At 43.9% G+C, this 1,147,023-nt stretch overlaps 4 protein-coding genes across 16 annotated transcripts; all 4 read left to right on the top strand.

Moving 5' to 3' along the window:
• Window positions 1-82,159: 82,159 nt before the first annotated feature.
• LOC146026990 (ficolin-2-like) lies at window positions 82,160-105,882 on the top strand. Its single transcript, XM_083158016.1, has 9 exons — window positions 82,160-82,315; window positions 86,539-86,655; window positions 86,783-86,809; window positions 87,780-87,815; window positions 93,091-93,129; window positions 95,091-95,218; window positions 100,965-101,094; window positions 101,997-102,131; window positions 105,561-105,882. The coding sequence occupies exons 1-9, from the start codon at window positions 82,246-82,248 to the stop codon at window positions 105,806-105,808; spliced, it is 930 nt and encodes a 309-aa protein (XP_083014142.1). The 5' UTR covers window positions 82,160-82,245; the 3' UTR covers window positions 105,809-105,882.
• Window positions 105,883-138,491: 32,609 nt separating this feature from the next.
• On the top strand, window positions 138,492-159,691 carry LOC146027219 (ficolin-2-like). Its single transcript, XM_083158175.1, has 6 exons — window positions 138,492-138,524; window positions 143,227-143,265; window positions 143,849-143,976; window positions 146,259-146,388; window positions 150,674-150,808; window positions 159,444-159,691. The coding sequence occupies exons 1-6, from the start codon at window positions 138,512-138,514 to the stop codon at window positions 159,689-159,691; spliced, it is 693 nt and encodes a 230-aa protein (XP_083014301.1). The 5' UTR covers window positions 138,492-138,511.
• A 55,059-nt stretch (window positions 159,692-214,750) lies between these two features.
• On the top strand, window positions 214,751-1,090,186 carry ERC2 (ELKS/RAB6-interacting/CAST family member 2). Of its 12 annotated transcripts, XM_083156220.1 has the most exons (23): window positions 214,751-214,948; window positions 273,671-274,484; window positions 315,356-315,379; window positions 320,321-320,737; window positions 369,671-369,745; window positions 384,508-384,549; window positions 390,140-390,295; window positions 396,622-396,789; window positions 458,168-458,335; window positions 509,761-509,898; window positions 513,851-513,991; window positions 521,480-521,620; window positions 525,928-525,963; window positions 534,131-534,181; window positions 536,911-537,104; window positions 591,082-591,217; window positions 637,918-638,078; window positions 787,950-788,097; window positions 794,763-794,891; window positions 840,864-840,995; window positions 870,682-870,747; window positions 949,456-949,651; window positions 1,080,993-1,090,186. In XM_083156220.1, exons 2-21 carry the CDS (start codon window positions 273,816-273,818, stop codon window positions 870,706-870,708), a joined length of 3,153 nt encoding a protein of 1,050 aa, XP_083012346.1. In that variant the 5' UTR covers window positions 214,751-214,948; window positions 273,671-273,815; the 3' UTR covers window positions 870,709-870,747; window positions 949,456-949,651; window positions 1,080,993-1,090,186. The 12 variants fall into 12 exon arrangements, with proteins under 12 accessions (XP_083012346.1, XP_083012348.1, XP_083012349.1 ...); XM_083156222.1 differs by lacking the exon at window positions 315,356-315,379; XM_083156223.1 differs by lacking the exon at window positions 525,928-525,963.
• Window positions 1,090,187-1,118,626: 28,440 nt separating this feature from the next.
• WNT5A (Wnt family member 5A) lies at window positions 1,118,627-1,145,793 on the top strand. Of its 2 annotated transcripts, none has more exons than XM_083156218.1 (5): window positions 1,118,627-1,119,238; window positions 1,123,770-1,123,903; window positions 1,124,229-1,124,476; window positions 1,127,166-1,127,458; window positions 1,144,212-1,145,793. In XM_083156218.1, the coding sequence occupies exons 1-5, from the start codon at window positions 1,119,230-1,119,232 to the stop codon at window positions 1,144,668-1,144,670; spliced, it is 1,143 nt and encodes a 380-aa protein (XP_083012344.1). In that variant the 5' UTR covers window positions 1,118,627-1,119,229; the 3' UTR covers window positions 1,144,671-1,145,793. The 2 variants fall into 2 exon arrangements, with proteins under 2 accessions (XP_083012344.1, XP_083012345.1); XM_083156219.1 differs by lacking the exon at window positions 1,118,627-1,119,238 and adding an exon at window positions 1,123,194-1,123,530.
• Window positions 1,145,794-1,147,023: the final 1,230 nt, after the last annotated feature.

The following is a 1,147,023-nucleotide window of genomic DNA, read 5'->3' as shown; positions in this document are numbered from 1 at the left end:
TTCCTATAAACCACTTCTTAAATTCCAGTGGTCTTGCTGAACCTACAGCATCTCACTGACAGCATGCTGTGGGTGTGGGGGCAATAACGAACCCCCCCCCCACACACACACACACCTCTCGACTTGAGTGTTTTTCCCCACCTTAAACATTTTGGGGGAGTAGCCTAATTACGGGAGGTGACCACACCTCCCGCGATTGCGCCACGCCCCCAAAATTCTACCAGGGCGCGGCATACCTCTCGGCGGCCCTGTGTGACTGTGATTGGTAACTTTAAGAGTTAAAATAGAATCCAGGTCAGTATTTATATTCCCTGTCCTTGGTTTTAGAAAGTTCTGTGTCACTTGCATTCAGCTTTCCCTATCAGATCTGAGGAAGCGCTGAAAGATTAGTTGGATCTTCAGTACAGCAAATCCATATTTCATGCACAGATTATAGGTGGAAAGCTATTTCTTCACAAAGTCAAATATGAGGGAAGAGAGGGATAAAAGGTTTCTGCTGACATATAAATGCCAGATCTAACAGGGAAAAGATGATCTTTGTATTAGTTATTCATTTATATGCCGCCTGGTCTTGCTGATATAACTGGTACTGTTGCTACTCACAGTAAGAGAAATTAATGTCCACCTGTCACCTTTAATTAATATTTTATAGTTATTATTTTACTGTTTATAATCTGTTTAGGCTGCTGGGAGGGGTAGGGTTAGGCAGCAAGGTGTGAAGGTTAGAGTTAGGTGCTAGCTTGGAGGGTTAGGCTGCGGGGGGTGGAAGGTTAGAGTTATGGCCCCCATACTTTTGTCCGATTTGGGCCCGATTTCACCTGATTCCGACGGATCGGGCTGAGATTGGGCCCAAATTTCATGTGTCTGACATCTGATCTGCATGGTCACGTGCACATCGGATCAGAGGTCGGACGGGATGCACATACAATAAATCGTATGTGCACCTGTGAGTGGTACCCATGATGTATCGCATCTGATCCCCGAGTTTGGCGGCGCCGTGCAGAAGAGGCACTCTCCTTGCTGTGCATGCGCAGTGGGTGGCAGGCAGCGGGCAACAATCGAAAAAAAAAAAGCATTCAAAAGAATGGGAGGCCACCGATTGGCTGAGAGGCAGATGGTATGTGAGCCATCCCGGGGAGCTGCCACGGGAGCTCAGGGGAAATTGGGTCCGACTTGTCCTAAGGACAAGTTGGACAAGTGTATGGGGCCTTTAGGCTGCAGTGGGGAGGGTTAGGTAGCAGGGTATAAAGGTTAGGGATAGGGGCTAGTGGGGAGAGTAAAGGTGAGGCTGCCGGGGGGGGGGGGGGGGGGGGGGATGGCTGTAGGGTTAGGATTCAAGAGGAGGGTTAGTGTTAAGGTGACCATACACTTCTGCAACGTCTCGCAGTAGTGTTCGGACAACCCGATACCCCTGCAAGCTGCCAGGACCTTCCTGGCGGCAGGGACGCATGCGATCCGTTGTGATGGATCGCATGTATCCCTGCTTCCCGCCCACCCCATAACGGGTGGTCGGACCGGCAGCCGGTCCGACTACCTAGTTGGGTCCGATGCGCGGTCCCGTGCGCATCGGACCCAACTAGGTAGTCGGACCGGCTGCCTGTCCGACCACCCGTTATGGGGTGGGCGGGAAGCAGGGATACATGCGATCCATCACAACGGATCGCATGCGTCCCTGCCGCCAGGAAGGTCCTGGCAGCTTGCAGGGGTATCGGGTGTCCGAACACTACTGCGAGACGTCGACTGCATGTCAGGGAGAGGCGATTTGGTCCAATTTTAACGGGCCGATTGGTTGCAATTGTCCGAAATCAGACCAAATCGCCTCAGTGTATGGGCACCTTTAGGCTGCATGGGGAGGGTAAAGGATAGGCTGCAGGTGGTGAGGGTTAAGCAGCAGGGTATGAAGGTTTGGCTTAAGTGCTAGCGGGAGGGTTTGAATTAGGCTGCATGGTGGAGGGTTAGGGATAAGATGCAGTGTGGGGGGGTTAGAGTTGGGCAGCAGGGTATGAAGGTTTGGGTTAAGTGCTATTGTCTGGGTTTCGGTTAGGCTGCAGGGGGAGGGTTAGGAATAGGATGCAGTGGGGGGAGTAAAGAGCTAGATCTGAACTACTAAGCGAAGTCGCAGTTTGTTTTGAAATGCAGGCGTGCCATGGAGTTTTTTGGGTGGGTTTCTGACGTTGTGACCATTTCCAGCCGGTTTCCTTAGTAGATAAGTTCTAAGGCCCATACACACTGGGTGACTTTGAGCTGAAAGCCGCTCAAATCAGCAAGTTTGAGCAGCCTTCAGCTCAAAGCCGTCCAGTGTGTATGCCCCGGTGGTGAGCGTGAGGGCTGCTGCGCGCTTCCACATCATCACCAGGAGAGCCGGTCATCTGTTGGTATTACTGCATGCACCGAGCGGCTTTCCCCCCAGCGGTGATAGCGATCATCGTTGTCCATACACGCTGGGCATAATTGCCCAGTGTGTATGGACCAATAGACTTACTCAGATAGAAAAAACGCTACTTGTGTATTATAGCGGCGCCCCCGATGTGCATCGCGCGATGTTTTTATCACATCGCATCGCATGGCATGCACCCGATGGCATGCGATGCGATGCGATTTTGTCCCCCTATGCGATGAAACATTGTATGGGTGCTTACAATGTTAAATGCACCCCCACGCCACCCCCCCACTATAAACGTGAACCCGAAGCGTGGCGAGCGGCGGCGGTACGCGTCCTCTGACCTTTTCATACCCCCACTATCCACGTCGGCGTGGAGTTGAGAATAGAAAGTGTGGCGAGCCACCGAGCCCGAAGCGTGGTGAGCGCAGCGAACCCCGCTAGGGGACGCGGAGACCTGTGAAGCCCGCGAGGGGACGCCGATACCTGTGAAGGTATCCGTGTCCCCTCACCACGCTTCGGGCTCGCTGCGCTCGCCACACTTTCTTTTCTCAACTCCACGCCGACGTGGATAGTGGGGGTATAAAAAGGTCGGAGGACGCGTACCGCCGCCACTCGCCACGCTTCGGGTTCACGTTTATAGTGGGGGGGTGGCGTGGGGGTGCATTTAACATTGTAAGCACCCATTAGGGTGCTTATACAATTTTTAATCGCATTGCATCGCATTGTATGCCATACACAATGTCATACAATTTTAAAATTGTATGACATTGAACAATATCGCGCGATATCGCGTCGCATCGCATACCATCGCATGCCTTATGGTATGCGATGGGCGCCGCTATAATACACAAGTACCGAAAAAAACTGTTTGATGGTTTGCTCTTTGCAACTGTCTCTATTTGTGATGCATTCAAAATTTTGGAAGGGGCATTTATTCTTTCTTTCTCGGTGGCAACTTTTTGATCGCAAGCAACTGCTTTTTCTCTCTACTTCGCAGTCCATGCTGATTAAGACCTACACAGGTTTTTTTTTGTCCTTTAATGCATCCTCGTATTAGAGACTGCACCTTTTGGTTCGACGTAGTGGACATGCCACTGTGAAAGAAGAATGGTAATACCCCTTTCAGACCCCACTTTCAACACAGGTTTTTGCTGGGTTGTTACATCACCAACTCGGATCAAGGTGCGGTGTGAAAGGGCCACCCTGGTCAAAAAACCCGGGAGTTCAACCCTGGTTACGACCAGGTATAAACACAGCTCTGAGCCAGGTCGAGGAGCAGTGTGAACGGTAACCCAGGTCGAGCGACCCAGGTCCCACTCACAGTATGGAGGAGGAAGCGCGGTCAGCTCCAATCGCTGCCTCCTCCCTCACCCCCCAATTATGTGCTGCTGCTCAGCACTGCCTACGTATGACATCACCGACCCATCAATAAACCGGGTCGTGCACAGAGCAAATGATGGGTCACTCATGGGACGAATCTGAAATCGGTACGTCTCCTATAGATAATTTAAGATCTATACCTATATATATTTATTTATCTATCCATACAAATACAAAATTATTACCAGCCAGAAGATACCGGTGGGTGGAGGAATAGGGGGAGGGCTCCAGTGCCCTCTCCCACCCATGGCGCTAAATTTCATAAAGGGGAAAATACTGTATTGGAGCATATTTCAGATATAAAATGTAATCGCAAATGAAGGGAAAACAAATCAATGCACCATCAGAAACAAATGCTCAGGTCTTGTGTGAAACTAGAGGGCTTTTGGGCCGATATTAAAATATTGCTTGCTGAGAGTCTGGGCTTGGTAGTACAATTAACACCACAGTTTATATTATTACATATCTTTCCATTAAGCCTAACCGCTTCGAAGAAATACCTATTAAACCAAATAATTTCTGCAATAATCGCTACCATTGCCCAACTATGGAAACAAGAACAGGTACCATCCTCTCAGAAAGTAATAAATAAGATCGAATACAGCTATAAGATGGAAACCTTAGGGGAAAATCAAGGGGATAGAAAGATAAAATTATGGACAGATTGGGAAGTCTTTCGGAAGAGGACATTAGAGGGGAATCCCGCAATACGGGGTATATAGAGGAGCGCCGGGGGTAGAAACGCCCATACTGTTGCATATATAGACTTACTTATGAAAGTAGTAAAAGGAATTCGGAAATTTACGTGGAAGATCAATAATAAAAATAATAAAAGCGATCTCCCCTGTCAATAATATTTGTAGTTTGTATAGGTGTATATGTGTTGTAAAATTGTCTGTATACAGTATGTTAATGTCATAGTGTTGGACTTTATGTAATGTACTTTTCTTGGACGCCAAAGACTGGACGGTCCTTGTTGTTTGTCAGTATTTTTTAAAAATGCAAATAAAAATTTATATAAAAAAAAAGAAACAAATGCACAAAAGAAATGTAAATTGTATTCACCTTGGTACCGTGACCAATCAGCACTGATTTACCATGCCTCATATCTTAAGCCTGCATATTTTATTTAAAAAATAAAATGAAAATATAATAAAATAAAATAGGTACTTATGTAATATCTGGGCTCCCGTTTTTCTTATGAGACCGCATCCCCTCGCGGGGCTCGCTGCGCTCACCATGCTTCGGGCACGGTGGCTCGCTGTGCTCGCCACACTATATAAAATCAACTCCATGCGTAGTTGGATAGTAGGGGTATGAAAAAATGGGGTGCATTTAACATGGGAGCCCAGATAATACATAAGTACCCAAAAATATATTGTTTCCTTTTAGTGTCTGAGCTATCGCTGAGGTCGCAGCTCAGACAATAAGATGCGTGCGGCACATCTTTTGTTAATGTTACTTTACATATGTTTGTGTAATGCAGCCCTTTAATTAAAATATGGACCGAGCATTTCCGTATGAGAAACATACAGCAGGTTACGGGAACAGCTTGATTAGAGCCGCCAAACACAAGCATTGTCAGTAGCACGTCTATGAACAAACCTTTTCTCTGTTCCGCCTCATTACACAATTTTCTGCCCAAGTTCTCGATTTGCAGCTTCCCTGGCCTCTATTTTTTCGTTGCAAGTAATGGCATTGTCTGTATAATTGCAGGAGATTGTCCAGAACAGCACTTCTTCCAAGTACACGTAAGTGAAATTCAATTTAGAAGAAAATCCGCCTAAAGATGGAGATTAAGCCAAAGAAGACAAAAGAGGAAATGTTGGATGAAATAAATATAAGCTTCCGACCAGCTTCTACAGGCATTAGTTCTACCATTGTGTTGTTATCAAATCTATATCCTTTCAAGACATCAATTGATGCTTGTTTTTCGCTCCTTTTGAGAACCTGGTATTATCTGTCTAGGCGGTTTTCTGATTATTTCAATGGTAATTTTGAAAGGTATTTTTATTTCATTGTCTTCTGTCAGTGAGGAGCGTTGGTAAGGCAGGTTTTTCCTAATACAGAGACATTACCAGTGGCGGTTTTTACCTATGGGCTGCAGGGCTGCAGCCCCCCCCCCCCCCCCCCCTGGTAATATCCGCCACTGTAGTGAAGCCAGATGCAGTCTGTGAGACTGCACTGGCTTCACTGTGACTGGCAGTGACTTCCAATTGGAAGTCCGACCTGCCAGTCACAAAGGCAATCCCATTGGGAGGTGTTCCCTCCCTCCGGGACGCCTTTGTGCGAGCTGCCGTGCAAAAACGGCGATTGCACATGCGCAGTACCTATACGTGCTGCTCCTGGTGCCTGTCATTTGTGTTGAACAGGCACCAGGACCAAGATTGCTTCTATGGGCTGTTGCCCAAGCAGCCCATAGAAGCTGGCCGCATGGGCAGTACACATGTTTGTACTGTGCATGCGCCAGTCCCGGCGCCTGTCATCACAGCACAGGCGCCGGGGTCGGGACTATTGGAAGCTTCGGTGGCGTTGACAGGGGGAGGGGGTGCCTGAATCGCGGTACCCCCGCTGTGGCCAGAGGCAGCCCCCCTCCCCCAATAAGGTACGAGCCGCTACTGGACATCACTTATACCCCTTTCAGACATACGCAAAAATCCTGGTTCTTTTCACATGCAATCGGGACTCCCGGGACTAGCGCATGTCTGAATGGCTCTTCCGGGGATTTTAGTCTTGCGTACCTGCAATGGACCTACGATATTTAAAAACCTGAGATTGTACTGCGTTTATGTCTGAAAGGGGTATAATATGATCAGGGGCAGGCTGGTTCAAGTCCAGGGGGTATATATCCCCTAGACTTGACCCCTATTGAATGCTTTGGCACACCTTTCTGCAAGAGTAAAACGCAGGGTCGCCACTAGTAATGTTGGGGGCCGGGACTCTGACCTTCAGACTAGCTGCACCCCCCCTCGCGCGCGCCGGCACACCCCCCCCTTGTGCGCGCCCCCCCACTACTATTACTTACCAGCGGAGGCGGCAGCGCAGCATCTTCTCCCTCCAGGGCTCGGAGCACTCACTGCAGAGTGCAGCCTCCCCCTTTGTATCCTAGACTCGGCGCTCTGCAGGCTGCACTGTGTATTGTGCGCGCCTGGCCACCGGCGCCGGGTGGGGGATACTGTGCGGGTGCGAGGGGGGGTGCCATGGCCGGGGCCCAGGACAGCTGTACCCCTGGCACCCCCTGTCGGCGGCCATGATAAAACGTGTTGTGAACACTATATCTATGCTGCTATGTCATTAATTCCCCTGTTTGGGTCTCTGCAAAATAACCAGGGTCCAGTGACACAGGAATCCAGGGACCTGACTTGGACATGATAAACACCAGGGTAACGGGGCAGTGTAAAGGGTTGAACCAACTCATCTGACCTGGGTCCCATTTATAGCTCAGGGAGAGACAGATCCCCAGCGCTTGAAGATGATGTCATCACCAAGTGCCGGCAGAACAGTTAACACTGCACCCTGTATGGGTATGGGTCAAGTGTATACCCTCATGATTTTATTATCTGTATATATATGTATATTTATGTTTACTAAACACTGTATGAATATTAAGCTCCAATAAATCTTATTGAGAAAAATTATAAGCATCAAGTGATTATTCACAAAAAACACACCTACACCTGAGTGCGTTTAAACACAGGGTGACACCGTAAGGTGTAAACCCCCACCCGCTCTTTTGATGATGCCAGGCAGCAGAAAGAATTGATCTCAGCATGCTGTACTACACTCTCCTCTAAGCTTTATCTATTTTTCATACCTGATAATGTATAGCCCAATTACGAATATGACTCACAATTATTGAACCATATAGGATATACTAAACTCATCTATTTATAACCGGTGGGACCGTATACATATCACAATAATTAATGAATAAATGTATGATAAATTCAGATTGTAATTGAAGTGATGATACACTGACTTTGTCCAGATTGGTTCTATCTGGATACGATTGGTTGGTCGACCTAAAAATGGTCGACAGTCGTTGGGTCGACATACTGCAAGGTCGACAGGTGTCTTGGGCGACATGGGACAAGGTCAACAGATGCTTAGGTCGACACAAGCATTAGGTCGATATGGTCTAGGTTGACAGTCAAAAGGTCGACGTGGGGTTTTTCACTGTTTTTTGAGCCGACATGTGCCAACAGGCGGTATTTCATGCCCTACCATCCACTAGGGTGTGGTGGGAGAATAAAATAGTGCCATGCACCGTGTCGAAGCATTGCGGGCGCACGCTATGCGAGGGGACGTGGTGCACTTTAACCTGTGTCCATGTCGACTGTGTCAACATTCGGGTCAAAAACCATTGAAAAACCCCATGTTGACCTTTTGACTGTCGACCTAGACCATGTCGACCTAATGCTTGTGTCGACCCAAGCACATGTTGACCTTGTCCCATGTCGATCTAGACACCTGTCGACCTTGCGGTATGTCGACCATCTTTAGGTTGACCCAATGATCCCATTCCGTCCTATCTACTTCAGGCTTTGAATTTGAATAACACCACTAGGGCCAGATGCATCAAGCTTCAGAAGTGATAAAATGGAGAGTGATAAACAGCCAGCCAATCAGCTCCTACTTGTCATGTCACAGACTGCATTTGAAAAATGTCAGGAACTGATTGGCTGGTTGTTTATCACTCTCCATTTTATCACTTTGGAAGCTTGATACATCTGGCCCCTAATCTCTACTGTTTAAATTCAACGAATTAATACTCAGTAGATGCACTTTTTGATTGTAACTATTCTGTACTATTTTTAGCTATTTGGCCACTATATCTTTTAAGACTTGGAATTAAAAGTTAAGTTTCAACCTATTTCATCAAACAAGTATTGTATCAAAAGTGTGCCTCCTACAAGAAATCTTGGACGGTCGGTCTGTTTCTCACGGGCAACCGTTTTTCTTGGTCGACATGGACAAAAGGCAGACATGTCTTCGGTTGACCTTGACAAAAGGCCGGCACAATCAATAGGTCGACATGGCTGTAGTCAACACATGACAAGGTCAACATGAGTTTTTCACAAACGATGAAGTGTGAAGAAAGCCACAGGGGGGTATGAGTTATACTTATTGGGGGGGGGGGGTGCCTCGGCACACATGCAGGGGTGCCCTGGGTCGTGGTCCAGGACCAACTCAAATTATTAATGAGCAAAACCAGTGCTGGTGGCTGCCAATCATAATATGTGTACAAACAGAAGCAAATCCTGCCCTTTACCACATATCTGACCCTAAGAATCGCATATAAATCCAATCTAATTATTATTTTTTGGCCTAGGGGTGCCGTGAAAAAAATTCTGAGACTCTAGGGTGCCGTGATTAAAAAAGATTGGGAACCCCTGACCCACAATATTAAGCTTCTCAGTATAATATATACAGTAATAGAATGCACTACCTTATTTTTGTCACCAGATGTCACTGTTGTTGTTGCTGTGTACAGAAAGTATTTGTTCTACAGCAAAACTACTCCATACTGTATGTGGCAGGGGAAACAGAGACATGTGCAGCCTATATGCCAGACATGTTTTACTAATGTGTTGACAATTATGATGGTGTATGATACAATAATTGCAAAACTCTTGTTTTAATTAGTAGGAATTGATCTACAACATTTGTAGTAGGGTGGCCAATCCTGGGATCAGGATCGGCGGGATACCAGCATTTGGCTCCTAAAACACCAGGATTTCTATCCCGGAATTGGAGTTTCCAATCCCGGGATTAGACTGCGCAATGCCGGGCAGCATCTGAGCGTGTACTCCCTTCCCCAGCAGTGTGGCTCTGCGCAGCATGACGAGGCCAGAGGTCACGCCGCACAGGCCAAGCAGCTGCACAGCCCCATCCTGGGCGCGCAGAATGACTGCATTATCCGTCTGCCCACCTGCACGGCTCCTGGATCCTGGCTCGCGGCTTCATTACGTGACCGCCCATTAAACTGCCCGCATCCCGGCTTCAGTGATCGGCCGCCCACCCTCCCAGCTTCACCACCCACCCTCCCAGCCGCACCGCACATGTAAGTAAATATGCGGGGCGGCCGGGGCGGGTTTTTGTAATTGGGGAAGCCAATTCCGGGAATCCCAGGATCAGACATTTTTCAATCCCGAATTCCGGGATTGAAAAAAAAATGCCCCGGGATTGGCAAACATAATCTGTAGTACAGTGGCGTAACTTCGTCCCAGTTGCATACTTCCCAACTTTAAATACAGGGAAGGAGGGACATCAGCGCACGCCGAAGGCATGCATCTGGTAGGGGGCATGGCCTAGCGGCAAGGGGGCATACAATTTGTGTCATTTCGCAAGGCCACAACCCCATTTTCTGCAGCTGTGGGGGCATGGCTAGCAGCTCTTGAAGCTGCTGGCCTGCCTCCAGCCCCTCTGCTTGCGGGAATAGACGCATTGAAGCTGTGACAGCATTGAAGAGGCATCTCTTCAGAACAGACCCAACTTTAAGATCTGTCGGGCCCATTTTGCTGAGAATGGCCATGGATTGTCAAGATCATCGACATCGTATCTCGACAATCCACGGCTGATTACGCTGATTCACTGATCGGCAGGCGGGACATTGAATCCTGCCTGCCGATAAACAGACGGGCGGGCCAAAAACTGTCCAGGGTCACGACTGTTGGGATTTACCAACAGTCGTAACCTGGGATTGAATACCCCCCCAAACTCACCCAAACAAACCAATTCTAAATACGTCTGACTATAATGACCTGTTTTGAGTTACAAGCTGGGCTCCTATACCATTGGCCGAGTTGTATGATTAATTATTACCAACCCTTCATATTCTGAGCTGAAATCTGACTTTTAGTGAACTCAGACGTTATTAATTTAAAAAAATCAGCCCAAAATTATCTTCCCAGCTGGTCCTTCATCCAGGTACTGGTTAGGCATAGCTTTTTGGTAATTATACTTGCATACCTCCCAACATGACCCTCTCTAGGAGAGACACAATGCTCTGTTCCTGGACTTCCCCGAAACTAGGGTTTCCAGCGCCCGGGGCAAGGCAGTCATTTGGTGCCCCCCCCCCCCATATCCCCCCTGACTTGGGGGGGGGGGGTGGACCAAATGACTGCCTTGCATCTGGCGCCGGAGGCTGAGTGAACCCTGCGCCCACATATCTGTTGTGCAGCGGGGTCTGGGGACGGGCAGCGGGGTTCAGCCAATCAGCGTCCGGCAAGTCTTTTCAAAGTTTGCTTCCCGCTGGGCAAATAGCGTAGCTTGCTTCCAGCTGCCGCTACGCCCGTCCTCGGACCCCGCATCCCGTCCTTGGACCCCGCTGCCCGGCCCCGACAGTGCCCCCCACATGCAGCGCCCGTGACCCCCCAGCCCCTCCCTAGTTACGGCCCTGCCATCTGAATGTATGAATACCATCACCTGTTATGAACAGGTTAATTGATAAGAAAGGTGTTTTACCGCAGGTGATGGCAACCATACATTTAGAGGGAAGTCCGGGAGCAGAGCATTGTGTCCCTCCTGGAAAGGGTCATGTTGGGAGGTATGTACTTGGTATATTTGGTAAAGTTTTCCCCCAAGCACTTGCTCTCACAAATAATTCATACGGTCAAATTCTGTGTCATAGGCATAAAAGTCATTCTAGAATAATGGACACAGAATCAGCGCAGAGAATAATTGTAATAAACATAATATAATTGCATAAATCAAATCAGTGATTGACCAGTGGAAATAAACCATGCCTGAAAAATCAATTAGAAACAGTCTTGCTCATGCACAAATGATGTAAGAGTCGTAGTATCATGGAGACAAGGCAGAGATAGATACTGAGAGAAGCATGGAAAAAGATAATGAAAATCTAACGGTTATGCTATAAGGCAGCGGTGGCCAAACCTGTCCTCAAGATCTACCAACGGTGCATGTTTTCCAGGCAACCTGTGGATCTATAGTAGGAATGATGCAGCAGGTTTGAAAATATGACAGTTAGTATTGACTACAGCTGTGCACCAGGTAGGTGACCTGGAAAACGTGGACCGGTGGTAGATCGCGAGGACCGGTTTGGCCACCCCTGCTATAAGGTGTAGTATATGTAACAACCAAAGGTTGGATAAATGGTATACGGTCGTTAGATTGAAATTAATAAGGTCGATATACATTGGGTCGACCACTGAAGGTTGACAGGCCTATGGTTAACAGGGTCAAAATGTCAACACAATCATTAGGTCAACATTGGGAACGTTGACAGTCAAAAGGTCAACATGGGTTTGTCACTTTTTTTTGAGCCGACATGTGCTGATCCCCATGTGCATGAAATCACCCCCCGTTGTCGGCTGTACCGGGTGTCTGTGACCTTAGTGCTGCCCACACTTGCAAGAACCTTCATACAGAATAGAGCACCAAAACTTACCTGCCCTGGTTTTAAAAATATGAGGAAAATATTTATATCTCGAACCCCTTGCTGGTGCTGCAAGGTTAATAGCAATGAATAATATCATGTTTTATTGCCATTTATAGGAGGACTACAGGTCCAGCAAGACTTCCCTGCTTGCTGGCACTTACAGAACCACAAGTGCCAGCAAGCCTGGGCATTAAGGGAGACTAAATAACACCAAAAACAAATAATGTTTAAAGTATAATAATGAGTTTACAATTTTAGGGACAATAAATACAAGTTACACTCAAATACAATAAATGGTATATATAATCTTTATTACTTATCACAAAATATCTCCCATCCCGACCACACCGCTCTGCACAAGATTTGCGTCTCTCTTCTGAACGAATCACTAGCTCCCATTCACTATTACAGGACTTTCATCGGGCTGCTCCCATCCTATGGAATGTCCTTCCACGCACAATAAGACTCTCCACTAGCCTCCAAACTATCAAGCGTTCCCTGAAAACTCACCTCTTCAGGCAAGCCTATCATATTTAAGTTCTACACGTATAACCCTCTGAGGCACTTATTTAATATATAGCTTCCCTTCTGGACTTGTAACTTGGTGGGACTGCTATGCTATTACTGGTGCCTGTCCTTGTGTTTCCCTCCTATATCCCTATAGACAGGGCCCTCCTACCTCCAAGTCTGTCTGTTGTTACCCAGTTTGTCCTATCACTGTCTACTATTGTAAAGCGCAACAGAATCTGCTGCGCTATATAAGAAACTGTAAATAAATAATAAACTCTTCGATAGAACCAGGCTGATCGAGGCCGGAGCTGATATCACACACCCTCCCTTAAAACACCTGGACACACTGTCATTTTCCCTGACACTCTTGAAAATTATAGGTTACCACCCACAAATGGCGACATCTGAGATTTCCTGACAATCAAATGCAGCCGGCTTGGCGTGATAAAAAAAGACAGGATTTTGTCATTATTTGACGTCGCGCATGCATACAGTGATCCGTATACATGCTCAGTCATTTGATAATCGTTTATCGTGCAAATTCGCACAACAGCGATCAGCTCTGAATAATCCCCGCCACACACACACATCATTTATGAGATAATGAGAGAGATGCCTGCAGTTACATACTGATTGGGCCTAATTCATAGTTGTGCACTAATGCTGCTGTAGATGCAAGTTTTACTCAGCGGATGTATGAAAATATGCTAACGCTACAGCCGCTGGGATTTGTATAGAGACGCCCACTGGAGCCTTCGCATTGGCCTGCAGCTGCATACAAATTCCCAGCATTGACGGTGATCTGGTAAACATTGTCTGTCACTCAAAATGGCTGTCACAATTGAGGTGCCAGAGATGTATTTCCTGCATACAGTAGTGTAGTCGGTAATACTCCCCTAAGATGGCCCTGCTTTTTTTGCTGCCATTTCCTATTAGCTCCCACAAAATGGTTGCAACTTGTCAATCACTTGCGCATTACTCCTCACTATGGGCCTTATTTTGGTTCATTCTTTCTGACAAAATCCTTCTTAGATGGGCAAAACCATGTGCACTGCATGTGGGGCAGATGTAACATGTGCAGAGAGAATTAGATTTGGGTGGGGTTTTACTTCAAAGTGAGATCTATATTGCAGTGTAAAAATAAAGCAGACAGTATTTTCCCTGCACAGAAACAAAATTACTCACCCAAATCTAATTCTCTCTGCACATGTTACATCTGCCCCCCTGCAGTGCACATGGTTTTGTCCATCTAAGAAGGATTTTGTCAGAAAGAATGAACCAAAATAAGGCCCTATGACCTTAAGACGCATGCGAAAACCACTTATAATTGCTAAATGACGTGAACATCGGAAGAGCCTACAACTAAAAACCAGTCCCTGTGTTCCAGGCAGGGCAACAGAGAGCCTGATCGGGCCCAGGTATTTCTCTGGGGGTGTTGTCTAATTATGGGGCATGAACACATACCCTTAAAATAAAATACAGGAATAATTGTACTATAAGTGCCTCCCTGGTCACACATTGCACACCGGCACTCAGTAGCATATGTTTGATTGAGGAGAAGAGCTACTACAAAGCATGCTTCCAGGTAATGGTGGGATGACCAGGGCCCCCACTGATGTGTCCATCAGACCTGGGCACAGGTAATTAGTACAAACCCGCCCCCCTTCTTGGTGGCCCTGGTTCCAGGAGCTGCATACTCATCCTAATAAATGAACTTTCACTGCCAAGTAGCTTACACATATTTTCCCTTAAGCTGCAGTTAAACCAATGGAACAACAGTAGAATATTGATTGTTCGCCCAGAGATCTCTACTCTGCTAATTTCTCATCCTGTCATTATTATTCCTATGTCTATAATGTCATGGATGAGAAGTTATAAAAAATATATATCAATATTCCATTAAGAAATGTATCTGTATGTTAAATACAGATCTATGCTGAGCATTGACCTCTGTTTGGTGCAGTACAATTTTTGAGCACCAGAAGTTCTAAGTAATGGGAACTTGGAGTGACAGAAGGTTCCAGTACTAAACTGGGAAGCAAGATTTTCTCCTGTGCCCTGCTCCAGAGGGTCTGCTGTACCGCACCGCAGCAAGAGTCCTGTGTCCCGGGGTTGGAAGTGGTGGTGTGCCCCCGCTCCCCCCCCCAGCCACCGGGCCCCATAAGAGTTGCACCCTCTATAGTTACGCCACCGGTTATCAACTATATATATATGTCTAGTGTCTGTGTGTCACTGAAACATTGCCATCTGTTGGCAGCAAGTGAAACTACATCTCTTTCGCTCTCTCACTCTCTAATTCATAATAGTCTTGGACTACACACTACATAGCCACTGCCACTCATTTCCTTAGCTGGATGGCTCCAAACTCTCACCTACTTCAACAAATACCCTCAGTGCAGTTAAAAGTGCACCAATGACCTCTGTGCCAGCCTCACCAACCACGGAACAGGTAATGATATCCAGCAATCCAAGTTCAGGTGCCACCAGGGTAACAACAGTGCCAGTTCCTTGGCTGTCCTGCATGGGCCTCAGCGGCGTAAACTATAGCACCGCGGGGGGCGATGTGCATGTGGGGGCGCCGGGGGCTGCGGTGCTATAGTTACACCCCCCCCCCAATCCCCCGCAGACTTACCTATCTCGCTGGTCCTGGCGGCTCCGTTGTTCTGCTGAGGACCACCACAAAATGGCCGCCCCCATATAGCACACAATTCTCTGAAACTGTCTGCTGTATGGGGGGGGGGCATTTTGTGGTGGTCCTCAGCAGAAGAACGGAGCCGCTGGGACCAGCGCGATAGGTAAGGCTGCGGGGGATTGGGGGGGGGGTTTGCATGGGCAGCGGGGGGGGGGGGGCGCCCCCCCTAATGGTGGGGGGGGGCACCCAAAACTTAGCTACGCCACTGATGGGCCTCCCTAGTCACAGCCCTGCCCCCCCTACTTCAACACTCCACTGAGACAGCTCTGACTAAAGTGGTGAATGATCTGGTAACTGCAAAGTCTAAAGGCCATTACTCACTACTTATTCTTCTAGATCTTTCTGCTGCGTTTGTCACTGTGGATCATACTCTTCTCTTACAAACACTACACTCCCTAGGTCTTAATGATACAGCCCTTTCCTGGTTCTCATCTTACCTATCTGATCGCTCTTTCAGTATTCGCTTCTCTGACTCTACTTCCTCTTCACTACCGCTGTCAGTTGGAGTTCTGCAAGGCTCAGTCTTATGTCCTCTGCTTTTCTCAATCTATACATCCTCTCTTGGCAAACTAATCATGCTCAAATCTATCAACCTCAGAGTTGTCACCAGTGGTTTTGGGCCGAGTCTCTGAATGTCTCTCTGCCATCTCATCTTTGATGTCTTCTTGCCAACTCAAACTCAATATTTCCAAAACGGAATTAGTTATATTCCCACCAACCAAGGACAGTTACCATCCTGATAGCTCCATAACTGTTGACAACTTGACAATCTACCCTACCCTACAAGCTCATTGCCTAGGGGTCATCCTCGACTCTGAACTGTACTTTCTTCTCCACAATCTGTCTGCAAATCATCTTACATGCATCTAAAAAACATATCCAAAATACGACCGTATCTCACACAAGACACTACTAAATCTCTTGCACTCATTAAATCCCGAATTGATTATTGCAATAGTCTCCTAACTGGTCTTCCCAAGAACAGACTCTCGCCACTGTAATCCATTTTAAATGCTGCTGCTAGGCTGATCTTCCTTGCAAGACACTCATCGTCTGCTGATCCGCTCTGCCAGTCCCTCCATTGGTTGCCTGTATCTTACCGTATTCAATATAAAACACTTCTACTCACATACAAAGGTCTTAACCAAACCACACTAACCTATATCTCCTCACTTATCACAAAATATCTCTCATCACGAGCACTCCGCTCTGCACAAGATCTGCGTCTCTGTTCACCAGCTCCCATTCACTATTACAGGAATTTCATCGGGCTGCTCCCACCCTATGGAATGCCCTTCCACACACAATAAGACTCTCAACTTGCCTCCAAACTTTCAAGTGTTCCCTGAAAACTCACCTCTTCAGGCAAGCCTATCATATTTAAGTTCTACACGCATAACCCTCTGAGGCACTTATGTATTATATAGCTTCCCTTCTGGACCTACAAGCTATGCTGTTACTGGTGCCTGTAGTTGTGTTTCCCTCCTGTATCCCTATAGATTGTAAGCTTGCAGCTGGGCCATCTTACCTCCAAGTCTGTCTGTTGTTACCCAGTTTGTTTTATTTCTGTCTACAATTGTAAAGCGCGATGTAATCTGCTGCGCTATATAAGACACTGTAAATAAATAAAATAGGCTTGGGGAGTGATAAAGTGGGGATAGGCAAAGTTCAATCAAATCAGACTCAAATTGTCATTTTTCAAATGATGTAAAATGACAATTGGGAGCTGTTTGGCTAATACTTTATCTCTCTCCACTTTATCCCCTCTCCAAATCTTAGTACATTTTCCCCACGCCCCTTACCTTAGAAACACTCCTTTAACTGGGATACATACAGATGACCAACGGCGAGAATGCCGGAGATGAGAATACTGAAGCCAGTATCCTGATGGAGGGAATCCTGACAGAGGTCATGTAAGTATACTTACCTTCCCCCTGCCCTCCACTAACTCTCCTTCCCTGCAGCCTAACCCTCTCCCTCTCTCAGCCTAACCGCAACCCTCCCTGCTATTGCCAAACTCTAAACCAGGTACCCCGCTCCCTAAACATAACCCCTCATCTCACAGCCTTACCCTAAACCTCCTTCTAAGTGCCTAAACCTATCCACCCAGGCAACACTAAATCCCACCCTAGGGCCTAAAGCTAACCCCACTTCCCTTGCCTAACCCTAACCTGCCCCACATAATTACATTGGGTATCCTTGAAGCCTTGATTCCAGAGCCAAATGCACACCCTTTAAATGGCTTTTAACAGAAACTCTTTCCGAAAATTAGATTATATACAGTATCTATCTATATCAAGTAGTATTGAGTCACATCAACATCATTGTGATTTTTTTTTTATGCAATAAGGAATATATCCCCTCCCTCCAATTCCACTTATTTGCCCTATACCTTCCCCCGATTACATTTAGCAAAACTGAATAAAAGTTATTTTGCAAAAAAAAACATTTGAGGCAAAATTGTCGCTGGAACACAAGTGGTTTTAAGACATAAAGATTAATAGTCCTAGGTCCACTTTAGTACACTACGGAATGTGATTTTATAGAAGACAGTGGAGAAGGGAAGTGGAACATCAGTAAATTGCAATATTTAAATTACGTCCACGAGCCAAGAACAGTTGAACCGTGCTGAATTTTTCTCCTGAGTCTCTTCCATTATCCATAAGTCTGCGCATTTGGCCAATGACCTTTTTACTGTGAGTGCCCGAGTGTCCGTGGCGTAGCTAATTCAATTCCAAATTCCACAATATGAATCCAGGGTCTGTTTTACTGCAGCCACATAAAGCATGAAAAAGTGTGTTAATGTCACATACTATAAAAATGAAATATATTTTCTACCAAATCTGCAAAACCCAGCAAATTAGCATGCAGTGCAGCCAGAGCGCTTTATATCAGATGAAGTGTCTAGTGGAGCAGTAAGGTAGAGTCATTTAGCTTGAGTGGTAATGAAGGCAAATGATCATTTGAATGGCTTAGATGCAGTCTTGGCTCCCAACCAGCATTGAAATAACTGTATTTGTTGTTGTAGTAATGCGAAATTGTCTTCGGAAAACAGGCAGCATATACAGGCTTTTTAAAGACAATGGACCATACAGTTTCGGAAAAATACATTAATGGAGAGCACAATTCCTACATGAAAATAAAAAGAAGTGAAACATTTTATGGCAGATACATACAGTTGGAAATATACGTGTACATGGGATGGTATATGGCAGAGTAGCGCACACACCAGTGGAGTGTTTCTGACCCAATGATAAGTCCAGTGGCTCGGCCAGTAGTGTGGTTTACTGAGAAATGAACGTACAGTGGCGTAGTTAGAAAAAAAAAGTCTCTGGCGTCCCCCAACCCCATCCCAACATTAATTATAACTTTTTTTGACCTAGGTGTTTGCTGCCAGGGGTTTCTTGCTCATTGCCATGGCTCATTGCCATGGGTTACATGCTCATTGCCAAGGGCATAACTACTTCATGGGCCCCATAGAAAAATATTGAAAGCCTCCATTGATTGTCACTACAATGTCCCTTAGGGGAGCAAGATCGAGAGTAAGGGGAAAGAAAGTGAGAGAAAGGTAGAACAGTTGGGGGAGAGACACATCCATAGAGAGAGAATGAGAGAGAGATGCCGGGGGGATGAGAGCGGAAGAGAGAGAAAGCATGTCAGAAAGAGAGAGATGCAGAGAGACAGGGTTAGGGAGAGAGAGGGTCGGGGGAGAGAGAGTGTCGTGAGAGAATGAGGGAGAGAGGCAGTCTCAGAGAGAGAGATTTTTTTAATATTGAAAGAGAGCACAAAACCAAGGTCTAGTTAATTATTATAGGTTTATTAACCAATATAAAAGCAATTTAAAATATATGTTTATATATATATATATATATATATATATATATATGCATACAGACGGATATAACATTTAACAAGGTCACACTTCTAGTCTAGTAATACAGGTACCAGGAGATTGTTCCTTATTTTTGATTTATTTTATGTTGGCAGAATGGATGTTAGATGTAGCTTATATGGGAGACAAGTCTCTGTATATATTTACACCACTTTTAGATTTGGATACTGGTGCTCCTTATTAGCTCGGTGGAACCGCTTGTTAGCAAATAATGTCCCAATATTTGTGTAATGTTCTTCTCCCTTTGGAGGGAGCCTTTTTTCCGGGGGGCTCTATCGCAGGTATTAGGGTATTTGACCGGCAGAGGCAGGGGATGTGGGAGGCTTGTCTACCATTAAGGGGGAAGGGGACCTGATTTTTGGAACCCTCCCGGCCATTCCAGGAGGATAGGTAAGTATGCTTGGAGGGTACCTGAGCACTATATAATTGCCAATCTCTGCACGCATGTGTGATCACCAGCTCTCTGCTGCTTCCTACTCAGAGGGGACTGTACGTATCTGATAGAATCTAAATGGTCATTCCTCACCATTCATCTCCACAGCCCTACCCCTTATACGTGGGCCACAGTGCAGCATCATTTTGCAGAACATCAAGGTTCTCCACAGTAATAAGCGGTTAAGTATTATTATTTCCAGGATTACTAGCCGGAGGATGCTTTTATTGTAGAACGCAAACATGACATCTCCCAGAGCGGATTAGTGCAACTGCAACTCAACCTTAACCGAAAATCAGTGCTCACTGGACGCAGTTATGTACTGTGCTCTCCCCCAGACATCTCCCTTTGTTCAGTTCCTCTACTCGGAGAGCGCTCACTCGGCAGGGGAGCTATGATGTGCTGAGAAAGATGTCTTGCAGTGTGCAGAAATGACTGGGTGGCCCAGCTCTGTTCTCTATAAGCTATTCTCACACAGGAAACCCAGGAATGCTAAGTTAAAAAAAAAGATATTACTTTAAAAGTACTTATTTCTTTTATAGCTTTTTCTAATATAAAAAAGACATTGGTCTTGATTCAGGATGGCTCGCCTAGTAGTGGTCTTTCGCTGGTTATCTGCCCGGCTTAAGGCCCCCCTGCCACTGAATTCCCTCGGTAACATGCGAGAGGTTGTACGTGAACACATGCGGCCATAGGAGAGCGAAAGTATTTGATGGTCGCCAACCACCGAATGATTTCTCTCCCCTTCGGATATAAAAATGAGTCTAGACTCACTTTTATTTCCTTTGGCCTGCCCACGTTTCGGGGGAACCACCAGCATTTTCATGGGGATGTCCATAAAATGCTGGGCATTCTCCTGATCCATACTCCTGTCCGCTGAAGCTGTTTGCTCCCGGGGACAAATAAACGCATGCACAGACCCCTCTATCATCAGAATGTAGCCGAATTTGGCCCCTTCCGAATGATGCCGAATCAGGCCCATTGGTTGAGATGTACTAAGCCTTAAGGTCCATACACACTGGGTGACTATGCCCAGTGTGTATGGACAGCGATGAGATCAGATTCATCGCTGCAGGGAAAGCCGCTCAGTGCATACACACTGAGCGGCTTTCCCCCTGCCCGGCGCTGACGGAGGGGGAAAGACAGCGTTGCATAGCGGAGCACTATGCAAAGCCATCCTCAAAGCCAGATGAACGGCTTTCCCGGCGATGTCGCGGGAGCGCGCAGCAGCTCCCGGACCATACACACTGGGCGGCTTTGAGCTGAAAGCCGCTCAAACCTGCTGTTTTAAGCAACTTTCATCTCAAAGTTGCCCAGTGTGTATGGGCCTTTAGCGAACAGGTCTGATATAAAGGCAGCCTGCGATTAAATGCAACTTAACGAACAGGTCTGAACAAGGCCCTACTGGACTGTATATTTGTTTTCCTCTTTTGTTTCTGGGGTAAAATGACCGAAATGTGTTGGGACTACAGGTTGCCATCCAAATTATGCACCACTAGGTACAGAGAAAGTGCAGTGCAAAATATAACAACTGCAATTACATCTGCAACCAAACCTATTTTTATGTTCATTTTGAAACAACTCATTTCTTTTGCTTGAAAAAATAAATTGTAGAGATTGCAGGCAGCACAAAAGAAGTCAAATACAATCTAACATGTACAGTGTACTGTACCTTTAGTTTGTATCAAAAGAACAAAAAGTTGTCTGCTGTAAAAAAATAATAATAATGAAACAGTAATAATACCGTATTTAAAAAAAAAAAAAATCCATAAAAAATAGGAATGGCTTAGTAGAAATGGGACACCCCAGTTCCGTTGCAATTGGTGGTAACAGTTTTGGGTATAACTGAAGCTAGGATATCAAAATAAAAGTATCCTTAGTTTGCTATTGCCAGAGCCATATTAGACATACAGAAGGATGGAATAAGCAGATGCTCTCTTCTGCTGAGAGTTTAACAGATAGGTGTTTTCCTCACCCTGAACTGTTATTGTTCCTGCGAACTGGCAAACTGATGTGTTGATTAAACTAGTGAGAAACAAAAATGTGTGTGTGTCTGCTCTAATTGGTCTTATTGAATTTCAGCCAATGGCACGTGATATCCAGTGTACACAATGGGACTGATTCAGATGCGGTCACAACTGTCATAGTTTAGTATGTGAATAAACTGCAGCTCTTATTTAAAATAAGTGTGAAGGAGCCCACACACGCACTGATCCCCGCGGTGCTATGCTATGCGATGGGGTGCGCGCTCCCGCGGCACCTCATCGCACAGTACAAAAAGTATGTGCTGCACATACTTTTTGTACTAGCTTTTTATAGCATAGCATCGCATCGCATGCACATCGCATGCACAAGGCATACGATGCGATGCTATGTGTGCTAGTTAAGCCCACAACGCACGCCGGGATCTTTATATATTTTTTAACAAAAAATATATAAAGAGCGCTAGAAATGTCAACGTAGAAATGAGAGTGACACCTGAAAGTTAAAAGTTATTAAGGTACTCTTTACCTAGAACGGCGCCCACGATTGAAATCGTGGTCATCGCGGGTAAAAATCGCGGTGATCGCGGTAATCGCGGGCATCGCGGGTAAAATTGGATGGTCGCGATGCCCGCGATTACCGCGATTACCGCGATTTTCCCATAGGGAACAATGTTAAAAAAGGCTGATTGACCGCGATTTCACTGTTAAATGGCTCAATTGACCCGATTTGGCCATATTAACCCTGAATTAGGCCCAATTAACCCTTAAATGTCCCCAACAATTTTTAACGCCACCCCACGATCCACGCGAACCCGAAGCGTGGCGAGCGCAGCGAGCCCGCGAGGGGCGGCGGTACGCGTCCTCCGACCTTTTCATGCCCTACTATCCACGTCGGCGTGGTGTGGGAATATAATAGTGTGGCGAGCGCAGCGAGCCACCGAGCCCGAAGCGTGGCGAGCGCAGCGAGCCCCGCGAGGGGACGCGGATACCTTCACAGGTAGACGCGTCCCCTCGCGGGCTTCACAGGTGTCCGGGTCGCCACGGACACCTGTGAAGCCCGCGAGGGGACGCGTCTACCTGTGAAGGTATCCGCGTCCCCTCGCGGGGCTCGCTGCGCTCGCCACGCTTCGGGCTCGGTGGCTCGCTGCGCTCGCCACACTATTATATTCTCACACCACGCCGACGTGGATAGTAGGGCATGAAAAGGTCGTAGGACGCGTACCGCCGCCCCTCGCGGGCTCGCTGCGCTCGCCACGCTTCGGGTTCGCGTGGATCGTGGGGTGGCGTTAAAAATTTTTGGGGACATTTAAGGGTTAATGGGCTCTGTGGCCCATTTAACATTGATTCCTATGGCAAAATCGGGTTGATTGAGCCATTTAACACTAAAATCGGGTCCATCGCGAGTTTTAACATTGTTCCCTATGGGAAATCGTGAGATCGCGTCGCGGGCATCGCGGGTACGTTTATGGCCGGCCGCGACGCGACCGACGCGATTTTTCAGGTTTAACATGGTTTTCAATGGGAAAATCGCGGGCATCGCGTCGGTCGCGTCGCGGCCAGGCATAAATGTACCCGCGATGCCCGCGACGGGCGCCGTTCTAGGTAAAGAGTACCGTTATTAATACAATGTTAACACTCCTTTAGGAGAATGTGAGAGGAAGCCATCCAGTGCTATCTCTACCTGTCCCTGACTGATAGTGGCAGCAGTATTCCTCAGCGTTGCTGTCCGCTTTTTTTTTTCTCTCTCTGATTGGCTCCGGTCCCGGGATGCAGCTTGATGATGTCAGTGGCTAGCATGCGGGCTGGTGTGGACATCGACAGGCGGCTTTATGCAGGACAATCTCTCACTGTGTCTAACGTGTTTTATGCCTCGCTGGGCACTTTATCAAGGATATTAGGTTAAAAGTTCAATCTTTATAGTAAAGCTTTATCTTCAATACAGGAAGTGTGTCCGTTTTCATCACTTTTTGTTAAAAATGATATTGTAAATGAATTATTAATAATGATAATGTAAATTAATTAATAAATAGGTGTCACTCTTATTGTTTTGTGTGTCAAGTGAATATATCAAATTGTATGGAAATGAATTTTTGATTGTTTTGAAAAAATATATTAATACAAATATTATATTTAAAAAATATATATTTGATTTTATTAGAAAACAATGTTCATAAACAGAAAAATTCATAAAGAAGCATTAAGTTTGATATCTATATTGAGACCTAATGGATCTAGAGACTTCAGTTTAAATATCATTTGTTTTCATTCTTTTTAGCTCTTTGATCAGATTCCCTCCTCTCCAATTTCTTTTCACTTTCTGTATAATTGTATGTTTGACCTTCGGGATTTTTTCCGTGTTGTTCTAAGAAGTGGTTTGAAACGCTGTGTGTTTTAAGTCCTTTTATTATGTTGTAGATGTACTGAGAAAATCTTATTTTAGCTTTTCTTTTCGTTTGCCCGACATAATGAATGCCACAAGGGCATTCCAGGAAATACACAATTGCTTCTGTTTCACATGTTAGGTGGTCTTTCATTTTATATTCTTTGTTTGTTATATTTCATTTTAAGGTGGTTGTTTTTTAGTTGTCTGTTTACTATTTTCGCATGCTTTGCAATTAAGACATTTATAAAAAACGCAAAAAAGAACAAAACAACAGAAAAAAACATGAATATTATAGAAAGAAAAAACTCAGTTACAGAAGAACCAGAGAGACAGAAAAGAACACAAAAAAATACATATCAAGGAGATACAGATGATTCAGAAGAAGACAATGAATGCTAGTTTTTTAAAACCAACGCATGGAACAAAAAACCCTTCAGATCAGACACCAGCATTGTACAACAAGAAACAAAGAATACACATAGAAAACGTTATACAAGAGGAGGAAAGAAACAATAAGATGAAAGCAATAATACCAGACAATACACCCACAATATTTAAACTAAGTGACAAAACTTGGAATCACAGATAAATAAATTTGAGCTATACATAGACTCATAAAAATTCATGAGAAAACCATGCATCAAACAATTCTTTGCAAAAGAAACAAGATCAACAGTACGAGCAGAAAAGATGATAAATACCTTTGCACTGATTTAAAACTTCACGTAAAAGGAACACACTGTAGCACATTTCAGAAATTGTTAGAAAAAAAAATGCTGCAATTCCAGAGAAACAACAACACAAATACAATCTATCCATAGTAGAGAAACAAGCCCTAAAATAATTAAAAACAGATAAAATCATTGTGATAAAGCCAGCAGATAAAGGAGGCGGGGTAGTCATCATCATTAAAGCAATGTATAAAGAAGAAGCTGAATGCCTCCTTTAAGACAAAGACACTTATGAGCCATCAAAAGAAGATCCCACAGAACAATTCAACTGGCAATTGATGGAACATCTAGAAGAAGGCCTAAAACTGGGCATCATCAATAAAAATAATATGATTCCCCCCCTCCCCCCAAAAAATACCAACGTTTTACTTTCTGCCAAAAATTCAGAAACACTTGACACAATAGCCCGGATGTCCAATAATATCTGGAATTAATTAATTAACATCAAATCTATCAGCTTCTAAAGATTTTTTCCCCTAGAACCTAGTCTCTTCCCAACAAAGCTACCTGAAAAGTACAACAAGCATCCTAGAAATAATAGAAGACTTTGATTGGAAAACAGAATACATTTTATAAACAGCAGATGTGACATCCCTTTACACCTGTGTTGAAGATCAGTTAGGGTGTGGATACACAAGACACTATTTATCCTTTTCAACCACAATACCGAACAATCAAGTCAATTTCCTAATGGCAAATATCAAATTCATATTGACACATAACTATTTTTGGTACAACGATCAATTCTTTCTACAAAAATGCAGGACCACCATGGGAACACCAGTAACACCAAGTTACACAAATCTTTTTGTTTGCAAAATGGGAGGATGACTCAATATGGAATAAAAATCATGTAAACCAACACATCATCAGATAGTATAGATACATCGATGATGTGTTTTTCATATGGGGACGAACAGAAGATCAACTAAAATAAATGATAAAATATGCAAATGAGAACCATCTAAACTTGAAATTCACCTTTACAACAATATAGAAATGGCAATCTTTTTGGACTTGGATTTTTTTTTATAAAGAACAATAAAATGAATACAAAGACAAAAACTGTAAACAGAAACAATATATTACCCAAAACAAGTAATCATCGTAAACACTGGACATCGAACATCCCCATGATCAATAGGCTAAAAAGATCTCTAGATCGATTAGGTCTCAATATAGATATCAAACTTAATGCTTTTTATAAATTTTTCTGTTTATGAAACTTGTTTTCTAATAAAATAAATAATTTTTTTAAAACATATTTTTATTAAACTTTTTTATTATTAAGGATTGAGCGAGTTTACAGTATATTTTACATTTGCAGTAAAACAGTATTTATAAGTTCAACAAGTATTTAACAGGTAGTATTTTGCACTTAGAAAAAGTATAATCACAATAAGATAACATGAAATGTGGAAGTAATGTTGGTTGCGGATGGATACGATCGAAAAGGCAACCCTATCCGGCCAGAAGATCTATTGGGTTAGTACCCAAGAGGACACGAGTCTCATACCATTGCGTGAAGTGGAAGCATTTGTGCATTTGTTTTTTTAAGTCATTGGACAGTGAATCAATAAATCCCTCCCGTATTTGAAAGAATGTCTCTGTGCGCTCTTCTGAAAAACATATTTTTAAAAATAAAATATTTTTATTAATATATTTTTTCAAAACAATCAAGATCAAAATTTCTATACAATTTGATATATTCAATTGACATACAAATACAATAATAAAGATTGACCTTTTAACCTAATATCCTTGATAAAGTGCCCAGCGAGGCATGAAACGCGTTGGTCTCAGTGAAAGATTGCCCTGCATGAAGCCACCTGCTGCTGTCCACACCTGCCCGCAGGATAGCCACTGACATCATCAAGCTGTGTCCAGGGACCAGAGCTGATCAGAGAGATAAAAAAAAAACAAAGCGGAGAGAGAAAAAAAACACAATTCTAGTGCTCTTTTATATATTTTATGTTACAACTGTAAGAGTGACACAACTGAGCGATTATTGGCAGATTGCGCATGGTTTGTGGACACCCGGCTGCTAATACTTGGAACAATGGGATCAGGTATACACCACCCCACCAGAGTTAAATCTTGCCCCGTGCAAGCATAAGAATTGCTTATCAGGGCTTGCAAAAATATCCCAGGCCCGGGATTAACTGCAGATCCATTCACAAGCCACTTACCAATGAACTGTATGCAGTCTGTGCGTATGCCCAGGACTTACTTGGTGGCTGCGATAGAAACAGGCTGATCGGGGCTGGAGCTGATGTCACATGACTTCTCCTCCAACGCCTGCATTTTCCTTGACACTCCCATAAAACATCCAGGTTACCACTTACAAACACCAACTTTCTGTCCATCAACTTGCTTACGGCCAACGCTTAAAAAGTAGCAGGATTTTATCGCAGTATGGCCTCACACATGCATTCTATGTGCCTTATACATAGGTATGCACACCGGGGGTGCCGGGGATACCCGGCACCCCCTTATGACCGACACTCCCCCACCGCTGCCGCTGCCTCCAGTCGATCGAGGGGCCTGGTGTCCATGGATCAACTGGGGGGGTCCATGTGGGCTAAAAAGGGGAGGGGGGTGTGATAGAGATATTGATCTAAGGATGGCAGGGGGTGATATGTGTTATAATATGTTATTACGGTGTTGGGCATGCATTATACAGATGTAGCCCCTGTCATATTTGGCCGGGGCTCGCCAGAGCCTCCCCTCTGGTGTGCACTTGCGGAAAGGGAAACACCAAACTGGGACGGGTGGTATCGCAAGCCCCTGCAAAGTTTAAGCCAGCTCCACCCGTATGTACTGGGCATTACGTGTGTGGTATAATGTGTAATAGACATTACGGTATGTGGAATAATGTGTAATGCATTAGGTTGTGTGGTATAATGTGTAATAGGCATAACGGTGTGTGGCATTAAGTGTAATGGGCATTATGGTGTGTGGTATAGGGGTGCGAGCTAATTTCAGCCAATTTGGCCCTGAAAGGGTGCGAGTTAGGGTTAATTCGGGTGCCGTTTTCAGCGTGAAAACAGCACCTGAACGGCAGCTCGCACCCTTCAGGGTTAATAGGATCGACCTCATAGTATTATAGATATGTTATTATTTTTATTCTGTAGGACTGACATATACCTTTATTTTCTTGCTTTTGAGGCCTATTAGTTATACGGAGGTCTCTGTAGCTCGTCAGTGTTGTCCCGATAAGTCTACTTGAACCACTGTTCCGATTTTAAGACAAGGCTTCAATTGGAAAAAGCTATACAGCGCTGACACGTACCTTTCCCTTTAAAGCAATTTTTGTTATTTATGTAGACTGGTTTCTCAAGATAGAAGTACCAGCAACACAGCAGAGGATGCAAAAGGTGGTCCCCTAGGGGACAGACAGGTGCTGGTAATGGTTCAGATCCCAGCTGCTGTGGAAAAGTGGGATAGTTAGTCCCACAAACAGGAAAAGAGACAAAGTTGTGGCACAGCGCTAGTTTGAGGAGGAATAATAACCATGGGATGAAAAATTAGTTTTAATAAAAACACACATAAAAATTCAATACATAAAAAATAACATATAAATTATGATTATAAATTTGATAAATTATTCTCACTGTCAGGATGGATGTTGAAGACACCGGGAGTGGGAAATTGTAATTTGATTCCTGTTGATAAATGGAAGGGTCCCAAGTGCAGATAAGCTGGTCCAGTGAGGGAGTGTTCCCAGCGGCACTGGTGGGGGTAGAGGGTGATGCGGGTGGCTGAGTCCAATCCTGAGAGTGGAGGGGTGTAACCTAACAAGTTTCACCAGTTCAACTGCTGCCGGGCGTCAGCCTTAAAGGGGGCACTGGCTCCATTGCCACCGGTGCCCCGCTCATTTGAGGTACTGCACGGCAGTACCTTTAATGCATGCAGCGGCGCTCTCCTCCCCTTCCCCCAGTCCTCCCTGTCACTTGGTTGGCTGCCGCTGTACTCACTGAGTGACAGCGGTCTGAGCAGCCAGCCAACACAGTGATGAGGAGCCGGAGTCAGCAGCCAATGCGGCGGGTGCCACTAAGGGATGGATACAGACGGAAAGAAAAGTATAGATCCGTCCCTGAGCGCAGCATACAAGCTCCCGATATGATGTCCTGGAGCGGCCAGGCCAAGCCCCATGTGAGTGTCAGCGGCCGTGTGTCAGTCCAGACTTCCACCCGGGTAGAAGCATCCCCACCGCGCCTTCCCGACAGGCATCCAAGCTGCGCAAACATCCCAGCTGCTGGCCCCCTCCGCTCTCTCCCCAGCAGCTCAACTCACTGAGTGACAGCAGTCTGAGCAGCCAGCCAACACAGTGACGAGGAGCCGGAGTCAGCAGCCAATGCGGCGGGTGCCCCTCAGGGACGGATACAGAGGGAAAGAAAAGTATAGATCCGTCCCTGAGCGCAGCATACAAGCTCCCGATGTGATGTCCTGGAGTGGCCATGCCGAGCCCCACGTGAGTGTCAGCGGCCGCGTGTCAGTCCAGACTTCCACCCGGGGAGAAGCATCCCCACCGCGCCTTCCTAACAGGCGTCCAAGCTACGCAAACATCCCAGCCGCTGGCCCCCTCCGCTCTCTCTCCCCAGCAGCTCATTTGCAGCAGCCCGCAAGAAAGGGCCAGGCTGTAGACTCTGTGCAGGCCCTGCCGAGGCCTCCTCCGCTCAGCCGAGCCCACAGCCCAAATCTAAATCCTACAAGCAGTGGAGGCTGAACCCAGAAACAAGAACCCCCATCAGGAGAAGCTCCAGCAGCAGCTCAGCCAGCCAAAGGACCCCCTCATCTTTCCTGTAACCTCACACCCAGGTGGCCCCTTTTTGTGTGCTTAGCCCAGAAGGGTTCAGCACCATGGGGCCCTGTGCATGTCACGCAGCATTGGTGCAGCTGCCCACCTCCCACTCTAGCTCTAAATGCCTGCATCTGGGCTGTAGCAGCACCACCAGACTGGTGCCCATTACTCTCTCTTTTATCTCTCTCTGCCTGACCCCCCCTCTCACCTCATCCCTCTCTCTTGTATGGTTTTGAGTGAATCTCCTGGCGCTAATATGATTTCTGGGTCGCCTATTCAGAGCAAAGGGGTATTTTCCCAAAATACCCAATACAGAATATGGCAAGAAAGAATTGTTATTTTGCTCTAAACTGGGCGCCCCTTTCTCGGTGGTTTAATCTGGAAGATGGGAGAAAATTTGGGAATATACACAATACTTCCCTTATATGTGCAGTCCTCCGTTCAACTTTTCCTCAATTTTCTCCTGCTTCTCTGGCGTATCCTCGATGTTGGTTATGAAAGATAAGAAATATAGAGAATCCAATGTGTAAAAAACGTATTCATAAAGTTATGATCAATTAATCGAATCACATCACGTGAGCGTACATCAACTCACTAGTGGTAAGCTGAGACGCACGTATAAAGGTATCTTTTTTGTAATAGGATGTCGTACCACTACTCACGATCAAGGGTAGCTTTCCACGTATATAAAGGTTTCTTTGAAACGGTTTTCTCTCAAAGATAAACTTTTATTCAAACAATATTCCAAGAAAATTTAATCAAAAATATATATGTACACTTTAGACTGGTGATTACCTCTTCCTTTCCAGTTCAGTGTGCAAAGGTAAAAACAGTTGATAAGCACTGGAAGGACTGGAAAGGAAGAGGTAAGTGGATGAGTGACTGTCCACACGTTTTTTAGGTCCGGACTCCTGGGAAATTTGTGTGTAGACTACACTTCATCACTGCCTCCACCTAATCACCAGTCTAAAGTGTACATATATATTTTTGATTAAATTTTCTTGGAATATTGTTTGAATAAAAGTTTATCTTTGAGAGAAAACCGTTTCAAAGAAACCTTTATATACGTGGAAAGCTACCCTTGATCGTGAGTAGTGGTACGACATCCTATTACAAAAAAGATACCTTTATACGTGCGTCTCAGCTTACCACTAGTGAGTTGATGTACGCTCACTTGATGTGATTCGATTAATTGATCATAACTTTATGAATACGTTTTTTACACATTGGATTCTCTATATTTCTTATCTTTCATAACCAACATCGAGGATACGCCAGAGAAACAGGAGAAAATTGAGGAAAAGTTGAACGGAGGACTGCACATATAAGGGGAGTATTGTGTATATTCCCAAATTTTCTCCCATCTTCCAGATTAAACCACCGAGAAAGGGGCGCCCAGTTTAGAGCAAAATAACAATTCTTTCTTGCCATATTCTGTATTGGGTATTTTGGGAAAATACCCCTTTGATCTGAATAGGCGACCCAGAAATCATATTAGCGCCAGGAGATTCACTCAAAACCATACAAGATAGTCTATTTTTCCCATAGAGAATCTCTAGCGCAATTATGTTCGGACATAGAGACAAAAGAAAAGAAACACTGGAGGAAGTGTTTAAAATTAAAGAAGACACCGAGATGGCCGATAAGAAATTTAGGATTGCCATGAAGAAACTAGGAGATTGGCTCATTAATGAGAATAAATTGTGGTGGGAAGTGGCCACCCTGGAGAGATATATGGCGGAGCATATAATTCCTAAAGGCTTGAGACTCAAAAAAACACCTTCCTTTGAGGATAGAACAGAAAATTTCACAAAAGAATGGAATAACATCCTCAATATATGTTCGTTCTCATTAATGGAACTAATCCTAAAAGGAAGGAGGGAAAAACTTAAGGAAGTTTCTGAAAGAGTGGATACCATACAGGGCCTCATAACCCCATTCAGTAAAATGGCCATTTTTCCCAAATTGGAAGAAGAGGTTATTGTAAATTTGGAAAGAAACACCAGGCTATTAACAAAGAAAAAACAGAAAAAGTTACATCGAGACTATAACTATTACAAGTTCGGCACCAATGAAGAGAAAAAAACAAAAAAAGAACAAAGATAAAGCTGAAATAGTCCAACCAAATAAAAGGGAAGACCCCAGATATCGTAGCCCAAGGACCAAATCAAGGGAAAGATCCATAAGAAGAAATCAAGTTTTCTCAAGGAATAATTACGATCGACACTGTGAAGAGAGCAATAGATCTCCAGTTAAGGGATATTACCAACAAAGATGGAATAGAAATGAATATCTCCCATTCAGAAACAAAAATCTCCACCAACGGAGAAATCATTGGGACAATGATAGGAATAAACAGGGACCTACTTTACTGATTGGAGTATTGTGTATATTCCCAAATTTTCTCCCATCTTCCAGATTAAACCACCGAGAAAGGGGCGCCCAGTTTAGAGCAAAATAACAATTCTTTCATCCCTCTCTCTGCCTGATCCCACTCTCACCCATCTCTCTTTGCCTGACCCTTCTCTTTCTGCCTAACCCCACTCTCTCTGTCTGTCCCAGACTCCCCACTCTCACCCATCTCTCTTTGCCTGACCACCCTCTCCCTCTCTGCCTAATCCCAATCTCACCCATCTTTTTTGCCTGACCTCCCTCTTACCCCCTCTCTCTTTGTACAGTACCTGACCCCTCTCTCTCTCTCTCTCTCTCTCTCTTACTCTTAAATCCTCTCACACCCTTCTCTATCCCTGATACTATCTCACTCTCCTCTCTTATTTCCTCGCTTTGCCTGACACTCCCCTCTCTCTCTGACATTCTTTATTTCTCTTTGACATGCTTGTTTCTCTCTTTCTTTAATCGCTCTCTTTCTTTCCCACCTTATGTCTCATTCTCCCTCTCTCTAGCTGTCTATGGGGGGGCACCAACTTTTATCTTGCCTCCGGGCGACATGGATGAATTTACTCCACTGCATGGGTGAGAGGGACTGTGGGCACGGACAATGGATTTCCGGAGCACTCGGTGTGCCGCCACAATGTTGAAAAATGGGAGGCGAGTCTCACAATCACAGCATTTCCCTCAAAGCATCCCCCTTTTAATGAGGCCAGACCCCTTTTCTACCTCAGTCCTGAATCCCTATTAAGATTTTGGGAGGTATATTGAAGCTACATCCACTTCTGAATCAGCCCCAATGTGTTGTAGCATTTCTATGCAAGTTACATATGTTTAAATAATATCTAGCATATATTATCTTTAAAAAGAATTCATTTTTCACGTCATGTTGCTTTGAATGGTTAAATGTTCCCAGGTTTGCAGTTATTAATACGGTTTGAATCCCTTTCTCTATCGTGTCAGCTGTTTATCATGTCACTGAGGAGATAGTCTGACAGCTGTTTCTATCCCCAGCATTATCATGCCTGAACACAGGAGATTCAGCTTTGTGTTTCAATAAATTAGAATAGTCATTCCCAAGGTAGACAGGACCATAACCCTATTTGTCGTACGCTGCAGTGTACAAATCGTAATTTAATATGCGGGCAAAAATGACAAAGAAATACATATATCTCCAAGCTGTTACAGCCCAAAAGGACCACATAGTCTGTTCGGTTTCTGACCTGCATTAAGAAAATACCATTTCTCTTTGTTTCAATTAAATTCTACTATCGCTTTATGTAAGAACTGAACAAATACCAGTTACCATGGCAACCGAACAATGTGCTGTGGCAACAAACCGCAAGTTCACCCCAGCAGAGCCGGGCTGTCAATGGTACATCCCTCCACGGTGCATAGGCCACGGCATATTTGAATTGGTTCCTGATCTTTACAGCTCCCGGTTCCGAGCATTGTGTTAGAAGAACTCCATGTTATTTCCCTGAACAGAGAAACACTTTGGCATTTGTCACAGTCATAGCAAAGTACAGTATATTCTAAAAACAAGGTAAAGAACCCTTGCCACGTATTGAATTAAGGGTTTAAATCACATTAGGTGATTTGTGCTGTATAATACAGTATATAATATTTTTGGGATGACAAGCAACAATAAAATAAGTGACTGTGAGCAATAAAGATGGAAAGCGTGACCTTGGTGGTTGGGTGTGAGGGCCTAGCAGAGGTGGATTTTCCACAAGGCAATCGAGGGCCCAGCAAGTCCGAAGGGCCCCATAAAGTTATCCTGCTGCTGTCCAAAATGTTCCTAGCAGAGCGTTGCGCGTCTACAGTGTGATGTCATGACATCACATAAACTTCTGATGTTCTTTGATAGGATAAAAAAATTTGGACGCACAAAAATGTTTCATACACGGTATGTGGGCAGTCAGTTACTTTATATGTGACACAAGTATTAAGCGTACTTCCGAATGACCTAAAGCCTGATTCAGATTTGTATGTTCATGCAGCTGGGCATTTATCGGTAGATTGTGGTGTGGAAGTCGAGTTGCACACACGCCATTTTAGGATAGTATGGCCGCCATTTTGGTTCGCAGAGTTGCGCAAATAAAGTTTCCATACCCGAGTATGTGTGACAACGTGGACCAGAAGAGTAGCCATACTATCACACATAAATTCATAATGACATACTTACACTAAATAAAATATAGTTAAAGGTTTAGAACGCCACACATAGCTTAGTTAGCATTGCATACATCTATCTGTATAGTGTTTAGTACCGTTCCGTTCCGTTTCTTATGCGCAGTATTCCGGTCATTGCGAATATTTCGCAATAGACACGGCCCGATAGTTATGGACATAATTCCATATTCCCAAGACAGTTTCGGTTGAAAGTATATAACAAAGGAATCTAGATGTAACCGGTTTCTACAGCTATTTACGACTCCTGACGTCGATACCAACAAACAAAGGACTCCTAAAGTTCACTCCCCTGCACCTATTCAAACCAGGTGCCTCATCTGACCCCCAATCACAGTGGACCTGACATACGATCTCTGACCAATGGGAATGGCCTTTGACCTCCCCTTTCTGACCCTATAAGATAGGCGACCCAGAACAGTCAGGTCACTTCGGCACATCTTTCTTTCCCTGACCTTCAACCGGGCTATAGTTCAATCCTGAACGATAGCGAGCTCTGACCGGACTGCGCTTCGCATATTTGATGAAACGGTAACGGTTGCATTCACGGTACTTATACTTATTGTATTGTTGGCTGATTGTATCCTGTATCTGTTTTTCTTCCCTTAGTAGAGTCTAATTATTGTATTCATTGTTAGTCTATTGCATTACCTGTTATACCTGTATCTTCTATTCCTGTAACCCCCTTTTGTCCATTAGGGACTTAAATACAACCTTTTACGGAGTTCTTATCTCCTTATTTCTATACAGTGGTTTGTGTCTGTTATTCGCACTTAGCGATAAAGGTATATTACGGACACAGTCCTTAAAGGTATATTCGCAGATTAGAGACAAAGTACTGCGAAGGGATCTCTTATTAAGGTATTGGTTCTTGGGTGTATATTACACAATAAAAGGTACGCTACGCTGCGCTACGCTTTGTTCGCACGTAGTTAGGTATAAAGGGTACGCAGGTTACGGACATAATACGTAACCTGCGCTTTTCACTTATTGTTTCTTTGGTCATAATTCATCGGCATTAACAATTGAGGGCTCGTCCGTCCGTTACACATTCTGGAGCTCAGTACCAGGCGCGCGGCTTGACCTATACCAGCAAAAGGGTGGAAGTATTATTATCCATTGCTGGATAGGCCAGGTCCGCGGTGGTGCGGGGTTCGGGAAGTGCTAGCGTTGAACCCGAAGCACAATAAGTGAAAGCCACGTGTTTTAAAGCATATCATATCTAAGTGTTTAGTAAACTGTACTTCTGCCTGCCACAAGTAGTTTAACGGGGTATAGTGTCTTGAGTTGCTTGTTTATTACAGTATATGTGCCACGTGCGATAAAGTTCGCACACGTGGAAACAAAGGCCTGTGTTTTATTATAGTACATAGAGGATCCCTTCTGTGCAAAACTATAACTTTCATTGTTAGTTACTGCAAGGCCAGGGACTCCGCCACGTGGCGATAAGTTCTGGGCCTTTTACAGTAACGTAAAGCGTCTATTGTGTATTACGCAAGGTGCGCGCGCACGTGCCCATATCGGGAAATTTTCGCATCTTTGTACGTGATTTACGGATTAAGTGTGGGATTAATTTCGCATCTTGATACGTAACTTTCGGACAGGGTCAAAGGATTTATTCCACAGTTAGGCGCAATTACTGCGTATAGCGAAACTCGAGCGCAACCTTGCAAATACACTATAGAACACGTGGGTGGCCGATTCATCTGCGGCCTGTGAACAACGCACGTACACACGTGGCTGTTCATTGGTACTGCACATGCAGCACACATAGGAACTCAAAGGTGAACAGTATTGAACCACTAGCTTTATTTAAACAGTATAGTAATATACTGTGGATAAGGCGGTGATTAATAAAAGAAAATAAGTTTTTTTTCTTTTTGTTCATTTTTCAAAAACAAGCAACTCAAGCATTATTTTAATAGATTCCTATAGCTTATTATAAGGGATTTATACCTGCATAAGTATCTAGTGAAAAGCTACCAGCCTGGGAAGATTTTCTGTACAGAAATATTTCAAAAATAAGCATAAGACCAAGGTGTAACTAGCGCCCAGTGTGAAACATAACTGAGGCGAACGGGTGTGTGACGGCACGACTCAAGCGCAGTGTAGTCCAGTGTAGGACAGTCCAGTTAGGACAGGGTTCACGTGACGACGTGCCCATAGGAACTGCCCCTTCAGTGGAACTGATCCGCTAGGAGGGTACAAGAAGATACATCGGAACCCAGTGATCCGATTAGCTACTTTAGAAAATCCAGTTTTTGGGGGTACAGGAAAACAAGTTTGTTGTACCCTGGAAAAATTGTGCCGCACCTTGCAAGTTGACTAGAAGTTCGCTGCTAGTTGAAAGACTTGGTGATTGAGTATCATACCTCGTATCCTTCGCACCCGCTTGATTGTGGGACTGTTCTAGGAAGCTGTAGAAGTGAGTGTTTGGGGAGCTCTCAGACAAGTAATAACCCACCGATATCTATTAAGCTGTGAACGTTTATTCCTGTAATTATGGGTAATAACGGGTCACGCTGTGATAACGTGCATGTTAGGGAGGAAGCAAGCCGACCAAAAGGATCGGCGGCTTTTATTATGTGCTGTAAGCACGGTGAACGGGCAGTTGTTTACCAAAATAAATGGAGAAAAATGACACAAGGCAGCAAGTTAGAATTTCCCAGTGTTGGTAGCTTCGATCCAGAAATCTTATCGGCAGTAAAAGATGAAATATGTCTACTCTCCAATCGTAAGAAGAGAGTTAAGCACATAGAAATTCTTAAATTGTGGCAGAAGGAAGGGCAGGAACAATGGGGAATCAGATGTCTGGCAGTGCCAGATACAATCAGCCACAATAAAAATGCAACCGTAGCCGCAACAGCCCCCCCACCCCCATATGTGCCGAAGGGGTTAATGACTAATAAGCGAGACAGTAGTAATAATGTAACCGTTGCTAACTTGTACCCTGTCTTTTCCCCTTATAAGGAACGAGAGGAAAACGAGCAGCTGTTGGCACTGGCCGTCTCCCATGCAATTAACATGCGTGAGGGAAAAGCTGAACCGGCTCAACCTGCTGCTGGGGCCCCGGCACAGGGAGAGGAGACGGCTGATGCCAACAGCATAGTCATGGACTCAGGTAAGATAGCACCACACAACACAGACACAGACGACTCCCAAGCAGGTCCCAGTAATGCAGATGTGGTACAAACATACCCCGTACGCACACTGGAAGTTCCCTATGGTAAGGCAGACAGAGAGGGTGTGATACCTACCAGAAAGATGACCATGCTAAACCCATGGACACGGTTAGAGCTGCGGTCCATCATTACAGATTTCCCTGATCCTAGGAAAGATCTGGCATTGTGCCGGAAATTTGTAAGGGATTTGGGAAACTCTGATGAGCCCACCAACAAGGATTGGAGAATCATGTTGAGGGCCTGTCTCCCCACTCACATAGACATCCCGAAATTCATTCAGGATAGTGGATTGAAAGTGGACAAGGAGATAAATGATGAGATCAACCAGGAAAATATACGCCTAATCAACTTACAATTGGGAGTATATTTTCCGGCGGCAGTGGAATATAGCAAGATTTTCACCATCAAACAAAAGGATGGCGAAACTGCTGCTGATTATTTCACTAAGGCCTTACTGGAGGTATCAAAATACACTGGTGTCTCCGAGCCTAAGGACGACCCCCACCTGAGGGAGATGATTGTCTCTGTGCTGGTGGAAGGGCTTAGGGAAAACCTGAGAGCCAGAGTCCAAACTTCTTTCCCAAATTGGCGTGGAATGACAGTGGATGCCCTACGGGAATCTGCTGTGGACCACGACCGCAACATTAAGAAGCACAGGGAACTGCAAACTGACAAACTGATGATGGTTAGCATCCAAGCCCTTACAAATGCCCCAAATAAAGCTGCATACCAACGAAACACCAGGGACACAGGTAGAAAGCCAATTATCTGTTACAACTGCAATAGGGAAGGTCACTACTCAGCTCATTGTAAGTCAGGAAACCCCAGGAGTTACAAAACACATAGGTGAGAATGGGAGCCTCACCAGGGTGAGACAAGGAAATACCCAACCCCTAGACAATGGGAGGAGACAGACAGGTCACGCAACATGCCTCCTCCCCATCTGATGGCTGACACTGTACTAAGGGCAACCCAGGTAAGACAATAGGAAACAGGTCATACCTGTATCCTACAGCCAGTTAGACTAACACAACACCTTAGAGAGGAACCTCAGGTGAAGGTTGATATAGCTGGAGTAAGGCAAACCTTCTTGGTTGATACAGGGGCGGCCAGATCTGTTCTCAACACTCCTCTTCACTTGGGTTTCACTGACCAATCAGTAGCAGCAATTGGGGTAACAGGAAAAATACAACATTACCCACTGACGAAACCAGCAGAGGTTACAATCGGGCCTCTGCATACCAAACACTCTTTTCTGTTGGCTGCAGCGGCCCCGACTAACCTTCTGGGTAGAGATTTACTATGCAAAATGGGATGTGTCATCTATTGCACCCCTGATGGGGTATTCCTTGACACTCCTAAAAATCTTACACAAGAAGTGCAAGATATGCTGGACAGTCCTCAGAGGCTAATGTTGTATTCCACTGTTGTAGAGTCAAATCCGGGTTCCCTTTGGACTAAAGATGGACAGGATGCTGGGCTGATGGCAAATGTAGCTCCAGTAGAGATCCGCTTAAAAGAAGGCAGGATAGCCCCAAAAATACCGCAATACCCTTTAAAACCTGAAGTTGAGCTAGGAGTATTCCCAGTGATCCAACGATTGCTCCAACAGGAAATCCTAGTTAGAACTTCCAGCACGGCCAATAGTCCCATCTTTCCTGTGAAAAAGAGCGGGGGGAGGGGCTACAGACTAGTGCAGGATTTAAGAGGGGTAAGTAGTTGAGAGCCAATTCCCCGTAGTGCCAAACCCAGCTGTCATCCTAATGCAAATCCCACCTCACTGTACTCATTTCACAGTCATTGATTTGTGTTCAGCGTTCTTCTCTGTCCCTTTACACCCAGATAGCCAGTATCTGTTCGCCTTTACCTACAGAGGAGTACAGTATACCTGGACACGACTCCCCCAGGGATTCATAGACAGCCCCAGCATCTTCTCCCAGGCCTTGCATGATTGTTTGCAATCCTTTCAACCCCTGAGTGGTTCGATACTGATACAATATGTCGATGACTTATTGTTGTGTTCTGAGTCACTGGAGTCATCAGTGGATGACACTAGACAGCTGCTGATGCATCTCTCAGAGACAGGACATAAAGTATCAAAGGATAAGCTGCAATTATGCCAGACCAGGGTTAAGTATCTGGGCCACTGCCTTACCCAAGGGCTGAGACACCTCACCGACGACCGAATCCAAGCGATTCAGAACATGGTACTGCCACAGACCCAGCACCAGATCCGTACGTTCCTAGGCATGTGTGGATACTGTCGCAATTGGATCCCAGGATTCTCTATTCTGGCATTACCACTACAAGAGATGGTTTTCCTCAACTAAGCCAGATCGGGTCTCTCATACTGAGGAATCTGAGCTGGCTTTCGAGGAACTAAAGGTGAGCCTAACAAAGGCCCCAGCACTGGGAATGCCAGATTATGGGAAACCCTTTGAACTGTACGGAACTGAATCAGCTGGGTGTGCGGCAGGAGTACTTGTACAAAAACATGGTGATGCCAACCGACCAGTAGCGTACTACAGTGGCCAGCTGGACACAGCTCACTCCCAACTTGCTTACGAAGTGTGGCCGCAATAGCACAATTAGTAAGCAAGAGTGAGGACGTGGTGTTGGGACACGATTTAACTGTTCATGCTCCCCATGCTGTCTCTGCCCTCCTAAATTCTGCCCAAACACGTCATGTGTCCTCAGCACGGTTCACCAAGTGGGAACTGGCGCTGATGGCCCCAGTAAATATTACCATCAAAAGATGCAACACACTAAACCCAGCCACATTCCTTCCTCATGTGCCCTCCAAGGCACAAAGGGTGGAGAGTGATGGGAATGTTGCTGAAAATGGTGAAGCAGAGTTTAGTGATGGTGAGGATAAGCATGATTGTATGACCTATCTGAATGAGACCTTTACAGCACGTCCTGACATAAGCGACAGCCCATTAAGGGCCTTATTTTGGTTCATTCTTTCTGACAAAATCCTTCTTAGATGGACAAAACCATGTGCACTGCAGGGGGGGCAGATGTAACATGTGCAGAGAGAATTAGATTTGGGTGAGTAATTTTGTTTCTGTGCAGGGAAAATACTGACTGCTTTATTTTTACACTGCAATATAGATCTCACTTTGAAGTAAAACCCCACCCAAATCTAATTCTCTCTGCACATGTTACATCTGCCCCACCTGCAGTGCACATGGTTTTGCCCATCTAAGAAGGATTTTGTCAGAAAGAATGAACCAAAATAAGGCCCTAAGTGAGGTAGACATAACCTTATTCACAGATGGTAGCTGTCATAGACAGACGGAGACGGGAGAGCTGTGCACAGGCTACGCGGTAGTAGATGGAGAAGGTATTGTGGAAGCTGAACCCTTGGGACCACCCCATTCGGCACAAGTAGCGGAACTGGTGGCATTGACCAGAGCATGTGAACTGGCCAAAGGAAAATCAGTTAACATATATACCGACTCCAGATATGCTTTCGGAGTAGTACATGATTTTGGAGCCCTATGGCGCCTCCGAAATTTCATGACGGCGGCTGGCACACCAGTGGCGCATGCGACATACATTAGGAGACTTCTGGGAGCTATCCAGCTTCCAGACAGAGTGGCTGTTATCAAGTGCAAAGCTCATACATCAGAGAAGGACCCGGTGTCACTTGGTAACAGCCGCGCTGATGAGGCAGCGAAAAGGGCCGCATGCCCTGTAAATATTTTCACCCATCCTACAAACCTTTGTACACTGAACATGGTATCCACATCCAAACTGATAGACATGCAGAATTTGTGTTCCCCACAGGAAAGAGCAGTATGGAAGTCGAAGGGATGTGGCCAAGAGTCCACCGGACTTTGGAGAGATGGACACGGGAAACCAGTGGCCCCCAGAGCATACCTTCCTAGTCTAGCCGAGGCGGCCCATGGGCTGACACATCTTGGGAAGGAAGGTATGTGCAAGCTGGTAAAGGCCTACTGGTGTGCACCAGGGTTCGCTTCTCAAGCAGGTAGAGTGGCAATGTCATGCCTCACCTGTTTGAGGAAGAACGTTGGAAAAGCCATCCCAACAGAGCCATCCCACATCCCTCCTACAGAAGGCCCTTTCCAGGTAATACAAATCGACTTCATACAGTTACCACCCTGTAGAAATTTGAAATATGTATTAGTTTGTGTTGACATGTTTTCCAGCTGGGTGGAGGCTTTCCCCGCTGCCTCCAACACTGCTACCTTTACAGCAAAGAAAATATGTCAGGAGTTTGTCTGTAGATATGGTATCCCAAAGGTCATTGAGAGTGACAGAGGCACTCATTTCACAGGAGAGGTCTTCCAAATCATGTGTAAACTCCTGGGGATTAATAGTAAACTCATACTCCATATCGTCCCCAGGCGAGCGCCAAAGTTGAGAGAATGAATGGTACTATTAAGAACAAATTGGGTAAAGTTATGGCTGAAACAGGGTTGTTATGGCCAGAGGCATTGCCTATTGTGCTGTATAGCATTAAGGCCACTCCCAGGACTCCGCTCAACTTGTCCCCCTTCGAGATATTGTTTGGTCGGCAGCCACACATCATGATAGACCCACAGGATGATCTCAAATGTAATAATGAGTTAACTGTACAGTATATCCTAAAGCTAAACAAACAGCTAAGGAAACAACAAAAGCAGCTGAATTTACTGAACCCTGATATGCCTACCGAGAATTGTCATAATCTTAAACCAGGAGACTTTGTTATGATCCGAAATTTTTTACGCTCAGGTTGTTTGATAGACCGTACCAAGTTTTGTTGACCAGCACTACATCAATTAAAGTCGCAGAGAGAGAGACTTGGATACATTCGTCCCACTGCAAGAAAGCCAGTAACCCAGAGTCCCAGTGTGCAGAGAGCGAAAGAGAAGTCTCGCTAGAAGCATTGTTCCGGGAAGACTGAGAAGCAGCCAAGGTCAAGCAACCTGAGCGAGCAAAGGTCCACGAGCAGAGCAAATAAAAGTCCCCTGGTAGAGATGATGGAAGGACTCCAAGCAACAGGTTCACAGTTATGCATCTATTTCCTTGTTTTCTTTCTGTTTCCTCTTCTTCATCCAAGGATACTCGGTGGCTGCCACATACTAGAGCGATCGGAGCGGAGTTCTGACAGTGTAATAATGGACCCAGATATGGGTGAGGTAGAATCCCTAAACCAGCTTGACACTTTGCCCATGACAGGAGAAGGTAAAAGGTATGAGGAAAACGTAGTTCAAGGGCTATGTGATGAGTTATTGTCTGGTGAGTACTGTGTCTGTAGATATTGTCAACCTAAAATGGAAGAAGAATGCATCCAGCGATGTCAGTCGACAAGTAAGGCAACTACAGGCCGACATCCTTTGAGTGATTACCACTCACTAGTGGGTAAGGTCTTAAACCAAACAGAATGCTGGGTGTGTTCACAAGTGCTACATAAAAGGAGTAGTGTAGGCCTAGTCCCATACCCGCTTAATATTTCTGAGATTAGTGTACTAAATAAAGGGAGGCCACTGGATAAGAGATACCTGTATACCAGGTCCCCTAGTCTTAGATTACACCCATACCAAGTGGACAAATCCCTGGTATGTATGAACTTCTCTAGTTCCAGAACGATTGGCACTTGGGAAGTGACATGGCACAACCAGACAATAACTTACTCCCAGCGTCCAGATGGAGAGCCTATTGATAAGGAATTATTGTTAAAAATCCGAACCAGTGGGAGACACTATAAATATGTCTACACGGTGAAGAAAAGTAAAATGATGGCCGGCAGAGTATCAGCCGGCTACTGTAATATGACCCTACAGCCAGAAACTTGTGAGGAACAAGTCAGGAAGCAGGGGACGGGAATGTTCTTATGGATAATGTGTGACAAGATCATGAAATACTCTGTCCCTTATTTTCTCCCTGACGACGTTTATTATATTTGTGGTAGAAGGGCGTACAAATGGCTCTCCATGAACTACGTTGGTATTTGTTATTTAGGCAGAGTATTACCTGAAGTGATGACCCTCACACATGATGAGATGGTGAGCATACACAGAGGTATACCTCCTCCTTACACTCATACCCATTATGATCAAATCCACAAAAGGGATTTAACAATCAAGAAAGAACCCCTAGCTTCTGAAATGATACACGAGTCGTTCGGTATCCAACTCCTCATTGCATTAGATATCACCCATACCGCCAGAGGAGTCATAAATTTTAAATATATACAAGCATTAGCCAGCTTGATAGATAACATCACTGAGATTTATGATGACACTTTTAGATACACGGGGAGGGAGTTGCAAGCGTATAAAAGAGAGCTAGTCCAACATCGGATGGTGTTGAACTATCTGACAGCTATGACAGGAGGATATTGTGTCACCCTCTCTACACAGTTTGGGGTGAAATGTTGTACATATATCACCAACAATACTGAAGACCCAGAAGAAATCATTGATCATCGGATGGATGAGATTCTTCAGCTTAAATGGGAATTTAGAGGGGAACATAATATCAGCCTGGCAGAAATAGGTAACAAAGTTAGCGAATGGACCTCCTGGTTGAATCCAATGCACTGGTTCTCCGGTTTAGGAGAATGGGCACAAGGAATCATCGCTAACATAGGGAAACTCCTTCTCTGTATCGGTGGTGCCATCATAGTCTTTGTGCTATTGTTCAAATGTTTAAAGGTGGTGACCCGGGGAAAGACAAAACATACCGAAATCATGAGTGTAAGAACGAGAGATACAGAGGAAGACCAGGGTTTGGTATATGACCCTAGAATCAAAACCACCTCCCTTTAAAGAAACCATATTTGTGAAAGTATATATGTTGTAACCACCCCTGTTTTTATTTTTATCCCAAAATTGTACATTATCCTTCGTGACCCTGAGTAGATTGTTCGATAAATGCGGCCCATCGTTTATCCATGATCCTGGATCGGCCGAGAGCAGATGGTTTACTCCCCTTATATGTTTAATTCATGTATCCCAATTTCTCTGTTAGTATTATGAATTTCTGTATTGCTGTGTAAAATGTTTTGTATTGTAACAGTTTTATATTTACTGTTAAAGGGTGGACTGTGGAAGTCGAGTTGCACACACGCCATTTTAGGATAGTATGGCCGCCATTTTGGTTCGCAGAGTTGCGCAAATAAAGTTTCCATACCCGAGTATGTGTGACAACGTGGACCAGAAGAGTAGCCATACTATCACACATAAATTCATAATGACATACTTACACTAAATAAAATATAGTTAAAGGTTTAGAACGCCACACATAGCTTAGTTAGCATTGCATACATCTATCTGTATAGTGTTTAGTACCGTTCCGTTCCGTTTCTTATGCGCAGTATTCCGGTCATTGCGAATATTTCGCAATAGACACGGCCCGATAGTTATGGACATAATTCCATATTCCCAAGACAGTTTCGGTTGAAAGTATATAACAAAGGAATCTAGATGTAACCGGTTTCTACAGCTATTTACGACTCCTGACGTCGATACCAACAAACAAAGGACTCCTAAAGTTCACTCCCCTGCACCTATTCAAACCAGGTGCCTCATCTGACCCCCAATCACAGTGGACCTGACATACGATCTCTGACCAATGGGAATGGCCTTTGACCTCCCCTTTCTGACCCTATAAGATAGGCGACCCAGAACAGTCAGGTCACTTCGGCACATCTTTCTTTCCCTGACCTTCAACCGGGCTATAGTTCAATCCTGAACGATAGCGAGCTCTGACCGGACTGCGCTTCGCATATTTGATGAAACGGTAACGGTTGCATTCACGGTACTTATACTTATTGTATTGTTGGCTGATTGTATCCTGTATCTGTTTTTCTTCCCTTAGTAGAGTCTAATTATTGTATTCATTGTTAGTCTATTGCATTACCTGTTATACCTGTATCTTCTATTCCTGTAACCCCCTTTTGTCCATTAGGGACTTAAATACAACCTTTTACGGAGTTCTTATCTCCTTATTTCTATACAGTGGTTTGTGTCTGTTATTCGCACTTAGCGATAAAGGTATATTACGGACACAGTCCTTAAAGGTATATTCGCAGATTAGAGACAAAGTACTGCGAAGGGATCTCTTATTAAGGTATTGGTTCTTGGGTGTATATTACACAATAAAAGGTACGCTACGCTGCGCTACGCTTTGTTCGCACGTAGTTAGGTATAAAGGGTACGCAGGTTACGGACATAATACGTAACCTGCGCTTTTCACTTATTGTTTCTTTGGTCATAATTCATCGGCATTAACAGTGGACAGCAGCAAAAATATAGTGCTATGGATTGTTTGAGGGAGAAGGGCCCCAAACAAGTCTCTTACCTAGGACCCCATCAGTTCTAAATTCGTCTCTGGGGCCTAGTGTCCTGATTTTCAATTGTGTAAGGTATATTTTGGGAAGTATGGATTACATTAGTGGTGCATCTATCCAGGGTGCAGGGTGTGCAGTCCACCCTGGACCAAAGGCGGGCCAGGCCACAGGGGGCTGGGGGCTGTCATTAGTGCTGATAAGGGGGGCACTAGACAGTGAGCCGGTCACCGAAGTCACTACACATCGCCACCGGGTCTTTCCTCCTCCAGCAGAGCCTCCAGTGGAACAAGGCATGCGACGCGAGAGGGAGAGGCAGGTGGGAGCCGCGGCATGCAGAATACATGATCGCTAAGCGCTCCCGGTAATGCAGTGTGCGACTGACATAATGACGTCAGCCGCACATGGCGACACCCACGGTGCATACTGCATCCTAAGAGAATGCTGGATCTGCCAGCATCAACCACCTCCTGTGACCACCACTTCAGCGAAAAAAACCTCCTATCCCCTGGCGAAACCCAACAATTTACTCCCCCCCACCTCACACACGCACGATTTCCAGGGGCTTCATCATGATTACCCTGCCGAGCAGCAGTAACCCTTTGTGAACCCCTCAGGCGAGAGACTGTCGCTCTGTCCATCAAATACCTTGATTTGTGGCTCTTCATGGAGGAGGCGGAGCTAAAGTGAGGCTTGATAATGTCCCTGCCCGACAAAGTACTTCAGACAGACAGAAAAAGTAGGTACAGATGGGGCAGGCCTCTTCTTTGCTGGCGAATCGCCAGAACGTCAGCGCTGGCGATCCGCCAGCAGCCTGCCTCACCATCTGACTGAGAAGCGCGTGCGTCTACCGCGCACGCACGTCTCACGCGCACGCACGTCTCAATCTCCATCGGCGGGGCGACGGGAACGCTGTCCATCTCTGCTTCAGGGAGACTGACAGGGTTAGGGGGGGGGGTGAGGGCAGGCGGTGGGGATCCCGGATGACCGCCAACAAGCCGACGGTGACCCGGGGGAAGCGCTGGAAGCGCCGTCGGAAGGGGACGTGCGCGTCTCTCGTGCGCACGCGTCCCCTTCTCGCTATAGGGATGGTGCTGGCAGGGGATGGCAGCTGGCATCGCCATCCCCTGCAAAGATGGGACCTGCCTCATCTGTAAGTATGATTTGGCTGCCACTGGAAACTAAGAATGTCCAATTATGGGCTATATATGTGATAATGTGTTAATGAGTTAATGTGCACGCAACAGCGTGTAGTCTCCCGACAGCCACTTTTCTTGGCACACTCGAGTTACTCGACTACCAAACTTGCCCATTAAATAGACCATTTTTGCTTACATTTTTAGCCACCACCAGGAACACCTACTGCATTTGCAATACACTTCTTTATTGAAATATCAACTGCAATTCAGCTTAGAGATAATTGGAATGCAAGCATAGTGTACAGTAGAACAATAGCAAGAAAACAAAACGCCCTCCATTACACTTAGCAGTGCGTACACCTTTGAATCAGACCTACAATCTCTCTTGCCCATGGGCTACATCCATACGTACAGTAACAATTTTTGAAACTGTGATAGTTACACCATTGCTGGCATGAGTTCTGGTTCTGCATCAGTCACAGTGGGCATGATTCAGGTCAGCGTTTTTCAACTACTGTGCCACCAGACCTACATGTATACACCAGTTTACAGCCACCATCACCACCAGTTCAACTGTTATTCACTGGTGTCTTCCTGCTCCAGTCCTGTCTCTATGTCCTGGGCACATGGGACCACCCCTTTCTCATGTCAGTGAATCCAGATCTGGCTGCTGGCTCCTCCTCCTTTTGTCATCCGCTAATCATCATTGGGTGGTGGAGGTGGCTATTGTTGCTCCCTCTCTCGCAACTTGACAACTTGTGCAAGTGTCAGTTACGATGTCCCAGTTCAAGGTATTGTTGCTTAAGAAACTGCCTTCAGAGTGCATAGTACATGAATTGTATTTAGAGAAGACAAGTCACAGGTGATGTGCTGCTTGGGTGTCCTGATGTTATCCTGTCCCCACTAGCTCCCTAGGACAGCGGTTCTCAAACTGTGGTTCCTGACCCCAAAGTGGGTCCCAACCCCCTCAGCATGGGGGTGATGACTCCATGTTGATGACCATCAGATTAATGTGTCTGTGGAGGGTGGGGGGGTGGGGGGGAGGGGATAACTCATTAAGTAAACACCCTCTGCTTCCCTCTTTCATCCCCCTTTCCCCATTCTATGCCCTCTCATTACCCACTGCCTCCCTATTACAATAGCGGTCACTTCACTTCACTGACCACACATGTGGTGGCCATTCCGTGGTAACTTGCTGGGGTCCTTTAATAATTTTTATTGTCTGACGGGGTCCCCGAGCACAATAGTTTGAGAACCCCTGCCCTAGGAGAACATAATGGCAGCTAGGCAGTGGAAGGGGCGTTGCTACATACTGTATTAGTACCAATTCACATTACACCAACCACAACACCAGGTAGAGCCTCTTAAGGTGCCTATACACTAGTAAGATTTATCTTCAGATCTGGCTGGTTGGAACAAAAACATGGTTATGGATGAGTGACAGTTTGTTAGTTTTCCAGCATTTCCAAGCAAATGGTCAACTGTCATTTGCTCTCATTCATAACCATGTTTTTGTTCCAACAGACAGATCTGCATATAAATCTGCGTGTGTATGGCCACCTTTAGACACACTGCACCAGGATTACACACACCGTAATGCCCATTACACATTATCACACAAAGCAATGCCCATTACATATTATTCTACACACAGTAATGTCCATTACATATTATGCCACACACCGTAATGCCTATCACATTTATATAACAGACCGTAACACCTAATACACATTATAACACACTCCATAATGCTTTTTACACATTATGCCACACCGTAATGCCTTTAACACATTATGCCACACACCCTAATTCCTATTACACATTATGCCACATAACTGCAGCTTACCTACATGCTCATTGCCAGGAGTTACGTGCATGTTGCCATGGGTTTATAGCTCGATGAATGGGGTTACATGCTTGTCGCCAGGGGTTACATGCTGCCTGCCAGGGATTTCAATGCTCATTGCCATGGGTGTGTGTGTGTGAGTGGGGGGTTAAATGATAGATGCCAGGAGGGTTACATGCTCCTTGCCATGGGTTTCATGCTCATTGTGATGGGGTGAGAATTAAATGCTTATTGCCAGGGGGATTTACTAATTACGATGAATGGAATACATGCTCGTTGCCCAGGGGGAGTTACATGCTCATTACCATGGGGGAATACATGCTAGTTGCCCAGGGGGCGTTACATGCTTGTTGCCATGGGGGAATACATTCTCAATGCCATGGGGTATACATGCTCATTGTCCAGGGGGGAGAGACTTGCTTGTTGCCCAGTGGGAGTTACTTGCTCATTGCCAAGGTGTAATACACGCTTGTTGCCATGGGGGAGTTATGTGCTTGTTGCTGTGGGGGAATACATGCTCATTGCCATGGGGGAGTTTATTGCTCATTGCCATGGGGGAATATATGCCAGGGAAAGGGGGAGTTATTTGCTTGCTAAGTATCGCAAGGCCACGGGTCCCCTGCTGCTCGCTACCCGCTGCTCACACACAGCATCTGACAGGGGAGGGGAGCTGCGCACTTCTCACCAGCACTCCCCCGAATCTGCACTTCGGGGCAGCACTGGCGCTCTACTCTCCCCTCCCCTGTCAGACACTGTGTGCATGTTAGCGGCGGATGGCGGAATGCAGGGGACCCTCTGCCTGGTGATATTAAATGAGCTGGAACTGCTGTGTGCGACAGGCCGTGGGCGACCAAGTATTCAGCTCCGGCGAGAGGCATCAGCAGCAAATGATTCAGCGGGCCAGGTGCCGGGCCGGGCCCTCTACTCTCTTAAGCCCGGGAGGGACCAGGACACTTGTCCCCAGATTACCCCCCTGATGGCAGCCCTGGACACTACAGATTGAAGACAACTGGCATTTGTATAAGGTTTCTCCTGTGATCTGCAAACAGATGAGCATGGGCAGACTCTGACCTGTGTTCATCTGGGGGACAATGTAGTTTATTTTTGTGTTCTACAGGGGACATATGTTTTTTTTTTCCTGTGGAGGTCAATGTGTTTTTGCCCGTGGGGGTCTGATGGTGTGCCTTGGTAATTTTAAAATCTTGTTTGACGTACTGCAAGTTGAAAAAGGTTGAAAATCAATGATTTAGGTCCTGCAAGATGCAATGTACTGATGTTCCGTACTGTACACATGTGTTGGACCTGTACTACGCATGCCTAGTACGGATCTGCAACGTCGGTGGCAGATTGGTTGCAGACAGATTGACAATCTGTTGCTATTTGGGAGTGGGGAAGGAGTGGAGGCGGACGCTGCTTCTCAAATCATAGGTGCGTCGCATCTATTTTGGGGGAGTGACAGAGGAGCCAGGATCTCATCTGGAAGACAGAAATTTTCTGCCCTCTGTTGGATCTGTGTTAGCAGGCTGATGGTGTTGCAAGCAGGGGCGGGCTGGGCCGGGGGGCAGGGTGCCATGTGCCCCCCGGGCCGCTTTATCAATCAGTACCGAGGGCCGCCTGGTGGTCCAGTGAGTATTGGCCACGTTCCCCGGCTCATTAGAGCTGTCCGGGCTTTAAGAAAATGGCCGGAGGCCTCCTGCACTGGGGACATGTCTAGAGAGTGCAGGAGGCTGCTAGGGGGCGGAGCTGTGGGCAGGACGAGAGGCCAGAGCACCAGCAACAAGCAGCCTGCCTGTGCCGATCATCACACGGCACCCTACTTCCGGCGGCCGGCCTGTGCGTCCACCTTCCCCTGCTAGTGCTGCAGGTACTGACTGAGGAGAAGCCTGTGGTGTCCGCCCGGCGGCAGTGAAGATTCCAGCCTCACTGCCTCAGGTAACAGCATCTGTACAGGGGAAGAACAGGACTGAGGAGAAGCCTGTGGTGTACCTGACTCTTCAGTCCTGTAATGCAGGGGGAGTAGCTTGTGGTGTCCTGATATTATGCAGGGGGAGTAGCCTGTGGTGTTGTTCATTATGCAGGGGGAGCAGTCTGTGATGTCAGTATTATGCAGGGGGAGCAGTCTGTGGTGTCATAATTATGCAGGGGGAGCAGTCTGTGTTGTCATTATTATGCAGGGGGATCAGTCTGTGTTGTCATTATTATGCAGGGGGAGAAGTCTGTGGTGTCCAGTTATGCAGGGGGAGCAGCGTGTGGTGTTGTGTTGATGTGCAGGGAGAGCAGCCTGTGGTGTCCTGTTATTATGCAGAGGGAGCAGCCTGTGGTGTCCAGTTATTATGCAGGGGGAGCAGCCTGTGGTATCCAGTTATTATGTAGGGGGAGCAGCCCGTGGTGTCCAGTTATTATGCAGGGGGAGCAGCCTGTGGTGTCCTCCAGTTATTATGCAGGGGGAGCAGCCTGTGGTGTCCTCTGGTTATTCTGCAGGGGGAGCCGCCTGTGGTGTACTATTCTTTTTATGCATGTGGTGTCCTAGTTTATTATTATAGTAGAGGAGCAGCCTGCGGGGTCCTGCTGCTGCTGCTATTGTGGGATTGGTAGGAAATCCCGGCGGTCGGAAACCTGGCGTTTAAAATCCTGACACCGGAATCCCGACCGCCAAAATCCCGACATGGGGGGATGTGGACTCGGTGCCTTGCTACGCTTGGCACACTAATTTATTCTCCCTCAGTGGGTGACGTGGACACCCACGGAGGGAGGAAGTGTTGGGATTTCGGCGGTCGGGATTCCAGCGTCGGGATTTTGAACGCCGGGATTTCAACTGCATCCCGTTGTTGTTATTACACAGGGAGAGCAGGGGGTTTTCTCAGCCAAATGCTGTTACTCATGGGCCAGTTCTCTGGACTTGCCCCCCAGGCCTAAAGTTGCCAGCCAGCCCCTGGTTGCAAGAGACCCAATGCTGCACAGATCATCATTTCGAGCAGCGCAGTTCACTTATGCAAGCAGGAGGTATCTACCTATATCTGCTGCCTCCTGCTGCATTAACATATAGCATACCTCCCAACATGCCCAATTCCAGGAGGGACACAATGCTCTGTTTCTGGGCTTGCTTCTAAATTTATAATTGCCATCACTTGTTGTAAACAGGTTAATTGATAACAAAGGTGTTCACCACTGGTGAAGGTAATCTTAAATTAGGCTTGAAGTCCATTGATGGAGCCTGTGTCCCTCCTGGAGAGGGTCATGTTGGGAGGGATGATATAGCGCCTCTACCCACATTTGAATCAGACTCAGTGTAAAAGGAAGACCTGTTCATGTTATTAAATCAAGCACCAGTAACTAAAAATTAATTACACGTTTTCACTTGTATTGCAGATTTCTCCAGGGCGTCTACACATAAAGCACAATAGCTGCAGATTTCCAGGCAAAGAATCCGATGCGAGGAGACGCCTCATCTTTTGTCTCTGGAGAATGTTGGAGGAAATTGTCAGTGTTCAGTTATCTTTTCTGAAATTATACTGAATTTTGTGCTCAAACGAGGAACAAACGTCAATCAGTTCCGCATTGCAGCATAGCAAAAATCTATTCCTTTATCAATAGACCTGGTGTGTCATTTGTCTCTTTATTTTTCAGTTTATTAAGGATTCATAGCTGTAAATTAAATGCAATCAGATATTTCACATTTTCTATTGTTTCTGAACAACCCAAAAAAATCCACTAAATTCAAAGAAAAAAAAAACCCCCACACTAGTCTTCAGTTGGAATAACATAACTATAGGCTTTTTAAAGTAAAACCAGGACCATAAAATGAAACCCTACACCAGTGATTTTCAACCTTTTTACCTTATGGCACTATTTAAAATTGCCAAGGCACACAATGAGATATTAGAAAACATATTGGTCCCCACAGGAAAAAACCAAACCTATTGGCCCCCATATAAAAAAAGCTATCACACTGGTCCTCACAGGTAACAAAAATAGAATACATTGGCCCTTTACATGAAAAGAAGAGACCAGTAAATAACAGTTGAACTGGTGGTGGCTGTATACAAAAAAAAAGAAGGTGGTCGATTGAGCTAAAACTAAAATAAATTTGTATGATATATTATATGCGAAGAAATCTGGTCAGGTGTGAATAAGAATACCACTTTAATAAGAAAGCAATCAATAAAATGATTAAAATAAAAAAGATATTAAAATAATACGGACAGGAGGTCAATAGTCACCCATTTGTAGATGAAGTAGTGTGCCAGTCCTTTAACTGTGACCCAAGTGGGTTTTGGTTGGGTTCCGATGGTAAACAAATATTTGTAATCCAAAACTTTTTTCTTTTTCTTTGTGTATGAAAGAGAATGGATACTCCGGTACTGGTGTCACTTTTTCCACAATGGGTTGCTGGGCCTTTAGGAGGTGGCGTGCCTCCAAGATGTTCTTTATGCCACGGAATGTGGTAAATGGACCAGTGCACTTTGTCTTAGGAGACAATGTCTCGAAATGGAGATTCAATTTTGGGGATCCACAGTGTAGGAGGATGGAGTTCGTCTGGCAAGGATTAAATTACCATGTGCCCTTTTGGGATAATACCTACGCGTTTCGCTGACCACAGCGGCTATTTCAAGGTGACCTGCTCTACTAAATGGTGGGGTTTAAATACCCTTTATGATGGCTAATGTTACACACCTGACCAGGGTAATTAGTGCATAATCAATCAGAATTTACATAGAACACATATAAAAATTATATATATAAAACAAATGGAGACAGACCTACTTATATTTGAACAGTTTATAATGAAAATATGGGCAATACCTTCAGAATTCTATTAGTAAGGGGCGGGTATGTAGATGTGGTGCCGGAAGTGCATTAATTCCGTCACTTCCGGGGCTTGGAACGCACGCCACACAGCGTGTTTGTTTACTCTTCCGTGTATTCACCAGCGACGCGCAGCGTCATTGCGGCGCTGTGTAGTGATGTTTTTTAGATCCCCGTCATAATTGTACGACATGGACGGTGGAACTACAGCTTCCTGTCACTATTGGGGGATGGCCTGATATTTTATCTACCACACATGAGCGGATATCCCGTCTCATGGAACGCTCCACATATGTAGAGCAAAGGAAGTCTGTGTTTGGAACGCATTCACCCGACTTCCTGGAATTTGACCCGCATACACAGCATCTTACCAATACGTCACTACAATATATTTTGCAAAGAATTACAGAATGTATAAGCACAATTCCTGCATATCAAGAGAGTCTTTGGACGTTTATATACGAGTTTGTCATTCTAATCCGTAGGTACTTATGTGTATATACGTTTTGAGAGATAATTGTGACCCTGTGTAGCTGCCGGGTCACTTGCCGGGCATTGCATGAGATAGCTCACACAAGAGAATGGGGGACTAAAGGGGTCTCCTGTGTAGCTTTGTGTAAAATATCCAACTTGGTTTGGAGAAAAAGTTTTTTTTTTTTTTAGGAATTTCATAACCCCCAACTTTTGTAACCAGCAAGGAGGGACAGCTGGTTACAAAAGTTGCATTAAGTAATTTTTAGAAAGGTGGTTGTTTAGATATACATAGAGGGATAACCATTTGTATCATTGTATTGTGATATTTTTTGTTACCTGGAAAAGTGCTGTTTGTACAGTGAATATTTACATCTGATTAACTTTGAATCTTTAGAGCTACAAGGAAGCTGTGTTCCAGTCTAATAACACCTTATTTATTGTAGCATTGTTATTCATTGTTGTGCACATTATATAGTTGTCAAATTGATGTACCTGTGAAAGGGAGAAGAGAGAAATACTTACCAGAACAGATACTTAACTGTGATAACATTCACATTTGGCATCTGATGAACAGGATACGTACATTAAAAGCGGAGAAAACCCAACCCAGCGTCATTCAAAAATGTCTCAAGATGATAGTCAAGAAAGACAAGAAGATATGCTTGGCAACGAGGACCAAGGAGATGCAATGGATAGAATAAGTTCAACGGCACGTAAACCAGCAGTGATAACCATGCCCTATTACTTTGGTGTGCCATGGCTTCCCACTTAAACTGGAGATAGTAGAATGACTGAAACTAATGTGTTCCGTGACTTTAGGGAACAAATTGAAACCATGTTCCAGGTATATGGATTAAATGAAAATCAACAAGTAGAGATACTATTGGCTCAATTGAAGGGATTTGCGAAAAGAGAAGTGAAGTCGTGGCCGGAAAGTCAAAAGAAATCGCCAACGGACATATTGAACAAGTTAGCAAAAGTGTTTGATGCAAAGACTTTATCAGAACTTAAAATGCAGTTCTATTCTCGAAAGCAGCAACCGCAAGAAACGTTACAAAAATATGCAGGAAAATTACAGGAGGCATTACACAATATAAAGTTGTGTGCCCCAAGAGAACTGATTGAAGAAGTTGAATCTTTAACAAATCAATTCCTCGACGGAATCTATGATGCAAATACCAAAGGACAGTTGAAGATGTTATATCGACAAGAATCACCATCAGTTTTTCAGACTTCAAGGAGTTGATAGTAAAGGTTTTAGGCGATAAACCTAAAAAAGGAACTGTAAACAAACCTGTTGAAACTGTTTTTCAGCAAATTCAATCTGCTGCCTCTAAAGACCCCATCGAAGAAATGAAAGGGCAAATTGCTGAATTGACACAAGGAATGATTGATCTTTGTTGAGAATTGAGAAACTTAAAAGAGACACAGACACTACAGAGACCTCGGCAGATGGAGAGAGAACCCCGTTACGGAAATGATGGGAGAAATGCTTCATGGAGCTCCCACCTACTTCCTACAGATAAATTCGATGAACAAGGAAGACCCATCTGTAGGCGTTGCCAAAGGAGCGGGCATATTGAGCGAACCTGCCGCAGTACGGAACATTTAAACGGAGAACTCCCGAGGTCTGGGACCAATTGTCGGGAGAATCTTCAGTAGAAGGTCCCACATCGCAAGAATGGACACCAAAATTTGTCGGCTGTTGCCCTACCATTGAAATCAAAGTGAATGGAGTCAGCATACCAGCATTGTTGGATACCGGGTCACAAGTGACTACAATTCGATGGGATGAGTTTATTAAGCATTGGAGGAAAGAAAGTATCATAGCCACACCACTGGCTGGGTTGAATTTGTTTGCCAGTAATGGACAAAGTATTGAGTGTTGAAGATACTTGGAGGCTGAGATCGAGATAGGACAAGCTCAACTACTCATTCAAGGATGTTTAGTTACGGCCGTTAAAGACCAATGGTTACCGCCCATAATTATTGGAATGAATGTCCTAAGAAATTGCCCTGAAGAACTAATCTCGACACTGACACAAGAACTGTTCAACAGACCTCAGACTGTGAGACGAATCATGCATGACCGGAGAAGCCAGTCGGGGAAGAGAGTGCTGGCTACACAAGTACAAGGAACCGTCAAGTGGTTTAATGTCCAGAAGAGGTATGGCTTCATCAACAGGAATGACACAAAAGATGATGTCTTTGTCCATCAGACGGCCATAAAGAGAAACAACCCCCAGAAGTTTCTGCGCAGTGTTGGAGATGGCGAGACGGTGGAATTTGATGTGGTGGAAGGAAAAAAGGGTGCTGAGGCAGCCAACGTGACTGGCCCTGGCGGTGTACCAGTTAAAGGAAGCTGGTTTGCACCAAACAGACGTCGGTTCCGCAGACAGTTCTACCAGCCAAAAGTAGAGGATGCTGCAGAATCTGGTGTAGAAGGCATAAGTACGGACCAAGCGAGTGAAAAGGAGAGAGTGGAAGAAGCGTTCCCTCAGCAGAGACCCATCCAGTGCAGAAGTCCACCGCCATTCTTCCACAGGCAACCTTTTGATAGGGGAAACAGAGCAGCGGAGCAGGAGCTTGACACCCTCCCCGAAGGGACAGAAGTTATTTAGACTGATGGGGTGAACGAACAGGAGCATCGGCATGAACTGGCCAAGAAAGTAGTGGAAGAAAGGATGGAGACAGCACACAAGGGACAAGTTATTGCCAGGACGCGAATGCCACATCGTTCCGAGTGGGAGACCGAGTTTGGAAGATGGATGACCAACGGAGTAACGAGTTAGATCTCTTCTGGGAATCTGAACCCTGCGTAATTGTTCACCATTCGGCTACAGACACTGGGGTGTATGGGATAAGAAGAGATGGAGGTGACCACCAAGTTCTCAAGGTGGTACACAGAAACCAACTCGAGCCATGCCAGGGCAGAATGATTCTGGAAAATGGGGTACAGGACTGTACAGAAGAAGATGCAATACCACAAGTCCCCTACCATCCTATGCTAGACTCAGTATATCTCCAATGCCTTAGGGGAATACTCCATTGCAGAGAAAAGAAGAGAGGCAGAGGAACGTGGCCCATTCCTCCACAAAGATGGTGTAGAGGAGATGTCCAGCAGAAGTACCAGAGGGGTGAAACCCCTCCAGTTCCGAGACTAATCAAAACTTGTTTAAAGTAAATAAGGGTTTATGATGAAAATGTAAACTCTCTTGATTCTATTGATTCAAAAGTATGTAATGATTTGCAATGTTCAATATATATATATGTAGTGATATTTTGATGCTTGTAATGTAATTAGTAAATTGCATGAGGACATGCAAGATTCCACCCCGGTAAATGTAATAACCTGCTATACAATGTAATGTGTGTCATGATGAAGCATGCTATAGTGAATTTGTTTACAGTGATGAACAATTCCCAGCAGCCTCTGCAACTGTTTAAGAGGTCAGGAGTTGGTCACATGACCAGTGTCAGGAGAAGCCAGTTGAGAGTGAGCAACAGTTGGACAGTGCAGTCTGTGAGGGGAAGATGGAGAGTCTCTGAGGAGAGGAAAGGAGAGCGCACAAAATGGAGTTCACACTGGAGCGCTCTGAGGGACAGTGCTTACCTCTTACAGTAGAGTCCTCCCTGATGATCCCGGTGTTTGGTGGGGACATCTGATCGGTGTGCCCAGAGACTATGCAGCAGCACAGCGAAGGCTGGGGAGACGCAGCGGGCGCCCATAGTGACGCATCATCCCTGGGATGGCCTTAGCTGGAGTTGGAGGAGTCCTCCGGGGAGTGGTGAGTGAATCCAGCCCCAAAAAAGGCAGGCTTCTACAGCTCGAGGCCAGCCTCCGTCTAGCATACTTAATCAACTCCAAGTACAGTGTGACCGCTTATATCCACGTCCCCTAGCTGCAATATTACAGGATAAGACAGCAATACTGGTCACATATTTATTTATAACCAAGTACCAGATACATATTGAGGCTTATATCGGCAGTAGTATCAAAGGAATGACTATATCATCACTTAGCATTAGAAAGAGCTATAACTACTTCAGGCAATACATCATTTGTCAATGTGCTTGATCTAAATATAACCATACTAAGAGACTCTGACTAATGACTACACAGTTATGTCCTAAAATTGGATGCTGGAATTAGCAGGGATTGTGATAAAGAAAAGGAGCCTGTCAGCAGCTGTGATGGTTAACACAGATTAACTAAAGTAAAAGTGCATATGAAAGGCTTCAGAAACAGTTACTACAGCTCACCTCAGAAGGATACATGGTAAAACAGTTTTGCATAATTCAGGAGAGGAACAGATTATACATGAGGAGCTCTTGTCTAAAGAATTAAGGAAGAGACACTAATAGTGACCCTGCACCTCGCTTATGTTAATCCTAGTGCCTGATGACAGTAACCAGTTTTCCCTAAACTCAGGGTTAAAGTAGCTGAATAGAAAGGTTATGCAGAAAAGCTAATTACAGTAGAAACATTTCAGTTTTCTTCACTAGAGTTCACCAATAAGAGTCTGTGCACAGTGAATAGATATAAGCCGTTGGCAATTGCAACATCGTAGGATAATTGCAGTCACCACCAATTGCAGTTGAATACACCTAAGAACACTTATTCTGGCGTTCATGTCATCCAGCTAAGTTAACTCAGTTAGAATACAAAGTAACTTTTGGTGCATTAGCCTTAAATACAAGGTCAGCCAGCACAAGTCTACTCATTTCCACCATTTGGAAAACATTTCTTTTGCTAACTAAAGACCCTTTAAGTGAATTAACTCCCCAGGATATTAGAGAGCAGGATAAAAGACAGTTATAATTAGAGGAGACTTTGCAATAACTCTTATGGAGCCTTTACTGTGCCTTTTTCAGTATTTATTTACCTTTCAACTTCGTTCAGAAAAAAAAATGAACTTCTTCAAGGACTTTTCTAGGCGAGTTCATTCTAGAAAGATAACAGCAAAGAGCTAACTCTTAGTGAGCTTATAGGCTGCAGCCAAATCATAAACTTAATGCATTAAGTAACCTTTAGAAAGATGGTTGTTTAGATATACATAGAGGGATAACCATTTGTATCATTGTATTGTGATATTTATTGTGACCTGGAAAAGTGCTGTTTGTACAGTGAATATTTTACATCTGATTAACATTGAATCTTTATAGCTACAAGGAAGCTGTGTTCCAGTCCAATAAAACCTTATTTATCGTACCATTGTTATTCATTGTTGTGCACATTATATAGTTGTCAAATTGATGTACCTGTGAAAGGGAGAAGAGAGAAATACTTACCAGAACAGATACTTACCTGTGATAGATTTCACACCCATACTAGTAGTGCCTCTTATACACATAGGGGGTTATTCTGGTTCCTTCGGTCCACGGGGGACCGATGTTTAGCGTCTGCGCATGCACATTTATGCACATGTGCAGATGCTGGGTGCTAGCAGACATGGCAAACTGCTAGTTCACCATCCTGTTCGCACCTAGTAGTGTGGATGGGGGGAGGTCGCACCCATGGGAACGCCCAGCGTTTCATGGGCGTTCCCACGAAAATGCAGGGGGTTCCCATGGAAATGCGCCGGTGATGCGGGTGCAGGGGGTGGGCAGCTGACGTCAGTGGATGTAAGCTGCCCGCCTGCTTCTCATAAAGGCTCTCGCAGATGTAAGACACCAGAGAGGTGTCTTACATTTGCGAGCACTGGAGGAATTGTATGATGGTCGGTGACCATCGAATGATTTCACCCCCCGCACCCAATCCAAGGCTGCGATGAAAGTAGGACGTGGCTTCGCAGGGAAGTGGCGTGGCCACATAAAGTACCGGTTCACATTACACCACACAGTAGCGTCTGTTCTTCACATTACATAACCAGTGTGCTAGTTAAAATTTAAATGGGATAGAATTGGGTAAATTTTGATTTAGGAGTCCAAATTGACACCAGCCAATAAGGCCAACAAAATAGACTGTATAAAAACGGGCATGGAAGCTTGGGGCTGGCACTGTACACAGAACTGGTCTACAATTTGGAGTACAATTCTGGGCTCCTCACTACAAAAAGGACATTACAGAACTGGAAAAAGTTCAGAGAAGGGCAACCAAACTAATAAGGGTTGGAGTCAATAAGCTATGATGAAAGACTTGCCGAATTAAGAATGTTTACACTGGAAAAGAGATGTTTAAGGGGAGACATGCAAAACATGTACAAATATATCAGGGGACAATGGGCCTTATTCTGTTTAGGTCGGTGCAACGTACGTACGGTCCGTTTCACCGTACGTTTCCCGTACGCGGACGGTGAGTGTAAGTCCACCCACAAAACAGCCGCATACGGACGGTCACAAACACCGACAATGGGGAGTGGCGTACACTTGAGCGTACGCAACCGTACATGGACGGATCTCCTCTTAGCCACCGATAACTGGCGTACAACAGAGCGTACGCCACCGTATACGGACGGGTATCGTACGTTTTCCAACCGACATCTTGCGTATATCTGAGCGTACGCCACAGTGCACGGACTGGTCTCGCTTTTATTCAATGGAAAACTCAGCGTGTGTCACCGATCGTGAAAGTGAGCGTACGTCCATGCAGGGTGGCATACCCTTCACATATATGGCACTGCAAATTTTGCATTTCAACTATAATTAAGACAATTAATTAATTATTCTAACTGTTATTCAATAATTGTTTTCTATTAACTCAATTGTCTACCTTAATAAACACCCTAATAAAACAACATTTTAACCCTCATTACATGTATATTTATTATGTTCTAATGTGGCATTTTAATCACTATCTATTTGTCCCCACATTGGTTTTACTTTTAAATAAAGTTATGTTGGTGTTACAGTGAAAAAGTTGACACATGTCGACTTCTGTGAATTGAGTGTCCTGCTTTTTAAAGTATACAAAACACTTACTAAATGGGTATAGATGGTTATAAAATAACTACCTTGACATATATAAGCAGGTCTTAGAAGGAATCTTACCTAAAATTAAACCATCCTTTACATGTAGAGAAGTGTAGAAAGATATGCTTCCAATGTGTTTGAGGGCTGTGTGTGGCTTGCAGGTAGTGAAATCATGGTTTTCACTTAATAGGCTGCAGCATTGTTTATTACATTCAGGTGTAGTAATCAGCTTTAATTAGCAGACCCAGGCGTCCGCTCTCATACGGTATCTCTAGGGGTGGTCTGGAGCTATCTTTGGCGTCCGCCTGTTTTTTGGCCAAAATGCACGGTGCGTTCGCCGATCGAGCGGTGGTAGCACCGTACATTTTAGGTGACACCCCCCGTGTACGCCCATGTTTACGCCCAGTTTTCCTCATTATTCCGGCCGCTCCCCTAAAAACACCCCCATGCCGCCCACAATGACAGTACTCTTGCGGACAGGTTTTTCGCACGGAGAGACCCGTCCGTGAGCGGTGTGAGGTCGCCACACCTGCGCATTGCGAAAGCTACGCATGCGCAGATGAAAAAAAACGATCCGCTCGTATACGGTCCCACCGTATCGAGCAGAATAAGGCCCTATATTACAAACTTTCAGACACTCTATTTACTAGTTCTGGGATGCATGGCGAGAAGATTTTGTACCCTCCAAAGGAAAGGATTTTTTACGGTCAGGGCAGTAAAAGTATGGAACTTTCTTCCAGAAAAAATGTCAGCAGACACAATAAATTCATTTCAATGAAGGTTGGATAAGCATTTATTGGATAAAAACATCCAGGGGTACAACCAATAAACATAATTTAGCCAAATTGGAATCAAAGTAAAAATGTAAAAAGGGATTTAACACCTAGACAACACCCTTTAACAGGTCCTGTAAAAGGTTGAACTTGACAGATGTAAGTCTTCTTTCAACCTAAACTACTATGTTACTATGTATTACACCAAACAGTAGTGCCACTTACAGTATACACATTGCGTCAGCTAGAGCTCCTTAGCCACACAGCACCAGGTAGAGCCCCTTAGAGGCACTGCACCAGGCAGTGTTGGAACTTACGAGTGGTTGGCCCAGGTGCAAAACTACGTTTTTGGGCCCTCCTCTTCCAATCCAAACCAAGTTCACAATATGGAGTGGGTGGCAGAAGTGGGCCCCTTAGTCTTCAGGGGCCCCCGTGCAATGCACCTGCTGCACCAATGGTAGCTCTGCCTCTGGCACCAGGTACAGCCGCATAGGCACACTGTGCCAGGTAGAGCCTCTTAAACACACTGTGCCAGGATTAAGCACACCACAATGCCCATTACACATTATGCCACACATCGTAATACACATGACTTATTATGCCACACACCATAATGTCCATTACACATTATGCTGCACACCATAATGCACATAATACATAATGCCACACACCGTAATGCCCATTACATATTTTGAAACACACCATAATACATATTATACCACACACTGTAATGCCCATTACACCTTATACCACACACCATAATTCCCATTACACATTATACCGCACACCGTAATGCCGATTATATAATATACCACAAACCATAATGCCTATTACATATTATGCCTCACACTGTAATTCCCATTAGAGATTATACCTTACACCGTAATGCTTATGACATGTTGTGCCACACACTATAATGCCTATTACATATTATGCCAAAAACCATAATGCCTATTACATACTATGCCACATAAGTGCCACTTACCTACATGCTGGTTGCCAGGAGTTAAATGCTTGTTGCCAGGGGTTTCATATTTAATGCAATATATTTTTTTTAACCAAAGACAAAAGGGAGGAACTAGGCTCTGATGTGAGGTGTATCAATACAAATTACCTGCTGCTTGGGTGAGGTTTATAGTAAACCTCTAGATCATATACCAAAAAACAAACATACATAAAGCAGCGCTTCTGATTCAATTCATACACAATTTCCTGGGATTGCCTGAAGAAATAACAAATTTATTAAATATTATCAATGTTCAAAACAATTAGTAAAACCAATTGGTAATTTAATAGAGCAGCCTTTCGTCAGCAAAAGGGATGTCTGGCTTTAATTGGTCCTCTAGTAAGGATGGCTGGATGGTTAAACAACATCTTATTGATTTACCCACATGCTGAATCCATCTGTACAAGCCACTACACTCTTTTGTGATCCATTGAGAAACGGAGAAGATGAGACTTTTACCCCATATTAGGGATGCTCATTTCCTATTCTCCTTGTTAGCGCCGTTAAAGGGAACACATCATCTGTGTATCTTTCATAGAAACACAGGACTCTCTGTACATGTTATGATTTATTATATGTCCATATATACAGTAAATCCTTAAGGTACAGTAGTAGATTTTTTGCTGTGTATATGTCTCTGTAAGTAATGTATGTTGTATGTGAGTAAGGTGTGGGTGCCGCTGCATACTTTCTATACCTCTTATACATTGATTACCGGAAGTACTCATTTGGGAGAGTGCCAGGCCGCAACAGTTATATATATATATATATATATATATATATATATATATACAGGGGCAAACGCAGGATTTTCAGAAGGGGGTTTCCAGAGGGGCGGAGCAAAGCACGGAGGTGGACACTTAGGTGACCCAGTATATGCCGGGTCAGTTAAAGTATTATAGATAGACCAAATGTATATAAATAATAATAATAAAAAAAAATATATATATATATATATATATATATATATATATACATACATACATATATATACATACAGGGGCATCAACAGCAGTGTATGCCCCTGGGCATAACAATGTATTGGGGCCCCTACCGATCCTCCAGTGGTAGGGGTGGGGGAATCTTTGATGTCCCGCGGGTGGTAGGGGGTATTATATTAACCGCTCAGCATGTAGGGACTGGATTAGTAATTTCCACTAATTACCCCTTTACTGCACAGATGGTGGGAGATGGGGTGGGAGAAGGGGGCATTGGGCTGAATGAAGGGGCCCTGATACATAACTTCCAGGGTGGTAGAGGATGTTTAATATGCAGAGGAGGGGTGTATGGTGGAGTGGGCTTATTATTCATAATTTTCTGGTGGGAGGACAGCTTGCTTGACTGCAGATATCTCCAGTTCTCAGACATAGATTGCTTAGATTTTAATGGAATTAAAAACTAGAGAATCCCACCTACCAAATGGTATTGGGGACCTGGGGATCAGAGTTCAGGAGGCAGAGCAATCTGCCAACGAGGATATAAAACTACATACCAGGTGTGTGGCACTGGAGCAGTAACCAGCTGCTGGAAGGCTGATATCTCTGGTTCTGGAAACAGTAGAGACAAGCTCCTAGTGTCCCTCAAAGGGGGAGAGTCCCAGCTTTTGGAACATACCCTCAGAAAAACTCTACGTCAGACAGAACCTGAAATATCTGACTGGGAAAAGCAATTAACAGGCTTGGATGGGGACCACTGCTTTGAAGTCAGATATCTCCGGTTCCCAAGGGCTGATTTTTAAAATTCTTGTACCCATGGAAAGAGGGGACCCTCAGCTTTAAGCATAGGGCCCTTAGACTCCTGGAGGGGTTTCTGTGTACTCAGAAACCCCCCCTGCGTGCGCTACTGATATATATATATATATAGTCTATAGTGTCGGCCTGGCACTCTCCCTTGTGAGCAGCTGCCCGGGTGCCTTCTGGAACCAATAAGTAGTAGAGTGTGGAGAAACAACAGTGGCACTCAGTCGGGAACTTTTCAAAGATATATTTAAATCACTGCAAACGGTCCTACGTTTCGGGGATTACACGCCCCTTTGTCAAGGTGCAAAATGATACATCCCCAAAACGTAGGACCGGTTTCAGTGATTTAAATATATCTTTGAAAAGTTCCTGACTGAGTGCCGCTGTTGTCTCTCCACACTCTGCTATATATATATATATATATATATATATATATATATATATATATATATATATATATAGCCATCCAATGCTGCCGGCACTCCAATTGTCTCAATAACAGCTGCTCCAGGTGCCAGAAATACAATAGATACCAGTCCAAGGGAACCCACCGAAGCGGGAATGAACGGCACTCGCGGAGACTTGTTAAATGCAAAGAAAAGTGTATTAAAAAAATACAGGTATGTGGGGGATGTTTCGGGGTATCAGCCCCGTCCTCAGCCCCAAACCTACAGCAATCATATACAGTGCAAACACACAATAAATACTCACCTGGTCCTGGAGTCACCACCGACGCGCCCTCCGCCTGCCTCCGTCCGCCGGAAGTGACGCGCACTCCGCTTCCTGTCAGCTGTGCCGCTGACAGGAAGCGGAGTGCGCGTCACTTCCGGCGGACGGAGTTCCCGGTTGCCAGGCAACCTGATGCTTGCATTCTGCCACACAGAGCCGTATGCGTGCCATCTACCCGGACATGACTCGCGCTAGCTGCGGCTGTCAGTAGGTTCCCCAGGCCAGGTACTACAAAAAAAATAAAAAAGACACTGCTCACCAGCTGGATCCAGCTCCTGATCACAACCCATCATGGGACCCCTCGTTGGTGTCAACCATCCCGGACCCAATATTCCCTGTGGCACATAGTAGCGCCACCCCGAGTCATGGTTACCAAAGGACCAATCGACATGTCCGAGCGTCGACATGGTGTTGATGTCAGGGCTTCTTGAGCCAGGCTAGGTGACATGTCTGAAAAACAAAAACAAAACATTAGGATACAATAAAATCAAACCTAACACAAGTACACACAAGCAAAGAAAAAGGATAAATATTATAACCACAACAATGAAAAAATACAACAATGAAAAAATACACGGGTGGCCTCAACCTAAAGAGTTTCAATTGATCTTCTCATTGAGGCCATCAGGAAAGATGGTCCCCAATCTGAAAATCCACTCTGACTCACGTATTAACAATTTCTTCGACCTATCTCCACCCCGTAGGGACTCGCCAATATGGTCGATCATAAAATATTTGAGGTCAGAGATGGAATGCCCACACTTCTTGAAGTGGCGGGCCACCGGCTGGTCAACATCTCTGCCACGTAGTGACAGATTGATGGCCGACCGGTGGGCAGCCATTCTCTCCCTGAAGGTACGGGAGGTTTGTCCAACATAATGGGGCAAACAATAATGTATACCACGTGAGACATCCTACAGGTGAGTACCTGTCTGATGTCATACATTTTGGACCCATGAGGATGTTTAAAACGTTTACATACAATGAGATGCTTGCAGGTTTCACACGAAATACAACTGTAGCACCCTGGTGCTTTCGTGTAAATATTAGGAGGTCTTGGAATGCCTCTGCCAGTGATGTCGGCCTTTACTAAGTGATCCCTCAGGTTAGGACCCCTACGGAACGCTGCAAGAGGTCTGACAATCTTCAATCCAGATAAATCTGGATCTGTTTTAACTATAGGCCAGAGGGCATTCGTGGCATGTCTGATCACTGCACTATATATATATATATATATATATATATATATGCCCGCTCGAAGCAATTGCTTTCCAAATCTAGTAAGGCAGCGAATTATACATAGAGCTGGTTCCGAATACTATAGATATCTATCTATCTATCTATCTATCTATCTACCTATCTACATCTATCTATCTAGGGCATAAAGTGGTCGTGCAGAGGTAGGGGAACTCATTTCTGTATGCCACCTAATTACTCCCCTCCCTTCCCCCCCATTAGGCAGAGACAGGGCCAGTGGTAGGGTTTTTGGCATCCCCCTGCAATCTAGAATGCTTTTCTGTGTGAATTACTGTGCAGGGCCAATGTGGAGGTTAAAATGTTCTACCTCACCATGGGGTTTATTCTGGTTCAGGCGGCTGGGCCGTAAGCGTACGTTCCTGGGGGTTTTTTTATCTGCGCATGCGTACCTTCCGTAATGCACAACGCTCACGGACGGGTCTTTCCGTGCTAAAAAACCTGTCCGCAAGAGTACGGTCATTGTGGGCGGCATATGTGCGTGTTGAGGGGAGCGGCCGAAATAATGAGGGAAACTGGGCGTAAACATGGGCGTACACGGGGGAGTGTACAATAAATGTACGGTGCTACTACCTCTCGATCGGCGAAAGCACCATTCATTTCGGACACAAAACAGGCGGCCGCCAACCGCCACCTCAGACCACCCCTACAGATACCGCATGAGAGCGGACGGCTGGGTCTGCTAATTAACGCTGATTACTACTCAAACACTTACACCTGAATGTAATAAGCAATGCTGCAGCCTATTAAGTCCAAACCATTATTTCACTACCTGCAAGCCACACACAGCACTCAAACACATTGGAAGCATATCTTTATACACTTCTCTACATGTAAAGGTTGGTTTAATTTAAGCTAAGAATCATTTTACGACCTGCTTATATATGCTAAGGTAGGTATTTTTTAAACATTTATACACATTCAATAAGTGTTTTCATATACTTTAAACAGCAGCACACTCAATCTACACAAGTCAACATGTGTCAACGTTTTCACTTTAATACAAACATTTGAATTTTTTAATTTTGCTAAACTTATATAAACCACATCTAAGAGCTACAAGGATGTGCCAGCGATGTTCTAAGGCCATGGCCACTATTTAGCACACAATCTGGTACTTATGTAGTATCTGGGCGCCCGATTTTTTGATTGTATGCCTTAAGTTAAGGCATACAATCAGATGCGATGCGATATCGCATCGCATCGCATACGACCATATCGCATGCGATGCGATGACCCAATTTTTCCATAGGATTCAATGTTAAAATGGACTGAGTCCATTTTAACATGGAATTCAATGGGAAAAGGGGTCCTTTTCATACCCCTACTATCCAAGTGGGCATGGAGTTGGATATAAACCTGTGGCGAGCGTAGCGAGCCACCGAGCCCGAAGCGTGGCGAGCCCCGCGAGGGGACGGTATTCTGTGTCCCCTCATGGGGCTTGCTACGCTCGCCACGCTTCGGGCTCAGTGGCTCGCTATGCTCGCCACAGGTTTATATCCAACTCCATGCCCACTTGGATAGTAGGGGTATGAAAAGGAACCCTTTTCCCATTGAATTCCATGTTAAAATGGACTCAGTCCATTTTAACATTGATTCCTATGGAAAAATTGCATTGCATCGCATCCGATTTGGTCGCATGCGATGTGCCCGATCCGACCCGATTTCTAAATCGGGCACCCAGATACTACATAAGTACCCACAATCTTTGTATAGTACCCAAAATACATAACTGTAACACTTTCTGATCTGCTATGAATGGGATTTTACTACACTCTATATGTAAAATGCTACCATTCACATTATTGCAATCACATCTCTATAGCAAAGGATTCCTACATCTGCTTATGACACAGAAAAATATTTAAACATGTTTGTTCACAAGCAATTTTATCATGTTTGGTCGACTCACACATCTGTAACATACCTGTACCAAGACATGACTTGTTTTTTTAGGAAGGACACATATGCATTCCTACACAAATGCCCCTTTTGACCCCAGTTTGCCTACCTCACCCACTCCATGACGAACTCATTGTTCTGGGCCTGCTTTTACCTACTAATGTAGGAGTTACCTCACCTGCACACAAACTGCTTTCTCACCTATTAAGTTGCTCTGCACATGTGCTGATACAAACTAATTAGCTGGGAAAAGTTGGATATGAACATGTGAATGGCCATGGAGAGGGTTACATCAATACACATCAAAAAATGCACATAAATACCCTGGTCAGAAACTACACATAAATGTATTATTTGTTTGACACAAGAAATTACACATACAACAATTGTGTGTTAATTGTGAAAATAAATTTATTTGCTGTTCAGCATCGCAGCTTAGTAGACAATTTAATATCATAAATTAAAATAAAATATAAAATATTGACAAAAATAACAAACAGCAATAACAAGAGGTTGCATATCTCCAAACATGTGTTACCCTGCATATGCAATGGTGAAAGATATGTGGACACCAGAATACGACCTGCAACAACCAGGGAGAATACTAAGCATGATACACACCACCAAAAATAAAACCTGCATTTCTAGAGGTCAAAATAAGCACTTTAGTTCCCTTTGCACGAAAATGGATAGATGGCCAACTCAGGAAGTGGATGTCCAGTGCAATTTAAAAATTTGGGGTCCAAACACAGAGGAAGTGACCCAGGTGACATTATTTTGGCCCTTTTTGGATGGGGGCTTGGGGACAGGGCCTTTGGCACTGAAGGCTTGCGCCGTCTTGGCCCAGTGGACAGAGGGTCAGCAGAGGTGGTAGCTTGTGGAGCAGCTTGGGGTGGGGCCTTAGGGACCTGGCGGTGGTGAGCAGCTCCGCCAGAATGTCATTCTGGCGGCTGAGTTGTTGGGCAATGCTTTGCATGCCAGCCGCCAGAATGTCATTCTGGCATTGCAAGGCCTCAAACTGCTGGGTGTTGCTCTCCTTCCAAATCCCCATGAAATAAAAAAACTGATTCTGAAGTTCTCTAGCCTCCATCCCATGCTGCTCTATCTTCTCCAGCATCTCCAACAACCTCACATCATATGAGGCCAGTGAATGGGTTGGCCGTATTGGTGGAGGCTGGACCACTTGCTCCACCTGTGGCTCTGAAGAGGAAGATTCTGCCGGTTCATCCTGTGCTTCTGCTTCTTCTAGGACACGGCTGTCAAACACAAGGCCCGCGGGCCAAATCTGACCCGCCAGACCTCGTCATGTGGCCCGCGCAGCAGCCGCCACCCACCCCCGCCTGGCGCCGATTACATTACTGCGGGAAGCCATCACAGTGTGAGTGTCACATCACATTCAGTGACACTCACACGACGACTCGAGACAGAGACATACCTAACAACGTGAGGAAGCCGGGTGACACAGTCACTCCGCCGCGGCGCTCGCTGGGAGGAGGAGGGAGACAGGACAGTGGACACAGACTTGTTAGTGTCACTGTGTGACGTGTCCGACTCCTCCCCGGCTCCTCCTGCAGGCAGCGGCTACGGCGCTGCCAAGTGTGACACACGCCCGCCTGACAGCAGTGCCAGTGACACCATGACGTGCATGCTGCTGCGGCTGCCTGTCGGCCCGGTGGTGAGCTGCCTCCTGCCTGTGGTGCCGGCAGTTGGTTCAGTATATTTACTGTAAGTTCAGCAGTGGGGTTGGCACAGTTGTGTTGTCTCTTGTTGTCCAGACCAGTCTGTCCAGTCCAGAGTCCGTGGCCGGGCAGCCAGAGAGCCAGGCCAGCAGCACACAGCCGCAGCCTGAGCCCACAAATCTGCAGTGCGGCTGCCTGTGTTCAGAGTCATTATCATGATCTGTCCCACTGTCACCACCAGTCCAGAACTCTCGCGAGAGTCCTGCGAACCCAGAGGCCCAGGTCACCTGCTGGACGATCTGACGTCACGTCACTGTGCCCTGTCCCAGGCCCCCCAGCCAATCTCCCTGCTAGTTATTACTTACATTATTACAAAAAAACAGTAATAATTGAATGCAGTGACAATAATTTACGATAATAAAGAGTGGACACATAGTCCTACAGATACAACCGGCCCTTTGAGGGTGACCAAACTGCTGATGCGGCCCCCGATGAATTTGAGTTTGACACCCCTGTTCTAGGATAATAATTGAAAACAATGTCACCATCACATACACAAAAAATCTCTCTTACCAAATACAATGCATTACTGTGACTTACCATCAAAAGCACCAGCAAATACCTCCACCGGGAGCTCACTATCCATATTGGATACCCCCCTGACCTCGGCCACATCAATTACATCCAACACCTCCTCCTCCAGGGGGGTATATTCCAAACTCTCTGGCATAGGCCCCCTCCTGGTGGACATGCTGTGGTTGTACCGATCAGTCATCTTCCTCTTCAGTACAGTTTTGAAGTCTGATCACCTACACAATCAAAAATTCAAATATCAACATGACATATGTGCACCACTGTGCTATTGAACATCATGACTACGTTACATTTCCTAGTGTGGGTGATCTTATGTTTTTTATGCATATGTTTCCCACACACACATTAATGTCTCCATTATGAGGCATTTCAGTGTCTCATCTCATTCATTAGGCCACTAAATGCACATACATAGATCACTATGCAGAAATGACATCATCCATGGCCAAATTATGCACCTCCAACTGCTGTGAAACTACACATCCCACCATAGCTTGACAGTGTTGATAATATGGAGTTAGTTAACTATGGGAAGGCATGCTGGGATGTGTAGTTTCACACCAGCTACATGTGCACATTTTTTACATCCTTGTTTCAGTAGCTTCATCTGGAACTTGTTACTACAACTCTTTTTCAACTACACACTTTCTGTTGTCCCATCACATACTTCACATGAGCAGAACTGTGCACATAAACTCACATTACACCAATGGTGCATGTTTCAGATATAAATGTTGGTTATTAGACATGGTTGTGTTCACATGTGACATTGAAGTGTAGCACTATCTACAAACACACCTTTCTATTATTCTCCAAACATACATGTAACATATGTACACACATATGATATTATCAGGGGGAGAAACACACTTGCCTTTTCTTCACTGATGTCAAATCTCTGACCACTGTTGACACCTGGTTCACTTCCTCTGTGATCTTCTCCCAAAGGTTTCTCCTTGCACTGGCACCCGGCTTCCTGGTAGGTAATTCTATCCATTCTCGTGCCCTGGGAACTAAAATTCTCAATTCTGCCTCTAGAAATGCAGGGTTTCTTTTTTTGGTGGTGGTATCCTGCTCAGTACTCGGCCTAGATGGTGCAGGTTGATTTCTGGTAGCCCCAGTTCTCTCACCATGCAGTTGCTGGGTCACACATGTTTGGAAAGATGCAACCTCTTGTTCTGGCTGGTTGCTTGGCCCTTGTGGAGCTGGTGGTGTTGTTAGTGAGGGGCCCCCTTGCTCTTGGGCCCTCCTTCTCCGCTCCTGCTCCCTCTGCCTCAAACTTTCAAGCAGGGATTCTGCTTGTGCTCTTTGTAGGGCGTCCTCAGCTGCGGAATCATCTGAGCTAGACATGTTTGTAGCAATTATGGTCAGCATCTGACTGGATATTTATATGGTAATCTCCCGCCTTGAACAAGGGGGCGTATATTTTTTACCGCAATGTAGTAGCTAATTTTCGCCGATATTTCCCGCTGATAATTTCCGCCGTTAATTTCCACGGAAATTACGCAGGTCTCAACGCACCTGAGCAATCACCTGTACATGCACATACACAGGTTGTTGACCATTGTGTGCTACATGGTGCAATGTGTGCACATGTTATTCCAATGATGAGTGTTTTTAGGTGGTCTCTGTTGGGAGTACATGTATACTTTCTTAAACAAATGTATCAACATACCAACATTACAATGCTTTCCTTACATTTATTATGAGGATAAATTTGTCATACACCAACATGTTGTATGTGCCTTGTTATCAGCGTATGTATTAGTAGATGTTTGCGTGTATAATTTTTCACACACTGTATATACAGTACGTCTCTCTCTACATTGAAAGCATACTGTATTTTATGGTGTGTATATCGGAACGGTCCGCGAAAGTTTATATTCGCATACATATTGTTAATGTAAGATGGATTAATAAAGTAAATAATAAAAAAAACTATATTGTAGACCAATCAGCAACCACCAAAAGTTATATATGCACCTGCAATTAATAACTGCGCCATTGCCAATATGTCTTCAACAAGGGCTAACCCCTTTTCAAACGAAGAGCTGGTGGCCTTGGTAGAAATCATGGACTGGGGCCCAGGGGCCCATATGTAACAAATAGGGAGAAGCGGCGGGCGTATAATGCTGCCCGCCGCTTAATCTATGCCCGGACCAGTGTCCGCAGAAGCCTGGGGCAGGTGGAGTGGCGCTGGTCTGACCTGCGGCGAAGGCAGCCACACCTGCTATGCTCCATGCGGCGCCATATTGCCCGATGTAAGTATATAATTTACAAATATTTATGCGTTTTGTAGCAATGAGTTCTGTAGTTTTAAAACATGTGCACGAGTATGTGGGTGTATATGGGGGGTATATGGGGTGTATATGGGGGGTATATGGGGTGTATATGGGGTGTATATGGGGGGTATATATATATACCCTCTGATTTTGTGTGTAGCATATCAATTTGTTAGCATGATAAATGTATTAAATATAACTGAAATGATCAATTGTAATGTTATGAGCATGACTAATGTGACTTTTTCTTTCCCCCATTTTCATGAAACCCAACCTTCGATTTCTATACCACCCACCCCCAACCCTTTCCAATCCCCACTACAACCCACTACCTCTATCCCAACTCCAATCCCATCCCCCTTGCTCCTGACCCCCCCAACCACCAACACAGGACACCCAACCAGCGGCGAGTAGGATGTCTCCACTAGCCGTAAGTAAATAATGTGGCTAATGTTTACCTACACATTTCTACACATAAACAATCACAACAACCACATATGTGTATCCAACATCATCATTTTTTTTTTTTTTAAATATAGTCTTTATTTATTTCCAATTTCATTTTTTTTACATATATAAAAGTAAAATATTTACTCACACACATAGAAGAGCGAATACAAAAGAGTACAAATACAAATTAGCAGACAAGAAAGAAAAAAAAATAAAAAAGACATTCATATAACATCATACAATTCTACCATTACAACCCACCCCCCCCTCCCCCCCTTCCCCCCAGAGAATTGCCTATCTATTCTTTTCCCCCCCCTCTTTCTTCCCCTCCCCCTGTCCTTCCTCTAAATTCTACCCAAAGTGTTCATTTGTGCTAAATTTATATTTTGTTCTTGTGTCTATTCTCCATTATAATATTTTGACTTAATCCATATATCCCATATTTGGTGGAATTTATTCAGATTTCCTCTCTTCGTGTACATATACCTTTCATGTGTAATAGTGTTATTAACTAAATTTATCCATTGTTTAATATTTGGGCTCTCATGTGCCAGCCACTTCCTTACTATCAAAACCTTAACAAGTGTGACTAAATTTATAATACATTGTGTTTGATATTTGTTTGTGCCAAGTTGTGCTTTACTATTTAATAAACATATTTTTTCATTCACCACACTTTCTCTGATACCTATTTGTCTAATTCTTTGTCCTACTAGTTGCCACAGTTTTTGTATATGTCTACACTGCCATATCATATGTATGAACGTTCCCTGGTCTGAGCTACACTTGGGGCACAAATCGTTATTACTTTTATCATATTGTCTTAGTTTGACCGGGGTCACATATACTCTATGGATGATAAAAAGCTGAATTTGCTGAAATCTTACTGATGCAGTTGCTTTCATTGGGGATGCGAGAGTGTTTCCCCATTCCTGGTCATTTATATTCCCTATATCCCTACTCCAATCATTTCTATTCTTGTCTATCTGGCTCTTGTTTATGTTTTCCACTAGTATTTTATATATCCCTGAGACCTTAATTCTTTTTTTGGGGTCTAGCATCTTTTTAACCGGTGACTCTTGTATATTTACGTTTTCTCTCCCATATGTCGCACTCAGCCCGTTTCTTAATTGGAGGTACCGGAAAAACATACTTTTATCCACATTATATTCTTTTACCAACTGCTCAAAAGGCTTAATCCTCCCTCCTTCATATACTTGATGGATTGCTCCTATACCAAATCGTCCCCAACTTATTTTAATTTCCTTGGTCCTTAACCCACTATTTCCTCCCTTGGTCCTGATAGCCCAGATCGGAGTTTCGGGGTCCACTCCCTCATATCCCAATAATTTATTCATCTGGTCCCAGATCTTCTTTGCCTGTTTGACCAATGTTTTTTTCGTTTTTCCCTTACTGTTATCCAAAAGAATCTGCTTTGGGGAGTCTCCCTCTTTAGCCTGGTTCACTAGCTCTTTTAAGTTCTCATCCCCATCCTCCATTATCCAGCTCTTCAAGTGCCATAGTTGTGATGCCATGTAATATAATTTAAAATGTGGCAACCCTAAGCCCCCTTGCTTTTTACTTCTGTTTAAGGTGTCTATTTTTATTCTTGCCCTTTTATTTCCCCAGATGAAGGTTGAGGTTATGCTATCTATCTTTTTGAAGACTTTTACTGGTATAGATACAGGCGATTGTTGAAAGATATATAACATCTTGGGTAGGACCACCATCTTCACCATATTTACCCTACCTGTTATGGATAGGGGCAGCTTTACCCATGATTTGGTTTTCCCCTGATACCATGTTATCATAGGGTCCACATTCATCTTAATAAAATTTTCCGCACTATTTGATATGTGTATACCCAGATACTTCATGCTTTCCGTCCATTTCAATGCGCCGCCTAATGTCATATTTTGGGGACTCTCTCCACTATGTGGCATTATACTGGACTTATCCCAGTTAATCCTAATTCCTGATCTTTCCCCGAATTCTTCTAGTATTGATAATACAATCGGCAATTCCCTCCCCTGATCTGCCAAATATATCAACATATCATCTGCGTATATAGATATGATCTGTTTGCTTCTTACACCCTCTATCCGACCCAAGCCCCTCAATTCCGGATTTTGCCTTAGGGCACATGCCAATGGCTCTATCGCAAGGTTGAATAGGACAGGGGACAGGGGACACCCCTGTCTCGTTCCCCTCTCAAGCTCAAATGATTCCGTCACATACCCGTTAACCTGTACTCTAGCTTTGGGCGTCGCATATAAAGCTTTTAGCCATTTGATACATTTTTCTCCGAATCCGAATCTCCTAAGTACCTCCCATAGATATCCCCATTCTATGCTGTCATATGCCTTAGCAGCATCCAGTGACAGAATGGCTGGTTCCCCCCCAACTTGTTGTTCAATCTGGGTATTTACATAAAACCTACGTATATTAATTGCAGTGCTCCTATCTTTACGAAAACCCGTTTGATCCTCATGGATAAGTTTTTCCGCAACCGCCTCTATCCGCTTTGCTATTACTTTAGCTAAAATTTTGGCATCCGTATTTATCAGTGATATAGGTCTATATGCCTCCATTGAGCTTGGATTTTTATCCTCTTTCAGGATCAAAACAATCATGGCCTCCCCCATTGATTCGGGAATTTGTCCCCTCTGCATACTCCTATTTAGCAACTCTGTAACTTTGGGGGTCATTTGACTACAAAATTTTTTATATATCTCGGATGGTAGTCCATCACACCCTGGTGCTTTTCCTCCCGGGGATGTATTTATAGCCTCTCTAACCTCTTGTTCTGTGATAGGGCCATCCAATATTGCTCTATCCTCCTCATTTAAAGTGGGTACCTTAATTCCCCTCAAGAACCTTGCTATCTCCTCTTCTGTACTTGAGGATGTGGTTGCATATAGGTCTGTAAAATACTGAAGGAAGGCTTCTGCTATTTGAGGAGTTGTTTCTGCCATACTTCCATCCTTTCTACACACTTGAATTATATTATTCGATTTATTTTTTTCCCCCCTAGCTAATTGTGCTATATAACTGCCTGGTCTGTCATATGTTATGTATCTATTGTGTGCCAAAAAGGACTCTTGTCTCACTGCACGCTTCTGAACTTCATCCATCCATGCTGCATTTGCCTTTACCCACTCCCTTTTTGCCTCTTCAGTTCTATCCTGCCAATATTTCTCCTCCATGGCCTTACTAGTTCTTTCAGCTTCTATATTTTTTTCTCTGGACCCTTTTTTAATTTGTGAAATCCTTTTTATAAGGGCTCCCCTCATGGCAGCTTTACCAGCATCCCACACTATATCTTCCACTGCTGTTCCTTCATTAACATCAAAGTATGTCTCCCATTCCTCTATGATCTCAAGACCAGCACCCATCTGTTCCAGCCATGATGGGTGGCATTTCCACATTCGCCTACCCTTATCCAGTTGTTCTTTAACTTGGATCATGATGGGAGCATGGTCTGAGATCCCTCTTGCCATGTATTCCACCCGTTCTATCTGGGGGAACAGGGTTTCATCCACGAGTGCCATGTCTATTCGAGAGAAGGATTCATAAGAGTGTGAATAACAGGAATATGTCAGTGTTTTAGGGTGTTTCTCCCTCCACCAATCCCTCCAGCCAACATCCTCCATAAACCGATGCAACCCTTTATTCCCACCATAAGTACTCACATTACCCTTCCTCCATCTATCAAGGCTAGGATTAAGCACATTATTTAAGTCCCCCAAACATAGTACTGCAGCCCCCCCTGACTTTGCAGTGAATTCCACCGCTTTTTTCAATACATCGTACTGAAATGGCGGTGGGATGTATACTGCCATGATACATATCTGGGTATTGTGCAGTTGTCCTTGTAGGAATACATATCTTCCCAGAGGGTCTATTTCCTTTCTATCACATGTAAAGGGAGTATTTTTATGTATCATGACGGACACACCCCTTGCAGCATTTGAGAAACAAGAATGGTACGCACTGCCCACCCATGCCCTTTTTAGGGCCATGACTTTTTCCCCTACCAAATGTGTTTCCCCTAGACATACAATTTGTGCCCCGACTTTCTTAATTTGATTCATCACCATTGCCCTCTTGATCCTATCATTTAGGCCACGTACATTCCAATATACAATCTTTACCATTTTTTTTTAATTTTTTTCCTTTTTTTAGGTTTTTTCTTTCTTTGACCAATATTCAGAGCATTCTTCTTTTTAGGCAGACGACAATATACATTTTTAGACAATTCTCTACCATATCCCTTCCCTCCCCCCTCCCTGTATACCACCCCCCCTGTAGTATACCTTTTTCCCATACCCCTCCCCCCAATCACCCCTTTAGACACACAACTATCACTTGGGGCAATATAACCTCCTAATGATCACTCTCTCGAGTGAGCCCACTGACATATACATTTCTCAAACTATTTGACAATACATTGGGAGAAAAAAAAAAAAAAAAAAACACCACCGCCAAATGGCGGAACTGAAGCATATTTCTTTTCTACTCCTTTTTAGACATTATTTCATTTTAGTTCTCTATTTCCCCTCCTTGGGTTTATAGCTGTCCAGCCAACCTGTCGCATCCTCTGGGCTACTAAAGAACTTAGTTTGTCCTTCCACAATGATCCTTAGCTTTGCAGGGAACATCATTGAGTATTCAATGTTAAACTCTCTTAACCTCCTTTTTATATTCACATATTTCACTCTTTCTTTTTGCACTTCCCTAGCAAAGTCCGGAAAGATCATCACATTGCCCCCTTCTGCTACCAAGTTTTGGCTTCTGGATTTTCGGATTATAATGTCCCGGTCCCTATAATTTAGTATTTTTGCTATTAATGTCCTTGCTGGGGTTCCTGGTGGTTGAGGTTTCATAGGCACCCGGTGGGCTCTCTCCACACAAAACTGCAGAGAGAAGGTCTCCCTGCCAAACTGGGCTATCAGCCATTTTTCTAGCCACATCTCCGGGTTGGCTCCCTCTATTTTTTCGGGTATGCCGATTAGTCTGATGTTATTGCGCCGGAGGCGCCCCTCCATTTCCGCCATCTGACTCTGGACCAGTGCCACTGACCCTGTTAATTTTTTAATCTGTTCCACCATAGGGCCCTGTATATCTTCAACCTGGGATATTCTATTTTCCGTCTCCTTAATTCGGGTCTGCATGCTTTGTACTGATTGCCTTAGGAGGACTATTTCAGTTTGGGTCTGCTCAATTTTGCCACTTAACCTTTCCTCGCTGCCATTAATGGCTTCCAGCAGCTTTTGGACTGAAGCTTCTGGTACCGGGTCTGCTACTATTGATTTTGACATCAATGATTTATTTGGGGACAGGGATTCACGAGATTCCATATTTGGGGGTTTAGGCTGATTACTGGTATTTCTTGCAAACTTTTCTAACTTTGCAGCGGCTGCTGTTTGCCCAGTCTTGCCCATGGTCCTTGTGTTATACTTAGTGGACAGCTTGCCTTCCCCCGTGTTTTTCCCCCTTTTCCCCTTGTTTTATACAGGCTTTATGTGCTTATACCCCGGTACCTTAAAGCCACCTCTGGCTATCCGTCACTCCACAGCACTCAGAGTCCTTTTCTTTTATCTGGAATAGGTCGCTGAAAGATTCCTTCACCCCACTCGGTGTCGATAAAAACCACTAGGCTGTCAATTGGGACCGTTGGGCAACCACATGTGAGTTCCTGCTTCACTTTTTTATGGTCCCCACCTCCACACTTCTCCAGCGTCACTCTTCTGCCTGCTACAGCCCACTGGATTCTCTCAGCCGACTCTCAGCGTACGATGTGACAACGGGTCAGTCTGCCGCTGCTTCCTTCTGTCAGCCGGGCGTCTCCGGCTCACCGTCTGTCTGCAGAAGGGCTCCGGCTCGCCGTTGCGCCCGTCCGCTGCCTGTGTCTCTCAGCACGGACGTCACACCCCGTCACCACTCTGCGTCGGTATACCTAGCCTATGGGATACTCGGCGGTGTCGGAGCCTCCGTCTCCGTCTCAGACTCCGTCACCGTGGCGCCCCTCGCTCTCCAGACAGCAAGGACGTAAGTTTCTTGAGCTATAAACCTTACTCCGCTCCTGCTTCAGTCCACCACATGCACGGTGTTTTTTTTTCTCCCGCTGTTAATCCACACACAGCATGTCAGCGGGCTCACAGGCTCCCGCCCTACACAGAGACTTCCGTGATCACGCCCCCCCTCATCCAACATCATCATTAGTTGCAACATATCACTGCAGGTCGAGCCTGAGGTGTGGCCTGTCCTTCTCCAGGAACAAGGGTCCCCTTGGTGGATTTTTTGAGTGTGGCCATGCCTCACAATAATTTACATAACAGTACATCCAATGACATATCCTACATTAGCGGTGTTGAAGTTATGTGGGTCTAGGTGTTGTGTAACTACACTTCCCAGCATGATGTGCAACATTAATTTATAGATTGGTTTGATAATAGTGTGTGAGGCCATGCGGATGCATGCTTTACAAACATAGCTGTAGGCCTATAATTTGTACAACAATGTCCTACATTTTAAATAGTAAGGAGTGCTTAAGCCGCAACAATGTCATTACCCTTAAATAGCACAGCCTAATTGTGAGGTCAGAGGTGAGTCCCCCAACACAAACCTACCAATTGGGATACAGCATACATTCATCCAAGAAGGAGGAATTTATTTAATGTTATGTAATATGTACAGTATGTGTGTGTACACATATTAGTTTTTAGTACTGTGTTTACAGCAGACCCATCTTCAATGTAGTTGAAAAATGTATGTGGCCTTCACACTTAACTCACAACTTGGTATTATGTAAAAATACAAAAAACATTTGTGTATATTATATATATTTTTTTTCCCCCTTCACTACAGACACTGAACAGCACCAGGAGGAGGTGGCACGGATCATGAGGGAGATATTCCTGACCCTCTTGTATTTAAATATACTTTATGCCCAACTTGAGGCCCTCATTTAATTTTTTTTTTTAAGTTTTAACGTTTGTTAAAAAAAAAAAAAATTCCGGTACAGTTAGAAGTTGCCTGTGTTGTTAATCCAAAATATGTTTGAGGGTTTGTAAGGGCAGGTACATACAGCTGTGTAACGTCAGTTATATTTGTATTTTGAGGTGTGGGGTAACGATTGATGTGTGAATGTGTGTTTTTGAGTAAAAAAACAAATAGTGAAAATGCATGAATGTTTAATGTTGTTAGATGAAAACATCACACATAACATCAGGGTTGGTATACATGTAAAAAAATCGAAACAAACTAATTATGGACATAATTCAGTACACACACACAAACAACACCATGATTTTATTTAAAAGTATAAGCAATGTGGGGACACATAGATAGTGATTAAAATGCAGCATTAGAACATAATAAATATACATGTAAGGAGGGGTAAAATTTATTTTTATTAGGGTGTTCATTAAGGTAGACAATTGAGGTAATATAAAACAATAATTTAATAACAATTAGAATAATTCATTTAATTGTCTTAATCATAGTTGAAAGACTAGATTAGCAGGTCCATATATGTGAAGGGTATGCCAGCGTGCACAGACGTACGCTCACTCTCACGATCAGTGACAGACACTGAGTTTTCCATTGAAAACAATAGAGACCCGTCCGTGCACGGTGGCGTACGCTCAGATAGCGGCAAAAGATGTCGGTGGGAAAACGGACGAGAGACGTCCGTAAACGGTGGCGTACGCTCTGTTGTACGCCAGTTGTCGGAGTCTAAGCGGTGATCCATCCGTGTACGGCGGCGTACGCTCAACTGTACGCCACTCCCCTTTGTCGGTGTTTGTGACTGTCCGTATGCGGATGTTTTGTGGGTGGACTTTTGCTCACCGGCCGCGTACGGGAAATGTACGCTGATACGGAACGTACGTACGTTTGGCCGCCGCAACCAGAATAAGGTCCCATGAGAGGTGGTGGAACTCAGTTCCACCCCGTTCCTCCTCACTTTAACCCCTGTATCTATCCATCTACATATATATATATATATGCATAAAACCTGACCATCTCTCATCCTAACCTACTGTTTATGCTCACCTCTTCCCCTTCTGTGTCACCCCAGTCTGTCTAACCCTCCCCTTTAGAATGTAAGCTCTCACGAGCAGGGCCCTCTCTCCTTATGTGCCTTTCTTAGAATATATAAACCACTGCCACCCTGATGCTTGCTTCAGTGTCCTGTCCCCTGATGCAACTATCAGTATTAACCATGTACTTGTCCTAAACTGTCTTGTGCTGTAATTCGTTATGTGTTTTTGCTCATAACTATGCTCTGTAAAGCACTGCGGAATCTGTGTGCGCTATATAAGAAACTGTTAATAAATAAATAATAAATATACATTGAATATAGATATCCACACCAGGTAATGCCATAGACTTGCAGTGTATCTCTGTTTAGCCTGTTTCTGCAGGGTCAGTGGAATAAAACAAAGCAGGATTACCTCTCCTCTTCTCTTCTCTCCCCCCCCCCCTTCTTTTCTTTCTTTTATATATATTTGACATTCTTAAAGTTAGTATTTACTTATGGTTATATTAAAATTGGAAAATTCTAGGTCTCTAAGGGCGATTATTAAAAATCCTATATATCTCCTTGACATTGCACAACCAGAATAATAGGTGATCCTATTATGACGCAAACTTTATATATACTGCCGTGTTTGGTATCGCTCATGCTCTTATTATTGCATTTGTACCTTGTACCTTTTTCTGAAGACCTAATAAAATTTATTATTAAAAAAAAAAAAAAAAGCAGGATTGAGACAGATATTGCGCAGATCTTTGTCTATTGATTATTGTAGTTCAGGAGAACAAATAAGGAACTACATTTTGAATTCCAATTGTGCAATCATTACAGATTCCAAGATAGAGATGTGTACATGGGGAGGAGCTACATGGTCTCTTATTATGTGGAATCACTGCTGAACCCACATTCTAGCAGGCAGTGAGGAACACAAGGGAACAACCGAGCAGATACTGCAGTATGTGGACCTTGGTGGCCTCTGTATTCTGCCTGGTGACTGCTCTCAATCACGCTGATGACACCTGCCCAGGTAAGTCGTATGCTATGGATTACTCACGTGTCAAAGTTTTCTGTTAGAGCCACTACAATGTCTGACAGTGATATTTGTAATTTATCCTTTGTTGATTTGGTTTCTGAAGACTGACGGTTGATTCTGGCTATTGAGGCCGATTATCAGGGATTTCACCAGAAATTACATTCTTATTTCTTATTTTACCGAAGCAATTTTTATATTAGATGTTCCATACCTCCCAACTTTCTTATGTTCAGAAGAGGGAGTGCCGAAAAGGGGGCATATCATATGCAAATTAGGGCATGGCATATGCAAATGCAGGCATAATCTGGCCGCGCCCCCATTTTGATACCCTCAGCGTCTATTCCATCAGGCTGGGGGGACTCCCAACTGACCCACCCCTGCCGCGGGACACTGCCGGCCCCGGTCGGGGGGCGGGACCGTGCCCCCAAAAAACTAGATGGTCCCATGATAAAGAGGACAGTTGTGAGGTATGGTGTTCTGTACAATGGGTGTAATTCAATAGAGTTCTAAAAAGCAAACTCTCTCTCTAATGGACAAAACCATGCTGTGCTGCTGGTGGGGCAGATGTACCATGTGCAGAGACAGATAGATTTGGGTGTAGTGTGTTCAAATTGAAATCTAAATTGCAATGTCAAAAATAAAGCAGCCAGTATTTACCCAGCACAGAAACAAAATAACTTATTTAAATGTGTATACAATGGCCGATATAACAATCATTCAATTGAACAGCCAATATATTTATGGAACATTGGCTGGTGTGTACCAGCAATTGTGCTGTGTGTATGGGTGATCTCACAGCCGGTGAGAATGGGCAGAGGCATGCATCCCATAGCCCCCCTCCCAGTTACTAGTTGCGGCCCTGACCATGGTCATTTGAACCTGTTGTCTTTAAGCACCGCTGACCTTTAACATGCCAACATTTTAACTATATTGACCTTTTGTACCTGTCAAACCATCTGGGACCGACCTACCCTGATACTGAAGCTATTATGCCAAGCTCTGTAAACCATAGAACATTGTATAAGGGAAAGGACTGCTTCTTTGAACAAATAAGGGGGGTTATTCTGGTTGAGTCTACCAAACCCTGCCTTGCGAATGGTGGCCTGGCTGCCACCCATTCTCAGCGTGTGTTCGCTCGCACTGGCTGCGAATGGATGTTTTACATAAACATCCATTTGAGATAAAGGAGGTTCTGAGGACCTGTGCTCAGTATACAAAATCCTTCTTTTTACGCACGGGGCGATTTTGTACAATATCGCGGGAAATATGGTCGCTAAGCGACCACATTGCCCATGATGGGAGTGCGCGCTCCCGTTTTTACCCCTGTAGTGATCGCTGGTCGCAGGAACATGCTCCTGCGACCAGCTGATTACCACTGCCGGCCTCCCCCCGGCAGTTTCTTTTTCATCAGCGACCATCTCTGGTCGCTGATGAAAAGGAGAAACTGAGCAATATATTGTTCAGCCATATATTGCTCAGCCATATATGGCTGAGCAATATATCTCCCCCGTGTTTACGGGGCTTTAGATGGACAAAACCATATGCACTGCAGGGGGGGGGGGGGGGGGTGTAAAATGTGCAGAGAGAATTAAAGCGTAGGTTGAACTCGATGGACGCAAGTCTTTATTCAGCCTTATCTACTATGTAACTATGTAGAATTAGATTTGGGTGAGTTTGGGTTTTGTTTCTGTGCAGGGAAAATACTGACTGCTTTATTTTTACACTGTAATATAGATCTCACTTTGAAGTAAAACCCCACCCAAATCTAATTCTCTCTGCACAAGTAACATCTGCCCCACCTGCAGTGCAAATGGTTTTGTCCATCTAATAAGCTGTGTACACACGGGGCGATATTTAGCACATATCGCTGGCAATATGGTCACTGAGCGATCACATTGCCAGTGATTTCATGTGCTATGGGCGATAAATCGGCAGGAGCACGCTCCCGTGGCCAGCCCTGCAATGGTCGCTGGTCGCAGGGTCGCAGGAGCATGCTCCTGCGACCAGCGCTTTCCCCAGCAGTCAGCTGTTTCCCCCAGGCAGTGTCTCCTTCTCATCAGCGATCATCTCTGGTCGCTGATAAGAAGGAGACACTGAGCAATATATTGCTTGAATATAGGACACTGAGCAATATATTGCTGCCACAAGGTGAATAATTATCAACATATATCAGGGTTGCCGACCCTCCCGGAATTCCCAGGAGTCTCCCGAAAATCAGGTCCCCCTCCCGGCCCCCCGGAAGGGTGGGCAACCCTCCCGGAATCTGGGGGACCCCCCTGAACCCACCGAATCGCGGCATGTAAATGCCGCAATCCGTGGGTCTCAGAGGAGGGGGCGGAGCTAAAATGGCACAATCGCGTCATTTTAGCTCCGCCCCCTCCATGGATATCAGTAATTTCTACTATTTTCCGTAGTGGGGGCGGGGCTTAATGACATCACCGTCAAGCCCCGCCCCGAACGGGTAAGCATTAAAAAGTCGGACTGAAGAGGCGCAGAGATGTTTCATCTTCCGCGCCTCTTCTCAGAATGATTCCATTGGCCGCCTAGCGGCCAATTAGGAGCCGAGAAAGTCGGCTCCTGATTGGCCGCTAGGCGGCCAATAGAATCATCCAGAGGAAAGGCGCGGAAGATGAAAATCTCTGCGCCTCTCCAGTCCGAGAGCGGGTACCACAGCAGCTGGGAGCAGCGCGTCTGCCGGAGAGGATGCCGATGTCGTCGCCGGGGACCAGGTGAGTAGGATTTCCTTCCTCAGGTACCCCTGTGGACTTCATCGGATCCTGGACCCCGGACCAGCCCCGGAACCAGGACCAAGGCCCCGGAACCGGACTCTTCAGCCCTGGAGCCCCGGAACCCCAGGACCAGCCCCGGAACCAGGACCAAGGCCCCGGAACCGGACTCTTCAGCCCTGGAGCCCCGGAGCCAGGATCCAGGGACCGACCTACGGGCTCAAGTTAGGTAAGTATCAGTGTGTGTGTTATGTGTGTATTAAACTTTTATTTTTCTGGGTGTCAGTGTGTTTTATTTAACTATTTTTTGTACTGTAGAACTACAAGTGCCAGCGGGCCCTTTAATGACCCGCATGCTGGGATTTGTGGTTCTCCAAGTCCCAGCATGCGGGGTAGGCTTGCTGGGACTCATAGTTCGACAGTAGAAAACAATAGTTTATCTTCTTTTTTTTACACTTTACATCAGCCCGATGCCCACCGCCCAGGGGCATCGGGGACAGCCCCGGACTTTCAGCATGGGCTGGTAAGTCCTGGAGGGGGGGGGACCCCTTCATTGGGGGGGTCCCCACTTCCCCAGGACCCCTGCCCATGCTGACCAGCCACGGGGATAATGCTTTGGCCGTGGGACCTTATATAATAAGTGTCCCCCGGCTGTGGCATTACCCTGCTGGCTGGTTGGGTCCGGTGCTGGTTCTTAAAATACGGGGGACCCCTAGTCATTTTGTCCCCCGTATTTTGGGAACCAGCGCCGGACCTTGAGCCTGGTGCTGGTTTCATTAAATCAAGGGGACCCCTATTTGTCGGGGACCCTGATTTTATGTCACCAGCACCGGCTCAATGAGCCCTGGGCTGGTTATGCGGGGGCGGGGGACCCCGCGCTCGTTTTTTTTTTTTAAATTTGCGCTTTCCTGCAAACGTGCGATTTTCAGACATGAAAATCGCACATTTTCAGGACTAAAGACATCGCACCACCTCGCACCTATTCACACTATTTGCCCCGTTTTTCGCATCTCATTAAATATGCGAAAAACGGGCCAATCTTGCGATTTGCAAAAGTGCGAAGTGGTGCGATAAAAAAAAAGCGATTTTATCTCATCACATAGAATGTCACCAGTATTGTTTTTACTGAGCACAGGTCCTCAGAACCTTCTTTGTCTCATATTACTACCTTCAGAAGGCGGTCCCCCTCTCCTGAGACCAGCAGCTTGTGTACACCATTCCCCCATTGGGTTAGCTCCACCTCACCTCCTTTTCCAATAAACATCCATTGCCAAATGATGTGGAAGGCACACGCACATTAGACTGCATTAGACTGAAGAAGTTCAGATGAGCTGTATGGATCCATGTGTATAATGACTGGTATCTACTTACTGTAAGTTCTTTTGTTAAGTAACAGTGATGTCATCTTCGGAGAGGTGATTTGTGAGTAATGACTGTCCTCGTTATCTGCTCGCTATGTACATTACACTTCTCTATAATCTTGGTTTGCAGATGTAAAGCTTGTGGGGATTGGAGAATCCGATAAGTTGGCCATTCTTCGAGGATGCCCTGGGCTACCTGGATCTCCTGGGCAAAAAGGAGAAACTGGTCCATCTGGAGAGAAAGGTGGTAGAATGTGCTTTATGCATTCAATACACTTAATAGGCAATCTCTTATAAATTTAGCCAGATCTGTCACTCATCCCCTGTGTATATAACGCTCCCACCCCCCCGCACCCCCCTCCTGCGATTTGCAGACCCCATCCCGCAATTTGGGCCCCCCCGTGACCCCCCCTCCCATGATTCGCGGCACCCCCGCGATTCACGGCACCCCATCCCACGATTCGCCACACCCCCTCCTGTGATTCGCTGCGCTCCCCTCCTGCGATTTGCAAACCCCCTCCCGTGATTCACGGCACCCCCTCCTGTGATTTGTGCCCCCCCGCGACCCCTCCTCCCGCGATTCCCGCACCCTCCAACGATTCTAGCCCCCCTGCGCCCCCCCTCCCGCGATTCGTGCCCCACCCCAGAATTTGCGGACCCCCTCCCTCGATTCACGGCACCCCCCGCGGCCCCCCCGTGCCCCCCTCCCGCGATTTGCGGACCCTCTCCCGCGATTCATGGACCCCCTGGCACCTCCTGCGACCCCCAGTGACACCCCCCGCGATTCACACACCCCCTCACGCACCCCCTCCCGCGATTTGCAGACCCCCTCCCGCGATTCGCGGACTCCCCTCCCATGATTCACGCCCTCCCCACCTCCCGCGATTCACGGCACCCTCCGCACCCCGCATATCCGAGCAAGTGCCACAGAATAGGGGTCGATATATTTTGTTGACATTGATAATATGTCAATGATAATATGAAATGTTTACATGGTTACAAAGTTAACAAGCAGGAACACAGATAATGACCATGTTTATATTAATCATGTCAACACTTATGGAACATTGACACGATATGAATGTTAATAACACATTCCTTGTGGTTTGGTGGTGACTTACCTGCTTAGGTAAGCCACCGATGGCTAAAGTGGGTCTTTGTGGACTTGCGGTCAACTGACATTGACTTCTGGCTGATTTTTTGTCTGTTCCAGTGATGAGCATTGGTCACCTCTAACCTTACCCTAGTGCTTAACAATTAATTGTTAAATAAATAAAGCTCAGTCGGCACTCCCTTATAAAGTATGCTATTGTATTGTAGTTTTATTCCTCTTATCTTCTAATTTCATTGCATGTATTTGGTTATCAACAGGAACAGAAGGTTCTCCTGGTTTAAAAGGACAAAAAGGTGAGTTTCCTGTCCCATTACTGTTATTTCCTGTAGCATCTTCTGTAACCTATAAAAAAACTATTCCAAAGTGTAGTCAGTGATCAAGAATGAAATTATTAATTACAGAACCATCAAGCATTTGCATACACCTCTGCGCGCATGCGGCCAAACGGAAGAGTAATGATCCCCCCCCCCCCCCCCTTCTATAAAAAAAGTCAGTCTTGACTGGGGTTTTTTTCCGGCTACTGTCTGCAGAATTAGGGGTGGGCGCCGACATCAGTTGCCCGCCCCAAGCAGGCATCAACACTTCTGCATTCGAAGGGGTACAAAAAGAGGTGCAAGATGGAATTGTCCTTGGGCCCGCCTAACCTTATGTTGTATTAAAAGGACAATTTTGCAAACCATTTCAGTGACCGGGTCTGCCAGAACTGTGGCTGAAATAATGGGTTAATTTGGACCCCCACAAAAAAAAGGTGGTCTAAGTCCAGGGGTGTTGTTAAGTTTGCTGTATAAGTATGGGGGTGCCCAGTTTGCTGCTTAAGTCCAGGGGTGCTGCTAAGTCTTCTGTATAGGTCTAGGGGTGCTTTGTATTGATAGAAACTCAGGACAAACAAAAGTCCAGAAGGCATGCAAAATCCAAGAAGCTAAAATGAATAACCCAGAAAAATGTTACCTATCTGATGAGAAACATAAAATTGGCAATATGCCATTTACAACAGGAAGTGGCAAGGAAAGGAAAAGGTCTTAGTTCATGTTTATGACATGGTTCAAGCCCTCCTTCCACTCAAAAAAAAAAATATATATATATATTTAAAGCACAGGAACTAACTGTCCATTCAGGGATATCACAAATCCCCAGGGAGAGTTCAAGTATGTCGTGGTTGCGATGTCTAGGCCTGACCCTACCAATACTGTTTGGGAACAGAAGGCTCCTTCCACCATTTGCATATGCTCTGCAAGTATTGGGAGGAGCAATGCCAGTCAACATGCTGAAATTGAGACTGAGGATGTCACTGTACAAGTACACCAGGATGAGGAGGATATTGGTGTAGCTGGCACTAATGAGAATGTTGATGGTGAGGATGCTGATGATGGGGATGTACAGATGGGGCAGGCCTCTTCCTTGCTGGCGAATCGCCAGAACGTCAGCGCTGGCGATCCGCCAGCATCCTGCCTCACCATCTGACTGAGACGCGTGTGCGTCTCACGCACGTCTCAATCTCCGTTGGCGGGGCGACGGGAACCCTGTCCGTCTCCGCCTCAGGGAGACGGACAGGGTTAGGGGGGGTGCGGGTAGGCGGTGGGGACCCCGGGTTACCGCCGACATGCCCAGTGTACAAGCTACTTCTACCACATTTACTGTATGTGTGGATCTGAGAGTAGCTGCTCGGAGAAAGAGACAGGAGCCTTACAGTGAAGTGGGAGAGTGTAAGCTTAGAAAGTGCAGTACTGTTTCTATTATGCTTGTGTATTTATTTATTATATGTTTAACCTTTTCCTGACCACTTATATTATTTGAATGTTTGAAATAGCCTATACTATAGACCAGTGGTTCCCAAACTTTTGTGAATCACGGCACCCTAGAGCATCAGAATTTTTTTCATGGCACCCCTAGGCCAAAAGTTTTTTATTGACACATTTTGAAAAAAATATTAAATAACTAATTTGTGTTTATATGTTGTGTTTAATTTTGTGGTAAGGGACAGGATTCGCTTCTGTTTGTCTACATAAATTATGATTGGAAGCCACAAGCACTGGTTTTGCCTATTACTTTGTCCATAAATAATTTGAGTTGGTCCTGTACCACCAACCCAGGGCACCCCAGCAAGTGTCCTGAGGCACCCCAGGGTGCATAGGCACACAGTTTGGGAACCACTGTTACCGTACCGTTAAATGTTAATTCTGTATTCCATAAAGTGTCCAGCGTATAAAAAGACCAATTTTCAGGGCTGTTACCGCTCCCCCATACTCCCGTAGTTACTGGGAGATTTTGGATTACATTTGAAAAACCCCCTCTAAAAATCCTGCGTTTGCCACCGCCCTAGAAGACATGACACAAAATGGGGTGATTGCAGTGTAGAGTAAAGAAGAGATTATGTCTTTCCAAAAATAAAGCAACAGTGGAGATAGATGCTGCCCATGGGATGAGAAAGCCCATTGTCATGCCTGGACAATACCGAAATCCAGACTACAACTGTGAAGCCATACAGTATGCAGCCTTTGTAAAAGCCATAGTAAGCAGGGGTAAGGACTTCAACCACCTAGAAAGTATCACCCTCCCTCATACGTGACTTTGCAGTACAGTCATCAAAATGTCAAAGTTATTGTCAAGTTCAGAAACTTTGGCTTAAAGCATAATCAGTCAAGCGACACCTAGCTCCCTCTCCCTGCAATCCTCACCACCAACACCCTTATCGTCAATTGCCTCCTCAATCAGAATCGTAAGTAGTCCTGTAGGCAATGTCATAGGCATGACTAACTCATAGTGACATAGTTTGTGAGGTTGAAAAAGATATCAGTCCATCAAGTTCAACCTATCTTTAAATTATACTATGTGCAAGGAACAAGGGACATGAAGTATGACAGCAGTCACCCTGTTGCAAAAGCAGATTACTGAGACCAGAGCAACTATGCTGGTGTTAGACGTGTGTCCAATATCTGCCATTAGTGCAGTGGAATTGACACAGTTGATTGACATACTGTGTCCCCACTCTAGATTCCACTTCACAAGACAAGCAATTCAAATGCCATACAAGGACATTCTGAAAAATAGTCATTTTCAACAGGCAATAGTCATCCTCACTCAGAAATGCCTTTGTACACACTGTTCACTTAGCCACCGACATGTGGCCAAGTGGAACAGGGCAAACTAAGGACTACATGACTGTGACGGCCCACCAGCAACAGCAGCAGCATCTCACAAACATCAACTTATTCCTAGGCAGATTATGCTGGGTTTCACTGGTTTCAGTAAGAGGAGAAAGCTGACAAACTTTTAGAAAATCTGAGGGACATCATTGCACAATGGCTTACCCCCACTTGGAATGTTGTGGGGATATGTCATTTTTATTTATTTTTATGCATTTAAGAAAATTTGTACATTTACATCAGTCACTACTCCAGTGGAGCTTATTATCTATATTCGCTTACCACACATGTATTGAACATAAACACATTAATTGTAAGGATCATTTATTTTGGGGGTCAAGTAATTGCCCAGTATATTTTTGGATTGTGGGAGAAAACCGGAGTACCTAGAGGGAAAACCCTTGCAAGCACAGAGAGAATATACAAACTCTACAAAGTTAGGGCCATGATAAGAATTGAACCCATGACCTCAGTAATGTGACAACATCTCCTTCTTTATTTTCCCTGGCAGCTTCCGGAGAAAAGTAAATTTTCCAAACACACCCACTACAATTACGAACGTGTCTACTGTCACTGCATATGATTAGGGTTTTTTCAATGACAGCATCCAAGTAGGCATGTCAGACAGTCCATGTGCAGCTTATTCCGTTGTGCTTTACAACAGGAAAAAGAGACAATTGGCAGGAAAAAGAGACAATTTTTGAGTTGGCCCTTGCACAAACTGACTTTGTTTTACTTCAGTGTGTCTTCATTGCAATTAAATTTCTGGTACAGCAACCCTGTCCCAGAGTACCCAGATCATACCTCATTGTGCCTTTATTGCAATTTTACTTTTAGTACAGCACCCCTGTACAGCTCCCCTGTCCCACAGTACCCAGATCATACTCCAGTGTGTCTTCATTGCAATTTAATATTTGGTACAGCACCCTTGTACAGATTGGGACATCACCCCTGTACAGCAGCACCCCTTTACAGCACACAGGACAGCCCCCCCCCCAGTACAGCAAAGGAGGACAGCAGTACCCAATTATTTGTCAGACTGGCAGCACGCAATTATTGAGCAGACAGGTAGTACCTCATTACATGGCAGACAGGCAGGGCTGCCGAGAAGGGGGGGGGGGGCGGGTACTAATTACCCAGGCCCAGGCTGGCTGGAGGGGCCCAGTGGGAGCCCTGGTCTGACCCCCCCCCCCCTTTCTCCCTTACAGCATGTACTGTGCTGACAGCAGGCTCATCATGAGGGTCTCACTGACAACATGAGAGCTCATGCTGAGCCTGCTGTCAGCACAGCACATGCTGTAGGTGTGCTGCTGCTGAGGGATGACAATAGCATTCCCCCCTCGTCTTTCAGTGTTTTTTCACCCCTTAAACGTTTTGGGGGCGTGGCCAAATTGCAGGAGGTGGCCACACCTCACGCTATCAGGCCACACCCCCAACATTTTACAGAGGCCTGGCATACCTCTCGGCGTCCCTGCAGACAGGCAGCATCATAGATCACAGGTAACACCCAATTATAGGGCAGACAAGGCATCCCTGGACTGAGCTGAGCAGAGCAGACAGGGTACCATAGAGTATGACAGCAAGGACCCATCCGACGCCATTACCCACAGGTGCACACTCTCCTATGCTAGAGTTAAGATGGCATCGATTGGCGGGGACTTAAATAGGATCCAAAACCCGTTAGAATCTGACAGCAGGATTATGACGTTTTGCCTTGTTCTGGGATTCGAGTCTGGCGGGAAATAACTGTGTTGCGATTGGATCCCGCCTCGGATCGTGAAGTTTGTCAAAATTACTGATCACTACGTAGTTTCAGTTTTACAGGAAGCCAGCATTTCTGGCCAGAAACCTTCCGTGTTTTGGGTGTGTTTGAAAAAAACAAAGATGTATCCAGGCATTTTAGCGGAGAGTCTGTAACGTCAGCGCGAACTACTTCCAGCCCATTTCAGTCACAGATTGGTGGCAGCCTTATGGTGTGTACACATGGTGAGATTCCTTTGCTATTCAACTTCAGATTTGATTGCAATGGAATCTTTGCTAACTCTGTACTATTTACATACAATTCATGCTATCTACATTCAATCTTCACTATATAGTCATTGCTGCACTGTCTAGTTGGCTTTTCGAATTCAGTTGGTCCAGAGCACGCATCGAATCGAAGCTTAAAAACATGTTCTATCTCCATTCAATGTGTACATAGGGCAAGTTGTACCCTATGTACACACCATCAGACCTACACTACTCACATTAGCACAGACGAAAAAGATGCTTTGATGTTCTAGGAATTGCGAATGGATTTGCGAGTGGATTGCGGTTATCATTCCATTCACAATTCAATCTCAAATTTTCACAGAATATTTCTCTTTCTCTTTAAATAGTATTTTACATTGTGCATGCCCTACTAATTGATAATTTTACCCTTTAGGAGATAAAGGGGATGCAAGCACCACAGACACAGCTTATGGTAAGTGAGAGTCTTATATTCAGGCATCATATAACTACAGCAGAGCAGTGGTCGAAGTGGAAATTGGGGGTATGGAAATTTTGAAGTGGGGGTATGGAAAAGTAAAGAGTGAATATAGTGCGCACCTTCGGACACCCCCCTGTCCATCAACGTCCCCTGCCAGACTGCCCCGTTGTACAGGGGTATTACAAAAGCACAATATGCGCTGCTGAGTGATCAGAGAGCATCCTGAGGGGGAAAAAAAAGTTGTTTTTTTTATCTTCAGATTAAAGTGGCGGTATGGCATACCCCCGTATACCGCCCCACTTCGACCACTGCAGCAGAGTATGAAGACTAAAGTAAGAGCGGGAGAAGGACAGCCAAAAATTAAATCTGAGCCCCACAGTGCAATCTTTGGTTAAATCAATGTTTTTGTCAAAATGTTCAGTCTCTTACTTTGTGCGAAGACAATACAGAAGTGGACTTTCCAAACTTCCTGAGGCGCAATCAGTCGAGATGTTTTTTCTGGCCGTCAATATTTCAAAAGGTCTTTCTGTTATATTTCCGATAGTTCTCGAGAAATAAATCAGAGAAGAAAAGACCACCAATTAGATATAAAACAGTTAGAAGGAATTCAGAAGGATTCTGCTACTGGAGTGAAGCCGGAGTACATAGATGGGCGTACCCTACTCACAGCGTGAATGGCACTGTATGTGCACGTAGTGTGTACTTGTTCCGTCGGTCGTTACTCTATAGCCTACTTCTTGACTCCAGATGATGTGTGTACCATAAAAATAAAAAATGAACAACAATATGTGACTCCGTTTTACTTATTCCGTGTTATTATTAATCCTTGTGATAAATAATGGAAAAAGTCTCATCTAGGAGCACCTCACTCACTCAAAATAAGGGGGAGGTACACACATAAAGGTTTCTTTTCCCTTCTGGTGAAGCCAAATATATGCAAATGTATAGTGACAGAACAAATCAATGGGCGTACCCCACTCACGGTAAAAATGGTGGAGTATGTGCCCGTAGCAGGTTCTTTGCCTTTGTGTCCTTTCAGGTGTTTGTCGTGTTCAGGATTACTCCATCCAGAATGTGTATAAATAAACAAACAAAACAAACAGTGTGTAGTCTCGTCACAACTTATATCATATCTAACCTAGATTAATATAGGGATATCTTCTACACCAAACGGTGTAGGGATAAGAGTACAAAATCGTACCGAGACTCCACCATTTTTACCGTGAGTGGGGTACGCCCATTGATTTGTTCTGTCACTACATATTTGCATATATTTGGCTTCACCAGAAGGGAAAAGAAACCTTTATGTGTGTACCTCCCCCTTATTTTGAGTGAGTGAGGTGTGCCTAGATGAGACTTTTTCCATTATTTATCACAAGTATTAATAATAACACGGAATAAGTAAAACGGAGTCACATATTGATGTTAATTTTTTATTTTTATGGTACACACATCATCTGGAGTCAAGAAGGAGGCTATAGAGTAACGACCGACGGAATAAGTACACGCTACGTGCACATACAGTGCCATTCACGCTGTGAGTAGGGTACGCCCATCTATGTTCTCCGGCTTCACTCCAGTTGCAGAATCCTTCTGAATTCCTTCTCACTATTTTATATCTAATTGGTGGTATTTTCTTCTCTGATTTATTTCTCGAGAACCATCGGAAATATAACAGAAAGACCTTTTGAAATATTGACGGGCAGAAAAACAACTCGACTGATTGCGCCTCAGGAAGTTTGGAAAGTCCACTTCTGTATTGTCTTTGTTATTGTTTTACTTATTGGGTGATAACTTAGGACAAGTACGAACCAGAGGCAGCAGTGCGCCAAGGAAGGGTCATATCCTATATCTGTTTTTGCATACTGTCTTACTTTATGCGATCATCCCCAAATCTGACATTAGTCCTGTACTGTATGCCTTCCCTGTCCTGTCTTATCTGTACTCTCTTTCAGCTGCTCGAAACTGCAAGGAGCTGCGGAACCTGGGCTCTCTCCTCAGTGGGTGGTACAAAATATACCCAGATGGTGTAAAGCCTCTAACAGTCTTGTGTGACATGGACACAGATGGCGGAGGATGGATTGTAAGTGACAACAGACCTATAACCCTTTTGTAATGAAATGTCCCCTCTAATATCTCTACTTACGGTATGTACAAAACAGTATTTATTAAATATAGTTTATTACATGCATACATGACAGTCACCTGCTATCGCTATCTTATTTCCATTAAAACACAATGGGACATTTATGAAAACAGGTCTATTAATCTGTTATAGAAAAGATGTCTATAACAACCTATAAAAAATATATATAACTAGACATTTCTGCCCCCCATAGTAAAATAAAGGGCCATATATATATATATATGTTAGGTGTCGCGCAGCCTTTGGCCAGCCGGACAGTCGAAGGCTGCAGGGAGTGGATCAGAGTCTGCATCCGGGCCGTCCCTAGGAGACAGTCCCCGAGAGGAAGTGCTGGGTCTGTTGCCTGGCAATGATTTCCACTGGCCGGGGACGCTGAGACGCTTAGCACATCAGGAGAGAAGGTCAGCTTTCTGATTGGGCAGACCAGGTTTTAACTCTCTGGCCACCTTCTACATGGCGCTGGTTATTTTTTGTTGCAGCCCTTTTTTGCCTGTGTCCCTGGTCTCTTGCTGTCTGCTGCTGGTTCTGGGGTCCTGTTCATGTCCTGTACCCTTGGTACTGACTCTTGGTTCCCCCAGACCTTGTCTGAACATATTTAGCATTTTCTCTGCTGTCACTTAAGCAGTGTGTATCTGTGTATAGTTAAATTGTCTCTCTTGCATACATTTAGATTACCATCAGCACTGCGTGGGTAGTTTTCTTTTCTTAAATATCCTTAATATCTTCTTGCATTATTGAATCCATGGTCCTAGCTTTAAGGTATTGTTTATATGTTTAACACCTTCATGCATTGTTGCATTTACGATAGTTTGGTAGGAAACCATATCACTATTTCCTGCTTCACTACCTTCCTGAATAGATCTGCTTAGTGGTCACCTGTCTAGTAAAACTTGAATGTTGGACTGCTGGAGGATCCCCTCTCCTGGAGGACAGCTGTGCCACATTTTGTTTTATTTCCCATTTTTACAAGTTTTAGTTTTAGTCTTTCTCTTGTCTGCTCTGGAGGTGTTGGGTACCTTGTCTCGATGTAAGGCCTGGTGGCACTGGAGTTGGGGCAGACCTAATTTGTCCTTTCAAACGTGGCTATTATAGGTGCCTATAATCTCTGGACGGATAAACAGAGTTAGGGTTGGGATTGTGGTCTGTCCTCACCGGTAACCTTTGCTTGGGATTCTCCTAGAGTCATACACATGGGGTTTTGACAGTGAAGGTATGACGCCTTAAACTGGAGGCCCCACAACAGCTGCAAGTCCTGGTTCATAGTTGTATACTATGGTGGTGTTTTCACAATGAGTCATTTTTTGTAGACTTTGGTTTCTGCAGTGATTGATATTAGATTATGGTCACAGCAAGGGTTCATTTGTGTGTGATTGACAGGAAATGGAGGTAAGAAAAATTCAAGCTAGTTGGGACCATTTTCAGAGCACTTAACAGCCATTGTATCTCAGTTGTGATGGCCAAAGATTTACTTGAGGAGCCGTATTTTGGATCTGTGTTAAATTTGGAGCACTGTTGTAATTTTCCTTTTTGGCCAAAATGGAGGGTCCTGGTCTTCATAAAAATCTCAATGACTGTTTCCTTACCATATTTTTATACATCTGTGAGTCCAAAATCACGTTTGGCAGCTTAAGCGCTCAGCTATGAATCTAGCCCATAATCCTTTACAGTGGACAGAACGTATCAATGTAAAAAAATGTTTAAAAAATGCATTTTTCCACAATACACAAGGTTCCACCTATGTATTAAAAAGTTCTGCAGAGATATCTGCTGATTACAGCAAGAAAAGTAACTTTCCAGAGCTTGTGCCTGGTAGACTGACTATAGAAACCTATAGTTTTCCTACAGAAGTTTATGGCTTTTTTTACACAAAGTGGCCTAGAGAGGGATCCTTACATATTGGACTGATGGCCTTGCATGAGCATTCTTTCATCTGGGTCATAAACACATGTGACAGATGGGTATCACAGATATTTCATGAGTTGAAGAAAAATAAAGAATACAGTGGACATTCCTGTATTGAAGTAGCTTAAAATGTCCGTTAATAATCACATTACAAATGCGGTCATTAAAAAATCTCTCCCTTAATAAGGAATGTTCTTGATCCATCTAACCTCTGCTATCAACTAGTTGATGTTTCCTGTAAATGCTGCTATCATGATTCACAAATTATTTAACTTTTTGTTTGGGCTGACAGCGGCGAAACCGGAACTGCCCAGACTGGTGTCAGTGAACACGTGCGATTTCTAGTCATCTCCTGTAACCGCCCCGGCTGTAAGGGCGAATTGGGTCCGCCCAGACTCCGTTGCAGTCAGGTCTTACGGGAGACAACGTGTTCACTGAGGCAGACCGGGAGCGAGAGGAAACCTATCTAACCCAATTTGGGCAGGCCGGAACCACCTTGGAAGGCCAAAGGAGAAGGTACAATACCAGACTTTGTAGGGTACTAAGGTGGGACCACTTGCTGATAATATACACTGTGTGGGAGTGTACCTAAATGCAACAATGCACAACGGTGGTAAATAAGTTAAATGCAAGTGTAACAATACACAATGGTGGAATATAAGTAAATGTAAGTGTAATAATACACAACGGAGGAATATAAGTAAATGTAAGTGCAACAGCAATACAGAATAAACTGCAGGAGAACCCCTGACTTATCTGGGAGATGGTATCCACAGAGGAAAGTCAGAGATCAGCAGCGCTGACAGGCAGGACTCCAGACAAGGCACAGGATTGCTGGCACGATGATACTGCAATGCTGGATACACGGTACAACTGGCACTCTGGTAGCAGGGATAAGAACCAGGAACCGGGAACACTCTGAGACAAGGCTGAATACAGAACTATAACCGGCGCCATGGTCCTGGAGAAGGCCCCTTAAAAAGCAGTCACCCCGCCTACATGCGTGGGTGACGTAATAGCTAACAGCTGTGCCGACCGTAATCAGAATGGAAGCTCGTGGCGTTGCTTAGCAACGTCCCCAACTCTTCCCTGTGCTGCTACACCCTGAGCGTCGGAAGTTCGGGTCGTTGCCTAGCAACGTCCCGACACTTCCGCCCAGCCCAGCCTGACGATCGCCGAAGACGCTGCTGTCCCTGCTCCCGCAGCGCCGGACCTGACAGGAGAGCAGGGGCACAGTGATGCCTCCCCCGGCGCCTGACACTTATTATGATAAGAAGCACAGATACAACAAATTAATTCTCAGAGTAAGACGTGAATAATACCTCAGTCACCAGTTCCTTATGTAACATAAGGACATAAGATTTAACAAGATTTAACAATAATAATTAGATGCAGGAAAAATGGACAGAACCAAGACTTGAACACTGTGCTAGCCTGGCCATCTAACAGGTCAGAGTAATACTATACATACACAGGGACAGAGTCATAAATTATATAATTGCAGACATTAGGTTACACATGTCAGTCGCCTATAGGTCAAGCGATCAGGACCTTCCAAATCCACTGTAGTTAATTTGTTAGAATCAGGATCCTCCTATACAAGGGTAAAGCTGCGTTCACACTGAACCAGAGGTGCCGATTTATGTTTTTGCGGGTGGGTGCTCAATGAGTGAAACACAGCTGGGGGTTCATTCATGGGTCCTGAGATGGTTATTAGGGGAAAGAAGGCCGCTGCCTACCTACTGTATCTCTGTTGCCGTGATGGTGCTCCATCCCAGATGTGTGTGTGGCCAATGAGCTGCTGGGGCTGGCTGGTGCGACTCTGGCAGTCCATCTCTGTGTGTCGTGTCTACGCAGGCAGTTCTCTGAGTGGGGACAGGTCCACAGAGCTGCGTGAGATCATGACGTGACGCGTGGCAGACCAGCAATGCACCCTTGGGAATGCAGCCTCCTTGTGTGAGGGCTAGAGCTGGATTTTCTGGGACCTATACACAGGGCCCTTGGTACCCGCTGGAACCATCCATGGGTGTTTACCATTTTACATGGGTGCTCGGGCCCCAGGAGCACCCACGGAATCAGTGCCTATGCACTGAGCGATAAGCTGTCTGTTTGGGCAGTTGCCAACATCATGGTATACACTCGGTGTGTGCGCTAATGAGGTCGTATGCAACGATATCGGGTTTGATGTGCTGCACATCACACCTAGTAAAATTGCTAGCAATTTGGTGCCTATAGTGCACATAAGATTTCTGAAATCTTATGTGCAGTCCTTCCGACCTCCAGACTCGATCGGGTTGGATGGGATGTCAAACACATGCAATTTGGGCTGATTTCTCGGCCCAATCCATTGGGATTGGGTGACATCGACCCAGATCTGAAAGATTTGAGAGTACAGATGGGGCTGGGCTCTTCTTTGCTGCCGAATCGCCAGAACGTCACCACTGGCGATCCGCCAGCAGCCCGGCTCGCCATCTGACTGCGACGCGCGTGCGTCTCACATGCACGCGCGTCTCAATCTCCGTCGGCAGGACAAGGGGAACCCTGTCCGTCTCTGCTTCAGGGACACGGACAGGGTTAGGGGGGGTGCGGGCAGGCGGCGGGGACCCCGGGTGACCGCCGACAAGCCGGCGGTGACCCGGGGGAAGCGCTGGAAGCGGCACGCTCGCGCCTCTCGTGCGCGCGCGTCCCCTTCTCGCTATACAGATGGCGGCTGGCGGGGGATGGCGGCTGGCGTCGCCATTGCCACCCCCCATGCCTCATCTGTATGTGCACCTTAGGACAGCCGACTTGTAATTCGACTTGGAATTCAACATTAGTTCTAGTAGATACTGTACAAGAGAATGGTCATTGTTACACAGTAGAATTTAGGATAAGAACTAATGGATTTAGCACAGACACAGACAATGTGAATTATTTACTAACCAATGTTACATGTAGAATAGTGACAGGCAATAAGCAATGTTTGACATCTCAAGATTATGAATGATTGTAATTGAGCAACTCATTGTCCTCACACCTCTTTGATGAATGGAAGCCCTGCCATTAGTAATGCCCACACATACCCTATTGTACATTGAGTCTCTATGGGATTACAATCATACTAATACAACAGGCGTTGCTCTTCCATTTTGCTGTTAGAAAGGATTGGCGGTAACATGGGGTCGCTAGTCTCGCACGCACGGCAAACAATTTATAAACAAGATTGATTTATTTGACCAATATTTATTTTGAACAATTTTTGCAGTGTTTACATGGTTTAGGAAAAAATTGTCTAGTTTCCCTTTTACCAAATCTGCAGTATAAAGTCTGGCTAATACTGACCAACAATATCACGTGGTATAATAAATCCATCTGATGATCTGTGATGTAGAAACCAGCTATTGTATGAACAAAGCAACATACAGTATTACCCTCAAAGCTGCTGGTCCCATTCCTCCAGGTATCGCCAATCAGGCCTTTCTCATCTTCTGGACTTCCGGACTTTAGATGGTTCCTCTGCAGTGAAGTTGTAATTAGAGAATACACATTGGGCCAAATGTAATAGGGTGAGAGTTTCAGAAAGTGAGAGATTTTGGGAGAGTTTTCCCATGTTTTTCAAAGCAGCAATCAATAACACTGCAAAACCAGGTTGATTTTGCCATGTACTTGATTGCTGCTTTAAAAAAAATGGGAAAACTCTCCCAAAATCTCTCACTTTCTGAAACTCTCACCCTATTACATTTGGCCCTTAGTTTACTGTCCGGGATTTTCCAAGGCTCCTAATCTTGCTGTAAACCTTTAGGTCTTTCAGAGACGATACGATGGCACTGTGAATTTCTTCAGAGAATGGGATGACTACAAACGGGGCTTTGGCAACCAACTGAGCGAGTTCTGGCTAGGAAATGAGAACATTCACAGATTGACGTCTTCAGGTAACCGACTCAGTACATTCACATACAATCATTTGTAACTTTTAATTATGGTTTAGGGTTTTAGTGCCATAAGATGGGACTGGATGTTCCGAGTGCTCACAACGGGGTTAGTCCCATCCCAAATATAGGTGCTGTCAAGGCCATCATAATGTATTGGCACAATGGGCTGCTCACCAGGGCCCCACAACTCTAGGAAGCTTCAATCAGGGATGGGTGGTGGTCATGTGATCTGAGTGGCGAGGCAGTATTCTATACCTGAATGGCTGTCAGCTTGATGATTGGTGAATAGCTATAGTCGACTTCAGAGAAAATAAAAAGAATTACAAAAACAATTCTGGCATCAACTATGAATGAACAATGTCCTGGGGGTTAGGGCTTTCCTGATAACATTTGGCCATCCTCACCGCGTGTGGCTACTTTAGGTGAATAACACATGTTGCACAGTTTGTATGGTTAATATACCCATTGTGCCCTGCTTCCTATCACCCCAAATATGGATGCTACATGTTCACAGGGCACGAGGAGAGAGATACTTGGGTTTTAATTACTTCCCTGGTACCTGGTGTAATTGTCTGACCCTTTCCTTTAGAATAGTGTTTCCTACCCACATCAGGGGTTAAAGTGGGAGGTGGAAAATGGGTGGAACCGAGTTCTACCACCTGTAATGGTGGGGGAACTAATTTTACCTCCATCATAGCCCTTTACAGTAATTCCAACAGAAAAGCCTGTCCCAGCGGCTTCATTTCTAGTATGGTATATGCGGGGGCGCCAACAAGGCGGCTGGGCCCCAGTAAAATGGATGGGTGGGGCCTCTGGGAGGGCACAGGGCCACGCGCCCATAAAAAAAACCACAGCGTTCCAATGTGCTTTATCTGTGGGTCTTTATGTGTTTAACCCTTCAGGAACGTATGAGCTTCGAGTTGACCTGACAGATTTTGAAAACAGCTATACTTTTGCAAGTTATGCTTCCTTCACCGTTTTCGGAGAAGACGACAATTATAAGCTGAGCATTGGAGCCTTTAGTGGAGGCAGCGCAGGTAAGTGTTTTTATTCAGCTTATGTGTAAAGCTCAAGGATGTGTCCTTGTAAGACCAGGTGCCCAGAAGACAGTAAAAGGCAGGAGGAGGTGCAAAATTATACATTTTGCACCTTGACAAAGGGGCGTGTAATCCCCGAAACGTAGGACTGTTTGCAGTGATTTAAATATATCTTTGAAAAGTTCCCAACTGAGTGCCGCTGTTGTCTCTCTACACTCTGCTGTGTATATATATATATATATATATATATATATATATATATATACACACACAGTAGAGCTGGCGGCACTCACAGACATCTTAGTAAGATAAAGAACCACAGTACAGTGCTGTCTTATCCTGTGTACTGTGGTTCTTTATCTTACTAAGACATCTGTGAGTGCCGCCAGCTCTACTGTTTATATTTTCCCTGCTAGCCGGCAGGGTAAGGAAGGCACCGGGCGCAGGCAGCTGTTTAAGAAGTTACAAGGAGTGCCGGTATCGACTTTGTTTGTATATATATATATATATATATATATATATATATATATACATACACACACACAGGAGTGACCCTGAGTGTGCCCCAAAAAGATCAAGCTGCTACTCTATAAATCCCCTCTGTTAGTGGGAGATACGAAGTGGGTAAATTGGAGTAAATAGAGAGCGCTAATAAAGTCCACCACCTTATAGGTTTTCACCAAATGTTTGAACAGGTATGTAGGAATATACATAATTGATAAAAAAAAATTATTTTTATTAAAAATTTATAAAATGTCAAGATCCAAGTCGGTTAGTTCAAGACGATACATGTCCAACCCTACGCATTTAGTCTTACACAGACTTCATCAGGGATGAGACAATGAGATGATGTGTCAGGTTGTCAGATTAGTGGATTTTTTCATTTTTGCATAAGATATACCCCAAATTTTTTATTTTAAATCTTAAATGAAATAACTAAGTAATTGTACAGACGCTAGCCTCAATGCACTGTGGAGAAGATCTATGAAGCAGTGTGAAAATGAAGTGAGCCACTACTTATAAATGTTGCATCAATGCCAGCGGCATAACTAGACACATGTGAGCCCCATAGCAGAAGTTTGTAAGGGCCCCTATTCATCATCTAATACTTTGACAGTCAAAATGGGCCCCTCAGCTCTGGGCCCCATAGTAGCTGCACCCCCTGCCCCTATGGTAGTTACTCCCCTGCTCAGTGCTGGTTGGTTGCCATGGTAAAAATCTCCATTCTACACCGCTTCATACATCTACCCATATGTGTAGCAAGACACCAGGCGTGCTCAGCCTCCAGGTCCTGTGCCACTCTGCTAGAGCCGGCATCTTTTTCAATATTTTCACCTGAAAAGGCATCTGTTCAAAATGAGATTTTAACCCTTTAAGTGCCAAGTGACTTTGACAAAATAGGTGTGAAAATTGTCAAGTAAACATTATCATTCATCATAATGACCTGTAATGTTTACCTTATATATAGGAAATATAATCTTTTTTATTTGAATTTATATAACAAATGTGAGCGACGCTGGGATTTTTAGTGGATTTTTCATCAATAATTTTTATTGATAATAAAAGAGTATATGGGGTACAGAAAAAAAGAAAAAGAGGGGAGGGGTATGGGGGACTTTGAGGGCATCTGGATAACATCTGGCATACAATTGAAAATATACATTTTACGTCTGCATCGGTATTGGGTGGGTCAGCAAAATACATGGAGAACGGAGGAGATACATTTTTTATCACACAGTATAGGTAGCAGTATCGCATAGATATCTTACCAACATAATAACAGAGATTACAGGGGTATAAACGGTTCAAAGAGAATCAGTACCATCATCAGATTTTTCATTGAGACTAAATTGGAGGGGGTCACAGCTAGTGGATGTAGAGGCATATTGCTTTCCTTCTCCATCCGTCATGTATATATGCCAAGCGTTCCAGCGGACAAGTGGCGATGAGAAGGAATATGAATATGGCATATATTCTGTTTCCATCAGGAAGTGGAAATTAGTTTTCTGGACAACCTTCGTTATGGAGGGAGGGTTGGGTTGTTTCCATTGTTGGGCCAGAGCTGCTCAGGCTGCAATAAGTATATGGTTCAGAACATATCTAGCATGTGTGAAGTAACACCATTGTATTAGGGGAGAGGGAGATATGTAACACCGTTTGAATCAGGGAGAACCCCTCCAACTAATATCTTTGTATAGTAGGGCAAGACCAGAAAATATGGAACAGGTGGCCCACTTCCCCACAGTTTCTCCAGCACAGTCTAGAACACAATGGAGATACCAGCTATGCCAAGAGCAGGAGAGGACACCCCGGTGGGGAGCCCGTCCCATATCTGCTATGATGCCTGAGTAGACGGAAGAAGATTAGGGGTTTTTGGTCGGAGATATTTTGGGATTCTAAAAAGGTCGGATACAGGGATCGGTGTAATAGCAGATGTTTCAAGGGGAACCCAACATGGTGCATTGGCAGAGTTAGTGTGGCGTTTAATTTGAGCTAATACGCATGCTCTCTGGTACAAAGTTAAATCTGGTAGACTGAGGCCTCCTCTATCCTTTGGCTTAATCAATCTTGAGTGGGCTAGTTTCGGGGTTTCTCTACCCAAATATACTTCATCATTGTAGGAAAAACATAAGAGATTGTGCGAAAAGGTACATTAGTTTAGGGAGGAGAGTCATCTGAAAGGAGGCCAAGCGGCCCATCCAAGAGATGTGAAATGCAAGCCAAGAGTTTGTTAAATTGGAAAGCAAAGTAATGATTGGGGGGAGATTTACTTCAAATACTTTAGAAGTTCTTCAGGGAATATTAAGACCCAAATAGCGGATCGAAGTTGTTTGCCAATTATATGTGTAGCTAGTACGGAGTGTATGAAGTGAGTCGGATAGGTTGATAGGGAGGGCTTAGTGGATATTTTGCACATCTCTCACAGAGATGTTGGCAGTCAAAGGATTCAAAAAATGCTAAATATACATTGATTTGAAAGGTAAATATTCCCCTATAATAATAACTTGCCAGCTCCCAAGACAAGTATCAGAAAACAGATTTTGTTGCCCTCTAAAGGTGCCCATTCATGCTGCGAGATGTGCTAGCTCGCATTGCATCACATGGCATGCGTTTTGCATGCAATGTGCGTGCGATGCGATCGAAAGCAGTACAAACAGTATGTGCAGCACATCCTTTTTTACTCTGCGACGGGATGCCCATGGGAGTGCGCATCCCATCGCATCGGAACGCGCGCTGCTATGGCAGCGTGTATGGGCACAATTATACTCGATGTCTGAGACAGCTGCCTCCACTTGGCACATTATAGGCATATTTGTGACTTGTTATAGACTTTCCCCAGTGAGACGGAGCCAAGAGACAAATGCTAAATATTACATATATAAAAAGCATTGATGTTTTCATTACTTGCTATGTCTTTGTTCCCTGCAGGTGACTCTCTTAGCATTCATAACAACCATCCCTTCACGACGAAAGACAGGGACAATGATGAATATTCAAGCAACTGTGCAACCCTGTTTAAAGGTGGTTGGTGGTATGTAGGCTGCCATCACGCCAATCTGAATGGACAGTATCTGAGAGGGACACATACCAGCTATGCAGATGGAATTAATTGGTATTCTGGCAAGGGACTGTATTACTCTTATAAGATAACGGAAATGAAGTTCAGGCCTCTCTAACCTATAAAAGGGGAGAGGTATGCTGCTAACAGCGGCTAGTAAGACAGTTATCAGTACTCACAATGCAAATAGGAAAGAAACACTGGGGTATTATACCAGCGCTGGCTGTATGAAAATTAACCAATAATATACGGGGAGTGTATCTAATCTAGATAAGGGGGCGTTTTCTTCTAAAAATATCAATTTATTGTAAATAATACAATTCAATTTAAATGTGGTATTAAAAAGTCATTTGGATAACCAGTGACACAATAAAAATACAAATAATTAGTATAACATTTAAAGTATATAATGTGAACAGCCACTAATTTGGGGGTTCACTCTGGGTTATTTAGACTGGACTAGGACATCTCCACCCATTGTATTTGGTACGCCTTGATTTTAGCTTGTGGTGGATTTTGTCTATGTTTTATCCTATGGTACTGTCCAACATTCAAACAGATAACAGGTAATGTAAGGAGAATGTCAGTACGATTCTTCTGTTCTCAGTGTTTGGTTGAAATAATTTTTAGTTTGTATATTTACCTATGTCAGTTGGCTATCAGAATTTGTAATAAATATAAAATGGGTTATTTTGTTATATTAAATCACACTTATTATCATTAAGAGTTTCTGTTCTTGACTAATATGTCAGGCTTGGATTTTCTATTGCTGCAATCATGCAAGGAACTCTGATTACATTTTTTTATCATATTTTTCATTGTTAAAGCATGAAAGTCACAAATAAAGTACTTTCAATATTAGTACCAGATAAAACACATTTATTACATTGTTCAATTATAACAAGCTTAAGTGAGCAATTAGTTCACATATGTTTTAATAAAGAAACAAGTCTTCACAAATTGTGTGAACCTGGATTCACCTCATCCACCTTCATCCCATCCAGAAATGCGCAATTCACCAAGATGCAGGGCTGAAGTTAAGTAGGTGCACACAGATGGTCGGTTTGCCTCAAGCTGTTTCTTAATACATAATGGGGGTTATTCTGGTTCACCCGCAAAGGCACAATCACTCTCTAATGGACCAAACCAAATGCACTGCAGGTGGGGCTGATGTTACATGTACAGAGAGAGTTAGATTTGGGGGGGGGGGGGGGGGGGGGGGGTGTACTTCAAACTGATATCTATATTGCAGTGTAAAAATACACCCAAATCTAACTCTCTCTGCACATGTTACATCAGCCCCACCTGCAGTGCACATGGTTTTTTCCATTAGAGTGTGAATTTGAATGTGTGTGTGAACCATAATAACCCCAATGAATATGGAGCACCACATAAGAGGACCTTACCTGGAGGGTTCCAGACTGAAGACCCTGAAGGTGACTAAGACAACTCAATGGAGGCGATTCTGAAGGTGGGGGCACAGCTAGGATTGGATCCACCCATCCCCTAGCACATCTTCACAGCTGTGAAGAGCTCTGGCCTGTGAGGAGCCTTGGGTGACACTGCTGTTATGAGACCCCTGGAAAAGTGTGTGTGTGTGTGTTGTGTTGCCCCGAGCCAGTCCAGTCAAGACTCAAATCCACCCTACTTTAATCGTCCATGATGGAAATCGTGGGATCTTGAGAATATACACATATTTTATACCATAACATATTCCTAAAACACTTAGATATGTTCTATGAGAGGGTGTGAAAGGTTGTCTACAGTATGTAACTTTCCCATGTTTCAAAAATGTCTCCAATCACTCCATAATAAAAATAAGGAAAGGTTTTTCTAAACAAGTGTGAAACTGAGGAGGCGTCTGCTGTATCTACATTTTTACAGTACAGAGGATTTATGTAGTGCTGCTGCTGTCAATATGTAGAGGTAAGTATTAAAGGAATGGGAGCAGGGTCTGTGGTATGAGCCCCCCTGGACACCGCACACCCTGTACCCACTTCATTTCATGCTGATCTATAGCAGAGGGTGATCAAGATTTGCATAAGCTAAGGTGCCAAATTCAAATGTGTTTAACATATACTCGGCTGTTAAATTAGAAGTGTCGCTGCTTAGAGCACACAAGAGAATTACTAGACAAGTAATGAAGAGAAATGTGGTCAAATAGTATTTAAATGATGCACTAGCCATTTATATGACACAAATATCAAATTGTCACTAGGTGGCAATGTTGCAATACAATTCACTTGAAGAATGATTCAATTGTTGAATATGTTCTTCACTGTGGCCAATAACAGCTTCCATTGGGGAAAAAAACATTGGAAACACTGCAAAGTAAGCACAGAATTTGAATGAAAAAGCAATTAGCATAAGAGATCCGGTGATGTCAGCTGGCCGCCACCGGCACACAAGTCACAGGGTGATTTCCATGAGAATGCCCAGTGTTTTCATGGGAATGCCCATTAAATGCTGGTCATTTCCATGGGCGCAGCTACCCGCCGCCGCCCCACGCCCACTGGCCGCAATGGTGGGTGCGAGTGCCCAGTGAACACTCTGTTCTCCATGGCCGCTCGCACCCTGTTCATGCACATGTGCAGAAATGCACATTGCCATGTGCAGTACAAAAACACCACGAACCATTGTGAATTCTCAGCGGTGCACATGGACCAAAATAAGGTCCTCTCTTGGTTTTAGAGTTTTTTTTTCCTGTATGATCTTTCCTTATTATTGTAGTGATAGTAGAAACATGCAGTGTGCATAAGATTGGAAGTGCATGCACAAGCCTCACCTTCCATTGTGAACTGGCCAACAGTATATTTGGAGTAGGTACTGTAAGTGCAAAGCTAGTCCTTTTCGACATATATTTGAGCAAATCAACACCTTTTGCCTCAAGACAACCGCTCTTTATCTTGCGACCAATAAAAATACACCTAATGTAGTCCCTTTCTCCTCCTGTACTGGCTAAAGTATCCAGCATCTCCAAGATCCGCTCTGCCAGTTACTGAAGCAGAGGCCTTGTCCATGACCAGTGGGGAACCAACAGACCCCAGTCGGTGTTGTGTCAGCAGCATGTCGACGCATACAGCCTAGCAGGTAGTACTCAGGTGCCAGCGTTTGGGCCTGAGGAGGTATCCGTGGTTCCAGAAGCCACATGGTAGGAGTCTGGTGGTGGCAGCAATATCCCTGCCTACTGCGTAGTGGCTGGAGTCAGCAATGGGCGGTTACTGACGGTAACAGGGAATCCCCTATTGGCCAGGTCCTGTGAGAATAGAAACCACCATCTGTGTACCCGAAGAGCATAGCCAGAGCCTAAGGCAGGCGTCCGGTCACAGAAATCGTGTCCTTAAAAGGACCCTCTCCTAAATCTCTAGGAGGTACAGCATACATATGTTACAGCATTCAGATACAGGCAGATGTACAACTCTTACAGGCAAATCTTGTGCCTTTTTATCCAAAATCCACACAGAATACCACAAGAGGTAATTCCATCCTGTTCTCTACACCCAATCAGCATTGTGCAGGAGTTGTATATGCCAAGGACATTTACATCCATAGATCAATTAAACCATTTTACTGTCATAAATATATCCTGAATATAGGCCAAAAGGTTCAATCCAAAATCCTTAGAATATTCATCATATGGACAGTGAGAAAGCCTCCTCTTGGCGAAACGATCGTCTGGTGTGGTGTGAAACTACAAATGCTGGAGACAGCAGTCTCCGCAGTAGCATACTCAGGCAGATCCAGGCCCCATCCTCTAAAGTGAACATACAGGTACCCTCTGTCTCCTCCCCCTCCTTTTCTTCCTTAGAGGCTCCCTCTGCAGCGTGGGCAAAAGCAGACTCTGCACGCCATATACCCTATTCCATCGGCGCCGAAACCGTGGGTGCTCCAGGGCCCAAGCACCCATGGAGAGTGGTGAGCACCCACGGGCCACGGCTGGAACTCACCCACTGCTTGCCGCCAACCCTGTGCCGCTGAACCTGAAAGCAGTCAGCGGGGTCCCTACAGCAGATGGGAAGTCAGCGGCAGGGTCACTGTTCGGCAGATGGGAACTAGTAGCGGTATTAATACCGCTACTAGTTCCCATCCGCCGCAGGGACCCCACCGCTGACTGCCCATCCGCTGCTGGTATCCCTCTGCCTCCTCAGCGCTGCAGGGACGGATCCCACTGCGGTGCTGCTTGGACCCCCGTATGCCTCTGTCCCGGACTGGGGGGGGGGGGGGTATCTGCCATTAAACGCCCCCTTTAGCACCCACCAGAAAAAAACGAAAATCAGCACCCCTGCCCTATTCCTCTCTGACAGCCAGACTACTGTTCGGGTGCCGGTCTTCCCCCACAGCTGCACTTTCATTTCACGTGGAGGACAGCAGTGCACTTTGAAAAACACAAAAGCTGTTCTCTAATACTGACTATATCACAAACTTTATTTCACTGGAAACACTCATCCACCACGACGAAGGATTTCACACTGCACTGGATGAATTCTATCAAGGGGATCTCCAAGGAAAAGGGGACAGCAGTTTCTCAGCTCATTTCCATTCCTTACATCCCCATTAATAGGGCCCGTTCACCCACAATACTTTGAAGCCCACTAAATTATTCTAGTGGCAGCTGGAAAAACTTGGGTCTGACCAGTAACAGAGAGGGGGACCCCTCTAAGAAAAGATCAAGCACCAGAATTTGCTACAGGTATATAATGTCGGGCAGCAGCAGCTCTAAGGGGACACATTAGGAAGACTATACCTATAACTCTCTCTCCTACATCCCCAGGATCAGGGCCCACTCACCCACAATACCTTAAAGCCCACATAAAATACTATAGTGGCGCCCAGATTGTAACCATCTCAAAACCAGGAAAAGATCCAGCTCATTGCCATATCTACCGCCAAATAGCTCTATTAAACTGTGACATAAAATTATTTGCAAAACCCATTGCTATAAGAATGAATGCTTATCTCCCTTTACTAGTACACTCGGACCAGACTGGGTTCGTACCCGGCAGACAATCATCTGATAATACTATCAGAACATTTAATCTAATAGACGGATGATCAGGGCCTTCTGCTGCTATCATTAGATGCAGAGAAGGCCTTTGATCGCTTGAATTGGGACTATATGCGCAAAGTTCTTTCTAGATTCGGTTTTAAAGACCGAATACTGTCATCTATCTTTGCTCTACAGTGCTCCTTCAGCCCGAGTGTTTAGCAACGGCATCCTTTCAAGTTTCTTTCCCATCTCCAATGGTACAAGACAGGGCTGCCCCCTCTCCCCTTTAATTTTTGTGTTGTCTATTGAACCTTTGGCCTCTAAAATCCGCAATGATCCCTCCTTCCCTGGAATATGAGTTGGCCCATCCATCCATAAACTGAGGCTTTTTGTGGACGATGTACACCTTTTTGTTTCAGACTCTGTCTCGACCCTACCTTGCCTCCACGACACTCTAGATTCCTTCAGTAAAGCATCTTATTACAAACTTAACACCACAAAAACAGATGCCCTTCCCATTAATCGCGCTAGCTCACTACCACTATTGACTACCAAATTCCCCTATAACTGGCTGTCAATGTCCATTCGATAGTTAGGCATTAATATCCCAACGGACACCAAGAAAGTTTTTGATGTAAACTTACCTCCTCTTCTTCAGTCTTTAACTACCCTGTCCAAGTCATGGCTCGCGTTTGATATCTCATGGTTAGGCCGACTGGCTGCATTTAAAATGTATCTACTACCTAATTGAATGTATTTATTCTGCACAATCCCATATATCTTCATAAACGACATTCTGGTCCTTAAATGGTTGAAAATGGTCAATAAAGGACCAAAACGATGCTTCAGATTCGGTGTCTACTGCTTCCATTAGTTCTAAGTCCTGCAAATGCCACTGTTGGAAACAGAAGCAGGTGAGTTAGAATACAGAAAAAGGTGAGTTTGAACACAAAAGCCAAAACGCATATTATTATTGTTATTACCATACATTTGATACAATGTTTGGCCTGGTGCAGTGCAGTGGATGTAATGCATTTGTTTTGAGGGAGACATTCTGGAGACTCGGCTGCTGTCCAATCTGCAAACAATTTTCTTTGCTGCAGGAGGAGATAGCTAAACTGCATGCTGAGCTACGTAGGATGTCTGTGTCCTTGCAACCACCACTGCCTCAGAGAGCCCCCAAAAGACATTCTGCCTGGACTGCTGTGGGCTCTGAAAGGCAGAGACTGACAGAGTGCATCAGACACATTCCCCAAGTAGTCACACTGCAAAACTCATATGTTGCTCTTGCAGGGTTGGAATGTATGACCAACGTAGGCAATAAAGAACAGGAAGATATGAGGACTTCTACCTCTACTAACTGTAGGACCAGGAAAATTTCACCTCCAAAAAGGACTGCACTTCTTTTGGGAGATTCCATCATTAGAGGAGTTCATCTGGGAAATGCTACTATAGTAGAGAAACAAGTAAGGTGCTTACCTGGAGCCACAGCTCCAAGAGATAAAGAACGCATGCTAAGAATTGTAAAGGCAGCAAGAAAATATGGGGAGGTGGATGTCATAGTCCACCTAGGCATAAATTACCTGGTTAATGCTGAAGTCATGGCCGTAAAAGATGAATTTAGAAAGTTAGGAACTGCTCTAAAACAGCAACCACTGTAACTTTTTCAGAAGTATTTCCAGTACACCAAGGGGAAGATAGAACTCTGAGAATTAGAAACTTTAATGTTTGGCTAAGGAATTGGTGCAATGAGGAGAGATTTGGATATTTAGGTCAAAGTCAAGCTACCTGGCAAGACAAAGCCTTATATAAAAGTGATGGCCTTCACCCATCTTCAAGGGGAACGAGAATATTAAGTGAGAAGTTTGGAAGCTTCATAAGCAACTTTTTACACTAGCAGAGGGGGGCAGTGAACCAAATAAGAATGAAGAAATCTGCTCCCCCAACCTAGAGGTATTGTCTCTGCAGGAAAATGGAACAGGAAGCCTATCCACTGCAACAGAAGATAATGCCGATCAAAACCGAATAGATATAGGCAGAAAGATGAACATAGCTAGCAGCAGGAGAAGCACAAACACAACTTTAAGAGCTATGTGTGCAAATGCTAGGAGCTTAGGAAATAAAATCCCAGAACTAATTGCAATAATGACAAGGGATGAACTGGATATTGTGGCTATTACAGAGACATGGTGCAATGAAAATCATGACTGGGACATAGCTATACCAGGATATACTTTATTTAGGAAGGACAGAATGGAAAAAATTGGAGGAGGGGTTGCAATATATGTGAAAAAAAATATAAAGACTACCTTAATACAAAGTATTGAAGAAAAAACGGAGGCCCTTTGGGTGACCATAGAAACAGGGGAGAAGGCGATTCTTCGTATAGGGGTGATATACAGACCACCAGGTCAGGAAGAGGAACTAGACAAGAGCCTATTGCAGGACATCAATAAAATGGCATTAAAAGGAGAGGTGATAATCATGGGAGACTTTAATCTACCTGATGTAAACTGGGAGCTGCCTGTTGCAAGTTCCACCAAAAGTAGGGACATGCTGAATTCCTTGCAAGGAGCATCCCTCCAGCAATTGGTGAGGGAGCCCACTCGTAAGGACGCAATATTAGACTTAATACTTACAAATGGTGACAGAATATCTGACATAAATGTGGGTGAAAATCTGGGATCCAGTGACCATCAAGCAGTATGGTTCAAAATAAAGACAGAGACTGACTCATCGCACACAAAAACAAAGGTGTAAGGTTTTAGGAAGGCTGATTTTGTAGAGATGGGAAACTCTGTAAGGGATTCTTTGGCAGAGTGGAAGAACTTGGAAGGAGTGCAGGATAAGTGGGAAAAATTAAAAAGTGTAATTCTAAAAGCATCAGAACTTTGTGTCAAAAGAGTTAGGAAAAACACAAGAAAGCCATTGTGGTTTGCAAAAGAAGTAGCAAGTATTGTGAAAGCAAAAAAGTTGGCCTTTAAGAAATTTAAGCAGACGCAGAAGAATGAGGACAAAGAGGTGTATCTTGTTAGACAGAAGGAGGCTAAGAAGGTAATCAGATGTGCAAAAGCACAGGCTGAAGAGAAAATGGCCCAGTCAGTGGGTAAAGGGGGGAAAACTTTTTTTAGGTATATAAGTGAAAGGAGAAAAACAAAAAGTGGAATAATTAGACTGAAGACAGAGAGTGGAAGTTTTCTTGAGGGGGACAATGTAATAGCAGATAATATTAATAATTATTTCTGCTCAGTATTCACTGCTGAAAGAGAGGGGAAGGGGCCACAGTTAAGTTGCAAGTATAGTCAGAAAACTGAGGGAGAGACAATTACATTTACAGAGGAGAAAGTCATCACAGAACTCTCAAAGCTGAAAGTGGATAAATCAATGGGGCCAGATGGGATACATCCAAGGATACTAAAAGAGCTTAAAGGGGAGCTGGTAAAACCAATAACAGAATTATTCAACCAGTCACTAGCTACTGGAGTAATCCCAGAGGACTGGAAAACAGCGAATGTAGTCCCACTGCACAAAAGTGGAAGCAAAGAAGAGGTAAGCAACTATCGACCAGTGAGCCTTACATCAGTAGTAGGGAAATTGATGGAAACACTCTTAAAACAAAGAGTTGTAGAATATCTCAAAACCAGCAATTTACAGGATCCAAAACAGCATGGGTTTACTGGGGGAAGATCATGTCAAACAAATCTTATTGACTTTTTTGACTGGGTGACTAAAGTAATAGATCAAGGTGGGGCTGTAGATGTAGCTTATCTAGACTTTAGTAAGGCTTTTGACACTGTCCCACATCGCAGACTGTTAAATAAACTTGAAAGCTTGGGGTTGGATTCTAAGATAGTTGAATGGATAAGAGCATGGTTGCAGGACAGAAAACAGAGAGTTGTAGTAAACGGAGTGCAGTCAAAGGAGGGAAAGGTTACAAGTGGAGTACCCCAGGGATCTGTACTTGGACCAGTGCTTTTTAATATCTTTATTGGTGATATTGCAAATGGAATTGAGGGTAAAATGTGCCTTTTTGCAGATGACACAAAGGTATGCAACAGGGTAGACACACCAGGAGGGGTAAAACAAATGATTGATGATCTAGGTAGATTAGAGGAATGGTCAAGAGCATGGCAACTACAGTTTAATGCCAAAAAATGCAAAATCATGCACTTGGGTTGCAAAAATCCAAAGACTAAATATAGTATAAATGGCACTATAATGGAAACTACTGAGGAAGAGAGGGATCTAGGTGTCACTATTTCAGGGGACTTAAAGGCAGGTAGGCAATGTAACAAAGCAATGAAGAAGGCAAGTCAGATGCTTGGTTGCATAGGGAGAGGTACTGTATCAGCAGTAGAAAGAAAGAAGTAATAATGCCACTGTATAGGTCATTGGTACGACCTCATCTAGAGTATTGTGTTCAGTTCTGGAGGCCATATCTCCAGAAGGATATAAATACATTAGAGACTGTACAAAGAAGGGCAACTAAAATGGTGCATGGCCTACATCACAAAACGTACCAGGATAGACTAAAAGATCTTAATATGTATACTTTAGAGCAGAGAAGGGAAAAGGGGGACATGATAGAAACTTTCAAATATATCAAGGGTTTTAACAAGGTACAGGTGGGAGACATTCTTCACAGGAAGAGGAGCAGCAGAACACGAGGACATGCACTGAAACTAGAGGGAGGAAGATTCAGGGGAAATTTGAGGAAGAATTACTTCACAGAAAGAGTAGTAGATAAGTGGAATAGCCTCCCATCAGAGGTGGTAGAGGCAAATACAGTAGTACAATTTAAACATGCTTGGGATAGGCATATTGATATCCTTACAAAAAAATAAGGATCGAATATGGTTTGAGGTAACATGTTTAAAAAAGGGGCAGACTAGATGGGCCAAGTGGTTCTTATCTGCCGTCAAATTCTATGTTTCTATGTTTCTATGTTTAAAGGAGGGAAAGGTTACAAGTGAAGTACCCCAGGGATCTGTACTTGGACCGGTGCTTTTTAATATCTTTATTGGTGATATTGCAAATGGAATTGAGGGTAAAATGTGCCTTTTTGCAGATGACACAAAGGTATGCAACAGGGTAGACACACCAGGAGCGGTAAAACAAATGATTGAGGATCTAGGTAGATTAGAGAAATGGTCAAGAGAATGGCAACTACAGTTTAATGCCAAAAAATGCAAAATCATGCACTTGGGTCTCAGAAATCCAAAGACTCAATATAGTATAAATGGCACTATAATGGAAACTACTGAGGAAGAGAGGGATCTAGGTGTCACTATTTCAGGGGACTTAAAAGCAGGTAGGCAATGTAACAAAGCAATGAAGAAGGCAAGTCAGATGCTTGGTTGCATAGGGAGAGGTATCAGCAGTAGAAAGAAAGAAGTAATAATGCCACTGAATAGGTCATTGGTATGACCTCACCTAGAGTATTGTGTTCAGTTCTGGAGGCCATATCTCCAGAAGGATATAAATACATTAGAGACTGTACAAAGAAGAGCAACTAAAATGGTGCATGGCCTACATCACAAAATGTACCAGGAAAGACTAAAAGATCTTAATATGTATACTTTAGAGCAGAGAAGCGAAAGGGGGGACATGATAGAAACTTTCAAATATATCAAGGGTTTTAACAAGGTACAGGTGGGAGACATTCTTCACAGGAAGAGGAGCAACAGAACACGAGGACATGCACTGAAACTAGAGGGAGGAAGATTCAGGGGAAATGTGAGGAAGATTTTTTTTCACAGAAAGAGTAGTAGATAACTGGAATAGCCTACCATCAGAGGTGGTAGACACAAATACAGTAGTACAATTTAAACATGCTTGGGATAAGCATATTGATATCCTTACAAAAAAAATAAGGATTAAATATGGTTTGAGGTAACACGTTTAAAAAAAGGGGCAGACTAGATGGGCCAAGTGGTTCTTATCTGCCGTCAAATTTTATGTTTCTATGTCTCCCCTCTCTATCTCTAGTGTTATCCATACACATGAAGGAACCCAGGTATATAGTTGTCAGTTTTTAACCCCTGGAGTGCCAATCGCTATTCTGATAGATATATATATATATATATATATATATATATCGAAAGGGAATGGGGTTTAGTGATCCTTTTTCCGCGCCGGGTAGTGGGCAGCACTTCTATCGTACCTAGCTGTTAATATAGGTACCAGATGGGAAAAGTAGAAATATAGAGAGAGATAGATGTGCGCTCTATTCACCAATTAATCATCATACATTGGTACATAAAATGTATATTTATTCAGACTTTTTTTTAACAGTATAAATGAAGTAATTTATCAATAAAAACAATGACAGCAATGCGGATTCCAGATTCAGATAAGATGTTTTTCAAATGAATGACAGGAAGAAGATCCGACTTCAACACACAATAGACTTCTTTAGCAGACGATACCCCGGTATCGTCTGCTAAAGAAGTCTATTGTGTGTTGAAGTCGGATCTTCTTCCTGTCATTCATTTGAAAAACATCTTATCTGAATCTGGAATCCGCATTGCTGTCATTGTTTTTATTGATAAATTACTTCATTTATACTGTTAAAAAAAAGTCTGAATAAATATACATTTTATGTACCAATGTATGATGATTAATTGGTGAATAGAGCGCACATCTATCTCTCTCTATATTTCTATATATATATATATATATATATATATATATATATATATATATATATATATCTTCTTGGACGGCCTGGCACTCCTGCCCTCATACGATATAGCTTGGCCTGGTGCCCTCTCTTGCAAATAATTATACAGTAGATGGATGAGCGGCACTCTCGGGTTTTTTAATAAAGAAATGACACTTCTTAGGTGCAAATTTCTACGTTTCGGTTTATTTCATTCCTGATGAAGGTTTATTGAAATAAACCGAAACGTAGAAATTTGCACCTAAGAAGTGTCATTTCTTTATTAAAAAACCCGAGAGTACCGCTCTTCCATCTACTGTATAATTATTTGCAAGAGAGGGCACCGGGCTCCTGCCCTCATACGATATAGCTTGGCCCGGTGCCCTCTCTTGCAAATAATTATACAGTAGATGGATGAGCGGCACTCTCGGGTTTTTTAATAAAGAAATGACACTTCTTAGGTGCAAATTTCTACGTTTCGGTTTATTTCAATAAACCTTCATCAGGAATGAAATAAACGGAAACGTAGAAATTTGCACCTAAGAAGTGTCATTTCTTTATTAAAAAACCCGAGAGTGCAGCTCATCCATCTACTGTATATATATATATATATATATATATATATATATATATATAAAAATATATAGAGAGAGAGAGAGAGAGAGAGAGAGAGAGAGAGAGAGAGAGAGAGAGAGAGAGAGAGAGAGAGAGAGAACAGACTCTTGTTTCGCGCCACTTATTTTGTAATACTATGTTTGGGCTGCCGGACTTACAAAGACCCCTGTTGGATGGGGACAAGAAAAATGTGGACAGCAATTGAAAGTTGGCGCCCCTTACTCAGACTTTAGTGATTGGGTCTGTATAGCCTTTTAACAGATTTCAGAAAAATCAAAGTAAAGTCCAGAGTTCATATAAATTTATTAAAATGTCTCTTGTTCAATATGACTGTGGTACTTGTTTCACACCATAAAAAGTTCAGTGGTAAAATTCACAACAGTAAATAGACGATCCCAACGCGTTTCGTCCCCACACAGGACTTCATCAGGGGTTCGCAAAAAGCATAGATACAATTTCCACAAATTTTCTTGAATAGGATGTAGCTCCGACAAGGTGTTTATGTACTAAGTCCTTTCCCAAGGTGCGTTTTGTAGCTTTTGGTCCTTGTCTCAAAATTTCAATCTTTGCGGAGGGCTTTTTAGTCCATATATAAATGAACGAATAGCTTAGGATTTGGAGGATCTTGAATACTTTTTTTGCTAATCCGTCCAAAAACAATTCCCCTTCTAGGGATGGTTTGGTATTGGGTCAAGTGTATACACACTAGGTATGTAGTTTTGGGCTGGTCCTGTTTAACTCATCTGGTGGTCACCCTCCATAAGAGGCCACCCTGGATCAATATAAACACGAGGACAGGTGCAGCCAGTAAACAGTCATAAAAAATGGTCGAAATAAGCTTCTCACTGTCCTTTCTGGAGATGTGTGTCAGTGATAAGGTTCTCACTGAACCTTATCACTGACACACATCTCCAGAAAGGACAGTGAGAATCTTGACAAATTTGACCAAAAAGACCAACGTTAATCTAGAAAAAAAGTAAGCAAAACCACCTGGCATCCAGCACTTTTACATAAGGTTAGTGCACAAAACCAATAAACAAAGATTTTTACTTAACACCTACAGCACGGGTGTCAAACACAAGGCCCGCGGGCCAAATCCGGCCCGACAGACCTCGTCATGTGGCCCGTGCAGCCGCCGCCAGCCTTCACCTTTTATTCTCTTTTTTTAGATCTTTTTTTGAGTGGTTTTTTTTGCACTGCCAGCGGCCATGTTCCTGTGGTCTTTTAAGATGTCTGCGGCCACAGGAACATGGCCGCCGGCTTCCACGGCTACGTGGAGGAGGGCCCGGCAGCCTGTTCCCTCTTATCGAGGCAGTGGCAGACGCTGGGTGGGGACGTCATGACTATGACGCCTCCCACCCACGCGTCTGCAGAGAGAAAGGAAGGCAGGCCGAGTCGGGGGGCCGCAGCAGGACAGGCCGCGGCGCAGAGAGTGGAATTGAAATTACTGGAGCCGCAGCAGCAGCAGCAGTAAAGGAGCCTGAGGGATAAAATACAGTAAGTTACATAAAAAAAACAATATATCTGGTGGTGGTGTCATGGCATTACTTTTATATTATACAGGGGGAGCAGCCTGTGGTGTCATTATTATTGTACAGGGGGAGCAGCCTGTGGTGTCATGGAATTATGCCATGACACCACAGGCTGCTCCCCCTGTATAATAATAATGCCATGACACTACAGGCTGCTCCCCCTGTATAATAATTTGTGTCATGGCATTACTATTGTTATATTATACAGCGGGAGCAGCCTGTGGTGTCATTGCATTATTATTATACAGCGGGAGCAGCCTGTGGTGTCATTGCATTATTATTATACAGCGGGAGCAGCCTGTGGTGTCATTGCATTATTATTATACAGCGGCGTTCCCATGAAAATGCTGAGAGTTCCCATGGAAATGCGCCGGTGATGCGGGTGCAGGGGGTGAGCAGCTGACGTCAGCTGCCCGCCTGCTTCCCATACAGGCACTCGCAGATGTAAGACACCACAGAGGTCTCTCTCTCTCTCAGAAACCCCCCTCCTAAATGCGTATGCCCCTGCGGCCCCCTAAAAAAATCACTGAAAGGTCAACGGTTCATCTATGACAATAAAAGTGCAGGACTCCGTGGAAAACTGGATCCGTCAACAATCCTGGAGTTTCTACACTGAAGCCATCCACTCCCTTCCTATGTGCTGGGACCAGTGCATCAATGACAATGGAAATTATGTGTAGTTGTAATTAAATATTCTTTAATTAAAATATTCCTTACATTAAACCGTAGTCTGCTCTTTTCATTTGGGCACACCTTATACTGTATATATGTTCAACGGAGATCAATTATATCAAGGCCTATCCATTTTGATATTTCTCACTGTAGAATGTTGTTAACAATTTACGCCTGATATCATAGTGATTTGATTTTATAACCCCAAGAGATTTTTTTTTATATATATATATATATATATATATATATATATATATATACTGTATGTCTTTTCTAAACTTATTTACTATGCCTATGATATCATTTTTTCATACGGTTGATCACTGCATTATTTTACTTTTTCTAGTGGATATTGCTGATACGGATTGACACCACTGTTATTGCCGGAACTATTGGGGCCTACACCCATACCGATTTTGAGCCATCTTCTAAGCGATTTGTCTAGGTCGCTTAGAAACTGAGCATACATCGGTGTGTGTGTGGAGGCTATAGCTATATAGATGCGCGGCCCCACACGTCGGTATCGCTGTAAGAAGAAGAATGAGCATGTCCCATCAATCTAGTAATATCGCTTAGCAAGACCCTGCATATCGGGCGCCTTTTGTGTGGTGTCTAACACTTCAATGTACAGTATAAGGTGTTTTTGAGGCTGCAATGCTTTTTGCCCATTGATAAAGACACACCTAAATCTAGATATCCACACCAGTTAATGTAATGGACTTGCAGTGTGTCTCTGTTTAGTCTGTTACTGCAATGTCAGTGGAATAAAGCAAAGCAGGATTGAGAGATATTGTGCAGATCTTTGTCTATGGATTACTGCTGTAACCAGGAGACCAAATAAGGAAAAAAAATGGAATTCCAATTGCGCAAGTATTACAGATTCCAAGATAGAGGTGTGTACATGGGGAGGAGCTACATGGTCTAATGTGGAACCACTGATGAAACCACATTCTAGCAGGCAGTGAGGAACAGAAGGTAACAACCGAGCAGATACTGCAGTATGCGGACCTTGGTGGCCTCTGTATTCTGCCTGGTGACTGCTCTCAATCACGCTGATGACACCTGCCCAGGTAAGTCGTATGCTATTACACATTTGTCAATTTTTTTTTCTAGAGCCACTAAACAGTTTGACAGTGGTATTTGTATTTTATTCATTGTTGATTTGGTTTCTCAAGACTGGCGGTTGATTCGGCCTAATGAGGCAGATTATCAGGGATTTCACCGAAGCAAACTGTTATATTAGGTGTTCTGTGCAATGGGTGTTATTCAGTAGTGTTCTAAAAAGAAAACTCTCTCTCTAATGGGCAAAGCCATTCTGCGCTGCAGGTGGGGCAGATGTAACATGTGCAGAGAGAGTTAGATTTGGGTGGGGGGTGTTCAAAATGAAATCTAAATTGCAGTGTAAAAATAAAGCTGCCATTATTTACCCTGCACAGAAACAAAATAACTCACCCAAATGCATACACAATAGCCGATATATCAATCGTTCAATTGAACAGCTTGTATCATTGTATCAATGAAACATCGGCTGGTGTGTACCAGCAATGTATCTGTGAATAGCATTGTTAATAGATATACTGCTTCATCTGTGCAACACAGACGATGCCCGACATATCTAAAGCTATATATGCACATTCAACTATATGGGTGATCCGCTGACCGCCCGTACAACCGCTCCAGAAGCTGCTGGTGATTGACAGCTCAATGGGCAGAGGCATGCATCCCCTAGCCCCCCCCCCCCCCCGCCCTGCCCATGGTCATGTCGACCATTTGAACCTGTTGTCTTTAACCACTGTCGACCTTTAACATGCCAGCATTTTAACTATATTGACATTTCGTACCTGTCAAACCATATGGGTATTTATATACCCGGATACTGAAGCTATTGGGCCAAGCTACTGTATGTAAACCATAGCACATTGTATAAGTGAAAGGGCTGCTTCTTTGAACAAATAAGGAGGGACACATCAGGTACTGTATCTCTGGAATCTGCTGCAGTCACAGGCCACTCTTTCATACACTCTCGAGTTACTTAATTTTTGTGGGATTCCTCCAAAAATAGCTGTTTTTCAAGGATATCTTAAAAAGTGTTTATAAATATGCCCTCAAACCTTTAAGTGCCAACATCTCTGTGAGTGATGCTCAAAATATCGGCTAAAAATGCCAGCGTCCCTCACATTTGTTATATAAATTCAAATAAAAAATGTTGGGTAAAAAAAAGATTAGATTTTCTAAAAAAGTAAACATTACAGGTCTATATAATGAATAAAAATGTTTGCTTGGCAATTTTCAAACCTATTTTGACAAATTCACTTGTCACTCAAAGGGTTAAGGGTTTGAGTAAATTCCATTGGGCATAAGATAAGAACCATGGACCTTATTCAAGTCCGTTCGCTCGGACCCCTTAGTTCGATGTCATTTCTGCACATATGCAGACGCATAATGAACAAACTTTGCTCAGTGTACGCACCCATCCTTGCGGCCACTGGTCAATCTTTCATAGGCGTTCCCATGAGAACACCTATGAAATGGCGTCCCACCATTCGCAAGGCGGGGTTTGGTTGACTCGCAAGACTGCAAATTCGCAGCCTTGCGAATCAACAGGAAAAACCCCCTATGTATGTAGGTACAGTAAGCCTAAACAGCAACAATCGAACAATGCTTTACTTTTTTTTTCAAAAAGAGTTTTTGCAAATTTAGATCCATCAACCCCAAATAAGTAACCTATACATCATTATCGCCAAAGCTTATTCAAAAACCCCACTAGTTCTGCAATGCTGTTTCAGGATAGTTAACCATGAAAAAATCTTTAGAATCTAAGCTCTCACAAGCAGGGCTCTCTTCCCTCATGTTTGTTTTCTTCTTTTACGTAAACCATTTTTGATGGCACCAAATCCTACTGTTTTACTCAATGTTAGTATGTCCTAATAGCATAACTGGGGTAGTTCCACAGCAGTTGGAGGGCCACATGATGATTACCTCTGCAAATAATAACCAAGGTTTGACCAGTCTAAGGTTACAGTCCGAACCTTAAACACATCACCAAATTCCCACCTTACTCTATCTCACCATTGTCCCACCACTGTGGGAAGAAATGGTACTCTTTACCTAGCACGGCGCCCACGATTTTGATCGTGGGCATCGCAGGTAAAAAAATCGCGGGCATCGCGGGCATTGAATGCACTAAAAATCGGGTGCGACGCGACCGTCGTCATGCCCGCGATTTCCCATAGGGAACAATGTTAAATTTCTCAATTGACCCGATTTTCATGTTCAATGCCTCAATTGACCCGATTTTTCCATAGGAAACAATGTTAAATGGCCTACAGAGGCCAAATAGGCACCCTAAAGTGTGAAATGGCCCCCACAATTGTTAACGCCACCCCACGATCAACGTGAACCCGAAGCGTGGCGAGCGTAGCGAGCCCGCGAGGGGCGGCGGTACGCGTCCTACGACCTTTTCATACCCCCACTATCCACGTCGGCGTGGAGTTGAGAATAGAATAGTGTGGCGAGCGCAGAGAGCCACTGAGCCCGAAGCGTGGCGAGCGCAGCGAGCCCCGCGAGGGGACGTGGATACCTTCACAGGTAAACGCGTCCCTTCGCGGGCTTCACAGGTATCCGTGTCCCCACGTGGGGCTCGCTGCGCTCGCCACGCTTCGGGCTCGATGCGCTCGCCACACCATTCTATTCTCAACTCCACGCCGACGTGGATAGTGGTGGTATGAAAAGGTCGTATGATGCATACCGCTACGCTCGCCACGCTTCGGGTTCACGTTGATCGCCGGGTGGCGTTAACAATTGTGGGGGCCATTTCACACTTTAGGGTGCCTATTTGGCCTCTGTGGGCCATTTAACATTGTTTCCTATGGAAAAATCGGGTCAATTGAGGCATTGAACAGGAAAATCGGGTCAATTGAGATATTTAACATTGTTCCCTATGGGAAATCGCGGGCATCGCGTCGCACCCAATTTTTTTGTGCATTCAATGCCCGCGATGGCCGCCGTGCTAAGTAAAGAGTACCGAAGAAATAAATCAATCATGTATTATACTGTACATACCTCCACTTCCCAAGCTAAAGCTTCTGTCTACACAGACCACTAAAACTAAAGGAGCTCAGCGTATTTTGTCATCATGGTCATTACATCGATTGTTTGTTAGAAACAATTCATACCATAGCCATTCCTAGCCCGACTGTATATTTCCCCAAAAGACCAAAAAAAAAACACAATAGGGTAATACTGCCAAGTGTAGGTCATTCTTCCTTTCTGTGAGAAATGACAAATGGATCTGTAACTTAGGAATGGTGTACCCTGGTAAGCAGACAATGTTTACATAAAGGGAGACAATTCTGTGTCTCTGGGGGAGAAACATGTCAATCACACTTTTCAGTACATATCGAGAAGCATCCATGTTGGAGTTTTTCCTGGGCACTATTACCGAGCAGGATGCGTTTGTTCAGTTGGCACAAGAAAGGTCGATACTGGAAGGTCAACAGGCAGAAGGTGAATGGGGACTGAAGGTTGACAGGGTCCTTAGGTCAACCGGCGGAAGCTCGAGAATGCAGATGTTCGACATTGTTTTTTTTTTTTCATTTTTCCCCACTGTGGTTACAGAACAGGCGGGAGTTTATGCCCTTCCATCCACTAGGACATGGAGGGAGAATAGAATAGTGTGACGAGCGTAGCGAGGTGCTGTGCCTGAAGCATTGCGAGTGTTGCGTGCAATGCGAGGGGCTGCCGTTCACTTACACAATGTCCATAACTAGATGTCTAGATGTAGACGACTAAAAAAATGTAAAAAATGCATGTCGACCTTCTGCATTGTCGACCTTCCGCCGGTGGACCTAAGGACCCTTTTGACCTTCTATCTGTCGACCTTCTGGTGTCGACTTAAGGAGCGGCGACCTTTCTCGGGTCGGCTGAATGATCCATACCCTACCAAGCAATAATGGATTATATATTATATAATAGGCTGGACAGTGGATTTTCCTCAAGCCTGTTCTATGTTTTGGCAATGTAAAGCAGAATGTCCTGCTGGGAAAAGGTTCAAGGATTATATTTATTCAATATTCCTCCCTCCCCCCAGAAATAACACACAATAATCCAGCTATGCATATCCTCCGTATTTCATTAGACTGAAGATGTTCAGATGAGATGCGTGGGTCTGTCTGTATGATAACTGGTATATACTTATACTTACTGTAAGTACTTTTGTTAAGTAACAATGACGTTATCTTCGGAGAGGTGATCTGTTAGTAATGGCTGTCCTTGTTATCTGTCTCCCTATGTACATTACACTTCTCTTTCATTTTGGTTTACAGATGTAAAGCTTGTGGGGATTGGAGAATCCGATAAATTGGCCATTCTTCGAGGATGCCCTGGGCTGCCTGGATCTCCTGGACAAATGGGAGAAACAGGTTCATCTGGAGAGAAAGGTAAGAGGTAGATTGACTATCTTTTATGTCCTTCATACAGTAGCCCTTCTTGCACTTAATAGGCAATGATGAATATGTGTCACATGCAGCCGCGGCAGTATACGGTGGGCATGCTACTCACCCATCAATGTCTGTCGTCAGCTGTCATGTGTCTGTCTGGTCCCCAGTGGCAGGCAGGAGGCGACAGGAGTAGCAGTGTGTGAGACAGCATGGGGGGGCTGGGTCATGCCACATGGAGACAGATTGGTGCAAGGCGGCGCTGAGAGGCTGGCGCCACCATCTTAGCTATAGGCAAAAGAGTGATTGGGCCAGGTCAGAGTCTTTCCGGTTTCTCTGCCCTGTCAGCCAATGGCAGCCGCCCTCAAAGTATATAGGGGATCTTCCTAGGCTGATCAGAGTTAGTGCAAAAAGTCTCCAGAGCCATGCAGTTCATTTTGGAAGACTCCTGATCATTCTAGTGCCTGCAGCTTGCTCTCAGCTCAGCCAGTCTGTTGTCCTTTGCAAGACTCTAACTCCATTGCTGGTCCCATAACCTAACCTGGTCCGGGCCAACTGGATCTTCCCAGACTCCATCAGTTCCCTCCGGTTCCAGCTCCGGTCATTTACAGTTTTTAACAGTTCTTTCATCATTGGATCCAATATCCCTCGTCATAACACTTATTCTTTGACTGGATAACCTCCCAAGTTATCATCCTTTCTTTATTCTCAAGTCATCATCATTCTTTCTTCAGAGTGCAATTATCCTCTCAAGGACTTTATGTTTAATTTAATATAGTTAATTGACTTTCCTCCTCAAAGAAGTATTTGAGAAACTGCCAGTTTGTTTTCCTATAAAAAAAAGTATTTCATTAAACCAGCTCATTTTAACCTATCACCTTTTGGTCTGCCTGCAGTTTCTGAGCACCACATGACTCCATTAAATTCTCCACTCGAGTGGAAATCAGGGAATGCCCACTTGTCTCCTACAAGAATCCTTACTCACTTTGAACAACTAGAGGCATCTCAGCGTCAAGTGGCCCAGTGTCTCCAGAACTTGACACCTTCTCAACCTACTCCCTTAGCCTCACCTGCTCCACCGTTTGTAACGCAAGCTGCTGCTTCTTCAGCTTCCATTCAACTCCAGTACTTCCAGGACACCTACAGTTACCCACACCAAACAAATATGATGGATCTCCAAAGTCCTGCCTTGGCTTCCTTAATCAGTGTGATATGCACTCTATAATCAACAAATGTTCCTACTCAAAAATCCCAACTTGCTTATATAGTCTCTCTTCTCACTGGTCCGGCCTCAGAGTGGGTCTCTCCACTATGGGAACGATCCGACCTTTTGCTATCTGACTATCCCACCTTCATTGACACCTTTTGTCGCATCTTCGATGAGCCGGGGAGAGTCTCGTCTATGCTACTGATATTCTGAGGATTTGGCAGGGAGGTCACCTGGTGGGTCAATACATTGTACAATTCCAAACCTTAACATCTGAAGAGATTGATTAATAAAATGGAGAACCTAGGATTGGGTGAAAATATCTGCAGATGGGTAGGGAATTGGCTATGTAATAGAGAACAAAGAGTGGTTGTGAATGGTGCCGTATCAGATATGATACCGGTACTAAGTGGAGTGCCCCAGGGTTCGGTTTTGGGGCCCATTTTGTTTAACATTTTTATTAACAATATTGGGATAGGGTTACTCAGCAATGTATCCATCTTTGCGGACGATACAAAACTTAGCAAAGTCATCAAATCACCAGAAGATGTCACCATGCTTCAAAATGATCTTGCAATTCTAGATGAGTGGGCAAAAAAATGGAAGATGAGGTTCAATGTAGATAAATGTAAGGTTATGCACCTTGGGAGACACAAACAGTGTGCAAGTTACAACCTTAGCGGAGAGGAACTGGGTAATTCCATACTTGAAAAGGATCTAGGAGTCCAAATAGACAGCAATCTAGGATGTAGTGCCCATTGTAATGTAGCTACAAAAAAGGCCAACAAAATTCTGGCATGTATTAAGAGGGGAATGGAAACTAGGGACTCAAGGGTAATTATGCCACTATATAAAGCATTGGTGAGACCTCACCTAGAGTACGGAGTACAGTTCTGGGCCCCACACTATAAAAAGGACATCATGGAATTAGAAAAAGTCCAAAGGCGAGCAACAAAGCTTATTAGGGGAATGGAGAATTTAAGCTACGGGGAGAGATTAAGCAATTTGGGACTATTTACATTAGAAAAGAGACGTTTAAGGGTGGACATGCTCAACATGTACAAGTATATCAAGGGCCAATATATGGAACTGTCACACACCCTATTTTCTACTAGAAAGGAATCTAGGACGCGAGGGCATGAGTATAGATTAGAAGAAAAAAGATTTCATTCAGCTAGTAGAAAGAATTTCTTTACGGTCAGAACAGTCAAACTCTGGAACTCTCTTCCCAGAGAGGTGGTAACGGCTGGCTCATTAAATACGTTCAAGGCAAAGTTGGACAAACATTTACTGGAGAAAAACATCCATGGGTACAAATAAGAAATATAATTTGTCTGTAAAATACCAGAACCTACCAAATCAGCAATGGAGATATCTATACCAGGTTGAACTAGATGGACGCAAGTCTTTTTTCAGCCTTACCTACTATGTAACTATGAATTTATGTGGAATGAAGAGGCGCTCGTGTCGGCCTTTTGGAACGGCCTCTCCAGTCAACTAAATGATGAGCTCACTCAATATGTGTTAATATCCTTATGCACTAAAGTAGACCTCTGGTTTCAGGGACATCAATTGGAGAAGAATAGGGTGAATCAAATTTTGCTCTTCTGTAAACTCCAATCCTCCCTTTAATCTACCACCAGAAGAACCAATGCAACTTAATCGCTTCCGTCTCTCCCTGGAGAAAAGAACTCATTGTAGAAAAGAGAACTTACAGTATGCATGTATTGCAGATCCTCCACCCACTTGGTGTCTTTTTATTCTCGTCGGCTGGGAAACGATCTCTCCTAATCGCCTACTGACTCAACCATCTATGTCACCCTCACTGTTCCCCTGGGGAAGATAAGAGTGAAGGCCTTAGTGGATTCTGGAGCGGTTGGGAACTTTCTTTCATCCAAAATGGTTACCCGTTTCTTTCTTCCTGTACAATCATTGGATCAACCTGTCATGAACCTGGGATTTGTACTTGTTTTCCAGTTTCTCCATGATCTTTCGGTGTGTTCTGCCTGGATTAATTCAGCCTGCACCTAGGCTGCAATCATTGTGTGTTAAACTATGGTCAGCTCTCCTTAATTAGACACCTGAGAGACTCTAGCCTAGTGTTCTGACAGCTGTAACCCCTTAGCTCCCTGCTAGCAGTGGTTCAGCATTCTCCATTTGAACTCTCACTGAATTCTTCTGTGAGTAATTAGCAACAACCTTGGTCCAGCATTTGATTCTTCTCTGCAATCAGCTCTTTAATATCTGGATCTGAAAGCCAGCATTTCCTGTGCATTCTTAGGAGTTAGGCTTCAGTGTTTTATGGCCTTCTAGGCCTCTCTCCACTTCAAAGCCTACCTGGAGTACTGACATCACAGGGTCTGATCATCTGACCATGACCTATCCAATCCAGTGTCAGCCTGAGTCTCTTTGAATCACCTGACTGTAGTCATCAATCACCTAGGTATGAATAGGTAGACCTGGGACTCAAAGCCTGTCAGTTCCTTAAGTCACACAGCTAAGTGTGAGCTTAGCATCTGAGCCTCCTGTGTGAATAATACTGACTACCCTGGTTCATGTAAACCTCTAGTCCTGTTCATATACAGGCTGGTCCAGTTGTATCCAGTATCCTGTCCAGTCCAGTCCTATTCATATACAACTATATTGTCAAGATTCTGCTATCAAAACCAACTCCCTGGTGATCCAGTGGTCAGGATATGTCTCTCTCTGCTGAAGCCTAGGTTCAATTCCCTGTCAGGGATCGCTCTCTGTCTCTTTGCCTCCCTGTTTCCTCCTACTCGCACAGACCTCACACATACTTTGGCTTCACAAACTCATAGCCATGACACAACCTCTGTTCCTGAGAGCAGTCGACGGCAGTCGCATCCCTAATGGACAGATCTCATTACAGACTTTTCCTCTTGATCTTTAAGCAGGGGCCCTTTATCGTGAATCTACTGTATTATTTTTCTAATCATTCCTCAAACTACCCATGATGTTGGCTTAGGAATGCCTTGGCTTAGTATACATAACCTCCATATTGATTGGGGCACCAGGGAAATCAAGGCCTGGGGTCAGGACTGTTTTTCTTCTTGTGTGGCTTGAGTTTTGCCCCTTCTTCAGACACGTTCTCCTAGTGTTTCTTATTCTTTACCACTGCAGTATGCCTCATTTTCTGACGTCTTCAGCAAAGAAGATGTGGACACTCTTCCTCCCCATAGAGACTGGGTCTGTTCCATCAAGTTATTTCCCGGGAAGACTCCTCCCAGAGGTCATACCATCCTCTGTTCATCCCGGATACAGAGGCCATGACAAATTACATCTAAGAGAATCTATAAAAGGGGTTTATCGGAGCTTCAACTTCTCCTGCAGGGGCCGGCTTCTTATTCGTGAAAAAAAAGACAGCTCTCTCAGACCGTGTATAGACTATCACAGCTTAAATTACATTACTATTAAAAACAGCTACCCTCTTCCACTCATTACGGAACTCTTTAATAAAATCAAAGGAGCTACGGTCTTCACTAAATTCAACCTTACTACTTACAACTTGATTTAGCCAGGAGACTAATGGAAGACGACATTTAACACTTGTGATGGCCATTACGAATACCTAGTATGGGTTATGTAATGTGCCAGCAGTCTTTCAGCAGTTTTTCCATGACATCTTCAGGGACATGCTTTATAAATCCGTCATAGTCTATCTGGACGATATACTCATCTTCTCACCTAATCTGCAGACCCACAGGTAGACCGTCAGAAAGGTGTTGTCTCGTCTTCGTCAGAATCATATCTTCTGTAAACTGGAGAAGTGTGTGTTCGAGATATTCACCATCCAGTTCCTCAATCACAATATCTCTAGTATCAGCTTAGAAATGGACACTGAGAAGATTAAGGCTATACGTACTTTTAAGGGAATTCAAAGATTTCTAGGGTTCTCTACTATAGACTATTTATCTGCAACGTCTCCACCATAGCCGCTCCACTCACTGCTCTCACCCAAAAAGGGCCAGTTCCATCTCAGTGGCCTAATGAAGCAATTGTAGCCTTCAAACAGTTAAAACAAGCTTTCATTTCGGCCCCCATACTCCTTCAGCCAGATATTAATAAACCTTTTTTTCTCGAAGTGGATGCATCCTCCGAGGGAGTGGGAGCAATTTTTTTCCCAGACTGGGGAGAGTCAGGAATTGCACCCCTATGTCTACTTCTCAAAGAAATTCCTTCCAGCCGAGAAAAACGACCCCATTTGGGAACAAGAGTTACTAGCTGTTAAATTAGCTCTTGAAGAGTGGCGGTATCTATTTGAAGGAGCCCGGCATAAGACCACAGTTTATTCCAACCATAAAAAACATTTTTTTCTTCGCAATGTACAGTACAGTGTCTTAGCTCTCGACAGGCCCAATGGGCAATGATTTTTTGAACGATTTAACTTTCAGATTGTGTACCGACCAGAAATTTAAAACTGTAAAGTGGATGCGCTGTCTCGATCATTTGTCTCTACTTCTGAGGAGCAACCACAGTCTCAACCTATCCTGAATCCTCTAGTCTTCGCCCAAACAATAGCTCATCCAATTCCTCCTCCTTGCAAAACTTTTGTACCAAGTGAATTACGAAAAAAAGCTTCTCTCATGGGTTCCCTCTTCCCTTTTTGCCAGACACATTGGAGTACAAAAGACTTTAATGTTTCTTCAATGATCCTACTGGTGGCCTTTTATGCAAGCTGATGTGACCAGTTTTGTTTCCTCTTGTATTAAATGTGCACAGCATAAAACCTCACAAACTTCTCCTGCTGAAACTCTTCTCCCACTTCCCGTATCCATTGAACCATGGACGCATCTGTCCATGGATTTCATCTCAGAGTTACCACCATCAAAGGGATATATAGTCATATGGGTTATAGTCGACAGATTCTCCAAGATGGCTCATATATTCCCTTTGAAAGCTCTACATCCACTCCAATCTTAGCACAGCTCTTCATTGCCACTACCTTTAAACTTCATGGTCTCCCAACTGAGATTGTATCTGACCAAGGAGTACAGTGCAATGCTAAATTCTGGAGTTCTCTGTGTTCAGCAATTCATATCAAGCTCAAGTTCTATAATTTGTATCACCCACAGACAAATAGCCATACAGAACGAGTCAACGAAGATCTAGAGGCCTTACTGTGACCCTTTGTGTCATCTTCACAGGACGACTGGGAAGACTTATTACCTGAGTATGCGCACAATAAATCTTATCATTCTTCTTCTGGTACTACTCCATTTTTCACAGGTTACGGCAAGAATCCTCATTCACCCGAATTCTCCAGCTTTCCAATGCCAGATGTTCCAGCAGTGACGTCTTCTTTACACCGTTTTTCCAAGATCTGGTCCAATGTCCACAATTTTCTTATGAAGGCTTCTGCTCATTACAAAAAGTTTGCCGACAGAAAACAAAAGGCTGCTCCTCATCTAAAAATAAGAGATCAAGTTTGGCTTTCAACTCGCTTTGTTTCCCATCCATGAAAATGGCTCCTCATTTCATCTGCCCTTAACCCATCACTCAAATCATCAATCCAGTGGCTTATAGGTTGAGACTTCCTCCCTCCACGAAAAAAAAAATCAATTTCCTTTCACATCTCGCTTTTCAAGCCATTAAGATTAAATTTGTATAAAAACAAGGTACCTAAACCTCCAACAGCCAACGCTGAGAAGGACACTGAGTTCGAAGTTAAAAGAATCCTAGACTGTTGTCATCATAATTCTCATCTCCAGTACCTAGTGGAATGGTCTGGTTATGATCCTGAGGAGAACTCTTGGGTAGAAGCGGCTGATCTACATGCTCCTAGTCTCATCAGGCCTTTCTTCACCAGGAACCCCCACAAGACTCATAATGGCCCTGAGGTCACCCAAAAAGGGGAGGGTACTGTCACATGCAGCTACAGCGTTAAACGGCACGCTACTCACCTGTCCGTGTCCACCATCAGCTGTCATGTGTCCATCTGGTCACCAGTGGCAGGCAGGAGGCGACAGGGGTTGTGGGTGTGTGAGACAGCATGGGGGCTGGGTCATGCTGCACAGAGACAGATTGGTGCTAGGTGGCACTGGGAGGCTGGCGCCGCCATCTTAGCTATGGGTAAAAGAGTGATTGGGTCAGGTCAGAGTCTTTCCTTTTTCCTGCCCTGTCAGCCAATGGCAGCCACCCTCAAGGTATATAGGGTATCTGCCTAGGCTGATCAGGGTCAGTGCAAAAAAAGTCTCCAGAGCCATGCAGATTGTTTGGAAAGACTCCTGATCATTCGAGTGCCTCAACTCAGCCAGTCTGTTGTCCATTGCAAGACTCCATCTCCATCACTGGTCTCTCAACCTAACCCGGTCCGTTCTTTCTGGTCCGGTCCAAGTGGATCTTCCCGGACTCCGTCAGTACCCTCTGGATCCGGCTCCAAGTCCAGCTCTGGTCATTTACAGTCTTTTACAGTTATTTCATCATTGGATCCAACCTTGTCATAACACTCATTCTTTAAATGGATAACCTTCCAAGTTATCATCATCCTTCTTCATTCTCAAGTCATCATCATTTTTTCTTCAGAGTACAATTATCCTCTCAAGGACCCTTATTCGAGGACTCTATGTTTAATTGAATTTAGTTCATTGACTTTCCTCCTCAAAGAAGTATTTGAGTTTTCCTATGAAAAAGGATTTCATTAAACAAGCTTGTTTTAACTTCTCACCTTCTAGTCTGCCTGCAGTCTCTGAGCACCACACAACTCCATTAAATCCTCCATCCGTGACAATATGTAATACAGAACATGCTGTCATGGGAAAACTGACCGACCAGAGGAGATAAAAGTGAGAATTAATGGAGTATGTGTGGTTGTATGAATGACATCAGTATTATAGTACAGTATGTTGTTGAGGTTTTTTTATAAATATGGATTGGATTGGTGTCATATAATGATGCTCTGTTTATGTGAATTATGAATGTTATCCTACATGGCAAGATGCACTAAGCCTTGAAAAGTGATAAAACTGAGAGTGATAAATCACCAGCCAAACAGCTCCTACCTGCCATTTCTCAAACCAAGCCTGTGACATGGCAGGTAGGAGCTAATTGACTGGTAGTTTATCACTCTCAATTTTATCACTTTTCAGGGCTTATACATCTTGCCATGTAGGAGAAGATTCATAATTCTAATAAACAGAGCACCATTATATGACACCAATCCAATCCATATTTATAAAAAACCTCAACAACATGCTTTACTATAATGGTGTGTACACACGGTCAGATGTGACTTAAGAAACTATCCACGATCCGATCAGATCGGATCGGAATCAGATCGCAAGGCACATACGATTTTCATACAAGTTTGACTATATAGTGCAGATCTGCACTATATAGTCATGGCAGACAAGACTTTCTGCCTTGCGATACGTGAACGCGCATCGGAATCGGATCGGGATCGCAAGGGTTAAAAAACCTGTCAACATCGGAAGGCAAAAAGTACCGTGTGTACACACCTTAATACTGATCCTGATACTATAACACTTTCTAAGCTTAGTACATCTGGCCCATAATCTGCAGGTGTATCCTATGGGTGTCCTGGACTCCATACACTGTACAAAAACATACTCATAGACTAATATAAATATAATTATTTTAGAGAATTGACATACCTCCCAAACAGTCTCACTTTCCAGGCACTGTCCCTGTTGCCAAGCCCACTGAACCATATTATTCAGGGATGTTGGAAGGCATAATACTATAATGATTAATACAAAAATAATAATAATATAATCTTAGTGTAGGCTGGGTAATTATCGGGCCCAGTAAAAAAGTACCCTCCCCCCTCTCGACGGCCCTGGATGTCACAAGTACTATGGCATGGGTAGAGGGCAGCTGAGATCCCAGCTTCCATTGAGCTACAAATGGCAAATAATTGTTATCGTTGCTCCCCTGTCCTGGTAGGTGCTTGGCAAATACAAATACAGTATTCAACATTAAACTTGCTCATTAGCATTTTTTTTCCTTTCAGGACCTAAAGGAGACCCTGGTAAAGCCGGACCTACAGGGCAGACAGGTTGGTTGTTTGCAATATTGATTGTTGATGCAAGGATTGTCCACATTGTGCCCATCATTCAGACATTATCTGGTTTATCTGGAAATGGTTATTCGGTCGACAAGCATAAGGTGGACAGTCATTAGGTCGACACCACTAGGTTGACATGCTGAAAGGTCGACATGGGTCTAGGTCAACATGGTTTTAGGTCGACATAAGTCTAGGTCAATACGGGTAGAGGTAGACAGGTCATTAGGTTGACACAAGCATTAGATTGGCATTGGTAAGGTCGACAGTCAAAAGGTCTACATGGGGGTTTTGACTGTTTTTTTTTAGCCGACATATGCTGACATGCAGTATTTCATGCCCTACCATCCACTAGGGCGTGGAGGGAGAATAAAATAGTGTGCTGAGTGTACTGAGGCACCGTGCCCGAAGCAGGTGACACAGTGCTACGTTTCAGTGTCCATGTCGACTGTGTTGATATATGGGTAAAAAAACAGTGAAAAACCCCATGTCGACCTTGCCCGGGTCGACCTAATACTGGTGTCGACCTAATGACCTGTCGACCTACCCCCATGACGACTTAAACCTATGTCGACCTAGACCCATGTCGAACTTTCAGCATGTCGACCTAGTGGTGTCAATCTAACGACTGTCGATCAACTTATCTTCAACCAAATGATCCACACCCGGTTTATGTACTAGTACTGTACAGGTGTAATATCCAGACTGTATTGTTATTAAAACTGATGCCCACATACATTTGTTCTGCTTTCATGTTCTTCCTCCCAGAAAGTGGGAATTCCTAATATACCAACATGGTCCAAAGTTGGACGATCTACGGGGTTTGTATTGGAAGTTTGAGCTTACAGACAAGAGCCAACTGAACCCCAATATGGAGCATTAGTACAGTGTGTACCATAGCAGAGGATCCAGGGTTGGACTGGCCCACTGGCCTCAAGAGATCAGGTTACAGACTGTGCACTTGAATTATACATTGTACATATGTTACCTTGTATTACACAGGTCTATAGTGTAATTTCTACAGTGCATTGGTGCTATAATTCTCTGGTGCTATAATTCTGGTACATTGCATGCATTATTCACTATACAACATGGTTGCCTACCTGACCCTCTCCTTCAGGGAGAAAATGCTCTGTTCCTGGACTCCCCTGGCAATGTATGATTGCCATCACCTGTGGGGAGCTAGGTAAATGATAAGAAAGGTGTTTCACCAGAGGTGATGGCATTGGCAATCATACATTACCAGGGAGGTCCAGGAACAGAGCATTTTCTCCCTGAAGGAGACGGTCAGGTAGGCAACCCTGCTATACTATTTATTTATCTCGGGTCCCAGGCCATGCACTCTCTAAAGCAGGGATTGCCAACTGCAGTCCTCAAGAGCTACCAACAGTTAATGTTTTCCAGGTCTCCTCACAGAACCATAAGCATACTTGCCTACCTGACCCTCTCCATGCGGGAGAAAATGCTCTGTCCCTGGACTTCCCTGGTAATGCATGATTGCCATCACCTGTGGGGAGCTAGGTAAAGGTGTTTCACCACAGGTGATGGCAATCATACATTACCAGGGAAGTCCAGGAACAGAGCATTTTCTCCCACATGGAGAGGGTCAGGTAGGCAAGTATGATCATAAGTACAGTAATTAGCTCCACCTGTGGATCATTTATAACGTGTCAGTCAGTAATGAATGCACCTGTGCCTCAGCTAGGTGATCTAGAAAACGTGAACTGTTGGTAGCTCTCAAGGACTGGAGTTGACTACCACTGATCTAAAGGTTAGCCAAAGCTCTGTGACTACAGGCCACACCCATACACATGGACCATTACTGCTGCAGCCCACAAGATGGGCCCATCATGCATCAGTCTGACACTAAGAGGATCCATCTATTAGGATAATGCCAATTCCCCATATGGATTGTGCCCACATTGGATTTTGCCTGGCGCAGATGTATAAATAGAAAAGGTGCAGAACAAAAAGATCTATAAAAAATTGTTATAAAATCGAGTGAAGGACCAATATCAATCGTATGTATGATAATAAATGTAGTTTGCTCTCCACTGTAAACAATTGTGTTTTGTCAGACGCAATGTAAAGACTGTGTAATCATCTGTACAGGTTTATTATGACGTCACCCAAGTGTATGAGAGCACAGAGCCAGATTCAGAGATATATATGCAAACCTGATGGTGTACTGCTCGGATGTTTATCCTAGTTAGGCTACTGGGTCACATTGTCCCCTAAAAATGTAGCATGATTGACATGCTGCCGTTATTCCAGAAAACTAATTGCAGCCTCACTGGCCCCTGCTGCATGATAACAACAGCCATTGTAAGTTACCTCAGGGCTACTCAGAAGCACGATGGTCACACAGATGATCCGATGCTGTGTCTTAAGTGTGCAGCAGTGGATCAGCAAAGCAGCAAGAGGTCTAGTTACACACGACACCTGCGGCATTAGCCTATGTTAGCACAGCCGCTGCCTATAAGGACTCTGCTATAGCGTCTATATCTAAATGAGGCCCCCAGTGTGGTAACACCACAGTGAATAGGAAGCGTGCAGTAACTGCGAGGATGCTGCATGATGAGGATCTCACGTGTGACCTGAAGAGTGCTGCATATCCGAGCAAGTGCCACAGAATAGGTTTCGGTATATTTTGTTGACCTTCATTATATTGAAATGTCTACATGGTTACAAAGTCAACACACAGCATATCAACAAGCTAGGCACGTAGACAATGACCATGTTTATTATTCATGTCACTGATGGAAGTTGACATGATTAGAATGTTAATAACACATTCCTAACCCCAACTGTTGGCATTCTAATAATATGTTAATTCCAGGGTTGCCGACTTTTTCTGTCTCCTCTCCGGGAGAAGCCCGGAGAGGAGACTTGCAGCTGCAGTTCGGGGGGCGGGGCTTGAGCTTTACATCATTAAGCCCCGCCCCCAGGATGGTAAAACCCCCCAATTCACGGATCTTCGTGGAGGGGGCGGGGCTAAAATTACGCGATTTTAGCTCCGCCCCCTCCCGAGACCCGCGGATTGACGGATGTCAATCCAAAAGTATGGTGAAAAAGACGCAATCGGGGGGTGGCGTGGGGGTCCCCCGGAATCCGGGAGGGTTGCCCACCTTTCCGGGGGGCCGGGAGGAGGACCCGATTTTCGGGATCCTCCCGGTAATTCCGGGAGGGTCGGCAACACTGGTTAATTCCCATGTCAATATATCAGATGTTGACATTGTAAATATGCCAACATTTTGCTGATATTCCTCACAGAGGGCCAGGTGAACTACGCCTCAAAAGTGATAAAATGGAGAGTGATAAACAGCCAGCCAATCAGCTCCTACCTGCCATGTCACAGACTGTGTTTGAAAAATGACAGTTAGGAGCTTATCGGTTGTGTTTTTTTTTATCACTCTCCATTTTCACTTTTGTAGCTTACTGCATCTGGCCCATAATGAGGCCTTCTAATGTGGCCTTTTGACATCAACATTTTTCCTGGCCTGGGATCCAGGGATTAGTAACAGAGCAAAATTTAAAAAATAAATGCATTAAAAGTTCAATTGGCACTCCCTTATAAAGTATTCTATTGTATTGTAGTTTTATTCCTCTCATCTTCTCATTTCATTACAATTATTTTGTTATCAACAGGAACAGCAGGTTCTCCTGGTTTAATGGGACAAAAAGGTGAGTTGCCTGCCCCGTTACTGTTTTATCCTGTAGCATCTCCTGTAACCTCTTCATGGTCCATACATTTTTACCACTTCAAAATAAAAAAACGGTACTTATGTAGTATCTGGGCGTCCGATTTTGTGATTGTATGCCTTACCTTAAGGCATACAATCAGATGCGATGCGATGCAATGCGATTTTGCATAGGATTCAATGTTAAGAAGGTCCTGTTCATTTCCCCACTATCCAAGTGGGCATAGAGTTGACTTTATATAGTGTGGCGAGCGCAGCGAGCCACCGAGCCCGAAGCGTGGCGAGCAAACGCATATTTCTTAAAAAGTATTCTGTGTCCCCTCGCCACGCTTCGGGCTCAGTGGCTCGCTACGCTCGCCACAGGTTTATATCCAACTCCATGCCCACTTGGATAGTGGGGAAAGGAAAAGGACCCCTTTTTCCCATTGAATTCTATGTGAAAATGGACTCAGACCCTTTTAACATTGAATCCTATGGAAAAATCTTGACCATCGCATCGCATACGATTTGGTCGCATGCGATGCGATGCGATCCGATTTCTAAATCGGACGCCCAGATACTACATAAGTACCCAAAAAACTATTCCAAAGTTCCCTCACATGTGAGTAGATGTGTTCACATAATTTGATGGTCGCTCAGCATCAAAAGATTTTTCTCCCCTTCGGTAATAAAAGTCAGTCTAAACTTATTTTTTTTCTGGCTGCTATCTACATCCAGGGCCGGCGCCACCACTAGGCAGCTCTAGGCAGTGCTGGAGCGCGGGCAGGGGTGTCCGTGCCGCGGGGGTACCTGCGGCGCTGTCACTGCGTATAAAGCTGCTGTCAGCGGCGGCGGCGGGGTCCCTGCAGTGAATAGAGAATAACTAGCGCTATGCGGCAGCGCAGGAAGCGCTTCTGGGTTTGAAAACACTTGCCGCACGCTGATTGGCTGAGATTCAGCCAATCAGCGTGCGGCAAGTGTTTTCAAAATCAGAAGCGCTTCCCGCGCTACCGCATAGCGCTAGTTATTCTCTATTCACTGCAGGGACCCCGTCGCCGACAGCAACTTTATACACAGTGACAGCGCCGCAGGTACCCCCGTGGCACGGACACCCCTGCCCGCTCCAGCACTGCAGGGACGCCGATGCCGCCAGTTTTATAATACAGGTACCACCCCCCGGGCACCGGGGCGCCCCCACCCCGACTCGCCTGGGGCACTCCGGTGCCTTGCACCAGCCCTGTCTACATCATTTCGGGGAGCACCCACCACATTTGTGGGTGCGGACATATGAAATGCTAGGCATACCCCTACGACCACCCCCTGCCCGCCCTCTCCTGTCCCAGAATGAACGACCTGGTAAGTGTGAAACTTGCCAAAGCCATCCGATCCTGTGGTTTTCACATGTGTAGTTTAACAACCCAATCATTTCAGCGACAGGGTCTTCCACAACTATGGCTGATTGTTGGTTCACTTGGATCCCCACAAAAAAAGAGGTGCAAGATGGAATTGTCCATGGGCCCTCCCGCCCAACCGTATGTTGTATTTAAAGGACAAGCACCGTTTAACAAACCATTTTAGTGACCGGTTCTGCCACAACTGTGGCTGAAATAATTGGTTTGGGCCCCACAAAAAAGGTGCTCTGTCTGCTGTGTAAGTCCAGGGGTGCTGTTAAGACTGACATATAAGTCCATGCGTGCCCTGTTTGCTGTATAAGTCCAGGAATGCTACTAAGTCTGCTGTATAAGTACGGGGTACCCTGTTTGCTATATAAGTCCTGGGGTGCTGCTTAGTCTTCTGTATAAGTCTAGGGGTGCTTTGAATTGATAGAAACTGAGGACAGACAAAAGTTCAGGAACAACTTCCTACTACTAGTGCAGAAGCTGCTGCCACCAGTCATGACATTGACGACGCAAGTTAATCAACGTCCTCTGCTCAGGTCAATGCTCAATGTTATAGAGGGCATGTAAAATTCAAGAAGTTAAAATGAATAACAATTTTTTTTTAACTATTGTATCTGATGAGAAACGTAAAATTGGCAATATACCATTTACAACAGCAAGTGGCAAGGAAAGGCTAAAGCCTTGGCCTATGTTCATGACTGGTGGTTCATCTTCTAATAAAGATGGAAGCCCCACTTCCTCTTGAAAAATAAAAACAAATAAAGCTTGTTAAAGCACAGGAACTAACTGTGCATTCAGAGCTATCACAAATCACCAAGAATAGTTGAAGTGTGTCCGCAGTTGCGATGTCTAGGTTTGACCCTACCCATACTGTATGGGAAGAGAAGGCTACTTCCACCATTTGCACATCCTCTGCAAGTATTGGGAGGAGCAGCATCAGTCAACATTCTGACATTGAGATTGAGGGTGTCACTGTAGAAGAACACCAGGATAAGGAGGATATTAGTGTAGCTGGCGCTAACGGGGTAAGGTTTATTTATATAGCACATTTTCTCCAACAGGACTTAAGGCGCTTTACAGACATGAAAACATGCACAATGCCTATAATACATAGGATTTGGGTAATACAGCAATAGGTAGGTCTCACAGACATAAGAGAAAACGTTGAGAGTAACCAAAATGCAGGATTGGTGTAGGCATTATGAATAATAACTTCTATCGGTTGTGTATTCCACAATAACGAGGTGCCAGGTGAGGCAGCCATCTTGGGCGCCCTGCACAGGATTACCCTGGGTAGAATAGGTTGCCCCTAGAAGAAATTACACAAAATGTGGTGATTGCCATGTAGAGTAAAGTAGAGAGGATGTGGTTTGTATAGATAAGGCAAAAGTGGAAACAGTTGTTGCCCGTGGAATGAAAAAGCCCATTGTCATGCCTGGGCACAAAATACACCTCTTCTGTCTGGAATTAGTTATTTTCTACCCAAATCCATAATGTGATAATTATGGCAAAGGACAGCTCTTGCGTTAAGAGCTGTCCTTTGCAGTGAGAGTCGCCAGGTCCCATCGGGTCCCGGCGGCTCACCCCTCCCTCCCTTACCCGGCGCTGCTGCTGCTGCGCCGGACTCTCCTCCTCCCTGCACCCGGAAGAGGATTTTAGTGCAGGGAGGAGGAGGTCACAGGTCCGGGCAGCACAGCTCTGTGCTGCCTGGACACAGGTAAGGGGGGTCGATGCGGGGCGGCGGTAGGTCGGTGCGGGGCGGTGGTGGGTTTGCGTTAGAAGCACATAGGCTTCTATGGGGCATCGCCAGATATTTCTGGCGATGCCTCCCGGCACGGTAACTTAGAGCATCCCAAAATGCTGTAAAAACCCCGATAACGGGGTTTTTACCGCATTTTTTGCTTAGAGAATCTCCCCCATAGAGAGCAGCAGTAAGGATGTCAACCACCTGGAACATAACATCCTTCCTTATACATCACTTCCTTTTTCATCCAAATGTAAAAGTTATTTAAAAGTTATTGTCAAATTCAGAAAAAGCATAATCAGTCCAACGAAACCTAGCTGGTGTTAGACGTGCGTCCAATATCCGCCATTAGTGCAGTGGGATTTACAAAGTTGATTGACATACTGGGAGAAATTTACTAAGCGTAATACGCCTAAAATAGGCGTATACGTATAAGTAAATTCGTCGATTCGTATTCGTGGCACATTTGTATTCATATTTATATTGTAATATACGGATGCTAATTAGTGGGATATGGCTAATTGCCAGTAAAATATGCCTGGAAAAAACACATAATTTCCAGACGAATAACACTAGTGGCCTAGGCAGCCAATAGCGCTACTTGAGGGGAGGAGCTGCAGGATGTAAACAGACTGCGTCCCACTTACTGCGGTTACCCAGTGATGTTCATAGTCCCTCCTGAGTCCGTTCCAACAGATTGATGCCTGCCACGGGCGTCAGCAGCGCAATACGATATCGCCTGGCTCCACAGACTGGGCTGACGAGACTTCCGGGTTTGCCGTCTCTCGTGAGAATTCAGCTCACCGAGTCAAATGCCTGTGTTGTGCGCTCGTACTACCGGCCAGGAGGAGGCTAGTGTGGGGTGGATCAATGGTGCTGGGTGTTCAAAAGGCCTATCACGGCTGAAACGCGTTGGGAACGCACCTGCCTCGGATCGTCAAGGTTGGTGGGGGGGGGGGGGGGATTTCGGATTTCGGATCTGAACCCGCTCATCCCTAATGATTGTACAAATGAGCACAATTGTCCCAAATATGCAGCGTCATTGAAATTAGAGAAGGAAACACTTGTGGTGCAGATCTCAAAATTATCCGTACTGCCTATTATTTGCGAGTAAATCTTAAATTTAGTAACAGTATGAACTAGTACAAGTCACTTCAAGCACAGTCGTGTTTTGTGTTTGGTATATTGGGCCTAATTCGACATGGATTGCTAATCAGCGATTTTACAATTCGGCCGCATTGGGTGTGCGTGGCCACAATTAGCATCAAAATTCCTGATCGCTAAGTAGTCGCAGTTTAATTGACAGGACAGACAAAGATGCTTCAATGTTCTGGGAATTGCGAATGGATTTGCGAGTGGATCACTGTTAGCGATCCATTTGCAAATCAATCTCCAATTTGCACAGAATATTTCTCTCTCAGTTTGGGCGGCGGCTTAATGCTTGCAGTCAGCTGCGAATTCTCTGATTAGCAATCTATGCTGAATTAGGCCCTTTGTCAGGAAGTTAAAAAAAAGTAATCTACATTGTGCATGCTCTACTAATTAATGACTTTCCCCTTTAGGAGAGAAAGGGGATGCAAGCACCACAGACACAGCTTATGGTAAGTGAGAGTCTTAAACTCAGACATCATATAACTACAGAAGAGTACGAAGACTAAAGTAAGAGCAAAACTTAATCTTTGGCTGGGGTTTCTGAGGAGCAGCTGTGCAGAGCAGCCACATGGCACACTTATCTTTGTTTCTACCAGTTTGACACCTTCACAGAAGCGGACTATGCATTTGGCAGAGGTGTCATCAGTGCAGCTCATGGGCGTTCCCTCTCTTGAGAGGGACAGCTTTGGGACATCCCATTGTTTTTTTCCCTGTTCTTCAGTCTCTTCCTCTTTCTCCTGTACTCGTGGCTTGTTTACACAAACTGGTGACCTGGGGGCGGGGTATGGGGAGGAGGGGCCAAAGCTACACACAAGAATTGTGTATACTTGGAGCATGTCACCATGGCTCCACCCTCCACCCACTGTCCCAGTGTTCACCATGGACACTGAAATAAGGATTTTACAGAAATCCAATTGTTTCTATTAAAATTGTCAGTATCTTACTTTGTGTGATCTCCCGTTCTGGTTTCCCCAAATCCGACATTAGCCCTGTACTGTTTGTCTGCCCTGTCTTATCTGTACTCTCTTTCAGCTGCTCGAAACTGCAAGGAGCTGCGGAACCTTGGCTTTTTCCTCAGTGGGTGGTACAAAATATACCCAGATGGTGTAAAGCCTCTAACAGTCTTGTGTGACATGGACACAGATGGCGGAGGATGGATTGTAAGTGACAACAGACCTATAACCCTTTTGTAATGAAACGTCACCTCCAATACCTCTACTTACAAAACAGTATTTACATGCATACATTACAGTCACCATTACAGCGATCTTATTTCCATTTCTCTAAAACACATTGGGACAAATCTGAAAAGATTACTATTAAAACCAATGAGATGTTTGCTTTCATTTTATATACTGTGCTAGAAAAATGATATGTATCTAGACATTTCTGGCCCCCACTGAAAAATAAGGAGCCATATATACACATGGGGTTTTGACAGTGAAGGTATGACGCCTTCACCTGAGGGTCAGCTCAGATATCACAAAATCTATTTATTAACGAATGGATCGCACACACAAGGTAAATAGATTTTACATGAATAATTAGATGCAGGAAAAATGGACAGAACCAAGACTCGAACGCCATGCTAGCCTGGCCATCTAACAGCTCAGAGTACTACTATACATACACAGGGACAGAGTCATAAATGACATCAATGCAGACATCAGGTTACACATGTCAGTCTCCTATAGGTCAAGGGATCAGGACCTTCTAAAACCACTGTAGTTAATTTGTTAGAATCAGGATCCTCCTATACAAGGGTAAAGCTGTGTTCACACTGAGCCAGAGGTGCCAATTTATGTTTTTGCTGGTGGGTGCTCATCAGTGAAACATCGCTGGAGGTAGGGAGGGTGCAGCCGGGGTCCCGGGATGGTTGTTAGGGTAAAGAGGGCCATCCCATCTGTGTGCATAGCCAAAGGGCAGCTGGGACTAGCTGGCGCGGCTCTGGCAGTCCAACCCTGCCTGCCATGTCTGCGCAGGCTGTTCTCTGAGTGGGGGCGGGTCCGAAGAGCTGCGTGACATCATGGCCCGTCACATGACGAACCTGCAATGCACGTCTGGGAATGCAGCCTCCTTGTGCTAGGGACAGATTTTCTGGGGCCTATCCACTGGACCCTTGGTACCCGCTGGAACTGTCCACAGGTGCTCATCATTTTCCGTGGGTGCTCAGCCCTGGGTGCACTCAGGCATTCGGAGCCTATTAACTGAGCGATATACTTTCTGGTTGGGCATCATTCATTGTATACACTCTACAGAGGTCGCATGAAACAACATAAGGTTTGATGTGCTTCTCATCAGACCAAATAAAATTGCTAGCATTTTGGTGCCTATAGGGAAGTGTGCAAACCAGGTGGCAAACAATATGTCAGACTGACTTGATGTAACCTTCATGAAGGTTGGTCCAGTGTGTATATGAGCAGCGATATATCACATGTGACCAAACAATGTAAAATATCATTTGGTGGGTTTTTTTTTGCAGTGTGTGTGTGTGTGTGCGCTCCATTGGCTCCTTTTTGGCTCAAGGGAAATTGTCATTAAAGTCGGAACGACTGGCAGTCGCTCCAGTGTGTACCTGACTTGAGATTCTCCTACCTAAAATAGCCGACTTGTTTGTAATTCAATGTTAGTTCTAGTAGATACTGTACAAGAGAATGGTCATTGTTACACAGCAGAATTTAGGAAAACAACTAATGGATTTAGCACAGACATAGACAATGTGAATTGTTTACTGACCAATGCAATGGTACATGTAGAACAGTGAGTGGCAATAAGCAATGTTTGACATCTCAACTAGGGTAGCCAATCTCAGGATTGAGATCGGCGGGATCCTGGGATTTGGTCCCAAAATGTCCGGGATTTCTATACCGGGATTAGAGTGTCTAATGCTGGGATTTCGGGATACGCAGTCTAATGCCGGGCAGCGTCTGAGCACCTATTGTACATTGAGTCTCTATGGGATTACAATCATACTAATACAACAAGCGTTGCTCTTCCATTTTGCGGTTAGAAAGGATTGGCGGTAACATGGGGTCGCTAGTCTCGCACGCAGGACAAACCATTTATAAACAAGATTGATTTATTTGAATAATAATAATTTTGCAGTGTTTATATGGGATAGGAAAAGATCATCTGGTTTCCTTTTTAACAAATCTGCAGTATATTGTCTTGTTAACACTGGCCAACAATATCACGTACCTTCATAGTGGTATAATAAATCCATCTGATGATCTGTGATGTAGAAACCAGCTACTGTATGAACAAAGCAACATATTACCCTCAAAGCTGCTGGTCCCATTCCTCCAGGTATCGCCAATCAGGCCTTTCTCATCTTCCGGACTCACTTTAGATGGTTCCTCTGTAGTGAAATTGTAATTAGAGAATACACTTAGTTTACTGTCTGGTATTTCCCAAGGCTCCTAATCTTTCTGTAAACCTTTAGGTCTTTCAGAGACGATACGATGGGACTGTAAATTTCTTCAGAGAATGGGATGACTACAAACGTGGCTTTGGCAACCAACTGAGCGAGTTCTGGCTAGGAAATGAGAACATTTACAGACTGACGTCTTCAGGTAACTGACTCATTACATTCACATACAATCATATGTATCTTTAAATTATGGATTTGCGCAAGGGACCATTGGTTCTAGTGCCATAAGATGGGACGGGATGTTATGAGTGCCCACGATGGAGCTAGTCCCACCCCAAATATGGGTGCTGTCAGGGCCATTATAATGTATAGGTACACTGGGCAGCTCACCAGGGCCCCACAATTCTAGGAATTCCAATCAGAGGGTTGACAGATATTAACTGTATTGAAGCATGTGGAGAGATGGTGCAGGACCACAGGAGGTGTGTAGGAGCCCCAGTGCATTTCATAGAACCTATTATACTGTTAATATAGCACTGCATTGCCTATGGGGTCTCTAGTGAGCCAACCCATCCACAGATAGTCCTGCTCGGTGTCAAACTAATGTATGAGGGTGATTCATTAAGTACGATCACAAGAATATCTTCAAAGCTTACAGGTTACACAAAGTACACAAAGATTACAGTCAACTTCAGAGAAAATACAAAGAATTAAAAAAAAGTTCTGGCATCAACTTTGAATGAATAATGTCCTGGGGGTTAGTGCTCCCCTGATAACATTTGGCCATCCTCACCACGTGTGGCTGCTTTAGGTGAATAACACATGCTGCACAGTTTTTTTAATATTAGAGATGAGCGCCGGAGCTGAAGATTTGGATTTGGATTCTTTGCCGGGATTTGGATTTGGCTTTTTCAAATGGTGGTGAAAAGCTTTAGATTTGGATTTGTTTTTTTGGTACTTATGTAGTATCTGGGCTGCCGATTTTGTGATTGTATGCCTTACCTTAAGGCATACAATCAGATGCGATGCGATGCGATTCGATGCGATTTTGCATAGGATTCAATGTTAAGAAGGTCCTGTTCATTTCCCCACTATCCAAGTGGGCATAGAGTTGATTTTATATAGCGTGGCGAGCGCAGCGAGCCACCGAGCCCGAAGCGTGGCGAGCGAAGCGAGCCCCGCGAGGGGACGCATATTTCTTAAAAAGTATTCTGTGTCCCCTCGCGGGGCTCGCTACGCTCGCCACGCTTCGGGCTCGGTGGCTCGCTACGCTCGCCACAGGTTTATATCCAACTCCATGCCCACTTGGATAGTGGGGAAAGGAAAAGGACCCCTTTTTCCCATTGAATTCTATGTTAAAATGGACTCAGACCATTTTAACATTGAATCCTATGGAAAAATCTTGACCATCGCATCGCATACGATTTGGTCGCATGCGATGCGATACGATACGATGCGATGCGATCCGATTTCTAAATCGGACGCCCAGATACTACATAAGTATCGTTTTTTTAAATGGTCAAAAAACGCCCAAATCACGTAATTGTTGCGGGGGTTTTTTTGTCCCTAGAGTAATATTAACCTCAATAACATTCATTTCCAGCCCTTTCCAGACAATTCTGACCACTTTACAGCTCGCAATGTTGTTTTCATTCAATTTAGCGTATAGAGAAGGGGGGGTATCGCGCTCCACTGGGGGAAGGGGTGGTTGATCGGTACTGCAAATCCTGGGTCTTGTCCAGGACCCTTGGGTATGGCTAGTGGAAGGTATTGGAATGCGCACTCAGGAAGGGTTGGATGAGAGTGTTGGTGCAATAAGTAAGGACAGGGAGACAGATGTAGGTGTGCAGTAGTAGGTTTATTAAATAAAGGTGGGGGTGTGGGAGCTCCTCAAGGAGGATAAGGGCGGTGGGGATAGTCACTTGGACTCACAGGTTGGATACCTCCGCGTCTCTCACTGGGGGTGGGTTGTGAGGAGGGGGTCCTGACCGTGTGGTCCTAAAGTCACTAGCAATAGAAAGTCTTGATTAGTGTAGGACCTCTGCTGGGTGCAGGGAGAGCCCTTACGGGGATGGGGGTGGTCAACAGATCCCCTTCTACCATAAGTGGCAATTGCTGCTTATGTCTCCCCCTGTGTGCAGCTGGGTCAGGGTCTAGCAATGTGCTGTACAGGCTGTGTCCCGGTGTCGGGTGCCTGTCAGGTGGATGTTGCCGCAGTGGGGGTGTGTGCAGGTCGAGCAATGAGCGTCCCACTCCTTGCCTCTTACCCTAGTTCTGGTCGGTCAGCTGCCTAGCTGGAGGGGGGTCGTCCGGCCCGGGGCTGGGTCCATTTCTGCTGGGACCCAGTTGTTGCTCTTTCCATTGGTGGTGCCGATCTGTGTCCCCACTGACTCTGTGTGACGCTGCGCTCGACTCCCTCTGGGAGGAAACTGGTGTGGAGGATTGTGGGGCTTGTGAGCCAACGCGTTTTGGCCATGCAGCCTTTATCAAGGATCCTTAAATAAAGAAAAGCAAAATGTATTTTTTTATACTGGGTGGAGGCAGAACAATCACACACAGAACTTGTTCTGATAGTAGTATATGGTGTATTGGATTGCAGTGCAGCACACCACACACCACAATGAAAAAAATAAATAAATGAAAAGCTGACTGACAGCCTGCCTGTGTACTGTACCCCGCTACACTGACTGACAGCCTGCCTAACACACGACCAGTAAAATATAAGTATATAACCCAGCACAAACCCCAGCACAAACCCCTCTGCACTGCACACACCCCTCTGCACTGCACAAACCCCTCTGCACAGCACAGACCCCTCTGCACAGCACAAACTCCTCTGCACAGCACAAACTCCTCTGCACTGCACAACACCCCTCTGCACAGCACAAACTCCTCTGCGCAGCACAAACTCCTCTGCACTGCACAACACCCCTCTGCACTGCACAAACCCCTCTGCACTGCACAGCACCCCTCTGCACAACAACACCCCTCTACAAGCACAACACCCCTCTGCACTTCGCCCAGATCCCTGAACTGCAGAGCTGTGCGCAGCTTGTGGAAGCGTGACTGTGAAATGGAGCCGAATTCTCGGGACGCCAGGCCTTTATAGACTCAGCGTCTCGTAATAATCCGACACCAGATTGCCGCGTTCGGCTGTGCTCGGGTTTCTGAAAAAGCCAGAAACTCACGAGTGCGGCTCGCGGGGCATTGAGCCGGCTGTGTTCAAAGAGGTTTGGATTCTGGTAATCCAGACAGCTCATCTCTAGTTAATATACCCATTGTGTCCTGCTGCCTATTGCCCCAAATATGGATGCTTCTCGATCACAGGGCACGGGGAGAGAGACACTTGGGTTATAATTACTTCCTTGGTACCTGGTGTAATATTCTGACCCTTTTCTCAGAAGTGTTTCCTACCCACATAAGGGGTTGAAGTGGGAAGGGGGGAAATGGGTGGAACTGAGTTCCGCTGTAATTGTGGGGAACTGGTTCCACCTCCACCACAGCCCTTTACAATAATTACAATAGAAAAGCCTGTCTCAGCGGATTCTTTGCTATAATGGTGTACGCAGGGGAGCTGACCGGTCGGCGGTCCACGGTAAAATGGAGAGGACGGGGCCACGTGCCCATGAAAAAAAGATAAATGAGAGGGAGATAAAGGATAGACTGCCGGGATTGGGGGGTGTGGGACCTAGGCCTCTCCAGCAGACCCGGGTAAAAAGTGCCCACTGCCTCCCCTCTCGACACCCCTAGGTGTATGTGATGTCAACCAGCACTAAAGTGAAGAAGCGCCACTAAGAGAAGCAGGCTCTGTGCATGCCAATGACAAGGTGACAGGGGGCTGGAGCTACACAGAGAGGCTGTGAAGTTGCTGGAAGGATACAAGGCATGTAACTGCTGGAGGGAAACAGGTGGTGAACTGCTGGAGTGACAGAGACAGAAGTGTATAAATTGCCCTATTGTGGACATTTTGCAACCCATAGAAATCAGATTGGGTGGTGCAATAAGGGTGTGGTATCCTACAGAAAGCCAGCTCTGTACTTATTGCAGCCCTGACTGACAGTCCAAGAGGAAGGGAACAAGGCTACTGTAGCTTGCATGAATTATTTGTTTATCTGTGTGCGACTAATGGGCCATACACACATTTCTAAGTGATCTGTCTAGATGGCCCCCGGTGGTGGCAATGCGCAGTTCTGCTCGTCGCTATCATCTGACTAGATTTATACTGCATGCAGTATAAATCTAGCCATCACCATTGTTCTCTCAATTGAGAACGCTGGCTGTGACAGATCGCTCAGCATACATCGCTGGTGCATTGCTGTGTGCTGACTGATCTGTTCATTATTAGATCGCTCAGCCCACTGCTCCAGTCACCCCGTGTGTGCCGGGCATTAGTCTGACTCTGTATACGAAGTGCTGCAATGCGGACTTTCCCCACACAGCGTTCCATTGTGCTTTATCTGTGGGTTTGTATGTGTTTAACCCTTCAGGAACCCATGAGCTTCGAGTTGACCTGACAGATTTTGATAACAGATATAGTTATGCAAGTTATGCTTCCTTCGCCTTGTTAGGAGAAGACGACAATTATAAGCTGAGCATTGGAGCTTATAGCAGAGGCAGTGCAGGTAAGTGTCTTTATTCAACTTATGTGTAAAGTTCCGGGATGTGTCCTCGTAAGATCAGGTGCCCAGAAGACTTTAAAAGGCAGCAGGAAAACATGTACTGTTGTTGTTTTTCCTATACAGACCTATATGACTAATTGCACCGGGTGTGGTATAGGGTTCCGACAGTCGGGATCCCAACAGTCATTATCCCGACGTCGGGATCCCGGCAGTCATTATCCCAATGTCGGGATCCCGACTGGCCGGACCCAGACAGCATGGTGAGCGCAAGAAAGCCCCTTGCGGGCTCGCTGCGCTCGCCACGCTGCGGTCACGGTGGTTCGCTGCGCTCGCCACCTATTCTATTCTCCCTCTATGGGGATCGTGGTCCCCCATGAGGGAGAATAGCTTGTTGCCACCGGGCCCCTGTGTGTCGGGGTTTTGACTGTTGGGATCCCGACATCGGGTAAATGACTGTCGGGATCCCGACTGTCGGGAACCCGTCCGGCACCCATTGCACCTGCATTGTATAAATGGAAACTAAATGCTCATATTCACCTATACTGTATGGTGAGTTGGTGAGTGTGCATCACCCGTCCCATTGTGCTCATGCTGTTTTTACTAATAAACATGGGGGAGGGGGGGATGGTGGATGGGTCACATTGCACTTGCTCACTAGCTGCTGCTCAGAGCATCTTCTAGACCCCCCCCCCCCCCCCAAGCAGCAGTGAGCTCCACCAGCATTAGGGGAAGAAGACACAGCATCTGTCCCCACACAGGGCGGAAGCTGGAGGAGGGAGCGGCATGAAGCCAATGGCAGGTAAAGCTGGTACAACCCTTGGCTGTTCCACCCAGTGCAGCCACATCATCCGTCACCCTTCCTTATGCCGCTGATCGTTAGTAAGCCTGCGCCAGCCCTATACTTTATCTGCCATATACCTTAAAATGACCTGTCCAAACATTAAACTGTGAAAAAACCCATGTCGACAGTGTCAGAACTGACTTCACGCGTGGCAAGTTCAAACGGCTGGAGATCCTTGCACAACACAGAAATCAGCCTCCACTGCGCTTGAGTCAGGTGCAGCCCGCTACTCTGCCTATATCGTAGGTAGCCGTGTATGTTATGGATCTGGGTGTGAGCCCATCGTTGGAGTACTGTGACAGGCACGTGTGGACGATGGTGGTGGGCTGAGCCCTCAGCCGTGACCGCTGTTTAGGACAGCCACGGCGCAACCTACATTGACTCTATTGGCCTTCTCGGGCAGGTGACGGTAGACTGTGGATTGCTAGGCTTCTCTGTAGTCGCCGTGTTCGAAGGAGCGAGTTAAGCCCGCACCAACCCCGATGCAACCAGGTATTACGGTATGACAAGTCTACAGCGACCGCCCGAGACAGGACCAAGAGGAGATTTAACTACAGGTGCTAACTTGTCAGGATCCCCTGGCTAACGGCACCAGGCCAAGGACGGGGAGTGTGACCGAGTCACAGGCACAGACAAAGCAATAACGGGGCGCCACCAAACAAAACACACGCCAACACAAAATAGTACACTTAAAGTAACGGTACCCCAAAACAAGCGTGAACCCACAGCCGCGGGCCTCTCCGAATCACGGAGAGCTGAACCCGGACAATAATAATAATAATAACTTAGGATAAAGGGCCGCTTGCCTGCAGAAATAAAGAATAAGGAACCAGGCTCCACTGGAGCACTTACGTGACCGGACCGAACCCTCCGACAGCACAGGATGGTAACGTGCACGCCGGGAGCGACTTGGCAGGACTGGATGGTGCCGTGCCGACCAAGATGGAACCGGATCAGGACTGGACCAGGACCGGACCAAGATAGGACTGGAACCTGACCAAGACTGGACGCAGACCACAGCAAGATGGCAGCTGGACAACGATTGAACCACAACCGGACCGAGACAGGCCCAAGACAGGACCAGATCAGAACAGGACCAGAACTAGACTGGATCAGGACAGGACCAGGATAGGATCGAGGCTGGACCACGACTGGACTGTGATTGGACCAGGACAGCAAATAGATGATGACTGGACCCAGACTGCAGCAGGACAAGACACTTGACAGGACCCAGACTGAAGCAGGACAAGACTCTTGACAGGATCTAGACTCAAGCAAGACAAGACTCTGACAAGACCATGACTGGCAGGACCGGGACAGAACCAGATAAGACAGCAGGGAGCTGGACTGGACAGGACAGCAGGGAGCCAAACTCTCTGCTAGGACCAATATCACCGGTGGGGCTGAGCTGGGCCAGATCCCTTAAGAGGGATAGCCCAGCCTATCAGCCGCAGCCTCAGCACCTGACCGACCTGCCCTAATGGCTATCAGGTGGCCCGGGCGCGCAATCCCCAGCGTCCCTGCTGGGGAATGCTGAGGGCTAACCATGATGATGCCTGGCTGGGCAATAACGCGCACCGGCCGGGCGGAAGTGACGTCACCAGGCTGGACACAGCCGGGCGGAAGTGCCCAGGACGCCCTTCTCAGGGTGCTGGGACGATGCTGCGGCGATTCCGCAGCATCACAACAGTCAGCACTGCTGACAGTGTAGGCTTGAATGGTCTTTTTCTGCTCCTCCATCCTCTGCAGCATATAGAGGGTGGAGTCCCAGCACGTCACCACGTCTTGTTTAAGCTGATGGCAGGGCAGGTTGAGGAGTTTTTGCTGCCGCTCCAACCTTTGGCAGGCAGTGGCAGAATGCTGAAAGTGTCCGCAAATTTTTCAGGCCACCGCAAGCATCTCCTGCACGCTCCTGTCACTTCTGATGAAATGCTGCACCACCAAATTTATTGTGTGATCAAAACATGGCACATGCTGGAAATTGCCCATGTGTAATGCCCGCACACTGTTACTGGCGTTGTCCGACACCACAAATCCCCAGGAGAGTCTAAGGGGGGTAAGCCACTGGGAGATGATTTTCCTCAGTTTCTCTAAGAGGTTGTCTGCATTGTGCCTCTTCCTGAAACCGGTGATACAGCGTAGCCTGCCTTGGAAGGAGCTGGCGTGCAGGAGATGATGCTGGTGCTGCTGCTGCTGCGGAAGGTGATGCATCTACCCAGTGGGCTGTCGCAGTCATATAGTCCTTAGTTTGCCCTGATCCACTTGTCCACATGTCCACATGTCCGTAGTTAAGAGGACAGTGGGTACAGCCGCATTTTTCAGGGCACTGAGGATACTTATTCTGACGTCCCTTTACATTGCGGTTATCGCCTGCCTAGTTAAGTGGAATCTAGACAGGATTTGGTACCGGGGATACAATACCTCCATCAACCATCTAAATCCCACGCCACTGATGGCCGCAGTTATCCGCTTGGCCATAGGATGACTGCTGTCGTAATTTGTCCTCATGGCAAATGACTGTGCAATTGCTTAGTGAAAGATGAAGTGGTCTTACGTTTTCCCCTCTGGGATGATGACTGACTCCCAGCAGCAACAGCAGCAGAGACAGTAGTAGGAGTAGCGCTGCAGGATCCTCCAGAGGAATCCCGGATAGAAGTGAAGTCAGTCATGCAGGACTTCCGAAGAGGAAATTGACGAGGAGGGAGTTGGTGGTGTGCTTTTCAGGAGCTTGGCTCCAGGGCCGGTGCTAGGGGGTTCGGCACCCTCCTGCAAACTATAAATTTGCGCCCACCCAAATTTTACAAAGGGAGGGGTGTGGCCACACAATAATGCTCCCACTCCAAATGACACCACACAGTAGCACAATCTTATTCACCTAACACAGCACCAGTGCTGTAACTAGCCATTTTGGTGCCATGTGTAAAAAAAACAGGGACAGTGCGCGCCGAAGGCGCCCGCAAAATTGTAGAAGCGTGGCTTCATGGGAAATTGGCGTGGTCACATAAAAGTACCAAAAACACCATAATCCCCATAACACATTATGCTTCTCACCTCAAAGCCCATAACACATTATAGTAACCACACACAGTAATGCACATTATTCGTAATGCCACACATCATGATGCCCCTTGCACAATATGCAGAACACCATAATGCCCATTACACATTATGCCACACACTGTAATTCCCCTTACATATTATGCCATGCACTATAATGCCCATATGACATTGACACACATTATGCTACACATAATGCCCCGAGTACTCCTGCATATGCCCACATTTGTAGCATTGCTTATTCATAACACCCACAGCAGTTGCGAAAAGTAGTTGCTCTGCTTACAAGTAGTGCCCACAGCAGTTGCCGACATTAGTATTGCTGCCTCTACACGTGCCTACACCAGTTGCCGACATTAGTAGTGCTGCCTTTACACGTGCCCACACCAATTGCCGACATTAGTAGTGCTGTCTATACACGTGCCCACAGCAGTTGCCGACATTAGTAGTGCTGCCTCTACACGTGCCCACACCAGTTGCAGACATTAGTAGTGCTGTTTATACACGTGCCCACACCAGTTGCCGACATTAGTAGTGCTGCCTCTACACGTGCCTACACCAGTTGCCGACATTAGTAGTGCTGCCTCTACACGTGCTCACACCAGTTGCCGACATTAGTAGTGCTGTCTATACACGTGCCCACACCAGTTGCCGACATTAGTAGTGCTGCCTACACACGTGCCCACACCAGTTGCCGATATTAGTAGTGCTGCCTACACACGTGCTCACACCAGTTGCCGACAGTAGTACCGCTGCCTACACACGTGCCCACAACAGTTGCCGACATTAGTAGCACTGCATATAGATGTGCCCACACCAGTTGCCGACATTAGTAGCGCTGCCTATACACGTGCCCACAACAGTTGCCGACATTAGTAGTGCTGCCCATACACGTGCCCACACCAGTTGCTGACGTCAGTAGCGCTGCCTATACACGTGCCCACATCAGCTGCCAACATTAGTAGCGTTGCCTATATGCGTGCCCACACCAGTTGCCGACATTAGTATCGCTGCCTACACATGTGCCCACACCAGTTGCCGACATTAGCAGCGCTGCCTATATACGTGCCTACACCAGTTGCCGACATTAGTAGCGCTGCCTACACATGTGCCCACACCAGTTGCCGACATTAGTAGTGCTGCCTACACATGTGCCCACACTAGTTGCCGACATTAGTAGTGCTGCATACACATGTGCCCACACCAGTTGCTGACATTAGTAGTGCTGCCAACACACGTGCCCACATCAGTTGCCGACATTAGTACAATCACACTTTACAATGGTGGCAGCTCATCCTGTCCTGTTTCCTGTTGTCTTCAGGCAGTCTTGCTCCCTTGTAGCTCCACCCCTTCTGGTCCATGTAGCCACGCCCCCTCCATCCATGTAGCTCCGCCCTCTTTCGCCCCTGCCGATGACAGCTGGTAATGAGCCAGGAGGGATCTCTGTGCCTCCGACGCTGCTGCCTGTAATGAAGTGTGACAGGCACAGCAGCAGCAGCCGGCAGGCACGGAGGACAGCAGAGGATGTACAGCAGGGAGGGCGCCTCTCCTACCCAGCGCCTACCTGCTTTGCATCCTCTGCTGAGTGGGTAGCGCCGGCCCTGCTTGGCTCCAACAGGAGGACCAAGGGAGGATGTCCCTAAGTGGGCAAGATCCTTATCCATGCTTTATTGGAGCTTTACATAAGCTACATATGGCAATACATTTGTTGTCCGGATTCCGATAAAATAAATTCCAGACCGTAGAGGTAGATTTATTGGTCCTCTGCCGATGGGCTTTTTCATCCCATGGACAACAACTGTTTCCCCCCTGGTGCCTCATTTAAGTAAACCACCTCAGCATCCTCCTCGTCAACTTCCTCCTCAGCGCCAGCTACAGATGGAGCCGGCCTGGTCTTTGCAGGGGATGGCGGCAGAATCGCCAGCCGCCATCCCCCGCCAGCCGCCATCTGATATGCGAAAGAGGGAGCGCGTGCACGAGATGCGTGCGCGGATTCCCCCGGGTCCCCGTCGGCTTGTCGGTGGTCACCAGGGGCCCCCACCGCCTCCTCGCACCCCCCCCCCCCCTAACCCTGTCCGTCTCCCTGAAGCGGAGACGGACAGGGTTCCCGTCGCCCCGCCGCCCGGAAACTGAGATGCGCGTGCATGTGAGACGCACACGCGTCTCAGTTAGATGGAGCGCCTCGCTGCTGGCGGATCGCCAGCAAAGACAGTCTGGCGATTCGCCAGCAAGAGGGAGCCCGGCTCCATCTGTACATCAATATCCTCCTCTCAGTCTCCAACATTGACACCTTCCTTATCTAAATCAGGAACTGCGCTGTGGGTGATCCTTCCAGCATATGCAGAGGGAGTGCTGAAAATGGTGGAAGGAGCCACCTCTTCCCGTACAGCGATGGGAAGGTCAGGCATCGCAACCACCAAAGCCCTTTGACTTTCCTTGGTGGTTTGTGATAACATGTCAATTTCTGAAGGGGGGAGTAGGAGGGCTTGCATGGTCATGTGTAGTTGAACCACCAGTCATGAATACAGGCGAGGGCCTTAACCATTCCTTGCCACTCTGTGTCGTAAATGGCCAATTTTACGTTTCTCCTCCAATGATTTGATTTTTTGGGGGGGTCCTCCTTTTACTCAACTTTGGCTTTTTGGATTTTACATGCCCTGTACTTTGACACTGGACATTGGTCTTGGCAGAAGACATTGATTGCATATCATCGTCTATGTCATCATTACTACTTGAATTTGCAGCAGATTCAGAAGTAAGAGGAAGTGGCCCTTCATCTTTCCCTATTTGATTCTCCATATTTTGGATCTCCATTATTTTTGTGGAGTTATGCAATATATTACACCACAGGACAGCACCACTGGAGTGCAAGTATATATGGCAGTAGATGCACCAATAGAGAGGTATTATATATACGGCAGTATATGCCCCACCAGAGAGATATTATATATACGGCAGTAAATTAATTAGGCACCAGCAGAGAGATATTATATATAGGGCAGTAAATTTATTAGGCACCACCAGAGAGATATTATATATACGGCAGTAGATTAATTAGGCACCACAAGAGAGATATTATATATACGGCAGTAAATTAATTTTGCACCACCAGAGAGATATTCTATTTACTGCAGTAGATTTATTAGGCACCACCAGAGAGATATTATATATACGATATACAGCAGTATAATTAATATGCACCAATAGAGATATTATTTTATTTAGTAGATGCACCAGTACACTGTTAATTTATTAATATGTCAGACTCACTATAGTAGATGCACCAGCAGAGAATATGTTTACTAGTTATATAAGGCTGTTAAAAATACACCAGCAGGGAGGTATTATACAGCAGATGCACAAGTAGACTGGTATACAAGTGGTTAATAAGTTTAACAACAGTGCACACTGCCCAGTCATATACTGTACACATGTCTGATTGAAGTGGACAGGTAGAGGTACTACTGACTGGGCTGGCAGCCAGCCACTGGCAGTGCAGAGCACATACCACCAGAGAGCAGTGGCACTAGTAGGCACTGGCAGTCGCCCCAGCAGCAATAAAAACACAGCTCCCTAACCTAACAAATCTCCACACAGTAAGGACACTCCTATCCTTAACCCTCCTATCGCATGAGTGACAAATGGTGCCGGACGCTCGCTATTTATATAGCGGTCAAGATCTCATGAGAATCCGGCGCCGGGCAATGACGTTTTGCCCGTGCACCCGGATCCGAGTCAGGCGGGAAGCCCCGAGTGCCGCTCGGATCCAGGCTCGGATTGATGACGTTCGTGCGGGATCGGATCTGTGAAATCAGAGCCTGCACATCTCTACGTTCCCCCCCTCAAAAAAATCTGATCTTTTCTATATTATATTAAATTTGTAATTAAATACGTAAGTTATTGTACAGATGTGTACTTATACTCCTATCCTTAATACACTATGGAGAAGATCTATGAAGCAGTGCAAGCAATGTAGAATTGAACCACCAGATATACTGTAAATGTTGCCTCAATGCTGATTGGATGCCATAGTCAAATTCTTCATTCTACACTACTTTATACATCTCCCCCTATGTGTAGCAAGACACCAGGCGTGCTGAACCTACAGGTCCTGTGCCACTCTGCTAGAGTTGGCATCTTTTTCAATATCTTCACCTGAAACTTCATCTGTTCAAAATGAGATTTGAACCCTTGGAATGCCAGGTGAATTTTAAAAATAGGTGTGAAAATTGCCAAGCAAACATTTTCACCATAATGACCTGTATTGTTACCTTATATAGGTAATATAATCTTTTTTTACACAACATTTTTTATTTGAATTAATATAACAAATGTGAGTGACGCTGGCATTTGTTGCGGATATTTTGCACATCTCGAAAAAAAATGCTAAATATACATTGATTTGAACCGTAAATATTCCCCCATAACAACTTGCCATTTCCCAAAACAAGTATCAGAAAAACATTGCCCACTAATACTCGATGACGGAGACAGCTGCCACTGCTTGGCTCATTATAGGTGCACCACTGGATCATTATAGGTGCACCCCTGGCTCATTATAGGTGCACCCCTGGCTCATTATAGGTGCACCCCTGGCTCATTATAGGTGCACCTCCGGCTCATTACAGGAATATTCCTGACTTGTTATAGGCTCCCCCCTGTCAGACGGAGCCAGGTTAAAAATGCTAAATATTACATATATAACATGTTTTCATTTCTTGCTGTCTTTGTTCCCTGCAGGTGACTCTCTTACCTATCATAACAACCGTCCCTTCACAACGAAAGACAGGGACAATGATGAACAGTTAAGCAACTGTGCAATCATGTTTAAAGGTGCTTGGTGGTATGGAAGCTGCCATAACTCCAATCTGAATGGACAGTATCTGAGAGGGACACATACCAGCAACGCAGATGGAATTAATTGGAAATCTGGCAAGGGACTGCAACACTCTTATAAGATAACGGAAATGAAGTTCAGGCCTCTCTAACCTATAACAGGGGATAGTGTGGGAGAGGTACGTGGCTAACAGCGGCTAGTAAGAGGGTTGTCAGTCCTACTGTGCAAATATGCAAAAAAAACTGGGCTGGGGGTATTATACCAGTGCTGGCTGTATGAAAATTAACCAATAATGTACATGGAATGTATCTAATCTAGATAAGGGGGGCGGTTTCTTCTAAAAATAACTATTTATTGTAAATAATACAATAAAATATAAATGTGGTATTAAAAAGTCATTTGGATATCCAATGACACAATAGAAATACAAATAATTAGTATGACATTTAAAACATACAATGTGAACAGCTACTAATTTGGGGGTTCACCCTGGATTATGTTGACTGGACTAGGACATCTCCACCCATTTTATTTGGTACGCCTTTTTATTAGCTTTTGGTGGATTGTGTGTATGTTTTATCTTATGGTGCTGTCCAACATTCCAACGGATATGTAAACGGTAATGTAAAGAGAACGTCAGTACGATTCTTCTTTTTTCATTGGTTGAAATAATTTTTAGTTTGTACATTTACTTATGTCAGTTGGCTATCAGCATTTGTAATCAATATAAAATGGGGCTTTTGTCCATTAAGAGTTTCTGTTCTTGACTAATACTGTATGTCAGGCTTGGATTTTCTATTGCTACAATTATGCAAGAAACTCTGATTAAATTTTTTAAATCATATTTTTCATTGATGAAGCATGAAAGTCACAAATAAAGTACTTTCAATATGATAAAACACATTTACACCGCACACCCTGTACCTACTTTATATCCACCACTCCATGATGATCTATTGCAGAGGGTGATCAAGATTTGCATAAGCTAAGGTGCCAAATTCAAATGTGTTTAACATATACTCGGCTGTTAAATTGGAAGTATCGCTACTTAGAGCACACAAGAGTAACTAGACAAGTAATGAAGAGAAATGTGGTCAAATAGTATTTAGATGATGCACTAGCCATTTATATGACACAAATATCAATGACAAATTGTCACTAGGTGGCAATGTTGCAATACAATCACTTGAAGAACGATTTAATTGTGTATTGTGTTCTTCATTGTGGCCAACAACAGCTTCCATTGGGAAAAAAAACATTGGAAACACTGCAAAGTAAGCACAGAATTTGAATGAAAAAGCAATTAGCATAAGAGATCCGGTGATGTCAGCTGACTGCCCCCAGCACCCACATCACAGGGTGATTTCATGGGAATGCCCAGCATTTTCATGGGAGTGCCCATAAAAGGCTGGTCATTCCCATGGGCGAGACTACCTGCAGCCGCTGCAATGGTGGGTGCGAGTGCCTGGCGAACACGCAGTACAAAAACATCACGTACCAGAGTCATTTTTTCTGTATGATCTTTCCCAATTATTTAGTAGTGATCGTAGAAACCTGCAGTGTGCATAAGAATGGAAGTGCATGCACAAGCTTCATCTCCCATTGTGAACTGGCCAACAGTATATTTGGGGTAGGTAAGTGACTACACAGCAAAGCTAGTCCAGGGTGGGTAAATGTTAATGTTGTGCTTTATTCTATCATGTGTTGGTAGTGGGGACATTTACCAGTGAATATGGATGGAGCATCTAACTCTAACTTTGCAGGTCTAAACACACAGTTTAGTCAATTTTACATTCAGGTTAGTTATATTAAAATGAGCTTGAAGCTTAATTTCTCTGGTTTTGTTGGTCCAATCGGCTATGAGCTGGGTGCGTATGGAAGAGGAGACATTTATCTACATTTATGAACCCCAGTTTCTGAGACCCCCAAAAGGCTAACTGCAAGCATCAGAACCCATGGTGGGTCTGAATTAACGGGTCCATTCTAGTCAAAGGGGAAAAATGTGTCTACTTTGCACCCTGATATCTCCGGTTCTAGTTTATATGTCATCAGGAAGGGAAATGGCAAGCAACCGTAGGTAGGGTCCCCTCCAATTGTCCACCTAGCTCATTACTACTGAGTTCCGCAAATAAGAAATACTGTATAGAGAGGATAAACACAGTGTTTTTGCATCCAGGAACTTAGGGAGGAGCTTTTATCTCTCCCCATTATACTTATAAAGATATCAATTATAGCTGTAACTGTTACAGCACAGTACAATAAAAGCTGTTTGTGCTACTTAGTACACAAGTGCTATTGAGTACGCAAGTGCTACTTAGTACTCAAATAGGAAAAAACTCTATGAAGGTGCTAAGGATAGTGTTTTGGCATCCAGGATCTTAGGAAGCTTTAATATCTCCCCATTATACTTATAGGGATATCACTTATAGCTGTAACTGTTACAGCACAGTACAATAAAATCTATTTGTGCAACTTAGTACACATTGTGGTATTGAGTACGCAAGTGCTACGTAGTACTCTGCAGCCAGAGAGCCATCACTGGAATGCAGGGATGTGAGTGAGGAATTCTGCTCTCTAGTGGGTCCGCTCCTGCGAGGTGCTCAGCTCCCTGTTTCACAGTAGGTGAGCTCAAACCTGGACAGCAGTGTGGGTAGAGGACCGGAGCTGCAGGTTCATTATTGCAGCATCTGTGCCTTTGTCAGCAGCCTCTGTGTGTTTAAATAGTGTAATGAGATGCACCTTCAGCATTCCCCTTAGACATGTAAAATCGATGCCGTTGCTCACTGCATTGATGTGTCGCTTCCACAAAGCCCTGGTTCACGCTCAGAAGCCATTTTGTTAACCCGCTCCGTGCTTGAGTCTGGCCTGCCCATACAGTATTTCATTCATACTGTAGGGTAATTTGGTGTTTAATTAGTGTAGCGTAAGACAGCAGTGCCCTTACACAAGTGATACCTATGCCATCAATAGCTCCATAGTTGTGGGCTCCCATGAAGCCCTGTCTGACACCCGGTAGCCATTTTGTTAACCCCCTATCCGTGTTTAACTAGTGTGGCTAAATGAGATGCACAGACAGCAGAGCCCTTACTCAAGTCGAACCTAAAGTATGGATCTGTAGTTGTCTTTGCTGCTTTCCCACGGCAGCAACCCGGACGAGTGTCTCACATGCACGCTTGGCCCATTCTCAGTGAAAGTACTGTAGACTCACTCACTTATCCCCATAGCCTACTATAAATAGCGTAATGAGACGCATGTCTATGCAATAGTATTTTTCGAAAAACTGTCTATCTTAAATACTGAACAGTACAGTAATATACAGTAAAGTAGTTTCAATGAACACTTCATGCACACGCAATCCGGATCCTTTCGCTATAGCTTTGCATTAGATACATGCACAGTGGGGATTTGAAAAAGCGACATCTGGTGGATGATCGCTGGTATTGCATTCATCCAGTAATACCATCGCCAATCGCTGATGTTTCCTGTTGACATGTAAACTACAAGAATACAACAACAATGGTGAGATAGCACCCTATAGTGTGAATCATTATTCAATATAACCTTATAGTATCATCAACAATAAAAAGTCCCCAAATCCTTGAGAATGTTTATTTTCATAAAAAAATCTTTAGTTCATAAAAGTTTATAAAATTTCACTCTGTTACAATATGCTCAACACTTGTAAGAATAGATGGAATACTTTTACAGTAGCAAAGAACCCAACGCGTTTCGTCAATATAAAACGTCATCAGGGGTTGGTCAGTTCTGAGTGTGGCGTGTTTACTTTTCAACAATTCCTGAAGCTTATGCTCTCATTACACCATCAGAGAAAGATTTTCCCTCAGGGGGTGATGTGTACAATTGATCGTCTTTAATATTAACCACCAATAGTAATCTTGGTATGGGATGGCTTCAAAAATCTTTATATTTATATGAAACAATGGTAACTTAAAGTTTTAATAATGGCCTAAATCAAAGTTCCTACTGGTGGATCCACATTTGATGGGCCATATCATATAGAAAGAGCTTTAAATCAATGACATAGCTGCAATTACAATCCAAAGTTGACAGATAGTATAAGGGCTAGTTAAACTCCAACACAATAGACCATAAGAGATGTGATCTGCAGTGTGACTGTGTCAGCATTCTAAAACAGTCACACTTTGGATGGTAATTGCAAGTTCTCAAACTGTGGGACCTGAACCCAAAATTAGTCCCAATCTTCTCAGCATGGGGTCGCGACTCCATGTTGCTGACCATCAGGCTGATGACTTTTCTAATCTCAGTTAGTGATTCAAGGAGTCTTAAAAATCTGTTGAATTGTCTGTTACTTCAAACTCTTCCCATCATTTTGTGCTTCCACAATGCTGCCATGAATGTGCTGTCTCTCATGTGATGTGATGACCATCTGCAGTAACTTGCTGGGGTCCTGTAATTATTTTTAATTGATTGGGGTCCCAGATCTGAACTGTTTGAGGGACCCTTGCCATTAGGGTGGTCAATCCCGGGATCACAGGATTTGGCCCCCAAAACGCCGGGATTTCATGAGCAGTCTAATGCCGGGCAGCGTCTGAGCAGGTGCTCAGCAGCTGCCCGGCTTCTCCCGTCCCGGGCAGCGCGGCTCTGCGCAGCGTGCCGTCATCAGAGGTCACGCTGCGCAGGCCGCACAGGTTGCCTCCATGCTGTCCCCGGCGGCCGGCCCGAACTCCCGCCCAGCAACAGACCAGACCGCCGGCGCCCACCCTGCAGCGGACCAGGCTGACCAGTGGTGGACCAGCTGGGCTCCACATCGAACCCAGCTCGTCCTCCCACCCTGGCTCCATCTCCCCTGCTCGCCCACCCACCCGGCTAACGGACGCACCACGCATCAGTAAATAAATATGCGGGGCGGCCGGGGTGTGTGTTTTTTAATTAGGGAAGCCAATCCCGGGATCCCTAATTCCGGATATGAAATAAATGGGCATCCCTACTTGCATCCCTACTTGCCATACTATAAGGGGAATATTTCCTACATACTGTATTTCAATTTTTCATAAATTTTTATCAATCTAAACTGAAGTTGTTTGCACATGTGGTAACATTAAAAAATTAAGACAAACTCTGATCGGAGCCCACGAAATGCAATAAAATCTTTCGAAATAAGCATTACACAATATGCATCCAAATGAGAATCCATCAAAAGAACTGTCAGATCCTGATGATATGAAATACGCTTTGTATGAAAAAGGCTCTTCCAAAGCAATTGTCTCCCAGGAGGATCTTGCACTATTTATCTATTCTTCCTGTTCATAGGGGGTTATTCAGACGTGATTGCATGGCTGTGAATCCGCTGGCCGGGCGATAATCCAACTACTGCGAATGCGTACGGCTTGTCGTATGCATGCGTGAAGCCATCCTGCAATAAAGTCCTGCTTTTTTTTATTGCTGGCTGTTCACAAGTTGATTGACACGAAGCCGACATTTGTGGGAGGTAACCGTCTGCTTTCTGGGAGTGGCAGAGAAGATGCAGGCGTTCCCAGGCATTTTGAAGGGAAGTTGTGCAATGTCAGCTCCGGCCTCAATCAGCCTCTTCCTATTGCTCTGCCGAGTACGTTCTGGGCTATGCACAGACTGCACACACCAGAAAAAACTTTAGAAAGTGAGTGAGTTGTGAATGGATTTGCTGTGAATCTCAGGCCTGCGATATTTTCACACGCCTTGCACATCAATTGGCAGGCTTGCACAGGGCGGGCTTTCACCCTGGCTGGGTGGCGATTACCTGATTGCAGGACTCTGCAAATTAGCAGACCATTGATCAGCTCTGAATAGTAGAATAGAATTTTAAGACCTTTTTTGATATTCCAGTGTCCTTTATGTGATTTGCCATTTACCCATTTTGCTTGTTATACTGATATTTATACGTGCTAATGTGACTGACCCCTTACTATCATTACACTTGTTCTGTTCTGCTGTCTAATTACAGCAAGAAACCTAACCTCGATCTACCTGCCAGCTCTTCTCTGTTATAGCAATATCACCTGTTCAGCCACAAAAGTACTACCAGTACAGTACTTCCAAACTTCTGTTCCATGAGGTGTACCATGCAGTTCTGTGATAGAGAACTAGAATAGATATTCTCCAGACTCCTGGGGCCAAATGTAATAGGGTGAGAGTTTCAGAAAATGAGAGATTTTGGGAGAGTTTTCCCATTTTTTTAAAGCAGCAATCAATTACATGGCAAAATCAACCTGGTTTTGCAGTGTAATTGATTGCTGCTTTAAAAAAACTCTCCCAAAATCTCTCACTTTCTGAAACTCTCACCCTATTACATTTGGCCCCAGGTGTTAATTATTCAATACCATAGTATAGATGTCCATGACATGTCCTTATACCTGCTCAACACACCGTACACTGAATTACAAGACAGAGCTCAGGAGCTCAAGCTCCAGACCCTGCATACATAGAAACATAGAATTTGATGGCAGATAACAACTTGTCCCATCTAGTGCACACACACACACACAAATACACACAAACCCAAAACTCAGAAGAGAATACACACACACACACAGATCCACCAAGGGGAGCAACCCATACCCTCACCAAAAGATTTAACTCCCATAGGAGCATCCCCTCCACATAAATTCAGTACCCAGAGGAGCAAATGACCTAAACCACATAAACAGGTCTGCCTTAACTGTGAATGTGAATGTTTAAAATAACATCTAAATACAACGTATAACATGGATTATATAGACTTAAAACACAAGATGAACAATATTGTCACAGGATTAAGAAGAAAGGACTAAAAACACTTGCTGGTTTGGTCTCATGTTGACATAGTTACCACTGACAACATTTGTCTGGTTTGGTTTCATACAACTTTACTATACAATGGCCAAAGGCGTTTAGGAAATTCATCTGTCGGAAATAAAACAGGTTAAATCAGCTATATTTTTACTGAAGGTTAAACATAAACTATTGTGTGTACATTTAACATGATTTTGAATGTTGACTTTTTATCCATGTCTATATTTTCTTATGATCAGAATGTTCACCACTAAAATATACAGTCATAATGTCAACAACCAACACTAAAGGTGCCCATACACGGTGTGTTTTCCACGGGCATCTCATTGCACAGTGCAAAAAGTATGTGCTGCACATACTTGTTGTACTGCCCTCAGATCGCATTGCATGCAAAACGCTTGCAAAATGGATGCGTTGCGATGCAATGCGATCTAGCCCATAACGGGTGCAATCATTGCACCGTGTATGGACACCTTTACCCTTCTCACCTGCAGCCTAAAATCCTGGCTCTGGCACTACCTACACACTTCTTTGTGTGTGCTGAAGTTTGTACTGCATCTCAGGATTTATACGCAGATAAAAAAAACATCTGTGTGCATATCGGCAGAGTGTGCAACTCAGCAACAGGCCTTATTGTATATGTAAATTTACATAACCCAGCACACAGACAAGGGTTGATTAATCAAAATTTGTATTTAATTTAATGTTACTCTATCTAACCTTTGTGTCTGCACTCTGGCATCTAGAAAGAACCAAGCCTTAGTTCGCCCTGGTCTGAAGTCACAAGCATTTTATACCGCTGATCTGGGATGTTAAGGAAGTCTTGGGATCATTAATCATCATTAAACATTTTGAAGGGATTCTTATCGGGATTCTTAGGGACTTATTCATCATAATTAAGCATCCAATGCGCTGTGAGTTGCGACAGTGGATACATAACTACCGGAGCAATTTAATATTGACAGTTGCACCGAAAAACAGAAGTTTCTGTGATACTCACCCCTGCCGATCCAGCCAGACGTGCATAGGTGACCTGAGTTCATACATTCGCACAGCAGCAGGGCACATGGCTGTTTAGGGATCCACTTAGGTTCTGAACTGCACTCATGCCAAGCGCAAATCAGATGATCATGTATTCGAGCAATCATTTGCAACTATGAATGTCTAAAAAATCTGAAATCTGTGCATGTGTTACCCAGAGTGCACACACATACATATACCCCTTCCAGACAGAAGCCAAGACACCAACTAATTTTTGGGATACTAACCACAGGTGAGAGCCAGGACTTTAGATGTATTTACCTTTTCCTGGGTCATCACTGTTCACACACTTCTGAGCCTACCAATCAGCAGCCTTTTAAGCCTGACCCGGGTCATATGACCAGGTTCATACCTTTCACAGGTCAGACCCTGGAGTAAACATTTTATACATTCACACAAAAAGCAAATTACCGGGTCAAACATCTCTACCCAATAATTTACCATTCAACACGGGTCCTTCTTTTGACGCAGGTTGACTCTTTCACACAGAAGAAATGAATTACCGGGTAGAAATGCTTGACCTGTGTAAAAGGGGGGTCAGACTGGGACCTGCAAAACAGCCTTGAACTCAAATGCCAAGTAGAAGCTGGGATTTAGGGACTATTCTGTCTGAAAGTGGTATTAGTGAACTGCGCATAACCTGGGGCAACCTTTTTACCCCTAGCTAGGCCATGGGTTGTGTTGGCAATAGCCTAGATTTTCAGCTTAGAGTGAAAGGGGTAAAAGATGCTGCTGCAATCAGGATAGATGGTACCAGAATTGTGGTGGAAAAGTGACGGGCCTTACTAGCAATGATTCCATTATGATTTATGCTTCAAAGTTATCCTGATGAAGAACATGGGGGGTATTCAATCTAGGATCATGGCTGTCGATTCCTGCCCACAGCCGTGATCCTGGCCCAGTTGCGGTCAGCCCGACAGCTGAACGACAGGCGGGACTCAATGTCCCGCCTGCCGACTGGAGCAAAGGGGACGTGGCCATGAAAAACAGACGTAGATTGTCGATCTGTGGCCAGGTTCGCGACAATCCATGGCCATTATAGTCAGAACAGGCCTGACAGCTTCTAAAGTCGGGCCCGACCGTGATCCCGCTTCAATGCTGTAGCTAAAGACAGCATTGAATAGGGAGCCGCCGCTATTTCACCCGTCGGAAATAGCGGCGGCACATTGAATACCCCCCTATGGATATAAAGTGATAACCATGACTGAACTTTAGTAACACTTAAGTCTTTTTTTGAAAAGTGCAAATCTTTAAATGATGCCGTTATGTTCCCAGTACCTCCAATAAGATCTTTAAATCCATCAGACTCTGCACAAAAAAAAATATCCAATACAAAAAAGTAACATTTTGCAAATTGTTCTATAGTTATTTTTACAGAAGAATATTTTTGGGCCCAGGAAATGTATCTTTTCTCTCTTGTGTTTGTAGCTTTGGGAAGCCAAGACGAGGAATAAGAGGAAATGATGGCAATGAATAACGGCAAATCAATTTTTTCGGGAGAATGTAATGAAATTGCGCTTGGCAGGCAGCAGAAATGCTATATTTGTGTAATTGTTGGTTTTAAACATCCCAGCTATGCAATCTCACATTCTTAGCAGCTATTTATTTTGTTTCATTGACTAAGAAAAAAAATCCATTCATACATTTGATCCGTCGCATTGTAATATATATATAAAATACACTGTTCCGGTGTTGTGAAATATATACTTAACATAGGAATAAGAATATGGCAAGTGATAGATTGTTGCTTAGACTATTTAATAGCAAGATCATTATAACTCTGAATTACAGCATACTTTAACGAACCTTACCACCTACTGTACATTTATAAATCCAGTGTCTAGATAAGGGTTTACTTACTAAGATGGGAGTTCTATTTAGGGATGGCCATTGATGGTCAGGACCTAGTGCTCGATGTTTTGGGCATCGATAGGCGAGGGTCGAATAGTTTGATGCCATCGATGGATGGCATCCGATGGCGATTTTTATTTTTTTTCCCCTGCTGGCTGCTGGCCAGCTGCCCGGCTATACTACCCTCTCTGAGTCGTAGTCAGAGCAGGAGCCAGGAGCCGGCCGGCCGATGGTGCCCACCATCATCTACTTACGCATGCGCAGAGGAAGAACGGGCCCGGGGCGGCCGCCGCAGCCGAGAGGTGCGCGCTTGCGCGATAGAACTATACCTGATGCGCTGGACAATAAGGTTTCTTCTGCGCACGCACCTGTCTTGTAATGACTTATACATAATTACTTCTTCACCCATAATTTACATAACTGGTGATATCATTGCTGATCACAGCACATGTTTTCTGGAAACTAGGGAACACAAATTCATGATCCCATTCCAATAGTCTCCCAAATTTGCATCCTATACTCACAGAGGTCTGCACCAATTCGGTTCTATGCTAATGGCCAATGTAATAAGCTTGAAAAGTGTTAATATAGAGTGAAAAAAGTGAGAAAAGAGTGTTAATCAACCAGCCAATCAGCTCTTACCTGCCATGTCACAGGTTGTGTTTGAAAAATGACAGGTAGGAGCTGATTAGTTGGTAGTTTATCACTCTCCATTTTATCACTTTTCAAGGCTTAGTACATCTTGGCCTAAGGACCTTATTCTGGTTCGCACGGGGACCAATGTTTTCCGTATGGACATGTGCAGCGGCATTTCTGCGCATATGCATACGCTGGGAGCATGCAAACTCGACGCTTAATCTGTTCGCCGATTTTACGCTCCCTGCCTTCCGAGCGAGGGGCAGAGAGGGGTGTGGGGTGCTGGCCAGGGGCATTAGCATATGCATACGCCCAGCATTTCATGGGCTTTCCCAAGAAAACGCTGGGTGTAAATATGGTAATGCGGTCATGATGCACGTGCAGGGGGCAGGCAGCTGGCATAACCGGATGACAGCTGCTCGCCCAGATCACTGCATTTCTTCATTCATATGTAAGAGTGGTCTGGACTACTTGTACATATGCATATGCATTTACCATCATTCGATGATCGTGACCATCGAAAGATGGGGGTGGTTCCCACTGGCATGCGAATGGTTGTTTATGTAAAACATCCATTTGCATGCCAAATGAACGAACTCTGCGATCGAATGGGGGCAGGCATACCACCATTTGGCAGTCATGTTCTGGATGACTCGCAAGGGTGCAAATTCACACCTGAGCGAGTCAACCAGAATAAGGCCCTAAGGCCCAGCTCCTCCTCATGTTCCAGTACCCGCCCATGGACACCCAATGCATTTACATATCTGAGACATAACTCTCGGACATATCTGAGACTGTGACTCTGTGAACATGACCTCTGGACCAATGTGCACTGCAATATAGATGTGAGAGCAATAGGAAAAAAATTGCTGAACTGCATCCAACACCCTAAAATATACCCTGATATATGTGCCGCAAAGATTCTGAACCAGATGTACTAAGCCTTGAAAATGTATAAAATGGAGAGTGATAAACCACCAGACTATCAGATGCTCACTGTCATTATTCAAACCCATGTGGCATGACAGATAGGAGTTGATTGGCTGGTACTTTATCACTCTCCATCTTATCACTTTTCATGCTTAGTACATCTCGCCCTCTGTCATTTTGTCAGAGTCTGCTGTGCATGAACATATCTCCATGGTGCGCCCCGCGGGAACACCTTCACTCACTATCAAGACGGAACTGAAATGGACTGTCATGAACTGAACTGTCCTGTACACTGTGGTAGGTTCTCTTGTATGATCTTGTTCTAGAACCGCCTTGGATTCCCGTTCAGTGCACATCCCACTCACTAGCCAGTAAGATGTTACCCTTGGTCTTGAAAATTAGATATTAACCTTACAGGCTAAATAAGGACTGACCATTCATATACCCCAGAACTTTCACAGTATATTGCCAGTCTCTGTAAATCCCAGACCCACTACCTGCATTTTAACCTTCTCATCTGACTCAGCAGTAACTGACCATATGCTGAATAGCTGCTTTCTTTCTGACCATTCTGTACAATTACTAATTGATTAATACTTGCTGCAATTGAAAAGTAACCTACTGCATTGCAGAGATCCAGTGATACTGAAAATTCATGAAAATACTGGCTCATGAATCTTAAGCTGTAACTTCTGAAAGGGATTACTATATTGGCAGGGGCATAAGTAGAATTTTGTGGGCTCCATAGCAAAATTTTGAAAGTACCACCCACCACTGTCAGTAAAATGCATACAGATGGAGCACCTCTCTTCTTTGGCCGGGGATCGCCAGCATGTCTCCGCTGGCGATCACGGCGCAGAGGCGCTCCATCTGACTGGGACGCACGTGCGTCTCACACGCACGTGCGTCCCAGTGTCAGGACGGAGCCGCTGCGGGTCCCTGCCCGTCTCCACTTCAGGGAGACAGGCAGGGATAGGGGGGACAGCGGGGCAGCGAGGGGCACCGGGGGAGGCGGCGGGCGGCAGAGTCAGCTCCGTAGCCACGGGGCGCACGCGTGCGTCTCGTACGCGCGCGCCCCTGGCGAGAGTCGGCCGCTTCCTACAAGGAAGAGGCCAGCTCCATCTGTACCTCACAACTGCCCCAATTTTCGCGGGACGTCCTGTTTTTCTGGGGACAGTCCTACATCTCACCTGGGGCCGGCGGTGTCTAGCTGTGTTTTTGTGTGCGTGTGGGGGGGGGGGGGGGTGGGGGGGGGGTGGGTGGGAGGTTGGGAGCCCCCCTGACCTGCACTGCTCTGCTGACTATATATTCAATGCCCTTTGGCGAGCTGTGACAGCGAGCAGTGCCGATAGCTCGCCGTCACAGCTCACGAGTCAGTACTCAACTACCCCCCCCCCCCCTGCACTTGCCATTTCCACCTCGCTGGGGTTTTCCAGCAAAGTGCACCCGTCAAAATTGCAAGGGTCGCTGCTATATGCAGTGGGCTCGCTGCATTAGTGCCAAACCTCACCGTTTCAGGGAATCCTCGCCACCGAGGATACCCCCAGAACATAGAATAGGGTGAGCGGCCGGAGGGGGGTTTAGATGGTGAGGATGTCTTGTTTTCAGCGATCCTCGTCAAAAACAAGCCATCCCTGCCGCATAAATCCCCTCGCATTGAATACCGCCCAAAGAGGGTGTCCAGGGGCAAAGAGAGAGATAAAAACAGAGAGAGAGAGAGAGAGAGAGAGAGAGAGAGAGAGAGAGAGAGGAGGAAGAGGAGGGAGAGAGGGCACATGAAAAAAAGGGAATGAGAAAAAGAGAGGATTTGAGAGAGAGAGGGTATCAGGGAGAAGGGGGGAGGAGCAAGAGAGAGAAAGTAAGGGGTGCCAGCAGGAGTAAGAGAGAGAGATTGAGTCAGGGAGAAAAAGAGAGAGACAAATGCACATGTTGCGAATTTCATACGTTTTGTCCGTCTCTGGATCAGAGGGACCTTGATTGGAGAGCGGGTATGCACTGCCCGCTGCCCCGACGACTGTTCGCTCCCCCACCCTGCCATCCAAATCCCCTCGGTAACACGTGAGGGGATGTGTACCATCCCCTCACATGCGGCTTCCTGGCCAATAAATCATTGGCTGGTCACTCACCATTGAATGATTTTTTTGCAGTTTACAGATAAAAGGCAGTCTGAACTGGCTTTTCTCTTGCCCTCTGGTCATGTGACATCAGCTGTCCGCCCGAGCAGGGAACGTCACACCTGCTTTCCCAGCATTTTCATGGGGAAACCCATAAATCGCTGGGCCTTCCCCTGATGCCGCCTCACCACTCTGATTGTTATTTACACCTGCCTCCCACCCAATGGCTGTCAGCATGCTGACTGCATACCTCCCAACTGTCCCGCTTTCCGATTTTTGGGGACGTTCCGGGGCCAGCAGTGTCCAGCGGCGGGGGGGGGTGGCAGTTGGGAGTCCCCCTGCCACCCACTGGGCTGTGGTGAATAGATGCTTTTGCACAATGTCTATTCCCTGAAGGCAGAGGGACAACAGTGTCAAAACGGGGGGCACCTACCTCCCAACATGACCCATGCCAGGAGGGACACATTGCTCTGTTCCTGGACTTCCCTCTTAATGAATGATTGCCAGCACCTGTTTTACCCAGGTTAATGGATAAGAAAGGTGTTTCCACACAGGTGATGGTAATCCTAAACTAAGAGATAAGTCCAGAAACAGAGCAATGTGCTCCTCCTGGAGAGGGGCATGTTGGGAGGTATGGGGGCATGGTCTCACGTGAGTGATGCGATTTTGAAGGCCACACCCCCAAAAGGGGTTCATACTGAGTAAGGAAAACAAGACATTTTTCCCTCCAGCTCACTGAATGGTATTACTAACCAATCTTGAACACTACCTGATAATATAATTCAGAGATATTGGTTACATATACCTGCGCAGGTGTATGATATGCCCCCAAGCCACGTCAAAGCTTCTCTGTATATTGGGGGTCCCTGGCGCTATATCTAGGTGCAGGGTGCGGCACCCCAAAAACTCAGCTTTCATACCTGGGGTGTTAAGGTCCATACACACTGGCCAATTTACCCTGCGTGTATGGACAGTGATGATGGGGGAAATTGCTGGGCTTAAAATCGCTCAGTGCATTCACACAGACATTTTCGCCCTTCTGAGTGATTTTTATGGGGGTGGACGACTTTCCATAGCAGGGCGCTATGGGAAGCCATCCACCCTGTCGCTCATCTGCTGGTAATACCAGCAGATGAGCGGCCGGGCCAGCTATGCATTAGCATGAGTCAGGCCCTGTGTACATGATTACACATCACTGCAAATGCAGCCTCACTTGTTTTACTGGTGTTTGGAAACATTTGAATAACCCACGATGAATGCTGATTTATTTCAAGCAAGCTAAAGTCTAGCTGACTAATGAGGATCTACAGCATCTGCAGCGATTCTCAGACTGGGAGGAAAGTGAAAGCTCTTATGTTACACCAGAGGATTTGTGAAACTTGGTTCAGGCATCATTTTTAAGTCAGTAGAGTCCTATGTTAGCAGACAAACCAGCATGACCAGCAGGCCCCGTGCTTGCTCATGTTATTGTCACGTAATAGCCAAAGAATAAACAGTACCTCAGACCCGGCGACCAGCCAGCAAAGCTCTGCACACAGTGGCGTAGCTACGTTTTGGGCGCCCCCCCGCCGTTAGGGGGGGGCGCCCCGTCGCCACCCCGCCGAGCACCCCTACCCCGCCGCCCCGCCGAGCACCCCTACCCCGCCGCCCATGCAAACCCCCCCTCAATCCCCCACAGCCTTACCTATCGCGCTGGTCCTGGCGGCTCCGTTCTTCTGCTGAGGACCACCAGAAAATGGCCGCCCCCATACAGCAGACAGTTTCAGAGAACAGTGTGCTATATGGGGGCGGCCATTTTGTGGTGGTCCTCAGCAGAAGAACGGAGCCGCCGTGACCAGAGCGATAGGTAAGTCTGCGGGGGATTGAGGGGGGGTTTAACTATAGCACCGCAGCCCCCGGCGCCCCCACATGCACAGCGCCCCCCCCCCCGCGGTGGCGGGGGCTGCGGTGCTATAGTTACGCCCCTGTCTGCACAGTCTCATACTTCCTATTATATGATTATGTTTATACAAAGGGGGACATTTACTAAGATAAGTGTTATATTTCACACGAGATGTTGCTATGGGCAACCAATCAGATTCTATCTATTGTCTTCTAGAAGGTGCTAAATAAATAAGTAGATGCTAATTGGTTGCCCATAGCAACATCCCATGTGAAGTAGAACTCCCATCTTAGTAAATTTCCCCTCAGAGTAAACTTGGCCTCTGCTTCTTCTTGCCAGAATGGGCTCTTATCGGCGTACGTGTCTCTACAGAGAATAATACTATACTGTATTTGTGAGAAAATATCAGTTTTCTTTTTTTATTTGCGAATCTAAGTAAATATACAAAAGATGAGTGGTTCATAGCAGAGCAATAAAAAGACTGCATTTGCTCAGGTGCAAAAGACCCAGGGCCGGCGCCACCACTAGGCAGGACTAGGCATTTGCCTAGGGCGCCGGCCACTGGAGGGCGGTAATGAGCCGCCGAGGAGAGGTACCATAGAAAGCTGGGAGCGGGGAGCAGGTAAGACAGAGGGCTTCCCTCTTCCCCCACCTCCGAACCCGCCTGTGCCTTCCCCCCACTGGCCACAGGGGCTGCGGCAGCAGTATTGCCCGCACCCCCCCCACAGTGTGCGCTCCCGCTGTAGTATCGCCCGCAAATACACACCCCCTGGAGCGCGAGTGCCCGCCGCAGTATCGCCCACCCCCCCCACCCCCCCGAAGCACGTGGGGGGGGTTGCATCGGGCGGCTCGCGGAGGATTTGCCTGGGGCGGGGGGGGGGGGGGGGGGAAAGGCTTGCACCGGCCCTGAAAAGACCATGGGGGAAATGTGATACCGCTTTCACACTGCCAAAAAGTTTCAAAAAATGGTATTTTTAAACGGTATTTAAAACGGGTCTGAGCCTTCACAGTGCAGTAGATTACCGTTTTAAATACCGTTTAAGTACCATTCAGATCAGTCAACCCGTTTAATCCCCTGAACACGTTTCAAGGCAGAATGCAGGGGCCAGCCTATCACAGGTCTGTAATCTGTTGTTTTTACTAAATACCGTTTCAGAGCCATTCTAACTGCATAAAAAACGGCTCTGAAACATGTAGGATTCTGCTTTTTAAACATTTTGAAATACCGGTTATCTTTAACCGGTAATTGAACTCTGGCACTTTCCCACTGCAGCCTTAAACATTTTGAAATGGGAAAGAAACGGCAATATACCGTTTAACAAGTGCAGTGTGAAAGGGGTATAAAAGGATGAGAGATTCAGAAAGTGAGAGATTTGATAAGAAATCTCCAGGTTTTTTAAAGTGGCATGCGCACAGCGTCTGTTCCTGCAGCCACAGGGGCTGCGGGCATAGCCACAGTAGCGGAAATGGGGTGTGGCCTCATGGCAGCGCTTCAAGTACAGGCCATGCCCCTCCCTAATAGGCCTTCCTCCGAAATTTCGCCGCACCCCTAAGGCGCGTGCACTGTGAGGATGAAAAGTTGGGAGGTATGTGATTACCGCTTTTAAAAAAATATATAAGATTACCAAATCTCTCATCCTATTATATTTCACTCCACTTCTCCTTTTAATTGCAATAAAACAGCTAGATATCCTAAAAGTGGCTATTGAGCCCTTGTGCCTCACACGTCTCCTCCTGCCCTAGCAAAACATACAGCTGAGGCCCTTATTCTGGTTCACTCGCAAAGGCAAATTCCTTCTCAAATGGACAAAACCATGTGCACTGCAGGTGGGGCAGATGTAACTTGTGCAGAGAGAGTTAAGCTGGCCATACATCAGAAAGATATTGTACCCAATCATACAATCTCAATTGATTGTAAGATGGATTGTATGCAGATTGTGTGCACATCTTGTGTACACAATCATACAATCAATCATAAGATGGATTGTATGACTGATTGTAAGATGGATTGTATGCAGATTGTGTGCACATCTTGTGTACACAATCATACAATCAATCATAAGATGGATTGTATGACTGATTGTGTGCACATCTTGTGTACAAAATCATGCAGCAGATGGATTGTATGACTGATTGTATGATGGATTGTGAGTAGATTGTGTGTCCAAAAACCACCAAGGACTGCTGGGGATTTCAAGGGAAATTGTACACAATCATGAGTGCAATCGATCTTAAGATCGATCTTTCTGATGTATGGCCAGCTTTAGATTTGGGTGAGTTATTTTATTTCTGTGCAGGGAAAATACTGGCTGCCTTATTTTTCACTGCCGTATAGATCTCACTTTGAAGTAAAACCCCACCCAAATCTAATTCTTTCTGAACAAGTTACATCTGCCTGCAGTGCACATGGTTTTGTCCATATCACAAGGAATTTTTCTTTGCGAGTGAACCAGAATAAGGGCCTCACTGCGTGAAGTTTATGTTAGGATGTCTTCCCGTGTGTATCTCATCTCTGCAGCTGTATTCGCCATTTATCACTGTATAATTGTATTGCTTTGAATGGAACAACACAAAGAAGCACATTCCCAAAAAGCATATGCTATTGGGCGGATAACAATGCAACACAAGTGGAGAGAACACAGGCTGTGCATCTTGCTCTGTCATGACATCTAATGACTGGAGTATTTGATTCCATAAAGAGCAATACAATAACCTCTTGTTGTATAATGAACGCTGTGAGCTGGAGAAATGGTTTGAGTCACGTTTGATCTTTTTGCATACATGACATCTCTATGTCCGAGGATCATAAAACAACGTTGGGAGATTCATTGATTAGAGCATTGCACCGCCTGAATCGGTAAAACCTTTTCATAAAGGCATGTCCGAAAAACAGTATTCCTCTCCGCGATACGTTTCCGTTTAATAAGGCCACTGCTAGCAATGAGTCTTCATGGATTTCAGAAAGCACTTTACAAAAACCAATAACTGGGTCATCAATGTGATTAGCAATCCACGCTTCTAATTTAACATAATCAGGTTACTGATTACTTAGAGGAAAAGCTAGCTCTTAGATAAGACGACATATCCAGGACTCAAAGGAAAAGTATAACTGGGTTTATATTTAGTATTTCTGATGAAAGAACCCGTTTAAGCTGCTAGACTCTAAAAATACAGTCCCTCTAAAGTTATTTTACGAAGTGCTAATTGTATTGCAAACGCACTCTATGGGGCTCATTCAGTGGTGAACACAGTGACGATGTTGGATACAAATGGCTAATGCGCTTGCATCCCGACAAAGGGCCTTATTTTGGTTCATTCTTTCTGACAAAATCCTTCTTAGATGGACAAAACCATGTGCACTGCAGGTGGGGCAGGTGTTACTTGTGCAGAGAGAATTAGATTTGGGTGGGGTTTTACTTCAAAGTGAGATCTATATTGCAGTGTAAAAATAAAGCAGTCAGTATTTTCCCTGCACAGAAACAAAAATACTCACCCAAATCTAATTCTCTCTGCACATGTTACATCTGCCCCCCCTGCAGTGCACATGGTTTTGTCCATCTAAGAAGGATTTTGTCAGAAAGAATGAACCAAAATAAGGCCCAAAGTTACAGCCAGACAGTGACTGACTGAATCAACATTCTGATTGGTGGACTGCTGGAGCTATCCAGAGGTCAGAGTGCTGACAGCCAGTTGCTGTATAAAACATGTGGAGTTTGAAATTATGGACATGACGGTCACATCAGACCCATACGCAGGGCTGTGAATTTGTAGCGCTGATAATTATCGGATGCGTACGGTATGCTTTGTGCATGTGTGAGGTCCCCCCTGCGAACATAGCCAGAGATGGCTTGCCATAGCTAGCCATTGGCAAGATGATTGACAGGCGGTGTGCGCTTGTGGGGGGCACCCAGGTGTTTTCTTGGAGTGCCACTGAAAAATGCAGGGGGCTCATGGCCGTTAGGAGGGAGGAACTCCAACATAAGCAATGGCGCTGATCTCCCCAGGGCCATTGCATTGCTGAGTAATTCTTGGCTTACGTGGACGCTGCACACGGCAAGGGTTGAGGGGGTGATGGGAAAATCCATTCGATGGTGAGTGACTACTAAGGGATTTCCCCCTCTTCCCACGGCTGCGATCACATTCGCAGACATGCACATGGGCGGGATAACACTGTGAAGGGGCGGCAGCTAACTGATCGCTGGGCTGCAAAATGTTGGGTCTGAATAGGGCCCGTGGCACAGAGCAAAATTTTGGTCTCTAGCCTTCTGAGCCACCAGCTCTGCATGGGTATGGGTCATAGGGTTGACTCAAAGAAGGTGGACATACACTAGGTCACCACAGAAGGTCGACAGGGCTAAGGTCGACAAGGTGGGAAAGTTGACACAAGCTTTAGGCCGACAATGGAAGGTTGATAGTCAAAAAGTCGACATGATTTTTTTACCGTTTTTTTGTCCCAAATGTCCCCTCGGGCATGGGTCCTTTCTAAACTTGGCACACTATTATGCTGCTTTCTCACTGCTGAAACGGGTCATTACCCGTTATTTCTAAACGGGTTTTTAAACGGCAAGAGCCATAAAGACCCTTCCCCACTGCAGCTTTTAAACGGTAAATTACAGTTTAAAAGCTGTTTTTGGCACATTCACACTGCCGTTTAAAAACCCGTTTAACCCATAAAAAATAAGAGGGGGGGGGGATTTAAAAAAACACGGCGTGGGGTCCTCCCACTGCCGTAATCAGCACCAGGCTGTAGAGACGGGGCTGGTATTACAAAATCAGGAAACCCGACAAATAGGGCTTCACTGATTTTTTAAAACCAGCCCCAGGCTCCAGGTCCAGGGTTCCCAAAATACGGGGGACAAAATGAGTAGGGGTCCCCCGTATTTTAAGAACCAGCCCCAGGCACAACCAGCCAGCAGGGTAATGCCACAGCCGGGGGACACTTATTATATAAGGTCCCGCGGCCAAAGCATTAACCCTACCGACCAGTCAGCCTGGCCAGGGGTCCTGGAGGAGTGGGGACCCCCCCAATAAAGGGGTCCCCCCTCCAGGACTTACCTGACCAGGCTGAAGCCTGGTGCTGTCCTCGATGCCCCTGGGCTGTGGGCATCGAGCTGATCTTTGTGTAAAAAAATAGATTAAAAACTATTGTCTCATACCGTGGAACTATGAGTCCCAGCAAGCCTCCCCCGCATGCTGGGACTTGGAGAACCACAAGTCCCAGCATGCGGGGCATTAGAGGGCCCGCTGGCACTTGTAGTTCCATAGTACAAGAAATAGTTAAATAAACACACTGACAAGCCAGAAAAATAAAAGTTTAATACATACATTACACAAACACACTGATACTTACCTATCTTGGACCCGTAGGTAGGTCTGGGGTCTGGGGCTCCAGGGCTGAAGAGTCCGGGGTCCAGGATCCGTAGTAATCCAAAGGGGTACCTGTGGAAGGAAATCCTACTCACCTGGTCCTCTGGTGACGATCCCGGCATCTTCTCTTCAAGTCGCGCTTCTCACGGCTGGTACCCACTCGGACACTGGAGAGACGCAGAGATCCTTCATCTTCTGTGCCTCCCCTCTGAATGATTCTATTGGCCGCCTAGCGGCCAATCAGGAGCCAAGAAAGTCGGCTCCTGATTGGCCGCTAGGCGGCCAATAGAATCATTTGGATGAAAGGCGCTGAAGATGAAACATCTCTGCGCCTTTCATTCCAAGCGTGTACCGGCGGCGGAGACGGAGAAGAAGACGAAGATGGAGAAGGTGTCAGGATGTTCTCCAGAGGACCTGGGTGAGTAGGATTTCTCTCCACAGGTCCCCCATGGATTTCTTCAGATCGCGGACCCCGGACTCTTCAGCCCTGGAGCCCCTGACCCCGGACCAGCCCCGGAACCAAGCCCCCAGACCGGACCCAGGGACCTACCAACGGGCTCAAGATAGGTAAGTATCAGTATGTGTGGGCTTTGTATGTATTAAAGTTTTATTTTTACTGGGTGTCAGTGTGTTTATTTAACTATTTCTTGTACTGTGGAACTACAAGTGCCAGCGGGCCCTTTAATGCCCCACATGCTGGGACTTGTGGTTCTCCAAGTCCCAGCATGTGGGGGAGGCTTGCTGGGACTCATAGTTCCATGGTATAAGACAATAGTTTTTAATCTATTTTTTTACACAAAGATCAGCTTGATGCCCACAGCCCAGGGGCATCGAGGACAGCACCAGGCTTTAGCCTGGTCAGGTAAGTCCTGGAGGGGGGGGGACCCCTTTATTGGGGGGGTCCCCACTCCCCCAGGACCCCTAGCCAGGCTGACTGGTCAGTAGGGTTAATGCTTTGGCCGCGGGACCTTATATAATAAGTGTCCCCCGGCTGTGGCATTACCCTGCTGGCTGGTTGTGCCTGGGGCTGGTTCTTAAAATACGGGGGACCCCTACTCATTTTGTCCCCTGTATTTTGGGAACCAGCCCTGGACCTGGAGCCTGGGGCTGATTTAAAAAAATTAGTGAAGCCCTATTTGTCGGGTTTCCTGATTTTTTAATACCAGCCTGGTGCTGGATACGGCAGTGTGGGGACCCCACGCCGATTTTTTTTTCTTACTAAATACCGTTTCAGAGCCATTCCCACTGCCTAAAAAACGGCTCTGAAATGTGTAGGACTCTGCTTTTTAAACATGTTGAAATACCAGTTAACTTTAACTGGTAAATCAACTCTGGCGCTTTCCGACTGCAGCCTTAAACGTTTAGGAAGGGGAAAAAAACGGCAATATACCGTTTAAGACCTGCAGTGGGAAAGGGGCATTATATTCTCCCACCACGCCGTAGTGGATGGTAGGGTATGAAATAGCACTCGTTGGGAAAACTCATGTTGACCTTTTAACTGTCGACCTTCCCATTGTCAAAGTAATACTTGTGTCGACATTTCGACCCTGTCGACCTTAGCCAGGTCGACATAAACCCTGTCCACCTTCAGTTACCGACCTAATGTATGTCAACATTTATTGAGTCGTCCTACTGACCGTATCCCCTCGGCATAGCCAACACATGCACCACTTAGTAAAGACCACCGCTCTTTCCAGAGGGATTGAAGGGGCTTCAAGGAAGTTGTGAGGAGTCAGGGATATACAAGGATTGCCCGGTCCCAGTGACCTCCTGATCTCATAGCTAGCGCTCCCTGCTGTGATTGTAGCTCTGCCCTGTATACAATCATTTTAATAATATTATAATTAAAATATTTCAATATGCCTGGAACGAACAAACAAAATTATTTTAACTCCCCCAAATCGTTGTGCCAGTTCATTACAGAAGCAATGGGTGAACACAGAAGCGAAACAAACAAGTTCTGGTCATTACCATCCGGCAATACTGGCATACCAGGGATGTTTCTCTTGTCTCATTGTCCATGTATGCATAAAATGTGGAGGGTTTACAGACAGAAACAGCTTTTCTGGCTCTGGAGATGACAGTGCTGGCATGGGTTCTTCACAGAATGCCAAACCAGGCAATTTATTTATGTCTTCATCTGCTTGAATAGAACGCTTAGTTATAATAACGGAAATACACAATGCAGCTATCTGTGCCACGACCTCCGGAAACTCACAGATCGTTTTAGCGGATCTTGTGCATGATATGATCAGCCTGCATCAGTTTCCCATAGGTTTCCATTGTAAAGACCTTAACACAAAGTTTTAGGGGTCAATGGGGCTGATTCGGGATCGCTCGTTGCCACCCGAATTCCGCCCCAGCCCTGATGGTCCAGGTTTGTGTATGCACATTTCTGCACATGTGCAAACCCCGGCAGCCAGTGTGTAACTCGTCGGCCCGTTCGCTGCGGGGAGGGACAGTGTTTTATAGGCGTCCCCATAAATAAGATGGGCATTTCCCTGTAGAAGCAGGTATGGCAATTCCTGCTTGGGGCGGGCACCTGATGTCACATGATGTCAGCGCCCGCCCCGACTTTGGCAAACAGCGAAATCAGTGACCATTGATTGATTTCTCTACCCTACGGCTGCATGTTAGGGAATGTATTTGCGTACACGTCGCCTCACATGGTACCGAGTGGATTCGGCGGCAGGGGGTGTTTTGGGCGGGCAGCGTTTGTTGGCCCGCTAGGCAGCCAGTGTACGCTGCCTAGTGCGCTGACCTGAATCAGGCCCAATGTTTCCTCCAATTCACACCTGTTGTGCTCAGTCATACCATTTACTCATAATGGCGCATACACACTGGGCGATTTTGAGCTGAAAGTCGCTCAAAACACCCAGTTTGAGGGTCTTTCAGCGCTCCCGCATCATTGCCGGGAAAGCCGTTCATCTGCTGGTTATACCAGCAGATGAGCGGCTTTCAGGACGGCTTTGCATAGCGCTGCGCCATGCAAAGCCGTCCTCCACCCCTCCGTCAGCGCCGGGCAGGGGGAAAGTCGCTCAGTGTGTATGCATTGAGCGGCTTTCCCCGCAGCGATGTTTGTCATCATCGCTGTCCATACACGCTGGGCATAGTCGCCCAGTGTGTATGGACCTTAACAGTGCTTTTTCTTACTTAATTGTAGGCATGACAAGCTGTAAGCGCTTTCTTTGAGTTAATAAGTGAGAATGTGCTCTTCTCATGATCATATCAAAAAAATGCTACAATTTAGTGTACACCATAAAAAGTACAAGTATCTCTTCTGGAACATTTTATCATCTATGCTGAACTGAGACTTCAAAAGAATCATTCAGGTGCAAAAATGCAGTCTACAGGGGAAATGTAACAGCCTGCCTGCGAGATAAAGGCATCGACAAGATTCCTTCTTTTTCTTTTAAAACGGCAATAATTTATAATAAGAAAACAGCAAGTCTGCCCTTTTTTATTTTTATTTTTTTATTTTAAGTGATAATAATTTTAAAGACAAAACCAAATGAGAGACTGGTAGAAGTTCACTAGAGGTGACACAAACACAAATCAATTTAATCTGTGGGAATAAATATACATTACTGCCTTGCAACCCAATAATGGTCCCTGAATTGGTGACATGACCACGTTATCTTGTCTCGGGACTGTGTTTTAAGACATTCCGTTAGTGGAGCTGCTCTAGCGGTGAAATCTCAAATGAACCTGCTCCTGATGAATGCGTAGGATTACACCAAAACGCGTTGAGCCAGAGTCACCATTGTTCCTGATGAAGGCGTAGGAATATGCCGAAACGCGTTGAGCCAGAGTCACCATTGTTCCAGCTTACATCATATTACACCATTGTTCCAGCTTACATCAATATCATGTTCACCAGACCATATATACGGACCAGTTACCACCACTCTTACTTTGGATCCTATACCCTTAGCATACCAGCAGCCATCAAGCCGGGTATTTTATACCATAAGACTGCATTTCCACCACAGCCTCTGAGTTAATTCAGGAACCTCACTGGGAATTCATCCGGGACTTAAAGTATTCACTACAACTCCAGTTCAAAGGAGATTGCAATACTCAAAACTTCCAAGTCTGGCAAATATACAATAATGGCATCATGGAATTATTGCACACCATCCCAATGGAGCCTCTTTGTTAAAGCTGGAACATATTTTTACATTTTTCAAATATATATTTTTTATATATTTTATGCATATTTTTTTATAAATAATCCCCCTTTTTTATTCTCTAGAGAGAATTCTCCATACAATGTTTATAAATGATATTGTTTATATTGATTAAATGTTTATCTAATACTAGGGGCAGATTTATTAAACTTGGAGAAGAGATAAACTGGAGATAAAGCGGAGAAAAGGTAAAAGGAGATAAAGCACCAGCCAATCAACTCCCAACTTTCTTTTTCAAACACAGCTGATTGGCTGGTGCTTTATCTCCTTTTACCTTTTCTCCGCTTTATCTCCAGTTTATCTCTTCTCCAAGCTTAATAAATCTGCCCCTAAAGGCCCCCATACATTAGTCCGACTTGTCCTAAGGACAAGTCGGACCTGATTTCCCCATGCAGCTCCCCGGAAGGGGGACACACGATTTGGCACTTGATGTGCCAAGTTTTGCAAATGATACATCGCATGCGATGTATCATTTGCAACTCCCAGGGAGCTGCAATGTGGAGCGAGCAGGGGGGCCGGGGACATCGAGGTGGCGGGGGATGCAGCAAGGCAGCTGGGGGGACGGACGCACGCTGCTAGTAGTGCGGACGCTGCGGGGGACACAGGCGGCAGTAACATAGAGCCGGGCGGGGGGAGCCGGGAGCTGTCAGTACTGAAAAAAAAAAAAGCCCATACAATGAATGGGCAGCCTGTGATTGGCTGAGCGCTCAGCCAATCACAGGCTGCCCATTCATTGTATGTGCTTTTTTTTTTTCAGTGCTGACAGCTCCCGGCTCCCCCCGCCCGGCTCTACCGGTATGTCACTGCCGCCTGTGTCCCCCGCAGCGTCCGCACTACTAGCGGCGTGTCCCCCCCCCTACCCGGACGGAGCATGACAGCTCCCTGCTCCGGCTCCCCCTGCCGCCCCCCTCCCTCGCCGGCGTCCTCTGAGAGTCCCCACGGCTGCACATAAGATTTATCTTATGTGCAGCCAGTCCGACGTCCCGACTCTGACCCAATGCGCACGGGACCGCGCATCGGGTCGGACCGGGTGTCAAAACCTGCGATTTGGTCCGATTTCACTGCCCGATCCATCTGGATCGGGTGAAATCAGGGCCAAATCGCATAGTGTATGGCGGCCTTTAGTGTATTCAAGTTGTCAGAATATTTTCTTCAGGTAAAATCCCAGCGCTGTATCCTCTTTATTCTGCGATAATATCACACCAGACCGAGAACTGTCCTTACATTTAGGTTTAACCTGTCCTCTGCCACATTTTAACCCAAATACTTTCCTTCTACCATACCAATGGCACATTTCTCTGGGTTGGCGGTAAACCTGTGTGCCCGTAGAGACTTTAAAATGGCTTCTACTGAAAAATAACAGTGTCATCTAAATATGCAGCTGTATATTCCCTGTGGGGCTGCAGCAACTTATTCATAGCTCTCTGGAATGTTGCTGGGCACCATGTAAACCAAATGGGAGTACTTTATACTGGAATAGGCCCTCCGGGGTAGAGAAGGCTGTTTTTGTCTTAGCAGATTCTGTTAATGGAATCTGGAAATAACTTTTTGTCAAATCAAGTGTAGTGAGACACTGACTATTGGCCACATTTTCTACCAACTCATCAACCCAGGGCATAGGGTAAGAATCAAACCCGGACACTTGATTTAGGACCTTATTCTGATTGACTTGCAAGGCTGTGAAATTCGCAGCCTTGCAAGTCCATCAGACACCGCCCTCCGCCCGCAGTGTCGGCCACCCCCTCACACGTAGTACATAATCATCCATTCGCAGGCAGGGAGAAATCATTGAATGCTCCCCGACCATCTAATGATTTCTCCCGTGCACACAGTTCAGAGTGACCTATATAGTGACTCTAAACTGCGGGCGCCCTGTGCAAGGGCAGGGCGGGCAGCTGACATCCTCATTACCCTGGGAACGCCCAGCATTCTCATGGGAATGCTCATGGAATGTTTGGGTTAACCCTTTACAGGGTTGGGTATATACCCGCACAACCTATTTGGAATATGAGTCCACAATTGTGGAACGAAAGACCCCCAGATATTGAATCCACAGTGTGGGGGGTGCAGTTCCCTACAGAGACAATGTATTTATACGAGAAGAGGAGAAAGGCTGTATGGGGGAACGCACAAAATATTAAAACGTAACTTTTATTAGTATATTTTAAGATGCCCTATATCCACATCGGGGGCACTTCATAAATAGCGAAAATAATGGAGAGGTTAAAAAATTACATATATTGCACAGACAAAGTGAGTGATAGAAAAATAAAGAGTTTGTGTGTTAAAAACACATTTGTTAGTTAGGGAGAGATGTTATAGGATAGACTTGGGGACCCTTTATTTGAGGATCAGTTCTTTAGGCCATATATTTGGCAAATAACAGTGGAGAAATAGGAATTGAAAGTAGGTGATTTGTATTACAGTCAGGACCAAAAATGTCCACTTGTGATGGGTCAGCCACTCTCACTGGTTCCCCAATCACAGGTGGTGGCAGAGTAGTGTTATTGGTGTGTTATACTTGTAGATGGGCACTTATTGTGAAGGGTGGTCCCCTCTCACTGGTTCACCCCTCACACAGAGGAAGAGTGGGAATTACACTCCTCAAATATTCAGAGATATTTATATCTAATTCTCTATCGGGTTGTACTTTATGGTAGTACCCCGTTGATGCCCTTTATAATTTTATTACACAGAGAAAATTTTTTTTTTCTCACACAAATGCCACCAATAGTAATATATCACCACACTGGTATCTAATGTTATTACAGAAATGTCACTCTCACTGGCATTGCCTGTTAGCATTAATAGTTGGGTTATGTTAACCTGGGTATGATAGCAGTGTTGCCACTCTCACTGGCATTACCTGCTAGTACCAGTAATGATATATAGTATGATAATGTACCAGTGCAAAGATGCTAGAAATTGTTGCTCAGTTAGGTGTGAAAATTCCTATAGTGCAGCAATTCAAGTAGTATTAGTTACTGGCTGTTATTGCCCTCTAGTGGTTAAACCACATGAATTGCAGGCACACTACTGTTGCAACATTGTATTAAACATATGTACTGGATACGTTTGGTACAATATCTTCTATTTCTCCTAACTCAAGTCTATAACCGTCCTATCTCATGCAGTGAATTTCATTTATATCAATAACAGTTTTATGATATGCTGAGAGGACTTCTCCCTAATCTGACAGATGCCAACGCAGCGTTTCGCTATTAAGCTTTTTCAAGGCCAACCAGATAGCCTTACATTCATTATATTTATCAGATCATGGCGGCCAATCACCAGGCCGTTTGGGCGTCACGTGGTACTCATTTACATGCGATTGCACTCATCAGGAACGTCGTCGCGTGACCGGCGTCCCGCACCACGTGACCGGCGTCCTGTGTCATGTGTTCAGCGTCTTACGTCAGACGACCGACGATCCGCATCACATGACTGATATCGCGTCATCTGACCAGTGGTCTGGGTCAGGTGACTGTTTCGTAGCCGGTCACGTGGTCGTGTAGCGGCCAATCAGAGGGTCATGTATGACAGACCAGGAAGTGGGGTCAGTAAATATAGCGATGCCCTCACCCTGGAGCCTGGATGAGTAATAACCTTTGGATTTTATAGGAATATAACAACCTCAATAAATGAATTACATCTCTACCTTTGCCGATTGTATCAGTCTAGTACTGTTTGGGTTTCATGTAGATAATTTCTATACTTATAAAGTGTGTGAATTGGTGTTGTTACGAATACACTTAATATAGGTATACATATCAATCCATTTGGAGAATGTAGCTCATATCATAATAATTTCAATTCAATAAGAAATAGGTAAGTGTGTAGATATATAGAATAAAATAAATAGGAGTGAGAAATTAGGTGAAAAACCAAAAGATAAAATAAATAATACAGTGTGCTGTGAGTGAAAATAAGATTATATATACTACAATCTGTTATATAAATAAGTGCTAGGTCCCCCAATTTTGGATGAGCTGGGGTTCAAAATAGAGTGAGATTTTAATAAGAGTGTTAGTGCACTCCACATTAAGGATACTATATGAAAAATACATAATACATGTGGTGATGAATTGATGTTTGTGAGATAGGTGTTGACCTCATAATATAGAGTATATTGGAGATAAAACGTGAGTTTAGGTGTTGACCTCATAGTGTAGAGTATACAACAAATAAAACGTGAGTTTGGTCATTATAATGATAAGTGTCACGTTTTAGGGGAAAGGGTGGAAGGTTGGAGAAATTGGTGTGAGGTGAGTATAAAGTGGTGTTGAGTTTGATCAAAAATTGGATGTATATGCTATTATAGAGATTAATAGCAAAAAAAGAGGAGAAGAAAATGTTTATCATGATTGTAAGTAACTGGTAGGTGAGGGGCAGGTTACAGTAGTAATTTTCAAAAAAGTAGGAGAGCTTCCATTGGATATCTGCAAACCCTCATAGAATATGGTCTTCATAATTGGTAGATCAATATATTGTAGATAGTAGAGAATCACATCCCATAGTTTTATAATGTTCATGTCGATCAGGTTATTACATTCATGTTATCCAGGTGTTATTATAGATACGGTACAAAACTATTGTACTCGTTGAGGCCCTTTGGGAACAAACTGTCCATTAAGAAGATCATCTTGGTCTCAAATTGTAACAGTGATCTGTCAAGGTCCCCACCTCTTATACCCAGCTGGATGTGTCTAATGCCAAACACCCTCAACCCATTGGGGTTTCCCCCATGGCTTGTTAAGAAGTGTCTGGCCACAGAGGTTAGAGTTTTGTATCTCTGGGAATCTCGTGAGGCATTCCGAATTGTCCCGACATGTTCCAAGATGCGAACCTTCAATGGACGTGCTGTTTTGCCAATGTATATTTTGCCACATGGGCATTCAAGATGATACACTGTGCCCACTGTGGTACATGTAATAAGGCTCTCAATATTCCAGGTCTTATTGAATTTATCTGAAAAGTTCTGTTTTGGAATCATAAATCTGCATGCTTTGCAATTTCCACATGCCTTGGAACCTTTGAGTATAGGTTTGGATGCATTTATCTTGGACAGATGACTGTGGACCAATCGATCTTTAACATTCTTGGATCTTCTCCAGCTTGTTTGGATCTTTGGGGGTAATATTTGAGCAAGATCTGAATCCAATTTAAGGACTTCCCAGTGCTTCTGGAGAATTGAGTTAATTTCTCGCCATTGGGTGTTAAAGGTTCCGATAAATCGTATAGTCTCAGGTGTGTCTTCTTTTCTTTTTGGTCTCAGGAGTTGATCACGGGAGATATCATTGACTTGTTCTGTGGCCCTTCTAATGAGTCGGTTACTATATCCTCGACGTTGAAATCGGGATATGAGTTCCTTCTCTCTCATGTGGAAGGCATCAGGATCCGACACATTCCTCTTAGTCCTCATTAATTCTCCTTTTGGGATAGCTTTAATCGTTGAGGGTAAGTGGAAGCTGTCAGAGTGTAATATGCTATTGGTAGCTGTTTTTTTCCTGAATAAGTCTGTGGAGATTATTCCTTCTTCATCCACTCGAATTTTTAGATCCAGAAAACTAATTTCTTTCTGGTTCACCTCAGAGGTTAATTTAAGATTGAGATCGTTCTGATTGAGAATCCCAATGAATTTCTTCAAGTCAGCTAGATCACCCTCCCATAGGAGGAGTACATCATCAATGTACCTGAAGTACATCAGAATATTTTGTGTGTACTCCTCCATGGATTCATGAAAGACAAATTCCTTCTCCCACCACCCCAGGTAGAGGTTAGCATATGAGGGGGCACATGCCGTCCCCATAGCTGTCCCTCTCACCTGGAGGTAGTGGGATTCTTGGCATACAAAAAAGTTCTTGGTTAGTATGAACTCGAGCAGTTCCAGCAGGAATTCATTGAATTCTGAGAATGTTCCCATTTCCAAGAAATATCTGATGGCCTGGATACCTCGGTCGTGTTTAATGCTAGTATATAAGCTTTCGATATCACATGATACAAGCCATACTCCTGGGTTGACACAAACCCCATCAAGTTTGGTCAGGACATCTGTTGTGTCCCTAATGTAGGAGGGCAATGCTGTTACATGGTTCCGTAAATGTTGGTCTACGAATATACTAGCTTTTTCCGTAAGACTACCCATACCCGATAGGATAGGCCTCCCTGGTGGCTTTTTCTCCTGTTTGTGTACCTTTGGGAGGAGATACAGGGTGGGTGTCTTAGGATTCTTGGTGGTGAGGAAATCAAGATCGTTCTTTTTAATAACTCCATTATTGTATGCCGTTTGAATCATTGAGGTGTATTGCTTGGTGAACTGCTGTGTTGGATTGAAAATCAATTTCTTGTAACATGAGGTGTCATTAACATGTTTATTCAGTTCATCCAAATACATAGATCGAGGCCACAGAACAACGTTTCCGCCCTTATCTGAGGGCTTGACAATAATGTCGTCCCACTCAGCGATATCTTTTAGGGCTTGTCGTTCTTCTTTACTGATGTTGTCATTATATCTCCCTTTTGTCTTGAATAATTCATCAAGATCGTTTGATACAAGTTTTTGATAGACTTGTGCCACTGGACATATATTAATGTCTGGAAAAAACGTGGAGCGTTTCTTGATTTTTTGAGGATCATGGGCTACTGCTCCCGTATTGCCCAGTTCTCTGTTCTCATTCTCCAGATCTTGTAACATTTGTATGCCTCTGAGATCATCCTCATCAAAGTTCATTTCTTCACGTCCCTGAGAATTAATTGTGGTGTCATGTGACTGTTTCTTGGCGAAGAACTTTTTTAGAAGGATCTTTCTGATAAAAAGTTGAACATCTTTTTCACACTCAAATCGGTTTGACTCCGACTTAGGAGAAAAGGATAAACCTTTACTAAGGATTTTTTCCTGGTCTGTGGTCAAAATTCGGTCGGATAAATTGATGATTCGTAAGGCATCTGATGCTTCTTGTTCCTTCATCACATTAACGTCCCCTATTCCCGGTATCGTCTCCTCTCTCGATTCTCCTCCTGCCAATCTAGGGTATCTCTTTTCCTTCTTCCTGCCTTTCCCCCTCCTGGTCTTTCGCCATGTTCTGTTCTGGTCTCCCTTTTGTTTTGACCTAAAAAAACCTTCCTATACTTTTTGTATGTTGAGGGAGTGTCAGAGGTGTTGCCATCTGAAGATTCGGTTTCTGATGTACTAGAATAATGATTACTCGGGCCTTTTTTGGGGTACTGAGGTCTAGGGTTCCATCTGAATATCCTGTTTTGGGCAAAGTCGGTCTTATCACGTTGAAATTTTCTTCTCTTCCTTTCGATCACTTCGTTCTCAAATTCTTCAATCTCTTTTCGGTACTTTTCGTACCTTTTTAGGAAGGATTCATTGGTCTCAAAACTCTTAAGTTTATCTCCTAGTAAGTTAATCTCCTTATTCAGATCTGATAAGATAATTTCGTCATGCTTAATCAGAATCTTGATGAGTTCCCTTGAACAGTTAAGAAGTGTTGTCTCCCACTCTTTTTTAAGATCTTCTGTTGCCAGCTCAAATGCTGGAAATATCTTGGGTCTGAGCCCCCTGGGTATCAATTGACTTCTAAGGTAATTTTCAAACGTACTTTTGTTCCAGCTGGTCTTGCTTTGTTTCATGAGTGCATTTTTAAGCATGAAGAGGTCATCTGACCAACTGTTAGATACAGTGTCAGTTGAATCCTCTCTATTCATGAAAAGTGAATTCATGTCATTCTTCAATTTGTCACGTCTGTCAGCCAATTCCTTGGTAAGGTTAAATTGTGACATGTTAAATTAGTTCTGGATAAATTAATTGCGTAAGGTACTGGTTGTTTTGAAAGGGATAGTTGTCGAATGACAGTTATCCACGTTATCTTAAGTTAAGTATATGGATTATTAATATAACAGGTAAATTACCACAATATATTCGGTGGGTGCTCGGTATATGAGTAGTCTGAGTAAACAGTTATTCAGTACGTTTGGGTTAACCCTTTACAGGGTTGGGTATATACCCGCACAACCTATTTGGAATATGAGTCCACAATTGTGGAACGAAAGACCCCCAGATATTGAATCCACAGTGTGGGGGGTGCAGTTCCCTACAGAGACAATGTATTTATACGAGAAGAGGAGAAAGGCTGTATGGGGGAACGCACAAAATATTAAAACGTAACTTTTATTAGTATATTTTAAGATGCCCTATATCCACATCGGGGGCACTTCATAAATAGCGAAAATAATGGAGAGGTTAAAAAATTACATATATTGCACAGACAAAGTGAGTGATAGAAAAATAAAGAGTTTGTGTGTTAAAAACACATTTGTTAGTTAGGGAGAGATGTTATAGGATAGACTTGGGGACCCTTTATTTGAGGATCAGTTCTTTAGGCCATATATTTGGCAAATAACAGTGGAGAAATAGGAATTGAAAGTAGGTGATTTGTATTACAGTCAGGACCAAAAATGTCCACTTGTGATGGGTCAGCCACTCTCACTGGTTCCCCAATCACAGGTGGTGGCAGAGTAGTGTTATTGGTGTGTTATACTTGTAGATGGGCACTTATTGTGAAGGGTGGTCCCCTCTCACTGGTTCACCCCTCACACAGAGGAAGAGTGGGAATTACACTCCTCAAATATTCAGAGATATTTATATCTAATTCTCTATCGGGTTGTACTTTATGGTAGTACCCCGTTATTCGTAACAACACCAATTCACACACTTTATAAGTATAGAAATTATCTACATGAAACCCAAACAGTACTAGACTGATACAATCGGCAAAGGTAGAGATGTAATTCATTTATTGAGGTTGTTATATTCCTATAAAATCCAAAGGTTATTACTCATCCAGGCTCCAGGGTGAGGGCATCGCTATATTTACTGACCCCACTTCCTGGTCTGTCATACATGACCCTCTGATTGGCCGCTACACGACCACGTGACCGGCTACGAAACAGTCACCTGACCCAGACCACTGGTCAGATGACGCGATATCAGTCATGTGATGCGGATCGTCGGTCGTCTGACGTAAGACGCTGAACACATGACACAGGACGCCGGTCACGTGGTGCGGGACGCCGGTCACGCGACGACGTTCCTGATGAGTGCAATCGCATGTAAATGAGTACCACGTGACGCCCAAACGGCCTGGTGATTGGCCGCCATGATCTGATAAATATAATGAATGTAAGGCTATCTGGTTGGCCTTGAAAAAGCTTAATAGCGAAACGCTGCGTTGGCATCTGTCAGATTAGGGAGAAGTCCTCTCAGCATATCATAAAACTGTTATTGATATAAATGAAATTCACTGCATGAGATAGGACGTTTATAGACTTGAGTTAGGAGAAATAGAAGATATTGTACCAAACGTATCCAGTACATATGTTTAATACAATGTTGCAACAGTAGTGTGCCTGCAATTCATGTGGTTTAACCACTAGAGGGCAATAACAGCCAGTAACTAATACTACTTGAATTGCTGCACTATAGGAATTTTCACACCTAACTGAGCAACAATTTCTAGCATCTTTGCACTGGTACATTATCATACTATATATCATTACTGGTACTAGCAGGTAATGCCAGTGAGAGTGGCAACACTGCTATCATACCCAGGTTAACATAACCCAACTATTAATGCTAACAGGCAATGCCAGTGAGAGTGACATTTCTGTAATAACATTAGATACCAGTGTGGTGATATATTACTATTGGTGGCATTTGTGTGAGAAAAAAAAAATTTTCTCTGTGTAATAAAATTATAAAGGGCATCAACGGGGTACTACCATAAAGTACAACCCGATAGAGAATTAGATATAAATATCTCTGAATATTTGATGAGTGTAATTCCCACTCTTCCTCTGTGTGAGGGGTGAACCAGTGAGAGGGGACCACCCTTCACAATAAGTGCCCATCTACAAGTATAACACACCAATAACACTACTCTGCCACCACCTGTGATTGGGGAACCAGTGAGAGTGGCTGACCCATCACAAGTGGACATTTTTGGTCCTGACTGTAATACAAATCACCTACTTTCAATTCCTATTTCTCCACTGTTATTTGCCAAATATATGGCCTAAAGAACTGATCCTCAAATAAAGGGTCCCCAAGTCTATCCTATAACATCTCTCCCTAACTAACAAATGTGTTTTTAACACACAAACTCTTTATTTTTCTATCACTCACTTTGTCTGTGCAATATATGTAATTTTTTAACCTCTCCATTATTTTCGCTATTTATGAAGTGCCCCCGATGTGGATATAGGGCATCTTAAAATATACTAATAAAAGTTACGTTTTAATATTTTGTGCGTTCCCCCATACAGCCTTTCTCCTCTTCTCGTATAAATACATTGTCTCTGTAGGGAACTGCACCCCCCACACTGTGGATTCAATATCTGGGGGTCTTTCGTTCCACAATTGTGGACTCATATTCCAAATAGGTTGTGCGGGTATATACCCAACCCTGTAAAGGGTTAACCCAAACGTACTGAATAACTGTTTACTCAGACTACTCATATACCGAGCACCCACCGAATATATTGTGGTAATTTACCTGTTATATTAATAATCCATATACTTAACTTAAGATAACGTGGATAACTGTCATTCGACAACTATCCCTTTCAAAACAACCAGTACCTTACGCAATTAATTTATCCAGAACTAATTTAACATGTCACAATTTAACCTTACCAAGGAATTGGCTGACAGACGTGACAAATTGAAGAATGACATGAATTCACTTTTCATGAATAGAGAGGATTCAACTGACACTGTATCTAACAGTTGGTCAGATGACCTCTTCATGCTTAAAAATGCACTCATGAAACAAAGCAAGACCAGCTGGAACAAAAGTACGTTTGAAAATTACCTTAGAAGTCAATTGATACCCAGGGGGCTCAGACCCAAGATATTTCCAGCATTTGAGCTGGCAACAGAAGATCTTAAAAAAGAGTGGGAGACAACACTTCTTAACTGTTCAAGGGAACTCATCAAGATTCTGATTAAGCATGACGAAATTATCTTATCAGATCTGAATAAGGAGATTAACTTACTAGGAGATAAACTTAAGAGTTTTGAGACCAATGAATCCTTCCTAAAAAGGTACGAAAAGTACCGAAAAGAGATTGAAGAATTTGAGAACGAAGTGATCGAAAGGAAGAGAAGAAAATTTCAACGTGATAAGACCGACTTTGCCCAAAACAGGATATTCAGATGGAACCCTAGACCTCAGTACCCCAAAAAAGGCCCGAGTAATCATTATTCTAGTACATCAGAAACCGAATCTTCAGATGGCAACACCTCTGACACTCCCTCAACATACAAAAAGTATAGGAAGGTTTTTTTAGGTCAAAACAAAAGGGAGACCAGAACAGAACATGGCGAAAGACCAGGAGGGGGAAAGGCAGGAAGAAGGAAAAGAGATACCCTAGATTGGCAGGAGGAGAATCGAGAGAGGAGACGATACCGGGAATAGGGGACGTTAATGTGATGAAGGAACAAGAAGCATCAGATGCCTTACGAATCATCAATTTATCCGACCGAATTTTGACCACAGACCAGGAAAAAATCCTTAGTAAAGGTTTATCCTTTTCTCCTAAGTCGGAGTCAAACCGATTTGAGTGTGAAAAAGATGTTCAACTTTTTATCAGAAAGATCCTTCTAAAAAAGTTCTTCGCCAAGAAACAGTCACATGACACCACAATTAATTCTCAGGGACGTGAAGAAATGAACTTTGATGAGGATGATCTCAGAGGCATACAAATGTTACAAGATCTGGAGAATGAGAACAGAGAACTGGGCAATACGGGAGCAGTAGCCCATGATCCTCAAAAAATCAAGAAACGCTCCACGTTTTTTCCAGACATTAATATATGTCCAGTGGCACAAGTCTATCAAAAACTTGTATCAAACGATCTTGATGAATTATTCAAGACAAAAGGGAGATATAATGACAACATCAGTAAAGAAGAACGACAAGCCCTAAAAGATATCGCTGAGTGGGACGACATTATTGTCAAGCCCTCAGATAAGGGCGGAAACGTTGTTCTGTGGCCTCGATCTATGTATTTGGATGAACTGAATAAACATGTTAATGACACCTCATGTTACAAGAAATTGATTTTCAATCCAACACAGCAGTTCACCAAGCAATACACCTCAATGATTCAAACGGCATACAATAATGGAGTTATTAAAAAGAACGATCTTGATTTCCTCACCACCAAGAATCCTAAGACACCCACCCTGTATCTCCTCCCAAAGGTACACAAACAGGAGAAAAAGCCACCAGGGAGGCCTATCCTATCGGGTATGGGTAGTCTTACGGAAAAAGCTAGTATATTCGTAGACCAACATTTACGGAACCATGTAACAGCATTGCCCTCCTACATTAGGGACACAACAGATGTCCTGACCAAACTTGATGGGGTTTGTGTCAACCCAGGAGTATGGCTTGTATCATGTGATATCGAAAGCTTATATACTAGCATTAAACACGACCGAGGTATCCAGGCCATCAGATATTTCTTGGAAATGGGAACATTCTCAGAATTCAATGAATTCCTGCTGGAACTGCTCGAGTTCATACTAACCAAGAACTTTTTTGTATGCCAAGAATCCCACTACCTCCAGGTGAGAGGGACAGCTATGGGGACGGCATGTGCCCCCTCATATGCTAACCTCTACCTGGGGTGGTGGGAGAAGGAATTTGTCTTTCATGAATCCATGGAGGAGTACACACAAAATATTCTGATGTACTTCAGGTACATTGATGATGTACTCCTCCTATGGGAGGGTGATCTAGCTGACTTGAAGAAATTCATTGGGATTCTCAATCAGAACGATCTCAATCTTAAATTAACCTCTGAGGTGAACCAGAAAGAAATTAGTTTTCTGGATCTAAAAATTCGAGTGGATGAAGAAGGAACAATCTCCACAGACTTATTCAGGAAAAAAACAGCTACCAATAGCATATTACACTCTGACAGCTTCCACTTACCCTCAACGATTAAAGCTATCCCAAAAGGAGAATTAATGAGGACTAAGAGGAATGTGTCGGATCCTGATGCCTTCCACATGAGAGAGAAGGAACTCATATCCCGATTTCAACGTCGAGGATATAGTAACCGACTCATTAGAAGGGCCACAGAACAAGTCAATGATATCTCCCGTGATCAACTCCTGAGACCAAAAAGAAAAGAAGACACACCTGAGACTATACGATTTATCGGAACCTTTAACACCCAATGGCGAGAAATTAACTCAATTCTCCAGAAGCACTGGGAAGTCCTTAAATTGGATTCAGATCTTGCTCAAATATTACCCCCAAAGATCCAAACAAGCTGGAGAAGATCCAAGAATGTTAAAGATCGATTGGTCCACAGTCATCTGTCCAAGATAAATGCATCCAAACCTATACTCAAAGGTTCCAAGGCATGTGGAAATTGCAAAGCATGCAGATTTATGATTCCAAAACAGAACTTTTCAGATAAATTCAATAAGACCTGGAATATTGAGAGCCTTATTACATGTACCACAGTGGGCACAGTGTATCATCTTGAATGCCCATGTGGCAAAATATACATTGGCAAAACAGCACGTCCATTGAAGGTTCGCATCTTGGAACATGTCGGGACAATTCGGAATGCCTCACGAGATTCCCAGAGATACAAAACTCTAACCTCTGTGGCCAGACACTTCTTAACAAGCCATGGGGGAAACCCCAATGGGTTGAGGGTGTTTGGCATTAGACACATCCAGCTGGGTATAAGAGGTGGGGACCTTGACAGATCACTGTTACAATTTGAGACCAAGATGATCTTCTTAATGGACAGTTTGTTCCCAAAGGGCCTCAACGAGTACAATAGTTTTGTACCGTATCTATAATAACACCTGGATAACATGAATGTAATAACCTGATCGACATGAACATTATAAAACTATGGGATGTGATTCTCTACTATCTACAATATATTGATCTACCAATTATGAAGACCATATTCTATGAGGGTTTGCAGATATCCAATGGAAGCTCTCCTACTTTTTTGAAAATTACTACTGTAACCTGCCCCTCACCTACCAGTTACTTACAATCATGATAAACATTTTCTTCTCCTCTTTTTTTGCTATTAATCTCTATAATAGCATATACATCCAATTTTTGATCAAACTCAACACCACTTTATACTCACCTCACACCAATTTCTCCAACCTTCCACCCTTTCCCCTAAAACGTGACACTTATCATTATAATGACCAAACTCACGTTTTATTTGTTGTATACTCTACACTATGAGATCAACACCTAAACTCACGTTTTATCTCCAATATACTCTATATTATGAGGTCAACACCTATCTCACAAACATCAATTCATCACCACATGTATTATGTATTTTTCATATAGTATCCTTAATGTGGAGTGCACTAACACTCTTATTAAAATCTCACTCTATTTTGAACCCCAGCTCATCCAAAATTGGGGGACCTAGCACTTATTTATATAACAGATTGTAGTATATATAATCTTATTTTCACTCACAGCACACTGTATTATTTATTTTATCTTTTGGTTTTTCACCTAATTTCTCACTCCTATTTATTTTATTCTATATATCTACACACTTACCTATTTCTTATTGAATTGAAATTATTATGATATGAGCTACATTCTCCAAATGGATTGATATGTATACCTATATTAAGTGTATTCGTAACAACACCAATTCACACACTTTATAAGTATAGAAATTATCTACATGAAACCCAAACAGTACTAGACTGATACAATCGGCAAAGGTAGAGATGTAATTCATTTATTGAGGTTGTTATATTCCTATAAAATCCAAAGGTTATTACTCATCCAGGCTCCAGGGTGAGGGCATCGCTATATTTACTGACCCCACTTCCTGGTCTGTCATACATGACCCTCTGATTGGCCGCTACACGACCACGTGACCGGCTACGAAACAGTCACCTGACCCAGACCACTGGTCAGATGACGCGATATCAGTCATGTGATGCGGATCGTCGGTCGTCTGACGTAAGACGCTGAACACATGACACAGGACGCCGGTCACGTGGTGCGGGACGCCGGTCACGCGACGACGTTCCTGATGAGTGCAATCGCATGTAAATGAGTACCACGTGACGCCCAAACGGCCTGGTGATTGGCCGCCATGATCTGATAAATATAATGAATGTAAGGCTATCTGGTTGGCCTTGAAAAAGCTTAATAGCGAAACGCTGCGTTGGCATCTGTCAGATTAGGGAGAAGTCCTCTCAGCATATCATAAAACTGTTATTGATATAAATGAAATTCACTGCATGAGATAGGACGGTTATAGACTTGAGTTAGGAGAAATAGAAGATATTGTACCAAACGTATCCAGTACATATGTTTAATACAATGTTGCAACAGTAGTGTGCCTGCAATTCATGTGGTTTAACCACTAGAGGGCAATAACAGCCAGTAACTAATACTACTTGAATTGCTGCACTATAGGAATTTTCACACCTAACTGAGCAACAATTTCTAGCATCTTTGCACTGGTACATTATCATACTATATATCATTACTGGTACTAGCAGGTAATGCCAGTGAGAGTGGCAACACTGCTATCATACCCAGGTTAACATAACCCAACTATTAATGCTAACAGGCAATGCCAGTGAGAGTGACATTTCTGTAATAACATTAGATACCAGTGTGGTGATATATTACTATTGGTGGCATTTGTGTGAGAAAAAAATTTTTTTCTCTGTGTAATAAAATTATAAAGGGCATCAACGGGGTACTACCATAAAGTACAACCCGATAGAGAATTAGATATAAATATCTCTGAATATTTGAGGAGTGTAATTCCCACTCTTCCTCTGTGTGAGGGGTGAACCAGTGAGAGGGGACCACCCTTCACAATAAGTGCCCATCTACAAGTATAACACACCAATAACACTACTCTGCCACCACCTGTGATTGGGGAACCAGTGAGAGTGGCTGACCCATCACAAGTGGACATTTTTGGTCCTGACTGTAATACAAATCACCTACTTTCAATTCCTATTTCTCCACTGTTATTTGCCAAATATATGGCCTAAAGAACTGATCCTCAAATAAAGGGTCCCCAAGTCTATCCTATAACATCTCTCCCTAACTAACAAATGTGTTTTTAACACACAAACTCTTTATTTTTCTATCACTCACTTTGTCTGTGCAATATATGTAATTTTTTAACCTCTCCATTATTTTCGCTATTTATGAAGTGCCCCCGATGTGGATATAGGGCATCTTAAAATATACTAATAAAAGTTACGTTTTAATATTTTGTGCGTTCCCCCATACAGCCTTAATGCTCATGGAATGCTGGGCGTTCCCATATGCTAACTTCCCCACCCCCCCAGCTCGGCATAGTTCACAATGAGCCCTGTGTCTGCACATACACAGAAACGCGCCTGCGCATGCACATACACAAAACATCGGCCCTCTGTGCGTACACAATCTGAATAAGGCCCTTAGTTAACGGAAGTCATTGCAGAACTTTAAAGCACCTGAAGACCATAGGCGAATCTAGAAATATGATAATGGGTTCCAACTAATCATGGCATAGGGACCCTTTTGCGGCAAAACCGTGCACCGAAAAATGGGCTTGGCCTCACAAAAGGGGGTGTGGCATTACACATTATACCATACACCATAATGCCCATTATAGCAAATGCTGTAATATCCCTTCCACATTATTTTGCACTCCATAATGTCTGCTACACATTATTCTGCAAGCTGTACATATTATATCACGCGCCACAATGCCCATTACACATAAGGCCACACACCATGATGCCCATTACATATTATGTCACATAAGTGCCCCTTACCTACATGCTCAATGCCAGGGGTTACATGCTTGATGCCAGGGGCTTCATAATCGATGCCAAGGGGATTTCATGCCCGTTGTCAAGGTGCCACCAGCCTCCAGGGAAATCCATCATCTAAACGCCAGCTCATTAGCATGCACCTGTCTCGGCCAGCCGAGATAGTCGTTCCAGAAGGCTGTATAGCCCTCCCTGTCCTTGAGCCCCTGCAGCAGCACCTCCTCCATGAGCGTCAGCCTGGTCTCCTTGTCCCCGGCCCTGTCGTCATCCTCCTTCCGGTCCCTGTCCCCTTCCAGCCCCTTGGCTGCCCTCTCCTGGTCACTGAGGGAGGCCTCGGTGCAGCGCTGCACTAGGCTGGAGTTGTGCTGGGTGACGGAGCTCATCCTGAGCTGGGCTTGAGAGAGGGCAGGGAACACATGCTGAATGGGTGGGAGAGGGCTACCTGCCAGCCTGGACTCGGCTCGGGCGGAGAATCCGGGACACTTGGGGCGACACGGAGATCCGCTGCTGAATGCTTATGTGGGACTGTGATTCAAACCTTTCTTGAGCTGCCTAACCACCAGTTCCTTATAATCCAGTAATTTCTTACTTCTGCCCTGATTAAGGATTGATTTTCTTCTGCACTTTAGCACTTATGAAGCATTTTATTCTGGAATATTTTAATGTTTTTTATGCGTGGATTTTTATGTATGTAAATTGAATTAAAATGAAGTGATTGTTTGAACGTAATTCACCATTATATTACCCCGCTCTCCCCTTGGTGCAGTCTCTGGTCCTGCACTGCGGAGGAAGAGCCACGCCGCTGCTATTTTGAGATTTTGCGCTGCTGGCATCCAATCAGGAGTGGCAAAGGTGGCCAGATCGCAAGCTTTGAATGGCTTGAGGCAGCACAAAATTTCAAAATAGCAAGACCACCCATTAGATTCACCTATGCTGAATGCTTAGGTACTAAGACAACAGGATTATTCCACTCACTAGTTTATTCCTCTATAACCCCTAGGTCAGGCATGTCCAAACTATGGCCCTCCAGTTGTTGTGAAGCTACACATCCCAGCATGCCTTGCAATAGTTTTAGCATTCCCTAATAGCAAAACTGTGGCAAAGCATGATGGGACTTGTAGTTTGACATGCCTGTCCTAGGTGTAACATCTCATGAACCGCCTTTCATGGAATAGCAGAAAACACATCTTGACAGCGCTTCCTGTTTTTGTCCAGTACGCGTGACTTCAGTGTGTACCTGGCAATCTGGAACCTTTGTAGCTACTAAAGAGGGATGAATGCCAGTTTCCTTCCAGAGTTGTAACAGGTCTACATGGTAGATTTGTACCTCCCTCCTTCTACCCTACTGTCTGACCCTGTAATATACCGCTCCCACCACCTCTATGATCCCATAAGGGCCCCATCATTGTACATACATCTTGGTTTCTGTGGTGGGTAACAGCACTAACACTTTGGGCGGAATTTAATGCCGCCCCAGTTTAGCGCCATTATTTTAAAGGGGAATTAACTTACAAGGCAAAACCATGCCATGTAAGTTAGATCTAATGGTGCCAGATTTCATATTATGTAATTTCATATTATGCAGAGGTATAGCCTCCAGGTGCCTTGTGGCATAATCAACTACCACCAATATGTATTGGTGCCCTCGAGCAGACTTTTCCACTGGCCCTATCACATCCATACCAAATCTCTTAAAAGGCACAGAGATGATAAAAAGGGGCACCATTGGAGCCCTAAACTCTGGCCATGGGGCTGTCTTCTGGCGAACTGGGCATTTCTGTCAGTACCTCTTAACGGAGGCATAGATGCCGGGCTCAAAGACCCTTAACTGGATGCTTTAGAGTGCTTTCTCCTCCCCAAGTTGACCACCCCATAAATGCATATGTGCATCTTCTAATACCAACCGCTCCAGTTTTTGAGGGTCAAAAAGCTGATCCACTCTTTTTCCTTGCAAAGTAGCAACACGATACAGAAAATCATTTTTCAATACAAAAAAATGGCACACCCTCTGATGGTAAAGCATCAATCACCCTACCACTAATCACTTTTACAGTTTCAAAGGTGTGTACCAAATTGCTGTGATTGTGTTGACCTCTCCCAAAGTCCTGCAGTGATATCTTCTTACCAACTGGGTTCCATTGGGCATCAGACTCAGTCTCTTGGGGTGGTTCAGGAATGGCAGCAGCTCTCCCAGATGCCAAACTTTGGGAGTCTCTGGCCTCTGGCTTCTGAGTTGCTTCAGTGGCTGATGGTTTGTTGATGTCATGCCAGGTATCCAGCTCCCGCAGCAATGGAAAGTCACAGCCCCGGATCAACATATAAGGTGGTCTGGAGTTCACTGCCACTACCATCTTTAATGGTGAGTTTTGAACATTTAGAGGTAAGGAAACATGTGGGCACTCCTTAACATCACCTTGGATGCACAACACCTTGTCAGCTCCTGGAGGAACCACATTGGCAGCGACAATGGTGAGCTCATTGCTGGTAACCACCATTGCCCAGATCTCCTGGCCTTCCAACTGTACCAGCACCTGGAACAGGGATGACTCTGCTTGGGATACACCCGCAGCCACCATGCTAACTAATGCCTGAGCCATTTTTCCCTCACTGCAATCCATCGTCTCTCTCTGTTTCGGGCAGTCCCGCCACACATGACCAGACTCGCTGCACTTGAAGAACACCAAGGGAGGCGGAGCCTTTGGTTTAACAATTGGGACCTGATTCTGGGCTTCGTTATTGGCATGTATCCTGACCTGGCTTTATTTAGCTTTCCCAGCATCAGGTGCCACTCATTCACCACTGCCAACTCCTCAAATGTCTGGGGGTCAGCCTGAAGGGCCCACTGCTGCACCAAGCGATCTAACACATGCTGTAGGTGTGTGCTGCTGCTGCTGCTACTGAGGGTGGGTGACAATAACACCACCCCCCCTCGACTTGTGTTTTTTAACCCCACTCGAAACATTTCGGGGGCGTGACCTAATCACAGGAGGTGGTCACGCCTCCTGCGATTAGGTTACGCCCCCAAATTTTCACCAGGGCCCTATAGCTCTCGGCGGCCCTGGTTGTATGTAGTAAGGCATCCGAAAATCAGTGAATTAACGTTATCTAATAGTGGAAAGCATTGTTAGGCCATCACATGAACAGTGCTGTGTTTTCATAACCAAGCAGGGCAATTAAAGTCAAGCCCAGGACCATTGGGAAAGCAATCTCTGCACTATATTTGTTTGTGCTTTTCTCCTCACGTATTGTGTTTGCCATCTCGCCAATATATTCTGACAGCTGTCAAATTTTTCCATGAGTGGAGATAAAGCAAATGGTGTGTGATATTGTGAGCCAGCGGATGCTCAGTGGCAGACTGTGCAATTCATGTTATGGTTTTATGAAGGCCTGGAAAATGAGCCAGGTACTTCCCTTTTATAGTGATCTTGCTAACAGCACATAACGGGAGGAAGATTTGGTGAGACGCTTTATGGCAGTCATAATATTTCACAAGGTTAATTTCAAATGATTTTTTTAAGTTTAGATGTAGTTACCCCGACACTTTTGCATTAACACCTGTGAAATGAGTAAAGTTTCTTTGCATGAGAACAGTAAATCATTTGATCAATCCCTTCCTGAAGTATGTCATGTATATAATTTCTCAGTTATTAAAGCTGCGCACCTTTTTTAAAATAATTTATTGGTGGTGTTTGGTAAGCATCAACTGTATATATAAAAGGCTTCTATAAGGTGAAGTACCGCCTCTGCCCACTAGAGGCCACTTGAAGGACCAAATTACTCCTTGGTGTGCTAAAAGATGTCGTAACAGAATATGAAAGCAATTTTTTGCAGGGACACTGATCTGTTTCAAACTTTCTGGGTGTGGAGAGAAGGAGCTTTTAAGACAGGGATTGTAGGGTGGAGCAGATAGGACTGTGGGTGGTGTAGAGAGTTTGTGGGCTAAAAACGGTCACAGCTAAGGGTGAAAGTAAACACTGTCACAGCGCAAAGTGAAAGCAGTAATTTTGATGTTTTTTTAACTAGAATATAGTAATTTGTATCTTGCCTTGTTGGTGAAGGCAGCGGTACGATACATTTTTCAAAAGATTGGCCATTTAATAAAGTTGCAATTAAGCTATCAGAATGTGAGAGTCTTTTTAGATGAAAGGAAAAAAATATGTCAAATAATTAACTGTTTAAAGCAGACCTGTTGCATACACAACTGCACATTAGTCCGATGCCTGAGCCAAATAAACACATACATGAAGATGAATAGTTCCCACTGTATCCAGTTTACATGTCTGGATGAAGACACTTCTATTCTCAGGAGCAAATGCAAGATTCCCTTTTGGGGAGCAGGGTGCCTGGGATGGCTCCAGGCTGTCAGTATCAATGCTGCAGCGCAGACTACCAGGCGATTGAAGCATCCTTGGAACGTTCTGAGATGTGCTGCAGTGTCGTCAGGAGAAGGTAAGAGGCCATAAGATCCATAAGGTTGGTTGTCAACATTCTCATGATGCATCTGGACATGATAACTGTTGACAAGTCTTATCACACCCATGCTTAAAGAGGGGATATACAGTATTTACCAAGAACAGCCAACTGGCTGTTCATCTAGGTTTTTATGTGTTTGTCTTTTTGAAAACAGGCTAGAAAATACAGCCCCGGATTACGCAGGTGCAATGGTAACCCTGACTGGTCAGTAATGTAGTAAGTATGTACTGTATGGGTATGTATTGAAACAATAACGGGTAAGTAATTTCACAGTAACTCTACCCCTAACTCACCCCTAATCCTCACCTTAGTGCCTAACAATAATACTTAAGGACCCCATACATCGAGGTGATTTGGTCCGATTTTGGCCGATTGCGACCAATCGGCCTGTTAAATCGGACCAAATCGCCTCTCCCTGACATGCAGTCGGGTCCGATGCGCGGTCCCGTGCGCATCGGACCCCACTAGGTGGTCGGACTGGCTGGCCGTCCGACCACCCGTTCTGGGGCGGGCGGGAAGCAGGGACACATGCGATCCATCACAACGGATCGCATGTGTCCCTGCCGCCGGGAAGGTTCCGGCGGCTCGCACTCTGTCGGGTGTCCGTACACTGCTGCGAGACGTCGCAGAAAGTGTATGGGCACCTTTGGGCATCAAGTCTGCAATGTAAGTCTTGGAATTCCAGTGTATAGATTCTGACCGCCGGTATCCTGGCTGCATCCATATGTGCTTTGCTAAGCTACCTTGGCATACCTCCCAACTTCTTGAACATATGAAGCGGCGCGCTGAAAAGTGGGTGTGGTCTATGCAAATGAGGGTGTGCCATATACAAATCATGCCGCCATCAGGTCACGCCCCCTTTTGCACCCTCTGCGTCACTGAATAGACACTGTGCACATGCGCACAGCGTCTTTTCCTTGAGGCTGGGGGACTCTCAACTGGCCCTTCCCGCCATGGGACACTCCTGGGATCGAAGGCTTCGGCGAGTTTCACACTCACTCCATAGTGGGAGGGAAGGGGGCAGGCAGGGGGCTGAAACAGGGGAACTAGCTGGGCTAGTGTTAGCGCACACATTTCCTTCGTTGTTCGAGAGGGGATTCGGGGGCGGGGAGCATGTACCTGTCTGCAGCCTAGCAATCAGGGCTAAATGGCTTATTCAGCCTATACCTGTACTAAGAATTTTATTTTCTGAAAACCACAGGACAAGCTTTCTTTTCCAGAAGATCTCCTGGGAGACTGAGAAATGAAGGCTACACACTTATTAGTGTTCATCAATAGTAGTAAAGTGTTATGATAGTTTCATGAAAGCAGATAGAGGAAATTTTGAATGCAGCCTAGAACTACAGCCAGTTATCCAGTAGGTGTCACCAGCGTGATTAAGGAGAAACAACTGATTCGTTAGTCCATTTAAGAATTATGGGCCTGATTCAGAGAAGTATGTAAACCAGAAGGGAAGGGATGTGGCATAGGCAAACACAGGAAGGGTTTCTGGTTGCCCGGAAACCCCCCTCCTCTTGGCAAGTGCCTTAAATTTTGATAATAGCACTGGTATATAATATGATCAATAGAGCTGCCACACCATCATGCAGTGTAAGGGACAGAGCAGAGCTGCTGCACATGCCCAGTGTACCAGCTTCTTCTACCACATTTACTGTATGTGTGGATCTGAGCCCTCAAACATCGCAATGGATCAGAAAGTAGCTGCCAGGAGTAAGAGACAGGCGCTTTACCATGAAGTGGGAGATTGTGAGCTTAGAAAGTGCAGTACTGGTTCTATTATGTTTGTGTATTTATTTAATATATGTTTGACCTTTTCCTGACCACTTATCCTCTTCAAATGTTTGAAACAGCCTATACTATAGACCACCTGTACTGGTATACAGATGGAGCCCCTGCCATCCAAGACCGGGGCTCGCCAGACCCTCCCCGCTGGCGAGCACCGGCAGCAGGGGCTGCACTGAACTGGGACGCACGTGTGTCTCACACACACGCGCGTCCCAGTCTCTCGGCAGGGACGCTGCGTGTCCCTGCCCGTCTCCGCTTCACTCCCACTCTGTCTCGTGCGCGCGCGCCCGTGGCGAAAGCCGGCTGCTGGTGAGCGCCGGCCGCTGGCGGGGGCTGGCGATAGAACGTCAGCCCCTGCAAGGATGGAGCCGGCTCCATCTGTATATAATTAGTTGATTCTAAGACAGAGATACTGTATCCAATTGTATTTCATGTACACCTCATTATGCTAAAATATTTAATGAAAAGGCACCATTGTGACACTTTCCTTTGAGAAAGTGAAAAAGTTACTATTGTACAGTATTACATTATTGTGCAGTATTACATATCTGATATTTTTGAACGTGTGTGTGCAGTGGCGTATATACAATGGTTGCAGTGTGGACAGGCCTGGTAACAGAAGCCTTGGGGCCTTGTACACTGATATTTATGCCCCCCCCCCCCCTCCCCCCCAACCCCAAACACACACACACATTTAAATAAAACAAAGTATCCTATTCTTTGCTCAAATAAATGTTGAGAATTTAGTGCCCCAGAGGCTGCCCGGACCCAGGGGCGAATTTAGGGGTCAGGCCGCCCCTAGGCACAACATTTTTGTGCCCCCCCCCCCTATTTTAAGGTAATCATATATGTATATACATTGTTATTCATATATTTCATTAAAATGTAACTGTAGCCCACCTTAATATTTTTTTAAGCACTCTGGACTGCTCACTGCACGGAGGACCCGGAGGGAGGCACTTATTTGTACAGTGATTAGGACAGTGTCTCCGTCAGTCTCTCTCCGGCTCACACACTGTGACTGACCGCTCAGCTCAGCTGCTGGATACACAGCAGCCAATAGACTGTGTGTGTAGAGTAGGTAGCCAATGGGTGGGAACCGGCAGCAGTGAGCCGGAGCCATTTCCGGACGCGCAGGGGGACCGTCGGACCCAGCCACTAAGCGGTGATGTAATGTGCATGGCAGAGCAGGTGGGCAGTGGCGGGTGACGAGCGGCGCTGCCGCCGACATATGATAATTCATGTCTGCGGCACTCGTCACTCGCTGCTGCCCACCCACTCTGCCATGCTGCTATTTAACAGAATGTCAGCCTGCCTGCCGCCCTTAATTGGTGCCGCCCTGAGGCCGGTGCCTCACGGGCCTAGGCACAAATCTGGCCCTGCCCGGACCCTAACCCCAATAACCCTGCCATCTCACCTCCTTCTCCCTAATCTCTATGGAGGTTTTAAGCATCTGTTCCATGAAATGTCCTTGTTCTGAATAATGACCATGAACACTACTAGATTTCCCTGTATAGTGCTTTTTTTTTTTTTTTTTTTAAACATTTTTTATTAGGCAATTGTGGTCATACAATACTAACAATAAAATAATGAGTTTCCCAATACAACATGACTCAGGAAACAATTTCAAGTCCAGCTCAAAAAATGATTCCACACATTACCAATTTTACATTTTTATCCTTAATACTATACAATCATCCCGCTAAATAGCATAAAAGTATCATACAAATATACCTCCATAGAACAAATAGTATCAATTAGCAAATAGTATTAATAAAATTAACTATCAACTCAAGCTGTCTTAGAATACCCGCAATAATACCATTAAAATTAATCTTGTATAGTTGGTATAATTTACTAGGCACATTAATTCCTAAATATTTAATGGAGTGGGTATTAATTTTGAATTGTGAAAGAAGTGACAAGGAGGACCCGGCCGCGGCTGATGGTGGCATCATAAGGACTTCTGATTTCTGAAGATTAATTCTATAACCCACAAATGATCCAAAGTCCTGCAATAGATTTAAGACTGTCGGGATCAGAAAGTGGGAGGATTTATAACCGTTACATGCGACCTGCGTCTGTGGAGCGTGGTACAACGAACAGAGAAGTGCCACAATCTCCTGGGGGAATCCAAAACGTCTCAGGGATTTGAACAGGTGGTCCCAGGTGACCAAATCAAACGCTTTTCCGCGTCCATAGATATTATCACATGGTCCCCGGAACCACCCATCCGCCCCAAATGCTGGATCGCCGCAAAAACCCTACCCACATTTACCACTGAGTGGCGTCCCATGATGAAGCCCGTTTGATCAGCCGAGACCACCTTTGGTAGAATAAATTGAAGCCTTTCAGCCATAAGTTTGGTTAGCAATTTATAATCACTATTAAGAAGTGATATGGGCCTGTGGGATCCAGGATCCTCCTTGTCACAACCCGGTTTTGGCAGCACTTTTACAGTTGCTGAGTTAAAATACAAAGGGAGTGGGGTACCTTTCAATATTGCATTAAACGCCTCTGCCAGAGGTTTGCTAATTTTATCTACCAGTATCTTATAAAATTCACCCGAAAACCCATCGGGCCCTGGGGCTTTTAGTGGTTTCAACTTTTTAATTGTCTGGGATACCTCCTCCACCGTAATTGTTCTCATAAGACCCTCCCTAGCTGCCTCTGAAATTTGTGGCACGTTTATGGAGTCCCAAAAGTCCTGTTTCCGACCAGAATCAATTGGCCCCTGTGAATATAGTTTCCCATAGAATTTTCTAAAAATATCTAAAATATCCGCTCCCCCATGCTTCACCATCACCTTAGAATTTTTCAAACCGGTCACTACTGCCGATGGTCTTGAGCCTCGGATTAAATTAGAAAGAAGCCGGCCATTTTTGTTCCCATGTCTATAGAATTGAAAAGAGGCATTAGAGATATGTTTGGTGGTCGGATATTCCATGATCGTGTCATCTACCACTATCTGTATGTGTATCGTGTCAAAATGAGCCTTAGCCTGAATGAGCCTTAGTACCCTGGGCTGGGGAAGATTTATATTCCGCATAATGGGCCCCATACATCAACAATCACAATTTATGGATTTCCAGATACAGGGATATTTTGGCCAGATAAATGGATTTTACAATCTATATGACTTTGCCCACACATTACAGATTTATTTCAGTGATCGGCAGATTTTTCCATCTAAAGATTGCATCTTCATATCTGGAAATTGCCCCAATCGATTGTCATTTCAGCTGTTCATAATGTAAATAGATGAAGAAGACGAATTGGGAATGCCCACACATCTAAAAAAGATCTGCAGATAATACCAGAATATTAAACATGTTTAAAAACCTGATTAAGCAATCGATTGGCGATTTTGATTGGGATTGCCAAAAGGGGGAGCCCACACATCTAAAATTAATTGTGGCAATCATCTCCATATCTGAAAATTGTCACAATTAATTGCTGATGTATGGGGCCCTTAAGAGGCTGTTAACTCCTCCTGCGCTTTCAAAATATCAGCCGACCGGTCTTTTTTGTATTTACTCACGAAAACCATCACCTCCCCCCTTAACACTGCCTTAGCCGCCTGACAGTAAATCAGGGGATCGGTGATCTGTCCCTGATTAGTACTTTCATAGTCCACCCATTTCGCTTCTAGGGCCTGTCTAAACCTGACAGACGTGTAGAGATAGGAGGGAAATCTCCACTGCCGATGAGAACCTACATCCACCGAGGTTTCTAGTATACACCATATCAGGGAATGATCAGAGATACACATAGGGTTAATACCGGCATCTATCAGTTTAAGAAACAAGGTGTTTGAAGGGAGCAAATAATCGATACGTGACATCGTGCCATGAGTTGCCGACAAACAAGTCTAGTCGTGATCAGTAGGGTGGAGTACCCGCCAACAATCTATTAGATGAAGCTGTTCTGTAAAATATTTAATTCTTATCGCCTGTTGCCATACGCGGTTTACTGTGGCCGTGGACCTATCCATAGACGGTAGTGCCACCATATTGAAATCCCCTCCCACCAACAGTTGGGAATCTGTAAATGGATATAATATATTAATTATTCTGTGAAAAAACTTTTTGGACGCAATGTTGGGGGCATATACATTACACATATCGAAAGACTCCCGAAGCACAGAGATCTCAGCAAGCACAAAGCGTCCCGTTTGGTCCGCATAAAGTTGGGAGCATTTAGCATCTAGAGCTGCCCTCACTAGTATCGCTACACCCGTGCCTTGGAAGTAAATGATGCATAAGCCGTCATACCCAACGTAACATGTTCACTGTCAGTGAGGTGGGTTTCCTGTAGCATAGCTATATCAGCCTTTTGTTGTTTAAGGTATAGCAACATTTTTTCCTTTTGACAGGGGAATTAACACCCCCCAAATTTCATGAGCAAATCTTCAATTGGGACTGTCTAAACCTGGCAGGGGGGACTGCCACCAGCAGCTGACAGGGGGGACTGCCACCAGCCCCCACCGCTGCAGGATACTGCCTGCCCTGGGCGGGACGTGGGAACGTCTCTGAAAACCGGGACATTCCCGCAGGAACCAGGACTGTTGAGACGTATGGTAACAATCTCCCTGAAGGGTCTAGCAATCTCCTTGATTTCACCTAACCCAGTAGGCAAGTATGACATGCACACACATACACACACACACACACACACACACATAAAAAATCATATAATGACACACACTACCATATAATTGCTGCACAGTTGTACAGTAAGCTTAGTCCCCTGGCACCTGAGGCATATACTGTAGCTCATATATACTGTATATATTATAAACCACAATCAGCGACACTCCGGGACTACAGTAAGTTGTAACGATGTCGATGGTGCCACAAAATGAACAATTTGCACTAAAAACACAGATGTATCAAGCTTCAGAAAGCGATACAATAGAGAGTGATAAACAACCAGCCAATCAGCTCCTACCTGACATTTTTCGGTACTTATGAGTTATCCGGGCGCCCGATTTCTAAATCGGATCGGATCGGGCACATCGCATCGCATCGCATGCGACCATCGGATGCGATGCGATGACCCGATTTTTCCATAGGAATCAATGTTAAAATGGACAGAGTCCATTTTAACATGGAATTCAATGGGAAAAAGGGGTCCTTTTCATACCCCTACTATCCAAGTGGGCATGGAGTTGGATATAAACCTGTGGCGAGCGTAGCGAGCCACCGAGCCCGAAGCGTGGCGAGCGTAGCGAGCCCCGCGAGGGGACACAGAATACCGTCCCCTCGCGGGGCTCGCTTCGCTCGCCACGCTTCGGGCTCGGTGGCTCGCTACGCTCGCCACAGGTTTATATCCAACTCCATGCCCACTTGGATAGTAGGGGTATGAAAAGGACCCCTTTTTCCCATTGAATTCCATGTTAAAATGGACTCTGTCCATTTTAACATTGATTCCTATGGAAAAATCGGGTCATCGCATCCGATGGTCGCATGCGATGCGATGCGATGCGATGCGATGCGATATCGCATCGCATCTGATTGTATGCCTTAACTTAAGGCATACAATCAAAAAATCGGGCGCCCGGATAACTCACAAGTACCCATTTTTCAAACCCAGCCTGTAACATGACAGGTAGGAGCTCATTGGCTGTTTGTTTCTAACTCTCCATTTTATCACTTTTTGAAGCTTAAACCATCTGGCCCTATTATATCTTTAACAATATCACTCCAGTATCATCACAGGGATGTTACCGGTAGCCCCCTGGGATATGGTAATTAGGTCGACAAGCATTGGGTTGACACCATTAGGTTGACATGCAGAAAGGTCGACATGGGTCTAGGTCAACACAAGCATTAGGTCGACATGTGCAAGGTCGACAGTAAAAAGGTTGACATGGGGTTTTTCACTGTTTTTTGTGCCGACATGTGCTGACAGGCGGTATTTTATGCCCTACCATCCACTAGGGCATGGTGGGAGAATAAAATAGTGTGCCAAGCATAGCGAGGCACTGCGCCCAAAGCATAGCGAGTGCAGCGAGCCATGCGAGGGGACGCGGTGCTACGTTTCAGTGTCCGTGTCAACATTCGGGTAAAAAAGACAGTGAAAACCCCAATATCGACCTTTTGACTGTCAACCTTGCACATATCGACCTAATGACCTGTTGACCTAGAGTGACCCATGTCGTCCTAGACCCATGTCAACCTTTCTGCATGTTGACCTATGCAGACATGCAGTCCCTGAGGAAAATGACAGATTCGCCTGCATGCTCAGATGACATGGGGGTTCGTTAACGAGGCAGTGAGTACATACTGAACGATTTGCCTGATAATATCGCTAACAATATTGTTATCATGCATATCGTTAATGAAAATCTAAAGATGTGTACCTAAAATAAAACAATCTAACAATAAGCCTCTATTAAATAAATACAGAGGCCTCTATGGGCGGTATTCAATGTGAATACCGGCGACGTGCAGCGAATCCTGTTTAGGATTCGCTGCACATTCGCCACTGCTCGCTGCGTTCCGGAGCCTCGCCGGCTCCGGTATTCAACGAGTCAGGGGCTCGCTGCCCCTGACCGGCGAATTTGAGCTCCTGCGGCGGACGCGGCAGGGAGCCTGAGGACGGCGGCAGCCAGGGAGATGGAAGTCTCCCTGCCTGCCCCAGAACGTTTGTGGGGGGGAGGTGGGCTCCCCGGGTGCCAGGCAGCACAGGATGCCCCCCGGGGGTGCCAGCAGGGGACCGGGTATATTCACTACACCCGATCATGCATATGTAATGATCGGGTGAAGTGAATATATGAATATGAATTTTTTTTTTTATTAAATATATATTCATGTGCTTACAGCACATGAATAAAAATAGCATGCCCCTCCTCAGAATAAAATTCCAGATTTTTTGACACCAATTGTAAAAAACAAAACACTTTATTTTAAAAGTTCACCTTCCACTTCACCATAAAAAGATAGCGATTGCTACTCGGTGAATCATGGCGAAAAAAACCTTGAAATGTATTCGCCATCTGGTCATTGAATAGGGTGATTCACCGTTTTAGTCAGAAATTCGCCTTACAGCACAAAATCGCCATAAAAACCTGGCGAATCAGCCTCATTGAATACCGCCCTATATATAATCACTAACTACAGTAGTTCTTATGTCTGTGTGAGGATCTGTGTCCGGAATGGATGAATGAGTATGTAATGTGTAGCAGTAGCGTGCATTATATAGAGCACACTGTATAGGAGATTATGACAGGCTCTCCCTGCCGCCCTCTAGCGGCCAGATGCTGGCACAGGCCCCGGAGCATGCTGGGAGTGTTGAGTCATGGGGGCTGACAGCAGCTCCCGGCTGAGGGAGACGGTGTGAGGAGGAAGACAAGGGTACACCGGCTGACCTCCTCCACCGTGACAGCCCCCGCCCGTCTCAGACATGGTCCCGGGGAAGCTGATACCGGCACGGAGGAGCAGACACAGGCTGGGATCCCATCACCCCGGGAGAGGTGAGCAGTGAGCAGCAGAGTGCTGGGGCGGCTGTCCTCCATCCTCCCCATAATATCCCTATAATATACAGACTCAGCACCAGGAGGCAGGAGGATTTCCTGGGACAAGTGCATGCAATCAGTGCTCATCTCCCTGCCATCCTCTCCCCAAATACATGCCCATAGTATGCATGTCATGCCTTCCCTGATCAGGGCATCATGTCTGCATACACAGCCCGGGGCTACATTATTATATTTTACATTATATGTTACACTGTATGTGCATCGTGTAGGAGCAGATAGGAATCTTATATATGTTGTGTCATATTATAACTGCTCACCAACCTTATATTTAAATCCTACATGTACAAATCATGCTCATCACCATTATAGCCAAACATGCATGTACAGTATAATTTTCTGCTGGTGCACACACATGTACATACCTAGTACATGTACCTGCCACATGTTCCTTACATGATGTGCACACAATCTACACATACATAACACAACCAGATGTTATACACTGTATTCTCCCTGCCATAGACATGCATGTACAGTATAATTCCATGTTGCACACACATGTACATACTTTGTGTATGCACCGCACCGTAACTGCCACATGTTCCTTACATGATGTGCACACAATCTACACATACAAAACATAACCAGATGTCATTCACTGTATTCTCCCTTCCATAGACATGCATGTACAGTGCATGTACAGTATAATTCCATGGTGTACACACATGTACATACCCAGTGTATGCACCGCAACATAACTTTCAAATGTTCCTTACATGATGTGCACACAATCCACACATACATAACATAACCAGATGTCATACACTGTATTCTCCCAGCCACAGACATACATGTACAGTATATTGTACATGTAATTAGACCTGGGGTTAGCAAATCAATGTAATGCCTGGCACTGATTTAAAATGATTAAAGTGACTGAGTCTCCCCTTTCTGTATATATTTTCTGTCTCTCTCTCTCTCTCGCTCTCTGTCCCTCCCTCCTCTGTTCCGTGCTCTCATATTTTGCCAGCATGTGTGGTATTAGGATTTTCACCTGTATAATGTTTCTGAGCTAACACTATAGAATTGCAGAATGCATTTCTTGTATGTCTGATTTTTGCCTTGTGTGCCCACTTGTGCTGTCTAACAGTTGTCACTGCTACAGGGGAATGTGTGCACAAATTGGGGTGTCATCCTCACTGATTTAACCTACTAGTTGTCAGTTGTTTAGCTGTAAGTGCACATATTGGGTGTGGAGCATTTTGTTGGGTGTCTGGCTTTTTTTATTTCTATGCACAATTTAAGCCTACATTGCAGAGTTATATGTGTGTTTTGTAAACATGATAATAGCAATATTGCAGTGGTTTGTCCACTGTATCAAGTAAGCTTCCTGTTTTGTGTGTATATGTGCACATTTTTATGATCAGCTGTAGTATTGTAGGGTATAGTGCCTGTCTACCAAATTGCCCATTGTAACGACATCTAGTTAACACTACTGGAGTATGGAAAGTCTGAGGTTCCCACAATTTAAAGGTCCTTGAGTTAATGTGTAGTGCACAGGTTCTCAAAGTCGGTCCTCAGGACCCCACACAGTGCATGTTTTGCAGGTCTCCTCACAGAATCAAGGGAACTAATTAGCTTCACCTGTGGATATTTTAAAATGTGTCAGTCAGTAATAAACGCACCTGTCAGGTGACCTGGAAAATGTGAACTGAGGACCGAGTTTGAGAACCACTGGTGTAGAGCTCTATCTCTAACATTCATAAGTGGGAGTTTTTTTTCTGGTTCATTGGGCCTTATTCTAGTTCACTCTTTCTGACAAACTCCTTCTTAGATGGACAAAACCATGTGCACTGCAGGTGGGGCAGATGTTACTTTTGCAGAGAGAATTAGATTTGGGTGGGGTTTTACTTCAAAGTGAGATCTATATTGCAGTGTAAAAATAAGGCAGTCAGTATTTTCCCTGCACAGAAACAAAATAACTCACCCAAATCTGCCCCCCTGCAGTGCCCATGGTTTTGTCCATCTAATGGGCCCTACACACATGCCGATGTGTGCAGGGCTACCTAGCTGCGCTATGTCGGGCTGTGCTGCGCCGCTATCGCCTAGCACACAGAGCTGACAGCCCACACACAGAGCGAGCTGTCAGCTCTGTGTGCTAAGCGAGCGGACAGCACCAGTGTTCTCCGGTGGGAGAACACTGCCGATGCCGAGATTGATGGACACTGTCCGTCAATCTCGGCCACCGATAAAGACGCGCGGGGACGCGCGCCGATGCAGATACAGCCCCCACACATACACCGATGTGAGGGCATTTGCTAAGCGACTTTGCAAAACTAAGCAAAATCGCTTAGAAAATGCCTTAATATCGGCATGTGTGTAGGCCGTATAAGAAGGATTTTGTCAGAAAGAGTGAACTGAGTAAGGGGCCAGTATATTTGTGTGGTGTTGTTCTGGCCCCAGTTAATCGGTCAGGAGAAGCTCCTTTGAAAGATCGGAGCTAAATGACTGGAAGATAAGCCAATCAGCATTCAGAGTGAATAATTTCTGACTGATCCACCTGGAACTCTTTTCTGCATCTTTGGGAGCTATGTGGATTGGGCAACCTCCGCTGCTTCAGAACCTCCAATGAAATCAAACTGTCATAAATTCATTAGTGTTGCAATCCAATAACATAGAGAGATGATTACAGCTGCTGCTTCTTTTAAGGGTTTTTTGAGCATCAAAATGATTCTTCATCATGGGCCGACAGTATTACACAGTCGTCAGTCAAGCAGAAAAATTTGTGTCTTATTTCTACTTTGCAAAAACATTATTTTAGTGAATTGACAAAAAAAAAAAAAATCTGATTTGTAAGGGTCATAGACAGTTCTTTCCTGACTCATTCCCCAGTTCCAGAACGCAGACAATATTTTGTCTTTATAATATGGAGCACTTATCTCCTGTCTTTGCAGAAAACCACTGGGTGAGATCTGGGGGCACCCTGTTCTTTTTGGATGTACTAAAAGCTCTCTCTTTTGCTGCTTTCACATTGCCTAAACGTTTGAGACCCAGTATTTTGAAATGGTATTTAAAGCGGTATATTACCGTTTTGAACCCCTTTCACACTGCACATAAATACCGGGTCTCAAGCAGGTTTGCAGTGTGAAAGCAGAACAGACAGTAGCTATAAGACAGCATAGTGCATATGTAATGAGCCACTCATTACATATGCACTGCGCTCTCGTAGCTACTGCCTGAGTCCCATATACCGGTTCAGAGCAGTTCACATTGCATAAAAAACGTATCTAAACTGTGTAGGACTCTGCTTTTTACCCGTTTGCAAATACTGGTTATTTGTAACCGGTAAATGCAGACTGGTGCTTTCACACTGCAGCTCTTACCATTTTAAAAGGCTAAAAAAAAATCGGCAATATACCGGTTAAGAGCTGCAGTGTGAAAAGGGTATTTGAGGGATGGTTATCCATATCACAGAAATCATATGGCAGAATGGATATTCTGGGCAAGCAAACAATGTAGCTATTTACCCACTAGTTACCATCTATTACCCATACAATTTAAACTATTAAAATAAGCTATGTCACCTGTAACATCATTTTTAATCATTTACGTAAAGTTGTTTGAAGGGAACAAGGGTACTCCCATGGATCAGTGGTACTTCATTAGAAAATGTATTGATTGATAAATCACATTAGACTATTATTATACATGAAGATTTGCCAATGGGGTCACTGGCCCATCTGAATATATTGTGCCTCAGATTGCTGTGCTGCTGTAGTGTCCACTCCTGTACTAGAGGGTAATTGGGGCGATTATCTGCCATGTTGGAAATAATCCGTTTTGGTTATACAAACTCACAAGGTGCAGTGGTTAAACGTGTGTGACAAGCTGTGTTGAGCATGAGCGCTGATCAACCGGAGCAGTATGCAACTTGGCCAAGGGTAGTAGTGACCACATTGCTCCAATCCGGACTTGTGCCGAGTAGACTGAATGGTTTCTAGGTCCTGGACGTACAATAACCTGTTGCTTTTGGTGACATATCAGCATTCAACCACTTTTTAAGCATTTAAGATCAGCTGTATTCAGACCAGTTATTAATGGCAATCCTTGAAAAACCCTCTTACTTAGTTATTTACTGATGCAAACTGCTTTATCTGTATGAATTAACAGCAGCACCACTTAGCTGGAATATTATAACCTTTTAATTATACAACCCCAGACGCCGTCTTCCCTTAATAAAGATGGCGTCTGTACTACTTCCGGCGTGAATCTTTAGTTAAAACATTGTAAAGACCGTTATGGCCACTGTGGAGCACAATAAGGAACACTATGCGCTCCACAGCCAGGAAATATTCCGCCCCCTGGCGCGCCTTAAAGCCGCCGCGTCATGCACAGTGCCAGCGATGACGCTGAAGATTACAACAGCCAATCCGGAAGTGCCGTGCGTTCCATATACAGGAAACGCGGCACTTTCCGGAAATTCTGTGCTTTCCACAGGACGCCTGTACCTACATCCGGTTTGTGTAATAAAAAGGTTTTTTATGCATTTATAACACTCGTTTTAGCATTTATTTGTTATATTTACAGTCAGTTTCTCCTGCTCATTCTCCTCATATAAATACCAACATATTTTGAATGTTTAGCTAATTGATTTCCTACACATGTGCCAATGGAACTGTGATAAGCCAGTGGGTATATAAACCCCTCAGTGACAACACCATGTACACCTTGATAAAGCCAATTCTTGGCGAAACGCGTTGGTGAATTAAGAGGGTGCTCCCATCCAGTTTTGGACCTTGCCACCTACCACTGTTTTGATCCAGACCAGTCTCCTCGTCTATAATCCAAAAACATCACGGATACCTATTGGGAAACCTAACAAAGGGCCCATCCAGGATCGAACCCGAACGGAGGATATCTATTCTAAGTAGGAGAACAACACTCCACACTAACTCCTACAGCGGGTGACTCTGGACATTTGGTTACCACATGACCCAGCCATTTACAAGGAGACAATATAGGAACGGACTTACCTATCAGTGGCTACATTAATACGGTACCCTATCTACTGGACAATTCTTAACACCCCTCTATTGATTTTACTTGGTGAATTTTTTATCCACATTTATATGTCATACCCCATGTTCTTCTTTTTTTAATTAAAATATATTACCTTTTCATTCCATTGGCACACATTTGTTTATTACTACCTATTCTTTAGCGCAGTGTACCCCCTTGTGTTTCTTTTGTATCCAAAAGGAGGTTGACTACCCCCTACCCACACTGCAGCTTGGCGAAGCACCCCATTTCCATTGCGCCCCCTACACGAGGCGGTAACTAGTTACCCCCTCTCCCCCCAGCCATTAATGGCAATGAGATCACGTCACAGAATGCTAGTCAATTTAATCAAGTAAGTAAACCAAAATCACATAGGGGGTATGAATACCTTCACAGCCGACCGATGGTTGGACTGTGCACATGTGCATGTGCTGGGTGCATGCACTCACTGCGAATAGTGGGTGCACGGACCCAGGATAGCGAGAGGGGTGTGGGGTGGCGCGCAGCCCCATTACCATATGCGTTCTCATGGTAATGAGGCCGTGACAGACAGGTGGGGGGCGAGCAGCTGACATCACCGGATCTCAGCTGCCCGTCCATTTCCTCCCGAGGGTGCACGCATATGTAAGGTTGCCTCAGAGCAACCTTACATATGCATGCTCGTTCCACATCATTCGATGGTCGCCAACCATCGAATGATGTGGGTGTTCCCCCGCAGCATGCGAATGGATGTTTATGTTAAACATCTATTTGCAACGCCTGTGCATGGGTAAACACGCTGCGAGGGGGGGGGGGGGCAGCATTCACCAGTCAGGGTTTGGTGGACACAACCAGAATAACCCCCATAGTGTATGTCAATTTAAATTTATAATCATCTGACCTCTTGTGCTATCTGTGTTTCACTCATTTTAAAGAAGTAATAGCCTACAACGAAAACAGACCACTACTAATAGAGAACGTCTTGTCCACAACACTCAAATAAAAATTCATGTCATTCCATTCATCCACCCACATTGAGATAAAGGGATGGGATGCATACATCAGTTGCAAATAAAAGTAACAGTAAGGGTATTACATGTTATAAGTATAAATATGCCAAATTTAAATCACGACAGGATGCTCCCAGCATGCGGACCTCCGTGGGTTCCTTATTGGATTGAGTGACAATGGACAGGTGTCTGGTGTAGATCTTAGGTGATCTGCTGTGTTCTAAGTTACTGGGGTGAGTGTGTTCGGGTAATTAGGTGACTTGTTCGGTGAAATTTCATCCAGGCAAAGTGAACATCTACAGCCTAGGGATAGCTAGATCAGGTAACGTATCACAATGGTGTGGATTGTAGTTACACAGTCAAACAAAACGGAACATTGGGATGTAAATATTAATAAGCTTGTTAAGGTGAAGTGCAGGAGCTGTACAGTATATTCTATCACCATAGTCTGTGATTGACAGCAGCAATTCTGCCACTACCTTACTGGCCATAAGAGTAACTAATAGCAAATACTAGGGCAGATTTATTACGCTCGGTGAAGTGATAAAGTGTCTCACCGGCCAATCAGCTCCTGACTGTGAAGTTACAGGCTTGGTTTGAAAAATGACAGGTAGGAGCTGATTGGCCGATGATAAAAACCAGACACTTTATCAATTCACCGAGCTTAATAAATCTACGACACTGTTCCTTATAATTGTGCAGCCTATGTGGAGGTGCTGAGAAAAGGTTCTTTAACATTCTGTGGGCTCATGGGTAAGAGTTATAGAGGAAAAAGTGATGTCTGGTGTAAGAACCTGTTCTGCTTCTTTTCAGGACATGCACATGAGGCTTTTTTTTATCACTAGAACATGTTGTCCATTTAGTGTTCTCTATTAATGATGAGATTCAACTTTATTGTCATTACCCCAATACATCAGGGCAACAAACTTGAGTTTTACATCCATCCGAATCACAGTATTCAACAATAAAAGTTACAATATCCAATCCACCTCAACCCAAAGTTGAGTTCTTCTGTGCCACCTCTGTTATGTGTGTTCTAGGGTTCAATAATGCCTATTCTAAGTGTTTAATTAGGCAGTGTGCCTGAGGCACGGTGTATATGAACCTGCACTGCTATTGATGATGTGTATATGAACCTGCACTGCTAGTGATGCGTATATGAACCTGCACTGCTAGTGATGTGTATATGAACCTGCACTGCTAGTGATGTGTATATGAACCTGCACTGCTAGTGATGTGTATATGAACCTGCACTGCTATTGATGTGTATATGAACCTGCACTGCTAGTGATGTGTATATGAACCTGCACTGCTAGTGATGTGTATATGAACCTGCACTGCTAGTGATGTGTATATGAACCTGCACTGCTAGTGATGTGTATATGAACCTGCACTGCTATTGATGTGTATATGAACCTGCACTGCTATTGATGTGTATATGAACCTGCACTGCTATTGATGTGTATATGAACCTGCACTGCTATTGATGTGTATATGAACCTGCACTGCTATTGATGTGTATATGAACCTGCACTGCTATTGATGTGTATATGAACCTGCACTGCTAGTGATGCGTATATGAACCTGCACTGCTAGTGATGCGTATATGAACCTGCACTGCTAGTGATGTGTATATGAACCTGCACTGCTATTGATGTGTATATGAACCTGCACTGCTAGTGATGTGTATATGAACCTGCACTGCTAGTGATGTGTATATGAACCTGCACTGCTAGTGATGTGTATATGAACCTGCACTGCTAGTGATGTGTATATGAACCTGCACTGCTATTGATGTGTATATGAACCTGCACTGCTATTGATGTGTATATGAACCTGCACTGCTATTGATGTGTATATGAACCTGCACTGCTATTGATGTGTATATGAACCTGCACTGCTATTGATGTGTATATGAACCTGCACTGCTATTGATGTGTATATGAACCTGCACTGCTAGTGATGTGTATATGAACCTGCACTGCTAGTGATGCGTATATGAACCTGCACTGCTAGTGATGTGTATATGAACCTACACTGCTATTGATGTGTATATGAACCTGCACTGCTATTGATGTGTATATGAACCTGCACTGCTATTGATGTGTATATGAACCTGCACTGCTAGTGATGTGTATATGAACCTGCACTGCTAGTGATGTGTATATGAACCTGCACTGCTAGTGATGTGTATATGAACCTGCACTGCTAGTGATGTGTATATGAACCTGCACTGCTAGTGATGTGTATATGAACCTGCACTGCTAGTGATGTGTATATGAACCTGCGCTGCTAGCGATGTGTATATGAACCTGCACTGCTAGTGATGTGTATATGAACCTGCACTGCTAGTGATGTGTATATGAACCTGCACTGCTAGTGATGTGTATATGAACCTGCACTGCTAGCGATGTGTATATGAACCTGCACTGCTAGCGATGTGTATATGAACCTGCACTGCTAGTGATGTGTACAGTATATGAACCTGCACTGCTAGTGATGTGTATATGAACCTGCACTGCTAGTGATGTGTATATGAACCTGCACTGCTAGTGATGTGTATATGAACCTGCACTGCTAGTGATGTGTATATGAACCTGCGCTGCTAGCGATGTGTATATGAACCTGCACTGCTAGTGATGTGTATATGAACCTGCACTGCTAGTGATGTGTATATGAACCTGCACTGCTATTGATGTGTATATGAACCTGCGCTGCTAGTGATGTGTATATGAACCTGCGCTGCTAGTGATGTGTATATGAACCTGCGCTGCTAGTGATGTGTATATGAACCTGCGCTGCTATTGATGTGTATATGAACCTGCACTGCTAGTGATGTGTATATGAACCTGCACTGCTAGTGATGTGTATATGAACCTGCGCTGCTAGCGATGTGTATATGAACCTGCACTGCTAGTGATGTGTATATGAACCTGCACTGCTATTGATGTGTATATGAACCTGCACTGCTAGTGATGTGTATATGAACCTGCACTGCTAGCGATGTGTATATGAACCTGCACTGCTAGCGATGTGTATATGAACCTGCACTGCTAGTGAGGAATCAGTTGTGTATTAGAGCTGGCAGCTTTTGTTTGTTTTAGATGTTGGTCCAGAGTGTATGAAATGGGAATAAAAGTCCTGCTTTGTTTCTTTGTTTTTTACTTTCCATTTTGTGTTTGAGATATATATACACTTAAAAAGTCTTATTGTCAGTTCTGTGGCAATTAAATACCTTCTCACTGTCCAATGTCTTAGGGGAACGCCCAGTGTTTTATGGGTGTCCCCATGAAAACGCTGGCCGTTCCCCTGGGAAAGGAGGCAGGTCAATGCCTGCCCCTTTTTATGGCCATTTATAAACATAGGGCATACGCGTAGCAGAGAAATCTGGGTATGGGTAAAAACCGGACCCAGACCACACCCCAGAATGCCGGACCGGACATCAAACTCTGCATTCCTGATCTTGTAGTGTCCTGTCCAGGGGTGTCCAGTCCGGCAGGGGCTGCCTGTGACAGCTGTCACCAGGGAGAGGAGGAGGGAAAGAATAAAGCCTCTCTGTATGGTCTGGGCATGTAGCAAAATCCAGAACGGTCCGGACCACAAGGGGAGGCTGTAATCTCCCCTTCCCCATTCCCCTAGTGAAAGCTATAACAGGCATCCACCTGGACAAGACAACCCCGGATGGGACACCCTCCGGACCAGACACTGCAAGCTCCGGAATGCGGGTCTGGTTTTTACTTCGGGGAAGTAACCTTGCATGCTGGGGAAGAAACTCTCAGGGACATCAGTTAAAGCTACCACTTTTGCAAGTACAAGTACATAGCGGGGATAATTTCATACATAATGAAAATATATGTTGTGATAATGATTATTCATACACAGGCCCTTGGTGGCCTAGTTAACACAACCCTGATTGGCCCCCATAAACTATCATTTCTTTTCACAGTATATTGGAGAGATTAGAAATGACTCTTTTTGTGCATTTAACACAAAGCCCTTTCTGGAACAGCCATTCCTGTAATGCCTCTCACACCAAAGATGTCTGCAGTAAATCCCAGCTGTTACATTTACTGGCTGCGAGCCTGCACATGGGTGGCTATTAAGATATGCATATGCTGAATACTGTAAAGTCACAATAACCATGAGGGAAGGATCATGGAGTTTACTGGGGGAGTATAGAAAGTCCCGCTCTATCGATACTCTCTCCAAAGTCTCAGGTCTGCTAGATTAGCTATCAGGTCCAAGTCCGGTGCTTAATAAATCGGTTCTGACCACTGTCCCCATTGAGAATAATAGGGAATGCAGTTTTCAGTGTTATGGGGCCGACACACGGGGTGATTTCAGGGAATTTTCTAAGTGACAATTTGACTAGATCGCTTTGAAAATGCCCCTACTTCGCCCGGCAATTAAGATCCAGCATGCTGGATAATCCAGTTAAGCCGGGTACACACACAAAGGTTTATCTGTCCAATCGGTTTGTAGGAACAAAAATCTGGAAATTAATGGGAGAAAAATGGCAATCGATCAATCGCTCCCAAACAATGGAAAACAGATAAAATTGATTGTTAGGTTTAAATTGATAAATTAAACGACGTTAACCAATTTATCTGAATTACTATTGTTTGTTTTCCAGCATTTGGGAGCAAATGCTGAGTCTTATATGATCCCTTACATTGCCAGATATTTGTTTCCACCAGATAGATTGGCCAGAAATCTTTAGGCGTGTACCCAGCATTAGATCATTGGTTGGGGCCAGTGTTCTCACCGGGGGGGGAATCACTGGCTCTGACAGATAGCTCAGAATACATTGCTGGCACATCGCTGTGCAGCACTGTGTGCTGAGCGATCGAGCATCGCTCAGCAAAATCTCCCCGTGTGTAGGCCCCATTAGACAACAGAAACCTGATTTGTTGCTATAGGTTATACAGTAGATATTAAAGTAAGAAATATTTCTCGTCTCCTTCTCCCTTTCTTCATGTCACACACATTTTTTAAATATCTTTTTAACTTTATGCCATTTTAGTGCTGACTGAGAGGTGACAAGACACCCTCATCTCATCTCCCCTTGTGATATCAGACTAGACAGTTGGTATATTTGCATCTCCATTCAAAGCTGCCTTTTTAATACACTGCCGTGTGCTGTGTACGATGCTGCATTCGAATACAAAATGTCGCTGTAACGGTGTTGTGTGCATGGTGACACAGGTCTAGAGATATCTGATCCCATGCATGTAGTAGCAAAGACCTACTGTTTGTGGTGTCTGTGTAACACTGGATTGCTGGATGCTTAGGCACCTCTGAGACTGCAATCAATATTCAGTACAGCATATCGTACCTATGTAACAAGGGTGTACTGCAGCACGGTTTGGTGATATCTGTTGCAATTCATCCTTCGCAAGAAAGACCTCTTCTGATCACAGCATCGATGGCTTTTTATTGGGACTGCAAAAACAAATGCCATATTAAGGTGGAAGCCATGGTGGCTTCTATGCACCGGCTTGTCCTGAGAGCAGGTTCATTAGGCAAGCTGGTTCCGTTCCTGGGAAGCGTTAGCTCTCGCATTGCTTCTAACCCTTTGCTGGGCAGGGGTGGAGCCTGTGTCCCAGCATTAACCACAAAAATAGCTCTGAAAACAACATTTCAAGGAACATTAATTTTCGGGACACTTTGTTTGAGCTGTGACAGTTTTTAGCCCACAGACACTCCACCCAACCCTCAGTCCCTATCTGCTCCTGGGTCATTCCATGAAAATATCCTTTTTCATGTAACGTTTGTTACCAGTTTTCATGACAAGCTTTGCATCAAAATTAAAGCAGAACATGTACAGTACCACACAAACAACATTTACTTTGTACAAAATACTCAAACCACCTGCTCTAAAAATATATATATATCACATGATCTGTTTAGGCACAAATGTAACGTTTGTTACTATGGAATGACTGTCCTACCTCCAATCTCTGTCTTCACGGCTTCCTCTCTTCATATCCAGCAAGTTTGAAACAGACCATTGCAGAATTTAAAAAGAAAAAAAGTATATATTGCGCTGATAAGCTGCTCGATGAAAAGATAATTAATTTCATATAGAAATCAAGAGCTTGTAATATTGGGATGTATATGGGTAAGAATATCTATACTGTGTAAATAATATCAATGATTTTGTGCATGCCGTATAGTGGATTTTAAAAAATGATAAAAACCAATTAAAATAAATAAATGAAGCCAGGCTTATATGCCCTTGATTTTGTTTACAGCTCCTTTATGGAGCAGTTGTAAAAAAGAGAGGATAATATAGGAGCCAGCAGTGCTGTGGAGGTTCCGGCGGGTTGCCATAATGGTGATCTTTTAGCACACAAAGGAGTTATTTGTTCCGTCGAGTGGCATTTAGTGGTCCGTGGCAGTACTTCACCTCATAGATGTGAGGGGTAGTTCGTCTTTTATATAGATACTGTAAATGCCTTAGTATTTTGATTTGCAAGAAGTATTTAAAATGCTGTAACTTTTTGGGGAGTAAGTAAAAAAATTCCCAGTTGTCGGTATTCGAACAATCAGGAGACAGCGGGATCCTGACAAACAGAGGGGGTTATTCTGGTTGACATGCATCGCTGCTTTGTGTCATTTTTCGCCTGCCCCCAGTTTGCATTTGCCGCCACCCCCCATTTGCAGTGTGAATCCGCTGATGTCAGCTGCCCGCCCTCCATACCCTCGTCACAGGGTGATTTCTATGGGAACGTTCATGACACGCTGGGCGTTCCCATGGGTGAATTCTCCGTCCCACCATTCCAAGTACCCTGCCAATAGTCTTGGGTGCGTGCACCCGGTGAACAGTCTGTTGTCCATGGCCTCACACACCCGGGGCATTAACATGCGCAGAAATGCACATGCGCACAACCAAAACATGGAATAAACCAGAATAACCCGCAGAATCCCAACACATCGCGGTACGTATTTTTACCATAACCCACCCCTCCCGCAGGGTAACTGTAACCCTCCCACTAGTGCTTATCCCTAACCCAACTACTTACCTCTGGGATGTGCCGGTTTTCTGGCCGCTGACCGCATCCCTTTTTGGTTTGAATTTTTTTGAGATAGACGTTGCTAGTTTCCTGGTGTATGTATGTGTGTACTTACTGTATGTTCTTACTGGCTATTAGTGTTCATTCTAGCACCCGCCATCTTTGAAAACCCATGCAGTTCCTCTTCTCTGCCTGGGGTGTCGCTGTCTGCTGTGGAGTTTCTAGCACAGGTCTGGTTTATATAATACAGACCACACTGTGCTAGAAGCACTATAGCAGACAGCGTCACCTCAGACAGGGAAGAGAAACTGCATGGGTTTTCAAAGATGGCGGGTGCTAGAATAAACACTAGCTATGATTGTCACATTATCAGCTATTTCTAAACGACCTTATTAGATTTGTACTTATACCAATTGTATTGATTTGGTGACTGAACAGATGTTATTCTAGCATCTAACTTCCAGTCTTTTGGTGGTAAAGGGATTATAGCTATAAAGCAGTTTATATGGAAATGTTCTATACTTCACATCACATGCTGCTAATTTATTTTCAATTAGCACAATGCTAGAACAGTTAGCTTACCACTTAAAAATAGTTGTACCGCAAAGGTGCGACTTTCGTAGGGTAATATTGTGAAAAAATGGAATCTGCACTTATCTCCGCATCTTGTTCCTTGTCATGTATAACGTATTGAGTAATTAGCTATTATTACACACTTCCATTTTCCTCATGATAATTACTGGAATGATTACAATTATAATACATAATCAAATATAAACTCAAGTTCTGCCTGGATATATTAGACTTTGAGAAATCGGAATATTCTTCCCAAATCAGGTCTAGACTCCAAACCAATGCTTCTTGTTCTTATAGCCTTGCGCGGTACTACAGGATATAAAATCAGCTTCTTGATCTGAAATGTGATTGTGCAAGTTTAGAGCCTAGATGTGTTTCAGTAGAGTAGAAAATAGAATTTATAAAACAGATTTTTTTCCTCCCAACATCTGACCCTAGTTCACACAAACTTCATGCTAGCTGATCATGTTAGGGAGAAGAAAATAAGCCTGTCGCTCAAATTAAGGGGCTTAATGGCCTGTTAAACTAATACTAACTCCTGTTTTTAAGGCTGCTATCTGCTTCGCGAGTGATCAGAAAACATATAGGCTATATACAGTATCCGAGCATGGCAGACTTGCACTGGATGCTGTTTTTTCATGATCAGTATGGAATGTTCTGCTGACTTGAATTACTACGGTGCATATTTCCACTGCATGGATTCATTGACTTTTTTTCTACATAAAGTTTGTTTGCACTTTAACTCTTTGGCGTGTCAGTCTCTAATTACTACATTGGATTACCATTTAAATGGACTTGAGCACTCCCTTTGCTGAAATAAGACAAGTGTGCATTCTGTTCTTTCTTCTCTCTCTCTCTCTCTCTCGTGTTCATTCTAGCACCTGCCATTTTTGAAAACCCATGCAGTTCCTCTTCCCTGCCTGGGGTGTCGCTGTCTGCTGTGGTGTTTCTAGCACAGGTCTGGTTTGCATATTAATGCTGATATACAGACCCCACTGTGCTAGAAGTACTACAGCAGACAGCGACACCCCAGGCAGGGAAGAGGAACTGCATGGGTTTTCAAAGATGGTGAGTGCTAGAACTCTCTCTCTCTCTCTCTCTCTATCTATCTATCTATCTATCTATCTATATATATATATATATATGTGTATTTATTTACAGTTTCTGATATAGTGCAGCATATTCCGTTGCGCTTTACAATTTACATTGGCAACATATGGACTTCAGAGGATGTAGATAATCCATCCTTAATACAGTAGGTTCTTTAATAATTAGTCCCTAATGGGATTGTGTACTGAAGATATAATTAATCATTGCTACATTTCTGATCATTTTCACAATGTCTGCGTAAAGCTTATCAACAATGAAGTAACTGTAAACCAACTGGAGACCAACACAGCCTAATCGGGCCTACAGACGTGGCGATATCAGGGCATTTTCCAATTCAGTAGATCTCTTAGAAAATGCCCCTACATCGCATATGACGATAGTGATGCGTGGCCCAATACATCGCTGGATAATTCTACTTAATCACCAGTCAGGTCCAGTGTTCTCTCCGGAGAATACCGCTGTGTGCTGAGCGATCTATCCTCACTCAGAACGCATACCCTCCAACATGACCCATTCCATTAGGTACAAAATGCTCTGTTCCTGGACTTCACTCTTAATATATGATAGATGGCGATGCCCGGCGCTTCCCCGGCAGCATAGTGACTTCAGAGGGGCCTGGCCCACCCCCTTTCTTGATGGCTGCGGCCGGGCCTGCCCCTTTAATGACGGTGGCGGCACAGGCACGCCCCTCTTGTGACGTCAACGGCCCGGGACCGCCCCCAGCTGTGAAGTCGGCGGGCCCAGTCCGCCCCCTGGTGCCCTGCCCGCTGTGAAACCTAGAGTGAACACTTTTGTGTATTAAATTGTGATTTTATTTTAATAAATATTCATTAAAAATGTATTATTAACTGAAATAAGCGTGCCCCACAAAAAACTAGAGTACTTTTCTTTCTGTGCACTTATTTATGTATATATATATAAAAGAAAGAAAACACTTCTAAATATTTGAAACTACCTATGAATATAATTCAAAAGGACCCATAAACACAAACTGTTTAGATATGTGCCATGAGGGTGAAATATGCCATCAGCAGGCTGCAGTTTCCTATATGTAATAAAGCTGAAATTACCGTCTTTCCTGCTGCTGTGACATTACTAGCTCTGCTTTTATGCTTTATATACACTTTAAACTTCTTTTAGATGCACTCGCAAAGCGGCTATTGTATGTAAATCAGTTGATGTTTACATACTGTGTCTGGGTCTCAGTGCACACGCCCAGTGAGTGAATTGCGATGGTCATTGGTCGCCACGAGGGATTAATCACAAAAGTGAGAGACAGGAAGACAGCGTTTGGGGTGGTAACGGAGAGTGGTCTGGCAAATGGCGTTTCCTGGGCATGCATAAATGACTCCCTAATGGGTCCCAGGAGTGTAGCTCAGTCTGCACATCTACAGAGGCACTTGTTATCTGCGACATAACCCAATTTGCTATCATGGTACCGATGTATCAGCAATTGTACCCTGTTGGTTGGAAATGATGCCACAGCAGTGGCTGTCTCTGCGCTCTGATTAGCTTCTATCCATATTAGCATAAAATTGCAATTGTAAACGGCAAGAGATAGCAACAGCAATCGCTAAAACAGCCGCACCTGAATTAGGCCTTTAGTGTGTTCCAGCAGAGGGAGCCTGCAGATCACTGTCTCCTGTGTTAGAGAAATGGCTTTGATATTTTGTATTTGGCATAGTGCTGATATGTTCTGCTAAGTCTTATTCACTGATATTCCAGTTGTACTGAACACTCCAGTCAGACTATATACATTTATTGTTGTGTTAAAGTGGGAATCTTTTTATTTAAAGTTCTCAACATTAATGCATAATTGGATAACACTAATACAGCCACGGTTGTCTGACTGATCCTGCACTTGTCTCTGAGGCGTCGCTCTCTGATGTGGTGCTTCTAGCACGGTGGGGTCTGTATTTCAGCACTGATATGCAGACCAGATCTGTGCTAGAATCACCACAGGAGTGGACAAGGAACTGCACAGGTTTTGACAGATGCAGGGTGCTAGAATGGACGCTGTTTTAAATTGTAATGATTCCTTGTGATGCAAGGAGATTCTCTTCCAATTTAAAATAAAGTCTACACTAGCAGCACCCCCTTTCCAAGTTCGCCCCAGACTATATAATCTATAGTCGTGTAATGGAGCACTTCCAAAATGTTGTGCCACAGGTTGGTCTCTTTTACCTGTTTCAATGGCCTTATTGCTGAGAGATCCATCCTCTCCTTCAATGTCCCATCTGTTCTCCCTACATTACTAAGGCCCTTATTCTAATTCACTAGCAAAGGCAAATTCCTTCTCAAATGGACAAAACCATGTGCACTGCAGGGGGGCAGATGTAACTTGTGCAGAGAGAATTAGATTTGGGTGAGTTATTTTGTTTCTGTGCAGGGAAAATACTGACTGCTTTAATTTTACACTGCAATATAGATCTCACTGTGAAGTAAAACCCCACCCAAATCTAATTCTCTCTGCACAAGTTACATCTGCCCCACCTGCAGTGCACATGTTTTTGTCCATTTGAGAAGGAATTTGCCTTTGTTAGTGAATTAGAATAAAGGCCCATACGGACAAGTAGTCAAATAGACAATGAATTTAGTTGTACAGGTCACTAGTTCAGATGTATAATTCTTTCCCACAGTTCCTACAGGCTAACAATAGGTCATCATTGAAAGTAATACCCCCTGTGAGGTCCATTTTCACTACCCAGTCATTGATGTTATGCCCTTAAGTGGGCATGATATCTACATTACCAAGGCATTATTATGGTAATGATATCTACATTACTAAGATTAAGATCCAAATCAGATGTAACAATAGGCCACCGTTTCTTACTAACACTTTAACTACCACCACTCACTACATTCAGTTTATTAATCCAAAGCATACGTTTACAATCAAGTCCTTTCTTCCTTGTGGTTAACACCTTTTCCCTAGAAATAGAGAGAGCATTGTCACCGGCTGTCACTGGTTTGTGTCTGGTTTGGTGAAGTGGCTCCTGATTGCCGGGACAGCCTTTGTTGTATTTATAAGCCTGAGCTTGTGCTGCTCCTACAAGTTCCTGCACAGATACGGGGATGAACTTCCTCCTGGCCTACTGGGAGGATTGGTATAAGGCACTCATAACCTCCATCTGAGGCTTGTCCATCTCTCTGCTCCTGTAGAACCTCAACGGTGCCCATTCTCTGCTCCGGCAGCACCGCAGCAGGGCTTCCAATTGTGCAGCAGAAATGCTCCTTGCAGCCTTACGTCATTTGGCAACTTATTTGGCAGTTGCATGATACAAGCTTTATGGTTTTGGAGGATTGCCACGGAGGATGATGACATTTCTGAGACTGAGAGTTGTGTATTGGATATGGTTAGATGAAGCCATAGCCATATTAGTAACTCAGTCATGAGACTGATCTGTAGGAGTGCCTGAGAAATGGGGAATGATGAGCCATAGATGCCTGCATTGATGTTGTCACTGATATTTATAGAGATGCATGAGACTGATCTGTAGGAGTGCTTGTGAAGTGGGTAATGATGAGCCATCGACGCCTGCTTTCATTGTATCATTGATATTTATATCTCATTATACAGTTTATTTAGAAGCTGGTGTTAGAACTGGTACATTTGTAATGACTCCTCCCAAATCCCTGATTGTTAAAACATATCAAATTCAGCCATTCAGTTATGCATTGATTGTTTTGGGTAATGTTAAATCACTAAGGTCATCTTGTTGAGACTAGGGGGAATGGCCTTGTCCATGTTAGGCCATGCCTCCCATTGATAACTCCCCAGGTCATGCTTGGGACTACCCTAAGCCTCTGCCATTCACCTTTACAAGCTTGATGTTCAGTCTGTCCCCCCAACCTGCTCATCATCCACAGGACTCTGGAGCTAGAAGATATGGGCTCTACCCCTACTGTAAATGGGTCTCTAGCTGAACAACCCGGGTTACCCATTTAAACTGAGCTTTACTCTAAACATTCTTGGAGCAAAAAACTTGCTTGCTAGAAGGGTTAGATTCCCAGATCACTGAACAAAGCCTGGTGGCATGTGCAATAACCCACAATTGACTGGAAAGGGGGGGTATTGTAAAAAGATAGGGTCAGCTGGTCCAGCCAATGGTCCAGTCCGCAGTCACTGCCACAGTGAAGAATAGAAGAATGGAGAAGTGTACTGTTGAAAGAGAGCACTCACTGTGGGGTCTATTTGTTTTCGAGCAGAAAATGGGATTATCACCACTTTCCTAAAGATTTTTCCAGCTGTAGTTATTTTTCATTCATTCAGTAATGCCATTGCCCTATATAAGGAATTCGATAAAGGAATTCTAAAGGAATTAAATGTATCAAGCCTTTTGTCCACTCCCTTGTATTATAAATTATTTTCTTGAGATGCACAGTATTGTGTAAGCTCGTGATTTTCTTGCATTTGTGCAGCAGGGAAGAACACCTGATTTTTGAGACTATGAACAACACAACTGTGACAATGGCTCTGGAAGGTTCACTCCTGGTGCACCTTCATGACCACCATTGACACTTGCAACAGGACAAGGTACTAATTGATCTAGTTTCAAATGAGATAGGGCCTCTGTGGCTGGGGATCTGCAATTTGGATCATAACCACATTCACTAACATGCTTGTGACACTCCCAAAACAGGTCCATTTTTTTTGCACTTTGGGCCACCTCCCAGTCACCATCCAGGAATCCCGTGGATTTCCACTGCAAGCTCTGTTACAAGTATGTCTGTGCACACTCAGGGGAACGTGGGCACCATAGGCTTTACCAAACTTTCTGCCCATGCTCAGTACCAAATTTATTACTCAACTGCACAAACTTCGGCATTGCACCCACCTCTGAGTCAGGTCCAGTATCACCATGTTTATCTTCGGTTTATCACCACAATTATCTTTTTTTCATCAGTATCCAGGATTATCTTCTGTTTGGCTTATGGAAGTCCATTTATTTATATATGCAAAGTCTATCTAATTTATTCATGTCGCACGCAATCAAAAAGTGAATGTCCAGATTTATAATCAATGAATAAATATTTATAAGTGTAACCAGATGAAACTGTATCATGGATAATAAATATAACAATACAGGTATTATACATAATAACGATTATTATTCCAGCATCCTTAAATACAATTAACCTCAGTGATATCTGTAAGGGGGCGTGGTTATGAGGCAGCAGCCATCTTGTGATACCAAGTCTTTGTGTCCGCCATTTTAGATACCGCCACATGGCACACAAAAGAACCTTAACAATCATGGCAATCAAACATAAACTGACTGTACTTTCATAACTTCTATCCACAACATTTATTCCAAATTACTTCTAACCTGCATCATGCAATACTCACAATCCTGAATAAAACTTGCACATTCATCAAACACACACTAACCCTGCAGCATACACAATTTGAATATCATTTAAGCTACAATGTACTTCTGTACAGAACACTTTCATGGCACCATACAATCTATGGCCTTGCTATATCATACTCACATCACATGCCGTTACACACACACAATCCGAGCATCAAACTAACAACACTTGTTACATCCGATTATCTGGATACTCTAGCCAGTCAATATACTTTAAAAGCCTTTCCGCAACCACACTTGGACACACAGTGGCTAGTTTAAATATCCAGACACATAGCAAACAAAAGGAAGCTATTTACACTCCTTGCATACAAAAGATCCAGGACCTAGGCCTTTGCTTTGCCACATGGCAGCAGCAGGCTTAGGCCTCACTTTGTCCACATGTAAACGTACACGGCTATATCTACCAATTTAAGCATATCCTTACTCACATTCATAACAGCTACACATACCCATATATATATATATCAGATTCCAATCATTACTTTATCTCTTACAGTCACGTTTCACATACCTTCCAATCATTTGACCTTCTCAGACCTTCAACACTCCATACCTGAACCATACTCTCATGAATAAGCTCTATCCCTTATCAATATTCCGAGCCATGCCTGATACACAGTATTAACATTTGATACTTATTCCTCAAACATGTCCTGGCGAATTCAGTCCCATCGCTCCTTTCGTCTGCTGCTACAAACACACACTGAACCATTTGATTCTCTCTTGCTTTCAAGAGAACTCTCGGGGGAGGGGAGAATCTATTCATTCACCTGGTATCACTCCCCTTTGTTTGCTGTATCCTGTATGGTTCCCTGGTGTTTGGGAATGTAAATGACTTCATTTCTAATGCTGGTTTTTCTGTGACTATTCTACTGTGAACTTATAATTTGTAATAACATGTGAGTGCAATATGATATGGAATTCTAATAACTGTCATCTGACAGCTAATGTAATTTCGCTCATTTAGAGACTAAGCATGGCATATATGGGATAAAAGATTATTTATCCCTGACTATATTAATGTTAGGGGCATGGTTATAATTATAATTATGGAAATTATATGCTAGGAAAAATTAGGCATTGACAGTCGTCCCTTTGACAGTATATAAAACTGTCACATTAAAATTAATAATGCATAATTTCCGCATTAATTTTCATAATTCATAAAATTTCAATATTTTTCATAAAAATATTTTTCATTGATAAAATTTTTTTTTTTTTAAAGGGTGGAACTTATGTGTATGTGTAGAAAGACGGGGATGTATCATTTTTGCGCAATGGCTTAATCCGAGATTAATAATAAATGGGGGAGTGCATTTACTTAACGCCGGCATGTCCAGACCATGACCTCACAATAGTTGTAGGGCCACAGCCCAGACACACACGACTGAATGATACATTTGGGGAATGTATGTGTAGTCTAGGTGGGTGTAGTGTTCCTGCATAGGTGTTGAGTTACCTACCGCAGGGTGTACAGGGTTGAACAACCTTCATATGTCCTACAAAGGATGCTGGGAAAACATGGATGAACAACATAACAAAAAAACAATTTAACAGAGTATTATAAAGATTTCCTGAAAGAGTGGAGAACAGTCATTTCTCCTAGTGCAGTTAGTGGACTAAAAACCCGGCTAGACCTCCCAGGATAAAAACCGTTCTAACGCACTTTTGGGTCATTCCTAGTGTCTCTTGACATTAAAACTAAGGGCCAAAAAAAAAGGCTCTAGTGGGTCTTCTGCTCATCACGACGTGGGGTCGTCTAGGGGTCATCATTCTCTTGGTCGGCTTGTGTATTTCGTCGGCTCTTGGGGCTTTCTAGCTGGGTTCCTGTCTAGTCATCTGTCGGTATCCAAGTCGTCATCTCGTGGACCATCATCTGCCTACGGCTGGGCTCATCTCTCCTTCTCCATTGCATCTGTAGGAAAAAGAAGTATCAATATTTTTTTCATTTTCACCTATTTTCCCTACCATCCTTGGCTTCTTGTATTCCATCCGATCCACTTGTAGACTTCCGATAGTTCTGTCGTCGACTTGTTTCCCTGCAGAGACATAAACAGAAAGAACTTCCCAAGCGTTAAAAAGGTATCCCGCCTCCCACATCTGTGAAGCTTCTACACTCTAGAGTGCTATAGTTTAACCCTCGCCTTACTGTCTTTTGACACTAGGTGGCGCTCTAATTTACAGTAGGAGCAAGTTTCATCTTTGCTCCTTTGGGCGTGGCTAGCCATGGCTAGCCATGGCTATTCTTGTGTTCTCAGCTGCAATACAATACGTATTGCAGCTGAGAACAATAGAATAGCCATGGCTGGCCATGGCTAGCCATGGCCAAAGGAGCAAAGATGAAACTTGCTCCTACTGTATTTAAGGGTATTTCTACCCTGTACTACCAAACTTCTTTCAATTTAACCTCTATACCACTCCATATATATTACAAATACAGTTTTCTGAGCCAGATAATCTGCGTTCTTCTTCGGAAAAATGTGACTAGAGGAAGTCTGAGATATTCAGAATATTCAATCTCTCATTTTCCTCTTCTCTGTCTAATCACTAGGGACTATCAGTTACTTGACATCTGGACCTAACACTATCAATATCTTGATTTTTAAATCTCATTTAAAAACACTAATATATATCTCTCATTGTCTAGGGGATGAAACTTTTTCAATGTTAGGTCCATACGCTCTCCATGCAATTAGGAGCAATAGGGGTTTCCAAATTCAATGCGTCACATTTGACCGGGTCCAATCACAGTTCTTTCCGGCTTAACTAAACAACAAACAGAAAAACAAATCTTTAGACACCTTACACGACACATGTCTGATTCTGCGAACCATCAAAACAAACAATGACAATCAAACAAACAAAAGAGAGTACGTATAGACTATCCATTTCTCCTTACTTGATTCCTAAGAACCTGGACTGACAATTACATCACATACAAGTCACCACTAGGTGGCTATTAACTTTTAACCACTTCCCTATATCTATGTGTTTACATACATATGTGTCATGGGAACTATATGTCATGTAATGAACAAGCATGTTTCAAAAACAAATTTCCCAATACGTCGTTACCCTGGTACCGAGGGCGGATCGTATGCAGTACTCCTTTGAATAGAACTTGTTCTCTACCTTTCCTTGTGTTCTATACCTGTATGTCTTACCATCTTCTAAACCTTCATGTGTTCACTGTAATATTGTGTTCTACTCTTAAATCTTTAATCTACTTGTTAAAAAGGGGAGAAAGAAAGTTTAGGAGTTTTGCTAGTTACCGTTCTTCTTTTGTGCGACATCTCTGCTTCTCTATACCTACAGCAGTTATTAACCTGGGGATGTAATTAATTTCAAATACAATTTGGCATTCTCAATTTATCTTGTTACCTTAATACTTATTACCTGAGTCAGTGTGAAACCAGTATACCTACTTCTCCAGCTGTGTCAATTTGGCATTGACCATACCTTCTCTTACCACTTGGGAAAAACAAACAGCATCCTCTCTGGCTGTTTGACTCCGCCTTACATTTGACTTCTCTCGTCTCGGAGATGACAGCGGTCTTGAATATTGCGTCAACACTTACTAATCCTTAACAAGGAGTTGACACAGGGTATAGGTTAGTCAGTTTCACAATTACATCAGACACTTTAGAATAATTGGTCCCATTATATACGAATGGGAGGGGTATTGCTATTCCGCATTAACAGTCTAATTGCATCTGTGCCATCACTTTTCCTATTGCCATTTTCCTATACCACAGTTTTAAACAAACACTATGCCTCTTCTTACCTCGCGTTGATGAGAGCAGACATATTTTTAATTCTTATTGTGTAATTCATCCGGTTCGAAGCTGCCAGTACCTGGAAATTCTACTATCTATATCTTGTGGTGAGTTACTGCATTACTCACCTGTATGTCTATCTGACATCTCCATCCCTACGTATCACGTTATCACTGCGTGACCCGTTATTACCCGTAATTACAGGAATAAACGTTCACCGCTAGTAGATACCGGTGGGTTATTACTTGTCTGAGAGCTCCCCAACCACTCACTTCTCCACATAATGACACTATTCCGCACCTAAGCGTGAAGCCCACTATGCGAGGCAATGTACTCAATCGCCAAGTCTTTCAACTAGCAGCGAACTTCTAGTCAACTTGCAAGGCGCGGCCAGCTTCTCCAGGGCACAACAAACTTGTTTTCCTGTACCCCCAGAAACCGGAGGAGCTCAGCGGAATTCGAAGTTCCGATTTTCGCTCCTATACCCTTCCGGTAGACCAAAATAGGTAGGTCTACGGAAGGGGCAGTAAAAATAGGTACGTCGACTCGTACGTCGTCGCGTATCCCCCGTGTGTCCTATTTCAACACACAATCCTTAGCGCTAAGGGCAATCCTTTCACCACCCAGGAATTTCCACATCTGGGTACCATTCACTTAACTTTACTATCTATTTTTCTGTACAGAAACATCCCATGGTCGGCAGCTCTTCTACCGGATGTCACACGAGTGTTCCCTTGACTATCAATGGGAATTTTATCAATACTATTTGAATTTCTTGAATTTTGATCAATAATAAAAGAATCCTGTTTGTAACTCAACAGGAGTCTTACTCAATTTATATATTAATTGTATACCACACAATTAATTATCACTACCCATCATTGGGCATTTACCTGTACAGCGTACCTAGGCAATCACATGCGCCCGCACATGTGTCCATCACGCAAACAGTGTCTCACTGAGCGGCAGACGTTGACACCCATGTGTCCGAGTCCCGCCTTCTTTTGAACATATTTGCACTTCTATTTAACTTAACTATTCAAGAAATCCCAATAGCACACTCTTTCTATAACATTTGTTGTTAGCAAGGATATGGCACTATGAATTTAACACCTCTTACAATACTGTAGATATCTCATATTCACAGGGGAAAACAAATGCAATTTTACTCTTAACAGGTACAAACAAACTCCACACAGTACAATACCTCTTACCAATTTTCATGCACTTATGCATTTGGGGTAACAGATCATAACAGAAAAAAAAACTTTTGTTTCTATTGTGAACTATTGAAACTACAGTTGCTGTTGAGAGAGAAAGCAAATGAATCAGTCCTATTCAAATTCCCCCCTTCTAAGTGAGGTTGCTTTGTCTAAGTTTCAAGGTTAAATCTATTGTCTCAACACCTTAATTTACATCTAAATACCCTCTGGTTGGTTCTTTTAAAAGTTAAGAATCTTTGTGCTGTTATATATGCTATGGGGAAATCTGTCTTTTAGCCTGGAATAAAAAGAAAAAAAAAATGTTATATATCATATTTGGTAATAATTTGTTTCAGTTTCAAATGTAACACTTTAGAGTAACATTCACTTTTCATACTGCTTGGAATTTGTTAGCTTAACTGTAAATTTACCTGATTTCCCCTCGACTGGTATTTTATCTCTCTCTACTTTTATCTTTCTAAAGTTAAAATACTTATGACTCAATCCTATCAATTATGGGAATGAAAGTTTACCATTAAACACTCTTAGCACTGTACACTTTAACACTGGCAATGCTTTCCAGGTTGCCTACTATTCTCATTACCATATGTTGAAAGGTATACTAAAAATAAAATAAATTTATTTAGTAGAAATAGTATTTTTACCCAGAGTTCTTTGCAACATACAACTATACAATGGCTTTCTCAGGTTGAGATGGTCTGCAGTAAGATACCTGCAATTTATGGCTATACATTATTCCCTTATAATCCGCTTCTGCTGCAATTATAAAAGATGTGTATTTATTAAAAATTTGCACTGCTTATAAAACAATTCAAATTTAAAAAAAACAATTCAACCTGAAACAGCCCTTGCCAATCATATCTGGCTATTATTTAAAAGATAAACATCAAAAGGAGATACCATCACATGAGAGAAAACAAATTATTAAAACATATTTACTTATAGAATTGCATCTTGATATTTAAATATAAATAAATGTTTTTCCTTTTGTCCCAAAGTTCAAATTAGAGCTTTGTAATACTACAGATCCAACACAGGCCCCTAACCGGCAGTAATATGGAAACACACAAAACGCACCAGAAAAAAAATAAAAAAAAAACTTTTTCTTCTTTTCTGGCAGATGATCCCACACCTGCCGATATTCGCAAACCTGCGCATATCCGCACATCGTCAAATGCTTAATCCCGAGGACTGAGGCCCCATCTATGGAAGTCCATTTATTTATATATGCAAAGTCTATCTAATTTATTCATGTCGCACGCAATCAAAAAGTGAATGTCCAGATTTATAATCAATGAATAAATATTTATAAGTGTAACCAGATGAAACTGTATCATGGATAATAAATATAACAATACAGGTATTATACATAATAACGATTATTATTCCAGCATCCTTAAATACAATTAACCTCAGTGATATCTGTAAGGGGGCGTGGTTATGAGGCAGCAGCCATCTTGTGATACCAAGTCTTTGTGTCCGCCATTTTAGATACCGCCACATGGCACACAAAAGAACCTTAACAATCATGGCAATCAAACATAAACTGACTGTACTTTCATAGCTTCTATCCACAACATTTATTCCAAATTACTTCTAACCTGCATCATGCGATACTCACAATCCTGAATAAAACTTGCACATTCATCAAACACACACTAACCCTGCAGCATACACAATTTGAATATCATTTAAGCTACAATGTACTTCTGTACAGAACACTTTCATGGCACCATACAATCTATGGCCTTGCTATATCATACTCACATCACATGCCGTTACACACACACAATCCGAGCATCAAACTAACAACACTTGTTACATCCGATTATCTGGATACTCTAGCCAGTCAATATACTTTAAAAGCCTTTCCGCAACCACACTTGGACACACAGTGGCTAGTTTAAATATCCAGACACATAGCAAACAAAAGGAAGCTATTTACACTCCTTGCATACAAAAGATCCAGGACCTAGGCCTTTGCTTTGCCACATGGCAGCAGCAGGCTTAGGCCTCACTTTGTCCACATGTAAACGTACACGGCTATATCTACCAATTTAAGCATATCCTTACTCACATTCATAACAGCTACACATACCCATATATATATATATCAGATTCCAATCATTACTTTATCTCTTACAGTCACGTTTCACATACCTTCCAATCATTTGACCTTCTCAGACCTTCAACACTCCATACCTGAACCATACTCTCATGAATAAGCTCTATCCCTTATCAATATTCCGAGCCATGCCTGATACACAGTAATACCATTTGATACTTATTCCTCAAACATGTCCTGGCAAATTCAGTCCCATCGCTCCTTTCGTCTGCTGCTACAAACACACACTGAACCATTTGATTCTCTCTTGCTTTCAAGAGAACTCTCGGGGGAGGGGAGAATCTATTCATTCACCTGGTATCACTCCCCTTTGTTTGCTGTATCCTGTATGGTTCCCTGGTGTTTGGGAATGTAAATGACTTCATTTCTAATGCTGGTTTTTCTGTGACTATTCTACTGTGAACTTATAATTTGTAATAACATGTGAGTGCAATATGATATGGAATTCTAATAACTGTCATCTGACAGCTAATGTAATTTCGCTCATTTAGAGACTAAGCATGGCATATATGGGATAAAAGATTATTTATCCCTGACTATATTAATGTTAGGGGCATGGTTATAATTATAATTATGGAAATTATATGCTAGGAAAAATTAGGCATTGACAGTCTGTACTCAGATAATAAATCAACATATGCTTGACATGCATTAGGTTGACAACAGATGAAAGGTCTTCAGGATCAAAAGGTCGTAATGACAATGTTTAACTTACTCTTCACGTGGACACCTATTGGGAATAGTAACTTGTGGTTAGCAGAGCAAGCTACCTTGCCTGAAGTGTGGTGAGCAAAGCAAGCCCCTGAGGGTACACGTTTATTCCAACCTTGCTCATAAAACATTAAATAGACAAGATTTGGCCCCAAAAAAACCAGTTGACCATTTCGGTGTCGACCATTGTCTTGTCAACCTTTCATCAGTCTACCTTTTGTACCTATTGAGCTAATGCTTGTTGACCATTTGGTGGCTGCAGAGGCGGGTCTGCAGCACAGTTCAAATAGGGGAACTGCACCAACTGACACCAACTGACTCACTGGCAAAGGGTGTGGCTCCCCTATTTGAATTTTGAACTGTGCTGTAGCCCCTCCTCTGGATCCACCACTGCGGTTGACCTATTTACTGGCGGACATAACATTGTCAATCCATTAATCCACACCCCAGTTTAACTCCATGATGATATCGAATTTATCATGTCTATTATCTCCAGTTTATAACCAAATTTACCTCTAGTTAATAATTTAAGTTGAAACCTGCAACCTAAGGTTTGGAGCTTGATGTAATAGTTTCAGGAGCATTGCTGAAGTTCCCCTCGAGGTACCCATACGGACATGTAATGCAAAGTTTGAGTCATTTCAGTTTTAAAAGGAGCCATTCCTTAATTTGGTACTATTTTTTTAATGCTTGAGATTCATGTTATATCATGTCCATCTCCGGACCGCAAAGGACAGAATGTAGATTAGTGCTGCACCACTGCAGTAGCACGGCAGTCATGCTGTAACAATGTAGAGAGGCCAGTGAAGTGACTGATGCAGTGACTGAGTGGATCCTGGTGCACCGCACCCCGCAAACATATATGAAATCACAGGAGACGAACTGACAGCTCTGTCCTGCCTCAAGGGGAAATCGAGCTACCCAGTGGTGCAGGCTCGTAATGTCTAGTAAAGTTTTAAGCCTCAAGTTTCTATTTTGGTGCTGAACCTTATACTTAAAATTTAAAGGGAATGTAGTATAAGTTTCAGCACCAAAATAAAAACTTGTTATTTATTACATTACAGATATTTGTGGACCTCGATCAATATAATTTGAAGTATCCAGACACCATCAAAAATGACTTGCCTACCTCTGTTATATAGCATAGTTTAAGTATGATCAAGCTAAAGATGTACAGTGGGGATCGAAAGTTTGGGCACCCCAGGCAAAAATTCATTTTAATGTGCAAAAAGAAGCCATGGAAAAATCTCCAAAAGGCATCACGTTACAGATTAGACATTCTTATAACATGTCAAAATAAGGTTGATTTTATTTTCATCATTTACACTTTCAAACTACACAACACTTTTGTTGGTAAGCTGCTCAATCAGAGGTGTGTCATTCAGGTGCCAAAAGGGAGGGGTAAATCTGGTTAGGAAAAAAAAAACAGTTTGTATCCCAATTGCACACTGAATGAGAAAATAACTACATATTAATCAGATAATACAGAGATCTTGGTTGCATATATCATATGGTAGGGCTGGTCTGCTCCATGTTAGCACACCCTAACACTTTATTAACTCTTATTTTTCCTATCACATTGTATATATTTTGTATTTTAATCCCACCTTCACTTCCCTACATAGCACTTATGTGCTTCTTATTAACCCTTACTAATTTTCATTTGTGTGCTGCCCTGGAGTACTCAGCCTGTGTCGGCATGTTGGGGGCCCACACCCCAGACCCATACCCAGTATTAGGGACCCCCAGTGACAGAGAGGCCTTGACGTACGGCCTGGGGGCTTAGCCCTATATCTGCAGATATATGCAACCAAGATCTCTGTATTATCTGATTAATATGTAGTTATTTTCTCATTCAGTGTGCAATTGGGATACAAACTGTTTTTTTTTCCTAACACTTTCAAACTAACAGAAAACAAAAAATGGCGTCTGCAAAAGTTTGGGCACCCTGCAGAGTTAATACCTTGTACTGCCCCCTTTGGCAAGTATCACAGCTTGTAAATGCTTTTTTGTAGCCAGCCAAGAGTCTTTCAACTCTTGTTGGAGTTATCTTCGCCCATTCTTCCTTACAATAGTCTTCCAGTTCTTTGAGATTCCTGGGCTGTCTGTGATGCACTGCTCTTTTCACGTCTATCCATAGATTTCCAATTATGTTGAGGTCAGGAGATTGTGAAGGCCATAGTTTACACCTCTTGATGTAATCCACCGAGGATTTTGAGGTGTGTTTAGGATCATTATCCATTTTTAGAAGCCAACCCCTCTTTAACTTCAGCTTTTTCACAGATGGCATCAGGTTAGCGTCCCAAATTTGCTGGAATCTTATTGAATCTTATTGAATCCATTTTTCCTTCTACCTTTTCATTAAATTCTGTCTCCTTCTCCAAACGTACCTTTGCTCATTCCTGCCAAAAAGTTCTATTCTAACCTCATCGGTCCACAGAACCAGATTCCACAGAAACCAGATTCCAAAATGCATCAGGCTTGTCTATATGTTCATTTGCAAACTTCAAACGCTGATTTTTGTGGTGAGGACGTAAAAGAGGTTTTCTTCTGATGACTCTTCCATGAAGACCATATTTGTACAAGTATCTCTTTATAGTGGAATAGTGTTCCACAGCTCCAGTGTCTGCCAGCTCTTTACTGGAGGGATCGTGCAGTCAAACGTGGATTTTGACTTGCTTTTCTCACAATCCTGCGAGCTGTTCTGTCTGATATATTTCCACTGTTCCTGATGACTGCCATTTCTTAATTACATTCCGAACAGAGGATATGGGCATCTGATAATGCTTTGCTATCTTCTTATAGCCTTCTCCTGCTTTGTGAGTGTCAACTATTCTCAGTTTCAGTGTTCTACACAACTGCTTAGAGGAACCCATGGTGCTGATTGTTGGGGCAAGGTCAGATGAGTCTGGGCTTTTAAAACCTTTGAGATTGACCTCACCTGGTCTTTCCAGACGACGATTGAGAACAAGCCATGACACTGCCAGGTCTCAGCTGTCCAAAGGGGGTGGTACATGCTATAAACTCTGTAGGGTGCCCAAACTTTTGCAGACGTTATTTTTTGTTTTCTGTTATTTTGAAGTGTAAATGATGGAAATAAAATCAAACTTTTTTTGACATGTTATAAGAATGTCTAATCTGTAATTTGATTCCTTTTGGAGATTTTTCCATCTTTCCTTGGCTTCTTTTTGCACATTAAAATAATTTTTTGCCTGGGATGCCCAAACTTTCGCTCCAACTGTATATGCTTCACAAATGCTAATTTTCACAAATTTTTCCATGCGTGTTTTGCCCTGGCGCCTCATTTTACAGCTTACTGCAATGTGGCAGTCGGAGGAAGTGTTCACACGTAGACCAATTAGAGTAAGGGCATGTTTACGCACATACTGACCTGCTGCTGGATGCTGATTGGATGCTGTAGTTAAGCTTTATGAAGCCTGTCTTTTTTTTTATTTTTTATCGTTAGTTCAATGTTCTGTTCGACATAGTATATTTCCTGTATGGTTCAGCCACGAATATATAATGACTGTGATATACTGTATATCTGCTATACCCAGCAAAGCGTTATGGTGAATTTACCTAAGCACAACAGAATTTCCATCCTATAAATATTCTACCGATAGACTAGACCGGCTCCGAAGATTCTCAGGCACAGGGAGGTTGAATAGAAAGAGGTGCATCAGCTAGAAACTGCATCTGGCTTCATATCTGATGAGATGTATAGAAGAGGGCAGAATTCGGGTCTGACATGCTGTACCTGCCCTGTGACAGTTCTATCTGTGCTGCGGGCTGGTGATTAGGATCATTGCATGGCTATTTCGAGAGCAATTTTACTTTGTTCAAGATCCAACTGTAAATGAGAATATTTCATATCTGCTTGGCAGACATGAATTTCCCAGTTCCTCCGCTGTTCTCCTTATCACAAATAACCAGGCTGGTATCATGATTTGGAACAGCGGTTGTCTAGGTTTAAAAGTACACTACATTCTCACATTACGTGTTAAATTGCTAATCCCCGTGTAGAGCGTCGCAGACGGTCTGTGTATTTGTGGAAACTAACTTCGCCTTTTGTGGTTTTTTGGTAATTATCACAGGAATACAAATGGTATCAGTTTAATAGAAAATAAACCGTTCACACAAAAAATAGCTGTTTGCAGCAGAGACTAGAGAAAAACAGAGTAATAAAAAATTTTGTTATAGACATTAAATTATTGATGTTTGGCAAGAATAATTATAGTGTGCCCTGATTTTAACGTGTTTTCTTATTTGATTTTTTTACGAGTACATACATTACTATTGTGCTGTTTACAAATTCCTGGAATTTTTTTGATCTGCGCATGCGCATTGTTCCCAACGCACATGTGCAGGCCTCAGCTGTGAGCACCTTCGGCTAAGTTTCTCATCGCAGAGGCGCTTGCAGCCTGAGTGACAGGCAGAAAGCGTTCTTGGGTGGGCCCCCAACGTCTCATGGGCATGCCCTCAAAAACGCTGGCCAGACCCCAGTGAATGCAGGCTTTCCCCTGTCTGCCTGGGGTGTTTTTTTTTTTTTTTTTTTTTAAATGAGGAATTCCAGGAATCCTGGGATTAAACATTTTTAAATCCCAATTCCCGTGATTGAAAAACTGTCCCAGGATTATCATCCCTACTCCAAATAGATTTATCCTAGCGAGCAGGTCTGAATTACCCCTTTTTACTCCAGGGGTGGGCAATACACAGATTATTGCCTACCCTGGATTTCTCAGTGTGGAGACATAAAGCGTTATTCCACTGCATATTGCTTTAGTCCATTTATTGGTGTCCCAACCCTTTTTTTAATGAAAATTTATTTTGACATCTTTAAAATATCAGCATCTAAGATAGGGGTAAGCAATGACTGCATGGGGGGCACTCGATGGCCAAACACCTTTTAATTAAATTGTACTGGTATTTTCTGCAAGAAATTACAGATTTGCATAAGATTTAAAAGCAGGAATATAGGTAAGCAGGGCAGACAAGTAGAAACCGATAGGGGCTTAAGGTAGACAACAAAGACGTTGTTACAGCATTTTCAGGATACATGTGCATTTTGGAAAGAATAAAAAAAAAAAGGCAAGCAACTAAAAAATTAATCTGATGATTAAGCAGAAGCACCGATTGGCAGATTCCTACGAATTGGTTGGTGCATAGCCCATGTGAGCAAGGAGGCTAGTCTGCACATTGATTACAAACCAAGGAAGGTTTTATGGAAGATAATAGGATACATGTGATAGAAGAGAAACAGCAGTCAATATGATAAAGTATCAGTCTCTTCTGGTCTAAGTATTGTACAGCCATACAGCGCTGTGATGCTCCAGTAACAAAGTGATGGGAGTGGTCATATGCAGACACTTTTATAGGGCCAAGTGAACAACATGCAGTCTAACCAACCTGACCTTTAAGTCTTATTCCCTCCTGATGTTATTTAAGCTGAGGAGTCATGCAAGCAAAATAACACACCTTTAACCATTTAACTACATGTCAACAGTGCATACTGTCATTCAGACAATGGGAATACGGTATGTCAATGCTTTAACTACAAATTCAAACAGCTATCATCACTCATAGAAATACCTGTGCTGTGGCCAACAACTCCACTTTTCTCTTTTTCATACACCAGCTGTTTATCAGTGCAATTCCCTGAATATGGATATTAAACATGCTTAAAAATCACAATTTCTGATCCCAGCGTGGATGAAGGAATTAGGACTTTTTCAAAATGCTAAATATCCCCGGTGCCCGACGATCAACTCATCCGATCGGTGTAACGAGGGTCGTGGAGTTGCCAGTTTTCAAACACAACCTGTAACGTGACAGGAACTGATTTAGTGGTACTTTTTCGGTACTTATGTATTATCTGGGCTCCCATGTTAAATGCACCCCATTTTTTCATACCCCTACTATCCAACTACGCATGGAGTTGATTTTATATAGTGTGGCGAGCGCAGCGAGCCACCGTGCCCGAAGCGTGGCGAGCGGACGCGGTCTCATAAGAAAAACGGGAGCCCAGATATTACATAAGTACCACTTTTTCTATTGCTAATGTTTAGTACATCCCCCCTTTATGATAACTTCAATCATCTGAATTGGAGATCCAGGACAAATTTTTCCTCATAGCTATGTACATAATGTCACCAACATTAAAGAGGATGTGTTGACAAAGAAGAGGGAGACACAGGGAGAATATTACGTTAATTTGTACACATTTGGACCCTGTTCTTCTTTTTGTCTTACTATCTCTTTATGTCTTTCATCCTTGTATCCATGGCATCTCATTAATAAAATTTATAAAAAAAATAAATAAAAAAAAATAATGTCTTCTACATAATATAAGTAGTGTGGCACATGTAACATTAGATGGGCTATGTCTACACACAGCTATGTTACTGGGCCAGAAATGTTAGGTCCATTCTAATAACTAGCATTTTATTGCAAAAAATGTCTGCCAACTTATTTTTTTAAAGCTTTAACTAAATAAATCAAGGGATTAAATAGAGTCTTGGTATTGAAATCAAGATGCTGTCATGCTGCCTAGGTTGTTATTTTTGCCATATTTTCAAGATGTGTGAGGTTAATAGATTGAAACCTTGATTTTCTCAAATGATCTGTCTGGTTTTTAAAAAAAGTTGGAGTAAATACCTCTCATTTGCATGTTTTAAATCCCCTCTTTCACCAATAACACACCTCCATGTACCTTTCCACATCATTTACCCCATGACTGCAGTTTGTACAGGAATTCACATGAAAAAATTTTGTATGGGCCAAATTACTCTATTATTTAAAACCCTGCAATTCCAGGATTATTTATTAGGAGAGGTGCACAAAAGGCTCTGCATTGTGTCCTGACTATTTTATCTAAGTTTTAAAAAAAAAAGTATCTACCCTCTTTACCTGCTCTGTGAATTTTAATTTGTCAATGTTACTCAGGGGCAGATGTATGAAGCGGTGATGAGACAGGAGAAGTGAGCCAGAGGAGAAGTGGCCCATGGCAGGTGTGGATCATATTGTCTTCAGCAACTAGGTCGACAAGCATTGGGTCGACATGGACACAGGTTAAAGTGCACCGCAGATTAAAGTGCACCTCGTTAAAGTGCACCAGGTTAAAGTGCTATTGACTGTCTACCTAGACCCATGTCGACCTTGACCCATGTCGACCTTGACCTATGTCGACCTTGACCCATGTCGACCTTGCTGCCTGTCGACCTAGTGGTGTCGACCCAATGCTTGTTGACCTAGTTGCTGTAGACAATATGACCAAATCCCCCCCAACCAATCAGCACTGAAGTAACATCTATAATTTGCATAGTATAAAATAATACAGAGCAGCTAATTGGATGCCTTGGACAACTTCTCCCCTGGCTCCAGGGCCTGATTAACCAATAGGATGATTAGGTTGCAGCCTGGGGTGCTAGGTCTGGGGGGGCGTAACTCCAGAAAAATAGATTACACTAGGATGGGAGCGCTTGATGGTGCCGCTGGAGTTGCGGCCGAGATTGGCCTTGGTCTCCCATTTTAAAGCTGCAGTTAAATTCTTAAGAACATTTTGACCTAAATAAAACCTGCCTTCAATACCCATTGTTTTCTGATTACCAATACCACAGCATTTTAGATGTGCTAAATCGATTCCTTTGACCCTCTGTGGGTGTCTCTTGTGTTCTCCTGCCTGTCTGCCATTTGTGTGTCTGGGCACTGCCATCTTGGTCCCGGTCAGCTGACCGTGGACAGACCAGTTGGACTGATCTTCTAGCAGGGCCGAAACTAGGGTTTCTGGTGCTCAGGGCAGAGATTAATTTAGTGCCCCCCCCCCCAAAAAAAAAAATTATATATGACTCTCTGAAGGTAAATTATTAACCAGTTGCTGACTGGGTGACTCAGTCAGCAGTGGGTTAATAATAATTTACCTTCAGAGAGTCAGTGACTGATGGATAAATATATATTTCATTTCAGAATACAGTCGCTAGCTGACTAACCCGGACCCCCACTTTCTCCCCAATAATGTACTGACATGTGCAGCTGTAACTTAAGTTGTTAACTTTCACTAAAAGGCACTCACTGACTGTCACTCACTCTGCTGGCTCAGGCCAGGGGCTGCCGCTGCTCCTCCAGACAGTCCTCTGCGCCGTCCTCCTCAAATGCGGTGATGGCTGGGGCGGTGATGGGAAGGCCTGATGGCGTGCTGGCACCGGCTGTAGTGCTGCCTAGTCCTGCCAGCAGTCACAGGCCAGGGGCTGCAACTGCTCCTCTTGACAGTCCTCTGCGCCGTCCTCGTCAAATGCGGTGATGGGGAGGCCTGATGTCGCGCTGGCAGCGGCTGTGTAGTGCTGCCAGCCTCGTCCTGCGCAATGCCTTCACGCACGCGGGAAAGAACAGAACTTCCCGTGCGCTGACTTTCCGGTGCCGACTCGATCTTCCCCCTCCTATGATGTACGTGTGGGCGTCACTTGCGTCATGACATCACCCGCATGGCGTCACAAGGAGGAGGAACCCGGCGGAGATGTAAAAAAATAAGTGACCCGGCACTGCGGTCAGTGACACACACTGTGACACAGTGACAGTATTGCGCCCCTCCCCCTCCAGCGCCCGGTGCGCGTGACCCCCCAGCCCCCCCCCTAGTTACGGCCCTGCTTCTAGTCCAGCTGACCTTGCCCACCAATGGCTGTGGAGCAAGAAGGTAAAATGGCATCTTCTGACGATCAGAAAGTGCCAGAGCAACATTTGTCTTCAGGCATTCTGTGGCTCCAGTTACTAGGTCCTCCTGCGTATCTGTATATCTTGCCAGAACATTGTTCTAGCTACTACTGCTGATTTCAATAAGCTATTCCAGTTTTGCCCGTATATTGTGCTAAGCCATTCTGGTCTAGCTTGGATCCATTATACCAAGTGATTCATAGTGCCAAGCCATTCCTTTCACACTCGCTGAGGTGTTTGCTCCATAGTGGGTGGAATGGTGGCCAGCAGGGGGCTGGAGCAGGGGAAGGCCCAGCATGTTATGGGTGTGGACATAATAGCGCTGTGTGTTCCCCTGCACTCACAGTCGTGTTGATGCCTGCTTGGGGTGAGCGGCTGATGGCACATGATGTCATCGCCCACCCCGAATTCAGCCATCTCAGGCCAAGATAAAAGTCAGTCTATGTGGCCGCATACGAGGGGATATGTAATCTCACCGATCTACTCGCACGCTAGTGGGGGGCGGTCGGGTGGCGTTCACCTGTTTGCTATGCCTAGAACATACGCCTAGTTTAGTGAACAGGACTGAATCAGGCCCAGAGAGTACACTCAGTCATTTCCCTTGTACTGTTTCCAGATGCATACTGTACATTAGATTTTCTGTTACGGGATGAAATACTTTACCTTGTAATGGGGCCATTCCTGGGTTAGTGCTGGGGGAGGCTGGTGGCACATAGAGGTTTTTATGATGGCAATAAAAATAGATTTTTCAGATCAATAGAGGTGCTGGAAATGGAGCATTCACCACATGATTTCTCTTTTACTGCATTCAGGCCATGGTTGCCTACCTGACCCTCTCCATGAGGGAGAAAATGCTCTGTTCCTGGACTTCCCTGGTAATGTAGGATTACCATCCTTCCTTATCTATTACCTAGCTCCCCACAGGTGATGGCAATCCTACATTACCAGGGAAGTCCAGGAACAGAGCATTTTCTCCCTGAAGGAGAGGGTCAGGTAGGCAAGCATGATTCAGGCACACAAATAGCAATGTACAGAAAAACATGCAAATATACATATGTAACCAGGGCTGAATTAATCTACTCATCTTCTGCTTCCCCTGAGTACTCCCTTGTGGCTCACGTGGCAGCATGTATACAGTGTTGGTTGTGGTTCATAGATCTACAGGGGTATATTTACTAAGAATACGAAAATTTGTATGTCGCAATCGTAAGTCATTTACAAATTCGTTTTTTTCCATTTTAAATACAAATTTGTATTGGCAGCCTGCACAGATCAGTCAGATCCGTGCAGGCTGTAGAGGCATAACCAGCCCCAGGGTCAAAGAGCCGGTCCTGGTTTTAAAAAATCAGGAAACCATTCAAATAGGGGTCCCCTTATTTTTTTAATCCAGCACCAGGCCCAAGGACCGGTCCTGGTTAAATACGGGGTACAAAATGAGTAGGGGTCTCCCGTATTTTAAAAACCAGCACCGGGCCCAACCAGCCAGCAGGGTAATGCCACAGCCCGGGGGAGACTTTTTATACAAGTCCCCCCGGCCAAAGCATTTACCCCCTGACCGGTCAGCCTGGGCAGGTGTCCTGGGGGAACGGGGACCCCCCAATGGAGCAACCCTCCCCAGAATTTACCTACCCAGGCTGAAGCCCCCTGGAGTGGTGGCCACCTGGCTAATTAATGTGTAAAAGATAGATAAAAAACCATTGGGTTTTGCTGTGGAACTATGAGTCCCAGCAAGCCTGGACCACATACTGGGACTTGGAGAACCACAAGTCTCAGCATGCGGCCCATTAATGGGCTTGCTGGGACTCTAAGTTCCACAGCAGAACCAATAATTAAATAAAAACACAAACACACCTGAAAAATAAAACTTTATTACATTCAGAGCCCTTTCATACTGATACTTACCTATCTTGACCCCGTAGATAGATCTCCGTCCATCCGTCCAGTGGTCCTGAAGAAATCCTTTGGGTACCTGTGGAAGCAATCTATACTCACCAGGTCCTCCGGCGTAGATTGTGTCCTCTTCGTTCCAAAGTAGCATCCAGGTACTTGGCAAAACAAAAATTACCAAAACACTGTGCCAGCACGAACTGACAGGAGGAGGCGCAGGTTGTGTTTACTACTCCTCCCCCCCCCCCCCCCGAATAGTGCTATTGGCTGCCTAGCGACTCCTGATTGGCCACTAGGTGCCGCTAGGCAGCCAATAGCGCTATTCAACATATATTTCAAAGTAACATTCCTTTTTTTTTCTCAACCCTATTAGTTCCAACGTTGCTGTGAGAGAAGTGCATAATATCCACTGAAAATGCCAGCGTTTCCCTCAGCAACTGCTATTATGGGTGTGCAATTCAATTAATTAAAACGTCAAGTAATTGACTTCAGATCATTTGCAGGCAATAACTAGCAGTTCATATTCCTCGTCTATGGCCTTGGCATTTTTAACCGATATTGTGCACATCTCCCACAGCAACGTTGTCACTCAAAGGGTTAATATAGTGTTCAGCTTGAGGTATTAATAGTGTATTTTCATGAGTTCAGAATGGTTTTTTTCTTCTTTGGTTTATACCTCGGATGGAACATTTTGTTATCAGTGTGCTGGCTCAAATCTATTTAAGTTCATTGAGCCAGTTGTGTATTTGTGCCGGGCCCCCCTTCTTCCCTGCATATTGCAGGACAAGTGTCTGCACAGCATCTCCGTGATCACTTACAGCCAGTAAGTATGGCCCCCGGGCAACACCCTCAACCCTGTATGTGACATTTTTTGCAGGCATGCCAGGGGTAGTAAATCACTGTTTTACACAGTGTGGTCACATCTATCTATCTATCTATCTATCTATCTATCTATCTATCATCCAATATATTGGTACTGTAGGTTAATTGACTTCCAACAAAGTTAACCCCAGAGTGAATGTGTGCGTGTACATGTGGTAGGGAATATAGATTGTAAGCTCCACTGGGGCAGGGACTGATGTGAATGTTCAAATATTCTCTGTAAAGCGCTGCGGAATATGTGTGCGCTATATATATATAATATATATATATATATACAGGGCTATTTTTCTGCAGGCTCCAGCAGGAACTGTGGCCCTTATTCTAGTTCACTCTTTCTGACAAAATATTTCTTAGATGGACAAAACCATGTGCACTGCAGGTGAGGCAGGTGTCACTTGTGCAGAGATCATTAGATTTGGGTGGGGTTTTACACCTGCCTCACCTGCAGTGCACATGGTTTTGTCCATCTAAGAAATATTGTGTCAGAAAGAGTGAACTAGAATAAGGGCCACAGTTCCTGCTGGAGCCTGCAGAAAAATAGCTATATATATATATATATATATATATATATATATATATATATATATATACAAGAATAGTTTCTCTAAGACAGAGACACAGGCACTCGCCACTTTATCCAAAAACAGTCTGATTTTGGTAAAAAATAAATAACGTTTATTTTTCAAATAAGTCAGCAGGTCAGAAGGTTAACACATCACCACACTCCGACGTTTCGGTCCGTGACAATGGACCTTTATCAAGGAGCCTAATAAAGTACAGAAAACACTGTAAACAGCAGACAGAGCCTATACATGTTTAAGTACTTCACAGTGATGCAGACATAAAGTATAGGTAAACTTACGTTTAAGGTGAGTCAAAAGGAAAGCAACATAGCCATATGTGTGCTACATGCAAACCAGCATGGAGCAGTAGGTGGTAATACACTGAGTGATGCTGACCTGGTTTAAATAGGGAGTGAATCAGCGCTGGTTCCCGCCAGTACCTCCGGTGACGTCACATCCTGTGTGACGTGACCAGGAAGGGAATGTCTGGCTTGGAGCGCATTTGGAGCGCACATCAGTGCCGGATGCCCGGTCAGCGGATGTGATGATGTCGCTGTATGGAACGCACCACTATGTGTGCGGTCCAAGGGTTGGAGAGGGATGAGCTAGCGCAAAAGATGCGCTTGGTGCATCGCGGGTGCTAGGTCGGGTGCCGGGAGCCCAGTAGTGGGAAGTGACGTCGGTGCCTATATGGAACGCAACACAGGTGTGTGTGCGTACCATGGGAGCGGCGCGCTCATGACGTCAGCGCCTGAGTGGAACGCAATGCGGGGATGCTTGCGTTCCATGGATATGGCGCGGACATATGTACATGGCTGGGTGCCTGTGTAGTAACAGCGTTGGCAAAATCAACAGGTAGTAAGCCAGGTGAGGGGAGAGAAATCACCCAGCATCACCTAGTTACACCTGTAAATAGGTATTAATCCGGTGGGGTAAGCCAGGTGCAGCATAATGTTAATGTACAATAAAACTAAGTGGTCACCTCTTACCAGCACCAGTGTTAATCCGGTGGGTTAAACCAGGTTCAACATAATGTTCAATAAGACTAATGTTCAATCAAGCTAAGTGGTCACCTCCTACCAACACCAGTGCGCACATAATATTTACACACCGGCAGATAGGTGTAGGAAGAATAAACCAACATGCAGTCAATTAAAGTATAGAAACCTCGCCACGGTGAAAATGAATCACCCTGTGTGAGGTTTAAGGAGTGATGTGATACGACACCCTCTGATGCCGGGGGAGAGGTACAGAGCAGGGGAAAGAAAGGCATAGATATGGTGACAATAGAATAAACAATTGCTTTATTTCAGAAAGATGTTAAGAGGGTTGTTTTCGTTTAGGCCCTTCGGGGCCAGTGTCCCCAATTCATAGATCCAACGGCTCTCTTTCTTTTTAAGTAGAAGCCCGCGGTCTCCACCTCGCGGAGGAGGGGGGACCCAATCAATCAGCCGACAGCGTAGGCTGGCCACTTGATGTCCTGCTGAGAGAAAGTGTCTCGGGATTGGTAGATCTGTTTTACCAGTGTCCAATGCTGACCGGATCGAGTTCCTGTGGTTAGCCATACGTTCCCTGAATTTTCGTGTGGTCATACCAGTGTATGCCAACCCACAGGGACAGGTGAGAAGATAGATCACGTGATCAAGGAGACAGTGTAATCGGAATCTTATTTTGATGGCTTTTCCAGAATGCGGATGAGGGAAGGATGGACCGGTCAGCATCCCATTGCAGGTGGTGCAACCGGTGCATTTGTAGCACCCAGGGCGCTGGGAGAAGAGCCAGGTTGCGTTCTGTTCGGGTTCAGGCTGAATCGTGGGGCGCATGAGGAGCTGCTTTAGGTTCGGACCTTTACGGTATGCCATCATTGGGTGTGAGTGGCGTTGAAGCTTGAGGTGGGGATCAGAGGAAATCATTGGCCAGTTCCTCTGTAGGCTTTTGTTGATCGTGGAGGAGGCATGGTTAAATGTATTTACAAACGTCATGCGGGGATTTTGTGTGAGCTGTCTTGCTTCTCTTTTGTTTTGTTGTGCCATTTTGGTCTTAGCTTTTCTTAGGCATCTGCGTAGGACTTCATTGGTGTAGCCTCGGTCTTTGAAGCGTTCAGTCATTGAGTTCAGTTGTTCTTCCATGATGTCTGCGTTGCTGTTATTTCGTATCACCCGCATATATTGTGATACTGGTAGATTTTCCTTAAGTGCTGGAGGGTGCTGACTGCTTGTAGTCAAGAGAGTATTCCTGTCAGTGCTCTTCCGATACAGGCTGGTTTGTAGGTGGTTGCTGACAATGGACACAGAGATATCCAAGAAACTGATGGATGTGGAATTGATGGAGTAAGTGAAGCGGATCGGATGGTTCATTGCATTGAGAGTAGAGATCATCTCAAGTAGTTCAGTCTCGGAGCCTTGCCACAACAGGAATATGTCGTCAATATAACGTTTGAATATTGAGATCTTGTCCCCGAATCTTGGTAGGATGAATTGGTCCTCATACTCTTGCATAAAGAGGCAGGCGTAGGATGGTGCCAAATTGGACCCCATCGCAGTTCCAGCAATTTGAATGTAGTATTTTTGATGATACATAAAGTGGTTGCATCGGAGGATTAAAGCGGCGAGATCAACAAGGAAGTCTGTAGGAGGATGGAGATCAGCCCGAGTATCTAATTTTTTCTTTAGGATTCTGAGGCCGTCGTCGTGCGGTATGACGGTGTACAATGAACTCACGTCCATTGTTGCCAGCAGGGGTTGATCATTCAAGTTTACACTCTGTAGTTGTGTAATGAAGTCACTGGAGTCACGTACATACGTGTGCCACGAGGTCACCAGCGGTTGTAGAAAGCAGTCAACAAAAATGGCCAAGGGTTGAAGCAGGGAGTTGCGTGCAGAGATGATCGGCCTGCCCGGGGGGTTGGTGTCAGACTTGTGGATTTTTGGCAATGTATATATGATGGGGCAGACAGGAAAGGTTACTGTGAGGAAGCTGTGGTTTTCTTTGGAGATCCAGTGGTGTGCCAGAGCGAGATCCAGTAATGCATCAACACGGCGCTTGAATCCTGGGATGGGATTTTGGGAGACTTGGTTATATGTTTGGGTGTCTGAGAGCTGGCGAAGGACCTCAGCGTTGTATTGTGTCCAATTCTGGATGACGACAGCTCCTCCCTTGTCTGCCGGCCGAATGACTATCTCTTTGTTGCGTTTGAGGGTAGTTAACGCTGTATGTTCGGTGGCTGTTAGATTTCGGTAAGCTGGTTTCTGTTGAGTGTTCTGGATGTCAATTTCAATCATTCTGGTAAAGGTCCTGATTGAGGGGTTGGATGAGACCGGGTCAAAAGCTGAGGGTGGTTTGAGTTTTGTAGTAGATGTGGCTGCGGTCGCCGTGATGCTGTTGCAGAAATGTTCCTGAAGCCTCAGTTTCCTCCCAAATTTGTAGAGGTCTACAGATGCTTCGAATGGATCAAAGTTACATGTCGGGACAAACGACAGGCCCTTGGATAGTAAGGAGATCATAGGGGGAGTTAAGGTAAGGTCAGAGAGGTTGAAGATCAGATCTTCGCCTGTCTGCGCACCCTTTTGCCCAGAATTTCCTCGGCGGGGATGTGGCCTCTGCCTCTTCCTTTTCCTTGTCGGTTGTTCCTGCCTCTGGGCGCAGTAGGGCCAGACTCTAAAAAATCCGACTGCGTGCCAGATTGTTCGGTATCTGAGGCGGACGTGGATGAACCTGTGTTGAAACGATAGGGGTTCCTCTGTCCCTGTCGCCTTCCTCTGTATGGTCCCTGCGGGCGGCGTGTTCCTTGGTCGCCGGACAGCCAGCGATATACGTTGTGGTTCTGATAGTCAGTGGTGACTGTTGCTAATTTATTTCGTTTAAATGATATAAGGTCACGTTTATATTCCTCGATTTGGACCCTGAGTTTTTCTATCAGGTTGCAACTTTTGTCGCTTTTTATTGCTGCCAAATGAGCAATGCCAAACGTATCGATGTCAGTTTTGACCTTTTTTAGCTCAGATCCAACCTCCTCAACAACTAGGAGCATCAAGTCGAGGGAGCACTTGTTGAGTACCCCGCACCATCGGCTGCAAAAGGTGGGATTATTGCGGCCGATGGTTGGGACGTTGGCAACTCGGAATCCACGTGGGACGTCACCGGAGGTACTGGCGGGAACCAGCGCTGATTCACTCCCTATTTAAACCAGGTCAGCATCACTCAGTGTATTACCACCTACTGCTCCATGCTGGTTTGCATGTAGCACACATATGGCTATGTTGCTTTCCTTTTGACTCACCTTAAACGTAAGTTTACCTATACTTTATGTCTGCATCACTGTGAAGTACTTAAACATGTATAGGCTCTGTCTGCTGTTTACAGTGTTTTCTGTACTTTATTAGGCTCCTTGATAAAGGTCCATTGTCACGGACCGAAACGTCGGAGTGTGGTGATGTGTTAACCTTCTGACCTGCTGACTTATTTGAAAAATAAACGTTATTTATTTTTTACCAAAATCAGACTGTTTTTGGATAAAGTGGCGAGTGCCTGTGTCTCTGTCTTAGAGAAACTATTCTTGTATCAATTGGAGTTCGGAGTACACTCTGCACCCCTTCACAGGACACCCCACCGCTGGCGTATTTCTTCCACAGTGAGAGTGCGGTCTACACCCTAACATTATATATATATATATATATATATATATATATATATTAGGTGATTCATCGCGCCCTACGGGCGCTCTTCACACCGTCGTAAGGGGCTGCGCCCCCTTAATTTTTGAACATTTGTATATGAAAAAGATGGTTAGAATTGTATGAAAGATGGCCTGTATTGCAACTTGAGTTATAGGTGAAATGTGTTACATGGAGAGCATATGATGTGGAAGGGGGTGTGCATTGTTTTGTTTAATTAAAAAGCGGTTACAGAGTAAGATGTACATTGATAGTGTGGATGGTACAGTGACATTTGTGGGTGTGGGGGGGGGCTGTGTGTGCGTGTTGTTTATGTGTGTGTGTGTGCAATAGTATAGTAGGGTGTTTCTGAGTCAGCGGCTCCCCACTGGCGGAGGTCACGACACAGGAAAACAGGAGGCTGGGTAGTGATAGGGGTGTGTGGGCATAAGGGGGACTAAAGAGGAGGGTGGGAGATACTGTGCAGCTTCTGCCAGTGGGTGAGGGTCCAGCGTGGCAGTACAGGAGTACAGGATGGTGGCCCTTAGTCAGTGTATCCTCCTACTGGGTGGGAGTTCGGGTGCATGAGAGCAGGAGGCTGGGCTATGAGGCATGATAGGGGCATGTGGGCAAAACAGCGTCAGCGACTCCCCAGTGGTGGAAGTTACGGTTCAGGAGAGCAGGAAGCTGGGTAGTGATAGGGGTGTGTGAGTATACGGGGGACTAAAGAGGGGCTTAGGGGTGCTGCCGTGGGTGGATGCCGTGAATTGCGGAGGGTGGGGGGGGCCGTGGGGGGGGGGGGGGGTACCGCGAATTGTGGGAGGGGGGGGCCCGGGGGGTTGCAGTGAATCGCGGGAGGGTGGGTCGCGGGGGCGGGGGGTTGCCGCAATGACAGGAGGGGGGGTCAGGGGTGGGGAATCGCGGTAGGGGGGTCGTGGGGGGCACCGTGAACAGCGGGAGGGGAGGCCCGGGGGGTTGGCGCGAATCGTGGGAGGGGGGGTCGCGGGGTGCCGCAATCGCAGGAGGGGGGGGGGGTCACGGGGTGGGGCCGCGAATCGCGGGAGTGCCCGGGGGGTGCCGTGAATTGCGGGGGGTGTGCTGCAAATCGCGGGAGGGGGGTCGTGGGGGGTGCCGCGAATAGCCACAAGAAAAAATCAACACAGAAAGTTCAACACATGTAAATGTTGACATAAGTGTGGCACTTCATCGGTGTCCATGTCGACACATGAGAATGAATATGAAAACATAAAAAAAAAGCAAAATAAATCTTCAAAAACTCATGTCAACCTTTTTCATTGTCGACCATAGCCGTGCCAGTGTTTTGCATGTGCCATTTAATCCTGGGGTTGCCGTGAATCGCGTGCGGGGGTGGGGGGGAGGGAGGAGGTGGGGGGTGTCCGCGAATCACGGGAGGAGGGGTCGTGGGTGGATGCCGTGAATTGCGGGAGGGGGGGTCACGGGGGGGGGGTGTGGGTGCCGCGAATTGTGGGAGGGGGGGCGCGGGGGGGGGTTGCAGTGAATCGCGGGAGGGTGGGTCGCGGGGGCGGGGGGTTGCCGCAATGACAGGAGGGGGGGTCAGGGGTGGGGAATCGCGCTAGGGGGGGTCGTGGGGGGCACTGTGAACCGCGGGAGGGGGGGGCTGGGGGTTTGGCACGAATCTTGGGAGGGGGGGTCGCGGGGTGCCGCGAATCGCAGGAGGGGGGGTGTCACGGGGTGGGGCCGCGAATCGCGGGAGTGCCCGGGGGTGCCGTGAATTGCGGGGGGTGTGCTGCAAATCGCGGGAGGGGGGTCGTGGGGGTTGCCGCGAATTGCCACAAGAAAAAATCAACACAGAAAGGTCAACACATGTAAATGTTGACATAAGTGTGTCACTTCATTGGTGTCCATGTCGACACATGAGAATGAATATGAAAACATTGAAAAAGTGAAAAATAAATCTTGTCAACCTTTTTCATTGTCGACCATAGCCATGTCAGTGTTTTGCATGTGCCATTTAATCGTGGGGATGCCGTGAATGGGGGGGGGGGGAGGGAGGTGCATACCTCCCAACATGACCCTCTCGAGGAGGGACACATTGCTCTGTTTCTGGACTTTCTTCTTAATTTATGGATTACCATCACCTGTGCTTAAACACCTTTCTTATCAATTACCCTGTTTAAACCAGGTGATGACAATCATAAATTAAGATGGAAGTCCACAACCCAGCGTTACAGCTCCAGACACACTTTGAGTGACAGATGTAGCCAAATATATAAGAGATATGGTAATAATCTATCTAAGCTAATAGATATAACACTGTCAGCTGTGCAACCGCACTACGATTATATATATATCTTATATATTTAGCCAGATCTGTCACTCATCCCCTGTGTGTATAACGTTCCCGTCCAGCATTCTACACAAACCTGCCCCCCCCTAGGGAAAAGACCAGTGTGATACACACCACCACCCCCTTGACATCACCTCCCCCCGCCCAGCCAGGGCTACAGTACAAGCCCATCATTACTCCACAGCCACCAGCTTGTATCGACCTTCTGTCATTGTTGACCTAAGGTATGTCAATCATACTTGGGCATTGACCTAGTCACTGTCGACCAATAGTGGTCGACCTAGTGACTGTTGACCAAGACATTGTCGACCCAGGAACCAGATACTCTTTCAAATTGCTTTGTTAAATTATTTGTGCAACAGCCGCACACATTAATACGGAGTGAGTGGTCTGCGTTTATAAGCAACACTGTTGTTAAATAGTGTAGTGTGCATTTTTACTATGTAACTCGGGGGTAGATGTATGGAGCAGTGATAAGGGAGGAGAAGTGCTACAGTGCCTGGTACTTTATCACCAGCCAATCAGCTCCTGACTGTCCCTTTTTTAACCCAGCCTGTAATTTAGGAGCTGATTGATCGGTGCTAAAGTACCAGACACTTTATCACTTCTCCTCCCTTATCACTGCTTCATACATCTACCCTTCACTCTCTGATCTTACATCCTGCACTCATTGATATATACAGCTGCCGTCCATCTTAGCAGAGCGCTCTGCAGGCTCATGAGCATCTCAACAAGAGTTTCAGACTGTGGCAGGTCAGTGGAATGGAGTTATAGGCTAAGTCAATATAAAGCAATGAAGGCTGCAGGTGTACTTCAGGGTCTATTATCAAACCCGGACAACACTGGGTATTCCAGATAGTGTATGTGTGTGTATCCCTATAGAGTGTAAGCTTGCGAGCAGGGCCCTCCTACCTTTGGTTGGTTGTACCCAGTTTGTTTTATCACTGATGTTTCCAATTGTAAAGCGTCATGGCATATGCTGCGCCATATAAGAAACTGTAAATAAATAATAAATATATATATATTTATTTAAATGTACACACATAGGCAAACCACCGATAATCCGTCACCCTCAGGTCCAGCACTGTGGTGGCGGTCTATCTGTTTTGCTGAATATTATTATTGGTATACATAAGCGTGTCCGCCTTCCCACTGCTGGTCATCTTCCCCACACAGTACGTCTCCCGCTGCTCATCTCGGACTCCCCCCCCCCCCACCTGCCCCGCTGTCTCAGTAAACTCTCCCACTGCCCTCCCACAGTCCTCCCTGAGTAGGTTGCAATTTTTTTTATAGAAGTCAGCATCTTGAGACTTTGCAAGCTTCTGATAATGCATGTATGACTCATGAAATGGTCCCACGCTGTTCAGAGTGTCATTAGACTGTTCACTTTACTTGCCCCGTGCGGTAAGGTCTCATTGCCAATTGATGTGTTTTAGTTGTTTCACTATTTTTCTCCTACACTCTGCAAAGTTTTTCAAATCTTTTATCGTTGTCTGCGTTTTCTTATTATTCTTGTAGAAAATAAGAAAAGGAAATCGGTATGTGTCTTGTTCTTTTATAGATGACACACATTTCTTGAGAATGGTGTGCATGAACAAGGTTTTCTTAATTAGCTTTGAGCTCTTCCAACCGTAGGGCATTCTGCATAAAAGATTGACAATTTGAAGATTTGAGATCAGATATTTTGTGTATTACATGACTTTTCAGGAAATTGCACGTAGGCTATCTGTTTAATAAATCATTCCTTTTTTTTTTTTGCCCTCAGAGAGAAATTATTTGTAGAATGAACATAATGTACTTCTCTCTATGGCCCTTATTCTGATCGGTGCGGCCGGATCCGAATATGCGGCCAGCACCGTGCATCCTAAACCCCTCCTTCCATACGGATCGCCAACTCAGTCTGTACGCGGTAAGAAGCTGTCCGAACGGACCGCATGTGTATTTCTCATGAATACACCTCCTCCATCTCAGGGAACCTCCCCCATCATTCGATGGTCGCAGACCATCGAATGCAGGACCGAGTGGCCAGGCAGCTCCCGCAACCTCAGACCACACGGGCATTTCTCCGTGCAAAAGCAGGGATCTGGGCAGGCAGCTGACATCCGGCAATGTCATATGTCCGCCCCCTACACGTGCGTCACGGCCGCATTACCATACGTACGCCCAGCGTTTGCATGGGAACGCCTATGTAACACGCGGGGTGTAAACATATGGTAATGAGCCCAAACAGCCCTTCACACCCCTCTCCACTCCCTGTTCGTAGTGTACACATTTCATGCGGAATGTGGCCGTGCGTCCCGCACGCACATGCGCAGAGACGCCTCTGCACATGCGCAGACACAAAACATCGGCGGCACGAATGCACGCGGATATTACCGCACCAACCAGAATAAGGACCTATATGACACTATATTTGCCACTTTGCATTTCATCTGTGCGCCTGCCTCCCCCCCCCCCTGCACGCCAATTTCCCCGCACGCATGCGAATTGATGTTTAGCATAAACCACCAAATGATTTCTACAGGGCTCGCAGATCTCTGGTGTCTTAGATCTGCGGACGCCCAGTGCGGGAAGCCGGCGTGCAGTTGACATCCGTTGATGTCCGCTGCCCGCATCGGCATCAGGGGCGAATTTCCATGGTAACACCCTGCCTTTTTATGGGAATGCCCAGGAAACTCTGGGCATTCCCATGTGCACGATGACAAAAGCCCCCCCCCCCCCCGCATGCACTGCTAGGTGCGAATATGAATAAGCAATATGGTTTTAGAAAATATTTATTAATCAGAACTCAGATTTCTCTTGTAGAATTCTCAGCTTTCTGGGGAGTAAAACATAATAGATGCAGCAATATCGGGATTCTGCTTATATGTGGAATTCAATCCAACCAGAGGCGCCTTTCTATCAGGGGTTTCTGCACATATTGTACCAGTGTTTTATTGTATCATTCTGTTCCCAATCAATAAACAAAAAGGGGCTAATGTAAATAATTAAAGCAACACAAAAAAGCATTATAGTAAAAGAACATCATTTGTACAGTCCTAAGGAAGGTCTTTGTAATTCACAACCGATCCCAGAAGAGGGCAGTATAGTACATGTATTGTGGTGGTCTCACAATTTACACAGTTTTAGGGTTTTTTGTTTAATTTTAGACAATTGTTTGCAGGTAACAGTTGAGTAATAATCTTTACCCCTTCAGTGGTGTTTTTTTTTGGGGGGGGGGGGGGGCGCTCCCCACTGGGTGAGTTTTTTATGGGGAGCGCTCCCTTAAAAAAAACCCACCACTGCCTCCCTGGGTCCGCACAGTGCCGCTGAACTGTCAATCAGCGGCTGCCCGGACCTGCGCACCCGCACCCCGTCCCTGGCAGCTGGCTTGTCATAAGCCGGCGCCAGGGACTTCAATAGAAAACCTGGAGGGGAGGGGGGAGGACGGGGAAGGAGGAGGCGCGGCGGAGGGGAGGGAGCAATTCCCGGGTTTGCTACTGAAGGGGTTAAGGCCTAATTTATTTATTTATGTTCACTATCACCCGTCCCGATGGGAGGTGAAGGTTTTTTTTTTCTAAAATCCAGTAATTTTTATTGAATTTTTCATAACAAAACAGAAAAATAAAATAAAAATAACACAAAAACATTACAGTCATAGCAGCTATATAGACATTGGAATATGTAAGCATACATTAGGACAGTGGTTCTCAAACTCGGTCCTCAGGACCCCACACCGTTCACATTTTTCAGGTCACCTGACAGGTGCACTCACTACTGACTGACACATTTTAAAAGATCCACAGGTGAAGCTTATTATGTCACTTGATTCTATGAGGAGACCTGCAGAACACGCACTGCGTGGGGTCCTGAGGACTGACTTTGAGAACCTGTGCATTAGGAGTTCGATTATACATATCACAATCGGAATGTGCAAATGCTTATATCATATAGGACAGGGGTGGCCAACCTGTGGCTCTAGAGCCGCATGCGGCTCTCCCCCTGCTAAAGTGCGGCTCCTGCTCCCACTGCTGTCCGCCGCCCACCGTCTGTCCCCGTCGCCATCACCCGCTGCCGGTTCCTCGAATCCCTTCTCCTTCTAAGGGGAGGAGAGCGCGCATCGCTTATCTCTCCTACCCCTCACTGTGCATCCTTGTGACTGGGTCATCCGCCAATCAGAGCTTGCGGGCCGGCAGCCAATCAGGGGGGCATAGAAGTTTGTGGCACTGTGGGGGCATAGCAGTTTGTGGCACTGTGGGGGGCATAGCAGTTTGTGGCACTGTGGGGGGCATAGAAGTTTGTGGCACTGTGGGGGCATAGCAGTTGTGGCACTGTGGGGGCATAGCAGTTTGAGGCACTGTGGGGGCATAGCAGTTTGAGGCACTGTGGGGGCATAGCAGTTTGAGGCACTGTGGGGGCATAGCAGTTTGAGGCACTGTGGGGGCATACCAGCTTTTTGGCACTGTGGGGGCATACCAGCTTTTTGGCACTGTGGGGGCATAGCAGTTTGTGGCACCGTGGGGGCATATGTACAGTATATATGGCACTGCACTATTGGTGGCATATGTGTATCACACCCACCCAAGGGGTCCAAATAGACCATGCCCCTTTTTTGGCACGCGTGTCGAAGGCGCGCGCATGTTGAGGGCTCTTTAGCTTGACTACAGATATTTTTCGGCTCTTTGACTCTGACCGGTTGGCCACCCCTGATATAGGACCTCAAACTGGAATACTTATTATGATAGGAAAATAAGCAAATACAATAATATAGCATTTTCAAGTTAAAATAAAAATAAAATAAAACAAAGGAATAAAAAATATTTAGTAGCCTTTTCGTAGAGGCGTGTAAAGCCTGTAGGATTAAGTGCACAGAGCCAGCCATGGTTCCGAAAGAAGGCAAATGAATGACCCACTGTACGGAAATTGGCACATCGCGGAGATCAAACGTGAACTACATAATACATTGGCAGCAAGTTGGCGGCGGCTAGCATGCCGCCAACATTTACCACCACTGCAAATGCAACAGAATGGCAGTCAGCAGGCAATTGCAGAGAATGTAACAGGAGAGCCAAAATGATATCTAAGGCACAGTCACGGTGACTCACAAATACTCTGCTCTCCGCACCACCCCAATAACCATGTCCTGAGGACAAAAGAACACAAAATGGCCACAGTCGGTGCTCCGTGCAGAGCATGAGGGTATATTTACAGTTGTCGGGATCCCAACTAGCGAAGTCCGCAGGCAGGCGGTTGGGCTGATCACCAGGGAGTTGCTGCAGCACCCAGAGCAGTCGGACTTAAAGACCAGGAGGATGGCTGCCGTACAGCATTCAGAGAGACAGGCGCCAGAGCGAAGAAAGTCACACTGCAAGGCCGCGTAAGTCCCTTTGATAGTAAGCGGGCAGACGGTGTCACAGGACTCTGCAAAATAGCTCACACAGGACCAGGGAGTATAGGCATTAGTTGTAACCAAACTGGGACAAATGATAGCTGCTTAATTAGGATATTTCAACAGGATGATAGCGGGAGAACTGGCAACCAGTCCTATGCCATGCTACTCCAGGCCACGCCCCCAGAGGCGAAGTTCTTAACCCCTTCCCGACATTGCCTTTTATGCTAATTTTTTTTTTTTTTTCCTCCTTGCGTTCAAATAAGCGTAACTTTTTTAATTTTCCGGCTATATAGACACATGAGGGCTTTTTTTTTGCGGGACAAGTTGTACTTTGTAATGGTACCATTTACTATACCGTATAATATTCTGGGGAATCAGGAAATAATTCAATGTGGGGTAAAAAAAAAAAAAAACGCCATTCCACAATTTTGCGCTGGTTACGTTTTTTTTGGAGTTCATAGTTCGTTTAAAATGATGGGTTATCTTTATTCTATGGGTCGTTACGATTCTGGTGATACCAAACTTATATAGTTTTCGTTATGTTTTACCACTAAAAAAAAACCGCAACTTTTACGGTTTTTCTAATTTGCGTTGCGTCGCCATGTTCTGCGGCTTATAACTTTTTTATTTTTCCACCTACGGACCTGGGTGAGGGCTCATTTTTTGCGGGCTGAAGTGTACTTTTTAATTAATTTAATTATGGGATATGGGCGACTTTCTGATCTCTTTTAGTTATTTTTTTTTGGGTACGCGATGCGACCAAAAAACGTAGTTTTGGCGTTTGGAATTATTTTCCGTTTACGCCTTTAACCGTGCGGGATAACTAATGTTATATTTTAATAGATCGGACTTTTAGGAACGCGGCGATACCAAATATGTTTTTTTTTTTATTTTTTATTTATTTTTATTTGTGAAATGGGGAAAGGGGGGTGATTTGAACTTTTAATATTTTTTTATTTTTTTTTTATTTTTAAACTTTTTTTTTTTTTTTTTTTTACTTTTACTACAAGGCCCCCTAGTGTACTTGACCACTAGGGGGCGCGATCGCCTGTACTAGGTTCAGCCATAGAGCTCTATGGCTGAACGTAGTGATTTTATGCACTTCCTATTACATCCTGCCTGAGGCAGGATATAATAGGTATGCATACACGGCCAGCACAGGGGTCTACATTAGACCCCTGGCTACCATGGCAACCGATCGGCACCCTCCGATCTCGCTGCGGGGGGCCCCGATCGGCGCCGGAGGGGGGCGCCCCCCCTCCGATCAGCTATTTAAGCACTGCGGTCGCTTTGCCCGCGGTGCTTAAAGGGTTAAACGGCCACGATCGGCGAACTTGCTGCTCGTGGCCGTGAGAGCAGGGACCTGGCTGTAATATACAGCCATTACCTGCTCTCTGTCAAGCCAGCTCACTCCGTGAGCTGGCTTGATTCCCCCGCACCCGACATATGACGTAAATGTACGTCATATGTCGGGAAGGGGTTAAGGTGACTGCCAGATGGCTGTGCCAATGTAACTTACTGGTGGAACTATGTACATTGTGCTACAGCACCAGCTAGACAGCCTAAAGCCAAAGTCTCCTTCCCAACGCCAGAAGTATTAGATCCTACATGCCAGTTATATAACATTTGTTACATGCACGTGGGCAGTATGACTGGCGAGTCCCTGAGCGCCCATACAAAAAAAGCAGCAGACATTCATTGCCATGGGGGTGTGGGGTTTAATATGATAGGTAGGTCACATCCTAGTAATATGCCACCCACTATTGTAATGGATGTACTCTCCTCTGTATCAGACTCCACCTGTTTGTAACCACCAATATCAAGAGCAAATTCTTTGAAGTGGCATGGAGCAGCCTTTATAGCAATCTGTAAAGAGTACGGTATATTCCCTTCTAAAGCTGTTTTCAAATGGTGCAATACCTCTGGCAATATATTGCCAGCGATTTGTTTGTGCTGCGGCAATAAATCGCTGGGTGGGTGCTCCCGTGTTCAGCCCCCTAATGGTCGCTGGTCGCAGGAGCGTGCTCCCACGACCAGCTGTTTCCCTCTGCAGCTCCCCCGGCAGAGTCTCCTTTTCATCAGCGATGATCTCTGGTCGCTGATTATGGGACACAGCAATGTATTACACTGTGTGTACACAGCTTCAGAAGTTCTCTATCTTTACAAATGTCTGCATGCTTCAGGACAGATATTGAGCAACCAAAATGAATAAAGACTGTGGAGGTTATTCTGGTTCACTCCTTCTGCCAAATTCCTTGTTATATGAAAAAAAAACCATGTGCATTGCAGGGGGGCAGATGTAACATGTGCAGAGAGAGTTAGTTTTGGGTGAGTTATTTTGTTTCTATGCAGGAAATATACTTATTGCTTCATTTCTACACGGGTGTGGGTTGTTAGGTCTACACCAACTAGGTCGACAAGCATTGGGTCGACACCACAAGGTCAACCGGCAGCAAGGTCGACATGGGACTAGGTCGACATGGGACTAGGTCGACATGGTTCTAGGTCAACAGGTCATTAGGTCGACACAATCATTATGTCGACATGGGCAAGATCGAGAGTCAAAAGGTCGACATAGGGTTTTTCCACTGTTTTTTACCCGAATGTCGAAACAGTTGACATGGACACAGTTTTGAAGAGTACCGCTTCGCTCGGTGCGTTGCTATGCTCGGCACACTATTTTATTCTCCCACCATGCCCTAGTGGATGGTAGGGCATTAAATACCGCCTGTCGGCACATGTCGGCTCAAAAAACAGTGAAAATCCCCATGTCGACCTTTTGACTGTCGACCTAGACACATTGCGACCTTGACATATGTCAACCTAAACCCATGTCGACCTTGCTGCCTGTCGACCTAGTGGTGTCGACCCAATGCTTGTCGACCTAGTTGCTCTAGACCTAATGACTGTATCCCTTCTACACTGCAATATAGATCTCACTTTGCAGTAAAACCCCACACAAATCTAACTCTCTCTGCACAAGTAACATCTACCCCACCTGCAGTGCATATGGTTTTGTCCATTTGAGAAGGAATTTGCCAGAAGAATTTAACCAGAATAACCCCCTGTATCCTTTTAGGCATTTGTTTTTACGTTTCTCAGATAACAGTCAATTTTGTATACAGTTTCCTGTAAAAGAACAGTAATTAATTGGAATTGTGTTAGAAGTAATCTACATGTCAACCGGTTTAGGAAACAGCCCATGTGATATTACTCGCTGCTGTGTCATGTACTGCAAATACATTGTTCCTGGGTTATTGTTCAATAATGCCTCTGGCAATACAAATCGTATCTGTCCGGCCCGGGCTGTTCTTTCTATTGTAAAAGTCATAATGCTGTCCTTTTATCCAATATTTTGATATTACCAGTTTATTATGGTGATGCATTGAATAGTAGAAGCATGAAGGTATAAGAAATAAGATCACCAGGGAGAATACAATGTATTACCATAAATACAAAGAATCCGTCCCTTAGGCTCACTGCGTCTGTTTGGCTGTTGTCATTCGCTCAGATGTCATAATGTGGTTATTTTCACATTGGTAGAAACATAAGACCCAAGGAATAGAAAATACAGTCATGGAGCAGTACTGCATGTCCAGAACCTCCAATCCTCCAATCATTTTATACAGTCTGCCATTTCTATTCACTGCTTCTCCCCTTTAGTTATTACATGATTTATCAAGAAGGGTTTCTATGAGTCTTCTTCTAGCCTGTCACTTTCGATTTCTCTCATTCATTGTGCTGGTTGATATGTGAGGAAAGGAAAGCACATCTAGGGGAATTTGTATTAGTTATAAGGGCTTGGTCACAATTTTTATTAGAATTGCTTATCGCAGCTATAAGAAATTATGTATCTCCAAAATGCATGAATAATCACATCAAAGGGCTCAGGAGCTCATCGCTGTAATGCAATCACTGTACTTCCGGGTCCAGGGACTTGCCACGCTACTGAGTATCAGACTACATATGTGCGAGCGCCCATTGCCAGGGAAGGATCAGATGGATAGTCTCTCCTGAAAAATGTTGCCACCTGTAGTCTATAGACTAAAGGCCCATACACACTGGGCGACTTTGAGCTGAAAGTCGCTCAAAACAGCAGGTTTAAGCGGCTTTCAGCGTAAAGCCGCCCAGTTTGTATGGCCCGGCGGTGAGCGCTGCTGTGCGCTCCCGCAACATTGCCGGAAAAGCCGTTCATCTGCTGGTTATACCAGCAGATGAGCGGCTGTCGGGCGGCTTTACATAGCTCTGTGCTATGCAACGTCGTCCTCCCCCCGTCCGACGGCAGCGGGCAGGGGGAAAGCCGTTCAGTGTGTATGCACTGAGTGGCTTTACCCCCAGCGTTGAATGCGATCATCGCTGTCCATACAAGCTGGGCATAGTCGCTACTGGCATTTATGTAATTGAAAATGGCGGGCCACATTAGCTGTCTCCGTTATATGCTGCAGTCCCTTGTACCTACTGCCAGGTGATACTTAATATTAGAGGGGCATGTACTCCCCTCCCCTCACCTTGAAAACAGGTGCAAATATTTTTTGAGAAATAAGTCCCTCAATATGTTACTTCTATTTTGTCTTTTTATAGACTCTCTTTAATTGAATATATTCCTAAAGTTCAATAGACTTAACTTATACAATTAAGAATACAATTATTAAATATGGAGGTATTAAAGGGTGTTTATCTGTCTTCCAAATGTAGTCAATCTGGCATAGATAGATGTCTCTGGATGACTCCCAACACTTCTTGTTATGCTGTTCTTGATAAAAAAGGGTCATCGAGCAGTTGCAAAGATCGCAAATCGCACAATGCTTTTTCTCTTAATTAATGTTATTTGCTTATTATTATTATTATAATTATTATTATTTATTAACAGTTTCTTATATAGCGCATACATATTCCGCAGCACATTACAGAGAATATTTGAACAATCACATCAGTCCCTGCCCCAGTGGAGCTTACAATCTATATTCCCTACCACATGTACACGCACACACAGACATTCTAGGGTTAATTTTGTTGGGAGCCAATTAGCCTACCAGTATATTTTTGGATTGTGGGAGGAAGCCGGAGTACCCGGAGGAAACCCTCCCAAGTACGGGGAGAATATACAAACTCCGCACAGTTAGGGCCATGGTGGGTATCAAACCCATGACCTCAGCGCTGTGAGGCAGTAATGCTAACCATTACACCATCCGTGATGCCCATGTCCTGCTATTTTTTTATACACTGTTCTGTATCCCATTTTTACTTGCTTGAATAAATTACAGTACAGTACCAATATCAAATATGCGTATTGATTCACCCTGAATACCAGTTGCCCCCCCCTTGTATCACAAATGGGCACTCTTGTCTTAGGCTTCTATCAATAACTTTGTTGGTTATGTGATGCTCAAAAAAGGGTTCAAGCTGTGTTAGGCAACCAGTCATTTTTAACTATAATCCTTTTACTGCTGCTTAGAAAATGAAAACAAAACTGTGCTAACATACATCTAGTCACTCTCACTAATTAGATAAACAAAAAGATCACCCTAGGGGAACAAGCAGTGGGCGCCACTAGGTGGTTTGCCTTCACCAGCAGCTCACACTCAGAGGGAGGTCACTTCTCAAAAAAATAGCATGTAAGGAAAAAGAGGAATGGTATGTGGAGCGCTATATACAATTTATAGTTATGAATGACTAGTTGGATCAATTGGGTATCAATAGATTCAAATTGATGATGATGGAATGATGGAAAATTAGCCTCTTCCTATTGGCTGTGCAATGCCATCCAAACATGAATTAGGCCCAGTGTGAGTTGTGAATGGATTTACAGCTAATCACCAACCTGCAATATTTTCACAGGCCTTTCACTGCCTTGCATGGGGTGGGATTTCACTGTGGCGGGCAGCAAAACTGGTGCTTTGCCATCATTATATCGATGATGCCTGGAAACCCCCCTCCTCCTTACATTATGACATTCATGATGGACTGTAGTAGTGAGAGTTGTTATTGGGGAAGGCCAATAAGGAGACTATTGCAATAATCAATGTATGAGATGATGAGAGCACAGACTCACTGCAACATGTACAGTGTGACCGTGGTTGTCATGGTAGTCAATCTGCATGGATTTATAATATATTATTAACACCCTTAACTAAAAAAAAAACAAGAGAAAATGGTAAACACAAAAATTGTTTTTCTAGCCTGTCACAGTAATCAATGTTTAAAGAAAATAATAAAAAAAAATGATGCCAATGATTTGACCATAGTAAGCAATGGGTCATAATAAACATATTTGTTATATCTTTTCTTACCTGCTTCTCATATGCTTAATTTGTTATGAGACATATTGATTCCATAATAACATTCTTTGCTCTGTTTTTTCTCTGTCTAGGTTTTCTTTTGTCTGGAAGGTCTCTGTAATGGAAGAAGAACAATGACCTCTCAAGCAGCGCTTTAGATGCAGAGACAAGTCATCTTCATTTAGTAGTATTTCTAGTCCATTTTTTTCCTGTCTAGTACCACAATACAGCACAGCTATGTATGGAAGTGCTCGTACAATCACTAATCTGGAAGGAAGTCCTTCCAGATCACCTCGTTTGCCAAGATCACCTCGTTTGGGCCATAGAAGAACAAATAGTGGAGGAGGAGGAGGAGGAGGAGCAGGTAAAACGCTGTCAATGGAGAATATCCAGTCCCTTAATGCAGCCTATGCAACGTCTGGACCCATGTACTTGAGTGACCATGAAGGAGTAGCATCTACTGCGTTTCCAAAAGGAACCATGACTCTTGGAAGGGCTACCAATCGAGCTGTCTATGGTGGTAGAGTCACAGCCATGGGAAGCAGTCCAAATATCGCTTCAGCGGGCCTTTCTCACACTGATGTCCTGTCCTACAGTGACCACGTAGCCTTGAGCAACGCCTCTCACCATCATCACCACCATCACCATCAGGTTCCGTCAATGTTGAGACAGGTGAGAGACAGCACAATGCTTGATCTTCAGGTTCAGCTGAAGGATCTGCAGCGGGAAAATGAGCTTCTAAGAAAAGAGCTGGACATAAAAGACAGCAAGCTGGGATCGTCCATGAACAGTATTAAGACATTCTGGAGCCCAGAACTGAAGAAAGAAAGAGTTCTCCGAAAGGAGGAGGCTGCCAGGATGTCCATATTGAAGGAGCAAATGAGAGTGACCCATGAAGAAAATCAGGTATTTTTGTTGTATATAGAGAGTAAAGGATACCCACGCTTTCACTATATTAGAATTAAATATGTTTTTATTTTTATTATTGCTTCTCTGGGAATAACTTAAATAATATTAAAGATTTTCATTGCAGAATACTGTTATAACCGGAAAACAATGTAAATAATGTTTCCTGCCCTGTTAAGATTTTACAATACAGACACATTTGTTGTGAGTTGTGATATCCACCACTTTTTAAATGGAGCTCTTTTGAATCCACTTTTTAATGAAAGGTTTCAATTTTTAATGAAGTGTTTTTGGGGAAATTCATCACATAATAGTTGTTATAGTATCTGTGTGTTTGTGGAGTGCGTTTACAATGCTATTAGCTGTCGAAGCTGCTGCATTTTTAATGCTTCTTAACAAAAACTAGTAATATTAATATTATGTCCATTCTTATCATTTGTAGGTGTCCCTAAAGGCCCATACACACTGGGCGACTTTCATGTGAAAGCCGCTCAGTTTTCTCCTCTGAGTGGCTATTCTGTATGAAAACCGCCCAGTGTGTACAGGGCAGCGATGAGCGCTTTCAATCGGGCTTTTTTATTTTATGCAGGTCATGAATCTGGGAGGTGACTTTTGATATACTTTTCCTATTACCATTCAAGGTGTATTATTTCTTATTTTATGCAAGTTTTGATTTGCAACAAAAGGTTCTGCTTGTACAGGTTGAGTATCTCTTATCCAAAATACTCGGGACCAGAAGCATTTTGGACAACGGAGTATTCCGTATTTCAGAATATTTTTATATTTCAATGAGGTATTTTGAGGGCTGGGCCCATGTGTGAACCCAAAATGTATTTATATTGTATAAACGCATCAAACACATGAAATACACATACTGTACATATATTTTATTTATGCTTGAAACAAGGTTTGTGTACAATCTCAAGCACTAAATTTGAATGCTAAGGAATAATTTTCTTGAACATATTTAATTAGTGCTAGTTACATTTCGTTTCCTCAGTAGTCACAGACTGACAGTTACAGATGACCCCAGTAGTGCCAGTTACATATCATGTCCTCCAGTAGTGCCATTTACAGATGTCCCCAGTAGAGCCAGTTACATATCATTTTCCCCAGTAGTGTCAGTTACAGATGACCCCAGTAGTGCCAGTTACATATCATGTCACCAGTAGTGCCAGTTACAGATCATGTCCCAAGTAGTGCCAGTTACAGATCATGTTCCCACTAGTGCCAGTTACAGATCATGTCCCCACTAGTGCCAGTTACAGATCATGTCCCCAGTAGTGCCAGTTACAGATCATGTCCCCAGTAGTGCCAGTTACAGATCATGTCCCCAGTAGTGCAAGTTACAGATCATCTCCCCAGTAGTGCAAGTTACAGATCATGTCCCCAGTAGTGCAAGTTACAGATCATGTCCCCAGTAGTGCAAGTTACATATCATGTCCCCAGTAGTGCAAGTTAAAGATCATCTCCCCAGTAGTGCAAGTTACAGATCATGTCCCCAGTAGTGCAAGTTACAGATCATGTCCCCAGTAGTGCAAGTTACAGATCATGTCCCCAGTAGTGCTTTTAGAAAGAAAAAAAAGTAGTACATTCCGGAAACTTTGGTTTTCGTAATAATTTTTTGTGTTCATTCTAGCACCCGCTATCTTTGAAAACCCATGCAGTTCCTCTTCCCAGCCTGGGGTGTCGCTGTCTGCTGTAGGGCTTGTAGCACAGTGTGGTCTGTATATCAGCACTGATATGCAAACCAGACCTGTGCTAGAAACACCAAAGCAGACAGTGACACCCCAGGCAGGGAACATAAACTGCATGGGTTTTCAAAGATAGCGGATGATAGAATGAACACTAATTTTGATAACAGATATCTGGATAAGGGATAATCAACCTGTATTATGTCATTCTTACATTAAGGTTTATTGAGGTGCATGCTCAGGTCAATGCCTAAAGAGCGACATAAAATGTATACCACATAAAATGTAACTGCATACATAAAATGTATACAGTTACACGTACTGTACTGTACTGTACATGCACTAAGAGACGTTTAAGGCTCATAAGATTTTAATTACTCATGCGAGAGACACCTGACATCATCTTCAAATTGATTATAATGTGAGCTGACATTTTTTTGTGGAATTCATAAAGGAATTAACTTGTGCTTCAAGTTCTAGCTGCGCTCATATCTTTGTATGGTTGGAATGAAAGCTGCAGACAGCACTAAGCTACAGTATCACTGATGACACTGTGGTGGTAAAAAAAAAAGCAATGTGGAGTCCCCTATATTAAGGTCCATACACTGGGTGATTTATTTCCCAGTGTGTATGGACAGAGATGATGGGGAAAATTGCTGGGCTGTAAATCACTCGGTGCATAAACACTGAGCGATTTTCGCCCGTTTTAGCATTTTCCTGGGGGTGGGCAGCTTTACATAGCAGGACGCTATGACAGTGATTATATAAGAAACAGTAAATAATTGACAGGAGCTGGGTGCTGCACTGTAACATAACATGCAGCACCCAGCTCCTGTCACTGTGTAGGAGCCAGCATTAGAGCCAAAGCACTACCTGGGGGCAGTCCACATCTCCTGGACCTCGGAGTGACTAATATAAGCGGTTTGTGTCATAAAGCTTTGCCCCCACATGTCAGACCACACCTTGTTTTTCCAACATCTGGTATCTTTAGGGGAATTAAAGCCCGGAGAGAAGAGTTCCAGCAGCCGCTCAGGGGGCGGGGCTTAAGTGTGACATCACTAAGCCCCACCCCCATGGTGGCAAACTGCCGAATTCACGGATCTCTGTGGAGGGAGCGGGGCTAAAATGACGCGATTGTGTCATTTTAGCTCCGCCCCCTCCTCTGAGACCCGAGGATTGCGTCATTTTAATGCCGTGGTCCGGGGCGCAGGGGGGGGTCCCCCTGAATCCGGGAGGGTTGCCCATCCTTCCGGGGGGCCGGGAGGGGGTACCGATTTTCGGGAGACTGCCGGCCATTCCGGGAGAGTCGGCAACCCTGCTTTAACATGGTCCAGGAGGGAAATATTCTTCAAATGAAGAGAAGTATTCGAAAATGAGGACATGCAGTGACACTGGAGGGAGGGAGGTCCCGGGGAAATCTGAGGAAAAATTACTTCACAGAAAGGGTAATGGAGAAGTGGAATAGCCTCTCATCAGAGGTGGGAGGCTAAGACAGTAGAGCAATTTAAACATGCTTGGGATAGGCATTTTGATATCCTTACAAAGAAATAACTATCAAATAGGGTTTGATGTAACAATATTGTTAAAAATGGGGCAGACTAAGTGGGCCAACTGGTTTTAATGAATAAGAAGCAGATGGGAGATAACACCGCTCTCCTCCTTGGACTGTTACAGGTTGTAATTTCACATGTTGATCTGTCAAGTCAGATTAGGACAGAATGCAAGTAAATTTGGTTTCCCTGGACTAATAAGATTTCTTGTGTGGTTATATTTGTAGTTTTCCCGTTACATTGTTTTTTTTGGCTTGTGCTTCTACACCTTTATTTTAGATCATGATATAATGGTTAGTAAGAAGACGTCCTTTTATTTATACCCTACCACGAATTGCATCTCAGCATGATTGATCAGTCTGATGGATATCAGTGCGTAACTCACCAGAAAATAACAAGCCCATCTATTCTTGCCTAGAACCGCTCCGAAGCGGCGTATTGTTGTTGTACTGCGGCAACGTGATGAATTAGGCAGTTAGTCCTTAGTCCAGGCATTTCTTTTCTTTCGATATGATCATTTTGGCACCAGTCTCATCAGGCTAAAAAAATCAAACCAGAGTTTACAAGACTTTGGCAGGTTGTTTTGCATTTATGTTTTCAATGCCTTCAGCCTCTGTAGCAATTTGTGAGAGCAAAACATATACCAGGTAGGGCAATCCATCAATGTAGAATAGTTATTATAGCTGGAATATTTTATTTTTCTATGAATTTCAAATGGGCGGTGATCATAATGTTAAGTAACTGATTTGTTCTTTATGTATTTCTTACATGTCGCAGTTGAAGATGCCTGCTCTTATTATCACTTTCAGAAAATCTATCTACAGTCATTTTACGACAGTTAGGAACACTGTTGAGTGAGGTCTGGAGTTGTGTACGCTCAGGGTGAACGTTAAAGTGAGAGGAACTCAGATAGGATTCCAAAATATTCGGTAACTGATGAGGAAGAGATCTGACAACATAATCAGCACACAGTCTCACACTATTGTTAATATATTGAGCGGGATTCAATTTTTTCTTTTCACAAGCATTTCAGCTCGATGTCCCCGCGGGTTGGTGAGCTGAAATGTGCAAATTCGTGGCTAAACACGATCATAATAAGCACAATATGCGCAAAAACATAGAGCAATTGAATATCGCTCCGTGATCTCCCATCATTTCAGACGGGAGGATCGCACATGATCTAACAATTGAATACCACCCATTGGAGCAAATTTAATAGGATGAGAGATTCAAAAATTTGATTGGTAAGAAATCTCCAGGTTTTTTTTTAAAGTGGCAATCGTTTACACTTCAAAACCAGTTTGATTTTGCCATGTAAATGATTGCCGCTTTAAAAAACTGCTAAAAAAAAACAATCTCTCTTTCTGAATCTCTCATCCTATTAAATTTCACCCATTGTGTCTTAAAAATATCGATGTCATTTACACATAGCAAAATGGAACACGTTATAGGGGTATATGTATCAATTATTGGATTTCAGACTCAATAATAGTAATTTCTTATTGACTCGATTGACTGCAATAACTAGTTATCCCTCACACGAGAGGGTGAAATAGCACATGCAGGGAACAGGGGCTCCGGAGTGAGGTGACAACATCTTAAGTCTCTTCACTTCTTTATTGGGACTCCTGCGCATGCAGCCGAGAGGGCAGCCGAGAGGTATGCTGGGCCCTGGTAAAATTTGGGGGCATGGCCTAATCGTGGGAGGCGTGGTCACCTATCGCGATTAGGCCACTCCCCAAAAATGTTTAGCGGGAGTGAAAAAAAGACTCTAAAGTCGGGGGGTGTTATTGTCCCCCCCACCTAAGCAACAGCAGCACACACCTACAACATGTGCTTTGCTGACAGCAGGCTCAGCATGAGCTCTCATTGAGGGGAAGGGGGGGTCGGACCAGGGCCCCCGCTGGGCGCCTCCAGTAAGCCCGTGCCTGGGTAATTAGTACACGCTCCCCCCCACCCCTCTCGGTGGCCCCGTGTAGTCTACTGCCAGAGAGGGGTACCTAGCTTGATACATATGATAGCTTTGCATCCCTCATAGAAACCTACAGATATGTCCTCATACATACAACCCTACAGTACAGTATATAAGATGTTCAGAATATATTTGGAGGTACTTTTTTGAAACATTAACCACTTTGGTGGTATGCCCGGAAATTTTCCAGGCTGAGCTGTCCTGCAAGAGCGGGTTCTCCAGGAATATTTCTGGGCATACTATCGATAAGGAGGTGTGCGCCAGTGGTGCCTCCGCCCTGTTGCTCCCCCCCTGCCAATCCTAAATCTCCACCCTGGCGATCGTACGTTGGGGCTCCCCTGCCGCTGCCCCGCCGCCATTCGCAGCAGTGAGCAGGCGCCGGTGGCAGGCCTGCTCGGGAAAATTTGGGGCTGCTCGGGAGTCCCCCCGAGCCAACATGAACATCCCTGAGCCTGCCGCCTGGTCACTGCTGTGAATGGCGGCGGAGACAGTGGCAGGAGAACCCCAGCGATCCGGGGATGGCAGTGAGCAACAGAGAGGGGTTGGGCGACAGGGGGGCTGCCCCCTAAGTTGGGTGGCGGTTATTTCTGGGGCAGGACTAACCTGCTCTGGTAGGTTTGTCCTGCCCCAGAAAAACCCACCACTCAAGGGGTTAATATTGGTTAATTAAAAATCCTGTAGTTTACTATTTATTTTTCATGCAAAAATACAAGATATTAAGGAAGAACTAAGGAAGTTTTTACATAGAAAGTTTTATCCAGATGAGTGTAAGAATTTCATGCACCCGAAAGTTATTGTGATGCATGAAACAACCTTGTTTATTGTCGGAAGTCATCAACTCTTCATAGAACCAAATAGCATTCCCGAATGTACCTGACATTGCCACTGGTAGGGACATAATTAATTAATGTTAATTGCACTCTAGTTACTGACACATGACATACCCCCCAGAGTAGTAGTTTGATCAGATAACAGTTTCTTCACCTCACAATGGGAAATGAAGTCTTTATCATGAAGACACTGTGTTTGAGGACTATCGCCAAGTTCTGTGCCCAGTAGTATACATTAAACACCAGAGTGTGATGAGCAATGACCTCTCCTTTCAAGGTTATTCAGATTAAAATAAGTATAAGAGGGAGCAGGTAATAAAAGTAGTTTTATATTTCATGTACTGTAGAGCTAAGCTCTGTTCAATGGAAGCTGTAAAAAGCTGTTGTGGATTGATTTATCTACAGTGTCTAGATAGACCGTCAGTAGGTCGACATGCAATATGTTGACCGGGTCAAATGGTCAACATGGTTAAAATCTCGACATTCAAAGGTCGACGGGGTCAAAAGGTCAACAGATTCTAAAGGTCGACATGAATTAAAAAAAAAATGGGTGTCAATGTCATCACATGTCGACATGGACCATCAGTTAGCGTGATGCTTACCCTTGCTTTGCTCGTCATGCTTCGGGCACGCTGCCTCGCTACACTCGTCAGACTATTATATTCCCCCTCTTTGCTGATATGGATGGTGAAGTATGAAATTGTCCCAAAAATGATGTTGACCTTTTTAATGTCGACCTTTTGACCATGTAGACCTTTTAACTTTGTTGACCTTTTGATTGTCGACATTTTGATCTTTTCGACCCTCTGACCCTGCCGACCTATTGCATTTCGACCATTTGCTGTTGAGCTACTGACTGTCTATTTGACAGTCTATTTCTGCGATCCTCGCTGTTTAACCCCCTCGCCTGCCGCTCGCCGCAGCATTGAATACTACCCAAAATGTATATCTATCAACCGGGTACCATAAAAAGGGAGATGCAGTCAGCATACCGACAGTGGGACCCCGGCATTTGGGGCATTGGTATTTCAATCCCGGGATTGGAGCATCCAATCCTGTGATTTGTGATTGAAATGCACATTTCATCCCCATCTGCCGGGCAGTGCAAAGCATGAGCAGCGCTTGGCTCAGGCGCTGCTCGAACAACATGCAGAGCGGCTGCGCAGTGTGATATTATTAGAGGTCACACACCTGCCGCAGATTGGCGCATAATTCACCAATCCACATGTTTTCTGACCATGACAAGTTTTCAGACAGTCAATAAATCTACACTTTCATTGAATAGGCTTGAAAATCGTGAAAGTGCATATTTTTCGACTGTAGTAAAAACCAGCACTAATTGAAACTAGCCAAAAAGACACTTATAAAAGCACATCGTTTTCAATGCTGGGCGATCCCGTGAGTTTCTCTCCCGAACCACCCAGAACCTTGCAAATGGCAATGGGGAGCTGCACATGTGCATAATAAACCATGCGCATGCAAAGTCCCCAAAACTAGAGATGTGCAGGCTCTGATTCACTCTGATTTACTCTGATTTCAATGCAGGATCTTATTGGCTATCAACTGTCAACAACTGTCATGTGATTTGGGATAGCCAATAAGATCCTGCTTTAAAATCAGAGTAAATCACAGAAAATCAGAACCTGCACATCTCTACCCAAAACGTCAGAACAGGGCATCCGACGAAACTAGAATGACCCCCTAAGTCTGTACCTAGATGCACCTTTACATTGCACAAATTAGACTGAAATACAAATCCTAATAAGGCTTGTAAATGCACAAAGCATTATATAGTACAAAAGGCTAAAGTAGGTCAATGTGGAGCTTACTTCTACAATTACTACAGACAGTTTGCACCATATTACCAAAACAGTCTCTATATTATTCCTGTATCTGTATTTATAAACGTTGTTGTTAGTGTTTCTTTGATATCACTCAATTTGTTTCCTTAAATAAGTATAAGATAGATAAACAGTCTAACGTGGTTCTTCTATAAACAAATATGAAACCCGGAACAATGCATGTAAAGGCCCCCTTAAGGCCCCCATACACTATGCGATTTGGTCCTGATTTCACCCGATTCAGATGGATCGGGCAGTGAAATCGGGCCAAATCGCAGGTTTAGACACCCGGTCCGACCTGATGTGCGGTCCCGTGCGCATCGGGTCAGAGTCGGGAGGTCGGACCGGCTGCACATAAGATTTGCTAAATCTTATGTGCAGCCGGGCAGGGGACACAGAGGTGGCGGACGCCGGCGAGGGAGATGGGCAGGGGGGCGGGGGACACCAGCGAAGGAGTCGGGCAGGGGTATTCAGAGCAGGGAGCTGTCAATGCTCTGGGAGGGTGGAGGGAGCAGGGGGGCGGGGGACGCTGTTAGTAGTGCAGAGGCAGTGGATGCTGCGAGTGTCATAGAGGCGGCAGTAACGTAGAGGTGGGCTGGGGGAGCCGGGAGCTGTCAGCGCTGTGAAAAAAAAGCCCATACAATGAATGGGCAGCCTGTGATTGGCTGAGAGTTCTCTGAGCCAGTCAGCAAGAGAGCGCTCAGCTGATCACAGGCTGCCCATTCATTGTATGGGCTTTTTTTTCAGTACTGAAAGCTCCCGGCTGAGGCTCCCCCTGCCCAGTTCTATGTTACTGCAGCATCTGTGTCACTGTCCCCCGCAGCGTCCCTGCAGCTTCCGCTAACTCTGCACTACTAGCAGCGCCCCCCCCCTCCCGCCACCTCGATGTCCCCCGCCCCCCTGCTCCCTCCACCTTGAAGCTCCCCGGGATTAGCATATGATACATCGCATGCGATGTATCATTTGCAAAACTTGGCACATCAAGTGCCAAATTGTGTGTCCCCCTCCGGGGAGCTGCAGGATGAAATCAGGTCCGAGTTGTCCGTAGGACAAGTCGGACTAATGTATGGGGGCCTTTACACTTGTTCAACTTATTGTTCAACAAATTGGACCAAATTGACTTGAGATTTATCCAATGTGCAGGAGGATCAATCTCTTGCAATCTCTTGTTTATACCCAATGGCACAGGATTGTCCATTGGGTCCTACACATCAGGCACATAAGATTTTGTCAAACAGGCACATCAGATTTTGTCAGATACAGATGGAGGCGGGCGTGTCTTTGCAGGGGATGGCGATGGTGTCTTTGCAGGGGATGGCCGCCATGTGTATCTGCGAAAGGGGACGCGCGCGCACGAGATGCGCGTGCGTCCCCTTCTGACGGCTTCCCCCGGGTCCCCGCCGGCTTGTCGGCGGTCACCCGGGGTCCCCACCGCCTCCTCGCACCCCCCCCCCTCACCCGTTGCCCCGCCGCACAGATGGAGAGCCGGGCTGCTGGCGGATCGCCAGCCGTGACAGTCTGGCGATTCACCAGCAAGAGGGAGCCCGGCTCCATCTGTAAATTGACTCAATCCACTTGAATTGGGTCAAATCTGACAAAATCTTACAAGTGTAAAAGGGTCCCTTAACTACTGATGTCTGTATTCTCCTTTTAATATACATACAGATAATAGAAGCAGCGCATTAAACGGGTTAGCATGTAGCTGCAGAAATGAAAATACAGTGTGAAGCTTAGTGTGAATACATCCGAGATTTAGTTCAGACTATAAAATCACCTCCTTTGTCTTTTATGGCACCTCTGCGATCTAACTTATCGAGGTGAAAGATGAGCGTGGTAATGAGAATGTAAAAAATACAGTGAAAATCAATTATCTGTGTGCGGTAATATATGGACGATTTAGATTTTTCCCAGATAGAATATATGGCCCGATGCCTCAAAAGGCCTTTTACTGTATTAGATAAATATTTAATTGTCAAATCCACAGAAATTCCTAACGTTTATTGAGGATTTATTTTAGAGATGGGGAAGGTCCCCGTCCAAGACCTGTGGATCTGTGCAAATATGTCCAAAACCTCTCATAACAGGCTCGCCATCAACTGATTTTTACAAGTCATTGCAGGCTGAGAGTAGCCAGAGACGTACTCGGTGGTGCGATTCTGAATTGATCAGACACCATTAGCATTTTCCCGGACACTCCCAGCATTTTTTCTGTCACTGCAGTGTTTTTCTTAGCCCTCCCACTAAACGGCCAGTTACCACCCCCAGACACCCTGCAAATGCCCAACAATTAAAATTAGCAGACTTTTATAACAGGATGGCCTTGCGCATGAGTACTACGGGCTGTACGTAGGCGCAGTCTATCGATAATCGGCCCATGTGTGAATTTGCAGCTGTGCGATCAGGTTTGAATTACCCCCTGTACTGTGGCACACTGTACTAGGTAATAGTAAGTACACTGTTACTTTGTGGAGGCAATTTTTCTCATTTTGTAATAGCCTAATGAAAAAGATATTCCTTCTGGTGTCTTGTGATGCAATACAGTAACCGGTATACCCCAAGTGGGCAATCGGACTAGATCAGGGATGGGGAACCTTCAGCCCTCCAGCTGTTATGGAACTACACATCCCAGCATGCCTTGTTACAGTTTTGCTATGTGACCATGCTACAACAGTTGCAGGGCATGCTGGGATGTGTAGTTCTACAACAGCTGGAGGGCCGTAGTTTCCCCATCCCTGGACTAGATAATGTTCTCCCCCCACAGATAAGTTGGATATAGTTGTGCTAGATTAACGTACAGTATGCAATGAAAATAAGAAGGAACGAAGGTTCAAACAAAGTTGTGATAAACATTTCAAGCTACTTCGTATTTTACCTGAGTCTTGCTCTCCGCAAGATTTATTAATACGACCTATTTATACAAGGCAGCCTGTTACATATGTCGGGAGGTTAAAGAGGATGTGGTGCCAAATAGGAACACTTGAGTTCCACTGAGAAGATTATAGTTCATTAAAGGTCGCTGCCACCTTTCAAATGGAAACTAGAAAAATAAAAGTGCCGTTCCTCATAAAATGTCATTATTCTGTCATTCTCTTCATACCGAATGCGCTCACACAAGGTTAGAAATCATACAAAGCAGAATCTTTTGCTTCAGACACAATGTATTATGGATTCGACTGGAGCAACAATGGAACCGCAGGGAACGCTGTCAGGTTGCCAGGAATCACAGATGTGAGCTTTAGTTTTGTGGTTTAAAATGATTGTTTTCATCTAAAAGTTTATTTTCCATGTTAAAATCCTCCATTTCTAAATGTGATATAGTTTACTCTGGTGATCCGCCTGTCAGCTGGATGCATCTGTGTAATAGCTTTAAAGCCCCCATTCCTGCACTTGGCATATTCTCTTGGGCGCGCGCTGAGGGACAGCTATAAAACCAGCACCTGGCGCTCTAAAAGTTAAATCTGTACGTTTCTCTTATTATGTAGTTTTGACGTCCAGCACATGTGAGAATCTTAAAATAATACACACAGGCCAGAAAAAAAAAAAAAAAAAAAAGGTGTATGGCTGCATGTAATAAAGCTACCATTACACTTATGGGGTCATTCTGGTTGGCGCGGTAAGCTGCGAGGATCCAGAGACGCTGCACACCGCCGTCTGTGTGTCCGCCCCCGCCATTGACGATTACCCTCTGTAACATGCAAGGGGACGTGTAACAAAAACACTTCCCATTTCAATAGAAGAAATCATTCGATGGTCTCGGGACAAACACGGGGCAGGTGGCTGACATCCTGTGACGTCAGCCGCCCATGCCTGGCAGACATCTGCCCGCCCCGATGATTGCGAAGGGCTCGGCTACTATGCAAGTTGGCGAAGCATAATAGACCATGCTCATGTACAGTCCCACAAACATCAGGACAGGGCCTTCTTTTTTTTAAAGAAAAATGCTAATTTAATACTTACGTATTATGAGGCTAATACCAAAATGTCCTCTGTCCTCCGAGAATGTAATGTTCTCTTTGTAAATATTTATTTATTTATATTTAAAATCGAGAAGTTGCCATAGAAACAATCAGCTTCTGGGTAGCATCAAGTATATGTCAAATGATAGGTAGGGGTTGATTGGCTGCAATGGGCAACCTCTCCTAGTGCCCACTTGCCCAACCAGAGGTTTGATACATCTCTCCCTAAAACTTAATTGAAAACATTGGGTGAAATTTAATAGGATGAGAGATTCAGAAAGTGAGAGGTTTATTAATAAATCTCCAGGTTTTTTTAAAGCGGCAATCATTTACACTGCAAAACCAAACTGGTATGCACATATGTAGTGGCACTACAAATTTTGTGGGTGCAGCTCCAGTGCTAACTGCTAGGCAGGGGTGCTGCGATCCTTACAGGCATTCAAGTAATCTGTGAAAGATGGAGAATTCCCACAAACACCACTGTATGGTTTTCTGGCATAGTGCCTGATCAAATTGCTGCTTGCATCCTAGTAACTACCATACAATACAAAAATCATCATATAGACTATCATACCATACAGAGAGCATCCAGGTGTTCAGCCTAGAATAGAGAGAGCATCTTTGTAAAGGTGCCCATACACTATGAAACTTCTACTATCTGATCTTGAGCCACCAGGATTGCATGCGAGACATTGTATGCGGCCCTTCTGCATGCTTTGTATCACATGCGAACACCGCTACCTGCCAATAGGAGGAAGGCCAAAATGGAGATCATAGGTTCAGCACGTATCTGCGGGTCTGATCCGATGCACACGGGACATGCTTTTTGTGCTGATTTCACCAGATTTCCCTGCCGGATTCGAGTGAACTTGGGTCTGCAACACCGAACATAAGGATTACAATATATATATATATATATATATATATATATATATATATATATATATATATATATATATATATATAATATATTTGGCTACATCTGTCACTCAAAGTGTGTGAGTGTGTCTCTAACGCTGAGTGGAGCCTCTGACTCACATGACAGAGAACCAGCCCAGTGAGCCCACAGTGCCTGACGCCCACAGTGCCTGACACCCACTGCCTCCCCATGCTGGCCAGGAACCTACTCCACAGCCACCAGGTGAGCGCCCCCCCCCGCCGCCCCTCCTCCCGCGATTTGCGGAGCCCCCCTCCCGCGGCAATCTACAACATACAGGAATTGCTTAAATATTAAATTTCAGGAAAGCTAACTTCCAATTATTCAGGGAATCTTTACAAGATATTGAGTGGGAAACGTTATTTGAGGGGAAGAATGCATAGGAAATGTGGGAAACACTAAAAAATGTCCTCGAATCACTAACAACTAAATTAATCCCAAAAAGCAATAAAGGTAAATTTAATAAGAAAAAGACATCATGGTTGAATAAAAAAGTAAGGAGAGCAATCAACAATAAGAGAAGAACATTTAAATTTTATAAGAATAATGTGAATGAAGAGGCATTCAGCAAATACAAAGAATTAAATAAAATTTGTAAAGGGGTAATCAAAGTAGCTAAAAGGGAAAATGAGGAGCGCATAGCCTCTGAGTGCAGAACCAATCCCAAGAAGTTTTTCAAACACATCAATAGTAAACGAATAATTAAAGAGAACATAGGCACATTAACCAATAAGGATGGTAAAAGCTTTACAGAGGATAAGGGAAAAGCAGTACTGTTAAACAAATTTTTCTCATCAGTGTTTACCAGGGGAGAACAAACAGTGGTACTTACAAGTACCACAAATGAAACAGGCAAGCAGATCTTAATATTACTTTCACGACAGACAAGATAAAATTGCGGCTCAGCAAAATAAAAACAGAAAAATCACCAGGTCCAGATGGGATTCACCCTAGGGTACTAAAGGAATTATGGGAGGCATTAGCAACTCCTCTGTATTACATTTTTGATAACTCACTTACATCAGGTAAAGTACCAAAAGACTGGAGATTAGCTGAGGTAGTGCCAATATTCAAAAAAGGAAAAAGGGATGACCCAGCTAATTACAAGCCTGTGAGCTTAACATCGATAGTGGGTAAATTATTTGAGGGTTTTTAAGGGATAATAATAATGATATTTATATAGTGCTTTTCTCCCAATAGGACTTAAAGTGCTGTACCATTGTCATTACAGCTCGAAATACAAAACAAGCTTAACAGTGGATGTCAGTGAAATGCTTGAGTAAATAAGTACGTCTTTAGTCTATTTTTAAAGGATTCTACCATGGGGGGCTTCTTGTACTGTGTGAGGAAGAGAGTTCCATAGAGTTGGAGCAACAAAGTTGAAAGCTCGACCCCCAGATGAATTCAGGGAAATTCTGGGTACTGTTAGTAGTCCTTCTTCAGTGAATCATAGTAATCGAGTAGGACAGTAAGGAATCAGAAGCTGCTGCAGGTACCTTGGGCTCTGGTCATGTAGGGCCTTGAACATGAGTAAGCCAATCTTGAAAACAATTCGCCATTTTACAGGTAGCCAGTGAAGGGCGTAGAGAATGGGAGTTATGTGGCTGGAGCGGGGCTGGTTAGTTAATAGTCTGGCGGCTGCATTTTGTACCAGCTGCAAGCGGTGCAATTCTTTTGCTGGAATACCCAGGTAGAGAGCATTGCAGTAGTCTAGCCGTGATGGTATAAATGCATGGATGACTTTAGGCAGGTCTACTGATGGCATCCTGGAATATTTAGATCTTCATAGTTTAATTAGTATCACCAACATGGGTTTGTGAAGAATCGTTCATGCCAAACAAATTTACTAGGTTTCTATGAGGATGTCAGCAAAAATCTTGATAATGGAAATGCTGTAGACGTGGTCTTAAATTTTGCTACGGCTTTTGATACAGTGCCGCACAAGAGGTTGATCAACAAAATGGAGGAACTGGGACTAGGGGTAAGAATTTGTAGATGGGTAGCGAACCGGTTGTGTAATAGAGAACAGAGGGTGGTTGTGAATGGCGCAGTATCAAATATGATACCAGTACTAAGTGGAGTGCCACAAGGGTCGGTACTAGGGCCCATTTTATTTAACATATTTATTAATGATATTGGGGTGGGAATACTCAGCAAAGTTTCCATCTTTGCTGACAACACAAAATTGAGCAGAGTAATTAGATCAACTGAGGATGTCTCCGAGCTTCAGAATGATCTTAATAAACTAGATGATTAGGCAAACAAGTGGAAAATGAGGTTCAATGTAGATATATGCAAGGTTGTGCACCTTGGGAGACATAACCAATGTGCTACTTATAATCCAAGCGGGGAGGCATTGGGTAATTCAGAACTTGAAAAGGATTTAGGAGTCCAAATAGATAACAAATTGGGGTGCAGTGTTCAATATCATATAGCAACTAACAAGGCCAACAGAATGCTAGCATGTATAAAAAGGGGTATGGAAACTAGGGACTCAAAAGTAATTATGCCTCTGTACAAAGCATTGGTTAGACCACATCTTGAATATGGAGTACAATTCAGGGCTCCGCACTATAAAAAGGACATAATAGAACTGGAAAGAATCCAAAGAAGAGCAACAAAACTAATAAAGGGAATGGAGAATTTAAGCTACGAGGACAGATTGAACAAATTGAGATTGTTTATGCTAGAGAAGAGACGTTTAAGCGGGGACATGCTTAACATGTACAAATATATCAGGCGACAATATTAAGAACTGTCCAGCACACTTTTTACTACAAGGAAGGACTCTAGGACAGGTGGGCATGAGTTTAGACTAGAAGAGAAAAGATTTCGTTCCCTTAGAAGGAAACATTTTTCACGGTCAGGGCAACTAAACTATGGAACTCTCTTCCTGGTGAGGTGGTGTCGGCAGACACAATAAATACATTTAAAATAAAGTTGGACAAACATTTATTGATTAAAAACATCCAGGGGTACAATTAAGAAAAACAATCTTTAAATTTTAAAATTAAATATTAACATTCACTACATAAAAACAATGGTTAAGCTAATAAATCAAGGTTGAACTAGATGGACGCAAGTCTTTTTTCAGCCTTAACTACTATGTAACTATGTAAGTATGGCTGCGCTGAGGTCCTATAAAAGGTGACCAGATGCTGGGGGCTGTGGTGAGTTGCTGTGTAAGATAATCATGGGCTTACACAAGGTGCATACACACGGAACAATGCCGGAAGTAATCTGACATCGTTCACGAGTGTATCAAATCCGATCCAAAGTTCCGATTGATCGGGAACGCACCAATTGTCCTTCAAATTGTTCCGTGTGTAGGCACCTTAACATTTGTTTAATGTCTCTGAGCATGTTTTTCTTCCTGTTAGCGAGTGAGTTGCTATTTTCGGATGGATGAGATGTTTGGGAGTATTAGCATGAGCCTGTAAGTAGAGACCTTGTTTCCTTGTGTCAGTCTCTGCTTCTGAGAGTAGGGTTCTATGTAAAGCTCTCAGCTGATGCTTTACTGCAGTATGTTAAAGCTGACAGCAAAATATAATCCTCTTTTTGAAGGTAGCATAAAATGCCTTGTTCTAGAAAATGTATTTCTGTTCCTAAAATTTATTATTTATACACCTATCTGTAACACGTACTGGGCCTGATTCAAAACCGGGCATAAAGTGATACCAACAATGAAGCTGCACCGGCTGTTCTGCATTACTACCACCTTGTGAGTGGTTAATTATTTTGACAGCAGTAGCAGGTACACATTCCGGGGGGGGGGGGGGGGGGGAGGGGTACACACCCGGCGGCAGAGACCCCCCACCCTCCCCTACACACTCGGCACCAGTGTTCCCCATGTATGATAGTAGTACATGCTGCTCACAATGTATACTAGGACACACCACAGGCCGCTCCCCCTGTATATGACACTAAATGCTGCTCCTTTTGTATAGGACCCTAGATGCTGCTCCCCCTGTACATTAAAAAACTGCCCAGTACACATTAATTTGTAAAGGGGTGTGTGGCCACTCCCACTTTACCCGAGACCACACCCACTTTACCCGTGAGCACGCCCCTCCCTAAATGTGTACCGATTTCTGTCCTTTAACTGTTGGAGGGTATGAGATATATATATTTTTCATGCGTAATTATTGTATTGACTAGGGCTTTCCAGGTGGCTAAGTCTGGTCCCTCCCCAGCCATCCATTTCCTGGATATACAAATCTTAGCCAGAGCACATGTGCTTATCAGAAATTGTCTTAAATGTTTGTCTATTGAGCCCTTTTCTACTATAGACAGTATACAAGCTGACGATGAGCAGCTATCTTTAGGGACACCCATAGCTACCAGCTCTTTTGATCACTTCATTCCAGAACACAACCACCTTTGGACATGATGAAATCAGATGCCAAAATGTTCCTATATTAATCAAGCAATTAGGATAATTAACGTCAGCTCTACTTCAAATTCTATATAGTAATTCTAAGTTCATATATGTTCTGTGTACTATATATAATTGGACATGTTGAAATCTTGCCTGGTTTATTGCTTTCAGTATGTCTGCCAGGGCCCCTTCCAGTCTTCCCCCGATAAAGCTCCAATATCAGGCTCAAAAGGATAAGAAAAAGGATGTTTTTCTTATCCTTTTGAGTCACATCTCTATGGTCAAAAAGGAGGAGTCCATTGTTGACAGATTCTGTACCCCCAAACAAGCCTACCTATCTTGTAGACAAATAATATTGGTACGAGTCAATTATCACTACAGTTATTACTGCTGCCATGTTTAATATCACAGTGTTGCACTAGTGTATATATTTTTTTTCTTTTCTGGAGTCACTGCTCTGGAACCATACCAACAAAAAGAACAACATCTCGCGCCCTGGGAACAATCCATTCTCTTTGTGGTACGGGATAGTACAACACTAGCCCTGGGCTGGCGAAGCGCCCGGGATGATTTAACACCTAGGCGGCTGTTTATACATTGCCCCGGCCGCTAAGTACTGGGGGGTATTGCAGGGGACAGCTGTGCCGAGTGTTACTCGGCGAGCTGTCCCTAGCGCACATTAGGTGTGCTATTAATACATCTTGAAAAACGAAATCCCCCCCCCCCCCAGTTAACTAGCGTTAAGTGCAGATATGCACTTAACGCTAGTTCATACATCTGCCCCATTGTTTCAAATTTTTCACCTTGATCCAAGCGGGTCAACCAGAATGCATTCAGTTTCCAAAGTGAGAATCCTTTTTTTTTATCCCCCACATCTAATTTAAACATTAGAGGGGAATGATCTGATATACCCCTTGTTAAATAATGAATTCCCTGGATGCCTGGGAGCCAATCTTCAGTAGCTAGGGCTAAATCAATTTGGTGCGGTGAGGTTTTTGTAGGACTTTTTCCATAAGAGCGGATCAGGAGAGCACAGCATCTTTCAACCTACTCCCTGCTCTCCATGGCCACTATAGTATTAACAGATACCTGTGCAAAGTAGCATTGTATATTGTATTATCCTAGCAATAAGACTAGTCTTTGAGATTCATCTGAAACAACGAACAATGTAATCCCATTGCTAAATCACCAGTGCTCGGTAATGCCATTTTTTTGCTTTGTCCAGTGAATCCAGAAATGTGGCGTTCTGCACACACAGGTATCCAGGGTTTTTATCATCTGTCAGACGTCTAAAGGCTAGACAGCAGCATGCAAAGCCGTCCTGGTTTTTCAGCAGACGAGCAGTGCATTCTGGGCACTGCGAATGTTAACAACCAACTGTCTGCCAGCTTTTAAATATACACTGGTTGGAACCATTAGTGGCGCCTATTACTTCTTTCTAAAATATAGAGCATTACATTTACATATTGGATGATTCTACTTCATTAGAAAGATTTATGTCAGCGCAGTGATGCATTTGAAATCAATATAAACCTGGCACAGTCACGTACTAACACTGGACCTTGCAGCACTGTTATTGACATAACCGCCATCTACCAAGGAGCAGGTCATAGTGAACGATGACCTATTTTCAACACCAGTGCCCTCAACTTATCACGGAAAGAGCAATAATAAGTTAATCTTTGTTGATGCATTTCTATTTGTGGATATTTGTTCTTGTAATTATTTACTTTTAATGCCTGACAATAGCTGCCCCCCCCGGCAGGATTAGATTTGCTGCTCTTTAATGAATGGCTCTGGGGCTCCGCATGGCTCAGCAGCTATTTCCAGGGATACAGAACAGTAAAGTGTTCTCTCTGGGATGTCTCGGAGTGCTTGCTGTATGGGAAATGGTTTTGGCTCAGATTCCGGCATAATTCCACAATGTCTCTGGTTAGATGCACAATTACAGCAGACCACAGGCAGTGTAATGTATATTGATCAGATACTTTATTACGGCTGTTAACAGAAATATACATATCAGTATATGCGGTGTTCTGATGGGAACACTGCAGCGTTGCATTCTCGATTTAACCGCGACTGCTAATAGTTTATAGCAACCTACAGTGTCAGCTACATACAGCGTGCATTATACAGATGCAGTGTGTGAACAAACATTACATTACTAAATATGATATTTACTCATTGCACCTGATATATATACTTGGTATCCGGTACTCAAACAAATTAATGATACCTTGAGCGGGTGCCCCCTATAATCACTAGCTTGCAAGCCCAGCAATCACATATATCATTTCAGAATAGTGGCACTCACGTCCCTTGTGTAAATAACGACAGCAACTACTGTATGGTCATCAACGTTTCGGTTAATTTAATAACCGTCATCAGGATACAGTAAATAAAAAAGCAGTTACCTTATATAACAGAACACCCCGTGAGTACACTCTGCTTCCCCGATCCCGCTGCCGCCGCTGCGTCTCAGGGGCAGATTAAATCTACGGTGTCTCAATCTGGACAAACTGTTAGAAAGTGCAAAAGGTTACTATGCCCGAACAGCAGGCATAGGCGCAAAACAGCACCAGTGACATTTACTTTATACTGGCAGCGCAATATCTTACAATACAAATGTATAATTCTATAATTAAAACGCTAATCGGGTCAGCTATGTGTGGACACCAGACAACAACAAAAAGTGATAATTGTATAATACATAAAGTGAAATATACAGTAAAAACACACATATGTTAATACACCATATAGTATATCATCATAAGAGTATACTTAGAGAAAATGTATGAATACACACAAGGAAATTCACAGCTTTAGAACAAATATACTCAATGCATAAGAACTATTACATATAATACATATGTTACCAATCAAACACTTTGATATGAAGCAATACCTTATAGCAAAAATGTATATGCAAGCAGATACATTATAAATAGCAGGAAAACGAAAGATACTCATTCAAGCCTTTTGGGCTAATCGTATCTAATTGCGCAATCCAATATGTTTCAAGCTTTAATACTGCCAGATTGCGGTCACCTCCGCATCTCAACGGAGGTATACAATCAATCATACAATATTTTAAGCTGTTTAAAGGATGTTTATGGGTCGCAAAATGACGTGCGACCGGCTGTTCACTGGTCCCACTCATGATAGCAGCCTTAGTGACTGAGCAATGAGCTGCCATGCACTCTTTAAACTTACATTGGGTTATCCCAATGTAAGTAAGCCCGCATGGGCACAGGATTTGATAAAATGTGTACATGCTATTACAATCAAACCTGTGTTTAATCTGAAACATTTTGCCTGAATGCGGATGAAAAAATGTATCACCCATAATTAAATATTTTCAGTTAACGCACGTGCACGTATGTCTATGTGTATAACCAGAGACACAGAAAAGTGTGTGGGGTAGGGTGGGTGTGTGGGGTAGGGTAGGGGGGGATTGTGTGCCGATTACCCGGGCCTGTTGGGCCAACTGTTGAGATGCTCATAGTATTTTTTTTTCAGGTTCAGGTCCTGTTGAGCCCTGCATGGCCCTGTGGATGAGAGGTACATCTTAAGGTCTTGTGAACACTGATGCTGGATTGTATTGGGTACATTTACTAAAGCGTCTAAAAATGAAAAGAGGGATGTTGCCCATAGCAACCAAACAGATTGTCTATCATTTCTCTGCATCCTAGAAAATCATAGACAGAACTTGGTTGCAATGGGCAAGATCACCTCTTTTCATTTTTGGAAACACTGCTAAATTTAGCCCTAAGTGTTTACAAGTACTCCCGCCTCTGACAACTCATGTGTCTGACAACTCATTGTACTGTAAGCATTCCCATTTGGTCTGAGGGCCTGATTCATACCTGTTTGCTAGGCTGCATATTTTTGCAGCCTAGCGAACAGGTAAGCAACATCTGCCGGTCTAGACTGATGTTTATTATGGCCCCAGATTTGGGGCGGGCTTGACGTCTTGTAAGGTCAGCCGGCCACCCCAAGCAGACACAGACCCGCCTACATCTGCAGGGGTGCATCCAGCATTGTTATGGGCACGCCCATAAAACATTGGGCTTTCCCCTGCTCCCTCCACTCCTGGAGGGAATGGCCCGGCAAAGCCGTTCGCTCCTGCAGTATGGCAAATCCAACCATCAGGGACGGTGATGAATTTGGCCCATTACTAATGGGTCTGAATAGGCCCTTTTTTTGTTTAGTCATTCAATGCCACCGGCGAGGGGGTTTCTGCAGCAAGGGTGGCTTGTTTTCGGTGAGGATCAAAACAACCTATCCTCGCCGTCTAACCCCCCTCTCCGGCCGCTCGCCCTATTCTATGCTCCGGGGAAATCAGCAAGGATTCCCACAACCGGCGAGGTAGCCGCTAATGAAGCAAGCCCGCTGAACATAGCAGTGACCCTCGCCATTTTGACAGCTGTACTTGCCATTTCCACCTCGCTGGAAAACCCCAGTGAGGCAGAAACCACGAGTGCAGGGGGTCGGTTGAATACTGACCCGCGAGTTGTGGCGGCGAACAATAGGTACTGCTCGCCATCACAGCTCGCCATAGGGCATTGAATATATATACCCCATTGAGTTTAAGTTTAGTTACATACATTGAGGGCAAAGGAGTGAACACCCAAAGGCAAATAAAAATGCTAGTTAACAAACAAGCTAAAATTTTGCATGTGGCTTCATTGATGGGTTTTTAAATGCAAATATACAAGAACATCTAAATTTACAGTTCTGCAATTCAATTGTAAATTTTGAGACGTATTGCTGCAGATTTCTAGTACGGCTGAAGTCAGATGCTTTTCCTTTAAACCATTTTCAACCGAGGTTTAAAAATAAAGCACATTTGATAAGAAATGAGCCTGAAACTTTGAAATCCTCATCAGGTTTTTGTCTGAAATTTAAATGTTCCTTTCACATTTCTCAGCAGCCTCATATCTGATGCCCTCTGGTGCTGCCTAGAAGTGGAGAGCCATGATTCATTAGAGTCAGTTTATCTGCTGGACAGACAAAGCACAACTGGAAATCATTTCATGTGCTGTAATACAATCTGCTGCAGAACACAGCTTGCTAATAAAACACTTGTTTACTACGGGTGTGGTATCATAGAACTACAGGAAGTAGATAGGTCGTCCCCATCTGGTTGTCATGCAAAATGTCGGCAGGGTTAAAAGGTTAATGTGAAAATGGTTGACACACAAAAAAAAAAATACAAAAACTTGGGTACTTATGTAGTAACTGGGCTGCCGATTTCTAAATCGGGTCGGATCGGGAGATCGCATCGCATCGCATGCGACCATGCGATTCGATGCGATGCGATGCGATGACCCGATTTTTCCATAGGAATCAATGTTAAAATGGACTGAGTCCATTTTAACATGGAATTCAATGGGAAAAATGGGTCCTTTTCATACCCCTACTATCCAAGTGGGCATGGAGTTGGATATAAACCTGTGGCGAGCGTAGCGAGCCACCGAGCCCGAAGCGTGGCGAGCGAAGCGAGCCCCGCGAGGGGACGAATACCGTCCCCTCGCGGGGCTCGCTTCGCTCGCCACGCTTCGGGCTCGGTGGCTCGCTACGCTCGCCACAGGTTTATATCCAACTCCATGCCCACTTGGATAGTAGGGGTATGAAAAGGACCCATTTTTCCATAGGAATCATTTTAACATTGATTCCTATGGAAAAATCGGGTCATCGCATCCGATATCGGATGCGATATCGGATGCGATATCGCATCGCATCGCATCTGATTGTATGCCTTAACTTAAGGCATACAATCAAAAAATCGGCAGCCCAGTTACTACATAAGTACCAAAACTTGTTGACATTTTGAACCTTTAAACGTTTTGTACGTGTTTTTTTTATATTTTTGTTGTACTGAAAATGCAAATGGTTGTAAAATAAAGATGGCCATAGCAACAAATGAGTTTCTATCTGTTATCTAGGACAGCGGTTCTCAAACTGTGGGTCCTGACCCCAAAGTGGGTCCCAACCTGCTCAGCATGGGGTCGCGACTCCATGTTGCTGACCATCAGGCTGATGACTTTTCTAATCTCAGTCAGTGATTCAAAGAGTCTGAGACTGCTCTGGCTTCAATCTGACTGGCAGTGACTGCCTATTGGAAGTCCGACCTGCCAGTCACTCAAGGCAGTCCCATTGGGAGGTGTTCCCTCTGCCCATCATTTACCAGTTATGTGGGGTACACACCAGGACGATATGGCCCAAAACGAGCCAATTTAGATACAATCTCGACCGATTGTATGTAAATCGGCCATGTTTTGGGCCATTTCGCTGCCCTTTTGATGCTAACCTGATCCGATGCGGGGCCCCACGGGTCGGTCGGTCTTTTCTAAGATCCTACCTGCTGCAGGTAGGATCTCAGCAACGACCATTGTAGTGGGTGGAGGTCGCGATCACATTAGGGGCATTTTCACAGCAGGTCGGCGGCGCCGTCAGCTCGCGAGCGGGTCGTACGTTCCTGTGACGACACGCTCACGAGCACCATCGTCCTGGTGTGTGCCGGGCATAAGAGAGGTAAATTCAATTAAACTCGCTATTGATTAGCACCATGAATAAAGTAACCGGAGCTATTTAATAAGCCGCATCACAGTTTAGTTGTTAGATAGATGTTGCAGCTCCTAAAGTATGCCGTTTAGTCACAGTAAAATACATTATCCAACCTGTAAGTGCTGGGGGCAATGCTTTTCGTGCTAACTCACATTGCAACAGCAGTTTCTTTATCAGATTTCTGCACCTCAGGAGGGTGCAACCAGAAACTGGCAGCTTATTGAATAGCCCTGGGTGCTCATTCCCGGCGCTATTCAATAGCTCATTTATCTATATAAACCCCAAAGGGCAATATATATATAGATAAGGAACTGATTGTTCAATTCCTCCCAAATATCTTGATTCCTGGACCCTGAAAGAGCAGGATCTAGTCTAGAAGGAACCAGGTAATGCGGTTTTTCCCAGTTTTCCTGGCCTTTAAAAATATATTTAGTGCCTGGAGAGCCAGGCCTGAATGACATCACTGTGTAATGATGACCTAATACATAACACAATGATTCCACTGCAGTGGTTTATTGCTGCACTTCAATAAATTACAATCTGTCTGATAGTAAATAAAATATGACTTGTATTCAGCCAGATATTGAATGAAAATCAAAGTGTACCGCAGACATTTAGCAGCACAGAAAAATAGCATTCCAGAAACGCTCACTCACTCGCTCACCAGCATAGGGTTGCCTGGTATTTTCCACAGACTTGTCAGATCAATACACCTAGCATATCACAAATATTGACAAGGTGTATAAATTCAAGATTTTAAAACAGAGCAACCTTTTTCAATTAACCATATTGTAGGTAGAAAAATAAATTGTTGCTTATTTGTCTTTTCCTGCTCTATCAGACATCCTAATACACTCTCTGTATTACACTGGTTAGTTCAGGGTTGCCTACTTTTGAAAAATAATTTCAGGGAGAAATGTAAAAGTGAAGGGGGCGGGCCTTGCATCACCAGGGGGGCGGGCCTAATATGGTCCGCAACCAATCAGAAAAATATCTCTGTGGATCGCCTGCACTGTAGTCCTCAAAGGGTTATATGGTTTTGCAATGTGCCCTGAATGTATGAAGTTTAAGACATGCAACTACTTTCCGGAGGAGGGGGGAGGAAAACAGACTCAAGGAGGACAGGATTTTATTGCGGCAACTCTGCTGCTTGCCGGGCACCGTTTACTTTTAGCCAAGTGATTAAGGGGATATCTGCTGTCCTGGCTAGTTAAGTGTGACACACAGATGCCAGAGCAGGGAACTCACACTTAGCCTAGATGAGTATCCAACTACCTTAGTTATGAAGCGTGGAAACCAGTCTCCGTGTCTGAAAGCTGGAGCCGGCTGTCACTGTGCTGCTGCTGGAAAGTCAGAAGCTGCTGCTATCATCTGTTGCTGCTAGGGATGATGATAGCTTCACTTCCTGTACTGTGTACCCGGCCGTACGCAGAGAACGGGGTCGGGAGGTCTCCTAGCTACTGCAGGTACTATTGCTGCGATGTGTACTGCGCGGCTTTATCATGTCAGCGGCACTCATTGGGGAAGCAAAGCAGCAGCTGCGGGAGAAAGGGGCCCTCTTCCGGGAGTCCGTGAGATGTCCCATGATTCCGGGAGTCTCACGGACAATCCGGGAGAGTCGGCAACCCTGGGTTAGTTGTATAAGGCGTCTATACATTTATTTGGCTTGAACCTTAGCATACACTTTAAGCTAGCTTAACTAAAGAATAACTCACACTGACACAATAACGACACGGACACCAAAGCAATTAGATTTAAAGGGCATAGTATATTTATTATGTGGTATGACCCTTCTTCGTAAAGGGCTGGCAATAAGGCGTCACGGCGCCCAGCTCTAGTCACATCAAAAATGGCGGCGACTTAAACGTCCCAACTGACTGATATTAACATGGGGACGACTGAGACGGCCCCATCCGACTAAGGCACAACCTAACGCTGGGAAGTCTCACCACCCCTTCTCTGGCTGGTGTGGACACTCCGCTGACGAAGTGCCCACAGCGCCCCCCCGCAAAGGCAGGACACCCCGCCGTCTTTCCCGGGGGTAGTGCCTCCCAGCGCCCTCTCATGCCACAAGTGACCGCTGGACCGTGACGCCCTACCGCCCCAGTTCTGATAATGGTAAATGTACCACTGAATTGACTATAAATTTGAAATGCCAAAGGCAAGGGAGGGTGGGTGGGGCTGAAGAACTTTTCCAAGAGGAAGCATTTCCTGTAAGGACCTGCCTACAGTATATACCCTTCTCCTAAGCTCACGCCCCTAAGCTCACCCATAGGCTAACCACTAAACTGAAACCAACTTTAGGCAACTAGCAGTCATTAACTCTTTCCTGCCAACCCAAAAAATGTAAGCCTCTTAAGTACGCTCTGGCTTAGGCAGCCCTCGCTTTATCTAAGGCGTCTATACATTTATTTGGCTTGAACCTTAGCATACACTTTAAGCTAGCTTAACTAAAGAATAACTCACACTGACACAATAACGACACGGACACCAAAGCAATTAGATTTAAAGGGCATAGTATATTTATTATGTGGTATGACCCTTCTTCGTAAAGGGCTGGCAATAAGGCGTCACGGCGCCCAGCTCTAGTCACATCAAAAATGGCGGCGACTTAAACGCCCCAACTGACTGATATTAACATGGGGACGACTGAGACGGCCCCATCCGACTAAGGCACAACCTAACGCTGGGAAGTCTCACCACCCCTTCTCTGGCTGGTGTGGACACTCCGCTGACGAAGTGCCCACAGCGCCCCCCCGCAAAGGCAGGACACCCCGCCGTCTACCGGGGGTAGTGCCTCCAAGCGCCCTCTCATGCCACAAGTGACCGCTGGACCGTGACGCCCTACCGCCACCGCCAGGCTCTTAAGAGATTAACTAGATGAGCTCTAAGAGCCGCCGCATGCCACCCGCGAAGACCTACCTAAGTGTCCGTTATCCTAAACTAAAACTGAACTATACCTCAACAAAAACCCCCTATCCTTATTGAAGGGGAGCCTGAAAGAAAAAGTTCCGGTACTTATGTAGTATCTGGGCTGCCGATTTCTAAATCGGGTCGGATCGGGAGATCGCATCGCATCGCATGCGACCATGCGATTCGATGCGATGCGATGCGATGACCCGATTTTTCCATAGGAATCAATGTTAAAATGGACTGAGTCCATTTTAACATGGAATTCAATGGGAAAAATGGGTCCTTTTCATACCCCTACTATCCAAGTGGGCATGGAGTTGGATATAAACCTGTGGCGAGCGTAGCGAGCCACCGAGCCCGAAGCGTGGCGAGCGAAGCGAGCCCCGCGAGGGGACGAATACCGTCCCCTCGCGGGGCTCGCTTCGCTCGCCACGCTTCGGGCTCGGTGGCTCGCTACGCTCGCCACAGGTTTATATCCAACTCCATGCCCACTTGGATAGTAGGGGTATGAAAAGGACCCATTTTTCCATAGGAATCATTTTAACATTGATTCCTATGGAAAAATCGGGTCATCGCATCCGATATCGGATGCGATGCGATGCGATGCGATATCGCATCGCATCGCATCTGATTGTATGCCTTAACTTAAGGCATACAATCAAAAAATCGGCAGCCCAGATACTACATAAGTACCAAAGTTCCTAAACGTTAGAAATATACATTGCATTGATTAGTATGACAAGGTAAGTTAGTACAATGGACCCAAGTGAAGTCGAAAACTTGATAAAAACCTCTCGTGTGTCCCGGAAGGGGGAGGTGGGCCGAATTGAAATTAATAAGGACCCACGGAGGTAAAAAATGCAAGAAAGTCCTTCACACCCCTGATTCCGGAACACTAGCTGTTCCAAAACCAGCGGGTAAACAGCGTTTTTGGGTCAGCGCCACAGGCGCACTACATCCAAATCTTGTCTACCTTATATAAATCCTAATTGCAGCGGACTTCCATCGTCCCCATTGCCTGAACGGAAGAGTCAGGAAGCCTGCTGGCCGCTGCGCAGGTAGCTGCCCGCACAGGCAATTTCAGCACTAAATATTGCAGCTGCAGCAAGGCCTGCGGCAGCGACGCCAAAAGTGGATCAGCACCAAAAACCCGGGATAATATCCAGGGCCTTTTCGAAAAGCTGGTACTGTCTGTATACCTAGAGGAGGAATTCCGCTTCCCGTCGGCCGAAGCGTGAGGGAAGCCTGCATGGAAACCAGTTTATCTCTTGACAGCACGTGGTGGGGGGGCGTCAGGACTGCATCGAACCCGGCTGACGGCAGGTATCCAGAAGACTCCACCGGATCCTGGGTAACACCTCGGAGGAAACAAAAGAAAAATGTAAAATCCTGACCATCCGCTAAAGTAACGAACAAGGTCCCCACAAACGGGGGATGCGCGCGACTAATGGGGGGGGTGTAGCCACAGTAATGTATGCGTGGCACAGCTGGCCAACAACACTATACACTGACAACAAGGGGAGGAACCCCCTGGCCCTGAAGACCAACCCAGACTATTATTGAAAATGCAAGCGCCGGCCCCGCTACCCCCTCATGCTAAGCTAACGCCCTTTGATCTGAGCTACTTCCAGGAGAGAGGTATAGGCCGGCCAATGGGGCTGTCACCAATATTTTGGGCGTTGCCAAGGCCTGGTGGGGCCCCACATGGATGGTCTTTAAAGTTTGGAAAACATAGATGGTTTATGACCGATGTCAACTGGCTTGGACACGATGTGGAAGAGCCAGATGGCTTCCCCCCCATCGATGTCAAGCATAAAATAATAGTTTTTTGTACCGCCCTTTGCCTTGGCTGCGGAGGGAAGCTCCGAGCAGGCACCTGTGAAGCCCGCACTGTATTCTGTCTGCGTGGCGATGGCCGACCATCGATATGTAACACCCATCGGCTGTCATCCACGATCGATGGTCGGTTGCCATTTCCCCAATGGTGACAAGGGCGACGGTGGCCTACCCTGCCCTTTTATAGCGTGGTCACAGGTGGGAATTGAATGTCCATGTGGGCTGGGGACCGTCGTAGGGGGAAGGGGGGGGGAGTGGGGAAAAGCGGGAAATTGGACTGGCGAAAGAGGTGCCCTGGCCACCGTGAGCGTATGCTGCTGGGAGGGGTAAGGCCGCCAGGCGGACGGGCTGGATTGGGACCAGTCCCCTTGCCCGTATCCCCGGGCCGGGTAAGGCCCAAGGGTGTGGCAAAATTGGCGAGCACTGGGACTGGGCGGCCACCAGCCGGAGCAATCCGGGGGCCAGGGCCGCAGGTATCCCGCGCCAAGCCCGCTGGGGCCTGGTGTGGAGTGGGGGCTGGCACCACGGTTGCCCGGCAGGGGGCCAGGGCGCGGGGTAGGGGGCCGTGAAGTCCGCCACCCCCTGGACCCCGCGGGCAGTGGTGGAGCGGTCACCGGTGCTCGTACCCATGCCGAGGCAGGGGGAGGCACAGGTGAGATAAGCGGTCCCCTTTGTGGGAAGGACGGGTGGGGACACCCGACCCCAGGCCCGGGAGGGGCCTGTACCGCAAGGAATTCGCTGCTGGGGCGAAAGGGGGTGCTGGATGGTTAACTCGGCGGCCCCGCACAGCCCCAACCAGGGCTGAATGAGGCCCCTTATTTAATGGCGGCAGATGGGGGTGGGAGCGGGCCTGAAAAAGGGGGGTACCTGCGGGTGACCGTGCACCCGGGAGCCGCCATCTTGCGTGGCGGCGTTAAACCCTGCGCCCCCCCTGGCCTGGAACCGGGTGGGGGATGTGCGGGGGGCAGTGGGTATGGGGTTGGATCGCCCGACCCGGAGGTGCCGGGGTCGGGCATAGACGCGCGGGCGGAAGTGCCGCCCGTCGCGTCATAGACCAGCGCTGACCGGCTGCACAGGGGCGCCAGCCACACGTGGCTGCCGGCGCCCGGCGGGGACGCTGTAAGGGGGGACGGAAGGAAAGTGGCGGGCGGTAGGAGAGAACCCGCGGGAGGCACAAGGGAAGGGGCGGGGGGGATGGCGATGCCGCGAGGCAGCAGTGGCTGTGCCGGATCCGGGTGCCCGGATCGGGCCCTGGTAGTATCCGGCAGGGGGGGGACAGCGTGCTGTGGGATACGGACTTGTGGGGATTTGGGGGGAGCCGGGACATGCTGTGAGGAGGTGGGGGGGGGGGGGGGGAGAGGAGGCACACTATCCCTGGAAGGGAAGATGGTATCCATAAAACAGGCAGGGAGGGGGGCCTGAGTGCTGGGGATGGGACATGCTGGATAACAGCACTACTTGGCCATGGGGATAAATATCAGCTGCACAAGCAGGCACTTAGCTTTGAGAAGAAGCTGCTGGGCTCTGACTGCATGCTGCTGGGCTCTGACTGCATGCTGCTGGGCTGTGACTGCATGCTGCTGGCTGAAGAACTTTTCCAAGAGGAAGCATTTCCTGTAAGGACCTGCCTATATACCCTTCTCCTAAGCTCACGCCCCTAAGCTCACCCATAGGCTAACCACTAAACTGAAACCAACTTTAGGCAACTAGCAGTCATTAACTCTTTCCTGCCAACCCAAAAAATGTAAGCCTCTTAAGTACGCTCTGGCTTAGGCAGCCCTTGCTTTATCTAGTGTAGTGTTCCACTGTACTGTGGCAGTGCTGTGATGGACAGGCACAGTAGTCATCTCAGGCCTGGACTGACAGGCACAGTAGTCAGCTTCAGCTGGGACTGACATGCAAAACAGTCAGCTTAGGCTGGGATTGCCGGGCACACTAGTCAGCCGAGGCACGTGCCTAAAATATCTTTTTACAGAGAGAGCCGGCAGATCCCGGCTCAGGTTAATGATCCGTTTTGCCCATCTCTAATTTTGTTTGCAAATGGACAAAACCCATGTGCACTGCAGCTGGGGCTGATATATAATGCAGAGAGAGTTAGATTAGGGTGTGTTCAAACCGAAATCTAAATTACAGTGTTAAGATAAAGCAGCCAATATTTACCCTGCACAGAAACAAAACAACTCCCCTAAATCTAACTCTCTCTGCACATGTTACATCTGCCCCACCTGCAGTGCACATGATTTTGGCCATTTGATACCAAAATGTGCCATACGATCAGGTTTGAATGAGGCCCATAGCTGTGTTTGGAAACTGTAATTGTAACAGCGCAGACACATGTGGAAGGGGTCAGCGCTCGGACAAAATGCAGTTTACGGCCTACGTGATAATATTACATAGCTTTGTACATGATACAGTACATCAGAGTTTGAGAGAAAGGGTTACTGACATGATCAGGCTAATGGTAATATCCTGTAGTCATCCCGGCAGAATGGTTGATGTCCCTGTAAATGGTACATGGCACGTATGAGCATATGATATTCTCTCATTGACCTGCCTAGCATTTTACGCAGTCTTATAACGATGTCTTCATAATCCCCAATAGTAGAAATTACAGACCAGTTACTGCATTTAAGTGGTATAGACGCAATTATCCTTAGCATTAAATATTTAACTGTCTCCTGTTATTGACTTAGCAAATCTTTATTACCTTTTTTTTTTCCCCCAGGCTTTCTGTTCAACCTATTTAAGATCACATTGTGATTACAGATAAAAATGTATTGCCTGAGAACTCATTAATTGCCACTAAAGCTAGTTAAAAGCTTGGTGCGCCTTAACATCACATGGCATGAAACACTTCAGATAATGATTTGCATTTTAAAAATGCAGAAAAATTTAAACAACTTTCAACTTTAGAAACTGATTGAATAACTCATTTCAGCTACAGAACTTAGGGGGTTATTCTAGTTCATTCTTTCTGACAAAATCCTTCTTAGATGGACAAAACCATGTGCACTGCGGGTGGGGCAGATGTAACTTGTGCAGAGAGAATTAGATTTGGGTGGGGTTTTTCTTCAAAGTGAGATCTATATTGCAGTGTAAAATAAAGCAGTCAGTATTTTCCCTGCACAGAAACAAAATAACTCACCCAAATCTAATTCTATCTGCACATGTTACATCTGCCCCCCTGCAGTGCACATGGTTTTGTCCATCTAAGAAGGATATTGTCAGAAAGAATGAACTAGAATAAATTCCTAAGCGAGATTTGTAATTGATGTAAAAGCTGTTATACAGTACGTATATATTTATAGCACTTTTACCATTTTCTTGTTCCACTATTTTCAGTTATTCTCTTGAAAATAACAGCCCACACCCTGCTACAGTACATTTGTTGTCCTCTGGCCTCTTTAGCATAAGAAACAAAGACTTAAGGTACGTTTTGGGCTTGTGATGCGATGCACACTCGCATCACATCACAAAGTACAAAAAGTACGTGCAGCACATACTTTTTGAATTAGATCACATCGTATCTAGGGCCTAATTTTCATTTCAACGGTCCCCTGTGTGTTCACACAGGGAACTGGTGGTAAGCCCTCTGCGTGTGCGCATATTCTCATATGCGCATGTGCAAGGCTTCCGTCTGACAGTCGTGCACATTTGGCAAGGTGCTCACATGGGGAAGAAGCGATGGGGCATGGGACGAAGTTTGTCAGGGTCTACACTGACTTATTGTAATGACTCTGGGTAATGTTTTGGTTTTGGGCGTGAACTTAGAATGGCCATGCACTGCCTCTGTTAACCCCCTCTGGCAGATGACTGATACCTGTGGGAACTAAAGGCCCATACACACTTGACGATTTTCACCTGAAAATCGGTGAAAAAAGGCGTTTTCACCGATTTTCACCTGAAAATCGCCCAGTGTGTATGCACAAGAGATTGCCGACTAGCGATGATGCGCGCTCCCGCATCATCGCTAGCAAAGTCTCTTGTCGGCTGGTTTTACCAGCATGTCTAGAGATGATGGATGGGTTTCCATCCATCATCGCTAGGTGTGTACGCTGCCACGGCCGCCGGGCTGAAAGATTAGCCACTTTCAGCCCGGCGGACCACCCCGCTGCCTCCCCTTCTCCCTCCCTCTGCTCTGTCCCCCTGCTGTATATTTACGTTTAATGGTGCAGGGAGTCGGGACTGGAGTCTGCCTGGCGCAGGTTGTCTGTCCGCCGTCGCCACATGGGGGAATGTGGAGATCGCCGGGCGCAGGGTGTCAGTGTCACACAGAGCAGGGAGCCGGCTCTTCCGTTCAGCAGCCTGTCCAGCTCCCCCGCAGCAGCACCCAAATATATAACACTGCCACCAATGTCTATATTAGATAGTAATATATACATTGCTGGCCCATGCCAGCAATGTATATATTACTGGTACCCCTGCCCACCAATGTTTATTTATATTAGCCAGTAATATATACATTGCTAGCCCATGCCAGCAATGTATATATTACTGGTACCCCTGCCCACCAATGTTTATTTATATTAGCCAGTAATATATACATTGCTGGCCCATGCCAGCAATGTATATATTACTGGTACAACTACCCACCAATGTTTATTTTTATTACTGGTACCCACAGGGCCGGTGCAAGCAGGTTTGTGATGCTCCATGGGGTGGTGGTGATGCTGCTACCGCATCGCTCCATGGGGGACGGCAGGTGATGCAGCGAGGGCCGCTGCGTCGGTCTATGGGGGTGGCAGGTTATGCGGGGAGGGTCACGAGTCACTCCACAGGGAGGGGGGGCAGCCACCGAGTCGCTCCACGGGGGTGGGGGAAGAGTTGCGTCTGGCACCACTCACCTCGATTGAGGGGGGGGGGGTTGCTCCCAAGTGCTGCCCTTCAGTGGCCGGTGCCCCAGGCAAATACCTTATGCTGCCTAGTGGTGGCACCGGCCCTGGGTACCCCTGCCCACCAATGTTTATTTTTTAGCCAGTAATAATTGGCTACTGACAAACGTCTGATTGACAGCCGTTGTCCATTTTGGGGCAGGCTACTGCCATTTTCTGGGAGTTTGCCAGAAAATATAGGTGTTCCTCAGCCATTAGGGAGTCATCAGCGCCCTTTTTCCGCCCCATGGCCATCACAATGCTAATCAGTCCTGGCTTTCTCGGCGCTGCAAACAGGGGGAAAAATCATTTGATGGTGAATGGTTTCTACCTACGTGCATGGCAGCAAATGAAATTGCAGCTGTGCACATGGGTGGTATTTTGCCCCGGGTGGGGCGGTGTTTATCTGATCGCTGGGCTTCAAATATATGCAGCTCAGCAATCAATTCTGAATCAGGCCCCAAGAACAGAAATGCTCTGAATAAAATGGGCCCTGCTCCCACCCTTGGAATTCAAACCCAGCCCATTGTGTAAATAGCCATAATGAAAGATTTTAGCAAAGTCTTTCGCCTCCTGAAAATCTCTTGCTCTTAGGGGAAAATAGCTCAGTGTGTACGCACTACTTTGGTGACAGATATATCTTTCACAGATTTTGGCAAAGTCTTTTAAAATTAAAATCTTCTAGTGTGTATGGGCCTTAAGGCTTCACCTATAATCGCCACGTTTAGAGGGGCGAATTAGGTACGCCCCAACTGCGGTGCAACCAGGTCTTAGGAGGTGACAAGAATCAGTGACCGTCAGAGGTAACGGGTCAAAAAGAGATCTAACTACAGGGGCCTTACTGGGGAACAACCTACCTAACGGCACCAGGCCAATAAGGGGTAACAGGCGACATAGTCGCAGACACAAAAGAGAACCGGGGTACCTCCTAAAACACCTACCCTGAGAAATATATACAGACACAATAATCTACAGGGTATACTAGAGTACTAGGTACGGTACCCCGAAAAGACAGAAATAGGGAGTTCTGAGCTCCCCGCTAAGCCGGGGAAGATCAGAACAAAGAGATTAACGAAAATATGATAAAGAATAATGAGCGAATGTGAGTTAATGAGAACAAAGAACCAGGCTCCAAAATGAGCACTTACGTGACCAAAGGACACTGGAAAAGTTACGGCAGACCTCCAGCAGCTGCAGATGGACAGAAGCAAGCTGAGAAGTTCTTGAACCAGCTGAAAAGGCACATGAACTGACTTAGAACAGATAGGAAACCTGCAGGAGTGATAGCCTAAACAAGGTAATATCACTGGTGGGGCTGAGCCAGGCTGCATCACTTAAAAGATATGTAATAGCCGCGGCCAAAGAAACCAGCCCCTCAGACCCTCATTAGTGCTGCCCAGTGTCCCCTGTCTCCTAGGCAACCGCCGAGCGGCTGCAGAGACTGGGCGATGCGGTGGGTCAGAAGTGACTCTGGCTGGGCAGAAGTAATGCGCAAGGACCCGGCTCCGCCGGGCAGAAGTGACGCTGCTGCCCTTCCAACCCGGGCACCAAGCAATGGCGGCGCCGCTGCTCATATGTCAGCGCTGCTGACACATATTTGCAAGGTCAGGTGAAATCAACCGATGGTCCCGACCATCAATTGATTTCTTTTGCTGTGGGCACATGCAAAGGGATGTGTTTTAACAACTGCTTAATAAGCTGCAAGCTTCGCACCTTACCGAGCAGATCAGAATCAGGGCCCTTATTCAAAATGCACGTTGTAGTAGAGTCTCACATCGGTTTAGAAAAGTGCATGGTGCGCATCGGGGGGATTGTTTTCAGTCACTGCGGAGGCGCCCCTTATATGATGACACAAGGGTGTGGTCTTCACCCCCCTTGTGATGCCTCTGCCATTAAATACAACTGAAATACTGAAATCACGTGTTGGATTCTGTGATCTGGGGTATCGCAACACCGCACCTCCATTTTTAGATTTAATTCTTTGCTGCTTTTATTCTTACCCTATGAGTAAGATTATACCTTCCGAGGTAGAGGGTTTTGTATATTTAAATTAGTAATGCAATTAACTGTTGTGGTGTAATTTAAATGTGTATGAGTCAGTATATGCCAGACACAAACCTGGTACATATGCTACTGGTGCTGTGCTAGGCGTATCGGTGTGCAAATGTGCTAATTTGCATATTTATACATCTGTACCATTACAAAGGCTCAGCCTCAAGGCTTTCTAATTAATTACAGTAGATCTGCAACTTTTTTTTTTTTAATTAGATTACTTACTTTATTTTTTGTTGATTGATCTATAAACCATTGTTTTAGTGAACTAACATCAGACACATTACTCTGACAGCCCTCGTTTTTTGGTCATCCATGATGCAAATATCTTTTTAATTGTATGACTTTAGTTCCCCCTAGTGGACACTCTGCATTGATACACATACTATTTCTATTGCTTATCTTCCTGGTAACAAGGTTGACGTAAAAGTCCTCAGTGACCACTGCAATTACTGTAAGTGCAAAATTTGCAATGATCTACAACAATCAATTTTTTTTTTAATGTAATTATTGTTCTATTGCTTTACACTGAGAAGCCTGCATTGATCTGACTGATCTTTGCAGGCTTCAGCCAAATATGCCTGGAAAATGAGGAGTATATAATATATATACTGTATATTCCAGTTGTATTTTCGGCTGAATTCAGCCCTACGAATGATAGTAAATTAGCACATCACCATAGAAATCATGGCCATATACGGCAGTATTCTATCGATAGTATAGATTTTATAAAAGACAAATTCGGCTGACCTTGCTATATATAAATACGTCAAATCAGCCGAATTCGGCTAATAGTAAATTAGCAAAAGCTAATTTACTTCCGTATTTCACATTTAATGGGTAGGAATACGTTTAGTCGTACTCATTCGATTTTTGACAATTTTCCCCATTAATTTTTTTGTATTGAATTATGATCTGTCCAGTCCATGTCCATCTTTGTTTTTGCTTTGCTGCTAACTGTACATTAGCCCCTTTAGGCATAATTACGTGAATATACTTGTCTAATACTCTGCAAAAATCTGAATTGAAATGAATCAGAAAATACATATGCAATCTCTGTATTCAAGAGAATTGCATTCTTGAGTTTGCTGTCTCCTGGCTTTGGCTGCCTGCTGTGCCAATTGCCTGTGACTATAGAATGCAAATCAGGTATTAGCAGTTGTGGGAATGCAGAAAGCTTATATCTATTGAAAATCACTGCAGCCATGCATGGGCAAGCTATTTGGTTGTAGAGTGCTGTACATTGCGGCAGAATCGTGTACATATTTACTAGCGTAAGGGTGCGTGTCCTGGTTACAGCGCCACTGCTTTGCTGCCTCTGGCTTTGAATTCACATGTTTTGGGGAAAACACTGCGATTAATGAGCGTGGGATCCCACATGCTAATTTCTGGCAGCGCACACGCTTCTGTGACAACTTGAACTGTTTCACACTGCGATGATGTTTTTCTCAGGTCAGGGTTGGAATTAATTATTTGGTATTCTAAACACCTCTCAATTAAATAAGTTATTTCAGCTGGAAAACAAGTTTGTTATGTCACTGAAATGAATCATCTTGGTCTGAATTTTCTATGATACATGTGAATTTCAGGCAGTTGGTATCAGGGATGGGTGTCAGGTTTCATAACAATGCTATAGCTGTTTGCAAACCAAGGGATGGTTGGGGGATGGGCGGGGGCAGTGTTGGGGCATCTGGGAGCGGGGGTTCTGTGGGTTTAGGAGGTCTGAGTGTGGGGGTGGCCGCAGGTGGGGGAGGGTGTCCGGTGGTTCTGTGGGTGTGCTGCAGGTGGTGCTTACTAACATACAGTATACTGCTTCATCACTTGAAAGTCTCTGAGCAATGTTTTTTTCCTGATGAGAGTTTGGGGAGGGACGATCTCGGCAAGTGCTGCGCTGATAGACTATTCACCCCGATCTGTCACCCTATGGGCAGTATTCAATGCTCCCTATTCACCGTTTTTTACGGCAAATCGGGCTGTTTTCACTCCTTGCCTCCCGGTGCCAGGAACATAAAGTTTTAGAACATGAAAAGCACTTACCCCCCCCCCCCCCCCCCCCCTTGGTTGTAGAAGGATAGGAACCGGCACACGGGTGGATGGTGAAGAAAAGTTGATTTATTGTACAAACATGATTGTACACAACGACAGCTGTACACCTGACAGCTGTTTTAACCGCAATAAACGGTTTTCATCCGAGGGCGCAATAAACGGTTTTCATCAGAGGGCGCAAAAAACGGTTTTCATCAGAGCAATGATGAAAAACGTTTATTGCGGTTGAAACAGCTGTCAGGTGTACAGCTGTCGTTGTGTGCAATCATGTTTGTACAATAAATCAACTTTTCTTCACCATCCACCCGTGTGCCGGTTCCTATCCTTCTACAACCAAGGGGGTAAGTGCTATATATATATATATATATATATATATATATATATATATATATATATATAAAATTAGGTACTTGTGTAGTATCACGGCTCCCATCGATGTGATGCGATGTCATTTTTAACTGAAATCATGGACATGTGTTAAAATCATGTAAAATACACCCCAAATGTCATTTTTCACACTGTATCACCCCCACTATCAACGCCAACCCGAAGCGTGGCGAGCGCAGGGAGCCCGCGAGGAGCGGCGGTACGCGTCCTACGACCTATTCATACCCCCACTATCCACGTCGGCGTGGAGTTGAGAATAGAAAGTGTGGCGAGCGCACGCGGATACCTGTGAAGCCCGCGAGGGGACACGGTATCCGCGTCCCCTCGCGGGGCTCGCTGCACTCGCCACACTTCGGGCTCGCTGCGCTTGCCACACTTTCTATTCTCAACTCCATGCTGACGTGGATATTGGGGGTATGAAAAGGTCGTAGGATGCGTACCGCCGCCGCTCGCCACGCTTTGGGTTGGCGTTGATCATGGGGGTGGTACAGTGTGAAAAATGACATTTGGGGTGCATTTCACATGTTTGCTACTAATTTAAATGCATTGGGATGCATTTGTGATCAAAATTGCATGCCATCGCATTGCATGGCATCACATGGCATGTGATGCGATGGCATGCGATTTTTATCACAAATGCATAAAAAACCCGGTAAAATCGCATGCCACTACATATGGCATGCGATGGGAGCCGGGAAGGTATACAAGTACCTAAAATTATTTTTTACATAACATATGCAGGAGGGGGCACTGCTGATCACATTATTACATATATGCTGCGCTGCTGATTACATTACATTTTGCAGGGGGGGTGCCACTGATCTCACATAAGGGCTGCTGGTTGGTGGCATGCAGCGGCTTCTGGCAGCGCAGGGTTATGTCAGGTAGCACTGGTGGGCAGGAGGTCAGTGTATGTGAGATCAGCGTTGGGGTCCCTGCAGTAGTTCTCATCCACTGCAGGGACCCTGCCGCTGATCTCACATACACTGCAGGGACCTCCTGCCAGACCCCGTTGCATGCCACCCACCAGCGGGCAGGGGGTCCCTGCAGTGTATATGTGAGATTAGTGGCGCCCCCTGCAATTGTCCTCCGTACTGGCAGCCGGTTCAGTGTGTCCTGCCGTCCACTGTCATCCTAATCCTGCGCGCGGACCTCTGCTGAGGGGACAGGGGGGGGCGCCTTTGAAGAAGATGCCTCTCAGCAGCCCGGGCACCTCTCCACCGGGGGCCAACACCCCCGACACGCCGCCTGCTCCGCTCCCCGACCCCAGCAGGGCAACAGACGGGACACTAACTGCCTCTGCCTCAGCAGCTGACAGATCTGGGCTATTATATAGGAGATGTTTGCAAACAATGTAATTACCAATTTGAGTGTATGGGACAAATCCCTACAAATAAAGTAGACAATCTCCTCTCATTTTCCTGGACACCTTTATGGTGTGGGAGAAAAAAGCAAGTTTGTAGCGGAGTGCCTATGGAAGGCTATTCTGGAAGTACTCTGTGCACATTATGGGGGAAATTTACAAAGAGGAGAATTCTATTTCTCATGGGCAATTGCTATGGGCAATTGCTATGGGCAATTGCTCATGGGCAATTGCTATGGGCAACCAATCAGATACTATCTATTTGCTTTTAGAAGGTGCTAAATTAAAAAGAAGTAGATTTTGATTGGTTTCAAGGGCATGATAAGGCCATCGATGAAGTAGGCTACTGAAAAAAAGATATCACAACTTGCAACAAATCTGAATGTACTTGGCCACACACAGAATATCGGCATGCAATATATCACTTTAATCAGCAAAGTTGTATTATTGTTTTCTTATTTTCTGCATCATGTCCATCAGCATATAATACATTGAACCCCTTCAGCCAGGGCCAATTGTTATCAATTGTAATGTCAATGGGTGCTACTCATCTCAGCTGGTTAATCATTCATTATCTCTCCTGTATAATATCAAAGCTGCTGAAGGGGAGGGATCAGCCTTGAACGATGCTCTTATGTCACAATGCATTAAACACATCTGCTCTATGGTATAATGCATAGTTATTTGTTTAGTTTTATACTAGGTACACACCAAAACGATCATGATCGTGAGCAGATTGTGAGGTGACCATACGATGGTCACACGATCTGCTGGAGCACATGATCTGCTTACAATCTGATTCCGATCTGTACCGGCCAATCAGCTCCTAGCTGTCATTTCTGTACCCAGTTGAAGGGGTCGTTTCCAAATCCTGACTTCAGCAGGTAGGATCTGGAAAACGACCAGTGGGGACGCGCATCGGATCTGAATCGGATCTATAACATGCCCAATTTACATACAATCGGTCGAGATTGTATCAGAATTGGGGATTGAGGCCAAATCGTTCTGGTGTGTACCCAGCATAAGGCTGATAACAGAAATCTTCCATCATCCGATCTAGATGAGAATAGAGATGCTGCTTAATAATAAAGGTCCATTTTCAGGTTTTACCTTTTTTGTAAATCTATGACATGTTGCTTAGTATAATTATATGGTGTAAAAGGATAGTTTAAGTGGTGCATCCATGTAGCGCTATGTCACATTCTGTTTAGTTGCTGATGTCTCATCATTTTATGTTCGCTTGTCCAAGTATATTTACAAGATGTCTTGTGTCCACTCTGTACAGCTCCGCTCGGGATGTGGTGGGGGTGGATATGTCGATGCATACACACTGTACAATTTTTTTGACCAATTTCATTGAAAGACATTTCCATTGAAGCCAGTGTCCTGGACGAAAGATGTTGACGAAAGATATTGACGACAGACGAAAGATCCAGTTTATAGGTGACGAACAATCTTGAGGAACAACTGGCGGGTATGCGCATCATCGTTCGTCGTCAATATCTTTCTTCAACATCTTTCGTCCAGGACACTAGGTTCAATGGAAATGTCTTTCAACCAAATTGGTCAAAAAAATTGTACAGTGTGTATGCACCTTTAGTCGTATATTTTTGCTCGCATTTAATCTGCTTTTGTGTTGATTTTGCTTCATTTTTTTATTTGCCATGCCGTTCAGCTTTTGGATTCCAGGAAGACAAAGGTTTGTAAAACTGCTGTTGCTTTTTCTTAGATGTTATGTTATGTGCTTACTCGCTGTCACAGGGAACGCAGCATCACCTAGTGGTGAAATAGTTTATGCAAAATGTTGAAATTATTTTTTTCATGTAAAATAAAGAGGCAATCATGTTTTTTTTTTCATTCTGATAATCAGATTTTATTATTAATAAGCAAAACCCAAACAAACAAAATTAATATTGTGGTGTTAGAGCGGACTCCCTTTCTGTAATACCCTTTCTGTCTCTGTAATACCATACATTTGTCATGTGTACCGTGTCAATCCATATAACTTTACTGTCTATTCAGAACATAATGTCATAATAGACAAGCGATGAATAATAATAAAAAATATATATATCGTAGAAGAAATGGGCACTCACCGAGGTCAAGATTTTCAACTTGAGATTTAATGCATAAAGATATACATCTCGTCTTCCTACGTAACGTGACGTTTCGGTCTTAAAAAGACCATACTCTAGAGAGGACACACCCTCTCTAGAGGATGGATGCCAGGTTACCTGTCTGATGCTGTTTCTTAACAAGTTGTACCAATTCCAGATGATAGTCTTTTAAAGACTGAAACGTCACTTTACGTCGGAAGACGAGATGTCTATTTTTATGCATTAAATCTCAAGTGGAAAATCTTGACCTTGGTGAATGCCCATTTCTTCTACGATATGTACTGATGTTCACTTCATCTGGTGGAGCACTCCTTATTGCTGAATTTAAGACTAGAGTGCGGTCTCTCTGGAGATATACTGTATATATATATATATATATATATATATTTGCTCGAGCCAGCATGCACCACATTGACCAGATGCCCCATTATGTGTATTATTGCCTATAACATAGCCTTGAAAAAGATTCACACCTGAATTGAAACGTGACATGATATGTAAGAAACTTAAAAAAAAGATTCCAAAAAACGTTGAACATTCCGCAGAGTGCATTCTTTCTGCTGCAGTAGACTACAAAATATATGTTACCCCTTGGAGATCCCTAAAGAGAACCCCAGTAGTTGGATCAATTATAAGATGAGAGTCCAGGACACAGTGTTATATAGATCACTGTGCCTCACTCTCTATGTCTACTAAAGTAGTCAATTGCTTGTGCTTTTATTTATTCACATGTCATTGTTACGTTATACATATATTATGCATTATGAAATACAATATTGTCTCATTTTTTACAACACTGTGCGCCAGATGTGTCAATCTTCAAGAAGTGATAAAGTGGAGAGTGATAAACAACCGGCCAATCAGCTCCTAGCTGTTATTTTTTTTTCAAACCCAGCTTGCTGATTGGCTGGCTGTTTATCACTGTCCATTGTATTACTTTTTGAAGCCTGATACTTCTGGCCCTAACTCCCCCATATAAATGACTTAAAAGTGATCTACTTTACTATGCTGCCAAAAGAAAGATCCAAACATAAATAAATTTGATCCCCACCCCGCCCCACAGCTGTATATTTTTATTCTGGAACTTTTCACAGATATATTTGTGGGTCCTTTTATTTCCTATAATAATATTTTATATTGTATTGTAGGTTTTCTGTTTTCAGTTCAGACAGATTGGGAATAAAAAACATCTTTCTGACAGACTGTGCTGATACAGTACTCGCATTTTGTACTCACTATTGTGACCTGTACATTGCTGAACATCCAATCCTATGTTATAGCATGTTAACACAAGTCAAATAGTTCTCCTCTATTAGAACCGGGAAAAGTCAGGATACACAAATATGTTTAGTTAATTCCTTTGTTTCCTATTGGCCCTGGAGAATGTAATTTCTCCTTAGTAGAAATCTATTCCAGTAATAATTTTCCAATAATTCAAAAATTCAAATTACTTTTGTTCTCCAATTACAAGGCTTATAAGGCTCGGGCCACAAGCAGCGGCCAAGCGGGACCCATTCAGGGGATACAGTCATCAGGTCGGCCCAAGAAATGTTGACACTCCTTAGGTCGACACCAGAAGGTCGACAGTGTCCTTAAGTTGACCGGCAGAAGGGTGACAATGCAGAAGTTGAAACAGGTTTTTTTTTTTTCCCCACTGTGGTTCCAGAACAGGTGGTAGTTCATGGCCTACCATTCACTAGGGCATGGTGGGAAAATAGAATAGTGTGCGGAGTTTAGTGAGGCACCGTGCCCGAATCATTGCGAGCGCAGCCGTACACTTAGACAGTGTCCAGAACTAGACCTTTAGATGTAGACGCCTAAAAAAATAAAAAAACATGCGTCGACCTTCTGCATTGTCGATCTTCCGCCGGTCGACCTAAGGACGCTGTCAACCTTCAGTCCGTTTCGACCTTCTGCCTGTCGACCTTCCGGTGTCAACCTAAGGAGTGTCGAGCTATCTTGGGTCGACCTAACGATCCATACCCCCGTTCAGCGTGACCCGGTTGGCCACAAGGAGGAAGTGGGGTCGTCACTCACAGCGGCTTTGTGCCGCTATGTATGGCTCAAGCATAATTGGTTCCTAATAGCATAATAATAATAATAATAATAATAATAATAATAGCATAATAGGTTCCTGCAACAGTATACTTTTGGAGTAAAAAACAAAAAAGTTATTTAATTATTTAAGGAAACTGAAATGTTTTGTAGTCCAAAAGCAAAGAAAATATATTTCTCCTAATATCTGAATAAAATAATTCCATACTTTTGTAGGTAGATTCCAAATAGCACATTTTCTAGGAAAGACTACGTAATTATAATTGTATTCCCGCTGTAACCTTGCAAGCCACTAAGTGCATTATGGCCTGTCTGAGCTGAAAATGTGTCATACATACTGTACAGTGATCTTTTCAATGCTCTTATGACTGTATTCTTGCTGTAGAACTATATATTGTTAATCATTTGCTCCCTATTATGCATTGGAATATTAAATAAACCAATAAATCCCAGTGATCATTAATTGGCCTCAGTATGTTGGGTATTAAAACAGTGATCCCAAATGTTTGTTGCCATTGTAAGTTTGTGTAACTGACACCGTTGTAAAAATGTTTGCTACGTGACTGTGCATGAATACTTTTATTGGACACTGAAACATTTTACTAGTGATGTTACAAATGTTTGGACATGTTGCCTATAAAGTCTCAGTGGGCATTACTTACCGTCCGCGAAATAAACTTCCTGAGAAAACCGCACGAATGGAATGTTTATGGGTGGTTTAATCTTATTTTATTGTCTATCATGGTCCATATTGAGTCGAATAGCAAAGGAATCTCACTGTGTGTACACAGCATAAGACATGTTGCCACAAAATATACAGTCCCGGCTTTAAACGACTTGTGGATAAAGCTTGCACGCTATACATTTTATCTTAGAGCTATAGCAATGGTGAGCAGTAAAATAACTTCTTACATCCATAGAGGGATATTTTTGGTATATGGTCCTTGGTCGACAGGCCTTAGGTCGACATGGGTAAGTTTGACAGGGTCCGAAGGTTGACACAAGCATTAGATTGACAATGGCAAGGGCAACATGAGTTAAAAAAATTAAATAAATTGCAGCCGACATGTGCCGACAGGCAGTATTTCATGCCCGACCATCCACTACTGCAAGGCGGTAGAATAAAATTGTGTGCCCGAAGCATGCAAAGGGGACACCATCCACTTAGACGGTGCCCAGGTTGACCGTGTCGTCAAAAAACAGTGAAAAACTCATGTCGACCTTTTGACTGTGGACCTAATGCTTGTGTCGACATTCCAACCCTCACCGATAATTTCAAAGACCATTTTAAATGTGCCAGATGGGATGGTGGGCACAGGGTGGAGGATCAGCAGATCTGACCTATACACACATATAGACAGATATATTCAGTGGCAGCTGTAGTGAAGTGACACGTCTGATTATCACAATCCTAAGGGGGCAAATCAATTGTTTTATCACACCCGTTCTCCCTTCTAAAGGAGACAGGAGACTGCGGTGCAATATTCAAATGATTTTATTTTTTAATGCGCATGTCTCCAAACCCATCTAAACAAATAGGTGTGACTCAAAAGGTACTGTTTTGGAGCCCAAACAGCCGACATTTTGCACATTTCAGCTCGTCATCTTAGGAGGCTGCGATCTAAAATATGTCTCCACGCAGCTATTGTCTGCTTTTCATATCCAATCCGGCTTTGATCCGATGCACGGTACAGTGCATCGCATAGGAGCCGAAGATGGCAAAGGCTGCACTACAGATTGTTTCTGATCAGTCAGCCTCTGGCAGGCTTGGCTGGCACTTCATGCGATATATCGTTAGTTAAAGGACTGCATATTGTGTATCGTATGCAGTCCTGCTGGCTGAAAAGCTGCCGGGTGGTTCAAGGAAGATCTTATGCACTTCTCCTCTTGGAGTCACATTAGTGTATGGGCACCATATCCTCGCAACTGACACAACAATGTTGTAGTTATGTTCTTTATTTATGCTGCATCATTTTAAATCTGTTATTTAAGATTAGGAATAGTTCAGAAATGTTTACAGTGTCCAATAATAGTAGTTGTATACAGTATGTGTATATAGAGTAGATATAGATAGATTTACATCTTGGGTGGGATTCAGTTTTTTTGCATGGGTAATTAATAGGTGTCCACTGGGTGAATTGCAATTTTTTTGCCAATCAGAGATGGTTACGCCTATTAGTTTTTGCACCCAAATGCATTGTTTGTGGACACAAAAGTCAGATTTTGGGATATTTTGAGGTCACCACCTCAGGGGGGTGCCAGGATAAATAATGTGCACCCACAACACACTCAACCATTGGTAAAACAATTGAATATCACCCCTCTGTTGGCCATTACTTACAGGTGACTCAAAACAATTGAATTCCATTCTTAGTGTAATAACAATATTGTTTGGCATAACTAGTTTTAATGCATAGAACCTGTTCACTCATTATGATACTCATATAACCCTTCCATCTGTGTTCTAGCATTTGCAGTTGACCATCCAGGCACTTCAGGATGAGCTGCGCACTCAGAGGGACCTCAACCATCTGCTCCAACAGGAAAGTGGTAACCGAAGTGCAGAACATTTTACCATCGAACTCACTGAGGAAAACTTCCGAAGGCTTCAGGCAGAACATGACCGGCAAGCCAAAGAACTTTTCCTCCTCAGAAAGACTCTAGAAGAGATGGAGCTGAGGATAGAAACACAAAAACAGACACTAAGTGCCAGAGATGAGTCCATCAAAAAACTTCTTGAGATGTTACAAAGTAAAGGTTTGCCCTCGAAGGGAATGGAGGAAGAGAATGAAAAGACACGAAGAATTGTGGAGGCGGAATCCCAACTTAATCATCTAGAAGTGCTTCTAGACCAGAGGGATAAAGAAAATATTCATCTAAGAGAGGTAAGGAGATTTTTTTGGTCTTAATTTCTTCCTCATAGATAGTACCAAAGCTAATCTACATGAACCAAAGATTATCATAAAGTGGTGCTGTGGTTGGTGCCATCTTGCAAAAGCAATTTATGTGATTTGATGTACAGTATGTATTGTATCAAACCTCTTTCACTCATAAAAGAGAGGTTGGGGTCATTACTTGATACTATGGCACTTGTAACAAGTGCAGTTGGGTCCTACAAAAGAGGTAGATGTCAAGAACATAGAGACCTCATGCTTCTTTGTTGCTAAACATCCTCCCTTGGCACGCCAGGTCGTGTGAGAGTCTTCTGGCGTTGGGCATCTTTTTTGCTGAAAATTTGTCTTAGTCGCAACAAAATGAGAATAGGTCGTGACTAAGACAAGGAGATTGTGCTGATTAGTTTTAGATATGACACATGTATATTTATTTTATTTATTTTTTAGCAGTTTCTTATATAGCGCAGCATATTCCGTTGCGCTATACAAAGGAGACAAATATAATGTATGTGACTGAGCCTATAACTCTGTACATGAAGTACTACAATGAAGCACCCGCAGCTTTTTTCCTATACAAAGCTCTGTATCCTGACTTAGTCACACAAAATTATTTTTATTTTATTTATACTTGTGATATATCAAATTGATAAGCAGTCTCCTCCTGCATCCTAATCATATTGCATTGCAACTAATTGGGGATATTCAATCTGTGCCAGAAAGCTCGCACATGAGCGGTTGTTCGATAATGGTTCAGTCGGAGAATTCACCATTATATTGATGGGCTTTGATCTAGGGATGTGTGAGTTCGGATTGGGGTATCCGGACACCCACAATCCGAAATTGCTCTCTGAGCCTGTTCGGGTCTTCCCACCCAGAATCAGAACTCGGGTCTCCGGAGCTGGCAAGATCCCACCATTGGGTCTCGCGAGATCAAGACCCTATAAAAGGGCAGGTGGCCGGACGCCATCTTCACTCTAGTCTAGGAGAGTGAAGAGGCAGCAAGATCCGGACCCAATAAAGGGGAGGGCGGCCAGACGTATTGCTGTAGAAGTCCAGTCCGGTGGCACTGACGATAAAGTCCAGTGGTACTGCTGCATAAGTTTAGTAATACTGACGTTAAAGTCCAGTGATATTGCCACATAAGTCCAGTCCAGTGATATTTCAAGCCCTGCCCCTTGGTGCTATAAAGAAGGAATTTGTCTAGTATTCAATGCTACGTGATTGCCAATGATATGGTCTATGAACTGGGCACCATGTTTCATATTAGAATTGTTTTCTTACATATTGACTTTGGCTCTAACTTTTTGATAACGCTGTGTATTCCTTAATTGTTTACTAGTGTTGCTAATGTGCTAATCCTGATTTTGTTTTCTGACTTTGCCTATTTGATTATTGCTAAACAAGTGCACCAGTATTTTGGAACTAAATCTTGACAACAGTCTTGCCGTATGTTTGTTTACCAATATCCTATATGAGTTTGCCTCGTCCTTGCCCACACGTGTATCAAACATTGGACAATCTGACTACAAGTTAATATCCTCAATATTGGTCTAATTGGTTTGGTCTACACAATATATCAATATTTATTTCTGTCAACGGGTAATAGAATAGTACTATGTGTGCCCAAATACTTTACTATTACACAGGGGTGCCACAACCTTTTTGGTTGGGATGGCCAAGATATCATTTCATTTTGGTGCCCCTATATTGCTGAATGTTGCCCACCAGGGGTAGCTTGACTGATCACTATCACTTTACTATATGCTGGGCATGCAAGATTATTAGACAGCCCATGCACCAGTGGCAGCTACCGGAGAGGAATCTGGACAATCCCTTTCCCAGTAAATTGTGCGATATGTAGCCTATAGACTACAATGGCTAATGCTATTGCACTGGGAAACAGGGGAATTGTATACAGTATCTGCTGCAGAACTCCTGTAATACTTTCAGGGGTTACTTACATTTTAAAGTATCCAGAATTGGGATGGGGGGGGGGTTCTCAAAATGTGGATAATAAATGTGCCCCAAAAACATAACTAACATTTGAGTGACATTATGTAGAAGACTGAGAGACAGGATTTATTAATAGATCACATCCTGGCTGAGGCTGTGCATGGAATGGAAGGGGTGGGGGGACAAAGGGGAGCTGAGTGGGAAGAGGGGAGGAACATGTGAAGTCGGAGGTGTAAAGGGCACAGAGCTGGTACCAGGGGAGGGGCCAATCCACAATAAGTAGCCACACACTGAGCTGGGTGCTGGTGGGAGTAGGACCCTAGATGCAGGAGCAGAGGGCTGTATGGAGGGAGGGAGGAGATGGAGCAGCCTAAAAGGAAATGATAACCATCCTGACACTGCCCATATTAACTATATATGGTGGCCACATTGGGCTCCGCAACCCAGTACTTTGACTGGTGTCTTTCGAAATATTTGTGGGTCAAGCCGCTCAACCTGTTCCAGCTGTTACAGAATATGCAAAGTAGAAAATATTAGGTTCTGGATTGAACAGGTTCTACAGGTTCACTTGTACAAAAATATTAGAAGATGTAGTACTCTAAATCAGATATCAGTTATATAAGGGATGAAGCATATAGATCATGCACTTTAACAACAAAGGTTGAGCTTGATGGACGCAAGTCTTAATCAGCCTTAACTGCTAAGTAACTATGTATAGACCTCTTTGAGAAGTGCATATGATAAAGGGAAAACTATCATTTCTTTTTTTTTTTTACAAGTTCAAGTTTCCATTTAAGCATAACTTTTTTTTTTTTTCATTTTCCTGATCTATGGGGCTGATTCAGCGATGGACAATGTTTAATTTTTTTCAGTTTGCCAATGGTTGCATGACTGCTTATGCATCGGAGATGTAGGGGTTTATTTACTAAGATGGGAGTTCTGTTTTATCAGATTATCTACTAAAAGGTACAAAATAAATAATAAGAAGAATCTGAAAATTTAGAATAGTAAATTTACCCTGTAAAGCGCACGTACCTCCATACACCAAAGATGTCGGTCGCAGTTTCCCATAGGCTGTGGCATAATTTTCAAGCTGATTGCTTTTGGGGCCGGCCAACTGGGACCATGCCAAAATTGGGGATATGTTGAGCACGTTTTCTGGGTGTGCTGAAGCCAGTGGCTACTTCCTCAGACACAGGTTCACTGGCTCCGACATCTTAGCTTTGCCAGACATTCTGAGTGACCTGATGTCCAGTAGGCCGGCCAGTGTTCACGCGAAGAATCTCGATCTGCATCATCGATGGGTGTCGTTTTACACATGTCACTTCCTGTAGCTATTACATATTTGTACACAGTGGCTACATACAAAGGCGGTCCTATTTCTGTCACTAGCCGAGCATCACTTAACACCCAGCTGATGGGCCGCTTGCTGAAGTGATCTATTTTGCATTCACAAATAAAAGGGTTAATGCACAAAAAAAAACGATAATTTCAAAATAATTTCTTTCAAAACTTTATTTTGTTACTCATATCCTTAGTGAATCAATTCTCTCATTTATTGATGGTACTTCAAATAAAACAACGCACAAATGTATTTTAAGTATCGATTTAAGTATCGAGTGATTGGTTCCATTTAAATAGTATTCTTCTGTACAATGAGCTGCTTTACAATCCATAAGCAATCTCCCATCACGTTGTCTGGGGTTACGGAGTGCCTCGCTCAGCGCCACCTGTTTCTTGTGCTCCGCAATGTGAGCAATCATCTGAACTCTCGAACATGTTTGGAATTGGAGACTGGAAAGAATGCAAAGTTAACTTTCTGTAATTTGAAACAGAAAATGAGGTTAACATTTTCCTTACAAAAAGTAAATACCCTATTATTTATTTATTTTTTCTCAGAAGCTGGTTTCTGCAGTATTAAGTTATAAAATAAATTAAATCCCAATTACTTTGGCCTCTGTGCTTGTTAACATATAAACATAGAATTTAGTTTACATATTTCTCATTTGATATGCGGTTTGAGGACCACTGTGTCTCACATACATGTTAACCCATGTCGAGTAAGAAAAGATGCTTCCTTCCAGTAATACTCAACACACAGCTCCCACTTAGACACATCATTATATTATTTTTATCTAACATAAACAAAATATTATATACCTATGTTCCTTTGAATGTAAATGAGCTGGAATTGCATACTTATAATATTTAGACAAGCAGAACAAGAACAAAATAATTCATACACCCAATATGCCCAAAAACCTTACATGGGGCACCCACAAATGCCTTTTTGCAAGCTTTTTACAAGGACAATAAATCTCCAATTGTACCTTGCCTGGACGATATGGATGTTTTCTATTTAGAACCTCTATTGATAATCCTATGGCCTCTGGAATAACGCTCCAGCAAAACTGTTCTTTAAGCTATCTCACTTCACTGTTGATGATCTATCATCTCTAAGACTATGGATAGTGTTATCCTAATCCTTCAGCGTTGAATAATTATTTTTTTTTTGTGTGGACTCAATAGTCCAATTAATAGTTTTTAATCCCACAATGTGGGTTATCCACATCCGTGGATTAGAGTCCAGGGCCCTTTAAATGAATATGTACCGCATACAGATTAAAGCTCAATTTTTAGCTCACTTACGTACGTGTGGATAAATTTCCCCTTTTGAATGACTTGGTTTCTGGGGTACACCAGTTGGGCCAGTTTAATTTAAATGTCTTTATCAGTGTCCACCACACTTAAGTTTTCTAAGCCGTATTACCGCATGCGGCTCCCACACGGTCTCCACCGCCAACACAGCGTCTCCTTGTTAGACGGATGTAATCAAGGTAAGCCCAGAGAATGTTCGTCGAGCAGCCGGTGGCACGGTCCTCAATTAAATAAACAAAGTGGCAGGAGGCTCCCTTTGCCGTGTTTTTATTACCCTGCTGGCTGGTTGGGCCTGGGGCTGGTTCTTAAAATACGTGGGACCCCTAGTCATTTTGTCCCCTCTATTTTGGGAACCAGCCCCGGCCCTGGAGCCACAGTTGTGACACATTTTGTTTTGTTTCCCATTTCTACAGGTTTTAGTTAGTTTCCCTATTGTCCACTCTGGAGGTGTTGGGCACCTTGTTTCCTTGCAAAGTCCTGGTGGCACCGGGGTTTGGGTGAACCTAATTGACCCCTTTGAATGTGGCTATTATAGGTGAAGTGTTAGCTTTGCAGGTGCCTATAACCTCTACAGGGTTTAACAGAGTTAGGGTTGGGATCATGGCCTGTACTTCCTGGTAACCTCTTGTCAGAGTCCTAACACTCTGATTTATATCTTGTATCACCTAAGTGCTACTTCCTTTTTTATGTACCCAGTAATGCCCCAGGCAAATTCAGTAAAACTAGATTGTCCCGCCAAAGACAAGACAGTTAGGAGGTATGGAATTTACATTTTATTTTTTAATATTATTTTTGTACCTAAAGTGGTCCACAAACTGTGTCTTGAGACTCTTGCAAGGGTGCCTCAGGTTGGTTGTCCAGGACCGAATCACTTGGTCATGATAGGCAAAACCAAAGCTGGTTGCTGTCTATTCTAAAATATGTGGACATTCTGAAGACTCTGGCATCGGCATCTACAAAGGTGTCAGGATTCCGGCGTGGCATTTTGTCCGCTGGGGTCGTAACCACATTCCCTCTTATCTACATGACCTTACACTATTGTTATTGCCCATTATTGGTGAAATGGAGAAAAAGCTCTTAGCTTCTGAAACTATCTTCCATTACATACACCCATAAGGTCGACAATTGGTTTCCTGATATTGCCTGGAGAGCTTTCAAAACAGGCCAGATAGTGCCATTGTCGTTCTGCTAAGGGGAACCCAAACAAGTGTTACCATTTATGGGTTTACATTTTGATACCCTATTTCCTCATCTGTACCTGGAGACTTGAGTAAAGGGTCAGTCTAGATATTTTGCGTTAAAGCCCACCAAGACCCCAACTTTTATTTTATGCAGGTCTAACGGTACAGCAGAATGTTAAATCCTTAAGTCTTCGCAGTAGCCTGAACGCTCTTGGCTGTGTTAGATTTTCCAGTAGGGTTTGAGTCTGTGCCACCCCAGGCCCTGCCCAGTGTTCACAAGGGCATTTTACAAGTGCGGATACACAAACACAGAGCTGGGACCTTTTGAGTATTTGCTTTAGCAACTCTTTTCTAGCTCCTGGATATGTCTAAGAACCTCCGGCCTTTCATTTGAATTTCCGGAACGTCTCATTTTGTCACCAGTATTTATATTTTTTCAGCAGATGATCTTATTTTTTTTTTCCGTACTTTTCAAATAAACATTAGATCTTTCTGCATAACTGTGGGCTAACTTAAGGGAATACAGAGTTTTTATCATGTGGAAATCTAGTACAGATGTTTGGTCTTACAACATTTTTGTTTTGCTAAAATACTCTGACCACACAAAGTTTACCCAAAGAACCATCAAGTACTTTTATTATTGCTATCAAAGAGCTTGCCTTAGGCAAAGACGGCTGAGTCTCCACTTAAGACACATTTTAAATCAGTGTAGCTTTTTGAGACACAGTTTGAAATAGTTGATAAGGTTTTCCGAAGCCAGGTTTTTCAAGACAATACTGATACTGAGCAAGATACTGTGTATATATATATATATATATATATATATATATATTTTTTTTACAGCTTTAGAAAAAAACTCTTGAGGAATGTAGGTGTAGGTGAACATTGGATTCTGTTTGGTAGGAGGAACATGAGATGACAGTTCTAGGAACTCTTGTTCTAGAATATATGTGTGCAAAGCTTGCTGACGGAGCTTGTCTACTTTTCCTTGCAGATAAAACACATGCCTTGCTGTCGCTGTGTTTACTGTAAGTGCTTGATACTGGAGCCGGGGCTAATTTACTAGGGAAACGCTTTATCAACACTCGGCTCTCGTAAAGGCTTTGCTTTTGTGCCCCCAGACATATCTGATTAGTTGTCTTTTTTCTTGTTCGATTTTTCTGTTCTTGTGTTTTACTTGGCCAGCTATAATGAATTAATAGTATTATTTGATACTAGATAAGACTGAGCCAAATATTAATATGATTATTTTCGCTGTCCAGATTGATTCATTTTCGGTTATTTAATGTAACTGGATTGTGAGAAGAGAATGCACTGTAATATATTTCTGTTTTGTGGCACCATAGCGGAGTTTCTAAGGGTCGGGCATGGTAATTTGTTCATCGTGTGGGCCGCATGCTAAGCCGGCTGAGTGAGAGATTGTGAAGGATTGCAAGTAGCTGCATTCATAGGACAGATAGATTTACTGGATATGGGTCATTATGTCAACCCAATTTAGGTCGACCACTGAAGGGCCACAGGCCTTAAGTCAACACCTGAAATTGGGCGACATGGGTAAGATCGACATGGTCGGAAAGCATTAGGTCAACAATGGGAAGGTTGTCAGTCAAAATGTCGACATGTTTTTTTTAATCCCGAATGATGACATAGTCGGCATGGACACCATCTAAGTTTACCGCGCCCCCTCGCATGGCTCTCTGCCCTTGGCATTTTATTCTTCCAACTCGCCGTAGTGGATGGTAGGGCATGAAATACCACCTGTCGGCACATGTCGGCTCAAAACCGTGAAAAACTTATGTTGACCATTTGGCTGTCGACCTAATGCTTTTTTCAACTTTCTGACCCTGTCGACCTTACCCATGTCGGCCTATTTTCAGTGGTCGACCCAATGCATGTAGAACTTAATAGGGTCGACCTAATGACCGTATACCGATTTACTACAGCTAAACTGAGAATGTGGGGGTGTTGCCCATAGCAACCTGTCTATAATTCTATCATTTTATCTAGTGCATTATAGAAAGTGATGTCTACGAATGTAATTGCTTGCTGTGCACACTTCTCCACTTTGTAACAATTTGTAGTTAGTTTCCTATGTGGCTCTTTAGGGCCCCTGTGCAATACTGGCAAATAGCATCTAGTGCTGACTGATGTTTATCTGTTAACATTAAACCAGGTATTTTATGTTTTGAGTTAATTGTAATAAGTCATAATTTGAGTCAAAGATTATTTATAGATTATTATTATTAGCAATCTGTAGAATGACGGATAGTATGGTTTGATTTTATTTATGCAATATCCCAGGATGCAATGACACCGTAGCAAATCAGTGTGAATGTGGATTGTGTACCTTGTTACAGATGCAGTGAGAGAGAGGGGCGATGAGCGAGCAAGTACCAGTTACCTGGGACCGGGCTTGTCAGCAGGAGACAATAGTAGCAGTAAGTGGAGCAGTGATAAGTCCACCCCTGGCACTGCTACTAAATCTGGGTGTGCTCGACTCTTGCCCATATGGGCCCTTGTGCTATGGTACAGACTATAGGGTTTATTAACTAAGATGGGAGTTCTATTGAAGATGGAATGTTGCCCATAGCAACCAATCAGAATCTACTTATTTAGTTAGCACTTTCTAATAGATAATAGAATCTGATTGGTTGACTATAGAAACGTCCTATCTGCAATAGAACTCCCATCTTGGTAAATAAAGCCCTACATGTCTGTGTGTGGCATAAATATAATCATGCTCTGAGCACAAACCAAAAACAAAGGTGGAAAACCAGGCAGGATCTCTAGTCCCCACAGCTGTAAATGAAACCATTCTTTTCCATGATGATGATAAGGTTTATTTTTTTATTTTTTTATTTTAACTATTCACATTTGTAAACCCAATCATATATTATTTTTTGAGGGTTTTCCTTTTTCTCACCATAAAGCAGTGGAAAACATTAACAACGTATTTGGTAAATTGCCATTGAACATTGTAACTACTGGCGCCATCCCGTTGCCTATATGACCATCTGCAAAATAAAGATTTAATTTATGAGACCTTTTTACACCCGCACTGCTTTTTTTCCCCATCTTTGATCATTGTGTATTCAGATACGCCTAATATGTGTGAGACGCTCAATTGAGTTCTGGAAACCTTCCTCATGACTGTGTATTGTGCTCAGAATTATTATTACACATTTTTATTACCAACCATTGCTCATTTTTGTCTGCCCTGGACAAATGTTCATAAAGTTTCTTTTGTTTCGGTAACACGTTTGCGTGTACATTTATATCTTTAAAGTGGGATTATGATCCCAGCAGGCCTTCTAAATTTCAAAAAGCCAGCATAATCGCCATGCCCCAGAGTATCATAATTAACGTAATGAATCCTCTTGCAGACCGTTTTTTTTTTAATACCTTATTGTGCTCCATCTGGGTAATTGGCTACTTCATGTTTACTATACGTTTAAAAGAATTATATATGCAGTGTAATGAATGAGGTATAAATTAAAAGCAAAAGTAGCGTATGTCTGAATGCTGTTTTATATTATAATTATTGCATTTAGCATAATGCTAAAATCTATTTCATCCTGAAGCAGAACCTGATAATCTTCCTAAAAGAAGATTATTTACATATTTCACATTTTTTTTAATTCACTTTTTCCAGACGGTTTTATTGAGGCTTTTAAACAACCCATAAATGTCCCTGTTCTTCATTCGTGTCCACAATCAGTATTTCTGTGCTACGCATACTACGATATAATACACTCCACTACACTGTGGTACCTGTTGTATGGCGACTAAAATTCCAATATTCATAATGTAGCGTTTAAAGTTGGGGCTGGTTACCAATACAGCGAGGGCAGCTATTTTGATCGTTTATTACACATTTATTGAGTGGGTCTATAGAAATCTATGCTCAAGCTAAAAATATAGCTGACCCTACTATGCACAGGTGGGTTACGGTATAGATCAGGGGTGGGGAACCTCAGGCCCGGGGGCCGTATGCGGCCCCCGTAGCCGGTCTGAGTGGCCCTCCCACCCGCTCGGCAGCTTTACCGGGAGTCAAGTACAGGGGAATTCTCAAGAGAGGTCGGTAGTTCTCGCGAGATTCCTCTTAATCAACAGCAGCCAGAGACTGTCAGTCCTATTCAGCAGCAGCCGTCAGAGCGTGGGACGGATTCAGCAGGACAATTTGTAAGAGAATTTTTTACATATGGCCCCCGAAGAATTTTTTCCCCATACAAACGGCCCTTGGCACAAAAAAGGTTCCCCACCCCTGGTATAGATGATAGACAATGTCTAGGACGACCACGAATGGTCAACAGTGACTAGGTTGACACCGAAAAAGGGTCAACCTACCTTAGGTCTATACTGCCAGAAGGTCGACACAAGCTTATGGTCAATATAGGCAAGGTCAACAGTCAAAAGGTCGACATGGGTTTTTCATGATTTTTTTTGTTGTCTATGTAATCATACGTCAACTTGGACACTGTATATATGTATCGCGTCCCCTCGCATGGCTCGCCATGCTTCTTGCAATGGTGCGCTCGGCACACTATTATATTCCCACTCTAATTCTCACTTGGATATTAAAGTATGAAATACCACTTTTTTTTTTTAAATCACGATAAACTTATGTCAACCATTTGACTGTTGACCTTGCCTATGTTGACCATAAGCTTGTGTTGAACTTTTGGCAGTGTTGACCTAAGTTAGGTCAACCCTTTTTAGGTGTCAACCTCGTCACTGTCGACCATTAGTGATCGACCTAGTGACCATTGACCTAGGCATTGTCTATCCACTGTTAAAGTGAGGGGGAACGGGGCACCACCTCTAATGGTAGGGGGAACTGAGTTCCACCTCTACCACAGCCCTGAACACTAATTTCAACAGAAAAGTCTGTCCTGGCGGCTTCTTCTTCGGGCACGGCGTATGTGATGTCATGCCATCACTGCCGCATAGGTCAAGAAGAGCCACTAAGAGGAGCAGGCTCTGTTCATGCTGAATACAGGATGAGAGGGCTGGATGGACTCAGAGAGTAGGGGAAGCTGCTGGAGGGACACAGGGCATGTAGCTGCGGAGGGACATGGATAGTGAGATGCTGAAGGGGCACAGGGCATGTATCTGCTGAGGGACATGGATAGTGAGAGAGACGTGTATAAGCAGCACAACTGTGGACATTATGTGTATAAGGGGCACTACTGTTTGATTTAATATGAATCAAGGGCACTACATGCGGTGTTATGTGTATAGGAATCGGTACATCTGACAGACCCGACTTAGGTCTACAGTCATTAGGTCGACCCCGGAAGGTCGACTGGCCCCAAGGTCGACGGGGTTAAAGGTCAACTGGCCCCAAGGTCGACGGGGTTAAAGGTCGACATGGGTCAAGGTCGACATGACTTAAGGTCGACATGGGTTTAGGTCGACAGTCATTAGGTCGACATGAGTTTTTCCGCTGTTTTTCCCCGAATGTCGACACAGTCGACATGGACACAGTTGGAGTTGAACCGGAGCCCCTCGTATCGCTCGCTTCGCTCGCGATGCTTCAGGCATGGTGCCTTCGCTACGCTCGGCACACTATTTTATTCTCCCGCCACTCCCTACCAGGAGAACGCCCAGCGTTTTGCCCATGAAACACTGGGTGAATCCCTCAGCCACCGTCCCACGCCCCCCGACCACAAATTGTTTGCGAGCACCCGGAAAATAATCTATTTGCCGTGGCCGCTTGCACACAGTTTCTGCACATGCACATAAATAACTATGCACATGCACAAGAAATCTCTCCCCTGCCAGTACACATGTAAACTAGAATAGGCTCCAATGTCCGACCAATCTGACCAAAATACAGTCATGTATGTTCTAAAATTGTTTCTATTTACCGGTCCTACAGTATGTCACATCCTCTCGGTCTTGCTTCATTCTATAAAATGTTTTGCATGCTTGGAAGTGTTTTTGCTGGAGACTTGACCTTTGCTTGACAGTAGCGATGTTTGGGGGGGTGTGGTTACTTTGCAAAATCCTGCGCATGTTGATAGGTTAGAAGCACATCCCTTTTGTGACTAGCTTTTGTTGTACCTTGCGTATCAAGTATACTTTGCAAGCACCAATCTCTCAGTCTGTATTGACACTGGAATAAATTCAGTACAGCTTTTAAAACAAATATTTGTGGTTTGTAAAGATTTCTTCCTGGAAAAGTCCTGATTCTAAAGTATTAAATAATTTGTATTATCCTGTACACTGAATTCAAATTTCAGGTTTTGCAAGCTGATATTGAAGAATAGGAAAATGTTGTTATTACATTGAGTACATAAATGAGGATGGGGGTTGTAGTTCTAGGTTGGCTTGTGTTACCCACTAAGATGTATTTTACCAAAGTAAACATATCGGCATATTGAGCAACGGACCTATATATCGTGAGCGGGTCTGCTGCTGTGTATGACCGATATATCTGTAAACATCATCATTCACAGACTTATTGATTTGGCTGTGCAGCACAGCCAATACCCGATGTATCAATTTCTTCAGATATACCAGCACATCTGGTTGCATGTATGAGCTGACCGCTGACTGCTGTAAACTGGCTGCAGGGACTGACATCAAAGTGAAATGGGCAACACTTCCATATTTACTGAAAACATCATCTCTGGTAGCTGGCAGACCTCTACCCATCACTACACATTGCAGGCCCCAATATTATGGCCCAACATTAGCAGTGTCTTATTATTCGTAGACAATTACAATTTAAGGGGGATATTCATTACCCGTCAGGGAGATGCTCTCCGGGCCCTATTCAATGATTCAATGCTGTCTTCCCCAACAGCATTGAGCAGGGTTTCTCGGCAGAACGAGCCCGATATCACTAGCTGTCGGGCTCGTTCTGCCAAGAACGGCCGGGAAATGACGAGCTGCCGGCTGCAGCTCGCCACTTCCCGGCCGCGGCCATGCCCCCTTTTCGCTCCCAGACAGGCGGGGCATTGAATTCCGGCCGCATGTTCTCGGTCGAGCTGACCGAGAACGGAACTGGGTCACGGAGGTCGAGCAAGCTCGACTGCCGTGACCCTCAGATTGAATACCCCCCTTAGTCTTCAGCATGGTGTTTCCGTAAATTGTGCCTTGTTTTCAAGAATGTCAGACTACATCCTCATCTAGCTGTCTCTGGATAGCCATGGTGAGCCATGGCTATTCAAGGCCTATTGTTCTCAGCTGCAATACAATACAGAGTACAATGCAGTAGGGGATTAGCAGAGTAATCCTATTACTCACTTAATCCTATTAAAGGGCTACATGAGGATGGCACCATCTGTATATTCACCTTTATGTACTGTATTGCTGGTATCTAGCTGCATCTCATCATCAGCAATCAGCACTTGCATCAGCCTACAGTATATTAGTTGCAAAGGATTTGGCTGGAACAGACATATTTAGGGCCCCCATACATTGGTCCGACTTGTCTTAAAAGTAAATCAGACCCGATTTCCCTTGAGCTCCCTGGGGGGGGGGCTAACATCGGACTTGGCACTTGATGTGCCAATGTTTACATGCTATAAATGTAAAGGGACTCCCAGATTGCTGCTGCTGTTCAAGGTAAGTCAGATGCGATACATTGCGGGTGCTAAAAAGCATCGGAGATGTGCTGCTGACCCTGCACATACAATTTATCTTATATGCAGCAGATCCTGCCGCCAAACGGATGTCCAACCCATGGGATTTAGCCTGATTTCACCCGATTTTATCCGCCCAATCCATCAGAATCGGGTGAAATTGGGCCAAATTTCACTAGTTTATATGTGGGGGACTTTACACGTACGCCAGCCCTACACAGGCCACTTTTGCATTGCTGATCCATTTGTTGAACTATGCCTGCATGAGAATGCACCATTATATCCAAGTTGCGCCACTTCAGTCACAAATATATACATGACCTTTAATTGCTTAAGTCTATTTTGGATTTATTGGTTTGCACTGAGTTTCTGTACAGTCTAAAGGGGTTATGATATGGTCACTAGGTCTACAAGCATTAGGTTGACACCACTAGGTTGACATGACTGAAGGTCGACATGGGGGTTAGGTCTAAAGGGTCATTAGGTCGACATGGGGAAGGTTGACAGTCAAAAGGTCAACCTGGGGGTTTTCAAATTTTTTTGAGCCGACATGTGCCGACAGGCCGTATTTCATGCCCTACCATCCACTAGGATGTGGTGGGAGAATAAAGTAGTGCAGCAAGCCATGTGAGGGGGCACTGTGCGCCCTTTTAGTGTCCATGTCAACTGTGTCGACATCTGAATAAAAAGGTGAAAAACCCCATGTCAACATTTTGACTGTCGACCTTCCCCATGTTAACCTAATGATCCTGTCAACCTAACCCCATGGCGACCATCATGCATGTTGACCTAGTGGTGTCGACCTAATGCTTGTCCACCTAGTTGTTGTCTATCCAATGATCCATACCCAAGGGGTTAATTTACTAAAGTGAGAAACAAAACGAGGTGATGTTGCCTCCAATTCTATCTAATTTTCTAGGATGCAATAGGGAAATTGGGTAATATTCATGGGACAGACAGCAACTAGGTCCACAAGCATTAGGTCGTTATGACTGAAGGTTGACAAGGGTTAGGGTGACATGTCATAAGGTCGACATAGGGAAGGTCGACAATCAAAAGGTCGACATGGGGTTTTTCACTTTTTTTGTCCCGAATTTCGACACAGTCGACATAGACACTGAAAGTAGCACCGCGTCCCTTCACATGGCTCACTGCGCTCGCAATGCGTCGCCCATGGTGCCTCGTTATGCTCGGCACACTATTTTATTCTCCCACCATGCCCTAGTGGATGGTAGGGCATGAAATTCCGCCTGTCGGCACATGTTGGCTCAAAAAAAAATGTAACTCCTTCTCTCTTTTTTGGCCAATGGAGAGCCAGAAGCAAATATCTGTTTAGCGTGATCCATGAGCCTCAACGGGGTAGAGCTTGTAGTGTCCCAGGCACCACATTGATTATTTGCAGTACAAGCCAGTGTGCTGGAATTTCACCCATGTCCTTGTTTGCCGGTAAACCCCCCCATAAAGAAATCTATAGTACGGCTGGATAAGACACAGCCAAATAATTTGCAATCTCTGCAGACACTTATGTGGTTATTACTCATATAACCACCAGATTCCTGTAGGTCTCCGCTAATGTGTTTATGAGACGGCGTTCTCATGTTGATGAGAAATGGTTTAATTGCGAAAGTCTAAGGAGACTTGAGGTTTGACACCTGCTGTGTATAGCAGAATTTGATTAGATGCATCTGGCCAGTAGTTCTCTGGTTATGTATAATGACTGCTTTATTTTTGTATTTTTTGCTGTAATGGCAAAAGGAAATTATCTCACTGCCTGGTAGTTCCTATTTACCGCTATTCTCTGGTGACTTCATGTAAAATGTAAACAAATGAAGGAATAGGTTGCATGAATCTCATAGCAGTGATATAGGACCTATGCTGCTGGGTCCCCTGCTCCCAAGGGTTTAGCTACCTGAGCAGGCCTTGCAGCTGAGAGGACAAGTAAAAGGCCACCATCAGCAACAAGCCTGGGTCATGCTAGGAACTTATATCCTTATTCGTGTGTTGGAATTTTGGGCCAGATGTACTAACTCTTGAAAAGTGATAAATTGGAGAGTGATAAACCACCAGCCAATCGGCTGCTAACTTCCATGTCACAGGCTGTGTTTGACAGGTAGGAGCTGAGTGGTTGGAGGTTCCTCACTCCCCTTTTCAAGGATTAGTACATCTTTCCCCAGATCTTTGAATGTACCGTGTCACACAGATCTCTCTCTATCTCTCTCTCTCTCGCGCGCTGCTGCTGGTCTCTCTCTCTCTGGCGCTGCTGCTGGTCTGGTCTGGTTTCTACCTGGTCATCTGTTTAACAGTATTCATACATACCCACTCTATGTACAGTTATAGTTTTTAGAAATTGTAAATTTTTGAAGGGAACGCATCAAACCTTGGAAAGAGGTAGAGGGCCTGATTCATATATGCTCGCTGGGCTGCAAGCGTTCAGAGCTCAGGGAACAGGTAAACGCCTCCCCACCAAACTCCCTTCCCCTGTCCACGGCTGTGGATTTGTTCACAGCCCGGTACACGGGGAAAAGCACTCACCATCTAATGATTTTCCTCCTGCTCCCCCTTCCTCCCTTCCAACGGCCGGGTAACGCCTGCGGTTTCTTGGGGCACTCCCAGAAAATGCAGGATTACCGCCCCAAATGCCCACAGGGTCTCAACGACCCTGCGAGCAGACAACAAAGGCTAGCCTTCACTGGCTGCCTCACACAGATGGCTCGCGTATGCACACAGTGTACCTTGCACACAGCGTACCGTGCGAATGTGCGGCCATCCGATCATCATGATTTCTGCAAATTCGCAGCACAGCGAATAGGTCTTAATTGGATCCAAAGTAGCAACCAATCCGCTTATTATTGTCATTTTTCAAGCTTTGTTTGAAAAATGCCGGAAGTTGATTGGTGGGTAATTTATCTCACACCAAATTTTTAAACATTTCTCCCTTAGGGGGGTATTCAATACCGGGTCACGCCTGTCGATCCGTCCAGAAAGAGCCGTTTCCCTGGTAAGGTTTTCGTTTTGCTCTACAGCATATCGGCAGGCGGGATTCAATGTCCCACCTGCCGAGTGACGAAAAGGGGGCGTGTCTGCATAAACGGCCATGGATTGTCGAGATTCGCCTGTGATCACGACAATTCACGGCCGTTATAGGCAAAACGGCCCTGACCGCACTGAATATGCACCTGCTGCTATTTCCCCTGTCAGAAATAGCAGCAGGGATTGAATACTCCCCCCCCCCCTTAGGCTTAAAACTACTATTAGCAATGACTAGCTCTTGACTCAATTTTAAGAAATCCTTCCGTATTCCATATAACCTTGGTTGTGCAGTGATTATAAGTGTAAGTGCCATTCCAGAGCACTAGATGGCAGTGTTGCATGCCTTTTTTTACATTAAGCCACTAATTTGACTTCCATTTTTCTTCCAATTCTTCAACATTTTCTGAATTTCACTTAAACTGGTGAGGAATTTCCAGCTGCATCACACAAAAACACCTTTCACTCCCCTGTTCATGCAGATAAGGCATGACATTACTGTGTCTAATTATCTAGACGTTATACAAATTGTGACACTTCCTGAATAGTAAGTAATTAGCTTTCCTTGAATACAAATAAATCAACATTCAGCATTTCAATTTCAGAATCGTATCCTTGAAATATATCCAATAATCTGTGTGGTATTTGTGCTTTAATGTGTCACTTAACACAGCTTAATACTCTGGGGGTATGTAAGCTGCCAGCACACAGGTAATTTGGCACATAGCTTGCTGTATTTATTTCTATAGGTTTGTTTCCACTGGTGGTTTTCTGAAAATAAATTATTGCTGAGATTTAGTAGATTATTTGTGTTTGTGGTTTCTCATTTTTTTTTCAGCTGAATTTATAGTAACTGAATTGATATATTCATAGCATTGTATATCCATAACCTTGTAATTCTGTAAAGTTGTATATTTAGAACCTTGTAGTTCCAGAATGTTTTATATACGTAACCTTGCAATTCTATAAAGTCGTGTATCCATAATCTTGTAATTCTGTAGCGTTGTTTATGCATAACCTTGTAGTTCTGAAAACTTGTATTTCCATAACCTTGTATATCCTTAATATTGTATATACATCACCTTGTAGTTCCATAACGTTGCATATCCATAACCTTGTAGTCTCATAATGCTGCACTGTATATTCATATCCTTGTAGTTCCATAACCTTGTAGTTCTATAACACTGTGGTTCCATAACCTTGTAGTTCCATAACCTTGTAGTTCCATAACCTTGTATATCCTTAATATTGTATATTCATCACCTTGTAGTTCCATAACGTTGCATATCCATAACCTTGTAGTCTCATAATGCTGCATTGTATATTCATATCCTTGTAGTTCCATAGCCTTGTAGTTCCATAACCTTGTAGTTCTATAACACTGTGGTTCCATAACCTTGTAGTTCCATAACCTTGTATATCCTTAATATTGTATATTCATCACCTTGTAGTTCCATAACGTTGCATATCCATAACCTTGTAGTCTCATAATGCTGCATTGTATATTCATATCCTTGTAGTTCCATAGCCTTGTAGTTCCATAACCTTGTAGTTCTATAACACTGTGGTTCCATAACCTTGTAGTTCCATAACCTTGTAGTTCCATAACCTTGTAGTTCCATAACCTTGTAGTTCCATAACACTGTGGTTCCATAGCCTTGTGGTTCCATAGCCTTGTAGTTCCATAGCCTTGTAGTTCCATAGCCTTGTAGTTCCATAACACTGTGGTTCCATAACTTTGTTGTTACATAACATTGTATATTGATAATTTGTGATTCCATAATGTTGTATATTCATAATTTTGTAGTTCCACAACCTTGTAGTTCCATAAAGTTGTGTATCCAATCCATATATTTGTGATTCCATAATCATGTAGTTCCATAAATGTAGTATATTCATGACCATGTAGTTCTGTGAAACTGCAAATGGCTCATTAAATCAGTTATGGTTACTTGAAGTTCCATAACGTTGTAAATACATTTATTTGTAATTTCATAACCCGATAGCATGATAACATTTTATATTAATTTATTTGTAATTTCATAACCTTGTACCTTGCAACATTTGTACCTGTGAGTGAATGAGTCTGAATCTGTGGGGGTTATTCAGACCTGATCAGAGCAGGGCGATTTAGCAGAGCAAAGTATTTTCCGGTAGATAATTAAAATCCTATTTTCTCTATCATCCATATGAGATACTGGGATGGTCTCAATACGATGGGGATGTCCCAAAGCTTCCAGAACGGGGAGACTGCTGCAGCACTGCCTGCCCAAACTGGGTATCCTCCATGGCCAGGGCGTCAAACTTATAAACCTTGCCGAAAGTATGCTGACCAGACCATGTAGCAGCCGTGCATAGCAGCAGGGCCAAGACACCCCAAGCAGCCACCCAGGATGCCCCCACTGCTCTCATTGAATGAGCCTTCAACGAAGATGGCAATTTTGGTGCCCCGTAGGACTGCTTTATCGTTGTGCAGATCCAGCGGGCAATCGATTGTTTCCAAGCTGGATGGTCTTTTTTTCTGTGCATCATACAGCACAAAAAGACAATCTGTCTTGCGAACATGAACTGTTTACTGGACATACACCCGAAGCGATCAAACCACATCTAATGATTCAGGGATCTCTGGATGAGCCCCACTGGCAAGAATCACAATGGGTTGGTTCAGAATAGAGATGTGCAGATTCGGATTTACCCGGATTTACCCAGATCTCAAAATGGGATCTTATTGGCTATATGCTGTCACATGTTTTTGCTCCTAAACATGTGACGGCTGGATAGCCAATAAGTTCCCGTTTTGAGATCCGGATAAATCCGGACCTGCACATCTCTAGTTCAGATGGAATTCCGAAACCACCTTTGGTAGGAAATGCGGATTAGTTCTGAACTCCACCCTATCCTCATGCAAAATGAGGCATGTGCTCTTGCATGATATAGCACTTAGCTCAGACACGCGCTTCGCTGAGGCAGGAGCCAACAATACCACCATCTTCCAGGTAAGGTACTTTAACTCCGATGCTTCCAACGGTTTAAACCAGGATGACTGTAGGAACATCAAGATTACATACAAGTTCCATGTTGCCATGGGAGGCACAAAAGGAGGTTGTATCCTTAGGACCCCTTGGAGGAATGTCTGGACTTTAGGCAAGACTGCCAACTTCTTCTGATAGAATATGGACAGGTCCGAGATCTGGACCTTTAATGATCCCAGATGTAGGCCCAAGTCTAAACCTGCCTGCAAATATTGAAGGAATTTGAAATCTGCTGGTGGAAATTTTTTCTTCTCACTCCAACCTCCAGGCCGTCAAACATAGCCGCCCAAAGTCCTGGTAGACGCATGGGCCTTGTATGAGTAGGTTCTTTATGAGAGGAAGACGCCAAGGATCTTCCACTAGCATGGCCTGAAGATCCGTGTACCACGCCCTTGAAGGCCAGTCTGGTGCTACTAGAATTGCCTCCACTCTTTGGCTTCACACTTTCTTTAGTACCTTTTGCCAGCAATGGGATTGGAGGAAAGATGTATACCAGATCGTATGACCAGGTTATCATCAGGGCATCCACAGCTTCTGCCTGAGGATCTCTGGTTCTTGAGCAATATCTGGTGACCTTTTGAGTCTCGATGCCATGAGATCTATTTGTGGGCTTCCCCACCAATCCACAATGCTCGCAAACACCTGGTGGTTCAAACCCCACTCCCCAGGGTAGAGGTAGTGGCGACTGAGGAAGTCCGCCTTCCAGTTATCTACTCCCGTGATAAAGATGGACAAAATTGCCTTTGTATGCATCTCTGCCTACGAGAGAATCTTGGTCACTTCTCTCATGCAGGCACTGCTCTTCGTACCTCCGTGATGATTGAGGTAGGCCACCATCCTCACGTTGTCCGATTGTATCGCCTGGTCCTTCAGTAGAGGGTAAGCCTGCAGAAGGGCATAGTACACCGCTCTCAACTCCAAGTTGTTGACGTACAGTTTCGACTCACAGAGGGTCCATTTGCCTTGGAAGTTTACGCCTTGCGTCACCGCCCCCCAACCCATGAGACTGGCGTTCGTTGTGAGAAGAATGCAGTCCTGGATTCCAAACCTCTGCCCGCCAACAGGTTTGGAGCTTGAAGCCACCACTGTAGAGACAGTCTGGCCTCAGTTTTGTTCTGAGTAAGGACATCATTTCCGCCATCACCTTCGTAAAGATGCTCAGAGCTGTCAACAGGCTAAAAGGTAAGGCCTGGAACTGGAAATGTTGATCTTTTAAGGCAAAATGCAGGAATGCCTGGTGCGGGGGCCAAATTGGGATGTGAAGGTAGGCATCCTTCACGCCTAGGGAAGCAAGGAATTCTCCTTCTTCCAGACTGGCTATTACAGCCCGCAATGACTCCATCCTGAATTTGAACACTCTTAAGTATGGATTCAGGGACTTCAGGTTGAGGATGGGCCGGACCGAGTCGTCCGGCTTCGGTACCACAAACAGGTTGGAGTAATAACCCCGGCCCTGTTTTAGTATTGGGACAGATATATTTGCCTGACATTGAACCAGCTTGTAAATTGCCTGCTTCAAAATCACCTGGTCCTCCGCAGACACTGTTAGTCCCGATCAGACATACCTGTGAGGGAGCAGTCTGTCGAACTCTTGTAACCGTGTGAACTAAGATCCCTCACCTAGGAATCTAGGTACAAGGCATCCCCATGTGGCTGAAGTGCGACAGTCGAGATCCCACCGGGAGAGATTCTCATAGCGGGGAGGACAGTCATGCGGAGGGCTTTGCCGCAGCTGCACTGGAGCTACAATCCTGAGGTGCATAGGTCAAGGCCTTTCTGAACTTACTACGAGTACCACTGTTTGTGGTGGAACCACCTCTGGCTTTGGGACGGAATTTGGTAGCCCGAAAGGACTAATGGCTGCGTTTCGAGTCAGCATCTGCTACCCACTAATGCAACCGAAGGGCCCTGCATTCTGACACGGCCATGGCAGAATTGCGCGCCTTAATGGAGCCCAATTACTTATGTTCTTCCCAATGCACCTTTTCCGTGTCTTGTATGTGGTGTAATTTTTCCGCCACCTGAGCCACAGACATATCCTCTAACATTCCTTCCTGTATCTGGGATGCCCAGGTATAAATGGACTTAGCTATCCAGCAACTGGCTAGGACTGGCCGTTGAGACACCCCACTGGCCATATATATATATATATATATATATATATATATATAGACTTAAGGGTGAGCTCTCTAGTTTTTTATCTGACCCATCCTTAAGTTTGGAGGTCCCAGGGACTGGGAGCACCACCTTTTTATTTATAAACGGGAGACCGATACTTCGACCACCGGAGGCTCCTCCCACATCTTCCTTCCCGATGACTTGAAAGAAAATGTGACCCAAAAAAGGGATCTCCTTCCACAGAGGGAGGTGTTAGACCTCCCTCTGTAGAAGGAGATCCCTTTTTGGGGATTGCCCAGGAGTGGGAGTAAGGTTATCCACTCTAGCAGACAGGACAGATAAATCCTTCTGTACCTTCTTGATCTGCACTGTATTTGCAGCCAGCTGGGAGTACACATTTTCCAGCATAGATTTTATACTGCTGGCCCATGCAGGCTCCCGAGATTCCACCTGTGACACTCCACTGGGTTGTGGGGACACACCACTGAGCTGTGGTGACATACATTGCTCACAAGTGACCTGTGAGGTAGATGCAGGGGTGAATTTTGCACCTCAAATCATACAGGTTATCTTTCTCACTGTAACCTTCCCACACATGCACACACTGAAACACAATGGATATAAATCAGAGTGAAAGTGTATAGAAAAACTATGTGAAGCTCTCGATCACTTATAATGTGTGCACAAAGTTTAACAAACCTTTAGGGCTAGGACTCCGGAAAACTGAGGGGACCAGCACACCCTTAACCTTAGCTCCCAGATTGAGGAGCTGGTTATCAAGTATATATAAAACCACAGTAATATACATATAATAATGAGCGTTACAAGGGTTAATACTCAATAAGCGTTATTTAGCAATAAAAACTTTCTGTCTCTGGTGTCAGGGATTCCCTTCAACCACCACACCACTGAGGAGTGCCTGAAGTTGAGCAATGGCGATTCCAGCATACAGGGAGAAGCAGGAAGCAGTAATTTCGCACCAACAGAGCTCTGGTCCCTTACAATGGCGCTGGTGCTTTTACTAATATTTAGACTGGTGCTTTGCATTAACAGCGTTTATTTGGTGTAACATGCACTGGTGGCCCAGTGGCAGTACATAATTATCCAGTCTGAGCGGGGGGGCCGCGTGGCCCCTGTGCAGGGACACCACCATCACCGCTGCCTCCATCTTGCCGCACAGTAACACCAGGGTACCCCACAGACATCTTCGGACTGAGCCAGGGGTGTGCGGCATGCTGGGGGTGTGCTACGTTGCAGCGCAATGCCCGTGGTGACAAGCACCCATTCAGGACAGTGGTCCTGCAGCAGGGAAAGTTCCTTTCCTTAAGAGGCCTGCAACTGACCCTTCCCCTGGCTTCCCTTAGAAGCAGGAATGCTGTTCAAGTCCAAAACAGCAAACCCAAAATAATAAAGTAAACTGAAGAAAAACTCTTTAGAGCTCCAAAAGTGTGCATCCCATGAGGGCACATTTTTCTAAACTGGCTTGTGGGTGGGGACGTGGAGGGGAGGAAGCAGTACTCCCAGTCTGAAATTCTTGTAGGTGCCTGTCTCATGCGGATATCCTCTATTCCCCACCGTATTGAGACCATCCCATATGGATGATAGAGAAAAAAACTTTCTGTGGTGGTGTCGAGCTTAACAGTTTGGACCCCACACTTGCTCTTGTTGGCATAGCCCATCACAGGTCCGATTCGGGGGGGGGGTTCTTACTTATTGGGATTTTTAGACCTTTTACATATATTAGTGTCTTTCATGTCCATCATCGTATCATCTGTTTGTGTATAAACATTGTCTGTTTTTTAAATCCATAAGTATATGGATCAGCAATGGATATCTATACCAGGTTGAACTAGATGGACGCAAGTCTTTTTTCAGCCTTACCTACTATGTAACTATGTAACTATGGTGCACGTTTTATTTTATTTTATTTTAAACATTGTTGATTACCTTTTGCGCCAATCTATACATTTCTTCCTCTCTAGTATCTTTCAAAGAGTTGGTGCTTCTCTTTCTTATGTATAGAGGCTACATTGTGTTTTACTTCAAGAGCGCATTTGTTTAGAACAACCACCCTGTACAGTATGTAATGTATTTGAGGTATACACAGTTTGAGGAATATTAGTTTAACGAATTCATGGTTCTCCTAAGGCTGACTTATACTGCCTTAAGGTGCTCATATACAAGGCCAAATCAGAGGGGTTTGACATCAAATCAGAACGGTCCTTGGAGATCTTATGGCAACACATACGATAATTTGGAATCGGACCATCACCCGCGATGTATCGCATCCGACTTCCCTTGAATTCCCCCGCAGCTTCCCGAGAGTCTTTTTACATGCGATAAATTGCATTTGATTTATCACGTGTAAAAAATGGCACATCAAGTGTCAAGTCGGATGGAGGCCTCAGGGGGAGCTGCTGTGGGAGCTCAAGGGAAATTATGTCCAACTTGAGCCTCAGTCAAGTCAGACCTGTGTATGGGGGCCTTTACTTCTCACAGCATGTCCAATCTATTTGCCTTTCCTTCCATCTGAAGGCTTCATCTATCTATTTATCCAACACTCTCATTTGTTGTGGCCTCTACAGCATCATCAATATGTATCATGTAGTTAGTTGAAATAAGATCATAACTGGTACATGGTCTGATATCATTGATTATATTGTGTCTGTCTGGAGCAAGCAAAGGACAGTCATAATTCAATAAATGTGTTCACATCCTTAACCAGAAAACAAGAAAAACTGTGTATAGTAGGCTGTATGATATACAGAAAGTTTATTGTAAAGAAAGTTTCAAAGGTCCCTGTAACTTGTCAGTCAAAGGTATTGCTCCGAACAAAGTTGTTCCCTTTACTGCCCTCTTTATGCGCCTTAATAGCACCCAATAAAAATATGCGTAATCAAAACCTTTTCACAAATAATACATTTTCCCAACACCCTTCATATATTACCTACATCCAAAACATCATAGTAAGCCGACTTCCGTAGATCACCAACTTCTACCTGAGCAGAACCAGGTACTGCAGCTAGATTTATCTATAACTGGGGCAGCGCAGTGGTGCTCTGGTTGGCATTGCTCCCTCATAGTTCTTTTTTTATTTTATTTTATTCCTTTTTATTGTTTTCAATACAAAAATTACACATCGTTAATAACATATACATAAAACATATTACGTTTGCATTACATTCCTCAGGGTAGATAACGGTCAGCTTTTCAACGTGTTTCCTTTCTTTCCTTGTCTACCCCATTATTATTATTTTTTTTGTTGACATGCAACACATAACATTACAGTCCTGAACCCTTATTTTTTAATTACCTCAGCCGGTGCCTATTTTGATAATTACTTATTCTGCTCATATTGACTTTCTCCTTATCCTATTAATTTTGTTTGTTTCGCATATATATAATTTTTATTTTAATTATTTTCTTTTCTTTTCTTTTTTTTTTTACTCCTATTTTATCTGCTTAATACTAAGTTATTTGGGAGGGATTGCTTCTGGGAGTATCTTACAACCATGCCCGAGGGCCGGGGACTCCCTCATAGTTCTTAAGTCAAATATGGCGCGGTTTGGCCAGGCAGTGGGCAACATTTCAGGGCTCGCTAAGCAGCGAACGAACGCTGCTCAGTAAGTCTAACTGAATCGGGCCCATTGTTCTGACTACATCATATCAAATTGTTTGTTGCACAAAGTATAAATTATTGGAAACGTTTGGTTTGTGTTGACCACAAACACCTGTATGTGTAGCCATCTTCATATAAGCAGTCATACTATATGTATGTGTGTGTGTGTGTGTGTGTGTGTGTTCATTCTAGCACCCGCTAACTTTGAAAACCCATGCAGTTCCTCCTCCCTGCCTGGGGTGTCACTGTCTGCTGTAATGCTTCTAGCACTGTGTGGTCTGTATATCAGCACAGATATGCAAACCAGACCTGTGCTGGAAACACCACAGCAGACAGCGACACCTCAGGCAGGAAGGAGGAACTGCATGGGTTATCAAAGTTAGTGGGTGCTAGAATGAACACTATGTGTGTGTGTGTGTGTTTTCTTTCATTTTTCCTTACATCTCGATCTGGTTCTTCATTCAGAAATGTATCACGTGGAAGTATCAGTCCATGTCCTACAGTTTTACTTATTATCCATTAGCTATTTGTCCAGATTATATAAATAATGATCTTTGACCCAAATGCAAATGCAAATTCCAATTACAGAGCACAGTCTTGGATGCTTGTTCTCTTTGTGGATTCTGGGGAGGGTTAGGTTACCACTTAAATAAGGTATGTCTTCAAAATCCTGTGTTTTTATTTGGCTTTTATAATCAAAAAACATTTGCGGCTGAATTAATGGAATTTACAAAAAGGACCTATTGTGTTTTACAAACACTACACCATCTCCCAGCGATAAAGTTCAGCATGAATATCTTTTTGTATTTGAACGGAGACATATTAACCTTGTCAGAAGCTATGCGGATGATTAATAGCGGGACGTTAAGGGTGCAGGAATGAGCAGGTAACATTTCATGAATATACATGGAATGTATGACGTTGTTCTAGAACAGCTGAAAAGGCTGCTTGGACGGATGAGCCGAACTACAAACTGAACGGGATCCGCCCAGTTTCCAAACCAAGATGTTTGGCTAAATCGTTCCATATCCACATTTGTTTGGCAGGTTGTTATGTAGGGGCATTTTACAGTGAATGTCTTTGTCTTTTCTGCAGGAAGGCCCTCCGGGCTTCTGTAATGTGCTAAAGAGATCTTGTCTACAGGCCTGCAAAGTAAATAGGCCTCGACTGTTCTGGCAGTAGTTTAGTCTAGCAAGAATAAAGTCATTATTTCAGAGGGTCTATCTGGAAATACAGCATTTGTGCTACAGCTCCACCTGTAGGAGTCTGCAACATGCGATTCAGTACCTCTGTACGTGAGATGTGTCCTTGCATAGCTTCTATATTATATAATATGAACAAATGGTACTTATGTAGTAACTGGGCTGCCGATTTCTAAATCGGGTCGGATCGGGAGATCGCATCGCATCGCATGCGACCATGCGATTCGATGCGATGCGATGCGATGCGATGACCCGATTTTTCCATAGGAATCAATGTTAAAATGGACTGAGTCCATTTTAACATGGAATTCAATGGGAAAAATGGGTCCTTTTCATACCCCTACTATCCAAGTGGGCATGGAGTTGGATATAAACCTGTGGCGAGCGTAGCGAGCCACCGAGCCCGAAGCGTGGCGAGCGAAGCGAGCCCCGCGAGGGGACGAATACCGTCCCCTCGCGGGGCTCGCTTCGCTCGCCACGCTTCGGGCTCGGTGGCTCGCTACGCTCGCCACAGGTTTATATCCAACTCCATGCCCACTTGGATAGTAGGGGTATGAAAAGGACCCATTTTTCCATAGGAATCATTTTAACATTGATTCCTATGGAAAAATCGGGTCATCGCATCCGATATCGCATCCGATATTCAGCGAATTACACACTTGCCAAGGCGTTCGGGGCTTAAGAAGGGGAATGCCAAGTGTTTTATGGGTGAGCCCATAGAAACGCTGGGCATACCCCTCCAAACACAGGCTTGTCATTGCCTGCTTGCGTTGGGCGACTGACAACACTAGTACTGTCTTCATACAGATTATTGTTATTTTTATTATATTTTATTTATAAGGCGCCACAAATGATACGCAGCGCCGTACATATAGAACACATTAGAACAATACAGGGTACACAGAACTAAACATAACAGCAACAGAAGAACTAAAACAGAGCACAATTAACAATGTCTGTAGCTGCACACATCTTAGTACACAATACAGCTGAGATATAGGGAAGTGAATGAGAAGAGATGCAGGTATAGATTGTAGGTGAGAAGAGAGCTGTAATTGAAATGCAAGAAGGGTGCTTTGAGAACAGGAGGGAAGAGGGCCCTGCTCTAAGGAGCTTACAATCTAGAGGGAGGGGGAGACAGACAGGTGACAAGAGGTGCAGGTAAGGAGACCTGAAGGCAAGAAGTGAGCATGGGAGGGATGGTCAGGACATGAGGCAGCAGGTAGAGAGAGCAGACAAAGTAGACCTCTCCCTCCTCTTATCCTCCTCTACCCCCTCTGCCTGCATCCTTGACCCCAAACAGCCTTGCACTGTGGCCCATGCCACAACACTCCCTGCTAGGGGGCAGAAAGCATGCAGAGTGAATATGAATGGTGCAGGATTGAGGAACCATGGCTCTGGTACAATAGTGTAGTTCAGAAAGATAGTGTCAAAATAGAGAAGAGAAAAATAAATACAGTTAGGGTAAGTAATGAGAGAACAGGTGTAGATGGACATATACAGTGTAGGGTGAGAGAAGCAGGTGTAGATGGACATGTACAGTGTAGAGCAGGCATGTCCAAACTGTGGCCCTCCAGCTGTTGTGAAACCACATCCCAGCATGCCTTGTCATAGTTTTAGCATTCCCTAATAGCAAAACTGTGGCAAGGCATGATGGGACTTGTAGTTTCACAACAGCTGGAGGGCCATAGTTTGGACATGCCTGGTGTAAAGGGACATATACAATGCAGAGAGAACTGATGTGGAATCTGGCACACTGAAATGGTTACAGAGAAAATGTGACTAGTGATATTAGGTTGAACAGAAAGCAATGGCAATGAGCTTTAGGTCTTATGTGGGGTACACACCAGAACGATTTGGCCCAAAATGAGCCAATTTAGATACAATCTCGACCGATTGTATGTAAATTGGCCATATTTTGGGCCATTTCGCTGCCGTTTTGATGCGATCCCGATCCAATGCTCGGCCCCGCGGGTCGTTAGGTCTTTTCTGAGATCCTACCTGCTGCAGGTAGGATCTGAGAAACGACCATTGTAGTGGGTGGATTGGATTGCGATCACATCAGGTGGCTTTTCTGTGCGGGTCGGCGGCTCCGTCAGCTCGTGAGTGGGTCGTACATTCCTGTGACAACCCGCTCACGAGCAGCATCGTGCTGGTGTATACCCAGCATTAGAGACTTGCAGGCCTGGAGCTCAGTGAGGGGTTTCCAGGCCATTCATTCAGCAGTATGTTTGGGGGATTTTAGAAAGTTGATGGGTGTCCTCCTGTGCTCTCCTGTTTATCTCCTTATTAATATTTCCTCACACTTTACCCTACCACACTTCACAGCTGCACACAACACAGCCGCCCACGGCACCCAGCCATCCAGATTCAGGTTAAATAGAAATGTCTCTGACCTGTGTCTGGGCCTTAATTGATAGCCCCACCAAGAGCAGAAGGTTTGGTGCGAAGTGTGAATCCATGCCATACAGATGGCATCCATTCCCCATGTAGTGTTCCTGGCTAATCGCGTCTTATACGCATGTACCTGGTCCCATCATGCCGTAATCAGCTGCAGCATAACGGACGATGTAATGGTTAGCATTACTGCCTCACAGCGCTGAGGTCATGGGTTCGATTCCCACTAACTGTGTGGAGTTTGTATATTCTCCCCGTACTTGTGTGGGGTTACTCCGGGTACTCCGGTTTCCTCCCACAATCCAAAATATACTGGTAGGCTAATGGCTCCCAACAAAAAATTAACCCTAGAATGTCTGTGTGCATGTACATGTGGTAGGGAATATAGATTGTAAGATCCACTGGGGCAGGGACTGATGTGAATGTTACAATATTCTCTGTAAAGCGCTGCGGAATATGTGTGCGCTATATAAGAAACTGTTAATAAATAATAAATAAATAATAACGCGCTGAGGTGTCGGAGAGTGTAATAACTTCCTGATTGCATATATATATATATATATATATATATATATTTATCCGCCCTGTCAATAATTGAAAACAAAGGAAACATTGATTAATGCGCCTAGCCGATCTGACACTAGTACAAGCACAAGTACACACTAGCACAAGTACACACGCTTTATAACAGATAAATTGGGGATCGAGGGGATCCACTACGCGGGGTCATTCCCCATTTTGATACCTACCTCGTCTTACCCTTATATGTGTTTTATATGTCGCAGTTCTTAAGTTATATTTTATAAATTCATTTTCTTCAGGTGCGCCTTACACGTGACAATCTCTCTTTCCTCCTCTTGTTATGTTAAAGCTAGCAAACTATATTTGTATGGCCACCCAGAGGTTAAGGTGTGCATTGCACAGCGTGGACCCTCTCGTGTAATGGTGCTGACATGCAAGTTTTTCATGCTGTGACTTAGGCAGGACTTGAGCAACAACGTATGAGGACACATTTGTATCTTTTTCAGTTTTTAAATGTTCAGGCAACAATGTGGACATATATTATTTTTGTATTCTTGAGAGCCCTTGTTGTCTTGTCCCCAATACTACACCCCAATTCGTTTTCCATTTCTGTATAGCAGGTATTTCCTTTTAAGGGACAACAGCAGTTTATCTGTCTGTGCTAAGTATTGCCAGGTTGGTGGGGGAGATCATCAGACAGGATGACAGCATTAGAACCACAATTACTCTTAAGAATTCCTATCCAAAAATTTCATTAATCCCCAAATATTTTACTAAAAGGATTGCACCTTGTGCGTGGGCTGTAGCCTGCTCTCTGTCTACAAGTGTCAAAGGGCGCTTCTTGAGTCACATCGTTTAATAAAACAACTATTATGCATCTTTTTTTCCCCTTTTCCTGACTAAACAATGGTTTTATTTGTACTTAATTTAAGGTCAGCAACTCTTAATAGGAAAAAGATCTGAGAAGCCCTGGGGCTGGAGATTGGAAGCGTTTTACTAATACCCTAAATCCTGACAAAGATTAGTTACTCTGCATGTTTCACTTAATGTTCCGTTAAATAAACTTCTCCTGATGCTGAAGACTGCTTTTTAAGAAGCCTTGATGTTCTTGGCTCTTTCTGTGGATTTCGTTTAAACTGCAGTATCTTGCCTGAGACTTCAGCAATGTCACTTTTTGTTCTTAGAAGCAATCTCACTGTTACTTTCTAATGGCCTCACACCCATTACTGGGCTTTCATCAGGTACTGTAGATAAGGTTTGCTTTTTCTTTTTTTTTAACCGGGGTATAGTAAATAACAAAGGGCCTAATTCAGAGTTGATCGCAAAACACATTTTTTCTCAAATAAATAAAACCATGCTGCACTGCAGGTGGGGCAGATGTAACATGTTCAGAGAGAGTTACATTTGGGTGAGTTATCTTTGTTTCTGTGCAGGGTTAATACTGGCTGCTTTATTTTTAAACTACAATTTAGATTTCAGTTTGAACACACCCCACCCAACACCCCACATGGTGTTGTCCATTGCTAAAAAAAAAAGTGCTTTGCGATTAAGGGGCTGATTCAGACCAGCTCAGTGAGCAAACAAATTCTTTGTTCAGTGGGGGCGCTCGCTGACCGATAACCAGGCAGGGGGTCTACCGGCTCAGACGCCCTGCGTTCATGGGTATGCGCAAAAATGGTGGGCACGCCAGTGGAAACACTGGGTGGGCCCCAGGGAAAGCAGGCCTACTCAGGGCTCGCCCCCAATTCGGACAGGTGTTCCCCTGCCAGAAATGCCCACAACTGGGTCGGAAAATTATGGCAGAACTGAAGCTTGATCTGGGAGCTATGGAATTACAGAAGTAGGTCTGGGGACATCGTAGACACTGAGGCTTGCACTTGGAATAGGTGGGAAATAATGCTAGATCCTGGGACACACCGGAATAACTGAGGCTTGCACTTGGAATCGGTGGGAAATAATGCTAGAACCAGGGACACACCGGAATCACTGAGGCTTGTACCTGGACTTGGTGGGAAATAATGCTAGATCCGGGGACACACCGGAATAACTGAGGCTTGCACTTGGAATCGGTGGGAAATAATGCTAGAACCGGGGACACACCGGAATAACTGAGGCTTGCACTTGGAATCGGTGGGAAATAATGCTAGAACCGGGGACACACCGGAAATAACTGAGGCTTGCACTTGGAATCGGTGGGAAATAATGCTAGAACCGGGGACACACCGGAATAACTGAGGCTTGCACTTGGAATCGGTGGGAAATAATGCTAGAACCGGGGACACACCGGAATAACTGAGGCTTGCACTTGGAATCGGTTGGAAATAATGCTAGATCCGGGGACACATCGGAATAACTAAGGCTTGTACCTGGACTTGGTGGGAAATAATGCTAGAACCGGGGACACACCGGAATAACTGAGGCTTGTACCTGAACTTGGTGGGAAATAATGCTAGATCCGTGGACACATCGGAATAACTAAGGCTTGTACCTGGACTTGGTGGGAAATAATGCTAGATCCGGGGACACACCATTGGACTTGGTGGGAAATAAGGCTGGATTCGGGGACACACCAGAATAACTGAGGCTTGCAGAAGTTTCAGCAAACCTCAGAGCAGGAGAAGAGGTACAGCGAGGCTCCCTTTCTCTATAGGCTATAGAGGAAGTTGTTAGTGGACAGGGAAAATCATGTGAGCCGCTTATAACCTGTGGGAAGGATGCTATTGGTCACTGCAGTCAGCTGAGGGCAGAGTAGGATGATTGACATGCTGCTGATATTTGGGATTGGTGACTGGTAGCATGGCAGGAAACCGAAGCAGCAGCCCCTGAACCAAAGCCAATAGCTTTGTCCTCAGCGCAGCTTCACCGGCTCTGGCAGCGTGATTTCACTAGACATCCTTAGTAGCCTCAGAGATCCAAAGGGATCCGATGCTGTGACTTCTGTCTTCCACAAGATACACTTTAGGAAATCCTGGCAGGAATATTGTCTCTGCAGTGTAATCAGTCGATGCATCTCAGCATCAGAATAAACAGACAGAATAAGAGTGTTGATGAAAAAGGTAAGGAAGAAAGAACCAGCAATGCAACCCACAGCAGCCAGTGACCCGGTGACAAACTACTAGGTCAATAATGTGCGGGCATTCCAACAAAAAAAACTACATGTTCAAGTTCCTGTAGGGATGTAGCTTGTTGAAGCCACCGCCGTCAGAACAGGATCTGGATTTTCATCTTAAAGCTAGCCATTCGAACCGTCCTCATCACCCATATCGTTACTGTTTGGAACCATGGCAGCAAAGCAGAGAAGCAGCTGCACAGATAGCTATGGACAGCTACTGAAGGTGGAATGAAGCCAACATCTCTTTAGGGAAAGTGTAGGTCCAGTCTGCCATTGTATCCAACTATGTTCCCTGTAAAAGAGCTGTGAACAATATTATTATTATTGTTTATTTATATGGCGCCACAACGGTTCCATAGCACCTGACAATACATAGATGAGCAAAGAACAATACAAGAAAGATTGTGATTTACAGTACAATGCAAATTAGGACAAGTACATTTTAAATAAAAAAAGACAGTTACAACAGTGGACACTGATGCAATTATAACAGTGGCAGAGATATATTCTAAGAAAAGCACACGAGGAGAGAGGGCCCTGCTCGTCAGAGATTACATTCTAAAGGTACGGGGCAGACAAACTGGAGTGACACAGCTGGGATGAAAGCAAACAAACAGGGTTAGGATGAGAGATGGTTGGCTTTAATGAATATATTAATATCCGTGTTCTCATGGGAGACACAGGATGCTGCGGGTTATTACATATTTTTTCACATTTTAATATATTTATTTTTATTTATTTATTAGCAGTTTCTTATATAGCGCACACAGATTCCGCAGCGCTTTACAGAGAATATTTGACCATTCACAATAGTCCCTGCCCCAGTGGAGCTTACAATCTATATTCCCTACCACATGTACACGCACACACAGACATTCTAGGGTTAATTTTGTTGGGAGCCAAATTAGCCTAGCAGTATATTTTTGGATTGTGGGAGGAAACCGGAGTACCCGGAGGAAACCCACGCAAGTACGGGGAGAATATACAAACTCCGCACAGTTAGGGCCATGGTGGGAATAGATATATATATATTTTTATCTTACTCATGAGCATATCTATAATGGGTGCAGTGTGTGTAATCCAGGGAGGTTCATACCACAGACACTTTACCCATGTTTAGTTACTTACCTTTCCAGAGTCCTAAGTCAGCGCTACAGCCACTGCACAAAAAAAAAAAAAAATCACTCATAAAAATGGCCTCAGCACATGCGCAGTAGTTATTAGTCACCGGAACATGGTGGATGCCATGTTTCTGGAGACCTGCGCATGCACAGTAGACTGGAGGGGGCCTGTACAAAGTCTGCAAATGGGGCCCTTCTATTTTTTATTTGTCCCAGCCTATGGAGGCCACAGGCATAACCTCTCAACATTGGTGGCAGTGGAGGAGGGACACAGGCACGCGCCCAAAATGAGGGGGCATGGTCTATGCTATGAGGCCATGCCCCCATTTTTCCCTGCTGTTGTTGGTATGGCCCCCATCCCCTTTCTGCAGTTAATAGACACAGCGTCTATCCCCCATTGGGTCATAGCCAGCCCGTGGCAGAATGCGGGACTGACCCAAAAAAAACGGTCCGGTGATATTCAGGACAGTTGGGAGGTATGCAAAGGACTGGTGCAAATTTTGATGGTGTGACCGATGCATAACATATTTGTGTACACAGGGATGTACATCGTGGAAGAACTTGGTGGCGGCACTCGCATAAAGTTGCAGACGGACGACCGCTTATAGACACAGATCTGAGTTCACCTCTGATGCGGCCCTGAAATGTTCCCATGTGATGTGTAGAGCATCTTGAATTTTTACTTTACAAAATGAAAAAAGAAACATTTGTGTAAACTATTGAAAATAGATCATCCTGAGTATTTTTTTATGCATCCCACTAACAGCTCAGACATTTACAACCTGCAATTTTGTATCTCCGTCTAGTGAAGGAATCTTTGTGGAGAACGTGCTCCTCTGGGAACAGGGGTGTGAGCTCCGAGAGGAATCTGGTGGCTTGTGTGGTCAGGAGTGAAATATCTCAGTTTCAGAGGTTGTTTGGCAGATGCTCACCTGCTGTTAGTTGTGTACATAGGAAGCGACACTGCCAGCTACAGATCTGCCAAACGGGGGGTTTAAATATGATGCTGGCTCATTAGCGCTGGATGTGGCATCAGTGTCCTGGTGGCCCATCCTAGAAAAACATATTGCACGGGTCCCATGAGACAACAGAGGATTAAACAAGCCATACACCTACAACTATCTGCGGCTGGAGGAAAATGAATATTATTTCTGAACTGTTTGCTTCCTTCTCATTATTTCCAAGTTCTGCAAAGTTTACTCTAATGGTCGGCCAAGAAACGTTATTAGTTCCACACTAATTAATCATCCTGCAAAACTCTTACGGCATAATGAGGATAACATGTTCGGTTTTGCAATCCTGTGTTCTGCAATAAATGTTATTAGCCTTTTGCAGTTGTTCAGAATACATCTTACATTGTCTTTAGTTTAATTACAATCTGGCAGACTGTCTGCTTTTATTGTTCCTCAGTTAATTGTTTGGTGTTTTTGTGTATTGTTCAAGTTATTAAACTTTACCACATTGGTCAAACGTTAAAGAATAAAGGATTTCATCCCAAATGGTTCTGTCTTGATGTAACAGCTGACTGTTTATCTGATGATCAGCCAAAATTTACCTTTTAAAAACCACTAAATGTTTTTCACGGATGTTATGCATGTACTTTTACATGGTTCTCAGGCACCCGTTACTGTAGTGACAGGAAAAAGAGTAACATGTTTGCGGTTATATTGGTCACACTCCAGAGAGCCTGATCCTCATGTATATGACCATTGCACTTTCTGGTGTGCAACTTAAATAGCAGCCCAGCAGTCAGGTCTGAATCGGGCACTATGGGGTCATTCTAATGGACTCGTTACGCTGCGAAGCTCAAGGTTACGGGTCCATGTGATGCCGCCCCGGCAAATGCCCCCCTCCCCCGCCAGCATTTCCCCTTGCGACCATGCGAGGGCATGTGTTACGAAGACACATTCCCTTGCATGTGCCTGCAGCAGGAGAAATCATTCGATGGTCGACAACCATCGAATGATTTCCCCTGCCTTTACAAATATAAGTCAGTTTCAACTGACTTATATTTGCAGGCCCCTGGGACAAAGACAGGACAGGCGGATGACGTCATGTGATGCTAGCCGCCAGCCCCTGACAGGCATCGGCCTGCCCATGTACAGTACCCATGGGAACGTCCAGCATTTTCAAGGGGACGCCATGTGCCATCGCCGCCATCCCTCCCTGCCCAGTGACGGCCCGGTGACATTGTAAATCGCCGAGGCTATTGCACATGTGCAAACCCCGACCATTAGGGCATGGGCCGAATTTGGTTCACTTTGCGTGAACCAGAATCAGCCCCAGTATCGGATCTGGACCTGATGGAGTGATAAAGTGGTGCTAAAGTAAAAGGTGATAACGCACCAGCCAATCAACTCAAGCCCCTGAGTGATAGATGTGCTATTCAGAAAATGTTTTGTGCTGCATAGAGGGATCATATTTGTTCCCGTGTCCCTGTGTCCTTGTTTGCTACCCCCCCCCCCCATAGACTGTAGTCCTAAAACGAATAACCCTTGCGCCATGCATAATTTACAAGAGACCTAATTGGTTTCTAACTGAGATGCCTGCACCATGCAGTCCAATTCCTGTGTACCGCAGGCTGGACTCTCAGTGGATGTGGCAAGGTAATAGATAACGTTCCAGAAAGGAAGCCCCCCTCTGTATTGCAAATGTAGAACTGGTGGGGATGTATCAAGACTAGGAGAGAGATGAAGTGGAGAGAGACAAAATACAGACCAATCCGCACCTGTAATTTTTCAAACACAGCTTTGTAAAGTGACTTGGTAATTAAGCATTATTAAATCTCCTCCGTAATGTTTTGGATGCACCGCAACTCCCGGACTAGCTCCGGCGACGCAGAGATTGGTAACACAGAGTCGCTGCAGCAGGGACATATGGATAGTGGTATATCATGAGTAAGCCACTAGAAATCGTAGACTTGTACTTCAACTTTGTATTAATTTGCTTGGAGGCTGCCGTTTTAGCCGCCTCTGCCTGAGCTTTCAGTTAATGCTGGAAGTGAGGAACATCAGGGGTCTACAGTGATTTCTATAGTGGATAATGAGCCTGATTATGAATTTGTCAGAGTTTTGCTTCGCATACACAGTCCCTCTCCATGATGCAATTGCCTACGGTAGCCCCCTGCTTGGGTAGCCTGGCTGCGAAAGCAGGTCTACCATTTTCTGCATGCGATATCACAAAACCACCGCGTACCACTCCAAAAACCGTCTGGACCATGCCCACCACATCGCCGCCCCCAGCCACCCCAGTTTGAGCTTCCTGTATATGGGCAGCTGCAGCCGCGCATGGCACATATGTGATTATATAGTCTAATAGCAATTTTTACACACCAGCAAGATGAATCGGACCCAATGGGCTCTTTTCCTGCTCTTTACTCCACATTCATTGATATTTGTAGCTTCAAAAACTGATGCAGATGCTGAATTTGTGAAATTCCTTCCACCTAATAGAGTCATGCTTTAGCCACGGGTAATAATAATACCATCACTTTATTAGATTTAAATTTGCAAGCAGGAACATACAATTAAGCTTGTTCATCAAAGAAACCTTCTAATATGTCATTGAGTCAAATAAAAAGATATGTTTTCAGCATTGCTGGTGGCAGCTGCATGGATCTAACCCTTCGGCTCTTCCCCTTTTAAGGAATTTATATAATTATTTATATAGCACCAATAATCACATCTCACAAACTCTCAGCATTCCTCCAGCTCTCACCTGTGCCTGCTAAGTAGGGATGGCCATCGACCATCCATGATTCAAAATTATTGACAGTTTATGACCGATGTAGAAAAGCTTTGCCATTGTGGTGAAGAACCATATGGTTTCCCTCCATCCATGTCGAGCATAAACAAATAATTTTCTTTTTCTTTTTTCCCCTAGGGGCCGGGACATGGAACATAGCTCCGCCCCAGGCTCCTGTGAAGCCCCACCCCATGCTTTGATTGGCCTACAGGTCAAAGAAAATGTATGACCATTGATAGGTAAAAACATTGATGGTCATCCGTTGCATGGTATGACACTATTGATGGCCAGTTGCACTATTGCCATCGATGACCACCATCGCTGGCAATGGCAAAGTTGGCCATCCCATGCTGTACGCTGTGAAGAGGGTGTGTCACTACTTGCTTCTGTGATCCCATGCACCGTTACAGTGTCTACAGTGTCATACGTCCGATAATCATGCTGCGCAGGCATAGGTTTATGCGAAAGGCCACCGTGTGCCCGATATCTGCATCTAGGACTCCATTGGGTGTCTCTATACAATTTCCAGCTACAACAATTGCATATTTTCACACAACCGCTGCGAATTGATTCGCAGCTGCGACGGCACTTGCGTACATCACTACATCGTGCCCTCTATTGGAGGATGATCAGTATCATCAAAATTTTATTGTCTGCAATTCATAATATTTTATAATTGTAGATTGTAATATTTATGGATATGAAATAGCACAACGGATTGAATTCAGTTTGCACAGCAATGACATTTATGGGGTGAATTTCATAATTCACGACCAAAACCCCTAGAAATTTGTCATTTGAAGGTTTAAAACCATCGTGAAAAGGTGGTAAATCAGAATGCGCAAGGCGGACAATTATCAATACAATGCTCATGCGTACGGCCCATAGTACTTGCATTAAGCTGCGCTGCGATAAAATCCTGCTTCTTTTTTCTATTCGCAAACCATTCACAAGGTGACTGACAGGAAGTAGGTGTCTGGGGGTGGAAACGCGGTGGAAACGTTTAGTGGTAAGAAAAATGCAGGCTTGCTTAGGAAAGTGCTGGGAGTGTCTGGGTAAATTCTAGGTGTGCCTGAGTGTTTTAGGGGAGGGTGTGTGACGTATGCTCCAGGCTAGATATGTCTTTATAGCAGTGTCAAGTAAGTCCAGGGGGGGGGGGGGGGGGGGGCGCTACACTGTATCTGCAATGACTTGTGGACAGTGTAAAAATCATTAGATGCTGAGCCTGTTATGAATTTTTGGACATATTCGCTCAGCTGCAAATAGATTTGAAGGAATACACATCCGTATGGACAGCGTGCACATTGATTCGCAAGACAGGCTTTCGCACCCCGTGATCAGGTCTGAATCGGACCCAAAACCTTCATCAGTTAGGTCAAAACAGTGTGAAAATATGTTTGTAGATTTGTACAGCGTTGAAACCAGCTCGTGGGAAGAGTCCCCACATATTGCCGTGGTCCGGGAATGTCAGTAAATGTTGCTGAACATATATTTATATACTGAACAAAACTGTCCATTTCATAAAGGCCACTGGTAAGGCAGCTTGCAGATGACCACCGGCCCCTGATACTGTATGACTGTTGTCATGCCCCCACCTCCGAGCGTAATGTGTGTGGTAGACACCCGCAGCTACAATAACATTGGCTGCATCTGCATTTGGCTTCCAAAGAAAGATTCAATCACATAGAGAAAGAAATGTTTATATATTTGTTTCCTGTGGATAAATGAAACAGCTTTAGCTTGGATCTCTATGTGAACCTGAGCGGAACTTTATCTCTGAACTAACTGCTGCTATTACTAAAGGAACTAATGGAATTCAAATCCGTCCATAACCAACACCTTGTGCCTCAGTGATGGCAGTGGGTCATGAGTTCATGCGCTTCATCTTCATTATAGTAGAAGTATATACCCATCAGTTGAATTAGATGTTTAGAACTTGCAGTATACATTACCATTAGGCAGCTTATGGCAGCTGTCTAGGGCTCTTGGATTTTGGGGTGAAACCACATTTGCTCTCCAGCCAGAGACCCTCCTCTACAGATTGGGAGTTCGTGTGATCTGATGGATGGCAAACAGGGTGCAGAGTACTTCCTGGTGGCTGGGTCCTCCCCAAGGGCCAACATGGACTAACATGCAGCTGCTGATTGTCCGGTACCTTTCTCCCTAACTGCCAGCACAGTTCAGAGTGAATACACAGTAATTACATAGAGAGGCGCAGTAAATGCACCACTTATCAAGCGGTGGCCAGGAAGAGACGGCTCAACAGAGGAGCAGTGCTGTGGCAAATTCCATATAGCCAGCCCATCAATAATGGCCACCACCTTATAGGGGATAGATGCTAGAGGTCATACAGTACCGCTAGTATCTGCCAGGGGAGCACAGTGCACACATCACTACCCGGAAGTGCCGGAATCTGGAAGCGCTGTCTCGATGTGATGACCCACACCTTGGCAACAAGCATGTAAACCCCTGGCAACAAGTAAGAAACTCCTGGCAGTGAGCATGTAACCCATGAAAATGAGCATGTAACCCTGGCAATTAACAAGTAACCCCCTGGCAATGAATTAAAAACTCCTGGCAATGATCAAAAAAACCCTAGCAACTAGCATACCCCCATAATGGGCTTGACATGCCTGCCTTTATCTCCCTCCCCCTATCAGTTGCCACCCACAAACCCACAACTAAGCATGTACTTATTATTCTGAAGTGCAGAATATTCTCCGTGTTACGTCCATTTGCCAATTTGTGATGACTCCCAATTTTCTCTGTGGATTACATCAAAAACTAGAATAACAGAATGAATAGAATACAGTAAATAAATGCCAGCACATTGAAGCTGGGTGTCCCATCGAAGCACCAGCTTTTTCATGTGCCCTCTGTTCTCTTGTCACTATTACACAGCTGGATGAGCCAGGCAATCCGGCAGTAAAACCTTGTCATGACTCATAAGAACATGGCACAAATCCCGGTTTCTGCTCATTGATAAATTATACTCCGCATGTCTGTAGGGCTCAAGTCAGGGACATAAATTGTCTGTAGTGCTCTGTGTGTGTGTGTGTGTGTGTGTTTGAGCTTACAGCGGTGTGTAGCACAATATTTTGCGTGGGATTTCCCTGTAGAAATCACTTGACAGCAAACGTTTATTCATTTCTATCCTCATTTTCAATTATTAGATTTTTTTTTTTTTTTTAAAGGGATCATTACACTGGATTATTATAGGCACCATACTATAGTTGGAGTCTTTATTTTGCTTACTTTTAGCAAAAAGATTAGCCATAATTATTAATTCACTATCAATCAGATATAGATTTAAAGTACTTCTCAGATGAGTATAATCTGTGTAGGCTTTACTGAATTAACGTTAAAATATATGAAATGTAAGAAAACTGAAGAAAAAAATGTTTGGGGATTACGCCACCAAATGGTAGCCAGCACCAGGTATTGAGCAAGTACAAATGGCATGGTCCAACACACAGACACTCACACTAACGTAGGGAGAGTCACAGTATGTGGAAGCTACAACCAGCCTCATACTGGTCAACCCAGGGTAGACTCCATGGGGAAGTGGTTGACACACACACACACACCCCCCTTGATGAATTTTTCACCTAAGCAAAAAGTCTTGCCCTCAATTTTAGTAGGGCAGGTCTCTATTTGCCCCACAAAAAATGGAATACCCCCTTAGTGACTTTTGTTTATTACAAAGCAAATTGCTTTATAGAGAAAGTGCGGAACTTCCTCATTTTTGCGACCACCATTTATGCTACGGAACTTACGTACTGTATGGCGTATATCAGGTCTGGAATCTTTGCGCACCACCCCCCTGGGTCCACGCCATCACCCTGGGTCCACGTCACCCTCCTGGGTCCACGCCACCATCTATTACCTTTAGTAAAGTTGTGGAGCGCGAAGCGTAGCGTAGCGAGCCACCGAAGCATGGCGAGTGAAGGGGACAATGGTGGTAAAATCCTGGTAGCGGCTAACGTAACTAGCGTAGCGGTGGCCGCAAAGATGCGGAAGTACCGAAAGTGCTCAAGCACAGGAATTTCTACCTGACCCACAGCAGATTGTTATAAGTTTTACCATATGGCACAAAAAAGGGTATTACTGTAGTATGATCACACATCTGTGTTGTTTAATATTTGTGGTCACTGGAGCTGTGAGTACAAGTAAGGGGAGCAGGAACATCTGAAAAACACTCCTGACCACATCCATTCCTATACTCAATATACTATACATTATTTTACATTCTTCTACTAGTGTAAAAATAAAATACTTGCATAGACATATATTATGAGGACAACTATCAAGAAACCAGTGGCCCTACCCCATTAACTGAATGTGGTTTAGTATTTTAAATTGTATACTCAATTTTGTCTTCATTAGTCACATTTCTTTATTATATATTGTCCATTTGTTGTCTGCCTCTACTATTTTGTTCCTGTTTTCCTTTTATAGTTTCTTTAATTATGAAAATGTACATAAAAAAATTAATAAAATCTAGAAATATTGAGTTCCTGTAAAGACATACAATGGCATCAGCCTGCCTGCTACATGAACTGTAATGTAATATTTTATAGGACAATACATCACTTGCATTAAATATGCAGCATGTTTAGTCCACACCTAATGTGATGTGGCCTCGTGAAACCAAGAGATGCTAAAATATTGATAGAATTATTCCCGGCATCAGTGACCCATGTATTTTCATGGAATCCCCAAAAGAGGCGGAGATCATATTTATCAGGAATGATTCATGATTTCAGAATTTGTTTGAATACTTTTCTGCAACATCCTTTTAAATGTATTTTTTTTTTTTTTATGGTTTTCTTGTTCCTTTCTTTATTGTTCCTGTTGTATTTGGAGACCTTTGATTAATGGGTCAATATATTAAAAAGGCCCAAAAGACCCATTCAATATCTCTCCTCATGACTTTCCAGGTGCAGGATTTAGAATATGTTGATTAAAGAAAAAAAGGGGGCCTCAATAATAAGAATTTTGTTTCTTGCATCTGCAATCTCCATCCTGAGATGATAAATAGTAGCCCTAAATACAGCTAAACTTTCTCCTCCAACCCCATAGGATTTAAAGATAATTGTCATTGATATATTGACCCTTAAATCTTTAACCCGAATGCTACACATGCCACTTGGGGGTATTTGAAGATTTGGTTTACATAGAGTAATGTGCATCTACATGTACAGTATGCTCCTCTGCTGATATGCAGCTGGAACAATGAGAGACATTATCTAATGAAAAGTTAAGGATGAGACCTAATGAGCGGTAGTGCTTGACAGGGCTGTGAAATGTAGCCAAAGGCTTTGGTACTTAGAAGGAGGGGCCAAAACTGGGAGATGTAGCCATGCCTTTTCTCATAAAAATGGATATATTTGCATCTATTGATTAAGATAAGCACTATGGCACATGTGGAACTATTATTATTATTATTATTATTATTATTATTATTATTAATAACAACAGTTTCTTATATAGCGCACACTTATTCTACAGCCCTTTACAGAGAATAGTTGAACATTCACATCAGTCTCTGCCCCAGTGGAGCTTACAATCTATATTCACTACCACATGTACACGCACACAATGACAATCTAGGGTTAATTTTTAGCCTACCAGTATATTTTGGGATTGTGGGAAGAAACTGGAGTACCCGGAGGAAACCCACTCAAGTACGGGAAGAATATACAAACTCCGCACATTTAGGGCCATGATGGTAATGGAACCCAAGACCTCAGTGCTGTGAGGCAGTAATGCTAACCATTACACCGTCCGTACTTCCTCTCTAGAAATATGACCCCCCTTTGTGATATCAAGACACCATAGACTGAAGAACATGGAACTTCAGTATTTTTTGGGGAAGGAAGGGGGTGTTTTTTTGTTTTATAGAATGATACTCTTTTAGAAATAGATCAACTCTTAAGTGGCAAATTTCCAAACACCCAAAGTATCGGAAGTGAGTCGTTTTTCTGACGCTGTTATTCCATTCAAATGGTTGTTTTTGCTAGGGATTTCCCCATCATACTGGCAGATCTTGCTGATTAAAGTGACATTTGGAAAGTGGTAAGTGGACTCGGAGAAGCTGTTTATGTTCGTTTCTCTCCCAGCTCTTCAAACAAGAGATCAGTGTAAGTTCAGACAATCATAAATTCCACACGTCATCGATGTGCTGAGAGTACTGAAATCCAATCTCAAGAGAGTTATGAAGTATGCACTACTTCACCGGCTCACACACAAGGTGGAGGACTCGGATTGAGTCCGTAGCAGATGGAACCAATAACATATACAGGGAAGTACTGGGTTGCACAGTTGTGCTTTCGCACACCTCTGGAGACCAGTCCACTTAAGCAGTCTGTAATATTTTGCTTCATATGTTGTTGTTTTTTTTGTTTTTGTTTTTTTCTCATTTAACCTACAGTTCAACATGTTCTGTTCCCCCAAAGGGATAATATGTCCAAGGGGTATGGTTATTTGTTACTAATTAATTTAAAGTAAAGTAGCCAGTATGATAAGTTTAGCTGTAGGTTGCGTCATCTTTCCACCAACTACAAAGCGCAGCGAATCACTGCAGGGAGTGTGTAGTGCAAATCATGGCACCTTTCCCCTTGTAGTTGTCACTACAAAATCACCTTCTAAGATCTCCTGGAGGGAAGTCCATTAATTTGGCAAATGTTAGAAGTAGTTACAGTTAGGTATAATTACTGCTATATTCTGTTTTAGTAACTTTGTGCTGAAAAAGTAACATGTTGGAAACTACAGCAATCATTCATATTAAATCCCATTATAATATTGCAACCCGAAAATATTCTTGCCTACTTAAAAAAAAAAAAAACGTTTTTCATGGAGATTCCGTAAGTAACAGGTCTCCCTACACAGAAGTGTTGATCTTTCTGAGAGGCGTCACATAAAATGGACGCTCCGAAACTGTTACCTAGTTCAGCATATATAATCTATGTAGTTATCCCTTTGAGTGCCAACGTTGCTGTGAGAGAGCCTCAAAATATCAGTTTAAAAATCCAGTGGCACTCGCAGCAACTGTTCTTTTTTTGGGTGCAATATTTAACTGCACTTCAATTAATTGCATTGGCTGTATTTTTATTTGTTTATACTAACAGAACAGTCGCTGTGAGTGCCACTGGAATTTTAAGTGGCTATTTTGAGGCTCTCTCACAGCAATGTTGGCACTCAAAGGGATAAATACTGTATCAAGACTGTTGTTTTTTTTTACTTTACATGTTAACAGCTTGTTAATGTGGGTAAGGTGCAACCTTGAATCAAGTATTTAACGTTGTAATCCATGCGGAATTGCCATAATAAACAAAACACAAATTAAACAAATATATTAGCACAGAAGCTGCACAGATGGCCTATAGGTTTGCGTTTTACCACCCTCCCAACGTTCATGCAACCTCTTTACACCCACATCAATTTGCACACATGACCTGCATTAGAGCCACATCTCCAAATAATCAACACGCTTCCTTGAGCAGGGATGCGGTTAATTTCCCGGCGGTCGGGATCCCGGCGGTCGGAATCCCGACACTGGAATCCCGACCGCGGAAATCCCGAAACTTTCTCCCTCCGTGGGTGTCCACGACACCCATAGAGGGAGAATAAAATAGCGTGCCGAGCGTAGCGAGGCACCGGGCCCGCTGCGTGGCGAGCGTAGCGAGCCCGCAAGGGGGGGCGATCCATGTCCCCCCCTTGTCGGGATTTCGGCGGTCGGGATTCCGGTGTCGGGATTCTGAACGCCGGGATCCCGACCGCCGGGAAATCGTATCGGACCCCTTGAGCACAAATTACCTGTAGTTCATTATGCATCATTGTACACACAGACAAATTCCAGCCATCGGTGTGCTGGAGAATGGCAGACAATTTTTTTTTTTTTTGTAGCACGCATCCTCCTTTTTCTTCTCACCTCACTCTGGTGGGCAGAGAGTGGTCCACACTCAGATAGGCCTAAGGGAAATTGCTGGACTTTTCAGGGAGTTAGGGAGATCACCAATATTTCTGGGAGTCTCCCTGACCTTCAGGAAGAGACGGCAAGTATGATGTAAACCAGGGGTCTTCAACCCATGGCCCGCGGGCCACGAGTGGCCCGCCAAGTTGTTTTTACTGGCCCGCCAGTTAATGCCGTATAAATGAAAAAAAAAGCTGTTTAAAAAAAAAAAAAACTTCCGCGCTAGTCCCTTAGCAGTGGGATGCGGTGGAGGTGGATGTGCTGGCTGGGGTGGGCGGGACTGTGTGCGGACATGCGCATTGTGTATTTCCTGGCGCCCCGCACTCGTCCCATCCGCGCCCTTTCAGAGAAGACAGCTGGGAGTGACAGCCGCCAGCCTCTGACACCACGCACCCCGCCGCCATCCTCTGATGCCGCGCACCCGTCCCTGCCTGCTCCTTTCAAGTGAAGACAGCCGTCGCCAACAGCAGCCCTCTGATGGAGCCCTCTGCCAGGGACACTAAGATTAAGACAGGTATCTTAGGGAAGGGTGAAGCCGGCTCGCTAACGCGGTGCTGATTAGGGGGGGTGGGCTCTCTGCAATGTTTTTTTTGCTGACTATGGGGGGGGGGGGGGAGTGAGATGGCTGCCTTTTGCAATGTTGTGCTGGACATGGGGTGGGGGGTGCCTGTTCTGAAATGTGGTGCTGACTATGGGGATGGTGCTGACTATGGGGGAGGTGGGACTGGCAGTGCAATGTGGCTCTGTGTATGGGGAGGCTGCTGACTATGGGGGAGGGGGGCTGGCAGTGCAATGTGGTGCTGACTAAGGGAGGGCTGGCATGCTGTCCAATGTGCTGACTATGGAGGGCAATACTAGGGCATTTTGTGTGGGACACTACTGGTGGCATTTTATGTGGGACATTACTGGTGGCATTTTATGTGGGACAATACTGGTGGCATTTTGTGAGAGGCACTGCTGGGGGCATCATATGCATAAGCAGGAGTATTGGGGGCCTTATAGTGCAAGGTGCCATGGGCATCATAGTGTGAAGCATAATGTGCAATGGGCATCATGGTGTGAGGCATAATGTGCAATGGGCATCATGGTGTGTGGCATAATGTGCAATGGGCATCATGGTGTGAGGCATAATGTGCAATGGGCATCATGGTGTGTGGCATAAAGTGCAATGGGCATCATGGTGTGGGGCATAATGTGCAATGGACATCATGGTGTGTGGCATAATGTGCAATGGGCATCATGGTGTGTGGCAAAATGTGCAATTGGCATCATGGTGTGTGGCATAATGTGCAATGGGCATCACGGTGTGTGGCATATTGTGCAATGGGCATCACGGTGTGTGGCATAATGTGTAATGGGCATCATGGTGTAATGGGCCTTCATGTTTATATGTCACTGTGCGGCCTTTAGACAGCCAACTTAAGCGTGGAAGGACAACAACCATTCCTGCGGTAATGTCTGGTCATACAGGTTGCAAAAGTGAGGTGTCAGGTAATTGTTTTCATGCTAGTTCACTCTTATAATTAGACCACGCCCTTTATAATTAGACCACACCCCTTTTGGGAGCGCGCGCCTAAGGCGCGCGTAATTTCTTCAATACCAAATTATGTGTGTGGGGCTGCATTTTTATTCTGTTCGCACTGGGACCCTAATTGTTTAGAAATAGCCCTGGTGCAGACTATATATTGGGGGCAGGGTTTATGTGTATGGACAGCTGTGCCAACTATCTATGCGGGGGCTGTGCTGTCTATCTATTAAGAGCTGTGCTAAATACCACAGTAGAGCTTAGTGGCCCTCGGGCTTCGTTTAATTTTTTAATGTGGCCCACACTGTCTTTAAGGTTGAAGACCCCTGATGTAAACTAATTAAAAAAAATATTTGTTTTCTTTGGATTAAAGAAACCTTTACGTTTGTGCTGTATTTTATTAAATAAACTTTATAAACGGTATTTTTCTTCAACACCATACTTTTCTAAGTAAACGCTTTCATGGAATATACAACAGGGTCTATGTATTTCCCAGACTAACTCAAGTCCCAAAGTTTATATAATCAAGGATAGAATTGATTCAGATTTATGCTACACATGGGCTGTAGGAAAAGCAGCATATACTGTAAGGTCTACATAGTGGCTTATACAGAATGCTCGTTGCTAGTTAGGCTAGAAATTTTCCCTTAGTGCAAATCAATTCTACAGTGCCTTCAGGGTAACTACATTAATGAACAGCCCTGTACTGTATGGTATTACATTGCCTAGGCTTTCTGTTTGGTGGTTTTTACCAGAACAATCCTACGTTTTACTACTGGAAATGATTAACCCAGACGTTGGTTTCTAGAATGAAGACAAAAAAAGATAAGTGAGGATAAATGCTGGTCTGCTGTTTTTAACATCCAATTAGAAACATGGTGTAATAAAGTGAGGAGACGCTTGATGCATGGGTGGTCTAATCTGTTAATGTTGGCAGTATAGAATTATCAGTGTGGTATGACCATTTGGGTGAGCAAACATCGCTTCATTATAGAGGTCAAACTGACCACTGAACAAAGCTGAAAGTGATGGAAATTAGACAGTTGGTTGGTGACTAATATTGGAATTTTGTTGCAGTTATCAGCTGACCACAGCAAGCAGGCCCTAAAGCGGTGGTTCTCAAACTCGGTCCTCAGGACCCCACACAGTTCATGTTTCCAGGTCATCCGACAGGTTCACAGATGCACTCCTTACTCAGTGACACATTTGAAAAGATCCACAGGGGGAGCTAATTATTTCCCTTTTGATTCTGTGAGGAGACCTGCAAAACATGCACTGTGTGGGGTCCTGAGGACCGAGTTTGAGAACCGGTGCCCTAAAACCAAGTACACGCTAGAGCGATATTGGCCCAATGATGTTTCTGCCTGTAACAGACCGCTCAGTATGTATGCCAAAAATGCGACCTAGTTCTATGTAAAGAGTGTCAACCCTGCGGCCTACTTCTATGTAAATGAAGGACATCATGAGATACCGCTCCATCATTCATACATCGTTCTACTGTGTACACAAGATCTGATACGTCAGCCTGCTGAGCACACACACTGCCTAGTGTGTACCCAGCTTTAGACATCCAGCAATACAGTTGGACTTGTCCATCAAAATTGACCATCTAAAGAAAATAGCAAACATCTTGATTTTGCTTTTAGCCAGCTGGTTGGTGATTAACATTGAAAGGGTAAAGAATTGTATTAACTACAGTATTCCAGATTATTATTATTTAATTGCTAACCCTGGATGTATGTTTTTTAAAATATATATATATATATATTTTTTCCTGTCTGCTCCACATGTGGGTCTATCAACTGAAGGTTTTAACTGCTGATTACTGTTTTTACTTTATTTGTTTCATTTTTGAAAAATAATTTCATCAACAGGACGCCTGGAATTGCTGTATTAGTATCACAAAGACGTAGCTTGCTACCTTGGCAATAGTGAGCATTAATAATTGATGATGCTCCCAGCATTAATTCATGCATTGGCTGTAACACAAGACAGTGGCTGCTGCAGACTCATGTACCTGTAGACTCCCAGATACAATCTTACAGAATAGCTCAGTCTAGTTTTTGTAGCTGCCATTTCTTTTATGATCCATTAATGAAATTAAAGTATGAGCCGCCAAGCTTACTTCTACCGTGTTCCTCCGCAGGAGCTGCACAGACGGAATCAGCTCCAGTCCGAGTCGGCCAAGACCAAAGCTCTGCAGACAGTCATCGAGATGAAGGTAATTTTCTAACTCCAAACACTTGTCCTACATAACCTGCTGTTTGTTAAGGGATCACATCTTACATATCCTACTGTATATTTATTGATCACATATCACTTACCTTGCTGTAAATAAAGTGATCACATCTTACATACCTTGCTGTATATTTAGTGATCACATATTACCCTGCTGTACATGAGGGATCACAACTTACATACCCTTCTTAATGTAAAGGGGTGTTATTTTGGGTGCCGGACTACGTCCCAACTGTAAAATGCCTGTCAATCGGGATCCCCACTGTTGGATGCTATTCTCCCTCATGGTCGTCCATGAACCCCATAGAGGAAGAATAGAACCTGTGGCAAGCCACCAAGCCCACAGCTTCACAAGCACAGCGAGCTTGCAAGGGGCTTCATTGCGCTCGCCACCCCTGTCCGAGTACTGGCAGCCGGGATTCCAATATCGGTATATTGACAGTCGGAATCCCGACTGTTGGAGCCACATACCATACCCCTTATTTTAAATACAGTACATTGATCACCTCTAACTCTGATGTATATTTAGTGATCACATCTTACCCTGTTCTATATAAAGTGATCACGTCTCATCCTGCTGTATAGAAAGGATCACATCTTATTCTGCTGTATATAAAGTGATCACATCTTACCCTTCTGTATTTTAGGTCACCACATGCCCTATATACGCTGCTCCCTAAGCTGATCACATGTCTTGCTTATCCTACTGTATATTAAGTGATCACATCCTATACTTTTCATTAAATGATTATGTCCTTTACCATTAATAATCATCATAGAAACTCCAGTATAAAACACATGTATTATATATATATATATATATATATATATATATATATATATATATATAAATTGCTGTACCTTAATCAATATTGCTCATGTTCTGTCATTTAATTGCTACTTGAATGGAGGCATTTAGATTGAGGTACAGCAATAATAGTAACTTGTGTATAAAACAAAGTATTAAGCTAAAAATGCGTATATATACTTAGCATAGAGTGACACATCAGATAACGTTGGCCTTACTTGTCTGATTTAAATACGGTCTTAAAGCCTCTTCTTCAGGTGAAAATATGACTGGTGCATTACTTGTGACCTTAATTTGAGTTCAGTTTATACTGTTAGTTGCGGCATCTTGTGGTTGTAGAGGGTAGAGAGAGACAGTCACATGCAGTACAGTACAGATGCAAGAAGTAAAATATGTCTCTAATTCTGGGTACACACAGAGGGGTAAAATTACTAAGATGGGAGATCTATGCCCATAGCAACATCCCATCTTCAATTGAGCTCTTACTGTATCTTAGTAAATTTACCCCACTGAGAAAGCTCTTGCTGATCCGATAAACCCTTCGATCCAAGTGATTGTCGGAGAGGTTTGTACCCATTTTTAGTTTCTAGCATATTGTGTTCTTCCTTTAGAGCTTCTTACTGGGATCAGTGTAGGGTGTGCAGTACACCAGATCTACGTTCTGGGATCAATATAGTGTATGCAGCACACCAGATCTCCTTACTAGGTTCAGTGTAGGGTGAGTAGCACACCAGATCTTCTTTCTGGGATCAGTGTAGGGTGTGCAGTACACCAGATCTCTGTACTGGGATCAATATAGTGTATGCAGCACACCAAATCTCCTTACTGGGATCAGTGTAGGGTGTATAGCACACCAGATCTTTTTACTGGGATCAGTGTAGGGTGTGCAGTACACCAGATCTCCGTACTGGGATCAATATAGTGTATGCAGCACACCAGATCTCCTTACTGGGATCAGTGTAGGGTGTGTAGCACACCAGATCTTCTTACTGGGATCAGTGTAGGGTGGGCAGCACACCAGATCTCCTGACTGGGATCAATATACTGTAGGGTATGCAGTGCACCAAATCTCCTTACTGGAATCAGTGTAGGGTGTTCAGCACACCAGATCTCCTTACTGGGATCAGTGTAGGGTGTGCAGCACACCAAATCTCCTTACTGGGATCAATATACTGTAGGGTATGCAGCGCACCAGATCTCCTTACTGGAATCAATATACTGTAGGGTATGCAGTGCACCAGATCTCCGTAATGGGATCAATATACTGTAGGGTATGCAGCGCACCAGATCTCCTTACTGGAATTAATATACTGTAGGGTATGCAGCACACCAGATCTCCTTACTGGGATCAGTGTAGGGTGTGCAGCACACCAGATCTTACTGGGATCAGTGTAGGGTGTGCAGACCACCAGATCTCCTTACTGGGATTAGTGTAGGGTGTGCAGCACACCAGATCTCCTGACTGGGATCAATATAGGGTATGCAGCGCACCAGATCTCCTTACTGGAATCAATATACTGTAGGGTATGCAGCGCACCAGATCTCCTTAATGGGATCAATATAGGGTATGCAGCACACCAGATCTCCTGACTGGGATTAGTGTAGGGTGTGCAGCACACCAGATCTCCTGACTGGGATCAATATAGGGTATGCAGCGCACCAGATCTCATTACTGGAATCAATATACTGTAGGGTATGCTGCGCACCAGATCTCCTTAATGGGATCAATATAGGGTGTGTAGCACACCAGATCTTCTTACTGGGATCAGTGTAGGGTGTGTAGCACACCAGATTTTCTTACTGGGATCAGTGTAGGGTGTGCAGCACACCAGATATCCTGACTGGGATCAATATAGGGTATGCAGCGCACCAGATCTCCTTACTGGGATCAATATACTGTAGGGTATACAGCGCACCAAATCTCCTTACTGGAATCAGTGTAGGATGTTCAGCACACCAGATCTCCTTACTGGGATCAGTGTAAGGTGTGCAGCACACCAAATCTCCTTACTGGGATCAATATACTGTAGGGTATGCAGCACACCAGATCTCCTTACTGGAACCAGTGTGGGGTGTTCAGCACACCAGATCTCCTTACTGGGATCAATATACTGTAGGGTATGCAGCACACCAGATCTCCTTACTGGGATCAGTGTAGGGTGTGCAGCACACCAGATCTTACTGGGATCAGTGTAGGGTGTGCAGTACACCAGATCTCCTGACTGGGATCAATATAGGGTATGCAGCGCACCAGATCTCCTTACTGGAATCAATATACTGTAGGGTATGCAGCGCACCAGATTTCCTTAATGGGATCAATATAGGGTATGCAGCACACCAGATCTCCTGACTGGGATTAGTGTAGGGTGTGCAGCACACCAGATCTCCTGACTGGGATCAATATAGGGTATGCAGCGCACCAGATCTCCTTACTAGAATCAATATACTGTAGGGTATGCTGCGCACCAGATCTCCTATTGGGATCAATATAGGGTGTGTAGCACACCAGATCTTCTTACTGGGATCAGTGTAGGGTGTGTAGCACACCAGATCTTCTTACTGGGATCAGTGTAGGGTGTGCAGCACACCAGATCTTCTGACTGGGATCAATATAGGGTATGCAGCGCACCAGATCTCCTTACTGGGATCAATATACTGTAGGGTATGCAGCGCACCAAATCTCCTTACTGGAATCAGTGTAGGGTGTTCAGCACACCAGATCGCCTTACTGGGATCAGTGTAGGGTGTGCAGCACACCAAATCTCTTTACTGGGATCAATATACTGTAGGGTATGCAGCACACCAGATCTCCTTACTGGGATCAGTGTAGGGTGTGCAGCACACCAGATCTTACTGGGATCAGTGTAGGGTGTGCAGTACACCAGATCTCCTGAATGGGATCAATATAGGGTATGCAGCGCACCAGATCTCTGCACCAGATCTCCTTACTGGAATCAATATACTGTAGGGTATGCAGCGCACCAGATCTCCTTAATGGGATCAATATAGGGTATGCAGCACACCAGATCTCCTGACTGGGATTAGTGTAGGGTGTGCAGCACACCAGATCTCCTGACTGGGATCAATATAGGGTATGCAGCGCACCAGATCTCCTTACTGGAATCAATATACTGTAGGGTATGCTGCGCACCAGATCTCCTATTGGGATCAATATAGGATGTGTAGCACACCAGATCTTCTTACTGGGATCAGTGTAGGGTGTGTAGCACACCAGATCTTCTTACTGGGATCAGTGTAGGGTGTGCAGCACACCAGATCTCCTGACTGGGATATACTGTAGGGTATGCAGCGCACCAAATCTCCTTACTGGAATCAGTGTAGGGTGTTCAGCACACCAGATCGCCTTACTGGGATCAGTGTAGGGTGTGCAGCACACCAAATCTCTTTACTGGGATCAATATACTGTAGGGTATGCAGCACACCAGATCTCCTTACTGGAATCAGTGTGGGGTGTTCAGCACACCAGATCTCCTTACTGGGATCAGTGTAGGGTGTGCAGCACACCAAATCTCCTTACTGGGATCAATATACTGTAGGGTATGCAGCACACCAGATCTCCTTACTGGAATCAATATACTGTAGGGTATGCAGTGCACCAGATCTCCTTAATGGGATCAATATACTGTAGGGCAGGCATGTCCAACGTTGGCCCTCCAGATGTTTTGAAACTACACATCCCAGCATGCTTTGTAATAGTTTTAGCATTCTCTAATATTAAAACTGTGGCAAAGCATGCTGGGATGTGTAGTTTCAAAACATCTGAAGGGCCAACGTTGGACATGCCTGCTGTAGGGTATGCAGCGCACCAGATCTCCTTACTGGAATCAATATACTGTAGGGTATGCAGCACACCAGATCTCCTTACTGGGATCAGTGTAGGGTGTGCAGCACACCAGATCTTACTGGCATCAGTGTAGGGTGTGCAGACCACCAGATCTCCTTACTGGGATTAGTGTAGGGTGTGCAGCACACCAGATCTCCTGACTGGGATCAATATAGGATATGCAGCGCACCAGATCTCCTTACTGGAATCAATATACTGTAGGGTATGCAGCGCACCAAATCTCCTTAATGGGATCAATATAGGGTATGCAGCACACCAGATCTCCTGACTGGGATCAATATAGGGTATGCAGCACACCAGATCTCCTTACTGGGATTTATATAGGGTATGCAGCACACCAGATCTCCTTACTGGGATTGATATACTGTACGGTATGCAGCACACTAGATCTCCTTACTAGGATCAATATAGTATACTGTATGCAGTACACCAGATCTCCTTACTTGGTTTGATATAGTGTATGAAGCACCCCAGATCTCCTTACTGGGATAGATTTAGGGTGTGCAGCACACCAGATCTCCTCACTGGGATCGATATAGTGTGTGCAGCACAACAGATCTCCTTACTGGGATTGATATAGGGAAGGCATTCGAAACCTCGGTCCTCAAGACACACTAACAGTCCAGGTTTTACTTATATCAATGCTTGAGCACAGGTGCCAATTATTACCTCGGTTATTTTGATTTAACCATCTGTGCTTTATCATGGACATCACCAAAACCTGGACTGTTAGTGTACCTTAAGGACCGAGGTTGGGAATGCCTGATATAGACTGTGCAGCACACCAGATCTCCTGACTGGGATCAATATAGGGTATGCAGCGCACCAGATCTCCTTACTGGGATCAATATACTGTAGGGTATGCAGCGCACCAAATCTCCTTACTGGAATCAGTGTAGGGTGTTCAGCACACCAGATCGCCTTACTGGGATCAGTGTAGGGTGTGCAGCACACCAAATCTCTTTACTGGGATCAATATACTGTAGGGTATGCAGCACACCAGATCTCCTTACTGGAATCAGTGTGGGGTGTTCAGCACACCAGATCTCCTTACTGCAATCAGTGTAGGGTGTGCAGCACACCAAATCTCCTTACTGGGATCAATATACTGTAGGGTATGCAGCACACCAGATCTCCTTACTGGAATCAATATACTGTAGGGTATGCAGTGCACCATATCTCCTTAATGGGATTAATATACTGTAGGGCAGGCATGTCCAACGTTGGCCCTCCAGATGTTTTGAAACTACACATCCCAGCATGCTTTGCAATAGTTTTAGAATTCTCTAATAGTAAAACTGTGGCAAAGCATGCTGGGATGTGTAGTTTCAAAACATCTGGAGGGCCAACGTTGGACATGCCTGCTGTAGGGTATGCAGCGCACCAGATCTCCTTACTGGAATCAATATACTGTAGGGTATGCAGCACACCACATCTCCTTACTGGGATCAGTGTAGGGTGTGCAGCACACCAGATCTTACTGGGATCAGTGTAGGGTGTGCAGACCACCAGATCTCCTTACTGGGATTAGTGTAGGGTATGCAGCGCACCAGATCTCCTTACTGGAATCAATATACTGTAGGGTATTCAGCGCACCAGATCTCCTTAATGGGATCAATATAGGGTATGCAGCACACCAGATCTCCTGACTGGGATCAATATAGGGTATGTAGCACACCAGATCTCCTTACTGGGATTTATATAGGGTATGCAGCACACCAGATCTCCTTACTGGGATTGATATACTGTACGGTATGCAGCACACTAGATCTCCTTACTAGGATCAATATAGTATACTGTATGCAGTACACCAGATCTCCTTACTTGGTTTGATATAGTGTATGAAGCACCCCAGATCTCCTTACTGGGATAGATTTAGGGTGTGCAGCACACCAGATCTCCTCACTGGGATCGATATAGTGTGTGCAGCACAACAGATCTCCTTACTGGGATTGATATAAGGAAGGCATTCGAAACCTCGGTCCTCAAGACACACTAACAGTCCAGGTTTTACTTATATCAATGCTTGAGCACAGGTGCCAATTATTACCTCAGTTATTTTGATTTAACCATCTGTGCTTTATCATGGACATCACCAAAACCTGGACTGTTAGTGTACCTTAAGGACCAAGGTTGGGAATGCCTGATATAGACTGTGCAACACACCAGGGGCGAAATGTAATAGGGTGCGATTTTTTAGACATGTGCGATTTTTGGTCAAAAACGTCCGAAATCGCACATTTTCCGAAAATCGCACATTTAATAGGTTGAAAATCGCGGTAAAAAATCGCACTTTTTACCGCGAAATCGCACTTTTAGAAGTGCGATTTTTAGTCACATTTCAATTCGCATCCAGATGTTTTACCATTATAAAGTATACAACTCGCAAATGTAATAGGGTGCGATTTTTGGTAAATGTTACCAAAAATCGCAAAAAAAATAGATCAGGTTCTGACAGGCGAATTTGACAGAACCATGCACAGATCATTGAGATCTGTGCATGGTTCTGTTAATAAAAATGTGTAAAAGTGTTTTTATCAAAAAAAAACGGCGTGGGGTCCCCCCTCCTAAGCATAACCAGCCCCGGGCTCATTGAGCCGGACCTGGTTCCAAAAATACGGGGGGACAAAAAGCATAGGGGTCCCCCGTATTTCTGAAACCAGCCCCGGACTCTTGGACCGGTCCTGGTTCCAAAAATACGGGGGACAAAAAATCTGGGGGTCCCCCGTATTTTGAAACCAGCACCGGGCTCCAACAGCCCGCAGTGTCATGCCACAGCCGGGGGACACTTTTTACACAAGGTCCCCCGGCCGTACCATGAGCACCGTGGCTGGTCAGCCTTGGACGGGGTACCTGGAGGAGTGGGGACCCCCCCAATAAAGGGGTCCCCCCCCCCCAGGCTTCACCCGTCCAGGGCTGAAGCCCGGGGCTGTCACCGGCGTCCGTGGCCAGTGGACGCCGGCCTGATAGGGTTAAATCCATCATACATATCATTACATTGCTTTTTACCGGCGAACTACAAGTGCCAGCAGACCTCCCCCGCATGCTGGGACTTGGGGAACCACAAGTCCCAGCATGCGGGGCATTAATGGGCCCGCTGGGACTTGTAGTCCACCTGTAAAAAGAATGTTTATAAAAAACACACACACAGAGAAGTAAAAGTTTATTACACACACACACACCTCACTTTTACACCAGCATACTTACCATTCCTGGATCCAGCGCTGGTCTGGCTGCTTCACAGCCGGCTCCCCCCGCACTGACAGGCAGCGGGGAGAACCGGCTTTCTCCGTTGCTTCTAACAGCTTCTGCAGCGCTGTCCGAGTGCTACAGAGGCTGAGAGCGTGATTGGCTGAGCTACAGTATGCGTCTCCATGGAGACGCATAGCTCAGTCCTGATTGGCTGAGCTATGCGTCTCCATGGAGACGCATACTGTAGCTCAGCCAATCACGCTCTCAGCCTCTGTAGCACTCGGACAGCGCTGCAGAAGCTGTTAGAAGCAACGGAGAAAGCCGGTTCTCCCCGCTGCCTGTCAGTGCGGGGGGAGCCGGCTGTGAAGCAGCCAGACCAGCGCTGGATCCAGGAATGGTAAGTATGCTGGTGTAAAAGTGAGGTGTGTGTGTGTAATAAACTTTTACTTCTCTGTGTGTGTGTTTTTTATAAACATTCTTTTTACAGGTGGACTACAAGTCCCAGCGGGCCCATTAATGCCCCGCATGCTGGGACTTGTGGTTCCCCAAGTCCCAGCATGCGGGGGAGGTCTGCTGGCACTTGTAGTTCGCCGGTAAAAAGCAATGTAATGATATGTATGATGGATTTAACCCTATCAGGCCGGCGTCCACTGGCCACGGACGCCGGTGACAGCCCCGGGCTTCAGCCCTGGACGGGTGAAGCCTGGGGGGGGGGGACCCCTTTATTGGGGGGGTCCCCACTCCTCCAGGTACCCCGTCCAAGGCTGACCAGCCACGGTGCTCATGGTACGGCCGGGGGACCTTGTGTAAAAAGTGTCCCCCGGCTGTGGCATGACACTGCGGGCTGTTGGAGCCCGGTGCTGGTTTCAAAATACGGGGGACCCCCAGATTTTTTGTCCCCCGTATTTTTGGAACCAGGACCGGTCCAAGAGTCCGGGGCTGGTTTCAGAAATACGGGGGACCCCTATGCTTTTTGTCCCCCCGTATTTTTGGAACCAGGTCCGGCTCAATGAGCCCGGGGCTGGTTATGCTTAGGAGGGGGGACCCCACGCCGTTTTTTTTTTAACTTTTTTTTTTTGGCAAAAAATCGCATTTATGAAAATGCGCACATTTTCATGACTGAAAATGCGCACATTTTCATGACTAAAAATCGCCCGAAATCGCAGCAAATCGCATTTTTTGCCGCTAATTCGCATCTCATTACATATGCGAATTCGCGGCAAAAAATGCGATTTTTAAAGGTGCGATTTGGTGCGATTTTTTTTTAGTCTAAAAATCGCACCCTATTACATTTCGCCCCAGATCTACTTACTGAGATCGATATACTGTAGTCTCCTTACTGAGATTGATATACAGTATGCAGCACACCAGATCTCCTTACTGGGATGGATATAGGATATGCAGCACACCAGATCTTTTTGCTTGGATTGATATATGGTGTAGATCTCCTTACTGGGATTAATATAGAGGGGCATATAAATAGGGTCCCTGTTTGCCGTTGGGGCCAGTTGCTGGCCGAGCTGAGACAGTTTTTTTTTTTTAACGCTGCAATTATTTACTAGGCATGTTTTTGATTGCTGCCTTAAAAAAAACCCAAGTATTGGCTGATCGGCCTAATAATTGGATAGATGCCTTTTAGGAGACTTATGAAATAAGCATGGTGCAAATATCTGAAAGGATGCTAACTGATGCAGTTTTCTGTATCTGTTCACTAGAGTTGTATGATTCTAAAGATACAGAAAACCTGACCTACTGTACAGTATAGATGAATTTTTGCAGGTACACAAATGTTGCATTTTTACATTTACTCCAACTTAAACCCTGAAGCCCCATACACACTAAGCGATATTGTGTCTAATATCGCTCAGAAAGGGGCTTCTGAATGTTATTGTTTACCATATCGTCTAGTGTGGACACAATATCGTATGCATCATTACCGATGAGTGATATCTACTGAACATGACGGTCAATTTGGAAATATAGCCAAACGACCTGCATGTTCAGCGGGTTCCGGTGACGTCACTGAGTGGTATCATCGGCCGATACCGTTCAGTGTGTACGGACAATATCGGCCACGTCAGATACGGTTAACTATATCGGCTGTGGTTGTGTAGTGTGTATGGGTCTTAAGGGTCTGATGCAGAGTTGAAAGTTTGTGGTAACCAAGCATACACAAGCAGGTGTAATGTAGTCCTCAATATTAAGAATATCTCCACTTTTGAATAATCAGTGCTGCAATGGGGAGTTGTCATATAGACAGTGTGGCCTATGTAGATTGTCAGGAGGTGTAAATATGTATGAATTATATGTAGCATTTGCACCCAAGATACTGTAGGTCCAGTGCAAGAGTGCACTGATAATGATAACCAAGATTCTGTCAGCTCTGTTTTGTTTCCATGCACACAGATCCTCAGATCCCAAGTGATCCCAAGTGCTTCCTGGTGTGTTAAAGCCTGAAATTAAAAGGCTTTAATCACAAGCAGGACTAGATTGGGAACTGAATGTGGCCTTGGAATATTTCTAGAAGTGACCTTATGTGGGTGGCATTATATCAAATGTAGGCAGAGACATCACCAAAATAGGCAGGATTAATGCATCACCACACCTGTGTGGAAATTGTTGGCAGTCTAGAAGCCCCCAGACCTTTAAACTGCTCCTTTTCCCAGTGGGATTTCACACAAAACCCAAATCTCCATCAAGCAGACAAACAACTTATTATCATAATCCCCCAAATATGACAGATATTTCCACTCCGTCCCCAGTGGAGCCCAGAAGTACTAAAGCAATTGTTACACCCCCAAATTTGTATTTGGTAATGTGCTTTGCTAATTTACTAAGCCTAAAATACGTGTGTGTTCTCTGTGTTCTCTGTTTTACAACCAATGTATTCATTTGTATTTTTTCTTAACGAATGAATACACCATCGAAAGGACATGAACGTATTTCACCATTCACTTGAATGGTGAATCCAAATTTACTATCAGCATACTGAAAACGGCCGGTAATTCAGAAGAAAATACTCCTCATTTTACAGGCGTATTGGGCTGAAGCCTGCACGGATCAGTCAATAACAAGCCCCGGGCTCTTTGAGCCGGCCCTTGTTCCAAAAATACAAGGGAAAAAAAACATCTCGGGTCCCCATGTATTTCTATAACCAGCACCAGTCTCATGATCCAGTCCTGGTTCCCAAAATATGGGGGATAAATGGAGTAGGGGTCCCCCATATTTCGGCAACCCGCGCCGGGCTCAAACAGCCAGCGGTGTCATCACACAGCCGGGGGACACTTATTATACAAGGTCCACAGGCCAAAACATGATCACCCGGGCTGGTCAGCCCAAGCAAGGTCCCTGGGAGAGTGGTAACCCCTTCAATAAAGGACCCCCCACCCTCTCCAGGGGAACCTTGTCCTGGGATGAAGCCCGGGGCTGTCCCCGGTGCCCCTGGGTGGTGGGCACCGAGCTGATGGCATTAAAGTGTAAAAAAATAGAATAAACTATTGGGTTCTGTTGTAGAACAAGTACCAGCACACCTCCCTGAATGCAGGGACTTGGAGAACCACAAGACCCAGCATGCTGGTCATTAATGGGCCCGCTGGATCTTGTAGTTCCATAACTGAACCAATAGTCCAATAAAACACACTGACATTTAGAAAAATAACAGTTTAATTTACACACCTGTAGTTCTTGCAGGTGCTGTCGGATTCGCCATGCGCCAGCCCCCACCAGACTTCAGAAGGGTATGCACGCGCACAAGACGCACGTGTGTCCCCTTACAACGGAGCTCCTCCTGCTGCCTCGCCGCTGGTCCCCGCCACATTCCCTCACCTCCCCCCCCTAACCCTGCCCGTCTCCCTGAAGCAGAGACGGGCAGGGTTCCTGTCCCCGGCTGACGGGAAGCTGGAACGCGCGTGCGTGTGGAACACTCGTGCGTCGCAGTCAGATGTAGCGTCTGTAGCGCTGGATGAGCGGCGCTACATCTGTAGTCACCTATCTTGCCACGTAGGTACGATCCACTTCTCCAGTAGAATCCAAGGTGGCACCTGTGAAAGGAAATCATACTCACCCGCTCCTCCGGCGGAGTTTGCATCCTCTTCGTTCCATAGTAGGCATCCACGGGTGTAAAGGAGTAGAGCACAGGATAGTTATTGCCGGGCAGGGGGAAATGGCTGCACAAGCAGCCTTTTTTCCCTAGGTATATATTATTATTAGGGGGGTAAACGAATGGTGGGTGATCTTGGTAGATTAGAGGAATGGTCAAGATTAATTTAACCCTTCATACATATAGAACCACTACAATATACTGCAGAGGTATTTTTAATAGAAATAGACAGATATGTTCTAAATCTAACATAATTTAGTTCTAGTTTCCTGTTAATACTGTAGACATGCTAGACTTCTGTGGTAACTAAACACTACATGAAACTGCATATATACGCAATTACTGTTCTGCAGTTGTTACTTAACACAAGATACAAAAAGATACAATTCCACCACAGCGCTGTGGTGGGAATTGTATCTTTTTGTATCCTGTGCTGTGTTCCAAATGTTTAATATAATTTGTTTACTATTCACACCTGCAAGGGTGGTTTATGCGCCCTCTATGCTTGATTATCCTATTTTTTTCCTACAGTTGTTACTTGGCAACAGATTATGCAGTCTTGTTAGTTATGTTTTTGATGCTAAATCTCTCAAGTAAACCCGTTTTGTTTATCGACTGAACTTTATCTCTTAAAAGCCAGTTTAATTATGTGGAAATGCATCCACTGAGAGAAGCAAATGTCCAGGTAAATCATCTTGAAATGCTTTTAGCGTAATGACATAGTGGATGGGGACAATCAAAAAGACAAAATCGAGTGAATCGTAAGACAACTGTAGGAGTAGAGTTACTTAATAATTTAATCACTCCGCACAATAAACCATTTTGGTACTTGTGTAGTTTCACGGCGCCATTGACGTTATCCCTTGCATTACCATGACATTTACATGCTGGACAGGGTTCATGTAAGGGAAAGCCCACTTCTGTATTCTTTTGCTCCTTTATTAAATGGCAGTCAGATGAATCAGTCAGGAACTCATGATATATATATATATATAGATATATATTTAGATGGCTTAATAGAGGTGATTTCCTTTGATTTCACCTGCAGGGGCAATGGAACTGTGTGTGAGGAGTCAAAGCACACTTGGTTTTTTGGGTCTCCTATGGAAATGATAAGCCAGTCACACATTCCTGTGCCATATGTAGGTCTGTATTAGCACTGCCTCATTGCACCTTTGTAACAGCAGGAGACACAACTCTCTTCCAGGAGGAAATGACTCCACATTAGCTGGTTAAAAAAAAAGAATGGACACCAGTGCCAACTCATGCCTGGAACTTAATAGATATTAATGTAGTTACACTACTGGTCTTAGGTTACTCTACTGGTCTCAGCACAGGTTTATGCAGATGGCTGTTATCTAATGACTTCTGTTAAGAGTTACTTATTTTGGAAGGCACTTTTTTTTTTTTTTTTTATGAATAGGCGGATTTGATGTTGAAGAGTTAGGCATGACGTCTTGTTTTGGAAAATGCTCCAGCTTCATTCCATGAGCTCTCAGCTAATCAGTGGCTTCCCATTCATTTGTATGGGATTTGCACCTGCTGACCGGCTTCCCCTGCCCGCCTGGGCGGCTCGCAGTGTTCCCCGTCAGCCGCCTCTATTAGTCCCAGGCCAGCTCTTTTTCCCTGTGCCTGGCACATTTATCAAATGTTCTGTGAAGCCCGTCCGACCTCCCGACTCGATCTGATGTGCACGGGAACACGCATCGGGTTGGATGGGATGTCAGATACAACAGATTTGGTCCGATTTATCATCCAGATCCGTCTGAATAAGGTCAAATCGGACCAAATCTCACTATGTGAGCCTTAACCCATGACCTCATTGCTGTGAGGCAGTAATGCTAACCATTACACCGTCCGTGCTGCCCAATTTGTGTGCTACACTGTTGTGCTTGATTCGCTGAGTATTCTGACCTCTTGTTCTACTGCATAGTTTAGCCATAAAAACACAGCTGCTGAAGAGAGTATCAAAGCTCTTCTAAGGTACCTGATACAACGTATTTATGAATTTCAGGGAGTTCTCCCTTTCAAGACTTCCCTGTAATTCCAGGGCTATTATGGCAAGAAATGCATCAGCACGACCCAGTCATTTGCTGCTTGGAAGTCAAGTGGCAAGTGCAAGGGTGTGTGTTATTTGTTTCTTCAGCAAGGAGGTCTATACTGCCATTTATCTGGAGGAAAATAGAAAACATAAATGCTTCCTTAGTAATGCTATAATATACAGATGGGATAAAAAAAAAAAGCTCACTTGGGGCGCAAGCCTAAACAGCGTTTGTCATCTTATCAAGAAAAACAATTAAATTACCAGGGCCGTATTTTTATTAATCGTCCGTGTTGTGCCGAAATAACGAAGAAATGTGTAAGGGTGTAGTGACCAAATGTTCTTAGTCGACCATTGTGACATCTTAACATAACATTTTTTTTTTTTGGTGTAGCACCACTTTAATTGCATAGAACCTAATTGTTTTATTAGCTTGTAGCTACTGCAGACTTTCATTGTTTTAAGTGTAATGCTAGAATTCCATTACAGAAATTCCATAACTGCACCACTAATGAATAGAGCTATTTCGATTTCATGTCATAATCATTCCCCTGTCTGTTACCACGAAAACGCTGCTATCCCCCGGTTCAGAGCTACTGTAATTTAGCTTATGGTGTTTTTGATTCTGTGCCAAGACTCCTTCATAGTTATGATTACAAGGCAGAACTGATGACTTGAATGTACTGTAACTGGAGAATCCAACTGAATATGAATCTGTGGTTTTACTTTACTCCTTGTAGAGATCTCCGTCTTTGTGCTTTGATCCAGATTTTATTTGGCAGGTAAGTTGAAAGGTTTGTGTGTGTGTGTGTGTTTCTTTTTATTTTATTTTATACTGCTTGGGTGTGTATGATGAATTGATTTCTCTGTGTGGACCTATTCAGTCACCGCATCTGTACACATGATCAGGTGAAAAATAAAATACCCTTTTTTTTTTCTAGTTGTCTGTAGACAAGAACATTGTTCTCACTGACACCTCACAGGCAGGACACATAACTGCCACCTGTATTATTTTATGTTCATAATGTCCCTATCAGAGATATAACATGTCACTGTTTTTGTGGACCAAGTTCAATGCTGGAACTTGCTTTTCTTTACCAACTTCCGTGAAACTGTTGCCAGGTGGCCCAACCACTCAGTCTCTTTTCACTTTATAACAGGTGCAACCATCATTTCATGGGCACTTAGCGTTTGAGTGCGAGACGTATTCTGTCCCATGAGATCGCTGAAGTAGCCACTGTATACATTAGGAATTATGGGAGGGAACACAGAGGGTACTCTCTACTGCTTTCAGTGGCTATTTCCTCCACTGTAGCCTTGCTGTCTGGACTACTTCTTTGTATGACAGTTGCCATAAGATATCATGATCTTTTAAGGATTAGTTATAGATAAACTGAGAGCAACATTGGACACTACAACAAAGGTGCAACATGTTACTAAACCAACCTATCATTCCCACATAAAACTCCCCTCGGGAAATGGTCACTAGGTCGCCCCTATTAACCCATTCAGTGGTAGGGTTTTTTAGGGAGTGCTCCCCACGGGGCAGGGTATTTTTTGGGGGAGTACTGCCTAAAAAAACCTCACAACTGTGTCTCCCAGGGCCGTGCAGCGCTGCTGAGCACTACTGTACATCAGTCGCTGCCCAGTATTGCCACCAGCAACGTGGCCGTGTGCAGCGTGACATTAGCAAGGACACGCCGCACACAGCCGGGGATAAGGAGGCGGGGCTGGGCAGCGACTGAAGCTGAGCTCAGCGCTCAGCGGTGCTGCCCAGCACTAAGCAGCACAACAGTGGCAATCCCAAGAATTGTTCGGTTTGCCAGTCTGGGCACTGGAGCATAGCCCGGAAAATTCTCAGGATTACCACTCAAGGGGTTAAAGTCGACATGAATTGGGTCGACCACTGAAGGTCGACACTTTAAATAGGTCAATCTATTCCAGGTGTCGCCCTACGGCCTGTCGATCTTCAATGGTCGACTCAAAGCATGTCAACCTAAATTGGGTCAACCCGATGACCCATACCACCCCTTTGGCCTTTAGTAAAAGCCCTATACACCATCCGATACAGGTTTGTATAGATGATGTGTGTATTGGGAACATGAGACATCTGTGATTACATTTCCTTTCTCCCCCACTCCCTGACTGCAGTACATCTTTCTATTTAACTCACTTGAGTAGCTACTGAATCTGTCTCTTACAATATATGTGGCATCAGTTCTACAGTAGATGCTGGGGAGTGAGGAACAAATGCAATTCACGATAGATAGTTATTTATTTCATTGAATGAGATACAGTATTTTCTAATTTATCACCATGGGGCAGATGTATTAAGCCTGGTGAAGAGATAAATGTGACAACGCACCAGCCAATCAACTCCTAACTGTAATTTTTCAAACATAGCTGATTGGCTGATGCTTTATCACCTACTTTACCTCCACATTATCTCTTCATCAGGTTAAATACATCTGCCCCTATGGGTTTAGATAATGTAGTCCGTATCTTAAATAGCCCTCTAAAGGGGCACCCCTGATCCATGGAAAGTGGGCATGCTTCATGGATCAGGGTGGTATTTAGATAAACCAAGATGGAGGCTTATCTTATCCCAATATTGCCTGAATAAATGTTGGGTGGTATGATACAGGGGGTGCCGGACGGGGTCCCGACAGTTGGGATCCCGACAGTCATTTACCCAACGTCGGGATCCCGACTGTTAAAATACTGACGCACGGGTTCCCGACGGCCACCGGCTATTCTCCCTCGTAGGGGTCTACGACCCCCATGAGGGAGAATAGAATAGGTGTCGAGCGTAGCGAGCCACCGTGCCCGACTGTCTGAACCCTGTACCACACCCGATAAAGGATATCAATGTAAATGCTTTATGTCAGACCATATAGCTTTTCTCCTCAATGTGGGTATTGTCTATACTGTATTCACGTAAACCTAATATACTGTACTGTCAACATTTCCCAATGGAAAACAAAGTAACTCGTTGACCCACCTCAAACCAGCCGAACCATTGCGCTGGGTGAAGCTCCACTGCTGTCAGTGGAACCACACATCCATTAGCACCCTATTGGGATACCTTGAACGTAGGTCTTGGGTGTGCTAATTTTATGTATATAAATACATCCTTACATTTCGGGAATAGTACAGTGTGTGTGTGATGCAGTGTGAGCGTGTCTCTACCGTGACTCCAGTATCATATGGACGAGTGTTTGGTTTGCCATGGACGCTGCTTGCAGTAAACAGCTCAGCCCTTCATCATATACTGGTATATGTTTTTCTAGCCTTGTACTTTCCTGCATTTATTTATCTATCCGATGAGCTCTAGCGACACTCTGTATGTTTCTACAGCTGAGCATCATCTTTGGTTGCTGTGATTTCTCTATAATATACTAATAGCAAACATTTTGTGTGTGGCATGACTGCTAATCCTTTCCTTTTTATTAACTCTGTACTAAACTTTGGCAGAACTCTACCAAACATATATGATTACTATCGCATGCTGGGTTTCTTGTTCCCTTTTGTACTAAGGTGTGATAGTGTTTTTAGTCTCTATAGTAAATAATATGTAGGATTACCATATTATACTTAATATATGCAACAACTTTCAAGATTACAAAGTGACAATCATTCATTGAACGTCCTAGTTACAATATACAAAGTTTATGGGGGGGGTATTCAATCCAGAATTCCGACTGTCCCAACAGTTGTAATCCCAGGACGTTTTCATTCTGCTCGACAGGGACTCGACAGTCTGAAATGTTCCAACTGTCAAGTGTCGGAAAGTTCGAGATTTGTCAAAAAACGGCCGTGGATTGACGAAAAACGGCCGTGAATTCGACATTCCACGGTGGTTTCCAACAAAACAGATCCGACTTGTTTTAAAGTTGGATCTGTTTTGTCTGAAATTGTTTTCAATGCTGTCAGAAACGACAGCATCGAATAGCTGTTTCCCCTGTCGGAAATAGCGACCGGCATTGAATTCCCCCCTAAATATGTAAGTTTTATTGGGTTTGGACATCAAAGTTTAATTACAAATAAAGTAATCATTGTCTTATAGATACTGAAAGAAACAACATATAACGCGCTGGAAACAATATATATGAAAATAATACAAATATTTAATACTTAGAAAAATTATTATTTAAATGTACATATATTATATTGCACTGGCCAGTGATAAAAAACAATTTCATAAAAACACCGCAGTAAAAAGCATGAGAAAAAAATATATATATAAATAAATATAAATATATATATATAAAAATAAAAATAAAAAATGAAAGTCCAAGGGAGAGATCTCCCTGTACCTGCTCTAAGTGCACCGGTGCAGTATTATTTGGTGGGGCTCTCTTACAGCAATCTCCTTTTTATAAGTCACTGGGGATCCAGGTTCCAGGTTGGATGGCAGGTAGTGTGGTAACCAAAACCTGGGAGAGCTTGTGCAGGTAACAGGGCTCTTGTCTCTCTGGCACTCCGGAGATGAAAAAAAGGCTCAGTCAGAATTAGCGGTATGACGCGTTTCCCCGCCTCCTTAGGGGTTCGGCGGCTTCTTCAGATAGTGAGCTCACTATCTGAAGAAGCCGCCGAACCCCTAAGGAGGCGGGGAAACGCGTCATACCGCTAATTCTGACTGAGCCTTTTTTTCATCTCCGGAGTGCCAGAGAGACAAGAGCCCTGTTACCTGCACAAGCTCTCCCAGGTTTTGGTTACCACACTACCTGCCATCCAACCTGGAACCTGGATCCCCAGTGACTTATAAAAAGGAGATTGCTGTAAGAGAGCCCCACCAAATAATACTGCACCGGTGCACTTAGAGCAGGTACAGGGAGATCTCTCCCTTGGACTTTCATTTTTTATTTTTATTTTTATATATATATATTTATATTTATTTATATATATATTTTTTTCTCATGCTTTTTACTGCGGTGTTTTTATGAAATTGTTTTTTATCACTGGCCAGTGCAATATAATATATGTACATTTAAATAATAATTTTTCTAAGTATTAAATATTTGTATTATTTTCATATATATTGTTTCCAGCGCGTTATATGTTGTTTCTTTCTGTATCTTTACTATTGGGAAATTGGCATTTCCTACAAATACGCTGCAGGAACCTACTGTGTGGATTATCCCTATGGATTTGGGACTAAACAAACAGTAGTGTATATGGTCTATACCCTAATAATTAAAATAAGGACATAGTACGGTTGGAGTTTTAGCGCCAATATATTTGTTTTGTTTTTGTGTCTTCAACTCTTATAGATACTGATTAGGTCCCATTGCTTTCCAAATAAAGACCGGAAAAAAAACGTTTGAATTTAAAAAAGTGGCATTAGAGCTGCTCATCGCGGATTTTAGTTGGCCATCTGGATATTATATTGTACAAATTCCTGTAATAAATATGTACAGTATTGTGCTATTACGTATTGATCATGTTTAATGGAAAAAGGGCCTTATTCAGAGTTGATCGCTGATCAGCAAATTTACAGATCGAGCGATTGATTTCGAAATGACTGCGCATGCGTGAGGGTGGATAGCGTCCGATATTGCGTATGGATCGTAAATGAAAGGTGACCAGAGGTTGACTGACAGAATGTCAGCATTTGGGGTGGACACCTGCCATTTTTCCATTTTTCGTATAGATTTGCATACCTCCCAACTGTCCTGTTTTTCGCATGACCATCCCGGTTTTGTGGGATGATCCCGTCCGGGACCGGCAGTGTCCCACGTCGGAGCGAGCTGGGGGGGGGGGGGGCAGTTGGGACTCCCCCAGCTTGGAGGAATAGACGCTGTGCGCATGCATCTGAATGCGTCTATTCAGCAATGGCAGATAAAAAGGGGCGTGGCCCGACAGCAGCCTAGTTTGCACATGACACGCCGTCATTTGCATAGGCCACAACCCCTTTTTGGACGCACCAGCAACCCTGCCGCACGAGTGTCCCTCTTTTGAGAATGAAGAAGTTGGGAGGTATGGATTTGCGTGTGGATAGTTATCACAATTCATTTGCAGACTTGCACATACTGGGTTTTGAGCGGCGGCTATCTGCTCGCAGTCATCAGCGAGCAAGTCTAAACCAGGCCCTAATAATGGAAATAGGAGAATTTCTTGCGGTGAGCCATGCACCTACTGCACCCTCTTATACTTTCCCCAGTGTATCCACCCTACCTGTAATGTTAGGAGACTGGTCTTACTGCAGATCTGCATGGCATGTACTGTGTGATGTATGCAACAGGCTCGTTTACTGACTCTGCTTCTCATATCACCTTCTAATCACCTCAATCCGTTCTTGCTAGGTTCCAGTACTGCCTGCTTTCTTCCAGTACCAACATTTACACAAGTAATATTTCCATTTTCAAACAGGATACCAAAATCGCTTCCCTGGAAAGAAACATCCGAGACCTTGAAGACGAAATCCAAATCATAAAAACAAATGGCGTCCTGAACACAGAAGACAGGGAAGAGGAAATCAAACAAATGGAGGTTTATAAGAGTCATTCAAAGTTTATGAAAAGCAAGGTGAGATATCTGTAGCATATTTACGTGATAGAGCAGTTCATTCGGAGGTCCAGGTTTTTCTTTCTTTTTTAATCTTCTAGCAGAGGTTTAGAGGTATAATACCCCTTTACAGAAACAAACTTCATTATAAATTGCTCCAAACTTAAAACTAGTTAAAATGGACGTCACCTTTATATGCTGCAGAGATTCAGAACACATATAGGGGGCAATATAATAAGGTGTGATATTTAGAAAGGGAGAGATTCTGTAAGTTCTCCCTTTTTTTTTTTTTTAAGCGCCAACTATTTAAGCAGCAAAGAAAACCTGGTTTTGCACTGTAAATGATTGCTCCTTTAAATAAATGATTGCCGCTTTAAAAAAGAGAACGGAGAATTCTCATAAAATCTCTCACTTTCTTTTTTTTTAAACTCTAAGGGTGACATTCTATGGCATGCGATTTTGCTTATTTTGCGGTAATTAGACCACAAAATGGCGATATCGCATTTTTCATAGAAATCGCAAATTTAATGTGATGCGCTCAGGGACTGAAATCGCATATTATGTGCGTTAAGGTATGCTGAATAAAAATGCGAGATTAATTCGCATTTTTATCGCATCCAGATGTTTTCGTATAGAAAACTATACAAGTCGCTTATTTAATGCAATGCGCATTTGCACATCGCATTATTTAGGTGACTAATTATCGCACTTATTTCAGACCAGGGTCTGTTAGGCGAATTAGCCAGAACCCTGCACAGATCGCAATGTTCTGTGCAGGGTTCTGCTGTAAAAAATAAAAGAAAGGGTTAAAAAGAAAATATAACGAGCGCGGGGTCCCCCGCCCGAGTATAACCAGCCCCGGGCTCACTGAGCCGGTGCTGGTGACATAAAATCAGGGTCCCCGACAAATAGGGGTCCCCTTGATTTTATGAAACCAGCACCAGGCTCAAGGTCCGGCGCTGGTTCCCAAAATACGGGGGACCCCTAGTCACTTTGTCCCCCGTATTTTGGGAACCAGCGCCGGACCTTGAGTCTGGTGCTGGTTTCATAAAATCAAGGGGACCCCTATTTGTCGGGGACCCTGATTTTATGTCACCAGCACAGGCTCAGTGAGCCCGGGGCTGGTTATACTCGGGCGGGGGACCCCGCGCTCGTTTTTTTTTTTACAACTTTGCGCTGTCCTGCAAATGTGCGATTTTTAGACATGGAAATCGCACATTTTCAGGACTAAATACAGCGCACCACTTCGCTGCAAATCGCCCCTCTTCGCACTTTTCAGCCTCCAATGCGCATCACATTAAATATGCGCATTTTGACTGAAAAATGCGAATTTAAAATAGGCGATTTGCGGTGATGTGGTGCGCAAATAAAACATGCGCTTTTTGCGCAAAGCATAGAATCTCACCCCTTATCTCTCACTTTCTGATTCTCACGCCCTATTACAATCCCCCCCCCCTATGATCTTTTTAAACAGTAGCGTAACTCTTAAGGTCCCTACACATGGGGAGATTTGCTGAGCGATGCTAGATCGCACAGAACGCTCAGCAAGATTGCTCAGCACACAGCAATGTGTCAGGGCCAGTGTTCTCCACTGAGTAAGTAGATTTATCCAGCATCGCTATCACTATGGCCACTACACACGGAATGATGTAGGGCCATCTTTTAACTGATCTAATGAGATCACCTAGAAAATGCCCTGACATCGCCCCGTGTGTAAGCCCCAGTGATGGGCAACAGGGAGATTTTAGGCTCCATGTGGCCCACCAACTCTAACATCACTGTCTCCTTCCTGATATCTGACTAGTCATGTATTCCTTGTTTCCTAGGCCTGATTCTAATGTGGTTGGTATTGCACAGATGCAAAGAAGCAGCTATATACTAATGCTACAGGAGGTCTGTGTTAGCCATACCGGTTTTTTTCTCACAAGAGATTTTTAAAAAGATAATAATTTGCAGGCAAATAGTAAAGAGACATGACCATCAGATGTATGTGTAAAAGGTAATCAGCTTGCTAATTACGTTGTAAACACAGTGTATTTTTCTTCCGATGAGAGTTTAAAATCTGTATGTATTGTAACAATGTAAAACCACCGATTGCCCTGGTAATGTATTTTTGTAGTTACTGTGTACATTAATGCACCTTTTCCACTGCAGCTAAAAAACGGTAAATTGCAGATTTTCAGCGCAATTTACCATTTTAAGGCTGCAGTGGGAAAGTGCCAGAGTTGAAATACCGTTTAAAGTTAAATGGTATTGTGGCACCCGTTTTTAAAGCAGAGTCCTACACGTTAAAATAACGGGGAGGTGGGGGCACAGGGCAGGTACGGGGGGGTAAGGCACTCTTTACGCTTGGGGGGGGGGGGGAGGGATTAGGCACTCTTTACACTGGGGGGGGGGGGTTAGGCACTCTACATTTTACACGGTTCACTGCAATGGGAATGGCACTTAAATGGTATTTAAAATGGTAATCTGCTGCAGTGGGAATGCTAATACCAGTACTTTAAACTGGTCTGCAGTGGGAAAGCAGCATAAGTAACTGTGTTTGTTGTATCCTCCTGTTGTGATACACAGATGTTGCTTCATTTCCATCTGTTAAATGTTTGTTGTGTTTTATCCAAAAAGTAAAAAAAAAAGCCTTTGTCCTCGTATACAAACATTTCCGGATGACCGGGGAAGATGAGCACTTTGATCAAAACAAACCGTTCGGCCAACTTTTGTTTTCTCTTGATGTTGTCTCAAGAACACAGTGATTTTTTTTTTCTTCCTGAGATGGGAGTAAGTGTGAGTGATAAGCATGTGGGATTTCTATTAAATAAATTAAGAAATAAATATAACAAATATGAGGAACTATCACTGTCCTCATCCAGCATCTAAAAACAGAGTGACGTGTGGATGGATTGTGAGTAGCCAACATTTTCAACCTGCACAATCCAGCAATCTTAATTTGGTTTGTAGACAGAGTGGGTATGATACGATAGTACATTCCCACATACAGTATTAGTGATGATCACCTAGAATTAAGTCATGTGTGTCTTGGGTTTACTAGTGTAAGTAGATCTGGTGCTGGTTATGGTCTTAAAAATAGTGTCTAGGGCAGTGGTTCCCAAACTGTGTGCCTCTGGGTACTTGCAGGAGTGCATTGGTTGGTTGGTCTAGGACCAATTGAAATATTTATGGTCAAAATAAACTAGTGCTTGTGGCTTCAAATTGTAAGATATGTGGACACACAGAAGTACTGTAAGTCCTGTCCCTCACCACATGAAAACCCCTTTATACTGCCCAAATAACCAGCGTTATTGCCAGGTTGACCAGCCTCAGTGTAAATCTCCCACCAAAAACTATGCAAGGTCCAATGACCCACCAACCTGACCCTGAAAACTAGCAGGGTTGAACATGGGTAAGCCCCATACACACTAGACAACTTTTTATAAGATATCGCTCAGAAGGGCATTTTTGGGCAATATCTTTAAAGAAAAAGTCTAGTGTGTATACTTAATATCATTAACAACCCCCCCCTGTCGTTAGAACATGCAGGTCAATTTTGGCTATGTAGACAACAACTTGCATGTTTAATGGCTATGGTTGACATCACTTAATATGGGCAGTTGATTTGTGTTGACGAGCGACACCCCTGATATACTGTAGATAACTATATCTGTGGTGTGCCTAGTAGTCTAATGTGTATGGGGCTTAAGTCCTAATGTTGAGGGGCAGTGTGAATGGGTAACTCGGATCCCAATTGCATTAAAAGGAAAGCCCAACCGCAGCATCCTGCGATCAGTCCAGAGGATGGTGGACAGGCGTAAGAAGTATACCCTGCTATGCAGACAGCAGCAGCTTCCAGAGTGCTGAGCTTGCCCCTTGCATGATGTAAGCACCCTGGGGATCCCAATTGGCAGATTTTTCAGAGCTTTGAGATGATGTCATCTCCAAGTGCCAGCCTTAAAGACACTGAACTCATGGAGACCCATTGCACTGCAGTGTACAGAAAATTAGGTAGTATCCTGGGTCTGGCTCGGATTGGAACCTCGTTCCAAATACCAGGTCAGATCCGGCATTTTGGTGTAAAAGGGGCATCACTTAGCTTGAGGGCTAAAATCTTAATTTAATATAGTTTTCTAGATTGCACAATAAGAAGCATCTGACCTATGGGTGCCTGTTAAAGAAAATTCTGATACTCTAGGACTCCGTGTTTGAAAAAGTTTGTTAACCACTGCTGTAGGGCTGCAGTAGCTGGAAGCAGTGTGCTTTCCAGCTACTGAATGTAAAACGCCAGTAGTAATGAATGCTAAATCAAGCTAGTTTAGCATTTATCGCGATAGACAATAAAGTGTAGGCATCAAACAGGTGGATTTGGCGCTTCATATCAATAACAAAATGGTCAATAATTCTAAGTGAATGATTTGTACAGAAGTAATTTCTTTCAAAAGGGCTGCATATTAGCCTTAATCTCATAATAGTGTAAAACTACATCCAATCAAAGTTAATCAAGCTATGCCAAACAAAGGACTTATGGTTAACCATGCAACACGTGAATCTGCTGAGAGTGGTTTAGCCAAAAAAGTAGAATTGTGCAACCCTGCCGAAAAACACAACAAACTTACACAATATAGGTTCTGTAAATAATTTTCACTGCCAAGTCGCCCTAGAAACTTGGAAACAGAGAACAGACCATAGTGCAAATATTGCCATTCACAAAAAACAATTTATTGGTGTTTAGTTAAGCTCACATGGAGCTGTATTTTTGATAGCATGTAATAAGGGTCTTTTTTTAGATCGAAGCCAAGTTTCAGAAGAACCCTGAAAAGACTTTAAAACAAACGGAATTTAGTGCAACATTGTATAAAAAAGTTAACATGCAATTTATTGGTAAAACTCACAAAGGATGTAGATAAAATCACATATAGCCCATACAAGGGCAAACAGGACTCTCAAAGGACCATCAGGTATGGCAGAAAGTCTTTTCAGGGTTCTTCAGGATCGCAGTACAAATTTGTTTGGAAAATGGGCAAAACCATGTGCACTGCAGGTGGGGCAGATGTAACATGTGCCGAGAGAGTTATATTTGTGTGAGTTTGTTTCTGTGCAGGGTAAATACTGGCTGCATTCTTTTTACACTGCAATTTAGATTTCAGTTTCAACACATCCCACCCAAATCTAACTCTCTCTGCACATGTTACATATGCCCCACCTGCAGTGCACATGGTTTTGCCCATTTTCCAAACAAATTTGTACTGCAATTAGATCTGAATAAGGGCCATGGTGCAGACTACACATCGTACCTCTTTTATTGTGTGGTTATTTGATGTGGTGAAATGCAAAGAAGATCAACTTCCATCTTAATACTGCTTCATGGCCCACCAAGCTCTCTATACTCCCCCAGTTCTTATTCTGCGAGTGAAGCTTGATGAACTGGGCTTCCCTGGGCATAATGAACCAAAATGGACTGATGGGCATAACTAAGGGAGGGGCTAGAGTGTATAGATGGAGGCTTGGCTGGTGCAGGTGGCCTCAAATCCACCTCTTGCCAGTTACTGATAAGATTACAATCCTGTACAATACTAGAAAAAAAATATTTAAATCAGTTTAATTTGAATCTCAGAACTACAGTGTGGCTTTATGTTTTGCACCAGTCTTTGCACTTTGGGGCATGCAGTAAACAAAAATGTCCATAAAACAGATACAGTTGCCTATTCAATGCTAATGTTACCAACGGCGTTGAAGGCCATTTCCAACAAAACAGATCCGATTTTAACATTTAAAAGTTGTCACTGTTTTGATGTAAATGGCTGCAGATTGTCAAATTCACAGCTGTTTTTGCCAGTCCGTGAAGTTTCCAACACTTGGCAGCCAGAACATTGAATTCCGGCTGTCGAGTTACAGCCAAATTCCGACTGTTTTGTTGTTCCGATAGTCGGAATCACGGATTGAATACCCTCCAAAAAGTATGTCTGAATAAATGGGGCAATAGCAATAGTGGAATACATTTCCACAGGTGCTTTGTGTATATATTTTTTAAATTGGAAATGCAAAATATATCCACATTTGCGGTATACATAAACCCCTGCCTAATCTGCAGTTGATTGTATGTAATATATATATATTTAACTTCATTTAATTTAAAGGACCAGTGATCATAAGTACTGAAATTACAGCTTGTTTTTTTGAATGGCAGATCAAAATTGATGATTGGCGCTCAGTTCCGAAACAGTCCTGGGGGCAGATATGATGTGCATCACCCTCTGCTCTTGCTACCCATCTTTTTCCCCCAGACTTTTCTGGTAAATGTTCTTATTTTTTGAATTATTTAAAATATATAATTAATTGTTCTCAATTATCATTTAAAGCTTGACCAATTGAAGCTGGAGCTGTCAAAGAAGGAATCTGAACTTCTTGCCTTACAAACCAAGTTGGAAACTCTTGGCAATCAGAACTCAGACTGCAAGCAACACATTGAAGTACTTAAGGAATCTCTTACTGCCAAAGAACAGAGGGCTGCGATCCTTCAGACGGAGGTAGGCTCATTCACTGACTACAGCGCCCTCATTAATCACGGGCTATATTGTGAATCTGCTCTAACAAATTCTGAGAGATTAAGTAATTGTTTTTTTATTGGTCTCTACTATGAGAAAAATGCTGAAATGACTATTAGGCTAAAAAGAATAACATTACAAGGTGGAACTTGAAGGAGTTATTGGCTCTAGGATAAAATGGGCCCAGCTGTTTATTGGCATAATTGCTGAAAGTAGCCAAAATGTGCAAGTGATAAAACATATTTAAACCTTAAAAAACATACAAAGGGCTTAAGTACCATTACCCTGTACAAGGACAGCCACAGCCAAAAACTGGTTAAAGTGCAGGGAAGTTTTGCCTCTACAATCAGTAAGAAAAAAAGTAGTGTAACAACACACTACACTAGTAATAATAAATGTCCTAACTGGCATCAAATTTGCAGGACCTAGAGTAAATGACTTCATATACAATAAGTTTTCTTCTAGAAGGTTGTGTGTTAACTCAGAAGGATGCCTTTGTAATATGCTTCCTATTCCTCTGAAGGCTATATTGGTGATGGGAAGAAGGTCCAAAGTAGGGTGGCCAATTACAGGACTGGGATCAACGGTATCCCAGGGTTCTGGCCTAAAATCTCCGGGATTTGAATCCCAGGATTGGATCTTCCAATTCTAGGGTTCCGGTATTCGTCAGCACATGCGCAATTTAACTGCTTCTTTCAGATGCTGCCCAGCTGCTCCTGACCCTCCCAGCTGTGCAGCTGTGTGCCTGTGCCCAGTGTAACGTGATGTAAGAGTTCATCAACACACCAACCGTACCTCACCTGTCCACCCGTTTGCTGTATCGCACCCGCCCACCGCTCATGAAGGTGGGCCTTGCTACTGCCTGCCACCACTGCCCAGCCCGGTGTAAGTGACAATGCAGGGTGTGGGGTAGGGGGTTAAGTTCATCTATACATTGACAAACTCAGGGGTAGATTTATTAAGCTCTGTGAAGTGATAAAGTGTCTGGCACTTTATCTCCGGCCAATCAGCTCCAACCTGTCATTTTTCAAACCATGCCCGTAACTACAGTCGAAAGCTGATTGTACCAGCCACATTATCAGTTCACCATGCTTAATAAATCTGCCCCTCAATCCCTGGAATCACCAGTGCCTCCTGTGTGTGTCTCTTCTTCTCTTTAACATAGGGCCTTACTGACAATGGACAACTACTCCAGATGTACTTACAAAAAGCCATGTAACCTCTTACCCTGTGCTGCAACATTGTGTTCACCTAGTTTTAGCTGGGTTTAATTCGACAGACCCCCGGACTCCACCTTCAGCTAATAGACTTTTCGTCAGTGCAAGTTTAATGCAGCACAGATAACATGCAGGGGTGTGTGTGTGTGTATGTGTGTGTATAACTTAGCTATGGTTTTGTGGAAGCAATGATTCACGTGTTGCGTCTGCTGCCTTAATATATATAATTACTGGCATTTTCTCGATCGTTATCGTTTCAGTCCTTTGTAAGTGAATTCGTCTCCAGATTCCAGATACCAAATACTACATTTTAGCTCTGATCTGTGTATTGTGCTGTGTAATTTATCTGTGTAGCAAAGAAAAAAATAATTTTAGAATAATAGTAATAGAAAGGTTAACTTTCATTGCTACATACTTTATATCTGGGCGAAATTGGTTTCCCAGGCTTCCTAGTCGCCAGCGTGCATAAAAATATAATATTTGGGTGTCAGATGTTTCACAGGAGACCGGCGATTACAATATGAGCTACTTTCTCCATCAGGGCTACGAATTTCATGATCACACAAAGATATAAGACCGGAGGCAGTGATTGCTTTTGCTGTCTTGTGGGGAACATACAGATCCAGTAGTAAGTGGCTGTCCCAGGGTCTCGGGAATATTAAAATGTGAGATATTTGTGTAAGTGGAATGTGCTTCAGGATGTTTGTGAGTAGCGAGGAACCATCGCTTGGAATACGCTCATTCTAGCTGCCATTTGTGTAGTTTTTTTTTTTTTTTTACTTTTTTATTAATGCTCCATAAGTCCAAACCAAACACGCTAACAGCTTCATGATTTATTAGTTTCCAGCTGTTCCAGCTCAATAAGCAAATAAGAAATAGTCCTTGCTATATTTATAATGAATTATTGACATTCACAAGGAAGCCTCAGATCGCTGCCATAAAAATGTGTTCTCTGAGTTAGCCTGCTGGAAACCACATCCTTTACCTGGATTACATTTAAGTTAAGGCACATTTGTCTATAATTCCATTATCAATGATATGAAATTTACTTTGTATTTAAACTGTGGCACTGTGCCGTACGCTGCTGTACAGCGAGTGAACAGCGATTGTTTTCACATACTATTGACTTGTGATTTATATGCGCACAGCCTATGTACTAACAGCCTTAATATATAATGCCAGGCTTTCCAAATAGAAGAGATCTCAAGCTGCCAGCATTTCAGTAGGGATAGTTTATGTATTTATAACTAGATTTAAAGGGGAGCGACACCGCCTATGTACACACCTACGACAGATGGGCATATTTATTTATTACCAGTTATGTATATAGCGCACACATATTCCGCAGCGCTGTACAGAGAATATTTGAACATTCGCATCAGTCCCTGCCCCAGTGAAGGTTACAATCTATGGGACAGATTTATTAAGCTCGGTGAAGTGATAATGTGGCTGGTACCTTATCACCGGCCAATCATCTCCTAACTGTGAAGTTAGAGGCTTGGTTTGAAAAATGACAGGTAGGAGCTGATTGGCCGGTGATAAAAACCAAACACTTAGTGCTTATTAAATCTGCCCCTATATTCCCTACAACATGTACACACACATACACATTCTAGGGTTAATTTTGGGTACTCTTTACCTAGAACGGCGCCCACGATGTCCATCGCGGTCATCGGGGGTAAAAAATCGCGGCCATCGCATGCACTAAAAAAACGGGTGCGACGCGATGCCCGCGATTTCCCATAGGGATCAATGTTAAAAGTATGATTGGACGCGATTTGAGTGTTCAATGCCTCAATGCCCGCGATTTTTCCATAGGAAACAATGTTAAATGGGCCACAGAGCCCTAATAGTCTGAAATGGCCCCCACAATTGTTAACGCCACCCCACGATCAACGTGAACCCGAAGAGTGGCGAGCGCAGCAAGCCCGCGAGGGGCAGCGGTACGCGTCCTCCGACCTTTTCATACCCCCACTATCCACGTCAGCGTGGAGTTGAGAATAGAATAGTGTGGCGAGCGCAGCGAGCCACCGAGCCCGAAGCGTGGCGAGCGGACGCGGATACCTTCACAGGTAAACGCGGCCCTACGCGGGCTTCACAGGTATCCGCGTCCGCTCGCCACGCTTCGGGCTCGGTGGCTCGCTGCGCTCGCCACACTATTCTATTCTCAACTCCACGCCGACGTGGATAGTGGGGATATGAAAAGGTCGGAGGACGCGTACCGCCGCCGCTCGCCACGCTTCGGGTTCACGTTGATCGTGGGGTGGCGTTAACAATTGTGGGGGCCATTTCAGACTTCAGGGGGACTATTTGGGCTCTGTGGCCCATTTAACATTGTTTCCTATGGAAAAATCGCGAGCATTGAGGCATTGAACACTCAAATCGCGTCCAATCACACTTTTAACATTGTTCCCTATGGGAAATCGCGGGCATCGCACCCGTTTTTTAGTGCATGCGATGGCCGCGATGCCCGTGATGGGCGCCGTGCTAGGTAAAGAGTACCTAATTTTGTTGGCAGCCAATTGGCCTACCAGTATATTTTTGGATTGTGGGAGGAAACCGGAGTACCCGGTGGAAACCCAGCGTATGGGTCATAGGGTCTATACTATGAAGGTCAACATACATTAGGTTGACTACTAAAGATAGTCAGGGCTTAGATTGACACAGGCAATAGGTCAACATGGCTAAGGTCCACAGTATGGGAAGGTCGACACAAGCATGATGTGGACAATGGGAAGGTCAACATGAGTTTTTAACGTGTTTTTGTTGAATTTGGACATAAGTCGACGTGGACACTGTATCAGTATACCGGGTCCCCTGGCATGGCTCCGGGCATGGGGCCTTGCTGCGCTCGGCACATTATTATATTCTTCCACCCCCTAGTTGATTATAGGGCATGAAATACCGCCTGTTTTGGAAGCAAAAAAACCTCATGTCGACCTAATGCTTGTGTCAACCTTTAATCCCTGTCGACCTATTTCATGTTTCAGCCTAAGCCCTGTCGACCTAATGTATGTTGACCATTATAGTGTCAACCTAGCAACCATATCACAAAACCCACAGGAAAATATACAGATGGAGCCGCCGGGATGACCGTTCGGCAGGACATGGATGTGCGAGCGCCTCTCACGGTCGCGCATCCATTCCCGCTCACACACATGCTCGCCTCATTCACAACACGGCACGCTGGGCCATTCGCCGGGAGCCACTCAGATGAGAGCGCCGCCATCTCTACAAGCTCTGCACAGGCCATGGTGGGAATCAAACCCATGATGTCGGAAGCATGAGGCAGTAACGCTAACCATTATACCATCCGTGCTGCTCATATTGGGAGAACACGATCAAATAAGTATATGGTTGATTTGGATTCAACTTTGAATAAGCCCCTATGTGGCTGGAAGAAAGCTAGTGCACACTGGAAACATAAGCAAGTCTCCCACAGCAGCTACATGTAGCTGGTCACTTACTTGACCTCAGGGTTGCTCAGATGGTTATTGTCTTGCCGATGATCCAACGCTGCGTTTTAGGGTGCAACAATCGGAACTGCAATTCCAGCAGGGGGCGTCTATCCCCTCAGACTCCTCCTGCAGGGTTGGCATACTGTCATGTCACTGTTGTAGCCAAGACGCAGCAGCCATGTGAACTGCAACCACCTCTGGCTCAGTCCCAGTGACTCCTGGCATAAATACTTGAAACCACATCTGTGTATATGACAATTACAGAACAGAATAATAATTGGCTTTGTCTCTTTGCATTATTCTGGATGTTGGTATACAGGGGACGAGATCCTATGCCTGTTATGGTTATGTAGCTGTGATATACTACACCAGTGGTTCTTAACCTCGGTCCTAGAGTAACCCCAATAGTTCCAATTTTCCAGGTCACCCAGCAGGTGCACAGGTGCACTCATTACTCACTGACACATTTTAAAAAATCCCAGGTAGAGCTAATTATTTCACTTGTGATTCTGTGAGGAGACCTGCAAAACATGCACTGTGTGGGGTCCTGCGGACCGAGGTTGAGAACCGCTGTGCTACACTATTTTAATAACTGTTCCACATGGTGTTCTGGATCCTTTCTATTGGGCCTGATTCAGAGATGTACACTAATACCTCAGCAGCTGCTAATGTGTACACAGATACTGTGTGGAAATACGCATATGCTTTTATGGATACGCCCATTGGCGGCTTTGTGGGTCCCGGTGGCTGCATACAAAGACGTAGAGTCTGTCGCAGAATAGTCATAGAACTTTTGAGTAGCCCTGTATTCATGCAGCATGGCCACAGGAGGTGAGTCCCCCGAAGCTGCTGTGTATGGGATCACAGGCACTGACTGAGAAACGCCTGCATTATTGCTTCTTCCTCCCAATACCTCTCACAAACAGTCCCCGACTGGCAATCTATTTGTGCAGTGGGGTTGGGATCATTTGGTCTATAGCACTATGGTCGACACCATAAGGTCGACATGGGAAAAGGTCGACATGGTTGTGGGTGGAAAGGTCATTAGTACGACAGGTCGTTAGTTCGACAGGTCATTAGTTCGACAGTCAAAAGGTCAACATGGGGGTTTTCAATGTTTTTTTACCTGAATGTCAACACAGTCGACATGGACACAGTTTGAAGTGCACTGCATCCGATTGCATCGCTCGCTGCGATCGCAATGCGTCGGGCACGGTGCCTCGCTATGTTCGGCACACTATTTTATTCTCCCACCACGCCCTAGTGAATGGTAGGGCATGAAATACCGCCTGTCGGCACATGTTGGCTCAAAAAACTGTGGAAAAACTCCATGTCGACCTAGACAATGTCGAACTAACGACCTGTCGAACTAATGACCATTCGACCTACAACCATGTCGACCCATTACTGTGTCGACCTAGACACATGTCAACCTTTTTTCATGTCGACCTAATGGTGTCGACCTAATGAATGTCGACCATAATGCTGTAGACCAAATGACCGCATCCCATACGGTGACCATCGCAAAACTACATGTGCAGTTGGCCTATAATCGCTTATCTGCGAAGACTTCGGGTTTGCACCCAGCGCCGAATCAGACCCATTGTCTCCCAGAACACCATTAGTCCATTTGTTTCCTAGAGACTATCCATATCATTTTAAAAAACACACACACACGTTCTCTCCTGTTGTTACATTGCAGAAGCGAAATAATTTATTAGTGTTAAATGCTGCGTCTTGCAGACTTTGAACAAAAGCAAATGTTTCTCATTGTTCCGCAATGCTGTAATGGTTTGTCTATATCTGAAACATGCTGGGATTCTAAAAGTGATGGTACTGCTTATTCTACAGACAGATACAAAGCTGTAATACTCGCAGACTGTATGCTCAGAAGGCAGACAATCATCACTGGATTCCAGTACACGTGTTTGGCTGTGTACACCGTGCTGCTGTTTTTCTATTCATACTGTATCTTTATCTGAGGTATTCGTTTTTTCTCTTGTTGATATAAGGCAGTGGTTCCCAAAACTGTGTGCCGTGGCACCCCGGGCTGCCTTGGGACACTTGCAGGGGTGCCTTGGGTTTGTGAATAATTTCAATTTATTTATGGTCAGTGTAAATGGGCCTACACACAGGGAGATTTGCTGAGCGTTCTGAGTTAGATTGCTCAGATCTGTCAGGGCCATTGTTCTGTGGTGAGAACACTGGCCCTGACTGGCGATGACAGAAGATTTATCCTGCATGCTGGATATTAATCGCCGTGCGATAGTGATGCGTGGGGCCGCACATCACTGTTGCTATGGATCCTACACACGGAACGATGTAGGGGCATTGATCGACACATGAAAAGGTCAACATGAGTGTTCATGTTTTTTTCCCCAATTCTTTTGACCCTTTCATGCTTTACTATCCACTTTGACAGTTGGGAGAGGTAAAGTGTGATGATCGCAGTGGTTGCAGAACGAAGCACATGTCCTGAAGCATGTGAGGGTATTTTCTACACTTATTCGGGGTCCATGTGCTTAAGTGTCAATATTGACACAAAAAAACCCTGCAAAACTAATATTGCCCGTTGCATGTGTCATATTTTTCCATGTTGACCTTTTGTCACTGTCAACCTAGTGCATGTTGAACTTTTGGTGTCAACCTATTGACCTAGACATTGTCTTTGACCTATTGACCTAGATATTGTCTTTGACCTATTGACCTACACATTGTATTTGACCTATTGACCGAGACATTGTCTTTGACCTATTGACCTAGACATTGTCTTTGACCTATTGACCTACACATTGTATTTGACCTATTGACCTAGATATTGTCTTTGACCTATTGTCCTAGACATTGTCTTTGACCTAGACATTGTCTTTGACCTATTGACCTAGACATTGTATTTGACCTATTGACCTAGACATTGACATTGTCTTTGATCTAATCCACAGTGGTGTATTTGCCCTGTGTTATCTCCAGTGAGGTGTGGTCAGTGGCTGGGGAGGCACTGGCTAATATCAAAGCCAGATACACACACACACACACACACACACACACACACACACACACACACATTAGTGTTGACAATAAAAAGCATTACAATAATACAAAGATAATATAAATAATACACAATGATCATTATAAGTTATAAATAGGGGAGGTTGCAGAGGTGGGACTGCAGCACAGTTCAAAATTCAAATAGGGGATCCACAGCAACTGCCAACAACTGCCATTCCAAACTCATACCTCCCAACCGTCCCGTTTACCGCGGGTCTTGGTTTTCGGGGACATTCTCGCGTCCCTCCCGCGGCTGGCAGTGTCCCGTGGTGGTGGTGGTGGGAGGGGGGCAGTTGGGCGCCCCCCCCTGTCAGTTCCTGACCAGCGCTAAATAGATGCTATGCACAGCGACTATTCCCGCAGCCGGAGGGGCTGGGGGCATGGCTAGAGACTTACATAGCCTCTGGGCCATACCCCCACAGCGTCAAAATGGGGGCATAACTTTACATGATGATGCTATTATAGGCCACATCCCCCTTTCCTGGCAAGCCACATGCCTTCGGCGCGCACCTTTGTACCTCCTCGCTATACCTAAAAGTTGGGAGATGCAAACTGACAGTTGCTGTTGCTCCCCTATTTGCATTTTGGACTTTGCTGCAGCTCCTCTTCTGGAGCCACCACTGGAAATATCTTTGTATTATTTTAATCCTTTTTATAGTCAAAACTCTGGAGTTTACTGCAGTATAACAGGTGAGGCTCAGTCTCCCTTGCCGACGGTGATCATACGTCACTGGTTATCTTTGTGTCTCTCACCTCTTGTCTATGTCAGTTGCACTTTGTGTGTTGTCAGTGGATGACTGCTTGTCATACTGTAGTACAGGGGTGGCCAACCGGTCAGAGGTAAAGAGCCGAAAAATATCAGTCGTCAAGCCAAAGAGCCAACATCATACGCGCGCGCGCCAAAAAGGGGCGTGATCGGGGGAGTGGTCAGGGGCATGGTCATATGACACAAGGAGAGTGGCCACATGACAAAACTTTATGCCCCCAGTGCCAGATATGCCCACCACAGTGCCAAACATCATATGCCCCCCACAGTGCCAAACATCACATGCCCCCCACAGTGCCAAACATCACATGCCCCCCACAGTGGCAAACATCACATGCCCCCCACAGTGCCAAACATCATATGCCCCCCACAGTGCCAAACATCATATGCCCCCCCACAGTGCCAAACATCACATGCCCCTCAAAGTGCCAAACATCACATGCCCCTCAAAGTGCCAAACATCATATGCCCCTCAAAGTGCCAAACATCATATGCCCCTCAAAGTGCCAAACATATGCCCCCCACAGTGCCAAACGTCATATGACCCCACAGTTAGGAAGCTGGGCCCTCCAGCACAGGTGTTGCCCACAGTGCAACACCTATGCTGGAGGGCCCAGCTTCCTAACTAAAGGGCCCACCTAGAGGGCCAGGAGGGCCCAACAAACAAATGAGCCACGGGCCAAGAGGGCCCGACTAATGCGCACACAGGCCAGAAGGGCCTGAATTTGCCCACGGGCCTAGTGCCCGACACCCGGTGGTCTAGGGTGGATGGAGGGTAGGAGGCCAAAGGCCCCTACCTGGTGTTGGGGGAGGCCGCTGGGGGGAGCTTCGTCAGCTCTTTTGCTTCCCACCCCCGCTGGCCTCTCCGGGAGCCATCTTCTTTTTTCTTGCAGAAGGCGCCGGAGATCTTCTGTCTTGATCCCGGCATCTTCTGCGGCGCCGGAACTCTTCTCCCCGCCGCCGTCTTCTGCGCCATCCTCCGGCGGCTTCTCGCGTCTTCAGGAGCGCTCCTGCGCTCCGCCGGCGTGGAGAAGACTTTTCGCCCTCCCGCTGGCGTCTGATGTCAGACGCCGGGGGCAGGGCGGAAACGGCGCGGCGAGCGCTGATTGGCTCACCGCGGTAGTTTCCTAATGGCCGCCGATGCGGCGTTTTGAATTTGGCAGCCGAATTGGCGACAAATTCAAAACCCCGCTTTGCAGACGGGAGGCTGGAGCCGCAATTTACAGCGCGGCGAGCCGCATGCGGCTCGCGAGCCGCGGGTTGGCCACCGCTGCTGTAGTACATAACTACCAAGTGCCTTCCTCTCTTTTAGCTTTCATTGGCCTGGCCACCTGAAACTAAAACTCTGTTTTCTTTAAAAGAAAATTAGCAACAGATACAAAGTATTCCTGCGCAGACATTCAATATAATTATGTCAGCTATATATATAGGCAAACAGACCTATAACAAAACACTTTTACATATCACACATTCTAATTAACTTTGTCTATGTCCAGACAGTACAAGTGCATCTTACTGACAGATATGTCCTATATCGTCAGCGAGGCTCCTTGCTGTGTGCTGCTGCACCTCGCCATACAGGACACCTGCGCTTTTGATAGCATGAAACGATGACAGCGGAGCTGGACTTAATTAGTATGATTGCTTTCCTGCCCACAGGCTGCCCTTTAGCATCATTTTCTTTGTGAGAAGAATTTTTGCTCTGCGAGTTTAGCTGGCTGATTGTCCTACAAATCATTTTACCAAACAAAGTAATGTCTTGTATTTCTACCCACTCTCTGCTGCCAGTCAGATCAAATTACCAACATCTCTTTTGTGTAAAATGCCCATTTAGGAAACTGTTAAATGCTTGCAATAAAAGATCACCTGCCAAGGCGATATTACCTTGAACCACCCCAGCATACATTAAATTCAGGCCTCATTCTCCACCTGCAGATGTCCATTATTTATTTGTGAAAGAGGACTGCTCTTTGCAATGTACTGAAATTTGCTGTGGACATTTTGATCATTACTTGTCCTAAAAAAAACCCACCCAAAAAAACATCAATCCATCAAGGCATTGGCAGTACAGTAATTAGTATTGCTGTCTAACCTTTCTGGGGCATTACGGTTGATTGGAACATGGAACTATATGAAGTGTGTGCATTTCATCTGGGTTCTAGAGTAACCTCCAATGTTCCAACATCATACAGGTACTGTAGTGCTCTGGACAAAATTGACCTTAATTCATATCTCTCAATTGCTGCTGTTGGGGAACCGAAACAAGGATGCGGTCACCGTCACGTGTAAAGCAAACTGGCCACACATCATTAGGGTATAACCAGCTCTTCAGACCCACTGGAATTATCCAACCCTTTTCCTTCCCTTTAAATTATGCTTTGATTGCTCACCACATGGCATGGATCAGCCGTGAATGTGGACATTTCTCCCAACTCTCCATAGCAATTGGATAAAAACTGGGGGACAGACCTGGAACAGAGGTTGCCTTTGTATTATTTAGTGGCAACCTCTCTGCTATGGCAGGTGCCAAGGGGACATGGGTACTACATATCAGGTGCATGTTATACCACCCTAGCAAGATTCTACATTTCAGTTCAGGAGCCCCGTGATTACAACATTCCATTTAGATTTCATTACACTTCTGTATTTGATACTTTATTATATATTATATATTTGTGTTCCTGGCACTTTTGTACCAGACTTGCTCGTTCAGTCACTATCTTGTAATTCAGAATATTTTTTTTTAAATAAATGCGACATTTACCACCAAAGAGCTTTCTGTGTATCAATGTTAGTATTATGGATTTAACCTTTAGCCGTTTTGGTGATGTGTGTTTCTGGTTTAATACTAGGTGTTGTTACAGGAAATGCTGGGGTAATATTATTAAGCCATTGGCTGGAAGTGAGCGGTTTATCCAGTAAAGTGGAGAGCCGCATTTAGACTAATGTTTGGGGATTTGAGGGATTGAGTTCTTTTGATAACCTTGACTAGTCCATTTACTGGAAACGTGTTCCACACATACTGCCAAAAAACTCTCCGGATTTATTCTGTAGCTCTCTATACAACAGTTGGGCCACGTAAACCTGCTACTGGATCCAGTCTCGCACAGACCTAATTACTAGTGGTGATTGGTTACAATGTAGGTTACAATGTAGGTACGGTACAGTAAGCTGTGTAAACGTGGGAAAAGACAAACCAATCAAGAAAGTGGAAACGTCCCAAGGCGCTAACTGTCCTTGCAGCCTCAACTCCAAATGGAGGACCACTTGGTAATCATCGCTTGCAAATTTGAAGGTGCTTGACTGTTATGTTCAGCGGTGGTGTTTTTTCTCAGATTAATGCAAGAAAAACATAAACAAAAAATGTGTAAATGTGTATAAGTGACACAAATATGTAACCAATGTGGGGGGTAAAGGGATTCCCAAAAAAAGACTTTTTCCGTACCAAAAACTCACATGGAGGTGGTATGGTCAAAGCGTGTAAAGGTATCTTTTTAAGGGATCACCAATGTGTTCGATGACAGATCAATACCAGAGAAAGGGGTGAAGTGATCAATGTGCGTACCATACTCACTGATAAATCAGGAGATTTGAAGCATAAAAAGGTATCTTTAAGGCACTATGTCTAAATGATGAAAGACACTGGTGAATCACACTAATCAGTGTAGCTGCGTACCATGCTCACTGCGAATGCAGGTGAGATACGCATATATTGGTATCTTTGTGGAGAGGTTCCCCTCAGTCCTTTCTCCCAGAGCTCCCCAGATGGTACCGGAAAACAGAGATGGGGACCGGTCTCAGTACAAAAGCATTTAATAAAACCTGTAGTGTGGCCTAATGGCCACTGAACTGACTTTTATTTCCGCCGCTGATCGTATTCTGACCACTTGTACTGATGTATTTCTGTATATACTGTACAACCTCCCCTATACACACACACACGCCACATTAGCCTACCTGTGTGATACAAAGCACCCCTAAGATACCCACAAACACACAAGGAGAACAACCAGACTTCATGCAGACATAATAGAGCCTATGGGCCTATTACCGTGAGGCAGCAATACTAGCCACTGTGCCGTCTTATGTGTAGAATAGATCCCACAAGAACTGCAGACAGGACCACACATAGCCACACCATTGGTTCTCCATGACATCAAAGCTTTACCTGTTTGATCCTCACTGCTGCATCTCAGTTCAAGGGAGGTTTCCGGAGAGGCTGTGCAGCCACCTGGACCTGATGCTATGAAACACGATATCTGCATATAACAATAATGCCCTTGAAGTAGAACATCTCTATTATATAGTAAAAACAAGAAAATCTAATGCCAGCAGGGGAAAAACTCTACCTCTCCACTAAGGCCTGGTACACACCAGAACGATCCTGATTGTTAGTAGATCGTTAGCAGATTGTGTGATGCTCGCACGATCTGTTGGAGCCACACAATCTGCTAACGATCTGCATCCAATCTGATCCCAATCCGATCTGAGTCTGTATCCAGTTAAATGGATCTTTTACAGATCCTCACTGCAGCAGGTAGGATCTGTAAAACGACCAAACGACAGCGGGGACGCGCATCGGATTGGAATCGGATCGGAATTGGACCTAAACATGCCCAATCTACACACAATCTGCATCCAATCGGTCGGAATTGGATCCAGATTGATGGAATTGAGCCCTAATCGTTCTGGTGTGTACCCCCCCTAACTAATCAATCCCTAACAATCCAACATAGGGCCTGATTTGGCAAGGGTCGTTTGCTGCTTAGGGAGCCCTGAAACTCCACCTGAAGAAACGTCCGCCACCCCCCACCCCCCCTGCAGCCAAATCCGCTCTGTACCATTCAAGGGTATGTACGCAAATTCATTCCCTCGCATGCCGTCGAAGTCAATGAAATCATTCGATGGTTGCCGACCATCCAATGATTTTTTTTTTCCCTTTCGGAAATAAGTCAGTCTGAATTGACTTTTATTTCTGTCGGTATCCGCCGAAGGTGTTCGTACAGCGGCCCTGCACATGCACAGAGCCGTATCACTGGTCCCCAGAGGGAATGCTCTTGGGACCGATCATTATTGAACCACCCCCAGTGTTTCATTATTTGTCATTACTTGATATGAATATTCAGGAATGGTGGGAACCCATCCACATGTGCTGTGTTTCAGCCAGCCACTACTGTAGTTGTTTCTCAGACTTTATTATTTCACTCCTGGTTTTCTATGTGACATAAAAGGTTATTGGACGGGGTTCTGTGCCTTTATTTACCTCTGAGATTCTTTAGGCAAACTGCATTTCACCCCTTCCAGCGCTCAGCTTCTATGGCAATCAAGCTGTGTATTAAATGGATTAGATATAATGATATGTTAGTGTTGTATTACATACACTGCACTTCTCCAGGCAAGAGTTCCACTTTCAAAAATAAACACAATGTATTGCTGCATTTTTATTCTTTATAAATAGAGAATATTTTGGTGGAACTTAAAAAGCGTCATCCTTCTATTTACACAAAGCGCTGAGTCACACAAGGTCAACGGGAATCCTGTTGCGTACTTCATAAAATATGTCATAAAATAAAAATAGCATTTTATAATTTAACAGTAGGCTGCAATGGCATAGTTCAGGGGTCCTCAAATTATTTTGCTCTGGGACCCCACAAACAATAAAAATAATTACAGGACCCCCAGCAGGTTACTGCAGAAGGTCATCACGTCACATGTGTAGTCAGCAGACAGCAGGTGCGTGGCAGCATTCTAGAGGCATAAAATGATGGGAGGAGTCTAAAATAACAGACAATTCAACAGATGTTTCTAGGTCCATGCACACTGGGAGATTTTGCCCAGTGTGTGTGGACAGCGATGATCGTTGTCATCGTTAGGGGGAAAGCCGCTCAATGCACACACACTGGACCTTATTCTGATTGACTCGCAAGGCTGCGAATTTTTCAGCCTTGCGAGTCCACCAGACGCCGCCTGCAGTGCCGGCCGCCCGCCTTGCACGCAGGACCCCCCCTGCACGGCTGCGATTGGATGACTTACATAATCATCCATTCGCAGGTGGGGAGACACCATTCGATGGTCACCTACCATCGAATGCTTTCTCCAGCACTCGCAGTTCAGAGACACCTATAGAGTATATATGACTCTAAACTGCAAGCACCCTGTGCGAGGACAAGGCGGGCAGCTGACATCCTGTGATGTCAGCTGCCCACCCCCCCACATGTCCGTCACAACCTCATTAGCCTGAGAATGCCCATGAAACGCTGTGTAGGGTGCATGCACCCGGCGATCCAAAAGATCGCCATGGATGCACACACCCCGCGCCTGCGCATGCGCAGAAACCTGCATGCGCAGATGCTCAACATCGGTCCGAATGGATATGAATAAGGTCCACTGAGCAGCTTTCCCTCTGCCCGGCACCGTCAGCCCGCGTGGGGCGGACAGCATTCCATTGTGCAGCGTTATGGAAAGCCGTCCTCTCCCTCGCTCATCTTCTGGTAACGATGATCGCTGCCCTGTACACACTAGATGCGAAAACTGAGCGGCTTACACATGAAAGTCACCCAGTGTGTATGGGCCTTTAGACTCCTTGAATCACTGACTGAGATTAGAAAAGTCATCAGCCTGATGGTCAGCCACATGGAGTCGCGACCCCATGATGAGTAGGTTCAGATCCACTTTGGGGTCAGGACCCACAGTTTGAGAACAGCTGGCATAGTTTATTAGTGAGCCTGATTCAGAGGTGGACGCAAATGTGGCTGTCAAGGCAAATAAAGTGAGTTCCAAGGATTTAGCTGCTGCCTTTGACACTGAAATTGGAGATGACGTGCCTCTTTTTTAGCAGTGCTTCCCTAACATCTTCAGTCTATCAGTCAGGCTGCAGCCAATAAGGAACTGTGACCGAAGCTGCAGCATCATTGCAACACATATTCAGCTCTGAAAACATTGGTCAATGGCATCCATATCGGGACTGCGCCCAGGACTGAATCAGGCCTTTTGCAGATGAGTAGGTTGATAATGTGCATCTGTGTTCAAGCAGCTGCCTTCCATTAAATACAGTATGTTTGGCCTGATTTACAGTTGGACGCAAATATGTCTCAAATGTTGACGGAAAATGATGTCTGGACACTTTCTACGACTGTACTTTGAGTGTCACGCATTTTAAGATCATATTGCAGAGTTAGGAAAAAAATTTTTTGTTTAATAGCAAGAGGAATATCTGAACCTCTGCCCCCAAATCTATAGCCAGCACTAGTCTTGCTTTCACTAGAGCAGGTGGGGTTCTCTTTCCAGAGTGGTAAACAGCACAAAGCTTAACAAGCTGAGCCTGATCACACTGTAATAGGGAAAACCGCCGTGCCAGCGTCAACTCACTGCCATATTAACGGCATGCCAAATAGCAATGGTACTCCTCCTGGCAATCCTGGGGTGGTTGGGTATTGTTGAATGTAGTAAGATGTGTGACAGCTGTTGCGTCCTAGGAGGCCCTGGCTGTCATTGGTTGGAATTGCAAGTACCATTATGGATATCACTGCCAGTGAATGTTGTGAATACGAAGCAAATGAATTTGAATTTTTGACTGTTCTGCAGTCCCATCTCTGCAACTGCCACTGGCAAGGACGTCCTAGAACAGAGCATTTTGTACCTAATGGAACGAGTCATGCTGGAGGGTAGGCGCAAGTCCATTTTGAGGATAGATCTTGTGATTTTTGGAACCGCAAATTCTCCATTGCCAAGCATACATAACTTTAAGCAGCAATGGAAGGTTCAGACTCCTAAGGGAGAACTCAATTGTTACGGTCGCCACGCTAATTATTGTGCACTTGACGGAGCAATTCACTTATTTTGGGGGCTCATTAATGATGGCATTTGCATAGCCCAAAACACCTGGTTTAGCCACATAAAGCAGATAAGCCTGTTTAAAGCCGTGGTTAGGGCACCCAAATCATAGAGGTTCACACTTTTTTTTCTCCCCACCTCAGGAGTCAGCGAGAAGAAATGTGTGCACAAGGTGGCAACTGGGCATTCATATGTAGGATATGTTCTTAGGGCAAGTTGTGGGCATAATTGAGGGCTTTACAGAGAGCAATTGTCACAAGCCTATTGGCCTCTGGGTGTCCTGCCTGGTCCGTGGCCGATGCACCTCCTGTCCCCCTCCTCTCCCGGCCAGGGGGAGTGGGGGGTTGGGTCGCCGAGTGTGCTGGGTCCTGCCTGTGCTGGGCCCTCCACGTCCATGGAAAGAGGGAGCTGGAGGTGATCTACCTCCTCCGGGGGGTCCCCCAGGCCGATAGTGCAGCCGGGGGCTGCAGTGCTCGCCTTCCTCCAGCCGGCCCCGTCTCCAAGCGTCCTTGAAATGCATTGCAAATTGCAAATTTTCCATGCATTGTCCACTCCTCAAGTTTGTTTAAACTTACACCCTGACCCGATTTAAACACCCTACACAATTTTGTATCATCTGCAAAGATTTGCTTAGTACTTTGCTTAGTAGTCCACCCTGTACAGTATATCGCTTTGCTTTTCTGTATTTCTTACTGTAATATTAACATTGTGTTCTCAAAGTGCTACAAAGACTTGCATTTCCTCTAGATCTTTCATAGATTCATTTAGTTTTGATGTCAATGATTTTATTTTGCCTAGATATGTACTTGTCTGAATCTTTTAAACTATCCAGAGTCGCACTCATCATCAGCATATGGTCTAGTCTGATTCAGAGGTGGACAGCTGTAGACAACGTATGCAAGTGCCTGATTTTTAACATCTGCACATGTGTCCTGATGGCTACCATCCATGCAGTTCCGATAGACGTTCCTGGGCAGTGACGGGAACGTGACTGTCCGTTGTCTTCAGTATCAGGAACATGTCTTTGTCAGGGACTGTATTGAAAGACGCAGTTCCACTGACACTATTTGCCAAATTCCGTTCGACATTCTAAACATCCGTAGTGATGCTCAGAAGTCTGATGGTGTGGCTGATGGGGTGTGGTATAGCTCACAGACAGTGTCTAGTTAGACAGTCATTAGGTTCACACCAAAAGGCCTCCATACACTATTTGGGCCCATTTCAAATGTTCCCGATGGATCAGCCTGAGAAATCAGTCCAAATCAGATGCGTTTGATGTACCATCAGGTTTGATGCACGGTCCCGTGCGCATCAGACTAGAGTCGGAGGTCGGCCCTGCTTGCAGCGGAGAGGAACAGGTGTTACATGTGATATGATTTACCTTTAGACATGCATTAGTTAGACATTAGGGGGGAAATTTACTAAAGGAAAGTTGTAAAAAAATATGTGTATTTGTATCCAGAAATACACTTATTTTTGACATTTACTATCCTGAAAATACGACAATTCGTAGTCGTATTGATAGCACATCAATACGACTACGAATTGCCGTATTTTCGGGATAGTAAATGTCAAAAATAAGTGTATTTCTGGATACAAATACACCTATTTTTTTACAAATTTCCTTTAGTAAATTTCCCCCTAGATGTCAATGTCTAACTAATGCATGTCTAACTAATGCATGTCTAACTTTTGTTAATGTCTAACTAATGCATGTCTGACTTTTGGTCTTGACCTATTGACTGTCTGACCAGACATTGACAGTCATCTGGAACCCTTGCTGATGAGCATCTAATGCTATGATATTTTTCTTTGTGGGCTTTATAGTGGATTAAAGCCACATCTCAGCAGGCCGTAGCAGTTGCTATTGCATATTGGTCCACCTTTGAAGTTGGACCCTTTGTCCTTCCTGTGTGTGAAGAAAAAAGCATACTAAATCTATTTTTCAGATATTCAAAGTCTTCTGAAAAGAACACCATATGTACACTGTATGTGGTCATTGAGGCTTTGATTCTGAGTCTTGTGTATTCAAATACTGTATAAAAATGTCTATATTAGGCATTCATAGGGTTAACAGAAGACTCTCTTCCATGCAGATTAAATAAAATAATAAAATAAAATCTTCTAAATTACAGCTCTGGCATGTGACATGTTGGTACAAATAGTTTTCTGTGTGGCAAATGTCAGTATCCATTCTAGGTAACACCATATGATGGCAGGTGAACATGAGGGGGGAGGGCATGACTCCTCAACATGAAAATCCCCCCTCCCCTCACATCCCTACATTTAGGGTCATAAATCTTCATGCTGTCATTTGTTTCCAGGCTGCGCTGGAGGCAAGATCCAAAAACAGTGGGGCACATATAAATACTGCAGGGAGCATAAGTTGAAGGTTCTGTACTTCAATGGACCTCTGTCCGTTATACATAGCTGAGGTAAAATTTGCCACAACAAAAATATACATTATTGTATAAAGTTATTTATCAGAGATGACGAGAGCAGCGACTATGGCAGCCTCCAGTTCGACAGTGCAAGGCTGCTGAAAGTTCCATCAATTTGCCCACTTGTTTTACAGACCACGATGTCTCTTACGTTAATTATAATGAACTTATTAAAAATTTTCTGTTTTCTTGCACTTGAGCAGCTTATTCCGAAGACCACCACAATCACTCAGTCTGGGAATCCTTGAGTCAGTGTTACATTAGGTGAATCATAGGGGGTCCGTCTCCCCTTACATGGTCCGTGCCCAAGGATGTTTGATGGATCTCTTTTGGCTTTCCTGATCCGGCTGCTTTCCAATGCACAACAGTTTTATGTGCCACAGTGCTTGGGGATAAATCATTAGCTGAACAAAAAAGCTATGTTAATTTTTATTAAAAATCATATCGTTCCCTGTGATGTACAAGCATTTTGTACACGCTGCCAAAACACACAAACTCGGTGCGTCTGACTTGCGAAATAAAAGTCTGTAGTGTTTCTGATATTTGCTATTTTATGGAATTCTTACCATCAAAAATAGATGGCTAAATAGGAGTATTTTATGTTGGGAATGTCTGGTCAGCCATTTTGTAATAGTTATAGCTGACATTTCGCTACAAGCTCTACAAGGGATACATTGTAATTATTAATGCCATCTAATGTACAATGAAGATCTAGAACACTATTAATGTCTCTTTTAAGAGGTGTCTGATAAATCAGGTGTCAGGATTGTAAACGATTTTCAAAATGACAAAGTGTGACAAAGCTATTATGATGACTTAGGGACACGCAAGTGATTTGGAACGAAAACCAGGCAAGCCATGACGTGTTCTTATATTAGCCACTTGCGTGGTGTGGACGCATCTGGGGGCTAATTCAGATGTGGTGGTGTCGCTATGCCTGCTACTTCCTTGGAAGCAGCAACTGCTATAGGTATATACGTAAATGCAGCAGGAGGTGTCTATTACAATTAAATGCCTCCTACTGCAGTAGGGTATCCAGTCAGTAGGGTAATACAGTGTCTAGGGGTTGACATGGTCAAAAGGTCGACATTAAAAGGGTCGGCAAGCGCTTTTCGAGATTTGTTTGAGAAAAACAACTTTTTTAAACTTTACCATCCACATAGGAACATAATTAGATTATAATAGTCTGCTGAGTGCAGCGAGGCACCATATCAGTTGATTGGCGAGATCAGTGAGCCGTGTGATAAAGTCATGTCGACCAGCTGTACCCCCCCTATTGGCGACCCTGTATCCCTGTAGTATATGCCATATCCCTGCTGGCTCTGATGTCATGGTTGGCACAGTGGACAATGGTTTATCATCAAGTTGCTGGGCTTCTCCTGGGATCCAGCAGGGAGCCCCAAAACTCTGATTTCCTCCGGAAAAGTCAGGGAGATTGATAATGTATACCGAAGATATTAGTTCTCCTATTACAGAGTCATTTGCTCTGCGCAAGATTTCCTTTTTATTTTATTCCTCTATGATTGTTTCATTACATGTAACATTAAGCAGGCCATTAAATACATGCAGATGTGATAATACCTATTAGTCTTAATTTTAACGTAAAATGTGTTATATGTAGCTTTATGACGGCACAGTAGAGTTTATGGAACCAGAAAGTACTGTATTCCAAATGGGCTGGTTCCTGTGGGAGGCCTCAGATCCTTTTATTTGTTGGTAATTTATTACATGTAGGGGGTAATTCAGACCTGCCTGCTAGGCTGCGTATATTCGCTGCCTAGCGAGCAGGTAAAATCCGCCCCGGCGAACGCAAACCCTCCCCAGTCACCTGAATTGCTACACTGTGAGCAGATGTGTATGCTTACACATCCTCTCACAAGCACCCGCACAGAGGAAAAGTCCTTCGATGACTATATAATATCAAATTATTTTTTTCTTGAAAGGTAGCCCAGGACTTACTTTTTTGGGCTGCATGGTCTTCTACGAATTGGGGGCGGGCTCTGACATCATGGGATGTTCCCTGGGGCGCGGCCTCCGTTTCCATGGGCGTGCCCTCCATTTTTGTGGCCCCTGAAGCGCTGGTTGTCCACCCTGGAACACGTTTCTGCCTGTCAATCACTGTGCGAGGCCCCTGACGATTGAAAATATAGCTGAAGGTGCTCGCAGTGCGGGTGGGCACATTCGCAGACCCCCACCATCGAGAGAAGGGCCACACTCACTGCTCTACGAGCAGGACTGAATCAGCCCCATAGTTCAGAAACTTACTTAGCAACAGAACAAAAAAAAACATAGAAAACTTTTTACTTTGGTCTAATTTTTATTTTATTACATATAAAGAAGAGATTTTTATTTTTATTTTGTCTTAAGTAGGCTTTATATACACGTGGCCTGGGTTAAATGTTTCTTGTAATGCCAGTCCACAGTTGCCAACATATTGTTTGCATATTGGCTGTTCCATCGCCTTGTGTGTACAGCTGATAGACTACACTATTCACAGATACATCACGTCAGTTCTAAAGCACAGCTGATGCTGTTGTCCAGGGCTTAGTGACCCCTCGGTAAACATATGTTCTGTTGCTTAAGTACAGTACGTATGGGTAAGAAATAATACATCTAGACAGCATGCACTCGAACAAAAGCAAATTCTTTCTGAAATGGGCAAAACCATGCTGCACTGCATGTGGGGCAGATGTAACATGTGCAGAAAGAGTTAGCCATTATTTATCCTGCACAGAAACAGAATAACTCACCCAAATCTACCTCTTTCTCTGCACCTATTACATCTGCCCCATCTGCAGTCAGGGCCAGATTTCCCACTAGGCCCGTGAGGCACAGGCCTAGGGGCGGCAGCTGCGGGACCCAGCGGCTCTCCCCACACATTGCAGCGCCACAGGCCAACAGTCGACACGGCCGGCAGCGTTTTGCCCCAAACCAAAATGGCCACAGGAGTGCTGCTGCACATGCGCGGTTGCCCGCAGCTCCTCCCATGGTCCTTTCCAGAGCATGAGTGACGGCTCACTACTTCACTCCCGGCTCCCGCCTCCACCGTCGGCTCATTGAGCACCTAACCGCCGGCTCAGACAAGCAGCTCTGCGGCGCGATGCGTTGGTGGGGGGGGGGGGGGGGGAGGGGAAAGAGTCCCAGGCATGCCATCCTGGAGCCCAACACTCTGAGGTGAGTGTTTCTTTAGCCTGTCCCGCCTAGCCATAATATATGTGTATAATATTAATATAATGTATGAGGGAGGGGGCAAAAAAAAGTTGTGCCTGGGGGCGGCCTGACCCCTAAATCTGCCCCTGCCTGCAGTGCAGCATGGTTTTGTCTATTTGCAAAGTGTGCCCTGCTATCAGGTGTGGACTAGCTCACCTTTTTTCAATGTAAGCTCAGGCCTGTGGTCCTGTTTAATGGGGACCAATTGGACCTAGAGCCCGGGTCACCCTTATTCACCTGTGAGGTTGATTATTTTGGATCTAGTGACCCTACTTGTCCACAGGTCTGCAGTGTGCCATTTATCCCTGGGCCTCATGCCCACCTAATGGTGGCCAGGAAGAAGTCATCTGCAACTATGAAGAAGGGGCCCACCTATTGCTTCATAGTTCTAGTGCCTGAGTGTCCCCCACAGCCTAGTGCTCGTATCCCTGGTGGCCTAGGAAGGGGGTAAGGGACAGGTGCCCACATGCAGAGCCTTCCTGGACGTTGGTCACAGGAGCGAGCTACGTTAGCTCCTTTGCATTCCTCACCTGTCCTCAGTTCTGTCTTCGGCCGGTGGCCCGTCCTGGTCCTCGATTACGGTCATGTGCTGGGAACCAATACATGATCCTCGCCCCCGGGCACCTGCCGCTGCACTAAGGCCAGTGCTGTAATCGGCACTTGATACCACTGCAGTTTGGAGCTTTGTCCCACTGGGGACACAGCTCCCCCAGCACCAAGCTCTGATGAGGCTTTACGGAAAAAGTATACATTTTTTGCCTAAAACATCTGCTCCTAAACCTCTATGGGCCTAGTAGCTGAGATGTTCCAGACTACGGACTTGCTAATCATCGCAAGGGAAGCTGCCCCCCGAGAATAAATGGACACACACACCAGAGCCATTGTAGAGTACTCCGCAACTGCGCACACATGCATAGCACCGATGCAATTATGAGGAATATACGCTCTTCAAGTGAGTCTATGGTCATAAAGACTGGCAACTGCAGTAGGGATGCCAGCGCCATGTTTCTCTATATACATGATTGCAACTATCTGCCCCAGATACAAGCATGCCCCCCCCCCCCCCCCCCACAAAAAAAAGGCCCCTCTCCGTCTATCATTCTGCTTTAAAAATCTTGATGTGAGGAGCATCGCAAAGGCATGCGCCGACTGCTCATAAAAGCTCAGTTGTGTGAAGATCGCCATTGCCTACAAACATGATTTCAGCCCTATGCGTTTGTTTCTTGTTCTTCCCAAACAAGTGTCTGAGGATAATTACAGTGATGGGCCACAGAGAGCACCACAGCCAAATGTGGCCCTCAGCTCCCTACAGATAGGTGTCTTTCATCCACTATATGTGTTATTTGAATTAATTATTGAGAATAACACTAATGTATGTCCCTTTTGAAGATTAGAGGGTCAACTATATACCCTATTACTGTATTACAGAATGTGGATGAGTAAAAAAGGGATTGTTGTTATGTGGAGAAAGCAGCACTGTATGTTGTCTGTTTTGCCATATGCCAGTTCAATACACATTGTAAACTTTTTTCCCTCCCTAATAGATTCCTAAGCACTGAGCATTGTTCCCGTCTTCTGTACATCTGTTAGGAAGTGCAAACTTTATGATGCACACAAACACCATACCTGTGGTCTTGTGTCCTAGTCATAGCTGATGATTGAGATCACAACCTGAGGCCGTTCCAGTCACTAAGCGAGACAATGACGTTTATTGTGGGATGTAAAACGTGTAATGGCCCAATTCTATTAGAATACCTACTGTAATCTTTATTCTGATGTACACTTTATAGATTATTTGCTGCTATTCTATAAATTCTACTATACCGAACCCACATATGAACAGATATCTGCTTAATCTACCCATTTCCATTGCACTTCAATTCCGAAATTCTTTTGACGGAATGGATCCGTTATCCATCATTCAATGCACCGGTCAAATCCGGATGTCGGATTTGGCCGCCGATTGATGCTCACCCGGCCAGCGCGAGGACCGGTTGAGCGCAGCGGCGGGATGCAGTGGGAGCTGCTCTCACCCAGCCTGGCGGCAGGACAGGTGAGTGCAGTGGGTGGGTACGGGAGGCAGTGGGAGGATACGGGAGGCAGCGGACAGGAGGACCATGTAAGATGCTGATGCTCACCCCGGCGCCCTCCTCCCTGCCTCAATCCAACATCTTTTCATGAAGGATTGAGATTGCCGGAAACATGGCCAAAACATTTTGGTAAGACGGCAATTTCAACATCAATTGACTATACCCCTAAATGCTATTTCCTTGGTAGCTCTGTATAGTAATGCATCCGGAAGTATCTACAGTATTAGAAGCAGACACCTCCCGCTGCAGTAGTGATCCAGCTTGTTTCATACTTGCCGACATTTGAGACTTTCATCAGCACAAATAATTCTCCACTTTGTGCACACAAAACATCAACTGCTTAAACATGCCCACAAAAGTACACTCTGTGGCACGGGTCAACTTCTCTTGCATTTCTATGCCCTCGTTCTTCCTGCAGCCATGAGACAGCTAAGTTTAGCCAAACACTCCCCATTATCCCCTCCAAACTTTCCGTCACTCACTTTGTGACAGTATCCTCAGTGCAACCGCTAACACAATTCAATCACGGCGCGTATGCACTGCAGCTTAGGCGCAGGTGCTATAAGAAAACATCGACCAACTTGCGTACAATATGTAGCGAAATATCAGGATTAGGCTGAGTGGGACTTAGTGTATAGTAATCACAGAGCTTGAGCCCTTTGTGTTTTGGGATATTATCTACCATTTAATTTATATTTGCAATGCATAGATGCGTGCAATTATGTTCTAGGAGCCATTGCTTATCGACCTGTTCCTTATGATTACAAAGACATTCGACACAGTGATTCAGTTAGATTTTTGTGCAGACTGTGGGTCAAATTAAAAAAAGATGAGTGTGAGAGGAGATTTTTTTTTATTTTTTTTCATTCCTCCCCAAAATTTTTTGGATCCTCCTGGATTTGATTGATTTTAATTAGCTTGATTGCCTTTTATTAATTTCAGATGCCCTCTCTGGAACAGAAATAAAACGAAGACCATGTTCAAAGTATTTGCCTTGCAGCCTAACAAAAAGATGTTTTGTGTTACTTTGAAGAGCAGCCCCATTCTTGTGCTGCACAGACTATATGAAGATGTTTTGCGACCATATCCCATTACCCAGAACTCAAGAAGATATTGTAAACCTTGTAAAAATTAATTAAAGGAATGTTTTCTAAACTGAATAGTTGGGGTTGGTACATTTTAGCGTCTGCTGCTTTGGAGTAAACAGCTGGAAAAAATAGTTGAAACTATGCAAGGAAAGCCTCATTAGGAGGATCTCTCGGGGATCAAACAGGTCTCTCTATGCTCCGTTGTAGCATTCAAGAATCAAAACCTAGGGGTGAGATGATTCTGATTCCAAGACTTGTGTACAAAGTAAATATTCCCCAAAGGATGTGAAATTGTAGCAAATCCAAAGAAAATAGAAAGAAGAATTTTCATGTAGGCAGCTTGTGTGCCTGGGATAACCACAAAGGTACTTCATTCAAAGGGAATTAAAGAAATGTGTAGTAGACAGTGGGCTGTCTTGCGTGTAAAAGTACATTAGGGATCACGCCGGGTCTTTGGCTTTTATAATGCGCACAAAAGACTTTTATTCGCCTACCATAGCCATTCCTCTCGATTTTTCTGAAATTGATGGGAAGCATGAGCGAAAAATGCAATGTCTGTAAGTTATTGGTTCCCAAACTCAAGGGTAAATTTACTAAGGTGGGAATTCTATTGAAGGTGGGATGTTGGCCATATCAACTAATCAGATTCTAAGGTGCTACATAAATAAGAAGTAGAATTTGATTTGGTTGTAATGGGCAACATCTCATCTTCAATAGAACTTGCATCTTAGTAAATTTACCCCTCAGCCGTCAAGAACCCCTAATGGTCCAGATTTTAAAGGAAAACCACAAGTGACTTAATTAGTACCTCCTTCGTTTGGATTAAACCATCTGTGCTCCTTCATAACCTTAAAGCCTGAACTGTTAGGCAGGGTACATATCAGAGCTACAGTATGGGGTGTATTCAGTGCTGCTGGTGAGCTGTGACAGCGAGCAGTGCTACCTGCTCACTGTCACAGCTCGCAGGGTCATTATTCAACTGAACCCCCTGCATACTCCGATTCCCCCTCGCTCCATTTTTTGGAGCGAGGGGGAATCAACGTATGCTGCCGCTAAAACAGCGAGACTCGTGGATAAATGCAGTGAGCTTCCTGCATTAGCCACGAGGCTTGCAGTTTGGGTGAATCCTCGCCGTCCTGTGACAGCGAGGATTCCCCTGAAACGTAGAACAGGGTGAGCGGCCAGCACGGTGGTTAAACAGCTAGGATTGTTTTTTTTTTCGGTGATCCCCGCCATTTACCTCGCCATTTACCCCGCCATTGAATACGGGCCCATGTGTTCCTTGCTGACTCAACATTGGCAGCATGGCATCGTGCATGATATCTTCTGGTTGGCCTTGCAGCATGGCCAACCAAAAGATATCGCATGCAACCCGTGGAGGTGCTGATTTGGGCATATGCAGTGCCTGATTTTGCTGGAAATGGCAAATATGCCAATATCGGCGTACTGCAAACCCACCCTTAGGGCGCCTTGAGTTTGGAGTTCATGAACAGTGCTACCTGCTCACTGTCACAGCTCGCAGGGTCATTATTCAACTGAACCCCCTGCATACTCTGATTCCCCCTCGCTCCGTTTTTTGGAACAAGGGGGAATCAACGTATGCGGGCGCTAAAACAGTGAGACTCGTGGATAAATGCAGTGAGCTTCCTGCATTAGCCACGAGGCTCGCAGTTTGGGTGAATCCTCGCCGTCCTGTGACAGCGAGGATTCCCCCGAAACGTAGAACAGGGTGAGCGGCCAGCACGGTGGTTAAACAGCTAGGATTTTTTTTTTTTTCGGTGATCCCCGACATTGGCAGCATGGCATCGTGCATGATATCTTCTGGTTGGCCTTGCAGCATGGCCAACCAAAAGATATCGCATGCAACCCGTGGAGGTGCTGATTTGGGCATATGCAGTGCCTGATTTTGCTGGAAATGGCAAATATGCCAATATCCGCGTACTACAAACCCACCCTTAGGGCGCCTTGAGTTTGGAGTTCATGAACCCCTGTTCTAAGATGACCTTGTATATTTGTAGTTCTTTTAGACCTGCACTCTGCACAACTTTTCTGTTGTGAGAATTATTTTTTGAAGTCACCCAGCTGGTGCACTGTATATCAATAACTGTCACATTTCAAACATCCACAGGTGACTTGGAAATTTTCAACTGTTGGGGGTACTTGAGGACCGGAGTTGGGAACCACTGGTATAAAACATATGTCATATGCATACATCAAATCCTCAAATGGTGCTTAAATATACTTGCTCCTATCCAAAGCTATCATGGATTCCAGTTGTATCCTGGTATATAGAAATCGCACCAATGTGTTTCATATGGAAATTTTACTTCCCCAAGAGGCTAGCAAAGAATTATACAACTTAGTGGTATGTTTTGTGTAACTTCAACAAGTCTGAAAGTGAATAATGGTTTCAATTGGTGCCCTTTTTGTATTGCATTGTGTATGTGTCAGAAGTATATTTTTTTAGTAATATTAACCCTTTGAGTGCCAAGTGAATTTACAAAATAGGTGTGAAAATAGTATTTATCATTTTAGTACAATCAGAGGTGCAACCAGAAATTTGTGGGCCACTTAGCAATAATATGAAGAAGTCCTTGTCCCAATAATCTTGAGAGACACCTTTCCACAGCAAGTATTCATTTTATGCCCCATTGTTGTTTACATGATGTCACATTGTAGGGCTGCTGGTGCACATTGGCCACATGGTGTCCCAAATTCAGATTACGAAGTACAGTGTCCCCATGTTATATTATGCCAACTTTACAGTGCCCCCTCTCATTACTGTGCCACATTACAGTGTTATGCAGTTAAAATTATGCCACGTTACAGTCAGGGCCGGCAAAACTTGGGGCCCCATACACTGATATCTCTGGGGTGCCCCTACCCCCTAGGGTTAGGCACTAATGGGGAGAGCTAAGTGCTAGTGGGGAGGGTTAGGAATTAGTGAGGCCCTACTGGGGAGGGTTAGGCTACTGGAGAAGGGGGGTTAGGCCACGGGAAGGGGAGGTTAGGGGGGCAGGGGGAGATATTCCCTTCTTTGGGATGGTATTCTGACCTCTGGCATCCCAACACCGGTCATCCAGACACATATAACTATACACACATATAAATTACATATATACTGTATACCTACACATATATTTAAATCCATTAACATTTATGCCTACAAACATAAACAAACATATATGCTTATGCACATATATATATATATATATATATATATATATATATACCTACACATAAATATACTTATTTCATGCATATACATACACATATATACATGTGACTCAGACATATTGTAAAGTGGTGAGGGAAGGGTTCTACTACCCAGGAGGACTCACTGTTGTTATAGTCAGGATGCCCTCAGCCTTGGGCTGCGTATGTGATCCCCCATCACTGCAAGGAAAATATCAGGGAGGGGATGTCCCTCGTATCCGCTGACAGCTGCTCCCTCCTCCCGCAGGGCTGCGCGCAGTGTTCCCTCTAAGCTGTGCGCTTGTGCGCGCGCACACAACTCGACGAGCATGCGCACAGACATTACAACAGAGCGCACAAAGCAGCAGTGGTCCCTTTTTGCAGTTGTGGACTCAATTAAATATAGGACGTATAAAACAAATAAAAAACTGAATAGAAACCGATCCAACACAATCACTGAACAAACGCCTTGAAACAGGAGACGGAACAGCTCAAAACTCCGCGTTGAATGGATAATCCTTAATTCACCCATTAACTACAATGTGTGCTGTGTTTAGAATGTTTAAATGTTTAATATCATTTTGAAGTAAAGTTAACACAAATACTTAACGTCATTTTCCAGTTATATATAATTGACGCACAAAAATTAAAATTTCCTTCCAAAGTTGCACAGCCAAAATCTTTTGCCGCACACAGCCTTCGTAAAATTAGAGGGAACATTGGCTGCGTGTATTGCTGGGCAGGCAGCAGCGCTAATGGCTCCTTTGTGGAAACAGCAGCGAGGTCATGATGATGTCCCCTAATGGGGACAGTTCAGCAGTGGGGCTGGCAGGGGGCTGAAGGCAGCTTCTGCCACTGTCTTGCTCTTGTGTGCTCGGTGCAGGGAGGAGACTGGATTGCTCTGGAAGTTCCTCGGCAGCAAGAGAAACGAAAAAGCCGGCACAGCGTCATCAGAACGGGACTGTACCAAGTGGGTAAGGGATAGGGGATAAATGTTGGTGCAGCCACCGTAGTCCCTGTAGGTGTCCCTGTTATCCGTCCGGGCCCCTCTGACCCTCGGGGCCCGGTACGGGTGTCCCCCTTGACCGCCCCCTGTCGCCGGGCCTGGTTACAGTTCACAAGTATGTTGTGGCCACACTATAGGGCCTCCATTTCATATTGTGCCACATTACAGTGCCGCCAGTGTATACTGTGCCACATTCGTGTGCTTTGTTGTTCAGATTATGCAATATTACAGTGCCCAAATTCATATTATGCCACACTCTAGTACCCTCTAGTTCAAATTATGCCATGTTATAGTGCCCCAGTTCATACTATGCCACGTTTGCATACCCTCCAATTCAAATGATGCCATATTACAGTGCCCCGTTTATTATTATGCCACACTATAGTGCCTCCATTTCATATTGTGTCAGATTAAAGTGTCCCAGTTCTTATGAATGTATTTAACATTATAGTACCCTCCACATTACAATGAGCAGACCAGATTATGGCACATTACAATGCCCTCCAGTTCATAGTGTGCCACATTGCAGTTACCTCCAGTTCAAATTATGGCACATTACAGCATCCCCTTACCATTATAACATCCAATACACACTCCTCTCACTGAACATCTAAATGACACACAATTCAGGCTGTGCAATGGATCTGACTGAATTGCTAGCATTCAAATCTGGGGAATTGGTGAACAACTTTATAACCTGTGGCCAGGCCACCCTAAGCCTCTGAGCTCTATAGCAATGGCATCACTTGCACCCGCTATAGTTACGCGTATGATGGATGCATTCATTGACTAAACAATTATTTAATGCACTTCTATGCAAACCAATAACCTCCAGTAGCAAAGAAGGTCTTGTTACAAGGAATCACATGCACTGGTTATGATGAAGTCTTGATCTTTATTTTGGTAAATAGCATAGGCAAGAATGGTAACAGCATTGCAGCATACAGATGTCACATCATTGTACAAACACCTTAGTATGTTCCAGTGGCCCCTACCGTACCCCACACCCCCGGCCTATCACCTGTGCGACTATTCCACCACCAGGAACACTGACCCTCTGCCTGGAAACACTTATATCGGGAAAGCACCGGTGCTGCTAATCAGCCCAACCCTTATCACATCAGTTTTCCTGCTGCTGCTCTCAAACTGGACCAGATACTGCACATTACCTTCATGTGGAGGTATGCTGTCCCTGCCACAGTCTCTTGAGAATGAACTGGTATGTTGCCAAAATCACAGGCCCACCTTAAATATCTTAATGTTGTTACTACTGTTGGGTATATTGAATTTGTATGACTTGCTTATTGCATATGTTGTGATGTTATGGTTCTCCAGTAGTGCGAACGGTTCACATTACCTGTGATTGCACTATTACAGAGTATAGTTTATCTTTTCAAGCTTGCATGATATTTCACTGCTGTTTTCTCAACACTGGTTACACTTGTAACTAGATATCTTAAACATATCACCTCCAAAGTGAGCCCTGTGCCCATTGCAAATTCACTTATTCTTCTCTAAAACTGCACTTAAAGTGTGGCAAACTGCCTGTAAACATGGTTTCCATTTAATGGTCATAAAAAACTGCGTGTTCCACCTCCCTGAGTCCACTTGTACCCAGACATCCGCGTCTCAGTTGTGTAATGGATATTTGCTGTCTCTCGTCTTGTCTTGTGTTTCTGTCTAAATTCCCTTAAGGTATTTCCCTTATTTGCCAACACATCTAAACACCCTGGATACTTCTCCCCGGCCTCATATGTTCTTCATGATTCTTTCTCTGGTCAGTATCATTTGCAGACAGATTCCATGTTTAGAGCGGTGATTAAATAGGAGCGTCATCTCATATATTTGTTTTATCTGCCTTTAAAAGCTTTTAGTGCTTCTATAAATTGTATATTTCGAGCCTTTCATCAGCTTGCAGAGCATTTTCTGCTCTCTGTGGCAATGTGACATACTTGCAGAGCATTTTTTGCTCTCTGTGGCAATGTAATGTATTTGCAAAGCATGTTTTGCTCTCTGTGGCAATATGACATATCATGAAGGTCTAATACAATTGATTCCACTGATGAGGGTGAACAAGATGGATTACAAATTCTAACCCTTCACATGTACAGTCTTTGATCAGGTTACTTCAATAAGTTGATAATAGTTTGGATTGTTTCCTTTAGATCAGTGCTATCAAAATACTCATGATGGATGTTTGAGTTTTTTGTTAATCCCACATGGTAGGATAACAGATATAATGCAAATTCTTCCTAATAACATGCTCCATTCATAACAAAAATAACTAGCCGATGTACATTACAGTATTAAAATGCATATGACCTCTGTATATTGCTTTCCACAGCAGTATTTACCCACCATCTCTCTCTCAAAAGTATTATTATTCATTTATTACCAGTTATTTATATAGCGCACACATGTAGCGCTTCACAGAGAGAGTAGTTAATTACATCAGTCCGTGCCCCATTGGAGCTTACTTTTAGACTGAGGCATTAAGAGAGGCTTAGGGATAGGGGGATGAAACACTCACAACAATGCAGGAGCATCACAGATATGCATCAGAGTAATTGCCACAGCACCCCCAGATATCTGGAAGAAAATACTGGAGCCGCCGACCGCGAGAACCACTAGATCATCCAGGTAGACATGACGAATGTCACATTGGTCACTAAGCATGGCGTCAGTTCCACCAAGTTGAAATTTTCATGTTGCCCTAATGACAGTCCATGTAGTAACTGATGACATCACACCACACCCTTCCAGTTGCACAGTTCATGGAAATAAATTAGCTGGAGAATAAAATAAGAGTGTTTTGGTTGTACATATACAACCGCTATCTATCTTGAATATCCTTTACCAGGCTTTGCTTGGGACAGCCATCATTGGAGGCAGCCACCAATGGGCCTGTCAAATAAGAAGTCCTATTTCCTGTTTGAACTTGCCTTATCTCCCTACAAAAAGCTAGGTCAAGGAAAAAATGTCCTTATGTGTATGTTGTCAGAGGTATCTTGAGATGTGAAAAGCTCAAAAACAGTAGCATTTGGCCATTCGTGTTGTAAATACTAACGTTGCATTACCCTTTTTGTACGATATTGTAATGGAGTGGCATGATACAGTACGTACCTTCTTTTACACATTTAATAGAAGAGTTGCGCAAAAAAAGATGCTCAACAGTACAGATTCATGTCATGTGTGACTAGGCGGCCTGTTTAATGTGCAAGGAGGCTAGATGTGTGTGGACACTTCTGTACTATATATAGCTCTCCATACAATATATACCTCTAGCCCAGCGATTCCCATCCTTTTTTCTCTCCTATACCTCTTAATTAGGCTTATTCATTTTTGAGAACCCCTTCCTCTCAATTTAAAATATCCACCTATAGCTATATTAATTCTAGCCTATAGCTCGCTAGAGTACATTGCATGTGGCATGATATATTGACATTTAGATTGTTGACACAAGGCATGCTAATTTTGGTCATTAACAAAGCTTCAATTTAACCCTAGAATATAGGGGGATATTTAATAGGAAGAGAGATATAGAAAGTGAGAGATTTGGTAAGAAATCTCCAATTTCGAAGTGTAAATGATTGCTGCTTTACCGATTTCTTACCAAATCTCTTACTTTCTGAATTTCTCATCCTATTAAATTTCACCCATGGTGTCAACATTCAAACATTTGGCATGTCAAAAGTTTTGACCATGTCGACATTTATGCCAAAATTTTGAGCCTACTTTCCAGGAGTTTTCCTACAGCCCCAATGCTGACGCCAAACATAAACTGTACTGTATAGCACAAGTTTTTTCATAGCCTTTATATGCATAGCTAGGACATGTAGGCTTCTCTGTACATGCAAGTACTTGGTCAGCGGTGCCTTGGACTGTTCTTAGTGACCTCTTAAACCCTGTTACATTGACCAGATATATTTCTAAGATGTGTTAGTGAAATGTGCCTGTTATTTGTGGGTGCGTGCCCTTTTTTTTTTATAGGTCTGAGTGTCAGGACAATGGCTTTTAGTCATTTTATTTGAATATCTATTAAGCTACGGGCGCAGCTGATCTCATATCACTCATGTAGTATATTTTCTGTCAGAAATATCAACACTCATAAAATACAGTAACTACTTCAATAGGAAACACATCCACGCTTGCTGTTAAGAAAATCCTGGAAGCATTTAGGCCCCGTTTTAAGCCAAATTACAGCATGTGCCGAGAGTGTGTTTACCAGACGCCAGCCAAGACCAGCCATTAACGATGATCATATGGAGGGAAACACTTCCTGCGGCTCCGACTTCATCTCTCTTCTGTATTCTTGGAAGTGATGAGTTGCTGTTTTTCTACTTTGAATTTTATGGAAATCTTTTAGTCACTGATGCCAGCATTATCACATATCTCTGGTCTACTTCAGGCTTCAACGGACTGCACGGGCTAAAAAAAAATGTAAAGAGCAAACTAAAAAACGGTTAAAGAGCAGCAACTTTATTGAGCCATCATTGTTCTAAATCTATATTACATAAATACATATGGTACTTGTTTCCTAGCACGGCCACAACGATCATAATCGCGGTCATCGGGGGTAAAATCGGGGCCATCGCGGGCATCGCATGCGCAAAAAAATCGGGTGCGATGGGCCAGACGCGATGCCCGCGATTTCCCCATAGAGAACAATGTTAAATGCCTCAATTTACCCGCGATGACCACGATTTCCCATAGGAAACAATGTGAAATGGCTCAATTTACCCAAATTATCATAGGAACAATGGTAAATGGGCCAAAAACACCCCTGAACATTGAAATGTCCCCCCAAAAGTAGTTTACGCCACCACGTGATCAACGTGAACCCGAAGCGTGGCGAGCGCAGCGGTACGCGTCCTCCAACCTTTTCATACCCCTACTATCCACTAGGGCGTGGAGTGAGAATAGAATAGTGTGGCGAGTGCAGCGAGCCACCGAGCCCGAAGCGTGGCGAGCGCACGCGGATACCTGTGAAGCCCGAGGAGGGACGCGTTTACCTGTGAAGCTATCCGCATCCCCTCGCGGGGCTCGCTGCGCTCGCCACGCTTCGGGCTCGCTGCGCTCGCCACACTATTCTATTCTCACTCCACGCCCTAGTGGATAGTGGGGGTATGAAAAGGTCGGAGGACGCGTACCGCCGCCCCTCGCGGACTCGCTGCACTCGCCACGCTTCGGGTTCACGTTCATCGCGGGGTGGCGTGAACTACTTTTGGGGGGACATTTCACTGGTCAGGGGAGTTTTTTGGGCTTTCTGGCCCATTTACCATTCTTCCCTATGATGATTTGGGTAAATTGACCCATTTAACATTGTTTTCTATGGGAAATCGGGGTCATCGCGGGTAAATTGAGGCATTTAACATTGTTCCCTATGGGGAAATCGCGGGTGGACCATTTAAGCATTTTTTGCGACGCGACCGACCCGATTTTTCACTGTTTTCAATGCATTTCAATGGAAAAATCGGGGGCATCGCGTCGGTCGCGTCGCAGGCCACTAAAATTACCCCCGATGGCCAAGATTTGTGGCCGTGCTAGGAAACAAGTACCATACATATATATATGTATAAATATATAAACTAACTACTCCTCACCTCTATGAGGGGAAATACCTCCACTGACCACTAGAGGCCACTTGACAGATCAAATGACTCCTTTGTGTGCTAAAAGATGTCATAACAGAAAGTGAAAACAATATTTGCAAGGACACTGATCTGTTTCAAACTTGCTGGATATGGAGAGAGGGAGCTGTGAAGACAGAGATTGGAGGTAGGAGCAGATACGGACTGGGGGTGGCGGCTAAAAACTGTCACAGCTCAAAGTGAAAGTACATTGCAGAAGCTGTCATTTTGACAAGGTTTTAACTAGTCCATCAATAATGGTACAGTCACACTACCGTGGTCTTTCCTCTGAAATGTATTTTACTGCTCTATTGCTCTGATTGCACTTTCAGAATCTCCCCTGAAACTAGAGACAGTGGTACGGCAGACACTGCTACTACAAGGCCAAGAAGTTTGTTCAGTGGTCCACCCCTTGAAAGCCTCAGTCCTGTAGAACATGCACAAGGCTGATTGACCCTCTTCTCAAATTTCTATGAGGCCTGGTGAGGGCATATTCTGACTAATATAAAATGTGTTTATGGCCACTTGAAATGGAAGACTGGTTAAACATTAGGCAATGGGTATCCAAGATGTCTATTAACACCAACATTAGGAAAACCCATCTAAAATGTATACATATTTGTATATTGTCTCTGAAGAGCTGCATAGTATTTTCCCATCAATCTCAGAACTTGCTGAGGACAATGCAGGAACAAAGGTACATTCATACAAAAAACAATTGACGTAATGGTCACGCATTTTTATTTATGTTTAAATATTGGTACATACATATAGAGTATAGTCAAACCAAATTGGAATGAAAACTATAAAATAAAGTAAGAAAAACAATGAAAACATTGCGATCAATATTAAATGAAAGGTTAATGGGTTAATGCATGACAGTGTCTAAATTAAACCGTCCAGTTAGTTGATTTGTGCTGTTACTATGAACTCTGGGTCCCTTTTTCCAGCAAGTCTGGAAGGAAGGAAGGAAGGGGGTAGTGAGAAAGTTTTTGATAGACAGCGGCGTCCCGCTCATCTGTAACAGTCACTGGGATGCTTGTTGATGTTGCTGCCGTACAGCTGTTGCTCGAATAATCGCCACTGTTCCGGCTCTTGTATTTACTCTCCATCACCATTCCCTCCACCTGTTAGCCGCACCCCAAGAACACCATCAACAAGCATCCCAGTGACTTACAGATGAGCGGGACACTGCTGTCTGTCAAAAACATTCTCACTTAAGGTGCCTATACACGTTACAATTATTGTATACAATATCGCATCTCGGTTTTGCTATGAGATGAGATCTAGTACAAAATATATGTGCTGCACATACTTTGTACTAGATCTCATCTCATCGCAAAACCGAGATGCGATGAGATGCGATATTGTATGCAATATTGTATACAATAATTTTAACGTTTATGGGCACCTTATCCCCTTCCTTCCCAGACTTGTTAGAAAAAGGGACCCAGAGTTTACATACACAGCAAATAACTGGACGGTTCTCCACAGTGTTCAAATTAGACACTGTCAAGCATTAACCTTTCATTTAAATTGAACCTTGAAATTGAATTGAAATTTTTTCATTGTTTTTCTTACTTTATTTTATTGTTTTCATTCCAATTTGGTTTGACTATACTCTATATCAGGAGTAGCCAACTCCAATCCTCGAGAGCTACCAATAGTTCACGTTTTCCAGCTCACCTCACAGGTGCACTCATTACCCACTGACACATTTTAAAAGATCCACAGGTGGAGCTAAATACTTCACTTGTGATTCTGTGAGGAGACCTGGAAAACATTAACTGTTGGTACAGATGGAGCAGGTTCCATCCTGGCAGGGGATGGCGCTGGCGACGCCAGCCGCCATCCCCCGCCAGCGCCATATCGATGGCGAGAAGGGGACGCGCGCGCACGAGAGGCGCGCGCGTCCCCTTCCGACGGCGCTTCCATCAGCTCCCCCGGGTCCCCGCCGGCTTGTCGGTGGTAACCCGGGGTCCCTGAGGCGGAGACGGACAGGGTTTCCGTCGCCCCGCCGACGGAGACTGAGACATGCGTGCGTCTCAGTCTGATGGATGGCGAGGCTGCTGGCGGATCGCCAGCGGGGACGTTCTGGCGATCCGCCAGCCAGGATGTAGCCTGCCCCATCTGTAGCTCTTGAGGACTGGAGTTGGCTACCCCTGGTCTATATGTACAGATGTGTCCACATACATCTCGGTTTTACTGCGCCATGTATGGCACAATTTGGCACACCTTAGACTCTGCAAAAGTCACACTTCGTGATTTTTCTAAAAATTTCCACCTCTAATCTATTACTTTATACAAATTCTACTGCTGCAAACAATTTTCAGAATCCACCAACTTGCTACATTTGGAAAAACAGCTAAGCTGTGTTTTACATGTAGTGACATATTGAGAAAAAAAGCCAAGATGTATGTATGTACCAAAATTTAAACATTAGTAAAAACGTGTGACCATAACACCATTTCTCCATTCACTTACACCATCATTGAAACCATCAAATAATATGGTACTTGTGAGTTATCTGGGCGTCCGATTTTGGTACTAGATCGCATGCGATATCGCATGCGATATCGCATGCGATTTGCGATTTGCATGCGATTTAGCATGCGATTTGCATAAGATTTGCTATTCATTTCATTACCCCACTATCCCCAAAGTGTGTCTATCAACGTGAACCCGAAGCGTGGCGAGCGCAGCGAGCCCGCGAGGGGCGGCGGTACGCGTCCTCCGACCTTTTCATGCCCTACTATCCACTAGGGCGTGGAGTGAGAATAGAATAGTGTGGCGAGCGCAGCGAGCCACCGAGCCTGAAGCGTGGCGAGCGCAGCGAGCCCCGCGAGGGGACGCGGACACCTTCACAGGTATCCGCGTGCCCTTGCGGGCTTCACAGGTGTCCGCGTCCCCTCGCGGGGCTCGCTGCGCTCGCCACGCTTCGGGCTCGGTGGCTCGCTGCGCTCGCCACACTATTCTATTCTCACTCCACGCCCTAGTGGATAGTAGGGCATGAAAAGGTCGGAGGACGCGTACCGCCGCCCCTCGCGGGCTCGCTGCGCTCGCCACGCTTCGGGTTCACGTTGATAGACACACTTTGGGGATAGTGGGGTAATGAAATGAATAGCAAATCTTATGCAAATCGCATGCTAAATCGCATGCAAATCGTAAATCGCATGCGATATCGCATGCGATATCGCATGCGATATCGCATGCAAATCGCATGCAAATCGTAAGTACCCAAATCGGACGCCCAGATAACTCACAAGTACCAATAATATATATACGCTGGTTCCCAATAGGAGTATAGCACAAAATCGATACAAGACAGAGCGCAGTATACTATATGCCAAACGACTCGTGGGGTGGTCTCCCTCTTGGTACCGCAGCTAGTCTGACCACGTAATCTTGGTGCGCAACTATACCCTTTATATTTAAGTAAAACAATTAACCCCCAACTCGGACGTTACTTTATTACGGTCTTTTTTCCCTGCACTGCAGTTCTATAGCTCATGCACTTTATGCCACTCTGGTACCCTGGCATTATGCTAGCACGCAGATCTCATCACAGAAATTAGGAAGACATTTTTTTTTTTTTATATTTCCTGGAAAACTGCTGCATCTTATGTAGATCCGTTGCTTACACCTTCTTGTTAATTAGCAATGACACCTGTCGATAATCCTATAGATAGAAAACTAATTTGAAACTTGCAGACCTGCTGGTCTCTTGACACAGATATGCTGAGCTAATTACCTGCTAATTTTCTTCCCTCCTGGAGTGTTCCATACTCCAACAGGAATTGATCGGCTATTGAGACATCTTTAATATACAGATATATTGTATCTTTATTTTTATGTTAAATATATTGCATAATTGGCCTCTCATGACACATACACATATTCCATTACTCAGTATTGAATAGCCATAGCCAATCTGATTCTAATCTGAAGGAATAGACATACTGTAGATCTCAGAGGCATTGCATCAACCATTGGTTGCTCAGTAAGATTCTTGTATGCGGTATCTTTACAGAAATCTCAGATTCATATACCACATACAGGTAGCTCTGGTGTTCTATAACTTGGAATGATACATAGAACATAATGACTTCTTTTTATTAGGATATAGCAAGTATATTTGGATATATCGCGTCGGTTGTACACCACAGCCGAGGCTCGATATAGCCAAAGATACTGTAGATTGGTCCATATGATGTGTGTTTGAGCAATCTGCCGCCTACCTCTACAGCCGCTCTGGGAGCCATCGTGATTGACAGCGCCGCTGATTGACCGCTCCGTCCATTTGTGATGTCAGTCCCAACGGATCAGGCAGCGCGTATGGAGAACATGCTGCCGATCCGTCTGTACATAGATCGATTGATCTGCAGATACTGTATATCTATTAGTGTGTACCCAGCTTAATTTATTATACAGGCTATACTGCTTTATCGCTCTCCCAGCTGTGATAAATACCTCTCTAATGGGGGCATCAAATTACCAAAATCATTGATCTAATTAGATACCCAATAAAATAATATCTGAACTAACGGTACCCCCTCCTAGTTCTATATTGAATATTTTATTTTATATGGTTACCCGACCATTTTTTGTTGGTCTGCAGTTGCCAAAATAGTGATCCTCAACAGCTCCTTGCAAGCTGGTATCCGAGCCTTTATTTCACATTTTTATAATTTATCACTGTCCTGTTGCTAAGCAGAATTTCCACTGGAACGTCTGACTTCCTTGTGCTGTAAGTCAAAAATATTATGACAGCTATAATTTTATGGTGACCATAAAAGTTACTGAGGTAAGTTTAGTGAGGTAATCTCAGTGTTGGAAGTTTTATTAACAAAAACTTTTAAGTATTAGCACATGAGTTACAATTCCCATGTGTTTTTAGAAATTTGCTGGATTTAAACTGTACAGTAAATCCTGAACTTCAGAGTAGTCCACCTAAGCCTCTTACTCTTAGCGGTTAAAGTAGCCTGAGATAAAATATAAAAGCTGGATTTATACAATTGGTTTTATGGTTCTAGAGCGGCTAGACGCTCTTAACGGCAGATTCAGAGATTGTCACAGTGTATCTTGCAGCGCGCACTTACAGGTGATTAGTTCTTCGGACATTACACATAGTAAATCTGGAATATGACAAAAAAAAAAGTTTTCCTTCTTAGTATAACTCTTTCTGGTTTATTTTACAAAGATCTTTTTGTGGTTTTTTTACAAGCTGCTACTAATGATTTACAGATTGATAAGTGTCATGCAAATTCCATAGCAACCACAGGCATACGACACATGGAGTCAGCAGAGTGCTATAGGGATTCTCCTGTTGCTAGTATGTACAGTACATTTCCAACATCTTTTCATGCTCCATGAGACCCCCTTTCATTTTATCTGCAATCATGGAAAAAACGAAAGGGTTCTGACTTACATTCATGGCACATTGCTTGCTATCCGATTGCAGCTTGAAGAAATTTGAGGGCACCGTCTCTAACAAAATCAGGTTTTCAAAATGGCTGCTAAACATGCGTGGTGTGAAAGATGTGGGCTCTCTGAGGATGGCTTTGCATTCCAGATCGTGGTAAATCTGACAATTTTGCATCCCTCATTGAAACTTATGGGGCTGCCGTCATGAATGGAGATACTAGGCAGATATGGGGAAAGAAGGGTGTTTTCAAGGGAAATGTTGACCGGCTAAAATCTTAAAAACTGGCGAACCATGTCATGTAGAACACAAGATAAACCTTTTAGGAACTAAAAACTTGGTTGGGCTTATTTTCATATCTTCAGTATTGACTTCTGTAATGGCAACGTGATGCAAATTCCAAATCACACCTATTTGTACAAATATACTAGTCCTAAATTGCTACTAATATATCAATTAAATGTTTGTTGCTCAGTCACGGCCAAACCTTTGAATTATAAGAAACTGTAAATAAATACATTGATTGGCACTAGCTTCCGCTCTGAACAAGCCGCATTAACAAAAGAAGAGAGAAAGAAACTCGGGTGGGGTGCACTCTAGATCCCCTAACTGAAGTTATTCTGTTAAAATTAAATTGTTCTTTTTTTGTCCATTTTTTCTGCTGTGCATAATTATTATTTTTTTTTTTTTAAATGTATTTTATAATTAAATATTTGTGGTTATTACTAATATTGCTGTGTAAAGAGTTGGTTATTCAATCCCAGCGATTATATATATATATATACAGGGCTATTTTTGTGCAGGCTCTAGCAGGAACTGTGGCCCTTATTCTATTTCACTCTTTCTGACAAAATATTTCGGTACTTATGTAGTATCTGGGCGCCCGATTTAGAAATCGGGTCGGATCGGGCACATCGCATCGCATGCGACCATCAGATGCGATGCGATGCGATGACCTGATTTTTCCATAGGAATTAATGTTAAAATGGACTCAAGTGGGCATGGAGTTGGATATAAACCTGTGGCGAGCGTAGCGAGCCACCGAGCCCGAAGCGTGGCGAGCGTAGTGAGCCCCGCGAGGGAACACAGAATACCGTCCCCTCGCGGGGCTCGGTGGCTCGCTACGCTCGCCACAGGTTTATATCCAACTCCATGCCCACTTGGATAGTAGGGGTATGAAAAGGACCCCTTTTTCCCATTGAATTCCATGTTAAAATGGACTCAGTCCATTTTAACATTGATTCCTATGGAAAAATCGGGTCATCGCATCGCATCCGATGGTCGCATGCGATGCGATATCGCATCGCATCTGATTGTATGCCTTAACTTAAGGCATACAATCAAAAAATCGGGCGCCCAGATACTACATAAGTACCAATATTTCTTAGATGGACAAAACCATGAGCACTGCAGGTGAGGCAGGTGTAAAACCCCACCCAAATCTAATTATCTCTGCACAAGTAACACCTGTCTCACCTGCAGTACTCATGGTTCTGTCCATCTAAGAAATATTTTGTCAGAAAGAGTGAACTAGAATAAGGGCCACAGTTCCTGCTAGAGCCTGCACAAAAATAGCCCTGTATATAGATACTTTGATTAAGATACCGGGTTTCCTGGGACCCATTCACACAGTATGGTAGAGGCAGCATCAGGTCCAAGCACTGCAGCCTCCACCCACCCCATCCCCATGACACACCGCCACTCCACCCTGCCCCCTTTCTGTTGTCAGCAACCCGGCTTATTGGCGGGGGACTATCATTGCAAATGCCAGGTTGCTCTTGGGACAGACCCTAATCCAAATCCCTGGTGCAACCCAGCATTTGCGATGTGAAAGGGGTATAAAAGTTCCACAGAACTTGTTAATTGCACTGTATTCCAGATTTGTAATATGTTTTAGTGGGTGCCGGACCCGCTATTTTCCCGGTGGGGGTCCACGACCCCCATAGAGGGAGAATAGAATAGGTGGCTCGCGTAGCCGTGCCCGCAAGGGGCTTTTTTGCGCTCGCCATGCTGTCTGACTCCAGACAGTCGGGATAATGACTGTCGGGATCCTGACTGTCGGAGTCACATACCACACCCGTTTTAGTGCCTGTATTATGTGATGTTATTTTATGGAACATTTATGTGAATGATTTTATGTGTACGTATTAAAACTGTATTATGCTATGACAGCGTTTCTCATTCACATGATTGTATGCAAACGAGACCTTTGTAAATAGGACTAAAGGTCCATACACACTGGGCATTTCTGATGATGGGGAAAATCGTTGGGCTGAAAAATGCTCAGTGCATACACACTGAGCGTTGTTGACATGTTTTAGCGATTTTCCCAGGGGTGGACGGCTTTCCCTAGCAGGACTGTAGGGAAAGCAGTCCACAAATCATACCAGCAGATGAGCAGCCAGACTAGCGATGATGCGAGAACGCGCATCAGTGCTCACCGCTCATCACTGCTCCGTACACACTGGGCAGCTTTTGAGTGTGTATGTGCCTTAAGATACAGTACTTGTGTATTTTATCATTGGATTGTAGTGTTCATTTTAGCACCCACCATCTGTTTTGCATATCAGTGCTGATATATAGACCACACTGTGCCAGAAGCACTACAGCACACAGCGACACCCCAGGCAGGGAAGAGGAACTGCATGGGTTTTCAAAGATGGCGGGTGCTAAAATGAACACTACGATTGGAAGTCTTAACATTTACAGGAAAGTATTTTTGTTATTGGCACTGGTGAATATCCATTCTATTGAAGATGGGATGTCGCCCATTGCAAATTTTAAATATACCATTAATGTAATTTAAAATGTGCTTGTTTTAGTAAATAAATAAAATTATAAGATCTGTGGCAACAAAACTGCTTAATCTACAGATTACTGTGTAAGTACGTAGTGCGCTGTGAAGCTAGAAATATAGAAAAGATAGATTTTACAGTTATCTCAAGGGTTTGGTATATTTTGTCAACATTATGATGGTTCTGATGACGACATGCAGCATATCAACATTCATCATGGTGGTCAGCTGACGGTGAATTCTGGTGACGATGAGTATTGCTAACACTAACCCTATTATGCTAGGTTAGTAGATCCTCCCCTATCACTAACCTTCCCTCCCACAGTCTCACCCTAACCGTTCCCCTAGTGCCTAACCCTTACTATTTCTACCATAGTCTCACCTTAACCCTTCCCCTAGTGCCTAACCCTAACCTTCCCTCCAACATTCTCACCCTAACCCTTCCCCTAGTGACTAACCCTAACTTTGCCTCCCATAGTCTCACCCTAACCCTTCCCCTAGTGACTAACCCTAACTTTACCTCCCATAGTCTAACCTTTCCCCTAGTGTCTAACCCTAACTGGCCCTCCAACAGTCTCACCCTAACTGTTCCCCTAGTGCCTAACCCTTACTATTTCTACCATAGTCTTACCTTAACCCTTCCCCTAGTGCCTTTACCTCCCATAGTAACCTTTCCCCTAGTGCCTAACCCTAACCTTCCCTCCAACATTCTCACCCTAACCCTTTCCCTAGTGACTAACCCTAACTTTGCCTCCCATAGTCTCACCCTAACCCTTCCCCTAGTGACTAACCCTAACTTTACCTCCCATAGTCTAACCTTTCCCCTAGTGTCTAACCCTAACTGTCCCTCCAACAGTCTCGCCCTAACCTTTCCCCTAGTGCCTAACCCTAATTATCTCTTCCACAGTCTCACCCTAATCCTTCCTCTAGTGTCTAAGCCTCTGCTGCCACAGCCTTACCCTCCAGTCCATGCAAAAAGTCATCATTGGCACATTGTGATAATCAGCAGTATCCTAATATGCACTCTGAAACACCGGGTGCGAAAATACCCGTTTTCATACTTTTTTACGAATTTTTTTAATGTTTATCAGGCTATCCTACTTGGATCAAATTTAGTATTGGGGATTTGGTATTGGCTTCCTAAGTCAATATCAATATCCCCAATAAGCCGTGGCACAGACGGCTCTTCAGGGCTATGTAGATAGCCCAGAGTGAGCCTATTACCTACAATAAGCGATCGCAGGTACAGTAATAAGATATCGCTGTATGACTGTCGCCATAGTAAATGTTATTTAACATAATGGGGTTTATTTACTAAGATGGGAGTTCTATTGAAGATGGGATGTTTCTATGGGCAACCAATCAGAATTTATCTATTATCTTCTAGAAAGTGGTAACTTAATAAGAAATAAATTCTAATTGGTTGCTATGCGTTAATAGCAACCAGTTAGAAAATCTTAGTAAATTAAACCCAACTACTGCATCCTGTGTCTTCCACATGGCTGTATGAGATTTGTAAGTAACTGAGACTAGGATTGTATTGTAAGCCTGGCGGTCAGGATCCTGACAGTCAGGAAATCCCAGCATGTCCCTGTGAGTATTTTCCTGTGCCCCTTACCTTTACTCATCTCTTCTGTAGCATAACCCTAACCACCCCTCAGGCAGCCTAACCCTCCCCTCTGCCCAGCTGCATAACCCTTACCCTAGTACTTCAACGTCGGTAAGCCGCTGACGGCATTTGGATTGTCGGAATCTTAAACGCTGGGATCCTGAACGCATCTCCCGAGGATATGTCTGACATAACTTTTAATCTATGAGGAAAATTCCACTGGTTTAGTGAAGAAATGGCTGAATATTTTTGAATATTCATCATTTATTTGTTAATGATAGATAAATTAGTGTGGATATTTTTATTTAATTTGGGCTCTTCCTTACCTATATTTTGAATGTCACTTTCCGCTAGGAGATTCCTTGAAGAGGCTCCTATCAAATCAATGTAGCTTTATGGTGGTACAGAGATGAGAATTTAAAGTAAATCAGTAAATAACTGAAATCTGTCAACACTGTTCCTGAATATCTAGGACAGAAGGCTATTTGTGCTTACGCTGTCTCCTCAAACTAACAACCCTAGATCAAAGTCTGGCTCTTGTTTTGACTTTTAACTTTAACAGTATATAATTGCCAGAGAATGTCAATGAAAACAAGGTCCAGCACAGGAAATAATGAAAAGGAAAGATTGGAAGTTCTTATGCTGTAGTTTCCTTCTTCTGATTGCTAGATGTGTTATGCTCACCGGAAGAGAGTCACGAACCCTAACAGGGCTTCCTGGGGAACATCCAGCAGGAAGGTGGAAGGAGAGCAGGGATGGATATCCATGGATGGCAGGCTGCACGGAATCCCAGCTGATAGACCTCTGGACACCATCTAGGTAGCCACCCAGGACACCCCGGCCTGGTTCTACAGAGCACACAAGCGAGCCTTCTTGCCTATAACATCCCTTTTCCCATAAGACTTTATGTGTCTACCTGTAAATGTATGCTGCCAGGACTTACGTTAACAAGTGGCTGTGTAAACTTAACCCCAAGGGACCCAGGCAGCTACCGGTCAAGGGTGGTAGGACAAGGAACTACACTGCCTACAATAACCTAGCCTAACCCTCAGTGACTGGACTCACAGGTGACAGGAGACACCACAGGCAAGGATGCAGGCACATACATACTAGCTGGACGGAGACAGAGAGGCCTTACCCCCACGTAAGTTAGATGGCACTAGTCACTCACTGGGACAGAGTGGACAAGACAAAGACAAGAAAATGAAGTATATACTAACACTGACGTAGAAACGGAAAGTATATGCACACAATGATACAAATATAACTAAGGAATATACAAGCACTAACATGTGTGGCCTAAAGGCACTGCCGAAACAGATACCCCACTGTGGCGGACTACACGTGACAACTGGAATAAGCAGATGTACAGTACTCAGCCACCTAAACTGCTTAATAAAAGATTATGAAAAGCTAGATGGTACTGCTTGCAGGAAGAGATAGCAGCCCACTGTAGCTCAGGGTAGCCCCCCGGAGTTCAGGCAACAAGAGGTTAAATAGCAGGGACCGGACACACCAGCAGAATCAGATCGGAGCCTCCAAACAACTCTATATCCGGCGCCAGGGCAGCCCAAATGAATCACCTATAAAGGCTTCCCAGCAACCTGCTGCAAAGTGCCCCTGATTACTAACAGCAAGCAGCTGGACACTGCTTCAGGTGTACTTAATGAATACTCCCTGCGGCTGCCTGGCATTCTCATCGCCTAGACAACTTCTGGGTAAGAGGAGATGCCGGCGGAGGGAGGCGCGCTGCACGCCTGGCAACAGCCGAAGCGACGCTATCCCCAACTGGAAGTTCGGGACCGGAAGTGGCTCGTCGTCCCAGCTGCCTAGCTTGGAATGTTGCGACAGCTCTAGTGATTCTGATCAGTTGTTATTATTATTTCCCACAAATAACGGGGCACCCAGTAACTGAGGTGTGTGTTCTTTACATTTCTCCCAACCATGGATCTGAAAAGCCAGTCGGGGGGGGGGGGGGGGAGGGGATGCTCTAACATATGCAATAATTATCATAAAAGACAGCTCTTGCATTAACCCCTTCCCGACATTTGACGTACATTTACGTCATGGCCGGGAGGTACTTCCCGACACATGGCATAAATGTACGTCATGAGTTTAAACTGTCACTGCGTCTCGAGACGCAGTGACAGAGGGACGATGTCTGCTGTCCCTGACAGCAGACATGTCCCTGCATGCCCAGGGGGGGCTGCGATGTCGCCCCCCCGTCGGCGATCGCTGTGATTGGCTGTTCAGTGTGAACAGCCATTCACAGCGTTTTCCTGTGTTACCAGCGAATCGGACGCTCGGTAACACAGGTGTCAATCACCGCCGGGCGTCAGGGGGCATGAGGGGGTCATCGGTGACGATGACACCTCACCCCACCCTCACCCCACCTGCCCCCAAGGCTGTGATTGGTCCGTGGGACCCACGGACCAATCACAGCCAAGGCGCGACATTTAAACTGACGGTGACTGCGCTGCAGACGCCATTCCGGTCTGGAATAGCGTGCAGAACGGTCACCGTGCCTGCCTGCCGTGAATACCGACCTGATCCTTGCTAATACTTACCTGATCCTTGCAAATACCTTACCTGATCACCTTATCACTGCTTGTAGCGTGCTGGACGCTTCCTGGATCTGACTTCCTGAGACTTCCTGCTGCTGCTGCAGTGTGATAGAGAGATAGAGAGATAGAGAGAGAGATAGAGAGAGATAGAGAGAGATAGAGAGATAGTGACAGAGAGAGCTATATTTTGTGTCTGCTACCCCCCCTTTTTGGGGGTGCAGGGGTTTTCTATATATAAATAACTGTCAGTGCTGCTGCTGCAGTGTCATACAGTGATAGATAGTGATAGATAGTGATAGATAGTGAGAGGTAGAGAGATAGAGAGATTTGTGTCTGCTACCCCCCCTTTTTGGGGGTGCAGGGGTTTTATTTTATATATATAACTGTCAGTGCTGCTGCTGCAGTGTCATAGAGTGATAGATAGTGATAGATAGTGAGAGATAGAGAGATAGAGAGAGATAGTGACAGAGAGTGATAGAGAGTGTATATTTTGTGTCTGCTACCCCCCCTTTTTGGGGGTGCAGTTTTTTTTTATACATATAACTGTCAGTGCTGCTGCTGCAGTGTCCTAGAGTGATAGATAGTGAGAGATAGTGAGAGATAGAGAGATAGAGAGAGATAGTGACAGAGAGTGATAGAGAGTGTATATTTTGTGTCTGCTACCCCCCCTTTTGTGCTGATCAGTATATCTGTGCTGATCAGCAACTTTTTGGGGGCGCAGAGGTTTTTTTTTTATATATATACCTGTCAGTTGCTGCCAGTTGCACTGTCAGTTGCACCAAAGGTTGTGCACCTGCTGTCCCTCACTGGTAATCAGTGTCGCATCACTGATCACCTTTTTTTTTTTTGTGAGTGCTGTGGGGTCTTTTTTAAATTTTTTTTTTACACACACTGATTTTGTGGGTGTCCTGTGGCCACTGTGCGCCGATCAGTGACGTACATCACTGATCAGCTTTTTCGGCACAGGGTTGATCAATTTTTTTTTTTTTTTTTGATCAGATTCCTGTTGCCTTTGAGCGCTGTTCAGTGACAGACGTTACTGACCAACATCTGTGCTCAATTTTTGGCGCAGGACCTTTTTTTTTTTTTTTTAACCCCTTCAATTTTTTATTTTTAACCCCTTCATTTTTTTTTTTTTTTATTGGTATAAAGTATTTTTTTTTTTCTGCACCACATACACACTACACACTACATACCCCCCGGATTGAAATAAAGTTTGTACCCCCCCCTACACTATACACGTGTTGAAACATTTCACTACCAGTAACACAAAAATAAAAATGGCATCCCAAATGTCCTCCCAAATGTCCTCCCAAATGTCCTCCCAGTCATCCAGGAGAATGTATTCAGTGGAGGAGGCATATGCCATGCTTGCCTCTGACTCTGACACAGGCAGTGATGCAAGCGGGGAATTTGAAGGATTCGTCTTAAGCTCCTCTTCCTCCTCTGGTGATGAGGGACCCCCTCAAAGACGCCCCCGTAGATCAGCTGAGATTCCCCCCCCAATAATTGATCTAGTATGGACCCCACCACCAGACAATTTTGAGCCCCAGGTTCCTGAGTTTTTGGCCATGCCAGGAATCCAATTTGATTCCACAGGTCTCAGAGAAATTGACTTTTTCAAATTATTTTTCTCTGATGATTTTATAAATTTAATGGTGGACCAAACTAATTTATATGCCCAGCAGTTTATTGCTCAAAACCCCACGTCATCATTTGCTAGGTGGACCCCTGTAGATGCAGTAGAGATGATGACGTTTTGGGGTCTGGTGTTTCATATGGGCATAGTAAAAAAGCCAGAAATTAGGCAATATTGGAGTACAGATGTTCTGTACAGTACTCCATTTTACCGTATGGCCATGCCCCGGACTCGATTTGAGACAATTCTTAAATTTATACATTACACCGATAATGCACAGTGCCCACCCAGAGATGATCCCACCTTTGACCGGCTATTCAAAGTCAGGCCGGTCATTGATCATTTCAGTGCCAAATTTGAAGAGGTGTACATCCCTGAAAAATTTATTTGTATCGACGAGTCCCTTATACATTTTAAAGGAAGGGTTAAATTCCGCCAGTACCTTCCCAGTAAGAGGGCAAGGTATGGCATAAAAATGTATAAACTGTGTGAAAGCACCTCAGGGTACACCCACAGGTTTAGGGTTTATGAAGGGAAGGATTCAAGAATTCAACCGCCAGAATGCCCCCCCTCCCTCGTAGGTGTTAGTGGGAAAATTGTCTGGGATTTAGTGCACCCCTTCCTGGATAAAGGTTATCACCTCTATGTGGATAACTTTTACACTAGCATCCCCCTGTTTAAGGCCCTTGGTTCAAGAGGTACAGCAGCTTGCGGTACTGTGCGCAAGAACCAAAGAGGCCTCCCAAAAACGCACATTGCCCAAGTAATGAGAAGGGGTGAAAGCAGGGGAATATGCAACGAAAATATGTTGTTGGTCAAATATAAGGACAAGAGGGATGTCCTTATACTGACAACAATTCACGGAGACAGTACCACCTCCGTCCCTGTACGAGGTACCAGTACCCACACCTCAAAACCTAATTGTATCCTGGATTACAATAGGTACATGGGCGGAGTGGATCTTTCAGATCAGGTACTGAAGCCGTACAGTGCCCTGCGGAAAACAAAAATCTGGTACAAGAAGGTGGCCGTGTATATCATCCAGATGGCACTGTATAACGCTTACGTGCTATTCCGTTCTACCGGCCAGAGGGGGACATTTATGCACTTTCAAGAGGAAGTCATAAAGGGCCTAATATTTGGGAACCAGCAGGCAGAGGGCCCCAGTACTTCTAGTACTGGCCCCCGTATTGTACCAGGGCAGCATTTTCCTGATGAAATCCCCTCCACTGGAAAAAAGGGCAGGACACAAAAAAGGTGCAAAGTTTGCTATAAAAAGGGAATAAGAAAGCAAACTATTTTCCAGTGTGACACTTGCCCCGACAAACCCGGCCTATGTATAAAGGAGTGTTTTAAAATATACCACACATCTATGGAATATTAGGTTCATAATTTCACCGTGCTTCGGGGGTCTTGCTAATGCCACATAGCACCCACCATTCATTCCACCAGAATCTGAGCCGCAAAATCCAAAAATCACTCCTTCCCTTCTGAGTCCTGCCATGCACCCAACTGGTATTTTTTGGTCACATGTGAGGCATTGCCGTACTCGGGAGAAATTGGGGCACAGATTTTGGGGTGCTTTGTCTCCTTCATTCCTTGTGAAAATGAAAAATTTTGAGCCAGAACTGCATTTTTGTGTAAAAAAATGTAATTTTTCATGTTCACTGCCCAGTTTTATCAAAATTGGTGAAACCCCTGGGGGTTTGAAATGTACACTATACCCCTAGATGAATTCCCTGAGGGGTGTAGTTTGCAAAATGGGGTCACTTGTGGGGGGATTCCACTGTATTGGTGCTTTGGGGGTCTTGCTAATGCGACATAGCACCCACCATCATTCCACCAGAATTTGTGCTGCAAAATCCAAATATCACTCCTTCCCTTCTGAGTCCTGCCACTTTTTGGTCACACATGAGGCATTGCCGTACTCGGGAGAAATTGGGGCACAGATTTTGGGGTGCTTTGTCTCCTTCATTCCTTCTGAAAATGAAAAATTTTGAGCCAGAACTGCATTTTTGTGTAAAAAAATGTAATTTTTCATTTTCACTGCCCACTTGTATCAAAATTGGTGAAACCCCTGGGGGTTTGAAATGTACACTATACCCCTAGATGAATTCCCTGAGGGGTGTACTTTGCAAAATGGGGTGACTTGTGGGGGGGTTCCACTGTATTGGTGCAACATAGCACCCACCATTCATTCCACCAGAATCTGTGCTGCAAAATCCAAAAATCACTCCTTCCCTTCTGAGTCCTGCCATGCACCCAACTGGTATTTTTTGGTCACATGTGAGGCATTGCCGTACTCGGGAGAAATTGGGGCACAGATTTTGGGGTGCTTTTTCTCCTTCATACCTTCTGAAAATGAAAAATTTTGAGCCAGAACTGCATTTTTGTGTAAAAAATGTAATTTTTCATGTTCACTGCCCACTTGTATCAAAATTGGTGAAACCCCTGGGGGTTTGAAATGTACACTATACCCCTAGATGAATTCCCTGAGGGGTGTAGTTTGCAAAATGGGGTCACTTGTGGGGGGGTTCCACTGTATTGGTGCTTGGGGGGTCTTGCTAATGCGACATAGCACCCACCAAAATTCCACCAGAATCTGAGCTGCAAAATCCAAAAATCACTCCTTCCCTTTTGAGTCCTGCCATGCACCCAACTGGTATTTTTTGGTCACATGTGAGGCATTGCCGTACTCGGGAGAAATTGGGGCACAGATTTTGGGGTGCTTTTTCTCCTTCATACCTTCTGAAAATGAAAAATTTTGAGCCAGAACTGCATTTTTGTGTAAAAAATGTAATTTTTCATGTTCACTGCCCACTTGTATCAAAATTGGTGAAACCCCTGGGGGTTTGAAATGTACACTATACCCCTAGATGAATTCCCTGAGGGGTGTAGTTTGCAAAATGGGGTCACTTGTGGGGGGGTTCCACTGTATTGGTGCTTGGGGGGTCTTGCTAATGCGACATAGCACCCACCAAAATTCCACCAGAATCTGAGCTGCAAAATCCAAAAATCACTCCTTCCCTTCTGAGTCCTGCCATGCACCCAAATGGTATTTTTTGGTCACATGTGAGGCATTGCCGTACTCGGGAGAAATTGGGGCACAGATTTTGGGGTGCTTTGTCTCCTTCATACCTTCTGAAAATGAAAAATTTTGAGCCAGAACTGCATTTTTGTGTAAAAAAATGTAATTTTTCATTTTCACTGCCCACTTGTATCAAAATTGGTGAAACCCCTGGGGGTTTGAAATGTACACTATACCCCTAGATGAATTCCCTGAGGGGTGTACTTTGCAAAATGGGGTGACTTGTGGGGGGGTTCCACTGTATTGGTGCAACATAGCACCCACCATTCATTCCACCAGAATCTGTGCTGCAAAATCCAAAAATCACTCCTTCCCTTCTGAGTCCTGCCATGCACCCAACTGGTATTTTTTGGTCACATGTGAGGCATTTCCGTACTCGGGAGAAATTGGGGCACATATTTTGGGGTGCTTTTTCTCCTTCATACCTTCTGAAAATGAAAAATTTTGAGCCAGAACTGCATTTTTGTGTAAAAAAATGTAATTTTTCATTTTCACTGCCCACTTGTATCAAAATTGGTGAAACCCCTGGGGGTTTGAAATGTACACTATACCCCTAGATGAATTCCCTGAGGGGTGTACTTTGCAAAATGGGGTGCCTTGTGGGGGGGTTCCACTGTATTGGTGCAACATAGCACCCACCATTCATTCCACCAGAATCTGTGCTGCAAAATCCAAAAATCACTCCTTCCCTTCTGAGTCCTGCCATGCACCCAACTGGTATTTTTTGGTCACATGTGAGGCATTGCCGTACTCGGGAGAAATTGGGGCACAGATTTTGGGGTGCTTTTTCTCCTTCATACCTTCTGAAAATGAAAAATTTTGAGCCAGAACTGCATTTTTGTGTAAAAAAATGTAATTTTTCATTTTCACTGCCCACTTGTATCAAAATTGGTGAAACCCCTGGGGGTTTGAAATGTACACTATACCCCTAGATGAATTCCCTGAGGGGTGTACTTTGCAAAATGGGGTCACTTGTGGGGGGGTTCCACTGTATTGGTGCTTTGGGGGTCTTGCTAATGCGACATAGCACCCACCAAAATTCCACCAGAATCTGAGCTGCAAAATCCAAAAATCACTCCTTCCCTTCTGAGTCCTGCCATGCACCCAACTGGTATTTTTTGGTCACATGTGAGGCATTGCCGTACTCGGGAGAAATTGGGGCACAGATTTTGGGGTGCTTTGTCTCCTTCATACCTTCTGAAAATGACAAATTTGGAGCCAGAACTGTATTTTTGTGTAAAAAAAATAATTTTTCATTTTCACTGCCCAGTTGTACCACAATTGGTGAAACCCCTGGGGGTTTGAAATGTACACTATACCCCTAGATGAATTCCCTGAGGGGTGTAGTTTGCAAAATGGGGTCACTTGTGGGGGAGTTCCTAACTTTTAGCATCTTATGGTGCCTAGAAACCTACATGGTGCCTAAAAAATAATCTCATAAAAAGGAGGCTCCAAAATCAAGTAGGTGCTCCTTCTATTATGAAGCCTGTGGTTTGGTCACCGTGCACACTAGGGCCACATATAGGATATTTATGAAAACAAAAGAATTGGGGGAATCAATTTTCAGTCACATTTCTCTAGTAAAATGTACTGTGTTCCTTAGAACAATGTATTAAAATTGCAAATCTGCAAAAAAAAAGAAATTTTGAAATTTCACCTACACTTTGTTTTAATTCCTGTGAAACACCTAAAGGGTTAACAAACTTCCAAAATGCTGTTTTGAATACTGTGAGGGGTGCAGTTTTTGAAATGGCATCATTTATGGGGGTGTCTCACATACAAGTCCCTCAAAGTCACATCAGAACTGAACTGGTCCCTAAAAAAATCAGTGTTTGAAATTTTCTTGAAAATTTGAGAATTTGCTATTCATATTGTAAGCCTCCTAGTGTCCCAAAAAATTAAAAGGAAGTTGAAATAATGATGTCAACATAAAGTAGACATATGGTCTATGTTAGTTATTCACTATTTTGAGTGGTAAGATTATTTGTCTCACAAGCAGAAAATTTAACATTTTGCAAATCGCTAAATTTTCCATTTTTTCACGATATTTTGGTATTTTTCACAAAAAAACACAGACTGTATCGACCCAAATTTACCACTAATTTGAAGTACAATGTGTCACGAAAAAACAATCTCAAAATCACTGGGATAAGTAAAAGCAAAAAAAAGTTATCCCCACTTAAGTGAGACATGTCAGATTTGAAAAAAAGGGCTCTGTCAGGAACGCAAAAACTGGCTCTGTCAGGAAGGGGTTAAGAGCTGTCTTTTGCGTTGACCCAGCGATGAGTGGCGGGTCCCGGCGGCTCCCCCCTCTTACCCGGCTGCTTCCTGCTGCTGCTGCAGGGGGGGCTGGCTCTCCTCCTCCCTGCACCAGGAAGAGGATGTAAAGTGCAGGGAGGAGGAGGTCCAGGCAGCACACCTCTGTGCTGCCCCGACACAGGTGAGGGGGGGTCGGGGCGGCAGGGGATTGCGTTAGAAGCCTATAGGCTTCTATAGGGCATCGCCAGATTTTTCTGCCGATGCCCCCCCCGCCGCGGTAACCCGGCAGGAGATGCTTAGAGCATCCCAAAATGCGGTAAAAACCCAATAACGGGAGCCGGCGGCTGGCGGGGGCTGGCGAAAGTATCGCCACCCCCTGCAAAGATGAAGCTGGCTTCATCTGTACTGTGGATATTTCAAATTGAGAGGTGGGGCACATAAATGAAAAGCCTAATCAAGGGGTACTGGAGAGAAAAAAGGTTGGGAAACCACTGATTTAAAGTGCAAAATCATGCCTTGTAAATGATTGACCCTTTTAAACAAAATGTCTGAGTTTGACTGGCTTCCATACAAAGCCACCATATGATATCCAAATTGTTGAAGTGCCATACATAATATTATCTACTACTGTAAGCATACATTTACTGTATGAAAAATCTCTTCTAAAGCAGAACAATTTGTCAGATTCTTTATTTGTTGTGGGTGCAGGACTAAGAGCACTGGCAGAACTGGTAATACTGGGGGAAACTAATGCTGCCCATACACTTGTGCGACCAGATTCGAAGTGCAATGTCCATCGAACCCAATCGCATCTTGTGATGCTTAAAGTGACCCCTTTACAGCACCCGATGTCGCATGCCATCTTGAGATGGCACATCAGGTGCTGGAAGAGGTCGGGCAGAGGGTGGCATTGTAAGGTAGCACAAGAAGTAGTGCTAGTGGGCAGCAGGGGTAAAAAAAAATAGCTCAGCCAATCAGAGGGATGCTCAGTGTTTAAACAATTCTACCGCCACAGTAGCGCTAGCAGGTGGTGGAGGTTAGCGGTGGCAGCAGAAGTGTTTAAACACTGGGCAGCCCTCTGATCAGAAGTCCTCCCAATGTTTTAAACACTTCTGCCGCCACCGCTGACTGACCCCCCCGCAGCCTACAGCTACAATGCTGCCCTCTGCCCACCGTCTCCCACGCTGCCAGTGGTCCCTCCGGCCCCCTCTCCCCATCCCCACGCAGCTGAAAAAGTGTTCCCTCTGCACCCCCACCAGCGGATTGCATTCGAGCATCTCATGTGGTAAAAAACCACATGCGATTGCTCCTGCAATTCAATAAATATTATTTGCAGCACATAAGATCATGAGACCTGTCATTCGACCGGCGTTTCCGCACATTGTTTTGAATGGTACACATTTTGTGCATACAATCATTCGATTTATCGCCCAGATGTGGTTGAAATCGAATGATTGCATACAATATCTCACAAGTGTATGGGCAGTATAACATTAAGCTGTACCAGAAGTATGGAGAAGGCTTAGAATGGGTCATGACCCAAAACATATTAAAAAAGCATGCAAGGAGTTTCTGATGGCAAAAAAGTGAAACACACATGCATTTAATTTTCTGAAGATAAAACTAAAGACAGATACTGTAGACTCACGATGGTTAGGATCAGGCTGTAGGTTAGGAGGGTTAGAATACTTACCACCCTCATGTCATTATTCTGCACATCGGGATGCTGTTGTCAGTCTCCTGGCCGCCGGCATCCCAAATGAGTTCTCGACAGATAATTTTATGGTAAAATGGGGCTGCATTCACTGGGATTTGGTTTCGCTTGCATAAAGCAGGAGAAACAAAATCCCCTATAAAACTGCAGCTTGCAGATTATATGGGCTAAATGGAAATTGCCATGAGAAACATTTACTGCTGGTAATGCTGGTTGTAACTTTGTTTGCAGACAGTGGGCCGAATGTAATAGGGTGAGAGTTTCAGAAAGTGAGAGATTTTGGGAGAGTTTTCCCCTTTTTTTTAAAGCAGCAATCAACTACATGGCAAAATCAACCTGGTTTTGCCATGTAATTGATTGCTGCTTTAAAAAAAAGGGGAAAACTCTCCCAAAATCTATCACTTTCGGAAACTCTCACCCTATTACATTTGGCCCAGTATTGGAAGTGCTGGATACTCACTGGTGTGATGGATTATTGCTGGTTTCAGCTATGAGGTAGGAAGGTCCCAGACTGCATCCGATCCCAGCCAAGCCTGCCCAGCTCACAAGCAATACAAGCAATTGTGCAGCTGGTGCAACTCGCAGGCTCTGGTGCGATGCGCATAGGACCTGCTGTCATTCACATGCAAATTGGGCGCTCTTTTCCTGCGATCGATCACTGCAGTCGCAGGAAAAGAGCCCAAATTGCATAGCGTATGGGTGTCTTCAGATTAAAACTGCAAAAAAAATTGCCAGAAAATGCCCAGAATACAAGTTGAACTGGCACAGGTGGCTGGGAACAGTTTATATACAGATGTATCATCAGGGTGGGGATATGATACTTGCTGTCATGTGTTTGGGGTGATGCTAAAATGACTCCAAGCACATAATTTTAGCCCCACCCATTGATGTGAAGAGCCTGGCCCTGCCCGCGAAGTGTTGTTATTAAAATGGATCCATTGTCCTGTATCCGGTATCCTGATATTTGTGAATAGTGGCATGCTGTATTACAAAACACATTCTGTATATTTTTGTCAGTCATGTGTGAAATATCACATACTGTATCCAGTTAGAAAGCTGAGTAGCACAAGCCATTTTTGGAGCTGTGTATAAGTAGTTGGTTATGGCTCGGGGATTATTAAAATTAATCAAGATTTAAAGTAAATTTGGCAATTTCAGTCACTTTTTACCAGCTGTCACTCTGGAACACCTCTTCCCCAAGCCCGTAGGAAACAAATACCGTACAGAGTACAGATTAACCCATTACGGCAAGCTGGTAAATATTTTTGTGAGGCAAAACAGGCTGAGCAAAGTATATTAAAAAAACAATCCACAGATCCTCATTATAAACCAAAGGGGAGAGGGTACTTAGATCTAATTTTACTGTTTTCTGCAGTTGATTGCCAACTTTTATTACCAGCTGAGCTGCCAGATCTCGAGAAAGAGGCGCAGGCTTCCAAAATTATGTGGTGTTGAGTGAAAAGTCGGAGAGAGTGTACAAAGAAAGCACATATTTTATGAATGTACCTGAAGAATCAGCGTAAGCCAGGTCTCTCTACTTTCCTATTTTCTAGTGCCATATGCTATATACTTAAAAAAAAATTGGGGGGCTTTTTCTTTCCCGTTAAAGAAAATTAATGAGCCATTTTAATGCAAATGTTTATACGGCATCAAATCCAGCAGCCTACGTAGATTTCCTAAATGAGTCTACAGCTATGTTTTATGAACACCTTTATAACGTTTGCTCCAGCGTTCTAAATGCAAACATGAGAGAGGGGGAGAAAGAAAATGTGCCTCACAGGTCAAAATGGCATTCAGGCCTTCCCCCCCTTGACATACAGTAAAATCAGCTTCCACAGCGAGTTTATAAGGACTGTTAAAAATATAAATATTTGAATCCTTCTCATTATTCAAGTGCTATGAAGTAATCAAAGGAGATGTCAACCCGTCAGCCGGTACAAGACCTTCTTCCTTCGTGGCACAACCAGTATAAAACACCTGCCTTTTAAGTTTTAATCCAAGCAAAACACTTCAAATAAAAGCCAGCAGGTCTAATATATCACTGGTAGGAAAGGGAGTAGTCTCCTTTTTAATTTTTTGGGTAAGGAAACATTATCCTCTACCGTACCTACAGTTTTCTATTACTGTGGAACTGAAAGAAACAAACTTACATACAAAGCCATTACTCGGACTACACCGACTTGTATCTATTCTCACTAGACTGACTTATATCTCAAAATATATCCTCACCCGACCTCTCCGCTCTGTACAAAATCTGCGTCTCTCATCCACACTCATTACTCGCTCCCACTTACACTTGCAGGATTTTAGTCGGGCAGCACCCACCCTATGGAATGCCCTTCCACACACACTCTCCCCCAAGACTCTCCACTAGCCTCCAGACTTTCAAGCGTTCCCTGAAAACTCACCTCTTCGGGCAAGCTTATCATATTCCAAAAACCCCACATAACCTCCAGTAGCATTCCTATCTAATTGCATCCCATCAGGACTGGCTAGTAATCTGGTGAGACTGCCATGCTATGGAATCCTATCCTTATGTATCCCTCCTATTATCCCTATAGATTGTAAGCTTGCGAGCAGGGCCCTCCTACCTCTATGTCGGGTTTGTTTCTACCCAGTTTGTTTAATTACTGTTGTTTCCAATTGTAAAGCGCAATGGAATATGCTGCGTTATATATGAAACTGTAAGTAAATAAATTAAAAACTAATTAACGTTGCTTTTGCAATGTCACAAATTAGTTACTTTGTGTGCGCACACCAACATTTCTGTGTATTGAATTATTTGGTACTCTTTACCTAGAAGGGCGCCCATCGCGGGCATCGCATGTACATCGCATGCCATTATAATGGCATGCGATGCGACCGATGCGATGCCCGCGATTTTACATAGAAATACATGTTAAAATGTATATCGCGTCGGTCGCATTGCATGTGACCGAAAAATCGCATGCGATGTGACCGACGCGATTACCGCGATTTCCCATAGGGAACAATGTTAAATGTCCCAATTGACCCGATTTTCCATAGGGAACAATGTTAAATGGCCCACAGAGGCCAAATAGGCACCCTGAAGTGTGAAATGGCCCCCCCCCAATTGTTAACGCCACCCCACGATCAACGTCAACCCAAAACGTGGCAAGCGCAGCGGTACGCGTCCTACGACCTTTTCATACCCCCACTATCCACGTCGGCGTGGAGTTGAGAATAGAAAGTGTGGCGAGCGCAGCGAGCCAAAGAGCCCGAAGCGTAGCGAGCCCCTCGAGGGGACACAGATACCTTCACAGGTATACGCGTCCCCTCGCGGGCTTCACAGGTGTCCGCGTCCCCTCGCGGGGCTCGCTGCGCTCGCCACGCTTCGGGCTCGGTGGCTCGCTGTGCTCGCCACACTTTCTATTCTCAACTCCACGCCGACGTGGATAGTGGGGGTATGAAAAGGTCGTACGACGCGTACCGCCGCCCCTCGCGGGCTCGCTGCGCTCGCCACGCTTCGGGTTCACGTTGATCGTGGGGTGGCGTTAACAAGTGGGGGGGCCATTTCACACTTCAGGGTGCCTATTTGGCCTCTGTGGGCCATTTAACATTGTTCCCTATGGAAAATCGGGTCAATTGGGACATTTAACATTGTTCCCTATGGGAAATCGCGGTAATTGCGTCGGACGCATCGCATGCGTTTTTTTGGTCGCGTGCGATGCGACCGACGCGATTTTTTACCTTGCGATGGCCAAGATCAAAATCGTGGGCGCCCTTCTAGGTAAAGAGTACCAATTATTTTTATCAAAGTATTAAAGATACCCCTAAACTTTCTGATTTATGACACTATCTGTTAAGTAAATGTAATGCTGAGTTATTGGATTTGGGGTTCATGTGTCTATTTATATCCAATCAGCTGTTGATCCCATTCTGTGTTTGTGTGCTCATCAGGTGATTACATTGGCCGTGTGTTTGACCATGCGTCTGCATTCCGTTTTTGATAACATCTTAATTAAAGCTGCAATCACACATCATCGTTTTTATTTGTACTTTTGCTGAAGCTTTTTTCTCTCCAAGGATGTAGTTACCCCATAAATATTACTTTTTTTGTTTCCCCTATGATGCCTATAATCCTTATTATAGACACACCATTGTTGGGAACTATATTGCATTATATTTATGTTCCAAAGACTCTTTGATCACTGTACAAAGTCATATACAACTGTGGTTATCAAGTTAACTCCATGATATGTGGCAAATTGTAAGGGGGAGATTCTCTAAGCTTCAAAAGTGATAAAATGGAGAGTGATAAAAAGCCAGCCAATAAGCTCCTACCTGCCATGTCACAGACTGCGTTTGAAAAATGTCAGATAGGAGCTGATTGGCTGGATGTTTATCACTCTCCATTTTATCACTTTTGAAGCTTAGTGCATCTGGCCCTAAATCTTTACAAGCAACTCTTAAAACAAATGAGCAAAAAGTAAAGTGGATCAACTATTCTTTCTTATTGGTAATTAAATGAAATTAATTTCTTTTATGAAGACATTACTTGTTTAAAGGCCCCCATACACTAGGGCGACTTGTCCTTAGGACAAGTCGCCCCCGACTACCCCCTGAGCTTCCCCGGCTGCTCCCCGGGGGAGCTTGATTAGATTGGCACTTGATGTGCCATTTTTTACATGTGATAAATCGTCTCGATTTATCACATGTAAAAAACCCGGGGAGAAGGGGGGGGGGTGGCTACAGAGCAGGGCTGCTGGTGGGAGCAGGGGGGGCTGGGGACACAGGCGGCATAGAGCCGGGCAGAGGAAGCCGGGAGCTGTCAGTGCTAGAAAAAAAAGCCTATACAATGAATGGGCAGCCTGTGATTGGCTGAGCGCTCTCTCAGCCAATTGCTGACTGGCTGAGAGAGCACTCAGCCAATCACAGGCCGCCCATTCATTGTATGGGCTTTTTTTTTTTTTTCAGTACTGACAGCTCCCGGCTCCCCCTGCCCGGCTCTATGCCGCCTGTGTCCCCCGCAGCGTCCCCAGCCCCCCCTGCTCCCTCCACCACCGCGCCGCCCCACTAGGTCCCAAGTCGGGTGGTCGGACGTGCAGCAGGTCCGACCACCCGACGCAGATCCGATGCGCACGGGACCGCGCATCGGATCTGAGGGGACATCAAAACTAGCCGATTTTGGTCCGATTTCGGACAGATCCGACTGATCTGGCCGAAATCTGACCAAAATCGGCTAGTGTATGGGGGCCTTTAGAGTTGAGTATGATACTGTGCATGTAACCTCAGAAGGCCTTTAACTTGTATACTTTATCCTGACAGGTGGATGCATTACGGTTGAGACTAGAAGAGAAGGAATCATTTCTTAACAAAAAGACCAAGCAGCTTCAGGATCTGACTGAAGAGAAGGGCACGTTGGCCGGGGAGATTAGAGATATGAAAGATATGCTGGAAGTCAAAGAGAGAAAAATCAATGTCCTGCAGAAGAAGGTACTGTTCTCACAGTGATGATTTATGCAACTTCCCATCCCATTTTGCCATTGTTATAGTTTTAAGGTGCCCATACACGGTACAATTATTGTATGCAATTTGGACTAGATCGCATCGCATACATTTTGCAATGCAGAGATGCAATGAGTTGCAATCTAGTACAAAAATTATGTGCAGCACATTCTTTTTGAGCTGTGCGATGAGATGTGTGACGGGAGTGCGCATCTCATCCCACCCAGCAATTGTACCATGTATGGGCACCTTTAGTGCTTTACTGTATAGACCATTCTTTTACAATGTTCTTTTCTGTATTGATGTCACACACATCCCCTGCCACCAGGTCATACTCCAAAGTTATAACACTGATCGAAGGATGACCCCTCATTAAGATTTACAGGGGAGAACTCTGGTTGGTCCTAAAGAGATTCTTGTGAACACTCAATACTCTTTGAGGAGGTTTGCTTGTAAACTTACTAAAGCCGGTATACGTTCACTAAGTCGACAAGAGGAAGGTTTACATGCATTGGGTCGACCACTGAAGGTCAACAGGGTCATTAGGTCAAAAAAAGTAAAAAAAAACATATCGACCTAATGACCCTGTTGAGCTAACCCCTTGTTGACCTTGATGCATGTCGACCTTCCTCTTGTACGCCTTTTGAGCCATACCCACTAAAGCCGTGGTAGAGAACTAAGTAAAGCCACATCATTTTAACATTTATCCTTTTATATAAAAAAAAGGTGTGGTACTTATGTATTAGCAGGGCGCCCAGGGCGTAGTTTGCGTAGTGGTGTATTGAGAATACCAATACACCACTATGCTGCTATGTAAACTACGTAACTCACGCTAATAACGTAACTTACGTAAACTACGTTATTTTACGTAACAGGAGCTGTTTTAATACATATTGGATCATATCCCCACTATCCACGTCATACCCCCATTATCCACGTGGGCGTGGAATTAATTTTATAAAGCTCCCCGATGTACGCTAATTTCGTACATCGGGGAGCGTGGATCTGGCATTGGCGCGCACACAGGAGGGGGAGCACAACGCTGCCGCCAGGGACATGTAAGTATAAAGCACCACACACACACACACACACACAACATCATATCCCCACTATCCACGTCATACCCCATTATTTACGTGGGCGTGGAGTTAATTTTATAAAGTGTGGCGAGCGCAGCCAGCCACCGAGTCCGAAGCATGGCGAGCGCACGCGGCTATGTGTCCCCTCGCGGGGCTCGCTGCGCTCGTCACGCTTCGGGCTTGGTGGCTCCCTGCACTCGCCACGCTTTATAAAATGAACTCCACGCCCACGTGGATAATGGGGTATGACGTGGATAGTTGGGATATGACGTGGATAGTTGGGATATGATGTTGTGTGTGTGATGCTTTATACTTACATGTCCATGGCGGCAGCGTTGCGCTCCCCCCCCTGTGTGTGCGCCGATGCCAGATCCCCGCTCCTCGATGTACGCAATTAGCGTAGTGCCTCTGGAGGAGCAGGGAAACCGTGTGATGCTCCCCCAGCGGCAGTACGCTGAATTACGTACACCGGAGTGATGCGCCGCCCGCCCTTCAGTGCCCCTCCGCCCACCCTTCATCGACGGCCGCCCAGTAAGTACACAGGCAGTATTAGCAGGACGCCCGGCTACGCTACGCTGACAACGTTGCCTAAGCTACGTTGTCAGCGTAGCCGGGCGCCCGGCTAATACATAAGTACCAAAGGTGTCTTTGTAATGTGACTTGATTTTTTTTATTTTATCTTGTGATTAATCAAGCTGAACACTCTGTATCTGAGAGGCTCTGTAGATAGGTGCTGCTTTCACATTGCAAATGCCATTTCGTACCCGGGATTTGGACACAGGTCCATCTCGGGAGCCACCTGGCATTTGTGCAAACTGGGGGCTAACAGCGACCCATCTTATTGCTGGGTTGCTGACATCATCCAGATGTGGGCTAGAGCGACGACGCGTCATCAGGGGTGGGGGAGGAGTCAGCACTAAGGTGACGTTGTTGCCTCCTCCATAGAAGTGAACGGACCCAGGTCGCTCTACCAGGTTATCCATTCACACTGCCCAGCAACCCGAGTCTGACCCAGGTAGAACCCCTCTTTTTACCCGGTTCAGGTTTCTGGACAAGGTATTTTTCAAAACGCCCTTTCACACTGCACAGTGACCTGGGTTGACTCGGCAAGAACCCAGGACGGATATATGGGCCTTATTCTAGTTCACTCTTTCTGACAAAATCCGTCTTAGATGGACAAAACCATGTGCACTGCAGGTGGGGCAGATGTAACTTGTGCAGAGAGAATTAGATTTGGGTGAGTTATTTTGTTTCTGTGCAGGGTAAATACTGGCTGCTTTATTTTTACACTTCAATATAGATCTCACTTTGAAGTAAAACCTCACCCAAATCTAATTCTCTCTGCACAAGTTACCCTTGTGGGACCCTTGTCCCCCCTTTCCCTTCTCTGCTCTAAAGTATACATATTAATATCTTTTAGACTTTCCTGGTACGTTTTGAGATGTAGGCCATGCACCATTTTAGTTGCCCTTCTTTGTACAGTCTCGAATGTATTTATATCGTTCTGGAGATATGGCCTCCAGAACTGAACACCGTATTCTAGATGATGTCATACTAATGACCTATACAGTGGCATTATTACTTATTTCTACTGCTGATACCTCTCCCTATGCAACCAAGCATCTGACTTGCCTTCTTCATTGCTTTGTTACATTGCCTGCCTGCCTTTAAGTCCCCTGAAATAATGACACCTAGATCCCTCTCTTCCTCAGTAGTTTCCATTATAGTGCCATTTATACTATAGGATGCACAAGGACTGTGCCTATTAATCATCTACAGCATGGGTCTTCAAACTGTGGCCCTCCAGATGTTGTGAAACTACAAATCCCAGCATGCCTTGCCACAGTTTTGCTATAAGGGAGTGTTAAAACTGTGGCAAGGCATGCTGGGATTTGTAGTTTTACAACATCTGGAGGGCCACAGTTTGAAGACCCATGATCTATAGTATATGCAAGACAGAGGGGGTTTGCAGGTGCACTATGCACTCATTACTGCTAACATATATTACTTTTATATTTCATTTATGAGGTTATTAGCATACATTTGGCTAAAGATATGTACCTGCCCACCACGTTAAGGTCACCTCTTTAGAGCAGGTCCCTAGCACTATGGGATTCATGCCTGGGGTGCAGGGCACCCCCAAATCAGTTCAGCAAAACCACCCCAAGGCATTACATAAATAAAATATAGCTGTGAAGTGTAGTATAGTGTAAAGTGTCATAGAATGTAGGGTATGTGAAAGCAACTAATAGTGATAAAGGGTGTGTCAAAAGTAAAAAATTGTGAAAAAATATGTAAAAAAATACATATAAAAAGACATACAGAGAAAAAATGATGATATGTTTATGTGAGTCTATGTGTAAACTAGCGATACCCAGAAGTGGTCCAGCCAGACGCGCCCGCACCCAGACAATTACCCCAAGAAAACTGACATGTCAGTTTTCTTGGGGTAAGTCCTAATACTTTATAAATGTCCGTTTGCACAACTGACCCAGTTCAGACATATCGCTGGTACAGACTGGCCAATGTTCCATTAATATTTCGGATATTCAATTGAACGACTGAACTATTGTATAACCATCATTAGTCTTTGAATCTGTATATGAAGTTCTACAATGTAGCAGCCGCAGGATTTTTCCAGTACAAGCTCTGCTCTGTATATACAGTACACAAGTGTCACATATCAAATGAATCAGCTGAGTCTTGTAGTCACATTCTGTTGTGACTAAGAAAAAAACACATTTTCGTCAAAAGAAAATCCACAGTGTTAGCAGAGTTGTACAGGACCTGGCGGCTAACTCACGCCGGTCATCTCGCATTGCATGATGTATTGAGGCTGAATATATGAGATAACATCTGTATGGGAAATTCAGCGGTAAATGTATGACGCTTGGAGAAGTGGTTATCTATCCCTATAAAGAACGTTCTGTGCTAGATGATAATGCTCCAGCCAATCAGCTCCTTACTGTCAATTTACATATTGGAGCTGATTGGCTGGTGCATTATCACCTTTCACATAACATTCTTTTTGGTGGATAGATATCGCTTCTCCAAGCTTCATACATTTACCCCTGAGTGATGTATACATCAAAGCAGGCAAGTCTTAGCTGGGTGAGAGTCACTATATACAGCTATTCCAGTCCAATAACCATTCACTTTTTTTCTTTTTAATTACTGTTCTCCTATATGATTGATGTCCAGTCATGCAATAGATAGCTAGATGATTATTTCCTTTTCTAATCTAAGTAATAATTGAAATAACCTTATTTAATTTCTATACCTTGTTGCTTTGTTGGCATTAACTGTCTTGCGGTGTTGATTTACAGCACACGGCATCTTTCCGATCGAGAACGGAGAGAGAAATAATTGCTGCTTTGTTGTGCGCTCCAGCTGAGCCGTTTAATGGTTCATTACGGCAGAATGTGGTAATGCCATGTCTGAGCTGGAACATATTCCCAATGCGTTTCATCCATAATGCAACGTAATAAAAATAGGCCTGCAGTGAAGAAGCCAATGAAAGTAAAAGAAAAAAAAATGTGATCCCGCCAATAGATTGCCATTCCAGCACATGTTTAATTACTGCAGAGTTTCCCAAAGAGGCAATCTCCAAAAGTTTTGATTGTTTAACCTTTCAAAGGTTCATCTTAGTTATTTTGGCTTTACATTTGTTGGTAGATTAATCACAGGCGAAATGTTTCCCATGTCTAAACATAAATTATCCCCATTCACTGTTTATTCTTTTCATTGTTCAGAAAGAATTTTTTTTTTGTAAGCACAGGCAATCTAGAGAGCATCTTGGCATTGTGATAACTGAAGGAATGAGGAAGATTTTTACAATTTTGGATCGGTTATATAGAATGTATATCCGTTATTCTGCAGAGACCTAAATCTGGCGAGGTAATACTAAACCCAAACATTTTACTGTTAGTCTGCGGCTGATTGAAGCATTTCAAAATTAAATTCCTTTATTTATGTCATCGGCAGCGTTAACTTAGAAATATCCTTCTGTTTCGGCGTGGCCTTTCCGCTGGGCTTCGTTATAGAATGTCATTTATTACAGCCACTATTTATGTTTCAGGGTTCTATGTTAACTAGCCAGTAAATTTGAGAACTTCATATAACATTTTGTTCTTGAAGCCAAGGAAACACACACACACACACACACACACATATATAATATAGTTTTGGTGCAGTGTGTTGTATCAGCCTTGCCTACTTTTGAAAACTAGTTTCAGGGAGATTATAGTTGGTAATAGAATTGTGCACAGCGCCCCATTGAGGGGGCATCATGCACCACCCAAAGGGCGTGACTAGTTCCATATATGGAGAGATTGTGAAAAGAGATTGTGAACGTGGCACCTAGAAGCGTGGGTGTGCACTGCTACATCTGAGAGGAATCTTTTAAAATGACTTCTATCCAAATGTAGATGAGCCCCAAAGCAGTAAGTAATAGATACTATACTTAAACGTAAAGTGCTGGGAAATGGCGCTGATGATTCAATGTACAGATGTATCGGGCCTTATTCTTGCTGGCGATCCGCCAGCAGCATGGCGCCTCCATCTGACTGAGACGCGTGTGCGTCCCCCACGCACGTGCGCCTCAGTGGCGGGGCGGCGAGGCGGACGCAATACTGTCCGCCTCCCGCTCGACAGGGCTGGGGGGGAACCTCTGGCCACTGTGGGGGGGCAGCACCGTCGGAAGGGGACGCGCGCGCACCTCGTGCGCGCGCGTCCCCCTCGTGCGCGCGCATCCCCTTCCGGCATACAGATGGCGGCGGGGCAGGGGACGGCGATGGCGACGCCATCGCCATCCCCAGCAAAGATGAATCCCGCTACATCTGTAAATGTATCTATCTCTCATTCCTTTTTTTCCACAAAAATGTAACAGTGTAATGTGGGCTAGGTGACATGAGGGAGATTTCTAGACTAATGTGGGAGAGAGGGAGATTGTTGCTATTTCAGGGAGTCTCATGGAGCATTGGATGTTCTCTGGTCCTACATCCAATGGTCAGCTAGTCACTACAAAGTGAAATTTGTTTTTATTGGTCACAATGTTGGAAATAATGTCTGTATTGTTATGTTGGGGTAAAGTAATGGTTCAACTACATTAACACATGTAATTTTAGGTTTTTGTTATAGATGCAGTACAGGTTCCCAGAAAAACATATAGATGTTCCTGGTTAGAACATGCTTTAGATCTGCATTTCTTGGGTCAGCTGCTACTTTTAATGTACAACAAAGTTAAGTTCTAACATTGCATTGACTGCTGAACCACACACTACATAGACCAATGGATAAACCATTTTTGGCATTGTGATGCACCATCCAATGCCAGATGGGACCACATTCTCTTGTTTGAGATATAAAAGTTTGAAAATCAGTGGCGGCTTCACTGTGACTGGCAGTAACTTCCTTTTGGAAGTCTGACTTGCCAGTCACCCAAGGCAGTCCCATTGGAAGGTGTTCCCTCCCTCCAGGATGCCTCCATGGGCTCCTTTGGCTGCAGCCCATAAAATCTGGGGTATGCACATGCACAGTACCAAGGCCGATACAGCACTTGTGCTAGTCTCGGTGCCTGTCATATGCAGTGTACAGGTGCTGGGACTGATATTGAGCTTCTATGGGCTGCACACTGCACCTATATTTTTTATACTTTCGATCCAAAGTGGCGGTAGCATTAGTGCTGCAGAAACTGCAAAGTTGCCATCTTCCCTGTGATTTTCCTAATGCCCAGGCGCATAAGACTCTGGAACAGCAGCAGAGTATCCTAGTGCCCGGAGTCTATTGTGCTGTTGGCTAGAGAGTTGGCTGCAGACTGTAAATGGGAAAGCCTCTCTTTATGCGCCAATGACTGTCCCTTGGTCCATAGCAGTGGACACTCTGTAAATATGCACATGTGCAGGATGTTTCTCACAGCACACCCCCGGCCCTCCCCTCTCCATCCTTGGCAGCATTATCTGGGGGGCGACAACTGGCATCTTTCTTTAGGATAGAAAGAGAAGCCTGGGATGGGAGAAGCCTCAGAAGTTACATTTGATATGTTCTATGGCATAATGTATATAATGTATAAAAAGGCCTGTTATAGGGTTTATGTGCTGGGTTCACACTGGGCTATATATATATATATTTATATATATATATATATCTATATATATATATATATATATAGATATATATATAGCTATATATATATATATATATATATATATCTTACATTTGCACAATAGAAACCCAATATGTCTTTTAACAATGTCATTCCACATTGGTCATGCAGCTCAGCCAATGCCCAATATATCTACAGATAGGTTGAGGCATCTGGCTTTGTGTGGAGGCGGTCCGTCTTTACACTGGCTACAGGGATTGAAGGCAAAGCTCGCTGTGCAAATTCAAATATCATCCCAGCTGTGAGGTCAGGGCGTTGTATAGAGCGGCTGATAAGTGTATATGATAAATCGGCCGCTTAGTCGGCATGGTGGCAGTCAGAGAACAAGTCGTGAACCCAGTGTGAACCCAGTTTAAGGCATTGTTGGCAATATTTTTTAAATGTCCTCTGGTAGATACTGTATGGCAGGTGTAAATTGGAGTCCCGGGGGGAATCACTGAAGCTTGTGTTGTCGCATTTTTGCCCACTGCTGCCAATTACTCTTATGACATCAGGTGGCTGGAGTCAATGGCGCAAATAAACATACAGTAAATAGAATCATCAAGACTTGGTACTGTATGTCCACCTCAATGGGAAGTGATTAGACCCAGATGGAAGGACCTTCAGGTCTCTCAGACATTTGGGCAAGTAAGCAGTTGTGAGAGGTTTTCTGTTATGAATCCAGCACATTTGGCTATTGCTTTTAAAGGGGCTTTTATATACACTTTAAATTTACAGCAAGCACTAAAGCAGAATTTACCATCCAGGAAAGGAATACTGATATTTTACTGTCTTCTTCCCTACGCCAGGAACCTCAACCTGTTCCTCTATCTGTGGGGAATGTATTAGGATCTTTTTTAACATCTGGAAACTAAGGTGTAAGACCAGACAAAAGAAAGTACTGCAGGCTCTCCCTGATTATTTCCATATGGGATGGGGTAGTGGGTCAGTAATGGGATAAGATTGAGGGCTGAGAGGGAGAGAGAAGTGCATTATATCATGTCATTTCTGTGCAAAATTCCTGGAATAGCTGAGCAGCAGTTACGGCCCAGTTCTCAGCTCTGTTACTGGGCCCACTGCAGTTACATCAAATATAGATTGCTCAAAGGGGTTCTGCAAAATAAACATATTCTGGGGTCTTCAAAAGTATATCCTAAAACATACTAAAAAATAATAATTGTGTAATGCTGTAGCAAAGCTATCAATTTGAGGAACACCGGATTACAGAGCATTAGCAAATTAAATGACATTAGATGACTCTTTTGGCTGGATTTATCACCGGGAGCCGGGGGTTTAAATCCCCCTTATTCCCGATGCCCTGTGCATGAGATATTGGATGCTGTAAGCCTCAGCTCTACTTGACAAATGGAGACCTTGATGTGTTCAGACAAACTATCCAGAAAGGCAAAGGCCCGCCTAATATGAAACACATGTGAGTTAATGTTGGGTAACATCCTTGGTTAATGGTGCGGATTATATTTTCTGTACATATCGATTTGTCTGACTCTCTATCACCAAATATTTTTACTAATGAAGTTCCCATAACTGGCCGAGGTCATACAGAAAGTGATATTGTTCTACCAGTCTGGACAACATTATCTCATTACTGGAAACTCCTTTTGGATATTGAGTTCAGGTTATTGTGATCTTCAATGGATTTAAAAAAAGGAAAACATTGGGAAGGGCTCGGAAGCTTGTAATTATATGTCAGCTACCAGGTTAATACATAAAATAATATATATATACCCTTGTGTTTCTTATTTCACTAGTACAACTCACTACAGAGGTCTATAATTCATAGAAAGATACACATTTGTATGATTACTACTTTGCGGCTTATTAGACTGTATCTGAAGCAGAGTTGTATAGTAAATGTATACAGTATTTGCCAATATGCAAGGACGTTTGCATCTTGTAGTGCTCCTAGCCACCATATTTACACTGAATGTGATTCTAGGCATTATTGTCAGTGCTCATTTTTACCTACCCTATACCAGCTGCTATAGATACGCCTAGAACCGGGCGTTCATATATCCAGCTCTGCATAGCAGATGTATTAAGCCTGGTGAAGAGATAAAGTGGAAGGTGATAGCACACCAGCCAATCAACTCCTAAATGTAATTTTTTAAACCTAGCTGAGAGGCTGGTGTGTTATCACCTACTTTATCTCTTCGCCAGGATTAACCCTAGTCAGGCTCAACAGCCCTAGCGCTAGTAGCAGATCCAATGGTGAGACACTTTAAAATAAGAACATTAACATCATTCAACGGTCTATGTAGACCATTTAAAAAATAATACAATTAATTTAAACATTTGGGGGGGGTATTCAATGTTGGGTCACGACTGTCGGGCTGGCCCAACAGCCGTGACCCTGTCCCGTTCTCGGATTGCTCGACCGAGATTTTGCAGGCGGGATTTAAATTCTTGCCTGCTGCGAGTCGAGAAGGGGGCATGCGGCCGGGAGCTTGTCAATTCCCGGCCGTTCTCAGCAGAACGAGCCCGACTGCTTGTGAAGTCGGGCTCGTTCTGCCGAGATCCCCTGTTCAATTCTGTTGAGGAAGACAGCATTGAATAGGGCCCTGCAGCCCTCTCCCCCATCGGGAATGGCTGCAGGAGATTGAATATCCCCCTTAAACTGAACAGTTTGAATTGCAAAAAAAATTGGACTGTAACGGTTTAATACATCTGCCCTCAGTCATGGAACTTTGATTGGGTATATCAGATTGTATATTAATGGACCGGTAACTACATCACAAATCAGAAAAAGTGTTTGGGTCTTTTGATAATATACATTTGTAATGATTGTCTAAATAACCATTCCTTTCTGTAATTCATCTGCAAGAATTTTTTAAGCAGAAAACATATGTATGTAATCCGATTTCATCTTGTATCCTCAATGCATATCACAGTGAACAAGAAGATTACATTTTTTTTACAAAAGAATCTCATAGGAAAAGAAACAACCCCCCCATTTATTTTTCTCATTTTGCTATTGATTCTGTATTCTTTATCATCTAGCTGTGAAGAAGAACGTGTCCATTTTTTCCTGCCCAGTGTATATATAACAGCATACACAAACAATAGTAAGCCCGCTCAAAACTAATGCTGCGAAAACTAGTAGATGTAGTTTCGCTTGTAGCCAACAGGTGGCAGTGTTTCAGAGCCACACGGACACTAGACATTTATAGATCCACGATTATGAAAAAATAATGTATTCAAGTGAACAAGATTTCGGGGTGGCCCGAAACGTTAGTCACTTGAATACATTATTTTTTCAAAATCGTGGAGTGCCGCAGTTTATTGAGTCTTTATTACTGCTCACTACAAATTCTGCCCGGAGGCACCCACGGCAGCTGGACCGAGTATTTAGGAGTGCTGGACTGAAGTACTCTGTGATATATATATATATATATATATATATATATATATATATAATATATACACTAAACATCGGCACTCACCTTTCCTAGTTTTGGGGTGCCCTGTGGCTTGTGACCACATTGTTTAAACATACATTGTAGGGGCTCTGCACACACTAAATTAACTGATAATAAATAGTGGAGATTTGGTTTATGAATTGATCAATGCATTTAAGCCTGCAGCCCCCTTCAAGGGACCCCACTTTTCTGCAGGTCCTAGCACTATCGCTCAATATGGCTACAATACACATAGCTATCACATGTTTGATTCCTGGCATGCTATCAGGTCTGAAGCTCACAGCAGACTATTCTTTTATAGGTGAGCAGCTACCAACACACCTGTCACTAATCATCTAGGGAAATGGTTAACATAAGCTATGGAGTCTTAGCTAAAACAGGGTGCATGAGAGAATGTGACCACAATAAGACTAATTTAAAAAATTAATCTAATAAACAATATATACACTAAACATCGGCACTCACCTTTCCTAGTTTTGGGGTGCCCTATGGCTTGTGACCACATTGTTTAAACAGACATTGTAGGGGCTCTGCACACACTAAATTAACTGATAATAAATATTGGAGATTTGGTTCATGAATTGATCAATGCATTTAAGCCTGCAGCCCCCTTCACGGGACCCCACTTTTCTGCAGGTCCTAGCACTATCGCTCAATATGGCTACAAAACACATAGCTATCACATGTTTGATTCCTGCTCACTACAAATTCTGCCTGGAGGCACCCACGGCAGCTGGACCGAGTATTTAGGAGTACTGGACTGAAGTACTCTGTACTCTGACGAAGTACGTGATTACGAAACGCGTTGGGGCGTGGCCTGGCGTTGCAGTCTATCCACCAGACGTGTTGGGACACAGAGAACCCCGAGTGTAACCTCTCCAACAGCACATGTGTTTTGAAACACGTTTCATGCGAATATCTTGCGGTGGTTATACCGCTTATTGTGGTACGTCACTTTATACCTGTTTTTACCGAAGATAAACTTTGTTCTTAAAATAAAAGCTTTTTTGATATTGCACAATGGAGCGCTCTGGCTGCATATCCAAGCATCATCTTTCCACTGTTTGAAAGTCTGGTAATCAGAATCACTTTATTGGCCATGTATACTCTCGTATACTAGGATTTTTTTGTGGATACAGTGCAGCTTCAAGCATGGTACAAGAGGGATGACAGGACATACATACATTGCATCAGTTGCGCATACAAATTACAATTCACATGTTATGATTTGCAAGGTTAGATAGAGCAGTTAGGTGTTTAGATTAGCAGTATCTTAGACTACATTGTTCAATAGTTGAATAGCTGTCGAAAAGAAGCTTTTTGTGGTTCTTGATGACTTGGAAGCGTGTACCTGATGGGAGAATATCAAACAAGTTATGGCCAGGGTGGAGTTTGTCCGTCACGATCTTCCCAGCTCGCTTCTTGACCCTACTTAAGTATTGTTCCCTTACAGGGGGGAGGTCCCAATAATCCTCTCTGCTGTCCTCACCACTCTTTGCAGGCTTCGTTTGTCAGATTCATTGGCCTCTCCATACCTGATTGTAATAGAGGAGCGTACTGTATAATGTATGTCAGAAAAACAATTAAAACATTACTGAGGGCAGTATTCAACAGGATTCGCTGCACAGTCGCCGTGTTCCTGAGGGCTGGAGCATTCGCTGCCAGCCCTCACTGTCACCGCATTCAATGCCGCAGGGGCTCGCTGCTACTGACGGCGATTCTTAACCCCGCAGGGCGCCGGGGGATGGCGGCAGGCAGGGAGATGGAAGTCTCCCTGCCTGCGCCAGACACTGTGGGGCAGAAGCAGGGCTCCCGAGGACACAGGCAGCAGAAGCTGCCCCCCCCCCCCCCCGAGAGAGCTAGCAGGGGATGCGGGTAGGGAGCTGCTTGCACTGCTTCCGTTCGTGCATATGTAATGATCAGAAGCAGTGAATATATGAAAATCTAATGAGCGGCACCCAGCCCCCTGCTGGCGAATGTGTATAAAAAAATATGTAAAAAAATAATAATAAAAAAAATGAAATATATTAATGTGCTTCAAGCACATGTATAAAAATAGCATGCCCCTTCACAGAAAAAAAAAATCAGAAAAAAAACTTTATTTTAAAAGATCACTTTCCAGTTCACCTTAAAAAGATGTCGAATGCAAAACGGTGAATCATGGCAAAAATCAGGGAGAAAGCAATTCGCCATCCTAGCATTGAATACACTCTCGGCGAATCCCAGTGAAAACCCCATTCAAATACACCAGCGAATTGCAGCGAGCATGAATCGGAGAACTGGCCGGCACTCACTGGTCGCTTTCGGCGAACAGTGAACATTGAATAGGGTGAATCAGATTTCCAGTGAAAAAGATTCGATGCAAGGAGTGAAAACAGTCCGATTCACCGAAAAAAAAAAACGGTGAATCGGGAGCATTGAATTCTGGCCGGAGTTCCAACATCTCTGGTTGAGATGTAGAAAATATTCTCCAAAAATGCCAGTGTCACTCACATTTGTTATATACATTCAAATAATTTTTTTTATTTTGTAAGAAAGTAAGAAAAGATTATATTTCTTATATAAGATAAAAATTACAGGTCATTATGAAGAATAATAGTTGGCTTAGCATTTTTACACCTATTTTGTCAAACCTTGGCACTCAAAGGGTTAAGAGCTTGATTCAGGGATATTGTTGCTATTTCATTCGCAGCTGTAATCCCACGCACAGCGGATACACAGAAATGTGCAAAATGACACAGACATCCAGACTTCTGCAGAGCAGCTCACTGCACAGCTTTTTCAAGGCCATCCCAGAGTAATTTTATGGCCACGCAGATTTGATGTTGGAATTCAGACTCTGGGGCGATGTTTTGTGTGGGTGTGGTATAACACACCGACAGTCGGGATTCCGACAGTCATTAGCGTGACGGAATCCCGACTGCACAGTGGGGGGAGCGCAAGGAAGCCCCTTGCGGGCTCGCTACGCCTGCCACGCTGCGAACGCCACGCTGCACTTGCCACCTATTTTATTCTCCCTCTATGGGGGTCGTGGACCCCCACGAGGGAGCAGTCGGGATTCTGACGTCGGAGTAATGACTGTCGGAATCCCGACTGTTGGTGAGACGTCCGGCACCCGTTTTGTGTATATGGGATTGCACTTGTAGGGGCTTGCAGATGGAGCACCTGTCATTTGAGCGGGTCCTGGCTATTCTATCACCAATCGTCAGGACCCACCATCAGACGGAAGGAGGTGCGCATGCATGAGACACTCGCGCACCCCGTTCCGTCAGAGCCCGCCACCGCCCTCCCCGCCGCTCCCTTGTCGGTGCCCACAGCGCCCCCTAACCCTAATCTCCCTGAAGCGGAGACGGGGATGCGCTGCGTGGAAGACGCTCGCGCGTCCCCGTCAGATGGAGTGCCTCTCCATGAGCTCTCGCCAGCGGAGGTGATCTGGTGAGGGCTGGCACTAAATGATGGGCGCTCCATCTGTATGTACTAAGTTGGGAGTTCTACTGAAGATTGGATGTTACCCATAGCAACCAATCAGAATCTACTTATTTACTTAGCACCTTCTAGATTAAGTAGTAGATAGATTTTGATTGGTTGCCCATAGCAACATCCCATCTTCAATAGAACTCCCATCTTAATAAATAGACTCCATGGATTGAGACACTATCGGGAAAGTATCATGGCATGTCTGTGTCTTTCACACCCCTCCCAGCTACTCCCCTTACTGTCATTCACTTTGTGAATAAATCCTCGCTGCCAGCCACATTGCTAAGATACCTTGGCACGAGGGCAGTGTAGCCGCGATGCCTGCAGAGGCGGCTGATAGTAACTCAGCTACAGGCCTATGTAGTGATTCTTTGCATTATCTCTCAGCCACGTTGCTGACAAGTAGACAGGTACACATCGGATCGCCCCTGCCCCAATAATGAAACCTTGACAACAATTACAATATTAATTAATGTTAGAACATTCTAAATCATTGTAATAGTTAATGAACTTGCTTTTATGCAAAGTAGCAGATTTTAGCTTCGCTGCCATGAAATCCCTATCATTGATGTTGACACAGTGATATTTTCTTAACAAGAGAGGCGGATAGTATCCCATTTTTCTCATTTTTTCCCTAGATATGATTACAGTTCCTATTGGGGTTGTAAATTGTGCTTTGTTAACGGCTATATTTTTAACAGATTTTTCTTCTGGGTTTGGAACTTGCAAAGTATTTTTGGCAGAAATCTGAAATTCTTTACTGTCAATCATCTCTCACCCAAAGATCTTGCAGCTGCTACATCTGGTTAGGGTTCAGCACCTTTGATTGCGTGCACTGAAGCACACCTGTTCACTGAGCGTGTGCCCGTTCAAAAGGACAATCCTGGCTCCTCTGGGTGAGCTTTAGGTAAACTTTCAGTTGTGTTCTCCACTTGTATTTATGTAATCATTGTGGTTAGACTAGATATAAGACATGTACCGCCCAATATCGCATTTCAATATGCGATGGATGTCTCCGCAGGGACAGGGGCACTGAAGTTTGCCAAGTGCCAGGGGGTTTACGCATGCACTAACCGCTCTGCCCCACCAGCATTGTGGTCTGTAGCCCATAAGCTACGATGGGCTTGTGCCATCTCAGAATGGCGAGAGTACGAGGACCCGATGCAATGCTGCCGATATTGGTACATCAGGCATCACCACATCCCCCATAGAAACCTATGGGGGATGTAGCTGCAGGATGTATCGCAGCAGGGATCGTAGGTCCCTCTGTCTTGTATTCACGGGATACTTTATATTTGCGGCTTATCCCTAAATATGGGTGTTTTCAGAGAATGAACTGCAAATATTATATAGTCATTGGGCCCGTTATTGTTGTTTAACGTGAAGATTGTGAGCAGTGACTGACTGGAATTATTTGGTATTTGTTTCCTAGCAGGGCGCCCAATTTCTGTACGTACGGTACCGTACTGAAATCACATCGCATGTCACGTTATAGTGGCATGCGATACGATTTCAGTGCCGCTCCCGTTACCGCTCAATGTCATTCCGGCCCCCTGTCAGATCCTGTCAGAATCATTCTGAGGTGAATTGCAGCATCCCTCAGACCTGCAGGAGAAATATCGGAAATGTCTGTTCCAGTGAACATGTTCAGCTTGCCTCAGACGGAGGAGGCTATCCAGTTCTTCCAGCACCATGATCTGCTTCTGCTAATGCAGAATTGCAGTAATGGCCACCCTATGCGGTTGTCAGTTAAGGAATGTATGTGGCGGTGCCATGTGAAAGCATGTTGTCTCACGGTGAGCCTCAGAGCGGCCCATTGGTTTCCAGGGGGCCACTTATCGTTCGTCACTATGATTCGCTTCATATATTCCTGGGCCCAGGAGCTCACCTCAATCGAGTATTGTGGGCGACAGCTGGAAATATCGAAAAAAACCTGCGGTCCTGTATAACCGATGGTTGCGGGAGGCTTGCACCATGGACCTTATGGCGCAGCCCCAGTGGCATATCGGTGGTCCTGGCCACATTGTGGTGGTGGATGAAAGCTTGTTTGTCAAGCGAAAAAGCAATGTCGGCCGGACTTTACCACAGCAGTGGATTTTTGGTGGAATTTGTCGGGAAACTGACAAATCGCAGCGCTCGCCACGCTTTGGGGTGGCGTGGATAGTGGTGCTGACGCAAAACAATGGCATAGGTGCTTTCAATAGTAAGCACCCATCACATCTCATAGCATGGGTGCTTAAACAATGAAATATCGGATCGCATCGGATCGCACCCTGTCTATAGCTCCGTCCGATCCCATGCGATATTTCATTGTATAAGCACTGCTGTGCACTTAATATGGACATTGCTTTGCATCCCACGGCACCATACACACTGTGCGATCCGATGCGATGCGATTTCACTATGGAGAATAGCCCAGTACGCTAAAAGCGTACTGGGCGCCGTTCTAGGAAACAAGTACCATTTTTTTTTTCTATCAGTGGCCTTTTAGCGGTGGAACTAAATCAGCTGTAAGCTGGGTCCAACACATGCATAAGTGCGGTTAGCTGTTTGGACCAGCTTAAGTGCAACCACCTGACTGTCTGTGGTCTTGGACAACACCCACTATTTCATGTCTGCTGGATATTCCTGGAGAACCACCAAGTATTCTACACAAACCTCACTTGCCTTTATTGTAAATACATAAATGTTCCACTACTGTGTAAAAGTATGTTGTGGTCATTTTGTCGCCCGTCCCTTACTGTACTTCCCAAGTCACTTATTCCGTGTTTGGACTTCAATGTATTTCCATAGTAGCTAATGTTTCAAACAAATGAGCACATTGTCTCTTTATTATCAGTATTGTATTACATCTCCTCAGGAACCAAGCGCTGTGTTAAGTAACAATTGTGCACTATCAGGTTTTATTTAATTGCAATAAAACTACATGCGTTGGCCATATGTTAATCCAGAAGAAGCCAAACACGAAAACCAGGACAGCTAACAATATGTCTGGTTGCACTGTCTCTAGCGCCTGTTGTTTTTAGTCATCATAAATGTGACAGTGGAGCAGTAAATAAAATCACTGGATTGGAACGATGTTCTCATTTCCCAGAATACTGATGTAAGATTGTCTTTTTTTGTTTTGATATTGTGTCTCTTCATTAAATGTGGCAGTCCCCTATCCTAATTACGGCAGGCTGTGCAGTTATTACTGACGTCTCTGTTTACCAACCCTTTCTTGGAAGCATGGTAGGTGGTCAGTAAATTAATGAAAAACATTGAACACTGTACAAGAAATGTCAGTTCTCTTCATTTACTGTAACCAGAAGAGCAGGATGTCATCAATGTAGTTTTTATTAGGAAAACGTGTTTATTATAAGGATATAGGCACCCTTTACTACAAATTGTTACTGCTGTCACAATGAAGGAACCATGGAATTCTGTGACATGTAAAAAAAGCACTCAACCTGCAGCCTTGTGATTTGTATGTACATGGGACCCCTAGATGACTTATAGTATTGATATCATTTACGGTAGGGAACCCATTATCCTGTTAACAAGTATCCATTTTATAGTATTTTTTTAAGATGATCATCCCCGTAAAAATTGGTTTAAAAAAATGTATAGTTAAATGACTTTTTTATCTATTGAAAAAGCAAATCGTTTAAGTGCTTTTTGTCATGGGTCAAAGACGTTGCTTTGAAATAAGCTGTCTGATTTTGGTTTGCACAATAACGAGGGTTACCATGTAAGAGCACACCTGTAGGCCTTTGCTATATGTGGTGTCACAGCCAGAACACAGAAGGGCCCTGCTTTTCGGCATTCCAATAATACAGCACTGTTTCTTTACCGCTAAGTTAATTAGTTTAAGCTCATGCTCCATTCATTTTGCGTTTTTTTTTTAAGTGGGGCATCTCAGGGGGCGTCCTCTTTACAGTAACTTCCTTCTTCCAATAAATAGATTTTATTACTGTATGTTAAGCAATGGGTGTTCTGATTTCATTTTAGTAGGGTAAGCAGGCTATATGCATCATCTACCTTTACAATTAAAAAACGGCAATGTTCCATTTCCTACCCCATATCACTCTTGTTGCTCCCTCCCCCATATCATTCTCATTGCCCCCTCCCTCAATATAATTCTCATTGCCCCCTCCCTCAATATAATTCTCATTGCCCCCTCCCTCCATATCATCCTCATTGCCCCCCCTCCATATCATTCTCATTGCCCCCTCCCTCCATATCATTCTCATTGCCCTATCCCTCCATATCATTCTCATTGCCCCCTCCCTCCATATCATTCTCACTGCCCTCTCCCTTCATATCATTCTCACTGCCCCCTCCCTTCATATCATTCTCACTGCCCCCTCCCTCCATATCATTCTCACTGCCCCCTCCCTCCATATCATTCTCACTGCCCCCTCCCTCCATATCATTCTCATCTCCCCCTCCCTCCATATCATTCTCATTGCCCCCTCCCTACATATCATTCTCGCTGCCCCCTCCCTCCATATCATTCTCACTGCCCCCTCCCTCCATATCATTCTCATTGCCCCCTCCTTCTATATCATTCTCATTGCCCCCTCCCTCCATATCATTCTCACTGCCCCCTCCCTCCATATCATTCTCACTGCCCCCTCCCTCCATATCATTCTCACTGCCCCCTCCCTACATATCATTCTCATTGCCCCCTCCCTACATATCATTCTCATTGCCCCCTCCCTCCATATCATTGTCATTGTCCCCTGCCTCCATATCATTTTCATTGCCCTCTCCCTTCATATCCATGCCTTGCCCTGAATGTAATGTTTTACCACAGACATGCTACGACCAACCGCCTCAGCAACCTGACGACTGGCGGGGATGTTGCCCGCTGGCTGTTCACAGCTTGAACGACCCCCAGGTTGTCGCACCAAAACTGAATCTGGCTATTGGCAAGCCTCTCTCCCCAAATTGTAACTGCTACAACTATTGGGAATAACTCTAGTGCCGCCAGGTTCCTAGTTAGGCCTGTGGCTTCCCATGCGGGTGGCCACACCTGCGCGCACCACTCCCCTTGCCAATATGTCCCGAAGCCTGTGGCCCCGGTGGCGTCTGTAAATAAATGCATCGTGCGATTGGACTGAAATTCGTCGGGCCAAACCCGCACTCCGTTGAAATTCCGTCGAAATTCTGCCCATACCTGCAGATCTTCCCTGAGTTCCCTAGTAATGCGCACAAAGTGGTGTTTCTTTGCTACGCTGTATTATATAGATTCCCTTCTGGACTTGTAACTTGGTGGGACTGCTGTGCTATTACTGGTGCCTGTCCTTGTGTTTCCCTCCTATGTCCCTATAGATTGTAAGCTTGCAGCAGGGCCCTCCTACCTCCAAGTCCGACTGTTGTTACCCAGTTTATTTTATCACTGTCTACAATTGTAAAGCGCAACGGAATCTGCTGCGTTATATAAGAAACTGTAAATAAATAAGTAAATATCATTCTCATTGCCCTCTTTCTCCATATCATTCTCACTGCCCTCTCCCTAAAAATCACTTGCATTGCCCCCCCCCCCCACACTTCACTGTCATTACTCCCATCCTTCATATTACTCTCATTGCCCTCTCCCCGCATATCATTCTTATTGCAGATGGCCAGCAATGATGCGGGAGCCCGGGTCAGCGCTCATCGCTGGCTCGTACACACTGGGCGGCTTTTGGGCTGAAAGCAGTTCAAATGGCAAAACGGAACTGCTTTCAGCTGAAAATCGCCCAGTGTGTATGGGCCTTTATATTACTCTCTCTCCTTGTCCTCCTTCTCCATATCTCTCCCTGCCCCCCCCCCCCCCCCTCATACAGCTCTCATTGATGTACCATATACAGTAGCTCGTTGCCTCCTCCATATTTCTTACTGCTCCTCCATTCATCTCATTGCCCTCTACAGATCTCTCTCACTGCACATGGATTCAAAAGACTTTGGGGGTTATTCAGCACTGATCGCTGTTGTGTGAATATCAAACAACTGCACATGCATACGGATAATAGAGCACATGCGCAAAGCCGAACAACTTAACAGACAGGAAGGCGGCATTTATGGGTATCACCCGGCCATCTAATTGGAGAGTCTGGAAAAATGCAGGCCCGCCCAGGCGTTCGTAGGGAGGGCGTGTGATCCGCTGCAGCCTCACTCATCCTGTTTCTATTGCACTCTTGAGGAAAGGTCAGAGTTATGCACACTTGCACAGTCTGGGAAAATCATTCAATGATTAGTGAGTTATGTATGGATTTTCAGCCAGATGACACTCTCAAGGCGGGCAGCGAGTATCTGATCGCATGTCTCTGCAAAATCGCACAGCAACGATTACACATATGTTACTACCATTGTCCACCACTCAGGGCACAAGCCCAGTGAAGCTTCCCCCTAGCTCTGCCACTGCCATAGAGTACATCAGAGGAGTAACAAGAAGCAAAAACACAGACAATGCTGTCATGCTAGGCAAGATGAGGCCATCTTGAGGTAAAAGGACACACGGGCCATCTCCTGGATCCAGAGCCGGCCCTAGCCTAAATGACACCCTAGGCAAGATTTTGGCTGGTGTCCTCTAGCACCGCCACTAGTTCCACCTCTGACCCTGCTCCCCTTTCCCAGCACCATCAACCTTTATCATAGCAGTCATCATTTTGGTGTTCCTACCTTCAATAATTTAAATAGAAACAGTGCACATATTTGGCGTGCAGCCCAAACAGGGGTGTGTTCTTGCTCGGAAGGGGCATGGCCACACAAAAGTACCCCCAATTCAAATTATGCCACACAGTAGTGCAACTTTATTCACATTATATCATAGCCGCTAACACTGTGACCTCTGCCTCTGCTTGGATACAGATAGGGTTACCACCTTTTTGTTGAGAGATTCCCGGACAGTGGCCCGCCCCTTGACACACCCACAGCCCACCCACTGCCCCGCCCCAGCTCCGCCCCTTGACCCGCCTTATGTTGATTTTTTTTTTTAACCTTTGCTTCAATTTTATTATTGATTTTGCATACCATAATGCCAGTTACATCATACACAGTAATGCCCGTTACGCCACACACCGCGATGCCCATTACATGTTACGCCATACACTGCAATGCCCATTACACGATATGCCAGGACTGAAACAGTTTTTTTGTAAAGGAGGAATGATATAGACAGTGCGCCCATCCTGCTCTGCTGCAAAAGTCAATGACCGCACACCAATGAAAGGGGTCTGTGGAGCGGCGCCAGCGTGCTTGCTTTGAAAACATAGAGACATTGCACAGGGGGAACCGTTGATTGGCAAAGAGCCGTGACAGACGGCTCTCTCAGCCAATCAACGGACGCTGATTCCCGTTTGCCTGCCACTCCACACTTCACTGTCGCCTCTCTTAAAATTATTTTTTTTGGGGGGGGGGGGGGGGGGGGCAGTACAGGAGCATTGAGGGGCGCCGGGTGGGGGTCACTTCAATCTCCGGGAGAGATAGCCACAGTGCGGGACCTGCTGCCTCTCAGTCCTGACATTTCAAATCTCGCGCCGCCGCCCGAAGCATATAGGAGCTCGCGGTCCGGGCAACCAATCAGGGCGCAAGATTTGAAAGGCCAGGTCTGACATGCAGGTCCCGCGCTGCGGCATCTTCTCTGGAACACCACCCGTCCCGACACCTGGCTTAATTACCGAAGTGTGACCGCCAGGGGTTACGGAATACATATGAATAACTAGCTGTAGGGATGCCAGCTGTCAGCATCCCGACAACGGCATCCTGAAGCTGAAAATACTGACCCCTCTAAAAATCCTAAAATAACCCTAATCCCTAACCCGCCTGTCCCGAGTCCTGACCCTAACCCTCCCCCCCACATGCTAACCCCAACCTTCCCCAGGGGTGCCTAACCCTCAATCTCCACCCCCCACAGTCTAAAGCTAACCCTCCCCCCTCCCCACAGTTTAACCCTCCCATCCCTGCAAAATAACCCTAAGCCTCCCCTGCGGTTCCTAACCCTAAGTGTCCCCCTTTCTCTGCAGCTAACCCTAATCCCCCCCCCCCCAACCGCAGCCTAAACATAACCCCTACCCTGCAGCCTAACTTTATCCCTACCTAATCTTACATTTTTGATATCCTGAGGCAGAGGCTGGGTAACGCTGACTATACCCCACCCGCGGCTGCCCCAGCGTCTGCTGCACAGCGCTACTTACACTCCCTGTGCAGATCGCTCCTCCTCGAGCCGGCTGGAGTCTGGACTGAGCGGTGACCTGCTTACTGCGCCGTCATGTCGACTTCCGGCCGGACACGCTGCTGCCACTGACTGGACTGGAGAGGACAGGTGAGAGCTGCGGCGCCCGGTGTGAACCGCCCGGCGCTCCCTGCCTGTCACTCCGCACGGCGGCACCCGAGTCCCTCACCTGGTGAGCTATTTCAAAAATTGCGCCTGCTCTGCTCGCGGTCCCGCTGTCAATCAGGAGCCGCCGCACCCGATTGGCTGGCTGACCGCGAGCAGGGCGGGCACAATATTTTAAATTGCCGCAGGCAGCTCTGCTAGAGCTCTGCCTCTGAGCTAGTCCTACGAGTCCTCACACAGTCGCAGCGCTGCCGGTCTCTAGCTGGCTGTCCCCGGCAGCGCTGCGCAGGATCTCCGGTCTCCAGTTCCCGGACATTGTATAGTCCGGGAACGGCACCCGTCCGGACTCCGGACACCTGGTCTAATTACCGGACTGTCCGGAGTAATCCCGGACGGGTGGTAACCCTAGATACAGATGTTTCCTCATACATCTTGCCTCAATAGGCCATGCAGCTCCTGGCCAGTTCTGCTAACTTGGGTGCCTTTTTTGCTGAAAATTCATCTTATCTGCATTGTTATGTGACCAGGACACACAAGGAGCTTCCGATGATTAAAATTATATGCGGCATGACTATATTCTGTGTGCGACTGTGGCTGTACCTGCATATGGAATGCTATGTTACAGTGATTTCCATGAATACACTAATGCATATGCAGATACAGCCTCACTCACAAATAGAATATAGGCATGCTGCATATCATTTTAATTAGCAGAAGCTGCTGGTGCCCCTAGGCATTCCAAATGCCCTAGGCATTTGCCTAGTTTGCCTATGCCTAGGGCCGGCTCTGCCTGGAACAAGATGGTGCGGGCGAGAAAATGTCATGGAAGTTTGGAAGCATGCAAAGGTATCAAAGAGGGCAGACAGGAGACTAAAAGGATTGCATACTGTATTCTCTGTATAGCGATGTCAAGTTTAAAGCACGACAAGTATAGAGTTGTATAAGATGTATACTGTATGTATTGTTTGTGCTCTTTTTTAGTTTTTTTATTTGGCGAGTTATTTTTATTTGAAACCTAGAGCAAGAAACTCACCTGTGTTCTGTCAGGACTGCGAACACGACAGAGCATTTCATTTGTTGTCAGCACTGACAGACTCTACCTACCATATGTCTGTCAGTCAGGTTGGACTCAAGAGATCCCTGGAGCTTCCCGTACAGAGTGGAGTTCAATCTGCGTTTTTTTTTGTGTGTGTGTTGAAACCGTTTTGCCATATACAGTAGGTGGGTATTCAAGGTTTCCCGTTATTTCCGATTTTTGAAAATAACAGAACTTGATAGGATTTGCCTCTGCAGATCTGGCTCTTTGAAAAGCCATTTACACTGAAAAAGACGTGGATTCGTGGATCCACGTTTTTTCTGATTTTCTGATTGTTTCAGTAAAGCGGAAAAAAAAAAATAATTGAATAGATGGCATGCGAATTTCATTTGTTCTTTGTAAAAACGGCTGCTATTTCACCGTTTTACCACAAATCGACAACATTTAATACCTCCCATAGTCTCTATAGCAGGCTCGGCCAAACTTTGGCCCACCAGCTGTTGTGAAACTACACATCCCAGAATGCCTTGCCATCGTTTTAGCATTCCCTCATAGCAAAACTGTGGCAAGGCATGATGGGACTTGTTGTTTCACAACAACTGGTGTGACATAGTTTTGTTTATAGGCTGTTCCTTCACCTATAATGTTTATATTTACATTTGGCCTTGGTAATCTGACTTCAGCCATATACATGTTACTTGAATCTCCATGGAAATAGTATTAATCTAAAAGGAAATATCGAGCTTGTCTTGTCAGTCATTGTGAGTGACTGTGCCTCCTTCTTTCTGATGTTGTATGAAACTCAGGGAAATTGTGGGTGGTTTGTGGTTGTGTGAGATCTTCTCATTACTTGGCAGCAGAGGGAGCCTGTTGTATGTGAAGTCACGTCTACCACTCAGCTCTTCAGTCCTGGACAACTTAACATAAACATCTGTAAAAAAAAAAAAAGGTTGAATTCTTCAGAGCTATCCGGGCAATAAACCTAGATGGATTTAACCTTTCGAAGGGGTTAGATATTGTCTCAGAAAGCATCTCTGCAGATTGTTTTTGTTCTTCGTGAAGTTTTAAGACAAGTTGTTCTTTTTCCCCAGTGTTAATGCATTGGATGCGATGCAGCAATTTCCAGATTCCACCGTTTTTAGCTTTAGGACAGATAATGGAGACAATTTTCCTTTTGAGAATTTAAGGTTTCTGTTGAATTATAGTGTCTGTCTGCAGGTGCGATCTCCTTTAATCCCCTGAGATCTTAAGAAACATTCCTGAGACAGACGCCAGAGCAGTGACAAGATTAGCACTTCTCTGAGCGGGTGGCAGCAACAACATAAATAGGAAAGGCTTGTGTGGAACAAGCATCAGTTTAGCTGCAATCCTGCAGGATTTACTGAAAGTGCCAAATTTACTAAACCGTGTACTGCTAAATTATTGTCACATTTCCATCATCCTTACAGGTGTGCAAATCCTAGCTGCATACCTCCCAACTGTCACGATTCCGTCGGGACAGTTCCAATTTTCGGGTCCTGTCCCGACGTCCCACCCGCGGCAGGCATTGTCCCGCTGCGGGGGGGGTGGCAGTTGGGAGACCCCCCAATGTAGTAGAATAGACGCTGTGCGCATGCGCACAGCGTCTATTCTTGTATGAAAATGAGGTTGCGGCTAATTAGCATAAGCCGCACCCTCATTTGCATACGCCACGCCCCCTTTTCGGGCGCGTGTCCCTATTTCTTAACATGAAAAGTTGGGAGGTATGTAGCTACACTCACTGCAGGGAATGTAATCTATGTGTCCGAACAGAACAGTTGTTTGGTAGGAACTAAATCGAGGAATTTAAGTTATTTGGTTCTTTTATGATATCCACTTCTCAAGTGTACTGTATATGTGTACATATATATATATGTATAAATAATATGTGTATATATATATATATATATATATATATATGTATATATATATCACAAAAAGTCCAATTAGCGCGCAAGTCCTTAAGGAAAGTCTATAGTCTGGAACAAATCCGTCCCTTCTGTGTTAATATTCCCAGCACTTGAGGTCTGTTCTTAGGCCGGCAGCTTCCTCCAATTACCCTTGCGGGCACCTGGATTCACAGGTAATGGATTCTCTAGGAAAGGAAAGAGGAGCGCTCCAAATAGTGCTTTATCTTTTTATTTTTCAATACATTTAAAATATCTGACAGGTAAGTACAGGTTGGTATCAAGTTCCGCAAGAGACGGTTAGGCACACCCGGATGATATATAGCATCCGCGGTTGTGCGGATGCTCCCTCTTTGTAGCCTGGATACAACCCTACGTCACGCAGTGATACAACCCTACATCACGTCACACAGTGACGTAGGGTTGTATCCAGGCTACAAAGAGGGAGCTGACCGACGAGAGGACAAGCCCTCTGACGAAGTCCTCGTGACGAAACGTGTAGGGGCGTGGCCTGGCCTGGCGTCGGTCAGAACTCCGTGTTGGACGAGAGAGTGGTGAGAGCACTCAGATTCCAGTACAAACGCTGCTGGGGACAGCAAGGTTCATGCTATATATCACCCGCGGTTGTGCCTAACCGTCTCTTGCGTTACGTGATACCAACCTGTACTTACCTGTCAGATATTTTAAATGTATTGAAAAATAAAAAGATAAAGCACTATTCGGAGCGCTCCTCTTTCCTTTCCTAGAGAATATATATATATATCAGCAGTCAGGAGCAGCACTCGGTGAATAATCAAACAGGTAGAAGTCAGCTCTTGCATATATATATATATATATATATATATATATATATATATATATATATATATATATAGGTACGTGTGTAGACCGCACTCGCACTTATTTATTTTGTAATTGCGGGGTGCCAGACAAAGGATAAACGGGGTGAGCGGATATCCCAATAATAGTCTGGGGTGTATCCACACCTGCTGGGGCGTGGAAAATCAGGCACTCGCCTAATAATAAAGTCCAATGGTCAGATAAAAGTCCAAAGTTAGTGCAGTTTTTATTTCAACTATTACATATAGTCATGGTTTTTTCATACTGTGCCCCGACGTTTCGGTCCTTAGTGGACCTTTCTCAAGGAGCCTATAACATTTATAATAAAGCATTTCAGTAAACAGTACAGAACAGCACTAATTAACAAAAAAGTCAAATGGAAACATATGGTCAAAAAATCGTCTTACTTTGTAATGAAAGAGACTGGCTATCAGCGGAGATTAGGGTAGAAAAACGCCCATGGTGCCTGGAGCTGCTGCTGAATAGCACTGCCCGGGCCCGGCTATTTATCCCCCCTGAGTATCAATTAGTCAGAGCGTGGAAACCGCATCCACGCTCTGACAGCACAGCTTCTGGCGTTATTGGAAGTTCGGCACCGGAAGTAGCGTCTATTTGACACGCAGATGGAACGCAGGGCACTAGCCCTGCGTGCGCATCTCAGCTAGAGAAACGGAGCTGCGCATAGTGGGTTCCGTATCTTATATATGTGCGCATCACAACTGGGTTTAGACATGAAGCTGCATACAGCGCTGTCCGGGCGGATTAGGTGTGTCATGTTCTAAATGCTCAAGCGGTAATTACGCTATTAGAAGGAGGGGAAGCCGGGGTTTCAGTATTAACTGCCAGTGGCATCTAAAGATATCTAGGAGTATTTACTGAATACAACCTAAGTGCGCACGCAATGCTGCGATGCGTTTAGTATATTAATATTTTAATATGTTAATGTAGGAAATACTGTAGCTTATTGACTGGCCGTTAATTAGTTATGGATCTCAAGGTGGACCGAAACGTCGGGGCACAGTATGAAAAAACCATGACTATATGTAATAGTTGAAATAAAAACTGCACTAACTTTGGACTTTTATCTGACCATTGGACTTTATTATTAGGCGAGTGCCTGACTTTCCACGCCCCAGCAGGTGTGGATACACCCCAGACTATATATATATATATATATATATATATATATATATATATATAATGAATAAAAGGCAGCACTTAAAGACTCCAGTGAAATAATAAAAATCTCAATACCTTATTCCAAAGCAAAAACTCTTCCAGCCGCACCCACAAATTTATGATGTCATAATGATGGCGTCACGCCATGCATCAGACAGCCGTTGCAAGCACATGAGGTCACATACAACATCCGTGAAAGATGCGGGAGAGGTGCAGAATGCAAAGGTGTGGGCACAATAAATACTAGTTTTATATATATATATATATATATATATATATATATATATATTTTTGTTTTTACATGATATATACACATGTACACCTTGATAAAGGGTTTGCTGTCCCCGAAACGTTGGACACTATTCTTTATCACTAAAAACTGCTGTTTTCAAGTCCGTTGAGTGTCGCTGCCTGATTGCATCGTCGACTATCTATTCACCGAGAGGGCACCTACGGCTGTTGTCCCTAGATATACGTATGTATATAAATATACGGTATATATTTATTTGTACTGTACAGTAAGTAGCTGGTTTAGCTATCAGCAGGTGTTTGGACCAGTCCTGTCTTTTTTGTCTGTCTGACATCGGCTGGATGTCAGACATCATATACGCCAAAGACACACATCCTACATGCAAATGCTCCGTTGACTCTCAGTTACACCCATTAAGTCAGGGGTTTCCAAACTTTTTTTTCACAGCAACCCTAGAATATCTGCATTGTTTTGAAGGCATTTAAAGTTTCTGGTTCTTGTTTAGTTTCACGGGTTCGGCGCACGGAAAACTATCTAAAATAAAGTCCATGCCAGCGGGAATTGGTTCATACCCCCACTATCCACGTTTGCATGGAGTTGATTTTAGATAGCGTGGCGAGCGTAGCGAGCCACCGAGCCCGTAGCGTGGGCGAGCGAAGTGAGCCCCGCAAGGGGACACAGACGCTGCTGAAACTGAGACGCTGCCGCCGTGAAACTAAACAAGTACCAAGTTTCTTATTTAGAAATTCAGTTTTTTTTTTTTTTTTATAAATTGGTCTAACCTGGCAACCTTCGGCTCGGTGAAGTGGTGTACAAAGCTGCAATTCTATTTGTTCACCAGCATGGGTTTTGCCTATCATATAGATCAGCAGTTCCTTTTTTTCTATCCCGTACCCCTTGATTTGGCTTTTCATTTAGAAGTACCCCCTCCTCTCAATTTGAAATATCCACTGTACTTACAAGTGGAGTGGAAGTGAGCACATCCTTGTGCATGTCCTTGTAATAAGGAGTAGCGGAGGAGTAGTGTGCGGTCAGGATCGGGTCCCACTGTTTCTGGAAGCTTGCTTGCATACTGTCTCTGGGGTTCTCACTAATGCTTGTAGGGTTAATGCCGCTGCTTTCTCCACCCATGTCAGTACGGGGCAGATGAATGCTGATGTCTGAGGAAGTGCGGGTAGCTCCCAGTGGATTGTTGGTCGGACAAAACCAGAGGAGCCGCTAATGACACTGCAGATAGAACCGGAAGTGATGAATTATGGCAACGTGAGACTTCTTAAACCATCGGGAGACTTCTTTCTCTTCTTCCATCATTAACAATATTATTGTCAAGTACCTCCAACCGGTCTGCAGAGTACCCCAAGGCGGGTACTCTTACCCCAGGTTGGGAACCACTTATATAGACCACAAATAATTGGATTTTGTAATGGACTACTGATATGTGTTGCCAAATCATATGACTCATAATAGCCTGTAGATCATACTTGCCCCAGAGTGGAGACGCAGCAGGCATCTTCGGGGTGGGGCCTGGTTGGCACGCCATAAGGCCCTATCCCCATAATGGAAAAGTGCTGAGATACAAGGGTATGGGGAGATGAGGTGGGACAAATTTTATGCAAAATTGTATAATTTAGCCCCACCCCTACAAAACAGAGCGACAGACATCCTTCTTGCCAAACTGTCCACAAGTTCCTGCAGAACAGCCGATGGTATGTTTTGCCATTTCACCTTAAGTACATTGATCAACTGTGACACTCAAGAAGGTAGAGTCAAGCTAGAATGCAGCCGTTGCTCCAGATCCTCCCAGAGGTTCTGGGAAGATCTGGACTCTGAGCTGGCCAGTTCATCCAGTTTATCAAATTTTCTGTAAAACCATCTGAAACAGCCCCATAATGCCACCACCTCCATGCTTTCCTGTACCTACTGTACACTCTGGCATCCGCCCTCTTCTGACAATCGCCAAACCCAAACACGTCCATCTGATCTGACATTCTATGTCTCCACAAACCCATATCTGCTGCAGAAGCACACCAGGACGCTTGCACAGATGTGTTCAATCACTTTTGTCTACATACAGTAGTGTATTTGACACTGCCTGAATTTCACAATGGAATTAAAAACCATTTATGCTTTTGATGCTATGTCATTTCCTTTTTCTGTGGCTGCTGACTTGTTCAACTGAAGTGAGTTGTGACTTGTTCACCTGAATTTTATTACAATACATTTTTTACTTATAAATGCAAGTGGGAAAATATTAATGACTGTCGAAAATCACAATTTCAGCATTTTTGCATTCTATCAATGTCCACATATGACATGTCGTCATTCTGAAAATGATGACATACTAAATGATGATGTTCAGAACATGTTGGCTTTATGGTATGTGACTTCTTTGTGTTCCCACAATTTAAGCGCAAGATGAACCAAATTTATTTAGAGTCACCGGAAGTTGAGTGACTCCACTGCAGTGGAGACCTTCATCCAGCATGTAGAAGACATGCCTGCATTCGGCCTGGTCCTGTTGTTTTACCAAGTGGTTTTGAACACATGCGACCTTGCATAGTCTCCTCTGGCGAATACTTTGAACAAAATGTGATGTTTACTTTCATCTTATACTTTTTGTGCATTCGGAAATTTCTTGCACGCCCTTCATATTCAACACCTCTCCCAAACTGATTGTTTTTTCTGCCTTTGATATCCGCTATATCCAGCATCGGATTTGACCATTTTGGAAGAAGAACTTTGAACTACAACTCTCTTAACCCTTTTATTAACCTTGCCATTATTGTGGATAGAATATACGGAAAGGATTGGCATTGGCTGGATAACTGTGTGACTCGTCTTCAAGAAGCCACATTATAGGAACTAGATCAGAAAGTAATTGAACCTCTCCCCGGATTATCCCGTGTCATTTGTGAAAGGTGGACTCTGATGGGATAATGGTAATCCCGATCTATTGTGTGCACTAAGTACGTCTTTGTAAAGGAGGTGTCGATTAAAAGAGATTGCTTTTTACAGCTAAATGAACACAGGATGAGCGGCCGCGGCGGTAACACAAGAGGATGGGAGCGGTGTCTGTAATAAACAAAGCTCTACAAATCTATTATTGTAATGTATGGAGTAAGTCAAGACACTGCATATAATACAGGAAACCCTTATGAATAAAATAATCACGGCACATACCACATGGTAGTCGTCACTCACCACTTTTGATACTTAGACTATTATATTGTAAAGTCTAAAAGTAACCTGATTCCTTGTTTCCTTTATAGTACAAAATATAGTACAATCATCTCACAATGAATAATGATTGAAACATTATTTTTCCTAGAAAACTTTTAATATTCTGTAAATGTAAAGCTTTAGATGTTTCAGGCTGACAGGACCGGTTTGGTAAACGATACTCTGGGCACTTGTTCAGTGTTTTTTTCTTGGTGTGTGATTTTAAAAGCAACCGGTTTTGTAACATGCTTGTTGTGACCACCCTAAGGGCCAGATGTATCAAGCTTCAAAGAGTGATAAAATGGTGAGTGATAAAAAACCAGCCAATCAGCTCCTACTTTACAAACCCAGCCTGTATCATGATGTACAGATGGAGGGCCTCTCCGCCAGCTCATCTGATTCCCTGAGCTGGCGGAGAGGCGCTCCATCTGACGGGGACGTGCAAGCATCTCACATAGGGTGGCCAATCCCGGAATCGGGATCGGCGGGATCCCGGGATTTGGCCCCTAAAACGCCGGGATTTCAATCCCAGGATTGGAGTTTCCAATCCCGGGATTTCAGGATTAGACTGCGCATGCGCAGTCTAATGCCGGCCAGCGTCTGAGCGTGTGCTCAGGCGCTGCCCGGCTTCTCCCTTCCCCGGCAGTGCATCCCTGCGCAGCGTGACGAGTACAGAGGTCACGCTGCGCAGGCCAAGGAGCTGCACAGAGCCAGTGTGGCTCTGTGCAGCAAGCGTTCGCCCCCGCCCACCAACCCGGCTGGCTCCCCAGAAGCCCGCCCCCCGGCTCACTGCCCGCCCCGCTACCCGCCCATCCACCCACCCTCCAGGCCGGCTCCCCGCCCATCCACCCGGCCGGCTCCCTGCCCATCCACCCGCCGGCTCCCAGCCCATCCACCCGCCGGATCCTCTGACGCCCGCCAACACACCCGGCTGCCCGGCTCCACAGACACCCGGCCGGCTGGCCGGCTGCCCACCCACACACCCGGCCGCACCGCACCCCACCCCACCCCACATGTAAGTAAATATGTAGGGCGGCTGGGGTGCGTTTTTTAAATTAGGGAAGCCGATCCCGGGAATCCCGGGATTAGGCATTTTTCAATCCCGAAATCCGGGATTGAAAAAATGCTCCGGGATTGGCTTCCCTAGTCTCACATCCTTGTGTGTCCCAGTCACTCGGTGGCGGGGAGTGGATTCCCTGCCCATCTCCGCTTCAGGGAGACAGGCAGGGTTAGTGGGGGTGCGGGCAGCGACTGGGGAGCAGCGGGGTGGCAGCGGAGGGCGGCGGCAGGCTCCGTCAGAACGAGGCTCATGAGCATCTTGTGGTCCTACTGCTGACGGCTGATGATTGGCGGCGGATGGAGAGAGAGATCTGCTCCATGTGTTGGAACTGATTGGCTGGTTGTTAATCACTCTCCCTTTTATCACTTTTTGGAGCTTAGTACATTTGGCCCTAAGAATCTTGAGGTATAGATGATTTGGTGTTTGTTCATGGGAAGTCCTGATGTGTCTAATTAGACTTTATCCTGAAACAGATTTCCAATGCCCTTGTGAAATAAATCTTACTATTCACTTCTACATTGCAGCTTTTCATACTGTACGTTCCAAAGAGAAGCTGCATATAATAATACAGGAAACCATTGCGATAATGCAATTTTCATTGGGGTTCAGTATGATTTCCCAACAGTCAGTCAGATAAAAAAAAAAAAAGTAGAAATGTCGGCATACGTCACGCTTGCTTCTGGCGCGCTTCGGGCACACTATTATAATATACTTTATGGCCACTTGGATCGTGAAGTAAGAACAAGGCGGTTTCAGAGCAAAAGTAGTGACAAACTCATGTCGACTCTTTGAATTATCGACATTGTAATTGTTGGTATTTTCATCATGTCTGCATTTTAAATGTCTGCATTTCAACCCTGTCCTGATTATGACCTCGTCGCTATTTTGACCATCGCCAATGGTTGTCAGAAATTGACTGTATGCCAATCATTGTGGAGAGTAATTTTGGATGCCACTCTCCTATAAGTTGGGCTTTCCGGAACCTGTGTGTCTGCACTTATACATTACACGCTCTATATGCCTCTATACTGTGTGTAGTCAGAAATTTGGCATTCAAAATGGGGCACGAGAATATCATCAAGTTCCCCGTGTCTATAGTTATGTAACCTGTTGCTATTCAAAATGTCAACATAATTAAATTAGCCTTTGGTTTAGGCTGCAAATAGGAGTGTCATCATTATGACTCAGTGTTATGAATGTTGACATGTCAATGTAGACATTCTGAAAATGTTGACATTCAGACCACATTGACATTACGACATTAACATATTAAAGATGACAACTGTGCCCAATAAAGACAAATACAGAATCCACTTGTGACGATGCGGAACAATGTCCCTGGTATCTCACATACAGAATGCATGATAGTGTGTCATGCCTTTATGGGCACGGTGCACTATGGGGGTTCAGACTTGATCATGAGGCTGTGAATTCACATATCGGGTGATAGCCGATAGACTGTGCATTGTTTACAGCTTGTAGTACGCATGTGCGAGGTCGTCCTGTGATAAAATCCTACTTTTTTAGTGCAAATAATATTTATTAAATTAAATTCAGTACAACAAATTGGTTATAGAGAACAACATTCCGTCTTACATACATCACAAAAGGCCCCCATACACTGTGCGATTTGGGCCCGATTTCACCCGATTCGGATGGATCGGGCAGTGAAATCGGCCCAAATCGTATGTGCAGACGTCCCATCCAACCCGATGCGCGGTCCCGTGCGCATCGAGTCGGGGTCGGGAGGTCAGACACTCTGCACATAGGATTTGGTAAATCTTATGTGCAGCCTGGAGGCGGGCAGGGGACGCGGTGTATGGGAAGCAGGAAGCTGAGCAGGGCGGGCTGATGCAAGGAGCCGGGCAGGAGTGGGCGTGGATGAACTGACCTGGGCGGTGATCGCCGCAAGCAGGGAGCCAGGCAGGGGAGACAGTGGTCCGGGTGGTGAACGCAGCGATGGGTACCAGAGACCCTGTAGCGCGGGCCATGGGGAAAGCCGGACAGCAGCAGGCACACATAGAAATGAATGGACAGTCAGTGATTGGCTGAGACCTCTCTCATTCAGAGAGCTCTCAGCCAATCACTGGCTGTCCATTCATTTCTGTGTTTCTTTTACTATGTGCGCCCGCTGCTGCCCGGCTTCCCTTACTCTACCCGGCAATCTGGTCCCCTCGCTGCCCAGTGAGTAAACTCACTGCCTCTTTGTGTCCCCTGCCCGGCTCTGTGCTTGCAGCCCCCCCCCCCCCTGCCGCCCCGCTCTGCTCAGCTCAGCTCCCGGCTCCCTCTGACAGCAGCTCCCCGGGGACTGCATGACAGCAGCTCCCCTGGGGAGTTGTCAGTAGATTAGGTCCGACTTATCCTTCGGACAAGTCGGCCTAATGTATGCAGGCCTTAAGCTAATGAATGTGTTACAAATCTACGTTAATGGTAAAGAAACATTGAAATAATACACCCTAAAATATAATGTAATAGAAGTGATGTGTAGATAGGGATGGGGACAAATCTGTCTTTAAAGAATATACATGGACGTATAAACACTTACTCATATATGTATATGTATGTACACATATACATACAAACATAGATATACACATGCACATAAAACAGGGAAAAAGATAGAGAGAATTGACAGAATAGAAGTATAGGTGGAACAGATGGATAGAATAAGAGTATAAGAACAGAAGAAAAAAAAGAGAAAATCAAGAACTGATCCGATATGCAAGATCCTACTTTTTTAAGTGCTGGCCTTATGCAAGTTGATTGACAGGCAGTCAGAGTTTGGGGGGTGGTAACTGCCCATTTTCTGGGAGTCTCGGAAAAAGCAGGCGTGTCCAGGCTTTTGAAGGGAAGTCATGTGACGTTACAGACTGCACACACTAAAAAAATCAGGTATTTCTTGATAAGAAAAGGAGCGCAATTGTCATAAAAATCAATAAATTCATTAATACAGTAATACAATATAAAAAACCATAAATTTCTGAATAGAAATAGAATGTGATCACAATGACATCTGTCGGACACTTATGCAAATTCTTACATTATTAATTCCAACAGTAGTTACATCCATAAATTGCAATACTATCAATATGCACATATATGGGGATTGGAATTTCCAATTGCGTATGAGTAGGCTCAGATTTAGAAAAGCATGGATATACAAAGTCCCAGTATAATAATAAGCAGCCAGCAGTACCAGGTGGTTGATGTTATTATCGGTACTTCAAAACAAATGGGAGTTGATGTTGATGTCAGCACTCCATGTCGACAGAAATTTTATCCAGGTTAATGTCACGGCACTGTGGCCAAATAATTGCTGGAGTAGAATATGTGCTCACCAATTGTTGAAATTGTTGATTGTCTCTGGAGGGAAATTTCCAATCTTACCCCGCTGTCGAGCTCCAGGACCTGAAGCATTAACACACCTTGTGAGCGCTGTGTGCGGAGGGGTGTCTGAAGAAATTGCACAGGTGCAAGGACCGCTTTCAATCAGCTTCCAGATGGCAGCACTACTGCCGCTTGTACACACTCGAGCTGGGAGCGGAGAAATAGCCGCACAAATACGGCGTCACCCTGGGTGGCAGGTGAACTGGCTGTAACGTTATTCAACGTATGCGCCAAGTGTCCCACAATCGTCAAATGGATCACATGGGGACTTAACGTGTTTCTCCGGTATAAACCAGTTTCCTCAGAAGATCTTCATCAGGATCTTCTGAGGATACTGGTTTATACCGGAGAAACGCGTGATCTGTGATTTGCATCGTGTGTCTAAATATATAACACATTTGCAACATCACAGATTGGCTATTATACACTAGAAAAATCATTAGATGGCTGTTAGTACCTTCGGAGGTACCCACCAAACCTGAACCCTAACTATGTTTGCCTCTTCCCATCGTCGGCGGATGAGTGCAGTGCTAGGCTTCACCTTTAGCAGCCGCGTTCGAAGGAGCTGGTTAGGCCGGCTCCAACCCTGATGCCCCCAGGTCTTATGTGAGGCAACGTGACCACCAAGATGGAGAGATGACAAAAAGGGTGCACTAACTAAACCTAATGGAACAGTGAAATACCTCCACAGGCAACAAACCTCTGGGGAGAAATCCTGGAGCAAGGCCCCACAGGACCCCCCGGAATGCAACAATGCACAAGATTGAACCAAATAACCCAAATAGTAAATGTAACAATACACAGGATGGTAACAGTGGTCAAAATATACCAACGGAGAAATGAATGCAACAATGCACAAGATGATACCACAAGTAATAAATGCAGTCAACCCCTGACTTATCTGAAAGATGGGAATCACAAGAAGCACAGAGGTTGAGCAAGCTGGAGAGTTGAACCTGGAATCTGGCTGAGACGCAGCACAGGGACAGGCACACAGGAGCACTCGATAGCAGGGCACTGAAACTGAGAACTCTGATAGTGACAAGCTACCCAGAACTATAACCAGCTACTGTGCCCAGCAGACGCCGGCCTTATATTTAAAAAATGGCGCCCTGCGGCGTGTGACATCAGCCGCCGCCCCCTGATGCGTGCGTCTGGGTGCCTGGGGCGGAAGTTCGGGCCGTTGCATAGCAATGGACCCAATGCTTACACTCTGCCCGCTCAGCTATTGCTGGGGAACATGGCCGCCGCCCACTGCGTACCGGAGCATCACAGACGGCAGCGCTGCCGGAAGCGGGGAAGCAGCAGTGGTGGTGCCTATCAATGGTTAGTGATTGCAATTGGATTTTGCGTCTACTCGCAGGCTGAAAACGTTTTGCAGGCGTATTTCATCCTTGCTCAGAGCGGGATTTCACTCTGAATGGGCGGGGTACACGTGATCGCAGGTTTCTGCAAAGTAGCAGCCGTGCGATCAGGTATGAATAACCCCCAATGTTCTCTGCTTTGCGTTATTTGAATTTACAGGGAGAACTTTGTTCTGAAATATAACAATTACAATCAGTAAAAGGGCTTTAGAGCTCCTGACAAATAAATAAAGGGTACGGCCATGTCTATAAGATGCCTTGCTAAAATACTGTTGCTTGGCATGCTTCCATGTTCTAGGAAAATGTGGTCATTAAGAGCACGATTAAGGGTTCATATTTCATTTTGCCTAATTTTAGCAAGTGGTTACAGCACATTCCTTCACAGGGCTGTTTCTACCCGGATTTAAGGTAAAAACTTCATCTAGGGTGGTAGAGATGTCACCACTCATTCACCCCCACCTATCAGCCAATCTAGCGTTTCCTCTCTCTCCTCAGTACTTCTTAGTATTTTCACTTTCTAGTACTTTCACTTCAAGAGCACTTTGCTAGCCCAACTTATTGCTGTGCTGTGGTGGTGAGGGGATGCAGACTGAGTATTCCTGGATCCCCTGGTAAATCACTGCCATAGCTTCTTATAAAGGTGGGCAGCAAGGGCAGAGGGAGCTTGTTACAGCTCAAAGATAAATAGAAAGAAAAATACGGTGGTTCACTGCGCTTAAAGGCTAGATTTTCACATGTATTATTATATAAATGATTAGATATAGCTTTAATATCCAAAACAATTCTGCCAGGCATAGTTTTCTAAATCGATCATCACCTCTCTTAAGGCCCATACACACTGGTCAACTTTGAGCTGAAAGCCGATCAAAACAGCAAGTTTGAGCAGCTTTCAGCTGAAAGCCGCCCAGTCAGGGCCGGAGAAAGCCTCCCCCCGCCCCAGGCAAATCCTCCGCCCGCCGCCCAATGCACCCCCCACCCGCGCGCTCCCGGGGGGGCGAGCGAGCGATACTGCGGCGGGTGGCCACTTTCCGGGAGGAATGGGGGTCCGGGCGATACTGCAGCCGGCGCTTCAGGGGGGGGGGATTGCAGGCGATACTGCAACGGGCGCCTGTGCTCCGGGGGGTGTGCGGGCTGTACTGCGATGGGTGCCCGCAGCCTTCGTGTCCGGGGGGGGGGGGAGGATAGCATTGATTCATGGGCGGGATGGGGGGAGGGAGAGGGAAGCCCACTGTCTTACCTGTCCTGCTCCCAACTTTCTATGGTACCTCTCCTAGGCGGCTCATTACCGCCCTCCAGTGGCCGGCGCCCTAGGCTAGTGGTGGCGCCGGCCCTGCGCCCAGTGTGTATGGCCCAGCGATGAGCGGTGATGCGCGCTCCTGCATAATCGTCAGGAAAGCCGTTCATCTGCTGGTATTAGCAGCAGATGAGCGGCTTTGAGGACGGCCTTGCAAACCGCAGTGCTATGCAGAGCCGCCCCCGCCCCTGACAGCTCCAGGCAGGAGAAAAGCCACTCAGTGTGTATGCACTGACTGAGCGACTTTCCCCCCAGTTATGACAGCAGTCATTGCTGTCCATACACACTGTCATAATTTGTTAAATTCCAATGATGAAAAGTCTCTTGGGATTGCCATTATGAAATGATAAAAAATTAAGTGGAACACTGTGGTTTAGAGCTTTCTGTAAGATTTTAAATCTATGCTCTCTAAACCGGATTTTTAAACTTAAAGTTGTTCTTCCAACGTACTGTAAAGCACATGGACAATAGAGAACATAGATACAATAGGTTGTTTCATGGTTGATAAATTGTTTGACAGAATGTGTACTCTTATTGTGATTGGAATTAATGGTATTCCTTCTATTAAGCATAAATGTGTAGGTTAGACAGACTGTTTTATTACAGCTAAAGTTAAAAGAACGATTAGGTGGAAGCCACATGCTTAGTGGCAACGCTGGTTGACTTAGGACTTTTGTTTCTTCTATACATTTTTGTAGAACTTTATCATGTTTTAAAATCTCAAACTTTGTTTAGGATGATTCTCTTCACCTCTCTAGATTTTACATTGAATTTAGAAACAAAGGATATATATAATATAATAATATTGTTCTGTCGGCATATTACTATATTTCGGGTGTTTTGTGTATCTGGATTTCTTTGTGTTATCCACCATTTTATGTAATAGATTCATCCTAGGTACTCAAAAAGGAACTAGGAAACATAGATTGTGGGAATTGCAAACTGTGAGGTGCCGGTGAAACCAGATTAGTAAGGAAGCCAAAGTTCGCAAAGGTTTTCAAAATATGAGTAACCAGTTTCCCGTCACATGAAATTCCTTGGTAGTGTTTCTATCGGGTATATGCAGAACAAATGCAAAAAGATGCAAAAAGATATTATCAGATGTGTTTACTTAATGCAATTGTACCAAATCACGGTAAGTGTTGCACTGTATGCCCATTTATCACTTATTCACTTACTACAGTACAATACAATACAGTACAATACAATTGCATTAAGTAAACACATCTGATAATATCTTTTTGCATTTGTTCTGCATATACCCGAGAGACACACTACCGAGGAAGTTCAAGTGACGGGAGTCTGGTTACTCATATTTTGAAAACCGTAATTAATTTTGGCTTCCCTACTAGGTTGGTTTCACCTGCGCCTTACAGATTGAGATTCCCACAATCTGTGTTTTTTTCGTGTATGCTTTGAGGTGTTGGTAACTTCTTAGGGAATTACATCAGTAAGGCGGCATTGCGCCATCAGAGAGGTCATCTTCTGTACACTGCTCTGCACTATTGTAGCTAAAAAGCAAAGAAACCAGGCGCCTGTTATAGGAGGGAGGGACAGGGGTTGAGAATACTGAGGGCCGGATAGAAATAAGAGTTAAAGGAAATGAGTATAGCAAAGAATTATCGAAATTGAATAAAAATAAAATCAAGGGTAAGCAATAAAATATAAATTTTTTTATTAAAAAGTAAAAATAAAAATTATATAATGGTACAGAATGTTTACAGTCCCTTTATGGGAAAATTAGAGAGCACCAGTCCAGGAATCCAAGTTGTACTAGCTTTCCCTATATAGCCCTACCTGGAGTCCGTCCATGCAGGGTACTCCAGCGTGTGAAAGTCCGCTGCTTCAGCATGCAGCGGAGTATATTTTCGGATTGTGGGAGGAAACCAGAGTACCCGGAGGAAACCCAAGCAAGTACTGGGAGAATATACAAAGTCCACACAGTTAGAGCCATGGCGGGAATCAAACCCATGACCTCAGCGCTGTGAGGTAGTAATGCTAACCATTACACCATCCGTACTGCAGAATATTTGATGCTCTTATAAAGTGCACATCCCGCTCCTCGTATAGCTCTGGTGAGCTTAATGTATAACCCTCTCATTCTGTCTGTGCTCAGAGGCTTTCTGTCTACAATTGCGGTCAGCATTCTCACTAGAAAAACACACACTTTTCTTTTATTATCTCTTACACTTGACCTTTTGTGTTTGTAGCACTTCTTCTGAACTCTAAATCTGGAATAGTTGGCATCTGTCCTATATTGCAAAGCTTGCTAATACTTTTAAATAAGGGCAGGTATAGTTCTATCTCAGTAATGAAACACGTTGCTGCTGAGGTTTTGAACTCTCAGCCTGTGCTCTTGTTCCAAGACCATGAAAGACAACACTCAAGTTGACTTTGATTTCATTGTATATGCAACAGAGTTGGCTGCATGGTTTGATTTGAATCACAATCCCCTCTGTGTATAATGTATATCTTGTGTATGTTCCTGCTGTACAGTAACCTTACTCTTATCGGTTTAAGTGGTAATTCACTGTTTATCCACAGACATTATCTACTCTGGTATTTTTGTCTTTATTTCATGTCAAACACATGTCACAGTGTTTGTTTGTATATATATATATATATATATATATATATATATATATATATATATTTATATATATATATATAACTTTATTTATGTGTGTGTGTATATATATATATATATATATATAGAGAGAGAGAGAGAGAGAGAGAGAGAGAGAAGACCCTTTTTTTGTGGTTTTGCGCCACACAATTAATAATTGTTATGTCTGGGCTGCCTAACTTACAAAATCCCCTGTTGGATGGGGGAAAGGAAGGATATGGATAGCAATTGTAAGATGGCACCCTTTATAGTGACCTTTGTAATTAGATCAGTATAGCCTTGTAATCGTTTTTAGAGCAAGCAAGTCCATAAATTTCAAACATTTATTAAAAGTCTCTTTATCCACAAAATGTTAGTGGCTGTTCCAGACCTTTATAAGGTTCAGATACTTCAAAATAGCAAACAAGTATTCTCAATGCGTTTTGTCCCTGTGCGGGACTTCAACAGGGGTTTGCAGATAACAAACGTTACTTCCAACGGCCTTCACACGCGGAGTATATGAACAATAAAGTGATTTAATAGATCTTTGTAAAGAATTCCGAGGTACACTGTCTTTAAAGGCCCCCATACACTAGGGCGACTTGTCCTCAGGACAAGTCGCCCGACTTCCCCCTGAGCTTCCCCGGCTGCTCCCCGGGGGAGCTTGATTAGATTGGCACTTGATGTGCCATTTTTTACATGTGATAAATCGTCTCGATTTATCACATGTAAAAAACCCGGGGAGCAGGGGGGGGGGGGGCTACAGAGGTGGGAGCTGGTGGGAGCAGGGGGGCTGGGGACGCTGCGGGGGACAGCGTCTGTGCGGCGAGGCGGTAGAGGGAGCAGGGGGGGCTGGGGACGCTGCGGGGGACACAGGCTGCATAGAGCCGGGCAGAGGGAGCCGGCGGGAGCTGTCAGTGCTAGAAAAAAAAAGCCTATACAATGAATGGGCAGCCTGTGATTGGCTGAGCGCTCTCTCAGCCAATTGCTGACTGGCTGAGAGAGCGCTCAGCCAATCACAGGCCGCCCATGCATTGTATGGGCTTTTTTTTTATTATTCAATACTGACAGCTCCCGCCGGCTCCCCCTGCCCGGCTCTATGCCGCCTGTGCCCCCCGCAGCGTCCCCAGCCCCCCCTGCTCCCTCCACCGCCGCGCCGCCCCACTAGGTCCCAAGTCGGGTGGTCGGACGTGCAGCAGGTCCGACCACCCGACGCAGATCCGATGCGCACGGGACCGCGCATCGGATCTGAGGGGACATCAAAACTAGCCGATTTTGGTCCGATTTCGGCCAGATCCGACTGATCTGGCTGAAATCTGACCAAAATCGGCTAGTGTATGGGGGCCTTAAGACTCTTTTTATTCGAGAGTCCTTGTAAGGGCCTCTTAATCAAAAGTAAACACTATTGTTGTGACTTTTGCACTATGTAATCTATTACATTACAGACCTGATGAAAAGACTGCACTTGGTCTTGAAACGTTGTCGCACATGTCTGTATCGATGGTATAATATAATACTATTTTGAACACAAGCTCGATGAGTGCCGCCTCTAATTTCTACAAGGAACCTGCTGAGGGAACCAAGTGGATACTTGTATATATCTCTACTCTGGAAGGAACCATGGCATGAAGGATTTGTCCGGAGTGCAAAACCCTGCCTGCAAGTATATATATACATATATATATATATATATATATATATATATATATATATATGTGTGTGTGTGTGTGTGTGTGTGTGTATATATATATATATATATATATATACTTGTAAGCCACTCAAAGCAAATGCTTCAGAAGCTAGTAGATGTAATTTCGCTTGCTGCCAACAGATGGCAGTGTTTCGTAGCCACACAGGCACTGGACATATGTATATATATATATATATAGAGTATTGTAGAACCGGCACACACAATCCTCAGTTTTCAACTGCTGGGGTGCCAAACTTTAAGCATGTAGTTCCGAGGGTACAGACAAATATAGTCTTTTTCTGTAAAGAGCACTCACCAGTCTTCCAACTTAGATGCAAGTAAAATTTAATACATCACCAAAATCTCTGACAGGTTGCCGACGTTTCGAGCCTCTGTGGGCCCTTTGTCAAGACAGAACAGATGGGTGGGTCACAGCCCCAGAAGATAATTCACCATAAACATTCACAGTGTTTAAATACCCTGGAGGCAGGAAGTGCTCCACCAGATCGCCAATTAAGCACACAATGTTACACAGTACTTATGCAAACAATCTATCGTATTGTAAATCATTACAAAGTATATAGGGGTATAGTATACTGTACTTACAAATTTGCAGCCCATATAACTAACGGTAACATAGTCTTTAAGCCGACTGATACGGCGTGCGTTCCACTGCACTGGAACGCACAACCCGGAAGTGGACGCAGTATGCCGGTCATCACGCGTCATGCTATTCATACGCGCACCCGGAAGTCGCCTCACACTCCCTTATCTTCCCTGGTGCGCGGTACCTGAGAGCAAAGTTCCTACCACATCAACAGGGGGAAACTCAATGTGCATCCTCTAATAGTACCCTCGCGCTCCATAGCGCTTCCTGAAACGCACAGCCATATTAATGCTGCGCTATTAAGATTTCCAACAATAGAAGGATTACTGTAATATTAGCCAAAATATGGGGTTTTTTTGCGTCCACTTCCGGGTTGTGCGTTCCAGTGCAGTGGAACGCACGCCGGATCAGTAATGATTTACAATAATTTGTAATGATTTACAATACGATAGATTGTTTGCATAAGTACTGTGTAACATTGTGTGCTTAATTGGCGATCTGGTGGAGCACTTCCTGCCTCCAGGGTATTTAAACACTGTGAATGTTTATGGTGAATTATCTTCTGGGGCTGTGACCCACCCATCTGTTCTGTCTTGACAAAGGGCCCACAGAGGCTCGAAACGTCGGCAACCTGTCAGAGATTTTGGTGATGTATTAAATTTTACTTGCATCTAAGTTGGAAGACTGGTGAGTGCTCTTTACAGAAAAAGACTATATTTGGCTGTACCCTCGGAACTACATGCTTAAAGTTTGGCACCCCAGCAGTTGAAAACTGAGGATTGTGTGTGCCGGTTCTACAATACTCTATATATATGGAAATTCTTTCTGATTGACTGTGTTTCCTGATCTGTGCACCCATTGGATACAATTGGATTCAATATTAACATCTCTGTTGTGAATATTACTGCGGAATTGACACCTTAAATTATGGCATGGGAGTGAGTTATATCTCAGAAGTGATTTTTTTCACCATTCATTTTTGTGATACTTTTTTGATACATTTCTTTTAAGAAAAGTGTTGTAGTTTATGTAATACTAACGTGGAATCCTGGTAGTTAAACCAAAATTGATGTGACAAAGTTTGATTAAGATACACTAATGGCTACAAGTTTATTAGTATTGGATGAAATCGCCTTGAGCGATGCGGAAAATATTCAAATCAGTTTAACTGATGATGAAATAGACAGGGTACTCTTCACTGAGTTAGATTTTGCTCAATTACCCTCTGCTGATCATTTCCATAAACTACATAGACTAAAGCGAAGGGAGATTGACTTAACCCTACACGGGCAGTTTCTCTCGGAGTATTATCGAAAGAAACGTATTCCGAGAGGATTTAGAATCAATAATACTCCCACCATCGGCCGTCGGAATCCATCTTTCTGCGTCCGATGGTGTGGAGTACTTATTAAATGCTCCCTTGATTTAATTGCTCTTGTCGTTGAAGAGGTTGGCTCAGAACTCAAAAAAATTAAAGTGGAAATCTCTGAATACGAAAAAGAATCGCTAGGCATTTTGAAGGCTGACAAGTCGGAGGATTGGTTGGGGCGTATACAATCCCAAATTGATAAATATAAAGCCGAGTTGATAGCCTTCAAAAGAAAAAAGCTTGAAACGGTAGAAAGCGATTATCAGAGACACGTTGTTTATAAGTGGTTGACTGGTGAGGGTTCTTCCCAGACTACTGGATACCGATATCGAGAAGGGTATCGTTCTAGACAAACACGATACAGAGAACCTGAGTCACATTTATCTAACTCTTCCTCTGAAACTGACACGGGAGATAGTTTACCTCCTTCTCGAGGTACCTCCTACCAACAACCTACTCCATCTTTTTTAGATCAGGGCACCAGACCCGCCCGCAGGGACGTCTTAAGTCGACGAGCAAAAGACCGCACCCGCGGAGGGGTGGGAAATCAAGGCGGAGGGCAGCCAAGAGGGTACAGGGGGTACAGGAATTGATCTTTAACTTATCCTCCAAAATCCTTACGTACCCAGAGAGCACTTTGCTCTCGAAGGGTTTGAACTTCATCCCCACTCATAAATTTAATTCCTTTCAGTGGTCCATTGACCACTTTAAAATGGGGAGGAAGCTCCGCCTTCGAGAGCATTTTGACAATAAAATTACACAGGCACCATCTGGTGCATCTCATGTCATGAAGATCTTCAAAAAACCAAGCACTTATGACCCTATTAGCACGAATGCTAGTTTGAAGACCTTCTTGAGGGTGGTGGACCAGAACTGTAAAGAACAGGCCAAACATAATCGTGTCTTTGATAACTTGTCCTCAGATGAAAGGGCAGCACTGAAGGGGTTACAAGAAGATACCTCGGTGGTTATTCGTAACGCCGATAAAGGCGGCTCCATCGTGCTGCAAGATTTCTCTGATTATGACAAGGAAATCAGGAGACAACTGAGTGATGAAACTACTTACCTTGAATTATCCTCTGGTCCCATGGGGGCCATTAAAACTAAAGTGGATAAGTTGCTGATGATGGGCCTTACCCAGGGTTGGATTGACGAGGAGACTGTGGAATATCTGACTGTTGAACATCCGGTATGTCCTATCATATACACGCTACCGAAGATACACAAGTCCCTCGTCAATCCCCCTGGACGCCCCATAATCTCAGCAAGGGGCTCCATTCTCCAGCCCCTAGCCAAATGGTTGGACTACCACCTACAACCTTTGGTACAAGCTACGCCAACTTACCTCAGGGATACTTCACAATTCCTTGATGAGATTAGGGGTTTGGGTGTTTTAGAACAGGATTGCCTGTTGTGTACAATGGATGTTAATTCATTGTACACAATTATTCCTCATAAAGAGGGTATGGAAGCAGTAAAATCAGCCTTATCTAATGGTTCTTATGTGGGTCCACCCATTGAATACATTTTGAGTGTATTAAATTTGGTACTAAAGTACAATCATTTTCTGTATCAAGAAAAATATTATATGCAGGTGGCGGGGACCGCCATGGGGTCCAATGTGGCCCCGGCCTTCGCTAACCTGTATATGCACGAGTATGAGCAAAAAAACATATTTCCGCATTTCTCCGGGCAGATTAAATACCTAAAAAGATACATTGATGATGTATTCCTTATATGGCTTGGTGATGAGTCTTCTTTTGTTGAAATGGTGTCTACTTTGAATGGTCTGGCTACACCAGTGCGGTTCACCTATGCCTCCAGCTCTGAATCCATGAACTTCTTGGACATTACAGTTATAAGGAAAGGAGCATTCCTGAGTTATACTCTGTACCAAAAAGAGACTGACAGGAATACCCTATTATGGGCCACGAGTCATCACCCAGACTCTTTAAAATCTAACCTTCCTATTTCACAATTTCTCCGAGTTATGCGCAACAACTCCGAGGAGGAAACTATGGAAATCCAGCTGGCAGAATGCAAGCAGAGATTCCTGAATAGGGGGTACAGCCTTAAAACTGTAAATAAGAGCCTCATGAAAGCAAGAAACAAGTTTTCGAAACAAAACAATGTTTCAAAGGAAGCTATGACAACTCCTAGAATGATCATCAACACTCATTGTGATACCAATTTCAAAAACACCCAGCGTATCATAAAAAAGGAGTGGTCTTTAATCACATCTGACCAAGCTTTCAGAAAGATGGGTCCAGCTCCTCCCTTGCTGAGTGTCAACAGAGGACCAAACCTCAAGGACCACCTTTTGAGACCTAATCTGAAACCTACTAAACCGAATAAAGATTTATGGCTCACCAAGAAGAATGGGTGCTACAAGTGCCTGGGGTGTGCCACGTGTCGAGCACTGATCACAGGCACCTTTTTCTGCCATCCCCATAATGGCACAAAGATTTATTTGAAGCATCGGTTGTATTGCCAGTTAGACCATGTGATTTACTATCTTATATGCCCGTGTGGCCTCATGTACGTAGGAAAAACTATCCGTACCCTACGCGAAAGGATAAACCAACACAGATCCTCTATTCGGTTGTCCTACTCCACCGGTACCACCGATAAACCTGTGGCTGCACATTTCGTTAAAGAAAGACACCAACTCGCCACTCTGAGATATATGGCCATAGACTGGATACCCCCCCCCCCCACCACGAGGTGGAGATAGGGGCCTTATGCTTCTAAAAAAAGAAGCCCAGTGGATTCACCGGTTAGACACGGTGTACCCTAGAGGATTGAATGAGAAGACCCATATGAGCATTTTTCTCTAGGGACACACATATCTTTCGTACAATATGCATCTAATATGTATTTTTTGGATAATGTTTTCGTGCTTGAAGCTATCACAAGTCACATCTATGAATATTTGATATTTGATACATTTATAGGTTGATAAGTCCAGGATAGACATATTGGTGGATTTGTTTTTAGTTATCAGTTTGGCAGCTTGAGGTGAGTGACTCGTTGGGTGAATTTTTTCCCCAATGAGCTACCCACTGGACTGTACAGCTGATTTTTAATTAAGTGTTTTATGTTGTCTTTGTCTATAGAATAAATACATTATCATTGATGGAGATGTGAACTGGAGGCAGTGAGTGCTACCAATTGATCGCTAGCTATCCTCTTTGTTGTTTTTAAAAAAAAAAAAAACATATTTTGGCTAATATTACAGTAATCCTTCTATTGTTGGAAATCTTAATAGCGCAGCATTAATATGGCTGTGCGTTTCAGGAAGCGCTATGGAGCGCGAGGGTACTATTAGAGGATGCACATTGAGTTTCCCCCTGTTGATGTGGTAGGAACTTTGCTCTCAGGTACCGCGCACCAGGGAAGATAAGGGAGTGTGAGGCGACTTCCGGGTGCGCGTATGAATAGCATGACGCGTGATGACCGGCATACTGCATCCACTTCCGGGTTGTGCGTTCCAGTGCAGTGGAACGCACGCCGTATCAGTCGGCTTAAAGACTATGTTACCGCTAGTTATATGGGCTGCAAATTTGTAAGTACAGTATACTATACCCCTATATACTTTGTAATGATTTACAATACGACAGATTGTTTGCATAAGTACTGTGTAACATTGTGTGCTTAATTGGCGATCTGGTGGAGCACTTCCTGCCTCCAGGGTATTTAAACACTGTGAATGTTTATGGTGAATTATCTTCTGGGGCTGTGACCCACCCATCTGTTCTGTCTTGACAAAGGGCCCACAGAGGCTCGAAACGTCGGCAACCTGTCAGAGATTTTGGTGATGTATTAAATTTTACTTGCATCTAAGTTGGAAGACTGGTGAGTGCTCTTTACAGAAAAACACTATATATATATATATATATATATATATATATATATATTTATTTATTTGTGCGTGTCTTTTTGTTGCAACTCCTCTCTACCAGCAACTCATTTCAGTGGCTGAGAAGTATCAGCACATTTTCTTAGATGCTGAAAATTCCTTTGTTTAAACAAACTGCCAAGTAATCCTTGAAAACAAAGGAGAGACTCTCACTTTCCATTGTACTCAGTAAAAAAGGAATTATACCTAAATAAACAAGTTTGGCTTAATAACCCTTTAAAAACCGTACAGTCTATCCTGACACTACTGTGTTTGATGTTTGTGCCGCTATGATATATAATAGCATAATAATTGATGGGAGGCAGATTAGGCATTCTTTCAGTTTGGCAGTTTGATTATATATGTATATTATTATTATAGTGATTTCTGTTTATACGGTAGATCTAGCAAATAGTTTGATAAAGGCCACGCAGCCTAACTGAAGCTGCTATAAAAAGACATCTACACTATGCACACAGAGGTGCACGCAATTTGGTCACTATGGCCCTTATTCTGATCGGTGCGGCTGGAGCCGAATATGCGGCCAGGACCGTGCGTGCGAAACCCCGCCTTCCATACGGATCGCCAACTCCGTCCGTATGCGGTAAGAAGCTGGCCGAACGGACCGCACGTGTATTTTTCACGGAATACGCCTCCTCCATCTCAGGGAACCTCCCCCATCATTCGATGGTCGCTGACCATCGAATGCAGGACCGAGTGCTCCACCAGCTCCCGCAACCTCAGACCACACGGGCATTTTTCCGTGCAAAAGCAGGGATCTGGGCGGGCAGCTGACATCTGTCATATGTCCGCCCCCTACACGTGCGTCACGAGTGCATTACCATACGTACGCCCAGCGTTTGCATGGAAACGCCCATGAAACGCGGGGCGTATGCATATGGTAATGAGCCCAAATAGCCCTTCACGCCCCTCTGCACCCCCTGTTCGGAGTGTTCACATATCATGCGGGATTTGGCCGTACGCCCCGCTCGCACATGCGCAGAGACGCCTCTGCACATGTGCAGACCCAAAACATCGGCGGCCCGAACGCACACGGATATAACCGCACCGATCAGAATAAGGGCCTATGGGACAGCATCTTGTTCTGGGAAATAAAAGCAACTACCCCAATGTAGTCTACTGCATTGCCTCTAATCTGCCCACCTCTGAGACCGTGGACTTGCACCAGCCCTATTACTGGTGCCAGAGATCTGTCTGATATTGGATGTATATCTACATTCCACAATTTTGGATATCCTGTGATTCAGTCTACACACCCATACTACTTTGTACAAATGCGGATTTTCTGTCCAGTTATCCATATATACTGTATAAAAGGCTAAATGCTTTCACCATATTGAGGCGAAGTACCGCCAGTGACCACTAGTGGCCATTTGACGGGCCAAATTACTCCTTAACAACATGTTTCATTACGCTGTACAAATGGGAACAAAGAGATTTCTTACCAAATCTCTCACTTTCTGAATCTCTCATCCTATTACATTTCACCCATAGAATTTGTTTTATGTTCTTAATATGGGCGTTCTTTGTTTTTGTTTGTTACTACATTGGGGACAACACTTTGTGTTAAGTTTGGAATCTTACCATCGGATCTTTTTAGATCATAGCAAGGGTCCCAGTAGGCTAAAACAGCATTGCCAGGCCCCATAAAAACATGTATTTAAGTGCCTGGGGGTAATTTATTTTGTCCTGGCCTCCACATGTAAATTGGCTGCATGCAGTAAAACAAAAAAAATCCTAATTCATAAAGGGGGGAGGCCCAGTCGCATACCCTTCATTGGCAAATACATGGCCAAAAGTATTGAGGCACAAGTGTTGGTTTTCAAAAAGTTTGCTGCTTCAGTGTTTTTAGACCTCTTTGTCAGATGCTACTATGGTATGCTGAAGTAATTTTACAAGCATTTCATAATTGACAATGGATTTTAATGACAATTACAGTACATTACATTTATGCAAATAGTCATTATTTGCAGTGCTGACCCTTCTTTTTCAAGACCTCTGCATTTCACCCTGGCTTACTGCCAATCACCTTCTGGGCCACATAATGGCTGATGGCCGCCCATTCCTTCCTATTCAATGCTTTGACCTGTCCGATTTTATGGGTTTTTGCTTGTCTCCTGACCAGTGTATTGTAATTAGCTCCGATAAGCCATTGCATTATTTAAGATTAAAGGGGAAATTGACTAAGATGTGAATTAGACTTCACATGTAATGTTGGTATGGACAACCAATCAGATCCTGGCTTCTATCTTCTAGAGGGTGCTAAATAATTGAGAAGTAGATTCTGATTGGTTGCACTTAGCAACATCACATGTGAAGTCTTATTCCCATTTTAGCAAATGTCTCCCTAATTGCTTTAAGCAGGCGAAACCAAATCCCCAAACTCAGCCCCGGTTTAGAGTGAAAAAAGGGCTGCAGTGTCTGAAAACACACAGGTTTCACTAAACGTTTCTGTTTTTGGGAAGAAATGTGTATAGCAAAAATAATAATAAATGATGCCGTCATTTTGTCACTACGAGATTATAGTGTAGGAAATTAAGAGATAACGGAATTCATTTATAAGGAGGAACATATTTTCTATATTAAAAAGGTAATGCAGCATGCTGTTTTGTTTTAAGATAATGTCTTAAAATCCCTAATGTCTAATTAAATTCCTTATATTTCTACTATTAATTACATTATATATTGTTCTCAGCTTTGAGAGTAACTCATTATTAATGGTGATAGTATATGTTTTTACTTGTTATTGAATAATTAACCTCTAATACTCTGTGTTGATTTTAAACATTGTGATTTGGAAGTTGGCTATATTTTCTGCCAGCCCATTATCGAGACTGCCCACAGAAAACTTTGTAAAAGCACACCCCACACAAATTTTACTCTCTCTGCACATGTTACATCTGCCCCACTTGCAGTTCACATGGTTTTGCCCATTTTTCAAACAAATTTGTACTGCAATCAGATCTGAATAAAGGCCAATGTGTGTTCCATTTACAGTTGTAACCTGTTCATCTTGAGATTGATGGTACTGCCAGCAATAGTTACTGACAATTGTGATCCTACTAGAATAGGGTACACTGCAGTTTATACCTGGGCTTTGTTGTTAATGCTGAAAGAATATTCAATATACTTGTATATGTGGGCATTGTCTATCTCAATTACTTTTATCCCTTATAAATCTAGAACTGAAATTTAGCCATTCATACATTGTTTGTTCTCTCTTTTATAGATTGAAAATCTTCAAGAACAGCTCAGAGACAAGGACAAGCAGTTGGGAAACCTGAAAGATCGAGTCAAGTCCCTGCAGACGGATTCCAGTAATACGGATACTGCCCTCGCCACCCTGGAGGAGGCTCTCTCTGAGAAGGTCAGCACCTTTTTTACAAAGGGGGTTTAGGACACTGAGTGTCCTGAGAAGGCGCCTAGGGAGAGTGGGTTTGCTGAAGCTGCAGTTTCGGTAATTTGGGGGTCAAGCCCAAATGAGTAGAAATGGTAAAAAAGAAGGAGGTATGAAACACATGCAACAGGTGTAAAAGTATATATATGTTCAGATTTATTACAATAAAATAAAAGTAATAAACATTAAAATGAGGGTAAATGAGTTTGCTATATAGCAATGTTAAAATGGCTGGTACCAAGAAGAATTGTGTAAGCAAGGATATTCACCCAGAGTCCAGAACGAGTAGTTCCGGTGTCCGTTCCTATGATGCTTCCTTTGGATATGTCCCAATTTTGGAGGCCGGTTGCTTTAGCAGGGACTTTGTAGGAGATTTCAATTTCTCCTTTCCAGGGACCACCTGCTGGTGTGGGGTTCAACCTGGTGTAGAGGATGTTTTCCGAGTCCCAATATTTCACAGTCGCTGGGGTAGTTATGGAAGCTGATCCGGGCACACTTGATGGAGACAAATTATGAGTCCAGGTGGTGGGTGTCCTTTGCTTTACTACACAAACGCGTTTCGCTTAGCAGCTTTTTCAAGGTGATCACCTTATTCAGCTTATTCATTTATAGCTCTATATATATATATATATATATATACTGTATTTACAGCTTATTCATTTATAGCTACTGTATATAGCATCTTAACATTACAATCCTAGCAGTGTCCCAACAGCTCCTGCTGAATTGGTTTTGTCTGTGGTTAACACTTCCTGAATAGACAATGGGGCAGATGTACTGTATTAAGCCTGGTAAAGAGATAAAGTGGAGATGAGGTGGAAGGTGATAACGCACCAGCCAATCAACTCCTAATGGTAATTTTTTTTAACATAGCTGATTGGTTGGTGCGCTATCACCTTCTACTTTATCTCCACTTCACCAGGCTTAATACATCTGTCCTCATGTGTTTGAATGAGGACAGTGGACTGACATCACTCTGGTCACTCCTACTGTGCTGGTTTGGTGTCAGATAGGCAGTGTTGTCCATGAAAAGTACCCACTGGATCTTGTGAACGATGGACTCCTCGAAATGTAGTCTTTAGGAATCAGGTTATACTTTTAATGTACCACTGAAAACCGAAGTAAACATTTTTGCCTTGAATCGTCCTTCAATACTGTCTTCTGTCTATGGACTTTGTTTTCTTGCCTTATTCTTCTCTGAACTTTTGTCCACATTCATAAAGATCAATCTGTTATCAAATGAAATAATAATTATAATTTATTACAGTGAGCACCGTCACTTCCATGGCTTTATCCTCTGTCCCTGTCATGACTAAAAGTCTGAAAAAAAATATTAACACATCTTGACAGGTCTAATTGTCACATCAGTGGTTTGAGGGTATATCTAGTCTTACATTATGAGTAGATGGACTCTGGGCTTTCTAAATAGTGTTATTCGCCAGACCCTCCAAGCCGACATTCCCAATGGTCTCTTGTAGATGATGGAATCCACTTCTCTTCTCTCTCACTTGCAATTGACCATATCTGATAACTCCTATGTTCGCCTTGGGCTTGGTTCCCGCTACTGCAAGAAAACACAAAAAAATAACCATGTTAGGAAAAAAATGTTTAGCATGCATGAAGACTTTGCCAATGCAAATACATCTGAAGCAGAAACATATTTTTGAGATTTCTCCATGTTAGTTGTTAATCAAGTAGAACTCCTTTAACAGATGTGTTTGACATCTCGGCTCGTACCGATGACAGGCACAGTAGTCATCCTTTTCTGACTGACTGCAAGTGCAGAGAACTGTTTATTAAAAGGTCCATTACATAGTCCAGTCTTATGTAATCACTGTAAATTACGCTAAGTGAAAGCATCATGAAAGCCATATGTTTCCCCAAATTCTATTAGGTTTTGTGCAAAGTAACTTGTTTTATTGATGAGATTTGACTTCCTACATGTGGACAAATAAACAAGATATTGGGCAGAAGACCAACATTTCTGTTTGATTTTAGATAATATAAACTCATGCTTATTCTTGATCCCCGATATAATTTGTGTTATTTCCCATGTACTGTACATGATATGCTGTATATAGTGTCTCCCAATTGGATGTTCACTACATAAAGAAAATCTAAAGGCTTGGTTAACCCTCTGCCATTTTTGAAAGCCCATGAAAATTAAAATATTACACTTGATTGCAACATTCTTGACAAAAGGGCACATATGTGTGAAACGCGTTGGTGGCTGTCTGATTATCACTACGGACCCCCCAACATCCATCTGGTTACTAGCATGGAACTAAGACACCAGAGCCGAGAGAAGGAGCCTCCGGGGCAAGAAGAAGCCACATAGATCTTTAGTAAGGTTTTAGGGTAAGAATATGGACTGGATTCCGGCAGTACCGACGCCAGCATCCGAAAATTGGCGCTGGAATGCTTAGCAGTTGGCCGAGGGGGGGGGGTTAGGTTTAGGCACTAGGGTTAGTTTGCTGTGGTGTGGGTGGGATGTAGGGTTAGGCTGTGGGGAGGGAGGATTAGGGGATGGGCAAGGGAAAGGTAAGCATACTTTTCTGACCCCTGCTGTGATTCCCTCTGTCGGGTTGCTGGCATCAGTATTCTGACCGCTGGCATCACCATCAACGGTCATCCATTTGTATCCCAAATCAAATTCAGACAACCTGACCTTTTGCCAACAGACCTTAGAGAGTGGGCCTTATTCTGAGTTAAGAATAAAGTAAGAAAGAGCAGTTAACTGTGCACCTGAGTAAAACCCTTTGTAACTCCCAGACAATGGGGCGTAAGTCTGGGAATACAGGTACAAACCAAAATTCTGCGTGATGATCCCTTTTTTCAGCTATCAATGGACGTCAGATTCAACTGTAGACTTTCCAAGGAAGGAAACTTTGACACCACGGAACACTCGGGGTATATAGTGAGGGACGCAATAGCTGGTTAATACATTTATGCCATTGAATATTGGACACTTAACCAAATAAATGACAGACCACACACTTCCTCTATAAATCACTAGTAGTGAACTTATTGGCTTAGTTTCAGTGCAATTTCCACTTAATAAGCAAAACATTCAGAACACATCAATGCAACAACAACATTGGTTGATTTCAGATCTCAATTCAATAATCAACATTATATCATCTCTCAGAAACATTCAATGATCTCAACGTTTGCAAATGTTATAAATATCCAAGATAAACACGTTTTAGTAAGTGTCCTGTATCAAAATGTTCCTTTGTAGGGATATCTGCAGGCAGAGATTACACTCTGAATATTCCTTGCAAAATGTACCCACAAACATATAACACAGTGAATATACTGTAAGTTCGCTGTGTCCCTCTTTCATCAGGGCCGAGTGAGCAGGATTACTGTTCTAGTTATGATTGCACTGTGACTATCGCCTTCCTTATTATAGTTGTAGAGGACTGGGCTGTCATGGCTGTAGCCTTAAGAGACAGGAGTTTAATGTATATGTAATCTGTACCAAGTAGAACATTTTCCAAGTGCTTTAAGTTCCCGCTGTATACCGCTACGGCAGCTACGAGAGAGTTAATGTCTACTGACAAGCAGGATGACCTGCAATGAATATGACTATGAGAAAGCCAAGGTATACTACAGGAGACTCTAAACCCAGGCTTATTGGGCCTGTGTAACTGGGACAGTTGTAGACATGTGGGTTGTGCACTTACCCGCTCAGCCACCCTCTGTTAGGGAACACATTTTGCGGGGTGACATTTCAGTGTCCAGTAAGCACTGAGTCAACAAAAAATCAGGCCCTTTGTTTTCCTGAGAGCTATAGAATACATGTGAATAATGTGCTATTATATTACGCAAATCTCATACGTCAGACCTGGGTACATTAATTAATTTGCTATGTCTATTAAATTCACTATTTCTTGGTTACTTTTATTAAATTGTTCAGGAGAGGATTATTGAGCGTTTGAAAGAACAGAGGGAAAGAGACGACCGGGAAAGACTAGAAGAGATTGAAAACTACAAGAAGGAAAACAAGGACCTTAAAGAGAAGGTGAACAGTTTGCAGGCGGAGCTGACGGAGAAAGAGGTGGGTTCATTTTATTGCTGACATTCAGTCGTAGGATTATAATTGCAAGGTTCAGACCATTGCTATGTGAATTAATTGATGTAATGAGTGTGGGAAAAGAATTGACAACATCTACATTGTCATTGCTCTACATGACAAGATGGCTAGTGCAGGGCCGAAACTAGGGTTTCCGGGGCAAGGCAGTCATTTGGCCCCCTCCCCTAGTTACGGCCCTGGCTAGTGTAATAAAATGCATTTCCATGGGAGAGAAGATGGATAGATGAAATTTAAAATGAATGTGGAATATCTTCAGTGCTTCACACAAATAGAATGTTTGTGTATTCAAAATAAATGTAAATCTGTTGAACATACGCCTGAAGTTCTTTCATCGAGGACCCTGCTGTATACAGCATGTGCGACAGTACGAGACTTTCAGCATGCACCATATTTAGATCACTTCATTGTAACAGCTAGACCCACACAGAGCAATTAATTGAAGTAATTACTGGAATTAATTTCAACTACTTGGCAATTAAAATAATCAAACTTGGATGATAACATTCTTAATTATATCCTGCGTTATCTCAGATTGCCACTCGCATGTAGTGGTGTGTAAAAGCAGGACTGCATTGCAACCAAAGTGGGTACTTGTTTAGTTTCACGGCGGCATTTCCCAGCAGATCGCATCGTATGCAAATCGTATGCAAATATCGCGTACGATTTACATACGATCTGCTGGGACGTGCCGCCGTGAAACTAAACAAGTAACCCAAAGTGCTTTCCATTTGCAAACACCGCAACTTACAGTATGCCTTACAGTATTTGTGTTCTAGCTAGAATGTAGTCTGTACAGCTCATAGATAAAAGCAGTGGCGTTTCCATGGGTGACGCTGCAGCACAGTCCAAAATTCAAAAAGGAGAGCCGCCCCATCCGGGTCTCACTGGCAGTTGGTGTGGCTTCCTTATTCAAATTTTGGACTGTGCTGCAGCCCCTTGATCCACCACTGGTTAACCCCTTCACTGGCAATCCCGGAAATTTTCTGGGCGATGCTTCAGTGGTAATACTGGCATTCTTGGAACATTTCCAGGATTGCCAATGTCTCCCCCTCCTTGCTGCTGAGCTCAGCTTCAGCCGCTGTCCAGCTCCGGCTGCCCTGCCCCGGCTCCTTCCTCCTGGCTGTGTGCAGCGTGAACTGGCTAACGTCACGCCGCACACACTTGGGTTGCGGGGGCAGTGCCGGGCAGCGGCTAATATAGTGCACAGCAGCGCTGCCTGGCCCTGGGAGACCAAGCTGGGGGGGGGGGGGTGGTTTAAGGAGCGCTCTCCAAAAAGAACCTGCCCTGTGGGGATCGCTCCCTAAAAAAAAAAAAAACACCACTGAAGGGGTTAAAAGGGCTTACTTTGGGCAATGATAAGTAGTTTTAGTTAATACTTCTGACATCTGGTCAGCAGTAGTAGTAGGAGATAGGGCTGATATAATTCATAGTCAGTTTTTCAAGCAGGCTCAATATCCTATTGGCAGATGATATGTTTTTTTTTGGTTGATCTTTTATCAGTGCAACCAGGCATCTCTCCTTGTTATACAATGGCTGGGTATTGTCTGGTTTGCATGTAAAAGGTAGGAAACAGCATTCCCCAGGTTTGGCACAGAGGACCGATGCTGTACGTCTCCGCATGTGCAGACGCAGGGTATATGCACCCACGGCGAACATTCTGTTGTTAAACATCCATTCGCAGCCAGTGAGGGGAAACTCACGCTGTGAGGGGTGGGGGGGGGGGGGGGTTGGTGTTTTTGCAAGGCTATGCATTCGCAGCCTTGGAAGTCAACCAGAATAAGGGCCTAAATGACAATTGGGGGAAACTAAACCGAACTAGATGTGTTCATTATCTCATACAAACCGTTCCTTTATTGAGAGACAATCTGTAATCTCAATATTATTCTCTAATAGACGTGGGTTTTTTTTAATGTACAGCCAAAACTGCCCATGAAAAGAATTTGTACTGTATTTAAAAAAAAAAAAATACAGGTTTATTAGATTAGATGCAGTAAAATTGTGCTATTATTATACAATATTATAAGTAACAGCAGTCATTTTTATAGAACGCAGAGACTACCCAGCGCTTTACAGAGAATATATGATTTACATAATTGCTATCTACTACTGATTGAACAGAAATCATTCACATCGATTTTTATACATATTTTATTATATGTTATATATAACTTAACAGTAATTATCAGATGGGAAGATCCTGTAGTAATAACCATTTAATGTGGTGTATGTAATAAACCTTCGAGAGCAACACAGTTGAGAGAGATAAAGTACCAGCCAATCCGCTCCTGTCAGTTTTAAAACACAGCAGTTAGTAGCTGATTGGTTGGCACTTTATCTCTCCCCACTATCACAATCCAAGGTTAAGGACATCCACCCCAACCCTTGTGTTCTATGACATTTATGTAGAGTTCAATAGATACTGGAGGTTGGTGATCATCACTTTGAATGGAGTCACGGTGCTTGGGAGCAGCTAGTACCCGAAATTTCCATTCTTGTGTACAACTAAGTGTGTGAGGTATAGATGATCACCCATATATATATGAGCATGATCATTTGCATTCCTGATAATGCAGAGATTAAAAACAAATGTTCCCCAAATGACAGGTGTAAGTGGGTGATTCGGGTTAATTCGCAAAGCACATTTAGGGCCAGACGTACTAATCTTCAAAAAGTGATAAAATGGAGAGTTATAAACATCCCGCCAATCAGCTCCTATCTGCCATTTTTCAAACCCAACCTGTAACATGGGAGGTCAGAGCCAATGGGGTGTATTCAATGCCGTGGGCGAGCGGCGACAGCGAGCATGGCTTTCTGCTCGCTGTCACCACTCACCCTGTCAGTATTCAACTCACCCCCCTCATACGCCAATTCCCCCTTGCTCCGTTTTGTGAGTGAGGGAGAATCGGCGTATGCGGCTGCAGAAGCAGCGAGACTCGCGGCTAAATACAGTGGGTTCTCTGCATTAGCCGCGGGTCTCGCTGTTTGAAGAAATCCTCGCCGTCCTGTGACGGCGAGGATTCCCCCAGAACGTTGAATAGGGCGAGGGGCTGGCGAGGGGGTTGAACAGGGAGGATCACTGGTTTTCTGTGATCCTCGTTGTTTAACCCCCTCGCCGGCCGCTCGCCGCGGCATTGAATACTACCCAATGGGCTGGCTGTTAAACACTTTCCATTTTATCACTTTTTGAAGCTTAATACATCTGGTCCTTGGTTTGTTAATGGACAAAACCATGTCCACTGCAGGTGGGGCAGGCGGAACATGTGCAGAGAGAGAGAGAGTTAGATTTGGGTGGGGTGGTACTACATAGAAACATAGAATTTGACGGCAGATAAGAACCACTTGGCCCATCTAGTCTGCCTCTTTTTTAAACATGTTACCTCAAACCATATTTGATCCTTATTTTTTTGTAAGGATATCAATATGCCTATCCCAAGCATGTTTACATTGCTCTACTGTATTTGCCTCTACAACCTCTGATGGGAGGCTATTCCACTTATCTACTACTCTTTCTGTGAAGTAATTCTTCTTTAAACTTCCCCTGAATCTTCCTCCCTCTAATGTCAGTGCATGTCCTCGTGTTCTGCTGCTCCTCTTCCTGTGAAGAATGTCTCCCACCTGTACCTTGTTAAAACCCTTGATATATTTGAAAGTTTCTATCATGTCCCCTCTTTACTACAAACTGATATCTATATTGCAGTGGGTACTGCTTTCCTAGCACGGCGCCCGTCTCATTGATTGTATGCCTTAAGTTTAAGGTACCTAAGGCATACAATCAATGCGATGGACCCGATTTTTTAATCTCATGGATCTTATGCATCCATAAGATGCATGAGATCCATGAGATAAAAAATCGTGTGCCCCCAATAACCATTGTTAATGCCACCAGCATTATCAACGCCAACCCGAAGTGTGTCGAGCGCAGCGAGCCCGTAAGGGGCGGCGGTACGCGTCCTCCGACCTTTTCATACCCCCACTATCCACGTCGGTGTGGAGTTGAATTCATATAGTGTGGCGAGCTTGAGATATCAGCCCCACACATACAATCTAGATCGTGGGCGCCGTGCTAGGAAAGCAGTACCTTGTAGTGTAAAAATAAAGCAGTTAGTATTTACCCTGCACAGAAACAAAATAACGTACACAAATCTAACTCTCTCTGCCCATGTTACATCTGCCCCACCTGCAGTGCGCATGGTTTTTCCCCATTAACAAACCAAATGTGCTTTGCAAATTAACCTGAATCAGGCCCTAGGCACCATATATCAGTGTGCCAGATTTATGTATAATATTTTACACCCATATTTTTAAGCAATAAGCTGCAACTGTTTAGCTGGATACACATTGGAGCGATGGGGAGTCAACATCATCATCAGCCCAGGTCTCCCGTACACACTGGAGTGATGTTATTGAGGGACGGAATGATCACTGTTCCGCACTTCATTAACATACAAGGTGTCGCTAGCAATGTTGATAGGTTTGATGTGCAGGGACCGTGGGAGCACGCATATCGCTCATATTCACTGAGTGTTATACGCTATACAGCGACCTGATCTGTCCGACCAGATCACACATCGCCAGGGCAGCCGAGAGGGGGGGGACTAATTACCCGGGCCCAGGCTTGCTGGAGGGGCCCGGCAGGGGCCCTGGTCCGACACCTCCCTTCCCCCATCCGGCCCTCCCGGCCGCAACAGCAGGACACACTTCTACAACATGTGCTGTGCTGACAGCACAGCACATGCTGCTGATGTGTTTAGAGTTTTTAGAGTTTTCTTTCACCCCCCCCCCCCCCTCTGAACATTTTGGGGGCATGGCCTAAGCGCGGGAGGTGGCCACATCGCCTGGTATGTACCTAGCTTTAGGCTTCAGTGGAACTTAAAAAATGCCTATAGCTTGTTTTCTGGGCAAGATTAATGCCCTGTACACACAGGGCGACTGAGCATCTGTGCTTAGTGATGCAGCTAAGCACAGATCGCTCAGCACACAGTGATTCATCAGCGATGTGTGCTCACCGATCTGTCACTGCCCGTTCACGTGCCCGTTGCACGCAGTAAAAAATCTAGTCAGGCAATAACGATGTGCGGGACCTTGCATCGCCATCTTCCGGGGCCAGATCTCTTAGGAATCGTCCCGTGTGTGTGCCTTATAAAAGGTGTTTCCACTGTGGCCTAATTTGCTCAGGAAAGAACATGTAAAGCACGCACAAGCTGATATCTGGAGTGGAGAACTGGGTTGGTCTGTCGGCATGCTCTGTGCCTGCCCTGTCAGGCCGGCTCACTCTGTACCTGGAATAAGATAGAACACAGGATCTCTGTAAAATGCTGATATTCTACTGCAGCTCTGTTTATTTTCATCACAAATGTGGTTGTGGTTTGGCTCTGGTCAAACCCACGATCATGCAGCTGACAAATTGGACAGATCAGGCAGCGTGGTAATCAAGCTGAACATATTAATTATATGGAGTTTGTTGTTGCTGTTGGCCTGCTGTAGATACACGGGCAGAATGGTAAGATGTAACACTTCAGGTTTTCTGCGTGCCTTAGCAGAATCTTATCAATCATGGTCGGATGTTAATCTTTGTTGATGGGTTTTTTGGAATCCACACAATGGATTGAGATCTGGGCGTTTTAGCCTAAATGAATTCAATGGGCCATCATGTGTGTTTAGCGTCAGACAGTGTACTACGGAGATCTGATATAGACCAAAATGCTAGCCAAACATCAGCATGGGCTACTGGCGCTATAGGAAACGTTTCCATCCAATAACACAGCTAGTACTGACAACGAGAACAGCTGCTCAGAAATGAAAGCCCCAAATAAATGTAAAACCATCTAGGCCATTAAGTATTCCCATGTCGGTCATACCCGTGTCACTCAGAGCTTGCCATGGCTGCTATGCACCAAAGCATTTATTCATTAAAGATTTAAATTAGTAGCAAAACACAAACATTCATTTATTAAGTATTATTTGTAATAGTTAACATGAATGTATCCCTTTTTAAAACAAATTGCCTAATTATGTGATTGTCTCGGAGATCAACAACCAACCTTATCAGCCCTAACTGTGTGGAGTTTGTATGTTCTCCCAGTGCTTGTGAGCTTCCTCTGGATCTTTGCTGCAGTCACACCTAGGGGCGCCGGCAGGTCAGCTGGGTTCTGGTTACAGAGGCGGAACTACCATTGGTGCAGCAGGTGCAGTGCACCGGGGCCCCTAAAGACTAAGGGGCCCACTGCTGCCCCATGACCCTCTTCCTGTAACCCATTGTTTTTTCTTGTCACCCACTTCCTACGCATGCCTCTCCCTATCATGCTCGGCCTCTCCCTGTCACCCCACTGTTGTGTTCTATATTGTGAACTTGGGTTGAGGTGGAGGAAGGGGGCCTAAATGATATTTTTGCACCTGGACCCAGCACCAACAAGTTCCGCCTCTGCCTGGTTAAATGGAGGGGGCGGCGGTTGGCCATGCTCCAGTGCAGAGAAAAAAAACATAAATTGTGCGGGGTAGCAGGCAGGATCCTCATCGCACACATAGAGGGAGAGAGATGACAGCCTGCTGCTGCAGCTGTCTCTCTCCCCAGATCAGCCCACAGCACTGTGCAGCATGTGCTGGGGAGAGAGGCTGTTCTGCAGTGGCAGCCTGTCATCTCTCTCCCCACTGCCCTGCTCCCTGCAAGGACGGAGGGGGGGGGGGGCGGGACTCGAGACCCTTCCAACAGGCCCGGGGCCCTTGTAACAAGTTCCCGCTCCCCCCTCTCTACGCCACTGGTCACACCAAACAGCCCCTGTTGGCACGCCAGGTTGCAAGAGAATCTTCCAGCAGCAGTTGTCTTTTTGCTTGGTTTTTTTCGGAAGAAAATGCGTCTTAGTCGGAATGCGTGCGATTAGGACGCACAAGGAGACTATGTTAATTAATTTAATACAGTATATGACACTTGTATTTTGTGTGTGACTGAGTCTCTGTTGTAAATGTACTAAAGCTTCTCAAAATGAAAAAAGGTCATGTTGCCCATGGCAACATCATCTCTTTTCATTTTGAGAAGCTTTAGTACATATACCCCTCTGACTGTGTAGACAAAGTGCTAGAGTGTAACAGCTGCAGTTCTGTTCTGCTCCGTATAGAGACTCACACAATATACAAGTGTCACTTTAATCTGCACAGCCATCACATTGCGTTGTGAATAATTAGGGTCAGACGGCAGGGGGGTGGAGTTTAGGTCAGGCTGCAAGTTGGGAGGGTTAGGTTTAGTGTGGGGGTAGGAGGAGGATATGTATAATTATCTGACCCCTGACAGAATTCCCTATATTGGAATGCCAGCACATTGGTACTCTGACCGCCGTCATCCCCACTGCCGAACATCCGTATGTATCCACCTCTATGATAACACAAGGCTGTGACATACAATTCATAAGAAGCAATTAACCCAAACCAGGAATTAACCGTTCTCCTTTATATTTCCAGACCAGTTTAATTGACTTGAAAGAACATGCCTCCACTCTGGCCTCGTCGGGAATAAAGAGGGACTCCAAGTTAAAGTCCTTAGAAATGGCCATTGAACAGAAAAAAGAGGAGTGTAGTAAGTTGGAAGCACAGTTGAAAAAGGTAAGTGTGGTATTTCTGTATATAGAGTGAGATGGGTGTATGACATATCTGGAACGTCTCTGATACTGTAATCAGGCACTGGCAAATTTCTTGCACTCCGCAGAGCAGCAGCGGCATCAAAGTCTTCTTTGAACTTTAGGAAACAACGGTCTTGTCAGTACCGTTGATGGGAGTTTGGAAAAAGTAAAACAACAGTCCATCACAAAAGCTGTATATAAACCTCATGTTGTTGGGCCAGAGAGGGCACTGACACTTATCTGAACCCAAACATACAGTAATTACAAATGAAAGTCTTTGTGGGTTTTCAGGATTAAATTGTGTCATCGAGTTGCCAAACTGAACTCTTGGATGATACTGAATTAAACTAATCAAAAAACGTTGATTGCTACAATGTTTTATTGTGCAAACAAAGCTGCGGTGTGGAGCTGGCAGCTACTTCCCACATGAAGAACAGGTACTGCTAATGTCAGCAATACTGCAGGATTTCTATTATTCCCAAGGTAATCTGTAATCGTCACAAATGACCTGACATTTCCCGCAATGCTGACGCTGTAGACTGAGCTGCACTGAACTAAAGTTCTGTTGCTTTAAAGTACTATTAATAGAATTTCTCCGCTCAGAGGCCAGTAGCCCCACCCCCCAATATACTGTAGGTTAAGTGTGTTCTTACACCAGTGCATCCTCTCTGAAGCTTGTTATTTGTTATATACCAGTAAGTATCGGCACAATGATTGGCTGTATATGTAGCTGCCATTACAGCATCCTCAACACCGCTAGTTTTCCTTTACATCTCTATGAGGTGCGATGTTAAGGACAGCAATGTTGCAACTCATCAGAGCCCAGTGCCCAACATAGGGCAGTAAAATTCACAATCACGCACCATCTAATGGATTTGCCGCTTGTTCGCAGCCGGCCACGTAAGTCTAGACTTACTCCGCACTGCAAAGGCTGTGGGGAGGTCAGAACCGCGGCTGACATCAGCTTTCCTCGTCTGGGAGCCGCCTGTGTTTTCTGGGCCACTACCAGAAAATGCAGGTGTGCCACCCACAAACGTGGATGCCTGTCAATTAAGTTGCGAATGGCCATCGATGACCATCCATCACTGTCTTAATTCGAGTAGATGGCTTGCGCATGGGCCATATGATCCATGTGCGCGGTCATTCGATAATCATCAGGTTTGCGAACTTGCAGCCCTGCGAATGGGTCTGAATCTGCTCCACTGTTACTCTGTTATATGGTGCATTGCTCTTAAAATACATCTCACCTTTATGTGAATCAGATACTCAGCTGGCTGGGCAAAGGGGGTGAATCAGGCCGCTGTTGGCAGCAACAGCAATTGGCACCCCCGCGGCTGAGTTCCCCCTATAGAGTTTATCCCTATTAAGCCATACGCGGCAATGTGTCCTTCATTCATTTTGATGTTTGCTTACTTACAGTAGTCACCAGCTCTTCACAAATGGTGACAGACTCTAGAATACGGCATCATCATCCATTCTTTCCCCTTTGTGCTGGTTGAAACAATGTGAAGTTCAGTACGATACATTTTCCATCCCGTACCATTTTCCTGCCAGTTGATAAATTGCAGTTAATTTCCCGAACAGATAAAACGCTGGAGAGTCTCTGCTGGAGAGATAGAAGATTCTTGTTTTTCACTTAACTCTTTAAAGGCCAAAGTTTTTGCAGCCATCAAAGTAGAACGTTTTTGCAGTGTACGGTCACTCTGATTAATTGTGTTCTTGATTAAATGTACTCCTCTTCTTTTCTGTATTTTGGAAGAGAGATTTTATCCACAGATTCAGCACTATAAATATGTTTTCTTCAAGAAATCAAGGCTAACTAAGAGGGAGAGGGGTGCATTTATCACTGTAGTGTGTGTTAATAATTGCTGAAACTATATTTGTCAGAGACTTTTTCATAGATTCTGAGTTAGATTACTATTTTGTTATTAATTATCTTATGTAATCGCCATTTGGTCCTGCCTGCAGCGGATTGGCCCATTGCCTGAGGGCCCACCCCCTCCTGTAGCGGTCAGATTCCAGACTGTGCGCTCAAATTATAAATACATTGTTACTGTATTATAGGTCAGTAACTTGGTGAAGCAGGAGCATGTATGAACTTGGGTGTTTGGTTTATTTCTATGGAAACAACACCAAGATTAACTCTCCTGGCAATCTGGCACTTTTACCACTGCATTCCCCATTGGGCTCTTTATGCCCCAGTCCGACATTGCCTGCCAGTCAGATTCTGTATGTCATTTCTGAGAAATACTCACGTAAAATATCCCATATATGTATGTTATCATAGATGTGTCTGCACAACTTCTGTGATGATAACTATAACTACCTTGATAAATGTCTCTCAGGCCCACTGAACCCTGACAAGTTGTAAATGTAATATAACTTTTTTATTCTGGAATTGATAAAATTGTGTTAAACTTTTTAAAAAAATACCAAATGATTCTACTTATAACCTACCATATTGCTGATGCTAATTATATGCTTTGTTTACAGAGTTGTATACTTTTCAGTACAACGAAAAATATAAAGCCCCGTAAACACGGGGTGACGGGGGAGCTGGTGTTGGTGCACACACGAGATTCACCCGCGATGTGTGCTGAGGGATCCGTGCGGAGCAGTGTTTTGCCTATGCTAATAGGCAATACGCTGCGAATCCTAGCAGGATACACCATGCATGCACTGTCTATTTCAGCGGGTGATGGTGACGCACGAGACCGCACATCGCTATATGCTGTACACACGGAGCAATCGTGCTTACTTTCTAAGCAATCTAGTCAGATCACTTAGAACATCGCCCTGAATCACCCCGTGTGTACAGGCCTTTAATCTGTGTTAATATAAGAGTTGAAGGCTTTACTATGCAAAAAATAAATCTAAAAGCACGGTTATCTTTGTTGTGCCATTCATCCATGGTGACCTCGGATGGCTGTAATAGTCCTATACTGTTCTCCTCCCTCTTATTACTGCTGAAACTGACGACCAGGTTCTGATGTCCTCCCCTCTGTGAATTTCCCATTCACAATAATGGGAAATTCATGAGAGTGGAGCATTGACATCTACCTGACCTTTATGAAAGGTACAGTGTTGGCTATTACACGGTATTGCACGGTATTCGTGCTTATTCTTTAATAGTGACTCCTTCAACTTGGTTGTAGTTCTTCTAAAAGTACCACAGTACACAGATCATAGGAGGTCTGTACATAGTAGAGCAGCACGTCACAATAAAGTGTATTACATTGCTGCTGTCTTCTTAATCATTCGAATCTTTATTTTAGGTTTTCGCAGGCGATATTATATCTACATGTGTTTAGTGTCTCCAGGGGAGCTGTGGTTACATTGTGCTGTTTTCGGCTCTCACAATTTTTCTGTTGTTAAGATATAATAGTTTTTTGGGGGGGGTTGGAGTGGAGGGGGCGGGGGAGTAATTCTGATCTTGCATTAACTACATGTTCTTAATTTCCACACCAGCCCCTTTCACCTTTTTTAGAATGTTCCTGTCGTGACCCCCAACGATTTGCGTTCTGGATAATGAATGTATTTAACAATAGTGCTTAATTAATCTTTTATTATTACTATCTTTGAAAGTTACATGATTAATAGCCGTCTTCACTAAAAGCACTTCTGGTGATTCATCGCTCAAGTCCAGCACTTAATGTGTCATCAAAAGTGGCCAGCCTACTTTATTTCATGGGTTATTTAACTTGAGAAAGGAAAAGTAACTGTAAACCATACATTTCACAATCTATTCTTTTCTAGGAGCCAAAGTAAACATGTGTTTGTCTCCTGTGTCTCTCTAACGCTCACCGCGGAATGTTTAGAACTGAAGGGGCCTACACACAGGGAGATCTGTTGAGCATTCTAAGCAATACTAGATCGCTCAGAATGCTCAGCAAGATCGCTCATCACACAGCAATGTTTCAGCGCTGTGTGCTGATCGATCCACCAGGGCCAGTGTTCTCCGGTGAGAACACTGGCCCTGACTGGTGATTAACTAGATTGATCCAGCATGCTGGATATTAATCACTGGGCAATAGCGACGTAGCGACGCGAGGGGCCGCACATCACTATAGCCCCTACACACGGAGCATTGTAGGGGCGTTTTCTAAGCGATCTAGTGAGATCGCTTCAAAAATGCCCTGAAATCGCCCCATTACATTACTACATATTTAAGACAAGGGTTTCTCTTTTGTACATACACACTGGTTTTGTTGAGCTAATGCTGTTTCCTGAATCTTTCCTTCTTCTTTTCCCTTCTCTGTGTGTCATCCCCTTCCCAACTCCCCAATGTAGCAAGCTGAGCAGTTGTTCAATCAGATGTACAATCCTGTAAGTGGCCATAAACGGAACACACGACACAGCATGCGACCTCCATCGTACCAACATATAGCTCTGCACTTCTTGTCCCATAGCATCACGCCGGCCATGCTCATGCGCTACGGCTCTGCCTGCTTCATGTCTGTGACTCACTGCTGAGAACGAGCGATTAGTAGCTTCCGCTGTGTGCAGCACCACTGCGTGCATGAGAGGTGACTAGCAGGTCCAGTGCATCTTATACCATGTAGGATCCTTCAGGTATATAGTGTTTGTCAACTTCCATTGAAAATTGTTCCTAGTTCTGGTCTAACAAACCAAATTCCATTCACTGTACTGTATGTTGATATGTATTACGGAGCTTTACTGTAGCACACAGCCAGGAGGATCAGCAGCTGCGTAGGAAATAAACAAGCATGGTTTTAATGGTGCACAGGTAGGGTCCACAGAATTCCTCATCGGCATGTCATGTTTGTAATGCCGGAGTATTAATCACACTACAGAGCTTGGTAACCTTGTCTTAAGGAACTGTAAAGTGGGTCTGTCAGCATGTGTTACACTTCTGTTACTTACTAGTATACTTTTAGTCACTTGCCTGTATACAGTGTAGGTGCAGGTTCTCTCCTTTGCTGACAGCAGTGGCTCCTGCCTGTGAGGGTTATGTAAATTCTAGGAAGGAAGCAGATTTATCATGAATTTATGCGGTATAGTATTAAATACACTGAACATGTGAATAGAACATTTGCAACTTATTCACTGTCAGCTAAGCAAATATTGACTTCATATTTAAAAAAATATATATATATTTTTTTTAAAGACACTACAATAAGAAGATCAACAAATCACAAAGTGACTTATCACACATTAAATCATTTAACATTTTAATCCTACGTATTGTACAAGTACAGTCAGAATGAATGACTATCTGCAGGCAGCATTAGGCCTCTTACAGTATCTCCTTGAACAATATGGTCAGTATCCAATTAGCCTCGCTATGATTCAACGGGGACGGTCCAGTTAGCCATGATCAGCAATTATGCCTGATAAACAGCCCTTAAAGTTGTGATAACACATGGGTCCGTTCACTTATTTTATTTTTCATGGAACATGTCCGGATCAATAGAAGCATGGAACCAACTGTGAGTGGCTTGATCCAACAATAACACCAGGCTCATATTAGGTGCCCCTTAATCCATAACATCTAGATTCCAACACAACCATTGAAATCCATTTATACTACAAATAAAGAGACAAGTTCTGCTAATTTGAACACATTTCTTTCTTTGTTTTCAAGTGGTCTTTGTTATAACATTATGGTTATCCATACTAAGTTTTGAAGCTTGTTCCAGACACCTACAGCCCTCCATAGAGAAGTGTTAACATTCATCCTGATCTCATGCCTTCAGGCACCAGTGCTGGGCTATTCTGGTATAGAAATTTGCTTCTGTCCTGAACCGTTCTGACCTTTTTGGAATTTCAAACCTTTTTCTCCGTACGGTCTAAAGAAGTTTCATGTTTAAGAACATACACCGTCCTAACTAGAAGATATCCTGCAGTAGACTTGGTCTTTATACATAAATGCGGCAATCAAGTTATTTCCTGACTAGAACATTTGGAGACACTGCATTATATCTTTGTACTCCATTTTATGAAGATGTACCATCTTTCTTTATTGCTGTTTGTGCACAGATAGACGGAACACTCCTTCCCCTAGGAACAACCCCTGCTGACACATCTGTTTGGCCACCGGCACTTGTTGACAATGTTACCACAGACTTTCGGCCATCAGCAATTGCCATCTGTTGTCTCACCAGCCATTTTTAGGTTTATGTCACGCATTGCACTCTTTGACTCTTCTCCATAATTATTTTCCCAATGCTGACATGGTTTTTCGATAATTAATGTAAGCAGTTGCTCAGCTTTAATCATTGTCTGACTAACATGTGGTTTTCACAATGAAAAACCCCGAGGACAGCTCTGCCAATTACATTTGTCCAAACTGCTCTCCACAGACCGTCGTTTTGTGCCCGGGCAATGTGTAAATCTCTCTTTTGTTGCATTTTGCAATATTTTTCTCATCACGACGGCTCCAGTTTGACCCAACTGATTGTTCTCATCTGCTTTCTGTATTTATTACTTCCAGTTCTTTTTAATCACAAACAACCTGTAACTGATCAGCCACACATATCTCTGGTGCGTTCTCTCAGGCATTGCATTGCGGGAACTGATTTGAGCGAACATTCCAACATCTTCCAGCTGAATCACAAATACAGGACGGCACACAACTTTTATCAATAAGAACAAGTGTGTTGTGGATCAGACGTTCACGATGTGTCTCCGCAAGGCAAACAGAATTGAATGTTATTTTTCTTCACGGCACAGAAAAACGTCTCCATCCAATATCTGCCTTCTTCAGATTGTTCTGTACAGCCCTAAGGGCTATGTTCTGGAACAAAACTCATTGCAAAGTCAAGCAAAAGACTGGTTCCCATCCTTTATAAGAATGCAATACTGACAGACACAAACAATATTAAGTCTTGGTGTTCTGTAGCCAGCCAAAAACAGTCTAGTGGTTTTGTCCTACACTACACTAACATAGCAAAGCAGTGTTCTCCATAGTGCTAGTATGGGAAGAACAACTAATGCAAATTTTTGTTTGTTTACAAGTGGAATCCTGGGTCATCCATTGACTTTACCTCATTCCCCAGAACCATTGTCTTTAGTTTCTGCAAGAGATATGTCTTAAATATCCTTACCTACCTTGAATACACAACTCAAAACGATTATGTAAGTGTTCTTGCATGCCAAGAACACCCTTAAGAATCTGAGGGGTATCGCATTGTCGCTACCTAAAGTAGTTCTGGAAACGCAAAGCTCAGTTTCACGAATAGACCCAGACAAATTTCACCCATCTCAGAATAAAAGAGCAATTTAATATGTATATATATATATATATATATATATATATATATATACATGTATGTATTCAGTGGCGTAAGTTCATCCCAGTTGCCCGGAGGCAAGATAAGTATTGGTGCCCCCCCAAATAGCTCATTCAGTAAGGTGTCTGTCTCCAGTAGGGTCATGGGATCTAACACAGGTGGTGACACTTGTAAAATTGCTGTTAGAAGGAGGAGTCAGCCACATTAGCAATTTCAACTGCTTTCATTTGACTGATTCAAACTTGAAGGGGAGGAGAGGTGCCCCCTTGGGAACAGGAGCCCGGCGGCAGATGACTCCATTGCCTCCCAGAGTTCTGCCTCTGCATGTATTCTAACATTTGTAAAACACAGTTGATACAAATATTTGTAGAAATACCTGTAAAATATGTTGAAGTTAATTGGTATGTTATATATTACGCCAAACTGAAAGGTTCTGCTTTATATTGGAATCATGTGACTCGCATAAAACTTTATCCGTCTAATACATCAACGTTTTATATGATCACAGGCCCCTTTTGATTAATTCTAATATCGTTATCATTAACATTAGTAACTGATTAATCTCATGTCATATTTTTCTCCATCACCGTGCTGCCTAGTGTAATGGCATCTTAGCACTTCACTCTGTAACCATAACACATCACCTGTGAGGTACTGACTTTGGGTTCATGACGTAACTTTCCAACTGTTGACCAAGACAGGTAAAAGTAGTATTGTGTGACCCTTGATAGAATGAAACTGTACATCAATTTGAGGTTAATAAGTGCCATTTCAATAGTAAATAAATTTCTCTCACAAAAAAAGAATTTTCATTTATAATAACTCTGAAGGATCCTGCAAAGTATAATGTGCATGCATGTTTTCTTTTTGAATTGTGTAATTATTTGATTTACCATTTTTGTGAGAACATTTTGTACAAGTTTTGTTTTGGACTGCTTTACTTTCCATTAGCAAAGTTTTGAAGATAATTAGAAATGGGACAATCTGTATAATGCGTTCTTTCATTCTGAAAAATACTGAGATGGTATCAGCTGATAAATATATATAATCAGATCAATACAGACAGATATGTCCAGTTAGTATGTTGTATATTGTCTCCATTGTCTATAAAGCAATAAAAACAGGTGCTTGGTGCTTAAGTCCAGGAACAGATTGCACTGAACGTGTAGTTTGTACAGGTGTCCGTACAGGTAGCGGTTGTTGGGAAACACTCTGATTATCAGCAGGTTTGCTGTCAGCAGGTATACATTTCTTGAACTATTTTATTTATTTATTTCCAGTTTCTTATAAAGCACAGTTTCTTATACAATTGTAGACAGTGATAGAACAAACTGGGTAAAAAACAGACAGACATGGAGGTAGGAGGGCCTTTCTGCAAGCTTACAATCTATAGGTAAATAGGAGGGAAACAGACCAGTACTAGCATTCAGTGCTGACCCCCCCCCCCCCCCCCCCCCCCCGGCTGCTTCCGCTGTGCCGCACTCAATGGGCTGAACAAAGGAGGTCCCAGAGCACAGGCTTATTTAACCCAGGATGCCAGCGGCCAATTAAAATCTGCACCGGCTTTTGAGCCAATCAGAGCTCGCATATCGGCAGCCAATCAGAGCTGCTGCTGGTACGCGAGCTCTGATTGGCTCCGGGACCTCAGGGCTGCAGCTCAGTGGAAAAAGAGATGGGGGAGCAGGAGCCGGGTTACGGTAAGTCAAGTGAGGGGGGTGGGGCCCGGGGCCCAGACTAGAAATGAGTCCCGGGCCCCAAAATTCCTAGCATTGCAATCCCACCAAGTTGCAAGTCCCGCAGGGAAGCTATATAATACATAAGTGCCTCAGAGGGTTATGTGTACTTTACCTACATTTGATAGGCTTGCTAACTCTAAGAGGTGAGTTTTTAGGGAACACTTTAAAGTTTAGATGCTAGTGGAGAGTCTTATTTTGCTTGGAGGGCATTCCATAGGGGGCAGCCCGATGAAAGTCCTGCAATATCTAGCCACTGTCTTGATAGCTACTTGTTTCCTCATCACTTTATGCAGCAATAAAGCAGTAATGTGTTATTAGCAAACAATTTAAGGGGAAGAGAAGGGCAAGCTGAGAGACACCCTTGGTGAATGATTCAACATGATTTTGAAATGAAAAAAAAAAATGCTTCAATTCGAGGCTCTGTATCGACATTGTTAAATTGTTACAATGTTAGCAGGCATCAGGATTCCAAATATGTTGGCAGGTGAAATATTGAGATTGTCAGAATGTTGACATTAGATTGAGGCTACAGGTGGAAGGGTAGGTTGTTGATGGAGGTTAACTTTAGGAACCAGAGGGAGGATTAGGGAGGAAATAGTTATCAGAAAATCAGAGGATCAAGAGTCTCACCAGGAAGTGAATCACATGTTTGCCAAGACTCCATTGTAGCCACTAGGAGCAGGTAGGTCACTACTGTGCCATCATGGAAACTGACATTCTAACATGACATTCTAATATGTTGAGGCTTACATCTCCCTGCCTGCCTCCGTCCCCCGGCTCCTGCAGGGGTTAAAAAGCGAGCCCCTGCGACATTGAATAGTGTGACAGGGAGGGCTGGCAGCGAATGCTGCAGCCCTCCGGAACCCTGCGAATGTGCAGCAAATCCTAAACAGTATTCGCTGCACATGGAGAAAAAAACATTGAATACTCCCCTATGTGATATGGGCAGTAGAGATGATGTAATTATTGAAACCAATTCAAAATGACACCATGTTTGGCTAGTTTGAGAGCGTTAAGCTTGTTTGTCTTGCAATTGTCATTTTTGGGGGGCTGGTTTACTGTACGCTACTCAAGTTTCAAAGTACTGCCCTTGGTAGTGGTTAACATTTTACCAGCTTTTTTGTCTGTTAACACAATTTTCCCTGGGAATCATGATTATCATGGCAGCCTAATTTACATGGCATAGAAAGAGTTTAGGTTACGCTACCTTAAAGTCTAGCAAAAGGCAAATGCTGGTGATAGCCATAGCAATCTCCCCCACAGAACAATTGTACAATGGAACATTATAGGACAACCATCTTGGAAAACAGAATATTAACTTTAGTTTCTTGTTAAAAAGAAACAAAACTCAAGTCATAAAATAGTAATGTTACTACTAAGTTGTGAATTTTTTTGGGTACACTACTGTATAATGGTGTAATGCCTGGTACACACCAGAACAATTGAGATCGGGAGCAGATCGTAAGACTATCGTATGAGCGTCTCACGATCTGTTGAAGCATACGATCTGCTCCCGAACGGTAACCAGTTGAAGGGGTCGTTTCCAAATCCTACCTGCAGCAGGTAGGACCTGAGGAACGACCAAATGACCCACGGATTGTATCTAAATCGGGTGTTTTGAGGCCAAATCGTTCTGGTGTGTACCCTACATTACTTGTGAAAACAATACAATTTTGTTTAACATTGTTTGCATCTAAATCTTATTATATTTAGCATTTGGATTCCTATGGATATACATTTAGCTGTGATGTATATCTATCTCAGTGTAATCACCCCAACTCTTTACTAAGTGTTTCCCCACTGTCTACTTTTCAGTATTTGTATTAACCCTTCCTTCTCTGCCCTATGCACTGTTCATCACTGAACAATTACATAATTCTTTCTCTGTTGCTTTAAGGAACACTTGCTTAGTGATAACAATTTAGTACCGATACTCACATAAAACAAAGTAATTTGGTCAGCCAAACTTTGTGCTGAGGGGATAATTCACCAAAGGATTCAGTGATCCCTAACTTTTGGTGAATTCATATAAATACTTGACCGTACGTAAGGATCCTGAAATAGAACCACGTGCCTGAGATCTCATTCTCTTGCCTAATATGAATTTTTACAGCAGAAATGTGTTCCGGAGCTGGTTGAAGTAATATTTTAGCATCACTTTCAGACCAATAGCATTCTCAGGTTCTTAATGAAGTGTCTGCAGATTCCACTTAATGTACAAACAATTTTTATAAGTTAATTTGCCTTGGGACACTTGCGGAGGTACCCTGGGTTGGAGGTCAAGGACCAGTTTAACCCTTTTATGGGCAATGTAATAGACAAAACCAGTGGCTTCCAATCATTAAATATGTGGACAGAAGTAAGTCCTGCACCTCACCAGATAACTGAACCTCAGGATTACATATAAATACAATTGACTTAATTTAATACTTTTCCCCAAATTCCTCAGGAAACTTTTGGCCTGGTTGTAAAAAAAATCCTGATACTTTAGGGTGCCATGATTAAAAAAAAAAGTTTGGGCACCACTAGGAGGACAGTGATAATAATGACAGTATTATGGTGTAAGTCTGGGAATAGTAACAAACGTAAACCAGATTAATAGATGCTATTAATTGGTTGGGATGTACAACACATTCTTGCTGCATTATAATGAAACTTGGTTTAGCTAACAAAGTATCTGCTTCACTATGGGCCATATTCAATGGTTTTTGTGAGATGTGACAGCGAACAGTGCTGACTGCTCGCTGTCACATCTCGCACAGTCAGTATTCAACTGACCCCCTGCACACACCGTTTCCACCTCACTGGGTTTTTACAGCGATGTGGAAATGGCGTCTGCGGCGGCCAAAACAGCGAGCTAACAGCTAAATGCAGTGGGCTCCCTGCATTAGCCGCGAACCTCTCGAGGATTCCCCCGGAACATTGAATCCGGTGAGCGGTCGTTGCGAGGGTTAAATGTCGAGGGTTGCTTGTTTTCGGTGATACTTGCCATTTAACCCCCTCGCCGGACGCATTGAATACGGCCCTATGAGTTTGAGATGGGACTGTAATGGTTCCCCTGTAACTTGATGGTTGTTATAATGCTTTGTACGGGTTGTTTTGTTCTCCATGGAATCCTCTACAAATATTATTGTAAGAAAACATATTGCTTTTATCTAATCCAGCTTGATGGTGTTTGATTGGAAGAAAGTGTGAATCAATTCTGATTTATTCATGTGTTGTGTAAATGCACAATATTACCAGTATGAGGTTTAATGCTAGAGTGTAAAAACAGAACATTACCAGAAAGTATGTAAGAATGATAAAATACCTTTTTCTCTGATACAATATGTTTCTTTTATTTTCATTGCGAAGAATTCAAACCTTCTGACGGCAGTTTTGGTATTCGTCTATTTATATGTATTGGTTTGTTTAATTGTGCTACGCATGCTGTTTTCTGGTATTTTAGATTAGTCATCGCTTGCTCTTGCCTTGTTCTCTCCTCTTTGCTTGCTCTTTTTGAAGACACCTGCGGGGCGCAATGAGAAGCAGGGGGTATCATTTCTTTGTGGTTATGTGAGTACACAATAGGTGAAACATATTGTCTTGCCGTGTGATTATTGTACTTTGTTTTTTTTTTTAACATATTGAATCATGTTTGTTCTGATGCATGAGACGTCTCTTTCATTGTATTCCTGTTACACCATGTTCAATGTACAATTTTCATTGTGGTTGTGGAAAAAAAGTGGAAGTTTCTTAAAGCTGTGCTACCATATAAAGTGATGAAAGACTTGTACCCCACTTTAAGAGGGAAGCTAACCTGGGGAAGAAAGGGGCTGGTGAGCATGACTGTTGGCTTTGTTTTGGTCCTGCTGATCAGCTCCTCACTCCAAAAGGGCAGTGAGTCTAATCACTGAGCCAGGGAGAAGAAGAGATGGCGGTAAAGTTCTAATACGCCGCTCTGCCCTGGGTGGTAATACAAAGATAGACAGTAACATAACTTTGCTATCAATGTATTTAAAATGGAACTGTCGTTTTGACATTGTTAACTTGGTAAAGTTTGTGAAAAACCTATAAAAAAAACCTAATGTACAGTATAATATGCGGACAGATTTAGGGGAATATTCAATCTCGGCTGGCGGAAATAGAGTTCCTCGCCTATTCAATGCTGCCATTCCAAATGCATTGGAGGCAGTTTCTGACAAAACAGATCTGACTTTAAAACAAGTCAGATCTGTTTTGTAGGAAACGGCAGCAAATTGTCAAATTCACCCCCATTTTTCACCAATCCATTGGCGTTTTTGCCAAACCTCTGTATTTCCTGCACTCGACAGTCGGAACATTGAATTCCATTTGTCAAACAGATCGAAAACGGCCTGGGATTCTGACTGTCAGGACGTACCGACAGTCGGAGTCCCGGATTGAATACACCCCTTAGGGTTTGGAGGTGGAACATTACTACTGTAGCTCAATTTTAAATCACAATGTGAAAATTAAAGTGTCCATTGTTTGTGCGCTACATGCTAAGTGGGTATGAACAATGCTTGCATCACAACTTGTTAGCCCCTATTTGTAAATAAGGCACATAGGCCCTTATTCTGATCGGTGCGGCCGGAGCCGATTATGCGGCCAGGACCGTGCGTGCGAAACCCCGCCTTCCATACGGATCGCCAACTCAGTCCGTATGCGGTAAGAAGCTGGCCGAACGGACCGCACGTGTATTTTTCACGGAATACGCCTCCTCCATCTAAGGGAACCTCCCCCATCATTCGATGGTCGCAGACCATCGAATGCAGGACCGAGTGCTCCACCAGCACCCGCAACCTCAGACCACACGGACATTTTTCCGTGCAAAAGCAGGGATCTGGGCGGGCAGCTGACATCCGGCGATGTCATATATCCGCCCCCTACACGTGCGTCACCGCCGCATTACCATACGTACGCCCAGCGTTTTCATGGGAACGCCCATGAAATGCGGGGCGTATGCATATGGTAATGAGCCCAAATAGCCCTTCACGCCCCTCTCCACCCCCTGTTCGGAGTGTTCACATATCATGCGGGATTTGGCCGTACGCCCCGCTCGCACATGCGCAGAGACGCCTCTGCACATGCGCAGACACAAAACATCGGCGGCCCGAACGCACGCGGATATATCCGCACCGATCAGAATAAGGGCCATGGTGACAAATCATATTCCTCATAATGCCCCCTGTTTGTTATGTATCCATCTTGTCACAAGCAATTCTGAAAAGCAGCTCCCTCCATGATCCCTAATGCTGCAGATTCTACCATTAATTAGTAGTAGTAGTGAGATTTTGCACTGGCGGGTTTGACCTGGCAGTGTTATTGGGTATGTGTGAACTGAGTTCATGCATGTGCACTGCCAGGCGGTGTGCAGTGCTGTGACGGGATCCAAACATATCCCTCTCCGCAGCCTGGACCTCCTTTTCAAAGGAAAGATGGTGAAGATGATGATCATGTTAGGTTCTGCGGTTCTTTTCCGAAAACATTGTTTTCAGAGTTTAATGAATGAAGCCCCCCCACCACCACCACTATCGACAACAAGAGGCCCGCAAGGTAATCAGGAGAACAGTGCAATACCTATGATCTGTAGTGATCAGCACTGATATTTCATTCCTACAAAAGTAGGTGAACAATAATATATTCAGCTACTTTAAGAAATGATTAATAGTTCCCATAGTTAGCAGATAGGATATATTTAGATAAGAAAAAAAAAAAAATAACATTGTTAATGCTCATTGCATGAAAATGTTGCATCAGAGAAACAAAAAACATTAAGAAAAAAATTGAAATGATGGTTTCGAATTTATAAATTGTAGATTGTTTTTGTAACGATCATTTTGTAATGATCCTTACATGAATATTGAGAGACTTACCAATTTAACAATGTCTATAACAATACATTTCTGACAGTTCAGATGTGTAAGCAACCAGTATCAGAGTGCAGGAAGGAGATAGAGGGAAGTCACACTGCCCATAGCAGCCAATACGATTCTGGCTATCATTTCTCTATCGCTTCCTAGAAAATAATTGACAGAATCTGATTGGTTGGTAAGGGCAACACCACCTCTTTTTGGAGCTTTAGTAAATGTACTCCTTAGTATTTCCTCTAGTCACTCTGGTTTAGTACAGGTGCATACATATAACCGATTAAATAGATAGATGTATAATAGCTCTGAGTGCACACCGACTCATCTCCCTTACACGTTTTACGTCTACTATTTTTCCACCTGTATAGCGGAGCCGAAACATTTTTTATTTATTTATTTTTGTCTTTTTTAAAGGCTCATGAAGCTGAAGAGGATGCTCGGTTGAATCCAGAGCTCACCGACAGACTTAAGCAACTAGACAAAGAAGTTTCCTACTACAGGGAGGAGTGCAGCAAAACGCAGGCCGAGGTAGACCGGCTTCTACAGATTCTGAAAGAGGTGGAAAATGAGAAAAATGATAAAGACAAGCAAATAGCAGAGCTGGAAAGGTAATTATTATTATTATTATTTTTATTATATAAAAAAAAAAATCAGGTGCTTTGATTGCCGCTTTAAAAAAAAAAGGAAAACTCTCCCAAAATCTCTCCCTTTTTGATTCTCACACCCTATTACATTTAGCCCTTGATCTCAACATTAAGAATGCCATCATGGACACAATATCAACATTGACAAACATTCAAATGGAAATCCTACATACTACAGTAGTCCAAATAAAAAGGGCAATTATGGGTACTCTTTACCTAGCACGGCGCCCACGATGTCCATCGCGGTCATCGGGGGTAAAAAATCGCGGGCATCGCGGCCATCGCATGCACTATAAAAATGGGTGCGACGCGATGCCCGCGATGCCCGCGATTTCCCATAGGGATCAATGTTAAAAGTGTGATTGGACGCGATTTTAGTGTTCAATACCTCAATGCCCGCAATTTTTCCATAGGAAACAATGTTAAATGGGCCACAGAGCCCTAATAGTCCCCCTGAAGTCTGAAATGGCCCCCACAATTGTTAACGCCACCCCACGATCAACGTGAACCGGCGGCGGTACGCGTCCTCCGACCTTTTCATACCCCCACTATCCACGTCGGCGTGAAGTTGAGAATAGAATAGTGTGGCGAGCGCAGCGAGCCACCGAGCCCGAAGCGTGGCGAGCGCAGCGAGCCCCGCGACGGGACGCGGATACCTGTAAAGCCCGCGAAGGGACGCGTTTACCTGTGAAGGTATCCGCGTCCCCTCGCGGGGCTCGCTGCGCTCGCCACGCTTCGGGCTCGGTGGCTCGCTGCGCTCGCCACACTATTCTATTCTCAACTCCACGCCGACGTGGATAGTGGGGGTATGAAAAGGTCGGAGGACGCGTACCGCCGCCCCTCGCGGGCTCGCGGCGCTCGCCACGCTTCGGGTTCACGTTGATCGTGGGGTGGCGTTAACAATTGTGGGGGCCATTTCAGACTTCAGGGGGACTATTTGGGCTCTGTGGCCCATTTAACATTGTTTCCTATGGAAAAATCGCGGGCATTGAGGCATTGAACAGTAAAATTGCGCCCAATCACACTTTTAACATTGTTCCCTATGGGAAATCGCGGGCATCGCGGCCATCGCGTCGCACCCGTTTTTTAGTGCATGCGATGGCCGCGATGCCCGCGATGGGCGCCGTGCTAGGTAAAGAGTACCCAATTATGCAATGCAAATAATATATGTATATTGGTGCGGATTCATGTAATAGAGTGTAAATGTGCTTATGAATTTAGCAACCTCCGCTGGATGGATCACTATGTCATCATGTAGTTGATAGATCCCTATGTGATTAGGTGACAAGAAGTGTTTAGATAGTGCTTCCTACAATCGCCATCATCACTGCGTACCGGTGTTCTAGATTTTCTAGTTCCCACAAAATAAGCTCCGCCTGCATATGTGTCCATGTCTATTGTGTTGCAATGATAGGAATTCTATAGTGTCTGCGCTCGTTCTCCTCCTGTCCTGTTCCATTTGTCCAGGCATAAGGCGGCAATACACAAAAATATATGTAGTACAGATGTATGCAAATGTTTTTAATACAGCATGTATTATTAGTTTTTATCAACCAGGATTTGTGATCTTCAATAGTGGTTTTAGTGTTCATAGGCCCTTATTCTGGTTCACTCGCAAAGGCAAATTCCTTCTCTAATGGACAAAATCATGTGCACTGCAGGTGGGGCAGATATAACTTGTGCAGATAGAATTAGATTTGAGTGGGGTTTATTTCAAAGTGAGATCTATATTGCAGTGTAAAAATAAAGCAGTCAGTATTTTCCCTGGATAGAAACAAAATAACTCTCCCAAATCTAAATCTCTCTGCACATGTTACATCTGCCCCACCTGCAGTTCACATGGTTTTGTCCATTGGAGAAGGAATTTGCCTTTGCGAGTGAACCAGAATAAGGGCCATAATTTACTTGATTTTCTTTCGTACTGTACCGTAGCAATAGATATGTGTATCCAAATAATAAATTCCTGTTTTATCCTTTCTATTTGTTGGGATTTTTCAGCTATGGGTGAGTAAATTGTCTGATATATTCTTACCTTAAGTGCATGGAAATAGCTCTACAGACACTGAATGCGAGATGCATGGTGACATTTCTGTTTGCATCAGACTGCAGCATTACTTTGTGCATTAATAGGAACTACTGTATATCTTGAATTCTGCTTCCCAAATTGCAATAATGTTCTCCACGCATAGCTTAAGAAATGTTTAAATGCCATTTGGACCCGCTGCCATGCACAAACTATTGCATTACTTACAGTACTTCTGTTATGTGTTGTTTTGGGGTTGGTTTTGCAAGGCACAGTATATACAGTTCTGGGTACTTACTGGCGTTTAATCGTTCATGAGATACAGAGGTAACTCCCTCGTCTATAATGAACAGATGAGGGAGGGGCTCGATCACCCCCTCCCTCGTCTGTTCACTATAGACGAAGGAGTTACCTCTGTATCTCACGAAAGGGGTCGTTCACAGTGCGCAAGAGTGCGCATTCTTAATAATGTAGAGTGGACGAGAAAGTAAAAGGGCCCTTCTGAGTGATATATTTTTCTTATTGTTTATGGGGCTTATTTATTAGAGGAACAGACATACTGACTGACTTTAGAGACCTCCTATCCAGGAGATCAACAAGCCCAAACAATTTACTAGAGGAGTGGCCGGGATCTGTGTGGGAAGTCCCTGAAAATAATTTCCCCACTCCCTTTGCTGCAACTTTCTTAGGAGCTTCTTCTTTCTCTATTTCGGGAATGATATTATGGAAGATAAGCACACTAAGGTACATTGTATGCAGTGGCGTAGCTAGAATATTTTCTCCCCCCAGCCAAAAAAAAATCTGGCGTCCCCCCACAAGACGGGGCGAGGCGATGGACTACGGGCACAGCTGGCTGAGCTGACAGGTGACTCAGGCAGCAGTGAGCGCTAAGTTGGTCCCGCTCTGTGCATATCTAATGAGCAGGAACCAAGCGTAGTGCATATTTAATGAGCTGGTCCCCATCCTGTGCATATGTAATGAGCGGAACCCGCTCATTACATATGTACAGGGTGGGACCAGCTCAGCGCTCACTGCTGCCTGGGTCACCTGTCAGTTCAGCCAACGGCGCCCACCCCAGACCCCACTGGCGCTGCTCTTCCAAGTCCCTGCAGGGTCTACCACATATGTAGCTACGCCACTGATTATATGGTACATATCATTAACGATATATCGGCCAGTGTGTACCCAGCATAAGTGCAGTGATTTGATGATTTGTTTATGATGTTTGCAGTAAAATCTGTTTTTGATGCTTGTGAGACACAGAATGATTTTATATTTTTCCTGGAATACCTATAGATTATTCATTTATTTGTCTAATTTAGAATTTTAACAATTCATTTTGAGAACCCACTCCGACATCACAAAGGGCCTTATTCACTCTTTCTGACAAAATCCTTCTTAGATGGACAAAACCATGTGCACTGCAGGGGGGCAGATGTAACGTGCGCAGAGAGTTAGCTTTGGGTGAGTTAATTTGTTTCTGTGCAGGGAAAATACGGGCTGCTTTATTTTTACACTGCAATATAGATCTCACTTTGAAGTAAAACACCACCCAAATCTAATTCTCTCTGCACAAGTAACATCTGCCCCACCTGCAGTGCACATGGTTTTGTCCATCTAAGAAGGATTTTGTCAGAAAGAGTGAACTAGAATAAGGCCCAAAGTTACACAACATGTGTCATGTTTCATTCACAAGTTATATACACTCTATAGATATACAGTATTTCAGAAACAATTAATTGTACAATTTCCTGCATTTATTATTATTACTGGTCAGTTATTTTTAATTATTTATATTCTGTTATATAATTATTATAATTATATTCTGTTATATTCTGTATACGACCACAACCCATAATGTGGAATTAGAAAACTAGTGTAATCCTTTATTTGATTGTGTAGGATGATGTTTCTCCCAGTTTTAGGACATATATAGTATGCAAAGAAATCCTGTTTTATTAGATCATACTTTTTTTTTTTTTTTAAATGCACTTATTATATTATTGTATCACTGCTTTTAAAAATTTGTCACAGCAATAGCTGAACGTGTCAGAGAGTCTTTCACAGCCTTCTCCTAATCTGACAATTGGATTACTGACCAGTCAGGCAGTCACCATTGTTGTAGATTTTGTGGTGCATTTGTACACACATAATTGGTGACTCATACCTAGCACAACACAGTTCAATGCTAACGCAGCTACTTTTGTACTCTGGGCACACAAACACACACACACACGTGTGCAATGACATATTAAAACCAGACAGCTTTGATGCATAGTGGCCTACCCTCCTCAGGGCCGGTGCAAGCCCTGTGAGCGCCCGAGGCAACCTAACCCCCGCCCGCCCCTCCTCTCTGGGGGGGCGATACACGGGGATTGTCGCTGGGGGGAGGGGGGGTGCGCGGGCGATACACGGGGATTGTCGCTGGGGGGAGGGGGGGTGCGCGGGCGATACACGGGGATTGTCGCTGGGGGGGGAGCGGACGCAACCGCAACCCACAGGCGTTATGAACAGCGCATGGGGGGGGGGGATCACGGACGGGAGTCAGGCGCGGGGAGGGGGGCGCACGAACTCACCTGCTGCTGACTTCTCTCAGACCTGCTGCCGGGTGCCGGGCGGGCGCAGGACTACACGGTGGCGGCAGCAGCAGAAGACAGGGGAGAGCCGGTCACCGACGCGGCAGCAGTTAATTGCAGGACTATTCCGGTGCGGAGGGGGGGCGGGGTAATTACAGGAGGGGATGTGTAATAGTGGAGAGAGCTGAGCTGAGCTGCACTATTGATTGGCAGCGTGCGGTGCCGCCCTCCAGTAGGCAGCGCCCTAGGCAAATGCCTAAGTCTGCCTAATGGTAGCTCCGGCCCTGACCCTCCTACATTCTGAAGGAGACTCCCTGAAATTATAGCAATTTCCCTGACTCCCTGAAAGGTCTAGAAATCTCCCTGATTACTCTGAACCGATATTATACAGCGGTTACCTTTTTTGGAGGAAAAAATAAAATAAATTTGGGATTATATACATTCAAATGGAATCATCAAAACCATTTTCCTGCATTGGTTATTGTAAGGCACAATGAGGCAGATGCATTAACCAGTGTTATGTGCATTTCTGCACATAACGCTGGTTAACTGGGGGAGATTATGCTTTACGTTTAAATGTATGAACAGTGCACCTAACGTGAGCTAGGGACAGCCCGCTGAGTAACGCCCGGTACGGCTGTCCCCTGCAATCCCCACCAGTATTTAGTAGCTGGGGCGATGTATTAACAGCCACCTAGGCATTAAATTGCCCCGGCTGCTTCACCAGCTCAGGGCTAGTATTGTCCTATCACCACTGCGGGGACAATGCTAGCCCTGCTGCTGGCTTCGGGCTGCGCTGGAGATCTCTCTTTACTCTCTTTACTAGCGAGATCTTGTGCATGCCCATTACAGCCAGGTGAAAGTGCGATCACGCATGCACATGGATGCCGTGGGCACAGATAAGGAGAGCTGTTAACGCTGGGCATATTGGCTCTCCTTTATGGCACTGGGGGGTGGGGTTAATACATTCAGCTGCTATGTGTGCCCGCTTCTCCACTGTTTCTCCACGTTATGCAGGAGAAGCGGGATCCGTTATTTTAAAAACGTTAGGGTCGGATTAATACATCTGCCCCAATGATCCCTATTGCTCAATGCATCTCTTATATATTTGGCTACATCTGTCACTCAAAGTGTGTGAGTGTGTCTCTAACGCTCGGTGGAGCCTCTGACTCACATGACTGACTCACATGACAGAGAACCAGCCCAGTGAGCCCACAGTGCCAGACACCCTCTGCCTCCCCATGCTGCCCAGGAACCTACTCCACATCCACCAGGTGAGTGCCCCCGCGGCCCCCCTCCCACGATTCGCGGCAAACCGCCCCCCCCCCCCCTCGCGATTCGCTGCTCCCCCCGCGACCCCCCCTCCCACGATTTGCGGCGAACCCCCCGCACGATTCGTGGCAAAACACCCCGCCCCCCCTCCCAGGATTCGCGGAACCCCCCCGCGTGACCCCCCCTCCCGCGAGTCGCAGCACCCCTCTCCCGCGATTCGCAGCTAAACATCCCCCCCTCCCGGGATTAGCGCCCCCCCCAGCGACCCCTCCCGCGATTCGCGGCAAAACACTCCAACCCCCCACGATTCGCCGGAGCCCCTCCCCCGTGACCCCCCTCCTGCCATTCACGGCATCCCCCCGCGACCCCCCTCCTGCCATTCGCGGCACACTTCCCCCCCCATGATTCGCGGCAACCCCCGCAACCCCTCCCCCCCCCGCAACCCCCCTTCAGTGATTTGCGGCACCCCCGCGTGACCCCCCCTCCCGCGATTCTCGACCCCCCTCCCGCGATTTGCGAGCCCCCCTCCCGTGATTCGTGGCAACCCACCGCGCCCCCCTTCCCCTCCCGCGATTTCCGGCACACACCCCCCCCCCCCCGGTATGCCCACACACCCCTATTACTACCCAGCTTCCTGCTCTCCTGAACCGTAACTTCCACCACTGGGGAGTCGCTGATGCTGTGTTGCCCACATACCCCTATCATGCCTCATAGCCCAGCCTCCTGCTCTCATGCACCCTAACTCTCACCCAGTAGGAGGAGACACTGACTCAGGGCCACCATCCTGTACTCCTGTGCTGCCACGCTGGACCCCCACCAACTGGCAGAAGCTGCACAGTGTCTCCCACCCTCCTCTTTAGTCACCCTTATGCCCACACACCCCTATCACTACCCAGGCTCCTGTTTTCCTGTGTCGTGACCTCCGCCAGTGGGGAGCCGCTGACTCAAAAACACCCTATTATACTATTGCACACACACACCTAAACAACACGCACACACAGCCCACCCCACACCCACAAATGTCACTGTACCCTCCACACTATCAATGTACATCTTACTTTGTAACCGCTTTTTAATTAAACAAAACAATAAACACCCCCTTCCACATCATATGCTCTCTATTTAACACATTTCACCTATAACTCAAGTTCCAATACAGGCCATCTTTCATACATTTCTAACCATACTGTATGTCTCACAATACAAAAGTTCACAAATTAAGGGGGCGCAGACCCTCACGACGGTTTGAAGAGCGCCCGTAGGGCGCGATGAATCACCTAGTTTTAAATAAGTGTCCTTTCTTCAACGAGTACAGAAGATCTTACTAACTGGTTTGGGGCTCATCTACAATTAGATGTAAGTCATTGTTTGATACGTCTCATTTAAAAATTTTTCGTCTGCATCCTAGAAAATGATAGATCGAATTGGATTGGTTGCTCTGTTCATTTTTAGAAGCTATAGTAAATGTACTCCTTAATGTGCCTAAAGGAGCGTGGTTGGGAATGCCTGCAGTATATAGTAGTTATTCTAATAACGCTTTTAGACCGCAAATGCAGGGTCGCACCGGGACTTTGAAACGGTTCATTCCCGGTGCGACCCTGCATGTGCAGTCTCTTCAGATTCGCTGATGTCATGCGGGGGTGCGGTGGAGCATCATCGGGGATGGGGGAGGAGGCAGCGCTTAGTGCTGGCACTGCCTCCTCCATAGTGTGAATGGGAAACGGGTCGCTCAACCTGATTAACACGTTCACACTGCACAGCGACATGGCAACATACCGGTAAGAACCCTTCTTTTTACCTGGTTTGTATTGCTGTGTTGCTACTGGTTAGCTGTAACTGGTAACCCCTTTCACATCGCACCAATTACCGGGTTGAACTGGCAAGAAACAGTCATGAACCTGGTAAATAGGTGCGATGCGAAAGGGCTATAAACATCTTGATCGTATAATGATATCTTATACTTTTGTTATTTTGCTACTTAGACATTTATAATACGTATGCAGACGGTAGACTATGGTATCTGGTGCAAGGGCGTAACTACCATAGTTGCAAGGGGTGCAGCTGCTCTGGGGCCCAGAGCTTAAGGGGGCCCATCTTTACTGTCTAAGTAATATGTTTTACATACATTTTTCGAAATCAGTTGCTAAATAGGGGGCCCTTACAAACATTTGCTATGGGGCCTAGGACTATCTAGTTACGCCACTGATCTGGTGCATTCTTGCTGCATAAAACCATGTTATAGAACTTAAGTAGTAGTTGCAATTGTGTGTAATAGCGCTGCAGTGTCCAGGCCTAAATGACCTTTGGCCTTCAGAAGTCATAGTGAATGCAGTTGTTAGTCTTTACATTTAATACTTGACCATGTCCATCTTCTTGGTGCTACTTAATCTCCACTTCAAAAGATCTTCTGTATGTATGACAACAGCAAATGTTCTTATTGTGTTAGATAACGCTGATAAGTGAAGGGTTTATGGACTATAATACCCCTTTCACACCGCACTTGTTAAACGGTATATTGCTGTTTTTTCCCTATTTCAAAACGTTTAAGGCTGCAGTGGGAAAACGCCAGAGTTGATTTACCGGTTAAAGATAACCGGTATTTCAAAACGTTTAAAAAGCAGAGTCCTACACGTTTCAGAGCCGTTTTTTATGCAGTGAGAAACGGTATTCAGTAAAAACAACAGATTACAGACCTGTGATAGGCTGTCCCCTGCATTCTGCCTTGAAACGTGTTCAGAGGATTAAACGGGTTGACTGATGTGAATGGTACTTAAACTGTATTTAAAATGGTAATCTACTGCAATGTGAAGGCTCAGACCCGTTTTAAATACCGTTTAAAAATACCGGTTTTTGAAACGTTTTGGCAGTGTGAAAGCGGTATAAGTGTATTTGGAAATATGTTACTGTTAAACAAAAATATAGTAACTGGCAAGTATTGAAGTTATAAAGTGTGAAGAAGGTGCACGTGAACTGCTCTGTACTCCTCACATTCGCTATGCATGTATAGCTTGCCATTGAATGCTGACTGTGGAAATGCCTGATTCCTGTGGGTAGCTTTCTGTGCCTTTATAACATACCTGAATCATCATCAGTTTGTTCTATTTATCTAGTTTGATTGTAATTGCCTCCAATTATGTGCTTAATAATGATTGTAATGGATAACTCTTCACCTAGAAGAGCAGTGGCGGAACTTGTGAGTTCAAAAGTATAATTTAGGCCCCGCACCAGTGGGTGACAGGGGTACAAGCTGCTTGTCTGGGCAGCAATGGGCCCCTTAGTCCTTAGAGGCCCCGGTGCAATGCACCTGTTGCACCAATGGTAGTTCCGCCTCTGTAGAAGAGAACTTACATTTAAAAAAGCCTGGTGTTTTATACCATATGGAACAATGATTTTACTGCTTAGATAAGTATGCTCATAGATAAGTCAAGAAATAGTAAAGTATTAAATACACTGAATATAAAATAATAGCTAATGTTACTCTCGAAAACACACTTCTGTTGGGTACACACCAGGACAATTTGGGCTCAATTCCCCCAATTTCAACACGTCTTACGTCCGATTGTATGTAAAAAGAGCAGAATCGCACCTTTTTTTTTTACTACTGTTCAGATCCGATGCGCACCCCCGCGGGTCTACTGTCAGTCATCTGTTGGATTATAGATTTTACCTACTGCAGTAAAGATTCGTCAATCTACATTCAATTGGGTTCCGATCATGTGTGTTTGTATTGTCCAATCCATTGTAAGACCATCATGTGATATCAAAGGAAATTGTTTCACGATTGTTGCACGATCATGGTCATCCTGGTGTCTACCCTACATTACACTCATTTATCATTTACCTCTAGTACTTTTTTCAGTTTCCTTTTATCTTATTTGAAACATTACCGGTATTTTTTTTAAATTACATATTAAATTATTTTTGGTATCACGTATGATGTTCATTATTATGATTATTTATTTATATGGCGCCACAAGGGATCCACAGCGCACAGTTAAAGAGTTCATAAACAAGTAAACATAACAAGAAAACGGTGAATAAAGCTGTATACACACTGTAATATTTTTTGTTAGATATTGACTATTTAGTCAAAATCGAATCAAAACCGAATGGATTCATAAATAGTCCACTTTAGGATAGTGTGTTCGCGTACCCTGGATCAGAGGGTTGTGTGTTGTCTTCTGTATGTGAGGATCATACACGGAACACAACCAATACTGTTATGATTATTATTAACATTTTATTCATAAAGTGCCTGTATATTTTATTTACAATTGGGATTAAAACTTTGTGTTTGCATAGACATAAGGTACTTAAATAATAGTTTATCTATTACCAATAGTGTTTGATTACCTAAGTATTATTTTGATGAATTGTGCTGAGGTCAGCTGTGTGTATATCCTGTATTTGTATAAAAAGCAAATTCCATATGTGGCTCTAACCTGGATTACAGTAAACATACCAATTTCCTTATTTATTTAGGGATAAATAAACATATACATTGTAACCTTCTATTCTTTTATGTAAATATTTGAGGGTTTTTTTCTCTGTGCATTTGCCAGGATGGTATTTGATAAATCATCTTAACCATTTTTATTATAACATAAAACACTGCTGCTGAGTCCTTTATAGCAGTAGTCCAATTATCATTTTATTGTTGTATTTTTATCTAAGCTCATCTGTCAGTGTTACATTGTTGTTGAATATCAAGTGGTAGTTGTCAGTGTGCCATTTGTATAGGATCTGTAGTGTCAGTGTGCCATTAGTATGGGCACTGGAGTGTCAGTGTGCCATTGGTATGGGCGCTGGAGTGTCAGTGTGCCATTTGTATAGGATCTGGAGTGTCAGTGTGCCATTGGTATGGGCGCTGGAGTGTCAGTGTGCCATTTGTATAGGATCTGGAGTGTCAGTGTGACATTGGTATAAGAGCTGGTGTGTCAGTGTGCAATTGGTATGGGCGCTGGAGTGTCAGTGTGCCATTTGTATAGGATCTGGAGTGTCAGTGTGCCATTGGTATGGGCGCTGGAGTGTCAGTGTGCCATTTGTATAGGATCTGGAGTGTCAGTGTGACATTGGTATAAGAGCTGGAGTGTCAGTGTGCAATTGGTATAGGTGCTGGAGTGTCAGTGTGCCATTTGTATAGGATCTGGAGTGTCAGTGTGCCATTTGTTTAGGATTTGGAGTGTCAGTGAGCAATTTGTATAGGATCTGGAGTGTCAGTGTGCCATTGGTATAAGAGCTGGAGTGTCAGTGCGCCATTAGTATGGGTGCTGGAGTGTCAGTGTGCCATTGATATGGGTGCTATTGGTATGGGTGATGGAGTGTCGGTGGTACATTGTTATGGAATATCAAATGGTAGTTGTTGCAATATCCCAAATGTCAGTGTGCCATTTGTATGGGTGCTGGAGTGTCAGTGTGCCATTGGAATGGGTGCTGGAGTGTCAGTGTGCCATTTGTATACAGTAGGATCTTTGAGTGCCGGTGCGCCATTAGTATGGGCACTGGAGTGTCAGTGTGCCATTGATATGGGTGCTGGAGTGTCAGTGTGCCATTGGTATGGGTGCTGTAGTGTCAGTGTGCCATTGGTATGGGTGCTGGAGTGTCAGTGTGCCATTTATATAGGATCTGGAGTGTCAGTGCACCATTAGCATGGGCACTGGAGTGTCAGTGTGCCATTGATATGGGTGCTGGAGTGTCAGTGTGCTATTGGTATGGGTGATGGAGTATCGGTGGTACATTGTTATGGAATATCAAATGGTAGTTGTTGCAGTATCCCAAATGTCAGTGTACCATTTGTATAGGATCTGGAGTGTCAATGTGCCAATGGTATGGGAGCTGGAGTGTCAGTGTGCCATTGGTATGGGCGCTGGAGTGTCAGTGTGCCATTGGTGTGGGAGCTGGAGTGTGGGTGTGCCATTGGTGTGGGAGCTGGAGTGTGGGTGTGCCATTGGTATGGGAGCTGGAGTGTCGGTGTGCCATTGATATGGGCGCTGGAGTGTTGGTGTGCCATTCGTATGAGCACTAGGGTATCAGTGTGCCATTGGTATGGGCGCTGGAGTGTCAGTGTGCCATTTGTATAGGATCTAGAGTGTCGGTTTGCCATTGGTATGGGCACTGGAGTGTCAGTGTGCTATTGATATGAAAGCTGGAGTGTCGGTGTGCCATTATCATGAGAGCTGGAGTGTCAGTGTGCCATTATTATGGGATCTGGAGTGTCAGTATGCCATTGGTATGGGCACTGGATTGTCGGTGTGCCATTGCTATGGGAGCTGGAGTGTTGGTGTGCCATTGGTATAAGAGCTGGAGTGTCAGTGTGCCATTGGTATGAGCACTGGGGTGTCAGTGTGCCATTGGTATGGGAGCTGGAGTGTCGGTGAGCCATTGGTATGGGTGCTGGAGTGTCGGTGTACCATTGGTATGGAAGCCGGAGTGTCGGTGTGCCACTGTTGTGATAATTTTAGTGCCAGTGCGTCATGTTATGGGGAGCTGGACTGTCATTGTACCATTTTGCAATGTGATCACAGGTTACTGTGCCATTGTTGTGATTGTTAAAGGGCCAATTGGGGCAATTCCCTGTTCTCCGATGCCTGAATTGGCAATGGGGAGCGATGGTGATGGCCTGCACATATGCCATCTGTGCGAACAGACGTGGTGACTTGAATAGTAGCTGGCTTGTTCACACGGAGCAGTGCAGGTGGGGGGCACTGGTCACGCCCATGGGAACGCCCAGCACACGCCCAACTCATCTATCTCTATATTAAGAGTGCAGTGATTGGTTCTCCACGTAATCATACAGTAAATATTTACCATTATCTTACATCAATATGTATGATCTGATGCATCAATGGTTCTAGAACATGTGCACTGACTATATTTAGTTATCTGCTCAGCATGATGAAGCATGTGGTGGGTAATTTTATTCTACGAGGGAATAATAAACAGCATCTAACGTGTTGTGTTCAATCTGCCGTTACATTAGCTTTGAACTGCAGCTATTAAACAGGATACAAGCCTGCGCTTTTCAATCCTCCCATTTGTGTTTGTCTTGTTGTATTTAAAGTCACATCAATGGTTCTAGAACATGTGCACTGACTATATTTAGTTATCTGCTCAGCATGATGAAGCATGTGGTGGGTAATTTTATTCTACGAGGGAATAATAAACAGCATCTAACGTGTTGTGTTCAATCTGCCGTTACATTAGCTTTGAACTGCAGCTATTAAACAGGATACAAGCCTGCGCTTTTCAATCCTCCCATTTGTGTTTGTCTTGTTGTATTTAAAGTCACATTATAGTTGTGTTTATGTGCAGAATGCATTCTTGGTCTGATTAAACACCTCTGCTGACAGCAATCTGGAAGAGAGATGGATAAGGTTATTTACTGTGTCTTTACACGGAAACCTGCAGAGACCGCCAGCGTCCAGGGGGCTCTTGTGAAGGACCTCCATTAAAAACCTTCCATAAACTCACAAAATCTGCCATATTTACCTTTTTCTTGTGTTGTTCGAGCATAACCATCACCAGAGTAACTTTGATGTATTGTCAGTTGGAAAAGCTGAGTAAAGAATCGTGGGATGATTTATAGTGTTCCGCCACATATTCAGCATATGAAAACTAATTATAATTAAGCTAAATAAAAGGAAATATTTTAATTTGTTGTGTATCTTACCTTGAAGTTGTACATTTCTCCTTCTCACAACTTCACAGAGACTTCGCTTTCTTGATTTATGGATGCCTATAGAACAGATTATATATATCCTGCTATTGTCCTAACTTGCAGGATAAATACTAGTTTTGAAGAGAACTATTTATCATACGTAATAATAATAATTGTAGACAGTCCCTGGTATTGATCCTGCAAAAGTACTAAAGGGCTGATTCAGGATCGCTTGTAGCGATCTGAATTCAGCAGCAGTCTCTTCTATCTTCCTGCCCAAAGTGCCGGTGCGTGTTGGGGGGAAGGACATGGGTCTACTCCAAAAGGTTGACATGCAATTGCTCGACTGGGCCAAAATGTCGACATGAAAAAGGTAGACAGGCATGTCCGGACCAGGTGGTCTGCGACTGTGTGACATCACACTCGACCACTGCTACCAAAAAAATAGCCGACCTGGTTCATGTCTAGGCTGCCCAGTCAGGGGTCTACTGGTGAAGTGCAATTGGGGAAGCATACTGCTAGGTATTGTAGTTTTGCAAATCTTCCCAAAACAAAAACTCATGGTGTATAAGGACCCATATCGTTAATGATGTGTGCTCCCGTGGGTCGCCTGGGTTCTTTTGTAAATTCCTGGATAAGCTGTCAATATGCTCATGGAGGAATTGTTTCAAGTTTTCTCCATTATGAATTAGCTCTAAAACTGTTGTTTCCTGAGCGTTAGCGATGGCCTTTCCCAACTGATACATTTTGATAATGTTCTTTCTGATCTCTTCTGGAATTTCTGTTGATGGTGCTGCTTGCTCAGAACTTTTAGCCAACTTCACATTGCTGGAAAGGTTATTTTTAAGTGATGCTTAGATTGATCAGGACTGGCAGTAATCAAGTCTATTATGCATAGTCTAATTGTACCCAATTATCAATTCTACTTGGTTCATTGGATGAATGAGTAATTAAGGGACGATTACGGAATCACACAGAGCCAATTGGCGTTGGATAACTTTTTCCTTCCTGAAATAATCATATACAACCTGTATTTTGTGTTTACTCAGGTTGTCTTTATCTTATATTCAATTTTGTCCGAAGATCTGAAACAATTAATTGTTACAAATAGGAGTGAATAGAAGCAATCCTAAATTTTTCATATCACTGTAGAGTCTTTGCCTTTGGTCATTTAGCAATGTGTGTGAAAACTGGTGCACTTTGTATTTACCCTTAGTAGTCATAGCCAGTAATGCTTCCCGCTTAGTGCCGATACTCTGGTGTGTTCAATGTCATAGTCAGCTGGTTCTAATGTTTACAGACTGTAATCAATGTGTGAGCTAATGATAAGATAATTCACAGAGAAGCTTGGTTGATTAATCTAAATTCTTAAACACCATTATCTATATGGCACTGGGGATTGCTCTATGAATAATTACTACCAGTTCACATACATAGATGACTTTTTCTCCAAACAATGAATGCATCTTCTCATTTCAAGGCCTGGTTGATAAATTGTAGTATGTATGATTCTGTATGATTTATGTACTGTGCTCCCATTCCTCCCCCTCACAGAGACCAGTACAATGACAAATGGTGACTTCTTAATGAATTCTATGTATTTACCTTGTGATAAGAGCTTTTTTTTTTCATTTATTTGTCTATGCGAAGAGGAAATATTTTGGATGTGCTTGCTGCTGACTACATACAGTATCCTGATCAGAAGTTATTTATCCACTTTCCCGCTGGCATCGGTAATACATTAAGCCATGGCTTCTCAAGATCGGTCTTCAAGACCGAACACAATTTTGTTTTCCATGTTAACTAGCTGGGCACAGGTGTATCACCAACTGTCACTTTTTAAAGAACCACAGGTGACCTGGAAAACAGAAACTGTTTTTGGGTCCTGTAGAGCGTGTTTGAGAACCACTGCCTTAAGTGATTGTGTGTTATGGACAGAGGGATGGAAATATGAGTTTAAAGGAGGAGGATCATCGCTATATGAACCGATTGATAAAATTGGGCTGGGAAATCAGCATTAAAATAAAGGGATTATGTCATTGTTCCAAGATTATGGAATTTCAGCTAGTTCTCCACTAATTTTCAGGGGCCAGTTTTTTATAACGCAAAACCAGGGTTATAACTGATTACCATTTTAAGTTTAGCTGTGGTCTTTGATGTCCTGCTCATTAATTTTCCCTGGATTTATTACTTAGTCCCTGTAGAGTAGGTAATGAGTACTTGTACTCTGTATTAGGTGCAAAGGCACTCTCTATATAATACATGATTGGCTGCATATACAGTACTGCTCTCTGCGGCAGTGTCCAAGTCTCAAATGCTTAGTGTCAAAGATGTTATACCATGAGGCAGAAGGTCTGGCCTTGTTTGGCATCTAGTGCACTCGTTAAATTCTTTGCAGAGCTGCAAGATTTCCCCCAGTGGTATCCAGACTTTTGGTCGACAATCAATAGGTTGACATGCATTAAGTTGACATGGACAATAGTCAACACAACTGATTGACATGTGGTTTAAAAAAAATGTAAACATTTTTCGAACATTTTCTTACTTTAGATCTGCGTGGACAATAGTAGTAGTAGTTCGTTTATTTATAAGGCGCCACAACGTGTCCGCAGCGCCGTACATAGCAAACAAAAAACAAATTACAAGGTAACGTACATGGTGTGTTGATAAAATACAGCATAAATAGGGGTTTAGCTGGTAGAACTAAAATCAGCATCAGTTCTGAAGTAGGTGTCAAAGTTGTCGAGGAGACTGAAGATGAAGTAGAGGAAGGGAAGAACAGGGCAGGACCACTGGTGAGGTAAAGAGGTAGGGTGAGTACGTGAGGAAGGAGGGCCCTACTCATAAGAGTTAACAGACTAAAAGAAGGTGGGTGGACGAACGAAAAACAATAGGATAAGTAGGAGCAGATGGGAACAGATGGAGGGGTAGGGTAGGCAGGATAGGAGGAGTGAAAGTGGTTAGGAGGAGGAGGGATAGGCTAGTCGGAAGAAGTGGGTTTTGAGGGAACGCTTGAAGGAGGTAAGGGAATCGGAAAGCCTGATAGGTGGCGAGAGGTTGTTCCAGTGCAGGGGGGCAGCGCGAGAGAAGTCTTGGACACGGGAGTGGGAGGAGGTGATTAGGTGAGAGGTCAGGCGGCGGTCGGCGGCAGAGCGAAGAGGACGGGAGGGTGTGTGGATAGAGATCAGTGAAGAGAGGTAAGGAGCGGTGGAGGAGAGAGCCTTGTAGGTGGTGGTGAGGAGTTTAAAGAGAACCCGGAGAGGAATGGGGAGCCAGTGAAGAGGCGGGGAGGCAGAGGTAGAGCGGCAGGAGAGGAAGATGAGCCTAGCCGCAGCATTAAGAATGGACTGGAGAGGGGCGAGGTAGGCAAGAGGTAGCCCGGAGAGAAGGATGTTGCAGTAGTCAAGGCGGGAGCTGACAAGAGAGTGAATGAGAATTTTGGTTGTGTCAGTGGAGAGGAATGCTCTGATGCATGAGATGTTGCGGAGGTGAAAGCGGCAAGACTGTGAGAGCACACAAATGTGGATGGTGAAAGAGAGGGAGGAGCCAATGATGACACCGAGGCAGCGCGTTTGGTCGGTGGAGGTGATCTTGGTTTCACCAATGCTGATGGAGATAGTGTGAGAAGAGGGGATGTTCGGGGGGACAATGGTGGGAATTGTGGGCGAAGCGTTCACTAATTGCTACAAAATAAATATTTATCACAAACAAATCCCCGAGATGATGTATTTTCATGTGTCGACCATTCCCATGTTGACCTTTTGTTGGTACTTTTCAATGTTGACTTTGTGCGTGTTGACCTTTTGTGGTCCACCTAGACACTGTCAAACTTTTTTATTGTATACCTAATAAACCAATCTCTTCCCCATAATTGTTCCCCCCTTTAGCAACATTAAGATTTTTTTTTTTTATTGCAGTCCCATAACCACTTGCTTACTCTGTGTTTCTGACAAACTGTTTATGCCTCCATCTCTCTTCTAGAGTAGTGGTCTCCACCTTGTCAGTACTTGTTCAGGGGAAGATTGCACTGTTATTGGCATTATGGATGTTTTTCAGAGCATCCTTTGCATGCAGCCACTTTTTGTTTCTCCTGTGGGCTCCATGGAAACGCTCCTTGTTTTTTTTTTCTTCTGGCTCTCCAGTTCTCCCCAGTTCTCTCCAGAGCCTTGGTTAGGGTGGACATTTGTTGATTTGACTGGAAGACTGGGTACTTGCAGTTGCTTGTCGCTGTCCCTTTCTGATCTGCTATTCATATCAACCTTTCTCGATTCCATAACAATCACAAGATTGTGATACCATCTATCAATGTTCCATGATCTTTGCCAGAGTAAGCCTCTCGTCGGTGTAATGACAGTCGGAATCCCGATTGTCTGTCAGTCATCCAGGACCCGGTGAAGTATCCACCAGTCCTACTCATAGGTTGATTTTCCTGCCCCTTGTTAAGGCTAATTTCACAAAGTCATTGGTGACCTCTTGGGTAGTGCAATGTCTACAGAGCAGCTCGGTAAATCTGTGACTTGAGTTTCTGCACATACGTTCATGGTTCATGTGTTTCTATGCATTTGTTATCTTTGCCTCCACAGATGCAGCCTTGGGTGATGGGTTCTTAGCGCAGGCTCAAGAGTGTCCTTTTGCATAGGGAAGACCGCTTTAGGACTACCCATCATCTGCCCTGTGCTCCCTGCTGGAGGAAGAAGAAAGTATGATTCATGGTCTCAAGGTTGCTCAACTCCATAGCGGACGCAGAGCACCCACCCTCATGCACTTTTAAACCGGTTCTCCATGTACCAGGCCTTTCTTCTCCCTTTGTTTTTCCTCTCTCCCTGCCAGTTTGATAAAAGGTTGCCCTGGGACTGGGTACAGAGGGAAGGGGGTCCTGGGCTGCTGAATATTATTCAATTAACTTAACTGTTTGATGCCCAGACTCAATCCATGTAGGGGAGCAGAGGCAGACTGGAGTGGGAGCAAGACAAGAAAAGCAAGTCACTTCTTCATCTGATACAAACCATGCTGCAATGCATTTACTGGCTGCTTCTGTTTGTAGCCCACAAATACTGGACGGCTTTATTTTTACACTGCCATTTAGATTTAGGTTTGGACATGTCACTCTCAGCCCTATATATTCTGACCATTTGTATCTGACCCACCTGCAGTGCTTCAAACTTGGTCAATGTGCACAGTCACTTTGATCACTTTGCTCAATACTCATAGTGTGTGTCGGGACCAGCCCCCGGAGTCCTACCTAATAATAATAATTTCTGAATTAGATATCCCCCAAAGTTTTCCTACATTCTCTCTGTACTTTTCTACATCCGATTAGTACTATCCACCCTCGACCATCTTTCTCCCCTCCTATCCCCCCACCCTTTTGCGTTTCCCCCTTCTTTTTCTTCTTCTCTTCTCTTGTTATTATTATTAATAACAGTTTTTATTATATAGCGCACACATATTCCGCAGCGCTTTACAGAGTATAGCTGAACATTCACATCAGTCCCTGCCCCAGGTGTTTTTTTTTTCACATTTACCTTCCTGCATACAAAGTAAATAAAATGCCTAAGCATAGTGTCCCTTTAATTGTCTATTGACCCTGCTGTGTAATGTTAAGCTGACCATACACTTGTCCAATTTGGCCACTTTTCACCCGATTCTAATCGTTTCGGCTGAGAAATTGGGTGAAAAGTGGTCACATCGGATCGGAGTCAGAGATCTGACAAGGGAAGCCTCCCAGCATTGGGGAATGGGAGCGCATGAGTTATATCGATATCACATGCAATCCTGTCACCTGGGAAGCTTACGGTTCAAGGCAATTCTTGTGCGACTTCTCGGTGGGAGAAGTGTATGGTGGCCTTTAATGTCAGAAATTGAATCTAGAAGAAAATCTTGCATATGTTTTTTTATAAATAATTTGCTATTGCAATAATTTAAGCACATGCCATTTTTTAAGCATGCGTGATAAAAAAAAATCAAATATATATTGTAGTATATGTATATGTTAAACAAAAGAACAAAACAAAATATGCTTTTAATTGTGTATTGGTTTCACATAAAAGGATAACTTTGTAAAATAACCTAAGGGCTAACATATTCCTGAGAGGCAGAGAAGAGTGGGGCTCACCCAGCATGAGATATTAAAGTCCCTGCTTACAATTCCTCCGTAACAGTGACCCTTAGTGCCTATGTAGGATTGCTGCACTCACTAAATATCAACAAACCTATACACAAGAGACTAAGCATTAATCAATGGAGAGACAGCTCTTTTAAAGCATTTAACACATGTTTGTTTTAAGATGCCATTCTGATTTCAAATAGCATCTTATTAAGTTTTAAAAATGTTTAGAAAGCACAGCATATCATCTCATGCTGGACAAATATTGACAACAGACGGGAATTAGTCTAGAGAGATTGCTGTTCCAGGAGCACAGGATATTTTTCACTTTCCTGTGTTTACAGAGTTCTTTCAGTTAATAGACCTTTTTTGCGTATCCACATCGGCCGTGAATAGGTTGACATTCATAAGGAAATAGTCAACACATGACAATGCCGACATGTTTTTTTTGTTTTTTTTCATACTGTACATACGATCTTCAAAAACTCTGACTGGGAACAGTAAAGGGCCCGAAGCATGTGCAGAAATCCACAAATTGACACTAATGTTTTTTTCTCCAAAAAAACGAATGTCGACCTTTTCGGACGTCGATCATTCCATCTCATCCTTTTGCTTGTGTCGAGCTTTTGTTGACCGTGTTGATGTCAACCATTTGGAGTCAACGTTCACTGTTCACTGTTGACCTGTTATTTGTTTGTTCTTATTGGTTTTGGTTCTTTTCTTTCATCTTTAAAATGTATACAGTTTTTTTTTTAATCTTTTTGAAAATGATTCGATGGCAGTTATTTAAATACTGAACCCATTTTACGCAGGACTTTAAAGAGAATATTTCAGTCATTCACTCCAGTTCCTGCCCGGGTGTGGTATAACACACCGACAGTCGGGATTCTGACAGTCATTAGCCTGACGTCGGAGTCTTGACTGTGGGGACTCAGACAGCGAGAGGAGCACAACGAAGCCCCTTGCAGGCTCGCTGCACTAGCCAAGCTGCGGGCACAGTGGCTCGCTGAGTTTGCCACCTTTTTTATTCTCCCATAATGGGGGTCGTGGACCCCCATGAGGGAGAATAGTCGCTGCCCGTCTGTCGGGCTTTAAGCAGTCGGGATTCCGAAGTCGGTGTAATGGTAGTCTTCCGGCACCCCTCCTGCCCATGTGGAGCTTATGATTCCTATTCCCTGCCACCCTAGGGTTAATTTGTTGCCTGTAGCCTTTAAAATGTAAATCTTGAATATGTTGCGCCTCCATTTAAAAAAGGAATTGAATCTTTGGCCGGTATCCTATTAGCCCCGTTAATTTTTTTGGGACTGAAAAATATCTATCGCTAATATCGCGATTTTAGGTGGATGCGAGTATTGGGCTATCCTATTAATACCTGTTTTTTTCAGACGGAACATGGGAAATGGGCCTTGCTACAGAGTTCTCATGTACGAGTTCTACCCACTAATGCACAGCTTTACACGTATGCTACTGTTAATTACTGGTATCGCTCTTTAAAACAATTAAGCGTGTGTTTTGCGTCTGCTAATAGTTGATTAATTTAGGAATACTTGGGATTCATTTGGGAATGTCAACCACATAAACTTAATGAATGGAAAGGATACATTTCTAATAGTGTTTTGGAGGTCATGATGACAAACCCGCCTCACCTCTCTGTAGATTCCCCAAGCTCGAGTTTAAGAACACATTTTGATAAAGTGAAAGAACAATCTGATACATGTTTCCAGTAGGACAGATTTCGGTTAAAATGTAACCACTGGGATGTTTCTGTTTCACTTCAGAAATGCTGCACTTTTCCCCGAGCCAGAGGAGAACTTGAGAAGCTTACTTTGGAGTTGATTCTAGTGCTTTTAATATTTTATCATCAACTCTATTATATACATTACCAGATGTCTGGCACAACAGATTTCTCATTCACTACAGTCTGACATGAATACAACTGTTGAAAAGGTTTGGGGTATATTTCCATCTGGATATTACTACCCCGGTGCGTTCTGTAAGGCCTTATCATTTATGCTAATTGTTCCCCTTGCTGTTTGGCTCCAGGTATTAAATTAGAAGTGACAAGGTTGTCTTATCCATGAATCCAATGAGCTATTCCGACATGAATATTTGTCATATTCTGTCCCACTAAATCCCTCTGTTATACAAAACTGGATGGTGACCAGATACCAAATGTTATATTTCCTATTCCGTGAAATATGTGTAGAGCGTGTGAACGTTACTTTTTGGAACACGTGTACAGCTTTTGAAAGTTAAAATTAGAACTGTAATAATCAGTGACGTCACTAGCCATCAGTAGTGTTTATGGTCAGCAGCTTGGTAAACCCATACACACGTGTTATTTATAACGCCTCTTTATTGGAGTGTAAAAAAGAAAATGAAAATGAATATGTTGTTTTGGGCAACATGAAAAGTGTCCATGTAAAAGCATTCTCTTTCTCAGAAGTGCCATATGCTGAGCTGCTCAGTAATGCTAGTGGTCTCATCCCACAGTCCTCGCTGGTGTTTACATTCTAGTAAGAGGAGAGAGCAGCGTAGTGTTGGCCCACTATAGCCACTTGGTTTGATTCTCAGTAGTGTGAGTCACACACTACTGCGGTTGGGTACAACAGCAGGGTATGGAACGGACTCCTCACATGTCCTTATTAACCACAGGAAGTATGTATCATGGGTATTTACTGAACATGACCGGGATACATATGGATGACCCAGAGTCCGAATACCAATGTCGGGATCCCAAATAAAGAAATCCCGACATGGGTCAACTAAGTATACTTAGCCTTCCCAGCCCCCCCCCCCCAATTCTCCTTACAGCTGCCTAAGACCCTCCCCCGTAGTCTGCTGACCCTAACCCTCACCACTAGTGCCTAAACCTATCCTCCTGCCCTGCAGCCTAACCCTACACCCCCACACCTTGTAGGTGCCTAAACCTACCCCCTCCCTGCAGCCTAAAAAAACCTTCCTTTATCTACAGCCTAACCCTAAGTCCCCCAGTAGTGCCTAAACTTAACCCCCCTTCCCCAACCTGAAGTCGGCATGACTGTTGGGACGCTGACTGCAACCCTTATAGCGACTCTTCTGTAAATTACAGAAATGATGTGGTTGGTGGTGTTCCCCTGAGCCAGAAAACAAGCTGCTAATGGAGAGAAACAAAGACTGTTGTGGGCACTCTGATTAAGTGCTCCTACATCTCGTTGTATACCGTATCAGTGTGCATTTGCCGCTTTGCGTTAAAAAAATCACACCATTGGTACCATCCGTCATACCATCAAACTATGGTTGCTCAAAATGTGAAACTGGACATGGGCAGCGGCACTAGTGCAATGGCTTTATTGCAGGTAGTTGATGGCCAAGACATACCTGCTTTTGTGTAGCCACATCCACAATGCCCATCAAAATATACCTATGTCCAAATTTCCACTGCATTCACCAACCATTATTATGAGACGCATTTTGCAGTGCTACTCAGCCGCATGCATGATACACAATACATTGGACAACTGAGTAAACATCATACCGTTAAATGTCTGCTTTTGCCTGCTTATTTAGAAATATAAACCTCTTTCTTCATTACAACATGGTACGGTGGGACAATCCTATGTCTATTATCGTAAGGGAAAATTAGTATGGGGTGGAGGACGAGTGCATATAGGAGGCAAGGCGCTGAGTGACTTTGGCCTAAATTTACCAGGAGTGTCATTAATCTTCATCATTAGACCAGTGGTTCCCAAACTTTTTTTGAGTGACAGCACCCAAGAAAATCTGAAGTTTTTTTTACAGCACCGATAGGCCAAAAGTTTCTTAAGAAGAAATTCAAAAAACATACTAAATGAAGTCAAATGTGCTTATAAGTGATCCTTAAAGTCAGTTATGTGATGAGGGACAGGATTCCCTTCTGGTTGTCCACATATTTTATTATTGGAAGCCACAAGCACTGGTTTTGACTAATAAATTGACCATAGGGTGGCAGGATCCCGGGATTTTGCCCCAAAACCGCCAGGATTTCAGTCTAATGCCGGGCAGCGTCTGTACGTTGCCCGACTGGTCTCGATGCCCGGCCTGCAGCATTGTACAGCATGACGGTCAGAGGTCACACTGTGCAGGCAAAACAGCCGCCCTGCCCACCCACAGCCGCACTGCATGCCACGTTCCGGCTCCCAGACGCGCCTCCTGCTCCCCGGTTGGAGGTCCGGTTTACCAACTACCCAGCACCAGGTTCCCAACTGCCCAGCACCCGGCCGCACAGATCCCGACTGCTCCTGTCATAAAGGTAATGGCGGAGCATTTTTTAAAATTTTCGATCAGTGACGCCAATGCCAAATTGGGCATTTTTCAATCACGAATTCTGGGATTGAATAAATGCCCGTGGATTGGCATCCCTGATTGAGCATACAGTAAATCATTTGAGCTGGTCTTAGACCTGTATCCCAAGACACCCTGCACCTGACCCAAGGCACCCCAGGGTGGCTAGGCACAAAGTTTGGGACCCACTGTATTTTACTGTTATCAGATGGTTGCATCGTTATTGGTATGGGTGGTCGTGGCAGTTTATTTTTTTCATATTAGATCTGAAGGGATCCCTTTTATTCAGCCCTGTACACCAGAACTGCATGGTTTGTAAGCACACAGTGCAATGTAAGGTGTGCCTGTAAAAACTGCCCAGAGCCTTCCAAGAATACTCTAGGCAGTGAAGTACTACCAGATACTGGCAACCAAGCCTCCTTGGCATATTCCATGCTCTTGGGGCTGGGAATCTGGCACAATTCATAATGCATTCCTTTTACCACAATAGATGCTGAGTGAGGACATGAGAGACACATAACTCTGAGAGCATAGATTTTTACAGCACCGGGGAAGGGCTGCCATCAGTGGGGGACTGCCAGGAATGGAGTCCAGGGCCCTAACAGAGACAGGGGGCCACCTCTGATTCCTGCAGTCATAACTAGAGATCTGCCCCAGACTGCGCAAACAACAATGGGCCAATGCAAATAAGACTGCTGTGAATCATTCCTGCAGGTATGCGGTTATTCACCTACGTGTGACATCACGTGTGATGTCACATACCAGTTGATTGCTATAGCACTCTGGGGGAATGAAACATTACCTATTTTGTCAGTCCCGGGCCAACAAGTTCTGATGGCGGCCCTGATCAAGGGTATTACAAGGAACAATACAGCAAAATGGCCTACATAGTGCTTGATCTGGGCTGTGAAACACTGTAGACTGCTTACACTTGTTTGGCAGCTGAAATGGTTTACAACGTATGATAAGCTATAAAGGAAATGTTTTTCAAATGTAATTGGCTCAAAGTTATTGTTAGTCAGCAGGAAGTTTTCAGCCTGATCCCAACGCCAATGTTGATGATTTTGTAATAAATGGATTTGTAGAAATTGAAGTCGACAGCTCAGTGTTATTGGTCTGTGAAGCAAGTTCTGTGGGAGGCTAAATCTTACTAAGACGTGTGAGGTCTCTGAGAGTTTGACAAGCAGCTAACAGCCATCTGCAGTTTTGCTAGTTGTCAGTTTGACATAAGCAAGAGCAGCCCGTTAGTTATTTGCAGATAATTTTTCTAAGAAGCAGAAAATTAGATTGTTGCGAAAGCTGTCGGGATGCTCCCTGAGAACTCCGGCCGCAAGTCATTCCATTGGAGCCATAGTACCAGACACAGGCTGGTTTTTCTGTTAAAGGGAAACAGAAAACATATACACATGTTAATCACTCATTTTTTATGTCTTCTCATTACATAAAAGCAGAAGAAAACTAGTTTATTATAAATAGGGCTTAATAATTGGTTTCCTTCAGAGGCTCTCAAATTTGCCTTCATTTTATCTGTGTTGCAGATGGCTTCATTAATCTGATTATAATCCTTTGAGTGCCAACGTTGCTGTTCTCAATCCTCAAAATATCTGTTAAAAATGCCAGCGCCGCTCACAATGTATGGGTGCAATATTTAACTAAACTTCAATTAATCGACTTGGCTGAATTTGTACTTATTTATACTAAAAGAACAGTCGCTGCGCGTGGTGCTGGCATTTTTATATCGGATATTTTGAGGATCACTCACAGCAGTGTTGGCGCTCAAACGGTTCATAAAAGACAAATATAAACTTCCATCCAAAAAATGAGTTTCCAATTCCCTCACTGCTTGATTAAGAGAGACTACAGACAGATGCGCAGTTGACATTTTAACTGGACTGAGCAGTACCCTAATCACTAAACTGTCTCGCATTGAAGCGACAGATTGCTGCCCAGGTGAGCAATTCCCAAACATGGAGACGCCACTGCCGGACCCGCTACCGAATGATGAATTTCAATAAATTTGACATTCTAAATACGGACATGAACTGCAGTCTGTATTGTCAGAATGTGAATCATGCTCTTGTGCATGAGACAAGTGCTCCTAACCGATATATGGTGGTTATTCAGACCTCTGCTATATTTACGAGCCCCGCGACCCAGTATACGGCGCCCTGCCAGAGTGAAATCATGCCCTGTGCCTGGCTGCGGATTGCTTAGCAGGGCTTGTGAAAATTCATTTGTTAGCCACTCACCATCTAATGATTTCTCTACTGTGTGTAATCTGTGCGTAGCCCAAGACTTACTTGGCGGCTGCGATAGAAACATTCGGATCGGGGCCAGAGCTGACATCACATCACTTCCCCTTAAAACGCCCCAGCATGCCTGCGTTTTCCCTGACACTCATAGAAAACAGCCGGTTACCTTCCACAAACAGCGGCTTAATGTCGATCAACTTGTGTATGGGCAGCGATGAAAAAAACTTAGCAGGACGGCTTAGCATATGCGTACGACGGGCCGTACATGTGCGCAGTCTATCGATAATCAGGCAAATTTGCAGCCATGCGATCGGGTCTGGATAACCCCCTTTTAATTATACAGGTATTATTATAGATACATTTTTTGTGTATCAAATGTGACAAGGAATCACATACATTTTACACAGATGCAGTCAGTCTTTATTTGTAGCAGGCAGCAGCAATCCAGTATGTTCACATGGTTACAGTACAGCAGCATACAGATGTCGGCAGCACAGTTCACCATACTCCTCATAGCTTCCAATGGCCATTCCATAGCTCGTTCCCCCAGCCTATTACCTGGGCAGCTAGTCCACCATAAGGAGCCATTACCCTCTGCCCTGGACACAGTTTTAATAGAAAGACAGGTGCTGCTAATCAGCCAAACCTTGATCACATCAGCCTAAGAAACCTGGACTGGATATAATTATCCTGCTTCTGCTCTAAAACCTGATTCGGATGGGAAGTTGCTGGACTAGTTTGGTGTAGGACGTGTGCTCCGGCTCTCCCGCTCTCCCGCTCCTATCCTGTTAATGTATCCTGCATGAGCCCTGCGATATCTGTCTGGGCTGCCTGGGGGGTAGCCAGTAACTTCTGGTATCCTGGAAGAACCTGTGCAAAAAAGAGGGGGTATGGATCCGCACAGACTTAACACATATTTGGTATTTACTCGAACCATAGGTTTGACCAATATTTTGGACTACTCAATTCTATGGTGGTAGTCTGGGATTGGTGGTGCGCCCAACACATTCAGTATTTGTAACTGTGTAAGGGGGAGATTGTATGCAAGAGGCATACAGGAAAGACAAATGTGCCTTTTTGGGCGCACTCTTTATTCAATAATTGATATGATTAATCCATTAAAACATAGCTTTTATTGGCTTCTTTTCTAAAAAATTGGGAGCATTCCTCATTTCTTTGTTAATCGATAAATTATCCTTAACCATCAATCAAAGAAAAAAATCACATATAACATTTGGACTGATCGATAAATTGTCATTGGCCATCAATCGAAGAGAAAAATCACATACAACATTTTGACAGGACATATAAATACATTTTTATATGGAGTTTTTTCTAAAAGATTTTAATTTTTTTTAAATTTTTTAATAAATTTTGTGTTTTTTATTAAACAAATTGCCTCAGCAGAATTGCATCAATTTTTGAATTTAAGTTGCCTCGGCAAAGTGGCAGCGATTCGCTCAGCCACACACGCTCGGTCAACCTCTTATGCTCATGAGTTGTAATGTAATAAGACTAATGTGTCTCTTATTAGGAAGAGGGGGGTAACCCAGTCCAATGAGTAGACCTGAGAAAGATATAGGTATAGTCACCCGTGAAAAGTACTCCAACAACCGGCGGTTCCTAAGCGTCTGCTGTTCAATCACCCGTCTAAGTTACCACCCAGTTTGTTCGCCAGGAGTCTCCTCTCTGGCTACTAGACCGGCCCCTTGTGGGTGCTGCTGATATCAGGCCTCTGATGGGGTACAGCAGTAACCTGTTGGACTTGGTGTTGAACAAGAGTGCCTGGTTGGTTGTAACACAGGAGTTATGGTAAAGTACACTTCTGCTTTCCAATACAGCTCAATGAGTCACCCTGGTGCTTTTCAGTATTGCAGGGAGACACAGCGGGCTGGATGGATGAGAGAGTGTTATGAAGTAGGTGAATCAGTGACAGTTAGTCAGTTAAACCATAAATTGGCACTTCTGCTTTCAGAGATCTGCACGCATCGAATCCCTGATGAGAGAGTCCCAATTATATGGACATTCTACCAACATGAATAAAGGTTTAGAGTAGGATGGAAAAAGAGACGGGAGATAACAAGATGGCTCATGTAACCCACGTGGGGTGTCTGAGCTGTGATTTTGCTAGGAACTTAATAAGTCTAATTACAATCTCACATCTCATAAATATCCAGTTGTATGTACATTCACATCCAAGTCTCTCAAAGGCCTACATACAGAGAGAGTCTACCCTAATAAGCATGAGAGGGTTAAATCTTGAGTAGGCAGAAAAGCAGGTTAGCTGTACTGACTGGCAATTGGTGACTCCTGGGTTTTATCTAGAATGGGTACAGTGAATCTAAATGCATATACACTGTAACCACACAAACTGAGCATTTAATTGCTCTAATTATCTGCAGATGAGTACAGTAGATATTTGTACATGATTTCAATGACTAATGTGTTTATACTATGATCTGTAGATACACCCTGTAGTCTCGTCACGTGATTTGACACTCATGCACTAGTGTCCACTAAGGCCACACATGTTAAGCAGAATTGTTATTAGACACGGTTTTAAAACACTGATATCTAAAGGTTTTCACTACTGTGGAACAAATACTAATTCATGCAGAAATCACTGTTGCAATACCCAAAATTATACATGCATGTGATTTATATTCTGAGCTCAGCTGTGTCTGCAGACAATAGGCCTGTATGGAGCTGATTGCTCTTGAACAAATGTATCCCAACTCTGCAACACAGTGACTATAGACAATATATTATAACCGTGAAATATAGAGGCTCCGTTAAGCCCAGTGATGTCAGTGGAGTCTAGAATCTTTTAAGTGAATCAGGGCTGTATTGAAAAAAGATCCATGCACATAGTCTAATGAAAAAGGGATCTACCAAAACACATCTGAGCACTAAATCAGTGGCCGTTGACAATGTACCAATATAGATACTGTGTTAATAACGTGGAGCAATGAAAGGAGCTGTAAGCTCCCACAGTGTGTGACTCGGTGGAGTCAGGCGCACGCACGCTCAGCTGAGCTGCGGCGGAGGTTACCTCACAGTATCCGTGTGCAGTTCCCCAGCCGGGGACAATAGATCAGGATGCGGCAGCCGGAGGTGCGGCGTTTGCTCACGCTGACAGTGTGCTCGGCAGGAGGTGGACCTGGCGTGTGTGGCTGGCGGTGGCGGGTACGCGTTTCGCCCGTTGGCTTCCTCAGTCCGCCTGGAAGAACCTCTCAGCATCCAACTCTGTATTTCGGGGTCTGTTCCTGTCAGCCTGCTGTTCCACCAGCACCATCTTGAGGGCTATGTTGTGCCGCCGATCCTCAGACGCAGCTACTACCCTGCTCCGGGAGAGCCTGGGGAGTGTCATCAGATGTTGAGGTGATCGCCCTGGCTGACCTATATTGTCATCTGGATGGCTTGATCCTGCCGCTGAGCAAATGCCGCCGCCACCATTTTGGGTGTAGAGGCCTGAGTGGGAACATCTCTCCTGGCCTCTCTGCCATTCTACTGCTGTTCCGGCGTTGCACCCTGGTCCTGCCTGACTTTGGCTGGGCACATATGTTGTATTGGTTTCCTTTCAGCTATATGGTGAGTGCTGGGCGGTGTGCGAGCCTCCGCCATTTTTCCCTGTGACTCCCTACAGCTGCTGGCTTGTCCTTTCTACTACTCTGCATATTTTTCTGGACCTATGGATGTCACTAAGTTGCTTCAGGCTATATATGCCTCAACACAGAGGCTTCTTAATATAATTGTAGCTTTGCCTGTGGATTCTGTGTATTACAATGATCGCTTGGCTAGTGCCTCTCCGGATGGGCTATTCACCACTTCTGCCGACCCCCAATGGAATATTCATTCCTTCACACCGGAGCAACATGTCAAGGTGATTGAAGGGACTGTAGCTACTGTATACCTAATGTTCCTGCAATGCCTATATCTGCTCACATCTCAACTGAATACTTTAATGGGACCTCGTCCAAATGTATGGCTCCTTATCCTTCCATCTCTGAATATGCCACTTCTGCTATGGTCCATCCATATGTTCTTCATTGGCCTCTGGCGCTGGATATGTGCTACTTGCATTGTTGGATAGTATACCCTGGACGCTCTCCTGGTTATCTCCAATTGAACCGGGCAATTTGTTCACATCTGACATTTCAGGAACTTGAGCATTGGCCAGATTAGCGATTCGGATCATATTATAGCTTTAAGATGTCTCTTATACCCTGCTTTGTAGTCTACTGTAGTCTACTTTTAGGGGGGTGGGTTTGGGAGGGGGGATGGGTAAAATATAGACCTTTAGTTAGTGTAGTTATTGGAATAAGGGGAAATTCAGTTAAGGGATCCAAGTATGCCTATATTGGGGACAGGTTATATAGGGTGGGGGGTTATGGGGTAGGTTTGCTTTGGGGTTCTATATGATTTTACTTTTTATATCTGGTAGATAATTTTCCAATTTCGGTTTGCTTAGATACTGCGATTGGCCTTAGAATACATAATTAGTGATACCTACTGTATGAGAGGATGATGTACATTTTAGTGTATAAGCACAGAGTTATTACATAATTTGTACTACCTGTATTTCTCTATGCCCGAATGGTGCCTTCGGGCATGGATGCGCTATTTTTTGGTACATACAAGTGACACATTAACCCTTCTTCTTATCCACATAAAGGTGCCCATACACGTTACAATTATTGTATACAATATTGTATACAATATCGCATCTCATCGCATCTCGGTTTTGCGATAAGATGAGATGAGATGAGATCTAGTACAAAAAGTATGTGCTGCACATACTTTTTGTACTAGATCTCATCTCATCTGATCCCATGGCAAAACCGAGATGCGATGAGATACGATATTGTATAGAATATTGTATACAATAATTGTAACATGTATGGGCACCCTAATACCCCTTTCACATCGCACTTTTAAAACGGTATATTTTTTCCATTTTAAAACGTTTAAGGCTGCCAAAAATGATTTACCGGTTAAAGTTAACCGGTATTTCAACACGGTTAAAAAGCAGAGTCCTACACGTTTTAAAGCCGTTTTTTTGGCAGTTTGAACAGCTCTATTTCAATGGCTTGAAACGTGTCCCTTGGGGGTTAAACGGGTTGAATGTTTGAATGGTATTAAATGATTTTTAAAACGGTTTTCACCTGCAATGTGAAAGGTCTCAAGGCTCAGACCCGTTTTAAAGTCCCATTTAAGAATACCGTGTCATTACCCATTTCTGCAATGTGAAAGCGGTATAAGATGCGTGCTTCTGATATACTTGTTTGTGTTAGCCACGCAGTGTTATTAATGCTGCAGCTGCCTTTGTATATGCATGGGGTGTTTGTTATTGTTTGTGCCAAAAATCTCAATAATACTATTGAATAAAAAAAAAAAAAAAACCTGATCCGGATAGTTCACTTTCACCTCATGTGAACTTATGCTGCCCCTGCCACACTAGGAATGCAAAGTCACTACCAAAGGGTGGGATCAAGATGATAGGTCGACATAGCCAAAAGGTTGACATAGTTAAATGATCGACCTGAGTTTTTTTATTATTATTTTATTCGAACTTCTTCATACTTTTATATCCACATGGACTGTGATTGGGAATAGCAAAGTGTCCTGAGTGAAGCGGGTGCAGAGCGAGACACCTTGCCCGAAGCGAGGCGAGCGACATGAGACATGTGGGTGTACAGAGTACACTATAATTTGACTAAACAAAACCATAAAAAAATCATGTTGACCTTTTCTTGTGTTGACCATTTTCGTGTCAACCCTTGCTTGTGTCAACCTTTTCCCATGCCGCCCTTGTGCATGTTGACTTTATGGTTGACCCTATGAGCCACACCCCTTTCAAAGAGTTGAGGCAGAAGTAAATTTGGCTTAAAGTTGGCATTTTCAGGACTCTACCATTTGTGTTGCCTCCACAGATGAAATGTTTTTGGCATTCTATTAGAGGATATTATGGCACTGCATGTAAAGATCATTTCTCTAGAACAAAAACTGTGTGAAGGCAATACCAAAAGTTGAGGCATACTGTGAGTGTCATTTATGATACAGCAATTTACATCTCCAGAACCAGACCGTCGGTCCCAAGTGGCACAAATCGTGTCATTAGTTTGTAGCAAAATCCGAGTTTGTTCAGGCACCACAGCCCCGCCCACGGGGCTTCTTCTGGTGCACTTTGCTTTGCCTGCCGGAGGCAGGTGAAACATAATCCCTGCTAATATGGCGCTAATTGGATGCCCCACTAAGACTGTTGAAACATTCATACCCAACATCTTCATTTGGATAATGCTTTTTTTCAAGTGGAACTATTATTAGGGTGGCAGAGAGATATTCTAAGAAAAGCACATGAGGAGAGAGGGCCCTGCTAGTTCTGGTTCACTCGCAAAGGCAAATGCCTTCTCAAACGGACAAAACCGTGTGCACTGCAGGTGGGGCAGATGTAACTTGTGCAGAGAGAATTAGATGTGGGTAAGGTTTGTACTTCAAACTGATATCTACTATATATTGCAGTGTAAAAATAAAGCATCCAGTATTTACACTGCACAGAAACAAAATAACCCACCCAAATCTAAATCTCTCTGCACATGTTACATCTGCCCCACCTGCAGTGCACATAGTTGTCCATTTGAGAAGGAATTTGGCTTTGCGAGTGACCTAGAATAAGGGCCTGCATGCATCATTTAATGTGCTTTCCCCCTACTGAGTGAGAAGTGTATTAATATGCAGAAAATGAGCAGAGGGAACTGTTTTTGCAATGCTGAATAGAAATATTACTAATTTTGTTTAGTTTGGGAAGAGAGGACATTTTTGGCATTAAAATGGTGAAAGCCTTATCTGCTGTCCTGTAGGTGTGAGTAATATAAGCGGCAAGGATATGGAAATCGCTGAGGCTTGAACTTGTTCCAAGAAAATTCAGCTTGTCTTCAAAACTTCACTTGTACTTTTCACTTTATAGCCATTTGCCGTTTACGTTTCAGGTGAATGCACAAAAGGCCATTTTCATTAAGACCTGATTGGTCATAAAAAGAGAATTGGCAGCTGGTAGAACATGTCTGTCGCGGAGCTGTTTTTGTGAAGGGAATGGCTGGCAAAAACGCATTTTTCTAACTTTCTTTTAAGAACAGACAGTAATTTGGACATTTAACTTCTCGATTCAGGATAACACATTACACTATTACTTTAAAGATTTCTAGTGGAAAATTATTATTTAAGTCAAGGGCTATATTTTCTACACTGTGTTTTCCAAAGGCGATGACTGAGGCAGTTTTGCCCACCGGATTTAAACAGGCTAATTTTTTCCTGTACAAAACTTTGTATTGAGTAAGATTATCCCTTTTCAACCCTTTTGAATGTCAACATCTCTGTGAGAGATGTTCAAAATATCCGCTAAAAATTCCGGCGTCGCTCACATTTGTTATATAAATTCAAATAAAATATATAATAAAAAAAAGATATTGGGTGAAATTTAATAGGATGAGAGATTCAGAAAGTGAGAGATTTGGTAAGAAATCTCCAGGTTTTCTTAAAGCAGCAATCATTTACACTGCAAAATCAAATTTAATAAATGTGTAAATGATTGCCTCTTTAAAAAAATGGTACTTGTTTCCTAGCAGGGCTCCCACTAAGCAAATTGCTTAGTGGGCTATTCTGCGTCGGAAAATCACATCGCATCACATGGGCCATTTTGGTGCAGTGCGATGCGATTTTATAATGTAATATATTCACTGCTCTGTATGCCCCAGGGGATTGCATCGCATCGCAACTCCCGCAAAATCGCATGCGATCGCATGCGATTTTATAGGGAGTGCGATGCCACATCTGCGTGGAGTTGATTTTATATAGTGTGGCGAGCGCGAAGCGTGACGAGCATAGCATAGCATGTAAAGTAATCTGCGTCCCCTCGCGGGGCTTGCTGCGCTCACCACGCTTCGGGCTCGGTGGCTCGTTGCGCTCGCCACACTATATAAAATCAACTCCACGCCGACGTGGATAGTGGGGGTATGAAAACCTCAGAGGATGCATTCCGCTGCCCCTAGCAGGGTTTTGCTGCGCTCGCCACGCTTCAGGGTGGCGTGGATAGTGGTGGGGGGGGTGCGTAAAACATCATTGTATGTCATACAATGATATTATTGTATACCTAATGTAATGGCATCGCACACCCTATAAAATCGCATGCGATTTTGCGGGAGGTGTGATGCGATGCAATCCCCTGGGGCATACAGAGCAGCGAATAAATTACATTAAAAAATCGCATTGCATTGCACGGCACTAAAATGGCCCATGCGATGCAATTTCACTATGTAAACGTACGTAGGAAATCTGGGCGCCCTGCTAGGAAACAAGTACCACAAAAATAATAATGGAGATTTCTTACCAAATCTCTCACTTTTTGAACCTCTCATCCTATTAAATTTCCTCCAATATTTCCTATAAATGTTTGCTTGGCAGTTTTTCCACCTATTTTGACAAATTCACTTGGCACTTAAAGGGTTAAACTAGTGGCCTATAAGCCCCAGTGACTTTGAATAATACATCTTAATAAATGTACAGTATGTATTCATTGGTGTTTATTTTGGGGTTTTTAGCATAGTATTTTCAATTGTTTGATCATACATCTTTCACTCTTATATTTCACCATGAGGAGTTCAAGTTCACAGGTCCAGTTGGGAATTAATATTGCACTCTTACCAGTGCGTCTTTCTAACCTTAGAGAACACAGTGTCCTTTTCCATTTTTCTGCTAACACTAATTGCTTAAAGGAGCCCCCCCCATCCTTTTTACCTGGAATGTATCCTAACCCTAACTCTCTTTCCCACAGCTTATCCCTAACACCCCCTTCCCAGCAGCCTATCCCTAAGTCTCCCACTAGTGCCTAAACCTAAGCATCTCCTTCCCTTGCCTGAACCTATCATGCAGTGGCATACTTACGTTCGGCATCCTGGCAGATAGGTTCTGATGCTGGCATCCTAACTGATGTTGGGAATCTTGTCTGTAGTTGGTATAGTAAACGCTGGCATATTGTATCTACAACTTGTTGCCTTTTATATGGTTTTGTTCAAGCATGTCCATCTTTTGTGCAGGGCTGGTGAGTGGTTGTTGGTGCATATAGATAGGTTCTGATGCTGGCATCCTAACTGATGTTGGGAATCTTGTCTGTAGTTGGTATAGTAAACGCTGGCATATTGTATCTACAACTTGTTGCCTTTTATATGGTTTTGTTCAAGCATGTCCATCTTTTGTGCAGGGCTGGTGAGTGGTTGTTGGTGCATATACAAAGAGGGCCCTTCTGTGTCATTAAAGGGTCTGAAGACAACGCGAAGGCAAGGCAAAGCAGTGACTTCCTATTGTTCCTAATGGTCACACCCTTTTGTCTTGGTTGTGTACACGATGGTCGGAAACTCACAGTCAGAATCCTAAAACTCAATATTCAGACAGTATTGGAGTAGAGGTGCCCACACACTAGAAAGATCTGCGATCGTAAGATGTGCGCATAAATTAGCCTTGAAATCTTTTTTCTGTCCTGGACAAAAGATTTCAGGCCAGCGCACATCTTTACCAAAGACTTCTCTTAAGATCCCATGTGCGTTCCTATGGATCTTTTGTTAAATCTTCTGATCTTTTGTGCAGCACGTAAGATCAGAAGATTCAGCTAAAGATCCACTGGAGCGCACATCGGACAAAAATCGGCCGATTTTCGCCGATTCTTGGTAAACATCGGACGATATATCGGCCGATTTATCGGAAATCGGCCCAGAAATCGTTCTAGTGTGTGGGCACCTTTAGTGTTAGGTACTAGGCAGACGGCCAGGCTGATGGAAAGGGTGAGGATATGGAAAGTGACGATTAGGGTTAGGGCTACAATACTTACCAACAACTGTCCAGATTTTGAATGTAGGGATTCCTCTGAGTGAATTTTGACGGTTGGCACACTGGGTGTCGGGAGATAGTACCCAACACATGTGCGTAGCTTGGGGGGGGGGGGACAGGAACACACACTCGCACAGCCCATGGTCGTGCATACAGTAGGGGGTCTTATAAAGTCCCTGTCCTTTATAGACCAAGAGACAAGCAAAGTACAGTTTGAACAAGTCATCAGAGACAGAACTCTGGGAGGCAATGGAGTCATCTGCCGCCGGGCTCCTGCTCTCAAGGGGGCACCTCTCCAACACTACCAGTTCAAATCCATTAATTGAAAGCCATCAAAATTGCTTCTGTGGCTGAGTTCTAAAATATATATGTGTTCTCCCTCTCTTTCTGTATATACATACAGTATATAATATATATTTCATAACAGACTATATATAATTTGAATAACGTTGTGGGGGGGGGGGGGACACCAATATTCATCTTGCCTCCTGGCAACTGGGACAAACTTACGCCACTGCAAGTCATATTTCCAAAAAATAGAGACATTTTGTGGATAAAAACATTTTCACTATTTATTATTCTTTTGCAATCTATTCTTCTAAATTCAACAAGCCGCAAGTTGGGTAGAAACTGTTTGAACTGGTGAATCCTTTATGCTTTTCATATAAAACATTTTCCTCTGCGTGCAGGTGCAGCTGTATACTACTGAAAACTATAGTACTTTGTGGCTAGGAAACAAGAACATGCTTCTTGACATAAAGCTTTAGAAAGGAAATGCTGATAAAATAAGGAGGATGTTTACCCAGTGCTCATTACAGCGCTACAATGAAAAAGGACAAAAAACAGTCTTTCCAAGGAGAGGCGATTGCTTTAGAATGACCCCTACAAGCATTCACATTGCTTTCAACAGCACAGAAAGCAAACATAACACTGGCAGAAAAAAAATACCAAACTGCAGCCAAAAAATGTCTTAATGTGTTAAGTGCGGCATCAGTTTCGTTTGCAACTTGAAAGATTATTTGCTGCTGTCACTTCCTTTGAAAGCCTTGTGTTCTTCTTACTGCAGTGCAATTTTACACTGCAGGTGGTGATGTAGAGGCTTCTACCGCTTATATATTATGGCTTGTTGACTATTCTACAATTGTTGCTGTTGTTATTATGCTTGTATAATTATTAGGCTTATGATTGTTTCATAGTTGCCCCTACCCTCCTGCATTCTCCAGGAGACTCCCTGGAATAGCAGCAATCTCCCACTCTCCCTCATTAGTCTAGCAATCTCCCTCATGTCACCTAGCCCACATTACACTGTTACATTTTGGGTGAAAAAAGGAATGAGAGACCGCTACAGTTACATTGACTCATCAGCACCATTTCCCACCAAGTATATTAGCTCTTGCTAACTGCTTTGGGGCTCAACTAGGTTGCCGCCTCCTCTAGCATCCTTATTCACCATCTGCTGTGAGGGGGGCGGCCATTTTATGAGGGGTATTTATAATAGAAATGAGTAGCGCCAGGACGGGACTGCAGACAGTATAGCTCTGCTGGTCCCAGCGTGCTAGCAGCAACAGATGTGGCAGCCGCCCCCCCCCCCCCCCCCCCCCCCATTAACGGAGCAGCAATAACTTCCGTAGACCCTGCGGCGCCCAAACGTACCTAGCACCTCCAACCCACTGCGGGGGTCTGCAAAGCTATTTTTATGCCACTGGTATGGATGTGTACTTACAGTGTGTAACACTATCATATTTAACCTGTTGCTATTCCCACATTGTAAGTGACTTACTTTAAACAATGTTGACCTTTAGGTTATAGTGTAAAGTGTTTGGAGAAAGATAAGTGAAATGAATATTATAGAAGAATGCTCTAACTAATTGTCTGTGTGACAACTCTTTCCTCCTATCAGTGTCATTGCTGATAATGCAAGAGGGGGCGATAAGATAATTGAAGATGTGATTGACAGGCACTTATCTATTTCAGGGACACAGTAGTAGAACAATTTAGCTTATTTGGAATCATGTCTGGTATTGGAATCCTGTTAACACATCAGCAAGACTTAGAATTCTGAGACAATATTCCTCCCATGCTGTACAAAAGCTATCCCCCTTATTTATGTGAGAATGACATACTGTACAACTGTAGCTGCCGGGTGTCATAGAAAGAGTCATTGGGTGTCATAGAGTCATTGGATCCACAGTTTGCTGACCAGTCACTAGGCTATTATGGGGTTGGCATTGCTGATTTGCTATCATCTAGCCACGCAGTTCAGCAGTTTTTACATTTGCCTCATAAATGGCCGAATGTTATACTTGTGAGTGAAGGCTGAGCAATCCTTATTACATTAGCATAAGTGAATGCTGTTTGTAATATTTACACTCCGAAGGGGTATGCAATGCTCCACCGCTATTTCCCACGGGAGAAATAGCGATGGGGCCCTATTCAATGCTGTTTTTACCGACAGTTTTGAAGAGGGATCACAACAGAAAGAGCCCGACTTCATAAGCTGTCGGGCCCGTTCTGCCAATAACGGCCGTGGATTGTCGCGATCCCGCCCGCAGATAGACAATCCGCGGCCGTTTGTGCAGACATGCCCACTTTTCGACGATCGGCAGACGGGACATTGAATCATACCTGCCGATTTGCTGCCGGGCAAAACGTAAACGGGCCAGGATCATGGCTGTCGGGAGGGATCGACAGCCGTGATCCGGGATTGCATGCCCCCCTTAATGCATTAAGGGCCCGATTCAGAGGTTCCTGCAGAAGTGTGGGAATTGCTATTAGATGACTTCTGCACATGCAATCAAACACCTTGTCCAAGACCATTTCTGCACAATTAATGGTTTGAGGCTAACTTACGATATGCAAACATATTGATGACCAGTTATATCAGCAAAGGGTCAAGATCAATGCGTCTGCTTTTCCAAGCAAGACCCCACTAAGCAGCAGCATTTGTCTGTAACACCTCAGCATTGTCCAGCAGTGCTTCAGCGATGTCTCTCACTTTACTGCATATCGCTGGCCCGGCATCATATCAGCTGTGCCTCTCATCATATTGCAAAAATAAAACGGTTTACAGAAAAAAAGGCAAAAATGTGCTTTGCATGGTGTTATTAATTGATGAGCTATTTATTTAGTGTCCTCTGCTGATGCAGGTATGTGTATGTACCATGTACTTGTCCACTATTGTAATTAACTGTAAGTCACTGTTTTGCTTATTTGTAATAATAATAGTAACTGATGAGCTATACTTGCCATTATCATGGCTGCCCCCAGGTTGGCTCAATGGTGGGGGGGTGGCATATCAGGCAGGTGGTCGAGATGTTATCAGTTGTCCAGACCGCCCATTTTCGTTTATTAAGTGGGAGGCTGCGGACAGGTTGCGTCCAGCTCCGGGAGACTTGCCCACTCTTCCATGGGCATCTCCCTTTTTTTTTTTTTTTAATGGATCCTCTTGTTTGTTCCAGGAGAGTAGGCAAATATGTGATTGGCTCCATTTTGGGAAGGGGCGATGGGTGTATAATTAACAATGGCCAAGTATGAAGAGGGATAGACTTTGTCAGTGATGAGGGATACTATGCAGCGCTGGTGCAAGGTTTCTAGGTGACCTAGGCAAAGCATCATCCAGCATGTCCCTGCTCCTCCAATACCCTCTAATCAGCCCCTCACTCACACACTTTGCTTATTATATATATTATTACACCTAGTAACATGGCTGCACATGTACATACGTGATTCGGCTATGCTGTCACACAGGGCCGCCATCAGGGGGGAACTATTGGGACTACAGTCCTGGGCCCTGACAGAACAGGGGGCCCCCCACTGACTCCTGCAGCCAAACACAGATACATACAGTAGCAGCCGCAGTATGGATAGACGTGCTGGTGACTACCATGCATTGGTGATCCCTGGGGACAAAGGGGCCCCTGGCAGCGGAACAGCAGCTGCCTACACTTTGCCCCCTAGGCTGCTGGAACTTGAACTGGAAGTAAGACAGCAGCAGAGCTGCCTAATGGTAACTCTGGCGCTGAGCGCTGGCCCTCACCATTGCATTCACCCTGTAATATCAGGGCCCGATTAAGCATGTCATGGGCCTGGAGATAATGTTCAGTTTGCCTATTGAGAAAAGTGGGGGAGGTTAGGCCACTGCCATGTAGGCATGTATAACTCATACACTATAAGCACCAAATGAAATTTGCATACTTTTGATTTATGGCCAACTGGTTGGGCCTATTTTTATGTGGCGGCCTGGAGCTACAGCTCCATATGCCCCGTTGCCCCTGGATGCACATGTTCCGTGGCAGTGTGGTGATGTCACTTTCAAGCTGGCTCGGTTTTCCTTATCTCAGGCTCTGGTGGGTGAACAGTTGACACTGCACTGACACTACAGGTGACACTAACTCTGCACTGACACTACAGGTGTCACTGACTCTGCACTGACACTACAGGTGACACTGACTCTGCACTGACATTGCAGATGACACTGCACACTGACACTACAGGTGACACTGACTCCACTGACACTACAGGTGACACTGACTCTGCACTGAGACTACAGGTGACACTGACTCTGCACTGACACTACAGGTGACACTGACTCTGCACTGAGACTACAGGTGACACTGACTCTGCACTGACACTGCAGATGACACTGCACACTGACACTACAGGTGACACTGACTCCACTGACACTGCACATGCAAGTTTAATAAGCTGTTAGCTAATGAGCAAGTGGCCATACGTGCAATGGGTATTGATCATTAGGGCGACAAGAGAATGGTCGACAAGCATTCTGTCGGCATGGGCAAGGTTGACAGTCAAAAAGTTGACGGGGTTTTTCACAGTTTTTTTACCTGAATTTCTACACAGTTGACATGGTAGCAACGCGGGTGCTCGCCATGCTTCAGGCACACTATTTAGTTCTCCTAGTACGCCCTAGTGGATGGTAGGGCCTGAAATACTGTGTCGGCTCAAAAAACGGTGAAAACCACCACGTCGACATTTTGACTGTCGACCTTGCCCATGTCGACCAAATGCTTGTGTTGATCTAGTCTCATGTCGACCTAGACCCATGTTGACGATTCTGCATGTCAACCTAATGGTGTAGACCCAATCCTTCTGGACCCAATGCTTGTCGACCTAATGACCGTATCCCGGTGCAATAATGTAGTCTAAGCACAGTTGTTAAAAGTAATGTGCTCCATTCAATCTTTCTTAATTAAAGAACATTGGCAACTTTATTATATCTGCTGCATATTTATTTGTTAATGTAACCATGGAGACAATGGGCCAGTTGCACTAAGCTTCAAAAGTGATAAAATGGAGAGTGATAAACAGCCAGCCAATCAGCTCCTACCTGTCATGTCACAGACTGTGTTTCAGGGATATCCCTGCTTGATCACCTGTGCCTAAGCATGGGTAGCCTTAAACCCTGCACTTTTGATGTGCTTTGAGGACCAGGGTTGGGAACCACTGCACTAAACTCTCATCTCATAATCTCTTCCCACTGTCCAATGGCATTCTGCATTATTTCTTACACTGTGGAGAAGTCACAGTCATTGATAACTTACACCTTACAGGGGCTTACACCTGTAGCTGAATATCCACTACCTCAGTACATGAACCAGGTTGGGGCCATAGCAAGTCCTTTTTAAAATTGTACAACCCTGCCACATACTAGACATCACTGGAGTTGGTGCAGTCGATCTGCTGAGGTGTCATATGCTCTCCTGCAACAAATCAGGTATTGCACTAGTTTCTGTTAGTCTGTCAAACAGGAGACTTGAAAATCAGTTACACATAAAGCACAGCATCCTAAATTAAGTCCTCGAGCACCCAAGCAATCTATGTGGGTAATTCTGACCTGATCGCTGTTGTGCTTATTCGCAAGCCTATGGATTATAATTGTTAATAATAATTATTGTACGACGGCACATGCGTAAGGGTCATAGTGCGCGCGTGCAATGCCAAACAGTGAATAAAAACACTAATACATCAATTCAAAAATTTCCCCACTGTTTGACTAAGAGGAAGATGCCGTTTAGGGGTGGTATCCGGGCATTTTCTGGGAGTGCCAGGAAAAACACAGGCTTGCCCAGGCATTTTCAGGGAGGGTGTGTGACATCATCCTCTGTGTCGCAGAGTTGTGGAAGGGTCAGAGTTCCACACACTTGCACTGACTGGAAAAATCATTCAATGGTGAGTGGGTTGAGAATTGATGTGCAGACCAGCAAGCCATTTGCAAGACATTCATAGACATGCACAAGGCGGGGTTTCACTTGGTCTGGGCGGCGGCTAACTGATCACAGTCATCTGCAAATTCACACAGCAGCGACCAGGTGTGAATCAGGTGCTATGGGGCAGATGTATGAAGCAGTGAAAAGGGAGAAGTGGGCAGTGGTAGTTTTTACCTATGGGCTGCAGCCCCCCTGGGAAAAATCTGCCACAGTGTAAAGCCAGATACAGTCACAGTACTGCACAGGTTTCACTGTGACTGGCAGTGGCTTCTTATTGGAAGTCCGACCTGCCAGTCACCCAAGGCAGTCCCATTGGGAGGAGTTCCCTCCCTTTGGGATGCCTCCTTGGGCTGCTGCTGCGGCAGCCCATAAAAATGAATTTTGCGCATGTGCAATACCGAGGACAATACTGCCCATGCGCCGGACCAGGGACCGTGAATATGCTTCTATGGACTTCTGCCAAAGCAGCCCATAGAGGCTGGGGGCCAACGCATGCGCAGTACCGAAGAAGCTACTGCCCAATGCGCTGGTCACTTGACCACAGCGGGGGTCAGGACTGACAGCGGGGACTGGCAGGCTCCAGCGGCAGGGACCAGCTGGGAACTAGCGCGGGGTCCAGCAGCGGAGAGGGGGAGGGGCCCGGCATTGAAACCGTCCCCCTTCTCCACAGAGGTATGAGCATGCCTGCTTTGATTTTCACCACTTTCAACAAGTCGGGGGGCACACACAAAGCGAATATAACTTGGCACCGCCCCCGTGCCATTAAACTCCGTGATTTGTGGGCTGTGGAGAGGAGCGGGGCTTAAATGACACAAAATGCTGTTACCTCATCATTTTAGCCCCACCCCCTCTCCGCAGACATGCAATTTGTGGTAATTGAATAAGCAGCAGGGTAGGGTGGAGCGGGGCTCTGGCCAGCAAGCGGGAGACTTGCCCACTTTCCCAGGGGGCCGTGAGGCGAACCCGAGTTTGTGAGCCTCCCGCCCATTCCGGGTGGGTAGGCAATCCTGGGTATGCTGGAAGTGAGCCAGAGGAAAAGTTGCCCATGGCAACCACCGCTTCATAAATCGACCCCTATGTTTTAAAGACATCCATGCTTAAGCTCAAATAACTCTTAAGCTCAGTCTGTTTCAATACACCACCCATGCACAAGCTTGTATATGCTAAAAACGTGGACTGTTAGGGTACCTTGAGGACCGAATTTGAGAAAAACTGACATAAAGTATAATTAACAAATGCCACAGGTACAGTACGCTGTATTTACACCACTGTATAAAAGAATATAGCTGTAGCTAGTAAGAATATGTTCATTATGCAACACACAACATCGCAGGTTAAAATGCACTTAAAAAAAAATAAGTGCTAAATGTTCCAGAGATGGCTCTCCGCCTTGTGTAAGTACTTGGGTAAATAAAATCCCAGAAAAGTAGTTTACACTGGCACCATGGCTGGTAATCTGCTATCCTATAAGGAATTGTGGGAAATACATAAAAGGGGCTCTTCTGGCTTAAGTCAATGTAACTACTGCTTATGCAAGCAGCTGACACTGGATATAAATTGGAGTACAGTATTATTACTTCAGCTACCAAGAAAATCCAGGGATGAGAGGATTGGGGGAAATTTGCATTTTAATTTATTTGCCGAAATAAAAAAAGTTACTTTTCTTAAACAAAAAGTTAAGTAATAATATTTACAGTGTAAATGCAGTAAATGTACAGGCAGATATATCTGTGGCATCTGTTATCAGGCTGTGTTCATTACACAGGTATAGGGGGTATGCAATGCTCCGCCGCTATTTGCGACGGGGGAAATTGCAGCTGGTACTTATTCAATGCTGTCTTTTCCGATAGCATTGAAGAGGGATCACGGCAGAACGAGCTTAGATGCTGCCGGGCCCATTTTGTTGATAACAGCTGTGGATTGTCGTGATCCTGGCCTGGATCAACAATTCATGGCTGTTGCGGACACGCCCACTTTTGCTGATCGGGACATTGAATCCGCCTGCCAATTTTCTGTCGGGCAAACCGTAAACGGGCCTGGATCACGGCTGTCGGGAGGGATCGACAGCCATGATCCAGGATTGCATACCCCCCATAATCTGTTAAATGTTCGGTATCCAAAAATACATGGGCCTGATTCAGACCCACCCGCTAAGCAGTGTTCTATCACTGCCTAGCAAGCAGGTAAATGCCACCAGAGGGAGCGAACTCCCGCCCCACTTTGCCGAACGAATGTCTGCGCCTGCATGCAAATGGATGTGTGAACTTACACATCCATTCTCATGGGGCTCTATGGGCGAAAATAACCGACCATCGAATGATTTTTTGCCCGCTCACAGATAAAAGCCAGTCTGAACTGACTGTTATCTGAGCCAGAGATGGACGAAAAGGGGTGGAGCACTTATGTCATGTGACGTCATCCATCCCCTCCAACAGGCATTGGCCTGCCTGCATTCCCAGGGAACGCCCATAAATGTAAGAACAGAAATCCGAAATACTTCTGGTCCCAAGCATTTCAGATATAGGAGACTCAGCCTTTAGCTGTGTAAGCACTCTGCATGATAATACAATGCAGCAGACTTAGGCCGGGTGCACACTAGGACGACCGGCTATCCTGCCAGTTTTTAGAATGAGTTTACTTGACCTCGGACCATGAAAGATTGGGGTATACATTATTTGATGATACCTTGTTCCCCAGGACAGATTAACAATGGGGGAGATGGAGCTGCAGCTCCAGGCCTCCAGATAAAAATAGGCCCATCGTTATGACAGTGTGATGATCACCAGGCAGACACCACACGACCACATGCTTGGCCATAAATCATAAATATTACAAATGCACTCCTATGTTACACATGTATGCAATTTTGGGACTTGTATATATTTATGGAGACATTGGGGCTTATAGTGTATGGGTTCTACATGCCTATATGGCATTGGCCTCACCTCCTCCACTTCTCACAATAGGCCCTTGAACATTTTTATTTCCAGGCCGATAATGGCTCTTAATCCAGTAAGTGGCAAATGTGTTAGCTTGATAGGCCCTGTCTATTTGATAATGAATTTCCTATTACATATTTAAGGAGCCATTAAGGCTGCATGTGGTGGTGGGTTCCCCCATGGATCTGGACACACCCACACAGAACTGTTCACAACCACATAGCATTGGATGGTGTATTGGTTAGCATTACTACCTCACAGCACTGAGGTCATGTGTTCCATAACCACCGTGGTCTTAACTGTGTAGAGTTTGTGTATTCTTCAGATGCTTGCGTGGGTTTCCTCCGGGTACTCCAGTTTCCTCCCACAACCCAAAATTATACTGGTAGGTTAATATTAGGTTTCCCTTTAAAATGTACCCCTATTGTTTATGTACATGGGGAGACTAGATGAGTGGTACTTATCTGCCGTCAAATTCATGTTTATTAAACCACAATTAAGTAATATATACGTTTAGTTATAAAATCTGAAGGTTTACTGCTCATTTGAAAGCTAAGTTATGTTCTCTAGTGTTACACCATGACGGAGTGATTTTTATTTTCTCCCTTCTCTGTCTCAATATATGTGACACCAGTTAAATATAATTTGTACACAAAAATATGTATTTTGGGTTGATATTTGATTAAGTATAATGGCAGGGTTGAAACTAGGATTCCTGGTGCCCGGAGCAAGGCAGTAATTTGGTGCCCCCCACAAATTATTATTATTTTTTTATATATCATAAGCTTCTCCCAAGAGTAGTGAATGATGGTGTTGGGCTGTGCTGGGATCTTCCCCCACCCCGGTGCTAAAAGTGCGTATGTCACTGCAAGCTTGCTCACCTGGCTCTCTCCCATCGATGGCGGTCCGGTCCCTCCCACTCCGGGGTTCTCCAGCTCGCGATCCGCGGCGCCTTGCTCCTGCAGCGCCCATTTTACGTGACCCCCTAGACACCCCCCTCCCCCCCCCCCAGTAATGGCCCTGATAATAGCAGCTTACACATAATATAGGAACTATGCAGAAAAATTGGCTTCTCTGTTAAAATTGACCAATTCTCATGTGTTTCCTAAACGTTTCTAGAACAATACAGTAAAATAAACCCTATTTTTATATCAAGCATACATATTTTGCCTTTAATGGAACTAATGCTTACGGAACCTATGGCATTTTACGTGTATTTGTTCCATCTCCCTGTGTATGTACACATCAGCCGTGGTCTTGACAAAGGCCGGCAGCGGCAAGAGGTCCTCGGAGAAAAATAAATAAGGATAAAAGGCAGAAGATTGGAGGAAAAACAGACCCCAGCAGCCGAAGACAAACACTCTAATCAAGTAAAATAAACAGTCTTTCCTATTCCGTATTCTGCTGGAATTATCCGCAAATGCAATAGATAAATTAGACAGATGGGAGTTCTATGGACAGGCCTTTTAAATGCTCCTTTCTTCAAGTATGTGCTATGATGATTGCATATTCTTTCATTTGACACATCACAAGAAATCACCCAGTTCCGAGTCTTTTAAAAAGGCTTGTGCACGCCAATGATGTAATGCTGATGCAGCACAGGCCCTTTGTCATTTGAGCAGCCCTGTGAATGGTGGGACACATGTCACCTCTTTAGGGAAGAGAAGAGCCATTTGTGGGGTACTTGTACACCCCATGCCTTGCCTAAGTTGCATGACACCTGTTGGGTTTGTCATATTAACATGCATTGACCTCCCGCACCATTCCCAATCAGACTGATTCTGCACACTTGTTACAGTGCAGGTTATTTCCTGACCATCCCAGTCTGACTGTGACCAGTAGGAGCCTGACAGTGGAGACCCATACTTGCCTATCTTAAGTGTCCTGGGAGCAGGGCCGGTGCGAGGCACCGGAGCGCCCCAGGCAAGTCGGGGTGGGGGCGCCCTGGTGCCCGGGGGGTACCTGTGTTATAAAGCTGGCGGATGGCACTGTTCATATAGCTGTCGGCGTCCATGCAGGTGCTGGAGCGGGCAGGGGTGTCGTCCGTGCCACGGGGGTACCTGCGGCGCTGTCACTGGGTATAAAGCTGCTGGCGGCGGGGTCGGGTCCCTGCAGTGAATAGAGAATAACAAGCGCTATGCGCGCGCGGCGGTGCAGGAAGCGTTTCTGATTTTGAAAACACTTGCCGCACGCTTATAGGCTGAATCTCAGCCAATCAGCGAGCGGCAAGTGTTTTCAAACCCAGAAGCGTTTCCCGCGCCGCCGCACGCATAGCGCTTGTTATTCTATATTCACTGCAGGGACCTGACCCCGCCGCCAGCAGCTTTATACCAAGTGACAGCGCCGCAGGTACCCCTGCGGCACGGACGACACCCCTGCCCGCTCCAGAACCTGCATGGACGCCGACAGCTATATGAACAGTGCCCTAACCCTCCATGCTGGGGGTGAGGGGCGAACTGCCGCCCTCCAGGTGCCGGCTCCCTAGGCAAATGCCTAGAGCTGCCTAGTGGTGGCGCCGGCCCTGCCTGGGAGAGGCCCAGAGAAGAGACTCTCTACAGCAGGGGTAGGGCTTGCCACCATTAAGCCCCGCCCCTGTTCCGGTAAATGCCGTGATTTGTGGCTCTTTGTGGGAGAGGGTGGTACTAAATGATGCAAATTGCATCATTTTAGCCCACCCCCTTCTCATAGAGCCACAAATGCCAGTATTTGGCCGGCAGAGGGAGGGGGTTTGGGGGGCCAATGCACAGCCCTGCTAAATGCCAGAGGTTTGCCCACCCTTTAGGGAGACCCGATTTTCCGAGGAGTGGAAAATTGTTCCACTGCTAGCACCAGACATGAAATTCCACGTGTCTATTCCGTAAATACGTAAATAAGTCACAATCGGCAGATAGACTATTGGTTTGTAAATTATGTATTGCAGACCCCCTCCAAGATGACGTACAAAAAAATGCTCCATTTCATTTTACTTTGGTTGGATTAAATAATTAAGAACTATTGTGTATTTAATCTTCGTTATATAATTCTGTCTACAAAACTGCAATTGCTGAATAAGTGATATGAGCATTTTCATTTGGGTGTATTATATTGGCGCCCATTGATATAAAATTGCCTTATAGTGGCCCTGTCGTGCTGTCAATTTCAGTTCTTGTCAGAATTTGTACAGATGGTTTATAAATCGGTGGTTTTAACTTTGGTGTTTGAAACTACAGCACCAATATTCAATGCAAAACCAGGCATTTTTTCAAGTTTAATGTTATTGATGTTTTAAATCTCATGTGTAGAACCATTAGCAATTAGCAACTTGTTCCCTCTTTAAGACAGAGAGAACCAAGCCCCGGCTTCTATCTGAAAGTGGTATTAGTAAATATATATCTTGACATGGCAATGCTCAATATTACGGTTTTTCAGCCAGGAGGGATCAACTTTCTGTCTGTCAAGGAACTCTGTTGTGTGGTTCCAGAGTGGTAATACCGCCCAAACTGAGACAAAGAGTGTTGGAAAATTTACATGAGGGGCATCTGGGCACAGTAAAAATGAAGAGTCTTGCTAGAAGCTATGTGTGGTGGCCAGGAATCGATGGGCAAATCGAAACATTGACAAAAGGATGTGAAGGGTGTCAAGGAGTTCAAAATTCACCATCCACAGCCCCACTGCACCCCTGGGAATGGCCATCATCTCCATGGCAGCGGGTACATATCGACTTTGCTGGTCCATTCATGAATTGTATGTTTCTTATTGCAGTGGACGCTCATTCAAAATGGCCAGAGGTAATAAATATGAAATCCACTACGTCTGAGAAAACAATTGCTGTTCTGCGAACCATCTTTGCCAGAAATGGTCTACCAGAGCAAGTATGCAGCGACAATGGACCACAATTCGTGTCGCATGAATTCAAAAAGTTCATGCGAGATAATGGCATTAGACATTTCACATCAGCTCCACACCATCCAGCCACTAATGGTTTGGCTGAAAGATTTGTACAAACATTCAAAAAGGCTATCAAGTCCGCACACCAGGAACATCTGCCTTTACAACATAAGATTGACAACTTCCTTTTCATATATCGTAGAACTGAGCACTCTACTACTGGTCAACCGCCTGCTGTGCTGTTTATGCAGCGAAACTTGCGGTCTCAATGGGACTTGATAAAACCAGATGTGAGAAGAAAGGTACAAAACAAACAGTTTCAAACGGTTTACCAGAAACCTACACGATCCTTCGACATTGGCCAAGAGGTGCTTGTCCGTGACTACAGAGGAGACAAATGGCAACCGGGCATAGTTTCTTCAAAATCTGGCCCACTGATGTATGTGATTGAAGTTGGAGGGGAATTGTGGCGTCGACACATTGATCAAATAATTGAGGCCAGGAGGCAGATGACTTGTGAGTCGGAATCTGGACACAGCCAAGCTAGTGATGTAGGGGTTTATGTTTATCCCCATGGGCCTGGTACAGAGACTGTTCCTGACACTGAGGAAAATGTATACCCCTCTGGGTTGACTACAGAGACTGTTCCTATGCCTAGAATGGAGTCACCTGAACAAGAGGTTCCCCTAGTGACAACAACTGACCCTGAACCTTCTGGTGTGACTTCAGTGGAACAGCCTGTCTCTAGGGAATTTAAACATCGTTACCCAGACAGAGTTCGTAAGGCACCCCAAAGGCTTGATTTGTAGCCTTCTGGGGTAACATATACCTTGTGTAGTGCTACATTTACAATTTGTCTGCTTGTATCTAAGTTGGGAGGAGTGTGGTGTATATAGTTTCTATTGCTGTGTAAGTATCCCGTGGAAGGATATAACAGATCTTAATTTCTTGTGTGTAAGTTGGCGTATGAATACCTGTAATGTATGTAGTTCCTGCCCTGCAGTTTATGAGTAAAGAAGCATGCTGAACTTCCTGTGTCCTCCTTCATGAAGGTTTGATATAAAATAAGTTACAGACTTAACAGTTTGTCTCCATACTTTGCTATGAGGGTCATAGCTACATATTAGTAGCACAACACAATAAAATTCTACTGCATATGCTGAAAGGATGTAATGATTAGCATACTGAGCGCTGAGGTCATGGGTTCAAATCCCACCACGGCCCTAACTGTCGGGAGTTTGTATATTCTCCCCGTGCTTGCGTGGGTTTCCTCTGGGTACTCCGGTTTCCTTCTGCACTCCAAAAATATACAGGTAGGTTAATTGGCTCCAAACAAAATTAACCCAAGCGCGAATGGGCATATGCGTACATGTGGTTGGGAATATAGATTGTAAACTCTACTAGGGCAGGGACTGATGTGAATGTTCAACTGTACAACGCTGCGGAATCTGTGTGCGCTATATAAGAAACTGTTAATAAATAAAGGGTGAGGTTCCAAATCTAGGGTTATGCTGCTGCTCTCAATTAAAGACTTCCCGGCAGTTTTTTACTCCAGAAGACGCACCAGGAATGTTACCCAGGACTTGAACTGATGAAATACTGATTGAGTCTGAGGATAGCAGCATTTGTAATAGGCAGACTCCTCTTCTGTTTAAAACCACATGTATATTTTCATTGCAATAAAATGTATACACTTAGCTTCCACTTTCTACAATGTTTGAGAGGAATGGTCAGTTTAAATGACAACATTAAAGTTGGAGATCAGATACAGCAAATAATGCCATCCATTATTATATGCCTGAGAATCTCTGTATACTGTATGGAACTCTTTGTAGCATTGTGCATATTTCCACATTGGGTGCCTTAGTGTAAGGTGAATACACATTCTGTAACTAGTCATATATTGTACACGCATTCCCTTAATCTCAAAGAAACAATACCCTCCTTTAATTACAGTTACATATGTTCTTTAGCTCTTAATACAGCAAGTATATATATATAATAAATATTCCAGGCACCTTTTTTTTTTTTTTTAAATTGTGCACCCCATCAGATTACGATCTTCTGTGCTTGTGGCTCGTGTGGATGCGAGTGCGGACAACCCAGTGCTGGGCTGCAGTCGCAGGGGAACCCAGGTCTAACTACCTGTCTCTCCCTGACACTCTCTCTCTCTCTCTCACTCCCTGTCTCTCCTTGGCACACTCTCTCTCTCACACTCCCTGTCTCTCCCTGACACACACACACACACTCTCATTCACTCCCTGTCTCTACCTGACACTCTCTCTCTCTCACTCCCTGTCTCTCCCTGACACTCTCTCTCACTCCCTGTCTCTCCCTGACACACACACACACTCTCACTCCCTGTCTCTCACTGACACTCTCCCTCTCACTCCCTGTCTCTCTCTGACACTCTCTCTCACTCCCTGTCTCTCCCTGACACACACACACACACACTCTCTCTCTCTTTCTCCCTGTCTCTCACTGACACTCTCTCTCTCTCACTCCCTGTCTCTCCCTGACACACACTCTCTCTCTCCCTCTCACTCCCTGTCTCTCTCTGACTCTCTCTCTCACTCCCTGTCTCTCCCTGATAAACTCTCTCTCTCAATCCCCGTCTCTCCCTGACACACTCTCTCACTCCCTGTCTCTCCCTGACACACTCTCTCACACTCCCTGTTTCTACCTGACACACTCTCTCTCACACTCCCTGTCTCCCCCTGACACACTCTCTCTCTCTCACTCCCTGTCTCTCCCTGACCCACGCTCTCTCACTCACTCTCTGTCTCTCTTTCTCACTCCCTGTCTCTCCCCCTTTTCTTCCTCTCTTTCTACAACACTGTCTTGTCTCTTACCCCCTGGCATAAATTAGACCTTCATTTTTAACCCCTGTGCTACCAACCACCCCCAGTACTGGCACCCTAGCCTGCAGCCTAATCAGCCTATTGGTTAATCAGGCACTCGCCAAAGATGACTGAAGACTATGATAGCATCTACAGTATTTTTATAAGTAATAGTTAATGAAGGTGCATTAAACAAAATGTATTAAATGTATTAAGTGACTTTGCTCCTTTTGGATTGCTTGTCTTGTACATGCCCTTCGGGAATACATTGAGGTCTAATGTATGTATCCAGGCTGTTAGGGAGAGTATATAATTATGGATAGCAATATTAGTCATGGCATCATTCCCTTGCTGCCCCAAAATCCTTCACCAGTTCTGAAGATATAGTTGTGTTATATGGAAATCCTGAATATTACATATATGTAGTGCCAGATTAAGGTCTAAATGGGCCTGGATCTGAAAATGATCAAGGGCCTATTATGCACATTAATAGGGGTTGTGGCCAGCACCTAATAATGTGGGAGGCGTGACCAGTGTTCTAGAAAAAATGGGAGATGACTGACTGCGCTTAAGCAGTGGTTTGATAGGGTGCCGCTGGGTGTCTGGGGTAAGACTACAAAGGTTACCCTAGTATATAATGGAAATACACAGAAGAAAACACTCCTGTGCGACCCTGCACCATGGATAGTACAAATGACCATATAAGCTTCTTTATATAAATGTAAATTTATTGAATAAAAATGATGTCATAAAAACAGAAATATTCATACAGTTTGTACTCTTAATATAGAATAAAAGGTAGGGGGTGGTGTGACCTAATACCGGTATACAATTTTGGACTTAAATATACATACACACATGAAACCTATAAAAACCCTTAATAGGGTATTTGAGTTTGTAACTGTTCACTTTTTTTGCTCTATATTAAGCAAAGTGGATGATAGCAGCACAAGGCATAAAGTTCCACACTCCTGTGTAATTTTAGGAAGTACTTGTGAGGGGGGGGGGGGGACTTGGAGGAAGATACCGTATGGTGTTCCGTCACTTGTCCTTGGAAAGATGGAGGTGTCTGCCGGCAGACTTCTGGTCCTCTCCTGCCGCTGTGGCTGGATAGTGTGGCGTGCTCGGAGGTCCCGCTCTGAATTAGGCCCAATTTCCTACAAAAAAAAAAAAAGTGGCCCGGAAATCGGGTCCCCCTCCCGGCCCTTCAGGAAGGGAGGCAAGTCTCCCGCATTTTCACCATAGCCCCTGCTCTCCCTCTCCCCACGGTCTAAAACTATGAATTCCGCGGGGAGGGGACGGGGCAAAAATGACGCGATTTGCTTCATTTTAGCCCCTCCCCCCATCCACAGACCCGCAAACTGATGCTGCAGCCTGTCATGGGGGCGGGCTTGGTGACATCAACCCTGCCCCCAAAACGAAGTCTCTTCCCATCCTCCTTTCACTCCTCTCCAGGCTTTTCCCGGAGAGGAGTTACAAAAAGTCGGCAGGTATGCTCTCATTACATTGGTAATCTGGTTGCATGAGAACATGTGCGAACAGGCTATGGTGCACTGTGGTCTAGAGTCCGGCTTGAGCATCTGCTGTTTTCACCAAAGAGAGTCGATTTATGTGAAATTAAATAATTCTGAGGACCAATCACTATATACAGTATAATAGGCTATATCCTCCTCCCGTTTTTTTGAGGTGAAGTACCGCCAGTGACCACTAGAGGCCACTCAAGTGATGAAATTACTCCTTAACAGAAAGTGAAACCAAAATATTATAAGTTACTGTATAAACTTCCTGGATATGAAAAAAAGGAACTGTGGAGACAAAGATTTGCGGTAGGAGCAGATAGGGCCTAAGCCCTCATTTTGATTGGCTTATAACTAGTCACTGATGAACACTAATCACTGGCATTCATTATTTAGGTTTATGATTGAGCGGATGTTATTAAGAGAGAAGTTAAAGGATTATTTTTCTACAATACCCAATTTATTCTTCACTCTTTTCTTGAAGGATAATGAAAGATCAAAACAAGAAAGTTGCCAATTTGAAGCACAATCAACATATAGAGAAGAAAAAGAACACCCAACTTACAGATGACACACGCCGGAGGGATGATAATATGCCAGATAACTCCCAGCATTTACAGGTGTGTTTATTGATTCATGACTATCAGTTACATTGATTCATTTAAGCTGCCTCTTGATGTTGGCTTTTCATGACCATTTTTACAATCTACAGTACTGAGGACAATTTAGTCATGCTATTGGGGCTGGTAACATTTCAACATACAGTATGGAATATTCTTGGCTTTAGTGGTTGCATTTCAGGAAGCATTTGAAAATATGAAGGTTGGGAGAGAGTCTAGTCAAGCAGAGTAGGGGATTCATTGGTGGGCAGCAGCACAGAAGTTTAGGTGGGACTGAGAGGTGATTATCAGGGATGGTTCCCAACCATGGTCCTCAAGTACCCCCATCAGTTCACGTGTTCCATGTCACCTGTGGGTTTTTGAAATGTGACAGTTGGTCTTACACAGGGCACCAGCTGGGTGACCTGGAAAATATGAACTTAGGGTTACTTGAGGACAAGGGTTGGGAACCACTGGTCTAGGAGGTTGTGTGAGAGAGTATTTGGAGATGATGTTGGTGTTGGCTGTGTGGTTGAGAAATTTGTATTGGTTTCTCAAGGCTATTGTATTGTAAGCATACATTTACTAAAGCTTCTAAACAATGAACAGTGATGTTTCCCATAGCAACCAATCAGATTCTATCATTGCAATATAGAAATTAAAGAGTCTGATTTCTGGTTTCTATGGGCAACATTACCACTTTTCGATTGTAAGCGTACAAGCAAGGCCCTAATACATTTTTTACTATCTTTAAATACCCAATTTGTTGTATCACTGTTTTCAATTGTAAAGTGCAACGTAATATGCTGCACTATATAATAAACTGGTAATAAATTAATTAATTAATAGAAGCTTGAATAAATTTAAACCATAGAGTAGTGTGTAAGGTGTGACGGTGAGACAAGAAGATCAGGGTAGGATATTTTGGGGCAGTAGTACAGTATTGGAAAGAGGCAATAAGGAGGCGGAGCTCTGGTGATATAGTAATAGGGGATAGAACAAGAGGGCGTAGGGTCCTGCCTGTAAGCACTTACAGTATATACTAAGGGAAGGCATGTACAGCTGGAAAGTGAACTGATAAGAATGCAAGGTGGTACCATGCAGTAGATACTTATGGCAGTAGAAGTACTAACTATTGCCATATATCATCAGTGAAGCAGATTTGTGTATGACGTAAATTGTGCAAAGGCCCAAAATGTAGTTTTTGCTCTTTATATACCTCAATTTGTATTCTGTCACACATGTAAGTAGTTATTTGTCGTGTTGTATAACTGAAACGAGCACACACGCAATGGATTTCACCCATCTCCATTAGTGTCTGAAAATCATTTTAAAAGCTTTACTCTCATACAGCCAGTTGTTTGGTTAGTTAATGGGCATTGTGTAAGATGCTATTTGACTTTGTACACCGTTTAAAACAGCATTTTTGTACCTTTTTGATTCATTTGTCAATGTTTTCTTTTGCTAACACTTTCATTAATAATGATTGTGATTTCTGAGTTATGACCGCTCCGTGTTTTACACGCTACAAGATCTTTCATGCATTATGTAGACACATTATTTGTTTAATGGAAAAATGTGGAACATGTTTGATCAGCAAGTTTACATTTGTTTTTTGACCGCCAGAAATAGTTTCATGATGTCTGACAGGTTTGAGCACTTTACTGTACTAGTGAACACTTTCCATGTAATCATATATTCTTCTTTCTTAAACGGTCCATGATACAGATTAGCCACGTTCATCTATCCCCCTTATCCCCTAAGCGCACTGCGCCTGGTCTCCGGGCAGCATAGTACAGTATGTCACAGCATGGTGCATTGCAGTTTTAGTGTGGCGTATGGAGTTGCCGGCGGTTGTAATACTTCTGTTCGTCCACCAGATGTCGCTTTTGAAAGTCACCATTGCGCATGCTCGAGGTCTCCAATTAAATACATTACAGTAATATACTGTAGTGCAAGAATTTCTTTGTGTTGAATGTAGTATACAAATGTGGCAGCAGACACACAGGGGTAGATTTATTAAGCTCGGTGAAGTGATAAAGTATCTGGTTTTTATTACCAGCCAATCAGCTTCTACCTGTCATTTTTCAAACCAAGCCTGCAACTTCACAGTTAGGAGCTGATTGGACAGTGATAAAAACCAGACACTTTATCACTTCACCGAGTTTAATAAAGCTGCCCCACAGTGATAACATGCTTTATAGAAGAGTGCTGGGCCATAAACATACAGTACTGTACAAGCTGTACAAGCACCGAGTGTCATTTTCCTCCTGCCTTACACATGGATGCAGGGTTGTAGGTCACTTTATAAATTCACTAGGATCGTAACTATGAATATCAATCAACATAATAAAATACTTGCTTTCACTGTGCTGTTTCAGAGTCCAGGACGCCTGCAGCCAATAAAATTCACTGAGATCTCTCAGAGTGTATTGGCCATGATATCGATGCCCCGCCTGTGGGGAGGTGACATTTCCCAGTTTCTTCCCATGTGAATAAACACTGGAAATGTCCATTGGTTGTCCCCAGCAAGGCATACACTGCCCAATGGGGCCGACTTTCCACTTTCAAAATTTGGAATAGGTTGTCCGAAAGAATAATATTACTGGATTGCATACCTCCCAACTGTCACGATTTTAGAGGGACAGTCCCGATTTTCGGGTCCTGTCCCGCTGTCCCACCCGCGGCAGGCATTGTCCCCCTGCGGGGGGTGGCAGTTGGGAGACCCCAATCTAGTAGAATAGACGCTGTGCGCATGCGCACAGCGTCTATTCTTGTATGAAAATGAGGTTGCGGCTAATAAGCATAAGCCGCGCCCTCATTTGCATACGACCCGCCCCCTTTTCGGGCGCTCGCGCGAGTGTCCCTATTTCTTCAGTTCAAAAGTTGGGAGGTATGGGATTGGTCGCCCACATACACTTTGGGGTATATTGAAAGCGGGCGGCGAGAAGATTTTTATGGCGAGGATGGCTTGTTTTCGGTGAGGATCGCCAAACCTCGCCGGCCGCACTCGCCGTTCCCACCTCGGTTTTTTAGAAACAGCGAGCTGGAAACAGCGAGTGCGGGTGGCTGGATTGAATACTGAGGGTGGGCTATGAAGCCAAATAATAGGCACTTCTTGCCGTCATAGATCACCTGTTTGGCATCGAATACACCCCTTTGTAATTATCTGGCTTGTTGTGGACGGATCGACCAGATAATTGCAGCATTTTATTTATCTAAACTTGTAATTTACAGTAATACATAAAAAAAATTTTGTTTTTGTTTTAATGCAATTTGGATGTACAGTATGAATCACAAGCCTCCCAAAAGCAACAGGCTCATCTGCTGCCATTATATCTACCATATCATCTACAATTTTAAGCATTAAAACAAATATTCATTTTAATTGATTGCACTTATTAGTAATAAGTCTTTTTTATTGCTTTGTATATTTTCTATAAGTATTGTTTACAGATATTTTTTTTTAGAAGCTGCATTTGATCAGGAAACCATTTGGGATTATTAATTACATTAACTGTGCCTAAATATTTTAGCTCTGTTTAACCAGTTAACAGGAACAGTCGCATGGGATGTGACTGAAGCCAGCTGGATTTTCATACCGCTGTTCTATTTGTGTCCATCTCTCGACTGCTAAAGAGGAGATCAAGAAGTGCTTATGATTTACAAAAGTGTGAATATGAGAAAATACACCTCCCAACACACACACACATACACACACACACACACACACACACCTTCTGAGCACTGTAATCTCGTCAATGCAATTACAGTAAACAGCTGATCAGCTGCAGCAGGGGGTACTGATCAGGGGGGTAGGAATTTGATAATGCCCCACAAAAGTTTTTGTGGCTTGAGAGGTACATCATGAGGTCAGTTGTGGGTGCAAAATCAGTATAAATATTTATTTATACCTTCGCTCGCTATGTTTCCCCCCCTATGCCAACATGGGTGGTGAAGTATGAAAAACTCCAAAACAATGTAAAAAAATACTGAAAAAACACTGTGGATCTATCAGCCAGATACTGATCCAATCACAGTCCAAGACAATTTACAAAGATAAATCCTCAACAAGATATTTATAATGCTGACTGCTTTTCTCTTATAGAAAAGGATCCCTCATCCGTAGTAGTGCCCTAGTTCATATTATGTCACATTGTATTGCTGTCACTACACATTATGCAACACAGTACCCCCAATTTATATTATGACATGCAGTGTTGCCAATACATGGTATGCCACATCACAATGCCCCCTGTTTCAGTGCTGTTGTACCTAACAGTATTGTAGGCCCTGTGCAAAGCAATGCACTGGGGCCCCTATCTACCCATTTACAGAAATAGTCTTTATTTTATCGTACTGTAACTATGACATAACATTTCTCATACTGTAACTATGACATATCACCACATAATTCCATCAAATGAATGGCTGTCAGCACTTTCATTGGTGGATAGTTCCAGCCTTTTACCAGACAGCATGCTAACAGCCATTCACTCTCTGGGGAAGTTTTATTGCTTTTCACAATGATAATACTCAGATTATATTACAATATAGTATTACGAAAAGAACATATTTATACAATAGCTTGGTACATTTCAGATGTGGCTAACATAAAGGGTTGCTAATTTTTATACTGTGATATTGTCAATTTGGTAATGACAAAGGTCAGTGTATAGGCATTAGGTATCAAAGTTATCTGTCTAACATACCAAAATTATTTTAGATATGTATAACATTAATTGGTGGCATAAATACTCCAAGTAAACAGAACAATCAACATAGGACAAGACGGACAGGGGAAGGACAAGATGGGGGGGGGCTGCCGGTTTCAACAATGACCACGTTGTATTTTCAAATAACTTATAGATATGGTTATTTGTAGCTTTGTCTAGGGATTCGAGGTATATACCCCATTTCTTTTGGAATTTTTCTACACCTTCGACATCTGGTAGAGTAGCCTGACATTCATAATATATCATTTTTAATATCATGGTTGAGACGTCCAAGACCCTTGGAGTCGACCTCTGTATCCAATGCCATAAAATACACTTCTGCGCGATAGTAATAATTGTCGTGAGTACAGGGATCATCTCTCTTCCCCTACAGTAGTTCCCAGTTCCCACATAAAAAAATATACAAAGATGCATGCCATGGGGTGTTTTCTTACTGATCTTTGAAATGTTTTATTTATGAAGTTAATAACTTTATTCCAGAACACCGCTATTTTCCGGCATTGCCAGAAATTGTGATAATTTTTGGGGGAAGTTAGAGAATTCTGTACTCTGATTGGTGGATAGCTCGAGCTAGTCACCAATCAGCATGTTGACATTCATCCAGTGTCTTACTGCTGGCTAGTAGGCGGGTAGAGAATGCTGCCTAGCTGTTCTGATTGTGTGCAGTTCACAGTTAGAGTGTTTGTCGGCATTCTTTACCTGCCTCCCAAGAACCGCAAGAGACACCAGCAGCTCTGATTGTGTGAACAACAAACACCCCTGTTCGAAAGCCCTTAGAAAGCATGGCACCCTGGGGCAGCTGCCCAGTAAGCCCATACAATAAGATGACCCTGCCCAGTTAATATTAGGCCACACTGTAATGCCTCCACTTCCAGTGTATATTATGTGACATTATAATATCATCCAGTTCATTCTCTGCCACATTACAATGAGCAGGGCCAGGAATATAACTAGATATATTGTAGGCCCCAAGGAAAAAGTTTGTACCACCCATACGTGAAAAATGTATGCAACTGGCAGGAAAGATGGGCCCCTCTCAGCTCTGTTCCCCTATGGTAGCTACGCACTTGACACCAGACTGCGGCTAGTATTATCGTAGCCAAACAAACCTATGGGGCCTATGAAAGATGGTACAAAAACCACACCATGACATTGATACCTCATTGACTTATGAACTTTCCTTGGTATGTCTCAGATACAGGACTAGCACTAGTGATGGTGTACCTGAATCCAGGCCATAGGAAATAATCAGATTCCACTTTTTGTTTATTTAGCACTTTATAAATTATATTGGATACAATTTGCATTGTTGGTTTCGTCAACAAGAACTGCCATCTTAGTAAATTTACCCCATACTGTGTTATGCCATCAGACATCACATTTTAAACTCAATAATGTCGCTTTGAGAAGAGGTGTGTGGTAATTTACATAAATACACCCTGGTGTACTTGGCACAATTGTACATTTTACTTTAGTCAGTTCAGACTAAAAGGTGGCCATACATTACTGCGATGTATCACAGTGTATAAACATCCAACAACCCCCCCCCCCCCCCCCCCCCTGACACCGGGTCCGATGTGCACGGGACCGTGCATCGGACCCGAGGGGGACGTCAAACACACCTGGTTTGGGCTGATTTATCTGCCCATTCCCACAGGATCGGGTGAAATCGGCCCAAATTTGACTAGTGTATGGGCACCTTATGGGCCAGTTGTACTAAGTTTCAAAAAGTGATAAAAATGGAGAATGATAAACAACCAGCTAATCAGCACCTAACTCTCATTTTTGAAACCCATCCTGTAAAATAGCAGTTAGGAGCTGGTTGTTTATAACTCTCCATTTTATTGCTTTTTGAAGCTTGAAACATCTAGCCTTAAGTTTTTGAAAATGCAATTCATTCACCTAAAGAGAAGTTTTAAAGGAAGTATATTTCCAAATAGCAAATCAGTGATATAGGGGGGTATTCAATCTGGGATTCCAACTGTCACAACATTCAGAATCCCGAGCCGGCTGTTGAGTGTCGGAAAGTAGGCGTGTCAGTGAAAACGGCTGCGGATTGTCGAAAAACACCCATGAATTCGACAATCCGTGGTCGTTTCTGACAAAACAGATCCGACATGTTTTCAAGTCGTATCTGTTTTGTCGTAATCTGCCTTCAATGCTGTCGGAAACAGCAGCATTGAATAGGCGGCGGACGCTATTTCCCCCGACGTAATTAGCGGCTGAGATTGAATACCCCACAATAGACTTAGATTGAGAAATTTGAGCCCAACAATGTTGATCGGGTTGACTAGGGTTTACAGCGGAATCACTTGCCTCCTAACAATGCTCTGTTTCTGAACTTTCCTCTTAATGTATGATTGCTGTCCCCGGTTTTCTAAACAGCTTTAATGGGTAAGAAAGGTGTTCCACACAGGTAATCATAAATTAAGAGAAAAGTCTAGAAAGAGAGCATTGTGTCCCTCCTGGAGAGGGTCATGTTGGGAGGTATGGAATCACTCTGGGACAGAAATCAGAGCAAGCAGACTGTCAAGCAGACACATCTTGCTCGCATGACACCGTGAACGCATGATGCTGGAAACCTGCCACCTCCGAAATCCTTAACGACAAGGAAATATAGTGCTGTCTCGCCTAGCAGAACGCAAGCTAATCTTGTCCTAGGTGAGAAGACTTCTGTGGCCGTGTAATATTGGCTGCAAGCAATCTGTCCTGTTTAGAATTACTGCCTAACTAACCCAGCGAGACACAGCTGACATGGACCTCGAACCAGCAATAACCTGGTTTTGATTGGAACCAGTGATTAAAGGATATATCGTACAGGACCTCAGAGCTGCATTGCTAAGTGATTGTTTTGCATTCAGAAAAATGACTGGCAGATTTAGTACACAGTTGCTGCATAACACCTCCTAATAGTTTCTTCTCGAAAAAAAATGTATTGTGTGGGATAGAGAAACCACCGTGGATTGTGGTCGAAGGTAAGCCACACACAGTGAAACTGGCTGTTATACGAATAATATATTATGTTAGTGACAAGATATTGGCCCATAGCTTTGGCACATGGAAATATGGAATTTCAGCAATCCTACATATACTCTCTGTCGTAATGGCAGGACCATAATTGCTCATGGTTCATCCACTTAGATCAAAGATTGAAAAAACATATACTCTGTGTTTCATTTACTATTACTGGCCACACAGAGTTGTTTAGCAGAAACCTTTATACAATCCCTTTATTTTAGGAAACAGATGTGTTACTGTACCATTCTTCGCTGAACGTGCGACTGCCGAGGTTATGTTTAGAACAAAAAGAACAATACTTTGCAGCCCGGTTTATTTGTCTATAAATGGTTAGTAACCTGTATATATTAGAACCCTTTGATAGAGAGTTACTCTGTTGTACATTTAAGGAGATTGACTGTAAACCAAGGGAATTATAGAAAAGGTTCTATTGAATAGGGTAATGCAAGTAATCAGTGTCCCTATTGTGGATATTGTGGCCACGCTGTCAAGATGATGCGCCTATTTTTATGTGGAGCTGTAGCGCCCTCTGCCCCATTGATAATCTGGCCCTGCAAAGGTGCACAGAAGTGGAACAAACCATTTCCTTTATCTCCAGTTTGTATAACTGAGCATTTAGAATTTCACTATAAAGAAACCTATAGGTGTGGGCTATTGGCAACATGTGTTATTCATTGATAGAATATGATGGAATTCCGCCCTGTGCAGGTTTCCTCACCCAAACATGTGCCAGCTGCCACCAGGACCAAGAAGGAGCAGAGCACTGGAACACTGGCGGTTCTGTGGTAGCACGGGGGGAGGTCTTTAGGCTGCAGGTTGCCTTTCTGCAGATCATGCAAACCAAATGCTGATGCTATGAGGAAACAATGGTATTGCCCCCCTAGGCCTTGTGTAGCAGTATGACTTGCACACCCTTAGTTACTCCCTAGTATAGCAGATGTATTCTCCTGTGCTGGACAACTTTAACCGAGGATATTTAGGAACAGGGCTGGATTAAGGATCTAATAGGCCAAGGACTGAAGCAGAGGGGGTGTGACCAGTGCTGTGTGGGTGTGGCTAGTGCCATTGAGACACCATGTAATATCAGCCCCAATGTTTACATAAATATGCAAAAGAACAAAAATTGCATCATTTTGTGTGGAAAAGTGTTAAGGTGCCCACAGATCCCATCGATCCCGGCGTGCGTTCTGTGCTTAACTAGCACACATAGCATCGCATCGTATGCCTTGTGCATGCAATGTGCATGCGATGCGATGCTATGCGATAAAAAGCTAGTACAAAAAGTGCAAAAATAGCTAGTACAAAAATGTGCAGCACATACTTTTTGTACTGTGCGATGAGGTGCCGCGGGAGCGCGCACCCCATCGCATAGCATCGCACCGCCGGGATCGGTGCGTGTGTGGGCACTATTACTCAAGTTTGGCCTCCACTATGTTTGCTTAAAATATACTGGTCAGTTAGACTGGTTGTCCAGTATCTGGGCAGTGGCATCACTAGTGTGGCAGTTCAACCTTCACCTGTGTGTCATCCTCAAAAAACAAAGTGACACCAAAATGTTGGATATTCTTCAGTGACAGAAGCTGGATGCTGCAGCACTCCTGCAGCACTTGGCTTCTATTGCAGATAATTAGTGGGCACTGCAGGCGGCCTCATCTCTGGGTGCTGGACACACCCCTGCAATGAAGTCACACCCCTTTCAATGAGATCACATGCCTTTTTCGTGCAGCCACACATTTACAGTGGCAGGGGTGCTAATACATACAGTAGTTCACACTGTGTGTGACCACACCCCTGTGATGCCTCTGTATCTGGTTGAGGATAGATTTTGCAGCAGGTACACTGTTCAAAGGGCTCTGTCATCTGCTTACTTATAAGCAGTGTCGTTTTTATAAAATCCACCACTGTGCTCTAAGTGAAGTCAGATGCAGTCAGTAAGACTGCACTGGCTTTACTGTGACTGGCAGTGACTTCTGACCTGCAGTGTACAGGCCAAGCAGCCCATGGAAGTGAGGGGGTATGCACACCTGCAGTTGCAAGGAGAATACTGTGCATGCGCTGGTCCCGGGACCGTGGTATATCAAAGCTTTTTAAATGCTCAACGTCTTCAGATAAATAACATGGTAGTCACACTTATAAAGTTGTTATAAGCTGTCTCACCGGTTGCATACTGTATATAGTGCCCATATATAATGTTTCGACATCCAGATGGAAGATGCACGTGGTGTAATGCCTCAATTTATATTATTGTGCCCGCCCTCCCCCATACCCCACTCAATTCCTTGAATTGTACCATCAAGTAAAAAATTTTCTTTTTTTTCCCATATCCGTCTCGCCAGTCCTCCAGGCCATCACTGCGCTTCCTGGCCGGCGGCACTGAGAAATCTTTGTCCTGGCCAATGCACCCGTTGATCAATACAAAGCGTCATCATCAAGTTTTTAAGGTGCCCACAAACATTAGATTATATGAAAAATCTAATCTCTTACCCAATTTCCCTTGAAATCCAGAACACTCCTGCCTAAACAATATCATGCACACACACACACACACACACACACACACACACAATGATTGAGTAAATGATCAGGGGATCAGATGGGTAATGACTGCAAATCTTATACACATCATTGCTACATTGTTCATCATGACGACACACGGAACTATGAGCGCCAAAATGTGCACAACAGGCGGTTCATATCTCCACCTGCTAAAAGTGTCAGCGAGCTACAGTACATGAACGATTGGCGGGTTCACGCATTGGAATGTTATCATGCACACACGGGAAGTTGGTAAACAATTGGTCTTTCGAATTGGTTGAAAATGGCCATCTTGTTACCGTGTGTGGGCAGCTTAAGTCCACCCACTGTGCTGATTCATTTACATCTACCAGAAATCCAGAGGGTTGCCTAAAATTCAGAGTCTCTGAGCCAGAGAGTAGACCATAGTTGCCTACCTTTTACTTTTACTTTCCGGGAGAAGCACATGGTGGGGGATACAGGGGGGAGACTGATGTCATGTAGCCCCGCCCTCATTTCACAAACGCAGAGAAGAGGGCGTGGCTTAAATGCCTCAATTTACATAATTTTAGCCCCGCCCCTTCCCTGTACATCTCGAATTCCAGCATTTGTAGTTGCGGGGAAGGGGGGTGCCAGGGCTCCGAGGAAATTGCGGGAGACTTGCCCACTGTCCCGGGGGGCCGGGAGGGGGACCCAATTTTCGTGAGACTCCCGGCCATTCCGGGAGGGTAGGCAAGCCTGGAGTAGACAGATATACTCAAATGCTGTAATATAAGAATATATTAGAATAAATGTTACTTTTCTGGCTTCAGTCTTTGAAAGGTGAAGATTTTTTGTTGTATTCAGTAAAAAAATCTGTTATTGATAGGATAAGTAATATTGTCCCTTAAATTGGTGTAGCCTTAATGTATTTTACAATGCAGACACAGTGATTGATTCCAAATCCTCAGCCTGCGCATGTGTTTTGTGTTATAGGAATATAGGAGCAGTGTAATGTATTGATATCATCTGCTTGATGTTGTGATTGGAAGTAAGTAACATTATATCTGCTCTCCAGATTCCATACTGTATTACTGCATTCAGACACAGTGAGGATAAGCAGCTTTAATACAATTGCCAAGGTCTGCAAATAGCAAGACTTATGTGCCTTCTTTTCCATAAATCCCTGCTTGTAAACTATACATTTATCTCTGGCGGTTTGTGAGGGGGAAAAAAAATATTCTGGAAGAAGCCCAACAGAACAGAATTTAAACAGAAAATTTGAGGACGTGGTTAGCTGATGCCATGGCAAATTACACTTGGTTGTAATTTGAGGGAAAACAGCCTGTTTTTACTGGTTTTCTAAATTAAAAAAGAGCTAACAAAAATTGCAAGTACAAGATTATTTATTTTCTAGACACAAGATACCCCGATGCTTAGAGAATAAATAACGAGGTCTTACAAAAGCATTCCAAGGCTGTGTAAAGCTGGGTACACATATGTACAATTTCATTTTTCTTGCGACCGTTCGATCGACCGAATTCACGTTCGGCCGTCCGAAACATACGACCGATCTGCGCGTACACATATGTACAATTTTACTTGCGACGTCCGATGTACTCCCGTCCAAACAATCGCAAGAAAAAGATTGTACCACCGTACACACTCTCCCGTTCTGGCTATTCACACGATAAAAATGTTCCTTCTATAACTATATCTGTCAGGAATGCACACACAACGATTATTTATTTCAAAAGGAATGCACACACAACGAATATTCTTTAACAGCATGGCGCGGAAAGTACGGGGGAGAAGACTTCCTGTTGTTTACATGCTGCGCTGATGGAGGGATGACGCAGCTAGTCAACACCCACATGGGCGTGCTGCTTTTGGGAGGAATGATCGCAGGAACGGGCTGCATATCGATCGAACGTGCGTACACATGTCACTTTTCTTTCGATATGGAGCCGTCCTGTCGGAAGAATATTAAGCAGCAAAGAACCTGCGACCGACCGACCGTGGACGGCCAAGAGCGTTTTTGGCCGTTTATCGATCGCAACGAAGGGATCGGGACAGCGTACACATATATACAATCGAACGGGCGTTCGTCCGCAGATCGGAAGAACGGCCCGACGATTGTACATATGTGTACCCAGCTTAATACTGTATCCTTTTCACTGGCCCAATGTTAACGAGAGAGAAATATAGGGCCTAATTCAACATGGTGCGATAATGTGGGAATTCGCAGTGGACTGCGAGAACAAAGCTGCTTCCCAGACAGAGAAAATTGCCTTTGCTAAATTGTAAGAGAATTGCGAATGGATCGCTAATCGCAATCCTTTCTTAAATCCATACGCCATTATCGAACCATCCAAGAGTTGTGGCTATCTGTGCAATTGTGAGTAGGTCTGAGGCTTCCACAAATCTGCAACTGAGACAGGGTGGAAGCGGTCATCGTTGACATCACAGACCCTCCTCAAAAACGACTCTGCTCCTCTGGGTTTTTTCAGACATGCCCAGAAAACCACACAGAACGCTGGATTTCTGTCAGTCAAACTGCAGTTCCAGTGTATGTGTTCCAGTGTATGTGTTCATACACATACGCATGTGCATTGCGTACTGTACTTGGATTCAAGCCCTGAATAGCCAATTGCATGTTCTGCAGCACCTGTGTGGTTCACAGCAGGATCCAAGTGTGATCGTGTGACCGCTCTCAGGATCCAAGTGTAACCGCTGTGGTGCATCTGCTGCATAGGCAATCTCTGTCTCACAAGCCCTAGTAACACCTGCAATAGGGGACAGGACTAGTCCTACCTGGTACCTCTCAGCATGAAAGAAATGGTGCACCCACCGCTGCCCCTGGAGTGTTATATTGCACCCATCAGTTAATGTTGATTCTGAATTCTGCAGACAGCTGAATGTCCTAAGGGGGAACCAAACTCCAAATTGTCTCTGGGCAACTTGGATGAACTTACGCCCCTGATACCACCCTGCATACCGCCCCCGCCTGCATTTGCAATGGCATCAAACTGTGATGCGATTGCAGTTTATAGGAACATCGCAACCATCGCAATGACATTGTTGATGTACTGAGGGGAAAGTAGATGCTGTCACACTCAAATATTATATATATATACATACATACAAATGGAGCCTCCGTCAGCCAGTGGACACCCTTGGGTGATCAGTCACGCTCTGATATACGCACGCCTGGGTGGGTCCACTGTTCGAGGTTGCGACGTGCACTAAAGCATGCATATATCAGTGTGTGACTGCACGCCACAGGGTGGTATATCAAACACACACACACACACACATATACAGTATTTGTAATATTTTGAGATATACAAAGTTCTTGAAATATGTTTTACATTGTTCTATCGACCTTAGAAGAGGTTGATCGTGATCTTTTTCAGCTCACACATGTTCTTTTCATTAAAATACTGAATATGTTTAGGTTATCTTTCATTGTTGTAGATATTTTTTTAGGCATATTCTCCAATGGTATATAGAGGGTTTTATGTTTGTATTCAGTGTGATCATAAAATATTATAATCTATTTTAGATTCCCCTGCAAATTATAGGGGTCTCGGATATGTATATTTATGTAACGTCCACGCACTGATCTTACTGGGAGAGAGGGAAATGAAATACTATGAGCAAACCTCAGCTTCACTCTCCAGTGACGAGGAGAGATTTCCTTGGAAGATTTCTATAAGGAAATTAGTTGCTGAGTATGAAGGTGTTGGACAATTATAGGAAAATCCTCTTCCTTGTGTTGAAAGTACATTAAAAATAAATATTTTTGCTGACAATAGTCTTTGTTGTATAAAGATTTCACAACCACTATTGACCTAGAAATGGATCTTACATGACCTTGGATCGTCAGTAAAAAGGGTATCGTGGAACAATACTGTATTATCTATATAGATACAGTGCCGTCTTTCCCATTGGGCTTAGTGGGCAGTTGCCCAGGGGCCTAAGGATTTTAGGGGCGCACCGCCCACCCCAATGGGGAAGACGGCACTGCCCCGGAGAGCTGCTGAGGCTTCGGCGGCGGGTGGTGTGGTCCGGGCATTGGTGGCTGGAAGCTCGTAGTGCTGCACTTTTTGACGGGTTGCAGGGCGGAAGGAAGTGCTGCTGATTTTGAAGAGACTAGCCGGACGCTGATTGGCTGAGAGAATTCAATCAGCTGTGCACCAGCTAGGGGGTATGGAAGCATGAATTATAGTATTGACTCTTTTACAAGGCAGGTTCTATTACCTTGCAGCATGGAGAGTTTTATTGATGCATACTTATTTTTTACTGTGATAAACTCATATTTACTTGTAAAGCCCTATACACACTGGGCGACCCAGCCTCTCTTGCTGAGCAACGTGCTGAGTGATCTGTGCAGAACGGGGCTTTGCCTATTGTTTATAGGCAAAGCCTTGTGATCTAGTAGGATAGACAGCACAAGTACTGTCTATCTCTGCAGGTGATAGTGATGTGTGGGACCACGCATCGTGTCACCCGGGGCTAAACACGTGGAGCGAGCCGTGCTTCATTTCTAAGCGATCTAGTCAGATCACTTAGAAATGGGTTGAAAATCACCCCGTGTGTATGCCCCTTAAGTATTAAACTATTGTGGCGCTTCTATTCTCTTGCATATATACAAGCTACAGATGGGGCTTGCCCCATGATTGCACACTTGCTTTTTGAGGAGCTCCCGTAAGAGACCCCTCTCCTGGCACTGAATCTGTTTGAGGTACTCGCCTTTTAATACCGTTAAAGTCCATGAGACCACTCCCCCTTAGAAATTCCACACAAAATGCCCCCGCACCCCATGATATTAAAAGCACCAGCTCCCCTTTAGAAATTTCACACACAAATGCCCCCCCTTAGATTTTAAAAGCACCCGCTCCCCCTTAGAAATGCCACACACAAATGCTCCTCAGTAATTCAAAGGGGATGCAGTTACGATCCCGGCGGTCGGGATCCCGGCGTTCAGAATCCCGACACCGGAATCCCGACAGCCGAAATGCCGACACTTTCTCCCTCCGTGGGTGTCCACGACACCCCTGGAGGGAGAATAAATTAGTGTGTCGAGCGTAGCGAGGCACCGGGCCCGCTGCGTGGCGAGCGCAGCGAGCCCGCAAGGGGGGGCGATCTACGTCCCCCCCTTGTCGGCATTTCGGCTGTCGGGATTCCGGCGTCGGGATTCTAAACGCCGGGATCCCGACCGCCGGGATTCAATACTGAATCCATTCAAAGCACCAGCTCCCCCTTAGAAATTCCCCACACAAATGCCCCTCCTTAGTAATTCCACACACAAATGCCCCTTAGATATTAAAAGCACCAGCTCCCCCTTAGAAATTTCACACACAAATGCCCCTCCTTAGTAATTCCACACACAAATGCCCCTCATTAGTTATTCCACGCACCTATCCCATAGATGGTGCCGACAGAAGCCCACCATCCATGTGGGCCTTTTGTGCATGTGCCGGGAAGCGCCTGCAGAATGCACAGGCTGATCTGATGTGCCGGTCGCCTGCTACGCACAGGTGCGTCCCGGCAGCGGCTCCAGACAGCGGCGCCACGCACACAAGCCCAAGCTCCCCCCTTCCCCCTGCATGTCACTACTCACAGTGACGACAGCGCTGCAGGCGACTATTTGGTGAGTCGCCATGACCCACGGCCTGGCGGCACACCTGTGAACTGGCCACGGCACACCGGTTGAAAAAGACTGCGATAGAGTAGCTGCTTGACCTTTGGAGGCACACTTGGGGTCATCTCTATATACTTTCCTCTAAACATACTGTATTACATTATCAGCTATATATATATATATGTCTAGTGTTCGTGAGTCTCTGAAACACTGCCATCTGCTGGCAGAGTGAATCTACATCTCTTTCTCACACATGCACAAACATAGAGGGTAGCAGACTAGCTTTCGAAGCATTTGTCCTTAGTTAGTTATAGTTAATGTGTAGCCCTTAATCACTGATTTTAATGCCTAGATGTCATTTACACATATTTAGTAAAAAATGTTGCAGGGACAAGTCAATAAATTATTTCCCTGAAGGTGAACAATCCATTTACGAGTCGTTATAAAGCATGGTTTTTGCGCAAAGCCAAAAAGGTACAACTGTAATGCTATTCTGATTCCTGTACGGTTATGTAGATGCTCCGCTATGGGCGAGGGACGACATATCTGTCGGCGTTAGCACACAGTAACACTGAAATGTTGCCTAGGTCTGACATTATGGTCATTTCTCTGGTACATCTCAGAAAATGCCTTCATTGTCGGACTTCACACATTTATGCAAATGTGCCCTCTTCCTGACTAAAAGCCGGGGCCACACACTGTTGATGTTAATGCATTAAATTACCGGTGTGCTGTCAAATGTAATATCACATGCTCAGAGTGAAGCACAGTGCTGCGCTGTCTCATCCCCAGCTGCTGGAAAAGCTCATCTATCTGTGGTTTGCATTTCCCTCATTTACAGTTCACACAGAGCTATTCTCTATTCTGCAGAACAGGATAGATGTCTTCAATTCACCTTAAGTGGCTCCTCTAGTTTAATTGACACGGTTCTCTTTTGATTAAGTGTTTTATGATTAAATACTCCGTTACCATGGCAACGTGACACAGCGCTCGCTTGAGTTAACGCTTTAACAGTTAACTGTGTGTTAAAGTGCTAAGCTCTCCTGCCTAGAGGCTATAACTGAACATCTATACTGTAGGTCAGGCAGCTGACTGGCTTTCATCTATACAGGTAATGCAATATATTAGAATGTAAGCTTCCTTTCCCCCCGCTTTTACCGCACTGTATCATAATACATTTTTTCACGTCTCAGTAAATGCAACACAAGCACACAAAAAGGTTATTTAAAGGTTTTCATTCACGCGTAAACTGTTATGACATCTCAAGATGGTGCATGTACACAGATGATGGAAAGGCGCATGGATATACTTTCCGAAGATCATAATTCCCCGCGGATAGTTGAAGAGAAAGTGCCTTATTCAGGTGAGAGAATGTTACATTCCCGTCGGCAAGAACTAAACTTTTTACAAATATACAGTAGGTGGTCTAACAGAAAATGACATGGTTTCGAAAGTGCGAGGGTGGTTTAATAAAGACGGTAAGAAGACCTTATTGTGGAAATGTATTCAACTCCTTCATAAACATATAATCAGTAGTATGGCCTTGGTACAGATTTATTTTCCACATAATCTCCATACTGTATTTGTCTAAGCATTTGTTCCAATGCTAAACAAAAGCATCTGACCAGGTATGGAGAAAATCAGTGTCAAGCGCCTGAAGGCTAGCTGAAGGCTAGCTGAGATCCACCATCAGTTGGGAACTGACTTCTACCCAGGTGCTTCTTTAGTGGTCAACAATGATGGATATACTTCATGCTAGATAAGAGCCTTGAAGAGGGTGGTCCTATTTTGTGGATGTTCTTGGCCAACTGGTTCTTAAATGCAGTAAACCAAACCCATACCTGTTTCCGTGACAAGAAGTTATCACCATCCTCCTCGGCAATGAATTTCTGCTGATGATGTTCCCTTCAGATGCAGAAATCTGATCACACTAAGAACCTCAATCTTTGACCGCGTTTCTGACAGCCCACCATCTTGGGCAATATGACTGATATGAGGCACAGTCTAATGGATAAGGGAACTAGTGGTCTACCTGCTGTGGCCTTGTGAGAAAATAGAATGAAATATAGAAGATTACTCAGATGTTACTTATTAACCTTCCCTTGTACATTCACATACTAATCTCTGATTTTTGATAGTGATAACACATTTTGAAAGCCATGTGCCTTCAGTTGTAAGGACACCTGCATGTGATTTGAGGTGAGCCTTTCGTCACCAGTAATAAGGGGTTGCCGGATGACTCACCGACATTCTGGATTCCGACAGTCATTTCTCCGACATCGGAATCCTGACACTCAATGGCTATATATCCTCATTGGGGGTCCACGACCCACATAGAGGGAGAATAGAATAGGCCAGCTTGGCAAGCTCAGTGAACCCAGAAGGCGCTTCAATGCTTTGAGTCTGATGCATATTTGCCTACTATCACTGAACATCTGGAAGACTCCCAAATATTTTGGAGTGGTGATGGCTCCCTTTGTGCAGTGCATAGATAATCTCTAAGGTGCAACATTTTGTGTGTGTGTGTGTGTGTGTGTATATATATATATATATATATATATATATACCTTGACAAAGGTCCTAGAGGTGGACCGAAACGTCGACCTATCTATTGCCTGCCATGCTGCCTGATTAAAATACTTGTTTAAACTGCAAGACTGGTGAGTGACCCCTACTTCGTTTTTCTATATTCACATTGGACCACCCCTTGGCCCTCTATGGAATGTCACCCCAGACAACTCTTATGGATATGAGAGTGCCAGCCATCTGGAGAATAAATATATATATATATATATATATGACGAAGTCGATGACGAAACGCGTTGGTGTGTGGCCTAGCGTCGTCTCTGACCGGAGTTACCTGTGGGGATTATCGTTGTTGCTGTGTGGATTGTCACTGCCACTGCTGCCGCCAAGTGGGACCGCTGCTTGAGTGTAACCACTCCAACACCTTGCTGCTGAGACAGCACGCCTATGCAAATCATCTGCGGTGTTAGTACCGCTTTGTCCGGTACGTCATTCATGCCATCTATATCCTGTTGTACCTTGAATAAAAATTACTTTTAATACAGATTCATGCACTATAGAGCACTTGCTCTCCTTATTTCTTTATATATATATATATATATATATATATATATATATATATATATATATATATATATATATACTGTATATATATACTGTATGTATATATATATATATATATATATATATAGCGTAGCTGCAACTAGGTAATCAAACAGCGTCACTCAATGTGTTTTTCAAAAAGCGTGTATATTCTCCAACGTTTCGGGGACTAGCCCCTTTGTCAAGGTGCAGGAACAACAAAACTTTTGTTGTTCCTGCACCTTGACAAAGGGGCTAGTCCCCGAAACGTTGGAGAATATACACGCTTTTTGAAAAACCCATTGAGTGCCGCTGTTTGATTGTACCTAGTTGCAGCCACGCTATCCATTGTATCCGGAGGGCACCTGGGAATATATATATATATATATATATATATAGAGAGAGAGAGAGAGAGAGAGAGAGAAAAATTGAGGCCCTAAAAATGCGCTTAAAGAAGCAGCACCCCTATAGTGCCCCACTGTTAATGAAGGCACAACTGAAGGAAGAATAGAAAGGAGAATAGAGGTGCGCTATCGTAAATTACCACTCAGTGGCTGTATATAAACAATGATACAAAAAATAATACTTTTTAAAAACAAATGGACATTTATTGTAGGTTTTCCAGAGTAAAAAGATTCATCCACATTTTCACACTCTTATGGGTGCCACATATAACATGAATCCGCAGCCCGATGCGTTTCGTCCCTTAGGACTTCATCAGGGTCAATGAATCAATCCCAAAAAGCAATATGGCCTCTTATGTAATGCGTAAATGGAGGGATCCACTAGCTTAGTGGGGCCTATTGCAATAAATTATTGCAATGGTTGGTGGAAAATGGTTAAGGTCCCCTATTTGACAATAGGTCCAATAGAGCCTCAGTGGGTATATTCAATGATAGTTGGATAACTTTTTCTGTCCACAATGTAAAAATTAGCATCTAAAGGCGAGAGACACTGTGGATCACAGGCTCTCTAGAACCTGTTGATTTTATAAAGTGGGGCGAGCGCAGCGGATATGCGTCCCCTCGCGGGGCTCGCTGCGCTCACCACTCTTTATAAGATCAACTCCATGCCAACGTGGATACTGGGGGTATGACGTGGATAGTGGGGGTATGACGTGGATAGTGAGGGTAAAATGGCTGGTCTATACTTACCCTCCTCCGGCTCAGGCACCGCGTTGATCCCTGCTGACTCACGCTGGGATCTATGGTGACTCCCCGGGAGTCGCATTCAGTCCCCCTGCTCCGGCACTCACCACAGATGCCGTACGCAATTAGCATAGTACCGCTGGGGGAGCAGGGAAACCATGTGATAGCATGGTGAGCGCATTTAAGCCCCTTGCGGGCTCGTAGTGCTTGCGATGCTGCAGGCACTGTGGCTCGCTGCTCTCGCCTCCTATTCTATTCTCCCTCTATGGGGGTCGTGGACTCCCACGAGGGAAAATAGCAGGTGGCCGTTGGGAACCCGGCTGTCTGTGTTTTGACAGTTGGGATCCCGACGTTGGGCGAATGCCTGTCGGGACCCCATCCGGCACCCTCTATTCCATGCATCCGCACCTTAATCTCCTATATTATTGCCATTATTGCCATTGTGCAGAAGCTTATGTGTGCTCGAGATCTGGCTCCCACCACAGACACTTCATGCCAGGACCATGTGGGTGCATGTGAGGCCTGCAGAAAAGCGCAAAAAGGGATCAGACTGTGAATCGCGTTCTACAGTATGAGCACTATGTATCTTCGCAGACTTTTTTGGAAAGAAATTGTGTCATTTTAGGTTTTGGCTTGATCAGAGTGCATTCTACATGCAGAGTTCAGGCAGTATATTCTGTGTTTATTGACCTTATAAATGTTACTGTGCATACCCCTTCTCTCACATACTGGTGTCCTCACTCCATCATCGTGACACTGTAGGTGAAGCCCCCTCTGTGCTTGCTTCTTTGCATGTATTACAAGTAACGTGCAGGTGGGTGAGGTGAATACACGAGCAGCCTCTGGCACTATGAAGTCATACATCTGTTTCATGTCATCCGGTCAATTGATTCGGTAAAAAGTACATTTATGACAGAATGCTCCAACCTGCATATGAAATACATCTTCCCTAATCCCTCTAAACAGAGGGGTTATTCAATCATTGAGCGATCACTAATAACGCTCTGTGTAGATCGGATTATGATGTCATCTGATAATTAGTAAAAAAAAAAAAAACCTTGCAAAACTATTTCTGGTATAGTTTAGCTCTGTTTATTTTTTTAATCTTAGATATTAATCTATTAAGTATTAACGTTATCATTGAGGTACAGTACAGTGTACACTATGTTTAAGGATATCTTTTTTGTGTTTGATACTTATTGGGGAGGATAAGGGAACGTTGCCTCTGCCAGCTTATTTTACATTATATATTGTCCTCCATCTGCACTCTTTTCCTTCTTTCTGTTTGTACTGAATATTCTGGGGTTCCTCCCCCTACTTTTGAGGCGAGCTATAGTTGGGGAACAAGTTATTTAATTGTTTTTTTTTTTGTTTAGATTGAGATTGGGCACAATTACAGTAGTTATGGTTTTATTCTTCCTGTGGAAATCTGTTTTGAGTTTGGTACAAATTGGGAAAGATATGGGTAATAGTCCTTTCGGTACTTATGTAATATCTGGGCTCCCGTTTTTCTTGTGAGACCGCGTCCGCTCGCCACGCTTCGGGCACGGTGGCTCGCTGCGCTCGCCACACTATATAAAATCAACTCCATGCGTAGTTGGATAGTAGGGGTATGAAAAAATGGGGTGCATATAACATGGGAGCCCAGATAATACATAAGTACCATCCTTTCAGACTGCCTAAAAGGGGTATTACCAGGTCAACTCAGGTCGCAGCTCAGTCTAAAAGGGTCCCAAAAATACTAGGGTCGAGTGACCCAGTAATCCAACCAGGAGTAGCAACCTGGATTGGCCACCGGAATAACTCGGGTTACGTTGCAGTTTAAAATGGGTAATCCCGGTCCGTTTACAACATGGTAAAAGACTGATTTCCTGGCGCTTGGAGATGATGTCATGATGTGAACGGTTTCTGACCAGGTCGCATACGAGTTGGACCTGTGCTCAAGTATCCTGGCTCAGACCCAGGATTTTTATCTGAAATCGATATACCTATACTGGCCTATTCTACAATATGGAAATTAGGGCTTTCAGAGCATTTTTATCCCTATTCTCGGGTTATTGTCAACACGCCCACAGTCATGGTTCAGTGGAAAAGGGTTAAAAAAAAACATAATTTGTTGCCAATGACCCGGGAATTCTTGCATAGGGAGAGTCTGATCACTTGCGTTTGGAGATGATGTCCTCTTCAAGTACAGTTGCAGTGTTAAATGAGTTGATCTGGAAAATAGTCCGGGATGAGCATCCACTGTAAACGGGGTCCAGCCTGGGTTTTTGGTAGATATGGCGTATAAGCTCGTCCTTGGTTCTGCATTGGAGCTGCATATTTTCTTTCCAGATAACAATCTAATTTTTTGAGATTTCAGCTTTAGTGTTAAGAGAGATAAAGGAGGTGATCTAACATCATTCAATGGAGAGGCTCTGTGCATGTGTATGGGCGATTATACGCATGTTCAGGGCCGATGTACGAATGCCTTCGGTGACTATCACCAGGGCCGTAACTGGGGGTGGGGGCTAGTGGGTCACCCGCACTGGCGGCTGGGGGGGGGGGAGGCATGCCGACTGCCTCAGTAACTAGTAAAGCTTGTTATGGGAGATGAATGATCCAGTTTTGGCCCTGTTATCACAGTCGCCAAAGCGTTCAAAATGTAGGGGAGGAAGGAGGCGGGCAGGGGCCGGAGAAGGGGAACACCCAGCGTTTTATAGGTGTGCTGTGAAAACGCTGGGTGTTCCACTGGGAACGCAGGCGGGCCGATGCCTGCTGAGGGTGGGTGGCTGATGTCACATGGCGTCACTACCCACCTCTTCTTTGTTGGAATAAAAGTCAGTTTCGGCCGCATGCGAAGGGGATGTGTTCTCGGACACATCCCCTGGCATGTTACCGAGGGGATGCGGGCAGCGCTGGCAAGGGGAGGGGGGGTGTTTGGTGGGGCGGCGTTTAGCAGTGAACGACCGCTACTTAGCGAGTGGTAGTGAATCAGGCCCAAAGTATCTAAAAGTTCTATCTGTTTCTCTATATACCGTGTCTATCTATCTTAGATAGAGGGATAGATAGCTACTATAGATAGATAGATACTTTAGATAGATAAATACTGCATATAGATAGCAATGCTATTCAAATGCAACCTCTCTGTATCACTAATACAGGCAGCCCACCTTGTAAAAATCATTTTAATAGCCGCATTAGACCTAACCAAGAACATCTTTTTCCTATAGCGATGCTTAATGACATCATGCTACTTTTTGGGAAATGACTGGATAGCTAAGGAATCAGTAACGTTAGCTCGTTTCTTGCCCTATTTTCTCTGTAAATGTTTTTATGGCTGTCTCCCCAGCCATCCCGTAATGTTTTACACTATCGTTGTTTCAGAGCCCAAGTGCCTCTCGGTTATTGGAGACAGTATTACAAAGTCCAGTGTTTGTGTAGGTGTCTGTCACTGATTAGTGGAGACACAGTCACAGGGTTTTGTTTCCTCAGTAGCCCAAGTTACGGACCATTCAAGGTTTACTAATGAATGGGAGAGGAAAAAGAAAGTAGACTGCAAGTATCGCGCAACGTTTTCTGCGTATTCCACGAATGGGATAAAAGCTGATATTTAGACATGGAAATTGGTGGTCTTCCAGGCAATATGGGATCTGAAAGTGCTAAATCCTTTTATAAACAAACCTTGATTCAGTCTGGAATGTCTTGGCCTGATCTTAAAGGTGATATTATATAGGGACTTCAAGTCGTGGACTAGCCTCAGATATAATTATCTCCACATTCCTGCCATCAGCTTGCCTAAGGTCTAAATAAGCTGCGTTTATTTCCACTGTAAACTTATTAAATGTAACCCTTTCCGTGCTTTAACGACTTGCAGGGTGGTGGAGAACAGAAGTTTTATGCCCCAATAAAAAAACTAAATGGGTTAAAGGTTTTAAATACGGGAGCTGTCTTAATTGTACGACTCCTTGGAATCTGTGAAGGAATAAATGATGTTTTTGCTATGACACAGCGGTTTCAAACTGTGTTTATAAGTTGTGTACGTAACGGTGGTGTTTATTTTACTATAAACATCCCTTTACAGACACACGGTGGAGGGTTCAGGTGTGTTGGGTACTACAGCTTTTCAGATATTTTCAGTTTCAGGGTTGTAATCCGATGACGTAAGGTATTTGGAACCCTCGCTGTATGCATCCTTTTAATCCTGATCACCTCAGACATTGCTCATTATATTGTAGAACATATAATTGCATTGGATGGCAACCTATATTTTCAAGTAACCAAAAACGTATTTGTATAACATTTTTCCGTATAATATTTGCCTGTGTATGTGTAAGCTTTTGCCCTGAGTGTAATTTTTTATAGGTCCTGTTTATAGATGGATTTAATGGCCGCTATCCCTGGTGTGCCAGTGCGCATCCTAAGGGCGTTCTGATTCATTTTGGAATGTATAGAGACGACAAAGCAGCCTCTGTTATTATATCATCACCAGTGCCTGATTAACCAATAGGCTGCATCCTAGGGCACCAGTACTGGGGGGGGAGGAGACACTTTGCAGGTGGCAGCTGAGGAACAAAATGAAGGCCTAATTTATTCCAGGCTGTTAGCTAACTGTGGGGGTTATCACTGCTGGGCAGCCTAAAGCCAAAGTCTCACACCCCAAGCATTAGATCCTACATACCGGTGGTATAACCTAACCACAGAGATGGGCTACTAATGGAGGCCCTGGGCCTGCATGTCATTATTAATTCATAAAGACAGTAATTTTTAATTATCAGGTCTATTCAATTGCTACCCATGGTAAACCTAGAGGCTATGTTTCTGCGGGCTTCTGCGCTCATCCTTGTGAGGTTCTACCAGAAATACACGGTAAGTAGGTCTCTATACTCGTACTGTGGCCCAATGTACTGCGCATTACCCTATAGCTTCGGGCACTTAACCCCGTACCTTTTTTAGCACTGGGTTCACCCCAAGAGGAAACGGGCTTAAAATGGAATAGCTGAAAGCGTTAAATGTCAAGTCCATCATACAGAGGTAAGCCCTGCTGCTAACTGCATATGTCCCTCTGAGTTCTACAGATTCGCCATATTTTATCTATACCTCACAAGTCTTTGCATAGACATTAGTACTCTAGTGCCCCATTATACAGTATACTTACACAGAGAAAAATGCTTTTTTTTAAGATAATGGGTATGATTGCAGCATTGTGATATACAAAATTTACAGTAATATCAAAACAATGGCAGTGTTTTTTATCCTTTATTTGCACAAAATACATAATCTATCATTTGAAAATAAGATTTTTACCCGGGTTGGAATGCTGGGTTGCTGGACCCAGGTTTTTCCTTTTGACGCTTTCACACCGTACATGGACTCGGTTCGACCCGGCAACAACCCCGGTCAGACCCGGGTTATTTGTGCAGTTTGAAAGGGCTAGCACTGAGATGGCTAATGGTCAAACAAGCCTATCACACAAGTGTAGTGGGTGCCTCACCCATAGCATCTGCATCCAAAGTGCAAATTGCACCCATCTCTGTATCAGACCGTGTGGCCCTTCCCACAATACAGAATTCTAATTTATGGCAGTGCCGCTTTAATATCATTTAAACAGAATTTACTGTACTTAGAACTTGAACGTGTATTGCATTTTTACACATTATTTAGTGGATGCCACCTTTGCATCACACACAATCCATAACAGTACAGAACACTTTCACATGTGGATGGGATGGTTTATATTTTGTTGTTTGCATTTATTTCTGACAAAATAGCTTTCTTCCAGATTGCATAAAATATAGCCATATGTTTGAATGCTATCCTCCCCATGAATATTCAGCGCCATAGCCACTATAGCGAATTCTGTGTCCAGAAGGCACAATCGTTTCTGAATTAGCATAATGGAATCAATAGTTTAAGATGGGGAAACTTCAAAGTACACAAGCATCCCAACCGGAAAGCATGGTTTTAAGTTGGACCTGCTGCTTCCGCAAACCTTTAATTAGGATGTTTTGTGTTATGTCTCCGATCAGCATTTTTGCTTGTCTAGCAGGAGTTACATTTGAATTTGAGCAACTGCAATAAATAGAAAAAAATATTAATTGATATTCATTATTTTGTTAGGGATACTGGGGAAGTTGCAATAAGCCTTGGTGAGTGGAGAGAGTACCAGCCAATCAGCTCCTAATTGTCCATTTATTCAAACACAGCCTGAAGCAAGTTCGAAGCTGATAGGATGGTCGCCAGCAATGATGTGGAAACGTGCACCAGCGCTGTCCAAACTCTGGCCATCCAGCTGTTGTGGAACTACACATCCCACCATGCCTTGCCTAGTTTTAGCATTCCCTAAAAGCAAAACTATGGCAAGGCATGATGGGAATTGTAGTTTCACAATAGCTGGAGGGCCATAGTTTGGACATGCCTGTCTTAGAAATTCCACAGTCGCCACCTGAATTAAGTATAAGGATCCTCATAGAAATCCTCGATTTTTTGATAGGCAGACTTGGTGGCGCCACCCCAGATCCCAGCGCCCTAGGCAGCTGCCTAATGGTAGAGCTGGCCCTGGGCAGGAGCTTCAGTGACTAAAGGGTATATTTGCTAATGTCTAAAGAAGTGTCACTGCCGCCGGGGAAGTCGTTGATCACGGGAGTGTGCTCCCAGCGTCAGTTGCCTTGTCGCTCAGTGACCATATCCCGGCAATTCTTTCTAGAATCGCACCGTGTGTACTTTACTATATCATTCAGTGACATCACCGGGATCCATTGAACATGCGAGTCATTTGGCTATATGTATATACCGATGTAGCGCCGCTCGTCCAGCGCCGGCGCACGCCAGACCACCCCTGCTGGCGAGTGGACACTTTATCTGACTGGGATGCACGAGCGTCCCACACGCACGCGCATCCCAGTTTACCGTCGGCGGGGGACAGGAACCCTGCCCATCTCTGCTTCAGGGAGAAGGGCAGGGTTAGGGGGCGGGGGAACGGAGAGGTGGAGGAACGTGGCGGCAAGGCGGTGGGGGGAGCTCCGTTGTAAGGAGACGCACGCGCGTCTCCTTGCGAAGTCTCATGGGGGCTGGTGCGTGGCAAATCTCCAGCCCCCGCAATGAAGTGAGACGCTCCATCTGTAGCCTAATTGACCTGCATGTGCAGCAGACATCAATCTCGTTAATGACACCTGAGAGCGCACATTGTTAACAATATTGTAAGAATGTAAGCTCTCACGGGCAGGGCCCTCTCTCCTCATGTGCCTTTCTTAGAATATATAAACCACTGCCACCCTGATATTTGCTTCAGTGTCCTGTCCCCTGATGCAACTATCCGTATTAACCATGTACTTGTCCTAAACTGTCTTGTAATGTAATTTGTTTTGTGTTTGCTCATAACTATGCTCTGTAAAGCGCTGCAGAATTTGTATGCGCTATATAAGAAACTGTTAATAAATAAATAAATAATATTGAGTGCACACACTAGGCGATATAGTAAAATATATCTTTTACTATATCGCCTAGTGTGCAGGGGCCTAAAACAGAGGAGAAAACTGCAGCCTTCTGGGGTGCTCTAGAACAAGTGGCCTTCAAATGTTTAGCTCATTTAATGCATACCTCCCAACATTCATCCCTCCGAAGGAGGGGACACCTATATATACGTCGAAAATGTTGGGGTCGTGACCGAACAAAAGGGGCGTGGCCTACACACACGGCTCCCGCGAGGCCACACCCCCATTTTTCCCACTGTGGGGGCATGCCCAGCAGCTTTGTGAGCTGCTGGCTATGCCCCCTCCAGCTGCAGGAATAGATGCTGTGCGCACAGCATCTATTCAGGGTGACAGTGGGGGACTCCCAACTGCCCCCCCCCCCCCCCCCCCAGCCGCGGGACATTGCCGGCCGCGGGAGGGACATGGGATTGTCCCAAAAAAAGAGACATTCCTGCGATAGGCGGGACAGTTGAGAGGCATGTTTAATGGCATTTCAGGATTGTGAGCTGTTGGGAAGAATCTGTATTGTAGCACAGTATAACAAATGTTTTGAGACTGAGACTTTGCTAGGAATATTTTGAATGTGCCTTAGGGCTGACCCAATGAATAAAATAGTGGATGTGTGTCTGGCTGTAGGCACGCCTTCTCTGAAGATCAACATTCGTACGTACTTTAGTCACCTTTTATACGCAGTGCTACTGACATTCACCAGAGAGGCAAGCCTGACAGCGCAATACGTTACACCAGTCGCTCTGCTCCCACTGCATGGTTTATCTAAGGAGACTCCGCAGAAAATTACACAGCCTAATTGTTTTCAGCTTGGAGGAATTCTCCACCAGATACCGTAGCGGCTGACGATTATCTGGGCCTATATGTCATACTGATAGCATGACCAGAGAGGAACAGCCCATACAAGAGACACTGTTCAATGACTACAAAAGCCCAAAGTGTACGTTGCTTTTTAATTACTTATATGAGATTTCTACAGCAGTTACAAAGAATGGTCAAAAGATAGGAGCTTAAGGGTTTCAGTCAGTACTGTATCTCTATTAAGGACGGAAACATTTGATGCTTTAAATGGCTGATAACAGATATAGGACAGCGAGGTAGATTACAATTAGAAGACATATTATTAGCACGGATTGAGAACACTAAAGGACCCTACACACGGTGAGATTTGTACCAGAGATTCATGATGGGAGATTCAGCATGAGAGATTTCAAATCTCTCACAGAAAGTGTTTCGGCTACTTCAGGGGAATATTCAAATTTAAATAATGGGTTGGAATAAAGCATCCTGGGATAGTGTCCTCTTCTTTGTCTATAAATATAAAAATAAATAAATCAAGTATCTGGTCCATCTGTGTCTGGCCTCTGGCTTTGTACTGTATCCGGGGTTCCAGCTAACACCTGTAGGATTAATGCCGCTGCTTCCCCCATCCATGTCAGCACAGGGCAAATGATCGCTGATGTCTGAGGGCAGAGCGGGTAGCTCCCAGTCGATTGCTGGTTGGGCAAAAGTATGATGAGACGCTGATGATGCTGCAGACGGAACCGGAAGTGACGCAATGTGGTTCATCTCCGCAGCAATGGGAGACTTCTTCTTCCACCATTACCAATATTATTTTAAAGTACAAAGGTTCTCAAAGGTTCTCAATTTCAGCCTTCAGGGCCCCAAACAGTGAAATTATTATCTCCATTCTCACAATCAGGTCCATATAGGTGTCAATTATTCAAAAATAGTAATTAAGTAATCCCCTGGTTCCAGAATTCCCGGCAGCTGTCTATGGGAATCTCTGTGTTCATTTCCCGTATTGGATAGGAAGACACTTGTAGAATAAGAGTATGCAATTATGGACGAAAAGATTAAAGGACCGTTTTTGATACTATGAATGTACTTTTAGAATTTGTCTGAATTAGTTGGTCCATAAATGACATGTGCAGTCTTGTAATGCTTTAAAACTGCAAATGCTGGGTTGCACCCGGGATTAGGACACGGTCTGACCCGGGAGCGACCCGGCATTTGCGGTAAATGTGCCTCTCAGTGACCCGGCTTATTGCTGGGTCACTGACGTCATCCAGGGGCAGAGCGGTGGCACGTCATGCAGGGGAAGAGGCAGCACTGACATGCCACCTCCATAGAAGTGTGCGGGACCCGGGTTGCTCGACCCAGGTTACCCGTTCACATTGCCCAGAAACCCGGGTCTGACCCGGGTAGACCCCTTCTTTTTACTAGGATCATTTTGCGTGGTTGCTGGACCCGGAATTTTTTTAAATGCCCTTTCACACGGCATAGTGACCCGGGTCGACCTGTCAACAACCCATGTTGGACCCGGGTTATTTGTGTGGTGTGAAAGGTGTAAAATGTCTTCCTAAATAATTATCTCCACCTGTGGATCTTTTAAAATGTGCCAGTGAGTAATGAATACACCTGTGCACCTGCCCAGTAACCTGGGAAATGTTTGGGGTCCTGAGAACTGAGCTTAAGAACTACTGCATAAGAGAGATAACTAAAAGGTAATGTTTGTATTTTCGCATACACTACGGGAGGAAGGGCATGGTACGAGGCTGATGTAGATTGGATAACAAGTTGCATTAAATGTTCCCATGCTGCGTGCATGAAACTAAGGGCATGATTCTGACCTGACTGCTCCCACTTACTCAAGCCCTATAAGAGGTGCATAAATATTCCTCAAACTGGTCCAACTGTTCCAACGGTTATAAAAATCTGCTTCTTGGATTTCCTCCGTTTATTGTTGCCGTCACCTCTGTTAAAACACCTTTCTTATGAAGTCTGTCACCACAGGTGGCAGAAGAGTTCATGTTGAGGGGTACGTCCTTCTGAATAATATGCACAGTTCTGCATAGACTGCAGTTTTGTTAGCACACCCACATTGCCTAGATGAAACAGCAACTGAGATGCGTATAACTCTGCCTAAGCTTTAATTATGTACATTTGGTTCAGGAGCACATTCTGATCAAAACCACAGACACCGGTTGATCAGGGCTGGAGCTGACGTCATACACCTCGACATGTCTGCGTTTTCAGTGAAACTCCCAGTAAGCGGCTGGTTACCACCTCAAAATGCCGACTTCCTGTCAATCAACTTGCGTAGGCCAGCGATAAAAAAGTAGCAGGATTTTATCACAGGGCAGGCTCACGCATGCGTACTACGAGCCCTACGCATGCGCAGTGTAACCATAATCACCCGGCCTGCGAATTCACAGCCGTGCCTCTGATAAACCCCCTGTCAAAGAGCCTGGGAATGTTATGTTCTCCTATCTGTTCCTGATCTGTCCTCTAGAGGGCGATGATTTTGTGAAAAAATAAAAGTAATTTATCCAAAGTGTCTTCATTTTGGTAGCTCCACCTGCTGTTCCAATGAATAGAAAATAAGCTTTGGGCATGATTTAGTACCGCTTGCTAAGCAACAGTCTTTTGCTGCTTAGCGACCAGCTAAACGACACCAGGCCAAACTGCCATAGTCGCCGAAGGCGTTTGCACTCTATAATCAGCCATACGCATGCGCAGAGCATCGTTCCCTGGTGCGAATACGCTTGGGACCGATCAGTACAGTGGATATTTTGCAGTTACTGGTACATTTCTGGCTCACAGAACCATCAGAGGCATCCAAGTGCTGCCCCCAAACATGTGCCGCCCCTAGGTACGTGCCTCACGTGCCTAATGGGAGTTTGCTTATGTCCTTTTCTGTTCTAGTGTGTCAGGATATGACTGAAAGAAGAAATAAACCTTACTACCACTGCTAATTGGATACCACCCTATGGAGCAGATTTATTAGGCTGGGTGAAGTGATAAAGTGTCTGTTTTTTTTATCACCGGCCAATCAGCTTCTAACTGTGAAGTTACAGGCTTGGTTTGAAAAATGACAGGTAGGAGCTGATTGGCCGGTGATATAAACCAGACACTTTATCACTTCACCAAGCTTAATAAATCTACCCAAATCTACCCCAGAGTTATTTACTCTACAGAAGGGTTTCATGCACTCAGTCAAGAAGACCTCCTAACCATACAGGTTATAAAGATATGCAGATTTATGGCTTATTCAGCCCTTATCGCTGCTCTGAAAAATCGCAACCCAAACGATTATCGATTGACTACGCATGTGTCACAAGAATGGATTTGGATGGGTTTGTGTGATGGTTAGGAACTACACTTGTTAAAACGGGTGTAAAACTGGGGTTAAAACGAGCAGGTTTAATGATGGACTTTTTCATCGATGGAAAAAACAAAACAAGTAACGGCTTTGAGAAAAGTCAATAGGTTAACCAAGAATGTGTGCAATAAGTTTTTGCATAGAGGGGTAGTTCAATTGGCCTGGTACTTGGTAATTAAGAGAACAGGGATGACTGGGCTCAGACATACAGTAGATAATCTGGAGAAATGATCATTGGATAGGAGCTCTTGCTTAAGTCTTAAGGTACCCATACACATCAAGATGCCGGCTGTGCCTTGTGTGCTTTGAGGTGCGCGCTCCCGCGGCACCTCATCGCACAGTACAAAAAGTATGTACTGCACATACTTTTTGTACTTAGTTTTTATCGCATCGCATTGCATGCACAAGGCATGCAATGCGATGCGTGCTAGTTAAGCACAGGACGCACGCCGGCATCGGGACGTGTATGGGCGGCATTAGAAAGACTTGATGGTGATGATAGCTGGATCTGGATAGAGAAACTGGAGAAGATGAGGATTAAAGACAAAGATGATTAGGTCCGGGTTTGAAGAACGGAGGAGAAGTGATGATAAATAGATCCGGTTAGAAGAATGGAGATGATGTGAAGATAATTGAATCCAGTTTTTATGAACGTAAAAGACATGAAGAATTGTTGGTAGCTGGGTGGCACCGTGATGGAGTCCGGTGGACCCTGGACAGAACCGGATATAATGGACCGGGATGGTCAGAAGTGGCCACGATGCAGTATGGCATCTCTGGAACCGTGACTAAGGACAGACTGAGCTGAAAGCATGCAGCACACCAGACTGAAGCTAGGAGTTTCCGCAAGCGATCTGCTCGAAAGACTTTTTGCACTGACACTGTGCAGCCAAGGCATATCCGCTATATAGCTAGAGGGCGGCTGCCATTGGCTGCCAGTGTAGGGAGGCAGAAAACCAAGCTGGCTAACCAAATGTCTCTTTAGCCCATAGTCAAGATGGTGGCGCTGGCCCCCCTCACAGTGCGCAGGGACCCACCCGCTGAGCAGCGCCTCCCGCTTGCTACCCCGCTGCGACCAGCCTGCTGCCTGGGCTGCTACGGACAGCAGACACGGACGTTTGAGTACTGGACCTGCCGTGCAGCCACCGCAGCCATCCATGACAGCATGCGGGTGGATCGTAGCTCGCATGCGTGGGGCCAACCTGTGATAAAATCTAGTATATTTATTAATTGCAAGCCATTCACAGGTTGAATGGCAGGAAGCCGAGGTTTGGGGATGGTAACTGCCCATTTTCTGGGAGTGTCGGGGAAAACATAGGCATGACCAGGCGTTTTAGTGGAAGGTGTGTGACGCCAGCTCCAGCCCTGATCAGATGGTTTCTATCGCACTGGCCGAGTAGGACGTGGGTTATGCACAGACTGCACATACACTTATCGGCAAGTTTTTCACAAGCCATTCACAGCCAAGCACAGGGCGAGCTTTTCAATCTGGCAGGGCGGGGGCTATCTTGCAGAGCAGCGATCAGGTCTGAATAACCCCACACTCATGTGCAAATCATAGTGAAAATGGAAACCCCGCGGTTTTCCCTTTGACCAGCCAATACAGCATACTTGACTATTTTTATTATTATTATTAACAGTTTCTTATATAGCGCACACATATTCCGCAGCGCTTTACAGAGAATATTTGAGCATTCACATCATTTCCTGTCCCAGTGGAGCTTACGATCTATATTCCCTACCACATGTACATGCACACACTGACATTCTAGGGTTAAGTTTGTTGGGAGCCAATTAGCCTACCAGTATATTTTTGGATTGTGGTAGAAAACCGGAGTACCCGGAGGAAACCCACACAAGTACGAGGAGAATATACAAACTTCGCACAGTTAGGGCCATGGTGGGAATAGAACCCATGACCTCAGTGCTGTGAGGCAGTAATGCTAACCACTACTCGATCCGTATTGCCCTCCCAGATTGGCCGGGAGGGTCCTGAAAATTGGGTTTGCCTCCCAGAAATGGTGCACACAAATGCAGTGGCCATGCCCGCAATACAATATTCACCTTATAAGCTCTGCCCCCACTCCGTCACATTGCCAGTCCTGTCTCCCGCTTCCCGGAACTGGCTGCCCTGTCCAGGAGAGAGGAGCCAAAAAAGTAGACGAGTATGCAATACAGTGTTTGTATTAATATATGGGTGTACGGTTACCATCCTGCACCCATAGGCCAGTGTGCACCATACTCCTTGCACCATTATAGATACTTCAATGGATGTTGGGGTACCTTGAGGCCGGAACCCTGTTTTATAGGATGAAGTTGCTGCATACTGTTGAACTGTATACTCGCAGAACACTCCCAACCACAAAAGAGCTGTCACCCCCTTCAAGCTTTTAGAAAAGGCCAAATAGAGGACAGTGGAAATAAAGATTAAAGGCACCAGATGAGAGGAGGTTAAGCACAAAGACTGCTGGCATTTTCCAGGTCATACAGAGAATAATTGCCACTTATAGGATTTAAACAAGCTTCCATTTTTCACGATACTTTCTTCACTTGTGTAATAATAGCCAACAACTGATTAATATCATTCAGCAAATAGCAGTGTATGCAAAATGCACGCAACTCAAACACACTCTCCCAAGAACATGGTCAACATGTTATATGATGGTTCCACGCTGTCCTGAGACATCCACGATCAACCAGTGTCCATCGATTAAATAGATGCAACCGTTTCTCCGTATTGATATAGATTAGCTGTATAAAAATGTACAGTGTGAATCAGTCACAACTTTGTTTTATTGTTAATAAGCTTTGTGGGAAAGATGCAAAACAGAGATTTCTAGGCAAGGTTTTGTGCTAGAGCTTTAGGAAGTTGTGGAAATTGGACACCTGAGGATATGTGGAAAGTGGGGAAACGGCACAGAAAACTGTGACAGCTCTGTCAGATCAAATCTCTGTGCTTTGACAGGAAGGAGCGGAACTTGAAAGCAGAGATTCTGGTGGAAGATGTGTTCTAGATGTGAGGACAACATTCCAACAGGATGTGGAAATCTCAGATACAATATATATATATATATATATATATATATATATATATGTAGTTAACCACCATATAATGATATAATGTGGGATTGAGTGCCGATCTTGCTTCCGACTATATATATAATTACTTTATGAATGAATGAATGATGGTTAAGGTTGTAGTTTATTATTTAATACTGTATTTGTCTCTTATTTTTTAATGCAGTGGGTTTTTTTAAGCTCTCTACAATGAATAGAACATATTTTCCAGCATTGTTATGCCTATCACAGAATTCCATGTCTGGTCAGTCTTACTGATCCCTTACACAATACAGAGTTTTGATTGATTTATTGTGGCCCTATGTGATAATCACCATGCTGTAAGGAATGACTTCCCTGGGAGTGAGTATCCCTGGCGGTGTTCATGCAGGTCTCCAAGGCTGGAGGTCGCATCAATAAAACAATTTCACATCTTATGGCTGGAGAGATGCCAGGTCTTTGTCATGCAGAGCTATGTCATACTTAACAACCTGCCCCTCATTCCTCCTCCTCCTTCCCAGCTGTAACGTGTTCAGCAAGCCAAATACAGGCTGGAATTAGGAATACCCAGGATATTTCTTATCAAACTGTCATTCATTTGAATCCCTGCTGATCCTGCTGTATTTAGGTGCTGGGAAAAGTTCATTTATACGAATAAAGATTTGGAGGAAAGTATGTAAGAAAAAAATCAAACAATAAAAGTTTAACTTTTTTTTTGTGTGTGTTTAAAAAAGTTTAACATTTCCAGCCAGAAATCTACAATGAGCAAAACAAACAGGGAACATGGCTGAAGTAAAATACAAATAAAAATAAAGAAATGTGTCGGGGAGGACAATAGCATAGTATAGAAGAGGTGCAGCCTGACCTACTATTGTAGCAAATAGAACTATGAAGCTGGGTGTACACTAGATAACTTCATAATTTACACATTATTAACATTTGCATTTTAATTAATATCTCTAAAAAACACAAACCAATAACAAAATAATCCATAGCTGAGTAGTTTAATTCAGTGGCTCCCAAACTGTGTGCCATGACACCCTGGGGTGCCTTGGGGTACTTTCAAGGGTGCCTTGTGTTGCTTGTCCAGGACCAATTTAATTATTTATGGTCAATGTGATAGGCAAGTTTTTCCATTCAAGGAATATGTAGACAAATCTTGTCCCTTATAACATAACTGAACATAAGGATGTTAAAGGCCCCCATACATTGCAGCAGCTTTTCCACTCGAAGAAGTTAAACACAATGCTCCCTTGAGCCGCCCATAGCCTTCCCAGGTGGGAGGATTGCATGAGATATATTGCATGCGGTCCCAGCCGAGCCTGCCGGAGTCGGAAGCAAACCTCTAGACAGGGCCGGCGCTACCCACTCAGCAGCTCCTGCAAAGCAGGGAGGCGCCATGCTGAAAAGGCGCTGTCTCCCTCCCTGCTCTGCTAAAGCTGCCTCAGCCCTAACTGTCACTGCCTCCTGCACGCCGCCCGCAGCACCTGTCTGACAGCTGTATAAAGAGCTGCTCCCTGCACCGCGCACACACTGTCCTCCTCCTGCGACTCTTTCTCATGGACACTTGCGTTGAGGCATGTAGCGCTGTCTGTGAATGCTTGGATGACATGTCATGTCCGGATCCGCCCCCTAACCATTGCTCCCTGCGCCTGTCAGCTGTCAATCAAATGACGAACAGGCAGCAGCACCGCCTCCCCTTCGTTCACTCTTCTCAGTGTGCTGTGCCAGTGCCATTGCCAGTCCTCAACACTCCGGCCCCTCTTTCTCCTCCCCTCTTCTTCCATCTCCTCCTCCTCTCCCCTCCTTTTCCCCTCAGTCACGAGTGCTGCACATACTTTTTGTACTGCTTTCGGATCGTATCGCACACACATTGCGTGCATGCCATGCGATGCGATCTAGCCCATAACGTATGCGATTCTCGCAGTGTGTATGAGCACTTCGTGCCTGCAACATTTTGCGGACACAGCACTGAGATGGTGTATGCATACATGTACAGGCACCCGAGATCCTCCACAGGATCGCATGCTGCATAACGCTCCCACAATCGGACTGCAGCTTGTTGCAATGGCAATGTGAAAGGGCGCAAAATGTATGGTTTGCAGGAGGGCGCTGAACACCCTAGCACCGGCCCTGCCTTTAGATGCAAGATGCAATCCTCCATCCAGTGCAATGCACACGGGACCGCACATTGCCCCACACCTGCTGTGAGTAACCTGCAATTTGGGCTATTTTCCTGTGATTGCTGAAATAACAGGAAAAGAGCCTAAATTGCAGGTACATTGCCCATTTTACTAAATTGTACATGACATTGGTCCATATAGGAGAACTACAGTATATGCAAATACATATACAGGCAAACTTTTGCTAGACAACACTGCAAACAACGCAATGCCATCACAAATTTCCCGATATAGGGGCTAATTCAGACCAGATCGACGGCTGACTATGGGCCTTATTCAGATCTGAGCTCAGTACAAGTTTGTTTTGGAAAATGGGCAAAACCATGTGCACTGCAGGTGGGGCAGATGTAACATATGCATAGAGAGAGTTAGATTTGTGTGAGTTATTTTGTTTCAGTGCAGGGTAAATACTGGCTGCATTATTTCTACACTGCAATTCAGATTTCAGTTTCAACCCCCCCCCCCCCCACCCAAATATAACTCTCTCTATACATGTTACATCTGCCCCACCTGCAGTGCACATGGTTTTGCTAATTTTTCAAACACATTTGTACTGAGCCATAAAACCAAAATATTAAAACATGACCTCTCAGGCGCTCCTTCCTGGGGTAGTACAGGTGTCTCCCCCGTAAGTGTGAGATATAAAAGGAGAGGAAACAGAAAAAAATGCCAATGGTGAAGCACGTTTCACAATCTCCCTCCCACTTTAATGGTAAAAATGCAATACAATACAATAAAAATAATTTACGGTACTCTTTACTTAGAACGGCGCCCACGATTTTGATCGTGGGCATCGTTAGTAAAAAATCTCGGCCATCTCGGGCATTGAATGCACTAAAAAATCGGGTGCGATGCGACCGACGCGATGCCCGTGATTTCCCATAGGGAACAATGTTAAATGTCTCAATTGACCCAATTTTCCTGTTCAATGCCTCAATTGACCCGATTATTCCATAGGAAACAATGTTAAATGGCCCACAGAGGCCAAATAGGCACCCTGAAGTGTGAAATGGCCCCCACAATTATTAACGCCACTCCACGATCAACGTGAACCCGAAGCGTGGCGAGCGAAGCGAGCCCGCGAGGGGCGGCGGTACGCGTCCTACGACCTTTTCATACCCCCACTATCCACGTCGGCGTGGAGTTGAGAATAGAATAGTGTGGCGAGCGCAGCGAGCCACCGAGCCCGAAGCGTGGCGAGGGGACGCGGACAGCTGTGAAGCCCGCGAGGGGACGCGGATACCTGTGAAGGTATCCGCGTCCCCTCGCGGGGCTCGCTGCGCTCGCCACGCTTCAGGCTCGCCACACTATTCTATTCTCAACTCCACGCCGACGTGGATAGTGGGGGTATGAAAAGGTCGTAGGACGCGTACCGCCGCCACGCTTCGGGTTGACGTTGATCGTGGGGTGGCGTTAACAATTGGGGTGGCCATTTCACACTTCAGGGTGCCTATTTGGCCTCTGTGGCCCATTTAACATTGTTTCCTATGGAAAAATCGGGTCAATTGAGGCATTGAACAGGAAAATTGGGTCAATTGAGACATTTAACATTGTTCCCTATGGGAAATCTCGGGCATCTCGTCGGTCGCATCGCACCCGATTTTTTAGTGCATTCAATGCCCGAGATGGCCGAGATGGGCGCCCTTCTAGGTAAAGAGTACCTAATTTACTAAAAATTTCATAAAAATCTCAACAAGGTATAAAGTGCTGTGTGCAGTCATGGACGTTTTTCATTTATGTATCCAGGTAGGACATGAGCTAATAAGCTGAGCTAATAATTACCGGATCCGTTGGGAACTGGTGATCAATCAGTTCCAGCAAGAGTATAACACACTTTCCACAGTAGTGTTAACACTGAGTCCTTTTCCGGCATAAGCAGCTCACAGAGGGGTAGATTTATTATAGCGGCGCCTATCGCGGCACTATAACAGTTTCTGCTTCGCCTCATTAGCGAGGCGAAGCAGGAGGGGACACCGACAAGATCTATTAAGATCTTGCCGCCGGAGTGGGGGACCGCTAACTCCCCCCTCCGGCGATGTCCCTCCTGGAGACAGCGCATCAGTTAATACTGATGTGCCGTCTCCTTTCCCCCCAGCCGGCTCACTGCGCATGCGCGGGATCTCGCTAGTCTCGCGAGATCCCAGCGCAGCTCAGCTCCAGCAGCAGGGACAGCGCTGTCCCTGCTGTAGGTATAGGGCATCGCCGCCTGCAGCTGGCGAAGTCGACAGCTGCAGGCGGCGGAACGGTCAGCGATGCTGACCGTTCATAAATCTGGCAGGAGGCAGGGGCGCAGTGCAAAATATCGCCCCTGCGCTATGCCTCCTGCCCCACACCGCCGGCGTTAGAGTAAACGCTCGGCGGGTGTGATAGATCAGGGGAAGCGCTATCCCCTGCTATAACGCACGGGGATAGCGCAGATTCCCCTGATCGCCGAATAATAAATCTACCCCAGAGTCCTCCGTCCCACATTTGTACTGAGCTCAGATCTGAATAAGGCCCAGTGTTCAGTGAATGTTCCGCACCGCTAGAGTGGTATCCCGCCTTGCAAATGAATGAGCTCACTGTCCGAATGGATGTATATGGCTGCGAGCCGAGCGTAACCCATGGCAACAGACTCACCATCTAATGATTTTTACACTTTGCAGGCTCAGAGAAGCCAGAGATTTTGGCTGGTCCTTTATCACTCTCCACTTTATCTCTTGTTAAGGCTCAATACATTTGCCTTATTGCACCTAAATACCCCTGCATCTCAGAACCAGAATAAAGTTCAGAACAAATCTATACATTGTAATAAATAGAATGACAAATCAAAGTATGAAACATTCTAAAGAGTGGACAAGTGTCGATGTTGTCAGTAGCAACTAATCCGCTTCTAGATACATTTCTCAAGCGCATTGTATATAGGTCAATAGGTAGAAGCTGATTGGTTGCCATTGGCAACCTCTACACAATTTAGAAGCTGTGATAAATGTCCCCCATATTCTTTCAGGGATAGGAGAACTCCAGCAGACACATTCCAGGCAGCCGAGATTATGGGGATAGAATACCGGCTGCCAGTTGTATTTCGTAGATGTTCAATTTCATCTAGTTCCAAAAGGTGTCAGTATAAGGCAAGAATGATCAGGGCATCTTCCCTGTGATCTACACAGATATAAGGGCTGTAGATCAGAATCAATGAAAGAGAGAATACGTTATACTTGCTTTTATCTGACAGGCAGGTCTGTGTCCAGTTATAGTACAAGGGGAAGAATTAGTCATGGGCTATCATTTTTTATATATCTGAAACCAGCGCACATCACAGAATTAATTCCTCCGACCTACAGTACATGTCGGCTTCAGTTTCTGCCTGTGATTAGTGATAACAAAGAATTGGATGGGTTACGAGTTACCTCCCAGAAAGCTGGACAAGCAGCAGATTTTCTGGAAATGTCCTTGTTTATACTGTGCACACAAGCGCCAACACGCACACACGCACTTATGTACTAAAACCTGTTTTCTTACATCACCCGTTTCCAGATGATCTTTACGCAGATGGCGACATTAAGTAACAAAATGTATTTTTTTTTAGCATATTTTTATCATGGCAACAAAAAAAATATTTTTTTTATTTCCAGCACAGACATCTATTGTAGCACTGATTTTATTTATACACCTGTATCGCTATACTCTAAGCCAGGGCTGGGCAACACCGGCCCTCCAGATGTTAATGACCTACACATCCCAGGATGCCTTGCATCAGTTTCAGCATGGCCACATAGGAAAACTAATGCAAAGCATCCTGGGATGTGTAGTTCATTAACATCTGGAGGGGCGGTGTTGCCCAGCCCTGCTCTAAGCAGTCATTGCCTACAATGCGGTCAACCTACAAAAAAAATAATACTTTGAATAACCTGATATTTATGTCTGTAGCCTATACCTGCATCTCTACCAATCCCAGTTAGGGCCGGACTGGCCATCTGGCACTTCTGGCAAATGCCAGGTCTGATGTGCCTTGTGCGTAGGTGAGGAAAATTAGCTTTGCCTGGCAATGCTAGCAGTGGGTCCCGGGTCTGCACACTCTGCATCCCGCATGGGCATTATGGTGTGTTCCATAATGTGTAATACCTCCTTTTTGTGATGCCACACCTCCTTTCCATGTGGACATGCCCCCTTTTTGCCACTAAGGGTCCCGCCTACTTCCAGTGGGCCGTTGTGCTCAAAATGCCAGGGCCGATTTCTGGTCCCAGTCCTGCCCTGATCCCAGTAGAAGGCTATGGGGGATATTATAGAACAGAATAGAATAATAATTTATTGTCACTGCAACATTAAAAAATGTACAGTGAAATTCACAAGGAAGAGAAGAAGGAAATACTCATATTCAACATTCATATATCACAATTCAAACACAAAATAACAGATGGTAAAAAACTGTTCCGCAACCTGCTAGTGCGGCAACTCACGCACCTGTAACGCTTTCCAGAGGGCAACAGGGAGAAAAGAGAATAGCAGGGATGACTAGGGTCTAAAATGATTTCTTTTGGCCTTCGCTTTCCCCCTTCTTAAAAAAATGTCTGCCATCCTAGGCAAAGGTTGGCCAATGACCTTTTCAGCAGCCCTAACTATCCTATCTAGGGATCTATGATCAGAGCACTTTGAATTCCCATACCATACCGCAATGGCATAAGTCAACAGACTCTCGATTACGCAGCAGTAAAAGTTCATAAGCATAGGCCTAGATAGGCCGGCTGCCCGTAATCTTCGCAGAAAAAAAAGGCGTTGCTGAGCCTTTCCAACTGCCATTGCGGTATGTGTGGACCAGGACAGATCTTCCGAGAAGATATTGTATATTCAATCCTGGGTCACGACTGTCGGGCTGGCCTGACAGCCGTGACCCTGTCCTGATCTAGGGCGGCTTGACTAAGAATCGTCAGGTGGGATTCAATGTCCTGCCTTCCGAGCGGCAAAAAGGGGGCATGGATCAGCGAGCTACAGTTGGGAGCTCGACAATCCACGGCGATTCTCAGCAGAACGGATCCGTTCTGCCAAGATCCCTATTCAGTGCAGTCAGGAAAGACAGCATTGAATAGGGCCCCGTCACTATTTCCCCCGTCGGGAATAGCGGCGGGTGATTGAATACCCTCATACTGTATGACTAGTTGTGTGCTGCCCTGGAGTAGTCAGCCTGTGTCGGCATGTTGGGGGCCCACACCCCAGACCCTTACCCAGTGTTAGGGACCCCCAGTGACAGAGACGCCTTGACGTACGGCCTGGGGGCTTAACCCTATATCTGCAGATATATGCAACCAAGATCTCTGTATTATCTGATTATTATATGTATATTTCTCATTCAGTGTGCAATAGGGATACAAACTGTTTTTTTTCCTAACCAGATTTACCCCTCCCTGTTGGCACCTGAATGACAGACCTCTGATTGAGCAGCTTACCAATAAAAGTGTTGTGTAGTTTCTAAAACAACCAATATTTAAAGTTGTTGAGAATGTAGCTGTAGTAATGCTCCTCATATTGGGCCAGATTCACCAAAAAAGAAAGTCATTTTGTGCCGGGAACAAACCATGTAAGGGGAGCAAGTACTGTTACATTGTTTCTCTGCAGGGTAAATACTGGTTACTTTTGCACGTAGCCCACAGATGTTAGACCGCTTCATTTTTACACTGCAATTGAGATTTCCATTTGAACACACCCCACCCAAATTTAACTCTCTCTGCACATGTTACATCTGCACCACCTGTAGTGCAGCATGGTTTTACCCATTTGCATGATTTTATTTTGCTTTGCTAACAAAGCTGAATCAGGCCCATTGTTGTCATAACTTTTTGCAACAGTGTTCATGTTCATCTTTTATATCTAGCTACTCAGCCTTAATCACATACGATATATCGCATGCGTCCCTATTCCCTGCTGCTGGGAGGCTGTCCGAGTCGGAGGTCGGACGTGCAGCACATCTGATCTCCGGGTGGATCGGAGGTCATTTACATACAATTTGGCCACTTTCCACCTGATTTCTTGCCGGAACGGTTGGAATCAGGTGAAAAGTGGTCAAATCGCACTAGTTTTTGGCCAGCTTTAGGTTAAATATCCTATTATTTACAGTCTGATTATATTCCAGTATTTCTGTTTAAAAAATCTTTACAAAAAGTCTCTTGCCTATTATACCCAAAACATTCTATAATATAGAAATTACCTTTGTTCTTTAAGACGTAAGATTCCTGAGGCAAAAAGGTGTGAAATGATGAAAGAAGTGGATAAGTTTCCTCACCCTTAATCATCCTTACCTTCTCTTCTGGGATGTCAAAGAACTTTTTTATATTACAGGAATCTCTTATGGATTTCCTCCGATGTAATGGGCAGGGGCGGTCGTAATGATGATAATCACCCCATTTTGATAAGGAAAGTACAGTATGCACTCAAATGTCCATACCAACATAGCCGGTGTCTTTGGTAACCACAATTTTTTGTCTCATATGGGTCCCATATGAAAATCCAACTATTCTGTTCATTGTTAAGAAAGAATGCATTGTACGAAGCTCATCTGTGGACGTAGTCATAAAAGAATATTTTGTGATTATCTGGGTTTTGTTAGCGTATTGTATCCCAATAGAATAATATAGCAAGGTTGCTTCATCAACCAAAGGTTAATATTCTGTTTGAATATTGGTCCTTGTAAAGTTGGATTTACTCCGCCACTAAAAAAAACTATTTTCTGTCCCATATGTACAAATACTGTAGGTTTTTGCTCCTGAGAAATTTTTGAGGATGAGATAATGTGTTCTGATCGTACCTCGTAAAGAGCCATAGCTAAGATCTCCGGCATGTTGCAGCTGGCTTATAAACCCAACGCCGTGTTAGCTTCTCCAATAAAATATTTTAGACGTGTCTGTAAAGTTCTGAAATGAGAAAAATCCTTTAGTAAGATCCAGAGTTTCAAGGGCTGTTATCTGTGTCTCTAAAGCAGTCGGAGAATCATCCCACAATTCCGAACGAAAACGTAATGATCGAAAAACCTCATTTTCTTAAGTGTGTTTACTTAACACTTACATTAAGCATTTTACAGGGATGTGGGTTTTCCGACAAAGCATTTCTAAAGACATTTCTCCAAACCAACTTTTTCTCACATTTTTTTTACACCTCCTAAACAGACAATTGTTTTAGATTTATGATAAATGTTTTTTTTTTTTTTTAAACCCATCACAACATGGGAGTACCAATGTATTTCTTACGAAGAGAAGTATATTTTGTTATACGTTCTTTCTTTATAACACCATTTAAATTGACAATACATTTAAATGCATGTTGTCTCTATATAAAAGGACGGCTTGTAATGTGTGTATATATAGCAAGTTAAGTACACTTTTTAAGTATGCATTTCTCTTAGCTGTCCTCCTACAGATCATTATCTTCTTTAAAATAATCTCTGGAGGGCAAACAAAAATAGGTGCCAGACACAGTCAGTCTGTACAGACTCCCAGTATGTCATGTGATGACAGAGGGGGAATGAGGATGTGACACTGCAGGTTTCATAGCCTCTGTGCTCACTACATTATGCGCCATGTGTCTGTGGTTGCTATGGAAGTTCAGATTCATAAATCCTTAATATCAGTCTGAAGAAAAAAGTAAACTGTAAATATCGGCATTCTTCTTATAACCTGCCGAGTGATTTATGTTAAAATTTATTGATAATATAATAATTTTCAAATACCAGTAATCCTTCTGTTTTACTAGCTCTCCATTCCTGCACGTATTTTTTATTATTTGAATAAAACATATCCTTTATAAAAGTGTAGAGCATGAATCAGGGTAAATCTTTGGGCACAGAAGGTTTATTAATGAGCTCCAGCCTGTCTCTGTGATAATTGTAGCATGTCTTTTGCTGAAATGAGTGTACTACCATTATTAGGTACATTTAATGTATTCAGTCATCTAATACTGGGGAAAAAAGTGATATGAAAGTACAGGCTACTGTCTTTATAATCTCACTTGAAACAAGTTTGCTTTAATAGCCAGCATTTAATAATTTAGTTAAATGATCTTAATTGGCTTCTACCTGAATTGATCCAAGTATGTTTATAGTAATTACTCCACCCAAAGCTAGCATGTAGTTTAACTCCTAGACTTTCAAGCAGTAAGCAGTAAACTTCGACTCTTATAAGCAGGGCCCTCCACCTTCTGGTTCTCATCCTGTACTATCTTTGTCTCCACTTACTTTGTAATCTAAACGCTAAGCTCTCACGATCAGGTACAAACACCCCCTAGTTCTCATCCTCCGCTAACCTTGCCTCTACCTATTTTGTCCCCTAGACCAACGTTTCTCAAACTGTTGGTCTTGGCCGCAAAGTGGGTCTCGACCATCTCAGCATGGGGATCATGACTCCATGATGCTGAGGGGGGGGGGGGGGGGAGACGACTCCAGTCCTAGGCCCAGACAGAAAGAGGGTCCAAAACTGGAGTTTATAAAGTATACTGTAATTTGTCATAAGCAAAGATCACATTTCTCTTGAAGCAATGTGGAGTTTGAATAGTGCGGCCAGAGCTGCAGACACAGGTCTCACCATGCACCATTCCAGGTGTTCGAGAAAGGGAAGGAGGGCCCTGCCTATTTTGTGAGTTCCTGGCCGCGCAATTTCTGATGGCAGCTCTGCATGCAGCGCACATACACACACACATTTCATGACAGTAACAGGTGAAAAGAGTGCAGCTTGAGACCATTAATGTAATTGTGGACCCCTGTGGGTCCACGTAACACATCCATCAGAAGTACTATTTTTTTATTTTATCTTGCAATATAATTGTTAGTTTTGGAAGGAGTTATGCAATAACATCTTTAACCCTTTGAATGCCAAGTATATTTGTAAAAATAAGTGTAACAATTGGCAAGCAAACATTTTTATTCATCATAATGACCTGTAATGTTACCTTATATAGGAAATATATCAGCTATTTTTACACAACATTTTTTTATTTGAATTTATATAACAAATGTGAGCGACGCTGGCATTCTTAGCGGATATTTCTCACATCTCTCACAGAGATGTTGGCACTCAAAGGGTTATCATAAAGGCATGCTTTTGTTTTCACCTGAAGGCATCAGAAAGAATAAAAATTTGCAGAACACTTTATTTTTATATATTAAATAAAAAGAAAAACAACACAATTTTCAACTGTTTCCTAAAGAACGGGTTAAGCTGTGTACACACGGTGCAATATATGGCTCAGTGTCCCGTTTTTATCAGAGACCAGAAATGGTGGCTGTTGAAAGGGAGACTCTGCCGGGGGAGCCGCACAGGGAAATAGCTGGTGGCAGGAGCATGCTCCCGCCACCAGTGACCATTAGGGGGCTGAACACGGTAGCGCGCACCCAGCGATTTGTCACCACAGCACAAACAAATCACCGGCAGTATGGTCGCTCAGCGACCATATTGTCAGCGATATCGCACCGTATGTACACAGATTTACTTCTGTTGTAACAGTTATTTATTTTAAACAACTCTATACAGCCAAACATAGTTTTTATTATTTTTTAATAAGCAGTTTTTACTGAATTTTTGAAGACATAATACAAACAATGCATGTCACGCCACAACAGGTGACTGAGAATAACCATGCAGTTGAAGTATCAGCCGAACGTATTTATGTATATTTCAATGAGACCGTTTTTTCTTAATCTCTACCAAAAAAAAAATGTTTTAAATCTTATTAATGTCTCTTTTAGATGGATGATCTTATGAACGCTCTTGAAAAGACAAGACAGGAACTAGATTCCACCAAAGCTCGTCTCTCTTCAACACAACAATCACTTGCTGACAAGGAAGCACACCTGAACAACTTGATGATAGACCGCCGAAAACAGCTCGAGGAGATCCTGGAGATGAAGTAAGAACATCATTTAGTTTTACAGCTTAACACTAAATTCATGCAGGCCACAATATCCATTATCTCTGCACTGCAACTGTTTGGGTTCTTGGAAAAAGTATTATAAATCTAAGTTGTGTTTATTTAAAATTGGACATATCACCTGGAGACAGTGCAGGCAGACATTGTGCGAGTCTATCAATTCACTTGGATCTAGTGATCTTGTAACACCGAGGCATGAGGCTCCAAATCAGTAGTGTTGTGTATAGTTAATTTATAGGCTGTTTGCATCCGCTGTTTGCAGTGACTGGTCAACTTTAATATTGTTGATAATCCATTACGTTGGTTAATTCCATCTGTGGGGCACCCTTACCCCTCATCCGCCCCTGCCCTCCCATGAAGATAGATGTAATTTATATAGTGTGTGGCTGCACACTGCAGTCATAGGGTTGCTTAGTTTCAATGGTTTCATACTGACAAAAAGATAAAACTTCATATAATTAGAATGACCAGGTTTTCTATTCAGGAGTATATGGTTCCATGTCTAAGGTGTCTGACTGCAGTGTATGAGTTCCTGGGTTTGTATCCCGAGCAGTGGGAGATTTTGCCTATGAGCTGCAGGACTGCAGCTCTCCCAGGAAAATCCGCCATCTCAGCTCAGTGAAGCCAGATGCAGTCCATGGCTACACTGTGACTGGTAGTGACTTGCTACTAGAAGTCAGACACTAAAGGCAGTCCCATTTGGAGGTGATTCCTCCCTTTGGGACTGCCAGATGGGCTTTAATAGGAAAACAGCTGAATTCCTGTAGGAAGCCACTCCCTGCTTTTCGTGCAGGCCAATTCTTTGCTTGTGGGCGGCAGTTGATGCAGTCCATATATGCCAGTGTTTTGTGCAGATGCACTCTGGCTGCTGCTGATGGCCATGCACTGGTCCTGGCACCTGCCATATCCTTGGACCTGGCTGGCGGGCTGGCTGTCTAGTCCTCTTCTCCAATGTGGGCAGGCAAGGAATTAGTTAGCACCTAGCATACTTCTGAATCAGGTGGTAGAATTGGAGTACTTTGATTAACACTGAAGAGTATCCAGAACAGAACAAGGAAAAAATACCACTAGGCGCCTTATGTACACTCAAGAGTACATTTAATAACAATTTAATAAATCACAATAAATCACAATAAAAACAATTAATTGCATGCATGTAGATTAAATCTAAAAATCAGGGATATATAATCCCAAAAGTGCAACAAATTAATTGATTTTGTAGCAAACAAAGTAACTTGCTGTTAAACCCTGGTATAGGGAAAATGTCCCATCAGTGTGCAATCAGATGGTATAGCATCACATTGGGATGATTTGTATTCCACTTTTGAAACCCCCAGTGAGGTAACTGAAGTGCTCAGCTGTTTTTCTGTATAGCGTCCCAGGTCTGGGGAAAGAATAACAGTCACAGATGCGGTACTTACTGCTTCCCGCAGTTGATTTTGGTCCGTGGCTTTATGACAGTGTCCAGCAGGGCGCCTCCTGTATGTTGTGCGGGGTCCGATGACACCTCGCGCCGCCCGCTTACTGCACGCCGGATTGCTGTATTGCGGAAGGGAAGCAGGTGGTAGATTAAGCTGATCACAGCTGCTGCGTCCTCTCCGGTATCCGGGATAATGGCCGGGCTGTGTGGCCACTCTGCCGATGTTGCCAAGGTGGGAATGAGACGTTTTAACAATTTGCTGAGTATTGATACGTCTCTCCAGTCCTCAATCAGTAGTGGGGATATATCAGAGTCCTCAAAAACATGTTTCGCCGCACTCAGGGCGGCTTTTTCAATTCAGAATGAGGAGTTGTCTGCTGTGTCCTGCCTTATACCTATCTTGCTGAAAAACAACGATGGGCCCAGCAGTTGGGAGGGAGGGCCGATCTCCCCATGGCCATCACAGAGCCAGGTAATGCCCTGGATACACGGTTCAATTTGGTCTATTTTTCTATTTGATTTTGCCTATATAAGCTCAATCCGATTGAAATTGAATGGACATCAAACGGTTTGCACCCACCTTAGATGCCAATTCAGTCCCGATATACAGCCCCGTAGTAGAAAAATAGACTGCACAGGCAAGACTATATAGTGCAGATCTGTACTATATAGTCCAAATCGAATGCGTTCCCATTATACGATGCGCTCCATGAGTGATATTGTTAACGGTGTCAGAGCTCCTGGGAATACTAACTATACGGAATTGTAAATAATATAATTCAGTGACATCACTTGACTCCTCCCCCCCCTCACTGAACATGCAGCGGCTGACTCTGTGTACGCACTTTAAGGAGCGCTTTGAGCCAATCAGAAGCCTCAGCTGTGGGATTGCTTCAGACTCAGCCTCCTGCTCACTCTCCCCATCCCCATCTTCACAAGTATTTTCACCACTAGAGATGGTAATGCAGATGTATGTATAGTTTACTGTAACTGTTAGCAGTAATAGTAACCATGAGTTCCACAGCAGACTCACTTCATTTACAGTAGGTCCCAGGCTGGTACAGAATTAGAAAGCTCTGCTGAAGGTGCCATGGAAATGATTATGTGTAAGAATTTGTTTTCCCACAGAATGCTTCCAATAAAACAGTTAAGTAAAAATAGTCTTTCCCCAAAGTTCTGTACATATCGTGGTGCATTGTTCATTGTTACAAATGGTACTGTATACAAATGGTCTTGCCCTAACGGGAGACTTGTTCAGCTATCTGTGTGTAAATATGCTGGGAAGGTAAGTGCTGTATACTATTTATATTCACTGCTGCAAAGTTTATCTTTCATTATTATTGAATACTATTATGACAGTCAGCCGAGGGAAGTTTTTTGCTCTTTCCGTTTAATATAATAACATCTGGTAAAGTCTGAGCGCGCTGAGGTGTGGGACCGGGGTGCTCATAAAGCAATGGTTCTGTTTTGAACTATCTGTCACTTTGTTTTTGTCTTGTTGGCTCCTCTCCCCTGGATGACTGGGCCTGTTCTTTCTCTGTTGTCAGCGCGTCTCTGCCCTATAATATCTAATATTATCAGCCTTCCTGACTGGTACTGCTGTGTCTGTAGATAGTGTCATAAAAGATTTATCACTGACATACACATAGTGAAAGGAAGTCATGGTAATTGTTATATGCTATAAAAATACACTTAGACATCTAAAGACCGTCATCAATAAAGTCAAATTAAAACTACCATCATTCTTGGCCAGCCTATTGTAACTTTAGTGCCAGCGTAACCCTCTTTTCTAGGAGTGAAAGCTGTTACAGAGATGCTACTGATCATATATGTGTACCATGCTGCGCCGTATCTCTGCAGTCATAGCATCTCAGGTCATGTTGTGGTCATGTATGAGTTGCCGACGGGATCCTGATGGTCAGTACAGTATACCGACATCGGAATCCTGGCCGCCGGTATTCCGACAGGAGGGAAGAGTGCAAAAAAAGCCCCTTGCAGGCCCGCTTCGTTCGCCACAGGTTCTATTCGGCCTCTATGGAGGTCATGGAACCTCACGAGGGAGAAAAGACCTTATTGGTCGGGATCGTGACTGTCGGCAAGTCATCCGGCACCCAAGGCATTATTGCCTTGCTAGTGGCAATAGGATATCGGCATTTACTGTTTGTTCATTATATTCTTTTAACCTTTACTTTATTTTTGCTACTTTCCATCGAAAACAGGGCTGCGGTGCCCAAATACACTTAGATTTCTCTTAACCTGTGTGTTTTTTGGTGAACTTGCTTTTTACTTACGTTTTTTGGTGAACTTTTTATTGGGTGATCCAGATTGGATATCCTGATTTTAAAAAAAAAGACATTGATAAAACATTTCGAATTCTTTATTTTTTTATTAGGCATAATAGCATACCAGTGTTTGTCATTACCAACCAGCTGTTTTTTTTTTAAATATATATAAAGGAGACAAGAGGTGTTAAATTGAAGGGCTATGAGTATGTTGGGCCATGATTACAAATTTAAGATGTAAGTATCCATTTTGCCTGGATTGACGAATCAGGGAATTTCAATGTCAGGAAATACCTGATTCTCTGGTTCCATTCCAACCAAAAAAATTACCTTGAAAAGAGAGTCTGCATTTTTAACACGCTGAATATCCTTAATCCCCTCATAAATCTACGATCATCGATGTTTTGATTAAATTTGCAGTGCTGATGTATAGCCTCTATTAGGCAGTGTTAACTGAAAATATGCCCTTTTTTCTCTCTGTCCTAAAGTACCATATTCTACATATTCTGTACTAGTAAGCCCGCTTGAAGCAAATTCTTCGAAAGCTAGTCTGCTACCTTCTGATTGCCTCTGTATGTGCATGTGGGAGAAAGAGATGAAGTTTAACCTTCTGCAAACAGATGGCAGTGTTTCAGAGACACACAAACGGACACTAGACAGATATATAGATGATTTTTGTTTTTATTATATTTATTTATTGGTGTCACAAGGTATCTGCAGCGCCCAGTTAAAGAGTACATAAACGAATAGGCAAAACAGTGACATAGTTGAATACAATAGAGGACAAGTACAGGGTACATAACCATCGCTGCATCTGTAGAGGTCACTGGAATAAGTATCAGCGTGGCAGGAAACCACAGGATTTGGTGCCATCAAAGATGGTTTAAGTAAGAGAGGAAGAAGCACATGAGGGAAGAGGGCCCTGCTCGTGAGAGCTTTACAAAGTAGTGACCAACCGGGAAGTGGTTGAAAGGTCTACCATGTCTCACTATATAATCAATAGCTCGACACCAAAAGGTAAACAGGCAATAGGTCAACATTGACAAAGGTTTACATGCAATAGGTCAACATTGACAAAAGGTAAAATATAGACATAACTATGGTCAACATGGCATGAGTTTTTAACAATTTATTCTATTTATTGGACTTTTTCATACTTTACCTTCCACATAGACTTCAATTGGGGACAGTAAAGTATGGCAAGCTAAGCGAGCCATGCAAGGGTACGCACTACACTGATTGGGGATCCAAAAACACCAAAAAAGTGAAATGCTCAGGTCATCCTTTTCCACGTTGACCTTTCATTTGTGTTGACCTTATGATCATATCAACCTTTTGAATATCTTGCCCTATTACATATTATTATTATTATTATTATTATCTTTTATTTATATGTTCCGCAGCTCCTAACAATAGATAAATGAGCAAAACCATTGAATAACAAAATACAGTACAAGCCAATTTAGTACAAGTGCATGGTAAATAAAGACAGTTGCATCAGGGGACAGGACACTGAAGCAATTATTAGGGTGACAGATATATCTATCTATCTATCTATCTATCTATCTATATATATATATATATATATATATATATATATATATAGATATATAGATGCAGCTGTTCCCTTAGTCTCTTGAATTTGAGCTTCAGGAAAGAAAGAGGCGGCACTCCAAGGGTTTAGTAAAGTAGCGAAAAAACTTTTATAAGTTCATGGTGAAAGATATGGACTGTTGATGTCCATATCTTTCACCATGAACTTATAAAAGTTTTTTCGGTACTCTTCACCTAGAACGGCGCCCGCGATTGGCATCGCGGGCGTCGGGGGTAAAAAATCGCGGGCATCGCGGTCATTGTATGCACATAAAAAAACGGGTGCGTCGCGATGCCCGCGATTTTCCCATAGGGATCAATGTTAAAAGTCAGATTGGACGCGATTTTAGTGTTAAATGCCTCAATGCCCGCGATTTTTACATAGGAAACAATGTTAAATGGGCCACAGAGCCCTAATAGTCCCCCTGAAGTCTTAAATGGCCCCCACAATTTTTAACGCCACCCCACGATCAACGTGAACCCGAAGCGTGGCGAGCGCAGCGAGCCCGCGAGGGGCGGCGGTACGCGTCCTCCGACCTTTTCATACCCCCACTATCCATATCGGCGTGGAGTTGAGAATAGAATAGTGTGGCGAGCGCAGCGAGCCACCGAGCCCGAAGCGTGGCGAGCGCAGCGAGCCCCGCGAGGGGACGCGGATACCTTCACAGGTAAACGCGTCCCTTCGCGGGCTTCACAGGTGTCCGCGTCGCCATGGACACCTGGGAAGCCCGCGAGGGGACGCGTATAACTGTGAAGGTATCCGCGTCCCCTCGCGGGGCTCGCTGCGCTCGCCACGCTTCGGGCTCGGTGGCTCGCTGCGCTCGCCACACTATTCTATTCTCGACTGTGGGGGCCATTTCAGACTTTAGGGTGACTATTTGGGCTCTGTGGCCCATTTAACATGGTTTCCTATGGAAAAATCGCGGGCATTGAGGCATTGAACACTAAAATCGCGTCCAATCTAACTTTTAACATTGATCCCTATGGGAAATCGCGGGCATCGCATCGCACCCATTTTTTAGTGCATACAATGGTCGCGATGGTCGCGATGGGCGCCGTTCTAGGTAAAGAGTACCGTTTTTTCGCTACTTTACTAAACCCTTGGAGTGCCGCCTCTTTCTTTCCTGAAGCTCAAATTCAAGAGCCTAAGGGAACAGCTGCATCTATTACAACCCTGGGAAGGCACCAAGGTAGTTGCTCCTTCGTCCAGAGTGCCGAACGGACCAATCCGCTATAGATAGATAGATAGATAGATAGATAGATAGATAGATAGATGAGAAAAACACAAGGAGAGAGGGCCCTGCTCGTGATTGACCTTTAGTCTGTGTCTACCTATTGCATATCGACCTTTTGGTGTAGACTTGTTGACTGTCTAACTAGAAACTGTAGACCTATCAATCGACACCAGACCAAGGAAAAAGTGTTATGGGGCCTACACACTTAGAGATTTATGGGGAATTTGTATGCAATCTCACTAGATCGCTTAGAAACTACCCCTACATCGCTCCATGTGTGTAGGAGCCATAGCGATAGTGATGTGTGGCCCCTCACCGCTCTTTCACTGGGCAATTAATGTCCAGTATGCTGGATAAATCTAGTTAATTGCTGGGGTCAGGGCCAGTGTTCTCACCAGAGATAGATAGCCAAGCACACAGCGATGACACATCGCTGTGTGCTGATCAATCGCGCTGAGCGATCTAGCATCACTTAGAATGCCGCTCAGCATCTTCCTAGGTGTAGGCCCCATTATAATTCAGCGAATGTTGAACATTATTGATATAGAGAGAACAGTTTCTGCATACTGGCCCTTTAACTAGGACACATCAGCTGCGTTATAGTGGGAATGTTCATAGGTTGTGGTCAGTAAGTTATTGCCAGGACGGGGTGTCTGTATGCATGAACGTCGGAGATGATTTCCAATGCTTATATAACGTTTGCATTTGCAGCCAGAGCTCAGGGGTTCTGCTTCATTCCGGCCTGACATCTGATCCAACTGAATTTACTAGTCGCCATTAATTGTTAGTGTTTAGGGATCTCTCGGAATATCAAGGATCTGAATCATTTAAAGACGTTTACAGAAGGATGAATAAAGATTTAATAGAAGGATTTTTCGGATAATTACCACTTTTATTTTCCCACGGAAAACGGTCTTAATATTTGTATGTGCTGTCTGCTTATTCTCCCAGTGTCTGGGGCACACAAGGCTCCCCAGTAATTCTTACATAGCATACCCTATCTATGTGTAACATATGAGTAGCCTGTCACATACAATCTTCAAAATAGATAATCTGGATCAGTAGCCGGCTGAATGGAACTGAAAAGACTTTCCTCCACCCTATTAAAATATTTACCCAGTCCTCCCACCCATTAATGTAACTGGGGTTTGAATGTGTTTCTTTTCATTACTTAACGATTAGGTTCCAGTGCTCGCCTCTACTGCTGACTCCCCGTGTAAGTGGTTATCAGTGTAGCATTTGACACTGTTCTCATCTTCCAGCTCTCTTAACATCTATAGATGTATTATATAATGTTCTACAGTACGTTGGGATATCACTTTTACCACTTTTACACCAGCAAGGCTGGGACGCACACTGGATTTTGGAGTCGGCTCCAACCTGTGTGACCCCTTTTAGACCGGCGTCCATAATGCCGGACGGGTGACCTCACTGGAGGCAGGGCATGAGCCGCTGCTGGGAGATAAGAGCATCACCCACAGTGATTTCCATTGCAGTGAACGGGTCCCTGGTCATATTGACCAGGGTTACCCGTTTACACTGCACAGTGATCTTGTGTTCAACTTTGAGCGCTTGCCGGGTTGAAATCCCGAGTCACCAGACCATTTACACCACCTGCAAACCTGGGATTTTACGCGCTCTCGTGCAAAAACCCAGGTTTGCAGGGTTGGTATAAAACTGGTATTAGAAATGTAGCTGTGTTATTGTATTACTAACTTCTTACAACCTGGAGTAGATGGTAGGAGAACTACTGACGTATGAGACAGGCAGATCCTGCAGTGGTAATGTTCAGTTCTAGAGTATGGATATCTGTGAAGTAATGAGAGTCAAAGGAGTACATTTACTTAGAACAGTTTTACTGTACACACGGTGCGATTTTGACTATGTGATTTCCTTTGAACTCCCCAGCGCCCAGAACCATACATTCTTCACTTGCGATTTTGACGGTACTATTTGGCATATGGCCAAATACATTAAAACCGATATATTCAAAACTGCCTTACCTGCACAGTCTATATATCCATACAATACCGACCTTGCAGGCCACACATCGGCATCTCAATCAAAACTAACATTTCTATATGATTTTTGATGTCATATTTGAATTAATTTATTCTGTGGATCATGCAGTGGATAAATGTAAGTTACTATAATAGTAGCAATAGTTCAAGCATATGACACATTTATACCAGAGGTAAAGCACACGCATCTATACACAAAATGTATCCGTCCTACTACAAGTTCCTCTGGTCTGCTATGTACATAGTGTTTGTTTTTCATCTCACGTCTTGCAATTTATTTGTCCCATGCGAGAATTCCTCTGACATATGACTCCCCACCACAGCTGTTGTGGGGGTAGTTGGGGTGTCAGGATTTTCACCCTTTTTTATCTATATCCCTCTGGCTTCAAATTGTCCCCCTCCCCTTGTTCTAGAACCCATCTCCATTTAGTGACAGCCTTCATAAACACTATTAATATTTTTTAATATATGTTTGCTAGTGGAAAAGGGGTATTGGTATAACACATTCATGATTTTCATCGGGACTCCCCTTTTTTGTTTCTTTTGTGTACAATCACTAACCTTAATCTTTTCCCATTCGTCTGCTCGGTGGCCACGAATATTAAAGCAATATTTCTGCAGATACCCCTACTTGGGGTGAGATTTAATAGGATGAGAGATTCAGAAAGTGAGAGATTTGGTGAGAAATCTCCAGGGTTTTTTTAAGCGGCAATCATTTACACTGCAAAACCAGTTTGATTTTGCAGTGTAAATGATTGTCGCTTTAAAAAAACTGGAGATTTCTCACCAAATCTCTCACTTTTGAATCTCTCATCCTATTAAATCTCACCCATAATTCCTGCTGCGATTGAAGAGTCCTATTCCTGGTTAAATGCAAACAAAACAGCATGATGTTAATACAACAGAGACTTCCGTGGGAAGTTGTTAGAGATCTAATATCTTCTTCAGAGAGTTTGGAACTCTGCACAGGCATCCAGTACCCAGCGTACTGCTCACCAAGCCCCAACTCGCATTTTTCACACTTACTTGCAAACACCATAAACATTACAAGGATATTAAACCCATGCTTTGTTCTCTAGAACAGAAGCTCCCAGCATTATAACTGTGACTGTTTAACGGGAGCAAAATGGTGGCCCGCAGTAAACGCATGTCTCTGAGAAGAGACAGGGAACAGCGTGAGGGCCTGTTTACCTGGCAAATTGTCTGAGCCACTTAATGATGGTGTGGTGCTGATAAATGCTCACTGTCACCCAAATTGTTGTTTACACCTCAGCTGACACCATAAAAGTTTATGTTGTCTTTTGTATAGATGCCATTTTGTAATCCCACCTGAGCGAGGAATGCTCAGACTGCCAAATTCCACAAACGGAACACAATAAATGTGTGAAAATGCTGGGGGCATAATCTGCACCACCTACATGCAGATATCAACACCCTTTATTGCATCCATTGAGGTTTAGGATGACTAGAAAACACATGCTTAGCTCAGTGGAAAAAAGGGAAAAAAAAGGACTCATAAAACAACTTGTAAGTACAAAGCGTCAACTGTTAATTCTTTACATTCACTAATGAGATAAATATACAGTGCATATACTTAAAGAGCACCTATCAACTCCACTCAACTGAATCATTCATTCTGTGGGCTGGACCCAAGTTCACATCCACCGCAGCTTAATTCACCAGTGACATCTTTTACGCATGTGTTATACTCGGCTTCAGGTTCTTGAACGTAAAGTGTAACTTAGTATGGTTTTTGTGTTGCATTTTTTGCCTTGCTTGTACTATGTTTCTATTTTTGTGTCATATTACCTATAGATGTGTCCTTTTTTCAGTCATGCCAAATAGCCCTGATTGGTGCACCTGGTGTCATGTGACTTAGCTGTGCTGAGCATCTTATAAGAAAACGACTGGAAGTGACAGACTGCATTGCTAGTATACACTTAACACCTCCAGTGATGAAATATGCGCGTGTGAGGAGGGGTAAGGAGGTCTGAGGTGGGGCGCTGGGATGCCGCACCTACTTCATAAGTTTCCACACATCCTTTTCAGGCAGCCAAACATACGGTGTGCGCAGGATTCAATTTAAGGTATTATTGTTGAAAAAATGTTTAGTTATATATTTGTAATTATTACACTTTCGGCAATTTTGTTATCGGGCTATTTAATTGAAGCCTGTTCATTTCTACCAAATTTTACCCATTTATATGTGAAACTTTACTAAGTTGGGAGTTCTATTGAAGATGGGATGATGCCCATAGCAACCAATCAGATTCGACTTTTTTATTTAGCACCTTCTAGAACAGGGCTGGACAACACCGGCCCTCCAGATGTTAGTGAACTACACATCCCAGGATGCTTTGCATTAGTTTTACTATGTGGCCATGCTGAAACTGATTCATGGCATGCTGGGATGTGTAGTTCACTAACATCTGGAGGGCCGGTGTTGCCCAGCCCTGTTCTAGAAGATAATAGAATCTGATTGGTTGCTATGGACAAGATCCCATCTTCAATAGAACTCCCAGCTTAGTAAATTTACCCCATAGAATCCAGGATAAGTTCCCGGACCTATGTGTTTTCACGATAAGGCCGCAAAAACAGGTCACTTATCAGGAATTTCCTTGAAAAGTACCGCCATCGGGGCTAATTGAATAGCCCCCGGTGGATAAATTGGCCTTAATACATTATCGCGGCGATTTGAATTTCCTCCATAAAACTATACAGTATATCTCGTACATAGAATTTTAATCTAAGCATAATTTCGGACTTTATTTGTACTTGTATTGTGTGATTCTCTCCTATTAATGTTGTCCCCACAAGGTGCAGTTCTCTGAACTTTTTCGTTCAAAACGCATCACTTGTAGTTAAAATCGCAGAGTGTTTCCTTTGGCTTGCGATGCTTGCTCCCGCTCCCGATGCGTGCTCCCGCTCCCGATGCGTGCTCCCGATGCGTGCTCCCACTCCCGATGCGTGCTCCCGCTTAATTTATATCCATAGGCAAAAAAGTATGTGCAGGCAGTACTTTTCTCAGTGGCGTAACTATAGCTCCGCAGCCCCTGCGGTGGCGGGGAGGCGCAGAGAAAGTTTGGGCACTGGGGGTCTGCGGGGCTATAGTTACCCGCTGCTGTCTGCGGTACCTGCCTGCCGTGCCGTGACTGCCGTCACAGTCCCGTTTCTGTTAGCGCTGGCTCCTGCTTCTATAATGGAAAAGGACACATAGAAAATGGCTGCCCCATTACTGCAGACCGTTTTCTGTCTGCAGTATGGGGGCAGCCATTTTCTAAGAGTCACTTTTCATTATTAGCAGCAGGAGCCAGCGCTACGGGACCATGACGGCACGGCAGGCAGGTACCTACCGCAGACAGCAGCGGGTGGGCAGGTATGGGTATGGGCGGGGCGCCGAGGGGAGGGGGAGTGGGGGGCGATTTTTTTTTTGCGGCGGGGGGGGGCGCATTTTGAACTGGATGCAATGCGACCTAGTATAAAATGCATCTAGCACAAATCGTAGCATGTGTGGGCACCATAAGTTACATTAGACACTGGGTATATCCTGGAGATCTCTCTAGCTTGTTGATCCGGTTATACTGTACTTAGCTCCGAGCTGTGCATGAAAGAACGTAGGTTGCTGTAATGGGTTTGTGTCTTGATGTTGCCCTGTTTGTCTGCCAGATGAATAATTCCCTTGTTAAGTGCAGCTGGTTCCCAAGAGCCCATGTGACACAGAGGGCACAGCTGATCCTCTGCACATTTCCATGGTGGTGGATACAGCCAACAAACCTATTATGATTCTGCCAGATGTTTTAGGCTTTGACAAAACCAGAAAATCTGTGGGTTTTTTTTTTCTTCAAAACTTCTGCTGTAAAGTGAGGAGCCAGAGAATCCTAATTTAAAGAGGGATGAAAGGAAGGAAGGAAGAGGCTTACTGTAAAATTGCAATTACTGAGATCCATGTTTTTCCTTCACTTTGCAATATTCTTTACACAGTGTCTAGGCTCTTGAGGTATTACATTATTATAATATTCCGGGCTAAGTATGCTACTTTAATGGAATAATATTTACTGTTGAGTCTGCTGATTGCAAATTTCAGTATTTTCCTATTATTGCTTGAACATCAGCAGCTGTGGAACATGTTGACACAATATAAATAAAGGGTCAAAATAATAAACTTCTACTTTAAAACAAAGGGAGCCATTTATGAAAAACGGTGCAAAGAAAAATGTGACATTCTCCATAGCAACCCGTCATATTCTGACAACGAATTGGTTGCTATGTGCATAACCTCTTTTTTTCTCGTTCTACCAGGGTTAGGGGCAGCATGTGCAGATTTCCATGGAACATATCCAACCTGGAAAATAAAAATGCAGGGCCGGATTGGCCATCTGGTACTTCTTGCAGAAGCCTTCCAGCATTGTAAAGCAGGAGGTGGGGCCATGGTGATGTGTTTGCATCTCCCCCTGCTGTTTTCATAAATATGGCAAGTACGGTGTGGGCTCATATTGACCCGCGGGCCTGTGTGTATTGAGAATGCAGCAGATAGATACCCTAAGACAAGACTAGACAAGTTATGGACACCTTGGTGGCTGGAAAGATACAGCCTAGCAACAGGAGAAGGTCTGGCAGCTGTATGATATATCACAAAACAGGTCGTATGCAATATAGTCGTCCCCCCCCCCGTCCCCCCCACACACACACACACAATGTTATTCAAAATATATAGTCTGTTATGAAAGAGAGAGAAAGAGAGAGAGAGAACACATATATATTTCAGAACTCAGCCACAGAAGCGATTTTGATGGCTTTCAATTAATGGTATTAAACAGGCAATGGTGGAGAGGTGCCCCCTTGAGAGCAGGAGCCTGGCGGCAGATGACTCCATTGCCTCCCAGAGTTTTGCCTCTGATGCCTACATAGCATCAGGGGTAAATCTGCTAAGATTGAATGGGTACGAATGCATGTATTCGTATCCATTTGATGTAATATACGGCTGGTAGCTAATTTACTATAAGCCGAATTCGGCTGATTTGCCATATTTATATACGGCAAGCACAGCCGGATTCTTGTGCATGAAAGAATACACCATTGATAGAGCTCCGTCGTATATATGGTCATGAGTTCTATGGTGGTGTGCTCATTAACTAACATTGGTATTGCTGAATTCGGACAGTAATTCAGCAGAAAATACGACTGGATAATAATTATTTTCAAGGCATATTTGGCTGAAGCCTGCACAGATCAGTAAAAAATAAAATAGAAAAATAATAAAATAATAATAGAAGAAAGAAAACGGCATCGGGTCTCCCCATGAGCATAACCAGTCTCGGGCTCATTGAGCCGGTCTTGGTTGCAGAAATACAGGGGGGGGGGGGTCAAATGGGGTCCCCCTCTCTTTCTATTACCAGCACAATGGTCTTGGCCCGGTCCTATTTTCCAAAATATGGGGAACAAAATGGAGTAGGTGTCCACCATATCTTGGCAACCAGCATCGGGCTCAAACAGCCAGTGGTGTCATGCCACACCTGGGGAACACTTTTTACATAACGTCCCGCAGCCAAAGCTTGAGCTGGTCAGCCCGGGCTGGGTCCTGGGCTGACCGGGTCGTGTGTGGTCTGACCTAATTAACCTTTGTGGTTTAGGAATGCCTATTTAGATCGGGGATTGCCTCCCCATTCTAAATAGAAACAGATCTCTGCTTAACTTACAGGACACTGTTGCTGTAGTGCTCCCTGTTTGGCTGCCGGGTCCTGCAGTGACAGGAGTCACGCGGGGACCCAGGATACATAGGAAAAAAGCCCATCTGTATGTACGTTGCGATATTTTTTTTGTGTTTTTTTTTTAACCTGTGGATGCCTGCAGGGCAAGCAGAGGATGCGATCTACACCATATGTATGGTGAGTATATATTTCTTTCACAGGCACCATTTTGGATTCTGCATGGAGAAGTGGACCGAACCTATGTGATCAACATAGGTGAGTATGGATGTATGTGGCGTGTAATATTATTTGATGTAAATCCGTGTGTGTGTGTGTGTGTGTCAGTTATTGGGATATTGGTTCTGTAGTAGGACTACAAATCCCAGTATGCCCATTAATGCCCTGCATGCTGGGACTTGTGGTTCTCCAAGTCACAGCATGCTGAGCCCTGTAGTTCTACTACAGAACCCAATTTCAATTTTTTAGACTTATTTAACCCTTTATTTGTTTCAGCCAGGCATCCACAGCCTAGAGACACTGGGGACAGCCACAGGCTTCAGCCCGGGATGGGGGTACCTTAGACGGGGGACCCCTTTATTGGGGGGTCCCTACTCCCCCAGGGAGCTGTCCGGGCTGACCAGCCATGGTGCTCATGCCTTGGCCAGGAGATCTTATGTAAAAATTGTCCTCAGGCTGTGCCATGACACCGCTGGCTGTTTGAGCCTGGTGCTGTTCTCTGAAATATGGGGGACCCCATTTGATGTCCCCCCTGTATTTCTGCAACCAGGACCGGCTCAATGAACCCGGGGCTTGATATACTCTGGAAGGGGGACCCCACGCTATATCTTTTAATTACTCAATTATTTTTCAAATCATTTTTTTATGTGTCAATACTGTATGTTTATATGTCGCTGCCCTTAATCTGTAACTTCCAGGTAACGATACAATATATGCTACCCAGTAGGACCTCTAGTATCCATTTGTCTAGTAGAACTAGCTTCTGTCTCCTCCAAGGGGTTGCCCATTTTTGGAGGGACTTTTTCAGCAGATTCCATAAGGATGGCCAGACCCATTGGAATCTGCAGAGACCAGGTGTTCCCACAGCGTCGGCTCCCCCAAGCTACCACTTGGGCTGCAGTGGCATTATGGTGCCCTTCCTGAGAAGGGTCTTCCTTCAGTTGGTCTTCTTAATATTGTTCCTCCTGTTTTTGGTCTTGCTGAGGATGGTATTTCAAGTCCTGATGGTGCCCTTTCTGAGGTTGGTCTTCTTGAGGGTGTCTTTGATGGCCTGAGATGTCCCGAGCCACGTCTTAGTGATGTTGTGATTTGGGCCATTGTTTCCAATTAGATGGGCTAGTTCCCTCCAACTCACTGAAGCTTCTGATGAAGTGCAGAATGAAAAGTAAGTGCACTAATTAGTTCAATTTCGATGTGCTCTATTGCTCACCCTTCACAAATGTATTTTCCTTTCTTCATTCGAAAGAATAATGGACCATCCCACTGCTGATTGCCCTCCATTATTGTCTGTCCTATTATACTACAAGAGAGAATACGTGTGTATATAATATATAGTGGAACTTCTACATCTCAGATGGACTGGCTCTAGAGAGTACATTGTATTAACTGCATCGGCCCTCACAATTGTGAACGATTAATACAAAATTGTTAATAATACGTATTTCAGCAGGACTGAAATCTAAACTGCCCCATTATTCCTGCCTGTGTGGGCTCTGTGAAAATAGGAACTTGCTGTGTAACTGCCTTTCAATGTGTAGTGTACGTTGGTTGTAAATTCAGTGTGTCTCCTTGTCTACATGCAGGCAGCCAAAATGTCCCATGGCCACATCTGCCACCTTAATTAGGATAAAAGCTGCTTCTATTTCAGTTTCAAAACATATACTGGTTATACTGAGGGAGGCCCATAAAGCTGCACCTATTGGGGCTTTTTATGCCAGTGACCACTGACATCTGTGCTCCTATGTGGCATATTTTTTCTGTGCATAAATCAGCAAGACACCAGTAACATTCGGATAACACAACACCATTCGTCACTGGGCCAAGAACAGCTAGCTGAACTGGATTGTGGAACTGTATTTATAGCTAGAGGGGCTGCCACATGAAGGGGGCTCAGTAGCTGTTACACAGGACATGACCTGGAGGGTCTGAACAACAAATGTATATCAGCAGTTTCGATTTACAAGACTGTTTTATGTCATACACACCTGTACGGCAGTGCTTACAGGGTCTATGTAGGTTTTCCATCTCCGTGTTATCTTATTAACCAATTACATTGCACATGCAATATATTATTAACCTTTTGTGTGCTGCAAAAATGTCCAAAATGCTGTCACCAATACCATTGTAGGAGCACACCCCAGTGGGTAAAATTAACAGTGAGAGGAGGTTTATTATTCAACAGATTTTTATCCTGTCACACATCTTCCTCTCTGTCACATGGTGCAAAATATCTCTCAGTCTGTGACCTGTAGGCACTTATTACCAGTTATTTATATAGCATAGTTGCCGACTTTTGAGCTGCCCTCTCCGGGAGAGGGCAGCCAGCTCTGTCAGGCAGGGGGGCGGGGCCATTTCCTGGACTGGAAAAAGAGGTGGTCCGGGGGCGTGGCCACACAGATGATGCCCTGTTGGGGGCATGTCTACAGCGTCACGGCATTTTAGCCCCGGCCCCCGCCGTGCAATGCCGGTATTTCAGTCATTGCACTGCGGGGGGCGGGGCTAAAATGCAGCGATCGCGGCATTTTACCTGCGGACCCCCCCCCGCCAAGGGACACATCGCGGGAGCTGGAGGGGATATGCGGGAGGATTGCCACCCTTTCCGGGGGACCCGATTTCCGGGACCCTCCCGGCCATTCCGGGAGGGTAGGCAACCCTGTTATATAGCACACAGAGAATATACTGTATGAACATTCACATCAGTCCCTGCCCCAGTGGAGCTTACAATCTATATTCCCTACCACATGTACACGCACACACATTCAAGCTAGGTTAAATAATTTTGTTGGGAGACAATTAACCTACCAGTATAGTTTTGGATTGTAGGAGGAAATCAGAATACCCAGAGGAAACCCACCCAAGTATCGGGAGAATATTTTAAACTCCATACAGTTAAGGTCGAAGTGGGAAACAAACCCGTGGCCTGTGCTGTGAGGAAGATACAGTATGCTAACCATTACACTGAGTTCCTGCAGTATGGGTGTTGAGCTTTGACCCAGAGGGGCTCTTGAACAGCCTCTCCAGCTTCTCAAATCCACCACACTGTAGGTATTGAGAAACTCGACATAGAACCGGGAAAAAAATTGTCCAAGCTTCTTGCTAAATTGCAGTCTTCATCGCAGTGTAAGCAATAGAGGGACAGATACATCTGTAACTTCTGTGGTATAACCCTGTTGTAAAAGTGAGAGATGTTGAGAAAATCCCTTTTAAAACACTGGAGATGGGGCTATTCTCATCATAATACATACCACTGAATACAATAAGAAGCATTTGAAAAAACTTACTTTTTCAAATGCTTGCAGAATGCAACTTGCAAGTTACATTCACATAATACCTGAACTTAGTATATGGTAGGGGGGGGGGTAGTTTCACTTGCTGCCACCAGACGGTAGTGTTTCGGAGGATCCGATACGATTTCCCGGCGGTCGGGATCCCGGCGGTCGGAATCCCGACACTGGAATCCCGACCGCCGAAATCCCGACAAGGGGGGGACATGGATCGCCCCCCCTTGCGGGCTCGCTGCGCTCGCCACGCAGCGGGCCCGGTGCCTCGCTACGCTCGGCACGCTATTTTATTCTCCCTCTATGGGTGTCGTGGACACCCACGGAGGGAGAAAGTTTCGGGATTTCGGCGGTCGGGATTCCAGTGTCGGGATTCCGACCGCCGGGATCCCGACCGCCGGGAAATCAACTGCATCCCGTTTCGGAGCCACACAGACACTAGACATGTAGATGGTGCTTTTCTTTATTTCTTTAATTGTTGTGTAAACAAAAACAACACAAATGTTTATGGTGCATTTACTAGTCTGTACTGACTGTGAGGTGCAATTATCAACGGGTTACCTCGGTAACTTAGCTTACTGAGGGGTAGATGTATGAAGCAGTGATAAGGGAGGAGAAGTGATAGGCCCCTTTCATACGCTCCGGCTCCCGCCGGCGAAACCCTGCACGGACAAAAGCCGTGCCGTGCACAGTAGTTAATAATGGACATGATTGTGTCCATTCACACAGGACGGCTGTGGCCATCCCTACCATTGTAAACTGCTGTGTGCGGCATGGCTTCCTGGCCGTGCGGGGTTTCGCCGCCCGGCAGGAGCCGGAGCGTGTGAAAGGGGCCATAATGTACCTGGTACTTTATCACCAGCCAATCAGCTCCTGACTGTTAAGTTGCAGGCTGGGATTAAAAAGGGACAGTTACGAGTTGATTGGCCGGTGATAACGGCACTTTATCACTTCTCCCCCCTTATCACTGCTTCATACATTTACCCCTGTGTATGAAACGTTGATAGACACACTCCACTATGTTAATATTAGAAATACACCAGCATCTAATGGTCACGTCCACCCAAGCTATGTTCAGCCCGCAATGATCACAGACCACCGGCTTCTGGTCCGCCCTCTTTAGGACAGACATGGGGCTGTGACCGCATGTTTGCATCATATTGGCCTAGCGCCCGTAATACAGTGCCGCCATTCACTCAAGGAATTGTGCTGCTTCGGGCATCCGTCTGAGAGATGTGTCTTCCGGGCATCCGGGAGATCTGCCCAAGTTTCTTAAGTACATTATGGGAGAGTAGGCAAGTACAGTATATCACAGATATACGTAGTCTATGAGTAGCTAATCCCCAACACCAGTGTGTACCATATACCCTATCTTCTACTTGCAAAGTGTCCATGCGGTCCATCCGAAATGACGCAGTAGATTTGTTGTGCCAAATTTGTTGGCACCAATATGTAGCCTGTGATATATAATAACTCTACTATAGGCTATTGCTGAATCTTACGTTTACAAAATTGTGATGTCAGATCCAAAGAGAATTCTACAAGGTACTGCCTTGTGCTGCATTCTGTTGCCACGTACGTTAGTTGTGGATAGGAAGATGAATTGATTTGGTATCTGAGAGAAGATCCTTCTGCTGTACTTCCAGAACATGATATTGCTGCTTTTTGTTTAGTCTCTGCTAAAGTTGTACTAATGCAATAACCACGAGTAATCTAAATAGCAGACCTTGCAAGGAAATCCCAGCTGTAATTTGGCTGCAGAACATTTGGGGCTATCACTATCTAACAAGAAACATCTACTTAAGCCTAACGTAACTATTACCTCATTAAAAGTGCAACTTTAGCCTGCGCACAAGACCCATTTCGCTGTAGGTATAAGCACAGTGCTCATAATTTATTAATGCTGGGGAAGATTTGCCGCAGATATTTTTTTGGTGTGTCTATTTTCTGTATTTGTGTGAAAATAGAAAGCTTGTCGGGATAAATAGGACTTATTCACATCGTCAGCCATTGTATATAGCCCTCTCTGCTGCATGGGAGAGATAGGAGAGATTGGAGGGGGGGGGGGGGGGGGGGTAGCTTCTGAAATAGACTGACTCAAGACAAGCGGCCTCAGAGCCAGCCATATGAATCCACTTACATGTAAATTGCTTGTCTATATGAATTAAGGTGAAGGTTGTGAAAGAGCTGAGTTTTTGTGTTTACCGTAGGATTTTTGACAGTCTCTTTCCTCTTTCAAGTAAATTTGGCTCAAATCCACTAGCATTGCAGTATTAAGTAAACCCTTCTTTTGTTACATTAACAAGGTTATAACATCACTGGGGCACATTCCCAGCTGGCTGGTCTAAGGGCCTAGTTATTTGGGGCAATGGAGGATTATTTAAAACTTTGGTGTTAGGAAGAGGACTGTAACATGTGTCACGGTTCTGTTTATGCGGGGTCATTACCACTTTATGAAATAAAATGACAGTGTTGTCTGTCTTTTGTTCATCTTGCAGCAGGGAAATCATATCAGACTTTGCTTATTAGATAATGAAAATTTTGTAGAGGAGGAAAGAGATGCCTGTGTCAAAGGGGACCCATTACCGGCACACAGCAGAGGAAGCCATATTATGCTCAAACTAGTTCTTAACCTTTCCATTCACTGCTTAGCAACAGTGACCTCACTGAGACTTGCCTAAGTTGTCACTAGCTCATATTCTTCTTATTTTTATTATTATTATTATTATTATTATTATTATTATTATTATTATTACCAATAGTTAGGGCCGTGTTCAAATGAATCCTCAGTGCTATGAGACAATAATGCTAACCATTGCACCCTCCATCTTGCCCAATGTGAATTATACTGACTCATTTCTTAATGCATACCTCCCAACTTTTAAGGTTCAGTCATACTTGCCTTCCACTCCCGGAATGGCCGGGAGGATCCGAAAATTAGGTCCACCCCCCTGGGAAGGTGGGAAAGTCTCCCGCTTGCTTCCCAGAGCCCCCGCACCCCCCCTTCTGCACTGACTGAAATACCGCAGTTCGCAGAGAGCAGCGGGGATAAAATTATGCAAATTCTGACATTGTGCGTAATTTAAGTCCCGTCCCTACCCGCGGACCCTCAAATAACAGCATTTGTGTGGCATGGGGGTGGGGCTTGGTGATATCAGCCTCATCCTTGCCCCCTTGATGTGTTGCCTCTCCTGGCTTCTCCCAGAATGGCAACTTTAAAAGTAGGCAAGTATGGGTTCTGTACCATCCACGGGCTGCAGTGTTCTGTGGTGGGAGAGAAGCTTATCAAATTCCAGAACCAGTCATAGAACCTTGCTTTCTGGTGGAATCGATGCAATAAAGAATACAGTATCTATCCTTATGTATCAATGCCTATTTCCCTATAGATTGTAAGCTTGCGAGCAGAGCCCTCCTACATTTTGACTGTAAATTCCCTCTTTTGTTGTATCACTGTCTCCTTTGTAAAGCGTAACGGAATATGCTGCACTATATAAGAACCTGTTAATAATAAAATAAATAAATAAGTATCCTACCCAGGCTTTAAGCCATCTCCCTCCCCCAGAGCACTGCAATAATATCACTCATTGTACATACCCCACTATGAAAACAAAGAATGAGATATTCAAGACCCCTCCTGCATTCTAATAAGTAATGCAGGTAGGGCCACCTTCAAAGGGGTGCTGAGGGCGCAGCTGTCCTGGGCCCGACCACTCTGACAGAGATGGAAGGGCCCGGGCTCGCCACGCTTCGGGCTCGGTGGCTCGCTGCGCTCACCACACTTTCTAAAATTAACTCCACGCCCACGTGGATAGTGGGGATATGATCCTTTATGTATTAGCACGGCTCCAGTTACGTAAGTTAAGTAATTTGCGTAAGTTACAGAAATTGCATAAGTTAAGTAGTTTACGGAGCCAGCTTAGTGGTGTATTGCTATTTTCAATACACCACTACGCAAACTACATAAGGGGCGCCCTGCTAATACATAAGTACCAATACAATTAATAAAATAGTACATTTATTTTTGTATAATACATAAATATCCTGACATAATCTATAAATATACCCCCCCCCCCCAGCCCCTTTCCCGCTCGCTAAAAGTCCTTGGAATCGTTATCATGGTCACCAGTTTGGACCCGGACTTTTCTTTCTGCAAATAGTTTTCCTTTGTCCTTCTTTACACTAATATATAGATAAAGTATTATCAGTTTTGCCATTGGTTTGGAGCTGAATGATCACAAATAGTGATTTAATGAGGCTGGTGTTACTAACTTTTGTTTTATTATTGACTTAACTATTTCCTGGAAGATAACGCTGCCCTTGTCTAAGAAAGTATTGTGTTTGTCTTCTGAAAATATTTTAAATGATTAGCAAATACCTTTTATGAAGAACCGATTTGCCCGTAGTTGCTGTATTTTTTCATATTGAGGCCTTCATTGTAACACTTCAAAGTATTTGCCTCATGTTTGCACTATGGCTGCTGTATATAAATATCCAATGATTTAGCTCAGATAAGCCTGGTTTCTTGCATTCCACACAGTGAGTCTTGTTTTTCCGTAAAAAAAAAACTTAAAATTGAAAAGTGACTTTAGAAATGCCTAAATACCATTCCAATATACAGTATATGGAGAGTGATATAACTAATACGATAATTCTATATACTGGTCAAGCATGGCATGTTTTGCCCACCACTGGGGGGGGGGGGGGGGGAGTCGATACTGGGGTAAGGGGCTGATTCTTAGTTGGAACAGGTAATATTGCACAGGCTGCACTGCATGTGGGGCAGATGTAAAATATGCAAGGGTATTAAGATATGGGGGAAAGTGTCCTAAAGTCAGAGTACAACAGCCAGTGATCACTGAATGGAAACCAGGGGCTGGCCATCTGTTCAGGGAGCACTGGGCATGCTTCTCAAAATGTAAAAAAAAACGGAGGGGGTCGTGGTGCTTAGGCCACACCCTCCATCTGTGGACATGCCTATCCCTCATTTGGCTCCACCCCCTGTCCAGGAGCTGCACCTCTAGTATGACAGGTCCTGAATTCTGTGGAGAGCATAGTTGGGAGGTATATGCACCACGCTGCCTTGCCTATGCAGCAGATTTCCTTTCTCGGTAGGTACAATGCTTATCTAACTAGGCAGGTAAAAATTCATTCATTCATTCACAATGATGCAGCAAGTAACATCACAGCAGCGGTCTCAGCTTTCTCATCTGTGTCAAGTCCCACTAGGGCGCTGCTGTAGGGATGTAGGAGATGCCGTTGTCTGAAACAGAGGGGATAAGGTCGCTAGGTTGACAGTAGGAAGATCGACATACTTGGCTTAGGTCGACACATGCAATAGGCAGATAGGGTTGGAAGGTCGACACAAGCATTAGGTCGACTATGGGAAGGACGACAGTCAAAAGGCAGACATGGGTTTTTCACGTTTTTTTTTTTCAAACCTAGGCGGCATTTCATACCCTTCCATTTGCTAGGGTGTAGTGGGAGTAGAATAGGGCGCCAAAGCATGGCGAGCCGACGCAATACAGTGTTCATGTCAGTTTACGTCGACAGTCGGCACAACAAAAAAGTCATGTTGACCTTTTGATTGTTGACCTTCCCATTGTCAACCTAATGTTTATTGACCTGCTGGCCCTGTCGACCTTAGGCCTGTCGACATATTTCATGTGTCGACGTAAGCCCCGTCTACCTTCATACTGTTGGCCCTATGACCCATACCCTAACAGAGCTACATCTGCATATATGTTACCGTTATAGTATCTTTACCCGGATATTCCCGTTTTGGGCTATAGAGGGTAAATTGACCGTGTGCACTTTTGACTCCAGTTCTCAGTCATTCTTATTCCAGTCTGGTTCCTTTACATTGTGTGGACGGTTTGCCTGTATATGCTCCGTTCACCCCACCTGCACTCCCAGTTCCACCCTGTACAAATCTTTAATGTGCGAATTCACTTCTACACAGTCAATGGGTGTATTTTAGAAACTGTTCCCCAGGAGATGTAATAATACCGACCATTCCCCTTATTTATGATTCTCCAGCAATACGCTATCTTTGCCAAGATCTGATTTGTCCTGCATCTTGCTAGCATAAAGAACGAGACACTAAATTAGATTCGACTGCAAGTACCTCTATAATCTTCTGCTAAAATTATCTAGTACGGAATGATCCAACCGCTGTTCTCATGCAGGCGGACTGCACTAGGGTCTGGGAATTTGCCACTATCCTTCGATTTACACTAAGATATCATCTGCTTTATGTTGGACCATTCCTTTTTGCATCAGCCCATCCTCTGATGTCTGGCTGGGAGCTCGGTGGGAGTAGCTGCACGTTTGTAGTGGACAGAAATCATGTGGTTTAGAAGACATTTCTGTGTTTTTTACACTTATTTTGTAGGTGTGAAGAAGAGATTCGTCCCATGGCGTGCTGGTTTGTGCTTAGCTCTGTTTTTGCAGATTGTAAATTAAGAATAAATTGATGAAACTGCAGTTTGCTCCACAATTCGGAGTTCTCTGGGGCACAGGATGCCGTAATGGAGAACACTTATAGAAATAATTTTATACGTAGCAGTATTTTCTTTTTTTTTTAAATAATGCATTTTAGTAAGTGAGAAGTGCAATAAGAGATTGTCCTGATAGACATTTTAGATTAATCAAAACTACATATGATTGCCCCAATAGCGACAAAGCAGCTTACGCCATGTGTAGGGTGTTAGATAATGGAACTCAATTCCAACGTTTCAATGATCTTGTCACTGTCATCAAACCTGACGTGTGCAGCCTATTTATCTCATGAAGTCCATATAGAGCGACCGATGAAGAGTGTATGAATATGTGTATATATATATATATATATATATATATATATATCAGGGTTGCCGACCCTCCTGGAATTTCGGGAAAATTGGGTCCCCCTCCCGGCCCCCCGGAAGGGCGGGCAACCCTCCCGGATTTAGGGGGGACCCCCGTTGACCCCCGGATCGCGGCTTTAAAATGCCGCAATCCTCGGGTTTTAGAGGAGGGGGTGGAGCTAAAATGTCACAATCGCGTCATTTTAGCCCCGCCCCCTTAACGGAGATCCCTGAATTTGCTGGTTTACCAGCATGGGGGTGGGGCTTCGTGATGTTACGCTTAAGCCCTGCCCCCTGAGCGGCTACTGAAACTCTCCTCTCCGGGCTTCTCCCGAAGAGGAGAATAAGAAAGTCGGCAACCCTGATATATATATATATATATATATATATATATATATATATATAAAATGTGTGTGTGTATGTGTAGTGTGGTCAGACTTCTGCATCTAAAGGGCACATCTGCTGCTGAAATTCATCACCAACTTGTCGATGTTCCAGACTCAGGTTTAGATTTGGAACACTGTCATTGATAACTGCAGGACAGAGGTTGAAGACGAGCAATTCTACCTGAGAAGCAGTGCACCAAATCTGTTCTCAAACTGTGGGTACTGACCTCCTCAGCATGGGGTTGCGATTCCATATTGCTGACCATCAGACTTTTCTAATCTCAGTGAGTGATTCAATGAGTCTGACAAATCTGTTATTTTAGACTCCTCCCATCATTTTGTGCCTCCACAATGCTGCCATGTATGTGCTGTCTGCTGACTACACATGTGACGTGATGACCTTCTGCAGTAACTTGCTGGGGTCCTGTAATTATTTTTATTGTCTAATGGGGTCCCAGAGAAAAATAATTTGTGGACTCCTGTTCTAGGATATTAGTAATTTGTGAGAAATGTTTTTGTTTAGCAGAAAACTTTGTACAAGTATTTAATGAAGCAATAATTTGGCAACTAGGGGCACAGCCCCAGTGAGGTGTATACCTGAAAAACACTTTCACAGTTTACCCTTGTTCATAATAATACATTTCAATATGCATTATTTTCCGGGGCCGTAAAGGCTTTTTAACACCCTAGGCAAAAAACACCAATACTGACATTACAGAACCTCAGGGGAAAGTGTGGAGGTGGCTTCTTAGAGGTTCACACCTGTGGTTTGCATTAAGTTCAGCATTGATGCCTCTTTCACAGTCATCATCAATTTTGTGATAGACTCAGGTGTGGATCCAGACTCTGGAGCCCCTCAGTAAGTGCCTATAGCTGCCTAATGGCCAGGGCCTGAATAATCAATAGGCCAATTATGCTGCAGCCTGGAGCACTGGGTCCTGGAGGGGCGCAGTGCCGGCACAATAGATTGTGCTGAGATGAGAGCTGCTGGAGTTAGAGCTGAGCAAGGTCTCGTGAGAAATCCCCCGGGAACTGTGGGAGCAGAGGTGCCTGCTGGCGTTACTGAGGCAGGGACACCAGGAAGAGGAGTTCCTAAGAGAGCCCAAGCCTGTTACAGAGTTTTATCTGAATATTGGTGGTGGGGCACTTCTGTATAAGCCTAGGAGGGCTGGAACACTTAATCGATTTAAATTTCAGTAAAATTATTTTGACGGAATGGATCCGGCATCCATTAATCAATGCAGCGCCGGATTTGTCCTCTGATTGATGCAGGTGAGCACAGCGGCGGAAGGCGGCAAGATTGCCTGGGAAACGGCGTGAGGCAGCGGGAGCCGGGATTGAGCCGTATGAGCTGCTCTCAACCGGCCCGTTTTGGTAGAGGTGAGTGCAGCGGGTGGGTACGGGAGACGGTGGGAGGGTACAGGATGTGGCGGACTGGAGGACGGCGCCATGTAAACTGCTGCTGCTCACCCGGTGCTGTCTTCCACGCCTCACTCAGACATCTTTTCATGTCGGTTGGAGATTGCCGGAACATGGCCAAAACCTTTCGGTTTTGGCTGTGTTTCTGTCAAAAGCAGGTGGACTAGCGGCTATTTCGTCAATCCACCTAGTTTTCGTCAGGTAGGAACATTCCAACATGCCAGAAAAAAACAATCAGCACTGAATAGGTCGGAACCCCTTCTGACCTATTCATGTGGGAAACTGCGGTCTTTTCGGCAAGACGGCAGTTTTACCATTAATTGAATATACCCCATAGTACCATCCTGTGAAAATGAACCATGCTTGAATAGTATACCAACATTTTAGTTCTATTTTACATAAGCATTTTCTCTATGTGCTCAGAGTGCATGTCCACTGTTACATTTATGGGCTGTGTGTCTTAGATCTCCCTGGATATTTAAAAGGTTTTTTTCTAATTACGCAGTTGCTTTGATTACTGAAATGCAAAAGATTTCTAATAGAATGCTTCCTTCTCAAAATCTCTTATGCCCTATTATAAAGAGCTTGGTCAACCTCAAAACATCTGTTTAATGTTTTAATCATCGCTGGTTAGTAATGATTTTATTTTCTTCCCAGTATCCGTAATGCTATTGTTGAGGAGGACATGTTTTTGTTCTTTCTATTATTTTATAGTGGTGTCACAAAGGCGCTCTCTGGACCTAGCATATAAACGTTCAAGGACACAACAAAGTTATTAGAGAATACATGGGGTAGTGGAATTATATTGCATTACATGTAGAGAATAAATACCAGGTTACTGAATCAGTTCTGTTATCTGGTGGTTAAGGAACGTACCTGCCTGACACCGTTCTTACGCACACACACCACGGGGAAATCCGATGTACATTACATTCTGATAACTTTGCAAAACTGCTATTAGAATGGATTTCTGTTCTGTGAAAGCTCTGAAAATTGCAAATTGCTAGTGATTGAATCCATGACCCCTTGAAAGATCCCAAAGCTTCATTTGATCTTGACACTACTTTTTTGCCAATAGTTTCACGGTCTCCAGTAGCTTAAAAGAAGCAGGAATCAAAGATGGTGTCGGCCCCTGAGGTTACTTGTGCTTGAAACAATTGTTGCTTGAGCACGTCCTTCTTGTTTTCTTTGGTCACGAGTTCTGTTTGAGCAGATAAAAACAGCAAAAAAACTTCACCCAAAGTAAGCACTTTGACTGGAAACAGACTAAAAAAAAAGGCTTGCAGGGCAGGAGAGGCCAGCAGCTGAGGCAGTATTGACACGTCCAGACACAGATGTGAGCTGCTAGCAATTCTCTTTCCCCTATAATGTATATTTAATCATAGTCTGCACAATTTATGAAGATTTAAGATAAAATATAGTCTCTCTGCATGAAGCTAAAATTTGCCAACTAGTAGAGTTACAAGAACCAGAGATGCCACCTTCTCCATGATGCCAACAGTGAGTGCCAGGTACAGTGTGAAATCGAGCTAGTACGTTGCAGGCCTGTTCTACTCCTATTAGTTTTTGTTAGACATGGTCTGCCTTTCTTGCTTTAATCCTTACTCTAAATTATGATTTGGTAGACAATAATTCTCTCTATATCCTTCCAGGTGCCAGGGTATTACTCTTAAACTGGCCATACACCCCCCTTGAGGCGCTCGAAAACCTCCCAGGTGGCAGGACCGCACACAAGATATTATGCATACGATAAATCCTATGAGGTCGCAGCCAAGCCTTCTATTGCATGGGGACGCGCATCGCATCGGACCTGCTGTCAAACACATGCGATTTGGATGCATTTTATGCGATTGATCTATGTAATCCCATAAAAAGTGACCAAATCGCATATATATGGCCCTAGTGCATGGGCACCTTTAGTGTCCAACCCACTTTTTCACATTTTCCTTGGTCAATGAATAGGAGGCCCTGCTAGTAGGAAAGGAATGTAAGGAACTATACCCCCCCCCCCCCCAATAACAAAAAGAAAAATACAAATAAATATAGTATTGCACCTTCCACACGTCCCAACATCAACTAAGGTTAATATGGGCAGGGGCATGGCTGTGGCATACCACGGGCATTGCTGTACATCATTGCATACTTAAAATTAGAGGACAGAGTACCTTTCTCTTTCACTAGTCTTTGAATAGCTTACATCACACACATGTAGTGGTCTGTTTTGGAGACCGGTTGTAGAACCTTGACCAGCCTCACCTGCCACACTTACATTTTATCCCATATGGAACTTTTCTGAAGGACTGGAGAGGGAGCTGGCTAAACAGACACACAGAAGAAGACCAGGAAAGTCCAGCCATTGCCAACTAGGCCCATCCCATCTGTTTAGCTATATTATTGGATTAGCAGTAGAAAGCTATTTGCAGGAAAGCCAGGACGCTATTGATGGTATTGCTATTGGTCCATGCTGGCAGTCTACAATCCAGTAACACTCAGCGCAACAATGTCTACTCTGCTGCAGGGTGCGGCCATGTTAAGGACCTGTCATAAATGTTGGGCTGCGGTTCCTTGGGCCTACCATTGAGTTTTCAAATTAGGTTATCACTGATTTGCTCTTTTTAGCAAGAGTGAAAGCATGGAGATATCAGATCTTGTCTATGGTCCTGCATTGTACAGCATTCCCTATAGCCTTGGTGCAATCCCCAGACCGTGATTTGAGACACAATTCAGCACCTCTATCTGCAATGGTGGTACAGGCACTTGCAGGCTTCCACCCCATCAATGTTCTGTTCTCAGTGAAAATGGTCCCACTAACGTTATTGGCCATCCACCAGTCAATGCCGAACTACCCAGGTCCTCTTACGGGTGAATGCTTGGAGCTAGCCACAGTGACAAATAGTCTATACCCTTACCTGCACCTGACGTTATGTCAGTGATTGCTTGGCCTACCTCTCAGGCTTTGGTCAGGCAGCGGGACTTCTGCTGCCTGACGACCGTGTCTACATTTAAAATGACCAAAAGTGGACCTGATGATGACCATTTTTTTTTATTACGTTTCCTTACGTTGACACCTGTAAGGAATAATAGAAGACTTTATTGCTTTATTTTGTACAGTATAATAGATTATAGAACTGATTTATATATACTGCATTATCTAATGGTAATTAAGGAATTTGTCGAGGTGAGCATAGTAGTCCCCTGTTTATGTAAGGGAGGGGTATTCTGTATCAGTGCAGGAACTGCCTGCTGCCTGTGGTAGCTGGTAATTAAGGGCTCATCGCGGGTTAGAACATGGATTTTCACTGAACTTTATATGCTTAAACTGAAAAGACAAGGAGTGCTTCATAGTGATTACGGAAAAGTTGTATTTGGCATTTGTTACAGATGTAGCGGCTGTCTGTCAGTAATCTCTCGGCACATGAAAGATGAAAGAATCCAGGGATATTTGTGTTTTGTATTAGTGGTACGTCGGTGGTACACCACACCATTAAGATTTGAACGTTCTTGTAAATTGTGTCTAAACAGAAAAACTCTGCTCACTAACCGGCCCTTAATTCCCTATGAAAACTCTTAGCCCACTCAAGGCTTATCCCTGATGAGGTGAGCATTTCCACATCTCAACCCACTCAGAACCGTGTTGCACGTCTGAATTTTAAACATGTTTCACCCGTACACAGAATTTGGAAAATTATCTTTTCTTCCCATGTGGTTTACTCTATCCATCCCAGCTGTGTTTGGATAATGTGCATTTTTCAGACTCGATGAAGAGAGTCAGCACAATATGTTTGAGCCTGATTGCTGGTCCTGTTTTGCTTCTCAGCGAGTTCCACAGCAAATATTTTCTGATTGCACCATGCGCCATTTTGGTATTTAGTGTCCACACCAGACCAGACACTATTTTTATTGCACTTTGTTAATCTTTAGATAAAGATTTATTTCCTCTTGAAACTGTGCTTTAATGCTGTGGATGTAACCAGTTTGTGGACTGTGCCAATAAGCATGCTTGCCTACCCTCCCCCCACATCTCCCTTGCATATATAGTGAACTGCCGCCAATCCCAGCTGTTCAGGGGAGGGGTGGGGCTGAAATAACAGAGATCACGGCATTTTCCATAATTTTAGCCCTGCATTCTCTTCGTAGACCCAATAAAATAGAAGCATTTGGCTGGAATGGGGAAGGACTTAATTATGTCAGGGTCCACCCTCCCCCCCCCCCCCCCCGAAGCTCAAAATCAGTGTTTCTTTTCTGGGCTCCTCCTGGAGAGGAGCGCAAAAAATAAGTATACTGTACCTATGGGAATGCAGTGTATCTATTAATTGGTAATGAGATAATTTAGTCATAAGGCACAAATATGTCCTACAATAATTTCCATGGCTGTCCTGAAGGTACTACTCTGGGACAATTTTATGGATGTGACTAGTTCACATCAGAAGCGTATCTAGACATTTTGGTGCCCTGTGCCATCTTCCCCCTATATTTAAAATTGGTACAGTGCGCGCTGAAGGAGCTCAAAAGGTACTTGTTTCCTAGCACGGCCACCATTGGGGGTAATCGTATACCTTAACCTAACAGTTTCTTATATTATTACACGATTACCCCCGATGGACCCAATTTCCTTTGAAATCAGATCCATTTTGCCGTCAAAGGCAAAATCGGGTCCATCGCGTCGGTCGGGTGCATTAACATGGCACACGACGCGACCGACGCGATGCACCCGATTTTCCCATAGGGTTCAATGTTAAAATATTTTTTAATATTGTAATCACATTCATTGCGTCGGTCTTGTGCCATTATAATGGCACAAGATGCGATGGACGCGATTAAGCACATTTTACATAGCTTACAATGGGAAATGGGCCAATGTGGCCCATTTCTCATTGTATATGCCCCCCCCCATTGTGAACGTCACCCCACGATTGCGTGGTGAGCGTAGCGAGCCCGCGAGGGGCGGCGGTACACCACACTTTATATTCTCAACTCCACGCCGACGTGGATAGTAGGGGTATGAAAAGGTCGGAGGACGCGTACCACCGCCGCTCGCCACGCTTCGGGTTGGCGTCAATCGTGGGGTGCCGTTGAGGGGGTTAAAATTGGGGTCTGGGGAGACTTTTACATTGAATCCAATGTAAAATAGGGTCCCAGGGACCCTATTCACATTTCAATCAATGTAAAAATCGGGACCATCGCGTCGGTCGCATCGCATGCAATTTGGTCGCATGCGATGCGTTCGATGCGATGCGACCGACCCGATCAACATCGGTGTGGCCGTGCTAGGAAACAAGTACCGCTCAAAAATATAGGGGAGTGGCTTCATTAGAAGGGACATAGCCGCAGAATAGTGCAAATTTACATAACACAGCATAATAGTGGGTACTTATGTATTATCTGGGCTCCCATGTTAAATGCACCCCATTTTTTCATACCCCTACTATCCAACTACGCATGAAGTTGATTTTATATAGTGTGGCGAGCGCAGCGAGCCCCCGTGCCCGAAGCGTGGTGAGCGCAGCGAGCCCCGCGAGGGGACGTGGTCTCATAAGAAAAACGGGAGCCCAGATATTACATAAGTACCTAATAGTGTTATTCAAATTGCACTGCACAGTAGTATAAGTTATACAAATTATTCCAGGTAGAGCCCCATATCCATATTGGCCCTGATTCTAATATCATCGGTCCCCCATTTGTGCCCTGCACGTTCACATATTCTCATATGCGCATGTGCAGGGCTCGCACAGGGGATGGGGGCGGTGCTCCAACATGGGAAAGCACCACATTTCATGGGTGTCCCCATGCAACAAACACTGGGTGTTCCCATGTAAATGCGGGTGGGATGCAGTGTGCGTGGGTGGGCGGCTGACGTCACATGACATCAGCTGCCCGCCCTGACTTCATCCCGGAGCCCACAAATATGTCAGTCTCCACTGACTTATATTTGCGAGCCCAGGAGAAATCATTGGGTGGTCATCTTAGGGCAATTGTATATTTTTCCCTTTAAAATGCATAAATAAAGGTTTAAGGGGGGCCTATTCATGTCTTCAGAGGCCAGATGATCCTGGACGATTAAGTATCCAACTCACTTCAAGTTGCATGATAGTTGCTTTGAAAAGTCTAATTACGCATGGGCCGTTACTTAACCAATAAACTGGTTATTTTATTTCCAAAACCCGCTAGCAAATTGTAGGGTTTTTTTTGTAAATTATATTATGAACATCTATTTAAAACATATCTAACACTATTTTATGTACTTATTTTACTTTTATTTTATCATTTGGGACTGGTGGCATCATATACATCCATGTTAGGGGAAGCCCAACCTGGTGTGGCCACATCTGTTGCACCAGACATGTTGTGGCAATGTGAAACGGGAATATGAGGGATCATGAATATGGCCCCTATATGCTGAATTGTGTTACCATTTTGTTGTAGCTGATATTTCTTTCCTGTCAGATTATGTACCACAGCTTTAGATTTATCAGTAGAAGCAGGAGGACTGACAAGACGTGGTTTATTCCCTTTGTTATATTGAACCTACCATCTCCACCAATTGAAGGTGTTTTCTAGCCTGTCTCCGTTTTACACCAAACATGTTAGCTGTCACTTGTTCCCGGAGATTATTTATGTTTAACACAGCGGTGGGAGCCTGTACTGTGTCATTCTCTTATATTTGAATAGCCACTCACAACTAGCTTTTGCCATCTTGACAAATTAAGCTGGTTTCCTATGTCATTCATGGATTAAGTGTCTTTTAACAAGTGGTACTGTATGTTTGCTGCTGTATGTTACTTTTTAAGGGTTGTTACTACTACCAGCAGTTCCCTGCTTAGCACTGTGTAGTGGTTTATTCACACTGGAAGTTTCAATGCAGCAACTATAGTACAGAATATGTCATATCAATATAAAATAACCTAATATTTACAGTTCTGTTTATTAAGATGTGGCTTGATTTTTGCTTTTTGCCCTAAATTGCCTTTTGTACGAACACTTGAGCAACACTACCTGGGAACAGCTTACCACTTCTCCAGCCATTCTTGTCTGCTTCTACGCATGTGTTACCTGGATTTTGTAGACTATACTCATAAAAAGTTACTTGTGTAATAGCACGGCACCCGGCTATGCTACGTTTTCAACGTAGGCTAAGCTACGCTGTCAGCGTAGCCCAACGGCTGCCTAGAGTAGTTAGCGTAGTGGCTCCGTAGCAGCCTGGCTCTGTCGCTGGCAGGGCCGGATTAAGGTCTGTGGGGGCCCTGGACAACAAAATTGTGGGGGCCCCCTCTCCCCCCCCTCCTCTCCCCCCCCCCCCCCGCTGACTGTCCAGCCGCTGCAGAGACCCACTGAACTCCCTGCACTGCCCGGACCCTAAGGAAGTGCTCCCTGAACCCTGCTGCCGGATACCCACCACCCACCTGGAGTGTGGGGGCCCCTGATGTGTGGGGGCCCTGGGTGACCGCCTCTAGTCGCCCCTTGGTGGACCCACCACTGGTCCCCGGCGTCCATGGCTCTGTCCCCGGCGTCCATGGCAAGCCTAGTGAGCCCTCTCACACAGTGCCGGGAACCGCCAGATCCCCTGAACTGGCGGACACCGGCGGAGAGGGGATCATGCGAGCTCCAGCTGTCTGAGACGCAGCTGCGTCTCAGACGCTCATGCGTCTCAGAAATTATTGCGGCAGGGTACAGCAACCCTGCCCATGTCCACTTCAGGGAGAGCCTCCTTTTCCAACCCCCACTATCCACGCCAGCCCGAAGCGTGGCGAGCGCAGCGACCCCCACGAGGGGAAACGTTACGCGTCCCCCCGACCTGTTCATACCCCTACTATCCACGTCGGTGTGGAGTTGATTTTATAAAGTGTGGCGAGCCCCGTGAGGGGACAGTGGAATACATGTAAAGTATGGCCACACGGCTGTGCTCGGGAGCACGCATCTCATCACACCCTGCAATTGTACCGTGCATGGGCACCTTAAGGATGACATATAAGCACAGTTTCTTAATTAATTCATTATTTCTGAATTTCTCAAGACACTTTTGGAATAGGATGCCGTGATAAAAAATAAAAAATTCAAGAATAAATTCAGATTCTCTAGGGTACCATGGTTTAAAAAAGTTTGAGAACCACAGTGTTATGGTTGGACTAGGGGTGGGGATAGTTAGAGATAGGCTGTGGAAGGGATGGGTTAGGGATAGGTTTAAAATACATATATTTGCTTTTGAGTTTATTTTCGTGACATTTCAATGAAGACAATGAAGATATATAATTAAAAAATAAATATATAGTAAGTTTTATTTCTATAGCACACTTTCTCCAGAAGGACTCAAGGCGCTTTACAGACATCAAAACAACGCACTTAGGGGGGCCATGATATTCTCAGCTAGATGGGGGGGGGGGGGGTGCATCTGGTCCTGGTGTTCTCATGGCAGAGGTGAGAAGAGACCACATAATGATCCTGAGTTTTGTGCTTGTAATGCAGTCCTTCTGTATTAATGTTGTTTTGTTGCTTGCCTTCTCTTTTCCTTTGGTAGAACGTTGCTTTTGATTTTAAACTGACTCTTTCTAACTAGACCCTTCATAAACTAGACTCCTAGCGTCCTGATGGATTGGCGTCCAAACCTATACTGAATAAATAAGGCTACACAAACATTTGTCCATCCTGATTAATACCCCACCCAGCAAACCTCTCCTCCAGCAAGAGGTTTTTATCAAATCTAACATATATAAGGTCAGTAACTCTATCACTATTATTCTAAAGCAGGGGTGGGGAACCTTTAGGGGGCCAAGGGCCGTTTCCATTGGTTGAAATTGGCTCGGGGGCCATTTAAAAAAAACCCTTACAAATTGCCCTGCGGCAGCCGTCCTACACTCCGGCGGCTGCCGCAGTTTGAGAGTCGCCAGCTGTGTGGTCCGGCGGCTGTGCTGGGAATCTGATAGAGGGGAAATCTCGCAAGAGGTCCTTAACTCTCGCGAGATTTCCCCTGTACTTGACTTCCCTTCACAGCCGCCGGGAGGGTGGGCGGGCCACCAAGACCGGCTGCGGTATAGGGCCCGTGGGCCGGAGGTTCCTCACCGCTGCTCTAAAGGGTAGTACACACGGGCTTGAGGCTGGGCGATTTTTACTAAGCGATTTTGCTTAATCACACTGTCACTGGCGGAGATAAGCCGTTGGCCACCCCCAGCAGCAGCCCGAGCGTACAGCCGAATAGATACTGCAGCGTCTAGTCAAAATATTCTTGCCTGCAGTGTCTATTTGGCTTGATGAAAGAGCCTCTATGGGGCTACATATCGCTATCGCCCAGGCTATTCATGCAAAGTCTTCTTATCGATTTTAATGATGTAGCTTAGAAGGATTGCCCCTTGTGTACATGGCTTAAGTTCTTAACAAAGCATAGATATCAAACCACATCAATAAACAAAGTAGTTGATCAAAAGTAGTATAATATTTCCGTAGAAATAGCTGTAATAGTCTGCAGTAATGTTCTGAATAATTACCTAATAATATTTCCGTAGAAATAGCTGCGATAGTCTGCAGTAATGTTTTGAATATTTTTTTTTCCATTTTGATATTTGTGGATTAATGTGACCAGCCCAAAAAGTGCTAAAATTGGCTCAGCAGCAAGAGGCGTTAATGTTCAGAAGAAATTAGTATATCTCACATACTGTATAGTGGGTTGGGATGCTCACATTTCTCTTGTCTGAATTAGCTGAAGTAATAGGGTATCCCAGTCTTTTATTGCAGAGAAATTACTACATAATCGCAATTTGAGATCACTCAAGTACTGCAGCCTCACCCACCCTCCAGTGAATTAATCTTTAAGTCTTACAGTAAAGTGATCTCAATTCTAAATAAATTACCTTTCAAATAATACGGCATATTGTACTCATTGACAAGTCAGTCCTGATAGCTCCATTTTGTATTTAAAAAAAATGTGACACTGTTAAATGGACTGTGTAGATTAACTCCTTGTGTGGAAAACATTCCGGTTTCTGAGAATCGCATGCCATTCAGCTGACTTGACTTGGCCGGTTAAATGTTGAGTGTAATTGGCAGAAAGTACCAATGTTGATGTAGCCTTGTGACTTACTTGTCACTGTTAACTTACCAACAGCCTCACATGTTATGAGTTTTTTTAGGTGATATATGGAGAGGCACCAAATGTTTGTAAATGAGAAAGTTATTGATGAGTTTTTTTTTTTTTATTGGAGGCTAAAGTTTCACAGATAGAATACAACCCAACCCCCCCCCCCCCCCCATTTAGGGACAGGATGGACAATCAGGGCTGTGATGAGAAATTGTGGAGCTTGAGACTGGCAAAATGGGCACCCCCTCCTTATTCTTGATGCCCCAACATGCCTGTTGAGACCTCCTCCTGGCTGGAGGACTACTTTACCACTAAATTACTTCAATGGAAAAGAGAACTTTGTTTATGACACATTTTTCTTGGCAGACTCCCAGTGGTAGCTCCTACCTGATCTTAGGAGGGTGGCTGCTGTTGGCCCCCCTGCCGAGTCCCTCACTCTGTGCCCCCCCACACACACACACACACACCGGCTAGGCTACCAGCATCCTGTACAATTTAACTTGCAGGCGCTGTGGGCAGTGCATGCACAGTAGTGGCGACTATGCTGTACATGCCCATATTAGCCGGCTAGGGCTGCATGTTAAGGCAGGATGTGGCCTCTTACAGGAAGCCAGTTCTCTGCCAATCACAGCCCAGACTGGCAGTCCCTGAGGAAGGGAAAACCTCCCAAAGAGACTGCTTTTACTTCAGGTGATTGGCAGGTGGGACATCTAATAGGAAGTCACTGTCAGTCACAGAGCAGCCAGTGCAGTCTCACAAACTACATCTGGTTTCACTGGTACTAAGAGGGGGTGGCAGATTTCACTTGGGGTTCCAATCATCCCACTGCAGAATCCAATCCCAGGCGTTTCTGTCTGGGCACGGGTCTGAATACCAGCAGTCCCTCCCTGATGGCAGCCCTGGAAACATTATCATAATAGAGAGACTGTCCAACTGAAATAGGGACAGTTGGGAGGTTGGGAGGTATGCTCTACAGATATTTGCCAACATACACTTTTTTTGTGGCAGTGTGTATGAAACCCAGCCAAATATTGTACTGCATAGAATTGTATATAATATGTTTGCAAAGAGATTTGGGTACTTGCATACATATATAGAGGACAAGATGCTAGTTAAGATTATTGTCACACAGCAAAAAGGCCAGGAGATAAATGGAACTATTATCCGCTAAATAATTAGTTCTCACACTGCTCAGACTTAGATCTGCATACAGTTAAAACATACTTGGCACTTGCTTCATATAATTGGGGTCTCTGCCATGTCAAGGGAATCTTTCACTCAAAGCAATGACCCATATTGTACTGAACAAACACATACGTTTTTAATCAAGAGCAATCGTTTAATAAAGCACTTCCCAGCCCTGGTGATAGAAAACTATGTGCTTGTAGCAAGAGTTGGCCCCACAGCCGAAGTTTATTCGTATAGACTTTCTTCAGTCATATTCCGTTCTCACTGGCGCAAACCCCCCCAAAAAAACAGGGCAAGCAGTAATTTCTCATGTTGCCTCTCAGTCTGAATTGGTGTGAGTGAAATTCCTGTGTGTAATGCCCCAGGAATTGCACACAGGTTTTTTGAGTTATTCCTGGGAATTACATGGGTGTCCACCAGTGTGAACAGACGTGACCCGGTTTTTCACACAGTACGTGAAAAAGGCAGCTTATTGGCGAATGAGATCAGGTGACATGTAGAGGGATTTGGAGGTGCTGGAGCTGCTGGCTGTGATAGAGGAGGAGGAAATAAAGAAGCAAGTGACTGGCACTGTCAAGGATTCAACACTGTACTAGAAAAATAGTATATGCCATGGAGAAGTATCTAAGGTGCATGATTTCAACTGGAGGACGAGTGGCGGTGCCCAAATGGACAATCGAACCTGCTCTTATAAACAGCTGATAAAAGCTGCTCTTAGATTCCTCACACTTGTTAGCAGGGCAGACCCAGGAACCACTAAGAACGGGGCAGACATGGGAATTTCCCAGGTCAAAGGTGCAGTGTGAAGGGGGTCTGTGAGCGGAGATGATCTGTGCTATGGCAAAAACCCGGGATAAAAAACCCGGGTTTTTTCTGGGCGGCGATAAGAACATGGTATTAGTGATCCCTCGCACAAGTGACTAGATTAGGAAAACCGCTAAATGGGTCTGTCCTGTCAGTATATAATCTAAGGGCAGTATTCAATGTGAATACTCGGCATGTGCAGCGAATCCTGTTTAGGATTCGCTGCACAGTCGCCGTGCTCCGGAGGGCTGTAGCCTTCGCTGTTAGCCCTCCCTGTCACCATATTCAATGCCGCAGGGGCTCGCTGCCCCTGACGGCGATTCTTAACCCCTGCAGCGGAAGCCGGGGGACGGTGGCAGGCAGGGAGATGGAAGTCTCCCTGCCTGCCCCAGAATGTATGTGGGGGGGAGGAGGGCTCAGGCAGCACAAGCTGCTCCCCAGAAGAGCTAGCAGGGGACACAGGTAGGGAGTCGATTGCACTGCTCCCGATCCTGCATATGTAATGATCGGGAGCAGTGAATATATGAATATCTAATGAGTGGCTCGGCCCCCTACTGGCTGTTATGTGTAAAAAAATAATATATTTTTTTAATTAAATATATATTCATGTGCTGTAAGCACAAGAATAAAAATAGCATGCCCCTTCACATAATAAAATTCCTGATTTTTTTACACCAAATAAAAAAATAAAAAATAAAAAAGTTCACATTCCAGTTCACCATAAAAAGATGGCGATTGCTACACGGTGACACGGTATCGACTCTGTCCGGAGTGGTCACAGCGGTGGGCAGTCAGACGGGTGACAGCATCATCTGTCTGTGCTGCACACCCGGACTGATTGATAGCCACCCCCCCCCCACACCCTAAAATTGTATAGGGAATATATGGTGTTGCTAGCCCACCACAACCATACATAAGGTTGTAAACTTGTTGGGATACTTTATACCACCAAAGGGTATAATTGTGACTCAACTGAATAAAAGTGTCAATCTGTGAAATTAATTTCTGATGTTTTACCTGTGCCCGACTCAACCCCATCACTCATAAGCAGATATATCATCTATATATGATATGGAACAAATGGTAGATTGATCTTTGGGAACAATAGAATATTTCAATACTTACCTATTTCCTGTCTGCCAATCTCTGCATACAGACCACAGGATCTAACGCAAAGCAGCATTAAACCTAACAGAGAGGGAAACATATGTGGGTGGGTGGGGGTCCACTGAGTGAGGATTATTATCCTTTTTAACTCACCATTGTCTGTGTTTATGTGTTGTTTTATGTATTTTATTTCGCAACCTTTTAAAATGAGTCAATAAAACATTTTATTTAATTGAATATTTAGGTGCACCACAAAGTGACACACCTTTCTTTCCCTTATCTATATTATTCAGTGTCCGGTGGTAGCACACCCTCCGGGCCTCACTGGGATATCACACATCCAGCCAATGATAGAGGGTTCACCATGATACACATTAAACAATTGATTGTCTCCTGTGTGTTTGGCATACCCACTCCTTCTCATTCAAATAACAGAAAATAAGAAAGGAAACGAATAAAACTTGAAAACTACATGAACTGTCTAAAATGAGGGAAGACTCAGTTGACCAGTAGAACTCTTGTCATATGTGTCAGGAAATACATCTGTTCTGCAATTCCCTGTCTCCGTTCCACCAATTGGGCGGACTGCAGTGATTTGGCAGTACAGCATGTTAGATATCCCTGACTTGCCAGTTCAATCATTTCTGTGTCAGAATCTTTAAATCGAGGATTTTCAAAATGTTGCATTTTGTCAATGACCCGAATGAGTGATTGATAAATCTAGGAATTGCCTCAATTAAATGTAGCTGTATAAACTGGCATATTTATAATGGTCATACAGGTCATAACTCTGAAATCCAAGCGGTTGTTCTGTTCTGCTGATTGGGGGACTGCCATGATTGGGAACAAAATTGTGGCCATACTGTACATCTTGCACCCATTTCTTGAATACTTTCCCATCCGGAGTCCCACATCGACTGTAGCAACACTGTAGGAACCACTGAGAAAATGGGGCTTTGACATTTTCCTGGTGCTTTGCTCAAGCTCAATATTAAAATTGCCACCCAGAAAGAGGAGGCTGCATTCAGGCCTCCTACTTACTTAAAAGGCCCCAGGCTATATAGGCTCAAATGCTTTTCCCCATACTCGCTCTTTTTTTTAAATCTACAACTGGGAAGTCTTTCTGGTCCTAGTACAAGGGGGCGGGCATGGCCCAACATCTTTGAGGGTTGCCACACCTGGTCGTGAGTACAGGGGAGTCATAGCCAAACCACATGTTGGACAAGTTTGTGCCTCCTCGGCAAGCACAAGCCCCTACCAGAGTCCAGGTACTCTTTATACCCCACACACTTCCAGGTACCCATGGATCTCCCCATCTAAAGATTCCAATGGTGAGATACAAGTGTAGCAAACTGATTCATGATTTGCTCATTATGGGCAGGTCCATTAAGGTATGATTCACTCCAAATCATGCCATTATTTCTGTCCTGTACATTTCACTAATACCCCTTTCACACCAGCCTAAATTCCTGGGTTGGCCCTTTGAGCAACCTGGGACTAGTGCTGGTGTAAAAGGCTCCCGGGACCAGCCCTGGATACAGGCCGGGGTGAATAGTACTTACCCAGCATCCCAGCTAGCTGTCGCTCTCCGCCGATGGATGTCCACCTGAACGGCGCAGTTGACAGCGAGCCAGCAGCTGGAATCCCTGTTGATGAGGCCTCTGTGGCACGGTGTCCCTGGTGTACATAGGCAGAGGCTGGGCGGTGTGTATCCATGGCAGGCAGAGCCAGGACCCAGCCTCCTCACTGGCACTCTGGCTTCCCTTGACGCAGTTCCAATATGCACCATTCGGCAGGGGGCGGGGCAGGGACTGGGATGGCTGCCGCTGAGCTCTGGGGGCGTGCCTATAGCCGGTACATGAGACAGAGTATGTTACACCCCACCTGGGCACTGAAGTTGGTCCCCAGTGCTTACATGGCACACGTCACGCCAACTGCCTATAGTGCTGCCCCCAGCATTACCCCGGGCACCTATCCCCAGCCTCTTATTAATACCCCGTTCACACCAGAAAATGCAGGGACTAGGCTGGTGTGAAAGGGGACAACCAGGAAATGTACCTGCAAGATCCAGGGACCATTTTCCTGGGTAAGTCCCTGCATTTTCTGGTGTGAAAGGGGTATTAGGAAATGGGTGAGATGTTCTAGGTGTCATGCTCATTTATGAGGACTTCTCATTATCTGAGAGTGTTCTGACAGTACCGGGGAAACTAGAAGGAGAAAGAGAAGGATGGGTGGGGAGATGAATCTGATGGATTCAAGTCAGTAATATAAAATAAATGAGTATATGGATTTATGCAGGAACATTATTGTGCATATGAGCAGAGCAAAAATGTATGTCATACAAAAAAACAGACATACATAGCATGTTCTACTCTAAATGAGAACCCTACGCTACACATGGAAATACAGGAGTTCAAATACTCCTAACAGCTGCTATATCTGATCATTTGTTTGTTTTACCAGTTCTTGCTTGTCCACGTTTGCCCAACTTATTAAAATATGATTTTAATAAGTGCTCTAACATTAGTCACCTAAGAATTATGAATTGATTTGTTTCAAAATCTACATGAATTGATGTGAAAATGATGTAGTATATTTAGTTTTGTACGCTTTTGTTTGCTACTTTGGGAATGAGAAGGGCAATGAGGGTAAATATTTAATCCCCTGAATATGTCTCTGAACATCAGACTTTTAATATGCTGTACTGTAGCAATTATTATTTCTAGGTTATTTTCCTTACTAAAACTGTGGGAACTACTGTAAGAGCTGTTTTTATTGGTACTATTTATTTTAATGTTTGTTTATTGAAAGGTAGAAAAAAACACATTAAAAAGACAGTAAAATAAATAAGTGCAAGTTGCAGGCATTTGTTCCATGAGACAATTAAAAACCCCATACATTAGTCCTATTTGTCTTAAGGTCAAGTCGGACCCAATTTACCTTGAGCTCCCCGGGAGGGCTCACATTAGATTTGGCACTTGATGTGCCATATTTTTTTTTACATACGATTAAATAGCATACGATTTATCGCATGTAAAAGCACTCCTAGGGAGCTGCCAGTGGAGTTCAAGTGAAATTTAATGCAAAATATCGCAGGTGCTAAAAAGCACCAGCAATGTACCGATGACGGCTGCACATACAATTTACAGTATATTATGTGCAGCACGTCCAACCACTGACTCCGACCCGATGCACACAGGGCTGCACATCTTATCGGAGCGGATGTCAAACACATGTGATTTGGCCTGATTTCACCTGATTTCTTAGCCTGAATCTATCACAATCGGGCCAAAATGCACTAGTGTATGGGGGCCTTTAGTCCCACACTATAGCCCCATACACACGTGGCAATTTCAGTTTAGCATGTGTTTTAAGCAATGTAGTGTAGGTGATTTCCCTTGAGCTTCCCGGTTAGCTAGATCACCCATACACACATAGTGATGTGCGCTGAGCGAACCGCGGTGTTCTTTAAGCACATGCAGGCAATCTATCTAGATCTTGGCTGCATGTGTTTAAGTTCTAAGTGAGCGATGGTGATGCGGGACGGCACATTGCCATTACTATGAGGCATACATGTGCGGCGACGTGTGCTTAATTCTTAAGCGATCTAAGGGGCCTACACACATAGAGATTTTGCTGAGCGATCTGAGCGATACTGGGGGCAGTACGGATAGTGTAATGGTTAGCATTACTGCCTCACAGCGCTGAGGTCATGGGTTTGTTTCCCACCATGGCTCTAACTGTGCAGAGTTTGTATATTCTCCCTGTACTTGCATGGGTTTCCTCTGGGAACTCCGGTTTCCTCCCACAATCCAAAAATATACTGGTAGGTTAATTGGCTCCCAACAAAATTAACCCTAGAATGTCTGTGTGTGTGCATGTACATGTGGTAGGGAACATAGATTGTAAGCTCCACTGGGGCAGGGACTGATGTGAACTATACTCAGTAAAGCGCTGCGGAATGTGTGTGCACTATATAAAAAACTGCTAATAAATAAAATACTACAGATGGAGCCGCTCTGATCTGAGCATGTGCGCCCCATTTGCTGCAATGGAGATGCAAGTGCGTGAGTCGCTTGCGCTTACATCCTTGCGTGTCGAGTCGATATGCTTTGATGTGTCAGTGCTGTGTGCTGAGCAATCTTTCAGGGCCAGTGTGATCCAGTGAGAACACTGGCCCTGACCGGCGATCTAACTAGATTTATCCAGCATGCTGGCACTTAATCACCGGGCGATATCGCTATGGCCCCTACACACGGAGCAATGTAGGGGCATTTTCTAAGCAATGTAGTCAAATTAAGTCAGATTGCTTAGAAAATGCCCTGAAATCGCCGTGTGTGTATATGCCCCCTTACTGCAGCTGTATCACTGGGGAATAGTCTGTTGGATTCAATCAAGTAAGAACTTTCATTTTAATAACTGTCACACACATTTTAAAAAGTTTGTATTCCCTTTAATGACCGTCAGAGCCTGACGTGCTACAGCCCGGCCACATAGGGCATTGTTGGAATTGTGGTTCAGCAATGGCAGGATCCTTACACAATGGCCCTTATTCTGATTGACGCGGACTTTACCGCATACTTTCGGATCGCGTCTTTACGGCGTCTGCGCATGCGTGGAGAACGCAACGCGCATGTGCCACGCCTTGACTCGGTACCAGTTCGGCCAGATCCCGTCCAGAACTGTTCACCGCTATCATTCGGGAAATAGGGGCGTATTATGGGCGTCATGCGGAATGACACATGGGCGTAGTTTCAAAGTGGGCAAAACGGGGCGGAAACATGGGCGGACACGGGGGAGTACACTTATGTTGGGGGGCGTACATTCGGAAACCACTCCGAATGCACGCGATCAAAAAGGGCAGAAATGTGCGGTGTCCACAAGTGTACTATTGCTTTGCGGACACCACTCGTTCATGCGGTAGGCGAACGTACGCCTAATGACTACAACCATTAACACCTGAACCCAATAGAATCTACTCCTTTACTCATTACTCACTAATAGGCCGCTTGTCAGTGCTTTAATTGAAACCATTGCTGCTTCAAGGAAACCTTACTAGTCCCCCACATATGCTGTACTTGTCAGACACTTTCAAACTGCTAACAATGGACATGACAGAATATTAATACTAGCAATACACATGTGTATTTGACATGTATAATAAGTGGGTCATGTGATGTATTGCAGAAGATACTTCATAGTAGGTTGTTTGGCGTAAATACTCCGCTTACGGGCGGTAGCACCGCTTGGCTCCCGTTCGGATGCGGTATTTCCGAGCATACTCTGTAATACTCAGTAATACCGTGCAGAATCGGAGTGTTTCTCCCGCACACGCATGGTTTGTATGTCGTCCGTAAACACGCCCTGTTCTTAAAGAGTGAGTCCGTCCGAATGCGGAGGACACGTGGGCGTTTCTACGGACGATGGCCGCACGCGGCAAAACACCGTGGCGTGCGGACCGCACCGTAAGAATGCGGGAATATCCGCACCGATCAGAATAAGGGCCATTGTCTAGCTGTTACTTCCCTTCCCCAGAAGTTTACACAACCGAATATACAGTATTGAGCTGCAGCAAATCCAGTTTTGCTCATGTACAGTACATAAGCGCCACAGATGTTCCAGCTCTCCCAACCTTTGTTTTATGTCTGTTTACTCGCCACGTAAAAAATAAATATAGATGCTCGTTTCATTTTACTCATTTATAGCAAAGTACAAATAACATTTTTCTTCTCTACAGAACGCGAGCAGCCAAATGTACTTGTTGAAATTATTACCAGACTTATGAAGACATTTTTAGTACGAACGTTAAGCAGTTTAAAGTGGTATTTACAGTGTGAAACACATGTGGGAAGTGTTTGCTTTATATTACTCTGCTTGATTACTAGTAAAAAGTTATTTTAATCTTGCTTTGAGAGGCAGAAATTGGCTGCAAAATGTGTTTGACAAATGTAAGAGCCTTAGATCCAGCGACGTTGTTCAATTGATCTTCTTAAAGGAATATGCTTGCCAATGCACAGATCACATTTCTATTGATATTGAAGCACTGTAACAACAGTCATAGCCGGACATTTCTAATTTCCCCTGCTTTGCAGAACATCAGTGAAGCCCCGTAAACACGGGGCGATTTTATCCATAATCGCCGGGGATATGGTTGCTGAGCGACCATATCCCCGTGTGTACGGGGCGACTGTCGCCGGCAGCCCTGGGGTGGTGGCTGCTGACCAGTGGCTTCCCCCGGCAAAGAGTCTCGTTTTTATCAGCGGCCTTCTGTGGTCACTGATGAAAACGGGACACAGAGCAATATCCTGTTGTCAGATGGATCTCTTACACCAAGGATAGCGCTGTACAGTATGACACCAAGTGGTGGTCTCAGCAGAGATGTATACAGGTAAATATAGGCATTTAGGGCATGCAGTCTACTGTCCACTTTCGTTCCACTCCCATCTTTTAATCATTCCATTCCATCATTCCATTTTTCCGCTTTTTACTTTTAGGTTATCTTTTTGTTCACTTATATTTGTCTTCCCTGAGACCCTCCTTTGTCTTCTGGGTGTTTGGTTATTCCTTTGGCCCAATTCAGACCTGTATGCCTGACTACGAATTCACAGCCCGAGTGATTAGCAAACGAATGCCCATGGGCACGAATTGTAGTGCGTATGCTGAAAGCCAGCGTCTGATTTTTATTGCTGGCCATACAGAGGGAGATTGACAGGTGGACAATGTTATGGGGAGCCAGCTGTTATTAGGGAGGACCTCTGATGTCAGCTCCGGCCCCGTTCAGCCAGTTTCTTCGCAGCCACTGTGTAAGTCATGGGACACTCAGCCACTGCACAGCGGCGATCATTCGATGGTAAGTGATTGCAAATGGACTAGCAGATTTTCACAAGGCTGCAATGCCATTCGCAGCCTTGCACATGGGCGGGATTTAACTCTGGAGTGTGGCGACTAAATGACCGCAGGACTCTAATTTTTAGCAGCCCTGCGATTGGATCCCTTAGTCACAATTTCAGTCTAAAATCCATTCAGCTTCCTTTATATGTTCATGCATTTAACTATTTAAAAAAAAAAAAAATACAGTTAAATCTATCCTAGTGTATACTTTCCTTTGTACTGTATATGGTTTGATTTGTCTGTCTGCCCAGAGTGTAATGGAGATAAACCAGTGTTCCTTCCTATAGGGGCTGTGTGAATTACCTGCCTCCACAGTTAATGACTGCACGAGGAAGACAAATTGTGTATTACAAGCACTGTACTTGGACCTGGCGCAGTGTAAGGCTGTGCGGAGGTAATGAGAACACCACAGCATTATGTTCCTGCGCTGCGGCTGTGTAATATCTGTCAGCAGCCCCTTTCCTGCATTTATTGCCAGCTGCACTACCAGTCTGAGTGACAGGGAAATCCACAAACAAAAGCCCCTTGGCCTCCATTAGAAATGCAGCTCTAAGGCTGTCTGCCCAGTGGATTCTCGCACATCGGAGGTGTGAGCTACGAATGACCTTTAGTAAGTTATGAAGCTGATTGTCCTTGGCACTCCCTGGCCTATGGCAGTGCATCTGGTATACAGAAGTGTGGTGTGGTGAGGTGTGTTTGGAGGCTAGCAACTTTCCGAGTTTATTCCCAAAATACTGTTTGTTCTTTCTTCATTTAATAATGATAGGTAGGAGACATTGCTTTTATTGTATGTGTGTTCTCATACACTATAGCCGCAGATATGTCAGACTGCCCCTCTGGGCGTGCTCGGTCCTGCGATCTCTGCTTGCGCCATACATGCTTTTACTGTGACTTCGTACATTTTTTTAACTGCTGCATTTCCTGTGTGGGTAAAGTCAAATCCTGGCGTCTCTGATACAGAATTAGTGGTGTTTCTCTGCATATGCAGGGCCAATAAGAAGAATGAAAGAAATAGTGGCTCCCCTGCATACTCAGCGCAGGCCACTAACACAGGTCATGCTGCCTAGGTACAGTAATAAGCTTTTTTATTGCATTGGGTCAAAATATTACAATGACCCCAGATGACCAAAAAACCCCATCAAGATACCCATAGAAACATCTTATGGGCACAAATGAACCTGGTAATGATCCTCAAAATCTTGTCTGCCTGGGCAATTTGGGACATTCAATAGATAGATACAGTAGATCACAATGTATGGAGAAGTGCACTTTTTAGACGTGAAGACCCAGAGGTGGATTTTCTACAAGGCAACCTAGGCACCTGACTAGGGCCCAGCAGGCCCCATAAAGATAACCTGGCCATACAAAACATTCCCAGAGGAGCATTGCGTGACTACCACGTGATATCACATGGACCTGCCCACACTCCCAAAGTCCCTTTGATGTTCTTTGATAGGATAAAAAATGCTCGGACACACAAAATGGTCTCACCCATTGTATGTGGGCAGTCAGGTTACTGTAAATGTGACACAGGTATTATACCTACTTCGAAAAGACCTAGAGCCTGATTGAGATGTGTATGCAATGCCGATGGTCACGCAGCTGAGCATTTATCCGTAGACTGTGCACGCACCAACGTACTATTTTGATGCCACCTGCAATCATGCAACATGGAGTATTTGCTGGAAGAATATCCCAAACCGCTATATTGCCAAGGCCCTATGAGGTCTACATCTGCCTCTGTGAAAACCCTTAAGAAACTTTCCCCATCACACATTTCTATCATTTCAATAAGAGCGTGCTCTACCAAATCTCTGCTCTACTCCAATACACCGCCTCTGCAAACCAAACCATCTCACTCAGTGAGCAAATGCACTTTGGAAATGTAGGTGCACCTCTATAAATTGAGACGTACAGTGGGACCTGCTGCCCCTTGTCCATTAAACACTTTGCAAATGATCTCCACAGTCCATAAGTGCCGATGTACCATGAAGCATTTAGTTGGTTCCATTACCTGAATAATATAGATATATAGAGATAGTAGCAATGCTAATATCCATTTTTCTGGGCCAAGCGATTACAATGGGGCACTTATTGCATCTAAAGATGTGCTGAAATCGACTGAAGTTTACATTTTTAGCTCTATTTTTTTGTGGGATGAAGAACTTGGCCAGCAGTCCTTGCAGCTGCTAAGCTGTCAAAAGAGGCTTTTCTGAAATACTGATGCCAAGCGACTTGTATGAATGGTCAGGCAAAGTCTTTATCCCTTACTTCAGTTGATAGATGAATGGACTCTTGTTTAACCACTGAAGATTAAATGGTGACGTACGGAATATCACTCACAAAAGGTCTCAATAAGGTAGCCTTCTGGGGTAGTCGGTTTAGTTCAAAAAGAAAGACTTTGTAAAGCACAGTAAATTGTTCCTCTCCGCTCCCGCCCCCCGTTCCCTCCTGTATATCACAATAAAGAGATAGCTTCAAGTTGTGCAAATGAACAAAAGGAAATATTTCCAGCAAAGGTCTCTATGTGCAATGTATTGTTTGAGGTATTTCCAAGTGGACGGCAGTGAATTTTCAATCATATTATGGTGTTCTTGTATTCCTGCTTTAGAACAGAGAGATTGTTTATTCTGCGTTAGATGAAAGGAGAACTTTGCCAGTCCCGGTGATGGGAAGATTAAAGGTATATTCCTTCTTAGTTACTAATAGTGGGGGACTGGGCTGACAATGTTAAGTAAGAAGTAAGTTACACCGTGAACTCTAAGCAGATCAGAAACTAGGGAAGATTGGCTTCACTCCTAAAGTACAGTACTTTACAATGTTCTGCATGTTCGAGATGTTAAAGCGCCACCAGGGATCGTAGGCAAAGGTTGTAGCAGTTTCTTCATTTCCCACTTTACATCAAAGCTTCAGGCATTTTTCACGATGCTCAGATTTCCCACTTTACCTATAACATATCTATCTATCTATCTATCTATCTATCTATCTATCTATCTATCTATCTATCTATCTATCTATCTAGTATACAGTATCCACTGGCCACCTGACCAATGGAATGAGTGGCACTCACGGATTTTGAAAAAGATTCTTTATGTTGTCATCAAACAAATACAAGTGTATTTATATATTTTATATATATTATTATTATTATTATTATTTTATTTTTTTTGGCAGGTGAGAGTGAGATGTTTATCCAGGGTAGGCTCCGGGGGGGAGCTGTCCGGTGGGATCTGTGGCTCATAGGGCAAAGTACTGTGTCACTGATGGCACTACGGCTGCATGCTGTCAGTGGTTGACAGACTGTTGCTGCCTGGGTGCTGGGAGGAGGTAGAGGCGGCTGCCATTTCTCAAAATGGAGGTTTGTCAGTAAGAAGAGATTTCCTGGCCGCTTTGTTCAAACTGCAGTTCTCAGCTTGGGCAACCCCATTGGCCACGCAGCTGGCCAATGGTTTTGCATGTGATCCACTGCTATGTACTAGGATGTGGCACTGATCATTAATGCAAGCTGGAGGTGTCTATGTATATCAGGTGCCTCCTGCTGCATTACCATATTAGAGCATCGCTCCTACGCCAACCACATCTGAATCAGGCCCTTTATATGGAGAACATTAATTCTGCCTGTCCGGTGATCCCCTCTTCAGGCTTGTAGTTCCACGTGGCTTTCGGAATCCTCCTGGCAGTTCCTGAAGGGGAGGCAAGTATGGATGTGGTATCCCGACAGTCATTATCCCGACGTCGGGATCCCAACTGGCCGGACCCAGACAGCATGGTGAGCGCAACAACGCTCCTTGCGGGCTCGCTGCGCTCGACACGCTGCGGGCATGGTGGCTCGCTACACGAGACACCTATTCTATTCTCCCTCTATGGGGGTCGTGGACCCCCACGAGGGAAACCGTCTGTCGGCGTTTTGACAGTCGGGATCCCGACATCGGTTGAATGCCAGTCAGGACCCCGTCCGGCACCCGACAAGTATGTCCTATAGATTGTAAGCTTGCAGCAGGGCCCTCCAACCTCTATGTCTGTCTGTTTTACCCAGTTTGTTATTTCAGTGTTGTCAACATTTGTAAAGCGCAACAGAATCTGCTGCGCTATATAAGAAACTGTAAATAAATAAAAATGTCCTGGTGGGGAGATTAGAAATGGGTGGAGTCATCCTGGCCCTCCCTGTCAATCATGTTATCAATACCATGGTATCTCTATGTCACTTGGCAAGTGAAAGAGCTCCCAGAAATGTGTCAGTCTCTTGGAAATGTCAGAAGGTTACGGAGTATGCTCCAATAATTTTGAGAATATAATTCACACCTAGCATAAAGTCTTTTTTTTTTTTGCACTCAAGTGAATAAGCAGGATCCTAATCTGCAGGTTATCAGCGAGCTCTCAAATCATTCACTTTGGTGGAGTTAATGCTGGGGCAGTCAGGTCGGGGCAGGAAGGCAGGGCCGGCAACAGAAATCTTGGGGCCCTGTACAATGATATTTCTGGGGGCCCCCATCTAATCCCAAATCCACACAATGCTCTTCTGCATGAGCCTCATTTAAACTTTTGCTGCTCCAGATCCTGCTTTCAGGTGCGGACTTCTCTCGTTCTCAGTCCTGCTGGCTTGGCTCCTGGCTGCTGCTTCCTGCTGGCTCCTGCTGCTGCTGGCCTGTCACTTTCACAAAAGAACACCGAGCACTACGAGCAGGCAGGGCAGGTGCAGAACAGACGACCGGCTCATGCGCAGTAAAAGTACAGGAGCCAGAGACTGAGGCCGCAGCAGCAGTGGTGGGTATGGCTGTGTGCCTGCAGCCCCAGGCTGTGCGCACACACAGAGTAGATGGCTCTGCACGCCGAGTGGCAGGGGGCAAACACAGCAGACGGCAGTGGCACACAGTGAGTAAGTCAGACTCAGCCAAAAACAGATGGTGCACAGTAGACGGCTGGGCCGCAAGGGTCACTGACAAGCCAGCTAGTATAGGCAGTGGCTGTGCCAGGGCATGGAAACTCTGGGGCCCTTCAGATCTCTGGGGCCCATCACACTTGACCCCCCCCCCCCCCGTCGCTAGGCATAATGCAAGGTGGTAGGGCTTAACGGTGGGAGGGGGGGGGGGGGCATGGACAGTTGTTTGCATCCCCCCCCCACACACACACACACTTTAAAATGTCCAGTTTACCAGCATTGTAAAATCACCTCTTTGCAGCCGAGTGCAGGGAGGGACAACCAATTAGTTTCCGGGAGAGTGGACAGGCATTCTGTGCAGCCGCCATCTTGGCCTGAAAATCCGTGCTCTTTCCTATAAACCTATGTGCAAGGTAGATGTGGGATGATACATTTTAGCGGCTCCTAAATTACTGTTATGGATCCTATCATGAAGCCATTGATCATCTAATGCGCACATCTTGCATAGAACCTGCAAATGAATACTGAATTATGACTGAACTTCCCATGCTCAGCTTGGCAACCAGTAAAACAGATACAAATGTTACTCTATAATGCAACACTGAGAAATGAAAGGCACTGTTACGAGTCACCCTAGCCCAAACCATAAAAATAGCATACAGTATATGGACATTGCCTTTGATGTTCTCTATATCCAAACACGTAAAAACGAACAGAGATTGATATATGTAGCGTGCTTTGTCATTTAGATCTGTGTTTTACAGAGCATTTTATGGCTAGATATCGCAATCTATCTGTATATAGTGCATTAAGTTAAATACGTTTAATCTTTACTGACATTCCAAACAGTAAACATCCCACACCGCTGCAGACAATTTATGTCTCTTTTACCAGTTTAGGTCATCTGAAGGGTTTAAATGAGTACAGTGCCTTTCAGAGCAGTGATCACAGACATGGACCTGTGCCACAGTAACTACAGCATAAAATAGCTGCATCATATCATAATATTGGTCGTTAGTAAATAAGTGCTAGTGGTAGTGTGTTCATTTAAAACAGCCTTTTAAATGTATCACTTTACTTCATACTGTACTGTGTATATATGTACTGTATGTGTGTGTGTGTGTGTGTGTGTGTGTGTACAGGTTGAGTATTCCTTATCCAAGTTTCCTTTATCCAAATTATTCTGAAAAACATTGTTTCCAGGATGTGGGGTTTTTTTTGCTAAAAACCTACTGGGGGCACCTGTAACTGGCACTACTGGGGACATGATAGATAACTAGCACTACTGGGGACATCTGTAACTGGCGTTACTGGGTATATGATTTGTAATTGGCACTACTGGAGACTTCTGTAACTGTCACTACTGGGGACATGATATATAACTAGCACTACTGGGGACATCTGTAACTGGCGCTACTGGGGATATGTTCTATAACTAGCACTACTGGACCATCTGTAACTGGCGCTACTGAGGATATGATATGTATTAGGCACTACTGGGACATCTGTAACTGGCACTACTGGGGACATGATATGTAACTGGCACTACTGGGGACATGTGTAACTGGCACTACTGGGGTACATCTGTAACTGGCACTACTGGGGACATCTGTAACTGGCGCTACTGGGGATATGATATGTAATTGGCACTACTGGGGACATGATATGTAACTGGCACTACTGAGGACATGATATGTAACTGGCACTACTGGGGGACATCTGTAACTGGCACTACTGGGGGTATGATATGTAACTGGCATTACTGGGAACATCTGTAACTGGCACTACTGGGGACATGATATGTAACTGGCACTACGGGGGCGTGATATGTACCTGGCACTACTGGGGGCGTGATATGTAACTGGCACTACTGGGGACATGATATGCAACTGGCCCATTAGTATATGGGAACACCCAGCGTTTCATGGGCGTTCCCATGAGAAAGCTGGGCATACGCAGTCGATCCAATATATGCAATCGCTGTGCGAATTCACACAACAGCGTTCAGGACTGGGTAACCCTCTTTATGTGGAGGCCTAGAGCTGTAGCTGTGTCATGGACACAGGTTTGTGCTTGGTGGATGTGCTTGACCAGCTGGTTTGCTGTTCATTTCGTCATCTGTCCTCCTGTTTTCAAAGGCATTGTACCAAACCCCACCATGACGCATCTTAAGGTGCCCATACACTGAGGCGAGTTGGTCCGACTTCGGCCGATTGCGACCAATTGGCCCGTTAAATCGGACCAAATCACCTCTCCCTGACATTTAGTCGGGTCCGATGTGCACCAGACCTGACCAGGTGGTCGGACCGGCTGGCCGTGCGACCACCCATTCTGGGACCTCCCTCCAGGCGGCGAAGCGGGCGGGAAGCAGGGACGCATGCGATCCATCACAATGGATCGCATGCGTCCCTGCCCCTGGGAAGGTCTCGGCGGCTTGCAGGGTATCGGGTGTCTGAACACTGCTGTGAGACGTCGCAGCAGTGTATGGGCACCTTTAATGTTTGACCTTATGTCTGCCAACCCCACCATCTTATAATTCATTTTGAGACAGTATGTCTGATATGAGGTGCAGTCTAGTGGCTGTGAGGGGAAGCAGTGGTCTATCTGCTCTGGCCTGGTGGGAAATTAGAATTAAATAGAGAACATTATATTTCACGTGAGAGGTCTTGTTACGTTACTTACTGAACATTGAGCTCAACTGATTAAGTTGAAGGTTATGAATCCTTCCCCACAAAAAGTACGGAAGCATATTTACCTGCACAGAGGATAACAGGATAATGCAACCAGCTTGTTCTACTCAACGTTTGCAGAAAATTGCTGATCATCGAGAACAATAGAGTAAATCATAAATGTGAAGCTCGTCTAACTCTGTCTAGTTAAATATCTGTGTGATACTATTTAAGCTTATCTTTATGTAGAGAGCAGTTTGAATTTTTAGTTTTCTTTTCAAGTACGGTTAGTGTATCTTGTTGAATAATAACTTTTCACAGTGTGGTACTACGTTTGCTTGAATCCTGAGCATTTTACATATGATAAGAAGTAACTTTTTTATTATACTCCTAAACTGAGAATTAGGAATGGGTCTGGCTCTGCGATCAACATACAGTATAGTATAGTAGCTTATGCCAACTGCAGGCAGGGGGCACAGAAGTCTCCTGCTAATGTGGCATAAGTCACTAGGGGAGTAAGTGGTTCTTAGAAGGGAATGTAGGAAAACGAACAAACAAAGATAAAAGGTGAAGTGCAGCTGGGGTCTTAACAGCCAAGCAGGATCCCATAAAGTAGCCAGATAAGGTTTTATTCTGTATTCAAACATATAACTAGAGATCATCATCTTAAGTCTCTGCTTACGCCTTTCTTTCCCAGTGATACTTGTTTGTATCACGTGCTGATCCAGAATGAACCCTGGAGCTCTTGTGATCCGTCTCTATGCTGATATGCTCCATTCCCGTGTCCTACTGTATTACTTCATTTGAAAAGAGGTTCCTCATTGAAATCAAAGCTCAATCAAACAAGATGAAATCACATAAATGACACGCTTCATACAAGATTGTGATTCTAACCGTGAAAAGATAATAGTGTTGTGTTAACGTGAACTAATTCAAATCCACGATAGACATATTTGTATTGCGTCTTTATTTTATTCATGTGGTTGATAACAAAGCATTTTACTTAAGAAGAAATGTTCTGTCCCAGTATAATGTTACTAAATGCTGAAGCTTATTAGCATGGTCAAGAATAAGTATGTAATTGGTGGCTATATCTAACTTCATAACAGCCACAATGAGGTCACCTTTGCAAAGCAGGACCTGGTTCATACGCATAAATCATGAGGCTCCACCCAATGTGAGACATCCCACTGGGGGAGCGCAAATGTAAGAGCCAATGAAGTGTTAGGCACTGAAGACTTGTGCGTAGCTTAGTATATAACGGGTTAACTTGGAAATAAGGCCATTCCCTTATATTGTATTCATCGTGTCCTGAATGGTGCTAGAACAAAAGAAATGATAATTGATTTTTAAAAAACGTTCCGGCCCTTCTTACCATGGAAAGTTTTCTCGCATATGGAATAATAGCGTGGTTTGGGAACTGCACTGCAGAGGAGAGAGGGAGGTTAGAATGTCTTGTGAGGTCTGCAAGTAAATTTATAGGGGTGCGGCTACTTATTGTGCGCGGCCTTTATGAGAACAGGGTATTAAAAAAAAAAAGATGCAGTATTATGTATGACCCGGGTCACCCACATTGGGGGCTCTATGTAAAATTACCTTCAAACAAGAGGTTCAGAGAGTTAAAGGGGGATATTTAATCTCCCGCCGCCATTCCCGACAGCATTGAACAGGGATCTCGGCAGAACGTGCCCGACTTCACAAGTAGTCGAGCACATTCTGCTGAGAACGGACGGGAATTGACGAGTTCCCGGCTGCAGTTCGTTGATTTCCAGCCGCTTCTCGTGACCACGCCCCCTTCTCGACTCTTGGCAGGCTTTTCTGTTTTGTTTAATGACAATAAAGCTCATTATTATTATTATTATTATTATCACCAATAACTTGTCGTGCTTTGGGACTTGTCGTGCTTTGATGGATCTGCCTTGTACTGCAGTCAAATTTTCAAAGATACATCATTGTTGAATATCAAAACCATGCCAGCACACGAGAAGAAGAAGAAGGTGCAGAATATTAGGAAAGTCTATCATAAGAAAAATGGTTGATGGAGGGGGTATAGCTATAAGGACACCCAAAGGGGTTTTCCAGAGTCAACCCGGGTCTCTGTGCAGTGTGAATACACCATTTTGAAAAACCGGGGTCCAGTAAGTGTTTTTACCTGGGTCGGAGCCGGGTTGCTGGGCAGTCTGAATGGGTAACCTGGGTCTCGTTCACTGCTATGGAGGAGGCAGCAGCGTCACTGCAGTGCTGCCTCCTCCCCCGCTATTGCATGACATGCACCACTCCATCCTGCCCCCCGATGATGCCAGCGACCCGGCAATAAGCTGGGTTGCTGGCAACCACAGCTTGCACAAATGCCGGGTCTATGCGGGGTAATAGACAGCACAGAGACATAAAACTGGAATGGAAGATAGAAGGTCAGGAGTGTCACAAATAGTTAGAGATACACAGAAGGAAATGGATGAAACTAACACACACAAAGAAAAGAAACACAATGGGAATACAGATACACCTGATGAGACGGGGGGGGGGGGGGATACTGGTTCAGGCAGGGGAGGGCATATATCTGGCAAACTATGGAAGCAGTTAGGCTGGCACAGACATTGGAAGGCAGAGATGCTGAATGAACAGGTAGACTGCCATAAACAAGAAAAGGGCAGGCAGGTTGATGTAGACTAGGTAAGGGCAGCGAGAATTTTGTACTTAGTGGAGGAACAGTGAGAATGGCACAAACAGAACAGAATGGAAGAAAGACTGTCAGGGACAAGGCAGGAGAGAGTGACAGGAAGATGTCTTTGTACACATTTATTCTTTTTCATTTATAGTCCCTCCTCCATGTTCATGGGGTAGAAGAGGTTCTCAGATGCCTCATTCTGGTGGAGGAGGAGAGGTGGTGTGTCAGTCAGCATTTCTCATTGGTTGTGGCACTGACTCGTCCCTCACTCCATCCTGATTAAGAGAAATATTACCCTGGTGTGGAACTTAGCCAGTTTACATTGGCAAGTAGCTTAGTAAAGCTTAGTGGCACCTCGATAATTCAGTAATAATAATTGTATTTATATGGAACTATTACCCAGTCTGCGTCTCTCATCCACACTCATTACTCGGTCCCACTTACAATTGCAGGATTTTGGTCAGGCAGCACCTTATGGAATTTTAGGCACACTACATAGGATTCCATTGGGTAGAATAGGCAATGCCAGGAACTTATGACACATAAAGGGACAAATAAAATACTCTGCCAGGTCCTTGTAAGTTCATCAGTACCATATATTTCTCATAATAATAAGTACTACAGTACATGGGGATAATACATGAAAGGATAAATGAACAGTGAACTGGATCCACATTTTTAAAATAAAATAAAATATAGGTAAGGTGCTCACAGCAGGACCCACTGTCAGCTTTTGTGTAGGCTATGGGACTAGACATGTGTCCCACAGGGGTATTGGGGAAATCACTGGTCCAACCATGGCTCCTCTTCTAAATTATGGCGGCAGAAATGTGAAATAAATGTGGACTATTAGTATTATGCCATTCACATTTTCAATTGATGTATTTTTGTAGTGACAATAAACAATTGAACTGAATTAAACTCTTTGTTGCCCTTTAATTCAGTTGTTTTCAGTCAGTACACCCGGTTCCTCTGTCTGTGACTGGCTCTCCCAGCTGTCTGTTAGCTAAGCTAAATGCAAGGCAGACCAAGGGGTCTACAGTATAGGATGAAGTTGGATTACAGTATATGATAATCTTAAATCTTCTAAGATTTCTGGAGCCTTAGATTTTATATTATATTACATCGTCCATCTTTGAAATCTTTCTTTATATGTGTGTGTGTGTGAGTATGTGTGTGTGTATGTATGTGTATATGTACACACACAAGTATTTGGATGATTTGCTTATTTCCATGCAGAATGATTTCTGAAACCCAGAATCTTCAGTTTTCACATTGTCCCAACATAAGAAGCACATTCCAGATACATTTATAGGGGATCTGTGTTTCATTACTATCCTGTTCTGTCTTTTCCTGCAACATATTGCACAGTTGGGAATTGGGCTGTTTCCTGGTGAAGCATTTTACAGAAACTTAAAATGTGATGGTAGAGAAGATCTGTTCAGCCCACCTACTCTAATCGCTGCATTCCCCTGATCAGCCCACCTACTCTAATCCCTGCATTCCCCTGATCAGCCCACCTACTCTAATCGCTGCATTCCCCTGATCAGCCCACCTACTCTAATCGCTGCATTCCCCTGATCAGCCCACCTACTCTAATCGCTGCATTCCCCTGATCAGCCCACCTACTCTAATCGCTGCATTCTCCTGATCAGCCCACCTACTCTAATCGCTGCATTCCCCTGATCAGCCCACCTACTCTAATCGCTGCATTCCCCTGATCAGCCCACCTACTCTAATCGCTGCATTCCCCTGATCAGCCCACCTACTCTAATCACTGCATTTCCCTGTTCAGCCCACCTACTCTATTCGCTGCATTCCCCTGATCAGCCCACCTACTCTAATCGCTGCATTACCCTGATCAGCCCACCTACTCTAATCACTGTATTTCCTTGTTCAGCCCACCTACTCTAATCACTGCATTTCCCTGATCAGCCCACCTACTCTAATCATTGCATTTCCCTGTTCAGCCCACCTACTCTAATCACTGCATTTCCCTGATCAGCCCACCTACTCTAATCATTGCATTTCCCTGTTCAGCCCACCTACTCTAATCACTGCATTTCCCTGATCAGCCCACCTACTCTAATCATTGCATTTCCCTGTTCAGCCCACCTACCCTAATCACTGCATTTCCCTGATCAGCCCACCTACTCTAATCGCTGCATTACCCTGATCAGCCCACCTACTCTAATCACTGCATTTCCTTGTTCAGCCCACTTACTCTAATCATTGCATTTCCCTGTTCAGCCCACCTACTCTAATCACTGCATTTCCCTGATCAGCCCACCTACTCTAATCATTGCATTTCCCTGTTCAGCCCACCTACTCTAATCACTGCATTTCCCTGACCATCCCACCTACTCTAATCATTGCATTTACCTGTTCAGCCCACCTACTCTAATCACTGCATTTCCCTGATCAGCCCACCTACTCTAATCACTGCATTTCCCTGATCAGCCCACCTACTCTAATCACTGCATTTCCCTGTTCAGCCCACCTACTCTAATCACTGCATTTCCCTGCTCAGCCCACCTCCTCTAATCACTGCATTTCCCTGTTCAGCCCACCTAATCTAATTGCTGCACTTCCCTGTTCAGCCCACCTACTCTAATCGCTGGGAGGTTACATAACAAGGAGGCTAAGCAGATGTGTCACTGTAAGTGGCTGTGACCAAGCAAAGTTACACAGGAGGCCCTATGCAGACAGAGAACCTGCATCTGTCAGAATGTTGGTACAATATCCCATGATGCACCAGTGGTGCATCCAAAGACACTGAGTTGGATTTACACTGCTGCAAGTGGAAGCCTTAGTATTCACAAAGTGGGCCACGACAAGAGGCGTCTGAGAGACTCAGAATCAGCTCCTGTATAAGCTGGCAGAATGCTCTCACCTTTGCAGAGGGCTTGTGGGTCTTCAATAATGTAAACTATAACATTGTAACTTTTTTCCACAAACGTATGTATCATCATATCGTGCTTGTAGCATTTGTTTAAAAATCTGACAGAACATGACGGAGAGCTAGCGGAGAAGCCCAAACCACATTTCGTAACGTTTGCTGTTTGGGATAATAAATAGGAAGTCATACATAAGGACTGCACATGTAACCTCTTGTGGAATTATTTGGTTTTACAACTTTTGCATTTATTATTTTATAATGTTAGTATGTTGTTTTTTTATAGCTTTGTATGGCAACTACATACCTTATTTCATGGTGTAATTGTAAAACTGCTCAAGCTAAAAAACATCCCAAGCTGTGAATAATAGAGACACCACTATTCACACTGCCCATCCGCTTATTAACTGGTAACGCAAAACACATTTGCTTAGAACAGTCCCACACGCTCAGTTCTGTGACTTTAAGGGAAATATGAAGCATCAGGGAAGAGCTAGAACTGTGAATCCTTTTTAGTAAAAAATGCCAAGAAAGGTTCTATGCACAATAAGACATATTTTTAATATAAATGTTCGTTAACACTTCTGGCGGCCTTAAAGTTTGACTCGAGTCTACGTATAAACAGGGCTGAGGGGTTTCTTTTTTTGTAATTTTTTTTTATCTCTTGTCATTTTTATTAATGTGAGAGCAGAAATAATAAGTGAACTAGGTGAGGATGTCACAGTTTTATGATGATTAATGGTTCTGCTGGTGCAGTTACTCCCAAGACTGCCGGCTCACATGTGTATATCTTGCGTAAACATGCATATGGAAGATATAATATATATGTCAAAAAATACAAAGCTAGTAATAAAGTAGAACTAACCTTTAAATCTCAGCAGGAGTCAACATATAAACATGTTCAATCAGTGCAGTAGGGCTTAATAAACAAAACATATGTCATGGCCACCCTCTAACACAGGACTTTGCTATGTATCTAAAAGGCGTCAACATATTCCGAAGTCGTGTTCTCCGAGGCAGAGTCCTACACAGGTATAGATCAATACAAAAGGCGTTGAGAGGTTAAAGGTCATGAGAGCTTTGTCGGGTCATAAGAAACCATAGACTCATTCACGTCATCATTGCCAAATCTTCCACTTTCTGCAAATAATGCGATTGACCTAGTAGAGGGCTGTATTCACAATGTAGGGATGGATACATAAGATATCCAGGCTGTCAGGGTGCTGACGGTCAAAAGACCAACCCCTGTATCTTAAAACTGAGAATCTTGACAGTATGTACCCTAAACCTATCCCCCTTGCCCTTAACCTCCCTTCCAGCAGACTAACCCCCCCCCTGCCGCGTAGCCATAACACTCCCCACTAGTGCCTAACCCCCGTAGCTCACTGCCTAAACCTAACACTCCTGCGCTCGCTAAATAAAATCAACTCCACGCTGACGTGGATAGTAGGGGTATGAAATGATTGGGAGGACGTGTTCTGCCGCCGCTCGCCATGCTTGGGGGTGGCGTGGATAGTGGGGGGGGGGGGGGGGTGCCTAAAAATCTCATTGCATGTCATTGCAGTGTATAGTTAAGTTAATAGCATCGCACCCTATAAAATCGCATGCGATCGCATGTGATTTGGCGTGAGGCGCGATCGCATGCTATACGATGCGATAAGCCCGGGGCAAGAGAGCAGTGAATAAATTACTTAGGAAAATCGCATCGCACGGCACGAAAAGGGGACATGAGATGTGATGCGATTCGATTTTCTTATGCAGAATAGCCCACTAAGCAAATTGCTTAGTGGGTGCCATGGTACTACACAAGTACTATTGGCCCTTTTAAAAATACCTATGAGTTCGGCAATCATCCGGCATGGCTGCCAAACACGGAGGCTATTACATTTGGCCAGGTGTCTTTTTAAGCTTGTGTACAGATAGCCTCCCCTGGCTGGGCTTTTGTGGTCCTCTTTGTGTGGTAGGAGCCCATCTGCTATTTATACTGCTATGTTCCTTCAATCACATATTTGCACGTAAAGCAGCTGTTAGACATCTTATCTCTGCTGTCAGTTGAAAGCATCTTGGAGGTTTTATGCTCATTAATAAAGATAAATGATACTGATCCAGAATGTGAACAACATGTGCATCTTTCTTTCTCACCTGTTTGAAGCGGTCTCCAGCTACCTCGTTAGATAGGGTTTTGCCAACACTGCATCCATTGCGCTACTTGGCAGAGACTTCAGACCGTGTTGCTCGCTGGCTGGGCTGACACCTTGGAGGTGTTTGCAAATGATTTATCATTGTTGGTAAGAGATGATGTTAGATAGAGCTCTTCATTAATCCATTCTTTTGTAGCAAAGACTAGGAATTAATATAAGCCATAGAATATCTTCATTGTGATGGACTTTTTGAAGTTGAAGTGCAATAAATTTAGACACAAAATATATTTGGGGGGGGGGGGGGGGGGTGTCGGGTGTTCCCCATTTATGATAGCAAAAATTAGACATTTTAGCTGGGATTATTTTTACATTGCCTCAGACAGTTGAAATAAATCCAGATGAGTGCCAGCTCCAGGGCTAATTGGATAGCCAGGGGCAGGTCATTTACCAGCGGTATATTACTGAAGCTTATTGAATTACCCCCAATGAGTGATTAGTCGGATATCAGGTAATCATTCAAGCTAAGCAGAAGGTGGCAAACTAAGGTACAGGATCACAATAGCCAAGCAACAAAGGGAAGTTTTGCCATGGTTCTAATTACTATTAAGCCATGATCATCAAGTCCTCGTAACCTGGCATGAAGTCCAACTGTGTATTTCTTGCAAATCTGTGACCCCCGCCACGTTTCAGGCGGGGGTTTCTATTGGTTTTCAGTTTACTTTATTACAGAGCAGCTGTCTAGATAACTCTTATTCGGAGTGTCAATAATCATTGAGCCGCATTAACATACAGGTGTTGCTTTTAGTAAATATGGGGTGAAATTTAATAGGACGAGAGAATCAGAAAGTGAGAGATTTGGTAAGAAATCTCCATATATTCTTTTTAAATATGGAGATTTCTTACCAAAAACAATTGTTTGTTGTTCTGTGCGTGCTCTTAATGATTAAGTTCTGTGCATGCCCTTAATGAGTAAGGTGCAGTATTACTGCCCATAGGGATTGTGTCATCAATTGTGGTCTTCTGAAAGCTGAATGACTGTCTAATGCCTTGTAGGTTGTTCCCCTTGTCCATGCTTTATCAGGCAGCACATTATCACATCGTTGAGCGTGTAGATGGTAATGCTAATCATATTTAGTACATTACCAGTTCATATGTAGCCTGTGGGTTTAGGACATTCCTGAACTGTTTTAACAAATGCAGGAACTCATTATTTCTGAAAAAGGCATTTGTTATTACAAATATTGTTTTAATGCAGAAAAATATAAATGTAAACTGGATTCTTAAGGCAGGCATTTGCAGCTGGCCGGAAGCCAAGCACCTGCAATATACTTGTAAATAAAGTGAGAGACCTTCCATTATACTCTACAATAGGTATGGCTGTAAACTCTGGGATACTGTAGCAGAGGGGAATATCCTATCTAGTGTCAGACTTGTCATAGGCTCAAAGTTTTCTGCTGCAGAACCTCTTGTATTGAAGAACAATCTCTGTTGCTTTTTTGACTGTCTGCATGTTGCAAATAAGACAAAACAAGCTTTAAAACAGTAGAACCCAAATTACCTATAGTAGATGAGGGGATAGTTTGCAATGGCAATTGGAATTAAGCTAAAATACACAAGAATGTTCTACTGTAGAGCAGAGGGGGATTTTCCACAAGGCAACCTAGGTGGGTTCCTATGGCCCAGCCAGTCCCAAGGGGCCCCATACAGATATCCTGGCCATCCAAAACATTCCCAGAGGAGAATTGCGCAACTATAGCGTGAGGTTATGACATCACGTGGACCTTCCCACGCAACCAAGGCCCCTTTAATGTTCTTTGATAAAATAAAAACTGTTTGGACACACAACATGGTCTCATCCACTGTATGTGGGCAGCCAGTTTACTTTAATAAGGCACGTATAAACTTTGGCCCTCCAGTTGTTGTGACATCCCATCATGCCTTGCCATAGTTTTAGCATTCCCTAATAGCAAATTTGTGTCAAGGCATGATGGGACTTGTAGTTTAACAACAGCTGGAGGGCCATAGTTTGGACATGCCTGCTTTAAATGTTTCACAGGCATTAAGCCTACTTCCAAAAGACCTAGAGCCTGATTCAGGTTTGCACGCAGTTGAGCATTTATCGTAGATTGTACATGTGCCAAGGTACTCTATCGATGCCGGCTGCAATCAGCTGCAAAAAAATATATATTGCTATTGATTGTTTGAGGTGGGCCCCAAACCGGTGTCTAGTCTAGGGCCCAATGAGGTCTAAATCCACCTTTTACTGTAGAGCCAAACCCGGGTGGGGTGCGCACATGTCAGTCTCACGCACCCCATTCTCTACAATGGGACGCGCCAGTGTGTGAGATGCTCATGCATCCCCGTCTATTCTCCCCCTTGCCGCCAGCGCCCGCCAGCTACTGAGATATGACGCGCTGGCAGCAAGGGGGGAGAGCGGCTCCATCTGTAGTTCGATCCTGGATATTCTACTGTGCAATAGGTGCTCTTAACATTTCAGCTACAAAAAAAAAAGTTCCCATGGTGTTCACTTGTATCACGATCATTGTTTTTGCAGTGCTACTGTATTTATATAATGGCAAGCATAGGTTATGTTGCGCGGAATTTTATAATTTTGTGCCAGAACTTCTCACTTTATACTATTACAACATACGTGTGCTGCAAAAAAGGGGGTATGGATCCGCACAGACTTCACACATATAGGTATTTACTAGAACCATAGGTTTGACCAATATTTTGGACTACTCAATTATATGATGGTAGTCTAGGGTTGGTGGTGCGCCCAACACATTCAGTATTTGTAACTGTGTTAGGGGGAGATTGTATGCAAGAAGCATACAGGAAAGACAAATGTGCCTTTTTGGGCTCACTCTTTATTCAATAATTTGGTATGATTAATTCATTAAAACATAACTTTTATTGGCTTCTTTTCTAAAAAATTGGGAGCATTCCTCATTTCTTTGTTAATCGATAAATTAACCTTGACCATCAATCAAGGAGAAAAATCACATACAACATTTGGACTTGTCAATACATTGTCATTGACCATCAATCAAAGAAAAGAAAAAAATCACAACTTAAATTCGTTTAATAATAAACACAAGATTTATTAATTAAAAAATTACAAAATTAAAAATCTTTTAAAAACAACTCCATATAAAAATGTATGTATATGTCCTGTCTAAATGTTGTATGTGATTTTTTTTCTTTTCTTTGATTGATGGTCAATGACAATGTATTGACAAGTCCAAATGTTGTATGTGATTTTTCTCCTTGATTGATGGTCAAAAAGGCACATTTGTCTTTCCTGTATGCTTCTTGCATACAATCTCCCCCTAACACAACATACGTGTGCTACCAACCCCTTTCCAAAAGATTTACCACAGGGTTGACACCAACAGAGATGGCGAATAAAAGCTTTAACTGCCGATAGCCACCAATAGCTACGGTAACTTGCTCATTGTGCTTCTTAAATAGAGGAATGCCTATCCCAAAATGAAGTATACTGTATACGCAGAGAAGGGAGTGAGACAGAGAAAATGTTATTACCTATTGTTTGACATATTTTAGTTTTAAGTTATGTTTGACATTAAACCATCCTAATTATCGCATTTCTTTAATCTGAGCCTTGGCCAGGGAAATGATGTACCCCTGGCTGTAATTACTGGGCCGTTATCTGCTCTGCTTTGCCCTGCCAGCCCGTACCTGCTACTAACGCTCACATCCCAAATTGTAGACACCTCGTCTCCCAACATTGTCCATCTTATCTGTATGATAAATACTTATTTGTTCGGATACAGTCGTTACAAACCAGACATGTTCTATGATAATAAAACGCTTGCCATATCCTTAAGCCTCCCTGTCGTATGAGTTATAGCGCAATTAAACCCACATCTGCATGTAACAATTTTATTAATACCAATATACTCTCCTTACAAGTGCTTTGTAAATATTTAGGAAACACGATACGGAACTTTCCTATGGCTCAAAATCTCCAGGAATGGGAATGGTTATTAAGTCGTGTAAGGATGATTGCTAAAATATATCTAGTGTTCTGAAAATGGTTTATTTCCCCAAAGACAATAGATTTCTTAATATTCTGTGGTTTTCCCAAAAACATTTATCCGGATATTCACAAGGCTTCACATACCTCTGAAGTTTAAGGTGATTCGTCAAATAATCACCTTGGGTTTGCTGTAGAGTTGTAAGTACTGTGCTTCAAAAATGCAGCTACAAAATGCCCCCCCCCCCCCCCCCCCCTTTCGCCACTGCATGGCTCCAGCAGAAAATAAAATAGGTAGAAAAATGTGCCACTTTTATGCCAGGAGAAGATAAAATAAGCGCCAAAGGGATGGCATGGGAACACAATAGTATACTTTACATAATGGGGCTTATTCAATTCGCCGCAGAGTTTAATTGCCATCTAAAATCCGAATGGTGTGTAGAAATGCTATTCAATAAGGCTTCTTCCCGTGCCTAAATAATTGGGATTTCAGGCATGGAAACCTACTGATCCTGTGTAAATTAGGAGATCAATATTATTTCCCACGTGCAAACTCCCCTGATTTTCTTGCTGCTTTTTCACTGACTATATTGTCCGATATCGGGGATTGACATGCGGGGTAATCCGCTGTAACTCAGCTGCAGTTTCTCTTCCTACTCTGTTGCAGAGATTTGCCATATACAATTCCAATTACTTACTAATAAGAGAGAAGCTTCCCCATGCAAAGAGAAGCTCAGTGCGAGCTCAGAATTTGTCTGTTGTGCCACATGATTGCAGAAGTATTGCTAACATTGTCGCACATCGCGTCGCCATGTAGAGCAGGATTCCTCTGTAGAGGCAGAGGCTTAGCTGATGTTCTGGGATATACAGGCCTCTGTGATTGCAGCTACTACTATATACATGCCCAGAAAACATTGTCTGGTATGATATGTCTGCATTCTCCCAACTCCCCGTTACGTCCTACCACTGTGTACAATGTTGGGCCTGATTCAGACCATGTCGCTGTGCTGCGAATATTCGGGGCCCAGCATTCAGGTAAATGCTGCCCTGCCAGTGTGGGCCCCCCACCCCCGTGTACGCAATCACTCACCATCAAATGTATTTCCGCCTGTTCGCAGTCTAGACTTAACTCGGCGCTGCGAAGGCCGTGGGTAGACGGAGGCCACTGATGTCAGCGGCCCTCCCTCCCAATAGCCGGGCCCGTCTGAATTTTTTGGGCAGCACTCCCAGAAGACGCACACAAATGCTGCCCACCTGTCAATTATGCAATGTAAGGCCTGCGGTCACAGGCCATTGCTGGTTGTGGCCGCACAGAGGGCTTAAGCATGAGCACTGCTGACCGTGCACATGAGTAGTCCTCCGCTAATCGCCAGGACTGCGATAAGGGCTGAATCAGCCCCTGTGTCATACCTGAATAACCTCCATGCTGCAGAGCCAAATTCATGCAGTTATGCGTGACTCATTGGCATCTACATTTGTGACTAAAGGGATGTAACCGGGTGGTAACAAACAGGGCAGTAGAGAATTCAACGGTGCCTGGGTACTGGGGGCATGGCCAAGCAGAGGAGCTGTGGCCTCACTGCCTTTTAAAAAAAAACACTTGAAACATACTATGCACTGCATGCTGCAGAGAGTTATATTTTACCCCATAAACAGCTAGCTGTGGCCCCTCTCGGGCCCTTACAGTGGGCCCGATTAAACATTCATGATCATGAAGCCCCCAAATCTACTAATCTCTCCCTCCTGCTCCACCACTATGATCATGATGATTACAAAGAGGGACCAAGCGGACAACAGCCGCTATATAAAATTCTGCATATACATTTACTCCATACACACAATGCAGGTGTAATAATGGCTGAACATCATTATTATCGCTCTGCCCCATCGTGTGGAGGTGTACACGTATTCACCGGTACATTATCTGCCATGAGAACGGAGAGCTGCATCTCATTATATGTAGGAGCTTGAGGCTCTCAGGCAGCTCCACCACCTGGCATCTGATGGAGATGCAAAACAAAATAGATTTTGAAACCTACCCACGTAACTCCAAATACGTTCTCTTGATGCCTTGGTGTTTTGGACAAAACATTTGTTTATTTATGAGCAAACACCATCCTTTAGTCCTGTGAATTTAGAGGTGACATGGAACACAAAGCTGCTGGAGTAACCTACTGACCTTCTTGTCCGCCCCAGGATTACGAGCTGTCAGTAGAACATGTCTTTGGATACAATGGAGAATTGAAACCTCTCTTACCTCTCACTACTACACACTGACACACCAAGGCCGTAAAACGTGATCGCTTGCAATCCGGGGAATACAACCAGAGAGGGACTAATGTTTAATCCGAGCCAGCTGTATCCGTCCTCAGGTGTTTGTAGCAGGTGTGAACGTTGGCCATCCTCACATCTGCAGAGTGATATATGATAGTTCTAGGGGATATATGAGCAGAATCCTCTCTCCTGTTCAGAGCTATGTACAACTGATATGTTTTCACCTGACAGGAATTGACTTTGATTTTCCGGCATCTCATTATTCCTGGGTTTATAACACATTGTTCCTATCTTTTGAAATTTATTTTTGTGTAGGTGAATCAGCATAAAATTGATCCTTTACACACAATCTATATACAAATACGCTCTGTTTGTCCAGAAAATTCAGAGTATGTACTTTGGAGATGAATAGAGCCAGACGGCATAATCCTATGTCTTCTCTTACAAAAGAGTCATGCCAGTTAAGTCATTAAAGTCGTCCAGTCGCACTTTTGTTGCAGGTAGAAATTTGGGCCAGAAGGGAATACTGCCTATCTGTTGCACATCTCTTAGATAAGACCGGTATTTATGGCTCTCATTCGCTGATTGCTGCTTAAGATAAAGGTACTTATTCTCCTTCACCCTGCTATGTGAGCCAAGGACACGGCACAGCACATTTCACCAGAGTTCTATGTGGTCCGCGAGGTACAGAAGCAGCAGCAAGTTCATTCTGAAGCCAGGCTACTGTATATAATGTCGGAGGACTTGTTCACACTGTGAAGCTAGTATGTTCTAATTAGTTGTACTTCACTCTCTGTTCCACACAGGTGCTTTGCAGTGTTATGTTTTGAAGGAGGCACTTTTAATGCTGGATGTAAACACACAGGAAAGGAAATCTGAGACTGTCACCCACTTAGTGCAGGGCAGGCTGCCACGTTGTGGACGTAGAATCAGGGCAGTAGGGAGGCTGACTGAGCTCAGGTACTTTTCAAGGGAGTGGCCTAATTGTGGGAGGTGTGGCCATGCACTCTTAGAATAAAATACAGAGAAAATAGCAATTTAACTGCCCTCAGGCTACACTGTGTCCCAGCACACTGCGGAAGTGCTGGTTTGAGAAGAGCTGCTGCCAGGTAACAGCAGGGTTGTCTACTTTCTGGCTGCCCCCCACCTGGAGTATGGGTGTGGTCAGCATAATCGCGCCGTCGTGGCCATGAACCCACCATGCAGTGCCGGTATTTCAGGAATTGCACAGTGCGGGTCAGGGGTACAAAAACGTGATTCACGTCATTTGCTCCCTCGGAGGGGGCGTGGGAGACTGGCCACATTCCAGGATGCTTGCCCCTTTCTGGGGGACCTGTAGGGGGACCTGATTTCCGGGACCCTTTCGGCTGTTCCGGGAGGGTAGGCAACCCTGGGTCCCTCCATCAGGTCTGGGCCTGTGTAATTAGTAGAATGCAGCCTCTCTGTAGTCACAAAACACAAAAACCCTAGGGCAACACCAAAAGCCTGTCATGTAGCAGTGTACACAAGGCCAGAGACAGCAATTGTCATTATAGAGATCATGGCCAGAGTGCAAGGTGCAAATTGATAACTACATATGGGTGATAGAGGCTGAATTCTAGAAGATAAGGTAAAACATGCACATAGGGATGCTGGTACTGTGACCATTGTAATATCATACCCAACCACCATTTGCCCTTACTGCAATTGAATGTGTTTTAGAACTTAAACGCTAACTATGCCCCCAGCACATTCTAACTGGCCCTAGTGCCCACCCCCTGTGAGGTGTGACTCAGCCACACCCCAGCAGTGTCAGCACACCCTAACTGCCCCTAGTGCCCACCCCCTGTGAGGTGTGACTCAGCCATGCCCCCAGCAGTGTCAGCACACCCTGTCCCTAGTGCCCTCCCGCTGTGAGCTGTGTGACACAGCCTTGCCCTCAGTAGTGTCGGCATGCCCTAATTGCCCCTAGTGCCCACCCCCTGTGAGGTGTGACTTAGCCACACCCCCAGGATTGTCAGCACATCCTGACCCTAGTGCCCACCCACTGTGAGCTGTGACTCAGCCACACCCCAGCAGTGTCAGCACACGCTAACTACCCCTAGTGCCCATTCCCTGTGAGGTGACTTAGCCAGCCACACCCCCACCACGCCCCCAGCGGAGTCGCAGCACACCCTATATTGTAATTTCAACTGTTAGCATGTACTTTTTATAGTCACAAAATTATAACCAAACATCTATATCAAGGTTGCCCACCGTCCTGGAATGGCCAGGAGGTTCCCGAAAATCAGGTCCCCCTCCTGGCCCCCCCAGAAAGGTGGGCAACCCTTCTGGATCTCTCCACCCCCCCCCCCCCCCATCTCCCCTCCTGGATGCTGCCAGACACCCCCCATCTCCCCAGCGGCAGCATTAAAATTACTGCGATTTGTGGCTTTTTGGGGAGGGGTGGGGCTAAATATGCAACATTTTGCCCCCCCTCATAGTAAGTACACTCACAAATTGTGGGATTCGCATTACTGGGGGCAGGGCTTGATGATGTCTACATAAGGCCACGCCCCCAGAAGTGCTGGTGACAGTCTCCTCTCCAGGGAGAGAGTAGACTTTAAAAGTAGGCAACCCTGATTTAAACTAGATAATTTTCCATTATAATCTGTTATTTGAATTAATAAGTGTTATTTATTATTATTATTTATTAGCAGTTATTTATATAGCGCATACATATTCCGCAGCGCTTTACATGGTATAGTTGAACATTCACATCAGTCCCTGCCCCAGTGGAGCTTACAATCTATATTCCCTACCACATGTACGCACACACAGACATTCTTAATTTTGTTGGAAGCCAATTATCCTACTAGTATTTTTTGGGATTGTGGGGTGAAAACGGAGTACCCGGAGTAAACCCACACAAGCACGGGGCAAATATACAAACTCTGCACATTTAGGGCCATGATTGAACCCATGACCTCACCTGTGCGGCAATAATGCTAACCATTATGCCGTCCGTGCTGCCCGAGGTGCTAGTAGCAAAATAAAACAAACAGTTGAGATTTCACCAAAAATATACCTTAATAATCGTTTACCATGATTTCTCTTAAACTGTTTTTCCTAGAAATTACAATGTATAATATATTATCCATGTAATATTTTAGCCATAGTAAGTAAGTAAGACTTTGGCGGCCAAATCAATTATCATTTTTATTTCCAGAATCAAATAGTTATTATTCCATTATTTATTTTTGGTCAGCCAGCATAGAATGCGTTGTGATTTATCTGTGCCCAAAATGTACTTATACCCTGGCTTCCAGAGTCTGACAAATGAATAGTTCCTATTATCTGGCACAATGGCTGACATTCTAGATTCTGTTCAAATTGGGCTGATGATCTCCATTAAAGGGTCAAGTTTCTGCTCCAGGTATCTTTGCATGGAAGATGGATGGTTTAAAGACTTTATTTTCCGCTGCAGATAGACTCTCTATGGCAGTAAGATCATCAGGCTCAGCACAAGATTAATTGTTTCTCTGTGGAATCTGACTTTAGACAAGAATGCCTCAGTATCTGCTCCCTTAAAACCATTTATGTTTAGGTATTTTCTTACATGGAGAGTTACAGTTGCTTTTAAAATCAAAGGGGACCTGACCCTTCGAGTCAAGTTCAGTACAGTACCTTCCTTTCTGGTCTGTACAGGGCTAAAATGGTTAATCCCTTGTAAAGAGTTAACCAAGAACTGATTCTAAAGTCACCTGGTCCTTTACAAGCTTAGTTTACAATATTGAGAATGTTGGGCCATTGCTGTGGATAATTGTGGCTATACAAATATCATTATTCTATATTAGAGAGACTATAATACAGGATGCTGTACACACTTTTGTAAATGGCTACTATTAAGGATCACAAATGGACTCTGACGACCTTTTAAAAGAACTGGCACTGTTGCTTCTCCTGCTGGGGTACTCCCACTGCCCAATACATAAACATATTGAGCCAGTATAGTTAATGGTGATTTGTTGTCTATGCTGGATTGATCAGCTGACTTTGGTTTCTCCCAATCATGGAGGGGCTGGCTTTCACCTGACCAGAGGCATCAATGACTGATCAGAGGGCCATATTTAAACCCCTCACTTGAAGTTGCTTATTGCCAGTATAAATTGTATCTTACCTAATACAGGTACCAGTATCAGCAGCTCCGTGTCCTGATTTGATTACTGTATCTATGGTTTGGTGCCCGATCCATTGTGCATGATCTAGCTATGAGCTTTTCAGTTCCTGTTCCAGGCTTCAGTTTTTCCTAGCCTGCAATACTGTGCAGTTCTACACTGCTATTTCAAACCTGAAATCCCATACAAATTCCTCTGTTGTTCTGTGCAGTTCCAGACTGTTTATCATATCCACATCCAATGCTACCACACTACGGGCCTTATTCTGATTGCTTTGCTCTGACGCGTGCAGGGGCCGAAGCGAATGTACCAAACCTCGCCTAGTGCAGGGTTGCCTACCTGACCCTCTCTTTCAGGGAGAAAATGCTCTGTTCCTGGACTTCCCTGGTAATGTATGATTGCCATCACCTGTGGGGAGCTAGGTAATTGATAAGAAAGGTGTTTCACCACAGGTGATGACAATCCTACATTACCAGGGAAGCCCAGGAGCAGAGCATTTTCTCCCTGAAGGAGAGGGTCAGGTAGGCAACCCTGGCCTAGTGAATGGATCGCTCGCGCCACCAATTCGCACGCTGAATTCAGTTGCTCGGCATGCGAATGGATGTTTTATGTTGATATCCATTCGCATGCCTGTGGGAACCTCCCCCATCATTTGATGGTCGCCGAACATCGAATGATGTGGAAAGAGCTTGCCCATGCACCAGTGGTCTAGACCACTCGTACATATGAGTGAAGAAAAGCAGATATATGGGCGGGCAGCTGATATCCAGTTAAGTCAGCTGCCCGCCCCCCCGCACGCACGTCACGACCGCATTTCCATACGCACGCCCTGCATTTTCATGGGAACATTCATGAAACGTAGGGCGTGCTCATATGGTAATGACCCTGATCAGGCCGCAACGCCCCTCTCCACCCCCTGCTCGGAAGGTCAGGAGCGAGCACTTGGTGACCGGACTTCTCACCGGGTCGACACGCTCCCTACGTACAGATGTGCAGAAATGGTTCTGCGCATGCGTATATGCACAATATCGGTACACTGACCCAATTTGTGTCTGAGCGAAGCGATCAGAATAAGGCCCTAACTGCAGAGTGCATAACCTATACCCATGTGTAAAACATTCATCACAATTACACAGCCTACTGATTGCAAGGTCTTTCAGCAAGTACACCTGATTGCAAGGTCTTTCAGCAAGTGCCTGCTAAATTACAGGGCAGGATATCAGTTACTCTCATTTAAGTGCCTGATTCTGATTTCCATATCACTTTAATTCCTAATTTTCTATGCACTAGGCCAGTGGTTCTCATCCTCGTTCCTCAAGGACCCCCAACAGTGCACCTGTTCCTGGTCACCTGGCAGGTGAACAGGTGCACTTATTAGTCACTGACACATTTTAAAATATCACAGGTGGAGCTAATTATTTCACCTTTGATTGTGTGTGGAGACCTGGAAAACGAGCACTTTTGGGGGTCCTTGAGGACCGAGGATGAGAACCACTGGCCTAGTGCATAGAAAATTCCCCTTATGTCTATTACATAATTTGTAAGATGGTCCGGCTGGTGGAAACATGGTCATAGAACTGTGTAGTGTAATCAGATTCCTGATATTAATCACCGTCGTGTTAAGGAGTCCAATAATAACATTATGTCACTGAAACAGGTTTGGATTTGGTGCACTGACTTTGATGATTGCAGGACAAAAGTTCAAGATGAGTGCTACTATGGGGAGGTACTGGACCATCCTCCTTACAGCCATTGTATTACACCTAGTAACAAAGCAGCACATGTGATTTGACTATGCTGTCACACAGGCCCGCCATTAGAGGGGTACTTTTGGGACTCCAGTCCTTGGCCCAGATGGAACAGGGCCCCCCCCCCTCCCCTCGCTGCATCTCCCGCCACCAACGGCTGATGCGGCTGCCACTGTGGAGCGCAGCGGCGGCAACCCCCCCATGGGGTGTGTGTACGCCGGTCCCCCCCCCCCCACCCCCGGTATGAAAAGGTCGGGAGGACATGGGTGGCGTGGATAGTGGTGGGGGGGGGGGGGGTGCCTACGTCTGATTGCATCTCATAGAAGTGTATAGTAAATGAAATGGCATTGCACCCTATAAAATCACATGTGATCGCAAAATTGCATCGCACCGCCAGCAGCAAGAGAACAGTGAATAAATTACATAGGAAAATCGCATGCAATCGCATTGCACGCAAAAACCCGCATGCGATTTTCATATGGTGCCGTACGTATGCAAATAGGGCGCCGTGATAATACACGTACCAGTTTTTTTGTATTAATAGAAATCGCTTTTATTTCCAAAGTGATAGTATTTTACGCTATTTCTCTTTGTTTATTACCATTGTAAAGCAGAATTATATAATTGCTGTCTAATAATCCATAAAATAAAGGGTCTGACAACTTTTTTCCAATTATATAAATGGTCTGTAATCTAAACTGATAGAAAAAAATATTTTGTGAATTCCAGTAAGTCTATCTGCCGCACGTAATTCCTTAAATCATCTTGGTACCTGCAAACAACCAAATTTATGGCTGTATGAACTATTGTAAATGTCTGTGGTCTTTTATTTACATGCTACAAAGTTCAGCAAACAGAGAAGGTTTTAAGGAACATTTTACTTAAACATTACTGATTAAAAAGACAGGTCTCAGAGATACAGTATTGTGTTCCAAGGTTATTGTTCAGCAACATCAAAAATATATTGTTTCCGTAATCTGACTTCTTAGGGTTTATATATATATTTCTCTCTAATCTGTATTTTAGGTTTCAGCAATCTTCCAATTAATTTGCAATTCTGAACCAGTACATTAAGATAAAAAAAAAAAAATAGGTACTTGTGTAGTTTGACGGCGCCTCAATTTGCATACGTACGTCAGCGTAGTGAAATCGCATCGCATGCAATTTGCGGTGCGATGCGATTTCCTTAGTTAATTTAGTTAATTTGCATTGCGATATGATGCGATTTTTCATTTTCTAAGCACCCCCACTATCCACGTTGCAGTTACACAACCTTCCAACCTTTTCATACCCCCACTATCCACATCGGCGTGTTGATTTTATAAAGTGTGGCGAGCGCAGCGAGCCACCGAGCCCAAAGTGTGACGAGCGGCCACGTGGCGAGCGGCTGCGGATTACTTGACCAGTATTCCGCATCCCCTCGCTAGGCTCGCCATGCTTCGGGCTTGTTTCGCGCAGCCACTCGCCACGCTTCAGGTTTGGTGGCTCGCTGCGCTCGCCAAACTTTAGATCAACTACATGCCGACGTTGATAGTGGGGTATGAAAAGGTCGGGGGGACGCGGAACCGCGTCCGCTCGCCCCGCTTCGGGGTGATGTGAATAGTTTGGGTGTGCAAAATCGCATAGCATCGAATAACATCGCATGGGTGCTTTTAAAATGAACTAGGATCATATCTCATCGCATGGGTGCTTAGAAAATGAAAAATCGCATTGCACCGCAAATTGCATGCGATGCGATCAGCGGGCATCGGTGAACTAAAAATTAAATAAGGGAATCGCATTAACCGCACATTGCATGCGATGCAATGCGATTTTTCTACGCAGAATAGCCCAGTATGCTAAGAGCGTACTGGCTGTCGTGAAAATACAAGAAGAGGAAAAACAAGAAGAATTGCACGAAGTGGTTGCACTAGTTGAATGCACACTTTATTATTGTAATGATGATTTCATTTAGATGAAAAATAAGAAATAAAATGTAACTTTTAATAAATGTTTAGTAGGTCTATAAATCAAAAAAGACCTCTAATCTGAAGTGTGCAGACTCACACCCTCCCCGTCCTTTCCTGTCAAATAAAAATGCTGTGAAAACACACAAGTACCAATATATATATATACTAGGTGATTCATCGCGCCCTACGGGCGCTCTTCACACCGTCGTAAGGGGCTGCGCCCCCTTAATTTGTGAACGTTTGTATATGAGAAATATGGTTAGAATTGTATGAAAGATGCCCTGTATTGCAACTTAGGTGTCCGCGAATCGCGGGAGGGGGGGTCACGGAGGGTGCCGCGAATTGCAGAAGGGGGGGTCGCGGGGGGTGCCGCGAATTGCAGGAGGGGGGGTTGTGGGGGGGTGGATGCTGCGAATCGCGGGAGGGATTGCAGAGAATCGCGGGAGGGGGGTCGCGGGGTGGGTTGCCGCAAATCGCGGGAGGGGGGTTACAGGGGCGGGGGTTGCGGCGAATCATGGTAGGGGGGGTCGCGGGGGGGGTGCCGTGAATCACGGGAGGGGGGGTCACGGGGTGGGGTGCCGAGAATCGCGGGGGGGTGTGTGTGTGCCGTGAATCGCGGGAGTGGGGTTTGGGGCTAGTGTGACGCGAATCGCCACAAGAAAAAATCAACACAGAAAGGTCAACACATGTAAATGTTGACATAAGTGTGGCACTTCATTGGTGTCCATGTCGACACATGAGAATGAATATGAAAACATTCAAAAAATGAAAAAAAAAAACTTCAAAAACTCATGTCAACCTTTTTCATTGTTGACCATAGCCGTCAGTGTTTTCCATGTGCAATTTAATTCTGGAGCTGCCGCGAATCGCGGGGGGGTGCCGCGAATTGCGGGAGGGGGGGTCGCGGGGGTGGGTGCCGCGAATCGCGGGAGGGGGGGTTACGGGGCGGGGGTTGTGGCGAATTATGGGAGGGGGGGTCGCGGGGGTGTGCCGTGAATCACGGGAGGGGGGGTCACGGGGTGGGGTGCCGAGAATCGCGGGGGAGGTGTGTGTGTGTGTGCCGTGAATCGCGGGAGTGGGTGTTGTTGGGGTGTGGGGGGGGGGGTGACGCAAATCGCCACAAGAAAAAATCAACACAGAAAGGTCAACACATGTAAATGTTGACATAAGTGTGGCACTTCATTGTTGTCCATGTCGACACATGAGAATGAATATGAAAATATTCAAAAAATGAAAAAAAAAACTTCAAAAACTCATGTCAACTTTTTTCATTGTCGACCATAGCCATGTCAGTGTTTTCCAAGTGCAATTTAATTCTGGAGCTGCCGCGAATCACGGGGGGTGCCACGAATTGCGGGAGGGGGGGGTCGCGGGGTTGGGATCACGGGTTCCGGTGGGGGGTTGCCGCGAATTGCGGGAGGTGGGGGGTGCCGCGAATCGCGGGAGGGGGGGTTGCGGGGGGGTGTGACGCGAATCGCCACAAGAAAAAATCAACACAGAAAGGTCAACACATGTAAATGTTGACATAAGTGTGCCACTTCATTGGTGTCCATGTTGACACATGAGAATGAATATGAAAACATTCAAAAAATGAAATAAATCTTCAAAAACTCATGTCAACCTTTTTCATTGTCGACCATAGCCGTATCAGTGTTTTGCATGTGCCATTTAATCCTGGGGCTGCCGCGAATTGCGGGGGGTGCCGCGATTTGCGGGGGGTGGGTGCCGCGAATCGCGGGAGAGCGGGGTTCATGGGGGTTCCGGTGGGGGGTTGCCTCGAATTGCGGGAGGGGGGGGTCGCGGGGGGGTGCCGGGGTGCCGCGAATCGCCTGAGGGGGGGTTGCGGGGGGTGTGACGCGAATCGCCACAAGAAAAAGATCAACACAGAAAGGTCAACACATGTAAATGTTGACATAAGTGTGGCACTTCATTGGTGTCCATGTCGACACATGAGAATGAATATGAAAATATTCAAAAAATGACAAAAAAACTTCAAAAACTCATGTCAACCTTTTTCATTGTCGACCATAGCCATGTCAGTGTTTTCCATGTGCAATTTAATTCTGGAGCTGCCGCGAATCACGGGGGGGTGCCGCGAATTGCGGGAGGGCGGGGTTCACAGGCGTTCCGGTGGGGGGTTGCCGCGAATTGCGGGAGGTGGGGGGTCACGGGGGGTGCCGCGAATCGCGGGAGGGGGGGTTGCGGGGGGGTGTGACGCGAATCGCCACAAGAAAAAATCAACACAGAAAGGTCAACACATGTAAATGTTGACATAAGTGTGCCACTTCATTGGTGTCCATGTCGACACATGACAATGAATATGAAAAAATTAAAAAAATTAAAAATAAATCTTCAAAAACTCATGTCAACCTTTTTCATTGTCGACCATAGCCATGTCAGTGTTTTGCATGTGCCATTTAATCCTGGGGCTGCTGCGAATTGCGGGAGGGGGGTCGCAGGGGGGGTGCCGCCAATCGTGCAAGGGGGGGTCGCGGGGGGGGTTCTTTTTGCCGCGAATCGCGGGAGGGAGGTCGCGGGGGGGGGTTTCCGCGATTCGGGGGGGGGTCACGGGGGAGGGTTTGCCGCGATTCGCGGGAGGGGGGGTCGCGGGGTGGTGGTTGTGCCGCGAATTGCGGGCGGGGTTCTTTTTGCAGCGAATCGCGGGAGGGGGGGTCGCGGGGGTGTTTTTGCTGCGAATCGCGGTAGGGGGGGTCGCGGGGGAGCGGGTGTTTTTGCCGCGAATCGCGGGAGGGGGGGGCGCACGGGGGGGGGAGTTTTGCCGCAAATCGCGGGAGGGGGGCGCTCACCTGGTGGCTGTGGAGTAGCAGTGCTGGGCAACATGGGAAGGCAGTGGGTGTCTGGCACTGTCTGTGGGCTCACTGGGCTGGTTCTCTGTCACATACCTCCCAACATGACCCTCTCCAGGAGGGACACAATGCTCTGTTTCTAGACTTCCCCTTAATGTATGATTGCCATCACCTGTTTTAAACAGGTTAATTTCTCAGAAAGGTGTTCAGCACAGATGAAGGCAATCACACATTAAGAGGAAAGTCCAGGAACAGAGCGTTATAGACACAGACACCCACTTTGAGTGACAGATGTAGCCAAATATATAGGAGATATATATATATATATATGTATGTATATGCTAGGTGATTCATCGCACCCTACGGGTGCTCTTCACACCATCGTAAGGGGCTCCACCCCTTTAACCTGTGAGCACTCACCGTGCAGACATGTGGGTGCTGGCAGGGGAGTGTGAAGTGGATGAGGAAGAAAGTGGGATTTATGCTAAGGGCGCTGCACTGTGGCTGTCGTGGAGAGGGGTATTGAGCAAGGGGGGTAGAAAGTGCGGGTTCCGTGGGGAGTGGGCGTGTCCTGGGAGGGGACCTCGGATTGCTGGTCAGGCTGTTGTTGCGCAGTGTAGCGAGAGGGCAGTCATGTGGGGAGTGTTGAAATGACCGTGTAGGCGTGTCCCCAGCACTATTACTCCCTGTGTCTCCCCAGGGTCTTTACAGCGAGATGGAAACAGTGTGTGCGGGCTCCCTGCATTAGCCACGAACCTCGCTGTTTGGGGGACTCCTCGCCATCCTCTGACAGTGAATAGGGTGAGCGGCCAGCACTGGGGTTAAACGGCGAGGTTGGCTTGTTTTCAGCAATGCTCACCGTTTAACCCCCTCGCCTGCCACATTGAATATTGCCCAATGTCTTGGACGACAGCATAACATTGATAGTCCGACATGCACAAGACCCACATTGACAACAGATTGACATATGGGGGGAAATTTACTAAGATGAAAGTTCTATTTCGCATGGGCAACCAATCAGAATCAACTTCTTATTTATTTAGCACCTTCTAGAAGATAATAGTATCTGATTGGTTGTGCATAGCAACATCCCATGTGAAATAGAACTCATATGTTAGTCCATGTCCCCCATTATGTTGTTATCCTTCCTTATATGTGTAGTCCTAATTCATCGCGACGTGCTATTGTCAGCATATATTAATGGCCAGATTGCAGAAGAGGGAGAGTGTTAAGGTGGCCATACACACGCAGATTTATCTTCAGATCTGGCTGGTTGGAACAAAAACATGGTTATGGATGAGAGCAAATGACAGTTGACCATTTGCTTGGAAATGCTGGAAAACTGCCAAACTGTCACTCATCCATAACCATGTTTTTGTTCCAACCAGCCAGATCTGAAGATAAATCTTACTAGTGTATGGGCACCTTTAAAGTATCTGTGCGTGGAAGTGGAATCTCCCTCTTACCACGGTTTGGCTGCCACTGACCCGCATTGCATACAAATCCCCCTGCGACACTTGCGGTCACATACATTTTTTTTTTTTAAATTGTTTTCTTGCTTATGTTATGCTTCTGTATCCCATAAATTCCATATGAGAAATCTTGACAATTCTGGACACCTGTCTGACCTATTTAGACCACAGTTTCAGTCTGCTCCAGCTTAACCTGATTTAAACCAGGTCTCCAGCAAAAACGTGATTGCTGATGGAAAGGTTATATGCTGAGTTTCTATACAGTCATTGAGGAATGGGATTGTGTGCAGCGACCTCCGTTGCCCTTCTTAATATTGTTTTCAAGTGTAGCGCTATTATATTCATTCTTTCCTGGCACCAGAGTAAAAACCCATTACGCAGTTCTATCCCAGTGTGTGCCACAGCCAGCATTTGTTCTTTAACTAAAAGACTATTTATTTTCACACGTATAAAAGGTGTTAGATCATGTATGAATACTTTTTTTTTTATTAAACCGAGCGCATATAATCTGTTTAATTGAACAAGAACTGATACAGAACTAAATTCCTTTGTGTCACATTGCGAAACATTCCTACGCTGTTACATTCTAACTACTGTGCTAGCGATCTGGCTTGTTGCTCTGCAGAGGGAAGGTGCATACACACTAGGCGATTTTGCCCAGCGTGTATGGACAACGTTGATGGGGAAAATCGCTGGGCTGAAAATTGCTCAGTGCATACACACTGTGCGATTTCAGCCCTTCTGAGCGATTTTCCTGAGGATGGGGCAACTTTCCATATGAGGACGCTATGGAAAGCCGTCCACCCTGTCGCTCATCTGCTATTTATACCAGCAGATGTGCGACCGGGCCAGAGGTAGTGCGCCAGTGGTGCACAGCTGGAGGCACCACCGGTGCACTGAAAATTTTCACAGGATTTGGATGTTGAGGACAAACAAAAAAATTAATTTGGACAACACATTTGACTAACTTCCTAACAATTGGTCTGCAATGATTGAGTGTCACTAGCTTTGCCATAATATACTAATAATATTGGCGGTACTTGTGAGTTATCCGGGCGTCCGATTTTTTGATTGTATGCCTTAAGTTAAGGCATACAATCAGATGCGATGCGATGCGATATCGCATCGCATCGCATCGCATGCGACCATCGGATGCGATGACCCGATTTTTCCATAGGAATCAATGTTAAAATGATTCCTATGGAAAAAGGGGTCCTTTTCATACCCCTACTATCCAAGTGGGCATGGAGTTGGATATAAACCTGTGGCGAGCGTAGCGAGCCACCGAGCCCGAAGCGTGGCGAGCGAAGCGAGCCCCGCGAGGGGACGGTATTCCGTGTCCCCTCGCGGGGCTCGCTACGCTCGCCACGCTTCGGGCTCGGTGGCTCGCTACGCTCGCCACAGGTTTATATCCAACTCCATGCCCACTTGGATAGTAGGGGTATGAAAAGGACCCTTTTTCCCATTGAATTCCATGTTAAAATGGACTCAGTCCATTTTAACATTGATTCCTATGGAAAAATCGGGTCATCGCATCGCATCGCATCCGATGGTCGCATGCGATGCGATGCGATGTCCCGATCCGACCCGATTTCAAAATCGGACGCCCGGATAACTCACAAGTACCATATTGGCTTATTCTACTCAATAAGAACATATCTGTCCTAAACCCTTAGCAACCAGTAAGTACTTTAGCTTCATGTGCTTTAAGTAATGTTAGGAAATAGCCATTACTTGTACTCTGCTGAAACCTGGTGGAACGCAGTAGAGCTGGCCACTCTTCCATGGGTGTGGTTGACTGCTCGAAATATCTTAAGTTGACAATAATGTCTTGAATGCACACCTGTCCGTTAAGGCCTACATACCTTCTTGCCTGGAATGTGTATGACACTCACTATTTTTTGAGTAGTCCCTCAAATCTCTGGATAAATGGGTAGATATCTCTCTTGGGTTGGGGAGAAGTGGGCAGGATGGAGAGATAATACCAGAAGTCGGAAGCCTGTATGTCCTCTCTTCTTCTTCCCACAAGTCGCTGCATTTTGTCATGGGAGAAGCCTAGAGATGTGATGAGCTTGGCTCTGCCCATGGAGTGGTCATCTTCATCCACTCTGCTGGAGAGCAGAATTATAGAGTAGGCAAGAAGGGTATAAGGACTGGAAAAGGCTTAAAATTGACCTGTCGGTTGCACATACAGATTTACCAGCACCATTCTAGTTCAACATTGAAACATGCACAGCTTGGTGAGAACTCTACCCATGTTCCATGTTTGAGCTCGGTTTACAACTTGAGGAGATTGTGTTCACATTTTTCCTCCAAGTTGTATATAACAAAGACGTGTAATTATCTGTTAATGCAGCCTTTTTTGCACACAGTGCGAATAGCTGGAACATTTCATCAGACAGAACATTTTTGCCAAAACTTCATTCTGCTGTAATTAAATAAAATGTGTTTAGGTTGGAGAATCTATTTTAAACATGAAACTGTGAAGCTATTTATCAGCATGTGCTGTTGAGAAAGGAGGAAGAATGTGTCATGATCAATGTTCATGAATTGGACTAGAAAATTGACATAAAGCTGAACACCTTGGGCTGCGTCTGGGTGTGTGTGTGTGTGTGTGGGGGGGGGGTGTACAGGGGGAAGCTGCCGCCTAGGATGCAGAGGCTAGAGAGCAGCAACCTCCACATCCTATTGGCAACTAGCTTGCCGGGTGCTGGGAATGGCATCCAGGAGTACATCTTTTGTCCTGAAAGAGGCCAGTTCATCTTTCAGGACATCCAATGTTTGGGGGAGGTGGAACAATGTGGGAAATAATGCACTGCTTGCTGCCGTCCAGTCGCTATGCCAGTTATCATAACATATCTTACATGACACTGCTCTGCAGTGGCAACACAAGCATATGCACACATGTAGATTTGTGACTTGCATGTACCAGGCACAGGCAGTTAGGGAAGGAATGGTCAAAGAGAAGGGACAGTCTGCTCGCAAATACTTGTTTGTGCAAAGGTGAACATATGCAGATGAGCACACAGATGCATATACTGTATGCCTGGTAAAAGCCATCATTTTTGCAGATAGTCAGGGGTACACTGCCCGCTCCGCTCCCAGCCGCACCGTACGGCTCCTGGGGTGGTTTTTTTTTCAATCCTGAAACTTGGGAATTCAAAAAATGTCCCAGGTTTGGCTTCTAGATATACCATTGCTAGATCAACTACATGAAAATATGGCTATGCTTTAGTATTATTATTATCAGTACGGGCAGTACGGACGGTGTAATGGTTAGCATTACTGCATCACAGCGCTGAGGTCATGGGTTTGATTCCCACCATGGCTCTAACTGTGCGGAGTTTGTATATTCTCCCCGTACTTGCGTGGGTTTCCTCCGGGTACTCCGGTTTCCTCCCACAATCAAAAAAATATACTGGTAGGTTATTTGGCTCCTAACAAAATTAACCCTAGAATGTCTGTGTGTGCGTGTACATGTGGCAGGGAATATAGATTGTAAGCTCCACTGGGGCAGGGACTGATGTGAATTTTCAAATATACTCTGTAAAGCGCTGCGGAATATGTGTGCGCTATATAAGAAACTGTTAAATAATTAAAAAAAATAATAGTAATAGTAATGTTCTTTATATAGCACTTTTCTCCCAATAGGACTCATAGTACTTTTCTTTTGCCTTTACAGCACAAAAGTGGATGTTAGTAAAATATCAAGTAAACATTAAAGTCTTGGGTCTGTTTTCGAAGGACTCTACAGTAGGAGCCCCTGACACTGTGCGGGGAAGAGAGTTCCATAGAGTCAGAGCCACAAAGCCGAAAGCTCGACTCCCAGATGAGTTCGGGGAGACCCTTGGTACAGTTAATAATCCATCATCTGCAGATCGCCAATGAATGTGAATATGTGGAAGACTTCCCAAAATATAGTGTAAAATGGAAAGTGCAGCTGACAGTCAGTCGAGCTTATAGTTCACCCTCAGCAAGTTCTCCAAACACATGTCATGGTTCATTTTTCAGCTATAATGTCGATCTATAGGAGGACTAGGCTTCTGAAATGAACATATTCCCCATCACTGCGTGCGATTTCACTCAACAATCAACATTTATACACAAGGCAGCTCACATAGCAGTGGAAAGCAAATACATAGAGATTCCATTTTCCTTTTAATTTGTCATTTAAATATTAAACATGTGTTTGTACGTTTACAGGAATATATTTCATATGTATGTAAATAGTTACGGACATTGTGTGACAGAAAACAGTGTTCTCAAAGAAACATCCCAGCATCTGGTGCTTACATGCTGTGTAGTCAGCGCTGGTGGTACATGTGTGTGATCAGTCCAATCACGCACGGAGCATGTGTCCTGTTGGACAGCTCTCCGCTGGTAACAGAGTCTGGGCTTTTATAACAGGGTAACTTCAGATGTTTTCAGGTCACTCAGGGAGTATTTGAAGTTCCACTGCAGCTGGATAGCCACAGGTTGCTGAAGTCTGGTTTATGCAGCATGGGTTGGTCTTTCAGTAATGCATTCTTGATTATTTTAAAGGAAACAAACACACTTTAACCAGGGTTGCCTGCCCTCCCGGATTTTGCAGGAGTCTCCCGCTCTTTGACTCATTCTCCCGGTCTCACGGAAACACCCAGGATCCTCACGTATTTTCAACTTGCACGCTGAAAAGTCAGACTGCGCAAGTTCTGAATCTTACAAGCGCGTCATCATGACGTCGTTGACCTATTATGTAAATGTCCGCCAACGCGGGGCTCTGTTGGTAGCGCTGGGCGCAGCATACAGCAGCTACTCATTACACAGTGGCAGCAGTATGGAGAGCAGGAGCAGCATGAGCAGTGGGAGAAGAGAAGTGGCACGAGCAGCGGTGAGCGTATTGCTATTGTACTGAACTGACATGTTTCTTTGTTGAGATCCATCTCTGACTCTGCCCTCTTTCTCGTCACACCTGTCAGCCCCGCCCCCTACTTCCTGTTGCTGGCTGCCCTCTCCCGGAGAGGGCAGCCCAAAAGTCGGCAACCCTACCTTAGGTTAGACATCTAGAATTTTCATAAGGAGGCTATATAGTCTCCTGTAAGTGATCCTGTCTGCTGACCTTCCGGGGTTAGGTGGAGTGTTTGGCGGGGTGTCAGGTTGCGCTGCCCTGCGAGTATAAGCAGCCTAGCGAACGGGTCTGAATGAGGTGCATAGTATAAATGGCACTAAAATAAGTACTGGGGAGGAAGTGAGTCCAGGAGTCACTAATATACGAGAATGAAAGGAAGGCGGCCACGCAGATATTTTACCAGGAGAGACTAAAGGATGTAAGGCGTCTATTATTTTCTGTTGATAAGAACGATATCACATTGCTGCTTGGAGGATAGAATTTATAATTCCAAACATCATGAGTGGAAGAACTGGTATATTGAACTTGGCTACATCACAAGCTAGGAGTGACTGCCACAAGGAAGGCGCATGGCCTCAACCCATGGATATGTTAGTCTGTCTACCCTTACTCCCGCCATTCGCCCTTTCCTTACCATGCAGACCAGCATTGAATGAGGCATACCTCCAGTCTGTCGGAAGATCAGGACAATGTGGGGCAGAGCTCTCAAACTGCGACCGTTCCGTCTAAATTATCTGTGATGGAAACTTTCAAATAAATTAACAATTTTAACCAATTATAGAAGAGAAGCAGTCCTCAGAGGAAGAGACTAATAAGAATAAGTGGCAATGCACTAGGGCCTTATTCTAGTTCACTCTTTCTGACAAAATCCTTCTTAGATGGACAAAACCAGATGTTACTTGTGCAGATATAATTAGATTTGGGTGGGATTTTACTTCAAAGTGATATCTATATTGCAGTGTAAAAATAAAGCAGGCAGTATTTACAGTGCACAGAAACAAAATAACTAACTCAAATCTAATTCTCTCTGCACATTTTTTCATCTGCCCCCTCTGACCCCCTCTAGGCCAGATGTACTAAAGCTGGCCATACATCAGAAAGATCGATCTTAAGATCGATTGCGCTCATGATTGTGTACAATTTCCCTTGAAATCCCCGGCAGTCCTTGGTGGTTTTTGGACACACAATCTACACACAATCGATCATACAATCAATCATACAATCCATCTACTGCATGATTGTGTACACAAGATGTGCACACAATCTGCATACAATCCATCTTACAATCAGTCATACAATCCATCTGCTGATGGATTGTATGATTATGTACATAAGATGTGCACACAATCTGCATACAATCCATCTTACAATCAGTTGAGATTGTATGATTGGGTACAATATCTTTCTGATGTATGGCCACCTTAAGCTTGAAAAGTGATAAAATGGAGAGTGATAAACCACCAACCAATCAGCTTCTAACTGCCATGTCACAGACTGTGTTTGAAAAATGACAGGTAGCTGATTGGTTGTTTATCACTTTTCATTTTATCACTTTTCAAGGCTTAGTACATCTCACCCTCCGTCAGATAGCGTGCGCAATCCATCGGATCGGGTGCCAGCAGGCGCCACGGTTCATTGAAATTTCCCCATAAAGCTATCCAAATATATGTAAAATGATGAAATATGGTGTACGGTTGTCTGGGATGAGATAGATGAGTGCACATGGTTCTTAAACACGGTCAAATGCTATGTTTTTTTATTTGCGAATGCACATTTAGGCTTTATATAATAGGAAAAGGAACTGCTACAACATCATGAGCACGGCTATGACAGAGAACTCTTAGCTGCGAACAATTTATTAAATAGAAATGTCATATGTTTATCTTTTAAAGGGCAGCTCCCTGTATTTGGCAAGGAATAAATCTTTTCTTTCAGCACGCTGAACCCGCAGACAATGTCAGCTCATATGATGGTATAAATTGTCTGTCAGTGACCACGATGACATCACCTCATTTATTAACATTCCTTCATATTAGCAGATCAAAGCTCAGCTCACCTTGTTTACCCAAAAACACACAAAATGGTTTTTGAATGGATACAGTTGTCATTGCTCTCAGACATCAATCACTGAAGCGTTTTGCCTCAGCTTGTACACCGAGGGATATTATTGTAAACTTCCTAGATTACTGTACTTCAGCATTTGTTCAGTGTGTGTGTGTGTGTGTGTGTGCGATCCTCTATGGAAAAGCAAGAGCTGTCACCCCCTAGCAGCCTCCGCTGTGATTCCTTTGTCCTGCACTCTGGACCGGAATGAATATATTAACTGCTAGCATTTAACAATATTGATACAGATGGAGCGTCCCTCTTCCTTACAGGGGCTGGCGGTAGAGTCGCCAGCCCCCGCCAGTCCCCGCTAGGGGATGCGCGTTCGTCCCCTTACTACGGAGCTCCCCGACCGGTCCTCACCACTTCGCCGCCGGTCCCACTGCCCTATGCCACCTCCCTGCCCCCCCCCCCCCCTTCACGGAGACGGGCAGGCTTCCCGTCCCCCTCCGCCAGAAAACTGGGACGCCCGTGTGTGTGGGATGCTCTCGCATCTCAGTCAGATGAATTGTCCCAGCACTGAATGAGCGGAGCTACATCTGTAAGTGTTATTGTTAATCTTTTAACTACATCTTTTAGATTATTATATTAACTATTGATATTTATTTAGAATGCAACATCTACTGCATGCCTGTACGCAGTGTGTAATACTTATTGGCCAATATAGCAGTTACAAAATGAATATTTACACAAACATGAAGCAATTGGAACGACAAAGTTGGCACCTACTGGAATATGTGCTAGTGCAAAGAGATGAGTTTTGAGTGTTTCTTATAATCTGGGCCTGATTCTGAATAGGAGCCACAGCGACTGTAGTTCTTGGCAGCTTCATAAACCTGAGTTACTGTACTACCATATTATAATGCAGGAACCCATGCACCTGCAAACTTATAGCTGGCCCACACACTTATATTACGCCTACTGTCACAACTATCATTATTGTTGGCACTGTAACATGCCCCATGCTAGGTGCACCAGTTCCGTCAGGAAAGGCTTCCCTTCCCTGTACACATACTTTCCACCCTCCTATGCCATGCCCACCACACTCCCATACCTCACCCACCTCCCTCCCATACCACACCCACCACACTCCCATACCTCACCCACCTCCCTCCCATACCACACCCACCACACTCCCATACCTCACCCACCTCCCTCCCATACCACACCCACCACACTCCCATACCTCACCCACCTCTCTCTCATACCACACCCACCACACTTCCATACCACACCCGCCTCTCTCCAATACCACACACACCACACTCCCATACCACACACACCGCACTCCCATACCTAAACCACCTCTCTCCAATACCACACACACACCACACTCCCATACCTATCCCACCTCTCTCCCATACCACACCCACCACACTCCCATACCACACCCACATCACTCCTTGCTCATAATCCAGTACGGTCATGTCCAATCACATTGTGGGAAATGCCAGGTTTGGAGAGCTGCATTCCCTGGATGGTGGTATGATCTGGTCTACATTGTGACATTACTACAGGCCATACGCTGATTCTTCCCTGAAGTCCTATGCTTAAATTACCCAGGATTTTGCTTGACATAATTTGTTATTTATTTAGAAATTTGAGTAATGAGTTACTCTCCCCCCTCTATAAATACGAGTTTTGCTACGATGCCTGTTCTACTAGTGGCACATTTTCTCTATTTAATATTTTATTTGACCTGAACAGACTTCAGGTGGATTGTCAGCAGCTAGGGCTAAAAGGGAGGTTGGTTTTCGGATTGCTAGCCAATGAAATGTGAGTGAAAATTTGCTTTCAGGTCCCCTCATGCAGCTATTTATTTTGGACAGATAATAACAAAGCCTAAATATTACATTGGGGGAATTATTCCCCGCTTAGACCGGTTAAGCTTTGATGGTCTACATCTGCCAATTGCCCTAATATTAAGCTGAATTTTGCCAGACTGGGCCAGTCTGGTGTGTGCGCCAGACTGGGATTGGTATTTCTTTGTAGAACCCTACGATTTCTATAATTGGTTTATTTCATTAGGATTCCATTAATCAATATCTCCATTGGTATTATAGGAATTATTAGTCATGGTATGGTCTGCATAGGGGTTTATTTACTAAGATGAGAGTTGTATTGAAGTTGGGATGTTACAATGTCCAACCAATCAAATTCTATCTAATATCTTTTAGAAAGTGCTAAATAAATAAGGAGATTATGATTGGTTGTAATGGGCAACATCCAATCTTCAATATAACTTAGTAAATAATCCCCATAGGCTCCCTTCCTGTCTGAATGGAGTGATTTGGATAATGCCATGGCTGCACATTAGAGTTCTATACATGTTTTTAGAAAATGTATACACAAGTTAATGGTGTAGACCTGTTGGGAACACTTCTCCTATGCCCTATGAGGGGCGTTTCTTCCTAGTTCTGACCGGTGTCCAAAACCCATCCCAGCTCTTAAACTTCTCATACTGTATGACATTAAAGTTCCAGATCATAGAAGGGGGAAGAACTTGAATGAAAGTGCTTGAACTCTGACTGCTGAGATTAGTCCCTGGCGTAAAGATCGCAGAGGATAACTAGTTTATCCGAAGCGGCATAAACTTACCGGCATGGGCATGTGACATGGAATCATAGACACTGGCAGCTGGAGGTTGTGCTTTGAAGGGGAGGAGCCCTGTGTGAGGGGAGTAATGATTTGATTGGCTGATGGAACATCAAGGAGTGATCCTGAATCCAATATATGCCTGGTTCTAGAAGGTTCTCTCTCTTTCAGTCAGATTCGTTGCCCACCCTCCCGCCCTCAGTGGTTGGGGTACTTATGTTTGAATTGTTGTGTCGGCTTTATTGATGGCCGGTTCAGAACGGTTATATTTTTTGATTATATTTGAAAGTATTGGTTGAAGGACAGTTTAGTCTTATAAGTGGCTAGGCATGTATATCAGTTCACGAATATGGGCATCACCGGTCCAGGTGGGCTCGCATGCCACTTTATGATTGGCTGTCGTATCTATATGAATCATCATGGGGCAGTTGGCCCAATTTTTATCCCCGTAAGTGTTTAGAGTGTGCAGCTCTGCCCTTACGAGTTGTGTCGTGGTCAGGGATAGTGGCAGATGGTCGATCCCTGACCATTGAAGGGCAGTTGGCCCGGAAATTTTTAAGGTGGCCAAGGATAGTGGCAGATGGTCGACCCTTGGCCATCCGGGCAGTTAGCCCTCCTTTTGTGTATTTTCAATTAATTTTAATTTTTGCATCAATTTTTGTTCATATTTTAAACCGTTCTTCTCACCGCCACCTTAGCTTAGAGGGAGGGACCTTTTATTGAAGAGTTAGCTATAACTAGGCCTTCCTCTTCAAATAAATAAAAAGCCGCCCCCTTTCACGCCAAATTCAGTTGTCCGAGTCTTTATTTTATAGATAAGTGGGTATGAATGAAGTGTGCATGCATCTGGCCGTGTAACGTTTAGGTAAACGATCATGTGGAAGGAAACTGTAATAACTAAGGTGTCTGTTTACTAAGTAGAGAGATAAAGTACCAGCCAATCAGCTCCTAACTGCCATGATACATGCTGTGTTTGAAACAATGACAGTAGGAAGTTGGTTGATTGTTACTGTATCTCCATTAATTTTATCTATCTCTCTAAGGTTTAGGGGGGTATTCAATGCAGGGTCACGACTGTCAGGCTGGCCGGACAGCCATGACCCTGTCCCGTTCTCAGCCATCTCAACACTGATTTGGCAGGCGGGATTCAATGTCCCGCCTGCCGAGTGCTGAGAAGGGGGCATGGCCGTGAGAAGTGGACAGAAATCGCCAAGCTGCAGCTGGGAGATTGAATACCCCACCTTATTATATAGGGGGTATCCAATCTGAGATTCCGACTGTCAGAACCCCTGGCTGTTTTCCTTTGCTTCGACAGTAACTCAACAGTCGGAATTCAATGTTTAATGTTCGGGAAAACAGCCGCAGATTGTAAAAAAATGGCTGTGAATTCGACAATCCACAGCTGTTTCCAACTAAAGAGATCTGATTTAAATAAAAACAGTCAGATCTGACACCCTTCAGATTGAATACCGCCCATAGAACCTTAAGAGAGGACATATAACTCTGCTTTCTCTGCATTTTTTTATTTTTTATTGTGAATGTGGAGAACCCAGCAATGTAATCTGACTGCAGCAGTGAGAAAAAAACAGTAGTACAATATTTGGTTCCTATATTTAGTAGTATAAATTCCTGAAAGAAATCTTCGCCGAGCATGACCTATGGTACTGAAGCAGAACTTTGCCCTATATTTATGAAACCATGCAGAACTCAGTGTAATGTCTGGGAGACTGAGATTTGTCTGAAGAAGGAATATATTGCATTATATTATCAGGAAGTTGAGTAATCTTTCCCACATTTGACAGAAATACCATGGAATGAAGAGCACTGGTTATTTATCTCAGACTTTCATTAATTTATATAATGTTTACCCTCTTGGAAAGTATATGGACAGGAACATCTTTTTTAGGGAACTTGTCCATACAGCAAAGTGACATCTGCCCGGCCTGGTTTATGGGCCCTATGGCTTCACATGTAAACGCATTTTACTGCTTTAGTGATTTAAGTAAGCCAGACGCCAGGGTGAAATAGCTTAGCTGGTTGTGATGTCTGTATTCATATGTGTGCGTGCGTGCGTGTGTGTGTATGTATACAGTATATATGGATGGTGTAATGGTTAGCATTACTGCCTCACAGCGCTGAGGTCATGGGTTCCATTCCCACCATGGCCCTAACTGTGCGGAGTTTGTATATTCTCCCCGTACTTGCAGGGGTTTCCTCTGTGTATTCCGGTTTCCTCCCACTTTCCAAAAATATACTGGTAGGTTATTTGGCTCAAAATTAACCCTATAATGTCTGTATGTACATGTGGTAGGGAATATAGATTGTAAGCTCCACCGGTAATCTTCAAATATTCTTTGTAAAGCGCTGCGTAATATGTGTGCTGTAAATAACTGTAAATAAATATATGTATCTATTTATATATATATATATATATATATATACTGTATATATATATATATATAGATATATAGATATATAGCTATATCTTGTGGTAGGTGCGGCACTTAGGTTTTTCAGAAAGAAAAATAGACAGTACAGTGTCTGTATATCAACGTTTCAGTGCTTTATTTTATGCACTATCTTCAGGATATAGGGTATCCTGAAGATAGTGCATAAAATAAAGCACTGAAACATTGATATACAGACACTGTACTGTCTATTTTTCTTTCTGAAAGAACTGAGTGCCGTGCCTACCACAAGATATACCCGCTTTCATAAAGCTGCGAGGGCACCAGTGACCGATATGATACGATGATGGGAGTGCCAGTCCACCCGCCAGTTTATATATAGATATATATATATATATATATATATATATATATATATATATATATATATGTGTATGTATATATATATATGTATGTATATATCTATATATCTATATAGATATATATATATCCAGGGCGTTTAAAAAAGCAGGGGCACTCACCATATTAGCTTCAGTCAGCGATTTTTAATGCAAAAAGTCATCATAGTAGTCGACGTTTCAACCCTCTAGGGGTCTTTGTCAAGACAGGTTTTGTATCCATATGCACAGCAGGCAACAAAGATCTTTGACTGAAGCTAATATGGTGAGTGCCTGTGCTTTTTTAAGCGCCCTGGATATACAGTATATGGCTCTTTGAATTGAATTGCCCTAGTGGTGCACCCCAGTGACTCAATACTTCCGGATGTGAGTGCAGGACCCTCCATATATATATATATATATATATATATATATTATATATATATATATATATATATATATATATATATATATATATATATGGAGAAAAAATACCCAGCGCAAATAAGTCCACAAGTGTCCTTTAAACCAGGTCCCAGGTCCATAAATTAGTCCCCTGACGAAGTCCTCCTTGTTGACGAAACGCGTTGGGCGTGGCTTCAATCATTGCTGACGTGTGACGTCCTTTTGGTCCTGTTCAAGCGTTCCCGGTCCTGTACTGACTGCGGCGGGTGGACAAACCCCGCTGGGCTGATCACCCAGCGTGTGCTTTATATCTGTTCGACTCCGCTGTGCCGGTGACATGGCCTTCTGTGGCGAGTGTTTATTCTAACCCCAATGTATGTCAGTTAGTATCAGTAAAGTGTTGTTTTTACATTCCGCTGACTGTGCGCTCTATCTGTTTTCTTTCCATATATATATATATATATATATATATATATATATTTACTGTGTATATAATATACACATTTGCAAACACAAAATATACAGCACACTCAAAGGGTGATTTGACATTTTTGCAGATTTGACATTTTTCTTTATCGCAATGTGAGGAAAACATTTAATTTATCAAATATACTTTGAATAAAGTGGGGGTGTGGCTAAGGAAACGAGATACAGTTACAACTCACATTTGCCTCTTATAACTCCATTAACTATTCTCCCCGGTTTTATGGTGCATGAATTCTTAGTGTTGGCCTCTCCCAGAATCCTTCACTAATGGATATTCCATCCGCTCCGCACTGCAAGTTAAATGTATCTGTGCTGAGGTTTATGTGCAGGTTAAGTAAAGACTACCTCTCTTCTTTTATGTTCTGTTATTCTGGCTCTCTAGACATTGGCAGATCTTGGAAGTTAAACATTTCTCAGGAGACCTCTGGTGCTATTTAGTGTATGTCTATGCAGTCTGGTAACACGGGTGAGCAGTAGCTGCAGGGATCTACAAATCACTGAGACGGACATGTTCTGATGGATGTACAACTGGTTATTAGCCATGCTGTTTTCCATATACAGTAGTGTCAAGAATGTTAATATGTAAATACAAAAACATACTATGGTAAGGGAAAAGAAAAGCCGTTCCTGTGTCATAGATTGTTGGTACTTTTGCATTTTAAAATACTGGCAATCCCGCCATGTCAATAGCAAATGTAAGTGGAAATACAGAGACAGACCATAGAGACTTATGAACTCTCAGGTGAAACAGTGCATTTGCTCCCAATGATTAATGCCCTATAATTGTCATCTGATCATGGCTCCAGTTTCATTGAATTTGCAGCATCCAAATGCGCAGACCATCATGCAATGCTTCCAGTGAATGTCTTGCTTACACTGGCCATTCCACGGTTGACTATTTGTGAGGTGTTATGATTATTACCACATGCTTGTGATAAACCCTGACAACTACAACCTCGATTTTCAACAATGACAGTCACCGTTAAAGGCATTTACAGGACTTCAGCTATGGCAGTAAGGTTTATCACAGATTGATATTATGATAAGGATGCACAGGACACACAATAGGTCTAATACAGGCATGTCCAAACTATGGCACTCCAGCTGTTGTGAAACTACATATCCCAGCATGCCTTGCCATAGTTTTAGCAATCTCTAATAGAAAAACTGTGGCAAGGCATGATGGGACTTGTAGTTTCACCCACAGCTGGAGGGTCATCATGCCTGGTCTAATAGGATATACCCCAGTGTGCTTAATGTCAGAACCAGAAAGATGGTTTACCAGTAGTTCAAACTCAGGTTAGTCTATAAATACCCAAAGAGGTTCTGCAGCATTACTTATACAGGAAACTTACACAGAGAGTATAGGTGGAGTCTAAAACCCAGAGGATGCTAAATTGGCCTATTTCCGCACAACTGTTGGGGTCTCCCACAGAAACGGACAGAGTAGGCAAGTATAATATATACAGTACATTAGTAACCAGCCTCTTAAAATGATGGATGAAACAGTAGAACAGTAATGTCAGCATTGGCAGCTGGGTACGCTTGAATGGAGCAACACTTGAATTGCTCTGTTGAATGCCACCTTGTGGCCGCTGGCGTGCACAACACTTAAATTCCTTCCTCGAGAGGTGGGGAGCAGCTTTAGCATTTTATTATATAGGATATAACTGACTACATGGATTCAGTATGCAGTGAAGACAGTGGTTAGAAGATTGAGAGAGACATTCCGCTGAACAGAATCCTGAGATGGGCTGGGTAAGTATACTTACCATCTCCCCCTACCCCACTAACCCCAGCCTTCCCTACCTGCAGCCTAACCATAGCCCTCCCCCACCCACATTCTAACCCTTCCTGGTAGTACCTAACTCTAACCCCTCTTTTTAGTGCCTAACCCTAACATTTCCCTCCCCCTGCAGCCTAACCTAAACCCCCTTCAATTCTAACCCTAAGTCCCACCTAGTGACTAAACCTAAACACACCTACCCCTCTCCCAGTCTGACCTAACGCTAAGACAACCCGGTATACCGTCTATAATCGGGGCACCGGCTGCCAGAATTCCTCTGTCAGTATCTCCACCGATGTTGGGATTCCGGCACCAGAGTTTTGGTTGTCATCATTACTCCAGCGCCGGTATTTCGACCACTGGCATTGTAACCGCATCTTGACTACTCTACCAATACTACCTTCTAAACAAGCAAACTTTTTGTAGTGTTTAACCTGTTGGGGCATTTCTTGCATTAAGAATTGCATCATCCTGTGATAAACTTGAAATTTATGGATAAAATATGTTATGCACTGTTAGTGTACATTAAACAATGTTATGTGTTGGGCAGAACTTATAAAATGAGTTTGGCACTGTTGGTACTTGCTTGGCCATGGGGCTGCTGTTTATATTGGGCACATCTTGTGTTGTGTCTACTGGATAATATGTTTTGGCCAATGCTAGCTGGCAGCAGTGTAGCAAGGAAACGTCTTTGATATGTTGGACATTGGTAAACTGTTGGTTATGATTTGTGATACTGTTGGTTATGATTTGTGTGGGCACAGATGTTGGACCACATTGGTGTACACTGTTCACTGCTGAGCTCACTTTGTTGGACCTTTCTGCTATGGCTTTGGCAAATATCAAAATTCCTGGATATAATTGGTATGTTTTTCAAATTTATTACATAATATATTTAGGACATTGTTGGCTATTATGCACAATATTACAATGTGCAAAGAAAATAGAGAACCCAGAGCAACACCTTGAAGGGACCCTCACATATCCTCTTCATCAATCTATACAGCATTGTTCTGAGAATAAGCCAACTGTGGTTTGTGCAACTGTCTGTGCTTATAAGATGAGGCGACACTTCACTTATAAGATGTCTTGCTGCACATAACACACAATGGCCATTATTCTGGTTCACTCGCAAAGGTAAATTCCCTCTCAAATGGACAAAACCGTATGCATTGCAGGTGTTGCAGATGTAACTTGAGCAGAGAGAATTCGATTTGGGTGGGGTTTTACTGTAAAGTAAGATTTATATTGCAGTGTAAAAATAAAACAGTCAGTATTTTACTGCACAGAAACAAAATAACTCAACCAAATCTAATTCTGCACATGTTACCCCCCCCCCCCCACAGTGCACAATTTTTTTTTTCCATTTGAAAAGGAATTTGACTTTGCGAGTGAACCAGAATAAGGGCCAATGTATATGCTAAGAACCTTATTTAGAGATGTATGCAAACCAACAAGTTTACTGTACTGCACATTGGCCGGACCCATTCTGCCCACATGCTGGTCAGCTCTGGCAGAATTGGGCGCAGTACCCTATAATCCACAGCAATTGACTGGGGGGGCTGAGTTATGGGCAACGTCCAGCGTTCCTGAAATGGCCACTATGGTGATCTCTCTAGCGTTTCTGAAATGGCCACTATGTTGATCTTCCAGCGTTGGCAACCAATCAGCTGTATAATTTGATATTATGCAAATTATAGATGTTACTTCAGTGCTGATTGGTTGCCATGGGCCACTACTCCTCTGGCTCACTTCTACCTTATCACTGCATCTTACATCTACCCATTCGTTCCTAAGGGTAAGTTCCCCAGTGGAGGAACATTGATATTGTGTGGATATCTCACTGTGTATATCCATGATATCTGATGGGTGACAAGTTGTCATATATCATGTGTGATGGTCTGAAAGGCATTTTCTATGATTGTGTACGCCCAGCTTTAGTCTTTGAGCCACATAATTATGTATTGATTTAATCAAAGAGTTAAGCTCTGGGTTTTTTTTTTAAAGCAGCAATCATTTTCAAGACAAAACCATGCCTTGTAAATGATTGCTGCTTTAAATTAAAGTCTGAGTTTGGAAAGCATCCCGCACCTCCTACGAACTCGAACTGTATTAAATCCCACTGATTATATCCAATACCGTTAGCAGTATACCATAATGTATTAAACCATTATAAAAAAAAGCAAAGCCGCAATACATGTCCTTATTACTTTACAGACAAAAAAGCTTTTAAGTGTAACGTAAGATACAGAATGTACCAAAACATTATTTAGAAACTCAGGACATTTGCTGACATGAAACAATAACATGGATCTCACAAACATTGTTGTGCTCTCATTGTATAAACTATTGTTCCTTATTTATTGGTATTATCCTTGTAATGTGGCTTTTCACCAAGCTGTCATACATAGTAAACTGTTATGGTGAAGACCTTTATTATTGCGTTATGTGTAATTGTCATAAACATTCAAATATTTGTAAGCCAGCTTTTGTATGAATAGATGTGGTGTTTAATGCAGTATTGCTATTTTTTCAGTCTTGGGATTGGGGACTGATAAACTGTAAATCCTGGTACAGTATCCTGAGATTGTTCTCCTGACACCGCGCTGGGAACTGCTATGAAGCAGTTTTGAAATGGGTGGGTGGGGCCAGGCTGGTGCTTGGCTGAACAGCCGCACAACGTTTTTTCCCAGGCAGCGTCTGAGCCGAGCACTACTGGTGCTCTGCGGTGCCCAGCAAAAAGGGATCAAATGAGCATGCGCATTTTGATCCAGAAATCCTGGCCATAAATGCTCAAAATCCTGGGATCCCGACTATCCTGATCCCGGGATTGGCATCCCTAATAGTTATGTCCTACATTCAATACTATTCTCCTTGAAGAAATCAAGGTTACAAGTAAGTACTTCTCTAAACCAGACTTACGGTACCGCAGACTAGCGGATATTACATTGCAGCCCCATAGTTGGGTGCCGTTGTCAGCATCTACACACCAAAGCCACAGTACTTCACACCATTCGCAGGTAATAGGATTGGCTCCTATATTTTTAAAACAGAGAAAATAATCAAATTCAAGCAAGGAGAAGGCTATCTATCTGTCTGCCTATCTTCTATCTATCTATTTTTAAAAGTCCCAGACAGACTTACCTACCTTTAGTGGTGATCACTTAATAGATGCCATATGCATCTATCAGTGCAGAATGATAGCCAGGGTTGCGCAGCTGCACGGGCAGCTCTGGGTATGTCCCCATAATGACAAAACCAGGGGTTGTAGTTCTAGAGCACGAACTCTTCCTGAGGCACATTCACTGCTCACGTGGCTCCGCCCTCTTTTCCGGGATGTTCTGACTCTAAAAAGACAAAGGTTGGTAGTTATGCTTCTGTGAGATTTTTATAAAAATATATTGCACTATGGAGAATTTCCTCCCTTCGTGTCACTGATAAGGTCTCATCTAGAATACTGTATTCAATCTGGAAGGAAATTGAATAAGAGTACAAAGAGAATGTACAACGAAGGTTAACTAAAATGGCACATGGCCTACATCACATAACACAGATATACTAAAAGATCTTACATGTATAGTTTTGAGCAGAGAAGGGGGGTGGGGGAGAGTATATAATAAAAACTGTGATGAATGGAGCACATACACTGGATGAGATACAAACTTGGTCTTTATTTCATAGCAGGTAAACAGCATACCACATAATAAGCACATTAATGGTGCTGCTGATTACACAAGTTAGTCGCTGCTACTGCTCAAAAACCTGGTCTGGATCCTCCACATTACTCTCATGTGGTGGAGAGATGCTGTCTCTGCCACACTCCTCCCCCCTTAGCTTCAACCACCCTGGTAAAGCTACTAAATTTTCTGACAAGCTCTCTGCCTCGCCCACCTCTAGAATCAATATAATAGAATAGAATCAACTTTACTGGCCATGTATGCTTGCGCACAATAGGATTTTTTTTGGGATTTACAGTGCAGCATCAAGCAAGGATGAAGGGGGGGGGGGGGGGTAGGCATTACATACATTACATTAAGACATTACATGTGGGGAACACATGCCCGCCGAGCTGCACAGCGCCTAGGCAGCCATCAGCGGCACCACTGGTCGCTGCAGCAGCCAGGTAGGTAACTTTAATCAGAAACAGTACAGTTATCACATAGGGAGCACATACCCACCGAGCTGAACAGTGCCTAGGCAGCCATCTACCTACTGGTGTCATCTGCCTGGATGTACAGCCCTCCACCACTATCCAGAGGTCACCCACCTTGCCTTCTTCCTCCTCCCCTAGCTTCAACATAGGGTTGCTTGGATGATCGGGACCTACAAACCTTCTGGAAAGGGCATCGGCATTGAGGTGCTGTTTCCCCCGACGATGCCGCACCTCAAATGTAAATAATATATTAAGGACTCAATGGCCCACTTAATTTCACTTAATTGCAAAGCACTCCTGCTCTACAGTTGAATACTTGTGCTCTTGGGCAACAATTTAAACATGCATGGGATAGACATAAGGATATCCTTAGAAATAAATAAGGATTGGAAATAGTTTGAGGTAACAATATGGTTAAAAATGGGGCAGACTAGATGTGCCGAATGTTTCTTATCTGCCAACAAATTCTATGTTTCTGTGGAACCAGTATAAAAGGATCCAAACAAGGGTCATGGGCTTTTGTAATAGTATTTAGTTGATGAAGCTAAAATCATAACAGATTTTTTAGAGTACAAAATGGCTGCCCACACTGTGTGCGGCATGGACTGCCATTGATATGCAGACACGCCATGTGCATGTAGAGGAAAGAGGGTGCTTTCCATGGTGAAATGCATTCAGGTTTAGGGCCAGATGCACTAAGCTTCAAAAGTGATAAAATGGACAGTGTTAAACAGCCAGCCAATCAGCTCCTACCTGCCATGTCACAGACTGTCTTTGAAAAAATGGCAGGCAGGAGCTGATTGGTTGGTTGTTTCTCACTCTGTTTTATCACTGTTCAAGCTTAGTGCATTTGCCCTTAGTCTTTTTTCTCACAATAGGGCAGATGTCTTAAGCTTTAACAAGAGATAAATGCGAGAGTGATAAAGAGAGATAAATCTCCAGCCAATCACAACCCAACTGCCATGTTACAGGCTGTGTTTGAAAAAAGACAGTAAGGAGCCGATTGGCTGGATGTTTATCTCTTTATCACCCTGGCATCAGTGGCGTAATTATAGCACCGCAGCCCCCGCGGTCGCAGGGGCGCGCTGTGCATATGGGGGCGCCGGGGGGGGGCTGTGGTGCTATAGTAATCCCCCCGCCCCCCATCCCTTGCATGCTTACCTGTCCGCGCATCCCGGCTCCCCTCCTGGCTTCAATCAATGCTATGGAGACGGACTACGATAAAATGGCCGCCCCATAAAGCAGACTGTTCTCTGAAACTGCCTGCGGTATGGGGTCGGCCATTTTATTGTGGTCCGTCTGCATAGAATTTATTGTAGCCAGGAGGGGAGCCGGGACGCGCGGACAGGTAAGCATGCGGCAATGGGGGGAGGGGGCACGGGGGGCCGGACGGACGGGCGAGGAGGGGGGGCGCCCCCCCATTAAAGGCGGGGGGCGCCCCAAACAAAGCTACGCCGCTGCCTTGCATGTATCTCTTGGTAAAGCTTAATACATCTGCCCCATAGACACATGATCAAAGATAGTCTGTACCTTTACTCTGCCAAGGATATTTCTTACAGTCATCAATGGACCAATTAGAAAAGCTGTTGCTAATTAGTCCCCTTTAGATTTAAAATTTCCATTTGTACACTGTACACGAGAAGTGCTACCAATTACCAGCATGCCTAAGGAAGAATGTATATAAAATCTATGTATTCTACCAACTGGAATCATTTCAGAAAAATATCTCCCAGTGCTTCCTTTTACAGAAATAAATGGAACTCATTCAGTCCAGCAGCTTTAAAAAGCTCATCTAGCTACACCTCTGGGCATTAAATGCTGATGTTATACCTAGTCCCGCTCTTTCTTCCTACAGTCCGCTACTTTTTTCTGCATCTGTCATCACCGTTTTCTTTGTAAAATATAAGAAGTGGAGAATGTGTATTTGTCTGGAAGGATAGATGTGCTTCAGCTGTGTAACAAAATACTGAAGATTACAAATTATTGCACGGAGAGGTTCTACAAATTTAGGGAGATGCATTTTTAGTATGCAAGCTGGTAAATCGGTTACAGGGCAGCTACAGCCTCAAAGATCTTGGCAGTATTATGGCTAAGACATCCAAATTGGGTGTGTGGCCCTCTGCTGTGGATTTGCTGACAGTCTTGAATGTGTGGCCGGGTAAACGAGCAGTCTCTGAAATCAAAATTGGGTTTCCAGACTTTGCTCAGTGTAAGGTGAGAGCTAAGCAAATTTCCTTTGCACTTCAGAAATGGGGGCATTGTATCCATTCTCGTTTCATATCAGGTGCATTGTCTTCAAACACAGAAACATACAAGCATACCTCCCGACATTCTGGATTTAAAAAGCGGGACAACGGTGCGGCTAAAATGGGATGCAATCTTTCTAGAGGAGTGTGGCTTTGCATGATGATGTAATTGCAAGACCCCCCCCCCCCCCTTTTCATCACTATGAGGGCATGCCCAGTGCTTTGTAAGCTGCTGGCACGCCAGTTCTGCCATCTTCCGTGAATAGGCAATGTGTGCAAGCAGAGCAGCGAGTGATGGGGGGGTCCCTCAACCTCACCCCACCACCACTGCGGAAAAAACGGGACTGTCCTGCTAAAATCGAGACAGTAATGATAGAAGTGAACATGGTCGTTGTACAGTGCCTGATTAACCAATAGGCTGATTAGGATCCAGGACTCCCCCAACCCCACTGTCCTGATGTACTGTGGGGGGTAAAGTTCTTAAGGTGACTGCCAGATGGCTTTGCCTATGTGACTTACTGATAGAACCACTACTTTATGTACCTTGTGCTACAGTCCAGCTGGGCAGCCTAAAGCCAAAGTCTCCTTTACACACCACACACATTAGATCCTACATGCCACTTGTATAACCTTAGTTACATGCACATGGGCAGTATGACTTGCAAGTTCTCGAGCGCCCATACACATGTATTAACAGCATTACAAGGAGAACTTCATATGTATTAGCCTAGGGCACCTGGAACCTTTAATCAGGCCCTGTCCTTGAGAAAATAAAGGCTTGTGTTATACCCAATTAGTCAATTAGGTTCTTGTGTAGTTTCATGGCACCGTGCGACTTCCGGGTTCTACGCTCGCCAAACTATCTAAAATAAAGTAACTTAATTCCATGCCAACGTGGATAGTTCATACCTCCACTATCCACGTTGGCATGGAGTTGATTTTAGATAGCGTGGCGAGCGCAGCGAGCCACCGAGCCCGCAGCGCGGGCAAGCGTAGCAAGCCCCGCAAGGGAACTCAGACGCACGGCGCTATGCTGGCGCCATGAAACTACACAAGTACCGTCAATTATTCCAGTGGCTAGACTGCCTAATCCGCTTGCTTGTGATAACGATATGTGTTATTTATCCCCCCCCCCTCCCCATAATTCTGCTGTGGAGGTATTCTCCATCTCTGTGTTTCAGCAATGCAGTGTAGTGAATATGCACCTACTGTATAATATAACATACTGTATGTATTATAATTAAGCACATGATGGTCATCCTGTCTATTTGTACCACACGTGACAGAGGACTGCCAGTTTCTAATATTCAATGAGAATTGCTATGCAGTAGGTCTATTAAACGTGAAATGCAGGCACTAGGATGACTTAATTATACATTAGGTTACTGAAGAAATGCAGAGGTACAATGTTGTCCCAATCAGGAACTGAGTTTGTTAGGTGAAGGACAACAAGAGGATTTGACAGGGGTATTCCGTGACTTCTGGGTTTGATTGGCAGCAGGGCAGATCTTGGTATAGTTTTTATAGAAGTGCCCCTGTTTATCCTTGGCCCTTCTCTACCAGGTAACTGACACTCTAATATAGTAGCGGTGTATAATTTGGTTACAGTCTATGACCTAACCTTATAGAGGATGGGGTGGGTTCTAGGGCAGTGATGCCCACCAAGATTTTTCCCATATCCCTGTGTCCAACCCTACAGCAAGGTTAAAACTTTGGCTAGTACTGCATAGGGATTCTTATTTCAGTACAGCAACATGTAGCAAAAGATGGCTAGTAAAGTGAAGCCCGGTACACATTTGGCAATATAATTAGCGATACCACTCATTTTTTCACTTTCGAGCTAAATTGTTCATCATATTGCCCAGTGTGTGCACTCTGCCCAATGGATAATGCATGCTCCCGCTAGTCATTGACAACCCACTTGTCCTCTGTGCATGGACAGACAAGGGAGCAGATTTTTATTGAGCTGGGTCTGAGTAGCAGTGTATTAGAACGCACGCCGCACCGGGTCAGCAGCGTCTATCTCAGCCGCCCAGATCCATTATGGCCATGCATTTTACCGGCCGGAAGTAGCACGGCCATGTGTTCCACAGATCCGGAAGTTTGGCCTATGGAATGCAAGCCAGCTAACCCCCAAACTACACAGCGTGGCACCCGCGACGCTCAGCGTCTATGCAATTAAAGTGCCATGATCTCATCAGGGCTACTGTGGATTACACAATGGTCCTTCATCTCCTCAATCTGCTGTTCAGTTATCTGTGGGGAGGAGTTAGTAGGTTATTCTGGTCCGTTGGTACGGTGATGTCGGTGCCGGGGGCGAGCAGCTGACATCACCGGATGTCAGCTGCATGCCCACTTCCTCCCGAGGGTGCATGCAAATCTAAGTGACCTGAGAGTCCCTTAGATATGCGTGCACATTCCACATCATTTGATGGTTATGTTAAACATCCATTCGCAGGCCCTTTGAGCGAACACACGCTGCAAGGGGGCCCTGCATTTGCTGGGTGCAAATTTGCAGCCTTGCGAATCCTTGCGAATCAACCAGAATTACCCCCTTAATCCAAAGCACTCTTAGAAACTGTCATATACAGTAGACAGGCTTTGTAGGATGTTTTCTCTCTCTCTCTCTCTCTCTCTCTCTCTCTATACAGTATACTGTATATATATATATATATCTGACGAAGTCTCCTGACGAAACGCGTTAGGGCGTGGCTTGTGACACCCGTCTTGTCCACCCCCTGGCATCTCTCCAGCTTACCTGCCTTTCCGTCGGCTTGTGCGGTTGGTTCCTGCGGCGCAATCCAGCGTCTGCACCCACTACCTGTCCTGAAGACGTCCTTGGCGTGAGAGGAGCTGCTTTGCCTTGGGTATTGTTTATATCATGTGGTAATCAGCCCACAGTGATTTTATATATGGTACGAGCAATTGTCTGTATATACCTGGATTCATTTTATATGTATCATTAAAAAAAGTCTTTTACCTGCACTATGAGGCGCACCTCTCTTTCCTGTATATTCTAGATATTTGTTTCATCCTGACCCTGGATGCCCTTTGCGTGAGAGGTTGCAGCAGTTCATCTAATTGGACTTAAGTGCTCACTTTTTCACATATACCCTTCTTGTGAAAAAAGTTGTGGTTGGACTAATATTGGACTTATCATCAGCGCTGCTCACAACAGTATCTTTTTACAATATATATATATATATATATATATATATATATATATATATATATATATGTATCCCCAATATTCCAACTCGCGCTGAAGCCTACTTCACAAATTATGTAAACAGTGTGTCGCAATTATATTCTTGGCAGCCTCACCACTAAGTTCCCTGAGGGATAGGGAACGAACAGAGCCCAAAGTTTTTACCCAATAGTGGTATGGCGCTTATAACAAAGTTCGATAGCAAACTTGCAATATCCACATCCAGTGAAGTAAACCCGGAGATGTTTTTCCAATACTTAAGGTTAATTTTTCTTCACAGGATAGTCAGGTAAAAAACGCTTGTAGAAAAACCCAACGCGTTTCGTCTCATAGAGACTTCATCAGGGGTGCGGGGTGAGTTATACAAAGATTCATTTGTTATTAATTTTTGGATGAGGGATCGTCATCCATTTTTAGGTAAAAACTTTTAAATCCAGAGGAGGCTAACAGGAATACACAAACCAGTTATATCATAGGTATTTCGAACTCCGACTCATACGAGGATAACAGGCATTCTCAGACCTGTTGCATTATAGGTAACCTTCTAGAAGGAAAGGAACGAACCAGCACTCACAGAATTTTTGAAAAGTAGTTGTATTGTAGTTACAGCATGGTGCAGAACAAGCAGGCTGACGAATGGTGTTCTGCACCATGCTGTAACTACAATACAACTACTTTTCAAAAATTCTGTGAGTGCTGGTTCGTTCCATTCCTTCTAGGAAGCAGGGTAAGTGCTGTTATTGAGTACCTATGGACCCTGCACCACCACAAATGTTTGTTCTAAAAACGGAGTGCCGTCTTGCATATATATATATATATATATATATATATATATATAAAATCCAGGGATCTGCACTCACATCTGGCCGGTTGAGGAATAGGGGTGCTCCTTAGGGAATCCAAGTTCCATGATATAGTAACAGTTCCAGTGTAACCAGAAAGGGCACTCACCACCATTTGCAGGTAAAATGCTTTTTAATCACAGGGCGTCATTATAATCCGTGTCAACGTTTCAACCCCTTAGGGCCGTTTGCTGACACACTGAAATTCTCTGGCTTGTCTTGAAAACGGCCCTAAGGGGTTGAAATGTTGACATAGATTATAATGACGCCCTGTGATTAAAAAGCATTTTACCTGCAAATGGTGGTGAGTGCCCTTTCTGGTTACACTGGAACTGTTACTATATATATATATATATATATATATATATATATATATATATATTGAGTTGTAGATCCTGCACTCTGTTATAGATTTCACTTGCCCGGTGCCTTCAACAGCAAATTTGTATCCTTCAAGAAAAGAAGAGGCACTCCAGGACTTGCATGAAAAAGAAGTCACTCTTTATTCATCTATCTACGTTTCGGTTTTGTGGAAAAAATTCCTGATGACGTTTTTTTCCACAAAACCGAAACGTAGATAGATGGATAAAGAGTGATTTCTTTCCATACAAGTCCTGGAGTGCCGCTTCTTTTCTTGAAGGAGATATATATATATATATATATATATATATATATATATATATATATATATACATACACACACACACACATAATATAAATAATTATATTTCAATTAAAATAATTGAAACATTGTGCTCCTTTTTTAAGTTGGAGAACAGTTATTCCACTCCAGCAATGTATCCAAAAAATCATGTTGAGGTTCCAGCAATTCTTTTGCATTGCATACAGTAACCATTTAAAATAACTGACTTCTACTGTAGGATGTGACTTTATTTCTTCATTACACAAATACCTGCTAGTATCCAGTGTAGGTTTTTTTCTTTCTCGAAGGCCAATGATTCTACAAAATATCCATCATCTAAGAAGTCCTCTACAGAGTTCACTGCCAGAACGTTCATTTATTTAAAGAGGGCTAATATACATTTAAAAAGCTCAAAATAATCAGTTTATGGATTGCCACCCAAAACATTTCTTCTTTCCATTACTCATTGACGAACTTAATATTAACTTTGCCCTCTTGTAGCGAAATCCAAATTAGATTATGTTATTTCAAAACATTAGATATTAATAAAAGAAAAAGGCTACATATTTTTGGAGCAGAAAATGATCCTAAAGAATTTAGGGCTATAAAGGAAAAAAAAAGAACAACTTTTGGCTGCTCTGTTCACATTCAGATAGACTTGCTGATGACAAATTACCAAGGAAGAACCGCGCCAGCTGGCACACCCTCCCGGTTTTTATAACAGTCACAGCACAAAAGGATGGAATGATTCTTTATGAAGAATTTGATGAAAATCCGGCTAATCTCCTTAACAATTTCATAGTTGTATAAATCAATTTATTTAGACATCTATTTATGTAAAGCTCTGATATGGCCATGTAATAGTTTCATTAAATAAACTATCATCAAAAGGTTTTATCAAATGAAATATTGAATAATATATTTACTTTATTAATACATCATGCATAGTTTTTAATGTTCTAAACATTTTGTTCTGGGGAACTCCTCTTTAATATCTAGCAATGTGAAAAGAGCTTTTAATCAAAGGCTTAGTAGTCAGCGATAGCAACAGTAACATCTGCAGGTTATTGTCTTCATATTAGTTATCCAGATATAGATTCAAAGTTCTGATTCTTCATGCAATAAGGTTATATAATAATGATAATATGCAAATATATCCTTAGTGTACGTAATATGACTGGTAACTAGGTACTCTTGCTAGAAAACTGTATCTAACCTGTGCTAGAGTGTTCTCATGTTTGGTGGGACAACTATGCTAGACCAGTGGTTCCCAAGCTTTTTTCTCTTGCGTACCCCTTGATTAGACTTTTCAGTTATGAGTACCTACTCCTCTCAATTTTGAAATATCCAAAGTACTTATGAGTGGAGTGGAAGTGAGCAGTATGTGTATCCTTATGCATGTCCTTATATAAAGGAGTGACGGAGGAGTAGTGTGCAGTCAGGAATCAGGTCCCTCTGTGTCTGACCGTTGGCTGTGTACTGTCTCTAGGGTTCCCGCTAACGCCTGTAAGAATAATGCAGCTGCTTCCTCCACCTGTGTCAATGTGGGGCAGATGACCATTGAAGTCTGAGAGCAGTGTGGGTACAGTAGCGTACATTGGACTGCTGGTTAGGCAAAAGCACGAGGAGACACTGATGAGTAGAGACAGGATTATATGCATTTGCATATTTGCATATGCATTTGCATACTTTGCCCATTCTCACTGGTTATTGCATATTTTACCTAAAATCTAGTGATGGTGCATATTTTAGGCCCAGCCCTCTACCCACTCGCGAGTCACAGCACTGCTTTGCCCTGCTACTGCTGGCCAGGTAGTGGTAGAGTGTGCAGGCCGGGGCAATATGTGGGGTGCGCAGAGTGGGGAACCTTGGATGTACGCTATGTCTGACACTGCTTTAGGCTGCCAATCCATGTTGATAAAAGTCAGTGAGGGCGGGTGCCATTACGAAGCTCCTGAATATTTGCCTGCCCCTGGCCTGGGACTTTACACCAAGAGACAGACTTCTGCAGCAGAGGAGGCGGGCAGAAGGGTTGTGACGTCACGCGGCACAGAGGAAATGCTGGAGATGAGGGTCCGTGCAAGAAGAGCTTTAGACGCTGCAGTATGCTGTAGCAGCCAGCATACTGACATCTGCAGATGCTGTGGGCCTATTTTTGAGCTTTATTTGCAACTAATTGTATGCTGATTTTTAAATAAATAAGTTAAAAATTACTTTTTTTATTATTTAATGTAGCATATTTTAACACTTTTCATGCATATTTTAAGTATTTTTCATGCATATTTGCATGCATATTTCAAACTTTTTTTGTTGCATATAATCCTGTCTCTACTGATGAGGCTGCAGGCTAAACCCGAAGTGATGGGACATGGTTCATCTCCAAAGCAACAGAAGACTTCTTCCACCATCGGGCGACTACTTCTTCTGCCGTTTTCAATATTATTTTCAAGTACCCCCAAATGGCCTGCAAAGTACTCCCATGAGTACAAACAGCTCAGGTTGGAACCACTGTGCTAGACCTACTAAAGATAGAGAGGCTTCAGCAAAGTTATATGTGTTATATGAGTCTATTCTGCCTATTTAATTCCATAAAAAGGCCATAAAGAGGGATTGAATGTTTTGGTATGATAATGTCATCCTTACACTACTCACTGATTTCTTCAAAAACATGATTGGCTGCCCAGCACACATCATGTGACTTATTTCCTTCCTGGAACAAAGACATAAACATCTCTAAGAAAGAAGTCACATGCAAAAGTATAACTTTCAAGTCAATGTCCAATCTCCTACCTTTTAAGTACTGTACGATCTTTTCAACTGAATAAACTTATTAATTTTACTCCAAAAACACTGATCTGTCTAATCTTATGTACGACTCATAAGGTTTTATTATTTCACTGTAATAATGGTATGTTTAGATGTCTGAGGTTTTTTTTTCCACTGACCCACCCCTGATTGACAATCAGGCCGCTCCCAGTTAATCAGCGAGCTTATCCCATGGAAACAGCTGCTGATTGGCTGGCGGCCCTGCAATTGAAGAGAGCTCCAGCATTTGTGGGGGTGGCTCTGTATGTACAGCATGTGCATACAATGCAGCCAGTGTCTGGCTGTGTTTGAGACAATCATTTTTTTATTTTTTATTCTTTGGGCAGACACAAATCTTACCCCTCAGAGTCTTATTATTGAAGTCACCAAGTAAGAGTGTAAATTGTATCCATTTACTTAAAGAAATATACCTGGCCTCACATCTCTTTTGTTTACTAGCATATAATTGCATCAGTGATCTAGATACATGCTATGCCGATGTTGAGCAATTATTGTTGGTTCACACATGTCACTGCTGCATTGCGCACCTGAGCTGATTGAATTGCGGTTATGGCTGACACGAGGATTTGTGTGCAAGTGATGGTCAAGGAATGGCTGTTTTGTGGCAGGCAACAGGGAGTGGTGTCAAAAATGCAGATGCATTGTAATCACGTCTCCAGCATCTCAGTAGCAGCAGCCATTCTGAATGACCATAAACTTACTCAGTGAGCCGATGTTTCCCGGATCTGCGGCTATGCCGGGAATGTGTACTCAGTTGCCGGTGTCTCTATACAAATCTTGGCAGCTGTTACATTACCATCACAAATCATCCAAGTCATAAATCGCATCTGCGGCAGCATTAGCGCACAACTGAATCAGGTCCGATATTATTTGTGTTGCACAGGGATGCCATGTGATCTCTGGAAAACACATAGCCTGATGTTCTATGCAAGGTTTAAAGGGAATATTCCTGATGTATGTGCTTGGATGTATTTGTGCCTCCTGTTTTATACATCTGCACGTGGATTCTATATGGCCGTGGATAATATTCTCAAAGATCTGCCTATTGAAGCTGTTAAAAAAGAACAGACGTATAAAGGACCACTAACCCTATATTGCCAGCTGCCTTGTATAAAACAGCTACTACAAATGTTAATGTTCTAGTAACTGATTAGAATAGAGAATGTTTAAAATAAAGTTATGATCAAAAGGAAACTTTTTTTTATTATTACAAAACGTGGATCCATGTAAAAAAAAGCCTTTTGTAGCGTACCAAACCTTAATATATGGAAAAGTTTCCATATAATGATATTCTGGAAATACCCTTTGATAAAATGCTTAAAAATTATATATATTTATAGCAGACCCAATTGTAAGCATGTGTTCTTGTTATCCGTAGAGCAGGCATTATTTTTGTAGGGCCCTTTTAGGGTCTGTGACCCTAATCTTCTGAGCTCGTAACTCCATGGCTGCGATGGCAATTTTTGTGGCCCAGTACTAAAGTGGTTCATCACCAATCCAATTTACAGATCTAAAATGTTGGCAGATAACTTCTCTCCTGTCCTCTCCCAATTACCCAACTGTCTGTATGACACAGATATCATAGTCCCAAAGCTATTGTCATGGTTGTGCAAGCAGGAAATACAATGCTCCTGTGACCAGCGGCTTTTCCCCGGAGATCAACTGTTTCCCAAGGCAGTGTCTCCTTTTCATCAGACCCAAAGATGGTCGCTGATGAAAATGTGACCCATAGCAATATATTGCTCAGTTTGTACAGAGCTTTAAACTGAGTGATCTACCGTCCGGTCGGACTGGCATATCTCCTACATTGCTACACATTAAACTTGATGATATCGACACCATGCCTAATAATAAAGGACAGAACAGTGATTGTTCCATCATTCATTAACATTGCTCCATTGTGTACATACAATCTGGGCTGACTGGGATTCGTTCCAATGCCGGAACAGATCCCCATCACACCAATATGCACCCAACTTGCCACCATGTGTCTCCCACTCTAACCCCTACTGTCTGTAGTGCCCCGAATCCTGTTCTGGGATGCTATGAGTGACAAACCCTAGTGTTAGTGCCAGCTCTGCACCTAAAATAGTGAGCGTATATATTTCTTTATGTGTAGAGAAGTATGCATGTTCCTGTGCAGGGTGTGCGTTGGGGAAAAAGGAACTTTGGTACAGAGTTACTATCAATAATTGCATATATATTACAGGATAACAATCAGTCTAATGGAGTGATAGGTAGTCCAAGAATAATATTCTTATTGCTACAATATCAGAATATGAATTCAATATCTAGCACAGTTTATAAAGGTTCTAAACAAAGGTTGTAGCTGGGATACTGTGTAGTTACCTTGCTCCTCCAGGTGGGGGCCAGTGAGGTAGTTTGGCCAGCTGGGACCATACCGGACAGACATACTGGACGATGTGGTATGCCCAAACAATCAATATTTTCAGCTCAGTTGCCCACAATCATCAGGCTGGTCCACTGATATAGGATGGATCTGACAGATAACTGTACTGTATGAACAGCTTTAGATATAGTATAAGAGAACCCGTGGTGCAAAGAAAAAAATATTATACTTGCTTGTCCAGTGGCCTCTGCGACTCTCTGTCATCCCCCTCCATCTTTCCACTGCTGATATTGGAAGAGGAGGAGCTGCAGGGAGATGTACTGTAGTTCTCCCTGCAGCTACCTCTGAATACATGGTGTGTGTGTGTGGGGGGGGGGGGGGAGGGGGGTTGTTGTCATGAACAGATACACATATACTGGGGGCCAAACACCTGCCAGGGTTATCCTACATACTTACACACATCGCTGCTGAAGACCATATCCCAACAGGCTGGATGGGGATTCAATACTGATCGGTACCCAGCATATTTGCGCTGGGGACGTCTGGTGCAGCTCTGCACATGCGCGGATTTGCACATGTGCAGGAGCACTGTACGAACGCCTTTGTTGACTATCAAAGTCGCTGAGGCATTAGTATGGGTAGGGGAGGGAGGGGGCGAGCAGGGGAATGCCCAGCATTTAATGAGCGTCCCCATGAAAACCCTGGGCTTAGAATGCGGGTGGGCCAATGCCTGCCGGTGAAGAAGGCTGATGCCACGACGGCAGCGCCTGCTCTCCTTTCGGCAAACACCGAAAGCAGTTCAGACGGACTTTTAAACTGTATCTTCCCTTCATCCTCATGTGAGGGGATGTGTTTCACATACGGGGAGGATATGTGGTCAGGGGGGCAGCCGTTCGACTGGACAGCATTTCAGAGCTTGCAACCGCTGCTTAGCGAGCCTTGCTGAGTCAGGACCACTGTTATTCTGAACAAAAGGTGAGTAATTAAGGACTGATTAGGAAGAAAGGGGAGGGGGGGGGGGTTGGCGCAATGGTGCCAGATCATAGGGTCCCAATGATTTGTCCTATAATTAAAGATTTTAGGAAAAAATCAGACTTGTTCTGGGGGTACGAGAAGATAGAAATGGTGATTTCTGGAGGTGGCTGTGGGAATTTTTTTTTTTTTCAAGTGAATGCCGAATTGAATATGCCCCTACTGTACATCTAAGCGTTTGAGTTGTTATTAGCAGCGTTATGGCTGTTGACCGTTGACTGCATCGAAAACTAAATCAAATCAAACAATCGTGGTTGTCCGCACCATTGATGTCTCTGCAATTTTTTCACAGCACTCTGTTTGCATTGCAGATTGTGTGGTCATTCAGTGCAAGTGTAACAAGTATCAGACATAAAGGTTAGTGTTCTCTGTCTTGTGGCACCGGTGAAGCCCAGCTGGGCCGGAATACGAATAAATCTAGAGTGATGTAGACAAGACCTTGACTAGTAATGCATCTCTACATCGTTCCATCTAACGTAGGCTGCAAGTTAACTCCCCTATCATGATGTACTCGCTCATCTGCTGAGGTATAATGAGACCCTTTTTGGATGTACTCTGTGTGCTCATCCTTTTGGAGATTGGACACAGTCACTGAGTGCTTATATTTTCCTGGAAAGCTGTGTAACTGATTATGGGATTTATCTGTTCAAATAAATCTCTCTATACAAGAAACAGTTTTATTGATTTTTTTTTTCTGTGTGGATGGAAACGGTAATCAAATGGAGGGGAAATTAATGAGGGACAATTGCCAATACTCAATTGCAAATTAAAAACTTTGAGCTAAATATAGGAACATGATTCATTGTGCATTATATATTTCATAATATTCATTATAACCTCATATAAACTTAAAAGTGTCCGTCACTCGTATAATTAAAAACAGATCTTTCCATTTTTGCAGCTGAAAAATTACCTATTGGAAGAAATAAAAACATAGGTTTTTTTTTAATGGCACAAATATCAACCTGTTTTCTGTCCTGCTCCTCCTCACTCCGTGAGGTCTTTTCTGTTTTGTCTGTCATCCTCGCCCAATGGGAATCAAATCGGTCATGTTTATCATACTTAGTGTGACCTTTGGCCTTCCTTCTTTTTAATGAGTGGGATTTTAAATGTCCCAGCTGGCTTGTCTCCCACCACAACAAAAAAATATAATATCTTGATCAGCTTTTCCTGTCCTGTATTCTGGTTACATTGCTGAACATGAGAATCTGGAGTATACGTTCCTGGGGATTTGGTTGTACAAGATTACATCATTTTATCGACTTGTTATTGTAACACTTGATCTGAGTTTTCATGCTAGTCTACAGTAGTAACACAGGAAGGAGTGCAACCAGACCTGCAGGTGGAGGCCCCTGATACTGCTAAAAGGGTCTGCAGTCTGGTACATGGAAAACGGCATGCAACACATGTTCAGCCTTTCCAGGGAACAGATCAGTGGCTGGGGAGTCCTTTGCAAAGAACAAAATATCCGTCCATGCTCCCTGTACAATAGAACCCTGTCCTCTACACCTGAAACCTTTCTTGGCTGTTTGCAGTCATTGTAATGTGTCTCATTAGGGAGTTTCAACAGGTGGAACAATAGAGCCTACAGACCAAATGCAACTTATTTTTGGAGATGTAAGCACAAATAGATTGAAAACAGATATGTGCAAGATATTGTCATTTAAATGCCTCATCTGGTCTGCTTGACAGGTCAATGAAGGATGAGTGGAAGCTCACATTAAGTTCACCTGATTTCTAGAAAGATACTACAGTGTAGAGCAAACTTCTGCTAAAGTGGATAATAGAATGAGCACACAGGAAAATAGACGTGCTCTCTTTGACATCTTTCCCGCTGTCTTTACATGTTCCTGCTGTGTTATCCACCCAGTGACCCCTATCCATCCTTATTCTGTTCATGTATAAGAAAAACATAATAGATTTAAATAGCACTCATGTGAACAGTCCCTTACCTTGGTGTTCACCCCTACCATGCCAAAGACCGCCTCCTTCTCCGGTCATGCTGGGCAAGAGATCCATTACACACTAGATGGTAATTATTAAGATTTTAAAGATTTTGGGATGCCAAAATCAAATGTCGCTGGCAATGCAGGCTCCTGTGCATCATCAACGACATCCTCCGTCGGGTGACATTGCTGGCAGGTGCCTTGCTACAGAATGTGCACCGCCCTCGATTAACTTAAATCATACTTGCTTACTTTGAAGATATTCTCCTCCGGGAGATGCCCGAAGAGAAAAAGCAGGCAGACGGTGCTGGCCAACATTAAGACCCACCCCCCCTTTGTGTAAAGGCAGTGATTGGACCATTTATATAGGGGTGGCGCTATAATGATGCAGTTAGCATTGAATCAAATAATTGGCCTCCGTCCCCTCTATTGGCACCATTGATTCTAAGTTCTATGTGAGTTCGAAAAGGTCCATTGATGATTAAGCTGCTCTACTGTATTACCCTGCAATTCCACATTTTCCTAACATTTTCTGCTTTAGTCTTGTATACAAGAAAATTTTATAAAGCACTTTAGGCGACATGTAATAGGGTAAGATTTTTTAGACAGCTAAAAATTGCACCTGTCACATGTGCGATTTTCGGCTGAAAATTGCACAGAATCACTTGCAATTTATGTCAATTTTTTTTAGCAACAGGAATGTGCAATTTTACAGTACCAGGAATGTGCAGTATTTTGGTGAAATAAAAAAAAACGCAAATAGCGATGTATTGGCAGATCCACTCACAAAAACTGAACCATCGAACATTTTTTTTTCCATCTGCATCAGTCTAGGTCTGATGTCAGAGGCCAACCCGAAACTCTCCTGGGCACGCCTCCATTTTCACAGACATACCCAGAAAATTCAATTTTCCGCCCTTAAGCGCCAGCTTCCTGTAAATCAAACTGTGATTGCTATACATATGATATCTATTCAGTATTTGGTCCAGTGCTTGTGCGATGTGAATGCTGATTAGCGATCCATGCTAAATTGGGCTCTATATTAGGTCCAATTCGGCTAATTGTAAAATAATAAGATATTAATGCCTTATAATTACATAATAATAATAATAATAATAATAATAAAATAATTTCAACAATTTATTTTATTTTATAAATAATGATAACTCTTTTGTGTCCCTTCTTACCACAGAGGAATGATCCACCCTGTTTACGTTTATGTTTAATTTTTAATAAGTCTTGTTTATAAAGTGGGATTCTTGTTGGATTCAGTAATAACAAGTGGCCGGGGCACACAGCATACATATAATGTAGCCGGTTTGTACAGATGCTGTCAGCATCTATTAAACAGCATTGTGTGTGGATTTTATTGGTAAATACCTCCTGTAAGTCACATGACATGTGTGAAGTGTGGACTTGTTGCTTGGTTCCAGCTGTTGCATCTCTTCTATACCTCTGACCCCCAGCGCAGCCCCACAGCGACTGTTCTTCTCCCTCCTCCTGTTTTCACATCGCACAGTAACCACACCTCTATCATCACCATCGCATTGGCTCATTGTAATGATATCAGATAGACTTTTCAAACAATCAAGCTGACGGCCCTTACATCATTACGTTGGCGACCTGTGAACTGTCCCACAATTGACAGCTGACCTACAGCTGCTGAATGTCACATCATTCCAGGGTTTCCAAATAGAAATTCTTCAACAACCTCAATTGTCCTTGAGACCTGGCTGGTGTCTTAAGTGCCACTTGTGTAGCATTTTCTGCAGGACTGTGTGAATGGAGCAGTAGGGCAGTTTATGAGCAAGATCTGGCAGAGGAATGTCAGCCACCAGGAGGATTATTACACTGACAGAGAACTGGGGCTGACATACATGTCTGAGTGGTATGTACAGTATGTGCGCTGTTTATTGACATTTTCCATGATTATAGTAGTACTATATGAAACAGTTCAACCAATAAAATGTTATCTCTTTGTTTTGCCTGTGTTGTAAAAGCTGGTTTGTAATTGGTTACTGTGGGTTGTTATTATTATTATCATTTCTTTATACGGCCCCACAAGAGATACCACAGCGCCCAGTCACAGATTTCATAAACAAATAAACAAAACAAGAGAATGGTGAATTACAATTCAAGACATTATAGGAAAAGTACATGGTATATTATAAACACATACAGGAAAAAAAGAACAATACTGATGCACACTCTAGGTGCTAAGAGCACTGATAGTAAAAATAATTTTGATAAACTCTAACAATTAACATGGAGAATAATTGAAGTTCTTAGCACACATTTGCGCAAATATGTCGGCCCATCCACCGCGTCCAGGTGAACTTCATTAGATAGGTCCCTAACATTTCTAATACTAGCACATTATATAAATTTATCCAGGTCTTACCTTCAAATAGAGCCCATATTAACATGTAGTCAGCAATGTAGGAACCTGTGCTAATTAAAACACCTGAGGGTAGATGGGAGGGGTGCCAGTGCCAGAATGAAGGAGCCTTACCTTCAAGTGTACAATATATACACAAATATTGGGGAAAGAGGGGGGGACTGGACTTTATCAAAATTATTTTTACTATCAGTGCTCTTAGCACCTAGAGTGTGCATCAGTATTGTTCTCTTTTTTCCTGTATGGTACTAGAAGCCTTAACTTGGTAGCACCTCAAATTATGTTTAAATATATTATAAACACATCTGCACCAGCAGACAATATGAAAATAAGTATTATAGTGGCTTACAACTAGAGATGAGCAGCCCGGATTCTGTGGAATCCGAACCGCTCCGAACAGCGTTCCCCCGAGCCTACTGCGAGTCGCGCTTGCGAGTTTTCAACTTTGCTCGGAAACCCGAATGTCATAATCTTGTGTTGGATTCTCGTGAGACGCCGAGTCTTTATAGGCTTGGCGTTTTGAGAATTAGGCGCAGTTTCTCACCACGCTTCCCAAGCAGAGCACTGCTCTGCAGTGGGGGGGGGGGGGGGGGTTGTTGTTGCTTTGTAAAGACCTACTACGTACGACTACTTGTGCAAAGTTGTGCAGGGGGTTTGTGCCGTGCAGGGGGTTTGTGCAGGCTGTGTCAGTCAGTGTGTCAGTGCACAGAGGGCAGTGGCTGTCAGTCAGTGTAGTGGGGTACAGTACACAGGCAGGCTCTTTTTCATTTTTTTTACATTGTGGTGTGTGTGGTGTGCTGCGCTGCACCCTAATATACCATACCGATACTGTCATAGTGTTCATTCTAGCACGGGCCATATTTGAAAACCAGTGCAGTTCCTCTAGCCTGCCTGGGGTATGGCTGTCTGCTGTAGTGCTTCTAGCACAGTGTGGTCTGTATATTAGCATTGATATGCAAATCAAACCTGTGCTAGAAACACCACAGCAGACAGCACCACCCCTTGGCAGAGAAGAGGAACTGCATGGGTTTTCAAATATGGCGGCTGCTAGAAGGAACACTACTGTCAGAAGTTATGTGTGTGATAGTTCTGCCTCCACAGAGTCTTGGACAAGCTGCGCATAAAAAAAATAAAACCAAAAAAATATTTTTCTCTTCTTTATTGTTTGTGTGTACTGCACCCCAATACACCATACTTATACTGTCAGAAGTTACGTGTTTTAACCAGCCAGCTTGCTGCAGAGCTTGGCCTAAATTGAATGAAAACAACATTGTGAGCTGTGAAGTGGTAAAAATTGTCTGGAAACGGCTGGAAATGAATGTTATTGAGGTTAATATTAATCTAGGGACAAAAAAAACCTGCAAAAATTATGGGATTTGGGCGTTTTTTTTTACCATTTTTTAAAAATATCCAAAGTCTTTCACAGCTGCTTGACAAATCCAAATCCCAGTGACAAATCCAAATCTTTGGCCCCGACACTATCTCTACTTAAAACCCAGCGGATCAGATGTCATCAAAGGAAGTATGCGGATGGTTTAGGTAAAAGAAGGAAGGGCACATGAGGGGCCCTGCTCGTTAAAGGTTAGTCTTTTGGGTTTTTTTTTCAAATTATTTTTTTATTGAGACATAGATAAATACAGCAAAAAAAATCAAGAAATACAATAAAAAACATGAAAAAAAAATCACATAAAAAGCAATATAATATTCAAATAATTTCTTATTGAGACATCAAGGATAAATAAGTCAAATTATCAAGAAAAACAATAAAAAAAATAAAAAAAATCACAAAAAAATGCGATATAACAATATAATTTAATATTCAAACCATTTTTTTATTGACATCATGGATAAATAAGACAAATAATCAAGAAATACAATAAAAAAATTTTTAAAAATCACAAAAAAAGCGATAGAACTATATACTGTAATAAAAAAATATTTAGAAAAATTACACAGAAGTTGTTACAATCTTCTGCATTCAAGATATAATCCGTGGAGAGCTCATATTCTAAAGGACAGCTTTAACAAGACTGATGAATCCAGTCTAATGAGTTTCAGACATACTGTACAGAAGGTGTGTCATCATTGTCTTCCTGTCATTTAGTTTTGACCACCCAAATTGAAAAGTGATCAGGTCAATATTGCATCTTAATATTGTGTCTTAGTGTTTTCTAAAAAATATATTTGTTTTTAAAATAGTGAAATTGCACCATATATTTTTAGGCACTCCTGAGTGCTACACTTTGCCAAAGTTATTGGTGTTTTTAAACTGAATTTGCAGCTTTAAGTTTTACAAATGCCTTCTAGGGGGGAGATTGAAAGGAAAATGCTTTAGCAGCTGCCACAAAGTTGCTAACCCAGCCATGTTTACACAACAATGCATCATCGATCAGATATCAACCAAACCATCGGAAATTTGAACAATTCCAGGGTTGCTTGAAACTTCCGATGGAATATGGCCACCGAGACCAGTGGAACTACATCTATCATCAGAGTGAGAAATCTCCAACTGAGAGCAAAAACGGGGAACCAGACTACAATTGGCCACTTCTCATTCACCTGAGTATGGTACCACCTATTTGAAGGCAAGCCACCTCTCTAAAGTTCCAACCCTGGTCACCCAGTGGATCACCTACAGCTTCAGATATACCCCCACAACTTGTTTGGAGGAAGCATTGTAAGGGACACCACATTGAATTGTCTGGAGGAAAATTCCATCATCCATCTTTCCCCTTCCCACATTGAACCGTGGACTCTCACCAAGGTGATGTTTCATTAACTGGTTGCAGCCTTTTCAATCCATCTGCTATTTCCAATTTTTAAAATCCCCATTCTTGCTAATTTTAGTGTGCTATATGTACTAATTAAAGTGTTTTTACATTTAAATACCAACCTTGTTCTGCCATCAATTTAGCGCAAGCTATACCCAATTTTTTTGTTTCTATCATCAGACGCACCTGACTCCCCTGTCAGCGATAGCCCCCGAAGTACTTACTCTTCCAAAAGTTGTGGTAGACTCTCATTTTTTTGAGCGGTCACCCTCACCCACGAAAGAGAGGCCAAATCTCTTGCATCCCATCCATAGTAAACCAGGACAGATGGGGAGATATTTTGCGTAATTGTGGTACCATATTGGGTCAGGGCTTAATGAAGCACATTCTCGTCCTTTAGCCATGCCACACAGACTCAGGAATCACTGCATTTTTGGCGGTGGGGCTACTTCTGGAGAGGATACTTAAAAGGTAGGTAACTATGCCTCCTTGGGCAACTGTCCAAGAATGCCTACTGAGAATACATGGATCTCTGTGCCAATCCAACTTTTAACCAGGCCCTATAACTGGCAAATATTTAGCATTGGCTATGTTATTGCCAGCTCTGAATTGCGCACACTCTCTGCCACAAGCGAGTGATCGATACCTGTGTTCCCGGTCGGATCTCGTTTACATTGTGCAAAATGGAAAAAAGCTGTTTGTAAAATCACAAAGCTCTTGAACTTGCAGTTTCCACTTTAGCATCCCCATTTATTTATTTAGATTGGGCTGGGTTTCAAAAGATTGAAATTGGAAACAGAGAAAGTGAATGTGAATACCATTTATCTGTATATAGGAGCATATTCAGCGGACATTTAATTGAAAAAAATTGCACTTTGCTTCAAGAGAGAGATATTTTTCACATTGTTAAAACATTTTAAGAGGTCACGAGAGGGTCATATCACCACGAGGGAATATTTGTTTGGCAGAATGCATTACATAGCTAGAAATACCTCCCAAGTTCCTATATTCTAAAAGCTGCAAACAGTTACACCTTAAGCTGAATACAACCACAATGGTTATACTGGTTCCAGGAGATGATTATCTCTGCCTCTGTCTACCGCGTACTTACCAACCCTCCCGGAATGTTCCAAGCTCTCGCAGGACAGTGGGCCAACCTTCCACACCGAATCACCCCCCACCCCAAATGGAGACAATCATGGTTCATTTAAAAAACTTGGCAACTATATTCTTCTCTAATATCGCTGATCATTTATAGAAACAGATTTTTGATTTTGTTTGTTTTTGGTGTAGAATACATGGGATAAGTTACGGCATGAAAGCAAAATTGGTCTGTCTTTGATGGTTAAACTAAACCAAGAGATGAGAATATGAACATAATAATAATAATAATACTAATAATAATTTTAATAATAAGAATAATAATAATAGCATGTATTGAGTGCCAGGTGTTTGTTGCCGTTTACCTGATATTTGTCACAAGGGGTCTGATTCAGACCTGATCGCTGGATGTCTGCAAGGTGATTGACAGGAAGCCAGCGTTTGTGGGTGGTAACGTTTTCTTGGAGTGTCATCAAAAATGAAGGTTTGCCCAAGCGTTTTAGGAGAAGTCATGTGACGTCAGCTTTGGCCCTGATCAGCCTGTTTCTATCGCAGCTGCTGAGTAAGTTCTGGGCTACGCAGAGACTGCACGCACTGGAAAAATCTTCAATGGCGAGCGGCTTGCGAATGGATTTACAGCTATTCATAGGCCTGTGACCACAGGCTTCCACAGGGCGGGATTTCTCTCAGCCATGTGCTCAGTCCCGACGCCAGCCAGGGCCTCATTCTCCCTGCAGCCATTGGGAACATGGGGGAAACCATTAGATGGTGAGTGATTGCAAATGGTTTTCCCCCTGTTTGCAGGGCTGCAAACGTATTCGCAGCCATGCACAGGGGCGGGGAATCTCTTACGGGGCAACATTTACCAGTTGGTTGGGCTAGGAAGATTTTCAGCCCAACAATCAGGTCTGAATCAGGCCCATGGCGCAGTTCTTGTGCCAGTATTTATTTTGCATAGACTCACATGCCCTTATAGGGTGTATTCAATGCTTTGTGCTCACTGTAACAGCGAGCAGGGTCAGTATTCAACTGGCCCCGTGCGCACGCCATTTCCCCCCCTTTCTAGCTTTTTGGAGCGAGGGGGAAACGGCGTGTGCGGCCGCTAAAACAGTGAGGCTTGCAGCTAAATGTAGCGGGCTCCCTGCATTAGCCATGAGCCTCGCTGTTTGGGGGAATCCTCGCTGTCCTCTGACAGTGCGTGGGTTAAACCATGAGGATCACTTGTTTTCAGCGATCCCCGCTGTTTAATCCCCTCGCCAGCTGCATTGAATACACCCCTATGTCAGCCAGACCTATGATGACACCACAGGTGATCATTGCAATCCAGCTTCATTTGACCCCACAAAGACAGTTCCAAATCGCACAACTCTGATTGGTGTGCAGTGATCCAAAAGGAAGGACATGGTATTGGCCAATGAACTGATAAACATGTTGATAGGATCATCAGTTAACCTGATTGTAGATAATACTAAATAAAATCCAGTGTGCACTGTTGAATGCAGTGGTTCTTAAACTCAGTCCCCAGGACTGCAAACAGTTTGTGTTTTACAGGTCACCTGTGGATCTTTAAATTCTGATAGTTGGTGATACACATGAGCCCATTTATATAGTGTAGTAACTAGTATGGTCTTTTTCAAACCCCCCCCAGTGGGGGCACATGTGTATCACCAACTGGCACAATTTAAAGATCCGCAGGTGACCTGGAAAACATGATCTGTCCTGAGGACCGAATTTGAGAAGCACTGCTTTAATGCGTTGGGCAGTACAGTGGAACACTCTTACCAAACTGAACTTCATGTTGGCAGCTTAAATGTAATTAGCAACTAATAAAGCAAAACATATTTTACTATGTAAACAACGTTTAAGGCAGGAGTATTTAACATTTTTTTTGTTTTGAGTGAGCCACTGAACATTTAGGGAGATTTGGTGGTCTGGACATTTGAGTTCTACTATAAAGCCACAATCAAATGTTAAAAAATATCACATTATTCCACATAGTGCCTCCAATTCACATTATGCCACATTGCACCCTCAGTCTATATTATAAAACACAACACTTTAGTCCACTTTATACCACATTCTGTATGTGCCCTGTTTTAAGGGTCAAACGTAACTGCTATCCTTGGTGATCTCTCACCATAAACATTCTTAATTAAATTGTTAAAAATAACCATTAGAATTACTTTAAAATAATATTTTTCACTTAACATTTGCATTATTGGAATGTATTTTTTTTAAGGGGTTTCTGAGATAATTGTAGCTGTGAACATTGGTTTCTATGTTTGTGTCACAACGCCAACACGGTAAATACGGTATTTGTTGAATCCTGGCCTTGTCACTCCCGCACAACGGTGGCACATGGCTCTGTTTTGGGAGATGTAAGCCATTTCCACCCCCCAAATGGCAGCAGACTGTCAATACATGATAGAAACAAAGTGAAGGTGTTCCTCCCAGTGGCGCCCTATAAAGAAGAGTACGTCCCTGTGAGTAAAGGGACGTCCTCTTCTCCGTATACACGTAGTGATGTATAATACCCCGAACTTCCCTCCTTTAGATGAGGGGATCCTCTTCTCCGTATCACACAAGAAAGTCAACAATTGGTGTCAATCCCTTGGACCATCCACAGGGGGGCAGAATTCCCTCCAATGGTGTAGATGCCGAAAAAAGAGTGAAAGGAAGGTACATAGAATAATACCCTTTATTTGAACACAAAAATAAAATCCACAATAACAGAGGTAAAAAATGGCCAATTACCCAGATGTTGGAGAACTTATGTGGGTACAAAAAGTTCTCAAATGCGCGTAAATGGAAGGTGAATACCCGGGATACACCTCCACATCCAGGCCAAAAGGGGTAACAGGTCCACAGTCTAATCCTCACCAGAAGCAATAAGCAGGCAGGAGCTCCAAACGTTTTCGATCATCCACTGTGATCTTCTTCAAAAGATCTTTTGAAGAAGATCACAGTGGATGATCGAAAACGTTTGGAGCTCCTGCCTGCTTATTGCTTCTGGTGAGGATTAGACTGTGGACCTGTTACCCCTTTTGGCCTGGATGTGGAGGTGTATCCCGGGTATTCACCTTCCATTTACGCGCATTTGAGAACTTTTTGTACCCACATAAGTTCTCCAACATCTGGGTAATTGGCCATTTTTTACCTCTGTTATTGTGGATTTTATTTTTGTGTTCAAATAAAGGGTATTATTCTATGTACCTTCCTTTCACTCTTTTTTCGGCATCTACACCATTGGAGGGAATTCTGCCCCCCTGTGGATGGTCCAAGGGATTGACACGAATTGTTGACTTTCTTGTGTGATACGGAGAAGAGGATCCCCTCATCTAAAGGAGGGAAGTTCGGGGTATTATACATCACTACGTGTATACGGAGAAGAGGACCGTCCCTTTACTCACAGGGACGTACTCTTCTTTATAGGGCGCCACTGGGAGGAACACCTTCACTTTGTTTCTATTTGTTCTGTTTTTTGATATTGGGGGATATCATTTAGGTGTACCTTTCCCACAGGCTGCCTAGGCGCACAGAGGGACCCTTCTTCACTCTTCTTGCACCTGTCAACACATGATAGTCTACTGGTCAGTGCTGCAGACCCAGACTGCACGTGTCCGGCACATGAGAAACGTACTGAGCATCGGCACTTTGTGGCATGCACCACACCTCCATCCACATCTGAATTAGGATCCCTGTTTTTATGTGCATGCTCCTGAAACAAGTCTACATAACTAAGTGCAATCGGCAGTTGTATGAAGGTCAATGGGGTAAACTCACTTACAGTAGGAAAAGTTCAGTGGGGTATGGTATAAGTTACCGACAGTCGGGATTTCAACAGTAGTTTATCCGACATCGGAATCCCAACTGTCAGGAGCCCGACAGTGGGTTGATTGCATTGAAGCCCCTTGCAGTCTCATTGCGATCACCACCTATTCTATGGAAAATAGACCATGAAAGTCTGAAATCCAACTGTTGGGCTACTGACAGTCGGGATTCCGATGTCACAGATACAACTGTCGGAATCCTGACTGTCGGTGAGTCATCCGGCACACATTCAGTGAGTACTTGTCAATGCAAATGCACGCTAAGCAGAGTTGGGCTGAAACGTAAATATACATAGGCATACCTTTCCCATCAAGGATACTGTAGTTTGGTGCAAGTGCTTATAAATTATGATGATGGCTAAGAAACTCATGGACTATAAGACTATGTATATTATATGGGTGGAAATTCTACATGCACAGACAGTGGAAGCTTTTTTTGTTGAACTCTACAATAGGCATTTTGAGGTCAGTAAACTCTACATTAGGCTTTTTTGAGGTTAGTAACATCTTGCTTGTTCAGGTCCTCGGATGGAAGCCGTCTACTCTGTGGTTGACACAGAGTTCAAATAAGACATATATGTCTGCTATACAAGCTCTTGATTTTCTAAAAGCATTTACATTGTCCCAAAGTGTGTTGCCTTATTTCCTCTTTTATGCCGAGCAGACAGACACGCCTTTTGGACTTTCGAGAAACAGACTGAGTGAGGTTTTTAAAAGCTCTACAAAAGGATGATGGAGCACTTCTTAGGGAAAGGGAAAACCTCCCTACAAGTAGAGCATCCATGTTTAGTGATTTGTTATTGAGAGTCAAACAGAAAGAAAGCACCATTTAGCCGTCGCACACAGCTCTCCTTTGTGTTCTGCCTGCATCTGTTTTTCTGTGGCCTATAATTAAATGTTTACATTTTATATGAGAGTTATGCGACATAAGCATTTAAGCTGGGGCCTGATTGAGGGCCCCTAAAGCAGATGCAGATTCATGGCTGTCTCTTTATTCTACCTATGCAAAAAATAGAAAGTCACTGGCATTGTATAATATTGAGCAATTGAACTACAGTATACACCTGGAATTCAATCTGAATTTCTAAACAAGTCAATCAGTTTACTGTAGGTATAAAAGACAACTGCAGCAAAGAGGTGCAATGCCTTAAGGATACCTGAAATACATGCACAAAGTCCGAGAATTCTGGGGTAAATGCATGAAGCTTGGAGAAGTGGTTATCTATCCCCATAAAGAACGTAATGTGCAAGGTGATAATGCTCCAACCAATCAGCTCCTTACTATCAATTTACATATTGGAGCTGATTGGTTAGAGTATTATCAGTGGTGAATTTTATGGCAAACTTATGGAAGACTACAGGCCTGATGCAGAGATATAGCTAGTGTATAGCCTTTTTATCTTTGTACTGAATGGCCATGCTAATATATGTAAAATTGGCAGGTAGCATCCGCAGTAGAGAGACACCCGCTGCTGGCTTCTGTGGTCTGCTGCTGCTACGACACAGCATTGAATCATCGGCGTGAACATCATTCATCGTTACTCAGGATGCCCAGGAAATTCACACTGCCAAAGGCAAAGAGGCTTTGCCTAAGAATATAGTCACTGCTTTTAGCACACCTAGAAAATAGGGTGAAACACCCTACAGTAGCTTCTACAGTGCTACCTGTCAGGCGCGCATGCAGGGGGGGTTTCTGAATACCTAGAACCCTCAATGTATTGTTTGATGTTTCCAATGTTTGTTTTTACCCGTACTGAGCGCTCCCTCCTCCCTGCTGCGGCTGCTGTCTCTGTGGCGTGTAGATGCGGCCGGTGGCAGGCAGGGGGAGCTGCTCCTCTGAGACTGATGTTATAACTTACAGCCTGAGGGGAGAGACTGAGGAGCACATCAGCAGCACCGCGGCTGTCTGCGAGGTGAGTGGGGGCAGGGGCGGCCAGCAGTTACCTGTGTATTCACTGTTCAACAAGGGAGCAGCTGGCATTATTGTATCTGCTTACTGGCTGCGGGGGGGAGATCGGTCAGCAGGTGGGCGGGCTGTTTATGACTGCGTTGTCTGCTTTCTGTTGACTGTGCTGTCTATATATTGCGGGCTGTGCTGACTATGGGGGGGGGGCTATGCTGGCTATCTATGAGGGAGGGGGGCAGTTTTTATTGGTTCTGTAAACACTTATTTGGAAACCCCCCTTTCAAAATGCGTTTGCCACTGCCTGTCGCACATGTCTATCATACTGCAGTGTTTGGGGCACTGCAAGTGACATTGTATCCCAAGTCCGCACATGCACAGATCTGATGCACATGCACAATTTGTGCGCAGACGTGCACATGAGAGGAAAGCCATATGCAATCATTCACCATCAACTAGTTTTACCCTCTGTTCATAGCGCCGAGTAAAGCCAGGACTTACACGGTGCTGCATGGCCATGGGGAGAAGGAGGCCACTGCTGACGTCAGTGGTCCTCCCTCCCAACTTCTCCCGTGTTTTCTGGGGCACTCAACAAAAATGCTGCATTACTGCCCCCAAATGGCCACTTGGTCAACATCCTTTGGGATACGGTCACTAGGTCAACAAGCATTAGGTCGACAGGGTCATTAAATCAACATGAGCAGTAGGTAGACATGGGGAAGGTCGACATGGTTTTTTTCTCTTTTTTCTTTTGAGCCGACATATGCTGGTGGCGGTGTTTCATGACCTACCATCCAATAGGGCATGGTGGGAGCAGGGGCGTAACTAACTATTTTGCGCCCCCCCCCGCCGCACATTTTTTTCAGCACCCCCCCACCTCTGCACACACCTAACCTGCCCCCCCCCCCCCCTCTTACCCGTACCAGCACCCGCGGTCTGCGTCTCGCCCAGCTCTCTGCCGGGACCTGCCTGACCGTCACGGTCCCGGCCGGGTCCTGCTGCTACAACGAAAACTGACTCTTAGAAAATGGCTGCAGTATGGGGGCAGCCATTTTCTCATTGTCAGTTTTCATTGCAGCAGGAGCCGGCCGGGACCGTGACGGTCAGGCAGGTCCCGGCACAGAGCCGGGCGAGACGCAGACCGCGGGTAACTATAGCCCCGCAGCCCCCCGGCGGAGCCCCCAATTTCTCTGCGCCCCCCCCCCCCCGCCACCACGGGGGCTTCGGAGCTATAGTTACGACACTGGGTGGGAGAATAAACTAGTGTGCCCGAATCATGTTGACCTAATGCTTGTGATGATCTAATGACCCTGTCGACCTTCAGTCATGTCGACATTCAAGCATGTCTACCTAATGACTGTAGAGCTACTGCTTGTCTATCCTTTGATCCATACCCGTTCCTTCATATTCAATGCTACCATTCCATTTTATTGTAGCTTTAGGCATTTAAGGCTCTTCAGCATCACCAGGTTAAGTAAATAGCACAGAATGACAAAAGTGTTCCGTGGTCCCGGGGGATTTATTTAAACAAGTGCATAGAGCTGCCCAATGTCTCCTCTGAGTCTGTTATCTTTAGTATTTTTTCCTGGCAGATCCATCATTGCAAGAAGGAAAAAAAATAAAAATAGAAAGCATCAGCTATAATGACAAAGGTCTGTATCCACCTTGTGCAGCTTGGTATTCCTGTTCCCAAGCAGAAGGCAGGTGTCGTCAGAAAGATCACATTAAGATCCCTAAATGGACAGCAAACTTTGTGGATCAGTGCACTGTCACATAGCAACAGGAGTGCAACAGGTTGCATTTGTTCATCTGTATGAAATTATCCATATGCTATTTACTTGGTGCTGTGACTCACTGGCCAAGGTGTATTGATTCAAAGTGAATTGGAGTCTACCGATATAAGCATGTACTGTATGTTACATAGTAGTTAAGGCTGAATAAAGACTTGCGTCCATCAAGTTCAACCTTCGTTGTTAAAGTGCATGATCTATTTGCTTCAACCCTTATATAAACTGAAATCTGATTTAAATTATGTACAGATTATTATTGTTTTTAGTACCCCTGGATGTTTTTGCCCAATAGATGATTGTCCAACCTTATTTAAAAGAATTCATTGTCTCTGCCGACACCACTTCTCCAGGAAGAGAGTTCCACAATATCACCACCCTGACCGTAAAAAAAGTTTTTTCTTTTGGGTGGGTATGTGACTCCGACAGTCGGGATCCCGACAGTCATTATACCGACATCGGGATCCCGACTGCCCGGAGTCAGACAGCTTGGCGAGCGCAAAAAAGACCCTTGCGGGCTCGCTGCGCTTGCCACACTGCGGGCACGGTGGCTTGCTACTCGAGCCACCTATTCTATTCTCCCTCTATGGACCCCCACGAGGGAAAATAGCGGGTGGCCGTCGGGCACCCGGCTGTCGGCATTTTGACAGTCGGGATCCCGACGTTGGGTAAACGACTGTCGGGATCCCGACTGTCCGGAACCCGTCCGGCAACCTTTCTTTTAAGGGTACAAAATCTTCTTTTCTCTAGTCTAAATTCCAAACTATGGAACTTTCTTCCTGGTGATGTAGTGTCGGCAGACACATTAAATACGTTTAAAATAAGGTTGGACAAACATTTATTGGGTAAAAACATTCAGGGGTACATATAAGAATAACAATCTGTCTTTAAAATAAAAGATCAGTTTTCCCTACATAAAACCAGGGTTAAGCTAATAAACCAAGGTTGAACTAGATGGACGCAAGTCTTTTTTCAGCCGTAACTACTATATAACTATGTAATTCTTGCCCACGTGTCCTAGAGTCTTTCTTCAAAGCAAAGAGGGTGCCTGACAGTTCCTTATATTGGTCCCTGATATATTTATACATGTTAAGCATGTCTCTCCTTAAACGTCTCATTCTAGCGTAAACAATCCCAAATTATCCAATCTGTCTTCACAATTCAATTTATCCAACCTTTTTATTAACTTTGTTGCTCTTCTTTGGACTTTTTCCAGTCCCATGATGTCTTTTATTGTAGTGCTGGGCCCAGAATTGTACTCCATATTCTAGGTGCGGTCTGACCAAAGCTTTATAAAGCGGCATAATTACATTTGCGTCCCTAGTCTCCATACCTCTTCTTATACAGGCTAGTATCCTATTTGTCTTTCTAGTTGCTATGCGACACTGAGCACTACACCCCAGTTAAGCAATGTATAATTGCCTGGCAGTATATGAGATACATACAGATGACTGGCGGTCAAAATACCAAAGCCAGCATTCGTAAGGAAGGAATCCCAAGAGGGGTGATATAAGTATACCCTACCCCTGTCACTAACCCTCCTTTCCAGCAGCCTAACCCACCAGTGTGTGGAAACCGAGTGCTGCCCACACCCCCAAAATTTAGCTACTGATTACAATACATAAAACAATGGGCGGTCCCCCTTCTGGAGAGCATGTAGTGCATCTTCAAAGTGCAAGGAGCATGAGTGATAGAAAAGGGTCTCTCCAGGACCAGCAACCTGAGCCCACCTAAAGTCTTGGCAATCCTAGTGACAGGAGAGATACATTAATACCAGAATGACCACGTTTTTCTATCTTGACTCTCATTCTGATAATACAGTATATGTTATTTGGACTCTGAGACTAATAGGATGGCAATGTATATGTGTATAGCAAAGAGTCAGCTTTTCCCTGAGAATAAACCATGGATAAGTGAAATGGGCCAACCAGGTTCTCGCTTATCTGTTGTTACAGGTTTGGGGTTTAGAATGGTTTTTAGGTTCATTAGGTTCGGAGAAGAAACATGAGCTGTCCTCACTTGTCTCTTTCTCACTAGTGTCCTATCTGAGCAGATAAACAACATTTCTGACATTTTTTGTTAACAAGAGCTCTCCTTAAATTCTACGGCGTTACCTCCTACTAAACTTAACGTTGAATTTTCAAGGTCACCAGGGAAAGAAAACACTAATTAACAGAAAAAGTTGCTGTTGCTAGACTTTAGCATTGCCTGATTAACACAAAGCTGTGGGCTGACTTGTCCTTTGTTGGTATTTATGCGGAAAGCACTCTGTACCGTATTTGGCTTGGCCATCCACTTTTAACATTTTTAGCATCCGAAAATGACTTCCCTGGTCGTATCTTTGATCAAAACCAAGTTTTTATATTTTATCTTGCATTTTAGAGTTTTATTTAGTTTGTATTTGAATTAGATGTTCTTCAGCTGGTGTTTTATATATATGTAATATGAAAAATCACTGACGCTAGGAAGGACAGACCCTGTGAATAAAATTTGCAATGTTTATAGAGCCCCCTTTTAAAATGACTATTTAAAGTGACAGTTCAATTATGCATTCCAAGTTTATGAGAGAGGTTAACGGCACAGGCTTTCTAGAAAAGCATTTATCTAAAATACCATCCCTCACGTTCTAGTTTTTTGTTGTTTTATTCCCGTCCTTTCGGCGCAAGTCTTTCCTGTTCTGTTTTAACAAATGTGGGTAATCCACAGTATTATTTCCTATCAGGAGTTCAAGTCACTGTAATGTATCTTTGATTAATTGTACCCAACACTGTTAGTTTAATGCATACTTATTAATGAAGCAATTCCCTTAGACATGTTTAGACTACATGATTTCTTTGGAATTTATATTAGTTTGAATATATCGTATATTCTGCATGTAGTTAAAAAGAGGTTACAAAGTTTAAGAATAGTAATTACAGAGATGTATTTTTCCCTCACTCTAATAATTAATCAACTAGGAAACTAGTTTATGTAGCATACCTACAATGTTTCATATCGTTCTTGTTTAGAAGACGATATGAAAAAGAATGTGGGGGCAGGGCATGATGGATTTGCATCATTAAGTGGGCAGGGCAAGTCATAGTATGCTGTCCCCTGAGGGGGTGGAGCTTGTTGATATTTACACCACTGTGACATGTCTTCACCCACTTCATATACATTTGACCAATACTGCTTTCACATTGCAGAAATGGATAATGACACGGTATTCTTAAATGGGACTTTAAAACGGGTCTGAGCCTTGAGACCTTTCACATTGCAGGTGAAAACCGTTTTAAAAATCATTTAATACCATTCAAACATTCAACCCGTTTAACCCCCAAGGGACACGTTTCAAGCCATCGAAATAGAGCCATTCACACTGCCAAAAAAAAGGCTTTAAAACGTGTAGGACTCTGCTTTTTAACCGTGTTGAAATACCGGTTAACTTTAACCGGTAAATCAACTCTGGCACTTTCACATTGTAGTGTTCCTTCTAGGAACGAAATGAGGCAGGGCGCTGGAGGGGCGGACCGGGCACGCCGACGTCAGTACAGGGGGCGTGCCTGGGCCGCCGACGTCACTACCGGGGGCGTGCCCGGGCCGCCGCCGTCACTACGGGTGGCGTGCCCGGGCCGCCGCGTCACTACGGGGGGCGTGCCAGGGCCGATGCGTCACTACGGGGGGCGTGCCCGGGCCGCCGCATCACTACAGGAGGCATGCCCGGGCCGCCGCATCACTACAGGAGGCGTGCCGCATCACTACAGGAGCGCTGAAGGGGGCTTGCCCGGCCATTGCTACGTCACTGAGCTGCCGGGACGTAGCCATGGCCGGGCAAGCCCCCTTCAGCGATGCGACGGCCCGGGCACTCCGGCGGGACAGACTGCAGGCTGATTTAGCGGGGTGCTGCTAGAGGGGCAGGGCGTATTTTGCCCATTAAAAATCGGGCAGGGCGCAGCGCCCCGCTAAAACAGCCTAGCGGGAACACTAACATTGCAGCCTTAAACGTTTTAAAATGGAAAAAAAACGGCAATATACCGTTTTAAAAGTGCGATGTGAAAGGGGTATAACATTCAGAGTAATGTTTTTGTCTGGGAGAATGGGAGGCTCACAGTAATCTGAATTGCAGGCTAGTAGGTAACTATGCTTTATGTACAGAGTAACAAATATTCTGCAAACATTATTTGATAAATTTGTCACTAGGGCGAAAATGTACTTAAGATGGGAGTTCTGTTTCATATGAGATGCTGCTATGTGGAACCAATCAGATCCTGTCTATTATCTTTTAGCGGTAGCTAAATTAATAAGAAGTAGAGTCTGATAGGTTGCCCATAACAACATCTCATGTGAAATAGAACTCCCATTTTAACAAATTTTGCCCTAGGTTTCTTATCCAGTAGGCACTTTAAATGTATGTATATATCACTCAAAACATTCCCAGTTTAAAAATAGGATACTGGAAAATTACATTTACTACAATAGTACCTAACCTTTGTGTTCAACATCCATAACTACTTTTGACTACATACGTAGTTTGATTACATATGGTGGGTGATTCTGATTAGTCCGTGTCCGCTCGCCACGCTTTGGGCTCGGTGGCTCGCTGCGCTCGCCACACTTTCTATTCTCAACTCCATGCCGACGTGGATAGTGGGGGTATGAAAAGGTCATAGGACGCGTCCGCTCGCCACGCTTCGGGCTCGGTGGCTCGCTGCGCTCGCCACACTTTCTATTCTCAACTCCACGCCGACGTGGATAGTGGGGGTATGAAAAAGTTGTAGGATGCTTACCGCCGCCCCTCGTGGGCTCGCTGCGCTCGCCACGCTTCGGGCTAATGTTTATAGTGGGGGGTGGCGTGGGGGTGAATTTAACATTGTAAGCACCCATTAGGGTGCTTATTCAATGTTTAATTGCATCACATCGCATTGTATGCCATATACAATGCCATACAATTTTTAAATTGTATGACATTGTACAACATCGCGCGATATCGCATCGCATACCATCGCATGCCTTTTAGTATGCGATGCGATGGGCATCGCTAAAATACACAAGTACCTCAGTCTCAACTGACCTTTATTTGTGGGTTCTGGGGCGAAGACAGGACAGGCGGCTGCCGTCATGTGACATCAGCCGTCCACCACCGACAGGCTTTGGCCCGCCTACATACCCATGGGAATGCCCAGCATTTCCATGGGGATGCCTATAAAACACTGGACGTTCCCATGGCCCAGTGCCGCCACGACCCTTCCGCCCTGTCCATCCATCCATGCTGCGAAGGACTAGGCAACTTTGTAACTCGCCGTGCAAACCCCGACCAATGTGGCAGGGGCCAATTTCGGATCACTATGAGTGATCCAGAATCAGTCCCATCAAACAAAGTCTATAGTATATAGCTTGTTTATAGTTTATATACCATGTTCTGCAATTGTTCGCCAATAACTAACGATTATTGATGGGATCAGTGGCAGCTACACCAACTGCCATTTCAAATGCTGCCATATATCCTTGGGACACACAAGCAGTTGGTATGGCTTCCCTATTTGAATTTTAAACTGCTGCAGCCCCACCCCTGGATCTGCCATTGGATGGATTATATGGTGCAAATTTGTCTGGTTCATGTCTGAGGTGATTATGTGCCCATCTGACTTGTGTTGGCTCATGTAGCTGGCACTGCCCTTGCTATGGTGGGGAAATAAATAGTTCTTTATGTCAGAAATATTTTAATAACAGTCTGAGGCTGCAGATAGTTGGCATACAGTAGAGCACTGTAAATCCATGCCAATCTGTAAGATTTCCATGTGAACACCACAAAAAGATGGCCAGGGTTAACTGCACAGAAGTATGACAATTGTTTTTGTATTTAAAAAAGTTTTTTTATTTGTTTTAATTAAAGAAGTACCTCTGAAGGTACAGATGTAGCCACGCTCATCTGTTCTTAATTATGTCGCAGGTGTGACATCTGTGGTGTCAAAGTCGCACCCACGACTCATTGAAAAAAAAAACACATTTTCACATCATACACTACCATTCAAAAGTTTGGGGTCACCCAGACAATTTCACATTTTACATGAAAATTTACTTTTATTTATCAAATGAGTTGCCTGTTTGTGCTGTTCTCTGAAGGGAGTTGTACACACATTTCTCGGAAATGTTCAGCTCTTGGCAATTTCTTGCATGTAATTGCCTTAAATTTGAAGAACAATAATCGAGTTTCACATGAAAGTTCTCTTTTTCTGGCCCTTTGAGACTATAATCAAACACACAAATGTGATGCTCTAGATCAGGCATTCCCAACCACGGTCCTCAAGGCACACCAACAGTGCAGGTTTTAGTGATATCCAGGCTTGAGCACAGGTGACTTAATTAGTACCTGAGTGATTCTGATGAAACCATCTGTGCTGAAGCCTGGATATCACTAAAACCTGCACTGTTGGTGTGCCGTGAGGACCATCGTTGGGAAAGCCTGCTCTAGATACTCAACTAGCTCAATGGAAGACCAGTTTTATAGCGTATCTAACGAGCAAACCCATTTTTATCTGTGCTAACCTAATTGCACAAGGGTTTTCAAGGGTTTTCTAATCATCCATTAGTCTTCTAATGCGATTATCAAACACAATGTACCTTTAGAATACTGGTGTGATGGTTGCTGGAATTGGGCCTCTAAACACCAATGTAGATATTCCTTTAAAACCAGATGTTTGCAGCTAGTATAATCATTTAACCAATTATCAATGCATATAGGGGTATAGAGTATTTTACTGATTAATTTAATGTTATCTTAATTGATAACAAAACATTTGAATGGTAGTGTATATTAAACACAACATACTGAAAACACAGAATTAAATAGCTAAAATGATCCTTTAAAATATAAAATAATGCAGGTTTTTACCACCTACCTTATTGATATCATTTGTTTTAAAACCAATAAAGATAGTCTATCTATTTATTTATCTATATATCACAAAGAGATCCCCTGTCACAGTGAGGGCCAAGACATTATTGCAATAAGTGGATGATGAGTTTGGGCCCTACAAATATACACATTTAGGTCCTTATTCTGATCACCACGCTCCCTTGTAAATTTGCAGCCGGGAGAGATGGTGTGTAAACGCATGTGCATGTGCAGACGCTAGGTACGGTGAACTGCTAGTTTGCCATCCTGTGTGCACCTAGCAGTGCGGGTAGGGAGCGGGGGTGATGGCGATGAGCTGTGCCCATGGGAACGTCCAGCGTTTCATGGCCGTTCCCATGCAAATGCTGGGCATTGCCATGCAAATGTCACCGTGACGCTGGTGCTGGGGGTGGTCAGATGACGTCAGCTGCCCACCCTCTTCCTGTACAGGGAGTACGCAAAGCTAAGACACCAGAGAGAGTCTTAGTTGTGCGTGCACCTTCCAAATCATTTGATGGTTGGCAACCATTGAATTATTTGGCCCCTGCACCCAATGCTAAGCATCCATTCTGAGCCGTGCAGGAGAATTAGCGGAGCGAGTGTGTGGGTAAGGGGGGAACAGCCGTGCGGGCGGTGTTTCATCCACACGCAACACTGCAAATTTTGCATCGTGCTTTTGGACCAGAATAAGTTCCATAGTGTAATGGAAGGATTGTGTAAACCCCATTCAACTTGCTTGCCAATCTTAATTTGCAAATACAGTTTGAACAAACATCTGGGTTTTCCTATCAGAAGATTACTGAGAGAACTCTGAAGTACATTAGATTTTCCCTACGATATAAGATACCCATATTTGTTTATGTTTTGAATTAATGGCATCGCGTATGATGCAGGAAAATGTGTTGCCGACAAGCGAACACTCCATTTACCGGCCACTTTGGCAGCTGAACTAACAATATGATTAATTTTTTGATTTGCTCTCGATTTCCAGCCAAAACTTTATGTTCGACACAGCAAATTGTAGCGGCTTAAGGGAAAGTCATTTTACAGTCATATAATTAAGAAGAAGGACTTAAATTGCCTACATAATACTCCTGAAATGTCTTCAGGGCAGTGGAATTTATCTATAGTGATATTATAATTTAAATGTTTTAGTGGTTACGTCTGCTCCGAGATACTTATTAAAATCACTCCTTTCAAAAGCGATTTGTACAATTTATATAGAACAGAAACAAGGAAAATTGGAAAACTGTTCCGTATTCAGGCTGCAGAAATCTCTGCTGTGGCTCTTTTGACATGAGCTGCCAGGTGCTAGTGTAGTTGAAGTAAAAATAATTTTGCATAGGAAAAATAATTATACGATGTCCTTGGGCTTCTGAATAATAAAAATTATGGGTGGATTCAATTACCCACATTTTTTTACGCACAAAATGTTTCAATTTCCAAATCATGGAGGTAAAAAAACTGATATTGGGTATTTTTTTTTTGTCTGCCTTGGTCTGGTGAAAAAATATCCCAGATAAGTGCTGGCTTTCAGTGTTATTTAAATAGCTAAAATTACAGCGGCTAATTGAATTCCCCCCTAGGTTGCTACAAACACAAAGGAAACTTTTATTGTTTAAACTATCACATGGCGGGTACACAGGGGTAAATGTATGAAGCAGTGATAAGGGAGGAGAAGTCGCCCATGGCATCTTATCAGCTGCTCTGTATAATTTTATATTATGCAACTTATAGATGTTACTTCAGTGCTGATTGGTTGCCATGGGCTACTTTTCCTCAGGCTCTCTTGTCCCTTATAATGGCTTCATACATCTACCGCTTAGACCAGTGGTTCCCAAACTTTTTTTCGTTGAAGGCACCCTTTGGGTCTCCTTGATTTTATCAAGGCACCCTTAAACCCCAAAAATTACCGAACTGTCCCTTTTTTAAAGTATTTTGCTTATTTAAAGCAAGGTCACAGCCCCATTTTTGCTGGGGCAGGTGAAGCAAATCCCAGATAAGCCACGTCTCATACTGGTGAGACTATTACCCCTTTAGTGCCGCTTATATGCATATTGCCCTCTGTAGTGCCACTTACATATAATCCACTAATACACATAATAACCCCTGTACTGTAGTTCCACTTACGCACAATACACCCTGTAGTGACACTTATACCCATAATGCGCCGCTCCATTTTTTGGAATCAGTGTGCTCATTGCCACCTTACACATACAGGGACAGCTCCATCCTATACACGGAGGGGGCAGTGCCAGCCTATATATGGTTTGCAAGTAGACACTCACCCCTAGGACCGAGAACTCCTCCCTTACACCCAGCAACCACCCTTACACACCCATACCCCAGCCCTGCACCCAGCACCCTCCCTTACACATCCATACATCAGCCCTATACTCTGCACCTCCCTCAAACACAAATTCAAACCATGTCCCTCCCATCCCCCTGCAGACTCCAGACAGGCATGGAGCATCTGCACAGGGGGATTCGTCACTCTTGCCACTATTCGCCGTCAGGGGCAGCGAGCCCCTGACGCATTGAATAGTCAGGGCTGGCGGCGAATTGAAGGGGAGAGAAAAATCATGGCGAGCGCACTGCGAATCAAAAACAGGATTCGCTGCCATGCGCTCGCCATTGCATTGAATACTCCCAATTGTCCCCAGCTCAGTTCTAGACCTAACTTTGCTTAGTTCTCGAGTGTCTTTCCTCTTGCCCACTCTACATCCTTGTTGGGTTCCTTGGAAATAAGCCTCAGAAGACTGTAGACCACGGTATAATAACTTATTTATGTGTTGCTATGTTACACAGAATTTTGCCATCACTGTTGTTTAACTTTCCCATAAGTCCAGCAGGGTTGCCTACATGACCATCTCCTTCAGGGATAAAATGCTCTGTTCCTGGACTCCCCTGGTAAAGTAGGATTACCATCACCTGTGGTGAGCTAGGTAATTGATAAGAAGGGTGTTTCACCACAGGTGATGGTAATCATACATTACCAGGGAGGAACAGAGCATTTTCTCCCTGAAGGAGAGGGTCAGGTAGACAACCCTGAAGTACAGTAACAGCAGACCCTAGCCTATTTAGGTCATCATGGGTATTATTCTACTAGGACAGAGGTTCTCAAACTATTTAGCTCTGGGACCCCATCAGACAATAAAAATAATTACAGGACCCCGGCAATTTACCACAGAATGGTCGCCACACATGTGAGGTCAGCAGACAGCACATACATGGCAGTATTGTGGAGGCACAGAGTGATGGGAGGAGTCTAAAATAACAGACAATTCAACAGACTCCTTGATTCACTGACTGAGATTAGAAAAGTCACCAGCCTGATGGTCAGCAACATGGAGTTGCGACCCCATGCTGAGAAGGCCGGGACCCACTTTGGGGTCAGGACCCACAGTTTGAGAACCGCTGTACTAGGAAATTATGTCTGATTGATACCTATTCCTAGGGATGCAATAATGTAGTAATATGCAAGTCTTATTTCCTCCCAACGGCTGACTAGGTCATTGCATTGTTTGTTGGTTGATGTTTTATGTTCTTGTATATGCTCAGTCCAGCAGGAAGAAGTGCAAGGTTGTTCAGAATATCATTGTTAAAATATATGGGAACTAGTTTTCCAAACTTATATTAGATAAATTTGATCCTCACTAGGGGTTAAATTTACTAAGATGGGAGTTCTATTGAAGATGGGATGTTTTCCCTAGCAGTCAGATTCTACTTAATTATTTAGCACCTTCTAGAAGATAATAGGTAGGAGCTGAATTATTTCTATGGGTAACATCCCATCCTCAATATAACTCCCATCTTAGTTAATTTACCCCTCAGAGTATAAACTTCCACCTTCCCTACTTGAAGGCCCTATGATTCCTTATTGTTCCAACATTATGATGGGTATGTTGGCTACGCCCAACAGAAAGGCTCTTCGTTCTTTCCACAAGCAAGACACTGAGATTGAGGCAATGCACACGCACTGTTTAGCTTCTACTCAGTGTTTAGATTCCCATTGCCCTCAAAATTTTACAACTAATGGACACCATAAGCAAGGTTCTAAGAATATCCATGGCTGAGCACAGACGGCTAGATAAAATTGTCTGAGGCACTGATTAAGCCACTTGTGCCTAAACAAGGGGTCTGTTGGCCAGCTACAGACCTGGTCACCATAGGCGAATCTAGGGGGTGGTCCGGGGGTGCACAGGACCACCCATTAGCTCATTTTGTAGCTGAGGGATGGGGCTTTCCAACGAGCCCAGCCCTTTGTCTCTAGCCCTCTGGGAACCGGAGATACGGCCAGGCAAAGCTGGAACGTTTTCCCTATAGGATAACATGGGACCCCCACCCAGTTCAACGGCTGCCAGTTCCCCCTTCGGCATCACTGAAGCTCAAGGTTGATCTCAGTCGAACCCAAATCGCTGGGCCTTCAATCTGATACCAGGCTGGATCTATATGGATTAATTGGTTCCAGGGATATTGAGGTTAAACCGTTTTTGTTTTTTTCATTTCTTAAATGTAATTTCATGACTGTTTATGTTCTTTGAGGGCAGATTTCTTTGGAACCAAACAGCCCAGTTTAACGGGACCAAAATCATTCGAAACTAACTCAAAAGTTCTTCAATATGATACTGGTCTCATGTAAATGGGTCAGTTGGTTCCAAAGATATAGCTGGTTTGTTAAAGGGGGGTAGGGAGAGGAGAGTGGTTGTCTCTCCCCCTCACACCAGAAAATGCAGGGACTAGGCTGGTGTATAAAGGGTCAGCCTGGGAATGTCCCTGCATGATCCTGGGACCATATTCCCGGGTAAATCCCTGCATTTTCTGTTGTGAAAGGGGTATTATTTCAAAGGGGCATTACGGTGTGCAGCATCATGTGTAAGCGGCATTATGTGTGCATCATCATGTGTAAGGGGCATTATGTGTGCAGCATCATGTGTAAGGGACATTATGTGTGCAGCATCATGTGTAATGGGTACTATGGTGTGCGGCATCATGTGTAATGGGTACTATGGTGTGCGGCATCATGTATAATGGGTACTATGGTGCCATCAAGCAAGAACCCCCTAGCAATGAGCACGTAGGTAAGCAGCACTTATGTGGCAAGTATGTAATGGGCATTACGGTTTGTTATATAGTATGTAATGGGCATCATGATATGTGGCACAATGTGTAATGGGCATTATGGTGTGTGGCCTTATGTGTCATTGGCATTACGGCGTGTGGCTTTATGTGTAATGGGTATTACGGAGTTTGCTAAAATGTGTAATGGGCATTACTGTGTATGGTCTAAAGCAGGCATGTCCAACGTTGGCCCTCCAGATGTTGTGAAACTACACATCCCAGCATGCTTTGCCACAGTTTTGCTATTAGAGAATGCTAAAACTATTGCAAAGCATGCTGGGATGTGTAGTTTCAAAACATCTGGAGGGCCAACGTTGGACATGCCTCGTCTAAAGTGTAATACCACACCCCTTTTTTTGATGCCACGCCTCCTTCCCATGAGACCACGCCCCCTTTTTGCCGCGCGGCTGCGCCGCGCAAAGGTCCCCCTACTGTTATGTCTAGATCTGGGACCACCCATTACCATAATTCTAGATTCGCCTATGCTGGTCACTGATGGGTGATTTAGCTGACTGAGCCCTGCATTAGGATAGCCACCGCCAAGACGGTATCCAGTTCCTGGGTCGCCAATGTCTAGATTGACAGTCTCTAGGTCAAAAACTAATGGTCAACAGTGACTAGGTCAACACCTATACATGGTCCACATTCCCTAGGTTGACGTTGACAGAAGGTCGACACAAGCAAAAGGCTGACATTGACTTTGTCGACACTGAAAAGGTCGATAAAAGTTTTTTTATGTTTTTTTTTTGTCTAGATCGACTTGGTTTATACTTTACCATCCAAGTGGGCATAGAGTTAGATTATAATAGTGTGCCTGAAGGCATTCGCCATGCGAGGAGATGCCGTAGACTCATACGATGTCCTTGCCGACATATGTCATCTTAGATATTGTCGACTCTCTATCCCAGAACCGCCCAGACAGAGTGAAATCCCGCCCTGTGCAAGTCTGGGAATGGCTTGCAAAAATCACGCCTATCAGTGTCTAGCTGCAAATCCATGCGCATACTGCAGAACTTACTCGACATGTGTGCTAAACACAGGCTGATCTGAGCTGGACCTAACGTCGCGCACACTCCCTGAAAACACCAGGGCACGCCTGCATTTTTCCTGACACTCCCAGAAAATGGCCGGGTGACACCCACAAAAGGCAGCTTCCTGTCAATCAGCTTGTGAAAGACTTGTGATCAGAATAGAGACTTGATTGCGGACTACGATCCCTATGTGGAGTCATTCAAAAATTGGCTGCCTTGCGAAATCATAGGGCCAAGATCACCCCCCCTTCTGCTAGGAACGCTGGCGTCATCAGCACTCCCGATCTCCTCACAGCCATCGCAGCAGGGAGGGGGGAGTCTAATTATTTGACGGGCGAATGTATTGTCCCCTCTTCGCATGGCTGCAATCGCATTTGCAGCCGTGCACAGGGGCGTGATTTCACTTGTGCAGGGAGGTGGCAGCCTGTTCGCTGGGTTCCAAAAATTTGCAGCCCAATGATCAGGTCTGAATTAGCCCACAATGTCAGTAGTTTTTGCAGTGAAGTGATTTATATACCACTGCGAATACATGAAAGCTGCATTATAGAAGTGCCACAAGAATATTGCCGTATCCGTCGCATTGAGTATTTATTTATGAAGTGATTGACAGTCGGGTAACAAAAGCAAAAAAAGGGCTCTGGCATCTAAATTCATAGGGTTACTCAGAAGGTCAATTTTAGACCGACGTGCGTCTGATTTTTGCATCTTCAGTTGCAAGATATGAGACCGTTCCAGTGGGAGACTCAATAAAAATCTCAGCGGCTGCACCATTTGCATATTCTCACACAGGTGTTGCGCACAAATTTGTAGTTGTGACAGCATATGCCTACATCTCTGAAGCAGGGCCAGTGTTTTATTCACATCCAATGTTGTCCCTTTTCCAGTACTCACCCAACTGTGTTCTATTTCACTTCAAATGGTTCTGGGATGGAATGTAGAACAATCACAAAAGTCTTTGTTCTCAGAAAATGCAGCACATTATCACCCATCATGGCAGCTCCTACTTGGCAATGGCTGATATGATATTTTTGAGTTAAATCAGTATGTACTGTCCAATTAACTATTTAAAAGTGGAAAAATCCGGCAACATTTCGCATGATTAGTTCCAAAATCCGCCCAGGTTTACATTATGCACTTTATTAGTTCTGGAATCTCATACTTGCTATTATATTTTAATGTAGATGGTAACTGGAAGGCATAGCACTGGTTTTATTATACACAATAGAAAAAAAATCTAATTATTGAGAGAAGAAACGCTTTCTTACACCTCACCTTAAATTGCGCTAGTCGTAGTCTGCTCATTATTCATAAGCTTCCATAAATACTTTGAAAGGTATTAAAAGTTACGAAGATACAGTTGTACAATAAAACGTGAAAACCCCGCCCCACTTGCATAATACAGATCGTTTTACTATCTGCAAACTGGGGGAATGTTTATAAGTTATAAATGGAAAGTAAAGCATTACATTCCTCTATGGCGCTGTAGATGTTTTCAATTTAGACTCTATTCTACAACTTTCCAGTTATTCAATGGATATATTAGTGTTTGCTCAGAATTTGGGAGAAATTGTACCCGGCTGTTTATATAGCAGATTAGCCGGCCAAAATGAAAGGCAATCTTCTAACAGAGGAACGGATTAGTATTTCTAAATATTAACACAGAGACATTTTCAGAAATGTATCACAGTAATAAATGGTTGAAAAATTTATTTTCATTAACCACATTTATTAAACAACAGTAAGAGATTAGCCTCTCCTTAGACGATGAAGACGTGTTAATGAACTTTCCTCCGAGCCCCATGCATATACCTTGAAATTGTAACAGGAATGCGGCATTTGGCGACAAGCAGGAACCGCGTAGTCACAGGAATGTTTTTTGGAGGTTCCGGATATGCAAAATGCATGTTTTTTTTCTTTATTTATTTTTTATATATGTCTAAGATATGAGATGTTGAATTACGTACATACAATAATATTAACAGGCACATAATGTACAGTATACGCACACAAATATATAATATATTTGTGAGGCCTGTCCCATCTACAATATGCCTGGGAATTGGGAGTTGGGATGTATACCGCTCAAGGGCGTAACTACCATAGGTGCAAGGGGTGCAGCTGCTATGGGGCCCAGAGGTGAAGGGGGCCCACCTTGCTGTCTATTTAATATGTTTTACATACATTTATCACCATCAGCTGCTGAATATGGGGCCCTTACAAACTTTTGCTATGGGGCCTACATATATCTAGGTACGCCTCTGATACCGCTCCAATCCATCAGTCCTGTTGGGAGGTCTAGAGATACAGGAGAGGAGTATTTAGTCGCTAACCAGGAAAGGAGTTAACTCTGAGGGAGACTGAGCGTGAAGTTGACAGACAGCGGAGCAGGAATTGGAAAAAAGGATGAGGACGGAGCGGAGCAGCATATGCCAGGTCCTGTTACTAACGGTCCATAGACACTGGGCAGAAATTTGCTCAGTGCATACATAGAGCGATTTTCACAGGGGTGAACGACTTTCCATAGTAGGAGACTATTGCCCCATACACACTAGGCGATATTGTTTACAACATCGCTCAGAAAGAGCTTTCTAAGCAACAGTCATGCTGCGGATGCAGCCAGGCATCACCACCCTGGCACCCAGCATCAGCGTTCACCGCTCATTGCCCAGCCATACGCACTAGGCGGTTTTGAGCTGAAAGCAGCACAAACAGCAAAAAGTATCGCCCAGTGCGCATGGACCTTACGTTATACAAATGTAGCCACCCTCATCTATTCCAGGATATGTATGCAAGGGCAAATGCATCACGGCATGTTGCACTATTCACTGGGCAACACGGCTAACCATAAATGTGAATGGTGGCCCCATTTGCAGGCACACTGGTCGTGCCATCTATGCATCACTGGTTTAGTGTTGCTACATCTGTGTATATATGGAGGTCATTCTGGTCGCTTCGCTCCCCTGCGCGTTCGCACAGGGGACTGATGTTTAGCGACTGGGCATAAACTTTTATGCTCATGTGCAGCTACTTTGTGCGAGCGGCCACAGTGCGGGCATGGGGCGGCGGTGAGCGGTTGCGCCCATGGGAACGTCCACCATTTCATGGGCGTCCTCATGAAAATGCTAGGTGTTCCCATGCTAATGCGCCCCATATGCGGGTGCGGGGGGCGGGCAGCTGAAGGCAGCGGATGTCAGCTGCCCACCTGCTTTCTGCACAGGGACGCCGCAGATCTAAGACACCAGAGAGGTCTGCGCTTGTTGCAAATTCATTCGATGGTCGCGACCATCAAATGATTTTGCCCCACACTCAAGGCTGCAAATGGATGTTTATACTAAATTTCCACTTGCATGCACGCAGGGAAATTGGTGTGCATGGGGGGGGGGAGGCGGTCGGCCGTTCGAGCGGGCACAGTTTATATAACCCGAATTTCACAGCTTTGCGGGTCAACCAGAATGAGTGCTTAAATGTGTATTATTTATATATATATATATATATATATATATATATATATATATATATATATATAGACGAGATATTGAGCACAATAAATTCATTCAAGTTTGAAATCTGGTCTGGAGTGCCGCGTCAATCTCTCGTCTGTATACCCTGTGGATGAAGGCACCCGACAAGGAATTGTATCCAGGTGATGTGCCCAGCGCCCAACAAACATACCTCCCAACAGTCCCGATTTTATCGGGACAGTCCCGATTGTCAGGGGCTGTCCCGATGTCCCACCCGCGAGCATCGTCCCGCCTCCGGAGCTACAAAAGTTGGGAGGTATGCAACAAAGTCTATATATATATATATATATATATATATATATATATATATATATATTCTTCTAGAATAGAACAATGTCTGTAGCTATTAAGAAATGTGTTTGTATGGTTTCTGATTTGTTGTAATTGTAAATGGCCTAGTTTGTGCTGATATTTCCTTTATTTGAGACTTCTTTATGAGCTGATGCTAAGTTGGACGTACGCCTGTCTGTGCAGGAGAATTTGTGGCCAGCTTGCGTTAAACGCTCCATCAGGCCCAATGAGGTGTATCCAGCCTACGCTGGAGCCATCAATTTCAAAATGAGTCGCTTGGAACAAGTGTGTGGAGCCTGTTTAATTGGTATATGGGAAGGGGACAGGTTAGGCTGTAAAATACCACTAAAAAATAAAATGCCATCCATAACCCTGGCTATTGTGGTACCGTATGCCCAATCATATTAATTTATACAAACACTGTATGCGGAATGTGAAAATATTCTTTTATCATGAACCCATTCTGTCCTGTACATTACGTTGCTGCCACCGTCGGTGTATGAATGGAGATGAGGTTGGAGATCTATGGAGCAATGGAATTAGAGATGGCCCTGTATGTGAGGAGTTGAAGAGGATTTTGTAGGGGAATGGGAGCCGGTGCAGATTTTGGGGGGTATTCAATGTGTGTTGTGCTCCTGCAGCCATCTCACGACGGGGGAGATGGCTGTGGGGCCTTATTCAATGCTGTCTTCCCCGACAGCATTGAACAGGGGTTCTCGGCAGAACGAGCTCGACATCACAAGCTGTCGGGCTCGTTCTGCCGAGAAAAGCTGAAATTAGTCGAGCTCCCGGCCGGAGATCGTCTATTTCCGTCCTCGCGGCCACACCCCTTTCTCGCGCTCGACGGCTGGGACATTGAATCCCGACCGTCGAGCAAAGCGAGAACGGGACAGGGGTACGGCTGTCTAGCTTGCTCGACAGTCGTACCCCTGACAATGGCATGTATAGAACGGGACAGGGGTACGGCTGTCTAGCTTGCTCGACAGTCGTACCCCTGACAATGGCATGTATTCAATGCCGGTGTGAGCAGCCGGCGAGGGGGTTAAACTGCGAGGATCGCAGAAAACCAGTGATCCTCGCAGTTTAACCCCCGCGCCGGCCGCTCGCACTATGCAACGTTCCGGGGGAATCCTCGCTGTCACAGAACTGCGAGGATTCCCCTAAACTGCGAGAGCCGCGGCTAGTGCAGCAAACTCGCTGTAATTAGCCTCGATTCTCGCAGCTTTTGGAGGCACATACGCCAATTCTCCCTCGCTCAAAAAACAGAGCGAGGGGGAATTTGCGTATGAGGGGTGTCAGTTGAATACTGACAGGGTGAGCGGTGACTGCGAGCAAAAAGTCCTGCTCGCAGTCACCGCTCGCCCACGGCATTGAATATATGCCATTGAATACCCCCCTTTGTTGAAGGGGAGTGGCAGAAGTGGAGCGACGGGAGAGGAAGATAAGCCTGGCTGATATGGCAGTTGTATGTATTTCTCAGGAAACTCTACTGCAATTACCCAAATAAACTTGTTGCCTTGTATCTCGCTGTGTACATTATGGTCTCTGTTCCTGTCATATTCATCATATAAAATTACACTTTCACGCTGTACATTAAACTAACAATTGTGATAAATAATGGTTCCTATGCATTCAGACAGAAATTTTAGTGTTTATTTTAAATGAATCCTCATCCTTAAATTTTTGAGAAGTCCAGACAGGCTGCTCTCTCTGCCTCCTCAATAGTACTAGCATTAAATATTTACATTCACCAAATAGGAAATTTTTTATCATAGGCATGCAGCCTTCTCACAGTGTTTACAATTAAGTATGGAGTGTTTGAAAGGTATGAAAGTATGTCCTTTATTAGCCCCTTCTTTCATTCTTCATATATATATATATATATATATATATATATATATATATATATATATATATATATTATATATTTAACAGTTATTCATATAGGGCACACATATTCCGCAGCGCTTTACAGAGAATATTTGAACATCAGTCCCTGCCCCAGTGGAGCTTACAATCTATATTCCCTACAACATGTACATGCACACACAGACATTCTAGGGTTAATTTTGTTGGGAGACAGTTACCTTACCAGTATATTTTTGGGACTGTGGGAGGAAACAAGAGTACCCGGTGTAAACCCACGCAAGCACAGGGAGAATATACAAACTCCGCACAGTTAGAGCCATGGTGGGAATCTAACCCATGACGTCAGTGCTGTGAGGCAGTAATGCTAACTATTACACTATCCTTACTGCCTAAAATATATATATATATATATATATATATATTATGTATACACAGAGGCCTACTAAGAGACAAGCAGTTTGTGTGCAGTCTCTATCCAGGCTCCCTCCTCTCTACCCAGAAGCCCAAGTTAGGAGACTTTGGGGAGTATTCAATGCTTTTTGCGAGCTGTGACAGTGAACAGTGCTGACTGCTCACTGTCACAGCTCGCAGGGTCAGTATTCAACTGACCCCCTGCACAAGCCGTTTTCAAGTTGCTAGGTTTTTGCAGCGAGGGGGAAATGGCGCCTGCGGCCACTAAAACAGCGAGGCTCTTGCCTAAATGCAGCGGGCTCCCTGCATTAGCTGCGAGCCTCACTGGGGGATCCTTGCCGTCATCTGACAGCGAGGATTCCCTCGGAACATAGAATTAGGTCGCTTGTTTTCGGCAATCCCCGCCTTTTAACCCCCTCCTCGGCCACATTGAATAAGCCCCTTTGTCACTGTAGTAGGATCTAATGGTGCATGTTCAGGTCTCCAATAAAATGGCGGTGCATCAAACATGATGCCAGCATCTAAATTCCTGCAAACAATCGGTGAGACTGTAGGGTTATTTCGGAACCGATTATCGAAGGATCTGCCACCACATCCATGTTTGTACACTAGTACTTGGATTTGCGAAGCTGCTTTTGGACATCTTGATAGAACTCCAGGCATCTGGGTAGTTTGCATATTATCACACATCTGCTGTGTTTGGATCGCAACTGCGAATGTTTTAGCACACAAATCTGAATCGGTCCCATAGTACACTACGATAAAGGGGTCGGGGGGGGGGGGGGGACTCTGACCACACACTGTGAAGTTTCTGTTAAATGTTAGGACAAACTACAAGGTGTTTCAATGCCTGTGTGTGCAAACCTGAAGGGAAACGAAGTGCCGCAGAAATACCAAGTTCACTTAACCTACTGTACATTACTTCTCATATACAATATATTCATTGTATAACTCATGACCTTCCATCTTAGGTGAACTGGCTTAAAGGGTAATTGAATTTGGCCCAGCTATGAGGATTAACTTCCCTTTGTAAATATGGCTATAAAGTTAGAACAGGGTGTAATTATAAATAAGATTTTCATTACACAATTTTCCTTCCTTTGATCATGACAAAAAGCATAATTATGTGTTATTTCTCTTCCAGACTAGATGTTACTAGCACAGGTGGTAATTAGACATCCTGGCAAAACACGCAGGCACAAAATAACAATCAACAATTAGCTATTTTTCCTAAACGATTTCTCACTAAGGATTTTTTTTTCAGACAGGATATACAGTATGCAGACCTAAAAAATAATTGTTTTAATTTTCAACCACTGCATTTACACCGATCCCTTTTGGAGGGTGTATTCAATGTTGGCCGATATTTTTGATACTCGAATATCGTCTCGCACCTATTCAATTTCGGGACTCCCTCACAGGTTCCGCTCTTTAAAAAAGGCTTATTTGCATTTACAGAAATTGCTTCTGGATTTGTGAATAAGCTCCCAGTTTCCATGTAAAAAACAAAAAACATGGATTCGCGGATGCACATCTTTTTTAACTTTCGGAGTGTTTCTGAATGTCGCGGGAAAAAAAGATTGGATAGATTGAATACTATTTATTGTACGCAGAAACGGATATTTCCGAGCATCAGTAATGTCAGACGGAATTGAAACCCCCGGAGGTCCTGGATTTTGTCTGGCCGTATTTTTAAAGCATCAATCATTTGCAAAACCATCGTGGTTATTTGACATGTATGTGTGCAGTGCCCTATGCCTGTATAAGTTATCATGATCTGTTGTGGTCAGATGTCATGCTGGGTATGTATTGTAATGTTTGTATTTATGTAATAGAATTGTATTATAATAATATTTGGTGTGCAGATAATGCTGGGCAGGTGTTCTGACCATTCTATATATAGGGCATATGGAGAGTGTACAGGTGTGTCCATAACCCCCAGTGGTGATATGCAATGGCGCAATTCGGTATCGCCAGGCATCGTTATATGGGACTTTCTATTAAATAGCATCTTACTGTATTTGCAAAACAGAGTGAATGTGATGGACAAGCAGCGTCTGCTGATTAAAATTATATGCCTATATTCAATGTGTGACTTTGGCTGTATCTGCCTAGGAAATGCTAAGTTCCATGAAAACACTGTAGAGCATAACATAGAACATAACAGCATTGTATTATGGGGCATGAAGGGTATACAGGGGAATGCAGCTGTAGCGGCCAATAGTTAAGGGGTGTCACAAGCCATCACAGAGGCTAACCAAATGTTAGATAGGACAACATGCATACTACAATACCTGGGCTCCTATATATACTGTAGCATCTTTGCTGCATATAGTGTACTTCTGCGATGTGCACACACTGTGGGAGCGCAATGAACCGCTTGGTTGAGACTGATTGCAGCCTTGGGTCTGCAATGGAAAGTGAACCCACATGCCGGGATTCGCATGCTAGTTGGACTAGTCACTGTTATGAATGATAGATATGGCATATAATTATGTACAGTATATGTAATTAAGGCATGACCTAACCATTGGGGTTATCTCTTGACAGGCAGCAAGCTCTGTTGGCTGCAATCAGTGAGAAGGACGCTAACATCGCCTTGCTGGAGCTATCTGCCTCAAAGAAGAAGAAAACCCAGGATGAAGTGATTGCTCTGAAGAGAGAGAAGGACCGGCTAGTTCACCAGCTGAAACAACAGGTACTGTACAGTTCAAGCGGATTCTAAGACCAGGTTATATTTGTGTTATAACAGCGGCAAAATAGGGTCCGAGTTCACCAGAGGTGCGGGGCGCCACCAAACTTGATTGATTTTTATTTTATTTTTTAAAGCGGCCATCAGTTACAAGGTGAAACTGTACCTTGTAATTCATTGCCGCTTTAAAATAACATCAGAGTTCCCCTGGCATCCCACACCTCTGGCGAAAGTGTACCCTATTACATTTTACCGCCAAATGGGAAGGTGAACTAGAGACCTGTAGCTGCATTATAAATGTCCCTCACAAAGCTGTAAAGCAATTTAAAACAGAGGCTAATAAAAGATGGGTGATTATAGCAGTGTCACTCTTTGGTTGGACATTGGGGTCTGAAGATGAAAATCCACTTTGGAAGGCAGCTTTCCAGAATCGTGCACAAGTAGTTATGTGCTGACACAGCTTTAGCATGTCTAACAGCAAAACTAAGGCAAGGCATGCTGGTAGATGTAGTTTTGCAGCCTCTGGAGAGTCACAGGTCACCTACAATTGATGTAGAGCCAGGGCCAGTGTAAAGCTAATCGGCACCCTAGGCAAAACTACAACCTACTTCTCTAACCAACCCCACACTGCCACCAATACCCACTTTCCAGCCCCACAAGTCAAAGTGTGGAGGTGGCATGTTAGAAGTAAGTACAACCAGGGCCGCCACTAGACATTTTGGGGACCGGGACTGACCTACAGTCTGGGCCTCCAGCAGCACAGCGCCATATTTTCAGCCGGCCGTCACCGCCGCCCCCGCACGCGCCCGCCGTGCCCCCCGCATGACAGCACCCAGCTATTACTTACCATCATCCACGGCGCATCGTCCACCTGCTCCTTCAGTGTCCACAGGTCCGGCGCGCACACTGCACAGTGCAGCCTGCAGAGCACCAAGCCACTCTGTGTCCTAGGCTCGGTGCTCTGCAGGCTGCACTGTGTATTGTGCGTGCCTGGCCGCCGGGTGAGGGTGGCAGGGTGCGGGGGTCTGTGGGCAGCTGCCCGGGCCCCTCCAGAGCCCGGGGCCCAGGACAGCTGTACCCAGGGCACCCCCCTGTCGGCGGCCCTGAGTACAACAATGATGTCTTCCTCCTTAATTTTGTTATAGGCAGACTCGGTGGTGTTCCACGGGATCCCGGCGCCCTAGGCAGCTGCCTTAAGCTGACCAGTGGTAGAACCGTCCCTGTGCAGAGCACAGATTATATAGAATTGTGGCCCCCATACTGTGATACTCTGCTTTATATTGAAATATCTGTTCCAGCCACCATTTATGCATAACAAACATAAGTACAAATGTTAATTCATACCTTCCAACATCGGCCATGTGTGAAGAGGCGACACTACGCGTGCCCAAAATTTTGGGTGTGTGACCTATTCCCATGGGGCCACGCCCCTGCTTTCGCCGCTGTGGGTGCATGGCTAGCGGCTCCCTGAGCTGCTGGCTATGTCCCTAGCCCCTCAGGTGGCAGAATAGATGCACGCAGCATCTATTAACGGGTGACAGGGGGGACTCCCAACTGCCCCCCACCAAGGTACCCCCACTACCGGCCCTGGGTGGGATGCGGGAATGTCCCCAAAAAACTAGACATTCCCGCGAAAAGCAGGACAGTTGGGCGGTATGGATAATTTATAATATTGCCTCTCAGAGATGGATAAATCTGCATTTCAGGTACGTATATCCGTTTGATATCAGACTTGCTGAAAGTATGGAATCACAGTCACCCAGAGAAAGATGGGAAATAAAAGCCTTTAAAAAATCCCTGATCACATGATTGCATTCCACGGCGAATGTGCACAAATAGAATATACTGTATGGATTAAAAACTTATATTTGTAAATGGGATGTTTTAAAAGATGAGGGGTTTATTCGTGGGCTCCCTCCTATTTTCGGCACAGAGGGCCTTTGTAAAGACTATAGGCCTGATTCAGAGCTGTTCGCACAGCTGCTAATTCGTGGGCCAGGCAATTATCGATAGACTGCACCTGCACAAGGTGATTCAGGAAGCCGGAATTGGGGGGGTGGTATCCGGCTGTTTTCTGGGAGTGTCAGGGAAAATGTCGGTGTTTCCAACCATTTGAGAGGAAGTCGTGATGTTAGCTCTATCGCAGCCGCCGAGTAAGTCCTGGAAAAAAAACATTTGATGGTGAGTGGCTTGCAAATGGATTTTTAGCTATTGGCAGGCTACAGAGACTGGCATGGCTACAGAGTCTTTAGAACATGGCAGGCGCCATGTTCTTGGTGACTAATGTCTACTGCGCAAGTCACTTGGAAAATGGACATTGCAACATTTTCTGAGTGAGTACTCCTGCAGCATGAGCGGTAAGTAATAAAACATGGGAGCAAATATACTAGATAAGTACAAGGACTGTAACATTTAGTTGTACTCAAAATCAAACCACTATGCTTTTGCTGATTTTGTGTCATTTATTAGAAAACTCAGTTTTCCAAAAGCCATTTTCTACTCAGCAATCTCTATGGCTGATATACTGGATGTAATTTACATTTAAAGTACATTGTGGGAGATGTAGGAAGCAGTGATGGGTGGAGAAGTGAGCCAGTGAAGAAGTTGCCCATGGCAAGCAGCTGCTACCTATACGTTTATAAAATGCACTCATAAATGTTACCTCAAAGCTAATGTGAGCACAGCAACTGTGCCAAAATATTCCAAAGCTACAGCCACTTAGATTCACATTGGACTGCCCACCAGGGTATTTTCGGGTCCCAGCGGCTGTGTAAAAAAGGCAGAGCATTGGTGGCATGTCAGTATATTACATACTTGCCTACTTTTGAACACTAGTTTCAGGTAGATTATAGTTGGTAGTAGAATTTTACGCAGTACCCCATTGAGGGTGTGTGTCGTGCTCCACCCAAAAGGCGTGTCTAGTTCCATATATGGAGAGATTGTGAAAAGAGATTGTGAACGTGACACCTAGAATCATTGGTGTGTACTGCTACATCTGTGAGAAATCTTTTAAAATGACTTATATACAAATGTAGATGAGCCCCAGAGCAGTTAGTAAGAGCTACTGTACTTGGTAAAGTGCTGGGAAATGGCGCTGATGATTTAATGTAAATATATCTATCTTTCATTCCTATTTTCCCCAAAAATGTAACGATGTAATGTGGGCTAGGTGACATGAGGGAGATTTCTAGACTAGTGAGGGAGAGAGGGAGATTGCTGCTATTTCACGGAGTCTCCTGCAGAAGTCAGGAGGGGAAGTAACTATGGTATATTATCAGTTTTATAAATAATTCAGCAGGGGTGCAGGAAGTGAGACATCGGAGCCATTGTTACCAAATACCGGATCACAGACAGACACAATGTCAACATTCATGTGTGTTTAAACTGCAGTTGACACAAATTGCCTTAGAACACTCTGGCGGCATTCCGGCGTTAGGCCCATGTGACCCCCATTAGCAGGAGTCATGGTACGTTTCCTGCGGACCAGTATGACAGGATACATGTATGTAGGAAACTTCTAGCCTCCTACTGGTGCATCCCCATGCAAATTTTCAAGGAATACTTATCCCAGGAAGAGTCCGCACGGACTGGTCAGGTCCTAGACAGGTCATGAGGGGGAATGGCCAGTGCTATTGATTTCATTACCACCACCACCATGGCATGTAGGAATAAATATTATCTGCCCAAGAGTTTCGCCAAATTCAGGGCAGTTGGGAAATATACATTACTCAGATATCAGAGAAGGAGTTTTTTAGTCAAGGGAACAGTGATTGTGGATCCTACAGTATTATACTCCCACGTTTTATGGAAACTTTTAAAAACAAATTTGGCCTTAATAAACAAACTGACTTTTAGTCATTGCAATTATATTGTTGTAGCAACCGGGTGTAAACTTTCCATCACTTCAGCTTTATTGCAAACTCACAAAGACAGTAAAACTCATTTACCAAAATTACAATCAGCCACCGATCCAAGCTAATTGCTGGTTGCTTAACGTCGTGTTGTTAGTGAATGAGACAGGATGTAGCTAGAATACTCATATTAAAAATGTGTTTTCTATAATGTCTACAAGTTCAGAATGTCGACAGTCGTAATGTGGATATTTAAAATGTGAACACTGGGAAATTGTTGACATGTCAACATTATGTAGTTAAGGTCAGGACAGTAGTTCCCAAATGTGGTCAACAGTTCAGGTGTTACGGGTATCCTTACTTGTGCAGAGACGGTATAATCAACCTGACTGAGGTGCTAATTATGTCACCTATGCTTAAGCATGAATATCTTTAAAACGTTTAATGTTGAGCTTCCTTAAAGCCCGTGTTTGGGAACCTCCAGGTTAGTGTTAAGCTGTGGCTTGAGTTAAATAGGAGTACTGACATCATGACTTAAATGTCAACTTAAAAAACAAGTCAACATTATGTCATAATTACTCACTTTTTAAGACTCCTATCCAGAACAAGCCCATAGAGGAGAAACTGCAAGCCATTTTGGGCTGAACTGTTTCATTATTATATAATATAATTATGACCCTAACTGTGCAGAGTTTGTATATTCTCCCTGTGCTTGCGTGGGTTTCCTCCCACAATCAAAAAATATACAGGTAGGTTAATTGGCTCCCAAAGAATAAATAAAAATAACCCTAGAATTAATGCGTGCATGTACATGTGGCAGGGAATATAGATTGTAAGCTCCACTGGGGCAGGGACTGATGTGAATGTTCAAATATTCTGTAAAGCGATGCGGTATATGTGTGCGCTATATAAATAAATGGTAATAAATAAATAGTGCTAAGATGTATCAAAATTTCATTTTTTTTTATCAGATGTCGTATTTATCGCTTTTGTGCTGTTCTACTGTGAGTAACTGCATGTCTGTATTTTTTGTCCATCTAGATACAACAAGCAAATCTTTTTCTCAGGTGCATATTTACTAAAGGTTGATCTTCAATTATTTCAAGCAGATGATCATCAATCTAAATCGATGATGTGTTTTCAGGGCCAAGACACAATTACTAACATTAACATTTTAAACAGATAAAAAAATAAAAATCAACCTTTAGTAGATACACCACTAAGCATTGGGACAAATATAATAGGTGCAGTGTGTGCAGAACAAGAAAAAAGGATATAAAATATCCCAAAAAAGGCGCTGGTGTATGAGTGCTTGGCTAATGGAGCAGCAGTCTAAAAAAAAGGGGAGTCAGTCCCAATACAATGGTGAAGAAGAAGAAAAGTGGTCGACTGCGCTAGGTGGATGTAAATGGTTAACTATACACAATGAATGGAAAAAGGTCAGGTGTATGATGAAAAAAGTTATACAATTTATTAAAATTAATCACATATAATAAGACAATAAAATAAGGTAAAAAGTGACACTGATATTTATATTCACCCTTCGGTCGGTCATAAGAGTCCAATCCAGTTGTTAGTTTTTATGATTTGTAATCCATTCGGAAAAATTGGATGGGTGGATCCACACTTGGCAATTTCTTGTAGCTATGTGGCAAAGTGAGGGGCCAGTTCACTTTGTTAGTAGACCGCAGAATTGGCAAATTGGGGACACCGGTAGTGTGGGAAATGGTGGAACCTCTGTATTCAGATCGGGCTTTATTAAGGGGGTGGCGTACCTCCAGGTGTTGTGAAGCCACGGATCGAAGTCCAGGGAACCAAGATGTAACATCCACTGTTGGTGCAATGCGGTGGTATTGATAAGAGCAGTTCTGCTGGGAGTAGAATTCTCCTAATTGCAGGTGCTGGATCCAAAAGGGTTGACACAGACCGTCGGTGTCGATTGCTGAAGTGGTATCAGGTCACAGTTGCTGCACCTACGCGTTTCGCTGCTCTGGGCAGTGTGTGCAGAGCACGTGGGCCCCTCTAATCCAAGGGGGCCCACACCGCACCAACTGTATCCACTTCTTCAGAATACACCTATCCAGAGTCCAGATATACCAGTTCTGTCTATGCAGTAGGGAAAACCACACTTGCCTACTTTTGAAAACTAGTTTCAGGGAGATTATAGTTGGTTGTAGAATTTTACACAGCGTCCCGTTGAGGGGGCATGTCATGCTCCACCCAAAGGGCGTGTCTAGATCCAAATATGGAGAGATTGTGAAAAGAGATTGTGAACATGGCACCTAGAAGCGTGGGTGTGTACTGCTACATCTGAGAGGAATCTTTTAAAATGACTTATATCCAAATGTAGATGAGCCCCAAAGCAGTTAGTAAGAGCTAGTAATAGTAGTTGGTAAAGTGCTGGGATATGGTGCTGATGATTCAATGTAAATGTATCTATCTCTCATTCCTTTTTTCCACAAAAATGTAACAGTGTAATGTGGGCTAGGTGACATGAGGGAGATTGCTAGACTAATGAGGGAGAGAGGGAGATTGCTGCTATTTCAGGGAGTCTCCGGCAGAATGCAGGAGGATAGACAACTATGGGGAATACCACTCCGGTACCTGAAGTCCTGTGCATAACATACACCACGCTATCGAACAAGGGTAAGCATCGCAGCCACATTGTATAAGGACACATCTGTGTATGCATTTAGTTCAATGCATGCAGGATTTACAGTCGACTTACATTCAACTCTATATCAGCCGCATAGAGAGCAGATATTCCCATCATAGCAAATGTTTGGAATTCACTCCTAACTCTTATAGCTTTCTTTACAGGTCTATAGAGATAGGCGAGAACAACAAAGCATGAACCTACCCAACATATGTGATGCTGACTTCATCACAGATATAGCTGCCAAGTACCTTGTTTCCAGCCACGATTCAAACACAATTGAAAAGCCTCAGGTCAGTCAGCTGTAGATTGCATGTAGAACATAGAAAGCATTTACTGTAGCACAGGGGGATTCAGCATGTGGCCTTCCAGCTGCTGTGGAACTAGACATCCTAGCAGGCCCTGCCTGAAAAACTGCGGCATAGCATGCTTAGTGTTTAGCAGGGTGCTGCCTCCAGAGCGAGCACCCTCCCTCCCCCACACCATTACTCTGCAAGAATCATAAGGATTTTCGGTACTTGTTTCCTAGCACGGCCACCCCGATTTACATCGGGGTGGTCGTGTCGGAAAAATCGCGTCGATCGCATCGCATGCGATGCGATCGACGCGACCGACCCGATTTTTTGATTGAATGAAATGTAAATCGGGTCCCTGGGACCCGATTTTACTTTGGATTCAATGTGAAATATTCCCTAGACCCCCAAATTTTACGACGTAAACCCCACCCCACGATAGACGCCAACCCGAAGCGTGGCGAGCGGCGGCGGTGCGCGTCCTCCGACCTTTTCATTCCCCTACTATCCACGTCGGTGTGGAGTTGAGAATAGAATAGTGTGGCGAGCGCAGCGAGCCACCGAGCCCGAAGCGTGGCGAGCGGACGCGTATACCTGTGAAGTTATACGCGTCCCCTCGCGGGGCTCGCTGCGCTCGCCACGCTTCGGGCTCGGTGGCTCGCTGCGCTCGCCACACTATTCTATTCTCAACTCCACGCCGACGTGGATAGTAGGGGAATGAAAAGGTCGGAGGACGCGCACCGCCGCCCCTCGCGGGCTCGCTGCGCTCGCCACGCTTCGGGTTGGCGTCTATCGTGGGGTGACGACGGGGACATCTATAATGTGAAATGGGTCATATTGGCCCATTTCACATTTTTCACATTTTTTTAAAGGTGAGATGGACTTAATCAAGTCCATCTCATCTTGTGCCATTATAATGGCACAAGACCGACGCGATCCTCACGATTTCAATGTTAAAAAATATTTTAACATTGAAGCCTATGGCAAAATCGGGGGCATCGCGTCGGTCGCGTCGGGACCATTGTTAATGGTCCCGACCGACGCGATGCCCCCGATTTTGTACCTTTGCCGGCAAAATGGACCTGATTTCAAAGGAAATCGGGTCCATCGTGTGGATCGTATACCTTAACTTAAAGGTACACGATCCATACGATTGTGGCCGTGCTAGGAAACAAGTACCGGATTTTCTTACAGCAGGACCCTGCCTTCAGAGCGGGCACCCCCATCATTGAGCAGGCATTTCCCTCCCACCCTTCCCCATACCTCCCAACCGCCCCGATATTACCGGGACACTCCCGATTTCCAGGGCCTGTCCTGGTGTCCCGCCAGCGGACCGCAGTGTCCCGCCGGCGGGGGAGGTTGCGCCGTTGCGGGAGGTATCAGTGCCAGAATCATATCACACAGCATGTGTAGTGCATAGCTGCTGCTAGGCGCTACTGAATTGATTTAGCGCGCATGCGCGCACATTACAAACACTGCACAGTAGAGTAGACAGCTCGCCCTCTAGCATCTATGTCTAGCTGCTACTAGAGCTTACATGCTGCTCTGAGTTTAGCAGTGCACCAGCCGCGTCCTGCCCCCCGCCGTGATGACAGGCTGCTGAGCTCTGACTTCCTCTGATGAAAAGCGGCTGTCAGCACAGCTCTTACAGCCACATCCCACCCCTCCACCGCTCATAGCCTATCAACTGCAGCACAAGTGTGCAGAATTAGGGCAGGGCGTGGTAATGCCGAAAAAAAACAGGCAGGGCGCCACACTAGATGCTGGGATGTGTAGTTCCAGAGCAGCTTGGGGTGGTGCAAGTTGAATACCCCTGAACTAGCACCTAGGGAAGCAACCTGTGGCTCTAAACATTTTTTTGGCTCGCTGGGACATTAAGTTAAACTTGGAGAGCCCCAGGTTGGCTAAGTTTAGTCTAGATCGGTGATGGCTAAACTTGAAACTCCAGCTGTTGTTGAACTACACATCCCAGCATGCCCTGCTACAGTTTTACTGTTTGGCCATGCTAAAACTGATGAAGGGCATGCTGGGATGTGTAGTTCAACAACAGCTGGAGTGTCAAGTTTAGCCATCACTGGTCTAGATCTATAACAACATGCTTTGTAGTGCAGCGTCTCTCAAATCAAGCCCTCGGGGTGCACTAACATGTTTTCAGGTCTCCTCACAGAATTACAGGGGACATAGGGCCTGACTCGGGTGGCTCGCTAGGCAGTGTATATTCGCTGCCTAGTGAGCACCGTAACGCCGCCCCACTGAATGGCTGCCCCTCGGCACCTGAATCCCTTTCGCTAATACGTCCCCTCGCATGCGGCCGCAACATTAGAAATCATTCCATGGTCGCGAATGATTTCCCTCGCCTTCGGTAATAAAAGTCCGTCTGTGTTTTTTTACAGCCGCTATCCGCTGAAAAGGGCGCGGACACTGAAGTCATGTAGCCGACCTCCCCTCACAATCATCGTTTTCATAGGGATGCCAATAAAATCCCTGCAGCTGCCCCCTGCCCTCCTGTTTAGTGTGCAAAGGCGTTCACATGGGTTCTGAATGACTGCCTGACAGGGGGGATCCCAACTGTCAGTATCCCGACATCGGAATCCCATCTGCCGGTGCCCGCAAGGGACTTCTTTGAGCTCGCCCCCCTGTCGGAGCACCGGCAGTCGGGATTGACCTTTTGGATCCCCCTGTCAGACCGCCACACCACAACCATTCACACAGGGGGTCTGCTCATGCGCATACAGTATATGCACAAGCAAAGACCCCCCCAACATCGGAACAGTGCTGAATTTGGACCCGGCCGAAACGGGTCTGAATCGGCCACATAATTAGAACCACTTGTGGGTCTTTCAAAACTAGCCATTCTATTAAATGCAAAACAAGGGGAGATGGAAAACATGCCTGTTTTGTCCAGAAGACTGGATTTGAGAAGCACTGTTGTAGTGCATACCAGCTCTGTGGTATTAGCCTGTTGAATGTGATTTTATTGCCATTATTAATGCAATCTTTACACTGCCATACATGTGAGAGTCTTTCATGTTGTGGAAGGATTGATGTGTTTCTGCATGTTCCAGTATAGTAGGGGAGGTTATACTCTTCCTCACATCCACCAGCAGATGTCTCTGCTTTGAAAGTTTTCAAATAGAATTCCAGAAGACAGAATAATGTCATTCAGATGATTGCCTTTCTCTATGTGCAAAACAGCGTCACCAACACATCACTTTTATTTTAAGAAAAAAAAAACCTGAAGAAACCTTGCAATGGGCAACATGCTATCTTTAATAAAACTCCCATCTTAGTCAATTTGGTACATGTATTATCACAGCGCCCAGTACGCTATTTTCTTTGTGGGTTATTCTGCGTAGTGAAATCGCATTGCATCACATGGCACTTTTTCCTTGCATGCGATGCGATCTCACTAGTTAATTTATTCACTGCACCCTGTACACATTACGCGTTCTCCCGACCTTTTCATACCCCCACTATCCACGTCATCCCGAAGCGTGGCGAGCAGACACATTACGCGTTCTCCCGACCTTTTAATACCCCCACTATCCACGTCATCCCGAAGCGTGGCGAGCGGACGCATTAGGCTTTCTCCCGACCTTTTCATACCCCCACTATCCACGTCATCCCGAAGCGTGGCGAGCAGACACATTACGCGTTCTCCCGACCTTTTCATACCCCCACTATCCACGTCATCCCGAAGCGTGGCGAGCGGACGCATTAGGCTTTTCCCCGACCTTTTCATACACCCACTATCCACATCAGCATGGAGTTGATTTTATATAGTGTGGTGAGCACAACGAGCCTGAAGCGTGGCGAGCGGACGCCGAAATCATGTTAAGTAATCCGCGTCCCCTCGCAGGGCTCGCTGCGCTCACTGTGCTCGCCACGCTTCGGGCTTGGTGGCTCGATGCGCTCGCCACACTATATAAAATCAAATCCACGCCGACGTGGTTAGTGGGGGTATGAAAAAGGTCAGGAGGACACGTAACGCATCCCCTTACGGGGCTCGCTGCGCTCGCCATGCTTCGGGATTTCATGGATTGTGAGGGTTTTCGGGACACATTCACACCTGCAATATCATACATCTGACACAGTAATGACCACGTGTGTTAACGTATAACTGGTATTTACTGAATAAGTAATAATGAAAGAGCATATTAAATGAAGTAATCACAATAATCACAATAAATACTGACAATAATAGCAATCAATCTTGAATAACAACATTAATGAAGAAAAACTGGTATTTACTTAATACGTTATAATGAAAGAGCATATTAAATCAATTAATCACAGTAATCAGTATAAATAATGACAATATTAGCAATCAATCAAGAATAACAACATTAATGAGGAAAATAATTACCAAAAAAAGATAATACAACAGTCATCCTGCTTTTGGAAGCAACATCAGCGCGTGAAGGATGCGCTCAAATGGCTTACAGTTTTACGCCACATGAACTCCTGCAAGTAGGATTGTAAATGGTGATGTGCTGTGCCTCTTTGGTGTTATGATCCAGGGAGTAACTTAGGATCCTGAATGCTGCCCAGACTGAGCGGTGCCGCTATTCTCTGCACTAACTCTATTGGCCTTCTCTGACAGGTGACCACAGACTGCAGGATGCTAGGCTTCGCCTGTAGCCGCCACGTTTGAAAGGGCGAGTTAAGCTTGCCCTAGCTCTGGTGCAGTTAGGTGTTATGTGGTTACAAGTCCATGGCGACCGCCAGAGATAGGTCCAAGAGGAAAGCTGACTAAGCTGGTAACCCAAACTGGATAACGGTGTTAAGGAGAATATAAACGTATAAATCCCTATCTTGATACAGGCACAGGGTAAAGGATAAATACACGTCAACCTAGTCGCACAACAAACCAAGCGACTCTCAAGGCAATTAATACTACACGACCTCGTTGCAAAACGGTGAAGTTGTGTACCGCACAAGTTCACGAGTTTACAACCCCAACCAAACTAAATGGAGGAACTCCCAAACTTTTCGTACCCCCACTATCCACGTCAGCGTGGAGTTGATTTTATATAGTGTGGTGTTATGTGGTTACAAGTCCGTGGCGACTGCCAGAGATAGGTCCAAGAGGAAAGCTGACTAAGCTGGTAACCCAAACTGGATAACAGTGTTAAGGAGAATATAAACATATAAATCCCTATCTTGATACAGGTACAGGGTAAAGGATAAATACACGTTGACCCAGTCGCACAACAAACCAAGCGACCCTTGTCGCAATTAATACTACGCGACCTCGTTGCAAAACGGTGAAGTTGTGTACCGCACAACTTCACGAGTTTACAACCCCAACCAAACTAAATGGAGGAACTCCCAAACTTTTCTTACCCCCACTATCCACGTCAGCGTGGAGTTGATTTTATATAGTGTGGTGAGCGCAGCAAGCCAACAAGCCCGAAGCGTGGCGAGCGGATGCCAAATACAGGTTAAATAATCCGCGTCCCCTGGCAGGGCTCACTGCGCTTGCTGCGCTCACCACGTTTCGGGCTTGGTGGCTCGCTGCGCTCGCCACACTATATAAAATCGCCTCCGCGCCGACGTGGTTAGCGGGGGTTTGAAAAAGGTCGGGAGGACACGTAACGCGTCCCCTAACGGGGCTCGCCACGCTTCAGGATTTCATGGATAGTGGGGGTGTTTTGAAGAAAAACTGGTATTTACTTAATAAGTTATAATGAAAGAGCATATTAAATCAAGTAATCATAGTAATCACAATAAATAATGACAATATTAGCAATCAATCAAGAATAACAACATTAATGAGGAAAAAAATTACCCAAAAAAGATAATACAACAGTCAATCTGCCTTTGGAAGCAGCGTCAGTGCGTGAAGGATGCGCTCAAATGGCTTATCAGCACCCAAAGTTTTACGCCACATGAACTCCTGCAAGTAGGATTGTAAATTGTGACGTGCTGTGCCTCTTTGGTGTTACGATCCAGGGAGTAACTTAGGATCCTGAATGCCGCCCAGACTGAGCGGTGCCGCTATCCTCTGCACTCTATTGGCCTTCTCTGACAGGTGACCACAGACTGCAGGATGCTAGGCTTTACCTGTAGTCTCCACGTTTGAAAGGGCGAGTTAAGCCCGCCCTAGCTCTGGTGGAGCCAGATGTTATGTGGTTACAAGTCCGTGGCGACTGCCAGAGATAGGTCAAAGAGGAAAGCTGACTAAGCTGGTAACCCAAACTGGATAACGGTGTTAAGGAGAATATAAACGTATAAATCCTTATCTTAATACAGGTTCATAGTAAAGGATAAATACACGTGTAACAAGAAAGATAACCGTAAAGAAAATATTGCGACCCAGACGCACAACAAACCAAGCGACCTCGTCGCAATTAATACTATGTGACCTTGTCGCAAAACTGTGAAGTTGTGTACCGCACAACTTCACGGGTTTACAACCCCAACCAAACTAAATGGAGGAACAATGCCCAACCTCCACTAGGGAAATGACCGATAAGGCAATCTGGCTGTAGCCTTAGGCTACTCACGACACCAGGTGGGAGATGAGAGAAGGTCGTCTCTGGGCGTCCGCAAGTATGACAGGCTCCAGCAGAAAGGAGAACTCAGCAGGCTCCTGCAGCAACCCTGCCGCAGGAACAGAGAATTATCACCGGCGTCTGGGAGAAAGCCCGGACCCCTTGAGAAAGAACCCTCAGCCTATCAGGGAGAGCTAGTGAAACCAAGCCCCCTTTCTGAATGAAGCAGCTGAGTGAGGGCACCAACCTCCCAGAGTCCTGCCTGCTTAGAAACAGCCAGGACTCATGAGCCGAGCCGCCTGGCATCTGCCGTTGCTAGGCAACTGGGTCCTAACATTTAATGCTTGTTCCGCCGTTTGCAGGAGCCCCAAAGCCGTTCAATGGTTTGTGTGTGTGTACACCTGTATCGGGGTCTACAAAGTTATATCTGTGATTAAGACTGGCATGATTATATCCAGCCTGTTCCAATTGATCTGTGCTGTACACCCGACAGCAATCAGAATAAATGGTTGTGCCCGGCTCAATGTTCTCATTTATGGCCACCATCAGAGTGGTGACATCACGTTTCAGCACCACTGTAATAAAGCACTGGCCACTTCCTTGTGAGATCGCGCCAAACATCCATTGTTGAGGCAAAACATGGCCGACATTGCTTTTTCTCTTTACAATAGCTCTCATCGACCTCAACAATCTGCCCAGGTCCACCGATACGCCGCTACGGCTGCGCCATCAGGTCCATGGTGCAGGCCCCCCGCATCCATCCATTGTACAGGACTGCAGCTTTGTTTGAAATTTGGATCTGACGCTCACAATAAGCGATTGATGTGAGCTCCTCTGCCCAGGAATATATAAATCGTATGAGAGTGAGGAATGATGAATGAATGGCCCGCTCTGAGGCTCACCTTCTGACGGCATGCTTTGATATTACACCGCCACATGCACTCCTTAACTGTCAAGTGCATGGGGTGCCCTTGGTGCAATTCTGCGTCGGTGGCAGCAGATGATGGTGCTGATAGAATTGGACAGCCTCCTCCTCCATCTTAGGCAGGCTGAACATACTGTATTAGTGACAGATTCAGCCATTTGGGACAATTCTCCAGCAGGTCTGAGTGATGCTGCCATTCCGGTCAGAAATTCACCTCAGACTGATTCTAACAGGGAGCGGGAATACTGTCTCTTACTCACTACGGAATTTACGTTACCTACGCTAATTCTTAAACCACAGTTACGCTAAATGGGTAACAGACACTAAAATAGAAGTGCCATATTAACTACTGAAATCGCATGGCACGCATCGCATGGCACTCTAACGTTACATGCGATGCAATTTCAGTATGATAATGTACGTATGCTAATTGGGCGCCGTGATAATACACAAGTACCATAACATTAATATGCAGAGCAAGGTGATAAAGATGGTCTTCATAGTAGCGCTAGCCTCTCGATTAGTAAACCGAGTTCTTAAGCCACTCTCAAGCACAGTCAGCCTGTATCCAGCCTTCCTCTTCTGTTGGAGCCAGCAGTAGTACATTACTGTGTCACCGATTTCTACAGAACGGATATTCAAACTTTGTCCTGCTGGAATATGCAACATTTGAGTTCAGTAATTAGGGTAACTTGATAAGAAAAGGAATATAATCCAATTTGTTATCCTGTTGAAATTAATATTCTCTTTAAATGAATTGTTACCTTCTTCTGATTTCACATATTATACAGTCTGTGAGACTAACAGGTGGCCGGTAATGCTTTCTCTAATTCATATAAATCTTTCCTGTCGTTTTTTGCACTTCTCCATAGAATAACACAATTAATGAGACATCACTTAACCTCCCCACCCCCTCACCATCTCACAACTCACGTGCAGCACTCGCAAAGCTGGGTCGCCAATGTGAAGACTTATCCACAGTTACAAAGTATGCGAGGATGTGATCACATCTCTTGTGCTAATAGCAGAGAATAGTGTGTCTGCAGCACCTGAAAAAATATACAGAATAAATTGCCAGGGTCTATGATTAATGTAGCGCCTTCAGAAAATGCAGCATTTGAAGGAATTTGTACAGCAGCCTTCGTGTTAGGGCTTGTCGGAAACGGACTTGTTCAAGACAACATCTATGCAGATTAATAATTCAGAATTTGCAGACAAAGAAAACACTGTTATATGTATTGTGTCTGATGTGTAGATTATCTCAGGGGGGTCACAGTTCTCTAATGTAGAATTTTCAATCATTGGTCCTGTCTGAGGAAAAACCCGTGAGACTGTTTTATTGTAATTGTATCCAATGGACTCAACAAAATACTGTACTAGAGTTCACATGTCACTACTGAAATAATTCCCATCTCTTCTTTTTGAGAAAAGAAGCTGGAAATCCAAAATTTATTTTTTGAGTGTTTTAAGAGCTGCACCTGAGGTAAGATACCAGGGAGGGGCGGGCAGGAACTCTTTAGAGAATTTCATTTTGATAAATGGGTCCATTAGTCGGACAGCCTAAAGTGATAGTCCTTCCAAGGTACCATTTAAAACTTGTGTAGCTTTCATTTCATTTGATGAAGTTCTGAGCAAAGAACTTGACCCTGTCAACAACGATTGGATGTGTCATCTCAGAGAACTGCTCTCTTCATTAACAGCGATCGCCCTCTGGCTTGTCTCATTTCATCTGAGCTCCGTGATTGGAAATTACTTGTTCTGAACCACAAGAAAGGAGAAGAATGAATAGTTTAGGGTGTTTTTAGTTGTTTTAGGCTGGTAGAAGGAAAAAGAAAAAGATGATAGAGTGAGTAGTGACGTTATGTCTGTTTACGGCGCAGGATACTGGGACTTACCCAACGAAGGTGACCTGGACGTTGGTGGTCAAGCCCATATCATTGGCCAAATTTATGCTAACAACCTCTTTTATAAAATTTTATTTTAATTATATATATATATATATTATTTTGAGTAGTTATTGCAAAGTGCACCTGCATCTTTTTCTGTGTGTAGAATTATAAATGTCAGCAAGTTAGCGCCTCATTACAATCAGCGAGGGTGTGCAGTCTGGAGCCCCTTTTCCCATAGTGCCAGTATACTGGCCTAAATTGTCAATCTCATAGGGGGATGCAGTTGAAATCCCAGCGGTAGGAATCCCGGCGGTCGAAATCCCGACCACCAAAATCCAGACCGCCGAAATCCCAACCGCCAAAATCCCAGCCGCCGAAATCCCGACCGCCGAAATCCCGGGACTTTGTCCCTCTGTGGGTGTCCACAGCACCCATAGAGGGAGAATAAATGAGTGTGCCGAGCGGAGCGAGGCACCGGGCCCGCTGCGTTGCGAGCGCAGCAAGCCCACCGTGGGTGGGGCCATCCACATCCCCCCTTGTCGGGATTTCGGCGGTCGGGATTTTGACCACCGGGATTTCAAACCACTCCCCTCATAGGACTTGTCTGAGTTTGGTGTTTTCAGTAATCCTGGTAGCACCAACTGGATATGCAAGCAGTTCTCTGTGCCGTCTCTTCCTGCCTTATATTGGGCACAAGATGGAAAAAATGTGTCTATATGTGGGTAAATCATGGATCTGTATAGTCTCTATTAGAACTATGATGGAAAACGAATGTATTGTACTTGCCTTAATTCTCATGTCTCCCGGATTTTCTAAGCCTTTCCAGTATAATTAGACCATTGAAGATGTCCTTGACCCTATTTCTATAGTTATCGGAAAAAGTTATACTTTGACTTGTATTTGTTATTGTTACTGTATGAAAAGCATATTAACAGGTTTGGGAATGAAACACGTTGGTTGCAGTGTTCTCATACTCATTTGTACATGCAGTCTGGAGTCTATATAGCCTGGTACCTTATTTTGGTATACTCCCTGATCTGTTTAGTGCAGTGTTTTGCGTTGATCACCCAACCGAACCATCATAAAGTATGCTTGATTTTGACATGAGGTGTCACTCGTGTTTCCCTAACGCATAAAATTGAAAAGAAGTTGTATAGGGTGCTACTTGGATATATGTATGTATGTATGTATGTATGTATGTGTTCGGGGACTGGTTGGTTAGATTTTTCCCGTGGACACCAGGGTGGTCTCACTCTTGTATGGCTGCAGAGTGTAGGTCTAGCACCCTGCAGTCATCCACCGGTGTTGCCTCTCATCTTTAAAGCTCCTGTCATGACCTCCTCCTGTGTCTCAAACTTCCCATTGGATCACCAAGGGCAGTGAGCAGGCACCTTCTTAGCAGATCTCATCTGGTCTACGATGACCATGCACATTTCACATGATCAGCCTTTGCCGAAAGGATGACATTTTATGTACCTTAAGAGAAATATTATATTCTTTTTATATACAAAATTAGGAATGAAACCATCTAACAAAACATAGCTTCAGTAAGGGCAAACACAAGGACGCATAGGAGAACAGCTGCTCCTTCACAACCAATGCAGAGGCTGACGAGAACTGTTCCAGCACCGGCGCCAGAGCCGGCCACATCATCTGTTGCAGCACCGGCGCCAATGAATTCAGCAGCAGTGGCAGTGTCCCGTCTGGTGACCCGAGCCTGATGTTCCTTTTGTACCAACTGGGTGCACAGTTCGTTTGTCACTGAAAACTGCAAGCTTAGGGGGATCTAAGTTATCCAGTTCAACCATGAGCAGTGGACTAGGCTTCTTTGTACCCCATCCCTATGAGAAAATATAGATTGTAAGCTTTCAGCAGGGCCCTCCTACCTCCAAGTCTGTCTGTTTTTTACCCAGTTTGTTCTGTCACTATCTACTATTGAAAAGTGCAACGGAATCTGCTGCGCTATATAAGAAACTGCCAATAAATGAATCAATTACCCATTTCATGTAAATCCCTATAGCAGCAGTAACCATAGAGCTCTTACATAGAAACATAGGGGGGATTTTAATAAGATGTAAGTTCTATTTCACATGGGATGATGGGCAACCAATTAGAATCTACTTTTTATTTATGTAGAACCTTCTAGAATATAATAGATAGTATCTGATTGGTTGCCCATAGCAACATACCATGTGAAACAGAATTCCCATCTTAGTAAATTTCCCCCCATAGGATTGGATGGCACTTAAGAACCACTTGGCCCCTATAGTTGCCCTAAACACATGTACTTGTACTGTACATACTAAGGTTAATCGTGAGCCCATGAGTTCAGTGCTGTAAGGCAGTAATGCTATTCATTACACCATACTTTACCAGCTCTTCACCCTATAATAACTAAAGTCTATGCAAATCCCCTAAACTAACCCTAATACCCTAAAGGCCCCCTTACATTTGTCCGACTTGTCATAACGACAAGTCGGACCCGATTGTCCCAGCAGCTCCCCGGGAGGGATCACATGCGATGGCACTTCATGTGCCAAGTTTTGCATGTGATAAATCGCATGCGATTTATCACATGCCACTCCCGGGGAGCTGCAGGGACAATGGGAGCGGGGGACAGCAGCGGGGATATGCCCGCAAACAGAGAGTGGGCAGGGGGGGGGTCGGGGTGCAGGGAGCCGGGCAGTAAGCCGCTGGGCAGGGAGCAGGGGGGGCGGCGGCGCAGAGTACCAGGGAGCCGGGCAGGAGAACACGATGCAGCAGCAGCACTTCCAAAAAAAAAGAAAAACCCCATACAAACGAATAGGAAGCCATTGATTGGCTGAGACCTCTCTCAGCCAATCGCTGATTAGCTGAGAGAGGTCTCAGCCAATGAATGGCTTCCTATGCGTTTGTATGGCCCTTTTTTTTTTTTGAAGTGCTGCTGCTGCAGCGTCTTCTCCTGCCCGGCTCCCTGGTACTCTGCGCCGCCCCCCCTGCTCCCGCTGATGCTGCCCGGCTCCCTGCGCCTGACTCTCGTAGGTCCCCTGTTGTGGGGGAGCACGGCTCCGGGCAGCACATAAGATTTAGCAAATCTTATGTGCAGCCCGTCCGACCTCCCATCTCCGATCCGATGCGCACGGGGCCGCGCATCGGGTCGGAGGGGATGTCACCATATACGATTTGGGACGATTTCACGGCCCGATTCATCCGAATCGGGCAAAATCGTGCACAAATCGCATAATGTAAGGGGGCCTTAACACTAATACTCGCCTAACCTCTAACACCACAGGACAGACTGGATGTGCCACATGGTTTTTATCTGCTGTAAATTCAATGTTTTTATGTATGTTTCTACTGTATGTCACTTTATTGAATGGTCAGTTTAGTTCGATCTTTTATAGGTTGCAGATAACATCAACAGGATCATTTAAACTGGCTCATATGTACCTGTGTGCCTGTAGTAGGGAAATTAGATTCTAAGCTCTGCGCCCTGGGTGGAATTGCCTAAATAATTTGGCCCGGCATTAATTTGGCAAGCCTGTGAATTCGAGTTAATCAGTTCTGGTTGATTCGAATCAACCAAAATAACCCCCTGAAGCCATATCATAATAATGTCAGACCTACACGTCAGTAGTTATTTACCTGGGAATGGATAGACAGCAACTAGGTAGACAGGCATTTGGTCGACATGTCTGAAGGTCGACATGGGATTAGGTCGACAGGGTCATTCGGTCGACATGGGGAAGAGTGACAGTCAAAAGGTCAACATGGGGGTTTTTCACTTTTTTTGTCCCTAATGTCGACATGGACACTAAAAAAAGTGCACCGCGTCGCCTGTCGGCACATGTTGGCTCAAAAAAAAAAAGTGAATAAACCATGTCGACTTTTTGACTGTTGAGCTTCCTCATGTCGACCTAATGACCCTGTCGACCTAACGCCATGTTGACGTTTAGTCATGTCGACCTTCATGCATGACGACCTAGTGGTGTCGACCTAATTGTTGTAGACCTAGTGACCGTATCCCATCTGCTTTTCATTTTCATTTATATCTGGTAATAACTAGCCAGTCCTCTGGGATCCATATTAGCTGCCTTAAGCCTGTTTAGAATACAATTTACAGATGCTTGTAATTGAAAATATAATATCATTGTTAGTTGCTGACATATACACAAGTTATAGCCACAAATGTGTGTACCGCGGGGACTGGGATAGATGCTGTATGTATTTCCTGTTATATGTTTATATGGCAATGCAAACTGTGCGCTTAAGCCCTGTAAGCACAGGGTGACATTAGCCAGTAACGCGAGCGACCATATCGCTTGGGTATTTAGTGTGTACAGGGTGATAAATCAAATCTGAAAAGTCTCTGAGAAAAACGGAACACTGTGCGATATGGTCACTGAGCGATATACCGCTGAGAAATAATAAGCCAAAATTGCTCAGCGACCATATTGCACCATGTTTTCAGGAACTGGATCATTACGTTGTTTGTCTTTACAGTAGTTCACGCGGTCAGTGCATAATGTATCGCATGCAATATAGTGGCATATAATTCATGCAATGCGATTTTTCATTGTAAAGACCCGATTTTTCATTGTATAGTCACCCATGGGTGATTTCATACCCCCACTATCCAACTACGCATCGCATCGCATGCCTTAAGTAGTGGCATGCGATGAAAAAATCGGGCGCCCAGATAATACACCGTATTTATTGCTGCTGGTGTTCCCGTTATAATTGTTCTCTACACGCATCATACACAGTAATAAGGTCAATTGACTCTGTGTGTTCAAATCATCAGCACAAGCCATGAGATCGGCAACAGCTTTGTTTTCTCAGTGGGAATAACAATACACAGCAATGTATTGTGTTTGCGCATGTGCAGAGGCGTTTCTACGCCTTCGCACATCCGAACATGTGATTTCCGTGCAGAAATGGATCGTACGGACCCATCTGAGCAGGGGGTGTAGAGGGGCATGAAGGGCTGTGAAAACGCTGGGCATGCATGTGGTAATCCGGCCGTTACACATGTGTGGAGGGCGCAGTGGCGTAGCTACGTTTTGGGCGCCCGCCCGCCGTTTGGGGGAGGGGCCCCCGCCGCCGCCCCGCCAAGCACCCCTACCCCCCCGCTCCGCCATGCAAACCCCCCCTCAATCCCCCACAGCCTTACCTATCGCGCTGGTCCCGGCGGCTCCGTTCTTCTGCTGAGGACCACCAGAAAATGGCCGCCCCCATACAGCAGACAGTTTCAGAGAACTGTGTGCTATATGGGGGCGGCCATTTTGTGGTGGTCCTCAGCAGAAGAACGGAGCCGCCGGGACCAGCGAGATAGGTAAGTCTGCGGGGGATTGGGGGGGTTTAACTATAGCACCGCAGCCCCCGGCGCCCCCACATGCACAGCGCCCCCCCCCCCCGCGCGGTGGCGGGTGCTGCGGTGCTATAGTTACGCCGCTGGGAGGGCGGACAGCTGACATAGCCGGAAGTCAGCTGGCTGTCCATATCCCTGCTTTCACATGGAAAAATTACCAAGTAGTTTGGAGGACTCGGGGCTGCTTGACCGCTCGGTCCATCATTCGATGGTCGTCGACCATCGGAGAATGGGGGAGGTTCCCTCAGATGGGGGAGGTGTTCACATGAAACATCCACTCAGCATCTTACTGCATTCGGACGGTATGAGCAATCCGTACAATAGGCGGGGCAAAGAACACTCGGTTTCCGTCCGAATCAACTAGAATAAGGCCTATGTTCGATACAGAGCCTGTTATACTACAGCTACATCATAAAGTTTTACCATGTGTTCTAAGTGCTTTCTGCTTCCTGTGATCTCAATGAAGAGATATTTATGTATACTCTGTGGCCCTCATAGCTAGAATCTACTGACCCATTTCATGTTCTCATAATCGTAATTCTATAATATAAATGGAGGAAAACCTCCTGCAAGGACCGACGCTGTGATGAGAGGCGCTTGTTATTCCAGCAAATGCTTCACAGGTTAAACAGCCGCTAAGAATCAGAAGCTGATCCCGTAATAAAAGTGTGTAAAAAAAGTCACATTGGAACTTTCCTAAATGTACATGTGAAATATGCCCAGCATCAATAATGAAGGTGTTAAAATGCTTGCCATTGAGTGTTATCTTATTATACATGTAGCCACAAGCTATATGGGACTATTGTGTAACCAGGTGTTGGGCCCAGTATACTTTGGTGATGCTGCAATTTGTCCGTATACAGTAGCTAAACAGGGCTACCAGTGGGGAGAGGCATTTTATTACTTTTGCACATTTTTGTCAGCTGGGTTGTATCTGTGTGTAATGGTAGTAGTCTGCCTTTTATGCTCCTCTATCCCCCCAATCTACTGCCCAACCAATCAGATTTCAGACAAAACTTGACTAACTAATATGCAGTGGTTGTTTTTACCTATGGCCTGCAGTACTTCAAACCCCGCCCCCAAGTAAAATCCATCTGCAAGACTGCACTGGCTGCACTGACTGGTAGTGACTTCCTATTGGAAGTCCGACCGGACAGTCATCCAAGGCAGTCTCATTGGGAGGGGTTCCCTCCCTCTGGGATTCTACTATGGGCTGCTTCAGCTGCAGCCTATAGAATCTGGGGTATGTGCAGTACCGAGGCAGATACTGCGAATGGACGGCGGCAGGCACCAGCAGCAGATGGGGGCCAGTATGGCGGCCAGTTGTAGACCCCCTCCTACACCGTTGTTAATGTTTTCATTGGTGATATACTCATGCCCCTTATGTTGCATCCTGCTGTTACAGTTTTTAGCCCACAAACTCTCCTCCCCACCCCCAGTCTCTATATGCCCCTTCTTCCAATCTCTGTCTTCACAGCTCCCTCTCCCCATATCCAGCAAGTATGTACCAGATCAGTGTCCCTGCAAAACTTGCTTTCACTTTCTGTCATCTTTTAGCACACAAAGGAGTAATTTGGTCTGTTGAGTGGCCACTAGTAGTCAGTGGTGGTACTGTACTTCACCTCATAGAAATGAGGAGTAGTTAGCCTTTTATATATATATATATATATATATATATATATATATTATGCAAAGAGAAGTGTAGGTAAACCTGCGCGGTTTAGCAGCCACCAACCAGTTGTAGTAAATCAGAGAGTCCACTGATTGTAGTGACACTAAGTCCATAGTAAGACTGCAGCAACCTCCAAAGGAGACTCTGGACTCCAGGCGTAGAGACAATCTGTTTAGAAACAAGCAGAGGTGCGCTTCATAGTGTAAAACAGTTTTTTATTGTTGATAAAACACAGCACTGTGTAAGGTACATAAAATCAATGAAGACCCGTACCGAGCGGGTAACCGCTGTGGGCTGATAACCACAAGGTTCAATATTAAACACCCAGGCAAAACTCCCACCACCCTCCAGGGCACCGCAAGACCCCAGGCAAACCGCCGGCTAACAACCAAGAGGGACGGCGTGCCGGCGCACTGGAGACCGCGAGCGTGGATGCAGCAGGAGAAGCCGGGCACAGGTATAGCTGACGTCACCAGCCCCGCCCCTACCGTGTTTCGTATCAAAACTTCGTCAGAGGGCGTTAGGAAATGCGTTAGGGCGGGGCTAGTGACGTCAGCTCTACCTGTGCCCAGCTTCTCCTGCTGCATCCACGCTCGCGGTCTCCGGCGCGTCGGCACGCCGTCCCTCTTGGTGGTTGGCCAGCGGTTCGCCTGGGGTCCTGCGGTGCCATGGAGGGTGGTGGGGGTTCTGCCTGGGTATTTAATATTGAACCTTGTGGTAACCAGCCCACAGCGGTTACCCGCTCGGTACGGGTCTTCATTGATTTTATGTACCTTACACAGTGCTGTGTTTTATCAACAATAAAAAAGGGTTTTACACTATGAAGCGCACCTTTGCTTGTTTCTAAACATATATATATATATATATATATATATATGTGTGAATAAAGCAGTCAGCGGCACTTAGAGGAATTCTTTTTCAGCGTGTATTGAAAGAACCAAATCCGAAGTTTTGGGGCTGGAGCGCGTCTGGCGCATCAGATGGAACGCATGCACATGATTGTTGGAACGCATAAGCTTCCTAATACAGTCATGTGTCTTGCTCTTATCGCAATGATTTCCTTAGCTATACACGCGCGTCGCTTGGAATGCACCACCATTATGGTGGAACGCATTTGCTTCCTGTTAAAGATTACCACATTGTGCGAATGCACAATGTGCAGACATTTATTAATCGCACTAATTAGTGATCCATGCTGAATTAGGTCCTTAGTCCATTAAAAGCCATAGTTAATTGAGCTACTAAATAAAAACAAGCGGATTATGAAGCACACCTCTGCTTGTTTCTAAACACATATATATATATATATATATATATATATATATATATATATGTGAATAAGCAGTCAGCGGCACTTAGAGGAATTCTTTTTCAGCGTGTATTGAAAGAACCAAATCCAAAGTTTTGGGGCTGGAGCGCGTCTGGCGCCTCAGATGGAACGCAAGCACATGATTGTTGGAACGCATAAGCTTCCTAATACAGTCATGTTTCTTGCTCTTATCGCAATGATTTTCTTAGCTATACACACGCGTCGCTTGGAATGCACCACCATTAAACACTGCTATGCATATTTATTCTCATTGGCTCGGTAAGCAGCGATGTTCACTGCCTGAGATGCCGTCCAGCCGAATACCCGCCACCACTGAATCCATGCGAGGGGATGTGTACGAGAAGCATCCCCTGGCATGCCCCGTTCCGAGTGATATAGAATTAAGCCCTGTGTGCAGTGCGAATGCACAATGTGCAGACATTTATTAATCGCACTAATTAGTGATCCATGCTGAATTAGGTCCTTAGTCCATTAAAAGCCATAGTTAATTGAGCTACTAAATAAAAACAAGCGGATTATGAAGCGCACCTCTGCTTGTTTCTAAACATATATATATATATATATGTGTGAATAAAGCAGTCAGCGGCACTTAGAGGAATAATTTTTCAGCGTGTATTGAAAGAACCAAATCCAAAGTTTTGGGGCTGGAGCGCGTCTGGCGCATCAGATGGAACGCATGCACATGATTGTTGGAACGCATAAGCTTCCTAATAAAGTCATGTGTCTTGCTCTTATCGCAATGATTTCCTTAGCTATACACGCGCGTCGCTTGGAATGCACCACCATTATGGTGGAAAGCATTTGCTTCCTGTTAAAGATTACCACAAGGATATTGTTTATAATTGAGCTCACTTATCATAAACCACATTCTTTTCTGGATTATGAATACTTACAATCTACACTATTTGTTAAGTATTAAATATTTAGCAAACGGTACAATCACATGTTTCAACACACTGTCTATTGCTCTAAAAAATATATATATATATCTTATAGCCCTGGGGTACAGCTACAGTACATTACTGACTTTGGTGGATTGCAAAGACAACTAGAAGAGACTATTGGGATCTTACTAATATCCCATTCATACTGCAAATGCCAGGGTCGTTCCCAGGATTAGGACACGGCTCCATTCCAGGAGCGACCTGACATTTGCAGTATGCAAGGGGCGAATACTGACTGCGCTGCATTTATACTTTGAACGGGGCCTGGGTTGCTCGATGGATTACTCATTCACACCGCACCATACCCTGGGAAGATCCTGGGAGCAACCCTGGTAACTACCAGTGTTCAAATGCTAGGGCATGGCTCCTGAGATTTTGACCCAGGACCCATTCACACTAGCCTTACACCCGGATTGTTCCCGTGGCCAACCCAGGAAAAAAAGAAGGGTGTGAAATGGGGTGTAAAGCTGCGGTGTGTTAAACATACATGCCGTAGCTGATAGCAGAGGAATTTGCAGCACATTTGTCCCCTGTGGCCACCAAAACATTCTGCTGACACCTCTGTACTGCAGAGGCCAGGTATGGGTGTTAGAAATGAATCAATACCAGCTCAACTCACCACCCTCCGTAATTTATTCCTCAGCTGTATTTCACTGCTTCTAATGCTCCTACTTTCTGAAACCGAGGCTGACTCCATAGTAGTCTGAACCATACTTGTCTAATTGGATTCATAAATTTTGAGGAGTTCTCCCAGAATGCCAAGTGAGTAGAGATCACTCCCACTTTCCATACAATTCTGCCGTGAATACGGCTGAGCTTTGACAGTAAGACTCATGGCACAATGCATTCAAGACCTCCATATCTTGTCTCTCCGGGATGGGAATTCAACAAAGTCGACAACTGTGCTTGCTATTATGACACATAGCAAGATACCTGGCAAGATACCTTAGTTTGACAATTTTGTAAATGGCAGATATTAAAATAGTGGAAGCAAGCCGTAAGAGTTAGTGTGAAATTATTACAGATACTCTGGGATATATTTACTAAATGTCGATGTTGGTTTATTTTATGGTAAATGTTGATTGATTTAAAATTTATTACAATGGAACTTCGGGGGATAGAACACACATTCACTAACATTTAAAAATGAATATAGAAATGAATCTGTCAGTAAATGTATGTTTTAGCCCTGGAAGCCCTACATTAATTAAGAGCAATTTTAAATCAAACCAAAATCAACCTTTACTAAATATTTCCTTGAGAGTCTAGAACTTTTATGTATCCACATTTCAACTAATGGTGGGTATACACCAGAATGATTTGGGCTAATTTCCCCCAATTTTGACGCGTCTAACGACCAATTGTATGTAAAAAGACCAATGCGATTCTGATCCGATGCGCGTCCCCACTGGTCATTTGGATCACTTTGGATATTTTACCTGCTGGGATAAAGATTCATCATTTACATAGGATTGAGTACCGATCATGTGCAGATCATGTGCTCCAATCCAATCGTGTAACCATCGTACGATTTCAGGAAATTGTTTCACGATCGTGTCATGATCATGGTTGTTGTGGTGTGTACCCTACATTACTCGTCTTCGTAAAATGTATTATCCATAAACTTTCTTCAGGAGTAAAGATATTTGGAAGAGTAATCCGTCCCCACACCCCATCCCCATACCGCTATGTGCCCATTTACCTGCAGTGTGTACCATGTCCCCTCGCATGGCTTGCTACGCTCGGCACACTATTTTATTTTCCCTCCACGCCATAGTGGATGGTAGGGTATAAAATACCGCCTGTCTGCAAATGACGGTTAAAAAAAAAAAAACGTGAAAAAAATCATGCCAACCTTTTGACTATCTACCTTTCCATGGTTGCCCTAATGCTTGTGTCGATTTTCCATCCCTGTCGAACTTCAGTGGTAGACCCAATGTATTTTGACTTTTATTGAGTATCCCTTGGACTTCTTAATGTACAGTGCTTTGTTAAACAATGATACTGGGCCAGATGCACTAAGCTTCAAAAGTGATACAATGGAGAGTGATAAACAGCCAGCCAATCAGCTCCTACCTGCCATTTCCAGGCCAGGTTTGAAAAAAGTCAGACATGAGCTGATTGGTTGGTTGTTTATCACACTCCATTTTATCACTTTTGAAGCTTAGTGCATCTGGCCCATTGTGCCATAGGGAACTAGAATGTCGGGAGCCTAAAATAGTGAAATGAAAAGTCCTGGAGGCCTGGCAGACATACAACTCTACTTGTGGTCATCAAAACTTATTGACTAATACATGAATAATGATTTTGCCACAGAAGTAGTATTCTAAGGGCCCAGATTTGCTGAAAGAAAGGCCTATAAAATGAAACATATCAAGATATTAGGAATATATTGTTGGTAAACAAATGTCCGCAATACACTTCCCAGGCTTGCTTCCTCTTTTAAGTACTGTACAACCAAATCCTTGAGGACTAGAGAAACTCAACCATCATAGGGCCTAATTCAGCATGGATTGCTAATTAGAGAATAAGCAGTTGCCTGCGATCAAAATGTCGCAGCCCAGAAAGAAAGAATAACGGCCCCTTGCAGAAATGCGATCGCAAATAGTAATGCATGCAGGATCCATTCGCAAAAACAGAAACATGAAAGATTTTTTTCCATATAAGTAAGTCTAAGGGGGGTATTCAATGTGTGTCGTGCTCCCACAGCCATCTCCCGACGGGGGAGATGGCTGCGGGTCCCTATTCAATGCTGTCTTTCCTGACAGCATTGAACAGGGGTTCTCGGCAGAACGAGCCCAACATCACAAGCTGTCGGGCTCGTTCTGCCGAGAAAAGATGGAAATAGTCGAGCTCCCGGCCGGAGCTCGTCTATTTCCATCCTCAGCTCGCGGGAACGCCCCTATCTTGCCGCTCGGAGGCCGGGACATTGAATTCCGACCGCCGAGCTCAAGTCGAGCAAAGCGAGAACACGACTGGGGCACGGCTGTCGAGCTTGCTCGACAGCCGTACCCCTGACATTGAATACCCCCTAAGTCTTTCACTAATCTGCTAAAGAACCAGGCTGAAAGTGGTGATCGCTGACGTAAGAGACCCACCAAAAAACGCCTGGGCACACCTGTGTATTCACAACCACACCGCAAAAAGCCTTGCTTCCTCCTCTAAACGCGGGCTTCCTGTCAATCAAACACTGCTATGCATATGGATATTTATTCTCATTGGCTCGGTAAGCAGCGATGTTCACTGCCTGAGATGCCGCCCGGCCGAATACCCGTCACCATTGAATCCATGCGAGGGGATGTGTACGAGAAGCATCCCCTGGCATGCCCCATTCCGAGTGATATAGAATTAGGCCCTGTGTGCAGTGCGAATGCACAATGTGCAGACATTTATTAATCGCACTAATTAGTGATCCATGCTGAATTAGGTCCTTAGTCTATTAAAAGCCATAGTTAATTGAGCTACTAAATAAAAACAAGCGGATTATGTAAAGTAGCAGGCATTTTGTGGCCCAGAATAGGCCCAGAAGACCCATAGGTGTTGTGCAGACACATCATGGTAGTAGTACCAGCACCAGGCTGATGCCAGGAGAGTATACTGTGTGCCAGGGGATGTGGTCTGACATTGTTAGTAGTAAATGTTACAGTACACAATTCATATACAAATTATTTCCTTATTAAGTATTGTATAAATAAAACACTGTCTGTGTCTGGCTAGTGTTATTAATAAGTAATAAGTTACATTTACCATGTCAATTATAATTAAACCCAGACACAAATACAAATAAAAGTGCTCATTAAGTTCCGTTATATGCATACATCCGCTCTCTTCCCCTTAAAAATAAATGAAATGGGAATCTGCTTCTCTGCCAGTTCTGAATAAAAATATAAAATAAAAATATTGTAGCAGCTATAGTAATAATAGTAATGTTCTCTGTGGGAGGGAATAAAATGTGATATATATATATATATTTATTATTTATTTATTAACAGTTTCTCATATAGCGCACACATATTCTGCAGCGCTTTACAGAGATTATTTGAACACTCACATCAGTCCCTGCCCCAGTGGAGCTTACAATCTATATTCCCTACCACATGTACACGCACACACAGACATTCTAGGGTTAATTTTTTGGTAGCCAATTAACTTACCAGTATATTTTGGGATTGTGGGAGGAAACCGGAGTACCCGGAGTAAACCCACACAAACACACAAAGTATATACAAACTCCACACAATTAGGGCTATATATATATATATATATATATATATATATATATATATATATATATATAGTCATTACTGTATGTCAACATTTACGTTAGGTCAATATTTGCGATGTTGACATTCAGAATTTGGGCACCACAATGTTTAGAGTTAGGCTGCAGGCAGCAGGATTACAATCTGGGGGGTCAGGTTTATGCTTGTGGGTAGCAGGCTTTGGGCTAGACACTAGGCAGGGGTTAGAGTTAGGCTGCAGGCAGCAGGTTTAGGATTTGGCACTAGGCAGAGGTTAAGGTTAGGCTGCAGGCTGCAATTTTTATGTTAAGTATTAGGAGGAGGATAGGGTTAGGCTGCAGGCATAGGATAACTTACTAGGGGAGTATAGGGTTAGACTGCGGGCAGCAGGCTTAGACATTAGGGAGAGGTTAGGGTAAGGCTACAGGCAGCAGGCTTAGGGTTAGGTACTAGAAGGGATGTTAGATAGGTTGCATGCAGTAGTTTTAGGTACTAGATGGGAGTTAAGGGTTAGGTTGCAGACAACATGGTCAGGTACCAGAGAGGAGGTTTGGTTAAGTTGGTAGGCAGCAGGCTTAGGGTTAGGCACTATGGGAAAAATATGTCTGCAGTCAGTAATGTGGGACAAATATTTCAAAGCGCGTTTCACACGCCTAAATCCGAACAGCTTGGAAACTATGTAAAAAACCCTAAAAAGTTATAAAAAAGAATCACATACAGAAAATGTAATCAATGTTGCATCTACTACAATTGTCATTGTCATAATGTTCGATTTCTGAAAATAGGTAACTACTGCACCTACCCCCTTCCCCCTTTTTCCACTGAGGTCAAATAACATGAAATTTGGCACTCAGGGGCAGATTTTTTAAAGCTCTGGGAAGTGATAAAGTGTCTGGTTTTTATCATCGGCCAATCAGATGCTAACTGGTTGAAAAAATGACAGGTAGGAGCTGATTGGCCAGTGATAAAAACCAGAAACTTTATCACCTCAACAAGCTTAATAAATCTACCCCTCAATTCCAAACTAGCTCAGACCCCTTTTCCTCCAATCAGTACTGTTTATGGTTGCAGTGCTGGATCATGGAGTGCACATCATCTGTGCCCCAGAATGTGGTTCTCCCCAAAGATGAACCAGGTAACCCCTTTCCACTGCAGCTCACCTGATATATTCCTATGTAAAACTTTGCTAGGTACCGTGGAAGATGCCCAGATGTAGATGTTTCCACTGAAAAGAAAAAGAGCCTAGGTTAAAGTGCAATAACCTGGGGTTTTCATATCAGTGGACAAGGGATATTAGTTGCTGGGGGAGAGCAAGATAACCTGTTCCAAAACTCCCCCGGCTTCTCAGAGGTGCAGAAGATGGGAAATAAGATACCATTATTATTATTTTTTTAATCAGTTGTACACATTTCAGATCATCCTAATGTATATAATTCTACTATGTTTATCCAACGAGTTACCTAATGCATTTGCTATTTAAGCCCGTACCACTTCTGCCAGATGTTTGTCTCCTGTCCTGTCCCCCCCCCCCCCCCGTCACTCCTGTAAGTGCAGGTACGAAAGCTCTAATTTCAGAAATACTACAAATAATGTCTATATATATAACACTAGCCACACCAAAGACAACTTGTTAACCTTATAATCTTTGTCAATTTGTCCTGGTGTCTCCTCACCTGTTTCCAGTTACTTTTCAATGTGTCTACTTTAGATCTTATTGACCTAAAATACACACCTCTCCTCTGCCCCTTAACCCTCTAATTTGCTATTACATTAATGATAACAATTACAAAATGACAGCTCCACAGGCACAACTGAGGACCAGTCACAGGCATAAACTGAGCAATCTGCTCCTACTACCTGGTGTGTAAGTGGCAGAATGTAAGTGTAAGATTATAAAAAAAAAAAAAGCTAAAACCTGCGTAAAAAGTAACCCAAATAAATAATACTAAGGCTATGTCAGGTTCTCGGCTATATAACATTAAATAATACTTGTCTAGCTTAAGGCTTAAGGTTGCTATAACTTCCGATCCTGTCTACTCTCACAATAATTATTTTCTTTAACTGTCCCCTGTAATACGTTATTTCCTGAATTTATTGAAGAAAAGAGGTGAAAACAAAATCATCACCACGGCGAGAATATAAGTCTGAAAATTCTTGTGCTGGAATGCCCAAGGGAGATGTTGTTCTAAGCTTTAATTACACTTTTCCAACCCATTTCTTTGTGTGAACGATCCCACGGAGCACCGTATAATTACGCAATTTGGCATGCCGAGCATCGGACGTATGTTTTTTGCATGATTAGCCTATATATTACTGTCTGTAGTATTGTGTTATTATTGCAAGTTGTTTCCTGTGTTTTACAGAGACAGGCTATTATCTTACACAACTTGAAAGCTTTCTATCCAGTGACCACAACAGAAAACTCAGACAGTGTTCAAACCGAAATGCCATGCCGGTGCTCGCAGAGCCCAAACTATCGGGGAATGATGTTCTTGATAAAACAGGTCTAGTTCAGTGAGTTACTGCCTGTCTAGGTGGCCCCAGGCATCACACATCCCTCTTGAAAAGCAAGACAGTCGTGTCTGAGTTGTGACTTTTCGATTTTGCTATTAGTTGATTTTTAATTGTCCAACATATACAGTAGATCACATAAACATGATATATGCAAGCACATAGTAAAACATTATTATTATTTTGATACATGCAAGGTCCTATGCAGTGCAATGAGTGACTTTTACATGTGAATGGGTGCCTTAGGACTAGATGTATGAAGCAGTGATATGGAAAGGGGAAGTGATAAAGTGCCTGGTACTTCATCACCGGCCAATCAACTCCTGACTGTGCCTTTTTAAACTCAGCATGTAACTTAACAGTCAGGAGCTGATTGGCCAGTGATAAAGTACCAGGCACTTTATCACTTCTCCTCCCTTATCACTGCTTCATACATCTACCCCTGAATCACAACGAGATGTGGCAAAACTGCTTAACGAGACTGCACTGTTTAATGTGATGTGTGACACATGTCATGACTTTTATTCTAAGGTAGTGCAGCAGCATTACATTAGAAAAAAACCTCATAAATACATTAAAAAATGTCACCCTTAAGTACCAAACACCTCCAAACTAACGTGGATATCCAAACAAGTGATCATATACTATAATCAATGTAATAGTCACCTTAACCAATGTGACACTTGTATGTCTGTGTGCAGCTGTGTCTGGGTTTGACTACGACTTGGCTTTTTTTTCACACCAATGGCCTGATTCAGTACTGCTCGCTAAGCAGCGGCTGTTCGCTGTTTAGTGAGTGGCTTAACGCCTGGAGAGGTGGTGGAACTCATTTTCCTATTCCACCTGATTCCTTGTCCTCCCCTATTAGGACAAGCCTGGTCCAGGGGTAGAGTTTTTGGCACCACCTTCCCCCCTGCAAACTATAATGCCTTTCTGTTAGAATTACTGTGCAGGTCCATGGTTGAGATTGAACTAGTTCCACCTCACCATTTCACCCTGTTCCCCCCCCTGATGAGGATACATCGGTAGTCTAGAGTACATAAGAAAAACTTTACAGATCTGTTTAGAAGCAGTTATTTGAGATTAGTGCAATAGACAACATGAGTACATATAAAATCAAACATCTTCACTGTCATGCTTGCGGCCTCTCCCTGAATGTCATGGAGTCTCTCTGAAACATGTTACGTTACTCTCCTGGACTCTCCTGGACTCTCCTAGACGTCCAACTTTTTAGGGAGTTTCCAGGGTCCTTAGAAGAGCAGGAGGTACTCCCGCATCCCACCCACCAGTGACATGGGTGCCAGTATAGAAAGGGGCAGGTCAGTGTGATGCAATTCTAGAAGAATCACATCGTACCGTCACAGCTCCCTATTCATAGACTTGTGATTCAGTCAGGGCCTTATGACATGATGCACCTGGTCCCACCTACCATCAGCAGTCAACTGCATTTCAGTTCCAGCGAAAAGACGAGCAAGCCCTGCAATAGTGGTCTCCCAGAACAGTTTCCTAATCTTATCGAGGCCGGTGGTCATAACATAGTAATAACAGTGTTGTCACAAGGCAGGTGCTGTAGGTGCAGCTCGTATTGTAGTGTGATACTCTCCTGCGGCACCTGGCTCGGGTTACAGATGAAGATCCAGCAATATACCATGCCTCAAGGGAGTTGGGGCAGCCAACATTTAGGCAGTGGCGCCGAAAATGGTGGTACTAATTATACGAGTTATCCCGTTACCTGGCGGCAGCGGCAGTAGCTCTCCTTAACTTAACTATACCTGCAGTGTGGCCAGGGAGGTGCTTACAGTACTACATTTTCATAATTTTATTTTAAGTGGGCAAGAATACACACCCCTCAATTGGGTCACGCCTCCTGAAAATTGCCTGTCAACTGCCGTGCATCTCGGTGGATGCTGGACATGCCCCTGGTTTGAAGGGACAGACCACGGAGATGACAAGTCGGAGAACAATAAGTAGAGTGTGGGCTATGTGCCCAAGGTTTTGTGATGAATCACATGTGATTGTGCCCAAGGAAGTGTGCTGATTTATTGGAGAGATGTGCTCCATTACAGGGTATATTACAGGGGCTGAGAGCTCCATTATAGGCAGTCTGTGCTCAAGGGTGTGTGATGCATGACCCTGTGGAAGTGAGAGAGTAAACAGGGTTATTTAAGATGCTGAAAAATAGTCAAGTGCGGCATAGTTGAATGCCCCATTTCCTATGGTATAACACCTCATGCTGATAGGTTCATTGGATAAAGAGCAGATACTGTATGACACACCGCAGGATGGATTAGTACAGGCTCTCATCAGCACTGCGCTCATTCTGTTCTGTAGGGGCTGCTTTCACAATCTCCCTAAAATGCCTTTTTTTCCCCAAAAGCAAGCATCTCTGAATTACAGATATTATTTGTGAATGTTTTACTATGACAGCGGTTCTCAAACTGTGGGTCCTGACCCCAAAGTGGGTCCCGACCTTCTCAGCATGGGGTCGCGACTCCATGTTGCTGACCATCAGGCTGATGACTTTTCTAATCTCAGTCAGTGATTCAAGGAGTCTGGAAGATCTGTTGAATTGTCTGTTATGTAAGACTCCTCCCATCATTTTGTGCCTCCATAATGCTGCCATGTATGTGCTGTCTGCCGACTACACATGTGATGTGATGACCTTCTGCAGTAACTTGCTGGGGTCCTGTCATTATTTTTATTGTCTGATGGGGTCCCATAGCAAAATAGTTTGAGGACCCCTGTACTATGAAGACAGCAGGTGTCACAGATCAGGCCTTTTATATTCTCTCTGAAAAAAATAAATTCAATCATGAAAATGATGTGAGGTTGGATAAAGGCTTTTCCTAATGGATGCAGTGACAGGCAGGAAGCTTACATTCCTAGTGCAGACTAGACTGGCCAAGTGCTTCTTATCTGCCGTCAGATTCCATGTTACTATGTATTATGGCCTTGTTTACCATTTGTGTATGTTTCGCTATAGCTGGGTGTCGGGCATGTTGAAAATAGATGCATTTCTTCTTTGCCAGTAATGTAGTAATTGTTATGTACGTATGTTTGGAACGTCCCAGATTTGTTTCTGATGTATGTTATTCTATAGCTTTTTATAAATGTCAGGTGGATTCTTAGGCATAAATGTGTACAAGTGGTAGTTGCGATAAAAAAGGGTAGATTCAGATTGTGCAATTCATAATAGAATATAAATGTATTTATTAATTAATAATACTTTAAAATTGTCTATGTAGCCTAAAAAAGAATAATAATAAAACTGATAAAGAAATGGCTGCATTGAAGTAAAATGTATATTATATCACCTCAGTTCCGGCATTGTTCTTCTCCTTTTGGGCCCAACAGAGTAATCAGTCCCAGTGGATGTTAACTGTAGGTCTCCGTCTTCCAGGTGATAATTAGAGAGGTGGCGTTTCTCCACAGATGGTTGTGAAAGTCTGGAAGAGATGGAGTACAGTATGTGTATTTGTGGGTCCAGTTGACCTTACAAATTAGAGAGGTGGCATTCTTTCACTTGGCCGGTTTAAAGGGCCTGGGGTACTCTTTACCTAGAAGGGGCATTGAATGCACTAAAAAATCGGGTGCGATGCGACCGACGCGATGCCCGTGATTTCCCATAGGGAACAATGTTAAATGTCTCAATTGACCCGATTTTCCTGTTCAATGCCTCAATTGACCCGATTTTTCCATAGGAAACAATGTTAAATGGCCCACAGAGGCCAAATAGGCACCCTGAAGTGTGAAATGGCCCCCACAATTGTTAACGCCACCCCACGATCAACGTGAACCCGAAGCGTGGCGAGCGCAGCGAGCCCGTGAGGGGCGGCGGTACGCGTCCTACGACCTTTTCATACCCCCACTATCCACGTCGGCGTGGAGTTGAGAATAGAATAGTGTGGCGAGCGCAACGAGCCACCGAGCCCGAAGCGTGGCGAGGGGACGCGGATACCTGTCAAGCCCGCGAAGGGACGCGTTTACCTGTGAAGGTATCCGCGTCCCCTCACAGGGGCTCGCTGCGCTCGCCACGCTTCAGGCTCGGTGGCTCGCTGCGCTCGCCACACTATTCTATTCTCAACTCCACGCCAACGTGGATAGTGGGGGTATGAAAAGGTCGTAGGACGCGTACCGCCACCCCTCGCGGGCTCGTTGCGCTCGCCACGCTTCGGGTTCACGTTGATAGTGGGGTAGTGTTAACAATTGTGGGGGCCATTTCACACTTCAGGGTGGCTATTTGGCCTCTGTGGGCCATTTAACATTGTTTCCTATGGAAAAATCGGGTCAATTGAGGCATTGAACAGGAAAATCGGGTCAATTGAGACATTTAACATTGTTTCCTATGGGAAATCGCGGGCATCGCACCCGATTTTTTAGTGCATTCAATGCCCGCGATGGCCGCAATTTTTTTACCTGCGATGACCACGATCAAAATCGTGGGCGCCGTGCTAGGTAAAGAGTACCGGGCCTGGTAGTGGAACCTGAGAACCAGGGTTGGGTAGTATCTGGGACCGGTGAAGGTCTGAAGTTGTGAGAAGGCACACTTTGGAGAGGTAATTCGGAGGAGGTGAAGCAGCGATTCCTGTGTACCAGAAATCAACGCGTTTCGCTGCTCCTGCAGCATTGCTGGATTCCTTAACATGTTTCCCCCAAAAACACTATTGACTTTTGTTCTTACCAGAACATCCATCCAACTGGAGGCATCCTGAGAATATTTGTTGGTCATTCACTAAATACTGTGCGGGACAGCCACTACCAGTGACTGTCCATGTTGTGTTGAAAATGTCTGTCAGCCCTAGGCCATTCAGCTACGGCATTCCTATAGTACTGCATGTCTGTTATTAATTTATAGATTGCATGACTGTGGCCATATTGAATCATGTTATATGAGTCTCCCAGTCCATACAGATTTTAGAAGCTATGCTCCTGTGATCTAATTATTCAACTGACACTGACAGTGCCCAATTTAAATGAGTACCAAAAACAGACTCACTTCATTCTCTTGAGGATTACCGTGGGAACGCCCAGCATTTTCATGGGAATGCCCATGAAAACCTGGGCATTCCCATGGGCAATTACCCATGCCGTTTACCTCCCCCCCCCAACCCCCAGCCTCCCCCCTGCCCACCGGTCGCAACGTTGGGTATGTGTACCCAGCAAATAATCTGTTTGCCGTGGCCACACACAACCAGTGCATGCATATGCACAGATATGTGCATGCACACTGCACAAACATCATGCTCGCATGCAAATTCACATGCAAGCGTACTGACCAGAATAAGGTCCATAGTGCCTGTTTATCAGTGAAAACTGAGTCTCCAAGGTGCCGTTTCTCAACAAGTGCTCCATTTATTGCCGGTGCTTGCAACAAGTATCTAGTCTGTCTGTTGTAGGTGACCGGTCTCTATGTTCTGGGTTACTTACAGTCAGGGTTGGGGTGTTGAGTCGCCGATTCCATTTTCAGTTCTGTGTATCAGGGTGTAGGTTCCAGGTATTCCAGGAACCCTATTTTCTGGTTCAGATCCCAGTCTTTAGATTCCTTCCCTGCAGCCAGTGATACTTTAGTTATAGTACCTTCTTGAGGAGCAGACGTCTTATTAAAGCTATTCATCTGAGCTTCACTCCTGATTCAGCTGGAGCCAAGGGTTCCGATGCAGATCAACAGAAAATTACATATAACTGGTTACTTGAAATGGTGTGGAACTGATATTCTCAAGTTTCAGTAAAGATTTGTTCACATAAAGGGGATCCCAGTAGACCTTGATGTCAGTGAATATCTGTCGATTAGGAGGCATATCTTTTGCCTGTGCAAATACTCACTGATAATGATGACTAAACCCAATTTGTGATATAGCCCTGTACTTGGAACAATTGACACTTTTTTTTCTGTACATGTTTCCTTTGAGCAAAATATATAAAATTTGCTTCCAACTCTTCACTCTTCCAATATTGTTGTGATACCTAGAACTAGAAAATGGGTGGCCTTCATGATGCACCAAACCAAGTTAGACTTCCTGGTGCCCTTCACTGCAAGGTGCCTACTGGAAGCTGAAGCCAGGCAGCTGCTCTTTGATATGCAGGTAATCAGTCAAGCACAGAAATATTTCCTTAGCCAGCCCAGCTGTAGTAAATTGAACTAGAGCAAAATGAGGATCTCTGCTGTCAGCTGTATGTTCTTCCTCAGTACAAGACTGATGATTGGTTACTGCTCTTGTAAGGCTGGCCCCAGATTGCTGCCAATCAAATATTTGGGTCTCTAACAACCTTATGAACTGTACCTGCCAGGGAATATTGGATTTATAAGCTGTGGTACTGACAGGATATCTAATGACCCATACAGAACGAGGGTCATCTGAATGTTCATGTGTAGGTAAAGCATGTTTTGATAATCAATTTGTTCACCTTTTCTCTCTAATAAAATTCTACTTCTCTTGTGCAGAAAATATAGGGTAGATATAAGAACTGGTGTTATGGGGAAGAAGGGGTGCATTGTTACATTCGTTGACACCGCTTTCCCAGATGTATAAAGGAGGAGAAGTGTGTGAAATGACAGAGGTGCTATGCACCCCTGTCTATATTGGCACTGCTATCTAACAGACATAACTCTGATGCCGAGGGCAATATATGAATGGTCGGTGGCACCGATTGTTCTGACACCTGTAGCTATTGACAGCTGCAGGTGTCATTGCTCATACACCTGACCAGGGACAGCGCCACCTCTAGCTGCGACAGCTGCCGTTCCCAGGCTGCAACCCACAAGAGTATCAAGTTCTCATGCATGCCCATAGGATCTGGTTGTGTGTGTGTAAGGGGGGGGGGGGATAGGGTGGAACCTGTAGTTGTAGGTGGTATTAGTTCATAGTAATTCCAACAAAAAAGCATGCCCCCCCCCACCTATGTCAATAGATGATGCAGGTGTCACTGGTGTCACTAACAAGTTGGGGCCACCACCCCCCATGTCCTAATGGGTCCATGGTTCTCCTCCACCTGTGGACCGCCCCTCCTGGTACTCAATAGGAAATAAGTTCCACCTCCTCTCCAGGAACACTTTAAGCCCTGGTAGGAGGGGGGAGTTTTCCCTCCCCTGTTTTGGCAGACAAGGTATTTTCAGCGGGGCTTCCTGTTTCGCTGTGTGCTATTCCACATTTAAAATGGGGGTAATCCTATAATATTAAACACAACTGCAAAGAACATAGAAGAATTCCATGTTTCTGTGGTCATCTTAGATACATTTGGTTTGGAACTTACATGCAAGTCTGGGGGATGCTTTATTTGGCATGTGGATATTGTTGTGACTTAGCCGACATCTTTCATATGCATCTAGAACGTGTGGATTTTATTTACATCAAGTCAATTCTTGTTTTTTAGAGCATGAATAAATATTACTCACAACCAAGAAACAGTTGCAGTAAGGTACACACCCTACATTTACAACAGTGATCTATTGTATGGAGGACTTTATTAAACCATTCCTGTACATGTATAATGCTTATGGTGACCTCTCTGTACCCCATCTGCCTCCATTATTTTGTTCCACAAAACTTCACACCAGTCTTCACTTATCATGTTCATGTGACTTATTATTTAGAACAATGCCATTGTTTCCATGTCTCATATGCAGTGATAATCGGAGAATGACCCTATAAGCCAGTTTATACACTTTACTAGATTTGGGGGTATATTCAATGCTCTTTAGAAAGCTGTGACGACGAGCAGTGCTGTTTGCACAGCTCGCGGGTCAGTATTCAACTGACCCCCCCTGCACCCGCCGTTTCCACCTCGCTGGATTTTTACAGCGTGGTGGAAACGGTGTGTGCAGCCGCCAACACAGCAAGGCTCATGGCTAAATTCAGAGGGCTCCTGCATTAGACGTGAACCTCGCCGTTTTGGGGAACCCTTTATGTTGATTAGGGTGAGCGGCTGGCGCGAGGGTTATACGCGATCGGCACTAAAAAAAAACCTCGCCGGCCACATTGAATACACCCCTTGGACTTTCTGTTCCACTTAATTGATTAAAAATAGATAAAAAAAGATATAGTTTAAAAAGCAAATGGCTCGTTCACACAATACTTTTGTAAAGATATTAATTGAATTGTCTTTATCCGGAAATAGTGATAAGAGAAAAGGTTACTGCCATGATATGTAGTTAAATATTCAATGTCACTGTTGATCAGGTTATCACCAATGTTATCCACTTAAGCAAAGGTGCTGAACATTCTGCCCTCCTGCTGTTGTGGAACCTTATCTGCAACCAAATTCTATGTTCCTTTGTTACACATCCCAGCATGCTTTGCCACAGTTTTTCTAAACTTGTATCAGGGCATTGTGTAGTTCCACATCATGTGGGGGGTAGAATGTTGAGGACTCCTGCGCAACGCCATCATGTTTATAGTGCAGTGAAAATGTTTCCCCAATATTAGGTTTCTATGATGTGAGCAATACTGATATTGGCCTCCGTAACTAACTAACATCTTCAGATAGTGGTAGCCCATTGTTACACATTGTGGAACCCCTCCAGGAACTCTCCACCGGAATTGGCCTCTGTGCATGGTGGTCAGTGAGGCCTGAGTATGTGCAGTAGGACTGGCACCACACTGGGCACATCACAGGAACAGGCTCCTGCACCTGCCTGTGGTGATAAATTCCCCCAATGTGATGGCATTCTGCAATGTGATCTTGGGCACTAAAATCGCAATCAGATCACATTGCAAATGCGATAAATGGACCCCTGTACCAAAGATGCAAAATGCGTTTAATTGCAATACTCTTATAAAGGCTTGTTTTTCCTCTCTATTGAATAAATACAGTAGGTACACAGACAATACTGTTTATGTAGTATTAGCCTCTGCAACTCACTGCCCTCTATCCATCCTCCAAATGCAATACAGCTGACTATTGTGCAGTGTGAGCTGCATTCTGGGTTGTGTCTTCATATAATGGAGAGGTCCCACCTGTTTGTTACACAGGGGTCTGGACATTAGAGGGATATGTCCAATAACACTCATCCTTATTAAAAGTCTTGTGGACAGGACATATGTGGTTTGCTGGATTGTTTATAGAACGTATTAGAGAAATAAAATGTCACAATCCTGCCTAAGTCCTGTATATCTGGCCTGTTGTATATATCTGGCCTGTCATGTCTGCTCTTCAGTTCTGTGTATTCCAGTCTGCTACAGCTAGACTGCAATTATTCTTCCTAAGAGACTGTGCATGTCTACTAATTAGCATGCTAATGAACATTCATTTGTCAGTTATTGTTGTCTTCAATTTCCTATCAATGGTTCACATCGTGTCATGCTAGTGAACATATATTCGTCAGTACCACAGTACCAGCATCAATAGTTCTTCCAGTATCGATACCAAAGTTCTTCAGCATCCACTCTTCAGTTCCACAGGTTCAGCATCATTCTCAATTCTCAGATACAAAGTCTTCACAGTATTCTTCAGCATCGTTTTCCAAGCCACAGTTTAAAAGTCTTCACAATACTCTTCAGCTTCGCTTTCTATGTATCAGTTTACAGGTCTTTCAGTGTTCTTCATCATCGTAGTCCTACCATAGTCTGCAAGTCCTCAGTCTACCCTGTGCTGTCTATGATTCATAGTTGCCATCCTTCAATATCTGGTTAGTTCGGTCACTGTCCTTGTTCATGATCCTCTGCTGTTGCACTCGAGACTTCAATCGTTTACTTTTCATGTTATGTTTGCAATCTTTATTATTGAACTGTATTGTGAGAATCTTTCATTAAATCTTCAAAACCTATTTAGCTCTCCTCAGTCTTCATCCAGAATTCTCCCAATTCCTCTTACATGAGAAGGCATTACATACGGCCACCAATCTTCCATCACACACCCATCACCACTTCCTCAGCTCCTCCTCTCCTCCCAGTTCCACAAAACCTGGTAACTGTATACAGGTGTAGCCCCTGTCATCTTTGGCCGGGGCTCGCCAGAGCCTCCCCTCTCAATCCTCCATCAGCGGGGCAGTGGCATCCTGCCCGCGGAGACGGGCAAGGTTAGGGGGGTCGGGGCAGCGAGGGGGACCAGTGGCGGTGGGGGAGGCGGCGGAGACCCGGGGGAATCTCCGTTACCACGGGACGCATGAGTTTAAGCCGGCTCCATCTGTATATATACCAAATATTGGTGAAAATGATTGTTTCCTTTATGTCATTAGGAACAAACCTTTTGTCTATTTAACCCCGGTCCTGACCCCTCTTTTGTTCATATAGGGTGGAATGTATAGTTTAACAATAGCTGGAGGGCCAAAGGTTCCCTATCTCTGTTACAGGGAATGGGATAAAGACATGCTCACATCTGTACAATGTTGGGTGGTATTGTGGGTATACAAGTACAATTGCTAGGTTTCCTAAAGTAAGTTGGGTAAGCCTTTGTTTCATGTAATGATACTGGATAAAGGAGACTGCCACATTCAGAATCTGCACTACCAGACAAAATAGACATTTAGCTTGTTGGGAGGGATGTGGAAATGATTTAGTGATTAATGAGAATGAATCAGCCAGCAGACAGAGAAATAGCAAGATCTGGAAGGGAGAGCAAAATCATCTAATATATCAGTAAGGCAGCTGAGTAGAGTGTGCTTATTGTCTCACTTACTTTTATCAAGCTTGGGTTTCTAATGTAGGTGATATGATAACCCTATACTGTATATTTATGTGTGTGTGAGATTCAGACTTTCACCGGTGGGTCCCATATGACATTAGGATGAAATCAAGATCCCAACACATTTTAGGTACGTATGCTAACACTCCCAACCTGCAGCTTAATCCTAACCCTCCATGTGGCCCACTCTCCCCAGAACCCCCCGCCCCACACAGCCTAACGCCAATCCTCCCAATCATATTTACAATCAGGATGCTGACAGTCGGAATTCTGGAGCCAGCATTTCCAGCAATATCAGGATGCCGGAGCTGGTCTTCTGACCAGTGTCTAGATTATTGCATCGGGATTCCAACTGCTGGTATCCCGACTGATTAAATTCTAAGCTAGGTGCACTGTTGCTTGCTTTACTGCATGCTGTGCGTTACCAGGCGGTTACAGGTTTTAGCAGGGTTCGTGGGTCATAGCTGACTAACCACAGAGCTTCGTTGGAAGAGCAGCGGTCACACTGGGATCCTTTTATGAACTCTACAGGTGCTGCTGTTCATGCAGGTGCTACTTCAGGGTTTGGAGTCTGAAGACAGGTATATCCATTGTCTCTAGGGGTGCTATTCAATTGTTATATTGTGCCCGATCTCCCATCTAAAGTAAAGGAAGATATTCAATCGATGTATATTTTTGTGCAGATCGCGCCCATTATGGTCAGGTTTAGCCACGGATTCCTGCATTTCAGCTCACCAACCCGGGTATAGTGAGCAGAAATGCTGGTGAAAAACAATTGAATACCACCCTAGGAGTTACGCCCATGCACCCAAGGCAGAGGATTATATGCTTATTTGTGGGTCTCATATTAAAAATTACGGCCTAATGCTGAAGAACTCATATTTTGCATTAAAAGAAAGGTACCCCTCATTTAATTGTGGGTGCCATTGTAGCAGTACTTTCTCCAACTATGACACTGGGGGCAGGATGTAATGTGGTGAGAGAATGGCCATGTGGTGGCGGCCATGTGGGATGCGGTCCAAACTCTGAGGTTTTGTTAGAGGGGCGATCATTTACAAGGCATGGTTTTATGTTGTAAATGATTGCCCCTTTAAAAAAAACCTCAGAGTTCGGTTGGCATCCCGCACAGCCACCGGACTTGCAACACTTTAAATCCAGCCCTTCATCTTTTATTCAATTTAGTAACTTTCATAAATTTTTCTTTGTTATTTCTTTGTATTTCTTTTTAGATGGCATTTGGAAGGTTTTGCTGTGCGAGCGTAACTATAATTTTTTTCTTGTTGCACAAAACGTCCAATCCGGTAGAGCCCCCGGAAAGTCTGTAGAGGTCATAAAGAAAAGGGACAAGAAAGAGCTTATTTTGTCTCCATCTCTTGGCAAGTTAGCCTGTTGTTTTTGCTTATTTAAACGGTGTTCATGAATGCTTTAGTCTTAACATCATCCAGATGACTGATCAAAGCGCAAGTCCTAATTCCACGTTGCTAAAATATTTTTAAAAAGACAGTTTAAATATTGGAATTTTACAGCTACAGATTGCTTCTAAGCTGCTTGCTCTATTACCAGTCAATCAAGGGTTTTTATTTCACTTTAGCTGATCCGCACTAAACCTTCTGAATATTAGGGTTATATTAATGCCTGGCGGTCTCCGGCGGTGCTGGTGGCATGCTTTTATTTGACTTATTAGGTTTTTTTTTTATATTTCTTGGGCTACATAGAGTTTTATCAGATATAAACTATATTAGCTGTTTTGCAGAGTTTCAGTACTGGTTTGAGTAGTAAGATATGTAGAAGACTGTATGGAAAGGGCAATTGTAACTTTGTGAATCAACAACCACGGACTAATCAAATAATAACCCCTTAAGTATCTACCACCTAGTACTAATTCCTACACACTAAACAGCTTACATAATACTTAGCAGCAAGTAGTAACTGTTTCTAAGTCTTTCATGAAGTAGTTATGACTTGACTCTCTACCTTCAAGTAGTACTACCATGTAATAAAACCATACATACTGACCGGCAAGTCCAAGCAGGTTAGTAGTCTGCAACACCTAACATACTGTCATAAAGAATTAATATCTTACATATTTACCAGCAAATGTGAACTGCCGACATACCTTTCCACTAGTATTAACAGCTTACATACCTACCAAGGAGTAATAACTGCATACATACTGTAGATACATTCCTATCAAGGAGTAATAACAGCATACATAGGTACACGTCATAGGCGAATCTAGGGGGTGGTCCGGGGGTTAGCCCATTTTGTAGCTGAGGGATGGGGCTTTCCAACGAGCCCTAGACCCCTGGAAACCGGAGATACTGCCAAGCAAAGCTGGAACATTTTCCCTATAGGATAACATGGGACCCGCTAATTCCGACCCCCACCCAGTTCAACGGCTGCCAGTTCCCCCTTCGGCATCACTGAAGCTCGAGGTTGATCTCAGTCGAACCCAAATCTCTGGGCCTTCAATCTGATACCAGGCTGGATCCATATGGGTTAATTGGTTCCAGGGATATTGAGGTTAAACCGTTTTTTTTTTAATTTCTTAAATGTAATTTCATGACTGTTTATGTTCTTTGAGGGCAGATTTCTCTGGAAACTAAACAGCCCAGTTACGGGACCAAAATTTATTCGAAGCCAACTCAAAAGTTCTTCAATATGATACTGGTCTCATGTAAATGGGTCAGTTGGTTCCGAAGATATAGCTGGTTGGTTAAAGGGGGGTAGGGAGAGGGGAGTGGTTGTCTCTCCCCCTCACACCAGAAAATGCAGGGACTAGGCTGGTGTATAAGGGGTCAGCCTGGGAATGTCCCTGCATTATCCTGGGACCATATTCCCGGGTAAATCCCTTCATTTTCTGTTGTGAAAGGGGTATTATTTCAAACAGCCGTGACCTGCAGTTCTCTGAATACAGCCGGGCAGCCCCCTGCTCTCTGCCCAGCTGTCAATGACTGTCACCCCTGCAGCTTCCGCTCCAATTCTTCTCCCCGCTTTCACCTCAGCCCGCCCCCCTTTAATCATGTGGTGCCGGCGCCCAGCGTGCTCCCCCGACGTCACGCACAACAACAGCACGCACAATATTTAAAATGTCCACTCGGCTAGAGGGGACACCAGGAGGGGAGTGGGAGCGTACTCTGCACTGCGCTCTGCTTCTCTCCCCATAGAAGCAGCTGCACCGCTCTCCCCATAGAAGCAGCTGCACCGCTCTCCATCTCTCCCTACAGCCGCAGCAGCGAAGGCTTATATAAAAGTTTACAGTAAGTGGCACTTTTGGGGGCATTGCTTAAGGGACACTACAAGTGGCGGTATGTGGGGGCATTACGCATAATATGTGGCTTAATGTGTAAGGGGCATTACGGTGTGCAGCATCATGTGTAAGGGGCATTATGTGTGCAGCATCATGTTTAAGGGGCATTATGTGTGCAGAATCATGTGTAAGGAACATTATGTGTGCAGCATCATGTGTAATGGGTACTATGGTGCGCGGCATCATGTGTAATGGGTACTATGGTGTGCGGCATCATGTGTAATGGGTACTATGGTGTGTGGCATCATGTGTAATGGGTACTATGGTGTGCGGCATCATGTGTAATGGGTAATATGGTGCCATCAACCCCCTAGCAATGAGCAGGCAGGTTAGCAGCACTTATGTGGCAAATATGTAATGGGCATTACGGTTTGTTATATAGTATGTAATGGGCATCTTGATGTGTGGCACAATGTGTAATGGGCATTATGGTGTGTGGCCTTATGTGTAATTGGCCTTACGGCGTGTGACTTTATGTTTAATGGGTATTACGGAGTTTGCTAAAATGTGTAATGGGCATTACTGTGTATGGTCTAAAGTATAATACCACACCCCTTTTTGTGATGCCACGCCTCCTTCCCATGAGACCACGCCCCGTTTTTGCCGCACGGCTATGCCGCGCAAAGGTCCCCCTACTATTGTGTTTAGATCTGGGACCACCCATTACCATAATTCTAGATCCGTTTATGGTATACGTACATACCTACCATCCAGTACATAGAGCATGACTGTAGGCAATTTTTGTAGAAGGTTTACCCACAAGTTAGTTGGCCTGGGGTCAGAGCTGGCGCTAGGCATAGGCAAACTAGACAAATACCTAGGACATTTGGAATGCCTGTGCGCATACATTCCACATTGACAGTTGGCAATATGTATAAGGTCAGGCGTAATGTGACAGGCGTAATGTGTATAAGGTAAAGAGGTACTGTGTGGTGTAGCATGAATAAGGGACACTATCATGTGATGTAATGTGAATAAGGTTGCACTACTGCTGCAATGTAATTGATTTGGTACTGCTGTGTGGTCACACCCCTTCCCAGCAAGACCACACCCCTTTCTGTCTCTATTTAAAATATTGTAATTTGGAAACAGGTCCAAAACGTCTAGTTACGGCTCTGTGGATGAGGATTACTATAGGTGAGGAGCGACTGATGTTGCTGGCTGCTGCTGTGATCTGTGCTGCTGGGTAATGGATGATGTGCTGGGAAAGGGCTTCTGGGTTATTGGTCAGAACTGTTGATGGTGCTAGGGGGCACCAGACAAAATCTTGCCTAAATTGGTTAGGATCGGATCTGCCTGGGGCCCTCACACTCTGTACCTGGCTCTGCACCTTACTACAAGCAGATAAAGAATACTTATCCGCAAGCAGTAATCCACGTTTTAACTTTCCACCCTGTTTTCAGTTGTGAATTCACCCTGATTTGTTATTTATAGATGGAAATGCTGTAAGACCAGCTAGTCTCTGCTTACTGGCGGTGCCACATATTAATGACACCCACTGCATTCATTTGCAAGCACAAATCAGACAGACCCGTGTAATGAGTAGGTTTATGTGGATTACCCACATTTTGTTTTGCATCAGTTATTTCTTCGGAATTTTAATTCCATCTCGGTAATAAAAAAAAACAAATCTAAAGATGTTTAATATCCATATGAAGGATTTCCAGATGGACCATGTTTGAAGGGTTCACAAGCTCAAATCTTTGGATTAGAAAAGTATTCAGCCTGTAACACTTTGAAGCTCCCACGTTTATGTTCCGGATGAGGCCGCATTGCTGATTTTCACACAAGGCTGAGCTGTGCATCGCCTGGGGGTGGTATTATGGTATTGATCTCTTACCAACCGGTCAGTTCTGTGTTGAGTTCATTTCCATTAATGTATTTCATTAGTAATTGATTCAACTTGACCCCATCTACAGTCTTCATTAACATGAAGTCAATGATCCCATACACTAGTGCTTATTACTGTGGACAGATCAGGGATTGTAGAGTTCAGTTGTTAGAATTATAGTGTAGTTATAGTGTAGCATACTGTAGGTATATACTGTATCTATATTCGGGCTTTACCACCATAATTCATGTCGTAGGGTTTGTACCAATACTCTGGTGTCTCCTTTCAGCGCTATATAAAGTCTGTGGGAGCTTTATTAATAGTTTTTGACACTTGAAGGAATTAAATAGTCCTCAAATAAAAACCAAACTTAATTGTAAGTGCCAGGATGGGAGATCCTTGTTCTAGTGTTCGCTCCCTGTAGTTATGAAATGATTGGAAGCAAGTACATTACGGGTGGGTTGTATCATTGTGTTATATTTAAATATCGTAAAGGTCAACTGTAATTTCTTTTGTATGTATAAAGCAGAAAAACCTGATGGCTGGTACCTGCTTCTACTTTCGTGGTATCTGCTGTGGCTACATGATATTAAGATCCATAAACAGCCTCAAAGTCTGTAATCTTATATATATATATATATATATATATATATATATATATATATATATATATTAAGGTTTCTATTTGTAATGTATTTGAACACCCCTGCACCAACTGAGATGAAACCAACGTTGGATTCTGGACAGGTATTCGGGGGTTTAGGGTCCTGGTCTGATCTCCAGGTAGAGTATGCTGGGTTAAAACTTTGACCCGGGGACCCTGTTCTGGTCCTTCCACTGGATGGATTCAGGGGAAAAGTTTGCAGAGTGGTAACATTGGATCTCAGAAGACACACTAGGAGGTTTAGGTCCTGGTCAGACCACTTGTTACTGTACATTTGCCAGAACTTTGACACCTGGAACCTATTTTGGGTCTTCTGTCAGATGAATTTGGATGAAAACTTAAAACTCACAGAAATAACCATAATTCAGTGACCTGAAATAACCAATTTAAACCCAGGAAATGCCAGATACTTCAGCTAGTGCTACCATTACAAACTACAGATTTAAAGGGGGCCACAGGGTTATATTACAGGATGTCCTTGCCAACTGCCAAAGCGGGAGATGAAATAGGGGGCATCGAGGCACGCATTTAAGGATCTACTGTATATAAGGCACTGTTCCAATAATGCAATAATCTGCAGTTTAATGGAGCAAACCAGTAACCTGCAACTTGGGAAGTTGGAGAGAACAAAGCGTTCCAAAAGCACAAAGTTGTAGAAGGTACAAGGTTAATACAATCAATAGGAAAACAAGTGTCTTATAACGTGGCATTGCAGTAAGAAGCACTTCATATATCATATCTGTGTTCTGTACCACAGTTTCCTGTCTGATAACCTTTGCTTTGAAGTAACCGTAAACAAGGATTGCCCATAGCGGACTACTGTATTCCACAAATGGATGTAACTTATGTCTCTATTTTCTGTAGGATTCTCTAATAGCTGGGTAGTCCTATAGTTAGTGTTGCCCAAAATCGACCATTCTGCATCACTTTCTAGTGTAATACACATGAGCCACAAATTCACATATGTTATACAGTATATGGGCACATGTGTTACCCTGTCTTATTTCTACCTAAGTTTTCTGTGCTTCAGTACAGTATGATAGGAGCCAGCTCTGTGGTGTTGTACGTGAGCACCCCAATATGTGTGCTGCCACTGCTTCTAAACATTTCTAGAAATGACATTTTATAGCTACATTGGGGGGGGGGGGGGGGGTAACAAAAGCACCCCCATTTATATGTGGAAGCAAAGTATAACACAACACAAGTATAGTTCTATGGAAATAAGTCTATTGAAAGTCACTGAAGTTGTCACCCACTGTATTCCCTGTGGTATATACTTGCATCAGGAGACATACAGCATGCCCTTAAGCATAAATGCGTGACATTTATGTAATCAGTTCTTAGGCAACACCAAGGTATTATATAAATATACAATCATTTGCTTAGGGTTGTTAAATATAGAGGGGCAGTGCACGATTACTGTTGATCACAGTTTGGAGATTTGGGGGTTTATTACATATTGGGTGGTCTCCTTGGGGTTTGAAGGCTACTGTACCGCTGAAGTTAGGGTTAATGTATGTTTTTACTCCTTATGTAATACCTTGGCGTTGCCTAACAATTGATTGTATTGTTTGTCTCCTGACTGTGTCTTGTTCTTGGGATGTTATACGGCGGATGCTATGCAATATTCCCATTTCATACTTTGCATAAACCAGTTCTGCCATCTTATAGAGTGCTCAGGCCTTGTGAAGAATACCTGCATTTTACACTATAGTCCTTTCACTTACATTTTGTAGGTGCCGTGTAATATTGTAATATTGGTGACGGTACTGCGCACGAGCAAACCCGTGGCTTTTATGGACAATTAGGTAGGTAGTGGCTTCCTTCCCGAAGCCAGCTGTCTGCTTATCACAGACCACACTGACAGTCCCGGAGGGAGGAAACACCTTCCATTGGGACCGCTGTCATGTGGATGACTGGCAGGTAAGACTTCCAAAAGGAAGTCACTACCAGTCACAGGGCCAGATGCACTAAGCTTCTAAGGGCGGGATGTATTAATATACATCGCCGCCCTTCGCCTGGCAGCCGCCGCGATGCTGCCGCATATGTACTAACATATGTGGCTAGCATCGGGTTGCGGTGACGGAGACCCCCGCGATACCTGTGATGTGGCTGCCAGTGTCCCCCTGCGTCTCCTCCTCCCTCTGCAGCCGGCTGTGACACCTGCTGGGGGAGGAGGAGATCAAAGGAGGACGGGAGGGGGGGGCACGCGGACGGGGGTGATACCCTGCCAGGCGACGACATGTACATAGGAAAATGCGGGAAAACCCCGTTTTACCGCATTTTCTCTTTAGTACATCCCGCCCTAAAAGTGATAAAATAGAGAGTGATAAACAGCCAACCAATCAGCTCCTACCTGCCAAAATTACGTGATTGTGGCATTTTAGCCCTGCCCCCTCCTCTGAGACCCACGGATTGCGGCATTTAAATGCTGAGGTAGGGATAAGATGGCCGCGATTGGGGGGCGCAGTGGGGGTCCCCCTGAATCCGGGAGGGGGACCCGATTGCCCACCTTTCCGGGGGGGCCGGGAGGGGGACCCGATTTTCGGGAGACTCCCGGCCATTCCGGGAGCGTAGGCAACCCTGCTGTAGCTAATGTTTGAAATCTGTTACAGTGTTGACATTTTTTTTAAATTATTAATCGTGAATAGCAAAGTCCGAAAAAACAATGCAATTCATCACATAGCCATGAAAGGTCAAGCTAAGTGACTCTAATCCATGGATAATTTGGACTTGACCTCTCGCATCTAGAAAGTGATTAATTATGACATCTATCTGTGCTCACGTTACACCACTCATCTCCACTGACTCACTCATACTTGTCTACACTCCCGGATCCTGCTGGAGACTCCAGATTTTTCAGGTAGACCTGACACACTACCAGAAAAGTGAGCACCCCCTCCTGCATCTTGCCCACTTCCTAGTGAAGTGAACAGAATGGGGAGAAGAAAAACAGGAAACTTCGGTCCATGTGTAGGGGGAGCGGCCTAGTGACGTAATTCTACGTTATCTGTGTAGTTTAGACTCTGACCCCTATTCAGATATTTGTGATTTATGGTATTTTCAGAAGTGATGTCTTTTAGTTGACCCAATAGCAGGGAAGACTAGAAGAAACCTGTAATGCCCATGGAAGTATGCAAATCACTGGTACACACTGAATGATCTGGCGGATATGTCATTACGATTTGTCCGGAAATGATATATTGGGATGAGAACGCTCTAGTTCAGGCATGTCCAAACTATGGCCCTCCAGCTGTGTTGAAACTACAAGTCCCATCATGCCTTGCCACGGTTTTTCTATTAGGGAATGCTAAAACTATGGCAAGGCATGCTGGGATGTGTAGTTTCACAACAGCTGGAGGGCCATAGTTTGGACATGCCTGCTCTTGTGTGTACCTGGCTTACCTGTTTTGCGCAGTAGCCTGTGGCCCTATTTCCTTGATTCAGCATGTTATTACCCACCTGTTTGTGTACTCTGATCTGTCTCTGACTATGGCAGAGATTTATAAATTGACATTTTTCTAGCACAACCTGTAAAAGGTTGATTGGTTGGCTGATACAGCGACCATCGGATGATTTATCTCCCCTTTGGTCGCATGCAAGTGGATATGTTCGTGTACACCCCCTTGCATGTTACTGAGGGGATTCGGCGCAGGGGGGGGGGGGGGTTTGGCCGGGCGGTGTTAAGACACTCGCTAAGCAGCAAACGACTGCTGCTTAGTGAGCACTACAGAATACAGTAGAATATTCCCCCATAGTAAGGTTAAAAGAAATAGTGCTTCATTCTGGTATCACAATCAATGCAGTAAAAGTACAAGGAAGTCAAAAAACCTGATTAGGTATTATTGTTTTACCTTTGTATTATTGTTATTATTATTTTTAGTAGTATTATTAGTAGTGTTATTATTGTTACTTTGCCTGCATATGATTTTGTGTGTTTTTTCACTACGCCGGAGGGATGTACAGAGCCAGCACTGCATGTCTCGGCCACTGTTTACATTCTGCAGCACACGTGGTTCTATTTTACTAGTGGCAGGATGAGAAGATCTTGTTGTGTATTTGGAGCGCAATCAGTTCTGTAAATGACGGGTGAGATGAGGACACGGCCGGTTATCTTGATTTTTGGTTTGTTGCAAATCAGGACTAACTCTGTGTGTAATGTTTTATATTGTTTTGTTTTCTACCCAGACACAAAACCGGATGAAGCTGATAGCGGACAACTATGAAGACGACCACCATCATCACCATCACCACCACCACCATCACCATCATCGTTCTCCCGGGAGAACGCTCTCTAGCCATAGACCCTCTCCAGATCAGGTTAGAGTCTTCAAATGTCTTATAATGAACCACGTATTGAATGGGTGACCTTGATAGGTTTCACGCAAAAGCAAACAAACATTGTGTCACAGTATATAAAATAAATAATCATAGTAATGAATTGCACAAGTTGTATAAATAAATTACAGATGGGGCATGGCTCATCTTTGCAGGGGATGGCGATGGCGACGCCAGCCGCCATACCCCGCTAGCCGCCATCTGTATAGCGAGAAGGGGACGAGAGGCACGCGCGTCCCGCTTCCAACGATTCCCCCTGGTCACCGCCGGCTTGTCGGCGGTCAACCGGGGTCCCCGACGCCTGCCCGCACCCCCCCTAACCCTGTCCGTCTCCCTGAAGCAGAGACGGACAGGGTTCCCGTCGTCCCGCCGACGGAGATTGAGACGCGCGCGTGCGCGTGAGACGCACGCGCGTCTCTGTCAAATGGCGAGCCGGGCTGCTGGCGGATCGCCAGCGGTGACGTTCTGGCGATTCGCCAGCAAAGAAGAGCCCGGCCCCATCTGTACAGTCACTATCAGCTATAGAACTAAGTAACAAGGGAAGTATGATTATTAAGGAACTTATTTGGGTTGCCCTATGGTCGGGCTGTGCGCTTGCGCATTTCTGTGCATATGCATATACAGGGTGCGTGAGCCCACAGCGAACATTTTGTTCACTGGGTGCACGCACCCTGCACAGCGGGCGGGGGGTGGAGAGGGGCATGGGGCACCAGGCAGCCTCATTACCATATGGAACTTTCAGCGTTCCATGGGCGTTCCCTTGAGAACGCTGGCCATTTTTATGGCAATGAGGGCAAGACAGACTGGCAGGGGGTGGGCAGCTGACATCACATTCGCCGGGCGGGGTTTGCAGGTCAACCAGACCTGCAAATGCAGTTATCTATTAATCGTGGCAGTGGCCATGCAAGCGTAGTGATTGTGACTGTCACTTACATGGATACTTGTTAATATTCATCAGAGGCACATAGAGGCTAGTTGTAAAGGCAACATTTTTTTACCCCCACTATAAAGGACCAGCTATCTCCATAATTTACTTAGTACCATGGCACTTGTGTGATACTTCTGTGCCCACTTATACTGAACGCCAATGGTAAGAGATCTTCCACTTGGTGGAACTGAGAATGCTGAGATGACGGGGGTTTGTAGTTCTGCTTGCTAGTTACCAGCTGGTCAAAAAAGTCAGGGCCGCCGGATGTGAGCACCCAAAAGGAGCAACACTTGAATTGCTCCGTTGGGTGCCATCCAGTGGCCACTGGTGTTCAAAACACTTCAATACCCACCATAGAGGTGAGCAGCAGTGTTTGCCTTTTATCATATAACATTTGTTTAAAAAATGGTAATACATTTTGTAACAAAAAAAAAAATCCAAATTAAAAATTCTTTCATTTATCTACTTAATTTATGTACTGTTATCACCATATTGAGTCATCTGTGGCAGATAGGAAATATGCCCATTATTTAAGATAGAGAATATTTACTCATAACAAATAAAACAGTTACTCATGGTTTAACTACCAGAAGAACGGAGGGCATTTCTATCCAGTCAGCAGTGCTTGCACCAGATAATAAGACTGTCCCTCAGTTGCTATTTGGTTATGTTATTCCAGCAGGTGGTCCTGAAATGCTTCCCAACTGGGGTGGTTTCAGGGCTACAATATTACCGGAGTGTAACAAATGGTACGGACTGTGTCTTAGATAAAGCTTTAGTCTTTGAACATCTACATTTAATTTATTGCATCGTTTTGCCTTTAGGCCATGATAAAAGAAAAAAAGACTTCAAAATGTGAATATTTATTGTCAAAACATTAGGATTTCTCAAATTGAAAACTTCTGACTCAACAATGGTTGTTATTAATAAAATATTTCACTTTGCTTGCCTTTGGGTCCACATTAAGCCCAAGAAGTTTAGCGCTTTAAAAGGAACAGACCCGGTTCGTGTCAACCGTATTAGGAGTGGACTTTGGCCAAAAATGAGTTTTATTAAAATAAAAGTTATTTTGGCAGAGGAATGATGACATTTAAACAATTTAATAATTTTCTGTAAATGGAGCCTTGATTCCCACTTAAAAAAAAAAAGAAATGTCTTTGATAGCGATCCCAAAGCACGCAACTGCCCTTGATTCCGTGCGCTGCTTGCATCTCTGCAGTTTTTCAAAAATCTCTCCAGGGACTGTATTTACTAAAGAAAAATGTGGACCCGTAATTATCCCTTTATTTATTATAAATCGCCAACTTCTTCTGCAGGTCTTCTTTTAAACATGTGCCCATTTATTTCTAAAGGGACTAACCGTAAAAAAAAAAAAAAATCAGGTTAGTTTATTTTAAAAAAAAGTTACAACTGTAAAAGCAGATGGTTTAGTTGCAGAGTCATCAAAATAGCAAAGGATGCATGTTATCACTACATTCAGGAACATTGAATGGATGTTCTGTTTTGATCACAATGATCCATTGAGTTTGGGCATTAAGACTTTGACATGTCGATGAACATATTGCAGTATCCGATGATGTTTCCCCTTTGTGTGCATGACTTCTTAGTGCCCAGATGGCAGATGTTGGAAATAAATTTCAAGCCTTCCACTTTACGGATGGCAGCAATGGATCATTGGAATTTTTCATACGTACTGTCACTAATCCGGGAAGCTGTCCCAGAATAGAAACATATGTTTACTGTAGATGTTTTGCAATTTATTTGAAATCACCCAGTTTCATTTTAAGAAGTAACAATTTTGGTACACTTGCCCATCCAAGGCAGTGGCCCTTATTCAGATCTGTTTAAAAATACAATTTTAGAGAGTTAGATTTGTGTGCGTTATTTTGTTTCTGTGCAGGGTAAATACTGGCTGCATTATTTTTACACTGAAATTTAGATTTCAGTTTCAGCACACCCCACCCAAATGTATCTCTCTCTGCACATGTTACATCTGCCCCACCTGCAGTGCATATGGTTTTGCCCATTTTGAGAACAAATATGGGGACTTGTGTATTTGCAGGGCCCCCACTAAGCTATTTGCTTAGTGGGCTATTCTGTGTGAAATCGCATGGCATCGCATGGCACGGTTTCGTGCCGTGCGATCTCACTAGTTAATTTATTCACTGCACCCTGGCCGCGGATCACATCACACGCAAATCGCATGCGATCGCATCACCCGGCGATTAATATCCATCAAGTTGTTGAATATTAATTGGTCAGGGCCAGAGTTCTCATTAGAGAAAAGTTGGTATTGGTGTGTCATTGGTGGTGGGAGCAGGAAGCTGAAGTTAAACTGGGTAAATCAGAATTGGAAATAGATCTAGGAGTTCAAATAGACAACAAACTGGGGTGTAGTGCTCAGTGTCTTGTAGCTACTAAAAAGGCAAATAGGCTACTAGCCTGTATAAGAAGTGGTATGGAGACTAGTGATGCAAAGCTAATTATACCGCTTTATAAAGACCGCACCTAGAACATGAAGTACAATTCTGGGCCCCACACTGCAAAAAAGACATCATGGAACTGGAAAAAGTCCAAAGAAGAGCAACAAAGCTAATACAAGGGTTGGAGAGATTGAATTGTGAAGACAGATTGGACAATTTGGGATTGTTTACGCTAGAAAAGAGACGTTTAAGGAGAGACATGCTTAACATGTATAAATATATCAGGGACCAATATAAGGAACTGTCAGGCACCCTCTTTGCTTTGAGGATGGACTCTAGGACACGCGGGCATGAGACTAGGTGAAAGAAGATTTCGTACCTTTACAAAAACAAAACTTTTTTATGGTCAGGTCAGGTAATATTGTGGAACTCTCTTCCTGGAGAAGTGGTGTCGGCAGAGACAATAAATTATTTTAAAATAATATAGAGTAGCTTCCCAGCGCTGGTCTATGTCTTCTAAATGTTATTCTCCCATAAATTCTGGATCTGTTTCTGGGGTGTGTTGCTAATGGGACCACACTGACCTTGGTGTTGGTCCCTATATGCAAAACAAGGTTTCTTTCAGAACGCTCCTCAGACAAGATCCTGCTATCTTCTTAGTAGGGAGGGAGAGGTGGTAAACCAATATAACTGACCTGATATTGATTCCCTATATGCACATCATGGTATCTTTTATGGCTCCAAAACCTTCTGTTAGCTCCTCTATTCACACTCAATGAATTAGAAAAACCGTACTGACCTGGCACCAGTGCCCTATGTTCATATCAGGGTTTCTTTACTATGTCCCAGGATTCGAAGCCAACACCAAACGTCAGAGATTTCCAAATGTTGAATGGTTTATTAAAACATGGTATATAAAAACTCCAAAATCCAAAAATTGATAAAAAGCCAGTATGGAGAGGGACGGAAAACTTCAAAACCTGTGACCCAAAAACAGCTCTCCCTTCCGGATAGGGGAGGGGCGTCCAGGGGTGGGACCGATGGAATTGGTCTGGTCCAAAGCTGTCCGTACCTCATCCACACCACACCAACGCGTTTCAAAGTGAATTCTTCCTCAGGGTGTGCTAGTGACATATCTGCCTATGGTTTATATACCCTACCCTCTCATCTGGGGGTGGGAACAATCCTGCCCCAGTACAAGGTAGGTACTAAAACCCGGATAGTACTCCTTTATGCAGATGCTTAAAAAACAAATGGTTAAAAATCCAAAATACATTAATCATATCCACAATAGTAACAATATACACAATCCATAAGAAATATTTCATAAAATACATACAATCCAGTCAATGTATGTATTTTATGAAATATTTCTTATGGATTGTGTATATTGTTACTATTGTGGATATGATTAATGTATTTTGGATTTTTAACCATTTGTTTTTTAAGCATCTGCATAAAGGAGTACTATCCGGGTTTTAGTACCTACCTTGTACTGGGGCAGGATTGTTCCCACCCCCAGATGAGAGGGTAGGGTATATAAACCATAGGCAGATATGTCACTAGCACACCCTGAGGAAGAATTCACTTTGAAACGCGTTGGTGTGGTGTGGATGAGGTACGGACAGCTTTGGACCAGACCAATTCCATCGGTCCCACCCCTGGACGCCCCTCCCCTATCCGGAAGGGAGAGCTGTTTTTGGGTCACAGGTTTTGAAGTTTTCCGTCCCTCTCCATACTGGCTTTTTATCAATTTTTGGATTTTGGAGTTTTTATATACCATGTTTTAATAAACCATTCAACATTTGGAAATCTCTGACGTTTGGTGTTGGCTTCGAATCCTGGGACATAGTAAAGAAACCCTGATATGAACATAGGGCACTGGTGCCAGGTCAGTACGGTTTTTCTAATTCATTGAGTGTGAATAGAGGAGCTAACAGAAGGTTTTGGAGCCATAAAAGATACCATGATGTGCATATAGGGAATCAATATCAGGTCAGTTATATTGGTTTACCACCTCTCCCTCCCTACTAAGAAGATAGCAGGATCTTGTCTGAGGAGCGTTCTGAAAGAAACCTTGTTTTGCATATAGGGACCAACACCAAGGTCAGTGTGGTCCCATTAGCAACACACCCCAGAAACAGATCCAGAATTTATGGGAGAATAACATTTAGAAGACATAGACCAGCGCTGGGAAGCTACTCTATATTTTCTGCTTGCTTGTATCTATAGGAGTGGTGCTCCTGGTTAGCGACCCAGCAGCGGCCTTATTTTAGCGCTGTTAAATCGAGAAAATTTTTTTTTTTATTTTAAAATAATGTTGGACAATAATCTATTGGGCAAAAACATCCAGGGGTACTAACAACAATAGTAATCTGTACATAATTATATCAGATTTCAGTTATATAAGGGATGAAGCAAATAGATCATGCACTTTAACAACGAAGGTTGAACTAGATGGACGCAAGTCTTTATTCAGCCTTAACTACTATGTAACTAGATAACTATGCCTAGGGTGCTGGATAACTTTGCACCAGCCCTGCACAACCAGGATCTAGTTACCATTCACTCACCTCACCAGGAGTAATGCTTCTTTATAGCCTCATGTCAATTCATTGATGAACTGAACTTCATAGCGATTCTTAGATGTAATCATTGGTTTTAGGAATCTTACTTAGGTTGATGTCTTTCATCTTTCAAGATTGACCGTTTTATTCATAGAAAGCAATTGTTGGGTCGTTAATTTTGTATTTTATTGTTTGTGGTTTTATTGTGTATAAATGAACATTCTGAGTCAGCGGATTAATGTGATCGTGGTCACATCATCAGGGCAAGGAAAGCGAGCAGGAAAGCCGTAAAACGCACTGAGAACGTCTGAGCAGCATGTGACTGCGACCTGTAAAAATAAACTCTAGAAACACATAAAGAAGACGGAATGAGTCAGAACATTGCCAAAACCCACTGAAATCTATTAATATGGTACTACTCATACTGCTCACCAACAGTCATAATCACAGAATGATCCTTATACAGAGGTGTTACAAGTAGCCCTATAAACCAGGCGGTGACAAGGTGTAAATGGGAGCTGAATAATGTCCTTGTTTTTGGGTCAGTGATTCCCAGTGATTGCATCAGGACATTTGTGTGTGTCAGTATACCAGACGGATTTATGTATAATGGGGTCACTTTTATAATATGCAATAGAAATTATATTACTCTCTCCAGGCGTAATAATAACTATAAGAAATGAGCTGTATTATTCCAATAGAGAAAAAACAATTATACACCCGCACTCTTGGTCTCACCTGCGCGGTAACTAACTGCTGTCTCTGGAGCATACAGGAATGGGGATGCGGTCACTAGGTCTACAAGCATTAGGTCGACCACTATAGGTCGACAGTCACTAGGTCGGGTTTTTTTTTCTCAAAAGAGGTGGTTTTTCCAAGCGGGCATAAAGCGAGAATATAATAGTGTGCCGAGCGTATCAAGCTTACAGGGTGTCCATGTTGACTTAAGTCGACATAGACACCAGAAAAAACATGAAAACCGTATGTCGACCTTTTTCATGTAAACCTTTTCCATGCCAACCTAATGTTTGTGTTGACCTAATGACCATGTCATTCTAATCCATGTCAACCTGTGTCAACCTACAGATGGAGCAGCTCTCATTAGAGGCAGAAGGGGGCGTGTGTGCACGAGATGCTAGAAGCTGTGTTTGAAAAATGACTGTTAGGTGCTGGTTGGTATTTTATCTCCGCCCACTTTTGCACTCCATGGCTTTGAATGGTGGTTCTCAAAAGTGGTCCTCCGGACCCTGCACAGTTTACGTTTTCCACATCACCTAGCTGGGCACAGATGTACTGTTTGTCCGAATATCACATTTCAAAGATCTACAGGGGACTTGGACAAAAGCAACTGTGTGGGGTTCCGAGGACAGCATTTGAGAATTACTGTCTTGGTACCTGGACCCGTCCATGCCTGATTTTGAGTCGCACCGATGTTCAGGGGATTGAGTGATTGTTTGGTATTGTGTATGCAACTAAGTAGTATCAATTTATAAGCCCTGTATAAGAATTGTATTGGAAGAGCGCTGGGCGGTGACTGTGAAGTCGCTATTCAGAAACACTGAGTTTCTCCAGTGTATGGGCCTGTTATGGGAATAAAGTGAATAAACTCTCCCATTGGACACCATTGTCTGACTGAGAATCTGCCCCATCATGGTGCTGATGCAGATGTTGATGGCTTCCTGTTTCCCTCCCCCGGCACCTGCCATGCTGCCACTGCTGATCTCACCCTGCAGCTCCAAAGATTAGCCGCAGCTGGGCAAATATAATAGAATCCCCATTGTTTAGGATTGCAATGGTTGTGATGTCTCGATCATCAGTGGTCTAATCTTTTAGCCATTGATGTTTAGATGATTTACACAGAGGTTCTCAACCTACCATATATACTCGAGTATAAGCCTACTTTTTCAGAACATTTTTTATGCTGAAAAAGCCCCCCTCGGCTTATACTCGAGTGAGGGTCCCACTTGAGTCAATAAGTTTTCCCAGTTTTTTTGTTGTAAAATTAGGTGCCTCGGCTTATATTCGGGTCGACTTATACTCGAGTATATACGGTAATTCAATTATTTAAAACTCTTCTGTTAATTTTTGAACGGTGTTCGTGAAAAATATTATCCCGTTAAGTGGTTAATACCGAACATTGATGTTTTGTACTCTTGTGAGGAGATGCTGTAAAAGAACTTTTAAGCCTGGTGCAATAACTTCATGCTCTTCTTTCCGGCCATTGGTGTGAATCATTCTTCCCTGTAACACTGGAGTAATTCAGCTTGAAGGTATTTTAGGTAATGCTTTCCAGGCAAAAATCACTGCCGTGTGACGGTGTGAGGGTTTCATGCCATCTTGTTATTTTTGAACAAAATACACAAATATTCTATCATTTTGGTGCCAGTCTTACAGTTTTTTAAATTTTTTAATTTTTAATTTTTTTATTTGTGCGACATTCTCAGGCACAGAGAAGCATTACTTCTGGGAATGTGTATCACTGACAGCAGTAATCTCTTAGTACGGCTTCGTGGACAATTAGAGGGAGGCTCTCAATATTTTATTTTGATGTGCACGTATCACTCGCTTTGTAGATGTCACAACATTTAGACATCTTTTTCATGCCACATATTTTCCTTATTGCATCAAAGAGAACACAATATTTTCATTCTTAAAATGTTGAATGTGTGAGATTTCCCTGTCAAAGTTTAGAACAACTGAATTCAACCATTGTTCAATCTGTTTTTTATTAAGAAATATAGAAATATTTATAGATTTCAGCTGAGATAGCTTGACGGGGGTTTTCTACCTTTGATCCAGCCAATTGCAGTGCGTCTATCAAACAGTGACATCTTCTAGAGAGCTAAAGCTGGTTTTTGTTATGGTAGTATAGAGTGGAATTTAGTGCCTCAAAGTTTCTCGCTAGTTAGAAACCAACAATGTAGCCGTACAAACTGCTTCAGCACCCTCCAAAATGCACTTCCTCAACCGCCACTTCCTTGCACATTACAACACCTACAGTTATATAAAGATTTATTTATTTTAAATTATGGTCGATTTTAGATTTTGGGTCTATTTAACCCTTTATAAAATATCCGCTAGAAAGGCCAGCATCACTCACATTTGTTATATACACTTAAAAAAAAATGTTGTGTTAAAAAAAGATTATATTTCCTATACAGATTGAGTATCCCTTATCAAAAATGCTCGGGACCAGAAGAATTTTGAATAATGGATGATTCCGTATTTCAGAATATTTTTATATTTTAATGATGTATCTTGTATCAATTATGTTGTACAAACACATCAAACACATGAAATGCACACAAATATTTTTTATTTGTTCATAAACTAAGGTTCCAAAACATGAAAAAAAGTTTGTGTACAATCTCCGGTACTGAATTTAAATGCCAAGCAATCATTTGCTTGCACAAATTAGTGCCAGTTACATATCATGTCCTCAGTAGTGCCAGTTACATATCATGTCCTCAGTAGTGCCAGTTACATATCATGTCCCCAGTAGTGCCAGTTACATATCATGTCCTCAGTAGTGCCAGTTACATATCATGTCCCTAGTAGTGCCAGTTACATATCATGTCCTCAGTAGTGCCAGTTACATATCATGTCCCCAGTAGTGCCAGTTACATATCATGTCCTCAGTAGTGCTGTTATAGATGTCCCCAACAGTGCTTTTAGTAAAAAAAAAAAAGTTTCTGGAATGTATGCTTTTTGGAATAATTTGGATAATGGATATTTGGATAAGGGATACTCAACCTGTATAAGGTAAACATTGCAGGTCATTATGATGTATAAAAAGGTTTGCTTGGCAATTTTCACATTTATTGACTCAAAATGTTTAAAATCAACCAGAATAACACCAACATCCTCAAAACATCAACAACAATTTTTTCTATTCAAAACAGATAATTTACTAAGTTGATTTTTTTGTTTCATTCTGTTTTCGATGGAGCATTTGTTTCTACTAGAAGTTCTAAATGTGTTCTGTTCACACTCCATAGAAGTTTTAATTGTATTCTAGTGACATTTAATAGAACCAAGGAGGGACTCAAAAGGGACAAAAAATTGATAAAAGTGATAGAAAAGCACTCCTATTGGCCAAAACATGACACATCACCCACACAAACCTTTATTATTCCTGGGATAATTTGCATATCCATCAATTTTCAAATTAGTATTGTGCCTTTATTAACCATGGTACAGTATATGCAGCCAGAGTCAGGGCCTTAACTAGGTGTGTGGCAGCAGTGACTTGCCCACAGCGCATCTGCACTGTGGGTGCATACGCCAGCACACACCTTGTTCCCTGACTCTTCCAGCCAAAGGCAATTACAGCACATCCCCTCTGTGCTGCACTGTGCTCCCCAGCTGCTTCTCAGTCAGTCACAGCGTCACCTACCAAGCAGAGCGCCTAGTCTAGGACACAGAGGGGATTCACTGTACTGATCGGTGCTCCCCCTCTGTGTACTAGACTCAGCGATCTGCTCGGCAGGCGGCCCGTGACTGACTGAGGATGGGAGCAGTGGGCTGGGGAATACAGTTCAGAGTGGAGAGGACACGCTATCACTGGCTGTGGTGAGGAGAAGGGAGGACAGATAGAAGCAGCAGTGGGAGTCCAATAAAATGGTATGTGAAGGGAAGACAGGGCTGACACTGTGGGGAAGGGGGACAGGGCTGATACTGTGGAAGTGGGACGCTATTCCTGTGGGCATTGTGTGCACAAGCGGTACTAGTCCTGTGGGCATTATGGGCCTGATTCTGGTTCACTCGCAAAGCACATTTGCTAATGGACAAGACCATGTGCACTGCAGGTGGGGCAGATGTAACATGTGCAGAGAGAGTTAGATTTGGGTGGGGTTTGTACTTCAAACTTAGATCTATATTGCAGTGTGAAATAAAGCAGTCAGTATTTACCCTGCACAGAAACTAAATAACTCATCCAAATCTAATTCTCTCTGCACATGTTACATCTGCCCCTCATGCAAAAACCTACATTTGTGACCCACCCCTCCAGTGCACACTGTTCCTTTTTTAAGTATTGGGGGGCAATTCCCTTTTTGGCACAGGGTGCCAAACATGTCTAGTTACGGCACATGAAGTAAAATCAAATAGAACTGTTTCTGGTGGTTCTATTGAAAATGCTGATTTCTGGACAATGGTTCTGTTGAGGTTCTGTTTTCAAATCCATTTTAGTAAATAAAGCCTGCGAATTCGCAGCCGTGCCATCAGGTCTGAATAACCTCCTGTGCTGGACAGGAGGGAAGGACTGTAGAGTTTTTGGGATGGTCTGCCCACTTCCTGGTCGTGCACCTTCAAATTAGAATAAGGAGTGCAGTTATTCTGTAAAAAACTATAATTGCTGAATTTATTTTGCATAGCGGTATGTACAAATACATTGTTATGAACTGGAAAATATCTCAAAGGGGGTTGCATATTGGAACTGATCACTGACCAGAAGACAGTAGGTGTTAATTGGTCCCATCTCCTGCCCATGGCCAAACGATTTGTTTTAATGTCAGTTTTGCTGTCAGATGCTTTCTGATGCCTTCATTATTCTGCAAAAACATGACTAAAGGGGTCTATTTGATCTATTATTCCCGCAGTTCCATTGCAAAAATCCAGCAGTCCGTTCATCAATTGTAATGAACATAGGCCTGTTCAGACAATCTATAAGTGGCAAAGGGTTAATCTTCCTTTTTAAAGGTTTGTTTTGTAAACCCTTAATTACTTTTGAAGTGCTTCTTTTTATCTATTTTACAAGTGCGCTTACGGGATTCCGCTTCCCACAGCACCTAGCTGTTTCGGGGTATTGTTGTACAATCGCGGGACATTTTATGGATTTGTGTAGAGTGTGGAATGTGTAATAATTTCTGCTAGATAATCCTACTGATATATCCACATTCACACATTCTATGGGCTAGCGGATACATGTTTATCGAGCTGTCACTAGCCACACAGAATAAGGGCAGATCAGAGAATACCACTATTTCTAGTACTACTTAACCCTAGTTAAGACGTTAATTTAATGCATACGTGCACATACATGAAAAGAGAATCTGCTTGAGCCTTGTCAGGTAATGTCTTTCCATAGAACACAGAATACCACATGGAGCTTAACTCGTCACTTTTATACTGTTATTCTATCAAAAAAAAAAGAGGAAAAAAAGTGTTTTAGCGGCATTACACCGAGCCAAGAATTTCACTGTTGTGTTGTTTAACCCGGCGTCAGTACGGGAAAATTATTACACCGGTAATCTGGTGGGTCGAAATTACCCTGAAATATTTAACCCCACATTTATTATTGTAAATCCATCGGTACATTTTAGTTATAAGACTCATAAAAAAGTTATTTATGTGAAATAAAATACCTTAGAAGTCATCTTACTATTTTGAAAAACTCTGAAAATTATTATCAAAAATTGACATCCTTAGTCGCACTGTTATTAAACTAGATAAAAGTCAACTTTTTTACATCAATTTTATGTTTTGATGTAAGTGAATATGAGATCTTTGGGAAATAAATGCAAAGGGATTCAATCCCCGCCGCTATTTCTGATGGGGGAAATAGCAGCGGCCTCCTATACAATGCTGTTGTTTCCGACAGCATTGAAGGTAGAACTCAACAAAACAGTTCCGACTTTCAAACCAGTCGGATCTGTTTTGTCAGAAACAGCCCTGGATTGTCGAGTTTACTGCTGGATCTAGACAATCCACATCTGTTTAAAAAAATGTTGGAAAAAAGTTTTTGACTGGCCTCTGGCAATGAAGTGACGATCTGCCAGTCTGTACATTCATGTTTAAGATTTTTTTTCCTTGGTTGGCACTACCTAGGACAGCACGTGTGATGCTCTAGGCTCAGATTTGTCCTGCATAGTACACCAACCAAGGTATGTTTGGATAATCTCTTGCTTCAATCTTTGTGTTGTTCTTTTGAAAGGTTTTTCCGCTCTGGAAGTGAAAAAGGTTTTAAAGGACTGTTTGTGGAGAATGCATTCTGTGACCTTGTAGCGTAAGTTCTTTAAAACATTCTTCTGATGAAGACACCTAAGCCAGAAAAGGTGCAATATAAAATAATTGAACAGTATTAGCCATGTGTAGTAACTCCTTGACTTTTCACTACAGTTTAACGTATAAATTATGGGGTGTATTAATACCCCTTTATTCCCGATCACAAACAGCAAAAGCCACATCATAAAACCATGTCAATAACTAAATAACTGCTACTAGATTAGCGGTTCTCCACCTTTTTTCTCTCCCGTACCTCTTGATTGGGCTTTTCATTTATGAGTACTGCAAATATGAACAATTACAGTGGAATAACAAAGCAATGGATGAGTGGTGCGCTATTATCAGCAGCTGGCAAGGGGTAGTCACTCCCCTAAAAATTTGAGAAATGAAACAAGGTTTGCCAGTGCAGGCTGAATGATGTAACCCATTCGGTTCACAATTATAAACAATATTTATTAACTATACTAAAGAGAAATATAAAAATCAATAATAATATAACTGATAGTAATGTAAAACACAATATATAAAAATTAGAAAATGATAAATTTCACATCTGTGACATCAGGTGGTATATTTCAGAGTTAAAAGTCAGATACAAAGGGGCAGATGTATTAAGCCTGGCGAAGAGATAAACTGGAGATAAAGTGGAGAAAAAGTGGAAGGAGCTAACTCACCAGCCAATCAGCAGTGTTTGAAATATGACAGTTGGAAGTTGATTGGCTGGTGCGTTATCTCCTACCACTTTTTCTCCACTTTATCTACAGTTTATCTCTTCGCCAGGTTTAATACATCTGCCCCAAAGTCACAGAATATTCCCAAACTGCATGGGAGATAATATCATATTACCAATTGTTGAGGCGATCCACTGATGGGTACTGGATGTATGGGGGATGAATTGAGGTCCCTCTGGTTGTAGATTAATCACAGTATTCCCAATATACGTGTGCTCTATCATTTCAAGAGCTCAAGATGTCCTGATGGCGACCGCTGGGTGTCTGGCGTGCTTTTAGGGATCTGGCTAGATATCCCAGAAATGGATTGGATCACTTTACCAGTCTCTGGTGGTGCTCTAGGTGTTCAGGAGATGGTGAATTGGATTACAGGTAAGTAGGTAGGTCCCAATGAATGAGCTCACCGCGTTTCCCTGGACAAATCAGCTTCTGGCCTCCTCAGGAGCAAGTGTGCAACCTAAATGTAAGAATGGAATTACATGTAAGAGTGAGGTTGATGCTCCATCTCATTACCTGTATCAATTTTACTTTGTATGAGCTACTTTTGGAAAGGATAGAGATGAGCATGTTGGAGAATGTTGGGATCTGCGCTGAACGGTTGTCATGGGTCAGTACTGTACATCCCAAACACAGCAACCTCAGCCTTTCGGTAAACTTTTCTTTTTATGTAACATATGTAAACAATCTGAGACGCTATGCAAATTCTGTATTTGTAACACAAAACCCACTGTGCAACAATGTCATAATGCCATGGGATGTTTAATTTTATTATCCATAAGGAAATTGATTTTGGTGTCTCTCAGTACACTGATTTGTTTCCTGGCTGCTGCTTTCCAGACACATAGGTTTATGTTACAGAGCACTTTTATCCAAGCGGCTGAGGGTTACTTCAGGATGCAATGGCGATACTATTGATATTATTACCAGTTGCTCTGTGGTCTGATACCTTTGAAAAAGCTGTCAGTTGGACGGCGAAACATGTCAGGGAGCACCTGCTAATCTGATTTTACTGGGTTACTGGCAAATTGGATATTTTGTTCCTTTGGAGAATTCATTTGGTGCATATATCACCATTGGACTGTTTGCTGGACATTTTACCATCTGGTACCATCCATCTTGGGACACCACCACCTGCATATTAAGGATCGTAGGGGCGCATCTCGTCGAGGACACCCACAATTCCAGTGGGCTAATACTCTTCCTCCAGCGTCACTTATCCGGCAAGGTATGTGGATCCCATCATAAACCAGCTCCAGACCACATAAAAATTGCCAACTCTCAAGTGCCTCCAATAAGGACAATTCAACAAGAATCCAGCCTATAAGTATCATACCCATTTTCTTTTATTTATTCCAAAGTGTTGCTTTTTGTATTTTGACATTTTTAAACCTGTAATAATTGTATACACGTTTTATACCTGTTGAGTGGATATATTCCACTATATATTGTGTAATAAATATATTGTAATTTTTATACTTTACCACAGGGGTTCCCAATCTTTTTTGAATCAGGGCACCCTAGAGTTTCAGAACTTTTTTCACGGCACCCCTAGGCCAAACAAAATTTAATTAGATTGGGTATATATTCGATTCTTAGGGTGATTTATGTGGTAAAGGGCAGGATTTGCTTCTGTTTGTACACATTTTATGATTGGCAGGCACCAGCACTGGTTTTGCTCATAAATAACTAACCATTAATAATTTGAGTTAGTCCTGGACCCCCAACCCAAGGCACCCCTGCATGTGTCCCGAGGCACCCCAGGGAGCCACGGCACACAGTTTGGGAACCTCTGCTTTACCATATTGATCCAATTGTTTTCAGCGCACCACACCTTGCTTTTTCCTGTATATTCTATTTAAGGGTTTGACGCCCCCTAGAGGAGCTGCTTGACAAACCACCATATTAGGCGCCTGTCTACTACTAGCCTTCGGCTATTAGTCACCATTTTGCACATGGTGGGAATGGAACCCATGACCTCAGTGCTGTGAGGCAGTAATGTTAACCATTTCACCGTCCGTACTGCCCCAAATGTAGATTTATATTTCATAGGTGGGAACAATCATGGGAATTGCGCGTTTCTATTTTTGCTTATCTGCTTCTATCTGCTTGGGTAGAGTAAGGAATTCTAAAGATGTTCTCAGTCAAAATGGTCACCCCCTTTTCTTTATTTCTTTTACTTAGCCTTATTACAAATGAAATCTCCATTGTAGGTTTTGTGGTATATCCGTGTATGTTTTTTTTTCCTGATGATTCACATGTATCTTTATATAGATGAACTATTCAGCTCTGTCTGGTGATGGGACAGTGTAAATAATTTAAAATAATAATAATTTGTTCACTGTCTTGGTTACTGAGCAGTTGTTGGAACGGTTTAAGTAGCGGCTGTTCAGTTACATCCATGAGGAAAATTAAATTAGGATGGTTTTGAAAAAATAATATGTATGTCTTTTCGATTGCATTTTGTAAATTCAGATAATCCGCTCTTGTCAACGCAAGGTCTGAGCAAGCAAAAGCAATGTGTAAATTATTGTGTAGTACAAAGTATTTATCTTTTCCTAGTTTATTGTTAAAGTCTGGAATAAATCATTAACTGTTCCAAAAGTAAATGTCACATCAGTACATGTACTGAAAAATGCAGTAGAACAAATATATAAACAAGTAAAAATATAAGGATTGTTAATGGCGCGTAGGGTAAATTCAAGTGGGTGGGAGGTTTAGCGAGGTAAAATTTTGGTTTACGGCAGGTATGGGCTCTCCAAATACCCGCGGTGTCCAAGAAAAAGAAAAAAATCTGACTAGAATGCATAGAAAGTAAGCACAGATCTCTCTGTGTGTATACCCCGAGCGATTACGATGCGCTGTCCCGCACTTTGCTATCTCCTGCTAACAAAGTCAGTGCATGCAGTCAAAATCTAGTGAAATTGCTTAGCAAGTGACTGCAAATCTCTCTGTGTGTACAGAATGAGAGATACTGATCGACATCTCTCATTCTGGACTTTTTTTGGTTAAGCAAAATTGCTTAGCACAAATCACTGCATGTGTATGTGCTCTCTATGGGTGATCTGGACACAGGGAAAACACCTACCGTAAATAGCTTAGAAAAATCGCTTAGCACACATCTCTACATGTGTATGCCCCTTAACGAAGAACAAAGGGTGAGATCTTGTGCAAGATATATATATTTTTTCAATCATTTATACGACAAAACCAGGTTAAATTTGCCCATCCAGCTGTGAAGCTAGTGTATCGGTGGATGGAAGGTTGCCTGCACACACAGCCATACATGCCAATATAGAGATACATTGCCTCAGCTTTGCAGCAGAGCTGATCTGATTTGTCTGTTTACAGTATGATGTTGTTCAAAGCAGCAGCTACGATAAGCCACCAGCAGGTAGGAGAATAAGCCTACCAGCGGTCCTGATTGTAGTGGAACTGGTATCCGCTCACTAGGTCGACCACAGGAATGTTGACATTCATTAGGTCGACCACTGAAGGCCTTAGGTAACACTCTCAAAAGGTTGAAATGTCTTCAGGTCGACCGGGTCATTAAATCAGCACGAGCATTAGGTCAACATGGGGAAGGTCGACATTGGGGTTTTCATGGGTTTTTTTGAGCCGACATATGCCGACAGTTGATATTTCGTGCACTACCATCCACTAGCCCGTGGAGAGAGAATGAAAAAGTGTGCCAAGCGTAGTGCGACACCGTGCCCAAAGCATGAGGAGTGGACGCAGTGCATGATACGGTGTCCAGGTAGACTGTGTTGACAAACTCCTCCTTCTGCTTGCTGCACTACAAGTCTCAGCAGGTAGCACCTCATATGTCCAGGGTGTGCAGTTTAGGGCCCCTCCCCCTATGTACTATATATTGTGTTTTCATACACACTGGAAGGAACTAGAGACGCCTTCCTCCTTAACTAGCACCCCACCCACCTGTCCCAGATTGATTTTAAATAGGTTGGAGTCCCAACATTCAAGACTGCACACCTCAGTTTGGCACTATGAGGGTAAGTCCTACTATACATATATGCTGAGTGTTAGTCTGTGGGACTGTGTTGGGGCGCTGGGCTCTTTTGGCTGCTGTTGCTGGGCTGCTCCATGGCATCATATCGTATACTTTCAATCACCCCTTTAGTTTGTTTAATATATATGTAGCACCCTTCACATTTATTATTACTTCTTACCTAGGTAAGTCCTATCACATATAATTTCCCCTATCCCTTTTACTATCACTTTAATTTCACACTAATGTGATGCCATGGGGTGGTTCTGCTGGGCTGGCCTGGGGGGCCCTGTGCCCTGGACCTGTCCCAGAGTAGTGTTAGGGACTTGTCCTATTGAGGTAACCTGGACGCGGTGGACAAGCCGATACTAATGGCCATTACTATGTTAATAACCTCAAACGCAATATAGCAAGATATTAAAAGGTCTAGCATATATATTTAGTGTGCACCTGCAAACTCCTCCTCCAGACTGTGTTGACACCCAGGACAAAAAAAAAGGTGAAAACCCCATGTCAACCTATTGACTGTCGACCTAATGACCCTGTCCACCTAAACCCATGTCGACCTTTTGAGGGTGTTGACCCAAGGCCTGTCGACACGTAAGCAGCCATGTGCACAGGGGGGAAATCTTTCACCATGGAATGATTTTCCATGGCTGTGGTGAAGGCCATGGTGAGAAGGAGGCCGCTCATGACATCAGCGGCTCTCCCTTCCAATGGCCAGGGAACATCTGCGCTTTCTGGGGGATGCTCAGATAATGCCAGCACCGCACCCCAATACGCCCGCAGGGTGTAAATCATCCTGCACGCAGCGAGTTGGCTAGCCTCCGGTCGGATGGCTCATGCAAATGTGAATGTGCAGCCTGGTGAGTGGGTCTGAATCAGGCCCGGAGACTGAACCTGATGTCTCTATCTCTAGTAGCCAGTTTATCATGCAAAAACCCTGTCTCTGCCCAGACCAGGTAGTCTGCAAAGGAGATTTTGGCGTTAGGCCAAACCATCAGGTGCTGTAATGCAAATTCCAGAGTTTGTCCTTGAAGATAAGTGACAGAGCAGAGTATCTAAGGTCGACATGAGTTTTTCACTTTGTTTGTCCCAAATGTTGTCATAGTCGACCTTAGGGTGGCCAATCCCGGGATCGGGATCGGCGGGATCCCGGGATTTGGCCCCAAAATCGCTGGTATTTCAATGCCGGGATTGGAGATTCCAATCCCGGGATTTCGAGATTACTTGGCGCATGCGTCGTCTAATGTTGGGCAGCGTCTGAGCTCCTACTCAGATGTTGCCCGGCTTCTGCCGGCGCGGCTCTGCGTAGCGTGACACAATTTCATAGTCACGCTGCGTAGGCCAGACAGCTGCACCTCCGCTCCCGGACACGGCTGCATTTACTTTGGTCGCAGAGCTCGGCTTGTTCCCCACTGTTCACAGCCTCATAAGTCCTGCCACACCTCCCGGATCCTAGCCGCACCCGCCCAGGTATGAAAATATGCGGACGGATGGGGCATTTTTTTTAAAATAGGGAAGCCAATCACCCGAATCCCGGGATTGAGCATTTTTCAATCCCGAATCCCGGGATTGAAAAAAATGCCCTGGGATTGGCATCCCTAGTCGACATGGACATTGTCAAAGTGTACCGCGTCCCCTCGCATGGCTCGCCATGCTTCAGGGACACTATGTTATTCTCCCACCATGCCGTAGTGGATGGTAGGGCATGAAATACCGCCTGTCGGCACATAGTGGCAACATTTTTTTGAAAAAACACATGTTGACTGACTTTTGACCTAAAGCTTGTGTTGAACTTCCGACCCTCTCAATCTTAGCCACGTCGACCTATTTCATGTGTCAACGTAAGCTGTGTCAACCTTCAATGGTTGACCCAATGCATGGCGACCTATAAAGGGTCAAGCTAGTGGCCGTATCCCTGTAAAAATCTATAGTAAAACAAACAAACACATTTGAATCTCCCCTGCGATTACCCACCTCCAGCCCCCTTCCAGCTTATCGGGAACCCTGACGAATTCTTTCTGATTGACAGGAAACTTTGGCCGGCACTTTTGAAATGTGGAAGTAAAATTGTTCTCTCCTCTACTGCCCGAATCAGCAGGATTCTAAATAAACATGTGTTTCAAATACAATGCGCGCTGGGGTTGATTTACAGATATTCCCTCGTTTTTGGCCTTACATTCAATCCTTGTCTCATTATTGTAGGCTTAGTAAATATTGGATGAATAAGGGTAAGTATGAAAACCGTTTCCAAAATAAAATGCAAAACAGAGTTCGGAATAGGAGCAGGGAAGTATCATCCGCGCCGTATCAAAGAATGTGTTTTCTCTTGTGTTTTTTTAAAGGTCTCACTTGTGGGATAACCGAGCAGTGAGAATGTGTTACATTTATTTTAACCTTTTGAACCTTTCCTTCCTCTAACAGACACCCACTGTGGAATAGGCCACAGGACTTAAGTCAAGCAAAAACGGGATTAGTTGGTATAAAAAAAAAAAAATATTGGCTCTGAAAGAGTTTTAGGAATGGGATGTTGTTCTAAGCAATATTATATAAATTCACGTTGTCCAATATTTTACACTTGTTCCCTGTGGCTTTGAAGCACTATTTCTAGACTTGATGTAAATGGTGCTATGAATAGATACGTTCTTTATGAACTGCGCTCCTGTGATGGATACAGGCTAGCAGAACGTCTGTGGCCTGCAGTTTGCAGAGCTAATATTTTTCCAACACATCACCCTGTTATATACTATTATTGGGGTCATTATTTATCGTGTGTGAATTATAAATTGGGTTAAAGTTGTTTAAGTTTTAGTCCATATAAAGGAATAAGAAAACACAATCATTTGAAAGAACTTGTTTAATATTATCCAAGCGCTGTTATTGGGCCTTGGGCATCCTGCTCACTGGTTTCATCTACAGTACGTCTTTCCACAAAACCTCTTGGATGCGCTGGATAGATAGATGGGACTGTCCAATAGTTTGTGTTCCTATTGGTGATTTTAGTAGATGAGATCCAGGGCTATCCATCTGATACATATACTGTACCTCCCAATCATTTTTTTTTATACAGTCCCTTGATCATCATGATACACCTGATTTGCTTAGGGTATTGTATTTCCATGCTGCACTCAGCAAATGCAGGTTTCTTTAGTATATGCGACGAAAAAATGGACGATAAAATGGACTACTGTAATTTACTACTTTCTGTGCTCCCTGTAAAACACCTCACTCCACTCCAATCTATCCTTAATGCTGCTGCCCGGCTCATCTTCCTAGCCAAACATACTAAGGCCCTTATTCAGATTTGATCGCAGTACACATTTGTTCTCAAATTGGGCAAAATCATGTGCACTGCAGGTGGGGCAGATGTAACGTGCAGAGAGCTAGGCGTGGCCTCATGGAAGGAGGTGTGTAATCACAAAAAGGGGTGTGGTATTACACATTAGACCACACACCGTAATGCCCATTGCACATTATAGCAAACTCCGTAATACTCATTACAAATAAAGCCACACGCCGTAATGCCAATTACACATTGTGCCACACATCATGATGCCCATTACATAATATATAACAAACAGTAATGCCCATTATATATTTGACACATAAGTGCCGCTTACCTACATGCTCATTGCTAGGGGGTTCTTGCTTGATGGCAGGGGCTTCATGCTCGATGCCAAGGGGGAATACATGCTTGTTGCCAAGAGGAAGTTGTTAAATGCTCATTGTAAAGGGGGAGTGGGGATTGCTCGTTGCTAAGGGGGAACACATGCTTGTTGCCAAGAGGGAGGGAATTGTTCCTAGCCTAGGGGAGTTAAATGCTCATTGCAAAAGGGAGTGAATTTTCTCATTGTGTTGGGGGATTGCTCATTGCCAAGGGGGAGGCGTATTGCTCGTTGCCAGATCGGAGTGAAATTGCTCGTTGCCAAGGGGGGGGGGGGGAATTGCTCATTGCCAAGAGGGAGGGAATTGCTCATTGCCAAGGGGGAGGATATTGCTCATTGCCAAGGGGGAGGGTATTGCTTGTTGCCAAGGGGGAGGGTATTTTTCATTGCCAAGGGGGAGGGTATTTTTCGTTGCCAAAGGGGAGGGTATTGCTCGTTGCCAAGGGGGAGTGACACCGGGCAGAAAAAGGCTGTATGCTGCCCAGCTGTATAGTCACTGTCTAACTTCTAAGCAAAGCAGCAGCTCTGTCTCAGTCGATATCTTCATTCATTACTCCCGCTGGACCGCGAGCTCGGCAGCCAATCAGGAGCGGCATTGGTGGTTTTGGTGGTCACCCCTGATTGGCTGCCGGACCACTAGCTCCTATTGGCTCGCGGTCCAGTGGGAGCATTGACGTTGTCAGCCGGGCAGCGTACAGCCCTTTTCTGCCCGGCTGTCTTTTCTTTAAATTGTGTGTGCGGCGGCCGGCGGTCTAATGGGTGGTCCGGTGCACCCCCAGACCACCCCTTAGATTCGCCTATGGTTGGACAGGGATCAGGGCTTCTGAAGTTTTGTACATGCTTCCCAGTGATGTTATGTCCCAACCATGTCTGGCTCCCTGGGACTCGCCGGCCCTAAGGGACTGCTTTGGTTGCCTAGTGATAAATCTGCTACTGCCAGAAAGAAGTGCAAAGGGAGGATCAGGATCAGGGTTGCTGGATCATCCCTTTAATAAGTGCACATATGAATCACAGTACACAGGTTCATGACTGCTCATCGGATGTTATGACAGTTAGTATGGTTGGGACGGAGGTGTCAGAGAGTTCATACCAACTTTCATCAGATTCAAAGAGTAGTCAACATCCTCTGTAAAGCGCCTTACACGCGGGGGCGACTTGGCCTCTCATGCTGAGCGACGTGCTTAAGCGTGATCGCTGAGCACACATCACAGCATATACGTGATGTGTGCTGAGCGATCTGTGCTGAGCAGGGCTTTGCCTATTGTTTATAGGCAGTGCCCTGGGATCTGCAAGCACTGGGGTTTATTCTGATTCACTCGGAAAGGAATAATCACTCTCTAATGGACAAAACCATATGCATTGCAGGTGGGGCTGATGTAACATGTGCAGAGAGAGTTAGATTTGGGTGGGGGGTGTACTTCTAACTGATATCTATATATGCAGTGTAAAAATAAAGCAGCCAGTATTTACCCTGCACAGAAACAATATAACACCCAAATCTAACTCACTGCAGTATATATGGTTTTGTCCATTAGAGAGTGATTGTGCCTTTCCGAGTGAATCAGAATAATCCCTGACTGTCTTTCCCTGCGGGCGATAATGATGAGTGGGACCATACATCGCCGTCACCATACATCACTGTTCCCACACTTTGCTGTTAACCGGGGCTATGCACACAGAATAATCCATGCTTCATTTCTATGCAATCTAGTCAGATTGCTTAGAAATGGGGTGAAAATATCCAGTGCGTATGTCCCTTAATTCCTGTGTGCACTTATTAAAGGTATGATCTGCCAATCCTGGTTAATAGCCAAGTCTACTAGAAGACACAGCCAAGCCCCCAAGAGGAGGTGTCTACATCCTCATCAGCACAGCATGTAGAAGGGGTGCCGGACGGGTTCCTGACAGTCGGGATCCCGACAATCATTTACCCGACGTCGGGATCCCGACTGTCAAATCGTCGACAGCCGGGTGCCTGACGGCCACCCGCTATTTTCCCTCGTGGGGGTCCACGACCCCCATAGAGGGAGAATAGAATAGGTGGCTCGCGTAGCGAGCCACCGTGCCCGCAGCGTGGCGAGCGCAGCGAGCCCGCAAGGGGCTTTTTTGCACTCGCCATGCTGTCTTACTCTGGACAGTCGGGATCCCGACGTCGGGATAATGACTGTCGGGATCCCGACTGTCGGAGTCCCATACCACACCCTGTAGAAGGCCCCAAAGCATGGTCAAGCACAATAGCAGGGGGGTAGCTATATATTCTTAGGCCCCATAGGAAAAGTTTTTAAGGGCCCTTATGTACCACCTAGTGGTCAAAATGTATAGCATATATAATTTACACATTAAACATGGGCTCCCTTCAGCTCTGGGCCGCATAGCAGCTGCACCCCTTGCCCATATGGTAGCTACTCCCTTGTCCAATCCGATGTGTGTCTCCCTTTAAATTCTGTTTATCATTCATTATCGTGTCTATAAAAGAAACAATGCTGACAAGATAAATACAGTTTGAGAGCACTGGATGATCCTAATCAGTCATTATTGGGAGCGTGTATGCGATTTACATGTGTTAGATTATATCCCTCTCCGTGCTGCACCGTCAGACTATTCCACTTCAGTTTGGAGCACGCTGACATATTTCCCCCAAACATCTGTTTTTTAATAATCACTGACATGAGAGAGCTGCTGTGTGAAGAGCAGTTACCAGTGGTCCTGGCGGCAGAGGCAGAGAGAGACTCCAGTTCCCGTCTCTTTCAATCATAATTAATAACTGCGCAGTGTGTGTAGTGGTTGGGTTCCGTGCCGCGCGCACTGTATGTAGCGGTTGGGTTCGTGCAGCGCCAGTTACAGAACATTGTGTTGGACTGTATTAAATAGAGCAGCAGAACAAGCAGGATGAAGATATCATTATAACAAAAGAATATATCTTGGAGCATTTTCATTATGAAGCTTGGGCAGGAATAGTATTCTCTTGTACATTATATAACAAACACAGAGACCATACATTTTCCTTTATAGGTTTCTTTTCTGGGGTCTCTATTTGATGTTTAAAACAGACTTTCATGGGCCTTAGCCCTAAACTTGCAGTTAATCCCCCTTCATGGCCGGATCCAAAGACCAGGGCAGTTGTCCTGGGGCACCCACACATTAGGGGCCACCACATTCTTTCTCTGAATAGTACACGCTGCTGGTACTGAAATCGGAGCACAGCTTGATTCAGGTGTGTCTCTAATTTTCCACTACACAGCCGCTGCCAGCGCCGCCCACCGTGGTGCGGTTGAAGTCACTGTCAGCCTCTTGCGGCGCCAGTTTCAGCTCCTTCTTCAGTGGCGCTGGTAGTGTGTGACTGATTGGCAGTGGACTTTGAGCTGTGTGGCGCCGGACATAACAGTTAATGGTAATTATTCATAAACAACAGCACTATACAGATGGAGCCCCTCTCGTTCAGGCAGGGGCTCGCGGTAGATTCGACAGCCCCCGCAGCCGCCGTAAGGGGATGCGCGAACGAGACGCACGTGAATCCCCTTCAACCGAAGCTCCCCCCGGTTCCCCGCCGCCTTATCGCTGCCCCCCCCATTGGGTGCTATGAGTATATTTGCTTTTGCCTAGTGACTGTGCTTTTGCCTAGTGACAATAGGTGCTTGGTATGCGATGCACACAGGCCCCTCCTGTGCTAATACGACCCGTGCCTTCGCGGAAACATGTCATTGCTAGAGGGATCTTTTAGCATCAGGTTTAGGACTGGAGCCAGGGTCAGATTACCAATGGGATGGATGGAGCTGCAGCTGCTGTACCGCTGCCATGAGACCCTTTGTCCCCAGGGATCACCAGTGCACTGTAGTCACCAGCAGGTCTATTGATACAGCGGCTGCTACTGTATGTGTCTGTGCTTGGCTGTAGGAGTCATTGAGGGGGCCCCGTTTTCTGTTTGCGCCTGGGACCACACATTACCCCACTGTGGTAGCCCTGTGTGACAGTATAGCCGGGTATGTACATGTGCAGTCTTGTTATTAGATATAATATTATATAATAATCTAAAGTGTGTATGTGAGAGGCTGGAAAGAGGGTATTGGTGGAGCAGGAGGAGCAGGATTATGGTTTGCCTTGGTCACCTAAAAACCTAGCACCAGCGCTGCACAGTATCCCTCATCACTGCTATAGGCTATCCCTCTTCATACTTGGCCATATGTAACTATTAACCCATTCCTCCTTCCCATGCCTGCATGCAGGTTCCCCATGTAGCAGTGAGTGTGCACCGGAGCTGTGTGACAGGGCCCATCACATAATTGCCTAGGGAGATGCTCCCTGCTACATAGAAGTGCAAGTCTCCTGGAGCTGATCAGGAAACGGTGAAATACAGATGGAGCCCTTCTCATTCAGCAGGTGTCTGGCGGTCGAATCGCCAACCAACAGCCCCCGCCAGCCACCGGAAGGGGACGTGCACGCACAAAAGACGCATATTTTCTCACATGCATATTTTCTTACAGCTGCTACTGCATTTGGGTTCTAATTCCTGCCCTATATACAGTACGCCATTAGATTCATACACACAAAGTGGGGCAGTATAAAGTGTGACATAATGTAAAATCATCTGACAATATATAATAGTACAACAGCAATGATAGTATATGCATAGAACCAAGTGACACACACGGGGACTAAAAACATGCTATCTTGTGCCATCTTACATGGTTTCCAATTGTAGCCTATAGGATATTTATGCCTTTGTTTCTTGGAACCATCTGCCAGTAATAGCTGAGGCATGCCCACCCTCTGGCGGCAGCTGCACAATAGCTTAGCTGCATCCCTACCTGGAAATACATTGATCATATTAGTGGCTTCCTAGAAGTCACCATCTGGTGCTCTTACTGGATATACTAGGATATACTATGGGCAACCAATCAGATACTATTTATTATCTTTGAGAAGGTGATAAATAAGAAATAGATTCTTTTCAGTGCCAAACCAATAGCCAGTTGTTCTCTGTTTTTATAGTCTTTTACTTCGCAATGGCCTTTGCCGCCGCTATCCACCGAGGGTGTGGTATGGTGGGCCGTCAGTCGCGATTCCGATGGTCAGTATAACAACATTGGAATCCCCAATGAAGCCCCTTTTTGGTTTGGTGGCTTGCTGCGCTCACCACAGGACCAATTCTTCATTGGTGGTTGGGAGCCCCACTAGGGACAATAGCCCCTGTCAGTCAGGATCCTGACTGTTGGGCATTTAAACAGTCGGGATTCTGATGTTGGAGTACTGACCGAAAGAATCCCAACTGTCAGGACTTCATCCAGCACCCTCCTCCCCTTGCTCCTCTATATCCTCCATTCCATCGGACTTTAGGACACTATTCCCTACTAGATCACATGCTACTTGTCCTACCACTTCCTCTCTATAGGCCAGATGTATCAAGTTTCAAAAAGTGATAAAGTGGAGAGTGATAAACAGCCAGCCAATCAGCTTCTATCTGTTATTTTTCAAACCCAGCCTGTGACATGACAGGTAGGAGCTGATTGGCTTTTTATCACTCTACATTTTATCACTTTTGAAGCTTGATACATCTGGCCCTAGACCTCTAGAAACCTCCACTTCCCGTATGCTCTTGTGTCCCTTCTCTTCTGCATTTAGACACATGTTCAGTATCTCTACATAAATCTATATACTGTAATAGCTTGTTTTCATGTAAACAGTTGTCAATTGCATCCCCTTGTATGATGCTACTGTAGATAACTCTTGTAATTACTTTTAAATAAATGATAATAATAATAGTAACCTTGGTATCTGGACTTTAGGTGGAAAGTTATAAGGTCAACAGTCAATAGGAAAGCCATCATTTGTTGACATGCATTAGGTTGGCATGGTCAAAGGGTCGACATGATAATGGTGACATGAGTATTTCACAATTTATTTTCTTAACTTTTTCCTATTTTACCATCCGCGTGGACTCTGAATATTAACGGTAGAGACCAGAGCATGTCAGGTGAAGCGAGTCATGGTAAGAGATGTGGTACACTACTTGGGGGTCCATATGGTACAAAAAAAACCCAACAAAAACTAATGGCAACCTTTTCATGTATTGACCATTTTCAAGGCTACCTTGTGCTTTTTTTTTTTTACCCGTTTTCTGTGTCAACTTTGTGCATTTTGACCTTTTGGAGTTGACCTCAACACTATTGTTCTTTTCACTTTCGACCAAAGGAACCAAACCCAGTAATCTATTATAAGAGCATGTAGCATCACGTCATGGTATCTACTGGTATATGATATCCTAGGGCAGACCAGGGCATATCGCTATAATACAGTACCAGGCACGGGGAACCTTTTGAATGATTTTTTTAGCTACAGTACCTAAGAAAATCGCACCCTATTTTGTCTCGCCCCATGCCTCTAAAAGAGTTGTGGCCTTATGGAAAGGGTGTGGCTTCACACGAAGAGTGTGGCCTGACCTCCGTTTTAGTCACTCCAGGCTTTAGACCCCCGTTTTAATCACTCCAGGGGTCGTGGAGATGCTGGACTGCCCTGGAGCAACCCGCACCCCCGTAGAAACACCACTATATTATTCTATAGTATTATAATGCAGCTTCTGTTGTCACAGTATCTAGTGGTAAACAACACCATAGAGTAACACGTTATCAAAGAATTTAAAAAAAAACTGTAAGAAACTAAAAATGTGTCCTTACCGCTGTGCTTCAAAATGTTTCTTTTTTTCTATAAACCACTTTCTTTGGGTTACGCATAATTAGTGGAATGTTATGTCGGCAATCACACGGTCTTACAGCCATAAATCTATGACGCAAACATTAGATGTTGGTGAATGATCTAATTACCATAAAAGAGAAGACCTCTATTTTAGTAAATGTCATTTTACAATTTTGACAATGTGTTTCTTTTATGTTATGGTTTTACTCCTTTGTACTGTAATAGTTTCTCCTATCTATGCAGAGTCTGAGCTTTAAATCATTGCTACCACTAAATATGTTATTGTTCAGTCGTTATACAACCTGGAGAATAGATGTCAAATGCCACATCTGTATTCACCATCAGATGGTGCCGAAAGAGTCCTGCGGGAGTAAGACAGGGCACTCTCGTTATAAATACGTTGGGACAGGAGACTTAAGGTTAACTGTTTGTCATTGAGATCGTTATTGCAAGCCTGTATTATGTATGTATGTATGAAAGCATGTGTGTGTGTATATATATATATATATATATATATATATATATATATATATATATAAACAAAAATATATAGAAGTGCGCTTTATACAATGTTCACATTTATAAAATAATAGATAAAAATGTAAACATATAAAACAAAAATGATTTATTCCATTTGACAGCAGATTAAAATATTCACTTTTCACAGAACTTAGATCCGACACCTGTATGGCTTCATGTCATGGGAGAAACCCCGGGAGTTTGAATATTTTAATCTGCTTTAAAATGGAATAAATAATTTTTGTTTTATGTGTTTACATTTTTATCTATAATTTTATTAATTATAATGTGGTGAACATTGTATAGAGCGCACTTCTATATCTTTTTGTTTTCTATCTACTCCCTTGTTCCTCAACTAACAGCGAGGTTCTATAGAAGTGCTGCCATATCCAGCGCAACAAAAGGGTCACTCTCCAGTCCGGGACCGATGTTGCGGATCTGCTAATGCGTATTGGCGAGAAAACAGATATGTGCAGACATGTGCAGACCCGCAGTGCGAATGCCTTCTGCGAGTATCACACAGAGGCGTTCGCACTCAGCGGTGCGGGCCCGGGGCTGGAGCATGGGGACGCTATGTGAATGCAGGTGTGCCGAAGCCTGCTCTGGGTGGACGGCTGGTCAAGGTCAGCTGCCCATCCCATCTTCGCCCAGGCGCTTGTAATTAAAACTTAGCCTAGACTAATTTTTATTTGCAAACTGTGGAACAATCATTCGATGGTCGCATGATTTGTTCCTGTACGGATGTGTGAGTGCACACCATTCGCATGCCAACGGGGCCGTTTGCTTGTGGATGGGAGACGTCCGTTCGCTCGCCCAGTGGGTGGCGTCTAACCACTCGGTAAACAGCGAATGTACGCTGCTTACTAAGCCAATGTGAATCACCCCCTAAGTTTTTTCCTCAGTATTGTAAGGTGTTTTTCAAGGCTTTATGCCGGCTATATTTTGTTTTAAAACATTATCAATCTTGGAGAATGTGGAAGTTTACAGATAAAATCTGTTTGTGTTGGGTATGGGAATCTATTGTTTAGTAACTAATTGTGTTAGCACAATGTGTTGTTTGTTTGTTTCTAATGTATCTTTCTTCTCTGCATTCCTTTGCTAACACCTTGGTGGACCTTCACATGAATCTTCCAGGATGACGAGGAGGGGATATGGGCATAACAGCTCCAGCAAACCAAAGTTCCAGTTTTATTTTGTTGGGTAAGAAAGAACTTTAATTTATGCACCTAACTTGGAGATTGCGTGTTCTACTTGTCATGTATGGCGAGGATTCCCTTAAACGGTGAGGTTCACCACAAATGCAGGAAGCCCGCTGCTTTTTGAGGCGAGCACCACCGTTGTGGTGGCCACACTCGCCGTTTCCACCTCGTCTCAGGGAGCAAGCGAGGTGGAAACGGCGAGTGAAGTGGAGGCCGTTGACTACTCTGACGGCGAGCTATCAGCACTGCTCCCCTCCCACATTGAATATACCCCTATGTGTTCAGAGATTATGGTCTCATTGCTTCTTGTATATCGTATTTATGATATTTACACGATTTTACACACCAGAGTTAACAAATGGCCCGATATGTTCTTTATAACCTTTGATATAGCTGTGGTTTTGAGAGACGTCTTTTTCTTAATTGACCTGCATTTAAAATGTAATATTAAAATTTCTCATAAATGTCTTACATTCATCCGAGAGCCTCAACTGTCACAAATCCGCATGACAATTATCTCTTTGTTGGTCAACAGTGTAAGTGTGCTCGAGGGAGGGGAACAGCAAATAATTGCAGAACCAGTCATTGAGTGCACTGTAAAATAGATCAGACGCTAACTGGAACAGTCAGGTTTTCAAAGCTTTAGAGAGGTTACCAGACTAATACATTTATAAGGATGACCGTGATTTCTATGATCTAAAATGCTATGGATTGCTACATAGAGGGTGATTCAATTATGGGGTGAAGGGTTCGAATTGCCATCGCCGCTGCATTTAATTCACCATATCCCTCCGTCCACCTGGCCAAATCCTTAATAAGCACAGAAGTGCTTGCTACCCAATGGGATAAAGAACAGTTTTATACGAGATTGGGCTGCTGTAAAGTGTGGTTGGGCAGATAACTTCGGCCGTAATTTAATTCCCTCCATTTTGTTCTTACAGCTTTTTTTTTTTCATTGTGTTTGTGTAATGTAAAGATTATGGGACAGTGTAAAAGTATATTCTTGTTATATGAACTATTGCCTTATTTCTATAAAAATGCCGGCGTTCCATTATTTGCTTTCTGTTCCCTAGAATCCCTATATTTTCTCCCAGAGGTCTTCTGTCAGCCTGGCTAAGGTATAACGGCCCTCTCACGTTACAATACATTGGGGACTTGGCTAATTTCAGATCATATCTGTGCCATAATTGGCAGCATGGTATGGTACAAGTTTGCTCGTAGCCTGCACAGAGACTAATTGTAACATATACAATCCTCCATGTTCTGTCTACTTATAGACAACTTTTTTGGAGCTATTGTCCCATATGAATAATAAAACAAAATAAAATGTATTTGAACCAGTGACCGATTTAGACCTCATTGGACCTGGTTTATTTATTATTATTATTATTATTATTATTATTATCAGTTTCTTATATAGCGCACACATATTACGCAGCGCTTTATAGAGACTATTTGAACTTTCACATCAGTCCCTGCCTCAGTGGAGCTTACAAGCTATATTCCCTACCACATGTACACGCACACACAGACATTCTAGGGTTAATTTTGTTGGAAGCCAATTAGCCTACCAGTATATTTTTGGATTGTGGGAGGAAACCGGAGTACCCGGAGGAAACCCACGCAAGTGCTGGGAGAATATACAAACTCCGCACAGTTAGGGCCATGGTGGGAATCAAACCCATGACCTCTGTGCTGTAAGGCAGTAATGCTAACCATTACACCCTCCTCCCTCCTTCCCGGCGGCAGGGACGCATGCGTTCCATCACAATTTGTTGTGATGGATCGCATGCATCCCTGCTTCCCGCCCGTCTCGCCGACAGGAGGGAGGGCCCAGGATGGGTGGTCGTACGGCCAGCAGGTCGACCACCTGCTGGGTTCAGATGCGCACAGGACCGCGCATCAGACCTGACGGCATGTCAGGGACAGCCGATTTGGTCCGATTTAATGGCCCAATTGTTCGCAATCGGCCGAAATGTGACCAAATCGGCTCAGTGTATGGGGGGCCTATACATATATCTTACAGTGCCGAAGACGTCCAAGAGAGCCAGGAAGATGAGTATAGAAATATCTCCTTGTGACTTTGCTATAACTTGATCATTGGTCCCCTTAGTGTAGTCCCTGTCAGTGGTTATCAAAGACAGTGGCTGTGTCCAGAGATTGTTTCTTTAGAATTGGTGAGATGAGTGCGTGTTTAATGTATAGTAGTAATGAGCAAGGGGACAGAGACAAGTTGAGGACATTAGCTAGAGGTGGTCTTGCAGTGCAGAACATGGAGCGGAGGGTGGGTGTGAGGGGGCAGGTTCTAGATTGAGATTACAAGATGAGTGCAGTGACTGCATTAAGTTACTGGAGAGAATGGACTGAGCGTAGTCACACAGGGGACTGTAGAAGGAGAAATGTGTAGGAACTGGCATGTGGAAATGCTTAGCATAGTAGGTTGTGTAGTTATTATGTTGCTCTCCTGGCATGTCCTTATATTCTGCTTCATATAATCCCCTGCCACCTACTGATGCCATCTTTAAAACTTTCACCTCTGTGTTTTATCCTCTGTTCTAAAGTGAGTTTCAAATAAAAGTGGAGACAAGAGCTGAAATGTTGGACATCTGCTGAGATCCTCCCCATCCTTTCATGTTGTTTGCAGTCAGCTGTAGGTAAACTTTTCTCAGGAGAACAATCTCATACAAATTGCTGTTTAATGGCCCTGTTTTACAGCCTGTCTCCCTCACAGTCCTCTGCTAGATTTTTTAGCTCCTATCTGTGGCCATTGGTCATTAATCTATGTTTACCTGTTTTTTCCCCCTAAATGATTTTCTTAGAGAAACCTCCATTACCCCTCCTTTGTCCTTAGCTGGGCTTGTGGTAGATGCAGATTAGATCACATAGATTTTTTTCCTCTGCTCCATCATTATTGAGGACTTGCTGATACACCCGATACTGTGCTGCTGGCACTATGAAGAAATGGGGCTATGTTCAAGGTCATCTCCAGCCTTTTTATTATAACCATAGTTTATTTCACTTTGGGGAAAGTACTAAGCCTTAGAATTTAATAAAATGGAGAGAGATAAAGTACCAGTCATTTTATTAATGGCCTTTTATGTAGTGTTTTTATGGGAGCTGGGGAGGTGCAGCCCATGTAGAGACTGGCAGAGAACAGGCATCCCATGTAGGGACTGGCAGAGTACATACAGCACTTGTAGGGAGTGGCAGAATACAGGCAGCCCATGTAGGAACTGGCAGAGTACATACATCCCATGTAGGGACTGGCAGAGTACATGTAGCCCATGTAGGTACTGGCAGAGTACAGGCATCCCATGTAGGGACTGGCAGAGTACATGCAGCCCATGTAGGGACTGGCAGAGTACATGCAGCCCATGTAGGGACTGGCAGAGTACATGCAGCCCATGTAGGGACTGGCAGAGTACATGTAGCCCATGTAGGTACTGGCAGAGTACAGGCATCCCATGTAGGGACTGGCAGAGTACAGGCAGCCCATGTAGGGACTGGCAGAGTACAGGCAGCCCATGTAGGGACTGGCAGAGTACAGGCAGCCCATGTAGGGACTGGCAGAGTACATGCAGCCCATGTAGGGACTGGCAGAGTACATGCAGCCCATGTAGGGACTGGCAGAGTACATGCAGCCCATGTAGGGACTGGCAAGGTACAGGCAGCCCATGTAGGTAATGGCAAGGTACAGTCAGCCCATGTAGGGACTGGCAGAGTACATGCAGCCCATGTAGGGACTGGCAGAGTACATGCAGCCCATGTAGGGAATGGCAGAGTACATGCAGCCCATGTAGGGACTGGCAGAGTACATGTAGCCCATGTAGATACTGGCAGAGTACAGGCATCCCATGTAGGGACTGGCAGAGTACATGCAGCCCATGTAGGGACTGGCAGAGTACATGCAGCCCATGTAGGGACTGGCAGAGTACATGCAGCCCATGTAGGGACTGGCAGAGTACATGTAGCCCATGTAGGTACTGGCAGAGTACAGGCATCCCATGTAGGGACTGGCAGAGTACAGGCAGCCCATGTAGGGACTGGCAGAGTACAGGCAGCCCATGTAGGGACTGGCAGAGTACAGGCAGCCCATGTAGGGACTGGCAGAGTACATGCAGCCCATGTAGGGACTGGCAGAGTACATGCAGCCCATGTAGGGACTGGCAGAGTACATGCAGCCCATGTAGGGACTGGCAAGGTACAGGCAGCCCATGTAGGTAATGGCAAGGTACAGTCAGCCCATGTAGGGACTGGCAGAGTACATGCAGCCCATGTAGGGACTGGCAGAGTACATGCAGCCCATGTAGGGAATGGCAGAGTACATGCAGCCCATGTAGGGACTGGCAGAGTACATGCAGCCCATGTAGGGACTGGCAGAGTACATGCAGCCCATGTAAGGACTGGCAGAGTACATGCAGCCCATGTAGGGACTGGCAAGGTACAGGAAGCCTATGTAGGGACTGGCAAGGTACAGGCAGCTCATGTAGGGACTGGCAGAGTACATGCAGCCCATGTAGGGACTGGCAGAGTACATGCAGCCCAGGTAGGGACTGGCAATGTACAGGCAGTCCATGTAGGGACTGGCAAGGTACAGGCAGCTCATGTAGGGACTGGCAGAGTACATGCAGCCCATGTAGGGACTGGCAGAGTACATGCAGCCCATGTAGGGACTGGCAATGTACAGGCAGCCCATGTAGGTACTGGCAAGGTACAGGCAGCCCATGTAGGGACTGGCAAAGTACAGGAAGCCTATGTAGGGACTGGTAAAGATGAGCAGTGTAGAGAGATGTCTCCAAGGGAAATAAATCATTCTGCTTTCAAAATGGATCATAGAAGTTACCGGCAGTGGAAGACCTAAGGAAGGGAATTGCAATATGTGAAATACTGTGAGTGCAATAATAAGCATGTTTGCTTTGTCTGAGATAGGTTTACATGTACAGCCCTATCCAGTGGTCCAGTAAAGTGTGTTATGTCATACGAATGGGCGTAAATAGGCTTTTTGTAGCCTGGTAATCTGTATTAATGCACAATGTGCCAATCAGTGTATGACTGTGCCCTGCTGGGGAAAATGTGAATTGTTCCACTCAAGCAATGGCTCTGGTACTTACCTCCCTAATATTAATATACAGTATATACAGCTAATTACCTTTCTGAAAGTGTCTTAGACCAGTAAACTGATTGGTTTCTGGCTGTTGTGTATATTGTGCCTAATTCAGCATGGATCGCTAGTTCAGGCTTGCCTACCCTCCCGGAATGGCCGGGAGCCTCCCCAGGAAATTGGGTCCTTGTCCCGGCCCCACGGGGAAGGTGGGCAAGTCTCCCGCATTCTGCTAATTGCCCCCGCTCCCCCCTTAACCGCTGGTTTAATTACCTGAAATCGCGGGTCCACGGAGAGGGGGCGGGGCTAAAATGACGCGATCACAGCATTTCGCGTCATTTAAGCCCCGTTCCCTCTCCATGGCCCACTAATCACTGTGTTTTCCAGCATGGGGGTGGGGCCAATTGATGTCAGACTTGCTCCCGGCCCCCTGATGTGTTGCCTCTCCGGTCTTCTCCCGGAGAGGTGAAATTAAAAGTAGGCAAGTATGCGCTAGTTAGAGAAGAAGCAGTTGCCTGCAATCAAAAAGTCACCACCCAAAAGGAAAGAATAAAGGCTCCTCGCGAAATTGCATATCCATTTTCAAGAGAGGAAACATTGAACAGTTTATTTTTCCATCTGAATAAGTGTAGGGCTTCCTCTAATCTGCTAAAGAACCAGGCTGGAAGTGGTCATCGCTGACATCAGAGACCCACCCAAAATAGCGCCTGTGCACGTCTGCATTTTTACAACCCACACCCAGAAATTACTATGTTTCTACCTGTAAACGCTTCCTGTAATCAAACAGCGGCTGCTCTGTGACTTCTATGCGTGCAGATATGTATTTGCAAATTGTGACAGCGCATGCTCGATGCAAACAATTCACACACTCAGTTGTTCGATAATCGTCTGGATTGCTAATTCCCTAATTAGCAATCCATTCTTAATTAGACCCACTATCAGCTGTGTGTTACTGGGAAAGTATCAGGGACATTCTGAACCTTTTTCATTTCAAATAGAAAAGTTTATGCAGGGTTTTGGAGATTCCTGCATGTAACCCTCATATTATTCTTTCCATATGTCTGCTGATACATTTGAAATATTAAATGTAGCAGTTTTATGAAAGCACTGGCCCCATTGTGTGGCAATTTGTACATCAGTAGACTTCTTCATGCCTAGTAAATATGATTTACATGGACCAGGATGAAGCCCATGTCAGCTTATGCTTCAATATTTATTTAAAGAGAAATATCCCAACATAGCCTGCAGGCATACAGTATTTATCAAAGGGGAGAAGTTGGCCTTGCACGGGTAAACCTAGTGACAAATACCCCAGCAATGATGATTCTTTTATCACCATCTCAAGATGACCAGAGAAAACTTTTTTAAAAAAAAATTTCAGGGTTGAATTTTTATAAAATACTTTTCTGGTCTATTTACAATTTATTTTTATATCAGTAGAGCTGAAAGCTAAATCTGTCAGGTTATAGAGCCCATACATCTGGCAGGTATCGGGGCAATTACCCCTTTTGACGATGGGGAAATCTTGTTGAAATACCTTAAAGCACAGATTCTAACAAAAAATTATCGGGATTTGCAAACCAGGATATTTTTTACCTGTTTCCCCCCCCCCCCCCGATTCCCCAGCTGATGGCTGATCTTTGATGACCGCCAATCAGAGGATTGAATTGGCAAAAGATGGAATTGTATGGCATGCATTAGGCTTGCATAATGCAGTGGCGTAACTACTGTAAGGCTGCCCCAGCTGCCGCTTGGGGGAGCGAGTGACATGCTGCTGCATGCCGCTGCCTGCTGACTGAGCACCGGAGGCGAGTCAGCCGCAGCGTGGGCGCGGCCATGACAGAGATGACAAATCCTTCCCACTGATTCAATTGACTGTACACAGAGCTGGCTATTGGCTACTGTGTACAGTATGGGTGAGCGGATGGGTAGATGGGCGTGCTGGGGCAGCCTGGGACACGTCGAAGCCAGGGGAAGCAGCAGTGTCTGCTGGTATCACTGCCTCTCTTCTGCTTCAGATTCTCCATTATTTGTGTGATGTCCCGGGGGGGGCACAAACCTTTTGGCAGGGGGAGCAAAATGTATAATTATGCCACTGGCGTAATACCTGGGACTTGCTTGGCAAAGTGGTAAGTTAACTAGTTCTTCTCCAGGCCAGTATCGGCAGGCCGCTAAGTTTAGTTCCATCTGTGATATTTTTTTCTCTCTACGGGCTGCAGATGAAATAGTCCTCATATGTCAGTCTGTTTGTGAGCATGACTTTATCCTCACCACCAGATTTAAACTCTTCCTCCCATCCGACTTAAGCCCCACCTCTGGTGATGTCAGCCGTTAATCATCGGGAGGGTAGGGAAGATACTGGCAACCCGGACAGAGCCGCTCTTACTTGTCACCACATAATGACAAATATGCCCTACATAGTCCTAAGATATACATCATATCTAGGGCTATACAAGCACACACGCACGCAGGAGGGCATGTCTGTCCATGCTGATTGTATGTGCACCGCTTTGTCCACATTTAACATGCATTCCCGCTCTTGCTTCTTCATCCAGATCTGCATTTGGAACCTTAACAATTTGCAGTATTTAAAGTCTAAAGTAAAAATGGGGTGGCGACAATATGAAACCATTCTACTATGTGGTGAGGTTGCGGTACAGAGGGGTAAATGTATGTACCGTAGCTTGGAGAAGTGGTATCTATCCCCTTAAAGAACAGTATGTGCAAGGTGATAATGTACCAGCCAATCATCTCCAATATGTAAATTGAGAGTTAGGAGCTGATTGGCTGGATCATTATCACCTTGCACAGAACGTTCTTTATGGGGATAGATAACCACTTCTCCAAGCTTCATACAGTTACCCCAAATAGAGGTCCAGGCTTGTTCCTTAGGGGTAAATTTACTAAAGCTTCTACAAATGAAAAGCGATGATCTTACCCGAAGCAACCAATCAGATTTTATCTATCTTTTCTCAATTGCATCCTTAAAAAAATGATGCACAGAAACTTATTGGTTGCTATCAGCAACATCATCTCTTTTCATTTTAAGAATCACTCTGTAAATTTGCCTCTTAGAGAACAAAACTGATATTCCAGAACACTAAAGTATATTCATCAAAGAAGCCTGCACAAATCATCTACATGCAGAATGTTAAATTCCTCTCTAATCCAAGCCTACAAGTACGGAAGCCACATGAATAGGTAGTATGTGTACCACAGATAAGGTAATCTCGTCTTGGAAACTGATATTTGTGGGCATCTGAGACCACATTTGAGAAGTCTAGACGGGAAATGGGCAATGCATAGACAATACAATTAGCTGGATCTTCATTTGTCTGAAGATGCTGTAATAATTACAACCGAATGGAAGAACAGAGAGATAATTTGTGCTTTGTTTACATCCCGTAGATTAGAGATCTATCTCGTTCCATAGTGTTTTTTTTTTTTTTTAATGCTGATATCAGTCAATGTATGCCTTGGGTCAAAGTCACCTATTACTATCATATATTTTACTGAATGCATGCAATAAAAAAACAAAAAAACGCCACCCTAAACAGATGAGTCCGGGAGTAGACTTGATTGGAACCTTGTCATATGTTATCTTTCAAAAGCCGAATGATTTTCCTGTGAGTGGTAGACGCATCACTTTCATCTCCCATCTTGATTGGGATCTTTCCATGTGTGTTCTTGGATGTGGTCATATTAAGGCTTCTTGTGTAAGATCTTTCAATCTGACCACATGATGAAAGCAGAATCTTTTAAAAAAAGCTTTTGTTATGATACTAGGATTATTCTTGATTTCTCTTGAAGATTAAAGTTTAACTTAACAGAAAAAAATAGTCCCAATCAGCTCATATTGGCAATAGTTAAAAGTATGCCCGTTTTTAGTGAACAGATGGTGCCCATACACGGTACAATTATTGTATACAATTTGGTCTAGATAACATCGCATAGGTTTTGCAATGAGATGAGATCTAGTACAATAAGTATGTGCAGCACATACTTTTTGAGCTGTGCGATAAGATGTGTGACAGGAGCGCGCATCTCATCTCACCCAACAATTGTAAAGTGTATGGGCACCTTTACCATAAAACCAGTGTCAGACTGGATTCTCACGTTATCAGTCAGGGCGTGGGAGAAAATGCACCTGTTTGCAGGCGTTTCTTGTATCTAAAACAGGTTTGGTGTAAGTGTGCATCGACAATGAATACTAGATAACCAGACCTGCTCAAAAGTGTCCACAGCTCAGCATTTGGGCTAGTATACGCATTTTTTTCTGTGCACGGTTCTTTGCCGTAAAGTACGCCCATTGTGGTTTGTTAGATGTGCAAGTAGGGATCAATGACTACATCTACAGCTTCTCACAGTTTACTAATGTTATGCTGTCATTTATCATGTATGTTACATTGACTCAATCATGATGTTGTTATAGATTTAGTTTTTAATATGTTGATGACTTTACACCCTGAAATAAGGGAAGAGTTCTAAAAAAGAAAAAGCCTGAAAGTAGAATAATATACAGTCAGATCTACAGAATGCGAACTATGCTCTGTAAAGCGCTGCGGAATCTGTGTGCGCTAAATAAGAAACTGTTAATAAATAAATAAAGTGTTTCTCTGATGTAACTTTGGGGTACATGTATTAAACGGTGAATATGGGCTCTGATTCAGACCTGCTGACTGGGTTGCGAGTGTTCGGAGCCCAGTGAGCCACCGCCCCGATGAATGGCTGCTCGTCCTCATCTGTGTGCACGGCTGCGAACACCCGTCCCAAGGGGTCTGAACTGGCCCCATAGTGGAGAAATGGACCAGTGCAAAAGTTACCATTAGCACCCAATCACCATCGAGATAACATTTATCAAGTACATGCAATTAAATGATAGATGCTATTTGGTTTCCATGGCCCACTTCTTACTCTTTTCACCATATGATACATCATCCCCTTAGTCACGGCTGAGCATTTCTTAGATTAGCGTAGACAAAGTTATTTTCACCTACAGTAATTATGGCACTTATTCAGATCTGATCGCAGTACAAATTTGTTTGGAAAATGGGCAAAACCATGTGCACTGCAGGTGGGGCAGATGTAGCATGTGCAGAGAGAGTTAGATTTGTGTGAGTTATTTTGTTTCTGTGCAGGGTAAATACTGGCTGCATTATTTTTACACTGCAATTTAGATTTCAGTTTCAACACACCCCACCCAAATTTCACTCTCTCTGCACATGTTACATCTGCCCCACCTGCAGTGCACATGGTTTTGCCCATTTTACAAACAAATTTGTACTGCGATGAGATCTGAATAAGGGCCATATATGTGCAAAATGTTCACTGAAAATAAAAGGCACACTGCTCAAACCAGCAACACTACAGTATTAATTATATAGGGTTCAACCAATCAAAAGTAATTTTGCATAAGGAAGTTGTCCACTTCTGAGTTGGCCATATTCAAGTTCTTGAGGCCAGCCTGGGATGCATTTTTGCACTGCTACATTCTTGCTGTGCCTTGGCCACCTTTACACACACACCCTACAACCGGCACAAGGATAAATCTGTTGCTTCCGGTGTCAGTATATTGTTGCGTGTTTGGAAACATAAACCAAAAGTCCTCTGAATGTCCCCATTGACAATAGGCCTTGAGTGGAAGATTCCCGGTGGGCCAGCATATACACGAGGCTTGTTTTGTTTGTTGACATGTGGCTCCACCCCTCACATGACAGCCTTTACACTGCAGTAACTCTGCCTTCCAGTGGTGCTGACATGGCCAAATGGCCCATTATACCTCTGGTGCTGCCCATGTCTGGCTCCTCCTGCCCAGGGCCGGCTCTACCATTAGGCAGCTTTAGGCAGCTGCCTAGGGCGCCAGGATCTGGGGGGTGCCACCAAGTCTGCAAATCAAAAAATCAAGGATGTCTATGAGGATCCTTGTTGTATTTAATGCAGGTGGCGACTGTGGAACCTCTAAGACCTCACCTCCATACTTTCCCTTGAGACATAGTTCCCTACATTGCTGCCCCCTCCTCCTTGTACTCTGTTGTGGGTGGCAAAGGGGAGGGTGCAGAGTGCCTTCAGGAAAAGCAGGGGACTTTCCCACCTTCCTGGGGGGGGGGGGGGGCTGGGAGGACCACGTGATTTTTTTGGGGTGGGGGGGGGTGGGAGTAGGTTGAAGTTTCGCCTAGGGTGCTGAGAAGCCTTACACCGGCCCTGCTCCTGCCAGCATATGCAATCCGAGTCCTGTGTCCATACAGCATCGGATCACTGTCATGAACCCTAGGCTCAGCACCTCTACAAAACAGGGGCAATACTCTCTGCTCTGCCACCCTGGTGCCGCAGCACGTCATCAATCATGCTTGGGGGGGGGGGGGGGCAGTAGACTGCACCTGTGTAGAACCACAAGCATTGGATTATTAAGAAAACCATCGGGTTTGCGTATAACTCTGAATGACCCAATGTCAATCCACAGGTCCCACATTAAACCAGGACCATATACCACTGTTGTCTCCTAGCACATATACCATATATTGATATTAATATTGATATTTACTGCAGAGATATAGGACAATATATCATCTGATAATGAATCTGTTCATGTGACGACAGTAGGGAGCACTTTACTATGTAACCAGTAGTATTTACCAAGAGTTCATTGGAAACAAAGCAGTGGATCTGATTCTGCTTGGGAAGTAATGCAAAAAAAAAAAAAAGCATGTTGCTGCTGTACAGATGGGGCAGATGGAACATACGCAGACAGATTTAGATTTCTGTGGACTGTGACCAATTTGAAATATACAGTAATTTGCAGTATAAAAAGAAAGGCAACGAACATCTGTGGGCTACATGCAAAAGCAGACAGTATTTACGCTGCACATAAAAATCAAAATGTATTTGCTTCTCTTGAATTGCAACATGGCAGCCGATTCAGACCTGTCCGTTACAGGCCAAATTTGTCCCTTACTCCGTTGGTCGAGGTTTGCGCATGCGGCCCCCTCCCCCTTCCTTCACGTTTAGTCCACAGTGCGAGGGAAGGGGGCATTCCCCTGTAAACGCAGGCATGTCGATGCCTGCTCAGGGGGTGTGACTGACATCACATGATCAGAGACCATCGAATCATGATTTGCACATGCAAACGAATGCTAATGGATGTGTACGCATACCCTGGTATGCTGGTGAGGGGATATGCGCAGAAGGGGGGGGGGGGGGGGAATCGGCCGTTCCGCCGGGTGGCATTCAGCTGTGAACATATGCAGCCTAGCGATCAGGTTTGAATAAGGCCCATGGTTTGTTCCAGATATAAAGTTACTTACTGTTTTTGCTTTACCAGAATCAGGTTCTCTGTCCTATGAATTCACATTGAATTCGCACAAGACTTTTCGCTGGTGAGCAAATATTTTCCTTTATATGAATCTTAAATGTTCAGTTTAAAAACAGGTCATTGTGGACAAATGGAGACTTTCAGCAAAGTCTGTGCTTTCAGACGGAAGAATATTTATCCCTCTGAACAGGGAATATTAATTCATTTGATTGGTAGTTAGGAGAGTCTCAGTTTTCTCCTATCCTCAGTCACCTGTTTGCTGCTCTTGTGCTCTGACCCCAATTATCCCCCTATAATAGGACAAGAAGCGCATTGTACTGATTGTGTGTTGCCTATTGCTGTGTAATAGAAGGTATTGGGGTTAGAATCCCACCAATCAATCATCATGAGAGAACTTGTGAGAACTACTCCTAGAAAGAATGTGTATTAAATGCCAAAAGTTCAAGATGCTGTTTAGACTTATGAATAAGAAAGATAGATGTGGAGGGGGGGGGGAGACACGATTTTCATTACAAGCATTTGCTTGCTCCAAAAGCAGTCAAAGCCAGGACTAAGCCACCAAGGACCTGACGTGTAAGGTATTAGACCATGAAATTGTTGGCTTGTGGTAGATTAGTGCATACTAAACCAGTGTAGGTCATTTACGGAGTCGTGCAACAAATACCTTGTGTAGTGTAAAGGGCCTTATCTATTAGTGCGATATGGCCACTTTTTATGCAATTCCGACGCATTGCTGTGACGTATCGCATGAAAATGAAGTGTCATTTCGCATGTGCTTTTCCTGCGATTGCAATGTGAGGTGCATTCCTGTGTGCCTCGCATCTCAATTGCAGATCTGACTGGCTGCCATGAATATTTGTCACAGCCCGTAGCCCCTGTTGGGATTGCATATGATACATTATTTGTATTACAATGTATTCGGCCTCCCGACAGCTGCCGGGTGAGATTGCAGGGTATCGCATGCGAGGTACCGCATGTGATACCTCACACTAGTGAATGGGGGCCTTTAGTGTGACTATATAGCTAGGGGGGGGGGGGGGGGGGGGCAGATGTAACATGTGCAGAGTATAAAGTAAATGCACTGCTGCACATAGTATGGAGTAACTGCACTACTGCGCATTGTATAGAGTAATTTTACCACTTCGCATAGTATGGAGTAACTGCACCGCTGTGCATAGTATAAAGTAACTGCCCCACTGCACATCTAAGGAGTAACTGCATTGCTGCACATAGTATGAAGTAACTGCACCGCTGTGCACAGTATGGAGTAACTGCACCGCTGCACATAGTATGGAGTAACTGCACAAGATGTGTATTCTACTTCACATGTGATGTTGCTATGGGCAACCAATCAGAATCTACTTCTTATTTATTTTAGCACCTTCTAGAAGATAGAAGACAGGATCTGATTGGTTGCCTATAGCAACAGCACATGTGAAGTAGAATACACATGGAGTAACTGCACCGCTGTGCATAGTATGAAGTAACTGCACCGATGTGCATTGTATGGAGTAACTGCACCGATGCACATGATAGTATGGTGTAACGGCATCTCTGTACATAGTATTGTATAACTGCATCTCTGCACATAGCATGGAGTAACTGCACCACTGCACCTAGCATGAAGTAACTGCACCACTGCACATAGTATGGAGTAACTGCGCTTTGCTGAGCACTGAAAACTGTTAAACTTTTGCATACTGTATCTCAAAGTGTCAACTTGCAAGTTCATGAACGTCGGATGAAAGCTGACAGATCTGAGGTATAAAGGCTGTCGGCCTGACAAGTTCTTGTCTAAACAATAAATCAAGAAGAAGGCGGCTGGGATAAAGTCACTGTACGGACAGGCCATGTGTGACAGCAGCTGTATGAGGCTGTGTTTTCTAGCAATTTTAAAAATATGGCTTAAAAAAATTCTCATTTATTGATTGAAGGATATGAACGAATCTAGAAGATGAAACAAAATTGTCTTTCATAGCAATATTGCATGCACGGAGCTCAAGTCACCGATGGCTAATAACAGGGCAGGGTGGCAACCAGGGGCATCACCCCAGTGACACCCGGTGTGGTCTTGAAGAATCTCTTTGCACACTGGTGTGAAAACACACTTTGTGGGAGGAGTGTGACTTAGGATCTGACCCCCAATTTTTGCATAATGGGGATACTGGAGATACAAGATGCTCCAAGAAAACCTGTCTATCTGCATTTCCCCGCCTCTACACCGTGACAAGAGCCGCGTGTTGCATGTAATAGTTGTAGTCCCGCACGTGGCTCCTGTCACTGAGTAGGATCTGGCATTTTTATGTGACCCACATTGGAGCAGGCCACACCCCTATATTGAAGCCATTGGCTGCATCACAACCAACTGGCTTAATTAGGGTGTTTTTATATATAACAAAAAAATGTGTGATATCCCAAGAAATTCAGGGGGAAATTTACTAAGATGTGTATTCTACTTCACATGTAATGTTGCTATGGGCAACCAATCAGAATCTACTTCTTATTTAATTTAGCACCTTCTAGAAGATAGAAGACAGGATCTGATTGGTTGCCCATAGCAACAGCACATGTGAAGTAGAATACACATCTTAGTCAATTTCCCCTTCACTGTTTTTGGGAGATTTTCACACGTTTCAACTATCACAAGAACATATATAGGGGTTATTTCCAATATCTGTTACAGGCCCTATTTTCCAATAGAAAAATAATTTCCCATTGGTTTCTAACTACCAAGCTTGGCCCCTGTAATGAGCGCTATCTTCAGATGGCACTAGCCTATGGGCTACTCCACCAAAGAGCTTTTGAGAGATGTATAGTACAACTACCAAGCTTGGCCCCTGTTACGAACGCCATCTTCAGATGGCACTAGCCTATGGGCTACTCCACCAAAGAGCTGTTGAGAGATGTATAGTACAGTATGTGCAGCCTGGAACCTGGAAACTCAGTGATAGCGAGATGTGATTACACGTGGGTAACAAACGTTACATTTATTTTGACTAAACAGATCATGTGAAATATATTTTCTGAGCATGTGTTTTGATTATTTTGTGCAAAGTAAATGTTGTTTGTGTGGTACATGATATGCTTTCATTTTGATGCAAAGCTTGTCATGAAAACTGGTAACAAACGTTACACAAAAAAGGAAATTTTCATGAAATGACCCACTTACAGATTTGCAGGAGACCCTGGTCCAAATCCCAGCGTAATGTATTTTCGGCACTGCCTCTATAGTTATATAAGAAATACACTATACAAAATTAATAATACTAATAATAGTAATGCTGATTCATATTTTTTTCATATGTTTCATAGCAAAGTTGTGCAGAGTAGTGAAGCATGCTGTTAGTTTCCTGCATCACAGACATAGTTTCTTCCGCTCTCTGTCCGTCACGGCAGTTACTGTATGATTAGGAGTGGATTGAGTATTTCTGTGGACAGATGACAGATTCGTAAATGGTTAAAAGAGAAATAATTCACTACACAACAGGTGTTGAAATGAACTGAAAATCACCCATTTGGTCGTTCTCGGTTTTGTCACCAGACAAGCACCTTTCCTTTGACTACATTGTTTACAGGATGCTTTGCCGTGTCAGTTAGAAGATCAGATCCACTGTTAAACTCTTTCTCAACTTTCAGCTTTGTTAAGTACAGAAAGTGCCCCCAACTACTGTGCCCTTGACATAGTGTTACAACTGTCAATCACAGGAATGTGCATGCAAGAGGTCTGGGCCTCCTTGTCCTCAGGCAAAGACTTGTTTGCATTTCCTTTACAAAGAACATCTCCTTGTTATTACACCTGCCAGTGTTCAGAGCCTCGACCTCTCACCTATCCGGCCATCTTTGTATACCCCCGGCAATTATAGCAGTACCCCATCAGTTACCATCAAAAAAAAGATTAAATCGGTAGATAATTATACCCTATTTATAGACAGGATTGTTATCTTGCTTATTTGTTTTCATTAATTAATTAGTGCACTTTAAACGATGGCTATTTAACTTTGAGTGCTTTCTTTTCTTAAAGTGCGTCAACCGCCAAACCAGTGGAGGTAGATTTTTTTTTATAGACCAGTAAGTATGAGAACTCAGCCTCCTGTCCGTTCGAAAGGGACGGAGACCGTACAAGTCAACTGAAAACCACTTATTACTATATATTGTAGCGAGGATACTATTCTACACTAATAGTGGTACTTATGTATTATCTGGGCTCCCATGTTAAATGCACCCCATTTTTTCATACCCCTACTATCCAACTACGCATGGAGTTGATTTTATATAGTGTGGCGAGCGCAGCGAGCCACCGCGCCCGAAGCGTGGCGAGCGCAGCGAGCCCCGCAAGGGGACGCGGTCTCATAAGAAAAACGGGAGCCCAGATATTACATAAGTACCGATGGATGGAACGTGGTATCATCCTTTTGTTCATTACATCGTGCAGTGAGTATGGCTAATCTCGCCAAAGAGAATAATAATGATAATGTGTGAAAAGGCATACTGTATGTTCTACACTTGTAGAACTACTCTCTAAGTAGTCTTACTGTTCTACGTGTTTGCTGTAACATCCACTACTCCTTTTGTAGTGTTTAGTATCATTCATAATTACACCCCAAAATATGTCTTCAGTAAAGTAGGTTACTTTCATTCATTCAGCTAGTAGAAAGAATTTCTTTACGGTCAGAACAGTCAAACTCTGGAACTCTCTTCCCAGAGAGGTGGTAACGGCTGGCTCATTAAATGCGTTCAAGGCAAAGTTGGACAAACATTTACTGGAGAAAAACATCCATGGGTACAAATAAGAAATATAATTTGTCTGTAAAATACCAGAACCTACCAAATCAGCAATGGATATCTATACCAGGTTGAACTAGATGGACGCAAGTCTTTTTTCAGCCTTACCTACTATGTAACTATGTAACTTACCTAAGGTCCAGCATCCATGCTCCTGCCATCTTGTTGACTCGGGCTAGGTGAGTCCTGTAAAAGATACTTGTAGCAACCTGCAAGATGCAGCCATCGACGTGATACCAGCCCTTTTTTATTTTATTAAAATGTGGTAGCAGTTCAAAAGGCAAATCCTGCTTGGTTTTGCCATTTTAAGATATTCTTGCTGAGGCCAATGCCTGCATCTTGAAGCCCCAACTTAGACCCAAGATACTGAACACAGAATCCGGGCACTTTAAATTACTTACGCTTTTCACACTGACTTTATGGTACTTTATGGGTGTTGGCCTTAATACAGGCTGCTTGGAGATGATGTCATCTCCCAGCACCCCTGAGCTGCCAATCAGGAACCTTTTAGGCATGACCTGGGTATGCCTTTCACACTGCCTCAGACCTGATTATAACCTTTGTCTGAGATCCATGAAGTACAACCCAGCTTAACCCTTTCATATGGAGCCAAGACCCCGGTTGTGCCAGCTTGCCCTGGCAAAACCCGTGCAAGAGGCTTGGCATGAAAGAGGAATTATTGAGCTTTCCCAATTTGTTTGTTTTGCCGCTATTTAACTTTCACACAACTCAGGAAAGTATGGGAACAAACCTCGGTCTTTCCTTCTTCAGGTGTGAAACGTATTGGTTACTGTATCTCAATTGAAGAATATAACTCATTGTGATGAGACGCTATGTGGCTTCTCACCACTACTAAGCAATGGAAGCCAATTCATGGCACAATTAGGATCAAGATGCAATTTACAAGTCACATCATCAATCGACTGGACCGCCCACTTGACCGGGGAAGTGACCAGATGCATGAAGCTAGCTGTACAGTAGTTTCTTGGGAGCTGAGGAAAGCTCCCTAGTTGCAGAAGTAGGCAAGAACTGTATGATGCTTTTACAGAAACCATTTGTATAGAATTGGTATATAAACTGTTCATCTCCTTGACAAATGAGGGAGAGAGAGAGAGCAAGAGAGTAATATTTTTATCCACATTCATCCAAGTAATTGTGCATTCTACTTTTATGTACCCGGGGCTTGGTAAGCTGATGCTTTGTGCTGGTTTCAGCTGCCAGGAACAGTGTCACAAGCAATAAATAAATAAGGTCAGCTGGATGGTTTTAACATATATTTACTCCAGATGTTCCCGTGAAATGTTGGGCCTGTAACTGTAGAACCTTTCTCAACATGGAGGAAAGTCTTGGATGCTCATGCCTCATTGCTGAGAGGTGACTGACGGCCATGTATGTTCTGCAGCTAGGCTTACAGCACACTACTTTCTTCAGTTAACCTCTTAGGAACAGCCTGAAGTATTATTTGTTTTCTTTTTTAACCGTACAAGTGCTGAACAAAGAGAGGAAATTTCGGTCCATTGCTAATAGTGGGTGGCGAGAGGAAAAAAACACTCTGAATAAGACTCCATGGGTGGTATTCAATTGTTATATCACACCCAATCTCCCATCTAAAGTGATGAGAGATCGTAGGGTGATATTTATTTATTAACAGTTTCTTATATAGCGCCTACTCAATTGATCTATTTTTTTGTGCATATCGTGCTCATTATGGTCACGTTTATGCACACATTCTCACATTTCAGCTCACATCCCTGAGAATAACGAGCTGAAATACTGGTGAAAAACAATTGAATACCATCCCATGTCTTCTGAATAAGACTTCATGCGGCCCCCAGCAGCATGCTGGTTTGTCTCCACCCCCCCCACCCACACACACACACACACACACACACACACACACACACACACACACACACACACACACACACATATACTGTGAAACACCCCTTCCCAGTACCTGTTCTGTTGGTCTTATCTTTCTTGTGATATGTTTGGAAAGATGGAACATGTGCCACAGTCTTTGCTGCTAGTGTGTGGTGAATCGGTCTGTGTACTGTAGTGCCCCCTGTATCCATAAGCCTCTGTACATCTCACTGTTCCTGTGAGAGTAGAGCATCCTCACGGATCGTACTCCCTTCCATAATAAAGTGGTCCGTCTGGGGGGGTTATTTACCAAAGTTCGATTTTCAGGGTATAAACCAAATGTCTACTAGCATTATTTTTTTTTACTGTTAGTTAACGTTTGTTTTTAAATCTCGAAACCCAACATCAAACCCAATCTACCTTTGGTAAATAAGCCCCCCAGTCTTCTAGTGTGAGTCACATCATTATGGTTCTATCTGCTAGTGTACAAGTGAGCGAATGGTGGTATCGTGCAGCGGTGCTACATACCCTGCTCCTCCCATGACCTCAGCTACAGTATATCTTGGACTGAGCACTTAATTGTTAGTTTGTTTTACCCAATGGATATGGACATCAACTAATTTATCATCTTTGTTGAGCTCGTTGGCCATACTTGCAACAAGGATAAAATAAATCATTATCTGATTATGTTTTTTTTTTTTTTTACATTGGCAGGAATGGGTTCCCTAATACACAACCCCCATCCACCAACCTTAGTAGAAGCATAGATATAAAATGTTACAAAGTTAGTGCAAATATTTTCAAGAAACATTTCTGTCTCCCACTGCAGCAAATAACGCTCAGTGGGAAGCTATACTGTACTTATACAATGCTTTTTGTAAATACTGCTTAATATACATAAGCCCTACTCATAAATACAATATATACTGAATTAAGTTTCATTATTAAATGATCGGAATAATTACATTTAGGATTCTAGTATTTGACTCCCATGTTTTTAGGAGTAAAAATCTCAGATGTTTTTCAAGAAGTTGGTGTAATAAGTTGGCACCTCCGTGCAGCTGCCTCTCCGCATGGCACTATTGTGGCCTGTGGTACAAACCAATTGTATAACCGTACAACTGATGTCTTTAGATAGCACAATACTTTCTATTTGTCAGGAAAGTTCCATTAAAGTCTACCCGCGTGTGAATAATATTCTGTTACATCCTTTAGTATCTGTCCTGAATGTGATAAGTTTTTTCTCTCCCCTTTATTTTGTTTGATTTATTTGACATGATGACAGATTAATTCGAGGCAGCGTAGACTGTTATTCTGTCTCTGTCAGACCTTGCCTATACTCACACAATGAGGAGTGAGAAAAATGGTGACTTCATGTGATTTCTGATGTGGGCGTGTGTGCGGCTGGCCTACCAAATCTGCGCTGCGTCTCTCCTTTGTATTGACATTTTATTATATACTTTGGGTACGGATACACTTCTCCCTAAAAAAAAAAAAATCAATATACTTATAGAAACGCTCAACACACTCTTAATAAAGTTTCATTAAACAAAATAAATACTTATATTAATGCAGCTCTACTTGTTGGATGCATGCCATCAATGAATCTAGAAAATAAACCTTTTCTATATTATGTTCATATACATTCATTACATGTTTGTATTTTTGTCTTAGCTATTGTCTACTGTTGCATGGTAAGATTGTGTTTGTAACCTGCAACTAACAGGAGAGTGTATTAGTCCTTGGATTATTTCATCACACTACTGTATGTGAGATAAATGGGATGTAGGTGACATTCTGGTGGTCAGGATGATCAGTGCCAGAATTCCGACACTGCATAAAATCCCGAGCGTATGTATACCAGGAAGGGTTAGGGTTAGGATGCAGTAGTAGAGAGTTAGGGTACTGGATGGGAAGGTTAAATGTGTCTGGATTCGGCCCCCCATGACGCCGTTGTTGGTATTCTGACCGCCGGCATCCTGACTGATGGAATCACGTTACCAACTAGAGATAAGGTGATAGATTTATAAAAGGAGAAAGGCCTGCTGGTCAGGTTTTACCAGACTTTTTTTCCCCCCTATACATTATTTTTATTAATATTGCTATTAATACTATTATTAACAGTTTTTTATATAGTGCAACAAATTCCATCACAGTGACAGAAAAGTGATAAAACAAAACCGGTAATAACTAGAGATGAACGGGTTTACTCGGTTCTTATCGCCAAATTATCGCAATTTCTGATTTTTTTTCGATTGGCTATCGGCTGTCACGTGTTTTGGATAGCCAATAAGATCCCCCTTTGAGATTTGAGTAAATCCGAGAAAAACCGATGGTCCCCAACGGTATATAGAACCAGATGCATAAAGATTCTTTCTTTGTCTGGAGTGCTGCCTTAGTTGCTATATATATATATATATATATATATATATATATATATATATATATATATATATATATATATATATATATATATATATATACAGGAGGGTGGATGAATAAGTACCTGCGTTAAGAATGAAATCAAAATATTTATTTTTCAACATAATCTCCTTCCATTTATTATTATTATTATTTTTATTAACAGTTTCTTATGTAGCGCATACATATTATGCAGCGCTTTACAGAGTATAGTTGAACATTCACATCAGTCCCTGCCCCAGTGGAGCTTACAATCTATATTCCCTACCACATATACATGCACACACAGACATTCTAGGGTTCATTTTTGTTGGAAGCCAATTGACCCACCAGTATATTTTTAGATTGTGGGAGGAAACCAGAGTACCCAGAGTAAACCCACGCAAACACGGGAAGAATATACAAACTCTGCACAGTTAGGGCCATGGTGGGTATTGCACTTTATGAGGAGTGAGTGGGGGCCTTGAAAAAGGTCTGGAGTCAGACCGAAACGTCAGCCCTTGGCCCACTGTCTTGCACTATTTGCACTTTACTGTTGGGATGATGAAATAAATATATCTGCTTAAGAAGAAGACTGGTGAGTGTCCTCTATGCCTTGTACAATATATATATATATATATATATATGTATATATATATATCAACAACAGAATGACCCCACGTGCGCCCTTAAGTTGTGAGCGGCTACTCTATAGCCCCCCCTGTTAGTGGGAGGCGATGTTTAGAAATGGAAAGAAAGGAGGTATAGAGAGCGCTTTTTAACCACCAATAGATTGTCAAAATACAAAAACAGTACAAATATTTTTTTAAAAACCAGTGTGCTTTTTATTATTAGATAATTTTCACATCTGGAAATGGTATCCTTTTCGGAAATACAAGCAACCCGACGCGTTTCGTCTTGAAAAAGACTTCATCAGGGGTTTAGTACTGCAGGTAAAACATAATAATGATGGTATATTACATACTGATATTTCCAATACATATACAAAACAAGATACAAATACAAAAAATATGCACATTTTATACATTATAAAATTAATATTTGTTAAAAAAGGGTTAAGAACATGCGGACCTCTTGGTCCTTAAGACTATATAAGTAGTTTAGGAGAACGAGCACAGAACATAGCTAGAGAGAAGTGCATATTAGCATAAAAAGAGGACTTGATAGAAAATAGGATTGAGGATAAATTGGAGGGTATTCAACATACCATTGTGATATTAAAATGCTTGTACTAGCATATGTTTCCTCAGATTAGCGTAGACAATAATGATATTCCTCAGTAGGGCAGACTCAGAAAATCTGTGGGAGAACCATGCGTTTCATAATGAATACTTTAGATTTTCATGAAGTGAGATGGTTTGAAGGATACAGGACGTACCAAAAAATAATAATTTATCGCATACCGGTAGTGATTTTAACAATGCTTCTACCAGCTTGTATAGTTCCAAAATTCCTAGGATTGTGGTGAACTCCCTCAGTGGGGTAGATTTCAGATGTCTGAAGGGAAAGGTCCTTTTTATATATATGCATAAGGTTTTAATTTATACATTCATGTAGAGGTAATTCAAAATGGTTAACATACCTAAAGAAAATTCAATATATATACAGGCGTCTAATTTCTTGTGTGAGGGCTGTGGTAGTCTTCTCTTCACAGGAATGATTAACTAATAATTATAGAAAAATTATTATAAGCAGTATTTTAATGCTATTTTAAGCAAGAAGGCATATAGTAATTCACATACCCGGATTATCCCTTTTGTAGGGTCAAGGTAGCCCCGGTGTGTTCCCAATCTTTAAGGGTCTTGGGGTTTTACTCAGTTTTTAGGTTAATGAGGAAAATTCTGTGTTGGACCCGGTCCAATGATAGGGGTCCACAATATCTGTAATAATGGGCATTTGAGTATATGGCAACCAATGTTAATATCACCTAACATGGGTTTGAATATTTACATACCTAATGGTCCTTTGGAAACGCACGTAGAAGGCAGAACAGAAGATTCCGTTTCTGTGAATAGTTTAAATTATACCAAATTAGGTCTAGTATGTAGTGTGATATAGCGTCTTATATATATTAGCATACATTTGATATTCTAAAAAATATGTTAAATCTGTTTTGCCTTTTGTCTTTTTTAAATTCGAAAAATCACTGGTCTAAAAATACCTTTTAAAGTTCCCAGCTGGAAGTTATAAGGTCATCTCATAATTGTTGGCGGTTCCGAAGTGACCCTTGAAATCAAATGTAATTAATGAGCATTTTTTAGAAGCTAAAACAGGAGTATGTCAAATATTAGTATCTTATGTTGCTTTGTGGATATCAAGTTTAATTCAGCCCTGAAAAATATGTTGATTTATTATATGTATCTCCTACTGAAATATAATTTTACTCTCAGTTATTTTAGAATTTGTTGTTGTGTTTTTTTTTGTATAATTGTTTATCATTGTTTATGTCTTCCCCTTTTTAGAAAATAATTGCATTTCTAACTATCATTTCTTCTTAAAAAAGTTAATGCCTCAATTCTGTACTCTCAGGGCTGGTTTTCTAAATATCACTTCAATAATGTCCAGGACAATTCTGTTTTATGAGTTTGTGGATTAGTAAATAGGAATCCTAAAGTACTTCTTTGAGATGATCCCACCAATTGCCTCTTTGAGATAGTTGATGCCTGTGTAATTTTCAGCATGACCTGTCATGACACGGGGTCAGTGCAATTATAGCTTTTTAAAGAAGTGAACTTTACTTTTCAAAAGTAAGTTTATTGGTTTATATTCTCTCAAACAACGTGTTTTATGTCCTGCAAGTAAAACAGTTATAGGTTTACTTATCAAATCCGTGTGATCTGCGGGCTCATAGCAAGTTTTCTATGATGCAATCGTGAATAAAGTCTATAAACCTCCTAGAATCTGCTGACGTTGTTTGCTGGAGACTTAGATTGGCCGTTTGGTCAACAAATAGGCTGCACTATCATAAAAGTTATTATTTTTATTTATTTACCAATATTACGCCCACCAATTTAAGGATTGGATTATATTGTGTTAGACAGTCTTTATACATAAGGGAACTCAACTTGCGGTGTTAACATATTCACAACACAATTTTGTTTTATAGATAGTAAAACTTTTATTATATATTTCTCTATTTTTCTTTACCGCCTTAATTGTTTGTTTAGGTTTGAGTTGGAATATGTTGCATGCTTTTTATTGTTGTTATTTATTTAGATTTTTATGTGTGCGTGTGTTTGTGGTGTTTTAAGGGTCTGAAGCTGGGTGCACGCGTATACCTGCAGTATATCTTGCGTGAAAGGATCCTGGTGGGGTTACCAGCAAGGGCATAACTACCATAGGTTCGAGGGGTGCAGCTGCTATGGGGCCCGGAGCTGAAGGGGCCCATCTTTACTATCTAAGTAACATCTTTTACATACAATCATCACCATCAGCCGCTAAATAGGGGGCCCTTACAAAATTCTCGCTAAGGGTATCCTCCATCATCCTACATGTAGAGATGACAGAGGATGGTGCTGACAACTTTCGGTAGCGTATATCATCAGTGACATTGTGCATACACACTGGATGATATTTCGATGTTGTCACTCCGAAACCTCACAATCTGCAAAATTGATTAAAATGCCGTCCAGTGTTTACCCAGCTTAAGAGGCTCCTCTATACTTAGTGAAAAGATGAGGAGCTAGAGCATGTGTAGTTGATGTCATCACAATATTGGAAACATGGCTTCACTGCTCATGGTCTGGTCCTCATGCGTGCTCAGACAGCAGATCAGGGGCCTCCAGAGCAGAGTCACATATTACCAGGCCCAACAGCAGCCGCATGAACTCCACTGAACATGCCGCTGGATAAGGGTGGTTCCCGTAACTTGGAACTTCAAATATTCTAAAATGCATTTAAAATGACTAATGATTATCTCTGTCAGTCTGATGTTATCACCAAGTAGTAGTAATTGTTTCTCTTTTCTTTCTTTCAAGTTTATGGTACATTCAGGGTTAGCAGATTTCAGATTAAAGGTCCCATACCTCTATATTTGGCTGTAAAATTATATTGCTTACATATGAATTAGTTAATGTTTAACTTTGATTTGTTTAACCAATGCCACCTATTCCATACTTGTCTGCTCCTACAGGGAAGTTGGGTGCTCCATCTCAAAGTTCCATCCTGTACTCTCACTCTTACAGCAGTGCCCCATCCCACAGTTCCATCCTGCACTCTCACACTTACAGCAGTACTCCATCTAACAGTTCCATCCTGTGCCCTCACACTTCCTGCAGTGCTCCATCTCACAGTTCCATCCTGTGCGCACACACTTCCCATAGTCCTCCTCTCACATTTCCGTCCTGTGCCCTCATACTTCCCACAGTGCTCATCTTATTGTTCTATCCTGTGCCCATTCCATCCTCTGCTCTCACACTTCCCGCAGTGCTCCATCTCACAGTTCAATCCTGTGCCCTCACACTTCCCATAGTCCTTCTCTCACAGTTCCATCCTGTGCCCTCACACTTCCCGCAGTCCTCACCTTCAGTTATTTTATTTATTTATTTACAGTTTCTTATATAGCGCAGCATATTCCATTGCACTTGACAGTTCCATCCTGTGCCCTAACACTTCCTATAGTCCTCCTCACAGTTACATCCTGTGTCCTCACACTTCCCGCAGTGCTCTATCTCACATTTCCATCCTGTGCTCTCACAAATGGCAAAGTGCTCATCTCATAGTTCCAGTCTGCATCAGAATTTCATGTTGTTCTTCACTTCACAGTGCAAGCCCATGCCTACATACTCCCTGCAGTGATTCATTTCATAGTTCCAGCCTGTCCCTACGTCTTCCCTACAGTGTCCCCCATACGTGTCATAGTTCTAGTCTGTGGTACAACCCTACCTACTGTATAGTGCAACACGTTCCAGTCCCAACCAGTGCATCAGCTCACAGTTCCAGATTGTGTCTGCTTTCTCCTTGCAGCACCCCGTCTCACATTTCCAGCCCATAAGCTGCTGTACACTAACTAAAACCATCTGGAGTTGGAGTAAGCTTTGGGCCTAAGCTCCAGAATGCAGTGATAAATTTGGTAAAAATGCAGCCCCCATTGCAAAAAAGATTCTGGGGTAGTCCCCCACACTACCGGAAGAGCAGGCACCCAGGGCAGTAGAAAAGCCAACTGGGCATGGGATCTGTGTGGGAGTGGCCTAAGTCCAGGAGGTGTGGCCCTGTCACATTAATAAAACAAATCTATAGAAGATTGTAAGCTGTCAGCAGAGCCCTCTAACCTCCAAGTCTGTCTGTTGTTACGCAGTTTGTTTTATCTCTGTTTACAATTTGTAAAGCGCAACGGAATCTGCTGCGCTATATAATAAACTATAAATAAATAATAAATAAACCTGAAAAATGCTATGCATGGTGCAAGCGCCCCCCCCCCCCCCCCCCCCTCAAGCACCAGCAGCTGCTCCAGGCCCCTCCAACAGGCCAGGGCCCAGGTAATCGGTACCTCCTGCCCCATTCCCCTCTCCTTTTGGCATCCCTGATGACCCCAATAAGTTTTAATATTGAGTCTTTGTTATCTCAGAACGATGTTCAACATATGAGAATGTATTTGCAACTTTTGAAAGCGCATTCTGATTAGTATTTTATATATTATTTAAAGCATACGGCTTTTTGCAAACAATTAATACGTGAGTGTAAATATCGCAATTAACCGAAGGATATGTTTAGCCATACCAGCCAGACATAATAACATTATGATGCAGAAACAATACCACAAGCAGACACTACAGTGATCACATAACAGCACCATATCAAACGTCATGGACGCCGAGTCAGCCCCAAATTAGTCACCACACGACAGTGAGTCATTTGTTGCTCACTGTCGGATTTTTGGAATACCAGTCATGTCTATAATACAGCTTGCTCTGTGGCTATTGCAACAGGGAAACACGTGGTTCTCTTCCAGTGTGATAACCCATCATAAACTATTACTCACAGATGTATGGCTTGACTCAGTATCAGTGCTAGCCTGGCCTAGACTGGAAATAATGAAATTTGTATGCCAGACAGCTGCTTGCTCATTTAGCGGATATCGGTAAAATTACTTAATTAGTTCCCTTTGTCTCACAGTGGAACATGTTTCATTCATTCAACACTAAACTTCACATTATGTGCTGCGTATGCCAAACGTGTTACTCTTATTTACATTTGTCAGTTCAGTTGGCGGTTGTAAAGTTGTGTTTAGTTCAGTACATCAAAAACAGAAGAGGCGCTGGTAAGGGGTGGAACACTCACAGCTTCTGGCAAAAGATGCGCTGCCTTCTTAAACCAGAACGTCTGTACTGATTAGCACAACTGTGTTTTAATTCGACACATTTAGTGATAATGGGGGCAAAAATAATTAGTTTTTCATCAGGTTCCAGTTTGCATGCATAATGCTAATATGTATTGTAAATGCTTATTTAACTATTAGGCATTTGAAATCGACCCATTTTAGATGTTTTCTAAAATTGTGGACTATAAAAGTGTAACTAGCTCATAACTAGTTTTATTCTGTAGAAAATGAAACTACTTTTTTTAAAAAAACTTTTCAGTAGTTCCCAGCAGGATATGCAGTGGGGGAGATCTATGAGGTCAGGGGCAAGTGGCAGCTTGGTGTGATGATACAAAATTAAGCCTCTGTTGCCATGGTAGCTAGGGCGTAACTACCATAGGTGCAAGGGGCGCAGCTCATTTGGGGCCCATAGCTGAAGGAGGCCCATCTTTACTGTCTAATATGTTTTACATACATTTATCACCATCAGTTGCTAAATAGGGGGCCCTTAAAAATTTTTGCCCCTGCACGGTGGAGGCAGAGTGATGACAGGAATCACACCAGCCCCTATATTTCTATCCAGTTCTAACAATTATGGGAATATTTACTAATTATCGGTTTGAGACTTTACAGCTATTTACGTCAATAAGAACTAAACATTCACCCGAATGTGGTCAACATCACATGCAGTAATAGGGAGTCCAAAAGAAGCCAGTACCTTCAATGCGTAAAGACACAAAATTATCGCAAAAGCAATATTTTTTCCACTTGTGGAGCTTGGACCGAGGAGACTTCTGGAGGGAACACTTTCCCTGTCATTTCTGCAATCTGTAACTAATGGTTTACAGGGGCTAATGTCATCTGAAGATAGCGTTAGCTGCTAGGCCAAACTCAAGAATGCTTAGCAATCCAACACTTGGTGACTTTGTCAGTTAGGCAGCTCCTCCATAGAAACCTGTAGGCCAGCAGATATAGAGATATAAGCTGTGTTCCCTCCTTCATACATTCAGAGGATCCTTAATTTGTGTTACCCCCCCAAAACTGGATTGATATGCCTCAAATATTACTTGATAATTAAGCCCCTTAAAAGCTAATGGTTAAGAGAAAAGATCCTTTAACCTAACAGCTCCTGATACCTGTGGAACTACGGAGCCCAAAATCTCCCCAGAGCCATCATTTACCACTGCATTGCTTAAAGCCACCACCATAGCAATGACTTTGAGGCTGCCACACCATACTGTATGTCTATCTATCCAGTACATATCGATATAGAATATTTACATTTTTGTCCATATTGAGTCTGTCACTGTGAGTTCCTTAACTACGATTTTCTTAGATCAGCATGAGCCCATGCACATGTAAGTCTGGTAACAAGAAAGTTTGTATAAGAGTGTAGAGAATGGAGCAGTGGTTGACAGATTTATTGCCATCTCTATGATAAAAAATAAAGAACTTTGGAAATTACATCTCCAAGCACCAGTAAGCCAGCTCTCCACAGGCTTTTAACTGGATCACAACCTGGGCTCGACACCTGGAAACTACTCAGGTTGGGTTCCCGGGTCACTGGACCAATGTTCCCTCTAATTTTACGAAGGCTGTGTGCGGCAAAAGATTTTGGCTGTGCAACTTTGGAAGGAAATTTTAATTTTTGTGCGTCACTTATATATAACTGGAAAATGACGTTCAGCATTTGTGTTAACTTTACTTCAAAATGATATTAAACATTTAAACATTCAAAACACAGCACACAATGTAGTTAATGAGTGAAACACACTTTAATTAAGTCCACAACTGCAAAAAGGGACCACTGCTGCTTTGTGCGCTCTGTTGTAATGTCTGTGCGCATGCTCGTCGAGTTGTGTGCGCGCGCACGTGCGCACAGCTTAGAGGGAACACTGCACTGGACCCGCATTATTTTGTAAGGATCCTTTTCCACTGAATGACAACCCAGGTAGACTCGGCAATAACTCGGGTTAATGTGACAGTGGAAATGATAGGCAGAACTTAATGAATAGAGCCCAAACTCTAACTGACAACTCATATAGATGTACGTTAAGTTTCCCATATCCAAAATGCTTGGGTCGAGAAGTCATTTGGATGTTGGCTTTTTCCTTGTTTTATCATTTTTGCATAATGCGATATCTTGGGGAATGGGAACAGCAGCGGCATCAGCGCACACCATGTAGGGGGGGCACTTAGCACATATATACATACAGTACATGCGATCATGTATGCAATATATAGGATGGTTCCCCTTGGGATCGCCAGCGCTAAAAACATCTTGTGCCATGCCGGGGAATCAGCATGTTTCACACAATCCTAAACCATCCCCTAGGCTCCTGTGAAACTGGCCAATGGGATCCCGAGGGTGGACTTAGGCATGTGTAAAGCATGCTGAGTCCTAGGAGCTGCATATCCACCCAGGGAAACATCCAGCATTATTTATTATTTATTTACAGTTTCTTATATAGCGCAGCAGATTCCGTTGCGCTTTACAATAGTAGACAGCGATAAAACAAACTGGGTAACAGACAGACTTGGAGGTTAGAGGGCCCTGCTGCCAGCTTACAATCTATAGATGTATTGCATACCTACCGTAATCACATGTAGGTTTATATTTGCTATGCTGCCCGCCACATTATATGGACGGTGCTGCAGCCACCGTTGAATGGGATCCAAGTCTAAACACAGAATACATTGATGTTTCATATACACCTTAAACACGCAGCCTGCATATAATTCTGTCTAATAAACAATATTCAATCATTTATGCATGAAATAAAGTTTGTGTACAGAGAACCATCAGAAATCAGTGTTGTCCATCTCAGTCATGCTCAAAAGATTTATTTATTAAGTTTATTGCCAATTATTTATACAGGTTGAGTATCCCCTATCCGAAATGCTCGGGACCACGAGCATTCCGGATAGGGGAATTTTCCTGTTTTTGGAATATATTTTTGTAGCCATACTTACCTGTCCCCTGATGGTGCTCGGCATCCGCGCAGTCCCCGGGCGTCCACAGTAGGCCTCCGGCATCTTCTCCTGGTCTCCAGCAGTCCCAGGAATGCATTGCGCGAGTGTGCGCGCGCACCGGTGACATCACCGGCGCGCGCGAACACTCGCGCAATGCATTCCTGGGACCGCTGGAGACCCTGGAGAAGATGCCGGAGGCCTGCTGTGGACGCCCGGGGACTTGGTAAGTATGAAAAGAGGGTTAGGGGGTTAAAAAAAAAAAAAATTTGAATGATTCCAAAAACCACGGTTTTTGGAATAATTCGGATAAGGGATGTCCGGATACCGGATACTCAACCTGTATAGCATAAATATTCCGCAGCGCTTTACACAGAATATTTGAACATTCACATCAGTTCCTGCCCCAGTGGAGCTTACAATCTATATTCCCCACCACATGCACACGCATTCATTCTAGGGTTAATTTTTATCTGCCAATTAACCTACCAGTATATTTTTGGATTGTAGGAGAAAACCGGAGTACCCAGAGGAAACCCACGCAAGCACGGGGAGAATATACAAACTCCACACAGTTGGGGCCATGGTGGGACTGGAACCCATGACCTCAGTGCTGTGAGGCAGTAATGCTAACCATTACACCATCCGTGCTGCCCCAAAGATTCTGTACAGTATTTCATAATATTCCATTGGGAATTTTGCATATGGGAGATTTTAGTACATATTGTACACGCCTGCAATTGAAAGAAGAAAAGTATGATTTGCTAACTGCAATTCATTCTATTCCTGTTGCATTTTTGTGCATAAGTCAAGTCATGAAGGAAAATCTGATTGAAGTATAAGCATTCGTACCTTACTGTAGCTCTTTTTTCTCTGTTTTAATTAGGGCGGTGGTATACACTTTACATCAAAGCATAAATACCGTTTGTTGAATAATTTCACTGGAGATCAAAATCCAGATTCTTGGCTGAGTTCCATACCCTGCGTCTATAACTATTGGTTTATAAAAGAAATCTTTCTAGAGCAGATTTTACATCTGAAGTCACGCATTCCTTCTGTCCATGCATCTCTATTACAGCTGCCACCAGATCCCTTCTTACTCCATGATTAACATGTTACAATGAAGGTCAAAACTCAATTGTTTTAGTAGCACAATAATGTAAAAGTAATATTTTTTTTTTTTTTTTGCTTTTCCATCAAGTAAAATTTTCCTTTGTACATTAAAATGACATTTGCAATTAGCATTTTAAGTACATGTGCTGGAAACAGCTGTAACCATTTAAAATGGTGGATACATCAGATTATTTACCCTGACTGGCTGTTTATTGTTTAAGGACATGATTAGCCATTGTGAATAATGCATGTAAAATGCAGTGACATGTCGCATAGTGGATGAAATATGACCTGCGTGTGCTAACTGTTTTTGCTGTAATTTCGGAAAATGTATTCTACTCAGGGTTGCCTACCATGAGGCTCCCTAAAATCGGGTCCCCCTCCCGGAAAGGTGGGCACCCCTCCCTGATACCGCTGGAACCCCCCCCCCCCCCGAATCTCCCTGACCACAGCTGCAAATTACAGCGATTTGCAGCTTTCCGGGGGTGGGGGTAAATATGCAAATTTCAAAATTAAGCCCCGCCCCTACTAGAAGATCCACAAATTGTGGGATTTTCAGTACTGGGGGCGTGGCTTCACGACGTCTTCATCGGACCCCGCCCCCCAAAGTGCTGCTTACAGTCTCTTCTCCAGGCTTCTCCCAGATAGGAGACTTCCAAAGTAGGCAACCCCGATTCTACTAGACCTAGATGGAGCAAATGCAAAATTAATTTTAAAGTCAACGAGCAGTTCCTCTGTTGGGGGAACACGTACCTTGTACTTCCTACAGGGGTGGCCTTTAAGGGTTTCCAAAATTCTAATTAGCATACGATAATGGGGCCTATGGCCCCATTCAGGCCTGTTCTCTAGGCTGCGTATATACGCTATATACGACCGTTTTTAATCCACAAACTCTCCACACCACCCCCAGTCCCTATCTGCTCCAACCTCCAATCTCTGTCTTCAAAGCTCCCTCTCTCCATACCCAGGAAGTTTGAAACAGATCAGCATCCCCGAAAAAATAGCTTTCGCTTTCTGTTATGACATCTTTTTAGCACACAAAGTAGTAATGTGGCCTCTAGTTGTCAGTGGCGGTACTTTACCTCATAGAGGTGAGGAGTAGTTAGCCATATATATATATGCTCAAATAATAAAAAAAAAGCACGCTTTTGTCTTTTGTGTATGTTGTTTTAAATTTGTATTACTGGGTCCTGCTAGATATTTTATTGGTTCAGAAGAGTTTTTTACATTTATAAGTTTTGTTATACCTTTTGTATCGTTGAATTATATGCATCACTTATATAAATTTGTGTCTGTTCTTTTGAGTGATGAAGTAAACAGTCAGCAGAGACCGCTTTTACCAATTGCTCAGGAGTGAAGGTTTGAACACCCGGGTATTGCGTTACTATTTAAATAAACTATTATATACTGTATTACTTTATCTTATATCTACAGTACTGTATTTCAGATATTTATTTACTCTCCTACACAAAATGAGAGTCTATTATTATTCATCACCCTTAATTAGACAGAGGTAACTTAGAACAGGGGTATTTATCCAGTGCATAAGTACATATATCTCATTTGCTAGTTAAAATAATAGATAGTTTCTCATAGCAATGGCATTCGTCCAACCAGGTATGGCCTCTCATTTTTATCATCTTCATTGACATGGAGAATTTGGCAATGTGTCCCTGTAGTCACGTGGTACTATACTATATGTTCATGTTCAGTAAGCTACTCCAGCATTGAAACTCCATCTTGTTGGTATAGATGTTCCTGGTGGGAAGGTTGTGGTATAGTGGGTCGACAGGTTTTAGATAGACCATGGTATGAGCGACCACCCTTAGTCGACCCGGTGGCTGATCGGCGGGACCATGGTCAATGGGACTTTTTCAGGAATTTTTGGTGCCGAATGTCACACGGGTCCCCGGAGACACCGTATATGTGCACAGTGTCCAGCTTTCCATGCTTCGGGCACTATTCTATTCTAACTCTATGTCCACTTCAATAGTAAATAATGATCCAAGTTGACCGGTGCCACAAAATCCTGAAAAAGTCCTGCTGACCATGTGTCCGTCGACCATAGTCCCTCCGATCAGCCGCCGCTGTCTAACTAGCGTTACCGCCACTCTAGCGGCCGCCGGCTATCTTTACGCGTCTCACTAAGCCGGGTCGACTAAGGGTGGCGTATGGATTCCGGTGGGGCAGTCCAGGCCTGTGCCCTGAACTAGTCCAGGAACATCATGGAGCACAACATTCCTATAGATCTATCTTTTTTGGCTTACTAGAAGAACTCACATCTTAAACATATTAACTTTGCTGATAATGCCATTATGCAAATCCATTGGAGATTACTTTTCTCAAAAATAGTATTTGTTGTGTAAAGGGATGCTCCTTTGTAAATCATACTAATAATCCCATTTTTAGCTGGAGAGTCTCAGGAGCCAGACCCTAAAATACCAGTATACCGGACATCCAGAGGTTGGGTATTGCACTTATTGATGAGTACAAACAAGTGTATTCTCATGTAATGTCATTCTTTTCTTAACATCTTTGTAGCGGCAATGCTACCTTATGCCATCCGGTGTCTAAAACTGCAACAATCTCTGGTGTGGCAATTAGATTGAACTGTGTGATGTAACTGACACCTTTACACCTCCGGGTCACTCCGGCGGCCTGGTGTTAGTGCAGCTCATCATGCCATCTAATACAGTGGTTCCCAACATTTTTTATCTCCCGTACCCCTTGATTAGGCTTTTCATTGATGAGTACCCCCTCCTCTCAATTTAAAATATAGACAGTACTTATGAGTGGAGTGGAAGTGAGCGGTATGCGTATCCTTATGCATGTCCTTATATTAAGGAGTAGCGGACAGGAATAATGCCCTTCCGTGTCTGGCCGCTGGTTGTGTATTGTCTCCAGGGTTCCCACTTACACCAGTAGGATTAATGCTGCTGCTTCTTCCACCAGTGTCAGCGCAGGGCAGGTGATCGCTGAGGTCTGAGGGCAGCACGGGTAGCTCCCATTGGATTGCTGGTCAGGTAAAAGCACAATGAGATGCTGATGACGCTGAAGACAGAACCATAAGTGACACAACATGGTTCTTCTCCATAGCAATGGGTCTTCTTCTTCTTCTGCCATCAAAATACTTTTTCATCTTCCGCCATTATCAATATTACTTTCAAGTACCCCTAACTGGTATGCAGAGTACCCCAGGTTGGGAACCACTGATCTAATACATAGTTGAAATTAAATCCTACGGCAGCAAAAAATCTTGTTGCAACCCCTAGCAGTAGATACAAGCCCAGATGTAATATATAATACATTGCCAAATTCCCATGAAAATTTGCATTTCGCTCAAATTATTTATTACATCCGCACTAAAAATGATATATCTGGCCCTTATTGTTTTGTATAGAGCAACATGTACTGTACTTTCAGTTTTATAGTTCTTTTAGACTTATGCTGTGTACACACGGTACAATCCAGACTGAGATTTTGACTATATAGTCAAAATCGCATGCAGATCGTAAGCAGATCGCATGCAGATTGTATATCACTCAAATAGCAAGGGAATCTCACCGTGTGTACACACCATTAGGGCCTGATTCAGTGGTGGATGCACTGCCAATTTTTTGTGGATTTGAGCAAGTACTCTGCATGCATCCTGATGGATTACCTGGTGTGGACTGGGGTACCAATGGTGGCATTGGAAATATTCACAGCAATCACAGTGAAGATTTGTTCGTAGAATTATTGACAATCAGTGAGTGTTTTTCAGGACTTAATAGGGGGAGCGAGCCAAATGTAGACATGTTACAACCGTTTTGGGGTGTGTAAAAGCCTGTGACATTATATGCAGATATAATGGCGCCAAACAAACATTCCCGAGCAACCCTATTGTGTCCGATGGTGCGTCTGTGCACCCAATCAGAGGATTAGAGACACCACCTGTGGGTATCTGTGAACCAATAGCCACAGCCGCGACTTGAGCATATTTTTGCGGAATTGCTGTGTATGTTATCGCAACTGCATTGGCATTTGTGTGCACCCCTGAATCAGGCATCAGTCTTTGTCATGGACAATTGTAGTTCAGTAGACTTTAGAATTTATATATTCTGTATTTTGAGGCATTTGTACATAGTTGTTTTAGCTGATTCTGGGCGAAATCTGAGAGAATTAACGAACATGAATGAGCCAGTCTTTAAATCGAACAAAAAATTGTGAGGCTGGTTTAGTTTTACAGTATAAGTGAAGGCGCTCCTGACAGCTCCTCATATGAATGGATTATCCTGCCATTCTAGACATTTTTATCGTACTGATTCATTCGCGCAGAAGAATGTCCACATTTACATATTTTAAAAATGATTCCAAATGGCCTGTCCAGATTACATCTCGCTTGTGAGTTTCAGCGGAGATTCGGTTACAGCGGAGACTGACAATGTTTAATTGGTAAAGTGTAGTCAGTAATGCAAAGAGAAAAAACATACAAACTGGTCTTAATAAATTAAGAAAATTAATGTGAGTGTGGATACTGTATATCCGTGTATGGAAGCGTATATATTAACTCAGTGACCAGTACATGATATCCCCAGGCACTGAGCATAAAGGAATCATTTGTACTTGTTATGCTGTATATATATTATAGTTTTGCTACATATTAGGAAAAATAACAAATAAGGCCTACAGTATCTATGAAAGCATGTAATGTGTTTTTCTACTTTGGATCTCGATGTCGGGCATTTTTATGTCAGTCTTTTAAATAACTGTCATTTACAGTATATCCAAGACTTTTGTTACTATACATTGAAAAGGGGAATTCAATTGTGCCTGAAAAAAATTTGGGTGAAAAAAAAATGGTCTTTACGGCGGTATTTTTTGCATGATATGTTTTCGGGGCGATTCAATTGCAGCCTGCTTTTTTTCCCCCTGACAAAAAAAAACCTAATGTGTTTTAAAGTGGAAAAACACACAAGATCCGAGAAAAGTTCTCAGCTTCATGTGTTTTTACTACAGCAATAATGAAAATGGGTCAATTATCTGGAGGTTCTTGCTGCTTGCCTCCGGGGCAGGTGAAAACAAATCTTCATAGTGCTGGGTTTTGGGGCTAATTGGATAGCCCCCAGGCTAATTGAATTATCCCCGTGGTATCAATAAATTTGGAGTGCGGCAGAATAATAGTGTTGCGTGTCCAAGTAGATTATTTTGTCCCATATGTAGAGACTGAGATGCACATACCAATTGTGCCCATGTAGTAAATTATTACCCACTGTTAGGCACTAACTAAACTTAGGAGTCCATCTCTAATACAACAGAAGCAACCACCATCTTGTAAGTAAATATTCGGGCTAATAAACGCATAATCTGTGCATAGGGTATGAACAGAGCACCAATCAGTGTCAGCAGAGCATTTGCAAACAGCCAGAAATGTTTTTTCTTGTTCCAGCGACTGTAATAATAATAATTTTATTTAGAATAAATGTAATACAGTACAGGAACACTGAAAAGCTTTTCATAAACAATACTTAAAGGAATTAAGGAAATGCTTGTCTGTTTTTAAGGATTCTAAAATGGGGGTCTCTCGAACTGTGCGGGGCAGTGAGTTCCATAGAGTTGGAGCCGCATGGCTGAAAGCTCCACCCCCAGACGAATTACGGGAGATTCTAGGTACTGCTAAAAGTTCTTCATCTACAGATCTCCGTAAACGGGTGGGACAGTATGGAATCAAAAGCTGCTTCGGGTACATAGGGCCTTGGTCATCCATAATATGCACCTGCCCCTAACCAGCTACAACTCATACTGCTTATATGGGGGTGTATAAAGTAGACGGTATCGGAATCTTGGCGGTCGTTATCTGGATAGTCAGAACACTGGCAGTGGTATCTCAACTTTCAGAAGCCCAACAGATCTCAGTAAGTGTTTTAACCACTACTGCAGTATAATCTTAACCTCCCACAGCCTAATCTTAACCATTCCCATAATGCTTAACCTTAATCATTCTCATAATGCCTAACCCGAAACCGAACCTCAATCACAGTACTTACTGTCGGGATTATAACCATCAGTATGCCAACCGCCAGGTTCCTGATCGCATCCCATATCAAGTGTATAATCACGTAAGCAGGCGTGTGCAGTGCAGCAAGCAAGCCCTTCCAGCAGCAAGCCCTTCCAGCCTAGCATTTTACCGTGTGCCGGTAAGCCGATCCCTCTCTCTCCATGCCGCCATGTTCCCACCCATATGAAGATGGCGAATGCTCACTGTATTTGATGTCACTGGGAAGATGGAGCTGAGGAGAAGGAGGAACCCGCTTGCCGGCACAAGTTTATAGTGCAGCACTACACTGGACTCAGGAGCCCATGTACACATCACACCATGCACCCGTTGGAGTAAGGGCATCTCTTTCCCAGTCTGCTTGTGTGTTGTGTTTGGTCACAGTTTTTACTGTACTTGACGTAGTTGTAGCATCTCATCCCTTTCCAGCGCATTCCACCCAGTGCAGGTGTAAACGGTCCTAAGTGCATCCAGGCATTGCACAATGCACATGCGCAGAAGCCCAAAAATTGCCCAGTGTCCAAATTCGCACCTGGCCGTTCAGGTCTTAATTGGGCCCATTGTGTGGACAATGGGTGGAATGTGTTTTTTTGGAACACATAAACTTCCGATCACAAACTCTTCTCTATACTGTTAGATGTAACCTATTCAGAGTGAGCAATGAGTGTGATGACACATTGGGCCTTATTCTGGTTGATTCGGATGCGTATTTTCGGACAGGAACCGAGCGTTCTTAGCCCCGCCTTCCGTACGGATCGCTCACACCGTCCGAATGCGGTAAGACACCAACCGAACGGACCGCAAGTGGATTTTTCATGTGAACACCTCCTCTATCTGTGGAAACCTCCCCATCATTCGATGGTCGCCAACCATCGAATGCAGGACCGAGTGGTCAGGCAGCACGAGTGCTCCAGACCATGGCATTTCTCCAGGGATATGGGCGGGCAGCTTGCATCGGGCTATGTCATATGTCCGCCCCCCACACATGTGTCTTGGCCGCATTACCATACGTACGCCCAGCGGTTTCATGGGAACGCCCATGAAACGCGGGGCATACGCATATGGTAATGAGCCCAAACAGCCCTTCACGCCCCTCTCCACCCCCTGTTCGGATTGCTCCGACCGATCGTTTTCTGTACAGAATTCAAAAGCCGTATTCGAATGTGCGCGGCGTTCGCACATGCGCAGATACGCCTCTGCACATGCGCCAACACCAACCATCGGCTGGTCGTCCGCATTCGGAGTCATCCGACTCAACCAGAATAACCCCCATAATGAGATGATCACCTGTGCAGGTGCCTACATAGATTATTCTCTATAACTGTTATTGTGTATTGCTATAAACTGGTGAATCATAAAAATTCATCTATTCTGTCTTCAGCTCCTGCAGTCTGAGGAACAAGTAATGTTTATTTAGCACTATTTGTGTGGAAGATCTTAAAGGTAACGTTGCGCAATGTGTTTTTTTTTAGTACAGATCACCTGCTTTCCGGTTCATAGCTTTGATTTTTGTGATTAAGAAATTGCTGATAATTTGTCAAACTGATTTGTTCATCACATTGGGATTGTTTTGTTTAAGTTTATTTTGCCAGAATCTCCCACGCTGTCTGCAACAACGATCCACAGCTCCATCTAGACTACAGTTGTTTTCCTAAATGGTTCATTTTATTTTGGGTGGAGTTCACCTAGGATGCTTCAAACTCCCAGTTTGGCAGGTCTGTTGCATTGCAGTAAGTAGATCAGTGCAGCTGACGTGGCACCTTCACTGACCCTGCATCTGGCTAGGTGCCAGCCACACAGACTGTACATCTGCTCTGAGCAACCCAGGGCAGATCCAACACAAAATGACAGGGTGGGCACCGTGAGAGGAAAGAGGTTGTGGTTATTGTGCATGCTTTCGGCGTACACACTTCGGGAAGGGTCAATGTGGTCTCACAACAAAGATGTAGTCTAAGATCTAGGGTTGTGGCCTAAAAGGGAAGGACAAATCTGTGTGATGTGGAGAGTGTTATGCCTTGCAGGGGTGGCAGGAAAGAGAGGGCGATGGTAGGACAGTGACACAGGGGAGAGGCAGAGGATGAGGCAGTGGCAGATGGGTCAGAGGGTGTGGTAGTGATGTCTCTGAGAGCCTGGGTGCAGGAAGAGATAGGACTGACTGCTTGTATGATCCTTCCCCAGGTACACAGAGCTGCCATTTGGGGGGGGGGGGCGCTTTAATAATTTTACCCATCCGTGGAGGGATGCATGGTACAGCTCAGTTGTATTGGGTCCCGGTTTTCCTGATTTTTACTCAGATTAGTGTCTTTTATAACACTGCGATACCATGCAATTGTTGTTGTTGGCTTTTGTCACATTGGCAGTGTGAAACATCAGATTTGATAAGAATACAGAGCAATGTGTTACTTTATGGAGCTGTTTGGTGTGATTTAATGATGGGTTTATGTGTAAATAAAACTTGATGCTCAACATGGGTAACTCCAACCAAAACATTTTTAGTTTTGCTTTTCTGCAAGTGTATGTAGAGGACGCTGAGCTGCTCCATCAGATCCTTGTAGTGGCATGTTTAAAGAACTTTGTGGCCATAGACCCAGATATTTGAATCCAATTCAGTGGGCTCACGCAGTCATTTTCACTTTATGAGAACAACACATTACAAAGTGCACACAGCTCCAAGGCCAATTACCATAATTTTAAATGAAAATTATCCCTGGCAGTCTTGGTCTCAGATCCTGGAACAGGTACAGAGAAGGGCGACTAAGCTAGTAAAAGATCTCGAATCACTGGAATACAAAGATAGGTTAACCAGGCTGAATATGTTTTCACAGGAGAAATGGAGGTTGAGAGGTGATATGATTAGTACAGTATGTTCAAATACAGGATTGGGAATCATATGGAACTCGGAGATGATTGGTCACTAACAGGCCCATACTTAGGACACGCAGGCATGTACTGAGGCTCGAGGAAAATAAATTCCGTACTGAATTAAGAAGAGGATTCTTCACCATTAAGGCAGTAACATTCTGGAACTCATTGTCGGTGGGGGTGGTTACATCAACTACTGTTAATGAATTTAAATCAAAGCTGGATGCATTTTTGGCCACTAAGGGAATCCTATAGATATGACTTACTCAAGTCAATAGTTAAAAGTCAAATACGTTGAACTCGATGGACTAACATCTTTTTTCAGCCTTAATTACTATGGTACTATGTTTCCCATGGGTACTCACGCACTAGATAAAGACTTAACCTTTCACTGGAGCGCCAGGTCCACTGTCCAACCAGAAGGTAGACCGGAAGATCCCTGTAAGGAGATGACATCCTTACAGGAGATGACAACCATGTATTGCCCTATACTAACCTACAATATATCACAGTGCTACATTTACTACAAAACAATGACCCTTATCTCGTTGGCATACAAACACATAGTGTATAGCTATATACTGTGTGTATATATATATATATATATATATACACACACACACACACACACACACACACACACACACACACACACACACAGCAAGGACATTTACACATCTGTAAGAAACCACAGATAACTAACCAAGGTACTGTCACTGTAACACCTGCCTATACAAAGCTGGACCACCCTTTTGACAATAGGAGCATTGGATTGTGGTGGGAAAACAACTATATAAGTGGGGCCTGACAGCCCTCCACTCCCGGGGAGGTATACCACTGTAGAAAGTGGTAGCCACACAGCTGTACAACCTCATTTGAAGATTTCAGCAGCTCTACTTTGTTGTGGGCATCAGTCTTGCACCATCTATTTGATCTCACTATATTAAATAACTGGGGTCTATTGCCATGGTCCCCAAGGGCACAGACTAATTTCCTGGGATTACTGTACAAGCGTATTACACCGGCAAAACTACCTAACCAAAATCTGGTCCTGATGACCAGATTACTTTACACAATGGCCCATGCTAGACCACCAGGGGTCAAGACTAGTGCCTGACCATTTATCACCTAGGGAAGGGTTAACAATACATAGACCTCAACGAAGGCCTACCTAAGTCGCTGTAAAAAAGCTGCAGTAGGGAGTTTTGCTGCTATTTCTTTTGCTTCTCCCATTGGCTTTACTCTCAGGTGTTCATCTTCTTGCTTGACCCTTCATGGCCACCAGTAACACCTCTTCTTTTCTTCAACCAAGTCATCTGATTGTTAAGCTTTATACGGTGGCTACATTTATGCATTCAGCCTATAAGTTTTGTTGCCCAAATTCGAAGTTAGACCTGATTCATAGTTATACACTAAAGCTGCCACAATTTGCATCTAGAGGATATGCAACCATCCAATGATTTCTCCTCTGTGCAGGCACATGGGAACAGACTTCCGTTTGCATCCCCGCACAGGGGATTGATGCGACGGAGGGGTGGTCCTTTCCCGGGGCCATGTTAACCTGCTCGCTAAATGTCAAACACATGCTATTCTGTTTGTCACCCTTGTCACATTATCCGTGTAGAGGGGTGTATATCGTTACAGGTTACCTTGACCGTGGATATTTTACAAAGAAATGTATCAAAAAATGGTGATATAAAAAAAAAACCATTTTTTTCTTTTTTGTTTGTTGGTTATACACAGAGCGCTAATTACTATTCACCACTTTGTTCTGTCTGTCTAGTATTCTGAGGCAACCCATTGGATGTGTGCCTTTTTGGTGTACTGTTCAGCTGCACTGTGTATTTAATCGCGCACCAAATATTGTCAAAAAATTCTATCTTCTATTGTCTTCTCACATGCTATGCTCGCCATGCTTAAATCACACTATTATATTCTCCCACCACTCCGTAGTGTATGCTAGGGTATGAAATACCGCATGTCGCCACAAGTCTGCTCATAAAAATATGTAGTGAAAAACTTATCTCGACCTTTTGACTATCGACCTTCCCATTGTTAACCAACCAACCCTGCCGATCTTAGCCAGGTCGGCTTATTTCAGGTGTCAACCTTCAGTGATGGACCTAATGCATGAATGTGGAACCTTTGGCCCTCCAGCTGTTGTTAAACTACACATCCCAGCATGCCCTGCAACAGCTTTAGCATGGTCAAAAAGCAAAACTACAGCAGAGCATGCTGGGATGTGTAGTTCAACAATAGCTGGAGGGCTGAAGGTTCCCCATCCCTGACTTAATGTATGTCGATCTTCATAGGGTCAACCTAGTGACCATATCCCATATAGTGTACACATCTAAGGTACCATCCAGTTACTTATTGAGATTTGGTTTTATGTAGTTTTAGATGAAAACTGACTAGACCCTTCCCTTGAACCTCTCACAGTTTTAGATGAAGAAAAACCATTCTATACTTTATACATACAAAATCAAGGACCTCCTGATTTTGAGAGACTGATTTATGGGTAAAGTGAATGAAAACATATAGTTACTATTGTTCTAAATAAAAAACACTTGTTCATGTGTCCCACAGCTCACACAGCCCTTTCCACAAGGAATTGCACAGCCCCAGTGAAGTCATCGAAGGCGGCGGTATAAGGATTTCTGTAATGACATCATTGGGATAAGTTCCAGTTACCAGATCCATTCCATGGACATTTTATTACTGGGATTGTTCGCGAGTTACAACAATGTTATTGCAGGAATTAGTCGAAGGATTTGTTTAATTACTTTATTTAGGCCAATGCGAACTCGAGGCCCTTTATACATACAACTGCTGCGCTCGTTGGATTTAAGATGTAAAACTGAGGCAGGTAGTGTTTCATTTTTCCAACCCCATTTAAATGGTAACCTCAGCTATCACACAGCGTGAGCTCTATTGTGTTATCATAGTGATCAAAGCAATTTATTCAAGTGCCAGTGCTGAGTGTTGCAACATTTTGTATTGTGTGAATAGTGATAATCAGGCCACTTGTTCACCCACCAAAGCAAGCGCACAATGAAAGCAGAGTTATACCCTTGTTTTTAGAACCGGTCACGCCACATTTAAAATTACTGTTTGCTGCAAACCGCTGCAGGTCTTCAGCTGAGTCTCATCCTACTATAATGAATTTGTGATTGTAAGACGTGTGGGTTTGGTGACAGCCTTTAGAAGGCTTTTGTGAAGCCTACCAAAAGTAAAGTGAAATTCTGCATCGCTTGAATAAAGTGATTGCACAACAGCAGGGAAATGTTATTTTTACGCAATATATGCAAATGTCAACCGCACGGCTCATTTACATCACATCTATAGCATTTTCAGCCAACCATGTATTAACTCACTGTAGTATATATAAGAGGGGGCTGACTTGGATGCCTTTGTTTGTCAAAAGGTAGCATTACTGAACTGTCTTTAAAAAGTAGCTTTTAAGCAATTGTTTTCATTTTAAATTTGCCTCTTTTTGTCTATAACTCTCTTGGAACGGAATATGAAGAGAAAAGTGTGTTCTCTAGAATGAGACAACAGTCTCTCAGGCTCGGACTGGCCCAGCGGTTAAGCAGGAGAATCACCGGAAGGTCCCGGTGAATTATGGCCCCACTGACTTTTTTAGGGGGTGGGGCCTGCAGCAAACCTTCAATAAGTTTTAATGCCAACAGCAGCAGGATTTCATCCGTCTGTGCGGGCAGGTCAGTGGGCGGACGTCACATTGCATCATGACGTCACGTCGTTTGGTGACATTACACACTGAACCAGCCGCACTAACCTCTGGTGGGCCCTTTAATGTTCTAGTCCAGCTGTATTTAGTGATAAAACTAGGGCCCGTCTGACTAGTGTTTTAATAGTCTTTAAGACGGAGATGTACTAAGCCTTGCAGAGTGATAAAGTGGAGAGATATAATTTACCAGCCAATCTCTGAGTCACTGATCCATCAAGACCCATGCAGCCATCATTGAGCAGTGATTTGTCAGGAAATTTGGGAAATTAAACATGTTTAAAATCCCCAATTTGCTCATTCCAACCATTTTCGGTCAATGAACCCTGATTTTTAAACATGTTTAATATTCTCAATTCCCCAAACCAGCCGTCAAGGTATCGGGAAATCTGCTGCAGGTGTACAGTGGCCATTAGAAGATGATTTATTGGTACTTTGGCCCTCATTCTGGTTGATTTGCAAGGCTGTGAATTTGCAGCTTTGTGAGTCCCCCAGACGTCGCCCGCCAAATGCTGGTCAGCCCATCCCCCCCCCCCCCCCCCCCCCCCCTGCACACCATGTTTTTTCGGGCTGCAATTGGAAGTTTAACATAAACATCCATTCGTAGGCTATGTGGAAACACCCACATCATTCAATGATGTGATGAGTGTATGCATATCAAAAGTTACTCTCCGTTCACTTAGATATGCGTGCACACTCGAGGGGAACTGGGTGGGCAGTTGACATCCGCTGATGTCAGCTGCCCAGCACCCACATCACGGGCCGATTACCATGGGAACGCCCAGCGTTTTCATGGGAGCACCCATGAAACACTGGGCGTTCCCATGGACGTGGCTATCCGCCACTGCCCGCAGTCTTAGGTGCGTGTGCCCTGCGAACAGTCTGTTCGCTGTGGCTGCACGTATGAACATGCACAGAAATGCGCCTGCGCATACGCACAACATCGGTCGCACATGCTAACGCACGGGGGAGGCAAACCAATTACAATAACCCGCTTCATCTCTTTCCAAAGCTTGATACATCTAGCCTACTGTATGTCTATGTGAGGTACTGTTTAATAGCCTACTCTTCCAGAACATCCACCCGAAGGACTCAAGTTTGGGAGGGACTCCCTTAAAAGAAGGAAATCCTCTCACATCCCTACAACATTTCTATTGAAATGAGTGGGGTTATGCAATTCACAGCAAAGTGCAGTACATGATCTGATCATAACCGCACTACTGTTAACCGGGGGGGGGGGGGGACGTGATAATATCACAAATCGTGGCACAGCACCCACCACACTAGCCTCTTGGATCCTCCCCTCAGGGATTACTAGAGGGCAGATAATAAAAGTGAGAAATATGGTGTAACGTGCCTTCTCGTATTAGATTAGCATGCAAAACGGTTGTTTGCACTAAATGTAGATAAATTGTCTATAAATTCAAACAAATCCCTTTAAGTTGTCCTACAGCATTTGACATGGCAATCGATGACACCCTTTCACTCATGTATATAGTGTTAGTTATTATTTATTAATGAAGTACAATTGTGTAGTAATACATAGCATCGCTTCCAATTTCAACAGCCTTGAAAAGAGAACAGGGGCAAGGTTGTAGGAGTGTCCATTTCTCACATGAGTGTGGCCACACCCCTTTCGGCCATTTTCACACGTCAAATACCTTTTTTTAGGCCATGGAGGCACTTGTCTGCACAGATTAAGTTATGCAACATCTCCCAGTGCCCCCACAAATTGCATGTCCGTACACCAATATTGTGATTGTACTACATAGAGCAGGATGGTTGGGAGATATCAGCTTCAGCCATGATTTTGCAATCAGGCACCTGCAATTGATACAGATTTTATAAGCATAAATGTGTCTGTGTACTTGCATCTGTTCCCAGTTATGCAAACATGCCCACGCTGTACTAGGATTATGCGATAACGCCCTTTTCTGCCCAGTCCCACCCTTCAAATCGCAAGAGTCTTAAATGTCTATATATAAGGCCGGGTGCAGAGACAGTTTGCTTAAGTTCAAATTTCAAATAGATAAATATCCTGCATATGGTTGCTACAATATATTCTAAGATGTTACTTAAATCAGATATACAAACTAAAATTCGCCTGCCTTACTTGCCTATGTCTCAGAATGTGGCAGAGACAACTTTTGGAGAGCTCTACAGAGATCCCAGGAGAGAAGACAGAGCTCCAACATCTGCTCCATGTCTATAGTAAAGTATGCAGAGCATTGGCATGACAGCATGATTTGCCATACGTTGTGTTCCATAGAAACATATCATTTATCTGCAGACAAGAACCCCTTGGCCCATCTATTCTGCCAGTGTACACACATACACTTGCACACTAGGGTTTATTTCTGTTTTGAGACAATTAAACTACAAGTATCATTTTTAATTAAGTGAGGAACCAATACACAATACTGCTGTTGCAAATTACGTGGGATTGTGTATCATCCCAGTTGCCACTGGGATTTCCTTTCCAAAATCTCTCTGAGGCCTGTCCCAGAAATGTACAATGTACTACTTCTACCGCTCTTGTTTCTTAACATTCATATTCATTTTATCAAGTATAAATCTTTGTTCTAAAATCTGCTTATGCATTTCTCATTTTACACTGTTGCCTTCTGTAGTGAGTTTTGAGCAGAAATAATTATTTCGATGACCAGATCCTCCCTTGGCTCCTTCCACCGGGTTCTCACTCAGGGGGGTTATTTTGGTTCCCTCTTTTTTGACAGATTCCTTCTTAGATGGACAAATCCATGTGCATTGCAGGTGGGGCAGATGTAACTTGTGCAGAGAGAATTAGATTTGGGTGGGGTTTTACTTCAAAGTGAGATCTATTTTGCAGTGTAAAAATTAAGCAGCCAGTATTTACCCTGCACCGAAACAAAATAACTCACCCAAATCTAATTCTCTCTGCACATTTTACATCTTCCCCCCTACAGTGTACATGGTTTTGTCCATCTAAGAAGGAACTTGTCAGAAAGAGTGAACCAAAATAACCCCCTCTATCTCAGGTCTTGTTGTTCCTCTGTTTGATTTTCCACTACCACTTATACAGTTTGCTTAAGAAGAAACTGTATTAAGAAGTTTGCACCCTTGCTGGGCTCACCGGGACTCGTTACATGTGATAAATCGCTTGTAAAAATCAAGTGCCAAATCGCATGTGAGCCTTCCGGGACACAGCCTGGCGGCTCAAGGTGGAATTGGATGCCACTTCTCCCCACGGAGAAGTTGCATAGTGTATGGAAGCCTAGCCTTAACACTGTATCTCTAAGACACTAAAGGGCAGACTGGATGGGTTCTTATTTACCGAAAAATTATATGTTTCTATGACTGTGGAAGACTAAACCAATGCAGGTGGCACATGTTTTGATATGTGTATCATTTGATTGCTTCACATCCAGTCTTGTCAATCCATCAATGGCTACTCTATGGTAAATAAACCCTTGTAACTGAACATAGACTGGGAGAACTAGTAAACCTACAACCATACAATTTGATGGCAGATAAGAACCATCTGTACCATCTAGTTGACCAATATACATGGGTTAATTTGTGTTGGGGTACATTAACCTGCTGTACCAGTATATTTTTGGGGTTGTGTGAGGAATCCACAATTAGGGCCGTGGTGTGAGGCAGTAATGCTAACCAGAACACCATACGGACTTCCCTGTAAAACACATCCTTATATTATATTGAATCTAGTCATTTTTTTTTCATTATGGAAATTATTCTAGACAGAGCACAAAGAATATCTGATAAAAAAATGTTCAGACAGTGTATTAAAATAGGAACAACATGAAAAGTAGTGGATTTAGCTATGCCTGAGACGCCTCTATGATGTAGTGCTAGTACTTAAGACGAGAATCGTGTATCATGTTTATAACGGAGCAGTAACACTAACATTCCTTCGCTCATCCCAGAAACCAAGCGTACAGTACACGTACAAACTACTGATTTATGATTTGGATACACTTGTATTCCTAGATAACCTTCAGAACGTTACCTTGAAAGCCATGTTTACACTCATATGAACACAGGGATCCTTTGCAATGCTATGTGGCTGGGATATAGCAGGGCTGACTTGGAAAAGTTAAGCTGTGTACACACGGTGTTATTCTGGCTATCGATTTTGTCTAAAGAGTCAAAATTGAATAGAAAATGAGTCCGAATCGCACAGTGTTCAGCCACATTCGATGCCGATGCGCGTCCCCATTTAGTCCGTATCGAATAGGAATATAGGCAGTGCAGGCAAGTCTATCTTGGCTATCTGGTCTGTAGAATGTATTTGGCCTAAAGTGCAGTTAGACAAAATTGAATAGTCAAAATTGGAGTGTCAAAATATAATCGAACCTGAATCGCACTGGGTGTCCACTCATTAACATTCTATGATAAATCCCATACTAGATATTGTGTTTCTAGTTGATAACCCAACCTGTAACTTGTTCATGATTGGATTGGCTGAACAAGTTACCAGGTGTACACCTTTAGCTTGATAAAACATGTATCTGTGCTGTTTGTGTTTATTAGGGGGAATCCAATTGTTTTGTGGGTGCCCATAGATGGGTTTAGCCAGTATGAGCACCCATCAGAAGAATTCAATTGTTCCCTCGTGGGTTTGAGTACCACACGTGCGCCGCCATTCCAGCTAAACTCGTCTAAATATATATATATGAAGCTTCTTCTATCCTGTGAACTTGTGAAGGCACCGGGGGAAGCTGCTATCACTCAGCTAGGAGTGCCGGACCCCACAGATGCATATATATAAATATATATATATAAATATATATATATATATATATATATATATATATAAATAAAACAACAAGAATAGAAGGGGGCGCCTGATAGTGTATTATCGTTTATTAAAAACGTATATTCAAATGTTTTTATAAAAACATTTACAAATGTAGTGTCCGTACCGAAGTAATTCTCCGGTGTGGGCTGGCTACCACAAGATATAAACACAAGCCACTGGCAAAGCTGCACGCTTGGACTCACTCACGGGACCCTCAGTCTCGCCTCAGGTGCTGGTTCTCCCGGGTGCCGGCAGCTCAGCGCCAGGACCGAGCAAGCGGTTAATAGCTCCGTCTCCAGTAAGTGGACTCTGCTACTGGAGACGGAGCTGACGACTGCTTGTGTTTGTTTTTAAACGGACATTATCTAAGGCAAATGTCACTGAAGTTCTGGTGATGACCACACCAACCATCAACTCCCTTTCAGAGTCAATGAGGTCTACTCTTGCAACTATACAATGCTATAGACATAATTATAGTGCAGCATAGTTGGTGTAATGCAGTGATTTTCAACCTTTTTACCTTGCGGCACACTAAATAAGACTTTAAAATTGCCAAGGCATACCATGAGATCCCCACAGGGCAAAACACATTGCCCCCACAGGAAAAAAACAAACCTATTGGCCCCCACAAGCAGTTACATCATCTCCAAGCACCATGGATCCAGCTCTCCATTGACTTTTAACCAGGCCCTGTGTCGGATGACATGTGTAACCTGTTTACACTGCAGCCCTACCCGGGACCTTCCGGGATATAACTATGATAGCTGCCCGTGTTGGATTGCCTGGTCACTGGTCCCTTGTCCACTGGGCTGCAATCCGGATAGATCCAGCAATAACCATAGTAATTGCTGCAGTGGAAAAGGGATAGAAGACAAAGACAATTATTAGGATTAAAGTTCTTCTTTCTGCCTGTTAAAGATAAAGTTATACAGTTTCATATCGCAAATGCCGGGACATTTGTGTCATCGGGGGGGCGGAGCTGCGGTGCATCGTCTGGGGGCGGGGGGGAGGCAGCACTTGGAGCTGACGCTGCTTGCTCTCCATAGTGTAAACGGGACCTTGGTCAAGCGAGCTGGGTTACCCGTTGACACTGCCCAGCAATCCGGGTCCAACCTGGGTAAAACCCTTCTTTTAACCTGGGCCGGATTGCCGGGTGCTGGACTCAGGATTTTTTCAAAAGGACTTTTGATCTGGCTTATATTTGTGTTAGTTCAGAGGATAAGTATCCATCTACTTGTATGTATTTATAAAAACTTATTTATTCCAATTTTTGTAAACTGAGAGACATTTTTCTAGGCAATTTATTTAACATACCTGGCAGCTCAGACATATGGTTTCAGCCTGTACAACATCAAGGTACTTTTGTAGAGTAATAGGAATGTGGGGAAAAGAGTGGAATTAATGTCTTTAAAGAATCCGACACGAAATCAAAATGAATAAACTTGTGTGAAGCGTTATTGTATCCTGTGTGTGTCTCATGCCATTTGTTACACATAACAACAGTGAAATGTCAGCATCCATCATGCAGGAAATACTCAGAATTCTGCCCGTCTCTTCTGTTGTGTTTGTGCTGTCAGCCAAGCACTTCGTGCGCTGTTATTTTAGAAAAGCAGCACCCCAGGCATCAGCAGCAGGAGTACAATATAGGATTGATAAAAGCTTCCTCTCAGCGCAAGCTGTCCGTAGTTGCTCCCTCACTGCGCGCACAGAACTACGTGGATAGGATATATTTATATAGCACACGTGTAGTATTATGGAGAGCCTTACAGAGAATATTAACTCCATTAAATGCATATAATCACATCTCTGTGGATGGGCCGCCTTGAATCTTCTAGAACAGTGGTTCCCAACCCTGGTCCTCAAGGTCTCCACACAGAATCACAGGTGCAATAATTTGCTCCACCTGTAGGTCTTTTAAATTGTGTCTGAGTGCACCTGTGCACCTGCCAAGTGACCTGGAAAACGTGCACTGTTGGTGGTACTTGAGGTCCAGGGTTGGGAACTACCATTCTAGAAGATAATAGCTAGCATCTGATTGGTTGGGCAACTTCTCCACTTCTAAAAATCACACTTTAGTAAGTATACCCCTAGGTGTCTACAGGTGCAGCTTCTTACAGGTTGGAAGATGAGGCATTAGATAAATAGTACATAGCAGCACCTTTTGTGGCAATATGATATTGCATTAAGAAAGTCTACAAAGACCAGATACATTTACACTCCAGTTACTTGAATCAGTGGCTCTTTATGGAATGCCATTGTCACAGTGGAGGTTATTTGTGAATTCTGAACTAGGTTGTAATGCTGGGTCGTGACTTGAAACCCGGGGATGGAATTGGGTTGGCATAGGGTCTGCTCTTTCACAGACATGGCAGTACAGTGAAGCAGAATCACCTGGACAGATGCTGTATCAGGTGGGTAGACATGGTGATGTGGGACCTTATATATAGGAAACTGAAACATTCGGATTTTGGAGTACCAGTGGAATGAGATGCCTGGGAAATGCACAGCACCAAGGATTCCATGTCATTGGGATAAGGATGACCAGTGAGGCAGGAGATGCCGCAATGGAGTGTGCAGAAGCTGCTATTTGGGATCACTGGGATTGGCTATTCCAGCGAGTCAGGATATGCTGCAAGAGTAAAGAAGCAGCCGCTCTTCGGGATCACTGGGGTTGACTGTACCAGAGAATTAGAATATGCCGCAATAGTAAAGCAGGAGCAGCTTTTCAGGATCACTGGGATTATCTTTACCAGTGAATGGGATATTTTGCTAACGTGAAGCAGTAGCAGCTCTTCAGGATCACTGGGATTAGCTGTACCAGCAAAAAGGATATGCTGCAATGGTACAGCAGGAGCAGCTCTTCAAGATCACTAGGATTAGATGGACAAGCGAGTAAGATAGGCTGCGGTGATGAAGCAGGAGCAGCTCTTCAGGACCACTGACATTAGCTTTACCAGCGAATAGGATATGCTGCAATGGTGAAGTAGTAGCAGCTCCACAGGATCACTGGGATTAGCTGTACAAGCGAATCAGGATAAACAGTGGAGGTAAAACAGTAGCAGCTATATGGGATAGCTCAAGAAGCCAGGGAGTGCTAGTGATGGTAACTGCACTTAGTCTAGTATTCCAACAGGAGAGGCTGAGATCACAGCAGGGTGATAGACAACAAAGCACGGGTGATTTGCCTCTGATGGAGTTCCGGATTTATACCCCTGGCTTGCTGCTGGCCTGATTGGTGGTAAGAATTTAATGACTGTAAACTGGATGCCGATTGGACTCTGTGTGGCCAGATAACCAGGGCTGTCATGGCAGCACCCATGACTGCTTTGGGAGGGAAATGCCAGAAAGTGGGTTGTAGTGGCAGTGTGTGTGTGGGTGTGTGTGTGTGTGTGTGTGTGGGGGGGGGGGGGGGGTAGAAGGTTGAAGGGTTACCTAGGGACAGAGAAGCTGGATGTATATGGAACATGAACACACTCTGCACTTAGATTTGGGTCCCATCCCAAATATACCTCAGGGTTGCCTACCCTCCCGGAATGGCCGGGAGTCTCCCGAAAATCAGGTCCGCCTCCCGGCCCCCCGGAAGGGTGGGCAACCCTCCCGGATTCAGGGGGGGACCCCCGCTGCGCCCCCGATCGCGGCATTTAAATGCCGCAATCCGCGGGTCTCAGAGGAGGGGGCGGAGCTAACATGGCAAAACCGCGTCATTTTAGCCCCGCCCCCTCCACGGAGATACGCGAATTCACATGTTTAACGTCATGGGGGCGGGGCGTAGGGACGTCCCGCTCAAGCCCCGCCCCCGAGCAGCTGCTGAAACTCTCCTCTCCGGGCTTCTCCCGGAGAGGAGAATATTAAAGTCGGCAACCCTGATATACCTCATTATAGAATGCAAATCTTGCAAACTACGAAAAATATCAAAAATGCTTGTCTCAAACATTTTGAATATGGGAGACTCGACCTGTACCTTAATTTTTTTATTTCAATTCTTATAATTATCTGAAAAGCCTTACTGATAGCTTATGTATATGGTATTTTGGCTGTTTATTAATAAGAGGAAATAATAACTGGTGGGATTCGCACTAGGGGCTTCTACATTTTGGGTCATAAGAATTTTGATAGTTCTGTTCTTTGGCCCATCCTTTAAATTATACTTGCTTCTTACACACAATGGTAATTACCATTTTATTGGCTCAGTATGTAGTCTGAGTGACATTACTGAGGCCTGAGTTATAAGGAAGGGGTTACAAGTGAATAAACAGGTTATATTCTCCCTAATATCGGCTCCGCCTACAAACTGGATCCCACAGCTCTGTGTAGTGACCTGTCAACTTACTGAAAATGACTGAATAACTTACTGAAAATAATGATTTAAAATAGGTTTGTATTGCCATCGTTCGTTTTTTACATGTGTTTTTGCTTAATCACCAAAATGGGGTAATTTCACTTATAATAGCAATAACTCATACAGTATACACGGAAAACGTATTTGTAATCCTTGTAGCCATTTTGCTCAGTATAATGAAGTCGACCATTTCATCCTATTAATTACTTCAATGTTTTTGCTTGAAAGGGTCTAATTGTTGTATAATTGGGACTAATATTCAGCTGCAAGTGGTTAGTTAAATTGGAGTCAGCTGGAGATAGATTTAGACTCTGTTTCCTTTTGACCAGTGGCTCTTTTAAACCATAAGGTCAAAAATTTGACCTGAGGTTTCTAAATTCATCAAATATTTTAAAAAGAGTGCTTTTTTGACTATTTGTCTTAGGAAGAAGACACATGGTATTTAAACTAATATCATAGGCAGTTGTCCTCTCTAATAAATGTATGTGTTTAAATATCATCTTCATTGAATTAGATACCAACCACTGAAGAACTGAAATAATATTGTTTCCCTTTTGCTATTAACCCCTTGAGTGGTGGGTTTTGCTGGGGCAGGACAAACCTACCAGGGCAGTCCTGTCCTGCCCCAGCAAAATCCACCACAGGATGCAGGAAGCCCCCCCCCACCTCCGCTCCGGCCACGCCGGAGCTTCCCTGCTGCCATTGCCCCAGCCGCCAGTCACAGTCATCAGTGACGTAGACTCTGGGATGTTTGCGGCGGCTCGGGATGACTCGGGCACCTGAACTCCTGAGCGCTCCTGAGCCGCCCCGACATCCCCAAGCCTGTCGCTTAAGTCACTGCTGCAAATGGCGAATGGTGGCAGGGGAGCTTCGGAGCGGAGGGGGTGGGGGGTGACAAGAGGGGAAGGTGACAGGGGGACTCCTAAAGGTAGTGCACCAGTGGTGCTCCGCTGGAGGCACCACTGGCATGCACCTACTGCATAGTGGTATGCCCACAAATTTTCTGCGACAGCCCACTGCGCAGCTGAGCCCGGAAGATTTCCGGACATACCACTCAAGTGGTTAAATGTACCTATCTTTGACAGCATTGATGTAGGTTATAAAGGTTCCTGTGAGGACAATACCATGAGTAGTTATACGGTTCTGGTTGCCACTTCATAAGGTCTCCACCTGTGGCAGTTGACTTTCCCATAAAGCTAGAAATGCTTACCGGTAAATAGATGTTCCCCCCCGAGGTCTTCAAGTCTAAGCATCGGAGGCTTATCATCATAAGGTACTGCTTAGGTCTAGAAGTGGACACACCACTATACAAAATGACACAACACAGGGCAAACAGCAGACTGGATGGACAGGCCAGAGGTCAACTGCAGATAATAACTGAAGGAACATCACGCAGAACAATAAGGACCAGATTAACCTGGATCAAAATCTGCAGAAAGGCTGTAGGTGGCAACAGGCAGAAACAGTTAGGCAGCATAGGTCAGAACTTGTGAATAATCTATGATACAGCGCTAGGTTTCTATTATATTGAATTTATTACAAATAAACTAAAAAACAGTACATCAATATAAAAATATCACAATATATATTTCATATGAGAATTCTCAAGAAACACAATGGGGGGAATTTAAAACTGTAAATGAATTCCAGCTAGATGCAAATGTTACATAGTTACATAGTAGATAAGGCTGAATAAAGACTTGCGTCCATCTAGTTCAACCTACGTTTTAGTAGCTTATCCCTTGTAAAAGACAGAATATGGTTCTTATTAGTACCCCTGGATATTTTTATCCAATAAATGCTTGTCCAACCTTATTTTGAACGTATTTATTGTATCTGCCAACACCACCTCTCCAGGAAGAGAGTTCCAAAGTTTGACTGCTCTGACCGTAAAGAAATTTTTTCTTTTGAGGGAACGAAATTTTCTTTCCTCTAATCTAAATTCGTGCCCTCGTGTCCTAGTTTCCTTTCTTGCAGTAAAAAGAGTGCTTGAGAGTTCCTTATATTGGCCCCTGATATATTTGTACATGTTGAGCATGTCCCCCCTTAAACGTCTCTTCTCTAGTGTAAATAGTCCTAGCTTGCTTAATCTCTCCTCATAGCTTAAATTCTCCATTCCCCTAATAAGCTTTGTTGCTCTTCTTTGGGTTTTTTCCAATTCCATGATGTCCTTTTTATAGTATGGGGCCCAGAACTGTACTCCATATTCAAGGTGTGGTCTAACCAATGCCTTGTACAGTGGCATAATTACTTTTGAGTCCCTAGTTTCCATGCCCCTTTTAATACATGCTAGAATTCTGTTGGCCTTTTTTGTTGCAATGTGACATTGAACACTGCACCCCAGCTTATTATCTATATGGACTCCTAGATCCTTTTCAAGTGCTGAAGTACCTAATTCCTCCCCGCTTAGGTTGTAACTTGCACACTGGTTACGTCTCCCAAGATGCATAACCTTGCATTTATCCACATTGAACCTCATCTTCCACTTTTTAGCCCACTCATCTAGTTTGTTAAGATCATTTTGAAGTATGTTCACATCTTCTGTTGATTCAGTGCGTTGGAGAGAGTCAGTTGCTATCCCAGGAACACCATAGAATGTATAATTACCAGAATAGGTGGATGTCCTTGATTGAATGAGAGCTTATGCAAGGTCCTGGTGATTGCCCAGTGGTGGGTTCCAATAATGATACTCCAATTTGGAATGGTGCAGTTTTGTGGTATAACTATACCCAGCTTGAGTCCTGCAGTATGGATTCACCAACGAGGTCCAAGGAGATGGCACAAAACTGGTCCGGATGGGGTCTGGTATAATAGCTCCAAAGTTGGAGAAAGGTGTGGAATGGGATTTCTCTCTAAAGATGAGCTGGAATACTGGTGCTGTTGGTCAACGCGTTTCGGCATGTTCACACGCCTTCATCAGGAGCTGGACTCCTTGGACCTCATTGGTGAATCCATACTGCAGGACTCAAGCTGGGTATAGTTATACCACAAAACTGCACCATTCCAAATTGGAGTATCATTATTGGCACCCACCACTGGGCAACTGACTCTCTCCAACGCATTTGCATCTAGCTGGAATTCATTTACAGTTTTAAATTCCCCCCATTGTGTTTCTTGAGAATTCTCATATGAAATATACATTGTGATATTTTTATATTGATGTACTGTTTTTTAATTTATTTGTAATAAATTTATTATAATAGAAACCTAGCGCTGTATCATAGATTATTCACTTTTTGCCATTGTACTTTTTGGGAGCCTCACACCCTCCCGATACAGCTGCTTTAGCAACACCTGTGGTTCATTTTCCTTTGTACTAGGTCAGAACTTGTATATGATAGCAGCTTGTCATGACTGGGGATTGGTGGACCCAGGCGGGTCCTGGGTGGTTAGCTGAATACCAACCAAAAGAGTTCACAAAAGTAAGTGAGTACAATAAAGGAAGTTTATTCACCTAGTGGTAAATGACGGTACAGGTAAATACTTGAGAAGTTTTGTATACTTAAGGTCAGAGTTATACTGAAGGCGAAGGGAATACTTAATGAAGACTGGAGATGGACTTGGAGAACAACACTGGAGCAGACTGTGAGATTAAGCAGGTAGTGGAGTATGAGTTACTTGAACTGTAGAATGATCAGACAACTGGACCGGAGACTGCTAGTCTGAGCAGGGCACTTAAACCCCTTGGGTTGCACTGAGTGGAGGGCATGGCAAGAGCAAACTGCAAGAATTGAAAAGGATTCAGAATGGATCAATCAGTGTGAAATAGGAAACTTGCATGATTCCACCTAGCAGGTAACTGAAGATTAAATGGCAGCAGATCTCACACAGCTAGGAATTCCACAGGTGTTAATTATTAGCAATGCACAGTCTCTCAGGAAACATGACTGCAGTCTTGCTGCAGCAGGCTGGAATACACAGAACTGGAGAGCAGACCTGACAGGACAGGTATACAGGATTTAGGCAGGATTGTGACACAGCTATGGTTACACGAGCTTGGGTCAGGGCTGGTAGCAGACAGTTGAATATGGTTAGACATGCTGGTTGAGGGCTGGTGGGAGACAAATATGAATAATCTAAGATGCAAGTGAATTTGGCATCAAGACATCCACAAATCTGATTACACAAATTTAGATTACAGCTAAGCAGGAATCCATCACCAACACAGGTGAAGAGGAAAGCTAGACCCTCCTAATCCTCGTGGCACCAAGAGCGAGAGAGAGAGGGCAACCCAGAGAGAGGGGACACTGTCATGTGTTACCATGATATCCAACGCGAGCTGAGATGAGTGTGCGAGTGCAGCAACAGCCACAGATTCTAACAGTTCCTTGGCCATATATAAACCTTACAGGAAACAGCTGTATTTTGCTGGTCATGGAACTCTGAAGAAGCTTCTAATATTTATAGAAGCTAGAGCAATAGTGTCCAATTAGTATCCCGTGTGCTGAATGTGCCCTTTCAAATCTTTTTTGAGACACCCACTATATGTATAGACCTCCATATACTATATTAACTATTATATACTATATTAACAATAATTATTTATGTAGATACAGGGATAGTGATAATACACCACAAATAGTACAATTTCAACATACAAAGAGATAAGTGAACACTTTCAGATAACACTTAACATGTTATCTGTAGTAGTTGTAGGAGTGATTGGTTAAGTAATGACTGTATGTCATGGATAGAAGCTCTGGGCCTGAAGCTCCGCATATTTGGCCACATTGCATGCTTGAAAATAGGTCAGTTGGCCACACTGTGCACCACCACTACACACTACTTATGAGAGCTGTTATCATTGTTATCAGTACAGATTTAGGACCAATTCTGGTCAGAGTCACATGCAAGCACGATGTTTTTGCAATGCACATGCACTTGCGGACACGGCGAACAGATTGTTCGCCGGGTGCACGCACCCAACACTGTGGCTGGTGGGTGGCGGGCGGCGGGCAGGGGGACCCGCCCACGGGAACACCCAGAGTTTCATTGGCGTTCCCATGAAAATGCTCAGCGTTACCATGAAAATTGCCTGGTGATGTTGGCGCCAGGGTCGGGTGGGTGGAAGGCGGCGGACAGGGGGACCTCACCGGATGTCAGCTGCCTGCCCACTTTCTGAATGATGTTAGTGACAGACATAGGGTTGAGACTGTTTCTCCCAGTCTCTCTGGTTAGCAGTCTTTTTTTATATTGTAAGGAAAAGTTGGGATCACAACCAGCAGAATAGTCTAAATTTCTAAAATACATTTTTAATCATTAAGGTATTTGTTCAATGGTGGGTGCAGGAGGACAAATTCATGATGACAGATTTGGTGAGCAGATAAATGGGGGTATTTAATCTTGGCCAATATTTCCTATAGGCGGAAATATTTGCCATCACTACTCAATTCAGGACGATTTTGGCCGGAACTTGCCTATGCAAATTTGACTTTGTTTAATCTGCATTTGTTTCGAATATGCATTGTCGAAAACGGCCCCTGTATTGTCGAATCCATGGTTGTTTTCAACTATCGGCGGTCGTTTTTGACAATCCACTGACTTTTTGACTTTCGTAATCTATTTAAACTATTGGAAAAACAGACCCAACATTAAATAGTTAAAATTTTAATTTGACCTAATTTTGTTGGAAACACAATATTTCAGCCTGTTGTTCGGGATTGAATACCCCCCAAAATGTGAAATCGACATACATTTTTCTTTATCATTTCACTTTTAATCAGCTTTTGCCCTCTAACAAGTTGTCTTTGTATGATAAGACTGTTCTCTGCTGTAAATGTAATCTCAGGAGCAAAGGTCAAGCATCTTTTAGTCATTTCACTACAAGAATAGTTTACATTAGAATTGGCCTCTAATGGGGGCCTACACATGGGGTGATTTCAGCCCATTTTCTAAGCAATCTGACTAGATCGCTTTGAAAATGACCCATATCGCCTAGCGTTTTTGGGCCTTAAGAAATATTAGTGAAAGTTATTCTCCCTCTCTTTGATCATGTGTAATAAACAAGTCCACGTCGACTTTATAATTATCTCACTTAGTGCCAGATGCATTAAGCTTCAAAAGTGATAAAATGGAGAGTGATAAACAGCCAGCCAATCAGCTTCTACCTGCCATTTCACAGAATGTGTTTGAAATAAAGTTAGGCAGGAGCTAATTGGTTGGTGGTTTATCACTCTCCATTTTATCACTTCTGAAGCTTAGTGCATCTGGCACTTATTATTTTGTTAATGTAGTGTGTACGTTATCCATATACAGTTCATAGATATTTGGCACCAAAAGGTTAAATCTTGACATTTATAAATACGTAAACTGTGGTGAATCCCATAGGCAGTATACATTTTATTATGTAAACAATACTTTTGCAGACTAGCTGTCATTTTTTTGATCTTGTGTTATCTTTTTAAAAGCTGAAATCTGTCAAAGTCAGAGAAATTTCTCTAATGAACTTAAGGGCAAGTCTTCAAAAGAAGTTGCAATTGAACCTGTAAAAAAGGCTATAGCCTTTGAACTGAGAATAAGTTGATCCTAGATTAGTTAGATCTTTCATTTTACTCCACCTTGTAATCTAGCCAGAAAGATTTAAGCTTTGAGTAGTTCTGACTCTGCAGTGACAAGCTCGGTTAAAAGTGATATATTGTTAAATCTATAAGTCGTTTGGATTGGTTATTTTGGAAGGTGGTAACTCAGCATGTTTCATACCCCCCGGCCACAAAGTTTTAGAATTTTTGCACGTGTTGAATACTTCGGAACTCAACGCCCAATTTCGACCATTTTCCACCATCCCCGCCTGTCCATCTCAACATTTCAAGAGAGAAGATCGTGAGTTAAAGTTGCAATAATCTGGAACATATAATATTTCAAGAGGAAAAAGAAAAACTATGGAAATAGGTGGTGTTAGGTATTTAGTACACATCGCATCAACAATCTGATGAGGTTGGACTTTACCCTGGTTCCCCAGCTTAGACTTTCTCCATATTTTGTTATTCTTTGCATAAATTCATCAGTATTCAAAGGCATGGTGTCATTCCCGGGAGACAAACAAAATGTCTGTATTTTTTTTTCTTTTACAGGAAAACAATCGGGATTTTCCATTTGTTCCCTTCCTAATTACTGTGGTTAATACTAAGTTCATTTGAGTGCGTGGGTATAACATATATGCCTGGTCACTGATACCTCAAACAACTAGGCTAGCTGGTGAAATAGAGTGATGACATTTTTATTTCAAAACTCCATCCCAAGGGGGGAGGGAAGATAAATATTTTGCTTATTTTTATGACTCCAGGTTCTCGCTGTGTGTTTGCTCTGGCCTAGTTATTCTTCTGTGCCTTTGCGACCCGATCTCCAGTTTTTTTTTCTCTCTCTCCATTCTCTACGAGTGTTGAGACACGGTTTAGTGAAAAAAATAAATAAAAAAGATTTGAGAAAACTATCACTGCCGACAGTACAATGGAATTTATAGATATCAGAGCACTGCTGATTGAATGTGCAAATGTATTTATCCATTCTGATTTTAACTATGGAAGAATTGCTGGGTCTTTTTATTTATTTTATTATTTTCAGACTTTTATCCTTTTACGAGTGAGCACATTAAAGCTTATACAGACATACAACAGTAAAAGTAGCAGGCAGATCATCTTGTTAAACCAGTGGGAGGTTTCCCTCTCTTTCTACCCGATTTTACCATCACATGGAATTTGAAGGGTAATTAGCCCTTCCAGTCGCTTCTGGTCAGTTTATGGCCATTTTATGCACAAAGGCTAAATGCAGAGTGCCATATTAAAATTTCCAACTGATCTTGCCCGGGGTTATACATCTCTCTATGTTTCATGTTAAGGCGAAAGAACAACTGCCAAAGAAGTGAGGGGAATTGACTGCAGTAGCCAATAGATTAATGCTGCCTTGGGAAATTCTAGCTGCCTTGCCACTTGCTGGACAGAATTTAGACAGGGCTGTTTTTCAAAAGAATGTGTGTTAGACTTCTGATTCCCAGGCTGGGTTGGTCAGAGCAAGAAGTATTGCCTTTCTAATCAGCTAGCTGGGAACAGCACTGCCACCCACAAAATTCAATTGACATTATTTTTAATATTATTTAGAATTGAATGTTATATATATATATATATATATATATATATATATATATATATATATATATATATATATATATATATATATAAAAAAATTAAAGACATAGTGAAGAAAAAAAATCTATAAATTTGTCTTTGTCTATATTAAGTATTAACTTTATTAATAAAAAGTTTGTTCATTTCATTAAAAATATATACAGTGCTGCCACCCACAAATTTCAATTTCGATTTTTTTTTTACATTATTTAGAATTGGCTTATTTTTATGTATACCATCCTGATGATGGGTCAATGAAATATTAAACCTGAAACATTGAAAAGCAGTTTTCTAGGGTAACCTCCTTTTTTCAAGCCTGCTGAGTGCCGGACTATGTACTAACACTCTCTCTTTCTATATAAATAAATATATATATATATATATATATATATATATATATATATATATATATATATATATATATAGTATCCAATCCTCCCAGGCTTGGGAGAAATAAACGGCACTCAGAGACGGTTTTAAATAACAGCAAGTGTATTTAAGGAATCGTTAACGTTTTCGGGGTATCAGCCCCGTCCTCAGACAATTCCTACAGCAAGTGTGCACCCCGCCACCTAAAACATTTATACATACCTGGCCACGCCGGCTCTCCGGGTCCAGTGACGCCATCACTCCGCTCCCGGAAGTCACCGCCGCCTACTTCCTGTCCAGGGCGCAGCCAGCGTTGCATAGCAGCGTCTGGATTGCGTTCCACCTAGAACAGGAAGCCTACAGCTGGTGACACGCAAGCGGCGGAGGAGACTGTTACTAGTCCCTCGGAGAAGCCCAGCAGTCAGAATATAATATAACTATCCTCCCAGTCCCAGCAAGGCATAACCACACTAAAGACAGCCCACAGCGGCGTTTTACAGACGGCAAACCTGTCTACACACTAGGACATTTAAGTCCAATATACAGACCGTTGTCGCTGCATCTCACCGTCGCAAGCGTCATAGGGGTCACCTAATGCAGACAAGAATAGAGGAAAAAATATTAGACAAATACAATAAATACAAAAGACATAATAAAAAGCACATAAACATGAAAATATATAAAGATAAGACACATGTAAGCAGGATGGTTCATACATAGAGAATATTGCAATATATACCCCAATTTTTACATCAAACTGTTCCAGTTTAATTTTTCATTTAGGCCTCCAGGCCAAATGGTGCCAAGACGGAAAATCCATCTTGACTCCAGGGTTAGGAGCCTCTTGGCCCTATTGCCCCCTCTCATGGAATCAGGTATGTGGTCAATCATAAAGTATTTTAAAGAGCTCAAAGAGTGACCCTTCTTCTTAAAATGGCGGGCCACAGGTTGGTCCACCTCTCTGCCACCCAAGGACAAATTGACGGCAGATCGGTGTAGGCCCATTCTCTCACGAAATGACCTAGTGGTCTGTCCCACGTAATAAAGGCCACATGGGCATACAATAATGTAAATAACGTGGGTAGACCTACAATGTAAAACATGTCTAATGTCAAATTGTTTATCCTGGTGTGGATGTTTGAAAGTGCGGCAGGTAACCATATGACTACAGGTAGTACAATCATGGCAACTATAACACCCAGGAGGTTTAAAGGTGACATTACTGGGTCTACTGACACCTCTCCCAGTGATGTCAGGTTGCATAAGTCTGTCCTTTAAATTAGGACCACGTTTAAAGGCAGCCAATGGTCTCAGGGGTTGTAAACCAGGCAGATCGCGGTCTGTCTTTATAATGGGCCATAAGGCATTGGTGGCATGACGTATAACTGGACTAGCAGTAGAGAAGGTGCTAGTCCATGGTAGAATAGTACCCACCTCCCTACTCTTAGCCTTAAGTAATTGAGCCCTAGGCAAACTAAGAACATGTTGTTTTTGGGTGTTCAGAGTTTGAAGATCATATCCGCGTACACTGAATTTATCAATTAACTGATCTAAACGAGACTCCAGCCCTTCCCGGTTACTCATAATCCGGGCAATACGCATCATCTGCGACATAGGGAGACCTCGTTTAAGAGCCGGGGGATGATGGCTTGCAGCCATAAGGAAAGTATTTCTGTCAATATCTTTGAAATACACATCTGTGCAGATCCTACCGGTATCAATACTAACTGATACATCCAAAAAATGAGATACCTCCGCACTCCAGGAAGCAGTGTACCTGATGGTAGATACAGTGGAATTAATATGGCCAATCAGTTCCAGTAACCTCTCAGCACCACCCGTCCACAGTATGAAAATATCATCTATGTAACGGGTGTATGCCAAGAGGTACCGACTGGTCTCAGGGCTCCCAAGGAACAATTTTTCCTCTTCTGCGAACATAAAAATGTTAGCAAACGAGGGGGCCACGGCTGATCCCATGGCACACCCCCGTAGCTGCAAGTAGTATGCTCCGTCGAAGAGGAAATAGTTACGCTTGAGAGTCAAACATAATAATTGACAAAACAGGTCATGATCGAAGAGAGAAGGGTCAAGATGTTGTTGAATGAAAGCAGATACAGCCTCTAGACCCCCATCATGAGGGATGGAGGTATAAAGGCTGCAAACGTCCAAACATACCATAAGTGTCCCCTCAGGGACAGTCCCCACCTCATCAAGTAATTTAAAAAAACTGGTGGTATCCTTCAAAAAAGATTTTTTAAGAAGTAAAAGAGGTTGCAACAAAAAGTCCAATAATTGGGCCACAGGTTGGTATAGAGAATCACAAGCCGCGATTATAGGTCTCCCAGGAGGTTTCTCTTGGTTCTTGTGAACCTTAGGGAGTGAGTACAAAAGCGGGACTTTAGGCCATTCAGTGTAAAGTGCTTGAGACAATTTCTGAGTTATCCTCCCATCTTCAACAGCTCCAGTTAGCAGGTTCTTGAGTTCAAGTTGGTATTGCTTAGTAGGATCTTTTCTCAACTTGCTATAAACCTCAGATTCGGCTAGTTGAGAATATAGTTCTTGACGGTAATCTTGAATATCCTGGACCACGATGGCCCCGCCCTTGTCGGCGGGCCTGATGGTAATATCTTCGTAGCTACTCAGGTTCTTCAAGGCATTCGCTTCAGCAAATGTCAGATTTTTCTTAATCTTTGCTGGGGCTGCTGAGAGTTTATTGATAGACTCATCTAATAAACGTCCAAACGTACGTATAGAAGGGTTGTGAGAGGGAGGATCAAAAGTCGATTTAGACCTGCTGACAAGAAATTTATCCAGTGGACCACTAAGGTCTTGAGGTGGTTGAGACTGGAAGTGTTCCTTCAGTCTAATTTTTCGAAGGAATTTATGATGATCTAATTTCCAGGTAAATGGATCGTGTGAATTGGTAGGCACGTAAGACAGGCCCTTATTCAGGACATGAATCTCAGGGTCAGTCAAAATACGGTGGGACAAGTTAATTACTACATTTTCTTGTTTTGCACGAGACGCGGCGGATTTCGCCTGATTTCTGACGTTTTGTTTCGCCCTGCGGGTGGCCGGCCTCTTCCTGCCGCCATAGCTTGTGAGCTGGGCTGATCTAAAGGGATGTCTTGAGCATTAGAAGCATCGTCAGATTCAGACACTATAAAATCGCTATCGCTCATCACGGCCACAGTCTCTTTATGGGCCCTCTGACGGGAGCTTCTTGGTTGCCATGGGCGTCGCTTGCGACTCTCAGTGTCTTGTCTCGGGTTTCCACCGGATAGCCATCCATAAACACGATTTTCATCATAATCTGAATCAACAGTCCTCCGCTTATTACGTTTGAACTTTATTAAATCATCTTTATAAGTCTTGCACTGTGACTCGAGTTTCTCCAGCCAATCAGCATTTGCTGTATCGTTTAGCAAGACGTTGTTCTCCTGAATGAAGTCACTAATCCTCGTTTTAGTGGTTTGTAATTCTCGGCCAGCTTCCTCTATTACAAGGACCATTAGGTCCAAAGAACATCGATTAAGGATACCAACCCACTTGCGGACGAATTCGGGGTTATGTCTCCCAATTGTGGGGGTATTTCGGACCCTAAAGCCCCTTGGTATTCTCCTTGCCCTATAATAATCGGACAAGGAGGCGCCATGCATTAAAAAGTCAATCTCACGGCGTCTTAGCCGGAACAGCTGGTGGTATGCTTCATCAATCAGGAGATTAGATCCCTGCAGCATGTTGTCATCATCAAATAAAATATCTTCAATCTGTGCTGCTGTGTAGATAAAAGTCTCACATGCTGGTACAGTGAGAACACGGCATCCAGGTACATCCCCTGTGTCTGTCCCCACAGGGTTATCCATATCAGTCAAATCGATCAAATGCCAGGTAATGTATAAAAGGTAGGTAGCAAAGTCCAGGAAACAATGATGATAAATCAGCTGGTATTCAATTGGTCGGTGCCCTGCAACCGGTGTATGAAGCGAATAGCCCCAGTCCACATTAGTAGCAATCCAAATTTGCCGGCACTCGGTTTTAGCAAGCAGCTTGCCCTGGTGCCAGAATGAATATAGATAGTATCCAATCCTCCCAGGCTTGGGAGAAATAAACGGCACTCAGAGACGGTTTTAAATAACAGCAAGTGTATTTAAGGAATCGTTAACGTTTTCGGGGTATCAGCCCCGTCCTCAGACAATTCCTACAGCAAGTGTGCACCCCGCCACCTAAAACATTTATACATACCTGGCCACGCCGGCTCTCCGGGTCCAGTGACGCCATCACTCCGCTCCCGGAAGTCACCGCCGCGTACTTCCTGTCCAGGGCGCAGCCAGCGTTGCATAGCAGCGTCTGGATTGCGTTCCACCTAGAACAGGAAGCCTACAGCTGGTGACACGCAAGGGGCGGAGGAGACTGTTACTAGTCCCTCGGAGAAGCCCAGCAGTCAGAATATAATATAACTATCCTCCCAGTCCCAGCAAGGCATAACCACACTAAAGACAGCCCACAGCGGCGTTTTACAGACGGCAAACCTGTCTACACACTAGGACATTTAAGTCCAATATACAGACCGTTGTCGCTGCATCTCACCGTCGCAAGCGTCATAGGGGTCACCTAATGCAGACAAGAATAGAGGAAAAAATATTAGACAAATACAATAAATACAAAAGACATAATAAAAAGCACATAAACATGAAAATATATAAAGATAAGACACATGTAAGCAGGATGGTTCATACATAGAGAATATTGCAATATATACCCCAATATTTACATCAAACTGTATATATATATACCCCCTAGTCACTTTAGTACAGTATAAGACACTGGTAAAACTTATAACAACAATTAATTATTGTCCCTTTCCCGAATGAGACGTGGAATCCGTTCAAGGTAAAAAGTTCTTTATTGAAACCCAACGCGTTTCGTCAGAATGACTTCTTCAGGGGTAAGACTAAAAATGGTACAGAAAGGAAAACAAGGGGCGTACTTTCAGTATTGTATTACATCGTATCAATAACCATACAGCAGGTATATTTTATTAGTCTTTAAATACATACCAGGATAACTTTAAGTGTATGAATTGATCAACGTTTTGAATTCATACAGGATAATGATAAAATCTAAAATATATTTAAAACAACCAATGATTACAAACAAAAACATAAACGGAAGAGCAAGCAAGAGAGGATATAGGAGGATAAAGACTGGCGCTTAGCCAGACTACATACCAGTGGAAGGTAAGTGAGAGCCAAACTGGCTAGGTAATTAGATGTCGATGAAAATCCTTGAATATTGGAGTTTTTACATGATCTGAAAGCATTTAATTCATTGCTTAATTTATGGCCCACATTATCAAATAGCTACAGAATACTTCAATTCAAATGAAATTTACATACCCCCAATCGAGTGACTCAGGGGGAGGCTGTTTTTTAGCTGTTTTTTAGTTAGTATGAACCCGGTCCTAAACACTTAGGCACTGAAAGTTTGAATATCAAATATATTTAGTTTAACGGTCAAGAAGGAACAGAATTATTAGGTACAATAACCCATAGACTACATACCAATGGGATGATGACTTTATCAGAAAAATCCGTTTAGCTGGGTGTATAATCTGATTATGGGTGTGGTCCTAATATGTAGGGTTCACCATACCTACACAACGATTTAATTATTAATTCACTGGTGAAAAAACATAAATATTCGACCAATAAAAGATAGGGGAATAATTACATACCAATATGGTGGAAGAGATAGGTATAGGCTACACCGGCCTTATGAGTTATAGAGAAACAACGATCATCGGGAACAGGACTCACAGAATCTAAAAAATGTATCACCTAATTAGCAACTTTATGTAATTGGGGGGTGGGGTTCAAGAAAAAATGGGAGTTAGATTTTACCAAACCTACCGTAAAAAAGTAGGTACATTTTCAGATACCAATGGGAAATCGAAAAGTGACTCGATTTTAAAACATCACTTCACAAATAGGTCACCTAAAAAAGGATGAGTTTTATAGACATTATATTGGTGAATGTCACCGTTATCAACGTATAGTTAATATAAAAAGGGGGGAAACAGGACTACTACTTGTTAAAGATCTTATTCTATTGTAATTACCATATTGTCCGATATCCCTCTGATTAACATTTATATATACATGAGTGTAATCATTCATATGTTATGTACTAGATCTCATCTCATCTGATCTCATCGCAAAACCGATATGCGATGAGATGCGATATTGTATACAATATTGTATACAATAATTGTAACGTGTATGGGCACCTTTAGTCTGCATATTTACAGTCAGACATAGGGGGGGGGGGGGGGGGAGACTTGTTTTTTCCTTCTTGATGTTTTCCTGATATCTTTGCTCTTTGCTATAGTAAATTACACTATAATTATTCCTACAGCTCTAGATCAGGGGTGGCGAAACTGGTTATCGTGATCTACTTATAGTTAATGTTTTTTTCATGTTTTCCATCCCACCTGTGGATCTGTAAAATGTGTTGGTTAGGAATCAATACAGCACATGTTTCAAAGTTTGACAGTTAGTAATGACACTGATGACATGATAGCACTAACTGGGGGGGTGAGTCTAACGAATTGTCTGGGTTTTTACTGCATTGTGAAATTCTCTAAAACAACCCCCCCCCCCCCCCCGCACGGGTTACCACGACGGAGGGCATCGCCAGCAAAACCGGAGATGCCCCATAGAAGCCTATGGACTTCTACCGCGACCCACTGCCGCCCCGCACCAACCTCTCCCGGACCTGTGACCTCCTCCTCCCTGCACTGTAATCCTCTTCTGGGTGCAGGGAGGAGGAGGAGAGCCAGCCTCCCACAGCAGCACAAGCCAGGTAAGGGAGGGAGGGGGGAGCCGCCGGGACCCGCAAACTCACCGCAAAGGACAGCTCTTAACGCAAGAGCTGTCCTTTGCCATAATGATCACATATGTTAGAGCATATGCGATAATTATGTCAGCGATGTGCAGCGAAGGACAGGCACGGATATTAGAGCACCTGCCCTAGGTCTGGAAAACAGAGACTGTTGGTAGATTTCAAAGACCGGTTTGGCCAGAACTGTACTAGATTATCTGGTCTAGTAAATATAGATCATACATTAACCATTTCAACTGCCTTTTGTTTGGTCAGTGACAAGACTATCCATCTTCCAATCAAATATTAATGATGCTAGTAGTAGACCAGACGACCATTTCTATACTTCACCCTGTGCCTTCTATATCAATCCAATTATTGAATTGCATTGCGAAGTCTAATGGAAGCCAAAGTGCTAAGCCTTACATATCCCTCCTTAAGATCTTTCCATCCTAGATTTACAATTTCATCCATAAATGCTCTCCCAGTTACCTCCTGTGCTCTTCCTCGGCCTCTAAAACCTTTCCACCTCATAATCTATCCCCATGCATTTCTACAGAATTTCCTGTCCCTTGATGCTCCATGTATGGAACTATCTACTTCCCTCACTCAAACTCTTTACTATGAAAATATTTAAATGGTCCCTGAAGACTTATTTCTTCATAAAAGCCAATCCTTCTTCTTGTGCGCTATAAGCACTGTTCCTACTCTAAAAGGGCATACACACAGTGCAATTTTTCCATGAAGTGCATTAAGTTAATTTTGGCTACATGCACTTGCGATTGTGACTATGGGCCTTATTCTTGTTACTTCGGTAAGCAGCGGAAGTCCTTGCTTACCAAACGCTGAAATACCGCCCCATGAATACCCACTCCCCCCACTGCCGAATCCCCTCGGTACCATGCGAGGGGATGTGTTCGCTAATGCATTCCCTCGCATGTGTCCACTAGAGCAGGAGAAATCATTTGATGGTCATCAAATCATTTCTCCTGCCTTTGGAAATAAAAGTCAGTCTCAACTGACTTTTATTTATTTCAGTGTCCACCGAAGAGCGGGTGGGCGCTGACGTCCTCCGACGACCGCCTCCCACCTCCGGCAAGCATCAGCCTGCTTGCATTCCCTTGGAAACGACCAGTGTTTTATGGGGATGCCCATAAACGCTGGTGGTTCCCATAAAACGCTGGGCGTTCCCATGGCGGAACCCTGTTTCCACCCCCGTCCCTCCCTCCCCTCAACGAACGGCCCAGCAAGTGTGTAACTCGTCTGTTCGTTACCAGGGTCTGCACATGTGTAAATAAATGCATTTTCACACATTTTTGTTATCTTACTCTACTAGAAAATAATTTAATTGATCTGTAAATGCTGCCATATTTCTTTAAAACTACAGCCCACATCCAAGACATTGAGTGAAAAAAAAAGTGCTGTATTAGTCATATATATATATATATATATATATATATGCGTATGTGTGTGTGTGTGTGTGTCTAACTGCCAAAATAAATGAAATAATTCTGTGAGAGAAGATTGCTGAATTAATGAATCATTAAACAATTAACATCCACTCCTGCTTAGGATCATGTAATTGCTGGGCAGACCCAACTGGCTATTACTGTGGCTGTTCTGGATAGAAAGTGGGAATTGGAGAGAGCGTTATTGTTGAGGCACATTTGGCAGACAGAACATTCTTGAACGTGGAGTAGCGCCTTAGGTCATAGCTTGTGTTTAAAGATCCAGCTATGTTTCTGCAGTGCCCTCATATTTATCACAACACTGATGATAATTGTAGATGTTATACTCTGCTAGCATGACTGCAAACAAAATCAGTATAGCAAAGTATACATAAAAGATAGAATTGTGTACAGTACCGTAACTAGAGATGTTGTTACCCTGTGTCAGAAAGATAATTGGCGCCCGCCCCCACTGATTTTTGAATCAGGGAGCTAAAGGGATGTGAATTTGTGGGGTAGGATTGTGGCCACAGAATAGTACCAATTTACATTTACACCACACAGTAGTGTCCATTTTAATGTTGCATCGCAAAGTAGAGACCCTTATACACTGTACACCTGACCACACAGTAGCATCCATTATTCACATTACACCACAAAGTAGTCCCCTTATACATGTTACACCACACAGCAGATCTCCTAATGCACATTGCTCAACTGCAGAGCCCTTTTTAAATAGTGGTGGCTCCAGATGTGGAGTTGCAGCGCAGTCCAAAATTTAAGCAGAGGAGCCACACCAAATGCCAAGCTGACAAGTGTTACGTCTGGAAATTGGTGGCAGTTGGTACGGGCTTCCCCTATATGAATTCTGTATAGTGCTGTAGCCCCTCCTCTGGAGACACCACTGCTTATAAACATTATGCCACACAGGATTAGTGAACACGTCATCGCTGTGGATCTCGACTGAAGTCAAGTTATGTTTAATGCTGGCAGCATAATTATAATCATCAGATTGATACTAGACTAAATGCAGTATGCCTCCAGCAGCTAGTACAGTTATTACATGAAAGCACTATAGGGATGTTGTATACACATAAGCTCTGTCACACCTGGTTGTACCATATGTTAACCATGTATTATTTGCAGATCTCATCTGGTCCTGGAGTCCGTACTCAGCTTATCTCAGTCCCAATGACATATCTCTCTCTCTCTGGGCCAGAGGTATCAAGCTTCAAAAGCGATAAACAGCTAGCCAATCAGCTCCTATCTGCCATGTCACAGACTGGGTTTGAAAAATAACAGGTAGTAGCTGATTGGCTGGCTGTTTATCATTCTCCATGTTATCACTTTTTGAAGCTTGATACATCTGGCCCTCTATCTCTCATCATGTTGTATTTGACCCTGTGTCAGTCAAGTACATACCCAGTGACAATCTTCCTCAATCTGTGTCCCACAGTGGCTGTCTTTGCATCTACAGTATGTCCTGCCTAAAGGTGGCCATACATCAGAAAGAAATTGTACCCAATTATACAATCTCAATTGATTGTAAGATGGATTGTATGCAGATTGTGTGTACATCTTATGTACACAATCATACAATCAATCAGCAGATGGATTGTATGACTGATTGTATGATCAATTGTATGCAGATTGTGTGCACATCTTGTGTACACAATCATGCAGCAGAAGGATTGTATGACTGATTGTATGATGGATTGTGTGTAGATTGTGTGTCCAAAAACCACCAAGGACTGCCGGGGATTTCAAGGGAAATTGTACACAATCATGAGCGCAATCGATCTTAAGATCGATCTTTCGGATGTATGGCCAGCTTTAGTCTCACAACTTTGCATTTCAGTCCCTATATCTCTGTCTGTCTCTGTTGTCCCCTTACACTCCCTCCTCTGGCTGTCTCTATTGTCCCCTTACACTCCCTCCTTACACTTTGCCACTACTGCCACAACTTGTCTGTTCCAATCAGCTCTTTTCTCTTCCCTTTCCTACCGTTGGCACTCTGAGCCCACATGTCACTCTCTGTCCATCCAGCCGATTGCAGCCACAGAGAAAATGGGCTGTGTGCCATGCACCATCGGTACCACCGTATTTACTCCTAGGCTTTGTAAACCAGGAACACTACCACGTCCGTGCATATCACTGCTGATGCAACTTGTATATCAGTAATATCCACCTGCCTCTATAGAATTGTATAGCCTTGCTACAAAGGCAGCATTTAAAAGGAATTAGGAACATTTGAGATCAATCTTTTCAGCTGTGCCTGGTATTCATACAGGAACTGTCCATTTATAATCTGCAGCAGTGCGCCTCATCTGTGACCCCGCTTTGACGTCTCCGTTTTGGTCTCTCGCTATCCATATGTACATTGATTTATACATATACAGCAAAGTAACCTTTCTAAATGTATGGGTGCACTGTGACTTAATTTTAATAAATTGTATCTTATTTTTTTCTTTTATGTTCTTGATACAGTTGTTATTTCAAGTCAGTTTTGTATCACAGTTTTGCGGCTCTGCTCCTAATTTGGGATAGATTCCCAAGGCCTCCTTTTGCCAAAATAATGTGGTACTTATTAAGTGCATTATAAGAAGCCCTGGAGATTCATATGCGAAGGAAACAAGGGGGAAACAAATGAATTTCTATCCTCCAGTCAGATATCTGATATTGATGACCAGGATGTATATAAAAAGGAAGGGGAATTAGTCAAATGGATAACAAATTAGCCGTCTCTGTGCACATACCTGACAAGTATCATGTAATCCAAACCACCAAATGGATATTAACGAGTAGTATCAAATGGTGTTAGGTACATACTAGTCTATTATGGTGTCTATAAAAAAGAAATTAGCTGCAGCGGAATATCATTTCCCACATTTTATAGGATGGGACGTTAAGTAAAGGAAATATTTTATTTGCTGGCACAGAACGTCAGCTCGGAGCGTGAGCTTCTATTTCAGTATTTGAAAACTTATTTGTTCTATAGGGGCAGATTTATTAAGCTCGGTGAAGTGATAAAGTGTCTGGTTTTTATCACCGGCCAATCAGCTCCTAACTGTCATTTTTCAAACCAAGCCTGTAACTTCACAGATAGGTGCTGATTGGACGGTGATAAAAACAGACACTTTATCACTTCACTGAGCTTAATAAATCTTTCTCATAGTCACCAATTGCTAAGTCATTTTTTAAAAACCAGTCTATACATATAACACTACTGTAAGGGATGTGTCTGTGCATAGCATTTCAAATAAATATATTTCAAGGGACTGTGAATTATGGAGACGGAAAAATAATTTTTTTAGGATTTTTTTAGGTATTTCTCTGTTCGTTCTGGCATTATGCAAAAACTACTGGATGAATTTGGATTGAGACTATTGTATAGTTTAGGGACCAAGAAATAAACTGAGGTATATACTGTATGTTCTTGTGGTGACATCAGAGAGTGAAGCTCAATAAAGGAAAGACCAGATGCTGGACAGTAAGTGTTTCGGTCATCTGGGTGTTCCAATCATGCTTCTTCGGAACTTGACTCCAAGTGATGCAACGGACCCTGACTTAAAGTGACTGCTCTGCAGAGGAACCGAATTGAGGCAGGGATTGTGCAGGATCTGGTGCATATGAGACCACATCTACCTCATATCCCCCCAAAAATGTCCTTTTCAATTCAAGCACCTGCAGTTTTCTATAAGCGTCTGCTTTGTTGGCGATGGGGAGAAATGCTAAGGACTGCAGACATTGTTCTCAGGACCAGCCGCTTCTCCCATGGGCAGCATTATATGGCTTGCTCACAAGATAGTAGCACAAAGCGTCTTAATGGGCCAGATGCACTAAGCTTCAAAAGTGATAAAATGGAGAGTGATAAACAGCCAGCCAATCAGCTCCTACCTGTTATGTTACAGGCTGGGTTTGAAAAATGTCAGAAAGGAGCTGATTGGATGGTTGTTTATCACTCTCTGGAGGTGCTGTCACTTTAGGTAGCTAGTGTTAGTTTACTGTGATATCTGATAATGGAGCATTGGCCGGGGAGGAGTGGGTAGTTAGAAGGAGGCAGGAAGTGATCTAACAGCCCTCTTTGTGCGTTTTTTCCTCCCTCCCATCCCGATGTTTTATGTTGGGTGGCGGTAAAGAACGGTCATTTGTTATAAGTAAGAGTTTTAAGTAGCTAGTGGGTGAGCTCTACCAACATTGCTATATGTCATTAAACCCATCGTCCTGGATGGGAGATGGGTTACACCAACTGCATGGGAGAGTTGTTCACCAGTGGCTGTTGGGTATGTGTGTGTGTTTATGTTACACTTGACCGTTCTTTAGTGCAGCCACCACTTATAGTCAGATCTAATAGTCTGGCCTTTAAATTGTTTTTTTTGTGTCGTGTTTTTCCATGTTCTTAAATGTGGCTGTATCATCTTTGTAAGGAGAAATAAATAGAGTTGATGATGAGAGAAAGCCGCAAGTAGCCAGTCATCTGGTTTTAGATAAATAGCAATATATTTTAATTTAAAGAAAGTCATTTTTGCTACAAAGAATAATTGCATTTGTTTAAGAAATCCAATGCTGTTTAAAAAAAAAAGCAAAAACAAAGCAAAGGCAAAATAAAAGAACAAAAAAGAAACTGCGGCTTGTACGTTAATGGCCTTCTAAGGGGACTTAAATGTATTTTTATACCATGTCGGTCCCAGGAGGCGTGGGGGTGAGGGTTAGTGTTTGGAGCCATAGAAGTAAACGGCAGCTTCTCTGCACAGCGCACATTCCTCACTAATGATTTCAATGATCCACTAGTTCCACTTTTAAATTGTATAATCTGGGCAGATGTTTAAATCAGATTGTGCTTCAAAATTAATTTAAAGGTTCATTGTTCTAGCTCCGTGTACAAAACGTCCAGAGGTTATTGATCCAAGCCACTGGCATGCCTCTTAGTGTAAAATGTTGGTCGGCGAATTACATAATTGCTTTTAATTATGTAATTATAGTGTTTAAATGTGTAGGGGTAAAGGTTACAGTTACATTTTGAAGGCATTGGAGGGTACGTGACATTAGGTAATAGACTCACCTACAGCTTCCTAAACTTTCTGGGAAATCTGTGTACATTCTTGTGCTGCTCTTGTCCTTGACCTCGAGAATTAGGAGATTGGGGGGAATTAAGGCTCTACCGCAAGTGACACGGCAACAAATCATTTGTTTGTTATTAAAGAGTTCATGTTAATAATGAAAAAGGGTAAAAAATGTGTCAAGGTAATTAAATGTTTATTATGAGTGACCCGGCCAATTGTGGGATATTTGTAATAGGAAGATAATTAACTGATATAGGAAGCAGGAAACAAACTGCAGGTTAAGTGAATACATCACATGATTGGGCCAAAATGAGTCTCCAACATTTAAATCCATCAATAAGCAAAAATAGACAGTGAAAGCTACGTTTCAACATCTTCTTCAAAATAACAGCGCAAAAGTATAAAAAAGAAATAAAACAAAAATACTTATTGCCATATTTGTATATTTTAGTAAAATTTTTTTAGATACCGTATATACTCGAGTATAAGTCGACCCAAATATAAGCCGAGGCACCTAATTTTACAACAAAAAACTGGGAAAACTTATTGACTCAAGTGGGACCCTCACTTAAGTATAAGCCGAGGGGGGCTTTTTCAGCATAAAATTTTTTCTAGATATTTAATGTAATAATTCTATTAGTCATTTACAGGGGTGTATTGGAATGGAAAACCAGCCTGGGAAATTTCTTAAAGCAGCCCTCGTGGAAGCGGGGTCTATTGAGGGTGCGGGGTCTGTTGAAGGTGTGGCATCCCTCCTTACAGGGCCTGATACAATTGTAACTGTCCTTATGTCTTTTCCTGCAGCTGTATCTGCAACTTTATGCTAATTCCACTACAATGCCCTTCCCTTGTGTCATGGGTGGGTTTGGAATTTAAAGTGTCCCTAGAAAAATTTCCAAATAATGTCTCCCTTACATGACCACATTGCCACCCTGCCACCATCTGACTCTAGCACACCCACACCATCAGTCTGTCACCCTCTATCCTCTCCTGGCCACAGGTGGCCCCTTAGGCCAGCCCACTGGGGTTATTCTAGGGTTGCCACCTCACTCTTCATCAATTCCTGAAGATGCCTCCCACATCTCCGGAAAAGGGAGCGTGGCCTATCCAAAAAGTTGGTGTGGCCTATTCGAAAGAGGGCGTGGTGTTTAATACAGATAAAAGCAAACATTCACATTGTGACACAGGGAATGAGTACAAATTCACATTCTGACACAGAGAAATTCACATTCTTGCACAGAGAATAAGAAATTCACATTCTTGCACAGAGAATAAGCCGAAATTCACATTGTGACACAGAGAATAAGCCTAAATTCACATTGTGACAGAGAATAAGCTGAAATTCACATTCTGACACAGGGAATGAGTAAAAAAAATTCACATTCTGACACAGGGAATGAGTAAAACTTCACATTCTGACACAGGGTGCTAGATAACACACTTGCCCCCACAGTGCCGTATAACACATATGCCCCAACAGTGCCAGATAATACACATGCCCCCACAGTGCCAGATAACACACATGCCCCCACAGTGCCAGAAAACACACATAACCCCATAAGATAACACATTTGCCCCCACGATGCCAGATAAAACATATGTACCCATAAGATAACATATTTGCCCCCACGGTGCCAGATAACACACATGCCCCCACAGTGCCAGATAACACATATGCCCACATAAGATAATACATTTGCCCCCACAGTGCCAGAAAACACACATGCCCCCACAGTGCCAGAAAACACATATGCCCCCACAGTGTCAGATAACACATATGCCCCCATAAGATAACACATTTGCCCCCACGATGCCAGATAACACATATGCCGCCACAGTGCCAGATAACACAGAAGGCAGGGCAGGGGGTGGGCACCGCTGGCAAACCAGGGGGGGGGGGCGCGCTGGCAGGCGGGGGGGGAGGGCAGGTGGCAGGCAGGGGGGGTAGGGCAGGTGGCAGGCAGAGGGGAAAGCAGGTAACAGGCCGGGGGGGGGGGGGCAGTTAGCAGGCCGGGGGGGGGTGGGGAGCTGGGGCTGGCCGGGGAAGGGCAGTGCTGGCAGGCCGGGGAATTGGGCAGCGCTGGCGGGCCGGGGGGGTTGGGCAGTGCTGGCAGGCCGGGGGGTTGGGCAGCGCTGGCAGGCTGGGGCAGTGGTCGTCTTACATGACAGCAGGCGACATGTCCATGGTCCACCGTCCACCATCATCCAGCAGCAGCGCGGTGTCCCTCCAGTCCATCCACCAGCAGCAGAGAGCGGAGGCGGCGCCGGCAGACTTGCAGGGTAATACTCGCGAGATGATGACATCATCATCTCGCGAGAGCGTCTGTCAGGCTGCGGAGGCAGTCCTGGCAGGTGCTGCCTGTGTTAACGCGATGGGGGATGCGGAGAGGGGCAAATAGGGCAGGGAGGCTTTTTCAGACAACCGGATTCCTGGAGAATCCCGGAATCCGGGAGACTGAAAAAGTCTCCTGGTGGGTTGCCACCGAAATCGGGAGATTCCTGGAAAAACGGGAGAGGTGGCAACCCTAGGTTCTTCCCTGAGGATTCTATTGCCTATCAGCCCCATGTCATTTACCATTTTTAAAAATGATCTATGTTAGAAGGTATACTGTATATTGGGCAAAAAATTGTGTGAATTACTGATCAAATATGGGGCGGACTTTTGTTACCTTTCCATAAATCCATTACAGATTACGCCCTGAAACTTAAAGCATAAATATTTCTGAAACCTGCTTGAGGGATAAAAGCCCTATATACATGCAGCCACTTATCTGGCAAAAAATGTAATCTATTTTACCCATCTTTGGCAAAAAAGTTTTAGAACAGGGACTTACTGGGGGGTGATTCTAGGTGACTTTGTAAGCTGAGAACCTAGCTGCTTACTGAGTCCTTGTGCCCTGGAAACGCTTGGCATTCCCATGGCCCAGCGCTGCCACTACCCCCGTCCGCCCATGTCCTTCACTCCCCGCTGCGAACAGCTCGGCAACATTGTAAGTCACCAAGGCCTTTTGCAGTTTGGGTTTGCTTATGCGCAGAAATGCCCATGCGCAAACCCCGACCATGGGGTCATGGTCCGAATTTGGTTCACAACGCCCTTTAATGTCTTTAGGCTTTGTTTACTAATAAATACACTGTGGACACATGTTATGTAAAATATTTATTTAGAATCTCATTTTGTGTCTGCAGATAATCCCGTCTCTGCCGGAGTCACATCGTCACGACAAGATCTCATGCTGTACATTGATCATCTATCCAACCTTTGCCTAGAGTGAGACCCCCCAAGAACTTTGATCTACACTGAGCCAGGTAGGGAAAGAGGAACAGGAGGAGGAGAAAGAAGACATCTGATGAAAACAAGGAACAATGTGTAACACCAGAGCAGGTACATGGTTCTTATAGTGAATTGCAGGACTTTATGAAAACATTACTTATGAGATTATATTAAAGGTATTTATTTATGTTCACGGATATCTCCCAAGAGCTGTGTGGGTCCTTCAGATCTTGTGCTACTGTACTTAGCATACAATAAGAGAACAAATGAGAATTTTTGATTAAAGCATGAATATGCATCATTAAGTGTTTCTTATGTGCCAGTCATCTTCATCAGTCCGTTCTTGATTGGTGTTTTCAAAATAAAAGTATTTGCAATTGCATCAAAATGCCATGTGATCACAGTTTAAGAGGAACATCGTGACCATTGAATGCAGTCCCTCTACGACTGTAGCCTGAGCAAGTCTAACCTTACTGAGGCTGCCTGTCACAGACCGCAGTCCCTCTACGACTGTAGCCTGAGCAAGTCTAACCTTACTGAGGCTGCCTGTCACAGACCGCAGTCCCTCTACGACTGTAGCCTGAGCAAGTCTAACCTTACTGATGCTGCCTGTCACAGACCGCAGTCCCTCTACGACTGTAGCCTGAGCAAGTCTAACCTTACTGAGGCTGCCTGTCACAGACCGCAGTCCCTCTACGACTGTAGCCTGAGCAAGTCTAACCTTACTGAGGCTGCCTGTCACAGACCGCAGTCCCTCTACGACTGTAGCCTGAGCAAGTCTAACCTTACTGAGGCTGCCTGTCACAGACCGCAGTCCCTCTACGACTGTAGCCTGTGCAAGTCTAACCTTACTGAGGCTGCCTGTCACAGACCGCAGTCCCTCTACGACTGTAGCCTGAGCAAGTCTAACCTTACTGATGCTGCCTGTCACAGACCGCAGTCCCTCTACGACTGTAGCCTGAGCAAGTCTAACCTTACTGAGGCTGCCTGTCACAGACCGCAGTCCCTCTACGACTGTAGCCTGAGCAAGTCTAACCTTACTGAGGCTGCCTGTCACAGACCGCAGTCCCTCTACGACTGTAGCCTGAGCAAGTCTAACCTTACTGAGGCTGCCTGTCACAGACCGCAGTCCCTCTACGACTGTAGCCTGAGCAAGTCTAACCTTACTGAGGCTGCCTGTCACAGACCGCAGTCCCTCTACGACTGTAGCCTGAGCAAGTCTAACCTTACTGAGGCTGCCTGTCACAGACCGCAGTCCCTCTACGACTGTAGCCTGAGCAAGTCTAACCTTACTGAGGCTGCCTGTCACAGACCGCAGTCCCTCTACGACTGTAGCCTGAGCAAGTCTAACATTACTGAGGCTGCCTGTCACAGACCGCAGTCCCTCTACGACTGTAGCCTGAGCAAGTCTAACCTTACTGAGGCTGCCTGTCACAGACCGTAGTCCCTCTACGACTGTAGCCTTAGCAAGTCTAACCTTACTGAGGCTGCCTGTCACAGACCGCAGTCCCTCTACGACTGTAGCCTGAGCAAGTCTAACCTTACTGAGGCTGCCTGTCACAGACCGCAGTCCCTCTACGACTGTAGCCTGAGCAAGTCTAACCTTACTGAGGCTGCCTGTCACAGACCGCAGTCCCTCTACGACTGTAGCCTGAGCAATTCTAATCTTACTGAGGCTGCCTGTCACAGACCGCAGTCCCTCTACGACTGTAGCCTGAGCAAGTCTAACCTTACTGAGGCTGCCTGTCACACACTGCAGTCCCTCTACGACTGTAGCCTGAGCAAGTCTAACCTTACTGAGGCTGCCTGTCACAGACCGCAGTCCCTCTACGACTGTAGCCTGAGCAAGTCTAACCTTACTGAGGCTGCCTGTCACAGACCGCAGTCCCTCTACGACTGTAGCCTGAGCAAGTCTAACCTTACTGAGGCTGCCTGTCACAGACCGCAGTCCCTCTACGACTGTAGCCTGAGCAAGTCTAACCTTTCTGAGGCTGCCTGTCACAGACCGCAGTCCCTCTACGACTGTAGCCTGAGCAAGTCTAACCTTACTGAGGCTGCCTGTCACAGACCGGCTTGCGAGGCCACTGAATCTGCACCTTACCGCACAGTACTTGGCCTTCTCAGAAAAAGGGGGCAACTTGTCCCAGATTCCAGAAACGCCAGTTGCCTTCGCCGCGCCCCTCCCTGCGAACACCTCTGCCTGTCATTCAGTCAGAGGCATTCAGAGGTTTACTATGGAGCGTGCAGGTCAGGAACTGCGCTGCGGATCACAGAAGCAATTCCAGCAGAATGAAGGCCATAGTACGTCAGTAAAATGTGATATTGTGTATGAATTGTGTGCTATAATTTTAGCCTTTACTACTTATTATCTGTCAAGCCTCATGTTCTAATGTACTACTAGTGTAAAGCGGTTCATACTGTATGTCTTCTATAGTGCTGCAGTCATATACTGATGTACTACTAGTGTAAAGCGGTTCATATGCCTTCCATAGTGCTGCAGCCATATACTGATGTACTACTAGTGTAAAGTGGTTCATATGCCTTCCATAGTGCTGCAGCCATATACTGATGTACTACTAGTGTAAAGCGGTTCATATGCCTTGCATAGTGCTGCAGCTATATACTGATGTACTACTAGTGTAAAGCGGTTCATATGCCTTCCATAGTGCTGCAGCCATATACTGATGTACTACTAGTGTAAAGCGGTTCGTATGCCTTCTATAGTGCTGCAGCCATATACTGATGTACTACTAGTGTAAAGCGGTTCATATGCCTTCCATAGTGCTGCAGCTATATACTGATGTACTACTAGTGTAAAGCGGTTCATATGCCTTCCATAGTGCTGCAGCCATATACTGATGTACTACTAGTGTAATGCGGTTCATATGCCTTCCATAGTGCTGCAGCTATATACTGATGTACTACTAGTGTAAAGCGGTTCATATGCCTTCTATAGTGCTGCAGCCATATACTGATGTACTACTAGTGTAAAGCGGTTCATATGCCTTCTATAGTGCTGCAGCTATATACTTATGTACTACTAGTGTAAAGCGGTTCATATGCCTTCCATAGTGCTGCAGCCATATTCTGAGGCATTTAGCATGTTTCCGCACATCTTAGTGCTTGTGGCTCAAACATGCAGCCGGTGCTTCACTAACCGCAGTATGGCCCTAATCAGGTTTGCTTGCTAAGCAGCGCACCCAGTCCCTACGCCGCATCCCCTCTGTACCTTGCAAGGGGATGTGTACAAGAAAAAATCCCCTTGCATGCCTTTGCTAGCAGGAAAAATCATTTGATGGTTGCCGATGGTTGCCTTCACAAATAGTCAGTCTCAAATGTCAATCGGCTGATGTCCTGTGACATCAGTCGATCACCCCTGACAGGCATCGGCCCATCCGTGTCCCCATGGGAATGCACAGAGTTTTCATGGGGATCTCCATAAAATGCTGGGCGTTCTCATGGGCGAGCGCATTTTTGCCGCTGTCCGCCCCCCAGGAGGGTGTCACCCCTACCTTTTTTCCTTTTTGCTATTCTGAGAGCCTATTCAAAATATGAAGTTAATCGGACAACGATAACCCGTGCCCCAAGATGCTTAAAAAGCTAGAAAAATTAAAAAAAAGAAGTATCTGTCTCTCATTCCTTTTTTCCCCCCAAAATGTAACAGTGTAATGTGGGCTAGGTGAAATGAGGGAGATTGCTAGACTAATGAGGGAGAGAGGGAGATTGCTGCTGTTTCATGGAGTCTCCTGCAGAATGCAGGGGGGTAGGAAAATATGGAAAAATGATGTGATGACCATTATACCATAATTTCCTTTATTTGTGTGCGTGTAATTACACTTACCTTAGTATCTTATTCCCTGAAATAATTATAAACTTACTTGCCTTAGGTTTCTATCTGAAAAAAAAAAAAAAAATATATATATATATATATATATATATATATATATATGTACAGTATATTATACACAAAATGGAGGTCATTCTGGTTCCTCGAACTCATGCAAATAGATGTTTAGCAGAAACACTTCTATCTTTTGTCTCTATAGTTCTCCTATACAACAAGGATGTTCCTTTTTGTTGGGACTTCGTGCTGATTCAGAAATGCTTGTTGAGCTGCATTTGTTTGGGGCCCAGCAAACAGGTTAATGCCGCTCCACATGTCCGTCCCCCTGTGCAGGGCTGCGACCGGGTGTGTACTGGTGCACATCCTTTTGCAAGCTTCCCTCCTTAACATCGAAGCATTTCCCCTACTGTCTCTGCCACTGGCAGCCACCACATGACCCAGGAGTCACTCAGTGGCTGCTAGGATTTAATCGAGTTTAGGGCGGAGGGCCGATGTTATGTGTCCGCACCTAGCAGGCAAAGAGACGCCTGCGTTCACCCCGGGCACTCCCAGCGTTTCTATGGGCGGGGCCACTGTTTTTGTGGCTACGCCCATGAAACACTGGGGGTCCACCCTGATACGTCCCTTGCCTTTCAATCAGGCTGCGAGTGCCTTGGCAAGGATGAAATTGATGAAGGTGGTCACAGCCGGGTCGTGCACATGCACATTGGCCACACCATTGGCCAGTATCCGAATTCGGCAAGTTTGGATTGGCCCATTTGTTTGTTATCAGGGTAACAGGGCTGCTGGGAACTTACTGAACATGTACTTTCCCAGCCAGGATGTTTGGAAGGTGGTTCCTAACATAGTTTCAATATAATGACTTGGCAAATTATGGTTAATTGCCGCATCATCTCCTAATAGCTCACAGGAGACAGAGATCCAGAACATTAATGTCATTATCTCTTCCAATGTTTCCTCTTCCTTTCATCATGAATGTGGCTTCTGGCCGACCTGCGTTTCACCATTTATCATATATGGCGGCACTTTGATTGAAGCTTAATTGAGCTTTTAATGTTAACCTCTTCTAAAGCTGTAGGCACAGAACATTTCAGGTATTTGTTTATACAACATGGAACGTACAGTACTCGCAGCCTTACTTTGCATATTTTTTTTGGGGGGGGGGGGCAAAAATCTCAAAGTTGCTTACACAGGTGTTTTCTGCAAGGCAGATTCATAACAATAAAAGGACAGCAGGAGCGGTTATGCTGGTGGATGGAACGTGACTTTACTCCCAGGGATCAGCTGCAACCTGTGGTATATGGTGTTGCAGCTGTATAGTCTGCGTCTTGGGAATGTAGCTCAATTTTTATAATAAATTATACTTTTAAAAAAGTGTCCTTTTATGTTTAATATTTGATGTTTAATTTAACAAGTGGCTTTTTTATGTTTAGTTCGTGTTTTATTGATCAAAATCAGTGATGACTTTTTAAAGGGGCTGTCATTTCCTGGACAACCTTTCCTCATTACCGTATTCCACTCAAAGCATCAATGGGGTAAATTGACTAAAATGGGAGTTCTATTGAAGATGAGATGTTGCCCATAGCAACCAATCAGAAAATCTACTTCTTATTAATTGAGCTCCTTCTAGATCAGGCATGTCCAAACAATGGCCCTCCAGCTGTTGTAAACAAAACCAACAGAACTTATATTTATTCATTTAAAATGGCTGCTGAGAAAATGTGTCATCGGAATCCTGACTGCTGGTACCCCAATAGGTGGGCAAGGACAACGAAGCCCCTTGTGGGCTGTCTGCGCTCACCACGCTGCAGGCTCGGTGACTCGCTGCGCTCACCACAGGTTCTATTCTCCCTCTATGGGGGTTGTGGACCCCCACAAAGGAGAATTGGCCCTGTCAGTCAGGACCCCGACTTTTGGTCTTTTAACAGTCGGGATTCTGACGTCGGTCTACGGAAGTCCATCCGGCACCCTGGAAGGGGGACCAACTAGAAGCTGCAGTATGCTAGAGGTGGAGGCACAGGTGGGCAAAAAAAAAATCACCTGAATCATGGCGAGCAAAGTGGTACACTAATTTGGGGTCCACTTGCTCAGGTGTCAACCTTGACACCACTAAACCATGAAAAAACTCATGTCAACCTCTTCATGTGTCGAATCTTTCATTGTCGATTTTTTTCATGTGTCAAACCTTGTATATGTTGACCTTTTTGGAGTTGAGCTATTGCCTGCAGACCTAGACATTGTCTCTGAGCTGTACTACACCCCCTAGGAATACAGTAAAGCCCATTTGTATGACCAGTGCCCATGTGATTATAAGCCATCAGAACTGGGTATCTGTGTCAGAGGCAGATTGAGACCTCATAGGTTCCTAGGCAAGAAACCGGTCTGGGGCCCTCCTCCTTTAAACAATCCATAGCACTATATTTCCGTGCTGCTTGCAGGCAGCATCGATAGAGTACCTTGGGGAATGCACAGTCTACAGATAAATACTCAGCTACATGAACATAATTATTGCGTGCAAATCAGAATTAGGCTCTTTTGGAAGTAGGCTAATACCTGTGTGTGACATTTAAAGTAAACTGGCTGCCCACATACAGTGGATGAAACCATTTTTTGTCTCCATATATTTCTTATCAAAGTACATCAAAGGAACTTTTGGATAACCAGGATAACTTTATGGGACCCCTTGGGAACTGCTGGGCCATAGACAAATGCCTGTGATTATAATATTGCATAGAATGAGCACTATGTGATTTACTGCATATATAATTATAGGACAGAATGCAGTAACATATAGTGGGGGACAGGCATATTGTGGACAAACTATCATTTCACTAAGTGGAAAATTTACTAAAGGAAATTTTTAAAAAATAGGTGTATTTGTATCCAGAAATACACTTATTTTTTACATTTACTATCCCGAAAATATGGCAATTCGTAGTCGTATTGATGTGCTATCAATACGAATACGAATTGCCGTATTTTCGAGATAGTAAATGTAAAAAATAAGTGTATTTCTGGATACAAATACACCTATTTTTTACAAATTACCTTTAGTAAATTTCCCCCTAAGTAACAGAGAGCCATATTCTCTAAGCTTCAAAAGTGAAAAAATGGAGAGTCATAAATGACCAGCCAATCAGCTCCTGTCTGACATTTTTCAAACACAGGCTGTGAGATGGCAGGTAGGAGCTGATTGGCTGGCTATTTATCACTCTCCATTTTATCACTTTTGAAGCTGAGAGAATCTGGCCCAGAGCATGATGTCACTGAGGACCTTATTCTGGTTGGTGCGGTCCGTTCCGAAATCTTTCGGAGTGGACCGCACGCCACGCTGTGCGTACATCGTAAGAAGAAACGCCCACAGGTCCTCCGCATTCGGACGGACTCACTCTTTAAGAAGAGGGTGTGTTTACGGACTACATCCAAACCGTGCGTGTGCGGTGGCCACACACAAATTCTGCACGGTCTTACAGCGTCAGAATGGACGGGAAGCTGTGACGGGAAGCGGGTTTTAGTGATACCAAGTTCTGTCCATTGCTTGCAGTGTAAATGTGTCTAAAAAATGCAGCCGTGCTTTCAGCATATATTTGTGTGTTTTGTAATGGTCCATTTAGGCTGCAATGGTTCCAATTGAAGCAATGAAAAGAGTGTAATTAATGAGTAATGAGTAGAGGAGTGGATTGTATTGTGTTCAGCTGACAGTGGTTCAGGTGCGGCCGTACTAATTGGGCGATCCGAATGCCTAGCGCATGACCGAGTGGTGTCCGCATACTTGATTATGAAGACCGCATATTTCCTGGCTGTTGGTTCGTTTGCAGTCGGTGTTCTGTCCGAATGCACGCCTAGCAGAGTTAGTGCACTCCCTCGTGTACGCCTATATTTACGCCCAGTTTAGCCTACTTTGAAACTACGCCCTTGTGTAGTTCCGAATGACGCCCATATTACGCCCATATTTCCCGAGTGAATGCGGTGCACATTTCTGTACGGTATTAGTGAGAACGAGTACAGAGACCGTGCGTGGCACATGCGCATTGCGTTGCCTACGCATGCGCAGACGGCTAAAAAACGCCATCCGAAAGAATTCGAAAAATTAAGCATCGACCAGAATAAGGCCCTGAGTGATGTCACTGATTCCTACTAAACTAATAGGCTGCATTTTCATGATTAATGACCCCACCCACAAAATGTCTGCCTTCATTATAGAAGACAGGTACGCTTTTAAGACTCATAAACAGGAGGGAGAAAGGTTGGTCTAAGTTGCCATAAAATGCCTGAAATATCACACTAGCTATAACAGTCTGATTCTGTCTACCAGACATCTGGGATTCTACCATTCTCTTCAGATAAGACGGTTCTGTTTTCATATATTTAATATCCGCACTTGTTCGCCAGCCAGTTTTCTGCGGGACACTTTGCTAACAAGTAACTTAAGATTCTCCCAAAGACACCTGTGTGGCAGGTTGCGTGTTTTAATAATGTGAGTATGTATCTGTTGCTGTCATTATCCGAAAAAGGTTTGGCACAAGTTTTACAAAGTCTTCTCAAAGCTGCGGCCATGTTGTTTAACCCCGAAAAGAAAAAAATGTCTAACAAATTAGTTTAGCAGTGTTGGACTGGGCTTTAACACTCTGGGAGAACTTGCTATTGACTTAAATGAATTACAGTAATGTAGTACTGTATAGTTTACACTTCTGAAGCCTTATCGATAGCAAGATAGTCATCTTAAAACAACCTGTAGAAACATTCACTGCTCACAATATCTAGAGGAACAAAGATGTCACACAGTGAAGGTTCCAGGACAATACCGCACAGTGGTGCACAGATGTTGTGATGCTAATCACCGCTGGCTGCCAGGGTACATTGGATCAGTTCTCCGTTTTCACGCTCCATTGACCCTAGATGGAAAAACAATTACTGACTAGAGAGAAACGTAACTGCTGGAGTGGATGCCACAGTGCAAAGAAATGCAGTGTACTGTATACAGTATGTCCCACTTCCCCTTACACAGGCACTCCTTACGTGCACTGCTGATAAATAAACACTGGGGGACGTTACAATTAATCAGGAGAAAATATGGTCAGGTTACATTGTTCTGACCGGCAGCAGGAGAAAACAGACCATTTGCCGCAAACCTCTATTCCTCAGACCTATTTTTGCCACCTGAAACCCATTTGTATTTTTTTTTAAACGCCCACAGAAAATACACGTTTTTGCAAGTAGTGGGGGTTAGATGCTAAAAGACATTGTTATTACAAGTCATGCAGCTCATAGTACTTAACGTGGCTACATTTAATGACATGATCCGTCACTTATAGACTGCCCACAGCAGTATCATTTGTCATCTGTGAACCCCCATTCGACAGTAATGACCCCCATACATCAGCAGGACCTACTGGCACTACCGATCTGTCAACTGGATCCGCTGGTCCTCAGTGATGATCTTTGGCCATTGGGGAATTGGAGATATTAAACATGTTAAAAATTCCCAATTTGAGGATCCTCACCGTTTTAGGTTGGGATTAGAGATTTTTAAAAATGGAATGTTACCAATTCCCTAACCCTGCAATTGGGGGATGAGCAAATAGCATACATTTGATGTGGGGGCAGTGGTGGGATTCAGCCGGTTCTCACCGGTTCTATAGAACCGATACCTTATGTACTATCGGTTCTGCAGAACCGTTTGCTGGCCTGCTGAATTCCACTACTGATTTTATTTCCACTAACACAATCGCACAATCGGATCCCAATCCCATTCATCATGGCCGGGGAGGCGCCTGTCATTTTGTCCGCCGCAGCTTGCCCTGGCCTGGACAATGATTATAAATTAATATAATAGCTGCCTGCCTGGCTCTGCTCTTCTGGGCTGGTCACTGGCGGAATGGCAAAATATACCACCTGCTGTCCAGGAACTTGTTGAGTGTTTGCCAAAAAGTTTGTCTGCAGTAATAACTTTGTTATTTTTTGTTTTATATTGCTATATAGAAATACAAAAACTCAGCACCTTATTTACAGTATGCTTTATAAACCCCTAGGGATCCCTCAACAAAAAAATATGGACCATCGGCTAATATGGGGAAAACATATGAAGAAGGCTTTAGATACTTGGGCGAATTTTTTCTGATCTTGATACATTTGCCATTACCGCAGTGACAGTTATGGGGACGGCTTATTTGAATGATAGAAGAAATATCTTTGATACCTGCTGCGGTACACTCAGAAAACATCCACTTCACATTGAAAATCTGGCAAGCCTACAACAAATACCCATTTTCAGAAGATTGGCTGCAAATTTAGTGCCTCCGAGCATTGAAATTAATCGAATCATTCCTTAAGTTTCGAGGCCCCAGATCTGAAAAAAATGATATAATTGTATAATATTCATTTATTCAAAAACTTAACAGGAAATTACATCAACTGGGTCCTTAATATAAGCGAGCTCTATTAAAATGAGTCTCTTTGAAGACAAAACATTCTGGCTTATACTTTTCTCGTCCCTCCTTAGAGTTAATTTGAACATGTGCTGTCAATTAACATATGCTTCAGTTGTGTACACAATATCGCTAGAAGTTCCTGGAGGACTACATTATGGGCCTGATTCAGTTTGACTCTGTAAGCTGCAATCTTCGAGAGTGCCAGAGTGCCCAACCCGCCGAAACACCACCCCCCCCCCCCCCCACGCCGTATTCCCCTGCAGCCATGCGAGGGAATGTGTTACAAAAACACATCCCTTTGTATGTGCCCGCAGCAGGAGAAATCATTCGATGGTCAGCGACCATCGAATGATTTCTCCTGGGCTCGCAAATATAAGTCAGTGGAGACTGACTTATATTTGCAGGCTCCGGGACGAAGACAGGGTTAGTGGCTGACGTCATGTGACTCCAGCCGCCCCCGGCACACTGCGTCACAGCCGTATTTACATGGGAACGCCCAGCATTTTCATGCAGATGCTCATAAAGTGCTGGGTGTTCCCATTTCGGATTAAGACGCCCCCCCCCCCCCCAGTGCAAGCACCACCACTCCACAGTGCAGGTTGGCGAAGGCGCCCGCACAGATGCCCTGCACATGCACATAACCGTTTATGCGCATGCACAGTGCTCCAACATCGGTCCCCCGTGGGTTAAAATAAAAACAACAAAACCACTTTAAACAAACTTGAAAATGTAACTTGAGAGCATAGAATATATAAGCCCCCCCCCCCCATTTTTTCCAATAAGAAAAGGGTGCATGCCCTTGTGGGGAAGAGGCATGACAAAACTGATCCCAGAGAAAGACTATGCTACTGTATGATTGACACATGTGTACTGCATTCCATATGCACGCGCAATGTATCGATAATCGGCCGCCGTGCAAATTCACAGCCATGTGATCAGGCCTGAATTGGATCCACAAAGCCACTGTGATGCCACTTTCATGCACTTAACTTGACAACTCTTTTTTATTCAGTCTGCAATGCAACAGGCAATGTGTTGAAATAGGCCACACCCCCATATCACTAGGCCACCCCCCCAAATTGGGCACGCCTTAGGCGCGCAACAGGTTCCCCCACCCGGGCCTGCTTCAACATATTTGCCCCGCTGCTTTTAATTCCCAATCCGCCCCTGGAAAGAGTGAACCAAAATAACCCCCTTAGTGCACGAAGACTAGGTATTAACTACAGAAGGTGTAGTGCAAGTAAACGGGGTGTCCAGGAGATTTCAGGCCTCATAGAGGAGGGGAGCGATAAGTAAAAGTAATTAAAACATAATTAACAAGTGGTATCATCAAAGCCCCCTACTCTGCATTGGTTGGCACACTCAGAACCACCCTAGTTACGGCCCTGGTGATTATGTGTACTACATTTCTTACTGTTTATAGCAGAATTATTGTAAATTATAAGACCCCCACCCAAATACTGTATTTTAAATTCTTTCCCAATGCAAATAAAATAAATGTTTACTTACCTGGCACATAACAAAAATGCAGCTAACAGTAGTTTAGTCAAGAAGGGGTGAAGCACATCTGGCCTTGAAGTGGTTAATATAGATTTCCTTTAACTATTCTCCTGCTGGTAGGGCCTGCAGCTCTATGCAGTAAAAAGACAAAGGATTATTGTTGTTGGAGCAGCATTTGGGAAGACTGGATTGGTTTTACACCATGAAAATTAAAGTATGTGTTGCTGCTTAATCGGCCACTTGAACATCCCCAGGAAGGAAGAGAAATTACAATTTTAGATATTTTCCATTGAGCTACAGAATTCGATTGCAAATACCTTGTTCTCCCCACAGAGGTACGTGATGTCTTTAGTATCCCACCAAGGCCAGTCACAATGTCAGAGATATTCAGCATCAGCCCATCTTGTAAAACAGAGGTGAAGATGATGCGCTGAATGTTCATTCTTGAAAGTGAAATGAACCAGTAACATAATAACAACTCAAAAATAAAAAATAAAATAAAATCTAAAAAATAAATATTGTAATATTTTATAGAGGGGGATAAATGTAAATGCCATGAACACCTCTGGACAATTAGAATTAATTATAAGTGCTGGCATATTTTTCTGCCAATCCCGCTGGGTTTGAAATGCTTTCTCGTAACCAATGAAATGTTGACACTCAGGCTAATGTCAACAAAGCAGTGGGTACCGTTGGAGCAGTGATCACTTATCTCTGTTCAACTCTGGGGGTGCAGTGGTGTCTTCCAGGCTGGCACAGTGTCGTCTGAATCAGTTTATCCAGTGGAGAGCGTATTAACCCCTAACCCTTCCGGGTGGGGTTGGGCAGGGATCTGGAGAGGGGAACGCCCAGTGTATTATGACCACAGACAGGTCAATGCCTGCCTGGGAGGGGGTTGGGGGGGGGGGGGGCAGCTGACATCATATGATGTCAGGGCCTGCACTGAACTTGCCCATCTCTGTCGGTAAAAAAGTCAGCATTCGAGTACACATCCCCTCGCACGTTGACCCCTGGTTTGTGCATCTATCTATCTATCTATATATATATATATATATATATATATATATATATATATATATATAGGCAGTAGGTAGCCGCGGCACTGGGGACTTGAGTCAGCAAAGAAAACAAACAGCCATGTTCATTCTATTGACGTTTCAGCCTTTACTTGAGGCTTTTTTCAAAACAGCTTACATGAATGATAAGTGTGAACTCACCTCTTAAATGCTGTGCAGTATCACCCCGGCAGCGTGCACTCCCGGGCGCTTGTGTCGGGCATCCCTCTGTGACGTCGCTCCCAGTCCAACGGTTGCCACAGCAACCGCTTGTAGTGTGGGCTGATTGAGTGAACAATAAAGTTAAATTGTGCTCCTCAGTTCCGGTGGGCGGACCAAGTGGCTGGCCGCATTTTATGAGCTCTCCTACCCCAGGCTCCGGAACCGCTGGCCGAGGCCACTTGCTGACGGCAGCTGACAGCGTGGAGACCCTGGGAATCGGCAGCGGAGACAGCGGTGGGTAAGAGGCGTCCATCCCCGGCTCCCCACCAAAGAAAAAGCCCCGGAATCACCGCTCCCTGCACGGCGCTGAGAAGGACGGGCGCCATCTTGGAATCCCGTCCCGCTCCGTGACTCGCCTGCGGCACGCTGCAAACTACTCCCCGGCAACCCTGCTCGCCTCCCCCGCTGCCCACAGAGGTACTGGACCCCTAACTCCCCCCTACTAGCCTGGGAAGGCCATAGTACGGACGGGGGGAAACGCGGATCCCGGCGGCCATCTTGGTAGAGGCAGCCGGAGCTGGGCTGCATCACAAGCACAGCAGCCAGCACGCAGCAGTGAGGTACTGTGCCCACCAGAGCCTGACAAGGCAGAAATCACAGTGAGACTGTGACAGGACCCAGCCTCCACCAACCACCTTCCGAATATAACATATTCTGTACTGGGCTGAAAAGAATAGCCACCACTTTGTGACAAAAGCAACACACTGGCCATAATTACAAGACCTCACCTCCCCTAACCCTGCTTTCAGGGCGTATATTCCGGCAACAACTGCTGGTCCTCATATACCTCCCCATAACTGGTAGACACCCTGCATTGGCACAAGGGGGAAAGCACTGCGAGACTTTGAGCCCTGCACCCCGCAAACCTGGTGGAAGCAGATTTCAACAGAGTCAGGGGCATTCTGACTACCGTGCACCCACTGCACACATAGGTGCGGTGCTTCTCCTATTTACTTACAAAACCTTGGGACCAGTTCCTTACCCACGCAGAGAAGTGAAACAGGCAAAGGAGAATCGGGTGGTCACATACCTTACAACTTACATACGGTGACGCTACACCCCTGACGAGATATAGCCCCCTCACACGGAAGAGATCCCTCCGTCATTTTCCTGAGACGCAGTACATCATGGAGAAATACGTGGGAAAGGCCACAAAGGGTGGCAAGAGCGGTACCTCAGCTAAAAACAAAGACACACGGGCGTCCTCCTCTCAGGTTTCCAGCCCACCACCGTCGCCGGCCGACAGTGGGCCATCCCGAGAGGCAAGCTTCCCTACACGTAGCTCCTCGGCCATTGAGAGAGCTCACGAAATCACTGCAATATTATCACCCTTATTAGATGAAAAATTAGCGGGCCTTAAAGAAGCTATTGAATCGGCAGTCGCCCAGCTTGGAGACCACAACTCCAGATTCGAAGAAGCCGAACAACGCATTTCAAACGTGGAAGATGACCTGCTTGTGGCTAAAAACACGATTGCATCACAAGAGGCCACTATATTGGCCATCCAGGACAAACTAGAAGATCTGGAAAATAGAAACCGGAGGAATAACTTGCGGCTCATTGGCCTGCCAGAAACCGTTAAACAGCGAGACCTGATGGATCTGGTCTCCAAGTGGCTGCCGGAGGAACTACGTTGCTCACCAAGATCTGGAACCATGCTGATAGAGCGAGCCCACCGTATCGGCCCAGATAACCAAACAGGGCGACGTAGACCGCGCCCGGTCATCTTCAAATTTCTCAATTACCTCGATAAAGTGCAAGTGCTTGATGCCTACCGAAAAGCCGGAGAGCTACATTATCAAGGCGAAAGACTACTGCTGTTCCAGGACTTCTCTTATCAGGTGGCAATGAAGAGGAAAGATTTTGCTCCAGTATGTAAATCTCTATTTGACGCTGGCATCAAGTTCGCACTTCTTTACCCAGCAAAACTACGTATTCAGCGAGATGGGAAGCAACACTTCTTCGATTCTGCTTCTGCGGCCCAGAATTATGTGGACTCTGTTGCAAGAGACACCTCAACCCTGTCTGGGGCTGAATGACTGCTATCACCAAAGATCCGCAAGTATATTGCCCCTGACACAGGGTTGTAATGATGTTAACAATGTCTAATTTCCGGTTACCCCATTCATTTTTGATTATTTGTACTGTGTCCACAAGTTTGACCAACTTAGTCAGACTACTGTGTGTGACATGGCTCCCTCTTCACTTATATCTAATCCGTCATTCCCTTATTAATATTGGTTATGTTTGGCCCGGTTGGCCTACAGTTTGGGTTCATAAAATTAGGAAAAAAGTTAGAACTGTGGCGATAATATTATTAAGCAGATGGTCTTCTTGGTGGCTTGGAGGTTTAGAACCACATGTGATGGTGCTCCAGCGAGCTGGGACTGGGGTCCTCACAAATCAGTCACTAACTTCAACTATGATATTCCCAAAGTCCGGTATAGGTTGAATGACTACACTACCGAAAGACATGCTTATCACACGTCAATCCATTAGATTTCTGACATGGAACATAGAGGGCCTTAACACTCCACTTAAAAAGAAAAAGGTTCTGCAACATCTAAAAAGGTTGAAACCAGATGTTGTGGTATTGCAGGAAACACACTGGAAGGAGAGTGACCCCAACACTTTAAGGGACAACTGGTTCACAGGGTTCTATGCTGCCTCATACACAGCCAAACAGCGCGGCGTACTGATAATCATAAGAAAATCCTTAAGACATGAAGTCTTAGATAGTTTACAAGATCCGGAGGGCAGATATTTATTCCTAAAACTAAAAATAGAAGGGGAACAGTTTACACTAGCGACATTATATGCGCCCACTGGCCCCAACTCTAGTTTCTTCACGGAATTGTTTGTTCATTTGCAGGATTGGGCGGAGGGCCACATTGTCCTGGGAGGTGACTTCAACGTAACCCAACAACAATTCCTAGACAAAACTAACAATGCAGTTAGAAACTCCCCTCCCCCTGCCTTGGATCTAATGATACGTTCCCTGGGACTCTCAGACCCCTGGCGCCACATGCACCCAGTGGAAAGGGATTACACATTTTATTCCCATCCTCACAACACCTCTTCGAGGATTGACTACTGGCTTCTCTCCACTCCATTGCTCAATAGAGTACTCCAATCAAAAATTGAGCCAATAATGATATCGGATCACGCCCCCACGTGGTTCGAACTTTCTCTACCCTCTCCCCTCACTCACTCCTATAATTGGAGATTCCCATCCCACCTAGCTGACTCCCCTGATTTTAAACTGGAATTGCAACAGCATTTCCTAAATTATGTAGATGATAACATTCAACACATTCAACACATTCAATAACATCAATTTGTTCTGGGCCGCGTCGAAACCTGTTATACGCGGGCATATAATAGCATATGTGACGGCTAAAAAGAAGGCCCTAAACGCCAGATACAGGGAACTTAGCGTAGCAGTTTCTGCCTCTTACGCAGCTATGCTACAGGACACCTCCCCAACTTCTAGACAGCATTACTTAGACACTAAGGCACTGTATGACACTCTATGTACAGAAAGAGCACAGAGCGCAATAGACTTTCAAAAACAAAGATATTTTCGCTGGGGAAACAAATCTGGCAAATTACTAGCTTCAATCGCCCGCGGACAGCGCCCGCAAACTCACATCCCTACAATTATCACGGAAAAAGGACAACACACGAATGCGACAGATATTGCAAATTCCTTTCTAGACTACTACACTAGCCTCTACGCTTCACCCCCGGATCACCCAGCACTGGGTATGGACTTCCTCAGACGTGCCGCACTACCCACCCTAACCCAAGCTGAGAGAGAGACCCTGGCTACACCTATCACTGATCAGGAACTTGAGTTGGCTATAAAAGGCCTACCCAAAGGAAAGTCCCCGGGACCAGATGGGTTAGGGGCCGACTACTACAAAATGTTAGCACCGCATCTTCGGCCACACCTTCTATCACTATACAATTCCATCCTATCTGGTAACAATGCCCCCCCTGACTTTAATCACGCTAGAATAATAGTGATACCAAAACCAGGGAAAGACCCACAAATGGTCACCTCCTACCGCCCAATATCGTTGTTAAATCAGGACCTCAAACTGCTGACTACCATAGTGGCACATAGATTACAGTTAGTGTTGCCGAAACTGCTCCACCCCTCACAAACAGGCTTTGTCAAAGGCAGGTCCTCAGTACACAACATAAGACAGGTGGTAGCAGCCATAACCAAGGCTCTCTCAGTGCCAGATGGAAGATCCCTCCTAGTAAGCTGCGATGCTGATAAAGCCTTTGACCGGGTCTCCTGGTCACATCTATTGAGGGTATTTCACATCCAACAATTTGGGGTAGGATTTATTACTCTCTTCCGAAGATTATACGACAACCCCACAGCAATTCTAACTGTTAATGGTCTGAACACCTCCTGCTTTAAACTAACCCGGGGCACGAGACAGGGCTGCCCCCTCTCGCCATTATTGTTTGACTTGGCCATAGACCCACTTATTAGACTGTTCTACTCACAAACTGACTGGCATGGGATAAAATTTGGAACTACTGAGTTAAAGGTCTCGGCCTATGCTGATGACCTTCTCTTATATTTTACAAATCCACAGGTAGCATTCCCAGGATTTTTACATACATTGTCAGAATTCGAACAGATATCGGGATTTCTGATCAACAAACTAAAGACCAAAGCCCTCGCATTACATAGAGGAGCAACATTGGGATGGAATGCAAGATTCCCATTTTTATGGGCAGACAGATCTTTGCAATATCTAGGTTTAACAATACCAACAGATCCGGCCCATCTATATTCGGCCAATTACCCCTCTATTATATCTAAATTGTTAGCGGATCTCCGTTCATGGCAATCACTGCCTCTGTCGTATATAGGCAGATGCCATATGATTAAAATGATTGCATTTCCTCGATTACTATACAACATCCAAATGCTCCCTCTCTTGATAAAAGATTCAGACTTACGCATTATAAATTCGGCTATTAGTAAATTTATTTGGGATGGGAAGAAACCCAGAATATCTATGTTCAAATTGTCTCAACATGCCTCCCTAGGGGGAATTAATCTGCCGTGTATTAAAAGCTATGCGCTAGCTGCCAATTTTCGCTATGCGATTGACTGGATACACTCGACAAATAACTACGTTAACATGTCTATTGAACAGGCATTTAGCCCTAACGTGCCGTTACCCAGCCTTTTACATATGAGGCCGTCGAATTACCCCGTAGAAGTTGCTGGGAATCTATTGCTAATTACAACATGCCAGGCATGGCGGGCCTCACGATCCAGACTAGGGTTGTCCACACATGACACGTTATTCAACTCACTGCAATATAACGCTCAAGTTAATGCACAAACATTACAAAACAGCAGACTAGCTAAACAATGTGACCTAGCGGGATTAAGGCTACTATCTCATTTTGTGGATGAGGAAGGTAAAACAGTATTGTCTTATCAACAAATATGTGATAGTTACCCAAATGTGACCATTCCCTTGTATGCATACTTCCAATTGAGGAGTTATGTTTCCAGTCAGATTAAACAAATCCCAACCGCAGATATTTCTGCAGGACTAGATGTAATGATTAAACACGCCCAGAATAGGCCATGTAATACCTCTCTGCTATACTTGCATATCAAGAGGCGCCTGGACTTAGACACCTTAAATACTGGCTTAGCGAAATGGTCAGCAGACCTTCCTGATATCCCTTTACCCTCACTCCTATCTGCATTTGTAAGACTGAACAAAACATTGGTCTCGGCCACATACATGGAGATGCAATACAAGTTATTGCATCGTGCTTACTACACCCCGAAACGTAGATTGATAATGGGTACAGCTACGGACTCGTGTTGTTTTAAATGCCAGGAACCTGATGCAGATATATTACACTGTATGTGGGGCTGTACGGAGGTAAGGGCCTTCTGGGATACAGTATGTCATTATATCAAAACACAATATGATATCCATTTCATCGCAACTCCCGAGTGGGCACTATGGGATGTATACCCAACGCCTAACACCATCAGACAGTCAGCAGGACAGAGAATATTCCTATCTAAGGTAGCTGCGGCGACACGCAAAACCATACTATCACAATGGATATCGTCTAATACCTTGACCATTGCGCTATTATTACCTAGAATAGCATACCTCTTCCAGATGGACTGGCTAGAGATGTCACTGAATAAAGATACAAAAGCAAAGAAATTTTTTGCAGTTTGGCTACCCTATGTTAGATCCCTACCCCCACCCACCAAAGATAATCTACGACAGTCTGTACAGCTAACGTCTTGGTACAACCTCGCAACTTTACAATTTAACACACCTCCGTTCTGATGCCTTTTTCAATAGTGTACTCAAATCTATGTATCCATAATTAAATTGTTGGTATAGCCCGTGTGATGTATAAAGTATCATAGGTTGGATAGTTCATATCCTGACATAGTAATGCGCAACCTCCTGTTTACCGATTTTGTAACACATCACTGCCACATGTTGTCTACCTGTATTACATGTTATACAGACCTTATGCATTTGACGCAATAATTCTTGATTTTTGTATTGCACAGTTCTTTAATAAAATATTTTTGAAAAAAAAAAAAAAAAAAAAAAATTGTGCTCCTCAAGGACACAACTGCAAGGTCTACAGGCACAGGTCTAGCAAGGAGTGGTCTCCTACATATCTTGCCTTAGACACTATCCTGAAAAAGTGGGATTGTATACCAACTATCTAAGGAACCATTGAGGGTGGTATCCTTTATTCAAAGATATTGATTTCTCGGGAATATGATTGTATAGAGGAGTGAATAACAACTGCATATTGTGAATATAACCCTATATAATAGGTACATTCCTGATAACATTACCAAAGACAAGAATAACTGCGAAAAGTTTGTTTTATTGTTTTTTATGCTTGTAAAAATAAATGTTTTATGTATAATGGAAAATTTCTATTGTGTAGAAATTGGTCAAGGGAAAGACAGGAATAAACCCTAATTTTTAAAGTAGTTAAGGGCGCCATATAACACTATTGTGGGGTTATATAGATATATATATATATATATATATATAGATCCTGTGGAAGACCGCACTCGTACGTGATGTATAATGGTAACAACAAGCGGGGTGCCTAAAGGGAGTTCATTTTGAGTATGAACACCTTAGTACAGTCCAAGGGTTTCTCCGGGGAGAAAATTGGCACTCTCTTCATTAAAGTCACAACGATCGTTTGTAATCCAAGTACATTGATTTATTAGTCATCCAATTAATTAGTGCAATATATTGTGCTCAAGAATACTCTGACGTTTCGGTCCAAATAGAGGCGGACCTTTATCAAGGAGCCTGCATTGCGTAAAAACATGCAAACAGCTGTGTGATGCACAATCAAACATAATATGGAAAAAACTTACATGAGTCAGCAAAGTACATACAATCAGCGATGTGGCAACATGGAATATGTTGGAAAACCTCCTTCTGCAGGAGGACACCATGAATGAACCTGCCCAGGCCCGACCTTTATACCTGTGTGTTAATGTCATCTGATGTAGGGATCCCCGCCCACCGGCATTGTGTGTCCGGTCAAAAACCGGAAGTAGCCTTACCGGAAGTGCGGGTCTCTGATGCACCACATCCTGCCACGTATGAGTCCCTGGAGGCGGGTCTCAGTGTGTGGTGTTTATTAAAGCCAACTAAGTGGAGCGCAATAGCCCGGAAATGGGTTGTGCGGTAGTCTATGTGGTTACCAGGGAACGGGGGACGTAAGTTTTTTTCCATATTATGTTTGATTGTGCATCACTGTAATTGTTTTGATTGCATGCTCTCGCACAGCTGTTTGCATGTTTTTACGCAATGCAGGCTCCTTGATAAAGGTCCGCCTCTATTTGGACCGAAACATCGGAGTATTCTTGAGCACAATATATTGCACTAATTAATTGGATGACTAATAAATCAATGTACTTGGATTACAAACGATCGTTGTGACTTTAATGAAGAGAGTGCCTATTTTCTCCCCGGAGAAACCCTTGGACTATATATATATATATATACAGAGAAGGGGGGGGGTCCGGCAGCTCCACTTATTAAGTTCCTCGGCGGGTGCCCGCTAGCAGCTGTAAACCAGCTATATAACGAATCTAGGGGAAGAAGCAGCACTCCAGCCTTTAAACGAACTCGTGTTTAATCAGTCACAGCAAATAACAGCAACGTTTCAATACAAGGGTGAGGAAAATACACCCTTGTATTGCCTGAGGAAAATACACCCTTGTATTGAAACGTTGCTGTTATTTGCTGTGACTGATTAAACACGAGTTCGTTTAAAGGCTGGAGTGCTGCTTCTTCCCCTAGATTCGTTATATATATATATATACTAGGTGATTCATCGCGCCCTCCGGGCGCTCTTCACACCGTTGTGAGGGGCTTCGCCCCATTAGAAGTCGAAATATATGTGAGTTAGAGATATAGTGTAATTTATTCATTCATACATACACTGACACTCTTATTCATGCAAACATACATGCTCTTATACATAGATATATACACTGACACTCTCATTTATACATACATACACTGATGCTCTCATTCATACATGCACTGACGCTCTCATTCATACATACATACACTGATGCTCTCATTCATACATGCACTGACGCTCTCATTCATACATACATTCACTGACGCTCTCATTCATACATACATGCACTGACGCTCTCATGCATTCATACATACACTGACACTCTCATTCATACATACATACACTGATGCTCTCATTCATACATGCACTGACGCTCTCATTCATACATACATTCACTGACGCTCTCATTCATACATACATGCACTGACGCTCTCATGCATACATACATGCACTGACGCTCTCATTCATACATACATGCACTGACGCTCTCATTCATACATACATACATGCACTGACGCTCTCATTCATACATACATGCACTGATGCTCTCATTCATACATACATACATGCACTGACGCTCTCATTCATACATACATGCACTGACGCTCTTATATATACATACATGCACTGACGCTCTCATGCATACATACATACATGCACTGACGCTCATATATACATACATGCACTGACGCTCTCATGCATACATACATGCACTGACGCTCTTTTATATACATACATGCACTGACGCTCTCATTCATACATACATGCACTGACGCTCTCATTCATACATACATGCACTGATGCTCTCATTCAAACATACATGCACTGATGCTCTCATTCATACATACATACATGCACTGACGCTCTCATTCATACATACATACACTGACGCTCTTATATATACATACATGCACTGACGCTCTTATATATACATACATGCACTGACGCTCTTATATATACATACATGCACTGACGCTCTTATATATACATACATGCACTGACGCTCTATATCATACATACATGCACGGACGCTCTCATTCATACATACATGCACTGACGCTCTTATACATACATACATACATGCACTGACACTTATACATACATACATGCACTGACGCTGTCATTCATACATACATGCACTGACGCTCTTATACATACATAAATACATACATACACTGATGCTCTTATATATACATACATGCACTGACGCTGTCATTCATACATACATGCACTGACTCTATACGCTCTTCACACCGTTGTGAGGGGCTTCGCCCCATTAGAAGTCGAAATATATGTGAGTGTGAGATATAGTGTAATTTATTCATTCATACATACACTGACACTCTTATTCATGCAAACATACATGCTCTTATACATAGATATATACACTGACACTCTCATTCATACATACATACACTGATGCTCTCATTCATACATGCACTGACGCTCTCATTCATACATACATTCACTGACGCTCTCATTCATACATACATGCACTGACGCTCTCATGCATTCATACATACGCTGACACTCTCATTCATACATACATACACTGATGCTCTCATTCATACATGCACTGACGCTCTCATTCATACATACATTCACTGACGCTCTCATTCATACATACATGCACTGACGCTCTCATGCATACATACATGCACTGACGCTCTCATTCATACATACATGCACTGACGCTCTCATTCATACATACATGCACTGACGCTCTCATTCATACATACATGCACTGATGCTCTCATTCATACATACATACATGCACTGACGCTCTTATTCATACATACATGCACTGACGCTCTTATATATACATACATGCACTGACGCTCTCATGCATACATACATACATGCACTGACGCTCTTATATATACATACATGCACTGACGCTCTCATGCATACATACATGCACTGACGCTCTTATATATACATACATGCACTGACGCTCTCATTCATACATACATGCACTGACGCTCTCATTCATACATACATGCACTGATGCTCTCATTCAAACATACATGCACTGATGCTCTCATTCATACATACATACATGCACTGACGCTCTCATTCATACATACATACATACACTGACGCTCTTATATATACATACATGCACTGACGCTCTTATATATACATACATGCACTGACGCTCTTATATATACATACATGCACTGACGCTCTCATTCATACATACATGCACTGACGCTCTTATACATACATACATACATGCACTGACACTTATACATACATACATGCACTGACGCTGTCATTCATACATACATGCACTGACGCTCTTATACATACATAAATACATACATACACTGATGCTCTTATATATACATACATGCACTGACGCTGTCATTCATACATACATGCACTGACGCTCTTATACATACATACATGCACTGACACTTATACATACATGCACTGACGCTGTCATTCATACATACATGCACTGACGCTCTTATTCATACATACATACATGCACTGACGCTCTTATACATACATACATGCACTGTCACCCCTCAGCATACACAAAGTTACCTTTTCCCTAGTTTATTGAGGCAGGCTGCTCCCTGAGGACAGCAGGCTCAGCCTGCCAGCAGCGACACACAAAAGGGCACCTGTCAATAAAAGGAGCTTAGGGTGCTATAGTGAAGAGCAGCCGGGCATGAAGCGTCCTCTGTGCCTGCCTCCCTCCCGCAGCCAGCTGTGAGCAGTGTGGCCGGAGACCTGAGCGAGAGGGGGCTGAGCACTGGGCTGACGCTTAGGGTGCTATAGTGAAGAGCAGCCGGGCATGAAGCGTTCTCTGTGCCTGCCTCCCCCCCGCAGCCAGCTGTGAGCAGTGTGTCCGGAGACCTGAGCGAGAGGGGGCTGAGCACTGGGCTGACGCTTAGGGTGCTATAGTGAAGAGCAGCCGGGCATGAAGCGTTCTCTATGCCTGCTTCCCTCCCGCAGCCAGCTGTGAGCAGTGTGGCCGTAGACCTGAGCGAGAGGGGGCTGAGCACTGGGCTGACGCTTAGGGTGCTATAGTGAAGAGCAGCCGGGCATGAAGCGTTCTCTATGCCTGCCTCCCTCCCGCAGCCAGCTGTGAGCAGTGTGGCCGTAGACCTGAGCGAGAGGGGGCTGAGCACTGGGCTGACGGCTGAGCGGTGGAGGTGAGCGGCTAAACTGTCCCCTTTGGACCCCCCTTCCCCCACCGGCCTGGTTGATCATGCGGGAGACCGGCAATAAAGCTCACCAGTCAGGACTCTGAGGCTTTGTGTGCATGGCGGGCGGGTTGTGCAGGAGACTGGCAGCAGAGCTCGGCTGTCAGGAGGCGCGCAGGCTTTAGCTGCTGCTCCCGGAGACTTTAAGCGCTGGCACCAGCAGCCGCACGCATCCTGACAGCCAAGTTCTACTGTCCGTCTCCTGCACAACCCGGCACACAGTCAGGCCCAGGACACGACAATACATACGGCCCAGATGGACGCAGAAGGGGGGCGGGCGATGTGTCGGGGGGGCGGGCTAAATGTGTTTTTTTTTGCTGCCGTAGCCGGGGACCGCTGTCAGGTCTGAGGCAGAAGGGGGGCGGGCGAAATGTCCGGCGGGGCGGTGCCAAAGTAAGAGTGTGTATGAGGGGGGGCTGGGCGCGCGGTGTAGATGTGGAGATGGCCTATGGGCGGCCAGGGGATGAGGGGGTTTGGGGGTGGGGGTGGGGTTGTGGGTGGTGAGCAGCCGTGGGGTGGAGTTAGTGGGCAGGCATGGGGAGTGGTGGGCGAGGAGGGGTGTGTGCTTGTGGAGAGCATGTAGAAGGAAGTGCCTTGCTTTTGCAGTGTGGCTGACGGTGGATGGGCCTGTCAATCACCCGTGAAACCCCGCCCACCGTTTGCCACACTGCTTTGACTGACAGATCTGGCTAAATATATAAGAGATATATACATATATATATATATATATATAATCCAAAATCCAATGCAGGCAAAAGAGGCACTCCAAGACGTTTCGTGGACTAACCCCCGTTTTTAAGGTGCAGATATGGTGGTCACCATATCTGCACCTTGAAAACGGGGGTTAGCCCCGAAACATCGGTCTTATGTTGCACCATTTTGATGTTATATAAAAAAAATTCTAAAGTCTTGGAGTGCCTCTTTTGCTCGCATTGGATTACAGAATTGAACTGGATGGCATCCAGCAACACACTTTCCTTCCCCACTTCCCTGCTGGCAAGGGAAGAGACACAAGGTATATAGACAATTGTGGAGTGGCACGCTAGATAGTCCTTTATACACCTCCAGTGGCGGATTCAGGGGGGGGGGGGGGCACCCGGGCACGTGCCCACCCTGTCATTCATTTTGTAGATGAGGACCAGAGCTTTCCAACGAGCCCAGCCCCATGTCTCTAGCCCCCCGGGAACCGGAGATATCGCCTGGCAAAGCTGTAACATTTTTTCCCCATAGGATAATATGGGACCCGTCAATTCCGACCCCCACCCGGTTCCGACGGCTGCCAGTTCCCCCCCTTGCATCACAGGAGCTTGTGGTTGCTGTCATTCAATTCCAAATCGCTGGGCCTTCAATATGATACCAGGATGGTCCATATCGGTCAATCGGTTCCAGAGATATAGCGTGTAAATCGATTTTTTTATTTTTGAAATGTAATTTCATGGCTGTTCATGTTCTTTGAGGGCAGATTACTCTGGAACCAAACGTTCCAGTTTCACTGGGCCATCATTCAAAGCCCACTCAAAAGTTCTTCAATATGATACTTGTCTAATGTAAATGGGTTAGTTGGTTCCAAAGATATAGCCGGTTAAATGAGATAACTGGTTAAAGGGGGGAGTGGTGGTTTTCTCTCCCCCTCACACCAGAAAATGCAGGGACTAGGCTGGTGTAAAAGGGGACAACCTGGGAATGCATTTTCTGGTGTGAAATGGGTATTATTTCAAATAGCTGGGACCTGCAGTGCTCGGAATACAGCCAGGCTCTGCCACTGTCAGTGGCTATCACTTCTGCCTGGCGGCGGCTGTCCCCCATTTACCACGAGCATGTATTCCCCATTGGCAATGAGCATGTAATCCCACATGGCAACGAGCATGGAACCTCTGGCAATGAGCATGGAACCCTTGGCAATGAGCATGTAGATAAGCAGCACTTACTGTATGTAGCATAATTTTTAATAGGCATTATGGTGTTTGGCATAATACATAATGGACATCATGCCGTGTAACTTAACGTGCAATGGACATTATGGTGTAAATGTTTAATGCGCACCTTTGGTGGACAATGTCCCTGTTTATGAAGCGTATTGTGAATTTTGTCTTAATCCATATGGCATTATGTGAATTCTGGCTCAATCCGTGTGGCATTATGTGAATTTTGGCTCAATACGTGTGGCATTATGTGAATTTTGGCTCAATTTATATGGCATCTTATGAATTTGGCTCAATCCGTGTGGCATTATGTGAATTTTGACACAATCCATGTGGCATTATGTGAATTTTGGCTCAATCCATTTGGCATTTTGTGAATTTTGGCTCAATCCGTGTGTTATTATGTAAATTTTGGCTCAATCCTTGTGGCATTATGTGAATTTTGACACAATCCATGTGGCATTGTTTGAATTTTGGCTCATTCCATTTGGCATCATGTGTAAGGGGCAAGTATAATGGGGTCTAATATTTTGTAGCATAATGTGTAGAAGTTGTATATGGTGTTGTACACTACACTCAAGGACATGCCCCCTGTTGAGTGGCCACACCCCCTTTTCCAGAGCGCGCCTTCGGCGCGCGCACAACTACATCCTTCACTTTTGTTGCCATGGTGGGCCTATTTTTAATCCCATTGCCACCCTCTCTCTGCCGCTCTCTTAGCATGTACACTGGCACCACTAACACTGGCCCTCCCCCACCTAAACCCTCTTTTATCATGGTGCCCCCCCTGTCATTTTATCCTGGATCCGCCCCTGTACACCTCTACTCGTGTCACAAATGTTATATAACACAAAAGTCTGTATCAATAGTCTTCTTTCTTTATGAAAAGTTTTTTCAATAACAGTGTTGAATGAAGATAAGATGTTGGTTGTACATTTATAATAAAACGTGCTGCATCACCCAACGCGTCCCTAGAGGACTTCGTCCGGGGTTTAGCTAAACATTTTTGTAATCTTGGCAGGGTAAATAGAAAATAACAAGTCTAGAGTTGATCTTGATAGACAAGCCTTATATTGGAGTACACTCTAGCTTAGGGGTGGGGAACCTCCGGCCCGCGGGCCGGATACGGCCCCCGCACCCTGCTTGTCCGGCCCGCCCGTCCAGCTGCATATTTTATGGTTTAAGCAGCCACCTGCCCGCCTGGCTATATTACTTCAGTAATATAGCTGTGCGGGCGGGCGGCTGATTAATAAGTAAAATAGGCGGGCGAGCGGTGGGCTGGTTAAGCTTGATTCAGCCGACCGCCCGACTATATTACTGATTAATCAGCCGGCCGCCCGCCTGTCAAGCAATGAATGTTCCAATCCTACCTACTCAGCCGCCCGCCCGCCCACATGGATGGCTGCTGCTGCCGCGGGAAGATGTTAACGGGCGTGATGCGGGCGGTAGGGAGGGAGACTGGTCGCCTGATTAAGGAAGGATCAGTCAGTGCATGGGCGGGAGCATCCTACTACAGCCGCAGCAGCAGCCATCACGCTGTGCTGCTACAACTAGTGTGTTAAAGGTACTGTAAATGCTGCTCTTCTCACCCTCCAATCCCCAGTGACTGACAGATCCAGGGGTTGTCATTTACCCCTGAATTCACACCCAAACAGGTTTATGTGATTATCTCTGATTATCATAATCAGAGATAATCACATAAACCTGTTTGGGGGTGACTGCCACTTTCTCCACTTTTTATGAGTAAATGACAACCCCTGGATTAATGCTGTGAATTAATTAGCCAGTCCTGGTGTCTCTGGTCACATGTATATGCTGCTGCCCTGTGTATAATGTCCACGCGTATAAGCTGCTGCCCTGTGTATAATGCCCGCGTGTATAAGCTGCTGCCCTGTGTATAATGCCCACGCGTATAAGCTGCTGCCCTGTGTATAATGCCCACATGTATATGCCGCTGCCCTGTGTATAATGTCCACGTGTATATGCCGCTGCCCTGTGTATAATGCCCACGAGTATATGCCGCTGCCCTGTGTATAATGCCCACATGTATATGCCGCTGCCCGTGTGTATAATGCCCACGCGCATATGCTGCTGCCGTGTGTATAATGCCCACATGTATATGCCGCTGCCCTGTGTATAATGTCCACGTGTATATGCTGCTGCCCTGTGTATAATGTCCACGTGTATATGCCGCTGCCCTGTGTATAATGCCCACGTGTATATGCTGCTGCCAGTGTGTATAATGCCCATTTTTAAGGTGATCATTTTTATATTGCCCCCGAAGGGTTTTCAAATTTTCCAAATGGCCCTCGGTAGAAAAAAGGTTCCCCATCCCTGCTCTAGCTAATAGAAGATTGTATCGATTAGCTTTTTGGATTGGATACTGGGTTCCTGTTAGTTAGATTGCACTGTGTAACATACAGAAAAACAATTCTATAGCCGCAATAGATGTAGATCTATGGAGGCTTGATTCCTCATGGGAGTTTAGGATGATTGGAATTCTTTGCCTTAAAAAAGGGTACCAGGCCTATTCATATGATCCCACAGGAAAAGTGCATTGACAGACCCAAAGGTATCACCTGCTCAAGTGGTTCAATAGTACAGAAATTTCTATAAGCGCCCAATAAGTCACCTATCAGCCAGGAGGAGTGTTCTCTAGTCTTTTTCTTGCAGAACCTGGCTAGAGAAAACTCCTCCTGGACACTTTTATTGAAAAATACCTTTAATAAAGAAATAAAACTATTGATACAGACTTTTGTGTTATATAACATTTGTGACAACAGTAGAGGTGTGTAAAGGACTTTCTATCTAGGGCACTACTCCACAATTGTCTATATACTATTATATACATTTTCCAGTAGTGGCACTCCTCACATTCATAAGGTATACATACAATTTCCTAGAACCTAGGATGCCTACAGTCAGAAGACACCTATCGCTCTCCCAATCAGGGGTTAAAGTGAGGGGGAACGGGGTGAAACTGAGTTCCACCACCTCTAATGGTAGGGAGAACTGAGTTTCACCACTACCACATCCCTGAAGACTTATTCCAACAGAAAAGCCTGTCCCAGCGCCGGCTTCTTCTTGCTCGGCATATGTGATATCATGCCATCACTGCCGCTGAGGTCAAGAAGAGCCACTAAGAGGAGCAGGCTCTGTGCATGCTGAAGACAGAATGAGAGGGGGCTGGAGGGACTCAGAGTGGAGGGGAAGCTGCTGAATTGACACAGGGCATGTATCTGCTGAGGGACATGGATAGTGAGATGCTGGAGTGAGAAAGACATGTGTATAAGCAGCACAAATGTGGACATTATGTGTATAAGGGGCACTAGTGTGCGATTTAATATGAATGAAGGGCACTACGTGCGGCGCAATGTGTCTATGATCTTGCTACTGTGTGTTGTAATTTTGTGGGACCATTATACCTTTAGGACAACAATACCCTGGCACTGGTCTGGGTTCTGCCTAATGAGGAGGAGGGGTGGGGGGGGGGAGTGGACAGTTTTAAGTGAAAGTAGTTCCACCACCTCTCCAGGACCACTTTAAGCCCTGCTCCCGATATACTCTCATCCTCACCCTCCCTTCTAGCAGCCTTTCCCTATCCCTCCCCCCTAATGCCTCCCCCCTAATGAATAAAACTAACCCCCACATCTGCAGTTGCACACTAGCCCGCCCCTCCATACTCCATGATTGGGATACTGGCTGCATATATTTAGAACCCCCTCCCCTAGGAAATCCTGTGTTTGCCCCTGTCTCTGAGCTGTGTGAGTATAGGCATAATGACTACATACCTCATAGAGAATTTTCTCCCCTGTAAATTTTGATTTGCATTGCTGTCAATTAAAAAAACAAACCATTCAAACACAAATAGGACTTGTGTAATCATATCCACACATGCAGGATGTCCTGGGTTATGCCCTTCAGCATACCTCACAACTTTTGAAAGTCCCAAAGAGGGACAGTGCACGCACCAAAAATTTTGGGGGGCATGACCTAGAGGGAAAGGGGCGTGGCCTGTAATTGCGATGCTGCTGCGAGGCAAAGCGCCGTTTTCACAGCAGTGGGGGCATGCTTAGAAGCCCCCCCCCCCCCCCCACTGCAGGACACTGCTGGCCCCGGGAGGGACGCGGGAATGTCCTGAAAAACCGGGTCGTTCCCGCGATAAACGGGACAGTTGGGAGGTATGCATCAGTGATGTCATTGGTTGCTGGTGAGCTGCGTTCTCCCCGTGCACTTTTCGGTAGCAGGACAAGCCCAGGAAGCACTCAATGTTTGTAAATAAATTATTGTTAAAGTATTGTTCTCTCTGTTCTATTAAGATATTACCATAATACAGTGTTTCTATTGTTACAATCACACTTTTAGTAAAAACAACAGAGCTTTATTCTACAGAGAGGCGATTTTTTTCCCCTGATTTTATCTGGTTGATTGGTCGGTCTTGTACATAATCCCAGACATTAATTCCTCATGAGCAGATAGGCATCTAGATTTAGCTGCCAATGTCTATGCTTTACCTACAAATCCGCATAGCCACATGCCTCTGCGAACGCTGCGATTGTGGGAATTAGAGAAAGGTAACCGCCTGGTGTAGCAATGAATCCAGCCTTGATCAAGGACAATATGCATCAGGCTCATTTACAGGATGGGTTTTATTGTCTCATTTTGAATCCTGTTCCGTAGTATAACTGGTAATGGATAGTGCTCCATGTAATCTGCACAAGATGAGTAATACAATCTACTTTACTTTTGGAGTAGGAATGTACCTATTATGAGACACCCGAGTTTATATTGTACAGTTAAAGCTGGACTACCACACAGCCATTTTTCCCAGATCCCTGCTGCTTCTGCATTACATACTGTATCTATTGTAACATCTTTATATGGCAGCAGGTTGTGATTGGTCATCTGCTTATACAAAATATAAAAGTTATTCATATTGTAGCTGATATTTCTGAAAATACATGTTCCTTTTCCCCAGCACTCCTCACTTGCTACAGAATATGTGCACTTATCCAGAACTGGCCTCATGTTTGTGAAGAAAGTTCCAAGTTCAGTACAAATTCATTACACAGCTAGCAGGGCAGGGTCAGGTGGCACTTACAGTATGAGCGGGTGATCACAGCTAGCAGGGCAGGGTCAGGTGGCACTTACAGTATGAGCGGGTGATCACAGCTAGCAGGGCAGGGTCAGGTGGCGCTTACAGTATGAGCAGGTGATCACAGCTAGCAGGGCAGGATCAGGTGGCACTTACAGTATGAGCAGGTGATCACATCTAGCAGGGCAGGATCAGGTGGCACTTACAGTATGAGCAGGTGATCACAGCTAGCAGGGCAGGGTCAGGTGGGGATTACAGTATGGGCAGGTGATCACAGCTAATAGGGCATGATCAGGTGGCCCTTACAGTATGAGCAGATGATCACAGCTAGCAGGGCAGGGTCAGGTGGCACCTACCGTATGAGCAGGTGATCACAGCTATCAGGGCAGGGTCAGGTGGCACTTACAGTATGAGCAGGTGATCACAGCTAATAGGGCATGATCAGGTGGCCCTTACAGCATGAGCAGATGATCACAGCTAGCAGGGCAGGGTCAGGTGGCACCTACCGTATGAGCAGGTGATCACAGCTAATAGGGCATGATCAGGTGGCCCTTACAGCATGAGCAGATGATCACAGCTAGCAGGGCAGGGTCAGCTGGCACTTACAGTATGAGCAGGTGATCACAGCTAGCAGGGCAGGATCAGGAAGCGCTTACAGTATGAGCAGATGATCACAGCTAGCAGGGCAGGATCAGGTGGCCCTTACAGTATGAGCAGGTGATCACATCTAGCAGGGCAGGATCAGGTGGCACTTACAGTATGAGCAGGTGATCACATCTAGCAGGGCAGGATCAGGTGGCACTTACAGTATGAGCAGGTGATCACATCTAGCAGGGCAGGATCAGGTGGCACTTACAGTATGAGCAGGTGATCACATCTAGCAGGGCAGGGTCAGGTGGGGATTACAGAATGAGTAGGTAATCACAACCAATTTAGAATGTGTCATTTAATCAGCCATAATGCGTAGCATATAATTCAAGTTGAAATGTATGTGGCATACTGTACTGGTTTAGTATTGAGTCCTGTGTGAGTGGTTGTCTTTAGATGCAGCTGGTTTGAGTTGGTGTTGTATGACTGCCCGACAGGGGGGATCCTGACGATCAGTATCCCAACATCAGAATCTCGACTGCCGGTGCTCCGACAGGGGTGAGTGAAAACAAGCCCATTGCGGGTTTGGTGGCCCGCTTTGCTCACCACAGTTTCTATTCTCCCTCTATGGGGGATGTGGAGCACCAGCAGTCGGGCTTCCAACGTCGGCCGTCGGGATCCCCCCTGTCGGGCACTCATCCTGCACCCACTTTGAGTAATACAACCGCATCACCTTAACCACCCCTCTGTAACTCCCTGAGTCATCCACTATATCCACTGAGTTTATTTCTGTACTGCGTCTATGAGCGGCATACCTACCTTACCATTGGTGTTCATTAGCCAGATCCAAGGACCTTGTTTTGGACCTTCCGCTGGATAGATGTGAATTAAAACTTCATAGAGTGGTCGAAGACATACTAGATGGATGAGGTCCTGGTTAGATCTCCCATTGGTTTGCGGTAGCCAGAACTTCCACTGGATGGATTGGGATGAAAACTTTAATGAACTATAATAACTGACAGAAATAACAAGCTAGAACACCATAAAGAACATTGTGTGATAATTGTATGAAGCATACAGAACAAAGAACATGTACTAAGAACGGCACATGGCCTACAGAACAAGAGGTGTAGTAATGTGCAATTTTGCATACATACAGAATAGCGCTTGTTCATTCACACATGCCCTTGGAAAATTCATAAATATGCATGAACGCTGACCTATGGGTTTGTGGTGTGTTTTTAATGCGTTCCCTGAGCTTTTCTACAATCCATTGTACTGGTAGTTCTTGTTAACACATATTTCATATGTTGCAGTATTCTTATGCATTGCAAAATAAAACATTTATCCTGTTTTTTTATAGCACTTTTTAGTTGTCGGTGGCTGAAAATTGTGTTAATAAATCAGCCTAGGAATTTGTTAAGGTTTACATTTGAGACACTAAAGACAAGGTAGTTCTGTGCATCACATTCATGCAGCCTTGGCCATGTCTTCAGCCATTACCTGATTGCTACATGAAGTTCTTTGTGCACTGACCATTGGGTCGAGCGATATTATGTTGACATGCATTGGGTCAACCACTGACGGTTTAGGTTGACACATGACATAGCTCGACATGGCTAAGGTCAACACAAGCATTAAGTCAACAATGGGTAGGTTAACAGTCCAAATGTTGACATGGGTTTTTCACTTTTTTTTGTCCAGAATGCCGACATAGTTGTCATGGACACCGCCAAAGTCTACCGCATCCACTCGCATGGCTCCCTGCACTCGCAATGCTTCGGGCACAGTTCCTTGCTGCGCTCGGCACTCTATTATATACTCCTCCATGCCCTAGTGGATTGTAGGGCTTGAAATAACCCCCGTCGGCACATACTGGTTCAAAAAAAAGGGTGAAAACCCCATGTCGACCTTTTGGCTGTTGACCTAGCCATTTTCAACCTAATGCTTGTGTCTACCTTCCATCCATATCGACCTATTTCATGTGTCAACATAAGCCATGTTGAACTTCAATAGTCCACCCAATGCATGTCGACCTTTGCTATGTCAATTTAATGACCGTATACCCCTGGGGATATATGCTGGTAGATAGGGTGATACAATTAGGCTAACATTTACTAAGACGGGTGTTCTACAGTATTACACATGGGATGTTGCTATGGGCAACAAATCCGAATCTGCTTTTGATTTACTGTATTTAGCACCTTCTGAAGATAATAGATGGTATCTGATTGGTTGTCCATAGCAACCTATGGTTGTCTCTTAATAGAACTCCCATCTCCCCCCTTAGTGCCTATAGAGTCCTGTTCCCATTCCATAATAAGGACCGTTTTTGTACCCAGCATACAGAACAAGGGAACAGCCACTCTACATTTTATCAATATTAAAATAAACGCACATTGTGCAAGGCAGTAACACATTTAATTACTGTTACTTTCTTTGGAGCAGTTGCTATTTATGGGTGATAGTGACTTGTGCAATAGCTGAATAGGAAAAACCAAAATCAAAGGCTTTGAGCAGTTCTAATATTATAAAAAAAATATACGTAATGTGCCGTGCTTAAATATAAAATTGTTATTAAAGCTTCAACGTTAGACATGTAATCTGTGTTCTGGGCACATTAAAGCATACTTGCAGAGCTGGTATTAAATCCTATCCTAATGAACTGTGTAATAAGTGTGTAATATAATAATTTTCTCTTTTACCATATGGCTCAGCAGGCAGCTACTTGGCTTAATTACAAAGTACATACCATATAGTGCTCATTCACATGGGTCTTTTTGTTTCCAAATTTCTGACTTCACGTTATATTTAATAAGTGATGATAAATGTTAAATTGTTCTCGTAAACAGTCACATTGTCATCTTCAAAATACAATGCAATAAGTTGTTGACGTTTTCATTAGATCTGAAGAACGTCCAACTTTCATCAGCATCGAACTGTCAGCCCGACTACAGATTCTAAATATACTACCCATGGGAAATATTTAACTGTCACCTGCTCTTAAAATAAGAATTATTTGTTCAGCCAAAGATTTTTTTGGAATGGAATTTGTTTTTTTTTTCTTTTTTTCCGCTCCTTAATTCATTCTTTCTTTCTTTTTTTTTTCATTACAAAAGAACTTTGATGTGGAATGGAATTCAGTCAGTGTAAAATAATCTTACTGGTCTAAAATGATCTGTAGTTTGGAAAGATGCTATTAAGACATTACTTATTGTAAACGCATCCTGTTTGAGATCTCGAATCGCCGGATTCTCATCTACACTCTTCAAGTAAATCACTTCATTGAAAATACTTTGGCAAAGTTAAATCGTTGAATATTTTATATATATTTATATATATATTTCTCTGCCTGTTTTATTTTATTCAAATTTTTGGTACTTGTGTAGTTTCACGGCGCCAGCATGGCACCGTGCTACTTCCGGGTGTACGCTCGCCACAAAATATGTCCAAAAAAGTAACTTAACTCCATGCCAACATGGATAGTTCATACCTCCACTATCCATGTTGGCATGGAGTTGATTTTAAATAGTGTAGCGAGCCACCGAGCCCGCAGCGTGGGCGAGTGAAGCGAGCCCCGCAAGGGGACTCAGACGCACGGCACCATGCTGGCCCCGTGAAACTACACAAGCACCAAATTTTTTACTTTTTGGTTTTCAACAGCTTAAAAAAAGCTGGGAATAAGCTTGTGGGATGAAACGTATATTTGGTTACAAAAATGGTTACCAAGAAACTTAGGGGTAAATTTAGGAAGATGAGAGTTCTATTGAAGATGGGATGTTGCCCAAAGCAACCAACCAATCTTATCTTCAAGAACAGTGGTTCCCAACCCTGGTCCTTAAGTACCCCCAACAGTGCATGTTTTCCAGGTCACCCGGCAGGTGCACAGGTGCAGAAGATCCACAGGTGGAGCTAATTATTTCACCTGTGATTCTGTGTGGAGACCTGGAAAATGTACAGTGTTGGGGTCCCTGAGGACCAGGGTTGGGAACCACTGTTCTAGAAGGTGCTAAATGAATAAAAAGTAAAATCTGATTAGTTGCTATGGGCAACCTCCCATCTTCAATAGAACTCCCATTTTAGTAAATTTATGTCTAAGAAACAGAATTTTATGGCAGATACAGTAGGAACCTCTTGGGCATCAAGTCTACCACATCAAAATACTGTAGGCCCATCACCATGACATCATGATTATCACCAGACACCAGACTGACCACATGGTTGGCCATAAATCATAAAAATTTAAACTGCAATCCTATTTAACACACTTATGCATTATATTTAGGGAAACATTGTGGCCTAAAGATCCTGATTCTGGTTGACTCAGTAAACTGCGAAGCTTGCAGCTTACCGAGTCCCAGGGCACCCTCCCCGCCACTCCGCCAAAGCCCCCCCACCATTGTATGCTCTCACAACCATGCGAGGGGATGTGTTATGAAAATAATTTGTCCTGGGCTCACAAATATAAGTCAGTGGAAACCGACTTATATTTGCGGGCTCCAGGATGAAGACAGGGTGGACGGCTGACGCCATGCGATCCCATGTCGGAACGCCTCCCCCCTATGCAAGCACCACACCGATGGTGCAGATTGACGAAGGAGCCCTGCACATGCGCATATTATAATACGATCATGTGCAGGACAGAAACATCGGTGCGAACACGCCGGGGACCGAAGGCACCAGAGTCAGGCTTATAGTGGATGGTTTCAACACGCCTACATGATATTGACCTCACCTCTTACACATCACACAGTAGGCTCTTGAACATTTCCAGATCCAGGACCATAAGTCTCTTAATTCGGCCCCGCAAACGCCCCCTTTGCTAAAATCACTCATAAGTACTTGAAGATGCGTATGCAGCGCTCGATGTCCGGTTTGCTAAAGTCGGACTGAATCTGCTGAATTTGGACTGCAGTGTGAATTAGGCTCTGTACACATAAACCACACTACAACATTACTTGAGTAACACCAGTTTTATCATGCAGCAAGTAAGAATTATTTCCCAGCTTGCAATGCGAACAGAGGCCGTTATATTTGAGATATTTTCACTTTAAACCTCCCGTTGGATAACTTATACACGTAAAATGTGCTGCATATTTGTTTCTCTTTCACGTATATAATCAGATCTTGTTTATTGCAATATTTGGCACGCAGAGTGTATATGTTGATACAGATGTGACTAAATATGTTTTTACTTCATATTTGGACCAGATTGTTAAAATATACTTAAGTTACACTTGGCTAATTTTACAATCTCTTCAAATCATGATCTAGATATAGGGAGCGAGTCCTGGGCTTCATGGTATGGTGCAGAATAGCAAAATCTCATCTGTCCCAAGGAAGATTAAGCTCTGAACTAAATAAGCAGTGATTCACTGGAACTCCGACGCTCTGCCAGAGGTAAAGCCACCTAAATCCTTCTCCATTTGTCTCAATCTCAAGAAAAACATTTTTGATCCATTCCTGAGTCCTTATCATGAAACTCTACTTGCTGCGTGCTCCATTAGCGTAAAGATGGGCAATATGAGACCAGTTTGAGTTTCATGTTGGGGGGGTGGGGGTGTTAAAGTCTTTTTTTTTAAAGAACTTTGAATGCGAGCAGCTTATTTAAGTGGAGTGTACATTGAGAAGGAACACAGATATAAGGCTGGATTGCAGAAAAAAAGGGGGTGGTTGACTGCGCTAGAATAACAGAGGGATGGATATTTTACAAAGGGTGATTCAGAATTGCATAAACATAAACAAATAGGTCAGGTGTGTGGTAAAAAAGGTTAGACAATTTATTATAACTTTTTCACGTATGGATAAAAATAACAGAATAAAACAACAATAAAAATTGGTTTAAAAAATGACACTGATCATAATAGTCACCCTCAGACGATAAGGACAGTTCGGTCCAATTAGATGGTCTTGAATTTTTTGGAAATTGTAAGATTGGATGGATGAGTCCACACCTGGAGATGTCGATTTTTTCCTGTAGGGTTAGTAGCAAAGTGAGGGGCCAGTTCACTTTGTGATGCAGGTATTGTAATCCATGATGGATGGTACCAAAGATGGTATTATGGTACTTGGGGGAACACTGGACCTCTATGGACCCAACCGGGCTTGTTAAGGGGGTGGCGTGCCTCCAGATGGACCGAAGCCTCGGGTGGGGATATGGGTATCCCTGGTGTTCCACTCGCTGAGTTGTTAAGATGATGGAAAGGGTTTTCTAGGAGTGGATTCTCCTGATGGAAGGTGTGGTATCCAATAGGTGAAATTAAATTGTCTAACCTTTTTTACCACACACCTGACCTATTAGTTTATGTTTATGCAATTCTGAATCACCCTTTGTAAAATATCCATCCCTCTGTTATTCTAGTGCAGTCAACCACCCCCTTTTTTTCTGCTTTCTATTGTATTGGGGTCGACTTCCCCCTTTTTTAGACTGCTGCTGCATTTAGCCAATCCACTCATACATAGCGCCTTTTTTGTGGATATTCGTATCCCTTCTTTTTCTTTATAAGGCTGGATTGTACTGTTTGTTTCTGTATTGTAATGCCACCACGTGTTGCTAGTGGATTTACAACGTGACATCCGACTTTGCATGGCAATTTCATGGGGCTATTTATTATTGGTGGCAGTAGGACCCTGAAATATATGGCACATACAGCTGATGCTGTAAGTAATGCTTAGGAACGCTATCTGTGCCATCTCCTGCATTATACTAATAAATATTAGGCACGATAGAAAAATAATGCACAAAATACCCTACTGGGTACCTCTACAACTGCAGTGTGTGTGTTGGAGTATCTCTTGCTTGATCCCGGCACCTCTGCAGTAACACTACTGGGTACCTCTACAAGCTGCAGTGTGTGTGCCGGAGTATCTCTTGCTTGATCCCGGCACCTCTGCAGTAACACTACTGGGTACCTCTACAAGATGCAGTGTGTGTGTCGGAGTATCTCTTGCTTGATCCCGGCACCTCTGCAGTAACACTACTGGGTACCTCTACAAGCTGCAGTGTGTGTGCCGGAGTATCTCTTGCTTGATCCCGGCACCTCTGCAGTAACACTACTGGGTACCTCTACAAGCTGCAGTGTGTGTGTGGGAGTATCTCTTGCTTGATCCCGGCACCTCTGCAGTAACACTACTGGGTACCTCTACAAGCTGCAGTGTGTGTGCCGGAGTATCTCTTGCTTGATCCCGGCACCTCTGCAGTAACACTACTGGGTACCTCTACAAGCTGCAGTGTGTGTGTTGGAGTATCTCTTGCTTGATCCCGGCACCTCTGCAGTAACACTACTGGGTACCTCTACAAGCTGCAGTGTGTGTGCCGGAGTATCTCTTGCTTGATCCCGGCACCTCTGCAGTAACACTACTGGGTACCTCTACAAGATGCAGTGTGTGTGTCGGAGTATCTCTTGCTTGATCCCGGCACCTCTGCAGTAACACTACTGGGTACCTCTACAAGCTGCAGTGTGTGTGTAGGAGTATCTCTTGCTTGATCCCGGCACCTCTGCAGTAACACTACTGGGTACCTCTACAAGCTGCAGTGTGTGTGCCGGAGTATCTCTTGCTTGATCCCGGCACCTCTGCAGTAACACTACTGGGTACCTCTACAAGCTGCAGTGTGTGTGCCGGAGTATCTCTTGCTTGATCCCGGCACCTCTGCAGTAACACTACTGGGTACCTCTACAAGCTGCAGTGTGTGTGTAGGAGTATCTCTTTCTTGATCCCGGCACCTCTGCAGTAACACTACTGGGTACCTCTACAAGCTGCAGTGTGTGTGCCGGAGTATCTCTTGCTTGATCCCGGCACCTCTGCAGTAACACTACTGGGTACCTCTACAAGCTGCAGTGTGTGTGCCGGAGTATCTCTTGCTTGATCCCGGCACCTCTGCAGTAACACTACTGGGTACCTCTACAAGATGCAGTGTGTGTGTCGGAGTATCTCTTGCTTGATCCCGGCACCTCTGCAGTAACACTACTGGGTACCTCTACAAGCTGCAGTGTGTGTGTAGGAGTATCTCTTGCTTGATCCCGGCACCTCTGCAGTAACACTACTGGGTACCTCTACAAGCTGCAGTGTGTGTGCCGGAGTATCTCTTGCTTGATCCCGGCACCTCTGCAGTAACACTACTGGGTACCTCTACAAGCTGCAGTGTGTGTGCCGGAGTATCTCTTGCTTGATCCCGGCACCTCTGCAGTAACACTACTGGGTACCTCTACAAGTTGCAGTGTGTGTGTCGGAGTATCTCTTGCTTGATTCCGGCACCTCTGCAGTAACACTACTGGGTACCTCTACAAGCTGCAGTGTGTGTGTAGGAGTATCTCTTGCTTGATCCCGGCACCTCTGCAGTAACACTACTGGGTACCTCTACAAGCTGCAGTGTGTGTGCCGGAGTATCTCTTGCTTGATCCCGGCACCTCTGCAGTAACACTACTGGGTACCTCTACAAGCTGCAGTGTGTGTGCCGGAGTATCTCTTGCTTGATCCCGGCACCTCTGCAGTAACACTACTGGGTACCTCTACAAGTTGCAGTGTGTGTGTCGGAGTATCTCTTGCTTGATTCCGGCACCTCTGCAGTAACACTACTGGGTACCTCTACAAGTTGCAGTGTGTGTGTCGGAGTATCTCTTGCTTGATCCCGGCACCTCTGCAGTAACACTACTGGGTACCTCTACAAGCTGCAGTGTGTGTGCCGGAGTATCTCTTGCTTGATCCCGGCACCTCTGCAGTAACACTACTGGGTACCTCTACAAGATGCAGTGTGTGTGTCGGAGTATCTCTTGCTTGATCCCGGCACCTCTGCAGTAACACTACTGGGTACCTCTACAAGCTGCAGTGTGTGTGTAGGAGTATCTCTTGCTTGATCCCGGCACCTCTGCAGTAACACTACTGGGTACCTCTACAAGCTGCAGTGTGTGTGCCGGAGTATCTCTTGCTTGATCCCGGCACCTCTGCAGTAACACTACTGGGTACCTCTACAAGCTGCAGTGTGTGTGCCGGAGTATCTCTTGCTTGATCCCGGCACCTCTGCAGTAACACTACTGGGTACCTCTACAAGTTGCAGTGTGTGTGTCGGAGTATCTCTTGCTTGATTCCGGCACCTCTGCAGTAACACTACTGGGTACCTCTACAAGTTGCAGTGTGTGTGTCGGAGTATCTCTTGCTTGATCCCGGCACCTCTGCAGTAACACTACTGGGTACCTCTACAAGCTGCAGTGTGTGTGCCGGAGTATCTCTTGCTTGATCCCGGCACCTCTGCAGTAACACTACTGGGTACCTCTACAAGTTGCAGTGTGTGTGTCGGAGTATCTCTTGCTTGATCCCGGCACCTCTGCAGTAACACTACTGGGTACCTCTACAAGCTGCAGTGTGTGTGTGCCGGAGCTTCTCTTGCTTGCTTCCGGTACCTCTGCATTAACGCTACTGGGTCTCCACTTTCCAAAGGAGATTTCATGGCCTTAACGATGGAGCTGCGGGGACTGGCCTGCATAAGTTCATGATGTGGTCGGCCATTGGTATAGCGCGTTATGAGTCCTTGGACCCTGCCGATGATCCCACACGCATGCAGAATGCATCTATTTATACCAGACACCTCCTGCTGCTTTACCATATCTGAGCATTGCTGCTGCTTCCATGTAATCATCATCAATGCGCATTCTAACCACATCTAAATCACCCGATCGTGCATAGCCTAGGAAAAGGCATATTGTAAACAGTGATGTTATATCTGACCCTCATTTTCACAACTCTTGATTTCATTGGTCTGTTCAGGTGCTGTCCATGCCCCGTACTGTTGATGCAGATATCCTTTGCCTACAGGCCACGCATTCAAGTGAAAATGACCTCTCAATAAGACTGGAAACTCTGGGAAAAGATTAAGGGATTATGGGACAGAGTGACAATGGGATCTCCTTAATGTCAAGTTCTGCAAGAGGACTAATTACTTAAACTTAAAGAGGACTATCTCTTAAACTTGAGGTTCTATCAATTTGATACTGTCATCCCTTAATGTATTTACAAGAGGCAAATACCAGGGCAAATTAGAAAGTATACGGTCAGAATGTTTTTCAGATGGTGACAAATAGCTGACTTGGACCTGACTCATCTAGGAACACAACACTGTGTATAAGTCATTTAAGTGTGCATTTGACCACAGCCAGCGCCGTATACTGATTGGACGGTAGTGCCAATTCGTCCTGTACATGGAAATAATGTATTGGAATGACAGATTGTCTTGTGTTATGTCCTACACATCTCAGGAGCACAATGGCAGCCTTCTGTTTTTAATGTATTTGTGCTCCTGGTATCATGTTCCAGAAATCGCGCTTGGCTTCCCTCAGACGTTGGAAAACACCTGGGCAGACCCCCCTTACACCCCCCCCCCCGCCCCCCAGTCTTTTGCCTTTATCACAATCCAGTTTTCATTTTAAAGCTACTGGCAAACCTTCCCTATATTATTGCCATATGGATATAGCGCACAATTTGTGTGATGTTTATTTCAAGGGTTAACAGAGCAGAAAAGACAACATTTCATTTGGCTGAAATAAAGCAATTAGACAAGTTGCAAATCTTCTGGGATTCCTCCTGTGTCCATGCCAGTCTTATTATTGTAAGGGGTGGGTTGTGGGGGTTCACCTACTTACTACCACAGAAAAGGCTGCATTCATTCTGCGAGTAATGCTTTCCAAGGGACGTTGGCTTAATAAATGAGCCTTCCTTTGGCACTCAGATAAGGTACATTATGGGGAGCTCTCACTAGACTTTACCTGCCTCCAAAAATCTCTTATTATTGGAACTTATGTCCACATTAAAATTGTATTTGGCTCTATGTGATGGGTGATATATGTGGGTGAATGCAACTGATTCATGCTGAGATTGGAAGGGTCCAGCATTCTCCAGCATCCTGCTTGCTGCTAGATTAAGGGACCTACAGATTAATGGTTGCGTTTGGCACGATAATTAGCATTCCTTATTGCCACCGTTTGGAATGCGATTTTCTGGGTAGATTTATCATTATGGAAGATTTTGTGTTAGTGAAGGCTAAAAATGCAATAGATCACTTCTGCGTTGGTTTTGCTTTGATCACCTTTGGATAGTACGCATGCGCGGGCATAGGACCCTTCTCTGAAAAATGTTTTTTGTTAATGTAATTGATAATGACATCTTAAAATTGTCCAATGTCTTAAATTTTACAGAACATATTGAAAAACTGCAGGCTTCAGAAGATTTTCTACAAAAAAAATAGCCCCTCTACAGGGGACGAATAGTTAATTAAGGGTGAGGACATGTGAGCGACCTAGTTTTTTAAGGACAGAGACTACAGTAGGACAGGAAACTAGGAATGGGGAAGAGGGTTGAGGAATGTCAGGGGCGGAGATGGTGTTCAGTTACCTGAAGGGCAGGCAGCCTATGGGAGAGAAGGGGGTAGACAGGCCAGGGGGTGTACAGAAGGGAAAGGAAATGGGAAACCTTTTTCTTTGTCCTGTGATCCAGTGAGGCATTTCCCCTGGGAGAATGGCAAGAGTGTCACTACCTATGAGGGGGGACCAGGCCGACATCTTTAAGGAGGGGCCAATAAGTGGAGTGGTTCCGCTCAACCAAGATGCGCGGGAGTGGAGGGTCCATTAGTTAAGGAAGGATCAAATTGATCAATAGGCTGTTGTGCTGGTACACGCTGCTTCCTACTGCCACCCTTTGAGCTACCAATTCTAATTTGAGAAATTAATTGGTATTGCACCAGTGGGGCTTAAAGGTTACCCAACGCATTTCACATTGTAAGAAAACTCTCCGCTCTTGCTAGATATCTCTGGAAACTTGTCTCATTGTTTAGAAAGAGAAGAGTTTGGATCTCTTTTGGTCATTTTTTCATTATACAGCTGATCCACATTGCTTTTTACTCTTCCGAGCAGCGTTTTTAGAGATGGAGTTCTCCTGTGCTGGAGGCACCATCTTTTTCCAGTGGTGCCTATGAAAAGTGCCAGAGTCGTTGCTATCGCCTCTGCTAATGCCAACTTTCTGAAAACATTATGGCGAATCTGTTGCAGTCGTCGGGCCGTGTGGCACAGGGCAACACTTGACCTATGCAACTGGAACAAATTCCTCGGGGTGAGGTTGCAATTCTTTGGGCAGGGGTGTAATGTGTACTCAGAATTGTGTCCCCCCTACATCCATTGCTATTGCCACAAAGGTGTACTAGCATCAATGTTGTCAAGTGAAGTTCACAAAACAGAATTTTTACAGTTTTGCAATTGATAAATAACTTTGGTCCACTGAATGTGTACTTTAGATCCGTCACCGAATCTATGAGTAATAGCATCTTTGCTAGTTCATACAGTAGGAGCAAGTTTCATCTTTGCTCCTTTGGTCATGGCTAGCCATGGCTATTCTATTGTTCTCAGCTGCAATACAATACGTATTGCAGCTGAGAACAATAGAATAGCCATGGCTAGCCATGGCCAAAGGAGCAAAGATGAAACTTGCTCCTACTGTATTAGCGATTCCATTAGTGCTGCTGTTGCTAAACGTGAAATAAAAAAAAAATACAATGTCCCATTTTTCCATGTTTGCCGCCATCTTGAAACATGTAACCAACATGGCAGATTTTACAATAAGTCACAGTTTTCAGGCACTCAGACTACATAATAATTGGGAAGTAAGGTTAACATAGTGGTTATAAGTTTCATTCCCGATCGTAACCCATACAGTATGTTTGGAGTTTGTACGTTCTCCCACTGTTTGCATGTTTTTTTCCCCAGATACTGCAGTTCCCTCTCACACTACAAAAATATACTAGTAGGTTAATCAGCTACTGAAAAAAAAAAAAAAAAAGTAACCCTAGTGTGTGTTGGGGAGATATAGATTGCAAGCTCCAGTGGCTATCTAACTATCTATTTATTTATTTCCAGTTTCTTACATAGCGCAGCAAATTCTGTTGCACTTTACAATAGGAATTTATCTATATAAAAGGCTTTATGAGATGAAGTTCCACCAGTGCCCACTAGAGCCTACTCGATGGACCAAAATGCCCCTTTGTGTGCTAAAAGATGTCATAATAGAAAGTGAAAGCAATTTTTGGAGGGGAACTGATCTGCTTCAAACTTGTTGGATATGGAGAGGGGTAGCTGTGAAGACAAAGATTGGGGACAGGAACAGATAGGGACTGGGGGTGAGGTGGAGAGTCTGTGGTCTAAAAACGTTCACAGCTCAAAGTGAAAGTAAAACTGTCACAGCACAAAGTATAATTACATTGCAGAGGCCGTCATTTTGACGGGTTTAACTAGTTATATATAATATTTACAATTCTATTATATGATGTTTTTTATTTAGGACCTACAGTATAAAGGCTCCTGGAACGGGGGACTTATGGCATAAACAAACTGCAGGTCACATTGGCGTCTTGGATATTCATTGAAAAATGATGTGAGCGATAGGGATAACACCCTATGCTGAGACTCAAGTAATTATTTTAGTTTGCTGTTCTCCCCATTCACACAGCATTAAAAAACAAACAAAAAACCCCCAAAACTTAAAATAGCACAAGCATCATATAAACCAAGAACAATGGCGTTAATAGGTTGAACCCTTCTCCAACACTTGGTAAAAAAGAAATCTTCAACCTCCAGCCCCGGCTGCAGTTTCTCTTGTAATTAGGTACAGTGCAGCTGTTTGTGATTTAGAGGCAATACATGTATTTGTAGGAGCAATAAAAATCTAAGAGGTTAACCATTAGTTCCAATGAGTTCCTTGGTCGGGCTTGTCAATGAGGTGAATTCCTCATTTTACAGCAAAACTTTTAAACACAAGAATGTTGAATGGCAAAGCAGCAGTCAGCATGGAACAGATCAGATGGGACAGTCTGCTTTGAAATCCACAATAAATGCCGATTCTAGGGGCCGGTGCTGGTTTATATTTTGAAAAACGAAAACGACAGATTGACTGTTCCACTGAGCTCCTCGCTGGTAAACACGACTTCTGCAGGTAATTAAAGTCTTTGGTTCAGGCAAAGAGAATCAACAGCCACGAGCAGGGGAATTTGCAGAGATATTTCACTTTGGGTTTTAAGCTGTGATTTAGAAAGGAAATTAAATAAAGCTCAATTTCTTTTCCAGCCCTTCTCACTCTCGTTGCTTAAAATGTATTGTCATTTATATCATTAACGGGGAGGTATTGGACCATAGTTAACGCGCCGCACAGCTGCTGACCTCGTGTGTCCACAAGCTTCGAGCCCTCTGCTTTACTTGGAATGATTTTCTGTGTATGGACCGTGAAACCTCTGTGGCAACTCAGCTTCTCTGTTCTAAAAAAGAGCCCCAGGCTGCATTTACATAGTAAATGCATTATTCCTGCCAATTTTTCTGGCTTTTCTCGCTCCTTTAATTTTCATCTCCCAACTCTGTATATCACCTTCCGAATTGTACTTTCACGTCCCCTGGCGAAGCAAACGATTGTGTAAAAGTCAGTCTAGTGCCATGCAAATATTAAATTAGCCATTGCAGCTTAGCAAGGAATGTGTGGAGATGGTAGGCTGTGCTAGTGACTGGAAAATGTTACAGGGTATGTATATACAGTGCATAAAGCATTGCAGGCCTTAACCTTTTCAGTATAGGATTTGCTCCTATCCAGCAAGGAGTTTCTAAAATATCCTTTTAAACCACCGGGATAATAAACAAAGTGTCAGTATAGGGAAAGATTGAACGGATTCCGCTGGAAAGTCTTGTCAACAATTCTGACGGTAACTTGCCCGCCGTGTGTGCACTGTTGTGTGTTACATTTCTGTCCTCTACCACACAATAACCTCTTTTTTGTTTTTTTTTCCCCAATTTTGCTTTCATTTGATTTGCAAAAGCACTGGCCCATGAACAACACGGTTTATGTAGGGGTTAGCATCGCTGCCTTGCAGCAGTGAGGTCTTGGGTTGGATTTATGGTGGCCCATACTGTGTGGAGTGTGTATATTAGGCCTGAGCTTCCTCTGAGGTCTCTGGTTTTCTCCCACAATCCAAAATCATATTGCTAGGGTAGTCGGTTGTGGCAAACAAAATTAACACCTAGAGGTATATTTACTAAGTGGGGGTTTGCAACAGCGGAGATGTTGCCCTGACCGATTATAGCTATTCTAGAAGGTGCTAGATAAAAAAAAAAGTATGCTGTGATTGGTTGCTATGAGCAACTACTCCACTTTTCTAAAAAACACGCACTTTAGTAAGTATGAGCTCTCATACCGCCCAACTTTTAAAAGGGGTGTGGCTTATCTGGAAATGATCACGATCCACACCCGCATGTGCCATCACTTTGGGGGAATGCACAGCCCTCTATGAGCCACAATATATGTTCTGCAATTATTAAAGGGGACGCCTCTGATTGAGTATCATGTGAACTTTTTGCGAACACCTTTAACATAGGATCTTAAACCAGAACCTATGTTCCCCTATGTCTGTTGTTGTCAGTCCAGAAAACTTTCAGTATACTAGCAATGTGAGTTTTCAAGTTGGGAGAAATCGGCTTTATGATGATATTCATCACTATGGACACACTTGTATTCACCAGCTTCCGTCCCGCTGGGTCGACTGGCCGAGTATGTCCTCACAGGTGTCTCTATTGGTTCATCTGTTGTCTTTATGGTGTGCACCCGGTTGAGCCTCTGGCTGGTGGTTGTAAAGTGGTCCTCACCGGAGAGCGATATAGCTGCTGGTCTCCCCAGGCTTAGATATGTTCTGGGTCTAGGCTCACATGTGTCACGGCATCTCTGCACTGTGTCTGCGAGGCAATTTGGACTCCAACGCGTTTCAGGTAAATAAATATACAAGCCAGAGGAGAGTAGCTGCTGCAACGGTCCCCGGCCAGGACAGAGCAATCAGAGTAAAGCCTTTATCAATGCCTTATTCCCATGTTGGCGAAAGGTCATCAAACGAAACCTAGCGCTGTAGAACAGATGGTATAAAATACCAATTAATTATTTTCACATGTAGGAATAAGTTGCTTCTTACATCTGTTTTTAAATATGGGTTTATATTTTTGGAGTTTAATTCTACTTTATAAGAACTTTCTTGGAAAATGCGATATCGCTGTCCTTGTCATATTCCCATTTCCTCTGTTATATGCACCATAATAGTTACTCTGTAACTTTGATTTATCATGCATTTATGCCACTTAAAGGAAATTTGAGCCCATCCAGCCCAATAAAGGGGATAAAGAGATTTTTTTTTCAAAGATTTGAAATTGATAAACACACATTTGCTCTTTGCACATTGGAGTAAGATTATGCCGGTCACTTTGCAACAGCTGTGTAACACCGATATCACCCAGGACCCTCCCGGAGAACCAATGCCTCATCCTGGTATAATACCGTTCTGGAACTGGATATCCGCGGAGTTCCTGCAAAACTGTGTACACTGGCAGCGCTACATCTCATTGTTTTCTTTTAAACAAATGTATTTCTTTCTAATCTGCACGGCCTGAACAAATTGCAAGTTCAAACAAATGAATGTTCTCATCTGTAAATCTTTACAGTAAAGGTGGCCATACATCGACATATCGATTGTCAGATTGGGCTGGTTGGAACAAAAACCTGGTAGTATCTGAATGACAGTTTTTGGCAGTTTTCCAGCAATTCAAAGCAAATGGTTTACTGTCATTTGGATTTTGTTCCAACCAGCCCAATTGACAATCAATCTGTATATGTATGGCCAGCTTAAGAAATAATAAGAGACAAACCTTTCTTCTCTTATAAAGATGTATCACTGCAAGGAATCTTTTATACAATGAGAAAGCAGGACATAAACGTGACATGACGTGTACTCAGGGAATTAATACCGCCCCACACTTCCTCTTTTATGCCTACCTCTTAGTGGTCTCCAATTGTTTGTACGAACTGTAAAGATGTTTGGTGGTATGACAATGGGAGGCATTATATTATATATATATTATATCTACTAACTCTTCCAGAATTTCCGTGAGACTCTTACAGGGATGGCACTCCCAAACACTCCCTGTCTCCCACAGGGGTGCTCAATGATGCAATTCCTGTTAAATCATGACATTGTGGCCCCACTTCCTGCTTTACTGTGCTGACAGTCATGTCATTGTATAGTGGGATGCGATGATGGACTTGGTATCAAGATCACCCTCACAGTCCACTTGACCACACCACGCTCATCCCACCCACACATTGCTACCTACTTGCTCCTGAAAGCTGACAACTATGGAGTGTTATTGTTTGCTAAGGATTAGGAAACATCTAGAACACTAATTTTGTGATATAATGTTGGTTATCCAGTGTTTTTCAAGAACCCCCTCTACTTCTAATTTATTTAGCACCTTCTAGAAGATAAAATAATCTGGTTGCCCATAGCAACATCCCATCTTTAACAGTACTCCCATCTTAGTAAATAAACTGCACAGTGGCCCTTATTCTGATTGACGCGGACTTTACCGCATACTTTCGGATCGCGTCTTTTCGGCGTCTGCGCATGCGTGGAGAACGCAACGCGCATGTGCCACGCCTTGACTCCGTACCAGTTCGGCCAAATCCCGTCCAAAACTGTTGCCCGCAATCAGTCGGGAAATATGGGCGTATTATGGGCGTCATGCGGAATGACACATGGGCGTAGTTTCAAAGTGGGCAAAACGGGGCGGAAACATGGGCGGACACGGGGGAGTACACTTATGTTGGGGGGCGTACATTCGGATACCACTCCGAATGCACGCGATCAAAAAGGGAAGAAATGTGCGGTGTCCACAAGTGTACTATTGCTTTGCGGACACCACTCGTTCATGCGGTAGGCGAACGTACGCCTAATGACTACAAGCATTAACACCTGAACCCAATAGAATCGACTCCTTTACTCATTACTCACTAATAGGACGCTTGTCAGTGCTTTAATTGAAACCATTGCACTTCAATTGCTGTAAGGGTTAATGTGTGCAATGCATGTGTTAGGCATGCTTGTAAGGATATATTGGCATCTAATTGATTCCAATTCCAAATAAGCAGTTTTTTATGAGGATAGGTAATTGAATAAGTGGGTCATGTGATGTATTGCAGAAGATACTTAATAGTGGGTTGTTTGGCGTAAATACTCCGCTTACGGGCGGTAGCACCGCTTGGCTCCCGGTCGGATGCGGTATTTCCGAGCATACTCTGTAATACTCTGTAATACCGTGCAGAATCGGAGTGTTTCTCCCGCACACGCATGGTTTGTATGTCGTCCGTAAACACGCCCTGTTCTTAAAGAGTGAGTCCGTCCGAATGCGGAGGACCCGTGGGCGTTTCTACGGACGATGGCCGCACGCGGCAGAACACCGTGGCGTGCGGACCGCTCCGTAAGAATGCGGGAATATCCGCACCAACCAGAATAAGGGCCAGTGTCTGGCACTTGACAGTGATTTGGACAGAGAGACAATCTTGTCCTACTGTACCTATATCACACAGATGGGAGGTATGCTGGTTTACAAAGAGACAATGCTTCTCCCCATGTTCAGAGCTTGTTGCCTTTACTTCTCACAGTTTCTTAGAGTTAGACATTATCAGTGAATATTGCCAGAGACCTAACAGGTCTGTAGGGTTGTAAAGGGTCTAAATGATGCAAATTCATGCCATTTAGTCTCGCTTCCTACAGGTGGCACCGCAACGCAATGTATGATCCCAACCTGCCGCTTCATTAGGGAGTGGTTGGGACTCGGGAGATCTGGACACTCCTCTGTGGATATGGGGGACTGCCCGAGAAATCGTGAGTCTCCCTGCTTTTTTGTAAAAAGGTTCAATAATATACCTGTAGACAAATGACTAATGGTATCCAACTGTTTTTAATAATAATATAAATAATTACATTTTATAACAGTACAAATCATATTTGATGGATGAATAATGTATTGGATTAAACTGATTTTTTTTCTTTTTTTTCTTCTCTATATCCTTTGTTCGATATTTGAAAATCAGCTGATAGCACCTTGGAACACTTGGATGATAACTATAAGTCACCCCTACCTGGTCATTACAGACCTGTCCCTTACTGTACATAGACACAGAACACTGTATTGTGGGTTCTCTTTATCCTTTGATACATATTTATTATTAATAATAGTTACTTATAGAGAGCCAACATACTCCGTTGTACAATATACTATTGAATAATAGTGATAAAAACAATATAATATGGGTAATAAGAGACAGACCATAGGTAAGAGGGCCCTGCTTGCAAGCTTATGAAATATTTATGGTCATTATCTAATGTAGGTTATCCTAACTATGTTTCATGGTTGTATGTATTTGTTCTATTATTCATCTCCCTTTTGTCGTTACAAGACCCAAAATCACTTAACACAGAAAAAGAAATGAGAGAAGCTGTGTTTTATTACTTAATGTTAAAAAACTTATTGTCAACTGGCAAATCCTTGGAGATCCATGTGTGTTGACTGACACCTCCGCGTATTATAATTTCCAGATTGATACTTCATACAGTATATCCCAGCTCGGTACAGCAATTATAATCCTGGCTCCTGCCATTTTAAGATGATACACGTTGACGGAACAATACACTTCGTTTTATTATTGTTGGATCAATATTTTTCCAACATTTAATTTTTTTGGGTGCCTTTTTTTTAGATTAAATAATGTGTTGGCCGGAATCATTGGTGTCAACCCAAATACTTTTTTTCTACACGTAATTCTGTATTGCTGTAACCAGAGACTTCCTGCTGTCCTATTATGGTAACAGGAAAGGAAGAAAAGAATATTGGAAAAAGTTAATGGTGAAATTTAATAACAAATGTTTGTTAAACAGTCATATGGAGGAATTCAATTAATGGTGAATCCACTCTGCACTGCTGCACTTTACGGCAGCGGGATTTTGGACAAAAGTGTTCGCTATCCTATAAGATAGTGAGCAATTTTTTGCAAATCGGGTATTTGACCAGCTGTGAGTTTAAATGCAAGGCAATGTCAATTCACACCCTTTGATGGCAAATGACCACCGTCGTGGTGGAATATATAGGGAAAGATTTATCAAAGCTTGAAGAGAGAGGAAGAAGAGAGAGATACCGTATTAATCAATCAACTTATGTCACTTTAACGGACTGTCGGGGATAAAACTTGTGAATGATGAATGGTGCTCCAGCCAATCAGCTTCCAACTGTCATTTTTCAAACAACACAGGAACTGATTGGCTGGAGCAGCATTTGAAAAGTAGGTTCCGTGTTGGAAAATGTATTTCTGTCCCTTTTATCTCCATTTGATAAATGTCCAATATAGTATGGCATTTTTAGATTACTGATTAATATTTACTTCAAGTCCATTACTAATACTGTGTATGGGGGGAATTTATTGGCTTCTGATTTGTCAAAACTGGAGCAATTCTGGTGATGTACTTACTATATGCACCTAAAAAATTTACCATAATTCACAATCTGTTGCATTTCAGCCTATATGCCAGATTTATAATAACAATTTTATTTTTATAGAGCTTTTCTCCAACTTGACTCAAAGTGCTTCACAGATACCACAAACATAGTACAGGAGTTTACATTTATATAACCTACAGACACCAGGAGGCAGCCATTTTGGGTCATCGGTTCCAAGAATTCTTCATCCTAACTATGAAAGATCCAGGTGATGGAATCATTTTAGAGATAGAATTACACTGGGAAGAATAGGTAGCGCTTGAAGGAGACACGGAAAGCCTTATTTCAAGTCAGTAGCAGCCGCATCGACTGACAGAGTAGAGTTGTGTTTTCTGGCTGTGAGTGAAATTTTGATTGTACAGAGTAGCAACACAAATAAAGGTGCGTGATAGAATGTAAAGGGAGTTCCTGGTCAGCGACTGGGAGGTAACAAGGATGCAGGGGAAAAAAAGACTCAGATGTTGCGTCTTATGGGAGTGTTACAGGTATTATGCAACTGAAAGTGCTGGCATAGGAGACCTCGCTCAAATTGAGAAATTGAGAAACTGCACCTGCCAGTGGGGCTTCTAAATACGCACTAGCCCGTATTGCAGCAAAGGAGATTTTTTTCAGAAGATTATTATTATAATTTTTATTATTTTAGAAAATTATGAAGCGCTTTTCAGTCAGAAAATATTGTTAATTAAAATGTATTCCCTGGAAAAAAAAAACATAGCATCAATTCATAACAATGAAACATTCTTAATACAGTCGACAATTACAGTTGTACAGTAGCACTAGTATTCTACGGGGTTCATCTAAGAGTTTCACCAAGATTTGGGAACCCTGGATCTCTAAATTTAGAGTAAAAGTTTGTTCTTTCAACAATTTGGTCAGCTGGATCTCCCCTCGTCTAGCTTACTAGGATGAAAGTGTACCAGTGAAGACAGATCTTCAGACTGTTTTAGATCATGGACATACTGTATGTTCCATGGGGTGGATGTGCCAGATTTTGGCGATGATTCCACCCAAGCTTGGTTCCTCTCTTTTTTTCCAAGCTGAAGCAATAGTGCTGCCAGTCATATATTTAATACTGTTGAATTGTATCCGGGATATACATCAGGAAGAAGTATTTGGGTCTGAAAGGGATGGCAATGTCTAGAATAGAACTGGCAAGAGCACAAATCTCCTTCTACAAAATACCCAATTTTGGGCAACTCCACCATATGTGTCAAAACGTTCCAGTGGTTAACCACAGCACCAATATTGATCGGAGATCTCGGAAAGCAATTTGTATAGTCTAGTAGGGACATAATACCACCTGTAGAACAATTTCTAAGGATTTTCTTTTATGCCAACACATATCTACCCAGAGGCTACATTAATGTATGTCACTCCAGTCCTCGTTATCTAGGGCTTCCACTATATCAGCCTCCCAAGCTCTCTCATGAGGACCTCTCTTCTCTAAAGAGAAGCTCCTGTCATTTTTCAAACACAGCCTGTGACATGGCAGTTATCCTTCTGAAGGAGATGTACTAAGCTTGTGAGAATGAGAACATGAAGAGAGATAAAGTACCCAGCAATAAGCTCCTACCTGCCATGTTACAGGCTGTGTTTGAAAAATGACAGTTAAGAGCTGCTTGGCTGGTATGTGGTCTTTCTCTACTTTATCCCTCTGTAAGGTTTAGTACATCAGCCCCCAAGTATTAATGCATAGGGCCTAATTCCGCATGGATCGCTGTTTAGAGAAATTATATTCCAGAGTATCAATCGACTGAGCGGGCTCAGTGTTTCCATTGTGCATGGGGGCATACATTTTGCAAATAAATTTCCATACATACTGTATAGCAGTCGCAGTTTGATTGACAGGTAGCGGAGATGTGGTATTTTGTACCTGTTTCTTTAGAAGATTTGTGGAAGCCTCTTACTCAGATGGAAAGTACTCTTCGAGGGATCTGGGAATGCACTGCTATTTTGCAATGGGCGTTTATTCTTTCTTTCTGGGCGGTGCCAACTGCTTTTTCTCTGCTTAGCGATCCATGTTGAATAAATCCCAAAGTAAAACAAATAGAAATAAAAAAAAAAAAATTGTACCACCACAACCCCCCCCCCCCCCCCCCCCAAAAAAAAAAAAAACCCACAGCAACAACAAAAAACTATTTCTTGTGAGCGTTGTGCAATGGGGTGAAATTAGGAATATGAATTGATTCTTTTTTAAATCAATATGAAATATTTCCACATTTTGGGGGCTAACACACTGGCGCATGGACAGGAAAGCCTTGAAATTGTCAATGTGACTGGCATGGCTCTCCAGTGGAGATGGTATTTTTGGAAAAAAAAATTTAAGTTGGGACCAGTTTGTGAATAAATGATCTGTCCGCAAATCTCTGACGTTCCGCCAATCTCTAATTGCAATCAGAAATTAAGTTTTGGCAGTCTTGTGTAGTTTAAGTAATGAGAGCTGACATTTGAGTGGTTGCACATGATTGCTCTTTGCACCATGTTATTAAATCAACACCGTTTCCTTCAGTGGAAAAAGTACAGCCAGGGACAGATTTGTAACCAGGTATATATATGCAGAATTTTGTTTATAATATTACAGCACATCTTTGTAGAAATGTAATCACAAACACACCATTAAGAAATTATAACTAAACAATAGCTAATTTTCTATATTTCTTAAAAAAAATAACAAAGTTCTTGACCATTATACTAGAATAATTGGGGTGTCAAAGCTGCACTTCATGTGACTCAGGGGCAGATTTATTAAGCTTGGTGAAGTGATTAAGTCAAAGGTGATAACGCAGCAGCCAATCGGCTCCTAACTGTAATTTTTAAAATCTAGCCTATAACTTGAAATTTGGGAGCTGAGGGCTGGTGCGTTATCACCTTTTACTTTATCGCTTCACCAGACTTAATACATCTGCCCTACATTCTTTATTACTAATTGGACCTCGCAACCCACTTGTGGGTCAGGAAAGCCACGTTGTAAAACTGGGACAACGCAAAGGACACACCTATATTGTTTTTTTCCCTCCTTACACAAATACACACATCCACCCCCTCGTTATCTACTTATTGTAAGTGGGGGACCTGGCGTAGTTAAAAATAGCCCACTCGATCAAGCGCTGTTGATCAGATATTATTTGGGAGGAAGGGAAGAAGCGATTGTCTTTTTAGTATTTAATAAATTCACACGGTGCATTGTGCATGGCCAGTTTTATATCACACTAGAGTTTAGGATGAGACCCAATCTCCGATAACTCTGAGTTGGTGCAAACCTCAAGTCCTAAAAATTAGATGCACCAGGAATTGTAAAAAGAGCCATCTCAATACAGCCATCTTGGGGCAGTGCAGATAATGTAATGGTTATCATTCCTACCTCCTATTAGTCTTGGCTTTCCAAAACAACCCTGCTTATGTGAAGTTTGTATATTCTCGCCATGCTAGCATGGGTTTCCTCCTGGTACCCCACAATCCAATAATATGCAAGTGGGTTGATTGGCTCTCAACAACACATTAACCTTAGTGTTTGTGATAGAGAACATAGATTGTAAGCTTCCTGTGCAACATGATCCGATCTAGTGCCATCATCCTTCCAGATTTGAAGAATAGGAGTTGTAATTCCAGCACCAAGGTGGGGGGTTGCTTGGATCCTCAATAATTGTTCAGAATTTTTTGTTTGTTTCAACATACAGATGGAGCCCCTCTCGACTATCTTCCTTAGGTCATGGCTCATCATGGCTAGTCATGGCTATCCTATTGTTCTCAGCAGCAATACAATACATAGAACAATACAGTAGTGGATTAGCAGAGTAATCCTATTACTTCCTTAATCCTTATAAAGGGCTAGATGAGGAAGGCTCCATCTGTAGGCCTATATTATATAATGATTACTCCATAATAGTTGCATAGGACTAATACAGCTTATAACTAATAAAGTTTAACATAAGACTAAGAATATAAGAATAAAGGGGAGTCATTTCTTACAGAATTGCAGTTCTCAATAATTGTAATCAGATTTGCCATTCTTGAAGATTATTATTTTATATAAGGGCTCCTATGCACTAAATACAGACCTTCCCCGCCAGCTCTTGTCCACTGTTCCCTTCTCTGCCTCTAGTCTTACTAGACATAGCATATGGTTTGGGGACTATGGACACTTGACACATTTAACCCCATTATAAACTGCCTTTACCAGGCACCACGGTTCCAATAAACACAAGTTTTGAGCGCTAGGGGCAGGTGTTTGTATGCTGTGTGCAAATGGCCGCCTTATGGTGGAGGGATGCCGCCCTTGAAAGTTTACAGAAGTGGTGAAAAAGTACCAGTAGGTGCCGTATGTACACAATAAAAATTTATTAACACTCTAAACATTAATAGTACATTAAAATAAAAGATAATAATAACAAACTAAAACAACACAAACATGCAGATACATTGGCCAATGGTATTAACGTGCTCTGTGAAAGTTCTTAATGGAACGGTGCTAGCTGTAAGTCAATACGTATCTCACTGATGGAGAAATACGTCTCCCAGTCTCTTAAATATGCGCGCTTCCCAGATGGTATTGAAGAAAGAGCAGAGGTAAAGGTTGGGGGAATCCTTGTGGGATACAAATGCTCTTTATCGGAGCAGTCTTACCCATGACCGGTGGTGATCAGAACAGTCTGTATTGCCGGTGCTCGGCTTCACAATGCTGATAGTATGTGCGAATGCCACTCTCCTCACTGTAATAGACTTTTTGCGTCCAGCGTGCTTAGTCGGGAGAGGAGAGTGCTCTGTGCGTCTGACGGCCGTGTCTCAGGCGCACTGTGCAGATGGTATTGAGCGGCGGGACTCCTCGGCTGCCGGCTGTGTAGAAGGTGATGGTACTACAATGTCCACTTTACCTATGCCGGGTCCAGCCGTCAGTTGTCCACTTGTATTGTGCAGCAGTTGTGCAGCAGCATATGGCCCCTGGTCACTTGTGGGTATGTGTCCTCAAAAATGCGTTTTGCCGCGCTCAGGGCGGCTTTTCCAAATTGAAAAAGCCGCCCTGAGTGCAAAAGAAGGAATGAAGGATGGTGGAAATGTAGGTACTTGTTTCCTAGCACGGCGCCACCGATTTTGATTGTAAGCATCGGGTCGGAAAAATCGCGTCGATTGCATCCCCGCGTCCCCTCGCGGGCTTCACAGGTATCCGCATCCCCTCGCGGGCTTCACAGGTATCCGCTTCCCCTCGCGGGGCTCGCCACGCTTCGGGCTCAGTGGCTCGCTGCGCTCGCCACACTTTCTATTCTCAACTCCACGCCGACGTGGATAGTGGGGGTATGAAAAGGTCGGAGGACGCATACCGCCGCCCCTCGCGGGCTCGGTGCGCTCGTCACGCTTCGGGTTGGCGTCAATACCGGGGTGGCGTTAACCATACTTTTTACACATATTCAATGTGAAATGGACCATATTGGCCCATTTCACATTGTCACCTATGTAAAATCGGGTTGATCGCATCGTGGGCCATTATAATGGCCCGAGATCAACCCGATTTTTACTTTAAAATTAATTTAACATTGTTCCCTATGTGCATCGCGACCCCTAATAAGGACGCGATTTTCACGTTTACCGGCAATTGAGCTAAAGACAGAAAATCGTGTCCATCGCGTCCATCGCATGCCTTAAGTACCTTAACTTAAGGCATGCGATGTCCCCTGACGGGCGCCGTGCTAGGAAACAAGTACCAAAATGTATTACATATAAGGAATGTGAGCAATATTCATCCATCACATTTAAAACCTAATTACAAAATGCATAATTACCTAGTTAAAGAACATTTTTTTAGAATAAGTAACCATTCAAAAAAAATAATTCCATTATGCGCAAAATGTTAAAATCCTTTTTACGCCACCGCAGACTAACAAAGAGTACACTCTAGAGATCCCGGGTGATCGTCTTTCAGTTCCGTGTATGGCCACTCATCTTTCTCACCATGAAAGCATGATGGCTGTGTGTCGAGTGCTTTGTTCTGCATGCTGACTGGAATGTTTTATAATTATACCAAGCAAACTAAAACACCTTGCAGGACAAATACAGCATGCACTCATGTTTCCTACATCGGTGTGTGCCCTGCTTGCCATTCCTTGGCTGCTTACAAAATACAAGCAGATCATTTAACAGGTAGAAAGATGAACCCTGTCAGTTTGCCAGGTGTGTGTGAGTTACGGCTGGCTCGGCTTGGCAGGCAGCTTTCGTCAAGCAAGGAACCAGGCCAAAGACCTATAACAAATCCTGTAGAGGAGAATGCTCTACGAGCCCATTCCAGGTGTTTTATTTTTTTATAATGAACCAAAATTACTTAATGGGCTCTCAGATCTACAATACGCAACCGGATGCACATTATCAGATTGAGAAGAACACCCTGGGTGTTGCCTAATTGTTTTCAACAGACTTTTATACCAAACATTTTAAAAACACCACTCTGATTTCTCAGATTGTTTCACTGAAAATCGACGTAATTAAATGAATTAATAAAAATGAAAAATAAAGCAGTGAGTCTTTGAAATGTCTTTCTCAGCTGAAATGGCGTCTAAAAAATGCACTGCTCTTAGGCCCTTATTCTGGTTGGTGCGGATATATCCGCGTGCGTTCGGGCCGCCGATGTTTTGTGTCTGCATATGTGCAGAGGCGTCTCTGCGCATGTGCGAGCGGGGCGTACGGCCAAATCCCGCATGATATGTGAACACTCCGAACAGGGGGTGGAGAGGGGCGTGAAGGACTATTTGTGCTCATTACCATATGCATACGCCCCGCGTTTCATGGGCGTTCCCATGCAAACGCTGGGCGTACGTATGGTAATGCGGCCGTGACGCACGTGTAGGGGGCGGACATATGACATCGCCGGATGTCAGCTGCCCGCCCAGATCCCTGCTTTTGCACGGAAAAATGTCCATGTGGTCTGAGGTTGCGGGAGCTGGTGGAGCACTCGGTCCTGCATTCGATGGTCTGCGACCATCGAATGATGGGGGAGGTTCCCTTAGATGGAGGAGGCGTATTCCGTGTAAAATACACGTGCGGTCCGTTCGGCCAGCTTCTTACCGCGTACGGACGGAGTTGGCGATCCGTATGGAAGGCGGGGTTTCGCACGCACGGTCCTGGCCGCATAATCGGATCCGGCCGCACCGACCAGAATAAAGGCCCTTAATGATGTTATAAATAAAGTTTTTATATATTTATTTTAAACTAGCCATTCTGAGGGGGAAATCATTTATTTTTTATTTACAGTTTCTTATATAGCGCAGCAAATTTTGTTGCGCTTTACAATAGGAAACAGCAGTGGCGTAAGTTCGTAACAGTTGCCTGGATACAAGATTAAATTGGTACCCCCACACACATACACACACGTGTTATGTTTAAATTAAAAAGAGTGTAATGTCTATGATACTACTAGGAGGGGGAGTCAGCCACAGAAGCGATATCAGCAGCTTTCAATTAACTGATTCAAACATGCAAGAGAGGAGAGGTGCCCCCTTTGGAGCAGGAGCCCGGCGACAGATGACTCCATTGCCTCTCAGAGTTCCGCCTCTGGGAAACAGTGATAAAACTGGGTAGTAACAAACCGACATAGATCATAAGCATTATTTGTGAAAGAGGTACTGAACACCATTCATTATAGAGTGCCTAAGAGAAACTTCTAAATAAATTTAGAATTACATTTATACTTTACCATTCAAGTGGTCATAGAGTTAGATGATAATAATGCCCAAAGCAAGGGTACGTGGTACACTTATATGGTGCCCATGTTGACCTCTGTTGACAGAGACCTGATTGCGTTGACCCTTTGAACACGTCGATCTAATGCATGTCGACCCTTTTCATGTGTCGACCTTTACTGTTGACCAATAGTGGTCGACTTTTTGACCGTGGACCTTTTGACTGTAGATCTAATGACCCGTATCCCTAAATCTTATGAATACATTTGGATTGCAGACTTTTCAAGGAAAAGCAGTAAAGATTAACACACAACATTTTTGGGTTACAAAAAAAAGGGTACTTATTTCCTAGCACGGCGCCCGTCGCAGGTGATCGCATACCTTAACTTAAGGTATGCGATGGACGCGACCGACGCGATTTCAGGGTTACTTTTAGCCTTTTCCCCGACAATTAAAAAATCGCGTCCATCGCATGCCTTAAGTTAAGGCATGTGATGCGACCGATGCGATGGACACGATTTTACATAGGGAACAATGTTAAATGGGCCAATGGACCAGATTTTTCATTGTATAGCCACCCTTATGGGTATTTGGCATGACAAATGCCCCCCCATTATTAACGCCACCCCACGATGAACGCCAACCCGAAGCGTGGTGAGCGCAGCGGTACGCGTCCTCCGACCTTTTCATACCCCCACTATCCACGTCGGCGTGGAGATGATTTTATATAGTGTGGCGAGTGCAGCGAGCCACCGAGCCCGAAGCGTGGCGAGCGCAGCGTGCCCTGCGAGGGGAAGCGTAATACCTGTGAAGTAATGCGCGTCCCCTTGCCACGCTTCAGGCTCGGTGGCTCGCTGCGCTCGCCACACTATATAAAATCAACTCCACGCCGACGTGGATAGTGGGGGTATGAAAAGATCGGAGGACGCGTACAACCGCCCCTCGCTGCGCTCGCCACGCTTCGGGTTGGCGTTGATCGTGGGGTCGCGTTAACAATGGGGAGGCATTTGACCCATCAGGGCTGGGAAACAATAAAAATTGGGGTCTAGGGGCCATTTAACATTGGGGCCAAAGTAAAATCGGGTCTCAGGGACCATTTCACATTAATTCCAATGTAAAAATCTCGTTGATCGCGTCGATGGCATCGCATGCGATTTGGTTGCATGCGATGCGTTCGACACGATTTTTTGGGACCCGATGGATACAATCTTGATCGCAGGCGCTGTGCTAGGAAATAAGTACCAAAAAAAGACCCTGTTTAATCTGAAGCAGATAGATTAGTTGGTCACTTTTTAGTGCAGCAGGCTGTGTTGGTGTGGGAAATAAGGAAATATGTTGAAATGTTGTTGGTAGTACCGTCCCAATTTTCCCAAATGATTAGCTACTTCTTACAGCACTTCATTTCTGATGATCCCGTCATATCACTATGCTGGAAGACATAGCAATGTGTTATTTTTCGATAGCACATTCATATTGATGACAGCTGCACATTTTCTGGGATGCAGAAAGTGATCACATGCATCCTAAACTACAACTGTAATTGTGGGTACCGTTACGGTACACGGTTTTTCGGTTCATTTTATCGCTTATCTGCGATCATTTGTTGTCAGGATGGCACTTGTTTGACAAACTAACACGTGCCAACTAGTATCGGTAATTATTAATATCATTTATTTAGAAAGCCACAAATGCTCCACAGCTCCTAGTTATGAAGTTCATAAACAAGTAAGCAAAACAAGAAAACAGTGACAGTATAGGACAAGTACAAGACAGTATCAAGACAGTATAGGACAAGTACAGGGTATGTAAACATATCTTCATCAGCAGACGTATTAGGGTGGTGTAAAACTGAGGGATTAGATAAAATCAAAGGAAGTATAGACATGGTTAAGGTAAAAGAAGGAAGGACAGATGAGGGAAGAGGGCCGCATTTATCAATCAATATTTGAGGCTAAACCCCGGGTTAGCCGCAAATATTAAGTATCACCCAAATGTATCAGGAGGGACCGCAGCAGTAATCTCCTATCCCTGCCTTGATCCTCCCTGCACCGCTGCTAGCCGCATCCCCAATAAGTTTCTATGGGGGATGTGAAGCTGCCCGATGTATCAACAGGACTACCATTCTGAGATGGCAGTAGCCTATGGGCTACGGATCGCACTGCCGCGGGGGCAGTGCGGTCAGCGGTGTCGGCATGGGGGTCAGTGCTAACCGCGCATGTGCTTCCCCCCCCCCCCCCCCGGCTTCCGGCTTAGCACTTAGGGGTGAGTACATTCAGATGATAGGATCACATTTTACAATGCAATCCCGGGCGGTAATATTCTGTGATCCTTCATAAATGGGACCCTAAAGGAGAGGGGCAGATAGACAGGGGTGTCACTGAAGGGGTAGAAGTGAGCATGCAACAGTGGATTAGGATGAGAGTTGACTGGGATTGGTGAAGAAGAGGGTCTTCAGAACCTGTTTAAAGTTTTGTAGAGAGGTGAAGAGTTTGAAAGTAACCAGTTGGCAGGAGAGGTGGCGTGCATTTGTGGAGCAAAGCGAACGGGTGGCAGTGTAAAGGGAAATAAGGTCAGAGATGTAAATTGGAGAGGAGTGGGTGAGATCTTTCTAAAGGGGCCTACACTTGAGGAGATGTTGTTGAGCGATCTAAGTAATCTGTATCCATTAGCAAGATTGCTCTGCACACAGTGAGAGCACTGTGCCTGACTGGCTATTACTTAGATTTATCCAGCTGGATCTTAATCGGTGGGCGATAGCAACGCGTGGTGCCACGCATCGTTATGGCCCCTAAATGCTGAGCAATGTAGGGCTATTGTCTAACCAGTCTAGTGAGATTGAGTGTGAGAAGCTTGAATTGGATTCTAAAAAGGGAATGGGGTCATTCCGTTCACACCTAGAATGAGATCATGTATTACAAAGTCTTCTGTAAGAAGAAGTTATCAGTCTTCTTTGAATTCATATAAAATTAGTCTTTGTAAGTTAAGTGGTAGGTGTAACATGTAAAAAATACAACAAAAAAAGCTACATCATTAAAATGATTGCTTAAGTACAGCCACAATATTGAAAAAGAAAACGCTACTTGCAAGGCAATATTGTCTGTGTTGCATTAGTACAAACCTTTCATGTTTTAGTGTGTTACTGTTTCTCACCTGCTACCAGCATCCATAGCCCCATCTTATCATACAGACGTTGTTTTGTCTGGCTCACTTTGTGTTGTTTGAGCATTAGGATGTGTTATTTTCTCTGTGCATCAAGATTAGACCTTTTTGAATAGTTTAAATTGTTCTGTTTGATTTTGTGCGGCCCTTTAAACAGGGGATTACCACTGGAGCTATTTTATCTAACACAACAATAAATCGTATTTACTGTGCATGTTGCTTGTTAAATATTTTAAATACTGCTACTATCTGCCTACACAATTTGCATTTTTTTAATTATCATATTTTGCCCTTGCCACATTCTCTTAATAATTATTAGAAGTTTTATTAGACCACAGTTATTTATTTATTTATTTATTTTTTTGTATTTACATTTGTTCAGTCCTTTATAAAATAATTTAAAAGCAATTGTTTCACGTTTAGGGGAAAAAATGGTTATTATTATTTTTTTAGCTTATTGTAGGGTAAATTATATATTACAATGTGTTTTATTTATAAATTTTATATCAAATGCACATGTTATTTTTTTAAAGATTTTTTTCATGTATTGTTCCATTTTCTTACTTAAATATAAAACAACACTTGGGTACTTTATAAAGATTTTAATTCATAAATACCATATTGTCAAATAATCCTACAATAAGGTGTTTATGGGTTAAAATCTTTGATTCATGGGTGGTTTAAGATAGAAAAGGGTATATGTACAGACATATTGCTCCTTTCTAAGGTAGACACTGGCTTTGTGCCAAAGTCTATTGCACATACGTGGGTATGTAAAAAAATTACAGTAGCGACTTACCCCTGGGGACTTCTCTACTGCAAATGTACAAATAATTGGGGAAATTTTTACTGCACCATTTTGCCTGTGATTCTGGGGGGTATTCAGTCCCCTATTCTTGCCCAACAACATTGAAGAGGCAAAATCGTCAGAATGGGCATGACTTTAAAAGCTGTTTTGTCGATAATTGTTGCGATGACAGCCGAATCTCAACAATCCATGGCTGTTTACGTGGAAATGCCCCCTTTTCACTGATCACCATTGAATCCCGCCTGGCGATATGCGGTCAAGCAAAACGGGACAGAATGACGGTTGTGACTTAGGATTTAATACCCCCTCTGGCTGCTATACATCACCAACCACAATCCAACATAGGTCTCAAAGAGGTAAGTATAACTATATATGGGTGCAGGGTGTGTGCCCCATTGGATTCTGGGACATTCACACCTTTCACCGATTAAAGATACACCATTAGCGATGCACATACGTCCGGTGAGTGTCCTGTAATTGTATATTTATTACTATTATCGAAAAATGGTTCATTCCTCCTTCCTGCTGCAGTCTTTTTGAATATATGATTATATTTTCTTATATATTTAAAATGATCAGTATTTAAATAGAACCTTTTGTATTTATTAAAATGTATTTTCCTATGTTTTTAGAAAGCCTAAATGATTGTTGAAAGTCAAAGAAATAAATAATGAACAATCACCACTTTATAATGATAATTCACCAGATATTTCACATTTGTCATGCCGAGACCAGAAAGCAATATAAATGGGTGTAGACATGAAATCCTCTAAAATAAAAAATGTTAATTGCATTTTGATATAATTAAATGAATTAAAATATAAACTGTAATTAAATGAATTAATAAAATGATTAATTACAATGTAATTAAAGGAATAATACCACAATAAAGCTGAAATAAAAAGAAATACATAGACCTAGAATGGTTTATGTTATATTTAACATTTTTGTTCTCACTCACAGGTACAGTAGTTGAAATTTTTCTAAGTCATGCATTTATCAGGAATAGTATTAATTGTTTATGTGCAATATAATTGTTGTATTTTAAAAATACTGCACAATGTGGTTATTCTGATTGACACGATCGCATGCAAGCGCAATGTTTTTTAAATGCACAGGTGCATTTCTGCGCATGTTCATGCGCCAGGTGCGTGTGGCCACGGCTATCAGACTGTTTGTTGGGTGCATGTACCCAAGACTGCGGGCCGGGGGCGTGGGGCGGCAGGCTGGGTGATCCTTCCATGGGAATGGCCAGCGTTTCATGGGCGTTCCCATGAAAACTCTGGGCGTTCCCATGGAAATCACCTGGTGATGCGGGTGCGAAGGGTGGGCAGCTGACATCACTGTTGCGGGTGCATGCAAATCTAAGTGACCTGGAAATTACTTAGACATGCGTGCACCGTCGGCGACCATCGAATGATGTGGGTGTTTCCCCATTAACTGCGAATAGAGGTTTATGTTAAACACCCATTCGCAGCTGTGCAGGCGAAACCGCCGTGTGTGTGGGGGGGAGCGGCAGGTGGCGTCTAGGGGATTCGCAAGGCTGCGATTTCATAGCCTTGCGAGTCAACCAGAATAAGCACCAATGTGTTCTATTCAATGTAAAAGTACATTTATATACTGAATATAAACACTGGAATTTCTAGACCTATTGTACTCTAGAAACGTACATATGTAGAGAATGTATATACTGTATATTGTAGATTTTATGACTTTCTGAATGCGGCAAGACTTTACAACCACTGACTGTAGATCTTAGGGTTCACTAACTTTGTAATAACATTACTCAATCATGTGGATGATTTCTGTATCATGAAGATTATCTAAGTGTTTCACAATTCTTTGACCTACTGTCAACAGCAAACTATGTCTAGCATAAGTGATGTACATTCACTGTTATCCATGTGGCTAATTAAATTATTATCATGTGGTTAAAAAACTTTGTCTGGCCTTTGAAGACAACCTAAAACTTGACTTCAAAGGCATCTTTAACACATCTTGAGTTTCTCCTTTTTGTCTCTGTGATGAAAAGTTAAGACATTATCTCCAGTCTTCTGCCTAATTAAGAACTGCACAAATAAAGAGAGTGAAAAATCCATAAATGGTTCAGATTCATTTCATTCATGCAAATTCTTTACCTTCTTTGGTCTGGAAAAACTATTGGCAAAGTCGTTCCATTAAAGGTATTCATACAGCAAGAAGTACAGGCTGATAACATGTTTTGTTTCCCTTTCCTCATCTCGTAGAACCACAGGTGTCTCCTCTTAGTTATTGGAAGTAGTCACCCCTGATGAAACATCACTCTGTTTGCTGCCCCAAAGAATTTTTAAAATGACCAGAGTTTGTCTAGTATTTCGAGGCTGATTGACTGACTAAGCCTAGTCTTAAGAAGCTAAGTTTTAACTGATGGAAGCTCAGTTTACTGTTACAATTTTTTACTGCAACATACAGTAGAATGCTTGGGGTGAGCAACTCAATTATGGCAGCTGGCCCAGCGTAGCCCAAACATTTATTATGCTACCTAAGCTCCGGCCTAGGACCCATTGGCCACTTAGTAGACTAGACTTTTTTTATACTAAGAGGTGGTCCCAATTCAGTGTGCACTTGCATTATGTTTTAATTAATATACTGTATTTCACAGTCTTTTAACAGTATTGGAAGTATTTATTACATACACCAGGTTGAGTATACCTTATTTAAAATCCTCGGGACCAGAAGAATTTTGGATAATGGATTATTCCGTATTTCAGAATATTTTTAAATTTCAATGATGTATCTTGAGGTATCTTGCATTTATGTTGTACAAACACATCAAACACTTGAAATACACACAAATATATTTATTTGTGCATAAAACAATGTTTCATAACATGAAACAAATTTTGTGTACAATCTCAGACACTGAATTTGAATGCAAAGCAATCATTTTCTTGCACATATTTAGTACCAGTTACATATCATGTCCCCAGTAGTGCTGTTATAGATGTCCCCAGTAGTGCAGTTACAGATGTCCCCAGTTGTGCCAATTACATATTATTTCCCCAGTAGTGCTGTTACCGATGTCCCCAGCAGTGCTTTTAGCCAAAAAAAAAAATATTTTCACTTTCTGGAATGTATGGGTTTCGGAATAAATTGGATAATGTATATTCGGATAAGGGATACTCAAACTGTAGTGATATTTTTTGTGTTAATGGACCTTATTAACAAAAACAAAAGAATGATCTCCATTGTACAGTTGTTTCCAAACTTTTTCGAATCACGTGGCCTAGAGCACCAAAAATGATTTTATGGCATCTCTAGGCCAAAAGTTTCTTACTGAGCAAAAACATTAAGTATTTTGTGTTTATATGTCATTCTTACGGTCAGTTATATGGCGAGGGACAGGATTTGATTCTGTTTGCACACTGTTTTTTTGATTGGAGGCAATAAGCACTGGTTTTGACTATTGCATTGACCATAAATTATTTGAGTTGGTCCTGCACCACCAACCTGTGGCACCCCTGCCACAGGGTGCCATGACACAACATTTGGGAACCACTGCCATAGTTGAACATGTTTTGCACATAACTGCTAAACCTCTGCAAAAAGAGGTTTATGGAGACATGTTTAACATACTGTATGTGCCCACTTATCAAAACATTTTGTATCATCTATATACATGTCTAGTGTCCCTGAGTCACCGAAACACTGCCATCTGCTGGCAGAGAGTAAAACTACATCTCTTCCTCACACATGCACAAACACAGAAGGTAGCAAACTAGATTTCAAAGCTTTTGCTGCGAGCGGGCTTACTAGTGCTATATAATTTCCTTAGCATCCTATATGCTGAGAACATCTGATGTTTTTATACTGAGCTGAAGCCGGCCTACAACGTGTAACCTTCCTACTACAACCATTATTCCTGATTGCTGAACTCAGTCTCTTGCAAGCTTGCTGATTAGTTAGCCATGGCTAAAAGCACAGAAGCATTGCTGAAATATTCAAAAACATTTTTTACGTCTTCTTATGATAATCAAGGATTTTGCTGAGTGCATTCTGAAGTTTGTACTGTATGTAGTTATTATTTGGAAATGGATGTGGTATGTGGCATCACCATACATTTGCAGAAGATGTTCTGGAAAGTGTTCTGGGATTCAGATGAACAATTAGAGAATTCAATACCTTAGAACATGCATATGGCTGCATGTTTTTGCCAGACTGTTGTTTGATCTCGGTCTGCCTGATCAGGACATCAGGAGATATGGAGGAATGATCACTCTCTAACCATGTGTAGCATCAGGATTGCCGATTTATGTTTTTGCTGGTGGGTGCTCAAGGGGGCGTGTCCTTTAGGTAAGGAGTGTGGTCCTGCAATTGGGCCCCTACAGACCCCCCCCCCCCAGTCTGGGACAAAGGCAGACGGGGATCCAGGCAGTGCAGCAGCGGGGTCCCTGATGCACCGGGGAGGCAGTGGGGTCCCAGCAGCGGATGGGCAATCAGCGGCGGAATCCCTGTGGCGGATGGGAACTGCCACAGGGACCACGCTGCTGACTTCCAATCCACTGCAGGGACCCCGCCGCTGTGTTTTCGGACTCAGCGACACAGGTTGGCGGCAAGCTGCGGATGAGCTCCGGCCGTGGCCGCTCATCATTTTCCATGGGTGCTCGGGCCCCGGAGCACCCACGGTTTTGGCGCCTATGTGTACCATAATCATCTGGTTGTGCTCCATAAATTAAGTTTGGTCAAAATGTTAAACATGTACAGTATATGGCCTTACACTGATTAGTGCCTTTAAAAAACTATGTTTAGGACAAAGTCAGGAGCCAATTTGTTTTCATTCATAATTATTATGTTAAGTGATCACAGCTGAAGATATTTGACATTGTGTTTATAGGAGTCAATGAGATATCTACCAGAGGTTGCCATTTTTAAGACCCATTAATCAGAAAATAACTGAATACAGAGAATGACAAGGCTCTGCTACAAAAGATAAACCTTACAAAGCCACAGAAAAGAATACCACTTTATGACATCACTTGCCAACATTGTATAAGTACATAGATCTGCTAGCCAAGAGTATGCAGTCTGTGGGGATGCAAATCCTGACCTTAATAAAAGGAGTGGTCCAAATCTGATAATAAGCTGGCAAACGGTTAATTATAAGAACTTCGTTTGAAACATGGACTATGTCATTCCAAGGAGGATTTGGCCATCCAACTGCAAATTGGTTGCCTCTTTCATTCAGTATGTATGTTCCTGAATCCCTTTAGGATACATTTAATAAGATGGGAGTTCTATTGAAGATAGGATGTTGCCCACAGCAACCACACAGATTCTACTTCTTATTTATTTAGCACAATGTAAAAGATAATAGATAGTATCTGATTGGTTGCTATGGGCAACATCCCATCTTCAAAATAAATCCCATCTAGGTAAATTTACCCCTTTGAGTCCATTTGACCATAGACCATCACAATCCTGCATTATTTCTCACCAGGGGGGTGCTGCGGGCACAGTTGTCCTGGGCCTTGCCACTCTGGCAGAGTGACACTGGCTCATTCCGTGCAACCCTTCTCTGCCCATGGCCTGTGTAGCCCCTGTAGCGGCTCCTGTGAGCACGCACGGTCCACTGCCAGCTCCGCCTCCTGCCTTCCTCCACCTCCTGTCTCCCTCCTCACCTGTGATCAGAGAAGCTTAGGAGCTGGTACTGCAAAACTGTCCCAGGTGGTCTGGGCTGTGAGGCCACGCCCCCTTCTCATGTGGCCAATGCCTCCTACTCTCGAGGCTATGCCCTCTTATTGCTGATGTGCATAGGAAGCATGTGACGTCACATCGGGGTTTGGCAGAGTTAGGGATGCCACTGCCTACTCCCTTCGTTACTTTATGTGTCTTGCTACACTACATAGATAACATTATTCTACAATTCCTGATTTTCATAGTGCAATTGTTTTATTTACAGTTCTTGCCACTGCTAGCCTTGCTACTTTACTACGTTATATTTGTTTTCTTTTTGTTGCTGTTGTTGCTTATTTTAGAAACTATAAACTAAATGTCATTAAAAAAGACAAGTCCTCCTAAACAATAGACGTGTCTGATGGAACCGTTATTGATCATACCAGTTTTCATATTTTTTAAAATAATTTTGGGATCTTCTACAGATATTCCACAAAATGATGCAGATAGAACCATGTTATTTTCCCGACTAGTACATTTATCAAGTGCCAAATGCTGCCTAAATCCACCGAACGCTGACCGGTCAAAACTAGAAAGATTCCTACTGCAATTACCATAAATCTGCCTTCCGTTACAGAGGACTCCTCTTGTGATCACCCCGTCAGTAACACTAACGTCACCACAATTCTCCTCTTCTGCGGATCAGAGTCAGTTATTAACTTTCTTGATTGTGCCATTGCGTCACCTACGCTGATCTCAGCGGCCGGGACTGACAAGATATGTATTGCGTTCTGCTCCGTCTGCATCCAAGATCCCTGCTGGAATACAAGCTCGACCCATGAGCCGCTGTAAGACGACATACAGACGAAACTTGATGCTAACAGTATTGGTGAGTTTGTTGCTGAGTGATTGCAGCCTCATTCTTTTCCAGTAACACGTCATATTTCTCCGTTCTGCCTCTGGAGGATGTTGTAAACGCAGAGAGGCTTTAAAATAATAATGGAATCCACTGAGCTCTCTCTCTTATACTCCAAGCTTATTGTTCTCAGCTGTCTGCGCATTATTTAGTCAAAGTATCTATTAATGTTTTCAATCCTGGGGGATCAGCATTTAAAGGAATGAAAGTGCCGTGATCTAAACAAATTTGTCTGTCTGCAAAAGGTCGTTTTACTTGGAAATCAAGAAGCTATGCTTCTAAATGAAGGGCGCGGAAGCCTGTACAACACAAGAATGATATGTCGTCTTATTTTCAATATAATGCAGACAGAGACTGCGTAAAAAACTAAAAAGAACCCTGAACAAACTTGGCATATGTGAGTCTACAAATAAAACTTTTTCTGGATAAAATATAAACCACCATTCTAACATTATAATATAAAATATAACTATAAATGTCATAATCATTTCCCTTTCAGGGACTGATCGCAAAAAAAATCTACATACGAACATTGTTGGTTCTTAATATTTTTGCCATAACACAAAAACATTCTCAATATTTAAAAAAAAAAGGTTTAATCAGTTTCAAAAGTAGTGACAAAATACAGAAAACTGCAACAAATGAGGTCAATCCTATCAGGCGAATCCTCTTGGTGCATGGTGCTATATACCGCACTTATGGTACCATCAGACTCACAGCTGTGACGGTACCAGATTTAGGGGTGATTCTAATTTACTCACAGCTTACTGAGTCCTTGTGATTCCGCCCTGGCGAACACCTGCCCCCCTCCGCCGCAGCTTCCCCTCGCAACCATGTTACGAAGACACATCCCCTCGCCTCCCCTCGCATGTGGCCGCAGCAGGAGAAATCATTTGTAGATGTAGATGTATCAAGCAGTGTAAAGGGTGGACCAGTAGAGAAGTTGCCCATCGTAACTAATTAGCTTTGAGGTAACATTTGTCAAGTACATTTTATGATATGAAAAGTGCACAGGTTCTCAAACTCGGTCCTCAGGTCTCCTCACAGAATCGCAAGTGAAGTAATTAGCTCCACCTGTGGCTCTTTTCAAATATATCAGTGAGTAATGAGTGCACCTGTGCACCTGCCGGGTGGCCTGGAAATGTGAACTGTGTGAGGTCCTGAGGACCGAGTTTGAGAACCACCGTGTTAGTGAAATTGTTTGTGGCAACGAATCAGCTTCTACCTATTTGTCCTCTCCTCCGCTCTCTACACTGCTTGATACAGTGTCAGGAGTGAAGTTAATAGAAAACAAATTTGGTTTGATTCCTTGCTTACCAAACCCTTAAGATGTGCTGATTAGTACAGGAGCTTTGGAACCCTCACAAGTCATCTTTTCATGCATGTTGGCAAAGGTTTCAAAAAAAGGAATCATTCTTGGTTGTGGCGCAGGTCAATATTTTACTAGTGGTAAGTAGATTACTCTGTGCAGGCAGAGACCGACCTACAGGTCCGCTGACAATATTTTTCCAATGTATTTATCTTTCCGTCCCTGCGGGAAAACAACGGGTCATAAAGCTCTAAATTGTGCATTTATGACACATGGAAATAAATAAGTCATCTAAATATGGGCAAAGAGTTGTTTTTATAAAGGATTGTATATAAACATGGATATAATGGAGTATGCTCTGCGGGTATTTACAGTCCTGCCTCGTACAAATCTCAGTTGTGTACAGCTGGTGAAGTAACACACGCAGAAAGCGTGTGGGTTATATACTGCTTAATTGTAATTGATGCGATGACTGTGCCAAGCCTTTAAATAATGCTTCATATTAAATGATAGTTTGCCCATGAACAGCATATATATATATTTCAAAAATAAAATATTTCTGTTGGACCCTAATGACTGGTTAAACTATTTAAAGTGGATATGATACATTTTTATAGTCATTATGTTTTTATATGTGTGTGTGTGTTTATGTATGTATATATATATATATATATATATATATATATATATATATATATATCTATCAATAAAAGAAATAGGTGTGCTGACACCTGCTTAATTAGTCAACAGTTTTTTTCTCCACACTTGGTAAAGCCATTGTTATTTAAAAAGTCACTTGTCTTTCCTAACAGACCGCTGCTCCCTTTTTTCGTCCCAATTCCCACGGGACCCACAGCAACACTCTACAAAAGATGAAAATGGGGCGCCTAATATGGCATTATCACTTTTTAATAAAATAACAAGCTAAAATCAGCAGTTTAAGTACAACATGCGTACCGCAAATTTCGGTACTTGTGAGTTATCCGGGCGTCCGATTTTTTGATTGTATGCCTTAAGTTAAGGCATACAATCAGATGCGATGCGATATCGCATCGCATCGCATCGCATGCGACCATCGGATGCGATGACCCGATTTTTCCATAGGAATCAATGTTAAAATGATTCCTATGGAAAAAGGGGTCCTTTTCATACCCCTACTATCCAAGTGGGCATGGAGTTGGATATAAACCTGTGGCGAGCGTAGCGAGCCACCGAGCCCGAAGCGTGGCGAGCGAAGCGAGCCCCGCGAGGGGACGGTATTCCGTGTCCCCTCGCGGGGCTCGCTACGCTCGCCACGCTTCGGGCTCGGTGGCTCGCTACGCTCGCCACAGGTTTATATCCAACTTCATGCCCACTTGGATAGTAGGGGTATGAAAAGGACCCTTTTTCCCATTGAATTCCATGTTAAAATGGACTCAGTCCATTTTAACATTGATTCCTATGGAAAAATCGGGTCATCGCATCGCATCGCATCGCATCGCATGCGATGGTCGCATGCGATGCGATGCGATGTCCCGATCCGACCCGATTTCAAAATCGGACGCCCGGATAACTCACAAGTACCCAAATTTCACCAGCAGTGGGCTGATTACCACAAGATTTCAAACAATTCCACACTGGCAAATGTCACGGCCACTGGCCTCACAGTGCACTCACGGATCCCTCCGGTTTAGCCGCCAATCTCAGCTGAGATCGGCCGCGAGGTGTGCCCAAACGCTGAGACGCTGAGATCGGCGGCTAAACCGAAGGGATCCGTGAGTGCACTGTGAGGCCGGCGGCCATGACATTTGCCAGTGTGGAATTGTTTGAAATCTTGTGGTAATAAGCCCACTGCTGGTGAAATTTGTGGTATGTATGTCATACTTTCACTGCTAATTTTAGCATGTTATTTTATTAAAAAGTGATAATGCACTATTCATCTTCCCAGGGAAAGAACCCTGCTTGTGGAGCAGTTGAAAGGTCCCGTGAGTGATACAATACACGTGCCTGCAGTTTGTGCCAGTGGTTATGATTTGCATCTTGCAGTAGCCAGCCCACACCGGAGGAACACCTCAGTACGGGTTCTACCTTCCTAAAAGGAGAATTGTTGATAGCGTTTTCCACTTGTTTTAATAAATGGTATTACACTATGAGGCGCCCCCTCTATTTGTTTTAGGTCGAGATATATATATATTTATACACACAGATGGGATTCTATCGCTAATCACTGTTGTGCGCCATCTGCCAGAAAGGGGTGCGCACGAGACTCCTCACGCGCCCTGCTCTGATCTTATAGCCCCCCGCAGCCTCCACTCGCCCTGCCTGTCTACCTGAAGTGGAGACAGGCAGGGAATCCCTAGTGATGTTTGATGATGACTTACATCACACTACCTGCAATGATCTGCCTGGCCGCTATCCACGCCATAATTTTGGTTATTTTTCAACTGCTCCCTTAAATTGGAAGTCTTGCTATTCCTCGATCTGCACCAGGTTGGCAGCAGTATCCATGCAGTTGTGATCCCACAGCACAATGCCACCAGCTGCTCTCTCCATGAATTGTTGGGCAGGATTAAGGCTTGGTGGGCCCGGGGCACTTAAGACAGGGGGTCCCAGGCGAAAGGGATGTGTATGCTTTTAGGGGCACTTGAGACAGGGGAACCCAGGGGAGAGAGATGTGTATGCTATTATACCTCCCAATATGACCCATTCCAGGATGGCCAAAATGGTTTCTACCTGGACTTTCCACTTATGGCGGTATTCAATGCCGCTGGGGATGGGGTTTGTGCAGCAAGGATGGCTTGTATTCAGAGAGGGTCGCCAAAAACAAGCCATCCTCGCCGACTAACCCCCTCACTAGCTTGTTGTATTCAATGTTTCCCTAAACGGCAAATGCAGCAAGCCCGCTGCAATTTTGTTGAGAGCCCCGACGTTTTGATGGCCACACTCCCATTTTCACCTCGCTGAAAAGAACCAGCTAAGTGGAATTGGCAAGAGAAGGGGGGTTAGATGAATACTGACGGCGAGCTATCGGCACTGCTTGCCGTCGTAGCTCGCCTTAAGAGCATTTAATATGCTCATTCTCTCCCCTTTGGTAATAAAAGTCAGTCTATACTGCCTTTTATTTCCATCACTGTTCGATGACATGTCTCCCCAAGCTAGCAGCGCCGCACATGCTTCTACAGGGGAATGTCCGGCATTATTATGGGGATGTTCCCCTGCTGCTGCCACCCGCACACCCCCGACCCTCCCTCCTGCATGGTTCATGGCCCTGTTTTTCATCACTGTGGGGTAATGGCCAGTGCTCTATGATTTGCTGGCATATCTCTTGCCCCGTCTGTCTCCATGAATAGATGCTGTGCAAAAGCGCACAGCGTTTATTGACTGCTGCTCTGCTAAGCAGGGACACTGCTGCCCATGGGAGGGTCAGTGGGATAGTCCTCAAAAGAACATACAGTAACTGTCCCTCCAAATTCAGAGGCATGGTGAGGATTGGAATAAAGACGTCATAATTAAGTAAGACTAAAGGGTCTTGGGGTCTAATTCAGAGAATTTGCCGAGGACTGCGAGCAGAAAGCCACCTTCCCGGAAGAAAGAAAAGACGCCTGTGCAAAATTGTAAATGCATCGCAGATTTCGCTCCATTCGCAGGTGCATTCGCAATCACCGAACAACCAGACAGTTTTTTCCATCTGCACCATTCTAGGGCTTCCATTAGTCTGCTCAAAAACCTGGCTGGAAGTGGTCATCGCTAACATCGGAAACCAATCCAAAAATTGCCTTGGCATTCCTGTGTTTTTACAAATACACCCAGAAAATGCCATGTCTCCACCCCTAAATGCCAGCTTCCTATCAATCAAACTGTGACTACGCTGTGACTTCTACGCACACACATGAGCAATGCAGACTTGATAATCGATTCTCTGATTAACAATCAATGTAAACCTTGAGATTTAGATTTGAAATTTGCAAATAATGATCACTCCAAGGGGGAAATTTACTAAGATGGGAGTTATATTTCACAGGGGATGTTGCTAGGGCAACCAATCAGATCCTTTCTATTATCGTCTATAGGGTGCTAAATAAAAAAAAAGTAGATTCTGATTGGTTGACCAGAGCAACATCCCATGTGAAATATAATCCCCACCTTAGTAAATTTTCCCCCAAGCATTTGCCTGGTGCATTTATTTTATGCATAAAAACTGTGCAGTGACCATCAACGAATTATAACCACACCAAGATGTAAGCTGCACATCACACACATCCTGTCAGTTACACGCACTGAGCAGATGGTGATCTCACAGTGCATGCTGGGAGTTGTAGTCCAACAACAGCTTGCGGCATCGGTTTCTATAGCTAAGGCAGATGAGGAGAATCCAAAGATGTTGGCATTTAAATTAAGCCTATTAAGTTTTCCGACCACAATTCAAGTATGCATCTCATGTGGGCTCAATAAAACATACATAACAAATGGATTCTCTCAGGAGAAAATAACCACAAGGGATTTGTGTCTGTAAACATTTGTGTTTGCTAGAATGTATTAGAGGAGAAATGGCGGGGGTTTCAGTCACATGCTATCAATTTAGCTCCTGGCAGCTAACAAGAAACATAAAATGTCCGTTTGTAATTAGTGTTCAGGACAATAAAAGATAGCAGGAAGAGGAAGCACCTTAGGGCTTTCCAGATATTGAAATTCTCCCTGGCTTCTGCTCCTCAGTAGAATGCTTACCTCCCAACATGACCCACTCGAGGAGGGACACAGTGCTCTGTTCCTGGACTTCCCTCTTAATGTATGACTGCCATTACCTGTAGTGCACACCTTCCTTATAAACTAACCTGTGCAACACAGGTAATAGCAATCATACAGTAAAAGGGAAGTCCAGAAACAGCATTGTGTCCCTCCTGGAACGGGTCATGTTGGGAGGTATGATAATGGCTAATGCTCCCTTGTAAATACTTTCTGCCACCTGAGGGGAATAGAACACAGCAACATAATGCAAAAGTGTTTACAGTGTGTGTGTGTGTGTGTGTGTGTGTTTCTATGTGTATATATCTATATATAGATATATACCTATATACTGTATATATCTATATATAGATATATATCTATATATATCTATATAGATATATATATCTATATAGATATTTATATATCCAATTGTAAAGCGCACCGAAATATGCTGCGCTATATAAGAAACTATAAATATATATATATATACACACACACACATATATATATAAGTAATATATATATATATATATATATATATATATATATCTGTAAAAGTATATACCATAGTTGCCTACTCTCCCAGAACAGCTAGGAAAATTTCGAACATTGTCCCTTCATAGAGGTGAGGAGTAGTTAGCCTTTTATATATATAAAGATAAGCTACTGTAGGCCATTTTTTTGTAACTTTTTGATAATCACATATTCAATGCAATCTGAAAGGAGTCTGTCCCTGCATGAAAGCAGGTTGTAGCTCCACATAACATTATGGAATGCTGCTAAAATATGGAGACCAATAAAATTATATTAAACCCTAGACCCCCCTGACCGACTGGCAGAAGGGCAGCAGCCGGGCACCCTGCACACTGAGGGCACAGTTCTGCACAGGGTGTGGACAATTTTTATGCAATATTTCTTATCATGAAAGGTGGGAAAGAGTTTGGGAATGGGGGTTCCCCAGAGGCTGAACCTAGATGTCTGACACCAGCGAAAAGCATGGGGTTGGATATTTTGGTGTTCGGGGCCTTTGCGGTTAGTGACAATGTGGGCTTTGTTGCAGCTGCCTGACACAGCTTTGCGCCTAATGACTGGCAAAAGGCTGTGGATGATGTCTGCTGCAGTTCTGTGTGTGGCTACAGTCCATGAGAGTGATCACAGACCTCAGCAATCTGCCACTAGGAATGCACCTATTGGTCCTTGTACACTTCCAACTCCGCCATGTATCTGTGGGCAGTGACTGTTCTCCATACTCTGCTTACTGGGGATGTGCAGCAGCCACCAATGCAGTGATGATAGGAGTTGGGACTGTAAGGGCCGGATTAATGACCACATGGACCTGCGGCTGAATATTTTTTATGGGCCTACTGTATACAGTAGTCCTGGGAGGAAGAGCTTGGACCAGTGCGTCATGGGTGTGGTCAGTGCTGTGTGGATGTGGTCCTGCTTACTGCACAAGTGCTTGGGGATGGGGGGGGGGGGGCATCAGAGGCAGCTATTATGGGCTCTGGGAATCATTATCTGAAGGTGGCATAGGTTACCGCAGACAACCCCTTGAAAACTTCCAGTTTTACTAAAAGCATTTAGAAACTAGCGCTTCCGTATAGATAACGGGTCCATATTGCATAATGAATAAGCTTCTTTGTACTGTAGAGTGTTTTGTTGCATTTTATTGCAGTGCTGTACTTGGGAGAGGTGTCTGTTCTCATATCTGCTCCTATGCATTCCCAAACAGACCCTAAATGTCTGTCCTCAAAGACCAGGCCAATTACAGCTCACATGCTTTACGTTACTCTTTGTTTGCAGGCCACACATGTTCAGTAAATGCACTTTACTCCTGCAGCAGTTAGAACAAGAAGATCACAAGCCACTTATTGGTGTTCGCCTGTCTATCATGAAACATTTACAAATGTCAATCATATGTACTGTACTATGGGGTTGCAGTCAAAATCCCGACTGGGTCAAAATCCCGACAAGGACAAAATCCCGACAAGGTCAAAATCCCGACATTTAAAATCCCGACAAGGACAAAATCCCGATATTTAAAATCCCGACAAGGACAAAATCCCGATATTTAAAATCCCGACAAGGTCAAAATACCGACATATAGAATGTAGGCAGGTGAAACAGTCAACATGACTTTCGGTCGACAGGTCGCGAGGTCGACATGGGTTTTTTTTACTGTTTTTTGACCCGACATGTGCCAACAGGTGGTATTTCTTGCCCGACGTGGTGGGAGAACAAAATAGTGTGCCGAGCGCAGCGAGGCACCGTGCCTGAACCATAGCGAGCGGCTGCGGTTCACTTCCAACTGTGTCCATATCGACTGTGTCGACATTCGGGTAAAAAACCAGTGAAGAAACCCATGTCGACCTTTCGGGATTTTGACTGTCGGGATATCATACCGAATCCGTACTATGGAGGAATCGCAAAGCATTCCAGAGCTTGAACCCGATAGGCCCATAAAGGAGAACCTTGGCACTCTAGCTGTTGTCGAACTACACACCCCAGCATGCCCTGCTACAGTTTTGCTCTTTGGCCATGATAAAACTGTTGCAGAGCATGCTGGGATGTGTAGTTCAACAACAGCCAGAGTGCCAAGGTTCTCCATCACTGCAATAGGTTATTATATAGTAGCCTATGAGACACTGGTTTGCAAATCCCTTCTGGAACCCCTCTGTGCCAGTCCCTGGTGACACATGCGCAGTGAGCACTGTGGACCTGAAGCAGGAATCAGTGTGATAATGTTACGCTTAGACACTTCTAGCTCTTCACCAGGACGGGCTCTTGTCGGTGCCCATCTCCTGGCAAAACAAACCGTAATTTCATGTGAAAATGTTCGTTTTAAATTTGCGAATTTAATGAAAAAATATTTATCACAACTGCATTAACACATATAATAAAGCAGATTGTAATAAATGTGTCCCTCAGGGGCCTATTCATCATGATAAAAAATGATCAAGTGATAATTATGTTTGGAACTCCCAGCGAGTTCAATGTATGTATTGGAGACATTCATCATCCCTCCTGTACTTCATTTTCACTTCCGAAAAGCTGTTGGTTTTTTAGTGGAGACAGATTTTCAGAAGCGTGAGACTTTTCTCCAGCTTTTCCGTTGCATTGGACCAGTGCTGATCTTTCTCCTCTAGGTACAGTATGCTGGGAAAGTTCTTATGGGTGCTGCATCTGTTAAATGACACTGTTGTTTCGGCTCCCCCTGCAAATCCATTCACAGCGCTCCCCAATGCACCCTCTCTTTCCCTGCTTCTACTGCCCCCAGCATCTGCTGTCCCCTGGTATCTGCTCCCTCCAGCATCCTTCCCAAACCCTGAGGTGTTCCAGACTGCAGTGGGGAAGGGGGGGGGGGGGGGATTCCTCTGCTGCAGTAGCTGCTGTGTTATTATAAATGCATCTGATAGCAAATATAATGTAGGAGCGGAGATCAGCCATGGTGGTGCCCATTTTGTTGTTGACATTCCTATGTAGATACCCTTATCCTACAGGGGTCTCCCAGTTTTATTTGTCCCCAGTATTTTTGGAACCAGGACCAGACCAACAGCCCTGAGCTGATTTAAAAAAAATGTAGGAGATCTGTACGGTTATTGTCCCCCATATTTTTGGAACCAGGACCGGCTCAATGAGCCCTGGGCTGGTTATGCTCAGGAGGGGGGACCCCACGCCATTTTTTTTTACTTTAAAACATGGTTCTGCCAAATTCGCCAGTCTGAACCTGGGGGTTATTCTGGTTGATTCACAAGGCTGCGAATTCACAGCCTTGCGAGTCCACCAAACTACGCCTTGTGAATGGTGGTCAGGCCACCACCCATTCGCCGCATGTGTTCGCATGCACTGGCTGCGAATGGCTGTTTGACACAAACATCCATTCGCAGGCTACGGGGGAACACCCACATCATTTGATGGTCGCCGACCATTGAATGATGTGGAAGGCACACGCACATCTAAGGTTGCTCAGATGTGCATGCAACTGGTGATGTCAGCCACCCGCCCCTGGTGCCTACGTCACCGGGTGATTTTAATGCAAACGGCCAGCTTTCCCATGGGCGAGTCCCCAAGCCAGTCCAGCCCCCCACCCCCACCGGCCACAATGTTGGGTGCGTGCACCCGGCAAATAATCTGTTCGCCGTGGTCGCACGTACCCGGCGCATGCACATGCGCATTTAAAAAACATTGCACACGCATGAGAATTCGCATGCGAGCATACGGACCTGAATAAGATTCCCCTGGTCTATTGTGTTTGCAAATTTTGTTAACGTTTACTAAAACTCACTCCCTATTACATTTGCAAATTGGATAACATCTGGATGCGATTTGAGTGTGAAAAAACGACAGGTCAAAATGTGCGATTTCACCGGCAAAAAGTGTGAATTATACCGCAATTTGTATCCTTCACACAAAACAGGCAAATTCATCAGGTGTTTTTGTCCAAAATTCGCACAAGTCAGAAAATCGCACCCTATTACAGGTCACCCATTATGTCTATGTATTTCCCAGGGAAGAAACAAGGGGCCTAATTCAGACCTGATCGCAGAACAAATTTATTCTCAAAATAAGCAAAACCATGCTGCACTGCAGGTGGGGCAAATGCAATTTCTGTGCAGGGTAAATACTGGCTGCTTTATTTTTACAGTGCAGTTTAGGTTTCAGTTTCAACACACCCCACCCAAATCTAACTCTCTCTGCACATATTACATCTGGCCCACCGCCCAATTTTTAATCGCCCTGCGATTAATTCTGTATTAGGCCCAAGGTTCTATGCTGCTGGTACTAGGATGTAGACAACTGCCCAAGCATCCTTAGGACACCCTGGATAGTGCCATAGACTGGCTGTAGGATGCTGTTACTGCACCGGTACCTCCCCAGGGCCCGGCTCTCTGGTTGATGCTACTGCTCGCCCCCACCTAGGTATTCGCTCCCCAACGCGTTTGCACGGGGAGTGGTGCTTTTTTTTCTGCGCATGCGCATTTTTGCACATGAGCATACGCTGGGTGCAAGGGGAACTGCTAGTTTCCCATCACATTCGCACATGGCAGTGTGGGCGGGGTAAAAAAATATAACAATGATTTAACCACAGCGCAAAAACACCTTCAGCCCAGGGTGACACCAAAAAAGCTTTCACCATAAGCTTATAGATACAATAGACAGAATGAATATAAGTGCACCCACTGGCGAAAGTGATTGACTTACACAAGAGGATTTAATTGTATTTTATCCTGTTGTACAGCAATTTTATCTGAAATGACTCAAACAAAAAGAGAAGACCACGGTACAATATCGTCAAGTACTGGGAATTGATTTATTTCAATCAGTCCACTCACATGGATCCACAATAAATGCGCATATCACAGGGTCTTTTTGGAAGTGTTCCTCCTGAATTAACTTGCTCCTATAAGACTGGCAAGAAACTCAAATAGTGCAATATTGTCAGGTAAAAAACTAAACAATTTTATTGGTGCACTCACATGATAAAAGATTAAAAAAGCATATCACCCATTCCGGGGTAGCAGGGTCCGGCAGGTGCGTCACAAGGATGGTACAGGTTTTTTCAATGTCCACAGCACAAGTGTTCCACGTCCGGACCGGTCGGTGATGACAGAAAGCTTGGGCGGGGTGGCAGAGATGGACTGCGCCCATGGGAACGCCCTGCGTTTCATGGGTATTCCCATCAAAATGCTGGGTGTTCCCATGGACATTAGGCAGTTACGCGAGTGCCAGGGGTGGGCAGCTGACGTCAGCGAATGTCAGCTGCCCGCCCTGTTCCCGTACAGGGAGTATGCAAAGCTACGACACCAGAGAGCTTCTTAGTTTTGTGTGCACCTTCCAAATCGTTTGATGGCCGGCGACCATCTAATGATTTGGTCCCCGCACCCAAGGCTGCGAATGGAGTTTTTTTGGGGAAAACATCCATTCGCAGCCATGTGGGGAACTTGGCGAGGGGGGGGGGGGGGCAGCTGTGCAAGCGGGGAGCAGCGTTTTATCCACATGCAACACTGCACAAGTGCGTGTGAACCAGAATAAGGTCCCTAGTGTGAGCAGTACTATGAAATAAAACAATACAAATTTTACTAAAGAATGAAAAAAGTTGTTCCCAATGAAAGTGGCGTGGTCATTAAAGGCTGCAAACCCGCCGGATACGAATGGGTTAAAGGAACTCTGTTATTTTTGAATCATTTGGTATAGGAGCCCAGCTTCTACCCCTAATTTCCACCTTTGCTTGTCACTCATCACAATCTAAGAGCAAGAAATGTAAGGGGAAGTGAACTGAGCAATACTGAGCAATGAGAGCGGCCCAGGTATAGGGTGTTCTATTAGATATAAGCTACAAATGCTGTTATAGATTTGTGTCCGCGTTTCAATCAGGATCTTACATTAAAGTCTCTGCTTGTAAACAATGAAATGTTGTTGCTTTTCTGGGCAACTGGCTGCGTTCCCATGGTGCCCCCCATTCTTTTCATCACCCCTCGTCTTATCCCTCAGCAGCCCGGATTAATTGTGCGCTCAGAGAGTGGAGCTCCGTCATCATATCAGGAATGCTGGAATTCCTCTTCATTTGTGCCTTCTTCCTTCTTCTTATCAGTCTCATCTAATCAGGTTGTTGCTGCAGCCTGAAACTGTGACCCGTGAGGATATTGAGCAGTTTGTTGGCCATTAATTCCTTTACAGGGCTGTTTAACAAACACTTAGTTCTGTATCGTCCTTTCACAGAAAATGTGTTGTATTTATTGAGCGTATTTGACTGACGCTTGAATTGTGCTTAAGGCCCGTCTGACATTGTGCTCTGGAAAGCATATAAAGGTCTTTGTATCCAAAACGTGGTGGAGGAATGTTTCATATTGTCTTAAATATCTTTGTAAATGCTTTTTTTTCTTTTTGCACATTGGCATAATGATCCTACTAGAGTCAGTGTTGTAAAAAAACTATTAATATGAGTTTGTTCGTAGATATAATGATCTATAATGGCCGTTATTTTTGTGTCATGTTTTTTTTTTACCCAAGTCACCATTAGATGCCGGGGGAGGGAGGGAGGGCAGAAGCATGGTGTCATAATGCTCCTCATTTCTGCACAATTCCATGCACTATGCAGAAATGTGCAGCAGAGGGTTGAGTAGAGGACATGCTTTACAGGGAAAGTGGGCAGATTAGGTATGTTGGTATTCTAACTCTTGAGTCCGGGAAAGTTTGCTGAGAATCAGCAGTTAGTAAGTGTGGAATAGGCAGGTATCAATTCTTAAAACAAAATGAATACAGAGTAATGACTGGGCCCAAGATACTGCTGCCTATTGACCAGCCAAAGGTATCAATTCTAAACCGCCCTTCGGATCTCTCATTCTCCTGTTCTGGTCATGTACAAGGCCATAAAAGGCCTGATGAAGCTCCCTGTTTGGCACTAAAGCCCAAATAGATGCATGAATGGGCATCAAGAGGAGGCCTCAGATTTCACAATGGGTATGGCCATGTGCCCTTGTACCAGGGTCTGACAGTTTACTTCTATGCTTTTGAAGCCCTAGATGATAGACCTCCGCAACAAATGTACCGGTGTCAGCAACTGCACCTGTAATCCAATCAGGACACTATTTGGATGTAATGTTGTATGTATGTTCCATCAAGGTTAGAAGGAATTCTATCCATGTGCCCCAGTTTCCTCTCATTGATTATTTGTGTGCTAGAGAATTCGGACTGGGATCATTAAGCGATCCATGTAATGTATTGTGCAATATGGCGGCACTTTAAAACGAACACGTAAATTAACTTCTTTTATTTAGAATAGGTGGTACGAGTAGACAGAGAGAAACATGGGCAGTGGCCTGAACTTGGCAGGTTATAGATAGAGAAGGTTTGAATAAAGAATATGAGATGGGAGGCACTGGAAGGCAAACTTGTTTTTCAGGTCGTTGATTACCTGGTCTGGGGCACTAACAAATCAGCAATTCCTGGTCCTACCTTGTGGTATCACACAGCAGGGTGGGGCAAGTTCAATAGCATATTGCTTCATTGAGCATCTATCTACATCCACTTCACTAGAGATTGTGCTAACTAGAAGGCTTCCCTGCTCTTCTGGGGAACATGAGGATCTCCTTGAAATTCAGTGGATGGAGTAAGTTTGCTCTGGAAATGATGGTTAAAACCTGATAGATGATAAATACTATAAACTGAAGAATGAATGTATGCAAAGTCAATTTTTTGTCTTTTAAATCTCTCCCTCCGACGGCCTACATAAGCCACAATGTTCTCATCACCATGACCTCTGCCATACACTAGTTACTTGAGGAAATTTAAAAGAAATGTAACATTTTAAATCACATTATTCTTATAATATAATCCATAAAAAAGTAAAAATGTGGTGCTTATAAGACCAGTTAAGTGTAAAAAATTTGTATATGTAATATCTTTTTAAATGTTGCAGTCATAATTAGTGTTTTGTATTCACTGGTTCTGCCCATATCAATTCACACCCACTTCCTTACTCGTTATAAGCACCATGTGACTCCTGGTTATTTGAGATGCTCTGTCGGATGCAAATGTGGTTTACTTCACAGTGACTTCATAGCTTTCTGTTGACTGTTGGGACTTAGCTGTCATTTTTTACCAGAAGTTCCCATATCATAGTTTAAAACCGGAGCCAAAGTTTTCTTGCAAATGAACGTTTACACTGCAAGGTCCGAAATTAGCATGACACAATCTAGAAGTTTGCTTTACCTTCTGATCTCTGCCATGTTTTTTTCAGAATTTTGGAGGGCTACCAAACGACCTATATTTATTCAGCTTCTTTCGCCTTGATCGGTTCACTGATCTTTCATCATAGTGATGAACTGTTTCCTTTCCCAGTGTACTCTGAAAAGGCACCAGTGTTATGCCTAATTAATCCTTAGGCCCTATGCTTTTAATATCCAGGAACTGAGCAGAGCTGTTGACTGCTGACAGCATTCCTACTGCAATGCTGCCTCAGTACTAATATCTAGCTCTTGTTTCTCTTACACAGGCCTGGGGTGCATGAACCGTCATCAAACTATAAACATACACGAAAGAGGCTTAAAATCGTAAATAGGAAAAAATTAAGAATTTGAAAAAGCAGAGAAAACTTCTCATGTCTATTCTGCTCCCCTTTTTTTTTTTTGTTGTCTACTGTATGTATATTATTTTCCAGTATGAAAAACTGATTTATAGTGTAAAACATGTTGTTGGGATGAAAGTTATTGCAATAATAATTATAATGATAAAAATAATAATTTTGTATTATTATTATATATATTTTTTAATAATAATAATAATAATGATTTTTATTCTTAATAATAATAATAATAATAATAATAATATTATTATATTTTTTTTATTGAAAAGAATACTTAAGGGATTGCTTCTGCCAACAATGAATGTTTTCAAAAACTAATTAAAGAGAATTGTGTTGTTTGTTTTTACACTATAAGTTTAAAAGGATTTAATTATTCCCTTCAGGGGACTCTTGTCTTCTGTTAAAATAAAAGACCACGGTAACAATTAATTTGTCCCAGCTTTTTCCATATTTCCAATTTTTTTCAGCAACACACTGTTACCAATTACACGGGATTCTGTAATAAAAATATAATGTGTTCAAGCTGGGCTTGATAAACTTTTTACACTGCTTTGGACAATGGAAATGCATTGTTGATATGGTTTAAATTAAAAGAGATCGCTATTCTTCTTTCCTTAAAATTTTTACAGTAGTTCTTGAATTTAGCTTGAAAGGTTGAGATTTGAGATTTTAATAAGGGGGAAAATGTTCTTGATGGATGGGAATTAGCGAACTCTATATTATCTACATCATTGTTTTGTTAGTTTAGAGAGATTTAGTGATCAGGCTACAAGGTTGATGAGGGCCAAATTCATTAAGACATTTTTTTTCCAAGCAATTACATAATTTAAGTCCAGGAAAAATTTAAGAGAGAGCCAGTGAAATTTTCCACGTAAATTACACATCCCATGACTCATTACATCCTGTGTCTGCAAATTGTTATTGGAGTCTGTTGTATTATGTGGAACGGTAGGAAAACAATACTACTTATGAAATCCAACAAATGGGACCTTTTAAATTTTTACTCATAGTGGGCATAAAAAGTATTGTTTTAAGCTAATAGGTGTACACATTGATGAAGCCCTTAGGTCAAGCTCGTACAGACCACTTCTGAAATAGCTTAAAGCTGCCATTAACCCTGAAAGTGCTCTGTTAAACCCTTTCAGCGGTTCAGGGGTGAAAGATCAGGTGACTAAATATTTAAATGTCTTTGTTGAAGGCTACTTTCCTTTACATAAACACAGCATCTTTGTAGTAGTTTGTTCTGGTATTTGGTGTGCAATGTGCGCATAGTCTTGTGTTTTGGATTTGATTTTGGTTCTGGTTATATTGTTTTGTTTTGGTCATCCAATTGGTTTGGAATTCAGATTTTAAATCCGAATATTGGATTTTGGCTCTCTTGAAATTTGAGAAAAAGATCTAAAATCACTTAATTTTTTGCAATCCAAAACCAGAAATTCATATCTAAAATCTAGATTCTGACCCACACACAGATTTGAACCGGTACTCTGATGGTTGGGATCTCCTCAGGATATGTCAGTAAGTTTGTATGACTGATGATAATATATGGCATTGTGCATTCCAGCTTGCATTCTGTGATGGTATGCCACTCTTGTCTGTCAGCCACTGTCATTCTAAGTCTACCAAGTTCATGCTCATCCATCAATTAGTGTTTTGCCACCTTTAGCTTTACTAACTTCTGTTCCATTTGCTTTTAGTTTGTTCAAGGCAACCTGAACTTTAACTTATCTATTAGTTTTTCCAGTAAGTCCAGGAACGTGAATTCCAACACTTTGTTGCCATCTGTTTACATTGTACTGGCATAGCTAGTGACATTATCTGTACAAAATGAACAGCTGTCAAGCTCATTTTCCTTTCACCTCCAACAAGAGATTGTTTTTGGAAACCCCCCCTCAATATGTCCCCTGCCATGTGATCCACAACTGCCTTCTTGTTTACAGCCGGAGAGTTCTGCCTCACCAAATATCTACATCTGTAGATATTGTGTAAGTATATATATATATATATATATATATATATATATATATATATATAGTGTGGGGGATGAATGGCGTCACTCCAAGGGTCTTTGTTGAAAGAATTTAATAGCAATAAACAAGTACGAATGAACAATCACATTGCACTGTGAAAGTCAACGTTTCAATGTCCTAACGACATTTTTGTCAAGACTGGTGCAATGGAAAAAACATTAACAATGTGATAAACAGGTAACTGCATTAAATAAGCTTACCTGCGCTGTGTCATCCGGCGGCCGAGTGCTCACCGCCCCTCCCCCAGCCGGGGGTACGTACAGTGTGCTAGCCGCAACTTCCGGCACCCGTTGTCAGGGAGACACTACAAGCCGCGGCTCCCGGCCGCCGAATGACAGCACCTGAAAATGCAAAAAATGGATGATGGTATATATAGTAAATATGCATAAACGAGCAGTGGAAAGGGGCACAATTACTGGCCACTATAATATGGTGTATACTGACACTGCAAAAAAAGGGGTTTTAACGTCAAACAACCCAGATCGGGTAGCAAACAAGCTACAAGTGGTGCGCTCTGTTGTACTGTTTTTTGCCCAGTCCAGCAGTGTCGACACGCTTCTTAGTGTCTACCCGATCTGGGTTGTTTGACGTTAATATATATATATATATACATAATCATAGTATGTAGTACATGAAAGATGTGCGACAACAGTTAGGGGTAGGCAAGCACTGTTAGTAAGTTTACTAAAGTTCAGGAGAATATGAATAGTAAGTCCTCTCTTATACCCCTTTTACATTGCCGCAAGAATCTGTGTTTTTCCCTTGTGAACCCAGGTCAGCAGCTATGTAAAAGTGGTTAAGCGGTGTCCCTTTAACAGGACTTCTACCCAGATCCTCACTAGGCTAGAACACGGGCAGGACCTGGGTAGAGGGCAGTGTAAAATGGGTAAGCCGGGTCATCCGACCCGGCTCCCGTTTACAGCAATAGGGAAAGCCCAACCTCCGGACCGCAGCATCCTGCGGTCAGTATGGAGTTTGGGCAGAGAGTGCACACACCCTCTGCTGCTGTCTGCTGTACTGTACATTGGAGACAGCAGCAAAGGCAGGGAGGAGGTGAATGGATGCCTGTGTATGGTATCTATTCACCTCGCGAACGGGGGCAGCCCAGCAGCTTACCTTGGTGTTGGGCTTGCTCAATTGGCGGTCTCGGTGGGCTGATCGGTAGTCTCGGCGCTTTTAGATGATGTCATTTTCAAGCGTCATCCCCGTTTACACTTCGGGTAGGCACTGCAGTGTAAACGGTGCAAATCCCAGATCTGACCTGGCTCGGATCCGTGTTCCAAATGCTGAGTCGGATCCGGGATTTGGGTGTAAAAGGGGTATAAGTTAGCAACCCACCCCGATGTAATACAGAGAAGCTTCTTACTCAGTTGGAATCACTTTTTCAGTTAATTCTGTTTATTCTGTCTGATTCACGTACTGTAGATAGCACGTTACCATAGAGAGTACTACAGTGTGAAAACACACATACTAGAGTTTATCATATGCAGAGTTAGAAATATAGGCAGTTACTAGATTATTTAAGGTTTAGGACACTTCAGTGGCTGTCCTAATGAAAGAGGGTGACCAGGCATGTGTTGGGCCACCTGCATGAAGCCACTTAAAAAAAACAAAGACTGGGCCACATTAGCCACCCAAGTCAATGGTGCAACACCACTGTAGGCAGGCTGCAATAGACATATGCAGGGATAGCAACCATTAGCCGCAATACAATACAGAGAGCACCAAACTAACCACCATGCAATCCATTGAGAATCCCAGGGAACACCAGGAGTTTTTAATGCGTGGTTTTCAATAGATTTATTTTCCCTTAGTTTAATTTACAGGCTTGCAATACTCTTGTCTGCTTGCTTTCTCCTAAGAATGTACGAGTTAAAGTGACAAGGACTGACATAATGCATGCACCATTTTTAATCTGGTTTGATTGATAGTCCATTTCCTCAATGAACAGCCAAATATACACAGAATGAATTAAAGTGGGCACAATTTTGCTTTTTGAACATAAACATGAAATTACAGCCACAGATCTGAGGACCGAACATATTTCAAGCTGCACATTTGTTAGGATTTATTATTATGTACATTTTTGTCTACTTGTTCCAGCGGAGGCAACATTTTTGCATTTTCCCGACTTGTGTTTTCTCAGTTGCAGAGCATTATATCATTCGCTTTTCTGTCGTATACTCCCCTTTTTTCAGAGATGTTTCCCATTCAAATTAAAGGTCTGTTCTATTACCAAAACAGTAATTGTGCCAAGCTTTCCCAATCTCCCTCAGCTTGATTTAATTGTTAAACATTAATTTACTGAGGAAAATTCTTCAAAGACAAATGGGTCTGGGGGACAGCTGGAGGAAGAAAATAGTAATAGGTGCTTAGCAGCAAAAACAGTCATTTGTTCCCTTTGCAGCCTGAAGTCCTTTGGCCATGGAGAAACTAAAATATATTTCTTCTTCAAGGCAAGGAGGTATATACATTAAAAATAGATGAAATGTAAAAGAAACCAGTCAAGAAATGTGTTAATGATAATGTTAGGTCATTTGGCTCTGTGCACTTCTAGAAGCTGTACTTGTTCTACATACAGTATGTTATTTTTCTGCATGTGTATATAAAAGTATATATCTTTCACGGGTTCTGATTGGCCAACTTATCCTACATAATGGGTAACACGTGCTACTTATGAATAAAACTTTTCTGTAAAGTGGATATACTGTACCCTGATTCAAGTGCCCCAACTTGCAGAAAAATGGATCTATTAACCAAGCCTTGAAAAGTAGACAGAGATAAAGAACCAGCCAATTAGCTCCCAACTGCCATGTTCGGGGGGTGCCAAAATTTTGTGTGGGGGGGGGGCATCATTTGTTGTTACGCCACTGGTCAGCAAGCGGACAGCCGTTCTTTCTGTATCTTGCCTGGGTGACAGGTGGAGAATGCTGCCTGGCTGCCTTGATTGGATGATGGTCACAATCAGAGTGTCTAGGCATCATTCTCTAGCTGCCTTTCATAAAGCTCCTGAGGCACCAGCACAGGAGGCAGGTACCCTCAGGCCCATCCGGCCCTTGCTCAAAGTGCATATACAGTAATATGGCCCTGATCCCATGCCCTGCATATATAAGGTGTGCCCAAATGAAAAGGAGGCTATGGTTGTATGTAAATAATATTTAATTTCAGTTCGTTTAACATTACAACTACACATAATTGCCGCTGACATTGATGCTCTGATCCCAGTGCGTTGGAAGGGAGTGGATGGCTTCAGTGTTGAAACATCTGGGTTGCTGATAGATCCAGTTTTTCATGGTGTCCTGCACGTCCTTGTCACAGGTGTACCGTTGACCTTTCAGGGATTTTTGGAGGATGTTTCAGGACCTCCTATCAAAATTTTGCCAGCAGGTTGAGTGTCTTATTGGCCACATGCGGCCTAATGCTGTCCTGGAGCAGCACTATCCCTTGTGAGAGCTTGCTTCTGCGCTGTGTATTTGATGGCCTGTTTCAGCCCCAGCAATGTCTTGCAGTACCATTCAGCGTTAACTGTTCCACCCCATTCCAGCCAGTAGATAAGTAGAGGTCCTTCTTTGTCGAAAAATAAATTGTGGATCACTTTTCCAGCCTAAAGGCTAGAGTTAGCTTTTTCTTTGGACGATGGGAGCCAGGATGCCGCCATTCCATGTTCATTTGTTTGGAGGCAGGGTCGAAGTGGTGACATCAAGTCACATGCGACAACCTTTGCAAAGAAATCCATTCCTTGCTCAACGTACCGAAACAGATGGGTTAAGCAAGCACCCATTCTCACCAACTTTTGAATTGGGGTTCTAAACTGCTTACATGCTTGATGTGCCAGTGGAAAATTTCCTAGAAGTAAAAACCTTTCCTAGGGCCGTCTAGATCCTGCTATACTGAGAAAAGGTTGAGGAATAAAGTACTTTACATGTTTAAAGTTTTCAATGTGAAACCATCAAGAGTGATGAAAAAGATAAAAGTGCTTTTAAATACAATGAGAGTGACTAGCTCAGGAGCTGTTCACACTTCAAGATTTCATTCAATCTGCACATAATTTAAGCTTCAAACTGATTGCTACAGATACTTCTGTAAACTCTGAGGGATGTACACACTGAGACATAACTCCCCATCAATCATGCAAATTGCTGAAGGAAAGCTAGCAGGCGATCCACTCTAGCATGGTGTGCTTATTTTTATAACCAACACATGGTGTGGTGTCAGGCTGAGAACCGTGGATACTAATGTGCAAGCTTTCTCTGGAGCATTGTAGATTTCCAAAGGAGAGACTGTCTGATTCCTCCTTGATGGATGAAAAAAATTAAAAAGAATATCAATACAATACACACACCCAAACACAGTGGTGTTGAGATTGGGGGGCAATGGTTACTTTTTGCCCAGGTCTTCTGGGAGGGCCCGGGGCCTCCTGCTGCTGCAGCACAGCCTCTTTTTCCAGCTCAGCGCACACTACTGTGTCCTGTGCTGAGCTGGGGAGAGAGGCAGTGTCAGTCTGTCATCTCTCTCCCTCTGTTTGTGAGATGAGGATCCCACACAAATTACAGTTTTTCCCATGGGGGCGTGGCCACACCCCTCCCGAAAGGCCACACCCCCTCCGTTCCACTGGGGCTCGGCCAACCATTGGAGCTCCTGCTCTCACACACACTCTACATAGATTATTTTATTTTAAAAAATTGTATACTCTTCCTAAATTCCCTTTCTGACAGTCCTTTCTGGATAGTCGGTGTTATGAAGTGAGAGGAGGAAGCACTGTACTGAGGTGGTAACAGCAGGGATTGTTGGACACGGCTGGTGTAGTGGTTAGCATTAATTCCTCACGACACGGTGGTCCTAACTGTTTGTAACTTGTACATTCTGCCCATGCTTGCATGGGTTACCCTGTTTTCCTGCTACAATCCCAAAATGTTCTGGTAGTTTCATTGGCTTTTGAGGAGGAAGAAAAAGAACACTAGTGTGTATATGTGTTTGTGCACATGTGATAGGTGATCTACTGTAGATTATAAACTCTGCTACGGCAGGGGATTCGGCATGAAATCCCGACGGTAAAAATCCCGACAGGGTCAAAATCCTGAATGGGTCAAAATACAGACAAGGACAAAATCCCGACAAGGACAAAAACCCGACATTTAAAATCCCGACAGTGTCAAAATTCCGACATTTAAAATGCAGACAGGGTCAAAACCGACATATAGAATGTACAGGTGAAACAGTCTACATGACTTTCGGTCGACACAGTTTTTTTTTACCGGAATGTCGACACAGTCAACATGGACACTGCTGGAAGTGAACCGCAATGCTTCGGGCACGGTGCCTCGCTGCGCTCGGCACACTATTTTATTCTCCCACCAACGCCCTAGTGGATGGTAGGGCATGAAATATCGCCTGTCGGCACATGTCGGTTCAAAAAACAGTGAAAAAACCCATGTCGACCTCGCACCTGTCGACTGAAAGTCATGTAGACTGTTTCACCTGTACATTCTATATGTCGGGATTTTGACCCTGTCGGGATTTTAAATGTCGGGATTTTGACCCTGTCGGGATTTTAAATGTCGGGATTTTGTCCTTGTCGGAATTTTAAATGTCTGGATTTTGTCCTTGTCGGTATTTTGACCCATTCAGGATTTTGACCCTGTCGGGATTTTGACCGTCGGGATTTTGACTGCATCCCACGGCAGGTACTAATTACGTTATATTCTATGGAAAGTGCTGTGTAAGTGCTATATAATTGTTAGTATTAAAAAGTGCTGGAGTACTACTGCAGGGCCAGATCGTCGTCTGGGGGGGCAACACCATTTCTGCCTGCTGCCTATCACAAAATGAAGGCTGTCTATGAAGAAGTCATGCTTGTTGTACTTATTGCAGGTTGCGGCTGTGGAACTTCTAAGATGCCACCTCCACACTTCCACTTGATGGCTGGATAGTGGGGTAACGGTGGCAATTCGGGTTGGGGGGGGGGGGGTGGGCACTAGTTTGAAGTTTAGGGTGCCAAGAAGCCTTGCACCAGCCCTGATTGAGGGCCTGATTCAGCCCTATTCGTTGGTCTGCCTATGTTCGCTGCCTAGCGAAAACTTAAATGCTGCCCACTGCCCGACCAAACGCTGGTCCAAGTCCCCACGAATCCACACATTTACATGTGAGGGCATGTGTACGCTTACACATCCCCTCGCATGTGGCCGCATGAGTGATAAATCATTCGATGGTCGCCGAAAATAGATTTTTTTTTCCGTTCAAAAATAAGTCAGTCTGTATGGAAATGGCCGAAAAGGGGGCAGGTGCTGACATCATGTGTGCATGTGCAGACCCCCACCATCGTTAATGGGGCTCCCTCCGGTTAAACTTGAATCAGGCCCTGTATGTTAACAGGACATAAAAACGTGCTGTATAGTGGTATAGAAAAGACAGTCATAGTAGTGTAATAGACATTAATAAACAATTACAGTCTTAAAATCCATCCAGGGTGCAAATTATAAACATGCAAACCATACAGAAGATCCATTAAATTGTAAGAACAACAATCGGGCGCAATAACACTACATATGCTCCACTACTCAATCTTTATACCAATTTGTGTTGGTTATATAAAATGTGCTATGGCTGCTCCCAAAGGCAATTCTGGAGATTGCCACTTGAAGATAGAAAATGTAATTAGGAGATGAAAATCAATTAGCTTTGTGTATATAAATATACTGAAATATATCTGACTCAAAAGAGAGCGCCACACATCTGAACAGTTATTTCAAAATATTCATATAAAGATTTATTATATAAAAAAGAGAGAAAAACAATAAAAAATACATATAAAATCACAGTACACAGTATCTCAATAAAGGTTATCCCAAATAGGAATGCAATAAAGGCATTAGCCAATAGTATCACTTTATAGTTTACTAATATAACCCAACTCTAAGGTGGTATTTCTGCACAAGAGTTAGTATAGAATATTTGATTGATATATATAGAGTCAGTTGATGTTAGCCCTGTATGATTCAAAGGATTGGATTTTGTTAAGCCGATTAAATAGATGATTTTTATGGCTCTTTAGTTGAAAAGTATACACATCCAATGCGTTAGAGTGTTCCTTATTTTATAAAGGGCTCCCAGAAGGTGATTTGCACCAGTATGCACAATGAGAACAGTACCTCTTAAGATGTTGAAAACAACTTATGCGATCCCTGCGGTAGCCATCTGTGTGGGCTCGCTTCTACCCGCCTGGCTCCAGCTGATGACAGCGAGCCTTTGGTGTTTGTAGCGTGGCGGGGAGAAACCTCACTGACCTGTGTTAATAGGCAGGTCTTCCGTGTCCGGCTTCCAAAGTATGCAGGTGCCCAAGTAGGGGATCCCCTACTTGGGCACTTTCAAACCCAACTCTTATCTGCAGAGACCCCCTGCTATTTCAGGAGACTGCACGCTAAAGAAAAAAACACCTCCTCTTCGCAAGCGGCGAACGGCCGACTAAAGAACCTGCATAGTCTGTATATCTCTGTACTTTTTACATACAATCCATACAATCAGCTTTAGATTTGCACTATATTATGTAGTTATTGCTGCACTGTCTATCTGGATTTCGAGGAGTGCGCATCGGGATCGCAAGGTAAAAAAACCTGTGCAATCTGCATACGATCTGCATGTCAAATCTCACCGTGTGTACACATCATAAGGCATGAGTATGGTTATGTTAATCAAAATTGTATATGAAAGTGATAGATAGATAGATATTATAAACAGCCTTTGTAAGGTCACTCAGCCTTGGTAGAAATGTTACTGCTCTGAAGAAAACTAACAGATATTAACTGCATCTGTTGATATGACATCTAACAATGTAAGTTATGGTTATTTTAACATATTATATGAAAATGATAGATGAATTTATGGCCACATAGGTAGGGGGCTGAAATGACCAAGGACCAATAGTGACAAGAGGAGGAGCTGTGACAGTGGGCGTGGCCAGAGCCATTTGGGCGTGTACACTCCCCTTCATTATCATCCCCAATCTCTCTTAATGTATAAAAGCAGATTTTTATTTTTGTTTTACATTTTGTCAGTAAAATAAAAATACAAGTTACATATTATGGTCTATGGCTGACAAGTGGTGGGCTGGTCATCATCTTCCCATCTGTGGGCTAACCCCATGTGAAAAGAATTAGATAAATGTGTGCAGACCGCAGTCCTCATTGAGAATTATTAGCATTATGTTTCTTAGTTAAACCAAGGGGATACCGCCTTCACTCAACATTTGCTAAAGTGCCCAATATATGCCTCAGTCATGCCGAGGCAGAACTTTCCATGTGAATTGTAGCTCATTGGTCCAATCGTCAGCAGGATAGCATGTGAGAGCATCTATGCGCCAGGCAACTTCAGATCCACTCCATTCTGCAGCGTATAATGTGCACTTTCTAGATGTTCTTTTACAATGATATCAGTTAAACAAATTAGACATTAATTATATTACAAATAACTTCTAATGAAATTAGGCTCGGGGTTTGCCGCATCAGTTAAATTTCCTGACTCAACACCAGAGCTATTAAATTATTCTGCATGTTTCCCACGCTATAAACCCTTAAGTTATGTGCAGTAACCCATAGATTGTGCATAAATTGCTGAAGTCTATGGGTTTCCAAAGCAACCAGCGGATGCATTTACCACAGATTTTTCCTCGCAGCTCCAGAGGCTCGGGGGGGAATCTTCTCTACACATGGGGCTGCAGGAGCAAATTGAATAAGTCAAAGCTGACATTTAACCCCTTCCCGACATTTGACGTATATATACGTCATGGCCGGGATGTACTTCCCGACACATGACGTATATATACGTCATGACTTTAAACTGTCACCGCGTCTATAGACGCGGTGACAGTTTAAACATGTCTGCTGTCCCTGACAGCAGACATGTCCCAGCATGCCCAGGGGGGGCGGCGATGCTTCCCCCCCGTCGGCGATCGCTGCGATTGGCTGTTCAATGTGAACAGCCAATCGCAGCGTTTTCCTGTGTTACCGGCGAATCAGACGCTCGGTAACACAGGGATCAATCACCGCCGGGTGTGAGGGGGTGTGAGGGGGGCACCGGTGGTCACCGGTGATGACCACACCTCACCCCACCTGCCCCCAAGGCTGTGATTGGTCCGTCGGACCGACGGACCAATCACAGCCATGGCGCGTGATTTAAACTAACGGTGACTGCGCTGCAGACGCCATTCCGGTCTGGAATTGCGTGCAGAGCGGTCACCGTGCCAATCTGTCGTGATATACTGACCTGATCCTTGCCTGATACTTACCTGATCACCGCTGGTAGCGTGCTGCCAGCAGCTGGATGCTTCCTGGATCTTGTGACTTCCTGTGTGCTGCTGCTGCAGTGTCATAGAGTGACAGATAGTGACAGATAGTGAGAGATAGTGACAGAGAGTGATAGAGAGTGCTATATTTTGTGTCTGCTGCCCCCCCCCCTTTTGTGCTGATCAGTATATCTGTGCTGATCAGCAACTTTTTGGGGGTGCAGGTTTTTTTTTTATATATATATACCTGTCAGTTGCACCAAAGGTTGTGCTGCCTGTGCAACTGACTGCTGCCCCCCCTGCTGCCCCCCCTTTTGTGCTGATCAGTATAAATTAACTGATCAGCAACTTTTTGGGGGTGCAGGGTTTTTTTTTTTTGGAGAGTGCAGTGGGGTTTTGTTTTTACACCCACGTTGCTTTTGTGGGTGTCCTGTGGCCGCTGATCAGTGACGTACATCACTGAACAGCATTTTTGGCACAGGGTTGATATAATTTTTTTTCTGCAGTTTTTTTTAATTGTTTTTTTTTTGGAGAGTGCTGTGGTTTATTTTTTTTAAATTGTTTTTACACCCACGTTGCTTTTGTGGGTGTCCTGTGGCCGCTGAGCGCTGATCAGTGACGTACATCACTGAACAGCATTTTTGGCACAGGGTTGATATAATTTTTTTTCTGCAGTTTTTTTAAATTGTTTTTTTTTTGGAGAGTGCTGTGGTTTATTTATTTTTTTAATTGTTTTTACACCCACGTTGCTTTTGTGGGTGTCCTGTGGCCGCTGAGCGCTGATCAGTGACGTACATCACTGAACAGCATTTTTGGCACAGGGTTGATATAATTTTTTTTCTGCAGTTTTTTTAAATTGTTTTTTTTTTTGGAGAGTGCTGTGGGTTTTTTTTTTAAATTGTTTTTACACCCACGGTGCTTTTGTGGGTGTACTGTGCCCGCTGAGCGCTGATCAGTGACGGACGTTACTGACCAACATCTGTGCTCAATTTTTGGCGCAGGAGCTTTTTTTTTTTTCTTTTAAACTAACACGTGTTAAAGCACTGCATACACACTACATACCCCCCGTGTTGAAATAAAGTTTGTACCCCCCCCTACACTATACACTACACTTAAAAATAATAAAAATGTCCCAATCATCGCAAAGACTGTTTTCAGCGGAGGAGGCATATGCCCTTCTTGCCTCTGACACTGACACAGCCAGTGAAGTAAGCGATGAATTGGCATTTGTCTTAAGCTCCTCTTCCTCCTCCTAGTGATGAGGGACCCCCTCAAAGACGCCCCCGTAGAGCAGCTGAGACCCCCTCCAATGATTGATCTCGTATGGACCCCACCACCAGACAATTTTGAGCCCCAGGTTCCTGAGTTTTTGGCCAACCCAGGAATCCAATTTGATAGTACAGGCCTCATAGAAATTGACTTTTTCAAAGTCTTTTTCTCTGATGATTTTATAAATTTAATGGTGGACCAAAGTAATTTATATGCCCAGCAGTTTATTGCCCAAAACCCCACGTCATCATTTGCTAGGTGGACCCCTGTAGATGCAGTAGAGATGATGACGTTTTGGGGTCTGGTGTTACATATGGGCATAGTTAAAAAGCCAGAAATTAGGCAATATTGGAGTACAGATGTTCTGTACAGCACCCCACTTCATCGTATGGCCATGACCCGGTCTCGTTTTGAGACGATCCTTAAATTTTTGCATTACAACGATAATGCACAGTGCCCACCTAGAGATGATCCCACCTTTGACCGGCTATTCAAAGTCAGGCCGGTCATTGATCATTTCAGCGCCAAATTTGCTGAGATGTACATCCCCCAAAAATTCATTTGTGTGGACGAGTCACTTATACATTTTAAAGGAAGGGTTAAATTCCGCCAGTACCTTCCCAATAAGAGGGCAAGGTATGGCATAAAAATGTATAAGCTGTGCGAAAGTACCTCAGGGTACACCCACAGGTTTAGGGTATATGAAGGGAAGGACACAAGAATTGAACCGCCAGAATGCCCCCCCTCCCTCGTAGGTGTTAGTGGAAAGATTGTCTGGGATTTAGTGCACCCCTTCCTGGATAAAGGTTATCACCTCTATGTGGATAACTTTTACACCAGCATCCCCCTGTTTAAGGCCCTTGGTTCAAGAGGTACAGCAGCTTGCGGTACTGTGTGCAAGAACCAAAGAGGCCTCCCAAAAACGCACGTTGCCCAATTACTGAGAAAGGGTGAAAGCAGGGGAATATGCACCGAAAATATGTTGTTGGTCAAATATAAGGACAACAATTCACGGACACAGTACCACCTCCGTCCCTGTACGAGGTACCAGTACCCACACCTCAAAACCTATTTGTATCCTAGATTACAATAAGTACATGGGCAGAGTGGATCTTTCAGATCAGGTACTGAAGCCGTACAGTGCCCTGCGGAAAACAAAAATATGGTACAAGAAGCTGGCCGTGTATATCATCCAGATGGCACTGTATAACGCTTACGTACTATTCCGTTCTACCAGCCAGACGGGGACATTTATGCACTTTCAAGAGGAAGTCATAAAGGGCCTAATATTTGGGAACCAGCAGGCAGAGGGCCCCAGTACTTCTAGTACTGGCCCCAGTACTTCTAGTACTGGCCCCCGTATTGTATCAGGGCAGCATTTTCCAAATGAAATCCCCTCCACTGGAAAAAAAGGCAGGACACAAAAAAGGTGCAAAGTTTGCTATAAAAAGGGAATACGAAAGCAAACTATTTTCCACTGTGAAACTTGCCCCGACAAACCCGGCCTATGTATGAAGGAGTGCTTTAAAATATACCACACATCTATGGATTATTAGGTTCATCATTTCACCGTGCTTCGGGGGTCTTGCTAATGCGATATAGCACCCACCATTCATTCCACCAGAATCTATGCTGCAAAATCCAAATATCACTCCTTCCCTTCTGAGTCCTGCCATTCACCCAAATGGTATTTTTTGGTCACATATGAGGCATTGCCGTACTCAGGAGAAATTGGGGCACAGATTTTGGGGTGCTTTGTCTCCTTCATTTCTTGTGAAAATGAAAAATTTTGAGCCAGAACTGCATTTTTGTGTAAAAAAATTTAATTTTTCATTTTCACAGCCCAGTTGTACCACAATTGGTGAAACCCCTGGGGGTTTGAAATGTACACTATACCCCTAGATGAATTCCCTGAGGGGTGTAGTTTGCAAAATGGGGTCACTTGTGGGGGGGTTCCTAACTTTTAGCATCTTATGGTGCCTAGAAACCTACATGGTGCCTAAAAAATAATCTCATAAAAAGGAGGCTCCAAAATCAAGTAGGTGCTCCTTCTATTATGAAGCCTGTGGTTTGGTCAACGTGCACACTAGGGCCACATATAGGATATTTATGAAAACAAAAGAATTGGGGGAATCAATTTTTAGTCACATTTCTCTAGTAAAATCTACTGTGTTCCTTAGAAAAATGTATTAAAATTGAAAATCTGCAAAAAAAATGAAATTTTGAAATTTCACCTACACTTTGTTTTAATTCCTGTGAAACACCTAAAGGGTTAACAAACTTCCAAAATGCTGTTTTGAATACTGTGAGGGGTGCAGTTTTTGAAATGGCATCATTTATGGGGGTGTCTCACATACAAGTCCCTCAAAGTCACATCAGAACTGAACTGGTCCCTAAAAAAATCAGTGTTTGAAATTTTCTTGAAAATTTGAGAATTTGCTATTCATATTTTAAGCCTCCTAGTGTCCAAAAAAAATAAAAGGAGGTTGAAATAATGATGGAAACATAAAGTAGACATATGGTCTATGTTAGTTATTAACTATTTTGAGTGGTATGATTATTTGTCTCACAAGCAGAAAATTTAACATTTTGCAAATTGCTAAATTTTCAATTTTTTTACGACATTTTGGTATTTTTCACAAAAAAACACAGACTGTATCGACCAAAATTTACCACTAACTTGAAGTACAATGTGTCACGAGAAAACAATCTCAAAATCACTGGGATAAGTAAAAGCAAAAAAAAGTTATCCCCACTTAAGTGATACATGTCAGATTTGAAAAAAAGGCCTCTGTCAGGAAGGCAAAAACAGGCTGCGGCGGTAAGGGGTTAACCAAAGGTGATCCTCTCTGCTAATTGAATATGCCCCATAGTGTTATTTATTTATTTATTTAAATTTAATAACAGTTATATAGCCGAAAGGAATTCAAATGTCTCCTTTACCAATAATCTTATTGTTTCAACAAAAATGGTCACTTCAAATATCCATTTGTTTAAGGATTAGAGGTGGTAAGGAGACCAAAAATAAGTAGTTCACTTATGAACATAAGCTAGAATTAATTTAATTTTGTATATCTGACAAATTAAAATTACATGGTTCAATTATAATTATTGCTAAAGAATGGTACCTTTGAAATCTGAAAGGTTTTTTTTGTTTCCTTCATAATAGACATATTTTGTTGTTGTGTTGTGTGCCCCAGAGAAATAACTTCATAGTTCATGAAATTAAGTACATGTTGACAGCCGATGCACGGTTTAGGGGTATTTGGAAACCATTAGATTATTAATGGACAGGAAATAAACTATTTGTCAGTCTGTATTGCCTTCCAAAACCTTTCAAAGGTTTGCTTAAATAATTTGTTTTTAATCAGCCATTGTCTGTTGTTTCACTTTTTAAATCATAGAAACACATTGTGTAATTAGAAAGAACAGTTGAGTTATTTGTAATAGTTAAAAAACAAAAACCTGAGATAATTAGTAATGGGCCATTTAATACTGTTTCCACTTTAGATAGGCAACATTTACATGTGTGATATTGAGATTGCTTGTTTTTTTTATTTTTTTTTATTGCTATGCGATACAAGCGACTTTTAATTGCCTTGCAGTACAATGATCGCCTTACATGAACTTTAGGCAAATTAGTTGACTCCATAGCGGTTAATGGAATGGCAGATTAATTCTGCAGACTGTAGGCTTTTTGTGTAGAGATATACTGTATATATATTTATATATAGAATTAGGCGTGCAGTACTCCAAGCAAACTAGAAGCATCACTTCTGTATTTACTGACTACTTTAATCAGGATATTTTAAAATAACAGAAGCATATACAATACACATACCATTAGGCACCACTCGTGTGTGTCTCCGGAAGCCATGGCTCCGGTACCCATAGTGGTGATGTTGTCACGTCCGGCTTCAGTTGTGCCACATGCTGCGTCAATCTGAACCTATCGTCATGGAAACTATGTAAACAATGAGGACCGCTCTGCATTTACCAGGCTATGAATAGCATAGTAGTACAAATGTTATCAGGAGTAGAATAATAGAATGTAGGACCTCTGAAGTTATCTTTATTGGGAGTCTATATTAATAAATACTGGCAAACAATATACCATCGAGAGGTGAATATCATAACGCCTTAGCAATATAGGATCTCCAAGTAATGTATGCCAAAATCATATTAAGCTATAACCAGCGGGAATTTCTACAGATATATTATGTAAAACAATAAGGAAATTTTTTTTTTATAAGAATAAAGAACAAAAAAAAAAACTAGATAAAACTAGATGATGAGAAGGCATAGTAAAAAACTGTATGCAAGTCAATTAATGATTTATTGAGTCAGACAGTTGATACCAAGGGATTCATTAAAGGATATTGTAAAGAAAGGTATCCAATCTATGAATCCATCCAGTCTCACACTGTAAGAGTTTGATGTCCCTATTGCCACCTTTGATGTTGGCTGGGAAATGGTCTATCATGCGGTATTTAGGGGATGGCAAAGTATGTCTAAGAACTAGGAAGTGGCGGGCCACAGATTGATCACTATTCCCACAATTTAATGCCGCTCCAATGGACGACCTGTAGACCATCATCCTCTCCTTGAAAGATCTCTCTGTCTTCCTTATATAAGATTTATCACATAGACATATCAATTGATACATGACAAATTTTGTTTCACTGCTTACCGTATGTCTGATGGTATATTTATACCCTGAATGGGGATGGTAAAAAATATTACCCAGAGTAGCTCATTTTCATGTTGTACATCTGCCACTTATGCAATCCTTAAGTCTTGTCACTAGTCCGAATTCTCCTAAAGACAAGTCGAACCAAATTCCCCTTGAGCTCCCCCGGCAGCTCCCTTGAAGGCTCACTTACGATCCAGCGGCCGGACAGTCTTTTGAAAGTCTTTTTTAAAATTTACATTCTGCTGCTGCTTCCCGCCTTGCCGTCTGGCACCTGCTGCTCACCGCTGCCCAGCAGCCACCGCTGCCCACCCCGTAAGAAGTTTTCAATCAGATCATCTAACTGTTTGTCTACTTTGCCTTGCTTGGATGTGATACATACTATCCTGAGCATGTAGGTTTAAGGGAGGCCTTTCACCAAACTCTGTGGGGGTGGAAGCTAGTATAGTAAAGGGGATTGTTCCTATCTGTCTCCTTTGTGTAAATGGATGTACTAATTTTACCATCATTGAGGTGTATAGTAACATCCAAAAAGTTCAATTTGGATTTGTCACAAGTCAATGGGAATTTTACAGGACTACTATTCTCATTATGTACAGTATATTGATATGATTTGTTGAAATCCTGGATAGGGCCTTTCTAAAATATCATCATATCATCTATATATCTTAGGTAGTTTGATAAAACAGTTGTCATGCATAGTGTACTATGTAAAATAAAGAAATGTTACATTTCCAAGCTTGGATTAGTTTCCGCTGTAATGGGAACATGATAAGCCGCTGGAACCTCTGCTATAGTTAAAGTCAGCCCAGGACTTTTCAGCATAAAGAGGAGGTGGGCAAAGCCACCTCCCCTCTTACAGGCCTCCAGTACCTGTGTTAATACAGATCACTTCTCTGAACTGATTTCATAGGCCTAGTGTAGAGAAGTGCATTTCTGGGTGCACTTTAAGCAATTTATGATTATATGAAATTAATGAAATGAGTGATCTTAAAGGGTAGATGGTTTGACTTTTATGTGACATGTAACATTGTGCACAGTGCCGCTTTTAAATATCTTTTCGCCCATCTCCGCCCTTGTAGTTATGGGGACTGATCTTGAATGCGTATCTGCGTATGGAGAGAATAGCACTATGGGCAAAACCAGAGCTTTGCAAATGGAATAAAATGTTATGAGATTAATCATTTTATAAAACAATCTCATGAGATTTGCTGGTAGAGACTTCAGTTGCATGTTTTAAATGGACCATGCATATGCCAATCAAGGTACTATTTGATTTATAGGTCTTCTTTATAAAAAAAAAAAATCTTATTTTTTTATCATTATTTTAAACAAATACAATATACAGAAGCCTAAACAATATAAAAAAGTGTAAAACATTAAATAGATGTCATTTCCGCTATGTCCATGTTAAATGCAGTTCTCATCTTGTTTAGATACACAGCTTAATTACACCAGGTAATTTGTAAATAGTGCTTATTTGACCTTCTGGCGTCATACTCTAATGCTAAGTGCTTCATTAGAGACGTTCAACTGCATGAGCCAAACAAGTCTCCTTCACATCCCACAACCGATGGGCAGAGCGATGATAATACAGTCCCCCCATCTGGCAGCAATTAAACATCACCAGCCCACTGGATACACAGACTACAAAGTGTTTATTGTGCGATATCCAACTACCGATCAAGACACAGGGAAATTTCACACAATTAAATAATCTTCCGGTTTAAGTGGGACCAGAAAAACATTGAAAGCAAGCGTTACAATATATAACATTATAAATATATTTTATATTTCAATTGTTTTAAATAACTGTATAAAAAAGGGGGAAGCGCTAGAACTTGGCTATAGCCATCAACCGTATGAAACCACAAGTATTCCTATTTTTTATAATTATTTAATATAATTGTGCAGTAAAGAGCCAAAATTCCATTAACTAACCCAATAAAATGTTGCAAAGAATTGGCTTTAAAAATAAAAAAAAATCTTTAATTACCCATACGAATTATAATAAAAGTAACATATATTTAATAATAAGAATGCAAAAAAAATAATTGCACAATTATAGAAGCAGGGGATGATGGTATATATATGTATATGTTAAAGTGCACACAGAATGAAGGACTTCGTAAGCAAATTATTTGCTATGGTACAGGGGAATTCTTTTCAAATCTAAAGCTCTGCAATCAGGACTTATATTTCTCCACAATAACAGAATATTCCTTGAGTCCCAAAACATAAGGGGTGATATTTAATAGAATGAGAGAATCAAAAAGTGAGAGATTTGGTAAGAAATCTCCAGGTTTTTTAAAGCAGCATTTACACTGCAAAATCAAACTGGTTTTGCGTTGTAAATGATTGCCGCTTTAAAAAAACCTGGAGATTTCTAATCATATCTCTCACTTTCTGAATCTCTCATCCTATTAAATTTCAGACTATAAATCTAATGGAACAAGCTGGCTAAGCTTCTTAACGCGGAATTAGTCAATATCTAGGTAGCCGCTGACTTAATAGACAGACTTTAGAGGCCTCTGAAAGTTTTCTAGGGGTTTGGCCTTCAGTAAATGTGATAAAACTATCCTTTAGGTGATCTATCTCTACGTCTGCTCCCAGATGTTACCATTCTTTAGTATACATAGGCCTATGATGACCGTTCAGTTCCAAAGTTGCGATATGTTGGGGCTCCAACCCCTTACAAAGTCTGCTCAGAGGTAGGTTCACTGGACTTTCCTGGAAAATGATGAGTATATGTCTATAATTGTTGTCTGACTACACCATCCAGCTGGAACAGGCAAATCATGGTATGTTCACATCTCAAGCATCGGAATTGCATGGCTTTAGGCAGCTTTTTATGAGCAATGACATCATCATCTGTAGAATGTTTTCATATCGTGTCATACAGGAATTTCTCTGACATTACATTGTGGCCTTGACCTGGGTGACCTTGACTATTTTTAGAGGTCATAAACCTATCTATGAAGTATACACACACACACTGCCCAAACAAGATCCATATATATACTGCCAACATGAGTATTCATAAATAAGTGAAAAGGTTTCTGTAAGTTGATTTAATAAACAAAAAAACCTGCATCCATATCATATCATTGGGGAAACTGGAAGACTGTTACATAATCTGCTATCTGTGGTCACATACATTGCATTTTAGCTGATTAATACCTACAGCTTTGCTGCAAACTTATCAGTTCATGGTATTTTGGTTTGGAGCCTGAGCTTGTGATGGTTGCATGTTAAGGACTCTTACAATGTGTACGCTGTAGTCTGCATATCACATAAAGTTTGTACGTGTTTAATAGTTGCCAGATGTATGCTGTGTTATCATGGCAGCCTTTATTCTGTGAAAGACATATTGGGGGAATTTTCTGTAGCCGTGATTTAATAGAGGATCTGGGGTCTCAGATCACTGTCTGCATACATTACGCATTGCGTCCCAAGGTGTTAGTAAAGTCCATGATAAAGTTTCTATTATTAGCTTTGTGGTGCCTGGAGAGAACATGGTATATATGCGGCACTTCAGGATTCATTCATACATATTTACAACATTAAACGGTACATGAAAGGGAACTTATACAGTATAAGTATAATATATATATTTTTAAGAGTATTATTATAAATATTCTTCATTATTATTATTAGTTGTAGTTGTCAGAAACATTATTTATTTAATGTCTGTTTTTGTAATGTTTCTTCGTGAATTAATAGAACATGTTTTTATTTAGGATTTAGCCATACAATGTCTAGTACTCTCCCACTGCAGCAGGTGAGCCACCATGGGACCTGTAGGCTCAGCATTGTCCACCCTCTGATCTCAGGAAAGCAAAGGGGGAGGGGGCTTTTCTGACGCTGTTCCTGTCCAGCCTCAATCACGGTTTTACATGATTGTCCTTGCACATGCTCAGGAGGTCACCCTGCTCTGCATATCTGAGATCAGGCCTATGGGGCCTACCTACACACATACCAATTTGGTGTCATTTTCTAAGTGATCTGACTTAATATGACTAGATCGCTTGGAAAATGACCCTACATCGCTCCGTGTAGCGTGTATGCTCCGTGTATAGAGGCCATAGCTATAGCATGCATGAATGACAAATCTACTCAGATCCCCAGTGTTCTGAATGGAGAACACTGGCCCTGAAAGATCGCACAGACCACAGCGCTGACACATCACTGTGCAGCACTGTGTGCTGAGCGATTTTGCTGAGCAATCTGCATCGCTCAGATTGCTCTGCAACATCACCATGTGTGTAGGCCCCTCTAGAGTGAGGCTTTGAGGTTGAGGGGCTAGTCTCAAAATGTTGCTGATGCACCTGGTGATCTCCTTTTAATAGTCATTCATTTTGACTCTAAATCAAGCAAAAATATCAGATCATCAGATAATTGTTTTTAACATTTCATTAAATGCGGTCAGACAATGACCACTATCAGCCCGTGTGTAAATTATACTCCACTAACAGATTAATGGCTGGATCTCATGTCAGTTGGCCACCCAATTGTGTAGCAAACTTTATTACTTACCTTGTAGCAGGGTGTTCATGAGGTTCAGAACAGCTGGTTTGTGGCCAGATTTACTGTACTGTGCTTTTCCCCATTTACACCACCAGCAACCTAATCAGAATTTGAATGCTGAGGATAACGGTGCCCATACAATATGCGATTTTGGGCCAATTTCACCCGATGTCGGCACTTTAGGATGATAAATCGGGTGAAATCGGCCCAAAATCGCATGTGTGTGACATCCTGTCTGATCATGTCCGACCTTGCATCTCGGCAGCGGGTGCTGCAGCGGGCGGTGAGGAGCAGCAGGGTGGGCAGCGGGTGCTGAGCACTAGTGGGTGTTCAGCAGTACGAGCATCAGAGCTCTCTCAGCCAATCAGCATCAACTCAGAAGAGAGGCTGCTGATTGGCTGAGCGTGCTCTCTCTTAGCCAATCAGAGGCCGGCCAGTCAGGGGCCAGACAGTTATTTTAAAATTCTAATACCCGCCACTGCCTGTCCTGCTGAACACCTGCTAGCACTCAGCACCCACCCTGCTGCTTCTCACTACCCACTGCAGCACCCGCCACCCACCCTTCTGCTCCACACCGCCTGCTGCAGCTCCCCGGTTTTACATAGCATGCAATTTATCACATGTAAAAAATGCTCACAGTAGAATTGGTCTGACCTTAGGAAAAGTCTGCCTAATGTATGGGGGTCTTAAGAGTTGCTAAAAAAAATGTGATTATTATTTATTTTTCCATTATGATATCAAGCAGTGATCTAAGTATTATTTTGCTTTAATACATATTTATCATTATTTATTTCATTTTGTAATGGTTTCTGCTGTTCTAGAAGTAATTGTTTGCCAACTTTTCTTCATATTTTAAAAACCTGTTCAGTATTTTTGTTCTAGAGGGTACTTTCAATCAACAACATTTGGCCCCTGTCTGCTAGTCTCTCATGTCCCTTCCGGATCAGCAATCTAAAGCTGATCTTGTGATCTCTGACACCACAAACACTCAACTCTGCCAAACTTACAGTATTTTTGGGGACCTAAGTCATTAAACAATTAACATTATTACTGTGCTGATTTTAAAATAATTTGGGTTATTAATCAAATATGCAAAACAGCGGTAAATTAACTACATCTGATTTACCTCCCGGAATTGCTCCTCTGAAAGTCATGAGACGGGAATGCCTTGATGAATGAGGTTCATGTTCTTTTGTCAAATTCCAGACAGTGATAAATGGCATGGTACCCCGTAAAAATCTCAGATTTATGTTATATTAGTTTAAAAGTTTAAAAGTAAACGCCCACTTTTGAGACAGAGTCCTTCAGACTCAAGTTGAGGAATAAATTCAAAATAACAAAAAAAAAAGAAATGTTGGGCTTGATAAATAATAATAAAAAAAAAAAACAGATACCGCTGTAAACCAGTAGATGCATGAAGTTAATGTCAGATAGTGACTTAAGCTGGCCATACATCAGAGCGATAACAGGCCCAAACACACGATTTTACCGTGCGATCAGTTTTATGCACATCGTAACTTATTTTGGTGCAATGTGAGGTCCTGCGGGTCGAGAGGTCGCTCAACTGATCATACAAAAAAATCAAAACAAAAAAAGTCGACTTTTTCAATGTCGACCTTACCCATGTCGACCCAATGACCCTGTCAACCTAAATTCATGTCTACCTTCCTGCATGTCGACCTTAACTCATGTCGACTTAAATGTATGTCGACCTAATGGTGTCGACCTAATGCTTGTCTACTATAATGCTGATGACATAATGATCCATACCTACATATCTCCTGACGATTCAGTACTGGGTACATTGTGTGTGGCGCACACGGCCCAGGGGGGCCCACACCGCACACACACACTGCACCCATGTTTAATGACTTATCTTTCTGGAGTCCTTACTCGGATACTGCAGCCATGGCAAATGTCACAACCAAAATGGCCATGGCGCATGGCCAGTAGTGAATTCATTCTTAAGACCTACACATGCACAATGCCAGAGCCTATTGCAATATGTAGAGGAGGAGGCCCACCCGGAGTCTTCACAGGGGCCCCCTCGTTTCTGCCTGTGTCCTTCCAGAGCTGCCAGCTCAGGAGCATCTTATTGCTGAAACAGGAAACACAAGGTTGTTAGGGGGGGGGGGGAAGCTTTGGTTTTTTTGGCCATTAATACAAATTACATGCAGTGCTATTAAACATTCTATTCTCAGAATATCACTTGCAGGCTTATATCAAAGAGATTCTTCAACTTGATAAAGTCAGACAAAAATTTCCACCTGCCGTAACCAAAAGTGATCTCTCTTAGAGGAGGCTAGATAACCGTTTCCATAGGCTGCATTTCCCGTTTTTTTCCTAAAAGCCTCTTTGAATCTAGTAATGAATGATTTCCTTCCTTCGTTTATCTGCTTAGAAACATCTGTAAGAATGAATTCTGCACATCATTAATAGGACCAGACCTGCCTAAATATCTACAGTTCATGTCTTCGATTAATGTTGCCAAGTAGAGAAACATCAAATAGCTCTAGATTGGCAGCATAACTATAATAAAGGGTGATGTAAGTGACGGGTAGAGCAGAAATGCATACAAGCCTATAACAACGGTATTACCAAACACCAGTATATAGTCGTTTCTATTAGTTGTTGTAACATGCAGGTTGCTTATATACATTTTGTATTAAATATGTTTTTTTATTATACTACGGGGCCTATTTAGTAAGGTACATATTGCAGCCAATCCCTAGCTGTTTTTTAGGGGGATAGTATCTGAATTATTTAACTAAGGGGAACCTATGCAGATATGGGACCTGTGGGGGTTCCGCTATTTTCACTTGCAAAAACTGTCTATGCAGATTTCTATGGGGACTACGAAAATGCCCAATTTACCAAGCTCTACAATGTTTAGCTTTTGGAGCTTGACCCATTAACTAAAGCCATCTGTAGATGGCATTAGCTATCTTAAGCCTGTTGTCTACAGCCGGCATATTCTGGCCTGATGACTTATGAATATACCCCACCCAAAAAGATGAATACAATGTATGTGTATGCCCCAAGCTTGATAAAAGTATATCCGACTGAAACGTTGAACGGAGAACCCCAGAGTGGTCTGAATTTTGTTTGGTACACGCCCTGCTGAGTGCCACCCCATTGTCTCTCTGTATGTATGTATGTGTATATATGTGTATATATATATATATAATATGGAAAATATTGAGTTTATAGAGCCAATTGCTTTTTATCTGCAGGCATGAAGAACAGTGGAACATCATCTAGTGTGTCTGAAGGTTGCTGTGCAGTCTATGGTCAATCTTTGTTCTAGATAAGACTGGGTCCAAGTTCAGGGTCAATTGCAGGATTTGCAAGGGAGTGATATATATAGACGGATGTCAAATGTATTTGACAAATTAAATTGCGTTTTTTTTTTCACTTTAATTGGGTGAATTCAAATTAGTATGGCGATGGACCAAGAGCGGTTAAGAGGTGGAGCCCAGACCACACACTGCAGTCATCAAGATTTTTCACCAATCTTGATTAACCATGGATCAATTTATTATCTACACTAGATGTTCACTGGTAGTGCTCCTCTGTTCAAGCATAAACATGGGCAATTCTGAGCTATTTGACAGGGCCTTATTCAGAACCATGCCGATGTTCACTTTGTTGATCGATTTTTTTTTCTTTTGCAACTATGAAATTCCCTAAAAACGTCTACGATGCATGCGTTACACAGAGAGTACCTACAAGGGTGATGTCGTGATCGAGATACAGGGTATCAGAAATGTCTTGTTAAAGTTCTGAGGAGGTACTAGTCCACCTTTTGGCGAATCATGATTGTGTTGGCGAAAGTAACAGCATACACTGATTTTCAACCTCTCACATAGGTGGCCACACACTGTCAAAGAAACCGTAACTGCCAAGGATCTGGTTCAAGTTTCAATGGTGCTTTCAAACATACTCCAATCTGTATTTCAACGTATATGGTTGTAGACTGTGACCATATCAGTCCTTATAAATGACACCCCCCCCCCCCTCTTTTCCCTCAGTGACCCTGTCATTGGGTTCTGGATCTACCCCTGCTTGAACTCATAATTGATTTTATGATACTTACAGCTGATACAGAAGTAATTTTCAACCTTTTTACCGTGCGGCACCTTAAATTCGATTTTAAAATTGCCATGGCACACCATGAGATCCCCACATAGGCCCCCACAGGGAAAAAAAAAAAAACCTATTGGTCCCCATAAAAAAATAATCACACTGGTCCCCACAGGTAACCAAAATAAAATACATTGGCCCTTTACATGAAAAGAAGAGACCAGTAAATAACAGTTGAACTGGTGGTGGTTGTAAACTGGTTTGGGCATCTCTAGATCCGGAGGCACACTTGAGAATGAACAACTCAATGCACACTAGTGCGCCACGGCACAGCGGCTGAAAAACACTGCTATACAGTATCACAGCATTTAGAAGACATCATCAGCTCCAAATCACCATATATTAAGAAGGAACAAAGATATCAGAATAATATGCTGGTACTCTTCAACTTGCCATTAGATGCTGCCACCTGATTGGTGTTTAATAATTAATTTTTGAATTGAGACCTTTTTGGGTATTTTTTAAAATTTATTTGTAACTAATTAGGACGCAGTAGTCACATACTGACTGGTTCCACAAGTGGAGAGCTTCTGGGAATTTGGATTTATAGATACTTAGTGGTTGTTAGCAGTGAAACAGTTAAACTGCTGAAATGTGGGCTGCCGTGTTTCCTGCCCACACTTGTAGTGGCCTAAGGCAGGTAGAGAGAGAGAGAGGGAGCATCCCAGGTGGCAGACAGGCAAACCATGTTATTAAGTAGAGATCGCAAAACCTTGATCTTCACAAAAGAAGCCTAATTAGTCCCCAGCTTGAGAATAAATTACATTCCACATCAAAAAGGGTGAGCGGCTCCTCTGATATTCATTAACTTATCTTAACTCGTAAGGATTTTGCTGTGCTTTTTTCAGTCTATTGATTTGTTTCGAATAATAAAAATGTATTTCATATATCTATAGTAGATGAGAGAGCCCAAATATACAAAGTTGGTCACACAGTACATTTCTATGTATTATTCAGTTTACAAGCTATTCTTCTATATGGGTCCCACCATGCTGCACCGCGGGTGGGGCACATGTAATGTGCAGGGAGAGTTATTTCAACCAGCTTTAAATTTGGGTGGGACGTGTCTTAACTGAAATGTAAATTGCAGGGTTAAAAGAAAACAGCATTTGTGGGCTACATGCAAAAGCAGACAATATTTACCCTGCACAGAAAAATAGAAATGTATTTGCTTTCCTTGCATTGCAACATGTTTTGTTTTAAAAACTTTGTTTGCTTTACTTTCATATCAGAATTAGGCTCTGTAATCTATGCCAGACACCAAGAGGCTGGTTTTAGTGGCAATCATTAGACCTCTGCTGGGTACTCCAGAATAAAGTTTTTTTTCTTCCAGTTTGATTATATTGCCTGACTGTTGCTAGCAATTATTCTGATCATCCATATATATATATATATATATATATATATATATGTATAGTGTCTGTGTGTCACCAAAACACTGGCATCTGTTTGGCAGCAAGTGAAACTACATCTTTTTGTCTCTCACATTAGCTACCTTCATAGCTTTCGAAGCATTTGCTTTGAGCGGACTTACTATTTGATTCATATCTGATTAAGTTTGATCATGCATTGTATAAAATCAGGTTAGTACAAGCAAGAGGTCCTCAGTACCCAGAGAGAGCACGAGGGGGCACCTAGATGTCCTAAGACTTGGCGAGTGATAAAGTGGAGAGAGATAAACAGCCAATCGGTTCCTAACTGCCACGTTACAAGCTGTTTGAAAAGTGACAGGAGCATCGAAATAAAAGAAAACATGTTAAAGTTTTATATAGATGGTACTATGGGCCTGATACAGCAAGGCTCCCTAAGCGGTGGTTATTCGCTGCTTAGCGAGCCTCTGTAACACTGCCCGGCTGAACATCCGCAGCTGCCACTGAATCCCTTCTGGACCATGTTAGGGGATGTACAGGAACACATCCCCTTGCATGTGGCCCAGGGGGAGAGAATTCATTAGATGGCCGCAGACCAGCAAAGGATTTCTCTCCCCTTCGGAAATAAAAGTCTGTATGCACAGACTTTTTTATTTCTGTTGTTGTCCGCCGGAGAGGGGGCGACGCTGACACCATGGGACATCATCTGCCCGCCCCCGGCAGGCATCGGCCAGTCCACGCTCCCAGGGGAATGCCCAGGGTTTTCATGGGTACTCCCATAAAACGATGGGCGTACCCCTGCCCGCACCCTCCCTCCCTTACACGGGCAAATGCCTCAGCGACTGTAATAGTCGCCAAAGGCATTCTTACAGCAGCCCTGTACATGCGCAAATACGAACCATCCGTCCACCGATCAGTACTGAATCACCCCCTACAGTATGTGCCCACCCGACTAAGCAGAATGTATATTGGCACATCTGATAGATGTTGGAGAGGATGAGATGCCGGGGATTCGTTCCTCAAAATTTGGTGGTCTTGCCCTAAGATAGTTAGCCTCTGGAAGGAAGTTATCAATTGAATATACCTATTCCTTTATGACACTAAACATATTCTTCTACTGCTAAGCCTCCCCACATTAACCAGACAACGGCGCCACCGACTTTTATCATATGGAATTGGATCTATCATATCAGGTCGCATCGCATGCGACCCGATCGCATACGATGCGATCAGACCCGATTTTTCATTGTACAGCCACCCTGATGGGTGATAATGCACCCCCATTGTTAACGCCACCCCCACTATCAACGCCAACCTGAAGCGTGGCGAGCGGCGGCGGTACGCATCCTCCAACCTTTTCATACCCCCACTATCCACGTCGGCGTGGAGTTGATTGCGCAGCGAGCCACCGAGCCTGAAGCGTGGCAAGCGAACGCGGATTACTTCACTTGTATTCCGCGTCCCCTCGCGGGGCACGCTGCGCTCGCCACGCTTCGGGCTCGGTGACTCGCTGCACTCGCCACACTATCTATAATCAACTCTACGCCAACGTGGATAGTGGGGGTATGAAAAGGTCGGAGGATGCGTACCACCGCCCCTTGCCACGCTTCGGGTTGGCGTTGATAGTGGGGATATTGTACAGCCACCCTGATTGGTGATTACTATGTTAAATGCACCCTCAGACCCGATTTTTCATTGTACTGCCACCCTGATGGGTGATAATGCACCCCCATTGTTAACGCCACCCCCACTATGAACGGCAACCCGAAGCGTGGCGAGCGCAGAGAGCCCGCGAGGGGTGGCGGTACGCGTCCTCCGACCTTTTCATACCCCCACTATCCACGTCGGCGTGGAGTTGATTTTATATAGTGTGGCGCGCGCAGCGAGCGACTGAGCCCGAAGCGTGGCGAGCGCAGCGAGGCCCGCGAGGGGACGCGGATTACTTCACTTGTATTCCGCGTCCCATTCGGGCTTCACTTCACTTGTATTCCGCGTCCCCTTCGGTGGCTCGCTGCGCTCGCCACACTATCTATAGTCAACTCCACGCCAACATGGATAGTGGGGGTATGAAAAGGTCAGAGGACGCGTACCACTGCCCCTCGCCACGCTTCGGGTTGGCGTTGATAGTAAGGGGTGGCGTTAACAATTTGGGTGCATTTAACATAGAAATCACCCATCTCTCTTCACTTTATTACTCTTCAAGGCTAAGTACATCTACTCCTGGTTGTTTAGTTATCCTATGACCAGATTGAATCTAGAATCATTTAAAATTCCATTGCTAAAAACAATATAGTTTTTTTTCCAGTATATATCACCCAAACAAGACAGTCGGAATCCCAGACCGTTATCGCTCAGCTCGACAGCCAAAATTCAATGGTTTGGCTGTTGAGTGTCGGAAAGTTGACGTGTCCGCGAAACCGGCCATGGTTTGTCGTGAAACGGCCATGAATTCAACAATCCGCGTCTGTTTACGACAAAATGGATCTGACTTATTTTAAAGTCAGAGTTGTTTTGTTGGAATATGCCTTCAATGCTGTCGGAAACAGCAGCATTGAATAGGCAGCGGCGAAATTGAATACCCCCCCCCCCCCCCTCAACCTTCATAGTTAATGGAGATGAGTTCAGTATTAAATCTGTAACAAACATAAATACATACAAACTTTCAGTCAGGGGATAGATGTGATTTGGTCATTGTGTCGACTGTGTCTATGTCGACAATCAACAGGTTGACCACTGTTGGTCAACAGTCAAAAGTTTGACACATGAAAAAGGGTTGACATACATTAGGTCAACATGCTCAAAATGTCAACACAAGCAAAAGGTCGACATGAAAAAGGTTGACATAAGATTTTAGTGACTTGCTCATACTTCAACATCTCAATGTGCAAAGAGGGAGAAAAAAATAGTGTGTCGAGCACACCTTTTTCCATGTCAACCTTTTTGATGTTGACCTAATGACTGTTAACCTAGTTACTGTTGACCTAATGACCGTCCCTGGTTGGCTATAGGTCTCATTGGGTGTCTTTACAATGGAGCAGTTGACCCAAATGTGGTCATTGGGCTCAGTGCCAGATTAAGCCTTCAGGGGGCCCGGGGCACATTAGACAGGGGGCCCCCTTGCACTTGTTATTACTGGCCGCATACTGCATGGGAGAATATTACACTATCAAAACACAGAGTAAAGGCAGTATAGCAGGAGACCTCACAGGCTCAGTGCTGCCTCTGATTAAAAACCCTCCCATGACTAGGCTGCTGCTGCTGTCCTTCATGGGCCTGAGAAGCATGTATGCTCTACCAATCAGAGCTCAGCACAAACCTATCAGCCTCTGTCCTCTTGTGCAAAGTATCATGGGACTTAGTCAACTCCCAGTAATGCACTACGCCATTAATCATTGTCACACTGGCAGATAGGTGAAGCTGCAGCACTACCCCACTCCCATGCACAAAACCTTTAGCTAAAAAAAAAATACATGCCAACCACAGGGGGCTCCTTGCTAGAGGGGTCCCAGGGGTACTAACCCCCTTTGCCCCCCCCCCCCCTTTAATCCGGCCCTGATTGGGCTGCATGAGACATTGCTAAGATTTTTTTTTTAAAATACATTATTTGCATAGTGAGGGATGGCCCAGACAAATCTGGAATAAGGAGCCTGACATTGGGGAGGCAATAACAGGCAGCAAACCAGAATGAGGCAGGTGCATGCTGATTTTCTGCCTCATTGCACAGAGCAGTTAATCTCATGACTGAAAAGAGGAAATTGCAATCTATTGAGGCAACAAGTGAGATCGTCACTCCTCTGCTGCAGGGATGGACAATCAAAATTTAGATTTTATGCATCAGTGCATCTGTGACCGATTATGTGCAAAGAACAGTCACGTTAAAAGTCTAAAGTGGAAGTGGACATGGTATGAGAGAGATGGGAAAAATCATACTGTGCTGTCAGGTAGTGCTCTTGAATATACAAATCAACCTGGGCAGGTTCTCAGTGCTAAGGAGTGTGGACTTGAATTAGAGTTGGACAAGGAAGTATAGCAGCCACTGTCTCAACTGCAGCGTGTGATGGAGAGGACAAGTGCTGAGACACCCACATTCTGAGACTGTCAACAGTGTAACTGCCACTGTAATTCTAAACTGTCCTCCATTGGTGCACGATTGTAACCACCATCAATAGTAGTGATAGGGGATGTGTAGCTCATTGATTCCATCTCATACAGTATAAGTCTGGACATGGCCTCTGCGGCTGAGGAACTGTACATCACAGACACATTTACTGACAATTATTTCTATACATTGAACGTAGAGTAAGTGTCAACTCTACAGAAAACCACAGGATGCACTCTGCATTGTATGGTGGTCGTTGTGTTCCTTTGCATAGCTGAAGAAGTCAAGGCTATCACAAAATATTTAAGAAGATGCAGCAATGTTTCTCATGGGTCCTATAAGAGGTTCTATTGTGCACAGCCAGTATGATTCATTATACTGATTCACAGAGGCGGCTCTAGGCATAGGCATACTAAGCAATTGCCTAGGGCATCGGCCTATGCCTAGGGGCGGCAGATTGACTGGCATTGTGGAGTCTAATCTGTTTCCCTGACACTGTAGCCGCAGATGTAACTTCCGCCCGGCCAGCCTATGTCCCACCATAGACACTCACCCCACCGGCGCACACCCCCATGTGACACGCTGCTCACACTCTCTTTTCCCAAATATGCACCTAACCAACCTTCTTATACCTTGGTTGGATTCATTCTGAGCCAGTGGTGCCTCTTTTGGTGTCAGAGAAGTGATCTCATTATAGAGATTTCTTACTTGTGACTCTGCTTCGTTTAGATCTTCAAATAAAGTTGTACTTGTTGCAAACACAACAGCCCCTGTGTGCATGCTTATGAAGGTAGAAGTGGCTCTTCCTGCATCCTGGAAAAGGATAATGGGGTCTATTCATAAAGAAGTGCTTAGGGCTATTCACTGAGCAGGTTATTGTGACTTCTCCAGCGGCATCCCCAATCTGTGCCTCAATCGCATCACAATACTTTTATATAATGAGTGTGATTCATGAAAGAATGGAAAGCTATTTTAGGATGGCGTAATTTGTACTGCAATTCAGCAGGGAAATCTCAATGTTTCCCTGCTATCTGCCCGGCACCTGACACTAGCTCCACCCTCTGACTTCCCAGCAGCCCCCACAGCCACCCCTGACCTCTTCCGTTGGTTAATGCACAGAACAGGACTAGGGATGGCCATCATTGCTTTTGCCATCGATGGTTGCCATCGATAGTGTAGAAATGTTCAATGGATGACCATCAATGTTTTTACATATTGATGGTCATCCATTTTCTTTGATTGGTTGGTCTGTTGGCCAATCAAAATGTGGGGGTGGGGCTTTGTGGGTGCCGAGGGCGGAGCTATGCTCTGTGTCCCAGCACCTTGGGGAGAAAGCAAAAACTAAACTATTAATTTAAGCTTGACATTGATGGTGGGAAACCATCTGGTTCTCCCCCATCGATGACAAAACTATTCAACATTGGCCATAAACCATAGATGATTTCTAATCATCGACGGTCAATGGCCATCCCTAAACAGGACCTTTCTACCGCTCCACACTTTGCAAAGGACCCGCTGGAGAAGACAACACCGCTGGAGCCCTGGAGACCGGATTGCATCGCCAGAATGGTAAGTATATATAAATTAATAGTTATCATAGCTATATATCGCATCAAATCGATGCGGTATATAGTGATAACTAACAATTTACTTTATGTTTTTTTTACATGCATAGACTGCATTTTGTTCTTTATTAAGCATTTTTGTTCCTAAATAGAGCCGTTGGGTAAAATGTTAAATGAGTTCCATGAGTATGGACATGTAAAGAGATTTGCTGTTTTAATTGACAAGGATACAAAATATTCTCTAAAGAGAAAGTACCTGCCAGCAATGTTCAAATTAGGGGCTGTCAGTGGAAATGTCTCTTTCACTGGAATGCCAGAATTTGTCTCTACTGCGAGAAAAAAATTAACATGCGTGACAAATCTGTGCTGTGTTTACTTGTGTTAAGCAATGTTACAGATGTAGCGCCTGTCATACAGCACCGGAAATAGCCAGAATACCCCCACTGGCAATCGCCAGCGGAGAGGCGCTCCATCTGACTGGGACATGCAAATCACTCAGCGGCAGGGAGCGGAAAACCTGCCCATCTCCACTTCAAGGAGATGGGCAGGTGCGGGGAGGCGGCGGGTACCGGCAGGGAGGCGATGGAGAGCTCTGTCGGAACGAATGGGGTGCTCGCGTGCCTCCTTATGGAGGATAGTGGGAGGCTGGCGATACCGGTGCAGGGAGTGCGGTGTTTGGGCCCCCCTGGACCGTGGAGCCTGAATGCACCATATACATTACACCCGTTTTAGATACACCTATCTTATCAGTACACAACCTGGTGGCTTTGACATTTGCAATGGTCTTCACCAAATGGCTTCCTTTAGCCATGTACCCGCTTCTGGATCCTTAACCTTAGATTCCCAATCATAAGCTTTCAATGTCAGACCTACTTAGAAAGAGCATCAAGCAGACCAGAAAGGATTAGTAATGAGCAGCATTCAAGCACCCAAGAGCGTAACTACCATAGGTATGTCTGCTATGGGGCCTCATCTGTTGTGTTCTGCCCCCCCCCCCCCCAGCATCAAGTACAAGCGACTAGCCGAATGCTGGCAAACAGCTCTTTGCACCTCTGCAGATTTGTGTCCATTGGAAATAAAGATACAGGTCTATAATACCTGGTATTAAGTACAGTTGCCCAAATGAATATTAATCTGATATCAGATTATGGTTCAGATATCAGAGATCAGAGAAAATAAAGAAGGAGATGTTGCCATGTCATGTTCTGCTTGAGCTGACAATTTTCTCATTCAGGGTGAAAGAGTGATTGAAACCCTCCCTCACAGGGTGATTCACACCAAACCCTCCATTCTGCACATAGAGAAGGCCAAGGAAGCAAGCTGTGGCTGTGCTGTTGCTTACTGCTCAAGTGCACGCCCCTAGTTCCTCTGCAGGCTGGTTTTACCCCACTTTGCTCAAAAGTATTCAAAGCCCTAGGGAGAAGTGAACACTCTTGTGTGAATCTGGGCAACCATAAAGTGCGGCTGCTTCCGTAACGACGCAATTATTGCACTGAATTAGATGGACCCCAAAGTCTGATTTGGCGCATGCACAGATGCTGACTACTTTTTTTGGTACATACATGTTAAGCTGAAATCCTCTTGATCTATTCCTATTGCAATTTATATCCCACATAATCTGCTCCTACAGTATGTCCTTCGCATTCACAAGTTAACAGGAAGAAGAAGTGCTTTACTGCTGTTTTTGGGATTCTGTAGACAACTGACTCATGAGAATGACTGTGTACTTTTACATGTATTACACATTTTTTGGTCATTATCTCAACCGTTCTTTTCCCTCTCAAGCGCATTTCTGACTCTGGTAATTGACATCCAACTCTTAACAAAAGCGACTACTCATATCAAATACGGTTGTTAAGCATTATTTTTTTATTTTTTAATCATTGTGTTTTACCAATCCATAAACTATTAATCATGTTTAAATGATGTTTTGTACACATACTTAATTCATTTGGTTACATTTCAGAAACAAAATATAGTAATAAAAGTCAAATATTTGCTTAATGCAAACACTACAGTTTGTCATGGTGTTAGGTAAAACATTATTAGGGTATTATTACCCTTCCTGTGGTCCATTTATATGGGACTGGAAAATGGCAAGTGGGTGAAAACAAACTTAAATACAAAGTAATTTAGGTCAATAAATCATAAACAATAATTATACTTTATCCATTGTATTAAGTTATAAAATGAATGAAATAATACTAGATTTAAATTTACACTTCAGACATCTATTTACAATACTTTTAGAAACATCCATGTGTACGCTTATGTGGTATAAATTTTGGGCCAACAGTTATACCACCAATAATATTAGTTGATAAAGCCAAAGACAGGTGTGTCATTTAATTAATGTGCTTTATATCCATATACAAGATATATTTCCATAGCCATCAGAAGCTTAAAGTAGAACTGATTTTTTTTAAATGTTATTATTGTGGTCCAATTAGGGGGGGTGGGGATAAGTTAATTTACTTTCACAAAGGTTTTTTTTTTTTTGTTATTGTGGTTATTGTTGTTGGAAATTTGCATTTATTTTGTGATCCACTGAACATGTAGTGGAAAATATTACTGTTCTGTTTGTATACTTATGTTTTAAATGTTTTCAGTTAAATTTACTTGGTAGTCTTTTTGTTCTTTTTTAAGCTATTCTTGAATTGATATATAAATTATTATGTGATTGAAAATATAAAGAAAATAGGGAGAACATCATATCTGTAGTATTCGTTTATTAAAAATATTATATTGTATCTTTTTTCACTTTCTAGTATAATATCTATTTTTTTCCCTGTACACTTTTATTTTAGGCTTATAATCAAGGAATGTGATAATTAGGATAGTTGCATAGTTAGAATGGTACCATGATGACGCACCCCAAGTCATTGTACATCATTTAAAATGAAATACATGTTATTAACCTTTTATTTCTTTATTTGTTTTTGCTAGCATGCATCTGTGCTTTAAATGAATACATGGCAATAGCACTGTAACAAATGACTACTTTGTTTTTGTGTTAATGCCAAACACATTTAACAAATTTTTAACAAGGAACCATGGCTTAGTGCCAAAGACCATAAGCGAATTCCCTAAATGTGAATTATATATTACATTTTGCCTGAACTCCTCATCTAGAACCTTGCATGTCACCGACACTGAAGTTTGAAAATGTTTTTTATTTCATTTTATTTTTGAACAGGTCTTAATTCATCAATATAATTCGCAGATCAGTTTCAATAATAGAATGTTAAAGTATTCTTTTTTAAATTCTTTTTAAAATTCTTTATATATTATATTTTGAAGGGCTAAAAAAATAAAATGGCTTAAGCCTTTGTTGTAGACTACAGTTGACTGTATTTTTTCTTAAATTCCTTATTTATTTTATATTTAAAATTTTAGAATAGTATATAATTAAAACAACAGCAAGTAAATAACTTTACAGTGATTACTAAACTGATTCATTTTAGAAAGGCATTTGTTGTTTTTATTCTGGCCTTAAGGAACTTTAAAATACTATTTGTAAAAGAAATATTAACAGTAACCACATTCCTATTAGACTTATGTTAAAGAAAATAGAGCAGCTTATGCTATTTCTAGTGTTGAGTTGTAAGATTCTGGTGCTGAGGCTGAAAGGAAGGTAGAAAAACAGCTGAGTGACTTTATAGGCCTCTGAATGAAGCTATTCAGAAATTGCCCATTCTCCTGCTAGGCAGGATTATAACCTTGTAGGTATGTAATAAACACGACATTGTCGAGCAGTGCTTACAAGCGTGCAAAAATCATTCAAAATATGAATATAATGTGTTTTTTTTATATATATATATTTAAAAATGAACATGATGCTCACCTGTTTGAATGCATTGTAAAAGTACAATTTATGGAAATACATATAATTTTAAAGGAGAGAATTCAAGTGATCACAAAAAAGTTTTTGAGCCAAAAAAGGGACTTACTGTACAGTATCGCAATTTATTGCCCAGTGGTGTTACCTGGCAATTCAGTTGAGTCATATTTATTTTGCTCAATAAATTAACATTTTTTATGTGAAAAACAAATTCGGTGATAAGTTCATGGTCAATTATCAGGGATCTTTTTCTCTTGCTTCCAGTTATCAGGGCTAATTGAATAAACCCTCTGGGATCACTGAGTTCTCCTTTACTAACAGACATTTTTTATATTCATTTTTAATTGTTAGAAAATGTTGTTTTGCCCTGAAACATAAGATTGATTTTATTTATAATAATTTAATTGCTTTATAAATGATAAACATGTATGGAAATTGGCCTATAGTAAATATACCCCTAAACATTAACCCCTTCATTGGTGGGTTTTTTTCTTTAAGGAAAAAACCCACCACACTCTCCCTGGGTCCAGACAGCGCGGCTGAACTGAGAATCAGCCGCTGCCCGTCCCTGCTCACCGCCGCCCTGTCCCTGCTTCCGGCAGCCGGCTTTTCAAAAGCCGGCACCGGACAGGACAATACAAAAGCCGGAGAGGAGGGAGGAGGAGGGGGGAGGAGGAGGCGCTGCAGAGGGGAGGGAGCCGGGCAGTGCCGAAGCTGCCTGAGATCAGTGAGTGAACTCAGCAGCACTGCCCAGCTCTAAACAGTGCCAATACCGAGAATTTTCTGGGCTTGCCAGACTGGGCACTGAGGCACAGCCCGGAAAATTCTCGGGATTGCCACTGAAGGGGTTAAGGGCAGATTTATGAATGGATGAAAAGCTCTACTTCACCCAATTGAGAAAAACAATGGGTAAAATTTACTAAGATGTGAGTTCTATTTCACATTGGATGTTGCTCTAGGTAACCAGAATCAGTAGATCAGAATCTACTTCTTATTTACTTAGCACCTTCTAGAAAGATTATAGATAGTATCTGGTTGCCCATAGCAACATCCCATGTGAAATAGAATTCCCATATTAGTAAATGTCCCCAAGTTACCAGATAAAACCCTGTTGTAATAAACTGTGCAGGAAAGAGATTCACCATACCTTTGTATGTGGAAGCCTATTATAATATAATTATTGCGGACATTCTTGTATTGCCATGATATCTGTTTTGTCATCGCATCTCAGGATATCAAAATTACCATTTCAAAGTATTTTTTACATAACATCTATTCTCTTTTAGGGCCAGATGTACTAAGTTTGAAAAGTGATCAAATGGAGAGTGATGAACAACCCAACCAATCAGCTCCTGCCTGCCATGTTACAGGCTGGGTTTAAGAAATGACAGCTAGGATCTGATGACTGGTGCTTTATCAATCTCCATTTTATTACTTTTTCAAGGCTTAATGTATCTCACCCTTTTCGTTTATTAGTGCAACTGAAAGTCCGTCTCGGTCTTTGTAATTACTTTTTTTGTTAAATTGTAGCAATAATTTTGTTTAACAATAAGCCACAATAAAAAAAAAAAGATATTTAATGGGCTGCAGTTCCAATAGATCGCTTAGCTGTTCATATTATGTTATACACTGTACTTGGAAATACATACATAGTATGTGTATATGATTTGATAAAATGTCTGGAGGTATATTTACTAAAGTGATGGTTTATAGAAGTTAATAATTTGCCTATAGAAAACAATCAGATTCTACTTATAATTTATTTATCACCTTTTAACTACCTGACTGCACTACTTTCAAGGCTAATGGGCGAACACCGATTATTCACGTCTTTTCAAAGGTCACTTGACCCTTTGATGGCCAACACCTGAGAGATGTGCAAAAATATCCGCTAAAAATGCCAACATCTCTGTGAGAGAGATGCAAAATATCGGCTAAAAAGGCCAGCATTGCTCACATTTGTTATATGAATTCAAATAAACAATGTTGTGTAATGGCAGTTGTAGGCAACTGCATGCATGTACACCACTTCGGATGCAGCCGCAGCATCGGAACAACAGATGTGTGTAGTTAAGCTTCAACTATTAAAGCTTTTGTGGAGGGATATTAATGGATCTTCCCATTGTAAGATTGGTAATTCTGAACCCGGATAGATACCCAATTTCAGTGTGTTGGGCTTGGAAATTTGGAGAAGAGGTTAATGGTTTAATGTTCTTAACATGTATGTGATCACCAGCTAATGGCAAAGTGAAACATCTGGATTATGAGCTGAACAGCTTGGGTGAGGTAGGGACCTTCTGTTAAAAGTCAAGAAAAGGTTTTTTTTTTCACATATTAACAATTCATTTTACTTTTTTTTTGCTCACTTGAGAAATGTAAACATTATTATTGCCATATAATACTAATAAAATATTGTCCTATTCTTCTCTATCGTAATTATATAACAAATTCCCACATAATAAGTTTACTAGTAAAATGGACCAATCATGTTTTGGGCAATTTCAGCATAGCCCTTGCTCTAGGCTCTTTTCATCCCTTCTTAACTAACATTACTGGTGCTTCTGTCCTTTCTCCATTACTGCTGTGGACTATTAGGGGCCATTATGCACCCCTGCTCTCACTGTGCATGACCATGATGGGACAGATCACTTGATCATTAAAGTGTATAGATTGGGATTCCTCTCCTTCTGATTGGCCACATCATTTTTCTAGTGGCTTAAAACATTTGGTGGTTTCTGTGCTTGACATTATAAAAGACATTCAAATAGCCAAGCCTCTATTGATATCTTAACTTTACCCCATTGTCTGTTACTTAACATTTAACTGTATTTAATTAAATGTGCCCCCAATTCTGTGTACATTTTCCCTCATGAATGTATGGTGCAACTGAACAGCAAGTCAACATTCTGGTTAAAAGAATTGGATACATAAGGCACAACTAGTGTGGTTGAATGACAGTGACAAAAGTGCAAATATGGTAAAAAAGTGGCAATCATTTAATTCTAGTTGTCTCCTGTCCAATCATCATCTCAATGCATCCGAGGAAATGTTCATGAATAGATCTCCATGCACCCGAGGCAGCTTTTTTGTTTTAAGATTTTGTTTTTGGCTTAGCTGGTATCAGGGCCGGTGCACGGCACCGGAGCGCCCCAGGCGGGGGGGACGCCCCGGTGCTCACCCGCGCCGGCCATTGCTTCGTGCAGGGGGGGTCCGGCCGTCGCCGCCCCCGTCGTGCGCCCCCCCCCCCCTGATGGAGCGGAGGTGACCGTGCTGATCCCCCCCCCTCTCCCCTCCCGGGTGAGGTGAGGTACAGCCCGGGCATTGCAGGGAGGGGAGGCGAGAGGGGGGATCAGCGCGGTCACCTCCGCTCCATCGGGAGGGTTTGATGCGGCCACTGCTGCATCGCTACATGGGGAGATGGTGCCGGGTGATGCTGGGCGGGCCCCACCGCATCGCAGGGGGGGGTATACCTCCATGGGGGGACGGGACCTCATGCTCCTTTCTTCCGCCCTCCAGTGGCCGGCGCCCTAGGCAAATGCCTAAGGCTGCCTAGTGGTGGCGCGGACCCTGGCCGGTATTCATTGTTGGATCTCTGCCTGTGTCACCAAGCACATGGTCTAAAAAATACATCTCCTTCTCGCATAACACGAGCCTGGCTTCCTCTAAGAGTAAGTAACCTCAGGTGCCCTTCTCTTCAGATTGGTTTCTATTAAACAATGTAATTGCCCAATGATCCATTATTATAGAAAATGTTTTATCATCCATTTTGGTATAATGTTAATATGATTTCACTAACATCATTTTATCCATCAGGATTTGTTGCCTTTAAGCCAAATGAAGATATATTAAGATGCAACACTAACTGAGCTTTTTTGTTTAGTTTTCATTTTATATTAGACATCCATAATGGGGATGGCTTACTGGGAAATGGGTGTGACCTTGAAAATGGTCAGGTTGGATGGATAGGCGGTGTTGCCTAATTTGCCCTAATTTTTTTAACCAGGAATGTTGGCAGATATGCCAAGTGATACTGTATTAGAACATATATTCTTTAACATTTCTGTTTCTTTTTGTCTTCTCTTCCAATTAATTTGCATAGGTGCTGTTTTGTTTGATCCGATAGTAACTCGACAGTCGGAAATTCAAAGTTCTGACTGTTGAGTGTCTGAAAGTCCATGGATTGGTGAAAATGGCTGTGGATTGTCATAAAACGTCTGTGAATTTGACAACCCATAGCCATTTTCGACAAAACAGATCCGACTTTAAAAAAAGTTGGATCTGACACTATGACACTATGCTGTCATTAATGGGAGCATTGAATAGGTAAGTGACGATATTTCCCCTGTTGGGAAATATCGGCAAAGATTGAATAACCCCCATAATATCCAGTAAGTAAGAGTTGAATCTCCCATATCCAAAATGCTTGTGACCAGAAGTAAATTGGATTTCAGATTGTTTCATATCTTGGAATATTTGCATATTTGAGATATCTTTGGGATGGGACCCAAGTCTATATGGGCAACTACAATAGGTGATGGGTCCAAGTGGGCTGACATGGCGCACCCTGCACCTATGTTCAATTACCTACCTTTCCGGAGTCCCACATCAGCACCGCTGCTTGCACCATAAACCAATTGGAAAATGGCACAGTGGTCATGACTCACGCATATCAGTAGAGATTTGTCACTGGGAGCCTGTAAATAAATCACCTAATTCCTCCAATTCTAAACATATCTCTGTATAATGGTCCAGAAAATGTTGGAATTATGTCCCAACCGCTACTGGTCTGAGAAGCAGGTGTTAAACTGGGGATGTGATTAAATGTGAGGGACCTTGGGTACATTGGGGCAGATGTATTAAACCTGGTGAAGTGATAAAATAGTGATAAAGAAATGATAAAGTGAAGGTGAATAATGCACCAGCCAATCTGTTGTGTTTGAAAAATGATAGGAGTTGATTGGATGTTGCATTATTACCTTACCCTTTATCACTGCTTTATCACAACTTTATCACTTCACCCAACTTAATACATCTGCTCCATTGTTACAATTCTGTAACTTGTAATTCTGAAGTTGGGAGGTATGCCATACAGGTCGTGCTGGTTCACCTGGTCTATAACCGCATACCAGACAGTCTGTAAGAAAGAGGTATGCTGGAAAGTACATTGTAGGAATAGTTTGAAATCACATTGGTTTAGATTAGGAAAATCGTAATGCATGTGCTTACTGGTCAGCTCAATGGGTTCCATGATTCTGGGGGTCTTTGAGCAGGGATGGGCAGGGGGGAGACTCCTTAGGCTTGTGCCTGCAGAGCTTCTTAAAAGGCAGTTAGAGAATGCTGCCCAGCCTCTCTGATTGGGAATTACCCCCAATTACAGCATTCCCTTCCAGTCTGCAGCCAGACAATGGTTGTCCGTATGCTGATTGGTGGATGGCTTGAGCTTGAGCCATCCACCAATCATAGAGCAGACAGCCACTCACTGTGTGGAAACATGTGGAGAGGCCGAGACTGCAGAACGGGAAAGCTATGATTTTTATGTTTTCATTTATTCCTGTTCGTGGGTGGATAGGGGCTTTCAACAGGGCTTACAATGCTGTTAATAAAAGCCCTTTTTTAGATTCCAGCCATTGTCTTTCATGGCACAGTAGCTCATGAGAATCACATTTTATTAATAAAATTAAGTTTAAACAGCTGAGAACAATGTGACTGTGTTACATCTCCTGGAGGATATCACATATATAGATAGCAGTTTATCATCCACCTATTACACATCCAGATGCCACATACACATATTCCTTTCTCTTTTAACTTCCATCCAAACCTAGGCCGGGCTGTTTAATAGCTTTGCAAGCAGTTGTCAGAAATTGTTTTTGTACATCTATTCTTTTACTCTCACCTATAAATGGAAAGGAATTTAAGGTAGCATCTGAAATCATTAGAAAAGGCCGGAGTAGGTGCTGTGTGTGTGATCTCCCTGCTCTTCTAGGAAGAGGATAATGTTGCAACTTCAGATATGTTGTAATTGGCCAGGAAGAGCCCCGGGCATGGAGCTGGCGCTCACATCACAAAGACACTCACATACCTGTACTGGGAGATGAGAGGGGCCGGCTCCCCTCATTTATCAGAAAAACCTGTCATTTTCTGTGTAATCTGCTGGCTGGAACTGATTTTTCTTTTTTTAATTTGTGTTTTGAAGAATGATTGAATGTTTTTGCTGTCTATATCCCATTAAAGTCTCTATTGTCATCTGCTTAAATTCTGATAATGTTCCTACAAGTTTATGTAATTCTATACAACATGACAGCGAATCCCGGGCCATTTTCATCCAGCTCAACTGAAACTCGACAGCCGTAATTCAATGTTCCGGCTATCAACTGTCGGAAAGTTGGGCGTGTATGCAAAAACGGCAGTGAATTGTCGAAAAACTAATGTGAATTCGACAAACTGCAGCCATTTCCATCAAAAAAGATCTGACTTCTTTTGTTTTAAAGTAGGATCTGTTTTGTTGGAATCTGCCTTCTCTGCTGTAGTAGACAGAGTAGTTGTGACCTCCATATAGTAGCTGGAGTAGTTGTTAGTTACTGCCATATAATATAGACTAATGATCACCTGTGTTGTTAACTAATCCACCTTAAAACCTATTAACTACTTTAGCATCATTGTCAAACCCAATTCAATATAATTATACAATTAACCCCTGCCTTTGTAATCCCAATTGCTAATTAGCCAGAACCTCATCAAATAATATCTTTCATGTACAGTAACCCCCTAATTACGTCATCAGACTTAAACATGGAAAAACCTTCACCTTAACTCTAATAGAACAGGACTTCTCCCAGTGGGCCAGATGCACTAAGCTTCAAAAGTGATACAATGGAGAGTCATAAACAACCAGCCAATCAGTTCCTGCCTGACTTTTTTCAAACACAGTCTGTGACATGGCAGGTAGGAGCTGATTGGCTGGCTCTTTATCATTATCCATTTTATTACTTCTGAAGCTTAGTGCATCTGGCCCTCTTACTGTTACTACCATAAGCAGTACCCCTAAGTACCCCTTAGTAAGAGGAAGAAAACATGAAAGTAGATTTACTGAAACTTATTTTTAAAGGTGGATCTGTTGCCCTTGGCAACCAATTCTATTTTAGCTATCATTTATCAGTACATTCCAGAATATGATAGCTAGGCTCTGATTGGTTGTTATAGTCTACACCAGCACTTTTAGTTTTGTAAAAGTTGCAGTAAGAATATCCCATAGGTTATTTGTCATTCATTGATTCATTTGTTCATTCATTCATTTGTTTACTCATTCACACCTGCTACCTAATGAGTGGATAATGATTGCTACATTACAGTCGTAATTTCCATTGTTTTACATGATTTTGGGCAGACACCTGTATTACAGGGTTTTGTACCATATCATACCCTCCAACAACTGAAGAGCAAAAACTGGTACAAATCCAGGAAGAGTGCGTGGCCACGGGTAAAGGGCATGGCCATGCCCCTTTCCTATACTTACAATGGGCATTTAGAGACCCCCCAAAAAGGTACTGTACCTGCCCAAAAAGTACATTTGGAGGGTATGCCATATATGGTTATATATCCTATTAAACTTTTCTTAATGTGTTAGGCTGTAGTTCTTTCAAAGGGATCAATTCATGTAGACTCACCCCACAAGTAAGTGAAGATGTACGTTGCACTTACAGTAGTTCCAGACTCACCTAATTTATTCCCAGCACCATACAGCTGCATGAAATAGTCCAGGGCGAGATTGGGTCACGAGAGGTGCACTTTAATGTGCTGTTGCTATGGTTTCCACTCTGTTGCAACAGCAACTTGCTCTACTTTGCAGCTAATTGGATGGACCCCTGAATATCTATTCTAAAACCTAGATTGGGATAGTTTTTTAAAGTAATGTTGATTACTATAATGCAGAGAAAATAGAATGGCAGCTTCTGGAACAGGAAATCAGCAGCACAGATTTTTTTTTTTTCTGTGAAACGAAGAGCAGCAGACCTGAAATTAGACATGGTTGGGTTATTTGTTGATATACAGAACAGAAGGGTGTAATTACAGTAGCCAGGGCCATTGCAGATGCAGGCTCACATGTAGATTGGAACTCTAAACATTGTAAAAATATAACATTGTATGGGATGCAGTCAATCTACCTAAAGTTAAAATCCCGTCCGGTCAAAACACTGCCCACCATTGACCGACGGTCAAAATACCAACACACTCAAAATATCGACATTCATTATGCCGACATGGTCAAAATGCTTAACCATCCCAGTGGACGTGGAGGGGGAATATAATAGTGTGCCAAGCGCAGCGAGGCACCGTGCCTGAAGCATGACGATGTAGACATAAACACCCCAAAAAAGTGAAGAAAAAAAAACATTTTATTTGTTGGTATTTTGACCTTGTCTGTATTTTGACCATCAGCCATTGGTGGTCGGTATTTTGACTGTAGGTAAATCAAACTGAACCCTATTGTATATCCATCCAGCACAACATATAAAGCGCACAGCATGCCCCATGCTGGGTAATTTTGCGTCTTCTCATTTTTATCTGATTATCTGATGTAAAACAGACTAGTACCTCATCCATTGCTCCATTAATAACAAGACAAATCTTTTCATCTCTTTCCAGTTAAGGAACAGCAAGATTCAGCAAAGAAGTGAATCAGCCCCAGCAATGATCCGATGCGGATTTTGTCCTGGCTGTTGCGGCATCTGAAGCTGATGTGTGGCTGTTGGATTGTGTTCACATGTACAGATATCCGCAGTATGAAGCAATGTGTATTGTATGATTCATTTGTGGTCATGACACAACCCACAGGAAGTTTTCATACAACCAGAGTGTAAATCATATTGGTGATGAGCACTGTACAATACCAGTTCTGCCAACAATCCAAACTGCCGTCTTTAAAGCATTAGGTGTATGAAAAAAAAAAAAGCATTCCAAAGATTTAAATCCTCTCCTCCATCCTCTGGTAATGTTGTAGCGATGGGCTTCAGGTTCCCGAAAGGTAACAAAGCGGATTTTATATGCATTCAGTGGCCTGAGTTGTTTGTTGTACAGTATCTGCTTCGCACAGCCTTAAAACAGGTGGCCTATACCAATATTACAAAACAAAGTTCCCGATTTGCTCTGGGCCAGGTTGGACAATCTAATCAATATATATGCAATAATAACCCCTTACTGCCAGAGATCTCTGCACATTCTGCAATTCATATTTTCTTTGCAGGCCCCCCCCCCCGTAAGGCAGTGAAGGGGTTAAAAGGAGCGTGAATAAAAAGTGGCATGTTTCTCTGACAATGCATGGGATATCTGAACTAAAGTAATGGTTCCAAAACATAATGCGCTTAGGTAGTCACAATTTGAAAGTGTGATTACTGGAGAACACAATGATTTTTCTATGTCCAAAATAAGGTGGTGACGTTCTGAGTCACGCTGTGACGAGTAGCAGCGTCAGTGGTCAGAACGTTATCATGTGGACGTTTTTGAGAATTAATATGCATTGCATTGCACCCGATTCTTCGGTAAAAAAAAAAAATAAAAATTTAATTTGTATTTTTGCATGTGAAAAAATCATTTGTATAGTGGGACTCAAGAAACCTTTACATGCAAAACAGATTTATTTATTGTGTGTGTGTCGGTGTGTGGGTGTATATGTGTGTGTTTTACATGTCTGTTCATTCCGTTTTATCAATACAGACAAATAAGCCAGCCCCCCTAAAACATAAAAGCATCAGATGTGCCTGTGACACTCCCATCTTGTAGCAAAACCAGACGCCTCTACTGGCTGACCCAATCCCTTTAGACCACCAGAAATAGGCACATGGATGTTTTCAATTCATGCAAACTAATGGTTTTTAATGATACTAGTGAAAATGAGAATATATTGATAGATTGAGTTAACGGATATTCAATGTGGAAGTTCATCATCCTTCTGTATTTCTTTTGGCCATACGGGCAGGTCAGGCGCAGTGCAGTAATGTGTTCATTATATGTTATTATGGGCTCACTGAAAAACTGCAGAATTTTGACCCAAGAGATAGGAATTTCAGGTATGCTGAGAGACAGGAAGAAGGGTTCAGTGTACCCGCCCATACGGCCTACAAAGGAGATGCAGTCATGCCCTCCCACAAAAGTATGATGACCACTCCTTAACTGGTCAATGCAGCTTTGCCCTCTGTGCCTAGGTCCTGAGGATCATCAAAAACACAAAAAAGTGGTCTTGGTGATAGACAAACACAAATAAATCTTGTATGACTATATCAAACCTAAATGTAGCCACCCTGAGATATGGGATGAAAAATACTTGGAACTGATTGTTATGTAAAAGATCTAATCTAGCTTTAGTACACTGCAACTTCCCCATTTTGTACAATATCTTCTAGACGTTGCCTTTTCCACCGGGGGTAACCTCTATAGTGTGCCCAAAATGGCTACCTCACCTGGTACCTTTCGTCAAAATGGCTGAAATAACAAAGCATTAAGCTCCTGTGCTGGTTATGTTCACTGTTTTTTGGTGTGTTTTCCTTTGCTATAATACTAAACTTCCCCGCTATGTTTTTGATGTTTGTAAAGCAAATGAGAAAAAAATATATTTACATAAAATAATTATATAATAGTAATATCATCTATAAAGACAGACCATATAGAAAAATGTATTGGGGGCACAAATATATTTTTATATACAAAATTAGCAGAAAGCTTTTTCTGTTGTATAAAACCGACTCTGACAAGTGATATATGTATAATGCCCCTGTATTTATTGTCACACTACCTGCTAACGTTTGGCCAATATTTGCTTTACCAGTTTATAGTCGGCAAAGCTACAAAATGGACCCCTCTCTGAAAACAAAAAATTGGCTATGTCTGCCGTAGGCTACATCGACCATTTCACCATCTAAAGATGACATTATCTAATAAGGCCAAGCTCCAAAAATAAAGATAGACAATGATTTCCACCATCAATGTTTTTCTTGCAATGTTAGCGAAATAAGATGGTGGCTTTTCAAGGATAGCCGCCATCGATTGGTGTGAAAGTGATGGCCATCCCATGTCAAAAAATACATCTACATTTAACTGTTAACATTTTTTTGCGCATGTGGGAACAAAATTATTATTTTTTTTCTTATGTAGAATTCTTTTGATGCGATGGGTAGTTACCATATTATATAGGGTTTCGATGGCGGAAGCCCAGCCATTGTTTTATGGTGGGCTTATGATGTCCATCCCTACCAATAAACTTTGCTTGATAAATTGAGCACTTCCTTGTCCCCATAGAAACTGATGGGGTCCGCAGCAGATGCATCCTGATATAGCCCTGATGATCACACATGCATTCATCCGACAAATACTGATGTTTCCAGGGGACTGACCACATTTTTGGTCTTAATATATTGGCCCACAGGGAGAAAAGGTTTAGTGATAACAGCTGCAACTTTGCAATGTAGACAGTGTTCTGTTACTGCTACAAGTTACAGTTAGGCCTTTGTACACAGTTCTATGCACAGAACATAATCATCTGTACCCCTATTATAGTGCTGCATTTAGTAAAAATAAAATGTACACCAGTTTGGATATCATGTCTATTGTAGTTAAATGCGCAGAGATTTTCTTTGGAATATAAACCCATGCAAGGGTTTATATTGTTTCGTCTACAGCAAGATGGTCGACAGTCATTAGGTCAACACCATTAGGTGGACATGCAGAAAGGTCGACATGGGTCTAGGTCGACATGATTCTAGGTCGACAAGGGTTTAGGTCGACAGGTCATTAGGTGACACAATTATTAGGTCAACATGGGCAAGGTCGACATGGAGTTTTTCACTGTTTTTTTTAGCCGACATGTTGACATAGTCGACATGGACACTGAGGCGTAGCACCGCGTCACCTCGCATGACTCCCTGCGCTCACCGTGCTTCGGGCATGGTGCCTTGCTACGCTCAGACACTATTTTATTCTCCCTCCATGCCCTAGTGGATGGTAGGGCATGAGATATCGCCTGTCGGCACATGTAGGGTCCAAAAACAGTGAAAAACCCCATGTCGACCTTTTGACTGTCAACCTTACCCATGTCGACCTAATGCTTGTGTCGACCTAAACCCATGTCGACCTTTCAGAATGTCGACCTAATGGTGTAGACCAACTTACTCTACCAAATGACCGTTTCCCCATACAAGACAGATGTTGGTTACAGATTGACACGGATTACTATAAACACTTTAAGCTTCCCAAATACATATGATTTTACTAGCGTGAGCGCAGAAAAAGGATAGATCCTACTCAGAGCCTTTGGAGGACATTGCACATCATACATGGGGCCTGTTTAGTAGGAAATAGGGACAGAGATTCTGGGTATAAAATAAGTACAATTAGGTTTTATGAGGCATTTGTAGTTTTGTTTCCTGACAACACCAAAAAAACACTTCTCCAAACTTTTCCAAAAACCTTTGCACTTCTCATAAAGAGTCCCACGGCCTTTCCTGCTAAGCAGCTGTTAGGTGTTTGTATCACGGATGCGATAAACTTTGCTGTTCCAGAATATCATGCAAACAACAGAGATCTCACTGCTACAGGATAGGACGTAATCATTTGAATTATCAATTTTCTGTTTGGAAAACATTTCTGCATGGAATCTAAAATCAGAAATAAAATAATGTTTTTTCTTTTGGTTCTCCGTTATGCATAAAACTTCCAATCGTATTCTAGTATACATGTGGTTGTGTAAGAGGTGAGTTTTGTTGTACGGAAAAACATATATAAAAACTATACTACAGGAATTAGTGGCCTTATTTATAGTTGTGGTGTTTGTGCTGTTGTGGATATATAAATGAATGGGACGTTCACTATAACTAAAATTGTCCCAGCATCTGTCAACCCGACTTGGCTGTGACCCTGCATATAGAGACAAGTTTTCCCAGCTGTCTCTTTGTGAGACTCTGAGGAGCAGAAGGTGGCACAGAGTGGAAGGACAAACTGGCAAATCATCTAACAATTGGGCCTACATCTACAAATAAGGACTGTCTAGGTAAAGCTGATCTGGGAGACTAGTATTGAAAAAGACTGGTAGGAGAGGAGAGGCGCTGCTGAGGCCCTCCCTAGCCGTACCTGCCTACTTCTGAGCATGCATTATATGTACATTGTGAATGCAGCACCTATGTACATAGTACAGAAGATAGCGTCTTCTGCTCCATGTTACAAATGAGCCCCAAAGCAGTTACATAGGTTGGGGTGGTGGATGATCGATTGGCAGTCCATTGGATCAACAGATGAAAGGTCAAAAAAGATCAAAATGTTCATATGCAACACGTAGACAGTACAAAAGGTCAACCGTTATAATAGTTCGACAGGTTGAAAAGTCATGTCAATGGTGGAGACACATACCTGTATGGTTGACACATGATTTTCAAGGTTTTTTTTGCATGTTTTTACAATTTTTGCTTAATTTACAATCCATGTCACAAACTATGACCTTCAGTAACCTTGTGGCCAGCAAAACAAACCACCTGGGTAGCGAAGGTGAGCCCATGATGAGATGTGTTTCTACTTATTTGGGTCATATATGTTAAACATATAAAATATCCACCAAAATCCCCTAAATACAGGTCAACCTTTTTGGTCAACCATTTTCATCCTGTCAACCTTTTGTACGTCTACCCTTTTCCATGTCAACCTTATGACACTGTCAAGCTTTTGTACCTTCTGACCTATTGACTGTCAATCTATTAATCCACACCCATATGTCTGTGTGTACTTCGTGTGCACATATCCCAAATTGCACCCACCTCAATGGCTCCCACTTTAAGTGAGATGGGACAGCCTTAAGAGAGGAAGACCAGCTACCGGGGTATGTATGGGATTAGGGGGGTGGTATGAAGCTGCAATGGGGTGGCTCGTTACACAGAAACTGCATGGGGGGAGACAGCAGAGGGCAGGGTCACCAGAGAGGGTAGAGTTTAAACTCATGTAGATGTTAAGTACATCATTTCTGTACTGTACCATATACAGTAATATGTCCTGAAGCCCATGATCGCTAAGACTGTAACAGTACACTTGACCACTAGACATCTATCCTTTCATTGGTCAATATTTTCATTAATAGTTTTGTTATATTGGTTCCATTGATTTATTTCACCAGTGGTTCATTAACTTTAATGAACCCTCAACCATCCAATTTATATTTAATATTTACCTCCCAGCCACCCCTTAAACCTCACGTTTCAGATATTTTTGTGTGGATTATTTAAATCCTCTAATTATCTATTGTAATTATTAAATACCTGTCCAGGAAAATACTTCTATTGTCCCTACAAGTGTTGAACTCTTCTTCTCAAGGATGTGTAGAATAGGACATAACCAACTTCTAATGGTTATCTAGTTATGAGAAAGATAATATAGAGAAGCACTTTATCTAAATAAAAATATCAAAAGTGGTAAAAAGGTAAATGCACAAAATATCATTGCAGACTCTGAAGGCACCAGAGCTGTCCAGCGGCTGAATAGTAAATGTGTTGGAACATGTCACTTGGGTACCAGCACTGCTTTCAATTTCACCAGTGTGGCCTACAGCATCCGAGGATGAGCATTTATATCCAAAATATTCACTTTGACCACCGATCATGGAACCACACACGTGCAGTGTCCAGACCCGTCACATACCAAGTCACGATGAAAGCACTGACACTCCGATAACAGCATCACAACCTTATCCACATCCAAAATGTATAACAGTATAAAAGAGCAAGGAACAAAGATATGCACATACATAAAAAAGTAATGCTTAGGATAATCAATATAATAAAGCCACAGCCTAACCCACCGCTTGTTCTGTCCAGCCCCACCTTCTCTATCTCACCCGTTCCCAAATTTATTCTGTACCATAGGTTTGACGTGCACTTGCCACAAACCTGCGGCATGACCTCATTTAGATCTTGGACTAACTATAATACACACATGCACACACAAACATTCCAAGAAACTGCACTCAGGAATGAATAAATCCACACAAAAAAATTCCACTCAGTCTTGTTATATTTCCATCAAGACAAAATGTAACAACACCATAGCGTTGACCAAAGGAGAGGATTTACTCGTGTGCATTTGTTTATCCACAAGTGTCACTTCATGGAACATTTGTGTGACTGAGACCATCAAGACTTTTTTCCTGCCCATGAAAGCTTCAAAATAAAAAGGTTGATCCTATTATTTGCAAAGGGGGCAAGGTTCAATTTGTAAAAGAAATATTGTGCCAGCGCTGGCTGTTTTAAGAAAAACAATACGCGGTTCTAAAGATACAAATTTACAAATGTATTAATAATAACATCATATTAAAAACACACAAGCTAAAAGGTGAATACCTCTAGATGGTGCTGTGTAGCACTGTATTATAGCATCACTTGCACAAGAATAATGGATTGTAAATTAGGCTGTATATTACCATCCCATTCCACCTGGTGTTTTTTGGAGCCAGGGTATAGTGGTTCCATTTGTACTCGTTTAAGCGCTCGCAACGGAACCTGAATTAGCCTGATCTCGCACCCTTCACAGGGCCAAATTCGCTATAAATTGCTCCCACCCCTATGGGGCAGCATGCATTTTATTGCAAATTTCATCAAGTTTCATGGTGATTTACACTTTCTAATTGGATCGACCCCATAGTGTCAGCTGTAATGCAATACAGTAATGTCAGCTGTTATAAATCCTTCAGAGAGACTCCCCAAAAAGTCATCTGGTAGTGTCCAAATGAGACCTATATACCTTCACACAGACATTATATGCTGCTATTACACTTTGCCTGTACTGCTTGCACTCTTTCCCAAACCAGGACCCGACTGCTAAAAACCCGACAGACGGCCACCAGCTATTCTACCTCGTGAGGGTCCACAACCCCCATAGAGGGAGAATAAAATAGGTGGCGAGTGTAGCAAACCACTGTGCTCGCACCGCAGCGAGCAGTAAGGATTCCGACATCGGGCTAAATGACGGAATCCCGACTGTCGGTGTGCTATACCGCACCCATCTCTACCACTCTTCATAAAGACATCCAGCAAAGAGAAAAAATGCTATGAGAGAATTATCTTTTAAATACAGCACTAATTTTCTTGGCCATAATTATTAAAATATTGACATAATAAGTAGCCAGACCAAAGTTGAGAGATTCGGTACTTCTGTACTTTCACGGCGCCAGCATGGTGCCGCGCGTCAGAGTCCCCTTGCGGGGCTCGCTTCGCTCGCCCACGCTGCGGGCTCGGTGGCTCGCTACGCTCGCCACGCTAATTAAAATCAACTCCATGCCAACATGGATTGTGGAGGTATGAACTATCCATGTTGGCATGGCGTTAACTTAGTTTATTTTACTTAGTTAGTGGCGAGCGTAACCCGGAAGTACGCGCGGCGCCATGCTGGCGCCGTGAAAGTAAAGAAGTACCAGAGATTCTTTCTGTTTAAGGTGGGGAGCCTGCAAACCTCAGCCATTTGGAATAGATAATTAAATCTAGGCGCCCATACCCAAGAGTAGAGTAAATCTCGGCACCCATACCCAAGAGTAGAGTAAATCTCGGCACCCATACCCAAGAGAACATACAGTAGATACGGGTTTCCCAACCACTTTATGAAAATTACTCAGAAGTATTATTTTATTAGCAAAGTTAGAAGTGCTACTGTATCCCTGATCACAAAATTATATTCATATAGCTCTATATTATTTAATTACTTTATTATTGCATACCGAAGAATGTAACGCCAAGGTAATAGAGAGAAGCTATTTATAAATGTATATGTCATTTGTGTTATTGTGTGTTGTATGGCAAAAAGGTATCAAAATATTTCTTTATAACATATGACAAGTGTTGCACTTTCATCTAGACAACAATTATTTTAAACAACTTGTTGTCCCTGAGGGGGTCTGATTTCACCCCCTTTCAATCAGGTTTTTACTTTAGCTCTGCAATTAAAATACTTGAAATAGATGAGACGTTAACAAGTTTTAACAAACTCTAAGTGACAGAGATACAATTGTACAGTTAATTTATATGTATGTGCCAATTTTCTCTATTGTACAATTTTAGGGCATTTTTTTTCTGATAATTAATGGTGCAAGACTGTAACAAATTTACATTTCAACTGTCCCGTCAGAGAACATTTTTTTTTTCTGATATGCTGAATGATCTTCTGTATTATAATCGCTAAATCTTGGGGCTTATAATAAACACTGTGAACTAGGAACATTCCTTGTACATTTGAATTATTATTATTAATAATAATAATTAATATTATTATTTAGATATTTCTGAACTTTTCAGTTTGCCAGCTGCTATATATTTGGTATTATTTCTGTACATTTTGTTTGCAATATTAGAATTGTAATCAGACTGCACAGAATCTAAATAAAAGTTTTAATTAAACAAAAACAGTGTTTATTAATTAAAAATGACCAATGCTCTAAGTCTGTAGTTAATTAAAAAAAAGGGGGAATTTTTTTTCAGTGTGGGATGATGTCTGGATGTTTTTCTGCCACATCGTGTGTATGCCCCCCCCCCCCCCATACCCCACAGGAAGGGGAAAATAAACCTTCCACCTTTGTTTGATAGTGCTTCTTGTTCTAACTTTTAAAGTGGCATGTTCTGGATCGTAATATTGATATGTGAATATGGAAATTGATATGAAAACCTTAAGAAATTAACATTGGGCACGATAATGACTGTACTGTATGTAATGTTTAGTGCGTGTTGTTACAGATATGGACCATTCCATCTATCTGCGTGTAAAAGATACCCTTGTGTCAGCCTGTTTATACAATATTTATTCAATAAATGTTGATTTCTTATGGACATTTTTGAGTCAGAGTTTTTGAGTGTTTGATGGCTTTAACCTGAACAAATGATAGCCAAGGTGGATAATTCCTCTCCATCTAACCTTGTCATTAGGCCTAGGACCTCTTGGTATAATTTCAGTAATAGGGACACTTCAACACCAAGTCATTTACAGCTTATGTCATTAGGAAAATGTGTGTGACACGAGAATACAACTTTCAAAAATTACAGTAATCATCCTTCAAGGGCAAAATGTTAAACTCGGTATATTCCTTCTACAGTCCAGGGAGATAGCAGCCTGATAATCTATTGTTAACATTCCAGTCTGGATTGCTGTTGTATTGGTACAAATTAGAACCTATTTGTTAAAGTGTTAAGATCCTTTTACCTTTGGATTGTTTTGACAAGCCCCTGACAACAACCTGCCTGCGATGTGGAATGCCTACCAGATATTCACTGTCTGGACACACGTTCTAGAATGTTCTGTGCAGTTAGCAGAACCTTTCCAGGCTGTGTGCCATTCACTAAGTGGAGGGAAACATCTCTAAAGATATTTTATTTTACTTATTACTATAAATAGTGGACTTAAGAGCAGTCAGAAGGCTAGTTTATATGTCTTGGTAAAGGGCACAATTATAGGGATCTAATGTGCAAGGAGAAAATATTATATACAGGCAAAAGATATCAAATAAAATAATGAGAAATTAAATCTAAAGAATTCCAGAATTCTGGCCAATCAGGATGACCGGTTCTGATGATGATGATCGATATATTGTCCATTCGGTGATCAACCAAAGACCAGATTTTTTTTCACCCAATTACACCGCACTGATTCTATAGTTACCAGCAGCTAGTCTGCCAACCCGATCAGTTCTAATGTGTTTCTAACCGCGGGCAGTGATTTGGGGACAGTGTGGTGGTCAATGACCAAAATGGCCAACCAGTGACAAACTATTGAACTTAATATCATTATATGTGGGGAACTTTATTACCAAACCAAAGTTAATTTAAAGTTATATAAATATTACTACCAAATACATGTTCTATAAAATTTCCATACTATCAAATTTTACCATACCATAGAAATATCAATTATCTTTAATCTTTAGAACCAAAACACAACATCCATTAGTATGGCCATAAATGTTAATATCAGTTTGCAGAATATGTTGCGAATTAGACTCACATGTTTGCCAAATCTGGGCAGATCTCACACTGGTTACGTGGACTTCTTTATTGTGCTTGGGGCAGACATCACACAAGCACAACAGCTACTCAGCTCCTCCTGCCCACATGCAAATGTGTGCATTTTTTATATAATTTTTAAATCTATGATATTGGATGTTCTGTGTTGGTAACAATGAAAAGTCATGAAAGCACTCTGGCTTGTGGGAGGGAGTGTCATGGGTGTGTGTCTAATGCTCCGTGTGAGTAGGGGGAGGGTAGGCTGACTCTGATGGATCTCTTGCAGCTAGCATGGGGCTGCTGTAAATGTCAGTAATGGGTAATTTGATTGACAGAAGTTTGCAGTCTTGGTATTATGAGGCTACTGTGTTGGCAATTCACAGTAAAAACACAGGAACAAAATACACACCAAGAAAGAAGAAAGAAATGCAGGAAAGAACAAGAGGCTAGATACTGCATTAAAGAAAGAAATAGAAACAGTGGAGTTCTTGGACCCTTCAATGAGTCTCTTGCCAACATAACAGTGTTTCTGAGGGTTATCTCCAGGAGCTTGATGCCTTACCACTAGAGGTGAGCGGGGAGAGAGCACCATGACCAGGTTGTGGCCACCATCTTGCTGCATGCTGGCCCCCTCACCACCATAAGTGCCTTTTATTGCCTCTTCCACTTGTCCCCCTGGAGGAGAGGGATGGTCAGACAGCGGTATTATTATTATTATTGTTTTAAGCTCAGTCACACCTCTTCATCACATCACCTCACCTCTCAGACTTCAAACCGGTATCTTTAATTCTTCCTCATTGATAAAACAAGACTTGCTTGAATTTTAATTACAAAACTGTTATATATTAGTTCTGGGAGCATTAATACATCAATTTCGCATTAACTCGGCACCACTTTAATGGCAATTAAAGGTTTTTAACACCGTTAACATGGGTGGTGCACGTGGTAGCAGGGGGAGCGGAGGCGTAAAGTCTCTGACTGCATTACAGAGACCCTGCACCCCTCCAAAAATGGCCACTGCCATAGAGAAGACACTTTAGAATTACTCCTGCACCTCTAGTGGCTGTCGCCTTTGCTGTGGCGGCCATTTTGGAGGGGACTAATGCTGTCAGAGACTCTGCACCTCCACGGTGCAGTTCCCCCTGCAACTAAAACATGTATCGGCCCCTGAGCAATGAGTATTTAAGACCCTATGGCAGCAAGCCTGTATTCCCCCTAGCAACGAGCATGGAATCCCTGGCAACGAGCATGCAATCCCCCTTGGCAACAAGCATGCAATCCCATATAATATCTGAAAGGATTGTCACTGGCAACTAGAATGAAAATGTATGCATATTGAGTAATCATAGATAAACCAACATATGACCACTTTCATGAAGATCAAGTGTGGTGCTTAGTTGGCGGTGCTCCCAAAAGTTGTCAACAAATGAACTACAGTATGTGGAAGGAATGTCTTGAGACAGACAAAGGAAGAGCACAGAAGGGTTTTGGGGCACACTTAGAAATTAATAATTATAAATTGAGAAATGAGATTGTAGGTAAGCAGAACTTATGTGCCTAACAATGCGATTAATTGCAGTTAATCACAAAAATTCCATGTGTCCCCACTTTGATCAAATCAAAAATATACTGATGCTTAGTCCTCCCTTTGGGTAATATCAAGCATACATATCAGTTTTACAATGCTTTCTCCTGCAGAGGCAGCACCAGAATAGTGGTGCTGGTTTTGCAGGAGAAAGCATTATACAACTGAGGTGTATGCTTGATATTACCCAAAGGGAGGACTAAACATCAGTATTTTCTTGCAACGTAGTTTGTGGTTCGCAAAGGGTCAAATTCCCCTTTTTTTAATCGAATATTGGTTTTACATGATTTAATACATTTCTCTGCATGATGCTGAATCTGTGTATCCCTTAAAGTACCCTCTGGAGATGTTATGCCCCTGACGAAGTCCTTTACGGACGAAACGCATTGGAAATTCTTTTATTCAATTCTGATAGATGTTTTATTTGTGCCAATCTTTGGAAGAACCTTTTCAATAACTATATTTGGATGACATCTTCCTCTGCTTCATTGAATGTTGGACTGTAGAATATACTCAAATTGATTCAACAAACATCTATATGACGAGCACTTATGTTTCAGTAGCAGCGTTTTTTTTACTTGAAAAGCATAAAAGATCCCTACAGACAAATGTAATGGCTTCTGCAGCCCAAAAACCATTTTAACCACAATCAAATGGACTTCAGCAGGGACCCCTGAAGAAGGCCAATTGATTGTGGTTGAAACGGCTGTTGCAGTGGCCCTATTTCAGATGTGGATGGAGTTATATAACTGCTGACACGGAGATTGTTGCCGCCTCCTCCTTTCCTTTAAATAGCAACAGACTGTCATGCGCACCCAATACTACAGACCCTTACTTCACGTTCTCAGCATGGTTTCAGCACAATATACAGTACCACATATGTACACATTAACACTAAGGGCAAGATTAAATAGAGTGCGATTTTTTTCGCAATTTTTTTTCCGATTTGCACGTTTTTCCCGAATCGCCAACTTAATTCTGAACTGGCAATTTTTCAACACACTTCAATTCGCATCCAGATGGTTTCCCATTAGAAAGTATACAATTCGCATATTTAATTGGATGTGATTTTAGGAAAACAGACCAGGTTCTTATAGGCGATTTTGACAGAACCATGCACAGACCAGTGCAATATGTGCATGGTTCTGTCTAAATAAATCTGTAAAGTAAATGATAAACAAACAAAAAAATGGCGTGGGGGTCCCCCCTCTTGAGCATAACCAGCCCCGGGCTCAAAGCGCCAGTCCTGGTTTGGAAAAAAATAACAGGGCAAACCGACTAGCGGGAGTCCCCAGGACACTAGACGGCCAATAGCGCTATTCGGGGAGGAGCCGCAGGATGTAAACACACATTCTGCGGCTTCTCCCCAGTCTGTACTGGTATTGCGTACAGCTTTTTTTGTTTTGCCTACTTGGAAAGAAGAGGATGTGATCTAAGTCAGAGGACCCCCGTGAGTATGGTTTCCTTCCACAGGTACCCCATATACCCCATATACCCCATATACATTTTCTTCAGGACCGACGGACAGAGGATACCTACCTATGTGTCAAGGTAGTTAAGAATCTGTATTTATGGACTGTGGATGTATTAAAGTTATACTTTACTGGGGTGTGTGTTTTTAGTTTACTATTTGTACTGGTGTGGAACTACAAGTTCCAGTGGGCCCTTTAATGTCCCTCATGCTGGGACTCATGGTTCTCATGGTTTTTTTTTTTATTATGATTATTTTTACACAAAAACACACATTACTATGTCTCCAAAATCGCACATGTCCTCAAATGCGCACATTTTCATGACTAAAAAAATCGCATATCGCAAGTTTTTTGCCGCAAATCCGCATCTCGTTAAATAGTCTAATTCTTCAAAAAAAAAAAAAGATTTTGAAAAAATGCGAAAAGGTGCGAACCTTATTAAAAATCGCACTCTATTAAATCTCACCCTAGATATAATTTGAACTATGCAAGCTGATTTCTGCATGATTACGGAGCTGGCCAAATAAATCACCTTATTCTTATGTTACATATTTGTGAATGCAGCATTTAGAGTAAAAGAAAAAAACCCGCAAAAATAGCTCCTGTCTGGTCTAGTACGCCTGATTTCCTGTCTGTGTTCATCTCCGTGGTGTGTACAGTACAAATACCGTAGTGACTCCTGCTGCAGCATTCTGGCATGGCAGATTGTTCTGCATCTCCCCTACCATCTGCAGAAGATGCTGTACGTCCACTGTACGTCCCCCACAGGTAAGGCAGCTACAGTACAGGCCATCACTGTACCACAGGCAACGCTCCACAGTTATACTAAGGATGTGCACTATTACACTCCTTGCCATTGAAATAAGTCATACCGATTTAAAGGCTGAGTTCGCACACAGATGAATAATATTGTTTCAGGTGGAATTAGCTCAAGTTATATAATATAAGAGTGATGTGCAGACTGCACAATAAATCTGGGATAAGCTGCCTCCAAATGTGCCATAAAGTGCACCACCAGGACTCTAAAGGAGATGATTAGAAAGCAGGTACTGTAGGTACTGGGGGATGGCGCTTTTTCACCTGGAAAGAGGTTTAAAACATGAATTTATTGAACAAAATATACATAGATAATACAAATGGGCACTTGAGAGACCTCCTGCCGAAACAAGTTGATTGAACACCTTTTTAAACTAACTACTGCACTTTCAACAAGGACAGCACCTTACAAGTATTTGCACTTTATTGGGAAAAATGGTACTTGTTTCCTAGCACGGCCACAATCGCGGGCATCGTGTGCCTTAACTTTAAGGCACACGATGCCCGCGATGCCCGCGATTTCCTTTGAAAAAAGCAGTACTCGGGTACATCGCGTCGGTCGTGTGCCTTAAGAAGGCACACGACGCGACTGACGTGATGCCCACGATTTCCCCATAGGCTTCAATGTTAAAATATTTTAACATTGAAGCCTATGCGCGCCCGACGTGATGCCCCCGATTTCTCCATAGGCTTCAATGTTAAAATATTTAACATTGAAGCCTATGCGATGGACCCGATTTGTCCATAGGCTTCAATGTTAAATTATTTTCACATTGAAACTGAGTCCATTTAACATAGGAAAAAATGGGAAAAGGCCGAATAAGGGCCATTTCTCATTGGGTATGGCCCCGTCATGTGTGTCAAAAATAATGGCCCCCCATTGTGGCCGCCACCCCCACGATTGACGCAAACCCAAAGCGTGGCGAGCGCAGTGAGCCCGCGAGGGGCAGCGGTGCGCGTCCTCCGACCTTTTTCATTCCCCTACTATCCACGTCGGCGTGGAGTTGAGAATAGATTAGTGTGGCGAGCGCAGCGAGGCGAGCGGACGCTGATACCTGTGAAGCCTGCTAGGGGACGCAGGGATCTGTGAAGGTATCAACGTCCGCTCGCCACGCTTCGGGCTCCGTGGCTCGCTGCGCCCGCCACACTAATCTATTCTCAACTCCACGCCGACGTGGATAATAGGGGAATGAAAAGGTTGGAGGACGCGCACCGCCGCCCCTCGCGGGTTTGCTGCGCTCGCCACGCTTCGGGTTCGCGTCAATCATGGGGGTGGCGGCCACAATGGGGGGGCCATTATTTTTTACACACATGACGGGGCCATACCCAATGAGAAATGGCCCATATTGGCCCTTTTACCATTTTTTACTATGTTAAATGGACTCAGTTTCAATGTTAAAATAATTTAACATTGAAGCCTATGGACACGATGGACCCGATTTCTCCATAGGCTTCAATGTTAAATTATTTTAACATTGAAGCCTATGGAGAAATCGGGTACGTCGCGTCGTGTGCGTTTTGGTATGCACCCGACGCGACCGACACAATTTTTTCCGACACGACCACCACGATAGAAATCGTGAAGGCCATGCTAGGAAACAAGTACTGGAAAAACAATAACCAGAATCTTTGCAAGGTCATCGATGGTGGGCGTATGAACATGCGCAGGGTCATTCCTGCACATGCGCATACATCGGGTACATGCGTCCATGGCAAACATTGTTCGCCGGGCGCACGAACCCAAGTGTGGGGGCGGGGGGAGGAGAGGGGCATGGGGTGGCCTATTTGCATATGGGAACGCCCAGCATCCCATGAGAATGCTGGGTGTTCTCATGCCAATGGGCCGATGACACGCGCGCGGGGGGGGGGGAGGGGTGCAGCTGACATCACCGGATGGCAGCCGCCCGCCCACTTCCTTCAGAGTGCACTCACATCTAAGGTTGCTCAACCTTAGATGAGCGTGTGCCTTCCACATCATTCGATGGTCGGCGACCATTGAATAATGTGGGTGTTCCCCCAAAGGCTGCGAATGAATGTCTATGTAAAACATCCATTTGCAGCCAGTGCGTGGAACACACTCTGCCAGGCCACCAATCGCAAGGCGGGGTTTGGTGGACTCCCAAGGCTGCTAATTCGCAGCGGGAAGGTAGAAATTAGTTTTTCGCAGGTTTTTTTTAGCCAACTTGTTCCGCCAGGCGGTATTTCATACCCTTACAATACCGTTGACACACATACATATAACAAATGGTTAGGAACTTTTAAAATAAATAATCTGTCTCCCTATTTCTTTTTAAAGTTCTTAATTATTTCTTATATGTATGTGTGTCAATGGTATTGTTAAGGGTATTAATTCATTTTTTATAAAGTAAATTCTTATATTATTGACTTGGTTTATTCATTGTAGTTTCAGTGCTGCTTCTTTGACTACCCCTATACCCAAGCAGCCACTTTGGGGAAACACCTTATACTTGAGGCGCCCTTTATATTCCCTAGTGGAATACACTTTGTCTTTTGGTATTTCATACCCTACCATCCACTAGGGCGTGGTGGGAGAATATAATAGTGTGCCCGAAGCATAGCGAGCGCAGTGAGCAATGTGAGGGGACGGGGTACACTGACACAATGTCCATGTCGACTGTCGACATTAGGGGAACCTTCCCATTGTCGACCTTAGCCATGTTGACCTATGTCAGGTGTTGACCTAAGCCCTCTCGACCTTCAGCGGACCTATGTCGACCTTCATTGAGTCGACCCTATGACCCACACCCATCTTAACCCTTTGAGAGCCAACATCTCTGTGAGAGAGATGTGCAAAATATCCACTAAAATTTCCAGCGTCGCTCACATTTATTATATAAACTCAAATAAAAAATGTTGTGTATAAAAAAAATATATACTTTTATAAAAATATTGGGGTCATTTTCATACCTATTTTGACAAATTCGCTTGGCACGCAAAGGGTTAAACAAGACCATTATTATTCACAAAAAGGTTAGAGAAACATCAACTGAGTATTAAACTCTCAGCTTTCATAATGGACTGGATTCACAAGGGCTATTTCACACGCTTCGGCTCCTGCTGGGCGGCTAAACCCTGCACGGCCAAAAGCTGTGCCGCACACAGTAGTTAATAATGGACACGATTGTGTCCATTCACACGCTCTGGCCACAGCCCGGCCGCCCAGTTGCAGCCGGATCCCACCACTGGGGACGGCTGCCGGGCTGTGGCCATCCCCACCATTGTAAAGTTCTCAGTGCTGCACGGCTTCTTGGCCTTGCGGGGATTCGCCGCCTGGCAGGAGCCGGAGCGTGTGAAATAGCCCTAATAATTCATTTTAAGAGCTTATATAGATGGTCTAGCTCGATGGGTAATTCAGTACCCTCATTCTCCATCCTGGAACCAAAGATGCAGGTTGAATGCCCACACAACACAGCACACTGGGGGTTATTTGGGTTCACTCTTTCTGACAAATTCCTTCTTAGATGGACAAAACCATGTGCACTGCAGGTGGGGCAGATGTAATGTGCAGAGAGAATTAGATTTGGGTGGGGTTTTACTTCAAGTGAGATCTATATTGCAGTGTAAAAATAAAGCAGCCAGTATTTTCCCTGCACATAAACAAAATAACTCACCCAAATCTAATTCTGTCTGCACATGTTACATCTGCCCCCCTGCAGTGCACATGGTTTTGTCCATCTAAGAAGGATTTTGTCAGAAAGAGTGAACTAGAATAAGGTCCACTGTCACAATGAAAGTTTAGGAGGAAAAATATATTTTGTACACAAGTTTAAGCTTCATAATCAGTAAAGAGTTCCGGCGGCCATTCTGAAATGGCCAATAGCAAAGACCCACATGGCCAGTGGTTGGGATCTAAGGCTGCATCGGACGCAGCAATCGCAGCCATTTTTTTAATCTAGGGCATTAGGATAGTTTCACATTGATGCTGCTCCCAAAGCCTTCAAAATTATACAAATATTGTTTACCTCTGATACATGAAGCTTCAATTGATTGCTATCGATCAGCCGGGGCGCAGGCAGATGGAGATTGCCGTTGTGGAACTACAGGTACATTAATGCCTTACCACAGATAAGTGTAGTTATTTAAAGCCACGGACCATACAATTAAAATCAAAGTCACCTTCACTGATACTGGTCTGAATACAGGTATATTGGCTAAAGGTCCAAAGATAAAGTCCATTGGATACAAATTACTATTCCAATGATATATGGACACGTCCTTTTTCAACATAATAGAGAGGCGAACAAATGGCTCGTGAGAGTAATTCTGGACATTTTACAAAAATTGGTTTATTAAAAGGACAATACTTTTGAACATTGATATGTATGTATGTGGTATGCTGAAGATGTCACTATAATTGATATGTTTTTAAATAAATGTTATGAATCTGGTATAAATGCACTCACCGGATGTCAGCTGCCCTCCTACTTCCCCCCTGAACAGACATAGTTACATAGTTACATAGTAGGTAAGGCTGAAAAAAGACTTGCGTCCATCCAGTTCAACCTGGTATAGATGTCTATTGCTGATTTGGTAGGTTCTGGTATTTTACAGACAAATTATATTTCTTATTTGTACCCATGGATGTTTTTCTCCAGTAAATGTTTGTCCAACTTTGCCTTGAACGCATTTAATGAGCCAGCCGTTACCACCTCTCTGGGAAGAGAGTTCCAGAGTTTGACTGTTCTGACTGTAAAGAAATTCTTTCTACTAGCTGAATGAAATCTTTTTTCTTCTAATCTATACTCATGCCCTCGCGTCCTAGATTCCTTTCTAGTAGAAAAGAGGGTGTGTGACTGTTCCTTATATTGGCCCTTGATATACTTGTACATGTTGAGCATGTCCCCCCTGCTCTGAGGCAACCCTTGCAAATGCGTAAACCTTTGTCATCATTCGATGGTTGGTGACCATCGAATGATGGGGGCGGATCCCAGCAGGCTTCGAATGGATGTTACTGGTTACTGTGTAACATCCATTCGCATGCCCTGCATGCAAATTTGCGTTGCGAATGGGTGGCACCCAGCCGCCATTCGCATGGCCGGGTTTGGTGGACTCGCAAGGCTGCGAATATGCAGCCTTGCAAATCAACAGGAATAACCCCCTACGTGTAGGCCATGGGCACTTCCCTATACCAAGTGCTATAGATACTGCTACAGACAGGCGCATTGTCGCTTGTGTCCCGGTCTGCATACAGACACTCCCTCACTGAGCCTTGCCTATGTGAGATCTCCCCGTTACAGCCCAGCTACATGTCTTCTGTAATAATAAGTGTAAAGCCCCGTACACACAGGACGACGGGTGCAGGGAGGCTTAGTGACGGGCTTAAGCACGAATGCTCAGCACACACCTATTATCTATAAGCAAAGCCCCTGCGGGTGATGGCGGCGCCTTGTGTGTATGCCCCTAAATGTGATATGTGTAAGAGTTGGTATCCCCAATAAGGTCCAGGAGCGTGTGCTGGAAACACCCAATGTACACAGCACCAGCAGTGCCTCCATCACTGCATTAGCCTCATAGTGCCTAAAAATTTGTGATTTACTGTATAGTATGGATATGATGTTAGAATACACTGTACCTGGCTGCTTCCTGCCCCAATCACATTTGTTTTCACTTCAGACGCTGAGGGATTAAAGGAAGAGTCTGGTGAGTCAGTGTCGCCCATATCAAACACAAAAGCAGCTAAGAAATGTATCCTCTCATTGCCTGGCATTGATGTGTGGGAATATACATGACTCAGTGACCATGTGTCATCCACAACTGGCTGCGTCTGTTTGAGATCTTCAGCTAATTGTGTGAATAACACAAGTGATGATACTAATTTACCTTCTGTCTGAATATTTTCCTCCATGTGACAAATCCCCCTCCAGTAGGTGAGTTTGTATCCTATCTAGGTGGATCTAAGTCCCACTTAGAATTTGATTTAACACATTATTAATTCTGTTTTATTTAGAACAAGTATTATCTACTATATAAGGAAGGCAACAAGGCATCAAACAGCTGCTGCCTCTTGCAACCTTCGGCGCAAGGGTGGGGACAGGCTGGAACTGAGTTCTACCCTCTGTAATGGGAAGCGGTACATCTGTCAGAATGAACTTAGGTCTACAGTCATTAGGTCGACCCCACTAGGTCGACTGGCAGGAAGGTCGACCTGACTTAAGGTCGACATGGGCCAATGTCGACATGACTTAAGGTCGAATTTGCATAAAGGTCGACATGAGGAAGGTCGACTGGTCATAAGGTCGACATGGGTTTTCACTGTTTTTTTATCCGAATGTCGACACAGTCGACATGGACACAGTTGGGAATGAGAATCGGACCCTCGCATCGCTCGCTTCGCTCGCAATGCTTCGGGCACGGTGCCTCGCTGCGCTCGGCACACTATTTTATTCTCCCACCACGCCCTAGTGGATGGTAGGGCATGAAATACCGCCTGTCGGCACATGTCGGCTCAAAAAACAGTGAAAAACCCATGTCGACCTTATGACCAGTCAACCTTCCTCATGTCGACCTTTATGCAAATTCGACCTTAAGTCATGTCGACCTTGGCCCATGTCGACCTTAAGTCAGGTCGACCTTCCTGCCAGTCGACCTAGTGGGGTCGACCTAATGACTGTAGACCAGGCATGTCCAACCTTGGCCCTCCAGCTGTTGTGAAACTACACATCCCAGTATGCCTTGCAATAGTTTTAGCATTCCCTAATAGCAAAACTGTGGCAAGGTATGATGGGACTTGTAGTTTCCCAACAGCTGGAGGGCCAAGGTTGGACATGCCTGCTGTAGACCTAAGTTCATTCTAATAGATGACCGCTTCCCCTGTAATGGTAGGTGGAACTAGGGCCTAGTTAACGTAGACTTGGGAAGCAGTGAAGCGCTTAAACGCTGCCCACTGTGCGAGCAAATGCCCGCTCTCGGCACCGAGCGATTGCCCGCAGTGTTCGCTGACACATTCATTCACATAGAACCGTGCATGCGAAAAATACTTCGATGATCGCTGACCATCTAATGATTTTTGAATTTCTGAGGTCAGAGATACCAGCAAGTGTATTGTAGCAGAGGTACCAGCATGTATATAGGTAGTGGAGGCACCAGCAAGTATATGGTAATGAGGTATTGGTAAGTGTATACTTTCAGAGGCACCAGTAAGTGTATAGTAGTGGGGACACCAATAAATGTATAGCAATTGAGGCACCAGTAAGACTATAGTTACGGCGCCACCCAGGGCTGCCAATAGGGGGGTGCCGTGGGTACAGCTATCTCGGTCCCCGGCCTCTGGAAGGGCCCGGGCAGCTAATTTTGCCAACCGCAATCACCCCTGACTGCCTCCACTGCACAAAGCAGGTCCCAGAGTGCAGGCTTATTCAACCCAGCTCTGATTGGCTCACCAGCCAGCGCTACATTATAATTGGCTGCCAGCATCCTGAGTTGAAGAAGCCTGCACTCCTGGACCTCCGAGCTGCAGCTCAGCAGAAGAGGAGATGGGAGAGCAGGAGCCGGGTTACGGTAAGTCAAGTGAGGAGGGGAAATGAGTCCCAGGACCCAACATTTCTGATGGCTGCCCTGGAGGCACCAGCATGTGAATAATAATGGAGCCACCGCAAGTGTACAGCAACTGAGGTACCACTAAGCATTTAGTTACAGAAAGTGTATAATAATAACAGAGCTCACAGTCTCAGCATATCAGCCCTGGTTACCACATGTTGTTACTGTTTCCTTGGCCACAAGTGATGAAAACACAGGTAACATGCTGAAAAGGTATTGGATCATCTGGGAATAAAATATTTATAACCTTGATCTATATGAACAGCACCAGCATTTTGATATATGGATCAATTATTCTATAATAAACAGCATTTTACCAGAACTTTCCCAGTGGCCATGCGCTGTCACAAAATGCCTTACATGTGCTCATCTTAATGGGTTCTGTCTGCTGGCTGGTGAGTATTCTGTCTGCTGGCTGGTGAGCATTCTGCCTGCTGGCTGCTGAGTGTTCTGTCTGCTGGCTGCTGAGTGTTCTGTCTGCTGGCTGCTGAGTGTTCTGTCTGCTGGCTGCTGAGTGTTCTGTCTGCTGGCTGCTGAGTGTTCTGTCTGCTGGCTGCTGAGCGTTCTGCCTGCTGGCTGCTGAGCGTTCTGCCTGCTGGCTGTCACTGTTCCATACACTGGTTTGTCATTGTTCTGTCTGCTGGATGGTCGCTATTCCGTCAGCTGGATGGTCTCTGTTGCATCAGCTGGATGGTCACTGTTCTGTCTGCTGGCTGGTCTCTGTTCTGTCTGCTGGCTGGTCTCTGTTCCGTCAGCTGGATGGTCACTGTTCTATCTGCTGGCTGGTGAGCATTCTGTCTGCTGGCTGGTGAGAGTTCCGTCTGCTGGATGGTCACTCTTTTGTCAGCTGGCTGGTGAGCATTCTGTCTGATGGCTGGTGAGCGTTCTGTCTGCTGGCTGGTGAGTGTTCTGGCTGGTGAGCGTTCTGCCTGCTGGCTGGTGAGTGTTCTGTCTGCTGGCTGGTGAGCGTTCTGTCTGCTGGCTGGTGAGCGTTCTGGCTGGTGAGCGTTCTGCTGGCTGGTGAGTGTTCTGTCTGCTGGCTGGTGAGTGTTCTTCCTGCTGGCTGGTGAGTGTTCTGTCTGCTGGCTGGTGAGCGTTCTGTCTGCTGGCTGGTGAGTGTTCTTGCTGGTGAGTGTTCTGCCTGCTGGCTGGTGAGCGTTCTGTCTGCTGGCTGGTGAGCATTCTGTCTGCTGGCTGGTGAGTGTTCTTGCTGGTGAGCGTTCTGCCTGCTGGCTGGTGAGTGTTCTGTCTGCTGGCTGTCACTGTTCCATACACTGATTTGTCATTCTTCCGTCTGCTGGATGGTCGCTATTCCGTCAGCTGGATGGTCACTGTTTCGTCTGCTGGCTGGTCTCTGTTCCATCAGCTGGATGGTCACTGTTTCGTCAGCTGGATGGTCACTGTTCTGTCTGCTGGCTGGTGAGTGTTCTGTCTGCTGGCTGGTGAGTGTTCTGCCTGCTGGCTGGTGAGTGTTCCGCCTGCTGGATGGTCACTGTTCCGTCAGCTGGATGGTCACTGTTCTGCCTGCTGGCTGGCTTTTCCAATCTGTAGCAGATAGCTGTTATCCTACAAAGTAAACTACAGGTGATCAGTATGCAATGAACCAATAACAGAGTTAATATCTGAATAACCCACAGATATGAGACAGAGGAGTGAATGTGGGTGATATATATATAGATTATCCATTGACAAATACCCTATTGTAATAACACTTTGGCTGATTGAGACCAAATTGCAGGGGGTTGAATTTGCACATGTGCAGACCCTCTGTGTGAACTCGCCGAGTCAGCGCCCACCGCCAATTCACCCATCTCCGTCCGAAATAAAAGTCAGTCTAGACTGATTAACTGACTGACTTATTTGCGAACAGGAAAAAACAATTCATTTTTAACCCGTGTGGCCGCATGCGAGGGGATGTCTAAGCGTACACACCCCCAGCGTACACACCCCCAGCGTACACACCCCCAGCATACACACCCCCAGCGTACACACCCCCAGCATACACACCCCCAGCGTACACACCAGGGACATGCGGTGAGGTAAATGGCTGAGGAGTCCCTGGCAAGTACCAGAGCCAGATTTTCACACAATTTATTAGCCACGGGGTACATGCTGGCATTATACACATGTGTAGCAGTATAAATTGCTGGAGATTCACTGAGTTTTGATAAGAGATCTGCAGAAAAGTTAGCCAGGTGAGGCACTGCCTCAACTGCCATAGACGTTTTACTCCAGAGTTTTGACTACAAAAATGATTTGCATAATGAAAATAAGATTTGTATTCTTTGTATTTTTGACATACTTTATAAGTTCAAAATGCCGGCATATACCTTAGTATGACAGAAAAGGCTGTGCCTCACCTGCCTCACCCCACCGCACACCACTGGTACACACCCCCAGCGTACACACCTCCTTGCATTCTAGTTTGGTAGCTGCAGCTTCATTAATGTATCCATGATTGTATCAGGCAATGAGCATGTAATGCCATATCTCAGAGATGTGGTACAAAGAGACCACTCTGTAACTGCCAAGAATGTCTTTTTATCTCAGTTATGATATGCCTGGATAAAATGTATCCTTGGAAATGCATACATCATGGCCTGAACTGTAAATATATTAAAAGAAGCAATATGTGTGTACTGGGCACCAGCACTTTATTAATAAGATTCAGCTCTGGAACAGGACTGGAGGCTGCAGGCAGTTTCATTGTTTTATGTTCTAATTCATACAAAGTATATTAACTCCTTCCATGCTTGGTGGGACTTATGGGGCCTACACAGGAGGCGATTTCAGGGCGTTTTTTAAGCAATCTCAGTGATCGTTTAGAAACAGCTCCTACACCGCTCCGTGTGTAGGGGCCATAGCGATAGCTATCGCCCGGCCATTAATATCCAGCATGCTAAATAAATCTAATACTATCGCCGGTCTGCACACAGCGCTGACACATCACTGTGCGCTGAATGATCTTGCTGAGCAACATAGGTGTGCGCATATTGGAGGTTATTCTGGTTGACGCAGCGCTGCACAGGCCGCTGCCCCCTTCGCAGGGCGAATTCAGCTGCACAACTATAAATGAATGTTATACATAAACATCCATTTGCAGCCTATGGGGCCAAACCCACATCGTTTGATGGTTGCCAACCATCGAATGATGTGGAAGGTACATGCAAAACGAAGATACTCTCAGGTGTCTTAGCTTTGTGTGTTCTGGAGAGGAATATGGCGGGCAGCTGACATCCGGTGATGACAGCTGCCCACCCCGGCACCCAGGTCACTGGGTCACTGCCATGGGAACGACCAGCGCTTTCATGGGAACAACCAGCCCCTGCCCTACGCCCCCCACCCGCACTGGTGTGTGAGATTTCCTGGCGAGCACTCTGTTCGCCGTGGCACCTCGCACCCGGCGCATGCCCATTGGTCCTCTGTGCATGCGCGTGGAGGACCGAATCAAGCTGAATAAGGTCCATTGAGTGTTAAGTCACGTGAGCACGGGCATACCCTAATGCTGTGCACACTCTAATGAACACCTCCCTGCCGCTACGACACTTCAGCTACAGGGCCGTCAGCTGCCATCAGCCATTTGAAATGCGGCACCTGCTCGTAAGCGAATCAGAGCTTGCTTGTGCGTTTTGCATTATTAATTGTACTAGACCATAGACCATTGTCATATCACTACATACCTGTGTCATGCATATATCTTTTTGACTTTGGCGGATTGGCAGTGTCCATACACACCCAATTGGCAGTGTTAGATACGCCCAATAGACACATCCCTTTGACAGTGCACCACGTAATAAAATGGGCTCTGCACACTTATGCTAAATGATTTGATCTACATTGCTCAAATCACTCCAGTGGCTTAACAATAGCTGGGCAGGAGGGATCACAGCATGGATCAGAGACTCCTGCGGCAGCCCTCCTAGATACATCTGAGGGATACTTATTATTTGCGGCTATCTCCCAAAAACGGGTGTTTTCTGGGAATTGGCCACAAATATTACATGGTAAATGGATCACACAGTGCATGATGCCTCCTACAATCAATGAAATGTGATGCATCCCTGCTCCATCTTCCTCCTGCTTATCTGTGTCTGTATAACATTGGCCTATCCTCCTCTTAATTGGCTTAACTGATATGATTGTGACCTGTGGTGATTGGATGAAGTGTATCCTATGATTGCGCTGAGGGCAAGGTGTACTGCTGCCAGCCCTGGGCCTGCATAAAGCCCCCGATGGAATCATTTGTAGTGGATTTATATAATCCCTTTAACCGCACAGCAAGATCTGACTATCCTCAGTGTCACCTTATGCCCTGGGTCACTGGAGAAGCCACCAGATCGCTTTCTATGGTGGGGATGAAGTCTGCAGTCCCAAGATTCATAACAACTATTGTTTCTGGGCAGGGCCAGATTAAGGTCTGTGAGGGCCCCCATCAATAAAAGTGGGCCATGGACCCTCACTGATCCCCATCTCCTTCCATTTACCCCATCACTCTTGAAGCAGCAGGCGGCAGGAATTAATGGCAATTATACAGCAGCATTGCTGGCTGGAGAGGGTAACACTCACCATGTACTCAACTGAGCTCTGGTTGTAAACAGCAGGTAACCAGCAACAACAGCAGCACAGACCCCCCACAGTGCCTGCTCATCTTGCTGAACCCCACAGCAGCAGCAGCAGCAGCCCCCTGGAGAGGATACCCAGGAAAACACCCCCCTCTCTGTGATCCCGGAGAGAAGGTTGCTTCCAGTCTCCACTGAAGATGACACCTCTGGCTCCCATGGTGGGGGAGAGACCAGCAGTGTGGGCCACTGTGTGGTTGCTCCCACAGCAGTGTGGGCCACTGTGTGGTTTCTCCCTGGCAGAAGGAGTGCAGTTACAAACGACTCCACAGAAGCTCCGCTTATAAGAGTGGTGGCAGCTGGATATACAGCACTGAAGATGAAGAGCTGCTCCACAACAGAGTAGAAGCTACAGTACTGTATGTGGAGGCCCCTAATGTGTTGAGGCCCCGGGACAGCCTCCCTTAACTAGCTCAGAGGATGGCCAGTTTTATAGCTTCTCTAACAAGCAAACCCATTTTCAGCTGTGCTAACATACTGTCATTGCACAAGGGTTTTCAAAGGTGTTGTAATCATCCATTAGTCTTCTTACGCTGATGGCAAACACAATGTACCATTAGAACACTGGAGTGATGGTTGCTGGAATGGGCTTCTACACAACTATGGTGATATTCCTTTAAAAACTAAGGGCCTTATTCTGGTTAGGTCGGTGAAATGTACGTACGGTCCGTTTCACCGTACGTTTCCCGTACGGGGACGGTGTGCGAAAGTCCGCCCACAGAACAGCCGCATACGGACGGTCACAAACACGACAATGGGGAGTGGCGTACACTTGAGAGTACGCCACCATGCATGGACGGATCTCCTCTTAGACACCGTTAACTGGCGTACAACAGAGCGTACGCCACCGTATACGGACGGGTCTTGTCCGTTTTCACACCGACATCTTCCGTATATCTGAGCGTACGCCACAGTGCACGGACGGGTCTCGCCTTTTTTCAATGGAAAACTCAGCGTGTGTCACCGATCGTGAGAGTGAGCGTACGTCCATGCACGGTGGCATACCCTTCACATATATGGCACTGCAAATCTTGCCTTTCAACTATAATTAAGACAATTAATTAATTAATTATTCTAACTGTTATTCAATAATTGTTTTCTATTAACTCAATTGTCTACCTTAATAAATACCCTAATAAAACAACATTTTAACCCTCATTACATGTATATTTATTATGTTCTAATGTGGCATTTTAATCACTATCTATGTGTCCCCACATTGGTTTTACTTTTAAATAAAGTTATGTTTGTACTACAGTGAAAAAGTTGACAAATGTCGACTTCTGTGAATTGAGTGTCCTGCTTTTTAAAGTATACAAAAACACTTTCTGAATGGGTGTAGATCAGGCATTCCCAACCACGGTCCTCAAGGCACACCAACAGAGCAGGTTTTATTAGTGATAGCCAGGCTTCAGCACAGACGGTTTAATCAGAATCCCTCAGATACTAATTAAGTCACCTGTTCTCAAGCCTGGAAATCTACAAAACCTGAACTGTTGGTGTGCCTTGAGGACCGTAGTTGGGAATGCCTGGTGTAGATGGTTATAAAATAACTACCTGGACATATATAAGCAGGTCTTTGAATGAATCTTACCTAAAATTAAACCAACCTTTACATGTTGAAGTGGAGAAAGATAAGCTTCCAATGTGTTTGAGGGCTGTGTGTGGCTTGCAGGTAGTGAAATAATGGTTTTCACTTAATAGGCTGCGGCATTGCTTATTACATTCAGGTGTATGTGTTTGTGTAGTAATCAGTGTTAATTAGCAGACCCAGGCGTCTGCAGTATCTCTAGGGGTGGTCTGGAGCTATCTTTGGCGTCCGCCTGTTTTTGGGCCAAAATGCACGGTGCGTTCGCCGATCGAGCGGTTGTAGCACCATACATTTTTGGTGAACACCCCCGTGTACGCCCATGTTTACGCCCAGTTTTCCTCATTATTCCGGCCGCTCCCCTAAAAATGCCCGCATGCCGCCCACAATGACCGTACTCTTGCGGACAGGTTTTTTCGCACGGAGAGACCCGTTCCGTGAGCGGTGTGCGGTCGCCGCACCTGCGCATTGCGGAAGGTACGCATGCGCAGATGAAAAGAAAACCAGATCCGCCCGTATATGGTCCCACCGTACCAAGCAGAATAAGCCCCTAAATGTTTGCAGCTAGTATAGTCATTAACCCCATTAACAATATATAGAGTGTATTTCTGATTAATTTAATGGTATCTTCATTGAAAAAACATGGCTTTTCTTTCAAAAATAAGGACATTTCTAATTGACACCAAATTTTTGAACAGTAGTGTATGTGTATATATGTATAATATATATAAACACTGATCATAGGAAATGGGAACATGTTAAAATTAGTTAAACGGAGGGGTATGATTATTTATAGTATTAATTAAGAGCATGATGGGATTTGTGGTTACATATCACCTGCAGTTTACCTGCTGCCTCCTTGGACTAGCCTAGACACATTATTAGGACAAGTATTGCCTGTGTCTCTGCATACAACAATTAGACAGTAATCACAGTATTATCAGGTCATTGTCCTGACTGTCCTGTATACAATGGGAAATTGGTATCTACAGAGATGATTATAGTCAGGAAACAGTGGGATATCAGTGTTGTTTTATTTCCACAAATCGCTTTAATGTGGTTTAGCTGAGATGACAGTGATTAGCTGACATTCTCCTGCCGCAGGGCACAGGTAGGTTGACAAGCTGTGTATCACCTGAGCACAGGTAGGCTGACTGGCTGTGTATCACCTGGGCACAGGTAGGCTGACTGGTTGTGTATCACCTGGGCACAGGTAGGCTGACATGCTGTGTATCACCTGAGCACAGGTAGGCTGACTGGCTGTGTATCACCTGAGCACAGGTAGGCTGACTGGTTGTGTATCACCTGAGCACAGGTAGGCTGACTGGCTGTGTATCACCTGAGCACAGGTAGGCTGACAGGCTGTGTATCACCTGAGCACAGGTAGGCTGACTGGCTGTGTATCACCTGGGCACAGGTAGGCTGACAGGTTATGTAGCACCTGTTTACAAGTAGGATGACGGGCTGTGTAACACCTGGGCACAGGTAAGCTGGCAGGCAGTGTAACACAAGTGCACAGGTAGGCTGACAGGCTGTGTATCACCTGAGCACAGGTAGGCTGACTGGCTGTGTATCACCTGAGCACAGGTAGGCTGACTGGCTGTGTATCACCTGTGCACAGGTAGACTGACAGGATGTGTAACACCTGGCCACAAGTAGGCTGGCAGGCTGTGAAACACCTGGGCACAGGTAGGCTGTAGGTTGGCAGGCTGTGTAACACCTGGGCGCAGGTAGGCTGACAGGCTGTGTAACACCTGGGCACAGTCAGGCTGTAGGCTGGCAGGCTGTGTAACACCTGGGACCAGGTAGGCTGGCAGGCTTTGCAACACCTGTGTGCAGGTAGGCTGACAGGCTGTGTATCACCTGGGCACATGTAGGCTTTAGGCTGGCAGGCAGTGTAACACGTGGGCACAAGTAGGCTGGCAGGCTGTGTAACACCAGGGCACAGGTAGGCTGGCAGGCTGTGTAACACCTGGGTGCAGGTAGGCTGACAGGCTGTATAACACCTGGGCACAGGTAGGCTGGCAGACTGTGTAACACCCAGGCACAGGTAGGCTGGCAGGCTGTGTAACACCAGGGCACGGGTAGGCTGGCAGTCTGTGTAACACCTGGGCACAGGTAGGCTGGCAGGCTGTGTAACACCTGGGCACAGGTAGGCTGGCAGGCTGTGTAACACCTGGGTGCAGGTAGGCTGACAGGCTGTGTAACACCTGGGCACAGGTAGGCTGGCAGGCTGTGTAACAACCGGGCACAGGTAGGATGGCAGGCTGTGTAACACCTGGGCACAGGTAGGCTGGCAGGCTGTGTAACAACCGGGCACAGGTAGGATGGCAGGCTGTGTAACAACCGGGCACAGGTAGGATGGCAGGCTGTGTAACAACAGGGCACAGGTAGGCTGGCAGGCTGTGTAACAACCGGGCACAGGTAGGATGGCAGGCTGTGTAACAACCGGGCACAGGTAGGATGGCAGGCTGTGTAACAACAGGGCACAGGTAGGCTGGCAGGCTGTGTAACAACAGGGCACAGGTAGGCTGGCAGGCTGTGTAACAACAGGGCACAGGTAGGCTGGCAGGCTGTGTAACACCTGGGTGCAAGTAGGCTGGCACTGTGAGAGCTGCTCAATCAAATTATAAGCCTCCGGGCCTCTGCAAGGCTTCTCTGATACCAGAAGTCCCTATACTGCATGATAACAGCACCCATTCTGGGCCATATAATTGGCTACTGTAAGGATATATGATAACAGCACAGTGAAACACCTTGGCACAGAATGTGTAACACATACCTCCTAAGATGACCCCTCCCGGAGGGACACATTGCTCTGCTCCTGCACTTACCTGGTAATGTAGGATTGCCATCACCTCTATTGAAGCACTTTTCTTATCAATTAACCTGTTCAACACAGCTGAAGGCAATCATGCATTAAGAAGAAAGTCCAGGAGCGGAGCTTTGTGTCCCTCCTGGAGAGTGTCATGTTGGGAAGTATGATAACACCTGGGCACAGGTAGTCTGGCGATGAATAATAACATGACTACAGTCCTAGCTAATCCCACTGTAATACACAGAGGAATATAAAATGACAGCAATGTATAGGAAGACTTCTCCTTGGGATCTTACCTGGTGCTCCTACTCCAATGCCTGTAATTATCCTGAGCCTCTGCCCAATGCTACCAGGGTACAGACATATACTGACTGATCAGTGCCCCCTGGCTGGCACTCTGCTGCTGTTACACACTGATCACACTACACTACCCAACTGTACTCCGGATTTCCATGTAATGTGCATACATTATATTACTTGTGTCTACTTTTTTCTGCCTGAGAGAGCGATATTCCATGACTGACTAGGAAACAAGCTGTCCAGGTAAGTGTGGTACTACAAATCCCAGTATACTGTAGTTCTCACATTTCATATCTGATGATGTTTTTGTGTACTACTACTAAATAAATAAACACATTAATCAGGGTTGCCTACCTGACTCTCTCCATGAGGGAGAAAATGCTCTGTGCCTGGACTTCCCTGGTGATGTAGGATTGCCATCACCTGTGGGGAGCTAGGTAATTAATAAGAAAGGTGTTTCACCACAGGTGCTGGCAATCATACATTACCAGGGAAGTCCAGGAACAGAGCATTTTCTCCCTCATGGAGAGAGTCGGGTAGACAAGTACAGTATGGTTTTACTTTTTACTTCAGACTATCTATATTGAAATGTAAAAATAAGCAGCCAATATTTACCCTGCACAGAAACAAAATAACTCCCCCAAATGTAACTCTCCCTGCCAGAGGCATCTGCCGTCGGGCTCCTGCTCCCAAGGGGGCACCTCCCCATGCAAGTTTAAATCAGTAATTTAAAAGCCAACATATTGCTTCTGTGGCTGAGTTCTGAAATAGGTACTCTTTACCTAGAACGGCGCCCATCGGGGTGATCGCGGGATCGCGGGCAGTACATAAACGGCCGCGACGCGATGCCCGCGATCACCGCGATTTTCCCATAGGGAACAATGTTAAAAAGTCAGATTGACCGCGATTTTGCATTCAATGCCTCAATGCCCGCGATTTTACCATAGGAATCAATGTTAAATGGGCTACAGAGCCCAAATAGGCTCAATTAACCCTTAAATGTCACCCCAATTTTTTGACGCCACCCCACGATCCACGCCAACCCGAAGCGTGGCGAGCGGCGGCGGTACGCGTCCTCCGACCTTTTCATGCCCTACTATCCACGTCGGCGTGGAGTTGAGAATAGAATAGTGTGGCGAGCGCAGCGAGCCACCGAGCCCGAAGCGTGGCGAGGGGACGCGGATACCTTCACAGTTATACGCGTCCCCTCGCGGACTTCACAGGTGTCCGTGGCGACGCCGACACCTGTGAAGCCCGCGAAGGGACGCGTTTACCTGTGAAGGTATCCGCGTCCCCTCGCGGGGCTCGCTGCGCTCGCCACGCTTCGGGCTCGGTGGCTCGCTGCGCTCGCCACACTATTCTATTCTCAACTCCACGCCGACGTGGATAGTAGGGCATGAAAAGGTCGGAGGACGCGTACCGCCGCCCCTCGCGGGCTCGCTGCGCTCGCCACGCTTCGGGTTGGCGTGGATCGTGGGGTGGCGTAAAAAAATTGGGGTGACATTTAAGGGTTAATTGGGTCTATTTGGGCTCTGTAGCCCATTTAACATTGATTCCTATGGGAAAATCGTGGGCATTGAGGCATTTAACATTAAAATCGCGATCAATTAGGCTTTTTAACATTGTTCCCTATGGGAAAATCGCGGTGATCGCGGGTACACGATTTTGATGTACCCGCGATTTACCCGCGATGCCCGCGATTTTTTACCCCCGACGCCCGCGATTCTGATCGCGGGCGCCGTTCTAGGTAAAGAGTACCCTGAAATATATATGTGTTCTCTATGTCTCTATCTATATTTATTCAAATAAATATATACTTTATATAAGGTTATATAGGGTTGTGTGTGTGTTTGGGGAGGCACCAAAATATATTTTGCCTCAGGGCAACTGGAACCAACTTACGCCACTGCTCCCTGCACATTTTACATCTGCCCCACCTGCAGTGCACACGATTTTGTCCGTTAGCAAATCAAACCGAATCAGGGCCACAGTTTGATGTGTGACACATGAGAATATTATGGCATTATTATAACTAATCTCTTACTATGACCATCTGCATGTGACCCCCACCCACCTATCTCTCTAGCTGCAGCCCCTGAGCATGGTCACGATAGAGATAGAGGGCGATAGAACGTTTTATTTCAGGCGATTGTGGCTGTTGTTCCGTCATTGACGGATTCCTGCTATTTCACACTAATTCTAGTCATTTCAGCAATGAGCCTTCACACCCAGCAGCTTCCTAAGGGGGGCAATTCATATACCCAGACAATAAACCGTGTGCTGGGCTCCTGTATCCAGGCCAGCAAAGCACCTGCAGGCTATTCCAGCACATAATAAATACTTCTCCTATACAGACCTGGCCATACGGTTTCCATGGCAGAGATAATATATACAGATATATATATATATATCTACTATAGGGGCAGAATACAGACGTTTGTGTCAAAAGTTCTGTAGAACAGTATTAATATAAAATGATTTAAATCAAATATATTTATTTTTATTCAAAAACAAAAAAAAATTGTAATCTCAAAATGACCGTATAATGTGTCTGGGCTGTAGGTCAGTAATATGCACAATTTATGTGTCCGTTAAACACCATGAACTCATCAAAACAATAGTTAACTCCATAGTTTGTTCCATAGGAATAATAGGTTACTACAGATGTGTTGCAGTCTGAGGCCTGCTGCTCAGAGTAAATTACCATGGCAACTATTCTGGTTCACTTGCAAAGGCAAATTCCTTCTCAAATGTGCACTGCGGGGGGGGGGGGGGGGGGCAATGTAACATGCAGAGAGACAGTTAAGGTGCGTACCCATGGTACGATTTATGTTCCGTATGATATTGTATACGATTTCCCAGGAAAGTCCCAGTGGTCAAAAGCATAAGATTTGTGCTTAAAATAACGTACAATGTGCATAAGATATCATATACGATATGACGTCACAGCTGTACTACACTATACTATCTTATGCTTTCTAGCCAGATTGAGTTGCATGCTCACCCGAGCAGCTCCCTCCCAGACGACCGGCGGGAGCGCGCATCGTACGTCGGATAGTGCGTACACACGGTAAGATATAGTGCACTATCTAGCATGCTATTCGAAACTAGCTAGTGTGCTAGATTTTGCACTATATCTTACCGTGGGTACGCACCTTTAGATTTGGGTAGTGTTTTACTTCAAAGTGAGATCTATATTGCAGTGTAAAAATAAAGCAGTTAGTACTGGAGCAAGGCTTCTCTCCCCTGGCTGCAGGTCCCTCACTGGCTGAAAAGCTGCTCTCCCTGGCTGCAGGTCCCTCACTGACTGCAAGGCTGCTCTCCCCTGGCTGCAGGTCCTTCACTGCCTGCAAGGCTACTCTCCCCTGGCTGCAGGTCCCTTGCTGCCTGCAAGGCTGCTCTCCCTTGCTGCAGGTCCATCGCTGCCTGCAAGGCTGCTCTCCCTGGCTGCGGTCCCATACTGACTACAAGGCTGCTCTCCCTGGCTGCAGGTCCCATACTGACTGCGATGCTGCTCTCCCTCGCTGCAGGTCCCTCACTGACTGCAAAGCTACTCTCCCCTGGCTGCAGGTCCCTCACTGGCTGCAAGGCTGCTCTCCCCTGGCTGCAGGTCCCTCACTACCTACAAGGCTGCTCTCCCTGGCTGCAGGTCCCATAATGACTGCAAGGCTGCTCTCCCCTAGCTGTACTGAAAGTCTGTGATAGGGGACATGTTTTCTCAGCATTGAGGATATGCTGCCTATGGCAAGGTCTTAGGACTGGGTACATGGCTGGCATACTGCATGGCATCGCTGCTAAGGCTAGTATGGGTACTGCAGGGTTATATTACAAATATAAATCTAACCAATGATAGGTTACTTGGGATAAAGATAAAATATGCACCTTATATTGTAAAATACTTCTGCATATTACCAAGTTTCCAAAATAATCTGCATCACCATATGGCACAGGGGTCTCTGACATCTGGGGAGTCATTCTGCATTATTGGCTGGAAATGGCATTGCATCTAGAAGTTCCTCAGTGTTATTCCCAGCTGCCCAGTGTATTGTATACTGGGTTCTCAGTGATGTTGCACATGAATCATAGTGTAATATACTGTCATTTTAGACAAAATCTCAGAAACAAATCAAATGTTTCCTTATAGGTAACTGTGCAGTGATTGCACTGTATGGAAGGTTATTAACTGATAATGCACAGTATGCAGGCCTTCCCTGTAGTCAGAATGTATTAAAATAATAATAATAATTATATATATATATATATATACACACTGTGTATATTTATTTATTAGCTAAAGGTTTTGTGCATGGGAGTGGGGCATTGCTGCAGCTTCACCCTATCTGCCAATGTGACAATGAGTAATGGTGCTGAGGCACACTTAGGGGCGGATTTAAGGGGGGCGAACGGGGCGATCGCCCCCCCTAGGCCAGTGGAATCACTGCGGGGGGCGAGGGGAGGATACTCCTCACTGCCACCAGCCTCATCTGCACCGCTCGTACCTACAAAGTAATGATTGTAGTGATGATGGGGAGGTGATGACGCCGCCTCTCTCACCCAGTAGCTGATATAGCGGGGCTTTCTCTTCCCATCCTGCCGTCCTATTGGCTGGTGGGCTGTAAATTAGGTGGGCTGTGTCTGCAGCACTGCTCGGCGGGCACACGGTGGGTGTGTGCCGTTGTGTGCCCGGTTTCAGGATGAAGTTGTCTTATGAGCAGGAGCAGCCACAACCTGGAGCTCCCTTGTGTGTGCACTGTCCGGCAGCTGGTGTGTCCGACTGCACATACAGTGTGTTTGTATGTGTGATATACTATGTATGTATTTCAGGTGAGCTGTGTGTGATGTGAAATGTACATGTGTGTTTTTGGTGTGCTATGTTTATGTGTGTAATGTAGACCCCCATGCAGGGTTTTTTATTTTACATTTATTATTGTTTTTTTCCTATTATTGTTATTATTTGGGGTGGCAGTCTTACTATGGCCCTTATTCTGATCGGTGCGGCCGGATCCGATTATGCGGCCAGGACCGTGCGTGCGAAACCCCGCCTTCCATACGGATCGCCAACTCTGTCCGTACGCGGTAAGAAGCTGGCTGAACGGACCGCACGTGTATTTTTCACGGAATACGCCTCCTCCATCTAAGGGAACCTCCCCCATCATTCGATGGTCGCAGACCATCGAATGCAGGACCGAGTGCTCCACCAGCTCCCGCAACCTCAGACCACACGGACATTTTTCCGTGCAAAAGCAGGGATCTGGGCGGGCAGCTGACATCCGGCGATGTCATATGTCCGCCCCCTACACGTGCGTCACGGCCGCATTACCATACGTACGCCCAGCGTTTGCATGGGAACGCCCATGAAACGCGGGGCGTATGCATATGGTAATGAGCCCAAATAGCCCTTCACACCCCTCTCCACCCCCTGTTCGGAGTGTTCACATATCATGCGGGATTTGGCCGTACGCCCCGCTCGCACATGCGCAGAGACGCCTCTGCACATGCGCAGACACAAAACATCGGCGAGCCGAACGCACGCGGATATATCCGCACTGACCAGAATAAGGGCCTATGAGAGGAGTCAGGAATGGGAAGGGGAGGAGTCATGACTGGAGGGGGAGGGGCAAGTTTAAACAGTAAACCGCCCCCCCCCCCCAGAAGAGAAGTCTAGATCCGCCACTGGGCACACTGACTGCACAAGTGTACAGCAAATGTCCTATGTTTGGTTACTAGCAGTGAGTGCATTGTAAGGATGAGTAGTACCGGTGAGGTCCCTGTATGATTATTGGCAGTGAGTGTACTGTATGGATCTTAATTAGCAGTAAATGCAGTGTATGGGTGGTTATTACAAGTGAATGCAGTGTAAGGATGAGTAGTACCAGTGAGCGCAGTGTATGGGTGGTTATTACAAGTGAATGCAGTGTAAGGATGAGTTGTACCAGTGAGTGCACTAAATGATTATTAGCAGTGAGTGCACTAAATGATTATTAGCAGTGAGTGCACTTTCAGGATGAGTGGTACCATTGAGTGCAGTGCGTGGATGAGTAGTACCGGTGAGTGCACTGTATGGGTGATATGTACCAGCAAATTCACTGTAAAGATGAGCAGTAGCAGTGAGTGCAGTGTAAGGATGAGTACAGGTGAGTGCAGTGTAAGGATGAGTAGTACCAGTGAGGGCCGTGTAAGGATGAGCAGTAGCAGTGAGTGTAGTGTAAGGATGAGTAGTACTGGTCAGTGCAGTGTAAGGATGAGTAGTACCGGTGGGTGCAGAGTAAGGATGAGTAGTACTGGTGAGTGCAGTGTAAGGATGAGTAGTACCGGTGAGTGCAGAGTAAGGATGAGTAGTACTGGTGAGTGCAGTGTAAGGATGAGTAGTACCAGTGAGTGCAGAGTAAGGATGAGCAGTAGCAGTAAGTGCACTGTAGAATGTGTAGAGTAGTACGGACTGTCCTGCCTGCCATAGGAGGGAGCACTGCGCATGCGCGCCCCCTGAGTTATCCCAGCTGTGGCCGCTGCCTACAGCCAGTAGTGAGAGCAGGAGGCAGAGAGGGAGCAGAAGCGGCAGCAGCAGCAGCAGCAGTAGTAGTGCCGGGCGCAGCATCCACAGCGGGACACAGGCTCCTCCATCCATCTCCCAGGCTCGGATCATAGGCAGCCCCCTGCAGGAGTGTGTTTGCCCTCTGCAGCCCGGAGCCCGGATCATCACCCCCGGACCGGGGTCTCGTCTCTCACCTCCTGCAGCATCTGATCCCGGCTCCTCCGATCGCAGCTCCAGTGCCGGGTGATGGACTCTGGCTGGGAGCAGCTCTGACATACACCCGAGTGGGGCCAGAGGAGGCTCGCTGCTACCTGGGGGCGCTCACCGCTGATTCCAGGGGATTTACTGGGAGCCTGCTGCGGGGACTGTCAGTGCGGGACCCCCTCTCTCCCTGCCAGCAGCTGGCTCAGGACACCCGGCAGGAGAGGGGCGCACAGGATCTGCTGCTGGGAACCCCAATCCCCCACTTGTTGGATTACACCCGGACCCCCTGCCCCGATTTGCGGGCGTGTCCCAATATCTGGGGCTCACACTCACTTTTGGATTTACCTTCACTCGGATTACCAAATTGTCCTGCCGCAGCTGTAACATGGGGAAGGTGAGTCTGAGTGCACACTCTCCCTTCCCAGAGGGTCACCTACCCCTAATACCGGTGCCCAGGTATTGGGGACATAACCCAGGACAGAGGTGGGGACCTGTAACTCTCCCAGTGGGGGGGATATGTTCTCACTGGGACATGCTGTGCTCCTGCAGTGGGACAGGGGAGAGGGTCTGAGTTCTGCTGGTTCAGGACCTGAGATGAGACACAGGTTTTCTCTGCTCTAATCAGACCTTTGTATGTAATTGGTAACAGCACATGTACCAGCCCTTACAGCCATGAACAAAGCAATGTTGGTAACTGGATGACTCCAGAAACCCCCCAAAAGTACTCCCCACCCCCAGCCCCCTATTCTCTACACTGCAGGGAAACCATCAGCACTGCACTTTCCCCAAGTTCTGTCCTAATTACCAGGCTGTAGAAGTGATTGGGGTGGTTGTGGTACAGCCTGGCTTCTATTTATTTATATTGTATTATTATTTGCTACTTTGGGGTTCAGCAAAGTCCCTGGTGAAGTTAGAGGCTATCTGATCACTGTTACAAATGGCCTTAGCTTAGTTCCCAGAGAACACATGGAAGATGGTCCTACTTTACACCTATACTCTAAGCTGGGGTCTCCTCCTCCCTCCCAGACAGGACACATACAGCAGAGGGCTCTGGCTGCTTCCTTGCACATATAGCTCAGTACTTTCTGCTGTTCTCAGTGTGAGGCTTTGGCACAAGGCTGGCTGCAAACATATGGGAACTGGAGCTTAGATGCCCGATCTACTGAGAATTACAGGTCCTAGGTACCCCAGGTTGATTCAACTTGTCACCAAGGGGCTGTCACACCCTGCTATGGATAATCCAGCAACCACTGGGCTAGATCTGACCAGTGCAGGTGGTCGGGGCTGTACCTCAGTCATCACTAATATATACTTGGAAAATTAGGCTGCATTTATGAAGTAGGAAGGTAAATGAGAAGAGGTGAGATGAGCAATGTGTGACATTTGCTGCCCCCTATCGGAAAGAACAATGAATGTTTTTATGAAATATTGTATCCACTACTCCCAACCATCCTGGGTATATTGATCTATATGTTGCTTATTATGTATAATACAATGGTAATGGCTGGCAGACTCTCACTGATGCTCATACCTTGTGGCCGGTAGTTTCCTAATACAAACTTTTCTACCCATCCAGAAGTTCCCAGCTGCCAAGTGTCAGACTTTATTTTATTTTTTCTATAAAGCGAATCCCCGGGGTATATGCTCAGTATTATCCTATGACTATAATGTAACTGTACTGTACCATGATCTAGAATTCAACGTCTGATGAAACGTTTGGCTTCGTGTTTCTGCACGGCCCCAGGTCTAGTTGAACTTGTTAATGATTTTCAATCCTGCCTAATCTGTTTAGTGCACCAACACTCTCCCGAGTGTCATTGTGAATGTGATCAGCATCTGGGCCCCCTATGTGTAATGGTGTATCACTATTATCTGCAACGGAGTTCTGAATCTGTTCTAGCTATTAGCAATAATTAGGAACTATATATGCGACTATCTATCTATCGATCGCTAACATTTAAAAAAAAATTCTGTACGCTCAAAACGATTGTCATTGATACATTTTTATAAGACTTATTAACGGCTACATTGTAATGCGATTAGACCCAAAAATGTATCTATTTTCCCCCCCTTTAATACATCCTACTTACTACCAGGAATCGGTGCACTGTATGTCCAGACGGGTTACTTGTAATCATAAATTTCCAGTACGTTACTTTGACAAGTGCCCCCCTACCCCATTCTTCCCTTTCCCTTCCCCCAACAAGCAGGAATTAATTGCACCTTGTCTCCTCTGTTGCAAAGTCCACAATGCACTGGGAGAGCCCCCTTGTGGTGACAACCAACAAAGTCAATGTTTTACACACATCCCATTCTGGGGTTTAAATGGCAGAATCTGTACATAACTGTATACACAATTTCTTTATATATTTTTTTTTATTTATATTAAACTGTTATATAGAAAATTGTCAGTTTAAAATATACCGGCATTGTTCTAGTGGCACCTCAATTACAAATTTTGTTTGTATTCCTTCATTTCATAATTAATGTAACTAGACCGCACTCTGGATCCACATCCTATTTACTAATAATCCAATCAATCCAACGCAAACGTAAAGATTCGTTTTGGTTTAAAATAAACTCCTCTATTGGTCTGTGTCATTTGCGAAGTGTCGGGACAACAATTACATTTCATGTTCAATATCATTTTAGAGTTAGAGAACTAATATGTTTTTATTTATTTATCCGTCACTTATTTGTAGTGTTATTATTATTATTCAACTATATCATATTAAAAGTTACTTTTTTATAAGACGCATACAAATATAAGAAAACTGGATTCTTAATGTAACGAATAAGTAAATAAAAAAACGATAAAACGAAATTGTCCCAATCCGAGAAACTGCTAGGAAACTGTAGGGACCAATCCGTCTGGGAGAAATAATGAGAATATTATAAATAATAATAAATAAGAGAGACAACGCTGTGATTATAAATATTCAACGTTTTTTTTTTTTTTTTAAAGCCTAAAGAAGAATAAAACATTTGTTGGTATTTATCAAAGTTTGGAGAGGGATAAAATTGTGGGCGATAAATTACACATCAATCAGCTTCCATAATGTTTACAGATCTGTTTGAAAAATGACAGGAGCTGAAGGCTTGGTAGGTTATCTGTCTACAAGCTTTGTAAATACCCCCCCCCCCCCACCTCATTGAACTTTTATTAGTCTTCAATTAAATTTGAGGCTTCCACAAATGAATCATACTGTGAAACACTGTTTTAGTGTTATGTAGTGTACTTTTTAATATATATATATATATATATATATATATATATATATATATATATATATATATATATATATATATATATATATACTGTGTGTGTGTGTGTCTGAGTGCTATCTCAATGCTGGAATTGCAAATCCCCTTTCTCTCTTTCAAATTGTGATTACAATAGAGCATTGACCTAATAACCAGATTATTTCCCTGGTATAATCTGTACTAGGTGGTGGGTTACTATCTTGTTTGTGTCCGGAGAGCAATAAAATGGTCATGACTTTAGAGTTCCCCACTTGGAACAGCAGAGATCTATGTATTCTAAAGCAGCCTGATACAATATTGGGGATGTAATCGATTAGCAGACGCTGGAAGAGTGTGTTATGGTGTGTACAAGCTGTATTTACAACTGCACAATACAGGGAATTACACACAGGGCTGAGGAGAAGAGGGGACAGGGAATTTATAACCCAGAGTAAATAGAGTTGTTTAGCAGCCCCGGAGTGGTAATAAATAACTCCCCATGACTAGACAAGATATGGAGTGCGGTGGGCCCAGTATAGTAACTGCATGGGGGGAGGCTGCAGCTCCTTATGGAGGGTACTGGGCGCTGAGATGCGCTGTCATTTGGCTGAAGAAGTCAAAGTAGAAGATACTAGATGGTACCAAATGGGCCGGTCTTTGTTCCTGAGCAGGGGGTAACGGGCTGTTCTGTAAGGTCTGCTCTGGGCTGTTATGGGGGAGAGAATGTGGGTGATGGGATAGTAGATTCCCAAAGGAAAGTTTGGTTTCTTGTATGAGAAAACCTATACGTGTGTGTGTGTGTGTATGTATGTATGTATGTGTGTAATTAATATAGATATATATATATATATATATATATATATATATATATATATATATATAATTAGTGCATATATGGGAACTTTAACTTTTTTTCTGTGTAAATGGACTACATCTATATTTTTGTATTAAATGTTTGCAGTACGTGATCGTTTTGTTTTGCATTTGATCTCATAATAGCAAACAAACTAAATAAATAAACAGATAAACATCCCCTCCTGGATTATCTACTTGGTGTATATCAACCCAAACTGTATTGAGCAGAGAAGGGAATCTCTCAGATGCAGCAGCAGATGTGCGGGCTGACACTGGCAGCTGGGAGTATTGCTTAATCCAAATGTTATTCGTTAGTACTTTTTTGTTTCAGGTTTTTGGACTTCCTTTGAAAACCTATTAGCACATAAATTATACCAGCAGCAGCAGCAGCATCAGCGGGCAGAGCCTGCAGCCCAGAGATCCTCATTCAGCGGAGACATCCTCGTTAGCGCAGGACACGCAGGGAGGGAGGGGGTCCCTTAGACACGCCACTATAGTGATATAACTCCATCCACTCGTGTCTGCTGTACAACTGCTGGGTATTTATCACAGCAGCCTCTTCCTTCCACTATAACATCACTCGCTCTGGTAATACAAATGCACTTGGTTTTTCCTTTTACCTCTCTTTCTGTATCTATCTATCTATCTATCTATCTATCTATCTATCTATCTATCTATCTATCTATCTATCTTTCTTTATCTATCTATACAAAAAGTTTCCATTTTCAAGTATTTTTTTTTTTGTTTAACGATTTGTTTAATTTTTTTTATTTATTTATTCTACTTTTTTTTTTCATTTTTGTTTTTTGGATTTTATTTTTTTCCAGAAATCTTTTGGACTGTTAATAACGTCGGAAGGTTTTGGGGTACCCGGGAGAGCGATGATTTCCAAGTATCTGCTGGTTCTCCTCCTTGCCTTGTCCTGCATCTCTCATGCGATGGTGGACGCAAGTTCATGGTGGTGAGCAAAAAGTTTCTGCGTTTAAAAAACAAACAAAAAAAATATTGAGATGCGGTTTACACGCTGCTTGTGTCCGGGCACCTTTATGTCTCTCAGCCTGTTCCTTATACAACACGTGTGTTATATTTCGTTTTGAAAAGTAACAATACTTATTTATGTCAAGTCCTGCCCTGGATACAATGTGATATTGTATCCAGGTATATACCTTTTTTATATTACAGATTAATTTTTAGTTTCTATGAATCTTTAATTTGCCATAATACCCAATATAGAGCAGACCCTGTGTATTAGATAGTGTATGACACTCTATGGTACTCTTGTGCAGGTCACTAGCCTTGAACCCTGTCCAGCTCCCAGAAGTGTACATTATTGGGGCGCAGCCCCTCTGCAGCCAGCTCTCCGGACTGTCTCAGGGGCAGAAGAAATTGTGTCAGCTGTATCAGGACCACATGCAGTATATCGGGGAGGGAGCAAAGACTGGAATCAAAGAGTGCCAGTACCAGTTCAGGCACAGGAGGTGGAACTGCAGCACAGTGGACAACACTTCAGTGTTTGGCAGAGTTATGCAGATCGGTAAGGACTTTATAAAATATATATAAAAATAAAAATGTGGACAATTGTTATAATGTATTGATTAATTGCATATTAGTTATCGAAAATATTCTTTTTATTATTCTTTTCCTCTATTTATATGGTGCCACAAGGGATCTGCAGTGCCCAATTAAACATTGTGATTCTTTAAACCTGACACTTTTTTTTTTTTTTTTTTTTATAATTTCGTATTGCATTGTTACTGTGGAACTCCATTTTCCAGCATGCCCAAAGCATGGATTTGTAGTTAAATCCTTGGGTGCCAAGTGAATTTGTCAACATAGGTGTAACAATTGGCAAGCAAACTTTTTTTTTTTATTCATCATAATGACCTGTAATGTTTGCAGTCTATAGGAAATATCCTTTTTTTTTTACACATTTTTTATTTGATTTTATATAACAAATGTGAGCGACGCTGGCATTTTTAGCGGATATTGTGCGCATCTCTCAGAGATGCACTCAAAGGGTTAATGGTGAATGAGGCATTCTATTCTTGTACCCATATCTGTTGTACAGCAGAATTTTAAAAAGTGGATATCTGTTGTTTTGTGTTCTATGTATTGTTGCATATGTTGAAATAGAAGGTGGATTAAATTGCATTTATTTTGTTAGGAAATATAATGGTCATGTGTGAAATATTAGTTCTCACGTAGAATTGCAAGCCCCTGAGAACACAAGCCTTGTTTTAATGACTTTATTATGGGAACTGAGGCTGTTACTGTATTATCCTGTTTTTCACACCTAGGATTTTTACAGGGAGAGTGACATGTGCTTCCTGTCAGTGTGGGAGACTTTGATCCACACTCAGGTCTCTTCTCCCCTCTCTTCTGTCTTGTTTGCTCTTGGTTTAAAGTCACTTTTTTTTTTTTTTAAATCCGCGGTTGGGTTGATCTTAAGAAGAGACTCCCTGCAGGTTGTGACAGTCGCAATCCCTGGGGATTTTCTGGTGTTGAACACTCTAAACTTTTTTTTTTTACTTATGTTAAAAAAAAAATCGCTAATATCCTTGCATAAACCTATTTTTTAAACAAGAAGTAATTTATAAGGGCAATTAGCCACTTAAAGTAAATGCTGTGCTAAGAGGATTTAATAGGTATTTGGAGGCGGTGGCTCAGACTGGCATAGTGAAGTGGCTATTCATCCACTATAAGAAGCTGGACTCATTTTCAGACTATATTTAAGTTTCATAAACTGGGGAGGGGAGAGAGAGCCAGATGCATGATTTTATTTCTGGGAAATTAGCTGAAATGTAAAATTGCTGTGCTTTAAAGATGATATGCATTACAGAATTAATGTGCTTTTGTAGGCACTTTGCAGAGGTTTTTGGTAATTCCATATATCAATATGTCTCCACATGTCTCATACAATTATCAAAGATTTTACATTGTATATTTTCCTACCCAAACTCTGTGCATGTGTATATAAATAATATCATGTATAGCTTGACAAAGGCCACGTCGAGAACCCAAGCAGCCGCAACGCACGTTTCGCCATTAAGTTGATTTTTTTTTCTTTTCTTTTTCTTTTCAATTTTAAGTATGAGTTCACTTTATATTATATTGTGAAAACTGTTTTTGTGTTTAAGATACTGTCTCTGAAAATACATGTATCGAATAACTAGTTTATATGTACGATTTAATGCCCAGGTAAATAATCCAACTTACATTTGCAAAATAAATACATTTAGTTAATTTAAGTAATTTTTTCCACAAGTTTTTCCCCTTGTTGTGTCTAACATTTAAGAAACAGTAGTCCACAACACTATCGACACAATTGTTTAAATTTTTTTTACATTTGTGGGTTGTACTGTACCCCGGTCCCCCTCATGCCCCAATAAATGCTATGCGACCACATCAGTAAAAAGTTTATGTTCCTAGCCAAATCTTGGCTTTCTCCTTGGATTTCAGATGGCCTATGGCATTTATAGGGGACTGTGGACAATATGGCATTCATATTCAAAGAACACTCGCATTACACAAAGTGAACTGAACTTGTTTCTTAATTTAATATAAACCTTCTGCGAGCTTTCGCTTGAAATTCTCCATTTCAGTACTTTTAAAGGACATTACAGATAAAAACAGATGATTTTATTTCGATGTAAGAATAAGATGGCACAAAGTTTGATAGGAAGGAACAGAATAAAAAAAAAGATATCAAGTTTAAAGATCTTGTGTTTTTATTTCTACCTGACATTTTATTTTGGAAAGTCAGTTAAGTGCAGTTATTGTAACCCGCTGCACATGGAACTTCTGAGATCAGCTTGTTCTCATTTATTGGGAACTGGTGTAGGAAGAAAAAGCCCCAAATCGCTTCCACCCCCTGAACCTTCTCTAGTTCTGATTTAACAGATAAATTTGCTAGACCACTTCATCCTGCAGCTGAAATGGCTGCCCATTTGGGGTGTAATCTGAGAATGTAGAGAGTGGAGTTTAAATCAATATACATGATTGTCCATATATAATATGTATATATACTGTGTGTGTTGTTTTATGTGTGTGTGTGTGTGTATGTGTATATATATATATATATATATATATATTATGTATATATGTATGTATATATATATATATATATATATATATATATATATATATATATGTATGTATGTATGTATGTATGCTATATCCATAATAGATGTTTGCAATAATTGGTATATTGTTTTTCTTTGCAGGGAGCAGAGAGACTGCATTCACTTATTCAATCAGTGCTGCAGGAGTGGTGAATGCAGTAAGCCGGGCGTGCAGAGAGGGGGAGCTCTCCACCTGCGGCTGCAGCCGGGCAGCCCGGCCTAAGGATCTACCCCGGGACTGGTTGTGGGGTGGCTGCGGAGATAATCTAGATTATGGCTACAGATTTGCCAAGGAATTTGTGGATGCCAGGGAACGAGAAAAAATCTACCAAAAAGGATCCTATGACAGCGCCAGGACTATGATGAATCTGCACAACAATGAAGCTGGAAGAAGGGTGAGCTTTTTACTCATGGCCTTTATCAGCTATTCAATTGTATTCACATGAGATCAATGATTCTAGCTCTGTGGTGAGAAGCATAACCTTTTCCAAGGGCCCCCGTGGTGGCCCTTGGTCTATGATTGTTTCTACGCTTAGATGCCTCAGTTTAGGGAATAAAGTAGCCCATGTAAGGAAATGGTGATGGGTGTATATTTGGGCAGTGTTTATCCAGGTGAATGGGGACATTGTAAGACAATAATATGTTGCATGAGAACCGAACTGTCCTGGGAAATGCAGGTTCGTGGATGTCACGCAGATTGCTAAAAGCTGTTTGCAGCTCATCACCTAGATCAATGATTTGGTTGTATCCCCCTTTGTCTTATGACCAGGAATCGAGCACCATTGCCCATCTGAGCCACAGTAATGCTGATCACACAATAGCCAGATCCGTGCAGTTCATCACAGACCTCCGGTGCTTGTGTCCTGCATAGTCCACTTGTAATGCTTTGAGGTTACACTATAGATTGCAATTAGATTAGTATTATGTACATTGTATTCTAATTGGTGTCATCTTTGAGAATCTATCTATCCTTCCTTCCTTCCGAACGAACGAAACTGGTTTCTGATCATTATGAAATCACTTGGCACAAACTACTATTCTAAACATTCCGCTTTGGGGTTTATTGTTTGGGGATCTGATGATCACTTGTGAACATTCTATATTGCATTTGAGGGGTAAATATGCAAAGCTTGGAGAAGTGCTCTCTATCCCCATAAAGAACATTGATGTGGGGATAAATATCACCTCTCTACGCTTCATACATTTACCCCTGAAGGGCAGCACGGACGGTGTAATAGTTAGCATTACTGCCTCACAGCACTGAGGTCATGGGTTCCCTTCCCACCATGGCCCTAACTGTGTGGAGTTTGTATATTCTCCCCGTACTTGCGTGGGTTTCCTCCGGTACTCCGGTTTCCTCCCACAATCCAAAAATATACTGGTAGGTTATTTGGCTTCTAACAAAATGAACCCTCGAATGTCTGTGTGTGTGTACATGTGGTAGGGAATATAGTTTGTAAGCTCCACTGGGGCAGGGACTGATGTGAATGTTCAAATATTCTCTGTGTGCGCTATATAAGAAACTGTTCATCATCATAATAATAATAATAATAAGGCCTTAATGTTTTCATATACAGTACTCACAAGAGTATGTGAAAATGTAAAAAAAAAAACATGAAGCTGGTGGTTTATTTAACTTCTTAAAGTGACCAACATTATTTTGATGAGTTATCAGTCATTTATATACTCCCCCCCCCCCTCCCCCCTCCCCCCAAAAAAGAGAAATCTATAGCACAGTATCACTGCTTCTGTAGTACCTATTGTGCCCAGCAGGTGGCAATGCGAACTGTTTTAATTGTCTATGTACCAGACACTGTGGTTTGTGGATTGTTTTAGGGCATGAACTGTATACACAAACTGTTTATATGCCTGCCTGGCATTTATTGATGCATGCGTGTGCCATGCATATACAGCATGTGAAGTTGTTTGATTAAAAAAAAAAAAGTGACAGTGACACTTGGCCTACCTGCCCTTTTGTTTTCTTACATACCTAGTTTTACTCCTTGAGATGAGCAATATTATATGTAGCCACTAATTCATCTCTGATCTATGCAATAGCCAACAGACCTAGTACATTTCTCATAACATATCAAGGATGTGTAAAACAAAACTACGATTAAAACATTATATTATTTATATACTTGTTTACAGTTTTAACCATTTGTTAAGGGTTTGTCCCGGACAGTGTACTTGTTTGATTTTACACAGCAGCCAGAACGGCACTTCTGTTGGAATATTGTAATCAGTGCGAAAGGGTGACTACAGGGCCCAGACGTGGTGGAGGGGCTAGCGGTGTCAGGTGTGCTCAAGTGTCACCAAACTGAACCGCAAGGAGACCAAGGCCACCAGGTGTCTCCTTTTTAAATGAGCTCTGATAAAGACAATATTATGGTTTGTATTACATAATTGAGGCTCCCTGTGCATTCAGGCATTTGGCACAACTGCCAGATAACAGGATTGGTTAGCAGTATCACTTAGCATATGGTAGACTAAATAACACTGTTGTGGCTCAAGAATCCTGCTCAATCATTAGAACACAAAGTAGGTTTCAGCGGGCATGTGCACTACATCAAATAATGAAGGGAAACCTCCTAATAGGATTTATATGGAACTGTATAGAGATTGTATTGCAGTGTTTACTAAACTTGCTCATGTTTATCTAATTAACCAATACAGCTTGCACCTGTTCTTGGCGGTCTTACTCACATGACTGTGGCACTGAACAGACCTTTGAGTTACATTAGGCATTGGGGGTTATTCTGGTTCAATCCTTCTGTGAAATTCCTTCTCAAATGGACAAAACCATGCGCACTGCAGCGGGGTGGTGGTGGTGATGTAACATGTACACAGAGAGTTAGATTTGGGTGGGGTTTTACTTCAAAGTGAGATATTATAAAGCAGTCAGTATTTTTCCCTGCACAGAAACAAAATAACTCACCCAAATCGAATTCATTCTGCACATTTTACATCTGCCCCCCCTGCAGTGTACATGGTTTTGTCCACTTAAAAAGGAATTTGCCAGAAGGAGTGAACCAAAATAACCCCCTGGATCTGAGCAAGGGGCAAATATCATAACTTTTTATTTATAATAAAATTATAAATTATTATAAAAGTATAATTACATTGTGTTTTTCTTTTTTTTTTTTAAATGCCCCAATTTACTTTTTAGTTTTGTGTTTATGATATTGGAACAGAAAAGATATCTATCTATCCTATCTATCTATCTATCTATCTATCTATCTATCTATCTATCTATCTATCTATCTATCTATCTATCTATCTATCTATCCAGGGGCGGATCCAGGATAAAATGACAGGGGGGGCACCATGATAAAAAAGGGTTTGGGTGGGAGAGGGGCGGTGTTAGTGGTGCCAGTGTACATGCTAAGAGAGCGGCAGGAGAGGGTGTAATTAAAAATAGGCCCTGGCATTTAAAGTGCGCAGGCCCACCATGGCGACAAAAGTGAAGGATGTAGTTGTGCGCGCGCCAAAGGCGTGCTCCGGAAAAGGGTGTGTGGCCACTCAACAGGGGGCGTGTCAACACCATATACAACTTCTACACATTATGCAACAAAATACTAGACCCCCTTATACTTGTCCCTTACACATGATGCCAAATGGAATGAGCCAAAATTGACATAATGCCATGGATTAAGCCAAAATTCAAATAATGCCACATGGATTGTGTCAAAGTTCACATAATGCCACATGGATTGAGCCAAAATTTACATAATAACACACACGGATTGAGCCAAAATTCACATAATGCCACACGGATTGAGCCAAATGCATAAAATGCCATACGGATTGAGCCAAAATTCCCATAATGCCACATGGATTGAGCCAAAATTCACATAATGCCACATGGATTGAGCCAAAATTCACATAATGCCACACGGATTGAGCCAAAATTCACATAATGCCACATGGATTGAGCCAAAATTCACATAATGCCACACGGATTGAGACAAAATTCACATAATGCCACATGGATTGAGCCAGAACTCATATAATGCCACACAGATTAAGCCAAAATTCACAATACACTTCATAAACAGGGACATTGTCCACCAAAGGCTCGCATTAAACATTTACACCATAATGTCCATTACACGTTAAGTTACACGCCATTATGTGTTATGCCAAACACCATAATGCCTATTAAAAATTATGCTACATAAGTGCTGCTTCTCTACATGCTCATTGCCAAGGGTTCCATGCTCATTGCCAGAGGTTCCATGCTCGTTGCCATGTGGGATTACATGCTCATTGCCAAGGTGGAATACATGCTCATGGTAAATGGGGGACAGCCCAGGCAGAAGTGATAGCCACTGACAGTGGCAGAGCCTGGCTGTATTCAGAGCACTGCAGGTCCCGGGTATTTGAAATAATACCCCTTTCACACCAGAAAATGCATTCCCAGGTTGGCCCCTTTTACACCAGCCTAGTCCCTGCATTTTCTGGTGTGAGGGGGAGAGAAAACCACCCCTCCCCCCTGTAACCAGTTATCTCATTTAACCGGCTATATCTTCGGAACCAACTGACCCATTTACATGAGAGAAGTATTATATTGAAGAACTTTTGAGTGGGCTTTGAATGATTTTGGTCCAGTGAGACTGGAACGTTTGGTTCCAGAGGAATCTGCCCTCAAAGAACATGAACTGCCATGAAATTACATTTCAAAAATAAAAAAAATCGGTTTACACGCAATATCTCTGGAACCGATTGACCGATTTGGACCAGCCTGGTATCATATTGAAGGCCCAGCGATTTGGAATTGAATGAAATCAACCACAAGCTTCTGTGATGCCAGAGCGGGAACTGGCAGCCGTCGGAACCGGGTGGGGGTCGGAATTGACGGGTCACATATTATCCTATGGGGAAAAAACGTTACAGGTTTGCCAGGCGGTATCTCCGGTTCCCGGAGGGCTAAAGACACGGGGCTGGGCTCGTTGGAAAGCCCTGGTCCTCAGCTACAAAATAAATGACAGGGGGGGCACGTGCTCCACCCCTGAATCCGCCACTGTATCTATCTATCTATCTATCTATCTATCTATCTATCTTTTGCTTCTCTGTTTACTGCAGTGGTTCCCAAACTTTTTTGAATCACGGCGCCCTTGAGCATCAAAATAATGTTCACGGCACCCCTGGGGCGAATGTTAATTATTGGTAAATTCAGGGAAAAATATTAAATTAAGTCAATTGTGTTTTATATGTCTTCCTTGCAGTCAGTTATATGGTAAGGGACATAATTTGCTACTGTTTGTCCACATTTTATCATTGACTGCTCTGGTTTTATCGTGATATTGATCATAAATCATTTTAATTGGTCCTGGGCCACCAACTCAGGGAACCCCTGCAATGGTCCTGGGACACCCCAGGGTGCCACGGCACACAGTTTGGGAACCACTGGTTTACTGACTTGTTATGTTTGAGAATCCCATCATTGTGTTGCATGCTTTTATATCTGTAATATAACATTGTTGCGTCATTGTTATTTGTGTGTTGTTAAACTTTAAGCATCTTTCACAGCCGAGTTTGTCAGGAGACCTAGGTCTAGACCTAACTATAATGACTTTTTATGAAGGTCCGAATTCTAGATGATCAACTCCTGTAAGGCCTTCCTAATCCCCCTCCTTTGGTAATGAGAAGCCGTGGCTCAATAAAGTTTTAAACTGCGACTTTATTGATGCAATAAAATAATCATCATAGGCAGGGAAACCAGCAGTACTACTTGGCACATTTTTAAGCCAACACACTTTTAGTCATAGCATGCACGCAATCTACTAATATATGTCCACAATTCATTTGAAAACCGCCTCTTCTTTAGATCAAATAGGGTGAAAGAATTGTTGTAAAGGCACGTAACAAATGCAAGACTCATTGAAATAAACAAAGGTATGTCAAGATACAACAAAAGAGACCATCATAAAATACAGGATAATTTCCACCCAATCCCTTTAATGTTTTCTGCTTTTTATTTAATTAATATCCTATTTATAGGGGATGTATTATTACAGTACTGTTAAGAATGCAACTAAACCCCTACCTTTTGTATTCTGTTTCATATACCATCTTTCCACCAAAATCCCAGGCTTATGGTCTGTTTTAACATGGGGCGGACCCTGTTTACACTGCACCTTGAACCCAGGTTATTCCTGGACCTACCCCATTTAGTCTGGCCTGCATGTCACTCAGAGACACGCCCCTGAGGCGAACCTCTGCATACACAGCCAATCAGCAGCTTTTCAGTGTAACCTGGGTCAAATAACTTGAGTCGAGCTGTTTACACTGCACAGTTACATGGGTCCATCAGTAGCCACCAGGGCTGGATTCCCAGGTCACTTGACCTGGTTATTTTTCAAGGACCCTTTTATGCCAAGCTGTGACCTTGGTAGACCTAGAAAAATATATTGCAACAGTAGAAAGGGGTATAAGCAGTGGTTGAAGTGGGACTATGGAAAAATGTAATAGAATGGACAGGGATCTGAGATGCACGTAGAACCCCAGAAGCATTAGAAATGATAACGATGATATCACTATATAGTAAAAAAGAAACCCTATTACAGTATATGATATATCTGTTTTACTTCATCTTTTATTAATGTCCAACTTTACTCATCCACTGCACCTCTCATAAGCTCTGTTCCTCTTTAACACTGCAGTTTTTACTCCCGCCTTCCCTCCATATCACCCCTAAACCTTTCACTCCCTCCTTCCATTTCTCACCCCTGTCTCTCACCCCTGTCTCTCCCTCCCACTCCCTCCCTCTTCCTCCTTCATCCCTACACCTCCCTCTCCCTCCTTCATCCCTACACCTCCCACTTCCTCCTAATTTTTTTTTTATATAGCGCTCTTTCCTCAATCGGACTCAAGGCGCTTAACAGTATGAATGTAATACAGTACAGGAACACTGAAGTACAGAGAGGCTTTATATAAACAATATTTAAGGGAATTATGGAAATGCTTGTGTAAACAGGAAAGTCTTGAGTGTTTTTTTTTTTTTAGGATTCTAGAGTGGGTGCCTCTTGAACTGTGCAGGGAATTATCATCCCTACACCCCTCATCCCTGAACTCCCACTCCCTTCTACTATCATCTCTGCACCTCCCACTCCCTCCTCCTATCATCCATACACCTCCCACTCCCTCCTACTATCATCCCTACACCTCCCACTCCCTCCTCCTATTATCCCTACACCTCCCAGTCCCTCCTTCCCTTTCTGACCCCAGTACCTCCCACTCCCTCAGTCTATCATCCCCACACCTCTTACTCTCTCTTCCTATCATGCCTACATGACTCACTCCCTCCTTCCATTTTACTCCCATCTTCTATCATCTGTACACCCCTCACTCCCTCCTTCTTTAATCCTTATACTCCTTACTCCCTCCTTCTATCATCACTTTACTCCTATCATCCATACCCACCTGTTTTAATTGGTTACATAAACCTAATTTCTCTTTGCTTTGTATATCTCTATCTATATATTTTTCTATATCTATCTTTATTGTTTGCTTGCATAAAGATGTTACATACTTTGCTTGCCATTTTAAAGCAATTATTGCTGCAAAGAGAGAGTCCTAGCTAGTTGGTGGGATGCACTGTCCTGTCTCTGACTATATGATGTCACAATGAGCAATGCCTGCACTGGGTGGTTAAGTGGATCTTCGGACTGTGGCTTTCTAGGCTGCAGGATACTAAATACAGGCAGGGAAACAATGTTGCTGGGTGGTGACATTACACTACCCTAGTTGTGTCCCTGGTTCTGTATAACTTCACAAGAGCTGTAGTCCAGCCTGACTGGACAGGATAGTTTCAGATCATGTTCTGCAAAGTTCTGTTTGGGCTTTTGGTTGCCAGTTTTCTACCCCTGCAACCTCTGTAGTTTTGCCTTGATTTGTTGACTGTACAGTAGGAGCAAGCAGGGATGGATTTGGAGGGAAAACAAACTCATGCTAGGGCTACCTTCAAAAATTTCCTATAAGAGGTTTGCAAAATGACCATGGCCATGTTTATGTGCAGATTACATTAGTTCTTCTACATATTAGAACTGCCACGAGGGTGTGATTCATGAACTAGACCATAATTACAGTAGGTCAGTATTGTCTAGGACAGAGGACCTCAAACTATTTTGCTCTGGGACCCCAACAAACAATAAAAATGACAGGTCCCCAGCAAGTTACTGCAGAGGCTTTGCGTCTCCATACTGAGAAGGTTGGGACCCACTTTGGGGTCAAGACCCACAGTTTGAGAACCGCTGGTCTAGGACGACCCCTGAAAGGTTTACAAAAGTTGACAATGTCCTTATCCGAATGGGCCAAAGGTGGCGTTTCAAGACTGACTCACTTGCAGGGCCGGTGCCCAGGGGGGGGGTACCTGTGTTATAAAGCTGGCGGCTGGCACTGTTCTTATAGCTGGCGGCGTCCATGCAGGTGCTGGAGCGGGCAGGGGTGTTGTCTGTGCCGCGGGGGTACCTGCGGCGCTGTCACTGGGTATAAAGCTGCTGGCGGTGGGGTCTGGTCCCTGCAGTGAATAGAGAATAACAAGCGCTATGCGCGCGCGGCGGCGTGGGAAGCGCTTCTGATTTTGAAAACACTTGCCGCACGCTGATAGGCTGAATCTCAGCCAATCAGCGTGCGGCAAATTCCGTGTACAACACTGAAAATACAAAATACTGAGGACATTGATTGCTGTTCAACATACGAATTGATTACGGAAAAAACTTTTATGCAATTGATTGGTACGAGACATTAACTCTCTAAACCTGTTGTTTGATGGTAACTTTACACTTGTCACACATTTTGCTTTTTCAAACACACTGTTAATAGCCGCACCCCTATAATTTTACTTGTAGACCTTAAAAGACCTTCTAACCTCCCTCTCTCCTCTGCAGTGCAGAATAAATTTCCTTTTTTCTATAGTGATATTATTCTGAACATTTTAATAGATATCACATAATGGTATACACTACAAACTGTAGAATAAAATAAACAATTACATACAGTAAGGCAACAGTGTAAATAGAACAGTGTAAATAGAAAATTTCCCAATTCTAGAATGTATCAAATTGTATTTGATAAATAAATAGGAGCGGACACACTTATTCAATCGTCCTTTTTGTAATCAGCATCAAGGTACAGGAAGATCACAAATTAAATCCATTAGGTCATGAAATAAAGAATGTAAAATGAGTGTGCACATACATAAAAATATGGCCAATATGTCTCACTGAGTTTTGCAAATTAGTGCCGGTGTAAGGTGACGCGCCCAAATGCTGCCAGGATAATCCTCTATCTTTATTAGACAATAAAAATAATGACAGGTCCCCAGCAAGTTACTGCAGAAGGTCATCACATCACATGTGTAGTCAGCAGACAGCACATACATGGCAGCATTGTGGAGGCACAAAATGATGGGAGGAGCCTGAAGTAGCAGACAACTCAACAGATTTCAGACTCCTTGAATCACTGACTGAGGTTAGAAAAGTCATCTGCCTCATGGTCAGCAACATGGAGTCGTGACCCCATACTGAGCAGGTCAGGACCCACAGTTTGAGAACCGCTGCTCTATACATATATGTGTAGTGTCTGTGAGTCTCCGAAACACTGACATCTGCTGGTAGAGAGTGACACTACATCTCTTTCTCACATGCACAAACACAGAAGGTAGCAGACTTATCTTTCAAAGCTTTCTGCTTCGAGCGGGCCTAATAGTGTTTATATAGCGGCTTCCAGCAAGTTGCATCTTATTTCCAAATGAAAGCCAGTTTGTAACCGAGCATATAGTACACTAACCTGTGGGCCAGCTAAGTATCCACGTGCTGGCCGTGCACTTGCAAGCTACTGTGATTGGTCCAGTGAATGAGTTCTGCAGGGGACCCTGTGGTGGGTAGCTGCCGAAGCCAGGTGCGGTACATGATGTATACAGGCAAGCAGCGTCTGCGGGTCGGCAGAGTGCCAAAGTGCTTGCTGTGCACTTGCAGGCTACCGTGATTGGACTGGTAGATGGATCCTGCAGGAGACCCGGTGGTGATTGGCTGTTGTGGGCTAGGTGTGATGTAAGCTGCACAATACAAATAGGCAAACGGCGTCTGTATTCCAGTCGGTGCTTCTGGTCAGTAACTAGCACTTGCAAGCCAGGTATAAAAACCAGACGCTGGCCGAATGGAACACTCACACAGAGGCTGTCTGCTTTCAAGAAATGGTACCGGTGTCAGCCAGGACATTTACAGTAAATAAAAAACATACCAACTGATGTAGCTTTTCAGATGCCGTGTTTCAGAGTTCAGACAAATTGGAGATCTGTGTATCTAGTAGATCAGCTTTAAAAGGAGATACAGGTCAACGTATTTCAACCCTTTTGTTCTAGGGACTTTTTCAAGACTTATTTAGTGACATTTCTAAAACCGTTGTGAGCTTTTTCCATTGGGTAGAGTCCACTTGACTGTGAAAGGGCGGTGCCCCACAGACTGTACCATATAGGCTGCTTAAGGCCAGATTAACAATTGGGAGGATAGACCTAAAGCAGCAGTTCTCAAACTGTGGGTCCTGACCTTCTCAGCATGAGGTCACGGTTCAAGGAGTCTGAAAAGTCTGTTTAATTGTCTGTTATTTTAGACTTCTCCCATCATTTGGTGCCTCCACAATGCTGCCATGTATGTGATGTCTGCTGACTACACATGTGAAGTGATGACCTTCTGCAGTAACTTGCTGGGGTCCTGTAATTATTTTTATTGTCGAAGAATAAAATAATTTGAGGGCCCCTGATCTAAAGCACCAGACCTACAAAACAAAAATTGCCCATCATCATAATGGCATGATGATGATGATGATCAGCTGCCTATCTGCCAAATGGTCAGCCATAAATATCTAAAAATGTTATTCTTTTCACTAAATTGTGCTATTTTGATGTATTTAGAGAGCCAAATGAGTAGATGGGGATACAAACCTGCACAGCTATGGCCCCTTGTGGATTTTAATCTGGCCTATAATGCTGTGGTTATTTAAAATAAATGAGCAGAAATCAAACATACTGTAACATCTCATGCAAAAAGTGGGACATTTTTAAGTCAAACAGCAACATTTTATCTACATCTACAGATGCAGCCAGAATCGTTATTGCAGCCAGCGCATCAGATGCTCCTATATGGTGGCTGGTGCACGTGGACGCGTGTGTCCATTGCCGGGAATTGGGCGTGCGTGCATCTGAGATGACAATGACTCTGGCTCCATTTGTACGTTCCACCAAATTTGTTGCTTATGTAGAATAAGGACCCCTTTGCCATGTTTAGACTCAATTTAAGAGTGGTTTTGCTCTACTCTGGGACATGATTAAGCAAAGCACTTGATATTATGTGGCTTGCCATATAATTGAGACCTGCTTAACAGGCCTTCTCTTTGATATCTATTTAAAAATTGCTCACCCCCCCCCCCCCCCCCCAAAAAAAAAATATGGGTCAGAGTTATCAATACTTTGGTTCAATAAATTTTAGACAAATTGTTCGCAAATAATCTTTCCCATTTTTTTGGTGACTGGGAGATATTCTTTGTTTTGCTCTTGTAGAAGGATCTTAAAGCATAAGTCTCTGCCAGTAGTCTTTAGTAAATTTTAAAGCCTACATCCAGGATTTGAGGCCCACATTGCAATAAAAACAATTCTGTGAGCCATTTTATTAATTTATTTACAGTTTCTTATATAGCGCAGCACATTCTGTTGCGCTTTACAATTGGAATCAACAGTGATTAGGCAAATTGGGTGATCACAGACAGACATAAAGGTAGGAGGGCCGTGCTCACAAGTTTACAATCTATAGGGAATCAGGAAGGATACACAAGAATAGGCACTATCTATAGCATAGCGGTCCCACCATATTACAAAGAACAGTCCTGAAGTGAAGCAGTTGGATATGAAAGATTTGAGGCTAGAGGAGAGTCTTAATGTGCATGGGAGAGCATTCCATAGGTTGGGCAGGGCAGCCGAGAGGAATTCCGGGCCCCGGTAAAAATTTTGGGGCGTGGCCTAAGTGTGGGAGGTGTGGGCACCTCCCGCAATTAGGCCACACCCCCAAAATATTTTAAGGAGGGTGAAAGAAAACTCTAAAAACTGTAATCTCAGCAGCGGCACACATGCACAGCACATGCTGCAGAAGTGTGTGCTGCTGTTGCTACCCAGGAGGGACGGAGGGGGAAGGGAGGGGTTGGACCAGGGCCCCTGCGGGCCCTCCCCAGCAAGCCTGGGCCTGGGTAATTTGTACCTGCTCCCCCCCTCTCTCGGCTGCCCTGAGGTTGGGTACTGCCCGATGAGTCTTGCATGACTTGTGAATGAGCTCTTGTAGTGAATGTGGGTTAGAGACACAGATCTTCTTCAGAACGTTCGAGTTGGGAGATATTTTGAGTTAAGCGAAGAGATATATGTTGGTATAGCTTTTATGTGAGTAAAAGTATTTTATATTGAATACAGTAAAATACAGGCAACCAATGGAACAAATCTTCAGGACTTTCTTTCTTTCTTTCTTTCTTTCTTTCTTTCTTTCTTTCTTTCTTTCTTTCTTTCTTTCTTTCTTTCTTTTTCCACAGCTCTTTACAGAGAATATTTGAACATTCATTTAAGTCCCTGCCCCAGTGGAGCTTACAATCTATATTCCCTACCACATGTACACGCGCACACAGACATTCTAGGGTTAATTTTTTGGGAAGTCAATTAACCTACCAGTATATTTTTGGATTGTGGGAAAAACAGGAACACCCAGAGGAAACCCACGCAAGTACGGGGAGATTATACAAACTCGGCACAGTTAGGGCCATGGCGGGAATGAAATCCATGACCTCAGTGCTGTGAGGCCGGAATGCTAACCATTACACCATCCGTGATGCCCCAAAAGATTTGTCTTGTAGCTGCATTCAAAATGGATTGCAGTGGTGATAGTCTTTTCTTGGGAAGACCGGCAAGGAGACTATTGCAATAATCAATACGGGAGATAATGAGTGCATGGATTAGAAATTTTGCAGTGTGTTTTGTAAGATATGGTCATATTTTGGATATGTTTTTTAGATGCATGTAACATGATTTAGAGACAGATTGAATGTGTGGAACAGAAAGTTCAGAGTCAATGAACCTAGGCAGCGAGCTTGTGGGGTAGGGTGGATAGTCGAGTTGGCAACACTTTTAGAGATATCAGGTTGGTAACTACTTTTGGCTGGTGGGAATATAAGTAATTCTGTTTTGTTTTGAAAATGTTGCGTTTTGAGGTGGTGAGATGACATCCAAACCTGGGGAGGATCAGTAGATTTGATTATCATCAGTGTACAAGTGATCCCTGAAATCCAAAGGAGCTGATTTGTATACCAAGAAGTATGTATGTATGTATACATACATACATACATACATACATACATACATACATACTTTGCAGGAATGGTGCGCTGACACCTGCTTAATTAGTGAACACTGAAGCTATTAAGAAGTCCACAGTTCTTTATATGAAATCGCTTGTTGCCAGACTGTGGAACTGCAGCACCCTTCTTCTGTCTCTGTCCCCAAGAGACAACGCCGAAGCAATCTACAAACAAAGAACAAGAAGGGGCGCCCAATAGCGTAGTATTGTCAAAACATATAAAAGTGACAACCATCACTAGTACATTAACCGTACTATAAAAGTCCTCAGTGGTGGACTTAAAACCACATGGTGCATAACAAATATCCACACTGGCAAAATACAGGAACGTTTGGTGTTTAAATCGCAGGTCACTCACAGCTACCACAGGGAGAGATCTCCAATTTGCAGCGCTTGACAGATTCCTTCAGCGACGGGCAGCTCAGCAGCTGCTAGCACCTTACGTATCCTGCTACTTGGAAAAGCGTCAGTCAGGCCATGCCCCTACGCATTTCGTCAAGGACTTCGTCAGTGGGGTGCCCACTGACGAAGTCCTTGACGAAACGCGTCAAGCTTAAAACTTAAAATTCCACAAATATAAAATGTAATTTTTTTTTGCCAATAATATACAAAGGCGGTCATTCTGAATGATTTGCTCCCCCCACACTTTCGCACGGGGGACCGATATGTTCAGTCTGCGTGTGCACATACTGATGAAAGTGCATGAGCAGGGTGATTGGACTCTGTGACTTGCATAGTCATCGATCCATTCTCACGGGACAGTGTGGGCTGGGGTGAGGGGCGGTGTTCCCATGGTAATTCAGAGATGGTGTGGGGGGAAGGCAGCTGACATCAGCGGATGTGACACACTCCAGTAGTGCCATCAATTCTATAGGAGTCTATTTACTCATTCTTAGATGGAGAAAAAGTGGATGGAGGTGAAGAACCAGCTCCTAAATTTCAATTTTCAAACATAGCCTATACCATGGCTATTGGCTGTTACTCCATCTCTGTCCATCTCCAAGAGTTCATAAATGGACCACATTGGGGGTTATTCAATCTATGCCAATGTTTCCGACAGTTGGAAACATCTGCAAACAAATTTGGTTGAATTTCAGAGTCGACCTATTAAATCTACATGCCAATTTTTATTTTTTTTGACTGTTGGAAAAACACGTATATTGTCGTATCACGCTCTGATGCACGTGTCTTAGTCAAACGCAGCCATTTTCGACTATTTTTCACAAATGCAGATTATACCTTAAACAAAGTTGAATCTATGTCAATGGAAAAGCCATTCGAAAAAGGCCACATAGAACATACATGTCCAGATTATTCAGACAAGATTGAAGACAACCCCCCCCTCCCAGTCTCTTTAGACTTGAGGAGCTTGCACATTGCAGGTGCAAAATGTCAAGGTCTGGTTTTTCCTTTATTGCTCCTCTCCCTGATAACATTAAGATAGCACATACATCAATGTCTTTCTTGGTTACTAAGTTGTACAATAGTAAAGATGCAATCCAAATTCATCCAGTCAGGGCCGGTGCAAGCCCCCCGCCCGCCCCAGGCAAAAAAATCCCGCACCGCCCGGGGGGGGGGGGGGTGGGGATTGGTGGTCGACACTAATATGGCAGCACGGGGGGGGGGGGGTGCGGGCGATACTGCGGCAGACGCCCGCACCCCCCGGAGCGCTGTACCTGCTGTAGCTGCTGCAGCTTCCGGGTGCTACGAGTCAAAATTGTCCTCTCCTTTCTCACTGAATCCCCCCAGCAGGGAGCCAGCGTCTCCATCCTCGCCGAAATCCCCCCCAGCAGGGAGCGCAGGGGGCAGCGTTGATACACGCCGGGCGGGATGAGCTGCTTTCTGGTACCTCTCTGTGGTACCTTGGCAGCTCAGTACCGCCCTCCAGTGGATTTTACATGATTCCTCATGAACAGACAGACAAATTTTCTGTGTACAGCCTTACAGTTTTATTATATTTATAGATGCCAACTTTTAAAATATCTTTTCGGTCACATCAATAGTCTGTAAAACAATTATTGCTTATTTTTATTTTTGTGTTTTTGCTCTTATTTTACTGTCTGTGCTTGGTGTTTTTTTTTCCTTTCTTCTTCTTTACAACGCAAGTGAGTTTCTGTAGTTACTTCAAAAATGACAGTATAGGTTGTTCTAATTTAGAAATAATATTGTAGGCAGTGATTGGAAGCTGCTTACTGGTATTATATTTTATATAGGTACTTATGTATTATCTGGACTCCCATGTTAAATGCACCCCGTTTTTTCATACTCCTACTATCCAACTACGCAAGGAGTTAATTTTATATAGTGTGTCGAGCGCAGCGAGCCACCATGCCCGAAGCGTGGCGAGCGGACGCGGTCTCATAAACATAAGTACCTTTATATATAACCCCACAGTCCCTATTTTGTAAGCACTGTTCTAGTTTGCAAGGGTGGCCTCATGGTAATGTAGGTGTGACGTGGGAGAATTAAATAAGTGTTTTGTTTGAAGTCAAAGTTGCATTTGTGGAAAATGGTTGAAAATGGCAGCGAATTCGACTAAAACATGTGGATCGGTGAGTAATTCACCAATTAATGTGTTTACCAACCATGGCAATTTTTCAAAAGTTAAAAAATAGGCACGTAGATTGAATCAATCTAAATTTGACTGAAAATTGGTGAAAAGCGACGGTTTCCAACTTAATTTTTTAAAATGTTGGGAGGTATTGGTATAGTTTTCATTGGTAAGCCATCTACCTCTGTTACCTTTTACAACTGGAACAAAAGTTATCTTTGAATAGGTTGGAGAAACCTCTCATTTGTGTAATATACAGTAACGTTCAAGAATGTTTTTGTTATTTTTTTATTTTTGTGCAGTTTACTGATGTTTTGTTTATCTCTTTTTTTTTTCCCTTCATTATTACTATAATGCTTACAAACTAGAGTTGATTAATTGTTCTTCTATGCACTGGCTCTGAGAGGGAAAGGGAAGTCCATCTTCCTCCCCCCTTCTTCCATGTATTACTTGCCTTGATATGAAAAGTGGGTCCCTTTTCCTCCACGGCACCATATTCCCAAGTGACCTCTTAAGAAAGATGGCTCTGCACAGTAAAAGAAAACACTCTGGCACCAGTGAAGTGTGTTGAATTGCTCCAGTGATTTTATGTCCATTGCTGGGAGTTGCATACTTTATTATCGGGGACCACCCAGCCCCAATAATTAATGAACTTCATGAATAGGCCGCTAAGTAACAGACAGGAGAAGCAATTGATTTCTATGTGATATTAAGTCTGTCTCTAATTGTATATACCTAATTATTGCACTGGACCACCACACCATCAGTTTCATGAATGTTTCTGTAATTAGTAATTTTAGGATTCAAGGGGCAAACTATTGTGTCATTTCAATTTTTTTTTAGCTAAGAACAATCCCTTAGATAAAAAAAATGGTGTGAGTTCATTATATTGTGAACACATCATACTGTATGACATGCTTAAATCTTGAGGGTTGGTTGGGAACATGATAATGTTGGTATTGAATGTTTGTAATAGACAGCCAGCAGATGTGATGGAAACAAATATAGTAGAAATATTTTTTTAAATAGTTTGTATGACCCTATAGCTGCCCCTAGAATGGAATGGATTCATGGACTAAAATAACCTCGGATTTGACTTATTTGTACAATTAGTTTCTGTCTATGGTCAAAATGGTGCCTGACTGTTTAACTGCAACTGCCTAGTTGGACTGCATTAAAGTGTCCATTTCTTTTCTTCCATTACAGGCCGTAAGTACTTTGGCGGATGTTGCCTGCAAATGTCATGGAGTATCTGGCTCATGTAGTTTGAAGACATGTTGGCTACAACTTGCTGACTTCCGCAAGGTGGGAGATCTTTTAAAGGAGAAATATGATAGTGCGGCAGCAATGAAACTCAATAGCCGAGGGAAGTTGGTGCAGGTGAACAACAAGTTCAATTCCCCCACCACGAACGATCTTGTTTACATCGACCCAAGTCCGGATTATTGTGTTCGCAATGAAAGTACTGGGTCTTTAGGGACCCAAGGAAGACTGTGCAATAAGACGTCAGAGGGCATGGATGGCTGTGAGCTAATGTGCTGTGGAAGGGGTTATGATCAGTTTAAAACGGTACAGACTGAGAGATGCCACTGCAAATTTCACTGGTGCTGTTACGTGAAATGCAAGAAATGCACCGAGATTGTTGACCAGTTTGTATGCAAGTAAGGCACAACGAGAAGGACTAAAAAGGATATTGAATATTTTGCTTTAATTTATAGAGGTCACTTAGGAGTTGCAAGCAAACAGCAACTGGATCCATTTCTATCCTATCACTACCGCTCTCTGAGGGAAAAAAAAATAAGTAATGAAAAAAAGTGAACTGAAAATATTTATTTACAGAAATAAAGACTTTTTAAAAGTATATAATTAGATAAACTATGTCCGAAGTGCACGGGAATTAGAACATGTATAGTAGGTAAAAACAAGTTTATATGAATGAGAGAGTGAAACGCAACATATGGATGGACACAGAAGTTTTTTGTTTTAAAGGTTGTGTTTAGTGGTTCACTCCTAAAATGCTCGCAGTTCTGCCCATTATAGGCAGAGGTTTTTTTATTCTCTGGTGACATTATATTTTCATACTAGGAGCTACTATTCATTGTGTGGTACCTCTTGATCATAAGATTGCACTTTGTCTTGCGCATAAAGTCTTATATGTTCAGTTTCAAATGTTTCAACTTAAATGACAAGTTACCAATCAAAAATTTACACAAATCCTATTCAGACAAAACAACACAAACCAAAGTATTCCTTCTACTCAGTACACTTCAACTATTTTAAAAATATAAAAAAAATTTTTTATTGGTTGATAAACAAACTTAGTGAAAAAAGATTGGTCACCTGTTTAGTTGGGTAATCTTGGTTTTGTATTTTCTCTAGTCATCTTGTTAATTATGTCATCTGCCTGACCCCGATACACAGCTGCACATAACTTAAATAATTTTGAAATTCATATCTTCTACTGTATTTAGATTAAGATATTTAAAGTTCCACATTTTTTATGAGCTAAAGCCATTTTAATAATGCAAAATCCTACTATGCAGTTTTTAAGAAATCATACTTTACATAATAATATGAATACTATACACTAAACTTTACATACAATATGATTACATTTATGGGAAATTGTGGTCTGCTGTTTTCTATTTCAAAGCTTTTGTGACTATATGTAAATATATATATATATATCCCTAAATACTGCCAGTAATTAAATGTATGTATTTATTTACACATTTATCTAGGCGACTTTTCCTTTGTTTTTTATTTCAAATCAACAAATTGAATCTTATTTTAAAAATCTTTATTGACATTTTTGTATGGGTATATTTTACAGAATCTTTCTTTTTGGTGTCAGGTTTCAAAGGGTTGTTCTGAAAACTTTTAAAGCACATATTAATAAATGGTTCATGGGCTGTAATGTAAATCAAAAAATCCTAGGTACTAAGGGTTGGTCTCACTAATATATATTGCACTTGAAGCCATATTATTCACAATATCCTTACCTCCATTTGTAAGTGCATTACTAACATGACTTTAAAGGAAAAATTCCCAAAAAATACCCCCAAATTTTTGAAAAAAGACCTTGTAAAAATGTAATTTTAAAATGTAATTTTTTTTTATTTTAAGTATATTTGTAGTCACGCAGCAGAATTCGTTTTTCAATACATTGCAGCTGTTAACATTTTTTAAATAAACAATTCACACTTCCATGCTTTATAAAACTATTTGTCACTATTGATCGATTCCCTTACAGTGGTTAAAATATCTTAATTTATTATACATGCATTACATACTGTTTTTTAAGGAAAATACAAGAATGAAAAATTACAGTAAGCACTAAATGAAATATTTTGGATTTATTATGCAAAATCTATTTTTATATATTTTTGGACCGCAAGATTTTTCTTGAATGATTTGTTTTAAAGACAGAGCAAATTTACCAAACCAGACTATACATTTGATTTATTTAATGTAAGATATTTTACTTGTCATCAAGAAATGTAAATCTATGTTTTTTTCTGTGTGTTGTACATGTAATGTACATATTTTGCAGCCTTACATGATTTGTATATTTCTATGGCTTAAAAAGGATTCCAACAAAAGATACATGGCATATGCCACAAAGAAAGACAGAATACAAATAAAAAAAGTTGGTTTGTTTTTATAAAGTGGTTTTGATTTAGCAACCTTAATATACATTTAAAGAAAAAAAATAACAAAAATGTGTTAAAACACTTGGTCAAGTTTTTTTCTACATTTTAGTATAACTCACAATTTGAACAATTTATTTATATAAATCTCACTTTCAGGCTTCACCAAGTTTAGGAAAAAGGGTCAAGGAATGACTATTATTTCAGATGTATGTAATTATAATGTTTGTGTGAAGTTTGCATTCATTTGACTGCAGTTACACTTTACTGAAACAACATTGCAGCTATTCACCTATATAAACTGAAATATCTTAAAAACCATGGCAATGAAAAAAAAAAGAAAAGAAAAGAAATGCTAGACCTATTAC

This window comes from Crinia signifera, chromosome 8 (assembly GCF_055691185.1).
Source record: "Crinia signifera chromosome 8, ASM5569118v1, whole genome shotgun sequence".
NCBI lineage: Eukaryota > Metazoa > Chordata > Amphibia > Anura > Myobatrachidae > Crinia > Crinia signifera.
This window is presented reverse-complemented; position numbering and strand designations above follow the sequence as displayed.

What these genes read in the sequence shown, in the direction of transcription:
- LOC146027219 (XM_083158175.1), top strand. An exon ending in CAGATGGCGGAGGATGGATT is followed by an intron (nt 143,977 to 146,258) that starts GTAAGTGACAAC and finishes GTAAACCTTTAG; the next exon opens with GTCTTTCAGAGACGATACGA. An exon ending in TTACAGACTGACGTCTTCAG is followed by an intron (nt 146,389 to 150,673) that starts GTAACTGACTCA and finishes TTAACCCTTCAG; the next exon opens with GAACCCATGAGCTTCGAGTT.
- LOC146026990 (XM_083158016.1), top strand. Translation starts at nt 82,246, where the DNA reads ATGTGGACCTTGGTGGCCTCTGTATTCTGCCTGGTGACTGCTCTCAAT. An exon ending in CAGATGGCGGAGGATGGATT is followed by an intron (nt 95,219 to 100,964) that starts GTAAGTGACAAC and finishes GTAAACCTTTAG; the next exon opens with GTCTTTCAGAGACGATACGA. An exon ending in CTTTAGTGGAGGCAGCGCAG is followed by an intron (nt 102,132 to 105,560) that starts GTAAGTGTTTTT and finishes TGTTCCCTGCAG; the next exon opens with GTGACTCTCTTAGCATTCAT.
- ERC2 (XM_083156220.1), top strand. Translation starts at nt 273,816, where the DNA reads ATGTATGGAAGTGCTCGTACAATCACTAATCTGGAAGGAAGTCCTTCC. An exon ending in ATCCAGATTTTATTTGGCAG is followed by an intron (nt 384,550 to 390,139) that starts GTAAGTTGAAAG and finishes ATTTTCAAACAG; the next exon opens with GATACCAAAATCGCTTCCCT. An exon ending in TCAATCAGATGTACAATCCT is followed by an intron (nt 525,964 to 534,130) that starts GTAAGTGGCCAT and finishes CTCTTTTTGAAG; the next exon opens with ACACCTGCGGGGCGCAATGA.
- WNT5A (XM_083156218.1), top strand. An exon ending in GTGGACGCAAGTTCATGGTG is followed by an intron (nt 1,123,904 to 1,124,228) that starts GTGAGCAAAAAG and finishes ACTCTTGTGCAG; the next exon opens with GTCACTAGCCTTGAACCCTG. An exon ending in TGGCAGAGTTATGCAGATCG is followed by an intron (nt 1,124,477 to 1,127,165) that starts GTAAGGACTTTA and finishes TTTTCTTTGCAG; the next exon opens with GGAGCAGAGAGACTGCATTC.